Raw genomic sequence first — 1,153,433 nt, 5'->3', positions numbered from 1 at the left:
GCAGTGTACTTCAGTCTGCCTGCTCTGCTCCCCGCTCTGGCTCTGGTGAATTCTCTCGCCCTCCCGCACTTCTGACTGTACCCAGCGCTTGTATAAATAAATAAATAAGTAAATCTTTAAAAAAAAAAAGACATAATATTTATCATTTTTGTTATTCATTAGTATATAATGCAGTGACACTGAATGTTGAATAATCACCACTACGAGAGGTTTTCATCATCCCCAACAAGAGCTCTAGCCTACTTTGTAGTTATTCTTTTAATTTTTATTGTGATAAAATTTACATAGCATGAAAGTTACCATTTTAACCATTTGTAAGTGGACAATTCAGCCTCACTAAGCACACTCATACCGCTGGCCACCATCACCCCGTTCTTCCCGGAGCTTCTTCGTCTTCCCAAATCGAAACTCTGTACCCATTAAATGCTAACTTGTGTGTAAATGAGGTTGTGTCCACCTTTTGACAACAGTGAATAATGCTGAGAATGGGGTATGCAAATATGTCCTTGAGACCCGATTCTTTGGGGTTATTCTTTTTCTTTTTTCAAGATTTATTTATTTATGCATACAAGAAGTGGGGTACACATTTTCTCTCTCTGGTGAATCTTCTCAACCTCCACACTTCTGGCTTATGCCCCAGTTGTTGTATGCATAAATAAAAAAATAAATCAATAAATCAAATCTGAAAAAAAAAAGAAGTGGGGTACAGGCCAGAGGTGTGGGGAGTGAGAGGATTCACCAGAGAACAGAGTGGGGAGCAGAACAGGCAGACTGACTGAAATACACTGCTGAGGGGAGCAGCGGGTGAGGCAGGAGGGGTCTGCTGCGCCATGTGATTTGCTCCCTGGCCGGGGGTCAAATTTGTGCTGCAGTGACTGGTGCTAGCTTGACAGCTCTGTCTTTAACCCCTGTGCCACCAGGGAGGCCCCTCTTTGGGGTATATTCTTAGACATGGGATTACCCAATCCTATGAGAGATCTATGTTTAATTTTTTTTGAGGAACCACCATACATAACTTTTTGAAAGTGTCATACAAACGACACTCAGAGAAGACGTGAAGACCTCTGGAAGGCAGGAAAGGTGGAGCCTGGATTCGAGGTCAGGCAGGCCTGGCTTCCATCCACCTGACCACGCTGGGCGGTGTAACTCCATGTGAGTGGCGACCCGTCTGAGCTCCATTTCCTTCCCATTCCTCTGTGGAATGCATTTTCATTTAACGCTTGGAATGTTCCAACCACTCTCCAAGCACAGGTATGCAGACACGGGCCTCATTCTCATTGAACATCTGTATAAAAACGTGGCCAGTGATCTCCGTAACACGTGGAAAGGGCTAGCTCAGTGCCTGAGTCATCATAAGCACTTAATAAAGAGTCCTTGCCCTTTAACTCGGCAGCTGGGTAATTCAGGATACCGTATGTTCTCATGCAAATAATCTCCTGTTGAGGTCTGCACATAAATAACTCCCTTCTAACTCTTCTTTTTAAAACTCAGAGGACCACTGTGAAAAAATAATAACCAATGCAAGGGCCCATCCCATGAATGACATGACCCAGGCACAGAGTGAGTGTGGAGGGGGTGCTCGGTGAGCAGAGAGGCAGGGCCTCTGCAGGCCGGTCAGCCTGCCCGAGCTGGGCGGGAGGGGGAGGTGGCGCCGTGGGGAGCTGGCCGGGCCCAGGTTTGCCCTGGTAACTGAAGTCACCAACAGTCAACAGTGACTGACGCAAACCTGGAAACAAACACGTATGGGCAAACCTCAAAAGCCTTCCCAAGAAAAACTGGTGAGAGACAGAGAACATAAATAATTAAGTTGGGGGCAGGAAATATCTCCAGCACCCTGGCCCAGCGGCCCATAGATGGGCTTCTGTGTCCTGGAGACCCAGGAGAAGTTCCTTCCCAGCACTGCTGGGACAGACCTTGAAGCCCTCCCTGGACCGCACCTGAATATAGCCAGCTCTGGCCTGCGGGCAGCGCCATTTCCAGCCCCTGTGGTTTCCTGAGCCAATGGCTACCTATGGAGGAAGAAGGAAACATTTTTGTGGAATCTTTTTAAGCAAAGGGGGAGTTGGTGGGGAGAAAGAAAATGAGGGCAGCTGCCGGGAAAGGCTGACAGGCTTGGGTTGGAGATGCTGTCCCCACAGGCCAGGTGTGGAAAGGAGGTCGGAGCCGGGGAGGCCTGGGCCTTCTAGAGGTGGCCAACCCCCCCTGCCACCACCAGGAGTGAGCAGGAGCTGTCACTTCAGTCCTATGGGCCACTCCCCAGCTCACTTCCCAGCTTGGACCGTGCACGTATTCTCCTCACTAGTAGGAGGGAAAATTCAAAGTAACTCCAGGAGGAAGTAATTATACTTAATAGAAGCCCTGTATAGCAGTCAGATATCTAGTCAAGAATATTTAATCACTATTTACAGAGACACCAATAAAAACATGTAGATGGGAAATTCTTCCAGAGGGATTAGAGCAAGTCCTCTCGACCTACCCCTGTGTCTTAGGTCTTTAAAGGTCCTGAGGATCTATGCTCCCAGGAGGCAAGAATGGTGTGACCTGGGCCTCCCTGGTGGCCTAGGAGTTAAGTCTCAGCCCTATCACCACTGTGGCCTGAATTCGATCACCAGCCAGGGAGCTACCCACATGGTGCAGCAGACCTCTCCTGTCTCGCCCGCTGCTCCCCTCAGCAGTGTGCTTCAGTGGATCCGCCTGTTCTGCTCCCCACTCTGTCTCTGGTGGATTCTCTCACTCCCCTGCACCGCTGGCTTACACCCCAGTTGTTCTATGCATAAATAAATCTTTAAAAATCTTAAAAAAAAAGAACAGTGTGGCCCATCCCAACTCGTGCAGATGATTGTCCACATCTTTTAATACAACCAATCATTTTGTTAAGTCAACAAAGATCAGCAGGTCTTGCAAAGTCATTGAAAGTCCAGAGAAAGAGCAGCTGGGCCGCCTTCTCCTGAGTCCTCTTTCTTCCTCCTGCTCTGTAGTTGTCTTTGGGTGCACTGGCTCTCTTGGGCCAAACTGCTCAGCGGGGCAGCTCAGGGACGAAGATCGTAAGTCAGGTGTGGGAGGGATGGATTCTGTCCTGGACACCTTGGGGCTCTGCAGAGACGGCTCCTGTCAGAGGGGAGATGAGACACTCGCAAGCTCAATATAAGCAAACCATGAAAGCCCCTCGTGGTGCATAAATGTCCTCAGAAATTCTGTGTATTCAGGAGTTGAGACAGACCAAGGACAGGAACTGGCCACGTGTTGGGGAATTGCCTGAGCTCGGAGGGGCATGTGGGACCATGCCAGGGGTGAATTTGCGTTGGAGGTAAGAGCTGTGGATGTTCTTGTGGCTGGTGTCCTGCACGCTGATCCTGTCCCAAATTATCTTGCCCTCTGTTGATTCTCTTTGTTCTGATTCTTCAAATGGACTTAGCACTCCTTGCAAATCCTCTTTTAGATTTCTGTGTCTCAGGACGTGCCATTATGGTCCCTACCTCGAAGAAGAGGCAGCCAGCCTTGTCTTTGGAGGAGGGGGTGTCCTAAGGTTGGGATAGAGGATCTTGGGGTGGGGGGAGCATGTGGGACATTCCCCTCCTGCTCGTCTCGCCAATGCTACCTGCTGGGCAATTCTTGCCAGTTCTGGGACTTGCATAGCATGAGGAGAGACAGGCAAAAGAATCAGTAACTTGAAGGCCTCACCTGGGATGCTGCACCAGCCTCTGCAGCCTTCTCCTGTGGGTGGCTGAGTGAGAGCTCAGCGGCCCCCACTCCACCTTTCATAGGTTAGATACTTGGCTCCCTCCCTCTGCGCTGTCTTCCTGCACTTGATTCCTTCTGGATTAGCTCAGTGTAGCTCTACCCTGAAGATCTGTCCAAGTTGGCAACAGTCATACATTTGGCTGTTTGGCTTTTAATAAAGTTTATGATTTAAATCTTGTGCTCTTAACACCTTCTTTGCAAGCCTCAGAGGGAAACAAAAATGTTGAAGTTGTTTACTCATTTCCTTCATAACATGGAGACCCTCACACTTAGCCAAAGCCTGTGTGTGTGTGTGTGTGCGTGTGTGTGTACATACAACCATACAACCTAATGCTATGTACACACACACACACACACACACACACACACACGTTTTCTCTCTCTCTTTTCTCAAAGGAAGAGAACTGACTGTATTTCAGTCCCTGGCAAGTTCCCAAAACATCAAATGTGCCCTTTAGCATGAAGATTTTCCTCTGAAGAAAGAATACCTGCACCAGTATGAGACTTTCCTTCTTCACCATGGCCTGTGAGGTAAGGAGGGAGCCTTAGCAGACATATTAGGGGCCCCTGGAAGAGATGCAAGTTCAAAGAGTGCCAGAGGCCCAAGCAAAGCGTTGGTCACAGGGGAGAGTAGAGAAGGCCATGGGCCTGAGGCCCCAAAGTCAAGCCCTGCTGCTTCCCTGCCAGCCTTTGCACAGGGGCCAGGGTCAGAGGGCCCTTGCTGTTCCTGCTTGGCCTAGAAATAAGGAATTTGACAGAGGAGGCAGCACATGGGACTCCCATGACATCAGGTAGCTCTGGGGCAGGCTTGCTCTGACCTGTCCTACCTGCAGGGGAAGTTGGGTTCATAACAGATGTCCCTGCTAATATTTCAGGGTTTGACATGGGCTCAGACCCGGCTAGGGTAGAGAAGAGAGTACCTTGGAATGCAAAGCCGACAAGCAGTCAATTGGGTAGACCCCTTGGTAATCTCTCGAGTGGGTAGTAGTTTGGGTGAGAGGAAATGGAGATCAAAGCATTCCTTCCTTTCTGGGGTTGAATGGGGATATATCAGGTGCCTTTTGCAAGTTTTAGTCCTTGTAGGAGAGATTGGGGGTGTCTGAACCAGAGGTGGCTCGCTTGCTGAGGCCTAAACTCCATGATGTGACATCCTGGCCAAAGAATCCAGCGTCGGGCTCAGTCTCCCTGGGTCTCTTTTGTCACAGTGACTAACAGGCAGGGCAGACAAAGCTTGCATTCAAGAGCCCATCCCTGCAGGAGGACAGAGCAGCCCCCGCTGATGAGGCAGGCACATTGGCATCTGGGGTTTTTTTCCTCCTGAAGCAGAAGCAATATGATTGTTGGCACATGACTCCTCAGGGAGGGGAATGCAGCCCCAGCCCAGGGCCCAGGTTCCCAGGAAGGCAGCCCAGAGTCATCTGATGGTGCTGTCCTCAGTTCAGGGGGGACTGAGAGGGACCCTGACCAGGGCAGGATAGAGGGTGGTGACTCCCACCCTGCCAGACTTCCCATTCCACACCACAGTTTCCTGTCTGTAGATTCTACATCTACAGAGGGTTTCAGACAGCAGGACATAGTCCTTAGAGCAGCCCCTGGTCACAGTGGAGTGACCTTCTATAAAGGAGATGGTCCCATTTTCAAGGCTATAAACCAGGCAATATGTGGATGTCCCTGCACCCGAATTATAGGGGGTGCCTCACCCAAGCTGATTTAATGCAATGAATGGCGGCTGGGTGCCTGCTGGGTGCAATCTGGGAAGTGGGCATCACTATTCTATCCTTAACATTATAAAACTGAAGCTCAGAGAAGTCAAGTGCATTCTCCAAGGTTGTACACCTTATAAATAGCAAAACCAGGATGGGGACACAGGTCTTCAGGTTCCTGGCCCAACCGCCTTCAAATTCAAGGCCGCATTTCTCACAGGCCAAGACCTACTTTGACCTGAAATCGAGAAACTGGTTCTCTGTCCATTCAGTAGGAAAAGCATCTTGATCACCACAACCCTTGTTGCCCCCAGAGTCTGAACTCAGGCAAGGAGTGAGTGTAGCGTGGAGACAGCCTCCCTCCCAGTGACAGCACAGCCCTCCTTGAGAGCTGGCCATGGGAATGCCCATCAGCGAGCCCAGGCGCTGAGGAAGGCAGACTGACTTCTTCAAGAGTCAGATGACTCCTAAAGTTGTAGGATTATCCTGACATCAACACTTAAAATAATCAAAGAAAAATTTCAAATGAAAAAATAGTTCAGTCCCTCATTTACCCCAGGGACTGCCCTTGTCCCCAAGGTCACCCTGCACTGAGGTTTTCTAATACCCGGTCATCATACATAGACTCTGGGTTCAGTGTGTTCCCAGCCAGGCACGCTGCAGACACACAGTAGGGAGTCCGGGGACACCAACCTACTACGCCGTGTACACAACTCCAAGTGCAAGCTGTGATTGCAAACAGATTCCCTCCAAAGCCTCATTTCCAACAACCCTTCAGAATAAAATCATAAAAAAATTCCAGCCCAAAATGAATCAAACAGGAACCGCCTCTTGAATGTGAATTCCACCAGCGGCTTGCTTTTTTGGCCTGGAAACCCCACAGACATTTGATAGATATTTTTTCCTCACACGTCCCGCTCTCCCTCCTGTGCTCTACACCCTCACAGGCTGGGCCGAGGGACCAAGTGTTGGGGGCAGGCTGAGACCGAGACTGGAAGGAGTGTTAATTCAGGCAGGGGAAGAGGCATGTCAGCGCTGCGGTGGATCGCTGGATGGAAGACAGAGTGTCCTTTTCAAGGAGGACCGGCACAAGGCGCCCCGTGAGTCACCACTGACGGCAGGGTAATAACTTCTCCAGACGACAAGGCCGAGGGATGGTCTCTGTGCATGGGGAGGGCTGACGTGGCATTACCAAGTCTTCCAGCTTCATTCCTTCCCTGCCAAGGTCCCCCGCCCCCAGGTGAGAACATTCAAAGCACTTCATCGCCCAATTCGTGGGAAATGAATGGCGCCCAGAGATGAACAACTTAACTCCTGGTGTGACGTGCATCCTGTTGGTGAACCCAGGCAGGTGTAGGGTTTCCCATCTCTGAATCCCCCCACCACCTGGTCTCCGTGCAGCCACCCCTGAAGGTTGGTAGCAGTCTCCTCATTCCAGATCACACGTCGCCTCCTCTCTGCCTTTGATGGTGCTGGGAGCCAGTGGGAGGAACCCAAGGGAGAGAGGTGTGGAGACAGGCCTGGGTCTGAACCCAAGTCATCACTCCCAGGCTGTGTAACTTTGTGTAAATGGCCCTAGACAGCTCCAGGCCTCCTCACCCTCCAGGCTTCTCCACATCCTCTCCACAGCCCTCAGGCGGAGCAAGGCCAGAAACTTTCCAGAGATGCTGTTTTTTTTTTTTTGGATTAGCCTCTTGTGGTAGCTGTGGGGAGGGTCACTGGCGGTGTGACTAGAGCTTCCCGAGCTGGCCTTCTGCTCCAGGGCATGAGACACCTTCCGCAGGACGGCCTGGGCAAGCCCTATTCAGCTGCACTCGCAGCCTCCATATCCTCTCCTCCATGCTCAGGCTGTCTCTTCTGCCTCACCTTGCCTGTGAACAACTCTGCTGACAAAGTTCATCTTTCCAGGTCAGACGTGAAGGTCTGAGCCCTCGTGGCCTGCTCTTCCGTGTTCCCACACAGTATTAGACTCATTTCTCCTCAGACATGAGCTCCCTGAGAAATGGCCACCGCAGCAGCCTGCAGGGCGAGCTCTGGGGACAGTGCCGCGTTTACCCTCTAGCCCTACCGACTTGGCTGTGTAACCTTGGAGACACTTTACTCCTCCAGAACCTGAGAAGAACAATGCCTGCCTCGCAGGATGGCTATGAAGGTGAGAGAACACTCGAGTGCTGAGGACTGAGCTGGCCCTGGCAGCCGTGCCACTAGCTATTGTGTGTCTGGTGCTCAGAACGCAGAGGGGATGAGTCTGAACCGAGTGCTCAGGGGGTTCTTGCATCCTGAACATGGAGGTCCATGTGCAATGACTGGGCTTGTGTGGTCGAAGGATGTGAATATTTAATACGCTCAGGAAAGATCTCAAACCCACACAGCGTAGAGGGAATGGTGTAACGACCCCCGTGTCCTCACGCTCAGCCTCAAGGATGACTGACCCATGCCAGCCCCTTTTGTATCCATGCTCCTTGTCCCTTCTCCAACACAATATTGGATTATTTTAAAGCAAATGGCTGGCATGAAGGAAGCATTTTTATGCTTATAGTGTTAAAGGACCTTTCAAGAAGGAAACACACAATCACGGATTATTCTCATGGCTTGTGACCTCGATGGAGACAGCATTATTTTAGGGAGGGGAAGGCTGAAAGATACTGCAGTCAAGAGGGCACAGGCTCTGGGCTGCGCATCCAGGGCACTTTCCTGGACATCTGGGAGAGCGTGTGGATCTCAAACCTGCTTCCTCAGAATACTCACCTTATCCCAGGCTTTAACGAGTCCTTGATCATCCTTGAGCTATGCTGATAGTTGACCTCAAAAATCAAATACTAGCAATCTGTCCCCAATTCGGAGGAAAAAACTGAGTCAGCGGATGAACTTCTCAATTCCAGGTTCTTCCCTCTGGAGCATTTTCCTTAAACCTCGTGGTCTCTGCATCCATCTGTTTGCAACCCAGTGCAGGCAGACCAGAGTGAACGAACAGCTAGTGAGAAAAGATGAATGGAAAATCCTGGAAACAGCCGACCAGTGTAACCTGAGTTTTCTCTGGACACATCTGCTTGTGGTTGTGATTTCACATCGTGCCGTACAATGCACGTCTGAGTGACGACACTCCTGCTTTGTGAGGGAACAGCAGGTTTTCAGCCCTGGGACGAGCACAGTCTCCAGGTGCTCCTCCCACCAGCAGAACCCCCCAGCAGCTGCGCTGGCTGGAGAGCGAGGGGGGCAGAGCTGACCCGAGGGCCACCGACTCTCCACTCGCCAAGTGCAACACACGGGCACAGACAGGCCCCGAGCAGGCCGCGGCCTTTCTCGGCAGACAGAAGCGCAGCTCAGCAGAGGACTAAGTCTCACAAAAGAAATTCCCGAGAATCATTTCATATTCCGCGTCGGGCCCAAGACAAATATCAAAGCTGGAAAACTTTCAAGCACAGGTTCTCCTGGCGCATGTCTGCTCTCGGTATTCACACTTTCTGTTGGCTGACACGGCGCTCACATCCCAGAGTGACGACATCGGAATCAGCCAGGGCAGCCTGCACCCCAGTTCTGAACTAAATCCTCTCAGGCTGCTACCCCCCCTCGCTGTTCTTCCCTCCCTGATGCAGGGGGTGCTTATTCTAGGTTCTGGAACACAATGAGATCCAAAGTGGGGAGTCTGGCTCGGCCCTCGGAGGTAAGGAAGGAAAAGGGTGGAAATGATTTTGAAAGGCAATTATGGGAGCCGTGAGCCCAGAGTTCAGGTGGGACCTAAAAGAGCATATTCCTCTCACTGACGTAGGTCACCCAGCAGGCCGGTCAGGGCCGAGCGTGTCCTCTGGTCCACTGCCCTCCTCAACCCCGGGCATCTCTGGCGCTTGGTTGACCCACCACTGGAGTCAACCTTGTGGGGACCGCGGGCCTCTCCCCGCTTTTCTAGCATCTGAAGAACATCTCACTTGGATCATGATAGACTCAAAGAGAGACACAGTGCACAATTTTAAATAACTTTATAATTTCCTGATGGATTTAGTTTGTGAATACAAAAGAAAAATGAACAAAGTGTTTACAATAATTATCAAGGCCAAGTTGACTATAACACAATTTCTTTGTAATGTCATTATCCTGTCGGTAACACGGCTCCAGCCATCGTACACACGCACGCGCGCACGCACACACACACACAGTTGAAGGCAGCAGGTGCATTTGCATCAGACACCACCGTTGCGGCTGCGACAGTCACCAAAAGGAACTCAAGCTGCAAGGAGTCAGTCCCCAGTGCTCCTCAGTGCCTCCTAAAGTGCAGTGCTTCCTCCCGAAGCAGAGGGGAGCGCATCCCAGGGAGACCCCAAGTCTCCATCCTGGTGTCCTGATGTGCTCGGCAGGTACCCAGGCTAGTCGTGCATGGGGCAGCAGGCCAGAAGGCATGGTGGGTGGCCCCCAGGCAGGTCTAGCTGCATCAGAGGATGAATGCAATACTGGTGTGGTGTGGAGAGGGCCAGGCTCACAGGGCTGGCTCGGCCCAGGGTGCCTTCTCTGGCTTCGGCAGGGTTCACCTCCTTTCCTGACCATGGTGTCTCTGGGGCCGAGAGACAGCCTGGGCTGGGAGATCTGGGCTCTAAGAAGGTTCAAGGGAAAGACTCCAAGGACCCAAGCCAGGAGGAAATGAGATCTGAGTATAATTCATTCACCTGGATGGCAGGCCCCAGGCTGGCCAGTGGTTGGCCCGTATTGGAAGGGTCACTGGATGATATAGCACCAAGGGGGCAGGAAGGAGGTTCTGAGACCTGTGCAGGGCCGCCGCCAGGTGTGGGCTTCAGAGTCAAGCCCAGGTTACCACACAGTATTAGGCACACTGAGCTGGGACCAATGTGGGGGTGAGGGTGGTCATGGGCCAGACTTTACGGCCTCTGCTCAGGGGTCCTGAGGATGTGTGTGAAAATGGGCGCATCCTCTGAGCCCCCACAGCCTGTGGCTTCTGCTGAGCAGATGTCTCTTAAACCTGGAAGCCACCTACCTGCACGGTGGTCCCTGTTCCCCAAGCGGCTAGCCCAGTCGCCACCTAAGCCAGCTTCGGAGGAGGGGAGTTTGGCTGCCTCGTAGCTTGAATTCCTTTAACAACATGATATTGGTTTTGCATGTTTTTAAACACAGCTCTTTAAGTTTTCAGTTCTACAACTACTTTTTAATATCTTAATCATCTCAACAATGGACACAATGTAACTGCCCCGATTCTCTGAACCACACTGGACAATATCGACAAGCAGAGAAACAAAAGAGGAGGTGGAGGGGGACAAAAATCTGCTCCCCCAAATCAATCCCTAAAACCACCTCTCCCCCAAAAGACTCGGGAGGAGAAATACCTACAACAGGGTCACAGCACTCGCCAAACACATTGGAAAAAAATCAGGAGACACTTGGTTACAGTTTTGACACTAAAAAGTTTGGAAACAGTTTTTGCTTAAAAAGAGTAAGACAGCCATTTTGTTCAGAAGGATTTCCCTATCGCGGGTAGCTTCTCTTGCCCAAACATCCCCTTAGTTCACACGGGGAAAATTCCAATTTAAAACACACACACACACATATTTTTTTGAATGTTTCAAGTCACCGTCCTGAGACGCCCAGGGACTGGCAGTGATGGATGGGTCGGCCTTGCAGGCTTTGCAGTGTGCCCCTCTGCATCTATTCTCTCTTCTTATCTCTTTTCCACGTTTTGACCTCTCACAGGTGGGGAGGCGACGCTGGCGGCAGACACTGCTGACACAGGGCCCGCTGAGACCAAGAAAGTGCCGTGTGAGGCCCACTGCCACGTGGTAACATCCTCCATTTGCTCTTTCCTCAAAGATCCGGAGGGCAGCCAGCAGGCCTCGGCTTACGTAATAGGGTCAAACAGGAGGGCAGGATGGTTCTGGGGTCAGCGGGATTCTAGCAGCAAATCTAAATGTCAGTCCTGACCATCTGCAGGGGAGAAGGATTAGTTCAGCAGCTGACTGAAACTTGGGATGACTTCTTCCTTCTCTCTCTCAGAGGAATGGGTGAGTTCAAGGAGTTCCTCACGGACAACCAGACTTCTACGGACAAAAGCACCAAGTCCCACCGTGGGCCACGGTCTTGGGTTCAGTCTGCTTTGCTAGTTTTGCTAGAGTCCAAGTGTAAGGAAAGAGCGAGAGAAACATTTAGATCTTTACATGGTAAGGTAGAAGGTGATAGGTCAGAACTGAGATGGATTTGGGCATAGTCATTCACATCTTAGTATGTTAAAGCCCATTTAAAAGCTTTCTATCTCAAATGGTGTCCAAGTGCTAGCGAATCTCAATCCAGATACTTCATCAAGAACTCAGTAAGTTCCTGGGATAGAGGTATATGAAAAGACGAGAAAGCACATTTTTTTAGTCATAAGCCCCAAGTGGGATGCCACCCCTTCTTCTTGACAACTTTTTTGTGAGCTTGATTTGGGGTATTTATCTTTATATGCTAAAGGGCAACTAGGGGCCTCACTGGTGTATGTGCAAGGGGTTAAGCCTCAGCACTATGAAGCTGTCCACAGCCACTGCAGCACGAGTTCAATCCCCCGCCATGGAGGTGACCCACATGGTGCGGCAGGCCTCTCCCGTCTTGCCTGCTGCTCCCCTCAGCAGTGTATTTCAGTCAATCTGCCTGTTCTGCTCCTCATCCTGTCTCTGGTGGGACCTCTCACTCTCGCACCTCTCGCCTACACCCCAGCTCTTGTATGCATAAATAAATAAATCCTTAAAAAAAAAAAATAAAGGGCAGCTAGACTTGACAGTGGAATGAAGAGTGTGGGGAGCATTACAGGCAAACTGCATTGGTCTTCAAGGCTCCAGACCTTCGGCAGCAGTTGTGTGACTTTGTGAAACCATGAGAACCAGAAGTGGATCATGGGATGCCAAGTCCTGATGTGATGGAAACTGTGCATTTAGTAAATGTCAGCTCAATGAATGATCAACTCAGGAAGATATTCTAAATGCTAGAAGCCGTATTAACTTTGCTCTATCATATAAAAGCCAGCCATGTTCATGATTAGACTTTAGCCAGGGCCTACTTTCCTCTAAGACCAGTCTCCAGAATCATCTGAGATGCCAGGATGACCACCGGAGAAGGGTCAAGGAGATTCCTTGCTTTGGTTCACAGAGACCAGACAGATGGTGTCTGCCCCACCAGTTTTTCTTCTCTGAAACACTTGTCCAGAGCACATCCGCAAGGATTTGGAGGGGAAGTTACAGGAAGGGTTGCAATGATAAGGGGAAGGAAGGGGGCACAGTGAGAGTCACCACTAAGTGGGCAGGAACAGCAGGTGTTGTATTCGATGGAAAAGGCCAAGTTGGTGAGAGCCAGGGAGGCCTGGTGCTGTCTTCCCCTGTCAGACCAGACAGTCAGGCCAGGCTGCTTCTCTGGGCACAGCCTCTTCGACTTTCTGGGTTGCTCTGCTCTAGTCCTATGAAGGGCTAGTTATCTACCTCAGTTCTTTGAATTATGGTAGATAAAGTGAGATTCTAATACTTCAGCCCTAAAATACTGGGTACTTTCTACATGATTTATGGGCAGTGCAATAAATAAATGGAATTGAGGCAATTGACCATGAGCAACCCTTACTCTCTAACCCCTGACCACCCTCTAGCCAGCCTGGCTATCAGAAAGCATCTCAGTAAGGAGTTTATGAGTAGAATCCATTTAAACCTTGATAAGGAACACTCCACAGCTTCTCACAGGGAGAGATAGTTTTACAGCCGGGAATCAGGGCAGCTGGAGATTTGACCATATAAGTTAATGGACAGTCAAGGGCTGCTGGTGGGAAGATACCAGACTGATGGCTCTGATGACTTTACAGGCAGCATCAGATTCTGTAGGTGAGTAACTAGGGAAGGGGAAAGAAGAAAATGTAAGACAAAAATATTTAGCCAGCAACTCTTATCAGAAGACATGTCTGGTGGTGTCTAGCCAGAGTGGTGGTCAAAGGGCTAGGTTTGAGCTAAGTGGTGTACTTCTTGGTGCCTGATTATTTATGGCTGTCATTGTCTAAGCTTGGGAAGAAGGCCCTTCAAAATGCCAGTATCTTCAACTGGATCTGCAATTTTGGCAGTCAATTTTCTGACTCGCAACATGGAGCTGGCCACATATCATGAAGGGGCTACAGATATGTTAAGAGACCACCACCCACCATCATAGTCCCCTAAACAGTACACTCTTTCAGTTCAATAACAACAAACAAAACTCCTGAATTACCAAATGGGATGCTGCAGACAGGTGAAAGATTCAAGCCCCTGCCAATTAAAATGAGAAATGAGAGAGGCCGATTTGTGAAAGATTTTTCTAGAAAAGATACCGTCTATGAAGATGGGGGAGGGAAAGAGCATGTCTTTTACTGTTTTGACTCAGCCAGGTATCTTACAGAACCTCAGACCTCTCCCTCACTGAGAGCCTTTCCAAGGCCGGTGCCTACTAGCGACTTGCAGACAGTAGGCATTTCACGAATGAACAAATGGAGGAAGGAATGTGTGTGGGATGAGAAACATTCATTTGTGCCAGGAGGAGGTTCCAGACAATGCACAGAGCTGAGGTTCCAGAAAAGGAAGTCAAGAAGAAAGCTAGACGGGTAGGAAGTGGGTCATAAGCGTCAGCGACCAGGGGGCTGCAAGAATAGGTGATGGAAAGGCAGAAGTATTCTTTTGGGGCTCAGAGACCTAGCGTGCAGATGAGGGATATGTTCAGGAGAAACCAGACTGACCCCAGGAGCGTCATCTCCCACCGAAGCAGAGCTGCAGTTGGTGACAACAGCAACTCATGTCAAATCCCTCTTCTCCTTAGAGACACGTGATCTGACAAACTTACCAACTTACGTATAATAAGGTCAAAGGGAGGGAAAAAGAGGGGCAAGGGTGGGGGGGGGGGGACTCTTCACACCATCCTCTATCTGTTTGAGGAGAAGAGCAAGGTGAGTGAGACAGACAGGGCTGGGATATTAGTGTTTTCTAAGCCACCACCGGGCCTGCGTGCAGCTCCCCAGCACAAAACATTACACGTGAAAAGTAAACAAAAGAGACAGTAAAAAGAGTTCCTGTTCTCTCTTCCCCTCTTTTTCTAATACTCTCTTCTTGAAATTTTTTTTTTTTTTTTTTACCCTTTTAGGAGAAAGCACCTGTTGTGATATTAGAACACTCAGCTCTCTGGTCCATTGAGAAGCATTCTCTCAATTTGTTGAAGTCCAAGTAGATTCCAGATTGAGTTTGCACATCGAGGACAAAGGCAGGAGGGCTCTACTCCAAGTCCCTCTCCAAGGGCAGAGCCACCAGCTTCTATAGTTTACACTGTTGATGACCGATGGCAGCTCTTTGTGAAGACTTGGCCACTTACTCACCCATCCTGGATATCAAGAAAATTAGTGCTGAGACCACATCCAAAGCAGGAAGGCAGAGCAGGAGGACAGATGTAGAAATGGTGCTGGAATCACACTTGAAGGACTAAGCAAGTTAGGATAGAGTTTGTAGTGTTTGTTTCGTGCCAAGAAGTTTCCGGATGTCTATTCCTTGTCATCTCCTTCCTTGGCTACTAGGTTCATGATCTCGGGCTGCTGGGCTGGGCACTCTCCACGAAGCAGGGTCAAGATGACTCTTCCAAAGCATTGACCACCTGCTCCAGGATGTCGGGGCAGTGATCTGCTATCTGCTGGAGAATGGCATTGGCGAACTCCTGCAGTTCTGCATTGTCCCGCTCACCTTTCTCTAATTCATTCTGAAGCTGAAAGGAAAGGAGAGGTGGATTTCAGATAGTATCACACGATCCTATCTGTGCAGTCTGTCAATAGGAAACGCCACATTTGCAAAATCAGTGAACCTGGAGGGCATTATGACAAGCGAAATAAGCCAGACAGAGAAACGCTAATACTGCACGGTATCACTTATATGTAGAATCTGAGAAAATAAAAAAAGTCAAGCTCTTAGAGAAGAGAATGGTTACCAGGGGCTGGGGCTGGGGGTAAGAGGAATTAGGGAATTAGGAATTAGGAATTAGGGTACAAACTTTCACTTACAAGATGAATGAAGTCTAAGGATCGACTGTGCAACATGGAGATTGTCAATAATACTATATCGTGTAACTGAAACTTGCCAAGAACATACATATATATGTATACACACACACAATCTCTGTGTGTGTGTGTGTACATATGGAACATATGTGAGATGATGGATGTGTGAACTAGTGTGATTGTGGAAATTCTTTTGTAATATAGATGTATATCAAACCATCACTTTAAATACCTCACACTTTTATTTGTCAAATATACCTTAATAAAGTTAGGGGGAAAATGACAAAAGGAAGCAGTAAGGGAAGTGTTCCTGCATCAAAATTAACAACCAGAAAGGTGTAAAAGTAAGTATCAACTGTCCAGTTAAAATGAGGCCTAAAGAAGTTAGCAGCTAGTACAGGCCCAAAGTCGGTAATCTGTAGGGCAGGGACCCCAACTCCAGTGCTCATAATCCAAACAGTGCATTCTCCCCACTGCGCCACAGCATTGCACACAGGGAGGAGGGGAGCATGGATATTCTCCGATGGGATCTCAATATCGCATGATGGTCATAGCCCTGTGGAAAACATAATTTAAAGGACTAACCCATTTTCTATGTACTACTTTTTCCCTGTGCATTAGACTACCCTACCTTAAGCCTGCTCATTTAGTTAAAGGGATTATTTTGATAACTATAAGTCTTCTGTTTGTTTAATAAGAAGTAGTTTCTAAGTTCCTATTGTTTTAAACACTCTTTGACATTTCTTCAAGCATTAAAGCAACATTTATTGGGAGTGTGCTAGATGTTGAAAGATGAAGCATTTGGTTCTTGTCCTGAAGATCCATTTGGATTAATGGAAAAGACAAACAGGTAAATAGATAATTACCACCCAGCACAGTAAACACCCATAACCAAGGCATGATATGCTATGAGGGGGCGACATAAGACTGTTTCATCTTGCAGGAATCTGAAAAGATGTAACTAAATGCAAAATGGGATCTAGATCTTGGGAGCTGAACAGGAATTTGCATGGGAGATTGAGGACAAGAAGAAGCTGTTTTTGCGTTAGAGCTATACAAGGGTTTGGGACAGATTAAGGAAGCGTGGAATGTTCCACAGGGTTAGAGCATAAGACAAGGGGATTGGGTGGAGAATGACGGAAGTGAAGCTGAAGTGACAAGCTGGGGCCAGGTAGTGTATGCAAAGAGTTCAGATTTAATCTGGTTAAAGACAAAAATACAACGTAACAAAAAAAGAAGTCCAAAAGTTTTTAAACTGTTACTGGGACACATGGTAGCCTTCATTTTCTTAGAAGATAATGAATATATCTTTTCTTACATATATGATGAATAAAAGAAAAACACGTTAGTTTGAGTGTAGGAAGAATCCATCAGGGGAGGTTCAAGGTGAGAGCTAAGACTGATAGGGGGTGGAGTTAAATAAGAGAATGGAGAATAGTTCTGACAGTTCTGGTGGGAAAATTAGACAAATGTGGCTGAAAATACAGGAGGCAGAGGAGATTTTCAGAAGAAAGGGATATTAAGAATTGAGCATTAAGTACATTTAAGAACATGGACTCTGGAGTCAGGCTGCCTGAGTTTCAATTGTTGGTTTGTATGACCTGGCTCTCTCTGAGTCTCAGTTTGCTCATCTGTAAAAGGGGCAACACCATCTATTCCAGGGTGGTTTTAAGGCTCAGTGACATATTAGTATGTCTATTATGCTGAGGTGTGGTCCCTCTCTACCTACTTTATTAAGAGTGTTTCTAATTGGATGTTGAATTTGTCAAGTGCTTTTTTTTTTGTGCATCCATTGGGATGATCATACAGTCTTTATATATATATATTTTTAAAGATTTATTTATTTATGCATACAAGAGCTGGGGTATAGGCCAGAGATGCGGTGGGTGGGTGGGTGAGAGGATTCACCAGAGACAGAGTGGGGAACAGAACAGGCAGACTGACGGAATACACTGCTGAGGGGAGCAGCAGGCGAGACAGAAGAGGTCTGCCGCGCCATGTGGGATTCTCCCTGGCCAGCTGGGGATCGAACTTGTGCTGCAGAGGCTGTGGATTGCTTCATAGTACAGTGCTTAACCCCTTGCGCCACCAGGGAGGTCCCTGGTCTTTATTTTTCATTGTGTTAATGTTCATTGAATTGCAAATGTTGAGCCATTCTTGCATCCCTGGAATAAATCTCACTTGATCGTGGTATATGATCCTTTTAAAGTATTTTTGAATTTGGTTTGCTAATGCTAACATTACAGGTGATTCTTTCTCTTGCCAAATATTTCTTTTCCAAATATTCTATCATGCATGTGTAGTATTTTTAAATGAGCAAAAGAAAAACTGAACAATGTTATTAAACAAAAACTTGTCCATTAGTAACTTCATGATCACCCAGTAGCAGAAAGTGAAGAGCAGATACCTGGCTTAGAATATAATTAAAGAATATTCCTAGAAAGGACTGACATGGGAAATTGAGTCAACACAACCTGACAGTGTCCTCACTTCACATGATTTACTTCAGTTCCATTAAATATGCTAGAGAGTGCAGGCTTCCATCTAGCAGTATTTCTGGGTTATATTCTATGCAGCTGTATTTACAAGGCACCTCTACTCCTACATTTACCCATTACAGAGATTCATATTCATATGACACATCTGGACATTGAGTGTGGTCTAAATCTGCTTTTCCATGTCCTGGACTTTAAGTTAATTTCCAGCAAAAAGAAAATTGCTCAATCTGTTCCCAACTCTTTGATATATTGAAGAAGCAGCATGCTAATTCTTGGCTCACAGAATCTAGATCCTATCAACGGAATGATTAAAACTTGGTTCTCGGGCCTCCCTGGTGGCACAAGGGGTTAAGCATCGCTTTATGAAGCAATCTGCAGCCTTGATCCCTGGCCGGCCAGGGAGCAACCCACATGGTGTAGCAGACCTCTCCTGTCTCGCCCACTGCTCCCCTCAGCAGTGTACTTCAGTCAGTCTGCCTGTTTTGTTCCCTGCTCTGTCTCTGGTGAATCCTCTCACCTCCCCCGCATTTCTGGCCTGTACCCTAGTTCCTGTATACATAAATAGATGGATCTTTGAAGAAAAAAAAAAACTTGGTTCTCTATGCTTTTTAACTGACATACTCCTTTGAGGCAATCTTACCTATTTAATAAAAATAACAATAATAATTATAATAACATCTAACATTTACCAAATATTTTCTGTGTGTCAGGTATTAAGTGCACTTTACACTTCATAGGGTAAGAAACTCAGGAATGTATCCATGTCTACCAATTTGTAAATTTTTAAAAATAAAAATTTATTAATGACCTTTGGGTAAGGAGAGAGAGAGAGAGAGAGAGAGAGAGAGAGGGGTATGTGTGGACTGATCTATATATGTATATTAAAAGTATAGGGAAAAAAATCTCTTAGGAATGGTTGCTTTGAGTGGGCAGAAGTACTTTCGACTTTGTTCCCATATAATCTAATATCACAACCAACATCAATTTTGCAATAATATGCATAAAAATACATAACCTATCCTTCAAAGCTACATGTATTTTTAAAGGTATAAATCTTATATTCTAAGGTTTTGAATAGGGACAAATAGAAGGTATAAAATATTCACTCAAAAAAGCATTGACTGATTCAACAATAAAAAGGAAATGAAAGTTCTGATATATGAAGTATAACATGAACCATGACAGCATTATGTTAAGTGAAAGAAGGCAGTTATGGAAGGCCACATATGGTATGATTCCACTTTTATGAAATGTCCAGAGTAGGCAAATCCAGAGCAGATTAATGGTTCCCGGGGCTGGAGTGGGATGGAGTAACTACGAGTGACTAGTAAGTATGGATTTCCTTCTGGAATGAGGAAAATGTTTGAAAACTGATTGTGGTGATGTTTGCACAATCCTGAGAACATAGTAAATCTACTGAATTGTATACTTTAAATGGGTGCACTAGGGCCTCCCTGGTGGCACAAGGGGTTAAGATACAGTACTATGAAGTTATCCGCAGCCAATGCAGTACAAGTTCAAGCCCCCCGCCAGGGAGGTGACCCACACGGTGCGGTAGCCTTTTCCTGTCTCATCCGCTGCTCCCCTCAGCAGTGTATTTCAGTTGATCTGCCTGTTCTGCTCCCCTGTCTGTCTCTGGTGAACCCTACATGCTCTGGCCTGCACCCCCACTCTTGTATGCATAAATAAATCTTAAAAAAAATAAATGGGTGAACTATATGGTATGGGAGTTAAATGGCAATAAACCGTAAAAAATAAATACTGAGTACTCCATGCAAGGGATTGTGTAGTGAATCCACAAAGTGCCACTGCTTGAATGTGGGCAGAGAGGAGATGGAGGGCAAGTTTCCTGAAGAATGTGGCAGCTGACACTGGAGGATAGGAAAAAGGGTCATTCTTAAAGGAAAAGGAGCATAAGCTAAGTAAGGCACAGAGGAGGAAATGCAGCTGGTTGTTCACTGAAGTTCAATGACACAGGAATTACTGGGCCTTGACAGAAGCAATACCAGTTCTTCCAGAGTGACAGGAGGCCTCTGGGCTGGTGAGGCGTGGGCACTACTCCACAGAGGACCCCCATTCCATGACATGGTTTCAGTGCAGCCACACCTAGGGCACTGTGTTTCATTTCAGGCACCTCATTACCAGAAAAATGGAGACAAACTGGAATCAGTTCAAAGAAAAATGGCAGGCATGACTAAGAAGCTGAAAGGATCATTTTATGAGGCAGGATTAGAAGAACTAAATAGTAGACCTGAACTAACTGAAAACTACGGGGAGGGAATGTGATTATTACCTAAAAATGTCAGGAGGGTATAAACAAGAAGTGGGAAGAGTGATTTAGCACTGGAGGAGGAAGTACAATTAGAAGTGATGGAAAAAGATTAGGGGTTAAAAAAAAATAGGTAGACTATAAAGGAGATGCTTTTTCTAAGGTCTAATGAATAGTTTGCCAGGGAAAAGGTGTTTTAAAATAGAGGGGATCAGAAGAATCAAAAAGTTTGGAGGAGGAAGTGTTTCTTCATTAGCTGGAGTTGCTTTGCTTGGGGGTTGGCCTTCCTGTTCTCCAGGGATTATGCATGGTTTGCATTTTATCTGAAAGGAGAATTAAATATGGGCATGACTGAGCAGGGAGAGATTTCATTGGCACTTGATCCATTATATGCTAAACTTTCCTGTCTTGAAAAAGAAAATCTCAAAGCTCAATCCTTCTTGTGAAACTGGAATTAATTTTAAAATGAGAATTTTAATTTTGTTTACTTTGAAATGCAAAGTTTTAGCCCTTAAGACAAGGGAGTATAGAAAAGTGTTAAAACTTTTATTTTAATTTAATTTTTAAAAAAGATTTATTTATTTATGCATACAAGAACTGGGGTACAGGCCAGAGGTGTGGAGGGTGAGAGGATTCATCAGAGACAGAGTGGGGAACAGAACAGGCAGACTAACGAAATACACTGCTGAGGGGAGCAGCGGGTGAGACAGGAGAGGTCTGCTGTGCCATGTGCGTAGCTCCCTGGCTGGCCGGGATCTAAAGCGTCCTGCAGAGGCTGTGGATTGCTTCACAGTGCTGTGTTAAACCCCTTGTGCCAGCAAGGAGGCGCCAGAAAGTGTTAAAACTCTCAGACCAGAAGGGAGGTAATGTGAAGTAACTATACTGAAAATGTAGACAAATGTGTTACATAGCACAGGTGAAAATAGAAATCTTGATGTGGATTAGTACCCTGTTCTTTTAAAATATTTCTTTAGCATGCATATCACATGCTAAAAAGGAAGTTTTGGTATGATTCAGTATGCAGTGAGTCTTACGGATAAGATGGGAAGGTGTGTGCAGCTTGTGAAACTTAGCTGATCTCACTCAAGACACCCTTGTTACCTCTTCCCCTTGTCTGCTGCCATAATGTCCCCCACACTCCATGCATGTCTATCCATCTGTCACCTCTTTCCCAAAGAAAGGCTCCTTCAGACTTAGCAGCAGAAAAGAATTTCTCAAAAAGTACAAACATGAGTATCTGGGATTTAGTGAAGATGTTCATTACATCCTAGCTGTGATGAATTAAATCCTTTCTTTCCCTTCTTGTTGAAGCTGTGGACCCAAATTTAGTGGACATAAGAATACTATCCAAGAATAAGAATAATCAGTAAGATCTTCCACTTCCTAATACTGGCAGGCTAATTGCACCACCACAAGTACTGCAGTAAAAAATATTGTCTATGCTTTCTTAAAAACATCACAGTTCTATGCAGAGCCCAAGTCTATGCAATCCCCTCTCTAGATAAAAAGATGCAATTTTCTCTGCGTGTGCTAAAAACTTTGCATCTAAAGGCAAATAACAAATTTAAGGACACTTCCAAAGTAAAATAATTTCCATTGAATGACAAAAGAACTCTGTCCCCACAAATATAGCAAGTTCTTCCTATAACTTATGCATTAAGTCCCATATCGCAGCACCCAAGTTTCCAACATATATGAAATGTTACTACCAAAGCTTCCTCGAGTCTCTTGGGTACCTCAAGATTTAGTGGAAAAGCCCCTTTCTATTAAAACTTAATTTAACTAAGATGCCCTGAAGGAAGGGACTGTTGGAGTAAGAGACACAAGAATGCACCACTGGCACGGAAAAGGGAGCACACTCCATTAAAGACACAGGGATTTGAACACGGGGATGAGGATGACGACAAGGGCAGCAGGACTTGCTGTTCCAACAGCCTTTGTGGGTCTGGAGCTCTTAGCACATAGGGCACAATGCTCACGATGGCCAGTCCCCGTGACTCACTGTGCAAGCTACCAGAGTGTCTGAAGAAATTACTAAGGAAATGTGGACTGCAGGGCCTCCCTGGTGGTTAAAGACAACGCTATCAAGCTATCCACAGCCACTGCAGCACGAGTTTGATCCCCTGCTGGCCAGAGAGCTACCCACATGGCGCAGCAGACCTATCCTGACTCACCCGCTGCTCTCCTCAGCAGTGTATTTCAGTAGATCTGCCTGTTCTGCTCCCCACTGTCTCTGGTGAATCCTCTCAACCTCCCTAACTCTGGCCCACACCCCAGCTCTTGTATGCATAAATATAAAATATTAAAAAAAAAAAAAGAAATGTGGACTTCAAACATCCTATCTCAAAAAAGACCCCACAAACTCCTTTGCCTCTTCCTTTTCCAGGTTAACCTGAGACACCCCTCCATGTCCCAGTCCCTTCAATGAACCATTTCCCATCTCTCTCCTTCTCTGTTCTTCACTATGGTTCTAGAGGGCACGCTCATCCCAAAAGACCTTCTGAGTTTTCATCTCTCATAAGCTGGTCCCAATTTTTCTTTTTCTTTCGTGACCAAATTTCTCAATAGTTCACATCTGTGACCTCTGTTTTTCATTTCCCTCCTTAATATCTAAGAATTTAGTTGTTATTTCACTGAAATTGCTCTCTCCAAAGGTTACTAAATGAATACTTCCTCATTGAAAGCTATGAAACATTATTTAGAGAAATTAAAAATGTCTTCAATGGGGAGATAACAACATGATCATTAATTTTAGCAGGCTCAATATTGTAAAAGTGCCAGTGCCATGGATTCATAACTACACTATAGGTTTAAGACAAAACAAATCAAAACTCTGGCAGTTGTTCGTGTGTGTGTGTGTGTAAATCGAGAAGCTGATTCAAAGTGTAAGTGGAAATACAAAGAGCCAAGAATAGTCAAAGCAATCTCAAGGAACAAAGCTCTTTGTATAAGAACAATACGATCATGAAGAAAAACATGACTTTATAGTAATAGTAACAATGACTATAGTTATATATAGTTATAATACACATAGAGTTATAATAATAGTAGCTATTAACACAGCCTGCACTACTGGCACAAGAACAGACATAGAGACCACTGGTACAGAAAGAAGAATCCAGGGGCCTCCCTAGTGGCGCAAGGGGTTAAGTCACAGCACTGTGGAGTTATCCAAAGCCACTGCAGCATGAGTTTGATCCCTGGCCAGGGAGCTAGCCACATGGCACAGCAGACCCCTCCTGTCTTGCCTGCTGCTCCTCTCAGCAGTGTATTTCAGTAGATCCGCCTGTTCTGCTCCCCACTCTGTCCCTGGTGAAGTCTCTCACCCCCTGCACCTCTGGCCTACACCCCCATTCTTATATGCATAAATGAATAAAAATAAATCTTAACCCTCCCTCAACAGGAATTTCAAAAGGGCTTATTAAAATGCATTATATAGATGTGCTCTAATTTAACTAGTTCCATTATTAGAAATTTAGTTTGTTTTTCACTATAAATATTAATGTGTTGAATTTTCTTATATAAGTCTGTATGTCTATGACTGTTTCCTTAAAATTCCTGGGTAAAAGGCTTTACATCTTTTAAAGCTTTTGAAGTGTTAGCAAACTGTTCCAAAAGAGTCGTACTAATTTTCAGCCCATAGGTGACAAAGATGGGTGCTCTTACCAACCTCTCAAAGCAAGAGGGACACAACCCCGACCCCCCAACTTTGCCAACATGGCTGGGCTGTTTTCATATGTAGTCTTTTGTAGTTCTTTTCTTTTGTAGCAAATTCAAAAATTGAGCAAAACACTTAAAATATATTTGTTGGCCATTTCTTGTGTGAAATTCTTGTTGATGCCTTTTCCAAGCTGTTTCTTTTGGCTTAGCTCCTTCATGCTGGGATCGCCTCATAACAACCCGAATGCAAATTCTCACTACCTAGCATCTGTGGGTTATTGCAGTGGCTTCACAACCACTTCAACCCTGCTAAAAGTAATTGTTCTAGAACAAGTGGGTGGGATTAAATACAAACTCAAGTCCAATCTTTTTAGCATGGCAGCCAAATTGTCCCTACCCTAGTTTTCCAATTTTATTACCTGGTGTATCCTTATTACCATTCCCACCTTTGCTTTTTTACTTTGATGTGGTTCTTTCCTCCTAGAATGTGGGCCATCTTCCTTCCGACACCTTTTCCCCATCTTATTCATCCTTCATAGTTGAACTCAATTGCCCCTTTTCTCTGGGCTAATACTGATGAAGTATTAATTTTGTCTCATGTTTCAAGAGTTGGTTATATGTTTAATTCTCCAACTCTTACGCAGATTCCTTGAAGCATTTTTTTTTTTTTTAAACAACCAATGCTGCCTAGTAAAATACTCTGCACACAGTTGACAATCTAAAATGACCAGGGATAAAATGAAGGAATGTGCTAATTCTGGGCAAAAGCACTTGTATGTTTTCAAAGAGCTTTTAAAGATGAAATCTGAAGCATCTCCAAATCACAACTATCTGAGGATACAGACCTTTGTCGCAAGGCATATCAATTATACACTGCAGTACCCCACTTTGTTTAAAGTTCTTAAAAGACAGAATATGGGACAAGTACAGAATACCAAGGTGGCCTCTGGCAAGAATTTTCTGGCTCTATCTGCTAAACGTTATTGATATGTATTCTGTTCTTGGTAGCTATTTCAGCCCTCCCTGAACTCAGAGTGGTAATGTGATTTCCAGAGGGACTCGAGCCAAGAATCACAAATTCAACAGCAACTCAATCTGAATGCTCTAAGTAACACACACTGGAAGTGTATGAAGGAGGGAAGGACAGAATGCTTCAGCTTCCACCACGGCTCAGGGGAGACACAGACAGAGGACGCTCAGAAGGAACCAGATATTTCAAAGATGAACTTCTGCAAACACACAAAACAACCATGTAAACAAAACAAACGCACTGTTATGCAACACTGGCTATAGCAGAATCACTTGAGCTCCTTGTCTGCTTTGGATGTCAGGGTTACTATCAGAGAACAGAGCTGCTGGTAGGAAGAATGATAAGGAACATAACTGATTGGATGGGATGGGCTGGCTGATTCAGGGAAACTGTCCCAGAACACTTACTGCTCAGGTCATGATTTTAGAATAGGTGCTATATCTCTTCATAGCCAAGTAAAGACATCGGGGAAAGCTAGCAGAAACCCATGAAATAAAGTCTTAAAGGGGAGAACACAGCCTTAATTCAAAGTAAACAATTCTCTATTCAGTCACAAAGGAAGGACGGACGGATGGATATAAAGAAGGGATGGTTACAAGAGAGGTTACTGAATAAATTCAGTTGTGGTTGGCAGTGACTCAGATTAATTCCTTTCTGTAAATGGTTTGGTGGTGGGCAGGAAATTATACAGAGATGCTTAGTTTGGTTTAAGCAGACAAGAATCTGCACTTGAGGTTTTTAACAGCTAGGTCCCAGGATGCACAGGCCATGAGGTCTGAGCTGTAAACTGGCATGATGATTGGAGCCTTTGAGAGGTGATGAATCAAGCTGAAATGGTCCTTTGTCCTGGCTAGTTCAAATCAGTGGGCCGTCTAACTACATCTGCTTAGGAGCAATGCAGACATGAAATAACTTCTGAGTTTGAATTTCTGGACACAAGTTACTCTTGAAGAATCTGTCCTACAATCATTTCCCATAGATGAAGACTAACTCCAAAGTCTGAGCCTGCAGCTTGAATCTCCCATGCTCTTTCTAACATCTCTGCTCACTCCAGTTCCCTGTGGTGAGGAGCTGAGACAACTCCACAGTGCCCTGGACCCTGTGCAATGCTGACTGGACGTGGTAACGCTCACAAGGCTTCTTCCCCCGCCTCCTCTCTTGTTATGAACTCCTCTGCCAGGCAATGTCTGAATTTGTTTTTATAAGAAGGAAAAGCTGTTGTTGCTTAGACCAAAAGTAAATAAGATGTTACTGCTCTTCCATGACTAATTTTGAACAAAATAGCATAACAAAAACAAGAATTTAGCTTCATTCACCAATGGGGCCTGTATATACAAGATCCACAGTCAGAGTTCCACTGACTCCCACAGTATACTCTCAACTCTCTGGGAACTTCTGCTTTTTGCCTCTTGACTAAAATGTCAAGGGAGGATGAAGCCTCCCAAGTGTGCAAAGCAACTACTTCCTAATATTACCAAGGGTACTTCATGCCTGGCACACAGCAGGTGAACAAATGCTTGCCCTGTGTCTTAGGGCAGCTAAGGTGTATTGCCTTTGTTTTCAAAGATTAAAATCAAAACAAAAACAAGAGGAAAACAAGAACTTGTCTTGTTTCCCATCTATGACACTGGAAGTTCTGAAATGTGATGCTGGCAAGTCCCTAGCCTTGAAGGAAATCAAACAGTTAAGATTTTTCATGAATCTCTACTTACAGAATGCACATAATTTAGTTTTCTGCATTAACCTCCTCCTCCACAAAATATCAAGCAATGGAACTACTCGATCTACAAGCAGGCCAATTCTGAAATTTAGACGCAAAAACCTGGAAAGAAGCTAACAGAAATACCAGTTCAATTCTCTGACCTAATGAATAAGACAACAGAGGCCTGAAGGGTAAAGTGACCATTACACGTTAAATTGACAGGAGCATTTGCCTCAAGAAAGTTTAAATATGTATTGTCCTTCACGCGTAACCATGAGTGGTTAGAGGATCACACTCAACTTAACAGATGGCGTAAGTTCTCTGTCGAGAAAAAGAGGCCATCTCTCCTGCTTCGGAGAAAAGTTTTACAAGAAATCTGGTGTTGTTATCTATCTACCAGACCTCTGAAAGTTGTCCTAGCCCTCAAGTGGCTTATCAGTCTTCTGAAGGTTAGATTGGTCATGATTTTGTGAAAGTCAACCACTGGAAGGTCAAGAAAGCCAGGTAAAAGTAGACAAATGAGTTGAGTCAATGACCATCTATAGGCCCAAAACACATGTTGGTAACACCTGTCACTCCAAAGTAATCTTACACACAGCAGGAACTGAAACCAGGCAAGTACAAGGGATGTAACAATCCAGTTTTAGACAGCTATCTGTACATAAATCAGCACAAGCTTTTTCGTCCTGATGATTCTATTTTGTATTTGCAGATGTCACTGAAGTACTAATGTCTTTAATTTTTAACTTATGTCTAGACATTGCTCAAATGCTGGCTGCTGTCTTCACTGAAGCATTCTTCCCTGGCTGAGATAATTTGATTTTTTCCTATGTGATACTCTGTGTTTAAGATCCTCCTATGTCACCATCTTTCCTGAAAGGTTGTAACTTGATAAATGTCATTCCTTTTCTGAACAAGGAGAGAGGAGGTGGAGACAAAGAAAGCATGGCAAGAAAACAGAAAACATGATTACAAAAGATAAAAGTGGGAACAGATCCCTCCACATACACACCAAACCCTCATAAGAGATTTCCATTGGTCTGATTGGCCTCTTTACATTACAGTCCAAGAGCCAAGAGTGGGGAATCACTTCTTTTCTTTTCTAGATTTATTTATTTATGCATACAAGAGCTGGGGTATAGGCCAGAGGTGCTGGGGGTGGGGACGGTGAAAGGATTCACCAGAGACAGAGGGGGAAGCAAAATAGGCAGATCTACTGAAACCCACTGCTGAGAGGAGCACTGGGCGAGACAGGAGAGGTCTGCTGCACCATATGGGTAGCTCCCTGGCCGGGGATTGAACGCTTTGCTGCAGTGGCTGCTGACAGCTTCATAGTGCTGAGATTTAACCCCTTGGCCACCAGGGAGGCCTGGGAGTCATTTCTTGTCTAAAAACATTCTCAGGACATCAAAGGAACTGCGATATATCATCCCACTAAAGCCACCTGGACTTTAGCTGATAACAATGCATTGTATAATTGAAATTTGCTCAGAGTAGAATTTAAAAAAAGGCATGTGAAGTGATGGATGCATTAATTAACTTCATGGAGGGACTCTTTTCATGAGGTACATCTCCATTAATCCATTGCACTGTATACTTAAGTACCTTACAAATTTGTCAATTATAGGGCCTCCCTGGTGGCACAGCGGTTAAGTGCTGGGTTGTGAAGCTGCCTGCAGCCTCTGCAGCACTGGTTCAATCCCCGGCCGCTGGGCAAGGGTCCCGCACGGTGCGCAGACCTCTCCTGCTGCCTGCTGCTCCCCTCAGCAGTGAACTTCGTCCGTCTGCCTGTTCTGTTCCCTGCTCTGGCTCTGGTGAATTCTCTCACCCTCCCACGCTTCTGACTGTACCCAGTGCTTGTATAAATAAATAAATCTTTAAAAAATTTTTTTCAATTATATCTCAATAAAAATGAAACAAGAACACAAGTCATCCCTCTGTGGCATGCTTAGATGAAATGCAGTTCTGAGGCAAAGAGATGGGGGGGAGCCTCTATGAGGCTTTACCAGTTGGAAGATTGCTATGTTGTCCTAGAGGCTTGAGAGAGTGTGGCGTGTTATAAACAATGAACCAGATTTCCCAGGCAGGCAGAATTTTAATACTGTTGTCTAAGTTGGTTTGGTAATATCTCATATTATCTCTTAGAAATCTTACAAATCTGTTAAGTGACATGAATAGAGGCATTCAAATTAAGGGCCTGTCATTATCAAAATGGAGAAAAATTTCTTTCTTTGCCAAAGGGATCCATCAGAACAGCAGCAGGGTTCTGGGAATTACAGACACAGCCAGGCTCGCTGGCCAGCCCGTGTATTTGGTTTGGCTCTTAGAAATGAAAACTGTCAAAAGGGAAAGGATGAAAACAAAACAAAACAAAAATCCAAACAACTAATATAAGAAATCTAGTGCCGAAACTGTCAGGGCAGTAAGAAAAGGCTTCATGGCAGCAAAGACTGAAGCGTTCATCTAGCACAAAGCCTGACCCAGGCCCAGCCAGTCTCTCTGGCCAAGCAGGAAGAGAGAAGGAAGTTTCCTCCAGTCACAGGGGCACAGTGTTCCTTTCACATTCTGTCCGGATTGCTGTCTGCTATGTCTAGCACACGGCATTTAACTGAGGCCATGTTAGGGAGACACTGGAAAGGCTCCCACAGGGAACTCTGGATCATGCTTGACTGTCTTTTTCATTTTTAGGGCTAACCTGATACATTCCTTCAGTGGTGTCTCCTGACTCCCTGGTGAGAGGAAGAAACCACATGCTAATGTACAGGACAAGCTCCTGGCCCAGTAGCTCAGAGGGCCACGCAAGGAGTGCGATTACTGATCACAGCTCTGGGGTCCTGGGAGCAGTTCTGAGGGGCCCCTGGGTACACACGACCATCTCACAGAAGACCATGTGCAGGGGTGAGAGGCACGCAGAATATGATGGACGTCATGGAGAATGGGGGAGGGGCAGGGGCCTGGAGTTGCATGTTATAATTTTGGACTGCTAGAGGGAAGAACAAGAATGTGGTGAGATCTGAAAGCTCTTGGGGAAGGTTGGGGTTAAGAGAAAAATATTCCCACAGCCCCCCTCACGCTCAGAGAATTTTGTAGCCGGTGTTTACTTAGGTGAAAGGGGTGAAGAATGAGCTACCCCAGGGACATACATTTCCAGTCTAATCTGCCTCAATGGATGCTGAAGGCTCACCATACTTGTGATTACAGTTTCCCTAGGAAGTGTGGGCAAAGCCATGGCTTTCTCAACTGCTGTCACACAGCTTTATTTCTACATGGAAGGAATATCTGGGCATGAGAAGTAAAGTCCTCACCAAAGCAAGTACTTCCAAGGAGGTAGGCCTGGCTTACTGAAGAGGAGGCTCACCAAATCTCATCTCTTTAAAGACGTGATTAAGTTAAAATGAGGCTGTCAGAGCGAGCCCGATTCCAATCTGACTGGTGTCCTTATGAAAAGAGGAAATTTAGACATCTGCAGAGACACAGGGGCACCCACACAAAGGGCAGGCCGTGTGAGGACACAGCAAGGAGCCCAGGCCAGAGGCCTCAGAAGTGACCAACCCTGCAGACACCTTGATTTTGAATTTCCAGCCGCTAGAACTTCGAGAAAATAAATTTCTAATGTCAACCCACCCAGCATATGGTATTTGTTATGGCAGCCCTGAAAACACAACATGGTTGCTATACAGTACCACAGAGGATGACTCCTCAATTCTAGCTCCAGACAGCAGAAGCACATCTTCACTTGCCCTCTGAGTGCTGTGTGCTGTGCTGTGGCCTGTTCCCATCTCACCTATTTAGCCCTGGGAGGGAGGGGTTCAGGGAAAAAACCTCACTTTTATGGCAGTGGCCCCATCAGCAGGATGTTCTTGTAAGGCGGACAGCAGATTCTGTTTCAGGTTCAGGGAGTAATAATACCAGTAGTCAGAACACCTTGCTTGTGGCTGTTTGGGGGTCAGGTCACTCAAGTAGCAGGGACTCTTCAGACAGGTGAATAACACAGGGTGGGAGGAGGTGGGGGTTATTTCTTCCGACTCTCCGGGGAAAGCAGGGCTGTGAGTAATGGGGGGGATTAAGGGGCGGCAGTGGGAATGGCCTGACTGTCTGTCCGTGTGTAGAGACTGCTTATATTTCAGGGTGATCCTTTTGACTTTTATAGCTGGGAAGTCATGCCCCACTGAGGGAGGGCTGAGTCCCACACCTTTTCCTTTCTTTTAAGGAATGTAGGTTTCTCCCAGAGAATTACTGTTGTCTATAACCACTGGTACCACCTCTGTGTCCTTCAGGTGTCCTGAGACCACAAACTTGGTTCAGAGCCCTAGATACTGACCATAGTATGGCAGTCCTCAAATAACACTATTTCATTCAGTGTCATTTTGTTAAAATGTTGAGGAGAAAAAAACCCAATTCCAAGCAGTGGCCATAATACATGAAGTTTGCAGGTTCCCCCCAGGTCTGCATGGGTTTTCTCTGGGTACGACAGCTTCCTCCCACACCCCAAAGATGTGCATGTGAAGCTCAGTGTCAGTTGCCCTGGTCTGAGGGGGTGTGGGTGTGGGTGGGTGGGAGGCACCCTGTGAGTCGAGGGCCTCCTGTCCAAGTGGGTGCCTGCTTTGTGTCTGAGCTGCCCAGGCTCTAGCCATCTACCACCCTGAACCAGAATAAGCAGATTGGAAAATGAATGAATGAATATATACATGATTATTTTAGTATTACAAGTGTTTTGGGTTTTTATTTGATGATGCTTTTGTGGCAGGGTAATATGCCATCGGAACTTAACTCCTATTAGTATCAGTCCAGTAGAATTGGTTTCTTATACGCTGTTTTTGCTTAAAAGTTGGTTTCCTGATATCAGAAACCTGTCAATGACATTGTGGACTTACTGTAGCTAATGCCTAGAAGAAATTTAAGATAATTCTATTTTTATACTGTCCCTGAATCTTTTGTAAAGAAATAAAACAGTTTGGAAGAAAACTAAGGACAATTTATTTCAAGAGCTTTGACAGGACTGGAAAACAGTCATTCCTAAAGTTTCTAAGTCCATGGGCTTCAAGTCAGCGGCACCTATGTTGGTCACGTTTCAGCACTCACTAGGATTAATCTTCTTTGCTTACTTGCGGGAGCGTTATCTCTGGAAGATGACATTGGAGACGACAGCCTCGTGCTTAATGTACTGGATTATAGTAGCTGTCAAGGCTCATTAAAATTCCAAGAATGTAAGTAATTGCTCTTGCAGGAGCTCTAGAGAATCAGGAGTGCTAACCTTCTCTCATACTTTAAACAGAAAGGGAAAAATGCAATTAGGCCAGCTAGAAAACACTACGCTCTCGATAAATACAGAACTTTTTGATGAAAACAATATTCCATATTCATATTTTAGAACTCGAAAGAGTCCAATGCAAGGTCAAGCTAATGAAAACCACTCTAAAATATAAGATTCTTCAAGGGCCTCCCTGGTGGCACAGAGGTTGAGCGCTGGGTTGAGAAGCTGCCCGCAGCCTCTGCAATGCCAGTTCGATCCCCGGCTGCCGGGTGAGGGTTCCACATGGTGTGCAGACCTCTCCTGCCGCCCGCTGCTCCCCTCAGCAGTGTACTTCGGTCCTTCTGCCTGTTCTGCTCCCTGCTCTGGCTCTGGTGAATTCTCTCACCCTCCTGCACTTCTGACTGTACCCAGTGCTTGTATAAATAAATAAGTAAATAAATCTTAAAAAAAAAAAAAAAGAAATTATTTGAAAATAAAATAAAATAAAATATAAGATTCTTGCATTCTCTGCTGCAAAACTGGAATTGCATGAAACTGGAATTGATAGTAGGTGTCTGATGTCCAATTTTATTCAGCCCTGCAAGTTAGGAATAGGCACTGGTAAAGAAGATCAAGAGCTGCTTGTCAAAGAATGGAGGGAAAGACCTGTAGACAAAACAGAAACAGCAGAATCCTCCTTCTCAGTGACACGTTAAGGAAGGAAGTGGTTGGAGGGATGTTGTGTATCAACAGAGCTTTGGTCTAGCTAGGTCTCAATCTTAATTCTCTCTTTCCACAAACAAGATAATTTTACATTTAGCACAAAGCCTGTATTTTGTCCCTACTTAAGGATATCCTTTTGTGTGTGCACCATAAGGTTGTGCTCACATTGGTAGTGAGTTGTGAATAATGCTCACTATCTGTGTCATTTCAACTATGTGAAAGAGTTCCTTATCTCCTCTACAGTTAAATTCCCATTTCCTCTCCCTTTCCCAACTTAGTTTTAGTGGATTTTATCAAAAATCAGCACAGTTTTGTATCCTAGAGTCCTTACTCAGCAGCCTGGCCTCTCCTGTGGTGCCTGCTAATTCTTCCCCATCTTCTTTCTCCTTCTTTACGTTTTGTTTTTTTTTGGTACCAGCTTTTCGTTGCCAGATTTTCAACATCCAATTGGCAAGATACTCTGCTCTTTGCATAAAAAAGGTTAATAGCAGCTGTCAGAGGAAGGAAAAAGTATGGGACTGTGTGAGAGCAGAGAAAATGTGAGGCCACGCCACAGGGTTTTCCTAATACATTTGTTAACACACTCACACACAGACACACACCACCTCAAGTCCAGTCCCAGGACAGACACTTATTTATCTCAGGGCTCTGCCGTTCTTTTTGCTGCATTGCTGGTCTTGTCTCTCTTTCAGCCTCTCACACACTCTGTTGTTCTTAATTTTTTGGACAACAGTTCAGCGCTGGAGCTGAAGAAACAAATTTAAACACCACAGAAAGAAGAAAACCAGATCAGAAACATTTAAGTTGGGAACCAGAACAAAGTCTGCTGCTCCACAAAGAACCATTTTTCTTTTTTTCTTATTTTCTCTCTCTGCTGCCCTTTATCCTGTGCCCCCCAACAGCTCCTGCGTCCATTTGGCTCCCTTGTGTCGTACAACAATCAGTGCAAACGCATTCAAGAGAGAAGAAAGAAATGTCCTGCCAGTGCCTGATGATGGATGCCTTCCCTGAGTGCGGGAGATGACTTTCAGGTTCTGTGCCCAATAGTGTTCCAGCATTAACACCCCCCGATTCTCCACCTTGAAAAGAGAGGGGTAAAAGCCAAAGAGTGATTGATCAAAATCGAGAAAACAAATGGAAGAAGGAAGCCAAGGAGAGGACAAGGTCTAAGCCAAGTTTTGGAACAATACTTCCCTGAAAATTAAAAATGGGACTGAGTGCTGGGAAAGAGAGCCGGAATCCCCAGCTCTGTGACCCACAGAGCGGGCTGGCTGATACAAGTTCATTCCAGTGTGGTCGGCCCCTGGCGGGAGGCTGGCATTCATAATGGAAAAAAAGGATCTGTACTCTAAGGAGAAATTCCATTTTTAGCTTTATAGCGGAATCTGCCTATCAGTCAAATTGCTTCAAAAAGTTCAAAAGGAGACTGGTAGTGGGGTATATTTCTGGTTTTGCTTTAAATTAAACTATCACTGACATACAACAAAATGCAAAGATCTTTAAGTGTATAATCTGATGAATTTTGATAAACACACAGCTCCATATAGCCATCTACCCAACCGAGACAGAGAACATTTCTATCACCCCAGAAAGCTCCTTGTAACCCTTTTCAGTTGATTCCTATAGGCAACCAGTGTTCAAATTTTTATCATCATAGATTAGTTTATTCTGTTCCTGAATACAATATAAAAAGAATCATACATTAATCACATATTATTATGTATCTGACTTTTTTGCTTAGGATAGTATTTTGAGATTTATGAAGTTATACTTGTATTAGTACTTCATTCTTGTTTACTGTTGGTTATTATCCCATTATATGATATGTAGTAATTTTAAAAAACCAAACTATTCTGCATCAGGTGAACATGATAACCACTACATTAAGGAAATCTGGGCATAAAAACCAAACTATTCTGTTAATGAACATATAAGATATTTCCAGTATGGGGTTTTTATAAACAAAGCTGCTATAAACAATCTAGTGCATGTCTTTTTGTGGACATAAGTTTTCATTTCCCTTGAGTAAATAATGAATGAATTGCTGGCTATAAGAGAGATGTACACCTAATAGTTTTCCAAAGTCTTATATCATTTTAAAATCTCACTAGCAATGTATCAAATATCCAGTTGCTCCAAATTCTCACCAACATTTGCTAATGTCAAGTCTTGGTCATTTTAGCCATTTTCATGGTACTGTAGTATTATCTCATTGTGGCTTTCATTTCCAAGCATTTTTTTCATGTGATTACTTTACCTTCTTTTGTGAAGTGTCTGCACAAGTCTTCTGTCCTTTTTTTTGTACTACATTTTTTTTTTAAATCACTGTGTAATGAATTACCAAAAAGGCATTGGTAACTCAGCTTGAAACAATACCCACTTATTTATGACTCAGTTCCTTGGGTGAAAGTTCAGGATTGGCTTTGCCAGGTTTTTCCAATGTACACTATTTTGTGCTAATCCAGTGAAATAATTTTTTAGCGGAGATTCTTTCAGACTATGTAACTATCCTGTTCTTCAACCAACTTTCATGGGCTGTTTTTCACATTCGTTGACAATTCTTGGCCAAATCAGTTATTTATTACCATGATGGTTGCCAAACAATGATTCTCTATTTCCATCACCCCTTCTACATTTATTAGCTGGCATTTTACTACAGGATACAGCTTTCCTTTGTTCCCAGTTAATTTGTTTATCCACTAAGTTCTTTATACAAGTGTAGATATAGATATTTCTATTTTGATCAGAGGCTTTAATCTGCTACCATCACTGGGAGATCCCACCCCTCCACCCCCAATCCTTCTAACATAACCCTACCACTTCAGGAACACTTCCTTAAATTTATAGCGTAAGATATTTTGGATTAATGTGGTACTTTGCTGCACACAGCCCTAGACTCAGTCATATCTCTAAGGAGCCCTGGTTTCTTTTGGTAGAAAAGACCATCTAGAAACCAAGATCCAGTTGCTAGGTGAGCACCTTGTTACTGGTGTGTCCCTGCTTCTAGCTCACATAAGTGTACACAGAGAGATATCTAAATCTATTTATCTGCTAAAAGCACAAGTCCATATCAATACCTCCAACAGCAACCTAACAATCACAGGCTATGACTTTACCCTTTCTATGTTTGCTACTCCTTTCTCCTACAATGATAAACCTGGTTCGCGATATCCTCAGTGCATTTACTCATTTGCTCAATTCCTTGTATGCAACCAATCTCCCACCCTTGTATGCCATCATTTTGGTCCTGGCTGCCAGTTCTATATCAGCTGAATTTCAGCCCTGGTCTTGCCAATAATGCTGGCCATATGGGCTGAATTCTTGGCTGTAACCTACCAAACATGCCAGCTGTGCTGGCAGAATTCTTGGTCCCATATAGGCAACGATCCTTGGATCCAATTACAGGTCAAACATGTCAGCTGTTGACCAGATTCTCAGCCTCTATCCTGCTTGTCATTTCAGCTACATCAGTCAACACCTTGATCCCAGCCCCACTGACCACGCCAGTTGATCCCTAGGCCACAATAAAGGAGAAGTGGCAGGCTAGCTGTTTTTTAAAGCATATGACTCTGCATTTAAAAGAAACAGAATTTATGCATTCTGGTATCTGCCAAAGACTAAGTCCTTACATCTATTATTGCTTAACATAGGAAATTTTCTCTTGCGATTATTGATATATAGGGAGTATTGCCTAAATACTATCCAAAAACTTGAAAATATATTATTTGTATTAAAAAACATATCAGATATATGACAATTTGGAAAGCAATACTTAAGATTTCCTATGGAATGGTTTTTTATTGATGTTATGATATTGAGATGTTAGGAAAACAATAGATCTATGAAAACTAATTGTTATATATATAAAATGGAGGATGTTGAAGGTATTTAGAATTTGATTCATCATGAAGGCCTGTGGGGAATGAAATTTCTTTCACAGTTATAAAAACAGGCAAAAAGAGCATTTCTCGAAGTAAACATTCTTTCAGGGAAAAAAGCTAAAAATACCAGGTATAGAAGGGAAACACCTCAACACAAGAAAAGTGATACATGACAAACCAAACATCAACAGCAAAATCAGTGATGAAAGGTTGAAAGCTTTTCCCCTAAGATCCAGGAGTAAGTCAAGGGTTACTACACTCACCACTTTCATTCAACATACTATTGAAAGTCCTTACCACAATAATCAGCAAGAAAAAGAAGCAAAAGGTATTCAAATAGGAAAGGAAAAAGTAACACCGTCTTTGTTGGAGGTGGTATGATCTTATATACGGAAAATATTAAAGACTCATCCAACAAAACTGCTGTCAGTTTTAACCAAATAATACCATAAAGCTGCAGCATACAAAACTGACATACAGAAAACAGTTGTGCTTCTATATACTAACAACAAAGTATCTGAAAAAGAAATAAATGAAACAATCTCATTCAAAAAACAATAATGTACTCAGGAATGAATTTAATGAAGATGATGAAAGATCTGTACACTAACAGCTACAAGACTTTGATGAAAGAAATAGCAGAAGACACAGGCAACTGGAAAAATATCCTGTGTTCATGGATCAGAAGAATTAACATTGTTAAAATGTCCACATTACCCAAAGTCACCTATAGATTCAGTGTAATCCTATTAAAATTCCAATGGACTTTTCACAGAAATTGAAAAAAGAATCCTAAAATTTTGTTGTCAACACCAAAGACCCAAATAAACAAAGCAATCCTGAGAAAAAGGACAAAGCTGAAGCATCATCATGCTTCCTGATTTTGAAATACAACAAAGTAGGGCCTCCCCTGGTGGCGCAGCTGTTGAGCACTGGGCTGCGAGGCTGTCCGCAGCCTCTGCAGCACTGGTTCGTTCCCCGGCTGCCGGTGAGGGTCCCCTGCCCCCCCCCCCCCCAAAAAAAAGAAGAAGAAATACAACAAAGTAATAGTCATCAAAACAGTATGGTACCAGCATAAAAAAAGACACATAGACGAGCTGAACAGAACTGAAATACCAGAATATACCCTTCGCATAACTAATATCTGGCAAGGAAGCCAAGAATATCAGTGAGGAATGGATGGCCTTTCACATAAAAAGTGCTGGGAAAACTGGATAACCACATGCAGAACAATGAAAGTGGACCCATCTTACACCACTCACAAAAATGAACTCAAAATGGATTAAAGACTTAAATGTAAAACCTGAAACCATAAAATTCCTAGAATAAAATACGGAAAAAGCTCCTTGACATTAGTCTGGACACAGTGGCTTCCTGGACATGGCACCAAACACATAACCAACAAAATCAAAAATGGTTTGCTGGGATGACATCAGACTAAAAGGCTTCTATACAACAAAAGAACCAATCAACAAAATGAAAAGGAAATCTATGGAAAGGGAAAAAATATGTGCAAACCATATATCTGATAAGGGGATAAATGTAAAATAAATATCAAAAACTTAGGTATCTCAATAGCAAAAGAACGAAAAAATCTGATTAAAAAATGGACAGAGAAATTGTTTTCCAAAGAAGATATACAAATGACCAACAGGTACATGAAAAAGGTACCTGACATCATTAATCATGAGGGAAATGCAAATCTACAATGAGATATCACCTTACATCTGTTAGAATGGCTATCATCAAAAAGACAAGAGTAAGTGGGGGCCTCCTTGGTGGCACAAGGAGTGAAGCATCAGCACATGAAGCTGTCCACAGCCACTGCGGCATGAGTTTCATTCCCGGCCAGGGAGGTAACCCACATGGCAAAGTAGACCTCTCCTATTTCTACCGCTGCGCCCCTCAGCAGTGTATTTCAGGACATCCGCCTGTTCTGCATCCCACTCTGTCTCTGGTGAATCCTCTCACTCTCCCACGCATCTGGCCTGTACCCCGGTTCTTGTATAAATAAATAAATCTTTAAAAAAAAGTGTGATGTTTTTACTGACTTCTGGTTTGTTTTAATCTTGAAGGATACTACAAAGTGCAAAATTAATCACATAATTCTATGTAGACAGTGCCTGAGAGCTCATTCCTGATTTTATCTTATTTTTCTTTAACTTCATTTTCCCTTGATTGTTAGAATCCTGGAGATGGGAAAGCAGAAGGGAGGATTGTCCTTTAGGAGATTTGGATATCCTCTATCCAATCTGAAAAGCACTCATTCAATTTAGAGTGCTGTGAGATTTAGAACTGAGTTTCTGATCACTCATTTTGCCCTTCTGAAACCAGCTCCCGTTTAACCTTAAAGCTGAACAAATATAATACTGTGAATATAACTTCTAATTTTATGTGGTAATAAGTAAAAATATATAATGAAAACCAGAAAAAAGTTATCTCAATGAGATAAATGGCTGTTCTTTCATGTATACAAGATAGTTAAAAATAATCTATTTTTGGTCATAAAGTATGATTTTGGTCCTAATTTAATTGTTGGAACTTGACAAGATTGCAACTAGAGGTTAAGGTTAAGTGGCCTTAAATTCATTATTTGAATAATATATGCTTGGCGAGAGAGAGAGAGAGAGAGAGAGAGAGAGAGAGAGAGAGAGAGAGAGAGAGAGAGAGATAGGGGAAACCAAAGGAATAGGACCTGAATACTTAAGCCTTTAAAATGTAACTTGCATATATCCACTCACCCGCAAACTAAAATACTTTCAATGTATGCATTAACTGCAGTCATCAAACCCAAATCTACTCAGTCTATGGTCACTATCTGACACTGGTCAGTGTGTATAAAGTCACAATACATAAAACATCTCCAAACTAGGACACTTTAACCCAAGAACATTATTATGTTCCAATAACTATATGAGCCATTGCACTGGTGACATGCTGGAAAGTTAAAGTTTATAGTTGCAGGGAAATCACGTTATACAACACAGCAGCGTAGGAATAAGAGGGTCATGGGAGACTTATAAATGTTTCCTCACCTCATGGTAAAGTCGAATAGAATCACTTGCAGCTATAAGCAAGATCACACATGAGTGTGATCTTTCCATCATATACACCTGCACATATCTGCAGTATCCCACCTGGCTGCAACTTTCTGAAACTAAGGAAGTGGTATGTTCAGTGTAACCTTTGCAAATCTATGTTTCTGTGAAAACCCAACTGTTATTTCTCCCCAACACATTAGGGTGCCACTCCTTAAGCTCTATGAAATACGTGAAAATTTAAAACCCAGAACTACTTGCATTGACATTAAAGGAAAAAAGCAGCTGTCAGAAAAGTTTAAGTTGAAAATTTCCCACAACTTTTATGTAGTTATCGAATACTTGACTTAAGAACCAATAACAACTCCTTGAGTAGAATTAATTCTACTTGCTAGGGTCAATGCCAGATTTATGGAGACACACAAGGCTTCCATCCCAAGAGCTGGCAAGAAGACTTGACAAGAAACCGAGGGTACGTCATGTAGCAGGAGATGGTACATGGTATAACTGTTACGTGGGAAACCTGGACCTGGAATTCCAATTATGTGCTGTGATTCTGGAAGCTAACACAGAGTGATTAAATATGTGATCTTCATAAACAGAGTTGTTTAGAAATGAAGCTGAACTTCATAAAAATTTTTTCTTAGCGTTAACCACGTTGTGTACAATAGCATTATACTTTGACACTACCTTAAGCTATTTCTTCAAAGACTCTGGGTGTGGAGTGTGGCTGGTTACTGACATCAATTGTCAGATTACCAAAAGCTATTTGTTGAAAGGCACTGAAGAAACTGTTTTTGGTACAAATAAATAATCAACTAAGTACATACTAAACATATGTTGGCAAATATTTACTGAATAGGTACTATACACTAGGTACTGTTCTTGGTACAGGGCATATGGCACTGAAAAAAAAAACAGAAAAGTTCATTGTCCTTTTCTCAAAGGGATAGTAATAGGAGAGCACAGTGGCGGCAGAAGGTACTGGACACACAGTTGATTAATACAAATGTCAATAGAAGGCTTTACCTCCCCCATACAAAACATAAGCAACACACATATACAATAAACCAACATGCATATTTGGCAGTGATTCATATTTTATGTTTCTTGGACTTTAAGAACTAAAATCAAATCATTTTTGTATTACTAGAAATCATCTTCCTCAATAGCCTGCATCATTTCCTTAATTCTTATTTGGAGTGAAGTGAAGAAAATTGGCTGATTTCTCTACCAATCTTTAGCAGCTACGGAGAAGCTTACAGAAGGTGGTGTTAATTGCTATATTCCTTTGCAAATGATGTAAGACATGGGTTTCCCAGGAGATATTGCTGAAAATACAATTTCATGCACCTCAAATAATAGTTTAAGTAACTGAAGCACATTCTTAAGCAAGGGGAAATATGATTATATTAACAGAATTCATGTAAATGAGAATTGTTTTGATGATGACAGTGGTTGGTTTTAACAGTGGAGAGACTATCAATGAATTCCTAGTTTCATTTACTCAAACTTTCTGAAAAATGCTCAATCTTTGAAATGGAAAAAGTATTGTTTAATAATGTTTTTCAAATATGCCTTTATGGACTTAAAATTGTCTTTCCAAGGGAAAAAAAATAATGTTCAGGGTAAGACCAAGAAAAAAATTCAAATTAAGAGTTTTTCAAGTTCAAGTTTGAGACTTACCTGTTCCTGGGTCATCTTCTGCAGCTCATTCTCCCAAGCTGCCTGGTCATCGTCCAAGTCATAGGAAGCTGGTGGAATCAGTCCACGAAGGATCCGGGGGTCACGGTCATGACAGAGGGCTGTCAGGTGTCCAATATACAACTTTAATTTGCTTCTATTTTGGTCAAGTTCTAAGAGGGGCTGGATGATCTGAGGTAAAAAAATGAAGACAGTCAAGATCAATCTGGAACAAGAAGTTCAAATATTTTCATGCCTCCCAAGTCAAAGAAAACTAACCAAAGACTAACCAAAGACTAAAGCTCTTCCAATTGCTATTGAAATCTTTAGAATTGGGCCTCCCTGGTGGCACAGGGGTTAAAGACAACACTATCAAGCTACTGCCAGCCACCAGGGAACAACCCACATGGCACAGACCTCTCCTGTCTCACTTGCTGCTCCCCTCAGCAGTGTATTTCAGTGGATCTGCCTGTTCTGCTCCCCACTTTCTCTGGTGAATCCTCTCACCCCCGCACCTCTGGCTTACACCCCAGTTCTTGTATGCATAAATAAATCAATCTTAAAAAAATCTTTAGAATCATAAAATGAAATTGTTCCACACACTTGCAAATTTACACTGTCACACCCAACCGCCATTCTAGGGGAGAGAGGGAATGTTGGCTTAGTGTATCAACACAAGATTGAGAGTTCCGTATTTAGGCAGGGGATTAGGCACGGAACTAACTTGTTTTTACAGAGATGACAATCCTGATATAGAAAGATTCCAGTTACCTCATAATTTCTCTTTCCATTTATTTATGAGTAGATTACAAAGAATTGCTAGAGAAATTTGCTCATCTGAAAGTCTGGACAACATATACTTCATGTGTTCCTCTACCTCCTAGAATGGAAGAAAAATTCTGTCTCTGGAGAAGGTGCATGTTTTTCTTGGCCAAGAGATGTGATGAGGAACTCATTTCTAAATCTGCCTCATCCTGGCTTACGCTGCTCTCATTCATTACACAGAAGCTATTCGATATTCTTTTAAAACAGCGATTGATACATCCTTAAAAAACACTAGATACCTGACTCACAGCCAAGGACTCTCTGAAACTCTCTCAATTGTAGCATTGGTCTTGTTTTTCTTGACAAACAGACCTGCTTTAATTTTACTTTTCTATTCCCTTTAGCCTGGATCAGTAACTATTCCTTTGACTCCCTGGAAGCAGACTAAACGCCAGATGACTGATGTCCCAAAATTTAATTTGTCAGCTCTCATGACAATACTCTGGCCAGGTACATGGTAGCTGGTCAAAACCCAGCGTGTTTAGGAAGAGCTGGGCCAGAGCTCACATCGCAGAACACTGAAATGTGAAAGCAGCATCTGCTTGATACATAGCAGCTGTGAGAGTTGCAAAACCCTGCCAAAATGCTGGCAATTCTCAAAATGTTCCCAGGGCTTACAAGGCAGAGGCCTGCACCTGTTGCTTGTCACTAGGCTGGCATTTTCATCAACAGGACACCTCTGACCCACCTAATGAATAAGAAGCTTGATAATCTTTAGGTCAACAGAAACAGCACCGGGTATTACTTTCAACAGTGACAGTCATTTCCCTCTGGCCTCCCCAGAGGACTGCTTTTGCTGCTTTCCTTTCTCTTTTCAGGAATTTAAATGAATTAACATGTTATATTTTTATCATGCAAACAATACATATTTTATGATGAAAATTTTGGAGGAAAAGTATAAAAGAAGTCATAAAATAGCTTAGAGGTATTTGAGAAGTAAACATCTGCAAAATTTTGAGGACTTTCTTCCAAGTCTTTGTAACACTATCACACTTCGCCTTTCGCTTCATACACTATTTGTGCATTTAACATTATATCACAAGAACTGTGTCTGGAAAACTAGAAATACTTCCTTTGTTTCTAACAATATTTCCATGGAATAATTAAAAGAGGGAATAATCAGGGCTTAGAGGCTAAAACAATCTTTAGCTTACTAAAAATATCACTTTAGGGCCTCCCTGGTGGCGCAGCGGTTGAGCGCTGGGTTGTAAGGCTGCCCGCAGCCTCTGCAGCGCCGGTTCGACCCCCGGCTGCTCCCGGCCACCAGAGGAGGGTCCCACATGGCGCGCAGACCTCTCCTGCCACCCGCTGCTCCCCTCAGCAGTGTACTTCAGTCTGCCTGCTCTGCTCCCCGCTCTGGCTCTGGTGAATTCTCTCCCCCTCCTGCACTTCTGACTGTACCCAGTGCCTGTATAAATAAATAAATAAATAAATAAATCTTAAAAAAAAAAAATCACTTTAGGACTATGTAGTATAATATAATTTAGAAGAAGGAGCCTGGCTAAACTAACCAGAAAATACGAATTAATTTAGCATTATTATTTTTTACACACACACACACACACACACACACAATTCTAAAAGTAAAAACACTTGGTCTTGCTGTGACAGCCTCTTGGGCTCTGTAAGAGCCCCTAACTGGCAGGATCATGGTACCAATTTGGGGCTAGCATTTCCTACCTATCATAGACACATCAACAGTCAACCACAGAGACTGTTTTGAGTTTGGAGATACGGAATGTGGGGAAATTGGACAATTTTTCACTAGTGATCTCTCAAAAAGAATTGTATTTTATTTCTCACCACAAATATTTACTCACTATAGAAAATTCAGAGAATTTCAAAGTGAAATATTTAAATGCACGTACACTTTGTACTTCACTAACTATACCGTAGTCATGGTTTTAGTACCACCTCCCTCAGGCCTTCAAGTAATGCAGTCCCCTTTCATTATCCTTAAAAAAAAAAAAAAAAAAAAAAAAAAAACTTGGACTTTCTATTTTTTTCACACACACTGGCTAAAAAATTGTTGAGATTTCTCCTACTGGGTTTGTACAACTAATTCCCATTTTGTGTGTGTGTGTGTGTGTGTGTGTGTGTGTGTGTGGGCTTGGGGGAGGTGGTCATCACATCTGGGCTGCAGGGCTGATAGCTTAGGCAGTTACTGATTGGATTGGAAAAATGACACAAAAATGTATGATCACTGAGGAAGGGAACAATGTGATAAATGGTAGTAAAGGAAAGGTGAAATTTCTTACAGTAAAATAGAATTTAGAAGGATACTAGCTCACCACTGTGTGACTAGGGATGAAAAATGGACTTTAGGTTCCTGCTCTTAACCAAAGATGAATTTCAGACTAATTTAAACACATTTCAAGTTGAGGTGCTAAGTGATTAAAAAAAAAGTGATAATGTTTTGTACTCTGCAATTCTTGAAGTCCAACTGAAAACTTAAGTGATAGATTTTTTTTTCCTTTGCACTCCATAGAATGGCTAAGATGTCTGTTTTTCTTGTTAAAGTTTTTTTTTTTTTAAACTTATAGCCACTTCTGTGGGATGATATGAAACCGCCCAACTAACAAAGGTCCCAATCAAATCTATCAGTAAAAAATAAATAAATAAATAAATTGACTTTGGTCTCTCTGGGACACATCAGCCCTGTCAATCATGGGGGAAATGCTCTTATCTCTTTTTCTGCCTAACTAGGTCACTTAGAAAAGAAATTGTGTTTCCCACAAGGAAGAACTGTCACTGCCTTATCTCAAGAGGGAAGAGAGACACTTCCCAAGCAGAAAGAGGATGCCTTACAGGATCTGTAACTTAAGTCTTTGGCCCACATGCTACTTCTGTACATTGGCAAGGAGTTCTACCAAAAACCATCAGAAATGTGGTGAGGTCACATTAGTTCCATAGCTGTGCAGCGCTACAGTTATATATCTTTTTTGGCACAGGGAAGAAGAACTTAAAAAATGAACTTGTCAAGATTACCTCTACTTGTAGCAAATATAATGCCTAGAAGGCAAAATTTCGCCAATCCTACATTTGCCAAGTTGTTAAGGAAAAGAATTTATATTACACAAAGGCTTAAGAGATATTTTTTTGTTGATTTACTGGGAGCTTTATTTCTTTTTGGGAGGATTTATTTGCTTATGTTTAGATGCTTAATTGGTTTCAGAGGCCAGCGTTTGCTGGTATATGGTGACAAAGGACAGAGATCTTCTGAAGGTATTTTAACCTCCTTTTTACTAAATTAAGGTTGGATGACTGAAGGTCTTTTGGAAGACTGATGAGTTGCTCCTGCAGTGTTTGATACAGACAGTAATTGAAGATGAATGAAGCAATGAAGCTAACTCATTGCCCGAATTGACGACAAACTTTTTTTTCTATCCACTGAAGTTTTCAGAGGCAGGTTCAACTGTCCATGTATTACTGCATAAATGCTAGTGTAACTTTAATGTCTTCATTGGGCTCCCCTTACACCGCTATCTTCCAACATAGGAACATCAAGAAAGTTCCAGAACAACGAACAGATTAACTTTCCAGAGAGATTATTTGCTTAAAGGCATTTTGGTCCAGAGGCCCCAGCAGAAGGTCTCTGAAAAGTAAGTAAAGGAGGCAAGGGAATAAAACATCAATCTGGCTTCAAAGTCTTTCTTCCCCTCTCAAAAACTAAGTTTAGCTTCTAGTCAATAATAAAGGTGAGTATTTTGTGTCTTTACAAGGGTTGGGGGTTTTGTGATATATTCTCACTTAAAGGCAGCTATACTGTGAGAGATATTTCTTTGAAAAAATAATAGTAAACCCACACAATGCTTTTGTTACACTGGTTAGGTATACTGCATATCAGATCCACATATATTAGAACTAATAAGTTATATAATTCACTTAACAAACATTTAGTGAAAGCCTTTGTACCATGCTATAGCCAGTATTAGTTGATGGGAATATTATGAGTAAGATGTGGTCCTACCCTACATCAAAAAAAAACAAATCATGAAAACATGTTGAATGTATGTAAGAATTAAAATGTATCAATTCATGATTTATCTTTGTTTTAATTTTGAAGTTTACTTCAGGCAAACCTTTTTTTTTAAATTTTTTAAAAAAAATATTTTACAGCATTGTTCATTTTTTGTACAGTGTTTGCTCTCTCCTCTCAGGTGTAGTCCCTATAGAATTCCCACCACCAATTCACCCATGACCATCACCATAGTCCCTTATGCTCTTCCCTCCCCTGTTTTGATCCCTCTCCTCCCCGCTGCCCCACAGAATGTCTTGGATTTATAGTTTCCTGTTAATTTTTTTATTATTTATTTCCTGATCCCTTATTTGGTTCCCCTATGTTCTTCCTATAAGCAAAACCATCCGATATTTTTCTTTTTCCTTCTGACTTATTTCACTGAGCATAACCTCTTCCAGCTCCAACCAAATTGCTGCGAATGGCATGAGCTTATCTTTTTTGATTTCTGAATAGTATTCCACTGCGTGTGTATACCCCATCTTCTTGATCTAGTCATCTGTTTTTGGGCATTTGGATTGTTTTCATAGCTTACATATTGTAAATAGTGCTGCAATAAACACAGGGGTGCAGGTATCCTTTTGAATTAATGTTTCTGTGTCCTTTGGGTAGAGTCATAGAAGTGGAATTGCTGGGTCATATGGAAGCTCTGTTTTTAGTAGTTTGAGGAATCTCCATACAGCTTTCCATAGTGGTTGGACCAATTTGCACTCCCACCATCAGTGTAGGAGTTTCTTTTTCTCCACATTCTTGCCAACATTTGTTGTTGCTGGTTTTTTAAATATGTGCCATTCTCACCTGTGTAAGGTGCAAACCCTAAATTGTTAACTAAACCTCTTTGTCTTGACTTAAAGCTGACTTCGTCATCGTACATAAAGTTATGGCATTCAATAAGCTTTTTTTATTCTTATTTTTTTTAAAGATTTATTTATTTATACAAGCACTGGGGTACAGGCCAGAGGTGCAGGAAGGTGAGAGAATTCACCAGGGATAGAGCAAGGAGCAGAACAGGCAGAAGGACCGAAATATACTGCTGAGGGGAGCAGCGGGCGAGTCAGGAAAGGTCTGCTGCGCCATGCGGGTTGGTTCCTGGTTGGCTGGGGATCGAAATGGTGCTGCAGAGGCTGCGGACAGCTTCACAACGCTGTGATAAATCTGTTGTGCCACCGGGGAGGCCCCAGCTTTTTTATTCTTAATGGTCTCTGAGCTCCAATCTCCCTCTTTTATTTTATTTTTTTTTTTGTGGGACCCTTGCTGGTGGCCGGGGATTGAACTGGCGCTGCAGAGGCTGCGGGCAGCCTCGCAACCCCAGAGCTCAACCGCTGCGCCACCAGGGGAGGCCCCTGAGCTCCAATCTCTTAATTAAGCCTTCTCAGGTGAACCACAAACAAAAGGATAAATGCTTTAGTCTTCACTCATCTTTAATCCTAGCAAATAGAGAAAATATATATTCAAGGACAGTCCTCATCTTATACTCTCATAAGAGATGCACTGGATAAAAACACGACTAGCAGGTCTGCATCTTCATAAAAACCTATAAAGAAGCCAAAACCTCAGAACAGTTTGTAAGATACACTGATGTAATTTCCAACAAACAACAAACTTTGTTAATATTGAGAATCTGAAACTTTTGTTAGCTTTAGATTTTGTGCTTAGCTTGAAGGCTACAGTCATTCAGAAAACTTGTATATACTGTATCTGCCTTTCCTTTAAGGATAATAAACTAAAACTTCAAGAAAAAAGTTGAAAGAGAATCTGAAGTTAAACTCAGTGCTCTAAATCCTAACCCCCTCTTGATAACTACTTTTAATACATTTCTATTTGACTCCACAAACAGATTTTATAGAATGTGACTGCTCTACATGTATCTTCCAAAACAAAAATTAAAAATCAGGACAAAAACAAGCAAATAATATCCAGAGTGATATGACATATAACAAAAATATTACTAAGTCCTTAGAAAATTAGTTCTATACTAAGCTGGATTCCTTTCTCAACATCCTTTATAGATGATCTACTATTATTATTTGCTTAATCATTGAAATATTTGGACCAAGAAATCACTTAGGTTGAATTAACTTCTTTTTTTTTTTTTCTTGACCGAATTTCAGTCAAGTTCCTTGAAACTCTCTTTTTAACTAGACTCTGCCCTCTGGGCTTCCGCGGTCATCTTTACATTGTCCAATTCCAGCAAGAGTTCTGCTCAGTTGACATATCAGGAATCATCTATCCTCAATGTCTGATCACCCTGAATATATGATTAGGCACCTCATCCTCCACCATCCTGCAACTGATACTTGATCTTTCTGGCCTACACACATAACTTCGTCAGGTTGGTTTTGCCAGACTTCCCTTAGCCCTGCTGTTCTTGTTAGTGTCTGTCGATTAACCCCCTATCCTGCTCCATAGCCATAAATTTCTATTTTTCCTTGTATTGTATTCAGAGTTGAGCACAATCTCTCTCCCCCATTGCAAACTTTCATCAGTGGTTCGGACCTATCACAATTGTCCCAAATAACATCTGCCTTACTGTTTTGTCACAAGTGAATGAATAATTTTTCCCCCATAACACTGGGACAATGAGGGGAAATATAAATACTCAGTTATCATTAAGAGCTCAGATCCAGCTACCACTAAGTCACTGAGATGAAAAAATGTTAATCATAAATTTTACTACTAAGAGAAATATCTGGTGCTAAAAGTATAAACTCCAAAGGTGTCAGATTTAAAGAACTCTGTAGCTTAAGTATAGGAACTACAAAGGGCTATGAAGATAAGTAGCAATCTTTTTTTTGTATAATGTGATCATTTCTTCTTAGTTTTACAGTTCAGAAATCTGTTGTCAATTTTTCTGTAAGCATGAATTCCCCCAAAACAAAACATCCCCTATTTCTTATTCCAGACATGAAGAGAAAAAAATTCTTTTATACTCAAAATTGTGAAATAGGAAACAGGGTTTAGAAGACAATGAATCTTGATGTCTGAATGATAGTGCTAATAGCATTTTGCCTATTTACTCTTCATTCCGCTAAAACCGCTCCTATCTTATGCAGACCATAAAGGGCTTTGCTGCTAGTTAGGGAAGGAAATCTGCTGGGTTTATCTGTGCCTGTGCTGATGAAAAATGTTACCGTTGTAGGCATTTCAAGTACTTGTTAAAATACTTGTAAACATTTAAAATACAAGGAAATAAGGTCATTCACCAACAGGAGGGTAGACAAGTATGAAGAAATGAAGACACCGTGGATAAATGGGCATGAAGTGAAGAGAAAGCTATTAGGAAGTGAAGAAACTATTACAAGCTCAGCAAAAAAGGGTAAGTCTAGTATGCACCCAGAGGGATAGTCAGATGAGAGGAAGTGAGACAACTAGAATGAAGAAAGTCACCTACTCTGCCGGATTCAGAAATGCTAGGAGCAAGTATGCATTCCAAAATTCTTCTTTCTTGCCCTAAAGAGCTCATAAAGATGGGGAAGCATCTTTAATTCAGTTCTTGGCTGTTGCTTGCCTCTCCACAAAGAATCAATTACTGGGTTTCAGTGAAAAATGTAAGGGTTAACTGCTAGTATGCATATGTGTAAATGAAATAGCTAAATGGCTCCCATATTACATAGTAAAGTTCCAGGGCCATGTTGAACACTTATGAATGAGAAATGATGAGGGGAAAAGAGTAGGCATGAGGGAAAAAATAATCAAAAGAGGTTCATACTTTTTTCTGAGCAGGTAAGCCGAGAGGCTACATTTAATCTAAGGGAAAAACTACGTAGGTAGTTGGTCACAGGCAAAAATGGTGGCTTTTAACTCCTTGCATGCCTGCCTGGGCACACACTCGAGTGGTGAAATTGACAGCTCACACTCCATTCTGATCCTTTGAGGTCTGGTGCCTCAAAGTACCTCTGCTATAATTGTTTGCTGCAGTCAAGCACAACAGCACTTCTTGGCATTATTACATGTCTGCTAGACAGATGGATCTGAAAAACAGCAATACGTTTGTCGCCTGCTGGGCAAAACACAGTAACAACCTTATCACATTTCATTTTCTTCTGTCTCAAATGCAATGTACCAATTGCATAGGGGGTGGGGGAAAAGCCAAGTGGAGCTGCACAGGGTAAACAAAAGGAGCTCCTAAGCATGACAGTGACAGTATCTCAATAAATAAGAACTGAAAGTAACACTCCCATATTATAGGAAGCACATCCTTTCGCTCCTCCTCCTAGTTTACAGGAAAAATATCTATAATAGTAACTGTGAGGGTTGATACTTACCTAGACAAGGGCTCCTAGACAGAGGCTAGTCTCCGGAAGAGACTCTTCTGTGATTAGCAGTTTTTTCAAAGTCAGGTTAAGGGTATGTGTGTGTGCACATGTGCACACACAGTAGGAGGAGCAGACAGAGAATTTGCCAAGTCATGTTATTATTTCAACTTCAGTCAAGTCAAGCACAGAAGACTATTCAGAAGTCCACTGCAGAATGCGCCTAGTCTGTGGTCACTGAAAGTCACCTTCTGTGTCTGAAGTCTTTGGTAGACGTGGCTCCTCATGAAACAAACAGAGCTTAACCAGAACTTGGCTTCAGAGGGTACAGATGGAAGGGAAGCAAAGTGTCTCTATTACCTGGAATCGAAAGTATCTGTAGTTGTGTACAGAGATCAGAAATGGGCATCTGTGCTATTTAGAGAAAGACAAGTTACAGGAATTTGATCTCTTCATGTTAAAGTCGGAAACAGCCAGGAAACAAACTGTGACAGGCTGGAAACATTTGTGAATCGATGTGTACAAGAATGTGCATGGATATGCTTGCAGTGGCCTGAAAGTGTAGGGGCAAGACAGGAGGAAAGACTGGCCCTTAGCCAGTATCTTCAGCTTTAGCAGAGCTTAATTTTCTCTGAAAATAGAGTGCCCCGTGACTTCTGCATAACTGAGAGGATGAAACTCTTTCTAAATATTATAAGGGAGCACTATAAGAACTAAAACCAGACCAAGGAGGTACAAAGGGTCTCTCCCCTTAACTTCTCCCCTTCATTACTATAAACTGAAATAAAGCTGGGTTCTCGGTGAGGTAGCAGCTAATTCCAGGAAAAGCCTGGGCAGAGAGTCCCTACACCCACCCCAGATTTTTTGCCTGTATCTACACACTTTTCTTTCCTTCCTTTCCTCTTATACTTCCTCCTCCTAACCTACCCATGTGAAGAATCTTTATTTTCACTCTACACATACATACCAAAAATGTCTTATATTTGAGATAGTAAGGGGGAATCTTGGCTGCTCTGACAGAGTTGTCCTTCCTGGATTTATGTCTGCCACAGTTAATCAGGAAATCATATTTAAAAGGGAAATTCTTTCTGAAAATTTTATACACCATGAACAAATCCCATGGATTAACGATTTCCAGACATCACCCTTCACCTTGGGAGTAATCCAGGCTTTGGGTGGAAAAAAAAAAGATTTGGGAAAAACAAAAATTAGGAAGACTGTTTTCTCTACCAATTTTCTTTATTTGAAAATCAAACCTCCCATATAGTCAGTGAACTGATCCCTCCCTACATCCTGAAACTTTATATTGCTTAGTATAACACAAACCCTGCAGAAATCACCATTTCAATATTACTAGGCATTGGTGCTGAGGCAAAGCTTTATTATTTGAGGATATAAAAAGTGACAATGACAAAAGAGGCTCAGCACAGAAATATAGAACTCCTGCAAATTGTGATGCATGTTACGTAACAGTCAAGGGCACTTATGACTGGGGGCATGACAAGCCCCAGGATCCTCAGAGAAAGATCCTTCTGGCATACATGTAAACCAGTGTTTGGAAGAAGGGCCATGCGCCTAGATTCCCTCTGCTCCCACACAGGGCATATTGCGTCTGACCAAGGATCAATTCTGAAGTGTAGGGGCAGAGGAGAGCCAGCCCTCTGGAATGTGAGCAGCAGAATCGTCAGAAAGAACAAACAACAAAGCTGACAGACTCTGAGAGAAAAACCGCAGAGTCACAGCAAGTGAGAAAATAGAGTCTATAGGCCAAGGGAGATAGTTCTAAGGAACCAGAAATGGGGGTACAGGTAGACAGGAGCATGTGAGACTGTTTGATCCAACCAAGAGTAAGTAGGTTCCAGGGTAGCTGTAAAGTGACGCAGCAGTGGGGGAGAACGTAAGTATGTACAGAATCTCCCTATTTTGTATATCCACCAGAGTTGAGTTGTCTCCCTTTAGTACTTGAAATTTTAGTGAGATGCAAAGGATAAAGATGATGTTTCTGATACAATCAGAGTAATATATTGTTTTTAGGAAATAGGAAACAGAATGAAAGAGTGGACTAGAAATTCAGCTCCAGAGATTAGGCAAGGAAGAGAAGGGAATAGGGAAATCAGAAACGTACTTTGCCTCACCATGTTAGTCTTCTCCTGCTGTTAAGTGCTTTTCCTTGGTTCTCTTTTGGCATTACAGACTTGCACAACAACAGTGGGAGCTATGCCTTAAGCCATCTGCCCACATACATGTCCCACAGGATTTTGGAGATACTTTATCGTTGCCTTATGGGCTTTAGCAGCTATAATATTATATGAGATGCCACTGCTGACAAGAAATAGAAAGCCTTTCTTGGATGATCCACAGAGAGCAAATCTCTCCCTTTTCATTCATCTAAGTAATAAGGTCTCATGCTATTTGATCTGATAAATTTGTCATTTGTGTCTCTAATAAACCATGCACACACCATCTCCCAGATGTACCATTTCAAAGAATACTGTGAAGCCATCCTAAGGGGCTGACGTGTGTCTCACACTATCTTGTCAGTCTAGTGCTGTACATTCTATGTATCTGAAGGCACTGTCCCTGATTTTGTTAACAAGGACATGTCGATGAACACATATTTCTGTGCACAAGAAGAAAGCGTCAGGTTCATCTATTACCTAAAACACACAAACACACGGGGGTGGGGTCGTGGGGGGAGAACAAGGGAAAGTTTGGATTGTCTGGGGCAGCTCTAAACTGGAGCTCCTCTATCCTAGTATCTGTTGGAGCAATTACAGTTTGTACCATTTAGGAAAGCAGTTGTTTCCCTGGCTGGATGCATTATCTGCTCTCACTAGTTATATCCCTCATGGAATTAAAAATTTTTTGTTTTCTTACATCATGCCTATTTTTTGTACAATATTTGACCTCATGAAATTTGTTAGCCACAGAATTGAATTAACTAAGGGGGTCCTCGGCATCTTAGTATCTTAAGAATTTTATGTATTTGAATGTTTCTCTGGTGCAAACTACTATGGCATCTCATACCTTACACACCACATTCCGAGCACACACCATTCTGTAGTTCCAGGGAAGGCAATGTGGCCTGGGGCTATGGCCATAAACTAAACATGAGCCATTCAAACTCTATAGCCAGAAGCATGCAAGCCCCTTGGTTGGTAATCATGTTAATTACTGGCTATCCAGTCTCTGAAGTTGTGGTGAAAAAAATGGCTTTTGCATCCAGAGGCTATCCTCACCAGTCAGATTTGTATCACCTATCTGCAGTGAAGTCCTTGTACTGTGTTGATGACTGTGAAGCAGTGCAGAGTTACAGGGTACTATAGCGCAGTAGGTAAGAGCATGAGCTCTGGAGACAGGCTCTTTGGTTTAACACCAGCATCTGCAACTTTCTAGCTATGAGACCCAGCACAAGTTACTTTGGGAATATGAAACGGTAATAACCTATGTCTACCATACAGTAAGCTTTTTCAATAATTGACTATTAGTATTTCCAAGAATCTGTTTCACTATCTGTAAAAGGGAAATAATAATGCTTATCCTTGTGTGGATTTGAGTACATGTAAAATCAAGCTATTCTTGACAACTCTAGATGACAGTCTCATGCTAAGGATGTTTTATGCTGAGATTCATCAACCACTGTGATTAGTCAGATAATGGTACGTAAAGTGTGGGGAAACAGAAAGACAAATCGGCTAAGCAATACAACAGGCCAGAGGTTGGTAAATTACAATCTATGGAAAATGTCCAGAACCACTGCCTGCTTTTGTATAATCCATCAGCTGAGAATTATATTTTCTTTTTTTTTTAATTCATTTTCTTTCTTTTTTTTTTTAAGATTTATTTATTTATTTATACAAGCACTGGGTACAGTCAGAGCGTGGGAGGGTGAGAGAATTCACCAGAGCCAGAGAGGGGAACAGAATAGACAGATTGATGAAATACACTGCTGAGGGGAGCAGCGGGTGAGACAGGAGAGGTCTGTGTGCTATGTGGGACCCTCACTGGCGACCGGGGATCGAGAACCGGTGCTGCAGAGGCTGCGGGCAGCTTCTCAGCCCAGTGCTCAACCACTGTGCCACCAGGGAGGCCCTAAGAATTATATTTTCAAATGGTTGAAAAAAAGAATCAAAAGATTGTGACACATGGAAACTGAAAATCAAATTTCAGTGTCCATAAAATTGTATTAGATTATAGTCATGGTCACTTATTTACATATTATCTATGGCTGCTTTGTACATTCATAACATAGCTGAATAGTTTTGAAAGAGTTATAATTTATAAAGTATAAAATATTTACTATCTAGACTTTTACAGAAAAGTCTGCCAATCTCTACAATTTCAATTCCAGATAATACGGTAACTAGAGGAAATTCTTACAATTTTCTTACAGATCAATTAGGAATAAGTGATAATCATTGTTTTTTAAAAATCCAATTCACAGTAATTATTACTTGTATCAATAGTAATATCAACACAAAATAACATGCTGGCTAAATAGAAAATTGGATTTGTCGATTCAGTGTCAGAAAGTTACAATTAAGTAAAATTTGATATAAAAAACCCTCATTGATAAATAAAATATAATTTTTTTTTTTTAAAAGATTTATTTATTTATTTATTTATACAAGCACTGGGTACAGTCAGCACGGGAGGGTGAGAAAATTCACCAGAGGCAGAGGGGAGAGCAGGGCAGGCAGACTGACAAAGTACACTGCTGAGGGGAGCAGCGGGTGGCAGGAGAGGTCTGCGCGCCAAGTGGGACCCTCGCCCGGCGCCTGGGGATTGAACTGGAGCTGCAGAGGCTGTGGGCAGCTTCGCAACCCAGTGCTCAACCACTGCACCACTGGTGAGGCCCAAAAATATAAAATTTAAATATGAAAAATAATTTATATTCAGGTAAGTCAATAAAAGAATATTGAAAAGTTTAGACATTTTCAGCTACACACTAGAAAACTGATCAAGATATTAAAATGAATTAACTTAGTTTCAGCTCCAGCAAACATTCAGTGAAAATTTCTTGACATTGATAATAGCCTGATTTAAATGCCTGTCAGTAAGTCAAATGTTTACAGTGAGTTAAACAAGTACAAAATGTTAATTGGGGGCCTCCCTGGTGGCGCAAGGGGTTAAGACGCAACCTATGAAGCTGTCTGCAGTCTCTCCAGCACGAGTTTGATTCCCCGGCTGGCCAGGGAGCAGTTGCCCACATGGTGCAGCAGACCCCTCCTGTCTCACCCGCTGCTCCCCTCAGCAGTGTATTTCAGTCAATCTGCCTGTTCTGCTCCCCGCTCTGTCTCTGGTGAATCCACTCACCTCCCCCCCACAACTGGTTTGTACCCCAGTTCTAGTATGCATAAATAATCTTTAAAAAATGTTAATTGGATCAAAATAGCATCCTGTACTCATTCTTAGTAAAGAATATAAAAGATGGAAGGAATTTCAGAGAACATCTAGATCATTTACCTCCCTACTCCTTGCCCTCTTTCTAAATGAAAAATTCAAGACCCAGGGATGTCACCAGACCTGTAAACAGAGTTAGGAGCTAAGTCATTCAGTTGGCTTTAGTGCATCACAGCTTGATGCTTCATGTCCACCAATTACAGAATATGCAGGCTTTCTTTCCTGGCTTTTTATCTGAATAGTTCTTAGGGGGAAGTTAATATTCAGAACTATGAACTAGGATTCAGTCTGTGTTCACCATTTTCTAATGGAAGAAACAACTTGGTATATATCTAAGAACTGAAGCTTCTTGACAGTGAATGCATTTCCATTTCTTTAACTCTTTTGTCATTGCACCCATTCAGGCCCTCAGCTTCACTCTCCAGTACAATGTGAGCAGCGCTTAACCAGCCTTACTCTTGCACTGTTTCCAGTATTTTCCCCATTCCATCCATTCTCCACAGATTGCCAAGGCAACGTTCCATCCATTCTCCATAGATTGCCAAGGCACACAATCTTCCTGCTATTGACTGCAATAGCCTCATGGTTTATTCTCCCCTCTGTGGTGGTTTTTAAAATAAGCCAATAAATTCTTGATATTCCTTCCTTCAAAGAGTGGAGCCCAAGACACTCTGCCCTACTAAATGTGGTATGGCCTCAGTGATTTGCTTCTAAGGAAGAGAACGCAGAAGTGATGGTGTACAACTTCTACTTCTAGGTCATAAAAGGCAATGGATTCCTCCTGTTCTCTTCTCTTGAATTACTCCTTCTGGGTGAAGTCAGCCACTATTCCAATAGCCTTAAGAGAGGACCTGAAGGTTCTGGTCAGTAGTCAGCCTGTGACTTATTAGGAGCTGTCTTGGAATTGTCTTGGAATTGGATGCTCCACCCACAGTCAAGTTTCTGGAAACCGCAGTTCCAACTGGTGTCTTTTTTTTTAAAAAAAGATTTTTTTATTCATGCATACAAGAACTGAGGTACAGGCCAGAGGTGTGTGTGGGGGGAGAGGATTCACCAGAGATAGAGTGGGGAACAGAACAGGCAGATCTACTGAAATACACTGCTGAGGGGCGCAGCGGGCGAAACAGGAGAGGTCTGCTTGCCATGTGGGACCCTCGCCGGCTGGCTGGGATGGAACCGGCGCTGCAGAGGCTGCGGAGCGCTTCACAGCACTGTGCTCAACCGCTTGCGCCACCAGGGAGCCCCCCCACCACAAATTGATATCTTGACTTCAACACCATGAGAGAGTCCAATAAGCATTACCAAGTTAAACCATTCCTGAATTCTAGACCCACAGAATACATTGTGAGATAAGAAAGGTTTATTGTTGCTTTATGCTCCCAAGTTTTTAGGTAATGTGTTATGTAGCATTAGATAACTAATGTCCAACCTAAGCACGATCTACAGTGAACGGTTTAGAGTATACAAATCTGTTATGCTGTTTATACTTCTAAATCTTTGCAAATACTTTGTCCTTGCCTGAAATTGTATCTGCCTGGCAAATGTCCATTGCTCCTTGAAGAGGCTGCTCATCTCTGGAACCCTGAGACCTCAGTTATCCTATTGAACCTTGTACATTTTTTTCTGCTGGAGAAAATCTGTTGCTGAGTGTGCGCTCTATGGTCGTGAAACATGTGCTCTTGCCCATATACCCAGCGTAGTGTTGGTACACAGTAGACAGCCAATAAATATTTTTGAGTTAATTTTCTCATCTCAGTCAGCTTTAAACCAAACAATAAAAACTTCACACCCCACGTTTGGAATTATTCTATGAACTTGAGGACCCAGATGTCAATGATAAAGGAGTGTGGAAAATGTGCCTTTCAGTTTGTAAAAACATGAAGTTAAGGATAAACAGCCCAGTTCAATTTCTAGAGGATATAACTACATGAATAACTTGATTTCAGATAGAGATTCACCAACAAATGATTGAGAATTTAAGCCTTTATGATGTTTCCATTTGGCACCCAGAATGCCAAAAGCAAAATTTGAATAATTTTTTTTTTATATTTACATGAAAAGGAACCCAGACCATCTAAGAGGTTTTTAGGTTTGCCAAATCCCTCCTCATGCAAAAGGTTTGATTCTATTCTAGAAACTGAGGAAGAAAGAGTAATATATGTCCAGAGTTGACTATTTTTCAATGAAAAGAAATGAAGTCTTGCTAACAAGTGGTTTGCCTTAAAACCTGAATTTTCACCAAAAAGACCAGCCATCTGTTTTGAATATTTTAAAGACTAAGCCTCTATTTGTGCTCTGCTTTGATCTCCTAGGATAATAGGAAGACAGTGATACAGTCCAGCTACACCTCAATCAAGTGTACTCATTTAATTTATCCCAGAAATGCTGACTGCCAGATCCAGCTGGAAACTTTAGCCTCGTCATCCCATGATCAGGGAAGAGGAGGAAGACACACATCAAGGGAAAATAGCTCTTTTGTTTTGGTTGATGATGCATTTTTGTGTCCAAGAAAATATTCCTTTAACCCAAAACAGAGAGTAGTCCTAAAGACAGAGAGCATGTATAGAAAATAACAAATTAGAGAAGAGCTGGGGACAAGTCAATGAAAGAAAAACTGTAGAATTCTATTGTAACAAGACTGTTGTTTAAGAGTTCAGATAAAATGGAAGTCGAATCTACCCTCCAAATCGTAACTGTAAAATAAAAATATATAATAAAAAGAGGCCTATTATATGTTACTGAGGCAGGGGAGTCTAGGTAATGAACTTCATAATGTATTCTAGAAAGGTGTACTAATCAACAATCTGGGAAGCTGATACACATGAATGGCATCATATTTTAAGATAAGCTGTTAGGATACAGAGGAAATTAAAAGATGAAAAATATCTACTATTTGTGCTTAAATATTTAAATAAAACACATGTAACTTTTCTTTAGGGTAACACCTCACCATTTCTTTTTTTCAAATTCAGTAAATCTTTATTGAGCTCTAAAGGGTTATCCACATTTTCATATGACTGGGGAAACACTTAAGATGTGAAGAATTTTATCCAAGGATATTTTTACTGCCCAGGAAAAATGTCTGAATCACAAAGAATACCACAAACAGGAGGAAGACAGCTCCTAATAAGTCAAATGCTCATAATCATTAAGATCAGCACCATGGATCTGAGAGCAGAAGTTCAGGAAATACGTAAAACATTGAAATTTTAAGCCTAAGAAATAAATCAAATGAGCCATAGAGCAATGCAACCTTAAATCATTCAGTAGAGTACAAAAAAATGTAGTATATACCATGCAACATTATGAAAGATGTCTTAAAAATACATTAAGGGAAAGACACTCTCCCCAAATTACTTGCAATTTAGTTACATGACCTAAGAAGTCTGGTTTTATTGTGCTCATGCAGTCACCAACCCTATCAGTAACTTGGAAGTGGTGACTTCTGCTTCTTTCTATTGCCTAAAAATCATCCTCAGGCCAGAAAACTATAGAAGAAAAAAGCTACCTACCTCCATGGGGTACTTCTTAAAGGTATCAGGGCAAACTTAACATCTGTGGTTATCCTCCCATTTAGTACCATTTAGTACCTTGGGGAATTACCTATATTTTTTGCTTAGGTGGTATTAGTGAACGCACTAACAATTTAATTAGAAATTGAGAAGATTAATTTCTTTTGCTGTAGGAAAATCACTAGGATTGTGGGTTTCTTGTAAAATTGAAGGAATGTTTTATTATATCAGAAGAAAAATCTATAAACAATAGCCTCCACAATCTCTTAACTAGTCCAGGGTAATATCATAATCATGATCAATGTCACTGCCACTGTCATTTATTGAGCACTTTCCACATGCCAGGCAAAGGCTTAAGTGCACTCAACACACTGTTATGTTTAATCCTCACAATAACCCTTGGGGTAGTTTTTTATTATTGTCAGTACTACTGCCTCATAAATGAGGAACCTGATTCTTAGAAGTTAGTAACTAAGTCTGGGAGATTACACAGCAACTGAACTACATTTAAGTGAAGTCTGAAGGCAAAGCACACTATTCACCACCAAGCTAAAAGACCATAAAAATAATATAACTACCTTATAGGACTCAAAAGAAAATGGGCTTTTTCTGTTTCATGGATGAGACATTTTCTTTTTTTAAAAAAGGAGAAACTCATAGACTCATTAATGTATATAAATCACAACTATAACACCATTAGAAAAACAGTAACGCTGGCTGAGATGCATTGAAATACTAAGTGAGACTGCATCAGGGGGGATTATGGGCAACTCTTTCTCTTTTTTCTTTTCCAAGTGGTTCGTGTTTACTACAAATCCTCCTTGTCTCCATCCACCTTGCTCATGTAAAAACTTGGACACGCATCAAAGCACCTAGGTCTCACACAAAGGGAGACCCCTCACAGTAATTTACACAGCATATTTAAATTCTGACAGCTGGAAAGAAGTGAGTGAATATAAATTCGAGGAGATATAGTGAGGCCTACTTCTTTCCTGACTGCTACTGGGATGGGAAAATGGGATAGGATTTTGCCTCGATGAAGACTCTGTCTGGCTTTAAAAAAAAGAAGTGAAAGGAGGTATGAGATACTTCCAAAGCTGGTGAAAGAAGAAATCCCTATAAATTATCAGAAAAATCCTAGTTGGGAATAAAATATGTAAGCTTCCCTGGAGTACAAATGACTTATGGCTCCTGGAAGGAGGGCAGAGGTGCTGTCTTGAAGGAATTCTAACAGTTATACACTTTTATTTATTTTTAAAATATTTTATTTATGCAAGAACCGAGGTACAGGCCAGATGTGCGGGAGGGTAAGAGGATTCACCAGAGACAGAGTGGGGAACAGAACAGGCAGACTGACTGAAATACACTGCTGAGGGAGCAGTGGGCAAAACAGGAGAGGTCTGCCGCGCCATGTGGGTATTTCCCTGGCCAGCCAGCCGGAATCGCCGGGATTGAACCCGTGCTGCAGAGGCTGCAGACAGCTTCACAGTGCTGTGCTCAACTGCCTGCGCCACCAGGGAGGCCCTGGTTATACACTTCTGGAAAAAAAATGTTTTTATAAGAAAAAGGTGGAACTGTTAGGTCCTCACTTCCAAGAAGTCTAAGAAAAGAAGGTATAATGGTCATAACAAAAAAAGGACTGCTACTACATGCAGCTTAGTCAATGTCCAACTGCACCCAAAGTGTGCAGGGACAAGGTGCGTGAGAAGTTCATTATACGAAACACAGCAGACCACACTGAGTTTCTGAAGCAAGAGTTTTCTATAATGTGCAAATGGTTGGGAATCATTAGTGTGAAGCCTGGGAGGACAAAACACCCCACCCTTGTTTAGAACTGAGGTACAGGGCTTCCCTGGTGGCGCAGCGGTTGAGTGCTGGGTTGCGAAGCTGCCCACAGCCTCTGCAGCACCGGTTCGATCCCCGGCCGCCAGGCTAGGGTCCCACATGGCGTGCAGACCTCTCCTGCCACCCGCTGCTCCCCTCAGCAGTGTACTTCGGTCCTTCTGCCTGCTCTGCTCCCCGCTCTGGCTCTGGTAAATTCTCTCACCCTCCCGCGCTTCTGACTGTACCCAGTGCTTGTATAAATAAATAAATAAATCTTAAAAAAAAAAAAAAAAAAAGGAACTGAGGAGTAGCAGCCCACAACCTCTGTCAACTTCATGTACGGAGCTGAGTCCTTAAAGACTGAAGAAAAATTGTCCTCTGAATAAAAATTAATAATAAAAAAATGAAATTATATGAAGGAGGGAGGGAAGGAAGACCAAGTCTGGCGTAGTCACAAACCATTCTAAATTATGAAGTTAGGATTAACTGAATTTAGAAGTACAAAAAGTAGACAGAACATGGTGAGGAGAACCGGAACAAAGTGTTTTAGATATGATTATACTTAGGAAATAAAACCAGCAATTCTTATATCTCTGATAATGTTGACAGAGTTCTCAAGCAAGAACTACCATTCATTATTGCATTTACTATATGAACTATTTGGATTCACAAAGCATATAATTGTAGTTTCAGTTTGGCAAAAGCTGTAGCTTAGAGCTAAAGATCCTAGCATTCTGGCACTTTCTGCAAATTATTAGAAAGCACATGGATTTCAGAGAACAATGATTTTTAGGAGAGACACTAACCTTAAAAATACAGAAATGTGCTGTTAAAATACACAAGTTTGGTGTTACATGCTTCCACCCTGCTCTCATCAGAATTCCTCTGACTTATGTGTAAGGAATGTTCTGAAAACTAAGATTCCCTCTGTTAGACTTCAGACACCATGGAGCTTTATGGTGGCTATATGCTGACTATCTGGAGTTTAGTAAATAACACCTGTTATTTGTATAGCAAACTGTGGATTTACAAACTAGTTCTACATCCATTACACTGTCTTAACAAGACAGCTGTCATCACACCTATTTTATAGATGAATAAACTGAGGTTCAAAGAGGTTAATCAATTACTTGAAGTCTCTGGCTTCACTGCTTTTTCTGTTACATTAAACAGCTGTCTACATTTTCTCAGAAAATTCATGCTAAACAGAAAAATACAACTATTTGATCCTTGAGGAACTTAATAATAGCTCAGTGATTTAGGAAAATGACAGTTGATCATAATACGAAGTTTGTCAGGGAAAAGCGACTTTGGCAGCTAGTGGAAAGGTTGTGCAAAAGCTAACAGCATTGTCCAAATCACATAAACAGTTCAATTCTGTCTCACAGTTGTTCTGAAAAGTTAGAAACACACTGAGGAGGAATGATGTGCATGAGAGCTGTTTCCACAGAGGAGTGACAATTTCTGTAACTCATCCTCTTTCTGTTGCACTCCCTGGTGTGAGGTGAGGCTAGGCACTTACAGGTGGCTGGCACCTCTCTAGTTAGTTGAACCAGAAATTCAGGCCACCACGAGTGCAGGTGCAAGGTGTTTGTTTCTCTGCTCTGTTTATCAAGCAGAGATCTGTTTAAAAGTTTTGAGGGAAAGAGAAGAAAACAGAAAGTCAAAGAGGATGATAACCACTGTAGCAGGAAAATACTACTACCCACGGAGAAGTGGCAACAGCATCATATCAAATAGTACTTTCAGTCCTAGCTATTAATCACAATCTGGTACAAGTACCTGACCAAAATTATGCATGTACCCTTTATACAACTCAGTACCCATTTGAAAAAAATAATTCCTGGTAGCAAAGAATCCTAACCCTATTCTAGTCTAAGCAGTGAAGTCTTTTCAGAGTTAAAAAAGAGATTAATGGCCAATTGTATGGAAAGAAAAGTGAAAAATTTTCTTAGGTTTTAAACTGACATAAACACTTCTTGATGTCCCAAGCCACTCTGACATCCTCCCTGGCTATGAGTGAGTGTGTAACTGTGACCTGTGCAGTATATATATCATCAGCTCTCAAGACACACTATTTCAGCAGATGGCTGGGTACAGAAAATCACAGGGGATTACTCCAGGATTTACTTTATTTCTCTTTAAAATGTCACAAACAGTTTTAGTTTGTTTACTTCTGAGGAAAAGAAAGAAGAGAAGAAAAAGGGAAGATTACAGTGAGCTTCCTTTAGGCTGTGTGGGTCTTTCCTCCTTTGCTAAGACAGCCAGGAGGATGCTCTCCAACTGCCTGGAGGATTTTTAGAATAAGCAACAACTAGTTTTTTCAAACCCTCATATGAATAAACAGTTTTGTTTTAAACAAATAAAGAAGAAGGGACTGTTGTATCTTATGCTATAAAAGGATATGGGTAAGGGGTTATTATTATAAAGACAAGAGATGACAAGTGTTAGTGGGTGGGGATGTGGAGGAATTGGAACCCTTGTACACAGCTGGTGGGAATGTAAACTGGTGCAGCCACTATGGAAAAAGAAGGTGGTGTCTCAAAAAAATTAAAAATAGAGCTTCCATGTGATCCAGCCGTTTCACTTCTTTTTTTTTTAAATAGATTATTTATTTATGCATACAAGAGCTAGGGTACAGGCCAGAGGTCCGGGGGGTGAGAGGATTCACCAGAGATAGTGGGGAACAGAACAGGCAGACTGACTAAATTACACTGCTGAGGGGAGCAGCGGGCAAGCCAGGAGAGGTCTGCTGCGTCATGTGGGTAGTAGCTCCCTGGCTGGGGATAGAACTCATGCTGCAGTGGCTGGGGACAGCTTCATAGGTTGCGTCTTAACCCTTGCGCCACCAGGAAGGCCCCTCCACTCCTGAATATTTATCTAAAGGTTACAAAATCATTATTCTGAAAAGATATCTGCACCCCATGTTCACTATTGCATTATTTATAATAGCCAAGATACAGAAAGAACCAAAATATCCACTGAAAGATGAATGGACAAAGAAAAAGTAGTATGTGTGCACAGTGGAATAGTCCTTTTCGTGTTCCCATTTCTCTGCAGCTAGGATCATCTTGCTTCTTAAATTCTACTGATTTTTCCATGCTTTTCAGGAAAGAAGCATCATGTTAAAATCCCCAACCCACTTCTGAAAATACAAGCTCAAATTCTCCCCTGTTGTGATGTAAAACATCAGTTCTGGTATTGGTTCAAAGTGTTTAAACAGCCATTCGCAGCAAAAAGGATGGAGCTAGAAGGGATTATGCTCAATGAAATAAGTCAGAAGGAAAAAGAAAAATATTGGATGGTTTCATTCATAGGCGGAATATAGGGGAACCAAATCAGACATCAGGGGAAAAAATAATAACAATACAAAACAAAAATAAAAACAAACAGACCATTATAAACCAGAGACATCCTGCAGGGGAGGGGGAGGGAGCGGTGGGAGGGAAGGAGGAGCACAGGGGACTGCGGTGATGGTGCAGGGGTGCATTGATGGAGGAAATTCTATGGGGGTGGGGAGGGGGAAGCAATCACTTTAAAAATGAACAGTGGTGTAAAATATATACAAATAAACTAAAAAAAAACCAAAACCAGTGTTTAAACAGCTGGTCCAATAAATACTTTGGACCATACTGACAAAATATTCCAATCCACTACCCCATTCAATTTTGCAAGATGATTTAACACATCCCTTGTACAAATACATTCTCTAGAAATTTAAGATACCTCCACTGTAATACTAATGAATAAAATAATTTTAGGATGTGTATGTGGACAATCCAACTAGGACAGGAAAATGGGGAGGGGGGTGTGAGCGCACACACACACACACACTTTAAAAAGTCTGTGTTAACATTTACATCATTTCTAAATTGTTTAACATATTAGTCCAAATCCTGTTTTGGGATGCTACAGGGCATGCAACTCATTTCCAAGTTTTGGTGTGTGGACTGGTGTTGCACCAGAAGAAAGCCCTTTGGCAGGTACACTCCTGGTGGTCTGGCATCAGTTTACACAAACTGCTTCCACAGTATGAAGTTCAGAAAGAGCACACGGCCATGGCACCTACTCTGCACCAGGCTCTTCCTGGCTATGGACCACAGATCACTAGGAGAAAAGCTTCTATCCAAAGGATGTCCACTAAAGGTAAGATTTCTGAATTATACTCACCTCCCTTTTATTTAGCACAAAATTACAGAAGCCAGACTCTATGACTTTCCTCTAACTTGTTAACATCTCTCTAAAGGTCTTCTGTTTTATGACACTTTTCTTTCTAAACTTCTCCCTTTTCTAAACACCCCTTTCTTGTACGAGCAAATGCTGATATTACAGCTAATAGCCAAATGCATACTCCTGGTTTCTATGTAAACTTTTCTGTTTCTCCTCTGGACTTCATGAGCTCAGAAGTTACCTGATTCAATATACAGTCACTGAGGGCCTACTCTATACTAGCCTCACTCTAGATGATGGGGGTACGAAAGTAAACATAGCAAAGTCCCTGTCCTCAAGTGGCCTACATTCTACTGTAGGTGAAAAAGAAGCAAACCCCACACTAATGGAACAGGGAGTGGCAGAGATACATTTCACACAGATTTTTCATAGGCTGAGGGGAGAGAGAAGGGACCATGTTGTTTTTCCAAAGTGGAGGTGACCCATGTTTTAGGACGGTGCTTGACAGCAAATTTTTTCAAAGAAAGCATCAATGACAAATTTCTTTTAGAGGGAATTTGGTTATAAAATTTAAGATTCTTTTCCCAAGGGAAAAACATGATAAACACATAGGAGGTAAAAGTTTTGGTGATGACAAGTGAGATTAGTCATCACCATGCCTTCGGTATCTTTTCCTGTTAGTTATCAGTAACGTTTTCCAGGCCACAGAAATGACGGACCTTAGAGTCACAACTTCCAAGTCTTTTTTTTTTTTTTTGGGGGGGGGGACTCTTACCAGTAAAAGGAGGGATTTGCACATAATGATATCAATAATAATAGCAGCTAACATTTATTTCCCACAGTTGGATCCAAGTAAGTATTGACAACAAAAACAACAGCACAGAACACTTGCTGGTCAGACACTTCCCAAAGCATCTTACCTATTAATTCATTAAACTTACTGACCACCTACGAAGTAGGACACTATTAAATACATTCATTTTTATGAAGAAATTGAGGTTCAGAGATTGTTCCATTCCCAAGGCCACAGAGTGGGTGAAGGAGTCAAGGCTGTGTAGTGTGGTTCCAGACTTCATGCCTCTCATATCTCATCTGCTCTCAAACAACCTCCATTTTAATGGCTTCAAATAGAGAGGTTAAACCCTGTCCCAAATCACAAGCTAATAAGTGTTGTGCCAGGATTAGAACATAGGCATTCTGCTTTCACATCCAGACTCTTAACTATTACACTCTATCATGCTTTATGAAATGACCCAAACCTCTTTCAGCTCTAAACTTTAATGATTCTCTTCCCATCCCAGTACCTATTACATCTAGGAAGTATACATGATGTTTTCTCAGAAATCTGAAATCTTGTTAAAATCTCTTCTCTGTAGAATTAGCAAGGAAACAAGTGAAGGAGACTAGATAGCAAGTCAAGATTTCCATGACACATTAGGGGTCACACATGCATTTCTTTAGGTAAAGCCCTTATGACATAATGATGTTTATAGCACATTTTAGAAAATTTTGAAATACCATATTATAGAAAGTCCAGCTATGGTCAACTAACTGTACTGCACTGCACTGTGCTAAACCAATGGCAATTAATATTTTAATGTAGCAATTGGAAAAAACTAAATCAGTATCATTTGAATTCTTGTGGCAGTTATTCTGGGAGAAGAGAAAGGCAAAGGGACACATCAGGAACATATGTGTGTTCCTCTGCGATGGTGTGTTCACTTTTCAGTCTCCTGGTGGAATTACTTACTTATTTGGTCATGTTTCCTAGAACACTAACATCTATCTTCTGATTTGCTACCAAAAAGGTGTGCAACCAAAATACAATCCTGTTCATGTGTGCAGGGGAGCTACTTCCAGCTAAAGCATGCCAAGAAGCTCCCACAGAGACAAAGCAGGTTCATTTAGGAAGAGGCTGCTGAACTGCATTCAACTACTGCATGGCCCCCACATCCTTCATGATGACAAACCACTATCCTTGCGGGGTGTGGATAAGAAGAATCAGCATACTGATTTTCTCAGTTTTAGTTTTGTCTGGCAGGCAATGTTCTAACCCAGAGAGCTTTTTGGTTGGTATCGTGAGGTTTACCTTATTTCACAATCAGGATACAGTCATTTGGAAAGCTTCCCATCTTCACGGTAGATGGCCCTTTCCACAACTTACCTCATCAGCCTTCTTGGCAGTGTTTGCCAGTGAGAGGTCTACCCATGTCCTCACCGTTTTAAGAAGTTTAACACCAAGACACAGACTTTTCAGGGAGAACTGACTCCGAAAGAGTGAGATCACTAATAAGCATGGGCAGTGAATCCAGGGAGCGCAAGGCCACCAATATGTGTGAACTTATTAATCATAATTATTATTTTTTCGAAGAAAAGGATTTCCTTAGTCAAACCTCCAGGGCATCAGATCAAAGGGAGATACTGCCACAGCTGGACTATACTTTCCAGCCAATTGGCCTGGAAAGAAGAATCTAGACAGTGTCCTGGCAACTGTTTAACACAGCAGCAATCCATTAAAGAGAGGAAAAGAATTCCTCAGAATGACTTTTAAAAAAGTTTTCTTTTGCTTTACATTTCCTTATTTTTAACAACATTTTGAGAGTAATGTCAATGCTCTAGGGGCATGTCCCAGGTAGACACAGTATACGAATTACCAACCCTGAGAATTCAGAGAATTCTATAGCTGGGAAGAAATAAATAGAGGCTTTTGCTCAACGTGTAGGTTTGTTTGTTTTTTTTTTTTTAAAAAAACACAGATTTATAATTAATTATCATGAAAAGTATATCCCAAACCTACTGGCAGAGTGTTTGATTTTCTATCTCCAATTTGATATTAGTCATTATAAGACTTACCAGGACACGGTAAAATCAAGTCAGGTTAATTTATTAATAAAAATGTAACAGGATAAATTTATTTATATGCCCTGGAAGTTCTCCCAAAAACTATACTGTAAAAGGAAATTACAAAAGTGACTATTAACACACAACAAGAACAAAAAGCCACAAAATCCAAACTCCACTATGTCAGAAGCAAAGCAATACACACAAGATCATGTGAAAATGAGAAAAAAGAAAGCACACCAAATGATTCATGGATTACACAGAAACAATATGTGAGAATGACTGTGAAAAAAAAAAAAAAAGCAAACAAACATTTCTATAGTTAAGGAAAGCTGTTTCTCACCGTTCTGAACAAAATGGCTGAACTAAGAGCATCTGATTGGCTATGCCCATATACCCTCCTCCTCATCCTATGGGGAGAGATGACAAAGAGAACAGTTCCCCAGAGCAGCATGGGAATGAAAAAGAGTTGGTTAGTATTTAAAACAAAGACATAAGCATAATGTAGTAGAAGAAAATGGTCTCTAATTTCTTGCCTCTTTTTATCAGATTCTAATTACCTAAACTACCAAAATGAGTAATAAGTTTGTCATCACAAATCCACTCTTCCTCTTTTTCAAGATGTGATCCTGAACACGTTGATGGGTTCTAGGCAAGATGACCAAATTGGAAGCTTATATTTTTTGCCTTTCATCCACCTTTCTCCATTTCTGTTCGCCTCCTTCTACTCCTAGGTATCCACTTCCTCCAACACATTATTAAAACCTGTTTCAAGGAAAAGATCTAGTACTCATGTTATCTATGCTGGCATAAATTTAATTCTAGGAAGCAGGAAGCAGGCAAAGAAAGCAAGAGGATCTCTTGGCTGGGAGAGACCGCTGACATCAGGCAGACAGCTCTCCATTTTGCCAACATTAAAGACTGGTATTCTTTTCTCCTCCTTAAATACAAGGTTTGCCTTAACTGACTTAGTAACTATTATCAAACTATGACTATATGGGAATCTTAGGAAAAAGAGCAATTTGGATATCACTGCTACTTTAATCTGCACTATTTCTTCTCCTTAGACAATGCCACAGCTATCATTTAGTGGAGATATTTAGTGGGGGAGTTTCCTTTGACTCTAGTCATATGGATGTAATTACTTAACTATTATTTTTTTCCCTCGACTATATATTTTAAGACTGAGTGTGATGGAGATGTTGAAATCTGATTTTTGGCAATGGGATATGAGGTAATCTGTTCACCACTCTTCCCCATCTATCATTTTCAAGCTCTTGGGAGCATTTCCTTTTCCCAAAAAACTTGAGTTGAATATGGTTCCCTTCAGACTCATCAATACCTCTTTTGCATTGATGAGAAGTTGGAGGCAACAATTTTCCTTGAAAATGACATATACTGGAGGGATTACCAAGGAAATGGGAGCGAAAAAACTATGTTTTGATCTTCAGGTTTAATAGGTAATGTGCAGAGATTTAAAAAGTTGTGATGAAACAACAGTTACCTCTATACTGAGTTGTGGCTTGCTGAGCTCACAAAGAGACTTATTTTTCAAATAAGGTACTGTTTCTTTAATAAGAAAATCAGAGTGATTACAAATTAATATGTATCACAGAGAAGATTTTCTTTTTTAAACTCAATTGAGGATTTCTTATCCTCAAATCTTTTAAATATTCACTCTTAAAATATCTAGAATCATCTACCACCTTCCTTATAGAAATTCAATCTGAGTTTAAAAAAGAGTGAAGGGGTTTTCAGGAACTGATTACTTTTCTTTTTCTAACTTATACCCCAGAATCTATAACATGTTAGTACAAAATACATCAAAATAACAGCATACTGATTTTTATAAAACATTCGGGAGCAATCTTACCTGATCTGGGGAGGGCTTATGGTTGGTTTGATTGGAATGGGAGGATTTGAAATGGTCATCCTCATAGTTGTCGGCCATTAGCTTCATTCGATTTTGTGTCTAAAAGGAAATGATTCATAAGGTTAAATTTAGATAAAATTTCTATGACACACTGTAAAGTAACACATGCATTAAGAACATCATAAGAAAGGATAAAATCAATCCTGTCTGAAGTAAAACGAACATGGGATTTATGAGGATATTGGGGGAAAAAAGTTCAGGCTGAACTACAAACCAGGAAGAATGACCCCTCCCCAGGAACTAATTCAGTTAGCATCTTGATCTTAGACCTTCCTAGCCCCCAGAATTGTGAAAAAACAAATTTCTGTTGTTTAGGGCACCCAGTCTATGATGTCTTGTCATTGCAGCCTGGGCAGACTAAGAGAGGTACCAACTGACACAGGAATTAAGTAGGGTGTGCAGAGGGGTAAGCTCCTCAAATTAAGCACTTCATGTAGCATTTATTTTTTTCTTTAAATAAAGACTGGGGTGGCAGATAAAGGGCAGGAGGATAGATAGGGCAGGGGCAAGATGAGGTCAGGCATGCTGACATACTGTAGCAGTCCCCGAACTGGCCAGGAGCTAACCCCAGTCAGTCCAAGGTGCACACACATCACCGTGCATGTTCTCTGCTTTCCCATGTCCTTGCAGTGACTGGCCCCCAGGTGTTGGTGATTCTGGTAGCAAGGACTACAAGAACACAGAGGCACCAATGGACTGTCACTGTCTAGTTTGACAACAAGGAGCTATGAAGCCCCTAAACCCAGAGGAGTGGATCCTGGAGCAGTTCACTCATCTCTCCAACTGTCAGGATGAAGAAATCTGAGAGCTGGAGATAGATGTGGATGAGCTCCTCAAAAGTGAGTGAGCATATCCCACAGCCAGAGACAAGGAGCTGCTAGTTGACTGTTCTAAGCCCACTGAGGCCACTATCTCTGGCATGATGGACAAGAACAGGGTGTGCAAATGCTGAGGACACCCAGAAGAGTTAAGGGTCCTTGACCCAGGTGAGGTGATTCCCATAGGACCTCACAGTTAACAGCAGCACTGGGGAGTCCCATGGCTAGATCTGGGGCCATGAGCAGGGTTCCCTGTGCCACTGGCCCAGGTGGCCTCTTCCCTGCCCCTCAGCTTTTCATTTTGAGATTAAAAAAAAAAAATAGCTATTAAACTCATGGGACTTAAAAAATAAAATAAAAAATGAATTAAATGATACAAAGAATAGGACTCTGCAATTATTTTTTCACTTTATGATATAAACAGGACCCATCTTTCTATACCACCACAAGAACTACTCAACATTTTAAACAACTATTTACATTTTTTGGATGCTACATAACATAGAGACCACAAACGCTTGGGTAAAAGGTCTTTGTAAATTAAGTTATTATATACCTAGGGAGTACAAAGGAATCAACAAAAGACTACTATAATTTACAATATAAAAAATTCAATAAGGTGGTCAGACAGATACTATATAAATAAAATTCAATAGTTTTCCCACAATTCATTAATAAACAATTCAAAAAACAAATTAAAGGTTCTGAAATTGTTTTTTTCCAACAATGGCTAAGGAGAGAATCACTGTCCCATTGTCTTTTCTCTGTTAATCAAAAAGGAAACTGACTTGGTGATTCTGTATGATTAATTTAAGCCCTGAATCAATCAATCAGTCGATCAATATCTCTCTCTCAAACACACACACACACACAGACACACACACACAGACACACACACAGAGAGTAAACATTTAAGTGAATCTACCTTGCAGAGTAAGTGATTTAGAAAATGCAGGATACACTATGGATCAAAATTAAAAAGCAAAATAAGCAGCACTAGTACAAGATTGTTAAAACATTACATTTTAAAAGCCTTAAAAATAATAAAACTTGGAGCCTCCCTGGTGGTGCAGGGGTTGAGACGGGGCCTATGGAGCTGTCGGTAGTCTCCACAGCCTCTGCAGCATGAGTTTGATTCCCCGGCCAGCCAGGGAGCTGCCTGTTCTAGGAATAGCTAAACAGGCAGAGGGGTGATCTTCAAAAATTCTAAGCACTTTAAATGCACACACACGCATATATAAACACATGGGGGGAAAATGCAAGATAACAAGAATAAAAATACTTCGAGTTATGGGGGAATTTTATTTTTACTTCTTATAAAATCATGATCCGTGTGTGGGAAAGGAAAGAATGGCACTGACTCAAAATACAAGCTAACTATAAACTGTACACTCATGTGCATGTACACTGAAGTCTCTTTAAATAAACCCTAAGGGGCCTCCCCGGTGGCGCAGTGGTTGAGCACTGGGCTGCGAAGCTGCCCGCAACCTCTGTAGCACCGGTACGATCCCCAGCTGCCGGACGAGGGTCCTACATGGCACGCAGACCTCTCCTGCCGCCCGCTGCTCCCCTCAGCTGTGTATTTCGTCAGTCTGTCTGTTCTATTCCCCTCTCTGGCTCTGGTGAATTCTCTCACCCTCCCGTGCTTCTGACTGTACCCAGTGCTTGTATAAATAAGTAAATAAATCTTTAAAAAAATTAAAAAAAAAAATGGCATATTATCTTTAATAAATAAATAAATAAATAAATAAACCCTAGGGATATGAAAGCATTCAGAGTCTTACTGGAAACCATTCAGCAACTGACACAAGACCAAACTTTGCAATATCACCTTTTCTTCCTATTCTATGAGAATTGATCACAAAAGGATTTCTCTGCGTATATGTGGTTAAATTATTAAAACTGGCATGCAATGACCAGTGCGTTCTTGGTGTCATCTCTATTCTCCAAAATTACTTTTTTGTAAAATTGAGCAAAATGGCTTTTAGTATTTTGTGTTGGGGAGGGTGAGGAAGTAAAGTGATATTTATTAAAACGAGGTCGGGCTTCTCTTAAAAAAAAAAAAGCCTAAATAATAAAAAAGTATCTTAAATGATCTAATCTATTTATGGGTGTCGAAATACTTCACTTATCTTTTGATAAATTCAAGTATCTGAAAAACTGATTTCTAGAAATAAACGAAGCATTGGTCATAGATTCTAACACGGGATGGATATCCATTGAAGATCACTGAGACAGAAGTAGAGACTGACAAAATTAATGATATTAGAAAGCAAAACAATTGCTACTAGAGGTTTCATTTTCTAAAATACATAAATATGTGGCAGGGGCTCAAGGAGCTAGGGCAGTGATGAAAATTATGATTTAAAAAAAAAATCAGGTTATCTGGATATAGGCACTACAATTCAACCTACTGGTTAATTAGATACCTAAATCCAAAACATAATTTTTGCTTTCCAAAAGAGACAAGACAGTTTGTCTAAGTCTTCCTTCAAAAATAAGGGTGAGTAATTTCTATTTTCATAAGGTGACGCAGACACTTTTTCTTACCTTCTAGTAAGTACACAAGAGCAAATAAGAACTATATTTAAGTGCTATATATACACATATAACTAAACACACACACACAGTAGAGAGAGAAGACAACACATTGGTTAGGGACACTGGAAACCAATACAATGGCACAAATGGTAAGTGCCCCGAATTTTCTGTTTGCCTCATATATTTAGACTTGCTAATGCATAAATCAGCAACCTGGAAACGCAGTAGTCACATGCAACAAAAAACTGAATCCTCTAACCAAAGAAATCTATGAAAGAAAGGGGCCGAGTAGCAAGACAGAACATCTTAGCCATTAATCATACTACTCCAAAGACCACAGAAAAACATGATGGCCTCATTGCCACCCATGGCAGCAAAGGCAGGTGAGTAGAAACTGCTACCCTAACTAGGTTGTGATGAGGTACCCCAACCTCCCTGTATACTCAGTGGAAGGTGTCCAGGAAAGCCAAGGAGGGAGGCAGGGCTTTCATCCCCAGCTGACAGTAACAAAGCTTTTCCTTGATAGCTCAGTGGCGGTAGAGGTGGAGCGGGGGAGTGAATTCTAGAATTCAAACTCCATCAGGCAGTTATAAGGAGCCCCTCTCCTGGGAAAGTCAGAGGAGGCTGAATGGAGAAGCCAGGACTTCCACTACTACACAGCAGGAACAAGAGCAAACCTTTCACTCTCTACCCCCACGAAGTGTTTGTACCGCAAGGATATGTCAGTGGAGATCTAGTGGAGATATAAACTCATACCTCGGACCAGGAGTAACAGGGAGCCCACAACCTTGTGTGTCAAAAGAGGCCAATTGGGTTTCTACCCCCACTGCATAATAATGAGGCAGCATCTCCATGTTCCCCTTCTAGTGTGTACCAAAGAAAACCAGCTAAAATATAATAGAAAGTTTAAATAAGATGCAGAGGCTCTAACACAATACACTAAATGTACAGTTTTTAATAAAAAATTACTTATCATACCAAGAGCCAGGAAGATCTCAAACTTAATAATAAAAAAAAAAAAAACAATTTTATCATGTTTGGTGGCACAGCAGGGACCAGATACTTTTCTCACCAAGAGGGTTGAGTAGTTGGGCAGCATCTTAGCTATCACAGCTGAATTACTGAAGAGTCAGAAAAAGTCAGAATCTGCTCTAGAAGTCTTGCTCAAATTGCTCCCTCCATTAAGTTTATCCACAATATCTCATTCATCTTCCCTCCCCTCATCCCTTACGTCTGGAACCTTTGGGGGTGAATCAAAGTGAGGTTAGGAAGTGGAGGTCTGTGTGTGTGAAAAATGTGAAATGTGAAAATGACATTTGCTTCAGGGATGTCTTGACTCTACTGGCAAGGACAATAAAAGCAAAAATGAACAAATGGACTACATCAAGCTGAAGAGCTTGTGCACAGCGAAGGAAACTATCATCAAAACAAAAAGATACTCTACTGAATGGGAAAAAATATTTGCACATTGTACATCTGATAAGGAGCTATTATCCAAGAATTACAAAGAACTCATACAAGTCAATAAAATACCCCATCAAAAAATGGGGAGAGGAGCCAGACACATCTCCAAAGAATACACACAGGTGGCCAACAGACATCTGAAAAATGTTTAACATCACTTATCATCAGGGAAGTGTGTATCAAGACCATAATGAGGTACTATCTTACTCATGAGAAAATGGCTTACATCAAAAAACAAACAAACAAAAAAACCCAGAAACAAATGTTGGTAAGGTTGCAGAGAAAAAGGAAACCTCATACACTGCTGGTGGGAATGTAGATTGGTCCAGACTCTATGGAAAACAGTATGGAGGTTCCTCAAAATATTAAAAATAGATCTACCATATGACCCAGCTATTCCACTCTGAGTTAGCTACCTGAAGAATGTGAAAACAGTAATTTGAGAGACCTATGTTCCTTCCTATGTTCACTGTTGAACTATTTACAATAGCCAAGTAATGGAAACAACCTCAGTGTCCAAGGACAGAAGACTGGATTAAGAAGATGTGGTTATATACATGAATACATACTATTCAACTATATAAAAAAAGATGACTCCTGCCTTATGTGGCAGGAGTTGGATGGAGTTGGAGGGGATTATGCTAAGTGGAATAAGTTTAAGTTTCCACTCATGTGGAATATGGAGAAACAGAACAAAAGAACAGACAAAACTAAACCAAAATAATCCTAGAAATATGACTACAGAATTTAAGCTACTAGAGGGGAAATAGGGGGTAGGGATAGTAACAAAGAAGAGAAAGGATCGAATGGTCCACAGAAAAGGACTATGGGTGCTTTGGTGACATACATCTGAAGAGGTGTGAATTTATTCTCTTAAATCATATACTGTGTTGTACACCAATGTTACCACAATAAAATTTAAAGAAAAAGAAAGAAAACTTCCTTGTCACTTACGTAGCTCCTTCCCATTTAGATTAATGATACTAAATACTAATTTATCATCTCAGCAATATATTAATTTTTACTTTCAGCATTCTGAAAAATCACTATTATTTTTAAAGTTATTGATTTATTAACCAATATTAATGAATAGTTGGTGTTTACTGTACAGTTGATTTAAAACATTTTAAAATTTATGTCACTGTGGATTATACTGTTCTAGAAATATGTAGGAATTTATTAGCGAAGGGTCAGTTCTAATTTGTCATGAGATAGATTTATCACTAAACAGGCTAAATTATGACTGTTAAGATTTTTTAATAAGCTAATTACTAATAGTAAGAGAGAATGTTTGTTACCATGATTAGAAGAAAAAAAATTTCCAAAGCAAATAAAATTTTAAATCAAATTCCTTAATGCTATTTAAAAGTATAATTTACTACCCAAATATATCAAAGAATGGTTCATAAAATCAATGTGGTACTTCAAGTGCATAAGTAAACCCACCCAAGAGTTTAAAAAAAAAGGTACTACATATTTTGGCTAAGGGACTGAATGTAGAAAGATTGAAAACTTTAGATGCTTTAAGGGAAATAGAGAAAATAACCTGCAATTGATAGGCTTTAGATGGAACTGCTTTCTTAAAGACCTTTCTCAGCCTATATTCATTATAACTCTTAAGAAAATTATTGGGCCTCCCCGGTGGCGCAGCGGTTGAGCGCTGGGTTGAGAAGCTGCCCGCAGCCTCTGCGGTGCTGGTTCGATCCCCGGCTGCTCCCCGGCCACCGGAGGAGGGTCCCACATGGCGCGCAGACCTCTCCTGCCGCCCGCTGCTCCCCTCAGCAGTGTGCTTCGGTCCTTCTGCCTGCTCTGCTCCCCGCTCTGGCTGTGGTGAATTCTCTCACCCTCCCGCGCTTCTGACTGTACCCAGTGCATGTATAAACAAAAACAAACAAAGAAAGAAAGAAAGAAAGAAAGAAAGAAAACATGCCTCTATATAAAAAAAAAAAAAAAAAGAAAGAAAATTATGCCTCCATCTTCCTTGTTTCCAGTAATACACCTTTGATTTGTGATATTAAAACAGCAAAATAACTATGGGATACATATTACGATCACCTGTGATATACTGTGCTTATATATCATATATTATATATCATATATTATATATCATATCATATATTATATATATAGTGCTTATATACTTAAAGCATTTAAGACATATAAAACTGGATAGAAAATCTTACAAAGTCCTGAAACCTCATGCAAAGCCTGTAGCAGTTCATATCCAGTAAAGTCAATTGTGCAATCAGTTAACAAAAGGTTATAAAAGGGGCCTATGTTCATTGAGTTAGATTACGTAAGACTGAAAAGAATGGCATGTGTCAATATTTTAGTATGTGTCAGGAAATAGTAAAAGGTAAATGTAACTTGCCTATATTATTTTTGAATAAGCTAATCTATTTTTATGATTTTTACTCTCACTTCCCTTTTGATGACCCCAAAATAAGTACCAGCTCTCACCTTTACTGAAGCATCATTCTTCTCTAATTGCCTCCTTGAATCTTCACTTCAAATTCAACTCTTATAAAAAGGAACATATCATCTTCTCCACCATATAATGATCTTCCCTCTACAAATAGTTATTTGAATCAGAGGGAACACCTCCATTTACTCACTCAAATCAAATATTTGATTCTGGTCAATGGCTGTGGGAACAAGTGTCCTGGTTGCCCAAGTATAGAAGAAATGGCACTCAACCCTAAAATTTCTCTTCCATTGCCACAGTGACTAAGAAGGACTCATATAAAAGAGAAAAGCTACAGAAACTTGAGTAAGTCAGGATTACTGAGCTGCTGCATGGAGGGCAGCTACTTCATAGGGTTATTAGTAAGACCTGCAGTAGACCCTGCAATAACTGAAAATTAACCATTTATGTGTTAAACCACTACTCATTAATTTCTGCCTAAGAAAGCTCCTTTTACTATGGAGAGCTGTGTGGAGATTTCTTGACCTACTAAACATAGAGCTTCCATGTGATCCAGCAATTCCACTCCTAGGTATTACCCAAAGGACACAGAAACATCAATTCCAAAGAGCACCTGCACCCCTATGTTTATAGCAGCACTATTTACAATAGCTAAGCTTTGGAAACAGCCCAAATGCCCAAAAATAGATGACTGGATCAAGAAGATGTGGTACATATACACCATGGAATATAACTCAGCAATCAAAAAAGATAAACACATGCAATTTGCAGCAACATGGATGAAGCTGGAAGGGATCATGCTCAGCGAAATAAGCCAGAAAGAAAAAGAAAAATACCGGATGGTCTCACTCATAGCAGGAATCTAGAAAACCTAAATAAGGGACCAGGAAAAAGAATAACTATAAGAAAGAAAATGTCAAAATCTACAAACAACTATGAACCAGAGACACTCTATGGCATGTGGGGGGCAGGGAAAGGAGGGTTTGGGGTCAAAATAAGGGGGTTGTAATTATATGGGGAATATAAAAAATAAAATTTAAATTAAAAAAAAAAAGAAAGCAAGCTCCTTTTACAATTTTATCATGAGGTTACTGCTTATTGGTCTTTTATGATTCCCCTTTCTCAGAAAATATTATTTGATCTCTTCTGTTGCCAGGATGAGTTAAGAATGTCTATTTTAGACTAATTATAATAATGTAAAATCAAAATCAACAAGCAACTATAAATCAGAGACACACTATCGGGGAGGGGAGGAGGGATTAGGGTCAAAATAAGGGGTGTGGGAATTGTATGGGGAATATAACCAAGATGAAAATGTACACATTGTACAAAAATGAAAAATGATGTAAAAGTATATAAAATAAAAAAGACAAAAAAACCCCAGATGTCTTTTTTGCATACATTTGTGAATAACTGCTAATCATAATACAGAAATAATTTGTTTCTTTTTCAAATATAAGGAAACCTAACGCATTCAAGGGCAACAAATTTGTCCCTATTACCATACTTAGAAAAATGCTTGACACAAAATAAAATGTTAAACTGAATTTCTATTCCACTTTTCAGCGTAAACTAGAGGCGAAGTAAAATTCAGACTGTAGGTATCTAAAAAGTATACTTTTCTAACCACTTGTAATTATATATCACAGAATACTGAAATGTGGAAGGGTGAAATTGTTGGACTCTGTGAAGGACTTGGGAAGTTGTAGTGCCTACACACCCCTGCAGCTGCCATAACAAGTTATCACAAACTTGATGACTTAAACAAAGTATATTTATTCTCTCATAGTTCTGGAGGAAGGAAGTCTAAAAGCTAGGTGTTAGTAGAAGCATGTGCTTTGTGAAGGTCCTATGGAGAAAATCCTGCCTCACCTCTTTCAGTTTCTGGAGGCTGCTGATATTCCTTGACTCATGGCTATATCTTCCCAGTCTGCCTCTGCCTTCACATTGCCTTCTCTGTGTTTGTTTTCACGTCTGTATCTTATAAGGTCTTGTTTAGGGCCCATAGGAACATCCAGAATGATGGTATCTTCAAATCTTTAATTCCATTTGCAAAAGTGCTTTTATCCAAATAAAGTGACATTTACAGGTTCTAGGGATTTGGATTTGGTCTCAGACCACTACTCAACTCTAATATTATAATGTGCTCCCTAGTCCTCTCAAATCCATATCCTTCTCACATGCAAAATACATTCAACTCTAGCCCAACATCCCTAAAAGTCTTAAGCCTATTATAAAATCAATTCAAAATCTAAATTTTCATCTAAGCACCATGAGCTCAAAAATTCTCAAATTTCATGTAGGCATGATCCTTCCGGGGGCAAAAATTCCTTTCCATCTTTGGATGTGTGAAACCAGAAAACCAGTTAGCAGCTTCTAAAATACAATGGTGGGAAAACCCATAGGTAGGATAGACATTCCCATAACAAAAAAGAGCCTGGAAGAGTGTAGGGTAAATAAGTATCAGGCTTTTCTGTCCTCCCGCCATTAGGATTAATGATGGATCCTTGAGGTCCTGAATTCATGCCTGATGGCCGACACCTGGAGTAGGGTGTGGGCACGTGTAAGTGGGTACACTTGGGCTAAGACTGGGCTTACAAGGGCGGCGTCACAGGGATGCCAGTAGAGCAGAGAGCAGAAGAGAGCAAAAGAGCGAGAGGAGCAGAGAACAAGGCCATGAGAGAACGCAGGAGAGCCCAGAAAGAGTGGACTTGCTGGGGGCCGGGAGGCCTGCTGTGTACCTGGTAAACTCAATAAAAGCCTGAAAAAGCCACTGAGGGTGCCAGGACTCTCTCCTTCACCCCGTCGGCTCGAATCATAGAAAACCTGCTCTGTGCCCATTCCTGCTACTACAAAGAGCTAAAGAAGCCATTAGTCCCAAGCAAGTTCGAAATCTAGAACAAATTCCTTTAGGTTTCTTGCCTGGGAATAATCCTCTGTGGCTCAAGGATCTGCCCTCTGCCTGTGAGCCACCAGTAGCTTGCTGGCAGGAAATCTTCAATTTAAAGACTTGATTTTAAGGTAAAATTAACCAATACTATTACAATTCAGGAGAGTAATTACTTTTACAGAAGTGGGAAGGGGTAGTGCCTCAGAGGGAGTGTGAGGGCTACCTTTTGGGTGCTAGTATGATCTGCTTTTTGGATGTGAATGTTGGTTATGATTGTGTATGTTCCATGTGCAAATCCATGACAAATATACTTAGGACACGTGTGCTTTTCTATGTGCACAAGAAGCTTTAACAAGAGAAAACGATCCCTGAATAAGGAGAGCAATTTCTTCCAAGTATAGGTCATTTTTTTTTTCTGCAGCTGCAATATTATGGTAATGAAAAGAAGAAGTTACAGCTGCTTTTACCAGCTGACACCCATCTCTGACTCAGATTATTAAGAGATACAATTGGACTACTTTCCTACTATATATTAAGAGAAACAGTTATTCCAAGGCACAGCCATAATAAAGAACAACTCCAATTCAGTAGCTAGTAACATCATCAACCACTCAGGAGGATAATCCAGGATTAGAAACTACTGCTATAACCATTGTCCTGATGTCTAAATACAAATAGAATTCAAGCTGGCAATCAGCCAAATTAGAACCAGCCTTGAAAACTGGTTTTCTGCAGTACATAGTCCTGCCTGGCTATTTCTCCTAAATAGTAAGGTAGCTATGAAGGTGAGTGTAATGAAAACTGCTACAAAAGGTAACTTGATTTTTTTAAATCTTCCATTTAGTAAAGATTGAAATTAAGATGTGCTGAACATAGAAGAGGAGCAGGACAAGATGTAACTATGTCCTTTCACTGGGTTCAGGTCAATGACCACAATCATCCGCGCTCCTAAATGTGTGTTAACGAGTCTAAGAGGACTGGTGTTGGTTTCAAGTCGGCAATTAGGGCACAATTATGAAAACATCTATTCAAACAGTAATATTTATTACTCAGTCTCTGTATATTTCTCTTATTTTGGATGAATCAACTAGTTAAAAGCATTTCAAAATTGTTTGCAGAGCTCTTTTAATTTTAGATTTGACTTTTTAGTAGCTTGTAGTCTATACAAGTTCAGAAAAACATATCCAATTCAGAATGCCCTATTCTGGAACAAGATTGTGAATAAGCATTCTCTGCCTTGAAAACCAACTACCACAAATAACGTTTTAGTACTAAAACTCCATGATTTACTTAATTAAATTCCTGTATTTTATTAAATATTTCAAGGGAAAAAACATCTTGAATCTCCGATATTATTCTTTGACAGTCATTGTTTTCTGTAATTATTTTCTAAGCTGTTTCAATAACAACTTTCAATCTCCCATTTTTATGAGCTCTTCCTGAGAACAAAAACTCTCAAAATTAAAAAATTCTGTTGTGTGAAAGCTATGTTAAATGCTGTATATTAGTTGGGGGTCAGATTTCCATATGTGTATCTATGTATACACAAGATATTAATGAGAATTATTTGTGATGTAATTAGGGTTACTAGCATACAGGACTTCAAATTTGGCTGCTTAAAATATCAGCCTAGCTGATTTCAGATACTCTCTCAGTTCTAAATCAAATCTTTCTGACCTAAAAGCTGTTCATTTAATCTAGTGAACAATTTCTAAAAAAAATTGTTGAAACTGAGAGACATCTTTTGTCATAAGATAGGAAGAGTTTGTGGCCTGTCAAGATTCTGAATTAATTTTTTTAAAGCTGAATTACCTTTAATGGTAATTTATGTATTTTCACTGTAATTTAAGATAAAGGTTGATTAAAGTACTATTTATTATAAGAGAGGATTATAGGGTCATTAATAATGTAGCTGAAAGCTCTCCAACCACAAGCACATAACGATGGTAACACATGCTGGTGTAGGGATTAGCAGTGTCAGCACTGGAGTGATATGGATTTCTTCTGAATCCTAGCTCAGTCACTTACTAGCTCTGTGACTCTGGGCAACAATGACTTAACTCTCTCTCTCAGCATCTCCTTTGTAAAATGAAGATAAACTCTACTTCACAGGCTTGTTGTGAGGATTAAATGACTTAATTCACGTAAAGCACTCAAAACAGGGCTTGGCTCAAATATTAGCTACTGTTATCTGTGAGACCACTAATGGTATGTATACTGCTTTCTAGAAAGTCATGTAGTAGTAGAGATGATTTAATCTGAGCATATAAATTATAGCTTCTGATTAAAGTACTATTTATTATAAGGGCAGCTAAATTTATATAATGTCACTCCTCTTATTCTTAAATGCAAATATCATTTAATTCCATATTTACTTTAAATATCATTTACTTACAAATAATTTTATTTTAAATATCATTTAACTCCATATTTACTTTAATAAAAATTAGTAAGACCAAGAGAGATAGCAGAGAATAGATTCTATGGAATATAATTGGTCTAACTGATTCCCACCAAGAGAAGTTTACTGGGGGAAGAAGTGGGTAACCCCCCTCAAACCAATCTCTCTAGTTTTACTTATGCTTAATGAGATCCTCAGAGCAAGGTCAATGAGCACAGGAAACAAGGCTATAAATCATGCCACCAGACAGCTATAGAAGCAGCAGCAGGAATAGGAGGCACATCAAACCTCCACTGATTTATTTGCATTGAGACAATTCAAGAAGAATCAGGAAACTCAGAAGATTTATAAATTCCCCACGGCAATATAAAAGGCAGCAGTCTGACAATAGGAAGGGCAAGTTAGATTTGAAGCTAGGAAAGAAAGGAAGAAAGAGTCTTATCAATTTTTTGTGAAGACTTTTCCTACATCTGGAATTGATGACAAAAAAGATGTAACAAATAGATGAAGGGAGACTGGGAGGAATCCAGATTTCCCCACATCTCCCAGCCTCTGGACTGTACTTCATTCCGGCAAGCAGAATTTGTCACAATATGATCTATTTCTTTGTAGGATACAAAAAATGTTTTAAGAGGATATTAATGAGGATTTGTTTTTCAATTTCAAAATGCAATACTTAATACTTTCATAAAATAAACAAATTTCTATACAGATTTAAAAAAATCCTCAGATATTACTTTATAATTGCTTCTCTGAAGTCTACTTCTAAGCCAGCAAACAGCAAATAATAGGAAAATATTTATAGAAAAATCTGGATTCTCTGGGGGGAAATGGATGCCTGAATAACAAGGGAGTCACATCTTGCATGGTGACAAGCTAGAATTAAAAGTGGCTGCCTCTTTAGACAAAGCATGTGACCCCTCGTTCATCACAATTCTCTCTCTCCTGCTAGACACTTCCTTCATTTATGGTATCTACACAGAACATATCAGCCCAGGATTAGGTATTGAAATTGTGAAGTGTGTATATTAGTTATCAGTGCTCAAGATCATACAACTGGTTATTAACAGAATTGAAGCCAGAGCTCAGGACTCTTGGTACTTAGTTTAGTGTTATTTCTACATTACCACACTGCTTGATACAAACAAGAAAACAAAACAACCATGGTCACTGATGGGAATTCCTGTAATGAAGAAATGGTCACAGCAATGTGAATAATCTGCCTTAGAATAAATAATGTTAATAACAACTGTAGGACAATGGACGAATAGTTTCCTTCTCGCTTCTCTCTGCCCCTCTCATATTTCAAATTATACCCAAAGGAGGATGAATATGTGAGTGAAAAAAAGCATAGGATGGCTTTGCTAACAATAAAGGAAAAAATGGTGTTCATGGCTAGGAAATTCCAAACTACAAAAAGGTGAGTCTTGAAGTAAAGATTAAAGAAGAGATTAAAATGAGGGAGTAGAAAGCAATTCCAGTGGTAAGGACAGTGAATAGGACATGTTTTGCATCCAGCTCCTTTCAAATAAGTCTGGAAACCATCAGGAAAAAATACAGCAGACATTAATGTTTGTAGTGTTTTAGAGAAAGAGTGATAAATATATAAATATATACAAATCTAGAATTGAAGGGAGATAGGATAATGAAGAGATTAATGTTTTTATCTGACCAACTCAATAGGACTGTTAAAATCATTAAATGCTAACTGAATTGTAATATTCTGTCAAATTTAAATATTGCACATCATAACCAAGGGAGGGTTTCTACTTTCTATGATTACAACAGTCACTATCAGGAGATGATGTCATACAGAACAGCTGAGCGGTGGACACTAGGGTATAAAGCAAATACAGAGGGAGGCACTGTCAAGTGCAACGTACAAGTCTTCCAGCAGTGAAACCCATCATTGTGTTCTTTCTCTGAGGACTGTCAGCTCATCAAGCAAAAGGTCCTTGGCATTATAAATGTGTAGTGAACACAGGGTAGGAAGGTGAATGCTCTCAAATGTTGGTCTTATCAAGAGGTAGACAGATGCCTGCGACATTTTACTGTCCACAGACAGCTTCTGTAACACTCAAGCTACTTTAACACTTCTGCTTACTTTTCCCTTTATTCTATATCCTTCTCTTTTTTATTTTATTTTATATATTTTATATCATTTTTCATTTTTTTATAGAATTTAAAATAGTTGTTTTTGTTCTCTCTCCAAGTTTAGATGTCACTTTGAAACCATTTTGATACCAGTTTTAACTATGAAGAATGGGTTTTTCCATTTTTTCCAGAATGATGACCAGGGCTAAAAGTAGGACACAAAGAAGAGTTAAGCAAGCCACATTATAACGAGATCTTGCTAAGGGGTGGCTGAAAATGCACTGTCACCAGTCCAACAACTCAGTGTGTGCCTTTTGTGCTCTACATATGACTGGGGTGAGTGGCGCTAAGAGTTACAGAAGAAATCTTGATGTCATGAAGATTATATATTCATGTAGAGGAGGGTCTCCTTTGCCTAAGCTAAACGAAAGAACCTCAAAGAACATTCCTAAAGAACAGGTGTCAAGAAAGGAGAATGGTAACCCATTTCTCTGTTTGGTATCTACACAGGCATCAGATTTGTTGATTTGCTTGTGCTTATCAGAGGAAGAAAAAGACAAATGGAGACAGATGGCAGGACAGGCAAAGAAGGACTAAAGTAGCCTTTATATTCTCCCTCTGAATGTGGCAAGGCTGTGTGAGTTTCCTGTCGGTCAGGTGGCATTCCAGAAGTCAGGGATAGAAGAGGCAATGTTAACACAGCCTTGCCCTTATATACTACTCTTCTCAAGAACATCTTGGTTCTCTTTGAAGATACTAATTTATTGATCTTTAAATTTCCATAATAGGGCCTCCCTGGTGGTGCAAGGGGTTGAGACGCAACCTATGAAGCTGTCCACAACTGCTGTACGAGTTTGAATCCCAGCCAGGGAGCTGCCCACATGGTGCAGCAGACCTCTTCTAATTCGCCCACTGCTCCCCTCAGCAGTGTATTTCAGTCGGTCTGCCTGTTCTGTTCCCCACTCTGTCTCTGGTGAGTCCTCTCACCGCCCCCACACCTCTAGCCTGTACCCCAGTTCCTGTATGCATAAATAAATAAATCTTTAAAAAAAAAATCCATAATAGTAGAATAAGCAAGACCTAATTTTTTTTTGTTGGGGAAATGAAGCAACAACACACAGCAATTCATCCAGTTTTTTCTGTATCTACTAAAAAAGAATAGACACATTATTTATGATTCTTCAGGCCTACTAAGCTTAGCTACCCTTAATCCATTTATAATTCTTTTATTGAGCAGAATGGAAACTGACAGTTTGTTCAGGAAATATGAAATGAGGACAAATTAAAACTAGCTTAGAGCTCTTAAAATGAGACAGATTGAACTATCAGAAATTGTATGATAAATTACTGATGAAATTTTTTTGCTCAGTTTTCTTGTATAATATGAAAGCACAGCTTCTTTGCCAAACTTCTTTGAAAACACACAATACCGAGAATTGCTGAATAAAATACCTGACCTTGGAATAATGGGAAATCCTCAAGGCCATGATTGTTTTACTTATTCATGTTTACCAGCACCTAGGAGAAAGTGTGGCATACATTGGACACTAAATAATAATTGGTGAATTTTGCTTAACGAATTTAGAAGAGAGTCTGAAAGGATCTGTTGATAGTAAAAGGAATGGGTCAAAAAGAGCTTCCTGCACAGTGGGGAAGTGCTGAGTCTTGAATTAACTAACCCCAGAGTCCCAATGGGAACTGATAGGCCTTGTAAGCTCTCTATGCTGAAGTGCAGATCTAGTCCTCTTGTAAGTCTGATCATTATAGATGATTTGTACCTTGATTTTACCTTCCCTGAAGCAGAACTACACAATAATGCAATCCTTACAGATCTTGTTAGAAAAAGATGAAAAAATTTTGTCAACACATCAAAGGAGGCAAATGAATGTTCACTATGACAGACTGCTAAGTGTGAACATTTAAATGAAAAATGTGAGGTCACTCTCACTTTGTAAAGACCTTAAAAAATTCAACTGATGGGCCTCCCCGGTGGCGCAGCGGTTGAGCGCTGGGTTGCGAAGCTGCCTGCAGCCTCTGCTGCGCCGGTTCAATCCCCGGCTGCTCCCCGGCCACAGGAGGAGGGCCCCACATGGCGCGCAGACCTCTCCTGCCGCCCGCTGCTCCCCTCAGCAGTGTACCTCGGTCCTTCTGCCTGCTCTGCTCCCCGCTCTGGCTCTGGTGAATTCTCTCACCCTCCCGCGCTTCTGACTGTACCCAGTGCTTGTATAAATAAATAAATAAATCTATAAAAAAAAAAAAAAATCTCATTTCAAAAAAAAAAAAAATTCAACTGATTTTCTGATGTATCACCATTGAGTAGATTTTCTGATAGTTGTCTTAATGCCTCATTGACAAGAATAGTTCAGACCTCTCCTGAAAATGGGAATATAGAAGGTATAAATCACAGGTTTAAGCGGATAATCATTTTCATAATAAATTATGAATTCAAGAAATTTATTTGAGAAGGTTAAAGCCTGAAACATTTTATGTGATATAATTCAGAAGCAGCAATTGAATTAAAAAAAAAAACAACCTGATAATAAATTTGTGCTTCTCATTGAGTAAACTGATTATCTACTTATCTTTCTTAGACCTAACTTAGCATTATTCTATTACAGAAAGTAGAATATTTGCCTAAGGAACTCAGAGTTGAAATGTTCATTCTGAATACCATTATCAAGTGATGCTTCCAGGGCATTCTGTGATGATGAAAAATGAACATGTTATAGATGACTGCCTTCAGATTATTTTGAAAAGCATAATCGTCTTCTAAGTTTCTGTTTTCTCCAAAAAGCAACTAATCTTGCAAAGCAACTAAATCAAAGCTGTCCAAATTTCAAGTGGGTGGTAAGTTAAACATCCTTTAAGAACAATAATTTTGAACCCACAGGCCCCTGAAATGCCTCTCGAGACTAACTGCTCTCAGAGGAAATTGCAATCATTCCTTAATTCATGTATGCCATGTTCACAGGTGATGAAAGCCTAGGGGTACTAGAGCTTAACCCCATGTACATGTCCAACAGACTGGCCACATGGGCTACCTTCAGGGTAGCTGTCGGGTTAGAACATCCCATTATTGCCCATGAGTTAGGGATTCAGACGGTCATACTGTCTTATGATCACTCGGAACTTGAACAGGCTCCATATACTCAGGGTAGCCAAACGCGCCTGGGGTGCTGGCTCTTGGTTGATTTTTAGGAGCAGTTTGCAGACTGCTCAACGTAACTAGAACGTGAGGCATTCTTGGGTGTATCCTGTAGAGTCCTGCCAGAGTACTGTCATCTCTAATAAAAGGAAGGAAATTCTATATCGCTGTTATTTTGTAACTCCAGGTTGATATAACATCTCTTAGTAAGACAGGGACCAATCGTACCATTTTTTTGTTTGTTTCAGATTTTCTTAGGCAGAAAGAAAAGGGAGGAGTCAGTGTATAAACACCCTTTCCTTTCTCTCAGGAGGAATATGTGAGGGTTATAAAAACTTGAAATAGCACTGTTTGTATTACTATAATTCTAACACAACCTTTCTAACTACCAGCTGTCTGGAATTTCCACGTGAGATGGTAAGAGTAAAAAGAATCTTGGTTATAATTCCGGTTCCAACTACTTGATCCCCACGGAAATTTAGCCACAAAATTCAATCTTTTAGGATCTCATGTGCTTTTTGCTCCATCTATGTAATGAGGATAATACCACTAGAGTTGTGAGGATCAGACTGACGTATATAAAGGAGCTACGTCCAGCATAATATAGTAAAAGTGACGTGTGGGAGCTACTTTTATTGTTATTCTATTTTCATATACATCTGAAAAGTCATACTAGTCAGGATATAAGGAAAAGGGATATATGGAAATGGTAAGTCACAGAACTATAACTCAGTGAGTGAGAGAGAATGTATGCTGCGAATGATCATTTTTCTAGTGCTGAGAACTCTGGGCTGGAAGACATTTAAATGATGATCTTCTGTGATGAAAATGTAACATTTAACACATTAGACTTTTTAAAAAATACTGTATTATTGCAGGGTCATTTTAAAAAACAGATAGAAAAAAAAGAAAGGCTAAAAACTACCACTGTTTGTTCTTCTAACTGCTCTGAGAAGTAAGATCTCTCAGGGGAGTAGAACACAATGTGCTTAGTCGTGTAACTGACATAGTCCTCCTGCCCTCTCAATGTGACACACATCATATAGGTATGGTTCGCACTGTGGAACAGGGATCCTTGAAAGGGAATAGAAAAGGAATCTACATGCTCCAGTTTTGCTATCTTTTTTGATTTTATACCAATCCTGTGAAGTAGGTAATGTAATCCAAATTTTATAGATGAGTAACATGAATCTCAGAAGTAATCTAGCTGGCTAAAGGGATAGCTAGAGTTACAACATAGGTTTGATAGCTCTCTGCCAGGCTGTTATTGTGAAGAAAGACATTTGTTTTCTGTTAACATAATATTTAACACACAGTAGATACTCAATGAATTGAAAATGAACGGGCAAATAAATCACGTAATGCAGGAATAATTTGCTGAAGCTGTCAGCAGGAAGATATGGCTAGGCCAGGGACTACCCTCTACAGAATAGTTTTGCCAAATACTTAGAACAACTAGTATTTTAAGCATTACACACTGGGAGTTTCTTTAAGGCAAATACTGTGTCTTTATATCCCTCATGCCTAGAAAGTGTTGGAATAAAAGAAAATTGTCTGACATTCAATCCTAATGCAAGGATTACAAAATTGTAGTTGTAAATGAGATTGTCGAGATCCAAACCAAATCAGCTTAATTTTATAACCTTTACTCTTAAAATGTTATAGTTCACTTTTAAACACAGAAAAAAGTCATCCAGCCTGTCTCAAAGAGCCCAACCTGCCGATGTCACATCAGCCTGAAGCACACAGGGGCAGCGTCAGGCTTCACACTAAACAGCAAAGACAATATGGAGGTTGCAAAATTCTTGTGGTGAAAAGAAAATAAATGCTGAGAGAAAAAGGCCATCTTGTGATAGACACTGTGACTTAATAGACTACATTAATGCTTTCCAGGGTTCCGAGTTTACATGAAATCCAGGGCGGGTGCTTGACGATTGCAGTGGGGGCTTCATGACTTACAACCTGAACACACTAGTTGGCACTCATCACAGCACACCTGGAGCTTGTTAGACAACCTTTAGTTCTTATTTTCTTCATTGGCCCTAGCCCCTGCCTCTGATGCAGCCTCTCCAAGTACTGCTTTGCCATGAGTGAGTCAAGGAGACAAGCTACCCTGGGGGGTAAGTAAATTGGGACCATCTTAGAGGATGACCCCAAATCTGTAAATCCCTTGTTGCTTCACCTCTTTCTGACGATAGGAATCGCACACAGATGCCAAGAACCCATCAGGCAGTGGCAGCTCCATTTACTGGAAGGCCTGGTCAATGCTGACTGCTTCCTTGTTAGGAAATGGCCTTTAGATTGAGGTACATTCCAGCAATTCAAGGACTAGAAGCTTTAAATTAAAACAACATTGATGCCATATCCTTTTTCCAAAAGGCCTCTTCCTTTTCCAAAAGTTAGTACACACACTTAGGAAAATTAAAGAATGAAAATATCTTTGGCAAGACCTCTTCCTTCCTACTCACAACATCCCCAAACATTTTGTGAGGGCAGGAATGTGAAACTACATGGAATAGAGACGGAAAAACACTGTTAGGAAGGCCTCCCAAGAACGGCATTATCTTTCTCCTTACACAGATTGCATCACTACAGAATATTTAAGGTGTATAGTGAGATACAAAGATATTAGTAAGTTTTAAGATATTCCTTTCTAAGGTTGTAAGTTAATGGATTAATTAATATCCTTAACTTTCACTTAATGAAAACATACAGTCTTGAGTCAAGTAATCAAAAGCCACCCTGCTCTGGAAGACATTCTATTCCACTTGGTTTCTTTTTTTCTTTTTTCTTTATTTTATATATTTCTTATATCATTTTTCATTTTTGCACAATCCATGCATTTTCATCTTGGTTATAGTCTCCATACAATTCCCACCACCCTTGTTTTGAAACTACTCCCTTCTCTCCCCTCTGTAGTGTGTCCCCGGTTTATAGTTGCTTGTTGATTTTGATGATTACTTCATTATAATTAATAGTCTTTTTCCTGGTCCCTTATTTAGGTTTTCTAAATTCCTGCTATGAGTGAGACCATCTGGTGTTTTCTTAAGGTGGAGGGACCATAAACCACTTGAATCAGATGTCCATATATTTAGAGCTACCTACTGAAAAGACCTAATCTCACTAAGTTCTTAGTTTTACTGATGAAAGACATTCATAGAAAGTAAACATTAAATTTTGCACAGGCTCAGATTGGAAAAGAAAAGGAAAAAACCTTGCTCTTATCTTCAGAGTTTATCCAGCCTTGAATAACTGGGAATTTTTTTTTTAAAGGAAGCTATTCTTAGAACCTACTACAATCAGAAACTGATTTGGTGCAAAAATAAGTCTTTTTTAAATTTCAAATGGGCAGATTTTTACTAATATCATTTAGTCTTTGAAAAAGCAAAAACAACATTCCCAGAGGAGATTCGTGCCATCTTCTAAACCAGGCTTTACCAAGAATACTCCTGTGTTTCCTACACAGTGGGAAGAACATGAAGTCTGTACTCACAAAAACTTTGATACAAGAATCAGATGTCTGTGACACAAGGCCTTAAAACACGAGTTGGCAAACATTTGGGTAGAGAATGGTGTGAAAGTTAGTCCTAATGGCTCTTCTCCAAGGGACCCAGCCTGACGTTTAATTATACCTGCTGCTTGAGCTGCTGCACCAGACGATCCTTCTCCCGCTTTAGTGCAGCCACTTCCTCTTGGGTCTTCTTCTTAGATGACGAAAGTTCCAAAAGAGCTATATTGGCATCTTTTTCACTAATGGCAGCCAGAAGAGCTTCCTGCCTGCAAAAGAAAGAAAATGTTAAGACTTTCATTTAAACCTCTCAATGATCCTTTGAAGTCACTATTACTATTACCCCATTTTATAGGTGGTAAGACTGAGGCTTAGAATTTAATAGCTTACCCACGCTTCACATTTGAAATAAAAGGTGTAACCAGGAGCCCCATTCAGGTCTTTCTGACTCTAAATGTCTTTATCATGTTGATATACAGACATCTTAACATAGAGGTCCTAAAAATGTTATGGTTAAACTTGAAAAATATAGTTAATGACTTTTTTTTAAATAAAGAAGAATAATTCTGACCCCTACAACCTTCACCATTTAACTCATGGGTATTCTGTAGCTTCCAGGCAAACTCAGGCGTTATTGAAAATGAAAACATTTTGATGCATAGAGTGTAAAACAAATTGTGTATGTTGGCAAATAAGATTTAGAAATGCAGCCATCAGTCCCAGGGGCATACTGAACATCCAAACTTCTTTTTATCGCATCATGCAAATAAGTTAGTTTCCAGTTACGGCTTTATTTGGCAGTCATCTACACACTTTGAAACAATAATTTAAACTTTACAGATTCCTTGTGGTTTGGTTAACTACTTTTTGGTTCACATCCAGGAAGAAAAGGTGGGATTTAGTAGGGAGGTGGACATGAGAAATTTATAAAATCATCAGACTGCAGTTGGTAAACAATTAGTCTCCTATCCCAAAATGCATTCCTTAATAGCTTGTCTTTTAAGTAAGTCATCTGCAGGAAGACAGATTTGATTTACAGTAACTATTTAAGTGGCCCGAGCTTTGACCTGAGGAAATGCTGAATCTTAGACTGCACTGCCCAAGTTTAACCTTGCTTCTGTCTTTTGTTAAGATAATTATGCTTCAATAGCAGTCATATGGAAGAGTTTTAGTTTAGCCACAAACTGGAAGACTATCTTTTGAATATTGTGATAGGGATTTTCTTTATTCTGGATATGAGTAGGTACATGATCGCTGAACAAGCACTAACAAATGGAATATATAGATCAGTTTACATCATGGAAATAAAGATTTGTTTAACTAGTCTTTGCTGTTGTAAGGGAAGAAGATTCTCATTGACCCAAGTATAACTTTCCACTGTCCCCCACCAGCTAAATAATTCTAAGAAATAGCAGATGGTTTATACCATGAAGCTCCAGTCAACACCAAAGGGATAATGATAGTCTAAATATATCCACTGACCACTTGTAAAAAATATGTTAAGTGGTAAAATGAGCTTAAAGGTGAAGGAGTTCAAGATGGTCTCTCTATGCACAGTTTCCTGTTGACTGCTGTCATCTGTTCCTTTTTGGGAAGCTCAAAGACTGACAGAGTTGGAATGAGAAATGTGCTTTCTCAATTAGGGTGCCGTATTTCTTTGCACCAATAGGGAGATTCACACAGTTAGCAGCAGACAAACAACAGAAGATGAATGAAAGACAAATTACTCTGTCCAATTTGTCATGAGCATCTCACTTGAATACAAGATACTAAGGAAGTATGATCTGAGTTTCATTCTAAGTTTTAGCATCATTAATTGAAACCATTAAATTTATTCTTTAGTGCTGAAACATCTTCATTGAATTCCAAGTTCTTTTATAAATGATATGCTTGGCCAGCTAATGTGGTACAGTTAATCTCTAGGGTAAAATGTCACATTCCCAAACTGCAATATGATATAACAGGTGACAATTCAGATTCTAAATTTTAAAATAAAGGATTTGTCATTAAAGTCTGAGTCATTGGAATAATGCCTTTTTAGTAAGATACATAATTTGATGTATTTTCTTCGTATATACAATTCAAATAGAGATTTTATGTCACTGAAGCTATTTCTTTTTTATTGAGCATTGACAATATACATGAACTGCACAGAATCAAAAGTTCTCTCTGATACCCAGGGCTCTCATTCTAAAAATTCCCTAACAGATTAACATACCATTGCCCTTTTCATTTGAAAAAATACTTGATATTGATTCTACATGTGAATGTGCTTAAGAAGGGCAATTCAGAGTCAAGAGAATAAAATGTTTTTATTACATATTGTACACATCATCATATAAACTCTGGGTAGTGTCAGTATCTTTGATAGGAATATTAGCTTTTAAGTGTCTCTTTTGATTTTGGAAAGAGATACAGTATTGTTCTCTTGACTACGGCTTTGGTAAATCTGAAATGGAAACTTGAAAAGTTTCAAGAAAACAAACCTCTTGGAAAAAAAAATTTGGATAGGCAAGAATATAGAAGTTAATAAACAGTAACGACCACAACTTTTGGGAATAAGAAAGGTTGTTCCTTAATAAATCTGATGGGAAATATCATATGGTGAAGTTGAACTCATGTGGTTAAGTTTTACTGAGTATACTTCAAAGGATCTAGACTAAAAAGTTTTGTTAAGAACACCCTGCTTTTCAGAGAGAATGGAACTCGAAGTTTAAAAACAAAACAACAGCAACGAAAAACCCGAGCAAACAGCAGCAGAATTTTATGTTACTAGTCATGTAATTGCTTCTTTGAAAAAAAAATATTTTCTGATAAGTCATTGTTCATTGAACAAAAACTGGAAGATACAGACAACTATAAAGAAGAAAATAAAACTAACAGAAATAGTCCCTTTATAATTAGTCAATGGCTGAAGATCTAGGATTTACCTTATCTTATTTTCATGACTATTTTAAAGAAAAGGAACCTTGATGGGATTAATAATTGACTTCAAGAAAACTTTAATAATTAAATGTCATCCATAGAAAAGGAAGACTTACTCGTGGAGCACATTCTGATTTTGTTTCCCATGAGCCCCGAGGGAGTAATACAAGCACATAAACTATGAAAGGTAATACATGTGTGCTACAAGCCCAGAGCAAAGTCAGAAATGCAGTGCTCTTCCTGCCAAATTACTCTCTTTGTGTCTTTTTCTCAGTGCAAAAATAACTTGAAAATGTGGACATAGAACTTTTCAAAGTGATTAGGAAAACCCCCCCGCCCCCACTGCAGGACTAACATGCTACATTACTTGCAAAATGAGTAGGTAGCAGCAGAAATCCAACTTTAAGTCATTAAAGTGGTCTATTCTCTTCATCTCAGTGCTTTAAACTACCAGAACAGTTGAACTTGCCCTTTGACCTGCAAATTCTAATAGAATCAAGATGTGTCCAAAAGTACTCTGCTGTGGCATGTGAGTTTCAAGAAATAGTAAGACTACCTCCTCTGTCCCCCTGCTCCTCGGAGCAATTTTCAGAGACAAGAGGCAAATATCTAAAGCAAACGGGGCTCAAATTCCTTTTGGTAATTCCTGAATCTCTGAGAACACATTAGCCTTCTGTCACTAGTAAATAAGAGATGAAATGAGTGTTGGGAAGATGGAGGCTGACAATCTAAGAATGGGCCCTAAATATGTGTGTTTGTTGGAAATGCAAGACAGGGAAGGAGAATGAATTAGGGATGTTATCAAATTATCCATTTCCTGTCACTAGGTAATTCAAGTGAAATGATTATATAGTTATAGTCCATAAATTCCATAATCCTGAAAACACCAGAAAGAGATCAGATGAAAGCAAGAATGAAATCAGTAGCTTTGGACATTCTATTGTCATGGACACATACGCCTAAGTTTAACCTACTCCAATTTTAAGATAAATTTGACATTGAGATTCTCCTAACGATGCCTCCTTGATTCTGGTGTTTCCTTCACTTGTTACTTAACCACCCATAGTGCTAGTAAACAATTAAGACATTTCATTTACTTTTTCATCTCATGTCCTTAAGAAATCCTTTTATTTTAAAGATTTATTTATTTATTTATACAAGCACTGGGTACAGTCAGAGGTATGGGAGAGTGAGAGAATTCACCAGAGCGCAGAGTAGAACAGGCAGAGTGACAAAGTACGCTGCTGAGGGGAGCAGCGGGCGGCAGGAGAGGTCTGCACGCCATGTGGGACCCTCGTCCGGCAGCCGGGGATTGAACCGGCGCTGCAGAGGCTGCGGGCAGCTTCACAACCCAGCACTCAACCACTGCGCCACTGAGGAGGCCCAAGAAATCCTTTTGATTATGATTTTCTTCAGCTTCCCGAATAGCGGTCTCAGTATGGTAGCTATACTACCTTATAAGCACAGAGAAAACCACAGTCCAAAGATGAGCCTATGTGGAGCTTATGTGGGGTGGGCTTGACTGAAATAAACTGAACTTGCAAACTCTAGTCCCTAAACATCTTATTTTCTCTTCCTGTTATCTTTAAATACCCAGAAGTATCTTTAATATATCAACACTAAATCAAGTCTCTTATCCAACAAGACAAATTTTCCCTTTCAATGCTAATTCAATCACCATATTCTGACAACATTTATGTAATTTGATTTCTTCTCTGCTTCCCATAACCAATATTCACATTTTCCTGGCTCTTCCCTTCTGATAGTTTTAATGAACCCACTGCTTTGTATTTGCATGTTCACTATCATCCTGCTATCATGGGCCTTCTCTGATTTCCCATCATTTTACACCATTTTGCTTTTCCAATGTCATTTTCAACAGCTCTCTCACCAGATCAAATGCTTTGTCTTTATGTTTGAGCAAGTTACAATGTACAACTAATTTCTTTCTCATTGTCCTCCAAGGACCCTCTGCCATTGAGTTATTACTTGTTTTCATCTAGGTTTCTGCTACGCTCTCTATCTGAAATGCTTATAACTTTCAAGATTCCCTTCAAAATCTGGCTGGCTTCTGCATTCAGCATTTCTTTTCAGTGCTTTCATAGTTTAGATTAATAGGGATCTGCTCTGCAATGTCCTTCAACTCTTCCACATGTGCAGAGTTGGCTTCCCTAACTTTATTATGTATATGGCTTACTTCTTAAAATTTTTCTTTTAGTGCTTTTATGAGTTTACTGGTCTTTCGACTTAGTAGTTTGCTAATTTAAATTTTTCTTATTTTTTAAAAGATTTATTTATGCATACAAGAACTGGGGTACAGGCCAGAGATGTGGGGGGTTGAGAGAATTCACCAGAGACAGAGTGGGGAAAAGAACAGTTTTTTTTGTAAAATATACCTAACACAAAATCTGCCATCTTACTCACTTTTAAGTGTATATGGTTCAATAGTATGGTGTTGTGCATTCTCCAGAACTACTGACATCTTGCAAAATCAAATTGCATCCATTAAATAATGTGTGTGTGTGTTTGTGTGTGTATCACTCTAAGAGTCTTGAATCATGGCTTCAAACACCGAAAGTTTACAAATATGATTAATTATCTGTAATGCATGTGCCTAAACCCTTTAAAATTTCTTCTTTTCCTTTTTGGGGGCTTCACTTAACTCTCTAAACTGATACTGCCTGCCAGGCTTCCTTGTTTGCCTAAAAACTTTGCTAGAAATAGCTGGAATAAAGGCAGGATCCTTCATTTGCTCACTAATATATCCTAAGTGCCAAGACTAGTTCCTGGCATAGAATATTCTTAAATAAATCGTGAACCAAAAGCTCCTACAATTATAATTCCATTTCTGTATGTTGTGGTGGTTTTCCAACTCTTACAATGTTTTCACATATTTTGAAGCTGTGCTTCACTGTATTTCCCCCCCTTTTTAAATTAATTAATTAATTAATTTATACAAGCACTGGGTACAGTCAGAAGCGTGGGAGGGTGAGAGAATTCACCAGAGCCAGAGCGGGGAGCAGAATAGGCAGAGGACGGAAGCACACTGCTGAGGGGAGCAGTGGGCAGCGCAGGAGAGGTCTGCGTGCCATGTGGGACCCTCGCTGGCTGCCAGGGATTGAACTGGCGCTGCGGGGGCTGCTGGCAGCTTTGCTGCCCAGTGCTCAACCGCTGCACCACCAGGGGAGGCCCTATTTCCCCCTTTCTGATCCAGTAGCTTGGATGGCAAATGAGCAGAGAGAGGTGAGAGTATCAAATTTTGAAAACATGAAAGAAACCAAAGCTAGGAAGAGACCATTAGCTTTCATCAATTGACATTTTTATTTAAAGAAAGATTTATGTTTTTCTCTGACTAGAGAGATGGCATCTGGAGTACTAGGTGTAAGGCTGGATATCATGAATTTAGTGCAATAGAGGGTAGTCAAAGGAAGGTGACAGTATGGGTTATAATAGGGCATGTTAATTCAAAAAGATTTATCCATGTAGCATAGTAATTGCTATTAGAAATTTAAAGGCAGGTCTTGCAGAAATAGCATAGTTAATATGTTTCTTTAGCAGGCACAAATGACATCAAAGTGGGGAGAGTCATGAAGAGGTAGATTCCAGTTTGTACAATGAACATCTAATGCATTAATGAATACTTGTAAGTAGAATTGGGAAGTTAGAAAAAATGACAGGGCCTCCCATGATTTAGAAATGATCAGAAATACTGTATAAATGACTGTTTTGAGTGATCAATCTGTCCTTTTTAACTGTTACACTTCAATATAACTAATGAAATGAGACAATAAATGGTAAATGCCAGCAAATCTTACAAGAAGTAAATGCTGAAGTAATACAGTTCATAAAGAAATCACCTTTGCATAAAGGCATGGGAATTGAGGTGGGACTTATATTGACAGAAATAAAAAAGTCAGACAGTGTCAAGTGTCAAAATAATTCCTATGTGAGAACACACTGCCATCTGGATTAGGAGGTTTCTACAGAAAAAGGAAAGAGTGAGAGAGAAACTGAAAGGTAGCTTTGAGTCAGGACAGAGATGGTCAGGGAGGCAGTAAGGACTAAACAGACTGTGAAATCCTTGCGGGTTCTACCAGAGGGTCTTCAAAACATTGAATATGGAATGATGTGATTTTGGGTGGAAAACTTACATCCAGTTTTCTTTCTTTCTTTTTTTTTGACAAAGAAATATTCTGCGATATCCAACCTACAGAGAATTATAGCAAATTTGGGAAACATAGCTTCACTGTGTAATAAAAACTTTTGCCTGCCTCTTATACTTTTGAAAACTTAGTGTTTGTGTAACATCTTTATTTTTTTAAACCTTTTAAAAATATATTTATTTATTTATGCATAAAAGAGCTGGGGTACAGGCCAGAGACGTGGGGAGTGAGAAGATTCACCATAGACAGAGTGGGAAGCAGAAAAGGCAGACTGACTGAAATACACTGCTGAGGGGAGCAGCGGGGGAGTCAGGAGAGGTTTGCTGCGCCATGTGAGTTGCTCTCTGGCCGGCCGGGGATTGAACTTGTGCTGCAGAGGCTGCAGATTGCTTCATAGTGCGGTGCTTAAGCCCTTGCGCCACCAGGGAGGCCCTGTGTAACATCTTTAAAGACTCATCACCCAAAGCAAAGTCAAGGAAAAGATAAACACCTGGGATTACATCAAACTGAAAAGCTTCTGTATAGCAAAGAGACATTAACCAAAACAGAAAGACACCTCACTGATTGGGAAAAAATTTTTGCACTCCATACAACTGATAAGGGACTGATCACAAAGATATACAAAGCACTCATACAACTCAACAAAAACAAAGTAAACAATCCAGTCAAGAAATGGGCAGAGAATTTAAGACCTTTCTCCAAAGAGAAAATGCAAATGGCCAACAGGCATATGAAAAATGTTCAACATCCCTTATCATCAGGGAAATGCAAATCAAAACCACATTGAGATACCACCTTACACCAGTAAGAATGGCACATATAAAAAAAACTAGCAATAACAAATGTTGGTGAGGATGTGGTGAAAAAGGAACTCTCCTACATTGCTGGTGGGAGTGCAAACTGGTCCAATCACTGTGGAAAGCTGTCTGGAGGTTCCTCAGTCTACTAAAAATGGAGTTACCATATGACCCAGCAATTCCACTCCTAGGGATCTACCCAAAGGACACAAAAACACTGATTCAAAAGACCACCTGCACCCCTATATTTACTGCAGCACTATTTACAATAGTAAAACCTGCAAACAACCCAAATGCCCAAAAATAGATGACCAGATCAAGAAGATGTGGCGTATATATACAATGGAATATTATACAGCAATCAAAAAAGATAAATTCATGTCATTCACAGCAATGTGGATGGAGCCAGAAGGAATTATGTTCAGTGAAATAAGCCAGAAGGAAAAAGAAAAATATCAGATGGTTTCACTTATAGCAGGAATATAGGGGAACCAAATAAGACATCAGTGTAAAAAAATAGTTAACAGTACAAAACACAACAAAGCAAAAATGGACAATTATAAATCAGAGACATCCTGCAGGGAGGGGAGGAGGGAGAGGGATCAGAGGGAGGGAGGAAGGAGCACAGAGGACTGAGGTGATGGTGCACGGGTGCCTTGGGGAAGGAAACTCTATGGGGACTGCACCTGAGGGGGTGGGGGGAAGCAAATATTGTTTAAAAATGAACAGCAATGTAAAAAAAAATTAATAAAAAAAGAAAACAGAAAAAAAAGAAAACTTAGTGTTTGCATCTCCATTTGCTAGAAAAAAAAGTTTGTTATCTTCTCCATTTGAAAAATAAAAATATTAGTTGTAAACTAATCCACAAAGATAGAAAACAAAGCAGCAGTTGTCATGGGCTGAGGACAGGACAGCAGAATGTGGAAAGGGACACGAGAGCCTTTAGGGAATGCACCATGGCTTGGCTATGTGGCACCTACGCTGCATATACAGTCGCGGAGCCCATTAAAATGTATGCATCTTACTGTATGCATGTCATGCCTTGATAGAGTCATTTTAGGGCCTTCCTCCTGGTGCAAGGGGTTGAGACACAACTTATGAAGCTATCCGCAGCCACTGCAGCACGAGTTCGATCCCCGGCCAGGGAGATACCCACATGGCGCAGCAGACCTCTCCTGTCTCGCCCGCTGCTCCCCTCAGCAGTGTGTTTCAGTAGATCTGCCTGTTCTGTTCCCCACTCTGTCTCTGGTGAATCCTCTCACCCCCTGCACCTCTGGCCTGTACCCCAGTTCTTGTATGCATAAATAAGTAAATCTTTAAAAAAATAGTCATTTTAAATAGTATAAAAAATTTCAGAATAAGGAATGTTACATAGCAAATATGGTAATGATAAGCATAATGTATTTCCTTTATTGTGGTAAAATGCATGCAACATAAAAAATGTTATTTTAACCATTTTAAAATGTACATTCACAATGCTATGCAACCACTAGTGTGTTCCTCCAGAACCTTTTCTTCTTCTCCAACTAAAACTCTATGTTCACTGAAGACTAACTCCCCAACCCCACCTGCCCTCAACCTTGGCAACCACAATTTGCTTTCTGCCTCAGTGAGTTTAACTATTCCGAGTGCCTCTGTAGTGGAAGCACAAACTTTTGCATTGGGCTGATTTCACTTAGCATGATGTCTTTAAGCACAATATATTTTTATGCTTCCAAATTTTTGTGACCTTGAACATAGAAAAATACACTGTATTTCCCCCTATGTAAGTTGTCTTTTCAAACTCCATTGCTCTACCACCATGTCAAAAAAAAAAAAAAAAAAGACCCTAAAAATTTGTCTCTTATCTTATCCAGTTGTTGCTAAACTAGTAAGCTGGGGGGTGGGACAAGCCTAGATCAGATGGAATGAATAAATGAGCCAAGGTCTGAGGTGGAAGTGCTGACAGAACTTAGGGAACTTTTGAGGGGTCCTGATGCTCTTCCTGATTAAGACTGTTCAAAGTATCACACACGACCATGATGTGAGTGCTGCCAGCCTGCATGTCACTGAGACTCTGTGAATGATGTGTTTTGTCACTTAATGTTAATTATCATTAATAATGACATTGAAAATCTGTTCAACAAATTGGAGGTGATACCTGCAGGAGTTATAATATTTGGTTAAACGGTACTGGAGACCCGCTCCAGCAGATATCAACATTTGATTAAACAAAAGCCTGCCCAATTTTTTACAGGGTTTAAGATACCTCAAGAAATACCATCAACAGAATAAAGAAACTGGAGATAAAAGGTCTAAATTAAAGGAAGTTCCTCATGTAAAAGTAGAATGGTTTTCTTTCAAGAAGCACTGGAATTCAGCTCTTCTTTCATAAATATTTTAAATAAAACCCAGTCTCCCTGGCTGGAAACAAGGGCACAATAAACTTTGGACCTTCATTTTGTTCCAATTTTCACAAAAAGAGTTTGTTAGTTTCATCTTTACTGTGCTGACTACTTGATAATAGTAAAACCTTTTCAAAAACTACACCTTCGGCATTTTCTTGGACAGTTATGGCCTATAAATGATGCACTGGGTGGTCTAATGCTCTAGAGTTCTGCCTTTTAGGAGGTAAGTCATTAAACCAATTTCCTGAGTGATTTTTCAATCTCTACTTATGACTGCAGAATGTGAATTCAAAGTAGGGTTTTAGATCTAGGTTTGGTTTATAATGCTTGAGATTAAGAAGGCAGCATGGATCTGATATTTCAAGCCCAGCATCAGCTTCCCTAAAAAGGTGAGGTTGGTATACAAAGCTCATTTTGCCAAAGCACAGATTTCTAGAAATTCTTTATTAGCATCATTCCAACAAGTATGTGTGACTGTCTCTGTGTGTATATGTGCGTGTGTGTACTTTTTTAAAGGCCAGAGACTGAAATAACATGACCTCAATTTAATGGATCCATTTTGGGACTCTATGCTCTACTCCCAACTTCCTGAATCTGAATTTCAGGAGATGGGCAACTGCTTTTAAGAAGTTCTTCAGGTAATTTTTAGGCCCACTACTTTATGGGAGGATGAACTAATTTAAAAGACAATAAGGTAGTAGGTAGTGTTCTCAACATTTGTTTTTACTTCTTCTAATTCAATCTGTCCAATTGTCCAATTCCATAGTGAAAATAATCAAAGCTATTTTAAACTCTTAAATTCTGATAATATTGCAGACACTGATATGCTCAGTGTTACTGGACTGAGAAATATCACACAGAGAATATGTCTGTGATTAATCTCTATCCAACAGACTCTGGAAAAGGGAGGCATCTCATAATGCATTTATAGGCAAATTTCCTCCCCTCTTTGTGGCAAGGACTACCACAAGATAGGTGAATTTAGGATCTTCTGCTTTCAAAATCCCTGCCTTTAAAAATAGCTGGTAAGCCAAGGGAGTTTTTGTTGGGGATTTACTCAAATCCTATCAAAATCCCTAGTGAATTATGTCTTAAACCCACTGATTTATGCTGGTGATCTGGGGGGAAAAAAGGCTTAGCATGAGTCTCAAGAGATGAAGCTAAGTGGTGGGTTCATAGTAACTTCTGGGGATGATGTGCACAAAAAGATTATACTGGCTTGCTCTTGCATTTTGTCATTACTATATCACAAGAGTATGTCCTTTCATGTTTTATAGTTAATATAAACAGAAAGTTTCGGAACACAAACCTTCCTTATAAAATGTAGTCCTTTCAAAATAAGGTACACCTGTTATTGTTATAATCATTCTTTTGGTCTATACCATTTATCGTGTCCTCTTTTCTTAGGAAGTCTCTGTTTCCAAAGGAAAATAAAGTCTTCTATATTGTTTCTCAGAACTCAAACTCCAGAATAAGTCCATTTATTTAATGTCTGTTTTAAGAATTACTGAATGCTTAAGCAATTAATCCCTGCACTTTGTCACTGTCCCACTGTTTACTTAACCTTTTCCAGTCATAGATGGATAACGTGTCCATTCCAGCTGTCCACACTGTGCTACCGTGGGGGCTTGCTTGCCTTTTCTTCAGCTTGCACTGCATTCCAAGTCTGTTTGCTATGACATTTGCAAGAAAAATGCCAGTGGTATCATGGCACTCATTTCCCCACATTTTTAAACCATCAATAGCTAAGTGTATCTTGATTTCACAGAATACTCAAGATTCAGAACATCTAATCTTTTGATTTTTGGTACACTGCCTGAAAAAAAAGAAGGAATTTTTCTAATATATAAATATTCAAGATATTCTTCAAGCTGTACATGAAGCCTATGAAGTTGTAGGGGGTATGCATGAGTGATAGTTGAGGTGTGTTGAGAGAGAACTGGGGACACTGGAGTTGCTGAGATATTGAAGGTCTAAAAGTACTGTCTGGCTAAAGCAGATGAAAACAAATCCTGTTATTTATTACCTTCCTGTATTAATGATTCAAGAATTCCATCATTCATCTGCTACCAATTTTGGGTCAAAAAATTGTAAGAACAACTCCTCTTCTGAACAGGTTTGGAATGAAACATCTGGTGGAGAAGTTCTGTTAGGAATGGGCAAGAGACTATGTTTGCATTAGGTAGATGAATTATTATTATTGTCAGCTGGGATAATCCTGTCTTCTCTGCATCTTCCCTTCGGTTCTTGCTGCTTGTCAAATGCCAGACATAATTTAGAAAAAATGCTTATTACACCTATTTTATCTTTTTCTTTTAACATATGGCTTCAGTAGGCATAAAAGGATGGGAAATGCAGACTCCTCTGATAAAAGTGCTTTTATAAAATTTGAAGTTTTCTGACTAGCAATGATACTATTTTAAATAGAAAATATGCTAAAAAAACAGTAAGGCAATAACAATCACTGCCTATGTTGTAACATATTTACTTCTCAAAGACACAGAAAAATGAGAATTAAAAATCTTTCAAAACAAGTTGCAGAATTTTAATATATATAAACTGAATTTTTAAATAAAAACATTGCTTAGTATTTTAAAGACATGGCAAAGATTTTAAAACAATACAAATTCATACCTATTACTAATAATATTTTGAGTATGGCCTTTGGATCTCTTCCTCCTCTTGATGGAATAAGTTCTCTCTCTTAGAGCACGTCTATCTTTTCTAATGATATAATAACATAGCAGTTTTCTCATTTCTGAAAGCTGATCAATAGCATAAACTTTGTTATGTTCACCTTCTACTAATTAAGTCTTTGAATGTGTATGACCGGCTAGGCTCAGCTGATCACAGCAGTAAAAACAAGATACTTTCTCTTATTATTTCCAGCCTGCTCCATAGCCCAAAATTTCACCTGACGCGTACATGCTATGCATAATACAAGCTATTTTCTAGGTCAGCATTTCTCAAAAGTGTATCCCATAGAAACATGGCAACAGACATTAACAAATTTCCCATGAAAAAAAGATTCCATGGTCAATTAAATAGGAGGAATATTGAATCTAATAGCACTGGTGCAGAACTTTTATAGGAGATTTTAATGGTGTTGGTTATACAGCTTTAACAGGATGCCGTTTTTCTTTTTCCTGGCTTTATACAGTTTACCTTTAATTTTAAAAGATGTAATATAATCTATAATATCATTTTATGAAAATTATTTGAAATCCAAATTTCAGTGTCCATTAAGTTTGCCAATCCTGCCATAAATCATTTTCCAAACTTACTTGATTATGGAATCCTACTTTCTCTTTATCTGGGTGGAATACCAATTAATACCATAGGGATACTAGTGTTCCAAGAAAACAATCTGGAAAATGGTGATTTAAGGATAAGCCAGTAGGTTCCTCAAGAGAATGGATGAGTATTAATTAGCTGGGTAAAAATTCACTTTTGATCAACACTGCCAGCACAATTACTATACTAAGTGCTTAATGTGAATTAAGTAATTTAATCCTTACAAAAATCCTATGAATTTGAGGAGGTGATATCTAATAGGCAGCTGGAGCCAGGCAATGAGGTAAAGACAGATGTGGAAATGATCTGTATAGAAGTTAAATGAAATCATGGAAGTACAAGAAATCACCAACATCAGAGGCAGGCAGGGAGGCTCTCCTGCCCTCCTGTGACTATACAGGGGCCTCTCTTTATCTTTCTCCTTTTCTTAATAAGCCTATACTTTAAAAATGTTAAAAAAATAATAAATAAAAATAAAAAACAAAACCAATCAGAGGCAGGACACAAAGCCAAAAAAAAAAAAAAAAAAAGTCTGCAAGAAACTGAGTAGGAAATCTTAAAGGTAGAAAAAAACAAGGAGAGAGAATAACTCAGAAGCCAAAAAGAGTGTGAAGAAATAAGAAATGATCTTTAAGTGCTTGCAGGCAAAACAAGACAAAGTATGCAAAATTTCTATTGGATTGAAATTTTGGAGTGTTACTAGCTAGTTTGGAAAGCAGTTTCAGTGCCGGGTGCAGAAACCACATTGAAAAAGGTCAAATGGTAAATAGCAGTGGAAGGAGACCATACATCAGTCTTTCAAGATCACAAAGAACAAAAACTATCATGTTTGTATTTATCATCTGTGTATGCAGGTATATATATATGTATGTATGTATACACACACATACACACACAGTTACATGTTTTAAAACTAGAATCCACACTCTTAAAAGAGCAAAAAGAGGGTACATACACATCAGCAAATCCATCTATAGAAATATTTCCGTGATTTTATTATGTACTTGTGAGAGGCTCTCTAATCTATGCTTAGAACATTTAAGGACATGGAACTCTAGCTCTCTGAAAGTAGTCTCTGCTGGCTTTGATAACCTAACCCTCAGAAATCACTTTATAAAACTGATTTTGAGAGTTTCCCTGGTGGCTCAGGGGTTAAAGTCTCAGCGCTATCGCCAGCCACTGCAGCATGAATTCCATCCCGGCCAGGGAGCTAATAATTTATATGGCGCAGCAGACCTCTCCTGTCTCGCCCGCTGTTCCCCTCAGCAGTGTATTTCAGTAGATCTGCCTGTTCTGCTCCCCACTCTGTCTCTGGTAAATCCTGTCACCCCCTCCCAAACACCTCCGGCCTACACCCCACAGCTCCTGTATGCATAAATAAATAAAAATGAAAAATCTAAAAAACAAAAGAGGCCCTGATTCTGAAAGCTGGGCCTTTAATCACCTTTGTTCTCTCTCTTTAGTCCATACAAAAGAAACATATTGCTCTTCCACATGATTATCCTTAAAATATTGGGGAAAACTATTCTAGCTCCTTACTGCTAACGTCATGAAAATCACCAAGATGTGTGTGGTGGCTTAATTTGGCTCCTCCCTAAGCCCAAGTACACTGAATAAAAGTCTTATAGAGCCCAGTGACTAGTAGGAATTGGTATTTGATGGGCTAATTTATTGATGAATTTCTAAGATAAGCAAATATGTCTAGACATTATATTCAAAGTAATCTGTAAGGTGTATCATGTGTAAAGTCTGTTCTTTTTTTTTTTTAAGTTTATTCTTAAAATTCACTTAAAAAGTCAACAGATGTTGGACCTCCCATCTTGTTTTTTTCTGAGAACAAAGTAAGGCTTAGGAAATCAACACAAAAAAGTACAAACACAATGTGGATCTTCAATGGTTCTTTCATGATTAGACCGACATCAGGAAATTTTATAGATTAAAACATAACATTTTTGGGTAATGGTATTTCCTGAGTCAGATGAGGCAGTTGTACAGATGGCCAAAATCCAAAACATTGACAATATCAAATGACAGTGAGAGTAAGAAGGACTTTCACTTCTTGCTAGTGGGAATGGAAAATGGTACAGCCATTTAGGAAGCTAGTATGGCAGTTTCTTTCTAACAAAACTACACTTACTTTTACCATATGATCCTGCAGTCACCCCTCTCCCTTGATTATTTACTCAAAGAAATGAAAACTTAAGATTTACACAAAAACAAGAAACAAACCATATGTCCTTCAACAGGTGAATGATTAAACAAACTATATACCACATTTATACCATGAAATATCATTCAATAGTAAAAAGGAATGAACTACTGATAGACAACTGGAATAAATTTACAGATAAATATAGAGTGAAAAAAATCTGCAAGACTATGTATTATATGATTTCATTTATATAGCAATTCTTGAAATGATAAAATTAGAGAAATGGAAAACAGACTGGTGGTTGCCAAAAGATTAGGGGGGTTTGGGGGATAAAAGGCTATAAATGGGGATTTTTTTTTTTGGTAACAGAAATGTCCTGTATCTTGACTATATTAATGTCAATATCCTATATCTTGGCTTTATAAGATTTTACCACTAGAGAAACTGCCTGAACGGTACACAGCATCTCACTGTATTATTTCTTATAATTCCATGTGGATTTACAATTACTTCAAAAGTTTAATTGAAATTATAAATATTTCATTCATGTTAAAAATGAATGAAATTCATTTTATTATGCTATCCATTCTGGTTCAAAATTTAGCTACCCCATATAAATTATAAGTGCAATTCTAAAATAATCTTTTTATTAATGCCTCAGGGTGTCAAATGAAGTGCAGTAAGTTAGGATGAATTCTAATCTCAATGCAATACTGCAATCATATGAATAGATACATAAAAGCATGGCTCACTGATCATTGGCCTAGTAGTCCTATGCAATATTAATTTTTTTTCATTTTTTGCTTGATAGTCAAGTCAATTGCACTTTATAGAAGTAACTCCCAAGCAAATACTGGTGAAAACAGGACTAAACTACATTTCAGAACTATTTCTTAGATTTGTAAGCAATGAAGCAAAGACTAGATAGACTAAAACATAGCATACACAAAGCCCAGGAACACATTCTGAGACGGATGCTGAACTTAACCAGTTCTAGAACTGCACATCCCCGTAAAATAGGAAGAGACCTCTTGGACATGACATGAGCCATGGCTGGTTCTGCCCTCCCTCATTTTATGGATTTACAGCATTTTCCAAGTTAAAGACTCATCCCAGAAACCACGTGTGGCTTACATATTTGCCATTCCTACTATGGTGTGGCATAAATAAATCATGTGCCTTGGGTCAGTACAGCCAACCTGTAAAATGATTCATGGAGCCAGCAGTACCATCCCCTAGGACTGTGTACTTTATTACAGTAAACCTCAGAACAAGATACAATTTCCTGACTCAAGAAGCAGTGTTTAAATCAGAACACCTGGACAGCCCTGGAATCACTTAAAAAATACAATAGGTCTCAATCCACAACTGTTTCTCAGTGTTGGCCTGCACTTGCCCCCAGGTCTGTTCCTTTTAACACTAAATACCAAGTTCAAAATGAGTCCCTTCCGAATAAGTTATTATGGTGACAGAACTATAAAATAAACTTAAATACATCTCATCCTCTTATCTCCTTTGTCCTCTGCTTTTCCCTGACTTGATCTACCCATATTCTTCATGTCCAAAATCATTCGCAGTTCTTTCCCAGTCTTTAAAACTCATAAACCAAGAAGAGTACCTTTTGGTGACAAAATTAAAAAGCAAAGGACTATGAATCTGGTTTCCCACTAAGTAGCCCAACAAATAACACAAGATAGGGCGATCCTAGGGGCAGAGTTGTCAGGGAATTCTCTAAACTTGGAGACACTACACTACAGTCAGGGCAAAGTATGTTGATAATTTATATACTTTAACACAAGACTGGCAACAGTTCATGTTCTTCTTTAGGAAAACTGGAGGTAGAGTCAGTACTTAAGTTTATGTGTTTATAAAAATCCTAAAGGTCTTTTATATTAAACTGTAGCTAACAAGCTATCTTTACTGTGTTCACTCTTTGAATAAAATGCTTAAAGCAGCTACAACAAACAAAAACACATTCATAGTTATCAAAAAGCATTAACTTTTAAGCCATGTCCCAAAAAACTTTTAGCTAGACAAAAAAAAAAAATAATAATCCTACTCAATCTTATATATGGACTTACTTAACCCTCTAAGCCAAAGCCAGTCACACAGTAATAGTTCTTCTTAAAGTAATATAAGTAGAACACTCTTTCTTATAGAAAACCTGGATGGAGGAAGAGTATTAAAACTCTCTATGATGACCATAGAACTGATTCCAGGTAGTTCTGGAGTACAACAGATGCAAATTTACTTTTACTTAATAATGACCTACTTGATCCATCACTTTTGGGAACATTCACAACGGACAAAAAATGGCAGTGCTTTACTCATTTCCTTTACAGTAAGTGATGGGACAAGAAAAAAAATGGAGTCTTCATACCTTTCCAAGTTGCTGAAACAAATGAACTGTACATGTGTATGAGGTGTTCAAAAATTTGATAACAGCAAATGGAAGGTGAGGAAAACTGTTAACAATTTAATTTATATATATATATATATATATATATCAAGGTTCAGAGCTTTCCAGTGAATCAAAAAGAGACAACAGAAATGACTATGAGAATTCTAGCAACTACAAGTAAATATTTTGATGACAGTATGTTCTCTTACATATCTCGAGGACACAGGTCCTTTAAGTCCTCAGTAGGAAAATCTTGTCACATAATGTTGAGAGACATCATACATTTTTTCAATTTAAGCTAATTCTTAAAAGTTCATAAAAACTCAGTAAGGAAATAGAACCAGAAAACTAAAGTCAAAATGGTAGAGGCAACCCCTCATATATAAAAATTTACTCTTCATGTAAATGGACTCAACTCAACAATTAAAGGGGAAGACCTGCTGGTTGGATAGAAAACAAAACTCAATTTGCTGCTGTCTCTAGTATACCCATCTGAGTTCCAAATATTAACAAAGGTTCTAAGTATTGTTTTCTAAGGTTGGAAAATAATCATACAAACAAATGGCACACTAAAAAAGGCAAAGATAGCCATACTTATCAGATAAAATAGAATTCCAGCTAAAAAGGGTAATAACAAAGAAACAGCAAAGGATATTATGCAATGATTAAGGGGTCGATACATTAGAAGGACATAATATTAATATATATGCATTAAATGAAGGAGCATCTAAATACAGAAAGTAACTATTAACAAACCTAAAAACAGACATATAGTAAAACAACAGTAGTAGGGGACTTTAATACCTCACTTTCATCAACGGACAGATAAACCAGACCAAAAAAATCAACAAGGAAAGCACAGCCTGACATGAGGAATTAGACCAGATGGGTTTTATAGATACTTTTATGACACTGCACGCCCCCTACCCCCCAAACTGAATACATATTCTTCTTACAGGACTTTCTTGAGGAAAGACATGTCAGTAAATTCATGAAGACTGAAATCATATCAACTTATTTTCTCTGATTACAAAAGTATCGGAGAAACTAGAAATAAACCACAAAAGAAACCAGGAAAAATTTCTAGTATGTGGAGACTAAACAACATGGTGCTGACAGACTGCTGGGTTAAGCAAGAAGTAAGGAAAAACATAAAAATACCCAGAGACAGGGGCCTCCCCTGGTGGCGTAGGCAGTTGAGCGCAGCGCTGTGAAGCTGTCCACAGCCTCTGCAGCGCCGGTTTGATTCCAGCCAGATGGCCGGCGAGGGTCCAACATGGCACAGCAGACCTCTCCTGTCTCGCCTGCTGCTCCCCTCAGCAGTGTATTTCATCAGTCTGCCTGTTCTGTTCCCCACTGTGTCTCTGGTGAATCCTCTCACCTCCTGCGCATCTGGCCTGTACCCTGGTTCTTATATAAATAAATAAATCTTAAAAAAAAAATACTCGGAGACAAATGAAAATGAAGTCACAAGCTACCAGAACTCATGGAACACAGCAAGCACCAGAACTCATGGAACACAACAAGTATTAAGAAAACTATAGACCAAGAGGAATGTATAGGGCAAAACAAACCTACAAGAAAGATCTCAAATAATTAATCTAATTTACACCTTAAGAAAATAGAAAAAAAAAACAAATGAAATCAAAAGTCATTAGAAGAAAGAAAATAATTAAAATCAGAGTGGAAAGAAATGAAACACAAATAAAAAAGTCAGTCCAAAAGATCAGTTAAACCAAAGCAGGTCTCTCTAAAAAGACAGAAAATAAATCTCCAACTAGGCTCCCTGAGGGAAAAAAAAAGGGAGCTGTTCTAATAAATAGAATCAGATAGGAAAGATGAGAAGGTAAACAGTCATCTTAGAAATACAGAGGATCATAAAAACTATCATGAATGAAAACATGCCAATATATTGGATAATCTAGAAGAAATGGACAAATTTTTAAAGTATACAACCTTTCAAGACTGAATCAGGAAGAAATAGAAACGCTGAATCGACCAATTACAAGCAAGAAAACTGAAAATCAAGTTGTCCAAAAAATAAAAACCTAGTGCCTGATGGTTTCACCAGTGAGTTCGACCAAATATACAAAGTGTTGGGAGTAAAAGGATAGTGTTTGTATGCTGTCTCTGCACATGTCACATGATTTTTGTCTTTTGTTAATGTGGTAAATCACACTGATTGATTTGCATATGTTGCAACACACTTGCATCCCTGGGATAAATCCCACTTAGTCATGATGAATAATCCTTTAACTATATTGTAGAATTCTGTGTGCTAAGAATTTGTTGAGAATTTTTGTATCTATATTCATCAGAGATATTAGGCTATAGTTTTCTTTTTTGTGATATGTTTTGGTGATCAGAGTATTGTTGGCCTCATAAAAAATGTGTTTGGAAACATTCCTTCTTAGTTATTTGGAAGAGTCTGAGAAGGATAGGCATTAGTTTGTCTTTGTATATTTGGTAGAACTCAATGATACTGTTGCTATGTTTTAAAAAATAACTCATATCTTTTAAACTATGTACTGAAAAATTTAGGATAGAATTATATAAGAAAACAGAATAGGAATAGTAGTGATATTATAGGTAAAATTGGATTAAATTTCCAAAGTAGAAATGTTCCAGAAATTCAATAAACAGTAATCAGTAATTCTGATATGCCTAATTTGACATACTATATTGGTAATTTTTTCACAGAAAGGAAAGGGGTGTGCGTGTGTGTGTGTGTTTTCTCCCTGGCTAAAATGTGGCCACACTTAATTCTCTGAAACTAATTTGCTATACTTTCTGCCCACAGAGTGAGGTGGCACATGTGTAAGTACAGTTACATTTCAGTTTAAAGAACTGGTCATTGCTTATGGTTCTTTTACTGTCACACCATTTGAAAAGGACTTTAATGCTTATTCCATGTGTGTAGTGAACAAAGGGGATCAGAGTCTACATTTGTGTAAGGGAGACACAATTGTACCTAGACTACTTTCTTTTATGTTTTATACTAAAATCTGTTTTCTCAATATTCTGTAAGCTTTTTTCTGAGTTTGGGCAGCAAATGTGTCAAGTTACCTGTACAGAATTAACATTTTATCTGCTGAAGTTACATGGATCTGTAGCAAAGAGAGGGTCAGTTGTTTCCTACTAAGTGCTGCAGGAGGAAAAAGAAAGAATTAATCTAGCTTAATGATAACAGGAGTAAAAGGCAGTCAAGCAAGAGTTTATCCTCCTTATTCATGGCAGTTATGTTTTTTTTTTAAAAAATAAATAAATTTATTTATTTATTTATTTGTTTGTTTGTTTGTTTATTTATTTATACAAGAACCAGGGTACAGGCCAGATATGCGGGAGGATGAGAGGATTCACCAGAGACAGAGCGGGGAGCAGAACAGGCAAACGACAGAAATACACTGCTGAGGGGAGCAGCACGCGAGACAGGAGAGGCCTGTCACGCCATGTGGGATTCTCGCCAGCCAGCCGGGATTGAACCTGCACTGAGAGGCTGCAGACAGCTTCATAGTGCTACGCTCAACTGCATGCGCCACCAGGTGAGGCCCCAAGGCAGTTATGTTTTATAAAGTAGCTGTGGACAATGAATTGAAACATGGAACCACTGCTCCTGAGGAAAATACAGGGTTAGGGTCTTGCAGGCCTCTGGTTACAACATTTCATCAGCCAATCAATGTATAACTGGTCTTTTATATGTTTTTGTTTGAAGGCATATTATTTAATATATACTGTTGATTCATTAACTTTGAACTCAATAGCACTGTAACTCAAGTCTGAATGGAGCTTAATACACATATTTTCTTCATAAGGCACATCACAGACTTTGTACACTTAGGTACATTAGACAGCACTTTGTGTGAACATGTGAAGAAGGCAGCACCAAACAGATTGGGAAAAGGACACTTGTTTACAGTACTAGAGCTGAAGAAGGCAAAGCATGACTCTGTCCAACCTCAGCTATTAATGTGCATGTAAGGCAAGTGAAAGAATTTTGCACTCTGCCCAAGTCCACGAATGTCTGTGAAAGTATTACAAATATTTATTTGAATACAAATTAAAACATTTGCAAGTACATGAATTCTCAAATACAGAACCCAAAAATGTATTAAAATTAGTAACTATTATTTTCCATCCTACTTCCTATTACAGAGACCGTGATCAGACAGCAGCCACTGCTTCTATTTTCATTTATCATTTAGAAAAGTAGTAACATAGCTACAAAACAAGAAGCTACGTTAAATCTAGAACAAAATACCTACAGAAGAGTCACTATGCTTCTATCACATTGCACATTTTTTGAATGAAAATATGTAAAAAAATGGATCTGAACAAGAAACTGGAATTCATATTTCTTTACCTCCTCAGGTTATACTTCACATGATAAAAATTCTCTTTTGCCAGATCTAAGATAAATTCCATTTTTAGTGGATTGGGACAGGAAGGTTTGGGAAGGTAAAAGTCTGATTTATTTATTTTTTTTTAAATATATTTATTGGGCCTGCCTGGTGGCGCAGCGGGTTGAGCGCCTCGCCGTGGAGCTGTCCACAGCCTCTGCAGTGCGGGTTTGATTTCCTGCCGGCCAAGGAGAGACCCACATGGCATGGCAGACCTCTCCTGTCGCGCCCGCTGCTCCCCTCAGCAGTGTCTTCCGTCTGTCTGCCTGTTCTGCTCCCCGCTCTGTCTCTGGTGAATTCTCTCACCCTCCCACGCTTCTGACTGTACCCCAGTTCTTGTATAAATAAATCTTTTTTTAAAAAAAAGATAAATTTATTGAGGTAATGTTAATTTATATCATAGTATGTGTGAGGGTATAGTTTTACACCTCTACAACTGTATGTTATTTCATCAGATCAACCACCAAAGGCCCAGTGAACCTTTGCTCCCACCCTAACGCGTTCCCCTCCTGGTAGCCTAAAAGACTCTTTAAAGGTTAGTCATGATTTGTAGCCACAGAAAAACAGAAATTGTAAAGGTTAATAGAGAAGTATTTTTGTATGTTCTGTAAAATGGATACTTCTATATCATATAGACAGAATGGGATATAAAGCAAAAATCCGGATATGCTTCATAGTTGTGTATGTTGCAGTACATACGTAGAAACTATGTTTATAGATAAGCCAGCCCATGTGCAGCCTGACCTTATAAGGAAAATATTTGAAAACCACTGAAGTGTGACAACATCTCTGAAGAGTAAGAAATGCTGGTCACCAGAACTTGTGATAAACAAAGTAAAGAACACAGGCTCCATAAATTTAGTGTTATTCTAACTATACCAAAACAAGAGTAACAGAATATAAAATGCCAAAATGTTCTGCATATGGAAAGGAAAGTATTTCACAAAACATTTTCCGTAAAACAGAATGCAGTGTGTATATGTATCACATGTTTAGTTATTTCACTGTATTTGAGCAAAAGCTATCCAAAGAATTCCAGGGAAAAAAGTAGACGGTACATTAACTTTGGAATAAGTTAGTGTTTATATATGTATCTGAATGTGAATTCTTATAACATTTCAGAGGAACATTTACAGAATAATTAGGCACTACTATCCTTTCAAGTCAATACTTGAAAATACAAAAGAGGACTTTCAGACCCATACATTTTGCCAGTGAATAATTTATCTTTTAAAACTGCTGACCATCATAAGTGGCAAAAAGAAAGGACTGGGTAATCTAAAACACACCCACCCAACAAATTGATGCAGAGAAAAAAAGGTGGAAATTAGTATATAAAATACAAGACTTTAGAAAGAACACACAAGGAAAAAGATAAAAAGAATTGTACTTAAGCTCTCTTAAATTTTTTGGATTTAAGAACTATGCTCAAGTGAGCTTGTGCATCAAATAGAAACCAATGGCTATAAACTTTCCAGCTATCTTTTCTAATTTGACATCCTTGACAAGAGGGGTTTTATGAAGTCTTTGAGGTACAAATGTTTTGGGAGAGAAAATTAATGGAGTAAAATTGGAAGAAACACGAGACATTTTGACATACTGTAGCGATAATATCTACTTGCTATTTTTACAAGTAGATATTCTTGTACTATGTGTGTGTATATATACATATATTACTAACTCAAAACTGATTTCTTTACAGAGGTTACCCAGAAGCTATTGCTAGTTGAATTATAATGACTTATAAGTAGATCATGTTTACACACACACACAATGCACATTCCTGATAACTTATGAACCTGACCTTAGGATTGCTCCTGCTAGCCATAACTTCTGAATAAGTGTTTCAACTTGTTGAAATATTGTAACAACTCTATTCTCCCTCTGTGTGTGTGTGTGTGTGTGTAAATCAGTTTTCCATTTTATGTTCATTTATCCATTGTTTGGTAACATAAAAGCAGTCACCATCATAAAATTAAGCCAGGAGATGGCCTCCGTCCCAGTAAAACAAATGGTTCACTTCTGCCTCCACAGCCACATTTAAAGTGAGTGGAATATATAAAAGACATTCTGTAACTAAAATTAATCCCTCTAGATATGACCACTCATGATTTCACAGAACAGGAATAAGTTTTACAGAAAAATTGGAAGATAAGTAAAAGACCTTACTTCTTACATGCATTATGTCCTGGCTGCTACGTAATATACTTTTCCATACAATTTCTCATTTAATTCTCCCAACTCTACAAGACAACCACTTACTAGGTTCATTAACGTAGATGAAGAAACTGAGATGTAGTGTACATTAATTATTTATGCCAAAGGTCACAGTGTACATTTAAATTTGGTTGTAACTTGTAAGCTCAAACTTTTACCATGTATTTACCACTACATTCACATGACCACAATCTAAAAATTATTTCAAATTATGTGTGTATGTAAAGTTAAGCCTTGAACAATAAGAGCTAAGGGAGCTGGTCCTACATACATGGGTTCCACATGTGTAGCTGGTTAAATCTGTGAGTGTGGAATCCAGCAATAAAAAAAAAATCTATTTGTAAGTTGACCTGGGAAATTCAAACCTGTGTAGTTCAAAGGTCAACTGTACAGTGAAAAATGTCCCTCTAGCCTTATCCTTTGTTTCGTTTCCCCACTGACCCAGATACCATATGTGTACATCTCCATACATATATATTCTTAATGCTTCTCTCTTTTTTTTTTTTTTTTTTTTAAAGATTTATTTATTTATTTATACAAGGTTGATTGATTAATTGATTTATACAAGCACTGGGTACAGTCAGAAGCGCGGGAGGGCGAGAGAACCCACCAGAGCCAGAGCGGGGAGCAGAGCAGGCAGAAGGACCGAAGCACACTGCTGAGGGGAGCAGCGGGCGGCAGGAGAGGTCTGCGCGCCATGCGGGACCCTCCTCTGGTGGCCGGGGAGCAGCCGGGGATCGAACCGGCGCTGCAGAGGCAGCGGGCAGCTTCGCAACCCAGCGCTCAACCGCTGCGCCACCGGGGAGGCCCAATGCTTCTCTCTTTTAACAAATTAGCATATGATATACACTTCTTTCCACCTTGTTTTTTAAAATGCAACAATATCAACTAAAATTACAGAAGCATATGCCATTAAGCCCTACAATTCCACTCTGGGACATTATCCTACAGATATATCTACAGACATGTGAAATAATTTTTGTGTGAGGTTATTCTTACTTTTATAAACATTTTGCATTATTAAAAAGCAATTATTTTGTAATAATACATTTACATACAGTAGCACTGCACATAAATTAACATGTTAGAAGTAACTTAAATGTCCATCAATTTGAGTACCAATTAAATATAGCACTATGGAATACTGGAGGAGAAAGAGAATAAGTAATGATATGACAAGGTACCCCAAACAGGAAAAAAAATAGATCATCAGGAGAGAGAATGTACAGTAGGTACATCAGTGTGGAGAAATATATACTCATACACAGAGCATATGTGGATAGAAGCTTTTTTTAAAAGAGCAATTTAGCAAAAGGTATCAAAATACAATTAGTATTATGTTTTGACTCAGCAATTTTATTAAAGAATCTGCACTATGCACTATTCTTTTATGTGTGAAAAGATGTAAGTATAATGCTTCTTTGCAATACTATTTTCAATAGTAAACTGAAAATTGGAAATAGTCTAAATGACTGTCAACAACGATATATTAGAAAACTAAGGAGTTGTTAAAAACAATACAAAAATCTTTATGCTGACATTAAAAAATAACCATGATATAATATTCTTCAAGTACACTATTAATTGCAGAATAAGTATCTAACATTTTACTACATATTTAGTCAGAAAAATAAGTGAACCTTGCTCCCACCACTGATACAAAAGTATTCTATATGCTTTCCCCTGTCTACCATACTTCTAGCTACTCTGAAAACAAAAACTTATTACAGATAATAAAGAAATAGAGGCTATAAAAATCCCAAGCACAACTTCAGGATGGCCAAACTTTGAATGTGAGTCAAATTATTAAAATTCTGAAGCCTTTATTTGTGATCAACTCAATTTATTATGTGTCAGTGATGATACAAAATGTAATATATAAGAACCGAAAAGGAAAAAGAAGCTAAAATCTGAAATAACACATCATTACAATGAAGTCTTGCCAAAAACCCAAATGATACTTTAAGTAATGTAAGCAAATGGGACTGGCCAGGTATGTATGCACAGACACTACTTGGAAAATTACTTGAATGAAAAGAACATGTATCCCAAATAGCACCAAAAAGTATTCTACATACACAAAGGTCTCAGTATATAAATAGCAAAAAAGCAAGGTAAGAAACAGAAATTTGGTAATACAGAAACTCAATCTGAGTCGCGTGATAATAGTAACTAAATCAGAGATGGAGCAGGTGATTAAGAATTTTTCTATGTGGTACATGAATCAAAGCAGAAAACTAACCACTAGAAATACTATCCTCAAAACACATGTAAAAGTATACTTATATATAACATCAACAATATGGAACCAATTAAACATCAAAATCGATTCTTAGATTATAAACTGAGAATAACTGGATAATATCACTGGAGATTTAAAAAAATACACAATAAAACTAACATTGACTTGATACCAAAGGATGAGGAATGAAGAAAATGATCACTGAAATATAAACTAGCGGGATTAATATGACAGCTATCGTAAAGCAAACATCAATAAGTTCTGAAGTCAGGAACACAGAAGAAATATGGGCTGAAAATTCTGACTTTTTTGCAAACTTTTCCTTTTTTGTTGGGGATGACATTATTCTGACAATTACTCCCATTCAGGAAATGCTTTTCTATAAACTCTTCTTCAAATTTACAAAGAACTGAGAATTACACAGTAAATTTTTGGCAGTTAACCTTGGAGAGACTGTTGCTTAGAGCTGCTACACCCAAACACTAAGCTTCTCAGCAAATAGGGCCTGCTGTGGCCCATAAACTAATCTCTGTGGAGGGCCCCACAGAGAGAGACACATGTTCTATAGCTAGTGCCAACACCCTTCAATACTCCAAAGGTTCACTTGCAACTCTGCATAAATTGCCAGTTTCTCTTGGCTCCAGAGACAGCTTCACCTGCAGGGTTTCATTTTTCTGTTTGACACCTTAATGTTGATTTTCCTATATACTACAAAAGAGCCCTCTCCAGTGCTTCTCACACAATTACACAATCACTCCATTGTAACTCAGAAGAGGATTAATGATTGGGTTTTATTTGATTGTAGTTTTGATTAATCCTGACTTTGTTTAATTTGTGACCTTTGCTGGAATCCCAAGGGCTGGGAATTAGAAAATGCACACTGTACCACTGTACTCGGAGCAGTGTGAGCTTGCCAATTTATTTCATGCCTCATTAGCCACAAAAGCTATGAAATTTTAGTCCAAAAACAGCTTCACATTTTTTCAGGGTATGGGTACAAAATTCTGTATGAGCTTTTCATTTTGATTTAAATATAGTAAGCCAATAATTAAGTCTACACTGGCTATGCCCATAGGGTTCTAATTCCAATTGGCAGGTATCTCAGTAAAATATGAAACCAGGGCAAGTTATGTCATGATGCAGCTGTTGTGACTTCCCAAGGATTAGAATTTTTTTTTTAAGGCTGAAAACAATTCTGACATTTTAGATAAAATAAATCACAATATTCTTTCATAAATTTATCTTTAGAATTAAGTCTGTATGAATAAATCCAGTTTAAAAGGTGCCATAGTTTTTACCTATTTACTATTTGAGAATTAGATATCTATATTTTCATAAATAATGTATACTACTCAACATTCCATAGAAAAACTATACCTCTGGAGTTTCCAAAATCAACAAATTATTTATAAGAAACCATAGAGGATGACCTTGTATATGACATACAGTTATGCTAGTTCATTAACTAAAAAAAAATGTTCACTGAAGAACAGAAAAGGGTATATATTTATGATTATATATACAACTATGTAAAATTTATAATTTCATGTTATAAATATATATTTGCCAATTTTTGATACAGGCAAGGTCAAAAGCTTTCAATATGACCCAATAACTAAAATTCTATATTGTTTTTTATGTATACTTTTTCTTATTTTTAGATAATTTGACAATTTTTCAATTACTATATCATCTTTCCAAAATACTTTAGATTCATAGAAATAATTTTTACTTACAAATTATATCACTGATTTCATATAATATTAAGCACATGATTAAATATTAAAGATAACTAGAATAAGCAAGTATGGGAACAAAGATAACTAATTTTCAGTAATTATACAATTCGACAGGTTAACCAAGATATGTAGGGCATATTCAAGAAAAATGTAATAAGCTGTTCTAGCATGGTACTACTTGGTATGTTTAGCTGAGTGAAAATAAAGTTTTAATTAATCTGGCAAATAGGTTAAGGGTTAAATGGAGGTTGGTCAAAACAGTTTCTTAAATACTTACTAGAGCTGTTAGCCTAAAAGTATCTAGTAGTTTTAAAAAGATGCTTCCCATTTCAAACTGTAGATTTGTGCTTCTAGAGATAATATAATTGGTATCATCTTTATAAAATGATGAAAACTAGGAGCCATGATTCACTTTCCTGTTTCTCTGCAAATTCAATTATGCCAAAATGAACAAATTAAAGCAAAATTAAAAGGCAGCTTTTAAATTTAAACTTTTCTTTTTTTCACAATGAAGTTTAATATTTTCTTATACTTTATCAGCTATCTGCATTTACATTTTTATGGATCATGTGTTTATGTTCTTTGCCCATTTTTCTATTAGGGTCAATGTTATAATTTCACAGATGAAGAAAAAGAGGCTCAAAGAAGTTAAATAACTTTCTTAAAGATCTAGAGTGAATGAATCAAATTCTGGGATTGAAATTTTGGTCTCTTTCTCATCTTTCTAACACAAAAATGTGTAGGAAGTACTGCTGAAATACTACTCACCACTCACCACCACCCCAAAAAAGGCGAGAAAATTATTTTAAAAAGAATATGTGATATTTTTGAAAAAAATACTGAAAGTCATGGTAAAATCAGAACTTTTTGATCCTCTTTACATAAATTTTGTTCAATTAAAGGCCTGATTCTGACTTTGTAATTCTATTTAAAAAGAGAGAAGTTAGAGCGAGTCACATCTTTCTAAGCAGGAGAATCATGGCAAACACTGCTGGTTGCCTGTTCAATATTATTCCATCATCCTTGCTAACTAATGGAATCTGGGTTTAGTCTCTGCCCAATTGAAACAGAATTTTCCAGGCTCTATTGCAGTTAGAGGGGGTGTTACTTGCTGTGGGCCTATTTTGCTGTGAACTTCCCTCTTAATACTATTTTTGCTAAGTCCGATAAGTTCTAGAATGTTTGATCTCATTGTCATTTATCTTGAGGTATTTTTCTATTTCTTCTTTGATATCCTTTTGACCCAAAAATCATTCAGTACTATGTTGTATAATCTCCATATACTAGAGATTTTTACTGCATACTTTTTGTGGTTGATTTCCAGGTTGATACCTTTATGGTCAGCAAAGATGTTTAGTATGATTTCAAATTGCATGGATTTGTTGATACTTGTCTTGGTGACCTAATGTGTGGTCAACCCTAGGCAATGTCCCATCTATAAAAATGTAAATGCAGATAGCCTTTATTTCTCCCTCATAATATGAAAGAGAGCTTTGTAGAATACTGCTGGCTGGCAATTTTTATCTTTTAAGTATTTTAATAACATCATTCCATTCTCTCTTTACCCAGAGTGTATCTTCAGAAAAGTCTAATGTTAAGACTTGAGAAAAATGTGTAGTCAGCTTTTATGGGGTGCAATGTCCAATAAATGTCTATTATATTCATGTGGTCATGGTCTATTAAATTCATGTGGTCTAATTTTTTGTTTAAGACTATTGTGTCTTTATTTATTTTCTGTCTAGTTGATCTGTTCATTGGTGAAAGTGGGATGTTGAAGTCCCCCACCGTGAATGTGGTTTTCCCAATGTCTGTTTTCACGTTTGATAGTAACAGTCTTATATATTCTGATACTCCTCTGTTTATTCAGTGTTATGTCTTCCTGATGTATTGTTCCCTTAATCACCATGTGGAATCCATCCGTGTCTCATTACCATTTTTAGTTGGAAATCTATTTTAATCTAAGTATGGCTATACTTATATTTTAATTGAGTTCCGTATGTTTACATTTAGAATAATTATTGATATATGAAAATCTGCTGCTGCCATTTTGTCCATAATTTATTGATTCTATTTCCTTGTTCAATTCTTTGTGGAAGTTCTCTTTGGTTTAGATATGAAAGGGCCTTTCATCATTTCTTGAGGGGAGGGAGGGCAAGGGATGTTTAGAGTTTTCAAACTCCTTTAGCTTCTGTTTGTCTGAGAATGCCTATATTTCTCCCTCATATCTGAAAGACAGCTTTGCAGAATATTGCTGGCTGGCAGTTTTTATCTTTTAAGTACTTTGATCACATCATTCCATTTTCTCCTTGCGCACAATGTAACTTCAGAAAAGCCCAGTGTTAGCCTGATTGGGGTACCTTTATAGGTTATCTGCTTCTTCCCCTAGCCAGATCCCATATTCTTTGTCTCAAGGTCTTAGAAGTTTTACTACTATGTGTCTTTAGTGTAGGTCTCACTTTATTTAGATTCCCTGGTGTTCTTTCAATTTCATGAACTTGTATATTTAGTTACTTCTCCATGCTCAGGAAGTTTTCCTCTATTATTTATTTTAATAAGTTCTCTGTTCCATTCTCTCTTTCTCCCTCCTCCAGGATACCCCATTATTCTTATACTGTCTTTTCTCGTGGAGTATTGCCAAAATGTTTCTTCATTTCTCCACCTCATATTGCTCTTCTTCCACCTGAATTTTTGTATGTTATTATCTTCAAATTCACTGATGTTTCATTTGGCCTATTCTACTTCCATAGCTTTTTCCAGAATTATTATTATCATCTATTGATCTTTTTACATCCTGCATCTCCATCAATTTCTTATTTAAAGTTTCAGTATCCACCTTCTGTTTGTTAACTTTATTTCTCAGGACATTTATTTGTTTTTCTGAGTTTTCTTATATATCTTTAATCAGTTTTTTCTGGTTGGTTTTTTTTTTTTCCATTTCTCAGAATTTCTTTATCAAATACATTTACCAGTACACTTTAAATTTTCTATTTTCAGTGTTATTAATTAGTACCCTTTTGGTTCAGCTTAAAGAACTTCCAGCAATTAATGTAAGGCAAGTCTGGTGGTGATGAATTCCTTCAGCTTTTGATTGTCTGAGAAAGTCATTACCTTTCCTTCATTTCTAAAGGACAGTTTTGTCAGGTAAGGTATTTCTGACTGCTAATCTTTTTTTAAATTTCAGCACTTTAAGTACATCATCACACACAGCCCTGGCTTGTAAGATAATTTCTGAGGTATCTATTGATAATTGTATGGGGTTCCCATAAAATTACAAACTTTTTTTTTTTTTGCATACAGGTACTGTATGTACTTTTTTGCATACCTTTTGGCTCCTCTGAAATGAAGGGTGGTTGTTCAAACTGATGTTTTGGCAGGAGGAAGAGTGCTAGTCATTCCTATGTCACTATTACATTGATAGGACTCATATTCCCCAAATCATAAATGCCACTTTACAGGGAAGATCACAGCAGATCAGTTCAGATTCCTTGTTACAAATTTTTATTAAATATTATATCTATCATTAACTAGATATTACATTTAAAATTAAATTACTATTTGCTTAATATGTCCTCTCATCGGTGTAAGATTAGATAAAGGGACTAAATACATATTATTTAAAATTATGCTATTAAAGTCCAGTATGGTTCTTGAGATACAAGTACTAATATAAAAACTTACTAAAAGACAGAAATAGAGAAACAAAGAACAGGAAGGAAGAGAAAGAGTGGAAGGTTAGTGAAGGAGAGAAGTCAGAGGCAATCAAAACTTGAACTGGGGAAACTTTTTCCTGAGGAATATGTTTCTTAAAAAAAAACAACCCCAAGATAGTCCATCATTTTTTGCAATGAAAAAATGGGTGCCATATACTCCTAACACAACGTAACCTAGTGAGCTGATTAGGTACTACATACTACACTACTATTACAGCTTCATGGAATTATCAACTACAAGGAAGTACAGTGACAGAGTGATGGACGTATTCTTAGAAATAACTGCTAGCCAACTGAGACTGCCCTCATGGCTCTAGCATTACTATAGTTTGATTAAAAGCAAACACTATTAAACTTAATAATGTATGAATGGAATGGAATAAAATAAGGAAGTTTGCGATTTTTTTTTTTTTTTTTTGCGAAATAGTTGTGGTGATTTCCCCTCCTGAAAATCCTAGGCTTCCTAAGCCAGTGCAATTAAATGAGATAGGCAGGATTTAATTCCTAGTGCCTCTGTCCTGAACTTCATTACAAAGAAGGATACCTAATTGCTGAAATTATGAAACACAAACTTGATTATAAGTCTCCTCTAAAATGTTCCCTCTGTCACGGTAATATTATTCATTCTCCATATTTTTCCACTTTTGTTTCCAGTCTCTCTCTCTCTTATGAGTTATGTGATTGGCAACTTTTGAAGACAGAATGATCATGCTTGGTTTAGTTCCTTCTGCTCTCCCCTCTGCCTGTGCAGACTGTATATCCTGTTCTGTTCTCTGCAATGCAGTGAAATGTCAGCAGTCCTTCAGCTGTAATAGTGGGTAGATCTGGAAAATTCAGGAGTGTACTATTAGGCAGGTTACTTGGCTGCAAATATAACATCATGTTCTCTTAATGAGTTTTATCAGTTTAAAGATAGTATTAAAGATAGTATTTTCACCTCTTTTGCTCTGGCTCCCCTACCTGTCTCTCTACTGAAATCAAATGGAAAAGGTTAAGTGGAGAAAAGCAAGAAAAAAATTCAGCCTTTTTACTATAGATATAGTACCACTTAAAGGCTGAAACTATTGCTTTTCTTTAAGCCACAAATATACTAACATGATTAGTCACTGAAATTCTATTAATTAGTAATATAACAGTATTAGAAATTCTATTAATTAGTATTACAGCAGTAATACAGCAGTAACAGTAATACATCTGTTTTAAGTGTTTTACAGGTATTATTTAACCCCTGCAATAGGGTGTACGATCATTAATCCTTACTTTATAAATGAGGAAACTGAGTAATTGAGAGATTAAATATCTTGCCTGTGGTAAAACAGACAAATGATGAAGATAACTTTAAAACCAATTGGGCCCCAGATTCTATATTCTTATCTGGTGTTCTCAGTTTAGTGGATCTTGAAGAGCAAGATTTTTTAAAAAATGTAAATAATAAAATAGAAAACATCAGTACACACCGAAAAATATTGTTTTGTTAAATGCTTGTTTCAGTTATGTGTTGTGTGTGTGTTTGCAGAGAGTAAAAGAACATGAAAGGGGAAAGAAGGTGAAGAAGAGAAGAAAAAGGCGAGAAAGGAAGAGAGGCAGGAAGAGAAGTAAACAGGGAGATAGAAAATATTTTCTTACTGGGGTCAGAATCCAAAACATTTTAAAGTCACAGTTCTTATGTTCTTAATGTGCCAAGCTGTCTCCCTACAGGTAGGTGAAGAGTCACGCTTACTCTATTAGCTGCCTACTACACAATTTACCCACTCCACCTAGAGTATGGCATTTCAGAAATTTTTCTTGAATTAGGGTGACAACATATATTACTAGCTAATCTTATTCTCTACAATATTACCATGGTTCCTAAAATGTACACTGTAGTATTCCAGGGACCTCACAGGGGCATTAAACAATATTTTAAATTTGGGAGACAGCAGGAATATAAAGGGACCTATCAGAAAACATGCAAATTACTTGTCTGAGGTGGCTTACAATTTGTTTTTTTCTTTTTAAAGATTTACTTATTTATGCATACAAGAACTGGGGTACAGGGCAGAGGTGCGGGGGGTGAGAGGATTCACCAGAGACAGCATGGGGAACAGAATAGTCAGACTGACTGAAATACACTGCTGAGGGGAGCAGCGGGTGAGTCAGGAGAGGTCTGCTGTGCTATGTAGGTATCTCCCTGGCCGGGGGATCGAACTTATGCTGCAGTGGCTGTGGACAGCTTCATAGGTTGCGTCTTAACCCCCTGCGCCACCAGGGAGGGCCGTAGTTTACAATTTCAACACAATATCACGTTACTGTCCTTCCTTGACATTTTATCTTTGTGAAACTGAGCTTTTGATGGCTGCTGTGATTAAAAGTACAGCACAATAATGGACAGAAAATGATGCAAAAGAAGAAATGCAAGTGGCAATGCCTAAACTGATGCCAGATTTAAAAAGTTATGTAACGCCTAGCAAGCACACATCCCATTAGTAAGTTATTTGAAAATAAAACTAAAATTAATTTTTTCTCACAATTTATGTACATTTTGAAGTGATTAGTGAATTGACAGGACATGAATATTTTAATTATTACAAACATAATTACTGTTAGAAACTACTGAGTATCTTTTTACAAACAAAAAATATTGAATACAAACATAATCACTGTTAGAAACTACTGAGCATTTATTTATGCTTAGAGGTTATGAAAAAATCACTGATTGCACAGGAACTAAGAAACTCTCAGATCCTCTGCCTTACTATAAATAAGCTTATTTACTTTAATAAAGTTATAAAATAAAGTCTAGCATTTAAGCTTGAAATTCAACTACTCTTTAATTTTGCACATGTGAAACAATATAAATGGCTCATTTTTATTAAAAATTGCTCATTTTAATATAATTGAGCTCTTTTTTCTTCACCTCAGGTCTTTATCTGCTTCTAATCCGCTGTAATAATCTGAGATCCATGGAAATTCTGCCTATGAAGTAACCACATCCGTTCCATGCAAAAACTTTGATATAGTTTTAGTCACTAAACTAAATCTGGTCACCTTATACCTAAAAAAGCAAAACTACTATAACCCAGGAGCCACTCATCTCATCAGACCTTTATCACTACAACGCCCAGGACACTGTCCTATCTTAAAAACAATGCTATTTTTAAAAAAAGAAATAAGGTTTTACATATGCACAATGAGTATTCACACAAATGTTACCATTGGGATTGAGGTCTTGATATTATGAACCTGTTGACTGTGTTCAGAGGGGGTTTACAATGAATCAAAGCCACCACCATTCGTACTACATTACATCTACAACAGACTGCAATAAGATATTATAATATTTTCTTTTTGGTACTAGTTCAGTGAAATAGTTTATTCTATGCCGAAAGCTACTCTATATAGTGTGTTTTTTAGGAAGCTTAGGTGGAGGGGGAATACCACAGAGGATATGATTCCTCTGGCCTAACACAAAAGTGAAAAATGCTCAATGTCAAAACAAAAAAGTTTTGAGCAGCACAAAGGAATCATCAACCTAACTAAAGAGTGACTGGTGACTAAATACTCTGGAATGACTTTAAAATAGAAACAAAACACAGTTATGGAAACTTCTTATGCTTTAAAAGTGAAAATAAAGATGCAAATTATTAGCAAGATACAACAGAAAAACACCCAGTGCTAAAGTGGTTGGAGAAGCTGCTGCTATGGCAAAAAAAAAATTCTCTTAACTAATGATACCTCAGAGTTAACAGTAAAGGAAAGTTACTTCATTGAAAACAAAACTGTGCAAATAGTACTCAATCCCCAGTAGTAAAAAACGACAGACGACCCCCCCACCACATAATTCTAAGGCTTGTGGACTTATTAATGCATTCTGCTCAAAAACACAAAACGGGTGTGTGTGTGTGTGTGTGTGTGTGTGTGTGTGTGTGCGTGTGTGTGTGTTGGTGTCCTAGGGAGATGAGGGTTGGATGAAAAGGAGAAATTAAATGCTAATTCAACTCAAGAGTCAAAATCACACATAAGTTCTTTTATGCGGCATTTATTGAACCTGACTATTCCTTCCTTATTCAGTTGTCCAAAGTGACCAGATTAACTATCTTCAGGAAAAAAAAACACTTCGATTTATTTTCAATCCAAAAACTGACAACAGCTTACAACTGCTAAAACAGATCTCATCTTAGTGATAAAAGAGATGGGATACTATGAGTACTGGTGTGATATTAATATAAGTGGTCTCCAAGGTAGTTCTTGACCATCAAACCATCAGAATGGGGACTGGGAAGTAGAAGGTAGATGCTTATACTATCCCTAACTGAAATCTCCCCCAAACAACCACGTCAAACATTTCTATTGTTTGCATGTGATGGGTACATAAGAGTTTGTGTCTGATGTGTAATTATTTGGATATTTTCTAACAGATGGAACAACAATAACATGAGAGGAAAACTCTCTTAATTAGCATAGACCCAACCAGATATGTTTATTTGCCCTGGTGAAGAAACTCTGATTAATCCCTCTTCCACATCTGGAAATTATTGACAGTTTCGTCAACCAAATAACTTCACTACAGTAGAACTTCATCCCTAGCAAGAAGAGTTGTAGGATAATAATCTTCTGGTGTCATTTAGTACTGAAGGGTTTATTCACATTAAGTTGGACAGTAAAATAAATAAAATTAATCTGATCTAGAAATAAAAAGGTACATCTTTCGGCACAATTTTACATGGAGAAATAGAATTACACAAGTCGTTTGGCTGTCTTATCTCTTCAGGAAATTAGTAGCCAAAAAGGTTTACTCCACCAGTTTTTATTTCAATATTAATGGGTTGAGCAATTACCATATGGAACAAACCCCTTTAATACCACCTGGTCTACTTCCCAGCAGTAAATTCCACTCCCAGGCTTGTCATGGCTCATTTAGATAGTACACTGAGTTTCCTCTATAAGTCTGCTCCTAGAGCTTACAGAGTTTAAGATATAATGAGATATGAAGGTGTTTATCATGAGGTAGAATGGAACTCTGAGCCAAAGCAACAGGACCTGGATATCATGAGCAGGCTGGGAACAGAAAGTTTTTCTTCTTCAAAGTATACTGGAAAAATAAACTATTCCATAAGACACATAAAGTTCGGATGAAGACGAAAGTTTTTAAGCAAAAACAAAACAAAACAAAACAAAAAACACCCAACAGAAACTTATGAGAACAGCACAACATTTCAGAAAAAGACATGAAGACAGCAATCACATCTTTCATCACTGCTTCTTGCTACCTTTCCACATAAAATTTTGTTGCAGGAGTGTTGTAACATAATCTATCCCATAAGGAATGCCAAAAATATATTGCTCTGTGTGTGTGTGTATGTGTATGTGTGTATGTATACACATACTGTTTAAAAAGTAGAAATCAAAGTTAGAAGGGAAAAAAATTAACACACTAAAAATAAATTTGGTTTAAATTTTAACTTAAACTTTGGATAAATATTACAATCTAAGCCAACATAAAAGGACTCTGCTTGATGTAGTTCATATACACCATGGAATATTACTCAGCATTCAAAAAAGATAATGCATTCAAATTGCATTCACATGCAATTTGCAGCAACATGGATGGAGCTGGAAGGGATCATGCTCAGCGAAATAAGCCAGAAAGAAAAAGAAAAATACCGGATGGTCTCACTCATAACAGGAATCTAGAAAACTTAAATAAGGGACCAGGAAAAAGAATAACTATAAGAAAGAAAATATCAAAATCAACAAACAACTATGAACCAGAGACACTCTATGGGGGGTGGGGGATGGGAAAAGGAGGGCTTGGGGTCAAAATAAGAGGGTTGTAATTGTATAGGGAATATAAAAATTAAAAAAAATTGCTCTATGGCCCAAAAAAAAAAACCAAAAAAACAAAAACAAAACCTCTTCTTGCTAAAAACTCATGATAACACTGTATGAAACAGAAAATAACAATTAAGTATCAAGTACGAGCTAAACCAGGAAAAGTGCCAAAAATGAAGATAGAAGTCAAAGCCAGAGTTCATGAGGAATAAAAATATGAACTACAGGCCTTAATAGTTAAGGACGAGGCAAGGATATCCCAGAATTTAGACTCAGGGGGAAAGGAAAGTAATGTATCTATGGAAAGATACAGAAAGTCACAATGGGCTCCACCTGAAAAATAAGGAACAGAAAAATTCTGCCTACCAGCACAATGGAGCAGTGAAGAGCTTACAGCTAAAATCATCCGTGAGAAATCATTGCACATGAGACAGATACAAAATTTCAAGCACAGAAATCAACACTAGATTGGTCCAAAGGAGACATCACTAAGATGGCAACAGAAGAGGCACCTGTTTTGCACTCAGGATGAACATCTAACAGTGACCATGAGACACTACAACAAGAGTCCTTGGGCTTAGGGAGAAACTAGAATACCCACCGAGCATCAGAGACCAGAACAGACGCCATGGAGAACAAACAGGAGAGTCATCCTTCCCTGAATAGGTGGGGGTATATGAATGGAGGCTGCAAACAAGGAAGAGGGGCACCAACAGTGGCGTTCACTAGGGGCTTGGGATATGAGAATGAAATGGCATGGACACACATATCCTTGACTGAGGGGGAACACTGGCAGAGGAGATGACATACTCCACAGAGGCTGGGTCCACAGGAAGAACAGAGATGATGCTCAGGACTGACACTGAACTTGTAAAACACACTGATAGTGCATGAAAGGTGTAGTCTCAGTTCTGGAACCCCAGACAGGAGAGATGTCCTCGATGCCACAAGTAATAGCCAGCTCTCCCACTCCCTCCCCATATTCAGGCCAGCATCCAGACTCTGCCAGGTCCCTCCACAACCCTGCTGACTCATCAGCAGCAAAACCAGTACTCAGTACTTATGGAAGTTAGCACAGGACAAATAAAGTCAAACCACAGCACCACCTGGAGGAAAAGTAAAAGTAATTCAACTCTCTAATTAATGATACAGTTGTATTCTTTCTAATAGAGAAATTTAAAGAAACAAAATGGCAGGCAAAAATATATAAGACATGGTATCTTGAGACAGCAAGGAAATAAGACATCACAAGAGAACAACTCTCTAGAATCTAATCACAAAGACATAGAAGACTATCTCCCTAGAGTTCAAAATTGCTATATGAAAGAAAATAAAAGAGAAAACACAGAAAAGCAACTCAGTGATAGAACTCAGAAAAACAAATAAATGGGCTCAAAAATAAAATTAAGGAACACAAGGTAGAAAGTGAAATTTTAAATAAAAAATATAGGGGAAATATAAGAAAACAACAGATTCAGGATATAAAGAATACATTGGGTGAGATAAAAATAAAATCTTGAGAAACCTGTGGAAGCAAACTAGACCAAATGGAGGATCAACTGAATTTTTCAGTTTTTTAAATTCTATCTAACCTGTTTAAGTGGCTTAGAAGCGTTCAAAATATTCTTAATATTTTTTGAATAATGTTTGAATTCTAGTGATGTATGGTCTTTCCCATTTTATTCCAAATTTTTGTAATTCATTCGTCTTCCTTTTTGTTTTGATTATTCTTCGTACAGACTGTCAATTTTATTAATTCTTTGAAGAACTATGGTTGACTGTGAGTTTTCTGTGTTGTTTTCTATTTTCTTTATATCTGCACTTACCGTTATTATTTCCCATTCTCCTTAGTTTACTTTGTTCTTTGTAACTTTCTTACTGTGAATACTGAATTTAAAACTTTCTTCTTTCTGATATAGGCAATTAAAGATATAAATTTCACTCTAATTACTACTTGAACTGCATAATACAAAATTTTACATTTGTATTTTTATTATCATTCAATTCAAAATGATTTCTCATATTCCTTATGACTTCCCTGGGTCATGGTATTTAGAATTTATTATTAATTTTCAAATATTTGGGGGACCTTTTAAAATTTTTTTTTTAAGATTTATTTATTTATTTATACAAGCACTGGATATAGTCAGAAGCGCAGGAGGGTGAAAGAATTCACTAGAGCCAGAGTGGGGAACAGAATAGGTAGAAGGACAGAAGTACACTGCTGAGGGGAGCAGCAGGCTTGGCAGGAGAGTTCTGCGCGCCATGTGGGACCCTCGCCTGCGGCCGGGGATTGAACCAGGGGAGGGCCAGCAGAGGAGGCCCAACCTTTTAAATTCTTATTATAAACTTCTAACTTATTCCATTGTGGTCAGAGAACAGTTTTGATATATATTCAGTGTTCTGAAATTTACATTTAATTTTATGGCCTGGGACAGGATCTACAATGGGGAAAATTCCACGCGTATTTGAAAAACATACATATTCTTCAGTTGTTGAGTGTATTGTTCCATAAATATTAAGTATGAATAGTTCAACTTGCCAGGTTCCAGAAGTTGTCTTTTTTTAATGCACTTATTCTACCAATTTGTGAGAAAAGGGCTATAATTTCCAGTGATGATTGGTGAAGACAGATGTCTTTTTTTCCTTAGATTCTTTAATTGCAGTAACTTCTTATACAATGTAACTTTATAATTTAAATTCATTATCTAATTCCTTATATGTGTTTATAAACAGCATTGCTTCTTTGCTTCTTGTATTTCATTTTAATAATCTTTGTACTTTAATTGGAGTATTTAGTTCACTTAATTTGATAAGTGTATTCATATGCTGAATTTATGTCAATCATCAATGTATCCCTCTATTCTTTTTTCCTATATTGCTCCTTTTCTGTCCTTTTTCTCCTGGGTAAGTAAAATACTTCTTGCTATTGTATTTTATTCCCTCTGTAGGATTTCAGTTTTCAATTTTTTGTTTTTGTGATTAGATTCTAATAGATGCAGTACAGCTGACAATATGTATCCCTATCAAAATCTATTAGTATATCATAAAACATCGTAAGTGATACTCCATATTTTCTCCATCACCTTACAGCTATGTAATTCTTCTCCTATCCTTTGCACTCTTGTTATAAAGTCTTTTACCTATACACACACTTTAAACTCCACCTGAAATGCTAATATTTTTGCTTTAAGTGGTCAGTTTTAAGAAAAGTTTGGGAAGAAAAAAATAACTTTTCTGTATAATGAACTTATTAACCAAGTCTGTTCTTCATTCCGTTTTGTACACTGATGATCCCATCTGGTTTAGCTTCCTTTTAGCTGGAAGAGCATCCTTTAGCATTTCTTACAGAATATGTTTTCTAGACAAGAATTATTTTCATATTCATCTGAAATGTCTATTATTTAATCCTAGGCTTTGGTTTGGTTTTTTTTAATTACTTGAGGTAACAGAATGACTTGGAGGTATAGGATTATACCTTCAAGTGTGTCTTACCACACTGTATTTACCACCAAAGGCACCAAAAGTCCTTTACCATAAACTATTGTGTCCCCCCGACTTCCCTGCCCTTGCCACTTCCCTAGTAGCCTCATTCTACAGTCAGATTTCTAATAACCCTAATTTTTTTTAAAGCTTTATTTATTTATACAAGAATGGGGTACAGGCCAGATTCACGGGAGGGTGAGAAAATTCACCAGAGACAGAGCAGGGAATAGAACAGGCAGACTGACGAAATACACTGCTGAGGGGATCAGCAGGCGAGACAGGAGAGGTCTGCCATGCCATAACCCTAATTTTTTAAGGGTGTTTCTACTTGGTCATAGACCACTGGAATATTTTTTAAAATACCTTAAAAGTAGTTCCTTTTTATTATTATTATTATAAATTTTATTTTTATATTCCCCATACAATTGCAACTCCCTTATTTTGACATCAATCCCTCCCCTCCCTGCCCCCCAATCCCCATAGAGTGTCTCTGGTTCATAGTTAGTAGTTCCATTTTTATTTGATTTTCAATGTTTTTGTTAAGAATTCACTTAATACTTTGTGTCCAGCAACCGAATTATGATATTTACTGGTGTACTTCTCTTTGAATTTACCCTGCTTGTATTCACTTTGTTTCTAGGATCTGTAAATGTTTTTTTAGACTATGCTTTTTAGAGCAGTTTTAGGTTTATAAAGGAAAAAAAGAAAAAAATCTAAGGAGCCAGAGATTTCCCATGTATCTCCTTAAATCTGTGTGTTTTATGTAAAATTAAAATTATTTGAAAAAATGATTAAAATATTTTTTTCTAGTCCTTTTTGGTATTCTAGTTGCTTGTATATTAGATTTGATTATCCATGTCACTGACGTTCTGTTCATCCTGTTTAAATCCGTTTTTCCCTGTTCAGGATTTCTATTGCTCTGTTTTAAAATTTTGGACATTTGACATCTCTACCTTGTCATAAATGTCATATAGTGAATTTTTCATTTAAGTATCAGTTTTCAAATACCCATTTAATAGTTTTCTTGGCTGGGATTTCCTACTATTTTATCACTAACATGAAATATTCCTTTAAGTCTTTAAGGTATATTTATGAAAGTGATTTTTCAAGACCTCATCTATTAAGTCCAATATGTAGGAATGAGTTGAGTTCTACTACAAACCTGTCTTCACTAAGGATTATATTACTGTTTCTTTGTATGTCTGACAGATTTTTTAACATCCAACATAGAATAATGTATGCTATATACTGTTAAAACTCTGGATTCTGCTATCTTCTTCTGGGGAAAAAAAAGTTTTATTACAGTAAGCAATTCAGTTAATAGCTGATCTCCCTGAATTTGTTGTAAAAGTTTGGATTTATCCTTTGTAGGGCTGATCTGTTGAAAGCACAGACTATTTCCAAGATCTCTTCCAACACTTGGCAGTAGTCACCCTCCAAATTCTATCACCCTTTTAGACTTTCTTGTGGCTTTACGTTTTAAGCTGGATCTATCACAGGCCTTAATGTAGGTCATGATTCCCTTTTGTTGGATCATGTGGTATATCTATTCTTAACACTTTGAAGAACTTACATATTGTCTTCTACAGGGGATATGCTGGTCTATATTCCCACCAATAGTGTTTAGGATTCTTATTTCTTCATGTCCTCACCAAAATTTGTTATTTCTGGTTTTATTGATATAGGCAAGTTAACCAAGACTAGAGAAGTCCCAAAGGAACGTTGCTTGTAGACAGAAACCATGCTTTGTAATTTTAACTACGATCATTCCCAGCTGTCCTACTTGCTTATAACTATGTAGTATAGCCTATTTTGTTTTCATTTGCAATTCAAGTGTAGGAAACTTAGTTACATTACGTGATTTCCTAAAGAATATTTACATCTCAATATTTTAGTTCACTGTGAAAAATGCTTCCAATTGTCCTAAAAGCCCTTCATTACATGTGTAGTAACATGAATAAAAGCATTTGGTGGAAATATAAATAAGTGTGGCTTTGTAAAAAGTGTACAAGCTCTTAAGTAACTTCAAATGCATTTCAATTTGTTACTAGGAAATGACTGTTACTAGAAGATACTCTTCCTAAATGTTTTCAATTTCGTGGTTAATTTGGAAGACTGTGTCATAAATCCGCAAGTGGGATTTTTTTTGATGTCAGCAACTCTACAATAAATTTGAAAATTTACTGTATCATTTTACTAAGATACAGATACAAAAATGAAAGATAAGATATTGGTATAAAAATAACTTGAAATACAGTCTTATTTAAATTATTTAAGTTATAATAGGATGATTACCCAATATACCTATCCCCAAATAGGATACTTATCTTGGTAACCATTTTTCTATATGGCTTCCCTAATTCTAAGCATATTCTACTTTTCTGTAGTAAAAGGAAAAGATTTTTAAGTATCAGAATTCAGACTGTATTAGTAGACTCTTTTAGGAACTATGAAAATTTAACGTTTCCATTAAATAGTTTTCTTTAGCCAAAGGCATCTCAAAAGTATAGATATTAGCCCTTGGAGGCTTGGATTTCTCTGCCAACTTTACTAATAGGATGCTACTTATCAAATAGCTCTTCTAGCACTGCCCCCAAACAAATCAGTTCTTGGCAAATTTAGATTTGATAACAATTTGATAAAAAAATGAAAAGCGAGTCTTTTTTAATTTGTAATAATAATAGTTATGAATGCTGCAGGAGTTTGACAGAGGGAGGGCAATAGAGAATGGACAAGTTCATCTAGAAATCTTAATAGTGAAGCTCCTGAGCTGAAATGATGCTTCAAATTTATGATGATTGTTAGAGGTGCTGTTATTTTATTATTTTTCCCATTCTCCTGGTCATCCTTGCTTAAGCAAAGAGGCTAACATAAAAGGGGCATAAAATAATAATGGCTAACAAAACCACAGTTTAAGGAAAAGGAGAACCAATGTGGGATCTGCCAATAAAAATGTTCCTTCTCTTTAGGGCTGGTTAACCAACTCAAATGTTTCTATTGAATTACTGGCAGACAACCAAGTGAACAGTTCACATCTCCCCATAATCACAGACACCATTTATTTGTAATAGACACTCAAACTTTATAATTATAAATGTTAGGCATGGAAAAGAACTATTAGGTCATTCCTTTTGGTTTAACTACATCAGGATTATTCCAGAAAAATCAGAAAATTCTAGTGCTTTGCTGAAAAATTTTCTACGGAAATGGAAAAATGCTTTTTTCTCAAGAAAGGCTTTCATTCTAGATTCAGAGTTACACATGTTTCAGTTTCTTTTTCACATTGTATTTTCATATTTCTTGTACATTTCTGGTTATAATGAACAGTCCTATTATTTATTCAATTATCGATAATTAAACAATTAAATGTTTAAAATATGGTGGGTCCTGCCATGATTACAGCAGCTGTTTGTCACTGTCAACAGCTATAGATAGAACAGCATCTTTTTCTTCTTACATTTTGCTTAAGTAATTTTCTGTTTTCCTATAAATCATCGTCAGGAAATACCTAATAGGAAACTAATAATACCCAACTATTAAATGCTTAATATACCAGACATTTTTCTCAATTTTATGTATTAGTAATGTCTTACTCTATTGTCATAAAAGCTATAAAGCAGGAGCAATTATCACTGCCATTTTAAAAATGAGGAAACTGAAGCAGAGAGAGGTTAAATAACTTCCCAAAGTCATACTGCTAATAAGTGGAGGAGCAACAACTGAGAGCCAGGCTCTTTTATTACAGGAACTGTCATAAACAGAGGTAAATATCATGCAGAACATTTTTAGAGGGAGTAAACTCCTTACTAATTGACAACAGAATAAAGAAAATTCTGAACAAAGTTGTATAAACTGAGAAACCCTAACCCAGAAGATAGTTGCAGAATCTGATTAAACATATGGCGAAGAGTCCAAAATATAGAAGAAGAAAAACTACTCCCTTGGTCAGCCACATATTGAAAAGAAATCAAAATTCCACTGTATCAGAAGCCACAATATTTCATTCATGCTATTTTGTATATAATTACACTTAGGTTAATTGCATAGCTTTCAATGGCGATTTTATGAATCATTGTATTTGTATGCCAAGTTTTTTAAAATTTACATTTTCAAAAAAGTGTAGGAGTTTTAATTCATTGTTCTAGATGGAAAGAAAAAATAAAAGGTAGAACCGTGTGGCTTGGTCTACTGGACAGTGCAAACAGACACCTATTAAGAACCACCACACTCAACAGAATATTTGGATCGAAGATGAGGCCTAAAGCTGAGATCATTTGTTCAAAGGAAAGTATTAAAAAACATTTCACTAGGGCCTCCCTGGCGGTGCAGCAGTTGAGCGCTGGGTTGCAAAGCTGCCCGCAGCCTCTGCAGCGCCAGTTAGATCCCCGACTGCCGGCGAGGGTTCCACATGGCACACAGACCTTTCCTGCTGCGCCCGCTGCTCCCCTCAGCAATATATTTCGTCGGTCTGCCTGTTCTGTTCCCCACTCTGGTGAATTGTCTCACGCTCCCACGCTTCTGACTATACCCAGTGCTTGTGTAAATAAATCAATCTTTAAAAAAAAAATGAACAAACAAACAAAAAAAGATCTATTTCTGTTTAAGAATACCACATATAATACCTTATTTTCCCCAATATTATCTCCATCCTTCTTCCACTTTAGTAATTACTTTAGGTCTTAATTTACTTTTCTTTTCAACTCTATCACCTACTATTTTCTGGGAATAATTACCAGACCTTTTTGAATCAAATGATTTTATTCTTCATCACCCATCTTTATTACTTAACCTCCAAAATAGCAAGCTTTGCATTTTACCACCTGTAACAAAAATCTCATCTTATGCCTCTTGCACTAGCTTGCTCCTAAGAAGCATATTTGCAAAGTTTTTCCCCCCACGCTAATATGCAGAACCCTATCCCCACCTTATTCTCTCAGCATTTATCAATCTAGTTCTGGCTTCAAGTATTGATCACTTCCCAGAGCAGATGATCTGTAATGCTATTCTGAAAGGTTAGAATCTCTTAACCCTGCACTATAGTTGAATAATTCATAAGCAGAAGGAAAACTCCAAGATTTGCTCTTCAACTTCTGGGCTGTTGTCATGATACCACAATAATCATATCCCAGGAAAATTCATTCTAAGTTATCATGGCAAGACCCTCTTCTGCTCTCTACTTCTGGCATTCTACTTACTGATTGTTCAAGTAGCAGAAAGAAGTGGTGATGTTACCTTACAGTGCTAGGCTGGCTAAGAAGCTTGTTTTTTGTTTTGTTTTGTTTTTTGTTTTTTTAATGCACAGAAGAAGGAACTAATAGAAAGTGATTACAAAGGAGAGCAACACTAAAATCTGTGCTAGAGATAAGAAACTAGTCTTATGAAAGAGAAAGGCCATCTTCTCTGAGACAGAAGAGAAGATAACAATACAGATAACTGCTGAGGACAATAAGGTAAATGAGGAATCCCAGGGTAGACTTGGCTACATTAAAAGGTAAATAGGTCAATTAGAGAGAGGTGAAAGTTGGGAAGAATAAAGCAGATATTATAGGACTTTTCAAAGAGACATACTGTTCTAAAGAGAAGGAAACCAAAACTTTACAAAGTCATAAAGAAGAAAAGCATCTATTATGAACTAACAGATATATACATGCTTCATGGCAATTATCTCAGGAAACCACAGAACATGGGATAAGTAGGAAAATGATGCACAGCAAGGTTTTGCTAGAAGTGGCAATTTTAGAAAAATTGGCTGAAGAACAAAGCAAAATATTGTTACAATAGGGATTAAATATATAGGGATTCATTATCCTATTCACTCTACTTTTGTAGAGAGGTACTTGTGTACCTTTGGCAATGTTTTTGAACTAACCTAGTCATCACATAACCTCAGGACCAATAGCTGACTTCCCTCAGTAAGCTCAAAAATTTGCCTGAACTTTCCAGAGAACTTTAGAAATTTCAGAAATTCAACTGATAGAGATACATATACTCTAGAGACTTTAAAGTTCAATGAAGAGAAGGCAAAAATAGTTCTATTTGACCAGGATTTGTTCAATATTTGTTTGAGGGCATGAGAAATAGCGCATTAAAATTAGGCTAAGTGTGTCACAGTAACAAACACAGTCAGAAGATAAAAGTAATGATGAAAAGTATTTCTACTAAGGGCAGGCCTGGAAAATAAGATTATAAGCACTTACTTCATCTCCAGAACTTCTTCCAAGTGTTTTCTTCTCTCTGCCCGAAGATTGGTCAAATGAGTTTCCTTTTCTGCCAGAGACTGCTGAGTAGAGGATAATTTTGCTTTCATGGACTCCAGTTCCTGCTTTACTTTCTCCATGGCCATCAGTAACTCCTCCACCTATGATAAATGTGAGAGAGAGAAAAACTCAGTATTTTCATTAATCAAAGTCAGAGGCATATGGCAATGGGCACCACTGGGGTCTACAAAACTGAAAACACTTAGAAAAATCTGTACCCTTTCTATAGAACTGACACACAGCAAGGAGGTAGAAGAGATAATGAAATAAATCTCTGACCATCTCTCCAATATAATTCTTCTCAGTTCAGGTTAGAAAAAACTTCATTTTCTTTTTGATAAACAAAAGGGCATATAACTTATCAGTTCAAAAAGACACCCTCTGTCACAGACATAACTGTTCAAAGAATTTATTTGGAAATGGTCCAGAAAGTCTCATGGAAATAACAATGTAAAGCACATAAAAATATAAGAAACAAAGTCATGATCAATATTTATAGAAGGATTTTAGGAAATGAAAGACAAATTCAGTAATAATAGATTCAGCATACATATGAGTCATTTTATTCAACCAAGCTAAGAGTTTTCACCATTAAAAAGATTTTATTTTCAAAGAACAGATTTTAATCAGCAATCAGCAACTGTGCCAGACAGGTAAAGTTCTCAAGGAAGGCAGGAAGAAAAATATGAGCAGAGAGGAGACAAGCAGTTAAAAAAAGACCTGAAAAATTACCAGGAAGGATATAGAGTGCTGAAACACAAGAAATTAAGAGCAAACTATGTACTTTATAAGCCATTTCCATTTACTTTAGGTGATCCCCAAATCAAAATTTAAATTAACATTTTCATTGTCATTTAGAAGCGAAAAATATCCATTATTACCAAAACCAACCTCAACCAGGTAATCAGTCAACTGCACCAATGCAGAGTGTATGTCAGGTTGCTGCTTGCCAAGAAATAATTTTGGTGATGACAAACTTTTCATGGTAGAGAAGTGGGGGGCAGAGTAGATAGGGCCTCTGCCACTTACTGAGTCCTACATAAAACCAATTTGTGTGACAATGAGAACAGCTAGAGACAAAACTGTAGTCCTAACAAGTAAGGGTTGTTAGAAGTAAGGAGGCTGTTGTCCATTCCTGGGTAGTGCCTCACACCTAACCAAAGTCTCCCTGTTGACTGGTAACAGCTGTGGAACCCTGGGGGTAAACAGATACTCCAGATTTTTTGATACCTGAGTTAATTTACTGTGTCTCCTTAAGATAACGTGTTCACCATTTTCATAGATTCAGCTGCTGTAAGAATGCATATTATTATACAGATTCCTTGCACGTTATGGCAGTATTCTGATATCTTCATTAGAAGCTTCTCAATCTCTTACCAAAATGCTTTCTTACCTCAATAATAATCAGTGAAGTTAAGCATGTTTCATTTGTTTGGAACCATATATATTTCTTCATCCCTGAAACTCAGTCAAATCTCTGCTCTTACCCTCCACCCACCCCCACTTGTATTTCCTATTCTTGTTGATGTGGAAGAATTTTAAACAAATACAAATAAATGTACAGCAGTTTCCTCTTATAGCCATGGTTTCGCTTTCTGCATTTTTTGGTACCTGTGGTACAAAGCTGTCTGTTGTGCCAACAAGCTTAGGGTAGGTTCTCTATTGATTTGGGCAGATGGGTAAAGGAGAATCCTGGAGCCCTCAGTGGCTTTTTCAGGCTTTAATGATCTTTCTATACCAACTGCAGTGCAGCTACCAAGCGCAAGGCAGATAGGGGGCCGGGGGGACCTGGAGGCTGGTAGACCTCCTAACCCCTGGCAGATCTTTTTTTTTTTTAAATTTTTTTTTTTATAGAGGCATGTTTTATTTATTTATTTTATTTGTTTGTTTGTTTGTTTATACATGCACTGGGTACAGTCAGAAGCGCGGGAGGGTGAGAGAATTCACCAGAGCCAGAGCCGGGCGCAGAGCAGGCAGAAGGACCGAAGTACACTGCTGAGGGGAGCAGCGGGCGGCAGGAGAGGTCTGCGCGCCATGTGGGATCCTCCTCCGGTGGCCGGGGAGCAGCCGGGGATCGAACCGGCGGTGCAGAGGCCGCGGGCAGCTTCGCAACCCAGCACTCAACCACTGCACCACCGGGGAGGCCCCCCCTGGCAGATCTTTACTCGTTCTTTGGGCTCTCTCTGGTGTTATCTTGTGGCCCTGCCTCACTGTAGTCATTTGTCCTCTTGTAACCACTCTGTTTTCTGCCGCACTCTGTGCTCTGTATGATACTGTCCTTATATCCCTGACCTCCTAGGCACAGGTGTGCACCTACGCATGCCCACACCTTACTCCAGGTGTCTACCAGGTACACATGCCCCAGGCCCACGCTCCCAAGCGCCTCCTGGATTAGCACAATCAAGGCCGCATGTGATAGCCACAGAGGCCAGTGTGTAAAAGCCTGACCACTTTTCATTTACCCTACATAGTCCCCAAATAATCACATACAGTTAGATACTGAGAGACACATTCACATATTTATTATAGTATATTTTTATAATTTTATTTTATTGTTGTTAATTTCTTACTGTGCCTAGTTTTATAAATTAAGCCATATGATGGGGTGTATATGTGTGTACATATATATAAACATATGTATAAAAATACATACATGAAAAAACAGAATATATATAGGGTTCAATACTATCTCTGATTCCAGGCCCAGTGGGGTCCTTGGAATCTCTCTCCCACAGATATGGAAGGACTACTGTATCGTCTATATAGCAACCTTTTATCAATTATATGTGTAACAAATCCCCTCTTCCAAGATTGTGGTTTATGTGTTCCGTTCATCATGGTGTCTTTTGATGATCAGAAATACTTCTGATTAATCTAATTGAATTTATTAAGCCTTTATTTTAGGATTTGTGCCTTTTATATCCTTCCCTATATCCAAGGTCATATGATATTTCCTACTCTAATAATGACTTCAGTAAGTAGATTGAATTAGTTGCCCCTATTATCCATTCTGCTGGAGTAATAGCATAGATCCACATCCTTGCCATGGCCTCATGGTGGGCAGAGTTTCATGACCTCTGATTTTGGCTACACGATCTGAACTGCTTCAAGCAATGGGATGTTAGCAAACCAGACACGTGCTAAGGCGTACACTCCCTGTGGTTGGGTCACATTTCTGCCGTTGCCAAGAAAACAACATTCTGAGTAGTCACTGCTCTCATTTGAGTCCGAGAATGAACCACCAGGTTAACAGCCACCCCAGTCAACAACTAAAGCAGAGTCAACTACGCTAAACCACTTTAGGGAAAACAGGGTAAAATCAGTTTTTGTTTTTGCCTCCTGCCGCTAGCCTCTACAGCCTTCACCTGCAGTCTTGTTTTCTGCCCAGGTTTCATTGCCCACATGCAATATCATATTGGTGCCAAAGGCACTTGGGAGTGTGAGCACCAGGCATGTGAACTTGTAATTGCGGGGACCTTGCCAAGACGTCAGACAGCACAGGGCACAGGAACCCATGAGTGTGGACATCCTGGAGAAATCATTACAAGGTAAGACAGATTAAGAGTGTGAGACAGAAAACACCAAAGAGAGAGAGCATGCAGATCACAGGAGGCTTCGGGGCGGGGGGCCTCCATTGATGCCTGCCTCCCAGCCCTCCGCCTGCTGTTCTGCCTGTGTTCAGGCCCTGGCTACAGCACTAAAGGCCAGTCAAATCTAAAAAGGGCTCCAAGATTTCCTGTCTGCCTGAATCTTCAGTGATTCTGCCTATCCAGGGGTGCCTGGCCTTGGCCTGGGATGGTCTGCCCTACACTAATTTATGTAAGAAAAAAATGTGTATTGTTAAATGATATTAGGGTTCTGCAGAGAAACAGAACCAACAGGATATATACTGAATATACTACGTGTGTATATGCATACACATACACACAAACAGACTGTATTAAAGCAAACAATACAATGCTATATTAATATAATTAGCATATTAATATAACATACATTATAAGTATAATGAGCTTATATTACAAAGGCTTTTAAGTTTACCCAAAAGTAAGTAGTATAATTTTTAATAGATGTCCTTTATGAGGTTAGGGAAACTCCCTAATCTGCTAGCTTAGCTAAAAAATTTTAAATTATAATGCAAATTTTCTATATTTCTTAAGATAATCATGATTTTGCCCATCATTTTTTAATGTGGTAGACTATATATAGAAAGTTTTCTAGTGACACCATTCTTGATTCTTTCATATTTTTCTTTTTCACGTACATTAAGATTGACAATATCTTTTTTAGGGATTTTTTACTTTTATATTCATGGTTGAAACAGGCTTAAACTTTTCCTTTCCTGTATTAATATTGTCAAGTTGTGATATGAAGTTGTTCTAGCCTTAAAAATATGATGGTGACTCATTGATCCTTCTTATGTATTTTCTGGAACTGTTTCTACAAGAGTAAAATTATTTGGCCTTGGTAGATTTATTAGAAATAAGCACTATAATTCTTCAGGCATGAAATTTGTGGGGAAAATTTTTATCACAGACTATTTTTTTCAGATTTTCTTTTCCATATTTAGTGAGTTTTGCTAAGTTCCTTTTTCTGACATTTACTCATTTAGCCTAAATTTTCAAATATAGTAGTAGAGAAATGCCTATATGTTTAATACACACAGTATTGAAAGTTATGAACCTTTTATCATTCTAATCTGTTCACTGGGCCTTCTTTATATATATATTTTTAAGTCTCATAGAAAGTCAAGTTTTGTAGGGCTTTCAAAGGACCAGTTTGGGATCTGTGGATCCTTTATGAAAAGGAAAAGAAGGCTGGCTGGTCTATCAGACTTTTCCCCTTGGCTGCAGTGGACTTTTTCTTTTGTCCTGCCAATATACACAAATCAATATTCAAGTTCACCAGCTTATCAAGTATTTACCTTTGAATTCCCTGTCTATTCATGTCCTGACCTGAAAATGTCATACTCTCTCCAACTTATGAGTCCATATTTTATCAAGCATCTTCAACTGTTTCTGTGGACGTTATTTTCTCAGCATCCAGTGGGCCATGTTTACAGATATGCTTTACTTTCATTCCAAAATTTCTCTAACAGACTTTGCCTGTAGTAAAACATAATTTTCTTCAACATTACTTAATTTTCCCATTCGTGTGCATGCCAGGCCCTCAGGTACTTCTATCTTAGATCATACATCCAAGTAAGTTTTAAAGCATTTTAGTATTTAAGGAGAGAAAGGTACCATGAACCAGGATTTCCAACTAATCATCTCATTGGTGTTCTGGCTCCAAGCCAGGGAAACAGTTTCGAGGTTAATATGAAGTACTTCACTTTTCTGACTTTTTCCCAGTCCTGGAGAATACATTCAGCTATCTCCACTGGGGTACCTACCCCATTACATGTCTAACACACAGCAGTTCTTATGTAGCTTTGGACAGCATCACTGTGAAATGGAAGTTGAGGAGCAGAGAACTACACCACAGTCAACAAAGAAGAACTTCTCCACAATTTGAACATGTGCTCCAGGTCACAGCATGATTTTCAAAAGCATATGTTTTAAGACATTAAAAAAAGCCCAGGCCAGAACTGGGATTCAAGTATGTAACTTAACTGCCTCCAGTAACATATTAAGGAGAAAGCACGGGGCTTGAAAGTGTGCAGTGCCAGCAGGACCAGATGGTTTGCTTAAATCACAAGCTAATAAACTTTTACTCAGAATAAGAAGGGAACAAATTATGGCTTTACCACAGATCCATTTTCTTTAAGAAAGCAAAGCCATTGGGTGCTTCAGGTGCTGGCAAGACTGCATCTTCAAGTTTCCCACCTTCTTCTGTTCCACAATCAAGAGCAAAATACTTTTTGTAATTTCCAAGATGCTTATGGAAAATCTTGTTATAGCTTTGGGAGGCTAAGAGGGTGTAAGTCTCCAAAGGGAAAAAACGATGAAAAGAAAAAAGGAATGTTACAAAATGATTATCTAGAGGCTAAACATTCACCATCATTTTTCTTTCTTTCTTTTTTTTTTTTGTTTCCAGTCAAGTAACGCCCTTCCCTTCGAAGTAGGGAAAAAGGGATGGAGAGATGAGATTTAACAACGTCCCCAGCTTTGCAATCACAGAAAGCTCACCATCAGATTTCATTTAAGAAATACACTAGTCTTCTTTATTTCTACAAAAGTCTAGATTAAGACCCACTCTGTCTTAACATTATCAAAAGGGGGGAGGACCAAACTTCTGAGTTGAGGAGCTATTTTGTATTAATGTGACCATACAAAATATATACACATATGAATTCTAGCAATCTTTCCTAACAAATTCCTTCAGGCAGCTTCACAATTACTACTAATGAGAATCTGAATTTACAGAATTATTAAAAGTGCTTTGTGCTAGTGTTTATACTAGAAATCTTTTTTCCCCAAAATGTTCTTTTCTTTTTGTCAATGCATGTTAGTTCTTTGACAAGATATATATGCAAAGTATAGCATTTTATGAGTATGTAATAGCTATAGCCATTATAATAACAATAACAATGATGGACGCAGTAATAACAGTAATAGCCCCTTGCATTATCTGAATATTGTGAGGTGTTCTAAATGCTTTACAAGTATTGTCTCATTAAATCCTCTCATTAATGCTGAGGTGCATATTAGGTATTATTATTCTCATTTTTACAGAAGAGGAAACCAGTTTAGAGAGTTTAAGTGCCTTACTCAAAGTCAGAGGAGGCAAAGATAGGATTCCATCATAGTCAGTCACACTCCACTGTAGTCACAGTTAATGCTGCTTTGCTGCAATGTATTAGTGTTTAGTCCTGAAACAGTTTTCCACAATTATATCTAAAGAGTTACCCTAAGGAGCATTGCTATGCTGTATAATTTCTGGCCACCAATTACAGTATGGGGAGGGGGATTCCTCACATCAACAAACAGTCTGGTCATGAGCTGGAGGTTCAAGGATTCAACTCAAGTCTCACACTAACTTAGCATCAGATCTGCAGGTTAAGGGCTGTCTCACCAGGCCACCTTTCACCCTACAGCGCACACTTCTGAGAGCAGCCCCAAATTCAGGTTATCACCTGTGCTTCTGACCAACCAGCTGTAGACTGAGGTTCGAATGACCTCTTCCTTGGACTTCTGATGCCAGCTGCAAATCCAGAGTGTTCTGTGCTTCCGACCAACCGGTTATATGTGAAGTTCCCAAAACATCCTCTACTCTTTAAGTTCATTCATTTGCTCCAGTGGCTCATAGAACTCAGAGACACATTTTACCTACTAGATCACTAGTTTACTTATTACAAATGATACAACTCAGGCGCAGCCAGATGGATGCATAGGTAAGGTATGTGAGAAGGGGTTCAGAGCAAAAGTCACCCTGTTAACATAACACAAAATATCTTTATCATTATCAACTCTCAGGAAATTCCAAGGCTTATGGGAGCTGTAAGCCAGGAATGCTGGACAGGACCAAGTATCTTTTTCTTACAAATCACTAATCACACATGTCCACTTTTATATCTTTCTCTTCTTCCTTTCACTCCCTTCTCTATCAACTCCCCAAAATATTTAATTCCTATCATATGGCAGGTACTATGTGTCATACACTGAAGACGTAACAGAAAAGAAAATAGACATTTTCCTATCACTCTGGAGCTTAGAGTCCGCAAGAGATAGTCATTAATAAAATTCATAAAGTGTGAATAGTGTTATAGGATGCCATGAGAACGGGAATGCTTTGCGGGCATAGAGAAAGCTTCCCAAGAGAAGCAAGGAGCAGAAGGGCAGGGAAAGGGCATTCTAGCCTACAGGCTCAATACACATCAAGTAGCCCTGAAGTGGGAAAACACATACTTACAAGGCACAATAAAGACCAAAGTGGGCCTCCCTGGTGGTGCAAGGGGTTAAGCACCGCACTATGAAGGAATCCGCAGCCTCTGCAGCACAAGCGATCCCAGCCACATGGCGAGGCAGACCTCTCCTGTCTTGACTGCTGCTCCCCTCAGCAGTGTATTTCAGTCAGTCTGCCTGTTCTGTTCCCCACTCTGTCTCTGGTGGATCTTCTTACCCCCTGCATCTCTGGCCTGTGCCCCAGCTCTTGCATGCATAAATAAATAAATCTTTAAAAAATAATAAAATAAAGACAAAAGTACCATAAGCCCTGAGAGAAGGGAAGAAGAGTGCGAATATGGCAGGAGAGGGAGGTAGGGAGCAGATGAAGAAAGAGCTTGCAAGCCATATTAAAGATCTGGCTTTTTTTCCAAAGGCACAAAGGAGAGCTGACTAAAGGATGCAGAATGTCACCGTCAGAATTAGTAAGTAACAGACCATGTAATAAGTTGAATAGAGGGGAAAGCAAAAACTGGAATAAAAAGGGAAGCAAAGACAGCATTAATGGGTTAGGATAAAGCAAAAGGAGATAAAGGGTTCAAATAATGTGGAAAAACATTCGAAGTGGGGATACTTGAGTAAGAAAGTAAAAATGACCAGAAATTGTGAGTAGAAAAGAGATGCTGTAACAAGTGAATGTGGACCAGATTTACAACAAGGTCTAGGATGTTGGAAAAGGAATGAAGTCATTGCAGGCAAAGGCCCTTGGAGAAGAAACTGATGACAGTAACACATGGCTTATCTATATAGATTCTAATATCAGTGCAACAGAAGTCTACAAAATTATAGCTGAATGGCATGAGCCTTAAAGATTTTATAAGATGGTGATAAAATAATGGTTTGAAGGTGTTAACAGGAAACGTGAAGGATGATAGCCCTACCTCGAATCCTAAGATTAAGAATAAACACATAAGCAGAAAGGGATATTGGGAGTTGCCATGGGAGAGGTCAAATTACACTTCAGGTAAAGAGGGTGAAAGATGGCTTAAGATGGAAATTAAGAATTTTTGTGTTATGGTCTGGCACAGAAAAGATTAATAAATATTTATTGAATGAGTAAAGACAGATGTATTTGTGACTTATGGAGACTTAGCAGGGAGATGTAGAAGAGAGAGTAGTCGGAGTGTTACATTAAGGCAAGAAAGTACTTAACTATATAGGGATGGTGGTGCTGTAGAGCACAGATGATTGGGGGTTCAGATTTTAGAAAAGGTCTAAAAGAATCTGGGGCAAGAGGCACAGAGAAATTGACTCCACTCAGTTCTTTGAAGAGGGTGAACAGTGTTCTTAATGGACCATAACTTCAAAATAAATCAGATGCTACCAAAGTAAGAATTGAAAATCTTTACTTTTCTTCTAATCCCCATTTGAATGCATATGACTTATATGATAGCAGTGATAATAATTTTCTATTCTCTTTATTGAAAGTAAGATATTCTAAGAGATTATTGAGATAAACTAATGGTAACAGATCCTACTTATTTCAGCAGTATATTAATTTAGGAAACATAAGGTAGGTTCCAAGTATAAGCAGGAATCACAGATACAATACTGGAAAAATAAAATGTATTTCTACAATTTAACTTTGGGAGTCACTAGATTTCATAACTTTTATACATTGCTGAATTTCTCCAATAAATCAATTCTGCCAAAGGTTTGTGAAAATTAATAAAATCACCAAACAATACTTTAAAATTAATGTGCGCTATAAGTGAGGAATTTACAGAATGTTTTTACCATCTCTCAGAATATGACTCACTTTCCCACAGAGGGCTTAACTATGCTGAATATTGCTATAAAAGCATATGGTTTATAACTATCCACACACAGCTAAGACTGACTTATAGAGAAGGTAGACTCACACTGATTGGCTGTCTTCCTTCACTGGCAACAGCCTTTAAGTTTCCAGTAATATTATGCGGTCGGAACAAATCTTCTTCAAACACTGAAGATAAATTTCAAAAGAATGGAAACATGACAATGTGAAAGAAATGCTTCCTTTTCAAGTCATCTCAGTTTTCCCTTGCTTTTTTTTAAGTCAACTCAGGAGGCTTGGGTAGATAAATCCTATAATAAGCACTCATCATTCCAAAGAAGAGCTGGAAAAATCAGACACCAATAAAAGGTGGGTACACATTTTCAAAAGCAAAACAAATGTGCTCCTGTTGCTCTGATGCTTATCTTGTGTCACTTAGGTTGGAAGTGGCTTTAGACAGGGCAATGTCGACATTGCTGTTAATTCTATGTTGGTGAGTTTTCAAAACAGCATTAAAATAAAAAATATAAGTATCAAGTAAATAACGACTGTTTTTTCAGAAGACTGCTATTTGATAAATATCTTCTGTAATTTGTCTATTTCACCAACAGGTTGTACTAGAATCAAGTAAAACAAAAACAGTAATCACTTCTTGGGGCCACATAAACTGCATGGCTCTTCTCTACTTCTGAAAGAAAGGACAGAAATAATCAAACTAACATATTTTCTTTCTGTACAGTGTTGTACAAGGATGCGGCAACCATCATTTTACACATTCACGCATCGGGGTCTAAGATGTCTTTATATTTCATTACGGTTTGGGATAAATGAGTATTTCAAGAAAAGATGTGCAAATAGAAGTGGAATGACAGGACAACAGGATAACGTGTTAGGTGGACTATATAAGTTATCCACATTTTGAAAGGAAATTTCCTTCTTCCTTGAAATTATTTGGTCATTGCAAATGGAGAAAACATTAATTGTATTTTATTACAAAAACAGCAACTCAGGCCTCCCTGGTGGCAAACGGGGTTAAAACGCAGCCTATGAAACTTCTGCAGCTTCTTTTTTTTTTTTTTAATTTTCTAGAGGCATGTCTTATTTATTTATCTATTTGTTTGTTTGTTTGTTTGGTTTATACATGCACTGGGTACAGTCAGAAGCCGGGAGGGTGAGAGAATTCACCAGAGCCAGAGCAGGGAGCAGAACAGGCAGAAGGACCGAAGTACACTGCTGAGGGGAGCAGCGGGAGGCAGGAGAGGTCTGCGCGCCATGTGGGACCCTCCTCCAGTGGCCGGGGAGCAGCCGGGGATCGAACCGGCGCCGCAGAGGCCGCAGGCAGCTTCGCAACCCAGCGCTCAACCGCTGCGCCACCTGGGAGGCCCAGAAACTTCTGCAGCTTCTGTAGCATGAGTTCAATCCCTGGCCAGGGAGCAACCCACGTGGTGCAGCAGACCTCTCCTGACTCCCCCACTGCTCCCCTCAGCAGTGTATTTCAGTCAATCTGCTTGTTATGTTCCCCACTCTGTCTCTGGTGAATCCTCTCACCCCCCACACCTCTGGCCTGTACCCCAGCTCTTGTATGCATAAATAAATAAATCTTAAAAAAAAAAAAAAACAAAAACAGTAACTCACTAGCGTAAAGTCACCAACAAACAACAGAGTATTTAGGCTTGAGCCCTCTGTGTAAGAACAAATTAACATTAAGAAAAAAAAAAAAAACCTTTCTTCTTTTTTAAACCCAGCAATTTCATTCCTAAGGCATCTACCCAAAGGATACAAAAACATTAATTCAAAAGGATACCTGTACCCATATGTTTATTACAGCACTATTTAGAATAGGTAAGATAAAGGAAACAACGCAAATGTTCAAAAATAGATGACTGGATCAAAAAGATGTGATATATACACACAATGGAATACTATTCAGCAATCAAAAAAGATAAACTTTCCTCTTTCCTTAAGTTTTCAATAACAAAAAATTTATTTTTATTAGTTAATAAAATTTTAACTAGAAATTTTAATTTTTTTCACCTGCAATACTGGAAAAAATAAAACAACCCACTGAATAGGGTGTTATTTCCGTAATTAAAGACATTTAGTGGTGAAAACACACATTGTCTCAATATAACTCTTATAAAAAAACACTGTTATGGAGATGACAGTTATCTGACCTTGTCAGTCAAAGGAGAAAAGTAAAAGAGAAGATTAAATTTCTGGCAACCCAAGGGTACAAAGAGAAAACTCATAAGCATCATGTGAGTATAAGTATGTGGGGGTGTGCGCGCACACGCACACACAGACGGCTATTTATTTTGGCCGTAATAATAAGGTTCAACATTTGTATACTGCTTTTAAACATTACCAGAAACAGTGGGGTAATGATTTTCTTCATACAGGTAAAGACTACAGAGGCTTTTTAGAAAGATTATGGGACTTAGTGTAAATCACAAGTAATAAATAGAAGAAATAAGATCGCTTGACTTTTGGTTCATTGCACTTTATACTAGTCCTTATTGCCCCTTTATTCAATCAAATATATGAAAATAAGAGGAAGGAAAAATGAGTGCCAAAATAGACCTTGGGACATGCCACACACAAACTGTTATACAGGATAAATCCTGCTATGTATATTTCTCTGGGAAAAATATGTTTCCTAGAAAACATCTAGAAAGGTGCAGCCAAGGAGAACATAAACTGCATATAAAAATCAGTGGGAAGCCATCTGGCTCTCATGACTTCACCTTCAGCCATATCTTGGATGACTGCTTCTATCGTCAATAACTTGGTTTATCAAACTTCTCAGTAGGAGATAACAGAATAAGGGCCAAACACCCCACGAATTCATTACAAGCAAACTAAACATCATCTGTTATAGATGTGCCACAAAGATTCCAAAAGTGCTTCCCAGAGAAGTAGTGGCTATGCAGCTTAGACAGGAGCATAAAAACATGTCTACTTTGAAAACCAGTATCTGCAGACTGCTGGCACTCATTTCTGTGGTTTAATTTTGGGGTATGCCAAGGTTTTATTTCTTTTCCACTGCAGCTTAATTTTTTCATTTGATTATAGCTTCTGAAAACATAGATGTGGTCCTTCTGTTGCATAAAAAGTGAAAAATCAACCCTAAATTTAGAGACATAGATATTTCCTGAACTTCAAGAACAAGATAATCGTGCACTACATAATATTTTTTTTAAGAGTAATAAGTTACGACAACAAAAAAGACAAACACAAAAGCATTATTTAAAGATTTTTTTTGTTCACATAATCACATGTGGTTATTTACTGGAGACTTCAGTTTTCCTTCAGAATTTCTTTAGCTGTTGTCTACTGACACCATCTGGCTATATTATAGGGGAAGTTACAGTGGCTAGAGCTATTGCCAAATCAATTTTCTAATTTTATGCAATGGGAAATTTTAAAAAATACAAAAAAAAAAGTAAGGACAAAGGAATCTAAGGATACTTAGCTTTATCCTCCGTAATACACAGAATGAAAGAAAAAAATTATTAACACAAGCTCATGCCATTGACTTATAATGATTCCAGCTATTCCTCATTCTCACCTTTATCACATGTAAATCTGTATTTTTATTACCATATTATTTATAAAGTTTTGTTTCAAGGATACCGAACAAAAAGATATTTTTAATGGCTTTATGTGTTCAAAAAGAAAATTTATGCTGCTACCTTTTCCCTTGTTATTCCTCAAGATGTTAGTTAGCATTTTGGTCCTTTATTAAGAGTTTTAGTAAAACTGTAAGCTCTTCTTTTGCTTGTTTAATACAAAGATGAGATGATTATTTTGAAACAGCACCCAGCATAACTAGATAACATTTTAAATAGTAAAACGTAGTTTAAAAACTTAACTACAGTTACTGAAAGTAGAAAAATATCATTTAAACCACACAAATCAGCCTTGAGATTACAGATTTTAGTTGTCAGTTATTCTTATTACCAAGATTCAGAATCTAATTTTACTAAAGGAGCTAAAAATTACAAGGAGAAATTGAAAGAGTTTTAAAATCACAGTGAGAGTTTCATTTGCCATCTGATTCCACATTTGTGAAGGTGGCTACAACATTCACAGGCAGTTTCAATTTTTGAACATTCATTCTCTGAGACATTTGAGTTTTGAAGGCTATGTTATTTGAACACATTTGAGTAATTTCCATTAATAAGTGGAATGAAATGCAGAATAATATTGGGTTGCCATTACTACAGACTATATCATTCCTTTAACTTAAAACCCATTTCATACATCTTTCTAAGATCAAAAGAAGGAGAAGTCTAAACATGGAGATTTCTGCAATGGCAGGGTACAGCCATTTAACTTCTTCTTTCAACAAGCCAGAGATGGCAGAAGTCTCTTTGAAGTGGCAGCCCTGTTGGCCTTTGAAGTCCCTTGTCAATTGCAGAATGGCTCTGGTGGGGTTTGTTTTGTAACCAGCTGTCACCATGAAGGCAGACATGACGTATTTCCAGCAGTCTCACTTCGGGGTCTGTCAAGTGACTGATTTCATAACCAGTCACCATAACAAAGGAGATTCAAACTCATTGACACTGGAGCAAGAGTCTACAATGAAACTTACTAGGTTCCTCTTGACAGAGTTTGATTTAAACACTGAACTGATTACACAATGGCAAAAAGAAACTGACTGTGAATTTAACTGTCACGTATCAGATCCTTGGAACATTAAAAATGTACTTTCCATATTTTTATCAATAAAATTGTCTCACTAATAACATCTTTTTAAAAATGAAATATCTTTCTAAGATATTTGAAATATCTTAAATATTTCATAGACCAAAAATGAAGACTTCTGCAGAAATCACTACGCTGCTTTAAAAACACCAATTGGACTTTCTTATAAACTGAATGACTGTATAGTTCTGAGAAACATATTTATCTATAATGCTCAACAACTCACCTGAAAAATCCCCATCACTACTGACAATCAGTTTAAAGCTTACAAGGTTAAGTAAAATAAAAAAAAGAATTTAAGATATGTTAAGAAACTTTTATAAACTATAAATGTAGCCCATCATAGCACGATATAAAAGGAAATAATCTTAATAATATTATAAATCAATTTATAAAATGGAGAGAGATAAGACAAAACTTGAGTTTGCCAATGATGAGATGTATTAGTCCCACTAGATGGAAATAAAGTAGGATGTTTGTATAGATTTGATCACAGTTTATGTATTTTCTGTAGAATATTTTGAATTTTTACATGTCTTTATGGACATAGCTTGTTTCTATTTCAGTACTGAAGCCTAGATGCTACCAAAGACTTTCAACTAGCTCCTGCTACCAGTGACAAGTTCAGTGACAGTGGGGATAGAGAGCTGCACATCAATCCTATGAGACATAGAGTCCTCTATTTTCCACTAAAGGACAGGTCGGGAATGACAATAATTTCTACATTTTATTTTCCCATCTGGCTACCACACATTAAAATCAAGCACTAAACACAAGTTGCTTTCAAATAAATATCTATTCCAATTCTTTAAATCTACAATTCAGAAGTTGACTTTTTCTGGTCAAAGACAGTATTTCTTCAAAGTGCTTTGTAAAGGAATTACAACAAAGGATAAAAACATTACAATTCAAAATATTTCAGTGATGACTTTAAAAATCATAAAATTTCTATTAAACTTTAAAGTTCAGTAAATAAAGCAATGCTGCAGTTATTAGGGGTACAAACATTCAGGAAGTCAGACTCAGACTCCATTTATTTATTCCTTCATTCATTCAATAAATACTTATTGAATACCACTATGTACCAGGTATGACAGAGAGTATTAAGGACAGAACAAAAAACAAGACATAGCTCCTACCCTCAGAAGTTGCCTTTCTATTAGAGAAGCGAGAGTCAGTTCTTTTAAAGTGATAGATAATAATGATTGCATAAATAATAAAATAAATAGTACAGGGTGCTGCTGAAGAACATGGCGGAGACACACACCTCAGACTTGGAAAATTAGAAGTGGTTTTATGGAAGGAGAAGTAGAACTTATCCAGACAAGAAGAGAGGGTAAAGATGAAGACATTGCTTTATACTAAAGGAAGGTATAATTTCATGTATTTACAAAAATTAATTCATATAATATGCAGTTTTTACTTATTTGAAAGGAAATGAATAATGAAATCACAATTTGCAAGTGATGAAACCATAATTCTAGCAAGGCCTCTAACTCCAAAACCCACATTCCCACCGACTATGTCATCAAGCTTCCTTAAGTTCTAGAGTGGTCTTCCAAACTACAGAAGCATAGTTTAAACTCTTTGTGCCTAAACCAATGCTTCTGCCTTTCTTGGACTTGATTCCCCTAATAGTCACTAAGCTAAATTTCAGCTCAGTAGGGTTAGAGTCTTTTCTCAGATGAGATAAAACAAAACAAACAAAACAAAAATCCTGGGAGAAAAACTAGTTTGAAGGTAGGAATCAAACCTCTGGATTTAGATGACTTCAGGTTGAAATGTCAATGACGTATTATAGTAAAGATATGGAGTAGACTGTTGTCACTTAGTTTGAATCTCAGAAAAAGAACTGAGCTGAAAATGTAAGTCTGACGTGGTGATCATTCTACTACGGATAACATAGCTAACATTTCTTTAGCATAACTTCTTGTTCTTATTGTAATACAATTTTTTTCCCTCATGCTTTCTTTCTCATCTCAGAAAATGGAACCACCACCTTCCCAGTGGTCCAGCAAGAAATCGGAGGGCCACCTTTGTTTTCTCTTTCATCTTTACCTATACGTGTATCCACCAAATCTTGTTAGATCTATTTCCAAAGACATTCTAAACCCATCAGCTTTCCTCTGTCTCCACTGTCACTAAGTAATTGACTCAGTCACTGCCCAATCTTCCCAACCTATTTTATTGTTCATATGATTTGAATTATTGGAATTCACATTTTTTAAAATATGCAAGTAAAAACTTTCAAAACTGGGGAAAATGAATACTAAATGTAATCTTTATAAAGGCTCAACCTATAATTTTCTAGTAAATCACAGGTAAGACTTCATAATCTTCGATCAAGAATTTATATTTAACATACAAGCCAAATTACATCAAAATGGTAATTTGAAAAAATGAGTATCGCTATCAAAAATGAACTTTTAAAAGAAAAATCAAAACCCATATGCAAATGTTAGTTATATTGTGAGGATGTACCATTATCGGTACTCAAAACATCAAAAAGTTCATTCTGGGAACAGATATAAATCCAGCTTACTGAGGCTCAAGAAAAAGCCCTATTGAGGGGAGAGCCCAAGGGACTATGGTGACGGTTCAAGGGTGATGTGTGGGTGGGAGTTCTATAGGGATTATACCTGAGGGAAGAAATTAAATATTGTACAAAAATGACCAACAATGTAAGAAAATAAAGCCATAATGCTTAAAAAAAAAAAAAGGCAAAAAACAAGGCCCTATTACATGCCAAAGGAATTTTTTAAACCTTTAATTACAGCAGGTATAGCTGCAAATAGCTCCTTCGAAAAATAAATTCACTCTCAAATACTATCAGTGAAGATTAAAACATTCTCTTCAAGTGCCAATAGAAAAAGCATTTAAGCTTACAGCAACTCTGCTAAACTAAGGATATTGCCTCCTACTTCCAGGCAGTTCTGAGATTTGTGTAAGAAAACAAATTTTACTTGATGTCATTTTAAGAAAATGGGCTCTCACATTCAACAAAAACACAAAATCTGCCAAAATGTGAGCAGAGAGAAGTTTTAGAAGAAGAAAATCCAACATGGGAGAGGAAGGAAAAAAGCAAAAGTAAAAGGAGCCCTTGATTTTTCCTCATAGGATTATTCACTTTCATCTCTGCATTTGCCAGCAGAGCTTAGAGGACATCTTCCTAGTAGATCATTACATTGCTTCTCGACACGTGGAGCCTGGGTTCAATCTGGAGCAGCCTGTGCTAGGAATAAGGAAACTAGGAGGCTGCGCTCCCCAAATTATAGAGTTATGTGAACCACTGGCAAATCAATAAAATTTGAGAAGAAAAAAACAAAGAAACTAAGGGGATCCTTTAAGAATATAGGAAAGGTATCAAGAAATGTTTTCCACTGGGAGGACTATATTTTATTTTTGTAAGAGTATGGTTCCCAAACAATTTTCCTTTGCTCTTTAAGAAATCAAAACAATTGTCTCAGAGGCTAAATTGTGCCAAAAGGCAGATAATTTTTGGGCCTGAGAAAGATAGTAAGAATAGTGTTCTTAGCCAAAAGCTTCACCCATTTAAGATATTTCAAATAAACATTTGTAATTACCTTAGTAAATGCAATTAACACACCTAAGTAAAATCATCAGTTCAGAAGACATAAAAATATAAAAATAAGCAAAGAAGAGAAAAATAGTACAGGAAGGGATAAAAGGGCATACTGCCTCAGAGGAACAAACATAAAAGCAGCTTCTTCATACCTTAAGCCACTTAAAGCCCAAATGACTGGTCTCATGCATTATTTCACTCAACAGCTTCAGATAGGCAGTGAGTAGCAGAATGGTGGAAAACAAGATAAAGAGGAAAGAGAGAAAGAAAAAAGCATGCAATTAAAGGCAAATTATATATAGCTACTTTGGAAAACTGTTTGGCAGTTTCTTAAAAAGTTAAATATAGTCTTACCATACAATGCAGCAAAAACACTCCCAGGTATTAAACATAAAATATATGTTATACAAAAACCTACACATCAATGTTTATATATTTAATTATTCATAATTACTCATAATTGGAAGCAATAGAGCTTTTCTTCAATAGGTGAAGGAATAAACAAAACTGTAGCACATCCATACAAAGGACTGTTATTCAGAGATACAACAAAGGAACCATCAGGCTACAAAAGACAAGGAAGAGTTGAAAATGCAGTGGCTAAATCAAAGTACTTCAATCACACACACTGTATGATTCCACCTATATGAAATTCTGAAAAAGGCAAAACTAGAAACAGGAAAAAGTCAGGAATTGGGGAGATAGATGAAGAATGAAGACCTGGAGCAGAGCAGATTTTTAAGGCAGTGAAATGATTCTGTGTGATACTGCAGTGGTTCTCGCCTGAAATTATACATATTTGGCAAGACCCACAGAAAGCACCACACAGAGAGTGAACTGAAATATAAAGTATGGACTACCTACTAATCATATATCAATGCTAGTTCATTGATTTTAACAATGCAAGATGTTGATATCAGGCAAAAATGCAGGTGGAGGAAGGAGTATATGGGAACCCTGTACTTTCTGCTTAACTTTTCTGTAAACTAAAATACTGCTCTAAGAAAAGTAACTTAGACTCAAAAAAGCAAGACACAACCAGTTCATACAATAATAACTTTAAAAAGAACAGAGAACAGTCTATATGCCATAATATGTCTTATTTTTTAAATAAACTTTTTTTAGTTGTTTTATTATGATATATTATGAATTGCCAAAAGTGGTATATGATCTCCGAGCACAAGACTTGTCACTAAATAGTCCCAACACACAAATCTTTTCAGAAAGAAAAGGAGGGGAAATATTTTGGAAACAAAGAATACAAAGAAGGTAAAATCAGAATAAAAAAACCCTCTCTTAACTTAGAATAACTGCCACCATCTCTTCTGTGAATTTCTTCACTACCCAAGCTCTTAAATTGTACATTAGGAAATATTTAAAGAGAAAAGACAAGGTATTTATCTAGCAACAGGGCACTGAAAAACACTCATTCTGTGAAATGATCAATTTTCCCTTCAGTTTTGCTGATAAATTTCAGTTTTTCTTTCTATACTCACCACTAACGAAACTATATACTCACATATCACACCTTATGAGGGACACCCTTATGATACATACTACAGTACCTGCCTCCTTGCTATGCAGCTACCTTAACTGACAAGAGCACAGGTAGTCTATGAAGATGGTTCCCCAAAAGATTCATATTATCCTCTTACTGAATTCTTTTTACTGGTTAGCATTTACATTTCTCCAATAAACACAGACAGGAAATAATCACTGAAAAATTAAATGGTACAAAGCTTTGCGTGAGAGAGATTCAACCTCACAACACACTCTCAAGGGAATCAAGATTAGAGCCTTCACTTGCTAAAACTATTTCTTCCATTCACACCCCCCATCTTTGGCTATTTTTTTTAATACCCTTTCAAAGCAAGGGTATAGGGGTCTAAAAAAATGCAGAAATATATATAAAGTAAGTGCCCCAAATAGCAGCAGTGGAACTCTTTAACAAGTCACCTCACAGCTGCAAAATGCTGATCAAGTACTCCAAAGTGTGGTGATGTCTATGTCCTTTGTATATGCTATTAACCGTAAGCTGTTAAAATTTTAAGTGCTCTTTGGAACAAGAGCACAGTCTAAAATAAACTATCTGCTGTTTAAAATTAACATCTTCAACACAGAAATGTTGTGTTTTCCCTTTCCATTTAAAAATCAAGATGTGGGGTCTCCCTGGTGGCGCAAGGAGTTAAGACGCAACCTATGAGGCTGTCTACAGCCTCTGCAGCATGAATTCAATCCCTAGCCAGCCAGGGAGCAACCCATGAGGCGCAGCAGACCTGTCCTGACTCACCCGCTGCTTCCCTCAGCAGTGTACTTCAGTCAATCTGCCTGTTCTGTTCCCCACCCTGTCTGTGGTGAATCCTCTCACCCCCCCACAGTTCTGGCCTATACCCTAGTTCTTGTATGCATAAATAAATAAATCTTAAAAAAAAAAAAAACAGAATGTAAAATATCTCAGTAATATTTAAAAAAATAAAAATCAGATGCATGATCATGTACTATATACATAAAAATTAAATCAGCCTTAAATTATTAATGCCAATGTCTCTGCATGAACATGTCAATTCTTATACAACTATATTTTAATTTTTATTTAATTCTAGATCTTACACTTGATGAAGTGCTTCTGAAATCCTACAAACACAGATTATGTATTGTTTACCTAACCTATACTAGTTGGGTGTTACCTTCACTTAACCAGCAGCATTGCCAGTAACTATATAAAATCGCAGACCTGTTTTTCAGCATTGGTCCTGGCTGATTCCTCTTGTGCGAGCACCATTTCTCGCTCTGCAGTTATCTGTACACTTTCTCTTAGTGCTTCTTCCAGTTCTTCAATCCTGTCATCCTTCTTACGGAGACTGTCCTGGAAAACGATGGAAGACGGGTGAAGTAGACTAGTTAATTAAACCAAGGAGAGCCTATTTATCAAGAAAGGGCTATCTGTTTAGACACGTTCTTCCCTTCAGAACTAAACCCAGACCAAAAAGATAGCTTCGCAGAGGAAAGAACGAAACAAGAGAAGAAAGAAGAAAGTTGAAGAAGTATATTATTAAAAGCAAAGGGTCAAGTTAGTGAAGCAAGAAAAACTCTTGATAAACTTGATCTCTAAAACAGAGAGAATAAAACTGTTGGTGTTAGGTAGCACAGGTTGCAAGGGCTTGGTTATGTGAAATCACAAAGCTGTTTTTGAATGACTTTCTAAACTGGACTTAAAGTCATCTTGGATGATGCCTAAGTAAATGGACTGAATAATAAAGCATTCTCTTTCCCTGCAAAGTTAAGGAAATAAAAAAGTTAAGTACACAGCATGATCTTTCAGATTATATGCTTCATATAGACAATTTTTGACAAAGTCATTTTTATAAATGAAAAAGAAGATGCTTCCTGATGAATTTCAAAAAGCAATGTTTCTAGCAACATATGAAAAAACTAAAAATATGAAAATGGAATACCAATGACCCATTTGTTTAAGGACGAGTAATTCCATTAGCTGAGCAATGCCCACTATTCTGCACAAGTTTAACACTAACTTTTGGGTAAGTGAATCTAGATTTCTATTAGAAAGACAAACAAAATCCTACAAGACTTTAAGATCATTTGAGACAGAAGATCTTAAAATAAGAAGGATAAAGGAAGCAGAGTTTTAACAGGATGAAATATTGGATTCATCAAGTTATTATAAGCATTTCCTTCTTAAATTGTAACAGAAGAATAACAATGAAGTACTGCCTTTGATTAACATATAAAACAAAACAAAAAAAACCCAACAAATAAACAAGATTTGCTATACCATTCCCCACTTGGAGAATACTTGTATCATTAAAAGACATCCAAAGGAATTTTTCTTTTATCTATTCAATTCTCATTTAATTATATTGTGGCTTTACTTTTTTATGTGCAAGGTTTAAGAAAGTCCCTTTGACAAATCTGTCAAAAAAAAAATGAGATTTTGCTCCTGAATTTGTGGAGAAAAAAGAACTCTCCTACATTGCTGGTGGGAATGCAAACTGATCCAACCATTATGGAAAGCCATGCGGAATTTCCTCAACTACTGAAAATGGAGCTGCCATGTGACCTAACAATTCCACTCCTACAAATCTACCAAAAGGACACAAAGACATTTAATTCAAAAAGATACCTGCACCCCTGTGTTTACTGCAGCACTATTTACAAAAGGTAAGCTATGGAAACAACCCAAATGCCCCAAAATAGATGAATGGATCAAAAAGATCTGGTTTATATACACTATGGAATACTATTCAGCAATCAAAAAAGATAAACTCATGCCATTTGCAGGAACATGGATGGAGCTGGAAGGGATTATGCTCAGTGAAATAAGTTAGAGGGAAAAAGAAAAATACTGAATGGTTTCACTTATAGGAAGAATATAGGGGAACCAAATAAGGGATTGGGGTGGGGGAAAATAATAACAACAACAAAAAAAAATAACAAGCAACTAAAATCAGAGACATCCTGCAGAAGAGGGAGAGGGATCAAAACAGGAGAGGGAAGAGCACAAGGGACTATGGTGATGGTGCACAGGTGATTTGGTGGTGGGAATTCTATGGGGATGACACCTGAGAGGAGAAAGCAAACACTGTACAAAAATGAACAATGATGTAAAATATATATAAACTATATTAAAAAAATATACTATATTACCTGGACACCATAATGTAAACCTGATGCTGCAAAGATGAAAATGTAAATGCAAAAAAGTTTATTCTTCATCATTTATGATAAGTCAACAGATAGCTGATATCTAAATAAGAAAAATCACAAAACAATATAAGAATGTCACTGGAAAAGGTAAGCATTAACAGGAAATACCATAAGAGGCAAGACTGATCGTCTCATGGGAGTAAGAGTCAAGGTTAGACAGTAAGGTAGAAGATTATTATTATTGAGTATAAGCCATGGAGCATCATTTCACTTTGTAAATTATGTAAATACATTTGTTCTGGAAAAATATATAAATTTTAAAATACTGAAAAAGTAACACATACCACAAGTAAATTAATAAGACTATTAAGAACTTCTGTAAATGTTTTTGTCGTGACTGTTTCAGATGCTGCTATGCTAATAAAGATTAACTCCCGAGGAAAGAGAAAAGCAAAGTAGATGAATATATCTCAAGATGGCAAAAAAAAACTTTTTTTGAAGGGGGACAAATGTGTTACTTTAACTAATCATGCTCTCTGGTTTTTAATCAATAGTCTGGTGAATTTCTTCATGACAATAATTTGCATAAATGGGCCAAAATTATGATGAGAAACTCCTCACTAATCTTCAGGTAACTGGAAATTTCCAAGTGAGTTGAATATAATTCTATTGACAAAACTGTTCATCTACACAACACTTACAGTATATTCTGGTTTGAAGGAAGAGAAAAATCTCCAATCTGTTCTGTGCTCAAACTTCTTGAATAGAAATGACAGTTTTCACCAAGTTTCTTGGAATATGTGCATAGCCAACACAATTCAAGCTGGTAAAGTACTGCACTTCCAAAATCATAAAACACAATAGATCTGGTATAATTCTGCTCTCAGACCCAGGCTTGAGGAAGGATGGGATGTGCTGAAACTGCTAGAAGGGCTCCATGGTGGCTCAAATGAGTGACTCTAGGAGGCACAGGGTAAGGCTCTAAATATGTTCTTTCTCTTTCAAAAAGTCCACCTTCACCCGTCTTCAAGATAAATCATGAGGCACATTCAGGTTATGGACAAATCTATATAGAACCTCCAATATCACTAAATCCCTTCTACCTCTAGGATATTCTACAGGTTTGAAGAATTTGAGGCATTCATTAAATAGAAATGTGACTTATTGGAACCAAATATATGCAGAGATTACAGTTAATGTAAAACTGCCACTTAAGAAAATCACTCCTGTTGCTTGTTTTATTGATTTGCTGCTAGTTTAGAATAAAGTCTTAACTTTATCAGTTAACTTTATTTGTGCTGTCTAATATGGTAGCCATTAGTTATGTGTGGCTACTGAGCACTTAAAATGTGGCTAGTCCAAATTGAGATATGCTATAAATACAAACTAAAGATTAAAAAAAAGTAAAATATTCCATTAATAACCTTCATATTGATAATATGTTGAAAATAACACTTTGGATATACTGGATTAGATAAAATACATTATCAAATTTAATGGCATGTTTCCTTTTAAAGTCTTTAATGAATCTATTAGAAAATTCAGAATTATGTACATGCTCACGTAATATTTCTAGTGGACAACACTGCACCAGCTAAACAGTTTTAATATAGTTTTATTAATAGGCCTCAGATATATAGCTCTCTAAACATAACTCCTAAACATTTTGCTCAATAATTTTTTTTCAGTTGAATTTTGGCATTGCTGACCTGTTAAGTTGGATTACTCTTAACTTTTACTGTAACCACAAGAAAATCTCTCATTAGAGAGATTTTATAAAAAGTTGTGCATATCATGTTTTGCATAAATTCATAATACCCTAGCCTTATTAGTGCACAAATATGAGCTACACAGGTGAAAGTTCTTACAAGAAACAATGCCCAAATCGCTAACACTCCTCAATACTGAAAATAACTGCAGTGGATAACATAAACAAAACAAATTATAACAGCACATACTCCTGCCAACAGAGAATATCAAACTGGGCATTTAAAGGGAAAAAAATTCAAGTATGTGGGACATCACTTTAATACCTAGGATATAAAGTACCTGTACTAGTTTATTGTATATAACAAGTTTCCTCAAAATATAGTAGCTAAAACAGCAATGCACATTTTTTCTCTCTCATAGTTTCTGTGGGTAAGGATTTACAAGCAGCTTAGCCCAACATTTCTGGGGTTATAGTCAAGATGTCAAGGATTCAGTTCTCTGTTTCTACTACATGGTAGGTAAGGTGGTGACAGCTATTGACAAGGGGCCTCTGTTCCTCTCCAAAGGGCTGCTTGGATGTCATCATAATATGATGCCTGGCTTTCCTTAGAGCAAGTGATCCAAGAAGACAAGGCAGAAATACCATGGTCTTTTATGATCTAACTTCAGAAGTCACATATTATCATTTCCTACATTAATTATTGTTCACACAAACTAATACTGACACAATATGAATGAGGACTATACAAAGACATGAGTACCAAGCAGTAAGGATGATTTGGGGCCATCTTGGAAAATGGTTATCACATACCCAGTAAAAAAAACCAGATTATCAATAAACAAGAAAGAACAGACTATCAAAACTGCTTCTGAGAGAAAAATATGTGAGCATAACAGACCTTTACTACAAAGATACAGCTTTTGTTATGAAATTATACTAAAATGAAAGACAATGATACTATATTAAAATGGAACTCAAACTTACCTATAAAAGGCAGATATTAAGGATACTTGATAAATCTGGAATATGGGTTGACATATAATTGGATATGAGATCATCAAAATATGCATTCTCTCAGAAATTATTCAGAATAAAATATGCAACTGGATTGCATTCTAATGAGAGATTTTCTTGTGGTTACAGTAAAAGTTAAGAGTAATCCAACTTAACAGGTCAGCAATGCCAAAATTCAACTGAAAAAAATTATTGAGCAAAATGTTTAGGAGTTATGTTTAGAGAGCTATATATCTGAGGCCTATTAATAAATTTAGTTCTTATATTCTAGTGAAATTTGTTTCTTTTGGGATCCAACCCATTTTTTTAATACAAGAATGAAATATCTACTCGTGTTGGCCCCCTCTGAGTAAAAACCCTCTCTAAACTCAACTCCTGGTTCCCCATCAATTTTCATTATAATTGATTCTACTCTAAAAGTAGAAAAGGGGAAATGTCATAAAATTTAGCTAACAAATCAGTCTAATTTTAAATTAAAGAGATGAACTACTTGTACAGTTTGCAGTTAATTTTCTAGCACTCACTCTTTGGACATAATAAAATAGTTATCTGAAAGAAAATAACTGAAAAAGAGACTTCAATTCCATTCACTTATTTGCCTTGGATATTTCACTTTTTAATTCAGGCAGCCCTAAATTTATATGTACTGTGTGCCACAGACAACTCACAAAATAGCTATCTGGATGCCATATGGTCTTGGATAGTTCATATCACTTAAAATGAAAGTAGTATCTTTATCTTCAACTGCTATATAAAATAAGTCTGCGCTCATCAAAACAAACACATACCAGTTTTCCTACCACGGGATTAGGTACTGAAACCAATCAGATTTATTTAACTGAGGTCAAATGAGACTGCTTTCTTCACCAGTTACAGGGTTCAAAGCAGGAGGTTTGTGTCACTAGTTTTGGGGGAATGGTAGAGGAAGAAGCGATAAAATGGAAAGCTACTAAACAATTTATTATGCCCTTTAAAAAAGGAGACTCCTGTATTCAAATGAGATTAGGAAAAAAACTGTGACAGCTATAACTTAAACTTACTCAAGGTAATTAACAAGGAAATTGGGTCCGTTAGCAAGTCCCATGATATCACTTGCCTAATACACACCTCTGAACTTAACTTCTTTGCATTAGGTCTGTCTACATCTATCTATATACCATGGCAGCTATAAGACTCTGGTCTGCATTGCCTTTCTTTTAAGTCAAATACTCAATAAGGAAAAAGGAAAAACAGTAACTAAAAATATTAATTTTGAAGTTAAAAGAAAAAGTGATCAATAATAAAATAACATAAAAAGAAACCACTTGAATATGATTGATCTTATTAAGCTTTCCCCTTTTTCAGTAGAAAGTCATGTAGACTTCATATAGATAATCCAAGGTAACACAGCTTCCCAAGTTCACTTTTTCCTTTCCCAATTCTGACTTTGCCATGGTTATGGAGATCATTTATTTAGTCTAATAATAAGAGCTGCTTCCTTTGGAGTAAATACCACTTACCAGAGAGACTTGAACATGTTCTGAAAGATATTAATGTTAACTGCTATCCATTATCCTTACTGTAAAGAGACAGTAATGCTTTATTGCCCTAAACCCCCCTGCTTATTCTTACCACCTCTTCCCCATTCCCCCAAGCATACATACACATGCAGAAGATTTCATTAAAATCATTCAACATGTCAGAATTCAATTACCAACTGCTCAGATGCTTAGTGGGGGAAAAAACTGAAGCCAGATGTATTGATGAAGTCGATTTATTAGAAAAGAAGCTAGCCCAACACAGAGATAGAATTTGGTTACACAGCAACTGTTTAAGGAAATGCTCTGGGTTAAAATTTTAAAGTATTTTCTTCCCTCTTCTCTTTAAAGTTCCTCAAACATTTCCCCCAGTTATAACCTCTATGGTTAAAAATCAAAGTCAAAGCAGAAGCAGATGCATTCATTAAAGCAATGGAAACACATACATATACAGTGATGTTCCATATAAGTAACGTTTACAGAGCATGGTACACATATCCCATATAGATCAGCCAGGTTCTCATCTTGAAAATTCTGGTAGCTGGGGGTCAGAAACTCAGGCAAGGACATGGGGTTTACCTAATCTGAAAACACTGTCATGTGCCCTATAAAAGTAAAAGGAATCTTATTGGAGACTTCACTTTCCAAAGGTAAAACGAAGAGAAGTTCTCAAGTAACACAACAGAAATGATTAAACCAGTCACTTCACTAGGTGTGAACACAGTATTTGTAAGAATTTTAGTGCCAAATGTAACTTTAAGCACTAATCATATTATTCGGAGCATTCCTGCAATAAGTTGAAGGAATGTGGCTAGAAGATCACATAGATTAGTGCTTAGAGGGAATGGCTTAGTAGATATTATTAATGGATAGTTCACATTAGAAAAAAATAAACATTTTTCCACAAATTTCATTGGCTATCAAATGGAATGGAGTTTTGGACAGTTCTCTATAGAGTACATTTCAAACAGTGCAGAGTTTATTAAAATAATCTTAAGACTTGTGTTGCTTCCTTTTTCTAAGTGGCAAAAAGTGGTGCAATTTGAGTTTTAAACGCTATAAAAAGCTGCACACAAGCCAACAACTTGAACTGGTGCTTCATCTGAAGGAAAACAGAATTTTCAAGTTAATTTCAGCAACAATCCACAGGGTTAGAAACAAGAGGCAGTGATTTGTATGTATACTCTTGCAGAGTAATCTCTAACTCCATTTAATCTTTGTTGTGAACACCATGAAGACTCATACAGAAAAAGCCCTGTTTTGCCAAGGGAAAAAAAAGTTAAATAATAAAATAAAAAAATGATACAGGAATAAATCTTTAAAAAGATCTATGAGAAGGTTTATTAAGAAACTAAAATTCACATTTACAAAAACAAGAACATTAAATTACCAGTACGTATCATATTATTTCTATAAAAATGTGAGACAATCGGGCCTCCCCTGGTGGCACAGTGGTTGAGCACTGGGCTGCAAAGCTGCCTGCAGCCTCTGCAGCGCCGGTTCGATCCCCGGCCACAGGGCGAGGGTCCCACAGGGCGCACAGACCTCTCCTGCCGCGCCCGCTGCTCCCCTCAGCAGTGTATTTCGTCCGTCTGCCTGTTCTGTTCCCCGCTCTGGCGAATTCTCTCACCCTCCCGTGCTTCTGACTGTACCCAGTGCTTGTATAAATAAATATAAAAAATAAAAATAAAAAAATAAATCTTTAAAAAAAATGTGAGACAATCATAATTTTTAAAAGTTTTCTTAAATAAGTACCCCAAGCCAATGTGGAAATCAAGACTAGCCTTCATTTCAAAAAGGGAAAAAAAAAATCTCTTAACAAAGCAGAAGAATTTTCTTTGTAGACAGAGCAGATCAAATTAAATTTTAAAGAAACACACAAATGTTTCATTGATTCTGCATCTAAGAGTATATGCCTAAATATAAATAAAGGTGTTTTCACCTACCTCTATTTCTATTATTTTCACTTTCTTTGATTTTTTAATATTCTTAATATTCACTGGTCTCACAAGAGCCATAGGGTTTTTCAGAAGTCCCATTAATCTCTCTGACAATAGCCTCTCCCAAGGTTAAGTTCAGATACTTTGTTATAAATAAAAACAAAAATGCCAGGGTTGACATGAGCCCCTGCAATCTACTTACTTTGTCTTACTAAACGTGAGTATAAACTTATAGTTTTGTTAAAAGACAAATTAAGTGTTATAGCTTAATGAGTAAAAATATAGTAAAATAAATATTCTCAACTAAGGAAATATATTTCCTGTTAAAATATGCAAGAACAGACTAATATAGAATTAAAATCTAAGGGAAACAATGTTTGGCAAAATTAAATGCATAATATTAACAGAAGAGTTGCTATCATATTAAAACACACGGTAACAGGAAAGGCTGGTCACTGATACGTGCGTCGTTTTAATCAGTCCTGTATTTTGTAAAGTATCACCTGCAATTGTACAACAGTTTAAATGTGAGTCTAGAACCACTTTAAATACCTATTATATCATCTCACCTTAAAACAGTCACACTAAAAACCTAATTAGACATTCCAAAAGTCTTGGGAGGGGCTGTGAAGTTTGGTAAGCACGTAACAGGAAAAACTGGCCAAGTAAAGGCATCTGAGTTTTACACACACACACACACACACACACACACACACACACACACACACACACACACACATACCTTGGTCGGTTTTGTTTATTTAGTTTTAATGGAGTTTGTGAGAGTACGTGAAACATTACTATGGTTCCAAGAGTCAGAACAAAGCGATACGCTAGAGAAGTCTCACTTTCTCTTCAACCCTACAACCTCAATCCTCCCTCTACCTTCTTTCTACTCCTCTCTCAACCACTCCAGTAAATATCTAGTCTCTCCAGTTTCTACTTTAACCTTCCTGTTTTCTTTTGCCAAAAAAAAGATCAGATTATTGCCAAAAAAAAAAGATTATTGTCGATTTCTTACACCCGCTTCTTTCTTACACCAAGAGTAGCACACTATAGATACTGTAGTTGTTTGTGCTTTTTTTCCCTCCCCCACTTAACAGGAAATCATTCCATATCCTTTCATCAGAGATCTTCCTTGACCTTTTAAGCTGCCAGTCTCCACTATGTGGATGTACAATACTGGACGGAAGCACTTTCATACCAATGAGCAATTAGATTGTTTCCAACATTCTGCAATTATCAACTCTACAAATATCCTTGTGTGTATGTATTTTGATATTGCTGCAAATATATCTTTGGATACCTCTAGACATGGGAGGGGGGTCAATAAGTAACTACATGTGTATATGATAATTATAACCCAAATGAAAAGTCACTTTTGGGATCTTTAATAATTTTAAAAGCATAAGGGGATTATAAAAACAAAAAGTTTGAGACTAATTACTACAGAGCATAGTAATAACTGTCTAAACCATGAAAGTACAAAAGGCTACAAATGAGTGGCCATGGGTTATCTTAAGGAAGGGAATTCATGGCTAAGGCCGTGATAAACAATGGCAGTGTTCAGAGTCTACCGGGATCCCTAGATTTCCTCCATTTTCCAGATACCATTTTCATTTCACATATAAGGAATCTGTTTAATCTTTTCAGAACACTTTTAATGTGTTCAGCCAAGAACAAAGAGCAAAATAACAACGGATTTCCAAACTCACTTTCTGCCAAAAACTTTGTTTCATCTGAAGTATTCAAAAAATGGAAAATTGGAAAGAAATAAAGTCGTTTTTACAGAACTTTGTTGTTTTACATATTTTTCAAGATAAAACATAGAATTTAAAAACAGTCCAACAAAGACAATCATGGTGCAAATGCTACACACAACTGTCATGGATAAATAGGACAGAGAAACCAAATACTTATTTGGTGTAATAAGTAATGTTCAGCATGTTGAACAAAAGAAGTCACAAAAGAATAAAGAGTAAATATGACTCCATTTATATAAAGTAAAAACATTCAAAATCAATTGATACTTTTTATTTGACATATACATAGGTTATAAAGAAAAGCAAAGAAAAATGGATGTCCTAATAATGGTTTCTTCTGGAAAAAAGGAGAATGATTGGGAAGAAATAACATGATTCCTGGGTTGCCAATAATACTACAATTTCTTGAGATAACTATGTATGTGTTTTTACATTTTGTGTATATAGATGTGTGTGTTTTACGCACTTATTAAAATGCATTTTATTTTTCAGAACAAAGAAAGGTAAATTAAAAACTTGTAGGTGCTTTGGAACAAATGCAAGTTCTACCAGAAGAATGAAACCACTGATGAACTTAACACCAAAACAGGCAATTGTTGAGTAACAAAGGTGAAAACAAATCTTGTAGTCTAAACCAAGTTCTTATCCTCACCAACAAAAGAAGACACACTATGTGTTTCTTAATATGATTAAAATTCATCTTTGGAAACCAAAGCAGCATCTGATAGAAAATATTCATTACTCATCAAAATTTAAAACATTAACTATAAATTATTTCTTTTTAATAGGATAAAGAATCTATTTTAATGCTAGAATTGTTGTGTTATAGTGGAAATATTAAAATAATTTCTTTTAAAACAGAAATAAGACAATAAGACAATGTTTCTCTCTATTTCTCCTATTTCATTGTCAATAGCTGGACCCAAATGTAAATTCAGAAATTTAAAACACAAGAAGTTTTAAGAACTTTTAGGACACAAATCTTAAATTACTAATCTGTTATTCCAGTAAAATACCAAAAGTACCCCAAAAAACTTGAATTGCAACAGTGTGACATTTAAACACCTCTAAAACACTTAGTCTTCTTTGAATTAATAAACAGAATACCTTCAATTAGCTATTTTAACTATACAATAGGAATAACTTCAATGGGGAGCTGTATGCCTAGAAGAGGCGGATGTGGTATATGTTGCTCAAACTATTCACTGGTCACAGTTCTCCTAGGACATCTCACTTGAAATTAGATTACTAGGAAACTATGTATCCAGGTGGTATTATTTGGGCCTACAGCTCTATCATTAGAGAAACTGAACTTCACAGTAATGGCCTTAGCTATGAATAGAAAAAGTTATACCAAAGAGTCCTATATATTATAATTTCGCAAAACTAGTAATGAAAACTTTATCCATAGTAATAGTTTGAATAAAGATCGGGGTTTCAAGTGTTTCTAAATCAGGATCTGTCTACCTTGGACTACTCACACTTAAGACTGAGCAAAACTTTGCTGTGGTTTGTTTTCCTATGAATGCTGAGCAGCATCTCTGATGCACCTACCCCCAAGTTGCAAAAATTGAAAATGTTTTCAGATGTAGTCAATGACCCTGAGGGCCAAAGGACCCCCAAGTTGATAAGTACTCTAATCAGTTCCAATGAGACAAATTTCTCATAGAATTCCATAAGGAAAATTAAAAAATTTATCTTACGTTTTCCTCATTACACCATATGTTCCAATCTTGTTAACATACTGTTGCAAACTTACTTTTACACAAATCCTCACTTTAACCCTCAGTTATTTTTTGAGATAGAAGCTCTACAATTTGTGTCTCTAGTCTTCATATAACGAAGCAATTAACATTATCTTCGGTTTACACATGCTACACTAAGTGCATTTGTTGATTTTTTTCATCCTTTTAAAAATTGTTTGGAGTTTCATTTAATTTTCTTTGTGATCTTTAATAATTTGGTTGTTATCTGGATATGCCATTTCTGTATGTAACATTTTATTCCGAATAATCACTTCATTTTAACATGATAATAAGTCCCTGCCTGGGGAATGAATGAATAAACAGCAAGTGAAAATATAATTAAATACAATTAAAGAGACCCAAAAGATACTATGAAAGTTATGTAGGGGGAAAAAGGTTTGCTATAAAACATATATGTTTATTTGAATTAAAAACATATGGCTTAAGAACAACACAATCTTGAATCTAAAACTAAATAGAAATTTCCGTAAAATTTAGTATATCATTAACCACATAAATATTTTTTAAAAGATAAATATTTTTAAAAGAACTCCTATTTACAAATGCTAACAGAATTGGTTATCAGGATAAGGAAAGAAAACTTTCAACCTGTTTTATAAAATGCAACAAAATAAATGATAGATAGATCAAAGAAATACATATAGATCAAAGAAATACAGTAAACAAACACATATCTACACATGTAGCTAATGAAGTAGAAAAACTAATGTATTTAATCCTGTTGTAGGTGAGAAACAAACGAAAAACAACAAATTAGCCTTCAAAGGACAAGGCAGGCATAAGACCTTTTAAAAAAGACTTACATAACTAAATATAAGATTCATAAGGAAAATGACTGAAAAGGAAAAACAACTACAATAAGCATCATTACTGAACTCATTTAACATATAAATTCAAAGTACTATATACAGATCTCAAAGACAGTTTTAGAAACGTGACTGACATGTGAGAAGCAGGAAATTTTATTATCTGAAAATATACACAGTTTCACTAAAGAAATGAAATGTAAAACAATCTGAAGATACCATTTTGTGTGCAAAATGAGCAAAAAAAAAAAAAATAGCATCAAAGAAGCTATGGGGAATATGGAATGTCTATCTATTGCTAAAGATATTGTATTATAATTAGTTCACCTAACCTAAAAAGAAATTTGAGAACACTTCAAAACTCCATACACTTTCACCCATTATTTTTTTTCTGATGAATTCCACAGAAAGTACCCATTTGGGAAAAATTATCTGTACAATTTTTTTCCAAGGAAAACTGGAAATAAAATGTCAGCAAAAGAACTGTTAGTAACCTTTGGATTCAACTGATTAAGGTATCAGTTTCATTATGAAAATAAAAAATTCATGGAAATGTTTAGTTACATAACAGTAAGTTTTTAGAAAATAAAATGCAAACTCATAATACTATACAAAGTGTGACAAGTTGAGGTTTAGAAGAAAATTTGGACTTATAGTCCAAATTTAAATGTTATGGATTAATTCCTCTAGAACACCAATAAAAACTATAATTTTTTGCCTATTTTTAACTTTTATATATATTTTACAACATTCTTCCTTTTCGTACAATGAATGCTTTCTCTTCTTGTAGTCCCTGTAGAATATCCACCACCAATTCACCCGTGACCATCACCCTAGTCCCTTGTGCTCTTCCCTCCTCTGTTTTGATCACTCTCTCTCCCTCTCCCCTACAGAATGTTTCTGATTTATATATGCCTGTTAATTTTGTTAACAACTGTAATTTTTAAACAAAAAAGCAAAGGCATATGACCTGAATTAAAACTAAAGAAACCAGCTCCAAGAAAAGCAAAAATATGAAATGTTACTTGGAGAAATAAAAAATAACTCAAGGGAAGAAGAAAAACACAAAGATTCTATCAAAAGACCATGTAAATAAATGGCTAGTTAATAACTAAAATAGGCTAGTTAAATAGGCTAGTTTAGAACTAAAAGACATACTAAAGTCCATTTAAGTCTCACTATCTGTAACTCAGTTTTACAGATAGGAAAACAGGTTCAAGAGATAAAGTGGAATCTATTACTTTCAATATTGGGAAATGTGTTATACATACACAAAATACAGAGGACAGCATAATGGATCCCATGTCATCATCATTCAGCTTCAATAATTATCAAAAAAGGGTAAATGTTCCCCCTCTCCACTACCATTGAAACTTTAAAAAATAAGTCCCAGAACTTGTATGATTTTGTCTGTAAATACTTAGATCTGTATCTAATTGGTAATATAAAACAGTATCATAACATCTTAAAAAATTAAAAATTTTATGTCATTTGATATCCTGATATTCACATTTCCCTCACTGACTTAAGTCTTCTCTACAGTTAAAGTCAGAATTCAAGTAAGTACTATATATATATTTTCTTGAAATTATGTTTCTTAATTTAAAATCTTTAATACCCATCTTCTTTTCTCCCTTGCTACTTAGCAGTTAAAGAAACCATGTTATTTGCTATGAGAATTTCTCATAAAATGGATTTCATTGACGGCAATGCTAGGGGTATTTAACATACTTCTCTATTTCTTAATCTTATTTAAATTGGCTTGATTTAGGTCTCAGAGTTAGGTCTGAGTCTTTTGACACAGGTCTTTTGACCTCCCCACTACCCATCCCAGCAGCACCTCAAATATCTGCTCTGTTATGATGGGATTCAAAGATTTATCAATGGACATCATCCTGCTCTATCCAGTTCTCCATCAAAATTTCACCTAATAATTCAGCAAGCATTGATGACAGCTACCTCAATTCACTCTTTATTTAGTAGCTACAAATGGCATCTTTCTGAATTTTACATCCCTTCCACATGTATTAGCTGGAATGCTTCAATAAAGAACTTACAGTGGTCAATTATCTAGTTTCCCTAAATTAGTTTATCTATGAAAGGTAGCTGTTTCATCTTTTCCCTTTGCTTTTATCTACTCCGGATAATAAGTTGATACCCTAAAATCTCAAAAAAAATTTTTTTACAACATCCTCATAAAACTTTCAGATTTAAAACCATTTCCTGTATTTAATTACTATACTCATGAATCCTTTCTTACATGCAAACTGTTCACCATTGGGTAGTGACCATACTTGATTCTTGCTCCTTTCTCCTTCTTACCTGACCCCAGTGGTATCTGATAGCTTCCTGGTTTTAGAGTCACATGATGCTAAAGTGCAGTGCTTTCAAAGTATGGCTCCTGGACCAGCAGCGTCATTAACATCAGGGAATGCACTAGAAATGCAAATTTTGGAGCTTGCCCAAAACTCATTGAATCAGCAACCCTGCAGGCAGGGACAGCAATCTATGTTCTAAAAAGTTCTCCAGGAGACTATACACACTAAAGTCTGAAAACCACTGACCTCGGTTTATCTTGTACATTTCCTGCTTCAATCCTAGAACTACTCATCTCTCCAAGAATACCAGGTTCTATCAGTAGGGAAGCATATTTAGAAATCACAATATGGGTACAGCCACAGGGCTGTCATTTGCAATATGTAGATAAAAAAATAAGCAGCAAAGCTAGTTATTCAAAGAGCTGAGATCAGATCTAAATATCCTACCTGGCGCCCACTGCTCTTTCCTGATACCTGAGTGAATTATATCCATGTATAGCTTGCGTATGGCCATCAGCTATGCTTTTTCTTAACTTTGATATCATCACTTACTGAAACACCTTGAAAAAGTCACTTATCCACTCTAAACCAACATTCTCTATATAAAATACACATAATTAATTTATATCACATTATATAAAGGTTACATTAGTTCCAGAATCACCCATGGATAAAAAAATCCACAGATACTAAAGTATCTTACAGAAAATGGCTTAGTATTTGCAGATAAACTGTGCAAATCCTCCCACAGAGCTCTAGATCACTTACAATATAAATCGTATGCATATAACTGTTACACTGTATTATTTAGGGAATGACAAAAAGAAAAATTCTGTACAAGATTTTTAAGACATGAAAAAATATTCAGTCTTACTGGTAATTAGAGAAATAAAACAAAATTAAATATTTTCTAACCATCAAACCTGGCACCAAAAAGAGAGAAAACTGACATTATCATCTGCTGTTGGTGGGTAGGAGGTAAAGTTATTAAGCTGTTTTGCTTTTGTTTTCAAAAAGCTGGTATGTTTCAGGAAATTTATACTGTTTCTAAAAGGAGTATGCATTTTATAATCAATAAAAGAAAAAAGAAGAAGGCATTAAGTAGCAGCACTTTTATGTCTGAAATAAATTTGTTGTAAAGCCTAAAAATGGCTTCTAAATAAGATTTATATAAACTCCTCCAAATCTGCCTGGCAAGACTTTCTAATTGTGCTACTATGGCATAAACACTCTATCTTACCCAATCAAAAGCTGCATTGAAAGAAAGCAATCGGGCAATGGCTTAGCAGTCTTAGCGAAGAGTTTCAGAGGTACCCAGCAAGCTCATGGCACTCTTCTCTAAAGCCTAAACCTTCATTCTGAACAGGCTGTAGATCCAGGAAATCTCAGTTAAATCATGACTGAGACACTTAAAAAGTTGCAGCATTTAGGTAAGTAATTCAGTGTCTCTAAGTCTACTTTCCTTATCCACAAAAAGTGCACAATTCCTCCTGCAGCACTGGATAACTGTGATGGTTAGAAACAATGTTCAGAGCCTAGTTTCAAGTAGTGGGCATTTAATCGGCCCTTATCACTACTACAATTGTCATTGTGCCTGATTTAACAAATCTGTAACTAATTAGGCTTACACATCCCTTATCAATCCACGGAACTAATAAAGTATGATGTAAAATATGTCCTCCAAAATGAATTTTTAAAAAGAAAAGAAAGAAGGATACAGGAAAAAAGTGGGGGGGGGGGGAAAGGTGGGGAAGGGGTTGAGAGGGAAAAGCAAAGGAAGAATTGGGCAAAAAAATGAAAGAAGTTAAACATGAGCCAAGATTAGCAATATACTTTAATGAAGGAAATTGAAAATAGTTCTACTCACCATCATGAAGCTCAGTGGAACCCATTCATTAAACTGACACTGAACTTACCAATAAATGTGATCAACCTGAAGCAAGATGAACTTTCTCCTATGCAGAGATGTCTTCAAAAAACTGTGGAATAAAACTTGCCTTTTCTATTTAAAGTCATTCCTCTATTGCTTAACAATTGGTCTGACAGGAAGGCAGCAAGCAGGGTTAGAGAGAGAAAAGAGAGAAGAAAGACGAGAAAAACAACATGCAATGATGGATCCACTCTGTTCACCAGATCCTTTCAGATCCGCCTTGCATTCTAACCTGCAGCTGCTGGGAGCTGTCGTTGAGATTGTCCTCCCTTCGCCGAGCCTCCTCCAGCATCTGAGCGCTTTTCTTCTTTTCCACCTGCTCCTTGTGCTTCAGATTTGCCACCTTCTTATTCTGGTCTTTCACTTGCCTATTAATAGAGGGAGAAAAATCACATTTTTCATCTCTATGCAGAGAAAAGAATATGTTTATTTACAGACTTAAATGACTGACACTGCAAACAGCTGAAAATCAACAAATGTTCTTGCAAATTTTTTTTAACCCTTTAAAATTCTTTCCTACCAGTGGTAGCAAAAGATAAATAATGTTGTTTCAGGAACATGTATTGCAGCATGTAACTTAATGAAGCACAATGAAGGCATAAAATTGAGGAAAGCATGACTGTGAAATGACAGGGGAAAGAAAACAAATAGGAGATTTAGGTTCAAAATATGGAAGCAGTTTACCGACATCAATTCTGTGCAATAGCAAAATGGCTGATTAAGACTTTGTAATAAAATTTATCTATTCGGACAACCAAGTAAAGAGAAACAGAAGGTAAAATCAAACCCTTTCCTCATGTCTCCTTCTTACCCAACTTTCTTCCATTATATGTGTGTACACCTTATTAACATCTACATTATATACATTACCCACAGAGAGAATATATACATATATAGTGTGTGAGCTGGAAAGTAATAGTTTAAGCAAGACAAACAGCATAAAAATACACTAATCAGAAATAAAATATTACTAAAGTATTCAATATTATATATAAACATCTACCTATTAAAAATCTGTATTATATATAAATTTTACACAGAGAGAATCTATACTGCACAAAGCAAACTCGCCCTGTACTACACCTTCCCAAGAATAACTTCATTTATATTCAGTTAAATCATATAAATATTATAAATAAAATAAAGACAAGATATAAAATTTCATGATACCACCTAGTTACTTAAACTTGACTTAACAGTAAGAATTTCACATTATACTTGCCCAGAAAGTATTCAATATTTATAATAGTACATACTATGTCTAATTGATATGTATGGGATTATTTCATAGCTGCTTTAAATGTTTTATTTTTATGAAACGGTATCTCTAAGAAGTAGTTTTTATTTTTATTACTTATTACAATATTTAATGTTATAAATATTATTTTCTAAAGAAAATAACCCATAATTTAAAATAATTTAGAAGACTGATATTAATATAAAATCATTCACAATATAGGGGTTTGTATAAATGCTTCAACTTCTGAAAAATATTTAAATTATCAATTCAAATATTTTAATCAGCAAGGGAACAGCATGATAATTAGTCTTACATCTAAATTCATTTATTTTCATGTTTGTTCTCACTACACACTGATTTTCACTAGGGCAAGGAACTTATTTTATATACTGTCACATATTTGAGGCAAGCCTGTCTCAGAGCGGTAATTCAAAGTTTACTGAAGTATTTTGACAGAAAGCTCATTTCTTAAATTTTGGTTCTCCAAATACCTCCATGACCATTAAACAGTTGATGAATGCTTCTATAAGCTAGACACTATTTTTGGGAATATGTCAGTGAACAAAGGCTCAGCCCTCACGGATTTATAGCCTTCACTAAGATAAAGGTTATAATTAAAACACAAAGTATGTCAGATGGGGACAAGTACAGCTGAAAAAAAATAAAAGGAAATAGGAATGTGGGAAGTGACTTGAGATTGAAATTTAAAATAAATTGCTCAGAAAAAGTGATACTGTGACCATAAATTTGAAGTGAGACCTGCAGCATAGTTTCGTACTTTTTTCCCTGAAGCAGCCCCCAGCTGCTCAGTGCAGAGTAGCAGAGGCTGATCGTTGACCAGAGTTCTGCAAAGCATATGGTATAGAGGAAGAGAAGGAAATAACTCAAGGGTGGTTAAGCAGAAGCGACTACACTGCTGGACCATGAACTCTGAGCCACATAAGGAGGAAAGTAAAGATATAAGAGGTTAAAAATAGTAACACGTTGCAGTATCAAGGTTTAAGAGTTCTTGGAGGGGGAGACCAGGAGAGCACCTGAACTGAGAGTAGAATGGGGTTGGTGATCCAAGCTACCCTGCATTTTCCACATCACTAAACCAAGGGGGAAAATTCTGACAGATAATCAACTCCAGACACTTAAAACACATAGGAAAGGGAAAAGACGTGTTTGACTCTAGCCAGAACAACTACAAAATCCCCCAAATCTAAGAAATGACACTTGTCTCTTATTCTCTCTCCCTGGCCATCGTGGCGGCTGCCCTTGGTTGGGGTCAGGAAGATGGTGGCTGCAAAGAAGATAAAGAAGATGAAAAAGTTGCCAGAGTCAATCAACTCTAGGCTCCAACTCATTATGAAAGTGGAAAATGTGTGCTGGGGTACAAACAGACTCTGAATATGATCAGACAAGGCAAAGCAAAACTGATTACACTCGCCAACAACGGCCCAGCCTTGAGGAAATCTGAAAGAGGGCACCACACCATGTTGGGCAAAACTGGTATCCATCACAGTAATGGCAACAATATTGAATTGGGCAGGGTGTGTAGGAAATATGCAGAGTATGTGCACTGGCTGCCACCGATCCAGGTGATTCTGAGCATTAGAAGCATGCCAGAACAGACCGGGGAAACATAAACAATGTAAAATTTTTCTTTAATAAAACTGGCTAGAGCTTGTTTTTTAAAACAAAAAAGGAAATGACACTAAGAATGACATGTGATCAGAGGAAAGAAAAGCAGAGAACCTCCTCTCATATACCTTAGTATGATTTGTGGAGTTGTTTATCTAAAACAGTCACTGCCTGGTTCCCAAACTGTGTAAGGATAGGAATCATGCACTGCTGGTATATTAAAGAATTTATAAATTCTGAAAAACAAACCAAAGACATGACACAATGTGATGACGATACTGTGCCAAGAAGTCTGAATTTGGGGTAGGGAAACAGAGCAACATGGCAAACCTGTATCTTGAAACACTGACTTGATTTTTTTGACCTATGACTGAGTAAATATATTGACAATTATTTTCATTCTTTCACAATAAGGTTGGGGGGCACTGTTCGATGTTACTTGCTCTGAATTTCTCCCTGATTTATTCATTAACACATAGAAAAACATCCAGCATTTTTATGGAGATCATTCATTTATATTATACATTATCTTAGTTTTTATTATTGTCTAAAAATAGGGCATATAACCTTAGATTTTTCGAGTCCACTGTGGTCCTAAAAGAAATAAACATACACATCTTCCTGTCCTGCCTCTGTATTTTTCCCCCTTTAAAATTTTATTCTTCTTCCCACTACATTTAATTTTCTTCTCTCTTTCATGGTTTTTCTGTTATATGCCTCAGGGTTCACCATATGAAGCAAGTATTTAATCATCATTCTTGGTGGACATCCTACCTATGGAGATAACCTAGAAATAACCTAGAAAAAGTAAGTGCCAGCAGGGACAAAAAAATGAAGCAGACAATGTGGACTTTTACTTCTTGCTATCTTATTTCTGTCTTTCTAGCTGAAAAGAGCTTTGGTAGATATTAATCCATTTAACTCTCTCTCCCCACCCAAGGCTTTGGCAATGATAAAACCTATGAATGCACACTTCAATCACGGTGCACAATAGTTTATTGTGTATGCAAAAAAGTCACCACCTCCATGTTTTTTTCACTCGGTGATTTCACAGAGCTCAGTTTAAAAAGACATTCAATTTGGATCTTTCTCTGTAAGAAATAATAGCTGGATCATTTTTCATTTTTGCAAGAATTATATAAAATATATTAAACATAAAAAAATAAAACTGGATCTTGAAAGATTAAAAAAAAACTTTCTGTTAAAAAGAAAGAAATAATAGTTGAAGACTACTATGAGACTTTAGGTATTAAGTAAAATAAGTTAAGTCTTTTTCTCTGGTGCTAATGTTACTGATCAGAAAATTTTCTGAGTGGTTTTCTTCCTAAACTCTGGTTAAAATACAGTGAAAATCTTTGTAACAATTGTACAAAAACCTACTAATCACTGAAGCATTCCAATGAAATGAATAAAAGAATAAAGCTTAAAGTTTCTGATTTCATTAATAAAGGATGGGTCAGGTGAACAAACACAGGGAGGCAAAAAAATTTAAAATGTTAACTTAAAAATATAAAAATTTAAGGACAATTTATTTTCATTTCAAAAACATTTGCATTCCACTTTCCAGGGGTCTTCAGCCAGTAGGTTTCATATTTTATGTTAAACGTGATTTAATTTACAGAAATTCCATATTCAGAGGGAGTGAGTAAGGCAAGGGGGCGAGGAGGGAGAAACTCAGTATCCACACAATTGAATTATAAAAGTTTAGTTTACATTCCCTGCTTTTTATGTTTGTTAGATTCATATTGACTGCATAATAAAATCCAAATTCCCATAATTAGCACAAAGGCCCTTAACAATCATACCATATTTTCATTACTTCCTTGCACAGTTAAGTTTTGAGTTTTGGAGTGGCTTTGTTCTGGCTTATGCCTTTTCAGATGCCTTTCTGTCCTTCCTCTTTCCCGCCATCTCTGCCCAGCAAACACATTACTCATTCTGCAAGTGGAAGCTCAAATGGTACCATCTTAACATAACTTTCCAATTCTACCCTAAGCAGGACTGCTTCATCCCTGTGACTGAAGGGGGCTGCACCTGAACCACAGTAGGGTAGGCTATAGTATAACTGTAAAGGAAACTATTTTCTAGATTCCCTGTTCAATAGTTATAATGCTTAAAATATACAAATAAAAAGTATAGAGTTTACAAATTAAACAAAAGAAAAATTAAAATACACAAAGAAATTCAAATTATCAGCTTTAATCTGTAGTTAAGTCACTGCTCCCCAGCACAAGCATGGGACTTACTACTCTGACGCAAGTTCTATTAAGTAAATTAAATTGTCCCAAAACCTTCTGTTTGCCACACTGCTAAATGCAAGTTTACTTCGCACAGTGCATCATAACATCATTTGAACTTTGCTTGAAATAAAAGCAACATGATATAAGAGGTTCACCCAGTTCTTTTTTTATGGGTTCACAACAATTACAGTGATTAAAACTTGAGCACAAGATCATAACTGTCAAAATGGATGATGCAACTACCTATACTATTTAGTTATGAGACATTCACCCAGATGATGTAAAATATGCATATGAATTGTTTTTGATCGTCACTGAAATGAATAGAAAATCCTAACATCTGCATGGTAAACTCTGTTCCTCACTCTTTCTCTGGTGAACCCCCTCACCCCTCACACCTCTGGCCTATACCCCAGTTCTGGTATGCATAAATAAATAAAAAAGATATCATTAAAAAAAAAGATATATTGAAAGCACTGTCCATGAGGAAACGGGCTCTGGAATGCAAGATGACCTACATTTGTGTAAGCTTTGACAGTTTAAGTTCTTTACATTTCATTCATCATTAATGGATACCACACTATTTGCATAAGAAATATCAAGGAGCAGAAATGGGAAAAGGAACTTTTTCCAACAAAGCTTTGAATTCATCTTTCTATCTTTAATACAAAAGTAGCATTTACAAAGACAGGTAGAATCTTCAACTACATATAGAAGAAATATGTCTTCTTTTCTCCTTTTCTACATTTACACAACTTTGCATTGGAATTCAACTTTGCACCTCCTGTTGATACTGACATGGGTCAACAAGAACAGTACAATGTTTTTAAAAGCCATGAAATGCATGGGACATCTTCTGTGATATGGTAGATCAAACAGAACTCCATAAAGAAAGCAAAAAGGAATAATCCTAATAGCTTCAGTTACTGATTGCTTACCTGAGCCAAAAACTGTTCTAAGTGCTATTTGTTTTAACCCGTTATTTGTATTAACTCTCATTTTTTACAACAACCCTTTAGATTAGCTAATTATTCCAATTTTAAAGACTAGAAAACTACAGATGAGAAATGTGAGGAAATGTCAAGCAAACTGGGACTCTGTAACTCTCACTCTTAATTCCTAAGCTGTACAGCATAGAAATAGTACAAAGGACCTTGAGGTTCAAATGAGAAAATCTGGCTTCAAATCTAAGTACCAATACTTACTAGTTTGCTGACCCTAGAGAACTCATGTTCCCTCTCCTTAGCTCATCATCAGAATAATAATTTGCCGCTGTAACCCATATGCCAGCTATGAGACAGACCCACGAGCTTTTATAAACAGTAAATATATCTGATGCCATAGTTATTAAAAAAGAGATGCTAGGTAAAATGCATGTGGTGTTAACAATATAGTTTTCTGAACGTTATCAGAAATTCTCATATCCTAATTTGCATTGCCATGATTTGTATGCAAAATAACTTTTTAATTGCAGTTTCTTATTACTTTCTGCAAGTTTCCTTTACTAAATTACTTATTAATGAAGATGGACAAATCACTTTATGGGTTGTTCACTTGTGTTATTTACCTAAAAAGGCATAAACAATAAATCTCTCTACATCCTTTTCAGGAAGAGCAACTGAAATAAAACAAGTAATGTTTCTACCATAGAATTTCTGGCATATATAAAAAGCAGTAGTGTTTGCTGATTTGTTATCACCATGTCTGTAACTCAGCAGAACCACAAAAAAAAGTTAAAGGTTGTGTTTGTTGTTTGTGTGTTTTTAGAGGTTTGTGATTGTGGTTACAGGAAGGTTCTTACATAAATCCACAAAACTATGGCAACTGTCCACCATTCATGCTGCATTCTATCCTGTTCATATGATAGCCAAAATGTCACTAAAATGAAATTTTAATTAAATTACAATTTTTTTCTTCCTCATTCCCCACTGGCTCCTTTCACCTTCATTTCTCTTTGGCTTTAGAAAAATGGAAATTTGAATCCATACTCTTCCAGTAAATCTAAAACTCCTGACATTTTATCGGCTCAAAACTTGATTTCTAAACATCTCTTTCCTGGAGTAAGTTCTATCATTTCTTTTTAGAGGTTCAAGAAAGTTAGTATACAAAGCTCTATTACGTATCTTTGTTTTAGTATAAGCATACTGACCTTGAGGTGAGACTGAAGGAAACAGCAAATCCAGTAAGAAGATGTGAAAGAGAAAGTTAGAAAGAATTAATAAGGACAATATCCAGAAAAAATACTGCTCATAGACACAGACAAAACATACAGCACAAAACTAGAGAGGGGGAAGGAATCACATGCATTCTGCACAGGCACTAAAAATTAGTAGTTTGTTTTTCAACTCTCAGTAAGCGTATTTTCATATTAGATTACACCACACACTTTAATGTAAATCTCAAAAAAATTTAGGAAATTTACCATTTCCAAGGGAAGGGGAAAAAAATTACTTTCTCCAACACAAAGGAAAATAAGAGGTTTGTTGCTCCCCTTTCACTTGAGTAGCTAATTGTTACCTGACAACATATTTGGTTTCACTTTCTACACACTTGCCTTATAAATGACACTTCTTTTTCACACCCCACTCCATTGTGTGGATCCACATTAACCATGAGTAAAAGTAGAAAAACATTGACAGCTTCAGTTATTATGTCAAAAACAGAACTATTTTTTTGAAAAAAATTATAAAATAATTTTGTCAAATATGAAAACAAAAACTTTTTTCCTAATTACAACCAAATTTCTCTTTTAAAATCCATCTCAAATGGTGCAATCTAACAGCAATAATGAACAAGAACAGGCAGCTTTCTAAGTATCAATTCATTTCCAATACTACTCAGCAGTTAAGAGATGCAAAGCAGTCATGCTTAATACTCCTATATAACATGAAGCCCCCATGGTTCATTACTGCTTTTTATATAAGCAGGCAGTTTTATTTTTAATTAATCAATTTCACTGAATTAGTATTATCCTCCAATTACTTAGATTTCTATAGGCCAGTGCCATCCAGACTGTCTTTGGGATTTAAATTTTCTTTAGAATCTAACACAAAATACTTATTTCTTGAATGCAAGCACCATTTCAAATTGTACTTTAATGTTTTCTAATATCTTAATACTTAAAACCAAAGTTTTATTTTTTTTTTTTTTTTTTTTTTTATTTTTTTTTTTATAGAGGCATGCTTTATTTATTTGTTTGCTGGTTTGTTTGTTTGTTTTGTTTATACATGCACTGGGTACAGTCAGAAGCGCGGGAGGGTGAGAGAATTCACCAGAGCCAGAGCGGGGAGCAGAGCAGGCAGAAGGACCGAAGTACACTGCTGAGGGGAGCAGCGGGCGGCAGGAGAGGTCTGCGCGCCATGTGGGACCCTCCTCTGGTGGCCGGGGAGCAGCCGGGGATCGAACCGGCGCCGCAGAGGCCGCGCGCAGCTTCGCAACCCAGCGCTCAACCTCTGCGCCACCGGGGAGGCCCTTAAAACCAAAGTTTTAAAAAGTCATCATGAGGATAACGACAGATGAGGACAAAATTATCCCCAGTACAAAATTATCCCCAGATGAAAATGAGATGGAAAACAGAAACAAAATGACTTCCTCACCATTATGCAATACACATTAAGGTAGATCCAGGTAAGAACAGAAGTCTGCTGACATCTCTCACCTGGGCATTTTTTGTATATTCTGAAATACTTAGAGAATCTTTAGGGGAATGATAAAAATCCATGGATCTTTGGCACATATAAAATAATGTCAAATGCAGACTATGTTCAAAGGCAGGAAGAGGTCTATCATCAAACAATTATTGTTCCCAATGACTTTTTCAACTTGTATTAGCTGTCAAGCTGTATCTCACAGGAAATAAATTTAAGAGAAAAAATAACCATATGAGTAACTGTATATAATTCTAATGTTATCACTTTCAAGTAAAACATTAAAGTAACCACTAAACAAAAATTCTTATCAAGACTATAGTAACACATTGTAAGGTGCTGTGCCCACAAGAAACTTTGGGATGATAGCTTAATAGAATTGATTATTCATGTAAAGCTTTCTTTCATTTTTTTCTTTTATTTTTTTAATTAATATTTTATTTTATATAATTCTAAGCTTTCTTTTAAATGAAATCAGTGAAATTCATCAAGGAAGAAGAAGAAGTTAGCAGCTTCCCCAGAAAGCAAGCTAAAGCAAGCACGATCAGATAAAGAACCAGTCATCTTTAGTTACAAAAACTAACAAGTTTTTCCTTTTTCTTTCCTTTTTAAACACCACCCATTCTCCCTCAAGAAAGAACATACATCACCACCACAGTACTAGTCATTTCTCTTGTATTCCAGCTACACTACGGTCATATTCACTGATGCTGTACTTTACTGATGAAAGGCATATAAACGTAAAGGAAACTGTGCTCTAATTGGAGCCATGGCACTAATGAATTACATACTGATTTTGCCAAAGTTATAAATAGCTTAATAGTAAAGCGTACATGTAGGTCTTGAAAGAAATGGATTTCCATACAGAAAAATATTTAGAAATATGAAGACTAAATATGCAAATTTACATTTTCAGATTATATTGTGCCACATATGCCTGAATATATTATACCAATATAAAATAATCACAAAAATAAAGTTCATTATCCCAATGAAAACTCCAAAATAAAATTTAGGTGAACCTATCTAGATTAAAAATTTCATGAAAGGGGGCCTCCCTGGTGGCGCAGCGGTTGAGTGCTGGGTTGCGAAGCTGCCCGTGGCCTCTGCGGCGCAGGTTCGATCCCCGGCTGCTCCCCTGCCACCGGAGGAGGGTCCCACATGGCGCGCAGACCTCTCCTGCCGCCCGCTGCTCCCCTCAGCAGTGTACTTCAGTCCTTCTGCCTGCTCTGCTCCCCGCTCTGGCTCTGGTGAATTCTCTCACCCTCCCGCGCTTCTGACTGTACCCAGTGCATGTATAAACAAAACAAACAAACAAATAAATAAAACATGCCTCTATAAAAAAAATTTGAAAAAAAAAAATTTCATGAAAGGGCCTCCCCGGTGGCGCAGTGGGTTGAGCACAGTGCTGTGAAGCTGTCCACAGCCTCTGCAGCGCCGGTTTGATTCCCAGCTGGCCAGGGAGAGTCCCACATGGTATGGCAGACCTCTCCTGTCTCACTCGCTGCTCCCCTCAGCAGTGTATTTTGGTCCTTCTGCCTGTCCTGCTCCCTGCTCTGTCTCTGGTGAATTCTCTCACCTTCCTGTGCCTCTGGCCTGTACCCCTGTGCTTGTATAAATAAATAAATCTTAAAAAAAAAAAATTTCACGAAGGCACAGATTTTTGTGTATGGCACCCCCTTATATCCCCAAGGCCCAAAAGAGTGCCCAGCAAACAAGAGCCTCCATAAATAGAAAAATTAAGTCATTAATTAATGAAGAAGGAAAAGGTATATATATATATATATATATATATATATATATATTTGGTAAAGACAGTGGGTTGTGATTTATCATTAAAAAAAAAGTGGGTTGTGGAGAAAAAATTAAACTCACAAACTGGCTATTATTCTCATAAACTTAATAATTATAAATCTTGTTAAGAGTGGTGTTTAGAGATGCAAATTTAAAGGGAGAATAACCAGTCAAAAGGAGTAAGAGATTAAAAAGAACTTGAGGGTTTACATAGATTAAAGGTTTGCAAAAAAGTGTGGCCTCTCCCTGATGGTGCAATGGGTTAAGACACAATCTATGAAGCTATCCGCAGCCACTGCACCATGAGTTCAATCCCCAGCCAGGGAGCTAGCTACATGGAGCAGCAGATCTCTCCTGACTTGCCCGCTGCTCCCCTCAGCAGTGTATTTCAGTCAATCTGCCTGCTCTGTTCCCCACTCTGTCTCTGGTGAATCCTCTCACCCCCTGCACCTCTGGCCTGTACCCCAGTTCTTGTATGCATAAATAAACAAATCTTTTAAAAAAAACATTAAAAACAAAAAAGTGTGCCTTTCTTTTTCATACATTTATCCCTCTGGCTAAATTTCCATACACATCCTAAAATGAAATCTATATCAATTAAAATCCCAACTAGCATTTTCTCACAAATAAAGAAATATACCAAATTTTCTATTAATGCTTTATGCTACACAATAATACAGTCTGCTAGGCTTTAGGTCACTGAAAATTCCTAACTTCGATAAATCAAAAGCAATTCTTAATACCTACTTTATATGAAAATCAGAAGATGGTTGTTCACTCTCTAACTATATAAATTTCTAAATGATACTGAACTGAATCTAAATTAACCCCATATTAAACTGAAGACTTCTGCTTGAAATACCAAACTCAGTAGATTCATTAGTATTTCTGTATAAGTAAAAAAAGGTAACAAAGGAAATACAAAAGCTAAATAATGAAGCAACACACAAGATGAGGCATGACAAATAGTGCTCCTTATACATTGCCAAGACATGCATAGTTAGCTAAAAGGAACAGCATGAGTGAAAAAGCAGACAACAAACAATTCTACCAGAATTCAATCAGCCTACATAACTCTCCTCTCCAAGTATTTTAACCATTATACCAAAGAAAAGTTTTTTCACTATTTATCTAAACAGAAATTCTTAATATGTTCACTTTAGAAGAGAAAATCTCAATTACATTCAGGGTTTCTAAAGCTAACCTAAATCACTCTATTTATATAAGAACACAGAAAGCTCTAGGGTTTGTTGCTGTTGTCTTTTCCATAAATTAACCTATAAAAATATCCAGAACCACCAAGTAATGACTTTCCGGAAATATCAACTTAGCTTGGCCAAAGTACCTACTTACTTAATAAAACACTAAGGCAGATGTTGCTATAAAGGTATTTTGCAGATATAATTAAAGTCCGTAATCCATTTAAGTAAAGAAGATTATCCCAGATAATCGGACTGGGCAAAATAACTGAATCCTTTGGAAAGCTCAAAAAAGCAGGACTAAGGTTTCTCCTGCATCTGGACCACAGTTTCAGTACATGCCCACAGGAGTTCTATCCTGCTGGTGATGTCTTCCTAAAATTCCGCTGTAGAGATTTCAAGACCTGCTTTGCCAGTCACCCAAAATCATGCTGGTTCTGCCTCTGGTTGAATTCTGATACACACTACCTACTGTATGGAATATGAATTTAGAAGCAGTGTTTCTTAGACTTAATCAACAAGTATTTTTTATTTGCAGATGGATGGGTGGGCTTACTCAATCCTCTTTTTTTTAATTCCAGTGTTCAACACTAAACCATTTCTGAAAGGCACTGCTATTGTTCTGTAAGAAAAAAATGTAAGCGATTCTGTTTTTCTCAAGACCACAAAGGATAGGTCTGAGAATTCTTATGTGATTGAATAGAAACCTTTTAATGTTGGAGATCTTTAAATAATAATTACTAGGAAATTTGTAAAGAATTCTAAGAATTTTCTATAGTTCAAGCAATGATTATAACAGTCTGCTTTTATTTGCTCCCTGAGAAGGTTGAACATCCTTCAGGAATGAATTCTACATGCTGAACTAATGAGTGGCATGACAGTTGCATCAGCTGACTGCTACTTTAAAAGAGTATTCCAGCATAAAAGCAACCACATGAAAGAAGAACTGGAAATAAAGCCTGAGACAATTATAACCAACAGTTTCTTACCAGAGAGAGGATCTTACCAGACACAACACACGCTTTATCCACTATCAACATATTTAGGAGGCATAACTCAACCTGAAATATAACTGGCTGTTCTTTAATGCTGATCAGGCAACATCCCCGCAAGCCCCAGCAGTAGCGAGAGCAGCAGTAGCCATTCAGTCTGGTACAGAACCACAGTCTTACATGACACTCACTTTCCCAGGAAGTCCCAAACAAACCCCCCTGACGGTGCAGGGACAGAAACCTGGCGTGGAAGGTACAAACTGCGGGAGACTGGCTTTCTGGGAGACAGCATGGCCAAGAGGGAACACACATATACACATAGAGACCAAAAACCCCAATGAACAGGACCATGATAAAACAAATTAGAAGAAAGGTGGAGAAATTCAAATGATAAATTACAGAAGACAGACACCCACACATAGGAAACAGTAGAATGGCAAACACAAGAAGCAAATGGTTAGTAAGAAACACAGCAGCCACATACATGCCCCTCAGCACTAAATCTGGGAACAAAAGGCATGATATCATACTATCTTTGAATGTTTATTAGTATCTTTTATGATGCTGCTGAGTAATAAATCACAGTAGCAAAATGTGAGTTTTAGAAACTTTCTTTTCTGGTAGCAAAAAAACCTAGGTCAAATCTTAAAACAAAATTAACAAAACAGAGCAGCCAGGCGATAAAAGTATGCAGTGATTTTTCAACCTCATGAAAAGTCATATTCTGTAGAAAGAGTAGATCACTTACAACTCTTTCTCAAAATGTGAGAAATATAGTGCCTAATAAAAACTATTTGGTGTGCTTTGGATCTCAAATATAGACTTAATCCTATTTCTTAACTCCCAATCATCTTCATCACCCAAAAATCAGTCCGAAACAAAACATTTTGTTTTTCAATCAAGTTGACTGAAAGAGTAAGCAATAATTTCAATGCAGATTTTTGACATAAAGAAACAAACCTAAATCTCAAAACTTCCTCAAGAAATTTCTTTTCTAAAACACTGAAAATATATTGGAAGTCACTAATCCATCTAAAGCATGGTATTTTTATTTTTTTATTTTTTTTTTATTAGATAATAAATTTTATTATTATATTCCCCATACAATTGCAGCGCCCCCATTCTGACCCCAATCCCTCCCCTCCCGCCCCTGCCCCCCTAAAAGTGTCTCTGGTTCATAGTTTTTTTGTTGATTTTGATTTTCACTTTCTTATAGTTATTCATTTTCCTGGTCCCTTATTTAAGTTTTCTAGATTCCTGCTATGAGTGAGACCATCCGGTATTTTTCTTTTTCTTTTTGGCTTATTTCGCTGAGCATGATCCCTTCCAGCGCCATCCATGTTGCTGCAAATTGCATGTGTTTATCTTTTTTGAATGCTGAGTAATATTCCATGGTATATATGTACCACATCTTCTTGATCCAGTCATCTATTTTTGGGCATTTGGGTTGTTTCCAAAGCTTAGCTATTGTAAACAGTGCTGCTATAAACATAGGGGTGCAGGTGTTCTTTGGAATTGATGTTTCTGTGTCCTTTGGGTAAATACCTAGGAGTGGAATTGCTGGATCATATGGAAGCTCTATGTTTAGTAGGTCCAGAAATCTCCACACAGCTTTCCACAGTGGTTGGACCAGTTTGCACTCCCACCAACAGTGCAGAAGAGTTCTAAAGCATGGTATTTTTAAATCCATGCAGTACTGCTATTGATTTCAAGCTGACACAAAAGCAAAGAGAGGCATATATTCACATGAGTTTTATAGGGTGTGTTGTGTGTGTATTTTAAGAGGAAGGTATAATGCAAATGTGGAAGATGATATACAAAAATACACAAGATCTAATCTTGAGGCTCTGGTAATTTGTTAATTCTGATTTAAGGTATTTTATCTATTTGTCTTACCCAGAACCAAGGCTATCTGAACAGAGTTAATATCAAAATAAAAGGCAATCAGTCCATATTACTCATATTTTCAGTACAATGAAGGAAAATAGTGAGGGTTTCACTTTATTATTTTAGTTTCTTGAAAATCAATAGTCTATGGGTTCAGAATAGGAAAAAAAGAACTTTGAGGAGAAAATATCAAGTCTATCAAAACCCCCAACATTTTAAACAGAAACTTATGAAAGTAGTAATACTCCCCACTGTCACATTCTATAGTGACTTCACTCTGGCACTGACAGTCTCTTTGGCTTGTTCAGAAAAATGGATAGATTAATGGAGTTCTACCGGAAGAACTGTTTCTATGCACTGTGTACTTATGTTAAGTAAATATTGTAAGAGCAGAGGCTAAGAGGGATATGTTTAATCTGTAGTATAAAATACCCTAATAAGGAAAAAAAAAAAAAAGACAAAATTTGAAGAGAGCTGTCTGACTGGCTCTGTTCAAACTCAGCTCATTCTGAAGAATTCAAAATCCGAGTGCCATAAAACTCTTATCTCCTAAGTTATCCTCAAATGTCCTTCCCTCTTCTTAATTTGACCTATGCTTTAATATCTGATTTTCTATAATATGAAAAGTCTAAAGATCTGTAGTCCAAAGGAACATTAACTCAATAAAAAGGTCCAAGCCAATGAAAAAAATAATAAGTTCTTGAACTTGAGGCTCATTTACTCCTTACATAATGATTAAAAAGTACAGAATTACTTATACTTTCTTGATTAGTCAGTAGAAAACTTTACTTTCTTAATCAATGAATACTTTCTCTTTCAACCAGTGATCTTGAAATCTATAGTTTCCCAACTTACTCTCATTCTATGTTGCCTTTTGGAGATTGCAACAATGAATTTACCCCTAAATTTAAAAGCTGGTAATAAAATAACATCAAACATTCAAGAACAGAAATTCAGAGAGGCAGCTACATTGAAAATGCATGTCCCCCAAAGTACAGTTTTCAAATCACACTGCAAAGTTCTTTAATATATTTATTTTCCTTTTTCTTACCTTTCCAACTCAGCAATCTTCTTATCTTTGTCATTCTTCTCATTTTCCACTTCCTTCAAGATTTCCAAGAGACGGTCAACTTCTGCCTGGGCCTTGCTAGAGTCATCTTTGTACCTGGCAATTTCTCTCTCTAATTGCTGTATTCGATCATTCATCTCAGGACTGGCTCTGGCTTCTAAAGTTGCTTCATGTGCCTATAAAGAAAAGGGTTCAAATTCTATCAGAGATATATACTGTGGCAGTGGGCAAAATATGTCCTAAAGAGATAGCTACATTTTAATTTAAACAAAGTATTATCAAATATTTACCAGCTAGCCTCAATTTATAGGATTTTTCTCTGCTTAACTATTAGAGAGACAATATATTAGTAAATGGAGAAAGGTACATGGGCTGCAAGGTGCGTCAGACTCCAGTGAGATGGAGAAAGTTACCTCAGATTTAGAGTGGATTTGTTTAAAACAGCCCATCTCTGAATATTTATTACTAAGTGAAAATTCATCATAGGCTGCAAGGTGCATCAGACTCCAGTGAGATGGAGAAAGTTACCTCAGATTTAGAGTGGATTTGTTTAAAACAGCCCATCTCTGAATATTTATTACTAAATGAAAATTCATTATAGGCTGCAAGAGGCGTCAGACTCCAGTGAGATGTACTAATGAGTGATTAGACAACTAATGGTCTCTCCACAATAATGCCAAAATGCATGAGCAGAGACTCAGTGCTGATCTTACTATAGCCAGTACCAGGGCTGACATCTAAATTTCATGTGACCCTCCTTCCCCTTCCCTTCTCTGTGTATTGCCTTACCAACCATATATGAGTCATATGGCCTTAAACATCTAGGATCATACGGGTACTGTAAGTGATGCCATAAAAACGAAGTTAGGTTAAGAAAATGGCTATTACCACTTAGGTATCTCCCTAATGTAAAAACTGAGGATTTTACAAGATAACAAGGGACAAAGTCAGAAATCAACAATTATATTTAGAATGTTTTCTAAATAGTTCTTTATTCAGGATCCTATTATAAAGAACAACTAGCATTTTCACTGAATTTTGGACCACAAAGCCATTTTAACAATTAAAAACTATTTCACATGTTCAAGTTTCCTCCTGAATATCTAAAAACTTGCATTTATGATCGATTTAATGAGAAAGTAAAAGCTAAGGTATTTAATTTTTCCTCATTCAATAAAATAAAAACATAGTATCTTAAAATGGTTTGAAGAAAATATTAAAGGAGTAATATATATTCTTAAGAAATACTTTGAAAAGAAAGATCTGGCACAAAGTACCTTGAATGAAAAACAAATGTTTCTACTTACTAAGCCAAATACTTTGTCAAAGTGACAACTGTACTTTTAAGATGAAATCCTTTACTAATATCTATAATTGAGCTTTAATCACTTGTGAAAATCCACAGTTCCAAACAGTGGCCTTTAAAGGAAGTTCCACTGGTAGACATGTAGTTTTAATGTGTTAGCAAAATATCTAAACTGACATGGTTAAAAGTCACAACAAGGTAAAAGCAGGGGGAAGCAGAGGCAGTCCTGAATGAACTGACTCACTAAGAATAAAAAAAAAAAGCAAAAGTAACAGAAACGTAAACATTTCCCAAAGTTTGAGGGAGAGTTTTGGGCTCACAGAAATGTTTCCATTTTATATCACTCCAGTAAATTTTAGAAAGGTGTCCTTTTAAAAAAACAAAACAAAACAAAAAAAAAAAAAAGCAAAACTAGAGTTCCTACTTGAGAGATAAGGTCAAATGTATTCATTTTTCTTAGTTGAGTTAAAAAAAAGAAAACTCATGCAAAAGACAAAAAAACATCAACTAGGATTCTATAGCACCACTTGGTCAGGTCACTTACTGGCTTGGATGGAAGGCTTAACACTATTTCAGGATGCTAACAGGAGCGAAGAGTCAAGGAGAAAAGAAGAAAGAAAAGTAGAAGGAAATGGTTTAAGCACAGAGTAAGCGAGAGAAAGAAAAGTAAAAGGTTAAAAAACTTCAGCAGAAAAGTTCAGAGGCAAAAAATAGATATTTCTTTCCAGAGAGAGAAAAAAGTTAGCATTTTAGAAAATTCTGATAATTGAAAAGTTGAATTACAATGCTTTCATTAATAATTCTGAGATCATCTCATGCTGGAGATAGAGTACCAAATTCAGCTATAGGATATATACTCTTAAGCCATAGATGAGTCAAAAATGACTTCAATTTATTATGCTGTCAAGACCAGTCATGACCTACTCCAAAACAGAACTTGTCTTTGAAAATTTCAATGACTAAGATAGTCTTTTAAAAAATTAACACAAACTAGAACACCAATCTTACACCAGTTATGGTTTTCAGCAAGAAGCAAATGTGCCAAATAATACTTCAAACAAACCCACAAATTAACTGTAATCAAAAAATATTGCTAATATAGAATAGACAAAGATAAAAAAAATTAAAGAATAAACTACTAAGAAACATTGAAACAGTAGCAAATAAAAAGTCATCTGACAACATTTTTATTTATTTTATTGAGATATAATTGATATATAACATACTGGTTTCGTGTGTACAATACAATGATCTGATATTTGTATGTATTCTAAAAATCACAACTTGTCTAATTAACATCACCAGTTACAATTTTTTTCCTTGCTAGGAGAACTTTCTACTCTCAGAAATTTTCAAATATATAATACAGTAATACTAATTATAATCACCATGCTGTAACTTCCATCACCAGGATTTAGTTAATTTATTACTAGATGTTATGATTACCTTCACCAATTTCACCCATTCCATCCCCTGCCTTCGTCTGGTAACCATCAGTCTGTTCTCTGTATCTATGAGTTCAGGCTTTGTGTTTATTTTTTTTACATTGCAAATGAAACAGATCACACAGTATCTGTCTTTCACGCTCTAACTTACTTTACTGTCCTGCTTTTAAAATGCAATAATGCTAGGGAAGTATTTCACTAATACAGTGAAATAAAATCTGAAACATGGTTATTTCACAATTGTTCAGTCTTATATATCATTACTTAACTCCTATTTCTACTTAGCATTAGAAAATATGCTCTCACTTATTCTAGTAAGACTTTTTTAAAGTCAATGTTCTTTTCTTTTCAATACTCAACATTGAGTTTAGAAATACTTGGTAATATACCCAAGTTCATCTGACATATAGTAGAAGAAAACGATGCAAGACATGTACTTTGTTTGAATTAACCTCTGTGATTGCCTTTCAAATTCCTGCATACAGGTAATTTATTGATACCATAAATTTTTAATTTACTGAGGCAACATTGGTTTACAACACATATATAAACTAAGGGATAAGTTCACAGCTCTTCAGATGTATGTTTCTATATCAAAACCACCATCAAAGCCCCCCACAGTCCTCAACTACAGTCTACTGGGCCCCAAAACCATTTGTTCCCCTCTCCATTAGTTGCCTCAATTATGCAGTCGTATTTCTAGGGTTTGTTGTTTTGGTTTAGTTTTGTCTGTTCCTTTGTTTCTGCATATTCCACAGATGAATAAAATCATCTGGTATGTGTCTTTCTCCTTCTGCCTTATTTCATATAGCATAATTCCCTCTAGTTCCACCCATGTATTTGAAAATCAAGATTTCATCTCTTTTTATAGCTAATTAGTACTCTACTGTCTGTATACAGAGCTCATCATCTTTATCCACGAATCTATCACTGGGCATTCAGGTTGTGTCTCTAATGTGAATATTGTAAGTAGTGCTGCAATGAACAGAGGAGTGCATATATCCCTTTGAATTAGTGTTTTTGCATTCTTTGCACAAATACCAAGGAATGAAATTGTTGGATCATATATCTATTTTTAACATTTTGAAGATATTCCATACTACCTTCCAGAGACCAGCTACATGGGCATCATTGCCATCAATATTCCCACCAGCAGTGTACCAGGATTCCTTTTCTCAACACTATCGCCAATATTTATCTCCGGGTTTTTTTGAAATAGGCCATTCCCATGGGTGTGAGGTGGTACTTCATTATGATTTTGATTTGCATTTCCTTGATGATAAGTGATATTGAACATTTTTTCATGTGATTTTTGGCCATTTGTATGTCATCTTTGGAGAAGTCTCTATTTGGGTCTTTTGCCCATTTTTTGATTAAACTTCTTGGGTTTTTTGTTATTGCTGTTTGTTGTGGTTTTTTTTTTGGGGGGGGGCTGTTGTTGAGTTGTGTGAGTTCTTTAGTTAAATATTAACCCCTTGTCAGATGTATGATATGCTAACCTCTTCTCTCTTTTTGTTTTCTGGATGATTTCTTTTGCTATCTAAAAACGTTAGAGTTTGGTATAGTCCCATTTATTTATGTTTGCTTCTGTTTACTTTGCAATTGAAGTTGGGTCTCCAAAGACATCTTTGCAGTTGATATCTAGAGTATATTGACTATGTTTTCTTCTATGTATTTTATGGTTTCAGATTAAAAGGTAAGGATTTAGGAAATAATATTAACAATGTATCAGATGATAAATCATATGGATAAATGAAAAACACTATCATCGGAGAAGGGAAAAAGTGACAATAGTCAGTAATACTATATCACATTATATAAATAAGTACTAAAGAGTGTTCTCACCACACATAAAAAGTGACCATGTGAGGCGATGGATGGCTTAATTAGCTTGACTTTAGTCAACTTTTCATAATGTGTACATATATCAAATTACAATGTCCTGCACTTTAAATATAAAATTCTTATTTGACAATATATCTCAATAAAACTGGTGGGGGGCAAGTTAAAATGTATACATCAACTCTAGGGAAATCATATTTAAAATTTTCAGAAATATAATTGATGTGTTAAAAGAGAAGGGAAAATGTAATGACACAAAATACTCAATTAGAAACAGAAAATGAAAAAGGGGAGAAGGAAGCAAATGAAACATAAAATTAGAATGACAATCTCATTCTTGGAGTAGGTCACTGTGGAAGCAGTACAATAGAAAAACATCAGTAAAGAATTAAAATGAAAGTGAATAATCATCTAGAATCAAACAATGGGAAACATGAAAAGAAGGATGGCCATGGGCAGAAAAACCAGTAATAAAGTAGGGAAAAGCCATCAACCTCCTCATCCCAAAAATAACTTTATATTTTTTCTGATGAACCTAAATATAAAGCCTAAAATTTAGAAACTGTAGAAATGACCAGCTATAGAAGTATCATAAAAAGAGACTAAAAATAAGCAGAACGAAAATGTGGAATTTTCATAAACAGAGGAGTCTCGGATAACATTAATTTTGAAAGTCAGTTTTATAACCCTACATATATCTAAGAGCTTCACCTTTAACATTCATGTATTAATTAGAAAATTACCTCCACTTTTTAAAAAGGGAGGAAAAAGCGGACTATCAAATCTGAAAATTCAGTATGAGGCTATCATGCTGTATACACCGAATGCATTGAAAGAAAACAAAACTTGGAAGTTTCAAGACTAGGCTATACTCTTTTTCACAACAATGATCTGAACAGGACCTAGTTAATTTAACAATTCAAAAGTCTCAGTTCCAATTCTGACACAATTAGTATGTTGGTGATAAACATACGAAAATCCTCTGAAAACTATTAACTGTCATGTAAATATCAGAGAGGATTAATCAGAGAAATAGATAGCAAGTATCAGTACCATATCCTAATATTCACCAGTATCAAGAATTATCACTATTAAAGTTGTCTCCTAGGAAATCTGATGCTAATAGAGGAAGAGTATCAGAGAATAAAGATCTTTTACATTGTGGTCTTATTCTTCATCGATAAGGGAGATATATACTTTAATCATTCTTTGACCTCTCAATTTTCTAAGAGTTTGGGGAGTCTCAAAAATAAAATAAAAAAGGCTAAGAATTCTAAGAGAAATAATCAAGGTATAAATGGTATTTTGAAGGCTAGGGAATTATTACCTCACTAGGGTAAATTATTTCATATGAACACTATAGAATTTTCTACTATGTTCTTTTTTACATCAAGGAAAAGAAAATGGAAATTTTCTTCTTTCACCTTTTTCAACTGTGATTCCATTTTCAGACACTCCTCCTTCTTCTGCTCCAAAGCAATCTCTAGTGTCTTAAGCCGTGAGTCCTTTTTCAGTCCTGAGGAAGCCAGGGAAGAAGCATGCTCTTTCAGATCTAAGAGTGAAGCCTGAAAGAAGCAATACACATCTAGAATAAATACTAACTATAAATAAAATGGAGATTTAAATTTTTGGATTTATTATCTTGTAGCTTTCTATCATTCTAGAACCGATAAATTCCCACCTCAAGAATACTGAGATAAAAAACAAAAAAAAAAATAGCTTTAGCTTTCAATTCATAACTAAAATATGATGGAATTCCCAAGAAATAGCAAATGAAGAGTGATTTAAAGAGTTTTATTAAATGCACATCCATTCCCACAAAATAAATGGAAGTCAATAAAACTATGTCAATGTAATCAGTTAATTATAATACGTACACTGACTTAAATTTAAAATACTTTTTCCTTTTAGAAGGAAACTTCCAATAGGAAATAAATTTCCATAAATTTTCCTAAAGGTATTAGAAAGAAAATCCAGGGAATGGCCCTACAGTTCATGCATCATTAGGTGATCATAAGATACTAGTCATTTTTGCTATTTAGGTCACATTAACAGGATTTCTTCAAAAGTCAGTTCTAACTATGATGTTCCCTACTCAGACAACAATCATTTAAGATTTCTCCAACAACACCGAGGTGAACTCTAACAGCTGTTATAAATCAAGTTTTGCATATTCCCTTCATCTATTACCTTCTTTGCCATTAGCACAATATTTCTCTAGATATAACGAGGCTTCAGTTATTTTAATAACTATAAAAATGTCACTAACAAGTAAGAAATCAACTCATCACTGAAAAGGTAAACTTAGGAAATGAATGATCCAATCTACTATGTCTCTGCAGTGCTTCCTGAAATATCCCTTGGAATATTCCTGAAAGTCTGCTGCAAGAATAGTAAGGAAATCTTCCATCAAATACTTTATATCCATTATGTATATACCAACAACATAAACACACAATGCACCAACTGAGCAAACAAAAAAATTCCATTTTGTGATCTTAACCTCTTTCTCTGAAAGATCGCCTTGTAATAGGCTGACTTTTTCTTTCAAGTCCTTAAGATCTTTTTTGTAGTTATCAATTTCCTCTTGCTTCTCTCGTTCATCTCTGTCCCGCTGCTCCTTTAAACGTTCAATTGTCCGCTCCTGATAAGAGAGCACATCAATACATGAGAAAATTCCTTCCGTGCTTACATCACAGAACTGTAATTTAGCTGTTAGCTGACAGAATTTCACACTTCCATCTACCATTCAAAAGACAGTGATAAGTTAATAATTTATTTTTTTTTTAAGAATTCATCTATTCTACATATCTTGCCACAACAAAGATCTGACTTTGTTCTTTTGATTCCCCTGGGTTTCTTTCATTTCCTATAATGTAAACTAATATTAGAGGCCCTTAAAGTTTTCATTTGAAATAGTAACATTTATCTAATTCCCAAATAACCAAACTTAAAGAAACCCCACATACATCCTAGGAATTATAAAAAAATATTTCTTCTTTATGTGTAATTCACATGTTATCCATAAGACAATGGGAACAATAAAAATTTCACACACCAAAAAACCCCAGAGAAGTTGGGGACATTCTGGTATATTGAGCTTAAAGCATAATGAAGGATAAAGAAAGCAGAGACCATTAAAACTCCCTTCTGTCAACAGGTACTTAGGAAGCTTGAAAGTTAAAGCAATTTATGTATATTTCTAGATATCATTAATGAATGTATTCAGGGATCAAGGCCTGATACCTGAGCACGCAACTTGAAGCATTCTGAGTCCAAGAGGTTTAAGGGACACTGGCCCTGCTCCTTTAAGAAATTACAATGCCCAACCAAGATTCCTTAAACCTCCACCCAAGACATTAACAATCTATACCACTTCTTATTTAATCAATCATTCCTTAAAAACTAGGTTCACTCATAAATGCAAAATGAAGCAAGGCCAAGACAAGAAAAGTGGTAAATATACTGAATTAATAACTAAAATTCATGAATATTTTAGGTACCAACATGGTAAAGGACGAATTATCTACTGCCTCCTGATGGTCATATCTGATGTTTTGACATCCCCAAATTCTAGTTGACCATATAATAAGAACTTTACTGTTTCTTCAGAGCATAGTAAATGGGGAACATATGACAGATCCTCTAGAAATTCACTCACTTGAATCCATCTTGCCTAGAAACAGATGCTTAAATTGGCAACAACAAAACAGATTTTCTTCCCTCTTAAACTTTGTAGCAGTAGTAGAGAGAGCTCTTTTCCCTTTTGCCCAAAGGAATTTCTTCTGTCTCCCTTATCATCATAGAGAAAATTTTAGATGAATGAAAAAGGAGAAGAAATGTGTTTGTGAAGAGTCAAGACAGTCACTCACTTTCTCTGCAAGGGCCTCCTCCAAAGTTGTCAAGGCAGTGTCGGTGTTGGTGGTGTCCGCCTGCAAGGATTTGACTCGTTCTTTCAAGCTGCTCATTTGTTTTTCTTTATCTCTAAGTTGCTCTTGAAGATTTTCAATCTGAGTGTGCATATACATTGTGAGAGGGGGAGGGAGGGAGAAAATGAAGAGAAATAGTCATAATAAACATCATTTTAGGTGCGGAAACAAGTAGATCAGGGTTGTCTCTATGTGTTCTGTAGAAACAGTTATAATCCTAAGGGTTTCAGAACTACACGCAAAGCTTGAGACCCAAAAATCATAGCCAGAACAGAAAAAAGATGCCAAGATGGGTATAGACACAATAAGGTGTGTAACCAGGAAGAAAACCCAATAGATACAGATGGGGATGTAGAACCATGAGAAACTGGATTATTTCCAAAATAACATGATAAATGTCAAGAAGAAACAAGGATGGACAGAGAACAGAACAACTAGACAGTAAGACAAACAAACCAGCTGTATCTTAAATACTAGTGTTAAGTTAGATTTTTAACCTTTAGCTAAACAGCAAGCATTTTCAATGACATTTCTTACTGCTGTTATTCACTTCTTTATACACATTATATGCATTCATGTACTCAAAAAGTATCTACTGAATTCTCTATTATATGCCAGGCATGAGTGATACAAAGAAAAATGAATAGACTCATTGTTATTATGCTATGAGATGGTAAGAGAACTATCATTATGTAGCTGAGTCCAAGCTATGGATAAGCGTGTGTGCCATTCTAAAAAATACATACTTTAATCTAGACAGATGAGAACCCATTCATAATTTTTAAGCAAAGAAATGGTCTGGTCAGCTGTACAGTTCAGGCAGATAATTCTCAGGACTGTGGAGAAGAAATTTAAGGGAACTTGCATAGAAACAAGGGAAATAAAGATTGTGTCGATTCAGTTAAGAAATTTTGGAAATTAAACAAGCTAAGAGAGATGGAAGAGAGGAGGAGAGGTTTTGTGTCAAGATAGCAGGTTATATCTTTCGAGAAGACTCTCTTGTTCTTACTCCCATGAGAATATGATGATCATCTTCTATATTTCACTAAACCTTTTTGCACACTACATGTAAGTAAACACACTTATCTCCATTCTTTCATTTATATATTTATCATATATTTCTCCATTCTTCCATCTATCTATTTAACACTAATCCCTAACTGTATTATTTTATACATTTGTCCACAAGTAGTCAGGATTCTGCCCCTAAACCCCAGTTTTGTGCCTTTATATCTGGCACACATCAAGTCTATAATAAATATTGGTTAATTAATCAGTATATGATAATTTATGCTTGGACTTATATATAATGTCTTTAGGCATAGACCATAAATGCCTGTCCAGAAAGGAACTACGAAAGAACCCTACATCCAACCTTCAAATAATTTCCTGCATGAATCAAGTTACAGTAAATTAAGAAGCTGCTTCTGGGCCTCCCCGGTGGTGCAGCGGTTGAGCGCTGGGTTGCGAAGCTGCCCGCAGCCTTTGCAGCGCCGGTTCGATCCCCGGCCACCGGTGAGGGTCCCACATGGCGCACAGACCTCTCCAGCCACCCGCTGCTCCCCTCTGCAGTGTATTTCATCAGTCTGCCTGTTCTGCTTTCCGCTCTGGCTCTGGTGAATTCTCTCACCCTCCCACACTTCTGACTGTACCCAGTGCTTGTATAAATAAATAAATAAATCTTTAAAAAAAAAAAAAAAAAAAAAAGAAGCTGTTTCTGTCACAGGGGATGGGGAGGAGTACCACGAGTCCTCTAAGGCTTTGGTTTCATTCTTTAACAAAGAAATAATCATACAAGTGAAGAACTGAAATAATGAAATGGGTTCCAGTCTCTTCAATGTTAATGAAAGTCCAACCCTATTGTGAAAGAAAAGTCCCTCAAAGATGAAATCATGAGTTTCATCTTCCTTTAGGATAACCAGAATCAGACACTAATACGAAATCTCAGATGGATCAATACTTAGTCAAACTTATGACCACAAAAGAGAATTTGCAACTCAAAAATCTAGTATTACTTATACACGCAGACTATAATGCCTAGTATTTACATGTTTAACTGGCAATGACAGTTATTCAAGTTGGTAATACATGAACCTTACACAAAGAAAAGATGGTGACACAATTGATTAGACTTTCTTAGCAAGAAAAAGCAAAGTTCATGTTATATATTTTCACTTTTGTTGTGATTCAAAATTGTGGTTTTTTGATCATGAATCTCTGGGTATAAGTGACACTGACCAGCTGATGTATGAATGCTACAGTATTATTCTTGCCATTATTCTCTTCTTTTTCCAAAATTAATGTTGAGATTGCAACAGTGCCTTGATAGTATCATATCATTGATTTCAGTGTTTATTATGTAATTTCTATAAAAAATATAGCGGAGATCCTATTATACACTAAGTTAAATTATCCACACAACCTGAAGTATATGATTTACAAAAAGTTTTAAAAACACAGCCAAGAGAAAAACTGGATCAGGCATGCACTAATTTGAATATTAACAATAAAGGTGACTGTTTGGAATAATGTTAAATATGCTCAGAAAATCTATCTCAAAAAACCTTGTTTCATATGAACAGAAAACATAGCATCCAGAAAATAACTATATAATAACAACAGTAAAAATATTATTTGTAGTGGTGGTCAGGAGGAGGTAGTATTGATAACAGGGATGGCTAACACTTAAATATAAAGCATCTATGTATATGTCAGGCACTTTTAAAAATTTTGTATGGGGCCTCCCTGGTGGCGCAAGGGGTTAAAAGCACGGTACTATGGAGCAGTCCGCAGCCTCTGCAGCACCAGGTTTGATCCCCAGCCATCCACGGAGCAGTCCACATGGCGCAGTAGACCTCTCCTGACTCTTCCACTGCTCCCCTCAGCAGTGTATTTCATTTGGTCTGCCTGTTCTGTTCCCCACTCTGTCTCTGGTGAATCCTCTCACCCCCCACACCTCTAGCCTGTACCCCAGCTCTTGTATGCATAAATAAACAAATCTTTAAAAAGAGGAAGAAGAAAAAAAATTTTTTAAATAAAAATAAAAATTTTGTATATAAATAAAAATAAAAATTTTGTAATAACTAAGCATCACCATAAGACTATGAGAATGCTAATTTAATAAAATGATTGTTGCAGAAAATTATATGTCCTATAATTCCATGGGCTTTGTTTCTATTTTATACATACCCTATCTGATACAGAAAGAAATCATTTGTACCTATTAGCATGTTTTCAATTTCTTCATGAGTAAAATTTAGTAGAGAGTGAAGGAATTGTCATTTACTCTATATCTTTGTCCTTGATGATAAATTAAAAAGGGAAGGATCAACCAGGGTTACTTACACATAGAGTTTAACATCCTAGAGAAGCACGAACAATGAAGAATTCAAGAAAGTATTTTTTAATTAACTGTTCAGAGAAAGGAGACGTATTCCTTAAAATGACCTCTCTAGTCATAATATTGTTCTTTTAACGGAGTTGGAAAGAAGATAATTACTACATAAAGCCTTCTCCATACACAGAAAACAGATAAAACCAGAGAAAAACTCATAATGCCAAATGCAGCTACATATAAATTCATCAAATCTGCACACCAATTCCACACTGGCACAAATTTCTTGACATCTTTTGTTTTGTGTTTTATCAGGATTGCCAGTTGTCAGGAACTACCCTGTTCCAATCCGGGTGATTTATTCCTAGTCAAGTAGAACAGATTACTCTGCCTTTGAGGTCCTCACCTCTGAATAAAAGCAGACACTTCCTTACGGAAATAAAGCTCTAAGGACAATAATACCAAAAACACTTCTTGCAATCACCTGGATACTATAAACATCATTTAGAGGAAATACATTTTTTGATGATGCCTCCATAGTTGTTATATGCAGCCATCAGCGTCAAATTTATTATGTGAAGTGAGTTATTCAGAAAGGCTCTGATCTTTACACGTTCTTGGTTAATAACACCTTTAGTGGTAAAAATAGAGTCTGGATGAGCTAGTTATAATCAGTCAATAAAGAGGGATCTAGAGTAATTAATAGAATCTAAAATGGAAAAATTCACTAATGCTCTAATTTATAGTCAATTTTTGTGTCTACCACACTACACCCTGGTGAAATGTATGAATAAAACACAAATATAATTAAACAAAATGAAGTTTTCTCTACACTATATTGACTTCTAATTTTTTACTTTTTCAGTCATGTTGGTGGTTAGAAGACACAAGAGTGACCAAGATTAAAAAACTCCTAGCAAGGTTTTAAATTCAATTTAGGGGCCTCCCCGGTGGCGCAGCAGTTGAGCGCTGGGTTGCGAAGCTGCCTGCAGCCTCTGCAGCCGGTTCGATCCCCGGCTGCTCCCCGGCCACCAGAGGAGGGTCCCACATGGCGCGCAGACCTCTCCTGCCGCCCGCTGCTCCCCTCAGCAGTGTACTTCGGTCCTTCTGCCTGCTCTGCTCCCCGCTCTGGCTCTGGTGAATTCTCTCACCCTCCCACGCTTCTGACTGTACCCAGTGCATGTATCAAACAAACAATCAATAAATAAATAAATAAATAAGACATGCCTCTAGAAAATTTAAAAAAAAAAAAATAAATAAATTCAATTTAGACTGTTAAGAGCTTTCATATTTGTATTCTCGATTACTGCTTATGATCTTTAATAAGCTCAGCAAAGATTCTGGTTGGCAACCAGATATTTCTTTGGCTCAGTTACCTTCTCAATTGCACTTTGCTCTCATTGTATAAGTTACTGAATGGATTTATAATGAATAAACAGCCATGTCATATTAGACAAGTTACTAGATCTTTCTAATTTCTTATGTTAACAAAACATTAATATTACTTTCAATGCTAAAGTACTATGTCCTTATGATAAAAATGAAATATTTAAAAATATTAATTTCATTAGAGCATCACTAAATTTTATCTTAAAACTTTAAATTGAACTATACAGAAGTAGAAGTATGACCTTTAGGGAAATACACTCAGAGTTCAATTGCTAGGAGAGGAAGAAAGTTATTTAACAGACTAGCCCTTGAGACAGATAATAGAACGACCTCTTGCCTTAAAATAACTGGATGATATGAAGCTAAAGCTGCTGAGACCAAAGGTCATTTTCAGTCAAGATGTGTTTGGAACAATTATGAAAATGGCTCAACTATTTTTTTATCTGGTAGGTATATGAAAAATTTTGACAGACCTTCCTGTGCAGAATAAATCCCAAAACATAGATGACCCATTAAATCAACAATGACAGGGCCTCCCCTGGTGGCGCAGCGGTTGAGTGCTGGGCTACGAAGCTGCCCACAGCCTCTGCAGCGCTGGTTCGATCCCCGGCCACCAGCGAGCGTCCCACATGGTGCACAGACCTCTCCTGCCACACCCGCTGCTCCCCTCAGCAGCAGTGTACCTCAGTCCTTCTGCCTGTTCTGCTCCCTGCTCTGGCTCTGGTGAATTCTCTCACCCTCCCGCGCTTCTGACTGTACCCAGTGCTTGTATGAATAAATAAATAAATCTTAAAATAAACAAATAAATAAATCCACAATGACAATCCTGAGGCAGTGGCAATGTTGAAGCAATACTCAGGACCTCAATGCACATCATCTATATGAATGGCTTTCCTTGATGTTGAACAATAACAATGGTTAGCTACACAGAACAATCTTAGATCTAATAGTTGAATACATTTTAGAGATGGAAGACCCCCAGTATTTTAAATTACTAATTAAAGCAGACACAGTACTAGCCTAAGTTAAAAAATAAAAAGCAACTATTTTTTTTAGAAGATCTATTCTTGGCATTATTTCTTAACAACAAAGTTGCAAAAACCCAAATATATAACAATAGAAAACTAGCTAAATTAAAAATGATGTATCGATGGAATAGCCTGCAAGTACTATAATTAATATTCTTGAGGATTAAGGATATGAAAAAACATTTATTATAGACCATTATATGAATAAGAAAAGTTACCAAAAATGTATTCCAATCTAAAGGAAAAATTATTTTTACCTAGATTTTTCCTCATAACTTTTCCATCTTTTCATGTATTTAGAATGAGCATAAATCATTTCAATGATAATGACGAAAGCAGTAATTTTTTAAATGTTATGTAAGAAATCTTAGGATTCATGATAAGGAATATGATCAGGATTGTGAAAAGAATGATTCTTATCTCATATGCACTTATAAAAATAGGAAGTCTCTATGGTCTTTTGTGAGGCAGATAAGCCACTCTTTAACACACACCTTTCATAGCTTCATACTGTGAGACCAAACCTATCAAGTTGTCAGATACATTGGGGACTTTCTAAAATGCCAAAGAATGACTGGAAGACAATTAAATGAAATCAAAGAAACCAAGATATTCAAATCCTACTTCAAATTAAAGGTCTAAACAGAATGGTAAGAAGATGGTTCACATATTTTAAGTCTAAATTCAAGTTCATCTCCCTGAATTTTTATTTTAGCCAGTTCTAATTTTACGGCCTGAAAGCTAAGCAATAGTCACCCTAGTGTGACAAGCTTGGGTGTCCAGGAAGTAGATCTTGAGACAGATTTTACTGTGCTATAAGATTATTACTGCTCTTAGCTCAACCAATGGAAAGAAAGAGGGCCAGGAAAGAAGCAGGTTTGTTCAGAGGGAGAAATTGAGCTACCACAAAAGTTCCAAAGGATTCAGATAACCCTATGAGGCACTCTGAAGCTGGAACAACTTTTCAGAGCTGACCCAAAAAAGGGCAAGTGGGATTCAAGCCCTGTACCCTACAAGCATCAATCACAAGATCCAAGGCGAAGGAGTATGCCATTGGGGAAAGCAGGTCTCTATGGCCAGGGCACATCCTTCACTCCTCAAGAGAGATCTGGGTCACTCGTCACAGCATCCATCATATCCAGCAGTTAGACTCCTTCTAGCGAAATTATAGTTAAAATGAAATTGCAGCTGCCCTCATTTTATGTTATGTTTGAACCACATACATAATCTTACAGCTTTGTTAAATCTAGAGACCCTCATAGGCCAATTTGGTTGTTTCATAGATGGTGAGCATTTTTAATCAGGAGTTCTTGGATAGCCTTTGAAATGTGTTTGACATCCAAGTTCATATAAGTGAGCCTTGTGTACTTTTACATGAAGAGTCCATAATAGTTTTTATCAAATTTTCAAAAGTATATAAAAATTATCAATCATTGGCATTCTTTGCAAATACCAGGAATGTTGTTTAAGATGAGCAGCCACTTCACTTAAAATTGCTTGTGTAGCTATTTTATAAAAATACTGTGCTTACCAAATTTGCTGTGCCTAGGCCAAATAAGAGTTTGGACTAGGTGGGTTATTTGACCTAGGTGGGATGTAGGGAAAAGAGCCAAACACCAATTGTTACCTATACAGAATGCAAGCCTTATCTTATCAAATTGAGCAAATTTTCTTTGGTAAATTTGGATGAATTTTTTAATCCTCTAGGGGGGATAAAAGTGTCCAGTGAAAAAAATAAGGTGGCCTGGCAATAACAGGAAGATAAAACAGATAAGAACAAAATACATGTCTGATGATAAAAGCTATTTTCTATTTAGGGTGTATATATTGGTGTGGCAAAAAGAAGGAAGAGCACAAAAAGCTACTTCATCAAAGCTTGATTTAATAACTTCTTCAGGTGGCTAATTATTTCAACTTCTCAACTAGAGTTGACAGATATCTGGGCATCTATCCAAACGACCATTCCCACAGGTGAGAATGCAGTGCAAGTTAATTCATGTCAAATCATAAGCAGTTTATAAGCAGAAGAAAATATTGACTGTGCTCAAAACTGTGATTGAGCTTAAAAAAAAAATCCTTTGTCCCTTTCTAGATAATTATCTATCGTTCATTTTTCTGACAAGTTCCTGCTACAGGGTCTCCTGAGAGACTTCTAAGAACAATCATTGTTGCAATAGGGATTCTGTCTCTCCCATATTCCAAACTGGAAAAACTTCTATTTTTCAAGTTATTTTTGTTTATTTGCTTTCCCAGCAGGGTTTTCACATTAAACTGGGTTTTCATCTGCCCATTCTCCTCCCACAGTCTAGCTACACAGTGTACCCTCACAGCAGCAATATGCTTTGTCTACATCTCTCACACCATTCATACACAGGGTCAAAGTTGTGATGCACAAACCCTTCCCTGTATGAAACTCAATGCTTGTGAAAGAATTCATAATAAACTAGCCCTCCCAGAATGATTAGGGGGTTCAGTAAGGTGAGTGTGGACAGTAGCAGCTTGTTGGTTATCACTTTTCTGGAAACTGAATGAAGAATCTTTTGACTTTACTCAAGTTTTCATTTGTGTTTATCAGTCTTTTCTTGGTACATTCCAACTGGTCCATTGCTCCCCCAGTTCTTCTATGACTTCTGAAGCAGTGGCAACATAATGAGAATGTTTAATACTCTGGGCGGCCTGCTGCAGGTTGTCAGAGCTTTGAAGAAGCAATGCCCTTTGAGGCTATAGATGATTCATGAACTCATTCTCTACAGCACATGCGCCATATTTCATGTCTATTCAGTCCCCAAATATGCTGTCAAGGTGTGCTTCTTACCTCCCAATGGAAGGGACCCCCAAAAGCCAAAATAGTCTTGAAAAGTAATAAAGAGGATCCACTGTTTCCACTATCAAAACCAACTTCAAAGCTACAGTAATCAAGAGAGTGTGGTAATGTATGTGAATAAACATACAAATCAGTGGAATAAAATTTAAAGTTCAAAAATGAGCACATCTATAGTCAACTGACTTTCCACAAGGATCCCAAGATGACTCAATGGAGAAAGAACAGCCTTTTCAACAAATGGTGCTAGAACAGTTGGATAGCCACAAGCAAAATAATTAAATTGGATACTTATCTTACACCACACACAAAAATTAACTGGGAATGATCAAGACCTACGTGTAAAATGAAAACTACTAAACTCATAGAAAAAAACACAGGAAGAAATCTTTATGACCTTCAGTTAAGCAATGGCTTTTTAGATGTATACAAAGGAATAAGGCACCAAAAAATAAAAAATAAAAAAACACCAACTGGACATAATCAGCCTTTTGCAATTTTGTGTACCAAAAGATGTTCTCAAGGAAATGAAGCAACAATCTGCAGAATGGGAGACATTTGCTAATCACCTATGTAATATAGGTCAAGGCTGCAGAATATACATTTTCTAGCATGAAACAATAAAAATACAAACAATATAATTTTTAAAATGAACAAGGAATCTGAACAGACATTTCTCCAAAGAAGATACACAAATAACCATGAAGTACTTAAATGTTGTGTATCTTTAGTCATTATAGAAATACAGAAGACCACCGTACATCCATTAAGATGGCTATTTTAAAAGAAAAAAAACAAGTACTTTAGTGATATAAAATCATACAACTTTAGAAACAATTTGATAGTTCCTCAAAAATGATGAACATGAAGTTAACATATGATCCATAAATTCCAAATGAAATAAAAAATGCATATACAAAAACTTGTACATGAACATTCACAGGATCAGTATTCATAATAGTCAAAAAGTGGACATAATCCAAGTGTTCATTAACTGCAGTATAGATAAACAAAATGTGGTTGGTTATGTTTATTGCAAAGGAATACTGCTCAACAATAAAATGGAATGAAATACTGACACTTGCTACAACATAAAAAAAAACTTAAAAACATTATGTGAAAGAAACCAGACGGTCTAATGTATGACTCCATTTATATGAAATGTCCAGAACAGGCAAATCAATAAAGACAAAAAATAGGTGTTTGCCAGATAATAAGGAAATGTGACTGCTAACAGGTTTGAGTTTCTTTATTAAATAGTTTGTTATTGGGTGGTTGTGATGGCCGTACAACCATCTGACATGAAGAAACAATTGTGCGTAAGCATATAAAAAACAATTCAATTACACAGTGTAAAATGGTAAATTTTATTGTATGTGAAATAGAATTTCACGTGGAAAAAAAATCCACCCAATTAATCCATTAGTCCTAGTTTAAAGTCAAAGTTCCACAATATCCATCAGTAAAGTATGAAACAACTCCAGGCCTTAGAATTATCCTGCTTTATCCAAAAATAACACAATTTAGCCAAGTCTGTCCTTATCAAATTTAAGAACTTTTTTGTATCCAATGTCGCATACTCAGTGTGATTATCTTCGAGATGGCAATCTCTTCTATGTTAGAAATCAAAAGTTCTCATGTAGCAGCTGTCCTTCTTAGCTAAGAAGTCTCTCCAAAACAAATACGAGCGGTATTTCACCTTCCGTTGTCGGTCTGCCCTTTCCACATACCTTATTCCTCTGCACTTTTATCCTATGAACTATTTTTACACACTGTGATGACTTCTGAATTAGGTAAAACAATATTAAAGTGTTTAGAATTCTTTCTGTTTGAGGTGACTTCTGTTAGGAATGTACGCTAATGGAACAGCAAATGAAAACACTAAGTATAACATGGAAACAGAAAAATTCCTCTTCTACTCTAACTAATAAGGCTGCAAAATCTAAGTCAACAAAATAAGCTCTATCACCATATCACACAAAAAAATCTCATTTTTCATATTCCCAAATCCTTTATTCCCAAATCATTACTCAAATGAAGCAGTATTTTCCAAAGATGGACACAATCTCCCACAGCTCACATGCTCTTCCACAATGTGGCTTTGCCACATCTCTGTTAAGAAGTGGAGTCTATTTCTTTCTTTTTTTTTTTTTTTTAAATTTTTTTTTTAATTTTTTTTTTTTAATGGCTAAGATTTTTTTAAGATTTATTTATTTATTTATATAAGCACTGGGTACAGTCAGAAGCGCGGGAGGGTGAGAGAATTCACCAGAGCCAGAGCGGGGAGCAGAGCAGGCAGAAGGACCGAGGCACACTGCTGAGGGAAGCAGCGGGCGGCAGGAGAGGTCTGCGCGCCATGTGGGACCCTCCTCCGGTGGCCGGGGAGCAGCCGGGGATTGAACCGGCACTGCAGAGTCTGCGGGCAGCTTTGCAACCCAGCGCTCAACCGCTGCACCACCAGGGAGGCCCCTGGAGTCTATTTCTTGACTTCTTGAATCATGGTAAGTTGTATAATTACTATCACCAATAGAATATGAAAGAAGGAACCCCTGCCCTTCCAAGCCAATTCCTAGCATAACGCTTTAACTGGCCCAACTTCAGCTCCTAACATCTATGACTGGAAGTCAGAAGCCACATAAGACCGTGACTACTTTCACTGGGCTGTGAGATACCCAAGACATGTGCAGAGGCCCTATGGCAAAAGATAGTATGTAGCCAGATGCCAAGGAGCAACTAGAGAGAACATATACAAATGAAATCATCTTGGCAGTGGGTCATCCAACTGTAGACACCTCCAGCTGTCATGGGACAAACTACCCAAGAGCCCATCCTGAATTTCTGACTCATCAATAAGAGAGCAAAATAAAACATTTGATCAAGTCACTAAAATTTTGGGATAGTTTATTATATAACAGTAGATTTTTCTCCATCTATTTATGGTAAAATAAATCATATTGTAACTGTTGCTTCAATCATTTATATGTGAAGTCTATTGTTTTTATACTATATAGGGATGAAGGGTGTTCTGTTTTCTTTTAAGTTTTGGGCAGGGGTGTCCTGGGAAAGGAAGGGATGGTGAGGAGAAACATTCATAATTATGAGATATTTTATAACAAAATACACTAAGAGTCTCCCCTTTTTAGGGAATAACCCTTCAATCATTGTAAAATGTCACTTGTATAAGATTAGCATCATTTAAAAACAGTTATCTGCTGAAAGGCTAAAAGTTAAATCAGACTTTACAAGTTCAACTACCTATCTCCTTAAAGTTTATTTGAAAAAGAGGGAGGGTGATTATTTGAAGTAAATCCACATGGAATATATATCCTCAACTGCCAATAGAAATATCATTAGTAAGACTTCATTTACTATGTATTCTGGTTTTATTTCCCCCAGCAAAAAAGCTACATAATCTAAAATTTTTTTAATTTTAATTGAGTTCTACTTAAAAATTTTAAGTAATAGGAAGAAAAGGGGAAAATCTAATCTTTGAGTATACTGTTTCCAACATAAAATTCAGTTAGGGCCTGGTTTGGTCTTGTAACTTAATTTCATTAACAGCTGGGTTGTGGCATAAAAATAAAAACATTTAGACAGTATTGCAATTAATTATTACTAAAAATAAAATAGCACAATTTTCAAATAACTAATTTTCTCTGAAGAAATTAGCAAATATTTTAATGATAATTCTCCTTTCTATTTTATGATATGGAAAAAGCGGAGAAACTAACACAGCATTAACCACAGCTGACTCCACAGAAAACAAACAGGATAAAGAACCTATTCTTCCTGATTTCCTACACAAAATAAAACAGAAGACTTGAAGAACCAATCTAGAACAAAAAATAAATAAATAAAACAAAGAGACAAAAATCCCAGCCTTCTAAATTTTGTATATCAACTATCTTTCTGTCACTATTACTAAACTACATTCTTAATACCAAAACCCACAAAACTGAAAAAGCAAGCAAGGCAAAATAAACAGAAGTTATAGAAGCATAGAAGGGAATGATGATAACATCTGTGTCAGCAAATTAAACTCCAAGCTACATTATCATTTATAATCAATCAAGCAGGAAGCTGTACAATTTTAACACCGATTTTGAATGCAGCTCAGATTCAAATGCTCAATTACATTTTCCAGGTCAGTGATTTATTATAAAGATAAGAAATTTACTGTAACACAAAACTACTTTAAACCATAGGGGAGAACCCTGGGAAGGAGGAGCCCAATGCTAATCCCATTGTACAGCATGCTTGGCCATCTGCTATTGTCCCATTTCATTCTCTGAGCACAGGGCTATTTTGGTGCATGCAAATACATATACCGCCTAGAAAGCTGTAAGACGACATAGAGGCAGTGGTAGCCCAGACAGAGCCAAAAACTGTCCTGGGTATTTGACCAACAATGCAGCCATTAGTGTGCTCAGAAAACAAATTTTTAAATGAATACCTAATATGCCATAAGTAATAAACTGTTTGCCGGTACCCCTCCTTAAATATTTAAATATCATTTATATATGTAATTATAAATACCTGTGAAAAAAATAACAAAGAATGTAGATGTTCAAGACAAGAAAGGGATGAAAGCAGAGTTACCAAACCCCATTCCTGGTGGAATCAGTGTCTGAATCGAGAAACAAAGTAGGTTAAGTGTTAGAAGAATTAAGGCATCTCTCCAAAAATATCTAAAGTTCTACCTCTTTCAATATCTCACTGCAAATAAGTTTCTGAAGGAAAATCATCAAGGTCCAAGGAAAGAAAAGCTGAATTCTATTTAGTAGTTTCCTAAATAAACTAACGGTACAACAGAGATGAGTACATGCACTGAAAACTTATAAGAATTGGAAATAATTTTCCCATAGATCATGTAATATGAGCTCACACTAATAAAGAAAAGGCATTCACAGAGTTATATCAAAAATTTTTAAGAATAATATTAGAAAAAGCTTGAAAACTAAATAAAAAATGTTAGGACGTAGTAAGTACAGAAAGATGCATTAACTCCACATTTTCATCCACACTTCTCTCTTGGCTGGGATGTCTCACCTCTTCCCCATCGACCCAGCAAACTTACTTTCAGTTTTATGACCTCAGCTCCTAAAACTTCTTAGACTCCTTTCACACAAGGTCAAATATAAAACTCACAGCTTTGTGCCCACTATATACCAGTTGTATCATAACTTCTTTAACTCTCACAACTCTGAAGCTCTGCAAAGAAACCACATCTTTTGTTCTTGTATTCAGGACAGCACCTAGCATACAGCAGTAAAATTATCTGCTATGTTGAATGAAGACAGTTTGAGCAGTCTGGGTAGACGGGGAAACCCACAAGAATTTTGACTGTGCAACTATAAATGTATTTAGTAAGAGGGCAGGGAGGGAAGAGAAAAAGCAAATATACCACTGTATACAAATACATACATTGCTCAGAAAGCCAGGAAAATTTGTGGGTGGGGTAGTCATGAAAAAGCCAAAAATAGTTTGAATATATCATATCATTCACTATCCAGGTTATCATTTTAAGTATGGAATGATACAGAGTGATCTTTCTAATCAACTCAGATTTCTAAGACAGATTTCTAAGGACCTGGATGAAAAACAGAGAGGAGCAGGAGCATGCATGTAAGTAATAGAATGGCTAGATTTGTAAACAAAATAGGCTTAGTGACAACAACTAAAAAAACTCTAGAAGCAACAAAAAAGCTTTTATAATTGTTTTGATGAATATATTGACTTGATAGAGGTACAATATACTACAAAAGACTTTTCTGGGACTACTCAATATCTTATCACTTATTATGAAAGTACAAAGAATATGATCATAACTGGATTGAAGACATAAAATTGAAGGAAACGAACTAATTAATCAAATTAAGATTCAAAAAGATCCTCAAAGATTAAAATAACTGGCTGAACTTAACAATGTAAAATTTAGTACTTTCATACACACTACATCATTTAACAAAAACCCTTAGGTACCCATTATATCCTGCCCCCAGATGAACGTTAGTAAGCTTCAATAAATTGCCCAATCTTGCATTTCAGCTAGAACCAAGAACAGTATATTAGTGATATTCTAATCATCTCTTTGAATTAGATCCAAAAATTCCACTGGACAAGTCAAGAACAAAGGGAAAATTAGCTGAGACAAATAACTGCCATCAGTAAAATTATCCGGGGCACATAACAACAATGGGAGTAACAAATCTTTCACACAGGAAAATAAGATGTGGGAGTTGTCAAATAACAAGCTCCTAATATCCAAAAAGCTGCCCTGTACAAAAAGTATTAGATTCCTTCAATATGGACCCAAGTTAATCTCTACTAGCAAAAACTATCCATAGCCAAATTCAAGGCAAGAGGGTCAAAACTGTCATTATAATTAGACATAATTTACCAAAGCTGAATAATTTGCCAGAGACCTTACAGGAAAAATTGAATCAGACAACTTTATCAAATGACACATCTGTATCAGACATTGTTTCAAAATGTATAAACAAACTTCTAAAAAAAGATGGTTCTAATTTTAGGAAGACAAAATTAAGACTAAATTTCAAACAAAATACAGAAAAAATTCTTTTTCAATGAAGACCAGTGTGTATACTGTAGAGGGTTTTTTTAAGTATTTTTATTATTAATATCAAACAAAAGGAATGGGTACAGAATAAACCTTGCATGTGCCAACCATGCAAATTTAAAGTAATCTGCTTTCAGATGTTTTAAATTATATTACATAATATTTAATGTATATATCTGCATGTTGTGAAATATACAATTATATATATCATATTAATTTATATAAATATAAATTAATATACAAGCCCATTTATTTACTCATCTTAATAAGAACAATACTGACATTGTTTAAGCTGTTCACATATTCCTCCTTATCCCGGCCAGGGATATGTTCGCAAATATATTTGGTGCTGCTGAGCATGAAGTACAAGAAAGGCAAGAAACAACCTGAAAAGAGAGATCTCAATGGCCTGGATTGCAAAAAAAAAAAAAAAAAAAAAAAAAAAAAAAGTTTGGGTTTTATCCTGCTTGTAAATGGAAGTCAGCGAAGGTTTTTAAGCTGGGGAAATTATGTTTCAGAAAGACTGCCGCGGGCTGAGCACTGGGGACGCAAAGATAACTAAAATAATCTGGGCCTTCTGAAGAAGTTGCAAGTGAGAATGAGTAGAGTTCCATAAGTAGATCATATATATATATTATGGTAAGAGCTGCAGCAGTTTTCACCATCTATTCCAACAAAAGTTACAATCATGAACTGCTAAAATATACTCAGAGGAAACACAAAAGGAACGTTGACAGGTTTGACTTAGTGGTGAGAATCAGGATTACGCCCCAATCGTTACCCAGAACGCCTGCACCTTACCTTCTTCTGAAGAACGTTAACCTTTCGCTCCTTCACATCCAGCATGTCCTTGAGGTCATGGATCTCTCCAGCTTGAGTTCCCTTCTCCTCGGCCATATCCTGAATTTGTTTTGTCTTCTTATTCAGCATGGTTTCTTTCTCTTCCAAACGCAATCGAAGAGCATCCACCTAAGAACGTAAATTTTTTATAAGTGATTGAGAAGAAAGGAATGTAATGTAGATGCATACACTGTCCAAATGAAAAAATCTGACCACTGAACAACTCTTTTAAGGCCCTATTCCTATGCTACTGTTTTAATAAATATCTTGCAAACCCCCAACAGACAACTGCTACCTCCTTCTCCTCTGTTCCCACAGCACTGAATAGTTAAACTTACCACTTTTCATCTTATTACTGTACTTCTTCAGCAAAGAACCATTTTTGTTCACCTTTCTGTCCTGAATAATTCTATCTTGTTTAAAACAACACTGTAAAGTAGGGCCTCCCTGGTGGCACAGGGGTTAAAGTCTCAGCACTATCAAGCAATCTCCAGCCACTGCAACATGAGTTCAGCATTAGTTTGGCATGAGTTCAATCCCCAGCCAGGGAGCTGACCCACATGGCGTAGCAGACCTCTCCTGTCTCACCCGCTGCTCCCCTCAGCAGTGCTGAAATGATCTGCCTGTTCTGCACCCCACAGTGTCTATGATAAATCCTCTCACCCCCCTGCACTGCTGGCCTACACCCCAGTTCTTGTATGCTTAAATAAATTAAAAAGATACACACACACACACACACACACACACACACAAAACCCTGAAAAGTAGCAAATATTATCCCGGTTTTAAAGATAAGAAAAATGGCACTCAGAGGAGCTAAATAATTTACATCATATTACGAACTAGCAAGTATAAGAACTGGAACTCAAAGGCTAGCTATGACTACAAAAATTATTACCTTTTATCATACACCAAAGGATACTAACATAAAAGGAACAAAGATGATACATAGAAAGAGATACCTTTCCCCTGAACATGTCAAAGGAGTCAGAAAAAGTTTCTCAAAGAAGTATTTTCTGAATTGATTTTGAATGATGACTAGAACTTCAACAGATATAAAAGGAAGGGCAGGGGAAATGTCACACATTTTAGAGAGAGAAAATAAAATATTTTAAAACCGGAAAAGCATGGTATGTTTGCAAATACATTTATTGCTGCTGAACATGAAGTAGAAGAAGGAGGCAAGAAACAATCTGAAAAGAGAGATCTCAAAGGCCTTGATAGCAAAAAATATAGCGCTTGGGTTTTATTCTGCTTGTAAAGGAAAGTTAGTGAAGGTTTTTAAACTGGGGAAATTATGTTTCAGAAAGATTGCCACGGGCTGAGCACTGGGGACACAAAGATAACTAAGATAATCTGGGCCTTTTGAAGAAGTTACAAGTGAATGAGAAGAGTTCCTTAAGTAGATCACAAATATATTATGGTAAGAGCTGCTGCAAAGGTACAGAGAGAACTGTGTACAGAAGATAAATGTTTAACTCAACATAACACCAAAATCAAGGTGCTAACAGTGCAATGCTCTCTTTGAGGGCTCTAAGGAAGAATCCTTCCAGGTTCTTGCTAGCTCTTGGTGGCTCTTGGTAATTCTTGACTTAAAATGCATCACTCCAATCTCCCCACCCATCTTTAAATGATCTGCTTCTCTATGTCTCTGCGTGCTGTCTTTTCTTATAAGGATGCGAGTCACTGGATTTAGGGCCAGCTCCAATTAGATTCAATGAAGTATCTAATCTCAATCCTTAACTAATTATATCTGCAAAGACCCCATTTCCAAACACCATCATGTTCTGAGGTTCCAGGTAGGTATATATTCATAAAGAATACCACTTAACCCACTACACATCTACAAAACACTCCAAAAATGCTGGATGAAGTACAACTTCTTTTTAAGTTCACAGAGGAGCATGCACACACATGTATGAATGCACACGTGCACACACACATCATCACTAACTGTTGAAAACAGATCAGAAGCTCAAGGAGGTAAACTAATAACAGAAGTCATGTCTGTCCCCCTACTTTTTTTTTTTACTTATTTCTGTGACCTAAAGGACTGAGTTTTAAAGATGCCTTCACAGATAGAAAACTTGATATCAGGGCAATGCAAAGTAAAGCTGAACTGCACAAAATCCCAAACTTCTTTTGGACAACTGCTCTGGTATTGCAAGAGCCTCATGTATCTGAATGGTCCCTTATACCAACTGCTTTTAAATTCTTTGGTTTCAAGATTCCTTGATACTATTAAAAGTTATCGAAGGCCCCAGAGACACTTTGTTTATGTGAGTCATACCTAACAATATTTACCAAATTCAAAATTAAAACATTTTTTAAAAGTACCTATTCATTTAAAACAAATCTATTATATAAATAACATTTTATTTAAAAAAAACTATATCCCCCAAAATAGTGAAAACAATATCAGTTTTAATTTTTACAAATCTCTTCAATATCTGGCTTATAAGTACATTTCAAATATATGCCATTTATTTTATGTCAATAAATCTGTTGTTGAAGTAAAATTAGAAAACAAAGTTTTGGGACTGAAATAACCAATGGACCTTTGCGATTGAAATGGGAGCGTAACTACAGACCAAAATATGTAGGGACCCATACATATATAAAACAGTGGCAATAATGAATCAGTGAGAAAAAGATGGCATATTCAATAAATTGTTGTTAGACAACCAGATACTCATAGTGAAGAGGAGGGAAGATCCCTACTGCATATCATACACAGAAATGAATCCTGGATGAATTAAAGATCTATTTATGAAAAGCAAATCTTTAGAAAAGAAGTATTAGAAAATAAAACACTGAGGCATGGAAGAATTTTTATTTTTAAAAAGACTCACAAAGGATACATCATAAAGAAAAAATAGTGGTAAGTACAAGTATGTTAACATTTAGAAATTCGGCACATCATAATAGCATTTTAAGGTGTTTGTTTTATAATTTCAATCTATATATTTTTATGTACCTAAAAAATTGCTTAATAAAAATAATACTAAAAAAGCTGGAAGCACATTTATACTTTCTTTTTAAAAATATGAATAGGCCCTCCCTGGTGGTGCAGGGGTTAAAGTCTCAGCACTATCAAGCGATCTTCAGCCACTGTGGCAAAAGTTCAATTCCTTGGCTAGGAAGCTAACCCACATGGCACAGCAGACCTCTCTTGTCTTGCCTGTTGCTCCCCTCAGCAGTGTATTTTAGTAGATCCACCTGTTCTGTTGCCCTCTCTGTCTCCAGTGAATCTACTTATCCTCTGCCGCTAGGCCTACACTCCAGTTCTTGTATGCATAAATAAATAAAAATAAATCTTTAAAAATAAACAAAAATATGAATGTTCTGTGACTGGCAAAATTAAATATGACTCAATTTAAAAATTGGGTCAATATACTGCTCAATATAATAAAATATGCAATAAGGTATATTTTTTTATTTGAGCCATTTCACCCATTTCTTCCACATTCCAATCCCCACCCTCTGGCAACCACGAATCTGTTCTCTGTATCTGTGAGCTTATTTGTCAGCTTAGTGTTTTCTTGTGGGTTTTTTTTTTTTTTTTAAGATTCCATATATAAAAGCAATGGTACAGTGTTTGTCTTTCTCTAGCTCACTTATTTCACTTAACATAATGCCCTCGAGGTGTATCCATGTCACAGCAAATGGCAAGATTTAGTTCTCTTTTTATATGTGAATGATATGTCTGTGTATGTGGTAATTTCTTGAACCCAGTCATCAATCAGAATATTTAGGTTATTTCCATGTCTTGCCTACAGTAAATGATGCGGCAATGAATATAGGGGTGCATATACCTTTTCAAGTTAGTGTTATTTTTTTTTTTTGATAAATACCTCAAAGTGGGGCCTCCCTGGTGGCACAAGGGGTTGAATACCGCGCTGTGGGGCAATCCATGGCCACTGCAGCGTGAGCTCAATCCCCGGCCGGCCGGGGAGCAACCCATATGCACGGCAGACCTCTCCGGACTCGCCCGCTGCTCCCCTCAGCAGTGTACTTCAGTCAGTCTGCCTGATCTGTTTCCCACTCTGTCTCTGGTGAATCCTCTCCCCACCCCACATCTCTGGCCTATACCCCAGCTCTTGTGTGTATAGATAGATAAAATCTTTAAAAAAAAAAAAAAAAAACCTAAAAGTGGAATTCCAAGATCATAGTTGTATTTTTAATTTTTTAAATGAAATTCCACATTTTCCTATAGTGGCTGCACCAATTCACATTCCCGTCAACTGTGCATGAGGGTTCCCTTTTCTCCACACCCTCTCCAACACTTTTAACTTCTGCATCTCAATAGATGCAATAAAAGCATTTCAGAAAATTCATCTATTTATGATATAAACTCTCAACAAGTGGATGTAGAAGAAACATTGTTCAATATAATAAAGGCCATATATGACAAGCCCACAGCTAACATCATGCTCAACGGTAAAAAGTTGAAAGCTTTTCCCCTAACATCAGGAACAGGTCAAGGATGCCCACTCTCTCTTCACTTCTATTCAACATACTATGGGGTGTCCAAGCCAGAGTAATTAGACAAGAAAAAGAATAAAAGACATCCATATTGGAAAGGAACAAGTAAAACTCTCACTATTTACAAATGACATTGACATACCTATATTTTAAAAACATAAACTTCATCAAAACCATTAGATCTAATCAACTAATAAAGCTGCATGATACAAAATCAATATGCAAAAATCTGTTGTGTTTCTATACACTAATAATGAACTATCAGAAGGAGAAAACAATCCCACTTACAACTGCATCAAAAATAATTATTTAGGAATAAATTTAACCAAAGATGTAAAAATAGGTCTTTCATTAAAAACTACAAGGCCCAACACTGATCTTTTTCCTTGTCCCTAAGAACATTTCTTTTTTCTTTCTTTTTCAGGAAACTTTCAACTAGGCTATTTTGATAAATGTCAAGTTCACATTTCATATATTATTTAAAGGAAAAACTTTTAGATCTTTGTTTTCTTTCATTAACTATTTATAATTTTCAGCACATGTAGGTCCTTTACATGTTTTGTTAGATTTATATCTAGCTAGTTAATTTTGGGGGGGCAGTTAGTTATACATGATCAAAGATTTTGAAAAATGAAGTTCATTTACACTGATTTAAAAAAAGTGTATTACTGACCAAAAGTAGAACTATATAATTGTTAAGCCCAGTTTTGGTGCCTGAATTCAACACTAAAACCTCAGAGCAAGAGTTGATATCTCAGGCAAAACAAAGATGAATTACATGATTGCCACTGAGATTCCTTCCAAACTACAAGATGGCAAAACCTTTTAAGTTACCCTTGGTTTGCCTTCATTTTACCTATTAATAGAAACACTCTATCGAGCACAGAAGAAAAACATCCAGAAAAGTCACACCATACTAAATACTGAGTCAATCAGCAGAGAAGGCCCACCACCACAGAGCAGGGACCTTTGCAGAACATGAAATTTAACAACCAGCACGCTCAAGATGCCAAAGAACCCACTGACCCCTAACCACTTGGCACCAAGGCTCAGCTCAAGCCAGCCTGCGTGGCTACTAATCCTATTTGACGTATCAGATTTGGTTCCTATTAGCTGACTCCATTACAGGGCATCAGTCACGGTGAGTCAAGAGGGCACTTACTGACCCTTCTGCACAGTAAAAAAGGCCAACATCTTAGAAAGCAGAAATGTCAGAAAATTTTAAAATAGATAAATCACTTACTAAATCATTTACACTTAATTTCTACACTCTAATTTGTATTTAATATACACCCCATCTCTAATATGTCTAACCAAAGACCACAAGTGCAACACAGCAACTTGAAGGCAAAAATTACAGGCAAAAAAAGCACATTTAAAACTACGAATAAGTCTTAATAAGACTTATCAATAATAATTAATAACCCTAATTTTCTTCTCACCCAGTTCTCAGCATTAATTTCAGAAACATGACAGGCTTTCCCTCTGTGGATCAGAAATCATAATAGCAGGAAAATATCCCTCATCTATGTGCTTCTCACTCTGATGGCACCAATGTCTCACAGAATAGTGACGGCTTCTTCACCATAAAGAGCCCTGCTTCATTTTTACTCAGTTAGGTGACACAGGAATGTGCCAGTTCAAACCAGTCATTAATACCTGCATGCCATGTCGGATATAAGACGCACAAGGAAGTGGTAACTGAAAGGTAAAGAACGAAAACTCATTATAAACATGCAGATCTTTGGTGTGAATGTTGTTAGAAATGCAGGCTTTGATACAAAAAATAATTGAGATCACAAACATTAAGCACAGAAATGCCCATACTATAATTATTAAATGATATTTTCTTTACTTCTCATTCAATTCAAATCACCTGTGTATACTTTTCTTGCAATGCAGAATTTGGATGTGCTGGTTTGGAGATCTGAGATAAAAACAACCACAAAAACCACTTTGCTATTACTAGATTAATTGCTATGAATTCTACACTGATCTTTTGGTTTGGAGTGAACTAGATTCACAGTATAATTTTGCATGAGGTCCATATTTTGCAAACCACAAAAAACACAGTCAGGAAAGTGAGAGACTAGCAGGACACACAGTCATCACCCCAACACTGTTTCTGGCAGTAGGAACAAGACCTTGTTTATTCACATCAACTGAGCTGCAGGAACAGCACCCTCCTAGTTTGCCAAGCATCAAGGTCTGTGGCAAGTAGGTTATGCCAACTTCAACAAAAACAGAAGGTTTTTCTCTCTACAAGATTTTCTTTACCAATGAACAGAAACAGAAAAACGACTCCCTTGCTGTTCTGGCCTCTCATTTCTGATCACAAAACTATTCATTATCTCTGCCTACCTTAACCTTACTTGTTCTACATCAACATACAGATCTCTCTAAATGCACATTCTCAGTTAACACTGAAGTATATGGAAACAATAGTTGCTTCCTATAAACCTATTTATTCCTCTGTTGCCTGTACCAATATGACTCCCTTCAATTTTCTTCACTGGCTTCTCTGTCCTTCCCCAGTCTTTGTATCTCACTTTAAACAACTTTCCCTAAAGAAACCAACTCAGTTCTAAGCCTTTAACCCACTAACTCCATGACAGCTTTCAAGTTTTTATTCTTAGTTCAAACCCATTCTAAAAACCTGAGATTCTAACAAAGCCTTTTACTTAGACAATCCACTGAATATTTAATTTACAAAAAGATTTCCTTTTTTCAAAAAATGTTTTCTTTTAAAGGAGTTTCACCCTGCTCATGGATTGGAAGAATTAACATTATCAAAATGGCGATGCTACCAAAAGCAATTTACAGATTCAATGCTATTCCAATAAAAATTTCAATAACATTCTTCAAAGAAATAGAACAATTATTGATTAAATTCATATAGAATCACCAAAAACCCCAAATAGCCAAAGCTCTCCAGAAAAAAAAAAGCGGGGGGGAATGGAGGCATCACATGCCCAGACTTCAGACTATACTACAAAGCCATAATCATCAAAACTGCACGGTATTAGAACAAGAAGAGACACACCGACCAATGGAACTGAATAGAAAATCCAAAAATAAACCCACAGATTTATGGTCAACTGATATTTGATAAAGGAGCAAAGAATATGCACTGGAGCAAAGAAAGTTTGTTCAATAAATGGTGCTGGGTCACTACATGCAAAAGAATGAAACTTGACTACTACCTCACACCATGCACAAAAACCAACTCAAAATGGATTAAAGAACTAGACATAAGACCGGAACCACAAAATATATAGAAGGAAATATAGGCAAAACACTACATGACATGCACCTCAAAGACATCTTTACAGACACATCACCCAAAGCAGTGATAGTGAAGGCAAAGATAAACAGCTGGGACTACATCAAATTAAAGAGCTTCTGCACAGCAAAAGAGACAATAACAAAAACAAAGAGAAACCCCACAAACTGGGAGAACATTTTTGCACACAACACTTATAATAAAGGACTGATCACAAAAATCTACAAAGAGCTGATGAGACTCAACAACAACAAAGAAAATAATCCAGTCAAAAAATGGGCAGAAGAACTAAAAAGAAACTTCTCCAAAGAGGAAATGCAAATGGCCAACAGGCATATGAAAAAATGTTCAACATCACTTGTAATCAGGGAAATGCAAATCAAAACTACCATGAGATACCATCTTACACCAGTGAGAATGGCACATATTAAAAAACTAGCAACAACAAATGTTGGCGAGGTTGTGGAGAAAAAGGAACTCTCCTGCACTGCTGGTGGGAGTGCAAACTGGTCCAACCACTATGGAGAGCTGTGTGGAGATTTCTTGACCTACTAAACATAGAGCTTCCATATGATCCAACAACTCCACTCCTAGGTATTTACCCAAATGACACAGAAACAGTAATTCCAAAGGGCACCTGCACCCCTATGTTTATAACAGCACTGTTTACAATAGCTAAGCTTTGGAAACAACCCAAATGCCCAAAAACAGATGACTGGATCAAGAAGATGTGGTACATATACACCATGGAATATTACTCAGCAATCAAAAAAGATAAACACATGCAGTTTGCAGCAACATGGATGGAGCTGAAAGGGATCATGCTCAGCGAAATAAGTCAGAAAGAAAAAGAAAAATACCGGATGGTCTCACTCATAGCAGGAATTTAGAAAACCTAAATAAGGGACCAGGAAAAAGACTAATTAATACAAAGTAAAAATCAAAATCAACAAGCAACTATAAACCAGAGACACACTATGTGGGGGAGAAGTGGGGAGAGGAAGGATTAGGGTTAAAATAAGGGGGGGTGCAATTGTATGGGGAACATAACCAAAATGAAAATGCATACATTGTGCAAAAATGAAAAATGATGTAAGAATTATATAAAATAAAATATTTTAAAAAAGGAGCTTTAAAGTTCACCTTTAATGTTCAAATATTAATGTAAGTTAAAACCAAGTGGTGGGTATCATACTACTTTCTGCATTTTTCCTGTATTTGGCAGTATTTCATAAAGTTTTTAATAAAATAATCTAATAATCTCATTTAAAACTGATTTTAAAGATGAGGAAATCAAAGTTCAAATTAAATGACTTGCTCAAGAGCACTAAATCCAATTCCTATTACCCATTGTTCCCATCTAACAAGGTGGCTGAATGAATGGCACTGGGCTGCAGGGTTGACAACATACACAAATAAACCTTTTTAAAAGACTATTTCAACAAATGGAATTGAGTTCTTTTTTTTTTTTTTTAAAGATTTATTTATTTATTCATACAAGCACTGGGTGCAGTCAGAAGCACAGGAGGGTGACAGAATTCACCAAAGCCAGAGTGGGGAACAGAACAGGCAGACAGACAAAGTACACTGCTGAGGGGAGCAGCGGGCGGCAGGAGAGGTCTGTGCGCCATCTGGGACCCTTGCCCGGCAGCCGGGGATCGAACCGGCGCTGCAGAGGCTGCGGGCAACTTCGCAACCCAGCGCTCAACTGCTGCGCCACCAGGGAGGCCTGAATTGAGTTCTTTTTGAAGCTAAAGAGCTCAAAGAAACATCAGAAAGGGCAGGGGTAGAGAAACGCCATTCCACACCACGGAGTTTATTTGTACTTTACCCAAAAGGGTAGTGGGGAGGGCAGCACGGCAAATTTATAATTAAAAAAAAAATCAGTGTTGATATCATATCTACACATTTTCCCTTAAAAATTCACAGCAGGGCCTCCTTGGTGGCACAAGGGGTTAAGACGCAACTTATGAAGCTATCCGCGGCCACTGCAACATGAGTTTGAACTCTGGCCAGGGAGCTACCCACACGGCGCAGCAGACCGCTCCTGACTCACCTGCTGTTCCCCTCAGCAGTGTATTTCAGTCAGTCTGCCTGTTCTGTTCCCCACTCTGTCTCTGGTGAATCCTGTCACATACACACACCCCTCCTGCACCTCTGGCCTGTACCCCAGCTCTTAAATGCATAAATAAATAAATCTGAAAAAAAAAAATTCACAGCAGACAAAGAAGACATGGTAACATCTATACAAAATGTACTGTAATAAGCTCTATTCAGCTATGATGCAGCCTTGGTCTCTGCAAATCCGATAAAGCAAGACAGTCAGCCAACCTTCTTCTACCTTGACCCGTCTAAGCCAATACTTCTGTAACACTTCCTCATTGTAGTATCAGAATTAAGCTCAACTAAGCCTATAGCCCTCTCTATGTGAAAACTCTTAGAATCACAAAAAAGCAGAGAATTGCTGCACCAGAAGTACACTAAAGGTCACTTGATTCAATCTCTAAAGCCTGTGTCTCTACATCACTTTTCAAGCAGGCATCTCTAGTATTTGAATACTTCAGTAAAGACTAGGGACAAGATTCTTCTCTAACTTATCCCAGATAATCCACTGAATATTTAATTTACAAAGAGATTTCCTTTAAATAAAAAAAAAAAAGGAAATCTCGAGGCTACCCTTACTCTGCTTTTAACAGATACAGAAAAAAAGTTCTTTCATATCTTGAAGTAAAAGGAAAAATGTTTTCTGTAGGTTTAGCCATTGACCTAAGTTTAACCTCTTAGAGCTTCTTCCACAGAAAAGCTACTCAAATACCAGGAGACGACTGCATGCTCCTAAGACGATTTTTCCCCAAGCTACTCTTCAACTCCTCCTTATAATGTCATGCATTCAGACTCTCTGCATCTAAATGTTCTTAAATGTGTCTGTGTCCTTAAACCACAGTACCCAATATTCAGTATTTCAGATGTGATCAGCTCCTCCTTGTTTCTAGAAATTACTTAAACAACGTAAGATTGCATTTTTGATTTGGGGGAAGTTTTCTGACAGCCACTGTACAGATACTGAAGGATTATTTAAGTAGACTATTTTGCTTTTTATTTTTTAATGGGGCCTTTTTTTCTTTTTTGGCTAGCTTTTAGCTGGAGAAAGATGGGAAAAAATAAGATCTTTATAGTCATCCTATCAAATTTTAACCTGCTTGACTTAGCTCATCACTGCTCCCCTAAAGATCTTGTGGAATGCTGAATTTCTCATTTAACATGTCTGTTACCCCACTCTCCCCATACTTTTCCCATCCATAATTCATTAACAAAAATATCTAACAAGGAAGAGTTAAGAGAGCTGTAAGACACTGCCAGAAACTTATATACAGGTTAATATAACATCATTGAAAGCCATCTTTTGGGAAAAGTCATTCTATAGTAATAAAGAAATCTAATTATTATCTTATCAGATTAGATTTTCCATCTTATTTACAGTGCCTTGCCACTGTCTTGAGGAGCTATAGATTCCCATCTCCCATATATTCCCGATCTTCCAGTCTGGAAATCATACAAAGAAAAATATAAAATTAGTATAAGATGACCTGGTTTTCATGTTGGCTTTTAAGGATCACTGTTTCCACTTTAAGGTCCTCACAACAACAGTCTACTCTAAAATTGCTCTTAGTGCTATCCATTCCTTATCATCAGGCAACTGCAACTCAAAAACACAAGATACCACCTCACATCTGTAAGAATGGCCCCTATCAAAAAATCCAGACGAGTATTGGAGAGGATGCGGAAAAACAAGAACCCGTATACAATGTTGGTGAGAATGTGGACTGGTCCAGCTCCTCCCTTTAAGTTCTTTCTCTGAAAGGGTACAACCTGACTGAATAAACCACAAATGATTTTAGAATTTTAGTTTTAAAGTCATTATTGTTGTTACGCCTGTGCCAAACTCTTCTTGCCTAACCCACATCATTACTACGAGAATCAAATAAAAGAACAGATAGCAAATCAAATCCAAGAGCTTCTAAATTGTAAGGCATTTTTAAATGTTTTAATCCATTGATACTTAGTATTTCCCTCCAAATTTAGGTGAGAGCTGCATAATTAAACATCTAGTCTAGCTACAACAGTCTCAGGAAATTGGTATTATTACCCTCATTTACAGATAAGGAAGTGAGAAATTAAAGAGGTAAAAAGAAGGGCCTCCCCGGTGACGCAGCGGTTGAGCGCTGGGTTGCGAAGCTGCCCGCGGCCTCTGCAGCGCCGGTTCGATCCCCGGCTGTTCCCCGGCCACTGGAGGAGGGTCCCACATGGCGCACAGACCTCTCCTGCCGCCCGCTGCTCCCCTCAGCAGTGTACTTCATCAGTCTGCCTGCTCTGCTCTCCCCTCTGGCTCTGGTGAATTCTCTCACCCTCCCGCGCTTCTGACTGTACCCAGTGCTTGCATAAATAAATAAAAATAAATCTTTAAAAAAAAAAAAATCTTTAAAAAAAAAAAAGAGGTAAAAAGAAGAGAGTTGCATTTCAAGTCTAGATTTGATTCCAAAGCCAACATTATTAACTGCTGTTATGAAATTCAGATCTATAAAGGCCAATAGATTATAAAATATGTTTATAATCTAGGAGTGATTCCAGAGATACTATATATTACATACACTGTTTATAGGGCCTCATTCCCTGGACTCTGAACAAAAAGTCAGGTATTTTCCCTTATCCCTTCTTTCCTTAAAGAATTTCGGAATTAAAAAAAATAAATTCCTCAGTCCATGTTCCTTTAAATATGTGCTTAATTTAGTGATTTGAGGGTTAATCAAAGTCTGATAGAGGAAGACAAGCTCAAGTAGGGCAAATTATAGAAAAATCTGTGAGAACTTTCAAAAAGCTGGTCCAAACTGCCTTTTTTGGGGTTATAAAATGAGAAAGTTTCTTTGGAAAAAGTTACCTTTGTCAAGTGTCACCAGAATGATTTAAGAAAAACTGTAAATGCTAGTAAGCATGTTATAGTCATATAATCATCACAAATTCAAAAAGAAGTTAGCTTTTATACCAATCAAGCTTTTAGGATGAGATGGTTATATTTGAACAGTTGTCCTATTAAGGTATAGGGGTAATCACTGAAACTCAGTTGCTCCCACAATGGCTAAAAACAAATATAAAAACCATTCAAGAATGAACACAAATGCAGTCCTTATTCTCTATTGTAGAGAAACCAATCACAAGCCCATCTGTGTGAGACATAGCTAATAAGAACATTATTTGAGAGGGATACAAAGAGAAAGATGGATTGCCAAGGGGGAAAAAGTCATTTATTAGACTGTGACAAGCTTTTAAATGTTTGTGTTATCATTAACCAACTGCCTGGTTCTCTGGTTTGCACACCTGCCACCTCCATCCAAAGCTCACAGTAGCAAACTTGAAAGTAGGATCACCTCTAAGACAATAGCACCCTCTTCTGACCTTTCTGTAGTACTGCAGGCAACCACTTACTGAAGTGGAAAACTCTAATAAAGCCATAAATTAGTAACTTTGTAGGTTAACATTTTTCAGCTCATTTAATATTTTTAATTCCCTGAATAAACCTAAATTCAACTTAATAAATGTATGAAAGATCAGTCTTTCAAATAATAAAAGGAAAACCAACTATGGTCTCACAACATTTTAACAGTCTACATATATTAGTGGATCTTATAACAAGAACTATAATAACACAAAAACCTGACTGTGAGCCAGGCACTAGATATAAATCAACCCGTTTAATCCTATCAACCACCTTAGGAGATAAGGACTCATTATCATCTTTATCTTACAGATGTGGAAAGTAAGGCATGACGAAAAATAACATTCCCAGGATTATGCACCTGGTAGTAAGTTTAACTTCAGTAACCAATAAGGCCAGGCCTTTATGAGGCTGTGTGCAACAGAATGAAGGTGATGTCATAATAAAATGAAACATGATTAAAATAGAAAAAGTGAAAGTTGTACGGAAAATTGCAAATATACCTAAATTGCAAATACAACCCATTTTAAGCAAAGTTTCTTTACCTAAAGAAAACACAACGTCACATCCTAGTTTGGGTCATTTCCCCATCCCTCCTCACTTGAAGATTCTTACTTTTGGAGCTATGATATTTCCATGTGTTGTCTTTACTCCCCCACTCCTTCTATCCATCATACCTGATTCAAGATCAAGCTGCTATTTTCAGCCAGATCCTTTCACCAACAAAAACACACATTAATTCCCTATTTCACTGAGACCTTTAAAAAATATTAAGACAATAAACTAAAAGAGAAGACAATAAATCCAAATAATATCATGACTTTGACTGCAAACACGACACGTCCATACTGATCTACCTTGACTTTATTTATCTAGGACTATTTTAGCACATGGTCCTGCCTGAAATCAGGACAGATAAGTGCACCAAGATTTCTAAAAATACTAACTTTATTTTCAAACAGAACATGAAGATATATATATATACATACAGATTATTCTAATAGTCCATAGTTCAAAATGCAATCTCTCTAGAACATATCTAGATTCCAGTTTGCCTACTTAAAGCTATTCAGAATGTCAAAAATTAAGAACACCTGATACAAAAGCTTCATTCAGATTTCCTTTTTACAACTATCTTTTCATTTCACAATATTAGCTTAGACTTAGTGAAAGTGTAAAGTACTAGAAACACATATAAACTGCACCAACTTTAATTTGTCAGATCTAAGAGCAAAATGAAACAAGAATGCTACATTTTCGTATAGTAACTGATGACACTGCTAAAGAATTAACCTTATCTCCCAAATAGAAACATAACAAAAACATCACAGGTAACACATATGAAAAGGTGCCAAGGAACCAAGTTCCCACAAATCCCAGAATTCTCTTACCTCCGTCTGTAGGATGGCAGCCCTTTGCTCCTTAGCAGTCAAGGACTCCTTCAGCACTTCGATGTGTTGCTTACTGTCTGAGAACTGGTTCGTGAGTGTTTCTAGCTTTGTCTGTAGGGCGAGTAGTTCTGTGTCCTTTCTAGATAGCTCCTGCTTCACCTGACCAATCTAGAGAAGAAAACAAAACACTGTAAGGTAAAAAGAAATGAAAAAACTGCCTCTCACCTGGATCTCTGACAGATCTGAGTGACAAAATAGGAAAGTAAATGCAAGCTGAATTTTGTAACAGGACATACGTCATTTTTTTTCACCACCTAATCTTGGTTAACAACATCCCAAACCAAAAAAAAAAAAAATCACAACTTATTCAGCAAATAGGGAAATTTCAACTTTTTTTTCACTTATTGTGTCTCCTCAACATTCTCTGGAATCCCTTAGAAAAACAGAGAAAAATCTCAATTCCTTTCGATGCCTATAACAAAAAGCATCTGAAAACCAATATGCTAATAAAATATCTTTTCATTTTATTAAGTCAATCCTCTTCACAACATAAAGCAGAATTAATGTAGATGTAACAAGGCAAAAAAGAAATCTCCCAATATTGCTACTGAAAGTTAAATTCATCCCTTCTCAGCTTTTTGGCTAAGATCAACTGCAAAAGCTGCAGCTACTATATTTTTTGTTATTTTCACTAAACTTTTTTTATTTCTAAACAGAAGTCTTTACAAAATACTTATCTCAAAAAGTTACTTTTCATGTTATGTTATAAACATGGACTTTTTAAAAATTTTATAATTTTAATAAGTTAGGGGTATTCAACTAAAAAATGATTCCATCTACAAAGTTATGTCATGTCATAGCAGTTAAATGGATAACAGTTTATGACCTAAATAAAGTTCTGTAAAAATCAACATATTTTGAATTTGAACTACTCCAAGAATATTCCAAAAATCAACAGATGCCATTCATTCTTCCATAGATTTCTCATCTTAATTTAGAGTATTTTTTATTTCAAACACCTCCTTTATATTTTTATTATGTTTCTTAAAATTCTTTTAAGGAGTATTCTCAGTATAAATGCAAGCCAAGTAAGCAAAATTCAGATCTGTTTTTATGTTACATTTACTGGCTAACAAAGGTAAATTAATTACTGAGAAAATAAACTTGACAAGAAGTCAGTATTTTTAGTAGTAACTGATGAAAGGAAAAACACTTTTTATTAATTTTTAAACAAAATCTATCAAAAGCATTTTGATTATAATAATCTTAGTTATAAGGGACAATGCTTTTTAAAAAAAAAAAAAGATTTTATTTATTTTTACCCAAGAACTGGGGTACAGGTCAGAGGCGCGGGAGGGTGAAAGGATTCACCAGAGAAAGAGCGGGGAGCAGAACAGGCAGATGGACGGAAATACAGTGCTGAGGGGAGCAGTGGGTGAGACAGGAGAGATCTGTCATGCCATGTGGGTATCTCCCTGGCCGGCCGGGAATCAAACCCACGCTGCAGAGGCTGCAGACAGCTTTACAGTGCTGAGCTCAACCCGCTGCTCCACCCGGAAGGCCCTGAGGGACAAGGCTTTTAAGAACAATTTCCCGTAGCTGCTATTTCCAGCCAGTAATACAGACATATACCCATGAGTTACCACATAGAGAGGGTGCAGCATCTTTCATGAGATCCTTTTACCAACAAAAACACACATTAATATTATCCATCCCTAACATGCAGATTGCACTAAAAACCTACTTGTATGAATATCAGGAAAATATTCAGAGTGTTATCACTTTGTCAGCTACAGACCTATGTCTTAAAGATTACTCAATTTCCTACCTACCGCTAATCACTTGATCAAAAATAAATATTAAGTCTGTTTCCCCATCTTCTATACTATTAAATAAGTTTCAAATAGTTTTATATTAACCATAAGAACTGAGAAAGGAAAAAATATTCTAAATAGAAAGTAGCTGAGAAGCACAAATTTTCCCTTGAAGTAGGAGGGCACAACTTTCTTGCCAAACACACCCAAGGATAAGTGTGACTCTAAGTAATTACTTTACCTCTCTAAGTTTTTGATTTACTAGCCAAGTAACATGGAAAAAAGTAAACTAATGCTACTGTACTGTTTAAAAGATTAAATAAAATAATTTATGGCATCTATTTGTCTTGTTGCTTGACACATCAAAGAAACGAATCATGGTTAAGAAAAAAAAGTTACAGATCAACATTATTCTCTAGACAATAATGTACAGTTACCATAAACCAAATTAGACTCTCTCAGACAAAATATAAACCCTCTATACCATCCATATATACTATATACACTATATTCTATCTATAAGAGATCCCTAACTAGCAAACACACCAAATTAGCACAAGTTTGGCTTTTTTTAAGCGGCATTCCAGTTGTATCCCACAATTATTTTCAGAGGCACTTTTTTCTGACACTTGTGTGATAAATGTGTGCACAGCCTAGAAAAAGGCAAGAGTGAAAAGCTTACCAGTACAGGTTCTGGAACCAGACCACTGACATAAAAATCAAGCGCTACTTTGACTCGTTATAAAATACTTACACAGTGTGATTTTTAAGTGATGATTTTTAAGTGTTAGCTATTTTGTTTTTATTATGTTCTGAAATGGAATTTTAAGTTCTTTAGGTAGAAGACTGAACTAGATTTAAAGACTTTAAGTTCCATGCTAACCCTAACTTACTAGATAACTCTAAATAAGCTAAACACTTTTTAAACATCTGCTCTAAACAAACTAACATTTTGCAAAACCATCAAAAGGAGACTCAAAGATAATGCCTACACATGAACGTAAGGCACTCAAGATTTTCAAATTCAAATAATCACTAGGTGATGGACCCAGACTAATACCTGAGATTCTTGAACCTAAAAGAAAAAGATACCACCGTACATTAGAAGTCAACAAATGTCTAGTAACAGGAAAAGAACTGAGGAAAAACAAGCTTTGAAGGACCATCCATACATTGACAAAAGCAACAATATAGACCAGATAAAGGGTTTCCAGAACAGGTGAGGGCTCATTGCACACGAGTGATAGGAGTCGGTTAAAGAGCAGAGCAGGCTGGTTAGTGCTAGCATTGGGCAAAGCTGCCATCCACAAAGAACGAAAGTGTAAGCCACCCAGAAGCCAGAACTAGCAGGGTCCCACTGTGGCATCACTGCCCACGGAGAGTAAATCTTACGGCAGAGACCTCAGCCTGGAGACCAGCCGCTCTCTTTTTCAGCTCCTCCCCTTGAGCCTCTTTCGAACTTAGTTCCTCCTTCAGTTGCTCTACCTGTCACGACATTGTTATTCTTTTTCACTTATGTGTCAATTTTGGTCCTGGTTATCTGCTTTTGAGCCAGAGCAGTAACTGGAAATAACAATAATTTACATAACAATCATCAAATCTGTGCATCTAATTCCCTTTTCAATGGATCCTACATGTTTTTTTCTATTTCACATGGTTTCCTAAATGAACTGAAATGTATTACCAGCAAGTGGGAAGCAGAGATCATCGTGGAGAAAACTCTGTTCTCAAATTAGGGTGAAAAATCCAAACTGTTATGGTTAGTTTGATATCTGAATTTTTAAGTTCTAAAATTTATAGAAAATTGACAGTAGTCATTGATAACTAGAAAACTATTCTACAGACTTATATGCCAGGCATGGGCACCACAGCAAGAAGCCAGAAACCAGAGGGAGCTATAATTGCATCACTCCTTTATAGCCTCTAGTTCTGAGAAACTGGGGGACTAAAACAATTTGAATGTGGCAGGGGCATATGATTTTTAATTAACCCACAAAAACCTGATAACTGATACTGTAATAAACCAAATCCTCTAATGTGCCTACACAGAGAATTAAACCAAATAACCTTAATCAAAGAAAAGAATGTGTAGCTTAACTTTTAATACAGACTGACTTGTCTCAGTGGGACCTGTCTTACTGCACATATATCTGAAGTGCATGTGGGAAACAGTAAACCTGATCCACGGTGGAGCAAAGGCTTTCCCTGATGGAACTGTATTTGAAGGAAAAACATGATTTTGTTTAAGCCATTCAAGGAAAAAGGGAGGTAAGACACAGAGGTGGGGTCAGTCTGTCAGGGTTTTAACTTTTAAAATATTTCACAAGAGGCAGGGAATTTGATTATCTCATTTATTGAGGAAAAACTCACCTGGATGACAATACATATTAGCCTCATGTGGGTAATTTTCTTTTAAGTGAAAAACTGAAATAACTACACAATATCAGTAGCTCTGACTTTAATTCTGGGAACTTCCATCTGAAAGAAACATGCTAGAGGTATGCTTCCCCGAAGTCTGATAAAACAGTGTGAAGTTCATCATCATCACTAAGCAAATAGAAATATGCATCAATTTTTCAATCCCCTTTTAAAATTTACTGTACCACAAACCATTACCTTATTTTTCATAAATTTAGAATGGCTCCGATAGACTTCCATTTGCTTCATTTCTTCCTCTCGTTCTTCAGTGCTCAAAGCCCCATTAGATTTTAGCATCTGAATTTCTTCTTCCAAGTCTCGGAGCCCACGTTCCATAGAAGAAATTTTTGAATCCTAAGACAAATGGAAGATTTAGACATAAGAATATTCACAAAATTTCTAAGAACCAACTCAGTTTGTAACTTTTACAAATGTTAAATTTACTAAAAGATTAACAAACATGCAGAAAAAATTGCTGCCTAGCAATTCATGCATTGCTTCCAAAATACAACCTTTAGCCACTTGGGTGGCAGGAAGAAGACTCATTTCTTCAGTGTGATTTTTCCTCTATCCATTCCCTAGCCCAGACCCTTTCGATTAAAGTTGAGAGAATCTAAAGAAGTAAGTGTCACCTGGTTAAAGTTTCTTTGCACTTTATGGTCAACAAATTTCTAGTGAAAATTTTCATAATACTAACAATAATATTTTCTACCTATAATATTTTATTATTTTATTTGGTGACATCTGAAAGTTTTATTTTTGCCCCAATAGAGGGGAGAGGTGAGTATAAGAGTTTCAAAGATTTATACAACAATGCATAGGAACTATATTACCAAAAAAGGGCTGAATAATTGCTTTAGTAGTCATAATTTATCATATTAGTAATTTTATTCTCTATAACTTTCCATGCATTTGAGATATTTCATAATAATTTTAAAAAAGAAACTCCATTGTCCTTATAAATCATCAGCATCACAAATATAACCTCCTAATAGACCAGCTTTCTATATTAAAGTTCTTGGTTTTGCTTGTCACATTGTCTAGGTTATCCCCACATTGCTTTAGTGTCAACAATTACAGAAAAACTCCAAAAGTCCCTACAAAGTCCTTGCCAAGAATCTTTTTCCCTAACCCCAAAATAGAGAAGTAGTTCTTGCCTAAATCTCACTACTAAATCATGCACTATCAAACCCCCATAAAGGAAACACAACTGCAGCTTTGAAAACCAGGAAGCAGGCACTAACAACCCAGAAAATGAACCTTCCAGGCTACTCTCTGAAATTGGGCCAGATTATTAACACATAGTATACTCGAGAAGTTATAGTACCAACTCAGCCAGTACTCAAGGCAGGTTTATTTGAAAACAGTTATTTCCATCAAGGTTTCTTACTCCTACAATGTGTGATAACTAAGTAAATTTATGATCTATCAATCATCTGTCTTTCCATTTCCCCTACAGACTACCTTAGATCTTTATAATTCTCTGAAGTCCATGCCACCTGACTCCACTGGGCTACCAGAATCTCAAAGTCTCTTCTTATTCTTAGCAGAATGACTAGGGTTAACACAACTAAAAACAAATCCACTGCCAATTATTACTAGTATGCTACCCGACTCTGTCAAAAGGGAAGAAAAAAAATGTTACAAACATAAGTACATACCTATGGTTTACTCTTAGGTTTCAACAGGGATCAGGAAATAACATGCACAAATAAACTTGTGGGAAATATGAACATGCAATTAAACCTTCTAAATGCTCTTCACAAGATTACAGTCAAAACTACTAATTGTCTAACTACAAAGAACCCAGAATCCACTAATTTGGAATCTGTTTCGGAAATTTTCCCCTATTGAGATCAAAGTTTTAAAAGGAAATCACCCAAATTAAGAGAAGAGTTCTCATATCATAGCAATAAATATTAAATGAAGGCCCACAGCATCCCCTGGTGGCACAGGTAGTTGAGTGCCACGCTGTGAAGCTGTCCGCAGCCTCTGCAGCACTGATTTGATCCCGGCTGGCCGGGGAGAGTCCCACATGGCGCAGCAGACCTCTCCTGCCTTGCCTGCTGCTCCCCTCAGCAGTGTATTTCATCGGTCTGCCTGTTCTGTTCCCCCTTCTGTCTCTGGTGAATCCTCTCGCCCTCCCGCCCATCTGGCCTGTACCCCAGTTCTTATTTATTTAAAATAAATAAATAAATCTTTTTAATAAATAAATAAAGGCCCACAATGCAAAATACAATGTGAAACTTCTGAGCAATGAAGCAGTTAAGAGACAAAAAAAAAGTGTCGTCCCTTTAAGTGTGGTATCTATAAGATTCTGCTGGCTTTTGTGAGAAAAAATATGTTATTGATAAAAATAATAATAGCAGCAGCTATGTTTACTACATACCAGGTCCTATTCAAGTGAGTTAGGATTAGGGCAAATTTGTTTTACAAATTTAAACCTCAAAACAACCCAAGAGATAGACACTATTGTTACAGCTATTTATCAGTAAAAAAACTGAGACATCCAGAAGTTAGGTAACTTGCTTTATGTTATATAAATAGGCAAAGCCAGATTTTGAATCCAGGGCATTTAACTCAGAGGGCAAGCTCTTAATTACCATATCATACATTCCCCAAATTTTTAACTATTTAACTATTTTCCAAGTATGGTCCATGGAATTCTGGAAGTTCAGGAAGTGAGCATGGTCAGAACTATTTTTATAATAACTATATTCATAATAATGCTATGACTTTATTTGCCTTTTCTGCTATTATCAACATTTGCACTATATTAGCATTTGCAGTCACTAACATAGAGTAAAGGTATAAAAGCAATGGTAGCAAGCAAGACTGCCAGTACCTTTGGAAAACAGGCAATAATAGTGCACCAAACTGTACTAGTAAGTATTATATTCTTCAGTCTCAAGCACTCACAGGAAAAAAATATAAAGAAAAACTTGCAGATTTTAATAAATCTCTACCCTTGAGTACACCTCTCTTTAATATTCTATGCAATGAAAAGGGAAGGAGCTAGGCCTGTCTGCTCATAGTGGAGCATGATGTTGTTCCTAGGAGCACTTGTGAGCTTCTGCGAGTTGCAAGAAGAATGAGATACTTTTTTCAGGGAACACTATTTTTACTTGAAAGAACAAGTGACAGAAAATCTATGTTTACTCAGACTTGATATTTGACAGATATGTTCTTAAATATAAATGAGTGTATTTTAAGAGAAAAAAGGGGTCAAAAGGTTTGAAAATAGGTGATTTAAAGAATTTCTGGACAACCTTTTTTTGGTGCAATTTGAGCTATGGTCTAGAACTACAAGGAAATGGAAATTAAGTTACTGTAAAATGTTATTTTCATTAAGTCCTACTATTTCTTCTCAATCTACAACATGAGTGAAATACAATCACATACCACTTTCCAAGCCTCACACCTTAATGTGTGCGGTCATTGGAATGTGCACAGTGACTCAGAAGTTTGTTAGATTCTCACCTTCATTTCAATAACAGTTTGCAGAGCTTTTGTTTTGGCAGAATCAGAGGCATTCTCAAATCTCCGATGCATCTCCTACATAAGAAAAGCAAAAAAAAAAAAAAAAAAAGTAAGTATCCTCCTTTTCACTTTTTGTTAAGGGCGATGACAAGAGTGGCTGTATAAAAAAGATGATTACTCCAGCCTTGCAAGTCACTCTGATCCCTTTCTGTCTGCCTTTCGCTATGGATCAGGAAACCCACAGACTGCACTGAGGTTCGTTCAACCACGCAGGCACAGGAGGGTCTCCATCTCTGTACACATAGTATTGAAAATTAGCCACTTGCTTGTATGTATGTATGTATGTATAAATAAATAAATAAATAAATAAATAAATCTTGTATAAATAAATAAATCTTTTTTTTTTTTAAGATTTATTTATTCATATAAGCACTGGGTACAGTCAGAAGCGCGGGAGGGTGAGAGAATTCACCAGAGCCAGATCGGAGAGCAGAACAGGCAGAGTGATGAAGTACACTGCTGAGAGGAGCAACGGGTGGCAGGAGAGGTCTGCGCGCCATGTGGAACTCTGGCCTGGCGGCCGGGGATCGAACCGGTGCTGCTGAGGCTGTGCGCAGCTTCGCAGCCCAGCGCTCAACCACTGCGCCACCTGGGGGGGGCCCAATAAATAAATCTTAAAATAAATAAATAAATAAAATAAAATTAGCCACACAAATGCCAGCTAATGCAACAGTTGAAGCCACAGCACAACCCCGGGTTGGAGTGTGTCAATCTTACACATGATTCCAAGATACATAATCAGAACCCCAAATGACCCAAAAGAGGATTAGGAAAGTTCCCTCTTTAAAAGGGGAAAGGCATCTCTCCTCCCAAAACTGCCTATACCTATGACTATGCAGGCGTCTCTGTTAACAAACCTGTCCCTTTCAGGTGCAACTCTTTCTGCCCTTGTGTCTGCACAAGCGTTCTTTCCTTTCCTTTCTTAATATAATAAACCTACCCGTTTGGATATAACCTAAAAAGGGGGGGGAAGGAGGGGAAGAGAGAGAGAAAGAAATAAAAGCCATCACCATCAGTATGCACTACACAAAGCCACTGAAAATATCTGTGTTGACAACATCCTTTCCACATTACCCATCCCCAGACTAAGAACCACCACACCTATCATGAAAATCTCTCTTCAGTGGAGTCAATGAACATAAAGAAAAAAGGCAAGACTGTTCAACAAGTTTCCTGAGTAGTTTATGTTTAGAAAATGTCAGAAAAATACGGCTTTATTAATCTAAATTTGTGTTGAGTTCAGGGTACAAACAGAAGGAAGGAGACAGTAGTAATATCACAATTAGGATCTTCCAGGATTATTGTGAAGTTAGCAGGCCACCTCAGGCTATTTTTCTATCATATTCTGCAAGTGTCCCTGAGTTAATCAGCCAGTGCTTCCAAAGAAACCCGAGACGTCCTCTAGAGACCCCAGATAATATATAGATGAATAATTTCCATCTGAACAGTGCTTAACCATGATGAAAGAAATATGTGATTTCTTAATTATATCTGTCACCTAATTTATTCATTCTTGCCTGATCAAGAATAGTTTGAGAGAAATAGAAAATACAACCGCAAGTATCATATTTACCATAGTTCTAATGAGCTGGCCAAAGCGCTCAATTATAAAGTCAACAGTTTAAACATCAATAATTTCTGAACATCCACATTCCCCATCTGATTGTTGATACTATATTAGAAACTAATAAAAACACCCCACCCCTCCTGCTACCTTTCTCCCTCAACACCTTAAATATCCACTCAGGGATCCACCTGTATGTTTAAAACCTCAAACTCTACATCCAAGCTAGATTCTTGATGGTACCCCAAAACTTGCTCCATCCTTCCAGTTACTCAGGTCAAATATCTGATCTATCTTAAAGCCTTTCATTCTCTTTCAAGCCACAGCCAGTGAGGAAATCTAGTTAATTCTACCTTCAGTATATATCTGCAATCCAAGCACATTCTGCCATCTCCACTACTGCTGCTTGGAATGAGCCACTAACCAAAAAATACCTTTTAATCCAACAACAACCTCCTAATTAAGCTCCTAATTTTCTTCCCTTCCATCTATTCTCACAGAGCACCCAGAGTGACCCTTTGAAAAGTAAATTTCATCTTGGTACCCCTCTGCTGAAGCCCTATCATGGCCCCCTAACTGACTCAAAGCAGAGTCAGCTCTTTCAATAGCTGCAAGACCCCATCTCTGACCATTCTTTACGTGGCCACTAACGCTTTAGTCCCCCTGGACTCCTGCTGTTCCTCCAACGTGCTGGATATGTTACTTAAGGCCTTTGTACCAGATGTTCCTGTTGTGTGAACTTTTTTTCCCCAGCTGATAGAGAAAGACTTTGTCTCCTTCAGTTCTTGGCTCAAATGTTTTTCTACATTCTTAGGTTTATTGGTTGTGGTTACGCAAAAAAATGTTTTTAGAGATGCACATTGAAGTCGGTGGATATAAAATGACAATTTTGCAATATGTCATGTCAGAAATTTAAAGTCTTTGGTGAAAAAAAAAAAAGATACATGAAGCAAGTGTGACAAAATTTTGTGAACTGGTGTATCTGAGTGATAAGTATATGGAGATTCACTATACTATTCTCGTTACTTTTGTGTAGGTTTAAGATTTTTCATTTAAAAAAAAAAAAAGCTCACTGCAGTCAGTTAAACTTACTCTGCTCCTGCCTACATAGGGCCCAGTGTGAAATGGCTGCAAATAGCAGTCTCCTCCATAGGGTACACAGGCAGTTGCTTGTATGGGTTGCCCTGAGAGGTCTTGGAGACTGTCCCTTCCTGTGGACATTCAAGTCTTACCTCATGCTGTCCCCAACCTTGGGCTCCAGAGAGGTATGCAGGTTACCTTTGGAAAGCCCCAGAGCTGTGGCTAGGGTCCACACTGGCCAAGTTGCCATGCCCACCCAAACCAAGCTGCAGAACAAGGAGCATGTGACTGAGGCACTCTGCAGGACCAAATTTAAGTTCCCTGACTGCTGAAAATCTGGGGCTTTACCAAGTTAATATGGATGAATTTGAAGACATGGTGCTGCATCATCCCAGATGGTTATGGGGTCAAATACATCCTGATGGGCTCTGCACTCATGAGCACCTCAGAGCTGCCCCACTTAAGTTATATCAAAGAAAACCCAATACCTGTTTAAAAAAATATATATGCAATGTTCTCAGTGTAGCCTCCTTACTTGAAAACAGAGAAGCCATTTCCCCTTTACATTACTATATATTTCGTCTTCCTGTACCAAATATACTCTATTATGGAATCAATTTATTTGTTATGGGTACTGTTTATTTTCTGTTCCTCTCCCAAAAAATGTATGCTCCACAACAGCCACATTCACTGGTGAATCTAAAGTGTCCAGAACTCTTAATAATACATTGGTAAATGCTTACTGGATAAAGAATGGAGAATGACTGAATAATGAATAGCTACTGAATTTTCAAGACTTAGCTAAAGAGGTCATCTTTTAACCCATTCCTACTCCTGCAATGATTTATTTCCATCTGGTCTTACTTCTCATGTGTATGCGACATAGCCCTCTTTTATCACTTACTGTATGTATGATATTTGAAGCAATTTTCTTCTTTAACATACCAGACTGTGAACTCTTTAAAGGCATAAAATATCTTTTGTATTTCTCAGACACTGTCTGACATGTCAGGGGGATCATAAAAAATATTTCGCCTCCACGCCTGTCCCTCTTTAGTTGGATGAAGGCATAAACACATGAGAAATTGGCAGCCAGTTTCCATCCTCATCTCTCTACTGGACTAGTCTTTCAACAGTATCAAATAAAGGACCTTCTGTTGCTAAAACCTAATAGCTGCAGTTAGTCTATGTTCTTTCCAAGCTCCATCTAGTACCTGACTTTTTCAACTGTAGAGGTAAGAGACAAACATCTTTAAAATTTTTGACTCGCTTCCATTAAAGAATTATCCTAGCTCTAAAGCTTATTCATTTTTTTCTTTCCTACACACACACACACACACACACACACACACACACTTTCTAAGTTCCTAGCGTTGGACTTCATTCTTCTCAATTCAATAGTCGCAATCAGGAAACTCTACTAACCCACAGAGTAACTTCATATAAATGAGAAAAAAGCAACTCCTCTGTGGTAAATGCAACCTCATCATGAAGCATGGGTAGAGTTTTAGGTCCCATCGGCTCAATCATCAGCAGGAAGCTCTTGTTCGGTGAGCAACCTGCACATGCAACCATCCAAGGAAGCCTTTCTCAATCCCACAGATTCAACTGCTACCTTTCCACTGAAAAAACCTGTTTATCTAGCCCTGTAGTATACCTCTATCAATCACTCTTTCTTGTCAAGTGATATATGATCTCCTTTCTATTTGGGGACCTCACAGTTTAAAACAGTCTACCTCCCACAATAGGAGTAAAAAATTGCACATTCTTGTTTTTCCAGACATAGAAGAAAACATACATTTTCTACAGCCTAGACACTTGATCACCCCAGTCAAAAATAAATCAGTCTCTTCCTTTGGGTTCCAAGACACAAAATTAACTTTTTCCTCCTACCTTGCCAGTTCCTTTTCTGACCAACTCCTTAGGATTGCCCTTGTCATCAGTCCTCTGTCATCTTCTCTCCTTCATTTCCTTGGGGTTCTCATCTAATCTCATTTTCAATACCATCTAAAGTGATAACTCCCAGATTTTTACCTCTTGCTGAAATGCATACCTGTATCATCATCGCTTCCTTAGCAACTACAAGTATAGCTCTAATAGATTAAAAAAAGCAGTTAAAGTTTTCCTAGCCCCTGCACATGTTTCTCTAACAGGTAATACACTATTAAAATGTCCAAAACTGGGCCTCCCTGGTGGCGCAAGGGGTTAGAACGCAACCTGCAAAGCTGTCCGCGGCCAGTGGGGCATGAGTTCGATCCCCAGCTAGGGGCCTGCCGACATGGCGCAGCAGACCTCTCCTGACTTACTCGCTGCTCCCCTCGGCAGTGTGTTTCGGTCATTCTGCCTGTTCTGTTCCCCACTGTCTCTGGTGGGTCCTCTCACCCCCACACTTCTGGCATGTGCCCCAGTTCTTGTGTACATATTTTTTTAAAAATAAAAATAAACAAAAAATAAAATGTCAAAAACTGAACTTCAAATATTCCCCTCTAAATTTCTTCTCCTATCCTATCATGATTAGTAGTATGTGTCCACTAGTTCTTTAGGCCTGAAATATGGAAGTCTGTTGTATCTTGCACCTATGTCCAAATCATCAGGGAATACTACTGTTTATATTTTTTAAATATCTCCAGAACGGACTATGCCTTCAACCTCAGAGTCACACTGATTCAAAACACCAATGTCTCTTGCCCGGATTACAGTTACATCTCACAAGCTTGATCTCCCTTTCAAAATAGAGTACAGACAACAACAACAAAGAAAATAATCCAGTCAAAAAATGGGCAGAAGAGCTAAAAAGAAACTTCTCTGAAGAGGAAATGCAAATGGCCAACAGGCATATGAAAAAATGTTCAACATCACTTGTCATCAGGGAAATGCAAATCAAAACTACCATGAGATACCATCTTACACCAGTGAGAATGGCACATGTTAAAAAAAACTAGCAACAACAAATGTTGGCGAGGGTGTGGAGAAAAAGGAACTCTTCTGCACTGTTGGTGGGAGTGCAAACTGGTCCAACCACTGTGGAGAGCTGTGTGGAGATTTCTGGACCTACTAAACATAGAGCTTCCATAGGATCCAGCAATTCCACTCCTAGGTATTTACCCAAAGGACACAGAAACATCAATTCCAAAGAACACCTGCACCCCTATGTTTATAGCAGCACTGTTTACAATAGCTAAGCTTTGGAAACAGCCCAAATGCCCAAAAATAGATGACTGGATCAAGAAGATGTGGTACATATACACCATGGAATATTACTCAGCATTCAAAAAAGATAAACACATGCAATTTGCAGCAACATGGATGGCACTGGAAGGGATCATGCTCAGCGAAATAAGCCAGAAAGAAAAAGAAAAATACCGGATGGTCTCACTCATAGCAGGAATCTAGAAAACTTAAATAAGGGACCAGGAAAATGAATAACTATAAGAAAGTGAAAATCAAAATCAACAAAAAACTACGAACCAGAGACACTTTTAAGGGGGCGGGGGTGGGAGGGGAGAGATTGGGGTCAGAATGGGGGGGCTGCAATTGTATGGGGAATATAAAAATAAAATTTATTATTAAAATAAAAAAAAATAGAGTACAGAGTTTTGTTTGGTTTTTTTATGTTTACTTATTAAAGTTGAGGTAACTTCAGTTTACAACACTCTGTATGTCTTAGGAGCACAGGTTCATAGTTTTTCAAATGTTATCACGCCATGCCTATAGCCAAAGTCCTAATAACCTCTACCACAATCCATTACATGCCCCCCGCTCTTTGATCTTAGCCCTCCACCTCAGTTAACCACAGTTCTGCTATCAGAATTCAAGGGTTTGTTTTGATTTTGGTTTTTCTGTTCCTTTGTTTTGTTTCTTTATATTGCACATGACTAAAATAATCCAGTATTTGTATTTCTCCTTCCAATTTATTTCACTTAGCTAAATCCCCTCAGGTTCCAACCATGTTGTCACAAATAACAAAATTTCCTCTTTTCTTTTTTTTAATAACTCAGTATTATTCCATTGTATATACAGACCACATCTTCCTTAGTCACTTATCCATCAACAGACACTTAGGATATTTCCACATCTTGGCTATTTGTGAATAGTGCTGCAATGAAAACAGGGACGGATATAGCTTTCTTTTCAAATTAGTATTCTTGTATCCTCTCACAATAGATAACTACAAGCAGAATTCTGCATCATACGGTAGATCTATTTTTAATCTTTGGAGAAACTTCCTTACTCTTTTCCACAGAAGCTGGACCAGTTTGCATTCCCACCAACAGCATAAGAGGGTTTCTCCTTCTCCACATCCATTTCCCTAAAGATAAGTGATGACGAACATTCTTTTCACATGCCTGTTGACATCTTTATGTCTTCTTTGGAGAAGAGTGATCCACATGACCCAACAGTTCGACTCCCAGGTATCCACCCCAAAATGCAAAAACACGAATTTGAAGGGATATATGCTCCTGGGTTCACCGGAGCACTATTTACAGAGCCAAGTTATGAAAACAACCTAAGTATGTAAAGACTGATGAATGAATTAAGATGCGATATACTAATCAGTTAAAATAAAAGATGATACCTTGTCATTTGCGCAACATGAATGGAAGCTGAGAAGATGATTCTAAGCAAAGTAAGGCAGAAAGAGAAGACAAAAACTGGATGATTTCACTCGTGTGGAATATAGAGAAACACAAAACAAAGGAACAAACAAAACTAAATTAAAACAAATCCCCCTAGCACCCACGTCCAGCTTATCCACACTGAATCTACTCTCCACGCTATAAACAAGGTGATCAACTGGACACAGAGAAGAAATTTAATAACATTTGTTCAATAAATGACTGTAAACTTTGAAATGTATGAACAAAAAATTCTGCTAATTGGAAATAATGTTTATTAATAAAATGCTATAACCTATACTGTAGATTTTTCACTGATATATCTACCCCTGCTGAAATATTAAAATTGCCTTTCTCTGAAATACCTTATAATTCAGATTTTTAATTTACTTGACCTCTTTCCCATTACCTAAATCCTGATTAGATAAATTTCCAAATGCTTTAAGGTGAAACTATTATAATTTCATTTTAAACGTTAACAAGCAAAAAGCAAAACATGAAACAAAAACCCATTTGGATGTTAAAAACAGTCTTCCTCCGATAAGGAACTAGCACACATTTGAAACCATTTACAGGCATAAAGATTTCCTATTAAGACATTTTAAAGCCTATCACTCATAACAAATTTCCATCAAAGGCCTGTGCATTAAAGCTCATTATGAACACATCTTGCAGTCAGTGAGCTGATTAAATTCCCTTTCTCTGCTCTGCTTCTGACTCTTGTACTGTTAATAAAGATAGGAGACTCTGGAAATAGAAACGAATGTACTATTCAAACAAATGTAGAGGTTGAATATGCTATTTATAATTTTGCTTCCTTCGGTCTAAAATTTCCACTCAAAAAATGTTAAAATACAAGTAAAATTATCTGGACCATGCTATCCTATCAACTGGTAGACAGTAGAAAAATGTTGCTTTTTCTCTAGTTTACTCTAGAAAATGATGTGTTAGAAAACAAGAACAAAATTTTATTTTTATTTTTCTTCTGTAGTTTCTTCCAAAAATTAAGTTAACTTTTACTTATACAACTGATAGATAGGAGCATTTGTGACTACACACTAGTACTCAGTGTCTCAAATTTCTCTTTTTCTCAAGTTTCAGGGTTTAGTCTTCAGCACCCCTGCTTCAAGGGAGAAGCTCCAGATTGTTTGGAATGTCCCTTCCTAGACTCATTCTCCACACACACAGTCTGGCTCTACTCTACTCACAACACACAGGAGACATAGAGAAAGAAGGGGAAGGTAAACCAAAAGAACCTCACTACTTTTTCTGTATCTTAACTCAGTCAATATCAGGAGTGTCCCACTTTTTATCTTTCACCATCTCTAGCACACTGAGAAAAGTTTCTAATCGAAATGGTGGTGAGAGGAAAATGGCACAACATGAAGAAGGAGAAATGACCTGAATAAATAAGTTATACAACTGGTTTCATTTTTAAAATCATTACAAAAGTGTAAACTAACTAGGGATCCCTTTTTCTAATCTTCCTATTCTTTGTTTCCAGTCTTTTCTTTGATATCTCTATTTTTTTCCTCCAATCTCTCCTGCTTAAGTTTTACCACTGCCAATGTATAGATAGACATTTCTTAGATGTGTTAGTTAAGATTCAGAATTCTTACCCTAGCACCTTCTTAAATTTTAGACTTTTAACTTGAAACATTTCTGCAAACTCTAGCATAAAGGCAGTTGTACTATCTGAGGGGAAGGGGGGAAGCAAATATTGTCTAAAAAAAGTAAAAAATGATAAATGTTAAAATAAAAAAAAATCTGAAAAAAAAAGCAGTTGTACTAACAAGGTTTGCTGGTAGAAATACTATAAACACAAAAACTAACATGAATGTAATAGTGTCATAAAACCAATTTGTATTTTATTCGTAGCAGTAGTATTTTCATTCTAAAAAATAAGAGAATCTATAGGTATTATTTATTTGACCTACAGAACAGGTTGGTATGCAATGCACTGCAGATCCACCACCAACTTAAATAAGTCTACCAGTAAATTGAGTTTAGATCCAAAATTTAGGTGTCAAATTGTAGTGCATAATAGAATCACCTGTAAAGCAGTTTGTTAAAACTCAATATGCCCAAGTACCAAGCAATTACCAAGTTTTGACTGTAGTTCAATATTTGTCCAACAGATGTCTTCGTTCTTCAACCAATCAAAGGATGGGTACAAAAATAAAAAATAAAAATATCTAATAGAAAATACAAGGCTTAATTGAATTTTTTTTCCCTTTGGCTTTTATTTAGGGGAATTATTTACCTTATCTCTATGGAATTGTGTTCAAAAATAAAATGAAAAACTAATCATAAATATTACTGGATATGAATGCCATTCAAATGTTATGGCATTTCACCAGTTTAGGAGTCAATTGAATGTAAAACACATCATTGTTTTAGGTGCTGAAAAGAAAGTGGGGAAATGCCTCCAGAAAAATCATGACAGTTTTTCCATTTAGATTTTTTATTTTATACTGTTTGCAAGAGATCTTTTTTACACTACAAATTCTAATCATCTATCATTTTGAACTGTCTTTATAACTTTCTACATACCAATAACTTTCTGTTTCAATGTTGATTCACAGAATAATATTACTAAAGACGTACTGAACAACTATTTGTTCACACCCTCAACTAAAGTGCTAACAAAATGAACTGTTAGGCTGATGTTTGTGTATGTCCAGGCAAACAATAGGACTGCTAACTTGCTGACAGCAACTGTAAGATGACATCAAGAGTAACACAACTCAAATTCATATTTTTAAAATAGGAAAGACTGATTTTTAAGCTGATGGAATACCAATCTTTGAAAAGATGGACAATAATCCATTAAGTTAAAAAATCTCCGGCTATCCTGATGCCACCAACTCACAATTCTTTCTGCCTTTCTATGACACAATGTACAACAGCCATTTCAACTCATCATTCACCCAACCAGGTTAGAGCAGTCAAATTCTTTACTACTACTTCCTGGTTCACTCTTAACTCTCTCTCCACCATTTATTCTCAACACTACAAGAGTAAATTCTAAAAGCAAAGCCAGATCTTATCACTCCCTTGACTAAACAATAGAATGATTTTTCTCTTGTTCTCTGAATAAAACTGCTGCACTTCGTGCAAAGACAGTTGATGGCAAGAGCTTTAATTCTTAGAGCGCATGGAATAGTGGGTATAACAGTTATACCCACTGTTATTTCCCTGGTGCTTTCCACATGGTTATGACCCAGTAAGTATCTGATGAGTGGAATGAATGAATCTGGCCCCAGCTCTCTTCTCATCTCACACCAGGCTTTCCCTTAAACAGTATGCTTTTGCGTTTCTTGCCATTCCCTCAAAACTCCTTACGATAAAGCCTTTGAAACTATTAGCCCTTCTTCATGAAATGATTTTATCCAAATGCTCAACAAGACTGGCTCCTTCTTTCTTCATATCCCCACTCAAAGGACACAGCTCAAAACTGCTTACCCTATTTACAGAAATCCCCTCCCTCAACATAATTAAACACCACTCAATTCATTTATTCCATCTATAATTATTACTTTACTGTTTCCTACCACATTTTTAAGTTCCAGAAGGACACAAACCATGTGTTCTGACGTGAAAGGTATACCCAGTGCCAATGCCAAGATAGAATACATATTAAAGGCTAAAGGAAACACCAAGTGACTCCAGTATTTCACTGTTTTGGAAATAATCTAGCCATGTGTTGCAAAGTTTACTGCAAATTATCACTTTAACTTTTGTTAATGTACTTTTTAACATACACAAAGTCTTTTAAGATTCTTGCTATATCAACAAAAGATTCTTTCCTATCTAATGTAAGCTTTTGTTTATATTTTCTTCTAGCATGTATGTGTATACATGCTAAGCATCTCTTTATTTTAGTTGGAATTTAATTTGACACAACTACATAGCTGTTTTTCAAGTGAATATTCATGTAAGAAATATGTATCATTTATTTAAAACTCATTTCTGGGTTCTCTTCTGTTTCATTGATCGACCTACTGTTTTGCCAGTATCACACATTTTAGTAACACTGAATTTAAAATATATACATTATGATCTTCTAGGCAGGTATACCTGTATTGTTCTTTGAGAAAATAAGTTACAGCATCATTTGGGCATGTTTCAAGGGCATTTCAGAGATAGAGTTATAGATTTGGGGGAAAGTGACATCTTTATATTAATGTTCCCATCTACAATGTAGTAAAAATATTGCCCTATCTTTTCCATTACCATTACTAATATTATTTACTTATTTTTTTTAATTGAATTGTACTGCTTAACACTTCCAGAGTAATCTTAAAAACTGACAAATACACCTATCTCTGACCTCTTCCTAACTTCAACTGGGTGCTACTAGCATGAGGCTATTAGTTTAAAATATGTGTTTATGACATACATTTATTGTGTTAATATTTATTTAAATCATGCTATAAAAATATCATTCAATTCTTATTGGCCTAATTTTTTAATCACCATTTGTAACATTTTAGCTAATGTTTTTGAATAATTGGTCTATGACCTAAAAATCTTGAATGAATTTCTACAAGATCCTTGATAATGTTTCACCTTGAATATTTGGTCTGTAATCTAAAAATCTTGAAAAATCTAAAGTCTCAGCACTATGAAGCTATCAGCAGCCACTGCAACATGAGTTCAATCCTCAGCCAGGGAGCTGATCCACATGGCGCAGCAGATCTCTCCTGTCTTGCCCGCTGCTCCCCTCAGCAGTGTACTTCAGTACATTTGCCTGTTCTGGTCCCCACTCTATCTCTAGTAAATCCTCTCACTCCCTGCACTTCTGGCCTACACCTCAATCTGATATGCAAAAATAAATAAATAAATAAATACTCTTTTTTAAAAATAAATAAAACAGGACAGTTTGGCTACTTGGAAAGCATAATGTGTACATAGCCACAGATTAATCACAAGAATATGCTATATGCTGTTGGGAGGATAAACTAGTCTAATCGTTCTGCAAAATGAGATTATTCAACATTTCAAAAGTACACACACCCTTTGACTTAGCAAGTTCATTTCTAGGAATTTATTCCTAAAGAAAAAAATTATGCAAAAGGATATATGGTGAAGGATATTCAGTGAAGCATAGTTTTATAATACTAAAAAATTAACAGTGGTATAACTTTTCAAAGTAAGATATATTCAAATAAAAGCAATGGAACGCTATAATTTCATTTGAAAAATATAAAAATCTACATGTACTGATAGAGAAAGATGGTAAAGGCAAGTTATTTAAAAAAAAACAACAGGTGACATTCCACTATGTTTTGCTACATTATCTACTAAAGTGTTCACTTGCTACATACAAATACTTAAGTTTAAATCTGATTAATTAAATTTAATCTTCAATAAGTTATATTTAAGTAAAATTTAGAATTAAATCCCTCGGTCACACTAGCCACATTTCAACTGTCCAACAGTCACAGGTGACTAGTGGCTACATATTTGGAAGAGCAAGTACAGAATGCTTCTACCATCGCAGAAAGTTCTATCAGACAACACTGGCGTGCAGCATTTTACCTTTCAAAGGGAAAGAAATATAGAAATAATGAATGTTTACACAATAAAAACTGGTACCATAAACATACCAAAAATTAATACCTAATATTGGCTTTTTGCTAATCTGTTTCTTAATTTTACTATAAAAAGCTACACTGGAACTCCTGTATGATAAAATCATGTTTTAAAAAAACATTTTCTCCTTTAAAAATAAAATGTCCTCGGGCCTCCCAGGTGGCGCAGCGGTTGAGCGCTGGGTTGCGAAGCTGCCCGCGGCCTCTGCGGCGCCGGTTCGATCCCCGGCTGCTCCCCGGCCACCAGAGGAGGGTCCCACATGGCGCGCAGACCTCTCCTGCCGCCCGCTGCTCCCCTCAGCAGTGTACTTCGGTCCCTCTGCCTGCTCTGCTCCCCGCTCTGGCTCTGGTGAATTCTCTCGCCCTCCCGGCTTCTGACTGTACCCAGTGCATGTATAAACCAAACAAACAAACAAATAGATAAATAAGACATGCCTCTAGAAAATTAAAAAAAAAAAAAATAAAAAAAAAAAAAAATAAAATGTCCTCGTTGCAAATAAAAATTGCAGATTTTTACAAAAAGAAAAATTATGGAACAAACATAAATTTAGTTAAGTATTCTTTATTTTTTTTTTTTTTTTTTTTAGAGGCATGTTTTATTTATTTATTATTTGTTTGTTTGTTTTGTTTATACATGCACTGGGTACAGTCAGAAGCGTGGGAGGGTGAGAAAATTCACCAGAGCCAGAGCGGGGAGCAGAGCAGGCAGAAGGACCGAAGTACACTGCTGAGGGGAGCAGCGGGCGGCAGGAGAGGTCTGCGCGCCATGTGGGACCCTCCTCCGGTGGCCGGGGAGCAGCCGGGGATTGAACCGGCGCTGCAGAGGCTGCGGGCAGCTTCGCAACCCAGCGCTCAACCGCTGCGCCACCGGGGAGGCCCTAGTTAAGTATTCTTTAAAAGCTGCTGTTTTGCTGCTTTGGGGATATTCCATTTTTCAATCTCTTTCCTCATTTAATTTTAAAAGGAATTGTTCAGATTGGCCCCACCATAGTTCTAAGGGTTTTTCCCCCTACCTAACTGCAAAAGTTAACTGAAGTCTCTGACCATTTATAGAGAACTATGGCTATCAATTTATTTGAATTCAATGTAAGATGAATGCTTCATTTTCCATAATGAAACATTACTTAGAAGACTGAAAAAATTATCAATAGTTATCAGCTCAAGTCTGAGTTTCCTCTCTGAAAAATAAGTAACCATGTGTACTATCATCTTTCTCACTGTGCCTCCATGGTAGCAAATGACTTTTATTACCTGTCTTTTACAACAAGGCAATGGCTTCCATGGAAACCATAAGGCAAACAACTTTAACTGTTGCCAAGTACCTTATAAGCATACCTAAACTAAATTAACTGCTACTTTCTCTTATTAATGTACTTAAATTGAGCAACAGCTACTGACTCTGATTCTGTTTTTGTCTCTATGAACAACTCAAAAGATGGGTAACAAACCAGAAAAAGTCTGTACCCCTCTAGCAACAAAATAAGTCTATAATAACCAGGGGGCCAAAAAGTTACCAAGCCAGCATATATACCAATCGATGTCATCTCATATAAGAGAATAAATTCAAATAGAAGTTAATAAAGCACCAAAATACCAAAGAAGAAATTCCCTTCCACCAGCTTAGCAGAACATATAAATTTACCAAGATTAAGACACTCACTAATCAGGGGAAAAAGGATAATCAATAAATCCTAACAACTGAAGAAGTGGTCACTCACCTCTCTCAACATATTGTTCTCTTTTTCCTTCTGCTCCAAAAGGCTTTCTAGGTGGTGGACGTGCATCTCTGCTTCTGCCAGGCGTCTCGTTCTCTCATGGTCTTCCTCAGTGGCTTTAGCAGAAAGTCCTTTGCTCTGCAACATCTCTAGGAGTTTCTTAATGGATTCATCCCTCGCATTTAGGGTTTGCTTCTGGGTCTCGATACGAAGCTCCATTTCCTCCAAGGTCTTTCGGAGAAGAAACAGCTCTTTGGCCTGCCGCTCATGCTCAGTGTGTAGCCTTTGAAAGTTCTCCTCTGTCAGCTCTGCTACACAAGGCTCACCAGTCCTAGTGCTACTATCCTGCTGAAACAGCTGGTTCAGGTCCCTTTGGATCCGCAATTCATCCTGGAGAGCCTGGATTGTCATTTGCATGTGCTAGAATCAAGACAAAAAAGAAAACCTCAAATCAACTTTCCTCCTAACGCAGTAAAAACAGCAGGTTGAGGGGAATAAGATAACAGCTACCAGTGCTCAGAACCCTACATTTAGTAACTTAGAATTCACATTATTGTTTTAAAATATGATTGAAATCATCACTTTTCGGCCTTTTGGCTAAGATCAAGTGTAAAAAATTATTGAAATCATCTGTAAAATGTAGGTAAATTATATTTAGTCTCAGTAGGAAATAAGTATGACAGCACCTCACTCTACATAAGCCATGACAAAATAAAGACACTTCGAAATTAGAAGGTATTATATAGAAATGAAGGAGATGGAAGGGGGAAAGAGAGGAAGAACTTACAGGAATATAAGCACGGTCATACAAAAAGATCTCACCAAAAATGACAAAGGCTGTCAACACAAATTACTTCTAAGACTTTTATGATTAAATGTATACCCTAAATAATAAATTCTGATATTTAGTAGTTAGTAGTCTCTATCTACCAGACTGTGCCAGGCACTTTTTGGTGTTAATTCATTCAGTGCACACTGTGACACAAGTATTACTGTTTTTATTTCAATGATGATGACACTAGGCTGAGAGAGAATTTACTAATTTACTCAAGATAACACAGTAAAGTGCTAGCATTCAAATCAAAGCAATTTCCCCAGTCCACTGAAACTAGTATTACCCAAAAGTGATATTATAACTGAAAGCTGTTTAAAAAAAGACAATGTGAGCTTTCCATACAGGGGAAGATAACAACATAGGTGGGTATCAAGAGAAGATGCTGATGCAGATAAAAACCATACCCAATACTTCAGATCCAGCTGATTATTTTAGTGAACTCAGAACATCTGCTTTCGATTTCTATTACACAATCCTCCAACCACCTGCCATCAATCCATCTTTTTCAAGTGTTTTCTTATCCTACCTATTTTGTCTTGTTATCTCCCTATTACGGATAAATGTTTTCAGATTTAGGATATTATTGAAACAACATTTTCTTCACACTTCCACTGTATCTACCTATTATTCTTTATTATGTTACTCTATACCCATAAGGCTTTAAGTTGGTTTGAATTTGTCTCCAGTAATTTTATCCATTGAGCTCATTCATACATTTCTGGCCTCAAAAGAAATGACATGTATTTGTGAATGTCTGAACAAAAACTTAATAAAAAGTACCAGGGTCTGTATAAACCATAAAAATCTTCATGATGAAACCCAAGATGCTAGCCTCATTTAGAACTCTATCTACTTACTCAAATCACATCTTCTGTATATATGACTGCCTGGATGAGCTACTAAGCAAATCACTTGCCCTCCCCAGTGTAGTGGCAGGATGGCCACAGGGCAGGACCTCTATGATCCAAGCAGATGAAGTAAAGGAGGAATCCTGGAGCCCTCAGTGGCTTTTCAGGCTTTTATTGGGATTTACCAGGTAAGGGGCAGGCAGGGATGCTGGTGGAGGTGGGGAGGCTGGCAGGCCTCCCAGCCCCAGCAAGTCTTCACCTCTTCGGCCGTTTTCTAGTGGCCTTTTCTTCTCTGCTCCTTTCGCTCTTTCGTTCTCATCTGCTCTCAGCTCTTCTGGTTCTCTCATGGTTCTGCTGGCATCCCCATGAGCCGCCCTTAGAAGTCCAGTTTTAGCCCAGGTGTACCCACTTACGCATGCCCACACCCCACTCCAGGTGCCCGCCATCAGGCATGCATGCAGGACCGCAGAGATCCATCATCAATCCTAATGGCAGGAGGGCAGAAAAGCCTGATACTTTTTCACTTACCCTACACCCAGCCTCTTTTTTTTTAAAGATTTATTTATTTATTTATGCGTGCAAGAACTGGGGTACAGGCCAGAGGTGTTGGGTTGGGGGTGAGAGAATTCACCAGAGACAGAGTCTTTATCTTTATAAAAACATTGGATATGGATATATCACTTGTCAAACTGCTCAGAGCCTATTATATATTCACCAACTCCCACCTTCTGTTTCAAGCACGACAGCAATCTCTTTACTTATTTATTGAGGATTTCACTTAAACTAGAGATTCTCAACCTTAGTAATCACATATTAGGATAACTTGAGACGGTTGTGAGAAATTCCAAAATCCAGAGCCGTTCCCAGAGGTTCTGATTTTTTTTAAAAAAAAAAAAAGATTTATTTTATTTATTTATGCATACAAGAACTGGGGTGTAGGCCAAAAGTGCAGGCAAGACTGGTGAGCAATGTGGGTCAGCTCCCTGGCCGGGGATCAAACTCATGCTACAGTGGCTGGTGATACCTGATAGCTTTGAGAGTTGAAAAAAAACAAAAACTGTCTTATTATTTTTTGATTGACCTGCCATTAAAAATTCTTTTTTTTTTAAGATTTATTTATTTATGTATACAAGGCTGGGGTGCAGGCCAGAGATGGCCTGTGCCATAGATTTTTAGAACATAAGTATTATGATATCTATGCCACAGTTTCAAGCAGAATGTTCCTAAGAATTTTCAGTTACAACAGAGGGGCAACAGTTCAACTGACTAAACTTAAGAGCATGGAGGATAATTGCAAAAGAGGAGAGACAACCAGACAAATGATGACACTGTAACAGAGATATCTCTATAAAAAGTGGAGGTGCCATGTTCCCTGCCCCACCTACTGAGGGGTGGAGCTGAACGGCCAGGTTAAGTCATATAACACGAAGGTTGGTGAGCCCTAGGAAGACATGAGAGAAGAGAAATGGAAGAGGGACAGGGGGAGAAGGGCTTGCTTGCTTCTCAGATCTCCACTTGCACTAGGGACTTGGGGGACTTGGAAAATACACATGGAGGAGAGACCTGTAGGACACTTGGGGAGGCTGACAAAGGCAACTGTTGTCTTGATTTGTTCTTTGATTTTGCTCCTTTTGTTCTTCCAGGCTTGACTGGCCCTTTCTGCCTCTTTCCTATGATTGCCAGTTGAAACATGCCTTAGAGTTGTGGCAAATTTTTGGGCCTCAGTGGCACCGCTTCAGGTAAACCCTGTTTGACTGGGCATTTACCCACAAGTGGATGGCTAACTTTGAGTGTTTTATTGGGAAACTAGTACCCTTTCTACCTTTCTCTGTACACACTAATGCTATTAAAGTTCTTCTATACTAAGTATGCTTTGTCTTTGTATGCATGGATGGCTGGAATCCTTTAGATCACGAAAGGATCCTTTAGATCCTTTAGATCTCTCTCCCAGGTGTCCAAACACTAACAACATGAAAAGTAATTAATTATAAATGAAAATCAAAGAACATGAAAAAAGAATATTAAAGGAAAGTCTTGCATGTGCTAATTTCAATGAGAAAAGGCTGGAATTTTTATTATTTTTTTTTATGCTCTCCTTAGCATTTTCTTTCATAGGAGCATATCAAAAAAGAAAACTACAAGTGACCTGAGCAATTAACCAATTTTATATTCATGAAAAAGAAAGTCTTTTAATTTAATGCAACCTAACTTTTTTCACCATCATGTAGTTGCAATTTTAAGCAAACAGGAAAAAATCAATGACTATCAGGGTTTGGTAATTCATTTGCAGTAAAGGCACTGACCTAAGACAAAGATAACAAAAAATATCAATAAACACCCAACTGCAGGAGTACATTATATAGCAGCTCAGTTATCTTCTCTTTAAGTAAAAAAAAAAAAATTGTCAGGGTTAGGCACAAAGTTAGGAATTATATGAAACATTTAGTAGACGAAAAAGTCTGAAAAGAAGAGAATTTTAAATGAGTTAATTAAAACCTAGAACAGGATTTCTTTTCCTCACTTAATTGTTTAAAAAGGCAATTTTCAATCCTTAGGTTCTTTCACTACAGATACACTATTAAAAAAGCACATAGATAATAAATATATTTTAGTAAGGGGACATTATGTACAAAGAGTGAAATACTTTAATGCCTCAATGTTGTAATATTTAAAACTCAGTATGCTAGCAATTTTAAACCCATTAATTCTTTGGTTTTGTTTATAAAACAAATTTTATAGTTTGTGGTACAATCTTCAGACACACTGAGGAGAGGCCATAGCAGTGTTGGAAGACTGTTATGAAGAGAAAGACAAAATATTCAAAGATAATGACAGTCAAGTTTCTTACTGTAGAGAAAGGTAAATAGAAATATGGGGTTGGAGAGTGGTGGGGAAACTAGAATATAAATCCTGTGGTGTCGGAATAAAATTGAAAGTATCAATGTGAACTCACTGCATAATATAGAGAGATATTATAAATGTGTGCATACACCCTAGCTCTATTCCTTGAGAGGGACTGGAAACAGTAAAATATCAAGAGCAATGAGCACAGCTGAAATTCAGATCTTAGCTTCTAAATATTTTCCACTGAAAGCAACCAAGATTCCTTAAAGAAATGGCTGACTCCAAGCTGAAGCATGGAAATTATATGGTAACTCTAGAACCTGTTATGCCAGAAAGAAAAGTGCTCTAAGAATAATGAGATTATATCAAACAGACACAGAGTAAGCATGAATAGGTCCCAAGTGACACCTAATTCTAGGGCAAACTGATCATCAAAACAATTAATGAGGGTTACACCCAACCTATTGAAAAATCAGGAACCTGTTAGTCCATACAAACTGTGATTTTGTGATTTGTAATTAGAAATATATACCTGGGTTTTATGGGACAGAGCTCCCAAAACCTTTGGAATTTCCTAAGAACAGCTAGCAGAGATGTCTTTTGTTATGCTAATGACTTGGTTTGGGGAAAACACTTAATGGGGTTTGGAAAACCAATGTGATTTAGAAAACTGGAATTTTCAGTACCACCCATCTCCCATCCGACCTACAAGGAAGGGAGAGAGACTGGACGTTGAATCAATTACCAATGGCCAATGACTTGCTCAGTCATGCCCATGTAAGGAAACCTTTAAAATCCAAAAGGAGAGGTTTCTGAGCACTTCCAACTTGTTATACAAGTAGAGGTACCAGAAAAGTGGCACACGCGATGCATAGAAATTCCAAACTCCTTCCCCACACCATGCCTTTCCCGTCTGTCTCTGGGCTATATTCTTTCATAATAAACCAGTAACCCAGTACATGTTTGTCTGTGTTCTATGGGTCACTCTATCAAATTAATCAAAACCGAGGAGGGGGTCATGTGAACCTTGTAAGACTGAACCCTTAACCTTCAATTTGTGAGGAAACAAACACAATTTCTCTCTCTCTCTCTCTCTTTCTCTCTCACACACACACACACACACACACACACACACACGCACACACACACACACACAGGAAATTGGGCCCAGGAAACTTTTCTGTGGCATTTTCTATTACAAAGTAGTAAATACATCATGTTAAACACTGTAAGAAAATATAAATTTACACGGAAAAATACTCATGTAATTCCTTCGATTTTCCTTGATTAAAAGGTTCAACTCTCTAGTGAGAGAAAATGACTGCTAATCACACAATCAGAAATATAAGAGAAGAATGCTAATGAATATATGACAAATCTCAGTCATTTTATAATGGAAATAACCATTCCATATTAAATTTTTATTTTTTAAAAAAGATTTATTTATAAAAAAAACTGGGGTACAGGCCAGAGGCACGGCAGGATGATAGGATTCACCAGAGACAGATGGGGGAGCAGAACAGGCAGACGGACCAAAAGCACTGCTGAGGTGAGCAGTGGGCAAGACAGGAGAGGTCTGCTGTGCCATGTGGGTATCTCCCTGGCTGGCCGGGAATTGAACCCATGCTGCAGAGACTGTGGACAGCTCCGCAGCGCTGCGCTCAATCCACTGTGCCACCAGGGAGGCCCTCCATATTAAATTTTTAAAAGTCATACAGAGTGTGTGTGTATGTACACACACATAGACTGACAGGCACGAAAGTACAATCCCAAATGGGTATAAGGATGACAAACAGAATTACAGGAGAGTGGAGTTTTTTTCCCCCTAACTACAGTTTTTTTATTCTTTTTTTTTTTTTTTACTTATTTTTGTGTAGAAGAACTGGGGTGTAAACCAGAGGTGTGGGAGGTGAGAGGATTCACCAGAGACAGAGTAGGCACAGAACAGGCGGATTTACTGAAATATACTGCTAAGGGGAGCAGTGGACAGGACAGGAGAGGTCTGCTGCGCCATATATGGGTTAGCTCTCTGGCTGGGGATCAAACTCAGGCCATAGCACTGACAGCTGGCTGAGACTTAACCCATAGGCCAACAGGGAGGCCCCATTTATTTATTCTTAAGATGTTTTAGTATATGTATTTATTACTTTGCAATACAAAAAATGTTATAAAAAATGACTCTACAGGGGCCTCCCCAGTGGCGCAGCGGTTGAGCGCTGGGTTGCGAAGCTGCCTGCAGCCTCTGCAGCCCCGGTTCAATCCCCGGCTGCTCCCCGGCCACTGGAGGAGGGTCCCACATGGCGTGCAGACCTCTCCTGCCACCCGCTGCTCCCCTCAGCACTGTACTTCAGTCCTTCTGCCTGCTCTGCTCCCCGCTCTGGCTCTGGTGAATTCTCTCACCCTCCTGCGCTTCTGACTGTACCCAGTGCTTGTATAAATAAATAAAAATAAATGTGTAAAAAAAAAAAAATGACTCTACAAACTACAGTATTATCTATCCTGTGTCTGGGAAGAAGCAACATTGCTAAAGCACCTCATCTGCCTCCAGAAGACAACTTAATTATGCTTTATAACATAAAAGAAGCTGAATAAAGTATTCTTCTTGAAAAGTACACAGATCAATATTCTTAACAGTATGATTCTGATTCCCTTCCACAAACTCCAATGTCAGGAGTAAAATTAGTCTCCAGGCAAGAAACTTTGATTACAACTACATGAACATTTAGTAGACTAAATGTTCACTACCATTAGTAGACTAAAACGAAAAAACTGGTTGGCCCTTCAAATATACACTAATAAAGAACCTTGAAAAGTTGGTAATAGTCTTTGTCAAGATTTGATCTATATGTAAAATACGGCTGCTATGAAAATTCATTTCTTAGCCAGTGTCACCCAGTTTCTTTCAAGTTCAAAGTTCAAGTAAACATAAAAGTTAGGTAGCAAATAACCTGAAATCAATAAATAGAAACTTCATTAGGCAATATAAATGTAATCTCTAGAATCAAGAGAACTCTCACTTAAGCAATACAGAGTTTACGGCCACGAACACAATAACAAAGAAACTGTAAAATCATCTTATGCTCTGACAAAGCACTAATAAGAATTTATGCCTATCCTTTAGCAATTCAGAAGTCACTATTTGACATTTGAAACAAGAGTATAATAGGACCTTTGAAATCAAAATGTCAAGCTGATACAACCAGCTACAGCAATTACTCTAAAAAACAGTGGCAAAAATGGAAGACAGTGGAAGTGATAAACTCCAAAGGACACACATACAATCTGTTTGCTCTAAAGTATGTTTTTATATTGTGAATCAGTTCACACATGATCATGATAAAGGACTATGATTACATCAAAGCTGCTCTGGTTCACAAGCAATTTTTCCTGCGCAAACAACAAAGGGCAGAAGTAGACAGCCTTCAACAGGAAAGGAAAATGCCCTCAGCCTGGCTGCTGCATAAACAGGAATCCTTTCAGCTCTATTTTTAGAAAGTTAAAGACAGCACCTGCAGCCAGCTTTCCCTTCCTGCAGGAGTACACCCCGAAGCACTTGAGGCTGTATTCAAAGTAGAACATACTTATTTATGCTCACTCTCAAAGATCCACTTCTACCTGCACTGTCTCAGCACTGCAAGCAAGCAAGCATTTCTACTCAATTATTTGTATTAGTTTTCAATATCTGCTGGAGCAGCCTACAGACACAATGACCTGCATTCCTGGAGTTATCCAAGCCATCTCTTGAGGTACTATTTATAATTTCTGTTACTGTTTTGGTTACAAAGTTGCACATATTTTGAGTAGTCTCCCCCAAATCCGAACTCTGCTATAGCAAAATTTTATAGAACCCAATGATCTCTAATATACTAGTGAATTTTCAAACTGATTTATTATAAAATGAACTGTAAAAACAATTTAAGTGGTTAATGACCAATTTTTGCAGTAAAATAAAATTGAAAATATCTAACCATACTGATCCCAAAAAGAAAATGTTTTACATGAATTTTATATTTTGATCATTTAAACATATATATCGTAGATAATATATAACGATATGTATGTGTATATATGAAATTTTTACAATGGGTTATAATAAAAAAGGCATAGAGTTTATGACAAATTATAGCATATGTCCCTAAAACAATTCAAAAGTTTAGATGTCACTAAATGGTTTAAGAAGAAATGTTAAAATAGCAAACTTTTTTTTTTTTTTTTGCCTCCTTGGTGACACAAGGGGTTAAGTCTCAGCACTTTGAAGTTATCAGCAGCCACTGCAGTACAGTTCAATCCTGATCCCCAGCCAAGGAGCAACCCACATGGCACAGCAGACCTCTCCTAACTCACCCGCTGCTCCCCTCAGCAGTGTATTTCAACAGATCTGCCTTTTCTGTTCCCCATTCTGTCTCTGGTGAATCCTCTCACTGCCCCCGCACCTCTGGTCTATACCCCAGCTTTTGTATGCACAAATAAAATAAATATTTTAAAAAAAAAAGAATCCTAGAAAAAAAAAAAGAAATCCTAGTCTGAGGAGGAGAAAAAAAAACAGGAAAAGAGTCTGGAAAGAAAGTAACAAACAGGTATGACAATAGTAATTAACAATAGTAATTACAGGAAATATGAGACATGACGAATGAATGAATGGATAGAAAAATGAATGAACGGATGTAGGGAGGGAAGGAGAAAGGACAAATTGAAGCTATACGCATATTTTCATTAATTAGTTCATACTTTCCAAGGTCATATACAAATCCTCACTTCAAAGAAAAATGAAGAAAACTCACAGAAACTTAGTAAGTTCAGGGAATTCTGGTAACAGCTCCAGAATTGTAAAAAGAAAAAAAAACAGAGACATGATTAATAATGCCCTTCTGAAGAAGACAGCACCAAGTCTGTCTCACAAAACTAACTTGGCTGGGGTTATCTATTCCAAAACACAGCATCTATTTAAAGCATAAAAAAAAAAAAAAGCTATGCAAGACTAAGCAAAAACTACCTTAACTGTTCTGGAATCAAGCTGCTGGTAATGAGGATGAATTCAGTTTTGTTGAAATGAATTACACCTATCAAAATTTTTTTCCTCTTGAACCATGTAATTGTGCAGGATGACATTATAATTAAGAAGAACAAGTTGCTTTAGAATTGAACAAACAATACAGTTATCCCTTCAGGTTCTGGAGTCACAACACTGTCAATTTTTTTTATGACATCATATACAGCAGCCTATCCTCTCCCCTCTTACTATTATTTAGCTTATTGTTCTAAGAACTATTCAATGAAACTAAACAGAAAAACATAGGGAGGGTAAAATGATTACATGAAGACTTCTTTTTAAAATATATATAATATTTTTTAATGTTTTTCTCATATTGAACATACAATCTAGATTGTACTTTTTTCTATACTCATTTTGCTTTGCTGCCTAAAAGACTGACCAAGCCAATTAAGAGAGCACAGTTGTTTCTGAAACTGGATTCCCCACAGCACCTAGAGGACGTTGAGCATGACTGGCTCTACACTGGGTCTGCCGCCTAAGTGGAGGGACATGTCAGCTTACAATCACCTAGAAAGAGTACCTTTGGTGTGTAAGCATCCATGCGGGCAGTCCCCCAACCCCACTCCCAAGCCCCAGCATGTGCAGCCTGCAGGATGGCAAAGGCCACTCTGAAATGAGGGGAAGGGAACCCCAACCCTCCTCCCCCAGTGCAAGCAGTTCCATTGGGGCTCCCATAGCCAGACTCAGAGTGCATGGCCTGCAGGCAGCATCCAGGTCACCCCAACCCGTGGGCGGCAGCAGTGGAGGTGCTCACCCTGCCCCACAGCAGGCCAGCCCTAGGGCTCCGGCAACAGAGGGACCCTTAGTTTGCGGCCACTGGGAAGAGCATTGGGCCCCACTGGGACACAAGTCCCAGTGCTGTTGCAGAGTCCCCAGCACTGTTATACCAGGTCCCACTAAGGGGTGCTAAGAGCAGTGTACCTCTTACTCCAGTGAGGCTGGCTCTGACCATGGCTCCCCAGAACCCACCAGTTCACAAGCATGTTCTGACCTCAGTGCAAGTGGAATCTGGGCAGGCACTAGGGCTTTCCCTTTTGAATCTGGTACCAGGATCATAACTGGATCAGTCAGACTCGAGCTCTTATGCTTATCAAAAATGAAATGAGCTGATTAGTGCTTAACCAGCAGCAATCAAACAGGATTGCAAAATGGTCCATCAGACCTGTAGGGTGAGGAGCCAGAAGAGAATATAATGCAGAACATTATAGAAGGAGTATCATAGGCCTGAGCCCAGTGTCTCTTAAAAAAAAAAACTGTTTGCCACTGGCTCATTCCAATAGCTCATATAGAGCTGTAACACTAGTGTCTCTAACCCTGACTCCTGGTGACAGGTGTTAACCAGCACTACTGAACAGTGTAAACCAGCACCGCTGATTGGTGTCCAGCACTGTGACCAGTCACCTTTGAGAGCTGGCCACCACTTCTGATTATTTGGCACCACCTCCTGGTGCTGCTGAGTCCAGCAATGTCTGTTCCAGCATCCAGTACTATCCAGCCCGGCTTTCAGACTATTGTTATTGTCTGCTGCAGCAGCCCCATCTGTGAGCACCTCCAGCTACCACCATGAGTTGGATCCTGGTCCACTACTTACCAGTGTGCCACGAGCAACAGGCCCTCAGTGACAAGACAGAGCTATCTTGTACAAGCAGCCTTTGTTTGGAACTACTGGACACTATCTAGGGTGAGAGGCAGGCACTTGTGGTCTTAGAGACTTTTCTTTTCACCAACTCTCCTGTTTGTTAACAAACCCCATTGCTGTTGCACCCTGTGCATGGTGGTCCTCTAACTGTGAGCACATGGGAGAGAATCCACAGTGAAGTGTCTCTCACCTTTACACTATTTGACTCCTTCAAGATTACAGAAGTTTAACCTTAAGAGTACTGACCTCAAGCCCAGAAAAGTTGCCATGTTTTACTCCTTGTACTCAAAAGTGTGAAATAAGATACAACTATTATCACCAAAAAAGGGAATATTGATTCTTTTTATTTTTTTAAAGTATTTGAAATTTTTAAGATTTTATTTATTTTTCATTTTTGCATAGAATAACTGGGGTGCAGGCGAGAGATGTAGGGAGGTGAGAGGATTCGCCAGAGACAGTGGAGAGCAGAGCTGGCAGATCTACTGAAATACACGGTTCAGGTGACAAAGGAGAGGTCTGCTGCACCACGTGGGTTAGCTTCCTGGCTGGGAGATAGAAGTCAGGCCTTGAGGTGGTAGCCCTGACACTTAATCCCTAGGCCCAGAATATTCTTAATTAATATTTCTTCACATATCATTAATATTTGCTAATTCTTGGTGATGGACATGAGTTTTTGTTTTACTATTTTCAAAGTTTTTGGGACACATACAGAGAAAATAAATCTAAATCCAATGTTCTCAGTTCCTAGCTTGCTTGACAAGATTAATACTTCTTCAAGCATGTTACCTAGATTAGCAATATAAAAAGCACCCAGAGGGCCTCCCCTGGTGGCACAGCAGTTGAGCGCTAGGTTGCAAAGCTGCCCGCAGCCTCTGCAGTGCCAGTTCGATCCCCGGCCACCAGTGAGGGTCCCACATGGCGCGACAGACCTCTCCTGCTGCTCCCGCTACTCCCCTCAGCAGTGTATTTCGTCAGTCTGCCTGTTCTGCCGCTCACTCTGGCTCTGGTGACTGAGCCACCCTCCCGCGCTTCTGACTGTACCCAGTGCTTGTATAAATAAATAAGTAAATATTTTTTAAAAAATCACCTGGAAATCTGTTAGAATTCAAGCCCTTAAGCCCCTCCTTCAGTTTATTCATAAAGTCTGAGGATGGGACCAGCAATTGTGTTTTAACAAACCCTCCTCGTAGTTCTGATGTATACTGAAGTTTAAGGGTCATCTGACTGGATAAAAGATCTTACCACTCACCAAGGATAGAAAATAAAAGCAGCAGACTGGACCAGAGGAGATAATCAGGATAAATAAAGTTTTGGTGTTTTACCAATTCACCTTCTTCTCACTACTTCCAGCCCACACCCTCTAGGGGGCCACAGTCTTCCTTATTTCAAATTCTACTTGCATAAAATCTTTTAGCACTCATTTGTGTCTATTTACATTGGATCTTTTAATCTCTAAATTTTCATGTCCATATCCTATCTCATATCAATTAAATCATAATTTCTTGAGGTAGGGATTGATCAAAAGTATCGTAAAAGCTCCCTACTGTACAACCAGAGCTAAAAACCACTCACTCAGTCTAAATGAAAGATTTTGTCTCATTTGATATATTTCCACATATGATGAGAAAATACTTGTATCAAAATCACGAGGGGCATAATTCTCAAAATAATATGATAATCTCTTGTGGTACATAGATGACCTTTGTTAAAATAGCTGTGTATGTACTTTTGCAGCTTTTTTTTTTTTTATTGCAAATGATGTTTTCCATGAATGGCAGTGAGAGTTTCATTTTAAAATAAGAATACTTTAAGTAAATCAATTACTTTAAAAAACCTATATAAAGAATAGGACAAGGGATGTGACAAATATTGCAAAGCTAATAAGCAAAAAATATATAGTTTAGTTAACCATGACCAAAATGCTCATTAAAATAGATTTCTGAGGACTACCCTAGCAGTTTAAAACCATAAACTTTGAAAGTGGAGCCTGGAAATGTACATTTTTAACATATGCTCCCATGCTTATTTACAAAAGCTTGAAAAATGCTCTAAAAAGAGGAATTTGAGCCTTCTGTCTCTAAACCAAGAACAAGATTAGCTATAAAAGGGAAGCCTCTCATTCCATTCATTTTTTTTTTACCACCGCTTCCTACTCTTCCTACTGCCACAGATGGATGAGCCCCAGCTACACCTGCTGAGTGAAAAAAAAAGTAGTTTCTGCTTGAAGATTTAGCTCTTACCCTAATTTCCCATTACATCTCTTTATTGCAAGCCTGAAGAATCAAGAACTCGTCCTCATTTTGCTCTCTTCCTTTCAGCCCTCTCCTCCTTCCTATCAAGGGCCCTATGCCTTGAGCATTCCTCCCATTCCAATCAAACCACTTCTTGTTCCATCCGCCTCTCCAGCTACCCTGTGAAGCTAATAATTTTGGCACAATCTAATCACCCTCAGGGTGTATTTCTATTCTCAAATTCCAGTGATAAACATTTTCTATCCATCTGAACTGCCCACTGTTTCAAGTTTTCATATATGATGGCATAATTATAAACCACTTTACTGGACAGAGGATGGAAAGTAGGTTTAGGTTCACATACCAACTTTTCTCCATTTGTAGTTGTCAATGGTTCTCAACCTTGACAGCATATTAGTTACTTGGGAAGCTCTTAAAAATCCCCTATGAAGGCAATAATTGAGAATCTCTGGAGGTGAGGGTGAGACCCAGGCATTTTTTAAAGTTTCTCAGTTTAGGTAAAGGCAATATGCAGCCGAGGTTGAGAACCGTCAGCTAGAAAGATTACCAAAACAAATTTAGAGGTTGCTGCCATGGTGGGCAACACTTCTGCCATTACTGTGCCTGCCTAACTAGGTCAAATACAGGATATTCTGACACAATAGGGACATCTGAGTACAGAAATTCCAAATTCCAACACTAATAAGCAAGTATTTGTTTATATTTATCTTGACTTATTTTGAGGAGGATCAAGAAATTCCCTGACTTGTTTAATCTGATCTGGAAGGTATTTTTTAAAGCCAAACACCATACCTCCAAATAGGAACAGAATTTTTATAGAATTAAATTGGCTCATATTTAGACTTGTAAGTTTTTTCAGAACCTAAGATGGACAGATATGAGGCACTAGCAAGAAAGAAAATGGACAACACTATCACCCATATGTACCACTCTGCCTATTCAATTATAAGTTCAATATGATACATTACAGTTTCAATTGTTTCTCAATCTCTGCAATTTAAATCCTTTCATTATTCATTATACTCAGAACAATTAGGTTTATTCATTCAGTATCTTATACAGACTACAGCCTAATATACTACAATCTGTGAGTTTATGAAATTCAGATTTTCAAACCCACTTTGTACTAAATTTCACAAAAAATAATTATAACATCAAGTGAAAAGATATTCTAAAAAAATAAAATTCACTTTATGAATTATTACAATGTTTAATTGTAGAAGGCTAAAATTCTTCTAATAAATGAACAATTGGCAGAGAATTACAGTTGTATTCACTTCCTGCCATAAATGCCAAGAGCAAGTACATCCAATTTTAAGTTCCTCATATGAAGCCAATGAGTGGGCAGAAGACAATCATGGCCAAAATGAAGAACACATGGTATTCATACTTTGGAAAAAAAAAAAAAGTAGCAGTGGATTACAACCAGGAGGGGAAGCCATCTGTCACAAGAAAAGGAAGTGACTGTAAGCTGTCAAGGACTATACAACATGCCATCTCAACCTAAATGAGTCAAGTTTCAGATTTTAATTTTACTTAACTCTTGTAATGAGCATGTATTTTTAAAATTATGTGTGTCAAATTATGAATGGAGTAGGTAAGAGGAAGAAAAAACATTAACGCTGTGGCTCTACCAACAAAGGAACTCCATTTTGCTATTAGGCAGAAAAACATAACAAATAAAAAACATATACATGCAAAAAAGTCAGAAATCAGTCAACAGTTGGACAAATTCAATTCCCTCTAGTTTATCTGCATTATTTTTCTAGCCTATGGACATTTGCCCAAAATGAAAAAAGAAAGCAACTTCTCAAATATGAAGTAAAAGTGAGCCACAAGTCAAAAGAATTAACCTAGGCCTCCCAGGTGACATAGCGGGTTGTGCGCAGCGCTATGAAGCTGTCTGCAGCCTCTGCAGTGGGGGTTCGATTCCCTCGCTGGCCAGGGAGATACCCACATGGCGCGGCAGACCTCTTTTGTCTGGCCCGCTGCTCCCCTCAGCAGTGTTTTCGGTCAGTCTCCTGTTCTGCTCCCCGCTCTGTCTCTGGTGAATTCTCTTACCCTCCCGCGCCTCTGGCCTGTATCCCAGTTCTTGTATAAAAATAAATAAATCTTTTTAAAAAATAAATAAAGATGTCTTTAAAAAAAAAATTAACCTGGGCCTCCCCTAGTGGTGCAGGCGGTTGAGCGCTGCACTATGAAGCTGTCCACAAACTCTTCAGCGTCAGTTCGATCCTTGCCGGGCGGCGAGGGTCCCATATGGTGAGGCAGACTTCTCTCTCGCCCGCTGCTCCCCTCAGCAGTGTATTTCATCAGTCTGCCTGCTCTGTTCCCTCCTCTGTCTCTGGTGAATCCTCTCACCCTCACGTGTATCTGGCCTGTACCCCGGTTCTTGTATAAATAAATAAATAAATCTTTAAAAAGAAAAATTTAACCTTACCCCCGTCCTTCCCTGCACCCAGCATCCCCTCCAACCACCCTGCTAAGAGCCATGGTCCCTTCTTGGGATTCACCCCCAATAAGGTAAAACCACTGGACAATTAGATTTTTTTTTTAAGAAATATTCTGTATTTTTTTAAAGATTTATTTATTTCTACAAGAACTGGGGTACAGTCAGAGGTACGGGAGGGTGAGAGAATTCACCAGAACCAGAGCGGGCAGCAGAACAGCAAACTGATGAAATACACTGCTAAGGGGAGCAGTGGGTGTGGCAGGAGAGGTCTGTGCGCCATGCGGGACCCTCGCCGACAGCCAGGGATAGAACCGGCACTGCAGAGGCTGCGGGCAGCTTCGCAGCCCAGCGCTCAGCCACTGCGCCACCAGGGGAGGCCCAAATTAAGCTTCAGTTTTCTCATCAGTAAAAGAAAAATAACAGTACCGACCCCATAAGATTGTTTAAATGACTAATAATATAGGCAGAGGACATAAAATATGGTCTGCTTCTCAGTAAACATGACACAAGTGTTAGCTATTATTATTCTGTTGTGCTGATCATGTGTTACTGTGACTTTCAAGCTACTAATAGAGAAAAGAATGCTCATGGAGGTCATGGTGCCTCGCAGCCAGTGTAAAACTAAAGACACAGGGTTATTTTCAGAAATAAAGTAAAATAAAATAGGTATCGACCAAATTCTTCAGTAAAGGACCAGAGAACAAATATTTCAGGCTTAAAGGGTTCATATGGATTCTATCGTATCTACTCAACTATCCTGTTTTAGTGGGAAAACAGTCATAGATATGTGAATATGCAAGGTATGTGTCCCCATAATACTTTATAAACACTGTATTTCAGATTGTATATGTTTCACATGTCACCAAATCTTCTTTTCTTATTTTTTTAAAAATCAATTAAATGGGGTAAAAACCACTCTTAGATTGTGGGGATATACAAACCCTGTGGGTAGGCCCTGGCCCACACTATAACCACCTGTGCTGTGAACCAATGCTTCTTGAATGCCAGTCTATGACCAAGATTCTACCCATCTTCAGTAAAATTGTCACAAAAAGTTAAAAGTTACAATTGCTTTGGAAGAACAGATGTTTACCTGAAATTAAGCCATTCCAATTCCTCTGGTGTAGCAATGTTTTCCCTATTTCAAAATGATAAGTATATACAGCCAATCACCTTTTTTAAAACTATCTTTACTTAATTCTATTTCTGCCCTCTCCCCCAATATTTTTGGGGGGTTGGGGTATTCTTTTTTTAAAACTGGTGTGTGAAATCCAAGTCTAGGAATCATTAAAGTTTTCTGCCTCATCAAAACAAAGAAGTACTGGTATGTGTCATTTACACCTGCTGATGGAGACTGATTTTTTAATCAAATTATATCTTCAACATCTGTGCAAAACAATATCTGCGCAACATCTCTTTCTCTGTCCATCCTCTTACCCAAATGTTAACTCCCTCCCAGAAATCTTTGGATTCTATGATACTTCCATTCTTGTATTTTCTCCTCCAGCTGAAACAGGAATTTTTTTTTAAATTTTCTTTTTATTTATATATTTTTTACATCTTGTCCATTTTTAAACGATGCTTGCTTCCTCTCCCCCTCAGGTGTAGTTCCCACAGAATTTCCTCCACCAAGGCACCCATACACCATCACCATAGTCCCTTGTGCTCCTCCCTCCCTCCCTCTGATCCCTCTCCCTCCTCCTCCCCTGTAGGCTGTCTCTGGTTTGTAACTGTCTGTTTTTGTTTTGTGAAACAGGAATTTTAATGTAATGTTGTTCTGAACAGGTTATTCTTTTTAGTTTCTTCACTTACCTACATATGAAGACAAAATCAGTTATCTATATGGCTGTCATGAGGATTAGAAGCAATATATGAAAGAAGCTAGTATGGTATCTGTAAATGCTCCATAAAAGCAGTTATTATTAACATGTTACTGGGTCTCTATAAGTGATAATCAGAGACATATCTGACAAGAGTGTTACCGTAAGACGTCATTTTCATGGACAAATCTATTACAGTATTTTAAAGTGTACAATAACAGATAATATATAAGAACCAAAGAGAATACCAAATGTAATTCTACATGTTTATTGTCAGTGGAGTAAGTAGTAGAGAATGGACACAAAGATCACTTTTTTAGTGACATACACTTAAGTAAAATTTCAGCTAAAAAAAAAAGTAACAAAGCACAGAAATTAAGTTTAAAATATACAGAATGAGTAATATAAGCATTGTATATTGCCCATCCTCAAAAAAGTCCTCATTGCCTTGTGAAAGTTAAATCTTCTTCATATAAAGGCACATAGTTTAAATTATTTGTGGAGAGATTTGTTTCTAACAAGCTAGAAACTCCTCACCACAGAAGGAAAATAGAGCAGTACAAAAAATCAGTTCCAGCAATATTACATTCCTTTTGGGAAAGCACTCTATAATTCATGGGTGACTCATTGTGGAAATAAAAATGTTAAATAACGGCTATGATTGTAACTAAAAATCCTGAGAGTTAATTAAACTACTCAAAGTTCCTGGTAACTCCTTCAGGAATATTAAGGATAGTGCTGAGTTGTACAAATGAAACTTATTACCCAATGTGACCCACTTTCTAGAAAAACTGTAAGTCCTATGCAACTATGTCCTTTCTCACACCAGATTGTAAGGTACGTTTCATACTTCATAAAAATATATACACTGTTATTTGTATTTATGAAATAGCTGTCTTGATTCTAGTTTAATGAACATTTATTGTATTGCATACTTACTATGTCAGGTAGTGATGTAGACAATTTTATATATATTCTTGTCCTTAATCTTATATACTATCACAACCACCATAAAAGCATTTTATCCATTAGACAATCCACAAAACTCACATGAAGGCTCTTTGCTCTTCATATGCAAGCACTGATCTTGTGCAGCCTAACTTAAAAAGAACATCAGTGGTCAAGTATTCCTCAATCTCAGAAGCGACTAACTTGTTTGCATGTATTAGTCTTGAATTAGAGCATTACAATCAATATAAAGAGAATCTTACGGAGAACTCCATTAGGATAAATGCCAAAAAAAATTAATCAGAAAAGTTTAGAAAAAAGCATACACAGAGATAATTTGCCTAACTCCCTCCAAAAATTACACAATGTGGTCACATACCTAGTTACTGACTGGCAAAGCGAAGATTAAAATAAGAATGAGTCTCCTCTTTTAAAATTCAGTGACTTGTTCACGATACCAGTTATTCCCAAAGCTATGCCACCCCCTCCTTTTAATAACAAGTATTTTATAATGTGCCCTTTACTATCCTAAAATAAAATTCAGATAAACCCACCCTTGCATGCAGTCAAAAAAATATTTAACATAACGCTCTATGAATGAAAAATAATTTTATAATAAAATAATGTTAATATGTAAATGCTGGGGCACAGTTACACAGTACTTGACACATGTACTTGAGAACAGAAGCTGAAAGTGTGGCTGCATTGGCCAACAATGCAATGCTGCTGTTGATGTGATTCTTTTTTTTTTTTTCATCATAACTTGCCAATGTCTTATTCATCAAAGTCAAGTCTCACATGGCCAAGCCTAGAATGGGAAAGCACTGTGAAGTGTTTTTCTAAAATGATAAAAACTCTAGGTAAAATCCAAACAAAACAATACACAATCTTCTAACAACGTACACAGTAGTACCAATGCTAGAAAACTGAGTGTACGTTAAAGTCACTCAAAAATTGCCAAAGTACATTTACACATAATGTACATTTATATAGTTAGGGGCTGGGCTTAGATCATTAAAACAAATCTTTTCACTTAAACAAATTTCTGGCAAGACATTTGAAAATCACATGAAATGAGGGAAACTTTTCAACATGCAGGGTTATCCTGTTAAATGCCTTCTGCCTACAAGTTATCCTAGCAGCCAATGTTCCCAAAAGTTTCCAACAACTGAAAATGAATACACTGCATCTTGAAAATAAGTACCCGTCATCAGAAATACGAAGAGGAATTCAGAAATTTACCCAAGGTGATACGTTTTCATAGAGCAGTAAGAAACAGACCACGTCATAGATAGGAAAGGCTGGAAATACTCACTAAAGCAGGCTGCTCTCCTAAGAACGTGACACCCAATCTAAGTTCTTATGCCTTTGAAAAAGAGTTATATGGAAAGAATAAGTTATTATTTCAGATTATCAAATCTATAAAAGATAATCCAAAGAGTATTTTCTGTATATGTTTTTCCAATTTCTCAGTACCTTTTATATTCTATACAAGTTTCTACTTAGCAACTAAAAATGCTATTCTTTGAAAAAGAATGAAGACTACAGGAAGTTTAAAATGTACATAAAATTATGTGAAAACAAATTTAAATACTACACATGAACAAATTTTTATCTGTGAGCAGCCTAGTCAAAGCAGTTTTGCTTTCATTTTAATACCATTAGCTCAGAACAACAGTAATGATACTGGGTGTAGAGAAATGTGTATATATAAAAATAACTGTCCAAAACGCTTTACCCAAACAGGTGATCTACAACATACCATCAATTCTATTTTGACAATGAAAATATCTCAATTACAGTCACATCTCTTCCTACACTCATAAAACATGGAGGAAAATTTCAATATAAACAATGAAGAAACTTCATCTGAAAAAATAATTCCTTCAGCTACACTCTTAAAAGGCACTAGAAAATGAAAGAAAGAGTTTCCTCAACGCAAAACTTCACAGCATTAGGGAAAACTAAAAGATTAACTTGTCCAAATCTTTACTTCAGGCCAAAAACATTGTCTGATAGCTAAGTGACAACATCTCATTAAATTCCATGCTAGCAGTTACTTGAAAAAAACACATCAGTTCGCTTTTTCACCATACAGAGAATTTAAAAGCCAAATCAAAATCAAACATACAAAATAATAGGCCCAAAGAGACACAACATAACTACAGCAGAAGCAGCACATATCATTGGCTCAACACTCAAAAATCGGCCCTTATTTTAAACTTATTCCTAATACATCACACAGAGATACATGATCATCAATGCGTGTGTTAATTTAAATAAATACCTCTGTCAGCAGAAATTTATTACAGCAATAAACACCACTATTAGCCTTTTTTAATAAATCATAATTTTGTGGAAGAGAATCACTCATATGCCTACCTTCAAAGTAAAATACCATAAGAAAGACAAAAAAACAAAGCACAAAAACAGCTGGATGAGAAAGTACATAAAAGTCATGTACTATTTAATGAGTTGTCCTGCCCTTTTCTCCACTCCTTACTCCCACAAGCAGAGACATGCAGCTTGTAGTGCTGAATAAACCACATAAATAAATGCCCCACCATATTACACAAGTATACCTAGAACAACATCCATGTACGTGTACTTAAGATAGCAGTCACTAGTCTCTGAGTACCAAGTGCTTATGAAAAACTTCCACTCAAATAATTAAAACGAGGTTTGTCCTTTTTTTATCAAATTCACCATTTCTTACCCTAAATCTAGTTCCACTTTCTAATCTCTATTTAATTCATCAGTAGCAGAAGCATTCCCCCAAACTCAATACCAAGGTTCACTTAGTCTTCTCTCTCACCATCATAATCTGTATCCAATTACTTCTTTAAAATTATCTCACAGATGTACACCTATAACCCAAGTCAAACCATTAGCTTCCCCTGCCTTCCTTCAATCCACTCTACAGATAACAATAAAAGTTGCTTCTAAATAGTATTTTCTGCTATGCCATTCATTTCCTTGTTTAAGAAGTCCCTAGGGCAACTTCCCATTTATTACTTTTTTCAAATGCTTCTTCAAATAAGTCAGATTAAGAAAGAAAAAAATTATACCTTTTAAAAGATAAGTTGAATTATATCTTAATAAAGCTGTCATGGAGGATGAAAGAGAGGGATAAAAGGGGGTGAGGATGGAGGGAAAGTTTGTAAGTGGTTCTCCATGAAGTTCCACATTTCTCCACCCTGTTTCAGGCACTCTGAAGAGGTGAAAGACGCAGAGCACCCACACAGCTGTCAGAGACAATCTAGCCAACTCTGGTAACTGGCAAACATCATTTTGTGAAACTAATTCTTCTATCAAATGGACATAGTGTTGTTAAAAATATCTCCTTCTCTGGAGTCAAATCTGAAGCCCGAATATTCACACTCGTTTTTCCAGTGTTGAGTTTCCCAAGAAAACAGCAAAAAAGGAAAAACTTCTATATGGCTACACATCAAAAACACAGAGTATAACTAAAATGTCACAAGTCTTCTCTTACTTCCTTCAACTACAGGGTCCCCAGACCCCTCAAATACTCCTCAGGGCAAACAGAGAGCCCATAATATGATCTCAAGTTCCAGGGGCGGAATGATTTTAAAAGCAAAATGAACTATAGCTTCTCTTACTCAACACTAATGGAAACTAAAAACTAAGTTCATTATCTGGTTTATTTTCACAAGAGAATAAAGAGTTTCCTAACTCATATTTAAGCTACTACCTGCAGTTATTGTAAATTAGCAAATCTTTAAGAATAATTTTTTCATCGAAGAGAAAGCATACAATAGACTGCACTGTGAAATGCAAGAAGAGAGGGGAGTAAAACAGAGACCACAAATCTCTGGCAAATTCTGCTCCTATGTCCTCACAAATAAGCTCCATCAGATATTTGCACAACAATATTTATTTCATTCATTGAATCATTTTTTCATAATACTCCATTACATTCCATGTAAGCAAACTTACAACTCTATTAAAAAAAAATCAATGTCCAATTCTCATTTATATATCTTCATACATAACAAGATCCAATGCATGGGTAGTTTAAGCTTTATAAGCCACATACAAATTTGGCTTCTTTGCAAGAGGAACTTATCTATTTTATATTTGATTTAATTTTCTCAGGATACTCTGCTAAGTGCTTTTATCACATCCCATTTTTGTAATACCAAAAAAGGATCAAATCTATGTAGAAAATAAACTACAGTACTGATTTATCCACAATATTCTGAATAATCATTCTATATTAAAATGGAATTATCAAGAATTAAACAGATAGTCCAAGACTTATATTCTAGATTTAAAATCAAATTTTAAACGACAGTGGAACAAAGCAACCTCAAAAAGAAGTTTAAGTTGAAATTAATGGTTTTTACCATGTGACATATCAAAGAAAATTATCAAAATGTTAATAGTCACTAGGGTCCAAACAGTGAGAATAAATTATAAGACAAAGATTTTACACAGGGTAAGTTTATCTTTTTGTATTTCAGACTTAATATTGTCTTGATCCCTCAGTAAATAAAATCAAAATCCAAAAATCAGAATCCTGAATAAAATGATTCCAAAAATGGAAAAAAAAGATACTTCAAAAAGAAAATTAAATTCCCTTGCACCCCTATAACATTAAATGAACATACTCAAAAAAGAAAAAACAAACATACCCTGATCACACAAAATTTCAATGAAATTTATGAAATTTCAATAATTTTAAAATAATTCTTGTTAAAGTGTGTCCATGAATTTCATGATATAGAAATTTATGAGGCGTCATAAATACCTCGTTACATGTTGGATACAATAAAATTAAAAATATAAATCTTTAAAGCCTTAGCTTTGCAATTCAACCAAGCTCACAACTGGATTTTTATTTTTCAGAAAGCAAACACACAGTAAAGTCTTCCTCATTCTTAATTTTAAAAAGAATAAGTAAAGGCCTTTTCTGATAAACATATTTTATTCAGCTCCTCCAACCATCAGTACTTGAAAGTTTAGTAACAAAAGGAGTATGAGACATAAAAACAGCTGGGTATTTATTTTAGAAACTTCTATAAGGACTCCATAATAATGAACCATACACATCAGGCAATTCTGAGCAAATGTGTTTTCACATCTGATAGGATTCTATACTAAGATCTCTGTGGCCCAATCAGATCAAATATTTAGAATGTGTCTAAATCCCCAATCTCAAACTGAAATGGGGAAATTTGTTTAATTACTGTAAATCCTATTAAACCAATCTTCTTTGTAAAGTGGAAAATGTCCGACCTCTGAGGGCTATGGCGGGTATAATGAATGCAGAGTTTAATTAGGGCCCACTGCTGGCTCACTATAATCTATTAATTAGCATTCTCAGTTCCCATATCTCATTGCAGTGTTTCACTTTACTTTAAAATTGCACCCTTCGTTTTTTGGACCAAAGTTATACAATTTTGGGATTGTGTAGTAATTATAGGGGATGCTGAAAGAATATATTCCTGCCAGCATTGGGGTTTAATTAGGGCAAGGGGCGGAATCTAGATAAGGCAGTGTTCACCCTTCCTCAGCACATATGGTTTTTTTGGCATCATCATCCTGCGGACTGCTTCGCTTCCAGTGCACTGAAGTGCTGACTTCTCACCATAATTGTTTCAGAAGATTCAATATTTTGCCTTTTAAATGTAGTCGAATAATTAGAGGATATTATCTTTGTTTCTCATCACGTGGCTTTTAAAGTACAGGCAAAATTAACTGCCTCAATTATTTGGAAATAAAGAAATATGACCAAATTATTTTCCTTGTTAAAATGGACATTTCCAACTTGCTTGATAATAAAAGTTATCATAATGATATTTTTCAAGACATCGTCAAAGTATACTGGAGGCTTGCTAATTCAAAAATAAATCTAAAAACCTTAATTTAACTTCTACCAAAGCCACTTTAAATTACACACACGCTCACACTTACATTTATATACACACACTGAGCCAATCTTTTCTTGGAAGGTAAAACCTTTCAAGGGAAGTGTTAATTCACATGCAATTCTTACACACTATTTATTATAATAAAAAGTTTTATATTAGCCACTTCTCAGGTGAATGAAAGTAAACTGTTATTGTTATTAACAATACATTTGAAATTGGATAAGATTCAAATACAATGCACTATATATTAACTACCTAAATACAAAAAAAGTACCTCATATCTGAGCACTGACATACATCAGTACATACTCTAAAATTATCAATCACAATTTTACGAAATTACTAAAACCTAATACCCACTCTAGAGATAGTTTCTAAGTTCTCTACTACTATAGTTTTACTTTGCCACAAGACTAACTAAAGCAAACTTATTTTTTTCTCTCCTGATACTTAGTTTGACACATGAAATTATAAAAGCATTCAAAATGTCCTATTACTTTATTTTTAAGAATTACAGATTTTTACTGTTGAACTTCATTTTCTGACAACTTAAACATTAACCCAAGAAAAGGTATTTTTCCATTGTGTTGCCATTTATCATCTGATTGTTTCACCTTCTGCATCAATGATTCCCGAGATAAAGAGACATCAAAATCTCCTGGATGGCTTTTTTCAACTAAACATATCTAAGATATTAAACACTTTTTTTCTGGATACTCGTTCCGTCTACTGTTAGTGATCATCATACAAAGGGGTCTATCAGGAGTCTGTCACAATCATGAGCCACAATATGGCAAAAAAAAAAAAGGATGAGCTGCACTGTAAGAGTGGTCCTGTGTTTCTTTTGCTTTCTTTCACAAGTGAGCTCAAAGTAGACCAGAGGATCACCACAAATTCCTTCTGGCAAATGAGCAACAGAATAGTTTAAGAATCAGATGCACTAAATTCTAAAGATCCCAAACTGATTTATCATCCAGCCTACTAGAGAAGCTTGCTGCAAGTAAAAGTTCCTAAAATTATCTCCAGAGATACTTACTTACTGGGTTGAAGGACACAGAATACATATTTTAAACAAATACACCTATAGATATTGATGTATCTGTGCAGCACTCAGGAATCCTGTCCTCACTTAAAAATCCAACACTGCAGTCTATTTAGTTCTTTTCCTTCATTTATTTTTAAAGATTTATTTATTTATTTATACAGGTACTGGGTACAGTCAGAAGTGCGGGAGGGTGAGAGAATTCACCAGAGCCAGAGCGGGGAGCAGAGCAGGCAGAAGGACCGAAGTACACTGCTGAGGGGAGCAGCGGGCGGCAAGAGAGGTCCCATGCGGGACCCTCCTCCAGTGGCCAAGGAACAGCCGGGGATCGAACCAGCGCCGCGGAGGCTTCAGGCAGCTTTGCAACCCAGTGCTCAACTGCTGCGCCACCAGGGAGGCCCTGCTTCATTTGTTTTTAAAGTCTTGGTGACTAAAACTCAGAGAACACTTCAAGGAATACTTATTAAAGGATATTTCCTCATTTTTAAAAGGACTAGATCTTTAAAAGATTTAGAGACTTAAGTACATTAATAAAACATTCAGATTTTATGTAGTCACAAATTGATTAAATTACTGGTTAAAAAATAAAAGCAAAATAGTATGAGGCTATAATGTATCTGAGAAAATAAAATCATCATAATTTCTAATTACTCTAATTCTAAATCTCTAATTCAAAGAAATTCAAGGCTTAGTTCTTAATTTACATTGGATTATCAAATAAACTTGAAAAAAAATTTAACTAAGATCATTAAATTAACTAGTAGATACACAACATAAATAGGCAGCAGAAATAAAGATTTAGCTTCATACCATCTCACACCAGTGAGAATGGCACATATTAAAAAAACTAGCAACAACAAATGTTGGCGAGGGTGTGGAGAAAAAGGAACTCTCCTGCACTGTTGGTGGGAGTGCAAACTGGTCCAACCACTATGGAGAGCTGTGTGGAGATTTCTGGACCTACTAAACATAGAGCTTTCATATGATCCAGCAATTCCACTCCTAGGTATTTACCCAAAGGACACAGAAACATCAATTCCAAAGAGCACCTGCACCCCTATGTTTATAGCAGCACTGTTTACAATAGCTAAGCTTTGGAAACAACCCAAATGCCCAAAAATAGATGACTGGATCAAGAAGATGTGGTACATATACACCATGGAATATTACTCAGCATTCAAAAAAGATAAACACATGCAATTTGCAGCAACATGGATGGCGCTGGAAGGGATCATGCTCAGCGAAATAAGCCAGAAAGAAAAAGAAAAATACCGGATGGTCTCACTCATAGCAGGAATCTAGAAAACTTAAATAAGGGACCAGGAAAATGAATAACTATAAGAAAGTGAAAATCAAAATCAACAAAAAACTATGAACCAGAGACACTCTATGGGGGGTAGAGGGCGGGAGGGGAGGGACTGGGGTCAAAATAAGGGGGTTGCAATTGTATGGGGAATATAAAAATAAAATTTATTATAAAAAAATGAAAAAAAAAGATTTAGCTTCATACACAATAGAAATTTTGGCTTAAGAAGCATAACACCTATGATATTGCACTTGTATAAAATTTGTACTGTGCATGCAGACAGTTCATTGGGCCCCACCCCCTGCACCTCTTATCTACATCCCAGTACTTCTATGCAAAATATATATATCCGAAGTGAGCACTATACAGATATATATACACACATATAGTAGAGATTTTTATGGTGGCAACAATTCAAACTTGCCCTTTTTAAAAAGTCTTAAAAGTCTTTTAAACAAAAAGCATGATTAAGATATTAATTACTAGAGCTTGAATATGATTTGTCCACATTTTGGATTGATGTCACTGAATGTGACATGGCTATCACCAAAACATTAACTATAAACCTGGAAGAGTGCAGAAAGATAATAATGAATGTTTCATATGTCTAATAAGATAGCATTTAGCTTTTGAAATGCAAAAATTATAATGCCTAATTAACTTATTTTCTGTAAGGAGCCGATCACACCAAGCTGCCTTTCTTCCACCTTAAATATGAATTAAAGGACTAAAATAAAATCTATAGAAGCATCCTGAAGTTAGATTTTTGTGAATGTCAACAGACAGACTGTCACTTAATTGCTGGTACCTAACAAATATTTGCATCATCAATAGTGGCTTTTTCAAAGTCATTTCCATTCCAAGTTGCTGTTAACAGTAACTTGCCTGATGGCAGTTCTTATTTTTTTTTTAAAAAAAAAGGACTCTTTTTTTCAATGATTTTTTTGGACATTATGCTGAGTCTTAATGCTACGCATCTCACACTTAAGACATACAGATCTTAGAACATGTGGCAAATCTATACACTCACAAGAATTCAAAAAAGATAACACAATGGAAGACAAGACAGGATAAGCGAGAAAAGCTAGAGAAGGAAACAAGCAGACACGCAATCAGAAAAAAATTAAAGCATGAGAATCAGAGGAGAGAAAAATACTAAAATAAAAATGAAAAAGAAAGATAAACCAAGAAGGGAAAAACCTAAAAAGAAAAGAGAAGAAATGGCTCATTTCATTTCTACATGCAAATCCAGGCAATGAAGGTAAACATGCATAGAAAACAAACCTGGTTTTCCTCCTGCACAACTCTGTACTGCTCCTTCCAAACAGTAATTTTGGAAGCTTCATCTTTTCTCAGGGCTCGTTCTTTCTTCAGCTCTGGGCTCCAGAAGGTCTTGATGCTATTCATTGAAGAACTCAGTTTGCTTTCCTTTACTTCCACATCCTTCCGCAAAAGATCGTTTTCCCTCAACACTTCCTTCAGTTGTGTCTGCAGATCCATGATTGTGTTATCTCTGGCCTGACGAAGAGAGTGAGGTACAGTGGATGCCATACTCACAGGAGGGAGGTGATGCTCTCCAAATGCTATGGTGTCACTAGCAACCCCACTACTAGCTATATTGGGGCTACTGCCCATAGCAGTCATCCTAACACTATAAGGCAAACGTCCCCCAGAACGGCCAAGTGTCATGGTGCTTTTAGGGGTTTCTGAGCCCACGTTTTCATGATCACTTAGATACATAGGGCCAGATGTGGCATAGGCAGCATTTAAGGATTGGATATTCTCCATTGAAAGGGTTTTCCCACTGCCACCTCCAACAGTGCTTCCAGAACTCCCTCCTGTACTATTGGTGCGTCGATGACCCAGGCGAGGAGAACGTGGAAGCCTTGGTGAACGCCCAGGGCTCTGGTTGCTTGGTTCCACCTTCCCAACTGAGCGAGCACTTCCATACATGGTTGCAAGATGGATTTAGGTGCCAGGAAAGATGTAAAGCAGAAAGCAAAATATGAAACTCCGTGATGTTTCTCTATGGCTATAAGTCTGCTTAAGGCTAATCAGAAATAACAGGTCCTCAGCTGTCCAGCCTTGAAGAAATGTCTTACACCATATCTGCAATGAGAAGGTCATATATTAAACCCTCTAATAATAAACATTTCCCTTCTCAAAAACTTTTCACTACCCCCTCACTTAAGGAGGAATTCCCCTTCTACCATCTATTTATTCATGCATTCAAAGTTTAATACAGCACAATTTACTTCACTGTAAATATTCTTTAGACGTTCTTATCTTAAAAGTGAATACTGAAGAACTCCCCTGGTGGCGCAGGCTGTTGAGAGCAGTGCTGTGAAGCTGTCCGCAGCCTCTGCAGTGCTGGTTCGATCCCAGCCAGCCAGTGAGGGTCCCACATGGCGCATCAGACCTCTCCTGTCTCGCCCGCTGCTCCCCTCAGCAGTGTATTTCGTCAGTCTGCCTGTTCTGTTCCCTGCTCTGTCTCTGGTGGATCCTCTCACCCTCCCACGAATCTGGTCTGTACCCTGATTCTTGTATAAATAAATCTTTAAAAAAAAAAAAGTGAATTCTGAAACCAAACCATGTATATGGAAAAGATAAAGATGTAAGAGATGTATAAAGAGTAGCAAGGAAAAGATGAAACTTTTGAATATATGATTTTCTAACTGGAAAACCCAAGATCATCATCTGACAAGTTATTAGAACAAAAAAAAAATAAAATAAAATTGGTCAGGCACAAGATCAATATATAAATATCAATACTTTCCTGAACATCATTAATTAAGAATTACAATGTGCAATTTCTTAAAAATCCCATTCACGATAGCAACAAAACCATAAACTCTTAGTTATACATCTAACAAAAATCTACATTTTTGGAGAAGGACTACAAAACTTTTCTGAAAGAGCCCCAATCAAAAGAGAAGTTATCCATGGGCATGAAAGGAAAGACAAACACTGCAAAGGCGTCAGTTCTTCCCCAATGGAAAGCTACAGGCTTCTTCATATTAACTCACAAGTTGACTCTAAAATTCAAAAGGGGGGCCTCCCTGGTGGCGCAAGGGTTAAGCACCGCACTATGAAGCAATCCACAGCCTCTGCAGCACGAGTTCGATCCCCAGCCGGCCAGAGAGCTCCCCACATGGCCCAGCAGACCTCTCCTGACTTGCCCGCTGCTCCCCTCAGCAGTGTATTTCAGTCAGTCTGCCTGTTCTGTTCCCCACTCTGTGTCTGGTGAATCCTCTCACCCCCTGCATCTCTGGCCTGTACCTCAGCTCTTGTATGCATAAATAAATAAATCTTTTAAAAAAAAATAAAATTCAAAAGGAAGAGTAAAGGTACAAGAAAAACCAAACAGTATGAAACAGAAGAACAAAGAAGGAAGATGTTCCCTAAATAGCAAGACAAATTATAGATACATGTCCTTTATTTGCAATGTAAAAATTCAAAATATATGCTTTTTCTTTTTAACTCACTTAACAGCAAGACTTTACCTGATCTGTAAGAAGTCACTTTATGTCACATGTATTTCACTTAGTGGGATTATTTGCTCACTTCATTAAGAAAACAATGTATATGATTACAGGATACTGCATAATGCCCACTAGGTATTACAAGAAAAAAATCCAGACTCCAAAACCACAGCTAACTGCCAGTATTTCTCACAAGGACTGGTAGTCTTATAAAGCTATTCACTGTCTTTTAAAACTGTAGTACTAACCCAGGCATAGAGTCTAAATTAATATGTATGAGTATATGCTAAAAATAAGAATTCCAAACAGTGAGGAAAGGGCAAATCATTCAGTCAATGGGGTTTGAACAACTCTTGGGAAAAAAATTACAACCCCACTTCACACAGTACACAGAAATAAATTTCATGACATCAAAGATATAAATGTTAAAATTATTAAAAAGGACTAGAACAAAAATTTAGAATATCTTTGTGAAGTCAAGATAAGAAAGGGTTTGTTACGTAAGAAACTAAAAGGTAGATGACAAGTAAAAATTTATATACTACTGGCCTCCCTGGTGGAACAGGAGGTTGAGTACTGTGCTGTGAAGCTGTCTGCAGCCTCTGTAGCATGGGTTCGATTCCCAGCTCCCAGGGAAGATACCCACATGGCACGGCAGACCTCTTCTGCCTCGCCCGCTGCTACCCTCAGCAGTGTATTTCAGTCAATCTGCCTGTTCTGCTCCCCACTCTGTCTCTGGTGAATCCTCTCACCCTCCCACACCTCTGGCCTGTACCCCAGTTCTTGTGTAAATAAATAAATCTTTTTTAAAAAATTTACATACTACTGTTCAAGTTAATTCTATTTTAAGACCAAAGAGGAAAAAAGTAATCTGAATACTGCTTAAAATAAGTGAGCTACTCATTATCCAAAATCCTTTGAGTGGTAACAAAGGCTAACATTTCTTGAGTGTTTACCATATGCCAGGCATTTTGCTGAGAATTTTATAAGATTTAATTCCGTATTTACAAGTCCCATATAACATATGTACCCTCATTATCTCCATTTTACAGATGAGAGAAGTGAGGCATTAAGTGACTTACCTGAAGTCACACAGTTATTAAGTGCCAGGTCAAGGAACCTAGTCCAGAGCTTCTATTTCTATGTTTTACAAAGCACCTAAAATCATACCCCACACTGAACTCTAGGACATCTAGGTCTCCTCATCCCCTAACTGGATCTGCTCCTACAACATAAAAAAGAACATGTTGGGAATACTTCATCTATTCAAATGAACGACACCAGCTCTTAAGCCATAAACCTGGGAGTCCTGCCTAAACACTAATACTAACAGCTTCAGGCATGCATATGTGCCCATGTGAATACTGGGTCACAATTTCAAAAATATTTCTTTAGGTTCTAAACAGTTTTCAACACCATTGCCAGATGATTCTAATATGACTCTCCAAGTGGGTCAGAAAACCCCAGGAGTCCTCAAGATCCATATAGGAAGTTCATGACAACAAAACTAATTTTATAACATTATGACATTATATGCCTTTCTTCACTGTCACTTTCTCACAAATGTACAGTTTTCCAAAGGTTATGTAACATGTGATATGACACCCCTGACAATTAATGGAATGTGTTTGCATACTCCTGTGTTTTAAAACATTGTTTTAATTTCTAACATAGTAAATAGTAATAGATCTAGCCTACACACAAAAAAAGCTAATTATGGTCCTCATTAATTTTTCAGAGTACATAACACTAAAGTGAACATTATCAAGAACTGTGAAGGGTCTAGAGTTTCATTTTACTCATGTACAAGTGTATAAGTTAGTTTGTACAAATACATTAGTTTGTAACTGTTTTGTGGACACTGATAGAACTCGAGTCTACTGGGTCAAAGACAGAATTTTTGGGCAACACAGTAAGCAGTATGAGATTCCTATGTGCACTGGCTCTCTGTAACCCCCAACTGCCAGTGAGTGACACAGAGGGGCCCAAATGGATACTACCCAACAGTGAATTGCATTAACAGTTAAAGCCACTGAGCTTAGGGAACCCACCACCTTTATAGTAAGTAAGCATGCCCTTTCATAATGGGAGACATTAAATTCTCATTCATCAAGGTAGCCTGTTGCAAACACAATCCTGAGAAACAGCTCAGGTTAAGAACAACTGAGGTCTTTCATTCTTGGCACAACCATCAAAGTGCAGAGGAAAGAAAAGACCCTTGGAAGACTCTCTCCCAAACATTATTTGTGGTTGTTTTAATGTATCTCCATAAACCCTTTGATACACCTCCCTTCCAAAGGGGAAACAAAATTACTCTCTTTGCATGGGGACTAAACTTAAATGATTTGCTTCTGATGTATCGTTTGCAAGACTGACCCCAAAAGACACCTCAGCTTCTTTGTTCATCACTCTCATGGATAACTCACGCACTACCTACAGCAGAAAGAGCCACGCAGTGAGGAAGAGAGACCTTCTGCCAACAGGCATATGAAATAGCTTAGAAAAGATCCTCCAGCCTGAGTCACACCTTTAGATGACTGCAACCTCATGAAATGCCTTGAGGCAGAACCACCCTTCAACGCTCTTCATAAAAACTGAGATGATGTCCTTTTTTTAACCCAGAAAAGTTTGAGGTGAAAATTTTTTTTAATTTGTCTTTATTTATTTATGCATACAAGAGCTAGGGTACAGGCCAGAGGTGAGGGAGGTGAGAGGATTCACCAGAGACAGAGTGGGGAACAAAACAGGCAAATCTACTGAAATACACTGTTGAGGGGAGCATCAGAGGAGTTTTCTTACTTTATTCCGCAGAGGATCATTTAGGTTAACCTATGGAATACAGCAACAAGAGAATGCCATGACTTGAGATGAAACTGACACACCTCTTGGACATCAGACACCAGGCAGACTGCACCATAAGAAACAAGAGATGGGTGGAGAGACACCTGTAGGCTATGGTCTGGGGCAGGAAGCTGCAGTACAAACTTTGGAGCAATCACTAGGAAAGGCACTCATCCAGTGTCCCCGATAAAGGGAAAGCTGAACAGAGTGGAGGCACACAGACCTCAGGACTGGTACTGACCTTGTTAAGTGCATGGACAGCACACAATGACAGCACTGTTCAGAATACACGCACACATAGATTTTATATTATTCTCCATAACCCTGCTATCATTTATATTAAAGCATATTAACAATATTATACTCAAGTAAAAACCAAAAATGTGACCCAAAATTTTCCTACAAAGTGAAAAGATATGTACTAACAAAAGCACAAAACACTGACCTTTAATACATTTCATCCTAACAAGGCACCCTGTGAAATAATTCTAACTGTGCTCCTCAGCCTTAGTCATGTGGTGACTAGGAGGAAAGGCTGGGATGATTCAGCTCCACTAATTAAATGTATAGTTTTCAACAAACAAGTGAATCTTTCAGAGGCTTGGTATCTTCATCAATGAAGTGGACATAATATTTTCCTCAAAGAATGGCTAAGAAGATCAAGTGAGGGAGTAAAAATAAACTCTCAGGTTCTTGGCAGGTTTTCAGTAACTGTTAGTCATTACGTTTCTAGGAATTTATCCTACACATATTTTCACACAAGTGGGAAGACTGATTATGAACTATGAAAACTGAAAATACAAGACTCCAGTAACAGCCTATCTAATTATGGGAATACTGTGCAACTACTAAAAAGGTAAATCTGTCCATACCAGTAAGAAAAGATACAAGATATATTTTAAACTTATAAAAAGCAATACAAGAATTCAAGGGGAAAGGTAGGTTTTTACATTTTTCTTTTCTACAGTGATTGAAGTTTTAACTTACACCATTTAAAATATGATAGACCTAAAAATATATGGACAGCTCACTTTTGAAAAAGGTGCGAAGACAGTAAAATTAAGAAGGTAAGTCAGTTATGCTCCTCCGCAACAGATCTAAATAGTCCATTTTCATGGTCACCACAGTCCACCTCTTACACGACATAATTACTTCTCCACCCAGGGACAGAACGGCTCCTCCATGATTCTCAAGGACTCTTGAAAAACATAGAAGAGGAAGTTTGCTGTAATACTCTACAGCTGCTGTTTGTCTCAAGAGCACATGGTACTCTTCTCCCTACTATTCTAAATTGTACTCAATCATTCTTAGTTTTCACCTCAACAGGTCTCAGAGGCTTGCTTATCTCACCCAAAGGTTCAGCCTTTGGCTGGTTGCTGCACGTGGGCATTCAGTAATTTGGAACAAGGGACACAAAGGGTGCCTAACTGGCTGACCTAGGGTATACCACTATGTTCATAATAGTAAGAATTTACAAAGGAAAAGTCCAACAATGGAGCACATAACATAGCTGCATTAATTAAGACACAACTATAAAATGGGTTGCTATCTGTCATGGGTTCAATAGCGTCCCCACGGCAAATTTATGTTTGCAAAGAACCTCAGAAGATGGCCTTATCTGGAAACAGGTTCTTTGAGATGTAAGCGGTATAGATTCATACTGAGTTATGACAGGCCCTAAATTCAAAGACTGGTATCTTGATGAGAAAAGAAAAGGAGATTCGGCCATAAACACACATAAGAAAGGTCGTGTAAAGATAGAGACATATTGGGTGATGTAGCTCCAAGTCAGGAAACACTAAGGACTCAGGAGACATAGGAAGTAAAGAAGAGGAGAATGGGCCTCCCCTGGTGGTGCAGCGGTTGAGCGCTGGGCTGTGAAGCTGCCCGCAGCCTCTGCAGCGCCAGTTCGATCCCCAGCCGCCGGCGAGGGTCCCACATGGTGCACAGACCTCTCCTGCCGCGCCCACTGCTCCCCTCAGCAGTGTGCTTTGGTCCTTCTGCCTGTTCTGTTCCCTGCTCTGGCTCTGGTGAATTCTCTCACCCTCCCGCGCTTCTGACTGTACCCAGTGCTTGTATAAATAAATAAATCTTTAAAAAATAAAGAAAGAAGAGAAGAAGAGGAATTCTTTCTAAAGCCTTCGGGAGGAGTAAGACCCTGTCTCTACCGATTTTGGACTCGAAGCCTTCAGAACTGAGAAAACAGATTTCTGTTGTGTTATGTGGTTATTACAGCAACCTCAGAAAACTAATAAGCCATCTCACTACAAATGATAATTTGGCCCTACATTTAATGACAGTGGAGGACAACTGAAATCTTCTGTCACACCAAAAAAAAGGAAATAAACAGATTTTACCTCAGTATTGTTTTAACAGTTACAGCAGTATATACAACTATGGGTAGTAAGATTTCTGGTGGTGATCTCACTTTCCAGATCACAATTTGTTCTATGAACACAAACTGTATTTATAATCAAAGCAAAACAATAAAAAAAAAACTATTTGGGGGATGGGTTGTATAAAAAGAAATCAACAGAAATGGTATATTAACCTAAAATAAGGATCTAGGTAGTTTAAATTCCCACTACCACTTTTCTTTTAAAAAAAATTTATAGAGGTAACATTGGTTTACAACACTTTATACCTGTTTTAGGGGCGTAATGTCATACTTCTTCAAATACATGTTACTATACCACACCCACCGCCAAAGCGCCACTAAGCCTCCACCGCAGTCCACTGGGCCCCTCACACACACCCTTACTTCCCCCTCTCCTCCTCTGGTAGCCTCAGTTCTGCAGTCAGATTTCTAGGGTTTGTTCTGGTTTAGTTTGTCTCTCTGCTTCGTTTCTTTATAGTCCACATGAATGAGATCATCAGCCACTATCATTTTTAGAATAAAGCCAGAATGATTTCCATATAATCAAATGCAGTGGATTTGCTTTACTTCTACTGCATTTGACACTACTGACACTTCTGTCTTGAAACTTACCTGGGCTCTCTGACAGTACTCACTGGTTCTCTACTATCTCTCCAAGACAATTTCTTTGTCATATCTTTTATCCTTGTCCTCTACCTACCTTTAAAACACTGAATGCACAAACTTATTCTTTAGAATACACAAACTTCTACCTACCTTTAGAATACTCAAACTTATTCTTGTCTCCTGCTACATTATTTCCCTAGGCAATCTCATTCACAGCCGCTGTTTCAACTGGCTTCAACTACTGCCTACCTTAGGCAGATATTTATTTTAGTTTAGGTTTTCTCAATCAATATTCCCATCTCTGGGGTCTCCATGGTGGGACAGGGGTTAAGGACTCAGTGCTATCAAGCTATTGATAGCTGCTGTGGCATGAGTTCAACGCCGGCCAGGGAGCTGACCCACATGGCACAGCAGACCTCTCCTGTCTCGCCCGCTGCTGCCCTCAGCAGTGTATTTCAGTAGATCCACCTGTTGTGCTCCCCACTCTGTCTCTGGTGAAGCTTCTCTCTCTCTCTCTCTCTCTCTCTCTCTCTCTCTCTCTCTCACACACACACACACACACACACACACACCATACACACACCCCGCACCTCTGGCCTACACACCAGTTCTTGTATTCATAAATAAATAAAATTTTAAAAAACACAAATAAGCCAATTAACAAAGGGGTAGCAGATATGAACAGATAATTTACCAAAGAGGATATCCAGAAGGCCAAGAGGGTATCCAAGGCCAAAGAGGATAGCCAGAAGACATATGAAAAAAGGTCCATTGTCACTTCTAATAAAAGAGATGCAGATTAAAGCCACAATGAGGTAACACCGCTCATCCATGAGAATGACACTCATTACAAAAGCTCCCAACAAGTGCTGGAGAAGATGCACCAAAAAAGGAACCCTATTACATTTTTGGTGGGAATGTGAACTGGTGAAACCATTATGGAAAGCAATCTGGATTTATCTTTAATAATTAAAAAAATGGAAGTACCATACAACCTGGAAATCCCATTCTTGGCCATATACCCACCAAATATGAAGCCATCAACAAAAAAACCCCATATGTTCCACAATATTCACAGCAATGTTATTTATAATAGTTAGGACAAGGAAGTCACCGAAATCTTCAACACACAAACAGGTCAAGAAGATGTGCTACATACACATCGTGGAATACTATATTGTCATTAAAAATGATGAAATGCAGCCATTTTTAACAAAGTAGAGGGAATTTGTGATTAAGCGCAGCAAAGTAAGTCAGACAATTTGGCCTTGTAAAACATTTTCAGAAACCATTGGACCTCAATAAATATTCTGAAGGCTCTGAGGTTAAGAGGGAGGAGGGAGGCAAACAAGAAGATACAAGGGACAGTGGTGAGAAGAAAAAACAAAAAAAAGACATACTGATTATGAACAACACCATTAAATGTGTCAGCCTAATATATGCTGAATTTTAAAAAAAATCAATGGCATTTAAATAAAAATAAAACCCAAACAGGCCTTGAGTTCTCTATTTTTTGCAACCAATAGGGGCTGCCAGAGTTTCCTTTCCACAGGTATTAAGACTGGTCCCTTTTATGCAGTGGGACCCTACTGAGAATTACATAAGGGAAATGAGGTCATGGATTCAATATTTTGAGAGTCAACAAAAAAACAGTAGAACTCTATCACAGATCTAGGAATAAACAGGTTAAATCCTGCCCCTCCCACCCAAAAAAATAAAGGGACAAAATCTGGGACTAGATGGGAAGGGAGGGGAACCCGTCCCTTCCCCCCAGGCTCTCACCTCAGCCACTGCATTTAAGACTGAGCACTCTACCTGCTCTTGGCCAACCCGAAATTTCTCATCCTCTACCTAGCTGTGGGGTGTGGGACCAGTGGGACCTGTGAGTCACTGGACTCGGGACAGCAGACAAGGCGCGGGACCTTCTCCCCTATGAGTCAGGCTCCAACTTCCATAATTTTATGTCCCATCTGTTTTTGAGTTTGAAGGCAGCTGCATTATTCAGATAAATATGGGTTTCCAACAGATGGATACAGACATGACACACCGGTTTCCACGGACTTATCTTTCTTCTTGAATGATAAGGAAGGTGCTCCCTGTGTGTTCACGTCAGTGTGCACTCATGTGGGTAGGCATACGCAAGAACATACTCCGGACTACCCATAAATTGGACTCCACGGGAGGGCTCTGCTCTTTCAGAGTATGATCACAACACGAGGACTGGCCCAACTTTAATTCTGAATTTCCCTCCCACATTTTCTCTCACAATAATATGAATAACTAGTAATGACAAGAGATTTGGAGAGAAATGTTTATATGATCCATGATGAAGGGGAAAAAATGAGGATGTATAAGGGCTGCTTATTTCCTATAACCCAACCCTTTCAGGCCCTGTACAATAAAAAGCATTCTAGACAAAATGGTCCATGTACAAAGAGTTATTTGTCTCTCTCTCACATATTTCTATATGGAAAGTCTAACAGTAATTTAGAAAAGTCTGCTTCAGTTTTCTTTACAAAGTTGAATTATGTCTTCTCTATTTCCTAATATTACTCAAAAATTATTATAATTTTCTAATATTACTCTAATATTCTAACAATACTTTCCTAAGTTAGAAAAAAAATTTTGAGCAATTATCTTGATTAAAGAAGGTGGAGATGTGCCTACAATTTTTCAAGTGTATGTTGTTGTTTTTTAAAGCACATGATTCCAAGATTTACTTTCTTTCCAGGCAGGTCAATAGGACAGTACTGTCTAGTGAGGGGGTTCAGAATTGGGGGCAGAATGAAAATAAAGGGGACAGAATGTAAGAAGAACAGAAAGAAGGAAAGCTGTTTATATTGGTCTTATGCTAAAACCAACTCAGAAAATAACCTTGAAGTAAAAGACACAAAACTTCGAAGCTAACTGCCATTAACAACTGAAGAGTGGGGCTTCCCTTCCCCAGGTGGCACAGGCGGTTGAGCGCAGCGCTGTGAAGCTGTCCGCAGCCTCTGCAGCACCGGTTCAATCCCAGCCGGCCCGCAAGGGTCCCACATGGCATGGCAGACCTCTCCTGTCTCGCCCACTGATCCCCTCAGCAGTGTATTTCAGTCAGTCTGCCTGTTCTGTTCCCCACTCTGTCTCTGGGGAATCTTCTCACCCTCTCGCACATCTGGCCTGTACCCCAGCTCTTGTATGCATAAATAAATAAATCTTTAAAAAAGAACTGAAAAGTATTGCCATCCTGTTTCAGTATTAAGCAAACAAGTTTCCGACAGTAAAAAAAAAAAAAGAAGGACCCAAAAACAGAACAGGAAAACATCTTTACTCCTGCTGAAGAAAAAAAAAGTGTATGCTTACAGACCGATGGATAGTTTTGAGGAAGGGAAGAGGAGAAAAAAAAAGAAGGAACGTCAGGCTGTTAAGGATGTCAAAGCCATTCTACTTAAGATATGAAGTATCTGCATATAACATCCACTTCTCCAGAATCAACCTGAGATAGAGTTAAGGTAGAAGGAAACAAATCTACATATCCTATAAGCTCTAACAGTCCAGCAAGTGTCAACTAACAGTTGTTACACTAAGAAAGTAGTGTCCTGTTTCTGTAATTTTTAAATCTTACAACAAACACTTAGCACTTTTAATAATCTATCAATTTTAAAATCTTTCTATAAATGTGGGGAAAAGAGAGATTTGAGGATTTCCTTCCTTGTTCCCTTAATTTTTCTTTTTGAAAAACTCCAATTTTAATTCCTAATAAGGAAAGTGATTTTTCTGAACACCCTAAATCCTACTTCCCATATTCATTACCAAACCTCCAAGTCTTGGGGTTGTTGCTTTAACAACAGAACTGAGTTCAGACCTGGCCACAATTACATATTTATACCACAAAGCTCGTCAGCTAGATCAAGAGAAAACATGAAGAGAAAAATACTAAAAAATTCCGGAATCGTTTTTCTTTACAAGAAAAGCATTGGTCCCAATAACTATGTACATACTGAGAGAAAAATAACAGTTCCCACAAGCCTGACACCTATATATACTCACTCAGAATCCAGTAGTATAAAAATATAAATACTTCTTTACACAAGGAGTGTACATTAGCCTCTAATTCTCACTCCCACAAATAGCTACAAGCATAACATGCAACTGCAGGCAGCAGTCTCTCACTCTTTCCTTAAAAATTAGAGGGATAATAACAGCTCTTTACAACCTGAGTCTCCAAAGGAATACCAAATATTCACAAGTGAAACTAAAGCAGAAAATCCTTTAATAGGAACATAATTATCTGCTTCAAAATAATTACAAATGAATAGGCTGACATAGATGTACTGTTTACAAGGTAAACTAGAAAATATAATACATCACCCATGAGTTCTTTAAAGCCATATATGTGAAAGTCTGCCCTAACTCTCAAAATTACTAGTCCAAACTACTGTGATGGCTTATAGTCATCACTAATTACCATTTACTCAGAAAATGAGTTGAATATTTTAGAACACTGTATTTCAACATCTGTTAAGATATAGTTCACAGGTTCGAGGATTTATGTGAGTGATGCTCAGTTACTGTATTATCTGTACCAACAAAGAGAATTTAAAATTCTACCAAAAAGAGATAGGTTAAAAAAATTCTATCTCCAAATTATAAAATACAATATTGCTGTTAAAGAAAAAGTTAAGTAAATTTCTGTATCTGACATGAAAAACCATCTATGATATATTATGAAACAGAAAAAGCAAATTATAGGAGAATCATATAATACAATTCTATCAGTATACAAGAGTGTACACAAAGAAATTATCTGGACGGTACCAAGCTTTGAAAGGTCAGATGGAGCCACTTTTGGGCCTAATTTGATTATGTCAAAGAACAACTACAGAACAGTGTACTAACGCAATGTTTTCCGAACACACCTATCTGAAAGAACTCTGCTAGGGGCAACAATGACACTAATACTTGTGACAGCAACCATTTCATTCTCTTTTACTGAAAGGGTGAGTAAGTTGAGTAACTCAGTTACAATCAAATTAACTATAGTTCTCAGTAATTATCAATCAGTTCAAGTTAATTTTAAGGTCTACTAAAGTCAAACAGGTACTTAGAAGCACACCAAAGATTATTAATCATAGTCATTTTCTACTTACATCAGAAATCTGTGCCACCCAGTTAAAAGTCAAGTTCTAAGTCATATCACCTTCCCCAATGACTCCAGTCCTCACTGATAGCCTAATTTCTTAAATTATAAAATATTAAAGTGTTTGGAGTGTAGTTACCTTTCATTTTTTTTTAAGAATTATTTATTTATGCATACAAGAGCTGGGGTACAGGCCAGAGGTGCGGGGGGTGAGAGGATTCACCAGAGACAGAGTGGGGAGCAGAACAGGCAGACTAACCGAAGCACACTCCTGAGGGGAGCAGCGGGGGAGTCAGGAGAGGTTTGCTGTGCCATGTGGGTTGCTCCCTGGCCAGCTGGGGATAGAACTCACACTGCAGTGGTTGTGGACAGCTTCATAGGTTGCGTCTTAACCCCTTGCGCTACCAGGGAGACCCTTTTTTTCATTTTATACCACAAATCATAGCACAATATGATCAGTTCAACACAAAGTTCAACAAAATCTACCAGACAGATTAAACTGAACAGTGAACTGAACAACCCCTTAGCCACAAAACTTCTGAAAACCTAAAAATTTTATAACTAATTTGATAGTTAATCCACACCTAAACTGATGCAGAGATACCAGCAGTGTCTGATGAAAAAATTGGGGCGCACCCCCAACCTTGCTTAGAAAGTTAAATTAATATATAGTATATGCATACTATCACTTTTCTAAAATCTGAAAAATTCTGAATTGTGGCTCCAAAGATTTAGAGAAAGACCTGTATTATTGGCTAAATTCAAACATCCACATCACTGTTGGTAAGTAAACAGTTACTATCAAGGAGCACTACAAAGAGTTTTTAACCCTACAATATTTTATTTCTTAAGCTAGGTGTTGGGTATACAGGTATTAATTATATAATTCTAGCTTTTTTGCATGGCTGAATCATTTCATAAACTAAAAAAGTTTAAGCAAAAATTATAGGTACCCAGTGTTTTCCTTCCATAAAAAATAAAACAAAAAGCAGTCATATTCAAAACAATTGTCTCCCTTAAACTAGTAAGAGAATTTGGGGAGCATCAAGTCTGAAAATAGTTTTGCTAAGAATCTGAAAAACATTTATATTGTATCTTTGGGTCTAATAATTCTATAAACAGGAAATCAATCTACATAAATGATGCAAAACGCAGGGAAAACCAGTTACATTATGAATTACAATATGCGGCTTTATCAGTACGTTCAATCGGAAATGTTTCCATGAATGCTTTATGATATAACCTGCTTCCTACAAAAAATGTATTTGTCAGCAATGCCAGACATAAAAAGTGTTTATAATACAATAAATGAAAATGGAAATACATTTCCTACAGTATACTCTCAATTATGCAAATACACATTTAAGCAAAGTAAAAAGAATGGGAGGAAATCTGCTTACTTTCTTAGTAATTGTCAATTTTATGTTACTTTTTGAAAAGGAAAATGTTTAAAAGATTTAAACAGAAACATAAGGAAAAAGCTACTGTAATTTAAGGTGAGCATTTCTTCCTTTTGGACCTATACTCAAAAACCTTTCCAACACAGCACTTCCAGCTGCCACCACCAAATGTAGCTGGCACATAATATCAAGCCATTCTGTTAGCATCATAAAAAAAATCTTCACTATTGCCAATAATACAGACGCAAGATATCTGATATTATTTCAGACATGAATCAGTAAATGGGAAATACTGCAAAGAAGACAGCAACATTTCCTAGTACACACTAAGTATACAATGCACAGGGTGATAAAGCATTATAAAATGTTTCCTGTCTTCTCCAATACACTTGAAGAATGGCACATTGTCAGAAATAACGGGCAGGATGTAACTTGAAGAAACAATGTTGGAAAAAGAAATTTGCCGAGCCCTTAAAAATCATCATTCCTTTCTCTTTGAACTGAAAGAGTTCATTTTCTCCTATTGCAATTCTTCTCTGAATAAACTCAACCCAGGTTTTATATTTAATCATAATTCTTTGTATGTATATGCCCAAATGTAGAATTATACTCTTATCAATTTACATACAAATTCTATAGATTAGCTCAGAATACTATGAAATCATAAATTTCCTGAGTATCCAAAAAGATTCAAGCAGAATTCCTATTAAGAAAAAGAAGTAGATCATATTTCAAAGTTTCAGAATATAAATTTCCAATTACAAGTTACTTAAAGTTTACAACAGAAATGTTTTATTACACTTTTTTTTTTTAAAGATTTATTTATTTATACAAGCACTGGGTACAGTCAGAGGTGCGGGAGGGTGAGAGAATTCACCAGAGCTAGATCGGGGAGCAGAGCAGGCAGAGGGACCGAAGTACACTGCTGAGGGGAGCAGGCGTGGCAGGGGAGGTCTGCGCGCCATGTGGGACCCTCCTCCGGTGGCCGGGGAGCAGCCGGGGATCGAACCGGCGCTGCAGAGGCTGCGGGCAGCTTCGCAACCCAGCGCTCAACCGCTGCGCCACCGGGGAGGCCCTTATTACACTTTTTTAAAAAAACATTTTGATCACTATAGAAAGCATTAACACAGTATCTGGATGATAGAACATACTCATCAATATGCGTAGCAAGTATATGTCCTCTATGTTAAAAAGTACTTTTTTTCGTAATTTAAAGTCTTATAACATTACAATTGACATTTCTCCTTAAAAAAATTATCTGATTAATGATACACTTCACAAGAAAGAAATGGCAACTTAGAAATGATGAGACATACATGGTAAATACTTGCCATGAATACTTTACTTAATCCTTCCAGCAAACCTTTCAGATGAGGAAACTAAGGCTTAGAAAGGCTTAGTACTTTGCCCAAGATGAGACATCTGACTCTAAATTCAGACTCTTAACCACTACAATATGCTGCATACTCGACTACTTTACCCTCGTCAGGAGCATTTACAGGTTTTAATGGTGCACAGGAGTTAACATTGTTTTATAAAATCAACAACCTTTTTATCTCCATGTTCCTCAGACCCTGCTATCTACTTCTCTGTTTCTACACCTGTTTCCTACATTTCAGATCTGAATTTCCACATATCAAGTGAATGCAGTTATTTCAGAGCTGCGCTGTCCAATATGGTAGCCAATGTAGCTTCTGAATTCTTCAAATGTGGCTAGAGAGACAAACTGAATTTTCAATTTTACTCACTATAATTAAAAGTTAGATTTAGAAACAGGTGCTCAATTCACTTACTGGAACCTTTTAAGCATGTCTGGAACAAGTGGGGCATATAAATCTACTTTTTCAATGTAAATTGAAAAAAGAATATAAAATTGCTCATTAGCCATTTCTTAAACATGGTATGTTCCAACATGGTGAAAATGTTAATATTTTGGATGTGGTAGGTTTAATACATAAAATTTATACAATCTAATAGCTTCTTTTTATTTTATAATCTGGCGACAAAAATTTTAATTGTATGTGGCTCACATTTTATTTCTATTGTACAATACTTTCTAGAGTTGCTTTTGCCCCCACAGCAGTTATCAATAGTGTAATGAATGGCATCACCATCCCTCTAGAAGGTTACTGTCAACAAAACCTTCTAGGACTATGGAGCTCTGTCCTTGCTGACTAGATGGTGGTGGTGATAGTGATGATTCACTGAATCCTTTAGGATACTGTGGAGTCAGAGTTCTCAGGAGACTGGAGAATACCACCTGCTAATTTTGACCTTCTCCAGGGAAAAAGGTAGTAGATAACAAAAAGTGCAGACCAATGCTGTCCAACAGAACTTCCCGTAATAATGGAAATGTTCTATATTTGCACCATCCAATACAGAAGCCACTAGTCCCATTTGGTTATTGAGCACCTGAAATGTGGCTAGTGTAATTGTAGAACTGAACTTTAAATCTTATTTCACTTAAATTCATTTGAACTTAAGTAGCCATTTAAGCTAGTGGTCACTGTATTGAACAGCACTGCTTCTAGCCTCTGTTCTATCTAAAAGTGTGTCAATGACCTTACTCTTTTCCTTCTCCATTAACTGTCCTTCCCTCCACAAAAGTACAAGTGCAGGGCCTCCCTGGTGGCGCAAGGGGTTAAGACGCAATCTATGAAGCTGTCCACAGCCACTGCAGCATAAGTTTGATCCCCGCACTGGCCAGGGTGCAACCCACATGGTGCAGAAGACCTCTCCTGACTCCCCCACTGCTCCCTCAGCAGTGTATTTCAGTCAATCTGCCTGTTCTGTACCCTGCTCTGTCTCTGGTGAATCCTCTCACCCCCCACACCTCTGGCCTGTACCCCAGCTCTTGTATGCATAAATAAATCTTTAAAAAAAAAAGTATAACCGCAACTATATACAGACACACACAAACACACACACACACAGTTACCCAGTCCTGTGCTCTTTTATACTTTCAATTCAGTATGCATCTCTATAGTCACTGTCATCATTATTTTCAGACTTTAGCAATACTGACAAGGGTTCCCAATTGGTATCCTCACTTAGCTTCCTCCTACCTACATTTTATAAAATGTAAATACAGACAGAGTGGGGAACAGAACAGGCAGAATGCCTGAAATACATTGCTGAGGGGAGAAGCAGGCGAGTCAGGAGAGGTCTGCTGCACCATGTGGGTATCTCCCTGGCCGGGAATCGAACTTGTGCTGCAGTGGCTGCAGATAGCTTCATAGGTTGCATCTTAACCCCCTGCGCCACCAAGGAGGCCCTAGACTTACTTTACTCAAAAGTTTCCAAACTTTTACCACTGCCCCAAGGTAAAATTCCAGGCTCCAAATGACTTACAAAGTCCTTCAGATTCAAACCCAATCTCCAGTCTCATCTTTCACCACTCCCTCCTACCTTTCAGTTCTTGTCCATATCATTAACACTTATCACACCCTATTAAAACTGCCTGTTAACCTGTCTCCCTTCCCATCCCAGTCACCAGCATCCTGAGGGCAGTGACACCATCTCAAATTCTATATAGCTAAAATGGGAGAGTCATACACATGAAGGAAGTGTATCAGGTTTTTCTTATTTTTGAATGAGGGGAGGACAGGGAGAGGAAAATAGACTCTACTCTCAAACAACTTTCTAAAAGAATTTTAATATAACTAAGCTAAAAATCAACCACTAATTTTGAACAAGAAAACCTGACTGATGTTTTAAAAAAAATACATATATATATACCTGCTTTGCAAATTATTGTATTATATTCATGCATTACCTGCACTTGTAAATTTAAATCTAAAGAACAATTTATAGGGCCTTAGAAAAGCCACCTGTGTGGCATCTGAAAGGATGTTTCTTAAGCTATCTGAAGATATGTACTCAAAAAGATAAAATATATAGCTACTTCCTATTTGAAAGGACAGCCTCCAAGATTTTCTTAGATCTTTAATAACTTATCGATTAATCCTAGATTCAAATTAGTCTTTCTCCCTTGAAAAGGTCAGCAACAGTAAATTCTATATGAACAAGGAGGAAAAAAATCTCACACACACACACACACACACACACACACACACACACACACGGTGGGGGGGGGGTTGTGCACGGGCAAGGAAGCCTGCAGAGAGAAGGAAATCATCTGTGAATTTTTTTCATATAAATGAAAGCTTTTTTAGGGATACAAGAACGCTTTCTAAACCTAATAAATGATATGTACAAAAGCAAGTATGTATCTGTAGGGAATGGCTCTGCTGTTCTATATTTGACAATCTGCAGCTATTTGAGTGTTGGCAGAATGCCTTGGTATCCTCCCAGAGCAGGAGAGGATGGGAGGCCTCTAAGGAGGCACTATCAGGCCATCTCCTGTAAGAAGCAGTTATCAGGCTATCTCCCCCCTGCAACCCTGTCTCTCTAGGAGGCTAACATAACACAGTGTCTCTAGATTCTGATGAGGCATGGGACTTTAAGCTCTGCCCATCTCAGAAAAGAGCAACTGAATAGGAAGCCACTTATCAACAAATTAGAATCAGCTGTACATAAACAGGCTCTTCCACAGCTCACACTGTAGTTATCAGCAATGTTTTTATTTCAGCGTCATCCTTTTTGGTGTGCAGGACATGGAGCTGGCACCTTTGGCTTGTTCATCTTTCCATTGTTCATATAAGTAATAAATTGCCTAAATTTAAAGGGCTCATTGTATCCATGTATCCAATAAATCCACGAGATACAGACCTTGGTCTTGCCTGATCATGTGTATGTGTGCCTGACAATGTCATTTTAATGTAGATAATAACTGAACAATTTCCTTTTGAGATGGGAAAATAACAAAGATATCTCTTATCACCATTCTATTCAAACACATACCAGAGATTCTATCTAAAAGGCAAGAAAAAGCTGTAAGAATTGCAAGACACAAAACAATATTCACAAATGATATGATTATATAAGTAGGAAATTCAAAAGAATCTACAGATAAAATTACTAAGATTTGGCAAAAATTATCATCAAAATATAACTGATACCCAAATTCAATTTCATTTCCATATACAAGAAACAGAAAATAAAATCTGTTTTTAAATCCCACTTATAATACCATTATACCTAATACTAAATCTACAAAAGACATGTAGGAATACTGCAAAGAAAACTAGAAAACATTACTGAGAACTGAAAAACAAAAATAGGAATACCATATTCAATGATTCAAAGGCTCCATATTGCAAAGAAGTAATTCTACCCAAATTAATCTGTAAATGCAATGTAATTTCAATCAAGATCCCAACACAATTTCTTTTTAACATGACAAACTGATTCTAAACTATATCAAAATGCAGTAGGCCAAGAATAACCAAAACATTTTTTTTAAACAGCTTCATTACGTCACACTTTATATAGTATAAGTCATCTATTTTAAGTGTACAGTTTGGTGAATTTTGGTAAATTTATGCAGTTGTGCAACCATCACCACAATCCAGTCTTCACCACCTTAAAAGTTCCCTTACGTACATTTCCCACTCCTACCCTGGCAAGCACTGATTTACCTTTTCTAGAAATTTCATATAAATAAAATTATTAACTGGCACTTTTTTCACTTATGTTGCTAAATTTATCTGTAGCCTGTTCCTTTTTAGTGCTGAGTAGTATTCCATTACTACTTAGAAAACAGTAGTATTCTGGGGCCTCCCCAGTGGCGCAGCGGTTGAGCGCTGGGTTGCGAAGCTGCCCGCAGCCTCTGCAGCACCGGTTCGATCCCCGGCTGCTCCCCGGCCACCGGAGGAGGGTCCCACATGGCACGCAGACCTCTCCTGCCGCCCGCTGCTCCCCTCAGCAGTGTACTTCGGTCCTTCTGCCTGCTCTGCTCCCCGCTCTGGCTCTGGTGAATTCTCTCACCCTCCCACGCTTCTGACTGTACCCAGTGCTTGTATAAATAAAATAAAAAATAAAAAAAAAAAGTTTAAAAAAAAAAAAAAAGAAAACAGTAGTATTCTGTTTATCAACTAACATATGATGGACATTTGGGTTGCTTCCAGTTCTGCTATTATTAACAGTGCTGCTATAAATACCTGTGCTCAAGTCTTTATATGAATATATGTTCTCATTTCTCTTGGGGAGATACCTAAGAGTGGCTGAGGACTTACATTAAATTTATGTTTAACTTAGAAACATTTTCCAAAATGGCTGTTACATCTAACTATCCCACCAACAAAGTACAAGAATTTCAGTCTCTCCACATCCTTGCTAACAGATTTCAATCCACAGACTTCAGTCATTCTAGTGAGTGTGTAGCAATATCACATTGTACGATAGTTTCAACTTGCATTTCCCTAATGACATGAGGGTGAGCATTTTTCTGAAGTATTTATTACCACCAGTATAAATATACTTCTTTGTGAAAAGTCCATTCAAATCTTCCGCACATTTTGGGAGAATTATCATCTTATTTCACTGAACAGATGACAATGGCAGGATTTCACTTTCTATAGTTGTATAGTATGCCATGGTGTTATAATTTTCTTAATGGAGTCCTTTTTTTTAAGATTGATTTATTTATGCATACAAGAACTGGGGTACAGGTCAGAGGTGTGGAGGGTGAGAGGATTCACCAGAGACAGAGTGGGGAGCAGAACAGGCAGATCAGCTGAAAATACTGCTGAGCGGAGCAGCGGGTGAGTCAGAAGAGGTCTGCTGAGCCATGAGGGGAGATCCCTGGCCAGCCGGGGATCAAACTCATGCCGCAGAGGCTGCGATAGCTTCTCAGCGCTGCACCCAACCCCTTGCACCACAAGGGAGGCCCTTAATGGAGTCTTTTGAAAAACAAAATTTTTAATTTTGAAAAAGGTTTACTTAGCAATATTTTTCTTTTATGAGTTACACTTTTGGTGTATATCTAAGAAATTCTCTCTTTCAAAGGTTTTCTCCTATGAGAAAAGATCTGAAATGGTTTTTTGCATATTGATACCCAATTGTTGTACCTTTTATTGAAAAGACTATCCTTCCCTCCCCTGAATTACTTGGCACTTTTGTTGAAAATCAGTTAATCATAAATGTATGGGTTTATTTCTAATTTGCTATTTTGTTCCATTATTGTATAGATCCCTATGCTGATGCCACGCTGTCATTATTACTGACTGTGACACTGAATGACAGACCATGATTGTCAAGAAGACATTCTCAAAAAAAAAAAAAAAAAAAAAAAAAAAGGCAGGCACACTGAAGCACTTATTCTATGAGGGATTAAGACTTAGAATAAAGATAGTCGCGGGCCTCCCCTGGTGGCGCAGTGGTTGAACACTGGGCTGCAAAGCTGCCTGCAGCCTCAGCAGCACCAGTTACCAGTTCGATCTCCTGCCACAGGCGAGGGTCCCACATGGCACGACAGACCTCTCCTGCCGCGCCCGCTGCTCCCCTCAGCAGTGTATTTTGCCAGTCTGCCTGTTCTGTTCCCTGCTATGGCTCTGGTGAATTCTCTCACCCTCCCGTGCTTCTGACTCTACCCAGTGCTTGTATAAATAAATAAACAAATCTTTTAAAAAAAAAAAAAAAAAGTCTCATACTAGACCAAGAGAGAGAAACCAGTGGACACAACAGAGTCTTGATTTATTACAAAGTAGTTGAAAAAGAGGCATTATCAATAAATGGTACTGAGAAAATTCACTAAGAATATAAAAAAAATAAATAAACCTTAACTCCTACCTTATGGCATACACAAAAAATCAATTATTGGCAAATCATAGTGCTGTCTAAGAAATGTTTACCAATGACACTTGCAAAAAATAATAAAATATATTAACTTCATTATCTTAAGGCAAGAAAAGCATGCTTAAATGTAATATAAAATGCATTAACCATAAAGAAAACATAATTATACTATATTAAAATTAAGAATCTTACTCATCAAAAGACCCCATTAAGAGAGCAAAATGGCAAGTCACAGAGTAGGAATATGTGCAACACAAATAACCAATGAAGGACTAATATTCAAAATATACAAATAACTCCAATAAATTAATTAGAACAAGAAAGATAATCAAACAGAAAACTGAATAAGATATTTACCTGAATACTTCACAAAAGGTTTCCAAATGATCTGATCAAAAGATATTCAACTCATTAATAATCGGAAAATGTAAATTAAAACCATGAGATACTACTGTAAGTCCACTGAAATGGCTAAAATTAGTTAACACTGAAAATACCAAGTATAGGTAACGATATAGAACAAAAAGAAATTCTCAAATACTGCTTTGGGGCATGTAAGTTTATACAGCCACACAGGAATATTGTTTGCAATTATCTACTAAATTGCACATATATAGATCCTATGACCCAGCACCTTCATTCCTGGCTATATATACATCAGAAATGAAAGCAATGCAAGATTTATACAAGGATGGTTATAATTCATAATGCCCCAAAACTGGAAACAATTCAAGCATCATGAATAATATAATGAATAGACTGGTGTATTTATGCAATGGAATACTATTTAGTAATGAAAATTAACTACAGCACAGCACAACAAATCTAAATTTCACAAGCAAAATGTTGAATCAAAGAAGTCAGACATAAAAGAATATGTACAATATATTCTTCATCCCCAACTCTACCAGGGGATATTGATAGCAGGGGAGGCTATGTATGCATAGAAGTTCTATGGGAAATCTCTGTACCTTCCACTCAATTTTGCAGTGAAGCTAAAATTGTTCTTAAAAAATAAACTCTAATCTTTAAAAGATATATAAAAGATATGTAAGAGTTGCTACACCTCTACAACACACTTTATATCATGTGTCTCCTACTCAAAATCTTCAACAGCTACCAACACAGTATCTCAAGATTGAAGGAAATTTAAAAATCATCTAGCTAGATTCATTCAAAGCTGAATCCCAACAAGGGATGCCCTTCCTCATAAACATGCACATCGAGACAGCAATGACTTTTACAAAGACCGAAAGAATACTAAAATGCAAGTTAGAGGAGACAGAGAATTCAAGAACAGTTCACATATTTCTGGATTGAGCAACTAGGTGTGTGTTGCGCCAGCAAGGCACTAGGCAGGTCTTCTATGGATCCAGGTAGATGGGTAAAGGAGAAGTCCTGGAGCCCTCAGTTGCTTTTTCAGGCTTTTTTTTTTTTTAAAGATTTATTTATGCATACAAGAACTGGGGCACAGACCAGAGATGCGGGGGGTGAGAGGATTCACCAGAGACAGAGAGGAAAATAGAACAAGCAGATTGATTGAAATACACTGCTGAGGGGAGCAGCAGGTGAGTCGGGAGAGATCTGCTGTGCCATGTGGGTAGGTCCCTGGCTAAGGATCAAACTTGTGCTGCAGAGGTTGTGGGTTGCTTCATAGGCTGTGTCTTAACCCCTTGTGCCACAAGGGAGGCCCTTTTTCAGGCTTTAAATGATCTTTCTACACCATTTGTAGTGAGGCAACCAGGTCATCAACTCTCTATTTTCTGGGTACAGGAGTCCACAACTAGTTGTGAATTCAATTCATTCAACATCAAATATTTCATAAGTATTTGTTATTTGCTCAGTAGAAAACATGACAGTCTCTGTCCTCATGAAATCTAGGATATATTCTTTATATTTTACACAAAGACAGCATGCAAAGATCTAGCTGAATTCTAGATACAATACAGTTACCACGTTTTCTTTATGCAACTAAGAAACACTAAGAAACTAGAATAGTGTGTGATGAGACTTGGTAAATCCAAACTACTCAATGATCACTTGTTCTGAAAGGCTTCTAAAACTACCTTATAAACAATCTATTCTAAAATTCTTCCAGAGGGCCTCCCTGATGGCACAAGGGGATAAGCTCAGCACTATGAAGCTATCCACAGCCACTGCAGCAGGAGTTCGATACCTTGCCGACCAGGGAGCAACCCACACGGCGCAGCAGACCTCTCCTGTCTCACCAGCTGCTCCCCTCAGCAGTGTATTTCAGTCAGTCTGCCTGTTTTGTTCCCCACTCTACTCTGGTGACTACAAACGCAAACAGAGAGAGAGAGAGAGACAGAAAGACAGACAGACACCCCTCTGGCCTATACCCCAGTTCTTGTATGCATAAATAAACAAATCTTTAAACAAAAAAAAAATCTGCCAGAATCCAACATTAGATTCATCTGTCTATAAGTGTGTAACTAACTGTGCTGCCCAATGCAGTGCCCACTAGTCACAAGTGGCTACTTAAATTAACTTTCATAAGATGAACAATTCGGTTTGTCAGTAACACTACCAACATTTCAAATGTTTTAAAAAGGCACACGCGACTAGTGGCTACAGCAGTGGATGGTGAAGAGACAGACCATTTTTACCGCCACAGAAAGTACTTTGGACAGTACTGGTCTAAAGCTTTTGGTATTCACTTCCTTCCTCCCAGGAAAAAAGTTAAAATGACAGATGTTATTTTCCAGTCTCCTGAGAATTATCTGGGGCTTGACAACGCTAAGAGGGTCCATAAACTAGGCACCGTCAGCATCGCAAACACCACCACCACCACCACCCCAGCATCATTATCAGATCAGCTGATTTTTATTGTGTAATTACTATTCAAAGCACTTTATTGAAAGTTTTATAAGTAACATCTCATTTATCTTTCACAATAATCACGAGGTAGGATTGTTATTCGCATTTTACATGAGATGAGAAAATTGTTTGAGACAAAAACACTAATTCCTCCAAAGTTAAACAGGAAGTAATAGCAATCTGTGGAGTTTAAGCAAATTAATAATGTAACTATTTTTATCTTTAAGACAGCACAGCTAAGAAAAAGGAGGAGTTTTATCAGCACCTTACTTTAGCACTCAACCAGCCAGATGCAACTATTTTCAGATCCTTCTTGCCTTTGGGTTCTGCATATGCTACTCCTCTTCCCTCTGGTTGCATCCTTTTTATTTGGCCATATCCTACTTATCTTTAGGACCTCATCCTAGATCTTCCCACAACTCAGTTTAGTGTCATCCTATGAGCTGAGGTATGGAATCACTGAAGATCTTATCACAGCACACTACAAACTGCTGTTAACTTTTCTTCCTCTTCCACTAAAATGACACTCCCTAACAATAAGCAACCCTGTACCTTATTTCTCATGGAATCCATCTGGCTTAACCCAGGACTTGAAACACAAAAGGTATGCAATAAACGTTTGATAAATGAAGGAATAATGAGAACAAGATGCTTAAATAAAAAAATCATTTCACAAACATTCATACAACCAAATAAAAACATTACTTAACTTCACTTTTATGAAAATCTATTAAAAGCACAAATTAAAGGCTACACCGTCATCTAGTTGGTAACAAACAAAAAAATCAGTAATACATACTTAAATAATACTTAAAAACTAAAGTCAATGGAATGAGTACTCATGGGTCTGGGACTTGTTTTGGGGATAGTAAAAAAATTCTAAAGTTGATGGAGGTAAGGATGGTTGCACAACTTTGTGAATACAACTTTAAAAATTGAATTATATACTTTAAATGGAGGGATTGTAAAATACGCGATATAGCTACATTAAGCTATTAAAACTATGTCTGCAGGTAGTTAAATTAAGACAAATATTTAGCCTGTTTTTAAAAAAAAAGCCTAAAAGATAAAATTCTTGCTATATTAATGAAATTTTAAAAGTTAAATCCCATATTATTGCACAAAATTTCACTTGTTAGGAGAAACAAGACATCGGAAACAAGAGATGGCCTTCAGGAATAACTTGCCGGAACAGGGGAACAGCTATTTTCCCTCTGTACTTTTTTATACCTTCTGATTTGGGACATGTATTACCTATTTTTAAAAAAATAAGTATAAATAAGAGTAATAACCATCCTTACGACAAATATACACCCCCAGCTTGTCTACTTTGTTCTGAAAAGAATAATGAAATACATTTTTAAAAAATCAATCCAGAGGGCCTCCCGGGTGGCGCAAGGGGTTAAGCACAGCACTATGAAGCTATCGCAGTCTCAGCAGCACAAGTTCCATCCCTGGCCCGCCAGGGAGCTACCCACATAGCGCAGCAGACCTCTCTTGTCTCACCCACTGCTCCCCTTAGCAGTGTTTTCACTCAATCTGCCTGTTCTGCTCACCACTCTGGTGAATCCTCTCACCCTCCACACCTCTGACCTGTACCCCAGTTCTTGTATGCATAAATAAATAATCTTTTTTAAAAAAAAAATCAATCCAGAGAATCAGTTAAAAACTGATTCTTGTATCTCACATTAAAAAGCAGTTAGTCATTTCTCTGCTGTTAGACATCATAATAGAGCAATTTTTTCTCTTACCCAACAGGATGACACATCTTTAAACAAAGACATAGCTGATTATTCCCTCCTCCCTGAAAACTTCCTTTCATTCACGTCTAGTACCTCACGCTCCCCTCGTTTTCCTAAACCAAACACTTCTGATCAGTCTTCTGTGCTGGATTCCTCTTCATTTCCCTAGTGTATCAAGAAGGTAAATTCCATGAAGATAAAGATTTTTTTGTCAGCTTTAGTCACGGCTGTATCCCCTGTAGCTAAAAAAGTATCCAGAACCATACTCAATAAATAACTGTTGAATGAATAATTGAATGAATTAGTGTCCCAAGGCTCAGATGTTGAAGAGCCAGAGAATTAAATTATATTTTATGTAACCCATATGACAAATTTACTTCATTAGGTTTCTCTGAAATTTGAGAAACATTTTACTGATTATTATTTGATTAACCAAAATACTTCATTTCCTGACCTTTCTCCATGAATGTTCTTGACACAAATATGAGATACACACATGACAGCTCTTCAAACTACTTCCAAAAGCATAATGGTAGAGAAAGAGCAGTCATTACTATGAGAACCTTCACTATTGTTTCCAGTATTAATGTTGAATTAACAGACTGACATATTTATCAATGATTTTCAGTAATGAATTAAAAAAAAAAAAACCTGAGAGATTCAACAAGAATATCACTGTAAAGGCTAGTAAAAATCATTTCTTGAAATAAAAAAAGGACTATTTCTTCATACATAAGAAATTCTATTTGAAAGCTGCCAGTGAGATAGGGTCCCACATGGCGCGCAGAAGCAGTATACTTCGGTCCTTCTGCCTGCTCTGCTCCCCGCTCTGGCTCTGGTGAATTCTCTCGCCCTCTCGCGCTTCTGACTGTACCCAGTGCATGTATCAAACAAACAAGAAGCATGCCTCTATTCTAAACAGAGGTAGATCATTTCTCATACTTTCCTTCAAATCATCTGATTTCACTCCTACAATACAAAGACTCAGGTCCCACTGTCATATAAATGTCATTTTAGCAATATATAGATTCACTCAGTTATCTTAGTTCACCTCTGTCCCCATGTTACCCAACTAAATCAAAGTGTAATTTAAAGACCAAGGTGAATGTGAATTTTAATTTTTTCTTCTACATAACTAATCCCAAATCACAACTATTCATTGTACCAGTTTATAATCTGATCTGAGTGATTAAATCTTCCTTATAATTACAAATTGGACCACACCCTTTCTTGCTCAGGAGCTATTATAGCATCTGTTCCTTTAAGTTTCTTCAAGCAGAAATATTTGCTACAAGGTAATATCCTGCTCATTAAGTAGGCACGTGAAAAAAAGTCTAGGATCTGAAACTGACACACATGTATATTTCTCTCTTGGGTTACAGGAAAGCACTTCTCTGGCCATGCTCCCAAATACACTGAGTAAGTCCTGGGATCCCAAGTCACTGCTTAAATTCCATTTCATGACGGTTTCTCTTCCTCCATAAATGAATTATTGAGAACCATCCCTACTCCCATCCATTACATAATGCATGTCCATCACAGGACCTGTTTTCAGATCAAGAAATAGTTTAAATGACACTGATCAGTAAGGTCAAGGTACACTGTAACCTAATAGGGAGCAGGAATCCAGAAAAGATTTTGATTGAATGTGCTAAGTAGTGAAACATTAATGAGAACATTAAACACTGTTTAGTCTTACTAACATCTCGCTATGAAGTGAGACACGTGCCCCAAAATTTTATTAAAGAGCATTTTTAAAGCTTGACTCCAAGAATATAGCTCAGAAATTGGGGCGCCTACTGAAAAATAAATTCGTACATAGTTCACTTCATTTTTAAAGTGTCTAATAAAGGCATCTGCCACTGAAAAGCGATCTCTAACAACTGAGCACAAAATGTGCAAATGTCAAGGTCTAATGAAAAACAAACTGTAAGACACCTGTGCAACAGACATTTAAGTCTTTTTCATTTAATTAGCTACCAAAGAACTGTTAAAATTGTTCGTTTCATCCATCCAAAGCTGTCAACCACAACCACCTGCAACCATCCCTTAGAAAAGTGTCTTCCAAAGCAACCACCTGATTGTCAGGCCTTCTCTTAAGGGGCCAGGATAAGGCTGGTAATGCTCTAAAGGGATCTTTTAGGCACAGAAATAAAACGGGAAGATAACACCTTTAAGGACCTAAATGTAACGAGACCTGCTCGCCGAAGTAGTGGTGCCACAATGAAGTTGTCTTCACCCAAGATTTCACTCTTCTTGGGGATGAGACTCCAAATCCATCCACGCTCACAATCTCACCCAGCCGGAGCCAAAGACAGAGATGTCCTCCTTCCTTCCCGACCTCTCCCCACGCCGCCAGTTAGGGGGAAAAAAAAAAAAAGAAAATAGCCAAAGCCCTCGAGTGGAAAGGTGCGATCTGGTGCAACAGCTTCTCCAAATGGCTCCAAGGCAGCGGCCCCAGCTCGTCTCCTGGGAAATGCAACCCCAAGCCTGCACCCCCACTCACCATTTTACAGAAGGGAAAAAATCCTCATGTCGTTCAATATTTTCTATCAGCCACCTACACCCGCGGATCCACCGCGGCCGCACCCCAACCTCCTCGTGGCTCCCCGAGGTCTCCCTCTCGCCACCACCTCGCCCGCAACATCGCGCCCCGAGAACCTCCCGCCCCCCGCGCGCCCCGCGCCCCGCCCCACCCCCGCGCGGACCCCGCACCTACCCCTCGCCTCCCGCCCAACCCCGGGGGGCTGGGTGGAGCCCGCCGGGGGCAGCGGGGGACAGGGTGGGGTCGCCCCTCCCCGGACCGCCCATCCCCCCGGCGGGCGCGGAGGGGGAGGGGTCCCGAGCCTCACCTACCGCTCCGCCTCCCCGGGGGCGCCTGCCCTGCCCGCGCCCGGGCCGAGGGCGAGATCGGGCTGGAAAGGGCGAGCGCCGCAGCCTCCGCGGCCGGCGGGGAGCGCTGGATCCCGCGCGGCTTCCGAGCTGCCGCCTCCAGGGCCGGCTCACCCGCCTCGGGGCTGCCGCTGCCGCCTGGGCGCCGCCACCACTACCGCCGCCACGGCCCGGCCCGGCGCCCGCCGACGTCATCCCGCCCCGCCCCTGAGAGAGCCACCCAGCCCCGCCCCCGGCCCCTGGCCCGAGTCGCCGCGAGCTCCGCCCCGCCGACGTCATCGCGCCCCGCCCCCGGCCCCTGGCCCGAGTCGCCGCGAACTCCGCCCCGCTGACGTCACCTCGCCCCGCCCCCGGCCCCTGGCCCGAGACGCCGCGGCCCCGCCCCCCGACCCCGCTCGCTCTCCCGCAGGCCTCTGGCGGCGCGGGCGGCGGCGCCTTCCCGGGGAGGCTGAGTCAGGGCCGGGGAGCGGGAACGCCTCGACCGCCGGGCGTACCTCGGCGCCGCCGCGGAGTAACGGGCGCCGGCGTGCACACGTACACACTCGCACACACGCACACGCGCGGAGCGGGGCCCGGCCGGCTCGGGCAGGCGGCGGGGCGGCGTCTGTCCCCGCCCGCTCGCCGTAGGGCGCGGACGGCCGGGCGCCGGCAGCGGGGCGCCGGGGAGCGGAGCCGCGGCTCCCCCAGGCCTGGCCCCCTCCTGCGCGGAGCCCCGCTGCACCCGCCCCGGCGCCCGAGAGCGCCGCTCGAGAGTGGTCGGGGCTCGCGCGCGGCCGCAGTGGGCGGCCCCTGCCCGGGGAGGTGGGATGCGCGCCCCGACCCTGAGCCTTTGCCCCGCGCGGCCGCGGAGGGGGGAAGGGGTGCAGGCCTGCGGGCTGGCCCCGACCTGAGGGGGGCCGGGGGACCCGCGCCTGTGCAGTTGGTGCTTGGGGGTTCCCGGGGATGACGGCGTGGGCGGAAACGCAGGTTCGCAGTCGGTGCCTGCGACGCCCAGATTCTGTGCGGCGTTAACTCCCCCTCAGTCCTGCTCCTGCCAGGCGCGGCCACCGGTACCTTCTTTCAGGCGCCCCAGTTTTCTAGCCCTGAGCCGCAGGCGACTTTGGTGGGAGCTATGCGAGGAGGGTAACTGCATCCAGTGACTTCAGCGGGTCAGCCAGCTGGTCCTAGACCCAGAAGGAAGAGGGGTAGGAATCCTATTTATTCCCAGCTTTGACTTAGCCTTCCTTAAAATGATGTTAAATACCCTGCACTAGGAGTGGAGTCATTTTACCCCCCTCCACCACCACAATGACCCAGCGCACATTCCCTCCGAAGTCTACTAACATTTTACCGTCTCTGCTCAGTATTCATATCCATTCATTCACCAAATTCTGTGAAATTGAAATTAGCATCCTGCCCCAGCTCTCTGTTCCCTCCCGCATCACGATCTTTGGATCTCTGCAGTTCCCGGTCCTGCTGTACAGTCGCCCCCTTCAGTACATTCACCATATGGCTACCAGTTGTTAGACTGTGCTGCCTGAGAGCTAGATAGCTGCCAAACAGGCACCCTAAAATAGTTCAGTTTTTTGGACATCTCGGTATGTCCAAAGTCATCCTTTGTTCACTGTTTCTCAAGCTCTTTCCCGTCTAACTGCTGATAGACTCATCCTGTTAGTCCCCAGCAGTGTGGTGAAGAACAAGTACCCTGGGAGTTATATTTTTATAACCTCCATTCTGCCACTCTGTTTGTGTGACCTTGAATACACCACGTTATTTTCAGGTCCCATTTGTTGAACTGCAAAACAGAATATGAACTGGATGTTTGAGTTTCATCGTGTCCCTAAAAGGTGTGGAACTGGAGAGGTAATTAATACACAAGGTACTAAATTATACATACCAGGAATACTAACATCACAGATACTGATTTTTTTTTTCTTTTGCCATCCTACTGGTTTGTTTTTTCCTATTTTCTCTACCCAGATGCCATTTTTAAAACCTGCATTTAGGATTTTTGTTTATTAAAACTGGGTAACTGAACACATGCATTTTTTGCCTCTTCTTTGTAAGTTCACATGAAAAATAGAAATGGAAAGGAGGCTAGCAAAAGTTTTTTTTAATTTTACACCCAGAAAGTGAGTGCAATCTGATTGAAAAAGAGAAAATTATAATGTGGAATAAGGTGCATGGGGTGCTGCACCTTATTCTGCACCTACCTGCCAGAAGTGATTTAAAGAGACTGAAATTTACAGGGCCTGCCCTGGTGGCCCAGGCAGTTGAGCGCTGCACTGTGAAGCTGTCCGCAGCCTCTGCAGCGCCGGTTCTATCCCTGCCGGCCGGTGAGGGTCCCACATGGCATGGCAGACCTCTCCTGCCTCGCCTGCTGCTCCCCTCAGCAGTGTATTTCATCAGTCTACCTGTTCTGTTTCCCTCTCTGTCTCTGGTGAATCCGTTCACACACCCCCACCTCTGGCCTGTACCCTGGTTCTTGTAAAATAAATAAATCTTTTTTAAAAAAAGAGAGACTGAAATTTACAGAGTGAGTGAAAAGCACAGCAGAAAACCTGTAGACTAAATATAGACCTGTATATGGAACAGCAGAACAATTGCTATATGTCAAGTACAATAGCTAGGCAGTTATTGCACACTAAAAATCAAAAGTTCCCAATCTCTGGGGAGAGCTTGGGAAGCTAACTGAGATTTTAATGAGTAAGAAAAAACCGTTCTTCATTCTGGCACAATAGCAGGTTTCCTACCCATTCATCCTAGAGCTAAACAAGTTAGCCAGAGCCTCCAGTTCAAAAGATTTCTAATCAGCATTCCAACTGCCTCATCTTAAATACTAATGGGCCACCAAGGATTACTAGATATGTAAAGGAGGCCTCCAACATGAGGGCGGGAGTGGAGAGAAATTAATAGAAAATGTGACCATAGAGGAAACAGAAACTTCATAGAACTAGGAAAAAACACCTAATTCATATGCAAATTATATATCTAATAATGGCTTAATAGCCAAAAATATATAAAGAACCCCTACAACTCAACAGCAAAAAATAAACAACCATTAAAAAATGGACAGAGAAACTAGACATTTTGCCAAAGTAGTCATACAGATAGATGGTCAAGAAGTATAGTCAGCCACTGTAGTCATGCTCTAGATGCAAGACAATTCACGTCAGAGCCATAGGTCTCCCATTCAAGGACGCAGACTAAAGGCACAGTAGTTACCTGGGCTATATTTTTCTCGTGGTTGGAGGCCAGCACCCAAGCTCATCCACAAAAACGTTTGAGACTTCTGCTCAGATGTGTCACATGTCCTGTGTACCCACATTTCATTAACCAAAGCAAGTCATATGGAAAGAGCCACTATTGTGGTGTGAGGAAGGACACTCTTCCTGGAGCAGAGGAAAGTAGAAAAAAAAAGAGGGAGAATTGATATGTCCTTACCTTTAACAATCTTCCTTAAGGGCCTCCCTGGTGGCGCATGGAGTTAAGACACAACCTATGAAGCTATCCACAGCCACTGCAGTACCAGTTCCATCCCAGCCAGGGAGGTACCCGGATGGAGCAGCAGACCTCTCCTGACTTGCCTGCTGATCCCCTCAGCAGTGTATTTTAGTCTGCCTGTTCTGTTCCCTACTCTGTCTCTGGTGGATCCTCACACCCCCACACACACACCTCTAGCCTGTACCCCAGTTCTTGTACGCATAAATAAATCTTTTTTAAAAAAAAATAAAGAAACTTCCTTAAAATTGTTCATACCACTTCTGCCTATATCCCTAAGTAAAAGCTTAGTAGGTGGTCATTCTTGCTGAAGGGTAAATTGGATTGGAGATAGCCTTTATTCTGGATGGTCATTTACCCAGTTAAAATTATGAAATTCAATTACAAAAGGGGAAAATGGCTGTTGAGATCAATCTCTGCCACAAGCTCTTTTTAAAAATTATCAAAATTTAAAAACAGAAATATTGGATGCTTCTAAAGAGCAAGTGCAGTATAAGATAGCGCTGAAAAAACTACCTAAAATGCAGCACAGAAAGAGGAGATGAAAATATGACAGAAGTTACCAGAGTTAAGTTTGTTAACCTAATTTAAATCTATTGAGTCCCAGAAAGAGAATTGAGAGAATGCAGATGAGTCTATATTCATACAATCAATGAGGCCTTCCCAATCAGTAAAAGATCCACAGATCAGAAATCACTAAGAATACGAAGCAAGAGAAAAAGAAATCCAACCCAGAGACGTGCTAGTGAAACTGAGGCCATAAAGAATGAATAACACGTCTTAAAATCAGTTGTACGAATTTCCTACAACTATTGTAATAAAGTGTCACAAACTAGGTGCCTTAAAATAGCAAACATTTTTCTTTTTTTGGCCTCCTTTGTGGCACAACGGGTTAAGTCTCAGCCTATGAAGTAATCAGCAGCCACCACTGCAGTACAGTTCAATCCCCATCCCCAGCCAGGGAGCTACTCGCAAGGCGCAGCAGACCTCTCCTGTCACCCGCTGCTCCTCTCAGCAGTGTATTTCAGTAGGTCTGCCTGTTCTGTTCCCCACTCTCTCTCTGGTGAATCCTCTCACCCACCTCCTCCCCTGCACCTCTGGCTGACACACTCCAGCTCTTATATGCATAAATAAATAAAATAAAAATCCTTAAAAAAATAAGAGAAAGCAAAAACTTTTTGTCCCAGAGTTCTGGAGGCTAGAGGCCCAAATCAAATTATCAGCATGGCCTTGTTCCCTCTGAAACCTACAGAGGAGAATCCTTCCTTGTCTCTTCCTGGTTCCCACAGTTTGCCAGCAATTCTTGTCATTCCTTGGCTTGCAGCTAGAGCACTTCAATCTCTGCCGCCACCATCATATGACTTTTCCTCTCCTGTGTCTTTATAAGGACACCAATCATCTTGGACTAAGAATCCACCCTCCTCAAATATGACCTTATTGATTCTGCCTGCAATTACCCTATTTCAAAATAAGGCCACACGCTGAGTTGCTGAGAATCAGGACTTCAACATATCTTTTTGAGGAATACATTTCTACCCATAACATCAATTGGCTTACTTATAGATAGACACAGTAATTAGACTGCTTGCAGACTTATTAATACACAAGGGAAACTAGAATACAGTAGACTAATAACTAAGAAAAAATAAGTACTGAGAAAAAATAAGTACTATTTTAGAATTGTATTTATATTCTTTTTGTGTGTGTGTACATAGAACTAGGGTACAGGCCAGAGGGGCAGGGGGTGAGAGGATTCACCAGAGACAGAGTGGGGAGCAGAACAGGAGGATTCACTCTAATTCGCTACTAAGGGAGCAGTGGGGGAGACAGGAGAGGTCTGCTGCACCATATGTGGGTCAGTTCCCTGGCTGGGGATAGCACTCAGGCCACAGTGGTGATAGTGCTGAGACTTAATCCTGAGGCCACCAGAGAGGCCCCTATTTTAGGTTTGTGTACCTGTAACACTATTTTATAGGATTGAGGACAAAATAGAGACATTTTTAATAAAGAGAAGCATAGTTTATTACCAATTAATCTTCATTAAAGGAAAATTTAAATGATATTGCAGAAGAAAAAAAATCCTAGAAAAAGTTCTAAAAGACAGGGAGATGGTGATCAAAGAAGTGAGGGAATGTATGGTAGATCTAAGTACAGTATTCCCCCACCTTACCCATGGGAGATACATGTCCAGATACCCAGTAGACATTAGATACCTCAAACCATGGATGGTACCAAACCCTATATAATTTTTTTCCTATATGTATATATGTACCTTTGATAAAGTTTCATTTGTACATTAGGCACAAGAGAGACTAATAATAACTAATAATAAAATAGCATAATTAGGGCCTCCCTGGTGGTGCAGTGGTTGAGCGCTGGGTTGCGAAGCTGCCCGCGGCCTCTGCAGCGCCGGTTCGATCCCCGGCTGCTCCCTGGCCACCGGAGGAGGGTCCCACATGGCGTGCAAACCTCTCCTGCCGCCTGCTGCTCCCCTCAGCAGTGTACTTCGGTCCTTCTGCCTTCTCTGCTCCCCGCTCTGGCTCTGGTGAATTCTCTCACCCTCCCGTGCTTCTGACTATACCCAGTGCTTGTATGTATGCATGTATCAATCAATCAATCAATCAATCTTTAAAAAATAATAAATAATAAAATAAAATAGCATAATTATACTATACTGTAATGAAAGTTAATTGAATGTGATCTCTCCCTCCTTCAAAATATCTTATGATACATATTTTTATATCACTTTTGACCAAGTAAAACTAAAGTGAAACCACAGAGAAGGCAGGGACTAGTATAAACACTGTATGTTTATAACTTCCTAAAACTGATTCAAGAAGAACTTGTAAGCCATAATGTTCCCATTGATATAACAAAATTTAATTGACAGTAAAAGTTCTTCCATCAAAAAAATGGGGGGTGGGGAGGACAGTCCAGAGGGCTTTAGAGATCAATTCTACAAACTATTCAAACACAACTCATTCTAAACCTATTCCAACTACTCCAGATAAATTTGAGAGAGAAATGCTTCCACTCCAACTCATTTAGTGAAGTTAAATTAAATACTGATACTGGGCCTCCCCGGTGGCGCAGCGGTTGAGCGCTGGGTTGCGAAGCTGCCCGCGGCCTCTGCAGCACCGGTTCGATCCCCGGCTGCTCCCCGGCCACCGGAGGAGGGTCCCACATGGGGCGCAGACCTCTCCTGCCGCCCGCTGCTCCCCTCAGCAGTGTACTTCGGTCCTTCTGTCTGCTCTGCTCCCCGCTCTGGCTCTGGTGAATTCTCTCACCCTCCCGCGCTTCTGACTGTACCCAGTGCATGTATAAACAAAACAAACAAATAAATAAATAAATAACATGCCTCTATTTAAAAAAAATAAATAAAATAAAGTAAATACTGATACCAAAGTCAGACAAGAATAATATAAAACAATAAATTATAGAGCAATCATACTCATGAAGAAAGGTGCAAAGCAAACCAAATACAGCAATGTATTTAAAAAATAGTGGGTTCATTCAGGTGCACAAATGTGATTTAATATTAGGAGAACAAAATCATTGTCATTCACCACCTTAACAGACGATGGGTAACAACAATCATATCAATAAATGCAGAAAAAAAAATTGATGAAATTTGATGAAAATTGATGAATTATCATGAAAATGCTTAGCAAAACAATTATGGAGGAAAACATCTTTAGTCTAAGACAAAGCTATTTTTAACGCATATAGTAAACATAATCCTTAGAGGAAAAACATTAAAAAACATTCTCTTTAATGTCAGAAACAAGACAAAACTACTATTGTCTACCCTGCTGAACAGGCTCTATTGTCCTAACCGGCGTACTAACACAGGAAAAGAAATTTGTAAGGATCAAAATGGAAGAGACAAAACTGTGATTCTTCACAAATTATATAATTATCTCCTCTAGACTTTCTACATAAAAGAATCAACAGACTAAACATTAGACTTAATAAAGTAATTTAGTGATGTATCTAGATACAAGATAAATATAGAAAAATCAAATAAATGCTATACCCTGGTGAGAAAATATAATTTTAAAATGACAACCAAAGAAAAAGATATATAAATGACCCATAAACATATGAAAAGATGCTCAGCATCACTTATGATAAAAGAAATGTAAATTAAGAGTACAGTGAAATTTCATTTCTCATCAGATTGGCAAAATTCAAAAGCTCAACAACACACTGTTGGTTTGGCAGTGAGGTAAAAGGCAGAAGACCAGGTACAGTTCTATGGACTGATACAAAGTGATTTATAGCATATAATGTTAAAGGGAAAGGAAAAAATATAATCTTAAATGTTAAAAAGTATAACGCATGTGCCTTTTTGTGTAAGAAGTTAAGGAAGTATTTGCTTATTTCCTCAAAACAAAACCCAGAAAGAATAAACCATACATTAAGTGATTCATATACTAATCTACTAGGGCTTCCAAAAAACACCACAGCCTGGGCAACTTAAATAACAGATATTATATCTCATAGTTCTGCAGGCTAGAAGTTCAAGTTCAAGGTGACTTTTTCCCACTGTACATGAGCAAGGCAAGGTGGGGAAATACTCTGGTGTCCCTCCTTCTACTTATAAGTCTTTTTTTTTTTTAAGATTTATTTTATCTATACAAGAGCTGGGGTACAGGCCAGAGGCACGGGATGGTGAGAGGATTCACCAGAGACAGAGAAGGAAGCAGAACAGGCAGATGGAACGAAAACACTGCTGAGGGGAGCAGCGCACAAGACAGGAGAGGTCTGCTGTGCCATGTGGGTATCTCCCTGGCCAGCGGGAATTGAACCCATGCGGAAAGCTTCACAGTGCTGCGCTCAACCGGCTGCACCACCAGATATTCTGGTTTCTCTTCAGATTGTATAAATCTTTCACCTTTTATTTATAAGGTCTCAGTCTGATCATCGCATTTAACTTAATCACCTTTCTAAAATCCCAGTCTCTGCACGGAGTCACATGGGAGGTTAGGACTTCCACATATGAAATTTGGGGAAGCACAATCCAATCCATTGCCATTCCCTCTGGGGACTGTATGGATAGGGATGTTCTTGAGATTTCTCCAAGCATATCTTTTTATCAAGTTTTAGTTACATATGTTTTCAGTAGTTTTAGATGCAATTCAAAAACAATGAAGTAAATGAGCCCAGTGGTATGAAATTGATAACATGACCACCGTGAACAGAATTTCATTCAAGTCACTTTTCAACATAGCATTCTGACTGTACATCCTTAGTGGTAGATAGTCGAAAAACAACAAAGAAATTTTGAAAGCTACTTAGATTTGTTGGTTGTAACATCATGAAATAGGATTTAACTCATATATGGAATAAAAAGAAACAAAGCAAATGAATACACAAAACAATAAAAAAAATCAGATCCTTAGACTGTGACAACAGATGGTGGATACCACAGAGGGTGGACTTGGGAGGGGGTCAGTTGCATAGTGGGGAATGGTATTAGACCTTTGGTGGTAGGTCTGGTGTAGTATACACATTTATCAATGTGTGAAGTTGTACTGTTACAGTATTATAGTATACTAAAACCGTTACAGTATTATAAACCCATGGTACTTATATTAAAAAAAAAAAAAGGTAAGCATCTAAATATTCAGTTTCCTTGCCCTCTAAATGGCATTGCTCAAGTTTTACATTAATTCCCTGTGTTCTCCAACAGTATCAAGCTGTTTAGTGGTAACTGACTTGATAACACATCCTTCATGGTCTGCTTTCATTCCTGTCTCACGTTCCTATTACTCTACTGGTTTTCTGGGATCACTCCCCAAATAAGCTGCTTGTTCTGTCTCAGAGTGTTTCTGGTAAAACCCAAAATGAATCTAGGTCCAAATGGAAATGTCAGATATGCAGTTAGGTGTGAATTTTGGGATTCAGAGGAAAGATTCAGGTAATTTGTGAGTCAGCAGCAAAAAAATAATTATAATAATAATTGTTCTGGTTATCTATTGTAGCCAGATAGATTTCCCTAAAATTTAGTGGCTGAAAACCACTACTCTTTTTTTGTAGCTCTCAATTTTGTGTATCAGAAGCTGGAGCCTGTCTCAACTGGGCAAGTCTTGTGTTCCACATGGTGTCACCTCATGTCGCTCACCCCATGGTATTCAGTTGCCAGATAAGCTTTAATCCCACACAGCATGCAAAGTTTTGAGCCAAGATGAGAGCACCAAAGGTGTGAATGGGGGTGAATCCAGCAATGGAACACTCAGTGTTTGGAAAACAGTGAGATGAGTAAGAAGGAGCAACAGAAACCCAGGACTGTCATGTGCTTTTGATAAAAAAGATGAAAATTAAGTATTGACATTGAATTTAGTGATGCAAACATCATTGGGGACCTTGAAAAGAGCATATTTTCAGAGAGTTGAGCTGCAAGTTGGATTGATTGGTTCAAGAGAAATGGGATAGGTGAAAATATAGACTCTGAGGATTGACAGTTCTTCAGAGAATTTCTGTTATAAGTAGGAGTGGTGAGATGCAGAGGGAGCTGAGGGAATATGAAATTGACTTATATTGCCATGTACCTTTTTCCTATTTCCAAATTTCATTTGACATCATCCACTTGTGGTCATGTCTGGTTTTACACATGAAGTGAAGAAGACATACTGATCTGTATAATGGTTTTAGATTTGCCTTTATCACCCATTTTATTTACATAAAAATAAACTGACTTTATTTCTTAAAGCTTTTTTTTAAGATTTATGTATTTATTTATTTATACATACAAGAACTGGGGTATAAGCCAGAGGTGTGGGGTGGGGGTGAAAGGATTCACCAGAGAGAGTGGGGAGCAGAACAGGCAGACTGAGTGAAGTACACTGCTGAGGGGAGCAGGTGGGCAAAAGAGGAGAGGTCTGCTGTGCCTTGTAGGTTAGCTCCCTGGCAGGCCGGGGATCAAACTTGTGCTGCAGTGGCTGATGATACTTGGTAGTACTGTGTCTTTAACCACTGCATCACCAGGGAAGCTCCTTTTAAAGCATTTTAAATGTAAAAATCATAGAAAGGAATATAAGAATGGTTTTTGGTCAGTGTTTAGTCATACACAATGCCCTTTTGTATTTGAAGTTTTTCATGCGTGATAAATGTCCATATTGTGTAGGTGAAAAAGAATTTGCCACAGTAAGTTTTACAGTTGCTTTATGTCAAATTACAGAACCACAAATACTGGAAGGCAGATAGCAAACTAATGATAGGTAAGGACTCTGAAGTTAGACTGCCTGGATCATAGAATGACTTCACCTCTCCATGCTTCAATTTCCTCATGTAAAGTGGAGATAATAATAGTAAACTACCTCATAACATTATTATAAGGATTCAATGGGAAAATGCATGTGATGTGCTTACACCAGTAAGCACTGACTTAGCATGTAGTAAGTACTTGGTAAGATTAGCTACTATTATGACAGGCCAGTGAATCAGGAATGTTTTCCACTGTGAGAGAAGACCTGACTCTCAGTGGTTTGAAAAGAAGGGTTTGTTTCTCCCCCCTGGCAGGCACCCCAGAGGTAGGTGGTTGCTATAATTGGTTCATTTCTACAATGTCAGGGCTTGGCTCCTCTTCCGTTCCCTCAGACTTTCCCCAGTTGTTGCAATTACCACCACCATCACATTCTCAAACAGGCATTCAAGGGCAGAAAGTAGGGGCTAGGAGGGGCACCCTTTTTTCCTCCTGTGTCTATTATTAGAAAGGAAACCACCTCCCCATTCTCTCTTCCCAGGTTTTGTTGTTTCCTGAGATTGTCTTAGTGTGAGAAAGCCCCCTGGCCAAGAAATGGAGGTGCAGACAGTTGGGGGCTGTGTCTTTCTAAGCAGCTGGTGTCGGGGCAGGGGTGCAGTGAGGCTGCAGCTGGCTGCCACAGCTGTAGGGAAGGGATCTGTAATATGCCTACCCCTAAATCTGCTCTTCCCACATCTTCCCCAGCTCAGCCAATGGTTCCTTAATCCTCCCAGTCACTCAGATCAAAAATTAAGAGTCCTTAATTCCTCTTTCTTGCACCTCACATTTAACTAGTTAATAAATCGTCAGATTTACCTTCAGATTATGTCCAGAATCCAAGCACTCTTATCATCCCATTACTGCCATGCTGCCCCACTCCACCGTTGTTTCTTAATAGGTTATTTCAATGCTTTCTTCACTGTCTCGGTTTTCTCCTCCACCCCCTTCCTATTGAAAGCTACATCATGTCACCTGTGTGCTCAAAACCCTCAACAACTTCTAATCTCACTCAGAGTAAAATCCGAATTCCTATAATAGCCTGCAAGATTTGGTCTCCTCTTTGACTTTTTGACCTCATGTGCTACTCTCTTTCTGCTCCATTTGCACTGAGTTTCCTCTTCCTCGGAACTGCCAGGCTTGCTCCCATTAGAAACCTGCCCTTCCTCCAGATAGCCTCGAGGCTTGCTCCCTTTATTTCTTAAGGCTTTAGGTGTCACTATCTCTAAAGCTTTCCCTGAGCTCCAATACAGAACAGCCATCTCCCCATGTACTTCCTGCCCTGCTTACCTTGTATTATTTTTCTCCACCCGGTATACTACATGTGTGTATTTATTGATATATATATGTGTATGCTTGTTTATTTTAAATCTCCCCTTCTGTAAGTTCTATGAAGGCAGAAACTACACCCCCCACACACACACTCAATGTTACCCCTAATACTTGTAACACAGTAGGCACTTGGAAAAAATATCTTGAATGAATAAATGAATAAACAAACACTAGAGGACATTGCATTGCTTCAAACTTGCTGTGTACAAAGCTTTGTACAAATTCCTTACATATTAATGATTAATTTCTTTGTATGTATTCCCAAAATGAGATTATTGAATATGAAGGTAAAGACACTTCTTTGATTTATCATAAAAATTATCAAATTATTTTCCAAAGCAATGAAATAGAGGGTATGCTTTTCCACAAATTTGCTAGGAGAGACTAGCAAAATTGATTATTTTTCCATATTTATTTTTAACTTATCAATGTACTTTTAAATAATTTGTAGTATAGTAGAAATAGTGGTCTAACATAAAACTGTACTTTAAAAAATTAAAATCCAGGGTTCTCCCTGGTGGCGCAGGGGTTAAAGACACAGCACTATCAAGCTATCTCCAGCCACTGGACATGAGTTTGTCCCCCAGTCAAGGAGTTGACCCACATGGCGCAGCAGACCTCTCTTGTCTGGCCCACTGCTCCCCTCAGGAGTGTATTTCAGTACATCTGCCTGTTCTGCTCCCCACTCTGTCTCTGATGAATTCTCTCACCCTCCCACCTCTGGCCTACACCCCAGTACTTGTATCTATAAATAAATAAATCTTTTTTTTTTTTTTTTTTTGTGGGACCCCCTTTCCGGTGGCCGGGGAATGAACCTGCACTGCAGAGGCTGCAGGCAGCCTTGCAGCCCAGCGCTCAACCGTTGCGCCACCAGGGGAGGCCCATAAATAAATCTTTTAAAAAAAATTAAAATCCAGTTGCATTGAATTTTGTTTATCCTCTGACCTACCCTTTACTTACCATAATTAAAAATGAAGTTGTTAACTACTCTACACACTGCTTCTGCTTCTCCTTCATTAAATATCATACTGGCCTCCCAAGTTCAGGATTCTAATCCTGTTAGCTTTTATCTATTTTATAGAATTCTCATACTACAGGGAAAGGCAGTTTTTTTTTTCTTCCTCAATGATTAATCTTTGTGAAAAAGACCAGGTGAGTCCTCATGATGTTTTTTTGTATTGAATTAAAACAAATTATTGATTTTATTTAATATAAATTGCTTACTTCACAGTCATTACAAAAGAGTATTAGTGTCCAATGAAAGTAAAAGCTTATAGTTTGGTGTTTTTTTTTTTAAAAGCATATAGTTTTTTTTTTCCTTAGCCAAAAGGGTTTGCTGCTCAGATTTCAGAATCTGGATTTTGCACAAGTAAAAATAAGTCGATGGAAAAAAAATTATAAATGCACATCAACCCACTTCTGTATAAATATGCTTTGAATTTTAGAGCTAGCTACACAAATAGATATGAATTTATTATATACGTGAATAAATATATATGTATATACATGTATATATATAATTTATATATCCATTTGGGTATAATCCATACAATTATATTTTCATAGAATGAAAGTAAATATATAGAGAGAATATGCCTGACTCTGGTTGTTGTTGATGAGAAAAGAGGTTAATAAAAGATTCAAATTGCTACGATTACCCATCCAAAATAGTTCAGTTGTTAGCTCACTTTCTTGGGATACCACCTTGTCTCATGAGCCACCTACTCCCAAATGTTACTCTGAATAACCACTTGCAACCACTTCCTCCCACTGCCCACTGTCAGCTGCCTTTCTAAATCAGTGTTTCACAGCCCGACTTTGCTACTGTTCTAACCAATTGTCATTTTAACCTAAGGGCTAATCTCCTTTGTCAACTACCATTCTTAAGTCTGAACTTTGAAACCGCAAGAAATTGAGAAAGTATTTTCGCTAAAAGCAACATTCCCTCATTTTTAGCTATAAATATCTTTGTTTTTATTTTAAACTATGGAGAGCTACATGACTTTATTAGATTATGCTAAATAAGAATCCAATGACAGAGCCTCCCTGGTGGTGCAAGGGGTTAAGACACAACCTATGAAGCTATCTGCAGCCATTGCAGCACGTGTTCAATCCCCAGGCAGGGAGCTACCCACATGGCGCAGCAGACCTCTCCTGACTCACCCACTGTGCCCCTCAGCAGTGTATTTCAGTCAACCTGCCTGTTCTGCTCCCCACTCTGTCTCTGTTATATCCTCTCATCCCCACACTGCTGGCCTGTACCCCAGTTCTTGTATGCATAAATGAATAAATCTAGTAAATAAAGATCTATTATTTAATAAATAATAAATCTGTGTAGCACGCCATTGCTATGATTAATACTGTAGTGTATATTTGAAAGTTTCTCACCACACATGCAAAAGGTAACTGTTGGAAGTCATGGATAGGGTACCTAACCTTATTGTGGTAACTGCTTTGCAGCATATGCCTATCAAGTCATCACGTTGTACACCTCCAACTTACACAATGTCATAAAGGGAAAAGAAGAGAAAGAAAAAATATGTTGGTCTTTGTCACTAGATCCAGTGGCAGAGTTTCTAAAACCCTTGTGTATCCTGAGTGATAAGACTGTTAGGAGCAACTTTTATTTAATGTTTGGTCTTTGGCCCTAGTTCCTGGCATAGACACACACAGATAAGGGTTTTCTACACATCAAGCAGTTTGCTACACCAACCAGATGTAAAAGTCACAGTCACAGGCACAGAGATTTAGAATCCTTTGGAATTTCTTGGGTGATAGAATACTCGTCTTTTGTTCTTGGTGGGCTCCTGAATTTCTTCAGGATGGGATTGATGACAGACAGACCATGCCGTGATTAGAAGCTTGGAATTTTCAGTTCCACCCTTCATGTCCTGGGAAGGGGAAGAAGCTAGAGACTGAGTTACTGATCCATCGTCCCTGCATGATGAAACCTTCAAAAAGATCCCAAAAGTATGGGGTTTGTAGAGCTTCTGCATTGGTGGGCACAACCTTGTATTGGGAAGGGGGTGCCCCAACTCCATGGGTGCAGAAGCTCCTCCACACAAGACTCTTTCATGTTTCATCCAGTGTATCTCCTTATCTCACTGCTAATCTGCAGCTTTTATCACATCCTTTATAAACTGGTAAATGTAAATATTTGCCTGAGTACTGTGAATTGTTCCAGCAAATGATTGAAATTAAGGATTGGGTTCCTGGTAACCTGTGATTTGTAGCCAAATTGGACAGAAGTTCTGGATAACCTGGGGACTTGGAAATGTCGTTTGAAATGGAGGGGTGTGGGGTGGGGGTGGAACCTTGCGGTACTGAGCACCTGCAGAGTCTGCTTAACTCCAGTAAGTGTCTCAATTGAATTGATTTGACTTTTAGGACATCTAGTTGGTGTAGCAAACTGCTTGATGTGTAGAAAACCCTCATCTGGTACTAGAAGTGTTGTGAATGTGATAATATATGAGAGTAAAGAGAAACACACAAGAAAGAGTGTGTGGTTTTTTTCCCTTGTGTTTTCTCACTCATTTCACTTAGTTCTTTGCAAATATTGCAAATGTCACCATATCAGAGAAGCGTTCTCTTTCTAATCCTAAAATAGTATCACTTCTCTCATGATTCTCAAGCTGTTGCCTCATTTTTCTTCATTGCAACTCCTTTTATCAGCCATGCTGTATATTTATTTGTTTACCTTTTTATCATGTCTCTGCCTTCTAGAACACAAGCACACGAAAGTCTGGACTTTGTATCTTTTTATTTTTTTGCTCTATCCTTAGTGCCTTTGAGTTAGAAGCAGCTTTATAAATATGTATTTAGTGAAAGAAGAATAAATAAATGAATGTGAAACATTAACACTCTTTATACTACGTGAGTCCTTGGTTGGCCTCATGTGATACTTGGAACTGATAGTCAAACATTGCCTTATGGAAAACAAAAGGAATCCACACATTTAAAATAGAAGCATGAGGGCCTCCCTGGTGGCACAAGGGGTTAAGTGGCAGCGGTAGAAAACTATTATACCCTGTTGACCTGGGAGCTGACCCACCTGGCTCAGCAGACCTCTCCTGCCTCACCTGCTGCTCCCCTTACCAGTGTATTTCAGTCAATCGGCCTGTTTGTTGCCCACTCTGTCTCTGGTGAATCCTCTCAACCCTGCACCTCTGGCCTGTACCCAGCTCTTGTGTACATAAATAAATAAATCTTGGGCCTCCCTGGTGGTGCAGGGGTTAAGCACCGCACTATGAAGCAATCCACAGCCTCTGCAGCACAAGTTCGATCCCCGACCAGTCAGGGAAAAACCCATCTGGCTCAGCAGACCTCTCCTGCCTCACTTGCTGCTCCCCTCAGCAGTGTACTTCAGTCAATCTGCCTGTTCTGTTCCCCACTCTGTCTCTGGTGACTCCTCTCACCCCCCACACCTCTGGCCTGTATCCCAGCTTTTGTATGCATAAATAAATAAATTTTTAAAAATCTTAAATAAATAGGGTCTCCCCGGTGGCGCAGTGGTTGAGGGCTGGGTTGCGAAGCTGCCCGCAGCCTCTGCAGGGCGGGTTCGATCCCCAGCTGCTCCCCGGCCACCGGAGGAGGGTCCCACATGGCGCGCAGACCTCTCCTGCCGCCCGCTGCTCCCTCAGCAGTGTGCTTCGGTCCTTCTGCCTGCTCTGCTCCCCGCTCTGGCTCTGGTGAATCCTCTCACCCTCCCGCGCTTCTGACTGTACCCAGTGTTTGTATAAATAAATAAATAAATCTTTAAAAAAAAAAATCTTAAATAAATAAATAAAACAGAAGCATGAAATAATTTAAGCTAAAAAATGAAAATTTCTCTTTAAGTTAACTTGTTCTTTTCTTTTTGATCCAGTCTCTCACTCACACTCTCTAGTAAGAATGAGCCTATGCAAACATGTTCAAATAACAGTCTTTTTTGTTTTTTTTAATAGAGGCTTGTTTATTTATTTATTTATTTGTTTGTTTGTTTATACAAGCACTGGGTATAGTCAGAAGCGCGGGAGGGCGAGAGAATTCACCAGAGCCAGAGCGGGGAGCAGAGCAGGCAGAAGGACCGAAGTACACTGCTGAGGGGAGCAGTGGGCGGCAGGAGAGGTCTGCGCGCCATGTGGGACCCTCCTCCGGTCGCAGAGGCTGCGGGCAGGTTCGCAACCCAGCGCTCAACCGCTGCGCCACCGGGGAGGCCCTCAAATAACAGTCTTAAACAGTCTTTTTTCACTCCACATGTCCCACCATCTTCCACTGTGCGGGAGCGGTCACAGACACATTGCACAAATCTGCTAGCTTCTTTCCAACTTCACTAACCTGTTCCCTCGCATCCAAACTCGTTCTCCTACAGTCCATCCTCCATGCAACAACCAGCATGATGTTTCAACCCAGGTCAGATCGTTTCTGTGCTTAAAATCTCCAAGTGCTTCCAGTAACACTGAAAATACAACTTAAGACCTCATCCTGCTTATAAAGTCGATAGGGTCTGATCTCTCTGCCCTCCCTCGTTACGTCTTATACACATCTCCCTCTGGCTTATTACCCAAGTTCGTCCCACCTCTGGGTTTTTGAACTTGCTGTTTCTGGTTAGAATTGTCCTTCCCCAAAGCTTAGACTTCATTGCTTTTTTGTCACAGAGATATTGACATCACCCTAATAAGTTATCCCCCAAGCACTACATGTAACCTCCGTGATGGTGTAGATTTTATCTGCTGTTGATAGGTGTGTTCTTCCTGCCTAGCATAATGTTAAGTCATGATAGGGCCTATAAATGCATTAAATGAATAAAATTAGATATTTAGATATCTAAATAGAGAGTCAAAGTAGATTTGAGGCTCTGGACTCAGACTTGAGTTTGAGTTCCTACATGGATGCTCCCCCACTTAACCAATTGCTTCATCTCTCTAAAATTCAGTTTCCTTAAATTGTATACCTAAAACTTATAAAGTATTATAAAACAATGAAAGAAAAAGAAAAGGCAGCTTCCTTAACTTTGCAGTAGCAATGACAAGAGTATCTAGTTGTTAGAAGTTTTGAAAATTAAATGAGATAATGATATCAAACACTCAACATGCTATCAAATAAACAATATTAATATTTCTTTTATTTATTTTTTTAAAAGAGTCATCCTTTATTGTAAGATTGTTATTTATTTTGTGTAGAAGAACTGGGGTGTAGGCCAGAGGTGTGGGGGTGAGAGGATTCACCAGAGACAGAGTGGGGAGTAGAACAGGCAGATTGACTGAAATACAATGCTGAGGGGAGCAGCGGGTGAGACAGGAGAGGTCTGCTGCTCCATATGTGAGTTAACTCCCTAGCTAAGGATCGAACTCAGCCCACTGCAGTGGCTCATGGGGTGGCCTTTTGCAGTGGTAGCGCTGAGAACCCCTAAGCCAACAGGGAGGCCCTGTTTTTTATTTCTTTAGAATTTCTCTGTGAACGTATTAAATCATGTGCCTAAATACATCTTCCTCTGCCTTCTAGAGAGGCAGGGACTTGTAAGCAGTACAGCCATCATCATACAATAGGCAAGGACAGGAAACAAGAAGAATACTAGATCCCCTAGGGATTGTGGGCAAAATCAAAAAAACAGAATGCTACGACTAACTTTGGAACCTGGCCAAGTTACTATTCCAAGTGATGCTTGAGGAAAATGCCACCTAACCCTCTGAAGCCAGATTCTATCCTATCGCTGAAGCACCCCACTCAACTCCATTTTTTTCCTATTTAAATTTACATATGTACTGCTTAATTCCATTTTATGTAAAATAAAACGTCCTCTGATCCCCAAGTCAATTCCATACCACCTAGACCTTCCCAATTTCAGCCTGTGTTAAATATGAAGCACATAATAATCAGCTACTTAATGCCCTGGCCACCCAAATCATTAGTATTCTGTGGCAGGTAGTATTTGCCAAAAATGGTCGTCACAGTATCTCACATATTTCACATATTCTTATTCTGTGATGTTTCCACTCTCCCAGTGTGAGAGGCTATGCTTTCTCCCCTTGAATCTGGGTATGCTTCTGGCAAAGATGTACGTTATATGACTTCTAAAGCGAGGTCATAGGAGGCAATATGAATTTCTGCTGTTCTGGAATGTTTTTTCTTGATCCCAGTCATGTGCCATGAGAAGCCCTAAGCCGTCTGTGGAGAGACCCAGATGGAGAGGAACTGAGGCTGCCAGTTCCTATTCCCTACTGAAATTTGAGCTGAGAGCCAGAATTTACTTGTCAATCATGTGAGTGAGACATCTTGAACAGCAGACCCTACAGTCACTCACTCTAACCCCACTGATGCCACAGGAGCAGAAACAAATTTGCCTTGCAATGTTGGCTAAAATAATCTCTGCTGTGAAGCAAATTCAAAGCCTAATAAAAGAGACATTTATTTAAAAGGTTATTCAGAGCCAAACTGAGGAACTCAGGCTGAGGAGACCATCCTCAGATTTCTCTGATTGACTGCCCCCTACCCCCATCAGAGGTCTGGTCTCAGTTTATATAGGTAAGTCACATGCACAAAAAATATGCATAATTGTATTTTAACAAACAAAAGAAGATATTTCTTCATTTCTAACATTTTCAATTAACCACAGGAGATTGGTTTCTCTATTCTTAATTGATAAAGGAGAAGCACTGTTCATAGCTACAGAGCAATCCCTTGATTTTACAAAGTCAATTCAGAGTCATCTGTGTTTGGCACCATGTAAGGATTAAAGATTATTTGAACCTCTTACCCTAAAAATAACCTATAGTCATGAGGGACAGCCAAGCTGTTATCTCTTTCTCCTTCTTCCTGCAACTTGTAAACATGACAAGGGAAGACTCAGACTGTAAACTTTCCACATGTTTTCTTTGCTTCTCACTACGGGGCTTCTTCACATCTAAGTTACTGCTGCTGACTTCAGCCTCTCAGATGGCTCTACAAGGAGGGAGGAGACATTGCTAGAACAAAATGTAGAATTCTCTTTTCCATTCTTTTAGACCACACAGAGCACTGCCAAACTGGGATATATGAGCAAAGTAAATGATATTTCCCTCTTCAAGCAAATATTATTTATAGCCAAGGAGAAGATGAATATGGATAAAATCCTTTGGCTAAAGTCCACACTAAAATGGTGATTCTTAATAAATAAAAAATGTATTTCCTTCTTCATCCTTTTTATTTTTCAACTTTAACAATGTTATCACTTCAGTAAACTCTGATTTTTTTTACAAAGATCTGAAGATAGATTGCCTGAAGAAAGACTTGTGTGTGCATGAAATAAAATAAAGGTGAAGAAGTGAAAACAAATGCAACAAATATTTTATTGGGGCATCTATTAAATATTCTATGTTGAGCTCTATGCTTTATACATTAACTTATTTAATCTTACTGAACCTCTGACTAGTAAGTATTATTTATTCCCATGTTAAGAATAAGAAGACAGAGGGGCCTCCCCTGATGGCGCAGCAGTTGAGTGCTGGGTTGTGAGGCTGCCCACAGCCTCTGCAGCGCCAGTTCAATCCCCAGCCACTGGTGAGGGTCCCACAAAAAAAAAAAAAAAAAGAAGACAGAGTTTCAAAAGCTAAAATCAAAATGCTTAAGTTGAACAGCTGCCTGAATTCAACATTCATTTTTTTTTTTTACACAATTTCAATCTTTCTATCTTAGGTGAGAATCCAGTGATTTTTTTTAAAATAAATTTTATTTTTATATTCCCCATACAATTGCAATCCCCTTATTTTGACCCCAATCCCTCCCTTCCCCACCTCCCACCCCCAAAGAGTGTCTCTTGTTCATAGTTGTTTTTTGATTTTGATATTTTCTTTCTTATAGTTATTCTTTTTCCTGTTCCCTTATTTAAGTTTTCTAGAGAAAATCCAGTGATTTTTATAGGAAACTTTGTTGTAGGTGAATCTGGCCTCATGTTTAAATATGTACCTGAATGTGTTAGGCTACAGCTAACAAGGAACCCAACCAACAGAGTTCTCCTTCTTGAAGACATTTATTGTTATCTAGGGGGTTGAAAACAGGAGATTCAGGGACTTTTTTGCACTGTCGGTCTAATAAGAATTTACTACACAATTCGTGAGGCCCAGTGCAAAATGATGAGGCAAGGCCCCTGGTGAAAAATTGTTAATAGCTTCGGAACAGTGATAGCTGAATGTTAAACCAAATTCAGGTCTCCTAAGTACTGAGGCTTGCCTGTGCAAATGGGCTCATTTCTGCTCATTTCTAAAAGAAGTTGAACCAATAGTTAAAAACTTTACCAGGAAGGGGCCTCCCTGGGTGGCTCAAGGTGTTAAGAACAGCACTGTGAAGCTATCAGCAGCCTCTGCAGCACGAGTTCAATTCCCTGCCGGCTAGGAAGCTACCCACATGGTGAAGCAGACCTCTCCTGTCTTGCCTGCTGCTCCCCTCAGCAGTGTATTTCAGTAGATCCACCTGTTCTGCTCCCCATTCTGTCTCTGGTGAATACACACACACACACACGTATCTCTGAGTCTGCCTTCAATATAATTTCCCTATCCCATCAAAATAATAATTCATATATATGTATGTGACTTTCACATATATTATAACAATCTGTCAACACAGATGTTCAAATGTGGGCTGCCTACCAGTCAGTGAGTTTATCCTTTGTCCAGAGCCTTCACGTTGCCCTGCAGAGCTGCTTCAAGGCCGAGAGGGTGGGGCTCCAGGTTTCCATCCCTGTTTCACTAGTACAGACCACTGCATTTTCTCTGTTGGGGGTTCTATCATCAACTTTATTTTTACAAAAATTTTTCTGCTTCTAAGATTTTGAAAAACATTCAATGAGATGATCTTTAAGCTTATTTCACCTAGCCTGAATGAAAGAACAGGTAAGTGGAGACAGAGATCTATACCTTGTTAAGCAAAAGGGAAAAAAAAAATAGCTAAAATTACTCCAGAAAAAGCAATTAAAAAAAAATCAATAAACTTCAAATTACTGTTCCTAGGTACTGCATCAGATATAGTATCTATTATTCTACAGCCTGACTTCTAATATCAATCTGGACAGATAGACACTAAATTCCCCCTCATCTGCTGTGTTCTCCATATAGTCTTCTGCCGAGTCTTTCACAATAATATTTTCATGCATCTAAGTTCCAGTATTGGGACTTCTCCTCATTTACTTTTTCTAGTTTGTGTTTTACTTATTTATTTCTGCTTACTTCTTACTTTTTTTTTTATTTATATTAGAAGTTCCTTAAGGGTAAGCACAGTATTTTATCCTCTTTTTGTTCTCTCTAGTCTCCTACACAGTAATTTGTACATAGTAACTGATTAATAAATACTTGTTGAGGGGCCTCCCTGGTGGCTCAAGGGGTTAAGCACTGTACCGTGAAGCAGTCCTCAGCCTCTGCAGCATGAGTTCGAATCCTGGCCAGAGAGTAACCCACAAGGCGCAGCAGACCTCTTCTGGCTCGCCCTCTGCTCCCCTAAGCAGTGTATTTCAGTTGATCCACCTGTTCTTCTCCTCACTCTGTCTCTGGTGGGTCCTGTCGCTCCCCGCATCTCTGGCCTATGCCCCAGCTCTTGTATGAATGAATGATAAATCTTAAAATAAATAAATAAATAAATACTTGTTGAACAAATGCAATATAACTATTCCCCACATCATTTGGGGAATAATACCAAACACTGTCATATGAGATATTCAGCTTCTTCTGTGTGGTCCCACAGGATGGATCAAGAAGTATAAAATTTTGATAGAGAAGCACTACCTTCCAATTAGTTGTCCAAAAATAGATTTGCTGAATTGTGAGGTAAGGATTCCTGTCTTGAGTGTCTTTTTCCCCCCAAAGGTGGGGATGATTAGTGAAGATGCACAGAGAAGAATCTTACTCATTTCTGAAGACCTCTTAGTGGCATAGCATTAATTCTGAAGCCAGACCAACCGAGTTCAAAATCTGGCTATGCCACTTACTATCTGGGTGGCTTCAGGCACACCACTAAATCTCTGTGCCACAGTCTTTGTATCTGGAAAATGGGAATATTTTCTTTGATTTGACCATACAATTATCTTAACATTTCTTATTTTAAAAAGATTTATTTATTTATGCATACAAGAACTGGGGTGCAAGCCAGAGGTGCAGGGGGTGAGAGGATGCACCAGAGAGAGTGGGGAGCAGAAAAGGCATACTGACTGAAATACACTGCCTTGGGGAGCAGTGGGCAAGGCAGGAGAGGTCTGCTGCTCCATGTGGGTTGCTCCCTGGCCAGCTGGGGATCGAACTTGTGCTGCAGTGGCAAGCCATAGCTTGATAGTGCTGTCTTTAATCCCTGCACCACCAGGGAGGCCCCTATTTTAACATTTCTGAAGTCAGGATGCTTATTAGGACATGTAAGTACAATTGTCATATTTTTATATATTTAGTTGCCATTAATTTCAACAGTTGCACCCTATAATCTGGATTTCATAAGTCCTAAGGGTAAGGTGATTGTGAAAAGAAACTAGGGGTTTCTCCCAGATGAAAATACAGCCTTGGAAATAAAGAATCTGTATCGCTAAAGTAGGGGAAGCCAAGGAGAATACAGTAAGTTTTGAATAACTAGACTTTAAACTTATCAGTGTAACTGAAATGCAAATGAAATAACAATATTAAAGTTGTAGTGACAGCACAGGTCTTCTCTCTCTTACTTTCAGTGGTTTCTGTGCTGACTCACATTTCCACTCTGCCCCTTCACTGACTGGGAGGAGTTCACCATTTTGAAGACAAGTCACCTGAAAAAGATTCTACATTCTAAATACCAAACAATTCTGCAGTAACAGGAAGAGAGCTGCTGCTTCTCCAAACCTCCTGCCTGCCACTGCCTCCAGTTCAGTTATAGTAACTTTTCCCAGGGAGTAGATTAGCTGGTGAATGATGTTTAGCACTGGAGCAAGGTAGATCTGACCTCAGTCCGCTCCATCTCAGAACCTCAATGTTTGAATATTCAGCTCAGGGTAGACTTGGTGGAATGATAATTATTGAAAGAATGCGATATGGAGATTTCCACTTGACAATCACTACTTTGAATTCTCAAAGCCTCTTATTTCCTCTTAAAGAAATAGTAGAATGGGGCTTCCCCTAGTGGCACAGCGGTTGAGCGCTGCTGCAGCACAGGTTAGATCCCGGGCAACTCACGAGGGTCCCACATGGCGCCGTAGACCTGTCCTGTCTTGCCTGCTGCTCCCCTCAGCAGTGTATTTCGTCAGTCTGCCTGTTCTGTTCCCCACTCTGGCTCTGGTGAATTCTCTCACCCTCCAGCGCTTCTGACTGCACCCAGTTTGTATAAATAAATAAATAAATCTTTAAAAAAAAAAAGAAATAGTAGAATGTTTAGGAAACTAAGAGTTATTGGGTGGACTGCTTCAGCTGAGAATCACACATCTGTGTGAAAAGTCTCTAGTATGTTAGTTCTTGCTTTTTAAGAAACAATAGTGAGCCCTAACTATCTGTTAAAGTTGTAAAACTCTTTTCCAAACTTTAAGTTCACTTCTGCAATGCACTGTGGTAAGCGCAGGGAAAAGTGGGAGGAGGAGAGGAAGGAGCAAAGGGGACATGCTGTAATCTCTTTCACTAGGATACCAATGTCCTGGAGAAAGGAAACAGCACACAATTCTGAAAATATTTTAGATTGTTGCCCTGTCTTCTACACATTCATGCGTCTGACTGGTTAAAAAGCAAATTTAAACTGAGTAGCTTTTAAAGATCTTATTGTTTTTATTCAGTTTACTCAGTGGGCAGCATCCAATCTAGCAGATAGAAAGGATCTCCAAAGAACTGCACAAAGGGAAAGTTTTTTTTTTTAAGATTTATTATTATTTTTTTTAACACATGCAAGAACTGGGTATAGGCCAGAGATGTGGTATATGTGGGGTGAGAGGATTCACCAGAGACAGAGTGGGGAGCAGAACAGGCAGATGTACTGAAATACACTGCTGAGGGGAGCAGCGGGCGAGACAGGTGAGGTCTGCTGAGCCATGTGGGTTAGCCTCCTGGGTGGGGTGGGGGGGGTTGATTGAACACAGGCCACAGTGGCTGAAGATAGCTTGATAGCGCTGAGAGTTTAACCCCTGTACCACCAGGGAGGCCCCAAAGTGAGAGATTTTTATACGCAGAAAGGAGCTGGAAAAAGGAAGTTATTCTAGGAAAAACTGGATTGATTAGGCAAGATTCCTTTTCCTGTAGGGAATGGTGGGGTTTATCAGGAAGATTAAATGACTGATACTCATCAACTAGTTCCTGACTGACTGGCTTAAGATTCCATTTCTGGGAGAGTCAGAGTAAGTCTCAGTTCTGTGAAATGGGGTTTGTATAAGTGACTCTGATGGAGTTTTGTGGTGTTGCGGGGTCCTTGGGTTCACTCTGGGAAAGGTTTCACCAGACCTCTGGTTTCGGCAACACACGGCGAGTTCCCTAGGCGCGTTTCTCCATGAGACAGAGATGTTAGTTATATTTAAAGGGCAGGTTTATTAGAGAAAGGGACAGGGACAGGGGCAGGTTTTGCTAAGAGAGGCCTGCATAGTTGCAGGTGGGGGCCTTGAGGAGAGCTGCCTCCGCTGAGGGAGGTCAGTGAAGTCCTGGCAGGACATGGCCAGGCAAGAGGCTGCTGCCCTGCAGGGGGAGAGAGTTGGTTAAGAGGCACCTGCATAGTCACAGGTGGGCAGTGGGAGTGCTGCCCGGTACCTGTGCAGAGACTGCACTGATATAGTCCCCTTCTGTTTGGGAGGGGTCACTCCTCTGTGAAGTGGCCCATTTGTTGATAACTGTGTAAAACCAGGAAGGGACCAGAGATTCCAGGGTGGGCCCAATCTCCATATCTTTACCCTCAGGTCTGTGCTCCGCACCCTGTAGCATCTGATCCTGCTCGGGTCTCCTGCCTGGTGGTAAGGCACTGGTGCCTGCGGGTCACGACCCCTACCGATGGGTTAATGGTCCTGTTATTCTCTCCATCTCCACCTCCTTGTCAATCAGGTTCTGGTCTTGGGGCACCTCCTTTCCAGTCTTTCTATTTTTTTTTTTTAAGATTTATTTATTTACACAAGCACTGGGTACAGTCAGAAGCGCGGGAGGGTGAGAGAATTCACCAGAGCCAGAGCTGGAGCAGGAAACAGTACAGGCAGACTGACGATACACTACTGAGCGGAGCAGCGGTCGGCAGGGGAGATCTGTTGCGCCATGTGGGACCCTCACCCAGTGGCCAAATCGGCGCTGCAGAGGCTGCGGGCAGCTTCGCAATCCAGCGCTTAACCGCTGCGCCATCGGGGAGGTCCTCGGTCTTTCCATTCTTGTATTCCATGAACTCCATTTTTGGTTTGTTTTGTTTTTAACAGGTTCTGAGAGAATAAAGATGAATTCCTCATAACGCGGGTGACAACCAGGTAGAAAAGATGGGCTTTCAATATGACTGTGGGTAGTTACATCTTTGACTTATTCATCAGCTTTTATTTTTAGAAAGCCCTTCACCATTCTGAGATATGTTGACCTCAAATAAAAGCAATTAGTTATTTAGACAACAAACAGGGCTTATTTGGAAACAAAACAGAGGACAGACTGGAGTGTGTGTGTGTGTGTGTGTGTGTGTGTGTGTGTGTGTGTGTGGTTAGCCAGGTGGCCATCTTCCATCCAGCTGAGACTAGCTCCCTATGTTAGTGTGTGTGTGTGTGTGTGTGTGTGTGTGTGTGTGTGTGTGTGTGGTTAGCCAGGTGGCCATCCTCCATCCAGCTGAGACTAGCTCCCTATGTTACCTCTTCAGTTTCTACCAGACGGGGTAACAGTGGGGGATGCAAGGCATTTTGAATTTTATAGTTTGCTGATCTGCACAAGGCTGAGTGCTCTTTCCCTACCTCATTTAAATAGGGGTCTGAATGTCAATGTTCACAGATCAGATATTCATCTATAATATTTTGTATTGTTTTATGTTAGATTTACTTAACACTCCACCCTTAAATTCCAATCATACTTTATTTTAGTGTATGTTTTATTAAGGAATCTAACCAAAATTGCTAACTGTTCCAATATCATTTTAAAAATAAAGTTTTACCTTGATTTGAAATGTCCCTTTTATCGAATAATAAATTATGCATTGAGTCTGATTCTAGCCCTTTTACTCAGCTTCCGATGGTTTTTCTGGGGAGTAGTCATGCAGGAAATGACCTGCCCTGGAGTGTTACTGCCCAGCTGATGAATTGTTTGGTTAAAAGGGTTTTATTGCAACAATCAGTTTGAAAACATAAGAGAACGATGTTGTTGGCCTTCTTAATACAATTTGGGGTTGCGATGACCAATCTTTTAATCATTTTTTTAAGCATTACTAACGGGATGTGCAAACCCCACCCAGTGCAAGGCTTTGTTCTAAGTGACATTCTGCAGAACTCCCACAGGTCGCCGCTGGCCCTCCGAGTGGCAAGTCCTAGGGGTCCCAGCTAATTTAAGCCATGAAGATGTGCGAGGCAGAGGCAGGAGAGGAAGGAGGCTTCGAGAAGAAATATGTCCACACTGCCTCCGTTTCTCTGTGCGAGGCGGCATGTATGAAGGGCTCTGCTAATCACGCTCAGTAAGACTTACTTACAGCATGATTCTTCCCACCCCTACCCGCCTCAGTCTCCCAGGAGTGCAGGTAGAGGTCCTCCCCGCCCCATCGCCGCATTCTAACCAGGGATGCGAGAGTTAAATATATTTCTCATTTTTTAAAAAAAGATTTATTCATTTATTTATACAAGCACTGGGTACAGTCAGAAGCGCGGGAGGGCGAGAGGATTCACCAGAGCCAGAGCAGGCAGAAGGACCGAAGTACACTGCTGAGGGGAGCAGCGGGCGGCAGGAGAGGTCTGCGCGCCATGTGGGACCCTCACCCGGCGGCCGGGGATCGAACCGGCGCTGCAGAGGCTGCGGGCAGCTTCGCAGCCCAGCGCTCAGCCTCTGCGCCACCAGGGGAGGCCCCCTATATTTTTCACAGTGCGGACTGGGTTGCCAAAGAAGCGTGGGAAGAGCGGACCTAGGAGACCGCAGGCCCAGGGGGCTCTCGGCCCGCCGGGGGACAGCACGTCGCACAACAGGAAGCGGGGAGACTCGAACGTCTCCTAACTTTGAGGTCAGCATCGCGCCTGCGGCCTGCTTTACGGCTTTCGGCACGTAGCTTTGCGGCACTTCTCCCCTTGAAACCTGACTTACGGCTCTTCCTCCTGGGCCCTCCGCCCCGCCTCCGGGCGCGCTCTCGAGTCGGACCTTCTTCCCATGATGCTCGAGCACCGCCTTCCCAGCGCCCTTTGCGCGCGGGCTGACACTCGCGGCCGCCGGCGCTCGCCCTCCATCGGCGCTCCCTGTGCACGGCGCGCGGCCCAGGCGCGTGAGTGGGGTGGGCGGACGCTCGGCTGCGGTGGCTCCGGCCGGGCCTTGTGGAGCGTGGGGCGGCCTATTCTGGATGGAACGCGGGGGGCGGCCACTGATCTCGTCTGGCGGCTCCCGGCTTGATGCTGAGCCCGGGGCCTGCACTCGGGAGCTCGCACCGTGGGGGGCCTGGGCTGGGCTGGGCTGGGCAGGGTAGGGGGACAGGACCCTCGCCCGGGACTCGGGGGACACTCCCCGGGCCCCGCGGAGGGGAGGGCGGTGTATTGTTACCTGCTCCTGCGCGAGCCGGCTGCTGCTTTTTGATAGGGGTAAAGGGTGTTGACATTTGCTTCAGGAGCGAATGGGGTGGGAGGGTGTGGCTGAGGCTGGGACGGGCTTGCCCGCGTGGAAAGGAATTTGAGTGTCCACCCGTTCCAGACCTTTCAAAAGTAAGGTGCATTGCTTGTATAAATAAATACATCTTAAAAAAAAATAGAAAAGACTCAACAGAGTGAAATAGCAACCCACAAAATATTAAAAAAACCAAAAAACCAAAAGTAAGGTGCAGCCCATACACGATTACATTCACCCTTTCACATGGTGCAACAAAATCATTTTTAGTATGTTCACAAGGTTGTGCGACCATCAGCAGGATCTAATAATCGCAGGATATTTTTTATCACCTAAACAAACAAAACCAACCCTAACTCATTGGAAGACACTTAGCATTTACTCCTACGCCCAGCTCGCCTCATCTTTGTGTCTTTATGAATTTGCTTAGTCTAGATCTCTCACATTAGTGGAATCAAACTATATTTTTCCTTTTGTCTGGCTTAGCACAGTGTTTTCAAGGTTCATGCCTGTATCTGTGGGAGCAATTGGAAATGACGCCCCCACCCACTCGTCTCAGATGGCGAAGTGTGGATTACAGAGTGATGTGTGTTTTGACATATGACTAAAACTTTCTGGGAATATAGGATTACTACTGCTTAGAGTGTAGTGAGGTGTGTAAAATTTTGAAGAGATGACATTTTGAGATCTATCTAGTTCTTTTTACTTAAGATAGATTTTTTCCTATCGTAATTTTTTCCTTTTTGTAATCGTGTAGGGGCAGTAAATAAATTTTTTTCAAAGGATTACAAATATTATGGCAGCATGTACATGATGAAAATAACAGAACCTTGCTATCTTACACTAATCATCCTTTCAGGCTATTCTTGAGCCTTACTTTAGAACCTCGCCTGTCACTGGGTCGTCCATTCTCAGTTGCCTCCTGTAATACCTGGCCAGAGTCCATCCTTTTCCTACATTTTCATTGTCTTAATTGAGCCTTTATCATTATTGATTCCTACTTGATTTCTCCATCAGTTATTTCCTGCTGAGAAGAAACTTTCTGATTGCTTATTTACTTTTTAGAGTTATTTTTGATAAGCAAAGTTACATTTTGTTTTTTGAGTTTGGTCTAAGAAGTCTAGGTTGCCTCTAGGTTGGAAGAATTTATTTCTATATGTGTTCTAGAAATTGTATAGCTTTTTTTTTTTAAAGATTCATTTATTTATGCATATAAGAATGGGGGTATAGGCCAGAGGTGCGGGGGTGGGGGTGGCTGGGTGAGAGGATTTACCAGAGACAGAGTGGGAACAGAACAGGCAGATTGACTGAAATACACTGCTGAGGGGAGCAGCGGGCTAGACAGAAGAGGTCTACTGTGCCATGCGGGTAGCTCCCTGCCTGGGGATAGAAATCTGTTCTGCAGTGGCTGCAGATAGCTTCATAGTGCTGTGCCTTAACCCCTTGTGCCTCCAGGGAGGCCCAGTGTTAGCTTCTTTTTAAAGAACTTTGAGTCCTTTCTAGTTTTTGTGAATAGTATGAAAAATATTTTGTGAAAAATAGTAATTTTTTTCCCCATAGAGGTTTCCAGTTCCAGCATTATTGCTTGAAAATGTCATTATATTGCATTGGTCAATCTTTGTAATTCATATGACTATATGTGTACATATAAACAAATAGTAATAACTGGTGATTAACTTCACTGCTCTTTTCTGTTCTGTTGATCACAGAACATTAAAACTTTCACAGTTTTAATCACTGTAGCTTTATAGTAAGTCTTGAGTCACATAGTGTTTGTTCTTAACTTTGTTGCTTTTCAAGATTGATTTGCAAGGGCCTCCCCGGTGGCGCAGTGGTTGAGCGCTGGGTTGCGAAGCTGCCCGCGGCCTCTGCGGCACCAGTTCGATCCCCGGCTGCTCCACTGCCACCAGAGGAGGGTCCCACATGGCGCGCAGACCTCTCCTGCCGCCCGCTGCTCCCCTCAGCAGTGTACTTTGGTCCTTCTGCCTGCTCTGCTCCCCGCTCTGGCTCTGGTGAATTCTCTCACCCTCCCGCGCTTCTGACTGTACCCAGTGCATGTATAAACAAAACAAACAAACAAACAAATAAATAAATAAGAACAGGCCTCTATTAAAAAAAAAAAAAGATTGATTTGCAAAAGAGTCCAAATCTTTTGCATTTCCAGATAAATATTAGAATGATCTGATATGTTTCTACAAAAATGTCTAATAGCATTATGATTGGGATGCACTGAATCTTTAATTTGGGAAGAATTAACATTATAACAGTATTGTATCTTCACATATATGAACATGGTAAATTTCCTTCTTTATTTCACGCTTTAATTTGTTTTTAGTACTGTGCAGAGGTCTTACGTACCTTTTATTAAATTTATTTCTAAGCATTTTTAAAAGCATTTTAAGATGGAAACATTTGAATTCTTCATATATAATGTGTATTTTTTCTTTTTTTTTGTTTTTGTACGTTTGGTATTTCTAAATGTGATTTTCTTTGTATTTATCTGCTTGCAGTTGGCTGCATGCTTTCATCTATAACTTTATTTCATTCAATTTAGGGAATTTGGAGCCATTATTAAAATTTTTCTTTTTCTTTGTATTCTCTTTCTTTTGGAACTACAGTTATATGTGTGTTAGTCATTTTGATATCCCACAGTACCCTGTGGTTCTTATATTATTTTCAATCTCCTTTCTACCCTTCTTCTTCAGATTATATAATTTCTGTTATACTATCTTTAAATAATCTTGTTCAACTGATATTCCCAGTTCAAGAGTATTTTCTGTTCTTTTGTGTGTGTAGTGAGTAAGGTTTCCTTACTAGGGGTATTTTTTTGGGTGAAATGGTTGTATGTATTTAGACTTTAAACATTTCTCTTATCGTACAGCATCCTAAGTTTGCCCTCTTTGCCCTTTACAGCACAGCCTTCTCTCTCTCCCTCTTCTCCCAGAAAGATTGACCTTCCAAGACTGCCTCATTGAGTTGTGCATACACTTGTCTTTCATTTTTCCTGAAATAATCTGACCTGTTAGAACTCTTTGTCAGTATCTTAATACTTAGTGTGATTTTTTTTTTTTTTTAGTAGAGGCTCTTACCTTTCACCTTTAGCATTCTTTGAGATCTTTTGAAATATTTTTTTTTTTTGTGGTGTTCACCAGAATCAACATGTCGGGGACTGAAGAAGCAATTCTTGGAGGCCGTGACAGTCATTCTTCTGGGGGTGGCAGCCCTGTAGTATGCTTTGGACAGGTAATTGTGTGTGTGTGTTTTAATACCTGTAAGCAAAAAAAAAAAAAAAAAAAAGTATGAGAAGGCAACTTATAGAGCACCATTATATATATATAAGCTATTCTTATTGATTTTTCCTTTTTTTTTTAAAAGATTGATTTACTTATGCATTTAAGAAGTGGGGTGCAGGCCACAGGTGTGGGGGGTGAGACTATTCACCAAAGACAGAGTGGGGAATAAAACAGGCAGACTGACTGAAATACATTGCTGAGGGGAGCAGCAGGTGAGTCAGGAGAGGTCTGCTGCACCATGTGGGTAGCTCCCTGGCTGGGGGTCAAATATGTGCTGCAGAGGCTGTGGATAGCTTCATATGTGGATAGCTTCATAGTGCTGCGCCTTAACACCTTGCGCCACCAGGGAGGGCCTCACCCAGTTCTTTTTTGGAGGCATCTAAGGCTTCTGGTGTCGTATTCTTTGTGGAGATACATAGTCTGAGCATATACAAGAGATTCTTGCTTTGTCTGCTCAAACTGTTATCTTTTCTTTGCCAGAAATCTGTTAGTATCTATTTCACTTAAACTAGGGTGAGGGGAAAATTACCAAAGGGACAAAAATCAAAACATGGGGTAGTGTACTCGGGTGTCGGATGGGAAATTGTTGAACTGGAGAAGTGGAGTAAAACATTGAAGAAACAAATGGAGATAAAAATTCCTCTCATGTTTTCTCTTCCTCTGCCCCCTCGCCTGTATAAACGTATACAGTCTCACCGAGAAGTTTTCCTTTTCTGATTCTGACTTGAGAAAGCTTTGTCAGGATGGTAGTAACATTTAAAACAGTGGTTCTCAAGATGCGGACCAGTGATCTGTTGGGGCCACAACACCTTTCCAGGCTCCATGAGGTCAAAATTATTGTACAGTAATCCTAAATTACTGTTTGCCTTTTCACTCTTTCCTGAGTGATGGTGGTTTTCCACAGACTGCACAGTAGGTGGTGATACCAGCACGATGACTAGGGCAATGTGTGCCAGTTTTAATTCTTAACATTGATAGATATAACCTAAATAGACAAAAGCTCTTGGGGTCCTCAGCGTAAAGGGGTTCGGAGATCAAAAAGTTGGAGATTTGCCACTGTAAAGAACGGTGAAATGTCACTTTAACTTTCCCTTTCTGGATTGTAGCACCATTACACCGGAGAAGAGTACCAGACCATCCAGAGCGCTCTGAGGCAGAGACTGGGCCCAGAATACATAAGTAGCCGCACGGTTGGAGGACAGAAGGTAGATTGTTGCCTGATAATTGGTGCCCATACAATTGACTACTCACGTGTCCTTGCCTTTCCATGGAGTCAGGTCTCCTATTACTGTGTCCTGTCTTTGGGAGGCCTGGGCTTCAGCCTCCATTGTCATGTAATGTCACCCAAGCATTCTGTTGAAACTGATACACCTGCCATCCTATAATTTTTATACTATCATCTTTTAATTTTAATTTCTCTATATGTTTTTGGTCTTCTATAAAATAGGTCAACCTGAGGTTTGTGCTTTTTTCGAAACTGGTAGGTGAATGAATATCTTTCCCAGTTGAGTGTAGTGCCTCCCCCCAACAGAATATAAGTTCTGATTCCTTCTGGAAGATCTTTGGGATGAGTTTACAGAGAATTTCCCTGAAATGTTTAAGGGCAGTTTTGCCCCCAAAGCTGGAAAGGAGTAAATCGAGTAAATTTTCACCCACATTTAAATATGGCAAGAAATTTTAACAGATTTTTTTTCTTTAATTTTTTTCTCTAGGTGTGTTACATTGAGGGTCACAGAGTAATTAATCTGGCCAATGAAATGTTTGGTTACAATGGCTGGGCACACTCTATCACACAGCAGAATGTGGGTGAGTATCCCTCCTGGCAGTGGTGACTTCTTTAAATCTCTCACTTTGACATTGTCTGATTTCTGATATGAATATTCGGTGGCCTAGGATGTAGGGTAGGTATATTTGATTGTATGGGTTAGCACAGGAATCAGTATCCTCTTCTCTTTCCCACTTCTAGATTTTGTTGACCTTAACAATGGCAAGTTCTACGTGGGAGTCTGTGCATTTGTGAGAGTCCAATTAAAGGTGAGGGTGTTGGTGTAGACCTACTGCCTACATGGATGGGGTGGGCGGTAAGAGGCAGGAACAGGTGTTGCCAAGCTAGAGCACAACCTTCCCCTTCCTTGAGCTGGGTCTTGGTGTTCCTCAAGATGGTGGTTTTGAAATATTCCAACTCATGCGCCCCCAAAGTTATTTTGAAAAATTGTACCCTTGAATATTTTTATTTATTTTTTTTTTGTGACAGAATATTTATTTATTTATTTTTTTAATTAATAAATTTTATTTTTATATTCCCCATACAATTGCAATCCCCCATTCTGACCCCAATCCCTCCCCTCCCGCCCCCCACCCCCCAAAAAGTGTCTCTGGTTCATAGTTTTTGTTGATTTTGATTTTCACTTTCTTATAGTTATTCATTTTCCTGGTCCCTTATTTAAGTATTCTAGATTCCTGCTATGAGTGAGACCATCCTTGAATATTTTTAAATTGACACCTAAAAATTTTCACTAAAACTTATTACAAGGGCATTTTTTTTTTTTTTGGGGCATATTGTAAAATTTGACATTTTAAAATAAATCTGTTACTTTTTTTTAAAAGATTTATTTATGCATACAAGAACTGGGGTACAGGCCAGAGGTGCAGTGGGTGACAGGATTCACCAGAGACAGAGTGGGGAACAGAACAGGCAGATCGATGGAAATACACTGTTGAGGGGCACAGCGGGCGAGGCAGGAGAGGTCTGCTGCGCCATGTGGGTTGCTTCCTGGCCGGGTGGGGATCGAACTCATGCTGCAGTGGCTGCAGCTACCTTCATGGGTTGTGTCTTAACCCCTTGTGCTACCAGGGAGGTCCTAAATCTGTTATATTTTTTTCAAAATGTACCATGGATTCTAATACCATAGGAGATAAATACTATCCATTTAAAAGAAATCAAGCAAAGTATTCTTTTAATTTTTTAACAAGCTGTTCTCTAATTGTCAGTCATTGTATATTGTTTCCTCTGGAGCACATATTTCCATCTTATTTCTCCATTGGCTTTTATCCTAGGATAATATATACCTGTGACTGGTAATTTTTTTAATCAATAATCTATTTACTATACTTCTCTACCTCTGTGTATAAGTAAGGATGTGTGTGTATGTAGAAATTAAATTTTTTAGTAAATTTTCAGTGACCTTAGGCTCTAGATTAAAAAATTTCTAGATTGAGTTAGTTACAGGTATTATTAACATACAGTTGTTTAGTCAATTGTGTTTAAGTTGAAGAGACAATAAGACTACATTAAAATTTTTCTACTTAATAAAAATAAAATTTTACAGGAAATGCTTTTCTTAATGATATGAAATATGATTTTTTTCAGTTAGTTTACATATCCAGAGTTTACCATTACTTCCTCTTAAACTGAATATTCTGCATTAATTATGACTTCTTGTTTTTATAAATGGTACTGAAAAATCTTACACATATAAGTTGGGAATGGCTATAATGTCATTATTTCTTTGTTATTGTGTCATTATTTCTTTGAGTGCTTTCTGTTACATTTCAAATCTCAGTGCTGTCATCAAAAATTGTATTTAATTCTCTAACAGCTAACAACTCAATCAGGTCCACCTTCACTTCTGGTGAAACCCAAGATATGGACAGCACCTAGTGTGTGAAAAGACTTGCTGTCCACTCATTAGAGTCTATTACATAAAATTTTTCATATTTTCCTTTTATTTGATGCCCCAGGGGTTTTTACACCTTGAGGTACCGCATGTTAGTAAAACTTGGAGTGGGTTAGCTATGTGCCTTTTTTTATGTAAAAGAGGAAGCAGGAAAGGACAATTGTCTGGATGCAGGTAGGTCAGATCTAGGAAATAGTGCTGGAAATTGTGTCAGAGAGTCCATGTGCCCTTCAGCAAGGCCTTGGGGTACCCGCAGTAGTCCCCCCTTACCCAATTTCACCATCTGCACTTTCAGATACCTGTGTTCAGCTGCAGTCTGAAAATAATATGTGCAATAAGATGTTCACATAACTTTTATAATAGTATATTGTTATAATTGTTCTGTTTTACTAGTAGTTATTGTTGTTCATCTCTTACTGTGCCTAATTTATAAATTAAACTTTATCATAAATATGTAAACAGAGGAAAAAAAAGTGTAAGTAGGGTTCATTATTGTCCATGGTCTTAGGCATCCATGGGGGCCTTGGAATATATTCCCCCAGATAGAGGGGGACCAGCCTATGTCATTTGAGCACTGCAGCTTGGGGAGGCAGAAAGCTTGGGGCCAGTGACATGATGTGGAACTGCTTTTCTACTCCCAGGATGGTTCGTATCATGAAGATGTGGGCTATGGCGTTAGTGAGGGCCTCAAGTCAAAAGCCTTGTCTTTGGAGAAGGCAAGGAAGGAGGCCGTGACAGATGGGCTAAAACGAGCACTGAGGTAAGCAAAAAAGGGCTGGCATCTGACTTGCTTCGTTTTGGAGCACTGTAATACATTCACTTTGTTCACTCAGAATAGCTTAAGTCTTACTTCCACCCTGTGCTCATCTGCCTTTTTTTCCTCTCCTCTTCCTCCTGTGCTGCTGTATGCTTAGCAGTAAGTGGTAGAGTACTATAGTCTCTGCTCTATACTAGTTTTACATTCCCCCTTCCTCTACTGCAGACCTGGGCACATGAGAACACAGATAGCTTTTTCATTCTCTTTACAGTTTTACCTAAGCAGCTCTACAATTATGTATAGTGACACAGTTAACTTCATGACATAGAACAGGGTTTTTAACTCTTTTTTGGGTCATAGATACATTGAGAATTTAAGTGAAATGCATATAAGATGTACTACAAGTTTGCAATACTATGATCTCTGGGGGAGGCCGTATAACCCAAGTAAAGAACTTTTAGTCATGGAGGCTTGTGCCCCTAAGTGTGTATAGCCCACCTTTAGTGGGGAATTGGAGCCATCCTCGAGGAAGAAAACAGGCTGTGCTCTGGATGTTGTGCTCTTCTCCAGGAGGCAGCTAATGGAGTTTTGTCAGTTGTCTCTTAGTCTTTTCATACTTACTGCTGCTCCTTGAGGGCAGGGATTTGTAACTTACCCTCGTTGCTATATTTTCAGAACTTAATACAGTGCCAAAATAGGGCAGACATTTAGTAAACATTTTTTTTTTTTTTTTTTTAAAGATTTATTTATTTATTTATACAAGCACTGGGTACAGTCAGAAGCGCGGGAGAGTGAGAGAACTCACCAGAGCCAGAGCGGGAAACAGAACAGGCAGTCTGACGATACACTGCTGAGGGGAGCAGCAGGTGCGGCAGGAGAGGTCTGCACACCATGTGGGACCCTCTCCCAGGGGCTGGGGATCGAACTGGCGCTGCAGAGGCCGCGGGCAGCCTCGCAACCCAGCGCTCAACCGCTGCGCCACCAGGGGAGGCCCTAGTAAACATTTTTGAATGCCTTTTAGGGTCCATTTCTTTTGTGCAATTGAGAAACAACTTGCTCTCAAAGGTTGTAACTGTTCTCTGACATTTATATGTAATAATTCTTAACGCTCTTTCACTTTTTTTTCTCTTACCCTCAGAAGTTTTGGGAATGCACTTGGAAATTGTATTCTGGACAAAGACTATCTGAGGTCACTAAGTAAACTTCCCCGCCAGGTATGTAAGAAGTGGGTGAATGGAATGCGTTGCTGTAAAAATAGTGTAACATTCCTTTGTGAGTATTTGGGGATGAAGGAAAAGCAGTGAAGAGTTGGCTATGGACAGGGTTTGGAGTATGTGGTTCAGACCTTTGAATGTGAGTGCTACAGGAACCTGTCACTTTATTTTACAATGAAAAAATTGAAGCCCAGATAGCTTACATTACTTATCTCCCACATGGAGAGAATTGTGGCTGGTGATGGTCTATAAAACTTCAAAGGCGCACAGAGCCCTCTGGAGCACCACTGTCACTTCTCACAACACTTTGCACTCACCTGTTCAGCCTTGCTTTTCCTTAGCTCTCCTGTCTTTAAGGTTTAGCTCCCCCTTGCTTTAGTCAATGCCAGTCATGTGATCTGAGCATTTGTCTTTGGAGTCACACCTGACCGGGGCTGAGGCAAGCTCTGGAGTGTTTCTGTTGCCTCGTGGAGTGTGGCTGCTTCATTTGTGGCATCATCTGAGGTCCCTGCAGTGCCACCACACAGGGCAAAGTTCTTTGTCTTGTCCTTGAGGGGTTCTTTTTCTTGTAAAGCCCTTATAGAGGTATGTGTCAGTTGGCATCTGTCAAAACTCCATTATGTTTTTGTTCTTCAATCTTTTTATATACATTTTTGGACTCAGTTTACTAATATTTTGTTAAAGGTTTTATGAGGGATGCTAGTAGCTGTCTCTTTCTTTTACTGTGGTACCAAAATATAGCAAAATTTGCTATTTTACTCATTTTTTTTAAAAAGATTTATTTATTTATACAAGTACTGGGTACAGTCAGAAGCTCGGAAGGGTGAGAGAATTCACCAGAGCCAGAGTGAGGAGCAGAACAGGCAGAAGGACCGAAGTACACTGCTGAGGGGAGCAGCGGGCACGGCTGCACGCCATGTGCAGAGAGGAGGTCTGCACGCCATGTGGGACCTTTGCTGGTGGCCGGGGATTGAACCAGTGCTGCAGAGGCTGTGGGCAGCTTTGGATCCCAGCGCTCAACCGCTGAGCCACAGAATAAAATTCAGTAGTGAAATACAGCTCCAGAACTTTTTTATCCTGTAATACTCAATGCCCATAAAATAACCACCTCCTTATTTGAGCCTATCTTTTTGTGACTAGCTTATTTCACTTAGCATAAGGATGATGTGGATTCATCCATATTGTAGCATGTATCAGACTTCCCTTCCTTTTTAAGGCTGAATTATATTCCATTGTTTGTATATCACATTTTCTTTTTCCTTTCATCTGTTGAGGGACACTGGGTTGGTTCCATATCTTGGCTGTTGTGACTAGTGCTGTTATGAACATGGGTGTGCAGATACCTCTTCAAGACTCTGCTTTCCGTTATTTTCAATACTTATCCAGAAGTGGGGTTCCTGAATCATATGGTAGTTATAGTTTAGTTTTTGAGGAATCGCCATACTGTTTCTATAATGGTTATACCATTTTGCAGCCCAGCTGTCAGTGCAAAAGCTTTCTGATTTCACCATATCCTTGCCAATACTTGTTACCGGTTTTTTTTTTTCATTGAAGTATAATCGACACATAACATTATTTTAGTTTCATATACAACGTAATAATTTGACATTTGTATACATTGTGAAATGTATACAATGATCATCACAATAAGTCTAATTACCATCTTAGCAGCTTTCAAATTTGTAATAACATATTATTCCATATATATTTACTTATTTTTAAAGATTTATTTACTTATGTATATAAGAACTGGGGTATAGGCCAGAGGTGCAGGGCAGGGAGAGGATTCACCAGAGACAGAGTGGGGAACAGAACAGACAGATTGACTGAAATACAGTGCTGAGGGGAGCAGCGAGCAAGACAGGAGAGGTCTGCTGTGCCATGTGTGTCAGCTTCCTGGCCAGCCAGCGATCGAATTCATGCTACAGAGGCTGCAGATAGCTTCACAGTGCTGTGCTTAATCCCTGCCACTAGGGAGGCCCATCCATATTTATTTTGTAATTGGAACTTTGTACCTCTTGGTCTCCATCAGTTTTGCTCATCCCCAACTCTCCATTCTTGTAACCGTTAATCTCTCTTCTGCTTGTTTATGATTTTAGTTTAGCTTTGTTTAGATTCCACATATAAATGAAATCATGTGGTATATGTCTTTCTCTGATTTATGTCACTTAGCATTATATACTCTAGGTGCATTGATGTTGCAAAAGATTTCATCTTTTTTTAAATAGCTGAGTTTTATGTTTTTATATATATCACTTATATATACACTTACATATATTTTCATATACCATATCTGTTGATGGGTGCTTAGGTTGTTTCCAAATACTGGCTATTGTGAATAATGCTGCAGTGAACATAGGGGTGCATATATCACTTCAGATTCATATTTCCTTACCCCTCAGGATACTCAGAAGTAGAATATTTAGATCATATGGTAGTATTCTTAATTTTTTGAGGAATCTCCATGTTTTCCAGTAGGAGGGGAGGTCCTGGCATAAAGGGCAGAGAAGATATAAGCCTTTGAAAAGACCACATGTGATCATTTCCATAAAAAACAAAATATTCATCATCAGACAGACCCAGTTGCCAAGGAAGGATTCAAATTAGATGTTATAGAGTGTATGTTCTAAGTCAAAACTTAAGTAAGGTTCCTTTTTATCAAAATTTCATTAACACAGAATGGTATATAGTAGACAATGAAACTGTTCTATTTCTCATATAGTTTAAATACCCTTCTTGTCTCAGTTTGTCAGGACCTAGAAGGAATGATAGATCAGATTGTCTAATGCCATTTTTCTAGAAATTTAGATTTTGAAGGCAGGAAAAAGAAGGGAAGGTCACTGAAGAAGTCACTTCACCTCTTTTTTCCCTTATTAGTTGCCCCTTGAAGTGGATTTAACTAATGCAAAGAGACACGATTTTGAACCAGCTGTGGAACAAGCGAGATACAGTAGCTGCCAACAGAACATGGCTCTGAGACCCCAAAAACCACAAGGGGTGATGTCCTCTTGCAGACCAAGCCACTCAGATGATCCCCAGATTGTGATACAGCGGGATAAGGACAGCAGCTCCAGGTATAGGGTCTACATTACCTCTTTTTCCTCTTCTGCTCCTTCCTTCTTCTGTGGTCTGTTACCTCCGTATCTAATTTTAGAGCCAGCAAGTTGATTTGTGTGCTCCACATGAATGGACTATTCTTGTTAATTCAGTTAAATCAGGAACTCACTCTCTTTTGTTACTATCTGATGCAGATGCCTCACCTCTTCTGATGTGCAGAGTGATGCCACCTACCACCGGAAGCTCCGGCAAAAACAGTTGCAGCAGCAGTTCCGAGAGCAAATGGAAAAACAGCAGCAAGTTCAGCTCTCTGATCCGCCTGTGGAGAGGAAGGGTCCTGGTATGAGAAGAATGGGAGCAGAGGCCCTAGGGAGGTGTGCTCTGAAGGAGGCCAGCTAGGCCGCCGAGCAGTCTGATTCCCTGCCAGTTCCAGTATGGCTGGTCCAAACCACACCCGAGGAGGACTTCTCTTGTTAAAACACAGGATACACGAGACCAAGAAATTAGGATAATGAAATCCCACCAAACAGTTCCCATTTCTAAAGACACTGATCATTTGTGGGGGAAGAAAAAAGGCTTTAATACAAAGGTGCAGAAACTTTTTTTTTTGCGTTATTTTGGCTATCTTGGCATTAGAAAGCCTCCTGATGTTTATGATTGGGGTCTGAATATAAGGCCAAACTGGGTTTGAAGATAATGGGAAGTTTTGGCAGTTGGTTTATTCATGGTCTTTATTTCAGAGTCCTGATTCAGAGGGACATTTAGATAACAGTTTTTTTTTGGGAGTCTTTCCCAAAGTGTAGAAATGAGGAAAGGGCTTAAGCATTGGGAAATGGCAGAGGTCTCGGTTTATGTCTGTACAAAGGACTTGTTTCCTAATCATTTGAAATTAATGTAGGGCCTCCCCCCAAGCCCCTCAGTTGACTGCAGGGGATGTCCTTAGTAATAATTATTGTAGGTGTTTAGCTTTCAAACCACTGCAGGAGCCCCAGGGGTAAAGGGTGGAGAATATCTTCAGGGCTTTCCCTCAACCCTTATCTGTCAGCCAGAATCATTGTTTACTAAGTTTTTGCTTACCTTTTGTTTGAACAAAATTGTAGGGTTATAGCTTTAAAAAAAGCAAAAACTGGACAGATCTGTTGCCATAGGAGAAACAAATTTGTTTTCCCCCCAATTTGGTGAGAAGAAAAAAGAATATAGTCTTTTAACCTCATATAGGTCTATAGGTAGACCTCGGACTCAAGAAACTGGAGTTCTATGGGCTGTGTAGGGAACCTGTGCGATCTCAGGCAGCTCTGTGTTTCTGAGGTGACTCCTAGCAGTTGACTTACATGATCCAATGTCCTTTGTCTCCTGGTAACTGCAGCAGAGCCGCCCTTGCCTCCTGTGAAGCACAGCACTCCTGTGACTGCTGTTTCAGAACCACCCACTGAGAATGACTTTGCAGGTCAGTAGGGCAAAGGAATGACTAAGTATTCATCGGGAAATACCTATGGAGTGCTTGTAAATTTATGGATACGTCTTAAAAAAAGCCTAACAATCCTTTTTTCTATCCATTTTTCAATCCCATGCATTTTCAGAAAAAGAACCCAAAATAGATTGATAGAAGTTCTGTTAGCACATACTCCGCTTCTCTGTTGTCCTAGGAGAAGCTTCAGTGTACTTTTGGTTCCCAAAACTGTCATGGGACGCTCATGAAGTGGGATTTCTAGGGTCAATTTTCCCAGTGCTTAATGTGACAGCACTCTTTGTTGATGCTGTCTTTTTCTGTGATCTCTCTTTGAAGATAGTCTTGAAATATGGGATATGACTCAAGATACTTGGGACAGTGTTGCCAAGCTCATGTCAAGACTGGAACCCCCCACGGACCCTGCCAGTACAGACCTGAAGAACCAGATGGTGTCCCGAAACAGGATCCCAAAAAGCTTTTGTCACCAGAATCGACAAGAAAAATCTGAACCCTGGCACCCTCAAACTCACAGTGTTAACCAAAACCTAACAGGTAGTGAAGTGTTTAGGAACAAAAATTGAAGGGAGAACCTGGGCTTAATTCTGTGAATTCTAAAGGAAGAATGACATTCCATTGTAAGAAGCTGGACAGAATCACACCAGTGTAAACACAGGTGTGAGAAAACGGAAAAGAATTGGTTTAGGAGTCAGAAACTTTCCTATGGGGATCTGACTTGAGATGTAACCCTCTTTGGTGCTTCATCATAGTCGTAGAAAGCTTAGGCACAATTGCATTTCAGAGCTTTTCCTGTGATAAGTGTTGTACTTAACGTATTATTGCAACTTGCTGTAGAGTTAACTGAGGGAATGTCTTCCTCATGACTGTTCATTTCTGGATGCTCAAAATAAATTAGGATTGTTAAATAATCCAATTCAGAGATACTAGGTATCATTACATCCCTTATTTTAAAAACATTGCAGTTAAACTGAAATGATTTTATCTTCCATAGGAAACTGTGATTCCTACAGGAAAAACCAGGACATGAAGAAAAGGAAACTGGATCCATCTTAGCTGACATTCAAGCCACATTAATTTGTCAGAGACTTTGAAAACTATTTGTTGTGAAATTTTTTATCATTCCTAGAGAATGATCTCTGTTTCCAAGGACTTGCCTTGCTTCATTCATTTAAACAGAATTTGACTATTGGAACCTACTGCCGAGAAAACCATGCCACTAGAAAACAAGCATTTATATTTTAAAAGGCTTGTCACACACTGCTATGGGGAGAGTAAATACCCTTCTTTGGCTCTTGAGGCTTTTCACTATTTATTCCTAAGCTATTACATTAATAAAGATAGAAATTTTAGGAATCACTAGTGGCTACTTTCCCTTAATCAGTATAAGCCAGACTTTTAAGTTGTTCATTATTAAACTATTGTAATCCCCACCTTCTTCGCTTTAGGGCACCATGTTTTTAATGTTGCCCATACAAATACAGGTATACCTTGTCTTGTTGCACTTCACAGATACTGTTGGCTTCCTTTTTTTTTTTTTTTAACAAATTAAAGGTTGGCAGCCCCACATTAAGATGCGAGTCTGTCAGCACCATTTTTCCAACAGTGTATGCTTACTTTGGGTCTATCACATTTGGTGATTCTCACAATATTTCAGACTTCATTATTTTTTTTTAAGGATTTGTTTTTATGTATGTATGTATGTATGTATACAAGAATGGGGGTACAGGCCAGAGGTACATGGGGTAACAGGACTCACCAGAGACAGAGTGGGGAGCAGAACTGGTAGATCCACTGAAATACACTGCTGAGGGGAAGAGTGGGTGAGACAGGAGAGGTCTGCTGCACCATGTGGGTAGCTCCCTGGCCGGGTTGCACTCAGTCCATAGTGGCTGGTGAGAGCTTGATAGCTCTGAGAGTTTAACCCTTGTGTCACCAGGGATGCCCAGAATTTTCATTCTCTCTACTACGGACATAGCAGATCAGTGAGCTTCGATGTTACTAATTGTTTTGGGGAATCATAAACTGCCCATGCAAGGTGGTTTCATTGATAAATGTGTTCTTATATGTCCTTTCTCCCATCTCTCCCTCTGCTGGGGCCTCCCTATTTCCTAAGACACTACAGTATTGAAATTCGGCCAATTAGCTAGCCCTACAGTGGGCTCCAAGGGTTCTAGTGAAGAGCTGAACGTTTTTCACTTTAAGTCAAAGCTTTTATAATTTTAGTTCTCAAGGCATGTTGAAAACCAAGAGGCCAAAAGTCAGGCCTCTTGGGCCAAACAGTTAACCACATTAGGAACGCATAGGAAAAATTCTTGAAGGAAATTGAAAGTGTTATTCCAGCCAACACACAAATCATAACAGCAAACCAGCTTTATTGCTGACGTGGTCAAAGTTTTAGTGGTCTGGATAGAAGATTAAACCAGCCACATTACCTTAAGCCAAAGCCAATCCAGAGCAACTCTTCTATGAAGGAAGCTGTAAAAGAAAAGTTAGAAGCTAGCTGAGGTTGGTTCATGAGACTTAAGAAGCCATTCAGTACTAAAAAAGTGCAAGGTGAAGCAGCAAGTGCTTAAGTAGAAGCTGCAACAAGTTAGTAAGAGCTACCTAAAATCACAGATGAGGGTGGCTGTAGTAACAGATTTTCAATGTAGATGAAACATCCTGCTATACAGGAAGATGCCATGTAGGACTTTTTATAAAACTAGACAGAGTCAGTACCTGAAGTTTCAGAGGGCAGGCTGACTGTTCTCAGGGTCTAACATTACATGGTGATTTGAAGTTGAAGCCAGTGCTCATTTACCACTTTGCAAATCCTAAGGCCTGTAAGAATTAAGCTAAATCTGCTGTCTGTGCTTTACAAAAGGATCAAAACCTGGGTGACAGTTCGTCGGTTTACAATATGGCTTACTGATTAAGCCCACTGTTGAGACCTACTGCTCAGAAAGATAGGTTTCAAAATATTTCTCATTGACAACACACCTGTTACCCAAGCGCTTCTATCAAGATGTACAAGGTTAAGTGTTTTCATGCCTGCTAATGCAATATCCTTTTTGTGTAGCCCAGGCAGGGTCAAGAAGTAATTCCAACTTTCAAGTTTTATTTAAGAAATAGATTGTGAGGATATAGCTGTCAAACGGAAAACCTTTTGGAAAGTACTAACCATTCTATACACCATCAAGACTACTCATGACTCATGGGCGGTCAAAATATCAACATTAACAAGAGTTTGGAAGTTGATTTCAACGCTCCTGGATGACTTTGAGGGTCCCAAGAGGTCAGTGTGGATGTTACTGAATATGTGGTGGGAATAGTAAACTAGTATCAGAAGTGGAGCCTTAAACTCAAGTGCTACAATCTCATGAGAAAATAAATGGATGAGAAGTTGCTTCTTACATATGAACAAATAACGTCGTTTCTGGAATCTATTGGCGACTGTTGTGAACACTGTTGAAATGACTATGAAGGATTTAGAAAATTCATAACTTAGTTGATAAAGCAGTGATAGGGTATGAGAGAAGTGACCCTGATTTTCAAGTAAGTTCTGTGGGTGAAATGCTACTATCCGTGCTACAGCATGCCATACTACAGAGAAACCTTTCATGAAGAGGCAATCATTGTGGCAAAACCTTCCACCAGCAAAAAGATTGCAACTGGCTGAAGATGAAGGTCAGAAATTTTTAGCTATACCTTCAAGGTATTTGCTTTTTAAGTCTTAATGCTATTGCATACTTAACACTATAAACAACTTTCACATGCACTGGGAAACAAATTTATGACTTTTTGGAGTGCTCTGGAAGTTGCAGTATCTCTTAGGTGTGCTTGCACTGTGTATTACACAAGAATAAAAGCTATAGTGATGTTTTACTACTTTGTTTTTGTTTTTGTTTTTTTTTTTTTTGAGACGGGGTCTGGCTATGTTGCCCAGGCTTGGAGTGCAGTGGCTATTCACAGGCGCGATCCCACTACTGATCAACACGGGAGTTTTGACCTGCTCCGTTTCCGACCTGGGCCGGTTCACCCCTCCTTAGGCAACCTGGTGGTCCCCCGCTCCCGGGAGGTCACCATATTGATGCTGAACTTAGTGCGGACACCCGATCGGCATAGCGCACTGCAGCCCAGAACTCCTGGGCTCAAGCGATCCTCCAGCCTCAGCCTCCCGAGTAGCTGGGACTACAGGCGCGCCACCACGCCCGGCTGTTTTACTACTTTGTTAACCCAGGCTATAATCTTCATCTATAATCTTGTTTATAGGTTTCTGATGTCATTACCCTGCATTTTTTCCCAATCAAGTAAATAATTATCTCCAAGACCAAAGAAAAGGCATTTTGAGAAAGCAAAACAAATCCTTTACTCTGTAACAATAAAAAATACAAGTAGCTGTTTATACTTCCCCACTTCAGATGTGAGATATATCTAACATGGATTCACTTTTCATAGTGTTTTTAGATATTCCATAACTCCATCAAATAATGAATATGAAATTTTACTCTTTTGGGTTATGCCTTTTATCTAATCTTGAATGCTAACTTACGACATTTTGGATTAGTGACCCTTTTGTAGAAAGCTATGAACCTGGGATAAGGAATTCTTAAAGTACAGGAAGGCAGTCAATCATTTCAATTCCTCTGGAAGATTGACAGGTAGTGGCTTACCTGGATTTCCCTTGTTTGTCACACAGATTTGCTCATACATTCATCTTTTGATTTTTGATATCCTTACCATTTTCTTCGGTAAAGTTGCACCATAATCTTAGTTCAAGTCATAACTAGGGCTAAAAAATAGTTGCTGGGTTAAGAATCCAGTCATAAATTATATACAACTCAACATAGAGCTAATGAGAACATGAAAGGAATTTACTGGAAATGAAACCCCACAGCTCAACAAAAGCCAAGTTTGGTTTATTTGAATGGTTTCATTAAATAAGTCTACAAAGGTAACAAACTGAAGCACAAAGCTCAATCTTACAAGAAGCGCAACACCCAGAGTTAGTGCAAAATGTACAATTAACGGCTGCTGAGAAACCCCCAAGGTTTGAATTCAGTTTATTTTTTTTTTAAACAGTGTACATTGTTAAATAATGTAAGGAAAACATTTATAATTCAGAAAGATTTTTTTTAATGTGGAAAAAGATACTCAAAGTGTACTATTAACACAAATAATTTAAACAGTTCAGTAGCACTAGTTCATTCCTCTAGGCTTCAATTATTTCATTCACAGGAGGGAAAAAAAAACCAACAGTAAATAAAACCAGTTCTTTCTGTGTGTGAGTGAAGACCCCGCAAAATTATCAAACCAAAATAACAAAATGATAAATGTGCTGCATTTGGCTCGCTCGTTCCTCTGGTAAAAAGCGCTGTATAGTTCGTCTTAGGTGGTCTGTTTCTCAATTACTTGGCACCTTCTTTGTGCTATCCTTATGTCTCCCCAAAAATGGTAAGCAGAGAATGAATAAGTAAACAACTTTGAAGCAGGGCTTGGAGCCCCTACCCTTTTCATTTTTACTTCCTAAAACCTTCAGCTTTCATTTGCATCATTGTGACCGAGGCTAACTTAAAGGAACAACCAGGCTCTTCCTAATGTGGTGAATCCTGGGATGAGCTGTTGATAGCCAACCAGGCTCTTCCTAATGTGGTGAATCCTGGGATGAGCTGTTGAGGTGGGTAAGAGGTTGGAAATGTCAATTTCCCAACTCAAGAGTCAAGAGAAGAAGCACCCAAAGTTAAGTCTTTTCCAATCTTCAGAGATAATAGAGATCCCAATCTCAGCCAATTAGGAGAGTATATCCTGAAAGCTCTGAAAATAACAGAACTGCCCATTACAAGTAGGCACTGTTCTACATAATACTGGTTGGTTGCAGTTATTACTTAATGGGAATAGTTGTTGATACGAAAATATGCAATTCTAGAAATTGAGGTGGCACAAGAAATTATGATCCTGCAACCTTTGGATATCATAGGAAATGGGTAGAATAAGCATTTTTTCTTATAATGCTTAGTTCAGATGTGAGTCCACTTTCCACAAAATAGATACCCCAAGCTGAGAAATGCATGGTACATGTTCAACAAGAGGAAATGAATCCAGTTTTTTCTTAGAGCAACTTTCTCCATCTATGACTTTTCACTATCACATTTCCCATCTTAAATACTAGCCCCCACCCCTTCCCCTTTATATTCATTCAGTCATTCCTTCTAGGTCTTACCTGTTTTAAAGCCCAGTTGAACTAAGTAAGATTTATGGCAGCCATTGGCCAGGCATCATATATCTTTAAAACAAGTCTGTTAACCCATTCCTTAGTCTTTTTCTTTCACATATCACACACCGCCCTTAATCTTTTATTAAACCGGCCAATTTTGTTACCACACCCCTCTCACTGTTCTGGAATAGAACTTTCTGCTTTCAACCACTGATGTCAACTTAACTTCTCACTCTACACATCTTACACCTGCTCTAGACAAAATTATTGTATGACTTAAAAAAAAAAAAAAAAAACAACTTTCAATTTCCCTTTGGTTAATCCACTGCTGGGGTCACATGGACCACATGCCCTTTGCTGATCTGGGGTCTGATGAGAATTTGATGCTAATGGCAGAAGCAATAGAAGTCCAAGGCACTAAAATATCCAGCAAGCAATACTGGGAGAACAGAAGTATTCAAGTACAGTAATTTATACAATTTTACATTCACATTTATTTATCTAATACAATGGAATACAAAGGAAAAAGTTAAAGTGTCTCAATAAGTAAAGGACAGAGCTAGGTTCTTTTTTTCAACGTTTTAAACCTTTCATATTTTACTCTTAAAACTACTGTTGTCCAACAACATTTATATATCACAGTGTTTCCACATCAAAACTGATGGCAAAGTTACATGTCCGCAGGGAACTTAGTTTTTTTTCTAATTGCTAATGCTGCAGTCAAAGCTGCTAATGTTGTTTGCTTAAAGCACTAATGACCTATCATAAGAAAGGGTTGAAACCTCAGTCCTCTCTGTGTTCTTCATTGGGTTCTAAAGAAAAAAAAAAAGGAAAGAGGAAAAAAGGGGGAGGAAGGGGGAGTCTTGTAGGAAAAAGCCCAATAGTTTTTGTCTTGTGGTTTAGATTCTTGAGGGAATAAGGGATTTGGGGTGGGTACCAGAAACTCAGAGCTCCACCCGCTGGAAAATGTAGAGGGGTGTGGTTTTCCACTGAGCTCTCTAGTAGCTTTCTAATAAACACAATTGTCTTTCCCAGCCTTTGATGTTGGGTATAGATAAATAGAAAAGCATAGTTTGAAGCTGCCCCATCACAAGAAAGCTGCTCTTTCGTGTCCCACTCCAATAAATGGTGATGGGAGGGAGGTTCTCCATTCTGAGGGTTCTAAGCGGTATTAAAAACATTCCTTCCTGGCAAGAAATAACCAGTTAAATGCAGCACTAGTAGTTAGTATATAGGCTACTTTCCCGTCCCCTGTCCCCCTCCCCCACCCCCCACCATTCCATCTCCTGCCCCCAAATCTACTCAGTTAATGTCTCTAGGTCTAAGTGGTCCTCAGGTTGGAACCTGGGGGGTTGCTGATGGATTTCTGCAAATTGCTGATGTTGAAATTCTGTAAGGAGGCAGTTCCCACAGGTTGGAACTGACCAAGTGGCTGCGGTGCTGGGCCACCTGTTCCGCTCCACTGAGTGCTAAAGGGGGGAGCTGGAAAACCGTACTGCTGTGGGGGGCACATAGACTTGGTGAAGTGACCTAGAGAGGTAGCTGATGCTGCAGAGATGGGGGCAGAGCCACCCAGGTTTGAGGTCATGGAGGTACACAGCTGACCAGGTGCAGAAAACTTCCTTGCCATTCCAGGGCCCTGAAAACAAAACAATTGCATGTAAAATATGGTATGGTTATAACACCCATGTTATATGTGAAATGGGTGATATTCAAATATAGTTGTACTCTTGCAGGGTATAGCAAAACCAAAACCAAACCTTCCATAATAATTATCAGCTCTTTACAGTATGTTTGTGTATGTGCAGGCAGTTCAGGGTGTTGGAGGAAAAGGGAAGAAGAAAAATTGAGATGACTGATAAGAATTCAGGAAAGGAAAAATGTAAGAGTATCTGGGTGATGCTGTGTTAGGATCAAATATTATGTGCTTAGGTAGGTAATTTTATCAGCTCTGATTCAGGTATGTTGCTAAATGATATTCTGATACATTAGGAAAATGGCAAAAAGGGGAGACTTACCTCATAATTCATGTGTCCTTTGCTTCCTCTCCTGCCTGAAAGGTTCATGGCATCTCGGGCCCAATTGTCTACCAACTTGTGCAGGTCATCTGTGAATGTGCCTTTCCTGCTGGATGTCATGGCAGGAGGCTGAGCTTGGGCAGCCTGGCTGTTCACTGTTCCCCCAACAGTGTTCGTGCTGCTTGTCCCTAGAGTTCAAAGAAGGAATAGAATACAATCATTAAAGGAAGCGTGGGTTATAATTTCAGGAAGAGGAAAACTTCACAATACGATGGATGGCAAGCCACAGAATGGGGAGAGGACAAACTGGGAAGCCATGCAAGAAAGGAAGGTTCCAAGGTCTTATTTAACCAACTGTTTTGGCATAATAGCATAATGAAAACAGATTCTCTTCAGGAGCTGCAGGTAATGCTAAACAACTCAGGATGATGGTAGGCACAAAGGGTAGGTACCTCTTTCTGCCTATTTGTACACATTTTACGAGTACTGAAATTTACTGCAGTATTCTAGCCCCAGCATCGTATCGATGAGGGAGGTATGGTATGGTTAATGAGGATAGGTGCTTTATATTGCAGGACAAAGAAGATTTCTTGTATATTGGGGCAGGATCAAAGTTGGAATTTAAGGAACACAAAGACAGGTGCTTGGCCCAGGAAAAGATGGGGTTCCCAAATCATGTGGATACTGCTACAGTCTTTAGCCATTTTTTAATACAAAGTGGTAAGAGAAGTAGCAGGCTCTGTTCAAAAAAACCTTTTCACCTGGACCCAAAACCATAAATTTGTAAACAAACTTTAGGCATTAAACCTCTCCCAGCTTCCTATGAATAAAGAACCATAATTACTCATGAGGAAGATTCCTTATGGTGTACCTGGATCTTTCAACTCCAGGAAGACATGGTTTTCCTGAAGATGACCTTGTTTCAATTGGTTCAAGGGTTCTCACCCACTCCCTCCTCCTCTTTCCAAAAGAGCAAGCACTCTCATGTGGAAGCAACAGGAACATTCAGCTGAGGTGGGGGTGCAAAGGGGAGGGGGAAGCTTTGAGCTTATGATGAATTATATTTCTATAGTTTGATAAGAAAGAAAAGGAATCTGTGTCCTGCCTGATTTCGGCTCTGCTGGAGGGCACACTGAAGGGTATTCGAAGAGGCAAGATTTAGGGAAGAGGAAAAGAAGAGTCATGGTCTTGTTTTTTTTAATCCCTCACCCCCCACTTTCTTACCAGATCTCACATTTGCTGCACGATAAATAAAAGCTACCAAAGTAAGTTGTGAGCCCTTTAGGTCTAAAGATACCGAAGTAATACTGGGGCTAAATAAATGCATACAATTTCCTGCTTTCAAGATCAAAGCAGCACCACGGCACAGCAGCAAATCTGAAGCAACTCTGCCGTTTAAAAGTTCTTTTTTTTTTTTTTTTTTTTTTATAATTTTTTTTTTTAATAGAGGCTGTTTACACATGCACTGGGTACAGTCAGAGGCGCTGAGAGAATTCACCAGAGCCAGAGTGGGGAGCAGAGCAGGCAGAAGGACCGAAGTACACTACTGAGGGAGCAGCAGGAGAGGTCCGCGCGCCATGTGGGACCCTCCTCCTGTAGCAGCCAGGAATCGAACAGAGGCCGCGGGCAGCTTCGCAACCAGCGCTCAACCACTGCGCCACCGGGGAGGCCGTTTAAAAGTTCTTTATAAAATAAAACATGCCTCTATTAAAAAAAAAAAAAAAAAAAAAAGTTCTTTATAACCCATTACTGTTCTCAAGTTTATACCCTACCACCCATGAACAGCATATACCAACACATCTGTCCTAGAGTAACGGCTAATTCTGAGATGACGCTGCGGAGGAAGGTCACATGCTTCTTATCACCTAAGCAAGACCTGGAACTATTGCAGTGTGTGTTATCAGCTCACTTGGTGCTGCTGGAACCACAAGGGGATTGTTACTGCACATAGAGTGTAAAGGGAGAGTAAGTTCCTGTAAGGTACAGGAAACCCAAGTGGTAAAGTCAGCACAGGGAACAGCCTTCCTAGAATAGCAAGAGTTAGACAGTGGTGGAGTGAGAAGCACAGGCAATGAGGATGAGCCGTCATGATAATGATAAAATCCAGAAAGCAAGCATATTACATGCATGAGGACTATCATCCAGCTTGAATGATTATTGCTTGGTAAGCTTGATAATGAAACAATCAAAACAAACAAATCACAAATGAGCAGAGCTGAATCAGAAGCATAACACAGTAAGCTGAGTAGAGGTAAACACTGATAGTATACAAAGAGCTCATGCTGGAAGTCACACCTTTCTAGTCTCATGCTAGTTGCCTTTGATGACATGAGGCCCCTTTATTACCAAATTTCATGTGTATCTACATTACACAATACTGAATTCTGAAAGTAGAGTTTATGCCATCTGGGGGAGTCAATCATAAAGTAAACCTTATTCTGGCTTCTGAAAAGAGGTTTTCCCACTAAAGAGGGAAAATAAACATCTCTTTGAGATCAGAAATCAATTCCTGGGATAAACAGATTTGTCTATAAAAACTAGGGGAATGGCTAGTCCATTTAGTCCATTTTAGTAGTAAAGTTGAAGAACACAATGATACAGATATTTCTGAGAATGCTGCTTGCCTTCCATGCTTTTTTATTTTTTACCATAAAAAATCTATTAAAAAAATTTCCCCTGCCATATATAACATTTCTCTACCCTATGCCACCAGCCCCTAGTAACAATGACCTATTATGAGACACAACTCACTGATAAGTATCCTAAATACAGTTTTCTTGATATTCTAGGTAGCCGGCTGGGTTGTCAACTGTCTGCACTTTAATGAGAAGTCACTAGTTTAAGGAACTGAACAAGATAGTGTTTCTCTTTACCAACCCAGCAGACATCTCCCACAGTGATGTGAAGATAGGGACTTTCTGTATGTTTTGATCACTGATGATTTTCCAGTTGGCAGAACAGTGGCTGGCACAAATGACTCTTTTTCCCAAAGGAGTTAAGCATTTGGATCTTTCTATACATATCCAATGGCTTTATCAACCCATAACCAGCTCTGTGCTAGGTTCAGAAGGGATTATCACTGAGAGCATTGACTATAAAGTGATTTCTTAATCTGGAAGGATAGCAAGTACTAACTAAGCAGGTTAAAGAATATATTAGAAAAGGGTGCAAACTAGACAGATGGAAGTTGGAACTAGGGCATTATGAAGCTTCAAAGTATGTAGAATTCATGGATAAAAGGCTTTGTGATCAAGGGTCAAGTAAGAGAAAGAAAGATAATTACTACAGAGCTGGTTGCAAGGACAGACTTTTTTCACCATCTTCCCTGAAGCACAAAGAAGAGAGCAATGTGTTAAAGATAAAGAAACATCAGTGTAAAATACTTAGAATCTTTAAACGGCACACAAAAGCCCAGCAAGAGAAAGCAGGAGGGGAGACAGACTGGTAGGGCCTGAGAGCTCTTGTCATAGATAGTTAGATATAGGTATATCTAACTGGTTGTTACCTTTAACATGACTATCTGATAACCTGGTATCTGGCTGACATAGTTTCTACACCAATCATTATATCTAAAAGAATAATACCCTGCAAATAGGTTCGGGCATGGGGGAGGAACTCCAGTCTCTCAGGTACTCACTGCTTGAGTTTCAAATACCCAAGCAGTCTTTCCATTGACCCTGTCTCACTTTCTGTTTCTCCTGCTGGGTGTTAAAAAGCACTCAATTAAATGCATTAGCATTATGATATATAAGTACTCTCATTATAGTTCCAAGTTAATGTGGCTATCACATTTCCACATCCTAAACATACATACTAACCCTTGGCCCTCTACAAAAATATTTACAAGTACGTGGAAAACAAGCAACTTTTGAACATAAATAAAGCATTAAGCCAAGCCGTGCTTTCAGACCATTATATAATTTGAGAGCATAGAATAACGCATCTGAAACTAGTAAGCCTCCCCATCTCCTACCTCCTCCTGTTTTTCCCCCATATTTGCTTCAAATCTACCTTTTGGGATTTATTCACCATGGCTTATATGATGTATTTTGAATCACCTTCAACAGATGTAGGCTCTCTTATCTTAGACCCAAAAAGAAGTAGTAAGATTTATTATTTATAACTTCTTTCATTTGAACGGCAGTGTATTACCACCTACCTTTAAGAATTTATTGATTATTCTGAAGTCATACTTGTCACACCGTATTTCACAAAAATGGCCCGGTTTTCTTCCTTTCCTTAGACATTTAGAGCTATCTAACATAGAGCTGACATGCCGCATTCATCTCTAAAGCACTTGTCCCCACCATTGTCTTTTTTATCTTTCTAGCTGGACAAAATGAATGCTGTATAAGTGCCAAGGTTCTAAAATGCGTAGTCCAGTCTAATCTAACCAGAAAAGTTATGGATTCGAGTGCTCCAAAATCAAACATGCTTGGAAAACTACCAACTGGGTAATGCCATTCTTCTTTGTTAATTAATAGCCCTGGACTAGAGATAATTGTGGCCTAAGGACCTCTGAATCACACTGAGAAACAGTGATGGCGTTAGCACATGCATTAAAAAAGCGCTTCATAACCACATCAGAAGTTTGAGGTCTTAACAGAGAAGATCTTTATCCAAACGCTAGCAAAGGTTTTCTACTTAGTTTTGCTTTTTAAATTTTTATTTCAATATACATTTATTGCCTACCTGCTATGTGCTGGGTAAGCACTGGCTAATCGGAGGGAAACAATGTGTGCTTCCCAAGTGCTAATAACTTTTCTGTACAAGATCTTATTTGATTTTGCAACCTTAGAAAATGGACATCATGTTAATTTTACATATGTGGAAGACAGGCTAGAGGTTGGGTGAGTTACTACTGTGTATTTTTTTTCAAAGAAGAAAGCTGGGAAATCCCAATAATTATGTTTAAAACACCATTTTTTCACTTGCATAACTTTGGGTCTTTAAGAGAATAAAAGCTTTATCAGAATAACTACATCAGAACTACTTTTGAAACTACTGATCTTATGGAGTTAAAGGATAATGGTAATAGGGCCTCCCCGGTGGCGCAGCAGTTGAGCGCTGGGTTGCGAAGCTGCCCGCGGCCTCTGCGGTGCCGGTTTGATCCCCGGCTGCTCCCCAGCCACCGGAGGAGGATCCCACATGGCGCGCAGCCCTCTCCTGTCGCCTGCTGCTCCCCTCAGCAGTGTACTTCAGTCCTTCTGCCTGCTCTGCTCCCCACTCTGGCTCTGGTGAATTCTCTCACCCTCCCGCGCTTCTGACTGTACCCAGTGCTTGTATAAACAAAACAAACAAATAAAATAAATAAATAAAAAACATGCCTCTATTTAAAAAAAAAAAAAAAAAAGATGGAAGGATATTTCCATCTATTTTAAAAAAAAAAAGGATAATGGTAATAAAGGATCTAATGATGACATTCTAGCATCTTTCCAACTTATGGTTTAGTTTAAACTGAGAAGAAAAAGAGATTCTCAACTACTCTGAAAAAGAACAGAAACAGGATATAATTTTTACCTATATAATAATTTTTACCTATATTATAATTTTACCTATAAAATAATTTTTACCTATTATTATTAAAATATAATTTTATTGCCGGGATCTAAGTGCATGATGGCCAAGATGCTGTCACTTCTAATACTAGAGCGAAGGGATTACTGAGCAGGACTATCTCTAACTGGTTTAGCCGTCAGCATTCTAATGCCACAGCACGTCCGTATAGCCTTGATATCAAATCTACCCTCTGGTGGGTACTAAGGGATGAAGAAGCAATTCTATCAGAAAGTTAGTATGAAGTTTCTAAAAATCTATTATTATTTCTACATCTTTTATAATAACAGAGACCCAAACTTCTGAGGGTAACAGTAGTTCAGCCAAGCCTCTAAGTAGATGATATACAAAGAGACAAATGAAAATGAACTGCGTGAACATCAGATCCAAGCAGCAGAAAAACAAGGACGAGGAAGGAGTAAAGGTGTTACACACAAAGAGCCAAGCAGGGCGTACTCAGAAATCGGGTCCTCCTGCCACCAGGTTTGAATGTCACCTGCTCAGATGCACAGTTAAACTTCGCACAGCCTGTGAGAGGGGAAAAACAGGGAAGAACAGAGAGAAGAGACAGAACACAACTACAAGATGTTAGAAACTTGAGGCTGGAGTGGTGAAATGCACTAAGATGGCACACAGAAGAACAAGCTTTTAGGGAAAGGTCAGCTATGTAGCACAGGAAATATTAGGCCTCAGTTCCCTCCATCTGCAAAATGCTGAAGCTTTTCTTACTGGGAATAATACTACCTTAGTTTGCACCCCTACCAAGCAGGTACCTTCATCTTGTGAAGAGATAATGTAATCTCTAATTTGTATGATACTGTGGCAAAAGCACCTAAGCTAGTTATCTGTATTTTGTTCCATTTTTTTTCCCTACCCAGACACCCAACTCTTTTCAATTTTTGTTATAATGTTACTAGAAGTCTTCTCCTCAACAGTAAAGTTTTGAGAGATCATTAGGAACCCAAACTACATTTGGAAAATAGATTATGGATAGAAAATTGAACTGTAGGGCTATTCAATTTTATTATGTTATTCCCATACTTGAAGGTCAAAAAGGTACAAAAATTGGCCAAGTAAATTCGTTACCTTTCAGAAACTGCTAAAACTTCTCAGAATTTGGTTGCAGAAATCTCAGTATAGTATTAAAACGTTAAGCTCCAAATCCCAAATCTCATGTATGTCACAGGTGTGACTTTTTGCTGCAATCTCTTGAAAAAAGGTATTTCACCTGATGGGAGCAATAAACCCACCCAACTTTCCCTTATTAGCCCCAAAGATTCATAACCATAAAATACACAGGATGTGTTCTAGTAAGCTGGTCTTCCAACCCACCTTAAACAATAGGTTACTTTTCAGGCTTTTGTCACAGACATGGCAATATCTCCATTTAAATGTTTTTGGGTGATGGTTGCTTACCTTGACCTGGAGCAGAAAGGCTTGGTACTGAAATGGCACCATCGCTGGTAAAGGCTGAATAGAGGTTGTCACTGGAGGGAGATGGCTTAAGGGGCTGTAACAGTTGATTCTGCCCAGTTTCTGGGATGTTCCCAGGTGGGTGGAGGGTCTGTTGAGGATGCAAGACTGAAGATGCACTCTGACCAGTAATGTTACCTGACAAAGATAAAGTGGCATGAGGAAACACATACAGCTTCCCAATGTCCCACTGAGTAAATAACGTTGGTCACGAGTTATAGATGATTAAAGATCAAAGGCCTCACTGACAGGAGAAATGAGGAAAAACATGAGAATCAATAGGTAATAGGACTATAGGAAACGATCCCAAAAGAAGATTTTTTATTTTAGATAACCTAGGTGGTTCATAAGTCTGATGAGCTGAGTGAACATGCAGCAGATAGAAGAGAATTTCATTTTGTAATTTCAAGATTCCTTTAGTTAAATCCTATTATAAACCAGTTGGATCATGATATGAAGAGGTTTCTTAGGCTGCCTCTGCTTACTTAGTCTTTCTTGCAAGTATGCATCAGATTAAGTACAAAAAAGATGTCAGAAATTATGTGACTACAGAGTAACTTAACTTTTTCTCTTTTTCATTGTATTTTTTTTTTTTTAATGAGGTAACAATTGTTTAACATATATTTTGAGGGTACAGGTTCATTTTTCTTGGTAGATGGCTTTCAAACACTAGTTAAGTGTCTGGAAATTGATTTCTCTATAACTTAGTAACTAGTCAAACAGTCTTTTCAAAAAGTATGTCAAAGTTGGGATCAAAATCTAAATTAGTTGATATTCCTTATAATCACCTCTCTATGAAGGAATGGGTCCTATTGTGCTAGAAGAAAAGATGTCAGTCTTTGAAAGTTTACAAAGAACGGAGACCTGCTAAAGGTTTGTAATTTCTCTCCACCATATTTACACTGAACCTGGAGAGCAAATGAGGTATAAACTTATTTCACCCTATTCTACTTTTTCAACTAGCTATCTGTTAACATTACCATAACTTCACCAGAGTAAAAACATTCAGTGCAATTAAAATAGGCAAACAATTATTTATTACAAGAGATTATGATTTAACTATTTCTCTGATTACAAACACTAGCAAGTCTTTTATTTGATACTAATAAATAAAGAACAATCTATCTTTTCTACCTGCCCATGAGTTTGGTGAATATGAGTTATACGAGGTTCCAGGCACAACTGACTGTTTTATACTTCAGAACAACTATAAACAAAGACTATCAGTAAATAGTAATATGGACCACAGTGGAATCAGTCATTATACTTACCCTGTCTACTTCCATAAACTCAAAAAGAGGTAAATAGAGGAATAGTCAAGGAAGCAAGAATATTAGGAAAGTTACATTCCTTTGAAAAATAGCAAATATTATATAAATTATAAGGTTGAAAACAGAAACAAAAGATGGGATTTCATGGCTGACTCAGTCCAGGAGGCTTTACCTGAAAGCTGAGGGCTTTTATTCCCCAAAGAACTGCTGCGACTAGATTTGCTGCCTTTGCTTTTAGTGGGCCGCCTTCTTCTCCCTGCAAGGGGAGCCGCTGGGGGAATGATGACAGCAGGGGGAACCTTGCCCAGTTTGGTATACAAAGATTCAATTTCATGTTTCTGGCGACTCTGTAGGTCTTGAATCTCTTTAAGGTGTCTATAAAGATAACCAAACATATTCAAAAATATTACAACCATCTTTGTTCAAATAAGAATCAACAACAAATCCTTTAACCTCTATTCAAGTATTTATTTACTCATAAATCTCTTCCACAAATGTATCAGAAATCTAACTTCTAATACACTAAAATTCTAATTTGTGAACTCATCTTCTCTCCATTACCCAAGTCAAATTCTTTTTTTTTCTCTCTTCCTCATGTCAAATTCTAATAAGCAAAGCCAACAACATGTGGTTGATGTGTCATGGGAAAAAGATTTCCTGATTTTTTTAAAAGATTTATTTATTTATTTATATAAGCACTGGGTACAGTCAGAAGCATGGGGCGGCAGGAGAGGTCTGTGCGCCATGTGGGACCCTCGCCCGGCGGCCGGGGATTGAATCGGTGCTACAGAGGCTGCGGGCAGCTTCGCAACCCAGGTCTCAACCGCTGTGCCACTGGGGAGGCCCAAGATTTCCTGATTTTTGAGGCTATATGCAGGAGTACTGAATTCGCTACTTTGATCTAATCTATAAAATATGACCAACAAAATCTGCTAAAAGTATCTCCATAGCTGTGCCATCAATGGATTCATTTGGCAGACTAGTCAGTAGCTAAGATTAGGTCAACAATGATAAAAAGTGCTACTTTATTAGTAACAACAATACTTAAAAAATTTATAGAATTAAAAATGTGCTGAAGAAGTTCTGTGAGTAGAAATGCTATGGGTGCTTATGAGCGCAAGAGAACCACATTCTGGTAATTAGCTTTTTCATATTACCTTCTATCATGGAAATGAGATGTAAGCATAGTGCAGTGAACACAATACTAATCTAGGCACCAGGAGTTAGACCTTAATATCCACCATTATTCTCTCATAGAACAAAGTATACTTACTTTTCTCGTAGTCGTCGCAGCTCTAACTTTAAGTCTTCATCTTCAATATCTGACTCATTGTCGCTACTCATGTAAGAGGAGTTGAATGAATTACTAAGGCTTTGACTTAGATTCTGGATAGGAAGGCTCTTTGAGCACAGTTGTTGCGGGGAGTGTGGACTACCTGAACCATCATCCACATCCCTACTTAGGAAGGCAGCCTCCAGGTCAGAAGACGGCCCATTCAGATGTGAAGGTTCAGAGAGTTCAGGCTTTTCTTTCTTTGGTATCACAGCAGGAAGAACAGTTTGTTCCAAATCCATTAAAGGAGGAGCTGCCACTGGTCCCTCTTTCTTCGCCTCAGCCATCTTGTCTTCAGTTCTTGATACAGAGAAACGACCAACTTTATTTGTTGTAGTTGTCACCTGAAAACGTCCAACCTTGGTAGGCTGATCAGTTTCTGAGGCAGGAATTTTGTGGGCACTATCTGGCATATCTGAAGAAATGCCATGGACTGTTATCCCATTAGGCTCTGGCTTCACCAGGGTACTCTCTGGACTACTACTTGATAGCACAGAGGACTCTGAAGTGCTGGATTCAAAATGAACAGACTTTGCATCTTCTGACTTATTTTTACCCTCTCTCTGCGCATCATCCATTGTTACTGAAACCTGATAGAAAGAGGCAAAGGTGAGATTAAAAAACAAAGTTCCCAGTATTTAATTTTTAGCATGGCTCATAAAAAAATGGAATCACTATTTCTTAGTCATTGAGTAGGCTAGATTAAAAAGTCCCTCCATCTTTGACTATGAAAATAAATTGAATACCACTACAAAGAACAACATCTGTACTGAGATGCAGATACTGCATGGCTGGCTAAGTATATGATTTACTATCATTTCTTATATTATGAGAAGGACTCTGATTCTTGTCTAGTGCAAATATAAATAATAGGTCATGGAATCTTGAAGGTTACTTATGTATAAGAAAAACTACCAAGATTAAATATAATATAAATGTTAATTGACAGCTAAGCTTCAAGAATCAACACAACTAAGTGGCACTAAAAGGAGGATCCAGATCCTTGTTAGCGCATCTATATATAAACACAAACCCAGGCCAGCTACAAACTCATAAAATAACAATTTGCAAGCCAAAAAAAAATCACCTACCACCCCCAAATCCAAGATTATCATGAGAATAAACGAAAAGTAGTTGAGGAAGCAGTTAAAATATTTATATTTTTTTCAAAGCTTTTTTGGTATGATGTACTAAGAGCCAGAAAATGCTCTCTTGTTGAAACAGCTAGAAAAATGATATGGTATCATTTAACATTGACCCAATATTTCCACTTCAGAAATTAATCCTAAAAAAATTCCTAAACATTGAAAAATTGTTATATATAAAAATGTTTACTGTTGGGCCTCCCCTGGTGGTGCAGCGGTTGAGCGCTGGACTGCAAAGCTGCCCACAGCCTCAGCAGCGCCGGTACGATCCCCGGCCACCAGCGAGGGTCTCCTCCACGCCCACTGCTCCCCTCAGCAGTGTATTTCGTCACTCTGCCTGTTCTGTTCCCCACTCTGGCTCTGGTGAATTCTCTCACCCTCCCGCGCTTCTGACTGTAGCCAGTGCTTGTATGAATAAATAAATACATCTTTTTAAAAAAAAGTTTACTGTTACTTCATTTATTATGTTGAAAAAATTAGAAATAGGAGAATGGTTAGGTAAACTACTAGATAGGGAAAAAAGCTACAAAGTATCATTCAAAGGATAATCAGGGTCAATTTTAGATAATACACATGTATACAAGGGAAAAAAATATACTCCCAAGAGTAATCATGGAGTGGGAGTGGGGGAAGGTAGAAAGGGAGGATTGGTATGATAATTCACTGTTTCTCTACTGTTCTAAGTATCTATATTTTAATTAGCATCTATTATTTGTAAGAGGGAAAATGATGAAAAGCTTTAGAAGTGCTATGTAAAAGAAATATATTACTGTATTGGAAATTACGTCCCAATAGGTAGGAAATATTTTTATTATATAGACTCTCCCTTCTGGCAAAAGAGGGTATCAATCGTCTTACTTGAAATCTCCCCATCTTAAAAACACCAGCTCCTGAACTAGTTGTGAGGACAGGGCCTTCTGTGACTTGAGGAACTGAAACAAAGAAAAGGAAGAAAACAACTTAAATTAGCATCTTTTTAGTTAGCTTCTTTTCCCTTTGGCCAGAAATATAGCAAAATGAAAGCACATATCAGACAAAAAAATATTAGAGGTAAAAAAAATTTCCTTACCTTTGCCTCCCTCCCTTTCCCTGTAGGCTTTGTCCAGCAAGGACAAAGTGCTATTATTTGCTGTCCTACTAGATTTATTTTTAGTCTGCAAATTTATTATCAATATTCTACCTTTCCTTGTATATATGCACAGAGGATATGACATCATTTGAAGGAATAAAAGTTGTATATAAGTAAAGCAGATTCCCAGGTTAACTACAACATTAAGAGATACTATAAAAAATAGGGAAACAGCAGTAAGAATTCAGTTAATATTTCTTTACTTAAAAGATAAATGGTATGATTTTTACCTAGAATATTAAGGATCCATTTTAAAATGAAAACCAGCTATGGGAAACTAGTTTATGCAAAATCTTAAAACAGGGCAGTATAAGTGTCAGACTCATTGATAGGTATGTTTGAGCAACTTTAAACTACTTCCTCCTCTTTCTTCCTTTCTAGGGACAGTCATTTGAGTTTAATTCTAACAATATTATAACTACGAACCAAAATTTTCTTTATTTTATACAACTGGTAGATTACTGACTTTGATATTTCCATTTCAGGGATCTATCTCAGGTCATTATATATAAATGTCTCCATTTTTTTAATTGGCTGTGTAGTGTTACACTGTATAAATGCATCATATATGTGTGTGTAAATATAATTTTTAAAAAATTACCATATTTGAACAGGGCTTCCTACTGATGGATATTTAAGTTACTCAGAACTTGTTGGTATAATAAAAGTTCTCTAATAAATATTCTCATTAGAACTGTGGAATAAATACCTAAATATGAAAGTACTGTATCATCTCCACTGAATACTTTGATAGACATTACTAAACTGATCTCTAAAGAGGTTGTAAACTTCTGAATTTACCAATGAGAGATGAGAAATCTATCACTTGTAGAATTACTTTACATTTCTGTTATCATGAAGGGAGTTAAATATTTTCAAATTTTTTTGAAAATATTTCTTTTTCTGATTTGTTGGATTATATTTTGGTCCATGCTGAACTTATAGAAACTTTTCATTTGCAAAACTAGTCCTTCTTGTGATATGAATATACACACATACACAGCACAGTTTTATAGTTATGTTTGGGCCAAATTATTTTATTTTGAATGCAGATTTGAAATTTATTACTGTTTCTAGGTTGAATATTACACTAAACATCTTCCTTTATATCAGGGATCAGCACACTATGATCCATGAACCAAATATAGCCCACTGCATGTTTCTGTAAATACATTTTTTTGGAACACAGTGAACATAATCATTTATTGTCTACTGTTGCCTTTGGGCTACCGTAGGGGATTTGAGTAGTTCTGGGAAAACCTATATGGTCAGCAAAGCCTAAAATATTTACTGTTTGTCCTCTTACAGAGAAAATTTGTTGACTCTGCTCTAAACAATTTAAAAAACAAAAGAAAAATAATCCTTTTGTTTTCTTACAGTATTATTTTCTGGTATCACTTTTCAACTTTGATACATTTGGCATTTATTTTGTTGTACACTAGTGTTCTACCTTTGTTTTTTTCCAGGTAGCTGTTTGGTTGTTCTGAACCATCCTTTCCTCACTGAATTAGAAAGTTACCTTTTCATACTTTACATTCCCCTTTGGTCAGTCCATTTCTAGAATTTTCTAGTCTAGTTCATTAATTTTAAGTGACTTATTTTAAAGTGAGAGTCAATTCAGAATGTAATTGCCTTGAAAATTTAGAGGTCTCCAAGTGAAATTCAGTATTTAAGGAAGACAGGAAGAAGTAATAGCATGCAGGTAATCTTATTTTTATATTAGGAAAGTACATTTATGTCTGATGGTGTTGAGGATGAATATATCAATACTATAAAGAGAGAATTAACATTAAGCAAGTGCTATAGAAAATTACACTGAATAATTACAGCCTACATTTAATTATTTTCATTTATGAATATAAATAATTTGGAAAGAAAACATGACTAAAATAGAAACTAAATCTCACGTGTTCTGTGGGACTGATGAATTGGTAAAAACCAATTCAATGACGTAAGCTGATTTGAACTTACGGCTAAGCACATGGTGATAAAAGTTCTTATACATTTTTGTTGGTATGGGTAATTTTTACAAAATAAAGTTGGAAATATGGCCATCAAAAGAGATTTATTTATGAACATGCCAATTCTAAAGACTCCAAAATAGATAAAGTAATGCTTTCAATTAAGATAAATGGAAATCTTAAGATGTGTGTTTCTATCACCCATGCTGTTTAGGTTTATCTCTTACTTCTATAATATTTGGTGTCACAAAAGTCAAGAGTAAATTAACTTTTATAAATATACTTGCATTTCCTAATCTTTCATAGCAAGGATGTGACCTACTTAGTAACAAAGAGCCTTATGCTAAGAAACTATCATTACTCCTTGTATGTCTCCCTTGAAAAAAATAAACAACTGTAAAAGATCTATTCCTTTACTAATATTTCATGCTCTTAATAATAGTATCAATGTTTCTTGGTCATGAAATATGTAAAAAGTGTTCCTTAAAATAGTCTCAAGTACACCTACATTCTCAAGAGATGTGTCTCTGAAACAGTTAACCTCTATAATGAATTCACACGGAAGGGCTGGAAGTGGTAATTAACTAAGAAGGATGCATCTTACCATCCTTCTGAAGCTGTGCTCCTGCTTCTGTAACTGCTGTTGGAGCCACCATGGACACAGGCTGCAAAATATACACAGAGACACCACAAAATCTTTAGTTTCAGTCATTCTTAAACTTTTATCCTGCTACTTTTACTCTGGTCTTTATAAATGGCAGAAAAGGAAAAAAAAAGGGGAAGAAAGATAGTATATATGTAAAGAAACACATGTCTGAGGGAATTTCCTATTTTATTTTTAAAGCAGGCTAAAAGTAAGTGATACAAAATAAGACAAATTTTTAAAGTTTTTAGTCTTAAACTCTTCTACTTTGCTTAATTTTTTTCACAGAATACATGGATATTCACAGAAAAGTAGTTTTAATCAGAACATTAATTACTGTGTCACAAGAATAAATGAAGAATTTAAAACTGAAAAGTATAATCTCCTCCAAAGCTTAAATACAAAATCATAGGCTTGATCTGTGGTATACAATTCAGATATAAGACAAGAAAGCATCTTTCAAATCAAGTATTTCCCATAGCTACACTACTGGATCAGTGCTACTCTTTTGTTAGTCTATCTCATTCTATTGACTGGAATAAGCAAAGACTCTGAGTAGGTGCTAAAGAGACTGATAATGGTTTGAGGTTACAGCTTAGTATGTTCTAGAAACATACTACATTAGGGTTATGAGAAGATTTTATTAAGATTTTCAGCACTTACACCAACTGTAGATGTCACCGCAATAGTTTCTGGACTAAGTGTTCTTCGCAACTGAGCATCAAGATCTTCTAGAGGCTGCTGGGACTGCATGAAAACCACCACAGCAAGATTAAATTTTGACATATTCAGAGATGCTATATATAGCCAAATTATAGGAGACATACTGTTTTACGCTTTAGATGACCACAATATAACATCTATCTATTCTCTGAACACAAATCTCAACATCCTAAATCCAATTTAGTTAAACTGCTTGGATGAGTCTCAAAAATTAAGTCAATCTCTCAAAGTCTTAGAGAGAAACTTAACTATGTTTATGTTTCTAGAGTTTCAAAGTCTTTTTTTGCCATCTATATATGATATTACTCAAAGTGATACAAAAATTGTCAGTCTTCTCTTTAAAAATACATTCTGCAAAATTGATCAGGATTTATTAATATACTTAGAATATTATATGTTTCGTATTTTTCAGTTTTGTCCATCTTTCTGAGAATATGTCCTTATGACCAAAAGATGGCATTATCTTATATGTCACTATCAACCAACGTTACTTTTTCAAGTGTTAACAATTTAAGTTTTTATATACTATAGATGGCAGCAAGGAGGAACTGAAGTCTGGGCATTCATTCCATCCTAGAGACCAGGCCTCAAATCACCCACCCACAACCATAACCTTTTACCCTTTGCCACAGTCTTTTAACCCTATATCTATCTGGGCTTCTATCAACTTATTCTCTTACAGCCTTATCCCTCTGTAGGTAGATGCTATCACTGACCAGAACCCCTCCACATATCTTATTTACTGTTTTTTCATACCTTGAGCTCTCGTCTCTTAGCTCAAACACCAAGTTTTTATATGAGAGATTTAAAACGCCTAATTTATACACTTTCACAATGCAACTTTTTCAAAATCCAGTGGCTGATAAAGTGGTTCTCTTGGAGTAAATACTCTATTATGGCAAATTATTTAAACCATGTCCTATTATATATATATCTGGGATGGAAGAAGTAGGGATAATTCAGACTTCCCAAGTTGGTAATTTACCATGGTGTTTTTTTTTTTAACCTATGATACTAAAATAAATTCCTAATTCACTTTCAATGCTTATTAGTTTGTCCCTTTCTAGAGTTTTCCCAAGTACTATGAATATAATGGATTTGTAATGAGTATTTTCCTTATGGAAATTTAACTAAATGGGCTGGATGGTGGGGTGGGAAAGGGAAATAATTTAAATATTGTAGGCAAAAAAAAAATATTGTAGGCAATTCTGACCACCATTTCATCAAATGAGCACAAGTGAGTATAAGAGGGAAATCTCACATTCATGTTGCTGGTTTCAGTTCCTCTATGAGTAATCTTATGTTAGCTGAGCTATGTAGTTTTGATATTTAAAGACATAATACATTTTTCATGAACACGACCCTTTATTCACCTATATGTAAGTCTCCTACATCATCACTGAAACAAATGTAAAATATTCAAATAAAAACTTTGCTGCATTGAACTCATAAAAAAGGGAATTATCAATGTAGTAACATTTCCTAGGGAGCTGTCAAAATCAATTTTCATTACATATAATAATATTTTCCTTTTATAATGGTACAGAACCTAATCTCATACGAAGATACAATTTCACTATTCCACAAAGTGTGAATGATTGGAGTTATTTAGCCAGTGTCAATTTTTGCTATTTTCTTCCTTCATGAGATATGAAAAAATATTAAGAGTTTTCTAGATAACTTTAAGCAACATTACAAACAAAAGAACTGTAAAGTTCTTTTAAGTAAGGTCTGAGTCATTTACCATACTGATTTAAAAGAAAGTTGTTACTAATGAAAATTAAATAGGAGTGAGAAGCTGAGATCATGCAATGGAGAATTTAAATAAGCTTTGTGAAAGAAAGCCAGGGCACAAAAAGATAACTGCCAAGTCTTGGGGCACCTGAGTTAGTGAAGGTCCTGGAAAAGGTGGCAGCTGCTCGCTGGGTGGAGTACCAGCTGGAGGTTCAGTACCTACTGGCAGCACCTATAGACAATGAAGGGAAATTCAAGTTCATGAGACACTAAGAGTAAAGAATGTACAATGAAGAGCAAACCAACTAATCTGAATGCAGAAGCCTAAGAATAAACTATCTAAGTAAGGCATGTTTGTCACCTGGGTTACACTCTGGGATCTATCTTGAAAGAAGGAATTATATCAGTGATACTACTATAAGATACCAATAAAGTTAATAGTAAAATTTAGTAAAAAGTTATTCCCTAAGGAAAATAGAGAAAAAAGGGTATAGGACATGACAGGCACAGTCCAGATATTCTTGAACCACTTACTTGGTACAGTATTACCTATCAGGCTTTTCCTAAAATCAAGAAGACTTTTCTGAGAATTTAAAACAATTCAGAAATAGGGGGCCTCCTTGGTGGTGCAAGGGGCTAAGTCTCAGCACCATGAAGCTATCAACAGCCACTGCATCAAGAGTTTGATCCCTGGTCAGGGAGCTAACCCACATGGTGCAACAGACCTCTCCTGTCCCGCCCGCTGCTCCCCTCAGCAGTGTTATTTCAATCTGCCTGATCTGCTCTCCATGCTGTCTCTGGTGAATCCTCTCACCCCATCCCCATACCTCTAGCCTACACCCCAGCTCTTGTATGCATGAATAAAACAAATCTTAAAAAAAAAAAAATTTCAGAAATAAGCAAGGGGCAGGTCTGATTAAAAAAAGCACCAAAAATCTAATGCTATAAAGCAATTTGTATTTTATCTTAGTGGACGCCTCTATATTATAAAAAAAAAAAAGACTTTCATATGAATGGCAAAGCAGAAAGATAAGTGAAGCATACAATACAGTAGAAAAAAAATACAGTGTTGTTATTTGGAGAAGACCAGAGGTTAAAGAAGCAGAATGAGAGGAAATCTACCACAGCAGAACTAGAAAACATTTTAGTTATTTTATTCCTAGGATTAGATTCTCTTTTCTTCCTCTTATCAATGTCATTACCCACTTCCAATTTTTTTTATAAACCCCAACTTGATCATGTGCAGTTTAAGGAAAACAGAAAATCTGCTTTATCTTCACTGAAACAGATTGTGAATGGATGTTACTATGAATAATCTGACAGCAGGTACATTTATTTTCCTTTTGGGATATAAAATTCCTTCAAGTTTGGAGCAATTGGGAAGAAGTACCTGTATTTTACCTGATTAATATAGTCTGAGAAAATTGCAAGATATAATTAATATCATATTTCAAAAGAAAAAAAATCCCATGATCAATGTACACATATCCTCAATCACCTGCAATATATTTAATCAATGCCACAATAGGCCAGGCAGCATTATAACTACATTAATAACTTGCAATTACTGGTGGAAAGCATGATCACAGTTATCAAATTATGTCTAAACAAGAATCTTACAGGAGTCTTAGTTAAAGGTGGCTTTGCTGGAGCAGTTACAGGCTTCACTCCTGGTGCAGTGCTGACTGAGGCTGAAACGTAACTCACTGGTGTAGAAACTTGCCCAGGTGTAACCACTGGCATTGCTGGCAAACCAGTTGTTCCTATTGGTAAACTGGTTGGTGGTAAGCAAGTACTTGTAGTGGAAGTCATGAGTTTACTTGGGGCAACAGCAGTGGTTGGGATGCCTGGCGTGACAGTGGTCTCTACTACTAGTGATGTTTCCAGTGAGACAGGGGCATGCTGAGCTCCAGATGAACTGTGTTCACTAAAGAGAGATCGCAGTTTTTCCTCTAGAGTCTTTATATCATCTATCCCAGCTTTGGGCTGTGTATCAGCATCTATTTCAGGACAATGCATATGGGGCTGGTTGGGAAGCAAAGCTGGTTGAGGCTGACTATGAATTAGTGTCTGCTGTACAGCAGGCACATTGGCAACAGGTTGTGCCAAGGGTGGGATACTAGGTACTTGGGGTAATAATGGTGTAGCAGTAGGTCCTACTGCTTGTGGAAGGACAGGAGTAGAACCTATAGTTGGTGGGATGACCAAGGGATGCAATCCACCAGGCTGAGAAATAGAACTAGATACTCCTGCTCCAGGGGAAGAAGAGGAAGATGATGTTGAGAGGGTCAAAGCCAATCCAGTTGTACTGCTATGAGATGTTTTATCTAGTGAGTGTGCACTAACCACCACTGTTTCAGCTAGAGTAGGCGCAGAGGTGCTGCAGCTAAGCTGAAGGGATGGAAATGAAGTGGTAGTAGAAACTGATGTTAATGTGGCTCCCCCAGTAGTACTGCCTGCTGTCTGCTGAGATAATACAGGTGGAGGCTTAGCACCTGGGACAGCAGCATTGCCCACTGCAGAGGCTGAAGGTGTTGAAAGTGGTACAGACGGGTAAGTGCCTATACTAGAAACAATGGTCCCAGATATGGGAGCCTGAACTGACTGGGATGTTGATATCGAGACAATGGCAGGTATGGTGATGCTTGTTACCACATTGGAAAGTACTGGTGATTCAGAGGCAGGTGGTATAGGGAGACCACTTGAAGTTATTACACATGAGCTGGTGGCAGCCCCAACAACCCCTTTTTCAGTGGGTACTGTAATATCAGATTGAATTACTGATGTGGAGATGGCATTAAGAGGGCTGCTAGTTGCAGGGACTAATACTGAAGATGTGGCTGCTGTTGGGGTTGGAACTCCAGCAATATTACTCATTGCTGGAGGAGGTACTACTGGAAATGTTGGTCCTGTCTGACTAAAATTGGGAGGTGCTGTATTGGGTCCTTCTGTCATTTGGCCATGCCTAAGTTCAGAAAAAGCCTGCTGTAGACTAAGGGATGAAGCAGAGTGAGACAAGTTCATTCCAGATGTTGAAGCAGCAACTGAAAGGAAAAACAGTATGTTTAGAATCAGTTCATTTAAAAAGGAGAATATTCAAAAGACTGTCCTAAAAATCTATTTTTGGTTTAAAACAATGCCACATACCAACAAAGCTAAAAACCTCTCCAAGGAAATGAAGAGGCTCTAACTCAAAGTTAAATAGCAATTTGATCAAAATAAGCTTGTATGAGGAACAATACAGAGTAATCTCAAAGCGCATACAATAGTATTAAATGGAGAAACCAAACATACTATTGTATCTACACAGTGTCTTCTAGTGTATCTAGTATGGCCATTCTTTTGGGCTATTTTTCTCTTACCCTCTCTATTCATCATCTATTCCCATCCTTCATATAGTTTATCTGCTAGTCATAATCTCAATTTTTCTACTCTTTATTGTCTATGTCATCACTTGAACTACTGCTTGATGACCACACTTGCAATATAGCAGAGAAACTATAGAATTTACACAAGTATGTGGTAAAAAATTCCCTTACCTGTATCTGATATTTCATTGCTGAAAATTTTTGATTCTCGTAAACGACTTTCTGGCACAGGACTCACTATAAACCGTCTTCCAGCAGAATGCACAACTTGAGTTAACGAACTAGTAGTAATGCCTGGTTAAAAAGAAGAAGACCACTTAACAATGTTTTACTTACACAAACACACACGACCACCAATATGCAGCTTCACGATTTCATCATGGTTTAAACCATCTTTGATAAAAGAAAACAAAGATATGAAAGAAATTCACCTATTTGCTGTGGTGGGGAAGATGCAGGAAGTGGTTGTTTGAATTCTCCTTCCAGTTTCTGTAACAAACAAAGGAATTAAATTGATTCTCAAATGCAATCTCAACAATTAGGCAAAACAAAATGACCACATGTAAAGAGGCTATCAATGGTTGATAATTTCCGTCGTAGTTGTAATGTGGTATCATGGGACATTTTTGCATGGCAAATTCTGCATTATAGAAATATTTCAAGTAAACAAAGTTTCACAATGGGAATGGTAAACCTACCTGAGAACCTGAAAAGCCATAGTCATCTTTTCCCTGTAGACTCTCTAATCCCTGGTCACCCTCTGGCTCCACACTGACATCCTCACTGAGCATTTCATCAGCTTTTTCAATAATTTCCCGCACTTGATCCACAAATGAATCTCTCTCAATTGCTAAAATGAAGTCATTGTTCACCTGTAACAAAAATATGATGTCAGTTTAATAAAGTTTCTCAGGTTTTACGTTTTTCAATTACCACTTCCATGACTTCTGCTCTATCTGCGTAACACCTGCTTTTATTTGCTATGTGAGTTTTGCAATGCCTATTTAGACACGTCTGAGACAAAAACATTTCTAAATCACAGGCTTAGTACATTATTTATAGTCAGAATGAAAGAAGTGCTTAATGCCAAAATAGATTACAAAATACTGCATATTTATGTAGGGCAGTGGATATTAAGATCAAGTACTAATACCAAATGTGGAATTCAAAATGCAGACATACCATAATTGTTGCTATCTCCTCAGGGTTGTCACCATCTAAATCAAATTTGAATGTAACCATTTTCCGATTGTGGGTCTCTAACTGACATTCTACTACCCGGTCACCTTTATTTGAAACCTAGAAAGAAAAAAGAAAAAAGCACTACATATTTCAGAGGATACATTCACAGCTTTGTTACTGATTTTGAGAAAGTAACGCAGATTACCACACGAACTTAACCCTGATGTCACTACTCCCTGGATAACCGGCACTTTGCCTCCATACTAAGAATAAGGAAACCTTTGACGATGATTAGCCTTTGTGTAACTAACTGATCTTCAATGCAATGAAGACTGCAATAAAGACTATGGAAGGAATATGAAGTCTTTCATCTACAAAGTAAACTTCTTCCTCTTCTTTTTTTTTTTTTTTTTTTTTTTGTGGGACCCACGCCAGTGGCCGGGGAACGAACCGGCGCTGCAGAGGCTGTGGGCAGCCTCGCAGCCCAGTGCTGAACCGCTGTGCCACCAGGGGAGGCCCCACAAAGTAAACTTCTTTATTCTTTTCCTATATTTAAAAAAGATATAATTAAATCAAACATTTAAGCAAGAAATAATTAAAAAAAACCCCTGAAATAAATTGGTTTACAACAATGCATAGGATTCAGAGATAAAGGATCACCTTTCAGAGTACGTCACCACACCATACCCACAACCAATGGAACTATGGTCTTCTACCACAGTCCATTGGCCCCTACATATTTTGCTCTCATACTCTCTCTTCCTTTCTGCTAGCCTCTACAGTCAGATTTCTAGGGTTTGCTATTGGTTTGGTTTTATCTTTTTTTTTTTTAAAGAATTATTTATTTATTTATACTAGCATTGGGTACAGTCAGAAGCACGGGAGGGTGAGAGAATTCACCAGAGCCAGAACGGGGAACAGAACAGGCAGACAGACTGAAGTACACTGCTGAGGGGAGCAGCAGGAGTGGCAGGAGAGGTCAGTGGCACCATGTGGGACCCTCACCCTTTGGCTGGGGATTGAATTGGCGCTGCAGAGGCTGCAGGCAGCTTCGCACTTCAGCGCTCAACCGCTGCGCCACCAGGGGAGGCCCTGGTTTTATCTTTGAATTGTTTCTCTATATTCCACATATAAGTGAAACCATCTGATCTTTTTCCTTCTGACTTACTTCATTAGCATTATCCCTGCCAATTCTATCCATGTTGTTGCAGATGGAAATATTTCATTTTTTTTTAAATAGTGGAGTAGTACTGTGTTTATATACCACATCTTTTTTTTTTCTTTTTAAAGATTTATTTATTTATACAAGAACAGGGGTACAGGCCAGATGTGCAGGAGGGTAAGAAGATTCACCGGAGACAGAGCAGGGAACAAAACAGGCAGACTGACTGAAATACACTGCTGAGGGGAGCAGCGGGCGAGTCAAGAGAGGTCTGCCATGCCATGTGGGTTGCTCTGCAGCTGGTGGGGTTCGAACTGGCACTGCAGAAGCTCTAGACAGTTTCACAGCACTGCACTCAATCGCTTGCACCACCAGGAAGGCCCTATACCACATCTTCTTAATCTACTCATCTGTCCTTAGGGACTTAAAGATTGTTTCCATAACTTGGCTAACATAAATAGTGCAGCAATGAACATAGTACACACATTCCTTCCAATTCATGTTTTTTGCTTTCTTAAGGTAGCTATCCGTGAGTGGGATTGCTGGGTCATATGGTAGACCTATGTTTAATGTTTTGAGAAACCTCCAAACTATAGAGGTTTTCTCTATAGAGGCTGGACCAGTCTACATGTCCACTAACAGTGTATGACAATTATTCTTCCTCTGCATCCTTGCCAACACTTGTTGTTTCTGTTCTTGATATGGGTCTCTTTTTCTGAAATGTAACTAGAGCCTTATCACAGAAATATGGAAAGTAACAATAGATTCAGGTGTTCAGAACACACTAAACTTTCCTCAATACACCTGAGCCTTAAGAAATATTTAAATGACATCAACTAACTATATGAAAACCACAAACCAGCAATACTTACATTCAAAATTCTCAATTTTGGACGTGAAGTCTTTTCATGACGAGAGCGACTTCTTACAGATTTTCGATAATGTCGTTTAGTAGTTCTGCCTTCATGTCTTCCACTGGATGATGGGACATTGTCATTGCCATCACTCATACCTGAAGCAACATCTGAATGTGCACTTCAAAAAAAAAAGTTAATAATATGAGATATAAGTGTATGATATTTATAAGTTTTATGCCATCCTACCTACCAGTCAAGGAGGGAGAATTTTACTTTTACATACCTGTCTATAGAAGAGACCAAAGTGGTAGGCTGGGTAGGCTGTGGCTGTGCTATTGGAATTGGCTCTGAAGGAGTAACCTGAGAGACTCCCTGAGTACTCTGTGAATAGAAAGGATAATTCAAATCTTAGCAGTGACAGATTTTATTATTCACCATCCCCAATAACTATTCCCTTTTTTTAATTATCCCTCCCCTATGTCTGAGAAGCACTATATTTACAAGTAATTCTCAATATTCGGCATCTAGAGACAGTGGTCTTAAAATTCCAAAGTAAATTTCTAAAGCTAATCTCTGGTAGAGACTGCATGGTGTGACATCAGCCAACATAGCTGCCAGGTAGTGAGAAACTACAACTTGCCATGCAGACAGCATCTTACCAGAAGTGTGCAATAGGGCAGGCAAAAGAAAGTGCAAAGATGATTCAGACCTTTCTCCTAGTAGGGCAAAAATGATTATTGGGAGCACAGCAGGATAAGATATTCTTATGACTGCCAATGGCAAGAATTTGTGAAAGGATAACAGTAATGGCTAAAGTACTAGCTAGAGAAGTGAAGTGCTAATAGGGTTATTCTCCAAGGCACACTCACTTCCCAACAGAACCGCCAGTGGCAACAAGGCCCCCACATTGGCATTTCATTCTGCTGTAAGAAAAAGTCATTCAGAAGTTAGTTTGAAATAGTTTCCAAATGAGTTCTAAATCAGGGGAACCTGTGTTACTCTTTTTTCATTTTTATACATTATATATGTGTTTTATATATAAACATGCAAGGAATTCAATTTACCTCCAGAGCAGCTTGCTGGGAGGATGTTGTGGGGGCTTGTTGTGCTAAACTCACTGCTGGTTGGGACACTTGAACCTGTCCTCCTATACTGCCCATAGGAACCAAAAGATTTGATTCAACATAAGGCTGCACCACTGTAGGAAAGTAACCTGGTGTAGCCAAAGCTTCTGTTGGCATGGGAGGGGATAAGAGCGTAGAAGGGTTGCAAACAGAAACCACGCTGGAAGAGGGAGCAATGTTTGAATCTCCTGGGTATTGTGGTGGTAGTCGAGATGGGAAGCCCTGTGATAGAAATGAGGAAGGCAAGTTAGTGCAGGTTGGATAATCAAATTAGCAAAACAGCAAGACATGGAAAAAAAAAAAGAGAGAAAAGCATACAGCAAAGAATAGCAGCTCATCTATAATAATTTAAAGATTTAAAGATGATTCTTGAAATGGCTGTCCAATTTCAATTTAGGGGATAGTCTCTACAATTATACTTTAAATAGCTGGGTTTTCTCCCCCTTTGGGAGACTATTTAAATAGGAACAATACTTAGTTACCTCTTAAAAAAACAAACAAATTACTTTTAGCAAATCTCAAATGGAAGAATGTGAAAACTCTCCAAGGTTTCAGTCATTCCTGTGATAACATGCTAACCTAAATCCAAACCCTGCAGCTTTTTATTGATACCATGTTGGCTAACTCTATTTACCTATTAAAAAAATTAGACCGATGTATGTTACTATTAGCCATATCTAGAATTTAATCAGATTATAGTGAATATAGAGACAACCATTCTCTCCCAAGAGATGTCTTAAGAAAAAACAGAAATGAAATCATCAGCTATCATCATCCTATCCTTTCTTAGAATTTTACTATTTAAGAGATCAACAACTTTTGTTATTGCTAGGTACTCTGATTAGATTTTCACGTCCTGGACGGTGTACTATTAGAACCAGACCCTCTGGTGCCCTTCTTTATGTCAGTCAACACAATACCTGGTACAGAACATCTCCAGAGGGTAGTGGAACCTCAGCAGCTTGTCCAAGGTTAGCTGGTATTCCCATGGACTGAACTGCTGGTTGCAGAAGCTGTGGGTGAACCTGACTTGGGAGCTGAGTCACAGGCTGCAGAAGGGTTGGAAGCTGACTAGGAACCATAGTTGATCCCCCTGGGATTGCAGCTGTTGTAGCAGATGAAGCCAAGGTAAGCAGAGGCTGATTAATGCCAGCTGCCATTGTGATGGGCAGGGATGAGAAACCTGTCTGAGCTGCAGACACATGAGGAGCTGATATGGGAATTTGAGAGACAGGGTATTGAGGGAGTAAGGAAGTAGGGAGTGGCTGTCCCACAGGGAGGAAATGAGCACCAGTGTGGACTGGAACGACTGAGGGTTGTGTTGCAACTGGGATCTGAGGTTCGCCTTGAATAGTTGGTACTGGCTGGGAAACTGGAAGCTGAGAAGGTAGAGAAAAACAAAACAGACTTTAAAAAAAAAAAAAAAAAAGCAAGGCTGCCAAAAGCAAGTTATATTAGCCAAAAAGAAGGAAAATTAAAAAATAAAATAAAACAATCAACCCTGCATACATTAGTGTACGTTAATATGCCACATAAGAATAGGGAAAGGATAGCAGGACACAGAGGCTGATAGACTGACTATTGTCCCATTATCTTTGATTGCAGAAAATTTTGCAAAGCTTTCATTGTTTAACAATAAAAAGAGGATCCTTTCATAGGAGGTTTTTTTTTTAACAACAGTTTTAATGAGATATATTTCACATACCATAATGCACTGGTATATTTGCTATCACTAAGTCTATACTGCTATTACACCAGTAGTGAAATTCAAGTGAAATTCCTTCCCAATGAAGTTAATTTTACCCAAATTGCTTCTATAATTCTTAAGTCTGACAAAAGCCTATAAAATTTGGTGTAATTATCTTATTCTACTGATTCTAGGATGCAAGCATCCCTTTCTACCACTTCATCATTTAAATATTTGTCAAACTGAGATAACTCTCACAATTGCATAAAATCGTACATTTCATAATTCACAGCACTTCAGATACAATAATATATGCCAGAAACACCACACTATGCCAAAAGACAAGCACAATAATCCCCAATGAAGAAAGATTGTAAAAGGCCTTTGAAAAAAGCATAGCTTCCCAAAGAGTACTTTGCAAGTAATTAGAAAGAAACCATTTGATATAAGGGGTTTTTATGACCTATTGTCAGTAGGCAATGAAGGAGGAAATAATATAAAGTTCTACATGAAAATACAGCATAGTTGCAAATCCAGAATATTAAATGTAGCTGATAAAATTCTAGAAAATGTCACAGGTTCAGTTACCAAAGCATCTTCATTTAACCCATCAATTTTAATACCTATCAAAATGATTTTAGACTGATAAACCCTTTTGGATTGTCACTGCTGTCAGTATATACCTATTTACCAACTACCATGGTTATGGACTATGGTATGTACCATTCACCAATGCATAAGGACAAAAGGAACAATTTTTGTCACGAAACTAACCAATTTCATTACTTTACTATTAAGGTAGAAGCCTATCCACACAAAAGGACAAGTTACATACAGATCCTTTTTAGCTTTCTTCCTTTAAGCTTTCTTTTAGAAATCAAATAGTTTACCTGTTTTCCAGCTGATACTTGAGGCAAGACCTGTGGAGCTTGAGGTTGACTCACTGGCTGTGTAGTAGTGGCCTCACTAGAGGTTGATGTCTGTGGAAGTGAATACTGCACTGCCTGTTGAGGAGGGACTGTTTGCTGTATTCCCTGCTGTGAGAATAAGATTTTATTACTCAGTTTTAAGTTGTCAATAGCACGTTTCCAAGGAAGTATTTGCCTAAGATTTTCACTGTCTATGTAATGGCAATTTCAGTAATCAAAACATGAACAAACCCAATGAATCAATTCCCCTTTACATTTTTCATGTTCCACTGATGTTTTTTTGTTGATAAACCACCAAGAACACATAACCAATGTTCCAAAACTTGAGTCACCACTAGTTCCTCACCCAACATCCTCCTTTATCCCAACAGCAGGTTATTTGCAAACATTTTTAGATACAATATCCAACATCCAAGTAATCCTCTCTTGTACGCCCCCCCCACCTTTTTTACTATTTCTGGTATTGGCTCTCAAATTTGTCCTATATTAAATTAATCCAATCTCTTCCTTTAATTTTTTCCCTTAAACTATTTTATCTACTGTATAATTAATTTGCTTGAAAAACTGCTTAATCAAAATAATTAAATTGTGAATTTACCATTTACTTATTTTACTGCCAAACTGAGGTTTTCTTCTTTGAAATAAAGGGCACTATCACTCATAGTAGGACAAAGAGAAAGATATCTGGAATCAGCCATGTGGTAGGGGCTCTGGTACAATATTAAACTTAATAACACAAGACATATAATTGTATCCAAATATTAAATTTTGTAATAAATCAAGCAAACAAACATAAGACCATCATCCCAAAATTAATGGCCCATTCCTGCATAACAAAAATGGAACTTTATATAGTTGACTATCAAAACTCTTTAATAGCTAAAATTAAAATTTTAAATAAAAAATTAATAAACACCTGTAATAAGAATTCTAATTATATCACACTATAAAATTAAGTGAAAATACACCTAGACCCTAATTCTCCAGAAGCAATTGCTATTGGTGGGTTGGCATACCACCTTTATGGGTTTTTGTCTTAGCATAAGTGGTGATTTACTCATAGGCACATTTTTCTTTTTCTTTTTGTTAAAACAAAACAAAAACATTCCCTTTCTATTAATACTGGTCTATGACATGTCATTTTTATTTCAGTTATCATTGACTTCAATATCCTAATGGTCAACACTTGATTTTTTTTTTTTTTGCTACTTAAAATAATGCTACAACCAATAGCCTTTCAAATGTTGTCCCTATCCAAACAACTAATGAGTTACTCTGCTGGTATAAAATAAGCTATTTGTTTGTTTCACATAGATATATATATGTGTGTGTGTGTGTGTATAGATATATATATATGTGAAACATCTATTTTAGATATAATCAATAAGTATTAGCTTAAGATGTAAACTATGATTTGATATATGTATATATTGCAAAATGATCACCACAATAAATCTAGTTAACAACCATTACTACAGTTAAAATTTTTTTTCTTATGACAAGAACTTTTAAGAACTACTCTCGGGCCTCCCTGGTGGCGCAGCAGTTGAGTGCTGGGTTGCGAAGCTGCCTGAAGCCTCTGAAGCGCCAGTTCGATCCCTGGCTGCTCCCCGGCCACTGGAGGAGGGTCCCGCATGGCACACAAACCTCTCCTGCCGCCCACTGCTCCCCTCAGCAGTGTGCTTCGGTCCTTCTGCCTGCTCTGCTCCCCACTCTGGCTCTGGTGAATTCTCTCACCCTCCCGCGCTACTGACTGTACCCAGTGCTTGTATAAATAAATAAATGAATGAATGAATAAATAATAAAAAAAGAACTACTCTCTTAGCAATTTTCAAATATACAGTAAGTATTATTAGTGATAATTGCCATACTCTACATTAAATCTCCAGAACTTTATTTTTCTTTGTATATTTATTATATATCTAGCCACCTTAATGAATATCCTATATTTTGCTAGTTGATACTCTGCAATATCTCCTCTCCTGATACTTATTTCTTACTTGTTTCTTACATAAATTAAAATCACTATAAGAACATGGAATATATTGGTGAAAGGAGTCATGTTTGTTTTATTCTTATTTATTTATTTCTGATAATCTATTCTTATTTTAACTTAAAAAATATGAACAAATGGCTGTTGAATTAGAAAAAGTTTATCTTTAGGAACTAAAATATATCATATATCCAACTATAAAGCAACTCAGGATGAAGACAGTTTCCCCATTCTCCCACTGAGAAAGGAGAATGAAAGAGAAAGCCCTTTTTGGTTAAACTCAATATATTTAAACTTTAAGGAATTCATATTTAAATAACTACAGTTATTTATGTCATTAATTTACATATCTAAAATTGCATATTACACAAGTATACTAATTTAGAAACATTGTACCTTGTGTCATTCAAGCTCTTCACATGCAAGTATCTTGATCTTAACTACAGCTATAAGAGCATAATACTTTCTCTTTAAGTTGGGTCTTAGGTAGAATCTGTGGTGACAAACACCTGTTTAATATTTGGAGAGCAGGGTTCTTTTTTTTACATTTGTCTTATAGGTTTACACTCACACAGTGTTTGTATTGACTTCGTAAAGTTATACATGTTGTGTACAATAACATACAGAATCTGGGAATAGTGAAATTGTTCCCCTAAGAGTAAGAAGTAAATCTATGCTTAATTTCCATCTTTTATTTTAAAACCAGTTTTGTAAATGTTGTCTGTAAACATTTTCAATCATATACTTATTCAAGGTCCTTATAAACACACTTGTTCTCATCAGTTTTATTTTATTCCATTAACAGTTTTTGGTTATTGTTCAAAATAAAGGGCAGTGAGAACACTGTAATATGAGAGTATGATAAAGGTTTGAATGTATGCTAATTCTCTTCTTTTTGCTAAATTTGAGGAAAAATCCCCACCATATGCTGAGCACACGATTACCTCTCTTCCCCAGCCCCATTAGTGTGGAACCATGTTTACATCACGATTTGGACTTAGCAGCTGTTTCCTGAACCTGTACCTTCATTAATCTGTGTTTTTAGCAGAAATGAACTAGGGGTTGATTTCTCTTTCTCTCTCTCTTTTTTTTAAAGATTTATTTATGCATACAAGAACTGGGGTACAGGCCAGAGGTGTGGGGGTGAGAGGATTCATCAGAGACAGAGTGGGGAACAGAACAGGCAGATCTACTAAAATACACTGCTGAGGGGAGCAGCGGGCGAGATAGGAGAAGTCTGCTGCGCCATGTGGGATGCTCACTGGCCTGGCCAGGGATTGAACTACTGCTGCAGTGGCTGTGGACAGCTTAATAGGTTGCATCTTAACCTCTTGCACCACCAGGGAGGCCCTGAGATCTCTCTCTCTCTCCCTCTCACATTTTTCTACCTTTGTGCCTTCTATTTTGCTAATACTGACTTTCCCCCCTCTCTTTTGGCCTAGAATATTCTTTATTCTGCATTTGGAGTTCAAATACTTCTCAGAAAACCTCATTCATATGGGAGAGATGTAAATCTCTCATGACATAATTGCATAGTAGCTAAATGGAAAGTTGTGGAGTCAGACTACTTGGATTTGAATTCTGTTTCTACTTTCTATAAACACCATAAGCTTGGGAAAATTACTCATTTTCTTCAGATCTCAGGCCACCTATAGTATATAAACAAGAATAACTTACAGGGCTTACATAAGGATTATAAAAACACAAGTAAGATGCTCTGCAAGTTACATATAATGTTATTTGCTTATTTGGTTTGTAGGCGCTCACATATGATTACTGGATTAAATAGGCTCCTTCAAAGTAGTCATATCTGATCCACAATAGTAGACCCTCAGTGCTTAGAGTACATGGCCCTTCAGAGCATGAAAATTAGTAAAAAAAAAAAAAACCTGTTTAATTAGTCAGGGATGGGAGCTGTCGAAAATGAGCAGTTTTATATACATATACCCTCATACTTTGCTTAGAATAACTGAGAGGCCTATGTGTCAGTTATACCTTAAGTGCATTTAGGAAGAAATGATACCTCTGAAAAGGTCAAAGTATATGGTAATTTTTTTATGCCCAATCACAGTAGATAATAGTCAACACTTCAGCTGAACAGGTACTATTTAGCATAGCAGTTTGGCATCATGCTTTGTATAAACTTGCCTCATGAAACCAGTTAAAACAACCTACACTGTGTACTATCAGTTATAGTCATGTCAGTATTGTACTAACGTGAATGCTTGATGAAAACACCTGTTCACAACCCTCAGTTGAACAGAAAGTAAAAAATACCCGATGACTCTACATGTGCCCCCTGGACATGACCTTGCTTGTGGCAATTACTAAGTTTTCCAGTAGGAAGAAGCTATTTTTGGTACTTAAGAGAAACCACAAGCTAGAAGGAACCCTTAAAAAACATGAAAAAAAGGGGAATTCTTTATTCACTACATTCTAGAATCCCATGAAATAAAGTAAATTTAAGCTAAAGTATACTTTTCCCTTATTCTAAAAAAATGAGACAGATGATTTTCTAAGGTTGGGCTGGAACCTGAGAGTAAGTAAAACAAAGTCAGTTCTGAAAAACAGATTCCTGGGCCTCCCCGGTGGCGCAGCAGGTTGAGCGCTGTGCTGTGAAGTGGTCCGCAGCCTCTGCAGCGCAGGTTCGATTCCCAGCCGGCCAGGGAGAAACCTGCATGGCGTGGCGGACCTCTCCTGCCTTGCCTGCTGCTCCCCTCAGCAGTGTCTCGGTCCATCTGCCTGTTCTGCTCCCGCTCTCTCTGGTGAGTTCTCTCACCCTCCCACGCCTCTGACCTGTACCCCAGTTCTTGTATAAATGGATAAATCTTAAAAACAAACAAACTAAAAAACAAAAAAACAGATTCCCAAAGTGGGGAGGGAACACAAGGGACTAGGTGGTGGGCCACAGGTGCTCTGGCGGTAGGTGCACTATGGCAGTAACACCTGAAGGGAGAGGTGCTATACTCCCCAAATACAAACAACAATGTAAACCAAAATTAGCTCAAAATTTTAAAAAAATGAAAGAATGAAATATATTTAAGATATAAAAAAGAAATTATTAATAAGAGACTAATAAAATACATGAAAATGGGAAAACTAAAAAAAAAAAAAACTACACGTGTTACAGATTTATAACCTTTATTTTTTTACAAAAGGAACTCCAGTAGCTAAAACAAATAAATGCAGTTTCCTGGGTGCCTTTGTAGAATCCTAAACCCTTATAGAAGATTACTTAGTACAAAAAATAACACTATTCTAGAAATTTTAAATGCTCTCTTGTAAATTTCAGTTCTGTCCATTTACTGTATAAGTGACCCTGGGAAAGTTCTAGGCTGCATACATTTCTTATAAATTGAGGGCTCAATTTTATGATTCTACTTAATTTAAATATCTAGCTATAATTTAAAAATAAGTCACAAAATAAAAGTTCTTAATAAAAAGCATCACTAAGGGCCTCCCCTGGTGGCACAGGCGGTTGAGCGCCGCACTGTGAAGCTGCCCGCAGCCTCTGCAGCACTGGTTCAATCCCGGCCAGCCAGTGAGGGTCCCACAAGGCGTGGCAGACCTCTCCTGTCTCGCCCGCTGCTCCCCTCAGCAGTGTATTTCATCAGTTTGCTTGTTCTGTTCCCCCTCTGGCTCTGGTGAATCCTCTCACCCTCCCGTGCATCTGGTCTGTACCTCCGTTCTTGTATAAATAAATAAATCTTAAAAAAAAAAGCATCACTGAAACATAATTAATTCTTGTCTCTACTGAGGCGATATGCATTTCGCCACATTTCCCCACAGAAAAGTCAACTACCTAATTCTTTTAACTTTACATTTATGGGATTGCCATTTACTACCTTTGCATACTTCTCTCATCACTGAACTCAATAGTTTGTTTCACTATCTTCTTAGTTTGGTACTAAATATACTTATAATTGTATATGTCCAAATACAAGATATATAACAGATTCCTTTGGAAAAGGAAAAATAGAGTTTATTCTTAATTTTGCTCAGTTTGTTAGTGTTGGCCTATGCCCGAAGACACTGGCACAGTAACAGTGCCTCTGTCCTCAACCAACTTTATGTAACTTTTATTGTGTATTCCTATAAGGGGTTGTTAATATAATCAAAGTAGAATTTGTTACAGGGTAGCAAAAATGTGACTCTTTGAGCTTAATTATAATCATAAATGGATTCAGATGCTTGTCTAGAAAAAAAGGACAGAAACATGACAAAGCAGATAGTAACTCCAAGCCCTTTAACTATAAAAGACAAGTAGCTGATTGATGAACCGTAATGTATCTATAACTAAACTAACCTTGTACCAGGAATACTAGCCTTAAATCTTAGTATCAGATAACTACATGATCACATGTCAGACCTAGTAGTAGCCTTTTGTACTAAGAATTAAAGGTTTTATTTCAAAAACTGACAGAAACGGTGGCCAATTTGTAGTCACAAAAACAAACTTCTTAGCGAACTATCAATGAAATACTAAAAGATCATAGGAAAATTTTAGTGACATATGTAGTGTTACAAATTTTATAGCCTAATAAATATAATGATTTTATAGGTGATACATATCCAACTGTGTCCCAGAGCATTATTCCCATGCAAATAATTACTATTCATTAATATCAGTGATGAACTAGATACATAATTTTAGAATTACCATTTTTACTATGGATACATTAGCATTGCAGTAATTTCCAGTCCCTTGAAGCTTCTGGAATAACCCCCCAAATCAGAAGTTAAAAAAAAAATTCCTAAAGTCATTGTTCTTAGGCTTTCATTCAGTGCCTCCTAACATAAAATCTGATACCCCATCCTGCAGAATAGAAATTATTAAAAAGGCACATAGTACATTGAAGTCAAGTACATAGAGTCAAGTACATTGACAAGCAATGACAAAATGCTCAAAAAGGGCCTCCCCAGTGGCGCAGCGGTTGAGCGCTGGCTTGTGAAGCTGCCCGCAGCCTCTGCAGTGCTGGTTTGATCCCCTGACACCGGGTGAGTGTCCCACATGGTGTGCAGACCTCTCCTGCCACCCGCTGCTCCCCTCAACAGTGAACTTCATCAGTCTGCCTGCTCTGCTCTGACTCTGGTGAATTCTCTCACCCTCCCGCACTTCTGACTGTACCCAGCACTTGCATAAATAAAGTATAAATAAATAAATAAATCTTAAAAAAAAAGCTCAAAAAAGGACAAGTCATAAACATAAATAGAAACAAAGCTGATTTTCTGTATTGTTAATTTCTATATAGCCATTTGTTGAAAGTAGATAAATTATATCAGTAACGATTTTTTTGAATTTCAATTTGTCTAATTTAGTAGATTATTCAAAAATACAGATTATCTAAAAGATTACTAAACACAAATGTTATGCCTCTTGATTTTCAAGAATTTAGCAAAACATTTAAATCAGGAATCTAACTCACAAAAGATGTTTTGACCATCTATCACTAACCCATAAAAAAGCAATGAGTTTTTCTCACCTGATGAGAATGTTGAATGGGCTGGGAAGTTGGAACCCCTGTTAAGCTACTTGAGGATGGCTGACCCTGGCTCTGCCCCTGTGCCTGAAGGAAATAAATGAATAAAACAAATTAAATAAGTTCTAAGGTACATAGAGGAAAAAGTGGCCAGGTTTTTGCAATAAACATTTCAGCTACTGGGAGTTTGCTTCAGAGCAAAATGAATATGTAGTTTGATTAAGTATGTATGGGAGAGACTGCTGGGGCATCTTTTTCTAAGAATAGGTTGGAGAAGGACCATATCACAGAACATATTTTGATCCCATATAAAAACTACTGATGATTAAAACCTAATTTGCCACTCACTGCTTGGTCAGGCTTTAATTTAACAGATCAAAATAATAACATTCATAATAAAATTATTACTGAAAATATAATTAAGAAAAAGGTAAGTGTAAAAAACTTTGTATCTGAAGAGACAGATGATAATACTAATTTGGTTCCTTTTGCTGTTTCTTGTAGTAATATGGTGACTTTTATTAAAAATGTAAAAAGAAAATCTATTATCAAATGCTAAGTACCTAGAGTGGTAGTTTATCATGGGCAATTCTGTTCCACCACCACCACCAGGAAAATTTTTGGTTGTCACAACTGAGGGAGGTGGCTGCTTAAGGCCAAGGATGCTGCTAAACATCCTATAATGCACAGAGCAGTCACCCATGACAAAGAATTATCCAATTCAAAATGTTAATAGCGTTGAATTTGAGAAAACCTGACTTAGAATATTCCAACTTTCAGGAAGTCTAAATGAGAAAGTGAGAAATGAATGCACAATTTAGAAAGGGTAGTTAAGGAAATAAAAAGGCTACGACTTTTGAGGTTTCATTTCAGTTTAGTGGGATTTCTTTGAAGTTTACTTGGGTATAACATCACATTCCACTGCACCTTTAAGTATTCATTTTTTTTCTGCACTGTAGCTGTAAATTAACTACCTGATATTTGAAATTTTACTTTGGAAAGTTTAAAGGACAATGGCTGGTAGTACATTAGTATTTACAGTAAGGAGTAAGGAGTATACTGCATGCCAGGCAGTGTAATTTTCAAATTTCTGGATCTTTTTGCTTCTCAGTACTATTCTAAGTAACTGATACTTTATATACATTTGCAGGGTTGGTTATGCTCCTAGTGGGGGAAGAAAGTAGGAAGAACATAGAGTACCTTACGAAAGAGTGGACTATCTAAAAGATCCAAATCATGTCTTAAAAATGTAATTACATATAGATTTCATGACATTTATACATTTGCTAAAATGTATCAGTTTCTGATTTCACTTCTTGAATTCTATTATGTCCATTACTTTTTATTTGCATGATAGTGTATACGCTCATACTGATGAATAGCAAAATTTAAATTTGTTGAGAAAAAAGTAAGATCACGAGGTATCTAATGTTCCTTAACTTGCAACATATCACAAATTCTTAAAACAACAAAAACCCCACCACTGACACTAGTTTCTTAGTTGCTAAAAATTAAAATCAGTCTATTTTATGGATTAATATTTTACTTAGTCATATAGCACACAGTTACTTGTTTGATGTCATTTGAAAAAGGCACCTTCATTTGTTAAGGCAATTTCCTAGGATACTCCCTTTCTCTTTTAGTATCTTCCACACTAATGAAAATTCAGTGCATTTTTAATACTTCAAAAAAGTATTCATTATTTACAGGAAAAAAAGTTATTGTTTATTATTCTTAAACTAGTCATGTTTGTTTCTAGGAAGAAATACTTCACATTACTATTTTTAAGTAATCAATGCTGAGTTAACTGCACATTATAGATATTCGTATTTTTTCTCCACTATTAATTGAAAACATACTACAAATAGATAAAATTGTTTTTCAGGAATAACTAAGATTCTAACTTTTGTACTTTTCCAAGGATTTGCACATATTACACATAAATTACGCAGTTTCTCTCTCATATTTCTTAAATACAAGTAGTTTGTAATCCGCCAATGTGGAAAATACATATAAAATTAAACAATATTCCTCATCAATGGAAATGAGGGATAGAAAACTTAAATGTAATGGTACAGAGTAGGGTAGTTTAAAAGGATTGTGGAAGTTTTCCTATAACCTGTGGATGGAGTGTAGATCCTCCTGAAGATAATGAAGCAGATAAGACCTGCTGAGAGGTGGTTCCTTGGGGGAAACAGAAGAAAAGTGGGGATTCTTGCAACACTGTCTGAGGCAGACGGATAAAGGGTAATGAGACGTCAGAGCCAAAAGGTGCTGCTGCACCCCCTGTAGGGGGAGGTGATTGAAAATCACTGGGATCTGAAGAAGTAATTTGTGAGGAATCACTGGAATATTCTGGGCTTCCTATTGGCCAGTTCTGTCCGATAGGCTCTACCACAGAAACAGTCAATTCTGGGGCATGGTAATTATGCTGTTCTTCAGTCACAGGCTGCAGGCGGCCATGTAATCCAACTGATTGAGGAGGCGTTTCTTCCTGACTTAAGTCCACTGTAACCTGTTGATTTCGGTAAACACGCTGTGGTAAAACTCCTCCTCCTTCTCCTGAAGAGGAGCTTGGCGTGTGAACATGAAACTCAAATACACAATTGCTTCTGCTCTCATTGTTATGAGTTAACACAGCAGGCGCAGAATGAGGAACAAAGACAGGGTGAAATTTCAAACGTGCAGCATCTGTACTGATAGGTGCAGAAACACTAGAGAGGGGAGATCCTGGACTCAATCCAGAATCTAATCTTAAATTCTGAAGGTGTCCTACCAGGAAAGCCTGTCCAGATGGAAATTCAAAGACAGAAGTTGAAGTAGGGCCCCCTTGGACTGGCTTCTGTTCAGGTATCTGTTTCATAGGGCTTGAGAGTACTGGTGAGTTGTACGGAATACCCTCATACTGTTCTGCCACCTGGGTCTGGTAATGTACCCCAGCTAGATACACTGCTTCCTGAGGAATAAAATAGTGAGCTTCTTCTGGAAGTACTAGTCCAGGTCTATAGTCACTGTAAATTTGAGCTGGTTCAAACACAGGATGGACCTGTATCTCACATGGCTCTCCAGTTATTTTACTGGTTGTAGTACCCAACAAAACTACGGCCTCTGGTGTCCAGTTAGTTGGGTTGCCACCAGGTGGAAGAAGATTTTGGCCAACAGTCCTCAGCAGGGGCTGGAAGTGGCGTGTTTGGGCTTCCAGGAAGGAGGTGCTCTTACGCCGCTGGGAAACTGCCACCTTCGGTGGGCAGGTGGGAGGTGGTGAAAAAGAAACTGGACGTTCATGAATAGTTGGGAAAAATATCTGTGATTCTGGGTATGTTGGGGTCCCCCCACACGGATGCGCCATGGACTGAGGCTGTATCAACATGAATAAGACAAGTAATTCATACATTCATATGTGAAATTACATCAGACATGCACAACTGGGTAGCTCTGTGTAACCCAATGAAATGGTTACACTATATTTATAATTAATAAAGAAATAACAATGCTTTTGGAAATTATGGGCTTAGTAAAACTCCATTAAATACATCCAGGGTTAATAAAATTATTCTGTGAGACTCTTTGCTTTGGATAAAAACTGCTTTTCCATAACTTTTCTGAAAGCAAACAGAAGATCTTAACTTTCTTAGTGAGTATTCTGACTGTACCACAATTAATATACTCACTTTGAAAACAACATACATCATAGCAGGAAGAATAAGGCTTAACAGAAGACAAGCCCGACGATTTTTATTAGAAACATTCTTCAACCTAAACTATTGCATAAGTCTTCCTATATTCTTACTATTCTGTGTGGAGTTAGAGATTTCAGTGTTATTATTGTCTTTATCAACCAATTTAGTCTCCTAAGCAGAAATCAGAAGAGATTTTTTGGTGGCTTGTAAAAAACACACCACTTGACTAGTGACAGTAATGTTTTTCCTGTGTAACCCAAACTACAGGCAGTTAATTTTACTACATGAAACATGTTATAGATATCAAATCATTGAATGTCCGCTTTTTTGACCTTAGTTAATGGTTGAATAATTTGGTGTTCAAATCAGATGAAAAGAATATAATTAACAGTCAACCTGATTTGATAGCACTTTTTGTTCACATAAGTTCTAGATTTAAGATTCCAAATTTAGAATCATACCATGCCAAATGCACAGTGTGCATTATAATAATCCACTTCCATCATTTCTATAGAGGAGACCCCTCTCAATTTAGCAAAATGGCTTAATTATTATTTCTTCACAACACCTAAAGAGGATTTCTATTTTGAATCAGAATGCGCCATCTAAATGTTGTTATTCAAGAAATACCCCCAAGTCATAAAGAACTACATAATTATTCTCCTAAACAAAAATCTGAATATTTGGGAGCTGTTAGATCAGAATGTAAACAATATATATTTTCTATATGGAAAAGCAGCAGCAAGGTCCCACAGTGTTTAAAATAACTTTGAAAGATAGATCACTCACATACATAAAGGGGGCCAAAGAAAATCATATGTACTATATATGGATAGATGTATTCATTAGATACAAAGTTCCATCTTCTTCAATTTCAGAAAAAAAATTTCCATGAGGGAATATCATATGGCTTTTTGTTTCTTGACACGTTGTTTTAAATTTATAACAAATTAAAACCAACTTTTTACTCTATTCTTTAAAGATAATGAGAAAAATTGGACTCATCCAGTATCATTAGTGTCTCTTCAGAATAAAGGAGAAAAATATTTAAGTTATGTTAAAGAGAAAATTTCCTTTTTCGCCAACAATGAATTTTAAATTAAATACACATATTCTTTACTAGGATTTGAGAATGCAAGGGTTTATATATGTTCGTAGGGCACAGGAGGATATAACAAAAGCTAAGTTTTATTGCAGACACAATATACGTTATACATGCCAAGAGTATTCTCTCTCATTATACCTCCTTGTCTTTTCCTCCCCTTTAAAGTCTTGTAACAAAAAACGTTCCTAGGAAGAACTGGTATCCTCAAAGCATAATGTATTATTACATTCAGTTCTGTTCAACTATTGATAATGTTTATTAAAATTCTTGATGCCTGGATGTATTCATTGGTAATAAATTTTCGTTTGTCAGGAAGTTATGGTTACATACAGTACTGACAAAGAGGGAAGGCAGGCTGGAGCGTCGGTGCTTGCGCTGAGAGGCAGAGTGCATAGGCAGGACACTCTCCAATGCTTTAGAAAGCTTTTCGGCAAAAGTTTCCTCAGGGGCAGTCCGAAGGAGGGAAGGAGAAAGAGGTGCAGACAGCACTGGTGGTGGGGTAGAAGGAGCACTGGGAGAGATGCGGGACAAAAAGGGAACAGCAGAAAGATGGGGAACACAAACCGACATGCTACGGCCACGACGAGGCTAAACAGAAAACAAACACACATGAAAACACAGTACTTTGAAAATAAAATAACCAAATGTACAATGATAATATGGCATAGTTGACATAAGGAAATGTTCCATTATCCTCCAATTTCACAAAGCCAATTTTTGGAGGAGAGATATAATTCCATAAAGCACATTAAACAGATCACAATATGCTCTCTATACTGTTGGTCAAGTACAGGTTTATGAAATTAATGACCAATTATCTTCCTAAAGAGTCTGAAATAACATCAATTATTATAAGTTTAAGAATAAGAATGACCAATTTATTGAGATAACAGAACAGACAGGGGAAAACAATGTATACTGGCCTGTAGTTTGTACAAATTTATTAAGATTAAACAAGAATGAATTTTATTAGTTTAATGTACATTGTAAGATGTAGGAGAATTGAAAGATTGGATTACTTTGCAGGAGAGCTCTGCTAACTTTAGAAAAGGTTTCTGCATTCTCTTTTAGAAGGTATCAAATTTAAAAAGTTGTTGATTCATAGTATTTTATTTATTACACTCGCCTATGTTTATCTGTAAAGGGAAAATGTCAATTTTCTACTAGGAAAAATATTAGCTTTCTAGCAATAATTCACAAGATATAGAAAATACTGTGTATTTCTACAAAAGTAGTTAATGAAAAATATCTTATGTTTGAATAAAGAGGAACAGAACTTTTCAGATATATCAGAAATTGACTGAGGTTTACAAAGTTTGAGGTACTTTAACATAAAAGTTTGAATACAGCTACAAAGTACTATGTCTAATACTGTAAGGTGGTCCCGAGCAAATCGTGAATTTCTTTTAGATATTGTGAACTGTGTAACTAATTGCATTTTCTTTTCTAAAATTGGCTGAATAGAATGCTTTGAGCCAAATTCGTGGCCCATGAGTGTATACAAGTATCATCATTTGATTACCTTGTTAATTCTGGTTCTATTTTTCTCTTTTTCTAATTTTTAAATTCTACTTCTAAATAACAAATTATAGCCACCGCAAATTCCTTTGGTAATAATATAATTATGAAACTGAAAAAAATCTTCAATATTTATTACCTTTCAAAGATAACTCCATAGAATATTGTCAGTAAAAGGCAAGAAATAGTCTGCTCTATAGTATCAACAAATACAGCGATGTTTGTGGCTCAATTATTTAAAATCTCATGTCCAATTCTAAAATAGAGATGTGATGATCTGCACCCTATGATGAGGAAAGTCAAGAGACTGAAAATAATCTAGAAAAAATCTAGTTATGATAATCTTGGGAAAAAATCAATTAGACCAAGAATAGAAACTGATAAAAAATGTTGACAAATAATATTCATCAGAAAAAAGGAATACATTTTCTATAGCATGTTCATTAAGTTTTTCTACCCTACCAATTTATTATTAAGGTTAAAAATTAGTTGTTAAAACATTAGTACGGTAGTAGTTTTGTGTTACTGTGGCCATTCATCTTAAGACCTAGCCAATGCAGGACTAATGAATGGATTTTAAAACAAACAAACATCTTTTATTCCAAGCTGTGGGATAAAAGACCAGAGCAAGCAGAAGTATTTTCTTAAAAGAGAAAGATAATCTTTCAATATAGAATGAGAGCTCCTCAAAATTTGTATTAAAAACTTCTAAGGGGCTGGGGGGGAATCTGTGTACCTAAACAGCTCACTAAGCGAATGGTATACAGTGACCAGTTATTCTCTACACTCCAATTCCTTTCTAAAGAGTTTACAGAAGGTCAACGAAAGAATTATCTGGTGACTTACTTTAACATCTATATGAGAAGAGTGGCTAATGTAAAACATGGGCTCATAATGTGTGTGTGTATAAATGCATACAATATTTCAGGAAATAATCTCCATATTTGAATCTGTAAGTAAATCAGTAACAAAACAGATACCAAATAAAGGGAAAAAGCAAATGAACATGTACTAGGGAAGGAACCTGTGTCCAACAGACTTTAAGGCAGGAACAGCATAGCAACTGATGATTAAACATAAGCGCTAAATTAAACAGTCATACAAATAAAGGACTCCTTTACTCTATAGTACTCACATGCAGCATTCTATAATGGTTTGAAGATCTTACCTGTGTTTTATATAATAAGAAATCTTACAGAAAATACTTAGCAATTTTTGTAGTAAGTTTTTGAAAAATTCTCCTCATTCCCACACCTCAACCATTTGAATGTCCATTCATGATGCTTTGTGAAGATTCAACACTAATGTGCTAAAGAGAGCATTACTTTTAACCAAATGCAGATTAGTCTAAATCTTATACATAGCTACTTCACATAGGAAGTTCAGCTAATTCCCACATATCAATGTATGTATCCTACCCTGCCTGAACTACTCCCGTAATACTGTATAATAAACCTTTTCTTTAAAAATGCACCACCTATATTTTCCATTTCAAATTGGTGTTACTACTTAGATATTAGAAAGAATGTGAACTAACACATTATCTATTGCTCTGACTATAATTTAACTCTCTCTCATGCATTTACTTACCATACTTGAGGGTGGATACACCCCATGGGGCTGAGATTGTGCTTGGACAACAGAAGCTGTATGCCCTGGGATTGTGCCAGTAGAATGTGCCTGTTCATGCTGGGATCCATATGAAACTGTCTGCTGGCTGCTCACTCGAGATTCTGTAAAGACAGATGATCCCTGACCACTGTCAACTGTCCCATCAGCTGAAAGAGAAAGGAATTGCCAAAAAACAGAGAGGAGAGAGACAAATCACAAAAAGAAGGTCCACATTTCCCCAACACAAGCTCATGACTGTAGTGTTAGCCAGTTTTTCCTTTGTACAGAATTAAACTAAATAAAAATGAATACTATTTTATTAAGTATATTTCTATGTTTAAATGAAAGATCCACATGGGAAAAAGTTTTAATGTTTTAAAAATATTCCCTGGCTATCACAGAATCTTATTACCTGAAGAATAAGGGGAATAAAATAGAATAAGGGGAATAAAATATGTCTGCCTTAAGTTCAACATAGCTTTCAAAGCCTAATTTTGGAAACTAGTAGATTCTTACTGTTAATAGTCAATCAATCAATATCATAATTACATTAGATTTTAATCTATATGTTATTCAGCTGAACCATACTAATGGGTTCAGTTATAAGTAGTTAAGATAAACTTGTTATTTATTATTATTATTAATTATATCTGATTTTAAGGAACTGTGAAAAGTAAAACCTGTAAATTGGAACTTGCAACATGTTATAATCTGTAACATTATACCCTAATCGCATTTCTTCACTGCCCCACCCTTCTATTAGTCATGGATATAAGTAAGAAGAAAAAGAAAAGCCAGATGGCATCCATTTCAAATTTCTTGTATTTAGATCCACAATTCAAAGCCAAGAGGCTGATGCAAAATGACTGAGATAAAAAGCTAATTGGAATTATCATTAGTGTAGGGCCTCCCTGGTGGCACAGCGGGTTAAGCGCAGCCCTGTGAAGCTGTCCGAAGCCTCTGCTGCGCTGGCCAGGGAGATTCCCACATGGCGCAGCTGGCCAGGGAGATTCCCACATGGCGCAGCAGACCTCTCCTGTGCCTGCTGGTCCCCTCAGCAGTGTATTTCGGTCCTTCTGCCTGTTCTGCACCCCACTCTACCTCTGGTGAATCCTCTCATCCTTCTGCGTCTCTGGCCTGTACCCCAGCTCTTGTATAAAAATAAATAAATCTTAAAAAAAAAAAAGTATTATGGGACTCCCCTGGTGGCGCAGCAGTTGAGCACTGGGCTGCAAAGCTGCCCACAGCCTTGGCAGCGCTGGTTCGATCTCCAGCTGCCGGGCGAGGGTCCCACATGGCGCACAGACCTCTCCTGCCACCCGCTGCTCTTCTCAGCAGTGTACTTCAGTCCTTCTGCCTGTTCTGCTCCCTGCTCTGGCTCTGGTGAATTCTCTCACCCTCCTGCGCTCTGACTGTACCCAGTGCTTGTATAAATAAATAAATAAAATCTTTTTTTTTTTTTTTTTAAAGAAGTATTATTAGTGTAACTGTCCACTTCCCAAAATACTTACATAACACAGATATACTAGGTTGTTGGTATTGTAGTTGTTGATGTTGATCTGCCTCAGGTTCTTCAGGTTCTACTTGTGTAGAAACAGAAGCTGAAGTGGTAGAGGCAGTAGGTATGCTAGTGCTAGCAGAGGGGAGTTGCTTGATTGCAGTCTGGCCAGCACTTGATTGTTGCTCTGCTTGCTGTTTGAGACTGATCTCTTCCTGCTTTCTTTTTTCTTGCTCCTCCCGGACCAGCTGTCGTTGCTCTCGTTTTCTCTTAATTAATGACACTCTATCTTTGATGGCTTTTGCCATAGTCTTATGATCACCTTCACAGACATACCCAGATTCTACCTACAGGATAAAATGGTGTATTAGGAAACAGTAGGATATCAAAAGAAAACAAATCAAATAAAACCCAAAAAAAGGTACTTCTGGGGGGCCTCCCTGGTGGCACAGGGATTAAATCTCAGCACTATCAAACTAATACCAGCCACTGTGGCAGAGTTCGACCCCCTGGCCAGCGAGCTACCCACATTGCAAAACAGACCTCTCCTGTCTCATCTGCTCTTTGCAGCAGTGTAGTTCAGTAGATTTGCTTATTCATGCTCCCCACTCTGTCTCTGGTGAATCCTCTCACCCCCTGGCACCTCTGGCCTACACCCCAGCTCTTGTATGCATAAATAAATAGAATAAATCTTTTTAAAAAAGGTACGTTGGCAAAGAAAAAGCAGAGAAGAAAATAATCTCTTGGTACTGGTCCTAACCAAACTCTGAAATTAACTGGTCTGTTTATGCATTTCCTCACCATTTTTATAGATATTCATGGGGCAGGTGGTATCATTTTTGGAGAAAACATGCAAGATGGGCATACAATCCCATCTTTACCACAATAAAACAATGATGAACCTAAAAAACGTTTTTATACCAAGAAGGCTTCATTCTATTCTATTTACTCTTATTTGCTGTTTACATGTATCCATTAATATTAAACCATGTTGCTTTTACTTTCTTTCACTAGACAACCACTAAACAGAATATATGAAGATTAAAAAAAATAAAATCAACCTCAAACAGTATAAAACACTAACAATTAAAACTGGGCCTCCTTGGTGGTGCAAGGGGTTTAAGTCTCAACAATAGCCACTGCAGGATGTGTTCGATCCCCGGCCAGGGAGCTGACCCACATGGGTCAGCAGACCTCTCCTGTCTTGCCCGCTGCTCCCCTCAGCAGTGTATCTCAGTAGATCCACCTGTTCTGCTCCCCACTGTTTCTGGTAAATCCTCTCACCCCCAGCACCTGTGGCCTGAACCCCAGCTCTTGTATGTATAAGTAAAACAAATCTTTAAAAAAATGTATCTCTTTCATACCTGACACCTTCTCAGAGGCAGCTACTATTGAATGGTTCCTAAAAATTCTAATAGAGATACTCTGAATATCTTTCCATAAATAAATGGATAGCTTAGGTACTATGCCAAGCTTAAAATTGGTGAAATGTTCCCTTTTTGATGGTGCTCTTTCAGACATACTTAAAAAATAATTCACCAAAGGTTGACTACTACTAATTGATAATGAAAACTTTTAAAATAAAAATAATTTGATATATTTATAGAATTTATCCAGATGATTGTTCAAATGCTAACATAACAGTGTTCAGAAAACATAATTTGTCATTCTGACTAAAAAGGCTTAAGCAATTTAGAAGTCATTCAACTTACAGACTTTCAAAATAACTTCAGAGCATTCTAACTCCATATACTTAATGATCTAGTCACTATTTATTCATACCTACAGATATCTACATCTAAATATCTTTGAAAGGTCATTAATCAACACAATTGTATGCCACTGGGATGTGTCATATACACTGCTTCATACACTGCTTTTTTCGCTTAACAGTGGAAATGTACATGAATTTACATCAATTTTCAAGAGCTTCTAAGTATTAACTTACCATTTCTTGAGCAACATCCTCTGGCACATCTCTCTCCAAGTCAAAAGAAAACTCAATAGCTTCATTGTCTTTGTATTTTCCCTTTAGTTTCTTAATATCTTCTATACGTAGCCATAATTTAATGGCTATTTTTTCTCCATCATCTTCTTCTGCTAATTCTACCCGTACCCCTGTTTCCTCCTGGAAGAAGGCATGGTTCAAAAGGTCTTTGATAGAATATCTACCAAAAGAAGAAAAACAAAAACAAAACACCATTAGATTGAAATTGGTAATTTTCAAGTGTGGTGCGGTTGATTATTATTATACTTGCAATAATGAAAAAGGACCAGTGAAAAGAAAACAAAGGACATTTTATAATTCATTTTTATATTTGTTCCATTTGAACAGTGATTGTAGAGTTTTACTCTCAAGGTATGGAACATCACAACAATCTCATCTATGAGTAACAGCTGAAAGAAACCTTTTTAAAAAATCTAATGATCTAATCCTACATTATTTAGCTGTATACTAAAAACAGCAATTAGAAATAGCTTACAATAAAATAAAATTAAAAATAGCCCAAAATACCATGGCTTCAATTACCAAAATTATTTGCATAGCATTTATAAGTTAACAAAAGAACCTCACATACACGATGTCATCTAATCCTTGACCTATTTCCAATGAGGTATGATTTCCTGAGGCTGAGGGAATGAAAATCTTGCTTATAGTTATCAAAATCATATATGGTGAAATCAAAACCCAAAACTAAATCTTTTGATTTCTAGTTCAGATCTTTTACTGCAACAACCTTTATTTACCTGAATAAATTCTTCAAATTCATTGTTCAACAACTTTTGTATTAGGCAAGCAGAAGTCTGATTATAGAACAATTTTCACTAGATAAATGGTCTCAAAATACCAGTGTAAACTGTTCCATCCAGGGAAGAAACAGTAATATTTTCTAAGATAGGGAACAAATGTTCTTTTGTTTATAGTAAAATAAGTTCTTAAAGAGATTAAGGACTCTCATTTCCAACCTGTGTATAAAAATAGAAACCCAAACTGCCTTTCTACTAAAAAGCCCGGAGGAGCATAATGTTTTAAGCTCTTCCAAACAACAAACTTTTGAAGAGAGTGGAAAACTGGAGAAGTAAAGATATGGAGTTCTTTAATTTGGTTGATATACCAGATTGTCCACATTCTTCAGAAGGCAGATTATGCTCACCTTACAATTTATATTTATACTGGCTGGTCTACTTTTTCTTTTTGGAGGGTGAGGTGGATGGTAAGGTAGACTATTTTTCAAAAACAGACAATGGATCTTTGCCATGCCTAACAGGTGATGAATCAGCTATCTGGCAGATCAGATATTTGCCACACCTCTGAGAAAACTCCTCTGTTAGTAAATGACTAAGTTAATCTTAATCTCCTCCTAAACTTTGGATAAGTTGCCTCATTTTACTAAAGGAATTTTGATGTTTTGCTCGTCTTCAATTCTGGCATGACAGCGTATCAAAAACTGAATAGCTGAGTTGATTTTAAAGAGCCAAGATTTTATTTCACCTTTCAGAATTAATGGATAAAGGACTAACAAACAGATCTGCTGTGTCAGAGACTGAACCCTACTGAACTTTATAAATTTATGAAGCTGATGTTCTAAATAAGTAGTTTTCACTGAATGTAATAACTGTGTGTAAGGTGGTTCTGGTTTACTTAAAATCTATCAAACCACATTTTTACAACATTCTAAGCATATCAAATATGAATACCCTCAATGAATAGAACTCTAGTTTAAAGGTTATTACATGACATAAATGGAAAACTAATCACTAGCTAAATATTAACTATATCTTAGATTGACTTTTTGTTTAAGCAAAATACAAGATCAAAAGAGGCAACTTACCTTTCATCTTTGTTTTGTCTAATGCATCCTTCAATAATTTCCTTCACTTCAGGAATTGCAACTTTGTCAAAACTGGCTGGCTTCACCCCCTGAAAACCATAAAAATTGTAACAGAAACACATTACCCTGGGCAGAATGTTTGGATTTGATTTTTAATTGACTTGGTAAGGGTGCTACTAGGTTGCCTTCTTACATCCTGACTCTTTTTCTGATTTGCCTGAAATAGCTGTTCTTTGCAGGATCAAGAGTTGGGTAGTGGCAATTCAGCACTCACAAGAAAAGAAGTAATAGTGGAGTCACTTACTCCTATGGACTCTATATGAAGCTAAAGAAAATTTTTGGTCAATGACAACATCTTCTGCTGTGTTTCTGGTAAAGGAAGTTATTAGATGAAAGGGAGGTCAAATGTTCTAACTGGTAGAGCTTTTGTTCGACCTTATTCCCTAACACATTAATCAACATAAGATTTCACTATCTTGAATTCTGAACAGTGATGAATTCATGTATTTATTTGGCGGGTATTATATTATTATAGTACTCTAACAAATTCAAGTATACAAGGAATTAAGGATTTGGATAGTCTGACAACTGAAGAGCAAATTACCTTGTATATATAAAACAAAATGAAAAGTGATCTTAGAGCCATACTGAAATATAAGTTTTCTAATTAATTTCAGAAGAAAACTCCATGCCATCATTACATATAAAACTAACTAGCATCATGGTGATATTTTAGATTCTTCATAGGTGTATTTTTTTTGGCAAATAAAATTTTCATTGTGTGGAAAATACACATAACAAAATGCTACTATCTGAGAGGTAGTGTGGAGAATAACATCTCTATCTATTCCTCATCAAAGTAATCACATGGGTTGAGCTGAAGTAGCTATACTGATATACCATCCAAGTGGTACTCTGAAAATCAATAAACCCATAAACACATGGAATGGGAGTTAGGGGAGAGGAACCAGAAATGTTACTGATTAAATATAAATTCTAATCATCTATTATCTCAGTGTCAAGATACAGCAAAACAAAATTAGTAATAATAATTAGATAAATCACAGAAATACACTTAGTCTATCTGACTGAAATGAAATACATTAAATGGTTAGCTCAAAAATGTCTTTAAATACCTGAACTGTGTGGGATAATTCTCATTAATTACTTACTGCATTATTCAAAAGTCCTGACTGGAGGATTTTACCTCTAGGGCAAACTTTCCACAGCAAAGAACTGTGTAGTAGGGCTGATCCTAAAGTTAAATCCATTTACTAATAAGGTTCTTTTCTGAGTAAGACTGCAAAGATTAATTACTATTTGCATTTTTCTCAGTCTTCTCATTTTTCAAACCCAGCTAAATTTTCCTAAACTGTCTTTGTCTTTACATATAATTTCAATAGAAACAAGAACATAATGCTACTCAAGCAAAAGACTGCTTTAATTGAGCAAGTTGATATATTTCAAACTAAGGCTTAAGAAAATGGGGATTGTTTTAAGGGGGAAAAAAAAGACGCTAGGGCCTCCCTGGTGGTACAAGGGGCTAAGATGCAGCCTATGAAGCTATCCACAGCCACTGAAGCACGAGTTCGATCCCTGGCAAGGGAGGAGACCCACGTGGTGCAGCAGACCTCTCCTGACTTACCCACTGCTCCCCTCAGCAGTGTATTTCAGTCAATCTGCCTGTTCTGTTCCTCACTCTGTCTCTGGTGAATCCTCTCACTCCCCATACCTCTGACCTGTACCCCAGTTCTTGTATGCATAAATAAATAAACCTTAAAAAAAAAAAAAGAGAATAATGTACACTAAAAGTTCTTTGGTAGTTCTAATTTTTTTTTTAATATATTTTTTAAAGATTTATTTATTTATTTATACAAGCACTGGGTACAGTCAGAAGCACGGGAGCGTGAGAGAATTCACCAGAGCCAGAGCGGGGAGCAGAGCAGGCAGAAGGACTGAAGTACACTGCTAAGGGGAGCAGCGGGCAGCAGGAGAGGTCTGCGTGCCATGTGGGCCCCTCCTCCGGAGGCTGGGGAGCAGCCAGGGATCGAACCTGTGCTGCAGAGGCTGCGGGCAGCTTCGCAACCCAGCGATCAACCGCTGCGCCACCGGGGAGGCCCCGGTAGTTCTAATTTTTTTAAAAGAGTCTTCTGTTTCATTCTAGCATAGGCATATTGGAAATTACTTGAATTCAGTGTAAACTGGACAAGTAGACGTAGTTCTCAACTTCTCATTCTCTGCCCAGCAAATGGGGATAATCCCTGCCTAGCTTACCTAACCTATATTTATGGCAGCTAGAATTAAATATGATATCTAGGTTGAAAGATCTTTGAATAATTAAAATTTGCTGATCTAAGGTCACCTTTGAGTTCAAAGGCAATCACCAAAAAGAAGGCTTTGCATTAGAAGGAAGTGAAGAATTCTCTTGAAAAATAATCACCAAGATCCATAGTGAACCTGCTTTTATCCTTGATTATCCTTAATAATAATCCCCTCCAAGCAAGCACATAACATTGACTACTTTACAAACAATTCCTATTTATAAACAGAAATAATAATTGAACAAATTAGGCACAAGATCACAAGAGCAAAACCAGAAACTATTGTCACCATGAAATTAACTGGTTATGCTTTCTCTAACAAAGGCCAAGATTTAGGTAAGGAAAATTTCATATCATTGCTATATTCAGTGACATTACTGCCTTTACGAACGTACAGCAGGTGTCAAGCTAGCCAATAAAACTGAGACAACCCTTACTGGACTAGCAATTGGCCTTAAAAGATGAATGCTGCTTACTATTACCCACTTAGATAATGAAAAAGTAAGAAGAAATTTCACTAGTCAGCTACCATTAACAAACTAGAATTATTAACATATATAGCAGAGGTATTCTGAATCATTTCAGAAGAAGCAAGAATGTATTTACAGGGATCACAGCATATTAAAAATAACCCAAAAATGTAAAAAATGAAAATGAAACCTCACTGACCCTGACAGTGGTCCACAGAAAAGTTGGGCTTTGTAACAGACACCCACTTAAATAAAAATTACAGTTTTTAATATACTCATCATTACTCATTGGCTTCTTGTTCTTGAGAGATAAGAGAATTTAATACACATTTTATAACTGATATTTTAATTAAAAAACAACTGGTCTACATTACTTGCTACTCTAAAACATGGTTTTAAGCACCCAAGAAAACAAGGTAATGATTAAGAAGTTGTTTTAAAGGTAAAAGATAGCATCTTAATTCCTTTACTTCACATATACTTCAACAAAGACAATCAAGTTAGAGCCTAAAAAATCTTCTAAATGTCATTCCTTTACTTTATGGATTTAGATACACTCAGATCCTATTCTAGTCCTGTTCTGACCAGTAAAAGCAAAGTTTGCTCACTTATTCAGCATAAGGCTCCAAAACACAAAACATAGAGAGTACAAAGGTAGGTATATAGGGTTATTATCTTACAGGTAAGAAAAATTAAGTTTTAAGTATTAACATCCTCTCCATTCTTCAGAGCCAGCAACCAACTGGCTCTAGAAATATGCTTCCTTACTTCTGTAGTTCACAGGATCTTTCTAGGCAACAGTGCCATGTCATATTTTTTTTGCTTTTGTTGGTATGGGATAGTAACATGTTTCTCTGCATTAAGCAAAAGTACTTCTTGAACATCTAATGTACATAAATTCAAGATACTTTTGGAGTTACATAAAATTATGTAGTCTCTTGAACAAACAAAAAAGGGTCATTTTGTGTAATCTTAAATAGAGTACTTAAATAGAGTACTAAATAGAAATAACAATTTTGAGTCTCCTAGGGCACATCAAGTCACAAGAGAAATATTGTTTTATTTGAATTAAGAAGAACCAAAACATATGCACATTTCAGAGTATGTTTTTCTTTGAATTCTACATACATAAGATTGAACAACTAATGTGCTGAGAAAATTAAAGTAAGTCATAAGATAGCAATCTCTGGTTCAAAATTCAGCTCTTAAAAACTGTTAGCACTTGTAAGATTAAGTTTCAAATGTGTTAGGGTAACATTTCATAAAAGCAAAACTTTTCCTAACCATTCAGAGTTGAGAAAAGCCTCCCTTCTCTTCACAAGAAATGTAACATAAGTTAATTAAATTACAGAAATTTAAATAGTTTTAAAAGCATTCTGCAATAACAAATTCAATATTTTACCTGAAACTTTCTACACATATCACCAAGTGACAAGACATTTTTTGTATATATTGGAAATTCTCACCCACCTCATTTACACAGTCCTTCTGTGGGCAACAGCAGCAGTGAGAATTTATGACGACAAACACTGAGCAAAAATCTTTTCTTGTAAAATCCATCAGAAAGGACAGCAAAATAGATGTTACAGTTATAGGAAAACGATGGGGGAAATGGATGAGATGTAAATTAACAAAGTAAATTAGCCTACAGCATAAATCAGGCAGACATCAAAGTCAGACTGCAGTATAGTTTCTTGTTTAACACCAGTCATCCTTCCCCAACTGTTAGACATGAGTTTACCCTGCTTAGTCAATAATCTAATTATTAAAGATCAAACCTTTAAATAAAACTACATGCTGAATAGCAGGAAAACTGTTTTGCTGCTATTCTTCCTACTTCTCCTCAACAGCAACAGATTCCTGGGCAAGCAAATGAGATTTTTTTTTTACTTGATCAAAGCCCCGCCCATCATAGTCAAAGGTCCTGCCTCTGAGTTCAAAACCCAACTAGAAATCTATCTATAAATACTCTTTCTTCCCCTAATCATGTTCAAACTGTGCTTTTAAAATAAAATGAGGATTGAGTTCAATGACCAAAATGTAAATTCAGAGTATGTAGCCAAAAGAACACTGGACAAGGAAATCACAATACTGGGGCTGGGGTCTCAGTTCAGCCTCTCATAATACCAAGTCTGTGTGACCTGAACCATATGCTTTCAACTCACTTGAAAGGTAGGGCAACAGATCCTCTGTTTACTTAATTTAAGGTAAACTGTTTTAGCACTGTCTTGTGGTACATTAAAACAAACAGAATAGCTGTGGATTAGGTACACAGAGGTGTTAAGAATTTCTTCTCCTTTCCCGTCTACAAAAGGCTGCAATATACATGTATCTGTCTAGAGATACTTCCATTCGCCAAGAAGATCTCATTGACCCAAATCAAACTCTACTTTGATTTGAGTGATTAAAGAAAGGTTTTCCTTCAGGGCATTAATAAAGACAGTAGCAAAAGCACTGCTCATTGCACTGTTATGAAAGGCAACAGAATAGAGTTCTATCCATTTAATTTGGTAAGCTTGAACCCCATCAAGACAGTGGGCACTAAAGCTTCAATTATTCAACAATGTGGCGCAGCGCCTGAGCGCTGGGTTGCGAAGCTGCCTGCAGCCTCTGCAGCGCCGGTTCGATCCCTGGCTGCTCCCCGGCCACCAGAGGAGGGTCCCACATGGCGTGCAGACCCCTTCTGCCGCCTGCTGCTCCCCTCAGCAGTGTACTTCGGTCCTTCTGCCTGCTCTGCTCCCCGCTCTGGCTCTGGTGAATTCTCTCACTCTCCCGTGCTTCTGACTGTACCCAGTGCTTGTATAAATAAATAAATAAATACATACATACATAAATAAATAAATCTTTAAAAAAGGGGGGGCATGGAAGTTATTTGTTATAAAATAAGAATTTTCAATATAGACAAAAAAACACCATTCACATACAGATAACAATTTATACATCTAAACTATTACCTCTTCCTCTCAGTTAGTGTTTTTTAGGGATTTCTTTCTTATTTCAGTGGTATTATCATTATTTCCATGATCCAGAATAGAAACCTTAGTAACTCTTGGATGCTTCTTCTCTCACAATATTTAAGTACTATTATTCTCTATGGTTTTTTTTTTTTAAAGAGGCATGCATTATTTATTTGTTTGTTTGTTTGTTTATACATGCACTGGGTACAGTCAGAAGCTGGGGGTGGGTGGTGAGAGAATTCACCAGAGCCAGAGCGGGGAGCAGAGCAGGCAGAAGGACCGAAGTACACTGCTGAGGGGAGCAGCGGGCGGCAGGAGAGGTCTGCGCGCCATGTGGGACTCTCCTCTGGTGGCTGGCGAGCAGCCGGGGATCGAACCGGCGCTGCAGAGGCTGCGGGCAGCTTCGCAACCCAGCGCTCAACCGCTGCGCCACCGGGGCGGCCCTCTCTATGGGTTTTTTAAACTAAAATATATGTTTATAACAGCTGGCAAACAGTTCTACTACTAGTACTCCTACTGTCCCCCCAATAGCCATTGCTTTTGGGGCATCCCTGGTGGCGCAAAAGGTTAAGATGCAGGACTATGAAGCTATTCGCAGCCACTGCAGCATGAGTTCAATCCCTGGCCAAGGAGGTGACCCGCATGGCACAGTAGACTTCTCCAGTCTCACCCACCGCTCCCCTCAGCAGTGTATTTCAGTCAACCTGCCTGTTCTGTTTCCCAATCTATCTCTGGTGAGTCCTCTCACCCCCAACACCTCTGGCCTATACCCCAGTTCTAGTATGCATAAATAAAAATAAATCTCGTTTAAAAAATAGCTTTTGGGGGGCAAAGCAGGTTGCCCCAGTGGCAAAGCAGGTTGAGCACCACTCTGAAGATGTCCGCAGCCTCTGCAGTGCCAGTTCGATCCCCGCCAGCTGGCAAGAATCCTACATGGTGTGGCAGACCTCTCCTGTTGCGCCTGCTGCTCCCCTCAGCAGTATATTTCGGTTGTCTGTCTGTTCTGCTCCCCACTCTGTCTCTGGTGAATCCTCTTACCCTCCCACGCCTCTGGCCTATACCCCAGCTCTTGTACAAAAATTAAAAAAATGTTTAAAAAAATTGCTTTTTTGGGGGGCCAACAATTGGGACTACCAAAGTCCAGATTATCAACACCATACCACCTATTTAAGCATAGAACAATTTAAGATGGGCCTCACTATTGGTATTCTCCCCATCTCTAATCTGTATTTTACCTTGTGGCCAGTTCAACCATCTGGCTTCATCTAATCATCTGACACTGAGCCATTTCCAACTATCTTATATCATTTAACTCACATCACACACTGTTCAAAATTGGTTATTAATTCTCCACATCTACAAGATGGCCATAGGATCACAAATCTAGAAAGTATCTGCATGACAGTTAGTTATGTCAAAGTCAGAATACATTAATTCAACTGGCATCTATAGTGTGTCGCCTAGAAATGCAAGATCTACTGCATTATCTTTAACATGTAGAATAAGAGCAGGTATAATCCAGAGGTTAAGGACCTAGTCAGTGGTAAAGCAAAAACAAGAATCCAGATTCCACAAACTCTAGTTCAATATTACTTCTAGTCTATGTTACTATGCTTTTAATTTCCTTAATCTGATGTGAAAAGCCCTCACAATCCAACTTACACCTATTTCTCTATTTCATCTCTCCAAAATAAGTCTAAACGGGCTACCCACTGAATACCTCATGTACATTTTCACTGACAAGAATACTCTATCACCCCCCCCACCTTTTTTAGCCAACCAAGTCCTACATTTCTTTTAAGGTATACTTCAAATCATATATGAGAAGGCAGCAATTACAAAGTATTTCTAATGAATCTTTAGTCATATGTTATTTACAAGAAAGAAATGCAACACTGTTATAATGCACTTAAAAATGGAAGTCCTATTTCTATATCCTTCCAATTTTTATTCTATTATTTAATGCCCTGTGAAATTATATTAATAGATCAATATGCAATGTGGGTAAATAAAATCAGCTTTTCTGACAAACTGTAAAATAAGAATTTCACAATTGTTCTTTAGCACCTAGAACACTGGGAATGACACCCAGAACTTTTTGGTTTAAGATTAATGATCTAAGAGGTTTTAATCTTAATCAAATCATAGCAGAGTAATGAAATGACTTTCTCAAGATAAAGCCCCTGATATACAGTTTCTTTTTTCATATGTATATTCCAAGTTTGTTGGATGGAAAATAGAGGAAAAAATTATAAAGAAACCATACCAGCTAATTTCAATAGATTTAGATCTCTCGGACAGCAGACAAAATTCCAACTGCTAAAGGAAAAAAATACAAAATTTTATCAACTTTCAAACCCTATCTAATCAGTAATCAGTCTTACTTGTTTCTGTAAAAAAAAGTAGGGTGAATTGCAATCTGTTACATAAAAACTGAAAGGAATTTCACCCTAACTGCTTCAATTCTGTTTTCCCAGACAGAATGTTCAAACCTTACAACCCAAAGGCTAATGGAATCAGTGACAAAATCAAATTACACAAACAAAGTAATTAAAAATCCCCATTATTTCTAACTTGGTTGTTACAAGGCTGGATTCAGCCAGATTCTTAGTGGTATGAACCATTAGTTTACAGGAATTTGAACATACCTTATGATCCCACTGGAAAACAAGTCTCTTCAAACATCCTACCAAATCCAGCTAGCTCTATCAAAGGAAATTAGTCTACCTCATGATTCCCCAAGGTCCATTACTCTCTGGATGTATACTGGACTGTGAACTGCTCCAACCTCAAATGCACTATCATTTATATAAAAAATGATGCTATTGCTTACTAGTTCCTATTCTCTCAATAGTAGACAAAAGTTGTGCTAAGCTTAACATTACTACTCTCACTTGGATCTTCTCATTACCAATGGCAGAGATTTTTAAAACAGCTGAAGTTTTTCCTTGTTTGAACAGGGATCCTCAACTTTTCATACACGACTCCAATCTGCAATACTAATATTTATTCTACTCATGTACTCTAACTGTTTTACTATCAGATTTTTCCCCCTTTAGGTTTAGCGGGGAAAAGTTAAAAAAAAAAAAAAAAAAGGAAATAGAAGTCTAAAGGGATAGAAGTGAAGTATTTGTGTACTAAGAATGTTTTAGATAAAGTGGGCAAGGAGGGCTTCTCTGTACAAGTAACATGTAGAGACCTGAATAAACTGCATGTGTAGAAATGTCATACAACAACTTAATATCAGTGACAATATAATTATTAAATCATAATTTATATTATCCCCTTCACATTGGCCTCTACACACAGGTTAAAATGTCCTCAGGTCACAGATGGGCACTATAATATTTATGGATTCAGCACATTTTGATATGAACAGGGGATCAGAACTGATCTGGGATCAGAACTGTTATTTTCTGTATATATAATCTTGGGCTTGTCGTCTGGGCTTCAGACTATTTATATAACTGTTGATATTAACAGTACTACCGACCCCTCTACTTCCCATTGTTGGGAGAATTATATATTACATAACACATGCAAAGTTTTTAATGCAATGTCTGGCACACAGGATGCATATTTATTTAATATTTACACTGCTATCATCTACTGTCTACATGGCAATATACCACTGTAAAGTCAGACACACAGTGGTGAATTTCCTCTGCAGTGAAGAAAAAAGAAATCTGTCCCTGAGACGCTTAGTACTAGTAGAGGAGGAACAGTTATATAAACAAATATTTCTGGTAAAGAGTGTTGGTGGCAATAATGTTCTTAGTGTATATACAATTTCTCAAAAATACTGTCTTTGATTGTTTCAAGTAGGTTAAAAACATGCTAGTTCATCATATCTAATAAAATCTATCTGTTTTTACATAATTGTTAGTTACTTGTTTACTTTCCCTATTAGAAGGCAGGAGAAAAGTGAAAGATATTATCTTGTTTATGGCTGTATTTCTAAACCAGTTTTATTTATTTTATACACACACACACACACACACACACACACACAAAATTGGCTATTAAATGAATAGTAAAATTTAAAAGAAAATGAGAACTTAAGATTCAATGGACTAGAGTTTTGTAGTTTTCACATCTTAAAAGGTACTCTTGAGTTGTTAAAAATATTCTTCTTTGTATCCCTTTTCTAAGTTAGTGTCAAAGCTATAGAATACCCTGTAATGTCTGGGCAGTGTTATTGATTACTAATAGCCAGATATACATAGTAGATCTGGGATAGAAACCAGAAATCAGGCATGGTGGTAGTGGTGGATAAGGGAGCCATGGGGAATCCTCATTAGGGAACCCCATGATCTCATTCAATGGATAACAAAGCATATTTCCTTAATAAATGTGTCATTGGTAAACTGATGCTAACGTATACTTACTAAAATTCCTAAAATTTACATTTGAAGCAGACTTAAGCATAAGTACAGTACTTCAAGGTTTATCTCAGCATAGTATCATCACTATTGCTTATGATTATAAAAATCATTGCATGAATTAGGCACTTAGTTAAGCTCCCATATTTATCTCATTACCCGAAACATGAGAAAATTTTCAAAAATCAAATGATGACATATCCTTTTTCATTCTTTATTGAAACTTAGAAGATGGGAATGGATGCTGGCAAAATCAAAACAGCATTCCCAGTAAAAAAATATATAATTGACAGTACACAATAAGGGACTGTAGATACCAGAACACATAACAGACAATAGATAATATATCACAGCTGAGAGAAATAAAGCACAAGTGAATGCCACCTGTAGTATTCTTAGAAAACTAAGGATTCTAACACAGTTCTCACTGCCTTAAAGAACTTCTTGCATTCTATATTCCATCTTTTCTACGATTTGAGTTATTATTTGCTTTTTTATACAAAAGACTCACTTCTGTATAAGACAGGAAAAAGTGCAATTATATGTAAGGTTAAAGTTTCTAACTCACTATGATGACGTCCATGAATGATGGGATTGCAATTTATTCAAATAACATTTTGGTATAACATTATTTAGCATACTTTTTGTTCATTTAACCAAAAATAAGGTATACAGAACAAGAAGGGATCTCAGTTGATCACTAATTCAGTTCATACTTCTCAAACTTTAACATAGATCTGAATCACCTCTGAGTCTAATAAAATGCAGGGCTTGATTTAATTGCTCTAGGATGGGAGCAAATTTTCACATTTTTAGCAAGTGCTCCAGGATGCTAATTCTGCTAGTCTGAGGACTGCATTGTGTACAGCAAAGATCTAAATAGTGATTCTCAAAACCATGGTATGAAGACCCCAGACCTTTTCAGGGAGCTTGCAAGATACTTTCTTTCATATGGACCTATCTGTGTGAAGCCAGATTTTCTTCATATACTTCAGCTAAAACAATACACTGCAACACACACTGAATGTAGAAACAAATGTATAAAATTTGGTGTTAATTTCTAGTAAGGTAAAAATAGATATAATGCAAATAAACAAAACCTTCCAGGGAGGTACTCACTAACTTTTATGAATATACAGAAGAGTTTGAGAGTCACTGGGCTGGATCACTCAAGTCTAGTAGCTGCTACCTTGATATTGTCTCAAAAGACTGCAATGGACAGAAAGAACCTCAAATCTCTATCAGCAGGCCTTTGCAATATCTTATAAACCTCACGAAGTTTTTTACGCCCAATTATGATTTTTAGGTTCCTCTTAGTCTCCTCTAGGTCAAGAAAACAAAGGCTGAGCAACTCCCTCTTAAAATTATGCTTATCAGTCCCTTCCCTCTAGAAATCACAACAGTTCTAATAATTGAAAATGATTAGTCTCAACCAGAAAGGACTCACGACATCAAGAACTGCTTGAGACATTAGTGGGGCTACAAAGAAGTGAAATTATGATTAGCTTTCCATATGAAATCTCAGAAAACAAAGTGAAAGTAACTATAAGGTAAAAATTATGGGGAAATACATAATTATGATGAGATTTGAGAATCTATGGAAGAGAGCATGTGAATAGATGGCTTTTTCAGCTGTGTTCCTAGATCTAAAATTTTGACTCAATTTTTGCTTCATTTGTACTAAATAGTTTCTCCCATCCTATAAAACATATTGTTTTTATACGTATTTCAGTTTCTACTGTTACTATTCAATTTCACTTAAGTAGGATAATTTTGTTAATATTTCAAAAGTCACCCTGAGTTTCATTCCTCTTTTGCACAGTAAATTTAACTCTTCCAAACTCTGACTATATACTTGGAATTCCTTTAATTCAATCATTTACTCTTCAAAATATTACTGAGTGTTTACAATGTGTCATGTGCTATGAAAACAAAACACATAAACATTTAATAAATCAGGCTCATAAAATAAATTCTTTGTAAAAAAATCCACAATTCTCAGTAGTATTTATGAAAAATAACAGGTAATATGGGTCACGATATTAAAACAAAGTATTACATGGATTTTGCTTCATTTTTTATATCTAGCACTAAGCATATTGTTGAGCAGTGTTCTCAGTGTTTGTACAGTTAATATTTACAATATTATAGATGATACATACATATAAATTAACAACTTCTAACTTCTAACAACTGTGTTAGAAGTTAAAAATGGTTTGCAAAGGAGGCACTTACTACCCATATTGTCATAGTAGATATTTACACAAAACAAAGCAGCTCCATAATGTACCAGTTTTCAAAGCAGTTTCACGTATACAACCTACTTCATTCCTCACAGCAACAATGAATATATTCCCATCCAATTTTGCAGATGGGGAAACTAAAACTTCAGAGAGACTGACCAGTGAAATACTTTCAAAACTGAAGCATTCTTTAAATGACTTTCTTCATTCAGTCCAAGCCACCTTAAGCGCTCGTGACAGGCTGGGTGGTGAGTTTTCTCTACCTCTTCCTTAAATCAGCTCCAACTCCCTAGATTAAACCAGCCAGTGCCTGATTTCCATTTTGACCTCTCCAAGTTTGGCTCATTTGAGCAATGTAGCAGTAGATGTGATCCACTGAATTCCCTTCTTTTTTTGAAAGCATGAGTTACTTAGCTTCACTATTCCCTGCATTTAATTTGAGGGTATTTGTTCAATTTGAGTATGTTTTTGACCTGCCAGGTATCTGTGAAACAAAATAATTACTGGTAGGTTCTTATCAAGAGTAAATTAAACCATCCATCATCTACTGTGGAATATCAAAATAAAGGCTGAGAGAGAAAAAGTTTCAAGGACAATATTTTTTAAGATGATATATATCACAACCTTCCTGTTCCCAGTGAGGTGGCTATAAGGTTCAAAGAGTTTAACAAAAACAGTTTCTTTGAGAAAACAAAGAAGAAACTACCGAATTAAAGGGAAACAAAATCTGTCAAACATAATAATAAATGTGGTAAAGCCACACAATAGAATATTATTCAGCTATAAAAAAAAGAAGTAGAGATTCATCCCTTGACATGGATAAACCTTGAAAATATCAGGCATTAGTGGTGATAGCTGCAGGACACTGTGAATATACCCAAACACACTGATTTATATACTTCAGAATGACTAAAATTATGAATTTTATCTTAATTTAAAAAACCCATTGAACAATTCCTGAAAACAGTTTGAACACTATACTAAGAATATGGAAACAGTGACCTTGGTCTTTTAGTAAATTAACACCAAAGATTTTTTTCTTTAAAACAAGGGGATTTTTCTTCTTAACTGAACTTGAGTTTGCATTTGCAAATAATGATGCATTTACTTACTAGAATTTCAAGTGCCTTTTCTTAAAAATCAAACTAATTTATTTATTTAAATTTTATTTTTTTTAAAGATTATTTATTTATTTATACAAGCACTGGGTACAGTCAGAAGCGTGGGAAGGCGAGAGAATTCACAGGAGCCAGAGCGGGGAGCAGAACAGGCAGAATGACGAAGTACACTGCTGAGGGGAGCAGCGGGCGTGGCAGGAGAGGTCTGCGCGCCATGTGGGACTCTCACCAGCGGCCAGGGATAGAACCAGTGCTACAGAGGCTGCAGGCAGCTTCGCAGCCCAGCGCTCAACTGCTGCGCCACCAGGGGAGGCCCACTAATTTATTTTTTAAAAACCTTTTTTAAAGATTTATTTTTCTTTCTTTATGTAGACAATAACTGGGGAGTAGGCCAGAGGTGTGTGTGTGTGTGTGTGTGTGTGTGTGTATGAGAGGATTCACCAGAGACAGAGTGGGGAGCAGAACAGGCAGATCTACTGAAATACACTGATACCGGGAGCAGCAGGTTGAGACAGGAGAGATCTGCTGTGCCATGTGGATTAGCCTCCTGGCTGGGGATCAAACTCACAGTTAGCCTCCTATATGGGGATCAAACTCACAAACTCGCTATCAATAATAAAGATTATTTATTTATTTATACAAGCACTGGGTACAGTCAGAAGCGCAGGAGGGCGAGGGAATTCACCAGAGCCAGAGCGGGGAGCAAAGCAGGCAGAAGGACCGAAGTACACTGCTGAGGGGAGCAGCGGGTGGCAGGAGAGGTCTGCACGCCATGTGGGACCCTCCTCTGGTGGCCGGGGAGCAGCCGGGGATCGAACCGGCGCCACAGAGGCCGCGGGCAGCTTCGCAACCCAGCGCTCAACTGCTGCGCCACCGGGGAGGCCCGTATATAACTTTTAATTTGATTTCTTAAACAGAAAGGCAACTTTGATACTTCATCTTATATAAAGAAACTTAAAACTCCATGATCCCCTGACACATTTAAAGTACCAAATTTTATTTCTGTAGAAAAGTAATCAGGTGTTAACTTCACCAGATTAATGAGAAACACTTACCAATAAATAATGAAGATAGGCTAGTCAATGTCTCTAAGACCAGAGCTAATTGTCTGCTGTACCTGACAAAATCTACTTCATTTTCAAATTAGAAATAATGCAAGAACAACAAAGAAAGCTGGTGGCTGAGAGAATTTAAATATATGGCTATCTTATATATATTTCATGTCCCTAGTCTATTTGGTATCAAAACATTGTCACACTGGAAGGTAAATAAAAGTTATTGGTTTATAAAATCTTGTATTTAAAATCCAGAATGGGGTCTCCCCTGGTGGTGCAGTGGTTGAGCGCTGGGCTGCGAAGCTGCCCGAAGTTTCTGCGGCACCAGTTCGATCCCCGGCCACCGGCGAGGGTCCCACATGGCGTGACGGACCTCTCCTGCTGCGCCTGCTGCTCCCCTCAGCAGTGTATTTCTTCATCAGTCTGCCTGTTCTGTTCCCCGCCCTGGCTCTGGTGAATTCTCTCACCCTCCTGTGATTCTGACTGTACCCAGTGCTTGTGTAAATAAATAAATAAATCTTTTTTAAAAAAATTAAAAAATAAAAAATAAAATCCAGAATGATTATCTCAAGCAGTAACACTGAGTTTCTTTAAAGTGTTATTTATTCTTAGGCTAATAACAAGAATAAATATGTCCAGTTTACATTAAAACCTTATGTTCTCATCACAGAGAAAAAAGACTGCCCACAAATTTTCAGAGCTAATAATTTAACAATTAGTAACTTAAGTACTACTTGTTTGCACAGAGATTCTAGTGTCTACTCTGTACAGAAGGAAACTAATAGTACTATAATAGAACATTATCACCACTTTTGTAGTTTAGTAAATAGGATTCTCTTTAGAGAAAATTTTTTTTTATAAGTTTTGGTGACATGTTTAGAATAAGAGTTAACAATTTTTTTTTTCAGAAGTGGACAGTACATATTTTAGGCTTTTTGAATACTTGCAGTCTGTTGCAATTGTTTCAACAATTCTGCCACTGTAAAGCATGGTTTACAGTACTGTATGTGATTCAGTGTATAGGTTCACACCTCTTCAAAAGTATGTTATCAAGGAACATACTTTTATACAACATGATAACTGTGCAGTTTATTTATTTATTTCCTTTCCCCTAGTATGCCCTAATAACAACAATGATATTCATATACCTAGAATCTGAAAAAAAGGGCATGGCAGAATTTGTTTGATGAAACCATAACTGTTATAAGTTATGAATTGTGTCCTCCAAAAAGGTATGTTAAAGTTCTAACCATTAATACCTCAGAATGTGACCTTATTTGGAAACAGAGTCACTGCAGAAGTAATTAATTAAGATGAAGTCATCCTTGAACAGGATGGGCCTTTCACCCAATGTAACTGGTATCCTTGCAAAAGGAGACACAGAGATAGACAGGTGAGTGGAGAACGTCATCTGTTAACAGAGACAGACAAAGAAGTGTTGCAGATGCAAGCCAAGGAATGCCAAGGACTGCCAACAAACTATTGGAAATTAAAAAGGCAAGGAAGGAGTCTCACCCTGCTGAAGCCTTAATTTTGGACTTCTGGTCTCAGAATTGTGAGATCAGCTGATAAATTTCTATTTGGTCAAAACACCCAGTTTGGGGTACTTTGTTATGGCAGTACTAGGAAACATAGATCTGGTGCTTAAATATTTTGTGAACCAATTTAAATTCCAGGTATATGTAACTTCCTGTGTCCCTCCTTTCCTCCAATCTCAAATCTTTAAGATTAAGGAAAAATCAATTAATATGAGCTGGTTTGATAAGTTTGTTGTAATCTGATGTGATAGAAAAAATGTTAAGATCCACATATTTGGATCTGTATAAGATCTATCAAAGACAATGGGGTAGTTCTTACTTGTTTTAATTCAATCTTAATTATCAACCATTCTGTCACTTCTAGCAAAATGATGATAATGAAAGGAAATAAAATCCTAACCAATTTAGAAAAAAGGGGCAAATTACCTTTAGGAAAAGTAAAACCATAAAAGTAAAGTACTTAAGAAATTTAATTACTCCAACAGCTAATTTTTTCAAATAAGAAAACTCATAGTTTTTCACTAAAAAGTTGAGAATTGTGTGTTCATCTCCTCTCACATACACAGATTATATAATTACAATGGAACTGGAATATAACATATCAAAAATGACTTTTTTTAAATCAGAAGTTAACTACTTCCCAGTCTTAGTTTTTTAACTGTTAATTTGGCTAAGCGTTGATCTTTTTTTTTCTCTACTTTTTCTCATAGGTAAAGCATGTATCAACTACCAAGTCTTATTTTTCAAATAACTATTTGCATATGAAATGATCTTATAAAATCCTAGAAAATCTACTAAAATCAAACAATAAGTTATTTCAGTAAGGCAGCTAAATTTCAGCTCAATATACAAATCAATATACAAAAAAAAGTATTCAAATATTGAAAATAAAAAAACAGCATTACAAAAAATATATTACTTAGGAACAAATTTAATAAAATTACAAGACTTACACCCTGAAAACTATAAAATAGTGTTGAATGAAATAACAAAAGATCTAAGTAAGTAAAAAAGCAATGCAGGTTCATGAAACAGAAGACTTACTATAGTTATATTGCAATACTGCCCAAATTGATCGACAGATGCAACATGTCTGCAGGATCACAGCTAACATGTTTGCAGAAATTGACAAGCTAATTCTAAAATTTATATGCAATCTCAAAGAACCTAAAATAGCCAAAACTTGAAGAATAAATAGGCTTCACATTTCCCAATCCAAAACTTATTATAAAGCAATGGTAATCCAGAAATACAGATCAATGTAACAGAGTTGAAAGGCAAGACATAAACTCATGTACCTATACTCAACTGCTTTTCAACAAAGGTGCCAAGACCATTCACAGGGGAAAGAATAGTTTTTCTTAACAGTTGGTACTGGGACAATTGGAGTACCAAGAAAAGAATGAAGTTGGATACACACCTCATGCCACACAAAAAAATTAACTCAAAATGAATCCTCTCACCTCACACACCTTTGGCTTCTTTGCTTAAATGAAGGCAAAGAGAGTCCATGATAAACTAGTGCTTTTTTATCTTTCTCTTTGCTTTCACTATATCACGAGCAATAAAATACCTCAACTCTCTCTTGCCTGATAACCTCAATATGCTTTCTACTTTTGTTCTCTTTTGCATAGCTGATGTTACCCAGCTTTGGATTCTTTGCCAGATGTGACCCAAGCTAACCAATCAGTAAGGGGGAGACTTACACTAGTCACGCGACGGTAGATCTGCGCAGCATTTTGGCATTCTGAGTAAGGGTATTCAGACGTAGCCATCTCAAGCATGCACATCCCAAAAGCATAAACATCAACAGATTCATCATATTTCTCCTCATACATCTCAGGGGCCATGAACTCTGGGGTACCTAAATTAAAAGAACAATTGAACTCAATGTGAGAGGAAGTTGCAGTCATTACTGTATAAGGGACACACAGAGGGGTTGACCTGTGAGAGAAAGAGAGACAAAGGGGTGAGGTATGGTGGGGGAGAGGAAGGAAATCTTTTTAGTCAGGCTGCTCCATCAAATACCTTACAGATCTTCCACTGCAAGGTCTTTATAAGAAACTGATACAGAGTCAAGTGTCTATTTATTTATGAAAATTCAAATAAATTCCTGGATAAAGGATAAACTGATATAATTCATACTGAAAACAGAAGGAAAAGGTAAAAGACTAGTAAGGAATAAAGAACATAAAATGGCAACTATTTGTAAGATAGACTGACAGGTGAAAAAAGATCAAAATACTTGTCTGCCCCCTACAGGATGGTAGTTGTTAGTTTTTTATTTAAAGCTAGTCTCTTGCCATTGACACTATGATCAGTTTCACTTTTACGGAGTCCTGGCAATGAAATACCCATATTTAATGTTTTTTAAATTAATAAAGTGTGATTGTCTATAAAGGCCACTCACCAGAGCCCTTTTCTTCACATACTTATCATCCCACCTGCAGAACACAAATAAGCCTACTATACACATAAGGAAGATAGTGAAGGACATCCTACAGGCAAAAAACAAGCTCATATTCACAAATAAGAGTCAACTACAGACTGAGTTACAGGTACAAAGTGGATGTTCCCACAGACCAGGTCTTTTAATGTTTGCAAAGAAAGTGAGTCTGATAACTCAAAATGAAGGACATTTCCAACAACAGTTTTGTATTCTATGACTTAATAAAGAAACAAAAAAGCTCTTGAGCCAGAGATTTTTAAGATGTTAACGACAATCAAAGAAATGTTTCCTCTAAGGAAGGGAAAAAGGAAATTCTGCTTGAAAGAACTCCTTTCCCATTCTTGTTAACCTATGTAAGAAGATGTAAAAACAGCATTCCAAATTCAAGTTATACAACAGTCCAGTGATCCACTACTTTATGAGATGTGTAAACTACTGGTGTACTATTCTTTTTTTAATTGACAGGATTCTTGGTTACTTAAAAACTAACGGGTTTCTTTTATTATTATCACTTTTGGGGGAGAGTAAAGTAAAATTTCAAGTTTTCAAATTTTTATATCCTCTTCAAGGTATGGTAACTTACCAAAACAAGCATTAATTATTTTCCCAGCTTCAACACTCTAATATATAGTTAAAAGTCTGAAAGGACAGCATTGTCGTTTACAGATTGGTGACTCTCGATGGGGCAATTTTGCGATGCAGGTGACGTTCACTAATATCCAGAGACATTTCTGGATGTAAAAATATGGGGCTGCTTCTGGCATCTAGTGATTAGAGGCCAGGAATGCAAACAAATAATTTTACAATGCACAAGACAGCTGTTATTCTTGACAGAATTTTTAATTCAAATTATTAATAGTACTGAGGTTGAAAAATCCTGTTTTATGTATCATAACTTCTGAAGGGCAACAAGAAAAACACTGATAAAAATCAAGCTTTCAGAATGAACTATGACATTTCCACATTCTACAATAAAGTTTTAACAAACATTTTTAAATATACATATATATCTAACATACTTATTTTGGAAGTGAGTGACTGCTCCTAAACTCCATATAAATATGTGAAAGTGAGACTGCTATTAAACTCCATATAAATCTAATTTCTTTTATGGAGAAAGTAACACATTCTATTATGTAAATATGTATATAATGCTAAGTATCAACAGAATAGTTCACTAAGATTGATAGTTATATAAGATTCTGTCAACAAAGTTCACCTTCTCTTCATTTAACTTTACAGAGCATCATTAGTCTTCAAGATGAGTCTAGAAACAGAAAGCCACATCTCATAAATAGAACTGATCATTTTCTGGGTTTAAGCTGTGGATTTCTGAAGGTTTATTTCATATAATAAATGCTCTACAAGAACTAGGTTCTAAATAAAAGGAATGTCAGAAAGCCTTAAGGCTACAAGGTACATCTGAAACATACCGATCACACTCTTGGCAAAAGAAGCCCGCTTCAGGGTTGCCAGACCTAGGTCTCCAATCTTGACTGAGCCGGTAGGGCCAGTGATAAAAATGTTGTCACATTTAAGATCTCGGTGAATAATAGGTGGAGTTCGAGTATGAAGAAACTGAAGTCCTTTAAGGATCTGACGGCACCAGCTTCTTAGAACTTTGATCTTCATCACCTTAAACCTTTTCAGGTACCTAGAAAAAGGCAAGGTATACCAAACAGGTTATCAGTGATATGAGTTTACTGCTTTGAAGAATTTCATTAAATTCTAGCATAACTGAGATGGGAATATCAAATTTAGAATACTAAGATTCAGTAACCTTAAACGTTACTTTTAGTGAAGTTAAAGGTGACAGAATAATAATATTATTGAGTCATTGACATATGACCATGGCTAAAATTTCTATTTTTCTTTTTTCCTTTTTCTTTTTTAAAGATTTATTTATTTATACAAGTACCGGGGCACAGGCCAGATGTGGGGGAGGGTGAGAGGATTCACCAGAGATAGAGTGGGGGAACAGAACAGGCAGACTAACTGAAACACACTGCTGAGGGGAGCAGCGGGCAAGACAGGAGAGGTCTGCCCTGTCATGTAGGTTGCTCCTCAGCCAGCGGGGATGGAACTGGCACTGCAGAAGCTGAGGACAGCTTCACAGAGCAGCACTCAACCACCTGCGCCACCTGGCAGGCCCTAAAATTTCTATTTTTCATAGGGAATTCTCCTTTTGAGTCCAAAGTCCAGGGCAAAGGGGCAAAACTCCTCATAGCTTTCACTGGTTGAGGTGCAGTTTTCCCTCTTCACATATAACTTAGTTTTTTCACACAGGTTAAATTCCAATTCCCCTTTCTAATGAGTTTTAAGTTCTTTTGTCTCTGCATGGACAATTCTTACCCTGTATCTGATGTGAAATCCCAATATATTGTTTTTACCTCAAATTACTTTTATGCTTTTTATCTAGAGGGTACCTTTTCTTTGAAGCTTGGCTAATAAATATTGAAAAAAGACTAATCATATTCCACATTTTAAACTGTTGGACTGTTGGTCAGAGGAGGCCCTTTCAGAGGGGGTTAGCCCACTTTTACCCAAAGCCTTTCAATGTAACTTTTAAAATTAGGATACTCTTGTAGGGTGTGTAAGTGACAAGACTTTTGACAAACCACTGAAAACCCAAACCACTGAAAAGAGTCTGAAGATGCAGATATACACAGAACTACTAACACACAATTTATTCAAACACTTTTCAAATTGTAGGCATAGTGTTAGGGAGCACAATCTTGTGAAAGAAACAGATCTGTGAATAATAAGAAGCCCAGATGACTATGAAAATAACATCGGCATAAATATAATTAGAGAAGTTGGATAAGAAAAATGAAAATTTTTAAGGGGGAAATAATATATTGTCTTTTCACTGTGTTAATCTTGAGCATCCAACGGCACACACAAGTGACTACATCCAGGAGATAGAAAGCTATTTTTCAAGAATCTGAGACTAAAAGGCTCAGTAGTATTAACTACAGAAATTAATAAAGAATAAATACCACAGAGATAATTCATATACATAATTTACAGTAGTTTTCTCTCTGAGTAAAAAACAGCTACTCAAAGAGACATGAAATCCAGAGGCATAGTCTAGCTCTTAACTAATACTCTTAATAATAGGTAACTGGGAATTTCTGTATTTAAGCTATCTGTATTCCTGAAAGGTAAGATAGATCTAGCTGTTTTGGCTTCAACTTATGATGCTGTGGGAATGGAATTACAAGTATTTCTTATGAAACTGAAATTTCATATAATTGACATTGAATTTTCTCCATAAACTTCAACCTCATTTTAACCACTAGAGGGCTACCTTGTCATCTGATTTTTGATCCCCTACCCACTCAATTTTAGAAAGACCAATCACTGCGAGATAAAGCAACTAGGGTTAGTTTACAATAACTTTTCATTTGAATACTTACCAATAAATAGTTATCAGGTCACTTTATATGCTAGAGGACTTTGTGGACAGGAAAATGTGCTAATATACTAACAGAGGGATTGTTCCCAGTTTAATATACTAGGCAAAAAAGTGGGATTGATAAAGCCTGAAATAAGTAAAATCAAGTTATCTCATACTCCTGGGTCAGCTTTATAGCATTGAGGGTCTTACGTTTTAAGTGTTCCAGATGTCATAAGTTCGGTCACCAAAACGATACACTTCTTTCCTTTTACTGTAGATTCCCAGGAATCATAGAATCGAACAATGTTGGGATGTTGAAGACCCTTCAACATTTCAGCTTCTTCTTTAAATCTTTGCCGCTCAGATTTTGTTAACTTTCGATCCTAAAAAAAAAACCAAAAAACAAAAAACAGAATGTGATTTAAATGATTTAAAAAAACTTGCCAAATCACACAGTTACATTTGGCTGCTAAACATACTGTAGAAACAAGAACAATGTAACACTAAATTACTACTAACAGCTAAGTAGTCTGTCACTATGGGAACAGGCCAATGTGTATTTAAAAAAATCTCTGGGTTACAAGGCCATACCTGAGATTATCTCTGTATTTTTACTGCTAATATATGCCTCAGACACAATACAGTTTTGTAGGGACAGTTAACTTACCACATCCAAATAAGTCATCTATTGCTAAAGACATGCAATTTAACATGGATCAGTATGGGTTTAGGAGGAAGAAAGATTTAAAGGTAAATTCCAGTTCTGTCTGTGCTTGGATTAGAATTTCCTTTATGAGTATATACCTTTACCTCAAAGGATTGTAGTAAGATTTAAATAACCTACCAGGTTTATCTGAGATGAAATGTGGAAAAGTACTTAGAATTTGTTGTTCTTCCCTTGGTAATGTCCTATATATATGTATGCCTATGTATTTTTTAAATTGTCCTACAGATTAAAAAGGAAACGATCTCTACCATATTTATATTGCTAAAGCAAGAAATACATATTTGAATGAAATATTTCAGGCATACAATAAAGTAATGTGCTCCTCATACAGTTAAATAATAATATAATCTAAAACTATCTAAGTAACTAATTGTCCCTCCCATCTGATAATACCATTTGCTCTTAGGAGGTAAATAGGTAGAGTCCCTTTGAAGAGCCATTTGTTGATACCTATGAGAATCAAAGATGCCTTTATTCTATGACCCACCAATACTACTATCAGCCATTGTCTCTTATTAAGTGTTCTTAAAATATTTTTTGTCTCTTCTGAATGTTAGTAAAGGCTAGAGTAATTAAGTCCATAATAAAATACACAGGATTACAAAAGAAAGTAATTACAATGAAAGTTATCAAAATTTTTAATTTGTGATAAATAATTGATATAATATGCACTACTAGGGCATCCTACTAACAACTGGAAGATCATCTAGCTATCATAATTCAAAGTAATGAATAGTATAAATGATGGTGTGAGATATCTGCAAATACTGTATGTGATACAGAAATAGCCAGTTCTGCTAGTGATAAAAATCACAGGTATGCTGAATGCTATTATGTGTATACATTCATTTTTCAACTTAAAGTTAATAAAAAATAAAGATTTATTTTCACACTAGCTCACAAACCTTACTTAAGGAAGTTTGTGGATCCCAATTTAATAATCTCTAGTCTCAGAGACTCTTAAATGTTGTCCAAGAAGGTTAACATTGGAATTGCATTTCAGTATTATAGCAGAAAATGGAAACAGACTAAAGATTCATCAGTAGAAGAGTATATAAACTGTAATATAGTCAGAGAATGGGTAACAGCACAGCAGTGATAATGAACCAGGCTAAGTTTCAATAATATGGTAGCTATCCTGTAATGTTCCCTTGTAATGTTCCCATCATGGTTGATCTTAAACAATGCAAAAAGCAAGTTTCCAAAGAATGTATGTATTGACATCATTTTATAAATTTTTAATAGTATGTCCATATTCAGGGTAGTGGTTCTTCAAGAATAAGGGGTAGGAATGGGAAGGACAACTGGTATTAACAAACATTAACTTCTGTCAATTTAATGATTATAAAAAATCGTGTTGTTAATTCATATTTCAGCATCAAAAATAAGTTATGAATAACTTATAAGTGATGAATAAACTTTTTCTGTTTTCTTTGCAAGCTATTTGAGGTTCCTGTGAGCTGTCCAATCATTATTTGTTGCTTTATCTAATTTGTAGGAATTCCTTTACTGGTTTTATGAGTTACAATATCTCCTCAAATTGTGGTATTTTCACCTTGCTTATGTTTTTGGATTTACAGGTATTGTTGTTTTACAGTAGCTCAATATCTACCTTTTACTTGTAGTAGGTAGTCTTTATTCCAAATATGAGGCCATAATTTTTCTATCTCATTTCCTCACTTAAAATATAACTTGTGTTGGCCACATGTGTTGGTATTTATTGTGGAATTTTGTTGGGTAAAAGAAGGAGTAGCTGTGACTTATTTTTTTAACAACCAATAACCTCAATACCACTTGATACACAATCAGTTCTTCTCATATAAGTTCTACTTCTGGAGTCTCTATTCTATTCTAAATCATCTATTCCTGCACTAATATCACTTCCTTAGTTGCTGGTAGTTTTAAAATAATTTCTACTTGATAGGACTGAACTTCCTGCAATACCTCCAAAGCTTTATCTTTTAAACTTTCTTGGCTATTCTTTTTTCTAATGAGGTGACTTATTTTCATAAAGTGGAAATTACATCAACTAAAACTATCAGATTATCAAGAACTAAAACTAAAGGCACACTACTTGAGACAGTATAGATACATGCTGTTCCACAACAATCCTTCTTCCCAAGAAGCACATATTAATTTTTTAAACTTTATGTGCCACAACCACCTACAAAGTGACATACCCTGTCCAGAAGGATTCAGATTCCTAGCAGGAGAAATATTTCATACTGGGTTATTCTCCTAACACATCCCTTTCCAAAAGTACAGAGAACCAAAGGACAAGTTGAAGTATCTGGAGCCAGATGACTGAGAAAGACAGCATTTGTTACTTGTCATTTAGTTTTTAATTGCAATGCATTTTCATTTCTTGAAGTTCTTTTTGGGTCTTTATCAAATCAACATTCAACTACCCTCTCCAATACTATCTTGGCATTTTGTTGTTTTAGCTTTTATTTTTAGTCTTTTGAGTCTATTAAAATAACTTACTTTAGAGCTCAATTCAATTTACTTTTACCAGAGTTATGGAGGATCTAATTTTGCATATTGTTTTGGCTGCTGATACTCATTCATGATGGTGTGTTTCTACATGTAGCTTGCAATACAGAACATGGGTATCTTACACAGTGGTTTGTCTGTTTGAATATCCTCAGTTGTTCAAGTAACGTAGCGATATTACTACTCTAGGTTAAGACTCCATGTAATCAGGGCCTCCCTGGTGGCTCAAGGGGTTAAGTACCACACTTTGAAGCAATCCATAGCCTCTGGGTGAAATGTGGAGAGGAACAATAGGGAAAGCGAGACTTCTCAGAGTCTTTGTTCATTTTGAACTTTATATCATGTTTAAAAATTATATCTTGAATTTCACGTCATATAACCTGTATATTATCTATCCAAAAAATAAATAAAGGGCCTCTCTGGTGGCGCAAAGGGTTATGACGCAACCTATGAAGCTATCCGCAGCCACTGCAGCATGAGTTCGATCCCCAGGTGGCCAGGGAGCTACCCACATGGCACAGTAGACCTTTCCTGTCTCGCCTGCTGCTCCCCTCAGCAGTGTATTTCAGTCATCTGCCTGTTCTGTTCCCTGGCTCTGTCTCTAGTGAATCCTCTCACCAACCGTACCTCTAGCCTGTACCCCAGTTCTTGTATGCATAAATAAATAAATCTTTAAAAAAAAAAAAAAGACTCCATGTAATCAGTTCAAATTTGAATCTCAGACATATGTGAATGCAGGTTCTTTATTTTATGAATTCTCACGGTAAATTTTTTTTCAGCTGGCCTGGAGAAACTTGTCATTTTTCCCTGACTGAAAACTCAATTTTTCTCGTCTGTCCTTTCATTAAAGATGTAACTTCTCAAGGATCAACTTATTGGGTCTCAGTTCCAATACCTGCTTGGGCTTAACATTTCAGCTAGACTCAGATTAGACAGTAAAACCATGCTGCCTCTTAGTCAAAAGATTGGCCATTGTCCCAGAAAAGTCAAGTATCAATCCATACTTTTTCTACTTTAGTTTTTAGTTTCTTCTTAGTTTTTAAACCTTAGAGATTATACTTACATTCCTACATGCTCATCTTTGCATTTAAAAGGAATGTTTTTTGCTTTTCTTTTAATCAAACTTTTCAAAATACCTGGTAGAATACAGTGGCAAGAGTTTTTTTTCCCACCTTGTTTGGCTTTACATATATCAACAATAAGATTTCTCAGTATGTGTTCTTAAAATCCATACATGTGTAAATGTTTCTCATTTAAAGAAAATTTACATAGAAAAAGAAAAATCTTGATTGCTTATTGATTCCCTTATACATTACTTAATCTTATTATAGTTTAAGAAAACTTTTAAACCATTTAAAAATTTGTGAAGTTAATCTAGTCTCAATTAGAAGACAGCAAACACTTGAGCCAAAAGAATTGATATTCTACCTACAAATAATAGTATGCAATTTTAATATATATATATATATATACACCTTAGGCAGATCCAATGAAATACACTCCTGAGTGGAGAAGCAGGTGAGACAGGAGAGGTCTGCTGCACCATGTGGGTTAACTGCTGGCTGGGGATGGAACTCATGCTGCAATGGCTGCTGATAGCTTCCCAGTGCTGAGACTTAATACCTTACACCACCAGGGAGGCCCCAAGTCACATAACACTTTAAATGCTTAAGATCACAAGAATCTATAAAAATTGCTAACAGTGTACCTGAAAATGTATAGTCTGAAGAGAGGTGACTCAAAACTTTAGTAAGAGTGAGCTATGAAATTTTAATTAATTTATTTAAATTTGTTTATTCACCCATAGTTAGGAATTGATGGAAAATATATCGACCACAGTAGCTGAAACTTGGAATGTTATAAAGGATAATACAGTACTTTTTAATAGTAGCTTAAATTATATAACCAGTATTGCACACTAGGAAGTTAACATTAAGTATGACTGATTTTCTGTATAGGGCTTCCCCAAATCCTTATATGATTTATAAGATACACTGAACCTTCCATTGTGAAGTGTTCTCTCAACTGAGATATAACTTTAACTAGAAAATGCCAATCAATTTACAATGAATACAAAAATAAAAATTTAAAATATTCAATGAAATTCAGAGCAAATTAACCACCGGTGCTTTTTCTGGTAGCTTCTCTCTAGCATTACAAACTTGGATATCCCTTGGGGCTTGATAACACTACCCCAACTGCAGCATTCATTGCCTTCAGTGTAAACTAGAGCTAATGCAGTTAACCCACTCAATTCATTTCATTCATTTCTTTCCACCTACATAAAATTGTTCTGACAGGCTAAATGAACAAAACTAAAGATCATTATCACATGACCTACCATAACATGCACTGTTCCAGGCTGCTAGGGTTGGAGGTGGGGAGGCAGGCAACAACTATAACAATTGTTCATCTCAGTACCATCCAAATTCACAATGCTCAGTAGATTATTTGCTGAGGCAATTTCTTCTTGGATGAGAAATACAATGCTAGTATTGGTACATGGCCTTACAATTTTCACATATTTAGTTCCTTGCTTTTAAAAATTTAAGTATCCACTAGATGTATTTTCTCTTTACTCCATAATTTCAGTATTTTCTAAAGTAGCAATCCTACGCCTTCCTATGGTTATTAGCCCCGGAAAGCAAAACATCCACACAAACTGTGTGACGGAAAGAGTAAAACAGGTTTTCACTAACTAAACCTGAAATACTCCCTTTATTAGCTAATATCTGTACCCCCAAAAATATCTGGCTCTCAAGTCTTGACATTTAAACTTTTGCAGCATCTTATTTATAGAAATATTCAAAGTTTTATTGCTAAATTAAGACTACATATGATAAATCTACATACCAAAATATGGGTGGAGAGAGTATCTGGAATTACCTGATTAAAATATTTTAGGTCAATATTGCTGCCCTCCCTCCTTATCATTTTCTGCACCACACTGACTTAGCAAAGACCTGGGGCATTTATTGCATCTTTCAAAGTGATACTAATTGTTGGATGTTGGGATGCAGAAATAAAACTTGTCTTTAGGCAGAGAGAACTGCAGTTTATAACACTACTTTCCAGTGCAGCACGGGTTTCAGTTACAATTTGAAAACCTTTTTTTTAAGTATTATTCTGTATTTTGAAGGCAAGGAATCATATAGGTAATTATTTTAGTCTAGCACATCTATTTTTCATAGGCCTAAGAGGTCTAATAATAATTTAAATTATCCACTAAATACTTTGTCTTTTTAAACTATAGCTAACTTTCATTTTTCTTCTAGAAAATTCCAAAATAATTAGATTGAAGGCTTGGGGAACGATGAGAGAGTAACTAACAGAAGCAAAGTAATGATTCTCATGCAAAAACTCTTAATTGTTAATAATATCAAAAAAGATTAATAGGGTTTTAAGGTGCTTGAAATATGAGAATTAATACTGATTTCATGTGACCAAATGCACACAGTAAACTCCTGCCATAAATTTCTTTATGACTTCCCAATCTGGTACCCCTAGAGACTTGAGAGGAACTGGATCAATACCATAGAGAAGAGTCTGTATTAGCTGAATTTTCCTCAACAGGTCAACAACAGATAATACTGGGTGGGGGTAGGAGTGTTTCCCTTAAGTCTCCATGGTATCGTCTAAGAACTATTTTGAAATAGGACAGGTTTCAGAAAAACGAACAAAAAAGGGTCAACAAAAGAATAGCAAAAAGACCTGGCTGTTCTACCTAACCCCTCCGAAGGTCCCTTCTTCCCTATCTAGTTCACCTTTATTTGCATTTCATTTTTTTACAAAAAAGTTTTCTGGGGGCCTCCCTGGTGGCACAGGGGCTAAAGATACAGCACTATCAAGCATTAGGCAGCCACTGCAGCACATCCCAACAGGCCAGGTTGCTAACCCACATGGCGCAGCAGACCTCTCCTGTCTCGCCTGCTGCTCTCCTTAGCAGTGTATTTCAGTCAATTTGCCTGTTCTGCTCCCTACTCTTCTCAGGTGAATCTTCTCACTCCCCACCCCCGCACCTCTGGCCTGCACCCTTGTATACATAAATAAATCTTTACAAAAAAAAAAGTTTTCTGCCTCATGGTAGCAAGAAAAAGTAAAGTCTCACAGAAAAACACAAGAGTGATTTCTCAAACCAGATGTGTACTAATTTATACATTCTATCATTAAGCATCTTTCATTTCATCCCCAAATCTGGATTACAAAAATGTAAATCTAGGTCCAAGATATTCTCTCTATCCCTCTCTTTTGGGGTCAAAAAGTAATTCAAAAATATCCAGAAACTGGGCCTCCCCCGGTAGTGCAGGCGGTTGAGCACAGCGCTGTGAGGCTGTCCGCAGCCTCTGCAGCGCCGGTTCAATCCCGGCCAGCCAGCGAGGGTCCCACATGGTGGACAGACCTCTCCTGTCTTGCCCACTGCTCCCCTCAGCAGTGTATTTCGTCAGCCTGCCTGTTCTGTTCCCCGCTCTGTCTCTGGTGAATTCTCTCACCCTCCCGCACATCTGGCCTGTACCCCGGTTCTTGTATAAATAAATAAATGTTTAAAAAAAAAATCCAGAAACTGGCACATATAGAAAGCCATATGTTAATGCTAAAAGAAGTAGCAGATTCTTAAAATAAACAAATCACACACAAAAAAAAGTAAACACATTTTGACCTATTAGAAAATGGCAAACTATTTTCACCAAATGACTTACAAATCCATTGTATAGCAAAACTCAGAACATACCTATCCAATCACAAAATCCAAAAAGGTTTTATTGGAATAGACTGGATACATCTGAGTATGAAGGCAAGTAACCCACGGGTCTAAACTCCAACTATCGTAAAATTAAAGAAAACAAAAGGCTGAGAAAGGGACAAAGAGATTGACTATGGACAGGGATAAAGATTAAAAAAAAAAAATTCTTGCACATTATAGAAATGAAACTTTACACTACTCTGCAGTGAATATTAGAAAGTAGCTTCCAAAGTCAAATGCTACTCTGCAGTGAATATTAGAAAGTAGCTTCCAAAGTCTGATTGGGTAGATAACTGGGAAGACCAAGAAGCACTTCTCAACAAAACAGAACAGAAAAACTCAAACGAGGCTATTAGCACTGAAACTTAGTGGGTCATCAGTTAAAACTCTGCCACCACAGGAAAACAAATATGATGGTCCACATCACAAAGATAACAAGCATCTCATCAAAGAATTGACTGAGCCTGATAGCCAATCTTATTTCATTTTGTTCAGGAAAGAAATCAATGAAGTTCAGTTTATAAGAACACATGCATTAGTTTTTCAATGTGCATGAAATGGTGTTCACTTAAAAAATTTAGACAAAAAAAATTTAAATTTTACAAAAAAGAGGAAAGATGCTAAGTACAATATACACATTTTATATTAACTTTATTTTATTATTTAAAAAAAGATTTATTCTTTATTTATTTGTGCATACAAGAACTGGGGTGTAGACCAGAGGTGTGGGGGCAGTCATGAAGGATTCACCAGATATACAGCGAGGAGAAGAACATGCAGATCCACTGAAATACACTGCTGAAGGAAGTAGCAGGCAAGACAAGAGAGGTCTGCTATGCCATGTGAGTTAGCTCCCTGGCTGGGGATCGAACTCATGCTGCAGTGGCTGGTGATGGCTTGATAGTGTGAGACAACCCCTGAGCAACCAGGGAGACCCCATTTTATATTAACTTTAAATACCGTATGTCACCTTTTCTTCTAGGATCCTCACCTCATCAGCTAAATCTTAACCTATGCCTCTTTCCAGTAACTACTGGGGGTGGGGGTGGAAAGAGAAGGAAATACATATTTAACTTCACAGGGTGACCCAGAAGTTCAGAGAGCAGTAAGATTTTAAAATCTTATTAAGATCTGTATGAAAAAATTATGTGGAGAAAAACAAAAACAGAAAGCCCAATTTGCACAAGGCTTAATGGAGTTTATATTGAGAATATTGACATCTTGATGTATGACTATTTAAAATGTAAGGTTTTACTAATTCAAACTAATTATTTACAAATGTCTACTGAACATCTTATGACCAAAAACTCATCTATCTCCTTTCTTACATTGTTTCTTCCACAAATCAGCTTATCAATACAATTTCCTATTTCTCTTTATCTTCTCAGACAATAAGGTTTGAACTTTTTTCAATCCTTACATTTCCATCACTCTCCACATCTTGAGTTTCCACTGGTGCAAACTAGTAAAAGGTACAACTGCTTTGTATCAAAAATAACTATTTCCCCACATCAACCTATCCTTTAGAAGATGTTCCTCCCAACACACTGTTTTTTTAATCACACCAAATGTAATAATGAAAACAAAATTAACCAATTTTACCTAATGATAAGGATCTTCCAGAGCAGTTGTTAACCAAAGATTCCAGGATATTATCCTAGCCCCAGTAAATCAAATTTACATATAAATTTGTATAGTTTGGCTTACCAGTTGGCCAAAAGATTTCAAACTGAAAAAGCAATATGCTTTTTCAATTATATTATCAACCAAATGATAACCTAAGGAGCAACTTATAAATTCAAATTAATAAATTAATCTTACTAATAAATTAACTTGGCTGTAGGTAGGTTAGTATGTCCTAGTGATAGGAAATTTCCCCAGTGGGCTATTTACTCTTAATTCCTTTAAAAATAGAAGATAAAATTTCTGCAGTGACAATTTGCAACTGAAAAAGACATCCTAAGGCTAAGTTATTTATAAAGGAAGACTGCAACAATTTGGTTTATACTGGTAAGCAAACAATTTGATTTGTTAAGGTTTTTTTTTTTTATGAAACATTATGCTTTTTTTAAAAGATTTATTTATTTTTATACAAGAACTGGGGTACAGGCTAGATGTGCGGGAGGGTGAGAGGATTCACTGGAGACAGCGCGGAACAGAACAGGCAGACTGACGTAATACATTGCTAAGGGGAGCAGCGGGAGAGACAGGAGAGCAGGAGAGGTCTGCTCAGCCATGTGGGATTCTCGCCAGCTAGCAAGGATCGAACCTGCACTGCAGAGGCTGCAGACAGCTTCACAGTGCAGCACTCAACTGCCTGCCCACCAGGGAGGCCCCTGATTTCAGTTAGTTTTAATTTGCATTTAAATCAAGTGTGTTTTATAGCTGTGTGTAAGATCTATAAAGCACCAAGGTGTGTATTTTTTCTAAAATTAAAATTTTTAATAATTTAAGCAAAGTTAAGGATCTGTAGCTTTTTAAAAAAGTGCCTCAGCAATAAGACACCACTTCAAATCTATTAGGCTGGCCTTAATTATTAATTAAAAAACAAACCCTAGAAAGCAGTGTTAGCAAACACACAGAAATTGGAATCTTTGTGCATTACAGGTAGAAATGTAAAATGGTACAGCCACTGTGGAAAACATTATAGTATTTCCTCAAAAAGATAAAAAGAATTACTACCTGATCTAGCAAGTCTACTCTAAGATATATACCAAAAAAACCTGAAAGCAGGGACTCAGATACTTGTGCATCAGTGTTCCTAGAAACACCATTCACAATAGCCAAAGGGTAGAAACAACTCAAGTGCCCATCAAGAGATGAATGAAAAACAAAACGTGCTAAATATGTACAAGAGAATATATTCAGCCTTAAAAAGGAAATTCTGGCACAGACTACAACTCTGAGGACTAAGTGAAATACAACAGGATGCAACAGGACAAATACTGTGTAATTCCACTTCTACGGAGTACCTAGAAGAGTCAAATTAAAAGAGCCAGAAAGTAGAAAAGCGGTTACCCACAGTTGTGTGGAAAGGGGACTAAGTGTTTAATGAGTTCAAGATTTCTCTTTGGAATAATGAAAAAGTTCTGGATATGAATGGTGTTGATGACTGCACAACACTGTAAATGTACTTAACTGCACTGTATTGTAGAAAAAGGTAAATTTATGTCATGTGTACCAAAACCAAAAAGCCTAAACACAACTTGATCTTGGGGAACCCTGCTCTTGACATATAAGACTATTGGGAGTAGGGTGGGTAAGGGCAGTACACACAGAGAAGCACACCACAGAACTTGAAAGGTATATAGATACACTGTTCTACTTCCCACAGGACTTAAGTACTTGATGTACATCTTATAATTTTATCTGAGTTACTTTCTCTTGAGTATTTTACATTTAAAATATCTACTGATCATCTTATCAATTCCCAAAATAACAGAGTGAGTTATAAATCTGACTTTTCCTTATCTTTAAGGTAGTTGTGAAACTGTGATTTATAAGAAATATATATTTAGCTGTTCATATAACAAAAAAAAAATTCTCATATATTTTTGTCTTTAGCAACAGTTACAGGTTCCTAGCTCCCAGAGTCCTGGAATTTCCGGAATTTCCTAAGTGTTGAAAGTGGTAAAGCTGGGCCTCCCTGGTGGCACAGGGGTTAAAGTCAGCACTATCAAGCTATCTCCAGCCACTGCGGCCTGAGTTCCACGCCTGGCCAGGGAGCTGACCCATATGGCGCAACAGACCTCTTTTGTCTTGCCTGTCATTCCCCTCAGCAGTGGATTTCAGTTAATCCACCTGTTCTGCTCCCCACTCTGTTTCTGGTGAATACTCTCACCACCACCCCCCACCTCTGGCCTGCACCCCAGCGTTCTTGTATACATAAATAAAGAAATCTTTTTTAAAAACAAAAGAAAGTGGTAAAGGTGTCCTCTGTTATGTGAATGAGGTGACTTTTGGACAAGCACCTGAGGATGGGGGTGGCTGCTTACTTAGGTGAACCAAACAAATGATACGAGGTTTTCAGTCCCAGTCCCCTAGTTCTCCAGGAAAGGAGAAGGGCTAGATAAAAATCAACTGCAAAAAGCCACGATTTGATCAATCATGCCCCTGTAAAAAGGTCTCCATTAAAATCCAAGCAGTTGGAGAGCTTCCAGGTTAGTGAACAAGATTTCGGGAGAATGTCGACCCTGGAGAGGGCAGAGAAGTTCCTGCCCTTTCTTCCATACCTTGCCCTAAGCATCTTGTCTCCCTAGCAGTTTCTGAGTTATATCCTTTGTAATAAATCAGCGATGTAGTGACTAAACAGATTTCCTGAGTTCTGTAAATTAGTCCACCAAATTAATTGAACCTGAGGAAGAGTTTCTAAGGCACCTCTGATTTACAAAACCAGTTGGTCAGGGAGCCTCCCTGGTGGCACAACGGGTTAGGATACAACCTATGAGGGTGTTCGCAGCCTCTGCAGAAACAGTTTGATCCCTGGCCGGTCAGGAGCAACCCACATGGCGCAGCGGACCTCTCCTGTCTCGCCCGCTGCTCCCCTAAGCAGTGTACTTCAGTTGATCTGCCCATTCTGTTCCCCACTCTGTCTCTGGTGAATCCTCTCACCCCCAACACGTCTGGCCTGTACCCCGGCTCTTGTATGCATAAAGGAATAAATCTTAAAAAAAAAAAAACAAAAAAAAAAAACCAGTTGGTTCGAAGCACAGGATTTAAAAGCAGGAGCTAAATGAAGGACAGTCTTGAGAGATTGAGCCCTTAACCTGTGGAATTTGATACATCTCCACAATCAATATCAGAATTGAACTGGACTAAGTTGAATTCTTGTGTCCCTGTTGGTGTCTAAGAATTGCCCACGCATATATATGGAAAATTGGATCTCAGGACACCAAAAACAGCAAGTAAATAATTATTCCTAAGAACCAATCTCTTGATAACTAGGAACTAATTTACATTAATATTGTTATAATCTAATACAGCTGTGATTTCACCCAATCAATTGGTTTTAATGTTATCTTTTTAAAAATTACTGTTACAACATGATCAATAGGTAACATGGGGAATGTAATATTTTAAACTTTTACATGAACTTTTCCAAGCACATAGAAATGCAGAATATAGGTATACCTATATATGTACCTTCTGTATTTGTAACTCCTTAATATTTGCTTTAGATTATTTTTTATAAAATAAAAACCTCACTATTCCTTTCTGCCCCACCACATAGCAAGGCACTGTCTGGAATACAGCATTTATCATGCCAATATGCACTTATACTTTTACAACATGTAAAACAGAGGTATATACTCAGGAGTGACATGCTATATTGTCTTAAATATCTTGATTTTTATGTAAAAGTTCCTTCTGATGTTTTTCTAAATCTTGGTTTGTTTGGGTTTTTTTTGCTTATGATCTTTTTATTTATTTATTTATTTATTTATTTGTCTATTCATCTATTTATTTATTTATTTATTTATACAAGCACTGGGTACAGTCAGAAGCGCAGGAGTGTGAGAGAATTCACCAGAGCCAGAGCGGGGAGCAGAGCAGGCAGAAGGACCTAAGTACACTGCTGAGGGGAGCAGCGGGCGGCAGGAGAGGTCTGCACGCCATGTGGGACCCTCCTCTGGTGGCCGGGGAGCAGCCAGGGATCGAACCGGCGCCACAGAGGCCGCGGGCAGCTTCGCAACCCAGCGCTCAACCGCTGCGCCACCGGGGAGGCCCTGCTTATGATCTTTTTTAATGAACTAATTTCCTATCCCCAACAGAGAAGGCCACGTTCAGAGTGTACATGAATAAATACATAACCTTCTCAAGACAGCAGCAATAACTGTAGGTTTTCAGAGTAATCATTTATCTAGTTATATATGCAATACATAAATCTAACCCTTGGATTAGGATACTTGCAGAAGCTGCTTGCCAATAAGGAAGAAAAAAGAATGAGCATTTTTCTTTGGCTAAATCTTACTCATCATTTTCAAAATATGATACTATGGGGGAAAGCTTTTATTTAAAAAACCACTCAGTTTTACAAAATTAGATCTGACGCATTTTATACATGGTCTTGTGATGGCTAGAAATTTTTTCTGACAAAAAAGAAATTAATCTTTGCTTGTTTACTACCCATCTTGACAATGGAGTTTCAGTTTATATAGAAATATGATACTTTCATTTAGAAGCAAACATAATTTTCCAGTCTTAACCTTTAAACTCTGCCATAAATGATCAGTTCCAATTGCCTATATTTCCTAGACTTACAGTCAAGGAACAACTAAAAATTGATTAAAGGGTTTTTTCCACCACTTTTATTTCTAGAAGGGAAAAAAAGGACTTAAGTCAGATTTGTTTAGTATCATGGTTTCAACATGTCAAAGGCATCTCTCTACTCAACCATAATGGAACTCTATATTATTAACTAATATGTTATTCATCCTAATGGCAATTCGTCAAAACCAAATTCTTAATGAAATTACATATGGGATCATTAAGGGCCATGCTAGAGCACAAACAAGTCAAAGGATAGAGAAGGGTGTGGCACCTGCATTTGAGAAAATTCAAAGAAGGATGGCTGCTTCAGGATTTTAAAAAATGCAGAAATACAATTAACCATATTTTAAGGTTCAACAAAAAAAAAGTGCCATTTTTTTGCTAGTCTGAATGGTTGAATATAGGCTATCTCATATAATTCAACCTAAAGTGACTGAATTATTTTCCTTTTCATTTCTTCTTCCAGTGGTTTGGAAGATAAGCTTACTTAACTGTATCACTGCTTACTTTTAAGTTGTCCAACAACATTCTTTTACCTATATTTAGTATCAAGATCTTTGAGTACCTTACATTTGAATTCAAAACATGTTTACCACCTTCATTACCTACATCCTAATCATTAAAGTCATCTGGAGATTGATTACTGTTTCCTTTTTGATGCCAGAGACTACTAATATGAAATTCATATTCTCTCTATAGCCATGTATAGAATTTTTGTTTTGATACTCTAGTCCCTTTAAAGACAATAGATGGTCTTCTGGCATATAATATAGGAGTGAAGAGTTTGATTTTTACATCTTTAGCAAATTACAGTATTTATCTACATAGGTATTTATGATGTGCTTCCCCCAATCTTTAAAGTTCAATTATTTTGCTAGAATGTTTCTAAGATGTGTTTCTTCGCTTTTTTTTTTTTTTTACTAGAATAAAGTGAGCGCTTTCCATCTTTATACAAAGAACTTTTTTCTTCAGAAAAGTTTAGTCTACTAAAGTCTATCAATTGTTGGTTCTTTAGAAATAAATTATGTATACATTGCTTTTCACTTATCTTTCTTTTCTCATCTGTATTTTGAAAATATTCACCTTCATCACTAATTTTATTTCTATAACATCAGCTTTTTATTTTTTTAGTAAGTTGAGTGTAGATTTCAATCTCACCTTCCTAGAATAAATAGTGGCAGTGGCATCGACTTTGGCAACTTGGGACTGAGTACAAGTAACAGAATCACCATGATTCTTCATAGGCTCTGTGAAATGCTCAATTAACCTGAAAGCAGCATGTAAGATTTAAAAAAGCCATAAATGCTCTCCTGCAGCTATACATGAAGTCCAAGGGGGAGAAGGTGGCCCCCATTCCTGCCATGAGGAAGCAGGAGGCCAAGGTGGTGGTAAATCTCCAGTGTGAGAAAAAGCCCAAGAATTTTGGCACTACAGGACATCCAGCCCAACAGGTATCTTGCATGCGTTATCAAATGGCACTGCTACATCCAACTACCTCTACAAGTATCTAAAAATATCTGCTACCATCAAACAGTTCACACTGGTCTTGGACCTCCAAATAGCTATTCAAAAGTAATACGTAAATATTGGGTTGTCAGAAAAGTCATGACCTATTTTTGCTTTTTTCTTTTTAAAGATTTATTTATTTATTTATACAAGAACTGGGGTACAGGCCAGATTCGCAGGAGGGTAAGAGGATTCACCAGAGCCAGAGCGGGGGAACAGAATAGGCAGATTGATGAAATACATTGCTGAGGGGCGCAGCGGGCGCCACAGGAGAGGTCTGCAGCTCCATGTGGGACCCTTGCCGGCTGGTGGGGATCGAACCAGCGCTGCAGAGAGCTTCACAGCGCAGTGCTCAACCACCTGTGCCACCAGGGGAGGTCCCATGACCTATTTTTTCTACGCAAAAATGTGTCATAACTTTTCTAACCCAATACAAGGCACCCAACAAAAGTAAAAACAATCCTGAAAAAGAAGGGCAAGGCTGGAGAACTCACACTTTCTGATTTCAGGACTTAATACAAAGTACTACACTAATCAAAACAGTTTGGTACTAGAACGAGGAAAGACAAAAAGGCCAACAGAATGGAAGAGAGACCTATGATCAGTTGGTTCTCAACAAGGGAAGCCAAGACAATTCAAAGGATGTGTGGGTGGGGGGGAGTCTTTTGAAAAGAATGACCCTGGGACTACAGAACCTACTTGCAAGAGTGTGTGCATACTACATACGAAATACCAACTCACATGGATTAGAAAGCTGAATGTAGCCATTAAAACTATTAAACAGAAGAGTAAATCTCCATAACCTTTGGTTTGACATGGTTTCTTAGATATGACTCCAAAAGCACAACTGACAAAATAAAAATCAACTGGATACCACTGAAATTAAAACCTTTTGTACAAAAAATAAATAAAACCTCTCATGTTTAATGAACAGTTTAATGAACACTATCAAGAAAGGAAAAAACACCCCGCAGAAGGTAAGAAAATGTTTGCAAATCCTACCTCTGAGAAAGGATTTGTACCCAGTCTACATAAAGAATGCTTACAACTTAACAATTAAAAGCCCAATTTTAAAATGTGGGAAAGATCCAAACAGATCTGTAAATAGCCACAAAGATACTCACCATCATTATTCATTAGGGAAATGCAATAAAATTCACAATAAGATACCACTTCACCTCCACACCCACTCAAGGTTAGAAGTAAAAAGATAATTAATACAAGTGTTGACAAGGATATAGAAAAATTAGAACCCGCATTCATTTTTGGTGGGATATAAAATGGTGGAACCACTTTGAAAAAGATAGGCAGTGCCTCAAAAGATTCAATATCAAGTCACCATCCAACCTAGGCAATCTATTTTTTTTTACTGCCCATGGGAAATGAAAGTATATATGTCCAGATAAAAAACTAGTACATTAATGTCCACAGCAGTATTATTCATAATAACTCAAATGTCAGTCAACTGATGAGTGAATAAACAAAATATGGCACAGGAAAATGTATGGTTGCCCCTGAGCAAAGGAAAGAAAGCAAGGAGGATGGGACAAGAGGGAACTTTTAAATTAATTCTGCTTTACATGTGGCTTTAATATTAAATATTAGCATTTAATATTAATAGTAAATGTACCATGCAAAAGTATTCCTGTGTATTATTTTCTTGCATGAATAACAATATTACAAAAAAGGAAAAAAGTTTTATTAGTCAGAAACTAATACACATACTACTGTAGTTCGCCTTTCTGTGTCATGCTCTCTCACCTTTAGACCTTTGTTCTTCCTCAGCCTAGAACACACCTTATTACCCTCCCCCCTTTCAAGTGGCTAATTTGTTTCTTCCTCCAGAAAAGTTGCTTGACTAGGAGACTAGGAGGCTACTGATAGGCAAAATTACAGTCTTCACATATTACCAAGATAACTTACAAAGTTCCTGTCCTTAGGTCTAGGTGAGGAAGAAAGGCAGGTAATATGATGTAATGAGAAATCCGTAATCCCCCCTTTCCACTGTGAGTACTCAAGCAATAATCCTGAGTAGAATAAAACTTATTTTCAACTGGAGGCTGGATAAGGAAGTGGGAGTTTTAGACAAGTAGATAATTCTTGTATTACCATCTGTATAAAAATAAAAAGACTAAAAAACAAAAACCCTCCCCCAATTTAAGATTAGAAATGGAGAGAAAATTATCAGTAAAGAATTTATCATATCAATCATATTAACAATATTATATACTGAGCACAAAATACTTAGCACATTATCCTGTGTTAAGTAAGCTATAAACACAGAAAATTTTATCTGCTCTTCTAAATGTTTCTCACAAAGTAAATCATTAGTAAATATATGATGAACTGAAATGGTTTACACCACTGTTAGGGTGGCAGGTTTCACTTAAAATCAAGAAAATCTCTTAAGCAAAGTAGTTCTTGAGACAAGTATAGACTTAAACCAGGAATTATACCAATATAACCTTAAACACACAACTAAGTTTTAGGTACATTAAGGATCAAAAGTTGTACAAAAAAGTTATCACATAACACAAGTGTTACAAAGAACTGTATTCTGATATCACTAAAATTTTGTGTATACTCATGAAAATCTCCAAATGGGCAAAAAGATCTTTGATGAATATCTGAAGCACCCTACCTGGGAATATAGACTGGTGTAATCATTATGGAAAGCACTGTGGATTTATCTTAAAACACTAAAAATGTAAATACAACCCAGCAACTCCACTCTTCCATATATATCCAAAGAATATGAAACTATCAACGCAAAAATCCTTATGTTTCACAGTGTTTATAGTTGCATTATTTACAATATTTAAGACATGGAAGCAGCCTAAATGTCCATGAACATGTTAATGGCTAGATCAAAAAGATGTGGTATATCCACTCCAAAGAGTACTGTATAGCCATTAGAAAGTAGAAATGCAGCCATTTTCCACAAAATGGAGAAAATTTGAGAGAATTCTGTGTAGTGAAGCACGGCAAAAAGGTGAAAACATATACTGGACATTTACACAAGAGCCAATGCAATAACATAACACACTTAAAAACTGGTGGACATCAATAAACACCATAATTTTTAGCCTCCTTTTAAGAGGGAGGGAGGAGGGAAAGGAACAAAGTATGGTGGTGGAAAAACAGACAAACTCAAAATTTGAGGGAAAAAATTTAATCTTTTCTTACTTTGGGGGGGGGGGGGCGGGTCCCACCCAACTAGAAATACCCTACCTTTTATGAAAGACTGTAAATCTTTATTGGTTAAAGCTGGATTTTCTGTTACTTGCAACCAAAGACACTCTGAAAACTTTTCAGAAGACGCTTCATAAAGCATAAGTATGGTAGAAAATACTATCATAGGCTTCCCACAAAGTATTTACAACTAAAAGGCAAAGAAAGGCTTCTTGATCTTTGTAATGTCTAAGCTGAGAATACACGTCCTTAATATGTGTTTCTTGAATAACTGTGCTAATATATTATGTAAGGTAAGGCAATAAAACTAAAAATGTTGGCTGGAGCAAGACTAAAAATCTAAGAAATTTATACTTTATTCCGTAAAAGGTCAGGACTCCCCAAAATGGTATCACAAAGAACACTGTCCTGGCATTGTTAAAAGATATCCCAACATGAGTATCAAATGCATTTGGAAAATAATGGTAAAAAATAAGTTACATGGGTTTCTTAAATACAGGACTTCTGTTGAACCTACAATATGTAATATGCATTCTCAACTTCCAAATGTTAATCTTTTAGGCAATGGCAAGTGATATGAGACATGAAGTTTTGTTCATAACAATGAGTCAGAGGGCAGTATAGGAAATAAAAGATTCGTATATATGATTGGATGGGGTAGTGTGGGTCATGTACAAGGTTAATGTAGCTAGATGTTAAAGAGTCATTTGGATTACGAAAACATCAAGATGAGATAATGGCCTAAATTAAGGCCATGGAGACAGGAGAGCACAGAAAAGAAAGACATTTCTGAGATAGGATAGAAATTAACAAAATGAGCATAGAGTTGAGAAATTACTACATATTTTCTACCTCAGAGAAGTGTTAAGGCAAAAGTGATAGAATTAACCTGAATATTGAAAAGAGAAGGAAGGACTAATCCAGTTAGTAGAGCTGGAGTCAGAACCCAAATTTTATGACTAGTATGCACCATACTATATTGGTTAAAAGCTATACTTTAATTTTATAGCAAAAGAGTGTGGTTTTATTTTATTCTTCAATGGTATTTTCCTAAACATATCATACTGTCATGATTATCCCAAATAACTCATGGAAAGCTACTGGGGTTCTGAGCTACAACTTTTTCTAGCCATCAACTTTTTCTGAGCCATCAACTTTTTGTTGATGGTGCCATCAACAAAAGAGTATCCTCTCAACAAGTTACAGGCAGCCTATGACTCTTACCTTCTCAACTCCCAATCTATTTCCAATCCAGTTCTCCTACCCTTTCCTTCACCCCCTGATTTACCAATAAAGACAGTATATAAAAATCAGTATCCTCTTTCATTATTATGCCTTAATTGAAGGGAGCATGCAATTTTCATATCTAAGCATCAAGTTAATAAGTATTTCCACAGAAAGTGCTATAAGCAAAGGTTACAGTCTAAACAACTATTAACATGACTGGCACCGCATAGATGTACAATTTTTAATGTTGCTCTCTTTCATTTTTAAATAGGTTTCTCTCCTCTATGTGATATATTTCATATATTATGGGTTTTAACTTTTGCTGGCTATTCTAGGAACAATCATTTCTAGTATTGGCATTATAGGCCTTTTTCACTTAGAATTCTGTCAACAAATGATACACAAACCTTTAGAATAAGATCCATTTGTTCATAAACTAACCTCGTTTGCAAGGTGCAACTATAAACCATATTTTATTTAAAAAAATGTGGTGAGTGCTTAATTGCCATGTAGTAGTACACATAATAACTATTTTTAACTTTAAATAGCTGATGAACAAAGATAATATATCCTGAAACAATATGCCCATTTATGATGGTTTTAGATGTTGACTTGGCTATAGTATCCAGTTATTCAATTGAATGGTAATGTAGATGTTGCTATAAATGTTTTTAGATATTATTAATAACTATAGTCAGTTAACTTTAAGTAAAGGAGACTATCTTCAATAATGTAGTTGAGTTTCATCCAATCATGAACAAGTAAGAGCAAAACTAACTTTCTGAGCAAGAAATTCTGCCTCAAGAGTGCAGTATTAGGTTCTACGAGAGAGCTCCGAACCTGACAGCCTGCCCTGCTCCATAGATTTCAGATTATCCAACCCCCAAAATAATATAAGCTAATTCCCTAAAATAAGTTTATAATATGTGATACTGTTATTTATAATAATAAATAAATATTTGTTCTCTGGTCCTGGTTCCTGGCATAGAGTTTCTAAAATCCTTGGCCTTTCCTAAGTAACAGCAATATTTTAAGGGGTTACACTTGGAAATCGTCTAGATAACCAAAGGTGGGAGCTGACTGCTAGGAAGTTTTAGTGCCACCCCTAATCTCCTTGGGGATAAAGAGTGTTGAATATTGAGTTTAATCATCAGTGGTCAATGATCAAATGAATGATGTCTGTAATGAAGATGTCATAAATTCCAAGAAGAATCGAATATGGCGAGCTTCTGGGTTTGTTAAGCATCTGGAAAAGACATGGAAGCTTCATGCCCCTTCCCCCAAAACTTGACCTATGCATCTTACCCTCTTGGCTGTTCCTGATTTATATCCTTTTATAATAAACAAAGTAGTAGCTAAAATGTTTTCTCGAACTCTGTAAGCTACTCTGGCAAATTAATCAAACAGGAGGAAGGAGTCATTGGAACCACTGATCTACTGTCAACTGGTCAGAAGCACAGGTAAATAACCTGCACTTCTGTACTTGCAACTGGCATCTGAGGTGGGAGTGGGGCAGTTTTGTTTTGCGCTTTTAACATGTGGGATCTGACACTATCTCCACTTAGTATCTACTGAGTTAAATTGTAGGATACAAGGCTGCTGTCCAGGAATTGCTGGATGGTGTAGGAAAAAACACACATAACAAAAATAAGTACGTATTGCCACTAGCCCCGTTTCTTTGGAGAATCCTGAGTTAGACACTATCTCTCACACCCAAATTACATGAAAATATGTGCAGGTGCACACAACATACAAACACACCAAACAGCAGGAACATTATTTTTAAAAAGTAACAATCTAGTTCTGAAATATTAGAAGATTTGAACACAAACTTCAGCATTATCATTTGAGTAGTAAAATAATACATAACCCACACCACTAAGGATAAAAATGTATCAAAGGAAATCAGTCTAAAGAAAGAAAAGTCAGAAATAAAACACACAGGGGGCACACACACACACAAAAAAAAAACCACAATTCCAAACATATCATTTATCATTAAAAATGTGAGCAAGCTAAAGATCTCTATTAAAAAAAGGTCCTCTAAACGAGGTTTTATTGCCTTTTTTTAAAAAAAAAAAATCTAGCTAGGTTTTTAAGAAACACATCTCAATTAAAATAATATAGGAAGGAAGATGGAAATACAAGAACAGATAAATAATATCAAGGCTAATGAAACAATGACAGTATAAAAAATGGAATCTGTTAAGCAAGATAAATTATTTGAGGCAACACATTTCATATTGATGAATGGTACAAGGATATAACACTCATGCATTTAACCACGTCTAAATATAAAACAATTATGTATTATATAACAAAAAAGCCTAGAAATAGAATAAATAAATTCACTATTTCATAGGGCTGATACAGTTCTCAAATACTAATCAAGTAGAAAAATAAGCAAGAATATATAGAATTTAAGCAATATGATGAACAAATATAGATCATTTCCCTCCTGTAAAGGGAATACTTTTTTCAAATGATCTTCAAACTTTAATTTTTAAAACACTCAAAGATTAGGCTATAATTGTTGTTGGGTTTTTTTTAAGATTTATATTTATTTATTTATTTATTTATTTATACAAGCACTGGGTACAGTCAGAAGCGCAGGAGGGTGAGAGAATTCACCAGAGCCAGAGCGGGGAGCAGAGCAGGCAGAAGGACCGAAGCACACTGCTGAGGGGAGCAGCGGGCGGCAGGAGAGGTCTGCGCGCCATGTGGGACCCTCCTCTGGTGGCCGGGGAGCAGCCAGGGATTAAACCTGCGCTGCAGAGGCTGCGGGCAGCTTCGCAACCCAGCGCTCAACCGTTGCACCACCGGGGAGGCCCCTAAAATTGGTTTTAATAAAACCTCTAAATTCGAAATCGCATAAGTCTGGCATGCAATAAAACTAAGGACCTGACTAAACAGAAAGAGCCAAAGATACTGACACCCAGAATCCAAAAGATTCCCCAACAGCCCAGTCAGATCACAGCGAGGCCTACAGTAAACAAGGCTCGGCCATTAAGTTTAATCATTTTTCAATGTCCAAATGAAAGACCAACAACAAAAACCTATCAGAAACTTGAAGAAAGTCTTTAATATCAAAGAGCAACTAAAATTAGTAAACACACAAACAAAAAATGCAAGCAGGAAAAAAACAAAAGCTTTGGAAGAAATTGATAGCCTTAAGAAGAAAACTAAAATAAAAAAGATTTTATACATAAAACAAGATGATGCTCTTTAGGGAAAAAAATCTCTTGGAAGTGAAAAAAAATCACAGCAAAATTAAACTAAACAGCATGGTCAGGAAGAAATCTCTAAAATAGAACTAACTAATACAGATATGAAAATAGGGTAATAAAGATAAGGAAATTAGGCCAGTGGTTTAGGAGAATATCCAGAGAAAATAGAGGGCAAGAAATAAAGTGACAGAAGAATGAAGATTCTCTGAATGAATGGTCAATGAGTTTCCAGACACAAAGAGTCATGATGGAAAAAATAGATCCACACCAAGGCACATCACTGTGAAGTTTCAAAACACTGGGGATAAACAGAGAAACCTAAGAACTTCTTCCAGAGGAAAAAACAGGTTACAGGGGAGAAAGAATCCTACTAGCATCAGACTTGAACAGCAATACTAAGAAGAAAAAAAGAGCACTGCCTTAAAAATTCTGCAGTAATTTAAAATACTCTAAAAAAAAAAATTAAATTATTTCCAATCTAGAATTCAGTATCCAAACTACTAGAAAAGATGAAGGGAAACCTTCAGAAATGCAGGGTCTCAAAAATATGTATCTCTTTTCCAAATGTCTTTTTTTCAAACAACTATTAAAGTATACTTTAAAAAATGAGGGTGTAAAATGAGAGAAAATGAAATGGGCTTCTGGAAGTAGGATCCAAACTCAGCAAGAGAGAAAAGTAATTCCCAAAATAAGTGAAAGGAAACCCCTAGCTGGGCATCAACACAGAAAGCAAACCCTACAAACTGGAAAGAGGTCCTAAGAGAGACATCTCCAAAAATAGAAGAATAGCTAGAAGTTTTAATGTATCGACAGAATATTTAAAGAGTATAGGGAAAAAGGAGTGAAAACAGGGAACTATTTAGAAGAATGTGGAACAACCCAGGGAAGAGATGATGGTGAGTTAGACCAAATGACCTTCGAACTTTAATTTTTCAAACACTCTAAGATTGTTTCAAAACAAAGATTGTAACTGGTGGAGTTAATGAGAAAAGGTCAGATCTGTACACATTTTGAGGGTAGACCATCTTTTCTGGGGCATTTAAGATTAAAGAAACCTATGATTATATACTATTGTTACAGAGATTTATTTTTCTATTCATCTCACCCCTTTCCTACTCATCCACTGTTTATTTACCACCATGTTCAAAGACTTATCATTTTATGATTAATATTAAATAGTCCTGGAAGATGATGACTAGTTCTGTAATAATGTCTAATGTTCAAAAATATTCCTGAGAAGAAAAATTCTGTGAATTTCAGTTCATATACACAATTTTAAAGTAATCTAATCTACCTTGGACTTCTTTCCAGTATTAAATGATTGAGTCATTTAAAAATTAAATGATTGAGTCAACTTAAAAATAAAAAAAATAACTGGGGGAAGAATTTAGAGGAAAAATATAATACACAGAAAACTAAGCAAAAACTCAAACACTAACTCCAGCGAAAGCAAAAGATTGTACACTAATGGGAAAGTAATCCTATTTACTATCAGGCTCAGCTTTATATGGCACTTACATAGTCATGACATAAATATTAAACATTTCAATTTCACTGGGAGATCAGAGAGGAAAAGTATGCATGAAGGGTGTGAGAGTTAATTCATAAAGAGAATCAAAAAATAATGTTAAAAACTGAAAAATCAATCAACGATAAGTATGCTACATAGATACAGAGGTAAATACCAATAAAAATAGTTGGAAATAAAAAAGAAAGTAGGTACCTGCAGGGACTAAAAGATAAGAGAAAGGTGGAAAGAGAAGAGAGCCTGCTTTTCAAAATAAGCTTTATGGAACTATTTACTTCTTTAAATTATTTGAGTATATCACCAGCTCTTATACATTATTTGCAGAAATATAAAATGGTACACTACACTTTAGAAAACTCTCTTGGCAGTATCTCGAAATATTATGTATATACCTAACATATCACCCTATCTTTCCACTCACAGAATTTACTTGAGAAATAAAAGCACTTATCCATGCTATAACCTGTACACAAATAATTCATATCAGTTTTATTTGAAATAGCAAAAACCAGGAAAATCCAACTGTCATCAACAAGTAAATGGATAAACAAATTATGGTACATTCATTTAGTGGAATACTACTCCACCACAAAAGAGAAGGAACAGTTAGAGACCACGAGGATGACAGTCTCATGATATTGTTTAAAAAAAAGTCAAACAAAGGGAAATAAAGTACTTTCTATGGGTGATGAATATATTATCTTAATGGTTTATATTAATATCAAAACATTAAATTATCTACATATAATTTAAATGTGTAGTTTATTGTATGTCAATTATACCTCAATAAAACTATTACTAAAAACAAAAATGAGAAATGGTCAGAACCAAAATATTTATGTTTAATGCTAAATTATATATATTATAAAGCAAGACACTCTTAATCACATGAAAGGGAAAAGTAAACACAGGCATAAGAAAAATCTACCCAGGGCCTCCCTGGTGGCACAGGCGGTTGAGCACAGCGCTGTGAAGAGGTCCACAGCCTCTGCAGTGCCAGTTCGATCCCCACCGGCCACAGAGATACCCACATGGTGCAGCAGACCTCTCCTGTCTCACCCGCTGCTACCCTCAGCAGTTTATTTGGTCAGCCTGCCCGTTCTGTTCCCCGCTCTGTCTCTGGTGAATCCTCTCATCCTCCCGCACATCTGACCTATACCCGGTTCTTGTATAAATAAATAAATCTTTGGAAAAAAAAAAATAAAGTATATTGTGGCAATTGTTCTATTTAAAAAAAAAAAAAAGAAAAGAAAAATCTACCCGTAGACACATATTAACAAAAATTCACTAACATATTTTTGAATGGTGGAAACACAAGTGGTATAATGAGCAAGTATTAAACTCTAATACTAAAAACCTTCAAAATCAATACACTTTCTTCAACGTGAAACTGAGCAGGATCCCAGTTTTAGAAACATTCCATCATGGGCTATAAACTAGGGATGACAACATATTATGTACAGAGTTCTTGAGAGAACTGAATGAGATGATACACTGCAGAACATATTAAGTGGCACTGTTAAAGACATGATAGATTAGTCAGCTATGTAACTGCTTCTATAGCATTTTCTCTTAGAATTCAGGATTCAGATTCAAGCCTCCATGAAATGATGTCATGAATTTTAAGCAACACTTACCCTCAGAAGTTAATTTCCAAAGTAAAGTTCTATAATGATTACAGTTACATAAAATTTCAAATGAACTGAGAGTATAAGTCATTTTTTGGTTATTTGTTATTTAAAATAATCTGGTCAAGTATACAAAATTAGCATTTTCAGGTGACAAGAAGGACTTAGAATTTAAGAGCGTATGGGGTATCTAGTTAAGGGACTATTAACTGTCTGGGGTCACACATATATTAAGTAACATTGGCAGAAAAAAAAATATTTTTAATTCTTAGATTAAAAAGCCACAAATCCCGTAAGAACTCAATGGAGGTGGCAGTTGATAAAGGAATCTGATAGAAACAGAAGATTGATAACTTGAAACTTGAAGGTTTTTTTAAAAAAAAATGTACTGTGATAAGAACACAAAAGCAAAGAACTTATTTAAAATAACAGCACACGTGTACCTTAAAGTTAAATCTGTGTTCTCCACAAAATCCCTTTCAAAAACTCAAATCCAAAAAATTTCTACAGATTTTAATGCCACTAGCCTGCCTAGTAACAGGGGATAAATAAAAGGCAGAAATAAAACTAAGATCATGAAACTACCTACACTGAAGATCAACTTTTCATGTGTCTAACTTCAGCTGCTACACAAAATCATTTGTTCCTTTTTGTGAATGAACACAGTACTTAGAGCTCGTATTATGATGAACTAACAGTGGTAGCTAAAAAGTTACACAGCCAATACAGCCATAATATTTTCATTCTGAGGCAAATACTTATCAAAAATTTACTACTTGTGGGCCTCCTTGGTGGCGCAAGAGGTTAAAACACAACCTATGAAGCTATCCGCAGCCACTACAGCACGAGTTCGATCCCTGGCCAGGGAGCTACCCACATGGCACAGCAGACCTCTCCTGTCTTGCCTGCTGCTCCCCTCAGCAGTATATTACAGTCAGTCTGCCTGTTCTGCTCCCCAATCATTCTCTGGGGAATCTTTTCACCCCCCACACCTCTGGCTTGTACCCCAGTTCTTGCATGCATCAACAAATCTTTAAAATAAAAAATTTACTACTTGAATAACCTAGATTAGAAAAAAAAAATCTACCTTCAAGTTTATCCCATAAATAAAGGGTTTTTCAGAGAGTGGGTAGATAAGTCTTTGTAAAACTATAATAAAACAGATAACATAGTTTATCACTAGTAATCATTTTATATAACTTGTCTTTTAATGTGTGTATATGTGGGTTATAATGTAGTGTGCTCATTAGAATGGGTCTCGGTCATAAAACTTTGAAAGCCAAAGTAAGGTAGTTTATCTACAGCAAATCTACTATTCATTTAGTAGTTGAAGGGGTATTGAGTGAAATCACTGAATCAAAGCAAGATTCCTCCTTTTTGATTGTGCAAGAAAAATAAATACATTTATGGCAATAACCTAAAGCTGAAATAACCTTTAAATAATTCTCCATTCGCTTTACTAATAAGACAATATACTACCCAAGGTCAGTTTTCTAAAGTTAGCATTAGAACGAAGTCTCCCATTCTAATTCTCCTTTGCACTAAATTAGGTTGAGGAAAGGCCACTTTAAAAAGTTATCTGCATTTAAGTGCTAATTTTAAATTTCCTATTTTGGTTTCTAATAAACAAAAGAAAATGCAGCTTAACACATGCCACCATTTCCTCAAGGACTCTTCTACCAGATTAATGACCATGCCAGCCATCCCATTAAAAGCTTTTTCTAGCTAGTTACTTGGTACTTAGCTTTTTATGGCACTTTTCTTTTCCCATTATGCTCAGCCGTGCATGCAACACACTACAGGTTAGGAATGCAACAAACTGCTTTTGAAAACGCATGGCTGGGATCACAACATAACTGTAAATTTCCTAAATTTCTATATGCTGTACAAATTTTAGAAGTAAAGTACTACAAAATCTAACTAAATATGGTCATACTTTTTGTGATCTGCACAACTTACCAGTATAAAACATACACCTTAAAATACATGCAAAATACTTCATCCCTATCTCCTAACAAAAACTTCTTAACAACTAAGTCAGCAAAAAGAAAGATGTAAAGCTGGAAATCTAAAGAAAGATGGTGGCTCTACGAAGAACTGAAAAAATTAAACACTGCAAGTAGGAGGGGGGGCAGATTATCACAGATTCATACCGAAAGCAAGGATTTCTATATCCTCTCTCCTAGTATCTGTAACAAAGCTGTAATATTACTTGCAAAGAACCCAAAAAGAGGTGTCTCATTATTTCTTTAAAGAACATTAATTGTTCGCCGTTAAACAATTTTGTTAATGATTACCAAACAAAATTCCAGATTAAAAAGTTGTTGAACACTTACAATGGCAGTTATTTCTCCTGATTTCTGAGCCTTATGACACCCATTCAAAAAAGGGGGGGAAGGGGAATTTACGGCTAAATATCTGTATTTTTTTTTTAAAGATTTATTTATTTATACATGCACTGGGTACAGTCAGAAGCGCAGGAGGGTGAGAGAATTCACCAGAGCCAGAGCGGGGAGCAGAACAGGCAGAAGGACCGAAGTACACTGCTGAGGGGAGCAGCGGGAGGCAGGAGAGGTCTGCGCACCATGTGGGACCCTCCTCTGGTGGCCGGGGAGCAGCCGGGGATCGAACCGGCGCCGCAGAGGCTGCGGGCAGCTTCGCAACCCAGCACTCAACCACTGTGCCACCGGGGAGGCCCTAAATATCTGTATTTTTAAATCATACTCAATTTTCTCAATAGCAAATACTAAATCCAAAAGCAACTATCACTCAAGTGCCAAATATAAAGTTGTAAAAGTTTATTCACTGATTTTTCTAAACTATAACAAAGATAAGTATGTGATTCAACTCTTTTAAAGAAGGTTAGATGAAATCATATCTGGGTTACTAGACTACTAGTATTATTAAGAATTGAAAATCTTTGTTCTAGAATACTAAGTGTTTTTTTTTCTTAAAATCTTTTTTTCAGTTTGATTATATTAATTTCTTTAAAAAGTTTATTTCCTGCCCCATATTTTTCTATTACATACATTCATACTCTCAAGCCCCAATCACAATGTTTCCTCCGAATTTCTACAAATCACCTTTTGATAACAAGTTACTCATCTTGTGTAATAATCAAGTAGTCATACCACATTATTTTTCTAACTTTATATTTAATCTCATTAAAATATCTTATCATTACCATATAATCTACACAAATTTTAACTTCCTTTAAGTATTTTTTTAAAGTTCTTTTCAAGTCCCTTATTTATTTATTTATTAAGATTTATTTTATTTATTTATACAAGCACTGGGTATAGTCAGAAGCGCAGGAGGGTGAGAGAATTCACCAGAGCCAGAGTGGGGAGCAGAACAGGCAGACTGACAAAGTACACTGCTGAGGGGAGCAGCGGTCGGCAGGAGAGGTCTGTGCCCCATATGGGACCCTTGCCCGACGGCCGGGGATGGAACCAGCGCTTCAGAAGCTGCGGGTAGCTTCACAGTCCAGCTCTCAACCGCTGCGCCACCGGGGAGGCCCTTCCTTTAAGTATTTTTAAAATTGCAAGCATCAAATCATAACCACAGGCATGAAAAATCTTAACACTAAATACTATAAGAAAAGGTTTCCCACGGCTCAAATAAACTGCTTAAACAAAATTTAACCCTAATTATAAGCAAAGATATGAAATCATCTACGTTGGAATATAATTTCTTTAAGGCAAAATGTTATAATTTAAATCATTAAGAAACTTCGAGCCAATATTTACATATTTCTAGGTAGGGCACTAAATAAGATGTGAGACTTGAATGAACTCTTCCTAAGTAACTGGCTAGGTATCTACTGCCAAAAGTTTTTAACTTGAATCATATTTACCTGTGAATACAACTCAAAATTAAATACCACTCAAAGCTTAAGTTTAATAGTAAAATTCGTCCATATTTCAACAGAACACAAAGACCCATGGAAAATGAAAAATTTTGGAAAGCTAATATTCTAAAGTTTCCTGAGTTTGTGGTATACTGTTTTTCAAAATAGCTAGCATATAATAGTGATATGTTTCACTAAGCAACTATAGGAAACTCAAATACTATTTACCACTTGTCATTTCAAAATACAACACTTCCTTTGGGGGGTGGGGGGCGGGAGGGGAGGGATTGAGGTCAGAATGGGGGGGTTGCAATTGTATGGGGAATATAAAAATAAAATTTATTATTTAAAAAATAAATAAATAAAAAATTAAAAAAAAAATACCACACTTCCACTGTTTCTCTTCAAATGCTTCTCAGCTCATAATATCAAAATACTTGAGAAATTAAAGCAAATCCTCGCTTAACTTCTGTGGACAGGTTCTTGAAAACTATGACTTGAAGCAGTGTGACACCTAAGGAAACCAAGTCCTCAAAGAGCACTGTTTTCTTCAACATCAGGGATTTTTTTTTTCTCATCAGAGCTATAAAGTTGTTCAAAACAAAGTCTCTTCTACCAGGGAAAACCACAGCTGACTCTCAAAATGTTTGCAAATTATGTTTGGCCTAAAGTAACATAAGTCACTAAACAGTATCTAACTCCATAAAATCTAACTCTTGAGCAATTTAAAAACTGCAAATGAAATGCACAGATACAGGCTGAGACTTTATTCAACGAGAACTGTAACTCAAAGTACACTGCACATTATGGAATGAATTTAATATATACACCTAATTTTTAATAAATCATAGACCATTAGTATTAACAGGAACCAACAGGTCATTTAGCCTAATCCTTTATTTTCAACACTTCTGAATGAGTATCTAACTACTCTGTGTGTGAACAGGTCTTTATAAATATTCTAGTCAACAATTAGCTATAGGATCCATTCTCTGCAGTTCATACCAAGATTCCCATTTTCCTTTCCTGCTTCTTGAAAGTGCTTAAAATACCAGACAACTTCTCTCCACAACAGTCCAATTACAAATGTCATATGGAACAAGAGCACAAGGGGGTCCAATATTAACTTGATATACTTAAGATATAACATCACAAACACCAGATTGAAAACTGAAAAATAATCAGCTTGGTCTTTAGCATACAATCTGAACTGTTTTAGTATGCATTACACCACAATAATAAAGTTTGAAGAGAAGCAAGTTAACTTTTAAAACATGAATGAAACAAGAATGATCTGGGCTCAACTCCCATTTCTACCATTTGCCAGTTGTGATGCTGGGAAATTATTTAATTTCAGTTTCTTCGCCTATAAAAGGTGATTGTCCTCTACATGTTGGAAGAATTAAGTGAGAATATATGCAAAACAGTGCCTGCTGCATAAAAATAGTACCAAATCCCCAACCCTCTCTCTCAAGTCCTTCAAACACAAAGACACATTCTCTCTCTTTTCAAATTTTTGATTCAATGTCACATTAGACCCTAGAAGGAACAGCCATTTAAAACTCAACTTGTCATATGACAAAAAATTAATGATGAATTAAAAAAAACTGCTGTGTCACAAGGAACTGTATTACTACATGTGCTATTTAACTCACACACTAAATAGCATCTTAATTTACTCTTAATACTAAGAACATAGAAATGAGGAGACAACCACTAACATATTAACAAAAGTATAATTTTAAATGCCAGTGAGGACCTGGCATAAACATTTTTTATAATCTATGCCTATGTATAGTAAAGTAAAATTTGGAACTTAATAACTACAGCAAAAATATACCCATAAAGTCAAATCAAAATTTTAATACCAAGACAGGCCAAGAAGAAATAAGAAATCCATTTATCAACTATAAGAGGGAAGACTCACTCACTATTAAGACTAATGAAGAAAACAGAAATCAGAGAGAATACAAAAGAATTAAAAGTCACAAAGAGAAATACTGGTAAAAGACACATGTAACAAAGAATTGTTTTTCAAAATACACCAAGGACTCTTAAAACTCAACAGTATAAAACCAACTTGATTTTAAAAATGGGCCAGACCTTAACAGATACCTCACCAAAGATGTAACAGGTGGCACATAAGCATATGAAGATGTTACATGAAGGTCATTAGAGAAATGCAAATTAAAACAATGAGATACTATATATCCCTATTAGAATAATTGAAATGTGGATGACCAACAATACCAAATGCTGACAAAGCTAAGGAGCAACAGGAACTCTCCTTTGCTACTAGTGGAAATGCAAGACAATATGGTTACTTTAGAAGAATCTGGTAGTCCTAAACTAAATGTGTACTCTTTAAATCTAAATAATCCAGCAATTCATGTTCCCTAGTATTTACCAAGAAGAATCTAAACATTATGTTCACACAAAAATCTGCACAAAGATATACATACATACACACACACACACACACACACACACACACACACACACACACACACATATCTCAGCTAAATGAAAGACGCCAGTAAGAGAAGGATATATGTACTATGTAATTCCAACTACATGATATTCTGGAGAAGGCAAAACTATGTAAACAGTAAAAAGTAAGTGGTTACCGGGGTTAGGATGGGAGAGACTTAGAGCACAGAGGACTTTTCGGGGAGCAATGATATGACATTATATGGCAGCTATGACATTATAAAGATTGGATGTATGTCATTATACATTTGCACAAATACCAAGATGACTACGAAGGAAACTTATGGACTTTGGGTGATTATGATGCATTAAAGTAGGTTCATCCATGAATTAGAAAAAAGTAATTACCATATTATGATGTAAGTGATACTGACAATGGGGGAGCAGTGAGTTTATGGGAAATCTCTGTACCTTCCTCTCAATCTTGCTGTAACCCTAAAAACTGCTCTAAAAAAAAAAAAACAACACTTTAAAAAAAAAAAGAATACTGTACTTTTGACACTTAATTCTGAGCACCAAAACAGGTTTACCAAAAATATAAAAAGTATTATTTATTCTGACTTGAAGAATTTATGAAAACCGATTAGGGAGAAAAGCACCTTAAAGCAGGCAAAATAACCTCAAAAGACAATAGAGGATACAATTCGTTATCAAGGATATGGAGGAAAAGTTCCGAATAAAAAATATAAAGCAATAGAGAATTTTAAAGATAACAGAATTGCTAAATGTGCAGTATAAAAAGAACTCACATAGGTGACTGAAAATATACATAAACAACAAATATGTATAAATCTCCTGGGAAACAATGTGACAATTTATGTACAAAGTATTAAAACATACCCTTGGAACTAATAATTGCATTTCTAAATTTAATCCTACGAAATTTAAACAGTGAAATCTGAGGTATTAATTCTTGTTTTGTTTACAAGGCCACAGATAAATTTCCTTCCCCAATTACAAGCCCTAGTCTCAGGGTCTTTGTGTTATTTTAGAACCAGCAATTACAAAACAATCTCCTCAACCAGCTTCTGTTTTAAAAAGCCCAAGCCCAAAAAGGAGAATTCAGCTGAAATGTATCAGAGAGGGAGGGGCTGGAAGGAAGAGTGTTTATAGACAGTGAATGAGGGATGATGGTTACAATTTTGTTTTAGAAAATTCAGTAAAAGATTCTAATTCTACACAGATTCTCTGTATAACTGGCCTTCAAAAGAAATTGTAAGGCTTACACCAATGAGCATGTGAATGACAAGCAGTATAGGCAGAAGAATGAAAGACCCTTTCCTGTTAACTTCTGGACTGTATGAAACTATCCTAAGGATTGGGTGGAGGCAGTTTTGCAGGGGAATGATGACTGACTAAATTTAAATTTTAGATTTAATTTTAGAAAAATTAAATTAAATTTAATTAATTTAAATTTTAGAAAAACAGGATTAAATTTTAGAAAAATTAAATTTTAGAAAATTTTAAATTAAAATTTAGAAAATTTTAATTTTAGATTAAATTTTAGAAAAACAGGAAAATGGTATTTTTTAGCTACAACTTTATGGAAAATGACTTATACAAGTGTACTGAATTTATAGGAAAAAAATAACAACATTGGGGGTAAATTATGGCTTATCCACCACAAAGGAGGTATCACAGCTGTTAAGAATGTTTATACTAATTCTTATGTTATAACCAATTATAAAATTATACCTAAAATTATACATACCTACCTGGGATCCTAGCACAACAATAAGTTCTATAAAGGCAGACACGGTTTTTTCTCTATTTGCTACTACCTAAGACAGTACCCGGCACATAGCTGTGTTCAAAAATTATTTGTGGAAAAAAAATCTTTAGGGAAAGGAAGAGACAAAAGGAAAATATTCCAAATGATCCATCAGCATTGTCTTTTAATGATGGGGGGAAAGCCAACTAGGAAATAGTTCCCTTTTCATGTATTAAAAAGTTCCTATATTTTAAAAAACATCTTTGAAATGCCCTAGAGTAGACTTAAATGAAAATTTAAATATAGGAAGCAGACTTAAGTTGTCCTGAGTAGGATGTAGAAAATGCACACTAAGGCTTTTTCCCCCTGTAGTTTTTAGTCAATATACAAAACTAAACTTCCTGAAAGAACTTCCAATGTACAAGTCCCTAACATTTGTCCTTTATAAATTTCTCAGCCACAGTACTACTGTTCTAAAAACAAACTATTAATTTAAAGTATAGTGATAAGACCCAAAATCAAGACAGGCAGTGAATAAACATTCTGCAAATTTCTGAACAAAGGCTAAAAGTGAAAAAATAATCAATTTTGCAGTATACCAATCATGGTTTTTAAACTTCTGTTCAAAGTAATTAAATGCATCAGTGATGAGCTTCTTAGATTTGGCACTTGTGGGTCAAATGTTCTGATTTTTTCTTACTGAGAAAATTAGGAATTCAGTTGTTGCTGTACATTCCAACTTAAAGATCAGATGTTAATTCTGAAATGGATGTCACAAATGCATGTGCAGTGGTACAAAAGTATCAAAAGCAATCAGTGTTCCAACACTTAATATTTGTTTTTTTTAATCTAAAATTTCTGTTTAAATTCTTAACATGTTTTCTCTATGAGGTAAAATCAGGTAAATCATGCCACCTACAGTTATGTAAATATATCAATTATGGTTACACTATACAAAGAGTATTCATTTTTTTTAAATCTAAAAACTTCAATTTTTTTAAGGCTACAGTTGTTATGCAGTAAAACAGGCAAACTGTACCATTATACAGTATGATCATAACTGTAAAAATAAAAACCAACCACACAGAAACTATACTATTACAAATGGTAGCAATGCTTATTTTCTCTGAATGAAGGTACTGATTGCAGGTGACTTTCATTTCCCTTTTTTCCTAATTCCATAAATTTTAAGAATGAGAATAGGTTGCTTCTGTAATTTTTTTCCTCAAAAATATTTTGTGTGATTCAAGGATGGTTATAAAAACTAGGTGCAAATAAATGAAGTTTATAACTCAGAGAGTTAAAATCAAACTAGCATATAATTCTAAGCAGCGACTATCAAAAGATCCTGTACATAAGATACCGAAAACCAATTTATCCTTGATGAGCCTATCAATATCATCAAGATACTACTACAGTACTGATAAATATCCACTAGTAGTTCATTTTAGACCAAAAATACCAGGTATTTCAAGATATCTGCAGTAAAAACTAACGAAAACTGGGCCTCCCTGGTGGCGCAAGGGGTTAAGATGCAACCTATGAAGCTAAGAGCAGCCACCGCAGCACGAGTTCGATCCCCGGCCAGGGAGAAACCCACATGGTGCAGCAGACCTCTCCTGACTCGCCCGCTGCTCCCTTCAGCAGTGTATTTCAGTCAATCTGCCTGTTCTCTTCCCCACTCTGTCTCTGGTGGACCCTCTCGCCCCCCGTACCTCTGGCCTGCAGCCCCATTCTTTTATGCATAAATCAATACATCTTTAATTTAAAAAAAACTAATGAAAACTGTCCTGAAAATAACTAACATACTCAAAAAAGAAGACCTAAGAGGATCATTTCTGCTACAGACATGCTGCTAAACAAAAGGCAAGATAAAACTGTAAAGGAATGAATATCAAGTTTCATAATAATCAGGTATTAAAAGCAGCACAAACAAAAAGACTTTAAAAACCCAAATTTTATGTTCAGCAACAGTAAAAGAATTATGGTTAGTAAAGGGTGCAAACAAAAGAAATCACAAAAAGGTAGACACTAAGATATTTTTAAAAAGTAGGTAAACTTAGTTTATTGCAGATCAGCTCTTTTACTCTCAGAGGACACCAACAGAAATATCGGTATATACGCAATTTTAAATTTTCAATTAGCCACATATAAAAAATTAAAAAGAAACATGAAATAATATATGTATCCAGTATATCTAAATGTTATCATTGCAACAAGTAACCAATTGTTTAAATCCAGTGCATAGTTTATACACTGTACATCTCAATTTGAATGCCAAATTTCATCAGAATAACCTTACAAATGCTTGTTTTGAAGTTCCTTTACCAGTATATCCCAAGGGATACAATCCAAGAATAGTCAAATGGATGAAACACATAGTATAAAATCATGGGAGGAAGGCCACAGAACTTCCATGCCCTCCCAGCACCTTGACGTACATACCCAAAGGCTCACTGAACTCCTGTTTAGGGGGTTTTATAAAGATTTCATTATATAGGCGTGGTTGATTAAGTCATTAGCCATTTTAATCAGCTCAATCTCCAGCTCCTCTTTCCCTTCCCAGAAGTGGGGGTAGCAGAAAGACTGATCTTGTCTGGCGTCTTTCTGGTGACCAACCCCCATCCAGAAGCATTTCAGGGGCCAACCAAGAGTTATCACATTAGAATCTCTCTGTCAGAGCAAAGATCAAGTATGTGTTTCTTATTATGCCACAGATACACACTGGGGGGGGCAATACAAATTCATATGTATGTTTAGGATGATGAGAACCAGGTTTCTCATTCTTGGAGAAGGGAGGTATACATATATAAAGTAATGAAGAAGACTAGAATGAACTTTGTTTTGTTGGAACTGGAGATAGCAATGTGCACTAATGACCATCAGTATATATAGAAAGATATAGATTTGATGTACATATACACACACAAAGGCACAAACATAAAATTTCCTAACTCTTCACTGAAAGAATCCGGAAACAGTGATGCCGCAGTAGCAATGAACATATCTAACACTCAGATCTTGTGTTTTTTAATTTCATTCTACGTTAAAAGGAACCAGGCTCCTTGGAGAAATGGCTGGTCTATGGTTGGAATGGAAACAGAATAAGATGAACCTGAAACATTATACACAGAAAGGATGCTATCAAAAAATGACATGAACATGTTAATAAAAAGGACACAGAAGGCAGCTACTGGCCAAATCTGGGACTGCTGTTAATATTCCACAGTAAAAAGGTTTTTTTTTAAGTGTTATCATAGCCATAACTTGAAGAATTGTGAATAAGAGGGGAATATTATACTGTTTAACACTTAGTTAAGTATTGGTTGTTAAAGAAGTCATCTTTACACATGAAGAGAATAAGGATGACAGATGTTTAAGATACTAAACTAATAAGGTATTAGTACAGCATATGTAATCAGTGAAATCCTTTAATAGTGGTATTTATGGTAAATATGACAGTTTCATTCCGTCATATTGAAGGGGACAGTGAAGGGGACAGAAAACTGTCAAGACTCTTATCACAAAAATCAAAGCTATTCTGTATTAGTACTGCATATGTAATCAGTGAAATCCTTTAATAGTGGTATTTATGGTAAATATGACAGTTTCATTCCGTCCTAGTGAAGGGGACAGAAAACTGTCAAGACTCTTATCACAAAAATCAAAGCTATTCTGTAGTCAGGATATTTACCAGCAAAATATCACAATCCCACATTTATGTCAAGCAGGAGGAGGAATTACAGAGACAAAACAAACAAACAAACAAAAAAAAAACAGTACAAATCCAACACAGACCAAATGTCCACCAAAAATGAAATCTACTCTTATACCTGGTTAGGCAGCACAAACATTTAAGTGCAGTGTCTACTCTTTTAAAATTGGTGACTATTTTTTGGTCTAAGAAAAGAGCAATGTACCTAGGAGCCACCTTTATTTATTTTTTGTAAGAAACACTTGAGTGGTGCTTCTCAGTTATTTAATTGAAGCAGAGAGAGAGAGAGAGAGAGAGAGAGAGAGAGAGAGAGAGAGAGAGAGAGAGAGACAGAATGAAGGAAGGAAGAATGAAAGCTACATCTGTTTTGGGGGGTGATTTGCACTGTGTGTAGCTGAAGCTGAAACTCCTCCTACTGACACAATTACGCATGAGCACAACCACAGCAGGAATATTTTGAAAAATCTGGCATATTTTGAGGTGAAATCATTAGTGTTCAGTATGGATTACTCTGGTGAACAGGGTACAAGAGTGTCTGACCTCAAAGGACCATTTTATTCTAAAGAACATTCAAGAATCCCAGGCCCATGGATGAGTATGCTTATTAGTCTACGCTAGTGAGTACACAGACAAATAATATCAAGGGACAGGCTTTGAGAGTTTTACCACGTTACTAATACAAAGTCTTGCTGCATCAAGAAGAAAACATTTATCTAGAATCTTACTGGCGGTGAGGGAAGATCTAATTCCCATAAGAACTCTGAATAAATTAAACGTTCCAGAGGATTTAAAAATATATTATTGTATAAATAAAATAATTTTTTAAATAAAAATATATAATTGAAGTAAGATTTATATTTGGAGCTCATTTGAGAGTCAAATCCTTCTCACTAGCATGTATGCCAAAATAAACAGTGAAGAGAGGGGGGGAAAAGAGGTAACAAGATTTTAAAAACAAGGGGGAAAAGTCAATTCATACTATCTCTATCAAGAACTATGCCACAGTGTATTTCATCAGTTTGCCTGTTCCGTTCCCCGCTTCTGTGTCTGGTGAATCCTCTCATCCTCCTGCACATCTGGCTGTACCCTGGTTCTTGTATAAATAAATCTTTAAAAAAAAAAAAAAAAAAGAACTATGCCAAAAAAACCTTGTAACTTTAATTTTCAAAGTTAATAAATCTAAGCCCTATAGAAATTATACATTAACAACGTGGCGATGTATTCACTCATACTTCAATATCCTTAATTCTCTTCATTCTTTCTCAGTAGGTAAAAAATAGTGGTACCTAACAATTTTGGGAATTTAAAAGTTCAGTTAATTCTCACTAACAATGACAAACTTGAAAGTGAACAATCTTTATTACAGAAGTCATGCCCTGACAAAATTTATACTAACAATACAGCTATTAAATGTCTTCTATTATATGAAAATCACAAAGACTTAAGTCTACAGAGAACTAGTACTCTCTGTGATAACCAATGTAAACAGCATTTCAAAAACTCTGAACACACCAAGTCAATAAAACAAATCTTCTATCTCCCTCCTTATAGAATCTACTATACGTACACTACATAGTACACTGGCTAAAAGATTGCAAGTAGAGATTTCATGAAGTGAAAATATAAAAAAATACAAAATGACAAGTTATAATCACTTTTCCATTATTCTTCTTGGTCTAAATAATTTGCAGTAGAGGGCTTCCCTGGTGGCGCAAGGGGTTAAGCACCACACTATGAAGCAATCTGCAGCCTCTGCAGCACAAGTTCCATCCCTAGCCTGCCAGGGAGCAACCCACATGGCACAGCAGACCTCTCCTGACTCGACCACTGCTCTTCCCTCAGCAGTGTGTTTCAGTCAATCTGTCTGTTCTGTTCCCCACTCTGTCTCTGGTGAATCCTCTCATCCCCGCCATCCCTGGCCTGTACCCCAGCTCTTGTATGCATGAATAATCTTAAAAAAATAAAATAAAAAATAATTTGCAGTAGAAAGAACAAAGCCTTAGATGATCCATATGATCTTAACAAATTATTAACCTCATTATTTTCCTCAAATTAAAATGAACAAAATATCTGCCTTGCACTGTTGTGAGAATTACAAATAATAAAAATGCCACAAGCACAGCACTGACACACAAAAAAGAGCTCTTACTAGGAGGTTTAAGCATTAGCAGTTATGAGTACCTTTCAGGCTTAATTAGTAAGGGATATTTTGTTTAAAAAAAGACAAGGGCTGAATACATGCAGTATTTAGGCTCTTTGATGCCCATCCTGACCATATACTAGAAACAACACAATAATTCAGAACCTTTCTTGTAATGGAATTTTTTTTTTTTTTTCAATCTGGCTGTTTCCTCAAGTGATACAAAGATGGTCATTTCAGAGAGACACTCTATAAAGTATATGTCACCATACTAATGTGCAAATGTAGTGTAAGTGCCAGAGACTAGAGGAGAGAATCAGCACATTACTCCCAACACTTAAATGAGTATTCTGGAAACTAGTTGATAAATGGTATGAAGTATGAAAACTTATCTGAATTAAATTTAACTATCCCAAAATAACCAAAACTGAAACAGTAATTGGCTTAGAATAGACTCTTACTAGATACTAAGGCAGAGAACTCAGACAAAATATTAAAGTTCCACGCTTCAACATTTAAAGACCTTTCCTTGCTCACCTATCTTATCCTTGACCATGCATTCTACTTATCAAAATCTTTCTTGCCCTGTATTTGCTCAGACTTGTTTAAAGAAATGGCCTACTGTTGTCTATTTCTCAACCTTCCTCAGACATCCCTTAAACCTACCACAAACTTTCCACTCTACTGAAACAGTAATTTCACCAAATATTTGGAACAAATGTGATATAATGTCAAGCTTTTAATTCTGCATGTATGTTTCTGATAATACACTTTGCACATCTTTTCCAAAGGGGCGGAAGACTATTTTTTCCTTTATTATTAATAAAGGATGTATTTTCAAAACTTGTAATGAGTTCTAAAAGTACTACACCCAGGCCTCCCTGGTGGCACAGGGGGTTGAGCACCGCACTGTGAAGCAGTTCACAGCCTCTGCAGCACAGAGTTCAATCCCCAGCCGGTCAGGAAGAAACCCACATGGCGAGGCAGACCTCTCCTGTCTCGCCCGCTGCTCCCCTCAGCAGTGTGTTTCAGTCAATCTGTCTGTTCTGTTCCCCACTCTGTCTCTGGTGGATCCTCTCACCACCACCCCACATCTCTGGCCTGAACCCCAGTTCTTGTATGCATAAATAAATAAATCTTTAAAAAAAAATAAAAAAAAATAAAAGTACCACACTGTATATTCTTCATGGTGTATGAATTACAATCTCAAAAAAGCTATTTTTAAAGAAAAAGCACAACTCAACCCAGTATCTGGACATAGCACATTCCAACAGGACTTCTACAATAATGGAAATGTTCTATATTTGTGCCATACAACATGGTAGTCACACATGGCTTTTGAGCTCCTGAAACGTGGCTAGTTCAACTGCAGGACTGAGTTTAAAACTTTTATTTCATTTTAATTAATTTAATTAAATTTAAATAGCTACACGAGGCTAGTGAATACTTTATTGGATCATGAACAGTGTAGAAATCGAGGCTATTACCAGTGGCTTACATCTTCTTATATACACCTCCCTTACTCAACCTCCTCTCTCACTTAGGTAATCTTGAACTTAGTTGTTAATGACTTCTTAACAACCAAATGCAATTAACAATTTCAACAGCCTAACTACACTTCACCTCTACTTTTTCTAAAATCCATTCTCCACAATTACTACTATGCAAATTGGACTTCCCTGGTGTATCCTTTTCTTAAAATTTTACTCCCCTGATATGGCCACTCTCAGTGTTCTATTTCATTCAACCTCTGAACTTTTTTCCTTTACCTACCCATTAATTATTCTTATTTTGCCCTAGGACAATCATTCTTTCCCTGTTTCTCTATTTCACTCTCTCGCATCCATCCATATCTCTCTCTCTCTCTCTTCCCCCCCCCATCCATCCATCCATGCACCCACCCAACCACCCACCCATCCATCTTCTTCCTAGATAATTTCATTTACTTCCAATTTTTCAATTATGACTGATTAGAAATTTGGGAATCTTTAGCCATTGTCGCTACCCTAGACTGATTTTTTTGAGCTATCCAACTACCTATTGAACTTCCTCACAAGTACCTCAAACTCAACATGCCAAATTGAATACTTAAATCTCCATACCTTTTCCCCCCTTTAAAAAAACAAAACCATGATTTCTTACTTCCTCAGTTGGCAGCACCATCATGTATTCTCCTGTTGACTACCCTAGTTCAGGTCTCAGAAATCTCATACTGGGCCTCCCTGGTGGCCAAGAGGTTGAGAGTCAGCACTATGAAGCTATCCACAGCCACTACAGCATGAGTTCAATCTCCGACCAGGGAAGTGACCCAATGTGGAGCGGCAGACCTCTCCTGTCTCATCTCTGTCTCTGTCGAATCCTCTCAAACCACAGCCTCCACTCCCTCACTCCACATCTCTGGCCTGCACCCCAGCTCTCGTATGCATAAATAAATCTTTAAAAAAAAAAAAAAAAAGAAAAAGAAATCTCATACTCACACCCAAACTAAACACCATACATTCCCTGTACTCTTTATTTTTTTTTAAAGCAACTTTTTTTAAAGATTTATTTATTTATACAAGCACTGGGTACAGTCAGAGGCACGAGAGGGTGAGAGAATTCACCAGAGCCAGAGCGGAGAGTAGAGCAGGCAGAGTGACGAAGTACACTGCTGAGGGGAGCAGCGGGTGGCAGGAGAGGTCTGTGCACCATGTGGGACCCTCGCCTGTAGGCCAGGGACTGAGCCGGCCTAAGCTGCCCAGCGCTCAACCGCTGGGCCACTGGAGAGGCCCTCCCTGTACTCTTTAAATCCATTTCCCACATTACTACTAAACAAATAACCAATTAACTTCCTTGCTTAAAATTCTTGTTACTCTTCATTGCCTATAGCTGAGCACCTGTGTGGGAGGAATGCACCGTTAAGTTCAAAGAGCATGTAAACATGACAATGATGTCTAGGAACTCTTCAGGACAGTAAACGGATTATCTGTTGCTTTTCCCCAAATATACCTTAGTTCACAATGACCTACCAGCCCAAGAAAGGAACTTATCCACAGAGGTGGGTATATCAGATTATTTAGCTCAAAACTGTTAGTCATGAACATGATCTAATCATTATTCCAAGCAATTTGTTTACTAGTATAGAAAATGTGTATATCAATAATGATTTGATTCACTAATTAGTTTTATCTCTCATTGTTTACATATTAAACCAGTTTGTGTTTATTTAACTCAAGATACACATACATACTGACAAAAACCAGACCATCCGTCTCTGAGAAGCTGAACCTTGACTGCACAAAAGGCATCTACAGAATTAGTGTGGTTTTTCTCAGCCTGATTATGACAATTACATGAAGTAGATTTACACCCTTTCTTAAATTATATTTAAATTTCTAAGAATTCTTAAATTTCTGGGAAAACTATTTGCTTGTGATGACAAACAGCTTATCTGAGGATTCTTTTCTAAAAGTCATTCATTTAGCAGAGCATATTTAATATATGAATCTTGTAATGCCAAGATTCAAGTCATGACATCAAAAAATAAGTTCTTTTTGAAAACTCACCTCAAAAATCTAAAACAAAGATATTATTTGCTCAATTATGTCACCTGCCAAACCAGCAAATTACTGATGTTTTTCCTCTCTATAGAACATATCAATAACCAATCTTTTTCAAATCACATACAAAATAAAGCCTGCCACCTGTCAAAGGCACAAATCTCTTTCAAATAAAAATACTCTTTTATTAAAAAAAAAATATATATTTATTTATTTACACAAGAACTGGGGTATAGGCCAGATGCGCGGGAGGGTGAGAGGATTCACCAGAGACAGAGTGGGGAACAGAACAGGCAGACCCACAAAATACACTGCTGAGGGGAGCAGCGGGCGAGACAGGAGAGGTCTGTGGCACCATGGGGGACCCTCGCTGGCCAGCCAGGATCGAACCAATGCTGCAGAGGCTGCGGACAGCTTCATAGTGCGGCGCTCAACCGCCTGTGCCACCCGCGGAGGCCCCCAAATAAAAATACTCTTAGGAAAAATTTCTGGCAACTTCTCTTCAATTTGAAAAGTTGTTCCTCTTTTATCTTCAGATTTGATAAAATTCCGAAATTGACAAAAGCAAAAAGCTCCTAAAACCCAACTTTAAGTTTAAAATATTCAATTTCTAAGACGTGACAATTTATTGCCTTCAAAACTATTTTTAAAAGCACCATTATCCTTATATTATAACATATATCAGCATATTTTTCAAAGTACCTTCATGCAGTATTTCACGTGATCCTCAATAAAAAAAAATTAGCATTACAGATTAACTTCCTTACTCAGGATAGCTGGGTAACACAGAACCCAAGTGTTCCACCTTAGAGATCTTTCCCATTACATAACATTGTATTAACTCATAGCGAACTCTCCAACACAAAATTAGAGAGAATCTGCTGTGGACCAAAAGAAAGGCAAGAAATAGGGCTGAAACAACACTGAGCTCTACAACTATTTTTAATAACAGGGAAAAAGATATTCAAGTATATTGAGCATCTATTTATATCCTCAGAGCTAAAAGAACTAATGGAGGGCCTCCCTGGTGGCGAAAAGGGTTAAGCACCACACTATGAAGCAATCCACAGCCTCTGCAGCACGAGTTCGATCCCCGGGCGGCCAGGGAGCAGCCCACATGGCAAAGCAGACCTCTCCTGTCTCGCCCGCTGCTCCCCTCAGCAGTGTACTTTGCTCAATCTGCCTGTTCTGTTCCCCGCTCTGTTTCTGGTGAATCCTCTCACCCCCGCATCTCTGGCCTGTATCCCAGCTCTTGTATGCATAAATAATTAAATCTTAAAAAAAATAAAAATTAAAAAAATAAAAAAACTAATGGAGTAGAAAAAGAACATATATAATTTTTCAACTCAATTTGAAGAGTATTTTTAAGAAAGTATCTTCAATTAAAGACACTTTCAGAATGATCGCAAAAGAGAAAACTTAGCAAACTCTGGAAACTAGTAATTCAGAAAGAGCGGCATTTGAGAAAGTAGCAGGTGATGAAAACAGGAAGACAAAGGACAGGCAAAGTTAAAGAATATGAAAGCACTGATGCCACATGTTCAACTCCAGAGCTCTGCCTGTAAGAATGGTAGCAGCAGTCAAGAGTTTTGTACGTGATTTTTCAAGTGTAAATGTAAACAAATCAAACAACTTCATATAAACATCAAAAACACAGCCTAAAAGATTAAATGATAGCTAAAATATTAATCATAGTTAATATTTATGCACTAGGCCCTGTGCTAAATCTTTAATATATATTTGCTAATTCACGCAATCATCACTACTCTATAAACAGGTACTCTTATTACATTCCATTTAAAGATAAGAAGCCAGTATAAAAGTTGCCCAAAATAACACAGATGTACCAGGATTTGAATTCAGGTGGTGAACTTCCTAGGCAAATGTTATATTGAAGAAAAAGAGTGTCCGCTTCAAATCTAAATTCAGGTCATGGCAAGTCTCAGCTTATTCCCAGATTGGTCCCATGTCTAATAAATAAATAATTAAAATGCAAGGTGCTAAAAATAATTATAAAGGACTGGTATAGCAAAACCCAATACCTATTATGAATTTTTTCATGGTATAGTAACATTTTCAGAAGTCATAATTTGAGCATACTCACTCTTGCTGCTTTTACACTTTTATCTAAAAAATTTTTAAGTTAACCAGAAAACCCAAATAACTGTATAGGATGATTTTTAGAAAAGAGCTGAATGTTTCCATAGGGATTAACTAGGATGACTTTCAAATGACCAGAATCTTGCACTAGAATTTCAAAGTCAAGAAACGATCTTGGTCACCAGGCAACAATAGAGTCCCAATTTGTTTTACACAAAAACAACTTCTCTTTCCAAATTCTTACACTAGGAACTGTGATACTAAAGGTCAGGAAAAAAGTAAATAAGACATTTAACCCCCTAGGAACTAAGGACTAAGTACATCATTAAAAATAAACCAGAATGTAATTCTCAATTTCTGTACTACAAAGGCTACCTCCTTCAACAATAAATCTACATATATTTTAAAACAAAACTTACCTAAGCAAAATAATCCCATATTTTATTTTTTACTGTCCTGCTAGAAGGGACAAAGGATTATTTCAAACTCACCAATCACTTACTCAATTTGAAGCCTAGCAGGTACCCTTTAGTTACCTGAATTTGACCAGTACTACTAATCAGTGGCTCTGAGTATTAAAATAAAGAAAGAGGGAAAAAAAAAAAACCCAAACTCCAAAATCTATTCCCCGTAACCTTATCTTGGGACAGGAAGTTACTGTAGGTTCTCACCTTAAAAAACATAGAATGTGCCACAATTTTTAAAAGGGGGATAAAATCCTCAACATTCAATGGGAAAATTAGGTTCAATATAGCAATGAAATGTTATGGTTTCTTAATCGCAGAGATCCTTTTACCTCCCATTTCTGCAGCACGGATAAACATTTTATTAAAAATTACTATCCCATACTCATGATGGGACATGAGTCTTACCTTACTAAAAAGCCTGAGAAAAGCTAGAGCTAATACACTGGAATTTAAACAAAATTTATGATGACCTTCCCTTTTAGGTATATCTGAAAACAATCTCATCAGTTTGAAAAGTGAATATACCAACCACTTGCACCCCGTATTTAGAGAAAAGCGCTTGAAGTATATCGTTGTTCAATCTGTGTACGTTTTCTTAAAGCAAATTATGCTGTTTCTTAAAAAAAAAAACAAAAAAAAAACAACACAAGATTCCTCCCTAGAAAAGCAATGTAAACTCTGTAAAGTCCAGCGATAACGTTTTCTGACAGCAACTGGGTATATCAAAATTAAGGTACATCGTTTGTCTACTAAAACCAGGTTAAAAAAAAAATCCGGATCTTAAAAGATCTGTTATCTGTATGGAGGTTTCTCAAATTATTAAAAATAGATCCACCATTTGATCTAACAATTCCATTTCCACCTGAAGAATGCAAAAGCACTGATAATTCAAAGGGATAGATGTGCTCCTTTGTTCAGTGCAGCCCTATATATAATAGTTATGAAAACAACCTAAGTGCCCCAGGACAGAAGAGTAGAATAGAAAAATTTGGTGTATCCACAGTGGAATACTACTCAACTATTAAAAAAAAAAAAAAAAAAGAATTCTTGCCATTTGTGACAGTATGGATGGAACTAAAGAGGATGATGCTAAACAAAATAAGACACCAGGAGAAAGGCAAATGGTTTACTGGATGTTTTCACTTACATGTGGAACCCTTAGAAATCTGACTGAAATTGAAGCTACCAAGACAGAGTGAGGGAGTGGGGAGAAACAAAAAGGAGAAAGACTATGGTGGAGGGCCCAGGGTGTCTTGGTGATGGGTATAGTGCAACTGAGGAGGTGTGATCCTGTGCCTTTGAATCAAATAGAGTGTTGTAAACCAGTATTACCTCAAAAAAAAAAAAAAAGACAGAAAAAAAAAAAAAAAAAAACACCTGTTATCGTCCTGTTAAGATCAACCTTATCATCTGTTAAGATCCTGTGGTATCAAAGTATTACCTAAAGAACTGCTACTGTTTGAATGGAGAGCTATGCACCGTATGACTCTAAAAATAAGCTTGAAGGAAACAGGTTTGATTTGTGTACTATACTCACCCATTCTCCACCCCACCAAAACCTATTTATTTCTCCATCTGAAGTGGGTAAAATCAACAATACCTGAACCAGAAGGCTGGAATTTGTCATGGTTACAATATGAGGTTTCTCCAAAAATCTTGACATCTTCAAAAATCATACCTAAACAAAACTGCTCCATTTGATATTTACTAATTAGCTATCTACTAAACTACAAATGCTCTAACAATAAATAACTCCCAACCAAGTTAATTTTTCTTCTTTAGCAACTTAAGCAAGTCATTTACCTGCTCTGTTCCACGTTCCTTATTTATGGAGTAGTTGCCAGAACAAAAATTTCTACCAATTTCAATACACCAGGTTTTTAACTCAACATCTGAACACAGTATTTCTCCTGCCTTCCTACACAAAAATATGAGTAATTATAAGGATACATCCATTGAATAAAAAGGTTTCTTTTCTTTCCTTGGCCTATGTTAATTTGAATCCAAAATGAGAAAAACTCAAACCCCAAACTACTGAATGAGTTATTAATCAATACTGCCCAACTACTCCAAAGGATCCTTGGGCTAGGATAATCACATTTAAACACCAAAATGAAAAACTGCAGAAGGAGAGTCAAGTGAGACATGAAAGTTTCTACACCAGGGTACCAATCACTGAGCGAGGATTCATTTGGTTCCGCAGCCAATCCTCAACTGGCTTCCAAACAGTATGGCAGTATCACATAGGAGAATATCACATACTCTTTAGTTTGACCACATACACGCCCAGACCAAAGGGGGGGGGGAAAAAAATCCCGAAAGTCCTGAGTATGAAGAAAACCTGAGAAAGCTTATACAAAATATTTTTGTGACATGAGAGTTTTTTCCCACTGTATCAGTAGTTCTAAGTTAAACTATCAGAAAGCTCCAGGTGATAAAGAGGAACAAACACATTACATCTGAGAAGTCTTAAACGTTAAATAATTGAAACTAGTAAGATTAATCCATAAAGTGCTTCACATTTACTCAGTCCAGTCTTGAAAGTAACAATCAATTCAGAAAATTTTTTTAAAAGCACCAATTCATACATGAAACTGTAACAGAAGAATAAAATGCAGATTTCCTTGGTAGAAAAAGGTGTGTGTCTGCCTCTAAACTAAACTGTTACCTGTAAAACCAAAGGAAACACCCTTAATATTTTTTTCTGAGTATGACTGACCAACAGCAATAAAAGTTTGACCTGTTCTTTTCTAAAGGGTGACCACCTTTCCCAATGCTAAACCACTAAAAAGTTGAGTAGTTTTTCTTTCACAAAGCTTTAGAAGTTCTAGATCATTAAGAAATGTACAACTTAAGAAATTCTGTTCCCAAAGCACTTGTCAATGTTTACGTTGCCATCCTTCCACACACCAGGGTAGCACTCTTTCGCTCTGATATGGCCTGGGTAATGTGGAAGCTGACATTCAAAGTTAACGTGTCAATGGATAGAAAACATTCCTTGATCATTCAGTTATTTTCCTGTCCTATTTCAAGTTGGTGTATGTTCCTCGCAAGAATGGCATGTGTCACGCATAATGGAGCTGGCTTTTTCATTCAGCCTAACGCTACTTCTTCCAATAACCTAATGTTCACTTCCTGGTGAGGGCTCCATCCAATCAAGCAGCTACAGACCAAGCAACAAGTAGCTCAAGCCCCCCAGCTAATGAAACCTAGCATATATTTGTCAACCAGAAAAACACACCATTATTTAGACCGTGAAAAAAGTTTCCTGCGAAGTTAAAAGGAAGCACGTTGACGTCTTTGGACTCCTGGGAAAAGGTGGCCTTAAGACCTTTTCATAACTTTAAAACAACAATGACATTACAGCTTTCAAAGCCCTTCTCCGGCTTTGCATGGGCTCCTGTTCTCTTCACATGCTCGTTTGAGTTGTGAGGACACGGCTAGCAAGCAGAAAGCCTAAGTGTCCCTGGGTGGAACACGATCAAGCCATCAAACATCTACTGTACCTTCCTAGTCGCAAAGCACTGATCCGGAGGAGGAAGCCCTTTCCTGGGGCTTGCATTAAATGCCTATGCAGCCACCGGACCCAGACGCCTCCGAAGGCAGGTCCATGAGGAACGCGGTCGCTCTTCTTCGAGAAGAGCCCGACCCCAGGGGCAGAGCCGGGCATCTCGCACTCCCGCAGCCCCTCACGCACAGCCTCTGCTGGACCGCGGCGCGCGGGGCAAGAAGCCTCCGTGCTTTCCTCACTCAAACACTTCCCCACTAACGCCAGTGCCCCGGCCGGACGCCAGAAGCGCAGCGCGCCGGGACGCGGCCGACGTCCCCTCCCTCCCCGGCAGCCGGTCTCTATGGCTACGCGCACTCTCCCTCTCTCCGAGGTGCATGCCCCAAATTCTCCTTTCAAGCTCCCTCCAAAGCCGGCCTCCCCCGACTCCCACCCGGGGCGCCGCGAGGGCCGGGCACGGGAGGGCGAGCCCGCCCGAGGGGCTCGGGGCCAGACGCGGGGCCCGCGCCGCGGCGGCGAGGAAGGGGGGCGGCGCCTTTACCTGCAGCTCGCACCAGGCGACCTCCACCGTGGTCTCGGTGTCCAGCCCCTTGTAGACCGTCTTAAAGGAGCCCCGGCCGATCTCGATGTCGAACTTGAGGAAGCGGCCGTCGTTGGACATGCCCACGGCCTTGGTCTCCAGCTCCTCGATGTCATCCTGCTGCTGGCTGCGCTCCTCCGGCGGCTCCTTGGCGCTGCCGCCGCCGCTGCCGCTTCGGGCGGCCGGCGGCTCCTCTCTGCTCCCCACATGGTTGGGCTGGGACGCCGGGCGGTCGCGGCCGGCGCTGCCGGGGGCGGCGGGGGCGGCGGGGCCCGCGGCGGGCGGCTCCCCGGGCGCAGCGGCGGCGGCGGGCGGCTGCAGGGCGGTCCGCGCGGCGGCGGCGGCGGCGGTCAGGGCTCCTCGCGCGGGGGCTCCGGCGGGGCGCTCGGCGGCGGCGGCGCGGCGGCGCCGGGCTGGGGCGGCGAGAAGGGGAGGCCGGGCAGCTCCAGCGCGGTGGCGTTCGAGTCGCAGATGACGCTGCGGCGGAAGAAGCGGTGCTCCGTGGTGGTCGTGGCGGCCGCGGCGCCGCGGCTGTCCTTGTCCATCGTGTGGCGGCGGCGCCGGTACTCCTCGGTCCTGCCGGCCGCCGCGTCGCTGGCCGCGCCGCCCAGCTTCTCCCCCACCGAGGAGTCGGAGCTGGAGCCATTCTTGGGGGCGGGCGCCGGCGGCGAGAGGAACAGGGAACTCGCGGAGCTGCTCGGCTTCTCCGCGGCGCCGCCTGACATGGTCGGGGCGCCGAGCGAGGCGAGCGGGCTCGAACTGGGGGACGAAGAGCGGGCGGGGGCGGCGGATCCCGCGCGGGGGTCGCGGCGGCCGGGCGCCTCCTCCTCAGCACTGACAGGCCGCCCCGAGGGCGAGGCGGGACAGCCGGCCCTGCTGCGGCGCGCTCGGCGGGCTCGTCGGCGGGCGGGCGAGGAGCGGAGCCGCGGGGGTTAGCGCCGCACGGTCCGCATCCATCCTGCGGCGCGCGGCGGCCGGGAAGGCAGGGGCAGCGCGGGCGCCGCCGTCATGAGGGGCAGGGCCGCCGGCCGGCACCGAGTCGAAGCGGATGCGGCGGGCGCGGCCGCGCTCCGGTCCCGGCCGCCGCCGCTTCCCGGGCTGGGCGGGCCGGGCGGGCTAGGCCCCGAGGGCGGCGGCGCCGCGAGGAGGGGACGAGCTCCGACGCCCGAGCGGTGGCAGCGCCGGGGCCGGCCGGGTGGGAGGGGCCGCGGCGGGCGGGGGCCGGGCCGGCGCCCGGTCAGTCAGGCAGTCGGTCGCCTCCTCCCACACGCGCCCCCGGCGAGGGGCACCAGCCTCAGCGGGCGCCCATCGCCCGGATGCGGAGGGCCGGAGCCTCGAAGCCTGAGGAGCGGGCCCCCCCTTCCCCGAGGCCTCCCCGCCCGCCCCGGGCCTGGCAAACCCCGGTCTCCGCCCGGGCCGGTGCCGGGGGCTGCCGGAGGGAGGGAACCGCGGGGAGGGGAGGGCCGCTCAGCGCGGAGCCCGGGCTCCGCTGCTTCTCGGGCCGGGGGTAGAGGAGGCCGAGAGGACTGGGGGGAGGGGGGAGAAGAAAGAGTAGTCACCCCCACCAGGCGCCTTCTGTCACCGAAGATGGGGGTACAGAGTGGCCCGAGTGAGAAGAGCCGCGTCCGCCGGGGAAACTCTCCGCGCTAAATGGCGCCGGGAGTCTGAAGCCTCCACACAGCCCGCTCCGACCCCCCCCCGCCGCCGGGCCAGCCCTACCCCCACCTCAGTCGCAGGCCTCTCGCGCAGGCGTGCGAGCACCGAGGGGCCTTGGGACTTGTAGTCTCGGCATTTGAGGACTGACAGGGACTGAGGAAGAAGGAACCTACGACTTCCGTGATGCCCTGCGGTGGCTTGCGCCTGAGGCCTCATGGGAGTTGTAGTTTTCCTTGGAAACCGCCCCTTCTGGAAGGCTGATGGGAGCGTCACCGTGGGTCGCTAAACCCCGTACTTAAATCAGCGCTAGTTAGAAAAATCATTATTTAGGGATTAATTGTGGAAGAAGAAAAGGAAGAAAAAAAAGAAGTGGGAGGACACCCCTAGAGGAGAGACTCCCATCATGCTCTGCTGAGGCGAGAGAGAGCTTTTAGGGTTGCCATGCAATGAAAAATGATCTGTTGTTCATCTTTAATGGAGAGAGCCGCAGCAGGGCTGAGGGACTGTAGGGGTGTGGGGGTGGGGGGAAGAGGCAAAGCGGGAGAACCGGAGCCTAAACTCTGAGAGTCAGAGGAGCTGAAGAGTCCTCCCTCAGGGTAAAAGAAACTTTGTGAAGATTGCGCCTGCTACTAATATTGATTAAATGGTCAGAAGAATTATCTTCTAACCGCCTCCCTCCCTTCCGTAACAATTAAGGCCACATTTTCAGCCCCTGCCCCAGCACAGATATGCTGGCTCTCCAAGATGGGCTGAGTGCCCTAACTGAAATCAAGGATCACACAAGCTCTTTGCTTTGCCAGGGGGGGAAAAAAAAAAAAGTAAAGAACTTTTGGGGGGCGGGAAGAGGTTACAGATTCGAGAAAAGATAAAGTCAACATGTCTCTGTATCTTTTACCATGAAGTTGTGAGAGCTGGGATGACTTCTGCCTAGTTGGTTGAAACTTAATTTCCATCTTTCTTTAGCTCAGTAGCTTAGCGAAACAACACCCCCGCTTTCTCTGGGGGTGCGTGGATGTGCACATGTAATGCATGCTATGGCTTTCCACGTAGAGGAGATGTGGATCCTTGGAGTGCACAGTAATGGAATGCTTTTCTTGAAAGCATCCACGAACTCCCTGGACCCCTTTTGCTCTTCGCAACAACTCAAGATTGTACAGGTAGGTGATGAGCACCAGGGGGCACCAGACAGAGTGGGAAGCCAGGCCCGGGAGCCAGATGGCAGTTAAAAAGTCAGCCCAACGGGTATGAGCGGGAAGCGATTAAACGTACCAACTGCATCAGGGCGTCCACACGCTCTTGCTTCTCATCAGCGCCCGCTAGGGAACCAGCTCAGAAACGCACATCCTAGCCCAGTACCACAGTACAAGTGTGAGAAGTTTAGAAGCAACTTGACAGAAGATTCGTTAGCACTCATGTCCTAGAAAATCCCCACAAGGTAGCTGGCTGGATTCGAGCTAAAGAAGTTTTGCTATGCAATTCATATTAATTCTTCTGATAACAAAATAGTTACATTAGGGCCTCCCTGGTGGCTCAAGGGGTTAGGACACAGCCTATGAAGCTGGCCACAGCATCTGCAGCACGAGTTCGATGCCCCGGCCAGCCAGGGAGCTACCCACATGGCACAGCAGACCTCTCCTGTCTCACCAGCTGCTCCCCTCAGCAGTGTATTTCAGTCAGTCTGCCTGTTCTGCTCCCCACTCTGTCTCTGGTGAATCCTTTCACCCCTTCCCACCCCCGCCTCTGGCCTGTACCCCAGCTCTTGTATGCATAAATAAATAAATCTTTTAAAAAAAATACACTATTTTTCAATTTTTTGTTTATCATAAGTTAGATTTTCAGGCATCAAAAGTTTGTTTTAAAACCAATAGGTGTTAAGTTTCATAAGCTAGTAGATTATGAGCCTTTTAAGACACATTCAATAGGATCAACTAGAGTACTAAAATATCAGAGTTCTATTGTTTTAGAAAATATATCCTTCACTTGTTTGCTATGGTAATGGTACCATATAAGTCATGACATGTCTCCAGTGGTATAAACTTAATGTAAAGCAAAGGAAGAAATTACTTGAAAGTATGTTTTATTGTACTTCTTGAGGCAGCTTCTTAGAACTTGCTCAATTCTTGCTTTACTAGGAAAAATAAACATAAAGCAACTATAAACTGGGCAAGTTAAAAGATCAATAGATCACAATGTTCACATCTTGGCATCATAAAAAATGAGGATATTTCTGTATGAATGGTCATGAAAAGACTTTATTATTGCCTATTCCTGTTTACTGAGCCCTGGAACGTTGGCCACACTGTATTGAACACAACTCCCTTGACAATCACCATGCCCTATCAACACGTCATTTCAACCAAGAAGAACTAAATTCATTGTAAATTACCTAACTATTGACTTAAAGCCACATGACAGTTTTTCCTACTTGTGTAATGTAAGCTTTACTATGAAAACAGGTACAACTTTTTCTTCAACAATTAGGTAAGGATTTGGGGGAGCAGCCAAGATGACTGTGATACCATTACAAAGTAATGGTTACTTTGTTCAGGGTTTGTCGGGTGTTGTAGGAGCACCCAGTGCATGTAGGAGCTCTGTGCATGAAGCTACTCTGCGTGCCACAATATGGGACTACACTCTCACCAAGTGTACTAAGGGTCAGGTGGTGGGCAACAGTCAGTGACAGGTGTAACCACTGTGGGTGACAGCAACAGTTACTGAAGGATTTGGGTAAGACTGCCACAGTATGTGAGAGGGGAACCTCCATCAGATGTGACCAGCCCATCAAACTGACATATGTCAGCACTGGCGGAAACCTCCACAGTCAATACTTAGTCACCTCCATAGTAACCTCACCTTTTTCTGGAAACCAGGAAGTGAGTGTTTTGGTGAGGAAGGTGAAGGTGATTATCTGAATGACTGGACAGTGATCTGTAATGAGCCCTGCTGGTGAGTATGGTGAGGTGAGGTCCAAGCATTCCTCCGAGGTTCTGCTGTCTGTCATAAGACAACAATATGGCCGATCTATCTGTGGGCCAAAAGAGGGTTATGGCGTGGCCCAACAAAGCCAGAACTACTGGAAAACCATGGAAGGCAACTTCATGAAGCCTAGTGAATTGCTGAAGGCAGAATCCCACCACACAGAGCTGAGTCTGGAGGCCTATAAACCACTGTCACCGGGGCCTCCCTGGTGGCACAGGTGGTTGAGTGCCGCACTGTGACGCTGTCCTGTAGCCTCTGTAGCGCCGGTTCGATCCCTGCCGGCCGGGGAGAATCCCACATGGCGAAGCAGAGCTCTCTTGTCTCGCCTGCTGTTTCCCTCAGCAGTGTGTTTCGTCAGTCTGCCTGGTCTGTTCCCCACTCTGTCTCTGGTGAATCCGCTCACCCTCCTGCACATCTAGTCTGCACCCCGGTTCTTGTATAAATAAATAAATCTTTTTTAAAAATAAATAGGGCCTCCCCTGGTGGCGCAGTTGGTTGAGTGCAGCGCTGTGTAGCTGTCCACAGCCTCTGCTGTGTGGGTTCGATCCCGGCTGGCCAGGGAGAATCCCATATGGCGCGGCAGACCTCTCCTGTCTCACCAGCTGCTCCCCTCAGCAGTGTATTCCGTCAGTCTGCCTGTTCTGTTCCCCATTCTGTCTCTGGTGAATCCTCTCACCCTCCTGCGTATCTGGCCTGTACCCCAGTTCTTGTATGCCTGAATAAATAAATATTTCAATAAATAAATAAATAAACCATTGTCACCATACCATATTCATAGACTGCTGCTGCTACTTCACCCTGGCATCCCTGCCACAGGTTCCTTGGGCTGTGGCCATGTCATCACTGAGATGAAGATGCCTGACAGAAAACAGTTGTGTTTGGAAACTTCAGCCGTTCAAATCTGAATGGGTGGTTCTCCCTGACTTGGGTTAATTTTTTCTGAGTACAGATTGTTCTCCCAGACATGGGTCAGTTTTTTTGCTGGTAAAGGAGCAGATGCTTTTTATTCATATTGATTAAACAAAAAATGAGGGAGCCATTCCTTCTGAAACAGAGAAATTTTTATTTCTCAGAAACTTGGCATCATTGATTATTCACATGTATGACTTTCCCCCTACTTTTTTCCTCCAAAATGATTTTTTAAAAAGAATTTAATTGCTACTCATTGTGTTGTTATTTATTAGGTATGCTATTTCATAAACTGATTAATCCGTGAAAAAAAGGTACAACTTTGAGTGTAACCATACTTTGTCCTATGCTTAGATTTAAAGGTTAAGTAAGATTTTTAATGTGCATATTTTACTACAGAAACTTATTTAACTTGTTTGCCCAATGCCCATTTTAATGTTACCAACTTGCGACAAACATTTTTTCTGTTCCTCATTACTCATAATATCCCTAATAGTATTTTTTCATTTCTGTCATTTCATTTGCCAAGCAAAGAACTGATCCCTCTATAATGCATATAAAGCATTTAGTGATATAAGTAGAAGTAAAAGATGCAATGGATGCCCTAAGCTCAGATGTATGACCTCTGAAGAGGTAGATCCAGAATACAAGAATTTTCATTTCCTCACTGTTTTTATGCACCTAAGTCCTTATTCATTTTCTCATGTAGACTCGTATTTCTTTTCATTTTCTACCCATTTATGTTTTATATTTGCATGGTCCCTGCCATTGATAACTGGATAACAAGAAAAACCTTTGATTTAGACAGTGTTGAACGCACAAAAACCTTCTTTTGTATATGGCATAACAGTTCAGCTTCTTGACGTGCAGGGAAGTATCATCTTGAGAGCATTTCTCTATTTTTGTCCCATTCCTTCATTTCCCAGGTTCTTTTGTCTATTGACTATTTTTATTTTATCTCTTTGTTATCTGGAACTCAAGGAAGAAGGAAGAATCAAGCAGTTAAACAAAGAACAGTTAAAAACATTGTTTTTACTATAAATGAAATAGAAGGGGATGGGACTTGCCCTATATCAAAACATATTATAAAACTATAAGATCAAATCTGTAAATTATTGAGATAAGTGTAGATCACGGACAAGTGAATATGAAAGACAAGTGTCATATGAGTTCACTTATATATGGAATCTTTTATTAATAAAAAGTGGAACTCTGGAAGCAGAGAGAAGAATAGTTACCAGAGTTTTTTGGAAGGGTGGCAGTGGGGTAAGTAGGAGAAAGGATGCTAGTCAAAGGCACAAAGTTGCAGTTATCTAGGATGAATAAACGTAAAGTGCTAATACACAGACAGCACAACTATATGTAATACCGTATGGAACACTGAAAATATGCTGAGAGAGAAGATTTCAGATATGCTCATCACACAAAAAAATGGTAATTTTGTTAAGGAGATAAAATGTTAATTAGTTTGGTTGTACTAATATCAACATGGATATGTGTATCAAATCATGTGCACTTCAAATACAAATAATTTTTATTTAAAATTATATATAGAAAAATGTTAAATATTTAAAAGCATAATATATTTAGGAATAAATTTAGCAAATGTGTACAAGATTCATATACTAAAAATCACAAAATATTGCTGAGAGAAATTAAAGAGTTAAATGAATGGAGAAATAAACCCTGTTATGGGGCAAGACACTCAATATTGTTAAGATGTCAGATTTCCCACTCATTAATCTATAGGTTCACTAAAATCTGTATCAAAATCCCAGCAGACTTTTAAAAAAAATGCAACTTTATAATCTGATTCTAAATTTACATAGAAATATATGGAAACCAGTACAACCAAACAATTTTGAAAAAGAAAAACAAAGGTAAAAGATATCCACTTCCTGATTTCAAGACTGACTACAGAGCTGTGGTCATTAAGATAGTGTGGTGCTGACATAAAGATCAACAAATGAATCAGTGGACTGAAACAGCAAGTGCCAAGACATCAGCAGATAAAGTTATCAAGGTAATTTAATGGGGGAAAGGTAGCCGTCATGACAAATACTACTGGAATCATTGGTTGGCTATATGGGAAAAACATCAACCTCAATCTTTTTCTCATACTCTATACAAAAACAAACTCAAAATGGATCATACACAAATAGAAGAGTTCAAACAATAAAATTTCCAGAGGAAAATGTATGAGAAAATCATGTGATCTTGGATTAGGCAAAGAATTTTTAAGACATAAAAAGCACAAACCACAGAAGAAAAAATTGTTAAATGGGATTGCAAAATTTAAAAATGTTGTTCTTTAAAAGACAATGTTATAAAAACTGAAATGTTACAGACTGGTAGTAAATATTGCAAAGCAAATATCAAAATATATTTGTAAACAAAATATATAGAAAACATTCACAACTCAACATTAAGATAAATAATGCTATAAAAATGTAAGCAAAAGTGTGACTACTTTATTTAAAGAAGATAAACGATGAAAAATAAGAACATTAAAAAGATGTATAAAGTTATTAGTCATTAAGAAAGTGCAAATTAAAACTACAAGGAAATATTGCCACATACTTACAAGAATGACTAAAATTAAAAAGACAGAGAATATCAAGTGTTATCAAGGATGTAGAGCACCTGGTTCTCTCATATGTTGCTGATGGTAAGACAGTAGTACATAATCACTCTTCACCCCCTTAATGCCTTCTATCAATATATAGAAATAGGATCTTTCTAATCCTTATATTTTTTAAAAGATTTATTTATTTATTCATACAAGAACTGGGATACAGGCCAGAGGTGTGGGGTGGTGGTGAAAGGATTCATCAGAGACAGAGTGGGGAACAGAACAGGCAGATTGACTGAAACACACTGCTGAGGGGAGCAGCAGGTGAGTCAGGAGAGGTCTGCTGCACCATGGAGGTCACCTCCCTGGCCAGGGATAGAACTAGCGCTGCAGTAGCTGCAGATAGCTTCATAGTGCTGTGTCTTAACCCCTTGTGCCACCAGGGAGGCCCCTTTATGATATTTTTAAGAGTTTGCTTACATTATTTAGTCATTTGATCAAGGAAAATTCCATGTGTTGCTTCAATAGCCATCATTTAACATTCAAGTGATAATTTTCTGAGCCTTAAGATAATGACTTACTGAACATATTTTGCTTAATTAACCTCCACCATCAGGTTCCCTCTGCAACTAAAAAAAGGATTTAGCAAGTTCATTAACAGTGGCAAAAATATTATCTTCTTCCAAATAACTGTATGTGTTTGGGCCAATTGAAGATAATATTGTAAACTTACTCTCTTAGAATGGCAGGGAATTAGGAAAAAGCACCACACTGTACACTGGGTAATACTCTACAGTCTTATACTTTGTAGATATACTCTGTCACTCTAGACAAAGTGACTATATATTCTTTTAAGACAGTAATAATAGTTCTTAAATAGTAGTCTCATTTTTCTCCAACTTAATCACGAAACTCATAAAATTATACATAATACAAGGGAACAATCATGGAAGAAGATGTAGAAAAAAAGGAATCCATGCCATTTAGGTCAATTTTAAGCAAATTTGCCTTTACAGAGCTAGACCCTTCAATGAATTGAATTAATAGTAAGTTAATATTTCATTTCAGAATGGTAAATTACATTAACCTATTTCATTTCAGACTTACTGTGAAGTTTCTTTATACTTTCCTTAAGACAATTGTAAAATGAGTATTTCTTTCCCCTTACACTGATTTTCCTTCCTAACTCTCTCCTAGATACCTCCTCTGTGTGTGTGTGTGTGTGTGTGTGTGTGTGTGTTAGTCTAGAGTAGTTTCCAACTAGAGTGAACGCACATCCCATTTCACATTTTGTATCCAGTAAAATTTTTATTCTTCAGTAAGGGTACTAAGCAATAATAACAGCCATGCTGGCAATAGAGGCCAAGTTAGGAATATAGAATCTTGTAGAATCTAAATTTGGGGTTGGGAGGGTGGGGTCTTAGAGAAAGACAAGATAATGTTGCCTCATAGTTCAGTTCATATTGGGAGCAGCTTCTCAAAGCAGATACTTTCAATTGCCAGGCTGCTTGGAGCTCTCTAGTGATGCATCTTTATAGCTCTTATCACAGAATTTTGACAAAGATACTAAGTTATGACAAAAGAGGATTGGAAAGAATTTTATCACTTTTCTCTGCCTATGACAAAACAGGTTAAAGTGTTGGATTAGCAGCCAATAAGAATCAGGACACAAGTCCTAGGTCTTGATTAGGAAAAAAGTAAATATTAAGAAAACTTACCCAGACCATTATTATGAGTGGTAACTAGAAGGAGGCCCAAAAAAGGCTGAATGCCTGCCCAAAGAGAAACTTAAAATCCTGTGAAGAATTAGCTGTACTCCTATTGTTGAATCAATGTTTATTCAATTCTTAAAATGAAAAAGAAAGTCTTACCTCTTCAGGTTACCTGTGACGTATGGTTATTACCTAAAGATAGAGAACATTCCAAAAATAATTGACTTCAAGATGTTTTCAAGTGTACAGATCTTCTCAGGAAACATCTTCTGTTGTCAAGGTACATGGATGAAACATCATGTAATGGCCAGTGGAGAAACACACCAGGTAGTCACAGGATTATTATTGACATTTCCACATTTTTAAGTATTTGCACAATCAGATGTAAGCCTGCTGAGAACATCTGTGCCTCATAATCATTTCTGTCCCCTACAACATCTATGAAGGGTCTGTGAACATAGCAGATGTTGATTAGCTATGCAGTTGACTTAAAATGTTCAATTTGCTTTGTAAATTCAAGACCACGCCCTCCCACACACGCATTCATACACACTCACAACCAGAATTCCGACACACTCACAACCAGAATTCCGCTTATCTAAGAGTAAAAGACATACTTTAAAGACTGGATTATTTTATACCTTTAAAAGCCAGAAAACCTTTTTATTCATTCATTGCATTCTTTTAAAAAGCGACTTTTGTTGAGCCTCCCCTGGTGGCACTGCGGTTGAGCACTGGGCTGCGAGGCCTCTGCAGCACGGTTCGTTCGCCAGCCTTCGGCGAGGGTCCCACAAAAAAACAAAACAAAAAAGTGATTTTTGTTGTTTTCCTATCTCATCAATATACATGTTTCTTTTAGAAAATAAGGATAAGCAAAGAAAAAAAGATAAAACCACTCAATTCTACCATGAGAAATAATCACATTAACATTTTAATTTATCTCCTTTTGTTATTTTTGCTATATGTTTATCTATGGTTATGTTTCTTCTTTCTTTCTTTATTTTTTTTTTTACCAAACATGCTGTTTTATATGTATATGAAACCTAACAATATAGTCAAATTTTCATATCAATTTTTAAATTACAGTATCTATTTTTAAATTACAGTATCATTTTAAATGACAGCATAGTCTACCATCATATGGCTGAAACAAAATGTACCTAAACAGTACCTCAGTTTCGGATTTTTAAACTGTTACTGATATATCATTATAATCACTAAGATACTTTTGAAAGAGCTGTCTCTATCCTCAGGTTTCTAAGGAGAAGGGAAAGCAGAGGGGAATACAGTTGGGCAGCCCAGTCAATGGGTCCACTATCACAGGACTTTGTTCCAAGATTGGGGCAGCAACAGATCTCCTTGAAGAATGATTTTTAAATAATTATTACTGTTGTTTAAATACTACATGTGAAATAGAGAGCTTCATATTCTTTACCTCTCCATCCCAGCTTGACTTACCTGTCATTCACTTTGCCCTAATTCAACTTCATCTTCATTCTTTTCAAAAATCGTTTTCTCTTTTCACACTAAAGACAACTAACTTTATTAAAAAAAGATCACTTCAAAGTTTACCCACTCTGATAACCCTGTTGCATTTTAATTACATGTAGAAAATATATCATTCGACTGGGTGTTATCACCACTAGAGCACTCTTCTTAGGAGACTGTGTGGAGAAACCCAAATGAACTTCTTAATGAGATTTTGTTTGTTAATACAAGCTTTGCGTTAAAGGCTTTTATCCTTTCTTTTGGATACTCTGTAATGAGCACAGTTAGAAATAGCTCAGTAAAGAGGAGGGATGGTCTGCCAGACAGTGTTGTTTTGGTCACATTAAAGCCCTGCACTAATATATTTTTTTCCATGACCACTGAGAATAACAAGAGCTGACAATGGGGGAAAGGTGGGGAAGGAAATAAGTAGGAAATTGTGACAAATAGACATGAGCGCCAAACTCCATTTTAAAGGTCAACAAATCCATTTAGATATTATGATAACTTGTCAGCTTCTAACACACTATAAGCTTTTAGAATTTATTTAATATTAACTGGGGGATTTTAAAGCCCTTTTCAGTCAGTTGTTATTTTCAGATAAAGATAAAGATACCAGGGATAGTCAATGCTGTGTCAAATAAAGTCTGACCTGCCTCATCCTGAAAAGAGTTCAAGCCACAGTTAAAAGCCCACATCAACAATAGTTCCTAAACTAGCAGCTGGCAATTTATTTGGCTTCTAATTTAAATGGGGCCAGAAGCCTTAATCCTCACATTAATTTAAGATTAAATCGTTTTCTAAGTTTCCATGTCCATGTTTTTAAAAGGTGATGCAATGGCAGACTGAAACTAATCATTTCATTATCATTTTAATTCTTAAAGTGTGTTCATTGGTTTTTAATAGGTTTTTGTTCAGGATAGCTCCATCCAGACAACATCTTGTATTTTCCTAGTTTCTTTCAAACACAAAACTCTTCACATAGCCATACTTTTATTTTCATTCTCCCACGATCCCTCTGAAAAGGGGAGGAAAAATGGATAAAACAGAAGGTGAAACTGAGTCACAGAAAGGAGAATTTGGCCCTAGTTACCCAGCCAAACTTGACTAGTAGGTTCTCTTATGTCCAAATTATGACCTGCATCTAGATCATGGCATTGGATCTTAGTGAATCTTTGGATATTTTCTCCTCATAATTACTGGTTAGAAAGAAACTTACCTATATTAAAACATAGTTTCTGGGCAAATAAAAAGTGCTAAGGGCCCTCTATTCATTCTCCTTGAATGGTATGTAGTGGACCAGAATAGAAATCCTGAGAAAGGAAATTAAATTTGCAGATGATTATCAAAAGAGTTTTCCTTATGCTGAATCTGTATAAGCACATGATTCTCTAGACAAACTCTCGGAATTCAAGCCTTGTCACTTAACAGCTATTTAACTCATACAAGCTCCTTAACCTACCTCAACCGATTTCCTTATCTAAATGGGAACTGGGAATAAAAGCTGTATCCACCTCACAGAACCCTTTCAACTTCAAGATTCTTTCATTCCCTGATCCTTATCATTATTAATTTTAAATAAGAATGGATTGGAAAGGAAGAAATTAAGCTATGTCTATTTTTAGATGACATGAACTTGTATACAGAAAACCTAAGGAACCCACTAAAAGCTATTGAAACTATTATTAAATTCAGCAAGTTTGTGGAATATTAGATCCATACACAAAAATCAATTGTATTTCTATACAGTAACGGTGAACAAATAGAAAGTGAAATTCAGAAAACAATTCAATTTTCAAAAATGTTAAAAAGAATAAAATAATTAGGAATGAATTTAGCAAAATAAGTTCAAAACTTATACTCTGAAAATTACAAAGCAGTGTGAAAAGAAATTAAGGAAGATCTAAATAACCAGAAAGACAGCCTACATTCATTAACTGGAAGACATAATATTGTTAAGACAATAATACTTCCCAATTAAACTGCAGGTCACCACACTCTATCAAAATACCAACTGGCTTCTTTGCAAAAATTCACAAACTGTTTCTAAAATTTGTATGGAATGTCAATGAAATAGCACAATCTTTAAAAAGAACAAAGCTAAAACACTCGTACCTCCTGGTTTCAAAAAACACTACAAAACTACAGTAATCAAGATAGGGTGATATTGGCATAGAGATAAACACATAAATCAATGGAATAGAATGGAGAGTCCAGGAAATAACCCCTCACATTTACTATCAGTTGATTTTCAACAAGAATGCCAAGATGATTTAATGGGAAAAGAACAGTTTTTTCAACAACTGATGCTGGGGCAACTGGATAGCTACAGACCCAAGAATGAAAATGATTACCTACATTCCACCATGCACAAAAATTAACTCAAAATGGACCATATATCCAAATGTAAGAGCTAAACCTTGAGAACATGGGGGGGATGGGAGCAAAAAAAAAAAAAAAGTAGAAAAAAATAGAAAAAAAAAAAAAAAAGAATGAATCTTTATGACCCTTGGTTCGGCAATGTGTTTTTGTTTTGTTTTTGTTTTTGTTTTTGTTTTATGGGACCCTCGCCGGCGGCCAGGGAACAAACTGGCGCTGCAGAGGCTGCGGACAGCCTCGCAGCCCAGGGCTCAACCGCTGCGCCCCCAGGGGAGGCCAGCAATGTTTTCTTAGCTATGATTCCAAAGCACAAGCAATAACAACAACAAAAAAAGATATATGGACTTGAACAAAACTGAGAACTTCTGTGGTTCAAAGAACATCACCAAAGAAGTAAAAAGACAGTTCACTGAATGGAAGAAAATATTTGCAAATCATGTATCTGAAAAGGTACTTGTGTCCAGAACATATAAAATGAAGCTCGTTGATGAATAATTTTTAAAAAGACAAATACTCCACTAAGAAAAAAGGCTAAGTATTTGAATAGATATTCTCCGAAGATAGAGTCTTATACTATATAATGACGTTTAGGTCAACTACATGTCACATATTTAATGGGTGTTCCCAATAGGGTAGCTGTGTAGTAGACTATCACATCTCCTAGGATGGCTATCATCAAATAATAGCTAATAAAAAAGTATTGATGATGTGGAGAAATTGGAACCTTCACTCACTGGTTGTAGAAACATAAAGTGATATAGCTGCTTTGAAAAACAGTCTGGAATTTCCTCAAAAAGTTAAATGCAAAAGTTATCATACAATTCCAGCTGCAAGTTGGCTATTTATACAGTCATGCATCACTTAATGAGGGGGATGAATTCTGAGAAATGCATTGTTAGGTGATTTCATCATTATGCAAACATCATCGCGAGCAATTACAAAAATTTAGATGGTATAGCCTGCTATACTCCTAGGTTACATGGTATAGCCTACTGAGATCATCCTTGACCAAAACATCATTAAGCAGCACGTGACTGTATATTTGATAAGTGGAGACCAAAGAATAAATAACCTTAGGAAAATTCCTTTCCAAGGTATATACTCCAGAGAAATAAAATATATGTCCACACAAAAACTTTTACATGAGTGTTCATGGCAGCATTATTCATAATAGCCAAAAGATAGAAACAACCCAAGTGTCCATCAATGAATGAATAAATAAAAGGGGGTATATCTATACAAAGGAATATTATTTGGGCATAAAAAAGAATGAAATACCTAACAACATTTAGGTCAACAATGAATTGTATATATAGCCTAGTTGTGTGGTAGTTTATACTATCTAGGTTTGTGTAAGTATGCTCTATGATGTTCACACAATAACAAAATCACCTAATGACAGGTATCTCAGACTGCATTCTCATTGTAATCCATGCTTCACTATACATGCTGTAACACAGGTGAACTTTGAAAACATTATGATAACTCTCATTAATCCCATCTGTATAGTTATCATTTCGGACATTATAGTTTGCGTTTCTAAAAGTTTGATTTGGGCTTTTAAAAACAACTTCCACATCTCTACTTAACATATTCAATCTTTCCTCCATCTCTCTGAACCTAGGAAATAGAATTACAACAGCTATTTAAAAGTATTGCCTACTAAACCTAATATTTGTGTCTACTCTGGGTCAATTTGATTACTTTCCTCACTATAGGTCATATTTTCCTGCTTCTTTGTCAAATAATTTTTTTATTAATGCAAATTATTGTGAATTTACTTTGTTGGGGGCTGGATATTTTTGTAGTCCCATAAATATTTTTGAGTTTACTCTGGGGTAGTTATTTGGAGACAGTTTGATCCTTTCAAATCTTGCTTTTAATATTGATTAGGCAAGGCAGCCTCCCTGGTAGCGCAAGGGTTAAGACGCAACCTATGAAGCTATCCACAGCCACTGCAGCATGAGTTCCATCCCCTGCCAGGGAGATAACCACATGGCACAGCAGACCTCTCCTGACTGGCCCGTTGCTCCCCTCAGCAGTGTGCTTCGGTCAATCTGCCTGTTCTGTTCCCCACTCTGTCTCTGGTGAATCCTCTCATCCCCCGCACCTCTGACCTGTACCCCAGTTCTTGTATGCATAAATAAATCTTAAAAAATAATAATAAAATAAAATTGATTAGGCAAGATCAGAGCAGCATTTAATCGAGAGCCAATCTTCCTTCATACGTGAGATAAGACCCTCTGAGAACTTAACCTACTGTCTTGTGAATTATGAGATCTCCAGTCTAGCTGGTAGGAACAGGCACTATTTTGGTCCCATGAGTTCTAGTTACTGTTCCTACAATACATCCAGGTGTCTCTTTCATTGGCCTTGAATAGATTCCCTACATTCAAGGGTTGGTGAGTATTTTGCTGAATTTATGAGGGAGACGGTCTGAAGAGATCTAGATTTTTACTGTTGTTATTAGTCCCTCCCTCCCTCCCTCCCTCCCTCTCTCTCTCTCTCTCTCTGTGTAACTTCTTCCTCTCTGGAATTTTACCCTGCACACTCCAGCTGCCTTGGTCTCTCTGGACTCTCAGCTCCACCTCTTCACCTCAGGGAATCCTTCAAGCTCTACCTAGATTTCATCTTTTTTGTGCCACCATCTGAAAATTCTCTCAAGACAGTAAACTGGGGACATTTAGAACACACCTCCTCTGTTTCTCATTTCTCAGGAATCATTGTTCTTTAAGATATGATGTCCAGTGTCCAGAAAAATGTCAGTTTAAAAATAATTATTCTAGGTTATTAGTGGTTTCAGACTGAAGAATGTATTTGGTCCCTGTTATTCCATTGATTGGAAGTGAAGTCCAAGTTCATGCTGAGTTTAGAGGGTAGAAAAAGGGGGTAGAATTACTTGGCCTATATAATCCATCCATAGAAAGGAAGGAAATACATGGGCTATAGAGTTTTGATTGGACTTATTGATTCAACAAATTCAAACTATGCCAGAATGTTTTTTCTCTTTATCTCTCTGACTTTCCCTCTTCTTTTTACTTCTACATGTTGGCTACTATCACCCTTATGGCCATGGGCAAAGAGATAACACATTTGCCATTTCCAATCTGGAAAGTCCAACCTGGATGAGTGAATTGGATATATCCTATGTCTATGCAACGATCTCTAGGCTCAGGACAGTACATTACAATGGTTGACCCAACAACACTTACCAATAAAAGTGTTTATCCTCTACCTCACCATTATGCAAAGAGGTTTGGGCATTTCTAAGTCTTTTTTTTTGGGAATAACTTCCTAGAAATTACTGTGTCAAATGTTTTAGATGAAGCCTTTTTCCTGTTGTTGATTTGCCCAAACCAAAAACTTTATACCACTCTACCCTTTCATCAACAGTGAGTAATATGTCAAGTTTCCCACTTGGTGGTGTTTTTATCTGTTACAAGGTTCCAAGGTGAAAATGGTATTTTAATGTTATTTTAACTTTTTACTAGTTTTATTTGATTTCATTAGTTGTAAAATCAAACATTTTAAAAATACATACTCATTCACATAGTGGTTATTTACTGACTGTGAACTATGTGACAGGCACTGTTCTAGACACTAAATGTTTAGCCTTTTGTAATTTTGGTTTTGTGATGATCTGATCCTGGGTCATTTTTCTACTGAGGCTTTTTGTTATGGATCTGTAAGAATTTTTATGTCCTATTGCTATTAGCTCTGTTAGACATGTAGCAATATTTTAAAATTTAAGTCATCTGGCTTTAACTTTGTTTTTAACAATTGTTTTGATGTTCAACTCTTTAATATATTTTGTCAAATCCTTTATGATGTCTGCCTTAGATATTGATACAGGCTTCCTACTTATCAGCTGGTCCCATTGGGCATGTTAGCCAGTTCCTTTTTAAGATTTACCAAGTGACATATGAAATTCAGTTTTTGACACATATCTCTTCTAAAGTCTATCTACTCATGCTTCTCATAAAACTCCCAGGGCTGCAGGCAATGATTCAAAACATGGTTTCTCCCAAAAGGCTAATTAAGAGAGAGAGTATTTCTGCTGTGTTTACCAAGTTCATCACAGACTTGGGTTATAAACAGATATTCTAGTGGATGATAGTCTCTGATTATTAGTTTAAGAAATTTATGAATAATGATGTTAATAAGTCAAATGACAACATAATCATTTTTCATTTAGGATGTTTCAGGTTGCTCTGTTGTGACAGCTAGCTTATTTCCTGGAAGTCCCAGCAACAAAAGCAGAACAACTATACCCTCAAATGCAAAAAGAAGAGGTACTTTCCTCATTTTACTCATTTTCCCAGAATAAAGTTACCTTCTATTTGTTAATCAATTGTCCTGCATATTCAGTAAATAATAATGCACTGAAACATGAAGACTGGGTCTTCTTGACTATGTTATAAGGGCCGTCTAGAGCTGCTGGCAGTTTCCCAGTCCCAAGTACAATTTTTTATAACTTATAAAATGCAAGAAACTTTCTCTCTTTTGTTTGGCAAAAGTGCTGTCCAATAGAAATTTCCACAGTGATGGAAATGTTTTAGATCTGTACTATTCAAAATAGTAACCACTAGCCACATGTGTGGTTATTGAACTCATGAAATGCAGAGTGAGATTGAGAAACTAAATTTTAAATTTTGTATTAAATTTTAAGTCATTTAAAATAGGTAGCCACATATATAAGGTTACCAGATTTAGCAAATAAAAATATGGGATAGCCAGTTAATTATGAATTTCACGTAAGCCCAGATAATTCTGTAGTTTATATAACAACTACTGCATAGAACACACTTACTCTACAAAATTATTCTTTCTTTTTCTGAAATTCAAATGTAACTGGACTTCCTATATTTTATCTAACAACCTTACACATGAAGCCAGTGGTTGCCATATTGGACAATGCAGGTATGGAGTGTTCTGTTTCTTGCAAAGTTCTTCAAAATTTCTCTAAGACTTCTGTGAGGTTAAATGAATAAGGCAAAAAATGAACATGATCATATTTTGGCACAAAAAGGTAGACTGACTTCTGAAAGAAGGTCATTAGATGCCAGGACCAGAAAAACCCAATCAGTGAAATTCAACTCAATGATGCTTTATTAGATGCCTCTGTGAGCTGTGTATATACACTAGCACAGCCATGTGAATTTCCTATGACCAGTTTGAATTGGTTGGTGCCTCTCCTCTAGTGGTGTTAACTCTCTTGGGATTTTTAGGACAAACATCTAGCCATCTAACAAAGGTCTTGAGAGCCTCTTCTCCAGGAATTCACAATCTAATTGAAAAGCAAGGCAACTGCTTTAAAAGCAAACAAAACAAAATGAAACAAGAAGCCCTTAACTACAAGACAAATGCAAAGTGATATATATAGGGAAAAATGCAATGAAATATAAGGGGTCAGCCACAGAGGCACTGACCTGGTGGGTGACGCTGTTTGTGTCTTATTTTGTTTTTTCGAGGTCTCATAAACTCTTCCCTTCTTGTCTTTTCTTCCTAAAATTTGACAGATTTTATAAACAAGACTTTTAAACTCCCATTGTATTAAATTAAGGTGGATACATTTGTGTGGCTATTACTAGAAAAATCCCCACACTTCCTTTTTTTTAAAAACTTTTTTTTTTAAAGATTTATTTATTTATACATACAAGAACCGGGGCACAGGCCAGATGTGTGGGAGGATGAAAGGATTCACCAGAGACAGAATGGGAAACAGAACAGGCAGACTGACTGAAATACACTGCTGAGGGGACCAGGGGGCGAGACAGGAGAGGTCTGCCGTGCCATGTGGCTATCTCCCTAGCTGGCTGGATTGAACTCGAACTGCAGAGGCTGCAGACAGCTTCACAGCACTGTGTTCAACCTCCTGTGCCACCAGGTAGGCCCAATCCCCCCACTTTCTGCAAAGCAAGTCAGTGGATCTCTCAGTGAAGACCCCAAACCAATGAAATACCTTTCAATTCAAATAGGCGTTTATTGAGCACCTACTCTGTGCAGTCTGTGATTGCAGGCTCTGAGTTATTTCCAGGTGTAGCAGTCCCTTGATTCTACTTCTCTACATGGATTTCTCCATCAGCCAGTGACATAGCTGGACAATACTCCATAGATCATCCAGCCTTTGTTCTGCCCATCTGTGCTGCAGAAATTTGCCAACCACAGTATGTTCCTTCCTTCCTTTTTCTTGCTCCTTGATGAGTGCTTCCTCTTTTTTTTTTTTTTTTACTTTTCATTTTATTGATGTACCATTAGTTCACAATACGACTCCTCATTTTTTTTCTCTATTAGTACTCCCTGACAATCAAGACAATTCAAAATTTCCCCTATATTTTGCACTTTAAACATCACTTATAGCTACCCTTCAGATTAGAATAGCTGATTCCACAGCTATAGCATTAGCTATTGGTTCACAGCTGAGCTCACCTCCAAATGGCCCTCAAGTGCACAACTGCTGTTATGCCCGTCCCTGGGGGATACAGCCAGTATCCAATGGCTATATAACAGGGGATACAAAAGCCCACATCTGTTTACTGGGGACAACTGACTTAGCTGAGGTCTCTGTTGCAACAACATTGAAGATTATCTCTTCCGCCTGTCCAATTCTGCTTCCCTTACTCACATATAGGTGTTGTTCCTAAGAATGCTCTACACCACAAAAATCCCCAAAAAACAAAAAACAAACAACCCACAACACCCTGCATGCAAATCTCCATTTAAGAGGCTGTTTCTGGAGAGCCTTACCAAAGACATAGGTTGGTGAGTTATCTCTTAAGCAAACGACCAAATTCTTAGGACAAACGCCTAACTCTGAGATTGATTTTTTCTACTTATAGGGGAAAAAAAAAGCCTGAACTTCCTTTTTCCAGACAGTTGGGGAAACTTCATAGTTGCTAGAAGATGATGGAAACTTTTCAGAGTTGGTTACATTAAGTGTGATGACCAGACAGGCAGGTGCCTGCCATTAATCTTTCTATTCTTCAGTAAAATGCAAATGACACAGTGTGATACATAGATCTGTGGGCTAATACAATCCCTGGCCAGTAAAAGTTACTCATTATAGTGAAAGAATCCCAAGAACTAACTTAACCCTCTGCTAGAAACAACTTCCTCTTTCTTGCTATAGGTCCCTCACTATACTTCTCCTGACCAGCTTCTCTTTGCAATCCTCGAAATTGCTCTTTGAAATGTTGGTAGTAGACCTTGACACCTCTGAATCATAACCACTAATCCTGTGTCAGAGAGTAGGAATTTAAGACCTGTCTTATTGTCATCTCTTTTTTTGGCTTTGTGCCTTTTTTACTTAGGTGCAAAGTGAAAATTAGACCAGAGTAGAGGGTAATGTTTCTGTGGTTGGGGTTCTGTCATGTGCCAGGCATTGTACTGGGCACTTCAAATTATTTCATAAATCTCATGATAAATCACGTATACCTACACACACACACACACACATGCACAGGCATATACACACACACACCCATGCAGACACACGCAACACCAGAATAGCTGTTTTCTTATTATTGGAGGAACAAAATGATGGAAGAAAAGATCCTGATTCAGAAAGCATAGTCTAGGAAGGGAGTTACGACTTGTGCATAAATAACAAGAACACAAATTTAGAAAGTGGTGGATGATATGGAGGTAGAAATCATGTGTAATAAAATGTAGAGAAAGGAAAAAATTACTTCTCAGTGAAGAAATCAGAAGTTTCTTTGATAAAATGACATTCAAGTTTGTGAATGATATTCACACCATCAAATATTAAATCTGAGTGGCAACCTTTTTGTAAGCCAGTAAGTACTATCCAAAGTTTAAAAAAATACCAGATAACAGACGGCTGGTGCAGAGTCCTGGAATACAGCATTATGAGGCTGTGTCCACTGGGCATAACATGCCCCTAAATGATCAGTATAGGGCAATACATGTTCAAACCACACATTCCGTGGATCCACAAGGGTCTTTCTGACCCAGACAAGACTTCTGCCTAGTGGTCTTTTTTTTTTTTTTTTAATATTTATTTATTTATTTATACAAGCACTGGGTATAGTCAGAAGTACGGGCGGGTGAGAGAATTCACCAGAGCAGGGAGCAGAACAGGCAGACTGATGAAGTACACTGCTGAGGGGAGCAGGGGGCGCAGCAGGAGAGGTCTGCGTACCATGTGGGACTCTCATCGGTGGCCGGGGATCGAGCTGGCGCTGCAAAGGCTGAGGGCAGCTTCGCAGCCCAGCGCTCAACCACTGCGCCACCAGGGATGCCCTGCCTAGTGGCCTTACTGAGAACTAGCCCTAGAAAAGACTCCAAATTGATGACTGTCACCAAAGGTGTAGTAAGTGCCTAGCATGAGTCCTAAAGTACAGGATTTGGGAATGGATACCCAACAAAGGAAGGAAGGAAGGAAGAAAACAAGGGGGGAAGGAAGGAAGGAAGGAAACATGAGTCCTTGTTAGGAGAGTTTATACTGTCTCTAGAGTAGTTAGAAAGGTAAGATTGTAGAAAGATAAGCTCAACATACAAAGTGATTTTTATAAGATTTATTGTTTTTACTCCTATCATAAAAGCAATACAAATTCACTAGAAAATACAGAAAATTTATAGAAGAAAAAAAGCAAGCTCACCCCAAATCCAGTACCTAAGATTAGCCATAGTAAAATACCATAATTATAAATTTTTAGACACACCTCTCCTCGCAGACAGACACACTACCCCTACTCTCACCTCACCCTTACTCACAGGACATTCTTGTGCAAACGGATCATAAATTCTCCCATTTCCTCTTTCCCTTCTGGAGACGTCTGCCTGGGAATGTGATTTGGCTACAAATACAGAGAAGGGTTTTTTTTTCAAATCTACTTCAAGTTCTCAGTGTAGCCATCAATCATCAGACAGCTCTGAAAAGGCTCCTGTTTCTCATGCAGGTAGGCCTCTTGGCCTTGTGTTGTCATATACGATGAGGGGAAAAAGGAAGTGATTGACGCAGCTCAGCATGAAAAATGTAAAGATAGTCCCATCTGGAAAGGAGGGGTCAGTAAATATTATGTTGCACGCTCAGCAATAGTTTTCTTCCATAATGTAACTCCAACTGTACTATATTTGAAAATTGGTGTTGGATATGCCTGTGTGTGTGTGTGTGTGTGTGTGTGTGTGAGTGATTTGTGTGTGTATATGTATGCATGCATGCGCACACACATACAGGCTGGCTTGCTTGTTTGCTTCTGGATGACTGAGAAGAAATTCTCATTCCGCATCTCTCAATGGCAGAGAGATCTTAGAAAGGATTCTCATAGACCACTTTGGACTGCCATGATATTACTGAGACTTTACAAATCTATATTATTTCCTGGACTTGCACACACTTGTATGGCTTGAGTTTTTGACCATATTCATGGATTATTTTTTATGATCAGGAAAAAAATCAGTTCCATTGTAGATGATGATGATGATGATGATGATGATGATGATGATGATGATGAATACAGCCGGTGTAAACAATGATTAGCAGAGATAAATTTATCAAGAGGAGCCATTTTGCAGCTCCTTAAATTCTAAACCCCACAATTATATTTTCCCTTCTGCTTGTGGATAAGTCTTGCTTTCTCACGGTTAGAATCAAATAGATTCAGCAACACATTTTGACCCAGTCTGCATGGTGTACAAATGAGAAATGTTAGTTCTCCACTCTGCTCTGTCTCATTTCTGCAAATTCAAAAGATATGCTCCTCTCTCAAAGGTTGTCTAGGCTGAGAGAGGCAGACTGTAGACTTGGCAGGCTTCCCTAACATTCCCCAGCCAAGGCTGTCATTGTCTGACTAAACCCAACAGGGTCAGGTTTCTAGTGACAAAGAAGCTGCTTCAGGTCCTCCTCTAGTCTCACCAGCAACCAGCTGCCTTTCTCTCATGAGCTCAAGTGTCTTTCCTGTCCCTCCTGAAGAGATGCAAGCTCAAGGGGAGATCTGCAGCAAGCAATGCAGGCATCTGAAGTGGCTTTATGTCTTTAGTGTAGTGGGAAAACAAATCAGCAGTTACACTTCTCTTCATGAAGTCATTTCTGATGCTGTTTCTTGGTTCCCCAGTTAAGGGGAATGCCAACTAGTTTTATTTTCATTCTTAACCCCATTTTCTTTCATTCATTCATTCATTCATTCATTCATTCATTCCCACTCAGGACATATGTGAGAGTGATCATTCTAATGTAGGTCAGAACCATGTCACTTTTCTGCTCTCAACTGACTTTTTACTTCACCTGGAGTCAAAATGGAAGTCCTTGCAGTACCCTGCAGCTGATTCTACATGAGCTGTCCACCAAATCCTGACATCTATGAGCGCATCTCCAACTTTTCTCCCTTTCATTCAGCTGACTCTGCTGTACAGGTTTCCTTGTTTTCCCCTTAAAACCTACAAGAGAGCCACATGGCTCACTCCCTCACCAATGTCATTCTTGATGCAAACGTCACCATCTCAGTGAGACCTTCTCTAATCATTCTACTTAAAATCATAAGCCTTGTACTTCCTACCCCTATTTCAAGCTTTATTTTTTCGTTCTTAGAGCTTGCCATTGTTTAACATACTGTAAACTTAGTTTCTCACTTAGTATCTATCTTCTGTCACTAAAATATAAGCTCCATGAAGACAGTGATTTTTGTCTATTTGTTTCGCAGATGTATCCACAGAGCCTAGAACAATACCTGCTATAAAGACATTCATAAACATTTGCTGAATGAGTAAACAAATCAATAGTCACTCAAGGTTGGCACAAGGACATCCATTAATCTTCCAGCTACCTTTCTTCAAAACCACAGAGGCTTTGGAGCCTGTGGTTTTGTCTCATAGTGTAAAAGTCTCATTTTACGGAACCATTATATTAAAATTTGGGGATTCCTGGAGGATTATTATCCTTAACAGAACATTTTTCAAGGAAATTTCCCTATTTGCTGAGTGAATATTTCAGATCTCTTCAAAACTTTCCTCTGATAATGGGAAAGAATCTCCTCTAAATATGATGAATTTATGATATATTTATTGTCATTTGATACAGAGCACTACTGAAATTAATCTGTTTCCTAGTTCCTTTTTTGGGGGGCTCTCAGATATTCATTTATTCAACAAATATATTTATTGAATGTTACTTAGAAGCAGGATTGTTATATAGCACCGGAGATAATCCCTGTCTTCATGAAACTTAGAGTCTAACAGGGGAGAATAACAAGTAAGGTGTCTGATAGGGCCTTCCTGGTGGCGCAAAGGGTTAAGCACTGCATTATGAAGAAATTCGAAGCCTCTGCAGCATGAGTTCATTCCTGCCAGCCAGGGAGCAACCCACATGGCTTAGTAGCCTCCACTGACTCGCCCAGTACTCCCCTCAGCAGTGTATTTCAGTCAGTCTGCTTGTTCTCTTCCCCACTCTGTCTCTGGTGAATCCTCTCACCCCCACATCTCTGGCCTGTACCCCAGCTCTTGTATGTGTAAATAAATAAATCTCTTTTTAAAAGAAAAGAATTTCTAGAGGAAGCTGTGGTGAAAAGAGCAGCAGTAAACAAGACTGTAATGGATGGATAACTAGATTTTGAGAGTATTTCCAGAGTTTCCACCCTAAAAGTAAGCTTCAGTCCGATGCTGCCTACCACTGTCATCAGCAGAATGGGAAATAGAATTTAGCTAAGCTCCCGATTAGTTGTCTTGCTTTCTAGTATTGATGTCAAAGAAATAATGAAAAGCAAAAGGAGATCCCAGGAGACATCACACTGCCAGGTGAAAAGAATCTTTCTGAGACTAAAGTCAAGACAGAATAAAACCAAGGAATATACTTGGTTACTCAGGAAGATAATGAGCATGAGCAAGCAATTTGATGATCAATCAATTTGATGAAAGACCTAGTCTTTCCTGAAGCTTAGGAACTTTAACACTTAAAGACAATAAATCCCTCTTCCATGTTCCCCCACCATCACCACCACATGAGTTAGTTTAAGCTGGTTTTCTGTCGCTTGCTACTGAAAGAGTCCTGATTAACCCTTGGACTAAGACTCCACATTCAGGTGTGGAAAGTTGAGATGAGTTGAATAGTGTAGGGGAGATTCTTCCCACAAGTCTAGCCTATGAGTATGGTATATATTGGACATCACCTTGAAGAGGAACTAATAAACATTCTCTAAAAATCTGTAGAAGCACTTGACAAAAAGGATTGAGTAAGTCAAAGTTTTTAATCCCCTGCGCTCTTCCACTGCCACCCATCAGTTCCACCGGTGACAGAATTTAATCTCTTGAGTAGGGAATTTCTCAGTTAGTGAACACATTGAAATGCTAGGACAATGGACACCCTAAAATGGCATGGGGTCCGTGCCCTTGTCACATCTTACCTTTTGCATCTATCTCTTCATGTGACTATTCTAGAGTTGGAGTCTTTATAATAATCTGATAACATTAAGTAATGTGCTTTTCTGAGTTCTGTAAGTTGAATTCATTCTAGTAAATTATCAGGCCTAAGAGGGGGGATGTCATGAGAACTCCTGAAATTTTAGTTGGTTGAGCAAAAATGTGGGTAGCTTGGACACCCCATTGTGACTAGTGTCTGAAATGAGGGAACTCTAGAGTGACTGTGGGGTGTGATACTCACTCCAGAAGCTAGTGTCAGAATTGAATTAAATGGAATTGAAAGATGCCCAGGTGGTGTTCAGGATTGGTCAGTGTCAGGGAGAAAGAACCTCAAAGGTATTGATTCATGGTATAGCATGGATGAACCTTGAAAACACTATGTCAAATGAGCAAATCCAGATGTAAAAGTCTACACAGCATATGAGTCCATTAATATTCAATGTCCATAATAGAGCAATTTAAAGAGACTGAAAATAGGTTAGTGCTTGCTAGCAACTTGGAGGAGGGAAGAATTGGGAGTGACTGCTAATGAACATGGGTTTCTGTTTGGAGAGATGAAATGTTTGAGAATTAGATCATGGTGATGATTGCACAACTTTGTGACTATACTGAAAAACACTGAATTGCCTGACTAAAAACAAAAAATAAATAAACTTAAAAAAAATCAAGATGAAGGGGTATGACATAGTTAAATAAAAGAAGCTATCCTACCAGCTCTCCCCGCAGAGAGAAGCATTGTGAGGAAGACATTATAATGACAGGAAAAATTATAGCTTCCAGTCAACTGATAGCGACTTCAAAATAGCTAATTTCATAGAGCAGCTGTTTTCAGGTTATTGTTTTTGTTTAGCCTAATACAGAAACCAAGCATTTCTAACTTAATCACATAGCCAAATGTTGCTGGTTCCCAACATTTACTTTCCCCTTAGTCGTATACTATCAGTTACAAAAAATCATGTGTTATTTTTAACTAAAATACATACATATATATATATATATATAATATCAAAAGTCTAAGGTTACTGTACTAATCTGTGTTCTTCCTGGAAACAAGAATTAAGACCAGGCCTCCTTGGTGGTGCAAGGAGTTAAGCACCACACTATGAAGCAATCCGCAGCCTCTGCAGCACGAGTTGGATGCCTGGCTGGTCAGGAAGCAGCCCACATGGCAAGGCAGACCTCTCCTGTCTCACCCGCTGCTCCCCTCAGCAGTGTACTTCAGTCAATCTGCCTGGTCTGTTCCCCACTCTGTCTCTGGTGAATCCTCTCACCCCCAGCATTTCTGGCCTGTACCCCAGTTCTTGTATGACTAAATAAATAAATCTTTTTAAAAAAAAAGAATTGAGACCAAGGCTGAACAAAAGTAGTAAGGTAGGATCAGGGGAGTAATCCCATGGAAGCAGGTAGAGTGAAACAGAAAGAAAAGAGAAAGCCAATACAAAGGTGCATTCTCAAAAACTAGAAACAAACAAACTCATACACACAGAAAATGGATTGGTGGTTGGTTGCCAGAAGCGGAAGGTGGGAGTGGGGGGCAGGGAGCAAAATACGTGAAGGTGGTCTACAGGTACAAACTTTCAGTGATGTGATCAGTAAGTCCTGGGGATGTGTAGACAGCTCGGTGACTACAGTTCATAATACTGAATTGTATATTTGAAAGTGGCTAAGAGAACTGATCTCAGAAGTTCTTGTCACAAGACAAAACTGTAATCATTATGATGGATGTTAACTTGACTTGGTGATGATCATTTCACAAGACATACAAATATCAAATCATGTTTTATTCCTAAAACTAATATGTTATATATCACTTATATCTCAAATTTTAAAAGTTGAACATGGAATTAACATATGACTCAGCGATTCCTCGCCTGGGTGTGTGCCCAGAGGAGTTGAAAGCATGAATGCAAAGAGATATTTTGCATTCAATGATTAATATGGCAAATTTTAGGTTTTTGTGTACTTTACCACAATTTTAAAAAGTATCAAAAAAAGAGGAGGGGAAGTGGAAGGGGGGAGGGGGGAAGGTAGGGGAGGGAGGAAGGAGAAGGACAGAGGGGGAGGACAAGGAAGATGCTACAAATTCTTCAAAGGGATCCCCTCCACAACATCCAGAGCAAACCTGTACCATTTTTTTTTTTAAATAGAGGCATGTTTTATTTATTTATTTGTTTGTTTGTTTGTTTTGTTTATACAAGCACTGGGTACAGTCAGAAGCGCGGGAGGGTGAGAGAATTCACCAGAGCCAGAGCGGGGAGCAGAGCAGGCAGAAGGACCGAAGTACACTGCTGAGGGGAGCAGCGGGCGGCAGGAGAGGTCTGCGCGCCATGTGGGACCCTCCTCCGGTGGCCGGGGAGCAGCTGGGGAAAGAACTAGCTTCGCAACCCAGCGCTCAACCGCTGCGCCATCGGGGAGGCCCAAACCTGTACCATTTTAAATTAATAAAATAATTTGTAAAGGGCTTCTAGGGGATAAGGTGAATTATGAGCTGGACAGGGAATTCTCACCTGTGTGTCAAATGGGTCATGACTGCTAGTGAGAGAGCTTTGAGAAAAAATAGTTTCAGGCCAGACATTTGGTTAGGGTTACTCTGAAATCAAACCCATGCAAGGTTTAGCTTTCCTCTTGACTTGTTTGTTTGGCAACTCTGTCACAGTCAGGAGCCAAGGCCAAGGCCGGATTACTACCCAGCACCTGAGGATGCAAGAGGAACTTTGATCCACTATCAAAGTGTCTCTTCAGCTTCTGCCAGGCCGCTGGAATGCTCAGCCTGATGCCTGCATGGGTCATCTTTGCTCTCACAATTTCAACCTTTGAGCCCTCCTAGCTGTTTTTCTCCAGAGTGGTTGAAAAACTGTTTTTCTGGTTCTTCCTGTTCAGCACCTGTTATTGTGATTGCCCTCTGAGATTCACAACAAATAGCTCTCCCCTCCAGTTTCCTCTGGCTGTGGCAGACAACCAGCTCTAGCTAGTTTGCAGGCAGGAACCTATGCCCTCTCTCCGCTCTCTTCCTCATTCTGCCCTCAGATTATCTTGGTAGAACACACAAGTGCTGTCACCCAGCCACCACATGTCAATGCTTGCAGCGCGCATCCCACACTTGGCAGCGGTACCCCTGAGAACCTCCTGCTTGTTCTTTTCCATAGTTCTTCAAGTCCCTGTCTTTCTCTGGGTGTATCCTATGGGGGAAAGGTTTACTTTCCTCCTTTAAAAGCTTATACTGGGCAGGATCTCAGATCCGTAGAGAATCATGAACACAGGAAAAAGTTTGAGAAATGTTCCCTTAAATGCTCCCTTCCCAAATTTTAATTTTGACATCTTGCTATACAAAAGCGTTCTTTTTAATCCTGGCAAAATACACAGAAGATAGAATTTACCATCTTAACCATTTTTCTTAGTATAGTCCAGTAGCTTCCAGAACACTTATACCATTGTGCAACCAATGTCCAGAGTTCTCTTTATCTTGTAAAATTGAAATTCTATACCCATTAAACAGCAACTCCCCATTCCCCCCTCCTCCCAGCCCCTGGCAACCACCATTCTACTTTCTGTCTCTGAACTTGACAACTCTAGGTATCTCATGTAAGTGGTATCATGCAATATTTGTCTTTTTGCAATTGGCTTATTTCACTTAGCATTTTATTTCAAGGTTCATCCATGTTGTGGTATATGTCAAAATGTCCTTCCATTTGAAAGCTGAATAATACTCCATTGTGCATGTATACCACATTTGCTTTTTCTATTCATCCCTTGATGGCATTGCTTCTACCTTTTGGCTACAGTGAACCATGTTGCTATGAACACAGATGAATACAAATGTCCTCCAGATCTTGTTTTCAATTCCTTTGGATTGTACCCAGGAGCAAGGTTATTAGATAATATGATAATACTATTTTTACTTTTTCGAGGCACTGCCATACGTATAATATAGTTAGAGGATAACAAAATCACCTCGAAATGATCAATGGGACAAACTGGATTAAAGTGATAGAAGTTGAAAAGCCAAGTGTCCATCTCTTTCCTTTCATTTTAGCCTACTGAGTGAAGATTATAATCTTTTTCAAGTGCCCCAGGCCTATGCTAATAACCTCCATTTGTTAGAGGGTGGCTTTTTTGTCAAAGTGCAATACAGGCCTAATGGCAGCCTCATTAAACCTACAGAGAGCTCTAGAACTAAAACAGCTCATCAAGCATTTCCATGTTTGACCAAAACTGCTATCTTTATGCCCTCTTTGGTCATTGGATATGGCTTGCTTGGCTATGGCTTGCTCAACACTTGACCTTGAGCTAGGGTGCTCTCTGCAGCTGAGATAAGCTCTGAAGTCTATAATTATCAGACACATTCCCTACAACTGGGAACACAAGTCCATCCTTTAGGGGGTTCTGGGTGGCATATCACCATGGAAGCTTTTGTGAAAACTTGCTGAGGGGAGCTACAGAGCACAGAAGATCATGGACCATAGCACCAGCAAGAATGTGGTAGTGCTAGCACAAGGTATATTATTCACTGGGAGTCAGAGGGTGTGTGTGTGTGTGTGTGTGTGTGTGTGCGTCTTAAGAGATCAGACTCAAATCAGACTACCTGGGTTGAAACGTTGGTTCTGTACTTCCCAGCTGGGCAACCCTGGATAGGTTTTTTGAATTTCCTGTCCTTTAGTTTCCTCCTAAGAAAAGGGGTGATACTAGAACCTATCTCACAGGGTATTAAAAAAATTAAATGAGTTCATGTATAAAAGTGCTTAGAATAGAGTCATGTCTATAGCAAGCATCTATGTATAACTATTATTTTAGCTATTTAAATTAATGAATACTTGAGTAAGATAGGAGTTCTATAACCTGCAGGAGCATTGGGAAGCTGGAAGGATTCTGGGAAGGAAGTTGAAGGATTCTGGAAGCTAAGTGCAAAATGAGCAGGGAAGTACTAGAGAATAAGAAATGAGATACACAGGGAATAATAAAAATATTGGGGAAAATGTGTCCAGGTGAATGTGAAAATCAAAGGGCAACAAATTAAACAGTTTAAGAATATAGCTGGGGAGTTGGTCTTCTGAAATTCTGGATATTTTAAAGGCTATTGCTTGCAGCAAAATTGCTTCTGAATCTACTCTTCCTTCTTCTTTCCAGTCATCCCACTGTATTTTACTTTCCTCCTATGTACTTTCCAAGTCCCAACCCCCTACTGACCAATTGCCAGAAATGCTCATGGTAGGCACATTTCAGTGCACTCTAAAATAGAACACAAATGTTGCCATGAAGCAGGTCAAGGAGAAGATGAGACAAGATCAATACACAGAAGACAAGCATGAGTGCATCATTCCATCAAGTGGTGGCTAAAGGCGAAGCAAATGTTCGGTAAAAGACAACATCAGAATTTAACCTCACGAGCAGAATGTTGAGAAAACAGGGCATCCCTGGTGGTGCAAGGGGTTAAGATGCAACCTATGAAGCTATCTGCAGCCACTGAAGTACAAGTTGGATCCCCGGCCAGGGAGATACCCACATGGTACAGCAGACCTCTCCTGACTCACCCACTGATCCCCTCAGCAGTGTATTCCAGTCAATCTGCCTGTTCTGCTCCCCACTCTGTCTCTGGTGAATCCTTTCACCCCCCACTTCACACCGCCCTGCCCCCCCACCCCCGCCCCGCAACTCTGGCCATACATCAGTTCTTGTATGCATAAATAAATGAATCTTTAGGGGAAAAAAAAAAAAGAAGGTTGAGAAAACAAGTGCTTCTGCTCCCTTTCACAATGTGTCATGGCGGGGGGAGGGGGGATCTCCTGCAACTGGTAGGAGTGTAAGAGGACTGTCACACAGAATCAGTCCTGAATCAGACATTGACAATGTATATAAAAATCATACATTTTGCAAGATAGAATATAAAAAAGAAACAACAAAAAGGAGAGTATCTTTGTATACTTAACTGACAATGATCTCTAATTGTTTTGACTCAATGAGAGCCCTGCCATTACTCCATCCACGTGAGCCTCACCTCTCCTCCCCAAACATTGTGGTCCTGCCAGGCTTACACGGCAGACCACAGGACTCCAAAGAGCTAACCCCACCTGAACCTGTGTGAAGTCTATAATTATCAGACACATTCCTGACAACTGGGACCACAAGTCCATCCTTGAGGGGGTTCTGGGTGGTATATCACAATGACCACCACCCTTTGCTGAGTATGGTCTGAGTTCTTGGCCCTATTTGTGTCTTTAGTGTATGTACAGTCTGTATTGTGTTGGACACTAGATTTATTTCTTGGCTTCCCAGCATAACCATGCATTTTGAAAAGGAGCAGGAATTGAGCCCCAAGTTCAGAGCCCCATCTTTAGCTACTATGCCAACAATGGATATATTATTCCCATTCCTCTATCAGCATGATCCATTGTTCTCTGATTACAACAGGAGTGAGATAAACAGCAGCTGGGAGGCCTCTGCCTTACCTCCTCTGAGGGCTGGGTTCTGAATGTGAGAGGCCTGCCATTACAGAGGGTCTGACAGTTCTTGGAAAACAGAGATGATGCAGATGGGGACATAAGATTCACTCTTCAAAGACAAATTATCATCTACAAGGTAAAGGCAGGGGAAGGCTAAGATGTTACAATATCTGTTACCACCAATATTTCCCGATTCTGTATATGAAATAGCTAGAGAAACAACACAGCAGTGTATGTAATTTACATACACACACAGGTTTCTCCTACTGTCCACAAGTGGAATGTTCCTATTTGGTATGATTTAGCAGTTTATTTTTTGGGTCTTGGGATATTCAACATTTTTCTATATGAATGTGAACATACTGTGAAATGTTTTGGGAAAAGACCACTCCCCACTCTGGTAGACAGAAGATCAGGGCCATCTGTGGGTAGAGCCAGCCTTTACTTATTTATTTATTATATATTTTTGATGGGCAAATGTCTTGTGTTTCATTTCTACAATGTTCAAATATTTGTACACAACACATTAAATGATCACATTTCCATTATAGTAACATATTTCTAAATTATTATTTTGGGCATAAAACCTATATTACTGTTACATATAAAGTACTTTTTTCTTTCATTGTTGTTAATTTTAGACAATATATGATTTCTCCACTCAGGTGTGGTTGCCCCGTAGTTGTCCCACCACCACAGCACACATAGTCCATCACCACAGACCCTTGTTAGAACCAGGTTTTTAAACCCTCAGTGATGACGAAAGAGCCAGATAAAAAAAATTAACAATGGATATGGATACCCAGGCTTTGCATGTCCAAAGTGTATTCTGTAAAAAAGAAGAGATTAAATCCAGCATTGCCTTTCCTTAGCATCAGTATATATCTAGACCAGGACAACTTAGAACTAAAATTCCCCCACCCCCTGCCAGGAATAATTACATTTTTAACATCAGCGACTCACTATGCAACCTTAAGTCAAATTTATGTTTTTTGAAACAGTTCACACAGTGCAAAATCTGTCAAACTGCTTCCTGGTTTGAACACTCACTTTGATTATCCAATAAACTCTTTGTGCAACTATCATTGAGACTTTATTTCCAATGAACAAATTAATGATATAGCATTCTCACACCTGCTACTTTCAGATAGTGGGAGAAATGTGTATTTGCATTTGCCAAGATTTTTGTAAGCCCGAGTCAAGTTTCTCAAGTTTCCCCCTTGTTTTCTTTCTCTTTGATTTTGATGGTTCTTTCCTGGACCTTACAATTGTTAATAGGAATAAAGTGCTATGTATGTGCAGAGGAAGGTAATGCTGGGATTTAATCTCTTCCTTTCTAAAAAATGCACTGAAGAGATGCAAAAGTTGGATACCCATTATTTAAATCTTCATCCAACTCCTTGGTCATTAATAGGGGTTGAAAAGATTTACTTTCCCTGAAGGCAGCAGGTTTTACATAACTGTTTCACAGATTTCAAGTCTATGCAGATGGCTTTACTCTCTTGTCTGCTAGAGCAGGGAGGGGCCATTCTCAGAACATTTTTACAATGTGCTCACACAAAATATAGTCAGTTCTTATTTTCAATAATTATGTTATATGAAATCACTGTGAACTCCAAGTTAGCAAATACTGAAACATTACACCTATGGGAAATACAGGATTAGACTTCTACAAGTCTGTGATCACAAATTTTTCATCAACAGATCATGGTTATGTGTTTCAATTTAATAACATCTTATATAATATATATTGTTGATTCATTAACATTGAACTTATGGCCAATAACACCATAACTCATGTCTGAACAAAGCTTTTCTAATACATCTATTTTCTCTGAGACACACCACAGCCTTCTTGCAATTAAGAATACTAGTATGTTCTGTACTATGCTTGGAGGCATTTTTATTTTTTCAAAAGATTTATTTATTTATGCACACAAGAACTGGGGTACAGGCCAGAGATGCAGGGGATGAGAGGACCCACCAGAGACAGAGTGGGGAAAAGAACAGGCGGACTGACAGAAATACACTGCTGAGGGGAGCAGAGGGGCAAGATAGCAGAGGTCTGCTGCGCCAGGTGGGCCAGCTCCCTGGCCTGGGATTCAATTTGTGCTGCAGTGGCTGCAGATAGCTTCATAGTGCTGAGACTTAACCCCTTGTGCCACCAGGGTCCCTTGGAGGCCTTTTTAAACAGCAAAAACAAAAAGCACAGAATTGTGGAAATGTGGTACTACATAGGCCACAAATGGGATACTTGTCTTTATCATGAGAGCTGAAACAAGAAGGTGGAGTGTTGCCTTGTCTGTTCTCAGCTGAGAAAATGCATGCACTTTGGGCAGTTCAAAATTTTGGACCTCAAAACATGTCTATGTATGACCTCAGAAACACTGCTAGGATTGATTTTGGGGTTACAAATAAATCTTAGTGAGTACACAAATTTGCAAATACAGATTCTAAGAATAATAAGAATCTCCTGTAACTACTGTATATGTGTAAGTAAATAAATATTTTGTTGATGAAATCTTGCTATGGAATCAGAAGCCAAGAAAACATGGTTCTATCACTTCTCAGAACACTGAGAATCCTATTCTAAGGACACTTTGGGGTATGCTAACAACCTTCACATAAGTGACACTACCACTTTTCCTAACTCCACTATCATTTGACCATGGACTGGGAGATGCTTTTCCATTGTTAGAATGCATTAGCTATAAGTCAATGATTCTCTAAGTATTGTGCCCCGTGGACTGTAGCACTTGCATTACCTAGGAACTAGTGAGAAATGCACATTCTTGGGCCTCATTCGCCATCTACATGATCAGAATCTCTGGGGATGAAGTCAAGGATTAAAAAACCCTCCAGGAGCCTCTGCAACACATTCCTCTAAGCTGTTGGCTCATCTGGTCCCCCTGGTGGTTAACGGCCTACAGTAGGCCTGAATAATTACCCTTGGATGTAGAAAGTGCCAGGACTTGATAGAACTTGGTCCAATTCCATGCCCCCTCTGCCTTTTACGACGGGAAGATCTAAAGTTCTTTAAATAATATGACACCTCAATTTCCTCATCAATAAAAATGTGGAAAATGAAATAGCAGACAAGAAAATGCCTAGTACAGAAAAGGCTTTCAATAAAAATCAGCATTCTTTATTACCACTCCCCCACCCCTGCTTTTATGAGGTGAAGAAAACTACCAGAGATAGTTTTCTTTCTTCAGAATATAATAGAGCTTGAGGTTTTATCTCAGAGGAGTCTTCTCTCTTTCTCTTTCTCTTTCTCTCTTCTCTCTCTCTCTCAACTGGGTACTCTGGCCTCTGTAACTAAAGAGGGGAAAAACACACCAAAATTCCTAACAAAAATAAAACTCCAAACTCAAGACTATTTCAGCTGAGTCCTTTCACTTTCATATACAGTTAAAAAGTATGGACTCATTACATTCTTCCTATTTCTCTTCTCTCTCTTCTCTCTACCTCTATCCAGTAATTTGTTCTGTTCTTCTTTTAGCTTAAGGAACTAAGAATTCCTTTCAGTTGGCTTGTTAGGAGCTTTAAAAAATGGGTGAGTACTGGCTACTGCAAACTACCCTTTCAACTCCCCCCCCCCCCATAGCTGAGAGGGAATTCAGGTCTCAACTCGCTAGCCCTTGATCTTTAGTTGAGCAGGCATTAAAATCAAAATAGAGCCTAGCAAATTATTGTATTCAGAGGTTGTAATTCTGCATATTGGAAGGATTTTTTTCTTTGAAATTGCTTTTTTTGGTTGTTCCTCTGTCGATTGTAATTCACCTTTGAATGCCTGTAATGATACTGTTTTCCTGTATTTAAACTAAAATTGGTTAGTCCCAGTCTTGATTCTTTCCCCTAAGCATTGATAATGTCCAGTAGGTTAACCAACATTTACAAAGAGGAAGGGAGGGTTGCAATCTTGGAATTTCAATGGTAAAAACCAGAGGGATTTTAATGATGAAAATCAGTTGCCCTGTTCTAAGTCAGGGAAATTCTTTGATACAGGTTTCAAGATACCTCACCAGACTTTCTCACTCTAGCTTTTTTTTTTTTTACACTTAAAATCAAACTCTGCTTCAGCTAGACAAAACTGATTGCCATTTCCTTCCCTGTGCAATCTTCTCTGAAAAACAAAGCTGAAGGAAGCAGAGACCCAGAAAAGAATGATTTACCCACATCACCTTTGGTGTATGGCTTTTTCTCCAGATTGTTATGTCTCACACCATTATCTTAGGCCCTCCCTATGACCCTAAGCCTTGTTTTTTCCTTTTTATAAAATCCTGCCCTAAAACCTTTCAAATCTCTCTTTCATCTCCTCTAAGAAGCCAGAGCTTTCTGATTCTCTAGTTCTACTCACCCCATTTACTCCAAGATCCTATTTCACTTCCGGGCATAAGACTATGGACTGTAGGGTCACAGAAATTTTTGACTTAGAGAATCATGCCAATTTTTGTAAATTAAGACTCTCATCCTAATTCAGTCATTAGTCTGAAATCACGAAGAGACTAACCCAAGTCTAGAATTCTAGTTCTTGAATCCTTTGTTCAAGATCCTTTTTTACTACATGGAGATGTCTATTTGTGCTTCTTTTTTCTATCCATATTCTTATGTCTTCTCACAAAATCCATCCTCTAATTTCTTTTATCACCATTACTATTATCATAATTATAATCCACACCACTTTAGCAGTTCCCCAGGCACCCTGTACAGACCCAGGGGATACTCCATAGTCACTACTGAGTGCCCAGCTTCCTAATACCTTTTCTTTATATCCTAAGTGATACCAGTCTCTTCACCCTATGAGTATCAATCATTCCCAATCTCAAGGGTACCAGAGCCGGTACAATTCAAAAACATTGCGACACCAATGCAAAAAATCCAAGCCTTTACCAGAAACATCAGCTAGCAAAACACAACTTGCCAAACTGAAAGACCAGGAAAGCTAGAGACCAGAGATAACATAATTTCATGGACGTTGACCCAAATCTTGTCTGTTAGAATTCACAGGACCCAATACCAACCAGTGTGAAGATGCAGGATTTCAGAAGAGACCATTATATCCAGGCAGTAATGCACTGCATGGAACTGAACTCCAAACTCAAGCTGGGCCAATCTGAGTTTCTTATGGCAATTTAGAAGAGACCCCAAAACACTGATGCTTGTCCTCTAGCAGCTAGAATTTTGAAGGGATGTATGTGTATGCCACATCTGGGCTAAGGCCCCATGGTCACATCTTATGAAGCTTCAAGAAAGAGAGGATGAAGCTGCAAAACAAACAAACAAAACAAAACAAAACAATCAACAGAAAAGAAAGCAGAACCTCAGAGATGAGACACTCAAAAAACCAATCATAGGTCTTGATTCCTACTCCTGGTTATATATCTTTGTGGTCTATGAGAAATCCAGTAAGTCCACCAATTCCATCTACTGCTTCTACCTCCCTCCTCCACCTTAGTTTGCACCAGCTGAGTGGGTTTCTTTTGCAATCAAGAAGCATTGCCTGAGATCCTCCCCTTCTTCACAAAGCTGAAAGATGAACCAGGCAACTGTATGTGATCAGGGGAGAGTTGCCAAGGATTCTGGGGTGCTTTGTTTCCTTCTCTGCAGGAGGTTGTGCTTGTTGGTATGTGAATTTCCCTGAATCAAATCTCAAAATTGTAGATATTTTCCTCTGCCCTACCCCCCACCCCCATCCAAACACAGCAACTGTTGCCAGTGTTCAGCATTCACAGAACTTCATTTCCTCCCAAGCACTTCCTTCTGAAGAACATAGAGGACACTTTAGTTTGGTTGGGGACAGAGATGATCTCAAAGCCTTGTTAAAGTGAATCCAAATCATCTCTGTCTTTTTGCCTCTACTTTCTCTGTTGGGCGAGGGTTTTGTAGCAATTCCACAACTTCAGTCACTATCGCATTTTCTTTTTGATTTTGACATTTCCACATACCACCTTTACTATAATCTTAATGTAATTTCTAAAAGCATAGAGATATGTGTGTATATATATATATGCCTTATATAGATTTACTTTTTGTTTATTATCATCTATAATATTCATTAATAAAACCACATATCCGTTTTGCATTTTTTTCCTAATAATATTAAAATGCAAAACTATTAAAATACCAAAATATATTTTTTCCATCTAAGATCATCTCATGTGCACCATGTTAGAAAACATTAGTGTAGTGTGGGATTTGAAGTCTGTCATACCAGTGTGACTTTGACAAGTCATTTAATATCGCTTAACTTCAATAATGTCATGGTAAGCTTATATTCCTCAGGATTTTGAGAAGGGCACATAGTAAGTACTCAGTAGCTGCTAACTATTTTTGTTACTGTCCTTCTACTTCTCCACCTTGTGTATTCCTCTTTGTTTCAATTCTCCTCACCTTATATTTGAAATAGACACCAAAGTGAAATGACTTTGCTTCCCAGGGTGAATGGAATTTATATGAATTCCTTTAGCAACCAGGATAGAAAGCTAAGTGTGGATCATTGCCTAGATCCAGATCTGCCACATCTAAGATGTGACTTGTTATCCTATTGTGGTTGATAATGTTATTGTTTTTATAGAACCTAGTCCCCGAAATATTCAAAGTCCTCATGGACATTATCTAACTGATACCTATTATGTGTGGACAAGTGATATCTTCCTTCTTTCTCACATGGTGAAAAAAAGACCCTAGCAGCTAATGTGTTTACTCAGCAACACTGTGGTAGAGCCATATACAAGAGTCCAGGATTCCCGATTCACAGGCCAAGACACTGCCTTAGTGCAACATCCCCATGCTAACATGTTAATACAAGTGATCAGAAAAAGCGTTTCATACTCAAAGAAAACTGGGACACTGAACTAAATTAAGTTAAAACAGGTTTCTTTTCTGCACAGCTTCTCAATCTATAATATGTTCTATGCATTATGAATCTCCAATAGAAAGACAGAGATTACTTACTTTTCCAGATAAGACTAGTCGGTACACCTACTTAATGATTCTTACTGTACATTTCCTTAGAGGATTTGTTTGGAAGCAGGGAGATAGCCGATCACATTGGCATGAATTCTATTTTTCTAGTTCCCTCCATGTAAAATCAAACTGCCCTTGGAATGCTGAAGAATAACCGTGTCTGAAATTATTCTACCCCCACATCACAGTGGTCCTACCCTGGAGACTAAGATTTCATTCCTGTATCATAGGCCATTACATGCTTGAGGAATTGATCTCCACAGCCTGTCTTCATTCCCAAATTTCCTAATATATACTTCTTCAAATTTTTTTTACATATTTTTAATATTTTTTTATTTTTTTACATCATTGTTTATTTTTAAACAATATTTGCTTACCCCCACCCCTTCAAATCTTTAAAAAAAAATTTTAAGAGGTGGGCCTCCCTTGGTGGCACAGCTGTTGAGCGCTGGACTGTGAAGCTGCCTGCAGCCTCTGCAGCGCCTGTTCAATCCCTGGCCGCCGGCGAGATCCCCGGCCGCAGCAAGAACCCCGGCACAGACTGCTCCCCTCAGCAGTGTATTTCGTTAGTCTGCCTGTTCTGTTCCCTGCTCTGGCTCTGGTGAATTCTCTCACCCTCCTGTGCATCTGACTGTACCCAGTGCTTGTATAAATAAATAAATAAAAATCTTTTTTTTTAAAAAAAAGATATTTTAAAAAAATTATTTAAGAGGTGTGCTTTTTATTTTTATTTTGAGAACTTAAAATATAAGAAAGCAAGTCTTTCTAGTTTTTCAAAATAAAATATTGATAGAAAAAATTAGAAGAGGGGGCCTCCCTGGTGGCGCAAGGGGTTAAGACACAACACTATGAAGCTATCCAAAGCCACTGCAGCACGAGTTCCATCCCTGGCCAGGGAGATACCCACATGGTGCAGCAGACCTCTCCTGACCTGCCCACTGCTCCCCTCAGCAGTGTATTTCAGTCAGTCTGCCTGTTTTGCTCCCTACTCTGAATCTGGTGAACCCTCTCACCACCCCCCCACCAACCTCTGGCTTGTACCCCAGTTATTGTATGCATAAATAAATAAATCTTAAAAAAAGAAAAAATTAAAAGAAATGTCATATTATACAGAAACAAAGCCAAATCTGAGGCAGGGTCACAGAGAGGCAATGACACTCCTAGAAATGGAATTGAAATATCTTCTCTTTTGCATAATGCTGTTGGGGTTTTTTTTTTTTTGTTGTTGTTAGTTTTTTTAACCTCTAAAGTGATTTCTTTTCTGAAATTGACAGCTTGGCTGTTTTACTGAGTCCTCTGAACTATCATGACTACGTTGCTCATTTGGATGTTTAGTATAAAATACTGTGTGGGAAGGAAAGGAAGAGAAAGTTCTGGAAACATCTGCTTTAGAAATATGAAGTAGACTTAAAAATATACGCCCACACTCTTATTATATGGATGTGTGCGATCCAAACTAAATCCTAGGTTATATGAAGATTTTACTTAGCATAGGGGCCATGCTGAGGACTGATGAACAAGCCTCTCCTGCAGCTGGGGTTCCCTTGTAATAGGAAAAAGAAAGCACAGTCAACACAGAGAGCCTAAAAGGAGGTAGTATGATAGAGAGGATTTATACTTTCTTTACTTTTGTTTTCTGAAGAGATTTGTAATAGCTTAAACAAAGGACATACAATAAAGTTAGTATCAGGATTATTTAAAGTAAGAGGAAGCCAGCCAGGAAGGCTACCATATATACTGAGTATGTATTTGTCTCTGAGTTTCCTGGCAACCATAACAAAAAGGGAAACAAATTACAAAAAAAAATTTTCATTCCTGTATCCCAAGCCATTACATGCCTGAAGAACTGATTACCTCCACAGCCTGTCTTGAGTCACATGCCTGCTAATGTGTACTATTTCAACTCTTTCTTTAATTCTTTTTAAAATGTGTGATTTTTCTTTTTTTCTTTTGAAAATTTAAAATGAAACTAGAAGGTAATTGCTTCTGATTTTTCCAAATAAAATATTGATAGAAAGTTAATTTGTAAAGGTAGTGGGTACCTACCAATTTTCCACAATCAAGAACTAAATTCTTTTAAAAAATTTTTGCCCATGGAGGCATCATGTTACCTATAGTATAGCTAAACTATACTACAAGGTAGCAGTACTAAAAACAATATGGCATGGGCATAAAAATAGACACATGGATCAATGGAACAGAACTGAAAACCCAGAAATAAGTTCACATACATATCAATACTTAATTTATGATAAAGCTGCCAGGACCACACAATAGGGAAAGGACTGTCTCTTTAATATAGGGTCTGGGAAACCAGAAGGCCACATATAAAACAATGAGGGTGGATCATGCTCTACTACCAGGCATAAAAATAAATTCCAAATATATTAAATATTTGGATATAAAACCCACAACAATAAAATATATAGAAGAAAATATTGGTGATACCTCCTATGACATATATGGCAAACATGTTTCTGGACATTTGGCCCCTATGGCAAGGAAAATAAAAGCAAAAGTAAACAATTGGAACTGCTTCGAATTTAAAAAAAAGCTACACGGTGAAAGAAACTATGAGTAAATTAAAAAGACAGCCTACTGGAAGTGAGAAAATATTTACATATTACATAACTAACAAGGAGCTGATATCCAAGATATATAAAAAATGTATTCAACAAAAGAAAAACAAACTATCCAATTAATAAATTGGCAGCAGATCTAAGCTGACAGTTCACCAAAGATATTAATCTGAAGGCCAATAGATACACGGAAAAAATGTTCATAATTGCTTCTAATAAGAGAGATGCAGGTTAAAACCACAATGAGATATCACTTCATACATGTTAGAGTGGCACATATTAAAAAGATCCCTCTGACAAGCGCTGAGGATGACAGAGAGAAAGAGGAAACACATGTATGCTAATGGTGAGAATGTAAAATGGTGCAACCATAATGGAAAGTGATCTGGATTTACCTTAAAAAACTGAAAATGGAAATAACATTGGCCCAGCCAGCCCTTCTTAGGCTTCTATCCAAGGAATGTGAATCATCAACTCAAAAAATTATACCCTTTACTTTATCACAACACTATTTACAATAGCCAGTATATGAAAGCAGCCTAAATGCCCAACAAAGACTGGCTTAAGAAGATGTGGTATATCCACTCTACGGAATACTATTCAGCCATAGCAAAGATGAATGTTGCCATTTATGGCAAAATGAAAGGAATCCATGGAAATTATCTGAAGCAAAGCAAGTCAGAATGACAAAGATAAATATTAGACATTTACATAGCTCAACAAAGTAAGATGCTTACAAAAACCAATGGACAGCAATAAATGAAGTGAAACTTGTGAAATTAAGAGGAAGGAAGGAGGAAGAAAGGATCCAGAGGATACTAGGGTGGTGGAGTGGGGATACCTTAGTAAGTAAGTCAAACGCTGACAAAAAGAAAATTTTAATTGAGAAAATCTTTCAGCAAAAGAGTTACTCATGCCATTGACAAAAGAGTTACTCATGCCATTTTCACCTTGCTTATTAACTAAACAAAAAGATCAACCAACATTCTTGTGGGAACTACACTCATTTGTCAACTGTGTGAATAGGATGACTACTAATTTGAGGGTTTGGCAAAAAACTAAGGGAAGTGTTTTGTGAGAACCAACTGACTCTATGGAATTTACTATAAAAATTAAGATTTTATTACATGCAAAAAAATTTTGTCACATAGACCTGCACAACATATGTGCAATGTTCTGGCTGGTGGCTTTACAGTCATACAGAAAATCTTCATAGGCCTGTTTCCTGTAAAAAGCTTGGATTGGAGTCGAGATTATTATAGCAAGGCCTGTGGAAATATTGTATTGATCTTTGGTGAAGAATAAAATACTTATTATTTAACCTTTTAGTTCAGGGAAGAGGCAGAGAAGCCTGTCAAATGCATCTGGGGAGTTCATTCAAAATATATACCACGCCTTCTACATTATCCCTACTGTCTGTATATCAAATGTCTGTGTAAAATGATTCCAGATGACTTTTTAATACCAATAAATAAATAGGGTAATCTAACACTCATGGACTTGCCACTCCAAATGAACAAATGTTAAATTTAGTCAACGTTTCTTAGACCTGAAAAGTAAATAAAAGGACTAAAACATTACAGATCTAGATGAGTCTCTGTATCAGTTAGGATGAGTGTGACTACAACGTAGTAACAAATGTACAATCCCACATTTGTAGTGGCTGAAAATAACAAAGTCTGTTTCTCAATCCTGCCTCATGCTCATTGAGGGACTCTGCTGTCTGTGCCTTGTCCTCCCACACCACCCAGGCTGATGAGGTAGCCTGAAGGAATGAAATCTGAACCAATGCTAGTTGTTAGAGAAAAATGAAAAAGGACATAGTAAATTGTGACTATGGTTCTTAAATTCCACCCAGAGGTAATACTTCCACCCACATTTTATTGGTCTTGGTAAGTCATGGTCACGTCTAACTTCAAAGTAGGTAAGTACACTCCTCATGTGTGCTTAGAAGGAAAGACAGAATATTCGTGAATGAGGACAGTCTGTCCTGTGCTTCTGTCCCCAGATCTATTTCCCTCTTCGTTCAGAAGCAGCAGCTATCATGAATTTGGTGGGTATTTGGGCCCTATATTATACCTTTACTACCAAATAGACATATGTAAATTAATATTTAGGTTGTATATTTTATAAAATATTTTTCTTTGTGAGAGTTTTGTTTTTTTTTTAAAGATTTATTTATTTATTTATTTATTTATTTATTTATTTAGACAAGCCTGGGTACAGTCAGAAGCGCGGGAGGGTGAGAGAATTCACCAGAGCCAGAGCAGGTAGCAGAACACGCAGAGAGATGAAATACACTGCTGAGGGGAGCAGCGGGCGGCAGGAGAGGTCTGCGCGCCATGTGGGACCCTCGCCGGAGGCCGGGGATCGAACCAGTGCTGCAGAGGCTACGGGCAGCAGGGGTACAGGCAAGAGGTGTAGGGGTGGGTGAGAGGATTCACCAGAGACAGAGTGGGGAACAGAACAGGCAGACTGAGTGAAATACACTGCTGAGGGGAGCAGCAGGTGAGTCAGGAGAGGTCTGCTGAGCCATGTGGGTTTCTCTCTGGTGGGCTGGGGATAGAACTTGTGCTGCAGAGGCCGCAGATTGCTTCATAGTGAGGTGCTTAACCCCTTGCGCCACCAGGGAAGCCCTTACTAAAGTCACTTCTATCTAAAATTTTACATGTCTAAACCCTAGAAAATTTTACACCAAGCTACAAAGAGTTCTTCTAAATTTATCAGTGCATTAATTTATTCCTTCTCTCCCTAAGGAGCTGCTTCTCTGAACAGAGGACATATTCTATACTTGCCTCAATTGCAAAGAATTTTTAAATGGTCAGATCTGTACAAGGCTGTGCTTGGTTGAGCACAGTTATTGTTACCCAAAGATCAGCCAGTTCAAATGCTCTCCTCATAGAGGCCTTTTTTGACCTAGTGGATAACAGAACTGTTTGAAATAAGCTGACCAGTCCTTTAAATGAAACTGGATTTGTGGTTACTCTCTGACAGACAGGGCAGAATAGTCAATGGTCGCCTGTCTTCATGAATTGGCAGTAGTGTCTTGAAAAGGGAACATGAGCTTCAAAGACATGCTAAGTGCAAAAATAGTGTGGTAATTATAGGAGTAAGTGGAGAGTCAAATGTTTCCTAAAACATCATCACTATTAAAATAGACTATGTTGAGAAATAAGCAAGGATCGAGAAATAATTTACAGTATCTCCCCCTTTTTTTAAGTCTCCAAATATTCTGTCATAGACATATGAATTTTAAAATGCATAACAAGAAGCAAAACCAAAGTAGAACCCAACCCACCGTGATGGCAAGGACTCTCAGTTTCTCAAGTAGGTGTTCGCTTCAAGTCAGGGGAGAAATCAAAGGCAGAAAAGTCTAAGGGTCTTTCCCATTTGTCAACTGTTCAAAGTAAAGTTGAAAGTGCTAGAAATCTACAGGTTTACCCCAGCTGGGGGAGGAAGTGGCCAAATGCTGTGACTGAGAAGTGCAGAGAAAAAGCACTGATGATGGAGTGGAGGAACAGAAGGGGCGAGTGAGAAGGGAAAATGGTGGCTTGACAAAGTTGGTGGGTGTAGTGGAATAGGTTTTCATGCCAAGCTTTACGCAAGGTGCAGGGAGCAGAATACAAGAGTTGTGATGTAAAGAGACACGAACATAATCCTTGACTATGCTGCTAACCAATGCCGACAGCGGGCAAGTTTCTCATCCTCTTCTGTGAAATGGAGGTGATGCCTGAAGTTTTCATGAGCCTTAAATACGATCATGTCTGCGAAAGTACTCGGTAAACGCTGAAGTTCCAAACACAGGCTAGTTATTATTAATGAGAAAAGGGCACAGGGAGAAAATGGAGCTCCACGCTGGGGCAGGGCTGGCAGATGTTCCTGTCCGTTCATTGTGATTTTCCTGGGGTTACATTCCTGATGGGAGTCCTCTGAACACAGGGATTGGGGAGAAAATACTTTGTACTGCACTGCTCCTATCTGAAGTCTAACAATGTTGTTTTTTATTTTATCTCTTCTTACAACATTGGGTTCAGAATGCAAATCCGCAAAGGGCACCAAGTCATCTAGAAAGATGCATTTTGATAGGTAGAAACTTAATATCAAACAAAGAGGGATTTTTCCTCCCCCAAAGTCCTTCACTCCTGTGAGCAGGGTGACATCACCAGCTATTGTTAAAGAAGAAACTTGAGTGTTCTTTCCTTCACACACCCCTAAAGCTGTTGTTGCATTTTGTGATTTACTTTCCCCTAAAAATAAACTGTAAGCTGTCTTCCTTTTAACCACAGTTCACCACCACCAAAAAAAAAGTAACATGTGGGAGGAAGCGAATTGTGAACAGTGATGGACTCTACTCCTCCCCCAGTTCCTGATTCCAGAGATCACAAATAGGGTCGCAATTTTCATTGAGGAACAGAGGACTCCAAAGAAATTCTTATATGCATTGAACTAAATTTGGCTCTTGGCTTTGAACTTCCTTGGAAAAGGCCTAATAGTTCCTTTCCTTATTACCCTGCTGAAGTCGCTCCTATGAATTCCGTGTTACAGGTGTGGCTGGTGAGATTTAAGCCAATTTCCCAAAGTCTAGAGTAGTGTAGAGTAAGGTTTTTAATTTTAGCTTCAAATGTGACCCTTTTGACATGGGACTTTCAAAGGGGAGGTTAACAAACACCCCCCCCCCACCCCCAGGATATTTGAGAGAGAGAGAGAGAGAGAGAGAGAGAGAGTGTGTGTGTGTGTGTGTTTGTGTGTGTGTGTGTGTGTGTCTAAGGGGGAACTGAAAATTGTACTCCATATATAATATTATTTGTGCTTGGAAATAAATCCTATTACTTTCATTTTGCAAATTGTAGGATGTAAAATTTGACAAAAATGTTCTCTTGCAAAGATCTCTTCAATGTGGAAGACACTCAGAGCATTGAGAGTGAGATGTTTATATTCTAGTTATGAGACGAGGGGTATGGACTGAGTCTTCATGATTACATGAAGTTTCTGCTTTGGCTCATTGGTGCTGCAGTGGAATTATTTTCAATGCTTTATCATCTGGAGCATCACTATTTCTCACAAATAACCACTATCTTTCCCCTGTATTTAGGGTTTGAATGCTTTCGTCCCCTACCAAATTCATATGTTGAGATTATAACCCCCAAAGGTGATGGTACTAGAACATGGTATCTTTGGGAAGTGACTAGGCCCCTGATGAACAGTACTAGTGCTCTTATAAGAGAAATCCTACAAAGTTCCCTAGCTTCTCCCACCACGTGAGATACAATAAAAAGTCTGCAACCTGGAAGAAGACCCTCATCTGATCATGCTGGCACCTTGATCTTGGATGTCCAGCCTCCAGAACTATTAGCAAGAAATTTCTGTTGTTTATAAACTATCTAATCGGTAACATTTTGTTACAGTAGCCCAAAAGGACTAAAATACAAAGAAGAAAAACAGCTTTGATGATATGAAAAAATGGAAGCCAACACAATATAAGATTTTATGTATAGTATAAGCCCCACTTTATTATAATATTTTGCTAATTTATAAGTTAGTATGAGAGGTGGTATGTTGTAGTTGGAGAAAGCATGGACTTGCAGGGCCTCTCTGGTGGTGTAGGGGTTAAAGTCTCGGCACTATCAAGCTATCACCAGCCACTGAGTTCAATCCCCTGCCAGGGAGCTAACCGACATGGCCCAACAGACCTCTCCTGTCTTTCCCGCTGCTCCCCTCAACAGTGTGTTTCAGTTGATCTGCCTGTTCTGCTCCCCACTCTGTCTCTGGTGATCTCTCTCTCTCTCTCTCTTTCTCTCTCTCTCTCTCACACACACACACACACACACACACACCTGTACCTGTGGCCTACACCCCAGTTCTTGTATGCATAAATAAATAAAAAATAAATCTTTAAAAAAAACCATAGACTTACAATCAGAAAGACTAAGATATGAATATGGTCTCTACTTACTAGCTATTTAAATTTAAACAATTATTTCTACTCTCTGATCCCCACTTGTCTGCAAAATAGAGGCAGTGGGGGAAGAATTACACTTATTCTAGAGGTGATGAATTAAATTAGCACTAATTTAGGTAAGTAGTTGACACAAAGCATTCTACTAATGATTGTATTAGTATTTGAGAAATGACACAAAGAGTCAGCTTCAGGGACATAAGACTGCGGTCACAAAGGGCCCCAGACTTGGAGGGGCTCTCTTCATACTTGGTTTAATACTCTGCTTTGTCATCACATTTTCATTTTGCACCAGACCCAGCAAATTATGTAATTGGTCTCAGGACACAAACACACACACACCAAGGGAAAAGTTTTGGGTGTTTTTAAGGGTGCTTTTCATTGTATCTCTTACTCTCTTATCTACCCTACATTTTCCATAATGAACATATATTACTTTTTTAATCAGGAAAAAAAGTAAATATGTGTTCCTTTATAATATTGTTGTCCCCATTTTGTGGATGAGTGAAACCAAGGTAACAGATAGGAAATGACTCATCTAAGATCACAAAACAATTGATGTCACATTGTGACCAAGTACTCAGGAAACTGCCTTTCTAACTTTGTATCCCGCTCACTTGGGTCTGAGTTACCCACAGTTTTTCTAACAAGAATCTCTTTGGGTATCTGGCTTGGTTTGGGGAACCAGCACTAAATTGTATAAAAGGGGGGGTCCCCTCGAAAGCCCAAGATCTTCACTCTGTGCTCATCTGCCTGCGCTGACTGCTGTGGAATGTTGAGACGTATAAGCCATGCATGGTCCCTGTTCTCAAAGGACTTGCAGACCATTTATATACGAAGCAGTGATGTAAATACTGCTGTGCCAACTGTAAATGTAAGAACAGCAAGGGAGAGTTGAGAAAGTTTAGCACAAAGATTTTTCAGTGGTGTTGCTCACAAGGAAAAAATGAAGATTGCTGGAGTTTTATTCCTTTTCATTTCTGCCAGCTGCCCTCAGTGAAGGTAGTGAAAGGTAAACAGAGTGCAGGAGAGGAGGGTAGAAACACACAGAATAACTCAATTTGCATATTCCTCATTGTGTGTTAAAGGTCTCCTTTGACAAAATCCCACAGAAGAGGTTTCTTTGCTTCACATTCACAGTTGCTCAGGCTCACGCTTTGAATTTTCCCCTTCTGCATTTTCTCTTCCCCTTCCACTTCTCTTATAGTCCAAATCAGGACTATTCTGTCCTGTGTCCCACATTAAAAGTTCTATGAACACACATTCATTTTATCCCTGCTTCACCAATCTTTCATCCTGCAAGAACCAAGCTTACAATTTAAGTTCCACTCAGCAGCACAGAAAATCTTCATGAACGCTTATCTTTAAAGAACATCTAGAACTCATCTGTGTCAGAATTATCTAAGCTCAGGCTAGACACTTTGGGCTGAGATAAAGGAGAACAAGAGAGGAGAAAAAGAACAAAAGAGAGGCTCAGGAGGATTAAATAGTCAGGCTTATACTGATGATACGCATATGGAAATTAATATTAGTCTCATTTACTGAGTTTTTACTCTGTGCCAGACAGATAATTTGCTCTACATTCATGATCTGATTTAGCTTGATCCTCACAATGAGCTTTATTAATTATGTACTACAAATTATGTTCCGTTTTTACAGGGAGAATGGAATCAGAGTAACTTGTTCAAAGCACAGCTAGTCAAAACTCAGAATGTACAATACCAAGGGTGACTCCTAAGGTACACTGTGGACCTTGGGTGATCATGATGTGTCAGTGTGGTTTCATCAGTTGTAACAAATGGTCCGGGTGCTTGGTGCCAGTGTTGATAGTGGGGAGGCAGTGGGTGTGTAGGAACAGGGGGTATCTGAGGACTCGTTGTATTGTGTATTCAATTAAGCTGTGAATATAAAACCTGCTCTAAAAATAAAGTCTGTTTAAAACACACACTCACAAATAGTAAATAGCAAGATCAAGAGTCTCAATATCCCCCCATTCAATTCTACTACATGGGTAGAAATAATGATAGGGAGTGTATGTGTGTGTGTATGTGTGTGTGTGTGTGTGTGTGTGAGAGAGAGAGAGAGAGAGAGAGAGAGAGAGAGAGAGAGAGAGAGAAAGAGAGAGAGAGAGAGAGAGACCCTACTGTAGATCACACTGGAGTGTGTGTTAGTAGTTGTGCTAAGTAATAGTATGGGAAGAAAAGGAAAAGAAAACTTGAGTCCTGGTAGCTTGCGATCTTGAGGAGGTCACTTTGGTTTTAGCTTCCTCATCTATAAATTGCAACTGGCTCATTGTGAGAGTCAGATGAAGTAAAGTATGAGGAAAGTACTTGAAATATTGAACAACTATCCCCACGTCCGTTGTCACACACTCCACTCCCACTATTAAAGAGGTAACCAGGAAACTTAGCTTCTAATTCTCTCCTTCTACCTTCCCCTCAAAGCTACCTCTGCCATCAGAAAGAGTTGGACTGGTACATCCATCTTGAGTTTTTTGAGTCTCTGAATTCTGATTTCCAAACTCTACTCAGAACTCCACTTTTGGGCTAGCTGAGCCTCCTGTCAGCCATGCATGCTGTCCAGCCATGCACGCTGTTCTTTACCCCTGAGCCCACTCCCCATGGCAGCTTCTGGCTTTATCTTCCCCACACCTCAAGCCTGAGTCTTTTTTGCTCTTTGGGAGGTGATGCAACAGTAACACTCAACATCTCTGTCTGAGGGATGCTTTGTCAGCAAAAAAGACCTCTGTGCCAGCCCCCCAGCTATTGCTAGGACAGTGGCCATAATTTTGAGTGTAGTTTTAAAAGTCTTTTTTCTGTTCTTTTTTTTTTTAAAAAAATATGTCATTTGAAGACATGAGAAACTGCATAATTTTGTGTAACTTCTGACACCCATAGGCCCTTAGAGATTTATAAACCATGACACCTGTCCAGAATTCAAGGATTCCCAAGAAATGCTTTAAGGGATAACTTGAGAAAGACGGTAATATGGGGGGGCAGGAGTGGGTGGGACTTTAGGATCCGAGGTGCTTCACTTGAATCTGCTTTATAAGAACTTATGTATCAGGTTTCTTTTAAGAAAGGGGTTCCCTTGCTTTAAACAGTTCAAAAACCACTGACCTTTCTCCTATTACTAAGAAACATCAGCTATTACCCTCCCGTAAGTCACCAAGAAAGTGCCAGGCACCTTTTAACTTTACCTCAGAGGTAAGAGGTAAGAAATGTTCCATCAACACGAGGAAGCTCTGTTCTTAATCATTAATCTTAATCATTCATTGAACAGTGAGTCACAACACAGTTAAAATCCCCCTACCCTGAATGCAAAAGAACGAAGGGGAATTTTACTTACCACAACCAAGAGCATCCCTGGGCCTCAAGGGACATTCCCATGAGAGTCGTACGCCCCAAGTTCCTATTTATGTCGAATCAGGTTTTGTCTAATGAACATCAATCAAGAAATGAGTGGCCAGGATGGTAGAGCTAAATATGTGACAGTCACTCTAAGCAACGTTTTGAATATTCTGAATTTTCGCCTAAAATACCACTGTCTAAAAATGGTAGCTACTGGGCCTCCCCGGTGGCGCAGCGGTTGAGCGATGGGTTGCGAAGCTGTCCACGGCCTCTGCGGTGCCGGTTCGATCCCTGGCTGCTCCCCGGCCACCGGAGGAGGGTCCCGCATGGCGCGCAGACCTCTCCTGCCGCCCGCTGCTCCCCTCAGCAGTGTACTTCGGTCCTTCTGCCTGCTCTGCTCCCCGCTCTGGCTCTGGTGAATTCTCTCACCCTCCCGCACTTCTGACTGTACCCAGTGCATGTATAAACAAAACAAACAAACAAATAAATAAATAAAACATGCCTCTATAAAAAAAAATAAATAAAACGGTAGCTACTGTCCAATTAAATAGCGACTAGCTATTAAAAGGTACATCTAGGGCCTCCCTGGTGGCGTAAGAGGTTAAGCACTGCACTGTGAGGCAATCCGAAGCCTCTGCAGCATGAGTTCGATCCCTGCCAGGCGGGGGAGGTACCCACATAGCGCAGCAGACCTCTCCTGACTTGCCCACTGCTCCCCTCAGCAGTGTATTTTGGTGGATCTGCCTGTTCTGTTCCCCACTCTGTCTCTGGTGAATCCTCTCACCCCCCACACCTCTGGCCTGTACCCCTGCTCTTGTATACATAAATAAATAAATCTTTAATTAAAAAAGGTACATCTATCAAAATTAATGAAATTTAAATTCCACAGCCACACTAGCCACACTTCGTATGTTCAATACCTACATGTGGTTAGTGGTTGCAGTTCAGAATGGTGAAGATGGAAATGTTTTTTAACATTTCTATTATTTCAACATTTCCCTCATTGCAGAAAGTTGCTTTGGACAGTGCTTGCTTGAGTCATCCAATCTAATCCAACCTGGCCTCCCCCATTAGTGTCTATACTGGTAGCGCCTTCTACAGACTCCTCCCAAAACATCTCACCTTCCCATTCACCCTGCAGTGGAACCCTTTGGAGTAATGGCTTTGGAAGTGGCTGAATTAATGTGTAAATAGTAAGGATGCTTAACTTTCACATACTAAAATTCAGACCCATATCTTAGAGCTCACAATGTTACACAAGAAATCTTTAAACACATCTTCGAAGCAGAATTTAAGAACTGGAGGGAGCTTAGTAATCATCATTTTTGACAGTTTCACAAAGAACAATATAAGACCCAGAGAAGTTCAGTGACTTGCCTAAGACAGCAGGATGACTCAGCGCACACAGAAAAACCCAGGTCACCTGGTTTTTACCCTAAGGCTTATCTCACTATTCAACATTAAAGGATCTTCTTATTGCTGACATATTCAGTACCTTATAACTACTATGCTCCTCCTGTATAGCAACAGAGCTCTTAGGGGTTCACTGTGCCCCCCACCTCCATTCCATGACCACTTTCTGGCTTGCTCTGGGTATTTACTTGTGCATAAGGTCAAGTGTGTTCTCAAAAACATACTTCCAAGAGGCAGTTTCCCTAGAAATATCCCTTGGGCTTCATACTATAAACGTCACTCTCACTGTAAAGAGAAATAGGAACAGATTGAACAGCATCCATGTAGATACCGTTTCAGTATCACAACCAAATGTCAGAACACTTTTCACTATAGTTTCACTTTCTTGCACGTGTATTTCCCAGGGAATGTGTTTTGTGATTTTTATACCCCAGCAGTGTTTGACATATTATCCTTGCAGTAGGGGCCCAGCTGTTACCTCTCAAGTGGAAACTGGACTTAAAAGACCTGGCCTGAAAGATTAGACATGGTGGTGATCACTTGAACTCTAGATTCTCTTCCTGCTATACCCTAGACCAGAGGTCAGCACACTATGACCCGCGGGGCCAAATCTGGACCACTATCTCCTTTTGTAAGTTAAGTTTTATTGGCACTCACAGCCATACTCACACATTTACACTTAGTCAATGGTGGTTTTCCTGCTACAATAGCAGAGCTGAGGAGTTGCAACAGAAAACATATGGTCCACAAGACTAAAAAATAATTGCTTTCTGGCCCTTTACAGGAAAACTTTGCTGATTCCTGATCCAGAATTACAGTAGATAAACTACTTTCCAAATTTTGCTTGCTATTTATTTCCAAATGATGCCTATGAGGTGTGGAAAGGTTCAAATCTAGAAAAATCTCTCCAAACTATAACCATTATTAAGGCAATTATGAGTGTTTTCTTTTAGAACCAATGTGCTTATTAACTTATTAACAAGGGTGTGTGTGTGTGTGTGTGTGTGTGTGTGTGTACACATAGATACACAGATCTATAGATATAGATATTCAGGTGTTTGTCTTTTTTGTATTTTCTTGCTCAATTTCCCCTCTATCAGTCAGATGGATCCATACTATCTGAGGGGATCAAAATTGTCACAAGAATGCAAAAAGAAATAGTTTTGCTCCTGACATCCCAAATAAGGTTTTCCAGCAAGACAGTTTATGTTTGATTGCCAGGTTTTGTTGAATAAAGATTGTAGTAATTTATTTCCTCTTTGAGTGATTATCATAGGCTTCCATGTAAGGTATTTTTCCAAACAAACAGGAAAAAAAAAAAAAAAAGAAAAGAAAGAGCTTACCTTTCCTGATCCTAGATTATGGAATTATGGAACAGAAAGCATATGTCCCAATCTCTACTCTCGGAGCCAAAATCACGGAGAAGAGCGTGGAGTCAATTCAGCTTGCCTGGCTTCAAATCTTGGTTAAAACTTAGGCAATTTAAGCTCCCTGTGCTTCTGTCCTCTTACCTGTAAAACAAGGATATAACACTACCTACCTTACAGAATTGCTCTGAGAAGGCAGTGAGCTGTGTTAGAGTGCTTGTCACACAAGGGTGTTGTTATAAGGGGGTGGTGAAAACAATGGCTATTATTGGTAGATTTTTTTCAAGTGATGCTGAGAAAAGAGCTGGCTCTATATCTTACTCTCGTTTTGTAGTCTGGAGGGAGATCACCACAACGTGAAACAGCCACATCAAAGCAAACTCTACTGGAAGTGGGGTTCAGCTGACCATATCCAGAGACTGTCAGCAGCCCTCAGCCCTACATACCCAAAGGATGCAGGAGCATTAGCCCAGGGTCTGGTCTGAAAGTTTTTCACTGGGGTGGACCACTGAGCTGGTACTACAGAGATGGGAGCACCTCAAGTCAGAGGAGGCCTCAGGATGGCCCACATCACCACAAAAGCTACACTGTGGCAGAATTGATAAGGGAGCACACTGGGTCCTTAAGAGCAGAAAAAGAATGAACCATGAGTTATCCTGTCCCCACACCTGAGCCACCAGGCCTGCAGAGACCAAGGAGCAGGCGCAGTCTCTTCTCAGCAGCCAACAACTTGGGGGTAGAGAGGAAGGGGAGGGAGAAGGGAGAGAAGTGACCACCTACCAGCAGATCCACAGCAGAGACCAGCAGAGATGGACAGGCCCAGAGCACATCCGAGATTCATCACTCTCTACCACCGAGCATATTAAACCATGCCTTTCTCCCATGCACCCAGGTGCCACCTTTCTGGGGGAGGGGTGGAAAACTGAAAGACTGAGCATTTTCTCGAAACTAGACTGTTCACCATCTAAATGAAGTCCAACTACGTTCAAGATTAGACTGAAATATAGTTTTTTTTTAAATTTATTTATTTATGCATACAAGAGCTGGGGTGTAGGCCGGAGGAACGGGGCATGAGAGGATTCACCAGAGACAGAGTGGGGAGCAGAACAGGCAGATCCACTGAAATACACGGCTGAGGGGAGCAGTGGGCGAGACAGGAGAGGTCTGCTGCGCCCTGTGGGTCAGTCCCCTGGCTGGGGATCAAACTCAGGCTGCAGTGGCTGGCAATAGCTTAATAGTGCTGAGACCCCTGTGCCACTAGGGAGGCCCCTGAAATATAGTCTTCATCACACTGCCCAATTCTCCCTTTCCCTACTAGTCCAGCAGGATGGAGGCTTATAAATACATTACTAGATTATTGTTTTTTTTTAAAATAAAGCAATTGTAAGGGGTTACATTTGAGCATGATGAGAATAAATGTCGTGTGGCCCTGCTGCTCCTCACCTCGCCACCCCTTTTATTTTTATTTTTATTTATTTATTTTAAAGATTTATTTATTCATGCATACAAGAGCTGGGGTACAGGCCAGATGTGCGGGAAGATGAGAGGATTCACCAGAGACAGAGTGGGGAACAGGCGGGGAACAGGCAGACTGACCTAAATACACTGCTGAGGGGAGCAGCCGGCAAGACAGGAGAGGTCTGCTGCGCCATGTGGTTACTCCCTGGCCAGCTGGGAATTGAACCTGCACTGAACCACCTGTGCCACCAGGGAGGCCCAACCCTTCACCCCTTTTAAACTACCAGTTGGATTCCTCCCCCTTTAACACGGTCCTCTTCTCCCCATGCTCACTCATAGACAAAGCCACACATAAACAAGCTGCTGTCTAAAACTAGCTTCAGGGGCCTCCCTGGTGGCGCAGCAAAGCTGCCCGCAGCCTCTGCAGCGCCGGTTCGATCCCCGGCTGCTTCCCTGCCACCAGAGGAGGGTCCCACATGGCGCGCAGACCTCTCCTGCCGCCTGCTGCTCCCCTCAGCAGTGTACTTTGGTCCTTCTGTCTGCTCTGCTCCCTGCTCTGGCTCTGGTGAATTCTCTCACCCTCCCGCGCTTCTGACTGTACCCAGTGCTTGTATAAATAAACAAACAAACAAACAAACAAATAAATAAAAATAAAATAAAACTATCTTCAGGAACAAGTCCCGAGAGTTGTAGGCTGTAAGGTAAACAAGAGAAAGAAAATATCTCCAAAAAAAGACTCACGCCTGGTAGCTTTTCTTTTCAAAGTAGGGAAAACTACTGGCATAAACAGAATTTGAAGGTATAACATTTTCCTGCTCTCTTTCTGGCTAATGAAGAAAGAAAATGAGAGTAACAAACAACCTGTCAATAATGCTTGTTTGGAGAATAAGTTTTATGTTTTGGGACCTCTTCAGTAAACGACTTTTTTTTTTTAACTTTGGAGCTGGAGAGAACATAGGGAAGAATAGCAGAAGTGCCTGGACTTCTGTCTTAGGAATTTGCTGGTGGTCACCCCATCCTTGGTGACTGGGTACCCTCCTAGGTCCACCGTTGTGAAGTCAGGCAGCCCCCCTCAGGTTGTTTTTCAAATTCCTTGATAAATTTGCAGAGTGTCTATGCCAGTTGCAAAGTCACTAGCTCAAAGCTCAGCTCAAAGCTGAATGACCTCAGATGGCATCTCTGGGCCTGGAGGGCATTCGAGCCCCTGGGCTGTCACTACCAACTCAGCAGGCCACCTATTGATGTGCCACCCGCTGGAGTGTGCTCGCATACACACATACACACAAGTGTATGCACGTGTACCTCCCCCCGGGGCTGAGCCCAAAGACAGGCATCCCACATCGGATGGATGAATAGCAGGTCTGTCCTGCCAGCTGTGTACTCTCTCCCACCCAAAGAAAGCAGCAGACGCAGACAGCAGAGCCTGGAGTAGCCCACACAGTCTGGGACCGGCACCCGGGGTGTGTGAGGCACTTGAGGGCAGCAAGATGGAATCAGAAAGAGAAACCATAGACTTTCAGGTAAGTCCTCTCTGGCAGAGAGAAGTGGGGATTGGGAGCAGAGATGAAGTTGGGGAATGAAAGGATTAATATTTCGGACACTTAATATTCTCCCTCTAGCAGCTCCTCCCCCATTCTTTCTTATTTACCCTCTTCCAAATGCCCCCCTAAGCTTTATTTCTTTATTCTCTCTTTCTCTCCATTTCCCTGTCTAGTTCTTCACTTGTTTTGAAATATGTGAGAAAGGAATTGTTTAAATCCCTCTTGGCCTCTGCCTCCCCTTGTCAGTCAAAGGGCTAATTAGATTCATGTTACCAGAAAATGATTTCACATTCCGTGCAGCACTTTTCTGAAAACCCCAAGACAGTAGAGACTTATTTGAGAGCTGCTGGGCAGTCCTCTGGAGACAAGGAAAGATATGAGTTTTGGGGTTAGGAAGAGAGGCAGCGGGCCAACTTTGCATTTTCCCGGTTGGAAAAAACGGAGCCATTCCTCAGCTTTCTCCACAAAGCTCTCCTGTGTAGGACAGTGTCTCACTTGGAGAGAGCAAGGAAAGGAAATCAATATATAATCCACAAGGAGGAGGCAGAAACGTGCTCCTCCCTGCTGGGACACACTGGGAGATCATCAGGAGTCCCAATCTACCACCATCAGGGAAGGGACTGGAATGTTCTGGTGAGAGGAGAGCTGGCACTTCCCAACTCTGTCTATTGAATACAGTCCAGCCAATCCTTCCAGAACCATCACAGAGGTTGTAGGATAAACTTTCACTGATTTGGGGAAGGACCTTTGAGATTAGGAATTTTTGATCATAGGATTGCAACGAAAATTTAAGCAACACCCCAGTACATGCTTCAGACTTAAGAGAGGTTGGTGTGTGTGTGTGTGTGTGTGTGTACGTGTGCATGTGCACAAGGGTATTGGGTAGGGTGCTGGGAGTCTGGTGGGGTCTCTGCCCTTGGATCCTTCACCCTTCAAATTTCTAGGATTACTTACACTATTATTTCAAAACCACTCATCTAGTACAGCTTCACAGGGCCGCTTTCTTTGATTGTCATCCAGTCCAAAAGGTGGACCCACCTCAGGGCTTGCTGGTCTCTTGACCTGAGATACTCTTTCCCTTGGCTGGTTCCTTCTAGGACATTAAAATGTTGACTCAAATGTTACTGCCTCAGGGAGACCTTCCCTCCAGTCTCTGTGTAAGAGCACTCCCCCACAATTTGTCTTCTTCCCTCATTTGTTTTATTTCTTCCACAGCACTGCTCACTATCTACAGTTGCATTGTTTTGTTATTGATTATGTATTGTGATCTCACTAGAAATCATGAACTCCCACGAGAGCAGGACCTCCTGTTTTATTCATTGTTGTAGCCCAGAGGTCTGGCCAGCATGGTACACAGGAACCACTTGGAAAATATTTGCTAAATGAATGAGTAAAGAAAACCATGAGTTAGAGGGGATTAGTAATAGGCAAAAGGTCACTCAGCCAGACTATGACAGATAAGGACTGCAACACAGGTCTTCTGACCACAGTGTGTATTCTTTTTTTACTTCATCTTATTTTTGCTTCCATTGGTCTTTAATATCTAAAGAAACAGTACTGCTCACTTTCAGTCTCTGAAGAACAAGTTTCTTATGTGCTGATTTACAGGCTAATGACTCTGCATTTGAAAGCAAGATTCAGAAAGAGGCAGGTAGGACTAAGGAGGAGGAAATCACTGGCCAGGCATTAATAAGTGTCTCTGCTTTTAATGTGTAGCTAGAGTGGTAAGGTACCCTCCCTTTCTTCAGTAGAGTTATTTTCTCTCTTAATATATATTTTTTCTGATATATTTTTTCCACACCTTCTTTTCATCATTTATTTACTTGGTTGACCAGAAGTTTATCTATTAGTTTCTACAACTTTCTATCCAGCTCCCTGGATCACATAAAGTTTTGATCCATTTCAGAAACTAAGTCACCATGGTCTTCTGAGAAGGTGAGTTTTGGTTAAGAACATGTGGAGGTATCTTCGCCCTGATAACATGATATAGCAGCTGTCATATGAAATCCAGAAGACAGACACATATAAAGACCCTAGAGTATCATGTTCTGAATAAATAGTAGATCCTCCATTTTATTGTTGTTGATGATGGCTTCTCAGGGGTGGTAAAGATCTATTGACTAAGGTAAGCCATTCCATCCACTCATTCAATTAATATTTACTGATAAATGTCATTCATGTCTCTATGCTTGCTAGGTATGGAAAAATTCATGAGATGGTTGTAGTGGGTTGAGCTAAATAATATTGAGCTAAATAATATTCTGCATGAGCTAAATAATATTGCTCTATTTATTAGCCCCAAAACTAATTCTTAAACTTGTAAATGTGTTATTTATCCCAAGAAGGACAGAAAGTATGTGAAAGACTTATTGTTTTCCCATCCTGGCATAATATTTAAAGTAGGCAGCTTTCCTTACCATATAAACATTGCTCTACCTTTTATAATCCTGATCTTGGAGACTTCATTTATGTTAAATACATAAATTAACTCCTACTGATTACAACCCCATCACCAAACCAAACCAAACCAAACCAAGCCAAATGAGGAACAAATATTTATTGAGCTTCAACATTGTACTAAATGTGATACCTGACCTTAGAAACCTTAGAATTAAGAGGAAGAAACATACACAGTTAATTATGACATAAGGAAAATATTTAGTTAAAACAGTATTTCCCAAAAGTATGGTGCAATTGCTACCAAGAGGTAGTAAAGGCACTACCAATGGCTGACAATATTTTATTGTCAAGGTTGTCTTTATAGTTATAATTTGTATTACAAAAAACATAAATAGGGGCCTCCCTGGTGGCGCAAGGGGTTAAGCACCTCACTATGAAGCAATCTGCAGCTTCTGCAGCGCGAGTTTGATCCCCAGCCGGCCAGGGAGCAACCCACATGGTGCAGCAGACCTCTCCTGTCTCACCCGCTGCTCCCCTCAGCAGTGTATTTCACTCAGTCTGCCTGTTCTGTTCCCTACCCTGTCTCTGGTGAATCTTCTCACCCCCTGCATCTCTGGCCTGTACCCTAGTTCTTGTATGCATAAATAAATAAATCTTGAAAAAAAACATAATCCATCAAATCTGTGATTTCAACATTGTTATTGCTTAGGATACAACTAAAGTAAGCAGCACAGAGTGTTTCACCACCTAATGCAGACCTTGACAGTGAACTGGGCACACCCTGAATGTTTTTGTAATTGTATCTGTCTAACTGTTCAGAAGCATGACTGGTTTGGATAATACAAATCACAGATCTGTGTGTCTGTGCATATTGTTACTTTCGCTTCACTAAAATGTTAAAATCATGAACAAGGTACAACTGAAGTTTGGGAAACTCCAATCTAAAAACATTTCATTTAAGCCTCTATAATCAGCCCTGCAGGTGTTTCCCCAGGTCAAGGCCTTTGGGATGGTTAGTAGTGGTACAATTGGGTGCAAAAAAGAGTGGCCCACAGTATTCATAGCAAGTTGCTTCTACCAAGTGAATGCCTGGAAATGCCCCTCTCCCTCGACAACGTGAGGTTGTGGCCACCAAGCTTCTGCCCCACTCCCTGCCCTTAGAAGCCCCACCAGTGAGCTAAGGCTTTTGACTTGACTAGTATTTCATCTTTTCCCAGCACTCAGAGTCTGAGTATGAAGGGTTGAGGAAAATCCCTTTCTTCCCCTTGAACCAGTGTTGTCACCCCACCCCTAAGTATGAAATTCAAGCCACTCACCTTGCTCCTTCTCTGAAGAGAGCTCCTCTTCAGCTTACAGATTCCCCTAAGCAGATAAAGTTCTCTGACCACTTTTTTCCACCTGTGTAGATGCTGAGGGAGACAAGAAAATGGTCAGAGATGGTCTCCTCATTGGAGAACTAGTACAAATTCAGTGTAGAAAGGGTTAAGAACAGCAAGACACAGGATGCAATGGGAGTGGAGGTAAAAATTACTTGTAAATAGAAGGAAGGTTTCAAATAAAGTATTTTCAAATGGAAGTGCCATAAAACAATTTGGTTGTATGCATCAAGAAACTCAAAGTTACACAGTAACCCCACTTCTCAAATCAGCCTGAGAAAATAACCAGAAATGTGTTCAGATATGCCAGGGTGTGAAACTTAATAATGTTATAATGCAATGTTACTCGAAATTTTGTGAAACTCTGCGAGGATAATCACAGGAATATTAGAAATTAAAAAAAAATGGAGTGTCCAAAAATGAAAGAATGGCTAAATAAATCTTGGCATGTCTATGAATGGATATCATGAATTAATTTTTTTTCAATGTTTGAGAAAAATATCTAATGGGATACCAAAGTGTTGATCATATGCTAGTCAAAATAGTGGAATACAGAAATATTTATTCTAATTTCTTTTCAAAATAATCTAGAATAAATATGTGCAGAAAAACCATTCTCAAGAAGTCCAACAAAATGTTAATACTGCTTACTCTTGGGTTATAAATGACTTTTCTTTATTTACTTTACTTTTACTTTTCACTGTCTTTACACATTTTCTACTAACCTATGTGTTATATATAGAATAGAAAAAAAAAATGCTACAATTTAAAAAAGAAAATTAGAGAAGCAGATGTGTCTATATGCAAATGAGTAGATTTCTGAATGTGGGGCATAGCACATATGTATATACATACACATATATAAATATCTGATTACCAAAGAAAATAAACTGGTTAATCTTTTGTGTAAATAGGCATCTCCTTTTAAGTGGTTGTCCCACTTTTTAAGTTTTGCATATTTGAGATACTTTGTTTTTCACATAGGCTTATACTCCAAGAACAGACTTTGAAATGTGAAATCCATGGACAAGCCTGCAGACCACTGAATTTTTACACAGTCCCTTCAGCTGGATAATAACAGATACAAGTAGCAGAGGGTGAGGAAGGGGCATCCTTGATTTTGCTAGGTCTTCTACCTGACAACTTTAACATCAGTAATATATACCACTTCCACCTAAAGAAAAATATAAAAATTACTTGTATTAGATAGATAGATACATACATACACACACATTAGATAGATAGATATATACATACATAGACACATAGTTAGATACATAGATAAATACATAGATATGCAGATAGATACATAGACAAATGATTGAAGAATTTTGGATGGCTTTGTAGAAAAGGTAGTCACTGAACTTTGAAGGATGAACAGGACTTTGACAAGAGAAAAGTATTCTAGTGGTGAGAACATGAATAAAGCCTGGAAGCAGGAAAACACGGCATATTCAGGGAGGGTGAGTTGTCCAATTTGTCTAGTCTAAGGTGAATGGAAGAGAAATGGTAGGAAATATGATTATAGAGCACTCTTGGAATCAGATCACGATGGACCTCGGGGCCAAGTTACTCTCCTCAGGGAAGAACTCACCAATGACTGGTAATTAATGTTCTTTGCTCTGCAGAAGTGCCTGGGATCTCAGATAGAGGTACTGGAAAGGAGTGGGCAAAGAATCAAAAATGCAGTTTACCTCCCAAGACTTAGTCCCCCTGCGAGAGTTGAACCTCTAGAAAGGATCTAGTGGGGCCATCCATCTGGTAGACCACAGGTCTTGCTGTATAGAGGAGAAAACTGAGATCCAGAAAGTCTGCTATTTAATTGGGTCTTAGACTCCTCAACTATGATTTGCCCAAAGTCAACCACAACTTAGAGAAAAATATCCAATGGACAGCAGATAAACTACTCAATAAATACTATATTTGTTAACTAAGCATGTATTCAATTTGCCATACACAGTGAAAGGATCTTTCAAATACATGATGTAATCTAATCCTTCCACTACCCAGTAAGCATTACTCCACCTTTAATGGACAAGGAACTGAAGTTCACAGTACAAGATCACAGAGCAGGAATGTGGTATGACCAGGACGCACACCTAGGTGTTCTTTGCTATACTCCAGCTCAGTGGTCTTCAAGTGTGGTCCCTGGAGCAGCAGTATCCATTCCTTAGGGACTTGTCAGTAATGCAAATTCTTAGTCACTACTCTAGGCCTTCTGGGGACTGGGCTCAGCAATCTGTATTTAACAGGTCCCCTGGTGATTTCATACACACTGAAGTTTCAAAGCCACTGCCTTACATACATGATTGATTGATGTCAGGGAGTATGGAGCCTTCAAGATTGATCTCCTTTTCCCCAGGTAATCCCAGATAAGCCAATGGGTAGCTCTTGCACTGGACCTTAAGTAAAGCAGCCCACCCAGGACCAGGCAGGATACTGGCAAAGCAAGGGGCCCAGGCTGAGTAGATGCCAGGAGGGAGGAGTTGCCAGTCACTTTTTGAGAGCACAAAGGATCTAAGCCTCACAAGTCCAAACTTTTTGTTTCAATATGGGGCACCACCACACTGTCACTGCTGCTACTTGTCTACCACATACTTGAGGGGATTTACACCCACTCTGATGAGCGATGGTTTGGGATTGCTCCAGCCTGGGAAAGAGGTACGCTAGACAGGCCTACCCTACAAGGGAGATTAAGCATAATGAAGGGCACAGGTGAAGATGGATGTCTAGCCCTGCTTCTCATGGGAGGGAGAGAAGACTTGCAGGCCAAAGTAGGACTTTCCCCCAGGGCAGCCGGCACAGAAAGTTGGGGGTACGGTGGGGTACTCCCCTTCTACAGGGTTGGAAGGGAAAAGAGCAGAAGGGTGCAGTATTCCTGAATGGTCTGGCCCTGGGTCTTAGGGACTGGAATAAGAGGGGAGACAGTAGCCAGGTGGGAGAGAGTTGCGCCCTGCAATCCGGAGTGTCTGCAAAAGGACTACCGTGTCCTGAAACAGTGAGCCTCGGATCTGGAAGTTTGCCAGGCTCCATGCCAAGAGAATGGAAAACCCCTGGCCTCTCCAGAGGTGAACTCCCTGTTTCCATAACCCCCATCCAGGGAACCAGGCTTGTTTATCCTCAGGTATGAGGGTCAGGCTTTGCTTTGTTTTTATCTGCTTGCCTCGTGGCCCCAGCATCCCGTCATGGAGGCCAGGGACCAACCTCTGTCTGGAAACACATTTTCAGTCCTAATCTGTACACAACCAGGCTGGTCTCACTCCCCAGCCAGGACCTTTTCCCTTCAGCTGCAGTTTCCTAGAAATGTGACAGCCTGGTGTTATGATTCAAACCTGGTTCGTCCCTCGGGAGAGCAGGGCAGGGCAGGGCTGGCAGCGCTGGACCTTCAGTGCCACACCCTGTCTCCGTCTCCCTGATTTCCACTGCCATGTACGCAGTTCAGTGCTCATCCACGTCCTGCAAGAGGATTGGGGTGGGAATGGGGAACAGAACTATCTTGCAATTTGACTTGTTCTGGTTGTCATAACAGAATCTCTGTGAGCCAGATCCTGGGCTGCTCCTGCAAATCACTGGAAGGCCAGAGCCTCCCCTGCCCTTGGAGCCTGCAGGCTTCAGAGGTCTGTGCTTTCAGGTCCTCAATGAGCAGTCAAGAGCACAGGAGCTCAGATTTCTCCATAGAGACAGAAAATGTATCCTGCTGGTTGTGGGGATTGCTTGAAGATGAGGCAGGGTGGGAAGGAGAAGAGCAAAGAGCAGACAAGTTTTCTCCCCAGAGTAGTTCCCACCAGTACCCCAAACCTCAAGAGTTCAGTATTGCCTGCACTGTCTCCGAACGCTTTTCACAGTAACTGTGGCCAGCAGGGGGCTGTTACCTCGAGATAGAGAGATAGAGAAAGAGACAGAAAGGGAGAGCACACACACATGAGAGACAGCGAGGAACCCTGTTATTTTGTTTTCCATTCTCCATGTGATCTGCAGTATTTTTTTCTCCTCCCATAAGAAGTCAGCTTCCTCCCCCATCATCCTGATGTGACCTACTTATCTACTCCCTTTAAAGGGAGGTACCCTGGAAGGCATCCCAGTTCTGGGCGGTTCTGTCTAAGTCTCAAAGAGACAGCTCTTTAATAAAGGAAATATAGAAGCTGTAAAATCGGGGGACAAGGTAATAGGGAGGTGAGGTGAGGCTGGGGAGAAGGGAAATGTGGGCTGGATGAGCCCTAGGAGAGTGTGTGTGGTACACTGTTGGCCACTGGGACTGGTACCCCCAGGACTACAGGGAGTGGGTTTTAGATTCATCCAAGAGTGGTGGAAGCAGTCAATGTTGACTGCTGGACCGAGTACACCAGCAGACGTAAAAATAAAACAAAATTCCAGAACTGCAGGTTTCCTAGTTTCTGTCCCTAGTTTACTTGAGCTGGATTATCTCATCTGCGCCCAATTTCTTCATCTGCAAAATAGGGATAATTTCTACCTCAGATGATTGATGAAAAGATTAAATGATTTACCCCACCCTCTGTTCCCTGCTAAAGAAAACTTGACTGGGTTTCAGAACAATGGCACAGATATAACAACTACTGTGTATTTATAAGTACCTGTTCTGTGAGGGGCAATTTATATATGGACTATCTCAAATCAGTGAGGAATGCAGTATGTGCATTTTACCAATAAGGAACCCAAGGTTCAGAGAAGTTAAATCACTTATGCAAACTCACACTGTTTACAAGTAGGAAGAGCTGAGATTTGTGTTCACAGTTGTCTGATTCAAAGCATGTAGTCTTAAACAACTCCCCTAGATTGTAACATCACTGGCCTTCATGAGAAAGGATTTGGCAAAACCCTTGTCCCAAAATCTTAAGTAAATTTAGAATGCTGAGTCAGATCGGGCCCCGGCAGAATCAAAGAATAATTGGCTTGTTAAATGTTATCATTTTATGCTAATCTTGGCACCAAGGAGAGATTGTCTTACAGTCTGGAAGACTATACGCGCCTATCTGGTCTCTAGCTGCTGGGCCTCCAGTCTGGCCTCCCTCCAATCCATTCTCCTACTGTTGCCACAGAATATTTTCCCACTTCTATCAGTGGTTCCCAACTGCCCTCAGGATTACATCCAAACCCAATGTGACCAAGGCCTGCTCTGTCCTCAGTAGGCCCAACTCAGGAGATCTGCCCATTTTTAATCAACTCTGTTAAAGGACACACATCTCACTCACTAAATGTGAAATGTTAAATGTAAATTTTTGGAAAGGATTTTTAATGATCTGCATTTTGGAATGGTGTCAATTTTTTTTCTGGCCTCAAATATTAGGGGCCTTTGGAAAACTCAAGCGCAATGAGTGCCGTGGCTGAGGGTGGCTAGCAGGTGAAACATCCCTCTAAGTAGCCCCTATCCATTTTTCCTGCATGCTAGGCTTTTATAAATACTGTTTCCTCTGCTTAGAATTGTTTGTCCTTCTACAACTGTGCCCTGCACATATCCTCACTGTGCTGAAGTTTATTTATTTTGACCTAAGTTCATAGATGCTTAACTTCTCAGTTTCCTTATGTATAAAACAGGAATAATAGTGGTGTTTACTTCCTAAGACTAAGAGGGTAAAACACCAAAGCTCAGCTACACAAGTATGATTCATAGATGATCACTGAAGTTTGTGAGAAATGCAGACTCTTAGGCCCCACCCTAGATGTACTGAATCAGAATCTGCTATTTAACAAGATTCTGGTGATCTTAGCACAGATGCCCTGGTGATCTGAGCACACATTTAAATTTGAGGAACATTCCACTAAAATACAACAAAAGCAGTTACATAATAAACACTCAATAAATGATAGTCATTGTCATTAATATTGACCAGATTATTAAAGGATTATTACAGTTGTCGCCAATTTCCCTTCTTGCTTTACATTTACTTTCCAAACAATTTAGTTCCCTCATTTTCAAATGGGGTTCCTGGAGGAACACCTGCATCCCGGGAGCTGGATCATGGCATTTTGACTAAATGCTGGGTTAGGGTCTTGCACTGGTAGCTTCCTCCATCTACAGGGGGAGATAAGAGAAGGAGGCAGGCTACTGCCGTTAGTGGGTGATAAGGCTAGTAAAACAGATGCAAAGGTTTCAGCAGGAAGCAGCTGACCCAGGGTTGAGGTCAAGGACAGCGCTATTCAATCTAAGGCCTGAGAGATGAGTTTTGGTAATTCAACAGGCCCCCAAGTGGCATAGCAGTCTTTACTAAACAGCAGACTGAGCGCTCCCGGGTATGAAAGGTCCTGGAAAGGCCTGTACCTCTGCTCTAGGGAGTATCTACTGGCCTGGCTGTTTGGTTCCCCAAGCAAATCAGGAAAGGGGTGGGTGGGGGGTGGTGCTGACTCTTCACACTACCTGGTGCCCGGATATGAGGGCTACTAATTCAGAAGTAACTTTAGCTTGTTGCCAACCAGACCCTCAGCGTCTCTACCGCTCAGTCTTGGTTTCCTCACATCTAGGAACTGAAATAGTGATACCCACACTCCCCCCCAACCCCCACCACCACCACCACAGGGTTCTGTTGGGATTAAATGAGAGGGCAAAAGTAAAGTTCCAGGCACACAGTAGCGCCCCTTCTTTTCTCCCTTTACATAGTTGGTGGACTGTATAGCAGCTGGGTGGGTTTAGACCTGAGAGCAGATCTTCTGACACTGCAAACATTTCCTTTGAGTATTTACAAGTATCTCGCTCCTCCTCCAGCCCCCAGCTGGGAGGCTGAGATATGCTGCAATCTTGTGGGAGTCTCCAAACAGCAGCTTCCAAGAGCAAGCTGGAAGGGAGGGAGTCAGTTAGGGTCACAGGTGAGTAGTTTGGAAGGAAGAAAAGGCGCACTGTTTTCCAGCATCCCTTGACGGATACTCCGAAAGCTGCAGAACAGACGGGCACAGTGTGACTTGGCCGAGCTTGGGCAGCCTGCCTGGCCTTCCGCGGTGCGTTCACTGGCAAAGGCCTTCGTGGAAAAGTGAATATCCTTTTCATTAGGTGGAGACAGTGTCCTCTGAAGGCATATGTGGGAGAGCTGGCCTTCTCCCTGCCCAAACAGGCCCGGGAAAGGCAGGCGAGCCGGCAAGCGCGCGCGCCCAGCAGAAGAGGCCTTGGGGCCAGGCCGGGGCTGATTGGCTGGGAGGCCCGCGCCTGGCCTCCCCGCGGGAGGGCGAGCAGCCCGGCCTGGGGCTGGCCCCGGGGTCCGACAGCCGTGAGCACTGAGAACTGGACGTGAAAACAAGGTCACCTGACCGAGCTAGCAGAGCTAGCAGAGAAGGGGAAGCCGGTCTAGGACACACTTCCCCCCATCTGGCCCTGGGGCCTGCGATGGGTTTGGCCTTGAGCGCTGGTCATGTGGCTTTCTCTCTTCCTTCCCTGCGGAAGACGTGGGCAGCCTTACTCTTTTCTAAAGCAAAATAACCCCCACCCCTCCCCCAGCTCCCTCTGTGCTCAGCCTTTTGACAGTCCGATTAGGGTCCAGGAGGGCCCTGAGGCCTCTTCCTGCTCTTCACCCTCCCCAGTGTGGACTTGCTGACTGCGGAGGGTGGAACCCAGTGGGGCTATTTCGGTTCCTTCTTCACCAGGAGTCCCTGGTTTCCTGCTGTTTCCCCCAGGCTTCCCTGAAGTCAGTAACAGTAACTACCGCTTACTTTGATCAAGAAGGCCCTATACATAGATTATTCTGATTTTTTCAGGGGAACTGTGTGACTATCATTAACCCCAATTTACAGATGAGTATTAATTTGCTGGGTATCACAGCAAGTAAGTGGTTCAGAGGCTATCTGATCACCTCTCTGAGTGACACCTAGGCCCAGGACCATGTTGGAAAATGGTGGTGTTTAGCTAAATTCCACCCTAAAGCTGCATTGTCCTCAGAGATATATTTTCTGGCCCACACTAGGAAATACCTACCTCTAGGGCAATATTAGAACACATTTCCGTTTGAGCCTGCTTCCTTAACACACGGATCTAATCAAAGCGAGTGATCTGGAATTCTTTCCTAACTTCCCTGAGAAGTATCCTGGCTTGGGGCACACACTTCCCATCCTCTGCCCCTTCCCCACCCCCTCACCCTGCTGCTTTGCATGGGTCTAAAGTCTCCCCAGTTGGAACTGACTAGCAAATCACTCATAAACAGCCTCAACCCAGAGAAAGGGATATGGAGTCTGGACTCAGAGGAATCACTTTCTGGTGCTCTGAGTGCTTGAGGACAACAGCTTCCCAGGTCCTAGACTACTTGTCCCTGCAGAATAGCCACCTCCCATGTTTCCAGAATAACCCCTTCCGAGTAGGCCTCTTTGGGAGGTGGTAGCTATGAATATCAGAGAGCATTATATGCCTGCAAAACTGGATTTTTGTTCTGATGAGACATCAGTAAGGCAATGGCTAGATTTTATTATTTAAAAGTAGTGCAAGCAGTTTTGTCAAATAATTTCATCTTGTAAACACAATTACATAAGAGAAAAACCTAAAAAGCCTCTGGGAGAGCCATACCTTAAGATTCCTAGGCATGGGTGTGGTATGCACACAGTTTATGAAGATCACTTCATAGTCCCATCTCCAACCTACAGCCCTCCGTTCATCTAGAACTGAGATTGGGAGAATGCTGCAGGTTTCAATCATAGAAGGGGTGGGTGGGAAGGAGTCTCCTTTTAACCTATGAGTAAACACAATACAAACAGGACATTTAAAAAAATTTTAAATACAATTAAAGTGGAGGAGGACTAGAAGTTACCATGCACCCGGCATCAATTAATTACTGTAGTTGATCATCAGGGGTCCTGCAGCCTGTGAGAGATCTGAGCAGCCCAGTGTGCTATTCCTCGAAGATGAATTGTACCAGAACTACACTTTAAGCTTTCTCAGGCCAGAAGCCCTGATAATACACCCTTAAAAAAAACTTTATTCCCTAACTATAAGAAAGAAAATATCAAAATCAACAAACAACTATGAACCAGAGACACTCTATGGGGGGTGGGGGGCGGGGAAAGGAGGGATTGGGGTCAAAATAAGGGGGGGTTGTAATTGTATGGGGAATATAAAAATAAAATTTAAATTAAAAAAAACCTTTATTCCCACATTTGTAAAATATTTTGGATATGATGGGTCCTAATCCGCCCCCAACTTGGAAGTTCTGGTTCTGCAATGCCCAGATATTTTCATTAAGTGATGCTCAACTCCTCCAGCTCAGTAATGTGTTAATCATCTGACTAACTGCTCAGCTTTCCTGCTTTATGAGATCATCACTGCCAGTTCCAAGTGCACTTGGCTGCCAAAGAACAAACATTCCATGTGTGAACTGAGGATACATATGGCTGTGACAATAGGCCTGGCAAATTTGAGGCATGCTTATTTAATCTGAAACAGCACTAAACATGGGGCAATCTCCAGCACACATTCGGGACCTGGGACTGAGGCAAAATGAATTCTCTTTTGGGGTAGCATCAATCAATCACAAGGCCTCAGGCCATTTAGGAGACCTAGAAACTTGGGGTCTGTGTTCCTCAAAAAGTTATCAGACTACCTCCCGTGCCCTTCCATCAGGTAGAATCAATCACCCCTGGACCATCATCAGTTTTGTCTGTTAAGCTGAGGTGCTACTCAAATGATCCATAGCAGGGCTAAAACCTGTCCTCTGGAGTCACTTGCCACCCACAAGTGCCCGGTGTGTCACGAGACTAAAAGTGCATTTAAAGCAAATGGTCATGATCGCTCAGTAACAACCCACACTTAATTTTGATTAAGTGTTTTGATTAATTTTGATTAAGACACTAGTAGTTCTTGGGGCCTCCCCTGGTGGCGCAGCGGTTGAGCGCTGGGTTGCGAAGCTGCCCGCAGCCTCTGCAGCGCAGGTTTGATCCCCGGCTGCTCCCCGGCCACCAGAGGAGGGTCCCACATGGCGCGCAGACCTCTCCTGCCGCCCGCTGCTCCCCTCAGCAGTGTACTTCGGTCCTTCTGCCTGCTCTGCTCCCCGCTCTGGCTCTGGTGAATTCTCTCACCTTCCCGCGCTTCTGACTGTGCCCAGTGCTTGTATGAATAAATAAATCTTAAAAAAAAAAAAAAAGACACTAGTAGTTCTTTATAGGTTCCTCAAACTTTCAAATCCACAGATGAAGATATATAGGGTAGGGTGGAGAAAGGGTTTTTCTTTTTCCTTTCCAGTTAATTCTCCTACAACATTCTGAATGGCATCATGGAGGCACATCAAAGATGTAGAGACTCAGAAGAGAGGAAAGGGCTGGGAAAAGGGGCATCTTTATTGAACAACTTCAACATAGTGGCTAAGCATACAGGTTCTGGAGCTAGACTGCTTGGGCTTGAATCCTGGGTCTTCTACTTTCTGCTGTGCTATTTAACCTGAGGCAAATTACTTAACCTCTCTGTGCCCTGGTTTCTTGTAGGACAATTATGAGAGTTAAATGAGTTAATCCATGTAAAACACTAAGAACAATGCCTGGCATGTATAAATGTGTCTATTATTGTAGCAAGTCTTAAACTAACTGCTTTACCCATATTATTTAACAATTCCTTTTGAAAAGGAAATGACTGCGTTTGACAGCACTAGTTATAACATAAGTCTGTGATTAGGGGTATATATGAGGAAGAAAAACAGATGTATGGACCAAGCCCTTATTTCTTTACTGGTCCTTTTTACAAAAAGGTATGGTGCCTTGTTGCTTCTGTTTTATTTTATTTTTTATTGTTTTATTTATTTATTTTATTTATTTATACAAGCACTGGGTATAGTCAGAAGCGTGGGAGGGTGAGAGGATTCACCAGAGCCAGAGCGGGGAGCAGAGCAGGCAGAAGGACCGAAGTACACTGCTAAGGGGAGCAGCGGACGGCAAGAGAGGTCTGCACACCATGTGGAACCCTCCTCTGGTGGCCGGGGAGCAGCCAAGGATCGAACTGGCGCTGCAGAGGCTGCAGGCAGCTTCGCAACCCAGCGCTCAACCGCTGCGCCACCAGGGAGGCCCTCTTCTGTTTTATTTTTTGACCTATAATATCAATTTGAAATTTCTCCATGTCAGAATATGTAAATACCTCAATCTTTTTAACTGCTGCATGGTATTACATAATATACAATAGATGACTACACATTCCCATATGTATTTATTGTATACATAATATTTGCTCTGTACAGTATAAGATGTGGGAGGAAGCAGAAGTGGCAAAATAGCTAAGTGTGGTTTCCCAAGAACTTTGTGATTTTTGGGGGGAATCAGGATTTAGATGAAATAATCAGAGATCAAGAGAAGGAGAAATTGAATTTAGCACGAAGTGCCAGTGTTTGTGATTTAATATAAAATAACACATTTTATATAACAATGGAGTTAAGGGTCTGCCTCCCAAAAGCCCTGGCTGGGACAGAGAGGAAATTTACCCATTAGTACTTCTAGCCTCATTGAAAAATTACTCAAGACAAGAAGGACAAGTCTACACTCCCTTAACAAGCTGCAACAGCAGCACACTGGTGTCTCAGCCAGAGGTGGAATGCAGCAGGCCTACATGTCCTCCTGCAACTTGCTCAGCTTATGGGCAGCACCTTCCTTCTAAAGCACTTCAGTGATCGTTCTCACCTCCATCTTCTGCTGGAGGCTCATGTTGTTCTCCTTGAATGGAGAGGGATGCAGGTCCTGCAAAGCACAGCTGATTCTGCTCAAGGAGCTAGAATGACAATTCCCTTTTTTTTGAGGTCCTCAATCCTTTGCTTGACCCTGCCTCCCTGGGAAGAATTAACAAGGTTGTGAGAGGAGTTGCCTCATAGGGCCGAGCTGGGGACATTCTGTGCTTAGGTATTCATAAGCTTTTGCCAAGGCTGTATTTCCTTTACCCCACCTAAGCACTAATCACTAAATCAGTAACACCTGGTTGCCACAGAGAATTAGATTGTGTCAAATCCCACACTTGACATTCCTTCTGCAAGGCCCTACCCAGCACCCTTTTAATACCTTAGTTGGGTTAAACCTTTTGACCCCCATCTTTGACCACTTGTATTTCCATCCTGATGGGGCAGTGAACAGTCAATTAACAGAAAAATATGTACTCGGCACTTACTATGTATTTAGTTCTGTACAGAGCATGGGGTCTGGAGTGATGGGGGAGGGAGGGGAATAAGAAAAGTGAGATGTGGCCCTGCCCTTGGGACCTTATAACCTGATACACACAAGAATACAACGCAGTAAATCCTGAAGTGGTGGAGGTGGGTGACATAGATAATATGTGCTGGGAGAGCAGAGAAGTAAGCCCTGAAAGGAATGAAGGGCCAGCCAGGAGTCATTGTTGACAGAAGCTTCTATTCTCACCTCCTCAATAATCTGTGTCAGCTCTTCTGGTAACCCTAGGAGTGAGTTCAGGAAAATAGGATGACCACATGTGGCAAACAGATCAACATTTTGCTCACAGATTCACAGAAATTCAGTGTTTCCCTGGTCATTTGGGAACCAAATGACTATTCCATTTTTTCCTCTTTGAATTTTCCAATATAGAAAAGGAGAATGACTAGTATAATGAATATCTTAATTTCTTTACCTGCATTCATCAATTTCACCATTTTTATCTCTGTAGATATGTATTTCCCCCACACTTGAAAGTGAGTTGCAGACATCATCTGTAAGCATGTCAACATATATCTCCTAGAAAGGTTATTCTCTTACTTATCGTTAGTACCCCAATATCATTATCCATCTGAAGAAATTTATCATTGATGTATAGTTCATAGTCACTTTTCCCAATTGTCCATACAATTCCCTTTGGAGCTTTTCTCTTTTTTTAATTAAAATAAATCAGTGATTACTCACTGCATTTGTTTGTCCTGTCATGTAAGTCTTCTTAATCTGTAACAGCATCTACTCCCTTTTTTGTCCTCTCATGTTCTTGACATTTTTTTTGTTTTTGTTTTTGTTTTTTGGAAAATCTAATTTGATTCATTTATTATATATATATTTTTTTAAAATAATAAATTTTATTTTTATATTCCCCGTACAATTGCAGCCCCCCCATTCTGACCCCAATCCCTCCCCTCCCGCCCCCTGCCCCCCAAAAAGTGTCTCTGGTTCATAGTTTTTTGTTGATTTTGATTTTCACTTTCTTATAGTTATTCATTTTCCTGGTCCCTTATTTAAGTTTTCTAGATTCCTGCTATGAGTGAGACCATCCGGTATTTTTCTTTTTCTTTCTGACTTATTTCGCTGAGCATGATCCCTTCCAGCGCCATCCATGTTGCTGCAAATTGAATGTGTTTATCTTTTTTGAATGCTGAGTAATATTCCATGGTATATATGTACCACATCTTCTTGATCCAGTCATCTATTTTTGGGCATTTGGGTTGTTTCCAAAGCTTAGCTATTGTAAACAGTGCTGTATAAACATAGGGGTGCAGGTGTTCTTTGGAATTGATGTTTCTGTGTCCTTTGGGTAAATACCTAGGAGTGGAATTGCTGGATCCTATGGAAGCTCTATGTTTAGTAGGTCCAGAAATCTCCACACAGCTCTCCAGAGTGGTTGAACCAGTTTGCACTCCCACCAACAGTGCAGGAGAGTTCCTTTTTCTCCACACCCTCGCCAACATTTGTTGTTGCTAGTTTTTTTAATATGTGCCATTCTCACTGGTGTGAGATGGTATCTCATGGTAGTTTTGATTTGCATTTCCCTGATGACAAGTGATGTTGAACATTTTTTCATATGCCTGTTGGCCATTTGCATTTCCTCTTCAGAGAAGTTTTTTTTTTGCTCTTCTGCCCATTTTTGGACTGGATTATTTTCTTTGTTGTTGTTGAGTCTCATCAGCTCTTTGCAGATTTTTGTGATCAGTCCTTTATCATTAGTGTTGGGTGCAAAAATGTTCTCTCAGTTGGTGGGGTTTCTCTTCGTTTTTGTTATTGTCTCTTTTGCTGTGCAGAAGCTCTTTAATTTGATGTAGTCCCAGCTGTTTATCTTTGCCTTCACTATCACTGCTTTGGGTGATGTGTCTGTAAAGATGTCTTTGATGTGCAAATCACGTAGTGTTTCGCCTATATTTCCTTCTATATATTTTATGGTTTCAGGTCTTATGTCTAGTTCTTTAATCCATTTTGAGTTGATTTTTGTGTATGGTGTGAGGTAGTGGTCAAGCTTCATTCTTTTGCATGTAGCGACCCAGTTTTCCCAGCACCATTTATTGAACAAACTTTCTTTGCTCCAATGCATAGTCTTTGCTCCTTTGTCAAAGATTAGTTGACCATAAATCTGTGGGTTTATTTCTGGATTTTCTATTTGATTCCATTGGTCTGTATGTCTGTTCTTGTTCCAATACCATGCAGTTTTGATGATTATGGCTTTGTAGTATAGTTTGAAGTCTGGGAGTGTGATGCCTCCATTCCCTTCTTTTTTTTTCAGGAGAGCTTTGGCTATTTGGGGTTTTTTGTGATTCCATGTGAATTTCATCAATAATTGTTCTATTTCTTTGAAGAATGACATTGAAATTTTGATTGGAATAGCATTGAATCTGTATATTGCTTTTGGTAGGATGGCCATTTTAATAATGTTTATTCTTCCAATCCATGAGCAGGGGATGTCTTTCCATTTCTTTGTGTCTTCTTCTATTTCTTTTAACAGTGTTTTATAGTTTTCTTTGTATAGGTCCTTTACCTCTTTTGTTAGATTTATTCCCAAATATTTGATTTTTTTTGTTTCAATAATAAAAGGGATGGTTTTTTTGATTTCTTCTTCTTCAGATTTATTGTTTGTGTATAGGAAGGCTACTGACTTTTGCGTGTTGATTTTGTATCCTGCCACTTTACTGAACTGATTGATGAGTTGAATTAGTTTTTCTGTGGAGTTTTTGGGGTTCTCTATGTATATTATCATATCATCTGCAAATAGTGATAGTTTGACTTCTTCTTTTCCTATTTGGGTTCTTGACATTTTTGAAGAGGGCAGATCAGTTATTCTGGAGAAAGACCGACAATTTGGATTTGACTGATTGTTTGCCCATAATTGGGTTCAGGTTCTATTTTCTTTATTATTGCAGTAAAATAGCCTTAACACAAAATTTACCATTTTCAGCATGTTTAAGTGTATAATTTAGAGGTGTTAAGTATATGCATAATATTGTGCAACCCTCACCACTATTTGCAGAATGTTATCACCATCCCAAACAGAAATTTCATACCCACTAAACCTTCCCCTTCCCCACTTCCCCTTCCCCTCAGCTTCTAGTAACCACAATTCTACTCTCTGTCTCCATAATGTTATCTTTTCTAGGTACTTCACATAAATGGAATCATACAATATTTTTCCTTTGGTGTCTGGCTTATTTCATTTAGCATAAAGTTTTCAAGGTTCATTCAGATTGTAGCATGTATCAGAATTTCCTTCCTTTGGAAGGCTCTATAAATAGACCATATTTTGTTTATCTATTCATCAGTTGATGGCCACTGGGTTGACTTAAGCTTTTGGCTATTGCAAATAATGTTGCTATGAATGTTGGTGTGCAGATAACTGAGTGCCTGCTTTCAATTTTTTTGGGTACATTCTTAGGAGTGGAATTACTGGATCATCCTTACCAACTCTTTTTTCCTACTTCTTTTATGGTAGTCATCAAATGGGTAAGAAGTGGTATCTTGTGGTTTTGACTAATAATGTGGAGTATCTTTTTATGTACTTATTGGCCATTTATTTGTCTCCTTTGGAGAAACATCCATTCCAGTCATTTATCCATTTTTGAATTGGGTTGTTTGAAGTTTTGTTGTTTTTCTTTTCTTTTTTTTTTTTTTTTTTTTGTGTGGTACCCTTGCCAGCGGCCTGGGAACCAACCAGCGCTGCAGAGGCTGCGGGCAGCCTCTCAGCCCAGTGCTCAACCGCTGCACCACCAGGGGAGGCCCTGTTGTTTTTCTTTAAGTTGTAGGAGTTCCTCATATTGTCTGGATATTAATCCCTTGTCAGATATAGGATGTGCAGATATTTTCTTGCATTCTGTGAATTGTCTTTTTACTATGTTGATAGTGTCCTTTATGCACAAAGACTTTTCATTTTTATAAAGTCCAAGTTATCTATTTTTCCTTTTATTGTCTGTGTTTTGGTCATATCCTAGAGATCACTGTCATGCCCAGTTTCATAAAGAGTATTCCCTGTGTTTTAAGAGTTTTGTAGTTGAGCTCTTAAGTTTATATCTTGGCCTATTTTTGGTTAATTTTTGTATAGTGTAAGGTAATGGTTCAATTTCATTCTTTGTTGTTTTTTTTAAAGATTTATTTATTTTTAGTTTATGCATAGAAGAACTGGAGTACAGACCAGAGGTGGGGTGTGTGTGTGAGAGGATTCACCAGAGACAGAGTGGAGAGCAGAACAGGCAGATCTACTGAAATAAACTGCTATGGGGAGCAGCAGGTGAGACAGGAGAGGTCTGCTGTGCCATGTGGGCCAGCTCCCTAGCCGGGGATGGAACTCAAGCCCCAGCGGTGCAGCTGGGATAACAGTGATGGTGATTGGCATGATAGTGCTGATATTTAACCCCTATGCACCAGGGTGACCCTCAACTTCATTCTTTTGCGAGTTTGTCCAGCACTGCTTGAAAAGACTATTCTTTCTGCTTTGAATAGCCTTGGCAACCTCAAAGAATGTTTTCTTGTCAAAATCAATCATGACACACATATACACTATATAATACATATATGTATATATGCATGTATGTATAGATGTGTATTATTATTATATCTGACCTCTCTGTTGCATGGATCTACATGCCTTCTCTGTTCTGTTTTAAGAAATATTTGGTTATATGTGGTTTCTTCCAACCTCTTTTCCATATTTCATCAAACAGATGAAGAATGAGGAGGAAAAGTCCTAAATACAAAAGTATTGAATGTATGGTGCCCTGAATTTGGATGTTGAAAAATGCAACATTTTGGACATGCCAATTTTCAGATAAGCATTCAATTTGTCAAGGTTTAATAAATCTTTCATCTTGAATTCATCTCCTTCCTATCTTAGGCACAGCCATTCTTTATATTTTCTCCCATGTGACTACATTTGCAGGATCCAAACATGCATATGGAACTATTGCCTTCAAATCCCAAATGAGGGGAAGATTGATTTTGTGTGTGTGTTTAGCCTTTAAATTTCAAAAGAAGAATTGCAATTAATGAAGTTATTTATTTGGGGCACGCTAACATAAAATACATATTTGTGGTAGCTTACAAGGTATTGAGGGAGGCAAAGTATAGGTATGGGATGACTTGATAATTACTTGAGATGGGAGAGACGAAAATGGAAATCGCTGGCAAAATCTTCAAAGGTGGGGTCTTTGGGGGATTACTAAAGAAGAGTTAATTCAGATTTAGGGATGAAGGTGAAGAACACTGGGTATTAAGACATGAAATGAGTAAACTATGTGGGGACAGTGAGTGAAAAGGCTAGCCTGACTAGCTGAGGGTGTGTGTGGGAGAGCACCAGTCAATAGGTAGGATTTTTAAAACACAAGGCAAAGGAATGTGAACTTAATTTTGTGCACAGTAGGGCACCCTTGAAAGTTCTCAAATAACATGATTAAATTTTTTAAATGAAGGGTAGGGTACTATTTTGAGTAGGCTGGTTACAGGAAGGGATATGTGATAAATTAATAGAGAAAAGGAATTGATCCAGTTTTCATAGGACTTCCCTGGAAAGAAAAGTAGTAAATTTTTGCCCCACATCCAATACCAGAATTGGGGTAGAGGTATGGGGCTTGGACTTGCCCCAACACCAGACAAGGCTTCTTATTGAAATTCCCTGTTAGAAAATGCTCTGGATCTAAGGTCCTATGAGATCTTGCCCAAATCCAACCCGGCCCACTAACCTTTTGGTTAATGGCATGGATTTTCCATGCTTCGTTTGGTTTGGTTTGGCGCCCTCCCCAGATTGCCTCACTGTGGTGCCATGTTTCCAAAACTTCCAAGTTACAGGAAGGGCTGTAATTTTAGTTTCCTCGTTTTTACAAAAGGTCAAGTTTTCTGAAGCTATTAGTGGACCAACTGAAATTTGTCTATGTTGAGAAGGTATATTGCAGTTGACCTTTAAAGCCTTTTCCCAACTTTTCCAGTCTCTTAACCCATCCCCTGTCTGCTAAGCCAGTCAGAATCTAGCACTTTTTCTCATTCAGTGCTTTTCAAAAGCAGCTGAAAAATACCTGTGACACACGCAAGTGGTTCAAGCTGCCCAGGCCAGTCCCAAACAGGAATGGTGAGCCTTAGCAACTGATAGTTTGGGGGGCTAGAGGGGTCATCGGGAGAGAGAGGGTAAGCAGGAAGTGTCCCTTGGGCTAGGATCAGGGGAGCTGCAAGGACATCCCATGAACATTCCAGAGAGCAGTGCTGGAGAAAGGCATGTGAGGAGCCATCAGGCTGAATTCCCTTGTGGTCAGAGGCTGGCTGCATTTTTACCCTCCCTTCCCTGCCTGAACACTCCCGATACTGGAATTTCTTCAGATGGCTACCATGTTTGGTTTTCAAGCAGGACAAATAAAGATTTGTTTTCCTGTCTGTTTTCACTAAATGGAATCTCTGATTCTACCCACTGCTCTGCTCACCCAGGGGTTGGTTAGGACTTTAAATCCCAGTACACTGGACTCCAGGCTTTCCTGAAGACTTTTCTACATCCTGAGCCTGAATACAAACTCCATGCTCCTCCTCAGCCCCTAATATCCCTTTAATCTGTGAGCATTTCTGCAGCCAGTTCCCACCTAATATTTCCTTCACAAATTGCTATTTCAGCTGAACTTCCCCAAACTTGAGCATCCTCACCAAATATTTTGGGCTTTTTCACTATCCTCTCATCTGCATGTCTTTCTAAGATAATTTTGAAATGGTGAAAAGCCTTCTTTAATTGTAAAGGGCATACAATAAACTACCCCCTAAGGAGTGTTGCAGAAATCTGGAGCTCTGCTTTATTCAGACCTAATTTACCCTTCCAAGAGTTTTAGAGAAAATTTCCTGGATACCTTTGTGTTTGGATGGGTTCTTTTTTTTTTTTTTTTTTTTACTTTCTTTTTCCACTTCACTGAAAATGTGATGAGGAACAAGAGACGGGCTTGTGAATCTGCACGATTTAAAAACAACACACAAGCACACACAGGCGAATCTTTGCATTTTCCATTTCTTATCTGGGGATCAGGAGGTAGTGGCAATTCTCAGGTGAGTAAATTTGCAGATGCCTATGCATGTCCGGAACATTCCCCAAGGGTCACGAGAGAATGTCCAGCGGGGGCGTGGGGGCCAGCCTTCCGTTTTGGTTTTCTTTCAGAATTTTTGTCCAGAGAGCATCCTGTTCTGTTATGTACATACCCACTGCAGTCTCCAAATTGCTAGGTTGAGGACAATGCTCAAATGCCTGGCATCGGGGTAGAAATAGAAAATGAGCTGGCACATCCCAAGCCAGTGACAGGGGCTGAGTCCTCTCCCCCCACCACCCCAAAACCCTTCTGCACTTTGTCTCTCCTTTGCCTCCAGGCCCTGAGGAATTAATCCCTTCCTACTCAACAGTTGAAGTTTTAAAAATTAAATGTTTTTAAATACACTTTTGATCCTTGCACACACTTAAGAAGCAGCTCTTCGTCCCCATCAGGCAGGCAGAAAGCTTGCCCCTTCCTTCTGCCTCACTCAGGCAGTTGGAAGGTCCCCACTGCCTGTCCTGTGGGGAACCAGACTGAGCCTGGCCGCTGGGAAGGGACGCTGTGGCCCCGTGGTGCACACACCCTGCCTCTGAGTAAGGGAATGAAGGGGGGTGGCAGGGGGAGGGAAGAGGCTGTTCTCCTTGGGGATTTGCGTTTTGCAGGATATATTTAGAAGCCGCTTTCCTGCTTATAGAAAGCCGTGACCCACTCTGACTATAATTATGACTGAAGAGTCACTTTCTTTCAAAAACTATTTTCAGGTGTTTACCATTTTCTTTAAAATGGAAAAGAAGGAAAAAGGTTGCTCTACTGGCAGGCAGTCCCAAAGCATTCTCAGGGCTGTGAGGAAGGAACCTGGAACAGTTTCTTTCACTCTGCTACCTTGGAGTTATCTGAAGACAGGAACTGAGGCAGGGCTGTAAAGGCAGCAGAGATGGAAGATTCTCATTTTCAGCATCTAGACAGTCAGTGAAGTCTTGAACAGATTCATTGCATGGATGGACCTGGAAGCCATGATTCCTGGTTTATGTTCCAGCTCCCCACATCAGACCTATGCTACCTCCATCCAGAGAGCCTAGCTTAGTGGCCAATGCCCCAGTCTGCCTAGGTGTAAATCCCAGGTTACTAGTTGTAACTAGTTGTAACTTGGGGCAAGTTCCTTAAAAACAGTACCTAACTTAGAGAATTATGGTGAGGATTAAATGAGTATATAAAATGTGTAGGCTGGGAACTGGCACATCTTACCTAAGCATTACTGCAATAATAGTTTTTTCTTGTCTCTAAAATGAGGCAATGTTAACAGTTATGTTGGTCATTCTGTACCATGGACAGGAAGAGCATCCGTTGTGTGAGGAACATTCCCTTAGGTGACACTATGAAGAGATATAGAGGAGAGGAATGGTCTGGCTCCTACCTGCTGGGAGAAGAAAAGAGGTTCCTCAGGGAACATGTAGAAAAGGAAAAAAAATCGTAGCCTGTTCCCTCATTAAAAGATGTCATCCCCTTGGGGAACGCAGCCATTCTCCACTGAAAGCAACATATCAGCCTGGGGATCAAAGAGGGATCCTGCAGGTCTCTGACAAACTTGCTGAGCCTTGCTCTTTGGAAGGCTTAGCAATTGGCCTGTCCCTATGGCCAGTCTTCACACCCTCAGGCCTCCTGTCTGGCATAAGGTGTGAAAGAGGAACCGAGGACAGACAGGACTTGGCAAGGATCTGGTGAGCAGCTGATGGCTTCTGTCACTGGATCCACAGTCTGCCCAGGGCCCCACACTTAGAGTCCAGAGTCTACACTGGTGCCATCCTCAGTGTATGTGTGTGTGTTTGTGTGTGGTGGGTTACAGCCATGCCCCCCAAGACTGCCCCGCCTCTCCTACCCACAGCCCATTTTACTCTTTTATAACCAGATTCCTCTTTGGTTTGCTTTGTCCACATTATCCCCAAATCTGTGGAATCCACTTCAATCCCACCACCTACACAAAGCCTTTACATCAGTCTAAGTTTCCTAGTCACTTTTCCCATTCATTTGAATATTAGAAATCTACTTAATTACATCCCCCCAAATATTTGAGCACACATTTGATTGCAAGGCACTGGGGGTGGGTATTGGGGGAATTGATAAAAGTAAAGGACAGTAATAAATCAGACAAAACAAAAACAAAGACAGTATGATCTTCACTTATGTGTGAAATCTAAAAACAAACAAGAAAACTCATAGAAAAAGAGATCAAATTTGTGGTTACCAGAGGCTGGGAGAATTGGATGAAGGGGTCAAAAGATACAAGCTTGCAGATCGAAGATGTCTTGAGAGTACAATGTACAACATAATGACTATAGTTTATGCTGCCATGCGGTAGATTTGAAAATTGCTAAGAGAGTAAATCCTAACAGTTCTCATCACAAGGGGAAAAAGCATTTTTTTGTTGTTGCTATATGTGGTGACGGATGGTAACTAACTGGTAATCATTTCACAGTAGATTAAGTCAAGTCATTATGTGGTACATCTTAAACTTACTCAGTGCTATATGTCAATTATATCTCAAAACTGAAAGAAAAAGAAAAGAATAACTTTTGACACTGCAGCCGTAGGCCCTTTAGGACCAGAAGCCTAAGTGTCTTCAGATCAATGCTTCCCAGGATCAGCGAGTCCTGAATATTGTCTAAAACTGGGAAAAACCCTCTCCAAATATTCTAGCCTCCAGCACCCTCAAGATTTTTTACCAGATATGCCAAGTCAGATTGTACGTATATGTATAATTATGGATTATACATCCAAGATCAGGGAGCAAGAAAATTCTCTTTGAGAAAGAAAATAGCCATTTTCATTTATAGGAACAGATACTCTGAATCTCAATAAAAACATTACTCACATTCTAGTCTCTCAACTATGATGTTATCTATTTCTTTCATATTTATCAATTGCCTATTTAGTATTAGAAGTCCTGTAAGTACTGAGGACACACACACAAAAACTGATTCCCTGCCCTCTGGCAGCTTTTAATCTAATAATGGAGATGATTCTACTTCTATACACATCTATCTGCAACCTGAATCATGATAATGATTATCACATCAACCATTTATTAATTGCTTATCCTTTGTGTCTGTGCTAATAAGTGTTTTAATAAACTTTATCTCCTTTAATCTTCATAACAAATCTGGATATAATTATCCCCATTTTACTCATGATGGATAAAACTCTGAGAAATTAGATTGTAGCAAAGGTATAATTCAAGCCTCGATTTGCCTGACTTTAAAACTGGTCCTAATATTTATGTTCCCCTTGAGAAGTCCAGATAGTGCGTACAACGAAAACAGAGGTCAAGGTAACTTTCAACTTAGTTGGCCACAAGTAGCTTGGTAGAAATGTTCCCACAGAAGTCTCCTCCTTTATATGACCTTTACACTGCCACTACCCAACCCTATTGTTGTTATTGTTATTATTATTATTATTTCTCCAATCTAGCCTCCACAGAACTACCAAGATACAGCTATGATCATCATGAATTCTTCTGCTCAGAAACCCTCAGTGATCACCCTCATAATCCCAAACTTCTCTTAAACGTGATATTCAGGATCCTCCACTGGCCAGCTCCCTCCTAGTTTTCCAAACTTCTCCATCCATTGACTATGTTTTCCAAACTTCTCTCTTTCTACTTCCATTGACTATGTTTGTGCCAAAAACAACTCTCCTGTTTTTGCATGAGACCTCTGAGTCTCTTTTCATGCCATTCCTCTACTTAGCAGGCCTTGTCCTCATCCTCATCTCTCCAACTCTTGCCCATCCTTCAGTGCCCAGCATAAATGCTACTCGCTATACAACAAGCAGTTACAAACCTAGGGTAAACACACGTATGAATGTATTCAGAGCCTTGTGGTTCACTTATGCATCTTATTTCTTCTACTTTACAGCAAGCTCTTTGAAAAAAGAAACCAAACTTCATTCATTCTTCTATTTTTCCTATATCCCAGTATCCTAGTACGTATGTTCTTGCATATCCTAACCTAGCTAGAGTGCCATAAATAATTACTGGATAAACTGATTTTTAAAATCACAGAATAAAATAAGTGAAGGGATAAGAATGTTTGGGCTCCTCCCCAATCTTACTTCAAAAGGCTCACACCTTTACACAACCAGTAAAGATATCTAGACAGCTACAGATTTAGGGTCCTAGAAATCTGAGCTAGAATTGAACCCAGGAGGGTAAGAGTGTAGAGAACAATGACTCATTTGTATCATACATTACAGAGGAAAAGGATGGGACATAGAGTACAGGGTGGGGGTAGAGGAAGGACTGTAACAGCAGTGACTTTCATTCTTTGAAATATTGCCCAATATCCTGGTATTTGGAGAATTTACCTTCTCTTGCCTGGTGTGAATTGGGGCACCCTACCCTGGCATCCTGGACTCTCACTGCTGACCCAGACCCACTCCACACATATCACCCTCTCACCTCTCCCATGGCACATGTTGGCTGTGAGCTAAGTCTGTGACTGGATGCCCTTGGGTCAACTGGATGCCCTTGGACTCAGTTGGTAAATAAACACTGAGCTTCTAGATTCAGAGTGGCATTTTGCGTGGCTGGGAAGAACCACCCCTGATTTTTCTTTTAAGATTTATTTATTTATGCATACAAGAACTGGGGTACAGGCCAGAGGTATGGGGAGGGGGTGAGAGGATTCATCAGAGACAGAGTAGGGAACAGAACAGGCAGACTGAAATACACTGCTGAGGGGAGCAGCAGGCGAGTCAGGAGAGGTCTGCTGTGCCATGTGGGTCAACTCCCTGGCTGGGGATCGAACTGGTGCTGCAGTGGCTGCTAATAGCTTCATAGGTTGCATCTTAACCTCTTGCGCCACCAGGGAGGCCCCACCCCTGATTTTTGACTGGTTCCTTCAGGGACTCAGAATGATGATCAGGCTAAGTAGACAACCTCAGCAGGAGGATGAACCCCAGGAAAAGGTGTGTTCACACAGGATATGAAGGTGAAATGAGAACTGCACCAGCGGGTGGGTGGAAGGAAGAACAGAAAACTAGGAGATCCTTCCAGAGAGGAGAGCAGCTTTTCATTTCAAGGACTGTAGGTCTGTGGACCCAAGGTTTCTAGACTAGAAATATAAAAATCACACTGTTAGGAGGGATTCTTGACTCTCAGCTGGACTCTGTTCCCAAGCCCTTTTTTTGGGGCTTCGTTCACCTCAGAGAAACTTGAGGAGAAAGGCCCACCTCTGTGCTGCCCGCCTTAGGGCATGCGGCCTTTTTACAATCAGGTCTTTCAAAATAATAGCAGTTTGGTAACAAGCACTTAGAGGTTCCTTTAAAAATCTTACGAGACTTTTAGAGCGCAGATCTATGGAAAACTAAGGGAAGATAAATTTGAACTTATTGAAAGTAGCCCACACAAGAGCAGGATTTCCTAGCTTGGAATCCACGAATCCCCAAGGAGCCCCCCCCAACTTAGGACCTGAAATTGTGTATAAAAATTATGGAGGTATTACAAGTTTTCAGGAATAAGGATCTATAAGCTTTAGGAGATTCTTTTTTTTTTTTGTGGGACCCTTGCCGGTGGCCGGGGAAGGAACCGGTGCTACAGAGGCTGTGGGCAGCCCTGCAGCCCAGCGCTCAACCGCTGTGCCACCAGGGGAGGTCCTATGAGGATCTTAAAGTCTGTCACCTCCTGAAAAGTCAAAACGTAGCAACACATTTTTCTAGAGGATAAAGGTGGGAACAGGGTGTCAAGGGAATTTGGAGGACATTCCAACCCCTCCCACTTCCCATGTGCTGCAAACACGTGTGCAGTGGGAAACAATGACAAATACAGGGAAGTGACAGGTCACTTAAAAAGAAAAGACCTTCAAACTCATAGAATCCTGAGGATTTCCCAGATTTTCCTATAAAAGTTGTCTTCCTCTCTTGAACTAATACTACTCTTCCTTTCTCTGTCCCTCTTCCTTCCATTTTGTTTCACTGCTACAGGAGAATCTATTCTAGTGGCTGCTATTTGTTCAGGAAGGGGGTTGAAGCTTGAAGAAAGGGAGGGGCGCTTGCTTGTCAGGCTGGAATGAGGAGTCACAGTCCAGAAGGTTGAGGTTGTCCTTCGTCTTATCTAGTAGAAGGCAAACTTTTCAAGCTTGTATCTCTTTAAAACTTACAGGCACTTTTGGATTCCTCCAACTGTTTGTAAATGTATTTTTGGTACCCATGAAAGAAAAATTACACATTGATATATAAAAAAAAAGACACCATATTCAATAATCCTTTGAATGTGTATCTTGAAATTACAGGAGCATCTCTGTGTTTGAGAAATAAGGCGCCTACATGCAAGATGAATTATGGACTTGGTCTGTAGGTCATGTTTGTGAGCATCAAGGATTGCATTCAGCAACTGTGGACTCTTTCTCCCATCACAAAGTGGAAATCACTCCTCTAAATTAAGCTCTTCATTTTATGGATGAGAAAATTGTAGTCTAGAAAAAATGAGTTGCTAGTAAGGTAGGGTGTACCTGTTGCAGGGCAAACCGTGATATAAAATGGGGTTGCCTGACTGCGGGTCCTCACCCATGCGCTTAAAGGGGACTTGCTAATGCTAAACTGCAGACATACACAACAGGTTGATAAAAGGTTTATTTACAAGGGAAGGGGAAAATGGGGAAATGAATAACTCAGGGAGAAAAAGAGGGAGATAAGTTTGTAAAATAAATGCGTCCTACCCGTTTCGCTGAACTGGAATCCCAATGACCCACTGAGCTGGCGAAAAACCTAGCACGCCTCGCCTTGTGGCCAAGCCAGCGACCCCCACCCCCGTATTTAACATGGCCAGTTAAATACCCAAACCCAGAGCCTAGTTGCTTAACTCCGCCCTCAGGTCCTGGAAACCTTCCCTTTGGCGATCATGGGATTTGCAGTTCCCTGTGGTGTGGGGGTGGAGTCCACAAAGCCTGAATGGAGTTTGCTCAGGACATCCTTTCCCCCTGTCATACCCATTCCTGAGCCTCCTAGGCTCCTTGCAGGCTGAACATGTAGCTGTAGAATGTTCTGAGGTCCTCAGCATTCTTGGGTCCTCTTTAGAACAGTCATTTTGCTAACCCTTTTCTCAAGAAATCATTCCAAACACAGCTTGCCAGTAATGCACACATTCCTCTTTTCCAGGCCACTAGAAGCATCTTTGTTTGCTACATTCTCCAAGGACTCAGGTAGACTCCAGGGACAATGCTTAAGATGCCAGTGCTAGCTCACAGCCCAGCTACAGAGAAGGCTGGAAAGAGTAGTTTGCTGTGTTCGTGCCCACTTCTGCTCATGCTGTTCTCTAGCCTCAAATTCTCCCTCCCATCTTATTCACTAACTGAAGAGTACAGGCCCATATGAAGATTTCCTTGTTCCATGAAGCCCTGCAGAACTATGAGTCCGCACTGATATTTCTCGTTCCTTCCAGAGTATTTCTCTTTGGCCTTTGAACTAGCTTCTGCTTTTGTCTCTTTTGACTTATTTGTGAGAATCATTTATACCCCCAGAAAACTCCTTGAAAGCAGGAGTCAAATCTTGAATATATTCTGGTAGCTTAAGGCAGGACATACCACATATTGCTAGTAAGTATTGGCTGAATTAAATTCAGAGAACAAATATCTTCCCTACTAGACTAGTCATCCTGGTATTGCTGCCCTCTAAAGAAATTGCTGGTCCCCCACTCCCTACCTATTTCCCCGTGAGGATTATGACCTTTGAAAGGGCTGGGATTTGTTTCTGCTGCCTTGTCAGGAAGAAATCTGACATTTCTGAGAATCTTTTGTCTGTGGGGCCCATGCGGCTCTGCTTGGGAGATGCGAGACCAGTTTTTCTGCATCTGAGCAGGCTCTGAGAGGCCATTCAAGGCTTTGGCAGCTCAGCCTTTTAAAACCACCTGAGTCCAGGCCATGGGTTAAAGGCAAGATATGCAGGAAGGTGTTTGCAGTGTTCTCCATTCTTGTCCTTTCTCAAGGGCTCTTGTTAATCAAGTGTGTTTGCCTTTTGGTACCTTGGGAGCCGAGAGCCTCTTTTTCTCTGCAGTCTGAGACAGAACGTCTGGGGTAAGAGGTAATTCAGCTCCTGACCTAACACCACTGTCTCCCCAGGGCCCAGTGCACCGGCATTGTGACTGAACAGGCCTCGGCCACAGCGCTGTCCCAATGACCCTCATGGGTCAACCTTGACTAGTAACTGAAGCCTGTTAGGAGTCTGGAGCAAGCAAACCACATACCTCTCTGATCCAGTTTCTTCACTGGTAAAGTAGATGGGATTGGGCACCTGTGATGACTCAATGCCTTCCTGAGTCTTAAAACAGCTCTGTCTTCTCAACATATCCCTCACCCTCACCCCACCCCTCCACTTACTTCCCGCAGGATTTTAAACTAAAGTCAGAACTGAACCTTGGCATTGTCCAACTAGGAGTCCCCATAGATTGGGACAGTCCTATTGACAGAATTGGATTGTTGCCAACCAGCACCCTGAAAAACTGCAGAAGGGCACCAAGGGTTTTTTTTTTTTTAATGCAATTTGACATTAAATCAATACATCTTAATATTTTATGCTATTACATCAATAGCAATAAAACACTTTATTCCTTTCAGACTCAGGAGTATTATTATTCACTGAATAATTTCAATAACATCTGAAATCTTTACCTGCTCTTTATAGTTCATGAAATGATTTTACATTTACTATATCAATTTAAAATTCTCATGACAACCTCATAGAGAAGTTGTCTATGTGAGAGATTATTATTATACAGGGATTATTATTCCAATTTTACAGACCAGTAATAAATCAAATTATTTACTTACGTTGCCCAACCAGAATGATAAAACTGAGAATGAATGCACTGGGTTCTAAATAGAAGCATTAACAAATTAGAAGCCAGGAGCAAATGCATACCCTTTTAAGGATGCTTAGTTTACCAAGAGAGAACTCAGCAAGAGAGGACCCATCTCAATAACACATAAATAACAGTATCTGTGAGTCTTATCTGTGAGTCTTTGAGGGGTGTATTCCAAGACGTCCAGTGGATGCCTCAGACCTTGGGTAGTAAACCCAAGTCTGTGTTTTTTCCTATACGTATATACCTATTATAAATTTTAATTTACAAACTAGGCACAATAAGAGATTAATGACATAATAACAAAATAGAACAATAATAACAAAATACTTTTTAAAAGTTAAGCGAATGCCATGCTTCTCTCTCTGAGTGTCTTAGTGTATGTCATTGCAGCCTGTAGTTGACTGTGGATAACTGCAGCCTCAGAAAGCAAATCCTCAGCGAAGGGAGGGAAACTGGATATGCCAATAATATATGAACCTGTCTCTGGAGTTTTTGAACTAAGTGCCTGGGGGTGTTTTTCACAGGGACACCACAGCACTAGCTCTGCTCCTCCCACACATGAGAGCCAGGGAAAGCAGAGGAAATTATGAAGGAAGAGGTTATTGAGCCATTTCCAGTCTGCTTTTTTCTTTCTCCTGATAGTTCTTGCAGAAAGGGAGGGAGGGAACTTTTACCAGTTAAAGCCTTGGAGGAGAGAAGCGTTCCCTGCCCCTTGTACCCTCCTCTTCCTTTCCCACCCATCACTCCAGCAAGGAGACAAGCAGCATGAGAATCCCCTTGAGATATAAGGTTCCTTCGGAGCCCCAAAGTGCCCAGGGCCTCCCACTTGGGGATGGTTGTGAGGAAGTGGGCAGTGGAAGGATGAGCTCAGGCTGTAATTTCTCCCACACGCCCCAGGTTTCTGCTCCATGGAGGTCACGCCCTGCCGGAAAGTAGCTCGTGAGCCTCCTCTCTAAAAAAGCAAGACTTTGAAAATAGTAACCAAATTGAACTACAGAATCACTCTTAAATTGGGTAAAGAAAAATGAGGTGACTCAAGCGGGGGCTGCAAGACCTTCAATCTGTCCGGAGAAGGAAATCAGGGCAACTCTGGGCATTCTCTCTGCAACTTTAGAGACTCTTCCCCTCAGCCCAGTCAGCCTGAGGCAGGAAAGGCATGGGGTTAGTTAGGCAGGAAGAGCTGTTTGTTTTGGCTCTCCAAGGAAGACTTGCTGATCTGAATCCATAGGGTGACCTTGGGGTTATAGCCGACAACATTTCTTAGAAAGGAAAACCACCTTGCTCTCACTTGCCAAATGCCAGGCACTTTAAACAAATTATCTCATTTGTTATGCTGTCCTTACAATGTCTTTGTAAGAGAGGAACTATTCTGAACCTCATTTGACAGGAGGGTCCAGGCCAGGGTCACACAGCTAGCGGGTGACAGGTCCCAGTTCACACTCGAGGAAGGTGACCCCTTGAGAGACTACACTCCTGCCCAGAGCACAGTGCTGGCAGCTGGGTGTGGGCACACTGGGCTGTCTTTGTGCCTAAGATCTTTGAAGAACCAGTGCCCAGAGAAAAAGTAAGCAGAGTGTCAGGGTGAAGAACCAGGCTTGGGGGTGAACAAGGCCTCGGAAAAACAAGTATCTTCAGACAATTCATGTGAAGGAGAAGCCCTTTCCTCAGAAGCAGGCCTTGATCTTGCAGCTCCACATTTGTTACCCAACTTCTGTGGCTAAACAAAGAGCCCAAGGTGAGGAAATCAGAACATCCTGGGGAGTGAGCAAAGAGAACAGAATGCGTGCCAATGCCATGGGGGCTGGGGCCAGGGCCGAGTCTGGCTGAGGACCATGGTGGCAGCCACCGCCGTGGCGACGTGAGTTTCTGCCTGCAATAACCACCTTGGAGAGCCCAGGGAACCGTGAGAAAAAGCATGAGCCAGACTGGTCCTTTTATCCCAAGGAGCTTGAGAGCTTCACAAACACCCCTTAATTATAAGCCCAGGAAGAAAGGGGAGGTAAATTGTGCTTTGGCCAGGACACTTGCCTCATCTGCTATTGTGAAGACAGGTCTGGGAGGAAGAGGAATGCTGGGGGATGGATACGGAGAGGCCCAGCGTCAGGAAGATGGTTTCTCAGCACACAGCCAGGGCTTTAATTGGGAGGGGAGACGCCTGGAAGATCTTTGCCAAAGACACCATGCTGTGACTGCCACTCCATCTTCCCTGATCTTTCTCCTGATGATCTCTTAGCGAGTACCAGGCTTCACTGCGACACCCTGCCTTAGTTAAGGGGACCCGGGACAATGGCAGGGGCTGGCCACACTCTTGTAATGAAATGCAGGTGGTTTTAGCACTGCAAGTACCAAAGACGTGCAAGATCTATTTTGGAGGATACCCAGGGATTCTTTTAGTCTCTTTATTGCATAACAAGGGATTCTAATCTCCAGAATTAGGCCGCATAAAAGGCTTCTGTGGGAAGGGCTGTTTCATTTTGGACAAATCTTAAAAGTATGAGGAAGGAGAGCACTATGCAGTTCCCAACACTATTCAGAAGTTTTGTTTTTAATTGATAAGTTGGTGGACAGGCCCTTTTTATAGTCAAGAAGTCCCTGTTCTTGGTGTCTTGGCCTCCATCCTATTTGGAGATGGGGTAGGGAGAATTTCCTGGTAAAACCTGTAACATTCATCCTCATTGGCTCTGAGACCAGAACAATAACATTTTTCACTATAACGAAGAGACGCTTGCACAGATGATTTTTTGGCATTGCATCCCTGAAATGTTGTCCTCTCAAGATCAAGCCCCTGAACTTACATACATTCCTTTTCTCTTTAGAGGCATCGTGATTAATCAGCAGAATGCAAGACAGATGGAGGTGTAAACTGTAGAGAGATCAGTAATTTATAGGTGCGCACTCTGGTCACCAGCTGAGGCTTGGCACAGTCAGCCCTGATGATTAGGTCACTGTCATTGCCTCGCTTCCTTCTTGCCTCCTCTAGCTTCAACTCCTAGAGAAGTCCAAGTCAACTCCTGGGGCCTGTCAGTGGGACTTTGTCTCAACTCTCAGTCTTGCAACCATTCAGCACGGCAACACAGTCTGGTTTTTCATCCTCGGAAATTTCCTTGAACTAGTCCTTTACCTTCACCTAACCCCAACAAAATCTCAGGAACTTTTTCTCCCCAATTTACCTCTAGTCCATTAAAAGGGCTCCTTTCTGAAGCCCTCCACCTATAAAATCTGCTGTAACACATACTCTATCTCTGCGATCCTGTTCCTCACTTTTCTGTCCTTTGCTCTCACAGGCTTCCTACACCAACACCACCTCTCTGTGAATCAGCAGGATCTTGTCTGGCCTGTTAGTCCTTCCTGAAATGGGTACAGGAAGTTGTGTGGGGCACATTTCCTGTGCTCCAGGAGCATGCAGCCCGTGGGTGACAACCTCAGTAACACCCCACTGTACTAGAGGAATGAACCGAATGCTTTGGGAGAACTGAGTAGGAGAGATAATTTTAGCATATGGGGCTGAGGATGGCAGCCCCGTTGACTTGGTGTTGAAGGGTGAGTAGAATTTCTTCAAGTTAGAGAAAAGAGTGGGCAGCAGGTATAACCTTTACATGGGCAGAGTTGGTCAATTGAAAAACTCGCGCTCCTTTTGAGAAATAGCAAAAGTTCCCACTCGTCACTCTGATGCCGTGAAGCTAATCGGCTTCCTAGTGGAGCCTGCATCTCTCCTTTGAGAAATATTCATTTACCAGGCGGTAACTATAGATTGTGGTTCCTCCAACCCACAATGAAATCAGAGTATTTCTCACAATCACACACCTTGTAGACGTTCACACAGCTCACCTTGAGTCTTCAGAGAGACCGCGGAAGTGTGGGCTCTCCCTGGAGTCTCTCAAGGCCTCTGTGTCAGGTTTGTGAGCGTGCATGCTTAATGGAAGAGGTCAACACCTCAAGTTTCTGTCTTTCAGGCTCAGGACCACAGTATCCCCAAACTGGGCCGCTTCCTTGTCTTTGCATGACAGCGGTTTGCTTTTCAGAGGGTGCTGACAGAGCATGTACCAGCATGTGAAGACATGGTCCTGCCCTCAGGCTTCTGGAACCTGAGCGAGGAGAGTGAGGGAGAATCTCAGCTCTGGGTGCAAACACAGCCAGGAGAGCAGGCAGGCTGCACCCTGAGGAGTAAGGCCTTTCTTTCCTCCTCTGAAGAAAAAGTAAGCTAACTAGATGATTTCTCTGAAGAAAGTAGCTCTCAGGAGGAATAACTGGAGTCCTCTGTTGAAGGTAGAGGGAGGCAGGAATCATGTCAGGACCCAGGAACTAAGGCTTAGAGATAGGGGAGGAAATGGGCACTTCAGGTGGGGGCTGAGAGTGAGGGAAGGCAGGCCCCAGAGGAGGAAACCAGAGGTTGTGACTGTGAGGGTAGAGTGCCATCTGCTGTGCCTCCCATGGGCACCACAGGGCACGCCTTTCCCCTTCCCTGTCCAGGGCTCACAGCCCGGCTCTGACTGACCTGAACAAAGCCCTATTCAGCAGGTACCCATGGAGAAGGCTAGAAAGTAAAGGCAACAAGGATGGAAAAGGATGGATGTTCAGAGGGCTGTATGAGTGTAGAAAAGACGCCGGGTTTCCAGCCAGACCTGCCAGGAGCCCTCCCCAGCATCGTTCTTTCTTGCTGTGTGTTTTGGGCAAGTTTCTGGTCTTTTATTAACCTTACTTCCCTCTCCTGCAAAATGGGTCCTTGGAGGGTTCCAAGGAAACAGCACTGGGAAAGTGCTGCTCAGGCTACTTGGCACTTGGAGGTGTACTTGTTACTCCTATGGAAGAGAAGTCACTGATTTTTTAAAATACAGAGTGAAAATTCAGAATTAGAATGACACAGAGAAAGGAGAAAAGGATTGTTTTGCATTTTTCATCAGAGCCACAAAAATGGTAGGTTTGTTGTGACCACCTAGGGGGTTTGATTAACAATTCATGGGAGCTATGGCTATTGTGTCAGAGCACCCCCAAAATCAGGGGAGCCTGGGAGTCAAAGGAGGGGCAGTGAACCTAGGAATCCAGTCCAGGTTTTGAGACTTAACCACATGCCTTTGGGCACATCACTCAATCTACAGCCTGATTTTGCAATTCCATAAGGCCTATTTTGGGAAATCCATGGATTAATCTGGTAGCCAATCAATCAGGGAATCAATCTATCTATCTCTTCAGTTCACCTCAGATCCTTCCATAATTGCAATAATTAAAGTACCCAGTGTGCCCAGGGTTGGGTCTCAGAGGTATGAGTCCCCTGGAGTATAAGGACACACACAGATCTTTACAAGGTTTAGAAGATATTTAGGCATTTTTTGGTTATAGGTAACAAAAATGAACCTAAAACATTTAACACTAAAAGAGACAAATTATTTATAAGGTGTCAGGGTCTCTCCCAGGAGCCATAGGCAGGATAATCATGGAGGCCACACAAGGGTCTGGAACCAGAAATTAGGAGGCCCATATCGACCCAGGCAGCATCTTTCCTTCTGCCTCTCTGGGGCTGCCTGGCCTCTCATTCCTGCTTCTTCCTGTGCATCTTGGTTCACGTAATCAGCAGAGGTTGAATGGCAACAGTGACTCTCACTTCTAGATCCTTGGGAGAATCTGCTTGGCACTGCTTGGGTGGGAAACCTACCCCCAGTCCACTCGGCTGCAGGCAGATAAGCCAGGCATTCATCAACCACTATGAGCATCTCTGATTATCTCACTAAACTATCTCCCGGATGAGCAGAGTGAGGGAATATCAGAAGAGGGGAGACTGTGACTGCCCTGACACCCCAAAGAGGCTTGTGTTAATTAGGATACATGTTTGGTTGCTGTAATAAGACATCAAGCTGTAAAGGTTTAGACAAGCTGCTTGTTTACTTCTCTACCTGTGTGCAACTGTCTCAGTGCAGACAGCCCAGGGTAAACGTGGGGACCCCATAGTGTCAGGGAGTCAGGATCCCTCCAGCTTGTGGCTCTGCTGTTAGGATAGTTGTCTTACACACAAGGCTGAAAATGTCTCACTGTGATGTCTACATTCCCAGCCAGGAAAGAAGGGGCAGGGAAGGCACATGTCTTCCTGCTCACTTCTTATCACCCAGAACTTGGTCACCTGGATGTGTTGCAAGGGAGATTGGAAAGACCTGACTTTAGCTAGGTCATCACGCATCCAGTCCAAAATTCTACCACCCTAAAAAAAAGTCAAACAGATATTGGGGAACAACGTCCTATAGCGAGCGATAGAGGGCTTGGTTCCTGGAAACTCACCAAAGTGTTTCTCCTGACTCCAGCCTTGGGAAGAGGTTATTGTCAAGGAAGAAATGGAGCATGCACGGGAAGAACATCCATATGGAAATTTTTAGGACTATGTGGCCAGGAGTTTAGACTAAATGTTTTCTGAAAGATATCTGCACTCTTACACCCCTTCCAGAAAGGCATGAAGATGATGTACCCCTCCCCAACCCTACAGAAAAGGAAGTATGGGGGACAGATTGCAGAAGTGAATTTTATGACCGAGTTCTTTAAAGAAGAGATTTTCAGGGCTGCGGTTCTCTTAGTCATAACTCAGCTCTGCTAACCAAGAAGGAGCTGAAGTCATTTCCTTTAGGGTCTAGGCCCACCTATTATGTTCCTGCTAGCAGCCCCATCCTGCAGCTGTGCTGGGGAGAGTAACTCGGAATAGCCAATCCACCAATAAAACTGTGGAGCACGTTCTGTATGCAGAGCACACGCTGGCTGCAGGGTGAGTTCCACTGTGGTGGGAGGTAGGTGCGACAAAGGATTGTGTTCACTGACCCCTTTCTCTTGGCCTCCCAACTGATCTTATCTTTGGCTAAGGGTTTCCTGTTCACCAGTAATTGACGGGCAAGAGGCTTCAGTTCCGAGTCAGCGGGTGGGATAATGAGTCACGATGCATATGGTAGCTGTGGCTTTGCTGACGGTGCAGTCACCATCTTAGCGCTGCACTTTGGGCTGGAGGCAAGAGAGGAGGGCTGCCAGAGGGCTGGGTTTTAGTCACTGAGCAGCACTGATTCTGTGTCTTTCAGGTGTTTAGCACCCGCACACACGCAAGTGTGTGTGTCTGTACATATGTGTGCACACGTATGTACATGTGAGTTTATTGTGTGTGTGTCTGTGTCTCTATGTGTGTGACCATGATGATAGCAGAGGTACAAAATGATGGTGGGAAGCTAGTCACAGCCATGTCTAAATGAGTCAGGACAGTTGAGAGCAGAAAGATCCCTGCTCCGTGGAGTCCTTGGGTCATGTTCTGTAATTCTTGGAGGTCACAACTGAACTGGGTGCCCTGCACATTTGAGCATCATTTTCCATTCCTGCCTAATTATGCTCAACTCCAAAAACTGTACAAGATGGAAGTGAATGGACTGAAAGCCTTGCAAATGCAAGATCTGTATTTTATTCCTCTCTGTGCTCCTTTAACACCTGGCCTAGTGCATTGTACATGTGTGTGTTGTCTACGTGGAACCATTAATGTCACCTGGTATACTTTACATATAAGGAAACTGAGGGACTGTGACTTGCTTAAGGTCACGCAGGCAAACAGGTAAAATTAAACATGGGAAGTTCCCATCCCTGGCATGTGCTTTGCCTTCAATCAGTATTATGACCTGACTTCCTACTCCCACCAGGAGAATTCAGATCTTCTGACACTTCTGTTCTTGCCTCTCTGCATATTACCTCTGAGTCATTGGCTACAATCACAGAGCTCGTCCAGGCCAAAATGGGTTCAGTTTGCAGGAGAGCTGTTGCTGGCACCTTGTCCACCAAAGGGCACTTTGTGCTTGGTTTACAGACAAACCATGTGGTTAAAGAACAGGGGCTCTGGAGCCATACTCCATGGGTTTGGATTCTATTTCTGCCATTTTTTAAAAAATTTATTTATTTATACAAGAACTGGGGTACAGGCCAGATGTGCTGGAGGGTGAGAGGATTCACCCTCCCCAGAGGGTGAATTCCCCAGATTCCCCTCCCCAGAGACAGAGTGGGGAACAGAACAGGCGGACAGACCAAAGACACTGCTGAGGGGAGCAGCAGGCGAGGCAGGAGAGGTCTGCTGCACCATGTGGGTATCTCCCTGGCAAGTGCCCGGAATCAAACCAGCACTGCAGAGGCTGTGGACAGCTTCACAGCGCTGTGTTCAACCCACTGCGCCACCAAGTAGGCCCCCATTTCTGCCATTTACTAGCTGCATGACCTCATTTAATCTCTTTGTGCCACAGTTTTCTTATCTGTAACAGGAGGGCCAAAATTGCTTTTAACCTCACAAAGTTGTTGTGGGGATTAAATGAGTTAAGGTGCTTAAAGTGCTTTAAAATGTGCCTGGTACAGAGTAAGAACCTTATTGAGTGTTTGCTGCTATTTGGGGTTAATGCTAGACTTTTTTGCTGTCTGGTAGCTGCAGAATTGGTACCTACAGTTCTCACAAGGACAACCATGGTAGAGTTTATTTTGGAGTAAGATAAGATTCCTATAGGTGTTTTAAAGGACTGTAGTGTGTCAATCCTTGGAGGGCTGAGTACTTCTCTTAGGAGGACGCTTAAGAATCAAGTAAGGTGTCACACGAACTCAAATGGATTTTGTAGCTTTAAGTCATAGTGATACCAACATGAGGCAGGACTGTGATCCCAGTTGGTGGATAATTAGAAAGCAGTGACCAGTAACTTCTCGAGCGGCACCGGCATGGGCTAATCATGCTCTGTCCAAAGCACACCGAGGGCTGAGGTTTGGCACAGACATTCTACAAGCACATTTCCTTTTGCCTTTAAAATCTTTAAAATCCCAGCTTCTATTCAGATTCGCTCAGCTTGGAAAGTCAATGAACAAAACCCCCAGCACAAAGAAGATGGCAGAATGCCAAAGAACCAGAGCCAGGAAAACTACACGAGAGGCAACCTTGTTCCAGCCAAGAATGAGGATGTGATTTCCTACCCCCACCCCCGCAGTGGGCCCCCAACCTCCTCTGATTCCCATTCTCCTTCCACCCCCAGACCTATGGGCCACAGGTTTCTGCCTGAAAAAGCAATTAGGAGCTACTCACTCAGGATATTTCCTCCTGACCTACTTCCTGAGTTCCGGGGCAGAATACTTGCTCTGCTGAAGGAAGGTAGCAGTAACTCAGCATTGCCCCAGCCAAGTGTTGCCCTGGATGCCGGGAGTCTGTCACTCACTTATAGTCAATCGCCACACCTGAGAGGTGGGTTTTCTAAATGGTTCCTATGTCAACACCTGGAGTGACTAACCTGACAGGTTCCCAGAGCATGGCGGAAACCTGTTTCCTGGTACAAATATGTTTTCTGCCCTATTGGTTGTGTGCTTGTTTTCGTAATTCGTTTCACAGCCACCACTTGCCACAGTCCCAGGAACTCTTTCTGAAATTGTCATTTCAAAATATTCTCTTCAGGCATCATCATCATTATCCATCATCATCATCTACAGTATACATCATAGGTCCCTACTATGTACTAAGATTTTAACGTATTACCCCTAGTAATATGATAGGTATCCTACCTTGTGGGGTAAATATATTAGGATAATGCGCCTCAGACTTTAATGTCCGTATAGATTCCTTAGAAGTCTTGTTAAAATGCAGATCCTGATTGAGTAGGTCTGTGGGGAGGCCAAAGTTCCTGCATTTCTAGCAAGCCCTCAGCTAATGTTGATATTGGTGGTTCTGATTCATTGAATAGCAGAGATATTGGAAGGAACCTTTTGGTTCCTGGTGACTGAAGCCAATGTCAACTAGTTAGGTAAACGAGGAATTTATTACAATGATATCGGGATGTCTTAGTACAGGATTGAAATGGACCTCAAGAAGAGGACTCAAATTGATCACGAAAAGGAAGGTTGAAGGACACGCATATACCCATTTTAAAGTTTACTACAAAAGCTAAGGTAGAGCCTCCCTGGTGGCCTAGGGGTTAAGTTTCAGTGCTGTCACCACTTCAACCTGAGTTTGATTCCTGGCCAGGGAGCTAACCCATATATGGCACAGCAGATCTCTCCTGTCTCACCCACTGCTCCCCTCGGCAGTGTATTTCAGTAGATCTGCCTGTTCTGCTCCCCACTCTGTCTCTGGTGAATCCTCTCACCCCTGCAACTCTGGCCTACACCCAGTTCTTCTATGCAAACATAAAATAAGTAAAAATTCTTACAATAAAGGAATAATTCTTTAAAAAAAACCAACGAAGGTAATTGAGGGAATGTGACACAGCACAAGGATAGGCATACAGATCAATGGAATGAAATTGAGAGTTCACATTTAGAGATCAATTGATCTTTGACTAACAAGGGTGCCAAGACAATTCAATAAAGTAAAGAACAATTTTATTTTGTTTTTTTTCAACAAGTGGCACTGGGGCAACTGGATCTCCACCTATGAAAGAATGAAGTTGGACCCCAACCTCATACCATACACAAAAATTAATTCAAAATGGGTCACAGACCTAAGTATAAGAGCTAAAATTTAAAAATTCTTAGGAGAAAATAAAAGAGGAAATATTCACATGGCTACCTTTTTTAGACATAACACCAAAAGTTCAAACAACCAAGGAAAAAATAAATCAGACTCATTGAAATTAAAACCTTTTTATGTTCCAGATGACAGCACAGAGAAAATGCAGAAAATGAAAAGAGAATCCACACAATAGGATAAAATATTTGTGAATCTTATATCTGATAAAGAATGTGTGTCCAGAATATATAAAGAACCCTTACAGTACATAACAAATAGATAAATAACCCAATTTTTAAATAGGCAAGGATCTGAATAGACATTTTCCCAAAGAAGACCCACAAATGGCCAATAAATACATGAAATGATGTTCAACATCACTTGCCATGAGGGAAAGACAAATTTAAGACAACCATGGGGCTCTTGGCGTTTCCTGCTTTCAACATGCACCCAGGTCCCAGCTAAGATGGTGTTACTGGGAAGGCATATTGATCAATTAACCACTCTGTGTGTGTGCTCTGCCTCTTCACATTTCCCTTGAAAATAAGCTTTTTATTAACTTTTTAAAAATACACACACAAAAAAAAATAAATAAAACCACAACAGGATGCCACTTTAAGCTCAACTCAGAAGCTCTTATCAAAAAGACAGATAATAACGAGTGTGTAGTTAATGATGTGCAGAAATTGAAACCTCACGTACTACTGGTAGGAATGTAAACTGGTGCCATCACTTTAGGAAAAAAGTGAAGCTAGAGTTGCCATATGACAACAATTTCATTCCTAGGTGTGTGTATTCACACAATGAATGAATGTTTATTTAAAATAGCCCAAAATGGGCCTCCCCTGGTGGCGCAGCGGTTGAGCGCAGCGCTGTGAAGCTGTCCGCAGCCTCTGCAGCGTGAGTTCGATCCCTGCCAGCCCGTGAGGGTCCCACATGGCATGGCAGATCTCTCCTGTCTTGCCTGCTGCTCCCCTCAGCAGTGTATTTCAGTCAGTCTGCCTGTTCTGTTCCCTGCTCTGTCCCTGGTGAATCCTCTCGCCCTCCCATGCATCTGACCTGTACCCCAGTTCTTGTATAAATAAATAAATCTTAAAAATAAAACAAAATAGCCCAAAAGTGGAAATAACTCAACTCAAATGTTCTGCAACTAAAGAATGGATAAATAAAATGTGGTCTATACATCCAATGGAATAAAAAAAAAATGGGGTACTGATATATACTACAACATGAATGAATTTCAAAGACATTATGTTCAACAGAAGTCACCAAGAACCACTTTTGGATGATATATAATGTGTCCAGAACAGGGAACTCTATACAGACAGAAAGTAGATTAGTGGTTGCTAGGATGAGGTAGGGTAGGGCGTGGGAAGGAAGTGGGTATGGGTTTTCTTTTTGGGGAGATGAAAATGTTCTAAAATTGATTGTGGTGGTAGTTGTACAGCTCCATGAATATACTAAAATCCACTGAATTATAAATTTTGGACAGGTGAATTGTATGGCATGTGAATCATATATATCTCAATAAAAGTGATTTAATGGAATTTCAGAGTCCATCTGCCATGTCTAACGACAGGTCCCCAGAATTACCATCTAGGAGTGTGGAAGCCTCCAGCATGTTCGACACACCTCGCTCCACAGTTGTTACCATATTAGGAGATCAAATCTGAGATGACCTCTTTTCTCAATTCAATGGTTATTTAAGGAGTTACTACTAGCTATGGTAGTGGATATGACACATGAGTCACTTTTAGGTATATTGAGTCAGACAGGTTTATTAAGTCAGACAAATTAGTAAACCATGCCTGACTATACTCTCCAATTTCGTAGATCCTTTTATTAATTGCAAATAATACAAATGACATCTCCCTACTTGCAAGGCTGGGAATGTATTCTAAATGAGGATGCGAACCCAGCTCATTCATTTATTCAACAAGTAGTTCTCGAGCATACACCATGTGCTGGCTACTCTGGCATTTTCTGTGAAATCGATGGGGAACAAATTACAGAAATGGGGGAGCTAAATAAATAAGACTTTAGGATAATGTGAACACAGCTTTCAAAGGCCCTAGATTTCCCTACTGGAGGAATTGGTGGCGTGTTAACTATTGAAGGGTTTGGGCAAAGTTCTACAGATTTTTTTAAATCCCTCTGAGAGCTCAGAATTTAGTTTAAGATTACATAAATATTAGAGGAACACTAACAGAAGTGAAAAGAAAAAGTTCAACAACTCTACCACCTGCCCCTATCCATTTAATTTCAAATCCCTTCTGCACTCCACCCATTTTTTAAGTTTCCAGTTCCATTTCCCTCATTAGCACTGACCACCTTCATTGTATGTCTCTCAAGAGGACCTCGTACAAAGGACCTCCCAAGACTCACTTTGAGAAGTTCAGACCTGAGGCATTGAAGCTTGGTGGCAGCCAAGACCCCCCAGATGCTAGGGAGCTTGGGGGAGTAAAAGAGTCAATGGGGATCCCAGTGCCAATTTGCCTCTGGGCACATTCCCCAGACTCAGACACCAGGCAGGGGAGGGCTGAACAGCAGAGTGCTGCCAATCAGACAGGAGAGGTGGGCCCATACCAGATGTGTAAACTTTAGCGTTGGAGGTGACCTGTCCTCAGGGGCAGGCAATATGAACACCCGCACCAGCAAATCAGTGGGAGGAATGTCAGATCCCTCTCAAGCACTTGCACGGGTACAAGTTTGCCCTGAATGAACAGGAGAGGCAGCAGGCCAATCCTTGGAGTTTCCAGTTAGGGCCAGTTTCCAGTTAGGGGCAGTGAGGGCCTCCATACTTCCAGAATCTGGGAACTGAGTACCCCTAGTTTCCGGCTCTACTGAGGCAAGACAGTTGCAGATGCAGTGAGGCCGGAAGGTTCTGTGAAATCAGGACAAGCCCTTCACCCTCTGAGCCCATTTATTTCTCTGTAAATGGGGGGATGAGTCCTTCCTTGCAGGAAGTTGAAGGTCAGAGATTGTGTTGTAAAGTCTAGCTTGGCCTCTGGTTCTCAATGAATGGTCTTAGCATCGTGTCTAGAACACCAACCCTATTTTGGGGGGCTGTATCCCCAGCTGCATTTCTAGGATTTAGCTGTTACTCTTACCTTTCCATGAGCGAATGCCTTTTTAATCTTAAATGGCTATTTTATAGGACTACCAAGTAGTGTAGGAGCTGAAAATTTCAGAAAAGCAGCACAAAATCCAAATAATCTATATTTTTGACTCTTCTGAGATTACCACCTAATTTTCATTTTCATGCATTGTCTATCTTTTGTTAAATGTATCTAACATAGTATCCCAAAGTACACACACTTCGTGTCCTACTTTGTATCTTAGTGAAATTATTGAACATATCACAACTCTCACATAATAGCATTGGAAATAATTAACATTTAAAATATTAATATCCCATAATTTGGTTACACCTTAAGTTTTTTTTTAAGATTTATTTATTTACACAAGCACTGGGTACAGTCAGAAGTGCAGGAGAGTGAGAGAATTCACCAGAGCCAGAGCGGGGAGCAGAACAGGCAGACCGACGAAGTACACTGTTGAGGGGAGCAGCGGGCAGCAGGAGAGGTCTGCACTGCAAGAGGCTGCGGGCAGCTTCGCAACCCAGTGCTCAACCGCTGCGCCACTGGGGAGGGCCTACACCTTAATTTTTTAATTAATCCCATGTTGTCAGTTATACCCTGTATCGCAACCTACCCATACCGGGTAGGTTCTTTACCGGTTCTAGCAGCCAAGTTGTCTTCATGCTCTCCGCTGTTTGTTGTCACCGTACTCCGTCGTGCTCCGCCATTCTCGGCTGCACTCCTCTGTCCACTCCACTGCAATCCTCCATCCGCTGCACCACACCATCACACTGCACTCTGCTGCTCCATCACTATAAACCCAGTTTCTCAGGCCAGATGTACCCACTTGCGCATGCCCATGCCCTACTCCAGGTGCCTGCCATTAGGCATGCATTCAGGACCACAAGGATCTTTCATTAATCCTAATGGCGGGAGGGCAGAAAAGCCTGATACCTTTTACCTTACCCTACAACCCAATTTCTGCTAATATAAGTAATGACATCAGCACTGGAGTTCTGGTAGGAGGTAAGTCATGCATCCACCCCTATTGAGGTGAGAAGTTGTACTCCCAAACTTATATTTTTTTGTAAACAAATGGAACATCAATAAAACCTTGAAAAAAATAATTAGTACCATCATGAACATTCTTTTTTTTTAAGATTTATTTTTTTATGCATACAAGAGTTGAGGTGGAGGCCAGAGTTACAGAGGTGCTCATGAGAGGATTCACCAGAGCCAGAGTGGGGAGCAGAGCAGGTGGCTTGACTGAAATACACTGCTGAGGGGAGTAGTGGGCAAGACAGGAGAGGTCTGCTGTGCCATGTGGGTCAGCATCCTGGCCAGGGATCGAACTTGTGCTGCAGAGGCTGCCAATAGCTTCACAGTGCTGAGACTTAACCCCTTGCACCACCAGGGAGGTCCCATCATGAACATTCTTAAAGTTAAATCTCTGCACACATTCCTGATTATTCTCCTAGGATAAATTCCTAAGATGGAATTATCACCTCAAACAAGAAGCACATTTTTAAGGCTTCTGAGACCTACTGACAAATTAAGTGAAGTGGAAATACTTTTCAACTTTGTGCTTTATCTTTTTATTTCAATATCTCTCTTCTGCTTATAAAAGGAACATATACTTGTCAAAAATATTCAAACTGTAGAAATATGTGTTTTAAAGGATATAAAATTTCCCGTCATCCAGAGATAATTGCTATTAACAGTCTGGTGTATATTAGAAATACCTCAAACAAACTCAATTAGAGACTTGATTTATTTGATGACCATGTTTAAACATCTCTCACTTATTCCTCATTTCCACAAGCTGGGCTGAGTCACAGGTGAGTTCTTCTTTGCAGGTAGCCTGTGGCCAGGTGCACAGCATTCATACCCCTGTACAGCCCAGTCCTGTAACAGGGGCAAGCTCAGGCAGCCACGTCAGCCCCCCTGGAAGTCACTGCCGTAAGAGCAGGAAGGGGCAGCAGCATGGAGTTATGGAAATGTTTGCTGGTTACTGTAGATTCTGGCCCTCACCCCTTGTTGCCCAGGGGGAGGTGAGTGAAATCACCTGTGAAGTAGCCAAGTCTGGAAACATCCTTGGGCAAATTAAAAACAGGCCATTGGCCAAGTACTATCTGTACATATCTACACGCACATGGAATTAGCAGCTACGGGCTCACACACGGTGTCAGTGCACAGATTCTTCAGCCAGTGACTCTCCCCATCCATTCACAAGCTCATTTCTCCACAGAAAACTATCTGCAGATGCCTGTGAAATGTGTTCAGATATGAGAGATTAATTTGTCTCTGTGGAGGGGCCTCCCACCAAAGGGATTAGAGTTACAAAGAAAGATCCCATGGGTAATAAATAAAAGGCCCTTTAGACAGGAAGGGTTCAACATTGTACTGGGGTGGGGCGATGGTTCAAGTAGGCAAACACTTTGGACCCTCTGACCTTTAACTGTCAACATTCCTCCCAAACTAGCCTTACCCCAGCCTGAATTCAAAGTTAGCTCTATTTTCAGAGATACAGACTCTGAATGCTAATTGTTAATGGTAATTCCAGCTAATAAATTCTCCTCTTCTTTGGCTTCTAAGATTCCATCTCCTGCAATTTTCTTGGCCAATGGCAAGAGAAGTAGGGATTTCACTCAGCCCTATTTTGTCTCATGATACAATTTCTGCTATTCTGCTTTGAAACTCACAGATTTCTGGAATTATTCTTAATTTTACTCTTCCCACATTTGTTAGATATGTTTTATTGTTCTTTTCAGAACTTTTCTGAGAGATTAATTTTAGCTTTTTTCTATCATTTTCATATGACAGAATTTACCTTTAATATAGCTTTGACTATATCCTATATTATGTTCTAATTTTCATCATTAACTAGAGTCTGTAATTGATTTTTTTAAACACATGTTTTGGAATATAATTTAGCATCAATATCACATATTTAAAGTATTTATTTCAGTGGGTGTCAAGTATTTAGAGAGTAGTGAAACCACTACCTTGATCTAATTTTAGAACAAATTTGTTACCCCTAAAATAAATTTGTACCCACCAGCAGTCACTTCCTATTTCCCCCACCCTGAGCCCTAGCAACCACAAATCTACTTTCTGTTTCTATGAATTGTCCTGTTTGGGGCATTTCATATAAATGGAATCAAATGACTATTTGTGTCTGGCTTCTTTCACTTAACATCTTTTCAAGGTTCATCGTGTCACTGCAGGCATTAGTACGCCATTGCTTTTTGTAGCTGAATAGTATTCCGCTGTATATATTTACTACATTTGATTTCTCTAATTCCTCGGCTGATGGACATAGAGTTGTCTCCACTAGGCTATTATGAATACAACACTGCTGTGAATATTCATGTCCACATTTTCATGTGGACATATGTTTTCATTTCTTTTGGGTAGTTATCTAGGACTGGAATTGCTAGATCATCTATGTTCAACCTTTTGAAAATCAGCCAGGCTGCTTTCCAGTGTGTATGCACCATTTTACATTCCAACCAGGTATAAAAATTTCTTTTCCTACATCCTCATCAACCATTAATATTTTAATTGTTTTTTATTGTTGGCAGGTATGGAATAGCATCTTACTGACTTGCAATGATAACTAATGATGACTACTTAGGTTGAGAATCTTCTCGTGTGCTCACTGGCTTTTCATATAGTTTTTTGAAAACAGTCACTTTTAATTGGATTATTGATCTTTTTTATTAAGTTGTAAGAATTCATTATACATTCTGGATATATATATATTCTTTATCAGATGTATGACTTGCAAATATTTTCTCCCATTCTGTGAGTTCTCTTTTCACTTTCTTGGTGGTATCTTTTTTTTTTAAGATTTATTTATTTATGCATACAAGAACTGGGGTACAGGCTAGAGGTATATGGGGGGGAGGTTGAGAGGATCCACCAGAGACAGAGTGGGGAACAGAACAGGCAGACTGACTGAAATACACTGCTGAAGGGAGCAGTGGGCAAGTTAGGAGAGCTCTGCTGCACCATGTGGGTAGCTCCCTGAATGGGGATTGAACTCATGATGCAGTGGCTGCAGACAGCTTCATAAGTTGTGTCTTAACCCCTTATGCCACCAGGGAGCCCCCTTTTGGTGGTGTCTTTTAAAACACAAAGGTGTTGGACTTTTTTGAAGTCTAGCCTGTTGTATTCAGGATGTCAGCCAGATCTATATCACCCAAAGGTTTGGCTGAAGGAGCTGGAAGCTCCTCTTTCAAGGTGTACATTCACATGGTTGGCAAGTTAATGGTCCTTGTTTGTGACTCAGTTTCTTGTCATGTGAACCTTTCCATCAATGGGGACTGGCTTCCCCTGGAGCAAGTCATTCAAAAGAGAGAAAAATGGAAGCCACAGTATCTTTTATGATCTAACCTTGGAAATCATGCACTGCTGTTTCTACAATATTCTTCTGGTGACTCAGGTCAGCCCTGTTCAATATGGGAGGGGACAACATACGATCTGAACACCAGGGGCCAAGGGATATTGGGGATCATGTTACAGGCTGACTACCCCACTGTGAGAGACTCTTCAGGACAATTAACTCAGTTTGTTCACAAATGTGTTACAATAATAGAATAAAAGAAGGAGGAAGAACTTATAAAGTGAAATTGAGACATGTCAACTAATTGTGATGTGGAAAATAGGGAAATTTAAATACTGATTAGATAATTGATAACATTAAGCAATTATTGCTAACATTTTTAGTTTTGATAATAGTATTGATAATGTTTTTTAAAAGGTCTTTTACTGTGGGCTGGACTGACTTACTTGCTTCCGAAGAATAGAGTATGGTGGCGGGGCAGTGGGGGAGGGGTTTGTGTGTTTGAGTACTTTTTGACCAAGGTCAGCATCCCCAGTGATAAGTCATATTAGCATGTAGTCCTTGGTATGGTATGATAAGGGTACTTCACCTTTGTGTGTTCTTCCCCCAAACCCATAGTATCCAATTTAATCATAAGGAAAATAAACATGAGACTAAGACAAACTGAGGGGCAGTGTACAAAAGACCTGACCATACCTTTTCAAAAATTTCAAGTCATGAATAACTAAGAAAATGTAACAGAGCAGAGAAGGCTAAGGAGACATGATAACCAAATGCAATGTGGTATCCTGAATCAATTTCTGGAATAGAAAAAAAGGAGCACCAGTAGAAATCTAATGAAACCTAATAGTGCCTGGAGTCTAGTTTAGTTAATAGTTTTTTATTTTTATTTATTTTTTAAAAGATTTATTTATGCATATAAGAGCTGGGGGACAGGCCAGAGACGCAGGAGGTGAGAGGATTCACCAGAGACAGAGTGGGAAACAGAACAGGCAGACTGACTGAAACACATTGCTGAGGGGAGCAGCAGGTGAGTCAGGAGAGGTCTGCTTCGCCATGTGGGTTGCTCCCTGGCTGGCCAGGGATGGAACTCGTGCTGCAGAGGCTGCGGTTTGCTTCATAGTACGGTGCTTAACCCCTTGTGCCACGAGGGAGGCCCTAGTTAAATTTTTTTAAAGGCTATAAGCAAAATTGATTTTCTGGAACTCAAAAATCACGGACCAAATCTTAATGAACGCACCAAGTATTGCCTCCCTGTAAATCTGGGCCTGAGCAAATGGTTAACCTTCTTTATCATCTTCGGTATCTTTTATTTATTCTTCAACACCATTGTGTTGGGTTTCCACAAGAAGTCAACCTCCAGCAATGAGCATAACTCCTGTATTATTTGTAGACATTGTGCTATTTTACCTCTATTGTCTCTTTTCCTCTTTACAGTAACCCTGTGAGATGGGGATGATCATTTTGCCCATTTGCACTTAAGGAAACTAAGGTTCAGAAAACTTGTCGAAGTTCACCTAGCTAACAAGTAGGAAAAGCAGGTTTGACCCCATTCTGACTTCAAAGTCCACATTTTAATTCATTACAAATTAATGGAAAGTTCACCACGAACTGCAAACAAGATAAGTATTGGCTATAGCCTGGTCTTTGGGTTTAAGGAATAATTGATGAGCAGAGTAGACAGCTAAAAATGGAGTGGGGAAGGGGTCTCTGTTCAAAATTGACAAGTTATTTTACTTGTCACCTGCCATTTACTGCACCTGCCATTAACCAATTCACTCTTTCAGTAGACATTCTTGTTCAAATGAGGCCCAGATCCTGCTCTCCCATCCCTGAGAAATACATTGGCCTCTGAAGAGGTAGCTCCCACAAAGCCTGGCAGAGCCCCCAGCCCAACGGCAAGATAAGATAAAACATGCAGAGGAACCAGGGGAAAGAAGCCAGCCTGGTGACGCCCAGATGCTCCCTCAGTGACGTCTGTCCACAGCAGACACCAACCCTCCAGGGACTTGGGGCTCAGCCAAGAGACCTCTGATTTTAAGACCAGTGCTATGAAACCTGGATAGCACTGCCCTTCCAGAGGCTTCTGCAATCAGAATTGCTCCCAGTCCTCTGACCGAGGAGGCAGATAGGCCTGACCAGGGGTGTCTCAGTAGGGACAAGTGAGAGAAAGAAAGGCCCTTGCGTCAAGAGAGTCAGCAACCCTGGATTGTTGACGTGTGCAAGGCTGGGCATTGTGAGTTTGACAGGGCTATTTTTGCCCTTGCAGAGTGCTGTCAGCAAACAGGAGGTGAGGGAGCAATACGGCAGAGCGTTGTGAAATCTAGATCCAGTGCACTTGAGCTGTGCTAGGGACTGGGGCCCCGCAGTCTGTGCAACTGCATTCACTGTTGGTTCACAAAATCCACAGAAAGGTGAAAGGCCCTGAGCAATGACAAGGGCCAGAGAACATGGGGCCCATCACACCATTTTGAAAGGAGGTGCCACTCATAATGATCTCTTCTTTCTCCCCTCTCCCTAGAATCTTGCTAGCACCGCAGAATTCCCCAGTTACTCAGAAGTGAAGGGGTCTAGATAGCATTGCCCTGGGTCGTGCTCAGCAGTGAGCCTCCAACAAAAAGAACTCTTGCCCCTGACTTCTAGGTGTCTTGGGACAGCAGCCTTGGGTAAACTGCTGTAATGGGCACCAGGCAAGTAGATCTGTGCAGACTGTCAAGGTGGCCCTTGCTTTATACAATAGCCTCATTCCCAGAAAGTTGTTCCTAAGTTAAATCCTGTTGGGGCTGCCGCCTTGAGTGTGAGATTCCAGGCTGTGAATGCACAGGGCTTGCCACCCAACCAGAAACACAGGGTGTCATCCTTTATCCCTCCCTCTCCCACACCCTCAAAATCCAATCATTCACCAGATCCTGCCAGTTCTACTTCCTTCACTTCTTTTGGGCAGTCCCGTTTCCTACTGCCCTGATGTGCCTCAGACCCCATGAGGGCTCCCTCCACCCACACCCATGCTTGGTGCTGCCTCCATAGAGTGTGGCTGCAAAGTGTCACTCCTCTGAGGACACCTCACTGCTCCCCAGTCCCTCAGGATGAAGTCTAGCTCCTTGTCAGACCCTCCTGAGCTACCCCCCTCCCCACACCACTGCAACTTCTGCCTTCCATCTGCAACCTTCTGTCTTCCATCCATATCCAAGGACCCCTTGGGGCCTGAGCTCTGAGCCCACTGCCCCCTTCCAAGATTGCCACCTTATCACTCACCTTTCAAGGCTTGCCCCAGGAGCCCTTCCTCTGTCCGGAGAGAAGGGAGCCCACAATACACTCCGCCTCACAGCTTTCACACCTGTGGCTCCCACTAGATTTGCCATGTGTTTCTGCATTAGGGAAGAAGTTCCTTGAGGGCATGTGTAGTGCCCAACATCTGCCACCAATGCCTGGGACTCAGTAGAGATGCCCAGTACCAGCCTGTGGAATAATTGAAGCAATAAGGGAGGGTGTTGCTTTACTCTTTATTTTTCATATATTTCATTTAATCTTTATTATGTTTTTCTTTATTATAAATGTTTTTTCCTGACTATAAAAGGATGATGTCAGTTGTCAAAAATTCAAATTGGAAAGACATATAACTTAGATAAATTCCTTCCATAATTTTTCCTACACTTAAGTCTTGTTTAGTAATATCAAATAAATACTCTGAATATTTTTAATTTTTACCAATATAGGGTCATATTGTATTCATAAAGACTTTTTCCACCACTAAATACATTTTTTTTATCTGTCTTCCCAGATCTGTGCATAGGGATCTGCCTTATTCCTTTTAATGACATAATGCCTGGATGTAACCCAATTTATTTAGCCAAAAGGTCACTAATTACAATTTGGTTTTATTTCCTTTTTTTTTTTACATTACCAACAATGGTGCAGTGAATATCTTCTCTTTTTGTAATTTGGGGAGATATTTCTATGGAAGAAATAGACTTATTAGGTAAATAGGTACAAATATTTTAAATTTTAATAGATAATGGACAAATTATTCTTCAGAAAGATTGTAGTAATTTGTATATATTTGGTAGCAATGTACAGTCCTACCAAGTGTGCGAAGTGTTTCTTTATCCAGACATTCACCAACATTGAGTGTTATTAGTCTCCTAGATCTTTACCAGTCTAAAAGGGTGCATGCACACACACATACACACTCTCTCTGTATATATATATGTGTATGTGTGTACATAAATATGTACACGTGTATACATATTTATGCACACACATATACATATCTATATACATACATGTATGTGTGTGTGTGCATTATCTATCTATCTACATAAAACCATTTCTGTTGCTTCTTCAGTGACTTGTTTGTTTTTATCTTTGTTCCTCTATGGGGTCACTTTAAAGACCTCTACAGCTATCAGGGAAATCCATCCTTTGTCCCATATGTGACAATTTTTCCTCATTTGTCTTTCTCTTCCGACACTTTATGGTGCGGCAGAGTAGGGAGTGGCTAGAGCACAGGATCTGAAACCAGACTGCTTGATAAGCCTGGCTTTGTCTCTAATTTACTCGTCAGAGCACTGTGGTTTAGTCGCTTAACCATGGCTGCCCCATCTACAAACCCAGGCGTAACAACTGCCCTTGTTTCATGGGATTACTATGAAAATGGAAAGAGTCGATGTATATAGTGTTCTTTTCAGTGCTTGGCATGAAATCGGTGCTATAGGGGTGGCTACTATTATTATTTTGCATTCAAACAGTTTTAATTTTTAGGCAGTCCAATTCACCGATTTTTTTTTTTATGGCATTTGGATTTTCTGTCCTGTTCACAAAGGCTCTCCTTGGTCTAGGATTAGAAAAATAGTCACCAAGGCTGCTATTTAAAGGAGTCAGTGGAGAGTCCCCCCTCCTTCCCCCTCCCTCCCACACTTTGCTGTCTTCTAAATTAATTTGACTTTCACATACCAGGATTCTTTTTAAGGAGAAAATGACCAACGTTTGCCTCATGTGTGTGGACCAGGTACGGTTGCCTTCACGGCACCCTGGTTTGGGAAATGGGCTGTGAGACCTGTCGTTTCAAGGCTAAAGAGCGGGCCTGGGCAGGTCGCATCCCCTCCTTCTCACACTCAACAGCCTCTGTTTGTCAGTCAGCACCAGCCTGGGGCTAAAGCTCCTCCTCCTGAGGCGTTCTCTGCCCAGTGGAAGAGGAGAGCTGCTCTCTGATGGAAAAGAGCCTCCCCAGTCAGAGGGAGAGCTTGCTGGGTGGGTGGGCAGTGAGGAGGGACACAGGGGGCATTCCAGAAAGAATGGGGATGGTCGTATGCTGCTCTACAAATATATACCTGCCTGTGATGTACCAGGGCCTCTAGCTGCCTCGACAGAAAGCTATTGAGGCCAGAAGGAGGTGTTGAGTTGGAGAGCAGCCAGAGGCAGATCAGGAGCGTTGGACTAAGACTTCTTGTCCCAGTTCTAGATCTTAACTGGTCACATAGCCTTAAGAAAGTGACTTCAGGGCCTCCCCGGTGGCGCAGCGGTTGAGTGTTGGGTTGCGAAGCTGCCCGCAGCCTCTGCAGCACCAGTTCGATCCCCGGCTGCTCCCCGGACACCGGAGGAGGGTCCCGCATGGCGCGCAGACCTCTCCTGCCGCCCGCTGCTCCCCTCAGCAGTGTACTTCGGTCCTTCTGCCTGCTCTGCTCCCCGCTCTGGCTCTGGTGAATTCTCTCTCACCCTCCCGCGCTTCTGACTGTACCCAGTGCTTGTATCAATTAATCAATCAATCAATCAATCAATCTGTATAAATAAATAAATAAATCTTTAAAAAAAAAAAAAAAAGAAAGTGACTTCACTCCTCCATGGCCCACTCTGTTCATCTCTAAAGTGCAAACTCAGCTTATGTCCATAGGCAGCTGTGCAAATTCCATAAGATTACACATGTGCAAACATTCTGTCCTGTACAGTGTAAATATTTGACACCCTTGGGGCACTTTCTGCTGCTAATTGAGAGCTGAAGTCGGTCCTGCCTAGGGGGCCTCACTATGGATTCAGGCTGTCCGCATTCCCTGGGGCTCCTGCGTGGGCTTCCAGCAGAGAGGCCCAATCCAGAGATCCAGGTGTCCGTGTTTGCAGTCCTGCCTTGGGACCCTCGCCCAGGCTACCAGACTCTCCCAGCCCTTTTGTTGACCCAGGTGAGGACTCCACTCCAGGACCCTTTAACCCTGAGTGAGATACTGCGCAGGAGGGCCCAGTCTGCTCCTCTCATAGGTTGTTCCTAGCAAGATTAGGAATTGCCCACAGGCACCTACTATGGCCTTTCAGCCTTGTTTTTCCCAGACATTGGTATGGGCCTGTCTCCATCAGGCAATTCAATGATCTGTTCATGAGTAGAGCTTAAACTAAAGGGCATGAGCAACTTCTACCCACACCCCACTTTCTCTCCACACTGCTAGAGTCCAGTGAACGGTGTCCTCCCACGGGAGGCAGTGTTTCTCTCCTGTGAGCAAGCTTCTAGAGGCCTGAAGAACACTGCAGAAGGCAGTCCCACATCTAGGTCCTGAAAGGCACCTGGCTGTTCGAGAAAAGGCACTTGGAAGTTCCCAGAACCTGTGTCCTGGTTTCAACACTGTCTAGTTGCATGACACTAGGCAGGTCCCTTGACCTCTCTGGTTCTTAGTTTCCTCATTTGTGAAATGAAAGGGTGAGATGTGGCTGAAACTGATGCCCTGTTGGCAGGTGGAAGTGTGCAGGGTTTGAAGTCTAATGCCTTTAGGTGGGACTGGCATTTCCCCAGCAAGAAGCATCGCCTATGACTTTTGCCACTGAAGACATCTGAGTCTGTCTTCTTTGCTTCAGTCCTGGTCCTGGGGAAATGTGCCAAGAGCCTCCAGCCTTTTTGATAACACTATTTAAGAGACACAGAACACTCCACTGGTCACCAAAGGAAGAGTTAAGTACAGAACCAGAGCCAGCTAGGCTTGCTCACTTTTTGAAAGTTAACCTCCACCCAAGATGCAAACAGTGAACCCATCACCAGGCTTTCTAAGGCCTGTGGCTCTCTTGGCAACAAGAAATCCCTAATCCTTTTCTCTTGCACTCACCAGTAGACTAAGCTGGCTTCACGTAGCCTGCTTAGAAGGGCCCAGCATTGGGCAGGGCACACACTTGGTTTTATGCTCTGCTCTTGCTTTCTTGAAATTCTCAGTAATTTTGAATTTGAGGTCGCACATGCTCATTTGCACTGTGCCTGCAAAATGCTGTGGATTATAGTAATATCCATTTGGAAACTTTTCACCAGTGTTTTTACCAGTCTCTTCCAGTAGGACATTGGTTCCATGGCAGGGACTCTGTGATTACCAGAGGAAGAACATTCTGAAGGATTCTTTCTGTCCTATGAGAACCTGCTGAGAGAGCGCTGACTCCAGCAAGGCCTCCTCTAAGATCCCCAGAGGGATAGCCTCTTGCTTTCCCATAGCATTTGTGTCTCCTGTGTGACACCCAGCCCTTCCTGAATTCATCACAAATTCCCTGTCTGAGTTATTCATCGCCACGTCATGCCCTCTGTACTCTGCTTGCCCAAAATTGATAGATAGATGCTCAATAAATGTTTGTGGACAGACTGGAGAATAAACAGAACTATCATCTCAGAACAGAGTACAGGGCCTGGCATACAGTGGGTGCTCAATCAATGCTGCTGATTCATCCACAAAGCAGGCCAGGCTATTACACCATATGGCCATGCCCTTGCCTCAGGCACAGGGCTAGAACTCATGAGGACCAGGGTGGTCTGCTGAATTCCAGGCTTTTCTGGGGGGTTAGAAGGAAACAATTCCCTGCCACTCCTGCAGTTCCAAATACCCTCAGGGAAATTATATTCTTTGCCCCCAGCCCCACCCCGTACAGAAACTTGCAAAGCTCTTTAAAGTCTGCAAAGCGCTTTCATAAATATTAGTCTCAATCTGCCCTCTAAATCAAGACACATACTTAAATATCAATTAGGTGGTCATTGCTTTAACATTTTTTATTCCTTTTACTGCCTATGCTCATTGAGGAACAAATTAAAGATAAAGCAAAAGGGAAAAGACACCTCAGTGCTGGAGATGACACTTTTAATATTTTAGTCCATAATCTATAAGATTTATTTATGCAAACATATGTCTCTACAAATCGGGTACTGTCATCACTGTCTTGTAATCTTATCCCACTGATTGGCAGCTAACAGACACCCCAGGTCACATAGCTACAGAGCGGCAATGGTGGGGCTTGACCCCAGCATCCTAACTCTGAGGCCAGAGTCCTCATCCCCGAACCAGGCTACTGCTGAAACCCCGCAGAGGGATTTTATAGACTCCATTTTATGACTGTAGGAATAGAGCCCCAGCAGGAAGAGAAAAGGGGAGGTGCTTGCTTAGGGGAAAGACCCCAAACTGTCCTGGCATACTATAGTTCACCATGGGTGAGGCTGGGCTGGGTTGGGCTGGCTGCTCCAGCATTCCCACCTCTGCAAAACTGGACTTTGCCTCGCAGTAAACAGTCACAGGGATGACAGGGGTCAGCTGTCAGGCAGGGGGCCCAGAGGGAGTAGGTGCCAGGTGGCAGGATCAGGCTGTACAGGACTGACCCCAGAGAGCAACTGGATATCTGTTTGGTGACCTTGGAGGGCTCATGCACTTTGTATTTTTAGAAAGAGACTAAGGGCACAGCAGCAACCCGGCTTGACAACTGCCATTTTGCACTGGGGCATTGCTCTGGTCCTAGGAAGGACACTTACAGCCTGGGTCTGGGCAGCAGCTAAGGTCAGGATGAGCCTCCTTCCCTCCCCCTCTCTCTCCCTTCTACTTTCATCTCTCCCTCTGCCCCTCCCTCCCTACGCCCCTGTCTTTCCTCTCTCCCTTCTTCTTTCCTGCCTTCCACCTTGAACACACACTTCTGGAACACACACTTCTGTTTTAGGTACAAGAGGAAAGCAGATCCAGGCCTCTGGCCTTCCAGGAAGGTGGCAGAAGAGCAAGAGTGAATAGACTTGCAGAAAAAACACTTTGGTTAAGAGTCTGAGCTCTGGTTTCAGGCAGAACTGGGTTCAGACCTTGACTTGCATCTCTCTTGCCTGTGTGACTTTTGGCATCTTATTTTATCTCTCTGATCCCGTCTTTCCCATAGTAAGGTTCCGATGAGAAGTTAACGAGATACTGCATAAAAAACACTCAAGGAATGTGTCTGGAACATGATAAGTGCAGAATAAATGGAGTTATTAAAAGAGAAGCTGTAATTTGGAAGAATCCTGGGGCTTGAACTGTTTCACATGTTCAGCTTCCACAGTGGATCCAGTTCTAGAGATGCCTGGGGGTTTGGGTTAGAACTGGCTGGGGACTGACACAGCATTTTTGCTGGGGGTTTGGCAGGGTTTGGCAGGGGTTCATCCCTTTCATGTGTATAGACTTGATCCTACACCAGCTGCTCACAGCGAGGGAGGAGGGGTGGTAGTCTCTTGTTTTACAAGAGGAAGCTGAGAAGCCGTGAGGTTGCATGACCTGTGTGAGGTCACTGAGAAGAAATGGCAGCCAAGCTCAGTGCAGAGGCCTTGACTCCAAGCAAAATGTCATTCACTCAACCTTCATTTTCCCCAGGTCCCAGACTACAACATCAGGGCTATTTGCTCAGGGTGCAGTTGTGGGGGTGGGGGCGGTGGAGAAAGTGTGTTCTTGCGCCTCACAGCTGCACTCAGATCCTTATGAAGGGCGATCAGGTGAGCAGCCAGACTGGATCTGCTGGGCAGGGACCGGGAGAACATAGAACTTGAAGACTGGGGTTAAGCCATCAGCAGAATGGTTCTGGGTTGAGACCTCTGGGATTCACAGATCCTGGCAGGGGCAGTCACCCAGCAAATGTCCCTAAAGGACCATTTCCACCCTGGCTTTGATCCGGGGACTCCTCTCCAGCTTGATGTCACCTGTCCCTGGGCCTGAGGCTGAGCACCTTCCAGTGACTGTAACTGCAAGTCTTCCTCAGCGGCAGCCTGTCTATGCCCAGGACCCAAACACTACTGGCCACAGGGACAGTAGACAGACAGGACACACACACACACACGCTCACACTTAATGAAGCTGTGATAGGTTCTGAGAGGAGTCAGAAGTCCATAGGTCCATCGAAGAGTCACCCCATATAAGAGACCAAGAGAACACTGCAGGCCACAGTCCTGCCTCATAACCCCTTCTGAGTGAGTGGGAGGGAGGGCAAATGCATCATTCAGTCAGCATGCCAGACTAGATCCCAGGCTATGGGACAGAGGAGAAAATAAATCAAAATCCTTGTTCCCAAGAAGCCTATTTGCTGGGGTAAATCCAAAGGTCTTTTATCTCCTGGCTCCCCTTTTACACACTCTCCTCTCAGCTAACCCTTGTCATTTTAGGGAGTTAGAGTAACAGAGAGATGGGGGAGGCAGGCATCTTTGCTGCGTCCTAGATGCCTAACACATGATAGGAGCTGAAAACACATTTGCTGAACTGAACTAAGTAGGAATCTTGGCAAGCTCTCCGCAGGGCTGGGTGGGGTGGGAAATTCTCCACCTTCCTTTTTTCCTATCTCAGTGGCAGATTCGATCTACTTCATGAGGTCTTCTCTGGCCCAAAACCAGTGGTTGTAGGCACAACTCTTATTGCTTTTTATTCTAATTGCCTGAAATTCCAAGGAACTTTTGGAAAAGCATAACCTAGTGGGAACCTCTGAGACGCACATGCACCATCCTGTGGAATGTTGATGTTGTGCTCTATGATCCCTTGTTCTGAAAGTCTTTCTCACTTGCCTCCTATCTGGATTTAGTTGCCATCACAACATCTAAAGTTCTACAAAAACAAGCAAAGCTCAGTAAATGTGTCTGAGGAAGACATGGAGAGGATCCAAGGGGAGGGGAGGGCACAGTGGACTAGGGGTGCTTTGGTGGGGGGAGCACTAACATTGACAACACCTGGCTGAAGGGAGATCCCACACTTAGAAAATACTGACAAAGATGTAAACTAATGGTACTTCAATAAATTTTTTTTTTTAAAAGAAAGGATCTAAGGCTAAATACATCAGACCCATGTGAACAGCATATGGTGGGCAACAGCCGGGCACTGAGGAGACAGGAGCTGCTGGACTATGCCAACCGCTAGGGCGAAATACACATTTTGATTTATTCACTATCCAGTAGAAAGATCTATTCATAGATATATTACCTATATATGCTTTAGACTAGTGTCACCTTCTAGGGGTTTCCATGGCTTATGATTCCAGGAACTGTCTGGTTAAGTGGTTAAGGACACTGACTCTTGGGCCTCCCTGGTGGCGCAGCAGGTTGAGCACATCGCTGTGAAGCTGTCTGCAGCCTCTGCAGCGCCGGTTCAATCCCGGTCAGCCAGGGAGATACCCACATGGCGCAATGGACCTCTCCTGTCTTGCCCGCTGCTCCCCTCTGACTGTTCTGCTCCCCACTCTGGTGAATCCTCTCACTCTCCCGTGCCTCTGGCCTGTACCCCAGTTCTTGTATAAATAAATAAATCTTAAAAAAAAAAAGGGACACTGACTCTTGAGCAAGCCTGGGTTCATAGGAGAAAAGCAGGGGAGCCGAATAAGATATCGGGGGAAAAAAATAGTAACAATACAAAACACAACAAAACAACACCAGACAATTATAAATCAGAGACATCCTGCAGGGCAGGAGGAGGGAGAGGGATCAGAGGGAGCGAGAGAGGAGCACAGGGGACTGAGGTGATGGTGCACGGGTGCATCAGTGAAGGAAACTCTATGGACTCTACACCTGAGGGGATGGGGCGAAGCAAACATTGTTTAAAAATGAACAATGATGTAAAAAAATATATTAAAAAATAAATAACAAATTCCAGTTCAAATACTTAACTGCTGGGTAATTGGGGCAACATGACTGAATTGCTCTGAGCCTCCATTTTCTCATGTAAAATAGGTGTTGCTGAGAAAATTCAGTGACAAAGCCAAAGCCAAAGCAGCTAGCGCATAGAGGGCAGTAAACACAGAAGAGCTGACTACACTGCAATTTGGCAGTAGAACTTCAAGCTTGCATAGGCCTCAAAACTTGAGCTTGCATCAGAATCGCCTGGGACAGAACGCTTGTTAAACACAGCTGGATTCCACCCTGCCTCTCTGATTCAGTAGGTCCAGGGCAGCACCTGAGGACTTGCATTTCTAACAAGTTCCAGGGGCTGCTGCTGCTACTGTTGCTTCAAGGACCACCTTTTGAGAGCCACTGTCTAGCAAAATAAAAGAGTGAGTGAGAAAGAGAGAGTGAGAGAGAGAACCAGTGGCATACAGAAGAACATTTACAGGCTTAGGACTACCCGGGCCATTCCTTAGTATCTGGTGACTGGGATGTTAGTGCCTCATTGTCTTCACCTGTGAAAGGGACTCTTCCTATCTGCTTCGTGGGGGGTGTGCCTGGCATAGAGTGTTATCATTATTTATTTACTAATTAAATTTTAGCTCAATTCTTTTGCCCTTGAAGGATGAGTAGGATTACCGTGAGCAGAGATGAGCTGGGCAGGTTTGGGAAACAGAGCTGAACATGCCAAAAACTAAGGGGAACCTAGAGCAAAGTGCGAGATGGATCTGGTAGCCCCAGAGCAAGATGCTCATTCAGAAAGCACCCTTGTTTAGGGTATTTGGAGAGAGCAGAAAAATTCTCCAGAATTCTTTGAAATGTCTATGTGGCAAGTCCACGATTAACTTTGGACCCTGACTGAGGTGGGCCCTGGACTAAAAACAGCTGACAAGGTGACTTACTGCAGGGGAGGTGGGAAATCCTTCCTAAGAAAGAGCAGTCAGGCGCCATGGGGTTCCTATGACAACCCTGATGCCTTCCCATAACCTCTGCTTCTCTATAGTCTCTAACCCCCCTTTGTTAGAATGAAACCCTGCCACCTCCTCTCAAAGGAATCAGAGCCTTGGATTCCTGGCCCCTGGCAGGTTGATCTAACCCAGGGCTCTGCAAGCTGTTTCCTGGGGGGACCCCTGGCGGACACCAGAAGGGCTGCATTCCTTGCCCTGGGAGACTGCCCACGTGCCCTTGAGAGCGTTGTGGTCCCAAGGCCTCCGTGTGCCGCCTGGGGCGAGGGCAGGCTCCACACAGCAAGACTGTGCCCAGGCCTTGGAGGAGATTTCTGCGCCAGTTGGGTATTATTACAGGAATTGCACGCAAAGACACCCCACCCGCAGTGGATTAGAGACTGTTGATCTTTAAGGATGAGATCCACTGTTCTTGGCACTAGGAAAGCTGCAGTCTGAGGGCTCACTCACCTGAGGCCTCCAGGGTCTGAGCCTTTGTAAGGTTTAGCCTGAAGACCAGTGGTAGCTTCCAGTCTGAGCCATGCATTCTCCGAGGTGGGACACCCTGGGAGAAAGGGCTGTGTCTGTCCCCGGGGGCTTTATTTTGAAGGCAGATTCACTGTGCAAACTTGACTCTCCCCTCACCCACAAGCCCTCGTGCCTAAAATCCCTGCCTCAAAGACCCTTCTTTCGCCTTTTTTGAAAAAATTCTTTGAAGTAATTTTCAAATCAAAAGTTCAAAGCTATCATCATTCATTGTGGGTTTAGTGTGGCCAGTCACTGAGCTTGGCACCAGGGGGCCCAGGAAGATGGGGTCCCTGCAGCCAAGCAGGCAGTCATCTAGAGATCTAAATGGAGCCCAGGGCCAGCACAGGGCAGGGGCGCAGTGCCCAGGGCCTGGGTGGGGCTTGCAGGGACAGGGTGTAGAAGGGAGAGTAGGCTTCCCCCTGGGGGAATGGGGAAGAAAGGCCTTTAGTCCTGGAGCAGTGGGGAAGGGTGGGGTGTGTTCAGGGAACAGTGAGTAATCGGAGTGGCCCAGTCAGCTGAGCATCACTGGCTTGGCACGGACAGAGCCCGGGAGGGTTAGCTCGCTTTCCCCGGGCTGGGGGAAGAGGACAGGACACCAGGCTAGAGTGGTGTGGAGGCCAACTGAGAGGGTCTGCGTTGCCAAATCACAGCAGAGGCTGCGGAGACCCGGTGTGGGTGGTCCTGCCTGAGAATCTCTCTCCCTGAGATAGGGGCCTGTGTTGGGTGTGAGTGAGGCTCTCTGGGGGCAAGGCCACCAGTTGCCAAATGGGGAGAGAGAGGCAATTCAGAGACCAAGGGGGTTACTGAGAAGACAAAGTGTGCCTTAGACTTACGGACTCCAACAGACCCAGAGTCAGAACCTCTGACTTAGAAAGCCTCTGGCCCACAGGTGGGAGTGTAATCCTGAGTGAGAGAGACTTTTCTCTCATCTCATATATGTTTTAATACTTTCCAGTTTTCGAAGCACATTCACACACATCTCGATGGTCTTTACCCACACTTTGGGCTAAACAGGGGGGATATTGTTCCCATTTCACAGATGGAGAAGCTAACATGAAGTTGCAAATTCTGTTTTATGTTAACCTTGGGCCTTTTTTGGTCCTACTTGTTTTTATCGAAATTTCTTTTTTACAAAGTTCAAATATTCACATGGCTCAAAATGCAAAAGAGACAGATAAAAGTGTGCAATATTAATCTCCCAGTTTTCTAGGTCACCTCTTACCAGCTTGAACCATAACCTTCTGACTTTGGAAATGATACCCTTTCTGCCTCAGGAGTGTGGGGTGCAGTGACGCAGCCTCACTGTAGATTCAGGAGCGCCTGAGCAGTTTCCCTCAGGTTGAGGGGTTTAACCTCCTCTTAGCAAGCATACATCTGCACACATGTGGGACCATCTAATTGTCTTCTTCCATCTTCGGTCACATGTTTATCTTTAGATCCAAAACTCCTTGGAGGCAAGGAGTGTGCCTTCAATTTCATGGAGGTAGTAGAGTAGGAGTTTAAATTACAGGCTCTGGCACAGAGAATTGGGGTTAAAAACTATGCTGTGTGACCCTGGGCAAGTTACTTAGGCTTTCTGAGCAGTCACTTTCTCAGCTACAGCAAGGTCCTCAGCAACTTCATGGGGCTGTGTGAGAACTAGATAAGATGACTCATGTCCCATGTTTAACTCTGTGCCAGGCACAAGGTATGACTCTGTGAGTGGGAGGGAATTGCTATCATTCCTAGTCTAATGGAAGCCTACTATGTGCGCAGATATGATAGAGCCTGACAGACTTAATTCTGACAGGATAGGGATCTCTGGCACCTACTTAAAAGCCAGTTGGCTCTGTAGGTCACCCCAATCCATACTTTTGAACAAGCCACTCCTCCTGGGCTGGGAGCCACTCTTTCTTTCCTTTTGTGGGAAACCAGCCTTCCAAAGGCCTGGCTCACCACCGTCTCTTTTTCAGGTGAGGCCTGGCTTTTTGGGGGGTTGGTCCTTTTGAGACCATTGGAAGGGCCACCAGCCACTACTCCTCTGTAGCCCTGAATTTGAGCTGAATCACAGGGACACTGCCATATGGCTTCTGTCAGAGCTGACAGGAATGACTCATGGGATGGTCACCAATGTTCTAGAGCTGCCTGGGGCAAAGTGACTCACTGGTTCTGCCCCAGGGCCTGGTCCCACAGCTGCCTGACCTCTGCCCTTCTTGGGAGAAGGTCCTCAGCCCCAGACTGTCCACTCAGAGGAGGGGGCTTCCCTACTTCTGGATCAGAAAGAAATTGCTTATTCCAACCTCCCTCACAGATAAGGAGAGGAACCTGGTGACAGGAACAGGCTTGCTCTTACATCTGGTTTATAGCAAAACCAGGATTTGTACCTCGGCCCAGAGTTCCTTCCTGTTTTACCCTCCTGGCTGCTACAAATCCCCAAGTCTCAACCTCCCAACTGGGCCTGCTCCTTCCCCACAGGGCACTCTAGGTCTTCAACACTGAGTCATGGATTCCATGGTGTCTTGGTAGGACAGTTACTTGCTCCTCTGGAAGAAACATCTACCTTGTAATCTTGTTTCCAAGGAAGGACAACATGATCTGGTGGAGTTTGTGGTCCCTACTGACCATAATGTCAATAAACAATGTAAAAATATGTTTACTTTTCTGTTAAAAGAGGCATTCCTTTCCTGGTCAACTTAAGTTCTGTAAAGAAACAAAACTATAGGCCAACAGGATTAAGGGATAAATAGTTGTCTGGCAGAACAATGGAGTAAACCATGACTTCAAGGGATGGAATCCACACCAGCCTTGGGAGCTGGGACTTGGCAAGGGTGCCTGGGTAACAGGGAGGTCTGGGTAACAGGAAAGGGTGAGGAGCAGAGAGGGAAATGATTGTGCTGGGCCAGGTCAGGGAGTGGGACAAACTGGGAACAGATGCAATGGATCTGCGGTATCTGCTAACCCCCTCACCTCATTCTACCCCATTACCAAATCTATGTCCTCTGTAGTCCAGACCCCTGCTGGTGTTCTGGAATAGAACTTTGGAGCTACACCCACCGAGTGCTTCCTCTTGATGTCAACCAAAACTCCCCAACCGATGCTTGGTGTCATTGGTTGGGAGGATTGTGGTGGGCTGCCTTTCTTAGGGGTGTATATTTTATTTTTATTTTTTAAAAAATTTATTTCATTTATTTATGCACACAAGAGCTGGGGTGTAGGTCAGAGCTGCAAAAAAAAAAAAAAGGAATTCTTGGGGCTGGCAGGCCCTCCTGCTGTCCTCTGGTAAAAGTGGGGGTAGAGTGCGCAGGAGGGAATAAGACATAAAATAAGGGGCCTCCCCTGGTGGCACAGGTGGTTGAGTGCCGCACTGTGAAACTGTTTGCAGCCTCTGTAGCGCGGGTTCCATCCCGGCCAGTCTGCAAGGGTCCCACATGGCAAAATAGACCTCTCCTGTCGCGCCCGCTGCTCCCCTCAGCAGTGTATTTCGTCCGTCTGCCTGTTCTGTTCTCCGCTTTGTCTCTGGTGAGTTCTCTCACCCTCCTGCGATTCTGGCCTGTACCCTGGTTCTTGTATAAATAAATAAATAAATAAATCTTAAAAAAAAAAAAAAAGACATAAAATAGGGAGTAACAGAGGATCTTTGAAGGACTGATCTCAGACCAGGAGGGGGTGGGGGAGTGAGGGTGCTAAGAGCTTGGAGTTCTGTCTTTCCTTTTGGGGAGAAACAAAGTCACTACTCCCTGGGAGATGGGATTTTCCTCCCACTTTGTAGATGTGGAAATTGAGACTCAAAGAGCCAAACCCAAGACACAGCTGGGCCCAGAAGTGGAGTATTAGCCCCCCAGTCCCTGCTCTGAGAGGAGGCACACTGAACAAGCCTAGGAGCTAGGGCCAGGGCCTGGGGCTCAGAGGGGTCCTCCCCTCCCCTCCCCACACCATGGCAGCTCAGGGAGAGGCTGCCCCCCTCCAGCAGGCAGCAGCGGGGGCCACGGGCAGCCTGGGAGAGGGCTGGGGCCAGGGCCAGAGGAGGCAGCAAGAGAGAGCCAGCAATTCCAAGTCCCGTGAAACAGAAATGACTCAGGCTGGGTGGCTCAGCTGGCGGCCCAGCCCACATTCCCGGGCCTTTGTTCCCGGCCTGCAGGAGCCCAGCCTTAAAGGGCCAGCTCTGGAAGGCAGGAACAGGCCACCCTGCCGGCCACCGCCGCCCTCCTTTTGCCCTGACCCCTCACTGAGCGTCTCCTGGTCTCCAGGCTGTGTGTAAAAAGGGTAAAAATCCTGCAGGAGGTAGGGGTTCATCCCATTAGAATCCTGGGGCCCTAAGGGAGGGCGCGCAGATCCTCTCAGCCAGGACTCACACCTAAACTGGCCCAGAAGGAGTAAGAAAACGCTTTCCCTGCTTTTTAGAGGTTGCTCCCAGGAGGGGCTCCCTTCAAGGCAACTTTCTCACAACCACCTGTCCTGCTAGCCTCTCAGGCGCAGGGACTGAGCCCCTCCCCGGGCCGGCTCAGTTCTGGACTATTCCTGAATTCTCATCGCACACACGTTCGGTGGGTCTAGGTTGCCCGATCTTGACTTGCGATCCGGGGTCCCCGCCCGGGTCTCCGAGGGCTCCCGGCTCCCCAACAAGGCGGTCCTGTCAGTGGATTCCTCGAGGGAGAAACACCGCCCAGCGCCGGTGCAGCCAGGGGCTGGGGACACTTCTCTGGAGCCCGCACGCCACCACGTGGACGCTCTGGAGATCGGGGGGCCTTCTGGAGCCCAGAAGGGGCGCCCTCCAGAGCGTCCCAGCGCTGCCAAACTCAACTCTCAGCTGCAGGGCAGTCGCGAATTGGTACATATCGATCGAAGAAGGTGCTACATGAGAGAGGAAAGCATGAGGTCTGCACCCTTCCATGCTCACTGTGAACCCCACATCCGCTGAGAAACAATAGCTCTCCTCCCTGGTGGCGCAAGGGGTTAAGATGCAACCTGTGAAACTGTTCGCAGCCTCTGCAGCACAAGTTCAAGCCCACTCCCACCTCACCCCCACCCCAGCTGGCCAGGGAGCAACCCACGTGCACAGCAGACCTCTCCTGACTCCCCCACTGCTCCCCTCAGCAGTGCATTTCAGTCCATCTGCCTGTTCTGCGCCCCACTCTGTCTCTGGTGAGTCCTTTCACACACACCCCACCCCATGCCTCTGGCCTGTGCCCCAGCTCCTGTATGCATAAATAATAATAAAGAAACCTTTAAAAATAAAAAAAAGAAAGAAAGAAACAATAGCTCTTAGTTCAAGTAAACAAAAGCCAATGGCTCTATTAAAACTTAGCGATGTTTGGAGTTGGTTGGTTGGTTTTTTTCTTTTGGAGGTTTGGGAAGATCAGTGTCCTCAAGTACCCACCCCTTCTGCCCCCACCTCCTCACATATTACTTGGTCTGTGCTCAAAACTTATCCCTGGAGGTTTGGGTTTACGGTTTGTTCTACTGTTAATATGTGCATTTTCAGAAAAGGGGTCTCCCTTGGGCTTTCAGGGTGATTTCACAGCTTAGTAGATCTTGAACTGAGAGCTGGGTTTTAGGAATAGAAAGTAAAAGCTTGTAGCTGCTGTCAATATGGAGGGGTAAGGAGAGGAGCAGTGGGCACAGCCAGGGAGGAAAATTGGGGTGGGGGGCAGAGATCAAGGAGCAGGGAAGCGCCAGCACATGGTTGTGTCCAGGTGGAAGCACTGGGGATTGTGGAGAGGGCTGGGGGCCACTGCACAGACCCTTACCTCCTAATGAGTATCCTTTGCACCTAGAACAAACCTTTACTAAATGGGCTAGGACCACAGGTTGTAGCTTTGGGGCCTTTGTGGAGTATTGTCCCTGGTATCCTTGGCCCTAACCATCCAGACCGCCTGGACTGAGACAAGTTCAGGATACATAAGGAGCAAACCCTCTGAGGTCTGCCTCATGCATCCATCCACACATCCATCCATGTTTCCACTCATGCATCTGTCTGTCCATCTCTCTACCCATCCACCCATCCATCCATCCATCCATCCATGCATCCATCCATGCAACCATTCATCCATCCACTCAACAGATATCCTGTTGTGGTGATCTGCTGAGTTAGCTTCCCTCTCTTCAGTCTGTAACCCCTTTCAAATCTTTCCCTTCTCTCATTTCTCACTACCACACTGGCTGAATCACTTGTCACTTGACCCTAAATCAAAATCATAAATTTTTAATGAATCTCCCTGCATCTGGGCCTTCCTGAGCTAATCTACCCCCAACACCATTCCTACATTAATCTCCCTAAAATGCTCCCAGTTCTCTTGAGTGAAGCAAATTGTTAGGAGCATCCAATCTGAATTTCTTTGCCCAACTCAGAGCCCTACAGCATATGTCCTGTATCATGAGTCTGTCTTTTGGAGCTAGTAGCTTCTTGAGGATAAGAGCTTTGACTTACATATCAAAATAAAATCACATGCAAATTATAGGTCAATCAACCAAGCCCAAAACTGATTTAAAAAGTGGAATTAGGGCCTCTCCCTTGGCGCAGCAGATTGAGCGCAGTGCTGTGAAGCTGTCCGCAGCCTCTGCAGCGTGGGTTCGACTCCTGGCCAGCCAGGGAGATTCCCACATGGTGCAGCAGACCTCTCCTATCGTGCCCGCTGCTCCCCTCAGCAGTGTATTTTGGTCCATCTGCCTGTTCTGCTCCCCGCTCTGTCTCTAGTGAATTCTCTCACCCTCCCGCGCCTCTGGCCTGTACCCCAGTGCTTGTATAAAGAAATAAATCTTTAAAAAAATTATAAAAAAAACAACAAAAACCCATAAATTTTTAAAAAAGTGGAATTAAGAATATTAGCTAGTGTGTATCACCATGTACATACAAAACTGCCTACTGAAATTTGTACTGATGGCTGGTGTCTGACACAGTGGATGTGCCTGGGCTGGTGTTCCTGGTCAAGGGCCAAATGGGACAGGTTTCATTTGCTAAGCTGTGCACCCCCCTTGAGGCCATGTTGTTCTGAAAGAAGAGGAATCTTTTCCTATTCCACTTCAGCCTCAGAGCTCCCCCTATTGTGTTCTGAGATGATTTCCTCCTGGAAGAAAAGAGAGCAGTCCAAAGTCAAGGCCTGGCCCTGGTGAAATCTCAAATAAAATGGACAACTCAGACTCCTCCTCCCTTCTCATATTTGGAACGCGAGGGTGCAAGGGAAGTCTGCCCTTCACGAAGTACAAACGACAACATAACATCATTCCCGAGTTCAAAGGTCCTTAAGAGTTTTCTAGTCTAGTTCTTTATTTTTTCAGGCCTTAAAACTGAAAAGGATGCTTCTTGCCCTAGTTTTCCCACCTGGTTAGGGGAAAGCTTTACAACCTCTCTTTGCTGTTTCTTAACCGCTTCCCTACTGGAGCCTCCAATGAAGCCTGTGCTTCTACCTTCCAGCCCGGAAGTCCCACCTCCAGGAGGAACCAGCCCATCAATCTGAACCACTATGCCACCAAGAAGAGCGTGGCAGAGAGCATGCTGGACGTGGCTCTCTTCATGTCCAACGCCACAAGGCTGAAAGCAGTGCTGGAGCAAGGCCCATCCTCTCACTACTACACCGCCCTCGTCACGCTCATCAGCATCTCCCTGCTCCTGCAGGTGGTCATTGGAATCCTCCTGGTGGCCATTGGTGAGAAGCCCAGGCCTGGAGCGAGCCTCCAGGTCCCACAGTGGAAGAAAAGCCTGCAGTGCCTCCCAGCAACACCTCCATGTGCGCGTGCCCACCTCACACTGAACGCTGACCTGGGCTCTCTGCATTCCCCATGATACCGCCTTGTTTCAGGGGCCCCACAGAGCAGCCCCACAATACCCGCTGAAGGACTGTCCTTAGCGAACTTGGCACAGTTCCGTACAGCCTTGTCATCTGCGCTCTTGGATGACCCAAATTCTGTTTCTATTAAGTGCCATGTGGGTGCCCTCCCCTCACATATACTCAGTGAGGGCCAAAGGCATGTCTGTCCATGACTCCCACCTCCCTTACTTCTACCATGCCATCTCTGAGGTGCCAGGTCTTCTACCCTTGAGGGACTGTCGGGATGCTCCAGGACCCAAGCTCCCGTGGCCCATCTTGACCCTTACCTCCCACTCCCCATCTCTCCACAGCACGGCTGAACCTTAACGAGGTTGAAAAGCAGTGGCAACTAAACCAGCTCAACAATGCTGCCACCACCTTGGTCTTCATCACCGTGGTCCTCAACGTCTTCATCACGGCCTTCGGGGCACATAAGACAGGTTTCCTCGCTGCCAGGACCTCGAGGAATCCTCTCTGAATGCAACCTGGGACCCAGGTGAGGGGGAATGGATCTCCACTCTCTAGGGGTTTGGTAAGAGATCCTTGTCAAGTAAAGGGGGGAAAGTTATAGATCTGGGGCCAGGAGGGGATCTTGGATCTTGGATTGGGACTCAGAAAAAGCCCCCCAGTGCCCTGGCTCTGTGAACAGGGCATTCATTCCTCTTCTGCCCTGTGGTTGGTTTTTCTATAGCTGGGAAGGGGTGGGAAGTCACGTGGCTACCTGTACACATGATTAGTGGTTGGCTCTGCCTCTCTGGCAAGGGAGAGTTGGAGACGTAGGATTTCTCCTTGGCAACTGTCTAGGAGTCATTGCTACTCAAATGGTTGCCCAAGGACCAAGGGCATCAACAAAATCATGGGGGAAATCTGCTGAGCCAGCAGAATCAGATCTGTGCCAGGGACAAGTCTGGCCTGCCCTCCTCATGGCCTCTCTGCTTCCCCAACAGGTACTGGGTGTGGAACTGCTTCTGCCTCTTTCCTCCCTGACCTGCCAGGCTGATGGGCACTTTCCACGGCTCCCCGGGAGATTTCCTAAGAGGGCAGCGTAGATGCCCATGCTCCCTACCCACAGCACCTCAGTGAATATGATGGCTCCCTTGGCTCAGTGAGTTCCATCTTGGTCTGGAGTTTGGGGGTACTGCCAACCTTTCCTCTTGGGAGCATTAGCACCTGAGGCATGTCCACCCAAGGCCCAGTATGGCCCCCAGAAGGCTGTGACTCCCTCCCCATCCACACCCTGTGCTCCAGACCAGTATCCCCTTTCTGTAAGATGGAATGATTTCTGTCTATAAAGGTTTCTGCAAATCCACCATGAGTCAGTCTTTATGTCTCAGTTGTGAAGCCTCAAGCGTCCAGCTTGGTGTCTGGATGCCAGTTTAATGCCATCTGGTCTCTAGGTGCCCTCTCCAACTGTGTCGTGGAAAGGGTGCAAAGGAGCACACACCAAGCCTGGAGGGAGAAAAGGCTTTTAAATCACTCCCTCTCCTCTGGGGCCTCTCTGAGTCAGGCCTGGAGCTAATGACCATCTGCTACAATAGCAGGCCATTGACTGAACTGAAGCATGCACGCACAATTCTTTTTGAGAAACTCCTATAAACTTAGTCTTGCTTTTGCATTAGCGCCTTCTCTTAGGCACATGTCCAAGGAATACAAAGTAATGTTGGTCTTTGCCTAGGCCAAATATAACCAGCAGGGTAAATCTGTACCTGTAAAGCAGCTAAAACAGAAATGAGACTGTCTGCTATATTAGCACAAGCCACACCTTGGATCTTCCCCATGCTCACCAAACCGTTCCCCTGTCATATCTAGCCTTCTTCACCAGGGGTCCACCAGTCTTTCTTAACTGAAGGCAGCAATCTGCCCAACAAAGAATGCTCCATCAGCCGGTGCCTTCCTCAGGCAGAAACAGCCCTTTCCTGAATAAACCGCATGGGAGAAGGTTGTCTCTCACGCAGCAGGTGCCACACTAGTGGTAGAGCATAGAGATGGTGTGAGAAGATCCCGGGCATGTCCACCAAAGGCCCCACGGTGGGGAGACGAACCTTGGTCCCCGCAACCAACCCTCCCCCCATAGGCAGGCTACAGGAAAACACAGAGCCATGCTGCTTTCTAAGAAGATGCTGTATTTACCACCTCCCCCACCCTCCCCCCACCCAAGACATTTCCCCACAGAGTAGGGACTTGCCAGGCCTACCCCTAAGGCAGATGGTGTGGAGATAACAGACATCAAACAAAAGGCACTGGCTAGGACAGGGGCTGCAGGGCAGGGCAGGCTGGCTGGTTCTGGCTTACAGGAGAAGCAAGAGGGCTGCTCCGGCTGGCTCAGGCCTGCAGGCGTGATGCCCAAGAGTGACAGTGGCCCCAGAAAAAAACCTGATTTCTTCTTTACCCTGCCAGTCAAGGCAGGCCCCCCATCCCCATCCCAACCCTTTCTCAGAGGCAGGGTGCCTGAGCAGGGACCAGAAACCCAGGGACAGTGATGTAGCATCTGTAAGCTACAAGCTGTCCACTGAAAAGTCTTTGTCCTTCCTGATTTCTTAGGGAAAGTAGGGTTTCTCCCCAACCCCCAGAAGGTTCTCAATAGATGATTCTCCCATATGTGAAGCTTATGATCATGGTGAATGCGGGCCCCCAGGTAGACCCTGCAGCTCCAAAAGCCGACTGGACTCTGCTACAGCATGGAGCGTGGGCTCAACGGATTGGCCTCCTGGGCCCTGCTGCACCCCCCTCCTCAAGCCCTGCCTCAGCAGGGGGCCCTGTGCTCACCTCCCTAATCAGACACTGGCAGCCAAGACCCAGTGTCCAATGCACCATAAGTGAACTCAGCAGCAGCAGCAGCAGAGGCAGCAGCAAAAATAGAAAAATCCCCAACCACAAAGGCACCTGGAGGTTATTAGTGCAAGATAAGTACATGATCACCAGGTGATGGAGTGTGGCCGTAGTCTAGAGGCCAAGGGCTGTGTTCCCTGAAATGGCTTCACTTTTCAGTTCCTCCCGCCCCAATCCCCTTCCACTTGAGAGATGTATCGCAGCAATGCCCTCACCTCCCCAAACCTACCCTCTTCTGACCCTGGCCCCTGTGTCACCCACACCCATTCTTCCAGTCAAGGCTGGGAGGCTGGCAAGTCTCTGGGGAAGCCAGGCTGCGAGGTCTCAAGTTCCCCACTCCCCTCTTCGTCCTTCCTACTGGACCCCATCCCCTTTACTTATCTGAGCTGTGACTCAGGTCCACATGTCTTTCCTCTCTCCTTCTCCTTCTCCCCAGGCCTCAGCTTACAGAGGAACTGGGCAGGCGGAGGGGCTTCTCTTCCTGGCCTCCTCCTCCTTCTCTGTTCTGTTCGTCCTAGCTGCCAAACACTGGGGACAACGTGCCCACTGCCCACCATTCCCTGTCTCCCAACCCCCCTGTGGCACCCGGAACATGCCAGCTCTGTGCTCCTGGTCTCGAGTGAGCACAGCCTGAGGGTAAGGTTAATGCCCTAAACGGTGGCCAGCTGTTGAGTGGCTACCCAGGAGAGATGTGTCACTGGAAGGCACAGCCTGGGGTAGATCTGGGACTGTTCCACATGGGGCCAGCCTGTCTGGATAGAAATCAGCTGCCAGATTGGCGGGGGGCACACCTCTATACAGGAGTGGGTCTGAGGTATGCTAGTGGGGACACCCACTAAATGCATCCCCTCTCACAGTCAATGCTGGGTCTGGACACTTACAGTTTTGGATTTCTGTTAAAAAAATAAAAACCCCAATAAAGTATGTCCAATCAAGGCTTCCAGTTCCTGGTGTCTGCTCCCTGTGGAAGGCACTGGGTGGATAGCAGAATGCACCTTCACGGAAAAGGATGGGGTCGCGCAAGCAGGCCTTTCCTTCCTGGACCTCACTGCGCTACGCTGCCCTTCCCGGGAGCGTCCCATCTCTGTCAACTGTGCGTGAGTGGCCCCTCGAGGCCCTCCTGGAGTTCTCCCTCGGAGGCCCAGGGGCGGAGAGAGGGCTCCATGAGGCAACAGCTCCCGGTGGAGTAAGGGTGAATCTCTGAGCCTTGGGGCCCAGCCTGGCTTCTGCTCTCCTTCCCTCTCCTCCTCCAGAAATGAGCAGGGCCACTGAGAGCAGCTGCACGTCCAGGAGCAGGAAGTGGTCGGTCCAGTGGGCCACGCCCCAGCATCACAGCGTCTTCATCTGGCGGCGGTTCCACATGCCCCTTTTGGAATGGAAGTGATGGAAGAAATTCCTGAGGGACAGACGTTCCACTTCCAGGCCGGCTTGGAGGATCCTGAAGCGGGAGGGGCAGGATAAGCAACAGAAATACAAGAGGCCCCTGGGGCGAGGCCCCTGAGGAATCCACCCACCACATCTGTGTCAGCCCTGTCCCTGCAACCCCATCTTGCTTTCACTCCAGGCAGGGAAGGCGGGGTATGGCGCAGTGTGGGCTTTGGAGCCAGACAGCCCGAGTCTGAGTCCCAGCTCCACACTGGGTAAGCCTCGTCTTTCAGAGCATCAGCTGGCTAATCTCTAGAAAGAGGATAAAGATGAATAGCTACAGGCAAGATGGTAAAACCAGAGATGATGGAAGCTAGTGCTCAGCATAGCTCCACACACCAAACACCCAACAGCTGGAGCTCAGCCTGCAGGGGCTCATTGCAGTCTTGATGGAGGCACAGGCTGAGCGGACCTGGTGCCCAGCCTACCCCGGCCCATTCTATATGTACAGCCCCCGGGAGTCCCTCTCACAGGGAGACCTGTACTTCTGGCAGGGTAGAAGTCACTGGAATTTGTGCAGTTTCTTTCTTGTTGGGTGTCAGAGAAGGCAGGACGGTTAAGAACTGAGCTGGAGTCCTGGCCTGGCATGAAGACCATGGGTGGAGGGAACCACTGGGCCAGCCCTCCATGAGCTCGGGGTCCACTTGATCTAGGTGTAGGCTAAGGAAAAAAGTATCAGGCATGGGCCTCCCCGGTGGCGCAGCGGTTGAGCGCGCCCGCAGCCTCTGCAGCGCCAGTTCGATCCCCGGCTGCTCCCCGGCCACCGGAGGAGGGTCCCGCATGGCGCGCAGACCTCTCCTGCCGCCCGCTGCTCCCCTCAGCAGTGTACTTCGGTCCTTCTGCCTGTTCTGCTCCTCGCTCTGGCTCTGGTGAATTCTCTCACCCTCCCGCGCTTCTGACTGTACCCAGTGCTTGTATAAACAAAACAAACAAACAAACAAATAAATAAATAAAACATGCCTCTATAAAAAGAAAATAAAAAAAAAAAGTATCAGGCTTTTCTGCCCTCCTGCCATTAGCATTAATGATGGACCCCTGCAGTCCTGCATGCATGCCTGATGGTGAGCACCTGGAGCAGGGTTTGGACATGCATAGGTGGGCACATCTGGGCTGAGACTGGGCTTACAAGGGCGGCATCACCAGGAACCAGCAGAAGAGAGCAGAGAACGAGAAGAACAAGATGATAAGCAGAACCAGCAGAGAAGCAGAGACCACGAGAGAACGCCAGAGCACCCAGAAAGAGTGAAGATTCGCCGGGGGCTGGGAGGCCTGCCGTGTACCCCTGCCTGCCGTGTACCTGGGTGCTGCACTACATGTAAAAAGCTCAATGAAAGCCTGAAAAGCCACCGAGGGCTCCAGGACTCTCCTTTACCCATCTGCCCGGATCTCAGAGAACCTGCTCTGTGCCTTCCTGCCACTACCCTCGGTTTAGGAGAGCTGGGTTATCTAATAGGAACTCCTCCCAGGAAAAAATATCCATAGATCTGGTTTTTAAGCCTGACACTCACTAGCTGTGACGTTTGGGGCCAAGTTACTAACTTTTCCTCAAGACTCATTTTTCCCATCTAGAAAATGCAGACAATGACACCTCACAGAGTTTGGGGGAGGAATAAACAAGGTGATGGGTATAAATCACCTGCCGCTTACAGACTCCTAATGACTGGTGGCCCCGGGTTGCCCTGTTCCTCAGCAACAGGTGCGTCTCTTCCTTGCCAAGGTCCCCACTCGCTGGGTACTCCTGGCCCTGTCCACCTCCTCTGGACACAGTGCCAGCAATTATACCTTTTCTTTCTTAGATTTCCCCTTCCTTTGACCTCACCCCTTAAGCTCCAATCTCAAGCATCATCCTTTTTCCATCCCCTTCTCTTGGCCTTGCATTTCTTAAAGGAACCCGACTAAGGCAGCCTCTACCTCCTCACCAACCACACCTGCACTCCCCACAACTCGTGTCCTGCCCAGCCTTGCTCCCTACTAACACCCCCACAGCCTTTCCCTGCCCACTGGCCAAGCTGGCAGCTGGCACCATGTTGTCCTTCTCTGACATTTCCTCCTGCCCCAAACTCCCATCTCCCTAGTTTCCAGAACCTCCCAGGACCGCCTGGATACCTTATTGCCCTTTAATAATGCAACTGTCTTTTGCTGGCCCCACAATCTTTCCTGATTCCATGCCTGTGTCTCTCCTCTCTATTCCCACAGCGTCACTCCCAGGCAGCTGTGGAGGGGAAGCGAGCTACCATCCAGTGTGGGTGGATGTAGTCAAATTTTCCCCTAGCGCCTTGCTCGGTGCCACGAACACTGTCATTTGCATTTATACAGCGCAACAGTTTTTGCTTTTCCCCTGACAGTTTACCAGGCACTTTCATTTCCATGGCAGTCCTGTGACACAGACAGAGGCAGTAGCATCTCCTCGACTGATCTGGAAACTGAGTCTCAGCGAAATTAAGTCATCTGACTCCCCAGTAAGTGGCTGAGCTTCCTCCGCGGTGGGTGTTCATTACCTGTATGCAGGACTACGCAGTCTAGAAGGACCAGGCCCAGGCTGATTGAGCTCTGTTCTCTGCCCAGACACCTGACGGGATGGAATTCCAGCAAATGGCTCAAATGTCCCCCTTCCCAGTCACCTGTCCAGCAGCTCCCAGTCTTCCCCGCCCCAGCGGTCTCGGAATTCCTTGGTGTTCATGCCCCCAATCCGGTCCAGGTCTGACTTGTAGATGCCAAGCAGTCCAAATCCATTTACCTCCCAGTAGCCTGCGGACAGACAAGAAGCTACCGGTGAGATGAGCCAGAGGCCAGGAGGAAGGAATAAAGCCTTCAGGTGTGCCTTCCAGGGTCTTCTAAAAAAGGATGGATGGGTCGGGCCTCCCCTCGTGGCGCAGTGGTTGAGCGCTGGGCTGAGAAGCTGCCCCCAGCCTCTGTAGCGCTGGTTCGATCCCCAGCTCCAGCAAGGGTCCCACATGGTGCGCAGACCTCTCCTGCCGCCCGCTGCTCCCCTCAGCAGTGTACTTCGGTCCTTCTGCCTGCTCTGCTCCCCGCTCTGGCTCTGGTGAATTCTCTCACCCTCCCACATTTCTGACTGTACCCAGTGCTTGTATAAATAAAAAAATAAATCTTTAAAAATAAATAAATAAAAAAGGATGGGTTGGCTAAGGCGGAAAGTGGTCTCCTCTGTTGACCTGTTTTGAGAGGCAGCTCCTTGAGTTAAAGTTCAGGGTCCAGTGAAAGCAGCAGTCCTGCCAGGGAGTGACCACGGGCTGGTGACAGTCCTACAGGAGGCTCTGACCAAGGCAGGCCTCTGACCAAGGCTTCACGGGGCAGTGGGCACACAGTGAACGTGTGATGAATGAATGAGGGGAAGATGCGGCCAGAGCCGGCCTTTGCAGCACAACCCTCAGCACAGTCCTCAGTGCACTGTCCAGGTAAGCAGAGGCTGTGGGGCAGCAGGGGTGCAGGGGAGGAACGGGCTCTGCCTTTATAGACCTGAGTGTTTCCAGCTCTTGAGTTAAAAACCAAGGCCAGAGAGGTCCTTCCCAGCCTCCCTAGCCCAGGGCCAGACTCACCCTCAGGCCACTGGGGCGTGGCCCCGCAGTGCAGCCTCATGACCATGGGGGCAAAGGCCATCTTGCCCTCCACACAGTGCTTCCGGATGGTATCGATGACTCCATCTGGGAAGTGGATGTGGAGGTCACAGAGGAAGATGATGCTGTGTGGGTCCTGGGGACAGACGTGGAAGTGTCAGCAGAGCCTGCAGGCAGAGCTAGGAGGGCCAGCACAACCCTCAGCTTCCCTCCCACCTGAATGATCCAGACAGCTGGGCAGGTTCCCACACTGCTGGGCACCAGAGCACAGTTTTCATGATCAGTGAATTCTGACTCCCTCCCCCCTTCTCAGTGGACTCTGGGACTCTGGATAAATGCTCCACTGTCATCTGCTTAGCCCCACCCAGGTGTTGGCCCTGCAGCCTAGCAGAGACCAGCCTCCCACGCTCCCTCCAATCCCCATTCCCTTCCTCCCTGAGGAGCTGAGCGCCTTACACATCCCAAAGGTCTCTCTCCCTCTAGCCAGTCTCTAATCACGCCCCACAAGCCCCACCCAGCCCATTTACCTTCACCAGGTCTATGCCAGCCTGAAGTCCAGCCGAGCGCTCGAAGTTTCCGCTTAGCTTCAGGTACTGGTAGCTGCAGGGAGAGGAGAAAAGAGGGGCTGAGTCCTGGCACCGGCTATGGGGGTCCCCTGGAGGAAGTTAGCAGGCAGAGCAGAGATGACAAGTGCTTCTGGGGTGGGATAATGGCAGGTGAGTTGGGGGTTGGTGGGGAGCACCTGGTTCTGCCCCCATCCCAGCAGGTCTTAGAATTTAGGAAGGAGTTGGCCCAGGCTGGGTCTCCTCACCTTCTCAGCTTGGACCCCTTCAGGGCCATCTCAACGGCCATGTCCTCACTGCTGTAGTCAGTGATGATGACATTGAAGTGCGGGTCTCCGGTGGCCTGGAACAGCTTCTCCATGTCTCTGATGAACTGTTGTACCCACCGCGCCTGGTTCTTTACTACCCGGGAGGGGCAAACAGGGAGAAAGAAGCAGAGGTGGGGCAAAGATGGGCCTCTCCATTCCTGGTTTCTGGGCAAGTCCCATCAGACCGCTGCTTGGGGGAGAAGGTAACTACGGGAAACCACCACGGTGCAGTACAGCAGGGAGAGCTCAGCAGTTAAAGGGGCCTCAACACCCAGCAGCACACGCTCCCTGCAGGGCCCAGGGCGGAGTGGGGGGGGGTGGGGACAGCCTTGGGCTGGCTTGTCCTTAGTAATCTCTGGCTGACCCTCAAACCCTGGTTATGACCCTTTACTTCCATTCCTGCCCCACCATGACAGTCCAGTCTGTTACATGCTCCCATTTCTCATGACACCAACCAGCTAACCCTCCTGTCTTATTTCCCCAGACTAGTTGTAACTCCCAGTAGACCCACCAGTTGAAGATCATAGCCCCTGAAACCTGGCTCAACACGGCCTGGTCAACAGGCCGACAGGTCAGCCTCTGTTCCAGCACCAACGCTACTACCTGCTGAACCTCAGACCCGGGACTCTTTGTGAGCCCCAGTGTCTCCCCTGCATGGCGGCCTCTCTCTGTGAGACCGAATCAGTGAACAGAAACCTGGGTGCTCGGGAGGAAGGGCAAGACCCTTGCTCTGCCCAGGATGGGTGTGGGGCTCACCAGGCACAATGAAGTGGACCACGGCTCGGTGATTCCAGGAGAAGCCCTGGGGCCAGCACAGCTTGGGCTCTGGGCTCCGGACACTCAGGACGTGTCTCCGCCGCCTGCGTGTATCCCAAAGCAGACCCTGCAGGTTCCGGGCCTCCTTCTCTTCTCCAGCAGCTGAATCGATGCCCTGCCAGCCTCGCGTGGACACGTACTCAGAGAGCCGCACCAGGCGCTTGCCTTGTTCCAGCAGCTCAAGTTCCAGAAGGTAGCGACCCCCGTGGAGCTGGTCCTGACGCTTCTCCACATTCACAATGCGCTGCAGCTGGTACCTCCTAAGGCAGAAAGGGCAGGGGGCTTGAGTTATTCTTTCCCACACTATGGGGAAGCCAGGTGCGGTCCAGGCCTGCAGGAGACACAGTTGTCCTAGCTCTGCCACTGCATCAGATGCTTACCCTGCCCAGTCTTTGAAATGCACCTATTGATGGCCTCCCTGGTGCCCTAGGGGTTAAATCTCAGGGCTACCACTGTGAAGGCCGACCCCAATAGTCTGGGTTCGATCCCCGGCCAGGGAGCTGACCCACATGGCACAGCAGACATCTCCTCAGCAGTGTATTTCAGTAGATCTGCCTGTTCTGCTCCCCACTCTGTCTCTGGGAATCCTCTCACTCCCCCACCCCAGAACTCTGCCCTGTACCCCAGTTCTTCTATGCAAAAATAAAATCTTTAAAAAAAAAAAATGCACCTGTTGAGCTGGGATGATAACGCAAGTCTTTTCTAGACCCAAGGGCCTAAGTGATGAAAGGTGACTTCCATTCAGAAACTGGCCCTCACTAATAAAATGCTCTGCTCAATACACTGGGCATAAGCCACACTGGATTATTAATGTGGACTGGTTGGCTAAACATCATTAATCACTAGGGAAATGCAAATCAAAACCACAGTGTGATGCAATTTCACACCCATTAGGATGTTGTTGGTTTGTTTTTTTTTTTTAAGGAAAATACAAGGGTGTCAAATTGAAGAAGAAATTGGTAAATTCCTCAAAATGTTAAACATAATCTCCATGTGACCCAGCAATCGCAGGTATACCCCCAAAGGAACTGCATAGCTATTCACACAAAAACTTGTACACATGTGTTGTGCTGAATGTGGGACTCTTTCGGACACAGTTCCAGCCTCATTCAACACCGGATGTTTCACACAGGAGTGAGGCCTTACGAGTGCAGTGAGTGTGGGAAGTCTTTTAGTCAGAGCTCCGGCCTCCTTCGACATAGGAGTACTCATGTGCATGCTGTGAATAGGGAAAACCCTTTAGACACAAAAGCCACCCACCTGATACTGAAGAGTTCACACTGGACAAAGGCCTTAGAGACACAGGGACTGGGTCTCACCTGAATTAGTATTAAGAGGCAGATGAAACCTCGTAGGGGCCATCTGCCTGAGTTGAGCCTGGTATTTCTAGAGTTCTCTGTGAGCTTAAGTTGTGGGAAGCATGTGGAACCTGCCAAGGGTTCTCACAAATCTTATTGCTACAGATCCTACTGACCTACCACATGGCAGGCCCACTCCCTGGGCCTCAGTTACCACCCCAGGGTGCTCAGTGGAGCTGACTTATGTGCTCTCCTATTTGAAGAAATTATCACCCCAACCCCCCACAGGATCTTCATTTTCTCAACTCTACAAAGTTAACGTTGCACTGGACTCTCTGCTGGCCCAAGAACCCTTTCTGAGTGCTGAGGCTTGCAGAGGGTGCACTTTTGCCAGCACCTTTGGTCCCACGCAGTGTTTGTGATGGCATTTTCAAGCTTTTGTGCCAAAAACTCCCACACTGGTATATTTCTACAGTACTAAAGTCTTTTTGTTTAGGCACCTTTAAAAAAAAAAAAAAAAAACAACTTGTACCATGTGTTCCTAGCAGCACTGTAGTCAAAATAGCCAAATGCCACATGTGAATCAGCTAATGAATGGATATACAAAATGTGGTACATCTATACAAAGGAGATTATGCAGCAACTCAAAGGAATGAAGCACTCAGTACATTCTACATTGGCTTCACATGACTGTACTTGAAATTATTTGGTAAGTGAAATAAGTCAGGCATAAAAGGTCACATATTATATAATTCCATGTGCACAAAATGTCTAGAAGAGGTAAACGTATAGGGAGAGTAATGGCTGCAGAGACTGGGAGGAGTTGGAAGTGACAACTATCAGGTACAGGGTTTCTTTTTAAAGTGATGAGAATGTTCTGGAATCAGAGAGTGATGATGGTCATGCAACATTCTGAATATACTTAAAAGTCACTGAATTGTACTCTAAAATGGTGAATTGAATGCTAGGGGAATTTTATTGCAATCCAAAAAAAAGCTGATTGAATGAATGAAGGCAAAGAACTGAAGTCATATCTTATGCCCTAGTCCTTCCAGCCACATCTGGTCTTTTTTTTTTCTTAAAGATTTATTTATTTATGCATACAAGAACTGGGGTACAGGTATGGGGGGTGAGAGTATTCACCAGAGACAGAGCGGGGAGCAGAACAGGCAGACTGACTAAAATACACTGCTGAGGGGGCAGCAGGCGAGATAGGAGAGGTCTGCTGTGCCATGTGGGTAGCTTCCTGGCCGGAGAGTGAACTCCTGCTGCAGTAGCTGTGGATAGCTTCATAGGCTGCATCTGAACCCCTTGTGCCACCAGCGAGGCCCCACATCTGGGTTTGTTTTTTTTTTTTTTTTTTTTTTTTTTAGGATTTATTTATTTATTGGGACCCTTGCCAGCAGCTGGGGATCGAACCGGCGCTGCAGAGGCTGTGGGCAGCTTCGCAGCCCAGCGCTCAACCGCTGCGCCACCAGCGGACGCCCACATCTGGGTCTTAATGAGGTGTTTTAGCCTCAACTTTGCCTGCTCTGTCTCTGTATCTGCTCCTTCCCTGAGAGAGGGAACCACATCTATCAAGCCTTCCCAATGCCTGGGCCAGGCACCAGGAGTTGGACCTGACAGTGGAATAAAGACCTGACTGTCCGGGTCACCTGCAGGCCAGGACCCCCAGCACTTGTCTCCGCTGGAAGCCTGCAGCAGGTGAACCTGCTCCCACCCCCAGGTCCCTGCCCAGCCCCAGGCCGCAGGAGAGCCCTTTACCTTACCCCCGGCTCTTCTGGTTGAGCTTCTTCAAGAAGACCCGGGTGACCTCCAGGGCCTCCTGCTCTGGAAGCAGCAGGTTGCCAGATGTGTTACAATTCAGATCGATCCAGTCTGTCCGCAAGGCTTGGAAGTCCAGGTTCTGGGCACTGAAGGTCTGGTCCCAGTTTACCACGGGGTCAAACATGGGCACATATTCGAACACCTCACTCACATCCTCTTCCTCTTCCTCTTCCTCCCCGTCTTCCTCTCCCTCCACCTGTCCTTCCTGCGCTATGGCTGTTACCACCTCCTCCTCCCCCTGCCAACCCTTCCTAGGGAGCAGAGGCTCCATCCTGTCACCCCTTCTCTGCTCTGCAATGTATGACTCGACTTGATTCAGCCACTGGGACTGTCCTAGCATCTTCCTGGGGTTGTCACCAGTGGGCCTGAGCTTCTTCATTTGAGGCAGTTTCCCTGCCACGTGCCCAGTGGGTGACTTGTCAGAATGAGGTGGCTCTGGGCTGGGCTCGGGGCTGGGCTTTCTCTCCCTATTCTCCGGCTGGTGGGCTGGGATGCGGCTGGTTCTCACTGGGGAGGGAGCTGTCGAGTTGTGCTTAGAAAGGGGCACCCGCAGACTCTCCTGGGACTGAGCCAGCAGTTTCCTCAGGCTTTGCAGGCGGTAGTCAGTGACATCCTGCCCAGGAGGGGAGGGGGGCATGTGCTTTCCTTCTGGCATCCTGAAGTTTTGGTCATCAGAGACAGGGGTCTCATCTGCTGCTTCTCCATACTGGGATTCTTCTAGAAGGACTTCCTCAAAACCTGTTATGAATAACAACCATTCCTCACATCAGGGTTTTCAATTTTTCCCCAACAAGTCATACGCAATAGCTGAGGAGCCTCTGAGAGATGCACCAAGGGGTGTCAGACTGGAGCTGCACCCTTATTTATTGGACTTACTTATCGTGTAACCTGGGCAAGCGACTCAACTAGCCCCAAGTTCTTCACCTTCCATCAGGTTGTTGTGAAGATTGGGTGACATAAGGCACCTGGCAGGTGCCTGGTTCACGTAAGTATCCAACTAATGGCCCCACTTACACCCTAATTCCTTAAGAAAAAAGGCCACAGGAAGACAGTGCTTCTCTATAGCAGAAATTCCTGAAGGATGTGCCACAGGCAGAGATGGCCTCCAGCAGTCCCAGCAACTTCTCTGACAGACCCCAGCATGCGGGTACAAGTGTTTTCTACATGTGCCTTGACAGGGAAATGCAGAGAGTATTGCTCTCACCGCCTGATTGAAGGGGTGTGGGGGCGGGGTGGGGGCTTGTAGGTGAGTGGCTATGTGGTTTGGATTTTAAACTCTTTGGGAGCAGGCAGGCATGGTCTGAACGACCCCTAGCAACAGACCACATTCACCCCTCCCAACCTGACCTGGAAGCCTCAGCTGTCGCTCTGTACCTGGCTGCTCTGGCCCCTGCTTCTCCGGCTGATCAATCTTGATGTACTCCTGAAAGCCGAACCTGCGGGAGGAAGGGAGGGGACACTGGCATGCGGTGCCCTGCAGCCTGATGCATGAGGCTCTACTGGAAGCCCCAGTGGCAGCTCAGAGGCAAGCCCCAGAGCAGAGTGAAGAGAGGAAGGAGGCCTGAGATGGAGCATGGGGGTTGTGGGGGGGAGATGAAGGTTTGGGGGGAAGGCGGGGAGTACCAAGGAAGAGCAGAAATTCCTTGGGCTGCAAAAGCACCTGCAGCCACTCAGTCCAGGAAGCCCTCCTGCCCCTACAGAACCCCTCTGTGAAGCCACTTTCTTAGTCCATCAGTGTCACTCACCTGTCCTGGTAGTAGGGGCTTTCCTGGTAGAAGCATTTATTATGGGTCTCCATGTGGCTCAGGCGCGTATAGTCATTGGGGTAAACGAAGGACAGGTGCACCTGGAGACAGATAAAGCAGCAGCAGGAGTAAGGGCCAGGGCTTTCGTAAGGAATCAGCAGGCCAGGGTGAAGCCTGCCCCTGCTCGGAATCACTCCTGGCTCTTAGGGATCTCTCTGGTGGGGAGAGAAGGGCTGCCTGGAGCTCTGAAAGAATGTTGGTTTTGAGACTGAGATTCCTTTCCACTTCTTATGCCTCCTCGCCTGGGTTTTCTGGAACAAATGTAAGCCCTGAGTCAAGTTCCCTCAAGGCCCGCACCTTCTGTCTCAACTCACCCGTTGGCAGCCAGCCCCAATCTCCCCTCCTCTTGCTATCTTGTCCTCTCCAAGAACTGCTAAACCTTCACCTGCAATCTCCCACAGGCCTGGAACAGCCCACCTTCCCCCACCCCGCCCTTGCTATTTTCCCCACTGCTTGCTGCCCCCATAAATACAGCCTGGGACCATCACCACCAAAAACGTTTTCAATGATACTCTTTGACCTGCTGGACCCTTGGCCACTCGCCTCCCACCTCCAGCACTCTCGTAACCCTCTCCAGATGTGGGTGTAGAGTAGCCCCTCTGCCTCTCGTGTTTCCATGCGGCTGCAGGCTTCCTAGTTCATTTTCCCCCTCCTGCCTTATCTACGCGTCTATTAAATACTGCGGGCCGACCCACTGGCAGGACTGCCCCAGACAGGACAGGCTATATGGCCCTCAGAGCCGAGGATAGGAAGCCTCAGGCCAGCCCACCCTGCATGGTCACTGCAGCTGGGTTGATGTGTCCGGGCTTCCCAAGTCAGGCCACCCACTCAGGCGCTGCAGGCCAGTCCATCTGGCTTAGAAGCAACTTAGAATGCAAGTTCTCCCAGCCAAGGGGCGGGTGAGCCATCCCTCTGCTGGCACATGGCTGGGGAAGAGGGAGGATTGAGGGGGGAGTGTGCTCATCTCCCCGCTTTCTGGCCAGATGCAGCAAGCTCTCTTACTTCTGCCACCTGCTGCCCAGACCCAGTACTTACAAATCGGAGTCCCTGGTAGCGCTGCAGAGGGAGCCCGTCCACTAGGTAGCTGGGCTTGTAGGGACAGTCAGGCAGGACATGGCGGAGCTGAGACTTGGGGATCAGAGGCACTGAGGACAGTAAGGGAAGAGGGACGAGGATTAGAGTGGGAGCAGGCCCTCCACGCCAGCTGGCACAGCCTGCAGTCACCCCTGCGCCCGTGGCGCACCCTGGTGGTGGAGAACTAGATCGCAGGCTCTGGGGCTGCTCTTACAGATGCGCCTCCATAAAGGTCTAGAAACTCCGGAGCAGGGCAGAGCCTCACCCTGTGTCTGTCACAAACAGAATTCTCTTCCAGTCGCCATTTTTAAAATAGATTTATTTATTTATGCATACAAGAGCTGGGGTATAGGCTAGAGATGTGAGGGGTGAGAGGATTCACCAGAGACAGAGTGGGGAACAGAACAGGCAGACCGGCTGAAACACACTGCTGAGGGGACCTGCGGGCGAGACAGGAGAGGTCTGCTGCACCATGTGGGCTGCTCCCTGGCCGGCCAGGGATCGAACTCATGCTGCAGAGGCTGAAGATTGCTTCATAGTGCGGTGCTTAACCCCTTGCGCCACCAGGGAGGCCCAACCAGTTGCCATTTTGGGGGAAATTGGAGGGAGTTTTATCTTTGTTTAAAATGTAAACACTCTCCGGAGTTTGACTCTGACACTCAGTAGGCTCATGTTCTCTCACTGGGTGACGAGTGGGATCCAGTAAGACACTACGACACTTGTAGTTACTTGTACATACTGTGGAGGGCACACAGGGGCGGGTTCTAGTTCTAGCTCTTGTCCGGGTGCTGGTCACACAGACTCTGGTTCTGTAGTGGTTTGTGCAGCTGTGAAACTGTACAATACATTTTGTACTTTTCTGTGTGCATGTTATTTTTCACTACAAAGAAAAACATTCTCTGAGGCTGAATTGATGAGTCTGAGTCTCCGCCACTGGCACCCAGGGACCTGGCAGTGTAGTGTCCCCAGACTACATGACAGGGAGGTGGCCAAGACCTTACCTTGATAGAGGGTGTCCCGAGGGTCAGGCCGTAGCATGTCGGCGGGGGGCTGCTCGTCTCCCTGAGGAGAGTCTGGGGGGCCTGTGTGGCTGGCTGCTGTCTGTGGGATGTGGCCCACCTCATCCATCTTCAGCACCGTCTCATCTGAGCCCCAGAGACAAGAACAGAGGGCACCTGTGGGCCCTGGAGCAAACCTAGAACCCATATCCCTGATTCTTTGAGGGGTCAGGGGAGAGGCTCAGCCAAGTCTTCAGGATGCCCAGGTATAGGATGGGATGTGCTCCACCCCTCTTCCTGCTAACCCTGGTCCCTCCACCCCCACCACCCCAGGGCACATACCCCATTTTTGTATGAATTTCAAAAAAGACACCTCTTCTCAAAATGTTTTAGCGCTGCTGGATACTTGTCATGATGTTGAACTTATCTAACACATGCATATGTAGCACTTACTAAATAATAAGCCAGCCACTGTTCTAAACATCTTAGAAATATTAACCCACTTACTTTTCCTGAGCACCACACAGCTTATGCACTATCGTTGCTATTTCACAGAAAAAGAACTTCGGCAGCGAATCCAAGTCATTTGTCAAAGATGACACAAGTGCTAAGTGCAAAGCCGAGGCTGGTGTCCGCCTCAGGTATGCTGCCTCTCAAGCCAAAAAATCAACTCGGACCACGAGGAGCGGCTCGTGCCCCAAGTCCACAGCAGCCCTGCCTCTCCTCGCCCTCTGGTATTCTCCTCCAGTCTACAGTACTTACTTCCTTTTCCCCCAAAGATTTATTTTATTTATTTATGCATACAAGAGCTGGGCTGTAGGCCAGAGGTGCAGGGGGTAAGAGGATTCACCAGAGACAGAGTAGGGAGCAGAACAGGTGAATCTATTGAAATACACTGCTGAGGGGACCTTCAGGTGAGGCAGGAGAGGTCTGCTGCGCCATGAGGGTCAGCTCCCTGGCCGTGGATCGAACTCATGCTGCAGTGGCTGGTAATAGCTTCATAGTGCTGAGACTTAACCCCTTGCAGCACCAGGGAGGCCCTACGGTATTTACTTCTTCCCTTTTCTATCAGGCCTGGTTTTGCTCTCTGCCTCCTGAGTTCATTTGTCTTCAGCCCCAGACAGAGGTCTCCATTACTTTACTCGCTCCTGACCTGAACTTTGCTCTGGGCCTCTTTCTGCTTGGCTCACGTCCAGCTCTCCCACCTCCTTCTCACACGATCTTGGCAGCTTCTTCTTCCGCCTTGACCTTATGGCCTCTTGCTCTGGTCACTGCAAGCCACCTCCCGCCAAGCCTGCCCTTCCCACACTGCCACCCTGCTCTGTGAGCCGACCATCCTGCCCCCCCCCCACCCCGCATATACATTACCCACCGTCTCGCCAGTCTCCTTCCAGTCGCCTCTCCCTTCCTCCCTTGGGGTTTCAGCCCTGCCTCCCCTTCCAACACCTGGGCCCACATGGCCCCCACCTTCCCCGGAAGCCTACAGATGGCGGTTTCTCAGTGGGGCCTCTGCATGGGAGTCTTGCTGAGGAAATCACAAGCAGTGAATAGCACAACTGAAGAGCTCATTTACTGCAAATTTAAAGCAGGTGAGAAAGTTTTCTTTCTGGCCATGGCTTTGCAAGATGCCTGGCTGCCTCACCAGTAAAATAAGAGCTTGGCTTCACTCAGAGGGTTTTAATCTGGAGTGAACCTCATGGTCTCCAAAGCCCCTTGAAACTGTGCACAAAACATCATGCGTGGGTGGACAAGGGAACTTTCTGAGGCAAGGGTGCAGAGAACTTCCAGGAGGTTCTCAAGGGGTCACTGGCCCTCAGGAGTCTGTTAAGGTCCCTTTAGGCTCTTTCTTCTCCCTACCCATGTTCCAAGAACCTGGAGCTTTAGTCTCCACCCCTTCCATGCCTCCCCTGACCAAATTTCCTCAGTGGGCTGAACCCCACATGTGACACCACCTCCCCTCTTATCTGGGTTGGGGGCAGAGTCTACTCACTTGTGAAGAGGGACAGGGAAACGGAGTCAATGATGGTGAACTTGGCCCCAGGGTCATTCCGACGCCACTGGAAGAGGAGAGAGGGTGGATGTGGAAGGCTGCAGGTAGCCTGGGTCCCTATATGGGTTCAAGTGACAGGGGAGAGGACAGGCAGGAGCAGCAGGACACTCACCGCGACTTCCACATGATCGGTGCCCTCGTCATTCTGCTTGTGAAGCACCTCAAAGTAGTACCTTTGTGAGGCTGACAGGCTAGAAGGAGAGAGCAGAGAAAGAGGTGCTGTGGGCTCAGGCCCCATGCATGGTCACCACTGTCCCCCCCAGCTGTGCCACCCAGTTCCCACCTCTCGCTCACCACCCACAGATGCCCCCCATCCATTTTTCCTTGCTCCTAGAATCCCAGAAACTTGCCATTTCACTGGGTTACAATCCCACTCATAGGGTTAATGGGAAAATCAAGTGCAACAGTAATAATGAACTCTTCTAGAGTTGTCACTCCATGCTCGACACTGTTCTAAGAGCTTTATATGACCCTTGTTTATAGAGGAGAACACTAAAGCACAGAAACCTCAGGTAACTTCCCAGTCACCGAGATAGTAAGTGGTAGAGTTGGGATTTGGACGCAGTTTGCTTCAGAATCCCCATGTGAGCTGCTCTGCTGAGTGACGTGGCAAAAGCTCTCTGCAAGGTGGACTTAGCACATCAGTGCTGCCGTCCAGCCGCCGCATGTGCGCAGCCGAATGCGCTGGCCGCCAGGTGGCGCTCTGGATCGAGGTAAAGTCTGTCTTTGGCCTGTTGATGCGATTCCAGCCAGGTGGGCTGGCAAGGCTGGCTTTCCCTCTGGCCTAGCACAGATCACTCTCTGTAGCAAAGGCAGGGCAGCCAGCATCAAGGCTGTGGAGCTGCGGACACTCCCAGGGATGGAAGGAGAAAATGGGAAAGGCGAGGGCTTCCAGACCTGAGGGTCCCAAGTGGGGTACACGCCTCACTGGACCTGTTTCCTCATCTGAGAGAGAAGAAGGAATGGGCCAGATGGGTGCAGGTCTGACTTCCGTCACAGAACGCAGGAAGCCCAGGCACTCCAAACCCTGGGACAAGTGGGTGGACGGGGTGGTGCACAAGGGGCCCTCTGCCTCGGATCTGTGCTCAGCACAGGAGGTCAGTCGGGGCTTTTTCTGCTCAAGAGAATCTCATGCCATTCCCTACTCACCTCACTGGCTTGGAAATTTGACTTCGAAATTTCCCAAACTCTCCAGGGGCGGTCCATTCTTTCCCCGTCTAGAGGCACGGGGCCAGAGAAGAGAAGGGAGGAAGAAAAAGAAAACAGGGAGAATGAGAGAGTGGATGAAGGGACAAGGAGAGAATGAAAAAGGCAAAAGTGAGATAAGGGAAGAGGAAGGAAGATGAGGGTGAGGAGAAAAAAGGAAGAGTTAAGGGGCGTGGCCTCCTTGGTGGCACAGTGGGTTGAGCACAGCGCTGTGAAGCTGTCTGCAATCTCTGCAGCACGAGTTCGATCCCCGGCCGGCCAGGGAGCTACCCACATGGCGAGGCAGACCTCTCCTGTCTCACCCACTGCTCCCCTCAGCAGTGTGTTTCAGTCAGTCTGCCTGTTCTGTTCCCCACTCTGACTCTGGTGAGTCCTCTCACCCCCTGCACCTCTGGCCTGTACCCCAGCTCTTGTATGCATGAATAAATAAATATTTAAAAAAAAAGGGGGTGACCGAGTAAGCCCCAGAGGAAAGCACCCCTGCCAGAGCCATCATCCCCACAGGGAGAATCCTGTGCACCGTGCTAAGTGTATAAAACCCAAAAGATGTTTGGGGCCCAGTTCCTGCCCAGAGATGGGGCCCTTTCCTGGTCACATTCTGATTCCTTCCTCCTTCCCACATGTTTATCTTTGTAAAAGGGGCCGGTGGTGAGAGGAAGGGCATTCCTCCTGGCTGTCCCACAGAGGTACTCATGGTAATGGCAGTGTCCTTGTGGAGACAGGGGCCTCTTCACTGACTGGCTCTGGGCCCGGGGCTGTGTTGGCCTTACCTTGCCCACACTGGCGAGCAGCTGAAGGCCTGAGACCTGGTCATCATGGCTCAGCCAGAATTCCGCGTTGTCATCTGCAGCAATGGCAAACTGGATCTTCCCTGGGTAGTGGGGGAGAGAGTTTCCAGATGAGAGCAAGAAGGGCATTAGCACAAAGGGCAGAGGCCATTTGTCTTCCTGATTAAATTCTCTTTGGGCTTGGTGCCTCCTCTTTGTGGGGTTTCTAAATCCCGAGAGACAATGTGATCATGGAGAAGACTTAGAGAGAGGCAAGCTAGTTCCAGATTCTGCAAATCAAGGGGCGAAGTGGCAACATGGTGGGTTGGGGGAGGGACTGATGCAACTTCACTTGGACTCAGTTTCCCCTCTCCCTGATGATGGGTTAGCAGGGTCTAATTAGCTAAGTGCGCACTGATTTCTCAGCTACAGGCTCATGGTCCCTGGGTCCCCTACACAACTCCGGAACAGGAAGTAGGATAGGACCTTGAGGCTGGCCTCACCATCAGTGAAGGGGTGCAGGTAGCCAAAGATGCGGAGGCCATAGTTGGTCCATTTGGGGGACACGGCCAGCTTCCTCAGGGTTGTACGGATCTGTGCCAAGAAAGGGGAGGGAAACTGTTACCCAGAAGAGGGAAGAGGAAATTGGCCCCCTCAGGACTGAAGACTTCCCCTGGAGGGGAGCAAAATAGTAGGGACTGGGATGTGACTCGGTGAATAGGAAGCCGGAAGCTCCCTCTGGCTTCTGTATCCAGGTGACCTTGTACAGTGCACACCCAGCACAACTGTGTGTAGTGGCCGTTGGTAAACTACACTGTGAACCACGAGGAGTGCCTAGAGCTGAGATGCAGACCATGGCAGGAAGATGGAAGGAATCCCTGACAGGGGAACAAGTTAGGTGTTATAGGCAGAGGGAAAGAGGACCTAAGAGATAAAGAAAATGTACCAGGAAAAGAGAGGAAAGATGAAGAAGATAGAAGATGGGGCAGACGGGAGACAGGAGAAGAGGGAGAAGGCCAGGTGGGCCCAGCCAGCACTCACGTGGGGGTACAGTGGGAAATGGAGGTTCCTCCTGAGCTGCTGGATAGAACTGCCACACCAGTCTTCAAACACATGCAGGTTGACGCGGCCCCGGAACTGTACGGGCCAGAGAAGCAGGTGGGTGAGTGTCGCCCTCAGACCTATCCCTGCTGCCCTGGACTTGAGGAGGCCCTACGGAGACAGATGTACAGGCCCCACAGCCCCACCCTGAGGTCCTCTTACTGCTGAAGTTCATGGCCCCTCTAGTCCTGTTCCCAGCCTCGACTTTTTTCAGGAACCTCCTTCCATGCCTGGCCCTGAAGCCCTGGTCTGTTTTTCTGGTCATGCATGTGTGCACACATGTATGCTCTTTGCATGCAGGGAGGGGGCTGCTTGCATTCCTCCAGCGAGGGGCTGACAGCCACTACAGAATGGCAGAGATAAGGGAACTTGCCAGAGGCCCGGGGAGGGGTGTCAGCTGAAGACTTTCTCTCCTCCCCTCCCCCTAACGCCTAATAAGAGGAAAGTCCACAGCTGTCTACCGAGAAACCTTATCTACCCAGTGGTTCCACTCTTGTGGCGCCCCTGTGGGGAAGTAACTGGGAAAGCAGGACAGGCGTTACCAGGGGCCCCGGCCGACACAATGGGCCACAGGACTGCTCTCCGGGAGCTCAAAATCCACCCTGCCAGGCTCTCCTAGAATAACCACAGGTGCCTGGGGCTGTGGGGCAAAACTGGGAGGGGGGTGCAGAGGATGTCTCCCCTTTCAGGCCTGAGAGTATGAGTTGGGGGGCTGGGGCGGGTGGGAGAGAGAATATGGGCTGGGTAGATGGCGTCTGGGAAGGAGAGAATGGGGACATTGTGATGCTCCTAGGGAAATTCTTTAAGGCCATTTTACAAGATGCAGTTGTCTCCTTCCAATGGCCATCCCTGGGCGACTTCCAGGGCAGTGTGCTGAGATCCGCAGCACACTGAGGAGAGAGGGCAGTCTGGCAGAAAAGTCACTTGTGTTCAACCTGGAGGCCAGAGGCCACGGGGGACTGGGCAGGGAAAAGAGGCCTGGAGAAGGGAGCTGAGCTGGCTGCTGTCGCCGCCCTTCCAGCTTGCACTGGGCGCCTGAGATACTGCAGGAAACACCAGGCAGGGAGAGGGCAGTGCAGGGAGAGGGCTATCCAGCTCCTCTGGGCCCAGGCCCTTACTCAGCATAGAGCAAGCCCTCAACCCACACTTCTCTCACCCTCAGGCTCAGGTATGAGGAATCAGTGGGCAGACTTATGACCCCATCAGGATTTTTGTCCCTCCAGGTTTTGGAAACTTTGACTCTGGCAGGGATGCAGGGCTCCAGCTCATGAGCACTGCCCTCTGCCCATTCTCGCCACCATCTAGCAGGGACCAAGCTGTTGCTCCCATCTCCAGAGCACACTCATGGCCAATGACGGATTCGGAACGTCCAGTCAAAGTAGTGGAGACAATATCTGTTGGCACCCTCTCATTTTAGAGGTGAGAAAATTGAGGCCCAGAGAAGTAAACTGACTCCCCAAGGACACACAGCAATGAACCCCAGGAAGTGGGGAGGATATATAGAAGCATGGGTGCAGGAGGGTGAGGGCAGCCCAGTGGGTGCTCACTAGGAAGGACCACTGTACCCCTCAGCCCATGACATGGCCTCTGCCAGGACTATGTGGGCGGGGCTGCAGCAGAACCCCCCAAATGGATCACAGCTTCTCTGCTCCACCAGTTCTTCAAACTGCCTGCAGAACTAACTTTCTCCAGCACAGATCTGACCCTGTCCCTCTGCTGCTTCAGACATCAGAAGGCCTCAGGGCAAAAGCTCACCCTGGCACAAAAGACCCAGCCTCACCTCACACCACTCCTGTCACACACCTGAACGCCACCCACACCACACTGCCACGCGCCGTCACCTCTCTTACCTGCACAAACACCATTTTCTGGGTGGGTGGCCCATTTGGCTAACACCTGCTCATCTTTCAAGACTGTCGTCAAATCTTTCTCTCTGACTTCCCCTCTGTGCTCACAGCACAACCCATTTGAATGAAAAAATATTTGGAGAAGGCCCTGACCGTACCCTTCCCTTATTCTGTGTGCATTGAGGGTCTGCTTTGTACCAGCTAAAGATGAAGGAGACGTGGCCCTCAAAAGAGAGACCTGAAAACAGATGGGTGTCATCTGTGCCTGGCCTGCTGGGAGTTTGCGATGCATAGGGCAAAGGCAGGGGCAGTCAGCGCTACCTCCTGCAGAGGTCAAAGCCCATTGTGGGATGTGGGCTCTCACTGAGCCTGCACTGTATCATTCTGCCATGCACAAAGATTCACAGCCCAAGGCCAACAGCCATTCAACTCCTGGGGCAGTGAGGCCTCGCGCTAGAGAAGCAACAGAAGGCTGGAGCCCGTGACCTCAACACAGGGGATAATAAGGTCCCTGGATCCTGCGCACCAGGCTCCTGTTCTACTTCTAGCTACTCAGTGTCTTGATTTGCTGTTCACACCTGTCCTCTGAGGGCACTTCCTGTGGGGTCCCCTTGAGCTACAGACTCCATGAAGATAAAGGGTAGCTCTGGAATTCGAGGAAAGGGCCAGAAGCCCATGTGGTGGGCGGATAATGGATAAAAGGACACTCATTTAAATAGATGAGGATTTAATTCACTGACCTGTGACATGTATCTCACTAAGGTGACCGAAGTACATAATGATGGCGATTCAGGACTTTGAAAAAGTGAAGGCCAGAGCCACACAAAAACGGGCACACAACCCAGCACTGGTCACAGGGCCAAAAAGTAACAAATATCCATCTATCAAGAAATAGACAACTTGTAGGGCACCCACACTGTGGAATATTATTCAGCAATCAAAAGGAAATACCAATACATGCTACAACATGGATGAGCCTTAATAACGTATGCTGAGTGAAAGAGGCCAGAGGCAGGGGACCACAGCTTGAATGTCCTGTTTATATGAAATGACCAGAACAGGCAAAGCTGTAGAATCAGAAAGTGTATGGCTGTTTGTCTAGAGTCAGGGGGATGAGGGCAGTAAGGGGTGTGGGGTTTCTTTCTGTGCTAATAAAGATGTTTTAAAATTGCTTATGAAGGGCGTGGCGCAGCGGGTTGAGTGCCATGCTGTGAAGCTGTCCACAGCCTCGGCAGCAAGGGTTCAATTCCCGGTGGGCCAGGGAGAATCTCACATGGCATGGCAGACCTCTCCTGCCTCACCCGCTGCTACCCTCAGCAGTGTTTTCCATCAGTCTGCCAGTTCTGCTCCCTACTCTGTTTCTGGTGAATTCTCTCACCCTCCCATGCATCTGACTGTACCCCAGTTCTTGTATAAATAAATAAATCTTTAAAAAGTAAAATAAAATAAAATAGCTTATGAAAGGGGCCCAGATAGCTATACGGTAGGGCATCAGACTTAATGTGAGGGTCCAGATTCAAGTCCCTGCTCGGGTATACCTCTCTCACTTTTTGCATCTATTTCTGACTCCACCTTTCAAAAGAAAGTACATACTTTAAAAAAATTGCGATAGATGCACAACTTGGTGAATATATTAAAAACAATGGAATTGTACCTTCAGTGGGCAAATTGTATGGTATGTGAGGTATAGCTCAATAAAACTATTTTTGAAACAAAAAAGGAAAGCCAGAAAAGAGGGGTCTGGGTCCCAGCCCTGTCCTCAAGAAAGACCCCACCGCATCAAAGCCACATGGCATGATCCTCAGAAACACTGACTTGCCTCAATCTGCTTTTTGTATTCACCAAATCCTTTTCTTGGTCATCTGGGGGAGGGTACTGAATAACAGAAAAGTAACCCATATCCACAGGCTTTGGGAACTAAATGTGAGGCCTTGCAAATTCTTTTCTTGGTCATCCGGGGGAGGGTACTGAATAACAGTATTTTGGTAAGTACACTGGTATATTGACTGGTAAGTGAATAAAATGAATAAAATTGAGGTCTGTTAATTGGTGGGATTTGCTAATTAATGGGTTGTCATAAGTTTCTGGGTGCAGTTACCCTGTGAAGCCCAGCCCTGCTGTCAGCTACTCTGCTCAGTCTCTGTAGTCATTTCTACACACCTCGTAGAAGGCTCGAGGCTGTTGTGCTGACCTCTGGCCTCAGAGCAGCCAGCCACATGCTGGCGTAGGGAGATGTCAAAGAAGAGACCAGCATCAGCTTGATATTCTGTTCTTGCTCGCTCAGCCTCAGAGCAGGCTAAGTACTAGCTTTCTACCTTGAAAAGTGAGCAAGTTAAGCCCTCTCTGAGGCATTACCTGAAAAGGGGGACCTATCAATACGATCTGACAGCTCCCCACCGCTAGTAGATGCTCAATAAATGACATATGTCATAAGCCTGAGCATTTCCTGCTGAAACTGAAGGCAAAGGGCAGAGACAAGTGACAGGGTGGGGAAAAGGCCCAGCATGAGCTGGAATGACTGCAGCTGTGTGACTGCATTCTGGCTGCTCAAACTCCAGGGCCTTGTTTTCCTTGTCAAAAAATGAGGTTGGATCAGTGGTTCCCTGAAGATTCGGGAAGACTAAAATGAGGATTTCTTTTTTTTTAAAGATTTATTTATTTATTCATATAAGCACTGGGTACAGTCAGAAGCGCGGGAGGGCAAGAGAATTCACCAGAGCCAGAGCAGAGAGAACAGGCAGAGTGAGGAAGTACACTGCTGAGGGGAGCAGCGGGCGGCAGGAGAGGTCTGCGCGCCATGTGGGACCCTCACCAGGTGACCGGGGATCGAACTGGCGCTGCAGAGGCTGCGGGCAGCTTCGCAACCCAGCGCTCAGCCGCTGCGCCCCCGGGGAGGCCCCTAAAATGAGGATTTTGTAGGCTTCTTTTAATGTTAAAAAAGTCAGTGGAAATCAGTCATCTATCACCAAGACCATACGCATGTCTTAAAAAGTTAAACTTTTACTCACTATGTACCACTTGTTCACTATTTTTTGTGTTTACATATATATATATATATATATATATATATATATCTAATCTTGAGTGGGGAAAAAAACTAGGGGAATGAATGATTAATAAATGCAGAATGCTATGTAGTTAGAATCTTCTGAAACAACTGAGCAAGAAAAATAATCCCAACTGTGGTCCAGTTGAGAAGGCTGGCTCATTGGACCAGTGGTCCAGAAGGCACCTTCTTTTCAGAATACTGTCTGGCGGGGCGGGGCCTAACCACCTGATGATGTCACCTAGTGCAGGCCGCCAGCATAGTAATCCATCCTCTCTAGGGACTTTAAACAGAGGCAGTTTCACGGTGTGGATGACTTAACAGCACATCTAGCATAATACTGACTCCTTCAGTCCTGCCCACAGCAAATGGGGAGTTGGAAAGAAAATCACCAGGCTACAAAGGTCCATCGTGATAGAGACTGGCTGGCCAGTACCACCCAGCCAAGAAAAGTAACCCATATCCACAGGCTTGGGGAACTAAATGTGAGGCTGTAACAAGTTGCAAAATATTGAACTTAAATTTTGAAGTGTCACCCCTGAAACACCATGCTACTGTGGAGTCTTTGCATAAACATGTAGTGAAGGTAGTTTTTTGTGTGCTTCACAGTTTCTCCATCAAAGGAAAATCATCTGTCAAAACTATATTAATATAAGGTATTGGATGATTATGACAACTTTTATTCCCATGTATAACTGTTTGCTCTAAAACTTTTCTAGAGCATTTTCCTAGTGCATATTCCTGGAACTCTAGTTTCATAGAGAGTTAATAGATAGTTCGTGGCAAAAACGCATTTCAGGAGGTGAAAAAGTATGACATGTGCTAAGTTAAACCAAGTCAGATCGCTGGGAAACTTCTTAGAGCTTCTCATGTGCTGATGTGTCTCTCTAAGAAGTAGCTATAGTATACAGTTTTTAAATCTTACTTACACAATAGATTCTTATCTTCCTGGAATCTTTTATAGGACTTAATGGTGCAAGAAAAAATTTGGGGAAGCCTATTTTTAAGACTGTGGGTGGGTAAATAGGAAAGTCCTGTAATTTTTCTGAGCTTCTTTTTTTTTCACCTACAAGCTGAGGCCAATAATCCCATCATACAGGGTAAGGGGAGAGATAAAACACAGGGCCTGGGGCACGGTAGACCCACAGCAAATGTTACTTTTTCCAAAGGAAGAGAACTGACTGAGCCATTTTTATTATTTAGGTGAAAATTCTTAATAACAACCATGAAAGGAAAATCTTCTGTGGTCTCTGAAATAATCTGTAAAAACCATTTTTTTTAACCATCTCAAAGAACAAGAGCAGAGAGCCCCTTACCTCTGAGAGCCAGGGCACAGGCTTGTTCCACTTCAAGTAGCTGTTGTTAGCGTCCCCACCTTGCTCCAGGCTTTGGTCCTGGCCAAAGAGAGAAGCAAAGAGAGAAGAGTGAACTAGGAGGGAATTCAAGGGGACAGAACAGGATTCAGGGGTCCCTGAAATTCCTGTGAGGAAGCAGAGGGTGAGGAAACCCAGTCCCTGCCCCCAAGAAGCTTATTCACTGGCAGGACACGCCCTTTGGGTCATCTCACGCTATCCCCAGGAATACGCCTGCTTACTGTTTCATCAGTGTGGGCTCCTGAGCTGCCTTTACTTTCCTGAACTTTCCCATATGGGAAAAAAATTTTTTTTCTAATTAAAACAGCATCTCCTGAGAGCAGGGACCTTGACTCACTCTTCCTCTATTTCCCCCCAGGGCTCTGCCCAGATTTGTTACTCACTTGTACTAACAAGTGGGAGCCCCATGGGGACACCCCAGCCCTTCCCTACAGCGCAGGTCTATGAGATGAGTTAGGTTCCGGTCCAGCCTTGGAGATGCATGTCTGTTCTAGGCTCAGAGGCTCAACCTTTGGGTTCCAGATTGAACTGGACCCTAGTTTCCCTAATGCTTACCCTCCCTCTCTCACCCTGCCTCCCTCCGGACCACAGGCCCAAGAAACACGACAGGGAAAACACTCCATTACAGATCTGTACCTCAAGGCTTTCCCTGTCTACCTCATCATCTCTGACACTAGGGAGCAATCATCTAGAATTGTCACTCAAGTACGAGTCCAGTCCCCGTGGCAGCAAGAGGTGGAACATGCTGGTGCTGCCTCAAGCCCACAGCTACCATTAGAGGTGGAGGCAGGCGCCTGGAGACAAGGGCTTTGAGACAAAAACTTCAAGGAGGGCAGGATGGACATCTCTGCCCACCCTGCTAGGACATCCTGTGATGGCTGACTCCAATTCTGGGGACTCTTTCTCCTCTGCCTCTTAGCACAGAGAAGTGGGGGTTTCCCTTGGGGTCTAATCCCCTTGTAGGGGGATGGGATGGCCTTGCTCTCAATATACCTTAAGGCCCAGTCCCTGGGGGCGGTAGAACTGGATATTTGGATCAACTGCTGGAATGTTCCTGTTGGCCAGAGCCTTGGCCAGTTCTCTCCAGCTGCCATATCCTATGGAGGGAAGAAAGAGAGGAATGAGGTCAACACAATATGAAGATTCAAAAATCTATAAAATTGGGAGTAATAATAGCGGAAAGGACCTTCCCTCTGTTGCTTCTCACCCTTCTTCATATAGTAGGTATGAAATGTACGTGTGTTTGATGGGGTGGGGGAATGCTGGGAGATAGTTTTGACCTTGGCCAAGGTCAACAGGGCAGAGAGAGAGGATATGAGCTCATATCCAATTAGAATTTGCTGTCTTCCATAAATCAGAGGACCCAGGTCAGGTGGCAATGGAGCTTTGCCCTCCCACTGGTAACCCACTCCAGGTTGATTCTGCCCAGTTGCTCTCGAGGCTGATATCTCCCAAAGCTCCCTGAGGGTAAAGAGCTATGAAAGGTAGTAGAACTCAGCTTCCCAAGACAGTTCCCTTTCCTCCACACCCAGGGAGACAGCAGGGTTGTCTAAGCATTGAGGTGGAACTGCCCAGCATTATCATTGAGTCTCTGGAGGGAACCAGAGCCAGGGGAGGCAAGAAAGGGCGGGTCCAGGGCTTGTATCTGTCAAACAAATTGATAAACTGTTGGAGATCTAAGAAGTAATTCAGGGCCTTGCTGTGCCTGGATTGATCTGGAGGCTGTTTGACGGCTGTCTGCATGCTGAAGGCTTTGGGCTTGGCTGACTGATACATGTTCAGGAAGACTCAGAGTTGCTCCATGGGGAGTGGTGGAAGACAGGAACTTGGATGTAAGTATGCATTCACAACCAGAGAAAGTCAAGAGCTGTGTTGAGGGTGAGGGTAGGGGAGTCAGAGTTCACTGGTCAGCGCTGTCATTCATGGGGGGCAGAGCCTCCAACGCATCAAGGAGACCTTGTAAAGATGACTGTGAATCCGATACATTGGAATACATGAAAGCAATCCAGATTGGCCATCAATGGGTATTGTAGACCAGTAAGAGCCAGCAGGGCCTTTCAATATCAGCTAGTTCTCACTTCAGATGCACAGAATGGGCCCAGCTGGTCAAATGACTTATCTAGACTTGTTCAGGAAATTGCCACAAGGCTAAGACTAGAATCTAAGCATTCAGATGATTTCCACTGAAACCTCTAACTGCTCCTTTAGCTGTTCCCAGATACTATGGAGGGCCTTGCACAGGAGTTAGACTGGCAACACTGACCACTGGGGGCCAGTAGCTGGCTGAAAACAGAAGTGTTCCAGGAACTGGCATGCAAGAACCAAGAGCCACGGAAGGCCAACCAGACACACAGGAACACAAGCCACAAACACGGGCCCGCAGATGGCCGACGTCAGTATTTTGCAGGACTGAGTGAGTATTTATATAATTGACTTAGGAAAGAGGTTGCTTTTCTTATAGCTACATTTAAGTGGCTCTTTTAAAAAAAAAAAAAATTTATTTATTTATTCATACAAGAGCTGGGGTACAGGCCAGAGGTGCAGGGGGTGAGAGGATTCACCAGAATCAGAGTGGGGTCCAGGACAGGCAGACTGACTGAAATACACTGCTGAGGGGAGCAGCAGGTGGGACAGGAGGTGTCTGCTGTGCCATGTGGGAATCTCCCTGGCTGGCTGGGGATCAAACTCATGCTGCAGAGGCTGTGGATTGCTTGATAGTGCTGTGCTTAACCCCTTGCGCCACCAGGGAGGCCCTAAGTGGCTCTTTATGTTTACTAAGCATTGCACGGGCATGATCTCATTTAAGCCTTCAGGGATCCTTATGGGATAGGACAGGTCTGATTACCCCCATTTTGCAGATGGGGAAAGAGGAGCTGAGAGTTTACAGTCACAGAATTAGTTGTTTCAAAACCAGGATCAGGGGCTTCCCTGGTGGCACAGGGGTTAAGACGCAACCTATGAAGCAATCCGCAGCCTCTGCAGCACGGGTTCGATTCCCGGCTGGCCAGGGAGAAGCCCACATGGCGGGACCTCTCCTATCTCGCCTGCTGCTCCCCTCAGCAGTGTACTTCAGTCTGTCTGCCTGTTCTGTTCCCCACTCTGTCTCTGGTGAATCCTCTTACCCCCCACATCTCTGGCTGTACCCCAAATCTTGTATAAAAATAAATAAATCTTTAAAAAAAAATAAAAAAAACAGGATCAGACAGGGAGCCTCTTTGTCTCAAGCCAGTGTCTTCTCATTCCACCTACATTTTCTCCTGTGGGCACGTTTTTGGCACATACTCTGAGAAGGCCCAGGGGCAGAGGTCTCAGCTGAGGATTTGTGCCTTTGGGTTCCTGCACAGGTATTAAATCTGGCTTGTGTTATGTTTATAGGGACTTCTGAGGTTTATCCCTCTGCCATCAAGGTCTCTCCTGTTTCCATGGCTGGATGGCTGGTAATCACTAACAGGTCAGACAAGTTCAGTGCTGGGGGACCTTCTAAGGAAGCAGGATTCTGAGACCAGTGAAGTGGGGTAAGGGCATGGGAGAGAGAGAGGAATAAAAGGAAGCATGCTGTCAGACCTAAACCCGATGTTTCTGGATGAGCTCAGGAGCAAGCTGCTTGCTCATCTGTTAATCCCAATACAGACACATCTTGGCTCCCTTCCCAAGCCCAAGCACTGCTGGCTAGTGGATAGGGGACTCAGGTGCCCGGGTGACAAATGAGTCACAATGAGTGGTAGAGGGAGGGGCAGGCCTTGCTTCTGACTCCGAGTGATTAGGTCATCTCTCTTGACGTACGTTTTATGACTAAAGTCCATCTACTTCTAGAAATAATTGTAAGTAATTAATAAAGATGTTTTTTGCCCCATCCATGGGAGTTACACTACCTCCCAGATGCACCTTGATGCTCATAGACTGATTTCCATCAACACCCAAATTCTTTGACTCTTGGAAGTCACACCAAAAGTGAGACAACTTACCCCAAGGTCACAGAACTGTCATTGCTGCGGGTCTTCAGCACACCTTGTCCTGGCATTTGCTGGAAAGTGATAACAACTCTCTTTGACCAAATTTTTGGACAGGCTTTCTACTGAGCCCTCTTTTTGACTAGACCTTGTCCTTGCATGCTATCTTTAGCTTGCCTAGCCCCAGTTTTCGGATGAATCCTGTTAAGTCTCTCTCTCTCTTTTTTTTAAGATTTCTTTATTTATTTATACACGCACTGGGTACAGTCAGAAGCGCGGGAGGGTGAGAGAATTCACCAGAGCCAGAGCGGGGAGCAGAGCAGGCAGAAGGACCGAAGTTCACTGCTGAGGGGAGCAGCGGGCGGCAGGAGAGGTCTGCGCGCCATGTGGGACCCTCCTCCGGTGGCCGGGAAGCAGCCAGGGATCGAACTGGCGCTGCAGAGGCTGCGAGCAGCTTCGCAACCCAGCGCTCAATCGCTGCGCCACCGGGGAGGCCCTCCTGTTAAGTCTCTTAAGCAAGAATTCCCACCTTGATGTTTAAGTCCTGGGCCTACTTAAGCCAGACTACTGTTAGGTCACTTCAGTAAGACTGTCCTTACCCTTGATGTTCTTGGTAATTTTCCATCCCCTGACCCCCGGCTCTGCTTGCTAGCTATAAATCCTTAGCTGCCTGCTTTATTCCCCATTGAGCTCAGCTGTACTGGTTTCTTTCCAATATTGCAATAGACAGAATACAATGTCTTTACTTCCTTCAACGAGTGAAAAGAAGGCAAGAAGTGGCTCTGTCAATGACCAAGGACAAACCCACTAGGTGAGGGATAGGATTTGGGGGGGAATCTGTAAATTAAACCTGCCCCAGGTCACAGCTGAGTCTGGATGGCTTTGAGATGCTTGGAAACAAAATCATCAACTACCCAACCTTTGGTAATTTAAGGAGCAGGAAATTCCCTTTGCAGACTTCACAATGTAGAAGAAAGACAAGCAAGGTTTTGGAGTCAGAAGGATCTAATGTGTATCTACGCTTAAACAGCTGCTGCTCAAACAGGTCATTTAACCTCTTTCTCCATCTGCGTGGTGGGGAGAAAAACACCTACCCCCTAGGACTGCTGTGAGGACTGAATCCAGCGGCCAGACCCTGCGTGGTGGCTCACTCGGTCAGCATTTGATGAGTAGTCCTTCCCCTAACAATTTCTGGAGGTTCCAAGTTGGGAGTCAGAATTTTGTAAAGTGCAAATGGCCAGTAACTCACTCTCTGTGTTTTCTCCACGCTTTACTAATCAAAGAAGTGCAGACTGTGGGCCAGCAGTGGCTAGGTGACAGCAAAGCAATAGCTAACACTTCCTCTGTGTCCCTGCCCATCACCATCATGCCTCTCAGCTAACAGTCACTGAGTGCCAGCTAGGCATCAGGCATTACACTGGGCATTCATTCCTCTTCTTCACATGCCTTGTCTCAGTACTAACCCTGCCAGTGGATACCCAGGCATTGCTTAGCCCCCTGGGGGGAATCTGGAGCTGAAGAATGTGCTGATACAACCAGTGACACTTACCATTGCCCTCTGCTAAGAAACTTCCTCCTGCTCCTGACCAGACCTCTCCTCCCAGAGTGCCAGCTGCCAGGGTTGTTTCTTCTGCAACAGGTGTCACATTTGTGCCAGGAGACAGACACCCTGATCTCAGGTGACAGATAAGGCATCACCAGGGGCCTCACATTCTGCCCTCCCAAATGGGCTATTAAATTCTCCATCAGCGGGAACTTTGCCAACATCCCTGCTCTGTGCCACGTGGACTCTGCAAAGTCCTGAAGATGATCATTTGAGCTCTTTGGTAAAATACATATCCTTCAATACTTTTTTTTTTTAATTAGAGTCATCCACACATTATCTCACTGCATCCTTACAAACCTCTTTGAGAGTAACTGTCAGCCATTTTACAGATGAAGAAACAAAAACAGAGAGGTGAAGCCATCAGTTCCAGGAACATAAGTAGTTAACATATTGCCTTGTATTGCTTTATTATTAATCACAATGTGGCAGATCTGGAATTTGCATTCATGTCTCCTGAACTTTAGACTGATTCTTTTGCCAATATGTGGTGTGGTCAACAGGAAATGTTCACCAGGAAGAAAGAAGTTCCTTGTTCCTCAGGCAGACTTGGGATAGCTTTGGAAGGTATAGCTGACAGGACTTGCTGATGGATTGGATATGGGGAGGAGAATCAAAAACGACTGGGAGATTTCTGACCTGGGAGTGAGAAGGTTGGAGTCAGCATTTATCAAGATGAGGAGTCGAGGAGAAGAGTCAACAGAAAAGACAGGACTGGGGTAATGCCTGAAAGAAAAGTGGATGCACTGGGGGTGGCGGCAGGAGTGGAGGTGGTGGCAGAGGTGCATCCAGCAGGCAGAGACAACGGAAATTTCTGAAGCTCCGTTTTCAATCTTGAGTGAGGAGTCTGCAGGAAAAGCTTAGCACTTTTCTCAAACTAAAACACACTTTGCAGGAGAGAAAGGAATGACCCTTCCACAGCAGCAGGAAGGCAAGGTTGAAGGAGGAGCTAAGAAGGCAGGACCCAAAGGATGGTGAATATAGACAATGTGCTAAGAAGCCCAGGGTCTGTACAGAGAAAAGATGATGAAACCCCAAGAAGCTGAACGGAAACAAAGCCCTTGTCCCTCTAGCGAACAAGAGGTTGTCCAGGGAACAGAGGGCCATAACACCCAGGGCACAATTCCACAACTGCCAAAACCCAGCACTGAGTTCTGTGATGAATAAGTGGGGACTGTGGCTCTGACCTTAGAGTGCACTCGACAGCCAGTCACACACTGGCAGAAGAAAGTTGCTCTGGCCAGAGGTCAGCAAGGCCTGATTGCCATGAGAAACCTAAGATGGCACAGAAAGTCAGAGATGAAACCAGGGACGATCACCTGGGAGGGAGCCTCCAGGGCAAACCCACAACTCCAAAGGCAGAGACAGGGCTGTGAGACTTAACCTCTCCTCCCCAGTCCACTACACCCCAGGGAACTTGATGCAAGAGAAATGATTATTGGGACCTCCCTGGTGGCACAAGGAGTTAAGATGCAACAAAGTATCCGCAGCCACTGCAGCACGGGTTCAATCCCTGGCCAGGGAGGTGACCCACAAGGTGCAGCAGACTTCTCCTGACTCACCCGCTGCTCCCCTCAGCAGTGTATTTCAGTCGATCTGCCTGTTCTGTTCCCTACTGTGTCTCTGGTGAATCCTCTCACCTCCCACACTTCTGGCCTGTACCCTGGTTCTTGTAAGCATAAAAAATCTTTTTTAAAAAAGGGAGAGAAATGATTATTAATGAAACCATGACCATTAACATTTATTTGGGGCATTTATGCAAATATATGTGTATGTGTATTAAGTGAAATACAGGTTATTTTACTTAATACGACAACTCTACAGGAAAACAAGACTAAAAATCTACTATGCTTAAAATCTACAACGGTTAAAATTGACTGAAAATCACAAAGGTAGTGAGTGACAGAAGCCAGTATTTGAACTCAGGACAAAAGCCTGTGTCCTTAATTCCATTAGCCTCTATTTCAACCCACAAGAATTCTTGTACACCTCTACCATCACCTTCATTATCACCCAGTGTCAGACATCATTTAGTCACTGGTTGATCCTCTCCCAACCCTCTCCCTAATTACCTCCCACTTCCCCACCCACACCTGCTACACACACACACACACACACATACACGCATGCATGCAAACATGTCTTTACTCTCTAATTTGGCTACTAACATCTTTCCAAATAAGTCAAAGAAGATCAAGAGGGAGAGTGAGGATCCAAATAGTTTCCCAAGGTGCTGGAAACCTGGGCTTTAAAGCATCTGAGCACAGGCCTGCTATGGTCCCTTCTCAACATGAAGGTAAACCACCAAGCTGTGTGTATGCGTGTGCGTGTGTGTGTGTGTGTGTGTGAGAGAGAGAGAGAGAGAGAGAGCAGGAGTTGGCCCTGAGGATTAGCAATGGTTTGCTCAGCTCCATCTCCCTCCTTCCCTCCCCCAACCCCACCCCCTCAGAGCACAGGTGTGGGAAGGGCAGGGAGCAGGAGAGAGATGGGTCCCCTCCCCAAGTCTTTCCAGTACCTCTTTGATGAACACACAGATAAGGGCTGCCCGGATGAGCCTCTTCCCCAGCACCTGCCAAGATGCTGCTGCTCAGTGCCGGACTCAGGAACAAGAACAGCCAGTGGTGGCCCCAGCAGCCTGCCAAGGAGCACCTGAGCTCTGTCATGGCCATGGCTGCAGCAGGCCGAGGCTTGCCAGCGAGGCGCAAGGGACTGTACCCACCGCCCTGATGGCTGCCACCTAATGGGGCCCAAATGAAGGCATCGGAGCTGTGCCAGGTGTGTGTTTGTGAATTTTGGGCCTGCTTTTTCAGCACGTCCTGCTCACCCAAACATCCAGACTCAAGCCTAAAACTTCAAGGGGTTAAGTGAGGAGAGGCGCTACTCTGGGGCAGTCTGTCTGCACCCAGCCCAGCTCAGTGGCTTCCACTCCCTAAGCTATGGATCTGCTCAGCACAGGACCCAGAAGGCTTGGCCAGGCCCTCTGGCACTTCCAGGACATTGTCATCATCACCATCGTTGTTACAAAAAACGAAGATCAACAAACAAAAGAGTCCCACAACACTTACAGTCCCATTTACCAGTCAGTGTTATGAAAGGACAAGGAAGGCTGCAGATGCTGCTTTGCCCAAAGGGCATTTTGACTGAAGACCCTGATGAAACAGGAAGTTTTGGGGAAATATAGAGTGTCACAGTGTCCAGGATTTCTAAAACAGGCCCAAGCCCCCTGCGGAGGGCTTGCAGTTCCTTTCATTTCAACTTGTGTGTGTGCCCCCATCCACACCTGTGCCCACGTGCAGGGCACCCACAAGACAGTTCTGTTTTATGCACACAGACAGGCACGCATCAGACAGCTGGGCCAACTGGGTGCTCCCCATGCCATGATGCTTAATGATTCTGCAGACTTGCTGGAAGCTCGGGCAAAATGCTCTGCCAACACGTTCTGGGATACAATTTATCCCAGCATTCAGGAGAAGCAACGCAGATGCCAGGAAAAGCCAGATTCCATAAGATGGCAAGGGACGAGTTTCAGTGGAGCTGTCACCAGGACTCACCTGAGGATCTGACATTGGCCAGGGAAGCTCAGAAGTGAGTCAAGCCATCGTGGGGCAACAGCCTAGCAGCTAGTCAAAGCCAGTCTCTTCCTTCCACTTCTCAGGTGGAAGGAGACAGTGGAACCCCAAGATCCCAGAGAGTGTCCTTCCCAAATGGTGGATTTGGCTCTGCCCTCTCCTTGAGGGAGAGGAGTGGCTTCCTGTTACAGTTCTTAGAGGAACCTCAGGTGTTTCTGTAACAGAAGATGTTAAAGAAAGAAAAAGGAGAAACCAGAAGGAAAAAACAAAATAAACAAATGAAGACTTGAGGGGAGAATGAAGATGAACAGAGTTTATGGAATGTAGCTTGGAAAAAAAGACGAGAGAGCGTCATCCATCTGGCCGGTGAGACAAGAGGGGAAAAGTGGCAAATATTTGATAATAACCATGTGGATTATGGAGAGACAAGCCTTGCGTAGCGACTACAGCAAAAGGACCTTAGGCGGGGAACGGCACTGTTTACAAAGCCCTCCTGCATACAGTAACCCCGGTAACAGATGAAAGCATGTGCATTTTACAGCCCCAAACCACAAAGGCTAACGTGCATTTGCCCAGCCAGTGTGCTACGCCTGTGCACTTGCTCATCTTCAAACAATCCCTTCAAGGATCAATATTGTTCCCATTTTACAGATGTGAAAATTGGGCAGTTGGGAGGGTGTGTATCTGCCCAAGACCTCATGCCTCTAGGTAACACAGCTGAGATTTTCAAACTAGACTCATTTTTAAAAAAAATTCTTAAGTAACTTACACAAACCCTTTTGTTTGTAGAATGAAAAAAAACAAATATGAGACCCAAGGGAAGCAGGAAGAGAGAGCGACCCTGAGTCCAAGAAAGTGTGCTAGGGCCACACAGGCATCAGGTTTGGGATCAGAAGCCGTGGAGCCAGTCTCTTGGCCCTCTCTCCACCTGAAACAATAATGGGACAATGACTTCTCTTAAAACAATTCTTTTCAGGCTTCTCGCTGAGTCCCTTCTCTTTTCTGCCTAGGCTTGAAAACAAATAAGATGCATTATCTGATCTGAAAGGTTGCCAGCTGCTAGCCTTGTGAGGTCTGATGAGGGTGGTTTGCCAAAGCCAAGCTGAGGTTGTTCTAACCTGTTTTGGGAAGGAGAGGTGATGAATAGGAGAGGGAAAGCATGCATGACAGCTACTGCTCTCTAAGAGGAGTTTGGGGGGTTCTGCTTTCCCCCTCCCCACAAAGTATCATTTAATGGAACCTCAAGGGTTAGGCCACACAAGAGACAGAGGTTTGCCCCTTCCCTAAGTCAAGCATCCTGCCACAATCTTGCTGACATTTTATATCTTGCATATTCTTGGTGGTGTTCTTATGTTTTTCCCAATCCCATGAGTCATGGTACACTGAAGGGGACACAGAGTCGCTGAAGGGGACACAGAGACCACATATACGTTGTGGATCTGATGTCACAGGCAAGTCAGGTGACAGGGTCAGGTGACAGCCTTAACATAGTGCTCTCCCCTGGCTGCTGGAGTTAAGTGGATTATGCGGAGCATGTCTGGGGAGGACACTATCTGAACCCAATCTAGAAAAGGATTGAAATTTTGATAGCACTGTGATGGTAGGAATGAGACCTTGCTCGTTATTCTATCCCCACTACAGAAATCAGTTGGAGTGAGCAGTTTTAACACATCCCAGTTTCTGAGAAGGGTTACCAGGGCCTGATTTTATGTTGCCATTGTGCGAATCAGGCATCAGATGCAAGTGGAGAGAATGAACAAGGAGGGTTTACGAGAGGGCTGGGGTGTTCATCATCATAAAACTTATGAGTGTGTTCAGAACTCAAGTCTAGGTTAGGGACTAAATGAACTGACAGACACCAGTTCTGCCACTCTGAGAAGTTACCAACCACCTGAAGACTGTCTCCATACCCAGTGGGCATTCAGATAGCACAGTTGTCAAAGTCACAACCCGGAGATTCCTCTAAGGAAGCTTTGTTTAGGGCATTCTATCTTTTCAATATTTAATACCTAGATTTATATGTGTGGTCAAATAAAATTAACATAAAATTTATCATCTTAACCACTTTCTTTTTTAAAAAGATTTATTTTATTTATTTATGCATGTAAGAGCTGGGGTATAGGCCAGAGGAACGGGAGTGGGGGTGGTGAGAGGATTCACCAGAGACAGAGTGGGGAGCAGAAGAGGCAGACTGACTAATTGTACACCTGATTGGGACCAGTGGGTGAAACAGGAGAAATCTGCTGTGCCAGCTCCCTGGCCAGGGATCGAACTTGTGCTACAGTGGCTGCCAACAGCTTCTAGTGCTGAGACTTAACCCCTTGCGCCATTAGAGAGGCCCATCTTAGCCACTTTCAAGTGCATAGCTCAGTAGTATTAAATGCATTCACATTATGGTACAAACAACAACCTGTCCAATCTCTAGAACTTTCCATCTTCCAACATTCAAACTCTAGACCATTAAACAGAACACTCCATTCTTCCCTCTCCAGTCCCCCAAAACCTCCATTTTACTTTCCATCTCTATGACCGTAACTATGCTAGATACCACACATAAACAGAAGCTATTTGGCTCTTTTTTTCTGGCTTATTTCACTTAGCATAACGTTTTCAAAGTTCCTCCAGCACATGTCAGAATGTCCTTCCTCATCAAGGTTGAACCAATTTCTATTATATGTGTGGACCACATTTAGTTCATTTGTTCATCTGTCAATAGATTGGGTTGTTGCCACCTTTTGACTATTGTGAATAATGCTTCTAAGCACATGGATAAGTTCAAAGCTCAAGTCCCTGCCTTCTTGTCTTTTGGTAGGGAGCATCCTCTTAAAACGGCCAAAACACTTTATGCATTCATCCAGAGATAAAAGGCAGGAAGGCCAGGGGGCCAGGCTGGCAGAGACACAGTAGCAAACCTCCCATTCAACTGAGAATGTGGGAAGTCTGGGCAGGCTGCAGTGGGCAGAAGTGGTGAATAGGACTAGGCTGGAGCAATCCCAGCCAACATGGGGAAGAGCAGAATTTCTGAGTGGGCCCAGGGCAGGCCCATGCCCAGGCATAGCGATGCCCTATTTCTTTAGCCTGTGTGAAAATTAGGGGTCTCAACAGAGCCCAGCTTCACAGAGACATTGAGGTACCTGGGTCCCTAGGAACTCCAGCTCAATCCACTCACTCACTGTTGGTTACCCAACCTCAATGAGACAGGTGCACAAACTTAAAGTAAACATGTAGAACCTTCTCAAGCAACCTGACATCACTGCAACATCAGCACAGGACAATGGGATCACCTCATTGAACACAACATGGACCATTTTGGATGTTTTAAATTCTGACGGTGAGTCCCACATGGTAAAGCTGCACACTGCTCAGATGTAGTATGACTGCATCAGTCAATGATAGACTGTGAACTAAAAACAAAGACTGGAAAAACGGGATCTTCTTTATTCCACTTAGCATCTGGGCTGGTCCCTCCTCCTTCCTTCCTTCCCTCCCTCTCTTCCTTCCTAACTTAGGCAGCCAGTCAATAATTCAGTTCCAAACTCCTCAGTGTGTCTGCCCAGAGTACAAATCTCCAAAAAAGAAAGTATGAATGGCCCCAGCTTGATGCCCTACGGGAAAGACTAGGGTGTACTGTAGAGAATGATGGTGAAATCCCAGAGCTCCATTAGAATAGGTGGGGGGAGGTGACAGGCTCATCATAGGGATGTTTTGAATCCTCCATGTGAAAATAGCTTAACTCTGAATAATTGTTGTCCCTAAAATTGGGACTCGTCAGAATCACTATATTTTTAAAGCAGGGGCATATTTAATGCAGATGGAGCTGAAAGTATTGAAGACACTCAGGCCTAGAGTTATTTCTACGATACTGGAGAGATTTTGCAGGCTATGTGGAAGATGGGAGATTTGATTATTTAGAACAGTCTTGAGAAAAGTAAGTTCCAGACTCGTGCAGATAAGCAAAGTTCAAAACACATTTTTGCAAAGATAAGGTAAAACAATCACGTGTCACTGTCTTTGAAAGTGATATATCATCATTTCATTTTAACTTTGGTTAAAAATATTGAAGAATTGTTTAAGTCCAAGAGAACTCAGAAATCATCATTTGAGCCCAATATTCTATATATTAGGAAACAGAAGACTTGAAGTTTGGGGTCACAGCAGTCACAACATGACAAAGCAAATTAGAAGCGGAACCAGAACCCAGGTCTCCCCTCTTCTGGTTCAGGACTCTTCAGATCCCATCACTAACCAGCTAATGTATGAAGCTGTTGCCAGGTTGTGAGTGTGATGACAGATGTCCAGCAAAGCCAGGAGCAGGAAGGCAGCATTCTGTGATTTAGAATCAGGGGCTGGAGAATAGTCCCTCCTGCAAAATGAACAGCCTGGCGAACAAGTTCACCTGCGCACCTGAGGGCCTGCTGGTGTGGGTCCCAACCAGTTCTAAGTCTAGAATCTATCTCTGTGCAAGGAAGGCTTGTGAGCTCTTTGAAGCAGAGGCTGTGTCACACTCAACTTTGACCCCCGTCAGCCACAATTTTCAATAGGAAAGATTTCAACAAATGATTACTGGATTTTACTGAAATACCTTTTACTGTTTATATTATAATTTGTTCCCTAACACCCTTATTAAAAAATATTTAACCTACATAGAAATAGCCACACATACTTTAAGTGCCACTTTGCCATGATATCTATTAACATTCTACACTTCTCTGGGTTAACAACCACCTTTTAAAACAAATGAACACATGTAAGGATACTTGAGAACATACTTGAACGAAAGTCAAGTTGGTAGATATTTTTGTTTGTTTTCTACCTTCACAAATAAGAATCTGCTTGGTGGACTTCAGTGTCATCATTAAAGTATCTACCTTAGCTCAGAAACTACTGGTCCCGGTACTACAAAATCATCTCTACCAGTCCCTTCTTACTTTCACAAACACAATGAAACATTGACTCGAGATGGCTGATAAACTATTACATATATGGTTTTTACATCCCATGCAGTCAATACACCAACTTATGTTTGTAAGGAAAAGTGCGATTAATAGAAAAATGAAAATCTGATTAAATCAACTGGTTATTTGATGCATCAGTGACCATATTTTCTGAACCCCAAATCAGGATATGTGGTCTTACCAAGGCAATAGAATATCTGAAACAGTTTGTCTTTCCTGGAAACCCAGGCCAAATAGTCAAAATGCTTATTTGATACTAAATGATCAGTTTCAACGATCTCTATGTCCTTAGGATCATTAAATTGCTAAACTGAATAAGGAAATGACTAGATAGGGCTGATCTATATAACCCTATCTAGCCCATTTAAAACTGGGTTAACAGGCAAATTGGTTAAAGATGCACAAATAACTGGAGAGGATAAAAGTTCATTCTAAGACTCTCTATTTCATGCCCTGCCCCCAACCACCAACAATTTCTCACACCCCTTTTTCTTCTCCCCTGAGCCAGCAGGCCCATCCAGGTCTAACAGGATGCTCTGAGAGAAGTGACAGCTGGCCCTAACCACAGAGAGAGTGGGACAGCACAGTCACTGCTAGGTCAAATATATTTCGAAATCCCCCACACAGAGGACATATGGAGCGGTGGGAAGCCAAGAACATGAAAGTGACTAGCCTGGCAAATAAAAAAAAAAAACCACTCAAAACTTTCACAGTAAACATCCCAAGGATTATCACAAGCTCTCCTGAAAGTGAGTGGGCAGCTCAATTCTGTCCACTTTTTGCTGAGGAATCTGTGCTCAGAAGTGTGGCCACTCAACTTGAATTTGCAGGCCAGATCTGACTTAAAGAACCTCAGTGAATCAATGAATCAGCAAGGCCTGGTGGGAACCAGAGGAACTAAATCAAGCATAGTTAAGGAAATGAGCTGATAAAACTGCTCAGAAATTGGACAGACTACACCCATAACTACACTCCAAAGGGAGAAAGTAAAACACAGAGTGCTTTGGAGAAGGAGCCAGAAAAGCTGAATAAAGCTGAAAAGAAGCTGAAAAAAAGCTTACAAGAAAGCTGAAAAGCAAGAGACGCTTACTACCACCTAGCCGCGTGCAGCTGACAGTTTAATATTTCAGCCTTTCAGATCTGTGACCTCTCATTTTACCTGTGTGATACCTAAATGGTATCTGGAACATTCTCCCACTTGGAGTACTTGAGAAGACAATGGAGGCTCAGAGAACTTAGATTCTTTTTTGGCTTCCTGAGCATAAACTTTGATATTTAATGACCTGTAATAGCAGTCAGTATCCTAGTAATACATAAAACTCTTGGGAATCTATTAGCTGTTGAGTATTCCCAGGTCTCAGGGGAATGTGCTTTCCATCTTCAAAGAGCTTGTTGTAGGCAACTGGTAGAGTAAGATGCAAATATTCCCTCCAGTGAGCTGAGGTCCTGAGCTTGGCTTCCCTGGAGTTTACCCCTGTACGAAACAGATACAGGTTTCGCACAAAGACTGTACAGTCTGTTATTTATTTGAATTGGCTTCTTGGATCAGTTTATTAGAGTCTTGATAGTTGCACTAAATTGAAGGAATTTTTTTTTAAAAAAAGAGAGAAAGAGACCCGAGAAATTAAAGAGGAAGCTGCAGTTAATGAGCAGGATTTACTGAGCACCTGTATGTATAGATTTGCCTGACTCTGGATAGGCATCAAATACAGTGTAAAGAACCAGTTTCAGGCAGCAGACTTCTGTTATCAAAAATAAATAAATAAAATAAAAATAAAAAGGAACCAGTTTCAGAGCCAGAAAGATCTGGAATTAAATCCAGACTCAATGCCTTCCCGACTCAGAATACTTTCTCTATGAACTTTGGTTAAGTTCCTTAACTTCTCAAAGTCTCTCTAGTCTCCTCTACTTACTCCCTACTCCCCACCTGTAGGGTAAAGAAAATATCAGGCTTTTCTGCCCTTCCGCCATCAGGATAGATGATGGATCCTTGTCCTGAATGCATGCCTGATGGCGGGCACCTGGAATAGGGTGTGGGCATAGGTAGATGGGATTCAGCTGAGTTAAGACTGTGCTTTTGGGGGGCGGAGCAACATGGCGGCGAGGAGACGCTGCGAGTAAGATCTCCCATTAAAAAAAGTGAATAGGGAGGAAAAGCGGCAGGTCCCAGTGAGAACTGGGACACGGAAGATAAACGGGTGACGCCAGCGAACTGCCCGAAGAAGAAAGTGGCCATAAAAGAGGACTAGAAGGGAGGGAAGCGCAGAACCCTGCTCCCCTCCCCCGCCCACAGAGGCGGCACTCTCCGACCGGCAGAGAGGAGGAAACAACAAACCAAAACGGCCCACAAGAACAAACGACGCAGCAAGCGGGACTGTGCGTGGAAAGGAACTATTGCAGCCACCACACCCCGTGAACGGGAGCTGAGGCGAACCCTGCAGGATCCGCCGCGGCGGTGAGCGAACGGCTCCGGGCGCCAATAGAGAAGAACAAAGACCCCGGGAGACGCGCACCCAGCCCGGGCTGCCGGTAAGCTGGCGCGGGAACGCGGCGCACTCGGCGCACTTGAAAAGCAAGTGCAGACCTGGATCGCGGCTGCCCAGGTCCCCGCGCCTGCGACCTAGGCTTGCGGGGAGACGCGCGGAGGTCCTCACTGAGGTGAAGGTCCCTCCCTGAGTGAGCAGGAACCAGGCGCCCGGGCACGGGAGCGGTGCAAAAGGCGCCATTCCCGCGCCACTGAACTGGGCTACAGCCCGCGTCCTGGAACTGAGGGCTTTGAACTGAGACCCGGGGCACGAAAATTCGGGGCGTGGTTTCTCCACGACGGTGGGGCACAAGGCAGACACAGCACCCCAAAGCTGTTGAGGTGTACCCTACCATTCCCGCTCTGTTCTCTGTCCCACGGGGTGGGGGGAGGCGAAAAACAGCCCCCCAAGGACAATAGGAGAGATCTCTGGCGCCACCTAGCGACCAGGAAAAAAAAAAGTCACTAACACCCTATAAAACAGGACATTTCTTAAGACTGCTTGAAAAGGGCAGAAGGTTTCTGGAGGACCCAGTGGCCAGCCGGGAAGTTATTCCACGCCAGGCCCCTTCCAACCAGCAGTCTGAGCCCACAGAGGGAGCAGGCACCCACGTCCGGGGCAGACCGGGTGCGCAGAAGAGTGTGCCTGAAACCGGAGGCGCAGGGACTGCATCCCGCTTCGCCATTTGAGAACAGGGACATTTCTTCAGTAAAAACTGCCTAAAACCAGCAGAAAGCTCCCCCAGAAGACAGAGATGGCTCCTGGAAGAGCCAGAGGGGAGCGGAGAAGTTCACCCAAGATGTCAGTCAGTCCGAGCAACACAGTGTCCCAACGCATACGACAAATTAGAAAACAGACAGTAGGGAGTAGAAGAACCACACGCAACCTAAAAACTCCTCAGGAAAGAAGCACACCACAAAAAGAAAACCACTCCCCAGATTGCAACGACAGCAACTTGGAAGAACTTCTGAGCCTTCCAGAAAGAGAATTTAAAATTGCCATGATTAAAAAAGTGATAGATCAGAAGAAGGAAATTGAGTCCCTAAAGAGGGAAGTAAGAGAAATGCAGGAGATCAAAGAATTAATGGAGGAACTAAAGCACTCTGGGAAAAGCAATGAAAGCAGAATAGATGAAATGGAAGAACGAGTAAGTAATCTTGAAGACACAGAAATAAAAAGAACCAAAACAGAAAAGGAAAGAGAAGTACGAAGGAAAAAGAATGAAGAAAGACTTCGGGAACTATCTGACTCCATGAGGAAAGGAAATATAAGAGTTATAGGAATTCCAGAAGGAGAGGAGAGAGATGTAGGAACAGAGAAAATATTCATGGATATAATTGAAGAGAACTTCCCAAATGAGAAGAAGGAGCTGAAAATTGATATACAAGAAGCAAGAAGAACACCAAACTTCCACGACGAAAGGAAAAACACAGCAAGACACATAATAGTAAAGCTCCCAAGAATCCAGGACAAGGAAAAAATAATGAAGCTGACAAGAGGGAAGAAACAGATAACATTCAAAGGAAAACCAATCAGGCTGACATCAGACTTCTCTGAAGAAACACTACGGGCAAGGAGAGAGTGGAGGGACATAGTCAACAGACTCCAAGAAAACAGATGCCAACCAAGAATACTCTATCCCGCAAAGCTCTCTTTCCTCCATGAAGAAAGAATATGGACCTTCCCAGACAAAGAGAAACTCCGGAATTTCATTGCGACTAAACCCCACTCCAAAAAATACTACAAGGAATCCTAAAGCCAGAACCTCAGAGGGACGAATAACAACGAAAGAAGACCAAAAAAAAAAAAAAAAAAAAAGTTATTAAAAGAATAAATAAATAAAATCAAAGGAAAGACAAACATAATGGCAAATACAGATGCTAACATATCAATATTAACTCTAAATGTAAATGGACTAAACTCTTCAATAAAAAGACACAGAGTTGCAGCCTGGATTAAGAAACAAAACCCAACCTTTTGCTGTCTCCAGGAAACACATTTAGCTACAAAAGATAAAAATAGGCTCAAAGTCAAAGGATGGAAAACAATCCTACAAGCAAATGGGCCAAAAAAGAAAGCAGGAACAGCTATACTTATATCAGATAAACAGACTTCAAACTCAAAAAAATAAAAAGAGACCCCAATGGTCACTACATTATGATTAAGGGGACAATACTTCAAGAAGAAATAACACTCATTAACATATACTCACCAAACGAAAGAGCACCAAAATATATCAGACAACTGTTGTCCTCTCTGAAACAGACATCAGAGAAAACACATATGTAGTGGGAGACTTCAACACACCACTATCAACAATGGATAGATCAACAAGACAAAAAATAAGTAAAGAAACTAAAGCTCTAAATAAGGACCTAGAGCATTTGGGCTTAACAGACATCTATAGAACACTAAACCCAAAAAAAACGGAGTACACATTCTTCTCAAGCGCACACGGATCATTCTCCAGGATCGATCACATACTGGGGCACAAGACAAACATCAACAGATACACCAAGATTGAAATCATACCAACCATCTTTTCTGACCACGAAGGCATCAAACTAGAAATAAATCATAAAAAGAAGGCAAGGAACTATCCTACCTCATGGAGATTAAAAGCCACACTACTGGAAGACCACTGGACTAACGAGGAGATCAAAGAAGAAATTAAAAAATTCTTTGAATTGAATGACAAGGAGGACACCAATATCCTAAATGTATGGGATGCAGCAAAAGCAGTAATAAGAGGAAAATATATAGCAATAGAAGCTCACATCAAAAAACAAGAAAGAACTCAAAGAAACAACCTAATCTCGAAGCTCAAAGATCTAGAAAAAGAACAACAAAAAAACCCCAGAACCAGTAGAAGAAAAGAAATAATAAAAACCAAAGCAGAAATAAATGAAATTGAAACTAAAAAAACAATCCAAAAGATCAATGAAACCAAGAGCTGGTTCTTTGAAAAAATAAATAAAATAGACAAACCCCTAGCCAGGCTCACAAAGGAAAAAAGGGAGAAAGCACAAATACACAGAATCATAAATGAAAGAGGAGAAATCACAACGGACACAGCAGAAATCAAAAGAATAATCAGTAACTACTATGAACAGTTATATGGAAACAAGTTCAACAATCTAGAGGAGATGGACAAATTCCTACAACTCTACAATCACCCAAAGCTAGATAAAGAAGAAATAGAACACCTAAACAGACCAATTACAAGCAGCGAAATTGAAATGGTAATTAAAAACCTCCCCAAAAACAAAAGCCCAGGACCTGATGGATTTACAAATGAATTCTACCAAACATTCAGAGACGAATTAGTGCCTATCCTTCACAAACTCTTCCAAAAAATTGAGAAGGAAGGGACAATACCAAACACGTTCTATGAAGCCAATATTACACTAATACCAAAACCGAATAAGGACAACACAAAAAGGAAAACTATAGGCCAATCTCCCTAATGAACACTGATGCAAAAATCCTCAATAAAATTTTAGCTATCAGAATCCAACAATGTATCCATAAGATAATTCACCACGACCAAGTTGGATTCATTCCAGGGGCACAAGGATGGTTTAACATCCGAAAATCAATCAACGTTATCCAACACATCAACAAAAAGAAATATAAAAACCATATGATAATATCAATAGATGCTGAGAAAGCTTTGACAAAGTGCAACACCCATTCATGATAAAAGCCCTTGAAATTCTTGGGATACAAGGAACATACCTCAACATCATAAAGGCCATCTATGACAAGCCAACAGCCAGTATCATTCTCAATGGTGAAAAGCTGAAAGCAATTCCATTAAGATCTGGAACAAGACAAGGATGTCCACTCTCACCACTGCTTTTCAATATAATACTGGAAGTCCTAGCCAGAGCAATAAGACAAGAGAAAGACATCCAAGGAATCCAAATAGGAAAAGAAGAAGTCAAACTATCACTATTTGCAGATGATATGATAATATACATAGAGAACCCCAAAATCTCCACAGAAAAACTAATTCAACTCATCAATCAATTCAGTAAAGTGGCAGGATACAAAATCAACACGCAAAAGTCAGTAGCCTTCCTATACACAAACAATAAATCTGAAGAAGAAGAAATCAAAAAAACCACCCCTTTTATTATCGAAACAAAAAAAATCAAATATTTGGGATAATCTAACAAAAGAGGTAAAGGACCTATACAAAGAAAACTATAAAACACTGTTAAAAGAAATAGAAGAAGACACAAAGAAATGGAAAGACATCCCCTGCTCATGGATTGGAAGAATAAACATTATTAAAATGGCCATCCTACCAAAAGCAATATACAGATTCAATGCTATTCCAATCAAAATCTCAATGGCATTCTTCAAAGAAATAGAACAATTATTGATGAAATTCATATGGAATCACCAAAAACCCCGAATAGCCAAAGCTCTACTGAAAAAAAAGAAGGAAATGGAGGCATCACACTCCCAGACTTCAAGCTATACTACAAAGCCATAATCATCAAAACTGCATGTATTGGAACAAGAACAGACATACAGACCAATGGAATCGAATAGAAAATCCAGAAATAAACCCACAGATTTATGGTCAACTAATCTTTGACAAAGGAGCAAAGACTATGCATTGGAGCAAAGAAAGTTTGTTCAATAAATGGTGCTGGGAAAACTGGGTCGCTACATGCAAAAGAATGAAGCTTGACCACTACCTCACACCATACACAAAAATCAACTCAAAATGGATTAAAGAACTAGACATAAGACCTGAAACCATAAAATACATAGAAGGAAATATAGGCGAAACACTACGGGATTGCACATCAAAGACATCTTTACAGACACATCACCCAAAGCAGTGATAGTGAAGAGAAAGATAAACAGCTGGGACTACATCAAATTAAAGAGCTTCTGCACAGCAAAAGAGACAATAACAAAAACAAAGAGAAACCCCACCAACTGGGAGAACATTTTTGCACCCAACACTAATGATAAAGGACTGATCACAAAAATCTGCAAAGAGCTGATGAGACTCAGCAACAACAAAGAAAATAATCCAGTCAAAAAATGGGCAGAAGAGCTAAAAAGAAACTTCTCTGAAGAGGAAATGCAAATGGCCAACAGACATATGAAAAAATGTTCAACATCACTTGTAATCAGGGAAATGCAAATCAAAACTACCATGAGATACCATCTCACACCAGTGAGAATGGCACATATTAAAAAAACTAGCAACAACAAATGTTGGCGAGGATGTGGAGAAAAAGGAACTCTTGTGCACTGTTGGTGGGAGTGCAAACTGGTCCAACCACTATGGAGAGCTGTGTGGAGATTTCTGGACCTACTAAACATAGAGCTTCCATATGATCCAGCAATTCCACTCCTAGGTATTTACCAAAGGACACAGAAACATCAATTCCAAAGAGCACCTGCACCCCTATGTTTATAGCAGCACTGTTTACAATAGCTAAGCTTTGGAAACAACCCAAATGCCCAAAAATAGATGACTGGATCAAGAAGATGTGGTACATATATACCATGGAATATTACTCAGCATTCAAAAAAGATAAACACATGCAATTTGCAGCAACATGGATGGCACTGGAAGGGATCATGCTCAGCGAAATAAGCCAAAAAGAAAAGAAAATACCGGATGGTCTCACTCATAGCAGGAATCTAGAAAACTTAAATAAGGGACCAGGAAAATGAATATAAGAAAGTGAAAATCAAAATCAACAAAAAACTATGAACCAGAGACTCTTTTTGGGGGGGGGGGGGGGGCGGGAGGGGAAGGATTGGGGTCAGAATGGGGCGTTTGCAATTGTATGGGGGAATATAAAAATAAAATTTAATATTTAAAAAAAAAAAAAAAAAAACTGTGCTTTTAAGGGCGGCGTCACGGGGACGCCAGCAGCAGCAGTAGCAGCAATAGAAGCTGAAGCCGAAGCTGAAAGAGAAGCCGAGAAGCAGCAGAACGAACGCTAGAGAGCCCAGATAGAGTGAAGACTTGCTGGGGGCTGGGAGGCCTGGCAGGCCCCCCAGCCAGCACCCCTGCTTACCATATGCCTGGTGAACCCCAAATAAAAAACCTGCAAAACCACTGAGGACTTTGACTCCTCCTTTACCCGGTCTGCATGGAATCAGAAAACCTGCACTGTGCCCAGTCCGGCCTTTACACCACCCCAATCACTCAAGATTAATCACGGTCATGAATGAATTAAACTAACATTTGTGCCATGCAAACAGGCATGCTTCAATCTTTCTACTGCTGCCCAGTTAATCCTCATCTCAACCTTGTGAAGCCAATATTATGGAGACCCACATGTGGGGAGGAAATAATGCTAAGCACCAGCCAGGTCAGGAGGGAGAAGTCACAGCTGATGACCGCCATCACTGCTCACGCATGGCTCGGCTGAATTTTCACACCCCGATCTGGGTTTTTTCTATCACACAACTCTGCTTCACACATGCAACTTGGGGCTGCTAACACCGCAGGGACAGAAGGAAGCACTGAACAAAGATGCCTGAAACTCAGAGAGGAGGTTTCCAGTGGTCAGGGAAGATGCCATAGTGAAGCAGGTCTGCAGCAGGTGTTTTGGGAAATAGAGTTGCTAGGCCTGGGAATGGAAATAAGTCACACCCCTAAAGTGACTCAGATTTTGCAGGGCAACGGGGATTATTTTGCTTTGCCCCATCCCAGTTCCACCCAGACACCAGCCTTGGTTCCCTGGGCAGAACCATGAAACATTTTTTTCTAAAATAAAAGCCGCCTATGAACACTACTACCCTCCTTAGATGAGAATACAGAAATAGGAAGCAAAAAATTAAGATCCCCCTGTGATCCCCACCCTCCTGCCTCTGGGCCACTGCTCAGTCCCTTTTGTAGAAGCTCCCTCATTTTCCCTACCTTTAAAGGCGGGATTAACTGCCCCTGGGCATCAGTCTGTGGACTGCTACTCTTTCTTATCTACACTCTCTGCCCCCGCTAATCTAATCTGATGTGTTCGAACGCCATCTGTATTTTGATTGCTTCCCTAGGTCCAGCCTTGACCTCCTCCCTGAACACACAGACATGTCTAATTTCATTTGGCCACCTGGAAAGCTGAGAGGCAGCATCTCAAACCTAACAGGTGTAAAGCCCAACTCTTGATTTTCACCCACCAAAAATGCCCCTCCCGCCCCACCCATCTTGGTAAGTGGCAACTCCAGCCTTTCCACTTCCCAGGTAAGAAACCTTCCAATCGGTCTTAATTTGTCTCCTCACATCCAATCCATCAGCAGGTTCTGCTGATCCTACCTTTAAAAGTTATCCATCTGCCTACTTCTCCCTGCTCCACTTTTACCACCCACGTCCTTGCCATCATTTCTCATCTAGCCTGTGCTCCCCACTCTCGACACCCTACAGTCTGACAGCCAAAGCAACCCCACTAAAATGTAAATCAGGCCACGCCAGTGCCCTGCTCAAAATGCTGCAGTGCCTTCCCAACTCAATCAGAATATAATCCAAGGTCTCCCCGATTGCCTAGGAGATAGATTTGCTGGGAATAGACCCAGTTTACACTGGCTGTTCTGGAAGTATTATTAAAGTATTGAAACCCACTTTCAAACTCAAAAGCCTCCTGATCTAGAAAATAAATGATAGGGTTACCCTACTAATGATGCCTCACAGAGTAAATCCTTGCCCTAACCTCATCTTTATATCTTTTTTTTTTTTAAAGATTTGTTTATTTACTTATTTATACAAGCACTGGGTACAGTCAGAAGCGCAGGAGGGTGAGAGAATTCGCCAGAGCGGGGAGCAGAGCAGGCAGAAGGACCGAAGGACACTGCTGAGGGGAGCAGCGGGCGGCAGGAGAGGTCTGCTCGCCTTGTGGGACCCTCCTCTGGTGGCGGGGGAGCAGCCGGGGATCGAACCAGCGCTGCAGAGGTTGCGGGCAGCTTCGCAACCCAGCGCTCAACTGCTGCGCCACCGGGGAGGCCCTAATCTTTATATCTTAATCATCATTCCTTGCAGGCACATTGATTTCCTTGTTATTCCAACTTGCCAGACACACTGCACCTACTTCAAGGTCTTTACACACACTCCCCTTTTATTTACATTGCCCAGTTGTTCTCTTCACTAGGGTCTCTGCTCAAGTAGCAGAGGTCCTGCTGACCAGTCTCTCTACAACAGCACTCTCTCTATTCACTTCCCATCACTCTCTCTTTCATCCTGTGTTATTTTTCTTAATAGCACTTAATACTATTTGACATCACATGTGTGCATGTGTATAAAATCTATCTTCTCTCCACACCTATTTTGTTCTTTATACCTAACACATAGTAGCAACATAGCACTTGTTGAATGAATGATGTCACTATTAATAGTATCCATCTAGTTTCACACACTGGTTAAGAGGAATGACTCTAGAAGCCAGGGTGTCTAGTTATGTAATAGTAATCTTTAAGTTGTGGTTTTCTTCCCAAAAAGAGTATTGTTAGGATATATTTTATGCGGATATTATAAGGGTCAAATGAGAGTGGCATATAGTAATTGCTCAATAAATACTGGAGATGCTAAAAGTACATTACAGGTAGTAATATACATTTAGTATTAACTACATGCCAGACAGGGTGCTCTGAACATTAGACAAATATTATCTCATTTATTTTTCCTTTGCAGTAGAGACCATTATTATTTCCGCTCTACATATGTGAAAAAGGAAATTCAGAGAAGTTAAGTAATTTGCCCAAAGTCACATGGCTGCTAAGTGCCACAGCCAGAATTCGAGCCCAGGGTCTCTGGTTCCAATGCCCCGTTTAATCCACTAGTCAGCTTTGATTACAAACACTTCCTATGCACAGTTCCTTTTGTTTCCTAAAAATTCCAAGTGTTCACCACAACTACTGAATGACAGATATGTATTTATGTATCTCCTCTCCTTCTATGCCTCCCCATCCTAACTAATGTCAACAGGTAAACAAAGTTCCATACCTTTCTATTACCCTCACAATAACAAAATTTATCAGTTTTTTTTGCTTTAAAAAATAGGCTCATGTTACATATTTCTTACTCTGGAACTTGCTTTTTCTCACTCACATCATGGACATTTCTCTAGGTCAAAACACACTTTGTTTTTAAAAAATTGCTGCAGTAAAACCTGATGATAGGGCTCTAGCACAATTTAGCAGATTATTTTTATATTGATAGACATTCAGCTGCTTCCAAACAATGCCTCACACTTCTCTGACTTCTACAAAACAAGTTCCAAAGTCAAATCATGAGGCACTGCACATTTTAAAAATTTTCAGTAATTGACATATTATTTTCCAAAAGGTTGAAAACAATTCCCATTGTCACCAGCATTACTTAGAAGTGCCTGTTTCCAGGCAACTCCATCAGCACCACAGATTAATCTTTAAAATGTTTGCCAATCTGGAGTATATATTTTTAAAATATAGATATGTTTATATTATACATATTATCCTGCAACTTGCTTTTTCTCCTTCAAAAATAACACCATAGAAAATGTTTCAAGAATTTAAAAAGGCCTCCCTGGTGGTACAAGGGGTTAAGACGCAACCTATGAAGCTATCCGCGGCCACTGCAGCACAAGTTCGATCCCCCGCCAGGAAGCTACCCACTTGGCGCAGCAGACCTCTCCTGTCTTGCCCGCTGTGTTTCAGTCAGTCCGCCTATTCTGTTCCCCACTCTGTCTCTGGTGAATCCTCTTACCCCCGCACCTCTGGCCTGTACCCCAGTTCTTATATGCATAAATAAATAAATCTTTTAAAAAAATAAATAAAAGGCTTGCTGTTTACATCAGACAATTCACTTGATCTGGATACCATTCGTTTCCCACCTGCGACAGTTGATCTATGAGTGAAATACAGGTGAGAATGTTAACCTACCTTAATTGGCAAGAGAGGGCAGAGATTATTTTAAAGCAAGTACAGAATCACTTCACACCCACTAAGACAGCAGCTATCAAAAGGACAGATAATAAGTGTCAGTGAGAAGGTAGAAGACACGGGAATTCTCACACACTGCTAGTGGGAATGTGAAATGTGTGGTGGCTTTGGAAAAGTTCACCAGTTCTGTTAGGGGAAGTACTATGCTCCCCAGCACCACTCGCATGCAGCTGCCTTGGTTTGCCTGCTGGGGGCTGGAGTGGAGCTGAGCGGCCAGGTGAAGCTATGTGATGAGGAAGGCAGGTGAGCCAGGGGATTCCTCTTGTTTCTGCAGCCTGATTTGCACTTTGTTCCTGCTGGGAAGGAGTCACATGGAAGAGACACATGGAGAGACATGTAGAGACACTAGGAAGAGAAATGTGGGTGAGTGACACGTGAGGAGGCTAAAAATACTGTTATCTGGTTTGTACTTTATTTTGCTCCTTTTGTCCCAGACTTGCCTGCCTCTTTTGCACCTTCTTGTGGTTTCCTACTAGAAGGTGCCTTAGACTTGTGGCAAGTTTTGGGGGCTCTGAGGCTCTGCTTCTGGCCAACACTATTTGGTTGGGCATTTGCCCATGAGGGGATGTGTAATTATGAGTAACTTATTGGGAAAAATATCCTCTCTTTCCTCTTCCTTCTCTAGGCACACTAATTCTATTAAAATTTGTTCACACTACAATCTCTTTACTTTTGTGCACACGGAGGGCTGGATCCCTTTACAGCGTGCAAGTTTGTGTGCTCCTTGACCAAGTGCTAACAGTCCTCAAAAACTTCAACTATAGTTGCTAAATTCTGCTCCAAGAGAAATAAAAAACACAGCATTCATAAGAGTCCAAAGTGGAAATAACCTAAAAGTCCATCACTGATAAATAGATAAAGTATGGTGTATCCATACACTGGACTACTACCCAGATAAAGAGAACATTGATACACGCTACAGCAGGGATGAGCCTTGAAAATGTAATGCTAAGTGAAAGAAACCAGACACAATCCCATTCACATGCAATGTTCAGTACAGGCTTATTGATAGAGGTGGAAAGCAGATTAGAGGTTGTTAGCGCTGGGGATAGGGGCAGGCCCTGGATTTCTTTGGGGAATGATCTGGAAGTAGAGGTGATAATTGCACAACCTTGTGAAGAGACCAAAACCACTGACCTGTAAGCTTAAAAGAACAAATAGCACCCGATGGCCTCTACGTCTCTTTCCACCCCCACATCTGGATCTCTCTATTCTTCCTCTTTCCAAACAGCAACACCCCAGTTTAATTATCACAATCCCTAGAGAGCAGGCAACAGGTTTCTTTTCAAAGCTGACTAGGCAGGCTTTGTAGATAGCAGTACCCCTCCCTTTTACACCCAACCCCCTCTTCTTTGTACTCAGATTATTTACTTATTAAACCAATTAGATTAAATGACTCACGTTGCACCCTTGGGCATAAGGTGGGGAAAACAGCTCATAAGAGTCTGACTTGCACTTAAAAGGACCTGCTTCCTGCTCAGTCCAGCTACTCGCCTTACCAGCCCCTCTCCCCACCCAGCGCTCCCTACCCCCAGTGTTTCTCAGATCACAGGAAGAAACCTGATAATAGAGTGGGATGGGGCTTCTACCCCTAGCCCCTGAGTTTTTCTCACACTAAGGAAGCCCCCACCAGCCCCTCAAAGAACTGATACAATAGTGTTATTTCCCCTGCTTACTTAGTGAGCAGGCAACCAGCTCAGCATATGCATCTGGGCATATGCAGGTACAAGTCCCTTTTTTTTCAAAGACTTATGTACAAAATTTGGGAATCTGGAGCCATCTTGCCTACCCTTTGCTGCCACATCTCGGTCCCACACAGTGGTAACCTATTGCCATTTCTTAGGATGCCCGTTCATGTCAAAACTTGTTTTGAGGAGAAGGCCTTGGAGAAGACAAGCAATTAAACTGCTGTAGCAACCTGAGTCCCTCTCTCATCTTACTGAAAAATAAGGGCAAGTATCTAGAGTATTCATCCAGCCTCTAAGTTAAACTTCAACTGGATAGGAACAAGGGTATATGAAAAAAGGTCTCCATCTGACCCAGGGGAAGACTCCATGGGTTAAGCAAAGGGAAGGAAGATTCACACATTACTGCCAGCCATCCAGGGCACAGACCATAAGGGCTGGCAGGAATTCTCTAGGTCACAGTTAGACCAACCCAGTTCTGCTTTCAGCACCTCCTTCCAACACCACCTCGGAGGCATCCCTCCTGACAGCCTGGAATCCAGGGGAAGGTGTGACTTGAGTCAGCTTCTGTCCTGGAGTGGAACCACATCCTCTTGCCCTCCCCCTACAACCCCCCCTTCCGCCCCCGACCAACACCAAAGGCATTTCCGCCTTTGTATATTTATAAGACTCTCTTAAAATAGGTCCCAGCAAATGGGAGTAGAGACCTGATTTGAGTCGATGAAATCAGCATTTTGGAGATTAAAGACTCCCTATGTGCAAAGTTGCTATTTTTTCCCCCTATTCCATATCCAGCTTCGGTATTATCCACATCCACTGGACATCTTCCCCTTCCCACATTCAGGGCTGCTTCCCAAGTTTCTCTGGCCTAGAAACATCCCTTTCTCTGTCGCTCAGTGCAGTGGCCCCAGGCTGCCTTCAAATGCTCATTGATTATTAAGCAATTACATTTTGTAAGGTAGTTCTCAGCTGTCAGCATTTTGCTCAACAAGCCCATCTATCCCTGACTAAATGGGGTCTGAGTTCTAGAGTGAGGCAAGCAAAGGTGCAGTGCAAGGTCTGCAGGTGCCACTCTTTACTCTCAGAATAATGACTTTCCGCTGAGTCCTTGACACTCCAGATTCTAAAATTCAGGATAAATATTCTTGGTGTCCACTCCATATTCTTTAGAACTTACAACCATGTAAATTCTCCATACGTATGTTATTGAATTAATGGTTTTTCCTTTGCTAACCTGTCTGATGCTGTTCTGATAATTCGTCCAGCCTGAGAAGAATCCAAAGTGGCACATGGTGCTTTCTTTTGTGCCCCCAAAACTCCATATTGGTTTATTATGACAAATGTACTCCACTAATGCAAGACTAAGAATTCAGTGATAAAGGAAACTGGGTGTGACGTAAATAAGAACACCTTTTACAATCTTTGCATTTTTTATAACGATAAACTATTCTAATATAAAGTTTGTTTTTAAATGTACTATGTCTATACACAGAGGGGGGGTTGTGTGTATAAATATGTATCTTGCAGACAGAGAAGAAACTGAGAAAAGTCGTATTAAGCTTTTTTAATGGTAGCTACTTCTGGGAAGATACTGTTTACATTATATACTTTCAAGTTTTAAAAAGTGTTTTTAAGGGTCTCCCTGGTGGTGCAAGGGGTTGAGCACAGCACTGTGAAGCTATACGCAGCTTCTGCAGCATAAGTTTGATCCCCTGCAGGCCAGGGAGCTACCCACATGGCACAGCAGACCTCTCCTGACTCACCCGCTGCTCCCTTCAGCAGTGTATTTCAGTCAGTCTGCCTGTTCTTCTCCCCACTCTGTCTCTGGTGAATCCTCTCACCACCTGCACCTCTGGCCTGTACCCCAGTTCTTGTACGCATAAATAAATAAATCTTTTTTTTTTTTAAGTATTTTTAAGAAGAAAGTGATAGAAATGAAAATACAGAAAAATCAAAATTAGAAAATTCTCCTATGTCCCATTAAGCAGTGATGGAAAGAGCACAGGACTGGGAGTTAGGCCAAGGTTTTGGTGCTTGTTCCCCACCAAGCTCTGAGATCCCAGTGACCTTTCTGGCTTTCGGTTTTCTTATCTACAAAATGATGATACTTAGGGACCATTCCAAATATTATCTTTTATGACTTAATGATAAATAGACACAAATAAAAACTCCATGTGGCCAAAGGGTCCATTCTGGGTTTTTTTTTATAAATAACAAAGCTTTCCCTCCCCATGCATTTTATATATTTCTGTCTCTAAAAAAAAAGGATCCTGAACTGCCTAGAATTTTTCAGACACATCCGTAAGTACACTGTACCCATGCAGTTTTAGAGGTTAAAAAAATGAGAGACAAAGTGGGTTACAGTCTGATTTATAAGAAGAGTACTATCTGATGCTTAACTGGCTCAAATCTATGCAAATGAAAGAAGACAAAAAAAGATGGATGGAGTTGCAAATGGCAATGCTCCCACTTGTCACTGATCTAGGGCTCTTCATGGGAGAAGGTTGAAAATCCTTGGCGGGCTCCACAGACCTTTGTTTCCAGCTCCCCAGTCACCAGCCCCAAATCCTATCAACTCCAGATGCAGGACAATTGAGAGGCGGCCCTATTCAGACCCCTATCTCTCTATAGATAGCAATCCTGGACTTGGTAATGTGAAACAAGGGTCTTCAGGATATTGGCCTTTGTGACAATAAAGTGTGGCAGGGAGACAACATCTCATCCAGGGAGAACATTCGGAAAATGGGACAGAGGAGGCATGAGAAAGGCAAGAAATAGCAAAAGTCAGACTCAATATCTGGGGTCAAATTTCTCCCCCAGGCAAATTTCAGCGAGAGCCAATTTTTGATTTTGGGTTTATCAAAGCAATTCTCTAACCCAAGAAGGATAGGAGTGGGGAGTAGGGTGGATGGGCTCCTGGGGGGTTCAAGGTTGGAGACTGCAGGGCAACAAGTAGGAGAGGAAGCTGCTGTCAGGGCCAGGTCCTGTGGCCCTCCCCTGAGTGGGGTCAGCATGGTGGCCCCCGTGCTCTTTTCATCCTTTGACCTGATGTTAATTTATTCTGTTCTAGCAAGAGAGTCAAATCCCAAGTTGTCTCCCAGTACAACTATCAGATAACTATTTATTTGACAGTTACTTGCTGTAGGACATCCATGAAACCCTGTGTTGAAGTATTTGTGAATCATATGGGATGTACGTGTGTAGGGTAAATGAAGCTGGCCTGGCTTTTAATCCACTGGCCTCTGCGGCCATGATCTTGGTAACATAGAGGGTGTGTGGGTGTGGGGCACACATGCCTGATTATGGACACCAGAGCATGGGTGTATGCGCACGTGCAAGTGTGCACACCTGAGGCTAGAGATCAGTGATATAAGGTGGCATTACTCAGAGGAAGAGACTAAAGAGACCACGAAAGAACACCAGAGAAGGCCCAGAGAAAAGAGCGTATAGAGATTTGCAGGGGAGCCCAAGCTGCTGTCTCCCTGCTGCCTTGTTTTCCCTGCTTCCTATTAAAACCTGTGAAAATGGCGCTTCCCTGGTTGTTCAAGGGGTTAAGCACCGTACTATGAAGCAATTTGCAGCCTCTGCAGCACGAGTTGATCCCCAGGCGGCCAGGGAGCAACCTTACCTGACTCGCCCCCTGCTCCCCTCAGCAGTGTACTTTGGTGGATCGTGGATCTGCCTGTTCTGTTCCCTACTCTGTCTCTGGTGAATCCTCTCACCCTCCCGCACCTCTGGCCTGCACCCCAGCTCTTGCATGCATTAATAAATAAATCTTTAAAAAAAAAATAAAACCTGTGAAAATGATCCCAAGCTCTCCAAAATTCTCCTTCAAATTGCTAGAACTGACGGTGAACCTGTCCAGCCTGGTATGGTGGTAAAACAATGTGCTTGTGTGTTTGGGGGGGGAAAGAGGTAGAGGGATTGAGGGCAGAAAGGATAAGAAGAAAGAGATTTGGTTTCCTAACTTCAAGTTCAGCCTCAAGTTTGAGAACACTAGAATTATACCAAAAGGAAAACAATTAGTCTTTACAAACTAATAAGTAAAACATGGGCATGGTTAATGAAGTTAATGACATGATTAGAACTGAATGGAGTTACTATAAGAAGGTTGTTTGGAAGTGGTGACTTTTTATATGGGCACGGCCCAGGTTCTTCCCATGTGAATGTGCTGGCCAGCCCTGGCGTTCCTGGCAGATAGAACATTGGGTCTAAGAAATCAGCCTAGATTTTCACCCTGGTTCTGTCACTCCGCCATCCATGAGTGGTGAGTCAGTTCCTGTTTCAGTTTTATGTCATAAAATGACTGCCCTTTGCACCATATTACAAGAATCAGTGAAGACAGGGAGGAGTGGGGGGGAAAAAAAAGAATCAATGAAGAAAAAAATATCTAAACAGCATTGTATATACAATCTGTGCTCTGAGGTCCACGAAGGGAAATAATGCCAAGATCAAGTTCAACCAGTTCTGCTTATTCGTTCCCAATATGAAACAAGAGATTTCAACACCAAACATCACAGTGGTCTTTGTAGTATAGTCGATGCTTAATCTTAGCCGGTGCATATCAGCAGGAGCAAGAATTCTATTAGTGACTCACTCTCACTCGCTTGGCACAAAGTGAGGGACAGAGAAGCTCGACCAAACACAGATTCTGCCCATCTCAGCTCGCATCCCCCTCATCTCAGTGGGCACACAGTGCCCTCCTCTCTCCTCCCACTGCCCTTACTTGTAACTGGACAACCCCTTTAATTGCCTTCTTCTCCCATAAAAATCATGGCTTTCCAGTCACTTTTGGATGTAAAAGTCCGCAGAGGTCTGTGCCCGCAGGAGCAGCCTGCTCTGGAAATCCTTCTCTGCCTGTACCCCAGGTTTTCCTCAGCTCCATTCTATCCCCAACTTAACTTCAGTTTTCCTTTTTCCATGAGGTGGCAGAGGAGATGGCACCCCTAATTTCTGATCAAGGGGAGGGAGAAGTGTGAGGACAGTGCTAGGAGCAGGAGAGGTAAGTTTCTACGCTGTTATCTCTGGCGGTCATACAGCCGGGGACTCTTCCTGCCCATCTTTCTCTAGAAAACAACTTTGCATCCGGGGAGGTGGGACATTAAAATCTGACTGTGTAAGAACTGCCTGCTCAGCTTTAGGCAATGAAAGACTTGGTAATACAAGGAAGGCTTAGCTGTTACCTTGGCCAAATATCGGAGGTACAAAGAAACAAGCCACATTGAATGATCCCTGAGGGAGGGGCTGGGAGAGCCCCCATGTGAGGTGACAGGGAAAAAGGGCCATGAGTCAGACAGTGGATGGACTCTGGAGAGATCAGAACAGCGTTTGACTCATGGCTTTACCACTCACTCTGTTGTAAGCATCTTGGACACACCTTTAACCTCACTGAGCTTTATTTTTTTTTTTTTTCCAACAGAAAGTGGGAGCTACAAGATATAGCAGAATGGAACTGAAAGAAAACTAACTTCAAACAGAATCTCTGAGCAAGACCTTATTTTTTGAATTGAGGATCAAAACCCATCAATGGTGCATGAAATCAATGTAGTAGGTCACAGACAGTAACATTTAAAGAAACTGGAAGTATCACAATCATCCCGCATACTTGGAGTAAGAACTCTGTTGCTAGGGCCTCTCCAGTGGTGCAGCAGTTGAGCGCTGGGTTGCAAAGCTGCCCACAGCAGCGCCAGTTTGATTCCCGGCCACTGGGTGGGGTCATGGCGTGCAGACCTCTCCTGCTGCCGCTGCTCCCCTCAGCAGTGTACTTTGACAGTCTGCCTGTTCTGCTCCCCGCTCTGGCTCTGGTGAATTCTCTCACCCTCCCACGCTTCTGACTGTACCCAGTGCTTGTATAAATAAATAAATAAATCTTTAAAAAAAAAAAAAAAAAAAAAAAAGAACTCTGTTGCTGAACATCTCTTCCAGTTGTATCCATAAGGTGTAAATGTGTGTTTTTACTGGCAATGGAAAGTCTATTTTTGGGGTGGATTTTAATATGAACATGTTGTTGGCTTTGTTGTGTGTGTGTGTGTGTGTGTGTGTGTGTAGAACTGGGGTATAGACCAGAGGTGTGGGGGGTGAGAGGATTCACCAGAGACAGAGTGGGGAGCAAAACAGGGGGATGTACTGAAATACACTGCTGAGGGAAGCAGAGGGTGAGACAGGAGAGGTCTGCTGTGCCTTATGCAAGTAGGCTCCCTGGCCAGGGATCTTAAACCAACTACCATCTCTCATCACACACATACTGCCCCCCAAGATCCTCCTGTCCTCTTTTTCCCTCCTCCAAACTCTGGACCTTTGGAGCAGCTACATTTTCCCTTTCAAACCATCATCTCCCCAAGAGCATGCTGGGAAGTTCTACCCTCAACAGCTGGAGTACAGGCCTTGCACAGCAGGGGACATTCAACAGCACAGGGGGGTGGGCCCAGGTTTATGGAGAAGGGCAACTGGCTCCCTCTCTTCAATCTGGTTTATTCAAAGTTCACACCTTGCCAGGCACTGTGCTGGTATTGACACCGACATCAAATTTAATTTCGAAATAAACCCATGAGGCAGCAGGAAGGGCAGGAATTACTACTCCAATTTAAAGGGTGAAAAAAGTGAGGTTCACTCAATAAGTAAGCAGCAGATATTTAAATGCTAGTCCAATTTTCTTATTATTAATACATGCATTCATTCCTTTAACAGATCCTGTGTGAGCACCATGCCCAATAATGAAGATATAGTGACTAACACTCCCTAACCTCAAATTAGAGGCAACACTTAAACTGTGAACCTGGGACATGCTACAAGATGGTGGTAAGAGAGAAGGCACTGGATTTGAGACATAAATCATGATAATCATGAGGTGGGAAGGCTGCGGGGTTTATATTTTACTTAAATCCAAGTCTATAGTTTGGACTTAATTTGTTTCTGCAACAATGAACACATAGTAATTTTAAGAAGGAAGGAGGTGGCCAGTGGGTCAAGTGCTCTGGGACTTGACCTTCAGCAAGCCCTTCAGAGGTCAGTGGCTTGGGGAACTGAGGTCCACTGAGGCCCACAGGCCTCAAATGACTTACTTTGGTCATCAAGGGCTTATCTGTGGGGTAAAAGAAAGGAAGGGAGGAGGCGGGTTTGCTTCTCAGGAGTCAGGTGGGGATAGAGGGAGAGAAAAGAGTAGAAGCTAACTTTGGCATCTTTCATCTGACCAACTCCAAGCTCCTTAAAGGCACTAATTCACTGTTCCACACAGCAAGGAGGAGTTAGCAGAAAGCCTGAGGTTCATTTTACAGGTCAGAAATCTGAGACACAGACAGGAAAAATGCTTTGTGTGGGAGCCCGAGGAGGATTTCACATCGGATCGAATAGCAGCAAAGTCAAGGCTCCCAGGAAACTCGGAGGGAGGTGGCAGTGGAGAGAAGCTAAGGGCAGGCGGGAGCTGAGCTCAGGCCCTGCCCTGTGGTGGAGGGAGATGATCCCGGGGTGTGGCCGCTGAGTAGGTGGTGGGTGGGTGTGCAGGTGAGAGGGAACAGGTAGACAGGCTGGACGCAGGCAGGCCTTGAGGTCAGGTGAGTCACGGTGCACACTCCCTGCAATCCCCAGGATCTCTCCCTGGGAAGCAGTCAGCAGCTGCCAACCCCAGATTGTCCTGCCCACTGTCTGTGAAATCACTGCATCTGTCTAGAGGTTCCCACTCAAGAACTTGTTTAAACAAGAAAAAAACTGCTCACGAATGTGACTCTTCTTGAAGCCCCGGCACAGGTCACCACGCTCCATGGCCATGTGACACCACTCACCTCTTCACCGCTTCCCAGATTTTAATTTCTCTTTCCTAGGTCTTTCTTGGCCTCCCTCCATGAATCTTTCTATCCTTTCCTCTTTTTCTCCCCAATTGTTTCTCCTTCCTCCGAATCCCTTTGCATCTGTCTCCAGGCCTCTGTCCCTGTGACATCTTCCATGTCCATATCAGTCAGCACTAAAGTGACACGAGAGCAGGACCCCATGGCTGTGCTGCAGCACTCGACCACCCAGGGAGGCCCCTGAGGGTCTATGACAAGACATTGAGTGCAGCTGCCAGGCAGCAGAGGTCCTCAACAATGACAGCTGCTGCAAATCAGAGCCTCTGACGATGCAAGGGAGAGGGAGCTGAGGCCCGGGACACAGGAAGCCCTGTCAACAGGTGGCTTGCACAAGTTCAGCCAACTGGGTCCATGGCCCAAGGGAAAGCGATGGAGAAATTGCTCATAAACAAGCTAATCTGCCTAGACCGGATCTCCCCTCCTGGGAAGGAAACCCAATCCTCACCCAGCATGTGTGTGGTTTGTCCTGCAGCCCAACAAGATGCTCAGGTTCCATCTCCCCTTGTCCTTTGCCCTCAGCTTTGGAGAAGGCCCAGATCCCACCTGGTAGATACGACAAGGTCTGTGACAGAGGTAACTGCAAAGGTGGGGAATGGTCCACCCCAACTGGTTAGGGAGCCCTCACTGGCTCACACTGGCTGGTCAATCCTGGACACTGGGCACCTGTTACAAGTCAAGTGTCACCCCAGGCTCTATATGAAGAGGCAGATGCAGATGACACTGGCACTGACCAGTCGATCAGGATCATCTAAGGGACCTTGTAAAAATGATTCCCAGACCCCACCAAGGCCTACTGGATTAGATTTTCTTGAGGGATTTATATTTAACAACCTGTCTAGGTGATTTGTTAGTAATCATTTCGGGACCAATGAGTCACATCATCACATCATTGTACAACCCCCAACCAGGTCACTGCTCTGATTGCCACTTCCCCAAGATTTTGTATTAAAAAAAGATAAGAAAGGACACTGCTTTCTGCCTCCACTGCTACCATGGCACCCGTGAAAAACCTTGTGGTAAAGAGAAGCAAAGAAAAGAAGCAGTTTCTGAAGTTCACCCTTGACTGTTGCACCCACCCTGCAGAAGATGGACTCGTGGATGATGCCGATTCTGAGCAGTTTCTTCAGGAGAGAATCAAAGTGAATGGGAAAGCTGGGAACCTGGGGGGGTGGGGGGGCTGTGACCCTGCAAGAGCAAGGTCACTGTAACTTGGGGTGCCTTTCTCCAAAAGTTATTTGAAATATCTCACCAAAGAAATATTTGAAGAACAATCTATGTGGTTGGTTGCACCTAGTTGTTAACAGCAAAGAGACTTATAAATTAAGTCACTTCCAGATTAACCAGGATGAAAAAGAGGAGGAAGATGGAGAACAAAGGTCAATTCTCTGGAATATTTTCTATGAGTTCTTGGGATGAGAAGGAAGGAAAGGAGGCTTCATTGCCATGTCCCTAGGCTGACCAACTTGCCACTTACCATGGGATTTCCCAAGTCTGCTATCCAAGTGACACCATTGGTGAGGGTCACCTTAGCTATAGAGCGTGCTAGAAGGAGTCTCTTTAGGGAGGGACTTGGATGGACATCCAAGGGAAGATAGGAAGAAAGGAGAGGAATGGAAAATAATAATAGCCTGATCGCAGTTACACTGCACAAATCCTACAAACAGAGGAATAGTGGCGGTTGCACCCCCACTTTGAAAAACAAGCTGAAAAATAAAAAAAGAAGCTGAAAAAGATTAAATAATTTATCAAGGGATACTCATTTAAGTAATAAGTGGAGACAGGATTGGAACTCTGGTTTCCCCAGGGGTGAGTTCAAAATACTTGACTTGAAGCCCTGGCACTGACCACTGAGAACAGATGCCAGCGCTGGGAGTGGAGCAGAGTCCTGGAGAACCACTAATGGCCAGTACTGCCCCTCTGGTGCTAGACTGTGTGGCGGTCTGGTGGCTGCAGGGATGGAGCAACTGGGGGATTCAGGGCAGCAGCTATTTACTTCCCAATCGGTATTTCAGCATAAGTGGAAGGAATGGCTCAGTGTCCCAGGTGAACGCCCTTGTTCCTAATCCCAGACTCCTTCCACCCACCATCAGCCCAGCTCTGTTATTCTGGCCCCTCCACCAGCCACTGGAGCTTTTCTACAAGAACTCGATTGACCTAGAAATACATGGTAGGAACCAAGTCATTAGAATTTAAGTGATTAAAATCTTTGATTTGCCTCCCTCCATCAGTCTGCTCATCACTTGCTCTCAGAGACTTTATTCAGCTTGACAGGCACATGACAACATTTTAAAGAGTTACATCTAAAACTGCTCATTCACTAGAGATCAGTCTCAAGTTAGGAGCTGCAAACTCCCTGTTGTTCATGGTGCTTTAGGGAGATTTGAGCCAACATTCAAATCTTGGGAGATTTCACACCCACCCTGAGCTAAATGTACAAAGGTCAGAATGACCATAATGTTACCCCCCACCCCCAGATCAAGCTTTCCAAGGAGGGACTATATAAGTCCAAGTCTATCCAAGGGGGGACCATCAGTCCCTAGAAGTCTTCCCAGCACCCTAAAGGCATCCTGTTCCCCTACATAGTTGGAGTATCTGGGTTCTGACCCACAATACCCCCACTGGATTTTGTGTCTTCTCTCCATGCCAAAGCTTCATTGCCATGACCCTAGACTGACCAACTTGCCACTTTTCATGGGATTTCCCAAGTCTGCTATCCAGGTGACGCCATCAGTGAGTGCCACCTCAGCTATAGAGCGTGCTAGAAGGAGTCTCCTTTGGGATGGACTTGGATGGATATCCAAGAAGATAAAGTTATAAATGCAGCCTTTTCAATATCAAGCCTTCAACTTTGGCATCTTCAAGTTTCTCACCATTAAGTATAACGTTAGCTTCTAGGGATTTTGTAGATGCTCTTCATCGAGTTGAGGAAGTTCACCTCCATGCCTAATTTTCAAAGAGTTTTTATCACAAATAGATTTTGAATTTTGTCAAATGCTTTTTCTGTACGTATTCATATGATCTTGTGATTTTTCTTCTTTAGCCTAGGGATAAGATGGATTACATGAATTGATTTTTGAAATTCTACTAGGTGTGTAAAATTATTTTTATATCTTAAAGGATTTGAATTGCTAATGCTTTGTTGAGGATTTTTGCATCTATGTTCATGAGAGACAATGGTCTATAGTTTTCTCTACTTACAATATACTTGTCTTATAAAGTCAGGGTAAAACTGGCTTCACAGAATGAGTTTGCAGTATTCTCTCTGCTTCCATGCCCTGAAACAGACTGCTGGGAACTGGTACAGTTCCTTACGTGTTTAGTAGTACTTACCCGTGAACCCATATAGGCCAGAAGCTTTCTGTTTTGAGAGATTATTAATTCTTGACTTAATTTTTTTTAAATACAGATAGGCCTATTCAGATCATCTATGTCTTCTTTTGAACTTTTTTTCAGATTGTATCACCTAAGGAATTGGTTTCACCTAGGTTATTCAATTTGTAGGCACAGAATTCATAATATTCTTTTATTCTTTTGTAGCTGTCCCACAGTTTTTACATATTCTATTCTATTTTTTCAGCCTTTTTTCTTTTCTTTTTAGTTTTGGAAGATTCTAATTTTCATATTTTCAAGTTCAAAGATTCTTTCCTTGGCTTATACAGTCTATAATGACCCCACTAAAGGCCCTCTTCATTTTTCTTACAGTATTTTTTAATTTCTATAATTTTTTAGAATTTCCATCTCTGTTTAACATTACCCATCAGCTTTTGTATTAGAGCCTCTTAACATATTCATTACAAATTTTTTTATCCCACCTCATCTCCATCTAAGTTCTCATTGTTCTCATTGATCATTAAGTTCAGTTCAAATTTGTGGGGCCTCCCTGATGCCGTAAGAGTTAAGTCTCAGCGCTATCATGTTATCACCACTGTAGCCTGAGTTCGATTCCCAGCTAGGGAATTTACCCACATATGGCTAGCAGACCTGTCCTGTCTCACCTGCTATATTTCAGTAAATCCACCTGTTCTGCTCCCCATTCTGTTCCTGGGGAATCCTTTCACTCCCCACTGTCCCCCTGCACCTTTAGCCTGCACCCCAGTTCTATGCATATATAATTTTTTTTTTAAATGCTCAGTTCAAATCCTATCTCTACCACAAAAACCTTCCTCCCCTCACTACATTGTATTTCTCTTACTCTAACACATTTTACCAGGCACTTGAGCACATGATCATGCTCCAGGTACCCTTAAAGCTCACCTTGCTCCTAATTGTTTCAACCATCAAATTCACCTGAACAAAAAAACGGTATCAGTTGAATGCTTTCTTCAAAGCAGGCATAATGCAAGTTCTGGGCATTCGAGTTGTGACTAAGACACAAAACAGACATGGTGTCTGCCCTTACAGTACAGACTCTAAACAAGTGTACCCAGAGGCAGGAGGGTCTCTGCTGGGAAGGACATCGAGGGAATGCATTATTTCTGATGTATACTTCTGCCTGTGCAAGAACACCATAGCTCTTGTAATACCAACTGGGAGGAGGTCATACTTCTTTGTATCTCCTGAAGCTCACATTTATCACAGATAAAATGTTTATTGGGTAGAACTGAACTCACAGAACAAGCACCAATGAAAAAGTATGGGGTCATTAGAGGGGGGAATTCAGCATCCTCCACCAAGCATTTTTTTCATTTCCTCCCCTTTCCATTCCATCTGACTATCTCCTTCCTTCCATTTCTAAATCTCCTCTGGCCTAATCCCAGACCAGCCTGGGACCAGGGACATTGTGGTCATTGCTTAATTGTGTATAGCATGTCTTCAAATGATGTTGTTTTTTAAATGTTATTTCATTACAACATTGATAGAAAAAATTAATTCTGGCTGATGTTGAATGAAATGATGTTATTCAAGGACCAGCTTCAATTATATATTCACTTAAAGTTATGGTTTCCAAGAACCTATTAATGACTTTAAGGGTTTACTGTACTCTCTTACCTCCCTTATCTCTTCATCACCTTTTCTTCCCTTGTTCATCCCATCTGGAGAGAAAGTATAGACCTAAGGTTCTCTACCTTGGATATCCATTAGAATCAACTAGAAAATGAAGTGATTTTCTTGAAGTGGGTTTGATATAGTTCTTAAAGTTCCCCTGGCATAAATCCAGACTGAGAGCCACTGGGATACACCAAGGAGTTCAAAGCCACCACCTTCTCAGCTGAGGGTGATGGCCTCCAGAGATAACCACGGAGACTGGCATGTGCCAAAAGAATGGCATCATGTGCACTGGAGGTAGGGTAAGGACAGGTGCTTTTATCTCTAGCATCTCAGCTCCAGAATGATTGTCACCCTAGTAAGGGAGTGAGAAGAGAGATTCATTAATGGAGGGATGATGGGAGCAAGGAAGCAGACTGACCTGCAAAATAGGAATTATGTGCTCTTGATGGAGTCAAGAAGAGATTAGAAGTAATACCTACAAAGTAGCTGACTCAGCTTCGTTCTCAATAAATGTCAGTTTTTACACTGAGTGCTTTCATATTCAAAATATTTGCATAAGGAGGAGCAGCAATTAAGATTACTTCCATTTTGGGGCCTCCCCGGTGGCACAGCGGTTGAGCGCTGGGTTGTGAAGCTGCCCGCAGCCTCTGCAGTGCCGGTTCGATCCCCGGCTGCTCCCCGGCCACCGGAGGAGGGTCCCACATGGCGCGCAGACCTCTCCTGCCGCCCGCTGCTCCCCCCAGCAGTGTACTTCAGTCTGCCTGCTCTGCTCCCCACTCTGGCTCTGGTGAATTCTCTCACCTTCCTGCACTTCTGACTGTACCCAGTGCTTGTATAAATAAATAAAAATAAATCTTTAAAAATAAATAAATAAATAAAAATAAATTCACAAGTGACATTGTACATTTGTGCAATTTAAAAAAAAAGATTACTTCCATTTTTAGAGACTGGGAAATAGAAATTTGGAGATGTTATGTAACTTCCACCCTACTTTTTATCCCCTCAACAATTCCCATAGGCCAACTCACCATGCAAGTCAACTCACTTGTCACTCACCGACATAGCATAATGGCTGTGAACTCTCAACTTTGAATGCAAAGATTATTCACCATGAAATCTTGAACAAGGTAACTTCTCTGAAATTCATTTTTCTCACCAATAAAATAGAAACAACATAAAGTTTCTCCTCCTCACAGGGCTACTGCGATGATTAACTGGGATCATGTGTAAAGGGCTACTATTATTATAGCCCTTGTTATAGCGTGTTATTATTATAGATCTCTTCCATGACACTTATCGCCCTGTGGTGTAATAACTGATTTACTTGTCCTTCTGCTCCTTACATAATGCCTCTGGCCATTTTCCTTTAGTTTGTAAACTTCTAATGTTTTAAAAGTCCCTATTAAAAAAATTATATCATACATATAAAGGAATAGAGATGAATGATTGAAAGACAAACACCTAAGTATATATCACTCTGTTTAAGAAATAGTATTAATTTCTCTGCAGCCCTTTGTGTCTCTCTCCAATCAACCCCATCTTTCTCCCCAGAAATAACCACTTTCCCTGAACTGTTTCCTTGATTTTCTTCTTACCCAAAATGGATGTTTCCCAGCAATTACTTTTCATCTTTGTACATCCCAAATGTTGAGCTTAACAGGCATTCACTAAATGTTGGATAAACGTGCTAGCAGAACTAGAACCAGAACTGGATTTTCACCTTCTTAGTAGTTTAACCATGGGCAAATTTCCCGGGGCCTCTGTTTTCTCATCTGTAAGACAACAGGGTAGGTCCCATATTCTCTGACTCCCTTCCAGAATAAGTCTATGATTAATCTAAGACATGTTTCCTGGGGCTGAGACTTGTCAATCATAGAGACTACAACAACCTCTGGAGGATACCAGAGCTTCCCACAGTCCACAATAGGTCTGCTACCCTCCCCCTTGAGTTCCTGGGGCATCAGAACCTTAGGCTGACTGCATCCAACCATGAATATCCTTATCTCTTAATCCCCCATATTTGATACAAATATTATCTTTTCACATTATTTTCTGCATCTGTCAATAGGAGGAAGGTTGAGAAGCACTAAATTAGTGCTAAGCTGGAGACTGGATTTAGCCTACACAGAAGTCTCCTCTAATTTAGGGATATAATGGATCTTGAAACCATGGATAGAGTTGAACCCTAAATATAACCTTTTTTCCTCTCCATATATACTTATGATTAAGTCTGATTGATAAATTAGGTGCAGTAAGATATTAATAATAACTAATACTATAAATAGAGAATAACTAGTCAGAAGCGCAGGAGGGCGAGAGAATTAGCCAGAAACCGAAGTTGAGGGGAGCAGCGGGCGGCAGGGTCTGCGCGCCATGTGGGACGGTACTTCGCAACCCAGCGCTCAACCGCTCTAACTATTCATACCATAAAAAGTTATGTGACTATGGTCTCTCTCAAAATATAGTATACATTAGTCAGGAGGAAGCGAAACGGTGGAAGGCAAAACCATGGTTAAAGGGGGACTACTGTAAATCCAGGACAGTGTGGGGATACTTTTCTCCCTGTGGCCCCAGTCACCCCTTTCAGAGTCCACCAGCCCATTCTATAGGTTCCATATCAGTAGTTTCTGACCTACGGACACCCCCCCAACCCCGCCGAAAGAGATGGAAGCTAGGTGTGTCTCTGCCCTGCTCTCCACCCCGCTAGGTGTATCTTAATGTAAGAAGAAAGGAAGCCTTGAAGAAAGTGATGGCATCAACATATCCCCCTCTATGCAGAGAAACCCTTGTCCCAGGCTTTCCCTGCAACTGAGGCAGTGGCAGGAACATGCCCCTGAAATGCAGACCTGGACGGTTGTATCCAGGGCTCCAGGCAAGGAGACAGAACTCCCCACAGGCAACCCAGCCCAGTTGCCGGGGCCCAGCCACAGCTGTTGGCAGGGAGTCTCCAGGTCTAAAATTAGCTTCAGTTCTCCACCCAGGCAGTTCCACCACTCACTCTGGCAGACAGGGCCCTGCGGTGAGGTAATGACTGGGAGCCAGTCGACCTCAGGACAACAAGGGGCTGGGGGAGAGAGCAGAGAGCAAAGCCCCACTCTCCCATATGGTCCACTTCAGGCTGGAAATGGGGAAAACATGGAAAGCAAGAGCATCTGCATGTGTGGAACGAGCTTTTGCTTTGCTTCTGCTTTTCCACTGGGTCTGCACCTCTCAGGTACACGCTGTCCTAGTCATAAGTCAAGGAACACCAAGGAATGGAAAACGAACTTTGAGAGTTGAAGACGTGTCAGCTTTTCACCTCACCACCACAGCCTTGTGAGGGCAGTATCATTATTTCCATTGATCCAGAACATCATAGAGATGCTCACAAATTAGGTGATTGAAGCAAGTAAGCCTGTGACAAAGAATCCAGAAGTACCAGCCCCCTCCTATAGGAGGGGAAGTCAGCTGCCTGGAGAGGCACCTCCAGGGAGAGCTTCCTCCCTGAGGCAGAGCCCCAGCCTGTGACTCACTGACCCCCCACCTCCAGCTCCCTCAGCTTCTGATGGTCTGGTTAGGAAGCCTGTGTCTGCAGCTGCCAAAATAAGCGGCCAACGCCATGGCCAATCCCTGGGCAGGCGTCCCTCCCACCCCTGGGCCAAGCACACAGCACTGTTTATGGAATGGCTTCCCAGGAGGCATGGAAGGGGGGTGAGGCTCTGAGGTGAGAACTGGTTTGTAGCTCACAAGTGCACAGGAGAAGTGGGGTGGGGATGGTGAGGGTCGGGGGGAGCTTTGAGAAAGATGCCCTGGGTCAACAGGGCCTTTGAAATGTCCCCCAGAGTCACTGAGCCTTCCCAGTTGAAGCCTTCCCAGAGATGGTCTCCTTAAGGACCATTACCCAGAGTTCATTCAACTTCAACCCCTCCCTCGCCACCCCCACTATGGGACCTATCTCTATTCCCAGGTGAGCGCGATAGAAGAGAGTTTAAGAGGTAGAGAGGAGGGGCCTCCCCAGTGGCGCGCAGCCTCTGCAGTGCCGGCTCAATTCCCCCCAGTTTGATTCCTGGCTGGCCAGGGAGCTACCCACATTGCGCGGCAGACCTCTCCTGTCTTACCTGCTGCTCCCCTCAGCAGTGTGTTTCGGTTCTTCTGCCTGTTCTGCTCCCTGCTCTGGTTCTGGTGAATTCTCTCACCCTCCCACGCCTCTGGCTTGTACCCCGGTGCTTGTATAAATAAATAAATCTTAAAAAAAAAAATCTACTCTTAAAAAAGAAAAAAGAGGTAAAGAGGAGAAGGGTATCTCAGAATAAAAGCAGGGGCCCAGGGCCCAACTCCCAGCCCAATGGACTGAGACAGCAAAGTGCCACAGGTCATGAGTGATGCTCAGGATTTGAACCCAGGCACATTCGCTGAGTCTCCTTTCTCCACTCTTCTTCTAACCACTTCAAACTCAGAATCCTCAGTGATGCTAATATCACTTTCTTTGGAAATAATGTCAGAGTGAGAGGGGACCTTCAGGACCAAGTAGTCAAGTCTTCTCCACTTACAAATAAGAAAACTGAGGCCTGGAGGGCAGAGCTGACTTGCTCAAGTCATAGCACCAGTTCACAAAGAACCAAGACAATACCCCAGAACTCTGACTTCCTACCCGTGTGCTGCGAAGGAGAAAGACCTCTAAGTTCTCTTCTAGCCCAAATACTTCATGATTCTATAATGTGGTTTCTACTTTCTTCCTTCTGCTAAACAAATCTCAATTGATTTTATAATTCACTGGAGACTCTCCCTACTCACTGGCCAGACCCATACTGGTATCTTTTCTGATCACATCCTTTTAGTCCTTTCGTCTATACTTGACGCTTGTTCATCTTTTTCATTATCAAGTCTCCCTAGAAAATATGATCCCTGCCTCCATATTTCCTCAACTGTTCATTTTGTTATCCTCATAGGCTAGGCCTTGGGATTCATCACTCCAGGGATTCCTTACTGCTCATGACCTGATTCCAAGTCCTGGCTTCTCTACCCCAGCTGTGGTAGTTCGAGAAAATGGCCTTGGGGAGGGCTTTGGGCAGGACAGGTCAAAGTCACAGCCATTGAAAGAAAATATCCTCAGCAAGTACCCAGTTACTCTCTGAGATTCTAGACTACAGACTCTATGGCCTTAACCCTTACCTAGTGCTCACCACAGAACCCTGAAACCAGCCTTCCAATACTGCAGTGGGTTTGTCTAAACAGGTTTGTCTGTACCAGCCCCCTCTGGCCTTAGTGTTTCTATCTATAGGAGGTGGCAGGTTGTGTCTTTTGTCTTCTCAGTGAACTCCAGGATTCACCATGCTGGGTGGGTGTTATTCCCCACCCTGGTTGCTCCAAATACTTCCATAAGCTGCAGCATTTGGAGTAACCTTCCTGGTTGACTTCCTTCCTGGGCAGGTAGAAAGGACCAACCTTCCTTCAGGGGAATGAGAAGCAGCAACTTCTCCACCCGACATTGCAGCCTGAGTGTCTCGGCATTCCTGGGAAAAAAGGTTCCACGTGCGAACACGTTCTTGCCTGCCTTCCACTCGTCCCTCACATGATTGGTTCATAAAAACCCTGCCAGCTGGGGAGTAGTCGCTTTCCTGGAACTTTCCAAACCTTCTCCGAGATATAAAGGATCAGAAAAATATAGAAAAGTAACTCTTGAGGATATATTTTTTTCAGTTTAGAAGATAAAACTTAGGGTTGTTTTTAGCTTCCGCCCCTCAGACCTTCTAATTTCCACATATACCAAGTGTAGTCATTTTGAGCAAACCAAGTTATGTACGATATTTATTTATTTTGCTAACAGAAAACTACCTTAGATCTCTGTGGGGCACTCAAAATATTTCATAATGGTTTCCTTAAAAATATTACCGCTTATTTCCATTTTCCAGAAATTAATGTCCCGAATTATTTTTTAAGACTTATTTATTTATGCATACAAGAATTGGGGTACAGACCAGAGGTATGGGGGGGTGAGAGGATTCACCAGAGACAGAGTGAGGAACAGAACAGGTGGATCTACTGAGATACACTACTGAGGGGAGCAGCGGGCAAGTCAGAACAGGTCTGCTGCGCCATGTGGGTAGCTCCCTGGCTGAGGCTCGAACTCGTGTTGCAGTGGCTGCAGATAGCTTCACAGGTTGCGTCTTAACCCCTTGCGCCACCAGGGAGGCCCCCGAATTTTTTTTAATCAACAAGTACTTTATGCAGATTATGCCCATTTCCTTTTCTCAAAGTGATAACTATCAACTTCCAATTTAATAGTTCTTGCTTCAGTGTCTATTTCCCTAAAAACAGCTGGTATTTCCTGATAATATAAAAGTTTCGTTATCATAAAATGTTCCTTATGTAAATTTCCCCTCCAATTTTCATACATCAGAGAAAATTTGAATTCTTATTCAATATGTTAAGTGGAGCTTAGGTGTCATTTTTTAACACCTCTATAGTCTTCTAAACACATTCTGAACCCACTGTTGCTACCTCTGCAATTTTTCTCCCATTTGTTACCCTTTTCATCTTTTATCCCCACACAGAACTGCCAGTAATGGGCTTCCACTTGCTAACTAGATTTAGGACTATGAAAAGATCAGCCCTCATATCAGTTTTTAATCTTCCTATAGAGACAAGAATAAAGGAGAAGACAACTTTTTTAAAAAAAATTTACTTTTGGGGAGCTTCCCTGGTGGCACAAGGGGTTAAGCCTCAGCACTATGAAGCTATCAGCAGCCACTATAGCATGAGTTCGATCCCCAGCCAGAGAACTACCCACATGGTGCAGCAGACCTCTCCTGTCTCCCCGCTGCTCCCCTCAGCAGTGTATTTCATCAGTCCACCTGTTCTGCTCCCCACACTGTCTCTGATGAATCCGCTCACCTCCTACACACACACACACACACACACACAAATACCTCCTGCCTATACCCTACCTCTTGTATGCGTAAATAAATAAATCTTTAAAAAATAATAATAAATAAAATATGTACTTTTCTCTGACTCCGGTTTCTCTTCAGATCATATGACTCTTCTACCTTTTAGTAAAATACGTACTTTTCTTCCAAACTGAATGATTGACATGTTCCATGACTCTTTTGAGTTAATATCAACTTCATCTATTCCTAGTCCCCATCCTGGCTCAACTCACGGAGGTGAGACAGGAATCATAATTCCACTTGCCCTTTATTTTTTTAAAGAATCTCTAGACACAGAGGGAGTCACACAGTCTATCCACAAGGCAAAGAGAGAGGTCTCCGAAGAAACCAAACTGCCAACACCTTGATCTTGGACGGAGAGTTTCTGGAATTGTGAGGAAATTAATTTGTTTAAACCAACTCTCCCCACCAAAAAAAAAAAAAAAAAAAAAAAGTCCTTCACTTCTTTAGTAGAATGGGCTCTGTTCTGGGGATGAGAGTGAGCAGATCAAAGAGAACTGATGTTTGAGGAACGTCAAGCCTTGTCCTGCCCCTGGCAATATGAGATTCAACATCAATAAGCAACTCCTGCAGGTTACTCTCAACCACCAGTATCAACGCAGGTGTCTCGAGAATTTCAGGAAAACCCACAGATCTTCCCCAACAGCAACTGAGTTGGGAAACATGATCCACCTCCAGCTGCGTGGCAATAACTTGTTAGCTCACTGGCAAGAAAGATCACAGACTTGAGAAAGGGTTAGATGCATGCTTACTTAGTACCCTGTCAGCCTCGTGACAGTCAGATATTAAAAGGAAACATTCTCAGCAAGCCAGAAAGGAAAGAGCAATGGCAGGACGGTGAGGGTGAGGTGTGTGTGTAGAGCACTGCCCGGGGCTCGAGAATTCTGAGTCCAGCACTGCTGTGGACAAAGCTTAACATTCTCATGCTCTTAAAGTTTTCATTGATAAAACCAGGGCGTTGAGCAAATAGATGACCCTTTAAGAAGCAACTCAAATAAATTGGTAATGCCTGATCTTTCCTTTCTTCCCTGGCGCCGCCTACAGAGGTGGCTGCCGTCTCCCATCTGGCATCAGGGCCGCACTCAGAGCCCTCAGAAGCCCAAGATGGTCAAAAACGGGCAGGTCCCTTAATATCCCCATTTTACAGATAAGGAACTGGGGCATACTGAGAGAGTAATCTGCTGCTGAGGCACAACTAAGTAAGTTTTGGAGCTAAGCGTTCAAAGGCAGGTCTGACTTCAGAGACTGACTCTTGACTCCTCGCTATGAAGAAGAAAGGAAAAGAGCCTCCCTGGTGGCGCAAGGGATTAAGACGCAACCAATGAAGCTTGCCGCAGCCACTGTAGCACAAGTTCGATCCCCGGCCAGGGAGCTACCCACATGGCACATAGACCTCTCCTGTCTCGCCCACTGCTCCCCTCAGCAGTGTATTTCAGTCAGTCTGCCTGTTCTGTTCCCCACTCTGACTCTGGTGAATCCTCTCAGTCCCCATAACTCTGGCCTGTACCCCAGCTCTTGTATGTATAAATAAATACTTTTTTTTAAAAAAAAAAAGGAAGAAAAGAAAAAGTATAGACACTGGCACATGGCCTAGAGGACAGAGCATCAACCTCAGACATTAAGGCAGAAAGGATGGCTGTGTCACATGGGTTAAACGTGTGCCCCCTCAATTCTAAGTTAACCACCTGCCATTTCCAAGCACACTGCAATGCTTGCGGGGAAGGTGGACCAAATTGCCATGGCCAGATACTCTAAAGTCATCTTTGGAGTCTTCTCTCTCGAGTACACAAGACCAACCTACCTCAAGTAGCAATAAAAGAAAACATTTAAACGATAAACAGAATATCAACCGTGAGTTTCAGAAAACAGCAGGGGCAACAGAAGTTCAAAACAGGTGAAGTCAGCAGGTACTGAAGAAACGGAGGAAGGCTTGCAAGAAATGAGATGGAAAGAACGGGCAGTTTTGAATCACTGGCAGAAGGGATATCATGAGACCGGAAAACAACATTCAAGAGTCGAAGAGAAGATCAGCCCAAGGGGTGGGGGGGACCTCGATGCTGGTTTTCCTGGGGCAGGAAGCGATGATGGTGAAACTATTGCTCTCTCGATGATTACACACAGAGCATATACACTCACTTCTGCGTCTCCTAGCAACGGAGCAGCTTCCTGGCTCTCTTTTGTACCTGACTAACATTTACCCCCTACGACTAGAGAGAATTAACAGGGAGGAAGTCCCCAAATCAAACTCTGAGAATTTACCTGTACCAGGTATCATGCAAAGTACTCAGGCAGCGTTCTTAACTAGGGGACCCATGGATAGGTGTCAGGATCTGACCTTCCCAAACTGACATGCAAAATATATGAGAGAGTAGGCAAGTTTTATGGGAAAGAGCCCACCGTTTCTTCACCAGATTCTTCCTTTTTTATAGTCTATTTATTTTTTTTAAAGATTTATTTATTTATGCATACAAGAGCTGGGGTACAGGTCAGAGGTGTGGGGGGTGAGAGGATTCACCAGAGACAGAGTGGGGAACAGAACAGGCAGACTGACCGAAGTACACTGCTGAGGGGAGCAGCGGGCGAGACAGGAGAGGTCTGCTGAGCCATGTGGGTCACCTCCCTGGCCGGGGATTGAACTCATGCTGCAGTGGCTGCGGACAGCTTCATAGTGCTGACACTTAACCCCTTGTATCACCAGGGATGTAGCTGTTGTTGTTTTAGTTCATTTGCTTTCTATTAAAGCAAAGTAACATTGTATTATGACATTATATAAGTTTCAGGTGTGCATTACCGAATCTCAACATCTGTATATAGTCCACTGAGTTTACCAGGAAACTTCATCAGATTCTTACACACGTATGTGAGCCACAAAAGGTTAAACATCTCTGCACTGGGGAGATAAAGGGGGAAAACGCCCAGGTCCAGCACTCTAGAAATTCACAATCTCATGGGGGAAGAGAAACACAGACATAAATAACTCTGATGCAAGGCAGACTTTGATAAGTGCACTAATGGAGGTACCAAAAAAAGTGCTATGAGGGAAGGGGAAGCAGAGGTTAATTCTAACTGGACTGTCAATAAGACATCCTCTCTCCCCAGGCTGTTTGGGACCCAAGTTTTTAATGCTGAAAAACAACCACTGTTACTTGTCCCCAGGCTCAGACACAGCCTTCGGCCAGATACTCCCAGCAGAAAACTGAGTCGGAGGTTGACTATTCCTTTTGGGGAGGTAAAGGAAGACATTGTTTTGAGGACAATGAGAGGGAGTAGGAAGGAGAAGTCTCATTCAGAAAGTAGGCACTGACCCTGTTCTCCACTTTGTTCCTCTGCTACCTCGCTCCCATTCTCTGAATTCCTGTGTCCTTCCTTTTAACTGTCGACCCCTCCCTCTCCCAGCTGGTCTTTCTCTCACCCCTCCAACCAGAAACTTTGTGCCATTGCTATGCTTCCTTTTCTTCTAAGGACTCATCCACCATCTGAGATTCTTATCTGTTTTATGTGTTCATTGTCTGTCTTTTCCGCAAGAAACACAAACTCCTCGGCAGCAAAGGCATACATTTCTTTTTTTTTTTTTTAAGATTTATTTATTTATTTATACAAGCACTGGGTACAGTCAGAAGCGCGGGAGGGTGAGAGAATTCACCAGAGCCAGAGCGGGGAGCAGAGCAGGCAGAAGGACCGAAGTACACTGCTGAGGGGAGCAGCGGGTGGCAGGAGAGGTCTGCGCGCCATGCGGGACCCTCGCCGCTGGTGGTCAGGGATTGAACCGGCGCTGCAGAGGCTGCGGGCAGCTTCGCAGCCCAGCTCTCAACCGCTGCACCACCAGGGGAGGCCCAAAGGCATGCATTTCTGGTTCCTCTTAGGTTCCACATACCTATGTGCCTGGCATATAACAAGTGCTCAATAAATACTGGCTGAATAAATGAGGGTCTTTCTCCTGTCCCTATGTGTTCTCCTGCAGAGCCAGCGTGGTGTCCAGTCCCAGAGGGAAGCATAAGGAGAAATGAAGGCATTTTTTTCTCATGAGAACATTTTTGAGATGCAGGGTGTGCAAGGAGCCCTTGATTAAAATGATCATGTATAGAGTATAATCAAAGGTGGGAAACCCAGACCTTTGGCATTCTATGGCTTCTACATCAACTCTCCCACCAAAGTCAGTCACTTCTTTCTTTGGCAGGTCTCAGTCTTCTGCCACTTTGTCAGCTAGTCACGAATCACCCACCACTTAAAGTCATGGCAATAAGTGACTTCTGAGTAACTTCTCTGTCTCCAAGTTATCCTGCAAACTTCCAACAGTTTAATCTTCTGATAATCACAGTTCCCAGGACATAAAAGGTGTTTAATAAATGTCTCAAAAATTAAGGTCTAAATCTGTGGATAAAAATAGGAAAGCATTGGGGCCTCCTTGGTGGCACAAGGGGTTAAGCACCACACTATGAAGCAATCCACAGCCTCTGCAGCACGAGTTCAATCCCCAGCCGGCCAAGGAGCTACCCACATGGCACAGCAGACCTCTCCTGTCTCGCACGCTGCTCCCTTCAGCAGTGTATTTCAGTCAGTCTGCCTGTTCTTCTCCCCACTCTGCCTCTGGTGAATCCTGTCACCTCCCCGCATCTCTGGCCTATACCCCAACTCTTGTATGCACAAATAAATAAATCTTTAAAAAAAATATTATAGGCATTTTTTAATTTACATAGTTAAACTCTTCATGAAGTAAAAGAAATCTCCATGGGCCAAAAAGATGAAGACATGAATAGCTGGAGCAACGAGCAGATGCTAAACTTCAGTAGCCCCTTTAGTTTGGAGCAACCAACAATTTTAGATAACAGATGACATCAAATAAACTTGTTTTAAATTATTAAAAACAGAAAACATTATAATATGTTAAAACGGGACCAAATTTTAATAGAACCAAATAAAACAAACACAAAAAAAATATAGCCATGGAATCAAATGAAAAAGTGGGGTAGACATCTCTCCTCAATTTCTTTCCCTAATTTTTTTCAAAGATTTATTTATTTATGCATACAAGAACTGGGGCACAGGCCAGAGGTGTGGGGCATGAGAGGATTCACCAGAGACAGAGTGGGGAACAGAACAGGCAGACTGACCGAAGTACACTGCTGAGGGGAGCAGCGGGCGAGTCAGGAGAGGTCTGCTGCGCCATGTGGGTAGCTCCCTGGCCAGGGATCAAACTCGTGCTGCAGAGGCTGATGACAGCCTCATAGGTTGCATCCTAACCCCTTGTGCCACCAGGGAGGCCCTTTTTCCATAATTTTTTACTCTTTCTTTGTGCCTATGCAATTCTCCCTGCTTTCTGGTACGGTAGTCAATCACCCAGAGATGTGTCCACCCAACCCTGCCCCATCCATCTTTCCCTTTTCCCAGGCCCTTGATTCATTTAATATAAAAGAGAGAACCAAGAACTTGGAATATATATTGACTTTCTATTCCTGGTGAAAATACCAATATCCTCAGTAGCCTGCTAGTCTTTGACTCAGAAGGTAGTGGTAAGCAGAGTCAGGAGACCAAGTGGCTGGTCTCCTGGGGAGGGGATGTGTAACCATATGCCCGCATGCATCCATTTGTACCCTGGGTTGTCAGGCAGGGTGGAAAGGAGTGGATCAGAGGATTTGTAAGAAGATCTCAGCTGGGAGGCCTTTAATCTTTGAAGCAACTGCTTGTATGGAGACCATGTTGTCAGAGATGACCTTGGAGACTACGTAACCAGAAGTACTGGGATACCTGGCACCTCTCGATTCAGTCTTGAAAGATCAATGACATAAGGTCCCTTGGTGACATGGGAGAGGTTCCAAATCTACCTCTGAAACGGGCATCCTATTTCAAAGATTATGAAACCGAAGCACTCCAAAGAAAAGGGGCTTGCCATTAGTAAGTCAGTTACAAAGCTGGGATTTAACTGAGATAACTGCCAAGCATTCCTGCCTTTCAGAAATCCTTAGAGTGTACTCAGGGACATGTAGCGGAGTGACAGGCCACCCCTTCCTGACTGCTGAGCTTCTGTATCCTGGTACATCCCCAAAGCATCTCTTAGTCTCAGCAAAATCCTTGACTTCTAACTTCCCTTCCTTCAATGCAAGTCTTTGGGATAAGGATGGAAAGATGGAGGCAGTGCTAAATATCATAAAGAAAAGAAGAGTAATTAAAGAATGTATTTGGTGGCAGGAGCTGGACATGGACGGCCTAGAGACTGCTGAGGGACTGGGCATAGCTTTGCCATGGATTGAGAAGTTGAAGAAGGTCTGGCAAAAGGACTAGTTGAGGAATGTAAATACCCACTACTGCCTGCCCAGTCATTTTCTAATTCCTATAAGATTCTAAACTCTGAGGAGAAAAAGATGGGAAGCAATTTTCATGGAGTTTCTAGTATGTGCTAGGCCTATGCTAAATCTAACTGGCCACTAATCAGTTCTAGGCTCACCAAATCCTATTTAATTAGAGGGAAAGCTCTCCAGAGAGGGCATTGTGAGCCTGTTACTCAAATGAAGCATCTAAAGCTTGAAAAGGAGTAAGTACCTTATGGAAGGTCTTGTAACTGGTGAGTAATACATCTTGGATTTGAACCTTGTCCTGTCTTCAAATTTCATATTTTTTTCCAGGAACCATCAACACTTTTCATTCCGTTCAGTCCCCCACAAAAAAAAAATTAATGCTCCATAAACAATTTACTTTAAATTTTAAAATGAATCACTGCTGTGGTATTTCAAGATTTACAATATAAATAAAAATTAAAAAATACATATCACTCAATTTCCTGGGCACTCAACATTCCTGTCTGGAATGTCATTTCTCTATTTCCATCCCCCACCTTTTTTTTTCCTCTTCCCATATCCAGGCCTCCTCCAGGATCATGATGCCATAAAGTAGGATTTCACCTGCTATGGGGTAGAATGCAAGCATAACCAGCTAGACAATGCAAGCATAACCAGCTAGACAATGCAAGCATAACTCCATTTAGACAAAGACATGGGGTAAAACTCTTAGACAAAGACATGGGATAACAACTCTTTCCTTGATCTGTTTCTCATCTGTAGTAAAAAGGCTGGGTCTCTGAATTTTGGGACTCTATGCATCCACAAGACAGGCTGGGCAATAGCCACAGGCCTGCAAGGCCTCAGTCTCCCTCACTTATTTTTATCAGTAGTGTTGGTATACCCTGAGTTTTATGGAATTTTCCTTGCATTTTGTCATTTTCCTTGCATTTTTGTCATTGTTTCCAATGACAGTGATTCAGGCTTCAAGATCTGTCAGCAAATTCCAAGCACTGGATACTCTTTTGATGCATAAGGTGGTAAGAAATTGTTCATTAATGTCATTCAATTTTTCAATACCTAAAAAAGCTAGAGGACCAAAAAAAGGTCAGGAAATGATGTCAGTTTTTTTCATCTAGAATTCTTGTTTAAGGTTTTCCAGAATCCAGCATCTGGTTATCACTACTAATTATACTTTATTTTTTTTCAATCTATCTAAGTCAGAGTAGTAAGATTACACAATTGCTAATTTTTTCTTCATACTTTTTATATACATATATCATAACATATGTATTGATTTCTTATCCCTTGATTTGGTCCAGAAAAAACTAAAATGACTTACAAAGACCATGGAATATAAAGTGACCTATATTAAAAGTAGCTGTTGGGAGGAAAAAGGAAATAAAGTGGCATAAAATTGACACCAAATTGTAGATCATAAAATCTTTGCAGATCATAAAATTTTTTCCAAATGAACCAAAAACTGAATTCTAATGCTTTCTAGTACCCAACACAAAGGGAGAACCCTGAGCAGGTTACACAATTCACGTGGCCAGTGAAAATGTAAACTAACTGCTCCCGAGAAGCATAGCCATTTCTAACAAGACCAGGACAAACATTTCTGGACGGTTCCCATACAGAGCGCAAGTGGTGGTTCTAAAACCTATTCTAGCAGCAGTTCCACAGAGACTTTCACGGGGGCTATATCTCAAAGCATTTTGATGCATGAACTTCTTTGACCACTCCTTAAGTTATATCAGTTGCACCAAATACCTAAAGCATAAAAAAATCATTTACAAGGTTCATTGTGGCCCAGAAAAAACAGCTGTCATCTGGTATTATAAACGCATTGTTTTTATAATCACAAAGAAATATTTAAAAAATAAATCACAAACTGTGTGATTCCATTCATATGAAGTATAAAAATAGGCTAAATTAATCTATACCAATTGTAGTGATTGAAAGGGAACTTGAGGGGGCTGCTGAGATGCTGGGGATGTTCTGTTTCTTCATCAGATTGCTTGTTACATGGCTATGCTTAGTTTGTGGAGTTTCGAACTGTGCACTTACATGTATACTTATGAACACATAGAGGAAGTGTGAGATACTTAGTTGGGAAGTTTAAATAAAAACCAGGAACCACTAGGTGATTTCTTAGCATAGAAATAGATTAGGACTAAAATATCATAAGAATAAAAGAAAATTTTGCTTATCTCTAGCATTTAAAGCAGCGCTGGTGAGAACCTATGAGCCTGTAAAAATTTAAAGATCAATCTGTCATGCTTGGCTTGGAATATATAACATATTCAGCCGAACACCCTTCATGTACACAATCCAAACTATTCACACCTCTTCCAGTTTTTTTGTTTTTGTTTTTTTATATTAGCTAACATATAAGACTATTATCACCAGATCAAAGAACAGTTGACTAAAAGCTAAAAATGTTATGTTGGCATAGTTTAGACCTCTCCATCCTTAGATAAGGAAAAGGGTTTGTGGAAAATAAAAGGGTAGATTTCAAGACTGGGGGAACTTGGTAAAAGAACTCGACAGCAAGTGGCCAATGCCAAGAACAGGCTCTAGGCCCCCTTCCAAAGCAAACTCTGCTATGGCGGCTGTTCTGCTCTGCTCCATAAAGCTCCACACTCGAGGGCAAGCCCAGGCTCCGTGGCCTGGAAAATTACTGCAGTGCCACTACCAGGGCTCCAAAAATCAGCACAGAAGCAGTTGCTTCAGAAGACCTGGTGCTGCAAAACAGCTATAACCACACTGGGTGTCTGAAGAACTCCCTAGACAGGGAACAGTAGGCAGAACAGCAGCCTCCAGTGGGCAAGTGGGATTTCAGTCAGACTGAGGGTCCCAGCTGATGTTGAGGGTTGAGAGAGTAAACTGTGCTGCTCCCCACTTCTGAACAGGGGCCAACAAGAGCAGCAAAAGAGGCGTCAGGTCTGGGAAAGATCTCTGATTATCACAAACTGCATTCCTGCTACAGGCGGCCCTGAGGTTCAAAGAAAACACCCTTGTAATAAAAAGCACTGAAGGACTAATTCTAATCTTTTGCATTTGTGCTTAAATGTCATTATTATTTATATGTATTAGGAACAAGAATAAGAATTCCTATGTTCTATTCTTGGATTGGTCACTGATAAAGCATCTGCCAATGGAAAATATGAGGTATTTGGAAATTTAGAGTTTACCAACCCTAACCAGAAGGTATTGACTTGAGTTCCTATTAGGTACCCAGAATTGAAAAATGACTTGAAGATATCTGCAGCAGCCTGGTGATCCGAATGGCAGCATAGAGATGAGCATAATATAAGCAAAAGCAAAAGAAGCAGAGATTGCATGGCAAAGAGGGGCAGGGCAGCGTGCGATGGGGCCTGAGACCACAAGGAACACACCAGCAGTTGAACTTCCTATCTCCACTTGCCCCTGCTCTGAATTTCAACTCTAAACCACACTATCCCTGCTCTGCCCACACATTTGTCTCATTTGTTTCTCCCTCTCTCCCAGACTGCATCTCAGATTACTGCCATGCCCTGAGCTACCTCTGTTACTGGAGGGTTTGTATCCTTTCCAAATCAGAATGGCTGTGGTGACCCCGGGAGCTGAAGCGCCTGTCTGACATCTGTGGGTGCACCTCCCTAACCCATTCAGACCAATGAAAACCACAAGGACCAACCAGATAGATGTTACAGTGTTAAGGCAGTGAAAGTGGATTAATTTCACTTGAGAACACTGGAGGTCAGCTTGTAACCCTGGCACTTTAAAGGGGACAGACAGACACACAAAAAGGCTGGTACACCCCATCACTCAGCAAACTCCATGACCAAAGGTGATCTCCTGGCTCCAACACCTACGTGGTCCTAGGAGTTGGTCAATTATACAGCAAAGACTTAGAAACCATTTAGTCCAGTCCTTTGCCCTCCGGCAGGATTTAGCTAATCTAATCTGAACAAATGGGTATAACTTGTTAAAACCTGCCAGAATGGAGAGTCTTTAACTTCCAGATAATAGCCTGTTCCCAGGGTTGTTTTTCAGCCAGTACACACTGGTACAGTGGGACCAACTATAAAAATAGTGAAACACTTATGGAGGTGTAAGTATACAGTGACTGCTCCATGCCCTCTGAATGCCCCACTACCACCCTGACCTGTGCCTAGGAGCACCTCATGATCCAACAGTTAACAGGCTAATGCCAGCCACAGTGTGAGACCTTCCTTTCAGATCCCTGTTCCAGCACCGCCACACTTTGGTATGAAATTACTGTTGAATAGTACTACTATCCTCATCTGTTCCACTCTGCATGCTACCATATTCTAAAGCTTTCAACTGCTTTCTCTTATCATTATTTATTTTCATAATACACACCATCTGATATTCTCCTTCACACCCTCTGCTCCACCAAACCCAGATGTCCAACATTCCAAAACACTAACTTTTCCCTGATTCTTGGCCTTTTGTAAGCTGATATTTCTTCCTGGAATAGGCTTCTCTTTCTGTATCCACTCAAATCTGACTTCTGGAGATCTACTGGAATGCCGCCACTTCCATGAAACACTAGTTGAAAAAGCTATGCCCCATCTGTAAGAGTCACAGTAATATTTAGGTTCTAGGAGCCTCCATGGTGGTACAGGGGTTAAAGACACAGCACTATCAGGCTATCACCAACCCACTGCAGCATGAGTTAGATCTCTGGCTGGCCAGGGAGCTGACCCACATGATGCAGCAGACCTCTCCTGTCTCGCCCTCTGCTCCCCTCAGCAGTGTATTTCATCTGATCTGCCTGTTCTGCGCCCCACTGTCTCTGGTGACCCCTCTCACTCCTGCACCTCTGGCCTACACCCCAGTTCTTATATGCATAAATAAAATAAATCTATTTTTTTTAAAGATTTATTATTTATTTATTTATTTATACAAGCACTGGGTACAGTCAGAGGTGCGGGAGGGCGAAAGGATTCACCAGAGCCAGAGCGGGGAGCAGAGCAGGCAGAAGGACCGAAGTACACTGCTGAGGGGAGCAGCGGGCGGCTGGAGAGGTCTGCGTGCCATGTGGGACCCTCCTCTGGTGGCCAGGGAGCAGCCGGGGATCGAACTGGCGCTGCAGAGGCTGCAGGCAGCTTCACAACCCAGCGCTCAACCGCTGCGCCACCAGGGAGGCCAATAAAATAAATCTTTAAAAAAAATTTAGGTTCTACATTTGTAAAACTTAATGTCTTTTTTATATTATGATTATAATATGCAACTGAACTCTCCTCCACCTAGAGAGAAAGCTGTGAGGGCAGAAACCATAAAACTTAGTCATCATCGTATCCAAGTGACCTAACACCAGGCCTTGCTCAAGGTGTATGCTAAATAAATATCTGTGTAAAAAAAGCAAATGAACACCTCTAATTCTTTTGTCCAGAGGAAACATTTTCTCTCTTTTTTTTTTTAAAGATTTATTTATGCATACTAGAACTGAGGTGAAGGCCAGAGATGTGGGGGGTGAGAGGATTCACCAGAGACAAAGTGGGGAGCAGAACAGGCAGATCTACTGCAATACATTGCTGAGGGGAGCAGTGGGCAAGAGAGGAGAGGTCTGCTGCACCATGTGAGTCAGCTCCCAGGCCAGCCAGGGATCTAACTCATGCTGTGGTGGCTGGAATAGCCTGGTAGAGCTGTATCTTTAACCCCTGCACTACCAGGAAGGCCTCAAGAGGAAACATTTTCTAACCGAATGATTTGGATTGCTTTCTCTGAAGTTACTCCAATTGTGGTTGTCTTTTTCTACGTATGGAGCCCAAATTGCACATCCTCCATTTCTTAAACTACTAGGTTATTCCATGAAGATGAAGCAGGAAGCATGCTCCCCTGTCATTACTTTGCCACCCTGGAGGTTGTGACTGCCATCTCTCCATATACTTCCTCTAGTGCCAGGTCAACATACGAGTCACACAAGGACTAGAGACACACGGACCAATGGAACCAAATAGAAAATCCAAAAATAAACCCACAGATTTATGGTCAACTAATCTTTGACAAAGGAGCAGAGAATATATGCTGGAGCAAAGAAAGTTTGTTCAATAAATGGTGCTGGGAAAACTGGGTCGCGACATGCAAAAGAATGAAGCTTGACTACTACCTCACACCATGCACAAAAACGAACTCAAAATGGATTAAAGAACTAGACATAAGACCTGAAACCATAAAATACATAGAAGGAAATACAGGCGAAACACTACATGACATGCACATCAAAGACATCTTTACAGACACATCACCCAAAGCAGTGATAGTGAAGGCAAAGATAAACAGCTGGGACTACATCAAATTAAAGAGCTTCTGCACAGCAAAAGAGACAATAACCAAAACAAAGAGGAACCCCAGCGACTGGGAGAAAATTTTTGCACCCAACACTAATGATAAAGGACTGATCACAAAAATCTACAAAGAGCTGATGAGACTCAACAAAAACAAAGAAAATAATCCACTCAAAAAATGGGCAGAAGAACTAAAAAGAAACTTCTCCAAAGAATTTCTGGACCTACTAAACATAGAGCTTCCATATGATCCAGCAATTCCACTCCTAGGGATTTACCCAAAGGACACAGAAACATCAATTCCAAAGAGCACCTGCACTCCTATGTTTATAGCAGCACTGTTTACAATAGCTAAGCTTTGGAAACAACCCAAATGCCCAAAAATAGATGACTGGATCAAGAAGATGTGGTACATATGCACCATGGAATATTACTCAGCATTCAAAAAAGATAAACACATGCAATTTGCAGCAACATGGATGGCACTGGAAGGGATCATGCTCAGCAAAATAAGCCAAAAAGAAAAAGAAAAATACCGGATGGTCTCACTCATAGCAGGAATCTAGAAAACTTAAATAAGGGACCAGGAAAATGAATATAAGAAAGTGAAAATCAAAATCAACAAAAAACTATGAACCAGAGACACTTTTTGGGGGGTGGGGGGCGGGAGGGGAAGGATTGGGGTCAGAATGGGGCGTTTGCAATTGTATGGGGGAATATAAAAATAAAATTAAAAATAAATAAATAAATAAATAAATAAATAAATAAATAAAAAAAGATACATAACGTTAAAAAAAAAAAAAAAAAAAAAAAAAAAAAAGAAACTTCTCCAAAGAGGAAATGCAAACGGCCAACAGGCATATGAAAAAATGTTCAACATCACTTGTAATCAGGGAAATGCAAATCAAAACTACTATGAGATACCATCTTACACCAGTGAGAATGGCACATATTAAAAAAACTAGCAACAACAAATGTTGACGAGGTTGTGGAGAAAAAGGAACTCTCCTGCACTGCTGGTGGGAGTGCAAACTGGTCCAACCACTATGGAGAGCTGTGTGGAGATTTCTTGACCTACTAAAGAAAGAGCTTCCATATGATCCAGCAATTCCACTCCTAGGTATTTACCCAAAGGACACAGAAACATCAATTCCAAAGGGCACCTGCACCCCTATGTTTATAGCAGCACTGTTCACAATAGCTAAGCTTTGGAAACAACCCAAATGCCCCAAAATAGATGACTGGATCAAGAAGATGTGGTACATACACACCATGGAATATTACTCAGCAATCAAAAAAGATAAACACATGCAGTTTGCAGCTACATGGATGGCGCTGGAAGGGATCATGCTCATTGAAATAAGCCAGAAAGAAAAAGAAAAATACCGGATGGTCTCACTCATAGCAGGAACTGAGAAAACCTAAATAAGGGACCAGGAAAAAGGCTAATTAATACAAATAAAAATCAAAATCAACAAGCAACTATAAACCAGAGACACACCACGGGGGGTGGAGGGGGAGGTGACGGGGAGCCCCCCGGGGGGGAGGAGGGAAGGGGAGAGGAAGGACTAGGGTCAAAATAAGTGGGGGTGCAATTGTATGGGGAATATAACCAAAATGATTATGCATACATTGTGCAAAAATGAAAAATGATGTAAGAATTATATAAAATAAAATATTAATTAAAAAAAAGATTCTTGGGAATGGAGGCTGGCCTTACAGATGACAGGAAAGCTGAATTGGCAGAGATGGCTAGAGGGAGAGGGGGCAGGGTAGGTTGTAAGGAAGCAGAGCCAAAATGAGGCTCTGGCTGCTGTGGTCAAGGCCACGGGTACAGTGCTGGGAGGGGAAGTTTTACTCCCCTGTTGGTGTGCCAGGGTATAGAGACAGAAATGCTAGCAACCCCCTTCCTACCTTTATTTCCTAATTCCTCCTTCCCTGCTCTCCCTCCCAGGTAATAAGCCCTGACTGGGAGTAAGACCTGCAAGACAAAAAGAGAGAACTTTGATACAAGATGTCTGGGTTTCTCAAAAACAAAGAAGATGGCAGACCAGCAGCCAGAAAAAAGTCTCTTTCTCAATTTCATTCCCAAAGGGAATTAAGAGTAGGATATGGCGGGACATTCCAGTGTGGAAAGTCACCTTCAGGGCACAGGGGTTATGTGGTTCTAAGAGCCGGAGAAGAGGACACAGACCATCCATCAGTGCCCAGGACGCTTGTTAAAGACTTGAACTCTTGTTAAAAATGAAGGTTAGAGAAACAGAAAGCCAATTCTGGAATAGGAAACTGGGAACATTTTTCTGGAGAAGGGTCAGTTTGGAAAAGGAAATAAAGAATAAGGAAACCCAGTCAGAGAGTTAAGATTCATCCAGGAGGGAAACCAAACAGCCCCAGACCTGATGGCTAAGGATGAGACGGTCAACAGGAAAGAGGGGTGGGGAACTAGGGGATGAGATAATGATTATGGCAAACTGGTTGCTGTCTCTTAGAGAAATCACACTTGAGGTACAGTGCTGGGGTGTGAAGAAAATCAGTGGTCACTGATTTCAGGGTAACAAAGTGACTGCTCTCTTCTGTTACTCATTTGCACAGAGGATACCAGTGCTACCACATTAATGGTAATGACTCCGAGAAGGGGTGTCCCGTCCAGGACCCCCCACCTGTATGTACTACAACCAATCTCACTTAATTGGAACTACCTATGAGAGGCCATGCATGGAAAATTCATTTTGTCTTTCTGAGGGAAGAACAAAGCTCAGAGGAGGCAAGTCTTAGCTATAGGAAGGTGGATTTTCATCATCAGAAGAGAGAATTCCCCTACTTAGAGTTGTGGAGCAAAGCCTGAGCTGAGCTTTCCTTGGGATGTGCTGGGCTCTGTGGCCCTGGACACGCTCCAGCAGAAACAGAAAAACTTATAAGATGACAGAATTCAGAATAGAATTAGAAATAAAAAGGGAAAAATGATTCCACAAAACTAAAACCAACAGGCAATCACATAATCTTAATATCCAGACTGAAAGGGACCTTGGAGATGTTTTAGTCCAACCTTCTAATTCTACCTGAGAAGCTGCCATTTTCCATTTGATTCCCTGACTAGTCAGTGGCAGAACTAGGACTGGAACCCCAGTCTCCCAGCTCACAGCCAGAATTATTTCAAGAGTGACAGGCTCAGACATAAATATACATCTCTACCCTGAACCAGCTTAATTACTGACCCTAGTAATTCCCTCTCTTTGGCCACAGGAGGAGGCAAAGCACCACGCCCAACTCTGGGTACAGCAGTTGACAGAAGACACGTCACAGCGTCTTCAAATCAGCAATTTCATCAGCCATTCCTTCTGCCTTTTCTTTTTTTTTTTTTTTTTTTTAATGATTGTCTTTATTTATTTATACAAGCACTGGGTACAGTCAGAAGCGTGGGAGGGTGAAAGAATTCACCAGAGCCAGAACGGGGAACAGAACAGGCAGAAGGACCAAAGTACACTGCTGAGCGGAGCAGCGGGCGGCAGGAGAGGTCTGCGCGCCATGTGGGACCCTCACCTGGCAGCCGGGGATCGAACTGTCGCTGCAGAGGCTGCGGGCAGCTTCGCAACCCAGCGCTCAACCGCTGCGCCACTGGGGAGGCCCCCCTTCTGCCTTTTCTGAAAGGGAAACTGGAAGTCTTGAGAGACAATGTGCTAGAACAATGAAGCCCCACCCATCAGGTTGGGAAGGGCACCTGCAGTTCTGAGAATTTCTTTCCTCCTTTTTCCAGCTATTACACTGTCCTTTTACAGTCCCTGACACTTTCAGCGAACGATTTGGTTAGCCAAAGCGAGTATCACCTCCGAAAGCCATGCCTATTAGAGTAAGAAGAGAGAGACCATTCCCTCCCATTTTCCTACGAGGAAAGTGAGGCACAGAAAAGTGAAGTGACTTTGGCTAAGTTAAAAAATAGCAGTGGGGGGGGCCTCCTTGGTGGCGCAAGGGGTTAAGACGCAGAGCAGACAATGAAGCTGTCCGCAGCCTCTGCAGCGTGAGTTTGATCCCCGCCTGACAGGGAACAACCCACAGGGTGCAGCAGACCTCTCCTGCCTGGCCCGCCCGCTGCTCCCCTCAGCAGTGTACTTTGGTCAATCTGCCTGTTCTGTTCCCCGCTCTGTCTCTGGTGAATCCTCTCACCCCCACATCTCTGGCCTGTACGCCTGGTCTTGTATGCATAAATAAATAAAATAGCAGTAGGATCTACAAATTGCCTGGTCCACTGTCTCCTTCAGCAGGGTCTGGGAAGTTCAGTCGAATTGTTAGGGGGAAAAGGATGTCCTAAAGCTAATTCCATACAGGCTTTGTAGACTCCACCCCCACCCCAGGCCAAAGCCAAAGCCACTGGGAACTCCAAATCCCATCACCACCAAAGGGAAGGTGGCTGGGACCTGAGGGTGGGGCTCAGCAGCCAGGTTGGTATAAAGCCAGACACGTGGGTTTGGGGGGGGGTCCCCCATTTTGGCTCTCCGCCAGCTCGCAGCGTCCAGCCAGCTCTGAGAGTGCCTTTGGGTTTCCAGGTCGGCGGATCGGGTAGGACGCATTAAAGACTTTATTTCCCTATTTTTCCCCTGAGTTGTACATTTTCCTTATTTCCTTTTCCCTTGTAAATAAACCTTTTATTAACCTTTTGTGTGTGTCTGTAGTGGAGTATTCGTAAGTCCCTTGTAAGCGCGCGGGTGAGGACGCACAGCCAGGAACCCGTTCAATATCGGGGCTGCCCTATAACAGACTCTGCAAGGTCTCCAGGGAGGGCTTCAGGCAACTTTGCCAGAGAGGTGGTCAAGACAGAGCGGGACGGCCCCGCGAGGAGGTGGGAGACTTGGAGGAAGTGGAGGGGCTGGGAGGGGAGTGGCGTAAGGGAAGTTGGAGGAGGGCAGGAGAGGTGGCTTTCGGAGGTATTGTGAAAATTAAGAATCCCGAGGAAACGCGGCGAGCCTGGCGCAGGCAAAGTTTGAGGGGCGCAGCTGGAGCGCGCGGCCTCGGTGGAGACCGCGGGGGGCCTCTCGGACGCACACCCCGAGCCAGCGCGAGCCAGCGCTGGGGAACTGCGAGGCTGGCGCGGTTGGAGGCGCCCGGTGGCGAGGGCGCAGCGCCTCCCGGCCCGCCGCCCTCGCAGGGAGGGAGCGCGCATCCGCGAGGATGCCCAGGACGCACAGAACCCGGCCGGCAGGCCCGACACTGGAACTCGGCACTTGCCCCCAGTAACTCCCCGCACCCCGCCTCTCTCCCCGAGTAAGCAGTGGGGCGGCTCCGGGCACCTGGAGAGGAAAGCGAGTTGAAATCGGGTCCGGGGATGAGAGGCGGGTCCCCCAAAGCAGGCGCCGCCGTGCAGCCTCCTCCCACGCCCGCCCCCGCCCACCCCCGCCCGACTTACTCCGGTTCAGAGGGCTCCCGCCGACCTGTGCCGAAGCCACCAGCTCCAGATAAAGGGTCCCGATCCCCAAGAACACCAGGGCGACAAAGAGCAGCAGCCGGAAGCGCCTCCGCAGCAGCTTGACCGGGCGCAGGAGCAGCCGGAGCAGCGCGGCCCGGGGGCTCCCCATGGCGGTGCGCCCGGGCGGCCGCCGCCAGCGCGGGCTGCTCCCCACCCAGTCCCGGCCCCCCCGGCGGGCCCAGCGTCCCGGGCGCACGGAGTCCCAGACCCAGCCCAGCTTTCAGGGCTGCGCCGAGACCGTCTCCCCCAGCCGTTCTCCAGCGGGGCGCCGGCTCATGCTCCGCGCAAGGGGCCCCCCACACGGCACGGGCTCCTCGCGTCAACTCTCAGGTCCCTGTCCAGGAGCAGAGCCCGGCTCCGCCTTCCGCGAGGGTCCTCCGCGCCCGGCTCTCCTCTCCACGCCTCTCCGCGCCGCAGGATTGCAAGCTTCCTTCCCTCGCTCCCTCCCTCCCTCCGCCGTGCTCGCGGCCACAGCCCGCGAGGAGGTGTCCCTAGGTGCGCGCCCGCCCTCCGCGCCTCTCGCCCGCTGGGGCTGCGGCTCCGACTCCCGGCTCCGGGCGGCAGCGCAGCCCCACCTGTCCCGCCCCCGGCGAGGCCCCGCCCCGGGGCACAGGTGGGCTCCGCCCCTTATGCGCGCTCGCAGGAGCCGAGAGTCCTTCTCCTCCCCTTGGGGCTGGTCAGGTACCTGACACTGCGGCTCCCAAGCACCATTGAGATAAAAGCTGGCAGACTGGCACAGGGTGCGAGTGGGGGCGTGGGGGGGAGGGAGGACCCACCGGCGGGGCGCTGGGGGGATGGAGTCGCATTGGGGTGATGCAGAGACCTTGGCTTCAGGGCCTACTCCCTACTTTAAGTAACAGGAGTAGACCTAACATTAGGAGGCCCCAATTTTTCCTCTTCTAGTTCGGATTCGAAGACCCTTCCTGTCCTCCACCTCAACTCCAGGAGACACTGGGGAAGTTAGGGATCCTCCACGGGGAACCCCAAGTTGTTTTTCCCAGACAAGGATAGAATAGCTGTTGGGAAGTGTAGATGTTGGAGGGTTCCGAAGAAGAATTAAACTTTTTTTTTTAAGGGAAAGAAAGTCTTTCCTGGAGTTGAAAAGAAGGAGATAAACTGAATTCCCATTCTCTGCTTCCAGGCAGGTAATTATCTGCCTTTATTATTTTTAAATTAGATAACTTTGTTCTCTAATTTAAATGAGATAATTGAGGAGCACAGGAGCAGAGTGAATTACCTGAGTAATCCAGTGGGTTATACTGCAGTTTTCTTTTCCACTCCTGGGGGGTACTGGCCAGAAGATTATGAAAAAAGTGAAGAGGGGGGGGTCTCCCTGGTGGCTCAAGGGGTTAAGACACAGCACTATCAAGCTACCAGCAGCCACTGCAGCACTAGTTCTATCCCCAGTCAGGGAGCAGCCCACATGGCTCAGCAGACCTCTCCTGACTTGCCGGCTGCTCCCCTCAGCAGTGTATTTCAATCTGCCTGTTCTGTTCCCCACTGTGTTTCTGGAGAATCCTCTCTCTCTCTTTCTCTCTCTCTCTCTCTCTCTCTCTCTCTCTCTCTCTCTCTCACACACACACACACCCCTTTGGCTTGCACCCCAATTATTCTGTGCATAAATAAATCTTAAAAAAAAAAAAGAAAAAAGTGAAGGACAATGAAAAAAGCATTTTGGACATTTTAAATCAAATGAATAATATGCAAATACTGTTCAAAAGAGAGGTTGGCAGAACTCAGTGCTATCTTTCCCCTTCTCTCTGCTACCACTTTAGCTAAATGCTCAAGGGTCTCTCCTGGACTATTGTGACTTTCCTAACTAGCCCCTCAGGCTCTGGGCTCCCCCACCACAGCCCTGTCATGCTCTCCATTGCCATCACATTGTCTTTATAAAATGATTTTACACATCCACACAACAGGTCAAAAACATTTAATAGCTTCCCAATGCTCACTGTTCAAATGCAAACTGAATCTGGAGCTCCAAGGCCTTCCAAACGTTTTTTTCCGACTTTGACTGAATGAAACTGCTACAGCTAGCATGAGTTTATTCACTGCCCTCCCACACGTTTCCTCTTCCAGTTGGTCAAATTTGACCCTTTTTTCAAGGTCCACTTCAGTTCTAGGAAGCTTTCTTGGATGAGGCCCATCCTGAACAAACATCTCCTGGGCCTGCGTGATATTACGGATAGTCTGCTGCACCCACTGACCTGTACAGCCTTCCAGTGTTAAGTCCTGTCTCCCCAACTTCACTGAGAGCTTCAAAAGTGGGAATTTTGCATCTTCAGTATGTGGCACAGTATCCATTTAACACTCAGCAATGTTCGAGAATGAAGGGAGCACTTGGAAGGAATGTTCCCCAGAAATTCCAGTGTTGTTCTTAGCGAAAGGTGACTCTGAAGGACAATTCTCTATTAATAGCCCCAGGGCAATGCTTCTGTGAAGTTCCAAAGCACAGATGTGTGTATGTTCCTCTTTTCAGAAGCAGACAGTAACAAGTCATGTGTAGCTTGGCTTTGGTGTGTGAGAAGTGACCAAATAATCTCTGTAAATAAAGTCTCTTTCATGGGCACCCACCAGAGTAGTGTAAACTATTTGAATAATAAAATGCTCATACTATTTAATAAGCTATAAATAAGTAACTATGGTGAAATATAAAATGGCGTTACCAATGTCAAAGCACAAGCCCACTTTGGAAAGCAAATCAGATAACACCCAAATGGATTTACAGACACAGTGATAAGGGCAGCACCCCAGGGGAAGGCCCTAAGTGGACTTCTCAGAACCTTATCTGAACAACCAGACACGTTAACCCTGGGCAGACAAGACTCCGAAGAAAATATAAAAACAAAGCTGGACACTAAGCAAACTGCAGACACATATGTTCCATTGTACCCACAATCTTCTCCTCCAAACTGATCTTCTGTGTTCCCTTATGCCCATGCAGATCTTCACTCTCCTCATACTTCAGAAGCTTCTCTGCTGTTCAAATGTATTTCGTGAAGAGATCGCGGTAGTGGAAATTCTGAAGATAAATCAGTGAGGATCTTTGGACCCTCTCTAATTCAGTGTCTTAAACTGAGAACTGAGAGAACTGAGTACCTCTGAGAGATTTCCTAAGAGAGAAAGAACAGTGCTGAAGCTATCCCCAGGCGCCTGTGTCATGCCAAATGCTTGGCAAACATTCATTTGTTTTATCTCTTTCAATTCATGTAAATCATTCATACCTGAAGTTGTAGGTTTCACAGATTCCATTTTATAGATAATTAATGGGCTCAGAAACTTTAAACAACTTGCTCAAGATCAAATAAGTGACTAGTATCTTAAATGGAACTTACCCTTTGTAATTTCAGAATCACTGATTTTTTTTTTTTTCTTTCCTTTGAACATGTTGCTCCCCTGGAAGTTTCCCTAGAGGAATATATATTCACCGTGGAAACTCTGAGCTCACTCTCAGCACATCCATAACTCACCCAGCCACATGATAATTCTCACCCTCCTCATGGCCCCCCTCTCATTAATGCTGCCTTCTCTGCTCTCAACTGAAGAGATTTTTTTACCTATCCCTTCCTACCATGAGTCCATCTTTTACAAATCTTTCTGTAGAGTTTGCTACTGTGGAGACCAATCCCAGGAGAAAGAGGAAACCCTCATTCTTATTGACCGCTTCTCTTGAGTTTGAAGGCAATTGACCCCTTCTGTCAAGCTGATGAGAAAAATTTTTTTCTTTTTTTAAGATTTATTTTTATTTATGCATACAAGAAGTGGGGTGTAGGCCAGAGGTACAGGGAGGTGAGAGGATTCACCAGAGACAGAGTGGGGAGCAGAACAGGCAGATCTACTGAAATACACTGCTGAGGGGAGTAGTGGGCGAGTCAGGAGAGGTCTGCCTCACCATATGGGTTAGCTCCCTGACTGGGGATTGAACTCATGCTGCAGTGGCTGCTGATAGCTTGATAGAACTGAGACTTTAACCCCTGGACCACCAGGGAGGCCCTAATCAGAAGAATTTTATGAGCTTAGTTCCAAGTTCCACGCCTTAGTTTCTCCAATATTCCTCATTAATTTGCACACTAAACTGGGAAATGGATGAATATTTACCATTCCAAAGAAGAATATGTGCAAGATTGCATCATGGAAATTCAAAGGAACCAGATGAAGAGTCAAGGACAAGATGAAAAGAGGGTAGAGATGTTATGCTGAAGGGCCAGAACAAAGCTCATTGGCTAGGAGACATCCCAGACAATTCACATGCTGAGAGCTGTGAATTCATCTCTGTCCTAAGAAAATGAGGGATTTGTTTGTTTGTTTGTTTGTTTGTTTGTTTGTTTTTTGTGGGACCCTCACTGGCGACTGGGGAACAGGCGGCTGGGGAACAAACCTGCGCTGCAGAGGCTGCGGGCATCCTCGCAGCCCAGTGCTCAACTGCTGCACCACCAGGGGAGGCCCAGAAAATGAGTTTTTTGATACAGTTCTCGAACTGAGACTTGACCCAGACCAGAAAGATCTACTATATGCCTTGAAGCTTGAGTTTGGCCTCTGTTGCTGAGTATTGCTTCCCTTCCCAGTCTGCGATGTGAATACCTCCAATAGCATTCAACTCCCTTTCCTTCTTTCTTCCCCCCAGGGAAGAAAGGAGCACCAGCAAAGTCAACAATCATCCTAGTCAAAAAAAAAAATTACCTTTGGGCCTCCCTGGTGGTGCAGGGATTAAGTCTCAGCGCTATCAAGCTTCCATAGCCGCTGCAGCCTGCGTTTGATCCTGGCCAGGGAACTGACCCACATGGCACAGCAGACCTCTCCTGTCTTGCCTGCTGCTCCCCTCAGCAGTGCATCTCAGGAGATCCGCATGTTCTGCTCCCCACTTTGTCTCTGGTGAATCCACTCACCCTCACACCTCTGGCCTGCACCTCAGTTCTTATATGCAAAAATAAATCTTTAAAAAATTTACCTTTGACTGGTGGACTTTTCAAAATGAGTAATATCAGTGTTTTCCCTTCATTCAAATTTGTTTCATTGCTAGGAAACTTACTAGAGAAAGGGTGAATAGCACTCCCGGTTGCTTACTAGGTAGAGCTAAAACAGGCTCAAGGAGCCTTTCCTGAAACTCCACCTTCTCTCTGACCACTAACCCCAACTAGAAAGATGCTCTCTCCTTTTTGCATCTTGCAACCTGTTGTTACTACAGATAATGGTCAGGGGTTTAGTAGCTGAAGCTAAGGCATAACAAGCCATGACCAAGTGGTTTCTTCCTCACTGCCAATTCCTGGTACATGTCTGATGACAAGGGGCTCTGTGATTCATCAGGGTTCCAAGGCATGGCCCAGAGTGCCTGACCTTTGAGTAAACTCTTGGTGCTTCTGTCTTTTCTTCCAAGGACACGTCCACATTAGGAACGCACACAGGTGTGCACTTATTCACTACCCTTTGGGAGGCTGCATGATGGTGGACTTGGGCCGCTTTCTTGTATGCTTTAGCCCTTCTGGTATCTATCACTTTCTGCAACATCTAAGGTGTTTTCAGCATTTCCAGAATAATCTGTAAAATGTCTAAGCCTCTGGACAAAGTTGGTTTCCTGCCACTGTTCTATCATCCTGGAGAAAAGAAAGTCTCATATCCATCTTCTATTTCTGACTTCACAATTCTCCATTTTCAAACAGGCCTTGTCAATGATCACATGTGTTCTGTTCTGTAATCTATCCTCCTATACCATCCAGTCCAGAAATCATTCCACAAACACTGTACTAATGGAAAATGTTCCTACTCCCTATTCACATGAGGCTCTGCCTTCTCTAAAACTCACTCACTTAAAGATGCCTTGCCCTATGCAGCAGACCTCTCCTGACTCGCCCACTGCTCCCCTCAGCAGTGTATTCCCGTCTATCTGCCTGTTCTGTTCCCCACTCTGTCTCTGGTGAATCCTCTCTCCCCACCGCACCTCTGGCCTGTACCCCAGTTCTTGTATGCATAAATAAATCTTTGAAAAAAGATGCCTTGCCCTAATAAAGCAGAAATGGGGCGAAGGGCCTTCCTTCTCTTATCTTAAACACAACTGATCCCCTCACCTGCTGGGAATTCTTCATACAACCCAGACAAGTGGACAACATGTTGTGTTAACCTACCCTATGGCTTTGCTCGGGAAGAACAATGATTCTAAAGGCCAGTCCATGTGCAGAGTGCCACAAAGCAGCTCAAGTGCTCAAACCCCAGACAGACTTTCTGAAAACCTTCTTTGTCTAAGTTCATAGGTCCAGGCTATAAACTCTGATGAGAGAACCCCAGCCATGCCACTTAACACTCAATCACTGTGGCATCTCAGCAGCATGTCTCGGTTTCCAGACAGTGATGCTGGGCACTGATGAGAGTCAGAGCTCTTGGTTTCAGGTTTCTCAGGCTTGTTATCTAAGGACCGGCTGCTTGGGATTTGATCAGGGCTGGTTTGGGAAGAGGCAGATGCCGTCTTTTCCCCAGAACAGACTACTCTTTGAGCTCTGCCGCCACCCGGACTGGGGATGGAAGAAAGAAAACAAAAATCCCCACTGTATGTGGTTCTCCGGAATTTAACTTGGCCCTGGAGAGGGAAAATTCGAGAGCAACATTGCTCTTCTACCCTCAACGCCCTCTGCAGGTAGCAACCCCTATAAAGCTGGGGCTCGCTGGATTGTGAAAGGGAAAAGAGAGAGGACATGAACAATTTCTGACTCCTTCAAAGGTAGGGGAAGCTTCCATCTCCTTCCTAAGTTAACATTAAGTGCCAAGTCAGAGAGTCTGATTTAAAGCCAGTTTGCAAGAATTATTTAACATAGAACATTTTCATGAAGAAAGAGGTGCTCTAGTTTAGTGATTGGAGACAAGGACACTCACTGAAACTAGTCACGCTGTGTGTGGCACTGGAAGGTGGTCAAGCCAGGCATTTGGCATAAAAAACATTTTTGGAGAAAATGAAATGCTAAACTCTTCCTAAACTTTTCTATTGCCCAGAAGCTTCTAGAACATCATCTGCCTTGACAGAGAATCTGCTTCTCAATCAGGCATCTTACCCTCAAAAGAGAGGTGTCAGTGCAGGTCAGTGAGACATTGGCACGGGAAAAACCCTGCTTTCCATTGTAGCAGGCTTTTTTAGGACACAGCTCATCCTCTCAATTTTCCTTCAGAGTGTTTATAAATCAGCCTTCAAATAAGTCTCTGAATAATTTTTCTTATCCAGGTCAGCTACCCTTTATTAAACCCTTCTGAATCCCACTGTTATCTTGACTTTCTAGAAGGAATATTTTCTTTCATATGTTTTTCCTTATAGTCCATACTTTTCTCCAGTGAGATTACTCCTGCTTTTAGAGAGCTCTAGGAAAAGAAACCCCCAAAACACTCTCACCATTAGTAGCTGGGCCATGGAAAAGCAAGTGGGCAGTGAAAACCAGCCAAGCTAGAATCCTAGGGCCATCATAGTGATGGCACAGGCAGAAAAGGAGCAGGTGAGCCCAGCAGATACAAAGAACGAGAGGAGGGAAGAGATACAGCAGGTGTGGACAGGGCAGTACCCTCCATGCCAAGGCCCAGGAGGACAGTCTAGAAGGCCAGGTGTGACACACAAGGAACACAGGGAGGAATTCACAAGCCTTCCCTCCCTCCCACCCTAAAGTCGAAATTTCTGATTTAGTATGATTTGGTAGGTTATTTTTGGGTCTGGGAATGCTAAAAATTTTTTCAATATAAATTAATGGTAATAGCATTCCCAGACTCCAAAACTAACCTACCAAAAGCAGAGAACATATGGGGAAAGAAGAGTTTTATGAGGTCATTCTTGGGGGGAGGAGTTCATTGCTTTGACATGAAGCCAGAAATAGAACACAGCTTTTGCACACAGAGAACATAGCTATTTTCTGCAGAAGCTCACTGGGTGCAGGCCTGGCCTGGGCAGTGATCAACGAGATGGGGAATCACTTTAACTTAAATAAGCTCCAGACAGATCAGCTCAATCATGACTCATTATTCAGCTTGTGGCCAAATGATACCTCATAGAAATTTCTACAACAATACTACATTAGACTCATTCAGATTCTAGGTCCATCTATTTAATATTTAATTACCTCTTTCCAAACATCAAGGCCAGGTTGCCAAGTAAGAGGCTCTGGACTAGTCAACGTAGCAATATCAAAATTGTACTAATTTAAGATTAGTACGATGTTGCTAAACTTGTTATTATTGTTAGTGGGTATACAGTTGTGAGTCAAAAGAGGAAGAAAATGTCACAAAACCAACACAAGGTCAATCAGAAATGTTGTGGTCCAAATTGGAGTTATTGGGATGAAAACTGCAGGCTAATCATGTTGAAATGGAAACTAAGGAAACTGGATAAAATATGCACAGGTCATTCACTTATAGCCATAGGTGAATCTACAATTATCTAAAATAAATAGATGTAGGTGAACTGATATAGCAAGCATATTATTTCATAATAAATATTTGTCCAAATTAAAACAAACAAACATATTGAGCACACCAACTTGAAATGCCTGTAACACAATAACCAAAATGCCAGTATCAATGGGTGTCTATTTCTCAGCTACATATTCTCTGCCATTGTTTGGTCTGTTCATATGTCAAAACAGCACAATTAATTAAAAAAATGAGTAACTGCCTTAGTATTTATTACTTATTATATTTTATTTTATTTTACTTTTTTATCGTTAATGGTTCAGTTTTTATAAAAGTTTTATTTATTTATGTATACAAAAGCTGGGGTGTAAGACAGAGGTGTGGGGGGTGAAAGGATTCACCAGAGATAGAGTGGGGAGCAGAACAGGTGGATCCACTGAAATATACTGCTGAGGGGAGCAGCGGGCAAGACAGGAGAGGTCTGCTGCACCATGTGGGTAGCTCCCTGTCTAGGAATTGAACTTGTGCTGCAGAGGCTATGGATAGCTTCAGAGTGCTGAGACTTAACCCCTTGTGCCACCAGGGAGGACCTGTTAATGGTTCAGTTTTTAATAAGAGTCCAGGAAACAATGCAGAAGCAGTGCCAAGATCTGCAAACCAAAATAATAATCGCTGCCACTTGGAGGCCAACCTCCCAGAAGGCTGATATAGCAAAGGCTGGGGGATTCTCAGTGTCAGCTTTACTCTACACACCTGCATCTACTGCAGATATGATATCATCATCTGGTGCCTCTCCTACCTCCCTCAAAAAAATTGCATGATTTCTAAAATGAGGGCTGTCCTATACACAATAACAGGGGTATACTGTGATGTCACCCTAAACAGGAAGTGAATAATTCCTCTAGGAGTCCAAGTTGTGTTCACACTTGCTCTTCGTAGGGCTAACTTGAAATTAAGCTACCAGTCAGTCCAAGAGTGGAATCCAGTCTGGGAGTTTTGACACATTATGTTATAGTGTAGACACTATCTAAAACTGCTTTCAAGGGCCTCCCTGGTGGCACAAAGGGTTAAGCACAGCACTGTGAAGCTATCTGCAGTGCAGCCTCAAGGATGGTGAGTGCAGTTCAAGGATGGTGAGGGAGCTGCTCACATGGTGCAGCAGACCTTTTCCATCTCGCCTGCTGCTCCCCTCAGCAGTGTATTTCAGTCTGCCACGCACCTCTGGCCTGTACCCTAGTTCTTGTATGCATATATAAATAAATCTTTTTTTAAAAAAAACCCTACTTTCAAGACATTTTTCTTGCAGTGTCTCCCTTGACTTAGGAGCCAAACCTCCCCTCCATCAGCACCTCTTCACCTGCCTTTTTTCCCCTGCTATTTTCTGCCTATTCTAGATTCATTTTGGCTCTGTGCCCTTAGTTACTTGGGAAGTTAGCGGGGCAGATGGAGCAAACTGTGATTTGCTGCAGTCCTACACATTTTTCATCAACAGTCAATTCCATTCAGTAAATCCTTCATCAAGATGAGGTTTGCTAAACCTTAGCAATGGTCATTATACACGTGGCTCCCCAAGCCAGATACTTTGGAATTCGAGAACGATCCTTAACTCTTCGTTAGCACCCACCCATCACAAAGAAATGATGTCCATTCTACTAAATGTTTCTCAAATCTGTCCCTGCCTCTCCTTCCCAGTGTCTCCCTTTTAGCTCAGACCCTGAATTTCTCTCCTGGATAAGGACCGTGCCATCTCCTGTCTTCTGTTCCTGTATGCAGAGAGTGGTGACAGTACAATCTGCTCTGTTGCAAATATTGCAGTAAATCTTGTAACCCAACAAGTGTGGTGTGGGTGGAGAGGCAGTGAGAATCATAAGACTGGATCAAAAATAACATAGTCAGGGGCTATTTCATGTAGTGAAAAATTACATAAATTTCATGGATAAGAGGTGCTATATTATTAATTGATTCAAAAGAGAACTTTAAAAGACAAGGCAGCTGACACTGATGGCTCTTTTTTAAAGGTATTTTGCATCTTCCTTTGCTTCATTCCTGCAGATACTGCAACACCTCTGCGTGTTATGTGATTGTGCCACCCCCTACCTGGAGGTCAGGTGTTTCCCAGGAAGTAGCCATGTCATACACTGATTATTGCATGATGCTTTCTCCCACTCCTGATTTTTAAGAAAAAATGAGTTTGTAGTTCAAATTCTTTTTTTTTTTTTTTAGATTTATTTATTTATTTATACAAGCACTGGGTACAGTCAGAAGCACGGGAGGGTGAGAGAATTCACCAGAGCCAGAGCGGGGAGCAGAGCAGGCAGAAGGACCGAAGTACACTGCTGAGGGGAGCAGCGGGCGGCAGGGGAGGTCTGTGCGCCATGTAGGACCCTCCTCCGGTGGCGGGGGAGCAGCTGGGGATCGAACTGGTGCTGCAGAGACTGCGGGCAGCTTCACAACCCAGCTCTCAACCGCTGCGCCACCGGGGAGGCCCTGTATTTCAAATTCTTTTTTCATGCCTGAATTGATATCACCAAGTATTTCTGATTTAGATTAAGTTGGGGTTTTCGCCCATTTTTAAGTAAGCCCAAATGTTTTCAATTGATACACAAGGTCTTTGAATATTGAACAGATTTACATTATTGTATTAAGCGAAATTTCATTCCACTTCTGACATCCTATATTACATGACTTTATCTTCTGTACTTGCACTTCCCAAAACGTTCTGTTCTACGCTGCCTTTACAAGCTGTCCCCATTACCTCGAATGCCTAAACTCATCTAATCCCCAATTTGTTTTTGAGTGACTCAAATGTTGCCTCATTTATTTTTTTTAAAGATTTATTTATTTTTATGCAAGAACTGGGGGACAGGCCAGAGGCATGGGAGAGTGAGAGGATTCACCAGAGACAGAGTGGGGAGCAGAAGAGGTTGACAGACTGAAATACACTGCTGAGGGGAGCAGCAGTGAGACAGAAGAGGTCTGCGGTGCCATGTGGGTATCTCCCTGGCTGGCCAGGAATTGAACTGGTGCTGCAGAGGCTGCAGATAGCTTCACTGTTCTGCACTCAACCCGCTGCGCCACCAGGGAGGCCCAAAGGTTGCCTCATCTATATTCTCTGTTGCTTTTTATCCAAAGTACTTTACCTCATTACTAAATTAAGGTTTTTTTCATGTTTAACTTCTCTAGCAATCTTTGGCACACAAAAAGTCTTAGTGATCTCTGTAAACTTAAGAGCTATCACAATTTATAGTACATGCAAATTACCTAATAATAAAATGCTAAATGGAGGTTAGTAAATACATCTTGGAATCTGACAATGGTGGATGATTACTAGGTAGTCAATTGAAGCCAAAATACAGGTCATAGTTTTTGTTTGTTTGTTTGCTTGTTTTATAAGATTTATTTATTTATACAAGCACTGGGTACAGTCAGAAGTGCGGAAGGGTGAGAGAATCCACCAGAGCCAGAGTGGGGAGCAGAAAAGACAGACGAAATACACTGCTGAGGGGAGCAGTGGGTGCGGCAGGAGAGGTCTGGTCGCCATGTGGGACCCTCGCCGACCGGCCGGGGATCGAACCGGCGCTGCAGAGGCTGCAGGTAGCCTCGCAGCCCAGTGCTCAACTGCTGCGCCACCAGGGGAGGCCCCTATTTTTTTTAAGATTTATTTATTTATGCATATAAGAATTGGGGTACATGACAGAGGTGTGGAGGGTGAGAGGATTCACCAGAGACAGAGTGTGGAACAGAACAGGCAGATTGACTGAAATACACTGCTGAAGGGAGCAGCGGGCGAGACAGGAGAGGTCTGCTGCAACTGTGGGTAGCTCCCTGGCCAGCTGGGGATCGAACTCATGCTGCAAGGCTGTGGATAGCTTCACAGTGCTGTGCTTAATCCCTTGCGCCACCAGGGAGGCCCATATAGGTCACAGTTAAATGTGATTGTATATCCACTATATGCTAGTCCATTTCTTGGACTTTTAAAAAACATTGACACATCACCCATATAAAATGAATCCTTTTATTAAAGTATACACTTTAGGGGCTTTTAGTATATTCACAGTTTTGCAACCATTACCACCAATTCTAAAACATTTTATCACCCTAAAGAGAAACTTACTAGTAGCCACTCCTCCTTCCCCACTCTCCTCAGTCCCTAAAAACTACAACTCAATGGACTTGCTATTGTGACATTTCATGTATATGAAATCATATGTAGTCTTTTCTGTCTTTTCTTTCACTTACCATATTTTCAAGTTTCCTCCATTATTTAGCATTCCTTCATTCCATTCTGTGGCTGAATAATATTCCATTGTATGACTATACCACATTTTGTTTACCTGTTAAATTTTTTTTTTTAAAGATTTATTTTATTTATTTATACAAGCACTGGGTACAGTCAGAAGCGCGGGAGGGCGAGAGGATTCACCAGAGCCAGAGCAGGGAGCAGAGCAGGCAGAAGGACCAAAGTACACTGCTGAGGGGAGCAGCGGGCGGCAGGAGAGGTCTGCGTGCCATGTGGGACCCTCCTCCGGTGGCCGGGGAGCAGCTGGAGATCCAACCGGCACTGCAGAGGCTGCGGGCAGCTTCGCAACCCAGCGCTCAACCGCTGCACCACCGGGGAGGCCCCTACCTGTTCATTTTTAAGAACATTTGGTTTGTTTCTACTCGTGGCTATTAGGAATACTTCTAGGAACATCTGTGCACAAATTCTCACGTGCATGTATATTTTCATTTATCTTGGAAGTGGAATTACTCTATCGTATGTTAACTCTGTTTAACTTTTGAGCAACTGTCAGACAGACTGTTTTCCTAAGTGGCAGCACCATCTTACATTCTCACTAGCAATATATGAGGCTGTCATTTCTCACATCCTCATTAGCACTTGCTTTTATATTACAGCCATCCTAGTGGGTGTGAGGTGGCATCTCGTTGGCTTCATTTCCTAATAACTGATGGTGTTGAGCATCTTTTCATGTGCTGATTGGCCATTCATCTCTTTCCTTTGGAAAAGTTTTTAGTCAGATCCCTTTGTCATTTTGGCTTCTCTTTATGGTTAAATTATTAGTTTTTTATATATTCTGGATTTTCTCTTTATCTTACCATCAGCCTGTTAAACAGGTAGATTTATTTCTATTTCATGGCTGAAGTGACCAGAGATTGGAAGGTTTTAGTAAGAGGCAAGATTGAATTGACACCTGTGATTCTCCAAAGCCCAAGTTCTTTCCACCACTCCATATTGTTTATTGATGATGAAGTAGCTTTTTTTTTTTAATAGAGGCATGTTTTTTATTTATTTATTTTGTTTTTTGTTTTGTTTGTTATACAAGCACTGAGTACAGTCAGAAGCACGGGAGCGGGAGGGTGCGAGAATTCACCAGAGCCAGAGCGGGGAGCAGAGCAGGCAGAAGGACCGAAGTACACTGCTGAGGGGAGCAGCGGGCGGCAGGAGAGGTCTGCGCGCCATGTGGGAGCCTCCTCTGGTGGCCGGGGAGCAGCCGGGGATCGAACCGGCGCCGCAGAGGCCGCGGGCAGCCTCGCAACCCAGCGCTCAACCACTGCGCCACCGGGGAGGCCCGATGATGAAGTAGTTTTAACTGATGAAGGTTAGAGAGTGGCTACACTAGTGGGTTGTTAATAGGAAGATGAATGTCACTGGAATTGAGGCTAGGGTATTAGAAACATTATCAATTGGTTGCTGAAGTCAGTGGTGGCAAGTCTTAGAGATAAAATTAAAAGATTGGATTAGATGATCCCCAAGTGTCCTTCCAATTCTGAAATTCTGATTTAATAAGACTTTCTGTTTTGTCCAACATCAAAACAGCAAGTCATGAAAAGTCAACTTCTTAAATATTAGGACAAAAGGAAAAACTATCCGCTGTGCATATCACTCTAAAGCAATGGTCCCTCTGAGAATTTTCATCCTGATTTAATAGTGAAAAAAAATATAACTGATTTGCTTTCATAGGCTTAAAAAAAAAAGAGAGAAAGCACTTTACATTGGTGGCTCATTTGCCACTTTCCATAACAAAAATGAGTTATGGAAAATGGGTTTCCTTTCCTGGGTAATCAGAATGACTCTCTACTAAGCTAAGACCAAGAGACTTCTCAGAGGTTGCCCAGGCACATACATAGTTATTTTGCCCCAAATGCATAGCAATTTGTCTAAAAAAAGGACAGATGGGGAAAAAAATAATAAAGTTTTAGTGGCATCATCTTGGCTCTCTCTAACACCTGATGATTTCTAGGGACTCATTTAGGAAAATTTTAATACTGTCTAGAACTGCAAAGACCATGAGCAAGCAAACTGAGCCATTAACAAAATAAAAATGTGGTTTTAATAAGAAATTATAGAAAATGTGAATATTTTCAATTAAATATTTTATTGAAAATAGTTAATTTAAAACATATACATTATTTAAGAAAATACATGTTATTGGTAAAATACCGGATTTTTCATACAAGGATTGTTAAAATTTTACTCACTCTTATCACAGTGGCATTTTCTTTTCCTACATGAACACTTTGCTTAAGAGTAGGGTCTCTAGTGCCCTCTGGTGAAACTTCACAAAACTGGGCCCAAAGAGTAACTCGGGCCCTACAACTCAAGACAAAAGAACAGTTAAATGGCAGAATTATTTACTGCCTCTTCACATTGGACAAGTTCTGATTTGCTGCCTTTTCCCTCTGCCTAAGAGAAAGGCAACCTCCTAGATGACTCTATCAGGGAGAATGTTTCTCCCACTGACACTCAGCCAAATTCATAGCAAAAATACTTTCTTCCTAAGTTTTTATCGTCATTGTCGTCTTAAAAAAAAAAAAAAAAAAGCCTGTCACCAATGGGAAAAATAAGGTGGGAATATCTCTAAGTAATTCATGTTATCACTCAGGCTAAGGGTGCGGAGGAGAGGCAATTTACAGGACAGTAGCTAAAGCTTGGAACGCAAGAAAAGCTTTTTTAATGGTCCCTGATTCTTCACCTAGGCACTGTGACTTCAGTCAACTCTGTATCTAGTTTCTGGGAGAATATAACCTCTTTTCTCAGCTTTCAGGAAGCAGACCTAGTCCAGAGAAGGGTTATTTCTAAAAGTAAACATCAACAGAGTCTGAGTTCATTCTCCAGGCCAAATACTTTGGACTTGAGGTTCTTCAGTTCTCCTTGTATCTTATGTGCCCGTCTATTGCTGTCACGGACTTCACACAGGATAGCAAGATCCTGGTTTGCTCGGGTATTAAGTGTTGCCTAGGGATTTAGAAAAGAAGGAAATGATTATAGCGTATGCCAGGGATAAGAAATCAGTTGTAAAGGCAAGGCTATGCTAGCTCTTTTGATGAGATTTCTAGTATATGGGATAAATTCAATCCTTAGTTTATTTAATGGCTAACTGAAGGAAGGAAAATGTAGGGCAGAATCAAAGCAGAAAGGACAAGAGAATCTTTGCTTTCCCATACAATAGCAAAGGAGCTCTGAGATAGAGATCAATAAATAAGCAAAAAAGAGACTAATATAAACAAGAGTATTGGTAAGGTCACCAAAGAATGAAAGAAAACATCTTTTCTTTCTATAATTAACCTTATTTGGAACACAATGATCATTTAGGGTATGTGGATGACTGGATAAATCTCTTTAAGAAGGCTCTTGAGGCAACTTCAATTCTAAATAAAGCTGTGTCTGATAGGGGAAAATTACTTTATTACTCAATTACTCACTTTCCTCTTTGTAAAATAGGCACAGTTGTTTTAATCCACTTCTAGAATTGGGAGGGATGAAACTTTCTATTAACTTTAACTCAGATGGAAGTATAATGATGTAGCCGTTCAATTATTTCAGTCTATTTTTGTTTTCTCTCTAGCATGTAGTTGTTACACCAATTTTAGTGAGGATTAATGGATGGTGATCCATTTAATGAGCCACCAGTGGGGAACAGTGTATCTTTCTTCTGTGGAACCCTCTAACCATGTTCTCTCACTTATACCCGCTTTCTCCCTTTTGGTAATTCAGGACCAGCAATTACCTTATAGACTATCTGCTCCAAGTCTTTCAGCTTCTGCCGGAGAGCCTTAATATCTGTCTTAAATCCTTCTACTTCCAAGCAACGCCGGTTCTCCAAGGCCTCATACCGCTTTGTCATTACCTGTAGACGCTTCCCCATCCTGTTAGTGCGATCCTAAATATGGGGGAGAGGGAAGGCATTTATGAAAACAAGGAAATCATTCCCAAGCCATTCATACTTCCCATTCCATTGTAAAAGGCAAGAAAATTTTTTTTAAATTAATTTAAAGATTTATACGTTTATTTATACAAGCACTAGATACAGTCAGAAGCATGGGAGGGTGAGAGAATTCACCAAAGCCAGAGCGGGGAGCAGAACAGGCAGACCGACAAAGTACACTGCTGAGGGGAGCAGCGGGCAGCAGGAGAGGTCTGTCGCACCATGTGGGACCCTCACCCGGCAGGTGGGGATCAAACCGGCGCTGCAGAGGCTGTGGGCAGCTTCGCAGCCCAGCGCTCAACTGCTGCACCACCAGGGGAGGCCCTAAAAGGCAAGAAATTTTGTACCTTGAAGATCTCTCTCTTTACTCCCTCTTCCTCACGAATTCGAGCAAGTTCTTCCTCTAGGGATATGCACTGCTCTTGGTACATATTGGAAAGTCTTTTCTCTTGTACTAATTTATCCTTTAGAGACTGCAGGCCAAAAAGGGGGCAAAAATCCCAGTCAATATTTAGTACTACAATTTGGTTAATTCAAATAGCATTTGAGTAAACAACAAATAGAAAGCAAGAATTTCCAGAAGTATGAAACAGTTAAGGAAGAGCAAGGAATTTTGGAGACTATCTGAAAACCTCTTATTTCTAGAGGATTCTTTTCACTCTTTTAAAAAAGTATACTTTTTGTTTGTAGAAATTTTTTAAAATAAAATATTTTGGGCTCTGAAGAGTCAGATAATGAAACCAGAATTGTCCCAAGTAAGACTTAAAATATTTGTTTTGGGGCACATTTCTGAAGTTTTTCTTTAAAAAGAAAGAAACCTCAATGACAATACTTATTATACATGTCCCACTAAGCAGTCAAAATGATCTTTACAAAACCTAAATCAGGTATGTTATATTATTACATACAATCCTTCAAACACGAAACAATGTTTAGAGTTAAAATTCACATTCCTTACTAAAACGGCCCCATAAAATCTCCATGATGGCTGTTACCCAACCCTCCAACCTCCTGGGCACCACTTCCTCTTTCCTTATTCCTCTACAACAATATGACATCCTTCCTCTTCCTCGATCATATTCCAGGGCTTATAAACTTCCTTTTCTTTCTGCCTGGAATGTTCTTTTCCTACATCTATATCAAGCTTAGTTCCAATTTTTTTTGACTCAACAAGATGCCAGATTTAAGAGAGTATTCCCATGTTCCTCCTCAAAAATAACCTACCAGCAGGGGGCCTCCCTGGTGGCATAGTGGTTAAGTCTCAGCACTATACCGCTCGGACTTAGTTCAATCCCCGGCCTGGGAACTAACCCACATATGGCAGAGCAGACCTCTCCTGTCTCACCTGCTGCTCCTGTTAGCAATGTATTCCAGTAGATCCACCTGTTCTGCTTCCCACTCTGTCTCTGGTGAATCCTTTCCCCCTGCACCTCTGGCCTACACCCCAGATCTTCTATACCTAAGTAAATAAATAAATCTTTTTTTAAAAAAAGTAGAGGGACTCCCTGGTGGCACAAGGGGTTAAGAAGCAACCTATGAGGCTATTCGCAGCCACTGCAGCATGAGTTCAATCCCCGGCCAGCCAGGGAGCTACCCACATGGCGCAGCAGACCTTTCCTGTATTGCTTGCTGCTTCCCTCAACAGTGTATTTCAGTCAATCTGCCTGTTCTGTTCCCTACCCTGTCTCTGGTGAATCCTCTCACCCCCCCACACCACTGGCCTGTTCCCCAGTTCTTGTATGCATAAATAAACAAATCTTTTTAAAAAAAGTAGACGACCAGCAACTACATATAATCTTCACATCATCTTTTTAATTCCTCAATGCCACTTTTTAATAACCTATCATTTTCTAGGTTATTTGCTCATGTTTCTGTTCTTTCTCACTCTTTAAAATATACATATCATGAAGGCAGACCTTGTCTAAGCTTATTTACTGTTGTAACCTCAGAGCCTGGCCTAGAGCAGGAGTACAATAATTACCTGCTAAATGAATGAATAAATGAATAATCTAGTCCCCAAACACTATGAAAATGAGCTACTATTTGAAACCTATTTCTTGAGGTTGCTGCTACAGCATCCTGGACTGAATGAATCTTGTATGACAATTTTTAGGTTCTTTTATGCTCTGAGTTCTTTCAACTCCTCTAGAAAAATAAATAGTTTTTGTTAAGATATAAAGAAACTACCTTGATATATTCATTTTGGCTATGATGACTCTCATGTAAAACTTGCCCAACTTTTCCAACTTTATCTTCTTTCTTCTTACACTGCACCCTGTATTGCTTAATTTTTGACATCAAATGATCCTTTTCAAGCATCCATGACTTCTCTTTAGTTTGGTTTTCAAATCTGAGTTGCAGGAAGTCTTTGGTGCTCTCAAAGAGCAGTTCCTGGGCGTGATGGAGACTGTGAGAGAAAGTATAAAGCGGACATGAAGATGCTTTCACAGTACATCTGACACATAAAAGTTATTTTCCCAGTAAAGGGGAGATAACTGGTTTTTTTTTTTTTTAAATCATGCAATATGGGGCCTTCTGGTGGTGCAGGGGTTCAAGTCAGCACTATCAAGCTATTGGCAGCCACTGCAGCATGAGTTCGATACCTGGCCAGGGAGCTACCCACATGGCGCTACCCACATGACCTCTCCTGTCTCGCCTACTGCTCCCCTCAGCAGTGGGGAGTCTGTTCTGCTCTCACTCTGTCTCTGGTGTATCCTCTCACCCCCTGTACTTCTGGCCTACACCCCAGTTCTTGTATGCATAAATAAATAAATCTTAAAAAACATTATGAACAGTTTTAACATGCTTAATCTGAACACTGGCAATCTAAATCCTAGGGGACAAATGTAAACATTACCCAAGCTCATTCATTCCTAGATTGGTCTTTACAGATATACTTTCCTGAGTGCTATTTTCAGGTGACAGAATTAAAAGGACTACAGAAATATCTCCACACAGCTTACATAATGAACTAGTTCCAGGTACTAGACTGCACAATATCAATTATGCCTCAATAAATAAAAAGAGCTAAGTCATGTGTTCTGAGGATTAACATAAGTTCTAAAATGTCAAAAATAGCCCTGCTTTTGTTTATGCTGTCCTCCACATGTAAATTGCAAATCTTATCTTTTTTATCTTATCAAATCTTATCTTTTTTCAAGGTCAAGTTCCTCTATGAAGTCATCTCACCAACTTAATCCTATTGGAAAACTCCATTGTTGTTCTTCTTTTTAACATTTTAAAAGGACAGGGTTTATTAGGAAAAGAAGAAGGTGAAAAAGAGAGGTATCAGCATAGACACAGGTGGGCAGAGAGCTCGGGAAAACTACATTCTCTCAATTCCTTATCAGTTTAAATCTTTTCCAGTGTTGTAATTCAACACTTGCCTACAAACTGTGTCATGTTTTACATGTCAACATGCATGTTTTCAACACGAGTTATACAATGTATCTTACTTACCATTTATTTTTTGTCTGCTACCACCAGATTGTCAAGGACAGTACTAACTACTGGGCAAACAAAAGGCACTAAATAGATTCCCACTATTTCTTGAGGTTTAGGAATAGCCAAACAATATTTCTATTTTCAAAAAGGAATACCCTAGGAGTTAGGATCTCATCTATTTAACATCAACACCTACAAAATACTGTCTCAAATAATCAAACCACTTGCAGAAAGTATACAGACTATGAGGCAATCACTGTAGTTTTCCACTGAACACAGGCCAGATCCAACTTAGCTCTTTTCACGAGCAATAAGGTACACAGATAAGGGGGAAATGATAGCATAATGCCAGGCACGAGTAAAAGTCACCAGGTGACTGTGTGTTTGTGTTATGTGTGTACACTGAGTCAGTTACCACAGGGCTCTCTCTTTCAAGTAGTAATTTTATTCGATCCTACAATTACGTTCTCAATTATAAACTGGCCTTATTAATGTACAAATGGTTTGAAAGTGACACCCAACAGTCAGTCATCAACGGCCTTGGGTTTCATGCCATTCAATATCCCTAGGATGATCTAACTGAAGGAACTGATCATGTGGTCAGATATGTAGGTGATACTAAACTAGAATGGGTATTCATATAAATTTATCCATTTCATAAAATTATAAATTATTGTGACAATTTAAAAATACTGTTCCCGCAAAAACGAGTACAATTCAATGAAGAGCGAAGATGCTATGCTTAAGTACAAAATACTAAAAATAAAAATGAAGCCTGAGAAGGACTGGCCAAATGTACACATATCACCGTGTTATACAAAACAGTGCTTTTAAGGGTCAGAGATTTTGAATATCACTTCCAATTTTAATCACTACATTTTGAAGTAGAGGAAGTGGAAGAGATGTTTGAGAAGACAGTAAAAAGAAGGGATAAAGAATGCAAACATGACAAAAAATTGTTTATTTTAGCAATAAGATGCACTATATTTTAAAGATAGATGAAAGTTTCAAGTTTTATAAAAATAACACATATCTTGTGATCTGATCACATACTGGATTCTTTGGAGTTACATTTAAAAGTGGGAGAGAAATAAATAGCACGTTTTGGGAACTGTTTTATTATTAAGGAATCCAATTCTATGACTGTCATGAAGCCCAGGCTGGGTAATAGTAATGAGTTTTGGAGTAACTACATCTACTCTGAATTTTCAGGTTATAACAACAGTCTTCTCTACCTCAAATGAAAACCCAGATTCATAAGCCTCAATTGTTAGGGGGAAATGATGTCCTGAGTTAATCCCATACAGGCTTTGTGGACCCCACCCCCACTCCAGACTAAAGCCATCAAGACTCTGGGAAAGACAAATCCCATCACCACCAAGGGAGGGTGGCTGGGACCTGAGGGTGGAGTTGGGTAGCCAGGTTGGATATAAAAAACCAAACACATGGGCCTTGGGCTCTCTCTGGCTTGCCATCGCTCGCCTCCTGGCTTCACCGCTCCTGGCTGGCGGCCAACTCTGAGAGCGCCATTTTGGGATTCCTGATTGGCGGATCGGGTAGGACTCATTTAAAACTTTGTCTCCCACTTTTCTCCCAGAGCTGTACATTTCCTCATTTCCCCTTCCCTTGTAAATAAACCTTTTATTAACCTTTCACGTGTGCCTGCAGTAGAACATTAATAAGTCCTTTTAAGCGCGCGGGTGAGGACCCACAGTCAGGCACCCCGTTTTGTACCGGGGTTGCTCTACAACACTATGCCTGACCTTATTCCTGAAGATGCCAAAGTCAACTATGTAGGAGGTTTTATCAGAGGAGAAAACGACTTTGTCTTCCCATAAGACAAACCTTCTACTTTGCTTTATGAGGCAGATAGCAACCCCAAACCACGAACAGGTTAGGATCTGCGCAGGCCTCAATAAAAAGACTATAAAATGTAGGATATTGGAGCCTCCTTAGTGGTACAAGGTTTTAAGTCTCAGCACTATAAAGCTATCAACAGCCATTGCAGGATAAGTTCGATCCCCAGTCAGCCAGGGAGCTAACCCACATGGCACAGCAGACCTCTCCTGTCTCGCCTGCTGCAACTCTCAGCAGTGTATTTCAGTAAAATCTGCCTGTTCTGCTCCACAGTCTTTCTCTGGTGAATCCTCTCACCCACCCCATACTTCTGGCCTGTACCCCAGTTCTTCTATGTAAAAATAAATAAAATCTTTAAAAAAAATAAAAGGTAGGATATTTAATGCAAAAAAAAGGTGTTAAGATAGGACATGACAAGGATCATCAAACAAATATTTTTACAATGCTCCTACTATGCATACATGGAAGGGCAGAGATTACAGCAAGGCCCTGGGAGAACAAAGATATAGTTAACAATAGGTGGTGGTAAGTACTATCACAGAGGCATGCAAATCATTAGGGGAATGTGCAGGAGGAAAAGCTTAATTCCAGGTGCCTGCCACAAGGCCAGTGTTGCATAAACAATGAAGAGTATTAGTCTGCTTGAAGAACAAGGTGAATAACAGCAAGAGGAGTTGAGACTGAGAAGGATAATTTGGTGTCAGATGATAAAACCCCTAAAAATTCATGCTAAGGTATCAGGGCTTTATCATAAAATAAATGGGAAGGTAACACACATTTTTAAGCAATTACAAACACTAAATGGAGGCGCTAATTCATACCAGTGAGGAAGACTGCAGAACACAAAGGGGCCAGTGATAAGAACACTTTAATTACTATAACAATTCAAACAATAATATAGCCTAAACTCGTGTAGTAAGAATGAGAGGGCAGAGCGTGATCTGAAGCTTCTTGGCTTCTACTTGATAGGGTTTAGAAGTACAGAATAAAGGGAGTAAGGATAACCCTGAGGTTTCAAGCTTGATGCAACTGGATGAAGGTTGTATTTTTAAACTAAATGGAAAAAACAATAAAATAGTAGGTTTGAGATGTGGGGAGAGCTGTTTATTGAAAAAGAAAAATAAGTTTGGTTTCAGTTATGGTAAATTTGAGGTGTTCATATTCAATTAAAGATGTCTTTATAGCACAGGCCAGGTCATGGAACCAGACAAAAGGCTAAGAAGGGTTAGACAGGTAGAAGAACCAAGGACAAGTGCTAGAGAAATCAAGGGAGATTAATTTCAAAGAGGGGGTGGTCAGTGATGCCAAATACAAAGAATGACACAAATTACAATGAAGACTATAAGGAGAATTGGTCATAAAAATTAAGAAGTCAATGATCTTAGAAAGGGAATGCTTAGAAAAATGGTGGGGATGCAATAAGATTGCAGAAAGATGAGGAAAGGCAGGCAGAAACAAAAACGTATGTACAAGAGAGCTTGCATTTTATTATCCAGTGATATCAAGTCATAGTTTTCATAGTCATGAGGGGCCAAACAAAAGAAAAGACTCTTACTACATTGAGTCAGATAACTTCAGTGGATAAAAGAACATTTATTACCCACTAAGATCAAGCTAAAATACCAAAATGGGTTAAACAGACATGAGGAATGCCCAACAGCTCTTCAAAAAAAGAATGGACAGTATTCCTGGAAAAGCTTGGATACCCACCTACACAGAGATGTAGAGGTCTCAGATGAAGACCTTTTTTTTTTTTAAAAAAAGATTTATTTATTTACACACACACAAGAGCTGGGGTACAGGCCAGAGGTGTGGTGGGTGAGAGGATTCACCAGAGACAGAGTGGGAAACAGAACAGGCAGACTGACTGAAGTACACTGCTGAGGGGAGCAGCGGGTGAGCCAAGAGAGGTCTGCTGTGCCATGTAGGTCACCTCCCTGGCTAGGGATCAAACTCATGCTGCAATGGCTGCAGATAGCTTCATAGTGCTGACGCTTAATCCCTTGAGCCACCAGGGAGGCCCCAAAGATCATTTTTCAAGATCCTTTTAGTTTCATTATCCTGTGCTGCTGAAGTACAGGATTGCTAATTTTTAAAACATTTAAAATATATATAAAAATAAAATCTGTTCAGCACGGTTTTCCTGAACACTCACTTTTTGGTAAGTTCTTTGATTCTGTCCTGATTTCTCTGGTGATGAACTTGTATTTCCTCAATGCGAATCCGTCTGTCCTCCATGAGTCCTTCAACTTGCTCTCTAGAAAGCTTGGTCTGTTCTTCCAGCTGGGCCTGCAATGCTTCCACCTAGAAGCACAAGTCAACAGGGTGAGGAGGCCCACAAGGAGGGGTTGCATTCTTGTCCTGCTGCTTCTTAGTTCTTACTACAAGTGAGCCTTTCTCCAGAAAAATTTTTAAAACATTCAAAAGCATAGCAGAAAAACAATAAAAATGTCAACTGTATTCTTCCTAAATTAATGTCTTATAAATTGGTTAGGCTACATAAGAGCAAACTGTCTTGGTCTGGCAAAATAAACTCTGTACCTGTAGGGTAAGTGATTGTACGTCTCTATGGTATTGCTCAGAACTTTCTTCCTTCTCTTTCTTGGTCAGTTTTCTTTTGCTTACTTTAGAATCTAAAATAGAAAAAAAAAAATTAATGAAGACTTTTACTTAGTTTTTCTTTCTGGTATTCAAGTATCAGCATTGCTTTGTAGAGGACTTCAGTCTCATTTCCTATAAGAAAAGGAAAACATACAACTAAGGCTTCAATTTTTGAAATAGGAATAGAGGTGCCCCCTGCACCTCTAGCCTCCACCCCAGCTCGTATATGCATAAATAAAAATAAAATCTTTAAAAAAAAAGTTCAGTAAGATCTTAGATCACTAGAGGCATTATGAACAGTCATTATCACTGTATAATAGGGGAAAAAAATCTAATTATACTATGTTTTTAAAATCTGCCTCAATTTATAATGTTATGGTTGGTACCTGCTCTGAAAGCTGAAGATTCATTCTGTTCACATACACCTACAGCCCGGATAGTCTTTTGCAGAATGCTGACCTGAAGAAGTTAAAAAAAAAAAAAAAGTATAGAGGTAACCTGAAGTATCCTTTAATCTAACAATTCTCATTTCAATTTTAGTTCTACAGATCAAAAGTGTTCATGAGGGCCTCCCTAGTGGTGCAAGGGGTTAAGTCTCAGCACTAAAAAGCTATTATCACCAGCCATTGCAGCATAAATTCGATCCCCAGCCAGCCAGGGAGCTAACTCACATGGCACCGCAGACCTCTCCTGTCTCGCCCACTGTTCCTCTTAGCAGTGGATTTCAATAGATCCACCTGTTCTGCTCCCCACTGTCTCCGGTGAGCCCTCTCACTTCCCACAACTCTGGCCTACACCCCAGTTCTTATATGCATAATAATAAAAAAAAGTGTTCATATATTAAATTGGTTAAAATTTATATAATAACATAGGAATGTCATGCATGAGACCACACAGATAGAGTAATGAACCGGATAAAACCTAATGTTGTGATATAAAAAAAGAAACGAAAATTCAAATTTATTTAGCATTATCTGTTAAAGAAAAAGAAATCCATCTTTGACAAGAACCTTTAGGAAAGTAATGGAAATAGATGCACGTGTAGATATGCAAAATGATAGGACAAAAAACTCCTGGAGGCACTGTTTATAGAAGCGAAGGAGTGGATGAATGAAAAAAGAGCTTCATCTCTTGGGTAGAGAAGTACAGAAGACTGCCACTTTTACAGACAGATTTCTGCACTCTTATGTGTTTGTTTTAATAAAACCACACTTTACTTTCGTCATCATTATAAACAAAGATTAAAAAAGAAATGTGAATATTGAAATTTGCCCCCACATCAAGTCTGCTCTTGTTTTCCTCTCTAATCATATCTGAAACATCTACTGTTATTCTTTTTTTCTTTAAGATTTATTTATTTATGCATACAAGAAATGGGGTGTAGACCAGAGATGTAGGGGGTGAGAGGCTTCACCAGAGACAGAGTGGGGAGCAGAACAGGCAGATCTACTGAAATATACTGCTGAGGAGAGCAATGGGTGAGAGAGGAGAGGTCTGCTGTGCCATGTGTGTTGCTCCCTGGCCGGGGATCAAACTCGTGCTGCAGAGGCTGGCAATAGCTTGATAGCACAGTGTTTTTAACCCCTGTGCCACCAGGGAGGCCCCTATTCCTTTATTCTTTAGGCTTCCAAATAGTCAAATGAGGTGAATAATGATACTTCCTAAGGTTTTTGAAGAATTAAATTAAAAAATTCCTTGAAAACTTAGATGTACATAAGTCTATGATAGCTAATTCTCCTATCTTCTTTAGCAAGTAACAAAACAGCTCTAATTATGTACCCTCACCTGAATTTGCTAAGCATGTTTGCCATACTATGCTTTACCAAATATTACTTACCTTGTGGGGAGGCTCCTTATAAAAATAGGTGACTTCTCCAGTGTCTGTTCCCACAAGGGTCAAGAGATTCTGAATCTTTTTCTTGTCTTCTAGTTCCCTGCATTTCTCATAGGAAGCAAGTACACATTGCATTGAGAATAAGTCAAATTTTCTGTTTAAAGGGTCTTCCTTATGACTTAATAATTTTCAAAACTATGTAACTTCAAATTAAAATTGAATAGGATTTATCTACACTGTAGTTCTATTTTTAAAATATCAGGTATTTACGTTTTAAACATGCATCTGGGGAACTGCTTACTAGAAATTAGAGTCAAAAAATGATCTTCTAGGGCCTCCCCTGGTGGCGCAGTGGTTGATAGCTGAGCTGCGAGGCTGCCTGCAACCTCTGCAGCGCCGGTTAGTTCCCTGGCAGCCGCCGAGGGTCCCACCAAAAAAAAAAAAAAAAAAAGATCTTCTATCCTCATCAGTCATGCTATAATCTAAATAATTTTTCTCAACTTTTCATATATGAACTTGAAAAATGCAATAAATTGACTAGTAAAATAGAAAATGAATGAAAGAACTTTAAAAATCAGGTATTTATATTCAGGAATGTGGAAAGACTAGAAATTAATATCTAGTTGGTTCTAGAAGGGAACTGTACTGTATGCTGGGATACCCCCCTCAAATTCCCCTCTTCAGGACTAATGAGTTCATTACCCCAACTGCCAACAATTTTGCAAACTAATTGCTCACAGGTGAATTTCTCTTGAGAACATCCCTCAGACAAGAAAAACTGCCTTACCCAACTATCTGCCCAAGGGACAGCTTGTGCCCAGTGAGAAATTACAAAAGGATAGGGCCTGTAGGGCACCCTGAGGCCTATTGTAACTGAATCACAGCTCACCTTTTCTCCAATTAGACTTTCCTTATCCCTTCATAGGTGGTTATTCCTGTGAGCACTCCCCAATTAACTTCTGCAAGTCAATCTCCATTGCAGTCTATTTCCCAGGGAACACAATTGAGACAACTGGTATCAGACATGCATCAAGAAAGTAAACTCTGGGCCTCCCTGGTGGTGTAAAGGTTAAGTCTCAGCACTAACCACGCATGGTACAGCAGACCTCTCGTCTTGCCTGCTGCTCCCCTCAGCAGTGTATTTCAGTAAATCTGCCTGTTCTGCTCCTCACTGTCTATGGTGAATCCTCTCACCCCCTGCACCTCTGGTCTACACCCCAGCCCTTGTATGCATAAATAAATAAATCTTTAAAGAAAAAAAATATTGTAATTATATATGGGAACAGAGGCTAAGTAGAGTTATTGTGGTGGTGGGAATTTTACGGGGATGATACCTGAGAGAAGAAAACATACATTGTACAAAAAGGAAGAATGATGTAAAATATATATAAATTTAAAAAAAAATTTTAAAAAGAATAAAACAAAAAAATAAAATTCACATGGAATCTTAGGGGACTTTGAATAATCAAGACAATTTTGAAAAAGAAAAAAGCTGGAAGACTCTCACTTCCTGACTTCACAATTTACTACATGCCACAATATTCAGCACAGTGCCTGGCATAATGACAGGCATAACAGAAATAAGTCTTGCATATATGGTCAAATAATTTTTGACTATTGATGGAGAAAAGATAATGGTGCTGAGAAAACTGAATAGCCACATGTAAAAGAATAAGACCCTCATCTAACACCAAAAAGGAGAAAAGTTTTATATGGAAGATTATAAAGGAATGATGGAGAAAGACTATATTTCACTAATAGGTTTAATGAAATGTAGCACAGAAAAGATGAAGGGAGAAAGCAACGAGAGAAACTGACCTATCTGGCTGAATGCTCACATCAAACCAGGTACTGTATAGAATCTACCTGTATTGGGGTCTACAATCTTCCAGAAGCTGATATTGTGCATCTCTCACACTCTAAAATCTAGGCAGTTTTGCTAATAACAGTAAAGGGGCCTATCGCATATCTGTATGAATTCAGAAAGTGTCCTCTTTGAGCATACACTACTATATTTGACTATATCAAAAAAGTTGGAGCTGAGTCCTGTTCCAGGCATTGCCCCAGTTGTTAGGAGTTGCCTCTCGTAAATTGATTTCCACTCCCTCATTAATCATTAAGGCAATACTAAGTCCTACTTCTTTGCCTCTCAAAGACTAGCCTAGCCTCAGAATTCCCAGTGGGGTTGGCTAAAGCCTCTGTTACCACTGTATCAGAGTTCAAATTCTTCCTCTGCCCAAGTCTGTTAAAAGATGTTAATTCTGATCGTGAACCATCCCACAGGTAGAATCTCCAGCTCAGAGCTGAATCCGGGGAATAAAACCTAAGAGAATAACTGTAGAGAAAGCTGTCTTCTTTAGTGTAACTTAGAAACAGAGCTCCAAAATTTCCCTTCTCCTTGGTACCTGATTCTCAGTCGGTCATTTTCCGAGTAAAGGCGTAAAACGTGTTCCCGCTCCTGGAAGAGGCAGACCTGCATATCACTCAGCGCTTTCTGCAATTCAGCAATCTCTTCCTCTCTCTGCTGTAAATCCCATTCTAGTTTATGCTGGGGGGAAAAAAAGTAGTTAGAAAGATACTGGACTTCCTAGGAGTTATCTTCTGGATATGGTGGAGTCAGTTCGTGTTACATGCAAGCAGAACAATAGTTAAAGAAGTGAGGCATGAGAGGATTTTGTTAGAAAGAACAAAATGTCAGAAGATGACATGTAACATATTAAAGTCAAGGAAATACAGAGATGACAATGAAGTTAGATGCAGAGGGTGAAATTTAAGAGAGAACAAGATATAAGACTTTACAGGTGGAACAGTTTGCGGGGTGGGGTTTATGACCCAATGAGGGGCTCAAGAGGTGGGTGCTAGATTGGGCAAGATTGGGCTAGAAGGGAATAAAAAGTGACAATTTTTTATAAAATATTTGCTTGTGATATGAGCTGGCACTTCTTGACCTTCTCTGATGAACAGACTTAACAAACTTAATCAGCATGCCTGTAGGGTGTACATCATTTCCTTTGTTTACCTGTCCTTCACAAACTTCTTTATATAGATCCAGTTTCTTCAATAGGTCCTCATTTTCTCCCTCACATTCAGTCATCTTCTTTTGGTAATATTCCAGAAGCTCCTGAGAAGGGCAGAGGACAGCCAGACGATCTTCAATAGAAGGTAAGGGAGTTGACTGCTCCACTGAATCTGAGAAAGACACTCCCCTGCACCTGGTGAAACTTCTGGAGCCAGGGGCAACGCCATGTCTGCAGGCAGTCGTTGGCCTATGTGAAGTCAGAACGGACATATTCATTAAGCTGTCTGACCATCCATGAGACAATTTCTTAAATAAAAATAGGGTTTATGTTCCTAAAGTGCTCATAATTAAGGTGCTCATAAACCTGAAAGTTCAATGTTATAGGTCAGTGAATCATATCATGAACTACTTTCTAAGTAGTAAAGGTTTAAAGCTGGATTCACAATACATGTTTGAGAGTAAAAAGGTCATTAAAGGAACAGAATGTAAATTGAGTAAGACAAGATCATTACCGTAGAAAATTTAATGCTACAAGACATAGAGCAACAGAAACACTGAATGCTGCTGGTGGAGTGTAGTTAGGTAAAATGGCAAGAGAGCAGATTGGCAGACTCTAGTGAAATTGCAATTCCTCGTCCTATTCACGCACATATGTACAGGGTGACACATCTGAAAATGTCCCTGTGTAACACTATTTCTAATAACAAAACCAGTAAACTTTCCAAATGTCTGTCCAATAGATAGACCAACACTGTCAACTGAAGGTTGGACAAACAAAAGCAAACAAGAGACTTAAACTATAATAATGGAATTCAGAAATTTAGAAAACAAATGATGCAAAAGTAGAGAAACTGTCACGTGAAAAATTAATCCAGTTAGGCTATCTGCCTGCAATATATAACAAAACAAAATAGACTGCAGAGTGGGGGCATGTTATACCAGAAGCCTAGCGCTGTAGTAATTAAAGTCAGCATGTTTAACAAGTGAACATGACTAGAAAAAAATTAAAATTTTCATTTAGCTAGCATGAAGGAAACAAATCTAGTATTTCCTCAATCATTAGAAGTTGTGAGAGAAATACTATTTTACTCAATACTTCATGTTTTCAAAGGAGGTTGCCTTACAACAACTCCAGAAATAGGTTCATGAATAAACTAAGAGGCTATTTCTGAGATTTTGTAGGTGAGAGTTGTGGCAATGAGTACAAGAATGAGGTGTCATGAAGCAAGCTGATGGCAGAACAAGAATTACAAGTCCCCTTGGTTTGCATGTTGATTGTCTCCTCTGTTCTAGAACCAAGGGTATTATATCAGACCCACTGAAGCTGCCTGAATTCAGGTATTAACATTTATTAAGTTGAAGTTTTACAGCTAAATTTCACATATTAAGAATAGAGAATAAGGTCTACCATATTCCAAATCCAGAGTTTATTTTTTTTTTATTTTTTTTTTTTAAAGATTTATTTTTATTTATTTATACATGAACTGGGTACAGTCAGAAGCGCGGGAGGGTGAGAGAATTCACCAGAGCCAGAGCGGGGAGCAGAGCAGGCAGAAGGACCGAAGTACACTGCTGAGGGGAGCAGCGGGCTGCAGGAGAGGTCTGCGCGCCATGTGGGACCCTCCTTCGGTGGCCGGGGAGCAGCCGAGGATCGAACCGGCGTTGCAGAGGCTGCGGACAGCTTCCCAACCTAGCACTCAACCGCTGCACCACTGGGGAGGCCCCAAATCCAGAGTTTAAAGGTACACTTCCAAAACCCTCTTGTCCCTAAGCCAACTTGGAGTAAAGGTACAGTACTAAGCCTCGAAAATAAGCAAACATCTTACTTTCTGCAGACGGGGGTGTGGACAGGGGTAAAATTCATGCTGTCTTGTTCACACCTGTCAAATACACAAAAATTCAGAATGAGGGATCAGGAACAGAGAAAAACAGATTGGATCCCTCTTCAACATCATCAGAAGTGCCTGCTTGATGAGAAAATGTGATATTTTACAATGTACTACTCTTTAAAATATTTTTTTTTTTAAAGAAAAAATTTTTTTAAAGATTTCTTTCTTTATGCTTACAAGAACTGAGGTACAGGCTAGAGGTGTGTGTGGTGGGGGGGGGTGAACGTATTCACCAGAGACAGTGGGGAGCAGAGCAGGTGGACTGACTGAAATACACTGCTGAGGGGAGCAGTGAGCAAGACAGGAGAGGTCTGCTGCGCCATGTGGGTCAGCTCCCCAGTTGGCTGGCCAGGGATTGAGTTTCCCTTGTGCCACCAGGGAGGCCCTCTTTAAATCCTGTATCCATTAGCTATCACCCACGTGCCCCTCTCCAGCCCTAAAATGAATGAAGATGAGATGAGGTGTCATGAAGCAAGCTGAGGGCAGAACAAGAATTACAAGTCCCCTCGGTTTGCATGTTGTCTCCTCTGTTCTAGAATCCAAGGGTATTATACCAGACCCATTGAAACTGCCTGAATTCAGGTATTAACATTTATTAAGTCGTAGTTTTTCAGCTAAATGCTAATTTACTTTCTGAGCAAATGCTAATTTACTTTCTGTTTCCACAGATCTCTCCCTGTTCTGGACTTTCATATGAATGGAATCATTTGGTTTGTGGTCTTTGATGACTGGCTTCTTTAACAAAGTGCTTTCAAGGTTCATGCATGTTGTAGCATGTATCAGTACTTCCTTTTTATGGCCAAGTAACATCCCATTGTATCAATATGGATGTCATTTTTTTTTTTTTTAAAGATTTATTTTTATTTATTTATATAAGCACTGGGTACAGTCAGAAGCACGGGAGGGTGAGAGAATTCACCAGAGCCAGAGCGGGGAGCAGAGCAGGCAGAAGGACCGAAGTACACTGCTGAGGGGAGCAGCGGGCAGCAGGAGAGGTCTGTGCGCTATGTGGGACCCTCACCTGGCGGCCGGGGATCGAACCAGCGTTGCAGAGGCTGCGGGCAGCTTCGCAACTCAGTGCTCAACCGCTGCGCCACCGGGGAGGCCCATAGATGACATCTTAAAAATGAATTTCACTGTTGTAAAAATATTTAAGGGTAACCTGGAACTTTAAAAGAAACTTCTAACACCCTGCAAACTCCTCCTTCTGAGTGACTGTCTTTACTCCCATTACTATTGCACATCTACAAAAAGTTGTCTAGGCCTCCCTGGTGGTGCAAGGGGTTAAATGCCACACTATGAAGCAATCCGCAGCCTCTGCAGCACGAGTTTGATCCCTGGCTTGATCCCTGGCTGGCCAGCCAGGGAGAGACCACATGGTGCAGCAGACCTCTCCTGTCTTGCCCACTGCTCCCCTCAGCAGTGTATTTCAGTCAGTCTGCCTGTTCTGTTTCCCACTATGTCTCTGGTGAATCCTCTCACCCCCTGCACCTCTAGCCTGTACCCCAGTTCTTGTACACATAAATAAATCCTTAAAAAAAAATTTAACAGTGTTCAACACATATAAGCATTCAATAAATACAGATTATTATTATTTTCACTGAAAAATTTCCTTTTGTTCGGCTCCACTTTACTTACAACTAACTATCCATTTCGTTGGTAACATCATTATTCCCATTGCTTTTATGATGACCTCTATCATCTAAAACACTACCTGGCATGGTGTAACGCTTACTTGTTGAATGAACAAATGACATCTCTTTCAATCTCCTGATTTGATTTTCTAATTATAGAATGGACATTTTCACCACCTACATGTCTCATTGGAACTTAAAAAAAAACTCACTTAAAAAAGTCAAACAGGGCCTCCCTGGTGGTTAAGACACAACCTATGAAGCTATCCGAAGCCTCTGCAGCACGAGTTCCATCCCCAGCCAGGGAGCTACCCACATGGTGCAGCAGACCTCTCCTGACTCGCCTGCTTCTCCCTTCAGCAGTGTACTTCAGTCTGCCTGTTTTGCTCCTCACTCTGTCTCTGGTGAATCCTCTCACCCCCCCCCCCCCATCTCTGGCCTGTGCCCCAGCTCTTGTATACATAAAGATATAAATCTTTAAAAAAAAAATCAAACAAATGCAAGAAGACTTAAAAGTTACATATTTTAGCAATCTGAACTGACCCCTCTCACCTAACACATCACCTTCTTCATCCAAACACGCTCCTTCTGACTTCCAGATTTTAGTTACTAATTCACCATTTTCCAATGAAAGCTTATGCATCATTTGATTATTCCTTCTTGTGACCTTCCCATTCAACTATATGAAAATTCTGTATATCTATCTCTAAGGTGACTGTGTTAATTCAGGCTCCCCCTATCATTCTACCCACTCTACTACAATGGCTTACCCACCTCTTGTCTCTGCTGGGTCATTTTCTTAAAATTCATCACTGATTCCTAGTAGCCTAATGTATTACATCAACTTCAGCTAGAGGTCATGGCTTTCTATACAAGGACCAAACCTATCTCCCCTGTCTTATTCCCTTTTACTTCCATAAATGTACCCAAGGCTTCCAGTTAACTTTCTTGACTCCATGCCTTTGTTCATAAGCTTTCCTCTGTTCTCATGATGAAATTGCCTGTATTAGGAAAACTCAAATACTACCTCCTTCATCTCTTTTCAGGGCCTCTCCATCCAAACTAAGTTATTAAGGACCTCCCTGGTGGCGCAGGGCTTAAGGTTTCGTCAGCGCTATCAAGCTATTGCCAGCCACTGCCTCATGAGTTTGATCCCTGCCAGGGAACTAACCCACATGGTGGGGCAGACCTCTCCTATCTTGCCTGCTGCTCTCCTCATCAATGTATCTCAGTAGATCAGCCTGTTCTGCTCCCCACCCTGCCTTTGGTGAATCCTTACACACAAACACTCCCCAGCTCTGGCCTAGACACCAGTTCTTCTATAAATAAAATAAATCTTAAAAAAAAGAAAAAAATAGGGCCTCCCCAGTGGCGCAGCGGTTGAGCGCTGGGTTGCGAAGCTGCCCGCGGCCTCTGCGTCGCCGGTTCGATCCCTGACTGCTCCCCGGCCACCGGAGGAGGGTCCCACATGGCGTGCAGACCTCTCCTGCCACCCGCTGCTCCCCTCAGCAGTGTACTTCGGTCCTTCTGCCTGTTCTGCTCCCCGCTCTGGCTCTGGTGAATTCTCTCACCCTCCTGCGCTTCTGACTGTACCCAGTGCTTGTATAAACAAAACAAACAAATAAATAAATAAATAAACATGCCTCTATAAAAAAAAATGTTTAAAAAAAAAATGATTTGAAAACTTAAAAAAAAAAAAAAGAAAAAATAAGCTATCAAAATGCTCTGTTAAAGAACTGCATTTGTAATTCTCTACAAGTTAACACATTAACAGTTTTTGTTCTCTTTTCTCCCATGACAGTGTACCTTACTTGTGATAGAAACAGCCTTACTCATGAGTATACCTCCCAAAGAAACACTGTCCTGTGTATAGATGCACTAATGGGTTTTGGCTAGCTAATATTTCTCCATTTCTGTGAAATCCTTGTTTAGGTATATAATTTTATAGCTTATCAACTTAAAATCTAATTAGCACTTTGGCATTTATTACTTTATTTACCTCCACAACAACTCTGATTAATGAGTTTATTCTCCCTTATTTTTTTTTTTTAAGATTTATTTATTTATGCATACAAGAGCTGGGGTACAGGCCAGAGGTGTGGGGGTTGAGAGGATTCACCAGAGACAGAGTGGGGAGCAGAACAGGCAGACTGACTGAAACACACTGCTGAGGGGAGCAGTGGGAGAATCAGGAGAGGTCTGCTGCGCCATGGGGGTAGCTCCCTGGCCGCCAGGGATGGAAATCGTGCAGCAGAGGCTTCGGATAGCTTCATAGGCTGCATCTTAACCCCTTGCGCCACCAGGGAGGCCCCAATTGTCCCTGAACTTTAAAAAACGAAGAAACTGAGGCTAAAACTAGCGTGGGGTGGGAGATCACAATTCCACGCCATCCACACTCCGAACCCTTTCCCATTCCATCGTGTCCTGACTCCTCATTGCTACAATTTTCCAGTCCTCCCGCACCCCGAAATCTCTCCCTTTGCAGAGTCTAACTTTCCACTTCCGGTCCCCAATTTTAACGACCCCATTTTCCCGTTCACATTCCTCTAGTGCGCAGTTACATCTCCCTCGCCAGGCGTTTTTCTTCCCAAAGCCCCATCCATAACCCCCGCGCCCGGAACCCGAAATTCTATACTCACGCCGCACTAAGTCCTCAGAGTCAAGGAATCCAACCGAAAAAAAAAACAAAAGTTAAATCGAGTGGCATCGCGGCGCCACGAACTGTATAGGAATCCATCCAATCGCCTGCAAGTTTACACAGGTCTTTGGATTGGGCCGCCAATAGGAAGGCTAGTCTCACAGAGGCACGCCCAGTTCCCGTTTTTTCCAGCTGGCGCAGTTTACCGCGCAGAGGCCGCCGGGAAGTGTAGTTTTACTTCTGCAACCATCTCTGCGCGGCGGAAGTAACCCGGCTGCCACTCAGCTCAGCCTGCTACTGCTAGAATGTTTGGGGTATAGGGACCAGGATAAAGAATCTAAGAAAGAAAAATTCAAGATCAACAAACAACTGTGAACCAGAGACACACTATTGGGGGGGGCGGGGAAAGGCGGGATTGGGGTCAAAATAAGGGGGTTGCAATTGTATGAGGAAGATAAAAATAAAATTAAAAAAAAAAGAGTGTTTGGGGTCTGCACGCAGCGGTTTAAGCTTGCTTTACCACCTTGTTTTCATGAAAAATGATGCAGAAATACGATGTGTTATTATAGAATGGACACAGGATTGTTCTGTGTTGTCATCGATAAGCTTATTTTCGAATGTGAAGCTTTTGAGAAGATAGTTTCACTTTCAATGAACTGATGACCTAGAGCTAGTATAGGACCCAGTTTTGATTTGTAGTCAATGGACGATGTGTATGAACGCTAGTATTTTTGTCAGACAGGAGACACTACTTTGTTTACTGGGAGGTGTAAGAAACTACCTGTACATATAAGCTAATTCAAAACCCAAGTCCAGAGAGAATGGGGTAGAGGTAGGGGAAAGAAAGGCACTTTATTCTCAGAGGTGCAGCTATTGGAATTTTTCACTGATATTACACCTGAGGATGTAAAAGGATCTTGACATCTCCCAAACAAGCTTATGTCTTCTTTTGTGCTTAGAAATTTAGGTGATCCCTATTGTTTAGTTTTGCTTTTAGTTCACTTGCCATAGAAGTCCAATTTACAAAAAGGCCTTTATCACTGTCATAAAACATTGCCAATGTTTTCTTTTATATATCTTATTTTTGTGGGCTTTATGTCTAATTGTTTAACCCATTTGGAATATGTTTTTGTGTGTGGAATCAGCGTGATCCAACCTCATTTCTTTACATATAGCTGTCTGGATAAAGATAGCATAATAAAGAGACTCCCTATTTTATGGTGGTGGCTATTTTTAAATGCTAACATGCTAATGGATTTATTTTTGAACTTTTGATTTAGTTCCATTGATCCTTGTGTCCATTTTAAGCCAACATTATGTTATTTTAATTACTCTTGCCTTATATTATAAAGTCAGGTAATATGATGCCTCAGTTTCTCACCTATTTTCTCAGGATTTCCATTAGTGTTCAAGACCTTTTATGGTTACATACAAATTTCAGCACTTTTTGTTCATTTTGTTAAATCTGTAAGTTTGAGTCTTTTTAAAAATTTATTTTATTTATTTATGCTTACAAGAGGTGAGGTGTAGGTCAAAGATGGAAGGGTGTGGTGTGTGTGAGAGGATTCACCAGTGACAGAGTGGGGAATAGAACAGGCAGATCTACTGAAATACACTGCTGAGGGGAGCAGCCAGCAGACAGGAGAGGTCTGCTGCGCCATGTGGGTTAGCTTTCTGGCTAGGGATTGAGGGTGTGTCAGGAGAGTATAAATATGTTCCGGATAGAGGAAACTCTCTGTGAAGACAGAGGTGAAAGATAGCATGGTTCATTAAAGCCACCACAAAAATTTATGTAGTACATGAAACATGAGAAATGAAAGTTGTGAGCAGGGCAGCAGATAATAAAGGAATTTGGAGTTGTTGCTTTTGGACATGAAAAGTGACAAAAAGAATTATGAATTTTAGCAATCTGACAACTGTGTTAAGTGGGATTTGAGAGTGGGATTTGTGGTTCAGATGAGAGAACTTAAATTGAGATAGTGATAATGAGGTTGGAAAGAGGTGGGTGGATTTAAGATTTTTAGTTAGTAGAATCTCTAAACTTGACACACAGTTGTACATGGGTAGTAAGGGAGCAGGAGTTAAGGATTATTTCTAGAATTCTGGCTCAGGCAAGTGAGTAGATGAAATCATTCATAGAAAATGGAAATGCTGAATAAAACTGGGGCACTAAGACTCCAACGTGCTTTGAGTTAAGCAAGTGGAGTTGTCCAGTGGATAGCGATACAAATATACTGGCTTTTAACTCAGGAGGGAACTCTAGGCAGGAAATACATATCTGGGAGTCACCAGCCATAACTGGTAATTTAGGTCCTGGAGGTAGCTGAGATTGCACTGGGAGTATGAGAAAAAGCCCTGGGAAGTCAAACTTCCTTTCAATTATGTCATCCTAAGAGCGACCAAGTCACCTCTTTCCCTTCGGTTCTTTCTACGTTATTCTCCACAGTAACAAGTGGAGATGGCCACTGGCATGGAGATTTTTGATAATCACTCAGATCAGTTGCCATAACATTTGCAGCACACTGAGAAAGATGATGGGGTATGTGGTGCCACAGAAAGTGGTCACTGTTTAAGAAACCTAGGGGCTGTCAATGTTGGAAAAGAAAGTCAAGAGCTGTTGCTTCTATGTGGACGAAAAGCAATTCCTGAATGATGGCAAAAGCCAGCCTGTCGGATTTGGGGGAGGTGTCCGATCGGAACTTGCTGTCATAGAGACGCGGGGGTGGGGGGGGGAGAGAGGGGTGTGTAAAAAGTGGCCAAGAAGGATTCTTCGAAAGGGATACCGTCAAAAGGCCAAAAAAATAAGAGATGCCGAAAAGGTTAGAGACGCAGAATAAGACAAACAAACAGGTCAAAGGATGCTACGAAACCCCCCAGGGAGGCAGGATGGCTGAGATTAGGCCCGGCTAGTTTTCGTGTCCGTTTATACACAAAGGGAAGCCGGGCCCTCCTCGCCGGAAGCAGAACCTCTGACCTCTGACGCATTACACATTCCTCCGCGCCGGAAGCGCGCGTGCTCTTCATCTCCGTCCGCTTACTCCCGCTCTGCGTTTCCTACAGGCGTCGTGGGGCCTGCGGCGTGTGCGGCCTGAAGCGGCCGGGCGGCGCGGAACTTTCGCGAACAAGGAGTCAGGGCACGACACTGGGTTGGTGAGAAAAGGAGGCAGGAGGAAGGCGGTCCCGAGAGGCGTCGCGTCGCCGCGGAGGGATTCTGTTTGGGGTCGGCGGAGGGGTACGGCGGCGCTGCGACTTCCGGAGGCGTCCTGGCCCCGGGAGGAAAAGCCCCGAAGGAAACAATAACAAACGAGAAGAGGAAGCGTTTCTGGGGTTCCTGTGTTGAGCAATTCTTGTCCGAGAAGATGAGCTTCGGCCCCTGTCAGGGGACCTGAAGGGTTTCGGTGGGCTTCAGCCAGCCTTTCTCCACCTGTTCCCTGACGGGCCCCCACCCCGGGCAGCGCCATGGCGGGCGTCGGGCCGGGGGGCTACGCGGCGGAGTTCGTGCCACCCCCGGAGTGCCCGGTCTTTGAGCCCAGCTGGGAGGAGTTCACGGACCCGCTCAGCTTTATCGGTCGCATCCGGCCTCTGGCGGAGAAAACAGGCATCTGCAAAATCCGGCCGCCCAAGGTACCCGAGTCTGAGGAGAAGAGGGGAGAAGGGAGAGCCGCGAAGTCGATCCTCTTGGTTTTCTCTAACTTGCCCGCTCCCTCTGTCTTTCATATTCACTCTCCTTTTCTTCACAACTAGACGCTAGATTTCTGGATTTTTTTACTTGGTTTCTCTTGCGGGGTTATGTGGGTACGCCTGAACTCGAGACACTGGTGACTCTGGGCCTATCCACCCTGAATTCGGGAACTGAGACTTTTCTTCTCTGATTTGGGTAACAAAAGACTTCAGGCCTCTCGCTGGCCGAAAAGGTGTTTGAGGTATTATGACATGACGTGGACATGTCCTGGCCCCAGGGACAGCCCTCATGGTGGTTAGATGGTTAAAAATTGCCCTTCGCTTGGCTATTTTATTGAAGCCCCAGTGATGCTCAATTTATTAAATATCTGGCAGTCTCATTTCAGGGCTAAGGTATCTTAAACGGTGATCGGAGCTCTTAACTGTCCCTTAGGATGCTCTCACCACACAAAACCCCCAAACTGATTACTGGTGCGATGGAAAAGATTTCTGGGGGAAGAGAAGGGTTAGCATTAGTTTAAAAAATTCAGACGGTTAGAAAGAATTTGTCAGTGATGAAGATGATTCGAGAAAATAATCTTGAAAACGTTGAAAAGGAAGAAAACATTGAAATCTGTTGCTATAAGGAACCATGGGTCAAAGATTTTTACACCCGCAATTGCAAATAACTGGGTATCCCTATAGATTAATTAAAATCCTCCATCTTTAATGTAAGAAAAACAGATACTGTCCCTTGTTTCGTTTGCTCAAGGTCAAAAAATTTCTTCACTCATCGCTTTCCAGCTGATGGTCCTTGGGCCACCTAAACCAGGGTCAGTCCAATGCCAGTTTAAATGCAGATCCCTTAGCCTTGATTCCAGACTAGAATCTGTTTCTGGGTATGAAAGTTTTAGAAGCTACTTTTCTGCCAAGTACTTGCAGATGATTTTTAATACACATTAAAGTTTGTGGCCCCATTCCCTTAGTGCTTCATACAGAGGCACTTTTTGTTCTGTCTGGTAGTAAAAGTAAAGTGCTAAGTACTGTTACCGATGTTGCATTTAGAAGACTGTTGGCGCACACCACAATCTACCATAATGACCAGCACTACAGTTTATTTAAAAAAAGAAAAAAAAATTTAGGTAGGAGGGAGGAGCTAATTTAGCACCAACAGATCTTTTTGTTTTTCTTTGAAGCCCTGAAGGTAAATGAAGTCTCATTTTACAGGCGAGGCAGTTCTTCAATAATTTAACAAATATATGATCTTGGGCAAGAAACAAAATAGGTTTTGAATTTAGATCAGATTCTAAAACTTAAACATGCCACTCCCATTATGCTGAATGAATTTAAGATTATAGATTATTAGTGGCAAACACAGGATTAACACATGCAGCCATGGTGAATCATATTTATGTGACAATCCTCCAAAAGCTTCATCTAAATCTTTTTTCTGTCAAAATTAATATTGATAAAACCTGAGGCACTGAAGTTTTTCTTAAACCATATTTTCATTTTTTCTATTGCCTTTATGGATTAGAAATTTTATTAAAAGTTTCTTTTGGTTAAAAAACATGTATAACTTTTATTACTTAAAGAAAGTTGTAACATTATTATTGAAAATTAATCTTGTTTAGAAGCAGAATTTTATTTTAGTATTGGTGGATTTCTTTAGGCTTCACAGTAAGATCAATTATTTTGACTACCTCACATTTTAAATGGGTTTACTATTATTTAGTCCAAACCAAATTATGTTCTCTAGAACCCTACTTGAAATGTGCTATTTCATTTCAGTTATACTACAATTCCAATCTGAAAATTTTCCTTGTTCTGTGGGCTTCTTTGTTGTCTTTTTAAAAAAAATATTTGAACAGAAGCTGTATCTTGAACAAAGCATTTATATAACCTAGACTGCAAAGTGCTGTGTCATATCACACATGAATGAGAAAACATCCAATTATATATGTAGTTAAAATTGCTTTTTAACATTTAGTTTACTCTTTTTAGTTACAAATTCTGTTTCTTTTCAATTTGGTAAACTCATCTGTTAATTAGATACTGCTGTGATATACGAAAGCGTTGCATTTTACTTGAGTAATTGGGGAAAGCGGAATTGTGGATGTAAATAATGGGACTAGTGAGATTTGCGGAGAATTTTATAGGGAAAATAATTTTGGTATTAGAATATTAGAGGTAGGTCATTAAAAGTATTTTATCTAAAAAATCTTGCTCTGTCTCTACAATGAAAAAACTTTTAAGTTGATCTTTGTGTGATATTTGGCAACTCATTCCTTAAATTAAGGGAATGAATAGTCCTTGCTTATACCAGTATGTTAGAAACAGTTTTTTTTTTCTGTTTAGGATTGGCAGCCTCCATTTGCTTGTGAAGTAAAAAGCTTTCGTTTCACTCCCAGGGTTCAGCGCCTGAATGAACTTGAGGTGAGTGTTGTTTCATTGCCTTTTCTGTCCCCTGATTGATTCATTATGTGAAAGCTTCAGTTGGAGAACTTTGAGAACCTCATGCACTGGGGCTCAGAGTTAGTATTAATTGTGATGGAATGGAAGTTGCTGATTTTTAAAAACAGTTGTTTATAGTAGTTATTGCAGCTTTTTCACTTAGCTGGGATTTTGGAAAACTATCTCTAGACATGTTTGTCACAGTGGGAATATTCAGAAACCTGTAATTTTTTTTTTTTTTTTTTAAACACAATGTCTAGCAGTTGACATTTATTTATTTATTTATTTATTTATTTATTTATTTATTTATTTATTTATTTATTTATACAAGCACTGGGTACAGTCAGAAGCGCGGGAGGGTGAGAGAATTCACCAGAGACAGAGCGGGGAGCAGAGCAGGCAGAAGGACCGAAGTACACTGCTGAGGGGAGCAGCGGGCGGCAGGAGAGGTCTGAACGCCATGTGGGACCCTCCTCTGGTGGTCGGGGAGCAGCCGGGAATCGAACCAGTGCCGCAGAGGCTGTGGGCAGCTTCGCAACCCAGCGCTCAACCGCTGTGCCGCCGGGGAGGCCCGAAACCTGTAATTTTTAACTCCTACTTTCTTCCATGTTTATTGTACTAAAACCAAAAGAATTTTTTTAATTGCGATAACATGGTTTTTGACAGATAGTCTCTAATTTTTTATTGACGTCAGAAAATTTTTGCCTCCTGTGTTCTTTGGGAACAATTCTTAAAATTCTACCCCAAAAATCTAGCTTGCAAAGGTCCCCCCCCAAAGATTTATTGTATTTATACAAGAACCAGGGTACAGGCGAGATGTGCGGGAGGGTGAGAGAATTCACCAGCGCCAGAGTGGGGAACAGGACAGGCAGACTGATGAAATACACTGCTGAGGGGAGCAGCGGGTGTGGCAGGAGAGGTCTGCGTACCATGTGGGACCCTTGCTGAAACGGCTGGGGATCGAACCAGCGCTGCAGAGGCTGTGGGCAGCTTCACGGCCCAGCACTCAACCGCTGCGCCACCGGGGAGACCCCCAAGTTTTATTTTTTTAGGTTTTAATCTATACATTCCTCCCTTAGTCTCTTATATTTAGATACTTGATGAGGTATTTTAGAATCAGTGGGGCATAGAGTTGGTGAAGTTAAAGTATGTATATGATTATCTATAGATGAAATGACTGACTTGGAATACTTGGAGAGATAATTACCCATTTTACTAAATTTTATCTGCTAACTTAAAGTTGAGCCAGCTTTTACCAAAAAAATTGAGTTGGTTAATAATAGAACATTTTCCATATATTAAAGTAACTTTTTATCTGAGTGACAAAAGTATATTAAAAGTATTTTTCCTTTTTATTATTGGTTTATTTTACAACCTAAGCAATAATGAAAAGTCTCTGCATTTCTTAAGGTAAATGAGTATCTGTTTTGGGTAAAACTCAGTTATTCTCAGCCTAGTTCTGATTTAATTTTAATACTCTTAGGCAATGACCAGAGTGAGACTGGACTTCTTGGATCAACTAGCAAAATTTTGGGAACTTCAAGGATCTACTTTGAAGATTCCTGTGGTAGAGAGAAAAATCTTGGATCTGTATGCACTGAGCAAGGTGAGGCTTTGTACTTCATTTAGAAATTGGAGCAGAGACTAATGAACTTATGAAATTTAGGTATTTCAAATAAACTTATGGGAAACATTGCTTGTACTATAGGATTTGTTTGACATTGAAATGCAGGCATGAATAAATAAAATGACACATCTCAAGGTTATCATTAAAATCTGTTTTATAATTTTTAAGAAATTTAATGACTACTCAGATTATGCTTTGTGCTACACAATCTATTAATGTAGGTTACTACTAATAGCATCAAGCTACGAATATTATCGTGTGTAATGTCCTCTGTTGAGCTTGACATCTTTTTCCCTATTTTTTTTTTTTATTTTTTTTTTTTTTTTTTTTAAAGATTTATTTTTTTATACATACAAGAACTGGGGTACAAAAAAAGAACTGGGGTACAGACTAGAGATGCAGATGAGAGGATTCACCCAAGACAGAGTAGGGACCAGAAAAGGCGGATTGACTGAAATACATTGCTGAGGAGAGCAGCGGGCAAGACAGGAGAGGTCTGCTGTGCCATGTGGGTTACCTCCCTGGCCGGAGATTGAACTTGTACTGCAGTAGCTGTGGATAGCTTCAAAGTGCTGCACCTTAACCCCTTGCACCACCAGGGAGGCCCCACGTTTTGTTTTGATTAAATCATTTTCTGTTAATCCTGGTGATTAGTTTTGATAATAAAATATGTTACTTGGAATTTAATTCCAAGGTTTTTTTAGATTTCAAGTGTATGTGACATCATAATTTGTCATTTTGTATATATTATAATTGCCACCAAAAGTCTTATTTCCATCTACCACCATACAGTTTGATCCCCTTTACCCAGTTTACCCACTCCCCAATTTATTTTTTTAATTTATTTTTATTTATTTATTTATACAAACATTGGGTACAGTCAGAAGCGCGGGAGGGTGAGAGAATTCACCAGAGCCAGAGCGGGGAGCAGAACAGGCAGAAGGACCAAAGCACACTGCTGAGGGGAGCAGCGGGCGACAGGAGAGGTCTGCGCACCACGTGGGACCTTCCTCTGTGGGACCCTACTCCAGCGGCCGGGGATCCAACCGGCGCTGCAGAGGCTGCGGGCAGCTTCGCAACCCAGCACTCAAACGCTGCGCCACCAGGGCCACTCCCCAATTTAATGGAATTTTACAATCACTGTTTAGAACCACTGTAGCAAGGAATGTGTGTTCATTTTAGCCCTTAAAGTTTTTTTTACATCAGTACGTTTTTTAAAAACCTTTCATGAAAATCAGAATTCTCTACCTCTTCACTCCCATTGCCATTCTTCAGAGCTAATATTTTTTCAGTTCTTTGATTTGTTTCTGATTTAGTTTCCATATTTCCAAGTAATGGTCTCATTTTGCTATTCATTTTTTCAGTTTGAAATTTTTTTTTTTTTTTACTTTTAGAGATGAGCAGTAGGTATAAGAAATATAAATTCTGACATTCTCAGGCCCCCATCCCTTTTTTAGGGATTTAGATCAATTTTTGGTTAATCAAAAATCATTACTGTGACTGTGTAAAAATGCTTATTATTTGTACCTGTTTTTGTACTATGTTTCCATGTACCAGTTTTTTATTTTCCTTAGAGTTAATAATCTTCCCTTTTGGCATTTTGTGAATTTTCTTTGTAACCTTCAAGATTTATTGTCAGATTTTCCAGTAGAAGTATAAATTGCTCAGTGTGTGTTTCTTCATCAGCCTATCAATTTTATTTTCTTTTTGGAGCCATTCCTTTGGAGTTCTGTCTCCTGCTTCAATCCAGACAGCCAGCCTGCGATTTCCTTTCACTCTTACCATTCTGAGAATTCCCTTTGCTTCTCTCCTTGTTTCAAGTCTGACTGTTACTTGATATATTCCTATGAGCAAGAAGATAAATGGTTGTAATTTTTTTTAGGGCCTTCTCTGAAAATATTCTCACACTTTATTGGTAGTTTGGTGGGATTTAGAAGTGGAAATTATAAATTATTTTGCTTTAGTACTTAGAAAGCTTTACTGCATAATTTTCTGGCTTCCAGTGTTACTGTTAAGAAGGATAATACCATATTTTTTATCCTTCATGATTTTCTTTTTCTTGAGGACATAAAATCTAATCTTTATTCCCAGTGCCTTGAGTGATATGCATTGGTATTTATTTTCATTCAGTGTTTTTATTGCCTTTGATAACCTTTTTATTCTGATAACTTATGTTTTTCAGGTCTTATAACTTGTACTATTTCTTTGGTAATTTTCTTCCGTTTATATATTCTCTCTTTTTCAATTCTTACTGTTTATTAGACTAATAGCCTGTTGTTAGATTATTAGGCTAATTAGATCTTCTAGTTTGCTTACTTGTTTCTTTCTTAGGTCAGAGTCTCCTTTTCCAACTCTCTCGAGAATAAATCTCTAGTCTTTTGTTCGATTTGGAGAGGAATAGTTGTCTAGGTGTGCTTACTGAAGGAGGTCTAATTGTCCTTTTTTTTTTTTTTAAGATTTATTTATTTATTTATACAAGCACTGGGTACAGTCAGAAGCGCGGGAGTGTGAGAGAATTCACCTGAGCCAGAGCGGGGAGCAGAACAGGCAGAAGGGAGGTCTAATTGTCTTAGTAGGCGTTTTCAACCAATCTTGTTCTCTGCATTGCCATCCCTCATTTAAAGCTGCTACTTCCATTTCTTAAGCCTTTCCAGGTTCTGTGTTGCAGCTTTTCCTTGGTTTTCTTTCGTTGCAGGTGCTTGTCTTTTTTTTTTTTTTTTTTTTAATTACCTCTTGGTTTTGTTCTTTTGGGAGTATTCCTTTTTCTTCTTTTATTGTCATTTTGGTGGAGTTTTGAGAGAGAACTTTTAGGTAGAAGAGTGCTGCTACTTCATGTCTGTCAAAACTGTTAGTTTTTCATTGCATTAAAGATTTGGCTTTGATTGACATTACTTTTTGATCGTCTGATTAAGATTTGTCATCGTTGTTTTAAATTTAAGTGCATGCCACAATAGCTTTTTTTTTAAGATTTATTTATTTATGCATACAAGAGCTAGGGTACAGGCCAAAGATGTGGGAGGTGAGAGGATTCCCCAGAGACAGAGTGGGGGACAGAACAGGCAGACTGACTGAAATTCACTGCTGAGGCACGCAGCGGGCGAGACAGGAAAGGTCTGCTTTGCCACGTGGGTTGCTCTCTGACCGGCCGGGAATCGAACTCATGCTGCAGAGGCTGCGGATTGCCTTATGGTGCGGTGCTTAACCCCTTGTGCCACCAGGGAGGCCCCACAATAGCATTTAAAGGGCATGGTTTATTTTATTTTATTTTATTTTTTTGTGGGACCCTTGCCGGCGGCCGGGGAACGAACCGGCGCTGCAGAGGCTGCGGGCAGCCTCGCAGCCCTGCACCACCAGGGCATGGTTTATAAATGCTCAACTGCTGTGCCAGCAGGGGAGGCCTCCAAACTTTACTTTTATAATGAGACTTTTTGTGACTGTTTAATACTTTTGTTTACCTTTGTTCTGGTACTTGTGAGGCTTTTTCACTTCTCTTTTTGATTTCTTCATAGGATTTATCACTTAAAATTTACGTATTATGTTCATTGTCAGTCTTTTCCCAATTATGTAAGCTCCTTGTGGGCAAAGATCTTGTTTTATTCACTAGGTATAACTCAAATACCTAGAACGGTGACTGAAAGTTTTAGAAGCACTAGAAAGAGATGAATGAAAGATGTTCTTAATCATTTGCTTCCGAAGAGTGGTCTGTCTAAACCTTTCTTTTGTCTTCCTCTGCACTACAAAGTCTGAAAAATATTTTTCTTTTATAAATTTCTTCTGGTTAACTCTTAGTAGATGGGGCTCTTTTTTTGAGGGTGTGATAAGAGAAGCCAAAAAATTAGAGATGTGTTCAGTTCTTGTGCACATAAACTTGTGTTTATACTGTGCTTTCAGATAATCCACTGGAGGGAAATTTTGCTTTGGCTGTAAGTTCATTATTATAGCATCCTAGAGTGTGAGAGTTTAACACATTCCTTTCACTTATCTAGCACGTATACCTCCCACTTGACTGCTTACCACATTTGTAATGTGGTAACTGACATTGATACAGCACTTACTTTTTTCCTTAAAGATTTATTTTTGCATACAAGAGCTGGGGTACAGGGCAAAGGTGTGGGAGGGGGGTGAGAGGATTCACTAGAGACAAAGCGGGGAACAGAACAGGCAGATTGACTGAAGTACACTGCTGAGGGGAGCAGTGGGCAAGTCAGGAGAGGTCTGCTGCGCCCTGTGGGCTGCTCCCTGGCCAGCTGGGGACTGAACTTGTGCTGCGGAGGTTGCGGATAGCCTCATTGGTTGTATCCCAACCCTTTGCGCCACCAGGGAGGCCTGATACAGCACTTTATCCTGATGAGTTTCTTGTCTTTTTTATTTGTTTTCACAACAGCCTCATTATGAGGTGTAGCTACTGTTACTATTAATGTTTTATTAATAGTGAGGGAATCTGAGATACCAGTTATATAATTTACCCAAGATCATACATTAAGTAGCAGAACTATTTTGAGCTCCGATAATCGTCTCTTAAAGTTCATGCTCTCTTAGCTTTTATTAAAAAATTGTGGTAAAATATGCAGAACTTAAAATGTGCCATTTCAATGTATGAAGTTTAATGACAGACATTAAGTACATTCCAAATGTTGAACCAGGGCCTCCCTGGTGGTGCAAGGGGTTAAGATGCAACCTATGAAGCTATCTGCAGCCACTGCAGCACGAGTTTGATCCCCTGCCAGGGAGCTACCCACATGGCGTGGCAGACCTCTCCTGACTTGCCTGCTGTTTCCCTCAGCTGTGTATTTCAGTCAGTCTGCCTGTTCTGTTCCCCACTCTGTCTCAGGTGAATTCTCTCACCCCCCCACACCTCTGGCCTGTTACCCCAGTTCTTGCATGCATAAATAAATAAATCTTTGAGAAAAAAAATGTTGAACCAACTCATCAATAATATTTATTTCCAGAACTCTCCTTGCTCTATTATATTTTCTCTATGAATTAATTAGCTTATATCTAGGTATCTCGTATAAGTGGAACCATATAATATTCATCCTTTTCTTTGTGTTTGGTTTATTTCACTTGCATAATATCAGAATTCATTCATGTTATCCATTTGTATCAGAACTTTATCCCTTTTAAAATAAATTCGTATTTAATAATATTTCATTGTATGTCTGTACCACATTTTGTTTATCCATTCATCTCTTGGTGGACATTTGAGTTGTCACGGTCTTCTGGCTATTAGGATTATTGATGCTGTAAGTATTGGGGTGTATTTATTTAGTGGAATCCCTGGTTTTGGTGGTTCTGAGCATACACTTTAGAGTTGAAATTGCTGTATAATATGGTAATTTCTACTTTCAATTTTTATCAACTTTTTTAAAAGACATTCAGCATCATGATCAGACTGTTACATTTAGTAGTAACAGCATGGGTACAAAACCCTTGTTGGAATGCTTTGTACTTTTCCCTGGAAAAGAAACTAAAATAACCTGTTACACAGTTATTCACAAATACAGTTTTTGCCCATACATATGGTATTATCTAAAACATGCTTTACTAGTAGCAACTAGGCCCTCTTACCACTGTGCTTGGCTGAGTTCGCATATCTGTTGTAACTTACCTTTAGCTTCCCTGTCACTTTTTTTGGGTATCCTCCCTTGCTTTGTTTCTTGGCAGTTAATTAAAACCTGCCACTGCCCTAGCTGCTGTTACTGGAACCCTCATAACCATTATAACTTTGTTTCTGATTTCGCAGAGTATTCTCCTCCATCACCACGGGGGCTAGAACTATTGCCTCCAAAGTTTTCTCCTTTCATTGGTTCAGATTTGAAGATTGTTGTAATTGCCAAAAACACTATAGTTTCTACCACCTTCAGAGTTGCTTCCATCATTACCAAATCCATTTTAACCATCCCCCTTGCCACCCTATCTGCCACTACCATGGCTGCCACCAAAGCCACTTTGCCCACTGAAGTTTCCTCTGTGACCAGAGTTGTCATTATCACCAAAACTACTTCCACCACCATCACTAAAGTTTCCAGAACCTCTTTAGCCTCTTTGACTGGATGAAGTGCTAGCCATCTCTTGCTTAAAGTAGGGCTTTCCTTACTTCACAATCATGGCCTTTCACAGTATGGTGTTTCTCATTGATATCTTTGTTTACAGAGTCATAGACATTGAATTATAAAAGCAAAGCCTCTCATCTTGCCACTGCCTTGGTCAGTCATGGTTTCAATCACTTCAGTTTTCCCATACTGTTCATAATCTTTTAGGTGCTGTTCTTCAGTGTTTTCTTTAATGCCATCAGTAAAAATCTTTCACAGTGAAGTGGGCACCAAGGTCCTTGAGACTCTTGGTTCCACAAATCTTCCATCCAGCTTGTGTAGCTTTGCAGTCACAGCTGCGTCCACCTCCACCATGGTGGCATACGTGACAAACCCAAAGCCTCTGGATCACTTGGTGTTTGGATCTCATTACCGCACAGTCTGTGAGCATTTCCCTGTTCAGAATGGCTTCTCAGACTTGACTCGCTTGTTTTAAAGCCTAAACCGTCAATGAAGAGCTTCTGTAGCTGTTACTGCTTGTTGGGAGACTGACTTAGACATGATGGCAGATGCTTGCTTGGTGGTTTCCTTGAGCACAAAGCCATTTTTAAGCTGTTATGGTAAAATACAGCAATGTATACTCAAAGAGGAAAATTTCTTTTCAGTTCAAAAACTATGTCATCATCCTCTTCAATCTTGTCAGGTGAAATCAGCTATATTTCAGAGTGGGAGATGTACAATATCAGCTTCAGAAGGTAGTAGACCTTGGTATATGTATAGTCTATGCAATGCCTCGTTTGATGTGAGCGTTCAGCCAAATGGACCATTTTATCTCATTTCTTCTACCTTAATACTTTCTGTGCTACATTCTAGTAATCTGATCTTTCCTCAGCATTCCTTTATAATGTGCCATATAAAACTTTTCTTCTTTTGAAGAATTATAGTCTGTTTTTCAAAATATCTTCTGAATCCATTGCTTGCTTAGCATTTTTTTTGTAAGTTCCATAAATTTAGTATATTTTGTAATATACTTTCTAATTTATGTTTATCTTGGGCTGTGTAGAATATTTATTTTGTGTCTATTTTTAATTCGTATTTAATATTTTGAGTTTCTTGAAGATAATAGAGTACAAATATGTATAATTTTCTCAAGGTACATAATGTACAAAGGGTAAATTCATGTGACAGGTTTCAGTTTTGAAGATACTGGGAGGGATGATGACATCTAGGCCTAGAATAATTTTTTTTTAAAAGATTTATTTATATGTTCAAGAGCTGGGGGACAGGCTAGAGGTGTGGGGGATGAGAGGATTTACCAGAGACAAAGTGGGGAACAGAAAAGTGGACTGACTGAAATACACTGCTGAGGGGAGCAGCAGGCGAGACTGGAGAGGTCAGTTTTGCCATGTGAGTCATCTCCCTGGCTGGCCGGGAATCGAACTCGTGCTGCAGAGGCTGCAAATTGCTTCATGGTGTGGTGCTTAACCCCTTGTGCCACCAGGAAGGCCCAAGGCCCAGAATAATTTTTGTATTTACCAGACAAGATGTAGTGTCAGATTACATGAATCTGCCTTCTTTCCCTAAATAATTTTTATTTCTTTTCAGATTGTTGCCAGCAAAGGAGGTTTTGAAATGGTTACCAAAGAGAAGAAATGGTCTAAAGTGGGTAGCCGCTTGGGATATCTGCCAGGAAAAGGAACTGGATCTCTTTTGAAGTCACACTATGAAAGAATTCTCTACCCATATGAACTTTTTCAATCTGGTGTCAGTCTTATGGTGAGACGCATCATTTTTCTTAGAACTGGATAAATCTAATCTCTGAAGTTAGAAGCTTAAGACTGTATTGACCTTTATGGGTTAGCAGATGGCTTTACATAGCAGTTTTTCTAGAAATTTGGGGGAGCAAGCATAGTTTAAAAATCAGCTATTTTTGGTGGTTTATGAGATAAAGACTGATGTAAATACAGGATGTTTTCTTACTTAAAATAAATTCTCATAACCTCATCTTTGTGGAAAATTCCTTCTCTTGGGTTTGTATATTTTTTAATAGCTTTATTGAGGTGTAATTATGTACCATCAAATTCATGCATTATGGCTACATAGTCAGTAAGCTTTAATTATACATTTACAAAACAGCCACTGCATACCAGTTTTAGAATACTCCATTAGCCCCCCAAGATTTCTTTGCGGTTGAGGTCAGTTCCTGCTTCTAACCGCAGACTCATACAACTTCTGATCTACTTTCTGATGCTGTAGTTTTGCCTTTTCAAGAAATTTCACATCGATAAAAATGCTTTTGCGTATGGCTTCTTTGGTTTAGCCTAATGCTTGCAAGGTTCATTCATGTTTTAGGATTCCTTCATTCCTTTTTATGGCTGAATACTATTCCATTGTAGTGATATACCATGTTGTGTATCCATTTACCAGTTGATGGACAGTTGGATTGTTTCCAGTTTATGGCTATTAGGAGTGATACTATTCTATATGAATATTCATGTACAAGTCTGTGTGTGGACATACGTTTTCATTTCTCTTGGGTAGATACCTAGGAGTGGAATTGCTGGGTTTTATGGTAAGTTTATGTTTAACTCTTCAAGAAACTGCCAAAATGTTTTCTAAATTGGCTGAACCATCTTACATTCCCCACCAGTAATGTAGAGATTTCCAGTTTCTCCACATCTTTGTCAACACTTGGTCAATTTTTTTGCTTCTAGCCATTTTAGTGGGTGTGTAATGGTACCTCATTGTGATTTTAATTGCCTCTTTTCATGTGCCATATTAGCCAGTTATATATCTTCTTGATGATATGTCTCTACAAATTATTTTTATTGGGTTGAATGTCATCTTATACTTACTTTAAAAGTTTGCTGTATATTCTGGATACAAGTCCTTTGTCAGCTATGTGATTTTACAAATATTTTCTTCTACTCTGTGTTTTATCTGTTCATTTTTATAATGCTGTCTATTGGAAGTATAATATATCAATCTCCCCTGTCCTTGTGGATTGTGTTCTGGTGTCATATCTAAGAAATCTTTTCCTAATCTGTAGTCACAAATATTTTCTTCTTTGTTTTAGCTTTTATATTTAGGTCATTAATTCATGTTGAGTTATTTTGTGTGTGTAGTATGAGGTAAAGGCATATGTGTATTTTGGGAGCAAGAAGAGGTATATGAATGTCTAGTTGTATCAGTATCATTTGTCTAAAACACCACCCTTTTCTCACCTTTCACCCTTGTTGAAAATCAGTTGACTATAAATATGTTGAGTTTATTTCTGGCTTCTGTTTTGTTCTTTGATCTATTATCTATCTACATATATACCCTTATAGCAGTACCATGCTGTGTTGAATACTATAGCTTTGTAGTAAGTTTTGATATTTAGTAGTGGGAATCCTCCAGCCTTGTTCCCCCCTCCCCCATAACCAAACAATTTGCATTTCCACAAACTTTTAGGATCAGTTTCTCAATTTCTACAATAGAAGTTGCTAGGATTTTGATAGGGATTCTTGAATTAGTGCAGTGGGAGAATTGTTGTCTGGTTTCATGTAGTTGTAGAGATTTATTGGAAATTTCTTTTTTTCCCCACTAATTCTTAAATCTGGTTATCAGTGAATCTGCTCTCTTCTGTGCTCTGATTCTTAGGGTGTACAAATGCCTAATTTAGATCTTAAGGAAAAAGTGGAGCCCGAGGTTCTTGGCACTGATGTCCAAACTTCCCCAGAGCCGGGCACGAGAATGAACACTCTGCCGAAGAGAACAAGACGTGTCAAGTCTCAGGTATCAACACCCAAAGGCCGTTTTAACAGGAGTGTTAAATGCACTCATGGTGCAGAACAGTTATCTGGTTATGACCCTTTCACATATTGTTCTTTAAAACTTGGAGAACTTTCATTCAGTCTGGTTTGGTTTTGAAAGCTCCATCAGTGTTGAGCTGTTTTTGATAGGGATGACAAATCAGAGTAACTCTGGATACTGTAGCACCAGTTTCATAGATATTCTGATAAAGTCTGAGTACATTTTATTTTTGTGGTTAGCAGATGTGAGAGGAGTGAGAAAGAGTGGGTTTTTTCACTTATTATTCCTTTGAAAACCAGAGTATAAGTTTCTTAGTGCCAGTGTAACTTCTGTAGTGTTCTTGTAACCTAAAATAATTTCTTGGCCTAATGAATGCATCAAAAGAAAATGCCTTAATTTCTTTTTTGCCTCCTCCCCTCCCCTTTTTTTTACTCGTCCCATTTCTTTGTGGTCCTCAAGGTTGTTCTTTTTAAGGTTTTTAGTAAAGACATGTCTGTAAACAAGGACAGTGAGGTATCCTTAGAAATATGAGGTAAAGTTCTTTTAACATAACAATGAACTGCAATAGCATCTTAATTGGATCCTAATCATTGACTTTAACACATCTAATGAAGCAGTATATTATAAGAATGGGAAAAATTCACATTGAAAGTAGCAGTTGGAAAAGAAGATAGCCTACTATTAACAAGAGACACTGGATCTGGGTTGAGTAATTCCGTCACCAGAGAGGCAAGCTGGTGATACTTCATCTTGTTTTTCTAGAACTCAGGGGCTATCTCTCTTTCATGCCTTATCTGTTTTCCTTGTTCTTAGTTTGTGCTCACTGAATAACCTGATTAATAATTTAGTGTCTTAGGTACTTTGATACCAGCAAAGAAGGTGTTTTGGATGGGAATTAAATTTAATGGAAATTCATTGCAAAGTTACAGCCTTACTCTAAGTTAGTAAACTCCAGTTTAGTCATTAAGTGATTTTTAATACAGTGCTTGATTTCAGAATTTCTGATCATCTTTGGGTATATAGTGATAATTCTATTTTAAGACCTTAGATACTTGATGACTAGGCTCTTTGAAGAGTTGCCCCAAGTGACCCTGCACATCTAACCAGTTACTAGCTTGTGATGCAATCCCTTTTAATGTTCTTTTGAAACCATGAAAAAGTCCTGCTTTTTTCTAAATGCATTTCTTCATATACAAATAGGGACCACAGGGCCTCCCCTGGTGGCGCAGCGGTTGAGCACTGGGCTGTGAGGCTGCCCGTAGCCTCTGCAGCGCCGGTTCATTCCCCTGCTGCTGGCGAGGGTCCCACAAAAAAAAAAAAAAAAAATAGGGACCACATAGTGTACTTTTACCCATTGTAATAATTGTGACTGTTGTTAGATTGGTTTATATCAGTTAGAAACTAGAACCATTTCAGAATTTGTAATTAAAAATTTTTTCAACTGACAATGTAATTTTAACTACTTTTTTCTTTGCCTGCCTTTCTTTCTCAGTCTTCTATTTCAGAACACAAAGGCTTTCTGATAGAACTTCAGTTTCTTGTCCCATACACAGAACTGTTGGTATTTATGCTTAGTCTCTGCTATGACTTTGGGGAAAGTGTACCTTTCTCTCCAAGGATAATCCTGCCACTTCCCTTCTTTTAGGCTGCTTTAGTGATTCAATAAATCAGTTGTGAAATCTTTATCTCCTCCCCCTCCTGTCTGCTATGTTTCTCATATCCCCACATAAGTGTATTCAAGTCTCTATCATCTTAAAAATACTAGCCTTCTTCCAAGATAGTGCCTTGCTCTATACCTCTTTTCATGAAGAAGTGTCTTGAAAAAGTCTTTATTGTCTTAGTTTCCTCCGTATCTGTTTAGTTTTTTTATACTCTGTAACCTAAGTTAGAGTTAATTTCACTGAAACTGCCCTGTTACCACTGAGTAATTCTCAAATGCTAACGCAAATGAAAAGAACCCTTTACATTGCATACATCCTTTCATCTCTGATCATGTATACAATTAAATGGTCACTAAGTCCTCCTCGAAATATGATTAACTTGGTTTTTCTTCAGTTTCTGTTACTCTTGATTTTCATTCTCTGAGCACTCCTCAGTAATCTTTTCTCTACCTTGTGTGTGATATTTTCAGTCTTTTCCTGTGTTCGCTCTTTCTAGCTGTCTTACGTATCCTGTGCTTTTAATTACTGCCTGTTACTCAGAACTCTAAAATATATATTGACATTCATCCAGGTTTCTTTTTTGTTCATTAGAGGGTTGTATGTGTCTATGTATGTATTCCTTGGTGGCCACGACATAAGTATGCTAAAATCATTACATCTCAAATATTACCATCAACTCTTCTAAGTCTGTTTTTCCTTTAATATTTTATTTTTTAAGATTTATTTTTATTTATGCATAAAAGAACCTGGGGTGTAGGCCAGGGGGCGGGGCGGGGGTGGCTGAGAAGATTCGTCAGAGACAGAGTGGGGAACAAGAACAGATGGGTCTACTGAAATACACTGCTGAGGGGAGCAGCAAGCAGGTGAGACAGGAGAGGTCTGAGCCATGTGGGTTGGCTCCCTGGCTGGGAATCGAATTCATGCAGCAGTGGCTGGCAATAGCTTGATCGAGCTGAGACTTTAACCCCTGTGCTACCAGGGAGGCCATCTTTAATATTTTCTATCAATAACTTGGTGACAGTGACACCAAGAATCTAGTAATTTTCTCCAGCAAGAAAACACAAGATATGAAAATTGTATCCTATTTCTTTTTATCTTTATCACATCCTTTACTGTAATTTTTTTTTCATCTGTGATCTCACTAGAGAGAGTTCCTTGAAAGTTGGGATTGCAATTTTGTCTATTTCAAGAATTACCAAACCCTTAACATATTTATACATTAGAATGAAGTCTGTTATTCTAGTAGATATCTTTGTTCTCTTTGGGATAAAATCAATCAGTATAAACCATAAGATGGTGTGAATAACTTGTTTTCCAGTTACATTTTGCCCAGTGGTTTTAAACTCCATAAGTGATTCTTGCCTGAACTAGCTGTCATGTTAGTGCTTGCCAAATGGGTGATTTTCTAGTTCTGTCTTTGCATCTACACTTACTAGTGTTTTTGTCTAAGGAAGATTACTCATTCCTCCCACACTTTTTCTTGATATATTTTTTTATACAGTAGGATATGTTTATCTTGAGTGTGCAGTTTGATGAAGTTTGATGACTGTATAAATCTGTGGAACCATGACTGACCCGTCTTTTTTTGGTGTCACTATATATAGATCATGATTTTTTGATATGTCTTAAAATCTGTTACCACCTTTTATTCCTTTTTTGATAAATTTTACCAAGTTTGGCTAATGTGAGCCCTTTAAAGCTCATTCATGTGTTATTTTGACATGTTACCTTCAGTTTTGAAACATTTACTTTATAGCGCAAAAGGCTCATTACTTTCTTGTCCTGCCATAGATGTATAATCACCCATTTCTTCCAGGAATCCTGGCTCTCCTTAGTGTGAAAGTGTTTAGAAGCCAAGATCTGAGTGCAAGGTGTGCTTGTTCCTAGTAGGACACCATTGCTTGCAGGCCCTTTTAATGGTCAGGACCAGGAAATAATATTTTTTTTATTATGGTTTTAAAATTTTCAGTTCATACTGAAATTCCAGCCTAATCCAACACAATAAAGTTCTGTTGGTTTATGTTGTAATTCTTTCTTGCATTTTGAGTTGGTTGGTAATTCATTTATTTCTAATCTTTTGTTTTGATTGATATAGTTAAGACTCTAAAACTGCCTTAATTTGTCCCAGAGATTCTGATGTATAGTATTTTTATTATCATTTTTTAATAGAAAGTTAAAAGTTTCCAGGTGAAAGGGTCTTTTGATTTTTTATTTTGTTATGTCTGATTTCATTTTAATAGCTCTAAAGATGTTTTATTATTTCAATTTTTTGGAACTTACTGTCTGAAAGGTAGTTGTGAGGATTAAAATACTTTGATATGGTACATACTATATATATATTTAATATATAGCTTATGTTTTGTGTATTTTGCTTTAATAGTGGTAAAGTATGTGCAGTGTTATGTTTCTCTTTGAGCTAACTGTAGAGGTTGATACTTAGTATAACAAAATCCTTCTACAAAAGTTTGTTTTGAAATGCCATTTTGCTTGGTTTGGTTCTGATAGGATCTTTCAGTAGTCTAGGGTAACAATTGATATATGTACACAATTGATATATGTACAAAGTTGGTTTTTTATCCTGGTTTATTTTTATTCTTATTGATAAAGTGTATTTCAAATAAATTTTGGTTATTTAATCTGTAGTCTGAGAATATGGTCCATCTAAATTAAAGATGTAATAACACTTGTATATCAGGATGCTCTCATTTTCAAGTTACAGAATGCCAGAGGACAGTAACTTTTAAACATTAACACCACAATTTTCACATGAGGACAGTTTTTCACTTGGGTAGTTCTAGGGTTGGTATCCCAATTTTCATTGCTGTTAAACACCCAGTCTTTTCTCATCTTTCTACCTTGCTTTCTTCAGTGTGTTGCTATATCTCCTCCTTTTGCACTGTGGCTGTTGCAGAGTCCAGCAATATGCTTTCACCAGACTCAGTGTCCTAGCAGTAGGGAAGGAAGTTGGGACAAAGGACTTACTCTTTGAGAAACTTTATCTTTTATTAGAAGATGGAAACCTTCATGTATCAGTTTGACTTGTCTTCACCAGTTTTTGAGTGCTTACTCTGCAGCACAGAAACACTCACTGTTTTCTTGCCATGTGATAGAGGTGTAATCAGCCATCTATCTCAGGAATCCTGGTTCTCAGAAGTTCCAAGTATACCTCCTTTATGTTGCATTGGCTAGACCAGAATAACATTCCCACCCCTAGTGAGATCAAGAAATGACATTGGTGTCATTGGCTTTGGACATTCTCTGCTCATCTCCTGAGATAGGCATATTCTCTAATCACAGATGAATATTTATCAAGTTAGAAGTGGAGATTTCTATTGAATTAACTATCAGTACTATGCCAGCTACTATCAGTAGTGTCTGTTTCTGGACAGAACCAAATTTTCTACTCTGCTTTTATGAAAGGTACATTTTCTTTGTGGAATCTGGATGTTGCATAGTGCTTTGGTTACTGTTCTACTCTTGTAATGAGGTACCAAATGGATTTAGAGAAGAAATCATAATTTTTTCCTTTATTTTGAAGAGTATCTTAAAATTTTTATTGGATGAGAAACTAAATTATTATTAAAATAATTGGATTAATGTGAACATTGCTTATTATTTTTTAGTCAGAATCTGGAGAAGTGACTAGAAACACGGAACTGAAGAAACTTCGAATTTTTGGGGCAGGTCCTAAAGTTGTGGGCCTGACAATGGGAACAAAAGATAAAGAAGGTAAAATCTGTTATTTGATCATGAAAAGAAATGGTTTATGAGATTCAAATGATAAATTGCAGTCTGCCTTGGGATTGTCTTAAGAATTCTAAACTTGCAGCATGGTTCCTAAACAAAATACCCTTTTTTATGACAGATAATCTTGAAATTTAAGGTGTGAAGAACCATGTTATAGTACGTTGTAGTATTTTGGAAGAGAAATTTTCCTCTTTCATGTCTAATACTGGACAGAAATTTATTGCAGTTTCTAAAGACTAGTTTAAAAGAGAGTGGTAAATTTAATGGTTCTTATCTAGTGTTAAAAAGCTCTTAACTTTAAGTTCAAGGACAAATAGAGGATTATCTGACCTTTAGTATCAGAATATCAGAGCTTGTGATTGAGTTATAATTATAATTTTGATATTTTTTCTATAATTGCCTGGTATACGTCTTTTAAATAATATGTTTAAGGAAAATATGATATTTTCATCTTAGTGTGTTTGAAACTTTGTGAATAAAATTGCATATGCAAAGAGCAATTCTCACTATGCTATATACTTGTCAGTTTTAAAACTTACTTGAACAAAGTTTGTGTTGGATATGTTTATACTGTTGAGAATTTAATGAAGTGTTATAATTGGAAGTCCTGTCATTTATTTTGTGATATGATTAAGTTACATAAGTCAGGTTGTGAACTGAACTCCAGAGGATCCATCTCTAGAGTGTTCCATCACTCAGAACACTCAGTGTAATAGGACTTATTTATTAATATGTTGTGTAAATGTTATTACTTTTTAAGAGTTAAGCATGTCAGGGCCTCCCCGGTTGAGCGCTGGGCTGCGAAACTGCCCACAGCCTCTGCAGCGCTGGTTCGATCCCCGGCCACTGGTGAGGGTCCCACATGGCGCACAGACCTCTCCTGCCACACCTGCTGCTCCCCTCAGCAGTGTACTTCCTCGGTCTGCCTGTTCTGCTCCCTGCTCTGGCTCTGGTGAACACCCTCAGCCTCCCGCACTTTTGACTGTACCCAGTGCTTGTATAAATAAATCTTTAAAAAAAAAAAAAAAAAGAGTTAAACACTTCAGTTATCTTTTCTTTTCTTTTTTTTTTTTTTTAAATAGAGGCATGTTTTATTATTTGTTTGTTTGTTTATACATGCACTGGGTACAGTCAGAAGCGCGGGAGGGTGAGAGAATTCACCAGAGCCAGAGCGGGGAGCAGAGCAGGCAGAAGGACCGAAGTACACTGCTGAGGGGAGCAGCGGGCGGCAGGAGAGGTCTGCGCGCCATGTGGGACCCTCCTCTGGTGGCCAGGGAGCAGCCGGGGATCGAACCAGCGCCGCAGAGGCCGCGGGCAGCTTCGCAACCCAGCGCTCAACCGCTGCGCCACCGGGGAGGCCCTTCAGTTATCTTTTCTATTCTTGTAGTTCTTATACTGACTGGCAGTGATCTTAAAACTGCTCTCAAATTAATCCCTGTAAGTACTATCTACAGGCAGTATAGAATTAGTAGTTAAGTTCTCTGGAACTCAGAATACCAAATCTGCCACTGACTGGCTGTGTGATTTTGGGCATCCTATCTAACTCCTGTACACTTCAGATTCTTGATTTTCAGTGGGTCATAGTGGTATATTTACCTCATAGCATTGTGAGATTTTAAGTAAATAATTTTATGTAGTATCTGGTCCATAGTACGATCTCAACATTAGTTATTACTATTATTATTATTATTATTTTTGCTTTTAGTGAAACAATGATTTTATTGCTTGAATACTTTATTGCTATTGTTATATAACTTTTTATTTCAAGATGAGGTCTCCCGAAGACGAAAAGTTACCAACAGGTCAGACGCATTTAACATGCAAATGAGACAACGGAAAGGAACTCTCTCTGTTAACTTTGTAAGTGTTCTGCAATGTGTCAGGAGGGAAAGGATTTATTTAAATTTTAGTTTTATACTTTTTATCTTGATTTATCTTGATATGACAGATCGTTTGGTTAAAGGATTTGGTGAATATAAAGTTGTAGATTAAGTTCATATAATGTTAATCTTGCTTTATTCTATATATGTAGACTGTTCCCCGAAGTCACACACCTTGTAACTCACTAAGAGAGTGAATGAGTCTTTAAATCCTTGTGCTTGTAATATAGACAGTGTCTAGTATTCATTCTTTGCCAGAGTATTTGTACATAGGATGGATGATGTGGCATATTTTTTTTACAATAAGTTGATTTTGTATATTTATGGTCTTTATTCTAGAATAACTACTTTAAATGCTTTTATTAGCTTATCTGCTGAAACTGAGGAAATATATATGAAGTTTTATGAAAATCTGTTTAAATACAATTGTTTAAAGTATTTAGGATTTAAGTTAGGCTTACTTATTAGGGTACATTATTTTGTTTCAGTTCTGGTAAAAATTTGAAATTACAATATAGAAATTAGATTTTTATTTTATTCGTAATTTTTTTCTACAGGTTGATCTCTATGTTTGTATGTTTTGTGGTCGGGGAAATAATGAGGATAAATTGCTTTTGTGTGATGGATGTGATGACAGTTATCATACATTTTGCTTAATTCCTCCACTGCCTGATGTACCCAAAGGAGACTGGAGGTGTCCTAAATGTGTTGCTGAGGTACAGACCTAATCTTTACAGATCCTTTTTTTTAATTTAAGAACAATGATTCATATTTATACAAATACAGTGAACACATTCCTAAAGTGCTTCTTCATTCTGTTTTTCAGTGACTAGAATTTCCCTAGTTTTTTGAGAGTGATTAAATGGAAATGTAACAGTTGTATTATAGCACGTTGCCTTTCAAATAGTGCTTTTTGCACTGTTGCTCAGATAATTCTGTTTACTAGATGAATATTCATATTGCAGGAAAACAGTAAAAATGAAAGACTACAGGTTATCTTTTCTTTTTTAATTAAAAAAAGATAAAAACCAGACATGAAGACCTAGAACTTAGGATTTATGCTTCCAGTTTTCATGCTACTCATGGTGTCTTTCAGTTTTGACTTGTACTAAATTATCCTTATTGAAAGACTATCTTTGTGTCATTATCTTGATGTTAATCATCTGTTGTTTTAACAAAATGCAGTGAGACATGAAGCAAGGAGTTGATTGGTGTTTTAGAGATCTTTGGTGGCCTTTGAGTTATTACTTATTTTTCTAGAGATAAGCTGTTTCAGAAGCAATTGTACTCTAAGTGATTATTTGTATTAATAAACTATTGATCATGTTTCATAGTGTGAAAACATAGATATCCTAGCAGTTCAGTGTTTTGAATATTCTGTTTATCCATCACCTTTCTTTCTTCCATGAATGTTAATTTCCTCATAACCAAATCCATTGATAATACTGAGAATAATAAAACATCCTTGGATTTGACTCTACGCCACTAGTCTTGTAGGTGTTTGTCTCGCTGTCAGAGCTTAGTTCCAACACCAAAAGCTGTCTCATTTCTACTTTCCTACTTGAAGGAGAATTTACTTATAGTTCTGTAACATTGTTTCTTGATTCCACATCTCAATAAATTAACACATGTTTGCTGTCTAGAGTTGATTTGGTTTGCTTCACTTAAAGAATTGATCTTGGTAATGCATGAGTCTTAATAATTTTCTTCTATTTTAGTGAATTATTCTTAGCTATTTTTTTTCTTTCCAGGAATGTAATAAACCCCGAGAAGCCTTTGGTTTTGAACAAGCTGTACGAGAATATACACTTCAGAGCTTTGGGGAGATGGCAGACAATTTTAAGTCTGATTATTTCAATATGCCAGTCCATGTGAGTATCTTTTAGATCAGTTTGGTGAGGTGTAAAGATTTGAGTCCAAAGCTTTTGGCTTTATTTTCTCTATTTTGTGGAAAGCAGAGATAGTCTGAAAAAGGTGACAGAACGCCAAATCTAAAGTTTAGGGGCCTGTCATCTGTTTCTTTCACTGTGTTGTGGCAGTGTACATTCTTCTGTTGAAAAATCTACTTTGATCCTTGAATTGTTTATTTTTTGAGTCATCTTCTCTGCGTGATCCTTTATAGGAAATTAGTGTGTGGCAGTTGGTGCTTTTCATTTTTTTTTTTTTAAGATTATTTATTTATGCAAGCACTGGGTACAGTCAGAAGCATGGGAGGGTGAGAGAATTCGCAAGAGACAGCAGAGAACAGAGCAGGCAGACTGACGAAGTACACTGCTGAGGGGAGCAGCAGGCGGCAGGAGAGGTCTGCACACCATATGGGACCCTCGCCGGGTGGCTGGGGATCCGACCGGCGCTGCAGAGGCTGCGGGCAGTTTTGCAACCCAGCTCTCAACCGCTGCGCCACCGGGGAGGTCCTGTTCATTTTTTTGTAATAGGAGGTTTGCCATTTTTCCTAGAAGTTCTTGAGGGTATGTCCCCACTCCCCCGCCCCCCAGTTCTTATAAAAAAATTTGCCAGACTCTTAGAATACAGCCTTGAATTTTGCACTTTCGTTTTCCTTCTTGATGTCCTGAGATACCTTTATCCTTCCTAGGTGGGAAGCAGCAACTCAAGTTTATTATATTTTTCTGAACATCTGAGTTGTCTTTAGCTTTTCTTCATCCTCAGTGGAAAAAGCTAGGACCACATTCTTTTCAGCTCTGGGGATTGAGAAGGTTTTCTGTTTAATTTTTTTATTTGTTTACCTGATCTGACCAGTAATGGAGATATGTTCTCAGAAATGTGTCATTAGGCAATTTCATTCTTGTGTGAACATTGTGGGGTTCAGTACACAAACCTAGATGCCTTAACCTACTATACACATAGGCTATATGGATGGTCCAGTGTATTGGTAGCACTGTCACATATGCAATCCAAAAGGTTAGGAAGTGTTCTGGTTGGGTCATGGTTAGAGTGAGTTAGTAATCTGTAATCTTTGTTTTCTCTGTGTAGATGGTTCCCACAGAACTAGTAGAAAAGGAATTCTGGCGACTGGTGAGCAGCATTGAAGAAGATGTTATTGTAGAGTATGGAGCTGATATTTCCTCAAAAGACTTTGGAAGTGGATTTCCTGTAAAGGACAGTCGGCGAAAGATGCTGCCGGAAGAAGAGGTGCAGAGCAGATAGTAGTATCCAAACTTCATTTACCACCAAGCTGGTTTAACCTTCACACAGTAGAAAAGTACCTTTCTGTAATATTAAGGAACAGTATTCATTTAAAATATTAAGTGTATAGGATTTGGACAGTATGAATGATCTTTACCTTTGAAAATAACAAATTGAGAGTATCTTTAAAAATTATTTAAAACTTTAACTCCTGCTAAAAAAATGTTACCTAGCCCTTTCTGTTTAAAAATCTGGAAGTTTATTTAAGTTAAAAAAAATAACATTTCATTGATAGGTCGAGAATTAAGTTTTCTTCAATACCTGGGCAGGTAGGTTTTCAAACATGCACTATAACATATAATGAAGTCCTCTCACATAGGAGATGTCCCTCTCTGTAAAGTTGAATTAAGATGATCATTCATTTCTTTTTACTTTGGCTCTTGTTGCTTTTTTTTCTCTCTATAATTGGTAATTAAGATTTTTAGCTTATATTAAGTAATGCATGTTGAAAAGAAGTTTCATAGTGCAGAAGGATGTACAAGTAAAAGTATATATGGTCTTTTCAGCATATTTTTTTAAGATTTATTTGTAGAAGAACTGGGGTGTAGGCCAGAGGTGCAGGCATGTGTGTGTGTATGTGTGAAAGAGGATTCAGAGAGACAGAATGGGGAGCAGAACAGGCAGATCCATTGAAATACATTGTTAAGGGGAGCAGCAGGTGAGACTGGAGAGCTCTGCTGTGCCATATGTGGGTTAGCTCCCTGTCTGGGGATCAAAGGGGATTGAACTCAGGCCACAGCAGTGATGGTGTGATGGCAGTGAGACTGAGGCCCCCTCTTTTTTATTTAATGGATTTCCTAATTAAACCTATGTTGAGCTTTCTTATTCGGCCCTCTGTGACTCTTAACTAAGGGTTTTCTTTGGTGCGTTATGGATGGGATCCTCAAATCTGTCTTCTGGTTCATGATTTTTCTTTTCAGCTTTGTCATTGGCTGCTTAACCTCTTTGAAGGTTTTATTTTTAAACTCTGTGGAGACTTTCAAATATACAAAAGTAAACATAATAATGCACTTTATGAAAATTCAAACAGCTTTCCATTTTTATTTTGACTTTCTTTTGTTTCTGGAAACTGGGAATTCTTTTTTCTTTTGAGTTTATGGGCATGTTTTTGTTATTGTTACAATTTATCCAATATTCTGCATGTGTTTGTAGTGGGGCTAGTGGTAGTAACTTTCTGTATTGCTTCAATCTTTAAGTTTTGTCACAGGTTCATGATTTATATCTTAGGTTTTGTTTTGTTTTCACAGTATCTGGCACCATTCTATAAATGTAGTGATAAATATTTTGGGAAGTTACATTTCTGGGAATAAAGTAAAAATATAATAGTACTCTCTTGAATCACTTGCTGTTTTACTAGTCAGCTGAAGTAGGGGGGAAGATTAAAAGCCCTTGTATACATGCTTCAGAGTAAATCAGAGAAGTATTCTAAATACTGTGAAGGTGGGAGATTGGATTAAATCTTTAGCCATATCAGTTGCCTGTAATAGAGAGCAAAGAGTGCAGATTCTGTGTACTAGGTTATTTAAAGTATTGTAAATGTTATACAATTTTTTATTTTTTGAAGACTTCCTTGAGATTTTTGTTGGACACCTGTCATTTCTGATCTCTGACTTTTTTTTTTTTAATAGGAATATGCGGTCTCTGGTTGGAACTTGAATAACATGCCTGTTTTAGAGCAGTCTGTTCTTGCACATATTAATGTAGACATCTCTGGTATGAAGGTACCATGGCTATATGTAGGAATGTGTTTCTCTTCTTTTTGCTGGCACATCGAAGATCATTGGAGTTATTCCATCAACTATTTGCACTGGTGTGTATAATCTTTGTTACCAGTATACATATTTCACTGACCTTTTTGAAGTTGTAATAATATTAGGTCATGTATGAGGGAAGGCTGACATTAAAAGTATTTCATACCCAAAAGTAAGATAATCTATTGAGGAGTGAAGTCTTAGAGGTCTTAGGGTACGACAGCTTGCTGTATTTGCCTGCAGCAGAATTAGAGTTTTAGACCATGTGGTACTTGTATACATGGAAATTACTTGGCTATGTCTTTTGATACACAAAGTAGGATGTTTAAGGGTTATATAATTAAGACCTGACTTTCAGTATTCAAAAGTTTTAAATAATTTTTTCCTTTTTAATCACTTTTTCTCAAGAGTGCCCAAGTTATGTTATATACTCATTAAATTCTTCTGCTGATTTTTTTTTTTGTATCTCATCCACAGCTTTACTTACTTACCCAGTTCCTTGTCTGTTACTACAATCTTAGATAAATGATACTTTTTCTCCATTTGGAAGAGAGTGCTCAGGTCACACTGTGCTGTGGGAGACTGCTGGTTTTCTTTCTGTGCTCTACTGTGTAGTGGATAGCTACTGGCCACATGTGGATATTTACATAAAGATTATGTGAAATTAAAAATGTACTTCCTCAGTTTCAAGTGCACTGTAGTCTCTTGTGACTAGAGGAGGGGGCCCCTGTATTGGACAGAACAAAGAGAGAATATTTTCAATATTAGTGACAGCACTGTGAATTTTATTAGGATTGTGAAGTTCAGTTATTCTATAAATAGTGTGACTACATGCAGTTCATAGGAGTACTACTTAGTATTAGAAATGAATTCTGGCTTACTAAACTCTAATGAATTAATGATGCCAAGTTTTTGGTCCTTAAGCTTTATATAGATAAACTGTATTCAAGGTTTTAGCAATTTCTGATGTTGGCTTTTGTCATTGGGTAGTTAAGTCAAACTCAGTGGAGTTATATGAAGGTATTATAGAAAGCATTTGATTTTTACTTTGATTATTGTGAGGATAATTAGAATATACAATGGACCTGTGAATAAAGGTAGTAGTATATCAATTTCCTTTAGAATAAACACTTAACTTTTCCTGTGGTTACTTTCCTGATGAAGATACTATTACTGATCTGTTGTAATGAGTTTACATGTTTTCAGTTGCTTCTTTAACAGTAGTAAGAAGTATGTAAGAAGTAGAGAAATTTTTTTTTAAAGATTTATTTTTTATTTATACAATAGCTGGGATAGAAGCCAGAAGCGCTGGAGGGTGAGAGGATTCACCAGAGAGAGAGTGGGGAGCAGAACAGGCAGACAGACCAAAAGCACTGCTGAAGGGAGCAGCGGGCGAGACAGGAGAGGTCTGCCACACCCCACCTTGTGGGGATCTCCCTGGCCAGCCAGGAATTGAACCAGCACTACAGAGGCTGCGGACAGATTGACAGCGCGGCACGCAACCCGCTGCGCCACCGGGGAGGCCCAGTAGACAAATTATCCATATATTTTTGCCTTATCTCTTATTATGAATAGTAGTACATATTTATGAGACAATTGCAAGGATTCAGGGCATATAGTCTGAGGCCACAAGACAAAGTTAATTTTGAGTAAGTATATTTGAATCAGATACCTTAGCCTCATTGGCTCCATGCTCTACCTAGCTAAACAGTTATTTCTTTTGTTAGGGGGGAACCAAAGACGTGGTATGGTGTGCCATCTCATGCGGCAGAACAACTGGAGGAGGTGATGAGAGAGCTGGCCCCTGAGTTATTTGAATCCCAGCCTGATCTACTACATCAGTTGGTCACCATCATGAATCCCAATGTGCTAATGGAACATGGTGTGCCTGTGAGTCTTTTTCTGTCTACAGCATTTTAAATTTAAATTTATGTTAACTTTTGATTCGTACTTCATTTTATAACTGGAAGTAAAAGATGATGTCATCTTCTAGCCAAAATAGAATTTAGATCCTGAAAGGGAAAACATTTGGTTAAGAAAGGTTTGAATTATGCTTTATATATCATTGCTTTAAACGAACCTTCACTGTTATTCTGGTTTTGACAAAATCTTAATTTTCTTTATTATCACTACTTAACCAAACTATAAGTATTTTCAGTGGTAGTCATAACTAATGCTTATATTTTTGAGATATTTTAGATAAAGATTTCACAGCCTTTTTTCCCCCCACATAAACAGAGACGTAAAAAACGTACTACAAATGCTTCATGTACTTTTTCCAACTTTGTTTTGGAAATTATCATTAGATTTTAGGTGCTAATACCTGGTAAAGTATAAATTTTATCTTAACTTTGTTGAGACAGTATATTATTAGTGTCACTTTGTCTTTAATGAGTTAATTTATACCAGAATCTGGAAATTTCAAAAATAATACAAAAACTGAAACTCAGGGAAAGTGATTTTTGGATTATCTCTGTAAATATATGAGCCAATCAGTTAATTTCTAAAAACTTACCCAAAAGTAGAAGATTCTATCCTTTACCACTGTTTACAACACAAGAAGGAAAAAAAATTCTCTTTTGGTAAAAATTTTATCAAGTTAGGAAACAAGTACCTCAGAGACTAATATATTTTATCCTTGATAATTTCTTTTGGCTAATAATTCTTGTCATGAATTATTATTTTTTATCAATGATTATTTAAGAAGGTAGACTTTTGTCTTTCTTAAGAATGCTTCTGAAACTGACTGATAAAATCTGTCTCCTTCCCCCAACCCTTTTTTTTTTTTTTTTTTTTTGGTATTCCTGTTCCCAATTTGCATTTAGGTGTACAGGACCAATCAGTGTGCCGGCGAGTTTGTTGTGACATTTCCTCGTGCTTACCACTCTGGATTTAATCAGGGTTACAACTTTGCTGAAGCTGTCAACTTCTGTACTGCTGACTGGGTCTGTTCTATAGCAAGTAGCTGTTGTACGTCTACTAACACCCCTGGAAAAAGCTTCCCACTTGCCATATTTGCTTATTTGGGGAGGGGGGAGGGTCATGAATATTTCTGTGGAGATTGGCGTGGAAATTGTAATTTAGAAAGTTCAAATAGCTTCCATTACAGGTTTTATTTGTAAGATTTTAGAGTTTTCCAATATCCATTATTTTCCACATTCTGTCTAAATTTTAAATGGTCAGTTGATGTTTTCTGAATCTTTGCTAGGACCATGGTTCCTTTAGTCTTTGCTTTCTCTGAGCACTTTTGGATTTTATGAAGATGATCAAGTCTTTCCAAGAATGAATGCAGTGTTTTCAAATATCTAGCTGTGTGATTTTAATTTTAAATCAGTACTATATTATTTTCTTTCCATAGACAATTAGGTGATTTTATTTTTGCCATTTTATGTTTTCCTTTTTCAAAAGAAAGTTACTTCAGGGGCCTCCCTGGTGGCACAGGGGTTGAAGTCTCAATGCTGTCAAGCTGTCGCCAGTCACTGCGGCCTGAGTTCCATCCCCGGCCAGGGAGCTAACCCACACGGCACAGGAGACCTTTCTTATCTTTCCCACTACTCCCCACAGTAGATTATTTCAGTAGATCTGCCTGTTCTGCTCCCCATGCTGTCTATGGTGAATCCTCTCAGAAAACTGCCTCTCCCCCACCCTCCCGCACCACTGGCCTACACCCCAGAGGTGTGCATTAAAAAAAAAAAAAAAAAAAAACTTTAACAAATAAGTATAATACTGAGCCTGACTATACTGTTTTGTAAATGATGCTAGTGATTGCTGTTTGCTTTTGTATGGGGTAGTTTCCCAAAAGTAATTAGTTATGAGTAGATCTTGTTAATTGGGAAATGACTACAAATTTATAATACACTCTGACTTATTTTTCCTTTAGTGATACTTAGTTCATGGATTTTTTTTGGTCACCTTTCTTAACATTTTGGTGCCTATTCAGAACCTAAGAATTAATTTCTGTGGTCACCTTAATTTATCATGTTGTTTTTTACTATCTGAATACATCTTTTGCTTTTTTTTTAAAGATTTATTTATTTATACAAGCACTGGGTATAGTCAGAAGTGCGGGAGGGTGAGAGAATTCACCAGAGCCAGAAGGAAGAGCAGAATAGGCAGACTGACGACATACACTGCTGAGGGGAGCAGCAGGCGGCAAGAGAGATCTGCGCGCCATGTGGGATCGAACCAGCGCTGCAGAGGCTACAGGCAGCTTTGCAACCCAGCACTGAATCGCTGCGCCACTGGGGAGGCCCCATCTTTTGCTTTTTAAAACAGTTTGTTCACAGAAGAGCTTCTGCTGTCAGTCTTCACAGTCTCCCGCTAACATTGTAACATTCAGGGACTTGGGACAAACACCCAAAATATTAGAGCCCTGGTAGATAATTACATATTTTATTTCAATTTTATGACACTAAAATTTCAAAGTAACTATTCGGTGTTTTGAATATATAAAATAGCCCTAGATCTTAAAAGAAAGAAAAAAATGCAGTGAAATTTGAAATCAGAATGTAATCTTTGGGTAAGCTGTTAAGACTTAATGAGTCCTCTTCTATTTTGAACTTTTAAAACAGTGACAGTTCATAATGAAAGTACTAACATTTACATTAGAAGTTTTTACCTAGAACCTGAGACAAATAACCTTGGGCATTAACAAATAAAACCAATCTTTTTGCTACAAGTATTAAGAACTAATACTTGGAAAGGAACCATTGAATTAGGTCCTTTGAGTCCATGCCTACATAAGAAACAAAGTAGTTTCTTTTAATACTACTTACCAAACTCCCTGACTTTGGAATAATCGTACATTCTGAATAGGAGTGTGGATCTCTTGTGATAAAAAGCTAAACCTATTCTCTCAAGTTTAAATAGGGTAAATTAGTTGGGGGGGGGGGAGAATCACTGTTACATAATATTTAAAACAGAAGATTGCCCATTATTGTAGTTTTTCTCTGGGGAAACATGATGCATGATTTTTCAAAAATCACAAAGTTGAAGCAGGACTTAATTACTGATTTCTGTTACATTCCCAGAACTAGCAACTTGTGCCTCTCCTTGCTTCAAAATGTTAGAAAGGGATGAGATCGATGTTCAGCTTTCTTGGAACTTCAGCAGACTCGGGATCAAAGTAGAAAAACATTGGCATATCTTCTTTTGTAGATTAAGACTGTGTTTTTCAAAGTAGAAGCACTGTTTTATAGACATACTGTCCAGCTTCAAATGGTAGAATATTGTATGTAGAAATTCTGATTATTGGTTAATTAGTAGGACTCTTAGTTTTATAAAACACCAGTGCAGACTCTTTTGGTGCAACCTATTTTTCTGTTTGCTGAGGTATAAAGTTCCACTGAGGCTACTATCATATCTGCATTTAAGGTGACTTTATCATGTGATCTTTAACAGGCACCATGACCTGCTGTTGCTGAGTCTCCAAGTCTGATAATGTGAGAATGGTCTTTTTCTGCTACTGCCAGTCCTCTTCCTGTGTGTGTGTGAGAAAGGGTTAGTGCTCTGGCCACTGTGGTGGTAGCATGGTCAGGTCTGGAACCAGACTCTGGTACTTCTTTTCTTGAGCCATCACAGCCCCTTCTCAGCAGCTCCTGTGCTACTCCTCCTGGCTTGAGATATGACTATACCTTCTCTACCATCTTGGTTGGGGACTTGGGGAAGCTACAACACCAACCACAAGAAGTGACTCACCTTCTTCCCAGTTACCAGAGACCCTTCCATCATCGGCATCTTAATTCATTAAATTCTGTAATTAGTGATTTTTGTTTCTTGAATGAAGGATATGATGAACAGGTTTACTTGCTCTAGTAATTTTAAATTTCTTATTAGGCTTAGGAAGCAGCAAACACAGGATAGTGCCTTAGGATTTTGCCTTGGGCTTGAGCTCAGTTTTTTTTTTTTAAAGTTCAGCTAACATTTATTAAGTGTTTATGATTTATTTTCTCCTTGGCTAGGTGTAGGGTGAAAATGGAGACTATTTTAGAGATGAGTTAAAGATGTATGCTCACTACTATCAATGTGTGACCTTGGGCAGCTCTTTTAATTTCACTGGGCCTTTCGCTGGTATGTATCTATACTAAGATTCACCTTATAGCTTCAAACAAGTGAGATACGACGTGCGAAAGCCCTTGATATTCTTTAGAAGAGGGGTGTGATATAAATGAAGTTATAGAACAATGGTAGTAATTTTTATGAGCAACAGTGAATAATTGTATTTTATGTGGCTTTCTTACATATTATAATAATTAAGAGCTGCAGATTCCACAGTATTTTCTTCTTGCCCTTATTAATATAATTAATATAATTATTAATATATAATTAATATAATATTACAATAATAATATAATATATTATAATAATATATATCATATAATAATAAATAACACAATATAATAATATATAATAATACAATAATATTTAATTAATATAATTATTGATGTAATTAATATATACTCTTAATACGGTATATTGAAAAAATTTCAAATAATTTATATTTAAGAATTAACAGATGAGGTGAGGTGAAGAAAAGGTTTAAGAAATGAAAATGTTGTATATTGTCGATAGATAAGAGAACTGCTAATCATAAGTTCAACATAAATATTTTCTTGGGAGAGATTGTTTTTCTGGAAGAATGTAGAAATAATTGCTTAGTTTGAGAGAAAAATCTCATATTCTAGAACTGTTATTCTCTTGCCATTCTCAACTGGGTAATGCCATTTTCCTTATTTTTTCTTTTATATTATAGCTTCTAAACTAAAAAAAAATGCTAGCCACTCATTTTTCCAGTTGAACTTAGGAAAGAGTTGGGGTGTGCGTGTGTTAGAGCTGGTATCATAATTTGGTTTAAAGCTTAATAATTGAAGAAATTTTCAGAATTTATTTTTAAAAGATTATGATTTATGAAAAGTGATCATTTAGTGATTTCTTTCAATTAAAGAAAGCGAGGCAATATAATTTCATAACTTCACTTTGAATTCTCTTTAGACTAGACTGGTGGTTTTAAAAAGAATTTCTAGATGCTAAAATCTAAATCAGGGGCCTCCCTGGTGGCGCAGAGGGTTAAGACACAACCTGTGAAGCTGTCCGCAGCCACTGCAGCACGAGTTTGATCCCCAGCTAGGGAGCTACCCACATGGTGCAGCAGACCACTCTTGACTTGCCTGCGGCTCCCTCCAGCAGTGTATTTCAGTCAATCTTCCTATTTGGCTCCCCACTCTGTTTCTGGTGAATCCTCTCACCCCGCATACCTCTGGCCTGTACCCCAGTTCTTGTGTGCATAAATGAATAAATCTTTAAAAAAATCTAAATCATCTTCTGCTTTGATCCTTGAAAAATTTAAGTCAGTCAACATGACTCACTTAAGTAGTGTTCTTTTCTCCTTTTTTTATCTTCCTCCCTCCCCTCTACAACATTTTCTGTATTTTTGTTGTTGTTCTTTGGAAACTTATCCAAACTTCTTTGGATATGTGCATATGTCCCCTTTTATAGCCTATTTTTCCAGTAAGGGAAGCATCATGTTAACTCGTCTAAAAGAGTTTGTTGCCTCATTTATATGTCAAGGAACTTGTGCTTCTTGGTGCATGTGATAATTAAAAAATCAGACACACATAATGAGTAGAAATTCAGCATAGGCCAGAAGCTCAACATCTCAAATTATGGGTATTTTCTGTGGGAAGACCCTTGAAATTCCTCCTGGGCCTGTAAGGCTTAACATTGCAATTACCTGTTATGTTTAAATGGGGTTTGTTATTCTGTCTTCCTCATATTAAAAGAGAGACTATGAGGGTAAACAATGGTTTTGTTTTGGAATGTTACAAGTGAGTAATTTAATTTGAGATTGTTGTCTTGTTTTCAGTTGCCCATTGGACGTCAGTGTGTGAATCATTATCGACGGTTAAGACGCCATTGTGTCTTTTCACATGAGGAACTCATTTTCAAGATGGCAGCAGATCCAGATTGCTTAGATGTGGGGCTAGCTGCCATGGTCTGTAAAGAATTGACTCTCATGACTGAAGAAGAGACAAGATTGAGAGAGTCTGTTGTACAAATGGTGAGTTTATTGAGCACATTTACTATATTCTGTTTATGGAACATACTAAAAATTGAACCCATAGAAAGTAACCACTTTTATCTTTGTCTTCTTTACAAGTTGAATACAAAAATCATATTTGGCAAATGTTATATATATGTGTATATGTATTTTTAAAGATTTATTTTTATTCATGCATACAAGAATTGGGGTATAGGCCAGAGGTGTGGGGGTGGGGGTGAGAGGATTCACCAGAGACAGAGTGGGGAGCAGAACAGGTGGATTGACTGAAATACACTGCTGAAGGGAGCAGCAGGCAAGACAGGAGAGTTCCGCTGCGCCATGTGTGTTAGCTCCTTGGCCGGGGAATGAACTCATGCTGCAGTGGCTGGCAATAGCTTGATAGCACTGAGACTTAACCCCTGCACTACCAGGAAGGCCCCAAAGGTTATATATTTTTATACTTGCCATTTTGATTTCTTTGAATTGAAACTTTTGGGAATTTTGATCTAATCTCTAGATTTTTTTTTTCTAATAAAATACTGCCAAATAGAATTTCTTAGGTATATCGTCACTTACAAAAATCTATAGTAATGTTGTATTATTTCTTTAAACAAGAAAGTTCAAATTCTTTTCTTTCTGAGCTTTGTACAGTGAATTAATTTTACCTTTTTCTCCCCAAGTAATTTGATTAGTAGGAAAGCTAATCCCAAGGGTTGGGATATTTAGTGCTTAGAATAAACTAAACATTGGGCCTCCCCTGGTGGCGCAGCAGTTGAGCGCTGGATTGCGAAGCTGCCCGCAGCCTCTGCAGCACCGGTTCGATCCCCTGCCACCGATGAGGTCCCATATGGCACACAGACCTCTCCTGCCACCCGCTGCTCCCCTCAGCAGTGTATTTCATCGATATGCCTGTTCTGTTCCCCTCTCTGGCTCTGGTGAATTGTCTCACCCTCCCGTGCTTCTGACTGTACCCAGTGCTTGTAGAAATAAATAAATCTTGGGGAAGAAAAAAAAAAAGAATAAACATCAGTCACATCAAAGTGAGAGAATCTGTCTTCTGCCTTATTTTGGCCCTTTCTTCCTAACCCTCCCTACATAGGATCTACATTAGATCTGTACTAGCCTCCTTTTTGCTCTTCTGTACCCTATTCTCTGTAACTTGGTAACCCATCCTTACTTTTAAAATTTCTATTAAGATGTAATTGACAGGGCCTCCCCGGTGGCGCAGCGGTTGAGCGCTGGGTTGCGATGCTGCCTGCGGCCTCTGCGGCGCCGGTTCGATCCCTGTCTGCTCCCCGGCCACCGGAGGAGGGTCCCACATGGTGCGCAGACCTCTCCTGCTGCCCGCTGCTCCCCTCAGCAGTGTACTTTGGTCCTTCTGCCTGTTCTGCTCCCCACTCTGGCTCTGGTGAATTCTCTCACCCTCCCGCGCTTCTGACTGTACCCAGTGCATGTATAAACAAACAAATAAATAAATAAAAACATGCCTCTAAAAAAAAAAAAAAAAAAAAAGATGTAATTGACAAACAATAAACTGCACACAACTATGAACCCACTGTCACAAGCAAGATAATGAACACTTTACCTTCATAGATTTCCCTATGCCCCTTGGTGATCCTTCCCTCCTGTCTCATTCCACTCTCTCGACCCCACCCCTACTTCTCCTAGGAAAACATTAATCTGTTTTCTTTAATTTGCATTTTTTTAAAAAGACTTTAAATTGTATACTTTTTTGTTTCTTTCACTTAGTGTAGTTGCTTTAAGATTCTTCCATGTTAATGCATGTATTAATAGTTTATTCATTCTTATCAAGTAGTATTCCATTGTATGGCTATACTATAGTTTTTTTTTTTTTTCATTATTTGTGAATGGATATTTTAATTATTTCTGGTTTTTCTTGTTATGATTTACGCTGTTCTGAGCATTTCTGTTCAAGTTTTTATATGGACATAGCTTTCATTTCTCTTGAGTGAATATGAAGAGTAGAATGACTGGGACAGATGGTATATCTGGGTTTAATATTTTGTAAAATCTGTCGAACTATTCCTAAGCAGTTGTACCATTTCTTTTACTAGTAGTGTGTGAGAGATTTGTCTTATATTCTCACTGATGCATGGTATGGTTCATTTTTTTGACTTTTTGATATTCTAATAGGTGAGTAGTAATATTTCATCATGGTTTTAATAGTGGTAGGTTGAAAAGATGCTTTATTTTTAACAAATCTAAATGAGAAAATGTTATGAAAGGATAAGTTCCTCTGACAAAAATCACAGTTTTCTTGAAAAGACAACTTCAGTTGGGAAAGTTGGTATAATCACAAAACAAAGATGTTTGAGTTTATTTCTGAGCAACCTATTTCAAATAATGGGCTCTGTATATGTTAAGTCACGTTTGAGGAATCTTAAGTAAATGAATATGTGTTTAATTTAAGCCAAAGAAAATTAATCTGTTAGACTAGCAATTTGGGTTTTAAAAGCAAAATTGATTCAGTTTACTACTCTTCTTTTTTTTTTAAAGATTTATTTTTTTATTTATGTATATAAGAACTGGGTACAGTCAGAAGCGCTGGAGGGTGAGAGAATTCACCAGAGCCAGAGCGGGGAGCAGAGCAGGCAGAAGGACCGAAGGACACTGCTGAGGGGAGCAGCGGGCGGCAGGAGAGGTCTGCGCGCCATGTAGGACCCTCCTCCGGTGGCGGGGGAGCAGCTGGGGATCGAACCGGTGCTGCAGAGGTTGTGGGCAGCTTCGCAACCCAGTGCTCAACCGCTGCGCCACAGGGGAGGCCCATTTTACTACTCTTCTTACAGGCATAAATGGGTGGGGGGGAATCTATAGACCAAAATATAAAGCTATACATATTAAAAATAATAACATTTCAAACTAAGGTTGGTTACTTTTAAGAATTTAATTTAGTAATAAGAATTTTTACTAGACAAATTTATTATTCTAGTTTCATTTACCTGTGACAGGAAAAAGGAGATGTACTTGAATGTTAATTTATTTTATTTTTTGAGATAGATGAAAAGATAAAACCTGATAATTGATATTTTTACTTTATACTTTATTAAAGATCTATTCCTATACCTACTGATAAAAATATATGATTCTTCATTAGCCTATTCATATGATGAATTATATATTTATTTTTGAAAGCTGAACCAACAGTGCATATTTGAGATGAATCTTATTTGGTCATGGTGTAATTCTTTTCATACATTCTTGGTTTTGATTTGCTATTTTGTTTAGGATTTTTACACTTACAATCATGAGCGAGATTGATCTGTAGTTTTCTTAGTATGTCTTTGATTTTGTTATTAGGGAAATGTTGACCTCAGACTAAAGTAAGGAGTATTTGCTCTACTTCTGAGGGAGATTGAAGAGAATTTGTATAATTTCATTTATAATTATTTGATAGATCGCTTCTCGGCCTTTTGGCTAAGATCAAGTGTAGTATAATTATTTGATAGAATTCACAAAACCCATACAGTTTTGTTGCTTTCTGCTTTGGAAATTTATTATTTTTCAATTTCTTTAATAGATGTAGGCCTATTTAGATTGTCTCTGTCTTCTGTGAGTTTTGACAGCTGCTATTTTTCAGAGAATTGATCCATTTCATTTAGGTTATGAAATTTGTGGGCAGAGGGTTTTTCATTGTATTCCTTTGTTATCCTTTTAATGCCCTTGGGATCTGTAGTGATATGCCATCTTTTATTTCTGATCTTAGTAATGTGTGTCCTGTAATGTGTTTCTCTTAGTTACCTTTGCTAGAGACTCGATCACTTGTCAAACTTAGTTACCGTTCCCCTCAGCTTCCTCAATTGTTAGTGTTGTAGAGTTCAGCCTTTGACTTTTTGTTTTCTATTTATACTACTTTTCAAGGCGTTGTTAGTCATTCTTTTTAGCTGTCTTTTAGCAGTTACCTTGTGGTTTCATTTCTCACCTCTTCATGTTTCCTACCATAATGCAAATAAAAATTATTGTCATTTTGAAAAGAGAGAATATGTTCAGTCACCTATTTGTAATCTGTTTCTCTACATGACTTGTAAATTTTTAGTTAGATTTTTATTATCTCACATTTCGCATTTAAAATAGAATATGATCTCCCATCCCTCTACCTTTTCACAAACCATTTTCCCTTCATAATGATTATCAGGATCATTATGTGAAAGTTAATGTTATCCTTGACTTACCCTTCTCCTTTTTAGTCGATTATCTGGTTTTATGTTTTTGTCTGTCTATTTTGCAACAATCTCATCAACACCTCCTTCCCCCTTTTATTTTCTTTACTGCTACCTTTCTGTTTTATTCCCTAATTTTCTCACCTGGATTATTTCAGGTAGCCATTTAGTTTGTTTCTCTGACTTTTTTCTTCTCTTCATTCCTGCCTGATGATTTATGATTTTCTAAAGTTGTATTCTCAGGAACATAAAAAAAAACATGTTTTTGTAACATAAATGATATGTTAGAAGGAAAAGTTATACTGTGATAGAATAGTTTGAGAAATGGTGGATTGAGAAAAAAACAAATGGGGTTCTTTGCTATAAAACTACATGGATGGCGCTGGAAGGGATCATGCTCAGCGAAATAAGCCAGAAAGAAAAAGAAAAATACCGGATGGTCTCACTCATAGCAGGAATCTAGAAAACTTAAATAAGGGACCAGGAAAATGAATAACTATAAGAAAGTGAAAATCAAAATCAACAAAAAATTATGAACCAGAGACACCTTTTCAGGGGTGGAGGGCGGGAGGGGAGGGACTGGGGTCAGAATGGGGGGGTTGCAATTGTACGGGGAATATAAAAATAAAATTTATTATTAAATTAAAAAAATTTTAAAAAATAATAAAAAATAAAAATAAATCTTAAAAAAAATAAATAAAACTACTTTGATCCTTTAACATTGCTGGCATTCATTGTTAATCTTTAAGTAGGAAGTGTTTCCAAAAACAAACTTATTTTTTTGCAGACTATCTTCTAGGACTGGTAGTTTTTGGGTTACACTTTAGGAAATGGTGTGAAATTTCTTGAAGCAGCTAGAACTTTGTTAGTTGATGTATTAGCATCCCCTAAGGGTATGCCGGCTGGTCTAAAACTGTAAATTCTTGTAAACTAAGAAACACTAAAAAGGATGTTGAAAAAAACTGGACTGTGTCTGCCAGTGAATCTATTATCAGGTTTCCACCTTGTTTAATTGAAGAAAGTTTGCTTTTAAAGCAGAATTGTGATTATAAGTACTTTTTCAAGTAAGTACAAGTGTAAAGGGAGCCCTTGTATATTAAATGGAAATATTTTAAAATGTACTTCAAATGCCCTTATCTTCTTAAGCTGATATACTGAATTTGGTTAACGTTCTTTTTGCTGTTTTGCTGATAGATTTTATTCTGATTTCAGAGTTTAAATAATTTTATACTTATCCTTGCATGTTTTTGTAACTATCAGTGTTGTTTTCAGATCATAGATTATTAATTTATCAAGTTGAAAGATGTCCCTGAGGACAGTAATTTTTAAAAATTTATTTCTTGTTTAAGGAGAAGACACAGTTACATTTTTAAAAGAATCTATATATAACATCATGAATTGGTGTGCTTTTTTGCCTTCACAATTCTGGTCAAGAAGTAGAACTTTGCAGCCACCTCAGCGAACCTTCTAATTACAACTTGCCTAACCCCTCTCAAAGAATGACTATTTTGACCTTTGTAGTAATCACTTCCTTGCATTTAAAAAAAGTTTTTACCAGTCAAATATGCATTCTATGACACCAGTGTTTAATCTTGCCCATTTAAAGAAATCGCTAATTATTACTTTTAGAAAGTATTTTGATGATGTGCTGTTGTACCTCCTGTGTCTATATTTTAAGTTTATAGATTGCTTATAGAAAATTATTTAATGACGAGCTCTTTGATGATTGAAAAGAAGAGGAAGATTTGATCAAGTGACTTTAACTGTTTCTCAGGGTGTCCTCATGTCAGAAGAAGAAGTGTTTGAACTTGTTCCTGATGATGAGCGGCAATGTTTGGAATGCAGAACCACGTGTTTTCTCTCTGCTCTCACATGCTCCTGTAATCCTGAGCGACTCGTGTGTCTCTACCATCCAACTGATCTGTGCCCCTGCCCGATGCAGAAGAAATGTCTTAGGTATACAGAAGTTCTTATAAAACTTGCATTGCTTTCTTTTTAAAAACATATGTTAATGTTCCTTGTATTTGCGCTTCCTGAAGACCAGTCCTTTAAAGTTGGCCCTAAATTTGACAACTGAAATTCATTTCTTTCTTATTTGATTTTTACATGTTCCCGATCAGTGCCTGCATTAAAATTCTGTAGACTTTTTTGATTGTCTGTTTATGTGAACCACGATCCCATTCTTTTGGCCATTATACTCTTCTTAAGCTGATTGCACTTAAAATTCAATTTATTGTCAGGTTGTTGATATTTGAAATTTTTGTTTCTCTGTGTGTGTTTTCTTTTATAGATATCGCTACCCATTAGAAGATCTTCCTTCTCTGCTATATGGTGTAAAAGTCAGGGCGCAGTCCTATGACACATGGGTCAGTCGTGTTACAGAGGCATTATCTGCAAACTTCAACCACAAGAAAGGTGGTTTCCTCCTTTTAAATGCATACACTGAGATTGTTGTCATTTTGAAAGAGGCTTCATTTTGTTTGTGTTTTTCCTCCATTAAGGAAAACTCCTAGGTTTCGTATGAGATTTGAAACTAATGGTTTGGTTGACCGTAGACTTTTCTTTTTGAGAATCTTCTTTTACTTATTTTTCATGTATACACACATACTATCTATCTATCTATATAACATCAATGTAAAATATATTTATAAGTAGATATATTTTTTTTACATCGTTGTTCATTTTTGCACAGTTTATGTTTGTGTGCTTTCTCCTTTCAGGTGTCTTCCCCATAAAATTCCCACCACCCATTCATCCGTAAACCATCACCATAGTCCATTGTGCTCTTCTTTGTCCTGTTTTGATACCTCTGCCTGCCCCTCCCATTCAGATTGCCTCTAATTTATAGTTGTCTGCTAATTTTGTTTTATTTATTTTTTTGTTATTGTTATTTTTTTTTCCTGATCTCTTATTTGGTTCCCCTAGATTCCATCTATAAGTGAAACCATCTGATATTTTTCTTTTTCCTTCTGGCTTATTTCACTGAACGTAATCCCCTCTAGCTCTGTCCATGTTGCTGCGAATGGGAATCTTCTTTTAAATAAAAAAGTTGATATATAATACATCAGATATGTCTGCTTGTGGTAGATATATATTTTGGGGAGTCACTGTTAACTAGAAATGAGAATGCAAAATTGTTTTAACTGAAAGAAATTACAAGGATTTGGAATGGGCACCTGGTCATGAGCTTATGTTGCATTGGTGAGGTTTTTGTAACTGCAGTATGTTTCTGCTAATGGGTTGACGACTCACTTCAGAGGTTGGTGAATATTCTTAAATGTGTTTTTTTTTTTTTAAATATCTGTGGTCATAAAATACGGCTTTTGTATGTGTGTGTTTACAGATTTGATTGAATTACGAGTAATGCTAGAAGATGCTGAGGATAGGAAATACCCAGAGAATGATCTCTTTCGAAAACTCAGGGATGCTGTGAAAGAAGCTGAGACCTGTGCTTCTGTGGCTCAGCTGCTTCTGAGCAAGAAGCAGAAACATAGGTAAGATGAAGGAGAATTCTGAATTTTTCTGTGGTTTTCTTCTATTCCCCACACCCCAGTAAAATCTAAAATTTTTGCTTGTCTATGAGACTCTACATTATTTTGGATTTCTGATGCTCTTGTTTCTGCCTATTCCAAAAATACCCTAATCTTATCTTCTAGTACTCTCCTCTGTGTTGGTCTACGCTGCAACCCTATCCTCATGTTCTCCATACTCACCAGATGCATTCCTCCCTAGGGTCTACTCTTTTTTTAAGATTGATTTATTTATGCATTCAAGAACTGGGGTACAGATGAAAGGTAGGGGGTGAGAGGATTCACCAGACAGAGTGGGGAAGGGAACAGGCAGACTGACTGAAATACACTGCTGAGGGGAGCAGCAGGCGAGACAGGAGAGGTCTGCTTTGTCATGTGGGTAGCTCTCTGGCTGGCTGGGGATTGAACTTGGCTGCAGAGGTTATGGATAGCTTTGCAGTGTTGTACTTAACCCCTTGCACCACAGGATGGCCCTTTTCTAGGGTCTTTGTTCTTGCATTTCATTTTCTTTAACATTCTCTTCCTGTCATATCCAGGTAACTTACTGCCTGTCTTCTTTCAAGTCTTTTTCAGATACTACATCCTTGGAAAGATCTCTGACAACCCTTCATAAAATTGCACCTTTCATTTTTCTTTCCTGTTTTATTTTTTTGATTTAATGTAATTTATGTATCTTAAATTTTCTGTGGTATGTTTTATATTCATATTAGTATTCTTTTATCTGAATGACTTTTGTTATAGCAGTTCCCATTGGGTTTTAGGTTACTTTATAAATTTTTTATATAACATTTTAACAGAGAACCTTTAATAGAGACTTTGATCGGCAAATCTTAATCTATCATTGGGTCACTGACCCAACTTTATAGACCCTTTCTTAGAAAATGCACATACAAACAGAATTTTGAATTAGTATTCAAGGGTTCATTGACTTCTAAACCAAGTGAAAGGCCTTTGTTTCACATGTTAAGCTTCTTAAGATGATTTTGTTTAATGAACTTAATATTTTACAGAGAGGAATTGATTGAATGCTTGAAATGTTTAATACTTATAGATTGGAAGAGCTTTAACTCAGAGTATTGAATCTTTGAATAATTAACTAAAAACTTTAAAACCTAATTTGGAAGTGATCACCATTGCAGTGGCTACCTCAAACATTGGTATTCTGAGACCACTTACCTTAGAATTCTAAAGATACTGGAAGCCCCTTTGATACCAGAATGACTGAATTTTTCTTATTTCTTAATGTTATTTCACATCAGGCAGAGCCCAGATAGTGGGAGAACTCGGACCAAACTGACAGTAGAAGAATTGAAGGCCTTTGTCCAACAGCTTTTTAGTCTCCCCTGTGTCATCAGCCAAGCTCGACAAGTAAAGGTGGAGTATTGCATTCTTTTCTTGGGTTATATCCTTTGTGGTATGGGCTCCTGTTTTGGGTAAATAGAATTAAGGTGTCTAGACTAGATTTTTGCTCACTTGGTTTTTTTCTTTCTTAAGTGCTGCTACTGAAGTTTTTAAAGTAAGCGGTAAGAATCTTGGTTTTTGTACTTAGCCTGTATTTCCATTTGAAAATCTGGAACTAATAAGACCAGTTTAGAATTTTTTTCACCATAAAAGTTTCAGATCCGATCATCCTTCAAACACACACTGCCATTTAGTGTGGATATAACTGAAACACAGGGAATTAAAAGGAACTGAATGTATCAGTGAGTTATTAGTTCATGGGCCTTTAAAAATGCAGTTCTGAAGTTGTCTGGGTCTGATGATATAATGAATATGTAAGATTTCAGAAGTATATTATCAGATATAATAGTCTGTGTGGTTAATCATCTTTTGGTAGTTTTGTGGTGTGTTTTTGTGTGTTTATCAGGATTATAAACTTGTGAAATCTAGTATCAGTTGTACTGTGGTCTTTCTCCATTTTGTAAGAGATTTTTGCTATCAACTGCTGTTTCCTTAGACGTCTGTGATGTTCCACTTCAGTTTCCTTAACTTATTCTTGTTTTTGTCTCTTTTAGTCTTCCTTGCTGTTCTTTTTCTCCTTGGCTTGACTTCTAAGTATTGGAATATTTTGGGACTCTCAGTCCTTTATTTACTCTGGATCCTGATGTCTTATCAGTCCAGTGACATTAACTATCATGTTTATTTTGTTGATTACCAAATCTCCAGCTCTAAACTACCTTTCTTTTCTGTAGACTTCTATCCAGTTGCATACTCTACATTTACCTCTGGCAGACTAAAAGACACTTAAAGTCTTTTTTTGTATTTATTTATTTATTTATTTATAGATTGATTGATTGATTTATACAAGCACTGGGTACAGTCAGAAGCACGGGAGGGTAAGAGAATTCACCAGATCCAGAGCAAGGAGCAGAACAGGCAGACTGACGAAGTACACTGCTGAGGGGAGCAGCAGGCGGCAGGAGAGGTCTGCGTGCCATGTGGGACCCTCGCCCAGCAGCTGGGGATTGAACCAGCGCTGTAGAGGCTGTGGGCAGCTTCGCAACCCAGCGCTCAACCACTGCGCAGCTGGGGAGGCCTGACACTTAAAGTCTTTTAGTAGATCAAGAGTCTTGAGTCCTTTATTTCCCTTGTACTTCACACTAATTTCTAAACAAGCGTTGCTATTATCTCCAAAATGTATCTCAAAGTGAACCATTTGTCTTGATCTCCATTGTTTAATTATACTCTAAGCCACTAGGATTTGCCCCTCAGATTTATGTCACAGCCTTTATAACTACTCTTTTTTCTTCTCGTCTATGAAAAATTTTTTTTAAAGATTTATGTATTTATTTATTTATACAAGCACTGGGTACAAGCAGAAGCGCGGGAGGGTGAGAGAATTCACCAGAGCCAGAGGGGAGAGCAGAGCAGGCAGAAGGACCGAAGTACACTGCTGAGGGGACTAGTGGTTGGCAGGAGAGGTCTGCGCACCATGCGGGACCCTCCTCCAGTGGCCGGTGAGCAGCCCGGGATCGAACCGGCGCTGCAGAGGCTGCAGGCAGCTTCACAACCCAGTGCTAAACCTCTGTGCCACCAGGGAGGCCCTTGTCTATGAAATTTTATTTCATAGGTAACAAGGATGATGTATAAAACATAAATTAGCTCATATTCCCTGTGATTAACATTCTTTGGTGCTTCTTCAAAGCCATTAGGATGAAATCCAAACTTATTATAATCAGTATAATCTCGCCTTTCCTTAATTTAACCTCATTTCTGTTTCATCTGTTTTGGAGCAAGACACCGAGCTTGTTCTTTAAAAGCTTTTGCTGTTGATACTTTGCTTTGCCTGAACTGCTCTTCTAATAGATCTTCATGGTTCCTACCTCCACCTCTTCATTTATCATTTTAGTTTTGATTCATCTGTAATTATCATTGCAAAGTAAGATGTTCCCCTCAACCCCCTGCTCCCACACATTACCTACTGGCCTGTCTCTCTAATGTTGCCCAATTTTGTTTTCATGGCACTTAAAACTAACATTTTATTCATGTACCTAATGTCTAACTACTTATAAAGTATGCTCCTTTAAGACAAGGACTTTATATATTTTGTTTAATGCTCTGTGCCTAGAACAGTGCCTGCATCTAAGCAGTCATTCAGTGAATGAATCATATTTTAAAACTAGGACCATATAAATGATAACAGAGTAGTAGCTTTATCCCTTTAAGTATCATAACTACTTGGTGCTATGGATGGTGAGATTATTACATGGTCTAGAATTCACTAGTCTGCCTGACTGTATCTATTCTGTATTCATTTTGCACCTTTTAAATTTGTTTTTTATTTTTTTATTCTTTTAAACTTTTCAGAATTTGCTGGATGATGTTGAAGAATTTCATGAGCGTGCTCAAGAGGCCATGATGGATGAAACCCCAGATTCTTCCAAACTCCAGATGTTGATAGACATGGGGTCTAGTCTGTATGTAGAGCTACCCGAATTAGCTCGACTGAAACAAGAGCTACAGCAGGCTAGGTGGTTGGATGAAGTAAGACTGACTTTATCAGATCCACAACAAGTCACGTTGGATGTCATGAAGAAATTGATAGACTCTGGGGTGGGGCTGGCACCCCACCATGCTGTGGAGAAAGCAATGGCTGAACTACAGGAGCTCCTTACAGTCTCTGAGCGATGGGAAGAAAAGGCTAAGGTCTGCCTACAGGCAAGGTGAACATATTAATTGGTGACTGTTCTCTATTATTTTGTTTTACATTTTAAAAAGGACAGGTTGATTGGGAAAAGGGAAGGAGAAGACGACTCTTGCACAGACATAAGCTGGAAGAAAGAACTGCATTTAAGAGACAGGTTTTTTGTTTTTTTTTGTTTTTTTGGTTTTTTTTAAAGATTATTTATTTATACATACAAGCACTGGGTACAGTCAGGAGCGCTGGAGGGCGAGAGAATTCACCAGAGCGGGGAGCAGAGCAGGCAGAAGGACCGAAGCACACTGCTGAGGGGAGCAGCGGGCGGCAGGAGAGGTCTATGCGCCATGTGGGACCCTCCTCCCATGGCTGGGAAGCAGCCAGGGATTGAACCTGCGCTGCAGAGGCTGCGGGAAGCTTCGCAACCCAGCGCTCAACTGCTGCGCCACCGGGGAGGCCCAAGAGACAGGTTTTTTGAAAGAAATGCCCACATAGATAACAGGTGGGCAGTCTTGGGATGAGAGCTGCCACTATTGTCTCTTCTAGTAACTAAGTTAGAGAATGGAATGGGATGAGGAACATAAGGTTATATTTCATTAAATACTGCTTCCCTAACGAATCACTAAGTTATCAAGTAGCTCTCTTGATAGACAGCTTCAAATACTAGACAGTACATTGTTAGTTTCTTTAAATGAAACAAAGTAGTATTTGGTGTAGTACCTTCCAGTAATGATTATAGTTAGGAACTAAGAAATGTGAAGCTTATTGCAGTACATTATTATTAATTGAGAGGTACAAGAATATGCTGTGGGAACTCATCTGCTCCCCACTCTGTGTCTGGTGAATCCTCTCACCCCCCACATCTCTGGCCTGTACCCCAGTTCTTGTATGCATAAATAAATAAATCTTTAAAAAAATACATGCTATAGGAATTCAGAGGTGGAGAGATCATTGTTAGCTTGGGTGGTTAGAAGAGAAGCTTGATAGAAAACCAAGAACGTAGAACCTTGAAGAGTGAGTGGGATTGAAGTAAAAGGGAAGGTGGAGAAAATATATAAGCTAAGTTTTAAGGGATATTTACATGCGTTTGGGTTACTAAAGTTAAATGGCTTTACCAGAGAGGAGGATTTACGCAGGATGTAATGGAAGATAAGAATTAGGTGTGAGAATGTTAAGCATTTTCTTTTTTTTTTTTTTTTTTTTTTTTAAATCTTTTTTTTTTTTTTTTTAAAGAGGCACGTATTTTATTTATTTATTTGTTTGTTTGTTTGTTTATACATGCACTGGGTACAGTCAGAAGCGTGGGAGGGTGAGAGAATTCACCAGAGTCAGAGCGGAGAGTGGAGCAGAGCAGGCAGACTGACGAAGTACACTGCTGAGGGGAGCAGCGGGCGGCAGGAGAGGTCTGCGCGCCATGTGGGACCCTCCTCCGGTGGGCGGGGAGCAGCCGGGGATCGAACCGGCGCCGCAGAGGCTGCAGGGAGCTTCACAACCCAGCGCTCAACTGCTGCGCCACAGGGGAGGCCCATGTTAAGCATTTTCATTAGCATTGGCGCCACATTGGATTTATGAGATTTAAGTAAAGCATTCATCGTATTTGACTGTAATGTTACTTATGAAAATATTTCCATAGCAACTAAGATTAATATTAATATAATTTCTGTACAAGGATGAGGAAATTGGGAGCCTTAGCAAGACCACATAGTCACTAAGTAACACAGCTCAAATGTAAAAGCCTTTTCCAAAGTTAAAGTTTCCATGTGCTCACCTACTTTTCCAGTCACATATCTTGGGTGCATTTGATAGAAAAAGCCACAGATGGGGCCTCCCTGGTGGTGCAGGGGTTGGAGAGACAGCACTATCAAGCTATCACCAGCTACTCCAGCACGAGTTCGGTCCCCACCCCACCAGGGATCTACCCACATGGTGCAGCAGACCTCTCCTGTCTTACCCGCTGCTTCCCTTAGCAGTGCATTTCGGTGGATGTGCCTATTCTGCTCCCCACTCTCTCTGGTGAATCCTCTCACCCCCCGCACCTCTGGCCTGCACCCAAGTTCTTGTATGCGTAAATAGATCTTTAAAAAAAAAAAAAAGCCACAGATTTAATTAACATGGTTCTGCTGAGCCAAGAGAAGATTCCATGGATGCTGATTATTTTGCTCTTCAGATGCCAGGGAGAATACATACTAAAATGTAGTCATAGCTTTATCTGTCTGAAACATTGACATTGCTGTGTGTCTTCAGATCCATGACAGTTCCCTAGATAGAAGCATATTAAATGGGAAAAGTAAGGTAACTTTGGAATGTAAAACTTTGATTTGGCATACCTGATGCAACTCATAGTGTTCTGTTGAATGAAATTATTTTGTTGATAGTATCATTTGAAAACTTTTTTCCCCTTTATTTCAATTCTTTCGTCATTGACCTAGTTATAGTTATTCTACATTTTAATAAATATTCATATTCCAGACACTATTTCTAAGTGCTCTGGAGACAGCAGGGAACAATATACATAAGGCCTCTGTTCTCGTACAGCCAGCATTTTAGTTGGGAGAGACAGATGAATGAGTGATTATATTTCCTTAGTGATTCTCTCATTGTTTTTGTTTGGGTCAATAGCATGACTGGTCTGATGACACCAGCAGGTTCTATGATCTCACTCCTTTACCCCATAATGATATTTTCCTAAAATGCAGGTGTGATTGACTCCCTTCTTTAAAGTCCTTTGCTGTTTCCTTTTCCTCTTGGGATAGAGCCCAGACTCCTTAACTTGATTTGTAAGATTATCTGTAGTTTAGCCTATTTCCTCAATAGCTAGCCTCATCCTTTGCCTTTCTTCTCCTTGCAGTCTGTGTTCTACACATAGTGATGATAATCCGCCACCGCCATCCCCACCTCACACTCCTCCACCCCTGATTCTTCAACCATGCTATGTCCTTTTTTAAAAAAAAAAAAAAGATTTATTTTGTTTATGCATACAAGAACTGGGGATGTAGGCCAGAGGTGCAGGGGGTGAGAGGATTCACCAGACAGAGTGGGAAGCAGAACAGGCAGATTGACTAAAATATACTGCTCAGGGGAACAGCGCTCAAGACAGGAGAGGTCTGCTGTGCCATGTGGGTTAGCTCCCTGGCTGGGGATCGAACTCGTGCTGCAGTGGCTGCCCATAGCTTCTTAGTGCTGAGGCTTAACTCCTTGCACCACCAGGAGGCACCCCATATCATGTCCTTTTTTGCCCTGTGTATTTTGTTCTGTGGAACTCCTTGCCTTCTGCTCATCCCCTGTGATTTACCTCCACCACCCCTGTCCTGTTCTTGGCCCCAGTTCGCCTGACTTAATTTATGTTCCAAAAGGTAAGAAAGCTTTTGGGAAGATTTCCTTTACCTGCCAAGTCAATTAGGTCTTTCTTCTATATATTCTGATAGCATCTTTTATTTTCTTTTATTTTTGTACTTTTTAAAAAAATTATTTATACAAGCACTGGGTACAGTCAGAAGTGCGGGAGGATGAGAGAATTCACCCAGAGTCAGAGCGGAGAGCAGAGCAGGCAGAAAGACCGAAGTACACTGCTGAGGGGAGCAGCGGGCGGCAGGAGAGGTCTGCGCGTCATGTGGGACCCTTACCCAGTGGCCAGGGATAGAACCGGTGCTGCAGAGGCTGCGGGCAGCTTCACAATCCAGCGCTCAACCGCTGCGCCACCGGGGAGGCCCTATTTTTGTACTTTTAAAGTAAATCATCACTCTATATTAATAACTTCTCTACAAGATTAGAAATTTCATGAGGCATGGGCTTTATCACTTTTGTGCATTAATGATCTCCTGGACCTAGCACACATTAGGATTCATGGATGATGAAACTGCTCCCACTTATGTCAATTTCTCTTTGCTTACATGGTGAAATTCATGATTCTCAAGATTGTTGATCTGCTTACATTTTTCTTTTCTGCCACAGGCTCCTCTACTTCTTGCTCTTACTACTTTTCCATTCTCAGACTATTCTCCATCGTAAACAGTATTACCAATTTACTTTTGAATGTTTCTCCATGTCTTATTCTTGTTTTTTTTTTTCCCCTTTAACCTTTCACCTGACAAAATCACACTTCTTTGGGGCCTACCTCAAAGCCCTAATCAGCTTTTCTAGACAGAATTAATCACTACCTCCCATAATAGTGGGGCTTCAGTAATTTGTTCTTAGTTTTTGGTACAAATATTTGGAATTCTCCCTTCAACCCGTTCCTGCACCCCCAAACCCAAGTAGAGTACTCATCTTGTGTCCTGATTGCTTGTGGATAAGGTCAAGCATTTATTTCCTTTTGTAATGGGGTGTTAAAGTAGTTGAATTAAATGTAAGTGCTATCTAATACGCATCTCTGAAAATTTTTGATATTGTGGAGGACTAAAATAGAGGCAGTTTAGGGAAGAGCATGGGATCTGACACTCATTCTAAATCAATAATTCAAGTGTGCCTTTTACTATATTAAATGACTTTGGGGAAAATGATCATCTTTGAGTTTAAGTTTTTTACCTGTAAAATTAAGATAATAGCTGCTCTGCCTTCCTTATAGTATTGTGGTAAAAATTAAATGAAATTATGCATATGGAAATTATCCGTGTGTTATTTAAATGTTATTTAAAATGTTATTTAAATGATGGTAGCCATTTGACTTTCTGACTTTTTCTCATGCATCTGTGTTCTTTTAGACCACGGCACAGTGTGGCAAGTTTAGAAAGCATTGTGAATGAAGCTAAAAACATTCCAGCCTTTCTACCCAATGTGTTGTCCCTGAAAGAAGCCTTACAAAAGGCTCGGGAATGGACAGTTAAAGTGGAAGCTATTCAGGTAATGAGACTTCTGAATCCTCCTACCATTGAATAATGCTGAAAGATTCACAGATGAATCTGTGAAGCCTTAATTCTTTAGAATAATCATAGTAAAATAATTATAGTACTTAAAATTCATCCTTCCATCTGATTTTGTACTTAAATATTACCTATTTAAACACTATTTTGCTTCAATTGGCTCCCTGCTATGAAAGGTTATGGAATTTATTTAACATTTAGCTATGGGGGAGATTTATTCTGCACTGTATTTTTTGAAATCTTTTGTCATAGGCATGAATTGCTTTTTAAAGAAGAGACAAAATGAAATAAACATTTGCTAGACACCACAGCACTCAATGGTACTGTTCTAGTTGTTTGAGAGCAGAAATGTAAGGGAAGAGTATAAGGATAGGAATCTAGCTCTCAAAATAGATTTTCTCTAGTTGGAGATACATATTATGTCTGTAATACATAACAGTGAAATAAATGCTGGATATGAAAGTCTGCTTGTAAAAACCAGTAAACAGCATTTACAGTATCTAGTATATACATATTCTTTATTTTAAAACCTGTACCCAAAGAAAATGGAAATCAACTCTTCTACCAAACTGCTTACCTAAAAATCAAACATAATCTAGGTGTTAAGTTCTTTTTTTTTTTTTTTAATAAGTTTATTTATTTATTTATTTTTTAAAGATTTATTTATTTATTTATACAAGCACTGGGTAACAGTCAGAAGCGCGGGAGGGTGAGAGAATTCACCAGAGCCAGAGCGGGGAGCAGAGCAGGCAGAAGGACCGAAGTACACTGCTGAGGGGAGCAGCGGGCGGCAGGAGAGGTCTGCGCACCATGTGGGACCCTCCTCCGGTGGCCGGGGAGCAGCCGGGGATCGAACCGGCGCCGCAGAGGCCGCAGGCAGCTTCGCAACCCAGCGCTCAACCGCTGCGCCACTGGGGAGGCCCTAGGTGTTAAGTTCTAATAACGCATCTTTTAGTGTCTTTCCAGTTGACTTTTCTAGGGCCTCCTTAGTTACCACTATTTTTTGGTTTGTTTTAATTATCTTTTTTTATTAGAACAGCTCTTCTGTTTCATCTTGACCTATTTCAAGCAGCTAGCTGTGCTCAAATATCTAATAATCCTTAGCTATGACTGAAATACTAAGTCAGGAAGTATAGGTAACTTGTCGTGTGTTTCTTCTGTAATACTGAAGGACTTTTTCTCCACCAAGCCCTTCCCTTCAGTGGGAAGAATGACTTGTAGACTGTAAATGGACAGCTTCTGTTAACAGGCAAACTCTTTAGGGTATATATAGTATTATGTTTAACTACTGGGTATTGTAGTCAAATGATTGTAGTTGCACGTAATAGTAAATAATGTATTTCTTGACTCTATATCTAAAATTGTATTTACCTTCCAGTTAGCTCTCTGCTTTTATCCTAGTATGATAGTGTTTTAAATTTGCCATTATAGTATCTTTTAGGACTAAAACCTTTTTTAAGATTTTCCTTACATTTCTTGCCTGTTTATTTTCCCACATTTCAGTGTAACTCTAAATGAATTTACAGACAAATGAGTCAGTTAACAAGCGGGAAATAACCTTTCACTTAAGTGGATCCTCTATATTTTGTGTATAACACTCTGCCTTTCCTTCATTGCTTCTGGATAACAATAAAATGGGGATATGTGTATTTTCTTTCTTTTTCGATACATAGTCTCTTTCAGAAATGATTATGTTTTCTGTCTGCTGGGAAATTTATTCAATGGAAGGTACTTACAAATTATTTTCTACAGGCTGCCAACCTTCTTCAGGTGTTCATGCCAAATCCCTTGAGTTACTTGTTACCTCCTGTAATGATTGAGTTACTTGGTAAATTTAAAGGGGTATATGAAATAGCAAAACAACAGTGACCTTATTACATGGAAATAACAAAACATTGTGACTTAGGAGGACGTGATCCATTCTGATCTGTGTTTGTGTAACTTAAAATGGAGGTGGTTGTTAAAAACTAAAATACTGCTTTGTAGTTGTTGGAAAAATTGTGAAAGACTTGAAACAGCAAAAGATTACAGTGGAATACTGGATGTTAGCCAGCAAAACTTCTAGGATTATGTAATGTCAGGAGTGTATGCCTTGGATTTTCTTTGGCCAAGCTGTTTTACAGCTGTCAGTTATTTTTAAATGATAGTAATATAAAGGAATTATGTCTGTGGAAAAACAGTTCAGTTTGTCTGTAACAGAGCAGTTGATTTCCACACTTTACAAAAGATGATTTTATTGTCCCGTGGGATGTTAAACATCTGTTTTCACCTAGCAGCAAATTCCTTTCCTCATTCCCAATAACATTTTTATATCTGTCCTTTAGATTGTCCTTTGACCTGGTTTTTTGTTTTCTTACTGGTTTCTTAATAAAACAAAAATCTTTGACAATATGAATGTGCAAAAAACTTTTTAAAGGGACATTGGAAGGTCTACTTAAGAAATACAGTTACGATTAGAGAATAATAAAAAATCTAGCACTATAATCTTTGTAAAGTCTTGTAACAGTATACTGCCAGACTGCAAGAGAATGCAAGTTGTATGAGGATATACTTTTGTTTTTCAGAGTGGCAGCAACTATGCTTACTTGGAGCAGCTGGAGAGCTTATCTGCTAAAGGACGCCCTATTCCTGTGCGTCTTGATGCATTGCCCCAGGTAGAATCACAAGTAGCAGCAGCACGTGCGTGGAGAGAACGAACTGGGCGGACCTTTCTTAAAAAAAATTCCAGCCATACATTGTTACAGGTAAAGGGTAGTGCACATCAACAACCTCATGAAAAATTCATAATTCAGCATCTATAAGTAGTAGTGTTATTGGTGGGGGTTGTTTTCAATTTATCTGGTTTTGATTATTCAAGATTTCCTATTAGGTGATATCAAAGATTCACCAAAATCTGGAGCCTTAGGCAGACTTATTTCTCATTCTTCATGTGCTGTGTCCAGAAAAGGCAATCATCCTGGATCTTATCTCTATTATTGTTGGACTCTATCACTGAAAGAGCTTATTTCTCAGAAGCACAAATTTGAATACTCATTGGTCTTATCTTGAACATAGCAGTTAAGAGCATAGGCTTTGGCATGAGATGATTTCATTAGGGAGGACTAACTCCCGACATGGCAAATCTCTGTGTCCCTAGGCAAGTTGTTTCCTTTTTCAGTCTTCCCTTATTTGTAAAATGTGAATAATAAGTCAAAGCGTTGATGTGAGGATTGATTGGATAAATGTGTATAAAGTCCATAAGAAAATGCCGACTTAAGTGATCAGTAAATGGTTCTTTTTATTTTTTTCAGTTTTTAAAAGATTTTTTATTTTTAAACCAGAGCTCAAGTGTTTGTTTTTTGTAGGTACTAAGTCCACGGACTGATATTGGTATTTATGGGAGTGGTAAAAATAGGAGGAAAAAAGTAAAAGAACTAATAGAAAAAGAGAAAGAAAAGGATCTGGATCTTGAGCCTCTGAGTGATCTGGAAGAAGGATTGGAGGAGACCAGAGATACAGCCATGGTGGTAAGAAATTGTGTCTTAAGTTTACTTGGTGAATACAACCTTCTCTTAAGATATTAGCATATTCGTAACACTTACTTTATATGCTCTCTTTATCTTTGCCTTGTCATACATATTTCACATAATTTTTAATATTTGTGATCAGAGTATATAAAAAATTAACCATTCTGCCCTCTAAATTTGTCTTTTCCATGTGTCCTTTGTTGTTGTTGTTGTTGTTTTTTGTGGGACCCTCACCGGTGGCCGGGGATCAAACCGGCGCTGCAGAGGCTGCGGGCAGCCTCGCAACCCAGCGCTCAACCGCTGCGCCACCAGGGGAGGCCCGTCTCCTTTGTTGTTTTAATAGTTGTCTATAGTAATTGTCCATTTTGGTTGTTGCTGGGTGTTCACTGTTTTGGATAATAATAAACTTCGTGTATAGCCTTTTCTTTTGTTTCAAATTATTTCATATTTTCAAATTACTATTTCCTTTGTTTCAAATTACTTCAGTCTTCAGAATGGGATTAGATTTTTTTTTTAAGATATATTTATTTATACAAGAACTGTGGTACAGGTCAGAGGCACAGGAGGGTGAGAGAATTCACCAGAGACAGAGCGGGGAGCAGAACAGACTGAAGTACACTGTGGAGGGGAGCAGTGGGCGAGACAGGAGAGGTCTGCTGTCCATGTTGGTATCTCTTTTGCCGGCCAGGAATTGAACCCGCTCTGCAGAGGCTGCGGATAGCTTCATAGCGCTGCGCTCAGCCTGCTGCGCCACCAGGGAGGCTCTGGATTAGAATTTAATAGCATTTTGTGACACTTAATACCATTGTATTTTTCAAAGGAATTGTATCAGCTGACTGATACTGGCTACTATTTTAAAATATTTCTCATTTCATAGTAGCAGTATAGTGATTGCACAATTGCACAATAAAATATTTATAGGTAATTAGAATTATGGGTTTTTTCCTGTATAGTGGGAGGAATGTGTTAAGGAGCCCAAGGAAGTAGAAAGAAAAAAATTAATTGGGCAGGATGTAATAGTAGGGAATTATATACATTAAATAACTCAACATGGCTGTTTCTGCCTACCAGTGATTCTATTTTGAGGCCAGTAGAAGTGATTTTTCATTAGAATGCCTGCCTAACAAATTAATCTTGGTAGACAAGTAGGACTGGAAATTATTTCAGAATTGTTTCAGACTTATCAGAGTTTAAAAGGAAAATGCACTGACAGTATCTACGATAATTAAATTTTCTTTTCTTTTATTTTTTGAAGTAAGACATTGTTATAATTGTGTCATCAGGCTTTGTTATTCTGCTTCTCCATGAGTTGGAGAAGCCTTCTAAGAATAACTAGAAGTTGATTTGTTTATAACTTGTCCTCACGGAATGAATTACAAGGGGATCCTGTAATATTTATTTTATCTTGTGGCAGGCACCAAGTTAGCAAGTTAGGCACTTTCATGTGTTATTTTTTTTTTTTTTTTTTTAAATTTTGAAAGGACAGGTTTATTAGGAAAAGCAGAAAAAGAGGGGCACCTGCATAGTCATAGGTGGGCAGGAGAGCTGCTCTTGCTGCTTTACAGAGGGAAAAGATTTGTGAAAAAGATCATGTGTTATCTTACTTAGTCCTTAAAACAACAAAATAAGGTTAGTAGTATCCTCATTTTTCAGAAAATGAGATTCAGAATACTTGTGTCACAGATCAAAGTATAAGAGGCAGGCTTCATACCCAGGTTGCTTGACTTCAAAGTGTAGTGTCTTTCTACTGATCCTACAGAAGAATCTATAAATTGTCAAATATAGTAGTAGCTCTTTACCCATTCTACATATAAGGCGTGTTTGATGGAAACTGGCAAGGTGCCCCAAATGATTGAAAACCTTTTTTTTTTAAGATTTATTTATTTGTTTGTTTGTTTGTTTGTTTGTTTGTTTATTTATACAAGCACTGGGTACAGTCAGCAGCGCGGGAGGGTGAGAGAATTCGCTAGAGCCAGAGCAGGGAACAGAACAGGCAGAGTGATGAAATACACTGCTGAGGAGGGCAGTGGACGTGGCAGGAGAGGTCTGTTGCACCATGTGGGACCCTCGCCGGTGGCTGGGGATCGAACTGGCGCTGCAGTGGCTGCGGGCAGCTTTGCAGCCCAGCTCTCCACCGCTGCGCCACCAGGGGAGGCCCATGACAACTTTCTTTATTTTTGAAAGGCAATACATTTGTGGTCATGAAGCCATAAATCGGACATGATTTCCTTAACTTTAAGGATATGGTGTTTCTGGAGTATTTTACTATGACTCCTTTCAATTAAATGTTTGTTGCATACAGGTGGCAGTTTTCAAAGAACGGGAACAAAAAGAAATTGAAGCCATGCATTCCCTCAGAGCAGCCAACCTAGCCAAGATGTCATTGGAGCGCATAGAAGAAGTTAAATTTTGCATTTGCCGCAAGACAGCCAGTGGGTTTATGCTACAATGTGAGCTGTGCAAAGACTGGTTCCATAACAGCTGTGTTCCCCTTCCTAAATCAAGTTCCCAGAAAAAAGGGTCTAGCTGGCAGGCCAAAGAAGTAAAATTTCTTTGCCCTCTTTGTATGCGGTCTCGAAGGCCAAGGCTAGAGACTATTCTGTCACTCCTGGTATCCCTTCAGAAATTGCCTGTTCGGTTGCCTGAAGGAGAGGCCCTACAGTGTTTGACAGAACGTGCTATGAGTTGGCAAGATCGAGCAAGGCAGGCCCTAGCCACAGATGAATTGTCCTCTGCCCTGGCCAAACTTTCTGTGTTGAGTCAGCGTATGGTGGAACAGGCAGCTCGAGAAAAAACTGAAAAGATCATCAGTGCAGAACTCCAAAAAGCAGCTGCTAATCCAGACTTACAGGCAAGTTTTAGGATTTTCTTTTTCTAACACAGTATGATATTGGTCAGTGTGTAAATAGTAATTCTACCTTACTAGTTGTTTAGGAAAACAACAGTGAGCTGCCAGTAACTATATTATTGATGGCGCTTTCTACACATACTAGGTCATTACAGTAAAATACTAACCTTCAAGTGGATCTTGGTGTCATAATCAAATAATTTGATATGTACTAACTGTTGAACTCTTTAGCTACTTTGAGTGTTCATTACTTTTGGTGGTCTTAAGCATGTATTAATTACCCATGTTTATGTGGTATGCCCTGTTTATCTTGGAATTGTTTGTTGTTTAGGGACACTTACCTAGTTTCCAGCAGTCTGCTTTTAATCGTGTGGTGAGCAGTGTATCCTCTTCCCCTCGACAAACAGTGGACTATGATGATGAGGAAACAGATTCTGATGAAGACATCCGGGAAACATACGGATATGACATGAAGGTAACTAAATGGACAGACTGTATGGGTACATAACTGATCATTGAGTTTGTTTTAAAAAAAAGCTATTAATACTGAGCACCGATGTTTGAGGTCAAACAAAGTGGAAGACAAAACCAGTAATCTGTGTATCCTCAGTTTATGGTAATAACATTTCAAAACTCTAAACAAATGAAACTTTTTTTTTTTTAGATTTATTTATTTATGCATGCAAGAGCCGGGGTACAGGCCAGAAATACAGGAGGTGAGAGATTTACCAGAGACAGAGTGGGGAATAGAACAGGTAGATTGATCGAAGTACACTGCTGAGGGGAGCAGAGGGCGAGTCAGGAGAGGTCTGCTGCTGTGGGTTTCTCCCTGGCCAGGGATGGAAAGTGCTGCAGAGGCTGTGGATAGCTTCATAGTGCAGTGCTTAATCCCTTGCCCCACCAGGGCAAATTTTTTTAAAGACTGGAATTTTAAAAATATTTTCCTCACTTTGTAACTTCTTATGGCTTAGAAGTACTAGCAAAAGTACACTTTTATGTTATTGAAAGCATTCATGGCTAATTTTGGGTTTTTTTGTTTATTTGGGTTCAAGTTTTCATAGCTGTGTTTTAAGAATCCTGTTCTAGTTTTAGTCTTTTGTTCTGATTCTCATCTGGATGATATTAGAATGTAACATTTAGTGATGGGTTGTTGTGGGCCATTAATTTGAATTTGCAGAGTTACAGTTGCAGTTAGAACAAATTATTTACACTCAGTAAGATTGTTTTGATAATGACACCACACTAGAGATGAAGAGAAGGTTTGTGGCAAGTTTCTTTTGTGTTGGATCCTGATGGATTTTTGTTGTTACTTCATATTAGGAGCAAGTCCTTTGTCTCTATCTAGTACTAACATAGTGATCTAGGCAGAGTCCTTGTGAGGTTATAGTTAATTCATTGATCTGTTTTATATTATTATTTGTTGATCTGTTTAGAATCTGTGCCTGTACTTAGGGTGATTGTATGCTGATGTATCAAAGAAAGATGTGTCAAGAGCTTTCCCTACCCCTCAACTATTTTTTGTCTTTTTCGTATGCAGATCAGATAGGTAATGTTGTAGTGTTCATTCTTAGAACACTAATAATCCCATCAGCATTAAAACTCCCAGTATGTAAAATTAAAACCATCCATCATAGATGCTTGTAAATTGTCTTCGAAAACACATTACTCAGGATAAAAATGGACCCAGGAGATATATTTTAATGAGAAAGTTTTTAGTTGTTTGAAATAAAGATTTGAGAGAAGTTGAAACTTAAATTAGCCTGTTAAAATAAGCTCCCAAGCACTTGTTATCCTGAAATTAGTGACCTCCTTTGTTTACAAAGCTGTATAAGATGACCAGGAACAGCTGAGGTAGAGTGTAGCTCATGCCAGGTTTAAGTTATGTAGCGTTTTGCTTGAATACTAGAAATGTCTGCTTATCATATATAGTCTGGATACCTCCAGAACTTGTTATTTTTCTAGCATATTATGTATCAGTCACTACTCTAGAATACCTAAACAGGTTGGATTTTGCTTGGAAGTAGATTGGCAACCTATGAAAATAAAACATTACAAGTACTTCAGTAGTTCAGGGCAGTGGACCAAAATTGTGATTTGATATGGTTGTAGGAATAGTCCTTTGTAAAATGGATATGGGAGCCTTAGCTTACAGTCTGTTTAGTAAGTGATTTTGGCAAGGTAGAAGATAAAACTAAAGTTGTTATAGTGTTAGTAATGTGTTTGACAGCTTAGAAGAGTGGGGAAATGATGGCAAGACTTACATCAATAATACAAGGTCAAATTTATCTTCATGTTAGTATCTTTGCATTAAGAAAAATTACACTCTTGGTGCCTCCCTGGTGGTGTGAGGCGTTAAGATGAAGCACTGTGAAGCTGTCTGAAGCCACTGTTGAAGTCACTGTTGCAGAAATTCGATCCCCGGCCCGGGAGGTGACCCACATGACACAGCAGACCTCTCCTGACTCACCCACTGCTCCTCAGCGGTGTATTTCAGTAGATCTGCCTGTTCTGTACCCCACTCTGTCTCTGGTGAATCCTCTCACCCCCCACACCTCTGCCCTGTATCCCAGTTCTTATATGATAAGTAAATCTTTTTAAAAAAATTATACTCTTGAGTGTTTTCACACAAAGCAAGGATTTACTCTCTAATGAAAATTTTATTTGCTGGTTTATTTGCAGTTATCTTAATGATTTTCCTTTTAAATGATGTTCCCTAATTGTACCCGTGAATTTATCTTTAAAATAGTTTGCAGTATCTTTGCTTGAGAAAGGGTCCCCTTAGTTTTAAGAAGTAGTTATATAGAAAAATGTCACTTTTTCTTACTGACAATCTTATTGTTGCATTTAAATGTTCAGAACAGGTGTTTGTGCTTTGTGTTATTTGATTACTTCATTTTGCATTTAATATTCTGTGATCACTGCTAAAATACTCTGAGCAACAATTCAAGAAAGTTATTAGGAAAATACATATTTTTTTTTTTTTTTAAAAAGATTTATTTATTTATTTATACAAGAATCGGGGTACAGACCAGATGCCCGGGAGAGTGAGAGGATTCACCAGAGACAGAGCAGGGAACAGAACAGGCAGACTGATGAAATACACTGCTGAGGGGAGCTGCGGGCGTGACAGGAGAGGTCTGCGGCGCCATGTGGGACCCTCGCCCGTTGGCCAGCCAGTCGGCTGGGATTAAACCAGTGCTGCAGAGGCTGCGGACAGCTTCATAGCGCTGCGCTTAACTGCCTGCGCCATCAGGGGAGGCCCAAATACATATTTAATGAAGCAGAGTCTGTCATGGGTTTTTTGGGATTGTGTTTGAGATAATTTCTCAAATATTTGATTATTTCCTTTTATGGCATATTGTTTACCTTTATTTGAAACTCTCCATCTGTATTACAGCCTGTATTTTGCAAATACAAATATGTGCATGATTACACATCAGAAAGTATAATGTAAAACATTGGTAACTTAACCTCCCAGGAAGTTCTTCTGTGTATTCCAGTAATTGCTTATTTTTGAGAAAGACGAGTTAGCACTTAAGTTCTTTCATTTTTCCTTCCATCCTTGTTAACACTTGAATGCCCCAAGCAATGGTGGAAATAGAGGAGGTTTGTCTGAGAGTTTAGTCCTCTCTAATACAGAAGATAGAATAACATACTTCTATAAAACACATTTTTCACTGAGAGGCTAATTCTGTCTTTCCTGCATATTTGCCACTAGAGGGACAGAGCTATAACTTTCCTCCTTAGGGAGAGTAATTTAAGTTTGCTACCTAGCAGTTCTTTAACTTTCAAACTGTGTCTTTGTATTTAAAATGTGTCTCTTATGGACATTATATGTAACCGGGTCCTTTTCAGTTTATAAATATGCATGCATAAGTAATATATTTATAAACTATATAGTTGGGTCTTGTTTTTTTGCATTTTATTTCCATAGTATTGTAATATCAGTCTTTTAATTGGTGTGTTTAGTCCATTTACATTGAGTGTAATTATTGACATAGTTGGATTTAGTTGGCCATCTTATTTTTCATTAGCCTCTTTTGTGTTTTGTTCCTCTTGTTTTTTTTCCTGCCTTCTTTTGGGTTAACTAAAATTTTAAAGATGTTTCATTTTTTTTTTCTTTAATGGCTTCTTAAATATACTTAATTTTTACTTTTTCATAGCTGCTCTAGAGCTGACAATGCATCTCTAACCTACCACAGTTAGTCTTGAGCTTCTTTCACATATTATATGTCACCTTGGAGAAGTAATTTTTTTTTTTAACAATTTCTTTCTTTTTTTTTTAAAGATTTATTTAGATTTATTTATTTATACACGCACTGGGTACAGTCAGAAGCATGGGAGGGTGAGAGAATTCACGAGAGCTGGGAACAGAGCAGGCAGACTGACGAAATACACTGCTGAGGGGAGCAGCGGGCGTGGCAGGCGAGGTCTGCACACCATGTGGGACCCTCGCCCGGTGGCCAGGGATCTAACCGGTGCTGCAGAGGCTGTGCCAGCTTCGCAACCCAGCACTCAACCTCTGTGCCACCAGGGAGGCCCAAGAAGTTATTTTTTAAAAAAATTCTTCTTATCTATCATTACTTTCCATTATTATTTTCTGATCTTTGTCCTTTCTATTTTGAAATGGAATAGAAAGTCCCTAGCGTGAGTTACAATGACATGAGTAGACTCAAGGTCAAAAGAGAGAATTCTAGTTAGTGAGAAGAAGCCTTTGGGAATTAAAGTACTTTCCTGCTGTGCTTTTTTAGAAAGACTTAAATTCTTGAGTAGAGAAGATTATTCCTAAATTCCTATTGCTACTCCTAAATTCTCAGTGATAGACATTAAGTATCATGTTTAAGTTTAGTCTCAGGATAACAGTAACTCTTTTCATGTACACTATAAAGGGAATCACGTGTTGGGTTAGTCATTAAACTATTGTCTCTCATGGCCTAATCCACTCTTTTATACTCCTTTCTGATGCTGGGCCTAGGATTCTACACTAGGGGTTGATGAATGCTTTCTGTAAAGTAGTATGTATTATATTGATACATAATAATGTGTATTGAATAAAATACAAAAAGATTATATTAATGGCATAAAATTAATAGATATTTTAGGCTTTGCTAGTCACATACAGTCTCTATTGAATGTTCTTATTTTTCTCTGTTACAGCTCTTTAAATATGTAAAAACTATTCCTAGCTCACACGCCATACAAAAAATAGGGTGTCAACTGAGTTTGACCCACAGGCCATAGTTTGCCAATCCTTGCCCTGCACATTTTATTCTTCGCAGTCTCCCTTTTGCTAATAGAGGGCATTAAAGAAAATTAAAAGGCCTGAACATTGAGAAAGGGACACGATTTTTTCCCCTGTCTTCTTATTAATTGCTGTCATCATGCCTTTTTTCTTTTAATCTTGACATTGACAACTGGTTCCAATTTCTAGTTGCTATTCACACGCAGCCAACTATACTGTTAGAGATGGCAGAACTAACTGATTAGCATTTCTTCCTCAGAGGTCTGGATCCCAACTCAGCATACCTTCTTCACTGAGCCTGTAGGTTAACTACCTCCTCTTTTGTTACCGTAAGCTGTAGGGATGGTAACACTTTCTTTGCAATTACCTTGCCATTACTTTGGTATTTTCCTTGGTATTTCAAGCCTTTAATACACATTTAACAAGTTCACTTTATTATTCTTCCTGTTGAAATATTTGGTGTGATTTCTGTTTTCCTGATTGTACTCTGACAAAGCTGTGGAAGTTAACTGTAGGGGAAGTTGTGGACATTAACTACAGGAAAGAGTCCTCTGAGACTTAATTAGAGCTATCAGATTGTGTAGTTTGAATTTTCATTGTATTGAGTAACTGCAGTTGGTGAGAGCAGTTAGCAATCTGAAAACCTTTAGAAAGGATTAAATGGTTTATGTCTCATCTAAACCTTTTTTTCCCTAAGTCCATTTTATTTTTTGTAGATGGTCAATGTTCCTTAACTTGTGGATATAGAGTATGAGTTGTGGAATGTAGAAATTAGATTATTTAATAGTCATTTTCTTAAAGGTTTATTATCTATGGATTCTTTTTGAACTATGTTTTTTTCCTTTTGGCTTGAAACTGTGGTCAGTTGCTCTTTTTCTCCCCAGTACATTTTCCATCTTACTTAATAGCATTTTTTTTTTTTTTAAATAAGGTCCTTTTTAGTGTGTTATATTGGAAGCTTTAACCTGAAAGCCTACATTCAGATCCTTGTCATAGGATAAGCAGTTCTAATTCTGATACCCCTTTGTTTCCTCTTCAGGACACAGCCAGTGTGAAGTCTTCCAGTAGTCTGGAACCCAATCTTTTTTGTGATGAAGAGATTCCCATCAAGTCTGAGGAGGTGGTGACTCACATGTGGACAGCACCTTCATTCTGTGCTGAACATGCCTATTCTTCTGCTTCTAAGAGTTGTTCTCAAGGTATAAAACTTTTTTTCTAATAAGGAGAAGATGAGTCTGAAACTAGAGAGAAAAACATTGTATTAATGAAGACTGTGAATCCTCTTCAGAATGCAAATTCTGCCCATGAAATGCTAATAGAACCAAAGAATACAATTCGGATTAAGAAAAGCCAATCTGTGTTTGTGTTTTCTATCATTAGGTGATAGCCTGAAAATTTCCATAGTATTATTGAATCCTAAATTAGAAGAATTTTAGAGACCATCAAGTGCCATTCTATCATTTATATAAAATCCCTGATAGGTGGTCATTTAACCCCTCTTTGTTCATTACCAGTTATTTGAGGAACTTGCTACTTACTAGGAATATTCATTCTGGGTTGGAAAGCTTTACTTATTAGAATGTTCTTCCTTTTCTTGGGAATAATTTCTCTACTACATTCACTTTCCTTTTCCCCAATGAAAACAAGTCATACTACTTTAGATCACAGTGCTAGAAGATGGAGTATGTTTATCTTAAAAGTGAAATTCAGGGGCCTCCCTGGTGGCGCAGGGGTTAAAGACAGTGCTGTCAAGCTACTGCCAGCCACTACAGCATGAGTTCGATCCCCAGCCAGCTGGCCAGGGAGGTGACCCACATGGCGCAGCAGACCTCTCCTGTCTCGCCCGCTGCTCCCCTCAGCAGTGTATTTCAGTAGATCTGCCTGTTCTGCTCCCCACTCTCTCTGGTAAATACTCTCACCCCCGCACCTCTGGCTTATACCCCAGTTCTTGTATGCATACATAAATAAATTTTTTTAAAAAAAAAAAAAGGTGAAATTCAGGATTTTATGGAACAACAGCATACAATCTGTTTATTAGTAAAATAGCCACTTAATTATATGGAAAGCTATATGCTTAATCTTTTGATATTCTCTAAAATTAAATAGCATATAATTAATTTTAAGCTCATAGTTTAACGTCAGATAGAGGCTGTTTCCCATTTCCCTTCCCCTCTAGTTATGGGATAATGAATCAGTAAGGAACCAGCTTTTCACTTTAAACAAATATTTTAGAGTAGGATTGCAATTCTAAATCTTTGTGGTTTTGTTCTGTATTTTTTTTTAATTTCATTTTCACCTTCACTCTGATGCAGAGTCCAGATATCTAAAATTAGTACTGAAGGAGGATAGTTCACTCCCTAAATACTTGCTTTGAACACATTACATTTTCCCATAGACTGCACTTTCTTGATTTTTTTGTCATGTGTTTTTTTTTTTTGAAAAGGTTCTAGCACCCCAAGGAAACAGCCTCGGAAGAGTCCTTTGGTGCCCCGAAGTTTGGAACCTCCAGTGTTGGAGTTGTCACCTGGAGCTAAAGCCCAGCTGGAAGAACTTATGATGGTTGGAGATCTCCTAGAGGTGTCTCTGGATGAGACTCAACACATATGGCGGATTTTACAAGCCACACACCCACCCTCTGAAGACAGATTCCTGCATATCATGGAGGTATGGATTTTTGCTTGCTTAAACATGGTTTTAAAACTACTTAGAAAGCCCAAGTTCCTTGGCAAGGAAATGTCTAAGTGGGCAGTACTTTGTCCTTCTCTTCCATTAAGTCAATAGTCCTGCTTTATGTTTTTCTTTATTGAAATTTATGTAATTTTTAATTTGAAGGGGAGAAAAAGGCCATTTTTACTGAAAAAGAAGAGGGAATACTGAAAATCACTAGCTTAGAACAATTTCCTTAGCTCAGACTCCCACTATTGAAAGGCCCAAAAGTTATGCAGAAGAAAATATAGCCCTAAAAAATAACAGAAGCAATGGGGAGGATTGAAATGGGAAGGAAGGAGAGTATCACATTCTCATAAAATACGTACTTGCATAACAGTTTGTAATATATGCAGTGTTTTCATATCTGTGATCTTATTTGATCCTCACCATAATCCTGAAGGCTATGAGGAAAGAACAGAAAAGGCAGTATTTAGTCCATTCTGCATAGGAAGTTAAGATTTAAAACAGAAAAAGTAAGATTAACGGAGAGGTAGAACTTGCCTAAGGTCACACCTATAGTAAAATTAAAGAGACCTGCATTCTAACTATGGCACTTGACCTCCCTCCGGCTATTATTTCCATTATTCTTTTCCAAGATTTGTTTTCGCAGAATGGAATGGTAAAATGACACCAACAGTTGAAGATGAACTTTAGCATATTAGGGGGTTTTTTGGTTTGGAAATCAGATCAAAGGTGTTCTAATTTAGAGTGTTATAGTCTACAGAACATTTTCTTCACATTGCATTTCTTCACATTGAGAGGGTAGATGATCTTGTTTTTGTTTAAGTTGTGATGGAATTAAAACATTTACAATGCAGTGTTCTTTTGTATTCTGTAGGTACTTAGATTCCTATCAAAGATTCTGCCATTGCACATCTGTTGAAAAAATGAATTGTTAAGTGCTATTTCTTAAGTAATTTTCAAACTTGGGTTTTCTAGTATTTCTTTTTCTACTTCCCCTTGATACTTCTGTTACTAGACACTTGATAGTAAAATTTTTAATGTTGATTACATTGACACACAGTTACAGCAATATGAGAAAGTTGAAAAATGGCTACATTTTGCTCTGTCACATCAACTGTTTTCTAGACTTTGCCAAAGGTACTACATGCTTTTTGTGAGTATGGGCCTCCCTAGTGGCATAGGCCTTAAATCGCAGAGCTGTATCACCTCTATGACCTGAGTTTGATCACTGGCCAGGATGCTAACCCACATATGGTGAAGCAGCAGACCTCCTGTCTTGCCCTGCTGCTCCCCTCAGCAGTGTATTTCAGTAGCTCTGCCTGTTTTGCTCCTTACTCTGTCTCTGGTGAATCCTGTACCTACCCCTCACCTCTGACCTACACCCTTGTTCTTCAGTGCCAAATAAATAAAAATAATATGAGTACAGTTTCATGTTTTGTTGACTTTTTTGATAACTTCCTTACCACCAAGAATTTATTGAGTTAATAATATTTAGTAGTGATAAATGAAAACCAAAAGTTATACGTAATTTAGTGTATATACAATACTTAGCTTTCTGTGTATTTTTTTTTCCTTTTTTTTTTTTTTTTTAAGATTTATTTATTTATCCAAGCATTGGGTACAGTCAGAAGCACGGGAGGGTGAGAGAATTCACCAGAGCCAGAGCAGGGAACAGACAGGCAGACTGACAAAATACACTGCTGAGGGGAGCATTGGGCGGCAGGAGAGGTCTGTGGGCCATGTGGGATCCTCGCCGGTGGCTGGGGATCGAACCAGCGCTGCAGAGGCTGCGGGCAGCTTCGCAGCCCAGTGCTCAACCGCTGCGCCACCAGGGCAGGCCCTGTGTATATTTTCATTTCAATTTCAATTAAACAGCGATGCCACAGACTACATTAATATATGCAGCAATGAATTTTTTGACCTTTCCCCCCGTTAAGCTAAAATAAGTCAGATATTTTATTTAGTACTTGCCATTTTGTCTTTATTGACTATTGCATTTGCCTTATTAAAATATTTTAAATATCTTAAGATTATTATGTAATAATAATAATAATGTGCATAAAACTTACATTTTAACCCTTAAAGTGTACAGTTCATTTGTACTACATTCAGTGTAATGCAACCATCACCACTATCTATTTCCAGAACATTTCAGTCAATTCAAATAGAAACTTTGCACCCATTAAAAAGTCACATTTCTTCCTCCCATAGCCATGACAACCTCTGTTGTACTTTCTATCTCTGTGGATTTGCCTGTTGAAGATACCTCGTAATAAAACTGTTTTTAGATGTCTTACTGTAAAGCTGTTTCAAATTTTCTATTTTTGAAGGATGACAGCATGGAAGAGAAACCATTAAAAATAAAAGGAAAGGACTCTTCAGAGAAGAAGCGAAAACGGAAACTCGAAAAGGTGGAACAACTTTTTGGAGAAGGAAAACAGAAGTCCAAGGAATTAAAGAAAATGGATAAACCTAAAAAGAAGAAATTAAAATTAAATGCAGAAAAATCAAAAGAACTGAGCAAACTGGCCAAGAAACTAGCAAAAGAAGAAGAGAGAAAGAAAAAGAAGGAGAAGGCTGCAGCAGCTAAAGTTGAACTTGTAAAAGAAAGCACTGAGAAGAAGAGAGAGAAAAAAGTGCTGGACATCCCCTCAAAGTATGATTGGTCAGGAGCGGAGGAATCTGATGATGAGAATGCCGTGTGTGCAGCACAAAACTGCCAGCGGCCCTGCAAAGACAAGGTGAGTTCTGACTTATAGTCCACAGTGAAAGAGGACAAGGAGCTGCAGTTGTGGAGATATATGTTTGATAAAATGATAGCCTGTTTTTTGACTCCAGGATTTTGGGCTTCCAACATAATATGTTTCACAGTTTCTATAAACTGTTTTTAAATTATGAGACTTTTTGGTCAGTGTGCTTAATATGTAGGAGTGTTCTCACATATTTAGTCAACATAATGAGTCATAAACAGAGAGAAGCCATGTTATGACCCTGATTTATTAGTGCATTTCATGTGTGGTTGGCATGACAAGTTTCAAAGTAAGTCTTGTGCCTTTTCCTTTAAGGTGACTTGGAGAAATAAATACCTTGTCACTTAGCCACAATGGCCTGAAAAAAGCCTGGATCCAGGAGTCTAAGAAAAATCGCATTAAGATTTGTTCTAAAGACATAAAACTCAGGGACTAAATCCTCTCTTTTGTTTTGTGTCTTATTCTCACTAAGACCTGTGTACACAATCTGAAATGGAATATGATTTTTTTCAAGTCCATTGCAACAAGTCACTAAGACCTTTAAAGGTATTAATTAAAATTTTCAGCCCTAAATTTTTAGTAATTATGTGATGATGATTATTCTTTAGGTAATATTGGCATTACAGACTACTGAGAAAAATGATGGACTCTGAAAAATCTCAGTTGATTAAATGATTGGTGGCATCTGTTAGTCCCATCAAGGTTATTAATAAATTTATAGATTTAGTCTTATTCTAATATACTGCTTCATATTTAAAATTTCTATAGCTCCTTAATTTGAATATTTGAACAAAATAAATACAGCTGCATCATTATTCCCTTGCTTATCTCTGCATCAGATGTTAGAGCTTGGACAGGTCACCTTGTTCAGGCTCTTCACTTTACAATTGATAAAACCAGGACTAGGGGAAGATAAATGATGTGACCAAAGTCACAGAACTAATTAGTGACAAAACCCAAAGTAGAACCCTGATTCCCTGGCTCCCAGACCAGGTGTTCTCCCCAAATGTCCCCACCCTATCAATGATTGAGGTGGAAGTACAAAACAATATTCCAAAACTAAATGATGCTTATATTTAGATTATGCTCATTAGAAAAATGAATATACAGTAAAATATATATTCCATAGCCTCACATTCCAAGGACAACAACTATAAATAATTCAGTGCATTTCTTCCGATCCTTTTTCTATATATTTTGATTTATATCATTGTTATACTGTCCATTCACTTCTATATGTTTATTTTGAAAGCATTTTTCTTGTTACAAACATTTAAAAATATTTTAACATACATGTGTTGGTTTTATTTTGATCTTTCAGTTTGAATTTTCATCTGAATTTGATTTAGAGAGACTGATGGAAGCTTACCATTTCTCATTGTGGGTACTGAATATTGACAGCTCATTGTTGGCAGAGCTTTTTTTTTTTTTGGTCCTTTAATTTTATGGCAGTTTCAGGATTAATAGCAAGATATGGTATTTTTTTTTTTTTTTGGTCAAACTTATTTATCCTTCCTACAATGTTTATTTTCATTATGAACTTTTACCTTCTCTTTATTTTTCCTTTTCACTTAATAGTGTCTCTCCTTTTCCTCTGATCAACATTTTAAATACGGTTCAGCCTATTTATTATTCCTGTGGTATAGAAACACAACAGGGTTTTTTCTCATCTGCTATAAAATTGTTAACACCTTGGTTACTCTCAGGGTTAGGTGGATAAGGTGAGAATCTATATAAAAGCACTTATTATCCAGAAATTCAATATGTGGTTATTATTTTTAAATGAATCCTGAGATTTTCTCCTGACATCATAGGACCATCATTTTTTTTTTTTAATCTAGAAAGTTACCTATATTTTGATGGAGTAAAATGAATTTTAGCTGAGAATTCAGAGAAAATGTGTTTTAAACTGTTAAAACTCATACATAGGTGAACAAAGTGTGCCTTACCTGTCATTAGCATACACACAAATGTTAGTAAATTGTTTCATTTCTATAATGTGTTCAGTTTTTAGCAAATTATTTCAGATTATAAACATTCTGCCCATCATTGCTGGTTTGCAATTTTTATGGTTCTGCGGTTTGTTCCAGAAACTAGTCTTACTAAATAAAAGGCAATGTTCTTTACAACTTTGTAAAGAATTTCACAACTTTTCAGAATCTCAAGTATATCATGTTTCTCTACGGAACCAAATTATTATGCTGGACACACATTTTCAGAACAAAATGAGGACAAGAAAAGATAATTTTTTAAAAAATGTGTTTTGCATAGAAGAACTGGGGTGCGTTCAGAGGTTCAAGAGGTGAGAGGATTCACCAGAGACAGTGGAAAGCAGAACAGACAGATTCACTGAAATATACTGCTGTGGGGAGCAGCGGACAAGACAGGAGAGGTCTGCTGCGCCATGTGAGTTAGCTCCCTGGCCAGGGATTGAACTCAGGCTGAAGTGGGCCACCAGGGAGGCCCCATGAGAAGACGATTTTTTTTTTTAAAAGATTTATTTATTTATTTATACAAGCACTGGGTACAGTCAGAAGCGCGGGAGGGTGAGAGAATTCACCAGAGCCAGAGCGGGCAGCAGAGCAGGCAGAAGGACCAAAGTACACTGCTGAGGGGAGCAGCGGGCGGCAGGAGAGGTCTGCGCGCCATGTGGGACCCTCCTCCGGTGGCCGGGGAGCAGCCGGGGATCAAACCGGTGCTGCAGAGGCTGCAGGCAGCTTCGCAACCCAGCGCTCAACTACTGCGCCACCAGGGAGGCCGGAGAAGACGATTTTTTTTAAAGGAAATATGCTCTTTAAAAATATGTAGTGCTCATTCATATTTCTGTAAATGTATATTTATCGTTTTTCTAACTAGTAATTACTATTATGCTTTTCCCAAATGTATTTATAAATTAAGAAAAAGTTGAAGGAATACTAAGATGTACCTGACTTCATTTTCAAGATGTTTTAGAAAGAGAAAAATATATCAGAATAATGTAAAGCATTTTTTAAAAACTCTGCTTCATCATTACCAAATTTAACTTTAAACTGAAATTATTTTAAAAATAATAATGAACTCTTCTTAAAAACTACTTTTTTTAAAAAAAGATTTATTTGTTTATGCATACAAGAACTGGGGTACAGGCCAGAGGTGCAAGGGGTGAGAGGATTTACCGGAGACAGAGTGGGGAGCAGAACAGGCAGATCAGCTGAAATACACTGCTGAAGGGAGCAGAGGGAGAGACTGGAGAGGTCTGCTGCGCCATTTGGGTAGCTCCCTGGCTGGCTGGGGATCGAACTCATGCTGCAGAGGCTTCGGATAGCTTCACAGTGCTATGCTTAACAAACCCTTGCACCAACAGGGAGACCCCTAAAAAAACTATGTTTAACCTTTCTCCATCAACTGTGTCCCTTCAGTCTTACTGGGATCAGAAGTAAAACAAAGTTATCCCAAGGAGCAAATTCTTTCAAGCTAATATTTAAGTAATTTTTTTGTTCTATATTAGAATATGTATTTGATTGTTTTACTTATGAAAATAGTGCTTTTTTACCCTCTTTTGATGGGTCTTTTCACATTACAAGAAGTTTGATTTGAAGTTACTCTCTAACCTTTACTGTTTGTTAGCCACTCTGGTTTAAAATATTTTTGTGGAGTATTGTCTCAATCAAAGGATTTGCAATATCAGTGCCTTTATTGGTTCATATCTCCTTTTAGTGCAGAAAATGAAAAGTTGTATTACCTAAATGTGTGTGTTGCACAAGGGGTGCATGCTTGCACATGCAAGCACACACCTGCACACAAACAGGTAATCTTGAGATAAGATAACCAAGTATTCCAGTTTGCCATTAGCACTGAAATAACCTATATTTTGGGAAACTCGTTAATCTTTGAAAACTGGGAGGACTGGTCACTTTAAATGTTGAGAACACCAAAAAATATTCACAGGGATTCTCAACATTTGTTGTAGTTCATTAAGTGAATTCTTTTATTTTTCAAATCTGACTTTTGCAAGGATCTTTGTTACAAGAGATTGAATGCCAGAATAACAAATGCTCAGTTGGTAAACTTAAGCTAAGAACATCACTAAATCACCAGCCTTTCTTTTTTCCCAGTATAGTAATATGCTTTTAGGAAATGAACAGAATATATTTAGAATATATTTATGTGTAAATATGAAACCATATAGTAAAACATAAAATACCAAACTGACATTTTCTCTATTTAATTTTCTTTTAAAAATGTTTCCCCAAATCCAAACCTGTATGTACTATATTAAATCGCTTTATCAGTTAATATTTGAAGAAGTCATGGCTGTGAAGTTTTTTAATAATTATTTTTGTGATTTTATAAGTTCATCTCCCAAAAATAACACAGGAAAATTAAAACTTAATATACATTTAGCCAAGTTCTGTGTTCCTCAGTTTTCAGACTACTACATAATTTGCTGCTCCTGTGTCAAACTCTTCTATGGATTAAGTTGACATTCCAAACTTTAATTTGCTTTAAATCCTGTGACCTTTTCAAACAAAAGTAGAACTGAAGTTTGATTGTTAATAGATGAACATATTAAGAAGGCATTAGTAAGAGAAGGATTATTCTTTCTCCTGCTAGATTACCAGGGTAAATTGTCTGTAACTTACAGGCTGGGATAAAATTTCCTTGTGATGAATATCTCAAGGAAAATTACATGCTCTTTTGGATTTTGAAAAGGAAGGCTTAGGTGTGGACCTCCAGCCAAAATCACAAAAGTGAAATTGTTATCTTCCTTATTTCAAAGAGAATAACAGATTGACATTGGGAAACTGGAAGCCAGTGAATATGGTGTAGAATTAGATTTTATAAGGTCTGGGACACTCTCCTTAGCACCAAGTGGTAATAAATTCATAACATTCATCCTTTGGATTAGCATGAATGGGGACCTGACTGGATTAAGAGGGTTGGAGACAGGAGTAGAGTTATCTTTTGGTTTAGGGGTAGCGTCATAAACGTTAATTACAATTATAGGACAAAATGTAATTTAGGAGGGAATTTTTTTTTAAGATTTTTTTTTTAAGATTTATTTATTTATGCACATAGGAACTGGGGTACAGGCCCAGAGATGTGGGGGGCGGTGAGAGGATTCACCAGAGACAGAGTGGGGAACAGAACAGGCAGACTGACTGAAATATACTGCTGAGGTGAGCAGCAGGCGAGACTGGAGAGGTCTGCGCCATGTGGGTTAGCTCCTTGACCTGCGATCAAACTTGTGCCGCAGTAGCTGGTGATAGCGGTGTCTTTAACCCCTGTGCCATCAGGGAGACCCCCAGTTTTGGAGGGAATTGTTAAGTTGCTCTGAATTTGCGAGAAGAAACAATATCATAAAGTGCCAGTAGTGATCAAATTTAGAAAATAGAAGAATTACCTCTAAGCTGATTAAAAATGTAGGTTTCTGTTCTGTGCCCACAAGGTATTTTGAGTCAGTAGGTTTGAAATGGGACTCAGCTACCCTTTTCACAAACATGACATGTAATTTTGATGTAAGTGGTTCACACATTTTTTGAAGTAATACTGCAGGTAGTTATTTCAAGGGGCAAAGTGTTTGTGTGAAGTAGGATAGTAGAGCTATGAAATTGGGGATTGTGTTGTGGCTCCAGTGTCCCAGGTAGTGAGCTAGGTATTCTACCATACATTATTTCATTTGATTTTTTGAATAAACAACAATTTATCTCTATTTTACAGATGAAGAAATTGAGCCTTAATTGAGGTAAATGACTTGGCTCAAAATTATATATTTCAAACTCCATTTCGGACTGAATATGGTAATCTTTATGCTGTACAGCATTGACTCTTAAGATCTAAAACTCTGGAACAGGGATAACGCTATAATAAAGCAGAAATATTATTTTGGCAAATGATTTCTCCCATGCTTTACAACTCTAAAGTTACACAAATATGGTTTTATAATTTTTTTTTGGTACTTGGAAACTAATTTTGAAAACTATTTGTTTATTCTGAAATTCATTTACTAGTCAATACCTCCTTTCTCTATTCTTATAAGCTGTACTGAGGTACTTAATCCTTTCATACTCCTTCCTTTACTCTGATAGCTGGCAAAGCTCCTTGTTTTAAGTGACTTCTTTCTTTGCTAGTGAAATGATCAACTTTTATATTCAGGAGAGGGAGAGTAGCTCTTTTAATTCTAAGGATTCACATTGCCATGACCTCAATGTTAAAAAACTATGATAGTCACCCTCCCAATAAAAAAGCCCAGAGTCACCTTATTGTTAAATCTAGGCCCAGGTTTAAAGTCACCAAACTATAGCCCCTCTCTAGCCCCCTATATCACAATATTCTCTAAGAGTCAAAGTTTGTCTGGCATCTGCCACTGACCTGTCAGTTTTTACGGCTTTAATTTGAAACCCCAGAGTGATCTGTGTCTTTGACTGTTTTAATTGGTTAACTTGTAAGATTTGACCTCTGATATTTGCTAACTTTTTATAGGGAGTTGTATTTGTAACGGAAGAAGAGAAGAATAAAAAATATTAGTTTTAAAAGTGGCCTATGTGACTGCTTTTCTAAAAAGGTATTTAATGCTCTTAGTACTTTGGCTTATCTCTTTGAAATAAAGCTAATGCACAGGATTGCCTTCACGTTGTCGTGCTCTTCCTTTCTTGATTGATAATTGCCTTGTCTTAGAGCCTAGAAATTGTTAATAATAGCTAAAACTACTTGGCTGCTCTATTAGAAGTTCCTTTTTTTATCAAGTGTTTCTCAAACATGTTTCTGCCTCACAAGGAGCCCCAGGTATTTATGAGGTAATAATGGAGTACCTAAGAGGCCTAATTTTGTGGACATATTATGGTAAAATATAATTTTGGGGTATTAACTTCCCAGCTTCTTTCTTTAAAAAAAATAACCCCATAAGAAGTCATTGTCTATCTTTGGACATCTCAATAATTTGCTATTATTTAAGCCAAGAAAGCTCTTTGGTTTGCTTTTATTCTAGGCTTACTGTTGATGTAACCTAAACATTCCCCAATCTTATCTCCTGCAGGTAGACTGGGTACAATGTGATGGTGGCTGTGATGAATGGTTTCATCAGATTTGTGTGGGTGTATCTCCAGAAATGGCTGAAAATGAAGATTACATCTGTATAAACTGTGCAAAGAAGCAGGGGCCAGATAGCCCAGGTCAAGCACCACCTCCTTCCTTCATAGTGAGCTACAAAATACCAGTGGAGGACCTTAAGGAGACCAGTTAGCAGATGCTGTGTTAGTTTGGGACGTGGGGGAAAATGGACCATATTTGAGACCTAGTCATCAAATAGAGTGGTTTAAATCCACTCGGAATATTGCTTCCAAAGACAAACGGCCTTCAGAGAAAGTCCTTTAGCTGACTTCCTCTTTGCATGGACTATGTGATCTACATTCTCTCTCAGCACATCTATGCAGAGGGTGTCTTCATTGGTATAGGCAGCCAACATTGTGGTTCATGTCTTCTCAGAGTATGATCTGCTACCTTAGGGCCAGACATTTGTGCTCTAGGGTGGCTGCTTGGCATTAATATGTTGGTTTGTTAGCAAGACATGTAGGATGTGTGGTTTATGGCCAGTTGATATTAGTTAGAGGTTTACAACCTAGGGGCAGTACCATTTGAAGGGGTTGATTGCTTGGATCTCCTTAGGATAGTTGGTGAAGAGTCAGTATCATTTTCCTTCCACTGTTACATGGGAACTAGGAGAGGAACAGGGCCCAAGTCACACCTGTTAGAACTCATAGGATAGTAGCACAGTCTGTAAACCTCAGCTACTTATGCTTGACTGTATCAAGAAGAAAACCCCAAATGAAGAGCAGACTACATTTTTTTCCTGAGTCCGAGAGAGGTAGATGTCATCTGACAAGTTTGGATTCTGAGAAGAGCTTTTCTTATTTCAAGGCAAGGAGCTTCAAGAAATCTTGCTGCCGTGGGTCTACATTTTAGAGAAGAGCAGGTGCAATGGATCCATGCTTCTGCAAATGAAAAGAAGACACATTAGAATGTTGTTATACTGAGCCACAGTGATGCATGCTTTTCGGGGAAATCTTCATTCGCAAGTATACCAGATACCACCAGGCTTCAGGCATGGCCATGAGCAAGACCAGCAAACAACAGCTATTTGCCTTGCAGCCCTGATCCCAATGTCTGCTGTTTCCAATACTGGCGATTTCCGATTGTGATCTACAGCAGCTGCTGTTGAATGACACCATGGCTTCATCGAGGATGTGGGGTTATAGTACCTCTGGGTGATGAAGTTGTTTTAGTAAATCCATTTTTAAAAAAGAAAAGAGGACTTGTTTTTACTTTTTTCTAAATGTCTCCAACTACTGACTGTTCTATAAATAGATTATTTTTCCTTTTTTAATATACATATATGAATATATAAATATATATTTACTGTTACCAGCAGCATATGAGAGTTTCAGTATCAAAAATCCATTTGGGCACTTGCATTTTCTTTTTTGCTGTTTAATAAATCCCATTCCTTCTTTGTAGTACAAGGAGTGGGACTTCCTTCTCCACCCTAGCCTGATCAGATCTTCCACAATATTTGTGTTCATATAATTGTATTTCCTTTGTGTGTGGGGATGTGTCTCTGTCTGTTGGAAATCTTGGTCTTACTATATCTGTGATGGCTACTTTATTTTGTATGTGAATGTTTGAAACTGTGGTGCTGTGTCATCTTTTTTCCTGTCTCTGTTCTTGTTGAGGTGTTAGGTAAACTGTATGGAAACTCTTTTAGGGGAGTCTTTTTTTTTTTCTAAGGACAAAGAAAAAAAAACCAAACAAACTGAAAATAGTGTTTTGTCTTCACTATATTGGTGTCCCTTTATTTTGGTTCAAAAATCTGTGGTTTGACTTAAATTTATCAGTTTTCCTTTTAAAGGGGGTTAGCAGGAGGGCCTAGAGATCGCTTATATTCTCCTCTTCCCTATATGCCCCAATCTCTCTTAAATGTCTTCTAGTAACTAGAAGTAAAATGTACTGTCCAGTTACAGTTAGAGTGGGTATGAGATTTAACTCAAAAGGCGCATCTTATTTAAAAAGCAAAAACTTTCCTGTAAAATCCAGTTTCTATAAATGCTTTCTCTGTGGTTCATACTACCTATTTTTTAGTCACTCTTCCTTAATATTTTATAGCTTTTTGAGTGTTTTGACCTGTTAAGAGGTTCATAAGCATTACTGTGCATGTGTCTCAAGATCTCAAATGTGTGTGTGGTTTAAGGTTCAGTGGATATTTCAAGGTAAACTAACCAAACCAGTTTCTTAAGTTTGTCTCTTCCTCTACCCCCTTGTGATAAAGATATTATGGCTTAAGAATTTCATCTAGTTAATGTTAAAAAAGAAAGCACAATATTTTTTGCCTTTTGGTCCTCTCTGTAAAAATAGTCTAAAACTTGTGGGTTAAAAATTGAATGCAATTTTAAATGATGGCTGTCTGCCTAGAATACATTCAGAAATTTTATTTTTCCCTCTTAGTCACCATTAACTACTCAACCATTTGTGGAGGGGCATGAGGATGCTGAAAAGGTGGTTGCTTCTTGGAGTATGGTGGATAGGTAGGGGTAGCCGTTTGGGAGTAATTTATGTCTTTAATTTGGTATTTGCCTGCTGGAGACCTGAGAGAAAAATGCAAGGCAGTCTGCAACTATGAATAACTTCCTGTTGAGATTTTTATCATTTTGAAATTTACATCACTTAATAATGTGGGATTTTCTGTATTTATTTGGAAGTCACAGGGGACCTGGTCTGATGCTTGACCACAGATTACCCAAGCTGAGAAGAGCAGATGAGAGAAGTTAGGAAAAATAACAAAAACCTACAATTTTGGAATTAATGAACTAAGATTTGCTGCTGTTCTTAAAACATTTTCAGTCAGAGGAAATTATGTACCATTTACTCAGTTCTTTAGTATTGTAACATTTTGTATTAAAACTTGATTTAAAATGTTTCTTTACACTTACAATCTCCTGAGTTGCAATTCTTCACCACTGATACTTTAACTTAAGTGTTAATTCTTTCAAATGTATTTCTTAAATACCTTCATTATAAACGATTTTGTCAAGGTTATATAGGAAGATATATGAAAATTGATAGGTCTTTGATACTCTCAAAAGGTAGCTCACTGGAACTATGCAAAACCCCCAAGTTTACAAAGTACAATTACAGCATTAGCTGGCTTTCTTTTAAGGGGATAGGGGACATCTATCTTCCACAAATGTTCATTTCATGATAGTTACTAAACAAAGCCATACTAAAATGTAGATGCTAGGCTCCCTTACTAGGCTGCTGGGAACCAGCTTTGTATTGCTGACTCAAATTTGTGCCTCAGTACAATTATAAATTACTGCATCTCATATTTTGAAGAGTTGAAAAGGCAAACTTTAAATCTGTGATTACCCACAATGTACTTTAATAATCAAAACCTAGCAAAGGCTAACGGACCTGAAAATTTAGAATATTTACCTGTGCTTCACTTTTGTTCTCTGCTTTTATCTTAAACAAGTGTCTTTGTTTTTCTTGATTTTTAGATTATGGATGCAATTGGTACACAAAAAGAAACACTTTGTCCATATTTTAATTCTGTAGTACATTGTGTGAATATCATGCTGTACTTAAAATAGGATGAAAGAAAAAACTGAGAAAACCCTTCTTTCAAAGTGTGCAGTTATTTACATTTTAAAGGAGAAAGTGACAATTTAGAATGGCATTTGAAAGTTGTGACTTGTGGAAAGAATAAATTAATTCCCACATAGAACCAGATTCAGTAAAAGATAACGTGAACTAGTTTCATATGTGTGTAGGAAATTGAATTTGCAGTGAGAACTTAAGTCTAAATCTCAAAAAACAGGCAATTGATTTGCCTTTTACCTTTTGATTTTTGTTTTTTAGTATATTATTTGGATATGTATGTATGTGCCAAGTGGTATTTACAGTATGAGGAGGAAGAAATGGATGTTAATGTAATTTGGAATCGTGTTCTTTTCGCCTGGATCATATCCAGTCACCACTATGCAACCAATGATTTGCACTGGGAAAGGATATGACTGGTTTTTAAAGATGTATCCTTGCTTATTCTTTTGCAATACTCCAAGACGTCTAAACAGGAATGTCTTTTGTAAACCTCAAGACCCCCTTATTGATTATCCCTTAACATATTTATTTACCTGTTAGTGACGCTTAAATATAATCGACCCTAATTTACCAGGGTTTTTGGTGGTGCCTTATGAAAAGTATAACTTGATTTGTTTTTTTGAGCATGTCTTGCGTTTTGTTTTTCTGAAAGAATATTAGATGTGGTTATTTGCATTACATCTAAAAAATAAAAAAAAAATTGTGTGTGTCCAGGTTCCCCCCTACTCCGTCATTTACATGGGTGGTAACTATATGGTAGCCAGCTAAAGGTGAATTTGGGGAATGAGTTGATGATCCTGAGAAATGCAAGCGTGTATATGAGAGCCTCTTTTAACTTGTACCAAAGAAGTTTCTAATACTGCGTTTGCTCTCCAACTATAAAAGAACAGGGCTCAAATACTTTAATTTGTGATGTGGTCACCCTACCTATACCTTTGCTGAGAATAGTGTTTCCAGAAAAGGTGACCTGAAAGAAGTGATAACTGGAGATCTCACATGCCTTTCTTTAAGCATCAGTTCAGTGGTGATCAGGCATTTCCATGCCTTTTTTTTTTTTTTTTAATAGAGGCATGTTTTATTTATTTATTTGTTTTGTTTATACATGCACTGGGTACAGTCAGAAGCGCGGGAGGGTGAGAGAATTCACCAGAGCCAGAGCGGGGAGCAGAGCAGGCAAAGACCGAAGCACACTGCTGAGGGGAGCAGCGGGTGGCAGGAGAGGTCTGCGCGCCATGTGGGACCCTCCTCAGGTGGCCGGGGAGCAGCCGGAGATCAAACCGGCGCCGCGGAGGTCGCCGGCAGCTTCGCAACCCAGCGCTCAACCACTGCGCCACCGGGGAGGCCCCCATTTCCATACCTTTTGATTCTTGATCAGTTTGTATCAGTGAGACCAAGGGAAATCAGGAAATACTTTTCCTTTGGATTCCTAATGCTAAGAACTACTTTGAACTGCAATTTACTTGAGAGAAGTAAATAGTGCTGCTTTTCCTCATTGCCAAGGTTACCAGCTCAGCAGGCACAAGGAACAAAACAATTCTGAAAATGTTAAGATTCTCCTTGCAGTGAAATTGGCCTCAAACTTGAAGTGTGTGACTGACTGTGTATGTTGGGAGGGAGAATTGGTGGGAAGAAGGAGAAAATAAATTTGGAAAAGAATCATTTTTTCATTATCAAAGAGAACTTGAATCTTACTGAGGTAACAGTTTACAACATTGTATAGGTTTCAGGTGTGCAGTTTTAAGAATTTTCTTGCCAACAAAGACACCTGAAATGACATTCTTTTAAATGAAGTATTTCATGGGGCCTTGGCATTGTGTTGGCATCAACTTGTACCAGTTGATTGAAGATCTGGAATCTATGGAGAGCTTAGCCTTTTCTGGAAAAGTCACATATGGTGCCCATAGAGAGTAGTACAATCAAATACCATAGTCTGGGAACAAGTGATTTTGTTTTTTCTTGACTCTTCACAGCTGTTGGCTCTCTACATTTCTAGAAGAAAGAGCATTCAGTATAGTAAAGTTCCATGAAATGTATTTACTAGGCAGTAAGTACTTGGAGTTAAGTTGGATATCTTGATTGAAAAATAAGCACCACAAGAATCCTTTAAATTGGTTCTGACTGATGAATCTTGGACCCTAATGAGTTGCCAGTGACAGGAATGAAGACAGGTTTTTCTGTTGTTTGAAAAAGCAAGTCCACAAACAAACACTTCAAAGCCTGGATGAAGACTTTAGGATTATAGAAGGTAAAGAACACTGGGTTTAGGAGTGAAATCTAGATTTTAGCTTGTGTTAATTACTTAGCTTTTTGGGGTCCTGGTATCCTGCCATGGGTGTGGGTTGGTGCATGTGGATACAGACATTCAAGTTAGAGCCTCAATCCTTGAGAGAAGTTAAGACATTTTTATTTAATTTTAATTTATATATATTTTACATCATTGTTCATTTTAAACGTTTGCTTCCCCCTGCCCTCACGTGTAGTCCCCATATTTTAAGGATATTTCTTAATAAAGTTTATGTAGAAGTTAAACGAGGAAGATGAGGCACTTAAAACATGTAATCCCTTAATAGAATAATGCGATTCAGTGTTGTTGAGGGAGAATACAGCCCATATTGAATATGTTCTATTTTTAGAAATGGTAAATATTGGCCACTAATGTCCATATTAGAGCTTACCCATAGTCTTCACTTGGGTGTAGATTTTGCAGAGTTCATCAGATGCCCAAGACTGGTGTCTCGCCATTCTACTTAGCTGAACTCTGGAAGTAAAGCAAGAGTATCGGGCACATTTTGATAGACTTAACTGTGCCTCCTCTTCCTCCAGAATTGGTACCTGGCCTTAGGCAAAGAACCCTTTCTAACCTAGGTTGCACTGTGCTGAACCAGTAACCCACCTGGGCGCTAGCAGCTTTAGTTCTCTTTCTAGTATAACCCTACCTTCCTCTCTACTTGGGAAAGCTTTGTTGAGACACAAATTACATCACTAATAATCTTGGAACCTAGAGTGACAATTCAAGCATATCTAGTCTTGTCAATGCCTAGTGCTTTTGTTTGTTTATAGAAACCACTTGAGAGTTCCAGTTAGAACACTGAGGCCAGTTTAATTCACTTTTCATCCCTGTAATTCATGGCTGCCATCTAAAGTACAAACCCATCCAATCATTCTGTCTCCTCATACTCTAATACTGTTAACTTGCTATACATTTTTTAAAAATGTATGCATACAAGAGCTGGGGTGTAGGCCAGAGGGTTGGGGGTAGGAGAGGTGAGAGGATTCACCAGAGACAGAGTGGGGAGCAGAGCAGGTGGATTGATGGAAATACACTGCTGAGGGAAGCAGCAGGCAAGCCAGGAGAGGTCTGCTGCGCCATGTGGGTCAGCTCCCTGGCCGGGGATCAAACTTGTGCTGCAGAGGCTGTGCTTAACCCCTTGCATCACCAGGGAGGCCCCTACTTAGGCCCTTTTTAATCTTCATTTTCTCCACATTCTCCCTCATTTAACATATAAACATGCTCAAGTCTCTCCTACGTTAATATTCTCCCTTGAACCCATCTCCCCTTCTTTGTAGCCAAGCTCTACTAGTTCTCTCCACTGTACTTTCAAATCACTCTATTGTAATCTGGAGTCTACCCTCAATGTTCCACTGAAATTACTCTGAGGTTGCTAACCCGTGTCATATTGCTAAGTCCAGTCAACACTTCAGATCCTGCTTGACCTCTGCAGCATTTGATACAATCCCTTTCAAAAACCTCATTGGTTTCTTGGTCACTACTACATCTGAATTTTTCTTCTCTCCAATTAGTCTTCTTTTCTGTTTATCCCCTTAAAATAGTTATCAGCTGCTCTTCTCTACATACCCTCTTTAGATGCCTTAGTCCACTTCTAGTTGCTTTTATTGAGGTATTTTGCACATCAAGTCACCTTTTTTCTGCTCTTCAATCAACTGGTAAACATTTCCACTTGTATTTGTTTTAGTCTTTTTAAACTTGTGTCGAAAACCAAAGTTCTTTCCCTCCCCCAAGCCAGTTCCTCTTCTCTGTTCCCTATCCAAAGGAATAACTAGTCGCCGAGCCACAATTCTGTGAACTGTCCTATATTCTTCTCTCTCCCTTCCCATATGCAATTTGGTGGTCACTAAAATCATTAGTCACCTCTTTAATCTACATCTCTTTCCACTGTCGTGCATCAATTCAAGCCTTCATCATTTTCCACCAGAATTCCTGTACTAGTCCATTCTGGTCGATTTCTAGTTTCTCTTCCAAGTTACTACCAGGAATTATCTAAAGAGTCAATCTATTCATTACATTGTCCTGTGGAACCTGCCCTATACCATTCTAAGTTCATCTGCTTCCAAATACATCCTTAGGCGCTGCTCTTCAGACGCAGATTTTTGTTTCCATAACACTAGCCAGGTTCGCCTTTAAGGAATTCTCTTATTCTTGAGATGAAGGCTTAAATGCTCCTCAGAGGCCCCTTCATTTTTTCACACAACTTGTTCTATTCCCTTATGGGACTTTGCAATGGATATATTTGTTTATAAATTCCATGAAGGCAGGGACCTTGTTTATATACAATAGCACAATACCCTACATATCCTAAAGTTGAGTAAATGAATGAATGCTGTTTTGTGCTGTTATTACTCCCTATGTATTCTTGTCTCTCTCAATTTATTCTTATGTTTGGACTGACCTGCCTTCATTTACCCTTTCTCCTTACTACCTCTTCATTCTTTAAAATTCAACTTATCCCCAAAATTCTTCCAAGAAATCCTTCAGATTACTTCTGTCCTTTCATAGAGCTCTGATAGCATTGAGGTTATACAGACTCCAGATCAGCAGGATCAGCATTATCTGGGAATTTGCTAGAAATGTGAAATCTTGGGCCCTGCTCCAGACACTGAGTCAGAAACTTGGGGTGGCGTTGACCACCTGTGTTTTAACAAAGCTTTCCAGGTGTTGTGACCCATGCTGAAGTTTGAGAGCCACTGGACTGTATTATAGTTGGTGCATTTATCTTTTCAGTATCTAGCATAACACCTACAACAGTAATCATAAAGGTCTTCTTTACAAGGAACTGCAATCCATCTTCCTGCAGCCTCATACACTGATCCTGATATGTAGAGGATACAACAAACTAGTCGAACCACCTGTAAGCATTATTTCTACTTCCCTACTCCTCCTCCTCAATTTTCTGGCTTAGTATTAATTCTTTGCTTTATCAAAACAAACTCCAACTTCATATCCAGAGCATCATTTCAGCTTTCAAATTCTAAAGGTGGAATTTGATGTCTGTGTAGTTATCCCAACAAGAGGGAGTTCAAAATGAATTAAGACTTGCTTTTCATTTGTATAGTTGGAGATGTACAAGGAAACCAAAGTTGATCTGAAGACTCTCTAAGAATACAGCCTGGGTAATATCAAAGTAATTTTATTTTTTTAAAGAGTTATTTGTGCATACAAGAGCTGGGGTACAGGCCAGAGATTTAGGGGTTAAGAGGATTCACCAGAGACAGAGTGGGGAACAGAACAGGCAGACTTAAATACACTGCTGAGGGGAGTAGCAGGGGAGACAGGAGAGGTCTGCTGCACCATGTGGGTTTCCCTCTGGCCGGGCGGGGATTGAACTCCTGCTGCAGAGGCTATGGATTGCTTTATAGTGCTGTGCTTAACCCCTTGTGCCACCAGGAAGGCCCTCAAAGTAATTTTGTAAAGTGGTTTCATATGACTGAATCAGTGGCTCTCAGTCCTGGGGCTCATTAGAATAATTTGGAGAATTTTAAAAAACCATCCTTTCTGCTCCCACCCCAGAGCAACTGAATCAGGATATCTGGGAATGGAGCCCAAACACTAATATTTTTTAAAAATGGCTTTATTAAGGTATGTATACAATTCATTTGTTTAATAAATGAGTCAATATTTTTAGTAAATTTACGGAGCAATCATCACCACAATCTAACTTTAGAATGTTCCATTGAAGCCTAGGTCTCCAAAAACAATGAGGTAGGTTTTTGTCCAAGATGTCCAAAGCAGGCTTTTCCCAATGCGTGCCATCTTGGAATGTGGACCTAAGGCCAACCAAGGCTTTGCAGGCTGCAAGGGAAACTGGTGCCATTTCTTTAAAGAATGAAGGCTACCCAGATTTAGGGTAATCTCCAGAAATAATCTTTTCATCCAACTCCTGTTTCTTATAGGGCAAACACTTAGAACATCTAGTTTTATCATGACTCACTCTCCTACTCATGTGAGACACCCCCCACCCTTTTCCTTGATGCCCCAGGCCACTATCACACTCATGAGCTCAAGAATATAAATCCTCAGTCTATCCCATTTACTCCAGAATTTACAATTATGTAAATTCTCTAGACATACCTAATATAATTTGTCCTTTTTCTTCTATTAATTTGTTTGATGCCTGAGAAGAGCTGGGAGGCACAGGAGGGTTTTTCTCTTATGCCCCTACACTATCACCCCAAAAGGAAAGCTCATGCCCATTCATTGTCACACTGTTTCCACTCCCCAGGCAGTGATGAATCTTATTTTTTTTTTTAATTTTTATGAACCCGTTTTTTTTAAGATTTATTTATGCATGCAAGAGTTGGGTTACAGGCCAGAGATGCAGGGGGTGAGAGGATTCACCAGAGAGTGGAGAACAGAACAGGCAGACTGACTGAAATACACTGCTGAGGGGAGCAGCAGGCAAGATAGGAGAGGTCTGCTTCCCCATGTGTGTTGCTCTCTCGCTGGCAAGGGAGCTGCAGATTGCTTCATAGTGTGGTGCTTAACCCCTTGCGCCACGAGGGAGGCTCATAAGCAATGACTTTTAAGAAACGTGTATAATGAGGATATTTCACATAGTTTCACATTTGTGCCTCCTACCTGTGGTGGTGTATGCAGTCATCACTAGTATGACAAGGTCATTCATTTCATAATGAAACTTAATAGACCATTCTATTCCCTTTATACCTCTACTATCATTCAAAATTGCTTCCCAATTTGTCCCCAAGCTATTTCAAAACATCTCTAGTCTGCTTTTTCCTCCCTTACCTCAAAAATTAATAGCTATAGAAATTATCTCAGGAGCAATCTTCCTGAGAAAATGTAGTCTCCAGAAATGACTGCAGCATGTTGTGTTGGTCCATCCATAAAGTTATTTTCCTTTAGGTATTTTTCATGTTAGTGTTTCTTTACTGGGTGTTTTGCTATCTCACTTCTTTGCCAAATACAGATTTTTGCTTATAAATTAATACTTCCAAAGCATTTTTTAAAAAGATTTATTTATTTATGCATGGGTACAGGCCAGAGATGCAGGGGGTGAGAGGATCCACCAGAGACAGAGTGGGGAACCAGACAGGCAGACTGACCGAACTACGCTGCTGAGGGGAGCAGCGGGTAAGTCAGGAGAGGTCTGCTGCGCCATGTGGGCTGCTCCCTGGTGGACCGGGAATCGAACTCAGTGCTGCAGAGGCTGCGGATTGCTTTATAGGGTGGTGCTTAACCCCGTGCGCCACCAGGGAGGCCCCAATACTTCCAAAGCTTTTTAAAAATGTTTTTAAAATGTCACACACAGGGAGTGACACATTTGTTTAAAAATACTAAAAAGAAGAAATAAATGAAAAGTCATCTTTCACTCAAAAATGACCACTATTAAGATTTAACCAAATTTGGGCCTCCCCTGGTGGCGCAGTGGTTGAGCACTGGGCTGCGAAGCTGCCTGCAGCCTCTGCAGCACCAGTTCAATCCCCGGCCACCGGCGAGGGTCCGACATGGCACGCAGACCTCTCCTGCCGCCCACTGCTCCCCTCAGCAGTGTACTTCGGTCCTTCTGCCTGTTCTGCTCCCCGCTCTGTCTCTGGTGGATCCTCTCACCCCCTGCATCTCTGGCCTGCACCCCAGCTCTTGTATGCATAAATAAATAAATCTTTTAAAAAAATTTAACCAAATTTACTTTCAGATAGCTATCTGTGTGTATTTCAGTATGCATTTATACAAATATGTATCCCTTTACCTAAATGAGGCCACACTTATCTTTACTTAAGTGAAACCATACTTTCTTATTCCTTTATAATTGGCTTCTTTTACTTAATAATAACACTTGTAAATGATGTAGATTTATATTCTTCGAAATGGCTATATAGTTTTGCATTAAATGGAATCTTGATTTTTCAGAGCTATGTATTGAAGATATTATTTCTTTATCTTGTGTTGCAAAATCTGACCACCTTGTTATTAGTTTTTTTAACCTTATATTTTTTCTCTGTAGAAGTTTTCAAATTTTATGGTGTAAACCTAGCCTACTTCATTTCATAATTCCTGTTTTTCCTGACATGCTTAGAATAACTTTCTCCTCTACAGAACAATAAAAATGCCTCTTTGATTTTGCTTAACACCTGTGTAGTTTTATCCTCTATACTAAATCTTCCTTCCATCTTGAATTAACTGGCACGAGGAATGCCTAGTTCCTATATTTAGTCTTCTCTTCACTACATTAGTTTCTAACAGCAAAATCACTCACTCTTCGGAGTACTTGAGCAGTTGCCTTGATTTTTGTTCACGTGTAAATCCAGTCACTCTCAAACTTCTCACATACAACCACAACTTTCTACATGAACACGTACGCAATATATGCAATAGATGCTGCAGCATCTATTGGTGGGTAACACAAACTTAGACTTAAAGCAACACCTATTTATTCCCTCACAATTTCTGTGGGTCAGCAGTCAGGGGGCATTTTCATGGGGTCCTCTGCCATGAAGATGATGTTCAAGATCATACTCTCATTTGAAGCTTGGTGGGAGAAGACTCCCAAACTCCTGTGGTGGTTGTAGCATTTAGTTTTCTTGTGGATTGTCAGGCTGAGAGCCTCAGTTTTTGCTTGACTGCCGACCAGAGTCCACCTCACTCCCTTTGCTCATGAACTTCCCTGATGTAGCCATTTGCTTCCTCAAAACCAGCAAGGGAGAGTCTCCTAGCAAGACAGATATCACAATCATCTATAGCTTAGTTGTGTTTACATAACCATGTACATCCTGTCACCTTTGGCACATTCTATTGATGAGAAGTAAGTCACAGGTCCTGCTCACATTCAAGGGCAGATCACAGAGGGGTAGTAACTACCGGGAGGCACTAGCCAGCGGGCGCTAGAAGAGTCTGCCACATCCAGTCATTGTGGGTCATATGCTGCATAAGATTAAGACTCAAGAGTGTGAGAAAAGAAGCTAACTTTCTGAGGCTTAGCAACGTTCACTCCATCAGTGCTTTCCAATTCAAGGTAGATTGAAGAAGGAAAGTGTAATGGTTTTGTTTTTCTAATGTTCATGAGGGAAAAAAGTAACTTTTTTTCACTTGGGCAATAATTTTAGAAGACTGCTGCCACTTGGGGTAATGATAATTGCTGTTCAGCCAATCCCCTTTTGCATTTAATAGAACAAGGTTTTTCTGCTTCTTAGAGAAACAGAAATCTCCAAATCTTGCAGTCTATTTCTCTGTTCTGAGTTTCTCTGCCCTACTGGTAGTTCTCATCTAAACTCACTCCAAATTATTCATATCCTTCCTAATCTATGCAAAGCATTCTTTTAATCTTTAAACTTCAGTTCTAGAAGAAGGAAGCAGATCTCCTGGACTTTTTTAATTCATAAAACTCACAGTGTGCATAATTAAAAGCCTTTGCAAATTTGTTTCCTCTCTTATTTTTTTTTTTTTCTTCTATAGCCTCGTGCTTTTAGGGGCCGTCAGGAAAAAAAATGCTGTATTTTCCATTCCTAATTTCCATTCACAGATATGAAAGTGTAAGGATTCCATCATTGAAATGACTCTTATCTTTTCCTGAGAGTTTCTATGTGTTGTTCTAGGGGTGGGTAAGCTGGGAGCTTAGTAAGTTGATTTGATAAGTGGTAAGGACAGAAGGCAAGAGAAGAAACTCAAAGCAAAATTCAGAGTTTTAAAGTGCCTCATCCCAAGTTTGTAAACTAATCAATAATAATTCCTTTCCAAGGTAATAGGTCTGTCTTCTCTGCTGGTAGGTGGTTCCTGTATATCCATTGCCCACAGTCTTAATTGGTAGTTTTGTAGCCTTGGATGGTTTGCTACTCTCTGAAGCTCAGTTTCTTACCTATGAAATAGTAATAATGCCCATCTTTCTGGGTTATGGATGGAGCCCAGAAGAGAGAGTGTCTGGGAAGGTGCCCAGCACAGTGCCAGAATGGCTCATCTTGGTGACTACCTGGAGCCAAGATCAGGTAGGGAGAATGGTTGATAAACAGGTAAACACTGTTTACTCTGGTTGCTGCTGCTTTGAGCCCAAATTTTTGGAGATTGAGGGAAACACTTTTTTTTTTTTTTTTTTTTTTTTTTTTTTTTTTTTTTATAGAGGCATGTTTTTTATTTATTTTGTTTTTTGTTCGTTTGTTTGTTTTGTTTATACATGCACTGGGTACAGTCAGAAGCACGGGAGGGTGGGAGAATTCACCAGAGCCAGAGCGGGGAGCAGAGCAGGCAGAAGGACCGAAGTACACTGCTGAGGGGAGCAGCGGGCGGCAGGAGAGGTCTGCGCGCCATGCGGGACCCTCCTCCGGTGGCCGGGAAGCAGCCGGGGATCGAACCGGCACCGCAGAGGCCGCGGGCAGCTTCGCAACCCAACGCTCAACCGCTGCGCCACCAGGGAGGCCCGAGGGAAACACTTTTAACACATTTAAATGTTACAAGTATCTGTTGAGTGCACTGGGTACTCCAAGGCTTCTGTTTATGTTCCAGAGATGGCACTGTGTTGTCCTCAAGAAGTTTTCAAATTTTCAAACACGTGGTGGTAGATCTGGACTGCAATCACTGACTATCTGAAATGGGTGGAAAAATTAACTCTTGGAATTCCTAGAGTTGCTGGGAGAATGAAGTGAGGGCAGAGCAAGCAGGGGGTACTGTGGAGACTGCTCTCTTTTTTAACAGTCTGAGGTCAGCTGTGAAAGACTCAGATGAAGTGAGATCTAGAAATGGTCCAGTCTTATCATCTTGTTTTACACACAAGAACTGATGTTTAGCAAGATGAAATGGACTGCCCAAGGTTATGTGGCTGATTAGGGTCATATCTTGGACTAGAACTTTGGAATCACATCTCCCAGGTTATCTTTTTTCCCATCACACTACAGCTTGTTCTTGCCTCAGTTTTCATTTATGCTTTTCTTTGTGCCTTTTTCAGCCACCTTGTAGGACTGTCTGGAAGGCCAACCCTCTATTTCAGTAGTCACTTCAGAATTCTTCTAATTTTCAGTTGGCTTGTGTGTTCCTCTGGTTCTTCAGTTGCTGAATTTCTGGAAAGATGCAAATGAAGACTTCAGTCAGCAATGTACAGCCATTGTTGAAGCAAACACAGCATTAGCCAGCCCACAGCAGGAACCATGGGAACGTTTTGGACACTCCGGCTTGACAGGGATGTTAAGAACCTGGAGAACATCCAGAGAGAGCAGTGAAAACCATGGGTGGGGTAAGAAATATGAACTTTTGGGAAAGATAAAAGGATTTGTGATTATTTATCTTGGAGAGGAAAAAGCTGAGGGTGACTTTTGAAAAGATTCCCAAATATATGACCAGTTGTACGACATCTTCCCTGAGGATAGGATGAGAAACAAGACAACAACAGCAAGGGATTTAGGCTACAGAGGTTTTGAATTTTAACTGCCTATTAAAGTCATCCAGGGAACTTACAAAACAATAACAGGACAACTCAATGTCTAAGCCACAGTTGAGAAAAATAAAATCAGAATCTTTAGGGTTGGGAGCAAAATATCAATTTTTAACATGTTTCTTGGGTGATTTTTTGGAGATTTTATTTTATTTTTGACATTTTTTCCCATAGATACACATGCTCCACTCCCCCTCCATCTCAGGTGATTTCGGTGGGCAGCCAAAGTTGAGAATCTAGGTTAGAGTGAAGAGAAAGCACCTTAGTTGCTAAGGATGGTGTGATTTCGAGGGGACACTGAGCAGGGTGTGTGATTTTCCTACTTGGAAATGGCTTAAGTATATAATAGACTCCTGCTTCTTGGAGTGCTTAGGATAGAGTCTTGTTTAGAGGTGTTGATGTGGTAGCCTTCTTGAGAAGCAGCCGTTCTCCATCTTGGTCATGCGCCTGGATGGATCATCTTTGTGAGAATGAGGATCTGTGTATATTGGGATCACCTTGTGAAGTTTTAAAAATGTAGAGCTAGCTGGACCCCCACCCCCAAGATACTTAATCAAAATCTCCTACAGTCTGGGGCCCAGACTATAAATTTACATAAAAGTCATATCTAGCATGATGTATAAACATAAATAATTAGATAGAGCAGCTATAACCTTATTGAGTTCTGCAGGTGACTCTGATGTAGTCTTGGGAATTACTTTCTAGGGTAGGGTCACACACTTCTGATTTCCTAGTTTGCTCATTAACATCTTCCCTGTGAAAGGCACTGCAGCATTAACCTTGCCTTGAAAAACACAAGCTGTCTACCCAGAAAGAAATGCACATTTGCCTCTAGTCTCCTTCCTCCAGTGTACACACTTACATGCTGAGAGGAAAACCTGGAACCAACCATTCAGCAAATATGCATAAAATACCTAGTATGTGCAACACTACTATATTCCTTGGGAATAGAAAAAAGAAAATTTTACTTTTCCTTAAGGAATTCACAAACTCCTGCATTGGAACTAGTTAGAGAATGACACGAGAGAAACTAACTGTAAAATTAAATGGTACCAACTGCCACAGAAATTCAGTTGAGAATGAGGTCAGCTAGGGCTGAAATGACTGGTGATAACTTCATGGAAATTGTGGGCTATGGGCAGGGTATTTAATAACCAGGATGACTGGAAAAGAGTGATCATAGGGGAGCATGCTAGGCAAGGCAGGAGCCAAGAGGGTTCTTTTGAGAACCCCAAAGGAAGAAATTTGGAGTGTAAAGGGAAGAAGAGTTGGCAGGGATGGATGGGGCCAGATTATCGTGTGCTTGACCGCTGTCCCTAAATTTAAATATTCTTAGTAAAGTAGCTAATCTAGGAACAGATTTAGTATAAAAGAAAGGTTAGCAGGGCCTCCCTGGTGGCGCAAGGGGTTAAGCACTGCACTATGAAGCTGTCCGCAGCCTCTGCAGCACGAGTTCGATCCCGGCCGGCCGGCGAGGGTCCCACATGACGCAGCAGACCTCTCCTGTCATGCCCACTGCTCCCCTCAGCAGTGTTATTTCGTCAGTCTGCCTGTTCTGCTCCCCGCCTGTCTCTGGTGAGTCCTCTCACCCCCCGCATCTCTGGCCTGTACCTCAGCTCTTATGTGCATAAATAAATATTTTTAAAATATTAAAAAAAAAGAAGGGTTAGCAACACATTAAGGAGGTCATCTTTTTATAATCCTGCCTTTCCTCATCAATACAATTTCCACCAAAACAGTTTCCTCCAGATTCCTGTATGCTTTGTGGTCTCAGATTCACAAAAGTATACATTTTTAATATTGTATTTTATTTTATATATTTTTACATCATTTTTCATTTTTGCACAATGTATGCATTTTCATCTTGGTTATAGTCCCCATACAATTCCCACCCACCTTATTTTGATCTCACTCCCTTCTTCTCACCCCATAGTGTGTCTCTGGTTTACAGTTGCTTGTTGATTTTGATTTTTACACAAAAGCATACATTTTAATCTTATGGAAGAACTGAGAGGGGAAATGGTTTGTTGATACCAACCTATTCTAGAAGGAGTATGAGTAAGAGGTAACAAGAGTGAGTTGGGACTGGGCTTAGTTTGAGGGACAGGGAAGGCAAGGGTGAGGGTGAAGACCTGTGCCACAGGCCTTGAGAGTAGACGGTGTCTTCCTCTGCTTAGAGTTACCTCCTTCCAGGATCTCATTTCCGTTCTCTGCATGTGTGTAGCTACAATGCTGAGAATGAAAGGGATAAGCCCTTGATAGCTAGACACTCATACTATCACTTGACTTGAGCCTGGTGTTCTCCTGTTGAATGTATAAACACTTTCACACATCATGATGTCTAGATGGAACAAACAAAAAGAAGGCCATTCTGTGATCATGTCAGAACAGACAAGAGCATAAACCTTGTCCAAATCACAACAAAGACTGAACATCTCCTATGCTAACAAGATGACTGTTGCTTCTTTACAAGTTCCAATGTTCAGCTTCCCTTTACTCTTCCTGCTTTCTAGATAAGATTCATTCAGAAAACCAATCATAAAATTGTCCCTGTTTCCTAATAGGATGCAATCCAGAGCAAAACTCTGCTTCCTGAACCCTCCGTAAAATCACCTAACACACTGGGTCCTCCCTAGTGGTGCGAAGGGGTTAAGCACAGCACTGTGAAGCTACCCGCAGCCTCTGCAGCACGAGTTGGAGCCCAGGCCAGGCAAGGAGCTACTCACATGGTGCAGCCGACCTCTCCTGTCTCGCCCGCTGCTCCCCTCAGCAGTGGATTTCAGTCAGTCTGCCTGTTCTGCTCCCCACTCTGTCGCTGGTGGATCCTCTCACCCCCCACACCTCTGGCCTGTACCCAGTTCTTGTATGCATTAATAAATAAATCTTTTTTTAAAAAATCACTTAACACAAATCCTTTCTAATGCCCTCTTACTGAGATTCGCCAAGGCACCCTGGCCTTATGTTCTCGCTGTTGCAGTGGGTAATAAGCCCAACTTGTCCAAGTGTAGGTGTGACCCTGTTGGGCTTTGGCTAAATGGTTATTGACATGGTCGCAGTTTGGGCCTTTTGTTTCCTTTTTGGGGGGAAACCAGGACAGAGGGGAGCTAATCTCCCTCTTGACCGGGAAGGGTCATTATCAGAGAGAGATGAGATGCTGTAGGCATCTCGAATCCCACATCAGTCAGCTAAGTGATACATGGGTGCATGAATGTATTTTCTTGCCCATTACAAATAAAGTCCTGGGTGGTGTTTAAAGATGTTCAGGATAAAAGATTCTCTAATGATTGAAATTGTTCTTTTTACATGTTGTCATTCAGCCTTAATCCTCCCAGCTATAGCGTCAGGGTGTGGGAGCTGTGCTGAGAATTTCCCATTCATTCAGCCCCATCCCTGTTAATCAGCCAAGAGCTTCCTGCTGAGACTAGTTCCATAAATCTGAAAATTCTCTATAGTCTGAAAATCAGAGAAGAAATCAAGGAAACTGATACAATTAGAAACGCATAATTAATTTTCTGGCATTAAAGAAAAAAGGTGTGAATTTTCCTCCATAATTTGGGAGAGCAGGGGCCTCCCCTGTGGAGCAGCAGGTTGAGCGCAGTGCTGTGAAGCCGTCTGCAACCTCTGTAGCACGAGTTCAATCCCCAGGCAGGGAGCTATCCACATGGCGTGGCAGACCTCTCCTGTTGCGCCTGCTGCTCCCCTCAGCAGTGCTTTTGGGCTGTCTGCCTGTTCTGCTCCCCACTCTGTCTCTGGTGAATCCTCTTACCCTCCTATGCCTCTGGCCTGTACCCCAGCTATTGTATAAATTAAAAAACAATAAAAAAAAATTGGGGAGGGCAGAGCAACAGGGGAAGATTATAGAACATCTTGTGTTAGGAAAGAGAGACTTCTAATGAGATATCTGAAATATTCTTCATGTCTGATGAAAGTGTCATTTTTCTTGTCATTTGCTTACACAACTCTTTCCTAAGAAAATTGTGTTAAATCCCACGGGGCAGTGCTAACCCAAATAAACAGTCTAGAGATAAGCTTGTCTTTCTCTTATCTCCCTCCACCCAGAGTTCAAGTATCAGCATGATAGTTATGAATCGTGAACTGCAGCCCTACAAGTTTAAATTCTGACTCTACGCTTTGTTTTCTTACCTCTGGGATGGTCATACTAGCCATCCTGCTTCATAGGCATGTTGAGAAGATAAAGTGAGATGATGTATGGATAGTGCTCGGCACAGCGTCTGGCACTTTGAAAGCGCTCAATAAAATTGGCAGTGGTGATGACTGATGTTATTCTTTTTAAGGTTTATTTATTTATGCATACAAGAACTGGGGTATAGGCCAGAGGTGCAGGGGGTGAGAGGATTCACCAGAGACAGAGTGGGGAACAGAACAAGTAGACTGAAATACACTGCTGAGGGGAGCAGCGGGTGAGACAGGACAGGTCTGCTGTGCCATGTACATCACCTCCCTGGCTGGCCGGGCAATTGAACTCGCGCTGCGGTGGCTGTGGGTAGATTCATAGTGCTGTGTCTTAAACCCCTTGCACCACTAAGGAGGCCCCTGACTGATGTTATTAATACCTTTTGTCACCCATTTGATTACTTTACAACCTTGCACTTATAGAATTTAGGAGAATTATCCTATCTGGTATCAAAGAAGCACAAGAGAAGAGTCCTTCAAGTTTTCAGTGTCCCTGTGATTCCTGTGTGTACTACCCCAGAGCTTTTCACAGCAAGGTCAAGTATGTGGACTTCAATCACTAGGAAGGAAATTATAAAACAAACAAACAAAAAATCAAGTTTAAAAAAAAAAAAAACTTTTTATTTGAAAGTAATTTTAGACTTCCAGAAAATTGCAAAAATTGTACAGAGAGTTTTCATAGATCCTTCCCTCAACTTCCCCTAATGTTAGCATCTTACAAAACCATTGTGCAACTGCCAGGTGGCATTTAACTACAAACCTTATTCATACCTCCCCAGTTGTTGCACTGGAGTCCCTTCTTCTATTCGCGCATTCTCTCTAGGATCCTACCCAGGATGCTGTGTTGCCTTTAGTTGTGATTTGTGAAAGGATTGGCGTGGTAAAGGGAAGGAGAGTCATGGGCCTCCCCGGTGGCGCAGCGGTTGAGCGCTGGGTTGCGAAGCTGCGCGCAGCCTCTGCAGCGCTGGTTCGATCCCGGCTGCTCCCCGGCCACCGGAGGAGGGTCCCGCATGGCGCGCAGACCTCTCCTGCCGCCCGCTGCTCCCCTCAGCAGTGTACTTCGGTCCTTCTGCCTGCTCTGCTCCCCGCTCTGGCTCTGGTGAATTCTCTCACCCTCCCGCGCTTCTGACTGTGCCCAGTGCTTGTATAAATAAATAAAATAAAATAAAATAAATCTTTAAAAAAAAAAAAAAAAGGAAGGAGAGTCAGGCTGAGTTTCTCACAGGCAGGAAACTTTATTGCATCCCTGGGTGAGGTTCACAGACTCAAAGTGGGGGGGGGGGGCAGTGAAGTCACGTGCATTGCCAGGGGGAGGCAGGCTTTCATAGGATTAGGAGAGGTCAGGTGGGAAACTGGGTTTGCACAGCAGGAAAAGGTTTATAGGGGAAAAGATTTGTAGGTTGGGAAGAGGTTTATTGTCTGATTTTCTCTAGGTGGGCTTCTGCATTCCTGCCCCCATGGTGGGCTTCCTGCCCCTGGTGGGCTTTTGATTCCTGCCCCCTGCATCGACCTTTCAGTTTGCTTTTAGTTTCTTGTACTCTGTCCCTGTCTTCGGTGACTTTGACTCTTTTGGAAAGTTGTGAACACTTATTTTGTCCAATATCCACCCAGTGCCTCAGTGTCTCCGGCTTTCTTGTAATTGAGCTGCATTTTTGGCAAGAACGTCACAGGAAAGGCTGTGTTGTTAGTACATCAACCCACATGGCTCATGGGATGGGTGTCGATACGTCTTATTGCTGGTGGTGATCTTGGGGGCTTGGTTAAGGTGGCTTCTCTCCTGTGAAGTTAATATCTTTCCCTCTGTAATCAGTAAATATCTTGGAGGAGATACTTTGAGAATTTAAACTATTCCTCCTCAAACTTTTACCCACTGATTTTATTTTTTTATTTTTTTTTATAGAGGCATATTTTATTTATTTTTTTGTTTGTTTGTTTGTTTATACAAGCACTGGGTACAGTCAGAAGCGTGGGAGGGCGTGAGAATTCAGCAGAGCCAGAGCGGGGAGCAGAGCAGGCAGAAGGACCGAAGCACACTGCTGAGGGGAGCAGCGGGCGGCAGGAGAGGTCTGCGTGCTATGTGGGACCCTCCTCCGGTGGCCGGGGAGCAGCCGGGGATCGAACCAGCGCTGCAGAGGCTGCGGGGCAGCTTCGCAACCCAGCGCTCAACCGCTGCACCACCAGGGAGGCCCTTGAGCAAGAACTCTTGAATGCCTGTTCTAGTATTACCTATGTCCAGGTTTCCTGCCCCTGCCCCCAGAAGACCAAAGGACAATGGTGACAAGAGGTAGACACAGAACAATTCCTGCCTGGTTTGTGTTAAACCCCAGAAAGGGAGTTGTGAGGGTCGATCATCTAGCAGGGTCCTCAAACTTCTTTATGAACTTCGGTTAACCCAGGCAGGCCATAAGACCTCCTGCATCCATTCCTACTTTATAGAGCAAAATAAATTGGGGACGAAGATTTGAAGAGGAATGAAAGAGCAACGTGGCAGCAAGTTTGTAAAAGCAAATGTTACCAACAAGTCAGACCAAATATCCCTTAATATAAGAAGAGCAACTCAAAACTAACTCAGGATGATCCTGGCGAGGGCCTGATCACCAAAAGTCTTGCCCAGAAACTGGGATTCCAAGTGTTTAGTGTGTGAGGAGACAGAAAGGGCTGGGCAAGGTTGCCAACAGAAGTAGACTACCTGGAATTTGACTCCTCAGTAGACTCCAGTTATCAGGTAAATTTAGGTTACGAATGCCAGTGTTTCCAATGCTAAGTAGCTTAATTAATACACGATTAGTAAGTACTACTCAATAATAAGCAAAAAATGGAAGTTAACAGCCTCGCCTTTGAAGATGGGCTCTTTTTTTCTTCAAACAGCCAGACACATAAAAGGTTTTATTATTCCTCTCATGGAAAATCTGCACAATCACCACAGATGAAGTCCCTGCAGAATCTTTCCTTCTCCTTTTCGCAGCGCCAGCCCTGGCCTTCGCGGTCCCCTGACTCTCTTCATCCTGCTCTTGCGTTGCTCTGGCTGTTTTCTGAGGTGTTTGTCTTCTCCTACAGACCGTGTCTGGCAAGTCTGTGTCTGGGTTCATTTCTTTTTGCATCATCCAAGGAATCGTAAATCCTGCCAAAGCCAGTTGTCTTGCCACCTCCAAAATGGATTCTGAACCCAGAAGCGAAGGTGACACCACAAGTGGCTTTGAACATTTCCCCCAGATTCCTGTCTTAGGTGCTGCTGCCTTCCCGGGGTGAAGGATGTTGATGACTGTTTCTGCTGAATCAGTGAGGTGGCTGTGGCCTGCCTGGTCAAGGTCGTGCTGGGCCCTCCATCCGGGCTTTGGTACGAGTTTGTCATCTCTCTCACAGGATCTTTTTCGGTTGACCGCTTTACACAGACTAAATAGATGGATGAAAGGCTGAGGAAAGATGTGTCTGAAACATAAAAACAATAATCTCCACCAGGTTCCCCGCCCTGGGCATGGATTTGATTCTCTTCCCCTGCTGACATGCCCTAGAAGAGGATGAGGAGTGAGAGAAATAGAACTGCCTTAAAATCTCTGATTTACCTTTTTTTCCCACTCTTCTGCGTTCTTCGGCACATTTTATTGTCCCATCCAGCCATCCACTCCACACCCTCCCCGCCACTGACTCAGTCTTACTCAGTAGTCTCTCAATCCCACCCCCTTCAAGAAAACGTCCCTGGGGCCTCCCCTGGTGGCTCAGCGGTTGAGCATTGAGCGCTGGGCTGCAAAGCTGCCCGCGGCCTCTGCAGCACCTGTTCGATTCCCGGCCACCGGGAGGGTCCCACATGGCGCACAGACCTCTCCTGCCGCCCGCTGCTCCCCTCAGCAGTGGACTTTGGTCCTTCTGCCTGTTCTGCTCCCCGCTCTGGCTCTGGTGAATTCTCTCACCCTCCAGCGCTTCTGACTGTACCCAGTGCTTATATACATAAATAAAAAAATAAATCTTTAAAAAATAATAATAAAATAAAATAAAATCTCAAATGATAAGGCAGCTTAAAAAATGGACTTAAAAAATATCCCTTGCTCCTTGTCCTGACCCCTCACCCCTTCTCTCTGAATGTAACTACTATTAACCATTTTGTGAATACTTCCCCAGATTTTTCTACTTGTATATAAGTGTGTGTGTGTGTGTGTGTGTGTGTGTGTGTGTGTGTTTAGGCAGTTTTTCACTTTTCAGAATTCTATGTGTATCTTTATTTTAACTCACTGTCCACTGGAAATCGTCAGCTGCAGAAGGGTACGATAAAGGCAATCTTAATCTCTGCAGCACCTGACCAAAGAAACACCTCTTCTTGATAGATTTATGGGAGCACTTGAGCTGGAGAAAGGTGGAAGGTAGGATCCTCTAGAGAGACCCCGAGGTCACCAAGAAGGACAAGCACGTGAGCTGCAGAGAGGACAGCAAGAGGCCCATAAAATCACCAGCAACTGTCCTGACCTACCCGGTGAGCACACGCTCCTCACTCCTCGGGCTGTGAAATGCTCCAGTGTGCTTGCTAGTAGTCTGGTGCCGAGGGGAGGGGAGGCAGCGGAGGAGGGCAGGAGGGCGGAATGTGGGCCGGGCTGAGTTTAGAATTACAAGTGCCACAGAGGATCTGGAATCACACTTTAAATAGCCCGCACCTTCCCCTTGCCCCTCAGATAATTCTCACCTCCCTCCCCTCCCCACTGGACCTCTGGCAGCAATTTTACTAAGGTTGGTAACATTTTCATCTCCCCCCCCCATTTCTGGGTCTCAAAGCTGGTCGGTGGGTTCCATGGGACTTACAGTCAAAGGATTTGGGGGATCCTTTCCTAGAAAATATGTTTCTGACATTTATGTGTGCACATGGCTAGACTAGATAAGCTGTTTCCTTAACTTTGTGAAATTTTAGTGACAGTTTATTTAAGGCACAATGTGATTTGAAGAAAGGGGATTCTAGATCGAGAGAAAAAACAACGAGGTTTAACTCCAAGAAATGAAGGCTTTCTTCTCTGAAGTGTCTGAACACAGACACTTTAACAGGATCGAAAGAAAATGAACATTCGTGTGCCTGTGACTCTACTAAGTGCTGTCATAGATACATATATATCTCCTCGTTTCATTCTTGGAGCTAAGCAAACAAAGACAGTGTAATTGATTAACTTCCCTGAAGTCAGTGAGTGATGGGGGCACTAGCGAAGACTTGAACCCCGCCTTGTGTGACCCTATAGCTCTGTTCTTTCAACAGTGCCACCTCTGAGAAAGCGGTGTCCAAATGAGGCACAGGGCACACAGAATAGGACTGTTTCTTCCAGGGCCTGGGAGTATGAAGAAGTGAAGGGAGATGACTTGCCATAATTGGGAGACAGCTATCAGGTGATAAAGGGAGTCCAGACTGGCCTCCATACTAGACAAGCTTCTTGAAAGGACTGAGCTAACTCCTAAGGACCCCATGCTGGGTTTCTCCTTCTTGGCCCACAAATAGTCTTTGGGGCCCACTCCCTAATTTATCAAATAAAGAATTGTTCCCTGAGCTTCTCAGTAATAGGACTGTTTCTTCCAGGGCCTGGGAGTATGAAGAAGTGAAGGGAGATGACTTGCCATAATTGGGAGACAGCTATCAGGTGATAAAGGGAGTCCAGACTGGCCCCCATACTAGACAAGCTTCTTGAAAGGACTGAGCTAACTCCTAAGGACCCCATGCTGGGTTTCTCCTTCTTGGCCCACAAATAGTCTTTGGGGCCCACTCCCTAATTTATCAAATAAAGATGCCTATTGTTCCCTGAGCTTCTCAGTAGCTCTCTGCCTCTCTTAAGTAGCCACTGGAGGAGGCGGAGTCACAGGATGTGGCCAGAAAGGGGACCCACTGACAAAGTTCTCATACATGAACTTTTCTTGAGGCGCAGGAGAAAAATCATCTTCCTGATTCTCCAGTAAAGGGAGCCCTGATGCACTGGGGGGAGAGAGTCATGATAGACGCTTATCTTCAACACTGTGATCAACTAAGGCAGCCAGCGTAATTGAAAGGATGTAGTTGAAAGAGTGAGTTTAAGTCCTGGCTGTGCAATTTGCTAGATGGAGCAGTCATGTTATTTAACCTCTCTGAGGGGCAGCTTCCCTGTTTATCAAGTGGAGGAAAGGCTGTTGTCCTCCCAGGCTGTTAGGTGGAATGAATGAAATAAATGTCTGGAAAGGGCGAACTTTACAGTAGCTGCTTCCTACACGTGCGCCACACCCAGGTTCATTCTCCGTCCCAATAAGGGGCTGGAGTGGAGTGTTTCCAGCAGGGTTTGGGAATGTGGTTTTTAAAACTCGTTTTAGGTGGTCTTCTCTACTGGAGCAGATTCCTGCATTTGTCATTACCAGAAAGGAAAAGGAGCCTGTAGTTTGTCTTATGTTGATTTCAGAGAGAGATGAAGAAATGGAAAATCAACTCGTCTTATTTAGGGTTCCTTGTCCCAGTCGACCTCTCTCATTATTTGGGAAGGTTTTTTTTTTAGCTGCTTTTTATTTTTGTAAATCAAAAATAAAACTTGTTCTTTGATTAAAATGTATTAAATATAGATAAGGAAAATATTCCTATCGTCTAGCCATTGTGTAAGGAATATTTTGGAAGATAATTTTTCAGGGCCTATCAATACTTGATAAAATATTTTTTCGAGCATACCCATACTGTATGTGCTGTTTTAGGATGATTTTCACTTCACAAATAGCGAACACCTTCTCACCTCATTACTTTCTGCAAAACGATTTTTAATGATTATAGAGTAGCCCGTTGTATGTATCTGCCATAACTTATTAGCCTATCTACAATTTTTGAATAGTTATATACTTTCTCATTTTTTGCTGTTATTAAAAACGGACATCCAGGGCCTCCCCTGGTGGTGCAGTGGTTGAGTGCTGGGTTACGAGGCTGCCCACAGCCTCTGCAGCGCTGGTTCGATCCCCGGCCACCAGCGAGCGTGCCACAAAAAAAAAAAAAAAGACATCCTCAATGGCAAATCTTTACCCACGGTCACACAGTTATTTCCTTAGAGTACATGCCTGCAAAGAAAATTGGTGGCTTTGAGGATATACAAAAATCCCTTTCAACTGTCCCCCATACAGAGAAGAGAGACAGCGAAGCAGGTGCTATGTAGACAGGCCTGGGTGTAGGGTGGCAGGGAGAAGCTAGACACCCCAAGGCCTGTGTCAATTATTCCATGTCCACAAGCTCGAATCCAAGCGTCCTGTGGAGTGGAAGCAACATCTGTTTGGAAGCAACAAAATAAACATCAATGCTTTCTTTCTGAAACAGGAAAGGAATATATATTCTCAGCACCTGTTACCCAGTCATTACCAACAAGAGGTGCTCACGGTATACAGACCTCTTCAGGGCATTTATTCCTCTGGGACTTTGCTGGTGAAGGAAGGGGCAAGGTATTCCTTCTGAGGTCCCCAGTAGTAACAGAGCACCCTGCTTGTTTTCCAGGTGGGATGGATAGCAGGGTCTCGGGTACAGCCAGTAATGGAGAGACAAAACCAGCATACCCGATCGTGGCAAGGGCAGAGGAAGATGCTACTCTGGAGCGGGGGCACTGGAACAACAAGATGGAGTTTGTGCTGTCAGTGGCCGGGGAGATCATTGGCCTAGGCAACGTCTGGAGGTTTCCCTATCTCTGCTACAAAAATGGGGGAGGTGAGAGCCACCACGCCATCCCCCACCCCAGAAGGAGGCTGGCTCCATCTCCTGCTGCCCTCTGGGGAGGGCATAACCGCGTAGAATGCTGGAGTTGGAAGGACTGTTAGAAGTCGTTAAGGACACTGCAGGAGACTGAGACCTAGACAGATGACGTGACTTTCCCGGGGTCTTTCTCTTATGGCGTGGTGTCCGAGAAATATGACTATAGGCTGGAGCCAGATAGATCGGAGTCCAGATTCTGGCTCTGCTACTTACTATCTGTGTAATCCTGGGCAGGTGACTTCCGCCCCCTGAGCCTCCTGCTGCGATAGTAACACCTGCCTTTCAAGGTTGTTGTAAGGGGTAGAGGTAATGTGCATAAAGAGCTAATAAATGGTGATATGTTGGTGATGATGGTGATACCAAACTGCCCAGTGATCTTGAGACTCCTCAGCCTTGGCCCTGAGACCCCCACCTGCCTCTTTGCTGGATTGTGACATTCCCTGAGCCATCGTTACCCTCCCCCACAGGGTAGTCTTCCTTAAAAAATGTCCCACTGGAAACGTGGCGCGCGCATGTGTGTGTGTGTGAAACTCTTAACTCTTTACCAGATGTTTGTTGGCTCCTCACTCCCCTCCATTCCAACCCCCAGGGAACTCAGATACCCCCACAATAGTGGTGGTGATTTTGCCTCCACCAGCTCACTTTCAGACACTGTCAGGTCTCTGTGGGGAGCCCCAGAGGGATTTCCCAGGTCCTGGAATGTTCTGATTGGGCAGCAGGTTAGGGCCGGCTTCTTGTCGATGTTGGTAAAGTGTGGGAGGGTTTGGGCTCCCTGTGTACTTGTGAAGTGAAATGCAGCCTGGGCCAGAGGAAGGTGGGGGTGGGGCAGAGGTGGGTCACCAGGGGAAAAGCTGAGAGGAACAGGCCACAGGGAAGGGAGGTGACTTAATGCCACACCCCCCCTTTTGCAGGGCAGCTGGAGGCTCCAAAGGCATCAAGTTCAGCGTCTCTGCGGTCTGGGGAGAGAAAGCATACACACTGAGTGGAGAGAGGAGAGCTAGGGAGACACAGGGAGATGCTCCAAGCTCATAGACTCGTGCTCTTAGGTTTGTGGCAACTGGGGATTGGCCCTGAGGTTGGAGGTTAACCTGTATTTTTCCAGAGGGAGTGGGAATGAGCTAATAAGTCTTCTCACCCTAGCAATTTCTGGCCAGCAGCCTGAAGCGACAGGACTTTGCTCAGCTGCCTTGTGAAGGAAGGAGAGAGTCTCCCACCTCCCAACGCACATGTTCTAGGGAATTGAGACCCCAGCACTCTCCCTTCAGGGGCTTGGGTGGAGCGATGGGGCTGGGGGGAGGGGCAGCCTGGAGGCTAAGTGGGGCTTTGGGACTCTGTGGAACCTGGAAGCCAGCTTAGCCTCTCACGTGGCAGGAAGATTGGGTGGTGAGCAGCTTTCCCCAAGCCTCTCTGGCATTGGGTTAAGACTGGCCTGGGAATTAGCAAGAATGGCAGGAAGAGGCAGCAGTTGTCGCACAGAATCACTGCGCTGGAGAAGGGGAAGAAAGTGGAGCAGTGGCAGGAGCAGCTGGCGAAGTGGTTTCCCAGTTTCATTTTCCTGGCAGTGTTTGGGTCTGAGCCTGCCTCTGCACTAAGTGTGGGCAGCCTGGGGTGGGCGGGAGGTCTTGGATGCAGAGACAGACCAGGGAGCAGAGTGTCTGCAGCCCTTGGTTTTTCACAGGGGTGCTTGTGAGGAAAGGGGAGGCAGAAGTGTAGCTGCTGTGGCGCCTTCGCGCCCCCTCCCCCCAGTCTGCCTTCCAATGTGCTGATTCTGAGGGACAGTGGAGACACTTTAGGGGTCTTGGATGCAGCCAAGTTCTCTTTCTTTAATCTGCACACCACCATCCACAATCTCTTCCCTCAACAAGCACAGGGCCTTGGGACTCCTCTCCTCTCCCTTGATGGACGTCAGCAGCTGGGGGAAGTGTTCTGAGGGGCTTTGGAACTGGAGGCTGATGCCCAGGTTTGCTGTGAAAGGCATGAGTCAGCCAGGGCCACGGGATGAATGAATGGAAAGACTCCTTTGCCAAGGGAAGGGGATTAACCAAGAAGCACATGGTCGTAAGGACCTAGACACGCTTGCTTTTCTGTTTCTTGGTATTCTCAGTGCTTTAGCCTTTCTGTCATCATTTCACATCCTGGTCTCAGGAGCAAAACAAACTCCCACTGAGACTGGTGCTAAGGGTTCCTGTTGTCATCTCCTTATGTCTTTGCAAAGGAGACACTGCTGCCTCCTTATTTGTGCTGATGTGGGGGGAGAGTGGGAGGGGGTGGAGACCACTTAAATGGTTTTGATTCCTTTCCTCCTGGCTTTGTGATTTTATTTAAATCCATGACTCTCAGATTGATGCTCGGGCTTCTGGGGGATGAGAGGAATGTTTTGAACAAGTTCTGGGTGTTCCTAGAACAAGGATGCTAGGGTACTCTGGGGTACTCAGCCCAGTTTGGGGCCCTTTCTCTAAATCCATAGCTTTAAGCAGCACTGTTTGTGTAAGGGTCAGCAGGGGGAGGACACATGAGGACTATTTATTTAGTGACCAGGTCAAGGATGAAAGAGTCCCTCAAATACAATTTTTTAAATAATTTTTAAATTTTTTTATACCATTGTTCACTTTTAAACAATATTTGCTTCTCCCACCCCCTCAGGTGTAGTCCCCATAGAATTTCCTTCCCCAATGCACCCGTGCACCATCACCTCAGTGCACCCGTGCACCATCACCTCAGTGCCCTGTGCTCCTCCCTCCCTCCCTCTCCCGCCTCCTCCCCTGCAGGATGTCTCTGGTTTACAATTGTCTGTTTTTGCTTTGTTGTGGTTTGTACTGTTATTATTATTATTATTATTTTTAAAAGATGTATTTATTTATTTATACAAGCACTGGGTACAGTCAGAAGTGCAGGAGGGGGTGAGAATATTCACCAGAGCCAGAGCAGGGAGCAGAGCAGGCAGACCGAGGAAATACACTGCTGAGGGGAGCAGCGGGCGGCAGGAGAGGTCTGCGCGCCATGTGGGACCCTCACCCGGTGGCCGGGGATCGAACCCGTGCTGCAGAGGCTGTGGGCAGCTTCGCAACCGAACGCTCAACCGCTGCACCACCAGGGAGGCCCACTGTTATTATTTTTTTACACTGATGTCTTATTTGGTTCCCCTATATTCCTGCTATAAGTGAAACCATCCGATATTTTTCTTTTTCCTTCTGGCTTATTTCACTGAGCATAATTCCTTCTAACTCCATCCATGTTGCTGTGAATGGCATGAGTTCATCTTTTTTGATTGCTGAACAATATTCCATTGTGTATAGATGCCACATCGTCTTGATCCAGTCATCTATTTTTGGGCATTTGGGTTGTTTCCAGGTTTTACCTATTGTAAATAGTGTTGCAGTAAACATAGGGGTACAGGTGTTCTTTGGAATCAATGTTTTTGTGTCATTTGGGTAGATCCCTAGTAGTGGAATTGCCAGGTCGTATGGTAGCTCCATTTTTAGTAGACTGAGGAATCTCCAGACAGCTTTCCATAGTGGTTGGACCAAAGCATAATTTTAATTCCAAACCAACAATGTATGTGATGTCTTCTTTGGTTCCTTCCAGCTTTCACATTGGGTAGATCCAATTTTTTTTTAAGATTTATTTTTTATTTATACAATAGCTGGGGTGCAGGCCAGAGGTGTGGGAGGATGAGAGGATTCACCAGAGACAGAGCGGGGAGCAGAACAGGCAGACTACCGAAGTACACTGCTGAGGGGAGCAGTGAGCGAGGCAGGAGAGGTCTGCTGCGCCACGTGGGTATCTCCCTGGCTGGCCAGGAATTGAACCTGGGCTGCAGAGGCTGCGGACAGCTTCACAGCACTGCGCTCAACCCGCTGTGCCACCAGGGAGACCCTGGATAGATCCAATTTGAAATGAGTTTCAGAGGAAGGCTATACTAGAACAGGTCAACAGTTGAACAATTGTGGTTGAAAGCCAGGAAGCTGAGAACGTGGTATAAAGAAACCCATCAAAAATTGGAAGCCATTAGGAGGCTTTCTCAGGAGATGGAGATCATCTCTCCCCTGCTGTCCAGACCCTGGCCACCAAAGCAGTTGCCTCATCCTAGTGACTTTCTAGAGTCTCCGGTCTTAGCCAGTTGCCTCAGCACATAGCAAAACTGACCAAACCTTGTCCTCGTGGGATTCCCACTGTAGCGGAACGAGACAGACACAAACACAGTAAACAGAATTGCAGACCATACCAGCAGGTAGTGAGCTCTGGGAAAAAGACCAAGGAGAGCTGGAAAAGACTATTGGGAGTGGGAGTGAGGTTGGGCCACATGGGGAACATTCGAGCAAAGACTTATTTGGTCCTGTGGATACTGAGCATGAAAGAACTTTAGGCAAAGGAAGCAAAGGATTGGATGGTCTCAAGGCAAGAGGCTGGACTGGCTTATTTGAGGAGTAAATAGATGAGTCAGAGGAGCAAATAGGGTGGGGAGTGCAGGTCATACAGCTGTCTTGTCAGCCATTATATGACTTGGACTTTAATGACATGGTGGCTGGGGGTTTTGAGCAGGAGTGGCAGAACCTTACACCTTTAAATAATCTTTCTGGATGCTGTGGTGAGAACAGATTGTGGGGAAGAAAGGGCAGAAGGAGCAGTGACAAGGTGAAAAGTCTTGGAGTCATCCTTGACTCCCTTCTTTCCCGCATGACTGTTGATCGCGCCCACACACCCAGATCCTGGGCTTTCAACACGAAGGTCTCCAGCTCAGGGCCCCCAGCTGCCAGCAGACCCAGCAGGCCTGGGACTGGAGAGCCCCTGTGAGGCTCCAACAGAAGGTCCCAGACCTGGGCCTCCCAGAAGTGGGGATCTTAGAGGGGGAGCTTTGTGGGGGAAAGGTGGCAACCAGAGAAACCTCAGCTCTAGACTATACGGAGGGGGCAGGATGGTGTCCGGGTGAGGGATTGATTCCAGGGAACTTCTAGCATCAGGGGACACTTGATGACCGTAGATGCTGAAGGAGCACTTTTCTTCATATAGGAGTAATAAACAGTACATGGCAATTTTCCCCCATTTTTAATTGCTCTGTGCCCGCTATTGGTAGAATTAACGTTGATGACAGCATAAAGCTGTTCGTGACAGCTCCGTTGCTCGTAGGAGACATCATCAGTTCATGTTTTTAAAAAAATCAGCTGGCGCATTACTAATGAGCCCACAGAGCATGCTTCTTCAGAGCAGGGTGGGCTGCAGAGTGATTCCATGCTAGGATGGGCATGTTTTCTCCCATCTGGTGGGGAAAATGCCAGAACATTCTAGAACTTGGGGGACAGAGACTAAATGGGGCATCAGGGGGTGCAGGTAACCACGCACACCCTCCTTCATCTCCAAAACTAAATCCACCTTTTAGTGGGGTGACTGGGTCTTGGGTGGGAAAAGAGGCAGTGTGCCTGCAGGACTCCCCAGCCCCTCTTGAGCTCAATCCCACCCCCCGCCCCTTCCTCACCTTCAGGGCCTTTGACTCTGCCTGGTGAGTGCGGACCTTGTCCTTTGTCCAGGCCACCTCAGTGCTCAGAGGCAGAGGAGGAGGGGAGCAGAGCTGACCACAGACCCAGGGCAGTTAAACATTGGCTTGGCTGATTGGGAAAGTGCAGGGAGATGGAGATGGCAAGGAGGCTTGGGCTGGGCTGAAGACTGTCTCTTTGCTGTGTTCCTGATGCTCGCAGTGACAGTTCGTATCAGCTACTGAGTTCTCTGTTCCCTATTGCCCAACAAGTCTGCAATTGATTTATGGGCTTATTAGGCTGAATTATTTACGACCTTTATGTCTTTGTCCTTGTGGTAATCAAGTGCTTCCCTCCGTGCTTGAATGATGGATGTGTTGTAGGCTCCAAGCCAGAGATATAGAAGGTGAAGAGCTGAAGAACTCTATTCCCAATTAACTTTTGTTTTGAACAGTTTTATTAGGGTACACGTGACTCACAATAAATTGCACAGATTTCAAGTGCACAATTTGACAGTTTTTGGCATTTATATACATCCATGAGACCATTGCCATAAATCAAGATAATAAAAGATATCCATCCTCGCCCCCAAATGTCCTCCTGTCTGTTTCTCCCACCTCTGACTCTGCTACCCCATTCCACTGAAATCACAGATACTTTTAAAAAATACGTATTTCCAGTTTAACAGATTTTTAAAGAGATTTGTTTTTATTTATGCATACAAGAACTGGGGTGTAGGCCAGAGGTATGGGGGGGGGTGAGAGGATTCACCAGAGACAGAGTGGGGAGCAGAACAGGTTGATGCACTGAAATATACTGCCGAGCAGAGCAGAGGGCAAGACATGAGAGGGCTGCTGCGCCATGTGGGTCAGCTCCCTGGCCAGGGATTGAACTTGTGGCCCAGTGCCTGGTGATGGTTTGATAGTGCTGAGACTTTAGCCCCTGCACCACCAGGGAGGCCCGAGAGATTTTTTGACATATAATGTAGATAAGGTTAATACATTGTACATGATGACTTGACTCACATACATATATTGCAAAATGACAGCCACAGTCAAGTGATTCACCACTTCCATCCTCTCACATAATTACCCTGACAGTTTTTTTTGTGATGATAACAGATAACATTTAAGAGCTACTCCCTCAGCAACATTCAAGTTTATAACATAGTTGAGTTCACAGTAGTCACTGTGCTGTATGGTAGATCCCCAGTATTTATTCATCTTAGAACTGAAGGTCTGTACTCGCCATACCTCCCACCCTCCAGCCCCAGGCAACCACCATTCTGTTCTCATTTCCACAAATTTGGCCTTTGTAGATTCCATAGACATGGGAACATACAGTATCTGCCTTTTTCTGTCTGATTTATTTCTCTTAGCGTCAAGCCCTTGATGTTCATCACAAAATGCAGTATTTTCTTTTTTTTATGGATGAATAATTTTCCATGCATCTGTCGATGGATACTTAGGCTGTTTCCATTCTATAAGCCTGTTTTCTGTCAATACTGCTGTCATGATTAATTTGCATTTCCTAGAATTTTATATAAATGGAAACATTCAATATGTATTTTTCTTTCTCTGGCTACATTCACTTGGCATAATTATTTTGAGATTCATCCATATTTTTCATGTGTCAGTAGCTCATTCTTTGTTATTGTAAAGAATGTATCCCATTCTATGCATGCACTATAATAATTTTTTTATCTGTTCTCTTGTTGATGGACATTTGTTTTGTCTCCAGGTTTTAGCTATTACAGCTAAACCGGCTTTCTGCACAAGTCCTTGTAAGAATATATAGTTTTATTTCTGACGGTTAATACCTAGGAGGGAATGACTGGATTACATGGTAGTTGCACATTTAACTTTTTAAGGAACAACCAAACACTTTTCCAAAATAGTTGTACCATTTTACATTCTTGCCAGTGGTGCATGAGAGTCCCAGTTTCCCCACATCTTTCCAATACTTGGTGAAACTTTTAAATTTTAACTTTCTAATTGTCATGTAATATATTTTTTGAAGATTTATTTTATTTATTTAAGCATAAAAGAGCTGGGATGTAGGCCAGAGGTGCGGGAGGTGAGCAGATTCTCCAGAGACGGAGTGGGGAGCAAACAGGTGGATTGACTGAAATAATTGCTGAGGGGAACTGCGGGTGAGACAGGAGAGGTTTGCTGTGCCATGTGGGTTAGTTCCTGGCCGGGGGTCGAACTCATGCAGCAGCAGCTGCCAACAGTTGCATACTGATAAGACTTAACCCCTTTCACCACCGGGGGGGGGGGGGCCCTAATTGGCATGTAATGTTATTTCATGATCATTTAAACAAAATTTCTCAAATTTTAGATGTACAACATAACGATTTGATATTTGTATGTATCATGAAGAGATCATCATAATAAATCTAGTTTACATCCATCACCACACAAAGCTACATTTTTTTTCATGTGGTAAGTGATAAGAAACTTTAAGGTCTGCTCTGTTAACAATTTTCAAATATGCAATACAGTATTATCAACTATAGTTACCATACTGTACTGTATATCACCAGGCTTCACTTTTTTTTTTTTTTATTTTCTTTCTTTCTTTCTTTCTTTCTTTCTTTATGCAAGCACTGGGTACAGTCAGAAGCGCGGGAGGGTGAGAGAATTCACCAGAGCCAGAGCGGGGAGCAGAGCAGGCAGAAGGACCGAAGTACACTGCTGAGGGGAGCAGCGGGTGGCAGGAGAGGTCTGCGCGCCATGTGGGACCCTCCTCTGGTGGCCGGGGAGCAGCCGGGGAGCAGCCGGGGATTGAACCGGCGCTGCAGAGGCTGCGGGCAGCTTTGCAACCCAGCGCTCAACCGCTGCGCCACCGGGGAGGCCCAGGCTTCACTTATTTTATAACTGGAAGTTGTACCTTTTGAACTCCTTTACCCACTTCATCCATCTCTAACCCCCATCTGTGGCAACCACCTATCTGCTCTCTGTATCTATGAGTATGGTTTGTTTTTTGTTTTTTTATTTCCTTAATAAATGAGATTATACATCCTTGTCTTTCTCTGACTGACTTATTTCACTTCACATTGCAATCTGTAGATTGTTTTAGGTAGTAAGGATATTTTGACAATATTAATTTTCCTAATCCTTGAGCTCAGAATATCTTTCTGTTTATTTGCTTTGCCTTCAATTTTCTTTTGTCAGTGTCTTACAGTTTTCAGTGTATAGGTCTTTCACCTACTTGGTTAAATTTTTTTTTTTAAGATTTATTTATTTATGTTTACAAAAACTGGGATACAGGCTGGAGGTGTGTTTGGGGCCGGGGGGGGTGGGTGGGAGGGTGAGAGGATTCACCAGACACAGAGTTAGGAATAGAACAGGCAGACTGACTGAAATACACTGCTGAGGGGAGCAGGGGGCGAGTCAGGAGAGGTCTGCTGTGCCATGTGGGTAGCTCCTGGCCGGGGAGCGAACTCATGCTGCAATGGCTGCAGTTAGCTTCATAGGTTGTGTCTTAGGCCCTTGTGCCACCGGGGAGGCACTCCTTGGTTAAATTTATTGCCAGGTATTTCACCCTCTTGGTTAAATTTACTCCCAGGTATTTGAGTCTTTCTGATGCAAATGTAAAAAATGGAATTGTTTCTTTAATTCCCTTTCTGATAGTTTGTTATTAGCATTTAGGAAAGTAACTGATTTTTGTATATTGATTTTGTGTCCTGTAACTTTGTTTAATTTCTGTTAAGTTTTTTTTTTTTGATAGAGTCTTTAGGATTTTCTATATATAAGATCATGTCATCTGCAAATAGTTACACTTCTTTTCTAACTTGTATGCCTTTTGTTTCTTTTTCTTGATCTCATTGTCATTTTAATTTATATTTTCTCAGTGATTAATATGTGCTTATTTGCAACCCAGGTATCTTCTTTGGTGAAAGTCCGTTCAATTTTTCTGAGCATTAAAAAAAATCGATTGCTTTGTTACTATTGAATTTTGAGGCTAATTTATATAGTTTGACACAAGCCCTTTATCAGATATAAATTTTGCATTTTTTCTCATTCTGTATTATATTTTTTCTTTTCTTAAGTGTCTTTTTTAGAGAAAATGTAAACATTTTGATGAAATCGTTTCAGTTTGTTCTTTTTGGTGTCATGTAAAAGAAATCTTTGTTTAACTACAGGTCTGAAATATTTTCCCCAGTTTTATAATTTTAGGTTTATATTACAGTCTATAACTGATTTTGGTTAATTTTAGTATATAATTAAGGTATGGATTTAAGTTCATTTTTTTTCATGTGTATGGATATCCTCCTGTTCCAGCATCATTTATTGAAAAGACTATCTTCTCTCCAATGAATTGCCTTCATACCTTTATCAAAAATCAGTCATCCATATATTTGTGGGCCTGTAGCTGGATTCTATTCTGTTCTATTGATCTGTTGTTTATTTTGATGCCAATACCACACTGTTTTACTTACCATAGCTTTATAATATAAATAAATATAATATACATATTTTGTATTATAAATATAAATATAATATAAATATTATAATATAAATCAGTTAGATTTAAGCCTAAAACAGTCTTTTTTCAAAGATGTTTGAATATTTCAGGTCTTCTGCTTTGTCATGTGAATTTTAGAATCTCTGTGTTAATTTCTACAAACAGCCTGTTGAGATTTTGAATGGGATTGCAGTGAATTTATTGGTCAATTTGGGAAAAATTGACTTTTTAATTTTCTGCCCCATGAAAATGACATCTCTCACCATTTATTTAGGTCTGTAACTTCTCTCAACAATATTTTGTGGTTGTGCGTATACATGTCTTTTCCATCTTTTGTCAGATTTATTCCTAAGTATTTCATATTTCTGGTGCAATTATGAATGGAATTATTTCTTAAATTTTACTTTATAATTTCTTGTTGCTAATGTGTAGAAATATAGTTGATGTTTGTGTGCTGATGTGTGTCCTGAAACCTTACTACATGAACTTATTGGTTCTAGTAGCTATTTTGTGCATTGCAAAGGATTTTCTTTCCTTTTTAAAGCCACTTAATGAGGTATGACTGATAAACAAAAAGCAGTATCATAATTCATGTATACAAATCAATGAATTTTTGTGATAATATACATCCATGAAATCATCACTACATTCAAAGATATAAACATTTTCATTATCTCCAAAAGTTTCCTCCTGCCTTCTTTTTTGTATTTTAGCATTTCTATGTTAAAAACTTAATGTAAGATGTATTCTCTTAGCAAATTTTTAAGTATACAATCCAGCATTGCAAAATACGCTAACGCTGTTTTGTGTGGTAGCTCCTGGGGACTTACTTTCTGAAACTGAAACTTTGTGCCTTTTGACCAACACCTCCCTGCTCCCCTCCCCTCCAGCCCTTGGTGACCACCACTGTATGAGTTTGACTATTTCATATTCTAAAGGACTTCCTGCATAGACTTCCACGCGTCATCTGCAAACAAGTCGGTTTTATTTGTTTTTTTCCAATCTGAACAGCTTTTAGTGCCTTTTCTTGCCTTCTTCCTAACGTTAAGAGCAATCGTTTCCTTGAAAAGAATTAAAAGCTGTGGACTGTGATAGTGATCCCAGATATCCAATATTCATTGAGTTCCTTGCTATTGCCACAGTTAGTGTTCTTTAAGCAACAATTGATATTTGATGGAGAGCAAGCCTTGGTAGGTATAGACGGAAACTTCGGAGTGAAAAAAGGTGCAAGGATTAGTTAGATCCTAGGAAACTGGTGATTCTTGATTTCTGCTGTGATTCCGGGTGTCTAGACTAATGTCCTTTGCAGTGTTGCATGTCCCCCACCCCAGGATTCTGACTGGCAGTGTGGGGCGGAAATGCAGGAGATGAATGTGGACCAGGAGGAGGCTAGTGCAGATAATGGACAGCCTGGTTTCTACCCGCAGGTGCCTTTTTCATTCCCTACCTCATCTTCCTCTTTACCTGTGGCATTCCTGTCTTCCTCTTGGAGATAGCACTGGGCCAGTACACCAGCCAGGGAGGCATCACAGCCTGGAGGAAGATCTGTCCCTTCTTTGAGGGTGAGTAGCTGTGTGATTCCAGGGTATCTGCACTGGCAGTTATAAACCTTATTAGGAATGACTGGATGGTTTAGCAACGGTGCTGATTGAAATAAAACTCTGTGTCTTCATGTTAAACCTTCCTCTTATGGGCCCAATACTGAGTTAATTACCCAACCCATTAGAGAATGGAGGACAAGATAAGTATGAGGCTGGGGCAAAGGCCTTAGGCTAAGTAAGTAGAGTGCAAAGCTATTTTGGCTATATAGTTAAGATAAAATAGTGATTTCGTTTTTTTCAAAACAGATTTAATCAATTATAAAACACTTTCAAAGAGAATTTGAAATGAAAAAACAATTTTCATTAATAATTCTACCTTGTTAAAATAGCTATTTAAAACTTAGGGTGTTTTATTTCAATCTTTCTCTCCATGTGGAATTTTCTCTAAGATTGTGTTTTGAGATAATTGTATATTTACAGAAAGTTGAAAAAATGGTACAACGAAGTCACATGTTTGCCCCAATGGTAACATCTCATATAACTATGGAAGAACATCAAAACCTTGAAAATGACGTTGGTACTGTCCAATTTCAGCCTTATTCAGATTTCACCAGTTTTCCATGTACTTCTGTGAGTTTTCCAATTTGTGTGAGTGTGTGTGTGTGTGTGAATTATTCTGTTCAATTTTATCACATATATAGATTTGTGTAACCACTCCCACAATTACAACACATAACTGTTCCATCAGCACAAAGATCTCCTTCATGCTGCGCATAGCCATGCTTCCCTCTCCCCTACTCACCCCTTACCTTTGACAGTCGCTAATCTGTTCTATATCTCTATAATGTTGTCCTCTTGAGAATGTTATATAAATGAAATTATACAGTGTATACCCTTTTGAGATTGACATTTTCACTCAGATCAATGCTCTTGAGATCTATCCAGACTCTTCTTATATCAGTAATTCATTCCTTTTTGTTGCAAAGTATTATTCCACAGTCTGGATATACCACAATTATTTAACCACTCACCCACTGAAAAACAGTTGTGTTGTTTCCAGTCTGAGGGAAGTTCACATATCTAATAATATGGAATATGCAATTTCTTTTTCTGTTTTTCAGTAAGTATTATTTTCCACACAATAATCATTTAATGATTGCATCAACTTCCATCAAGTGGCTATATCATGATTTATTTAATAGTTCTCTGTAGTTTTTTGCCTTTTTAAATTTCTTATAAAATTGTCATTTTCATCTATGATGAATATATTTGCTGAGCTATCACCTCCAACCCCCTTTTTGGGAATTTTTTTCTTTGGGATAATATCCCAGGGTTAGGATCATTGGATCAAATGGGCAACAAAGTTCATCTGGCTTATAAATTGTCCTAGTGAAGTGTTATGCTGACTTATAACAGCACTAGAAACGAGTAAGCATCTTTCCCCCATATCTTTAACAACTCTGAGCTTTATCAGTGGGTCCCAAGCTTGTCTCCACATTGGCACCACCAGGAGAACTTCAAACTATCCTGGGACTGTGATTTAAATGGTCTGGAGTCCGGTCTGGACTTTGGAGTTTTAAAAATATCCCCTAGATAATTCTAATGTACAGACAAGTTTGGAAATCACGGAGTTATATCATCTGCAAAAAAATCTCAATGGGGTCGTAGATGCAGGATTCAGTGGAGTTGTAGATAGTATCTCTCTGTGTTGCATTTTTGACACCTACAATTATAAAGGAGAGGGAATGTATTTAAAGGACATCATTTCACCCTTTGTATTTTCTCTTCTATGAATTGTCTGTTCTTGCTCTTAATATGTGTCTTTATGTTTCAGAAAAATAATCCAGAGATTATTGGAATAATCTAAGAGAATCCTGATATTAGTCTTGCACATTTAGAAAATAACTTTGTGCTGGTGAACATCCAGAGCTGAATAAAGGTGGTAGCGCCCAGGAAGCTGGGGCAGTCCAGCAGGAGAAAGACAGAAAACTCCCTCTCTCACCTGGCAAGGGCTGCTGGGGATGGGAGTTGCTGGCCAGGAGCCTCGGTCCCAGCACGTCTTGTTTTAGAATGCTGAGGGAGACACGCTAGCCCTCTTCTAGGCAGGGGTGGGTGCTGTGTGAGAAATCTGTCGGCAGTTCCCAGCCCAATCCTGCAGTTCCCCCTCCAGGCATCGGCTATGCCTCCCAGGTGATCGTCATCCTCCTCAACTTTTATTACATCGTTGTTCTGGCCTGGGCCCTCTTCTACCTCGCCAGCAGCTTCACCACGGACCTGCCCTGGGGAAGCTGCAATCATGAGTGGAATACAGGTAAGGACGTCTCCCCACGGGGTTCATTTCCTCCCTTTGCTCTACCACACTTACCAAAGTGGAAGGTCCTTATGTCCCAGCAACCCAGTCCCCAGCCTTAACTGGGAACACACTACCAGGTAGGCCAGGGAGATCTTCCACCAAAGATAAGAGCAAGAATTCACCAACATCACAGGCGACACGCTCAGTCTTTTTTAAAAAGAAATGCATGTATTAGGCAAATCAACTCATCTATTATGAATTCATTTATTATGCAAATAGAACTGATTTCCTTTTATGTAGTTTAGGCAGTTATTTCCATCTGAAATATGATTTGTTTGATGTGTGTATGTGTGGTTTGGTTATTTTTTTTTCTTCTCATGTCTTCCTTCTGACACTATTTTAGGTCTTTTTTTTTTTTTAAGATTTACTTTTTTATGCATATAAGAGCTGGGGTACAGGCCAGAGATGCAGGGGGTGAGAGGATTCATGAAAGACAGAGTGGGGAACAGAACAGGCAGACTGACCAAAGTACACTGCTGAGGGGAGCAGCCGGTGAGTCAGGAGAAATCTGCTCTGCCATGTGGGTTGCTCCCTGGCCCGCCGGGAATCGAACTCATGCTGCAGAGGCTGCGGACAGCTTCATAGTGCAGTGCTTAACCTCTTGAGCCACCAGGGAGGCCCTATTTTAGGTCTTTTCAACTCACAAGTCACGAGTACTCTCCAATATGGTATCCCTGGCTACATGTGCTCAGTGAACATCTGAAATGTGGCCAGTGTGTGAGGAACTGAATTTTAAAGTTTTTATTTCATTTCTGTGAATTTAAATGTAAAGAGCCATCTGCGGCTAGTAGCCGCCCTACTGGAAACAGCACAGGTGGTGAGCCTGCTGGGCGCGGCCTGCTTGGACCCTCAGCACCACATCTCCCTCATTCTCCAGAATCTCCCGGGCAGAGAAGGCCGGTCAGTGAGGCCCTGTCTGTGCAGTGGTTTGTTTGCTCTTGTTCAGCTAAGTTCCTCGGGGCTGAACTGAAGTTTGAATCCTTCACTTTGCCAAGGAAGCACTTTCTCTGTGCCAGCGGTTAGCCTGATACTCAAGGCTCTTCTTGTCCCCAAACGTTACCTCCCCTTCCAGGCGTTCTCTTGCGGGATCTCCACCACCAACACCATTCCCATTTTCCAAGTGTAAGTCAGATCTTAGAGATACATCTTCTGCTATTCAAAAATTCATTAAGTTCTTCTCCAATGTGTCTGAGTGCCTACCCTGACCCCTATCCTGACCCCTAACCTTGCCTTTTGTCTGCTTGTTGGTCTTTTTCTCACTGATCTTCAGGGCAGAAAATGTGTGTTCATCTTTGTCACCATTGTACCGAGCAGAGTGCTGGCTACATCCTAAGTACTCAAAAATATTTGTTGAGGGAGTCAAGTTTTTAAAGCAAAATCACTCTGGCTGCTGTGTGGAGACTTGACTAGGGAGACAAGAGTTGAAACTGGAGGCCACTTAGGGAGCCAGGAGATGTCAGCACTCTGCTCCGGGGCAGGGGAGGGAAGGGGGTGGTGAGAATGAGAAGGGTCAGCTCCTAGATTTTTTTTAAAGATTTATTTATTTATGCATACAAGAGTTAGGGTACAGGCCAGAGATGTGGAGGGTGAGAGGATTCACCAGAGACAGAGTGGGGAACAGAACAGGCAGACTGACTGAAATACACTGCTGAGGCAGCGGGTGAGACAGACGTCTGCTGTGCCATGTGGGTTGCTTCCTGGTCGGCTGGGGATCAAACTCATGCTGCAGAGGCTGCGGATTCCTTCATAGTCTGGTGTTTAACCCCTTGCGCCACCAGGGAGGCCCCAGCTCCTGGATATTTTAAGGGTGGAAAGCTACCTTTGCTGAGCCAGATGCTGGCTCTCATTAGCCATTGAAAATCTCTGACAGGCCATTTCTAAGTAGATTCACTTTCTTCATGTCCATAATGGGAGAATGCTCTGTCTAGTATTTACCAAGATTATTGTATCAATAAAATGTCAAAAAGATCGTGAGCGTTCTGTGAAACTCCTGAGTCATAGACAGATAATACTCAATGCTAAAAGAGCCTGTGACAGCCGTGTTCTTATTTCACCCTCCCATCAGTTCTACAAACGCATGTTCTTGTGCACATTACAGAGGTGATGGGAGTGAGACACCTGCACAGGAAGATCAGGAGCAGAGCTTTCTGGCTGGTCCCTGGGGTGCCTGTGCTTCTGGCCACCTGCTGTGTCACTTCCCCAGGGGCACACTTACTACTCCTCAAAGCTGTGACTTTATACAGGACAGTAAAATAAAAATATTCCTGGTCAGATGTTTCCAGCGTATGATGATGATTGTTCAACTTGTAATTTTTGACTTTATGATAGTATGAAAGTGACATCCATTGTGAAAACTGTACTTGAAATACTGAACTTTGGGGCTTCCCTGGTGGCACAAGGGGTTAAGTCTCAGCACAAGTTCGATCTCCAGCCAGGGAGCTGACCCAAATGGCACAGCAGACCTCTCCTGTCTTGCCTGTTGCTCCCTTCAGTGTATTTCAGTAGATCTGCCTGTTCTGCTCCCCAGTCTCTCTGGTGAATCCTTTCACCCCTACACCTCTGGCCTGTACCCCAGTTCTTGTATGCATAAATAAATAAATCTTTTTTTAAAAAAAAGAAGAAATACTGAGCTTTGTCTTATCCTGGGTTGGCTGGGTGAGATGAGATATTCTCCTGCGACTGGGCAGCGGCCATGACTCCCAGCTCCCAGCCAGGGGTGTGATCATGAGGGCAAATAGCCCATATTCATAGATGGCTGTTCACTGTCAGTTCAGTAGTCAATAAATAGCATGAGATGTATTATAACACATGCATTATATTAGATGATTTTGCCCAGTTATAATGAATGGAAGGCAGGCTTGATTGAGCTATGCTGCTTGGTTAAACCTTTCAACTTAGGTTGGATTTATCAGGATGTAACCCCATGGTAAGCCAAGGGTGATCTGTAGTTTGAAGTAGATGTCCTGAAGAACAGCCTTGCTGATACTGTCTCATCATACTTTGGTAAGAATAGGTATCCAGGGCCTCCCCGGTGGCGCAGTGGTTGAGTGCTGGGTTGCGAAGCTGCCTGAGGCCTCTGCAGTGCCTGTTCGACCCCCAGCTGCTCCCCGGCCACTGGAGGAGGGTCCCACATGGCGCGCAGACCTCTCCTGCCGCCCGCTGCTCCCCTCAGCAGTGTACTTCGGTCCTTCTGCCTGCTCTGCTCCCCGCTCTGGCTCTGGTGAATTCTCTCACCCTCCCGCGCTTCTGACTGTACCCAGTGCATGTATAAACAAAACAAACAAACAAACAAATAAATAAATAAAACATACTTCTATTAAAAAAAAAAACTTTAAAAAAAGAATAGGTATCCAAACACTTAGACGTGCACATGTTATTATATATTTGAAGGAGCTTTGTACAGACAACTTCAGCCCAGTTCCTGCCAGATCCCTTCCTCCCCATTCTCCTAAATTTCACCCCATGCTCTGTGTCAGGCCAATATTGGTTAATGACCTTTCTTTTTCTTCCTTTGCTGGGACCTGTGGCTAGAACACTGTGTCGAGTTCCAGAGGACCAACGGTTCCCTGAATGTGACCACCGAGAACGCCACCTCTCCCGTCATCGAGTTCTGGGAGTGAGTGAGGCCCTTTCCACAAGCCAGCAAGGGCTGTGTGTTTGAAAGAAGGCTGGAGAGGGACGGCCGGGCGGTCAGGCTGTGGCCACTCTCAATGAGCAGGGAGGGAAGAATTTCGTCTCCTTCCTTGATGGCCCTGTCACCTAAGTGGCTTTTTCTTTGTGGTCTTTGTGGTGAATGCACCACTGGCTTCAGTAAAAGAATCTTGCAAATCTTCCCTGCCTGAGCCTGCCTTCCCTCCCTCTGCCCCCCCTCCCCAATAGGTGTTGCATGCACAGGTGTGTCCTCACTCCAGCTACCTCCTCTCTTGAGCTGCATGTGCATTGCCTTGATATTCATCTATGGCATAAGGCCTAATATCAAAACATCTAGGGCATGAGGAAATGTTTGCTTCTAGGTTGAATTGGTGCTTGGCTTCCTAGAGCATATTTACCTGGAAACAGTCTGTATTTCCCTCCCTTACATCTACCCCCACTCTGGATAAAGCTGAGTGAAAATAACTATCAAACCTCTGCACAGTGGCCTGCAGACCTGGCTTCACTGCTGAGACATGCTGGCTGCAAAACCAAGGCTGGCAGCAAAAGTGGAGCCCAGCTTCCCATTCTTTCTCCAGGAGGCGGGTGCTGAAGATCTCCGATGGCATCCAGCACCTGGGGGCCCTGCGCTGGGAGCTGGCCCTGTGCCTCCTGCTGGCCTGGGTCATCTGCTACTTCTGCATCTGGAAGGGGGTCAAGTCCACAGGCAAGGTTGGTGTTGGAGAGCTCTTGGGTCCCCATTCCAGGTCAGGACTAGAGGGAAATGATCACACATGGGTTTCTTCCATGATCCTGTGCCTCTCCTGGGTTCTATCGAAGGTGCTTCCAGTATTTGGGAAATTAAGAGAGAAAGAGAAAATGGCAGGAAGGACACATCCAGAGGAATATGGCTTCGGAATGTATCTTGTGTACGAACACATTACAAATTGAACACAGTTTATGGCTCCCGATTTCATATACTAGTTCTTTGGAAATAATAATAATAATAATAATAATAATAATTCTGTTAAGAATATTAATCTCAAAATGATTCTCAGTCAACCCTAGAATTTTGGGGGATTCTTCCCCAGAGTGTGTAGGGTTTTAGAGAATATTCTGAGTTCTTCTGGACTCTTGCCCTGGAGGCCTCTGTCAAGGCTTCCTTCCTAATCTGGCAGCCTGGTTGTACAAAGCTCTGAGCTCTGTGAGGACCAGGATCAAGGTTACAGATCTTCTCACACCTAGTAACCCTTTCCGTAGTCCCACGCACACTGGTTGGGAGAATACCTAAGTTCATTCAGTCACTCAACAAATATTTACTGAGTATGTGTCTGGGGGAGAGATGGTGCTCTAAGCTGAAGGGAGGGAGGGAGAAAGGAGGCTGTGGCTCAGGCAGAGGGGAGATGGAACTGAATGGCTGCAAGGGGAGAAGGAGGGAGCCCAAGAGGAACTCCCTTTGACCTCTTCCCTGGGGTGGGGAGCTCCTGCCTTCTGTCTCTACTGGGTGGTGGGGGGGCTCCAGTCCCCTCCTTCCTAACTTACAAGTTCGCTTCTCTCATCTGCCCCTGCCCAGGTGGTGTACTTCACAGCCACATTCCCTTACCTCATGCTGGTGGTCCTTTTAATTCGAGGGGTGACACTGCCTGGGGCAGCCCAAGGAATTCAGTTTTACCTGTACCCAAACCTCACCCGTCTGTGGGATCCCCAGGTAAGAAGCCCCAGGCAAGGGCCAGCACTGCCTGGAGGCCTGGGAGCCGCAGGCCTTCTCTCACTCTGGTTGGGAATGCCTGCTGCTGGGAAGGGGTCTGCAGACATCTGTTAGCAATTACTTGTGGTCCCCTTCCTTGGGTCACAGCTGCTAGGGAACCCAGAAGCCCCCAAGGCCCTAGTAATGTTTCTCAAGGGTTGTAAATATGTCATTGTCTTTAATCATGAGTCATACCCCTTACCCCACCATCTATCCATCCCCTTTTGGCATTATTTCTCTTGGTTATCTTATCTCTTACAGAGTTTCCTCTCTGTTTCTTAAGCCTTTACCAGCACCCTCTGGTTCCGCCCCTCTGCCCACAGGCCCGCTGACCCACACCTCGCCCAGCCCCCAGCCCTTCCCAGCACCAGCTGGGCTGGTGTAGAGTTTCCTGTGGGTTGTCAGAGGCCTCTGCCTCTCCCCACCTTCCTTCACCGCCCTTACTCTGCCACAGCCTAGAACAGGGTGGGGTGGTGCTGCTTGCTAGCCAGAGGGGTTTGTGAAGCAAGGCCTAAAATAAGAACTCGCCCTCTAAGGGGTTCTCTGTTTGGCAGCCATTTTGAAAGCTGGCAAAGCCAGGAGGTGTCAAGGGCCAGAGGGGAGCGTGGGTAAGTGCCACCCCAGAGCCCCCAAAATTTATTATCCACTGTGTACCCTGCCTCTGCCTCTGCCTCCCTGGCACAGCAGTCACCCCTGGGGAGCTGTGTGCAATGTAAAGATCCTCCCCTTGGGTGCTGGTTGAAGGAGAGAGACTATATGAACATGTCCCTGAGATGACTTAGGGCAGGAGGCTCCCAGCAGAGAGAAGACTAATAATCAAACGGCTTTCCAAGCATTTAAAAATAGCAAGGCACAACACATCCACAGCTGAGAGAGTGAGAGGAAAGGGGGTGGCACACATTTCCATAGTTCCCCTTTGAGGTTGAGGACCCCAGTTCACAGACAAACAACATTTCCCCCTTGTGCAGAATTTGGGGTGATCCAGCAGCTGAATTGTTCTCGTTTCCCAGCCAGTCCTGAGTTCTGGGTTGCCAGAAACAGCCACCCCCTCCCCATGGAGTCGAGTGGCCTTGCAGCCTAGGTATTTGTCATTGATCTTCTGATGGGTCATGAGCTTATACCCCATTTCTTAGATATAATAGGCCGGTGGCTACTGCTCATTTCTGCACAAGCACAGGCTGCACCCGGGCTTGGGAGCCAAGTGTAGAATCAACTATTCAAGCTAGGACCCAAGAGATCATCCAGGGCAAACTCCTCATGACACAGGTGCGCAAACATGGCCCAAAGGCACACTGCAAATAAGTGGCCAAACAAGTGTACTTATTTTGTGAATTTTAAGTTCTTTGTCTTATCTGCAGCCAAAGGGATGTGATGGATAGTAGATAACAAGCAGGAGGTTGTGGGGCAGGTGAAGATTTGCCTTCATTCTCTATGCAAGTGTGGTTCTGGAGCAGCAGAGCTGTGAAAAGCCGGCCTTTGTGTGGGCGCCAGGCTCGGAAGGAGGGACTCACTCAAGCAGGGAGACAGGGGTCCGTTTTTCTGGAACTGATTTATGGCTTCTGTGACCAATGCCCTATTTTGTCCTGACCAGCTATTTCTAGCTAACAGCTATTGAGTGCTTACCTTGTCCTTGGCACTGCTGACAGGTTTGCATGCATTGTTACTGCTAATCCTCACAGCGGAGCAGTGAGGTATCTCCATCTTATAGGTAAGGAAATTAAGGCCTAGAGAGTTTGAAGAATGTTCCATCTTCACATCTGTAAGTAGAATCCAGGTTTGACTGATGATGAACCCCACACCCTGTGGGATCTCTTGGTCTCTGCTCATCACCACAGTGCACTTGTTCAGCCAAAATTCATCGAGCATCTATTATGTGCCTCCACTGTTCTAGATGTGGTGTTTGTTACAAAACAGCATCCAGCAAATGTGAAGAAAGTTGATCAGATAATCTTTAACTCAGAGAGTTAATAAGGCCATAATTCTGTGTCTGGGCCCTGCAGGGAATAAGAGTTCTTTGAATCCACTCTCTAGGATACCATCCTTCCAAGCTGGCTGTAGCAACCTGTCTTCCCTGCCCTCGGTGGCTGCAAGGAGAGAAACATTTCAAGAGCCAGCCTTGGTCCGGAGCTTCCGAGTGACCTTTTTTGCCACCTGGTCCTGGCCCCATGCTGCAGCTGGGCTTTGTTGTCAGTGAACAGGGCAGCACCCCCAGGGCCAGTGCCCTGCCAGGGCCCTAATTGAACATAGTTCACACTCCCTAGGAAGTATGATCATTCCAGCTGGCATTCGCCTGGCACTTGAGAAAGGTGCAAGATTCCTGCTGGCAGCACAAAGACCAAAGACTTTGTTTTGCTCTGTCTGGCAAGCACTGGGTCAGGGTCAGGGAGTGGGAGCCAAGAGGAGGCCATGCTGGTTGTGTCTCTTATCTTTCTCTCTGGGACAGGTTGCCTCTCCTGTGATTGTCACATGGGGAAGGGCCTCCTGACACTCAGACTCACTGGTGCACTGTGTGTGTCCCCACACGCTGTTTCTCTCCCTGCACCTTCTGTCTGTTCTGCTGAACTTTGGTAGATCGATAAGGGCAGGTGCTGGAGGTAGGGTGTCCAAAGAGCTCTCACTGAACTTTTTAAATCTCTGTGTTAAGCTATTCTAATAAAAGGTTACTTTAGGCAGGAGGTGGGAAGCACTGATGACAGTAAGCCTTTTCATTTTTATATTTTTGAGACGTGTCACTTCCTGGTCACTGAAACGTGACTTGCTTTTTAAAAATAACAGCAAGAGCAAACATTAGGACTGGCCGACACAGTCATTACGTGCCTACTATCCGCCAGGTGCTGCACTACCGCACGACAGTTTAATCCTCACATTAACCCTGTGAGTTAGCATTTGCTTCATTTTACAGACAAAGGGACTCAGGTTTAGACAACTTTATTGCCTCAAACCACAAAACTAGCATGTGAGGGAGCTTGGGTTTTCACACCAAGTGGTCTTTTGGAATCTGCCATTTTCTAGAAATTATGAATTAGTTGGGAGTGTGAAGAGCAGCTTTTTATTATTCCAGAATTATTCCAGAAGGTGGGATAGGAAATAAATAATTACACATGTGTTAAGCAATTCCCTTGTTGTTATACCCATTTTCCTGACGAGAAAAGTGAGGTTCAGTGACTTGCCTAAGAGCACACAGCAACAGTTGACTTAGGAATCGAACCCTGGCCAATTTGACTCCAAAGCCCAAGCCTTTTCCATTCCACGCTATTACCTTCCTAAATACAGTGATTACTGATGATCCCTGGAGTTGCTCCCCATCTTCCTTTGTCCCCGCACTTCCTCCCCCAAGACCTCATTTTTACTCATACTCCACCAGGTGTTTTTCACACTTGCTTTTTCTTGCCCAAGCCAAAGATGCATTGGAGCTTTGTTCCAGAAACCAGGGCTCCCTGGATGGGCAGGACTGTTGCCTGTGGTGGGAACAGAACAGCTTGCTCTGCTTGCTCCTTCAGCCCTTCTTCTGACCCCATTCCTTTCCCCCATCCCAGCAGGCTCCCCAGGCAGCAGCTGTGCAGAGAGCTGGAACTTGCCAAGCTCCCCATGAGCAGACTTTGGTCTTAGGCACTGTATCTGACCCTTGAACTCTGATCTCTCAGCCCTCCTGCTGCATTTTTCTCTGTTCTCATTAACCTCCCACTCCAGTCTCAGGCTGTCCCCCTCAGGGTGAGATGAACCGCCAAGTCACAATTTTTCTTTTTTTTTCCTTCCCAAGTCCAAATTCATAAAACTTTCATAATTGTGGATTTGCTCCCCACCTGCCTAGATGTGGGTAGCCACACAGTGTCTTGGGGGGACTTGAGAGTTTCCTTGGAAACTTGTGGGTCAGTCTGCATTGTGTCCTGCTTGGGGCCCCAGAAGCAAACACCCAAGGCCAGGCAGGTTCTTGGGCCATCTCCTGGGTGACCAGTTCTGGAGAGATCACCTGATCTCACTCTGGGAAGGATCCATGAGGCCTCAGACAGATAAGCATGTCTCCACTTCCTTACCTTCTCTGACCAGAGTAAATCCTCACTGCACCAGTGCTCGGAACCTCTTGCCGTGAGATCTCGCTCTCGGTAACATGCGTGAGGCAGGAACAAGAGAACTGAATGACCCTCAGATCAGGGGTCACTTGGTTTTCTTGAGGTGACTGTCCTCACAGTATCTGTAGGGCAGCATTTAGTAGAGAAAGTAGAGAAGGAGCAGACAGAGTACCCAAGGCCTCTCCTCACGCTGGTGGTGCAACCAAATTTTACAAGCACTGCCCTTTTCTTGACCTCAGACTCTTGGCTTCTTGACCTCTTCCTGTCCTTTCCTTCCCTAGCTTCTGCAGTGAAGCTGCCACCCTCTTTCCTTTGCCCACTTTAATTTCCCCTCAAGTTAAAAAAAAGTTTCCCCACTGCTGTGCTATCTCCTTGCTAGTCCTGACCTCTTCTGGGCCTTTCTCTGTGCCTCTTGCCACCACGGACCACTTTTTCCTGGTGGAAATTCCCGTACATCTTGGGAAATGGCTTCACAGGGTGCAGAAGGCACAAAGGATAGAGACAATCTCCTTTGCTCGTCACCATCCTTCCCTGCTGTGTCCTATTTCTGCAGAAGTGGAAATGTAACGAGCTGCCAGTCCTCTGGGGCGGGGGGCGGTGACCCCTGCAAGTATAGGATCACAGGAGAAAGGGAAAATAATGCAGGTTTCTGGCTTCTTCAGACCTAAAGACACAGCGTCTCCACCAGGGATGCTGGCTGAGGAATCGGGGTGCTTCTGGGATAGTCAGCCTGCTAGTGGGCTGAGGGCAGCGAGCTTTGATGGGGGTGAGTGTGATGGGAGAGAGTGAGGGAGCACGAGGGGGTGGTGAGGGTTAGGGAGAGCAGGCAGGGGCTGAGGAGCTCTGGACAAAAAGAAGCTACGGCTTTGTTACCTGTAGGCATTAGGGGTTCTAGTGTTAGTGGATGGAAAGGGGAGCCCTTTGGGGGGCTACTAGGCAAAAAACAAGAGTCAGGGAGCACAGAGATATTGGAAATATTCACACACCTGCCTGGGATGTGTCCTTGGCTTGATGCCCCCTTGTGGTGCTCACGTCCCCTGAAGGCAGCGGGTGCCTGGGCGGGTCTGCAGCCAGATCTGCAGGATGGCCTGGTCCTGCTGGCCTCGATGTTCTTGCTCTTTGGGATGTTGTTCTAGCTGTTAAATCTAAATCATAACACACGCAGCCTGGGCAAGCCAGCTGAGATAATAACAGTCACAACGACCCCCATGTGTAGCTGGAGAGCTATTTCCCCCAAGGAGTACAAAGCCCTTTGCAGATGTACTTCTGTTCATCCTCTTGCCTGTTTGTGAGCTGAGGATTATTCTTCCTGTTTGCCAGACACAGAGTTTTGAGGGATGAAGCTACGTGCTTCTGAGGGCACTCGAGAGCCTGTCCCTGAATTCCTTCCCAGCTGGCCCCACAGCCAGGAGAGCCTACGAGAGAAGACCCTGGGGACAGAAGGGAGGCTTTGTCTCCATGAATCCTCTCACCCCTGCACCTCTGGCCTGTACCCCAGTTCTTGTATGGCCTGTACCCCAGTTCTTGTATGCATAAATAAATAAATCTTTATATAAAAAAATAAAGACGGGGTGTCAGATCCAGCTTAGTTCCCAGCTTAGGGCAGCACCCACCATCCCCACACCTCCGCCGCGGGTCCTTCAATCTTCTTTGCATGCCTCATGCCTACGCCCTCCTGCTCATGCCCAAGAATTTCCATCTGGGGCCCAAGGGGTAGAGCCCACAGGGGAGAACCGGGTGGCTGGGAAGCCCGCATGGGCACTCACCGTCCCTAGCCAGTGCCCGGCCCACCCACGTGCCTGTGTCCTTCCGAGGAGGCTCAACTGGCCTGGTTTTCTCGGGGTGCAGCTTTCTTGCCTTTTCCCTGATTAGGTGTGGATGGACGCAGGCACCCAGATCTTCTTCTCCTTCGCCATCTGTTTAGGGTGCCTGACGGCCCTCGGCAGCTACAACAAGTTCCACAACAACTGCTACAGGTGACCGGGGGAGCGGGGTCAGAGCCCCAAACCTGCACCCCTCTGCTGTCCCTCTGGCTATACTAGATCAGAGGTGATTTGGAGGGTACAGCAGCTCATGGAGTTCTGCACTCCCCAACCCCTGCCTTCACCCCACTTTTTAGTCCCCCAGGGCTGCCAGGAGCTGAAAGGAGCCATGTGCAGCAAGGGCAGAGGGTAACTCTAAGGGCTGGGTTGTCGGGGAAACCACTGCAGGGGCCTGGCCCCTCGGGCTGTAAAAGCAGCCGGGGGAGGAACCAGAGAGCCAAGCAGTGCAGCTGAGTCCACTTGCCCCAGCAGACACTGAATCCTTACTGTTTTCACCTTGACCCTTTCCACCTCAGGTTTCCCCCTGAGGCCTACCTGGCTCATACTCAGAAATTTAAAGCCAATTTTAATATTGGCAGGAAAAAAATCCCATCATGTGTTTCAAAATCAAATCTAGGTGACTAGGGATGACTTGTTCTTGGGATTATGGATGCCTGTGCCCCCTCCATCAGCCGCCCTGACTGACCTGGGTCAAAGCTGTCGTGTCCCAAGAGGTGTGTCAGTGCAGTGGGGGAGGGGCCACTGCATGTCAGCCTGTCACGTTTAGATTCATGGTTTACCTTCTAGAACCTCATTCCTCAGGACGACCTTGATTTACTCCTGGTCTGAGCTAGCGGAGGGGGCACAGGCTGCAGACCCCAGCCCTCATGTGCATCTGAATTCTGTAACAGCCTGCCTATCCACAGGAGGGGCCATGGGCTCTGGGGGTGCAAGACATGGCAGCCCCTTTCTAACCCACTCATGCTCACCCTCCCCGCCCTGTCCCACAGGGACTGCCTGGCCCTCTGCTTCCTCAACAGCGGTACCAGCTTCGTGGCCGGCTTTGCCATTTTCTCCATCCTGGGCTTCATGTCTCAGGAGCAGGGGGTGCCCATCTCTGAGGTGGCCGAGTCAGGTGAGTGTTGTTGGGGAGCCATGGATTCTGGGAGCTTTGTTAGCTGTGGCCACCTTTCAGTGGCTGCATCCTGGAAGGCCTGGGGGATGACTTCAACAGTAATTCCAGCTTCAAGGGGTGAAAGCGTATATGGTGGACACTTTCTGCCCCACCCCTGGCCTCTGGTTCCTTACCCTAGAGGTAACCAGTATCTGCAGTCTGTGGCAATCCTGTCAGAAACACACCAATACAATGCACCATTCCTGCATGTACATATGCTTTTCTTACCCCTCCTTTTTAAAAAAATTTTAAAAAAGATTTATTTTTATTTATTTATGCATATAAGAGCTGGGGTGCAGGCCAGAGATGCCGGGGGTGAGAGGATCCACCAGAGACAGAGTGGGGAGCAGAATAGGTGGATTGACTGAAACACACGGCAGTGGGCGAGACAGGAGAGGTCTGCTGTGCCATGTGAGTCAGCTCCCTGGCCGGGATCGAACTCTTGCAGCAGTGGTTGGCAATAGCTTGATAGCGCTGAAATCATGTACCACCAGGGAGGCCCCTTATCCCTCCTTAAAGCCAGCTGATAACATGCCACTGCAGGGCTCAACCTGCCCTGTTACATTCACTTGAAAGTGTATCTCAGAGATAAGTTCACCTGGGCACATGTTCCCCTCTTAAAGATGGATGTTGTTGCTCTGCTTTGAATAAAATCAAGGACTGATCCCTTATCTGGGTGATCCCTAGATGTTTCTCTTCCTGTCCCTATTCTTGTGGCCCACTCCCGCCTTTTCTTATAACCAGACAATTTTTCATCATAGCATTCACGAATACACACCTGTCACCCAGAATGCCAAGTGCCGGGCAACTGACATCCCTGATTCTTATTAAAAATGGTTATACTTCACTTGTATTAGGCACTGACTGGATGCCAGGCACCGTGCAGGGCATTTTGCCCATGACAGTGGTGGGAACTGTGGAGCAGGTATCCACTTGTACTATGCCCATCTCGCCAGTGTGAAACCTTGAAGGTGCCATTCACCATCCAAGGTCACACAGATACTCTATATTTAAAGGAAATTTCCTATGGATGAACCCCAGTGCTGGCAGGGGACTCTGTCCCTGCCATTTGAGTCAGCTGAGAGGAACATTGACTTATTTGCAAAGATGTATATCAATGGTTCCCTGAAATTAATGCCAGTTTATTTGTGGGGTGACAGAAATGCTCTGGGTGCAGGGATGGCAAACGGGTGGCCCCAGGCCCAGCCTTGTCTTGGTGGCCTTTCCTTTGGGACCCTCTGCTTTAGAGGGACATGCCCTGATGGCCTCACTGGGACATGGTGGTTCCAGGCACATCACGCCTGACCATGTCCTCATTTCACACTGGGTCAGCTTTACAGCTGCGCAGGGCAGCCCGGCCTGGAACTCTCTTTATGTTCGAAGTCCCTAATGTGGGGTGATAGATCTGGAGAGTGAGACCTGGGGGTTTGGGCTTCACCTTAAAGAAATGAGGGTACTCCTTTTTTATTTTCCAAAGCCTTTGGCACCCTTAGCCTCTGCGCTCTGAAACAGTGGATGGTGCCTTGGGAATGTGGGGACCAGGTAGAGTCTTGGGCATTTTTCTGGGTGAGGATGTAGTGGCGATATAATTTGGGGGGAAGCCTCCTGTGGCTCCGTGGCCCCACACGGCACAGTGTGTCCTCTGCTCGTCATTCTAGGCCCTGGCCTGGCTTTCATCGCCTACCCCCGGGCGGTGGTGATGCTGCCCTTCTCCCCTGTCTGGGCCTGCTGCTTCTTCTTCATGGTGGTGCTCCTGGGACTGGACAGCCAGGTATAAAGCGGTGGCCGCACGAGTCTGAGATGAGTGGGTGGGTGTGGGTTGGGGAGGTGAAGCAGGAGACATGAGGCCGAGCAGCTGGGGACTGGGCAGATGTCAGAGAGGACACTCTTCTGGGGTTCAGATTTAACCATGTAAGGACAGCTCCGGGGACCTGGGGTGGGGAGGCTGGCACAGCTGACCTGGGAGCAATAAGCCAGCGCTAGTAAAGGGGCTTATTTTGGGGGCTCTCTTTCCCTCCAATTCTTTTCCCTCTCATCCAGTTTGTGTGCGTAGAAAGCCTGGTGACAGCGCTGGTGGACATGTACCCCCGTGTGTTCCGCAAGAAGAACCGCAGGGAGGTCCTCATCCTGGGCGTCTCTGTCATCTCCTTCCTTGTGGGGCTGGTCATGCTCACAGAGGTGAGGGTGTGGGAGGCTCGAAGGCAGGGACTGGGGGAGGAAGAGGCCCAGGAGGACCACTGCTCCCTGCCCGGTGGAGCGGGCTGCTGTGGCTCCAAGTGGCCACAGTGTCAGGCCTTTCCAGTGTCAGGCCAAGGGACTCCCTCCTTTCCAGCCACCACAGCACCAAGAGAGGAGCCCCTTCTCTGGCCTTTGGGCACTGACCACACTTCTGGGGATGGCTGTGACCACACTTCTTAGTTTCCACGGGAAGCTAAGAAACATGGAAAGGATGATCAGGAAATCTTGCATTAGGAAAATCTTCCTCTCCCGCAAGATTCCATGATTTCCCAAGAAGCTGAACCAATCTCACACAGGAATGGGTGATGCTCTGTGTGATGTCTCTGGGGAGAAGGAAGGAGGTGGCTCTCACCAGCTTGATGCCAGCTTGACTGATCCTGGTCCAAACCTGCGCACATATCTTAGACTTCTGAGTCAGTCCCTAAATGTCCCAGGGATCATCTAACGATCGCTCTGTTTCATCTCTCTCCCAGCCAGAACCAATAAAAACGAACTTATTGTCTCCTATCTGCATAGGACCTTACAGTCCCTATGTTAGACATTTCCTCTAACATCTGACCCCTGTCATCTCATCAGCTCTGCTCTGTAGCCCCAGGGTATGAGAATGGAGGGGGTGGGGGTGAATCAGTTTCCTCTGGGTAAAGTCCTTTTTTCTCTCTCCTCCTGGGCAGGGCGGGATGTATGTGTTTCAGCTCTTTGATTACTATGCAGCCAGTGGCATGTGCCTCCTGTTTGTGGCCATCTTTGAATCCCTCTGTGTGGCCTGGGTTTATGGTGAGTGACCCTTCTCCCAGGCCCCAGCTCTCGCACTCACCTCCCTCCAAGGCCCTTAGACAAGAAACTGACACGCACTGCTCATCCCATCTCTTCCCCTTCTCCTTCTCATCCCCAAATATCTCAAGAATCCTAAATTGCTACAGTTGGGAGGGTCCCTTAGAGGTTGCCTTGTCCCCTCCCCCTCAGCCCCAAAGCAAGACCACATCCTGCTCTGTCCAAACCTTTTCAGCCCTGAACGGCCTTGGTCATCAGGACCTCTGCCTACGCCCAGTTCTGCCCACTGCCGTGCATACTAGAAATTCAGGGACAAGTTCTCTCTTGGCAGTGATCTGAAAAGATGAGCATGACGTCTTCTGTTGATTGGCCCCTGCCTGTGCTGGTCTGTGCAGCCCCACTCCTGATGCTGTGCTGCTAAGAATGTCCCTGCCCTGCCTTCCCCCCTTCTCTTCCTCATGGTAGGAGCCGGGCGCTTCTATGACAACATTGAAGACATGATTGGATACAGGCCGTGGCCTCTCATCAAATACTGTTGGCTCTTCCTCACACCGGCTGTGTGCACAGTAAGATGATCCTCAGGGGATGAAGCCAGATGAAGGGATAGAGAGGTGGTGCTGGCCGGAGGGTGGACAGGCCATTCAACCTAGAAGAGACTTCTCCCCGGGGATTGAAAATCATTTCAGATTTTCATTCATCTTCCTGTTAGAGTCTAGAAAATGCCAGCGAGATAGATTCTTCCTTTCCAATTCACAGAAGGAGAACCTGAGGTCCAGACTGTTGGGCCAACTCCACAATGTGAGTGTGAAGTGGCAGGCAGGCCTGACCCAAGGGCATGGGCTGCTCCTACTGCTACTGCTAATCCAGCAGTAATGACAGCAGCAGTTCCAGAACACTTACCTAGTGCCTGGAACTAAGCGCTTGACACATGTTAACCCATTTAATCCTCACAAGAACTCTGTGAGGTAAGAATTACCATTATATTCATTTTACAGATGAAACTGAAGCCAAAGAGGTGAAGCAATAGACCCAAGCTAGGACAGGACAGAGCTAGGATTCAAGCCCAGGTAGCTTGGCTCCACGGTCTGAGCCTCGAACTACTCTGTGCTGCTTCCTCTGGCTTGTCAAAGTGTCACCAGTTCCCCTGAGCACCCATGTATGCAGGGATGGGGGGTGAGGGTAGACCCCTTCTTCTGAGGTGCTCACCACCCTCTGATGGTGCAGTTTCAGACACCTGATGCCTGGCAGGCACAGAGCCCTGTCCTGTCTGGAGAGCAGCCTCATGTAGGTGGCCTGGGCCACGAGCAGCCTGGGAGTGACAGGGCAGGTGACCTGTGGGGCATGTGGGCTTTGAACAGAATGCGGACTGGGGCTATAGGCCTGGGTGAGCCTGAGTGCAGATCTTGGCCTGAGGTGTGGTGCAGAAGGCACACACCTTGCTCCCCAGACCTTATCTCTCTCACTCTCACCCGCAGGCCACTTTTCTCTTCTCTCTGATCAAATACACCCCGCTCACCTACAACAAGAAGTACACGTACCCGTGGTGGGGAGATGCGCTGGGCTGGCTCCTGGCTCTGTCCTCCATGGTCTGCATCCCCGCATGGAGTGTCTACAAACTCAGCACCCTCAAGGGCTCCTTCAGAGAGGTAGGGAGTGTCGGGCAAAGCATCACAGGGGTAAGAAGCCGGTGGGTGGGAAATGATGATGGGTGGGCTGCCTGCGGGGGTGCAAGCTGGTGCACAGGGGCCCGAGGCAGGGGGAGAATGAGCGCTCAGAAGTCTCAGAAGGAGACTGGATGCGTCCAAGACAAACATGATCATAACATTGGTGCCTGGAGGCCAGGTGTGCCCACGGGGAGGCAGGCAGGCAGGCACTGGTGATGGGAAGCTGGCAGACTTGCGCCCATCCCTTCTCCTTGCAGAGAATTCGCCAACTTGTGTGCCCGGCTAAGGACCTGCCGCAACAGAACCAGAACCAACCAGCACCCTCTCCTCCTGCCACACCCAAGACATCACTCCTGAGACTCACAGAACTGGAGTCTCACTGCTAGGAGAGCTGCTGCCCACCTTGGAGCTGGGGAGCCAGACCGTGGGGCCACCTCCTCACCATGATTCTTTGCCCCCATCTGGGCCAGATAAGACAGAGGGGATATTTGGGAATCCACTTTCTGAGCTGAGGCCTCCTGCCCCCAATCACAACTATGCAATGCCAGTGTCAAGAGGCATTTGACACTGAAAGGGCTTTGGGAAGTTGGGTGAGGGCCGGAGGGCGGGGTGAGAGCTCTGGCTGTGGGGCTCCTTCCCTTCGTTCCATTAAATCCATGTTCTTCCCACCCACTGGGAGCCGCTCTGCTTGGTTTCTTCTGCCTTGACCACCTGCTCACTTGAAAGTCATGGCCTCCGAGGTCAGCAGCCCTCACAGGGTTTCCTTGTGAGGGGATTGCCGTGGGAAGCAAGGGGCCAGGGCCCAGCGAGAGGCCGGGGCTTGTGGCTTCTTCCTGCCCACATTTCTCTTGCATGGCCTGGCCCGCCCTTGCTTGCTGAGACCAGGACTGTACCCCCACCAGGGCCTGGTGCCGGGGGCCATAGAGAGGGACAGTGGAGACTGCAGGCTGAGGCAGCAGGCACAGAAAATTCTGGCACAGCAGGGCACTACCCAGGCTTGGCCAGCAGAGGGACCCACTTCCTCAGGACCACCTCGCTCTTCTTCCTGGCCTCAGAAGAGGACAGACGCGATGCCTGGCGGCCAGTGTGACCACAAGGGGGTAGCACAGCCGTGACCGAGCCCTGCTTTGCTGTTAGGCCCTGAGCTGCACAGAGGAGCTCTTGGGGCTAGTTTGTAAAGACCAAGGCAGAAGGCAAAGCCTGCTGAGCTCAGGGTCCCTGGGTATGGTCGTGGTTCCTGAGGATTCCACAGGTGTGTCTCTGCAGCCTCGCCTCTAGGGTATGTGTGGAGCTGGAGCACATGTGTCTGCACGTGCGTTTGTGTGTGTGTGTGTGTGTGTGTGAACAACTGAGTACACACAGCTGCATTTCTCCCTGAATATATATGTGAAGGCTTAGGCAGCTGCCCGCACCCCCACCTCTGTTCAGATGGGTCTTCCGGTGCTGTTCCAGGGGACCATCCTGTGACTCTTAGAGCTGCAGATTAAGGGTGCATGACACTCCCTGGGTGATTTTCTTATTTTTTTTTTTTACAAGTCAGTTAGTGGAAAATGCACTGACATCTTTACTGGCCTTCAGGTTTTGATTTTCAGTTATTGTTGGGGAATGAATGACAGCACCCCTACTGTAACAGCAGCCCTACTGAGTGTCAGCCTGTGCGGCTCCTTCGTGGACAGTGGCACACACACTCAAGTGTGCCAAACCCAATCACAGTCCCAGACGGGAGAAGTGAATCCAGAGAAACATACTGACACTTGAGCTGCCACACCCCTGGCCTCTCCATCCACCTGATCATATTTCCAGAACATCTACTACATGGTGCTGTGTGATGCTGGTGACTCATGAAGTACTAAAAAAAGACTTATCCACAAGTTGTTACAAATGCTGTGAAAGAAAAGAGCAAAGTGCTATAGAAAGAACAAGCTGGGCCCAGGGAAGAGCCTGACAAGAGCCGGGTGGCCTGTGCAGGCCCTTCTGAGGGTGGCAGGTGTGCGTGTCCATCCATGCAGCTGGTCAGAGTACAAGTGTTGGCTGGGCCTGGGCAGAGGTGTGGGCAGCTCAGGATGCTGGTGTGAGTTCTGCTGAGGAGGTTCATCATGGTGGAATGCAGTGTGGAAACAAGCCACTGGCTTAAGGCTCAGGAGACATGGGTTCTAGTTCTGACCTGCCTCTCACTTGCTGTGGATCTGTGTGGAAGGTACTTGGAATTCACGCCTTCCCTTTTTTTCAGCTGGAGATATAACACCATGCTCCCCGCCTACACATGGGTTCCTTGTAGGGCTCAAATGAGGTAATGGGCGTGAAGCCCTTTCAGACACTGGGGCGCCAAAGGTATGAAGTCATTAAACCAGCTGCTGAGATGGGGGAATGCCAATCAAACCACCCAGGGGACCAACAGGCAGGGAGGTGAGAGAAAAGTCATTGGCCAGGTCAAGGTGGGATGTGGGGGAGTGGGGCAGGGGCGACATTTTCAGTCCCATTTGCTTTCTCTACCTGGAAGGATGGATCCCAGATACTGCAGCCCTCAGATGGAAGGGACGTTTCTGGATTAGAAGCCACAGCGGTAATGGAGAAAGGCAGGTAGGGAGAGCTTCGGGGGAAGTAACAGCTGAACGAGAGAGCAGAGCACAGGTAACTGACACTTACACTCCACAGCCCTTGGAGATCCAACAGAGTAGGCCCTGAGCCCAACAGGGGCCTCCAGTCTCCCTCCTCAGTCCTTGCACACCTGATAGACTTAGATCTATCCCCGTGCGCACAGGCACTCATTCCTCATTATCCCATGTGCTCAAACTCAGCCCAGCAGAGATCTGTAGCTCTGGGTTGGGTCCTAGACCTCCTACTTACTAGTTCTGTGACTTTGTACACATCACCTCTCTGGTTCTTTGATTTCTCCTCTACAAAATGGAAATGAGATTTACATCACTGTGCTGCTGGTGTCCGGTGGAGGGTGGACACACTCAAGCAAATTCATCCTCTCTCCCCTGCCTCCAGCAACCTCAACTGACCTGCCAACGAGATAGGAAAGCCCAGGAAGAGCTCAGACACATCTTCATTGTCCTCTGACTCCCTGTCTCAGACATTCGGTTCCATTGGTTTCTAGAAAGAAAACTACACCGTTGTTGTGCAAGCATTTTTGCTAGGAGGCAGTGGAGAGGAGCCCTGAAGTGATTCTACATCCTGAGCCCAAGGGTGCTGCTCAGCACCAGCAGTAATCTCCAGGAAGAGCTGGACCAGAGTCCTCCAAGCCCTGGTTTATCCCCTGGTTCTGGGATAATTTTTCCCCCTCAAGTTTCTTCCTTCCTTCCTTCCAGTGTCAAATGCCTACTCAGAGCCAGCACTGTAGTAAATGCTAGAGGCAGCAACAAGGCATTTTGATATGTGAACCCTACCTGTTAACTGTTAAGACTTAGGAAATATTTAAAAAATGATAAATGTTAAAATAAATAATTAAATAATTATTTTAAAAAAGACTTAGGAAATAGTATGTTGTGGTGCAACATGGTCAGCTTCTTGGAGCCAAGAGGCCCAGGTTCAAATCCCAGCTCCATCATTCACTAGTGCATGGTCTTGGGATGTATCACTTAACTTCTTTTATTTTTTTTTAAAGATTTATTTATTTATACAAGAACCGGGGTACAGGTCAGATGTGCGGGAGGGTGAGAGGATTCACCAGAGACAGAGCAGGGAGCAGAACAGGCAGACGGACGGAAGGCACTGCTGAGGGGAGCAGCGGGTGAGGCAGGAGAGGTCTGCCCTGCCATGTGGGAATCTCCCTGGCCAGCCGGGAATCGAACCCGTGCTGCAGAGGCTGTGAACAGCTTCACTGTGCTGCACTTGACCTCCTGTGCCTCCAGGGAGGCCCGTATCACTTAACTTCTGTTTGCCCCAATTTTCTCATTTGAAAATTGGTTCGAATAATCCCTACAGTTCAAGGTTCTTGCGAGGATTAAATGGGGTGACATGTCAAACACTTAACCTGAGTTAGATGCTCAGGAAACCTGACATATCATAGGCACAAAAGAAAAATTCTAAATGGGTAAATGAGCTAAGAAATTCACCCTCGTTCCAGCCTGATTTTCTTCCCTCTTGCTCCCCTCATGGAGAGGCTGGGATTTTATTCCTGAGCTGGGTGGTCTCTTAGACTTGGGTGTCTTCTGTCCAGTTAGCCCTAAGGATGACATACGGTGGCCCCAGCATGCAGGGACACAGTCAGTCACATGTCCCTGTGAGCACAGGGGTAACTATGGTATGAATTTCAAATGAGGCCATGCCCTGCCCTGCCAGAGCTGACCCTGAGCCCAGCTTCTGGTTTCAGAGGCAAAGGGTCGAGAAGTGAGACCGGTTCTGGTTTTCCTGATGGGGAACCCCACAGGAGAGGCTGCGAGGGGCCTGGGCGCCAGTGAGTGGGGGTGCTTGATGGAAAACTACAGACTGCTGCTCTCACTTCACACCCAGGCCCTGCTGGGAAGTTCTAAAATACGAAGGGGAAGCACAGGCAAAGGGGATTTCCCTTTCTCCCCACCACTTCCCCTCCCTCCACACCACCTGGGTCTGAAGAAGCATCTTCATTGTCTGAAGGAAGCCTGCTTATTCTGAATGAACGGTCATGAGACAGGGCACGCGCTGGACCGGCGATGAGGACCCTGTTCTGGAAAACCTCGCTGGGCCTGCAGCACGGGGCATGCACCCATTTATTCAACAACTACTAACTCACCGCTGATACCTGCCAGGCAGTCAGACAAGCCCTGGCTCTGGCCAGAGTGTCAGGAGGTCACCGGAGCATTGTCATTTCCACCTGGGACTAGATGCCCCCAAGCCACGGCTCCTGCTCCCAGAGGACCCCCAGCAACCCCCAGCAGCTCCCCTTAAGCGCTCTGCACCCCTGCCCCAGAAGCGTGGGGAGCTCCCTTTCACAGATTGGAAACTGAGGCTCAGCTCTGTACTCGCTGACAAGACGAGAGGAGCAAATGACAGAGGAGGGGTTGGAGCTCAGGTCTGGCCCACAGCAGACCTGTGTCCTCTCTGGCTTGTGCTCCTTGAGGTCTGCCGTGGGCACTTTCTCTAGGAAAATCCCAAGGAAAGGGCTGTGGTTGTGAAGGTCTAAGCCCAGCCTTGAAACCAAAGAAGCAGGTACTCGGTGGAAAACTCCAGCGTGTGATTCACCCTCCTCCCAAGCTCTCGTGCCCTCGGCAGTGAGGCTGGTTCCAGTCTGGGAGTGGGTGGCTCCCACCTACGGCTCGGTAGGTAAGAGAGGGCTGTACCTTGCCCCAGACACCCCAGCGCCTCTTCCCGGGAAGGAGCTGGTACTGGGAGGGAGGGAGAGGGGAGAAGGGGAGAGGGAGGAGGCACCGGGAGCGAAAAGAGGGCTGCTGGGGAGGCCTGTCCTGGGCCAGGGCCCACTGGGGGGGGGGGGGGGTGGCAGGGATGCGCAGCGGGAATGGGGTGGGGGTGGGGGGCCGGGGCCAGAGGACTGCATTTCCTGAGGTTGGATGTTGTAATCCTGGTTCACAAGTTTTGGCCTCAGGCCCTCCTGTTGATTGTGGTATTTCTCTGCCCCTGCACTTCCCAATTCACTGGCGCAAGCACACACACACACACACACACACACACACACACACACACACATACACACACGCACACGCACACACACACACAGAGTCGCTTTCTGTCTGGGACTCCTGGGACACGGACTCTGATGGGATTCTGAGCTGGAAGGCACAGGAGTGAAGGCGGGGGACAGTTTCCCTTTCAGGTCCGGCTGACTGGATTCTCCCTGCCCGGCTTCCCGGGGACTGTCCCGGGGACATGGAGCTGAGCTGACCGCAGGAGCCAGGAGCTGAGGTGAGCAGGAAGGGGAGGGCTCGGTGACCTCGCGGCTCTGAGAGCTGCCTCTTGGGGCTGCAGGCGTGAGAGCTGGAGGCCAGACGGCGGGACTGTGGGCCTCTGCGCTGCCATCAGCTGGGGGAGAGGAGAGTCTGCTGTTGGGGGATCCTAGGACGAGGGGTGCCACTCCAGCTTTCACACCCACAAACTCGGAGTTGCTCAGAGCCAAGTCTGGGCAGCAGGAAAGCCCATAGATGGGGGGCCAGTCGCCCCGAGTGGGTGAAAGAGGGGCTGGTCAGCTGACCTAGAGGGAGGGGGAGCCAGGGTGCCCGCGGCAGAAACCCCGGGCATTCCTGCAGCCCCACGACCTGCAATTAGCACCCCTGGGGCAGGCCCGGGGATCCTGCCCTCTCTCTGCCAGCCAGCCCGTGTCTCCTGGAGGACGCTGTGCCCGCTCAAGGGTGGCAGGGAAGCGTGGAGATGCTTGCGTTGGAGCGGGCCATGAGGGAGCTGAGGGGAAGGCGCAGGGGGTCCGCTTTACGGGGTGTGAAGGACTAGAGTGAGCCAGGTTTTGGTGTCATGCACACAGGTATGTGTGTGCAAAGGGATGTGACGGGACTGGCACCAGTGTGTGTATAGGAATGGGACCTGGTATGTGGGTGTGGGCTGGGGCAGGGGCTGGGGCGTCCCGTGGTACCCCCTCCCCCGCCCATGCCAGGGCTCTTTTGGATTGGGAAGTGTGACAGGATGGAGCCGGGACCCCAGCAACATCTGGGGAGTAGCATTTCTATACCTCCGGCCCTCTGCTAGACCCTGGTCCGGCCTCTGTCTACATGGCCAGCTTCTGAGAACAGCCAGTTTTGTACTCGCTAGTCTTGGATATTTCCTCCTCCTCAGGCAGCGCTGAGCCTGGCATGGTGGCTTCGCTTCTGGAGGGCACTGATGTTTGATGGGGCCCATCTCATGGCCCCCAGTGGGCCGGGTGGGGAAGTGAGACTAGGGGCTGAGAGGTGACAGAGCTAGGATGGAGCCTTGGGGAGGGAGAGCGCTCTGGACGTCATCTTGACTGTGGATAACACTGTGGTTTAACTCTTCCTAACAAACGGGCTAGGGGTAGAAGGACAAAATGGGAGGGTGGGGGGCAGGAGGGTGGGCTGTACAGCTATTTTGAATTTTAAAAGTATCCCCCAAAAGGAGAGCCCCATACAGCTTGTTTGGATGCCTGATGTCCTCCTGGACAGTTCTTTCCTGAGTCTAACTTCAATCCTGCTTGCTGCCGCTCAGTCCTGTTTCTCCTTGATTTGCCAGGGCCCTGAGCCAACTTTCCTTTTCACATGCTCTTGCTTTCATTCTGCCATTCCGGTTTTTCATTCTTACCCATAAATTATGCTCCTCCCCATTACTTTTTTTTTTTTTTTAAACATGTCACATCAGGCTAAGTTTATCAGTTCATATTCTCTTATCGCTCTTTCCCATCCCCAGTAAACCCTGGGCCCAAACTGGGTTCTGGGAGTTACTTGCCTGTGTCCAGCTCTCCTGTGGATTTCCCTTCAGTTACTCCTTGTCCCTAACAGTGTTCCCTTCCCCCACCCGTGAGGACAGCTTGGCCCCGAAACAGCTGCCTCTAGTTTGCGAACATGAGGCTGGTCTCCTGACCACTCCCTTGGCGACCCTTGTACCTGGGGCTCTCCCAGAGCTGAGCTCCCCAATGGCCTGAAAAAGGAAATCCTCTGTTCTTGTCTTTTATGGATCTCTGTTCTATCCTCCTCAATTGCCTCTGCCACCCCCCACCCCTTCCCAACTCATTGTGGAGCAAGGGTCATTTTCTCTTGCAGGGAAACTTAAAGCCCAGAGAGGAGGTGTGATTTGCCTAAGGTCACACAGCAGATTACAGACTCAGCTCCACCACCTATTGTCTTGGTAAGTTTGTTCAAACCTTTCAAAAATAGTTTTACTGAGCACCTGCTGGGTGCCAGTTCCTGTTCCTTAATCTCTCTGAGCTTCATCTCCTCATTTATAAAGTGGAGTTCATAGTAATTGCTTCTCTAAAGATTAGTTACAGAGATGAAATTTAATATGTATCTAAAGATGGGTATGTTTTCAGCATAGTGCTTACTCAGATCTGTACTTTTATTGTTGTGATTTGCTAGGGCTGAACTAGAATGTGGGTTTCCTGCCTGGTGCATTTTCATCAATATTTTCTAGTTCACTCATTCATCTGTTCATGCATTTGTTTGTTCATGATTCAGGGGACATTGCTCATCATGCTTCAGCCCCCAATTTTGTAGCAACACTTACAGCTTTTCCCCTGGAACCAAACTCTTCCCCTGTCCCCCACTTCTCCCCCACCCAGGACCTGGTTCTTAGGGCTCTGGCCTCTCACTCTGAATTCTCATCCCCTTCCCTCTTTTTCATCCTGCCCCTTACATCAGAGGCTCAAGACCTTTGATTTCCACTGGGGCCTCTCTCCTCATCTGCCCCCTGGGCTGAGCTTGCTAGCAAAGCCTCCCTCCGAGGAGGTCCCAATACCAGAATTTCTCTCTGCTATGCTTTCCCATTCCTGGTATAACCTGCACCCTCCAAGTCACCTTCAAAAATTTCCATAACCTCAAATGGCCCCTGCCACGCCTTTCTAACTGACTTGGGCTTGGGCTGTTGCCTGGGTTAAAGGACCAACAAATAAACACAGACTCTTCTTTTAATAAAAAGAATCCCTTGTGTTTCTCGAGGGCCTAGGAGGATCAAGGATGCTTATAGCTCCTGGTCACTTTGATTCCCCTAATGCCCCTCAGAGCTGAGAGTGGTGGATGGGTGCTCACTGCGGGCAGACACCTTCTGCTGGCAGCTCCCTGGAGATAAAATGGGAGGTGCCCTCAGAGTGATAGTGGGGGTGGGGTGGGAAGGGAAGGCAAATGGATTCCACATGGGGCACCACAGGCTGCTGCAATTATCTCCTGGCAGTTGACAGACAACTAGTGGGACAGAGTAAAACTGAATGGCCCACGTCATATTTCTGAAGATCCAGGGAACACTGGGCTCATTAGGAGGCAGGGAAGTGACCTGCCACCATGGGCAGCCACTTGTGGGCCTCTCTCTTGAGGGACTCACTCTGATGTGGAGGTTGGAGATGACCACCATCCTAGGGAGAATTGCTCTCGTGACCTCTTCTACCACGGCCCTCCCCCTGCCCTCCACCCCCCCCCCCCCAGTTCTCAGAACAGAGGTAAAACCAAGAGAAAAAGAAACGTGGTTCCTTCGAAGGCCTACACTTGGTCCTGGCATCAGTCCCAGTGCTCATCTGGCCTTGTTCAGAGGTCCCACCTTCTCCTTCCCTCCCAATCAGATGCCCAGAGCGAGCTGGCTCCCATGTTTACCCTGAGCTGATCGATCACGCTGGCACAGGGATGAGCACACAGCTGGCCAGGGGAAGACCATGCAGTTGCCTCGGTCACACCTGCTCTTTGATCTCCTGTCTCCCCCAGCAGCCTTTGAACCCTTCTGGAGGGAAGAACTGGGCAGATGGGCCAGTGAGGATGGTGGCTGTCTGTAAAAATCAAAAGGACTTACACTGAACAGCCATAAGCCTGAGTTTTAATCCAAATGTGCTCCCTAGTGGTCCCGGTGAGTTAGTCAGGGCTGAGATTTTCCTATCTTCCAAATGGGTGCTCTAAAGTTTGCTCCCTATTTGCTCTGAGAATCACAAGAGCAAAATATAACAGTAGGTATAAATGTCAGTGAGAGTTTGGGAAGGATATCAATACTCCAACAATATAAAATAGAATTCCAACAATATCAACTATTAAAGCAATATTCCAAGAGTAGGGTGGCGGGGTGCGGGAGCATGCATTGGGTTGGAAGCTCATCATCCCTTCTCCTCCCATCAGGCTGTGTCTCTCTCACCGTCCTGCCCCGCTCCCAGCTCTGCCACCTCCCACTTCATCACATGGCTATGGACAGAAAAGTGACACAGGATGGGACTCCTGTGGTCTCCTGGGTCCCTGAGGAAGGAGAGAAGTTGGATCTGGAAGGCGAGGACCAGGTGAAGGATCGGGGCCAATGGACCAACAAGATGGAGTTTGTGCTGTCAGTGGCCGGGGAGATCATTGGGCTGGGCAATGTCTGGAGGTTTCCCTATCTCTGCTACAAAAATGGAGGTGGTGAGTTCACTTTGAGGTAGGCGTGGTGGGGAGAGCTGTGCCCTGACCACCAGGGAGTGCCTCCCTGGGCGCAAGGTGGTAAAATGGAAGGAGGCTGGAGTGGAGATGTAGGACTTGAGTTGAGTTCTAGCTCCACCACTGACCTCAGGGTCCCCTTCTGTGAAATGGGGGTGACACCTCAGAGGGCTGTGGTGAAGACTGGGTGAGGCATTGGGCCTGGCCCAGGAATCTGAGTTTTTAATATGCTCCTTCATTTCTTTATACAAATGTTAGGTATTTGTGGGATGCATTCATTCAACCAATTCATTCATTATTTTACCTTTAAAAATCAATTTTATTGAGCAACATGTTTTAGATTTAGATGCACTGCATTATATTCTGCATGTATAAACACTGCACCACGATCAACACCAAAAATCTAGTCTTCATCTGTCACCATACACTTGACTCCCTTCACCCATTTCACCTGCTTCTCAACCCCCTTCCCCTGTAGTAACTAACAATGTTTCTGTATTTAAATTTGCATTTGTTTAGTTTATTTATGATCCGTATATGAGCAAAATCAAACAATATTGTCTTTATTTGATGTATTTCACTTAGCAAATGCTCTCTAGCTCCATCCATGTTGTTGCAAATGGCAAGATTTTGTCTTTTTTAGAGCTGAGTAATATTCCAGTGTGTGTGTGTGTGTGTGTGTGTGTGTGTGTGTGTGTGTGAGATATCTTTATCCATTCATTCATCAATGGATATTCCATATGTTGGCTGTTGTAAACATTGCAATGAACATAGGGGTGCACTGTCCTTTTGTAACAGTGTTTTCAGATGCTCAGAGATGAAATAGCTGGATCATATGATATTTCCTTTCTTAATTTTTCAAGGACTGTTCATATTGATTTCCATAATGACTGTACCAATTTACATTTCTACCAACCATGTGTGATGATTCTCTTTTCTCCACATCCTTCTTAACACTTATCTGTTGTCCTTTTGATAATAGCCATTCTAGCAGTTCTGAGGTGATACTTCATTGTGGTTTTGATTTGTAATTACCTAGTAATAAGTGTGATGAACATTTTTTTTCAAGTGCCTTTGGCTATCTGTCTTTTTTGGAGAACTGTCTATTAATGTCTTCTGCCCATTTTTAATTGGGTTGTTTGTTATTTCGTTGTTGAGTTGTTTGAATTCTTTGTATATTTCAGATACTAACCCCCTATTGAATGTATGATTTGCAAATATCTTCTAAAATCAACTAATATTATTGTGGGCTTATCATTTGCCAGACCTATCTAGATATAAAACAGAACATACACTGTACATTAAAGACTAGTAAAGGGTACCATTTATTGAACAAACTTTCTTTGCTCCAGTGCATATTCTTTGCTCCTTTGTCAAATATTAGTTGACCATAAATCTGTGGGTTTATTTCTGGATTTTCTATTTGGTTCCATTGGTTGGTGTGTCTGTTCTTGTTCCAATACCATGCAGTTTTGATGATTATGGCTTTGTAGTATAGTTTGAAGTCTGGGAGTGTGATGCCTCCATTCCCTTCTTTTTTTTTCAGGAGAGCTTTGGCTATTTGGGGTTTTTGGTGATTCCATATGAATTTCATCAATAATTGTTCTATTTCTTTGAAGAATGTCATTGAAATTTTTATTGGAATAGCATTACAGACAAATAAATAAAACATGGTATGTTCAATGATGATGAGTGGAATGGTGAGAAGCAAAGTAGAAAAGATGGCAAAGGCATGTTGATCAAGAGGCTGGGGGAGAGGGACTTGAAACACAAAACAAGTCACCACTCTGGAGAGGTTTCATTGAGGAGGTGACATCTGAGCAAAGACTTAAGGTGAAGGACTGAATCATTGATACCGAATGAAGATAATTCCAAAGATAACAGCAAGTGCAAAGGTCCTGGGGTGAAAGTGCAACTGTCATGTTTGAAGAATAGCAGGAAGGCAGGTGTGTCTGGGGGATGAGAGCTGGGAAGGGTAGTGAGAAATGAGGTCAGTGAGGTAACAGGACTCAGAACTTGTTGGCTCCTCACTCTGAGTGAGATGGGAGCAATTAAATTTTTTTGTCTGAGAAATGAGATTATCTTGTCTATAATTTTTTAATTAAAGAAATATTATTGTTGAGGACTAGTAGTAAAAATGAGCAGAGGCATGGTGGGAAGGTGCCAGACTCACCTTCTTTAGTGTACAATTAGATGGTTTTTAGTCTATTCACAGAATTGTGCAACCACCACAATTGATTTAGAACACTTTCATCATCCCTCTAAAGCAAGTCCATTAACAATATCTCCTAGTCCCTCTCCCCTCGACCCTTGGCAACCACTAATCTACTCTCTGTGGGTGGACTCGTCTCTTTGGGTTATTTCATGTCAACAGAATAATGAATTTATCTGAATTTGTTTGTCACCATCCAGCTTCATTTTTGCCTTTTGAAAATACCTTCATTCTTCTTGTGGCCATGATGTATATTCATTGTGTATATGGGAACATTCCAGAAAAGTAAAAAGGTGAAACATTACCATTTAAGGATAACCCTCATTTAGAAAATCCTTCTAAATGTTAAATGAAATCCTTTACATTTCATTTAACGAATATTTACTACCATGTATCTTGCTCTGTGTTTAAAACTTCCAGTTATTACTATAAACTTCTTGAACCCATGACTCCAGAGACAAAGAAGTGGGATTTCCTGGGCAGACCAGGACTGTGGGGTGTAGGCTGTGAGGGGGACTGAGTGGGATGGGTCAGGGGAAGCAGGAAGAAGTGGTAGAGGTGGTGACTTTTTCCTTTGTGCCAGGACACAGTTTCAAAGACATTAAGTAAGAGCAAAAGGTGACTGAGTCCTTATTTCACAGAGGAGGACAGAGGGTTTCAGTGAGGTCAGGACTTGGCCAAGACCACAGAGCCAACTGGCAGCAGCAGGCTCTGGTGTTCACTGACGCCCCCATCAGATATGTGCCTGGCCATGCCACCTGACAGGAAGGTAGAAGGAAGGCCCAGGAGACAGGGCTTCAGCTTCCAGGGCCACCCTACGTCTTGCCTGGTGGCTGCAGCTGCCGCTATGATCTTTGTGCTGGCCAAGGGGCAGGTCAAGAGCCCCTGGGTGGCAGGAAATCACGCTGGGCTGAGCAGGAAATGTGGGCCTGGGTAGGCAGCTTTCCCGTGAAAGGTCTGTGTTTATGTCTGTCATCTGCTTCTCCCTTCTTGGGAGAGCCAGGCCGCTCTCACTCCATCTTCTTTCCTTCATTTTAATTCAAGGGGCTAAAGCAGTTCAAGGGTCCCAACCTGGGGTTACTGGTTTTGGGGGGCTTAGGAGGTAGTAATAAAGGTCTAGGAATTAGATTCCTTATTTTGGATGACTTCGTAGTGGATCTATGTGGAAATGTGACAGATTAATGCAAATATCCATTTTTTTGCTTTAGAATTGTACGAATCCATTATGGTAATAGGGTTTATTTCAAATGGACCATAAGCTCTGACTGACAAGTTAAATGTGGCTTTTATTAATATATGCACAGAAATGATCATTAGTAAACCCAGTTCCACAGAGAAAAATCTTTCAAAAGAATGAAAAATAATAATAAGGCTATTGGTTTAATAACATCTTTGGTTATAAAAACGTGGGCAAGCGTTAAATTTGTGACCTAATATTGTTTCTCCCTCTTCCCCACCTTGTGCCTCACCATTCCACTCATTCTTAGGAAATGATTCGGCCTATACAGAGACTTTGATAAAATTCTGAGTTTCCAGTTTGTCAGTGGTTCTGGAAGGGGCGCTTGCCGAGATCATAAGGCAATCCGTAGAGCAGTGGGAAGAGATTGTAAACAAGCTTCCAAGTCACCCTGTTCTCACTGATCCCTGTGGTGCATCATCTGGCTGTTTGTGCTCATAACCTGGGCAGATGCCAGAACCGTGGGTCAGGTTAACCTCCTAAACCAGCATCCTGAGAAGTTCATCAGAGGGCAGTAAGAGTGGTGGGAAGCCCAGGAAGAAAGCCAAGGATGGAGACCACCCCTAGAGTAGAACCAGAACCAATCTCCGCCTGCTGCCCCCAAAGACCTAGGCTAATGCTGCCCTTTCAGGGCGGACTTAACCAGACCTCCTAAGGTCACCCTCCTCAAGTCATCCCATCAGTGGGGCAGAAGTGTACTTCCCAAGGATAGAACCAGAGCCATCTACTTGACTAGAGCTAGTAGAAAGGAGCCTATGTTTACATGCCCCCCATTCTCCACTGGGGATATCCCCCCCCAGCTGTCTCCCTTCTGAACACACCCCTCAGGCTAGTCCCTGCAGCCCAGCAAGCCACTTAAATGAGACTCAGTGGTGGTATTGCATTGTGTTTATTAAAGCTCTTACATTTCTCAGGATGTAAAGGCAAACATAGTTTAGAGAAGACTTCAGGACTTGCTTCTCACAGCTCCCTAGGATTCTGGGAACTCATAAATCCTTCTCCTTGCTGTTGGGAGTGCAGATGGATGTGAGTCTTGGAGGGTGATTTCAAAGTGCATATCAAAAATCTTTAAATGTTTATACCAAAAGGTAGAAACAGCCCAAATATCTGTCAATGGATGAAATGGAAAAACAAAATGTAGTCTATCCATCGAGGGAATATTATTCAGCCTTGAAAAGGATACATGCTACAACATGGATGAACATTGAACACATCCTGCTAAGTCAAAGAAGCAGACACAAAAGGATAAATACTGTATGACTCCACTTACATGAGGGACCTAAGATAGACACACTCAGAGAGGGAGAATAGGATGGTGGTTGGCAGGAGCTGCAAAGGCAGGGCATGGGCAGTTACAGTTTAATGGGTTTGGAATTTTGATTTGGGATGGATGAAAAAGTTCTGGAGGTGATGGCTGTACAACACTGTGAATGTACTTAGTGTACTGCACACTTGAAAATGGTTACAATGGTAAAATTATATTACATATTACTTACCACACACAAAAATGTACATACTCCCTGGCCCAGTAATTCCTGCTCTGGAAATTTATAGTAAGTAGCAAATTAGACACTTGCAGAAGGATGTGGACCATCTTCATCACAGCAGTGCTTCTAACCAAGGGGCTGAAAATGGACAGTGACGGGCTGATGAAATGAACTAGAATAGGTGTATGAGGTGGAGGGCTTTGCAATGATGTTGGAGGCATATATTTATTGCTATGAAAGGAGGTTTGTGATTTTTAATACATACATACATACATTTTTATACATAAATACATTTTTGATGGGTGTCAAGTAATATAAAGTAGGTTCTCATTTTTGCTAAAAAATGTAAAAAAAGAAATATATAAGTATCTGTGTGTTTATAAGAAAGTTGGAAGGATGTTTTTTTTCTTTCTTTCCCTTTTGGGCTACTTGAGACTCATTTTCCCCTGTTTTTGAATCTTCAAATTGGTCTCATTTTTCTCATCTATAACATGGGAAGGGCAATAGTACCTGTGGCATGGGAGGCTGTTCTGTGTGGACTGATGATGGTGAAGCATTTAGAAGGGTGCCTGATATACAGTAAGCACCTAATTGTTGCTTAAGTGTCAAGGCTGTGCAACAAGCAATAATCCATCCACCCATGGACACATTTCAGAGACGCAGTTTGTGCCTTAGTGACTGGATTTAGACTTGGCTCTGATTCCCATGTCATTTGTGGGGTGTCTTTTAGGTCTAGCCTCTGATTGGGGCCTGTAATCAGTGCCTAATCACAGGCTGTTTAGACCCCAGCCCCCCAAATCTGCCTGAGCAGAGGAATGGCCTTCTCTGCTAGCATCTCCATTCAGAACAGGTGGAGGGGGGCGAAAAAACCTTCTGAAAATTATTGGAGGGAAAATAATTTTTCCAAGGTGTTTTTGTTTGTTTTGCTCCAAAGTGTAACAAACTCAATAATTTAATAAGCATATCAAATTATACAGAACATATGTTTTGGTTCCAAAAATAATAAATTGACTAGATTTGTGAAGCACACTGAGAAAATAAATAGTGCCTATATTAGATTTCCACCTAAATTTTCATTCACTTCCCTTCAGAGGTCTCTCTGATCCCCAGTGGGGTTTGGACTGGAAAATTCCTGCCTGTCCCTGCTCATGGACGGGAGGAAGTCCTCTGGGAAGGGGTGAGGAGGGAGATTAAGGCTGGTGGGTGCTGGAGCACCAGACTCTGGGAGGGGGGCCAGGGCTGGAAGGCTCAGCCCTGCCTCCCCAACTCCACAGGGGCCTTCTTCATTCCCTACTTCATCTTCTTCTTCACCTGTGGCATTCCGCTGTTCTTCTTGGAGGTGGCGCTGGGCCAGTACACCAGCCAAGGGAGCGTCACGGCCTGGAGGAAGATCTGCCCCCTCTTCCAGGGTGAGTGCCCCCTGGCCATGCCCCCACCCCTCCATCACCAACATCACTGCCCCTTCCCTCCCCTTCCCTTCTCGCACTCAATCTCATCCTGTGCTGAGTGCTGTGGAGAACACAGGAAGTATAATTAGGTTTATAAAACCTGGGGAGGAAGGAACTTCTCAAGAAAAACAACACAGAATTACAAGTACAAAATCAGGGGCCGAGTCTTGGAGGGGTCTTTGCAGAGAGGAACCCTGAAGCTTCATCTTTAGTTCCTGAGTATACAGCATGGGCCCAGATGTCCCCAAAATAGGAAATAATAAATATGGTGGTGCTGGTGGTGTCTGGCCTCCAACAGGCCCTCCTGTGTGTGTCAAGGTTCATGCAAGCACCTCACGTGCATTTCCTCACCTAACACGATTAACTTCGTTTTGTGGATGAGACAAATGAAGCCCTTACTAAGGACTCACGTCAGGTCTACCTGAGCAGCAAGTCCATGCTCTGTCCTTAGGGTGTCTGTTAGGACAGCAGCTGCCTCCCTCTCTAGGGATATTTGGGTTTTTTTTTTTTAAGACTTATTTTTTATTTATACAATAGCTGGGGTACAGGCCAGAGACGCGGGAGGGTGAGAGAATTCACCAGAGACAGAGCGGGGAGCAGAACAGGCAGACACATGGAAAGCACTGCTGAGGGGAGCAGTGGGCGAGACAGGAGAGGTCTGCTGCGCCATGTGGGTATCTCCCTGGCTGGCTGGGAATTGAACCCGCACTGCAGAGGCTGCTGTCAGCTTCACAGGGCTGCGCACTCAACCTGCTGCACCACCAGGGAGGCCCGGGATCTTTGGTATTAATGTAAGCAGCTGGGGGCGTTCTCCCTCAACCCCCTTTTTAGTTGACTGGGTAATCCTCTGGCTGGGGTGAGGGGATGGGGGGTTGTCAGTGGATCTAGGAGAGTTTCCTTGCCTATTTGAAAAGGAGAGGGATTCTGCTCATGTGGATCCTTGAGGGAGCCCAGGGAGCTAGGCCATTTGGGGTTAAGCTGGACAGAGTGCTGGGGGGAACACAGCTGGGCTAAGTGCTGTGGGGAACACAGGAGGTATAATTAGGTTTATAAAACCTAGACAGAGAGGGGCATGGGTGGCAGAAGCACTGACTCCTAAGCCATCTGGAGACCTGCCCACTGATTGGGAGTGGGGAGATGGGGGAAGGGTAAGGCTAGTCTGGTACTGATTCCTTTGGGGGCATCCATTGGATCTCTGGGGGAGCAGGAGTGAAGGGCAGAGCAGGGTGAAGTTTGGCTCACCCACCTTTGTACACTGCAGGAGTGCTGTAGCCTCAGCCAGAGCACAGTCTGGGGGGTTCTGCTCCAGACCCCAGAGTAGCCTAAGGTTCCCCAGGCGGGGCTGTCTCTATGTCCAAGCATGCCCGCAGGCAGCACGTGAGCTAACCGCCCCCCAGGGCGCCAGGGCCAGAGTGATCAAACCAGGCAGGGAGCAGGGCTGGAGGGAGGGATTGGTGTTTCTTCCTTTATTTTCCCCCCAAGAGGAAGAGCTTCCCCAAGGTCTGGGGTTTCTGGGAGAGCTCTCTCCAGGAGTGCTCTATGTTGGGAAGAGCTGCTTACCACCTGCCTGGCTGCCTCTCCTCCCCTCCCCCAGACAGTGGTACCCCCCCACCCCCCACCCCCCACATACCCAGGAAACACAGCTAGAGCTCACCATCTCCCACTCTCAAGTACACTCCCTGGCTTCCCTCCTGCCTCATCCCTGCCCCGCCCTCCCCAGCCTTCTGCCCCTGGTGTTTATGGGTCAGGCAGCACAGCGCGTTCTGTGGTGAACCCTGCACACTGGCCGCTTGTTTGGGTGTTTGGTTGTCTATGTGGGTGTCTGTGTGTGCGCTCTAAATATGCCGCCCGGGGCATTGCCAGTTTGCGGGGACCTTCCTGCCACCAGCAGCAACCCCAGGCGCCTGGGTCCCTGCCTGTCCTGGCCACAGGCACTTTGGGGGTCCTGCCTGCCATGGCCTGGATGCTTCGCAGGAACCCGCATGCAGAAGCAGAAAAACCCTTCCCGGCCTGCACCGAGTTTGCGAGGCCAATTGAACAATCTGGCGGCGTTGGTGGTGGGGGAAGGAGGTTTGTTGACAGTCAGCACTGATTTTTCAACCTGCCCTCGGGCTGTCGGGTTGTTCTCTCGGCTTCATCAAGCACTTGGGCATGGACTTCGCCAGCCACCGCCTCCTTCCTGGCTCACACCCGGGCAACCCCTTGGCCAGGCGCGACTTTGAAAGTCCCTGTGGAAAAGCTCCCACTTGTGTAGGACCGAGGCAGGGCAGAAGGGGGTGACCAGCGCTGCCCCTGCCCCCTCCCACCCCTGATACGTTCCCCCAGCACGGAGGCCACAGCGAAGTGCTACAGCCCAGCAGGTGCTTGGCTGTTTGCAGCTGCTGGGGAAATGACATTTGCAGCGGTTCTCCCAGTGCCTGGCAACCACCTCTTCCCTCTTCCTCCTGCTTTCTTTCTTTCTTTCTTTTTTAAAGATTTATTTATTTATGCAGGTCAGAGATGGGGTGGGCAGGGGGGTTGAAAGGATTCACCAGAGACAGAGTGGGGAACAGAACAGGCAGACTGACTAAATACACTGCTGAGGGGAGCAGCGGGCAAGACAGGAGAGGTCTGCTGCGCCATGTGGGTTCTCCCTAGCCGGCTGGGGATTGAACTCGTGCTGCAGAGGCTCCAGATTGCTTCATAGTGAAGTGCTTTACCCCTTGCGCCACCAGGGAGGCCTTCCTCGCTGCTTTCTTCTGATTTTTGCTTTTGAGACTTAGTCTTATCAAATTTCCCCTACTTGCTCCTTTGTTCTTCCTGCCCCTTTTCATTTTGCAACAGAACTAGAAAATGTAGATAGGCAAAAAGAACAAATACTTTAAAAAGTGAGCTGAAATCCTATCACCTAGAAAAGTACTTGTGAACCTTTCTCTCATTAAAAAGAAATGTGTGTGTGTGTGCTGTGCACATTTTCAAATATATATTACAACAGTGGGAGAATGCATAGTGCTCTGTCACTTTTCTTTCCTACCAAATGACTCTACAAGTGCGTTCTTGTGCTGATACACCCTGGTGGCTCTCCTGGGCAGCACCAATGTCCTCTGGCCCACCCTGGCAGTTTCTCATTTTGGCTAACACTGGTCTCCTGGGTTCTCTTGGACGCTCTGCACCCCTCCTTCACTCCGGAAGGCATTGGTCTGGCATCGGTGGTCATTGAAGCCTATTTGAACATCTACTACATCATCATCCTTGCCTGGGCTCTCTTCTACCTGTTCAGCTCCTTTACCTCCCACCTGCCCTGGACGACCTGTACCAATTCCTGGAACACAGGTATCTGTCACTTTGGCCCCGGGGATGGGACCTCTAAGGGATCATTCATGGTGACTAGGGATGAGTAAAGAATGATGGAGCATATGGCAGGCCTGGCCTGGAAGCCAAGCTATGCGGGCTCTGGTGCCAGTCCTGCTGGCTGACCCTACTGTGGAACCTGAGACCAGCCTCCAGGAGCCCTGGAAACCTAAGGGGCTGTGACTGTGCATACAAATGCAAATGCAACTAGTAATTTTCACACATACATACATCTATTCGGCTGACAAATATTTACTGAGCCCCTGCTACGTGCCAAGCACTGTGCCAGCTGCTAGAGATCCCAGGGTGAGCACTAGCATGGACCTAACCCTCACCGAGCATACAGTCTAGTGGCGGAAACAGACATATTACCCAGACAATGACCAATTGTGGTGGGTGAAAGAAACAGTGCAGTAACTTGTGACCATGGGCGGGAGAAATGCTAGCTTGAGGGCTGGAGGGTGAGGAGGGGCTGCCATGTGAACCGCATTCCAAGGGGAGGCAGGGACAGGCACAAGGACTCGGTCCCTTTGTCTGCTGAGTGGAGAGAGTGGGCAGGTTCAGAGAGTGCTGTCCATATGAGTCACCCACATGGGGTCAGAGTGCATCTGCAGTCTGGATTGTGTCAGAGGCTGGTCAGGAGGCACAGTTGGGTTCATTGAAACAAGAGCAGTGCAAGGCACGTGGAGGAGGCCGGGCCCGTGAACTGCCAGAGCAGCCAACTCCTGATACTCTGGAAAATGCGGCCTCCCAGGAAGTTCTGGGGCCTGGGAATGATGGGGACGACAGGCTGCAAGCCTAGAAGGTCAAGAGGGACTGGGGTGAGAAGGCATCTCTTGCCCTCTCATCCCAGGCTAATGCCTAACCAATCCCCCCGCCCCCTTGTCCCCAACAGAGCGTTGCATGGACTTTCTGAACCACTCAGAAGACAGCACAGCGATCCCCTCTGAAAACTTCACCTCACCTGTCATAGAATTCTGGGAGTAGGTGCTGGACCTGGTTGCCACATGCCAGGGGCCCTCAAGCAGAGAAACTTATTGTCTGAGGCCTGGGACTTGGGGGTGCAAGTTTTTTAAGTTTCTCTGTGCATCCTTTCTAACATTTACCCACCTCCGCCCCGACCTCACATAGCTACCTACACTAGTCTACCCCCCCAACACACTGACCCCAAATCCACCTGCATCCATCTAGACTCACACATTTATCCATGTAGACATGCCTACCCCTTCACATCCACTTGTACCCACAGATCCCTACACATCACCCACGTTTGTCCAGGGTATGCTGGAAGAAGGCTGCCCCAGCTTAGGAGAGCCGACTGCACCATCTCTTCCCAACTCTATGCTCATGATGTCATGTGGTAGCTTGAAACTGGCCCAGGTGGGAGTGTTTATACCACAGAAATTGGCAGAGCCTACACGCACAGTCCATCCTCCCCCGTGACCACTTATACCCTCACATCATCTCTGCCCACCCATAGGCACCTTCATCTCATACAAGTAAACGTGTTCCTGCACACTGGCCTAAACCCCACACACATTCACCAGTACGTTCACATGTCTGCCTGCCCCCTCACATACATGGATGCCCCACAGTTACCCCATCCTCACCTACACATATTTGCTCACATTTCTATCACCCCCGTGCAGTTTCAGAAATTAACACATAATATGACCCCTCCATTGAATACCCAGATGCCTGCTCATCAACCTGTAGAGATAAATACCTACTCTCCATCTACTCATTCACACATTCCGCCTTTCTTTCTCTTCTCTCCTCTCTCTGTACAATAGAGAAATCTGGATGAGTTAGAAAGACAAAGATACCTATGGGATTACGTGATTTGCTCTTCTAACAGCCAGGGGCATACAGACCACAGGTGGGAACATGGCGTGGCCATGGGGAAGGGGTGGGGATGGGTGTGGGGCGCCCGAAGGTCTGTGGGGTCAGCTCCAAGGATCAGAAGACTTGATGACAGAGGTGCTCTGTCTCCTCCCATCTTTGACCTGTTTTTTATTTTTCCCATCAGGAGACGTGTTCTGGGCATCACCTCGGGCATCCATGACCTGGGGGCCCTGCGCTGGGAGCTGGCCCTGTGCCTCCTGCTGGCCTGGATTCTCTGCTACTTCTGTATCTGGAAGGGGGTCAAGACCACAGGCAAGGTGAGGTGTCCTGGCTCCCGGTCAGCTTTCTGTGGTCCCCAGAGTTCATGGGACCTCTCAAGAGAACCCCTGGAGAACTAGAAGAAAGAGTAGTTGAAGGGAGAGACATGGTGAGAGCAGAAGAAGTAGGAGGGCCGAGTTTAGCTCAAGGGAAGGAAAGGATTTCTTTTTCAATATGACCTTAGGAGACCTGTTTATATAAGTGAGATACAGATTGTGTAAATAAAAGTGAAAATAAAAGTACCACTGTCAGAGCAAAGCTTCACGAGCCATTGGCAAGAGGGTAGGCAGGACTTGCTAATCCCTTTCCGTTTTGTTGTATTCTTCCTCTTTCTATTATGTGTATGTACCTGTGACCGAGCAGCTATTGTATGTGTGTATAACCCAATTAGGATCATCTATTCTCATGACTTGCTTTTGGTATTTAACATATAAAGACCATTTTTTGTATGAACTGGTAAAGAGTACTATCTTTGAGGTGGTGAGAGTCTACATATCAAAGGGGTTTGAGCTGAGAATGGACAACAGTGACTTGTATGTATATAGAGAGTTCGGATTTGAGCTTTATTTCCAACCCAGGGAAACTGAGACTGTTTCATGCTGTTCAAGGCTGGGAATACATACTCGATGGAATACTACACAGCCATGAAAAAAGATGAAATAGTGGCATTTGGGATAAAACAGATGGAACTTGGGGCGATTATGTTAAATGAAATAAGTCAAAAGGTGAAAGATAGATATTGAATGGCTTCACTCATCTGTGGATGTACGTAACCAGAAAACATACAGGGGCAAAATAGTAGGATAAATCTTGAAGTGAGTGAAAGAATATAATCGTTGCCAGGAAGAATGGGCCTGAGGGAAATTAGAGAGTGAGGGAGGGAGGGAGGCAGAAGGGATATTGGTACAGGTGGTTTGGTGGAGGGTGAGTGAAATATATGCCCATATGGAAGAACAAAAATATAACCTCAAAAATTAAAATAACAATTAAAATGAATAAATAAAGTCAGGCATAGTCAGGAAACTGACTCCTTTGATTAACCTGTTCCCAGAGCAGCTTCCTCCTTCCGTGGATTGTTGTCAGAATAACAGTATCTGTAATGACCAAAATAGCAATAACAATAATAATAATATAGATAACGTCACCCCCTCGGATAAGGAGCTGAACTTGGTCAGGGCCAGAGTGGAGCCCCTCGTGTGTCTCCATCCTGCCAGAGCTGAGGCCATAGCTGCTCTCCCAGCCTTGCGCCTGGAAAAGTACAGTCTAAATTTCCCACAGATCATTGTTCAGTGTTCCCTGGAGAAGGGGAGAAACACAACAGCCAGGAGAAGGGATTGAAGGAGACCAGTCAGGATTTAAAAATAGTCTTTGAAATGTTTTGGCTGGAAACTTGTCCCTTCCCTGTCCTTCCTGCTCCCCCCTTGGCTAGCTGATAAGTATCTCACCCTCTGCTGGGGAGCCTAAGGCCCACTGGCATGTGACAGGAAGGTGTGGAAAGTTTCCTGTGCTCACCCCCACTCTGAGTTCTCCAAGAAGGTTTGGGACACTGAGCTAGGTGTGCCTGGGGGGCTCATGGTGGGGGGGAGGGTACTGCAGACTCACTGTCCCCTCCAGGCTGCTGTGTTCCCACCTGGGGTGACCTCGGCCTGCTCCCCCTCCAGGTTGTTTATTTCACAGCCACGTTCCCCTACTTGATGCTGATCATCCTACTGATCCGAGGCGTCACCCTCCCCGGAGCCTACGAGGGCATCATCTATTACCTAAAGCCAGATTTGCTTCGTCTCAAGGACCCCCAGGTAGGTACCAGCCATCTCGCACCCCAAACAGATGTGGACTTTTGGAACTCTTTGATTGGTTGCTTTACTCCTGGCTTAAAAGCAATAGATGTCCAACTGGAGAACAGTTGGGTAGTCAGGAAGCAAATGATGAAAAAGGGATTAAAAATCTCTACAATTCTGCCACTTAACGTTTCAGTGTATTTCCTTCCAACTGTTTTTCTAGGTGGTATGCACGCGCGTGTGTGTTTGGATACAGTTGAATAACTATAGTTACAGCTTTTTTTCACTAAAATTATATTGTATGCATTTTCCATGTTATTCAACTCATTTGTAAATGTCATTTTTAACACATGTATAATATTCCCCCTGTCCCTCACCTGTTCCTTCATTCACTCATCAAATATGTATTGTGGGCCCAGTGAAGGGCTGTAGTGTAGTGCTAGGGAAGGAGGCAGGTGAAGAGGCAAAACAGAAGAGGTAAGATGTCCTCTGAGCGCTCCCACCTGGGCCATTGTCTTCCTTTTCTCCACTCTCCCCTGTCCAGGACAGTCAGGTCAAGCACCTTTTCCAGAGATTGTGTATACAGCTGCAGTGCACACCTTTGTACTTAAATCTGTGGCCACATCTCTGCTGATTTCCTACCTGTCGTTATGTGGTATTAGAAAGTCAATCTCATGGGCCCCTTTCAGGTTCTTTTTTTTAAAGATTTATTTATTTATGCACACAAGATCCAGGGTACAGGCCAGAGGTATGGAGGGTGAGAGGATTCACCAGAGACAGAGTGGGGAGCAGATAGGCAGATTGACTGCCATACACTGCTGAGGGGAGCAGCGGGCAAGTCAGGAGAGGTCTGCTGCACCATGTGGGTAGCTCCCTGGCCAGGGATCGAACTGGTGCTGCAGCAGCTGTGGACAGCTTCATAGGCTGCGTCTTAACCCCTGCGCCACCAGGGAGGCCCAGCCTTTCATGTTCTTGAGAGGCATTGTTTTTAGGGCGATGTGGGCTCTCCCTGCCAGTGCTGGGGCGCCTCTGCTTCCTGCAAGGCCCAGGAGAGTCAGTGATAGTTTATTTGGTCGGTCAAAATAGTAACATCTTGTTGTTTTATTTATTGTTATACTACTGCAAGATTGGATATTTCCCAAAAATTGAGTGGCCAATTTTACCTCCCCTGGGACTTGTGTGCATCTTGCTGTGTTTGTCTTTGGACTGGAATGGAGTGGGCTTTTTGCCCCACGCCTTGCCTCTTGGCTTCCTGGGGCTCTCTACTTGTCAAAGGAGTGTAGGCTCTGCCTGCAGAAAGGCTGGCCTTCTCTGGGGGTACAGCCATGTGTTGCAGACTCCACCTAGGAAGAATAAGCAGCACGCATGCCTTTGTTCTTGCTGGGTGCTCACTGAACCCATCAGTGGGCCCTGCCTGTGGAGGGGAGGGCGTGCTAATGGAGAGCTGGGCTACAAGAGGTGCTGTGGGTTCGTGGAGGGGGCCTCTGGTCACCCCAGCTCCAGATGCTGGTGGCTCCTCTTGCTCTCTCTCTACCACCTTCTTGGGGGTCTCCTGCAGGTGTGGATGGACGCAGGCACCCAGATCTTCTTCTCCTTTGCCATCTGCCAGGGGTGCCTGACAGCCCTGGGCAGCTACAACAAGTATCACAACAACTGCTACAGGTGGGTGCTGCATGGGCTGGGCGGCTCCAGGGCGCCTGCCTGCTCATGGTCTGAGAGGGGATGTCCTGGGGGTGGGGTCCAGATAGGTTCGTTATCGGAGAGCAACAAATTATGTCAAACTGACGTGGGGTCGTTCCCTGGACTAAATTTCTCTCTTTTTCCTATTTCCCTCTCTTTATTTTCCTCATTTTCTGCTACCTGGGCTTTGTCCTTTTCTTCCACTGATGTTCTCCCCGGCTGCTCTTGCTTTTCTCTCCTCTGTGCTTCTCCTTCTCTTTTCCTTTTCCCTCTCTGCATCCCCTTCTGCCTTGATCTCTGCCCCCTTGATGGATTTCTTTCTCCCTTTTCCGTCCCATGTTATCCTCACGCGCCACCCCCACAGGGACTGCATCGCGCTCTGCTTCTTGAACAGTGCCACCAGCTTCATGGCTGGTTTCGTGGTCTTCTCCATCCTGGGCTTCATGTCCCGAGAGCAGGGGGTGCCCATCTCCGAAGTGGCCGAGTCAGGTGGGTGCCGCTTTACCGTCTGGGGCCTTAGAGGAGGGAGGGTGGGGAACGCAGATCCTCCTACACAAACGCAGGAGGTGCAGAGCTGGGCGGTGCTTATCACAGGGCAGGTGCCGTGGCCGGGAAGAGCAAAGCAGAGGGCAGTGGTTGGGTTGATGGACCCGCAACTGCAAGAGTGGATAGGTGAATGCACAATGTGCCCCCAGGTCCCAAGAGCAGGATATTAATGGAATCTCCCTGCTTTCCTGAATGACACCCTCCCACCCCCCCACACACACACAGTGCCCTGGGTCAGGGTTCTCCCAGAAGGCCCAAGCTCACTTGATGGTGTCGTGTGCCTGACAGGTCCTGGTCTGGCCTTCATTGCCTTCCCCAAGGCTGTGACTATGATGCCTCTGTCCCAGCTGTGGTCCTGCCTTTTCTTCATCATGCTCATATTCCTAGGGCTGGACAGCCAGGTATGTCTCTGCCCCACCTCAACTCACTCCATCCTCCCCACTCTTTGTATCCACTTGACCACTTTGCATTCCCTGGCCTTCCGACCCCAGCTCTGATTTCCCTGACCCTGCATTTTGAGGCCCCTTCTGCTGTCCCAGGCTCTGTCCTTGTGGCTGGTCGGGTGAGGCCACAAGGCCTCAAGACCATTTTAAGGAGAACATCTGTGAGCAGGTTCTTGCTCTATTCCCCAAGGCTTGACCTCCCCAATATATGGAGGCCCCAATAAAATGTTCCTCCAGCCTCCTTCCAGCTGCATAGCTCAAGCTGCCAGTCCTGTCCCCTGAAATCTGTTTTTTAAAGATTTATTTATTTATGCATACAAGAACTGGGGTACAGGCGAGTCAGGAGAGGTCTGTTGCGCCATGTGGGTATCTCCCTGGCCAGGGATCAAACTCATGCTGCAGCAGCTGCGGATAGCTTCAGAGGTTGCGTCTTAACCCCTTGCGCTTGCAGGGAGGCCCCCATATCCCCTGAAATCTTGAGGGCAGAACAAATCTCCTCCATGTACCCCCATTTCCACCCTTTGCGCCATGGGTGAGTGGGGTGAGAGGAGGCCAGGGCCAGGCAGGGAGCGGCCCTCACTGCCATGTCCCCTCTGGCCTGCAGTTCGTCTGTGTGGAGTGCCTGGTGACGGCCTCCACGGACATGTTCCCCAGGCAGCTCCGGAGGAGCGGGCGGCGAGAGCTCCTCATCCTGGCCATCGCAGTCATATGCTACCTGATCGGGCTCTTGCTGGTCACCGAGGTGAGAGGGGGGCGGCCGCCAGGGGCTCCAGGGGCTCCAGGGCAGGCGGGCCACGGGCCTACACCGACCCTGCTCACAGCCACACTTCCTCGTCCACCACAGCAAGGCTGAGGGCCACGCCCTGGAACCTACCTGTTGGTTTGGGGTGACAGAAGCACAGCGGGCTTAAGTCGAATGGGAAGTTCGGGGGCCAGGAGATGGAGAAGTCTATGTCTCGGTTTCAAACGTGGCCGAGCCCGGTGCTCTGAGACCTTGCAAGGAATGCCCCTCTCTCCCGGCGCCTTTCTTCTAGTTACTTCATTCTTCGCCCGGTTCCCCTCTGACACTGAAGAAGGTCGCCACAGCTTCAGGCTTACCTTCCACCACCCAAGCAACCCCAGAGGAAGAGAGGCCCGTTTCCTGAGAGCACCCCAGGGCTGGCCTTGCCTCTTCTTCAGGCCAGGCAGGGGCAGGCGCACACTTTGAATACAATGAGGCCCAGCTTCCAGTAGGTGGGACGCTGGGCAGGCGCAGCTGTTCCTGGTGTCCTTGCAGATGTCCTGGCTGTAACTGAGGGGCCTGGGGGTGGGGTGGGGCAGACAGGGCAAGCACCCTATAAATGAAAGGAATGGCTTCCCACAGGAGGGGCAGGATGGGGCCCAGATGCGTGTTTGCCCTCTCATGCCTCCACCAGCAAGGCCTCAGCCCACGCCCTCCCCACAGGGTGGGATGTATATCTTCCAGCTGTTCGATTATTACGCTTCCGGTGGCATATGCCTGCTCTTCCTCGCGCTGTTTGAAGTCATCTGCATCAGTTGGGTGTATGGTAAGTGGGGAGCTGGGGAGAGAGCTTCCAGGACCCAGCTAAGGGCAGGGTTTTCCCAGGATGAGGATGAGGAGCACCAGCCCTCTGGTTTCCAAGGGTCTTTGTGTTGCTGCCCTGGGCCTCTGTGCTGGGAAGTTGCTCCATCGCTGGGAAACTTTGCAGGCTGGGAGGTTTGAGCTAAGCCTTTGCTTTTCTCATCACAACACAACTAAGTTCCTTGACAGTGAGAGTAACTCACTGTTATTTCAGTTTTCCTGAAATAACAGCTGCCCTGGATGGGCCTTTCCTGGCTGGAATCTTAGTCAGAAGGGACCTTCAGGCCACTTTGCCTGAGTCTCCATAAACCCCACACGCCCTTTCAGAATTCTCTGCTAGACTTTGCTTGAATGCTTCCACAGACAGGAAACTCACTCCTGTGGTTTTGAGGTCTCCTCCCAGTGTCCTAGCCTCCTTCCAGCCACTCAGCTCAAACTGCGCAGCCCTGAGGGTTGGGACAGAACATAGCTCCCCCTCAGGCCCAACTGCTGGGTGCCCCTTCTGTGGAGGGGCTGCATCCCCCACACCTTTCCTTCTACTGAGGTGAATTCTGGCACCTCAGCACTGAGGTACTAGCCAGGGTGCTGAACATGGAACATCCTGCTGGTACCGGGGCTGATAACAACAGAGGGAGAAATCTTACCAGCCAACGCACTGCTGTGTGCCGAGCACTATTCCACCATCGGCACGACAGACCTTTTTGGGGGGTGAAGGCAGGGAGAAGCAAGGCTCAGGGAGGTTAGGTCTCAGGCTGCCTGGCCCTGGGCTGAGGAGACACTAGGCCAAGTCATAAGGCTCAGGGCAGAGAGGGTAAGTGGGTCCATGTGGCAGGACAGGCCATGAGTAGGAAGGTTTTTGTTTTTCTGCCCTCTGCCTTCCTGTTTGGTGTCTTTTCCTCTCCTTGGAGAGAGGTGTCTCCAGCCTTTCCGCCTCAAGCATCTAAGGTCTTCCCAATTTTCTCCTATGGCTTTTCAGAACTGGATCTCAGAGAGGATCTGACAAACTCAATCACCATGAGGTATACATGACTGATAAGCCTCTGTAGGTTACACTACGCAGCAATATCTGGTTTTTCTGGGGAGAAATGTAGAAGTCAAAGGAATGACTCTTTAATGGTGGCATTTCATGCATCATGCATCAGCTGGAAGGTATTTTTGTTGGTGAGGGAAGGCTAGAGGGGCCCCTCAAGTGTCCTTCCCAACCAGTGTCCCCTTACTTCTTAGGAGATTGGCTGTGCCTGGCACTCAGAGCAAAGGTGGACCCCTGAGTATATTAAACAAAACAGAACTGAGACATTGTTTTCGCAAACACAAATCAGACCCCTCGCTGCACTTCATCGGGGGTGGGGAGTGGTTCCTTTGGAGTCTGGCATCTAGACCATGGTTGGGTCCCCACGGCTTCTGGCCCTTGTATGTGGAGAGCACTCTGCCTCGCCGTGGGGCCTTGCTGTTTGCACTTGAAACTGAATTCATCTGCTACACAGATAAATTAGCATTTGTTTAGCCCTCGAGCCCTCTCCTGTGGTTAGGATGGCAGGATCTTCATCCCCGGCCATGCAGGCCTTGTGAAGCGACCCTTGAGGGACCTGGCTTGCTGGTACTAGTCCCTTCTCCCTCCTTACCCTGCCTGGGGCCACGGCCACCGTTCCTTGCCATTCGTGTGCCCTGATCCAGTCTCCCCCACTCAGGGTGGGGGGAAGCGCACAGAGCCAGGTGAGTCCTTCCCAAAAACCCTCGAGCTGCTCCCCCTCCATTCTCATACTCTCCCCACCATGCCTGAGCAGGCGCCAATCGTTTCTATGACAACATTGAGGACATGATCGGCTACCGGCCATGGCCCCTGGTGAAGATCTCCTGGCTCTACCTGACCCCTGGACTTTGCCTGGTATGTGCTCTCCCCTCCCTGCCGCCAACACACTCAGGAGATGAGGAACAGCATGCCTGAGTCCTGGGGTGCTTTCCCTGCCTGTCTGGTGCCCCCGGGAGGTTGGCCCATCCCCTCCAATGTTGGCTCCCTGCCCTTCTCTCCCGGGGCCATCTTGATCATCAGGTGGCTTTACCGTCACTGTCATCTGTTCTAGCTCCTGCTCCTTCCTTTTCTCTTGAGCTTCCATCCATCCACCCCACGTCCCAAGAACTGGTCTCTTTCCATCTGTCTGCTTGGAGCTCCCCCATCTGCCTCCTTCCCTTATGTCTCCTTCTGTTCCCAACGGGAGGGATGCTGGGGCCCCTAGCTTGTGAGGGCCCTGACTGTTCCACTTGTGTCCTCCACTTGTCTCTGCCGCTGGATATTTAAGTAGCTCTCCGGCTCACCCATGTCTGCCCTTTCCTCTTTCTAGGCCACTTTCTTCTTCTCCTTGAGCAAGTACACACCTCTCAAATACAACAATGTCTACGTGTACCCTCCCTGGGGATACTCCATAGGCTGGTTCCTGGCTCTCTCCTCCATGGTCTGCGTCCCGCTCTTCGTCATCATCACCCTCCTGAAGACCCAGGGATCCTTTAAGAAGGTAGGGCCTGGGGGCGTGATGCATTCAGGGGGTGTGAGAGGGGTGGCACTTCGGGCAGGACACAGCAGCTGAGGCAGCTGAGGTCCAGTCCTGAGTGTGGGGCAGCCCGTCAGTCTCATGGAATCTTAAAGAGAAGGGTCTAGGGGCTTCATTTTCAGGAATATTCAAAAGCCCCAGAATCCTGAACCTTTAGACTCTGCCTGCACACAGATCCCCTGGGCAGCTTAACCAAGGGTAACTGTCGAAGATTAAGGGGAAAGCTACATCTCAAACTAGAACATCAGTGGGTGTTCGAGACACCAGATCACAGGCTGGTGATGCACAGTGTCCTTGCTCTTGGGAACCAGCTACCACGGTGCATTCCAACCACGGTCTCCTGGCTTCTTATCTTAACCTTTTCTGGGGTTTAGAGATCGGGGCATGCCTTCCTGGAAAGGGATATAGCCAGTATCCCACAAAACAAAGACACTACCTTTGTAGAAATCGATCTGGCCTACAAGTAACAGGAACCCAACCTGCAATGAGCAAAGATTATTTTTTTCATACCTCTCAAGAAGCCAGAGAGGGGACTACTGGCTTTTGGTTCAGCTGCTTTTAAAGACTGGTAGGGACCAGAATCTCCCTGTACCTCTGCTCCATCCTGAGCTTGTTGTGTTTTCATCATTATCCTTATAACTCACGCCTCACGGTCCCAAAAAGTTTTCATGATTCCAGTCATCACTTCAGAATTCAAGGCAAAAAGGAGGGGGAGGAGATGATACCAATAACAATAGCAATAGTCCTACCCATAATAAGAAAATAGAAAAGAAAAATAGATACTTGCTGAGTATAGAATAACAGTAATAAGAATAGCAATACTAAGAAAAATAGACACTTAGTGGCTGCTTAGCCTGTGCCAGGCACCATTCTAAAGGTGTGCATTGTTGCTATCCTCATTTTGCAAGGGTCACAGAGGGGGCAAGATAGCTTTTCTAAGACTGCACAGGTAGTTGGTAGAAGATGCTGGAACCCAGCAGTTCACACTCTTCATCAGCATGTTGTTGCCTCTTCTCTCTGTTCAAAATATTTATTCACTCATATTGTACTGCCTTGCCTTGCCCCCAGGTGCCTGCTCCATGTGGGCCCCGGGGATACAGACATGAGGAAACATCCTTGCCTCGCTCACCCTCTGTACCCACTCCCTCCTTCTCTCCATAGCGCCTGCGACAGCTCGTCACCCCTGACCCCAGCCTGCCACAGCCCAAGCAGCACCTCTATCTGGATGGTGGCGCCAGCCAGGACTGCAGGCCCTCTCCCACAAAGAGGGGACTCATAACTGGGGAGGAGACCCACTTGTAGGATGTGGCCAGAAGCCAGGTGGTTGCTGAGCCTGGAGCCTCAGTCAGGACCACCTCTACCCCCAGTGGACAGCCACCACCTCTGTCCCCTTCCACAGCACTGCCAAGAACCTCTCGATGTCCACGGGCACCCCAGCTGCAGGCCAGACTCCTCTCCTCTCCTCAGCTGGAGTGGCCCCTCCTGGGGGCTGGAGATTGTCCACCAGCATGCCAGGCTGTGAAGAGACTCCCTGTTGGAATGTACCATCTTATTTATAAAGGGGGGTGGTATTCTTGGAATCAGCCATCCAATGGGGACATATGGCATGGCCAGGGAACTGCCTGTCAGAGCTCACTACATCTCTGCTTCCAGAGAGTTGCGCTGTGATCTAGGTAGAGGACCCGACGGAACACACTGTTGGAAGTGACAGCTGGACGCACTGTACAGGATCCTGACTTTGCATAAAGGGGGCACTAGGCTTAGCATTCTGAGGTACATGTGGAGGGAACTAGAGAAACTGCCGGGAGGGAAGTCTTCACATGCCGGGACTGTCTTGAATTTTCTCAGAGGCAATCTCTCAAGGTGACCCTGGCCCATACTCTCCTGTAATGTTGTCATCAACTCACAGAGTGTGAGGACGGAAGGGACTTGTTGATGATCTCCAGACTTCGCAAACCTGACATGAATGCTTCTGTTCTCAGCGGCTGCACCCACGGCAGACATTGCCAATCCATCACAGATCTTTCCCCACTCACAGCCCTTCCACGATGCTTCAGGCAGCTCCATTCACCATCTTGCTTTTGTCCAAACCTCTGGACAAAAAAAAAAAACAAAAACACCTTCATGGAGGAAGAAATTGAGAACCAAAGATACAAAGTGACTTTTTTCAAGGTCACACAGCTCCTCAGGGCCAGACATAGAATGAACCCCAGTTGCCTTGTTCTCAGGCCAGTGTCCTTTCCATCATACCCTCCTGCCTTAGTTAAACATATTTGGTTCACCTGCCATGTGAGCAACCTTCTTTCCCTTGCCTATTTTTGTTCAGTTTTACTGTCTTTGTAGGGAAAGAGGTTTCCCCTGTGGAGGGGCAGAAGCTCTCCCCAGACTGGTGGCCCTGCCTTGGTCTTTCCTCTGCCTGCCCATACTCACATGACCAGATTGCCTCTCTGGACCCTTTGTGCTGGCAACTTCCTTTCTCCCCTCCCCCACTGGAGTCCTTAGAGTCTGATAGCCCCCCCCCAGACAGGTGTGTGTGTGTGTGTGTGACCACACCTCCTCCCTTTATCCATTTATATTCTTCTCCCCATGTTCTCCATCCTACCCCAAATTATGCCAGATTCTTCCCTGTCTGGTCAAGGCTTCCTGGAAGAGGAAAGCGGGCTTGGCAAATTTGATGTTCTCAAGTTCAGGAGGGAAGTGAGGAGAGGGATGGGGAAGTCTAGGCCACTTGGGGGCGGTTTCCTGGGTGGGACCTGGAAAATGGAAGAGGGAACCACGTGCCAGGACTGATGAATAGAGAAATGTCACCAGAGCTACTTACCAGTGACTGGAGTAAAAAAATCTATGGTGAGTTCCATCCACCAGAGCCCCCAGGCCATGCCCAGAGCTTCCATGATTCTTCACCCAGGTCTCTAAGGGGTTTTCAGTTTGCGAGCACAGGTCAGCTGGCAAGCTGACTACAGGCAGATGTCCTGGGTTGTGGCAGCCCCCCTTTGCCCCCTTCTGGACTGCTGTGTGCTCTTGGGTTCGCCTTTCTTGGATTAGTTAATGTGTAAAGAAGGAGGTCCAGGAGAAAGGGGTGGAGAAGAACCCTGGTTCAGTCAGCTTGTTCTCGTTTATGAGACCAAGGGGCACAGTGGACCAGCATGGTGCTCTCTGCTGCCGCCTGCTGGCGTAGGGGAGCAGTGCCGCCTTCCCAGCCGGGTCTCAGCCTCCTGAGCGCCTTTGACCTGCAGGAGGAAAGCACCTTCACCTTGCCCTCACTGGGTCGATGGACAGGCTGGGCAGCTCTCTTCCCTGTGTAAGCCCTTGCCTTCTGGAAGCCAAATACATTTTTCATGGTCTTTTCTCTGAACCCAGTGGGGTCCCCCAGGAGAGTGCTCGCTGCAGAAGACATGGAACAGAAGCCACTCTCAGCGACCTGCCACCTTCTTGGAGTGCTGGGTCTTTAGAGTTTCCGTCCTTTCAACCGAGAGGACAGCATTTCTGTTATAGGCAGTTGCGTGTTTCTGCACATCTGCACAGGATGGCGTGCAAGCTCTCCCCAGCTCTCACCCTGAATTGCCTGTCTCTCTGCAGACTGTCCTGTTGCCCTGTCTTCTCTCACCACACAGAAATTCACCAGTACTCTAAGCTGTCCCAGACCCCCTGGCTTTAAACTCACAGCCAATCTAGGATGGTCTCTGCTCTGGCGCAAGGGGCTGCTGGAGCTAGAAGCAGGTCTGCAGCTCCTCCTCCCTCTGGCTGCTGCTGATGCAGGGACTCAGCATGGAGAGGCCTTGCGTCCAGGGAGATCTGCATGGGGTCTGTTGCGGCAGAGGGAGCAGGGGTTAGGGAAAAGGACTTCAGGCCAACTTCACAGCTCTTGGAACCCATTCCTACTGTGTGTGCACATGTACGCACTGAATCTGTTTTTAACTCACCTCCTAGGCTGTTTGAGTTTCAAACAGGTAGCCAGAGACCCAAGCTGGCAGCGATGCCTTGTTTGGCTAGTAGGATAGGTTTTAAAAGGGTTTTTAAGTGAATGCCTTCGGGCTCTCTCCAGTTTGCCACAGGCTCCCTATTCCTCAAATTTGACCTTTTCAAAGTCATGTTTGAAGACACTTTAATTCATAACCTGTGCCCTCGAGGAAGAGCTGAGAACCTCTGGGCCAGCTGGTCAACCCTGACTTGAGCAGGCGGGGGAAACCAAAGGCCAGTGGTCTCAGGGAAGCCAGTGCCTCAGAGGCCGGCACCAGGGAAGGGCCACACACTGGTTCACGCATGGCCTTCCCACCTCTGAAGCTTGTTAATCCTGGGCCATTCCCTCTCCCTCCCAGTAGTTCTATTTCCCAAAGAAGGGTGGTCCCTAGGTTGAATTTCAAGCTTGATCTGGTGTCAGGCCATTCAAGCCCCCACAGCAAAATGAATTTCAAAGCCCAAAGAACCAGTCAGGTTTTCTGATGTTTGGGCTCTGTTCTGGTTCCCAAGCCCATCCAGATGAGCTTAGTGATCATCCCTTCTTTGCCCCTTATTTTAGACAAAGGCATTTATATATGACCACATTCCTCCACTAGGAGAAGCCCAAGATGGTCTCCGCTTTCCTGGCACCACAAGCTCCTCCCAGGCAGCCCCTCCTCCTCCTCAGGCTGGCTTCCTTGGAAATGGCTCTCCAAGGCTGCTGGGGCCTCCAGGCTTGCTGTCCCCAGCTACTCAGCTGGGTATGTGCCCCCAGCTCAGCTGGCCTGGGCTTGGACTCACCGCCTCCTGCCTCACCTGGGAGGCCCCTCTCCTTGTCCAGAGTGTAGGTTACCTGGGCAGGAACTGAGGAATGTGATGGGTCCTTTCACCCTGCCCCAGGCTGGGAGAGTTCTGAATACTGAGGAGGGACTTGAGTCTCTGCTGAGACTAGCACGGTCCACCCTGAGGAGTAGACGGCGCCCGGTGGTCTGTGCGTGCAAGGCTCTAGGGGCAGGGCCAGGTTCTCCTTACACCTGGCATCCCACCTTTAGTTTCTTCCTCCCTGCTCCATGCAGAGCCCCAGGAGAGCAGGTTCTGGCTTGGGGCCTCCAAACAATGTCTGGACCCCATCTCCAATTCACTGTCTAACCCACCTTCCAGGTCCAGGTCACACTCTGGCCAACTCTTAACTCCCAGCCAGGCCTCTTGTCTCTGCTGTGTCAGCTTACCTGCAGTTCTGTCCTGTGCTGCCAGTGGTGCAGGCTGTTGGGCCTCAGGCCAGAACCCCTCCCCCACACCCCTACCAGACCAGAGAGAGAGCCAAGCTGCCAGCCTGTCAGATAAGCCCTTAGCTGTCAAGGCGAGTGGACAGCATCATGGGAATAGGATTTGGGGCTGGAGAAAGCAACAGAATCATATGGGGAGGGCCAGGGGAGGGAGGTGCAGAGGGACAGAGACTCAGTCCTGGAGGAAAGAGGTGTGGAATTTGGAAGGAAGAAGCCAGGACTGGGTTGTGGAGAAAGGGCATAATCACAGTGAGCTCAGCTCACTGGCAAGACTGGCACCTTGTCCTGAAATAGCCAGCAACACAGATGGAGCTCCTTGAAAAAGCTTTACAGCGCACCTCCCCCTGCCCCCAAGGCCCTGTGATCCTCACCTTCCGGTGTTCACGCCCTTGAGCCACAAGAGGCTGGGATGAGGAAGAGTGACTCCTGTAGCTGGGTCACATAAGGCACATGCTTCCGCCTGGATCTCTAGGTCACTGACTCGGGGAAGCCGGTCACCATGCGACTTGGACACCCCAGCAGCCCAATAGAGGGGCCCCACAGGAAGGAACACAGGTTTCCGGCCCTGAGCCATCCCCAGCTTGTTGCCAGGGGAATGAAGCCCTGCAGAGTGGCTTCCTCAGCCTGGCCAGCCTCTAGTGACCGCAGGCCTGGCTCACAAGCTTAGGGGGCCCTCAGCCAGAAATGCCCAGCCAGTGGATCTTGAATTCCTGATTCACAGTGAGAGATGATACATTTTATTGTATTAAGTTTGGAAGTCACTGAGTTTGGAAGTCAATGCTAAGCAGCAGCAAATACGTAATAGAGGCCCATGGCTCCCCAGATCACGAGATCAGCTTATTAAGGGTCAGGTGTGGCCCCTTGTCAGCGCCTTCCTCACACTCTGCATGGGGAGAGCTGACTGGTGTTTTTCCTGCCTGAGCCCTTCTTCACCACTCTCCTATGTTCTCAAGCATCCTGGCCCCTGCTGGGCCCTCCCCTGGCCCTGGGCCTTGTCCTTTCTCCCCACTCTCAGGCCAGTGAGGGCCTGCACCTGAGTCCCCACATGCTACTGCCTGATGGCCCAGCGAGTGTGGCTCCCCATGGACATAACAGCTCAGGGCAGTAACAACGGCTGATTGGACCTGACAGGGATGAAAATCTTGTTAACCACCCATCAATAGAGATGCCAGGGGAGAACTGCGGAGGGTTGGTGCGGCCCAGCTGGGCAGGAGCACTCACTGAAACAAAACGGGTGGGGGCTCTATGTCCTTCATTCCTTCTATCTCCACCTCCAGTCTGACAGCCTGCATGGTCAGGCCACTCTCGTAGTCTCTGATGTGTGGGAGAGGCCAGCACGGAATTGCCAGGCCATGCTTCAGACAGGGAGGTGAGTTCAGGGTCCCTGCATAGGGCCAGTGCACAACCCCACTGCTGCAGCAGGAATGCAGCCAAAGCTCCTGCTGCGGTCATATCCCAAGGCCTCCTCTGCCCGCACCATCTCACTGACATGCTGCAGGCCACTGCAACCTGACCCTCACGCACTGGCCCCAAGGCCAAGACCCCTCTGCCTGCTACAGCTTGTCACTACTCACCCAGGATAAGGCCGACCAGAGAACCAGTGCCTCTTCTACCAGACTCAGCCCCCAGGAAGAAGGAGGGCTAGGTGCACACCCTAGCCCCGAGGGTCCGCAGCCAGCTCGGAGACTCAGGTCAGCTGTTGAGAGAAGGATTCCAGGAGGAAGACAAGAAAGTGGCCAGTGAGGCAAAGGAGGAGCAGTCCTCGCCAGCCCCAGGAGGTCCTCTGAACTAATTCTAGTGTTTTCTCCCCTCTTGATTCTTCAGGATTTTTTACATAGATAGTCTGGAAGCAAGGTCAGCTTCCTCTTCCTGAGGCCATTTCCAGTTGTCCTTGGTAACTGGAAGTGGGGGTAGCAGCGACTTCAGTTACTGCCTGGCTGAGAAGGGAATTCTCACATCACTATGAAGTATGACAGCTGACGAAGAGTTTCGAGACATAGTGTTTATCAGGCGATGAAGTTTTCTCCTATTCCAAGGTTACTGCTGTTTTTAAAATCTATAGTAAGGATTGATTTAGTGGTGAACAAAATGTAGTCTACACAGATGTTGATTTAGAATGAGGTACACCTGAACCCTATATCACGTTATAAGCCTACTGTAGGGTAAGTGAAAAAGCATCAGGCTTTTCTGCCCTCCCGCCATTAGGATGGATGATGGATCCTTGCGGTCCTGCATGCATGCCTGATGATGGGCACCTGGAGTGGGGTGTGGGTATGCGTAAGTGGGTACAACTGGGCTGAGAGACTGGGCTTAAAAGGGCGGCGTCACTGAGACGCCAGCAGAACCATGAGAGCAGAGACCACCAGAGAAGGCCGGAGAGCCCAGACTTGCTGGGGGTTGGGAGGCCTGCCAGCCTCCCGGGTGCCCGCCCCCCACCCAGCACCCCTGCCTGCTGTGTACCTGGTAAATCCCAATAAAAGCCTGAAAAGCCACCGAGGGCTCCAGGACTTCTCCTTACTCTGTCTGCTTGGATCATAGAGAACCTGCCCTGCGGCCATCCTGCCGCTACACCTACTTCAACCAGAGATTAAAAAATAGAGAATAAGCATTGAATTGCATTGATCGCTTTTTCTACGGCTATTGACACAATCATTGTTTTTCTCCTTCACTCTGTTAATGGTGTTGGGGGGGAATGGATGACCTGAACGAACTCCACAAACAGTTGTATGGACCCCACTCCAGACCAAAGAGATCCAAGACATCGAGGACTACACATCCCGTAATGTCACGACCACCAAAGGAAGGACTGCTGGGAACTGAGGGTGGAGTTAAGGAGCCAGGTGTGGTGTATAACCAGACATACGGGCCTTGGGGAGTCCTTGGTTTTCGTCGGCTTTCAGCGTGCTATTGGGGTTCCAGCTCAGCGGAACTGGTAGGATGCTTTTACCAATTTATCTCTCACTCTTTCTCCCTGAGTTATTCCTTTCTTCATTTCCCTTTTTTTGTAAATGAGCCCTTTATTAGCCTTTCTGCGTGGGCCTGCAGTTGAGTCCCTCCTAAGCACGCGGGTGAGGGCCCACAGTAAGGCCAACCCCATTTCACATGGGGGTTGCCTTGTAACAACGGTAGAATTATAGGAATAGATTCTAATATTAAACCATCTTTTAATTCCTGGTGCAAACCTCAGTCATGGTGCATCCGATTGTCATTCAATGCTAGATACACTTTGTTAATGTTTTGTTTATGGTTTTTGTTTTTTTTTTTTTTTTAAAGATTTTTATTTATTTATTTATTTGTTTGTTTATTTATTTATTTATTTATTTATACAAGCACTGGGTACAGTCAGAAGCGCGGGAGGGTGAGAGGATTCACCAGAGCCAGAGCGGGGAGCAGAGCAGGCAGAAGGACCGAAGGACACTGCTGAGGGGAGCAGCGGGCGGCAGGAGAGGTCTGCGTGCCATGCGGGACTCTCCTCCGGTGGCCGGGGAGCAGCCGGGGATCGAACAGGCGCTGCAGAGGCTGCAGGCAGCTTTGCAACCCAGCGCTCTACCGCTGCGCCACCAGGGAGGCCCTTGTTTATGATTTTTGTTTGATGCTCATTAGCAAGAGTGGCTTATCCTTTTCCTTTTGCATAGTGTCCGAGTCTGGCTACATTTTGTTTTTGCAAAAATGAAGGATGCATCAAAAAGAGTTTGGAGATTTTCTTTCTTTGTCTCTTTTCTGAAAGCACAAACAGGACATTGGAACTATTCGTTCCTTGAATATATTGTGAAATTTTGTAAAATCATCTGTTCTTGAGCAAGTTCTCGTAAGAGCATTTTCTGGGATCACCCTCTCTTGGGGAGGTTTTCAAACGTAGTGCCTGGTTTCTAGTTTCTTTGTAGTGTTCTGTTTTCATAAAACTTCTCTGCAACAGAGCGACTCATACACCCTTTGTCCACTCTCCTGATAGGTACCTGTGCTGACTATTCATTACCAACCTCGCCAGACATTTGCTGATGTTACTAGTCATTTCTTACAACTAACTTGGGTCTTCATTCACTCTTTCTATTGTTTATGTATTTTCTATCTCATTTTTTTATTTTGTCTTTATTTTCTTTTACTTAGTTTGGGATCATTCTGTTGTCTCTTTTTTTCATTGTGGTAAAATGGACATAACATTACGTGCACCATTGTAACCACCTTTGATTGTACAGTTGAGAGGCATTAAGCATATTCATATCATGTGCAACATCCCTATGTGACGCTATGTATGTGCACGTATTTTGCGTGTGTGTGTATACATGTGTGAGTGTGTTTGTGTGTGACGCTAGTCCCCGTGCTCTGTATCTTTTTATTTTAAAATCGGAAGTTCATACCTCTTGACCCCGGCACCCATTTCGCCTGCCAGAACCTCCTTTCTGTTGTTCTTTTGTGACTTCTGACGTCCATCAGCCGCCTTACCTGTGAAAGGAAGCGACTTGGCCATCCAAGCTGCCTGCTTCCAGGTCTGAGATGTGGGGTCTCTGTAACTCCCTGTGAGGGGGGTCAAGGTTCCCTCACCCCCGCCTCCTACTCCTCTGTAGGGGTCAAGGGGGATACTACTTCTTGTCCAGGTATCTTGGAAGGAAAAAAGCTTGGGGGCTCTCGAGGGGGCAGTTTTGTTCAGGAAAGGTGGGGTTGTGGGAACGAGAGCAGCTCCTGGTGGTCCCTGCCTGCCTGTGGCTGTTTCCCATCATTTCTCCAGATCCTGCCTTGAGATTCTTCAGGGTCGTGGGAGCGGGAAGTGCTGAGCTGCTGGGGGCTGGCTAGTGGGGTTCCCTAGGGAAAGAAGCCACCCAGACCTGCAGGGAGGATGGAAGAAGGGGGTGAAGAAAGAGTTCCCATCCCTCCTCCCCATCTCCTGCACCCTAGTCCCTCATCCTCCAGCCTCTTCCAGAATGGAATTTTCCAGGAGGGGTCAGTTTGGACTGCAAGCTAGGACACGGGGGCTATCCCTGAGTCTGGCTGCCTTCCTGGGAAGGGAAGTGGGTCCCACAAGGACTCAGCCAGCTGTTGCAGGCCGCCTGGCTCTGACTGGGGCTCACCTTCTGGAGGGAACACCTCCCTGCCAAGGATCTGTCCTGAGGCCTCAGTGCCTGCTTTGCCCTGGGACAGAGCTCCCTGCATGCTCCCCCACATCTGCCTCTGTGCCCCGGGCTGCAGCTGGGACTTGAGTGGTTTGCTCTGAGCATCAGAGGAGAGGGAGTTGGCAGGTGGTGGGTGAGTGGAGCATGCAAGGGCGCCAATGGTCAGGGAGTTGACAGGGTACCTGGGGTCATTACCTGAGCATTGGAGGGCAGAGCTTTGGTGAGCAAAGGGAAAAAAGCAAGCATCCGTCCCAGAACCATTTCCACGAGAGATGTGAGAACAGTGAGTGTGAGGGGCGAGCAGTCCACAGCCTGCCCTCAACCCCCTCCTGTCACCTATTCCTCCCCTCAAAATGCCTTCTGTTGAGGTGGCGCAACGGGATGCCAAGGGGCCAGGTGTCCTGGTGGCAGGTTTAATTTCATCCTGAGTGTCAACATACATTGATTGATGGTGACTCCTGATCAGTTAGCCATGGCTGTCAGGGCTGGGAAAGAAGGGGACACGAGGCCCAGAGCGGCCGCCAGCCCTGCCGTGGGAGAAATCAATCTTACTGCAGTTTTATGTAGTTCACGCTGAGGTGTGAAAGGTTGTCAGCCCGCCACTGGGTGGGTAATGGGCCATGGAGTCCATCCTGCTATTACTTTAAGTGACAGGCCTGGGCCTGCTTGGCGTGCAGTAGTGAGGAGGTGGGCAGAGCTCCGCCTGCAGGCCCTGAGCCGCTCCACCCGTCGGGGTCACGCTCCATCACCTTGCTGTGGGCAGCAGCTTCTCCTCGTGGCTGGTGCTTGTCCTCTGGGGTGCATGGGTGCCCAGGCCTTCTCCCAGTGGCCCAGCCCTTAGCGCAACCCCCACTTCACTGCTCCCTGAGTCACCTACCCCCTTCTCACAGGTACGGTGACCATCTGTTTGGGGTTTTTTTAGAGAAGCCCCATTTTATTATTTCCTCTAAAGGTGGTTTTTAAATGCTCCTGAGTAAGATCTAGTAAGAAATTTCAAGTAAGTAAATTCCTCTGCCAGGAAACAGCCCTTTGGCAGGCTGGGCCGCTTTCTGCCCCCAAAGTGGAGCTCATTCCACCCCACAGAGTAGCCTCCGAACAGCTCACCTGCCTTCAGGTAAAGAGCTCACCTCACCCTTGTTGTATTTCCCTTCTAAAGAGGGACCATTTGCTCGAAAATAGTCCCCTCCCTGCACCTCTACTGCCCCACCGCCTTGTTCATTTCTGACACCCCCACCCAGCGCGACCCCTCGGGAGCAGGAGTTTTACCCTCTCCCTGTGCACACGGCGTGACTTTAAGCTGGCTGAATTTTTCCTGGCTCCTTGCGCTGGTGCCTGATTCTGGCCCATTGCTCTCAGCCAGAAACCCCTAAATCCTAGGATCCCTCACGAGAAACAGCGCTCCTCAATGGCTGATGTGGGCAAGTTTCCCATCATGGGGGCTCTGCCAGGCAGAAGGGGGCGTGGCCACTCCCCCCAGACAACCTCAGGGGCCAAGTGGACTAGGGCACCTCTCCCCATCCCCACATAGAGAGCAGGGGGCCCTCTTGGCTCCAGGCCCTCTCCCATCCCTGGGCTTAGCTGGGGCCCTCAGGGGGTGCTCCCTAGGGGCGAGCCACAGCTTCCTGGGTCAGAGAATTCCCAGGATGGAACAGGTCATAGCTGGCCCCAGGCTTCTGGAATTTCCTGCTTCTTGGATGGAGGATGAGGCTAATGTTCCTTTTTACTTTAACAAGACAGAATGGAAGCCAGTCTAGGGAGTGCTCTGGATTTCTGGATGGTCAGAGTTTCAATCACCAGGAGGGCTGGGTGCCCTGTTTGCAGGGGTCCCCAGATCAGCCATCCTAGCAAGTTGTTCTTCTCACATGGGGTGCCTCTGAGGCTACAGCTTTGCTAGAAGGTTATTTCCTCTTTGCCCTGCCAGGAGAAATCACTGTCAAGACCCTGCCTGTGGAGCCAAATCTGGCTGTGCACGCTTGTCTGAGCCCCTGGTTCGGTTCTGTCTGTTACAGCAGTTTCCCCTGCAGGCCCTTTCAGCACACAGCAAGGGACTTGGTGCAATGGGGAGGGGGGGCACTCTTTGCACTCTGACTCCATGCACCCCCTCCCCACTCCTTTACCTGAACCTTCCTCCCCCTCCCACCCTTTGAGCAAGAGTACATGCCAGAGCTTGTCAAACCAGATCCCATGTTTAGAAGGTCAGGCTTCAGGAGCTGATGTCTGGTGAAAATCACCTACTGCTGGTGACCAAACATGCTCAGGGAACCCCTAACCATACCCTAACTTTTCATTGCAGAAAGTCAGCAGGACAGACATGGTCCTACCCAGCCCCCTCACCCCTCACTCTGCCAGGAGGCACATCGGCAGTAATGGTGCTCCTGCCTCCAAAACCAGCTGTCTCCTTTGTACTCACCTCCACTGGCCACAGGGTGCGTGAGAGTGTGCTGGGGGGTGGACTTCCCAGCCCTGGAGCCCCAGCTTTGATCCTCTGCCCCACCTGTCAGCTGTATCCCAGAATACAAGCCTCATTTGTTTAAGAAAGGGCTTCCTAGTAGTGGCCTGGAGCCATCTGCCCTGACACTATAGTAGTCAGAAGAGAGTGACCTCCCCGCCACCCCTCAAAGATCTCAAGGGCAGCGGAATGTCCTCTTGCGTCAAACTCTGACCAGTGAGAGGCTCTGATTTAAGGTTAGCACCCCCTCCCCTCCCACCCTCATACTCCCCACTTTAGAAAACAAAAGAAGCAGAGCCAGCATTGTTTGTTCAAGTGACATCTTTCAATATAATCTCTAAAACTCTATGAATTGAACAGATAAAATACCTCTGGGCTATTTTGTTACAAAATATTTGCCATTTGGATTAGTCGCTGGGTGCAGCCACCCTGCCTTTCCCTAGAGAGGTTTCTCTCCAATGGGTGAAGGGGCGTATGCGGGGGGAGGGGGTGCAGCGAGAAGGTATGTACAGCAGAACACAGGCACAGAGGGACAGATGGTTATCAGGGGAGCTTACTGGGTACGAAGAGACATTCTGGCAGGCTGTGGGGGAACACGTGGGGTGGGGTGTCAAGGGTTTCTGGGTCCAGGACTCGGGGCTCATAGATGTATGTGCCTTTGGAGACAGGCAGGCAGGCAGGCCTCCAGGACAAGCTGCCAGGGCAGGGCCTTGCTCCAGGTCTGGAGGTGGGACTCGCCCAAAAGTGGGTGGGAAAGTTAATTTTACCTCCCACTCCTAATTCTGGAGTTGGGGCCCAATGGATAAAATTGAGAGAGGGGTCCAGTTCCCCAATGTAAGGCCTAGAGAGTTATGAGTGGAGCCATCTTGGGGTGATTGGGTCTGCACCCAGGAGGCTGTGTGTGGGCCTGCCCAGTGCTCCGCTGCTCCCAGTGCTCAGCCCGGGGAGAGGAAGGTGGTCTCCCCAGAGCGTCTCCAGCGGAGCCCTCTGAGAAGGCTAGTGGCCCCGACATTGCCTGGCCATGGGGAGGGTCATGAGGCTTGTTGTAGGTCCCTGGGGACAGGGACAGAGGTGGGTCCCAACCATGGCCTGTTGCTGATTGGGGCAGGAGGTTACAGACTCTGGCATCCTCCACAGTGAGGAGCGCCAGCTACACCCTGCCACGGGCCAGGGGGACTGAAACCCTCCCACGGCTCAGCTCTGTGCTGCTGACCAGGCTGCCCTGCTTCCTAAGCGAGGACCTCCAGCGCTGTCACTGGGGCCCAGGGCGGCCACTGAAGCCACTGGGGCGAAGCCCCTGGCTGGGGAAGGGCACGGAGATGCCTGAGCATCCGGGTCTCAGAGAGAGTCCATGCGCTCACACACACGAGCCCACGCGCTCTGCTGCCCCAGTGGGGAAGGTCAGGGCTTTAGCAGAGGTGGGGTGGGCAGAGGTGCTGTGCCCATCATCATGGAGGAGGGCATGTGTCATGAGAAGCACTATATGAACAGGTGACATGGGGCCGAAGTGCCCCTTCCTCAGCAACCCTGACACTCCTGGTCCCCAAGCCATGAATATATTCAGCCACCTCCCAGCTCCTATTCCTTGAGCTCATAGTCCCTACCTCCCATCCCTAACACCCATTCTTTTTCAGCCCCCACATTCAAGATTTGCTCCCCCATCACCACCACTCCACTTCCTCCTGAGTTCCTGGCATCTGCTGCCCAGCCTTCCCTTTTCTAGGGTAACCAAGGATAGCCGAGGTATCTGAATGAGTGCACCCCATCTGTGAGCCCCTCCATTCTGAAAGACTATGATAGGAGAGACTCTAGTACAGAAAAGACACAGGAAAGGGGCCAGGGCAACAAAGTGGGGGAGCAGATCCTGGGGCCTCGGTGGGTGAAGACAGCACGCTGTTTCCAAGTACGGAAACTGGGCTGATGAGACAAGACCAGAAATAAACTTGCTGGGTGACATCATCGCGACATCTAGTGACCACACGTACACGGGAAACTAGGTCATCGGAGCCTCGGAGAGCAGGGAAGGGCCTGTGCCTCCTCGCAGCCCAGGGTGCTGCAGCTGGAACTGGGGAAGTGGAAAAGAGGCCATCTCACTTTATACCCAGCCAAAGGGCTTTTCCATCTCTTGGGGTGCTTTGAAAATGGACTCCAAGTCAGAGGACATCTTAACAAAGAACAGCAAAGAATTGTTGGCTCGGGACTGGCTTGGACCCCACTTTCTGGGAGGGTCAGGGTCAGAGTGGCCATGGCACTGCCCCCGAGGGCTCTGCGGCTGGTCTACCAGTGCTCTGGGGGCTGCGGGGAGCCTGGCTCTGGTACTGCTTGGCCCTGGGGTGGTCAGCCAACCCTGCTTGGCTCTCTACTGCAATTTTGAGCGTGTAGGGCCTCTCTTAGCCACCCCTGCTAGAGGGGGCCTGGTGCCTTGGAGGAGGGGGGTTTAAAGGCAGAGAGGCTGGCTTGGGGAGCAGTGGGGGAATGCAGGAGCACTGCCGCTGGAGCACTGCCTCCCACGCCCCTCTGCACCCACTGGCGGCCACTAGGGCATGCAAGAATGAGCCCTGAAGCGGCTCCAGATGCTACCTCTGCTGGCTGAATGTGCCCCAGGGCATGTGACTGCCCTTTCTGTGTCTGCTGCCACAACAGAAGAAATTCACCTGGTGCCCGGGTATGTTTATGTTTACGCCCTGGGCGCAATTGGTGCTGGCTGGGTGTTATTTGGGACTAGGAACTCGGGTGTATTTTGAGGATCTGTGATTTCACCATCCCACAGCCCTACTGAATTGACCTAGAGAGCTGAGGGTGTCCCTGCTTCCCCCTTCCCTTTCTGGACGCTTTCCTGGAGTCTGGACAGCCCCGGGCAGGCAGGGTTTCAGCTCCTGAGAGAGCAGGAGACCTGGGGCAGGGGGAGCATGTGGTCAAGACAGCCAGCATCCCTGGGGGTGGAGGAGCAATAGAGAAAGCCCCCCTCTTCTGTTCCTCCAGAGACCCAGGGCCAATTCTCCAACAGCGAGGCACCCATTGCTGGGGTGCGGCCAGACCACCTTCAGACTGTGGCCCAAGTGGCCGAGTGCTGGCAGGAGCAGAGGAGACCTGGCTGTGTCCCCTGGAGAGGGAGTGTCTCCAGATGAGGGCGGAGGAGAGCTCAACTCAGTGAAAGCAGCTTGGTTGGGTGAGGCAAACCCAGGTCCCAAGGATTGGGGTTCTCTCCAAACAGTGATTGGTGACCAGGAACGCATCGTGCCAGGGTTCGGGGAACAACGAAGGGGCAGTCAGGGCTGTTGGGGGCAGCCCAGGACCCCTGGGCAGCGAGCCTCCCGGGACAGCAGCGCGGTGGGGGCAGAGTCTACACAAGGCTCCTGGAGCCGCTGGAGTAGCGGCGCCGGTGCAGCAGGGAGCCTGGTGGGCAGTACTGGTGGGGGTGGTTGTAGGGGGGAGGGGGCGGGGGCAGCGGAGGCTGGTGGATGACCTTGATGGGGGAGCCTGGGCCACCCAGGGGTGTGGAGCCGCAGGAGTCGGAGGATGAGGAGGCGTAGCAGGAGAGAGCCTGGCTCAGCAGGGGCTCCATGCGGGCCAAGCAGGGCTTGTCCAGGACAATGACCTTGACAATCTGCTGGCACTGCACCAGGGTCCCCGGGGGTGTGGGTGGTGGTGGCGGCCTCGGCGGGGGCTGCTCTCTCAGGGGGCTAGGCTGCAGGTCTGGCATTGGCGCTGGTGCTCCCCTCTCGGCCCCCAGCCCCGAGTTGTGCTGGGACGTTTGAAGCCTGTTGTGAATTGACACCTAGTTTAGAAACAGTCAGAGAAGCATGAAATGTTACAAGACTAATTCCCAGCTGCTGGGACTGGCTACCCTGAGCCTCCCGCCCCACTCTCAGCCCTGGCTTGGGTGCTTCTCCCATCTCTCCAGCCAGAGAACTGGCTGCCATGGACCCCGAGCAGCCCCAGTCTCCTCATCTGTGAGATGGGCCAGTGGATTCAGATTTCCCCAAGGCTGTGCGGGCTGAATTCATGGACCTGCTGGGTGCCTCTGGGCCAGGGAGGAGCTTCTCCCCACCTCCCTCTCCACCAACCTCAAATTTGAAAAGCAAAATTCACAGTTCCTACCCCTCCCTGCCCCCCAAGGACACACAGAGACTAGACACAAGGTCGGGGCTAAGCATCTTTGAGCCTTTCGAGGCCCTCTCCTCCCAAGCCTCTGTTCAAAGGGAAGCCTTATCATTACTGTGGAATCACACATGTGCCCAAACCCCAAAATGCCAGGGACTCCTGAAGGTGTCGCCTGAACCCTGCCCCATTCTCTCAGACTCCCCAAGATCGTGGTCATGCATTTAAGAGCAGCCCAGGCCAAGGCTAGACTTGGGTCCCCAGTGGTGCTTCGGATCCAACCAGCATCCTGGTTAAATTTGTCCCCTTGCAGGAGGGGGAGCCCCCAAAAGACTCTTATCTTTACACCCTGAGTGGGCATGAGGAGGTAGGTCCTCCCTCAGCCCATGGAGGCCCTGAGCGACACTTGCTGGCAGGGGAAGGTGGACGAAATGGACAGAAGGGAGGTTAGAGGGTTCTGGGAGGAAAGGGGTTTCATGCTCACCCACACCCTCAGGCTCTCGGCTACGTGGCTGAGATCTTCAAACACCCGGGTTCTTTGGGGAATGGCTGGGACCCTTGTGTCTGAGGAGGGTTCTTATTGCCCTGGGTGCCACCACCCAGGACTGGCTGCTCAAAACACAGAAGGGGCAACTGAGGCCGCAGGGGAGGAGACCAAATCTCCAGACCTAGACCCGAACGGCCCAACCCAAACTTAACTGAAGCCCAAAACCAGCAGATCCCAGCCTTGTTTATTGGCAAGTGGTGCGATTTCAGGTCCCTGTCCTTGGATCTGAGCACCCCAGGGGGCTCTTCCCAGACTCTCCTGGCCCCGGCCTGTCTGCCCTTACATAGCATGAGGCCCCTCGCCTTGCTCAGCCAGGGCAGGCTCTGTCCGTTGCACTTTCTAGGTCTGAGATGCTCCCAGTCAAATGAAGTTGCCCCTGAACCTCTCACTGCCCTGCACAGGGTAAGTGGAGAGCATGCTGGGGCCCACCTCCCTCTTGGGGAGCCCACTGCAAGCGTCCTCATTTGGGAAGAAGGCCTCTGTCCTCCACTGCTGGAGGCAACAGACTCCCTTCTCCCCCTGCTGGAATTCTGGCTTATGCCCTGGGGACAACAGGGGCCTGGGAGCCGGCAAGCTGTGTGCCTCCGGCTGCTCCCCCAAGATGCCTGGCAGCCCCGAGCACCCCCACAGAACCTTCTTTGTCCTCCCCTGCTGCCCCCAGTGCAGCTCTTGCAGCCCCTCCTCACCTCCCGATCTCCTGGATTTCTAATTCCCCTCCCATGTCCGAGCTGGCTGCTTCCCTCCGCCCCACCCGGCCCGGAGCCTTTATCTTCAATGATCAGTGAGTGACAAACAGGAAGTGACAGCAAAATATTCTCACATTCTGACCCCCTTCTCATTCCCTGCTGATGAAAGAAAGAAGGGGGGCCGTGGGGGGGGGAGAGAGAGAGAGAGAGAGAGAGAGAGAGAGAGAGAGAGAGAGAGAGAGAGAGAGAGAGAGATGGAACATGAATAGCCAGTCAGAACAGCTCAGAGAAGATGGAGAAGCGCCTGCCAGAGGGTCTCGGCCAGGCAGTGATGGAGAGAGGGCAGAGAGAGCTCGGGGTCCAGCTGAGAGGCCAGGGGGCGGCGAGGCTGCCCCCTGCGCGGGGGAGCAGAGGCTGGCAGGGCCCTGGGCTGGCCGAGGGTGGCAGCCTTGCAGATAGCCACACAGCCCCGCGGGCAGGCCACAGATTGCTGGTCCTCCCTAGGCAGGTCAGGCATGGGCAGAGCGGGCAGAAACACCGGAGGGCTGGTAACAGCCTGTGTTTATCTGCAAGGCTAGAGAATGGGCGGCTGCAGGAAAATGGGGAGAGAAGGGGGCAGGGGATGGAATACCCACCCTGGGGGCTTGTCAGCTGCTGGGGCAGGAAGCTCCTCCGTGTAAAGGTGCCACCTCCAGACACAGGTGTGTGGGGGGTGGGGGGCCATGGGGAAACAAGAAACTGGGTTCCCCTGGGGTATCCTGGGGCTTCCCAGAGCTTAGTAGGCTGGTGGGCGGGACTCCTCCCGTAGACCTCTCAGTGGGGGCTCCTCCAGCTTGGAGTGGGTTTGGGAAAGGAGGTGTCTGTGTGAGCACCCGGTGGTCCCTGGAGGCCTGGGAGAGGAGTGTGGGGTGCTGTGCCAGGGCAAGGGGAGCTGGTAAGGGAGGACTGGCGCCCAGCAAGTCTTGCAGGGGCATCTGTGTGCCTCCCCGTAGGTGACACTTGGGGGGTCTGGCAAGGACCAGCTTCTCCAGCCCCTTCCTAAGTGGCTTGGGGATGGGTAGCCCCTTCCCTCCAGCATGGGCAGACTTCAGAGGCAACAGATCTCGCCACAGAAACTCCCTAAGGCAACCCAACCCCAACACACAGCTCTGCCTCACTGTCTCCTGCACGCTCCCCTCCCCCTGGCCTGCTGATGGGCCAGTGGCTCCAGGGAGAAGCTCCGCCCTCCCAGCTGTCCCCATTCTCAACTCTGCAGCTTCTCCAGGAGGACAGGGTCCACCCCAAAGTGACCATTCAGGGACCTGATTTAAGGGGTGATTCCTAGAAGCAGGGCCAGATTCCCTCCTACACAGAATGGGAGGCCTTGGGGAAGGGAATGTTGGGGGTCTCTGATAGAGCTAGTATTAGGGGATCAGTGAGCAGTTTGCCGGGGAAGTGGGTTTGGCGTCCTGTGGGCGGGGCCGTGGGTGTGAGTCTGGGAGCTCGGCCTGGGAGGGTAACTGGCTGGGACAGGCCGGGCAGGATGGGGAACAGGGAGAAAGTGCTGTGGCTTAATTAGGCGCTGGAACAGTGGCATCACCCATGCTAGCAGTAACTTTTAATTGTATCTCTTGAAATTGGTAAAATGGTGAGTCGGGCTGGGGAGGCATTGATTAATACCTGAGAAGAGAAACAACAGAAACGGTGAGAAGGACAGGCGGGGCCACGGAGTCACTCACCTGGGCAACCAGGCCTCCACTTACCTCCACCATGTTGTCCTCGGCCTTCTCCCCCAGCGCAGCATCCCCTTTGGCTTTGAATGCAAAGAGCACAGGGCTCATTCTCTACCCATCTCAACACAAGCCCTGCCATGTCCGCCCCCTGCCCCCAAACCAAGCATCTGTGCAATTAGATGGTGTGGATGAAGTCTCTTGGGGGCAGTGATTCCTGAGCCGCAGCTGGGAATAGCCAACTGCAAGTCAGCCCAGAGAGGCCCCTTTGCTGCTGTGTGACCTTGGGCAAAATGCTATGCCTCTCTGGGCCTCCACAGACTAGAAGATCTCTGATGTTCTTTCTGACATGGGCATTGTTGAGACTCAGTTACCCACAGTCAAAGCCTTCCTGATATAGACTGGGGAGTTTGGTTAGGAGGTGGCACTGGTTCGTGGCTCCCACGTGTTTGTAACCACAGTGTCTATTTGTCACCATCAACCACAGGCCGCTTGAAGGAGGGGTGTACACCTTTCGTGTGCCTACACCTGCTGCTTTAGCTGAGGGACGAGGACTCAATGAGCCTGTGTACAGTGCTCACCACTGGGCCTGGCACATGTAAGAGCTGACCATGGCTCTGTAATTGCTACCAGGGCTTTCTAACTGGTCTGGCACAGCACCAGAGACCCTGTGGACCCCAACAGTTTAATGACTTCCTCTGACTCAATCACACACCACCCCCTAACACCCCGCAGCTCCTACCCTCACCAGCAGGCTTCCTGGGCCCCTCTGCTGGAGTGCTCTAATTTCTCAGAGCCCCCTCCCCAGGGTGCCAGTTCCCTGGCAGTGCTCATCCCTCTGCTCTCCACAGCACAAGAGGAAGCTGTGCTGTTGTCTGGGACCAAAGGGCCCTCCCATGTGGAGACACCTGATGCACAAGGCCTTGGGGGCATGCATCTGGCTTCCAAAGGAGGCAGGTTGGGATGCAGAGTGGGGCCGGTGTCAGGGAATGAATCACAGCAGAGATTTAGCTCTGGAGTATAAACAGCTATGAAAACAAGCAGTGACCCATGTACAATGATTTGAGAGCAATGAAGGGGCAGTTGAAAATCATGGATGCGTGATGGTAGGTCAAAGCCACATGCAGGAGGGGACATCGCAGTGCGCCTCTCCACGCAGCTAATGAATCACGTCACCCCACTGATGTGCCCAGTCCCATGAGGCTGTCTGCCGAGGGTCAGAGCGCAACAGAGTTTCTCAGCTCCAGCTAATGTCCTGTTTTCCAGGGCTCAGCACAGGGCACACAGCAGCCACTCAATCAGTGTTTGTCAAATGTAAGAATTCAAGAATGAATGAGTGAGCAGTTTTGGATGGTTTGCTGGGTTTTGCTGGGCTGGGGTCTCATTTTCATGCCTTATCTCCTTCTAATTCGTGTTATTGGGACAGGTGGAGTGGAGATGAGGCCACTCTTCCAGTCGCCAGAAGAGTGGGGGGCGGTGTTGAAGGGCAGGAGATAGTCAGAAAGGTAGAAGGATGTCTGTGGGTGGAAGGAAGCAGATCTAAGTTGGTACAAAACCTGAAGCTGATTGGATTCATCTGGAGTGAATAATTCGATTTGCAGAAGCCTTTAGAGAAACTGGGTTTGAGGGTTTATCTGGATTTTGTGGATGGACTGACTCTGGGCCTGAGATTAGAAGGTGCTCATTAGGGAAAGGACTTTATGGGGCAGATCAAGACTTCCAACTCTTCTGATCACCCCTTCATTTGATTCCAAGGCCCCCTCCCACCAACAGGTTGCAGACACAGCAATTTTTTCTCTCACCTCGTCTCTCATCAGTGCCAGGGGTTCAGGACTGGGCCTGACTCCTCAAGAGTAGACCTGGGGCCTTAGTGCAATTTGTAAACTCGCACATTTCTCCCTCACCTTCCTCTCTCCCTCTACTTAGGCCCCAGGAGATTAAGCCTAGAGCCTCCAGCAGAAAGGAATGGCTATGGGAACCAGCACTGCCCTCACCCTAATTCTCCAGGAGCCCTTGCCTAGGGTGGGTACCCTCCATGTGAGGCCCGGGGTCTGGAACTGAGGAGCAGAGCCCAGCTCACCTGTAGGCGATCCCTGCTTCGACTGAGGGTCCCCCTGTGCTCCGCTGGACTTGAAGGAGAGTGTCTTTACTCCCTGCTGCTTCTCCAGCTCCCCTAGGGAATGGAGAGGCCCATGAGCAGAGAGAAACCCTAACCCCACTCACACAGAGATGAGTCCAGAGTGAGGGGAGAAAAAGGGGCTTCCTAACACACACTGCAAAGCTTGGACCCTGGAGTTCGGAAGCCCACCTCATGGCAAGTGTAATACCCACTAGGCCTCAGTGTCTTCATCTGTCTGTGGCAAAGGTCATACCTGCTTGAAGGTTGGAGAGGCAGTAGAGAGGTCGAGAAGAGAGCGTTCAAATCCCTGTTCTGGTCATTCCCAGCTGTATGACTTTAGGGAACTTACTTAACCTGTCAGCCGTCACCTGAGGGGACAGCAGTGCCCACCTCCAAGTGTCACCATGAGGATTTCATGAGGAAATACAAGAATGTGCTGAGAACAGGCCTGGTTTGTGCAAGGGCTCAACAAATACAGCTCAAGTGACAGGTGTGAGACGCCCTGGCACAGCTGGCCTTGGCAGTGGCTGGTGACATCCAGCCCACCCAGGGTGTGCCTGGGGACCAAGCCCACTGGCCAGCTGACTGAGTGGCCCCAGGGTTCTCACAGCTCTCTCCTGGAGACCTACATACCCACCGGCCAGGGCACCTGTCTCTGCTCAATGAGCATCCTCTCCTGACTGTCAGCCTGGTCCTTCTTGTCTTGTCTGGGGGTGCTAGGGAGCAGCCAGCTACCATCCTTGGAGATCTGACAGTCATTATTAAATCACTCCTCAGCCTCTCTTTTCAGGAGACGTAACTCAGTTCCTTTTATTACAGATGCTCTCCCGGGACTTGCTTTCTGCCTCTCTGGTAGCCTGTAATCCAGGGACTCTGGACTGCAACGCCCCAAAACAGAATAATTTGTCCTCACGGTCTGAATCACACCATCAAGCAATACTACATTTTTTAAAAACTGAGTTGAGAGTTGTTCCTCTCCCTGACAAGGGGTCTCTGGGCTTTGGAGAAATTAGCCTTGTAATTACCAGCACGGAGTTGAGGAACCTGAGCGTAAATCTTGTTTTGTCACAGCCTGTGTGGACCTGGGCCATTTCCTAAGCTCTGGGAAACCCCGTTGCCTTATTGGTAAAGTGAAGGTGACACGCTCACTTCATGGCAAGCTCTTGCAAGATTTAAATAATAGGCCTCCCTGGTGGCGCAGGCGGTTGAGTGCAGTGCTGTGAAGCTGTCCGCAGCCTCTGCAGCGCCAGTTCAATCCCCACCGGCTGCAGAGAGATCCACATGGCGCAGCAGACCTCTCCTGTCTCGCCTGCTGCTCCCCTCAGCAGTGTTTTTCACTCAGTCTGCCTGTTCTGCTCCCCACTCTGTCTCTGGTGACTCCTCTCACCCTCCCATGCCTCTGGCCTATACCCCGGTTCTTGTATAAATAAATTAAATCTTTCAAAAAATTTAAATAATATAGGTTCAGCATGCAGCCCACTGCCAGGCATGTCGTAGGGGGTTCCCTAAATGGAAGCTTCTTTTTTTTCTGTCTTCCTCGCCTACCTGACCCTTCACCATCCCCCTGCTGTTCCTTCCCTTTTTCTCCATCAGAAGAATAAGCTCCGAAGGTGAGACTTTCTCCCTGCTTCTCTGCTCCCTCCTCACCTGCCCAGGGCAGCAGGAGAGGCTATTAAGCTCTTGACATACAGATTCTGGCAGTGTCTATTCCTCTGTCCTTGGGTAGGGTGTGAGGTGCTGTTCCCAGGGCTGAGGAGGGAGAGGTGCCTCCTCTAACAATGCTGGTGCCAGTCATGCGCCATGGCTCCCCAGGGCTGTGCGGAGCCATCTGTGACATTTTGACAATGAGAGAAGTGAAGCCATTTCAGGCTGTGTCCTTAAGAATGTTCAAGGTCAAGAGCCGAGACTCTTCTTGAGAAGAGTCTTTATGTTGCCCCTCTGAATTCAAGTGTGTCAGCAGAGTGCAGAAAAAGGAGGCATTCACACACACCCTCATTTAGTTGTTTTTCTGGGAAATTATCAACAGAAGCCATTCCCTCTCCGTGTGGCAAGCTCATGAATCAGACGTAAATGCAGACGCCAGCTCCAGAGCTCCCATGTGTGACTTTGAACCCTTAATTTCTCTGAGTCTCATCTGTAAAATGGGACAATGCATCTGCCTCATGGTGTCACTGTGAGGATTACTGGAATAGGAAGAAACTGTCAGCATAGCGTCGGTACTCCAAAAAAGATGATTAAATGCAGTCCTGTCCTATGTGCCCAGTTCAAAACTCTGCTCCTTTCGTATTGCCTAGTGGGTTTGTATTCATTTAGCAATACTTTTCAGCTACGTGGCCACAGAAGGCTGATCTGAAGCCTGTGTTTATTTTCTGGTTTAGTTTCTGAATACATGATTATTTAGCTTTCCTTAAAGGCTGTCTGAAGCTACTGCCATACTGAAACAGGGAAACCTTGCAGACCCTCCCTGCTCTTCTTAAACCAAACAGCCAGTAAACTCCCTGGACATATGCAGAAGGCCAGCTACTTTCTGAAATGTCTGAACTGGCACCAACAAGAGCCAAGCCTCCAAGGTGAGGGTCAGCCTGGACTCTTCAAAAAGACCAGGTTATAAAAAATTAAAGTGGGGGTACGCTTCTAGATTGAAAGAGATAAAAAAAAAAAAGCAAACAGCCAGATGTCCCAAGTGACCCTTGCCTGGCTGCGGGTGGGAAGGAAGTGCCCTGCCCCGGATGTCCCTGTTTGCCTGCCCACTTGGTGAGCTCGCCTGGTTGTCTGTCTTGTGTCAAACACAGCAAGAGTCCTCTGTTCCAAGGGGCTCACATGCTGCCCCTCGCCTGACTACATTTGCAGCTCTAGTGTACCTTACTTTAATTGTGAAGACCAGGGCACCCGTGTGGGGTGGTGATGGGGGGAAGGGGTTGGGGGAGGGGTGGGGTTGCTATGGGGGGGTTCTGTGACCCAGCCTGCACTCACTCCAGAGTGGGCAAAGAGACAGAGTCATGTCTGTCCATGAGCCACTCTGGTCCTGCTGACCCGGAACCTGCCCACCCTGCCCACCACCTCAGAGAGCTCCAGGGCCCGGACCCTTACACTCTATCCGGATCTGCTCCAGCTCCGTGACCTCGGCGATGGACTCCTTCAAGTCCTCCACAAACTTCTGCATCTCATCCGAGCCCAGGGCACAGAAATGCAGCACTTGCTTCTTCTCAGAGCCCGAGAGCGGGGTCACCAGGGTGATGCCATGAGAGTAATCTGCAAACCCCCATCCCAGGATGGTGAACAGCAAGAGGTGAGGCTGCAGTCAACCCAACAGGGAGAGTGGACAGGGGTTTTGGGGCGCCAACTCTCCCCCGCTTCCTCCAAGCCACAGACTCCCTCCACTTCTCCCCCCACCGTCTGCCACCTCCCTGGGCTGACAGAGACTTACATTCATTCTCAAAGAGGTGGAACTGCATGCCCAGCAGGCCGACCGACTTGCAAAAGGTATATGTGGAGGAGCTTTTCTTCTTTGGGCAAAGTTTGAGAATCTGTCCAAGAAGGGAGAGAGATACACTGACAGGTGTCAGATGGGTGTGCCCACTGGGATGCATGAACACCAGGGAGATACAAGGACCCACAAGACCATGCGCATACAGAAACATGCACACACATGCATACTTCATACCTAGGATGCATTCTTGAACACATACATGCACACACGTGTATACACACACATACACCCATGTAAATATCAAGTAAGGGTTGGTTGGTTGGTTTGCTTTTTGCTGCATAAAACCCTCCCGTGGTTATTCTCAATGCATTTGGAAGCCAATCCACACTGCCTGCCCTGGCTTATCAGCCCCACCTGATCTGGTCCCTATTTGCTCTCGCTTTATGTTCAAGTCACACTGTCCTTCTTAGTGTAGCTCGAACAGGGCAAGCCCAGTCTCACCACAGGCCCTTTGCACATGCTGTTCCCTTTCCACAACTCTCTCTGCAGCTTTTGCATCACTGGATTAGTCTCGATTATCTAGACCTTAACTTAATTGCTACTTTCTTAGAGATTCCTTCCTTGGTCATTCTATTTAAAAAGCAAAGAAAAACCCAAAAATAACTGCACCTTAACACCAATTCCTCTCCATCCTATCACCCTGTTTTATTACCTTCATAGTACCTTCCCCTTAATTTGATATTATTGATTTGTTTTCTGAATTATTTTCCATCTCCCTCCCCTACTAAAAGGAAAACTCAGTAGGTTGCAAAATCCACAAATATTTTTTCAGCACCTTGAGGAGCTGGGCTCTGGGGGTGCGGGGGAACATGAGACAGAGACAGCCCTGCCCTCAGTGGGCCGTTGCCACTGGGGAGGAAAATGTCTAGGCATCCATCAGTCAGTCAGTCAGTCAGTCAATCAAAGCGTAATGAAACCACAGAATGAAGGCATGGCTAGACCAGGTAATTTCAGAAATTGCTATGTATCTTGAGGAAAATGAAAAGGGGTAAGGAACAGAAAGTGACTGGACAGGCCGCCTTGGGCAGGGAGGGCCTCTGTGAGGAGATGACATTTGAATAAAGACCAGAAGGGAAGGGAGGTCGACACACAAAGGCATGGAAAGTGGGGGGCTCCTCAAGCAGAAGGAGGGGTGAGGGCCAAGGCTTGAGAGGGAACAAATCTGGCCTGTGGGAGGCAGCTCAGGCTGCACCAGAGCGGCAAGGGGGGTGCTGGGAGAGTGGGGTCAGAGGACCAGAAGCAGGGGGAGAGAGCATGGCACAGGAAGTCAGTGCCAGGTAGAGGGTCAGCCAGACATGCAATCTAGAAACAGCACTCCTGCTCTTTGGAGGGTGGATCTTAACACTGAGAATCGATTTGGGACAACTTTAGAGGCAGTGCTAATATGACTCGTTGAAAGGGAGGATTTGGGGTATGAGGGAAGGGCCAGTGTTCCCCAGCACTCAGAGCAATGCCTGGCACAGACTAAACATTCATTTACATATTTGTGGAGTGGATAATACACACATTTGTAAAGAGCAAAGAATGTGCGTGCACACATGTGCACGCATGCACACACACGCACACGTACACACAGCATCCTCCAGGCCCAGTGGCTTCCCTGGTCCAGCTTTTCCTGTCACGTGTTTCCAGAGAGGCAGACAATCTGGGATCTAGCTCATTTGCGCCAGGACTGTGGAGCCATGAACAGAACCTTCGACCTCTCTGTGCCTCAGCTTTATGACTGAGGGCATCTGCCTGAGCTACCTCACACAAAAGGCAACTCCTCTCAGACCAGGTAGCATTCTGTGGCAGAGCTCTGAGGTCCCGCCCACCCGTCCTGGCTTCCAGCTAAGCCTCAGCAGCCACAGAGGGCCAGTCCCCGCCATGTCCACTCACCACCAACAGGTCATTGAAGAGAAACACCTCCCTCTGATGTGCAGCCTGCTTCTGCAGCTTGTTCACATCCGTCACCTCGAAGAGCCGGCTGCAGCAGACCAGGCGGCGATGGGGCACAGACAGCACCTGAAGCCCAGGGCGAGCTCAGTGGGAGAGGCCCCGCCTCCCCACCCACAGCCACATTTCCCATAACGGCAGGTAGAGCTCTGGTTCTACTGCAGAGCCTAAACTTGGTCCTAAATCTCTTCCCTCCCTGCCCCCTGACCCCACCCCCATCGGGGCTCTTTCTCCTTCATCACAATTCTTAGGGAGCCAGGCTGGGGGAACAGGGTGGTTTACTATGCTGGAGTAAATGACGAGATGCAGGATGGAGATGAGAAATGGAAATGAGCATCCAGATTGTTCAGATTCAGTTGCTGTCAACTCTTTTCCCTCCAAGACGTTCTTGAGGGCACCCCCAAGGCCCAGGTGTGCCACAGGATGGGTGCAAGAGGTCAGCTCGGGTCTACTGTGTGTAAAGCAGTATACTCCAGTGACATCGGCAAACCAGACAGATGCTAAGGCCTCAGCAGCACCACTCTGGGGGGAAAAGGGCCATCCCTGCACAGACAGGGCGGGAGAGTGCAGTGTCGAGTCCCTGCTGAGTCCCCAAACTGCTCCCTGAGCCAGCAATTTAGGGAGGAGGAACTGGAGACAGATTCCAGAACCTGCTCCGTCTTTTATATTTAAGGCATAAAGGGAAAAAAAGGCATAAAGAGCCTCTGCTGGCACACATGTGGAGTGTAAACCATAGACAACGCTCACCTTAAAAATCATTGCCAACCTGGAACATATTGCCTGTGACTCAGATCACAGCTAAGGGGCACCCCTGTGGTTTGTTGGACCACAGCCTGAGCCTACTTCAACCCATTAGGGTCTTCTATTTTGTAGGACCATCCAGGAGTGCCGAGAATCCTAGACCTCCCCATCTGGCCATTCAGGGTCTGGTCAACCCCAGGTCACTGGGAAGTCCCTCCTGACATCTCACTTCAGTCTCTCCTGCTGCTGCAGCTGTAGCACGAGGCAAGAGGGAAATTAGGCGGGGGGTAGAGGATGCAGAGCCGGGCATATGGAGGGTAATTAACAGCTGTTCAGGAAACAAGTAAAGCGAAGGTGACTTCCAAGGTGAGATGCCAGGAAGAAAGGGGATGGGAAATGTGGTGGTTGGGGGGGCTTGGCATGTGTGACCCCCATGTGCGATGGGTGCTCTCTGCAGCGAGCACTTACTGTCTTCATGCCCACGATGGACTTCTCCACCTTGGTCACATACGTGACATGGTCCTCATTGGACTTGAGCTCCTTCTGCTGGATCCTTTCATAGATGCCCACCACCAGCTCCCTGGGGATGTCGGCCCCATCATCCACACCTATGAACAGGGTGAAAGGGGTGGTGGGGGCGAGGGGGAGTCAGAGGCCTGGGGACAAAGGGGAAACCCACTACCAGATTGAGGCTCCTAAAGGGTGGCCTTGATTTTGCCCTGTCCCTATTCCACAGCCTGCAGTGACTGGCCCCCACTACCCTTTCAGGAAAGGACAATCTCCTTGTGTAATTCGCACATCCCCAGCTCGCTTCCAGAACCAGAACCTGCTCTCCTCGTGGAAGAAATGCAGTCTCGCAGGTCCACCCTGTGGCTTCTTGAAAGGAGGCAGCTGCCCCTGAGGAGTGAGGCAGGGCTGCCCAGGAGACTTTTCAAGGGGACTAGCTGGGCTAGTTTGAGGACTTTTCCCCAATTCTCAGGGGGGCTCCCGAGTTCCCTCCCACTTATGGGGGGAGCTCCCACTTCTTCAGGGGGTCCTTGATTCTGCTGTCGTTTCTGCTCCCACTTTCATGTGCCTCCCTCTTGCCGATTCTGCCACTTCATAGCTTCTGCTATTTCGGGGGCTTTCTTGGCTGCCTCCAGCCTTCCCCTAGTGGCTGTTTGGTGGCTCTGGCACACTGAGTACCTGGGCACACCACCGATTACTTGGCCTTCATGAGCATGGATGGCAGGAGCCCTTGGAAGGGGCAACATGGGTTTCCCCTTTTTCAGTTTGGGGTCCCTGGGAACCCCCTTGGTTTTGCCCAGTATCGATTTTGGCTCCCTGACTGGGAATTAGCCGGGATCATTACCTCCCAGGACTCTTTCCTCTCCAAATCCAGCTTCCACGTTCCTGTTAAAAGCCTTTGCTTCCGTAGCTGCCTCATTCTCTGTGCACCTGTCTTTAACCCTCTGCACCCCCTTCCCAATACAGGACATTCCCCCGAGGGCAAGGGGCATGTCCCAAGGACACTTGCTGCAGGGCAGTGGCATGGCTCCTGGAAATTCCCCCAGATGCCTGGCCTGCTGGCATGATTGGGCCAGAGAGTGGCATCGAGTGCCCTTGGCCGCCGGGGTGACAACCCACAGCCAGGCTCAAGCTCACAGAACAAGGAACAGGCAGAGCAGTGGCCTCGCCCCTCCCACCGGCCCTCACCTCGCAGGTTTCGGATGAAGTCCTCCAGCATCATCTTCCGGTCAGGCTTAATGTTGGGGCTGTACATGTCGGTGTTGAGCAGGATGATGGCAAAGGCGAGGATGAAGATGGTGTCAGGGTTGTGGAACTGCTGCACCACCTCGGGGTTGCACATGCAGTAGCGCTGGCTGTGGGGAGACAGAGTGGGAAGCTGAGGCTCCTCTACCCCAGCCCCAGATCTCTAGCTCTGGAGGCTGTCAGGGTAGGCATCCCTGTTCTCTGAGGGTTTCTGGCGCTGGAAAACCTCACCTTGCTGCTCACTGTCTGCCTGTGCCTGTCCTGTTGTCCAGGAACAGAATCCCCCACAGGCCCCCCTTAGTCCAAGTCGGGAGGAGGGAGGCAGAGTCCCCCTGGGGGGCCCGGTGCTGCTCCAGCTTAGAGAGCTTCAGGGAACCTGCCCTCTTTCTCTCCCCGGCTGTGCACCTAGCCCTTGATTCAGCAGCTCCTCTCCTGCAGCTCTGCGTCCACATCCCAAGCTCCCCTCCTACTCCTGGTGTGTGGGGGTGTGCATGAGGGGAGTGGGGCTGGGGAGGGGGTGCTACCTGAAGGCCTCTATGAGCCGCTCCACCTTCTGGGCTTCCCCCTGCACACGGATGTGAGCCTGGAACTTCCGCAGGGCCTCGTCCAGCTCCATGCTGGAGAAGTCCATCTCGTCCACCACGCAGCTGAGGGCAGGAGGGAGAGGCTGTGAGGGGAAGTCAGCCCCTCTAAGCCTGAGAGCTGAAGAGTGAGGTACACATTGCTGGCGGGAACATCCCACCCTGGTGGGGCCGGGGAGGGACCCTGGTCCCTGTGGCCAACCAGGAAGGGTCTTACTCAGCCCCAGAGGTCCCCCTCTATAATGAAGGTGCTTCTCATACCTTCTCTCATCCACACAAGAGCCCTGTGAGGCTGACTTGTCTCCAGGTCACAGTTACAGAGCTGAGGCCCCTGGTTGGCCTGAGGCCACAGAGAGCAAGAAGGAAGATGAAAGCAGACCTTCCCGCTCCAAATCCCAAGTCCTTTCCTCTCAAGCTCAGTGGCTCAGAGTCAAACAAAGGTTTAAAATATGAATAAATACAATTTACGCTTCTGTTCTTTTGAGGCCCATCAGGAGCCCTCAAGGCCCCTAGTTCCCTTTGCCAGTCTCATTTGGTGACAGAAACCTTCACCCCTCCTGGCTCTGCCTGGGAAAGAGGGGAGCCCATCCTAAACCCCCAGGAGCTCCCCACTCTCTGGGAGACTGCAGGGGCAAAGCTGTAGGCTCTGAAGAGTGAATGACAAGTCAGCTTAATGAAAACCTCCTCAGCCCCACCTCCTCCTGCTTTAACCTCCACGGGGTGCCCTACCCCCAGGAATCTAGGCCTGGCAAAGCAGTGAACTTTGGTCCCCTGAGAATTCCAGAACCTGCTCTCAAAGCTGGGACACATGGCTCACATGTGCCAGCAGGGCTGTCAGGGCTGATTTCCCCCCATCTCCTCCCTCCTGGTCATCTTATACCCAGCACCCTACTGCCCACGTGGGGGTCCCTTGGGGGACTCGGCTAGTGTCACAATCCTGGGCACCAGCCTCCTGTTCCCCGTCGGCCTCCCCCGCCCCCGTGAAGGAACCCCACAAGCCCGTATGAGGCTCGGTGCCCAGGGGCTCAGGGACATCTGCCAGGTGGCCGTGAGCCATGGACAACCCTGAGCAGGACCCCCTCCCTCCACGGTTGCAGCTCCTGTGCTTGGCCTAGAAGAAACATGCCCCGCACTCAGCCCCGGCTCTGCTGTCAATTTTAAGAGAAAGCAAGTGATGGCCACACGGGCTGTTCACTGTCTTTCCCACTCTTTTATTCTGGGGTCCCCGGCCCAGAGTGTCTCAGACCACCCCTGGAGAGTGGGGGAGCTGGGGGGCTTCGCCTCCCCCAAGATGGCTATCTTCAGGCTGGGCCCCCTCAGCTCAGACAGACCCAGCCTCCTCCCAGGCTGTTCCCCTAGATGGTGAGCGAGGGCGTGGCTGGGCTTGGAGGTGCAGCCAGGAATTTTGCCCACATCTGGAAGCAGCAGTGTCTGGGCATCTGGGATGGACCCATGAGCAGAGGAGGCCTCCGGGTGCAGCCACCCACTGGCCACTCTGATCTCTTGGCAGCTCAGGTCGCCTGCACCCTCCCAGGGAACATGAACTCGGAGGGCGGCAGGGTCACCTCTGTGTCCCATAGCCCGGCCCGGAGGCACGAATCAAGCACGATCGAGCCCCTGAGCGGCCGGGGAGGACCTGCGGAGTCGCACAGCCGGGTGACTCGAGCCCAAGAGCTGGAGACAGGAGAGACACAGGCGCGTGAGCGAGCCGGAGTAGGAGAGAGCCGGAGGGGAGAGGGAGGGCAAGGAGGTGAGGACGGAGGAGAGACAGCCAGGCTGACAAGTGGGCGGGAGTCAGCAAGAGAGATGCAGGGACAAGGGAGGCGGGGAGAGAGAGGCAGGAAAAGACGGGAAGGGTGAAGGGGATGAAGACTCAGATTGACCAGCCATGCTGCGCCCCCCACCCCGGAGACCCTCCCCACTCTGGCAAGGCCAGTGGCCTGGCTCCCCGGAGCACCCCAGAATAGCCCCTGGGCCCCCTGGACTGGTGTCCAGCTGCCGCCTAGGACTTGCCACTGCCTCCCTCCTGCCTTGGTCCTGCTTCTCTCCAGGGCCCGAGCCACGAGGTCCTGCACCCTCATCGGTGTCCCTGACGGGGCCCCAGCCCAGACACGGGTAGGGCCTGGCAGCGGGGAGAGCGGAGATCTGCTCCACCGAGCGCCATGGCCTAGTTTCCAGGCCTGCTCAGGTGACCGCAGCCTGCTCACTGGCTCGGGGCTGTGGCTAAAAGCTCCAGGGATGAGCAGGGAGCCAAGAGCCAAGGGCCAGGCTGGGGATGCAGCTGTGTGGAAGCCCCAGCCAGGCGAGGAGCACTGCGTAGCTCAGTCACAGGGCTGTGGAGGTGGGAGGACTTCTGGGGAAGATACCCCAGCCTTGGGCAGGGGCGTCTCCACATCCAACACCTTCCAGTGAGTCCCGAGGACACCATGTAAGAGTTGCGAGGTGGCTGGTTAAAATGCAGGTCCCTGAACCCCGTCCCCGATCTACAGAACACAGTATTGGGTGGGAGGCCTGGAAATCTGCATTCCTCACAAGCTCCCCGCTGATCCTCAAAAACTGAAAACCAATGGTAGAGCTGAGTGCAAGGGCAGGAAGGTGGGCTTTTACAACACAAGTCCAGCAACTCACAGGTTACCAGGCAGCAGCTCATGGGGACGCGGGTGTCCCCCCCTGGCTCTCAGGGGCTGCTTTCGTGAGGGGGTGCAGCAGGAGGGATTGAGGGATGGGTGGGGAGGCAGACAGGCCCCCTCCCCCCCCACACACATTTCCTGCCTTCCTCTCTGTGATCCCCACAAGAGGCATCAGTGTTTCTCACATCCCAGTGAGAACATCTCAACCTTTCTGTGTGAACCCCCTCCCCGTGACAATGGAAGGGAAAAAGCTGTGAGGGGTGGTGGAAAGGCACCGTTAAAACGCCCTCGGCCTCCGCACACATGAGACAAATCAAAATCAATTCCTCTCTGTCGAGTTGGGGGTTGGACCAGGTGGCCCCTGCCCGCACCCCCCCCCCAGCTCCATCACGTGATTCCTGGAGGGGCTGTGCCCCCGGGGCAGGTGGCTGTGCCAGGCTGTGTGCTGGGGGCCCCCAGCCCTCTGAGCTCTCTCCTCCTGGACCCCCCACCATCTTGCCAGTCCGGGCATGGTCTTCTACAGCTCTGAGACCGCCTTTCTCTCCTCTCTCTTTCTCCTCTTGCCCTTTGCTATTGCTTCTCTTATTCTGCAAGATCTATCTACCCACGGTGAAAACCTCCCCTCCCCCCCCTTCTTTGCCACCCCGAGTCCTTGGGGAGCAGCTGGCGGGCTGTTTCCTGAATGCATCCTTCTCTCTCACCCAAAGGACACCTCTGATCTCTCCTCCTTGATCATCTTTAAGCTGAAAAACCTCACACGTCTCTAGGAGTCTTTTCGGGTACCTAATCCCCCCATTTTAGAGAGGGCAAGACTAAACTAAGACCACAAAGGGGTGGTCACCATGCTCCCACAGTTAGGAAGAGCAGACCTTTGTCTTCCTGCCCTGGGGAGGCCTCTTCCTGGGTGGGGCCTCTCTAATTTTTTTTTTTTTAATTTTAAAATTTTCTATTTTCTTACATCATTCCTCTCCACTTTGATCAGAGGAGTAAGGAGGTGAGGGGAGTTCCCCAGCCTTCTGATTTATTGTTCTTAGTGCTTCACTAAGTGCTCATGACTTAAGCTCAAGCCTGTGCACTGGTAACCATTATGCTGTTATTTTCTCTCTTTTTTAAAAGATTTATTTATTCATACATACAAGAGCTGAGGTACAGGCCAGAGATGTGGGGGGGGGGTGTGAAAGGATTCACCAGAGACAGAGTGGGGAACAGAGCAGGCAGACTGACTGAAATACACTGCTGAGGGGAACAGCTGGCAAAGACAGGAGAGGTCTGCTGAGCCATGTGGGTAGCTCCCTGGCAGGCCGGGAATTGAACTCGTGCTACAGAGGCTGCAGATTGCTCCATAGTGCAGTGTTTAACCCCTTGCGCCACCACTTCAGCTTCAGAGCTGGCCTGGGCATGCAGAGCCCACAGCAGGCATGGAATCCCTGACCTCCCAGCTTCCCTTTCTGACCCTTCCGCTGCCCCTTGGCAGTGCCTCCTGTATACCTGCATTTATCGCCCGGATTCAGAGCACTACCTGCCTGTCCTCCGCGAGATTATGAACTCTCTCAGGACTGAGGCAGTTCCTTTAACTCTGCCTCCCTGGCTTATCGATGAAACTTTTATAGGATGAGTGAGTGAGTGAGTGACCAGTTGAGTGGGTGAACAGGACCTGTTGTCAGCTGGGCAAGTTGCCCGTTGGCCTGTGTTCTTGGAAGCTCTGGCCCTGCTTTTTGAACACCATTGAACTGACCCAGAGATGTGGACACAGCTGCCAAGGAAGTGGGTCCACAGATTGCAGCCGGTGGACAGCCAGGCACGAGGACATCTGTGAGTTCCCCCACCTCCAGCAGCACAGGCAAGTGAGTGAGAGATGAGGACAGTGGCAACTGGCATTGATTAGGCTGTTCACAGCTGGACGTGCCTGGACCTGCCTCTGGAGGTATAGTGATTGGCTAGAAACTCAGAAGGGTGCAGTTTTTCCTCAGCCCCCCACTTTCCTAGTATTTTCTGCAGGAGCTGCAAGTCCCCCACATGGGCTGGGGAAGAGTAAGCACAGATGTTCCTTGCATCTGGATAAACAGGTACAATCTTGCATAAAATTGCTTGTTAACACTGATCTGTGTGTGGAATCAGTTTGCGTTGAGGGAAATGAAGCATCGTAAGCAACTGTGATCAAAATGATTTTCATCATCTCAACTTTTTTTTTTATGAGAGCAAGACAGTGTCTGGCAGACAAAGGAACTGGTTGGGAGCTGAAAATAGGTAATGTTAGCAGAAGAGATTTTTAATTGGCCAGAACAGAAGCAAAGGTCTGGAAGGTGAGGAGCTGGCTGAGGGCAGGGAAGAGGTAACAGGTGGTAGGGGGAGACCTGGGACTGGCGCTCCTGGGTCCAGATTTCAGGATGAGGACAAGAACTGAAACCACCCACTGCCATGGGGTGTGGGCACCCTGGTTTTATTTCTGCAGTTCTTGGCTCATACAATTCAATTAAAAATATCCCCAATCCGCCAGAGAGTTATTTTTGCTAGCTGGAACTCGTAACATGTCCAACAAAGGTCAAGGCTCTTTGGAAAAGTGCTGTGTGGCTATGAAAATAGAGCAGGTGGAGGCTGACGCAGGCAGACCTGCCAGTGTTGCTGGTGACGACACGGGGACAAAGAAACTCTCCTTTGAGGTGGCCTCAGGAGAGATGTCCACCAGTCACACAGTGAGGACTAAGGAGCCAAAAGAACTAAGTTTAAACTATCCAAACAAATCAGAAGTCAAGGCGGATGCCTGAGGCAATCTCTCCTGCGGGTCCGCACTGTCCCTGCTGCTATGAGAGTCAGTCAGCAGCAGGTTGCTACACAGCCCGGAGTTCCTGACTCAGTGGGTGTGGGTGCAGCCTGAGAATTGATCTTCTAACCAGTTTCCAGGGGGGTGCTGCTGATCCGGGGCATACTTTGAGAACCACTGCTCCAGGATGCTAACTGTGAGTGGGACAGGACGAAGTTGAGCCTCTAGAGTCAGACATGGGTGAGAATCTTGCTTCCAGCATTTCGATGCTCTGTTCAAGTCACTCAGCTTCTCTGCCTCACTGCCCCATTGATAGGGCGGAGCTGACTCCCGTTCCATCTAATGGGCAGAGTGTATGTAGAGTTCCTGGGACAGAGAGCTTAATAAATGACCGTTTACGTTCTGTTCCTGGAGACCAAGCGGACTTGACATGCCAGGTGAGTCCCTGGGTGAGCAAACTCCCTAGCACCGGTATTAAGAGGACACTTCCTCTCAACCCCAGCTAACTCGGCCTGACATTACACCATTAAACATTCATCTATTGCCCCTTGAAAATCTACATCAGAGAGAAGAAATGGAATTGAGCTCAGACCTTTCAAGCTTTACAGATCAGTTTCTCAGCTCTGCCTTCTTCTGAGATGAGAGTGTCGGAAAAGAGCGAAGAATGGAACAATACCTGATTCTATTCAATTTCTCGGCCACTCACCGGGGACTAGCATTTTTTCTCAGTGGGCCAGTTTCTGACTATCCAAGTAGTGTTCAGCACCACCAATCACAACCAGGTTCTGACAGGCTGTCCTGTGTGGCAGCGGGGTGGCAGGGAGGCATTGGAAAGGTGAGGGGTCAAGATCATAAACCCAAAGCCACTGCTTTTAGAAGAGACCCCAACCTTCCATTCATCCAGGTGGGGACAGCATAAAGTTTTTAAGGTGGTGGCCTTTTACCCCTGCCTGTCCTGGTCTCTTGCCAACTTTCTCAGACTGATTAGGTCTGCCCAGGCCCCAGCCTGTTCTCCTCCTCATGGAATCCTCCAGAACACCGTCACCATTCTGATGTCACACACTACACGGCAGTCAGGACGTCCTCAAATAATTTCTTCCAGCCATGAAAGGCCAGAGCCTTCCAGCCTGTTGAGTTTGACAGACAATCTGTCTTCATTTCTAAATGTCCCCTAAGAAGAACAAATCTGTTACAGGCCGGCCAACACATTTCCATGGAAATGAAATAATGAAACCTGACTGAACCGTCAAACTTGACTATGTCATGGCATCTAACAAAGAATGGAGTCGACACAGTGAGAGAAGGAGCATCCAGGAAATGCTCTGGCAGCTCAGCCCCAAATATGCTCTCATGCATTTCCACAGAAATGATGGACACCGGTGCCCTCTGTGGATGTGTGCCTCACATCAGGAAAGGTCACCCGGGCCGGAAAAGACCCTGCTCTAGAGCAGCATGGACCATTCCCCCATTCGCCGGCCTTCAAACCTGCTGAAGCAAATATTTCAGAAAATAAATAGAGCAGAGACAAATTTCCCAGTCATGTGAAAACTGAGAGGGAGAAGCTTCCCGCCCCAGAGGATCCCAGCACTGGCTGCTGTGTGACTGGGGAGGCCCTTCTCAGCATAGAGGAAAGTCCAGCTGCGCTCCCTTCCCTGCCCCAGCAAGGCTGTGTCTGGGGAAGAGACGTAGCTCAGACTGGGCACTAGGGGGCAGAACTGAGCGGCCACGTGCGGCTCTGACCAGAGGGCAGGTGGGCTGTGGGAGACATGGAGCAGGGAGACATGTGAAGGAGGGTGTGCGTGCTTCTTGGCTTTGGGCTTGCCTCTGGGGCTTGGGGAGACACTGAAGAGGAACGTGGAGGAAAGACATGTTGAGACACTTGGAAGAGACACTTGGGTGAGACACACGTGGGGAGGCTGACCATGGCAGCCTTGATCTTGATTTGAACTTTGATTTTGCTTCTTTTGTCCCAGACTTGCCTCACTCCCTTCTGTCCCTTTCCTGTGGCCCCCCCCCAGAGGGGGACCCTACCCTGAGGTGTGGCAGCCTCTCAGGCCTCAGTAGTCCCGCTCAGGCCAGCCCTGTTTGGCTGGGCATTTACCCACAAGAGGAATGGGTCACTTTGGGTGTTTTATAGGGAAATTATTATCTCTTCTTCGCTTCTCTCTTTCACATTAAGTATGCTTTGTCTTTGTGGGCATGAGTGGCCGAACCCCTTTAGCTCATGCAGAGTCCCAAGGTCCTCCTTGCTCTGCCTGTTAGCAACACCAGGCCTGAGGTGTTGATATTTCCCTGTGTTGGGGGTGGGGGGGTGGGTTAATGTCTTTCAGGTGGGAAAGATAATAGTAGAAATAGCCAACATTTAGGGAGAAATTACTAAGCATCAGGCACTGAGTTAAACACTTAATATGCATCTTAAAAATTTAATTCATATGAGATAGGTACATTATCACCATTGGACAAGGGAGAAACTGAGGCTGAGTCTCCCCTTTCCTCCCCCCAAGGAAAAACCCTTCCCTGGTACACTCTGGAAACGCTGGAATGGATGTGGCATTTTGAGCTAAAAATGCCTTTATTATTTGATAAAGCCTGGGTGAGTACATTCCTTCTTGGAATGTTTCTTCTATGGAAATAGGACACGAAGGGAGGAGAGGTCAGCTGTCAAGAGAGCTGAGGGCCTGTTCTAGAAGCATCTGTGATGCTCAGACACAGGCCAGCAGCTGAGGCACATTCTGTTTGACCTCTCTTCCTCCCCACCCCCAGGACCAAGAGTAAGGGGGAGTCCTACCCTCCCTCACCCTCCCCCCAACCCCACCCCACCTCCTTCAAGAGGCTTCCAATCTCTTCCCATCCTATCTGGCTGCTTCTTGGAGAGCGTTGTGGCTTGGGCTGTTTCAGTCTCCAAGGGGATGGGTGATTTATGTCCTTTTATTTCAGCAAACAGCTTTGTACAGAACGGATGTGACTTGCTGAATGTCATCAGGCGGGGGTAGGGGAGCCTCACAGAATCCCAATGAAGCCTTCCAGGCCTGGGCAAAATGGCACCGGTGACTCTGTTATTGCATGTGTTTCCTTTGGTGGGAGTAAGGAAGAGACAACAGATCCTGCAAGGTTTAAGGAAAGCTGGAGAGAATGGCAGGGAAACACCAAACCCCCATCATCCTGTCTCCCCTGCTTCCCTATCTTCTGGGCTTTGCAGGAGACAGACCAGGCAGTCAGCAAGCTGCATACCTGGGGGAGGAAGACTCCCCTCTGTGAAGCTGTCAGCATGCAGAGGCTGAGCGTGCCGTGGTCTCAGAACCCAGGACCTGCATGGCTGCAGAAATCAAGCACGAGGGCCTGAGGCATTCACTGGGGCAGAGTCGGGCCTCAGTGCTTCATTTCTCCCTCCTCAACCCCACACTGGCCACTGCAGCTTCCTTAGCTGCTCTACTATCATTCCAAGTGTCTCCTCTCCCCTCATCCCTTCTACACCTGGTCTCTAAGTTCCCTAAGGCCATGAGCCATGCCTATTCCTTCCCCCAATCTCACACACACACAGCTCAGCTCCATTCCTAAGATGTGGTAGAACCTTGTGGTAGAACCAATGGAGAACCTTGTTCTCCATTGAACTCTGGCCCTCCTGGGATGCTCTGGCAGGATGGCAAAGCAGTACCTATATGTTTAGGTCAGTGGAATCTGCATGGTGCCAGTGAGCTACAAATGATCTAAGGAATGGAAAAGATAACAGAATCACCGGGCCTGGAGGTGCCTTTGAGTTCATGCAGCCCAGCTCTCTCACAGAAACCAAGGCCTAGAGGAAATGTGGCTTGTAATAACTCCCCAGCAAGTTAGGAGCAGAAACCCAGGTCAGAGCTGGTGGAGCAGCCATTTTTCCTACTCCACCACCCTTTCTGCCTCTTCCTCCCATACCTGACCTTGCCTCAATGGCTAGCCCTGCCCAGCCCAGCTGTCCTCCCCGGCACGGGCTGCAGAACTTGCTGGTCTGAGTCTCCAGCCCACACAATGTCCCAGGGAGGATGGTAATTAGTTTCCATCATGCTGCATACGCAGCACCTGGGCTGCAGAAAAACCGTGCGTTCCAGGCACTCCAGGTCAGTGTGGACCTAGTAGGTTAGAACACTAGGGCTGGTCACATGGGCGAAGGCAGAAGACAGCAGTCAGGGCCTGGAGTGAGGCGGTCACCTCTACCCACAGAGCAGGGAGACAAAGTAGCATCCCTCAGGGAGGTGGTTGGGACAGTGGGAAAGAAGGAAGCAGTAGGGCACAGCACCCTCACTCTCCTCCTGTGAAACAGAAAGGGGACAAGCGCCAGAAAAGGCCAGAGAGATGAACAAGGGAGGACCCCTCAGGAAATGCTGACCTCTCTTTGCTTTCTATCGTTTCCCCAGGGCATCCCCTCAGGGCACCCTACAGCAGGGGTGGAGGGTAAAGCAAACGAGCCAGAGGGAGAAGAAAGGAGGGTGAAATCAGTCCACTTGGCAAGGTGCTCAGAGCCCTCCCACCCTGTTCTGGTGGATTGGCCAAAGGCCCCAAGAGTAGAAGCAGGAATGGGGTCCTGCCCATTGAGGGCCACTGAGGATTTCAAGGCCCTTTAGATGGGCCAAGACCTTCTCTGACAGTACTCACTCCACAACCACTCTCACTGCAACTGGTGTGGCCTTCATAATCCAACCACCCTCCATTACAGGCTTGGAAACACAGGCTCAGAGAACAGTGCCTTGTCCAGAGACATGGCACCAAGATGGCGTCACAGAGAGAAGACAGATCTCTGAGCTCCTACTCCAGGCACGCTGGTCAGTCAGACCAGGCGCCTCCCATACTCCCAACACCATGAGTGGGAACCCCTGACCCCCATGAAGCTGCTCTTGCTCCTCAGGGGCAAGCACAAATAAGGGAGGTTCTCGAAGGAGCCCTGGGGAAACACTTCTGCTGACCACACCCAAGGAGGGCAGTGAGGTGGGGGCGCCTCCCTGCAGAATGGTGAACTTCAAGCAGGAAGAGCACTGGGCCTAGCAGAACAGAGAAGGAACATGGAGGGTGTGGCAGGGGCCCGGAGCAGACTTCCTGGGGTCTCAACCCTCTCTGCCATGAGAGGCAGTGCCTCCAAGGCCTTCTGCCTCAGCCTCAAGCTATGTAAACCCTTGCTCTGCAGCTCCTGAGGGGGAGTGTGTGTGTGGGGACTTGCTGGGATCCATGCTGGCAAAGCTAACCACCCGCAAAGGCGGCCCCCCAATCTCCACCCCCATCTTCTCGCCTTTGTTGTGACCTCGGTGTGATTCTTATGGAATCACAGTATCTTCTTAAGACCCTCAGTCTAACCCCTTCCTTTGTCTGCTTCGTGTTTGACTCCAGAGATACAGAAACAAGTCTGTGTGGGAGCAGGCAGAGTCTGGGGGGTCAGGCTGGACAGGAGGCAGGAAGAGGGTGGGCAGAGGGCCTGTTCACCAGCACTGACCCAGGCCTCTCTGCCAGGCTCATTCTCTTGCCCCGCAGGGTGGGTCTCCTGCGATTACTTCTGTACCCCGGTAGCTCCATCTTGCCCTGGGCCAGGGAGCACTCATCAAAGGAATGGCTTTGGAAGAGAAACAGAGACTGGCCAAGATGCGGGGGTTGGTTCATGACCATGGCGAGTCTGGTGCCTGGGGACAAGCAGGAAGCTGACAGGCCTGGAGCAAGGATTTCTGGGAAGTGGCCCAGACTTTGAGGTCCAGGATCCTGGCCCTGAGCCCATCTTCCCCAGCTGAGGCCTCTGGGAGACCGGGCAGCAGGGTGCAGCGGGAAGGAGAGAGGGTGTGCATCGCTGCGGGGGGTGGCGGGCGGGGAGAGTCCGCCAGGCAGGGGCACTCACTCCAGAACATCGCGGTTGAACTGCTTCTTGCTGTTGCCCAGGAACTCTCCGATCATCTGCCTGCTGAGGCCCTTCCGCTGGAGCAGGAAGTGGGCCACTCCGATGGGGGTGTCAGGGATGAAGCCCCTGGAGATCAGGAACTGGATGCCCTTGTCCGGGTTTCTGTGGGTGGGAGTGCAGAGGAGGACAGTGAGCCAGCACCATCTGTGACCTACCTCCTTCCTTTCCTTCAACCCATGATCCATAGAAGTGCTGGAGGTCCTTGGAAAGAATTTCCAGGAAATACCTGAATTCCTTTCCCTACAGAGCCGCCCTCTCCTGAACCTGCCTCGCCCGCAGGAGTGATGGCGTGCGGGGCAGGAAGCGGAGAAGCGAACCCCAGAACAGGTGGGGGGGGACCTTTCTGTCTCCCAGCCTCAATCCCCTGGACCTTCCCCTCAGATCCCCAAGGCCTGCCGGGAAGGCCCTTCCTCCCTTCCTGTATCCTGCTGTCTGCACCCAGCATCCACCCTGGAACCAGGAGAGAGGGTGAAGCTGGGAAATGGAGGCAGCAAGCGGACACAAGAATCCTGCTGTCCTGCGTTTTCTTTCTCAAGCTTCAGTCTCTGTGCGGGTGTGGGCACGGGGGGTGTGCGTCTCAAGGCAAACGTGTTCACAGCGTGGTTTGCAAATCCGCGCTGCTCCCTGAACTGTATCTTACTGGTCGGGAGAAGATAAGCAGAGACAGAGAGGGTAAGCGTTTAGAACCTTTTATAGCACGCTGACATTTGGGGGACAACCAAGCATGTAATTGTTTTTCTAGCAATTCATTTTTACTGTATTTTACGGAAGTATCAGCCCCTGATGTACTGGGTAAAAGAGCCAAACTGATACTTCACCGCAGATAGTTTGAGAATGGCTGTCTTGAGGGATCCCAGCGTCTGTGTGAATATCCATGCGTAGGGGGAAGGGAGGCTGCAGACGCGGGAGGTGGCAGCTGCGCTCAGCGGAATGGCCTCCTGACACGGAAGCAAGGGCAGTGGGCTGGGAGCCAGGCGGATCGGCTTCACCTGAGTCTACTGCTCCCTGGCCTCTTGATGATGTGCAACTCCCCTTGCAGTTGTGAGTCTGTCTCCTTGTCTGCAAAATGGCATAATGGTGCGCTCTCTAGATGGTGCTGGGAAATTGCAGACACTTATGTAGGGTGAGCTAGGAAGAGCAGCTATTCTCCCTAGAAAAGAAGCTTCTTGAGACCAGGGGATGTGTCTTACTCATTTTTGTGGTCATGGTGCTTTGCCCTCAATAAGTAACAGCAGAGTGAATAAAAGTATGCACTGGTGGGCGGGAGGGATATTGTGTTTCCTGGCTCAGGGCTATGAGGGGACATGGGTGCCTGGTGTACTGGAAATTTCCAGTGCATGTCCCCTGCTTGTCACCAGCTGTATACATTTGGTTGCAAGAAAGTTCTGCCCGGGGCTTTGTCTGTGGGCTCTGGCAGTCCTTCCTTTCTCTGCTTCCATTCCCCTGCTGCACACCCTCTCCCTTACTCTCGCTCTCCTTTTAACCCACCCTCTCCTGCCTTGCACCTGTGTTGCATACAGCAAGTCTCCCCTTTCCCCAGCCTCCCCTCCCCAGCCCCTGGATTAGCTTTCCTCATTTTCTACTGTGCTCATTTCCTCTTCTCTCCCCGTCATCACCCCCACCCCTAATACTGCATCTCCCTAACTTCATATCCAGCCTCAGTGCCTTCTGCTCCTCCCTCAGACCACCAGTGCTGTTATTTACTTAAAACTATAATATTTCTGGGGCCTCCCTGGTGGCGCAAGGGGTTAAGCCCTGTGAAACAGTACTGTGAAACAATCCACGGCCTCTTCAGCACAAGTTCGATCCCCAGCCAGGGAGCTACCCACATGGTACAGCAGACCTCTCCTGACATGCCCGCTGCTCCCCTCAGCAGTGTATTTCAGTCAATCTGCCTGTTCTGTTCCCCGTTCTGTCTCTGGTGAACCCTCTCACCCGCCGCACCTCTGGCCTGTACCCCAGTTCTTGCATGCATAAATAAACAAATCTTTTTTAAAAATACTATAATATTTCTTGAAAAGGCTCCCCTAGCTTTACCCTAGCGGCACTAGCTGTCTGAGCATGGGTTTTGTTTGTCCTCTTGCTTCTAATCCTACTTAAAATAAACTCCTAGCAATTTCAGAAGTGTGTATTCCTACACACGTCTCAGGGAGCAGGCCCCATACCAAGCCACCTGGGAACCCCTAGACGGCTGGTGAAGGGCCTGGCACCTGTTCCCCTGGAGAGGCAGGACCCCCGCCTCCGCCCTCCCTGCGGGGCTTCCTGGGCCCACGGGCTCCCACGCCAGTGCTCACTCACATGTTGAAGAGGTTGAGGCCGATGCGGTAGAGCCGCTTGCGCAGGGTGTCGGTGGAGAGCGTGGGGGACTTGCAGCTGGCGGGGTTCTCGCAGTGGTAGCGCGGCAGGCTCAGGATCATGGCCTGCAGGGCTTCCTTGGAGGCCGAGGCCGAGACTTCGGAGGCCGACTTGGCGGACTTGGTGGAGGTGCTGCTGCTGCTCAGCTGCTCCAAATTGTCCCCGGCCTCAGGCTCGGCTCCTTTCCCCATGTCCCCTGCCTCCTCCCCTTCCTCGGTCTCGGGGGCCACCGCCTCCTCCAGCAGCACCTCGGCGACCCCAGGCTGGTGCACACCCGGGGCCTCCCCAGCTCCGTCCTGGGCACACGTGTTCTGGACAGGCGCATCCCCCTGACCCAGGGCGGGGACCGCCGGGACCTCCTGCCCCTGGGCCTCCCCCTGCTCGGCTTTGCCCGCCGTGTGCTCTGCTGGGGCCTGGGTGGCCTGCGCACCCAGGCAGTTGGCCACCGACAGAGCCGTGGAGGAGGAGACAGAGATGTTCTGGCTGGCGATCTGCACGGTGACATCCCGGAAGGCCATCATGAGGGTGCTGCTGTGGCCCTGGGGCAGGCAGGCGGCCTCGGCCACCTCATCCCCCTGCCCCTGGCGGACACTGTCCACCTCCCGGAGCTCAGCCTCTAGACTGGGGGCCGCAGCGCCCGCCTGCAGGGCCTGGTGGATCTGGTAAGCGCCGCTCTCCTGCAGGGAGCACATGGTCTTGAGACTCCAGGTGCTGAGGGCGTCATCGATGGACTTGGCCAGGGACTGCACCTGCTCCGTGAAGGAGTCCTCCAGCTCGGTGAGCGTGCCCGCGAAAGAGGGTGGCAGGGAGGGCGAACGCACCAGCGGCAGCCCCAGGAGGCCATAGCCCTCCATGAGCGCCTTCTCGGCGGCCAGGCTCTCTGCAGTGGGCGCCCTCACCTTGCGCAGGGAGATCCGCCTCGGCAGGCGACTCTCCAGGAGCGAGTTGCGGATCTTCTCGAAGTTCTTGCTGAGCTGGTACTGGCGGAAGGCGGTTTGAATGGTGCAAGCGGCGCGCCGGGACACCAGGTGGCCCCCGTACTTGTGTTCTAGCATTTCAATCTGCAGCAAGGACACAGAGAAGGGAAAGCTCAGTTAGAGGGGTTGGAGGCTGGGGGCGGGGGGGCAGTGTGGGGAGGGGGTAGGAAGTGGGGTTACATTCCCTCCAAAAGACGGTGGCTGAGGAGTCACCAGGCTGAACTTTCCCGGGGCCCAGGAATGCACAGCTGGGGGACACTGAGGGTCTCAAGTCTGAAAACTCCCAAGCATGTCATGGCCTGAAATAGCAGGTCTTAACAGCATCCCTCTAAATGTTAGGTGTAGGACTGAATTCTGGGGCTCAGTGGCCCCCCAGAGCAGAGGAGAGTGGTACTGCTGATGCTGGTCAGTTATTGCTGATGTGATGGTGTTTTCAGAAATGCTCATACTTTGGGGTGAAATACATGATAGCTTGAATTTGTATTAGAAGATGCCGTCCAAAAAAAAAAAAAAATAGAGTGAGATGAAACAACATTATTAAAATTGTTGGAATGGAGATATGGTTATATGAGAGTTTATCACTCTTCATTCTGATGCCGGCGTGTGTAACAACTGCTGCCGCTTTACCATGAGTTCTTGTCTCGCAAAACCGTAGAAAGGAATTCACAGACTTTTTGGAGTAAGTAAGCAGAGAGAGACAAATCTTGTCTTTGAAAGAAAAGTTTTATTTAGGAAGAAAAGAGACAAAGAAGAAAGACTCCCAGGTATAAGGTACCTGGGAGGGGCTGAGATGAGCCAGTACGGGCTATTACTTTAGGAATATACACTTTCTCTCTCTCATTATGTTAAAATTTTAGTCTCTCTTCCTGATTGGCTAACTCCCAGAGGGTATTAAGTGGGGGAATTTCACATTCCTTATCTAACAGTTTTTTTCTTTCCCCATTTGTTATGCTTATCGCTTTATCTTTATGGTCTAGTCCTCCAGGTGAGCATCTCTACACTTTATCTTATCACCTGAAGAAAACCAGGACCATCCTTAACAATATTGTCCGTGGTCCTAGGATGTTTGTTTTTCCCCTATTGTTAACAATGGTCCTGGGATGTTTGTTTGTTTGTTTGTTTGTTTGTTTTTAAATGCTCGCCATCTCTTTTTTTTCCTTTAATATTTATTTATTTATTTATACAAGCACTGGGTACAGTCAGAAGCGCGGGAGGGTGAGAGAATTCACCAGAGCCAGAGCGGGGAGCAGAACAGGCAGAAGGACCGAAGTACACTGCTGAGGGAAGCAGCGGGCGGCAGGAGAGGTCTGCGCGCCATGCGGGACCCTCCTCTGGTGGCCGGGGAGCAGCCGGGGATCGAACTGGCGCTGCAGAGGCTGCGGGCAGCTTCGGAACCCAGCGCTCAACCGCTGCGCCACTGGGGAGGCCCTTCCCAGTGGAATTGGTTACATTTCCTCGGTTGTCCTTATCTCTGAAGCCTCCCTAAATTCTTCAGAGGTCCCCTCCTGCACTGTCCCTAAAACTGCCTAATAACCCTAGCTTGCCCTGTGTCTCAATTCTACTTTTGTGTACATTTAAACATAATAATAATTAGAGCCTCCCTGGCAGCACAGGGGTTAAACACAGTGCTATCAAGCAATTGGCAGCCACTGCAGCATGAGTTCGATTCCCCCGGCCAGCCAGGGAGCAGCCCACATGGCTCAGCAGAACTCCCCTGTCTCACTCACTGCTCCCCTCAGCAGTGTATGTCAGTGGCTCCGCCTGTTCTGCTCCCCACTCTGTCTCTGGTGAATCCTCTCACCCTCCATACCTCTGGCCTGTACCCCAGGTCTTGTATGCATAAATAAATAAATCTTTAAAAATAATAATAATAATTAAACAGAACTATTTGAAAAAAAAAAAAAAAACTGTTTTTACTCCCAATCATCCACTTTCCCTATCAGTATTCATGTCACTACATTGGGGTAGCTGGAGTGATTCCCTGTCATTAGGGAAATTGTAAGGGTTGGGAATAGGATTTGATCATGTCTGTATTCCCAGTTCCCTGGAGGGCTTTGTATTAAATGCACATGCACAGTGCTCAATAGATGAGAATTTAATGCAAAGCTGGATGGAGGATGAGGGATGTTTCAAGAGTGTGAGTCCCGCAGGTTATCCTGCTCTGCAATTCAGTCACCTCTGTTGTCAACAATAGCAGCTGTACAACCAGGGCAGGGTGTGCTGGGGCTGGCTAGTGGGGGTATGCCACCTGGTCTGGGCAGGCCTGAACCCAGGAAAACTTCAGGCATGGGACCAATGTGTCTTCAAGACTCTTCCTTTCAGCGCTGGCCCTAGTCTTTTCTCCCCATTAGATGGCTATGCTCTCACTTTTTCTGTCCTAGCAGAATCTCTTAGGAAAGGACTAGAAAGATATTTCCCCTTGAGAGTGAATGGCCAACAATGTGTAGCCACAGTCCTTCCTGGAGAGTTTTACATTTAAATGACAGACAAGGCCGTTGTGAAGGGGGTGGACATAACAGTAGCTCCATCAGTCCTTACAGATGTTTGAGAAGTGAGAAGGTGTTTCTGGACCCTGAATTTATGTCGTATTCAAAACGTACACTCCATTTACACTAAGCGGATTTCTGAAACTAAGAATTGGATAGTGTGGGGTGAAATTAACAACTCAGGAACACATCACCCCCAGGATCATGGGTGGAGAGGGGCCAGGAGAAAGGCCAAATTCATTCCTCAATACAAGTGACACTGCATCTGCTTCCTGCTCCTTTGCACCCACCAGGGCCTGCAGTTGGGGAGACTACCCTCTGCCACCCCAGGAATCCCCTCTGTTCCCTCCCTGGAGATGCCCCACAGCTAGACCAGGTGCCCACAGCTAGGGCACCCACCTAGTCCAGTGAACTCACAGACAATCCCCAGTAAAATGGGATGTCCTCAATGGCTTCTCCTTGGCAACTCCAGTACCCTCACCATTCCATGCCTTCCCCCATCCCCAAACCTAGTGGCATTTTGTGGTCTCTCTCCCCACGTCCAACGCTGCTCCTGAAGACAGATGGAAGACTTATTCATATTAAAGTCTGGGTGGTCAATAAGTCTTTCTAGATGACTCCTTCCAGAAGTATGTGCATTTTATAAGGCACAAAGCCTTAAGCAGAAGGCAGGAAGCTCTCCTGATCCTCATCAGCCTCAGATTGTAGGGGCCTTCAGAGTACTCTCAAAAATCACAACAGATTCGTTACCTATTGTTGGACAACAAATGGCCACAAGTTTAGAAGCCTAAAACAACACCCATTTATTTTCTCCATGTTCTGGGCACAGCTTGGTGGGGTCCTGGGCTCCAGATCTCACCAGGCTCCAAAATGGTGTCAACTGGCATTGCAATCTCATCTAAGGCTCAAGGTCCTCTTCAAGCTCACTGTTGTTGGCAGGATTAGTTCCTTGAGATTATAAGACTGGGGTGCTCTGTAACTAGGGGCTGCCTGCTGTCCTTTGCGAGTTGGCCCTCTCCACATCTATAACTAGGGGCTGCCTGCTGTCCTTTGCGAGTTGGCCCTCTCCACATCACAGTAGCTTGCCCCTTTGAGGTGCACAGGAGAGTGTCTCTCTGCTGATTAGGTCAGGTCACCCAGGATGCCACCCTTCCCATTTCTGCCTGGCTCAATGTGAGCAGATAGCTGACCTAATCATGGGTGTGAGCTCCCATTTTATTCTCTAATCCCATCCGCTCAGTGGGGGTGGGAAGGAGACTGGACACAAAGGAATCTTGGAAGCCCTCTTAAAATGCTGCCCACCAACCAACTGGACAAACTACCTCCTGGTCTTCCTTTCTCTGGGTTAGAACTCAGGTCCCCAGGAGCTCCACAGAAACACAGTTATCTGCCTCTGAGACACTATATTCCTGCTTTTTCAGAACTCATGCCAGAAGGGAGAAGGTATCATAGTTGGGCTTGTTTTCCTTGATGAATTCTGCAGGTCTCCTGAGACCTGGACTGGAGATTGGTCTTGAGTTAAGCAAGTCAGTCCTGCAAGGGAAAGTGTAGACATTGAGGGGAACTGACCCCGTGGCTGCCTCTTTCTCTCTGAAGTTCCATCTCCCAAAGAATCTTCCCCAAGCTCCCATGAAAAACTGACACGAGGCAGGAATGTGCATCTTTCCTACCTGGTCTATTCATACTTCCAGGGAAACTTTGACCTTAGAGCATTTGTTTCAAGTTACAAGACACAATTGGCAACAGAGAGCAGGTGTGAAGTTCCATTGCCAAACTATTTCCAAAAATGGTAAATAGGTCCATCCCCCTGGTGTGGTGCCATCCTGCTTGGAGGCAGAAAGCTGGCCAAGATAACTCTAGGAGACTTCTACCAGCCACTAGCCATGCTTCACGCAAGCAAAGAAGAAAACCAGAGTTTAAATTCTTGAATCTGTTCCACCGAGTCCTCCACTAGACTGTAAGACTCACGAAAACAGAAACTTTTGCCAGCTGTGTTCAAGCCTTTACTCCCAGCGCTTGGAAAGTGCCCAACATGAATATTCAATGACTGTTTGTTGAATAACTAAAGAATTAACTCCCAAGTTATCTTTGTGTCTCTCAAAAACCTTCCTAGCCTGACCTATAACTTCCCTCCTCCAAAGTCAACGATCTCAACCTTCCTTGCCCCTGTAAGTTCATGTCATTCTCTAGTCTCTTTTACTTGCATTTCCAATCACTGCCCTGGCATTGGATCCTTTTCACCTGTCTACAGACCCTCCCAGATCTTCCCAGGCTGAAACATAACTGACTCCCCTGCTCTGGGGCACTAGCTCAGTTCTCTTTCTTTTTATTTTCCGCTGACCCTCTTAGAGGCTGGTGAACACCCTCTGCCGCACTCCATGAGCAAATGCCCCACTACACACACAAGATCACACACCTGATGCTTGGAAGCCCGCCTCCTGCTGTCACCAATCTAAAGTGACTCGAAAGAAGGTCACCAATAATCTGGAATCACAAAATCCCACAGACATCCTCAACCTTCCTCCTCCCTCTTCTCTGCAACTTGTGATGTTTATATCACCTTGAAATCTGTCCTCAACTCTCATGACCCATCTATCTTGGCTTTCCTGTCTCCATACAGCTCTTTAATGGCACGTTCTGACCGTAAAATCCCTCAGCATACTAGTTACAAGTTGTGTGTGCGCCATCTTCCATTCTCCAGACATGTGTTAATTATTTGCCCATGTACTTCTAGATGGCGTCTGTGATTTCTGCATTGAAATTCATAACAACTGAGCATTAACCACTAATTAAGAGGGAAAGATATCAGGCAGAGTCTTTGTGGTAAACTCTAAAGTTGTTCCATGGACTAGCTGTTCCCTGAGACCCTCACCCACTGTCATAAATTCCCTCTACTTTAAATGGAAGTGACCACTTCCAGATCTGCCTCTACTTTGCTGGTTGACCTTGGGTAAGTTTCCTAACATGTCTGACTCAGTTTTCTCATCTGTTGAAGGAAGTCAATCCTGCAGACTCTGTAGCTTGTTATGAAAATTAATTTACTTCATATAGTGCTTGGCACATAGCAGGTATTCAGAAGGTGGTAGCTATTTGATGATGATAATAATGATCATGTGAATGATGGTCAAGTCTCCATTTTCAGCCTTGACCCTACACCTGTGTTTCCGACAGCCTGTGGGCCCTCTATTCATCTACACAAAGTCATTGTCTTTCCCCATCTCACCCTAACCAGTCAGCCATGACTCCCTTTTTCACCTAACAGGACCTTGGCTGTCATGCCACCAGCCTGGGAAACTTGCATTGACCTAGGGTCCTCCTTTGTCCCATTGGCTGAATTTGTCACCCTCAATGTCCTATACCCACTGCCCTCCCAACCCCCACCCATGCCTTCTGCAATCATCCTGACCTTTCCACCAGACTGTCACCACATAGGGCTCTCTTTGCCTCTCCATTTGGATCACCCTGGCCACCTCCTAACTGCTTTCTGCTCCCTTATTATCCCACCATCCATCTTACACCCTAATGCCCTGGTCAGTGCACCCACAGAGCAGTTGTAAATACTGGCCCCCATCGCTTGAGACAATTGCCCAAGATAAGCATAAATGTTTCCTCCTGGCAATCCAGGGCTGGGCAAGTTGGCCCTGCTTACTTCTCTCCTCTGCTACCACCTGAAGTCTAAGTGCACACCCACTCCACTCCTGCCCCCACCAACCACCCCCAGCTCACTAGGCTTTCCTGCTCAGAGCGGCTGCTCAGCCTTCAGTGTTCCCCCCACTCCTGCCCCTTTGCTCTAGGTAAAAATGGCGCCCTTTCTTCAAGACCCATCTCTAACACGCCTCCTCTGTAATGCCTTCTCAGGCTCCCAACCAGATGGGGTCTGGGTACCACAGACCCCCATGGGCAAGATCTTTTCACACTTCCCTTTGGCCCCCAGCTTTCTCTGATCTCTGTGGTATTTATCTACCCTCTCCTTTCTCCCCCTTCCCTCCCCCAGACTCCATCGGAACAAAGAGGTTGGAGAAGTGGCCTTGTCATCCTCAGATCCACATCCAGCACCCACACAGAGCCTGGCACCCCACAACTGCTCACCATGGCATCTGAACCCAGTTGTTGGGTCTTTGCCATTTGTTCCAACGTGTTTAGCACAGCCAAATCCCATTTGCTCCAGCCTTGTGCCTGCCACACCCCCATCACCTCCACCACAAAGCCCCCATGGCTTCCTTCCCGACCTTCACAGGCCCCCCTCAATGCTCTCAGCACACACACAGGATTGTCTCATCTGTGTCCTCATCCCTGGTGCCCAGCGCTGAGCCAGAGCTGGAGTTGGGGCTTAATAAATATTTGCAGACATGAACTAAACTGAACTCCTTCCTATGCCCCAGGGGAAATAAAAATCCGGGCTCTCTTCTGGATCTGGGCTTGGAGTCAAACAACATAGCAACCCCCCACCCCCAAGCCCATCCACACTCCCCTCCTCCCGCTCTCACAGGGTTTGGGGGTCGGCAGTGCCCCAGGTCAGTCCCATCTACCCCAGCCAGGACCATCCATTGCCTCTATTGCTGTTCTTAGCCAGGGCCAGGTCAGAGCTGAGAGAGACCGATGGGGCCAGGAAGCACAGCCTCAGGGAGGGAGGCGGCTCTGGGTCCACAGGCCAAGGAGCAGCTCTGCTCGCCTCTCTCCAAACCCCATGAATCATGGGTAATTGTGGCCTCGCCTCTTCCCAAGAGAGCAATCTCTCAGCTTCTGCCAGAAGAAGCAGTGGAGGGGGGATCAGGGGGCTCTGGCTCTCTAATGAGCCTCTCAGTGTTAATTAGAACATGCTCCCTCTCTTCAGGTTGCTGCCGCAGCTGAGCCTGACAAGGGCTGCTGAGAAATGGCCTCCAATCAGGGTGGAGGAGGAAGAGCAGCTATCTGGGGGCCGTGGGGCTGCTAGGCCTGGTGGGTGGTGGGGGCTTTCACATGTGAGCAAGGATTTCCTCCTATCCAAGATCTGTCAGCTGATATGAGGTGAACCTGCAGGACTTGGCAGGGCAAATCCTAATGTGGGGGTGGGTGGGGCAGGGAGTAGGAAGTCTGGGAAGGAGGGAGAAGCTTTGGAGATGCTGAGGACAGCCCATAGGAGAGGCGGGGTTCACTGGACCCCTGACTCTTCTCTCTGTGCCCACCTCCCTCCTGGTGCTACAGAAAGTACTCCCCACGGTGGGCACTGGACCTGCCCAGGAGCAGGTACCCTTAGGAACCAATGCTGACTGTAGTCCAGGCGTGGCAGGGGAGCTGACAATCAGCTACTCCTGGGTCACAGAGACTCTCGCAGCAGGAGCTGCTCCAGGAGGCCCGCTACAAGCCCCACGTTGGCCTGACACCCTCTTCAGGGCACCCACAGTGCCCTCTCTGTGGGAAATCTACTCCTTCATTGCAATGGAGGAGTCCATGAGAGGTGCTGGGGTAAACTCACAGACCATGGAGTCCACACTTTGGCTGCCCTAGGGATGCACACTTAGGGATGCGTCCATGGTGAAAGCTTCAGCCTTTTCATTCTAAAATTGGGGACAGGAGTAGCACCTGGCGCACAGGGATTTCGTGCGGATCTGGAGAAATTGTGCATGGAAAATGCTTAGCACTGTGCCTGCACACGGGCTGACCGTGTCAACGAGCAGTGGCTGTACGCCTGTCACTGCAATGCGACTTCCCCAAAGGCCAGGACTGTGTCTTATCTGCATGGGGTGTCCCCAGGCCTCCCACGGGGCCCCGGACAGAGCAGCTATACAAGACCTGCCTTGAATAGACCTGATGGGAGGGGTGGGGTGGACAATCCCAGACACACCTCACTTTTACCACCCTGCTTTGTAGGCTGGACCCCTGTATCCTGCATTTCCAAGGGGGAACCTCGTCTTCAGAGCGGGAAGGAGCCCCATATACACCCCGGAATGGCCCCTCTTTCCACAAATGGGAAATCAAGTCCCAGTAACTTGGAAATGCAGCCACCACTTCTTCCCTTGAGAGGCACCCCATGGTGAGGCTGAAGGAGAACACGGCTCCCACGCAGAACCCTGACCACTGCTCCACAGCCCCTGGCCCGGGCAGCACAGCACAACGTGGACACCCAGGATGGACTGCAGTGGACGCTCATCCAAGGTGCCAGAGAACAAGATGCAAATACCCTAGAGAGTTTGAATGAATTTGGATATCACTCCTGAGCCCTCTATATCTTTTCTTAACGACCCCCAAAGGAACTGCACCCCTGCCTGTGCCCCTGGGTGGTGGCCCCGAAGATGGCTGAGAGGTGAAGCGTGAGAGCTGAGAGCAGAGGAAGCAGAGGAGGAGAGGGGTGCAGGAGGCCTCCTCGCCGTGTGACTACAGAGAGGGCGCTGGAGACTAGAGAGCAGGGACATTGCGGTAGGCCTCATTCATTCATTCATTCATTCACTCATTCATTCATGTGTTCCTTCAGTTCAAGCGCCAGAGACTGCCCAGGAGCACAAGGGTGACTAGAGCAGGGTGAAGTTGAAGGCACAACTCTAGGAGGCGCCAGCTCCTAAACAGACAATGGAGGGACCCGCACCCCTGGGGGTGTTCGGTGTACAACCTCCCAACTCTGCAACTGCCCGGAGAACAACAATCCTTGCCCTTATGAATGGGGCAGTTACCAGGGGGCACAGCACCTGCGGTACTCGGTGGAAACACACACCCAGGCTGAGACATGAGGGGTGCGTGGCGACGACTCAGGTAAAGCGTAATTGGGAACAGGTGGGGACTGTTTCCAGCAGAGAAATCAAATGGCCCAGAGGCAAATGTGGCAAGGGGATGTGGGGACAGCAAACAGGGAAGGCTGGAACCCTGAGTGGGAGTGAGGGCAGAGGTAGGACTGGGTCAGGGGGCCAAAGAGCCCAGGGAAGTCCCAAGGAGGAGTCATGAAAGGCTCTCACCAGGGGTGCTCCCTGCTCAGATGTGCTCTTCAGGAGGAGGACTCAGTTGCAGTGTGGGGATTAAGTTGGAAGAGGCATAGCAGGGGCACCTGTAGGGGGAGTTCCCAGGGGCGCAGGCAAGAGGTGATGGTGACCTGCTCTGGAGTGGGGGCAGTGAGGATGGCAGGAGAGGGTGGGATTTAGAAAACAGTTAAGAGGTTCTCTAGGTGGGTTTGGGATTTGAGCAGATGGGAGGGCCTCTGGGCTGGCTGATGGACCAGGCCTGGCAGTTGGTGGACCGGAGAGATAACAATTGTCCAAGATTCCCTCCAGCCCAAGGTCTACAGGGTTTGTGCGACTGTTTGGGATCACAGGATCAGAAAACTAAATCCCAGATCTTCAAGAAGCCTAGGGTTGGGTCCAGGCCCTCCCCGCCCGTTCCCCGCTCCAGGTCACTGAGTTATTATTTTCCCCTTTTTATCCTTCTATGTGCAGGCACTGTGTCAGGCACTGGGGAGATAATAATGAATAAGGAGGAAGAAGTAAAGAGGAAATGATGACACAGAGAATGCCTGGAGCTATGGCTGAGACAGGGCACCCAATGCAGCCTTGCAAGGGCAGGACAGGCTGCCAGAGGGAAGGGAGGAGCACCACAAGCGAGAGAAGGAGTCATGGAGGCTGAGTGGAGGAGCGCTGGGAAGAGCAGGAACGCTGGTGGTTGAGGCAAAGGGAACAGCATGTACAAAGCTCCAAAGAGAGAGGAGGCATATGCGGCCCAGAGAGGTTAAGCAACTTGCCCAAAGTCACACAGTTCATTTGCAGAAGTGGAAGTAGAGCTCCCTCTCTAGTAAATATGTCTCATGTTTTAAATTGCTAATCCTCAATCCTTTCCCTCCTTTTCAGCCACCCCCAGCCTGTGCTTGGCCTCAAGAAATACACAAGCCAGGGGCCCCCCTGGTGGCTCAAGGGATTAAGTCTCAGCACTGAAGCTATCAGCAGCCACTGCAGCTCGAGTTTGATCTCAGGCCAGGAAGCTACCTACATGGCGCAGCAGACCTCTCCTGTCTCGCCCGCTGCTCCCCTCAGCAGTGTATTTCAGTCAGTCTGCCTGTTCTGCTCCCCACTCTGTCTCTGGTGAATCCTCTCACCCCCTGCACCTTTGGTCTATACCCAGTTCTTATATGCATAAATTTTTTTAAATCTTTTTTTTAAAAAAGAAATACACAAGGCAGGAGAGGTGAGCAATTCCTCCCTCAGAACCAGGCCCTGACACACCCTCCACCTGTCCTCGCCTCTCCCGCTCTACTCCTGCTGGCCTAATGTACAAACACTTTATTTGAATTACGCACACTCTCCAAAAAAGGTCCACAGTGCCAATCAAAAAGCTGCACAATTCTCCATTATCCACCCAGGCAGTCAGAATTAGGCTAATTCCCCCACCCAAGCCAAAGCACATGTTACCTTTGGTGTTATTAACTGGATAATCCTTAAATTGAACTTAAATTTCTTTGAGAGGCAGGTAGAGACCATGTTTTTTTGTCTTTTAGCACCCCATTCCCTTTTGCTTTGCACATTAGAGTTATTTAAAAAAATTACTCTATGAGCTCTTACTATGTCTGGGACACTGCTACGTGCTAAGGGAGGACAAAGAAGAGTAAGAAATGGTCTCTCTCCTCAAGGAGCAGAGCTGTGTGCATTGAGAGGACTCTCTGGGCCAAGTGGCCACCTGGACCACATTGTGGTCTTCCAGAAGGATTACCGTGTGGGCCTTCACAGTAACTGCACTCACCACCTCACCAGCAGGACATCCGGTATATTTAACAGCTCTAATTGTTAACTGAACTAAGATCTTCTCCTATAGCCTTCACACATGTGTACCACCATTGTTGCCTGGAATGATAGAAAATACATCGAATCCTTTTTTCAACAGCAGACCTTCCATATTGAAGTTCTTTGCATATCAACAGTTTCTCCATATAACTCCAGCCAAACCTAGTCTCCTTCTCAGGAAAACCTCAGACCCTCAGGATTCTCATTTCCCCTCTGAAGTGAGGGCCCCAGGACCAAGCCCAGTCTTCAGACAGATGCTGACCAGTGTGGGACTCTGTCTGCTCCCTGATTGGGGACCTTTATTGACCCTTCTGTGAAGGCCACTCTGTGGCAACTGCTTCACTGGCTGTTGATTCACCTTAAGTTTACAGTAAAAGGACACCTGAAGATCTTTCTCCCAAGACCAACCCTACCCATCTTATACTAGTGCTCTGGAAGTTTCAAAGTTAGAAACAGAACTTTACATTTTTCTCTCTGTCACTTGAATTTTTTCATTAAACCATCATTCCATTCTGCTGAGGATATATATTTTTTTTTCAAGTCTTGGATTCTCCTTTCAAAGTATTAGCTGTTCCCTCTCAATTTTGTGTCATGAGAAAGTAGTCCCTTCTGAAAATTGTTGAACTGGACAACATCAGGACAGTGTCCCACTCAGCACCAAAGGAAAAATCAGCCTTTTTTTTGGGTGAACCCACCTGATAAATGTTGTCATCTAACCCTTTTCCTATCTTGTCCACAAAAATATCATGGGAGATTGTGTGTGATGCTTTTCTAAAGCACAGATGTACTGCCTATAGCTGGTCCCTGGTGCATGATAATAGCCTCCTGGTGCCAATGCCAAAAGAAAGAAAAATGGTTTGGCTTGACTCAGTCTTAGAGACCTTTGTACTGGCTTTTCTTCTCAAGACTCACCTTGTCATTGGATTCAAGAATGGGTCTTTAGAACCTATGCATTTAGAGCAAGAGGGACTGTGGAGATGATTCAAAGTCTAATTCCCAATTTTGCTGATGAGGTAACCCATGTGCAGAGTGTTTATTGGCATTCCCATAGTCACAGAGGTAATTAGAGCAAGAGCAAAGACTGGATTCCTTGTCTGTGGCTCCATATTCAATGCTTTTTTTCTTAACAATATCAAGTCATGATGTCTTCCTCTAAGTGCATGCAAACACACACACACATATCCTCCTTTGGGTCAGTTAACTGTTGAAGGCAAACCATGGCATCATCTCTTTTTGGGGGGGTTCAACATGAACCCCCATGAATGGAAAGTGGAGACCTGGAACCCCTCAATGGGATTTGTTCTCTAATAGTGGATCTTTGAACTCCCCCAGTCTGGGTTAATCTTGGGCATCCTCAGTCTACCTGGAGGACACAACTGTCTTTGCACCTCCTTTGAGCCTGTGTGTGCCTAGGCCTGGGGCTTTGCCCTGTGGGTAGACATATAAGAGAACTATCCCATTTAAGCATCTGGGGGAGGTAGATACTCCCCCAGGGAACAATGGGCCACTTGCTGAGAGGTTTGAGGCTTCCTGCACATTGAGAGGGAACAGAGCTTTCCACATGCTACCTGAGGGCCATTACAAGGCCTCTGCCTTATTAAGTCCGGTTGCCTGAGGAACTGGGGCTGCGGAAAAGACAGATTACTTACTTTGGGAGACCTAGTGGCTAAAGGGGAGTGCCTGCAGCAGAGGGGAGCCCACCTGCAAAATCCCTGCTACCCTGAACAGCCCACAAAAGCAGGGCCCCCTCACCACCCTTCCCACCCCCTTGGAGGCCCTGGGTACCTGTTTATTCTTTAGGTCAAGGGAGAGTTCGTAATCGGAGGCGGCAGGAGTGTGGGAGCAGAGCCCGGTCGCCAGGGCAGGCTGCTGCTGGCCCGGGGAGGCCGCGCGGTGGGGGCCAGCCCTCGGGGAGGCACCCCCCCTCGGGGAGGCACCCCCCGCCCCCGGCCGCTCCTCCTCCTCCTGCAGCTCCTGGGCTTGAGCCTTCGGGGCATGGGCACTGGGTCTGCCGGCTGCCACCGCCGCTGCTGCCACCACGGAGTCCTCCATGCCCCCACCGGCCTGGGCGCAGGAGCCATCACTGTGAACAAAAGGCAACGGTGCTCGGTTGGGGGAGAGGGGGATGGGGTGCATGTGGGTGTGGGAGTGGAGGAGAAACTGGGGCACTCTGGCCTGGCCTTTTTTGGCCTTTCTAGGGGTGGGGCTGGTGCACTTCCCTATAGGGAGTTGCCATCTTGGTAGAGAGGTGGCACGGAAGAGAGACTGAACTTGGGGCGGCCATCCTAGGCAGTAGGTAGCAACAGCTGTTGCCAGAGCTCATGAAACTCTGCTTAGGAGCCGCATGGCAGACTGGCTACGGGGAGGCTGCTTGGGTTCAAATCTGGGCTCTGCCTCTTAGCAGCTGTGGGACCTCGTCAGCAGGCTCCTTAGCCTCAATATGCCTGTTTCCCCATCTGGAAAATGTGCGTAATAACAGCACCCACCCTATAAGGATGCTGGGAGACTTAGGTTAGCTCAAGTTCTTACGCCAGGTCATGGTCACTGCTGTGTAAGTGTTAACTATTATAATTAGTGCTCTGGCTCCCTGGCCTTAGGGATCTGGGGGGCGAAACTGAGCCACATGAACCACTCCGTCTTTAGACTGCCCAAATGAATCTGGGGGAAGAAATGGTGCTTATAGGTCTGGTCTCAGCACAAAGCTCCTCCACTGCAGGTGGACTCCGGCTTTCTGGTGCTGGGTCTGTGAAGAGAAGCTCTGCTGGGTTCAAGGAAGCATCTGTTCTTCCTGGTGCTTCTTTTCCTCCCTTAGCTGCTCTGCCTGCTACTCTAAGATGACATCTCCTGGCTGGAGCAGCCCCATCCCAGCCTGCTCTGGGGATCAGTACACTCAGGTGCTCCCCTCCCTCATCAGCCTCCAGCCTCCAGGCTTTGCGCACAGTCCTAAGCTGCCTCCTCCAATATGCCTTCCTGGGTGACCCCAGCTTTCATTGTTCTGTCTGCTAGAAACTGAGTTGTGCTTCGAGAATCACTCTATTTCAGAGGAGTGTGAAGGCTCACAGCATGGGCTAAATCCAAGCTCTAGCATGGTGTAGCTTTGATTAAGTTGCTTTTTCTGGACCTTGGTTTCCTCGTCTATATAGTGAAAGTACTAGTACCTACCTTAGGGGGTTAAGATGAAGAATAAAGGAGTCCAAGTATGAGAGAGTTCTTAGAAAGCTTTGGTTGTGCCCACATGACATTAGGCCGATACACCTACGAGGCCCAGGCCATCCATGGGGGTTATTCCATGCATAAGCTGGCAAGATTTGAATATGGGGAATGAAAATCTTGAGGAAAATGGGGGAGCAAGCAGTTGCTCAGAGTATGACACGTGCCAGGACCAGAATGGCCTGCGTGTCGGAACATCCATCACATCGGGGGAGGGTCCCTCCTGGGAGGCTGGGTGCCTGCCAAGCAGGCCTGGTCCAGGCACATCTAAGACTCTCCTGGGGTTCCAGCCTGTCTGTCCTCTCTGCTATCAGAGCTGACTTCCTAAATACAGATGTGGAATGCCAATCCTCTGCTCAAAATTTTCCGGTAACTTGCTGATGCTGCTAGGATAAAGCCCTCCGGTGCAGCACTCCAGAACATTCATGATCATACCCCAACCTCCATTTCTACCCTCATCAGGAACACTGTGTACAAAACGAAGCTTTCTCCACATCTGCCCAGCACTCTTGACCACCCTGCCTCTCACGTGATTTCCCTTGGCCTGAAATGCCTTCTCCTCTCCAAGCTTCCACCATTCAATGCATTCCTTTCTCTCTCTTATCACCTCTTTCAAGGCTCTCTAACTGTCCCAGGAAGAGTCATTCTCACCCTCAATGTGCTCTAATTATCTTGGTGCTTGCATCTAGTTCAGCAATGTCCACTCTGTGCTCTAATTACTTATTGACATGTCCCCTACCACACTGTGCCACATACACCTTTTAATCATAGGTGCTTATCACAGTGGGCTGGCTCGTAAGGCATGCTTAGTAAGTGTTAAATGACTGGATAGATGGATGGGTGGGTGGATGGATATCATTTTAATCTCTATTACATTCCCAAAGGCAGAGATAGGGGGTGGATTTGTGAAGAACCGCTCCAAGCCTCCTCTAAGGGATGATGTCTTTTCCAGCTCCGGGAGAGTCGCTGGAGACGGACCTTGGCTGTCAGCCCCGTCAGCCCCTTCAGGGATTGTCTCTGCTGCAGAGACCATTTGCCCATATCCGAGCTCCTCAGCAGCTCCTGACCCCTCCAGCGCCTGGCAGAGGGCAACATGGCGGGGGGCCGAGGGAGACACCCCACCACGTGGCAGGGACTGCCTGAGCACAGATGCTGGGGTCCTGCCTGGTACCCGCTCAGCTCATTCACTGCTCCCACAGAAAGGCTGTCTTTTCCAAGGTGACCAATATATCAATGAGGTCATTTCCTCTCCATCACTCTCTTGAAAAGGAGATAATCACATCCCCATTTTGCAGATGAGAAAACTGAGGGCTTATGCTCTACTTGGAAAAGGGAAGTTTCAGGGGAGAGGCCCCCTGGATCCCCTCAGAGTCTGGTCATTGGCACAGAGGTGGGGAAATGAATGAGGAGGGGCCCCAAGGGGCTGATTGGTGTGGATTTTGGCGAAGGGCTGCCTGGACTGCCTTCTGTTCTGAGCAGTGGCTTGAACAGTGGTGACTGGAGACCTTGCTAGGAGTGTTTCAAGGCTGAAGGACTCTTCAGACTAGAAGGTTCCCCCAGGGCCTGACCAATTGCTGTAGATGATCCGAGATGCTGCCAGCCTTTCTTAACACTCTCTGGGAACAAAGAAAGTGGGCATTTTCGAACAAAAGCTAACAACATGCCTCACATGTCAAGATCTTTCAGCCTTTACTAAAGCACTTCTTTCTCTCCCTCATCTGAATCAAGAAAGTGATCTTAGACGGTCTGAGCCTGGAAGACAAGTGTCCTTAGGGGTCCCAGATGGTCCTGGGAAGGCTTGTGGTGAATACAGCATCAGTGTCAGAAAACAACTCACTCTGTGTTGATTCAAAGAGCAGGCTAGAAAATGCTGCCAGAGGCGGTGGAAAGAGCAGGGTTGGGGTCAGAGGCAGCCTCACTCTGCTGCAGCATTCATTAAGACCTGGGCTCGAGGCTGCACTCTGGATGTCTGCTCCCTCATCAAGAAATGGTCAGTTTGAACAAGGTGCTGTGGCATCTGGAAGGCGGGAGAGGCACAGCTTCCCCAGCTCCTCTTCTCTCCACATGCCTGCGCCCCCTCTACCCCATCCAGGTGCACACTCCCCCAGTCAGCAGCTGGGCCTCAGCAACCCTGCCCTCAACGCCCAAGGACACAGCATAAACCTTCCCTTGCCTCCCTCACATCAGTTAATCCATGCCCACACCTCCCCCCATCTGTGGCTCCTTGACCTCCATTATCCGAGCTGGAAGCCAGGTCCCAGAATAGCAACCCCTGGGGAGGACAGCTGTGGCTTTCTGGGCTCATCCACTTGCAGAGCCTGGCCTGACTTCATTGGCTGTGACAGATGCTTCTCTCTCCCATCTCCCAAGGGCCCTGAGAAAGTAAGTTATTCTCTCTCCTGTCACTGCTCCTTGGAGACTCCAGGCTTTGGTCTCACAGCTGTTCCAAAAGGTGCTGGCTGGTTTGGTTCATCTGTAGGGGCTTCACGTCAAAGGCATCACAGCCCTTCTCTGGCCTGGCACCCTCCCCACACCCAGGGCACCCACTCCCAGGAGGTCACAGGAGCAGCTCAGGCAGACTATCCCCAGAAGTCCTAGGTGGAATCTCCCTTGCTTAACGCACCCCCAGGGGAATGTCAGCACCTGGGCAGTCAACACCCTGTGCTCCAGGGAGGCCTCATCTAGAAGCTGCCTCAGGATAACTCCCTCAGCCTCCCAAGCTGGGCCACCCTGACTAACAGTATCTTATTGTCACTGCAATCTGAATATATTTTAGCGTTTTATTTTTTCACAAACAGGCATGAGTCGGGTAGCAAAATCAAACTCTAAGGACATCCTGCCTGCCCGGTCCCCTCCCCACCACACGGCACACAACTTCACAAACGATGCCTCCTCCCACACACCGTGCCTTTGGCTCCTTTTCTGTCTGCTTGTGTTACTCGCCCGAAGACAAGACCCTCCGGTTCCTGGCTTTCTCATCTCGCCCAACCTTAATGTGAAGTTCCAAGAAACCTGCCTTAAAACCGTTTCTGAACACACAGCCCAAAATCATCCCACAGCTGCTACAGACAGTGCTTAATATTCACCGCCTAGAGAACTCAGGGTTTTATTTCATTTTCTCCCTTTTATTATGAACTATTTTATATAGGCAGATAGGAATAAAATATATGTAAGGTAGAAAGAAAAATATTCCTTTTTACCTTACTCAAGAAATAGCACGTGGGAGGCCTTAAATATCCTTCCTTCCCTCTCAGTGGAATCCCTGTCCTGAATTTGTGTTTATCATTTTCTAGCTTTGCCTGAGGGGCAAATTGCCTCGTCTTTGTGTAAGCAGTGGTGGCTGCTTGGCAGCAGCGCCTTTGGAATTTGCATAGTAGTTGGTTTGCAGGGAGGCTCAGGAACACTTAGGTCTTTGCAGACCCCAAAGGAGTCAGGAAATCTCTCCTGGCGAGTTGCTCCCTGCCACTCCTGGCTGGCAGGACTGGTAGGATGGCAGGGCCAGTTACTACTCTGGGAAAGAAAATGGGTATGTTCCTTAGGGGTCCCCGCTTCCGGCCCCTTGTGCCTGGTTGTGTTACAATCTCCAAATGGACTCTGGTTACTGTCAAGCCAAAGGAGCTGCTGGAAATGGCAGGGGAGGCTGGGAGAGGTGTCCTCAAGAGAAGTGTCAGCCCAGGAGCCAGCTGGGAGCCAGGCTTCGGGCCACATAAGGCCACAGGCGGGGTTGGCCAGCTCGTAATTAGGGGCAGCATTGTGGACCTGGGGCCAGACTGCCTGGATTTGAACACTGGCTCTGCCATTTGCCACCGTGTGGCCCTGGGCACCTCCCTGTGCTTTACTCGCCTCTTTGTGAAAGAATTAAAGTAGTAACATATGTAAAATGCTCCGTGAACTCTATATAAGCAACAGCTATCTTTCCCATTTTAGGATTGCCAACATGTTATTTTGTCAAATAAGAAAACATAAAGCAAAAGCACCATTCAGTTTCCCTACAATATTACAAAAAGCAAAGTGAAAAGTTAGAGAGGTTGCCAAGAGAAGCTTTATCAGGAGGTAATAAGGGCTGGGAGGCAGCAGAGTATGAGTTTGAGATTTAGAGCCAGTCAGATTGATCGTGGCTAATATTTGAACACCCGCTAGCTGTGTGGCTTTGGGCTAGTTCCTAAACTTCTCTGATCCTATTTCCTTACATGAAAAGCAGGGATACCTATCAAATAATTTTGCCGGGAAAGTTAATAAAATAATGTCAGTAAAGCCTCTGGCACTTATTTGATGATTTCCTTCCCTAACCTGATACTATTGTGAGAGCTGTGACCACATGAGAACCCCCTCAGGGTGACCTACACAAACCACATGTGCACACCACCCATTTCCACGGCAGACATGAGGCCAGGCTTGGGTGTTTTGTATTCCCATGGCTATAATTATTTCACCCTCCTCCTGTTCCCACCCAGATCAGCCTACCTTACTCTAATAGAACCATTTGCAAGGAAACTCCTGTGGGCTCAATTTTGCAATATGCCTAGAGATAGGTCTCTATAGTCACCTTCCTTAGCTTCAGCTTCCTTCTGGAAGTCCTTCATAATGTCTAGCTGCAATCTTTCATGCTGCAGTAGAAACCACTCATGCACCAGAAGGGTCATACAATTTCTCTCATGCCTATAGGCTTCTAAGTCCATCTCCAAAAAGCACTGAGGAGAAGGGACAATCCAAGACTCACTGGCTTTGGGAAGAAGCCTCAGAGATCCCAGCTTGGGGAAGTACCTAGAGGTTGGGTAGGGGTCAGTGCCAGACCATAAACCTTTCTCTGTGAGAGCTGAACAGTCTTCTCCTAGTAGAACAGGCAAACTGTGAGAAGGCAAGATTTTCTTGATAATATGCCTCTGCTTTTAATCTCATCCTAGCTTGAGCTATGACAGCCTGGTGCTGAGTTAAATCATTTCCTTTCCTACCCTGATGTCTATAAAATCTCCTCGTCAGGCCTATTGGCCCTACTTGATTGGCATTCATCTAGGCCTTTAGATTCTTTGATCTCTTTTTCAAATTGGTCCTCAGTTCTCAGGGTCTCTCTCTTTATCTCTCTCTCGCTCTCTCTCTGGTATTGGCATCTTTCCAGTTGACACTACATATGTTATGGTTAGGTTTGACTAGACATATCTGCCTCCTTATCTACCCATATCATCTGTCAACCAACAGCAGGGCTAGACCCTAGACCCTCTCTCTGAAGGGCACAGTGCAAAGACCATGAACAAGCAAGGAAGCGTGTCCCCTCCTGCTGGCCATACCTCCACTACTAGGACTCCATTCCCTGGAATCATCAGTCCATCCATTCCAAACATTTTCCATTCATCCCTGCATTTCTATACCTTCTCCTGAGCTTCCTGGGTCTTGACAATTTTTTCCCTTTCTGTTTTTAAAAGATCCTGTTTTAAAATACCTAATGTCTGTTGGATGCTTACTATATGCCAGACACCTTTCTGTGCAGTATCTCTTTAAATCCTCCCACCACCCTAGGAGGGAGTGCAATTGTTATCTCCATTTTTCCGATAAATAAATTGAAGATAGAAAACTTTAGTAATTTAACCAAGGTCACAGAGTTTACAAGTGACCAAGCCAGGATTTGAACCTGGATTTGAATTACTGGCCATGCTTTCAACTGCACCACATTTTAAGTGCTTCATTGCAGACTTCCTGGATTCATTCTAGTGCACAGAATACCTCCTTACCTCTCTCTTCCTTCCAACCTAGAGGGAATCCACAAAAGTCACCCGTGCATATTTCTCTGCCCTTGGAGAAGAAAGGGGATTTGCATATTTTTAAGTGATTTCTTGATTCATAATTATGAGTATCCTGTTCACTAGGATCATTTCTCATTCTGAATTAGTAAATTATACTAATATATCAATCTCTTATGAATTTGGTTCTGGTGGGATGGTACCCCCAGAATCCAAGGATCTTAGGGTAACCGAATTGACTCTCCAAATCTGCAAAACTGCAGCCTTGGATGGCACCAAGCCCCTGCAGGTATGTGGGGGGGAGGGGGGTAGCACCAGGGCAGGACTGAGGACACACAATCAAACGGTGACAAGAAAGAAGCCGGGTTTGGTCACTGCACACTGCAGACCCTGGCACAATTCTGTCTTCACCTCTTCCAGCTTCCACCCTCAGGAACTTGAACAAGTTGCTCCCCTCACCTGAGTATTTCCTCAGCAATAAAATGCACACAGTAAGTGACCCCTGCCCCTGTGAATTTTAACAGAGGTGCCAGAGAGTGAAAAGGAGGAATTTTAGAACTTGGAAAATGCTGTACACACGTTAGTTGCTAAGGTTATGACTGGCTTTCCCCTTAGCCCTCCTTTATTTCCCATCTTTTCTGTCTTGGGAGTGAAAGAAACTGCTCCCGGGTCTAAGGTACACGCAGAGACCCAGCAGTGTGGAGTCAGGGAGCAGGCCCAGCCTCTTCCCTATGGACATGGGCACATTCAGTGCCCAGGCCACGCTGCTCAAGATGCGTGAGAACGCAGGGTGAGTGAGAGGAGCTGATCAGATGAGGGCACAGGATGATGAGCAAGGGGTGGTTTCTCTGTTGGTTTTTTGTTTTATTAATCTTCCTTTTATTTTTTAACAACAAATAAAACTGAGAAGGAGAAAGCTCGTACATTCATCGAGCCACTACTTCTTTCATATATGCTCAGGCTAGTTCCAACGTCACCTTTCCCATCTGCCTCTGGGGTCTGCTCCCAGACCCAAGTTCATAGCACTGGCCTTCGTTTTGCTTTGAAGATCCTCCTGGCCTTTCCAGATGTATGTCCCGTCCCTGGCCAAGGCATAGTGCCTGCTTACAGAACCGCTGCTAGAGGATCCTCGAAGGCTAGTTCACCCCTCATGTTATAGAAGAGGAAACTGAACCATAAAGAAGGGGCGGGCCGGGCCTCCCTGGTGGCACAGGTGGTCGAGCACAGCGCTGTGAAGCTGTCCGCAGCCTCTGCACTGCAGGTTCGATCCCAGCCACCCAGCCGGCGAGATACCCACATGGCACGGCAGACTTCTCCTGTCTTGCCCGCTGCTCCCCTCAGCAGTGTATTTCAGTCAATCTGCCTGTTCTGTTCCCCGTTCTGTCTCTGGTGAATCCTCTCAACCCCCACATCTTTGGCCTGTCCCCGGTTCTTGTATACATAAATAAATTAAAAAAGGGGGTGGGCCTCTCTCATTCTAGTGGGGGAAGCACCAGCTACTTCAGAAGCCTGATTTCTAGCCAGTTCTGCACTTCACCAGCTGGGAGACCTTGGGCAAGGCACCTTCCTCTGGTCCTCAATTTCCTATCTGGGCAATAAAGGGCTTGGCTCTCTTCCAGCTTTGACATCCTGAAGTTCTAAATCAACAGACCTCTCTCTCTCTGCCTCCCTCGCACTTCTCGCTGCTGGAGACAGCAACACGCTCCAGCTTCCTTCACAGACAGCTGTCTTTCCTGTTTGGTTTTGGTTTTTTTAATCATCACAATTGAAGCCTCCAAAAATCTCCTTCCTTAAGCTATCTAGGGCCTCTCAAAGGCAGTAAAGTCTTTAAGAATCTCTGATCTGATTAAATCACACCTGTTTTAGATTAAGAGTATTTTCTCTCTTGGGATTTGATGAAACCGAAAAACCCCTTTTGTCATACATCAGAAACACCTGATGAAATTATAAATCATTTCCATGGTCATGTTGTTGTTTAAAAGATAAATGAATGGATTAAGTTGACCTTTTGGAAGAGAAAACAAAACAAAAGCACAGGAAATGGTGAGGGTGGAAAAACCTCCCGGTCTGCAAAGAGAGGTTATTTCCTGGGAATGAAAAGATCCTAAAGATTCGTACAAGAAGTTTTCAGTAAATGAGACAAGAAAATTTGTTTCCTAGAAGACTGGACAAAACTCTACGTTAGGAATCAGCTAGTGATTCCTTGCAGTAGTTTTCTTTCATTTTGTTGATCTAGAAGAATTAGCTTTTGTTACATGTCTTTCTTTAAATAAAGCCTTGGTGGGGATATTCCTTGGCGGGGCACATAGCTCTTTTTCCCCTTACAAAATGTAGGGTAAGTGAAAAAGATATCAGGCTTTTCTGCCCTCCCACTATTAGGGTTGATGATGGATCCTTGTGGTCCTGAATGCATGCCTGATGGCGGGCACCTGGAGTGGGGTGTGGGCATGCGTAAGTGGGTATACCTGGGCTAAGGGTGGGCTTATCAGGGTGGCATCACAGGGATGCCAGCAGAAGCAGAACCATGAGTAGAGCAGAGAGCAGAGCAGAGAAGCAGAACCACGAGGAGCAGAGAAGTGGAGACCACCAGAGAAAGCCAGAGAGCCCAGATAAAGTGAAGACTTGCTGGGGGCTGGGAGACCTGCCAGCCTCCCGGCCCCCCAGCACCCCTGCCTGCTGTGTACCTGGTAAATCCCAGTTAAAGCCTGAAAAGCCACCGAGGGCTCCAGGTCTTCTCCTTTACCCCGTCTGCTCGGATCATAGAGAACCTGCACTGTGTCCATCCTGCCCTTACACAAAACTTTGGCTATTTCTCTCTTCAGCTTCCGTAGTTCTGATGGGTTTTCCTAATGCCACCTGCTTCGGCAAACAGCCTGGGGCCCATCGGGAGGAAAGAAAGGCCCTGTCTTCTCAGTCAGTCCTGAGAAACTACGAACCCAAAAGGTGTTGACCCCAAGCAGCCCACTTGGAGCTGCGGGAGCTGGCTGTCACTCCCCACCACACTGTTACATCCTCTGATGAAAACACCTCCCTTCTCGGTCTTCTGACTCCATCCAAGAAGCTGTCACCCATGACTTGCTTCGAAACCCTAGCTCTGCCGCTTACCAGGTATGTGACTCTTGGATAAATCATTCATACCTCTGAGCCTCAGTTTCCCTGTCTGTAAAATGGGAATAATAACATTTTCTGTGCTTTTGGTGAGAACTGATACTTGTAGGGCACAGAGCAAGTGCTCCATACATAATGTTCTCTTTCTAGCTCATGGGGTTGGGCAGGGGGAGGGCTACAGAACAGATATACAGAGTGAGGAGAAATTCTCTTATCACCTGTGAACGTGCTGCTGCTAGGAAGCTGTTTTAACTAGCAGTTCTTTGAAGGTAAACCCCAGTTTGGCCTCACTCACACCATGACACCCCCAAGGAAGCCCCATGGACCAGTGTCACTTCTGGGAACAAACTGGGTCACCTGTAGACACAGCCTTAGAGGACAGCTCAAAGCCTGGGAGGGCAATAAACACAAGGAAACTGGCTTGGACAAACACTTGACTCCCAACATGAATTCCATGTGCCAACCGAGGAAAAGTCCTCTGAACAGAAAATCAAAAGTCATGACAAGACAGGCTTTTTCCTTTGTCTCTCGAGAATTTGTGGGGGGGTAGGGGAATGCCCCCACCAAGGTGTCAGTATCTTGACATCTATTTTGTCTTTGTGCCTCCTAAGTGTATCAGCGAAGAGAGGGGACAAAGAGCATAGAGAGGGCATGTGACAGGTCATGGGCTCATCAGGGGACACAGTTCTCTAGCCCCAGGATCAAGTTCTGCTGGCCTCCTCCTGAGCACCCACAGGTGCAGAGCCCAGCCAAGGTGGATTCTACCGTAACTACACAGAGAGCCTCAGAGGACAGTGAGCAGCTTCTCCCTTCCCCGCGTTCCTCTGCTCTTCAGTGCAGACTCTGCACCCACATCAAACCCAGCTCTTCCTCCCTAGGAACCTCACCTGGGCCCCACAGCCAGGAAGAGGCTCCAGGCCTTGGGGCAATTCTGACAGCCCTGGGTTGGGTCACCTGATGGCCACTCCTGCAAAGGCTTCTGGGAACTAACCACTGGACTCTGAAGACCAGACAACTTCTCTGCATGGTGGCCACTGCCTGCTGGTGTGAAGCTGCTGAGACCTCAGAGCCTGAGGGCAGGGCAGGCTGGTGGGCCTGCCAGCTGCCCCTTCCTCCCCTCTCCCCGAGCCCCATATTCTCCCCTGGGACCTGGAGTGGGGAAACTGAGGCTTTTCCATACTCTTCCCCAGGGGGAATAGCACGCAGCTCTGCAGCCTCAGAACACCCCGCCTCCTCCCACCGGTGGGCGGGGCAGGTTCCCAGCAGCCTCCGAGCTTGGGGTGTGACAAATGGAGCGGGCATGTAACGCCAGCGCCCAAGTCCAGCTGTTTGAAGACTGAACTGTATCGATTGAGAATTTAATTGCTCCGTAATCGCTGAGTAAACACTGGCTGGTCCATTGATCACGCCTCAGGAAGGCAGGGAAGAGACAAGCGGAGGGAGGGATGCGCTGGCACTGCTAACCAAGGGCTCTCCCTGACAGCCATTCCTGGAAGGGTGTCCCTTCCTCCAGCGTACAAGGATGGCCGCCTCCAGCGGCGCCCAGGGCCACCCGCTGCGCACACTCTGCGGGCTGAGTAGCCGCAGATGCCTGGGGGGAGCCGGGCCCCCGAGGGGGCGGGGCACGGGGCGGGCCTGGTTAGGCAGGAGGCTCTCAATGGACACTGTCTCATGTGGAAACGCAGGTTACACCATTTTTTTTTTTTTTTAAATAGGGGTGAAGGGGTCGGGCATCTAAAACCCAGTGCATAGAAAAATAAAGTCCTGGAAGCTTGCACACTAATATATTCTACAAGGCTGCATGCAAACGCTTCTTCCTGCTTTCTGTTTCTGTATTTTCCACACCTTGAACAGCTAGGAAATATAACCTACGGCCAAAGAAAAACGATGTTATTTAAGATCAAATGCAATGGCTGGAAGGATATCCTTTCTGTTCTTAAAAAAAAAAAATGCTAGCAGCACCTCCTTGGAAAGAGGGTGAGTTTTGGAGTCAGACCTGAGCTCGCCTTCTAGCTCAAGTACTGATGAGCAGCGTCCCCACCATGAAGACCCCTGACTCCCCTCCACCCCAGCGTCCTTACCTGAGAGTGGGCCCAGCAGCTATCTCAGAACTAAGGGAGATGAAACACCGAGCGTGCTTCGTGCAACATCCCTGCATGTGCAGTAAATATGATACTCAATAAATATGAGTGTCTTTTCCATCCCAGAGTCAGGGTGAGGTGGTGAGGAGGGACCAACACGTGGGGAGTGGGGGAGCCCTGTGAGTCAGTTCAGTCTGCTGGCGCCCAGAGTGCCCCTCCCAGACCCTCATCCCCACGGTCTCCCCAAGGCCATTCTGTGCTTCCTCCCTCGCGCCTCCCCTTCCTGAACCCCCTCCGCCCTCCTCTCATCACCCTAATAGAAGCCAATCTTCCTCATCTCGGCCTCATTGCCACCCACGGAGACAAATGGGCTGCCATTCTGCTCAATGCTAGGAGGCGGCTGGCCAGCCAGGGTCATTGTTCCGAATGTCATGGAGAGGCTGAGAGGGAGGGGAGCCGTGGGATAGAAAGTAGGGCTGCAATTACTAGGCTATTCAGTTCCCCGGAATAAAGCCCTGCCATTAGCCAGCAGCGGGAGGAGGTGGGAAGGGGGAGAAGATCCTGGCGTGCGCTGGCTGCCCCTGGCCGGCTGCTCCCCCACCCTCCCCAGTCTCACCTTAGGGTCCAAATAACCTGGTAAACATGGGTTGTCTGCCCAGCACTGTGTGGGGAGCTGGGCCCCGCGGAGGAGCCTGTGATAACTCTGCCCTGTCTTCTGGACTCAGAGGCCTGGCAAGCCCCATAACTGCTTCCTGATGCCCAGTCCTCAGACACCAGCTTCAGATTTGCTCGACTTTGGGGCTTCCCACTTCTGAAGCATCATGCCTGACCCCAGCCCCAGCGACTCCTTTACAGGGGAATGGGGAAGGCTGTCCTGGCCTGCTAGGGCTGGGGCTTTGCTGTCCCTTTGGGAGGGTGAGGGTCTCTCCTGGACCCCAGCATCTCCCCTGGACTGAGGGTTTGCTCAGACTGCAGAACCTTCACATCTGATCAGATGGGGCTTGGGTCATCAGTTCATAGATCAGCTGCCAACACAGCCCTAGCGGATGAGCCCAGTGGCTCAAAGAGAGGGATCTTACCCATGGGGCTTGGGTCATCAGTTCATAGATCAGCTGCAAACACAGCCCTAGCGGATGAGCCCAGTGGCTCAAAGAGAGGGATCTTACCCATCCTCACAGCCTGGGGGCAGACACCTAAACCTGGCTGACTGCAGTCAGCACTGGCTTCAGCTGAGGTGCACTAGAGGAAGTAAGGGAGCCTTCGATGCCAGCTCTGACATCTGGGTGATTGGTTTGGGGGTTCTCATTGGAGTCTCTATAGAGACCAGATTGCTTCTCTTCAAAATGCTTAGAGGAGGCTGCAACGTCATGACGGGAGCCTGGCTGAGCTTTGAGGAGGAGACTGGCTTGCTCAGGCCAGGATCTCCTAAAGGTGGCCCAGAGGGCTGAGCTCACTGTCACCCTGTGCCCACTGTCAGCCTGGGCTGGAGGGGTGGGGGCTATGCTCTCTGAAGGGGGAACACCTGGCTAAAAGGAAGTGACATGGGGCTGGGAAGGGGTGACTGAAAGGGTTGGAAGCAGGGATGTTGGGTATCTGATGGGAGGAAACTTATCTTCAGATGGAATTCCCCCAAGAAACCAAGCACAGACAGACTGACTGACACAGACACGGTCGGACAGTCAGAAAACATCCAGAGGACTTCTCAGAGAAGCTGAGAAACTGACATCAGAGAGACAGACAGACGGACAGGGACAGCAACACGCTCTAGGAAACTACAGATCAGACAAACAGACATGACAACTTGGAGTAACCGGGAACAGCCGCAGACAGGAGCTGAAGGTCTGGACTGATCAGGAGCAAGTCTCTCTGCCCCCCTCAGAGGGGAGCTCTGCGGGAGGCACTTTGACAGGTTTCCATGAACAGCATCAAGAAAATCTCCCACCTCACCTTCGACCCCAGACCACCGCCCCCCAGCCTTCTCCAAGGAGAAACTAAGATGATAGCTTTCCCACCATCCCACCTGAATCCTGGAAAAGATTCCTATTCCTTTGGCGCCCCAGTACTCGTGGAGGGGCAGTACCCCTTTTCTCCCGCTCCCTTCTTTCCCACATGCCCCTCCACTCCCCACCAGGAGCCAGGACTGCTGGGAGCTGGCCAGGCAGTCAGAAGAGTGTCGGCATGGAAAGAGTGGGTGTGAGAGAAAGCAAGGATCCACCATGAAAACCCAAGGGGGGAGTTCTCTTGCCGGTAACTCTCCCACCCCAAGACTGAGCTTCTTAAGGGCACATGTCATGCACCTGGGGTGTGGCAATGAACTATTCACTGAAAGGAGTTGTAGGGTGGGGGGGGGTACAGAACATGTAACAGTGTGGTAGCCACAGAAAGAGAAGGGTCCAGGTGCTCAGCCCCCCCAAGGAAGGGAAGAGTGAGCAGCAAGAAAAAGACTGGGAGCAGGACTTAGAAAGGGAAGCAAGGAGGCACATGGAGTAGAGACATATGAAGAAGAAGCTGCGCTTGCTTCTCCGTCTTGGACTTGTACCAGGAACTTGGTAGACATGGGAGGAGGCACTTGAAAGAGGCAGAGGCCTGAGTGAGACCCGCAGGGAGGCTGACAATAGCAGCTTTTATCTTGACTTGGGTTTCGATTTTGCTCTTTTCCTTCTAGACTCACCTGGGCCCGTCTTCCCCTTGCACCCACCAGAAGGTGCCTTACACTTGTGGCAGGCTTTTGGGCCTCGGTGGCCCTGCTTTGGACCAACCCTGTTTGACTGGGTATTTACCCACGAGGGGGTGGCTGACTGGGTGTTTCATGCATAAACTATTTTAACTATATTCTTTTCACTTCTCTTCTCTCTATTGCACAGATTGTATTAAAGCTCTTTTCTATTAAAGGCTTTACATTACTAAGAGGATGTTTTGTCTTGATGTGGTGGATGGCAGAATCCATTTAGAGAATGCAGGTTTGGGGGACCTGGAGTACCCCTCATTCTGCTGCTAACAAGCAGACTGCTTTTCTCTCTGTTCCTCCCCTGCCAAGGGGCACATTTTTAGGGAAGACTTGGTCTTGTGTCTGAACAGTGGCAGGAAGGATCCAGGGCCTATGATCTCTCTCCTTCAGGTCACTCTACTGTCGTTCTGCTACTTGTCCTCGCTCTGTCTCATTCTCCCATTTCTCTCTTCCTTCCGGTTTCTACGAGAGCCATTTTCACTTTGGGGGCACCACAAGGTCCCACATTCAGGTGGCTTTGTCATTCTGTTCCTGGCACAGAACTTGGCACAGTGAGTTATCTGGGGTGTCAGCAAGTCTTGGTCCTTTCTTTTGGCCTTGCGGCCTCCAGCTTAGTTGGCCTCAGGGAACAGCCATGCCTCCCCTCAACTGATTTTATGGTCCTGCTCCTGCGGTTCCACCTCAGAGTTCTGTACCAGCCTCAACCCTCTTTGATGTCCCTTTAAAGGAAAACAAGTAGCAGCACCTTTCAGGGGGTGATTTTCTACCCCCAAACCCAACAGCCATCATCTCTGATTACTATCTAGTTCTTTCCCAAGGAATTCAGGGGGAGCGATCACAGGTTCACTGAATCTTATACCCAAAAAGATAAGCATTAGGAGTCAGATGCCTCCAGTGTAAGCCTGGCACTGGGACCTGCTGGCATGTGATTGTGGGCAAGCCCTGAGCACTGATCCCACCCTCTACTCACAGGCTAATAAAGCCCGTATGGATCCATCTCACTGAAAGGTTGCGAGGCTCAGTGAGATTGCATGTAATTGAATAGACTGATCCTCTCATCACACAGATGAAGAAACTAAGGCCCAGGGGAGATAAAGAACTTGCTCAAATTTATCGCTACAACAGGAGCACGTTGATGGGGCAGATTTTGGGCAAAATCCGAATATCTTGAGTCCCAGTGAAGTAAAGATCAAATAAAGAAAAGAGAAATGTGCAGAACCGAGACAGAAATTGAAGGAAGAGAGACGAGAACAGACCACATTAAGGGACAGAGTTTGGACAGAGAGAGGGAGAGGGAAAACGGAGGAGCACAGGAGCAGAAAGACAGGTGAATATAGGAGAGAGAGGAAAGCATGATGGAGCGAGATTACAAGGAAAGGAGACAGGAGAGTGTGTGAAGAACCCCAAACAAGATGAAGGGGGAGTCTGGGACAGGGACACTGAACCCTGACTCGTGCCCCCTTCTTTCCCACATTGGCACCTCATGCAAGGAAGGTTGAAAAGTCCTTAAAATTCAAGTCAGCCATCTTGGCACCTTTATGGAAAGAGGAAGAGGAGAAAGAAAAATAGAAATCTCCGATGCAAGAGGAAGGACAGGCACGCTCTGTGGCCCGGCACCCACGGAGTACCAGGCAGCTCACCATGTGAGACACATAAGACACCTCCTTGGAAAAGATTCTATTTGTTTAGGCCATTTACAGGGAAGGAGTGGAGGTTTGGGATTTGAACAATACGGGCATAATGGCCTCAGGAGTTGGGAATGGCTCTTCTGGGGGCCAGAGGAAGGAAAGAGAGAAGCAAGTGTGAGGAAGGAGGTACAAACTAACAAACAAACACAAACACACGAGACTCTAGGAGGAGACAACATGGCGCCCGTGGTGCGCGCTGCTCTGAGGGGAAGGTCAGTGGGAGCGAGGAAGAGAGATGCGCCCCCCAGGTCCCACCTTTGGGAGGCCAGGTCGGAGCAGGCTGGCTTCTGTTCGGCGTCAGCGGCTGGGCAGCAGAACTGGTGCAGCACGGTCTCATTCCTGAGGGCAGAGCAGAGGAAGGAGGTCAGAGCCGAGTCCACACAGCAGGGCCCTCTGGACTCTCAGACACTGAGATGTCCCCTCCCACACCCTTGCCCCAGAGGAGAATGGAGGTCACCACACACATCTCCTGGGAAAGGAATGTAGTGTTGATTTTATCATCTAGACCTTTTTCAATCACAGTAGGCCCAATGCAAACACCACCTTCTGCCGGTAGCTTCCCTGACCTCCCAGTAACTCTTCCTTCTTCTGCACCTCCACCCCAGAGTAGGCTCCCCGAAGGCATAGACCACTTATTCTGCTCTATCTTTTATCGCTTTCACAGCTAGTTCACATAACCTAGGCCTGTTTATCATCATACACAGAATTGCATGCAGTAAACTTTCTTAAGCCTACCATATGCAACGCTATAGAACATTCTTACAGAGACCTTAGTGTTGCTGGCTGAGAATCCAAGGTATGGCGCTTGATGCAGGAGTGGTTTGATGCAGATGAAAAAGCCAACCCAGGAGGGGACAATTTGGGTCCTAGCCAGCAGTACAGCTAGCCTGTGGTGTGCTTCCCAGTTCACCTTTCTGAGTCTCGGTTTATTTACTCATGAAGCAGAGGAGTTGAACAAGAGAAGTGGTTCTCAGCCCTAGCTGCTTATTAGACTCACCAGGAGATGTTTTAAACTACTGATGCCTGATGCCTGCCCCCCAGGGACTGATTCACTTGGTCTGACCTGGGTCAGGACGTCAGGACTTTTTAATAGCTCCTATTCTAAAGGCAGCCAGAATGGAGAGCCACTAGACTAGTGGTTTCCAAGGTCCCCGCCACCTCTAAAAGGCTGTGGTTCTAATATACACTTTGAACCAACTTGAGATTTAATATTGAAATTACTTGTGGATAAAATTATGCTGACCTGTTGCCTTCTCACCCTTTACAAGCCAGTTGGCATCTGGAGGCAGAAGATAGCAGACCTGGAAGGACACTCAAAGACCATCTGGTTGGGATTTTTAAACTTCCTTTAGCTTCAGAACACTCCGTCCCAACCCAGTCTTTATTGGAAGTGCGTTTGTAAAGCAACAAAAGCAGAATGGCTCTATGGGGCCCACGTCACCTCCTGACCTTCTCGGCCCCATTTTGGAAGTCACATCCCACACATCTCTTGGGAGACTCTAGGTTCTGAAAGCACAGGCAGGAAACTGCTGAGTCTGGTTATCCTCATGGAAGAAAATAACATGGGAGCTTACCTCAACCTGACAAAATTAATTGTGGAAAGAGTACATATTTCAATGAGAATAGCAAAATAAGGGAAAATTTAGAAGGAAACTTAGGAATATAGCCTGTATGTTGGGGAAACTTTTAAACAAAACTGGAAACTGAAAAGTCAGTCAGAAAAAGATCAAGGTGCCTAGGGCCACAGCACCCTGAACGTGCCTGATGTCAGTTGCTCAGCAGGGTCAGGCCTCGTTAGGGATGGGCGACCTAGGGTGATAGCAACCATGGCACCCTGCAGAGCTTTAGGGGAACAAAAGCAGCCATGAGGAGAAAGTGCATCGTGAAGTAAAGGCTACACAAATGGATGTTTCCTCACTCAGTTTTCTGACCCTGCCTTTTAATTTCATCAGTCAAATGATAGATTTTTTTTCTTCCTCCAGTGACATTTCCTGCACCCTAAGTCAGCCAGGGCTGGATGTGAGCACCAAGAGGCAGTGGCTGTCCCTTTCATAGAGCCACTCTCAGAACTTGGTTCCTGGCAACCTCTGCTTTCAACATGCTTAGTTCTCTGTCCCTAAGTCCCTCCCCCAGGATAGATGATCAAATACACATCTCTGCACCCCCATTTTATTGTGGTAGAAATTGAGGCTTGGTGTGGAGTGACACAGGGTCCAGGAAGGTGGAGCAAACCCTAAGATGCTGGGGTATTCAGGCAGAGCACCTACTGGAGAGGTAAAGAAAGGAGCAAGGTATGCATGCAATCGCTGCTCTTTGGGGTGAGGTAGATATTTCAAGGTACACCAGGAATGTGAGCCAAGCCCCTAGCTCCCTAGAGTGGGGCAGGAGCGGGGTGGTGGGTGCTTCCATAGAGCCAGCAAGTCCCACCATTCTGGAAACATCATTCACTTTGTCGTCTGTGTGGGTTGCAGGAATTCTGGAGGTGGAGGGGACCCAAGGATATTGGCAATGGAAAGCCCTACTGAAAAAGGAACATGACCAAAAAGTACCTTCTGGTGCTTGACTTTTGGAATCCAGAATGAGAAAAACTGTGATATCCAGCCAAACATTTATTTTTTGGATTTTGACCTCAGGGCCCATGACTTTAGGCAGAATTCAGTCTGCTTTAGCAATCCCAACGGTCCCCAAGATGATGCAGATTGTTGGGGTAGCAGGATTGGGCAGATGTGGCAAACCTAATGGGAGCAGCCCATGGGCCCACATGGGGATCCGATGTTGTTTATGCCCAGTCACGTTGTGAGGCTGGGCTGGGAAGGAGCCTGGGGTTCTCTGTGAATGAGAGGAACAGGGGATGAGCAGCTCTCTTTGCACCACCCAAGCACGATAAGGATGGAGGGTCTTTAAAGAAGGCAGAGGACACCCTAGAGCTCAGTCATAAAGAGACCTTGTCTCTTGAGAAACGAGAAGTTGGGAAGACAGTGGTGGGGCTGGCAGGGAAGTGCAGAGACCAGAGGCCCAGCTGGCTGGAAAGTGAAGGGAATGTCAAGGGCTGTGAGGAGCTAATTAAAGCTTCCGCCCAGGCCAGGCTCTGGAAATGATATGAGGCTGTGCACCTATAACTTCTCACATCTATATTTAGTTCGAGACTCAGGATTCCACGCAGGACCATAAAAATAGTTGAATAGTTTGAGAAACTGATGATGCGTGCAGTACTGCTGTGGGTGAGGCTGGCAAAGGGATGGCCAAGGGGGACTTCCAGCAGGAGAATCAAAGAAGAAAGCCAGAATCCCATAGGGTAATTTGGAAGGAGTGCTCCCCATCCTGCTCCCACTGCCATTACAGCAGATTCAACCCCCAACGTTTGGAAGGAAACAGAAGCTCCCTAAAGGAGCTGTTTTGAGCTCCATAAAATCATTCCCAGCTACCTTCCCCAGCCCACCATCCTGGTGCTGCTGTGGCTAGAACTGGTAGAGTCTGCAAACCAGGTTCCTTTATTCCCTACTTTCTCTTAATTTTCTCACCTCCTCCCGGAAGGCTTCTCTATTGAAATATTGATGATAGGAGAGAAATAGCTTATTTTCTCAAAAGTCACTTCTATTCTGGGGAAGGAGAGGCTGAAAAGCACGAATAAGTCATATGACTGACACTGTGTACTTTGAAGACTTAAAATAAAACTACCCAAATCAAGACTGTTTGGTGTTGGTAAAAGAATATACATGCAGATGAACTGAGCCAGGAAGACTAGAAATAGAATCACATAGGTATTGATTCCTGGCAAATTGATCGTTGGTAAAAGTACCAAGATAATTCAGTGGGGAGTGGTAATCTTTTTAATAAATGATGCTAAAGCATTTGGATATTCATAGGCAGAAGAAGTAGACTTCCATTCACACCTTGCATTGTTTATATATAAAAATTAATACAAAATGGATCATAGACCTAAAATAAGAGAGAACATTATAAAATTTCTCAAGGAAAATCTGTGGGTTTGCAGAGATTTCCTAGAAAGGACACACAAAGCAAACCGTAAAAGAAAACAATTTATAAATTAGACTTCAATGAAATAAAATTCTTGGGCCTTCCTGGTGGCATAGAGATTAAGTTCTAGCACTATCATGTTATTGCCACGGTGTCCTGAGTTCAATTCCCCAACCAGGGAGCTAACCCACATGGTGCCGCAGACCTCTTCTGTCTTGCCTGCTGTTCCCCTTAGCACACATTTCAGTAAATCCGCCTATTCTGCTCCCCATTCTGACTATGGTGAATCCTCCCACCCCCTGCACCTCTGGCCTATACCCTATTTGTTCTATGCATAAATGAATAGATAAATCTTTTTTAAAAAAAGAAATAAAATTCTCTTTGAAAGACACTATTTACAAAAAAGGTAAAACTTACAGTTCAATAAGGTGACAAATAACTTTATAAAAATATGTACAAAAGATCTGAACACATACTTCACCTAGGAAAACACATTAATGACATTATTAGTTATTAGGGATCTGCAAATTAAAATCACAAGGAAACATTACTCTCCATGCACTAGAATGAATAAAATAGAAAAATTTGACAATACCAAGTGCTGAAAAGGAGGTGGAACACCTGAAACTCTTCTATACTTCTTGTGGGAATGTAAAACCATGCAGCACTTTGGAAAGCGTTCTGGCAGTTTCACACAGTTAAACATACACTACCATATGCCCCTGTAATAATTTTTCTAGGTATTCAACCAAGATAAAGAAAAACTACATTGTCACAAAACTATTGATAGCAGCAAATGTTCTTAGCAGTAAAAATCCCACAACTCTATCCATATAAGGCAAATTGATCTTGGGCCAGCAAAGAATGCAAGACAGAGGAAAGATAGTGTCTTCAACAAATAGTACTGGAGAAACTGGATATCCACATGCAAATGAATGATTTTGCACTCCGATGTTACACTTTACACAAGAACTGACTCAAAATGGATGAAGGCTTAAACGTTAGATCTGAAGCTATAAAACTCCTAGAAGGAAACACAGGGGCAAGGCTTAATGACACTGATCTGGGGGATGATTTCCTGAATCTGACACCATAAGTTTAGACAACAAATTTTACATTAAACTAAAAAGTTCCAGGAACGAATCAACAGAATGAAAACAAAATGGAATGGGGGAAACTATGTGCAAACCATATATCAGGTAAGCAGCTGACTTCCAAACACAGAAGGAACACCTCCATTGCAAAAAGTGAATAACTTGATTGAAAATGAATTAGGGGGCCTCCCCGGTGGCACAGCGGTTGAGCACTGGGTTGCGAAGCTGCCCACGGCCTCTGCAGCACCGGTTCGATCCCCGGCTGCTCCCCGGCCACTGGAGGAGGGTCCCACATGGCTCACAGACCTCTCCTGCTGCCCGCTGCTCCCCTCAGCAGTGTACTTCGGTCCCTGTGCCTGCTCTGCTCCCTGCTCTGGCTCTGGTGAATTCTCTCACCCTCCCGCGCTTCTGACTGCACCCAGTGCTTATATAAATAAATAAATAAAATAAAATAAATCTTAAAAAAAAAAAAGAAAATGAATTAGGGACAGAAATAAAAATTCTCCAAAGAAGACATACAAATGACCAGTGTTGCTCAAAGTCACTAATCTTTAGGAAAATGCAAAAAAACTACATCAAACTACAATGAGATATCAGGGTCTCAAAGAGACAGCAGTAATCCAATATTCATTGCAGCACTATTCACAATATCCAAGATTCACAACAACCTAAATATCCGCTGATGGATAAGTGGATAAAGAAAACATGACATCCATACAATGGAATATTACTCAGCCTTAAAAAAGAATGATATTCTGCAATATATGACCACACTCATGAGCCTGGAAGACAGAATGGTAAGCAAAATAAGTCAGTCACAGCAGGACAAATAGAGCATGATCCCCGTTATATGAGTATCTAAAATAGTCACACTTATTGAATTAGAGCATATACAGTGATTACCAGGGGCTAGAAGTAAGCGGAAAATGTAAAATTGCTACTCAGTGGCATAATTATACAAGATAAATCAGTTCTAGAGATCTGCTCTACAACAATGTGCATAGTTAACAATATTGTATTATACACTTAAAATTTTGTTAAGAGGATAGATTTTATAAGTGTTCTTACCACAATAAAATAAAATTAAAAAGTTAAACATTCATTAAGTATTTTTGTTTGAATTTTCATCTCTTGCATTGTAAGACTGAAATGAGTGGTTCCCACTTTGTGAGCATCTTCATCCTGAGGAGGAATGGCATGTGTTAACTCATGGAATTAACACCACAAGTGCACAAACACATACATGCACCAACTTGGACTATAAATTGAGCAAACGATGTATCCTTCAAACATATGAACCATGTGCTCAAAAGCATGTAGAGGTAGTTATCATGTGAATAAAGATTCATGTGAAAAAAAAAAACCAGCAAACCTAAATGTCCATTAACTGGCAAGTGGATACACAAATTGCCATAGGTATAGCTATAGAATGGAATATTATCCAGCAATAAAAAAGGAATAAGCTTACTCATACATGAGCCAATGTGGATGAGTTTCAAAAGAATTATGCTAAGTGAAGGAAGGTAGATACAGATCTCCCCACTGTATGATTCCCTTTATGTGACACTCTAGAAAAGGCAAAATATTAGTGACTAAAAGCAAATCAATTTCAGCGACATGGGAGGGTAGAGATTAACCTGCAAAGGAGAACAAGGCATCATTTGGTGGAATGGAAATGCTCTATTGCTTGATTGAGATCATGGTTACACAACTGTAGACATTTGTCAAAACTCATGGAACTATATGTACTTATATGGGCTGATCTTAATGTATGTAATTGTACCTTAACCCAACTGATATTTTTTAAGATAAAAAATCTTGTTCTCCTTCTCGCTACTTGATCCTTCATCAACAGGCTTTAGAATAATTCCTTGTCTAACTTCCCTCCTTCATTACCCCCACATCACCTAATTATTAACCCCCCTCCAAGCAGCAGCAGCAAAAACAAAAAAACTGCATTTTCCCTTTCTTTCAAGTGCTAGATTGGATTTTCAGAGACCAGATGGCTCGTCACTGAGCCAAAGAAGTCCAGGGGGCCGGAAACTAGGACAATGAGAAAATTGGGGTGGAGATATTGGATGGGGCAAACTTTGGACCTGGGCCTAGGGGTTGAGAGCCCCTGGGAAGTGCCGTAGTAATAGTGCTCAGCTGGAGTTGGCAGCCCAGCCCCCTCACTGCTGCAGATCCAAGGGAGGGTCAAGTCCTGGTAAATGAGTCTCTCACTCCTGCCCTCTTTATCTGACTCAGTTGTGGGGATTCAATAAGACTCTGAATGTGAAACTGCCTTGGGAGAAACATAATAAACCCTGCACAGATGCAAAATCTTATGATGACTATTATTGATGTTATTAGTCTTTGCCATTGAGGAACTCAGCAACAATAGCATGACTGTGAGCAGCCCCCCAGGATGCCATCTTGACTTCCTTCTCCATGCCTTCCTCCAGCCTGGGGCCGTGGAGGAAGAGGTAGATTTCCTCTGCTCTTTGGTGCAATCTGTCACTGCACAGTCTTCTACAGAAAGCTTTGGAAAGATCTTAATAATGATTTCAAGGCTTCCTTTGTGGCACAGGGGTTAAGTCTCAGCGCTATCAAGCTATCGCCAGCCACTACAGCATGAGTTCCATCCCCAGCCAGGGAGGTGACCGCAGCAGACCTCTCCTGTCTCACCCACTGCACCCCTCAGCAGTGTATTTCAGTAGATCTGCCTGTTCTGCTCTCCACTCTGTCTCCGGTGAATCCTCTCACCTCTCCGTACCTCTGGCCTACACCCCAGTTCTTGTATGCATAAATATATCTTTTTAAAAACATAAGTGATTTCAGATGTTTCAGTATGCAGAGATGAAAGGTTACAGAAAATATGGGTGGCGGTGTGCTGCTGTGGGTTTCCAGGTCTGGGTAGGCTACTGGGGTTCAGAGTCTGCCCCAAGCCTGACATAGGCTGGACTTTCTCACTCACCCGGATTTGCTTCTCTTTCATTCTCTGCTCATGTTCCTTGGGGAGAAATAAAGGTCCTGTCCATGTTCCTGCTATCAAATGCTAGGAGGTTGCAAAGTTCTAGAAAAATAGTTGCCTGCCTCTCTATTCCACACAGATTTTCCTTGAAAACACACTGTAGGTTCTTTGGCTGCTCATATGACAGAGATGAACTTGACTGGCACAAATCCAGTGTTTTCCTCTTGTGTTTCAGGGAGCCTTGGTGCCCCATCAGCTGCCCTTGGGGCTATGAAAGGTCAAGGGGAAACTGGAGAAGGCAGAGCATAGGACCTTATGTGTCAAACAGGGCAGCTTTGAGTTGGACTGTTTTACGTGTTAGGGATGCCCACTAGATTTAATTAAAAAGAAAAAGATTTTCTTGTTTTATAAACAGCTGGAGATGCATTCTTCTCATGCAAAGCCGCCTACTGCAGCTGCCAGAGCCAGCTCTTTCATCCCACCAGCTCACAGAGGCACTGCTGGGTCCCCTCCTGCCCTGGCTTTCTTAGGCCTCCTTCTCTCACTGTCTGGAGGAAGATTCTTGAGCAATCCTTCCTAACTCCTAAGTACAAATTTTGCTTGGTTTCCTCATCTGTAAAGTGGGATTAATAATAGAGCTTCTTAAATGGTTATAGTGAAGACAAAATGAGTTAAACCGTGATAAGCACTTGCAGTAGAACTTGGCCGAGCAATGCATCCTGCTCCTGCCACCCTCACCTCAATCCCTGTCAGCGAGAATGGTCAGCAGGGAGGGGTTCTCCTCACCTCCAAGCCCTGTCTAGTCTCCTCAGCTCTTCATCCCCTCTCCTCCCCTGCTGCTCTTCAGTGGACATTTCATAGGCCTTTTCTCTTCAGCATATGAACATGCTCACATCTCTCATCAAAACTAATTTTCTCTACAGCTCCTCCCCCTTTCTTCTGTAGTCAACCTTCTAACGAGTTGTCTGTTTGCATGAACTTCTTGTCACCTGATCTGCCAGCTTGCTGTAACATGGTTCTTCCCCCAGATCCCTAATAGAACTTTCCTCAGGGAACTCCCCAAAGATCTCCTGGTTGCCAAATCCAGTGGGAATTTCAGTTTCTAACTGACTTGACTTTCTTACAGTATTCCTTGGCCAAACCCTCCTTCTTGAAACTACCCCCACCTTGGACTTCCACATTACTACATTTTCCCCATGGTAATAGGCACAAAACAGCCACCATGCTTGGAGGAAGCCCAACCACTCCACAAAGAGGGCCATGAGCAAAGGACCCAACAGCCAGCACCAGCTTCCCAACCATCTGATGAACGTTCTGAAAATGAATCTTTCAGCCTTTGTCAAGTCTCTCCCGCTGTGCCTTGTGGCACAAAACAGAGCTGTCTGTCCCTCATCAGATCTGCCCTGGTTGCAAATTTCTAAGGCAGTAGATGCTGGGGTCCCGCATCATCCCCCCCTGACACCAATGGGCTGCGAATTCAATTATTCCATGCTGTATTGCCAGTGTTTATATACATGTCACATCTCCTTGTCCTAGAGTGAGGTTTTTAACAGAGAGGCACTGTTACAAATTTGCCTCTACATTTGGTACAGGACAGAGTCTGGCGTGTGCCCTGTAGCAGATACCACTTCTCAACTCAGTGTGTGAGTAAGTCCGTACCACTGTGGGTGTTGGCGAGAAATGGGCACTTAAACATGCACAAAAGTGAAATGTGCACAGGGGCACAGGCCTATTCACCGTTGTCATCACATGTGCAAGGCAGTGCAAGCCCTTTCCACACATTAGCTCATTTTAATGCTCTTTTTATGGAGAGGGAGACTCAGAGAGATGAAGATACTTATCTAACATCACACAGCCTTGCCCGCATCAACCTGCCAGTCCGGAAGAAGCTTAACCCCGACCAGGAAACTCAGTCCATACACTGAGTGTGCCAGGAAGTCCCGCTGCTCCCAACATGCTCACAACTCTGCCCAGCCCTGCAACAGCTACAGCTTCTTCAGTCCTCCATACTGCCCTTTCTCCTTCCTGCTTGGCAGGGAGACATTGCCAGCAACCCCAGAGCCATTCAGTTGCCAAGTTCGAAGACTCCTTGCTTGAAGTCCAGCCACCTTCGCACGGATCCAGGGCTCCCAGGGCCAGACCGGGTGGCTCAGCATGAATTATGAAGCCGGGCGCTTGGCTGTATCTTGCCAGCCTCCCTCACACAAGATCTCTTTATTACCTGGCAGATGGGTGCCTGGCTGCTGGGTAAAGGCAGCTTGAGAGGACAGATCAAGGCCATCCAGCCCATGCCAGCCTCAGTGGCTGCTTCACACTGCATCCTACTCTGCAACACCAGAGGAGCATGACTCCCGGCTTACTCACCCGGCCTTTCTCAATTGTGGGCGTGCATTGTTTTTCCAGGAATGGTGACCGCAAATCCTGATCAATATTAATAACCACATCTGTGCAGTGTTTCTGATTTTCAAAACACTTTGGAATGCCCTAAAGATGATCCCAGTGGACAATGATAGTAATAACATTGTATATAATAATAATTCACGTTATTATCAATGCCATTTGGCTAAAGATAATACTAAGGCTGAAAGGTTTGATGATCTGCTGAGAACCCACTACCAAGGCTTTAGCCCCAGGCCCTTCCTGCTGCAAGCTGCCTCTGGCCCAGTCTGTGGGGGAGTGGAGAGCCCTGGGCTATAAATGGAAAGAGCCTTGTGCTCTGTAACACGGGCTCTTGGAATTAGACAGAAACAAAACCTCATCCAGCAAAACCCCAGTCCCACAGCCTCAACTGACCTTCTAGCTACCTGCTGTGTTCGTGAACCCACCCATTCACATTCCCACTCATTCACAAGCACCCACTGCTTCTGATGAACCAGCTACGAGCTAATCCTCAATGTGCTTATATAAACTTGCTTGGGTGTGCAAAGATTCACACACATAAACATACACACATGCCCCTTGGTGCACACACACAAATAGACACCGCTTAACGCACATACCTCACTTCACGCACATATCCAGAGTGTTGATAAAAATGCACTTAAGTTCTAAATACACTTCCAGTTTTATGTTTGATATTGTGGGATCCCTAGCCCCCCTTGTTCCCACAAATATCATCTTGGGGTCCAGAGTTCCTGCTTGGGTAGGGTAGGTGTAGAGTAATGAGGGGATCTCTCACCAAAGGCAAAAGTCCTGGTATGAGGAACATACTGGGAAACCAGTATCTGCTGAAACCAGCAGGCAGATAATAGAATAGAGATAGTGTGCTGTGACCTCCAGGAACAATGGAGCCCCCCCCCTATGGCCCTTCGTCACTCCACCCTACCTTGCATGCATCCCCTACACACTGACATTTCTCCACCGACTTGCCTGGTTCTAAATAAATATGAGACTGCCCATAGGTCGGGTCTGCACATTACTTCCCGTGTAGCCTCTCCGGCCTCTCTCACTTGAGCTTTGAGTAATCTCTCTTATCCCGCGCTGCTTCCAATGTTGCCACCCGCGAAACTACACGATATCAATTCCCCAAACCCTGCACACAAAATTCTGTGTAATATGCGTGAATGTGTACATACTCACTTACGGGTGTGTAGACACACGTACACTTGCTTGCACACACGACGTGCACATGCAGGTGTGGGCACAAACACACACACAGGACTGAGACCACAGTGCTCTATCCCCTCATGAACCCCCCTGACTATGTGGGCCGTGAAGGGATGCCATGTCCTTTGGGACCTGCAAATCTTCTGTCTTGTGGCTACTTGTGGGTGGCATTCTGCCAGCCTAGTATGACAGAGATGAGAGGGCCAAGGGCCAAGTTCAGAGCTGCAGTAACATGAACAACTGTCGCCTGGGTATGGTGCCACCAGCCTTTCTGCCATGAACATTAAGCCACATTCAGGACCAGACATTGGCTGGGGGAAGCACTTCCCACACCACAGGGGACGCTCCCTGGAGTCCTACATCAGAGTGACAGAGGCTAAAGCTTGCAGGTGCATCTTGAAGGAGTCACTTGAGCTGTGTGACCTCAGGTGGGTCACTTAACCTCTCTGGGCCTCAGTTACCACATCTGTGAAACAGAGATACTAATACCTTCCTATCGGGACTGAGTGGCGCAAATGAGATAAGAAATGTGCATAAAAGTCTGGTGCATAGCAGATGTTGAGAGAAAGAGGAAAGAAAGGAATGAATATGGAATGATTGAGGATGTACTTCAGGGCTCTCTGCTGAGCTGTTCCTCCTCTGTCCTTTGAACCCTCCTACTCTGCTTTCTGTGCTGATGGATTATATTATTCCTTCCCAAAGTCTCCACCCCCATCAACCTCCCACCCCATAAACTCCTCCAGAAGGCCCATTCTGACCCTTCCAACTCCCTTCCTCCCTCTCTCTTCCCCATTCCCTCTCATACCAGGCTTCCCTTCAATTCCTTCTATTCTCTAAAAACACTTTCTTCCAGCCCCAGGGTTTTTGCACAGAATGCATTTCCCTCTGTTCTTCACATGGCTCTGTCCCTGTCTTTATTTAATATCTCTGTTCAAAAGTCACCTCTTCAATGAGGTCTTGCTTGTTAAAACTCCCCACCTTCCAGTCATCTCCTTACTTTTCTTTATAATCCTTATGAATTTATATATACATGCGTTAATCTTGAATGCGAGCTCCACAAAGGCAGAGTCTTTGACCCATTCCCAGTGAATCACCAGCGCCTGCAATAGAACCTGACTGTAGGTGCTCAATAAATAATTGCTAAATGAATGTACAGATCTGAATCCAGCCCTCAAGGAACCTAAATAAAATTAAAATTTTGTATTCTTACACAGCAATAATGTGCTCAGCTCCTTTGTCCACATTCCTTTCTCCCGGACAGCACAGTTTATTATATTTTAATTTTTCCCCAGCCCCCAGCTACCCTAATTATTCACAGCAGTCAAATGAATATTTGTATATAGGTGTGGATAAATGAGTTGGTGCGGGCTCATCTGTTCTAGCAGTTCTTAGGCAGGAAAGTACATCAGAATATGGAGATTCATTTAAGGTCCACTTGGCTACCCTCTGTGCCATAATCCCTGCCCAATGACAGCCTCCAGGGAGAAAGTATGTCTGGATAAATCTCTTGGACATTTGGGGGCATGTTAGTATGGTCTTCTGCAGGAAGACATGGGAGCATAGAAGCTGTGAGCATGGACTGCCAAAATCACAGCACCTGGGTTCATCCTGGACCCAGCCTCATGTTGGTTGCCTGACCTGGGGCAAGTGACTTAAACTCCCTGTTCCTCAACCCTCCCCACACCCCCACTGTTGATGAGATTAATACATATATTGAGATAGTTTGTAACAAGTGCACAATAAAATATTAGCTTTCATCAAATCAGTCTTTCTTTTGCGTGGTGACACTGTCTTTCCCAGTCTCTCTCCAGTGTTAAGTACAGGTCGAACTTCCCCCACTGGGTGGTCAGTAAATGTAGATGACCTTGGCACTAACTGACACCAACATACTACTATTTCCTCCACTTCTTAAAGAATCTACTTCCCCCTCTAGCTGTCACCCTATTTATTTAGTCTTTATAACTCAAATCAAAAGAGTTATCTATACTTACCTTGTACAATTTCTCTCGTTCTGCCATCTTTTTAAACTTTTATTAGGGAAGTGTCAAACCTACATTTTTGCCAATCTTCTACCCCCAACATTTCCACTGCAATATTTTAATATATACCCAGAATTAATATCATTTCACCCAGAATGTATCTCTAACAGCAAAGAACTTTAAAAATATATAGGGACCTCCCTGGTGGCCCAGGCAGTTGAGTGCTGCACTATGAAGCTGCCTGCAGCCTCTGCAGCACAGGTTCGATCCCTACCAGCCGGCGAGAATCCCAGCAGACCTCTCCTGTCTCGCCCGCTGCTCCCCTCAGCAGTGTATTTCAGTAGATCTGCCTGTCCTGCTCCCTGCTCTGTCTCTGGTGAATTCTCTCACCCTCCCGCACATCTGGCCTGTACCCCAGTTCTTGTGTAAATAAATAAATCTTTAAAAAATAAAAATACATAATAACAGTATTACCATTCCACCCAACTAAGTTAACAATAATGCTCCAAAATCAGCTAATACCTCATCTGTGCTTGATTTTCCCTGATTGCCTTAAAAATGTCTTTTTACAGTTGTTGATCTGAATCAGGACCTAATCAAGGTTTACACATTATATTTGGTTGCTTTGTCACTAAGTCTCTTTTCCTTTCTCTCTTAAACCCACACTAATCAAGTTTCCACCCCATTTTTAAAACAATGTCTTTCAAGGTCACCAATGACCTCCATGTTGCTGAAACCAACGGACAAGGCTCATCCTCACCCCACCCCACCATCTGCCTCTCTGAACCTGCCCTCTTCTGGAAACGGCTCTCTGCTGTTTAACACACTGTGTCTCTGGCCTTTCTCCCCCCTCTCAGACTGCTGCTTCTCAGATCCCGGCCCTGCCTTGTGACACTGTGAGCTCAAGATGCCACCCTGCCTCTCTGTAGTCTTTCTCACTCCTCGGTGTTGTCATCAAGGCTTTAAAAGTCATCCCAAATGTATATCGCTAGTTTGTTCCAACCGCCCACCCCCCGTCTCCACTTGAATGTCTAACAGGCATCTCGAATGTGACCTACCCGCAGCCCCCATGTCCACCCCACCACCAGGTTTTCCCATCTCATTTTCCAATGCCTTGCCCACCACTGAGCTCCACCTCAACTTCTCTTTCTTCCTCACCCCACATTAGTGTCTCAGGAAGTGTCAGGTCTGATGACGTCTCACCACTTTGGCTGCCACTGTCCCAGTCCAAGTTGCTGTCCTCTCTGACCTGGACTCTGCAATCACCTGCTACCTGATCTCCCTCCTGGCTTGCTTACTCCAACCCAGTCTCAAGCCAGCAGCCCATTCTCTGCTCAAAACCATCAGTGGTTCTTAGATTTTCTTAAAGACCAAACTCTTCACGATGGAGTCCGAGGCCCTTACGCTGCTTCTCTGCAAACACATGGGTGTTCTGGCAGGAAGAGTCTTTGCTTTGTGAACTACCCTGCACGATCCCACTACGGGAGTTTGACAAAGCTTTTCCGCTGAACCACTGAGACAATGAAAATGTCCTCACACATTTGCAAACACTGGCGGAGGTGGAAACCCAAGTTGAGAATCTCTTACAAGCTCTGCTGCATCCCCCGAAACCCCTACACTCTCCACCCTCCAGCCCCCAACACCACACCAATGTCTCTGATTCCCCCTTAGACCACTCTCTCTACAGCCTCTGCTCCTGACCTACTTGAACACCAGGCAGGTCCAGGGATGGGCCTTTCTGCTGGCCATTGCCTCTGCCAAAAATCTGCTCCCCCAGACTTCCCAGAACTCCCTTCTCTAGGCTGCTCATCTTCTCAGCAAGGTCTTCCCAGGGCACCCTACTTAAAAAACGTAAGTCCCTTTACTGCCAGGCTCCCCTCTTTGTTTTATTTTTCTCCGGAGTACTCATCCCATCAGATCTATGATCTGTTTCAGTTGTTAATCTTTATTGTTAGCCTTAAGCTTCATGAAGGGACTTGGGGGGAGAGTTGCTCACTGTTGCACCCCCAGAAGAGTAACAGGCACATGGTAGACAATAAATACTTGTTAAGTGAAAGAAGGAATACAGATGTCCTGGATGTATACTTCTCAGAGAAGAAAACAAGCATTTGGAAGTCACAGGAATAGAGAATTCATTTCATTCTTAGCAGAGTCTGGAGGACGATGAGCCTGGGGTGGGAAGTAGGCGAGGGGCTATGAGATCCTCCGTTTCTCTCTCAAATCAGTTCAGGAAGACTTCCTGAAGGAGGTAAGATTTTAGCACCCACCTTTAACACCCCCCCATGCTGAGGACTACAGAAAACAGAGGGAACTCCAGGAAAAAAAAAAATGAGCCAAGCTAGAAGAGTGGTGAAGAGTTTTCAGGTTGGGAAGCACTCCCACTGAATCTCATTGCTACTGCAATTTACCCAGTCAGCAGCTGGAGGCCCAAGTTCAAATGCAGCCCCTCCATAATGTAAGAAGAACCCCCAAATTCAGAGTCATAAAATGGAATACTTTGCAGCTTTTAAAAAGAATGAGACAGCTCTTTCTACACGGAATACAGAAAGCCCATCAAAACAGATTATGATGGGGGAAAAAAAGCAAAGAGCAGAGAGGATATAGTATACTGAAATCCGTGTAAGAAAGAAATATATGTAAATGTATACAGAAGATCCTGGAAGGCTACATGAGAACTTACTAGGACTTGCTGTCAAAGAGGGACTGGGGAGTCCTGTCCTGAGCCTTCTGGAAGACAGAGGAAGATAACTTTATCTTTAAAAGGCAGTTTCCTGCCCACTGCTTGCCAGAGAGTCCAAAATAGCAGCAACCACTATATTTTGAATGCTCGCTGCTCAACAGGCATTGGACTCTCCTGGCACTTATGGGCATTACCGTGGAATTTCCGTCCTTGAACCCTCTGAGTACTGTTTGTACTCCCATTTTACAGAGGAGAAAACTAAGGCTGTCGGAGCCCAGGATCACAGGACCGAGGCAGGATTCCAACCCAGGGCCACACGAACTGTTTTGCTTCATCAGTCGCCGGCTCTAAATCCGAATTCTAAGATTATGTGATTCTCGAAAACACAAATTTAACTACGGGAGGCTACGCTAGGGCTGGGATTCCTCTGCAGAGGCATCTTGAGCGCAAGGAGAGCCAGAAGGACGCTGCGTGGAAGCGGGACTCCCTCGCGTCCACCCGCCGACCCCTCCCAGCCGCCGGCCTTCCCCCCTCCCCGAGGCCGGGCCAGGCGCGCCCGCCCAGCCCCGGGGGTGCGCGCCCAGGCGGCGGCGGGGCTCCGGGTCTGCCGCGGGGAGGGGGGCCGTCGCCGGGGCGGGGTCGGTGGGGGCGGCAGCCGGAGCCGCAGCGCCCGGCGGTGACGCAGCTCGGCACCCCCTCCTGTCCCCCCGGCTCCCGGGGCGCGCGGGCGGAGGCGGCGCGCCGGGCGGGGGCCGCTCCCAGACGCCGTGGGCGGGCGGCGGGGCGCGCGCCGGGCCGAGCCGGAGAGGCCGCGGGGGCGGGGAGACCGCGGGACGCGGCCGGGCTCGAGAGACCCGCCGGGGCGCGCGGAGAGGGGCCGGGCGCGGCGGGAGACTGGCCCGCCGCGGGGAAGGCGGGGCTCGGGGCGGGGGCGTCGCTGACCCCCAGCCCCCGCCGGGGCGCCTGGGGCCTGGCGGGGCCTGAGCGCACGGGGGCGGCGCGGGGCGGGACGCACCCCCAGGCTGAGCGTCCCGGACGCGTGACTCAGCAGCCCCTGGCCGCGCGGGGGGCGCGGGGGCGCGCGGCTTCCCTGCGCTGGGGTCCCCGCCCCCGCGGGGAGCGCGGCGCTCGGCGCCGGGAGGGGCGCGTGGGCCGGGAGATTCCAGCCTGCTCGTCAGCGCCCCGCCAGCCCGCCCACACCGCCGGAGCCGGGCTCGGCGCTCCCGCCCCTTGGAGAAGCCCCCGGGGGAGCGCGGCCCGGGGAGGACGGGCTTTCCCCAGGCTGGCGGGCGAGTTCGGGGCTAGGGAGGGAGGGGGCCTTCTCAGGGGGCGCAGGGAGGAGCAGGCTGGAGCCTGAGCTCTGGCCACCGGCTGCTCCTGCTTGGACGTAGGAATATCCGGAGGGAGCCCGGTGAAATTCCTGGCGTGCTTAGAGGTGGGAGCCCCTGCAGAATTTCCTTCCGCCCTTCCGCCCAGGCAGCCAAGGCTGCCCTCCTTGGGGCTCACGGAAGCCACCCTTTTTTCCTAGGAGTGAATTCAGTTTCCCTCTGTCCCCATCCTGAGCTCCCTGCCCAAGGCCTTTATGCTTTGGAAGTCATTCTTCACCTCCAAGCTGAGTCCTCCCTGCTGCAACAACCTCTTAAGAGCTCTGCTTTGCCACAGACTGGTGAGCTGGGGGAGGGGGGCGAAGAGACTAAAAAATGTCTGCATTGAACGTCAAAGGGACGTCAAGCCCCAGAGAGGAAGTTTGCTCCACGCTTACCGCGCTCGAGGTCTGTGAGTTTGGGCACGACAGTCAGAACTCAAGGAAGGATGCTTCGAGTGCTACCCAACCCTGTGCCTTTACCTGCCGCTGGAATTCCCCTGGCCTTCCCTGGTGGGTTTTTAGGAGTTAAGAAGCACCGAGGATGTCAAAGGTACTCAATGGGCCGCTTGGGACGCATCCAGGGCTTCTCACTGTAAGGCCAGGCTGTGCACAGGAGACACCGAAATTAGACACAAGCCAAGAGATTCCCAGCCACTTTGTAGAGTCTTTGTTGCTGTTGCTGTTTTAAAATAATCATTGTGTTGAATTGATGAGCCGAATGAAAATTGTGGTAGATTGGAAACATTTATCAAGGAAAAAACGTGGAATGCCTTGCCTCTCTGCCTGGGGTGGGGAGCGCGTTTCTGATTGGAGGCAGGGAGATGGCTGGCTCAAACTGACCCATTCAAAGCCCTAGGAGGCTCATGGTGCCAGGGCCAGGCCACAGCTCTGCCAAGACAGGTGCAGGGGAAATCACACTGCTGTTTTCCACATGGCACACTGCTGTCGGGTAACTGAGCTTCCAAAGGACATCTCGGTAGTCTACATGTCCACCCCTGCACCTGCCATCCTCCAGGCTGCCTTCCCAGGAGCTCACATCCTCCAGAGACTCGTGCCCTTCAAGTTGAGACAGACAAAGGAATACAGGACAGGTAAGAAGCCACTGTAGATTCACCCTGTTTTACAGAAGGGAATACCCAGTGTGACAGATCAGGGTATCACAGGGAAGCAGTAAGAAGGCTATGAGGCCTACACATCTTTTGGGTGATGTGGTTGTTATCCATCTTCCCCAGCCACAAGCACTAATACACACACCCCTACACAGCCATGCCCACTACGTCCCACAGGCACACCCACAGCTTACACACAGCCACTCACCTTCCCATCCACGTCCTAACATTTTCCTGAGCAGAGCCAACACTGCCTGTTGGAGGAACAGAAGCAAGAGGCCTGGAGCCTGGGGGCTGGCTCATGTTGCATCTCAGAGGTCAGATGATGACCCCAGAACCCAGCTCTCTCTCTCTCTTCATCTCTTTTTACCCAGAAATACAGGACCACGAGTCAGGCTTCCTTTCCCTCCCATCCTCCCAGATCCATTGCCCATTTGTAGTGTGACACGCTGACAAAGCTGCACACATGTGTGCTTGCACGTATGCATCTGTGTGAGAGATGAAATGCTCATGGTTTATTCTTAATGCAACTTCCCAGGAGGAGGACTGGACTGGCCACAGGCTGGGGCAGAGAGCAAGAAGGGCTCTCCTGGTTCATGGGTAGGACTTGGGTGGGGGTGGGGGGTTCTGTCGCTGGGAGTAACACGCTGGTCCTTATTTCCCAATTGGCCTTAAGAGCTGAGCCTCTGATCTACCTTTTCACATGTGTTCAGCTACCTACACTGCTGTTGGCCCTAAGCTCTTCATCAGGGGTCTTTCTCCAGCTGAGATCTTCCTCAACCCTGACACCATCCTCTCCCCTCCCTGCACTCAGTTATCAGTGCCTGTGCCCTATACGCATCCGAAGAGTGTATTCATTCATTCAACCAGTATTGATCAGATACCTGCTCGATGTTGAGCTAGCCTCTCCTCCCCCATCCTCTTCAGCCTCATGGGGCAGCAACCTCCACTGCCTGCTATCCCTTCCTGCCCACACATCTGTCCCATAGCAAACCTCAACAGGGTGGTATGGATTTTTGCCATCCAAAAAATTATTTTAAGATCCTAGAAAGACTCAATAGAGCCAACACCAGGATGCTCCTCAAATTCCTGCCTTATGATTTTGCACATGAAGCTCATTGGGAAAGTGTCCCTTCTGCAGCCCAGACCATTCCTTTTCCAGACAAGTGGACATGGGAGAGCCCTGGGTCCCTCCCCTTTGCTTACCAGGCCCAGGCAAGGCAATGCCAATTCCCTGCCAAATACAGCAGCGATAAGGATCATTTAGGCTCCCAGCGGCCTCCCTCATGAGCCTTTCAGCATCTGTGAGCCTCTTTCCCTGGCCTTAGTCATGACTTCTTCCTCCCTTATGAAACTTACTCTTAGCAACTGCTCAAATAAACTCTTTCATGCTGAAGTGTAAAAGACTGATAAAGATAAAAGTGTTGTTTTGTCCTGCCCCAGGAGCATTTACATTTTAACAAGGGAAATAACAGTGAACTAACCAAATGAATCTGTAGTAGTGGAGTTGCTGACACAGACAAGACATTCTGGAAGGCAGACAATCCCCCCCAGGCCCTCTAAACCTTGTAACTAATGGCAAGGTTGGCCCTGCCTACCCACGGAGCATCCCTGAACAGCTCTTCTGGTCTATCCCTGGAAACTGTCAAGAACACTAGTTCTAGTTCTGCCACTAATTAGTTTGGAAGCTCCTGTGACTTTCCTCTCAGGCCTCAGTTTCCTCATTTGCCAAATGAGAAGTTTGGACCAAATGACCTTATAGGAATTTTCCAACTCTGACATTTTTTTGCGACTCTTCAGGGGCCTGGAGGGAACCCTGGTTCCAGCTCCTAAAGCCCCCAGCCCCTGAAGCTATGGTCTAGAGATAGTGTCCTGATGGCAGCACAGAGCGTGGGCAGGGGCTTAGGCCTGCACACCCTCTGTCCACAGCAGGCGGCTGTCCACCAGGGAGGAGAGGTACCACTCGGCACGCAGACTGGTCTTGCAGAGTTACATAACCCTCCCGGTTGGGATATTGCAAACAAAGAGCAACAGCAAAGCAGCTCTTCCTGCCCTCCCTCCTCTCCGCAGAGACAGAAGAGGCTTTACCTATGGGGGCCTCAAGCCATAAGTACCTCCCTCGGAGAGAATTTTAGAGCCCACCATCTTTTTTTGCCTTTTGTTTTGTTTTCCCTAGAAGACGCTTCCTCTAAGAAAACCATTACGAGAAGAAACTCCAGCCCTTTAGGCTTCCCCAGAGAAAATAGATTCCTCCCCCAGCTGCACCCCACTCCCCAGCCATCCCCAAAATACCCAAATAACACACCAGGCCTCTCCTTTCCTCTAACCCTCTCTGTTGTTTTTTGCAGCTTTCTGGTCTCAGAGTCCTACAAAGAACAAGTCTCCCTTCTACTCCGGGGATGCAAGGATTTGGAGAAATGGATTCAGGTTTCATTCCTGAGAAGAGGTGGCGTTCTCCTGGTTCAGACTCATTCCCCACACCCTCCACCTTTGTCCTTGACAAGCATACTGGACGAGACTATAGTTTCCCCATCACGGGGAAGGTCATCTTATCAGTGTGGGGCGTTGGATAACTCAGATCTCTTCCATGTCCTTAAGAGAAGTGCAAATAATCTCGAAACGCAACAGAAGAGGTTCAAGTTGAGCTTCAGGAAGCATTTCCCAGCTGTTAGGTTAGTGATCCCACATCACTAAGGAAGGTGGGTTTGTCCTGCCTGGCTACACAGGTAAGCTCCACATTCATGTGTCTGGAATAACTGGAGGGCACAGGCCCAGAAGGAGAGGGTAGATGAGGAGAGGACACATGGGGCGAGGTGGCCTGGGAGAGCAGAGAGCCCTGGGAGAGCAGAGCACCTGGATCCTACTCTCTCGCTGTGATCAGACTGAATGAGCCTTGAGCCCTGGTTTCTGTAACTGTAAAAATACTCCAGTGTATTGAGCACTTACTACGTGCCCAGAGCAAATGGTACTGTCTAATTTTTAAACTTTTCAAGCCTTTTAAAGCAGATAACTATTCTTTGTTTTATACATGAAAACACAGAGGCTGAAAGAAGGCAAGTTGCAAATATCAGGTCTCTTAGCTGGAAGGCGGTAGAGCAGGATGTAGACTCAGGTATTCCTGCCTCCAAAGCCCAGGGTCTTAACCACCTAGATCTTAAAACTTCCATAATTTTACGGTTTCATTAAGTTCTTTTCAGTCTGAAAATATAATTTCTTCCTCGCTCTACTCCTGATCCTTTGTGGTTGCTGCTGTCAGTGCCCTCGTTGCCTAAAATGGAGAGGGTCACCCCTTTTTTCTGTGAAAACAAGGACCTCTTTGCAGCCTGTGTGGGAACCTGCACTTTGTGCATTTTTCTGGAAGCAGAGGAGGAAGGAGCTGCAGTGGCCCAAGCCTTGGAAATCCTGCCAGGCAGCTTTGCCTTTGGGGGCCTGCCAGGTGCAATGACAGTGCCCCCCAAACCTCTTACTATGAACCCCCTTTACTAAGCTGCTGCTGCTCTGTGTCCAGGGCCACTGAAATTATGTTTGAACCCCAGCAAAAAAAATGTTCAGGACCCCAGCAAGGGCAGTCTGTCTGGAAATCATTACATGGGATTTAAATTCAGGATCCAAGTCTCTTTCCAGACCCTGTTAATCCAACTGTTAATCCTAGCTGCCCCTCAGCCTCCCTTTTATTCCCTCTCACCAGACCAGATCCCCCTGCCTGTCTTCATAAGTGACCTTTGCAACTCAGGCTGCAGAGATATTTGCTGAATCAGCAGGACCAACTGCTGCTCCTCTTGCTTGGTTTCAGGCCAGTGGGGCGCTGTGCCAGGATGCCTCTGTGAGGCCCTGTGGTATTAGCTGAGTGGTGCTGGGAAGGGTTGGGCAGATGGAGGGAGAAAGAGGGTGCAGCAAGGTGCGGGACCGGTGAGGAGGAGGGAGCCCACCAGGGTTTCCCAGAGGCCAGGGGTGACTTGTTCCTCTTGAACTGTGTTACTCTTGGATGAAAGGGAGGAAAGATCAGTGGTCTGGACCCTCAGAAAGGTGGAGAACAGCAAGTGTGTACAAGTGTGCCAACTCTGTGCTAGCCATGGGCCAGTCCTAGCCTGCCTCCTCCAGGCAGACCCCTCTGACTCAGCAGGAGCAGAGGCATCTACTTCCATCAGCATCTTCAACAACTCTGCTCAGAAGCACCTTCAGCAATCTTCTGGCCATCCCGGCACTAGTCAGTTTGAGACCACAGAGCTCAAATGATGGCTCACGATGTATGTCATGCGTAAAGGGTAGGAGCAGAGGGAGAGGAATGAAAGCAGAGGATAAAAGGAAGAAAATATGGCAGACAAGATGTTTGAGGGAGAGGGAAGGAAAAGGGGAAAGAAGGAAGATAGTGAGGAAGAAGAGTATAAAAGAAAGACAAAGGTAGGAGGAAAAGAGGACAGGACAGAAGCTGCTGGTCATTCCGACGTCATAGTCCCTGTGAGGTGGGCGTTGCACGTAGGAACTGAATTTGAATTAGAATGCAAGAATTTTACCCAGTCTCCAGTAATCATCTGCCCCTGCACTCGGGGACATGGACATGCCCTGGGAACCATGGGTTCCAGATGCCCGGCCTGGTGTATGGGTGACATTGCTCAAGCAGAGAAACTGTGGTCACTTCGAAGCCACTAGCTTTGGGGAGGGTCATGTGCTTTCATGGTAGGAGGAGACTTTGCCCAAGTCAGGCGGAGGCGCTGGCTCCAGCCAGGAGAGGGATAATCAATTCTGTAGATGCTGTGAGCCTTGATTGAAAAAATAAAGAGGAGGAAGCTACGATTGCTGCTTTCATTAAGAGGCAAAAGCAGTGGGGGCTGGAGCTTAGCAAGAGCCAGGAAGCCTGCAGAGAAAGAATTTTAACCCCTCGAGTGTCTTTCTGCCATGGTATCTCTGCACTCACCCGCCCCCACATCTCTCTCAGCACTCACCCACCCCCACACAGTCACTTCCTTGGCCTGACCTCCAAGGCCACCACCTTCACATCTTCCTGGGCTGAAAGGAGGGAGAGAGGCAAAACTGCATATTAATGCAGATCAGATGGCAATTAAACAATCCATTATTTCCCAGCTCTGGGTTCCCCAGGGCTCCTGCCTCTGGTTTTGGGTAGGAAGAGAGTTCCGGGAAAAAGAGGCAAACTGTGTAGTGAAAAAATGCACGTAATACAGTGCCTGACTCCGGTAATCCTCACCCACCCATCAGCAACCTCACTAAGGCCATATACTCACTATAACAAGACCAGAGACGGAAAAGCAAGGCATGAGAATAGATTTACATTGAAATGATGATCTGAAGACCCCTCTCCCATCTCTTCCTCCTAATTCAGCAGACCCAGTAGAGAACTAATTCTCTAAGGAGCACCCCAGTAGGAACACCACAGAGAGGCCTGCTGGCTCAGCTCTTCCCTGATCTCACCCTAGGTATGGAGATCTCCCCCTGCCTGCTGGCTGCATCTAGCCCTGCACCATTGGGAGCCACAAGCAGAGGAGGACAAACAAACAAAATGGGCATCACGACTCGTGAGCAGGTGGGGCCAAATATGTGGTCAATAAAGATGACCCCTTCCTAAAGGGGGAATTTGGGTTGAAGTTAAGCAAAACTTGAGGGGGTGATGGTTGGTCCAAAAGGCACCAAAGGTATTCAGCCTGTCAGGCTGTCCATAATTTCCCATCTAAAGGGAGGGAGAGTTGCAGGGAGGAGGTGAGGTATGCATGCCCATGCTCCCTAAGTCTCTGAGTACCCAGGCTTGGGAAACTGGGGGAAAGCTTGAAGATTTGGAGAAAGGAGCTACTGGTGGTATTAACCTCTTAGAACCTGGTACAGCTCCTGAGTGGAAGATGTCCAGCAACTTCCACTTTCCTCCACTGTCCTGATGTTTTCGTATTTTCATTCTGCTTTTTGGGGAAGCTAAAGCAGGCCAAGGGAAAAGGGAAGATAAGGATACCATGTCATAATAGATAGGAATCCAGGTGGTTCTTAAATCCCTGGATTTCCAGCAAGAGGCATCTGGGTAGGAATATTTGGGTTCTTTAAGCTACTTTTGGGGGGCATAGCAAAGTCATTACCCAAGAAAAATGAATTGTCCTCAACCCTGAAGGAATTCCTCCACTGAGGGAGTGCAGTGGAAGATAAGGAAGACGCCAAAGGACTTGAGAAGGGAAGTGAGGTGAAGAACCACAATTACCAGGAAGCTGTGGCTGCCTCCAGGGAAATGGAATAGTTCTTTTCCCCTTATTTGGAGGAAAAGCCGCATAATATCTTGGAATAATGTTGCATTCTGCTGATCAATGGGCATTGAGGGAAACTGACTTTCTACTTTTTGGGGCTAGATATGGAGATGGAAGGAAAACCATGAAACTGAAGGAAGGACAAATGGACACCAAGGAAGCTGGGGGTGGGGTGGGGTAGGGAACTACATCTTTGTGGGACTCGAATGAAGTGCATTAGGTCTGCCAAGTCAGGTCATCCTAGATCTTCACCCCCAAGACCTCATGCTTCTGGTCGAATCTACCTTGTGAGTTAACATGTCTTGACCCAGCTTCTCTAATTCAACAGTAGATGTGAGGACAAAATTCTAAGGAATACGTTGAATCATCACAAGTATTCCCAGATCTAAAGCACTTCGAAACTGAACGAAGACGATATTCTTGGCTCTTCTTTCTCCTCCTCTCCCCACCTCACTCAACTCTTTCAGCATCACTGTTATCAGGGCTAGGTGCTGACTAGGTATTGATTCCTCTTGAGACATTATTCCTTGCAGTTTCCCCATCACCTGTCTAATCAGAGAAAGGAAGCTGACGTGGTTCCAGCCTTCCCAGGACAGAGGAGAGAATATTGCAGTCCCCTTTCATCCCTTCCTCCCATGATCCTAGTTCATGGATCTCGGGAGTAAATAGCTTGAGGTACTAGAGTCCCTCACTGGGGTTAATTTACACATTTCTCTCTGGACCCAACGTGAGATTCCTGTTATCACCAAATAACCAAGAGGAAGCAAGATTTGCAGTCACCAGCCATAAGCAAGAATTACATCCAAATACCAACTCCGTTTGCCAACTGTCTTCTCTCATCATTGTTCTCTTTCCATGATTACCAACCACTCTGCACATAAATCTTCTTTGAGTCAGAGGGGAAAGCTCTAACAAGACTGAATTCATATGCTGCAACTGATTCTTCCGTTGACTTGGGGGGTTGTTTCCTCACACCCCTTAGGCTCTGTGGGATTTCAGAAGAAAGGTGTCCCCCCCCCCAAGCCAGAGCAGAGTACGCATCCCCACATGAGCCACTCCTGCCTTTGACTCCCACTGCAGCCGATAAAAAGCCATGTCCTTCCTCTGGAAACTGCTTCCTCCCACCTTTCATCCCTCTCTATCTCCAGCCCCCCATTATCACACCACTATCTCCTTCTCCCCTGCCTCTTGAGCTCCCTTAGACCCCAAGTGTGCTCTTCCTGGTCCCTAGCTCTTCTAAAGCTCTTTACAAGCCTCTTTGGCATGCCTCTGTCTTTTTCATAGCTCACTTTCTATTCAAATAATTTTACTATCCAAACTCCCTTCCAAATTCTTCCTAACTTAAAAAATAATCTTCAACTGTTCTCTTTCCCTCAGTTTTACCTCCATCCCAACTTCTTCCCAATCTTGTCCCTTTAAAAACCCTCCAGTTCCCAATATCCCCAATCACTTAAAACCCATTTCTTTCCTTCTTTGCCCCCAGCGATGGTCTGGATACTCCCTACTGCTACAACATCCCTCAAACCCTCTCAAACACAGAGATCATTTCCCCCTAGCTCCTTGACACTGAAGTGAAGGGGTGAGAAGATACTGGAAGGGGGGAACCCCCTCCCAATATCTTCTCACCCCTTCACTTCATGTTACCCTCGAAAAATCAGATTCTTAAGTGCGCCCGAATTTCCCTTGTCCACCCCTCACACCCATTTGCTCCCTTTTCTCCCGCCCCGGTCCCCAGCCCTTCTTCCCTACTCACTCGGGTCTCCTGCTCAGGACGCCCTTGCCGAGGGCGGCGGGGGATTTGTGCTGAAGGAGGGGTCCAGCGGCAGCGCAACAACTCGGGGGACGCTCCTTCTCCTTGTCGGCGACGGCCCCGGGCACCACCGGGTGCTGGTGGGGCGACGGGGGTGCGTGAGCCCTGCCGCTGGGGCCCGGCTGGGGCTGCGCCAGGAGCTGTCCGTGGTGCTGAATCTGTGGCGGCTCCGGCGCGGGCTGTGGCGCGGCGGGCGGGAGCTGTCCGTGGTTCTGGAGAGGTTCCTGGGCCCCGGCGGCGGCGGGAGTGGGGGTTGCCGGTGTCGCCGGCAGCCGGGCTGGCGACGGGGGGACGAGTCCAGGCGGAGGCTGGGCTTGCAGCAGCTGCTGGTGTTCCCACAGGCTGCGGTTCTCGGCGCTTAGCTCGTCCAGCCGCCGCTCCAGTTCGTCGATGCGCTGGCGCTGGGTGTGGATGAGGCTCTGCTGGTTCTGCACGATGGCCGTGAGCTCCTTGAGGTAGAGCACGGCACGCACCGGGTTCTCCAGCAGGCTCTCCATGCCGCCCGCCACCGCCTGCGCTCTGCCTGCGCCTCGGCAGGCGGCGGGGAGCGCGAGGGCGCGCAGGAGCCGAGCAGCCCCAGCGATCCGCTCGCCTTCCTCTCCGGCCGGCCCAGCCTCCTTCCCCGCCGCCCGCGCCGCGTCACCGCCACACAGACATTCACACACGCACTGAGAGGCGGGACCGCGGCGCCAGTGCCCACCCACCTGCCATCCCACCTCTAGGCTTCGTGAGGAGTCTCAGCTTCCTGCAGGGCAGAGAGCAGAGGTGGGAGGCCAGGGAGAGGGAGGCAGAGAAGCAGAATAAACGAAAGGGAACCGGGCTGGGTAAGATCTATGTGTGAAAGGGACAGCGGGAGAAACGCAAACAGCGCTCCCGAGGACGTGCGGTGGGACCGCAGGAGGAGAAGCACTTAAGGAAAGCGGAAAAGAGGCAGAGGCAGAGAGACCAAAGGAAGCAGAAAAAGGAAAGACGGGGGCTAAGGGAGAGAGAAATGTATTTTAGAGGAAGTCATGCGACTCTGAGCATCACGAATTCTTTCTCCCCTGTCCAGCCACCCCAGAAGTTGGGCGTCCGGGTGAAAGACCTGAGGAGAAGATACACAATTATGCTAGGGCAGTCCCTGGACCACAAGGAAAATAGGACTAACCATAAACACTAGAAGACGTCTAGTCCTGTTTGTTCTTCCAGCCAGCAGGAAACTTCCGGTAGGAAGGCTGTTTATGCTGGGTTTCCCCTGAGAAGAGACCTGAGGACAGTCTTGGCCCTTTCGTAGGAACACAAACTAAGTAAGCCAGGTGCTCTGTGTCACAGGCTAATACTTCCAGAAACTTCTGAAGAGAACATTCTGATAACATTTATGAAATTCATACTGTTCCCAGACACTGGGCTGGTTAGTGGTAAGATAAAGGTGATTAGGAGGGAATTTTGTGGTTAAGTAGGTGGAATGGGTAATAAATATTTAATTTCAGTATATGATGGTGGTTGTCAGTGATAAGATAGAAATATGCCAGCGTTCTTCTACACAACAAAGCAAAAATGGATAACTGTAAATCAGAGACATCCTGCAGGGGAGGAGGAGGGAGAGAGGTCAGAGGGAGGGAGGGAGAAGCAGAGGGGACTGAGGTGATGGTGCACGGGTGCGTTGGGGAAGGAAACTCTATGGGGACTACACCTGAGTGGGTGGGGGAAGCAAATATTGTTTAAAAATGAACAATGGGGCCTCCCTAGTGGTGCAAGGGGTTAAGCACTGCACTACAAAGCAATCCGCAGCCTCTGCAGCATGAGTTCGATCCCCGGCCAGCCAGGGGGATCCCTGGCCAGCCAGCAACCCACATGGTGAAGCGGACCTTTCCTGTCTTGCCCACTGCTCCCCTCAGCAGTGCATTTTAGTCAGTCTGCCTGTTCTGTTCCCCACTCTGTCTCTGGTGAATCCTCTCACCTCCTGCATCTCTGGCCTGTACCCTAGCTCTTGTATGCATATATAAATAAATCTTTTTTAAAAATGAACAATGATGTACAAAATAAAAAAACATATAAAAAATGGAAAAACCCTAAAAAAAAGACTTAAGAATTAAAAAAAAAGGAATATGCCAGAGTTCTATAGGAGCCCAAAAGTTCTGGCATTTGGGAAGGCATCTTGGCGTAACACTTGAGTTGGGAAGAGTTTTCCAGAAAGGGGGAACAGAGGTGTGAATCAGCTTGAACTGAACCAGTCATTAATTTCTACAATAAATATGTACATGACACCTACTAAATCCTAAGTAATGTACTAGGAATTAGCATATTTAGTTATAATTTCTATAATTGAGGAGATTACCAATCTAGTAGATGTGGCTTGCATATGAATGACTAAAATACAAGGCAAGATTTCTGGACAAGCTCTTCAAGTCAGTGCCTTAAGGGTTTGGGGGAGGGAGAGGTTGTGTTTGACTATGGTGATCTAATAAGGTCGGAGGGAGGTGTTATTCAGTCTGGGCCATGAAGGATGGAAGGATTTAAATAGATCCAACAGTGGGACAGAAGATGGGGAAGATACATCACACAGCAGGAAAAGACTAAGGAATGCAAAGAATCTGGCAAAAAAATGACCCTATCCTCTTACAAAAATGGGACAGGAAGGAGATTGGGCTGTGAGTGCTCTTAGCCTGTCTGTTTTTCTACCGTCCCATTCTGCACACAGGTGGTCCATCATGCTCCCTATCCACCTGCTGTTGTGTCCCCAGGATGCCATGTGCCCTGTGAGTTGGGCAAGTCAAGCCCATTTGGTGCCAGATTTGAATGACCTTATGGGAAGCAGTCTGTGTTCTGCAAATAGAGTGGTTTCTCTGCTATTGTAGCATGTTTTTATTTTGTTTTTCTCCCATTTACTTCCCTAGCAAGCTTCCTTTTGTCAAGAACGAGTGAAGGAAGCTTGTCCACAGCTGAGCCAACAGTTGGGAGAACAGAATCACCCAAGAGGATATTTGGGTAGTGATCATGTTCCAGCTAGATAATGGAGGTCGGGATAGAACAAGGGTACACAAAAACTCAAACACTTTTATGAATTTTCTTTGCTTGCCTAGTTGATTTGTTGTCCCAGAGTTGGGTACTCTAGAAATCAATACTATTTCTGTAAGTGAAATAGCCTCCAGCAGCGTAATTATCCATGGAATTTCTTTTCTGTGCCCCACATAAGTCCTGCTATGTTAGAATCACCAGGAATAAGACCCAAGCATTTTCTTTTTTTTTAATAACTTTTTTTAAAGATTTATTTATTCATGCATACAAGAACTGGGGTACAGGCCGGATGCGCAGGAGGGTGAGAGGATTCACCAGAGACAGAGCGGGTAACGGAACAGGCGGATTCACTGAAATACACTGCTGAGGGGAAGCAGCAGGCGAGACTGGAGAGGTCTGCCACTCCATATGGGATTCTCCCCGGGTGACCAGGATCGAACCGGCATTGCAGAGGCTGCAGACAGCTTTACAGTGCTGCGTTCAACTGTTGCACCACCAGGGGAGGCCCCCAAGCATTTTCATTTTAAAACTGCTTTCTTTCACTAAAAATGCAATTTTATTGCATGCACTAATATGCACTCACTTTGAGTGCACAGTTAGAGGAATTTTGGCCAATAGATACATCCCTGTGATAAAAATTTCTATCGCTACATAAAGTAATCGCATGCCCCTCTGTAGCTCAGTGGGTGACTGAGGTTGAGGATGAAAGCACCACAGATCTGATTTCTGCCAAAATTAGTTTTGCCTGTTCTAGAGTTTCATAAAAATGGTAATCACAAAGCACATACTCCTTTGTGTCTTTCTTTTTTGTTCAGCATAATGCTTTTGAGGTACATCCATTCTGTTATAGGTGTTGTAGGGTAAATGAAGACGATTAGGCTTTTATACCATTGGCCTCTGTGGCTATCACCTGCGGCCTTGATCTCGTTAAAAGGTGCATGAGTGTGGGGCACAGGTACCTAATTATGGACCCCTGAGAGTGAGTGTGTGCGCATGTGCAAGTGTGCACACCTGTGCCTAGGATGGATGGGCTATAAGGGCGGTGTTATTTAGAGACCACCATGGCAGATAAGGGAGGGCTATGAGAGGGAGACCGTGAGAGAACCAGAGAAAGCCCAGGAGAAAAAAAAAGAGCATATATCGATTCACATGGGGCCCAAGTCGTCCTCTCCCTGCTGGCTTGTTTCCCCTGTGTACTATTAAAAAAAAAATCTATGGGGATGATGCCAAGGGCTCCAAGATTCTCTCTCTCTCTTTTTTAAGATTGATTTATTTATGCATACAAGAGATGGGGTGTAGGCATGAGAGGATTCACCAGAGACAGAGTGGGGAACAGAACGGGCGGATTCACTGAAATACACAGCTGAGGGGAGACAGGAGAGGTCTGCTGCGCCATGTGGGTCAGTTCCCTGGCTGGGGATCTAACGCCTGCTGCAGTAGCTGTGGATTGCTTCATAGTGCTGACCCTTAATCCCTTGCACCACCAGGGAGGCCCCGCCAAGATTCTCACTTAAGCTGCCTGAACCAAGGTGAAACTACCCAGCCTGGGATGTTTGCAAAACAGGTACCAATAGTTTGTTCCTTTGAGTGGCATTCTATGGTATGCATGTACCGTGATTTATTCATTGTTAATGGCTATTTTAGTTGTTTTCAGGGTTTGGTTCTTATGAACAAATCTGCTATGCTCTTTAATGGATAATTCTTTGTGTGGGCATCCATTTTTGTATGTTTTATTCTTATGTTTTCGTGGACATCTGTTGTCATATGTTTTATCAGGAGTAAAAATCTAGCATTGGAATTGCTGAGTCATATCTAAGAATCTGTTTAACTTAGTAAGAAACTACCCAATTGTTTTCCAAAGCAGTTTTACAGTTTTTGATTTTTCACCAGGAATATGTGAGAGTTTCAGGAGTTTCAAATTCTTCTAACACTTTCAGCCTTTTTTGATTTTTATCACTTTAAATGAAGAGTAGTAGTATATTAAAATGGTTTTAATAAGTATTGCCGTGGTGACTTATGCTGTTGAGCCTCTTCTTGTGTGTTTATTAACCATTTTTGTATCTTCTTTAGATGGTGTTTCTATTTAATTGTCTTCTTGAGTTGTAAGCGTTCTCTATATATTCTGGAAAGCAGTCTTGGTCAGATGTATGTATTGCATATGTAAAATTGCAAATATTTTCTCCAGTCAATTGTCTTCATTTTCTTACCATTGTCTTTTGAAGAACAAAGGCTTTTTTATATTGATGAAAAAAAAATACCATTTTTTTCTTTTATCGTTCAATCTTTTTGTGTCTTATCTAAAAACTCTTTGCCGATCCCAAAAGCATATTCGTCTATGTTTTCTTCTAGAAATTTTATCATTTTTACATTTATTTTTAGGTCTATGATCCATTTTGGGTTAATTTTTGTGTTTCATACAAAGAGTCAATGTTCATTTCTTCCGTAAATGTGTGACAGATTTCAACATTAAAGGCTTCTCAGCCTATGGGCCTCCCCGGTCGTGCAGCGGTTGAGCACTGGGTTGTGAAGCTGCCCGCAGCCTCTGCAGCGCCGGTTCGATCCCCGGCTGCTCCCCGGCCACTGGAGGAGGGTCCCACATGGCGCGCAGAACTCTCCTGCCGCCCGCTGCTCCCCTCAGCAATGTACCTCGGTCCTTCTGCCTGCTCTGTTCCCCGCTCTGGCTCTGGTGAATTCTCTCACCCTCCCGTGCTTCTGACTGTGCCCAGTGCTTGTATAAATAAATAAATAAATCTTTTAAAAAATTAAAAAAAAAAAAGGCTTCTCAGCCTAGAGGTGTCTCTGTGGGAAGATTTTTTTTTAAAGATTTATTTATTTATGCATACAAGAGCTGGGGTACAGGCCAGAGATGCAGGAGGCAAGAGGATCCATCAGAGACAGAGTGGGAAACAGAACAGGCAGATTGACTGAAATACACTGCTGAGGGGAGTAGTGGGCGAGACAGGAGAGGTCTGTTGCGCCATGTGGGTTACTCCCTGGCCAGCTGGGGATCGAACTCATGCTGCAGAGGTTAAGGGATTGCTTCATAATGCGGTGCTTAATCCCTTGTGCCACCAGGGAGGCCCATCTGTGGGAAGATTTTTAACCAAAAATTAAGAAGATATTTGCTTCTTAAGTAGATATAGGCTAATCAAATATTTTATTTATATGTGTCTCCATTTTGTTAACTGTGTTTTTGGTAGGCAGAATGACTTCCTAAAGATATTCATGTCTTAATCCCAAAATCTGTGAATGTGTCACCTTAAGTGGCAAAAGGGTCTTTTTTTCTGTGATGATGTTATCCTGGATTATCTGTATGGTCCAATGTAAACACAAGAGTCTTTATAAGAGGGAAACAGTAGTGTCAGAGAGCAGATGTGATAACAGAAGCAGAGATCAGAGTAAGGAACGGCTGTCTAGGAGTCAGAAACCAAGGAATACAGGTAGCCTGGAAAAGCTGGAAAAGGGATAGCAAGATTCTCCTTCGGCACCTCCAGAGGAAATACAATCTTGCCAAGACCTTGAATTTAGCCAGGTGAAACCCATTCTGGACTTCTGACCATAGAACAGTAAGATAATCATTTGCATGGTTTGAAGTCACTGTTAACAGCAGTGGTAGGAACTGAGTAAGTGCAAGAAAACATGCATTTTGTCTAAGCTGTCAAACTTACTGAACTGAAGCTCTTTATAATATTTCCCTGTTAGCCTTTTAATATCTGAAAGCTGTGCTTTCATTCCTGAAACTGGTAATTTGTGTATTTTCTTAAATCAGTCTGGCTAGAGATTTATCCCTTTTTATGATATTTTCAAACAAGCAGTTCTGGTGTTGTTGATTATACTCTGTTGTTTGTTTGCCCATTTTCTATTTCATTGATTTCCTCTCTTCCCTTAATGCTTTTCTTTTTCTACCTACTTTTGTTTCCATTTGCTTTACATTTACTGACTGCTTAAGATGGCAACGTAGGTGATTTACTTCAAACCTTTTTTCATATAAACACTTAAAACTCTCAAGTTCTCACAAAGCACTACTTTAGCTTCATTTCACAAATTTTGTTTTCATTTTCATTTGGTGCCATATATGTTGTGATTTCCCTTGTTGCTTCCAAATCTTCCTATTATTGATCCCTAATTTAATTCCTTTGTGGTCAGAGAACATACTCCGTATGACTTCAATCTTTTTAAAATTTAAACTTTTGCGACTTTTACATGGCCCAATACATGGTCTATTTGATTAATGTACCAGGTAAAATTGTCTGATAGCCACTCCAAACAAGGCAGAACAATGGCTTCCCAAAATGTCCATAAGGAGCCTGTGAATATATTTCCTGACTAGGCAAAATGGACATTATAGCTGCCCTTAAAATTAACAAGACCTTGAGATGGGGACTTTGTTTTGGATTATCCAGGTGGGTCCAACCTAACTTCCTTAAAGGTAGGGAAGCTTTCCTGGCTGTGGTCACAGGAAGATGGGATTACAAAATGATCAGGTTCTTGTTATCTGAGACAGCCTAGACCAACGATTGTTGAAGATGGAGAAAGAGGTCATGATCAAGGAATGTGGGTGGCCTCTAGAAGATGGAAAAGGGAAGGTAACTGATTCTTCCCTGGAGTTTTCAGAAAGGTTTGCAACCCTGCTGACACCTTAATAGTGAAACTCATAATGGAGACAATAAATGTGAATGGTGTCAGTCGCTACATTTGTGGCCATTTGTTATGACAGCCACAGAAAACTAATACAGCATGTTACTCCCCCTCCATCCATTTACTTTTAATCTATGTCTTTAAATTTAAAGTGTTTTTGTTTTGGGCCTCCCCGCTGGCCCAGCGGTTGAACGCTGGGTTGCAAAGCTGCCCGCAGCCTCGCGGCACTGGTTCGATCCCCGGCTGCTCCCCGGCCACCGGAGGAGGGTCCCGCATGGCGCGCAGACCTCTTCTGCCGCCCGCTGCTCCCCTCAGCAGTGTACTTTGGTCCTTCTGCCAGCTCTGCTCCCCTCTCTGGCTCTGGTGAATTCTCTCGCCCTCCTGCGCTTCTGACTGTACCCAGTGTTTGTATGAATAAATAAATAAGTAAATCTTAAAAAAAAAAAAAATAAAAAAATAAAGTGTTTTTGTTTTGCGGGGGAGTGCGGGCAGGGAGCAGAACAGGCGGATCTACTGAAATACACTGCTGGGGGGAGCAGCTGGCAAAACAGGAGAGGTCTGCTGCGCCCTGTGAGTTAGCTCCCTGGCTGGGGATCTGGGGATGGGATTGAACTCGTGCTCAAGTGGCTGGTGATGGCTTCATAGCACTGTGTCTGTAACCCCTGTGCCACCAGGGAGGCCCAGTGGATCCAAGTTTTCACTTGGTGTCATTATCCTTCCACCTGAAGATTTTTTTTTTTTAAAGATTTATTTATTTATACAAGCACTGGGTACAGTCAGAAGCACGGGAAGGTGAGAGAATTCACCAGAGCCAGAGCGGGGAGCAGAGCAGGCAGAAGGACCGAAGCACACTGCTGAGGGGAGCAGCGGGCGGCAGGAGAGGTCTGCGCGCCATGTGGGACCCTCGCTGGTGGCCGGGAATTGAACCGGCGCTGCAGAAGCTGCAGGCAGCTTCGCAGCCCAGCATTCAACTGCTGCGCCACCAGAGGAGGCCCTGAATATTTTTTTTAATGTTTATTATAGTCAGATTTCTGGTGGCAAATTCTTAGGGTGACCCTGATTGAAGATGAGGAGGAAATAATCAAAGAAACAAAATGTAAAATGACAGAAAGGTGGAATAGCAGAGAAAGATTTTGAAAAAAGCTATCACAGTATGTTTAAGGACTTTTAAAAATACATAGACACGTGAGGGGAGAAATGGAAGATATTTTTAAAAAGAACTAAATGGAACTTGCAGCGGTGAAAATGCACTCTGAAATGAAAGTTTTACTGGATGTGTTTAACAGCGGATACATATGCAATACAGAACTTAAACAATCAGTAAACACAAAGCCATAGTAACAGAAACTATCAAAACTGATTAGTATTGCTCCAGAGGTCACTGAGTCTAGTCAATTTAATCTTTATTTTTTTCCTTCTGTGCCTCAAGTTAGTTCATCTTTACCTTCCATTTCATTTTTTTTTTATATATCTTCTTTCTCACTTCATTGATGTTTTCCTCTAGTTTGGGGTCTCATTTTCTTGCTACTTCACATGCCTGCTAATGTATTTTTTATTCTATGCTGAACATTTGGAATGTGACTTGGTTAAATGCTGAATTGGGGTGTTATTCCTTAAAGAGTCTTTTAGCAAGTAGTTAAATTACTTGTGGATCCACTTGATCTTTTCAAGACTTTTTTAGGACAAGACTAGCTCAATCACTCTTCTATGGCTAATTTATCCTTACCACTATAGGGTGATCACTCTGTCATCTGACTGAATGCCACCCATGTCTCCTTTGTCTGGCTGGTCAGAACTCTTCCAGGCTTGTGTAAGATATCCAGCTTAAAACCTCCCAGTCATTATTTGCTCAGTCTGCTGGTGTTTCACCCTCTACACATGCAGTTTAGTATTCAGTAACAGACTCAAGGAGGGTTCTCTGTAGATTCTTCGAGCTCCCTAGAGGATGCCTGCCTCCCTGGTACTCTGCCCTGTGCATTCAGCCACCTCAGCCTCCCCAAACGGCAGTGTCTGTGTCCTCACTCAGAGACAATCATGCTGTTTTGCCTCAGACTTCCTGCACTGCAATCTTGAAAGTTCCTCTCACCAAGAAACCACAGGGCTCACCTAGTTTGTTTTCATCTCCTCAGGAATCATAGTCCTGTACTGCTAGTTAGTCAATGTCTGAAAATTGGTTTTTAAATATATGTGTACATTAGAATGTAATAATGTTCCAGTTGTTGAGAGTGAGAGAACAATTGCAGTCCCAGTTTTTGGCTTCTCACCAATTTTTTGTTGCTAGGAACCAAAAACTACATTTTTTAAAAAAGTATTAAGTACTTTTCCAGGTGATTCTGATGTCCCCTAAATGTAGAGATCTGGGCTGAGGGCTGTCAAGAATGTCTTGCAGGGTGTAGCCCTGTCTAGTTTATGAGAGTTTCATATTCATTATCATTGAAGCCTGACATCAACTCTGAGCAAAGCAGGGAAGGGATTGCTATTCCCTTAGGAAACAACATTTGAAACCCATGCAATTGATACTTTCCTGAAGTGCGATGGTTGACAGGTGGGACCACTGGCGCTGGAATGCTTGTCTGCAGACCCAAGTGCAGGCTCACCTCCCACACGTTGTCAGAAGCTGGGAGCCCTGGAGAAACAGGCCCACACATATGTGGTACCCAGTGTTCACACTCTTGTGTTTTTCTCTGTGCTGCCTTCCAGGCCTTCTCTTCGCATCACATCCCATCATGCCTCCTGGTGAACATGACATGCCAGTCAAATTGGACCATATACTCCCCCCAAGATCCAACCAACCTTTTCTATATTTCTAGTATTTTCTATTCTGTCTAAAGTGCTCTTCCTCATCCTGAGTGCCTGTGTGTCCAAGTTCTCAAGTCCCATCAAGGTTCAGTATGAAGACCATTTCTGCCATTAATATTTTCCCTTTTCTTCCTTTAGATTCTCACAGCTCCTTATCTATGTCTCTCTCTGGCATTCGCTGCTCTCATTGTTGTATATTTATCTGTGTAGTTGTCTTCATTGCCATGGCTGCAGATTCCATGAGAGCAAGAATCAGCGCCTCACAAACCTGGACGCCCACCCTGTGCCCCAGCTGCATTGACCCTACGGCCTTGGGCACAAGAGTGGTTCAAATAGTGTATGTTCAATGATAGAATAAGGTAGTGATTAGAAGAGGTGAGAGGGGACAATGAGCAATCATACATAGTTACAGAGAGGAATTCAGTCATAGAAAATGGTCCTTTACCCTCTCTAAAACACCATGGCAGGATGCTTGGTTAACTTGGGCATAAGTGTATGCTTTTCCACATGTATATATAATCAACAATAAATTGCCTCCATTGAGATTGTAGAACAAGACCATTTCTAGATTTCCTCTTAGCTATGACATATATTTATAAAATCCTAATGCTAGGGTAATTTGATGGGAGTAGTAGGGGTACTTATGGGGGCTTTGATGCCCAAAGACTGCCTGCAAAAGCAGCAAGTTGTTCGGTTCTTCTGGCCTCTGGTACTAATTCAGTGCCTCTCTTCTCTCCCAACTACCTGACAAGAAAGGAGTTGCTGTCTCTGTCCACAAGCTGCATCTCAGGGGGCGGGGGGACCGGAAGGTCTTGTCACTCCCACTCTGATTTCCTACCTGGCTCTGACTGGATAGTTTGGGAGACTGGAGCTAACTGTGGCAGTGTCTGCTTCAACCCACAAGACTTACTGGAGACTAGACTACTAGAGAGTCTCTTCAAGACCATGTTGTCCAACCCTCCCTCTCTCTGGGCCAAACAGCACTAAGCACCCCACACACAGACTTCTCCTGGCTCCCATATGCTTCTCATGAATTCTACTACCAGGGCCGGAAATAAATTAGGCTATCAATTACAGGAAAGCCAAGCAAACAACAGCATTTCCCTGTGACCTTTTGGATTTGTTTTCATGATCGTTTGCCTTATAGTTATATAAGTTATATAATGATGATGAAAGTCCTACCCGGCATTTGTATTTCACTTTATGGTTTTAAATATCTCTGAGCCTTGGTTTTCTCAATTGTAAAATGGGAATAATATCAGAACCCACATCAGCCCTCACTACAAGAATAAATATGCATGTGATGTGCAGTCACACATATTCATTTTATTTGATTCTCAGTGAGGGGTAGTCAAGACATGCATGCTTTTCAGATGTGGCAAATGAGGTTCAGAGAGGGTGGGTGGCTTTCTTTGATATAACTCAGAAAATAAAGACAGAACCAGGACTGGAGCCCAATCTCTCCTTCCCTCCATATCTCATGTTAGGATGTCTGAAATGGAGAGAATACTTTCAAGGGGAGGCGTGTCAGCAAAGACTTGCAGTTGCATGTGTGACTAAATGAGCACCAGGACAACGCCTGACACAGCGCGCGCCCAGTAAAAGCCAGTTTATTACTGAGGGGTTCATGCTATACTCAGTATTAAGTACTTAACCAAATGCACAATGCCATTTAGTCTTCACCAAAAACCTAGAGGGTATTTTTATTAACCCATTTTACAAATGGGGGCACACAGAAATGATGACTAAGAAGAAAAATAAGGACTAAGAAGCATCAGAGCCGGTAATCCCACACAGGTCAGGTTATTGGAGGTTTTCTCAGGCAGGATTTCTCTAAAGTCAGCCCAGGAGGTGATTAAAGATTTTTCCACATCTCATGCGACAGAGTTCAACAGAGGGGATGGCACACCCCTTTCTTTTGATGCCATCCCCTTGGGGGTTTCTCTGGATTTAAGAGTGAACTAGAGTCGTAGAAAAAGAACAGGGGCTCTGGAACCTCCCTCTGCCCTTCCCCAACCTGTGATGCAGGGGGATGATTTAGCTTCTTGGAAACTCACGGTCCTCACCTCACCCGGGGAACATGGCTTCATTGAGGCAGCACATTATCTGGTAAATATTTAAGAGTGATTAGCATATCATGGGCATAGTAAAGACTTCTCTGCAGTCAGAGACTGAGCTTAACTCTGGTCTGGGATCCTGTATGAGTCACTTGCTCTCCCTGAGCTTCCCCATCCTCGTCTGGGGAATGGGTCTGTATTGCTGTCCCCTGAGCTCCCATCTGGCATTGTTCTATCTGAACAGGAGCGTGGTAACCAAATTGTTTGGAGCATTAGCTCAGACACAAACAGAACATTTAGTTCTAGTTAAAGGTGAGACCCTCTTCCTCATTGTTCCCTATCTCCAATTTCTCTAAATGGCCTGCCCCAAATGTGGAAAAGGTCCTACGTCTCCATGACAGGCGAACTGAGGCAATCCAGAAGCCCTGTAGGGACAAGTGTGTGGAGAGAATTTTCCTCCTCTGAGGAGGCCGCTGTGAGGAGTCACTGGGAAACCTGGAGAAAGCGTCGTGTTGGAGACACAGGTCTGAGAACCCTGGTCACTGGTTCTAACCTGTCACCTCTGCTCCTGACAGAGCAGGGCTCTGGAACTCAGGGAGTCAGGAGTATGGGGGTTGGGGGTGCTGCAATCAGAGGATCTAGAAGCTTCGCCACTATGACAACTTCCACCCCAAAGCAAGTGCCCTCATCACATCTTCCCCAATCACCAGTTTCCCAGGTCACACAGGTCCCTGCTCACAAGAGGGTTACCTAATGGTAAGATGACAAGGTGGCTCAGAAGATGTTTTCTTCAGGCCTCAGAAGTTTCATTTTTTGCAAGTCTGTCCTAACCCCCTTTCGGCTTTGCCTTCCCAGGAAGATGAGAAGAAATGAGAAAGAGGTTCACAACAATGTGGATGGAGCTAGAAGGAATTGTGCTCGGTGAAATAAGCCAGAAGGAAAAAGAAAAATACCGGATGGTTTCACTTATAGCAGGAATATAGGGGAACCAAATAAGACATCGGTGTAGAAGGATAATAACAGTAAAAAACACAACAAAGCAAAAGCAGAGACAACAATAAACCAGAGACATTCTACAGGGGAGAGGGAGGGAGAGGAATCAGAAGGCGGGAGGAGCACAGGGCACTGAGGTGATGGTGCACGGGTGCACTGGGGAAGGAAACTCTATGGGGACTGCACCTGAGGGGGTGGGAGGAAGCAAATATTGTTTAAAAATGATCAATGATGTAAAAAAAAATATGAGAAAGAGGGAAGGAGGGAGGAAGCCAGGTCTCTCTGCCTGTGCACACAAGCTGTGGGTGTCACGTTGGACAAGTTGTTTTAAAATATTCCCTTTTTCTGGTTACCGCCAGCTCTTCCTCACCCCCACCCATAGAACCACTCTAAGAATGACCCAGGAGGGCCTCCCAGGTGGTGCAGCGGTTGAGCGCTGGGTTGCGAAGCTGCCTGCAGCCTCTGCAGCGCCGCTTCGATCCCTGGCTGCTCCCCGGCCACCAGAGGAGGGTCCCACATGGCGCGCAGACCTCTCCTGCCACCTGCTGCTCCCCTCAGCAGTGTACTTCGGTCCTTCTGCCTGGTCTGCTCCCCGCTCTGGCTCTGGCGAATTCTCTCACCCTCCCATGCTTGTGACTGTACCCAGTGCTTGTATAAATAAATAAATAAATCTTTAAAAAAAAAAAAAAAAGAATGACCCAGGAAGAGGAATGCAGTCACAGTGCCCCACTGGGTCTTGTCCCATTAGAATGGCAATATTCAGTGGTTTTCCAATTTTTAATATTTTTTCTAATTTTTTCCCCAGGAGAATCTTTTTATCAAATAAACTCTTTCACGGAGCTCAGGTGGATGGATTGATGGATGGATGGATGGGCAGGTAAAAAAATAAAATGGGAATAGTGTAGTTACGTAGAGGTATCTGGAGCCAGATGACAAGGTTCAAATCCCTGCTCTGTCACTTACTAGCTGTGTGTCACTGAGAAATTCACTGAACCTTTCAGTTCCTCAGTTTCTGCATCTAAAAATGAGCATAATAGTTAAAACCCATCTTAAGGAATATCGTGAGCACTGAGCATAGTAATGCCTACAAAGCAGCTGGAGCAAGTGCTCTGTGTCCATCACCACCACCAGCAGCAGCAGTGACTGACGGGCAGGAGACCATCCCTCCAGGTATTTCTGAGCATTGGGGTTCTGGGAACATTGCTTCTAGACCAATTTTCCAGTTCATTTCCCATATGACAAAGGAGAAAATGAGGTCCAGAGAGATGTCACACACAGAGTATATAGGATAAAGATAGATTTTTGTGTTTTTTTTTTAGATTTATTTATTTATGCATACAAGAACAGGGGTATAGGTCAGAGGTGTGGCCGGGGTGAGAGGATTCACCAGAGAGAGTGGGGAGCAGAGCAGGCTGATCTACTGAAATACACTGCTGAGGGGAGCAGCGGGGTGAAATAGGAGAGGCCTGCCATGCCATGTGTGTCAGCTCCCTGGCCAGCGGGGGATCGAACTTGTGCTGCAGTGGCTGGCAGCAGCCTGATAGCACTGTCTTTAACCCTTGTGCCACCAGGCAGGCCCAAAGGAAGTCAAATTTTGAACTAAAGTCTAACTCTTGGCCTTTGTGATTCTCAGAGCTCTTACAGAAAGAGCCAAGCCGTGGACCTTGGACCGGATGTTAAGGCCGGAGAATAGGAATGTGCCTCCCAGGGCCTGTGGGTCTGGCCTTGGCTGAGCTGCTTGGCTCCGTCACCCTGCAGGGTGGGTCCCAAAGGTCCTCTGCTAATGAAGTAGCAACTTCAGCTCCCTCTTGGAGAGAGGGAGGAGGCTGAGAGGTGGGGGAAGAGGTGGATGGAGGCAGTGAGCTGTGAAGCCTCATTCACACTTAGGCGGTGTCTTATGAGCACAGGCTACAAGGTGTTACATGCTGTATGTGCAAAGTGCAGTGATTAATTGATAGGCGAGACTCATCAGGCTTTCTCTGCCCCCTCACGCCTCTCATTTTCGCTCTGAAATATTAGAGGACGTGTCTGTCCCCAGAACAGGCAATACCAGGCAGCAGTGCCTCTCTGGAGTTTTTGTTAAATCTCCAAGGTGGAAGAGAGGTAAAAGGGAGGTCTTCAGTTTTTATCACAACGAAATAAACGATTTTTCTTGTATCAAGTGACAAACCTTCACTCATCCATTTAACATCTATTTACTGTGTTTTACTAAGTATGATACCCCCATGAGCTTGCGACCTGTGCAACCTCAGGAGGGTCCGCATGTGGCCTAATGCCTGCTGCCAGAACACTGAGATTATTATTGTTTCTGTAGGTGACTGTACAGGGACTAATGGACTTTCTCCCTATTGGGGCATATTCTGTCCCCTTCCAGTTTTTCCCTGTGATAAGCATGCTGTAGTGACATTGCAAAGGGGAGAATCTTTCCAGGTTCCATACCAATAATCAAAGTGCTGGGGCTGGACTTTCTGTCTATACTTGTGGAATGTCACTGCAGACTCCAAACCACTCGGATGATGAGATCTCTGAGGGCAGCAACAAAACACCCCAACCCAACACCACCATTACTAATTGTTTTGTTAATTTCCACTCAGCTTTCTGATCTCAGCTCAGTGCTTCTCCCTCTGGAAGCTGTCCCTGACTCTTCCGCTAGGCCAGCCACTTCTACTGCAACCAATTGCTATAGCCAGGCCTCCAAGATGCATCTCGTGAGTCTCATCTGGTATTCACATTCTCTTCAGTATTGCCTAGGGCAGAGCTGTGTGCCAATAGTATTGTGCAGAAATGATCAGGTGTGGCTTCTTCCTTTCTGCTTTTTCTTTTCTCCCACCCTATCCCTTATATCTCCTTGTCCCTCCCTTTCCCTCTTAATCTCAAAAAGTTCACTTTCTTTACTAATGTCCACTAGTTATTGTAGGGATCTTACTCTCTGTAGACATCGAGTATTTGTTTTTGTCGTTCTCACTTGCTTTCCTATGCAGAGTTCCCTCAACCTCCCTCCATTTGCTGTAAATGACAGCACAATCTCTTTCCTTATGGCTGAGTAGCAGTCTACAGTATGGCTGTACCACATCTTTTTTTTTTTAAAGATTCATTTATTTATGCATACAAGAGCTGGGGTACAGGCCAGAGGTGTGGGGGGTGAGAGAATTCACCAGAGACAGAGTGGGGAACAGAACAGGCAGATTGACCAAAGTATACTGCTAAGGGGAGCAGCGGGCGAGTTCAGGAGAGGTCTGCTGTGCCATGTGGGTAGCTCCCTAGATGGCTGGGGATCGAATTCGTGCTGCAGAGGCTGCGAATTACTTCATAGTGTGGTGCTTAATCCATTGTACCACCAGGGAGGCCCTGTACCACGTCTTTTTGATCCAATCTATTGATGGGCATTTAGGCTGTAGTCCTAGCTATTGCAAATAGTTTTGCAGTATAGATAGTAGAGAAATAATTACGAATTGCCTGGACATTTGTGTTTTGTAAGTGAAGTTCAATGGGACAGTGGAGCCCACACACGAACAGAGGAGATAAGTGTCATGTGAGTGTCCAACATTCCGTGGCTCCCCCCGCCACAAACATACCTACAGACTTGTTGATGTCCCATGAATTTTCAGAATTCTGGTGGACCCAGACTACAGGGGCCATTTAGGGAGACTCAAATCTGACACAAGGAAAGGGTGTTAGGCCCCTGATTGTGTGAGTTCGGATTCTGAAAAGCAAAAAGGCTGTGCCTTCTATTCAAACCAGAAATTACACACAGAAAGAAGGCAGTACCATTTAAAGAAACACAGTGACCAAGAAACCCTATCCTAGCCTTTCCTCCCATTGTCAGTTCCTGATGTTAAGAAATATTTATGCTGAAAATGGTGACAAAGAAAGAAAGGGGAATCAGAGTAATGTATAGCTTTTTTTCTTCCAGTTCAATCTTACTCATCAGCACCCCAAAGGTAGAGTCTGTGGGCAAATGAGTACACATCAAACCATGCAGTCGAAATATCTGAATAAGTTATGTGACCCATTTCTGCGGTTCTGGTAAGAATTAAACACAGATACGTGTGTAAACTTCAAAATATGTATTGTGGGATTTTGGTGACCCCACATATAAGTTAAATGCTCACATTTCCATTTAAAAACAGTCAGAGGCATTGTGAGTGTCACAGTGTGAGAGTGAAGGAGAAAGGCTGCAGGAGGAATACAGAGGTACATAGTCACGGCTGTTCTCTAACCTGCGAACGCACACTCCACCCCTCACCTGCAGGATCGCATTTCCTGTAAGAAACATGTCAGGAAAAACTGTTAGAAATTGGATTCTATAGAAATCTCCCAGTCAGCAAACATCCTCCAGCCTTACAGTTGCTTCCTCTTCGTTAGCTTCCCCAACATTCACGAATCTCCACAATTCATTTACTTTCTCTACTAGCACTTAATGAGCACCTCCCACAATCTGGGGATGAAACAGGGGGAAAAAAAGGCAAAAAGTGATGAAAAAGCATTGGAGAAAAATCACAAAGGGGGATAGGGAATGTTATGAATAGGGCAGAGGTGGGTTGCAATTCTTAAAAGGGTGACCAGGGAGGGCCTCTCAGTGATGGCAAAATTTAAGCAACACCTGAAAGAGGTAAGGGAGTGGACTGCACTCATGTGCAGGAAGAGCATCCCAGGAAGAGGGAAGAGCAGTCAGCAATGCCAGGAGGCAAATGCTTGCCTGGTGATTTTGAAGATCAGTGCGGGGCCACGTGGTTACAGTGGAGTGGGTCAGGTGGCAGCGTGGCAGGTGAGAGGGGTGGGAGGGAGGCTCGGATTGAGGGGCCTGGTAGGCTTCATCAGTTCCCAATTGCTTGGTGACAATTACTATACACTTAGCAGCTTCAAATAACATATACTGTCTCATAGTTTCTTGCAAGTTAGGAATCAGGGCACAGTTTAACTAAACCCTCTGTAAGGATGCAATCAAGGTATGAACCAGAGCTGGGTTCTCATCCAGGGCTCTCCTCAGGAAAGATCTGCCTCCAAACTCTTATGGCAACTTTCAGTTCCTTGCAGGCTGTTGGAAAGAAGGCCTCTGTTCCTGTTGGAGGTCAGTTGGAGGTGACTCTTCTCTCCCTACTACATGGCCCTCTTCATTTAGCAGCTTGGAACGTGGCGGCCAGCCTCTCTGAAGTCAGCAAGAAAGGGAGTTCCCTCCAAAGACAGATGTTAAGATCTTATGTGATGTGATCATGTCATTTTTGCGGGATTGTATTGATTAGAAGCAAGGCACAGGTCCTGCAATACCCAAAGAAAGAGGACTGTGCGAGAGAGTGTGCACACCAAGAGGTGGGAATCATGGGGGTCATCTTAGAGTCCCTCCACCTGCCTTTGGCCCACCAATGACTCATTGCACTTGCAAAATACTTATTCACTCTTCTCCCAAAGTCCCCTAAATCTTGCAGTCCAGAATCTCATTTAAGCCAGGTTTCTTTAGATATTCCTCTGGCTAGATCTGTAAAAGTAAAGATACCAGTTCCTCCCTCCACATCCACAACTTATAATGGTGAGGAAATTGGCATAAATAGTCCCGTTCAAAAAGGGGTAATATGGAAGCTACAAGGAATATTGGTCCATAGTGATACAGAAATCCAGCTGGGCAAGTCTTAGGGTTCCTTCGTTAGTTCTCAACACCTGAGAATAATTCTGTGTTTCAGCTCTGCCATCTAGCCTTCTGCCCTCAGGGTCGTCCTTCCTTTTTCATGAAAGGTAGCATATGTTTGCAGCTGAGTCATTTAATCAGCTTGCTTCTTGCCAGTAGAATTTTGGAGATCCTATAAGCGCCTTTAATTTTGCACTCTCTCTGTCCCTTACAGTTCAAGCTTGCTGAAAATAGCTTTCTCTAAAAAGTGTGTCTTCCGTCGCTTTCAATGAGGTTTGCTCCATTAGGCAAAAGTCACATCCCAGATCTTTGGGAGATAAGCCCTCATCTACCTGCAGCCCTTGCTGAGATGGCTGAAGGACTGCTCACGGAAGCTTCCTTGAGGATTGGGGTTGAATTGAGAGGTCCCGTGGGCCACCTCCTGAATCTGAACAGCCCTAGATGGGACACAGCACTACTTGGTGCTTCGATCTTTACAGTGTGTTAATAAATGATTGTGCAGTCTTGCTTTTTACCAACTTTTTTTCCTCCTGCTTTTTCTCTAGACTCTTCCATGGATTTGAAGGCCATTTCTTTTTCCTTTTTTTAAAGATTTATTTATTTATGCATACAATAACTGGAGTATAGGCTGGGGCGGGGGGTAGGGGGGAATGAGAGGATTCACCACAGACAAGAGTGGTTAACAGAACAGGTAGATTGACTGAAATACATTGCAGAGGGGAGCAGTGAGGAGCAGGGGGGCAAGACAGGAGAGGTCTGCTACATCATGTGGGTCCAGGGGATCAAATTCGTGCTGCAGAGGCTGGGAATTGCTTCATAGTGCTGTGCTTAACCCCTTGCGCCACCAGGGTGGCCTTCAAAGGTCATTTCTTTTTTTTTTTTAAAGATTTATTTATTTATACAAGCACTGGATACAGTCAGAAGCGCGGGAGGGTGAGAGAATTCACCAGAGCCAGAGCGGGGAGCAGAGCAGGCAGAAGGACCGAAGTACACTGCTGAGGGGAGCAGCGGGCGGCAGGAGAGGTCTGCGCGCCATGTGGGACCCTCCTCCGGTGGCCGGGGAGCAGCTGGGGATTGAACCAGCACCGCAGAGGCCGCGGGCAGCTTCGCAAGCCAGCGCTCAACCGCTGCGCCACCAGGGAGGCCCCAAAGGTCATTTCTTAACTTTAGCATCTTTTGCCATGTGGGATGGTTGAGAATTTTCAAAATTATCAAGACCTGATTCCTTTTCAACAATTTTTAAAACCATGTTTCCCTCAATTTGTCTCTCACATTTTACTCTAAGCAGGAAGAAGCCCAGAAGCACTTTTTACGTTTTGCTTGGAAATCTCCATTATATAACAATTTATGACTTAGGTGTTCTGTTTTCCACATAACTGCAGGAGACAATTTTTCTGAGCTTTCTGCCGCTACCTAACGAGGTACCCTTCCTCTGGTTGCTATTAATAAAATCCTCACTTCCTTTGAATCCTGGCTGGCAAGACCTTCAAGTTCACATTTCCACTGTTTCACCACGACTTCAAGGCTTTCTAGCCCATGCTCCTCAAATCTCTTCCAGCCTCTGCCCGCTGCACGTTCCAAAGCCGTGCCCATATTTTTAGGTGTTTATAGCTGCAGCACCTCATGTCAACTCCCCAAACAGTTCTCTATTGCCCTGTAATAACTTCAGGCAAACTTAGAGACTTAAAACACCACCTGCTGATTATCTCAGTTTCTGTAGGGCAAGAGTCTGGGCACAGTTGGACAGAATCCTCTGGAAGGCAGCAATAAAGATGTCCACAGAGACAGAAAATAGATTGGTTATTATGCTTCATGAAAGAAATCAGAAGGAGAAAGACAAACACCATATGATGTCACTAGTGTGGTGTAGAGAGAAACCAAACAAACAAGTAAAATAAATAAAACAAAAATAAAATTTTCCACTGTAAGACCAGACTAGTGGTGCCAAGGAAAGGGGGAGGACTGGGCATTTCAGGTAAAAGGAATCAGTTCCATGGTAAAGGATAGAGTAGGGCATTTTTTTTTTCTTAAAGATTTTATTTTTATTTATGCGTACAAGAACTGGGGTATAGGCCAGATGGGGGGGGTAAGAGGATTCCCCAGAGGCAGAGTGGGGAGTGGAAGAGGCAGACTGACTGAAATACACTGCTGAGGGGAGCAGCAGGAGAAACAGGAGGGTTAGCTCCCTGGCTGGGGATTGGACTCCTGCTGCAGTGGCTGCCCATAGCTTCATAGTGCTCAGACTTAACCCCTGCGGCACCAGGGAGGCCCCGGATTTACTGTTTACATGAGGGTTTGGAGCTGAGGAGTCACATGATCCGACATGTTTTAAAAGGATGCTTCTGGCTGCCATGTTGAGAACAGATTGTGTTGAGTGCATGAAGTGGGCCAGTTAGGAGGTTATTGCAATAATAATAAAAATAATAATAATAATAAAATCCAGACCAGACAGAAGATGGGGTCTGGGGCAATGGCTGAATGACACAGAAACAGTTCCCCTCTGCTTCTTACAGGTCCCAGAACTTTCCAGGAGGTGGCTATAGCCCTCATCATCACCTCTCCCAGGGTTAGTCCTTCTCTTAAAGTCTCTTCTGCCCAACACATGCTTGTCACTATGCTGTCATACAGAGCCTTCCATGGAGAAAGCATGATGCTAAGACTAAGGCTACAAAGAGAAATAATACATGACCAGTGTCCAGTGATGGTTATGCTGCTGTAGATGAGACTCACTCTGCCAGCACATAAAGATGGGGTGGGGGCCCACTAGGGAGATTCAAGGGTGTAGATCTAGGGGTGTCTAAGAGGTACCTAAGCCTCCTGACGTGAAAGGAGTGGCTTACCCCATGAGACAGTCTTAATGTTGCCAAGTTGCATTGTCTCTACCCACCTCCCCATCCATCCACTCTCTTCCTACCACACCCCTACTCCCAAGCTACCTTTGGCCCTGCTCTAGGGAGCCTTCTGCTCGCTTTTTGGATTCTTCTATTCTGCTTGAAGCCAGAGTTTAGATTCTTTCAGCACTTTTCCCTCTAAAAAAGAGCTATCCAATAGAAAGATTGTGTGAGCAATATGTGGAGCTTAAAAATTTCTAGTAAGGGCCTCCTTGGTGGCGCAAGGAGTTAAGCACCTCACTATGAAGCAATCCACAGCCTCTGCAGCACAAGGTCGATCCCGAGCCAGCCAGGGAGAAACCCACATGGTGAGGCAGACCTCTCCTGTCTCGTTCGCTGCTCCCCTCAGCAGTGTATTTCAGTCCATCTGCCTGTTCTGCCCCCACTCTGTCTCTGGTGAATCCTCTCACCCCTGGCACATCTGGCCTGTACCCTAGCTCTTGTATGCATAAATAAATCTTTAAAAAAAAATTCCAGTAAGACATTTTTAGAAGTTTCTTTGGTGAAATTAATTTTAATATTTATCCAATGTAACATCTATCCAAAATATTATCATCTTGACATGTAATCATATAAGGAAACTATTAAACAGGTTATTGGAAAAAATTATTTTTTATCCTAAATCCTAGAAATTTATTGTGTATCTTCCACTTAAAGTACATTTTAATTTGGATGATAAATTTTTGTTGGAAATACCTGCTCTGTAACTGAAGAGAGATTTCAAACTTATTTTTAAATTAGTTAAAAGCCAGCACATGAACAGTTCAGTTCTGTTGCATACTTAAGCTACCATGAAATTTGCCACACCCAAATGTGACTGGCAGAGGCTTCCAGAGCATAAACATCTTCTGTCTGGGTCCAGGCCCACCTGGAAGCCTGGCCAGTCTCAGATTACCAGATCCTGAAGTCCTCTCCCTCTCCATTCAAGGGGCCCTCTCTCCTCCCTGCACCCACACTTCCCATCTGCAGGAGCTACTCATGACTCATACCCACACTTGCTCCCCTGGCCCACTTTTCACCTGGCCCTCCAATCAGATTAGTATCTTCATGCATAAACATGAGCACACCGGAAAGTCAATTTGCATACTGATTACTTCTACTCTAGTCAAATTCACACACTTTAGGGATCAGGAAACACTCACTCTCCCGGCGGAATGAGGCCCGGGAAAATTAGGTCTCTTGTCTTGCCATCACCCAGGGGATGAGTTGGGATTCCAGCATTTGCTGGGTTTATGACTCGGGAAAGACTGGAGTTCCAGCCTGGGTGGCTGTGTGGGTGGTGGAGAGTGTGCCTATGGGGGTATGTGGAGGTGGGAGTGGGGGAGACATATGGTTCATTGTGTCAGAATGATTTGGTTGTTAAATAAGCACCTTAAGGGATTACTTTACATTTCATACTTTTAAATTTTTATAATTTAAATTCTTCCCCCAGGCTGGGTTTTTCCAAGCTTCAGATCTCAAGCTGGAATTGGCTTGATTAGCATAATCCCACCTCTGAGTTTTAGCTCCACCCCTTAGGACTTTTTTATCAAGCCCAGCTGGGGAACCTCCACTGTGCATTCACCTTCCCCAGTGTCCCCACTTTGGGCAGCCACCCTGTTCTGGCCTCCCCCTTCCTGGGAATGAGCTTGACTGGCCTACTGCAGAGAGACTGGGATAATCCTCCTTGAGCTATTTCAGGGATTAGTTCTGCTGCCCTGTGCCCAGCTCCCACACAGTGGGATTTCAGAGCTGTGGACACTGCACCAGGAGGGGAGGGGTGCAGATCCATGCTGGGCATGGGCATCAGGTCCAGGTTCTGGGTTCCTTTAAACATGCAGGTTGTGTGGAGTTTAGTGAGATGGATGCTGTCAGCCTGCAGCCCTAAGTATGACCCCAAATTAAAGATCTAAAGAGTTGAGAGCCTGAAGTCCTAGGCCTCGATTTCTACCTTGCACCACACACACACACACACACACACACACACACACACACACCCCTCTTCTGTTCACTTTGACTCGCCAGCCTCATCATGACCTTCACAGACTGATCATTTTTGCTTTCCTGGGAACTATATTGCATAAACATTTTTTATTATATTTTATAGCTAGGTTAGTAGATGAATATATTAATATTACATATTAAAATTCTTCTCTGATCTAAAGTTCATTTTATTTCTTCTGATTGTAATTAAAATATTTTTGTAGGCCTCTAGAAGTATGGTGTCTACTGCCTAATGGTAAATCAGCCCTGCTTGCCCCCTCCCTTGTGCTCTCCCCTCTCTCTTTTATTTTAAAGATTTATTTATTTATTTATACAAGCACTGGGTACAGTCAGAAGCGCGGGAGGGTGAGAGAATTCACCAGAGCCAGAGTGGGGAGCAGAGCAGGCAGACTGACGAAGTACACTGCTGAGGGGAGCAGCAGGCGGCAGGAGAGGTCTGCGCGCCAAGTCTGGGGATCGAACCGGCACTGCAGAGGCTGTGGGCAGCTTCGCAGCCCAGCGCTCAACCGCTGTGCCACCAGGGGAGGCCCTCTCCCCTCTCTCTTTACCCAGTTTTAGTCCTCCAAGTTTGCAGAGGAGGCTAGAATCAGGGGTGATAGGAGAGCTGCTAGGTCCTCAAAGCTCCAAAGCCATTTTGGGTTCGAGGTGGATACAGAAGCTCCTGTCCCCTTCCTCTGACAATGGAGACCCCTGTTGCCTGGGGAGACAGGCACTGCCCCATAGATGCATACATGCTTCCTGAAATCCTTCCTGCCCCCCTGATGCCACCGATGACAGGTAATTCCAAGCAGATCTGAAGGAGCCTAATTTTGGCTTCAGAAAGGCATGGCTTCTTCCAAATCCTCTGACCATGACCCCAGGGTTTTGACACATTCTGCCTCAAGTCCAGACTCTGCACCATGACAAGAGACCCTCTTTGAGATGTCATATAATGCATATAGTATAATGGGTAAGAGTGCTTATTAAAAGGCGGGTCTGTCTGACCTGGGATAAGTTCTTAAACTTCTCAAAGGCTCAAATCTGTATAGGAATAAAGGGGATATTTCTCCCACCAGCTTCTTATAAGTACTAAATGTGTACATGTATTTCACACACAATGAAGCCATTTACAGTTGTTAGGAAATAGGATTGTAATACAAAACAAATAAACTCAGAAGATCTCCCACCTCTTCCCTGCAGGTCAGATAATTGAGATTACAGATGGAAAGTACCCAGCAAATTGTTTGCCACCAAGTGGAAGTTCCAAAAATAGTACACCTGGTATTTTAGTCTGGTTCCTACCCATGTCTCCTATCTCACCCCCACCCTCTGCCTTGAACTTCAGCAACACCAAACTGCTTATGGTCTTTTTTTTTTTTTTTTAAGATTTATTTATTTATTTATACAAGCACTGGGCACAGTCAGAAGCGCAGGAGGGCGAGAGAATTCACCAGAGCCAGAGCGGGGAGCAGAGCAGGCAGAAGGACCGAAGTACACTGCTGAGGGGAGCAGCGGGCGGCAGGAGAGGTCTGCGCGCCATGTGGGACCCTCCTCTGGTGGCCGGGGAGCAGCCAGGGATCGAACCGGCACTGCAGAGGCTGTGGGCAGCTTCGCAACCCAGCGTTCAACCGCTGCGCCACCGGGGAGGCCCTGCTTATGGTCTTGTCTCAACCCCTACTCCAAGCCAACTGTACCTCCTGATCATTGGAGCAGAATCGAGGTAGCTCTTCCTCCTGGGACTAGAGAAAGTTGGCAGTCCTAGCCTCCCCTGCAGTCAGATGTGACTGCGTGAACTAGTTGTAGCCAATGGCCTAGCAATACGAGTGTATGCTGCGCCCAGGTCTGCTCCATCAAACCTCCCACCTGCTCTTCCCCCTTCCATGTTGGAAACCCCATGTTGAAAGAAGGTGGCCAAGCTGCAGATACAAAGAATCCGGGTCCCTGAATTAAAGCTTGAAGGAGAGCCTCCCCCTGACTTGGATGGTCCATTAGTAAAAAATAGACATCCATTATGTTGAAACTGTTTAGTTTGTTACAGCCTCTGGCTTCACCTCAGTTAACACACTCTTGCCGTCTCATGTCCCTGAATATCTATAACGTTGCCCTCTGTGTGCTTTAAGGGGTAACTCCTACTTATCCTTTAAGCTTCATGTGGCATCACATCCTCCAGATATTTTTCTCTGAACACCCCACTGACCCCTCAGCCAAGAGTCAGGTGTCTTTAGCAGACATGGCTCAGCTGACTAACCTCTGTCCATTTGCCCTCTTTTCCTAATGGAAGCCCAGTTTTGTTCAGGGTAGCCGTGTACCCAGTTAAAAAATTCTGATTTCCCGAGACTCCCTTGCCTCTAGCATCAGCCAGGTGGCCCAGCCCTGACCCATGAGGTGTAGAAGGGAGTGGCTGGATGGGGAGTCTTAGGGCTCTGCTTAAAAGGAACAGATTGGCCTCATGTCCACTTTCTGCCTTTTTCCTCCGTGTCTCCTTTCTTCCCACTTGGAAGGCAGCTGCAATGCCTGGGAATGGATCACACCTATTACAACCCCAAGGGTGAGAGCCACATGCTAAGGCCGAGTAAAGAGAATATTCCAGGTTTTCTCAAGGTCACCACGTCAGCTCTGCCCTGCCTACCTCTGGCTCTCCTGTAAAGTGGAAAGTAGACACTCCTGATGTGTGAGCTCTGTAGTGAGGTTTCTATTTGGCGCAACTGAAAGCAATCTTAACTGAGCTCAAGTCCCTGCTCCATGCCCCCGGGCGTCCTGTGCCCCCCTCAAAACACATCACACTCTGGCAATCATCTGCTCAAGTGTCTTCTTCCCTGACTTGTTTGAAGGCACAGAGCAAGCACTCAATAAATGTGTGCTGAGAGAAAGGTGACAAGGGACGCTTTTGTGTCTTTCTCATCCTTGTTCTGAAGAAAGAAGAAAGTACCCCTGGAGGGCACTAGGAAAAGGCGCTCAGCCAGTGACCCTGCCACCCCGGGAGCTTCCGCTCTCTGACCTCTAAGGTCTTTTCATGTTTTTGCATGCTCTCATTCCACCTCAGAGGATACAAAAGCCTAAGGCAGAGGTTTGCAAGGGTGAAGTCGGGGAATGCACAGAGGAAATAACTCTTGCTGCCACGACCCTTCTTATGCCCCTCACCTCATAAAACTGAACATTTTTTCCCATTTATGAACCTTTTATGAACCTTACTTACCGCACAAGACTTTTTACAATCAGATTCCACCTACTTCAATCACATTCCTTCTGGACCCCAGAGTAACACATCCCATTGCTGGGCACAGAAGATGCTCTCTGTAAATTTGGGGTAGATATTTTTATTGTTCTGACTTCAATCAGGTAATATCCCTGATTAGATTGTCCATTTCTCTCCTTCCTCACAAATGCAACCTTAGCATTCAAATACCTACTTCCCAGTAGCCTTCCTCTCAGCACCCTCGGGTGAGGTCCCTGCTGTGTGCGGTCTTGTGCGATTATAATTCATCTGCTGAGAGGCCGAAGCTCCTCCTACTCTGAGTGCCCTTCAGGAGGGGGACCAGATGTCCTCGGTTCTCCCAAGGCACCTGGGCCTTCCATAAATACGTATATAATGAATTAATAATCGAAAGAACCCTCTCCTTTCATGGAGTCTTGCCAAGTGTGTGGCAGAGATTCTGTTCAGGCTAAATAGAAAACCACTAGAAAGCATCTGGTTTTGCAAATGGCAGGGTTAAGAGATGTATTTTTTCTGAGGCATTTACTGTTTAAAGGAAACAGTGTTTCATCAAATTTTTATTGATTAACCACTCCTTTACAGATACATTTGGGGGTACAGCTTCATACCATCATGTGCACAGGTTTCACCCACCCACTACCAAGTTTCCAGGGCTATTCCTCTATCACCTTTACCCCCGCTAGGCCCTCCTGTCTCCCTGCCCCCACCTTAGTTTTCAGAGTCTAAGAGTTATTTCTGTTGTGTTTTGCCAGTTTATTTTTCTGTGGTCGTATTCCACAAATGAGTGAGGTCCTGCGATAATTGTTTTCCACTTTCTGACTTATTTCACTTAGCATAATCACCTTGAGTTCCATCCACCCAAAGGGCATGGTTTCAACTTTTATTTAACAGTTGAGCAATATCCTTTTGAGTATATAGACCACAATTTCTTTATCTAGTTATCTATTGATGGCATTTAGGTTGGTTCCATGTTTTAGCTATTGTGAATAAAACTGAACACAGGAGGGCCTCCCTGGTGGCGCAAGTGTTAAGATGCAACCTATGAAGCTGTCCGCAGCCACTCCGGCACGAGTTCGATTCCCAGCCAGCCAGGGAGCAATCCACATGGCATAGCAGACCTCTCCTAACTCGCCCGCTGCTCCCCTCAGCAGTGTATTTCAATCCATCTACCTGTTCTGTTCCCAACTCTGTCTCAGTGAATCCTCTCACCCCCTGTGCCTCTGGCCTGTACCCCAGCTCTTGTATGCATAAATAAATAAATCTTTAAAAAAAAAACTGAACATAGGAGTGCATAATCTTTACATATGTACATAATCTTTTCCTCTTCTCCAGATAAATACCTGGTATTTATTACTAGGTAATAAATACCAGGTATTGCTGGATCATATAGAATCTCCGTTTTCAGTTTGTTAGGGAATTCAATACCATTTTCCATAGAGGCTGCACTCAGTACATCCCACCACAATGATCCTTTTCCTCTATACCCTTGTTCATTTTTCTCCATATCCTTGTCAACACTTGCTTCCACTTTTTGCTATGGACCAGTCTCACAGGGAGGAGGTGATATCTCATTGTGTTTTTTATTCACATTTCCCTTATAATAAGTGATGTTGAGTATCTTTTCCTGTACCTGTTGATCATCTGTATGTCTTCTTTGGAGAAGTGTTCCTTTAGCTCTTTTGCCCTTTTTTTTTAAATTATTATTATTAGTTGTTTTGTTGTTGAGTTGTATGAACTCTTTATATATTTTGGAAAATTTGACCATTTATAAGTGAACAGTTCAGGGCATTAGTATATTCGTCACAATGTAATGCAAACACTACTGCTCTGTAGTTCCAAAACATTTTCATCCCTAAAATAAATCTGCATTCTGTCTCTCTTATCTATTCTGGATATATAAGTGATATTACACAATGGGCCAGCAAAGGCAGGAAGGACCTTGAAGTCCACACACTAGAATGACAGTCAGCTTTTCTCTATCCAGCATGAGCTCAAGGGTTCCCATTGCAACTCAGTGACTGAGGTTAACTGTCTTTGCAATCCAGTTTCTGGGACTTCTTTATAATTAGGTCTGGGATGAGCCTGTCAGAGGTAGATTAAATAGAAATCCTTGATGAAGTTGAGGGTACACTGGAAGGTGAACTGGCAGGTCTGGGCCCCAGGGCATTGTCTAACAGCACTTTTGTGAGAAAACAGAGCCAGATTTGATGTGTGCGTGTGTGTGTGTGTGTGTGTGTGTGTGTGTGTGTGTGTAGACAGTCATCTGGTGCACATACAAATTTCCTTTTGTGTTTTTTTTTTAAGATTATTTATGCATACAAGAACTGGGATGTAGGCCAGAGGTGTGGGGGGTGAGAGGATTCACCAGAGACAAAGTGTGGAACGGAACAGGCAGGTCGACAGAAATACAGTGCTGAGGGGAGCAGCGGAGGAGTCAGGAGAGGTCTGTTGCACCACGTGCTGCAGTGACTTTGGGGAGCTTCATAGTGCTGTGTCTTAACCCCTATGCCATCACTTTTGTGTTTGAATAAACTTTACAGATCACAATGCACTTTAACATCCTTCCTCTGCAGCTTTCAAAAGGAGGCAGGGCAAATACTCTACCCCAATTTAGAAACAAGGCCCCATTAGCTGACTTGCCCATGGCGGCACAAAGAATGAGTAAGAACGCCCTAAGTCTGCATGCTCTTCCCTATGACTGATCATCTTGCCCTCTTTGGCAAATCCTGGGTAACTTGAACTGCTCAATCACTGCTCAGGTGGAGTGAGGAGGAAATGTGCTTGTAGGTTTTATTTATTTTTTAAAAATTTATTTTATTTATTTATGCACACAAGAACTGGGGTATGGGCCAGAGGTGCGGAGGGTGAGAGGATTCACCAGAAACAGAGTGAGAAACAGAACAGGTGGATTGACTGAAATACAAATGGGCAAGACAGGAAAGGTCTGCTGAACCATGCGGGTTAGCTTCCTGGCCAGGCATCGAACTCATGCTGCAGTTCAATAGCACTGAGACTTAACCCTAGCGCCACCAGGGAAGCCCTGTAGGTTTTATTAATCAAAACCAGAATGCCTTAGACTCTATGGCTTAAAAAACAAATAATTATTTCTCAAGGTGTTGGAGACTGGCAAGTCTAAGGTCAAAGTGTCAGCCAGTTTGGTTCCTAGTAAGAACTGTCTGGAGACTCTCCTGGTTTGTAGATGGTCACATTCTCACTGTGACCTCACATGGTAGAGAGAGAGCACTCATGAGCTCCCCAGGGTCTTTTCTTAGGTGGGAACTAATCCCATCAAGAGAACTCTGCCCTCAGGATTATAGGGACTAGGAAGCAGAATGAAAAGGGCACCATGAGTAGTTTAGGAATCTTTGAGCTCTGACCTGTTTGCTCTGAGTTAACTTCCCAGCCAGGATGTGCCTGGAAGAGGGATCGACACCATTTCTAGTGTCAGAGACTGTGCCATCCCAGAAGGAATGAAGTGCTCTAAATTCAAATACCAGCGGAGAGGGAGCTGCAGAGGAGACTGGGCACCATAAACCTCCCAGAAGTTGTTAACCACCTGCAGTGAAAGCCCAATCACTGATAATTAACTGTCTTTGTTTAAGTTACTATAAAACAGCCAGTTAGAGATGAGGTGTTAGAATCGATTCTTTGGAGCATGATACTCCACTTTCTCAGATTAGCAGGCTAATCTAATTTAAGCATGTATTAAAGATTCAACTCCTGTCCTTTGCCTTTTTCTGGCTTCATGGCACGTGGGTGACAAAGAACCTGGAATTTCCTGGCAACAGTGACCTCATCTAACCTTAACCCTAATTATCTCCCAAAGGTCTGTTAGGGGGAGAGGATGTCCTGAGCTAATCCCATACAGGCTTTGTGGACTCCACCCCCACTCCAGATTAAAGCCATCAGGACATTGGGAAAGACAAATCCCATCACCACCAAGGGGAGGGTGGCTGGGACCTGAGGGTGGAGTTAAGCAGCCAGGTTGGGTATAAAAATCAAACACGTGGGCTTTGGGGGGCTGGCTGTCGCTCGCCTCCTGGCTTGCAGCCAGCTCTCAGAGTGCCATTTGGGATTCCAGATCGGTGGATCGGGTAGGACTCATTTAAAACTTTGTCTCCCACTTTTCTCCCTGAGCTGTACATTTCCTCATTTCCCCTTCCCTTGTAAATAAACCTTTTATTAACCTTTCGCGTGTGCCTGCAGTAGAGCATTGATAAGTCCTTTTAAGTGCGCGGGTGAGGACCACAGTCAGACACCCCGTTTTGTATCGGGGCTGCCCTATAACAGTTTGGCGCCCAGCGTGGTTTCCAAGTTACACCCGTGGTTGACCAGCCCAAAGTAACATTCCTTGCGTTGGTCACCATAAGCGCACTACAGCACATTGAGGGTTGAAGCTTTAACATCTGAATTTTCAGGAGATACAAATCTTGGGGTACCCATCTCCTCCCTACCACTGGTGGGGATCATACATTATAGCCAGCGAGGCAGTAGAATATTGTCCAAAAACAATTCAATCTCACTCTACCAGAAGGGAGTGGGGGTGGGAGCAGGGAAAGGAAAGAGGACAAAACTCAGAGTATAGGAAGAGGGTTGCTAGATTTAGCAAATAAAAATAACAAATGTCTTGTTAAATTGGAATTTTAAATAATGAATACTTGTTTGGTATAAATACATGCCTGGTTTGGGATATACTTATACTATATATATTTACTATATATGTACAAAATAAATATACACTATTAATATATGTATTTGGCTTTATGTCTGAAATTCAAACTTGGTGATCTTGTTTTCATCTGGTAATCCTAAAAGAGAGGGGTCAGCACTTTTCGGCAAGTCAGTGGGTTACAGGGAGGGACTATTGCAGCATTTCTGAGCTGTTGCTTCCTTTACATATTTAACTTTTCCTTTAAATCGTATTTTTTGGGGTGGGTGATAAAATTTGCATAACCTAAAGTTTACCATTTTAACCATGTTAAATGTCCAGCTTCGTGGATTTAAGTAACAGTCACGCTGTTGTATAACTATCACCACCACCCATGGGCAGAACTTTCTCATCACCCCAGACTGACATGGTAAAGAAGTTGGACAGTACTTAAAGCATTAAAAATAGATTTTATTCAGGGCCTCCCCTGGTGGCACAGCAGTTGAGCGCTGGGTTGCGAAGCTGCCCGCAGCCTCTGCAGCGCCGGTTCCATCCCCGGCTGCTCCCCGGCCACCAGAGGAGGGTCCCACATGGCTCGCAGACCTCTCCTGCCGCCCGCTGCTCCCCTCAGCAGTGTATTTCGTCCTTCTGCCTGCTCTGCTCCCCGCTCTGGCTCTGGTGAAATTCTCTCACCCTCCCGCGCTTCTGACTGTACCCAGTGCTTGTATAAATATATAAATTTTTTTTAGATTTTATTCAGTAAAGAGACCTCTGCATAGAAATGGAGCCAGTTCTAACACAGCATGGAGAGGAGGGGACTTAGAGCCAAGGGGTAGGTGTCTGTGGGCAGACGATGACTAAGAAGGTAGGAAGGTTAACTCTGCTAAACTGACTTAACAGGATTCTTGCAGAAGGCCTGTCAGGGTGATCTGGACTCAGGTGGATGAGGAATTTGGTCAGATAAGGCAGCCTATCTGATATGAAGGGTGGGGAGTCTGTCTAAACTCACTTATAAGGATTCCAGTTAAAACGGGACAATGCAAGTTAAGTCCCACTTTGGAAGAGGATTCAGAGGCATCTGGCTAAGGTTTGGCCAAGGACAGACTCTCAGAAACTCTATATCCCTGGAACAACAGCCCCCCTCCTTCTCCTTGCCTCCCAGTCTTTCCTGACCACTATCCTAACTTGTCTCCAGACATCTGACAATTCTGGGTATTCCACCGAAGTGAAATCATCTGCTATTTGTCCTTTCCTGTGCGGCTTGTATATCTATCTTGTAAGGGGATGGGAACTAAGCGGCCTCTATGGGAAGAAGTGCCCACCAAGCTCAAGACAGGAAAGGGTGTGCCACTCTGTCTCTGGTGAATCCTTTCAGCACCCCACATCTCTGGCCTGTACCCCAGTTCTTGTATGCATAAATAAATAGATCTTAAAAAAAATCAAGAAAGAGTCATAGAAGGCCTCCCTGGTGGTGCAAGGGGTTATAGCACCTCACTATGAAGCCATCGCAGCCTCTGCAGCACGAGTTCCATCCCCAGCCGGCCAGGGAGCAACCCCCACGGCGCAGCAGACCTGTCCTGACTCGCCCGCTGCTCCCCTCAGCAGTGTGTTTCAGTCAGTCTGCCTGTTCTGCTCCCCACTCTGTCTCTGGTGACTCCTCTCAGCCCCCCGCATCTCTGACCCCAGCTCTTGTATGCATAAATAACTAAATCTTCTTAAAAAGAAAGAAAGAAAGGTTGTGCCAAAGATGTCTTAAACCGGCCAAGAGGGGCGGGGCCGTTCCTGGACCTGTAGGGCGGGTCACACTGAGGTACCCCGAGGGCGACCCTGCAACGCGGAGGCCGGCAGCGGCGGTGGGGGCTCGGCGGGAGCAGAAGCGCGCGGGGGCGGCTCTCGGCGGCCGCGCATTCGGGACACACCAGACCCGCGCCCGCGGCGCCCGCCAGTGCCCGCGGCCGGAACTCGGCGAGCGCGGCGGCCCCGGGAGGGCGGGGCGGGGCGCGGCGGCGGCGCTAGGGCCCGGCGGGCGGCCGGGCGGGCGGAAGCGCAGCCGGGCGCGACGGGCGCGGGCGGCGGCGCGCAGGTGAGGGTGGCGGGCAGGCCGCGGGCGGGCGCAGGCCCCCCGGGTCGCGCCAGGCCCCGGCTCGCGGGGGCGGCGGGCGCGGCCGGGCGCCCGGATGCCGGGGGCGGGGAGGCGGGGCCCCCGGGGCGGGCGGGAGGGGCCGAGCGCAGGGCCGGGCCTGGGCGCGGAGGCGAGGGGCCGCCGCCCGCCCGCGCGCCCCTTCCTCGGCGGGGCCGGCCGCGGGGCTGCGCGGGGACGAGCGCCTGGGCCCGCACCCCCGGCGCCCCGTTTTCTTCCGACGCTGCCTCTCGACTCGCGGCCCGCCCGGAGCCGGCGCCGGGCCTCTGCTCACCAGTAAGCCGGGCGCCCCCCTGCTGCCCCCGGACTCTCCCCCCGCGCGCCGCGGCCCCCGCCCCGGCCCCTCGGAGGGAGGCGGAGCCGCGGGCTGCCGGGAGGCCCTGCTGGGAGCCCGACGCGGGTCTCCGGGCCGGGCCGCGGCCGCCGCTGCGCTCTCGACCCGCCGGGCCCTCCCGTGCCTTGGCACCCTCTGGACTCTGGTTTCTAGAAAGGGCAGGACTGGCCCCTCAAACCCGCCCACTCAGCGCCCATCTCGCCCCGGCCCGTCTCAGCTGACCCCACACCCTTTAGACCGTGCCGGGCTCCTGCCGGCCTACACCAGAGGTGTTTTAGTTTTGTTTTTAAAGATTTATTTATTTTTATACAAGAGCTGGGGTACAGGCCAGATGCGCGGGAGGGTGAGAGGACAGCGTGGGGAGCAGAACAGGCAGACTGACGGAAACACTGCCGAGGGGAGCAGCGGGCGAGGCAGGAGGGGTCTGCCGCGCCATGTGGGTATCTCCTTGGCCGGCCGGGGATCGAACCCTTGCTACAGAGGCTGGGGACAGCTTCACAGCGCTGTGCTCAACCCGCTGCGCCACCGGGGAGGCCCCACACCAGAGGTTTTTGACCTGGGGAGTGATTGACCCGGGAGCCGGGTGTTCCAGGCTGGTGTGCAGGAAGGATTCACTCTTTTCTGAGATTAGAAACAGCCTTACCAGCGACTGGCATGGTGGGTGTCCAGTTCCTTAGAAGCTTCCAGATTCTCTAAGGTGGTGCTGGCCACTGGAAATACCTCATGAGCCACATGTGTGATTTTGTAACAGGTGAAATTCACTTAGTAATTGATTTAACCCCGTATACCTCGAGTATGGTCATTTCAGTATGTAGTCAATATAAAATGTTTAATGAGGTATTTTACACTCCTTATTCATATGAAGTCTTTAAAATTCGGTGTATATTTTACACATAATGCTACATCTTTTATTTTTTTTAAGATTTATGCATACAAGAGCTGGGGTACAGGCCAGAGGTGCGGGCAAGTGAGAGGATTCACCAGAGACAGAGTGGGGAACAGAACAAGCAGATTGACCGAAATACATTGCTGAGGGGAGCAGCAGGTGAGACAGGAGAGGTCTGCTGCGCCATGTGGGTTGCTCCCTGGCGGGCCGGGGATCGAACTCATGCTGCAGAGGCTGCAGACAGCTTCACAGGTTGTGTCTTAACCCCTTGCGCCACCAGGGAGGCCCTTAACACTACATCTTAATTCAGACTGGCCGCATCCCCAGTGCTTCATACCCACCGGCACCTTGTGGCCACCTTAGTGGACAGCACCCATCAGTCTGAACTCCTGACCAGGGTAGTCAGCGTTTGCCTCTGTTCTGTTTCCTGCTTCTTGCCCAAGGATGGTTGTAACCTCCCCACTCAAGACCAGTTGCCATTCCCTACAAGCCTTGGTTCCATTTCTACCTGGAATGCTCTCCCTGGGCCTGGTACAGCCTCTGCTGAGAGGCTTTTCTTGACTCTCCTCACTCCAAAAGGGGTGAATTGCCCCTTCCTGATGTTCCGTTCGCACTGTATTTGTGGCTGGTTCCTGTTTTTGAGACTCTGTGGCTGGTTTAGTGTCCCAGTCATCTTTGTTGACATCATGGCTGGCACTTGATAGTTAATATTTGCAGACTGAATGAGTAAACCTCTAACCAGCTGTACTCAGTCTCCTAATTCAGGAATTGACCTTGTTTAGAAGACTGTGCCTGTGTTACCCTCTCCCACACTTGTGTGGGCATCCACACACACCCTTGAAACTAACCATGCGGAATGCATGTCCAGGTATACACAGAAAGCATCTACTTTTACCTCCTTCTGAGTTTACAGATGGGAAAACTGAGGTACAGAACTGAGTTAGGGTGGTCAGCAAATTTGTATAACATAAACACAAAGAAGGGATTCTTGAGTGTGATCTCCAAGGGTTAGGTTAGGTTCCTGGTCAGCTGGCCCCACTTTAGTATTTGACAGGAGGGAAGAGAAGTGGACCCTGATGAGGATTCCATCAGGGTAGGTTCAGGTGTGGGAAGCCGAGGCTGTCCCTGCTGGAGAAAGTTGAAGAGCAGGATGGTCATTTCGGATCCTGAAAAGTGCTGACCTCAGAAGGATAGGAGAGAACAGGTCGGGTAGCAGGAAGGACTGGGAGGTGAGCAGAGGGAGCAAAGGAATAGACTCCTTGAAGAAGGTGTTGGTGTGATAGATGGAATAACCACTTAAGAGACCTGTGCCACTCTTAGTCTGCAGAATGGGTAAGGGAAAGAATCGGAGATTCAGAGAAGGCAAACAACTTAATCAAGTTCACACAGCACTTCAAGCCCAAATGAAGCCTCCTAAGCCCTTCCCGCCACAGTTACCCAGCTCCCCTGACACCTCAGTTGCAACCAAGGGCCCCAACTTGGTACCTCAGAGAACAGTCTAGGGCGCAGTGCCAGACCTGATTAATGTCATCTCCACCATCTTCTGCCGAGGGGCTGTGACTAAGCCTATTTATAGGGGCCCAGTGCCTTAATATTCTGCCTGGTGCTTCTCTTGCCAATCAAATCAGTGCTTCTGCAGTGTGATTGCTGCTTTAGTGGCACCAGGGAGCGAAGTTAATTAAACCCAGTATAAATAGACTGTGCCCTCGCCTTGCAATTCGAAGGAGTGCTTTTCCTTCCTGCCCCCCACCTCCACATGCTCCTCTTGACCCCCCTTAGATGAGCAGAACCTGGGCTCCTCTGTGACTGAAGTTGTGGCTACTGCCTGTCCTATCTCAGGAACAGGCCCTGAGTTCTTCAGGGACCAAAGTGAAAGAACCCAGAAGTCCACATTTTGCGTGCGTTTCCTGACCTGGTGCCTTTTAGCAGTTGATAGAGGAAATCCTCTCCCACCCCCACAAATCCATCCCCCTGCCTCCAGCCTTTCTCCCCACTCTGCAGCCGGGGTTCCTTTGTTGTTCATCCAGGCTTGGGTGATTGAAAGAAACAATTCACTCTCATTCTCTGTCGTTCCTACCCATCCCCCCTCATTTGTTCCATAAGCATCAACAGAATACCAGCTCCTGACCACCCCACCCCCCATGCTCTGCTGCCCACCTGCACAGGCGAAAGCTGGAATGGTTGGGGTGAGGGGCTGTGCCCTCTGGTACCCTTGCCCTGTCGTGGGTGGCTTAGGGTGAGTGTGGGGTAGTCCTGATGCTCTGGTTCCCACCCACAGGCACCATGACGCCCATGAGGACCCAGAACTCCTTGGCAGGTCAGACCTATGCCGTGCCCCTCATCCAGCCGGATCTGCGGCGAGAGGAGGCCATCCAGCAGGTGGCCGATGCCCTTCAGTATCTGCAGAAGGTCTCTGGAGACATCTTTAGCAGGTGGGTGCCAGCAGCCACTAGGAGCAACCCTTTGGGTGATTCTTGTTTTTTAGGGGGTGGAGGGAAGACCCCCACTGGCTTCCCTATGTCCAAGCTAGCAGCCTAGCTTAGAACTTTTCTCCCAAGAACTCATTACCTACTGTGCCACTGAGCTGCCTGCTTCTCTGTGGATCCCACCAGCCTCCCCATACTGGTACTGCTCTCCCAGCTCCTGCTCTCCCTCCCCTGGCGGGCTCTTCCTTCATTTACCCCAACAGTCAGCAAACATTTTTCAGTGTGCAAGGCACTGAGCTCTTCTCTTTAGTTACAGCAATGAATATAGCAGCATCCCTGCAACTAGAGTATATGCTCTGGCAGGAGAGACACTCTAATTAATCAGTTACATGTATTTAATTACAATTGTGATAAGACTAATTCATAATGATTTTGTAATAACTAATGTTTATATAGCATTAGGTGTGTGCCACCAGCTAGCCGAGTGCTGCGGGTCTGCTAATCCTAAGCGGCCTGGTTGGCTACCATTTTTTTACCTACAGTTCTGCATTTCTAGATAAGGTCAGAACTGCCCAGTCAGTCAGTTATAGGCGCTCAGCCTTGCAAGGTGCCTTTTAAATCAACCAAAAGAAGAAAGCTTGATCACCCTGGGAAGGGTGTGCATCGTGAGGTGCAGTGTTGTCAACGCAACAGAGTGCATCAAGCCATTTAACCCTCACGGCATCTTTATGTGGAGGTATCGCTACATATGAGGAAACTGAGGCACAGACTTATCCAGGTGGCAGAGCCAGGGGTCACACCCAGGTATTATAGCTCCAGACTCTGCAATAATTACTGTCTTTCTGTGAAGGGGCGATAAGTTGCTATGAAACTTGTTTATGGGAGGCATGACGTCTTGGGGGACCAGGGAAGACATATGTGAGGGAAAACATGGGTGGTCAAATCTGAACGGTGAGTGGGAATTACTGTGAATGGGTCAGTTGGTAAGAATGTTCCAGAAAAAAAGAAGGGCATGAGCTAAAGCCCTGAGGTAGAAGGACCTGAGTGGAAGCCAGAGTGACGGGAGACAGGAGAGTAAGGAGGGCTTTTGAGTCATTCAGAGTCATTGTGAATTCTGAGGTGGAGAGTGGCAGCTCTTCTGTCACCAGTGCTTATGGACCGCAAGCCAGACAAGCGTGGGCTTTCTTGACTTTTCACTCAGAGTGTAGTTGAATGAATGAACGGTGTTTGCGGTCTCCTTGCAAAGGTTCCAGTTTTGTCCTGAATACGGGTCCTGTCTCTGGCTATGAGCAACCTGAGTTGGGGCTTACACCTCCCGCCTGTGCTCTCACATCACCTCACAGGGGGCCTTTTACCCTGTCCGTGTGACGTGTTTGCCTGCCTGAATCAGGTCCTCTCCTGTCCAGGTCACCTGCAGCCCCATTTATACTTCTGACCAGGAAGTCCCTGTGGCTTCTCACGTGGCGGGAAGTCACTCTCTTGCTAGAAGCCTTCCCCAAGGCAGGTAGGAATGGGGCCACTGTCTCCAGTTGCACTTGGTGAAAACACTAGGTCCTCTTGACTGCTCTGCCTCTGCCCTGCTACTCATGCACCTGCCTGCCCCAAGCCTGTCCGGAGCCCCATGCATCCTCGGGAACTGAGAGCCGGTACCTCAGGTGGTTAAGGGCTTGACTCCGGACCAGACTGTCTGGGCTCCAGTCTGGCTCCCCCCTTGGCTTGTCCTATAACCTTGGGCAGTTCCTTAGTCTCTCCGAGTCTCAGTGTGCTCGTGTATAATCCGGTGATAATAACGGTACCTTCAGATAGGACTGTTGTAGAGATTAAAGGAATGAAAACATGTAAAGAAATGAAAATGTTTGACTTGCAGTAAATGGTCAGTAAATGTTTACTCTGATTATCTGCTGCTGAATTCTCTTCCCATTTGCTGCCTTGGTGGCCCTCCTCAACCTGCTTTCAGTAGCACAGAAAGCATTAGGCGCAGCAATTGTTTGGGGAATAGGACCAAAATGATAATGCATACATTGTGCAAAAATGAAAAGTGATGTAAGAATTATATAAAATAAAATATCAATTAAATAAAAAAAGAAAGCATTAGGCGCAGTGGCCTTCTGTACTTATTTCCATGCTAAGTATGCCTGAGGAACACGTAAGCAAGAGGACTCAGGCCTTTAGCACCACCAGCCCCAGGTTATGGCCATCCCGTCCGTGCTCAGTGTTTGAAATGGATGCCAAGACAACCCGTCTGAAGTACTTGTGACTGCATGCTTGTTTTTCTCTAAGGAGCATTTGGATGTTTAGCATATTTTCCTTTCCTTGTAGCCAGATTTGTGTTCCCTGACCTGGGCAGGAGGAAGAGGGGAGGAAGGCCATCTCCCGGGGAGCCGTGGGGGGTCGTTGAGCAAGGGTGTGGGCCCTCTGTTCCTGTGGCTAGGGAGGCCCAGGAGGGCAGGAGGCCTCTCAGGAGCCTGGTACCTGAGTCCAGGCTCCTCCCACAGCCAGTTCTAGGTCAGTCCATTGAGCTCCTGCCCAGTGCCTGAGTAATACATGGCTGCTGTCCTCTGTGTCTAGAATCTAGAATGGAAGAGCAGTAGGACTGGGTTGATTAATTGCATGGCTTGTATTGTGGGGGCTTCTAGGAATCTCAAGAAAAGAAGTGAGAATTGGTGGCATAGTTTTAGCCAGAACTCCCCAAACCAGCTCCAGCAAATAAGTAACTGGTCAGCAGTGCCAACTTAGAGCCGCAGGGCTTCAGTGATATTGTCAAGACCTTGGTCCAGCTTGCAGCTGCTAAGTTGGCCACATTCCCAGAACGACCTTGCTCTTGTGTGACAAGGTACAGCCAGCGGGGTGTGCATGAGGTGCAGGACCAGTGGGGAGGGGTGCTCTTTTCCGCACCAGCACCCCTCAGAAGCCCCACTCACGCCTTGGTCTGGCTTGGTTCTTATGCTCCTCGCACAGCCAGTTGCTGGGGTTAGGGTCGTGGCATTTTGCTTGCCTCAGAGCTCGGTCACATGTGTTACCCCTGTGCCCTGGGTTTAGACCCACGCGAAGTGCAGGGACTGAGCCTCCCAGGGTAATAGATGCCCCAAAGAAAATGTGGGCTCTTGTTGAATAAGGAGGAAGTAGATGCTAGAGGAGAACCTGCTACACAGGGTTGAGGGAGGCCTCTGAAGGAGGGGTCATGACTAGGTCATGGTAGACCACAGTTGTCTGGTGGAGTCTAGAAATGGGTGCCGAGATTTGGAGACCTGAGTGAGCGGAGCGTGGTGTAGCACAGGCTCCCCAGGGACGTGGCCATCTTGCTGCCTGTTCCCCACACTGAGCTCCTGCACTGTGGAAGTGTGTTAAAAGGCACCTCCGCGTGCCTGTGGGCCTTGCTTCCCATCTGGATTGTATGCCTTGGAGCTTCATCTCCTACCCCATGACCTCCACAGTGCCAGGCAGCGCTCCAGGGCGGAGGAACAGGAGGGAGGATGGTGAGTGAGAGAGAAGTCAGGCAAGTAACCTGAGGGCTTCTCCTAACAGGACAGGACTTTGATTCAGAAGTTTAGGGCCGCCATTGATTCCTGAGCAGGGAAGTGATGGGACAGAAGAGTTTGGGGCAGGCCCACTGGGCAGCTGTCACAGAGTGGACAAGAGTGGGAGACAGTGGATTCCAGGGCCCACCTGAAGCTGTTACTGTAGTCAGAGCCTGGAAGGACCGAGGCTATGGTCCAGGGCACTTGCAGGCAGGGAGGGCGAGATAAGAGACAATTCAAAGGGAACAAAGATTGGGCATAAGGATGAGGGGAAGGGAGGAGCCAGGGATGATTGTGAGTGGGGGTGGGGAGTGCAGACCCAGCCTCATCCCCCTCACCCCCCAGCGGTCAACAAGCATGTGGGCTTTTTTTAAAAAAAGATTTATTTATCTATTCATACAAGCACTGGGTACAGTCAGAAGCTCTGGAGGGTGAGAGAATTCACCAGAGCCAGAGCGGGGAGCAGAACAGGCAGACCGAGGAAGTACACCGCTGAGCAGCGGGCGGCAGGAGAGGTCTGTGCGCCATGTGGGACCCTCACCTGGGGATCGAACCGGTGCTGTAGAGGCTGCGGGCAGCTTCGCAGCCCAGCGCTCAACCCTTGCGCCACCCTGGAGGCCCCCATGTGGGCTTTTCACTTTGTGGTGGGGGGATCTGACCCCTGCTTGCAGTCTCCCGCCTGAAACATGCTTCTCCTGCTGGCAAACCTCTTGCAAAGAAGTGGCCGGTGGGTAGAGAAGAAACACTTTGTATCTCCACTCGCCTTCATTCCCCCCATTCCAGGCCCGGCCCCCTGGCCCCACTGCAGCCTGTGCCCAGTTCTGCAGGCAGGTGAGCTCATGGGAAATTAGCATTCCAGGCTGGCTCCTTCCTCCTGCTCTGCCGCAGCAGCGGGAGCTGCAGAGATGGAGAGAATGACAAGTACCTCTTCTGGCTCTCTGGGACGCTTCCACCCCCTCCCTGGCGCCTCTCCCTGACCCGCACAGCTCCCCTGCCCTCGTCACCTGAGGGAAGCGAGGCCCCAAAATATCCGCCCAGAGACACCACCTGCTTCACGACACAGACTGTAGGGCAGCGGAGCGGGATGAGTCCAGGTGTGGGAGTTGGGGTGCTGTGCCTCGCCTCTGCCGCCAGCCCCAGCCTGACCATTTCACGGGAGCTGCCGCTGCTGCTGCTGCTGCTGCTGCCGCTGCTGCTGCTGCTGCTGCTGCTGCTGCTGCTGCTGCTGCTGCTGCGCTCCTTTCCCCCCTCCCCCTCCTCTTCCCTTTTCACTGGCCACCCTTTCCCCTCTGCCTCACTTCCTCCTCTTTCTCTTCCTCACCCCCCTCCTCCCTCCCTTCCTCCCCCCTCCTGATTGGCACCTGGTGACTCCCAAGGTTGGGCAGCACTCAATCAGCTGCCTGCATAATTAGCAGATCATTCTTAATTATCCCAGTGAGCGGAGAAGGTCGAGGCAGGAACCCAGATTCAGGGTCTGCTGTGCCAGCGATGGGCAAGCGGAGGAGAAGCGCGGTTGTGGGTCAGGAACAGTGCTCCTGCCCGGCAGCCTCCACCTCCACAGACTGGCATCTGGTCTGCCTGGCTTCACAGGAAGTCTCCCCCTAAGGGAATGGGGGTTCAGCTTTGGATATGTTCGGACAGGGGACTCAGGCAATGTCCTAGTCACCCTATGCCCTCCCTGTCCCACACCAGGAGGAGCGTGGTCCATCGTGCTGTGCCGCACACCCCACGCAAAGGCGGCCCTGACCAGCTGCTCTGCACCCTGCCCTCCATGTTCTCCTGCAAAGTCTCTTCCTTTTCTGTGCCCAACACTGCCTCTTCTCAACTTCCCCTTCCCCTGCCTGTCCATCCAGGGAGAGGTTCTTGCTTTCCTCTGGGGGTCCACAGCCCCTCATCCCCCAGTCTCATGGGTTTGTACTAGGGAACTGTCACCAAGGATGTGTCAGCTCGTACAGGAACACCGGACAAACATTCACTCGTGTTTGCCTCTACAGTGATTCCGTCATAGAGAAATTGTTATTCCTGTTTCTCAGTTAAAGAAGCTGAGGCCTGTAGACCAACTAAGTGGTTTCCAAAGTCACTCTGCTTCAAACGCACCAGGTGGCAGCACGCTGTAGTTACCCGTCTCCCCAGGAGGCTGGGGTTTCCTTGTGGGCAGGTGTGTTGTCTCACTTGGCTCCATCCCCCTCAGCACTGAGTTTTGCAAACTGAGCACAATTAGAACTTGTTGAACAGTGAAGGGTGGGAAGGAAAAGCCGAAAGGGACACATGCTTGGCAGAGCTTCTCCTGCAGGAGCAGGTAGGGGAAGATGAATTAGCAGCAAGGCCCAGGCTCCATCCTTACTCCATCAGAGGAAGCCTTCCTCTGCTGGGCAGACAGGCCATGGGACGTGGCATCAGTGATGAACTTGAGACTGATCTACCTTGGAGCAGACAGATCTCGCCAGAGGGGTCTCGGTCAGGAGTGGCAAATTGCCCTCTTGCCACCATTCCCCTGGCCCTACTGTGGCCTAACCTCCTTCCGAACAGCCTTCCAGACCATCTCTGCCAGTCTGTAGGATGGCATATAAATGAGAAGCTCTTTCTCATCCTTGGCCTGCTCTCTCCTCAGCATCATGGCATGTGACTACAAGAAATTAGATCACCAGGGGGCTTTGTCAACGAGCAAGTCATTACTTACAGGCAAAAGGACCCTGGAAATCATGTCTTCTATTCCCCTGCCCCATGCAGGGACCGCCCCGGGAGCAGCTCTGGCAGGTGGTCATCCAGCTGGAATCCAGCTGCTGTTCAGAACGGTGCAGCTGTTTGTGCTAGTCTTGTACTGAGCCGAGGCCTCAGTACAGCCTTCTAAGGTGACAGCGCAAGTCCGATTCCTTTTAAAATTTGTGATATTTGAAGGGAATTATCACATGCTCTAAGTCAGCTCACCTTCAGCCAGAACACCCTTCAGTCATCTTAAAGATAACGTCTCACTCACCCCTACCCATCTTTGGATGTTCATTAACGTGTCACTTCTTCTTCAGCCAGCCAGTATTCGTTCCATGGCAGGCACTGTCCCGAGTGCTGGAGCTCCAGCAGCGCATCAGACAGACCCTTTTGTCTGGAAGAGAATTCAAAGATCTCGTACAATGTGGGTTGGGTTTCGCAGGGCAGCCGTTGGGTGCAGGGGTGTCTGGCTTGGGTTAGGCGAGCTGGCTGACCAAGGCCGGTTTCTCTGGCATGCTTCCATGAACGCGCGTGTTCCCAGTTTATTGAGGGAAGGACAGGGGAGGAGTGGGGCAGGGAGCTGTGAGCGCCAAGATCTCATTTCCTTTTTAAGCTGCTTAACATGCTTTTAGCTCACACTGAGCTTATAGTTAACCAAAACCTTTGGTCTTTCTTCACCTGGACTGCTGCAAAACCTCATCTTTCCCTGTGCCTTTGCCTTTTTAAGCCTAAATGCTGGGCTTGACATTCATTCTTTTGCTGATTTCGTCTTATTGGTTGCAATACACCCTTCTGGCCTTTCAAGTTTACTTAACTCTTGATATGTTGTGCAGAACATGTTTCCCCTGCCCCTTTACTAATCAAGTGTGGAATGAGGTGGAAGAGCCCTGCCAGCGGCCATCCTACAAGGCTGAAATCAGTTCATTTTCAGCCGCGCCTTGGGTGCTACTGTTCATCTGGCTCTGATTTTTCCTAAATGTTCTTTCCTCTAACCCCCAGAGCTCCACCTTGTCCAGAGGATTTTGTGAGCAGCCGTCAAAATCCTTGCTGACTCAAGACACCCAGCGTTTAAGGTTTTCCCCCGATACACCATTCTAATAACCCTGTCAGAACGAGAAATGCTGTGAATTGAGAACAGTACTGGCCCCTGGGATCCACCTCTTTTTCTTCTTAGTGCTTATAGTTCCTTTATTTAATGTGCAGCCCAGAAATTTGCTAGGGTTCATTGTTTAACTTGATGGTTACAATTTTGAGAAATGAGCCCTTCCTTCCTTGACAGGAGCACCAGAACAGAGTGACCTCTGTCCCTCTCCCATTCTCAACCACTGAGGTTGCTTCAGCACCCAGGGAGACATGGCTGAGCTGGGTTCTATAGGCGCTGAAACTCTAGAGTTGGTGGGGGTGGTCTAGGAAGGTTGGACCAGAATATTCGTTGACTCTTCAACACTTTTTTTTTTTTAAAGATTTATTTATGCATACAAGAGCTGGGGTACAGGCCAGAGGTGCAGGGGGTGAGAGGACTCACCAGAGACAGAGTGGGGAACAGAACAAGCAGATTGACGGAAGCACACTGTTGAGGGGAGCAGCGGGCGAGTCAGGAGAGGTCTGCTGTGCCATGTGGGTTGCTCCCTGGCCGGCCAGGGATCGAACTCATGCTGCAGAGGCTGCGGACTGCCTCACAGTGCGGTGCTTAACCCCTTGTGCCACCAGGGAGGCCCGACTCTTCAACTCTTAAGGGAATTTCAGAGTTCCTGGCCCTGTAGTGTCTGGCTCTGGAGACAGTGTGAGCCCTCTGGCATCCACTCTATCCTCCCCACAAACTTTGGATTCTATCTCATTTCTTGTGCACTGACTCCACCATGTGAATGCTGAGCCATGACGGCTGAGCATGAAACATGGTAGTGGTGGAGATAGGGGAGTGATTGGCGCAAGGCAGTGGGCGGACCCTTGTAGTAGCTGATCACGTGCACACGGGACAGAGTGCATAAGGCACATGTGAGGCTTATGGGTTTTATCATTCAGTAACCATACAGGGAGGCCTGCAGGGGCCAGGCACTGTTCTAGGCACTGGGAATACAGTAAGGAACAAAAGCAATGCCCTTCCCCTCCCCCCACCCGTACCCCAACCCTGGAGCATGCATAGGCAAGACACATTAGGTGACTCTGTAGGAGTAGGGGCAGGTACTAGAAAGTGAGAGGCACAATTTTGAATTCTCATTGGGAAGGCTTCCATGGGAGGGCTTGGTGAGCCAGTCATGTGGATGTCTGGGGGCGTGTGACAAGAAGCTGGTGTCACTGGAGCCCATTGATGAGGGGGAGGGAAGTCCATGAGCAGCCAGACTGCAAAGGATCTTGAGGACCATGGTGAGGACTTTGGATTTATTCAGTGAGCCGTCCGCCATATTTTGGGGCAGTTCCTTGTGAACAAGTCTAGGGTTTGAATTTAGGGCCAGCAATGTTGGTCACTCAGTCTCAATGAACTCTGGTGACCACATCTGTAAATAGGTGAATATGTCTGGGTAAGTACTGCCTACTTGCTCTGCTTGAGGCTGTAAACACTGGGAAGCAAGAACCATGTCCCTTCAGGTGGCACCAGTTTGGGACTAGGATGTTGCCGATCCCTCCCCAGATTGGAGAATCCTTATAAATTCCACTTGGATGGTTCCAGAGTCAGCCCTGGCAAGCATGTTTCAAGAGCCCTTGCCCCAGCCCAAACTTTGCCACTAGAAGCAGGAGGCTGCAGTGGTTTTTTTTTCCCTCCATGACAGGATCTCCCAGAGAGTAGAGCTGAGCCGCAGCCAGCTACAGGCCATTGGAGAGAGGGTCTCCTTGGCCCAGGCCAAGATTGAGAAGATCAAGGGCAGCAAGAAGGCCATCAAGGTAAGCCTCTGTGACCCTGTGTCCTAGTGGCTGGTCGGTGATCCCAGAAAGTGCCTTCCCTGCCATCTCCCTGTGCCTCGCGGCGTCCCTGCTTCTGCTACTCAGCCGCACCTCAAACTTTCCTCACCTCAATCCCCAGCTCTAGACTCTCTGGGGCCCCTGAAGATGAGATCTCCCTCACCCTGTGTTTGCAGGTGTTCTCCAGTGCCAAGTACCCAGCTCCTGAGCACCTGCAGGAGTATGGGTCCATCTTCACAGGCGCCCAGGACCCTGGCCTGCAGAGACGCCCCCGCCACAGGATCCAGAGCAAGCACCGTCCCCTGGATGAGCGGGCCCTACAGGTCTGGTGGGCACACAGCTCACATATTTGGGTGATTTGTGGTGACCCTGGAGGGCACGAGGGAGGAACTGAGGGGTCTACTTTAAGCCCTTAAGAGAATCCTCCAAGTGGATTCTGACTGGGATGGGATGGTCACTTTGGCCTGGTGCTGAAATCCACCATCCCTGTCACCTCCCTGATCCTCTAGGAGAAACTGAAGTACTTCCCCGTGTGTGTGAACACCAAGCTGGAGCCTGAGGATGAGGCCGAGGAGGGGCTAGGTGGTCTCCCTAGCAACATCAACTCTGTCAGCTCCTTGCTGCTGTTCAACACCACCGAGAACCTGTAGGCCAGAAGGCGGGGCTGCAGAGGGGCGGGTGGAGGGGGGCGCGGCTCAGAATCAGGTGCAGCACAAGTCTGTAGCTTGGGGAGCCAGTAGCATTTGGTTTGCCATGCAAGGCCTGGGACTCCACAGAAAATGGAACAGATGGATCAGTTGTACAATAGATGATGGATTGCTTGGCCTGCACCATCTCTCTGTAGGTACAAGAAGTATGTCTTCCTGGACCCCCTGGCTGGTGCTGTAACAAAAACTAATGTGATGTTGGGATCAGAGACAGAGGAGAAGCTGTTTGATGCCCCTTTATCTATCAGCAAGAGAGAGCAGCTGGAGCAACAGGTAAGATGAGGCTTGGGAAGTGGGAACCTGTCAGCTCTGTCAGGGTTCTCTGGGCAAGGGTTTGGTGAGCCTCTTACCAGCTCCCACTGACTGCCCCAAGGTCAAACTCATAACCTTGGTAGCTCCCATCCCCACTTAATCCTGCAGGTTCCAGAGAACTATTTCTATGTGCCTGACCTGGGCCAAGTGCCTGAGATCGATGTGCCCTCCTACCTGCCTGACCTGCCAGGCATTGCTGATGACCTCACGTACAGCGCTGACCTGGGCCCTGGCATTGCCCCCTCCGCCCCTGGCACTATTCCAGAGCTGCCTACCTTCCACACAGAGGTTGCCGAGCCTACACGAGGTGAGCTGGGAGCTTAGAGTGGGGCTGGGACCTCACCTACTGGTCCACTCTAGTTATCTCACACTTCCTGTCCTTTGTTTCAGACCTAGAAGATGGGGTGCTAACAGCACCTCCACCCCCACCCCCTCCACCACCACCTCCCCCGGCTCCGGCAGTGCTGGTCAGTGCACCCCCACCTCCACCCCCACCCCAGATCATAGCCTCTTCAGGCCAAGACGCCAGGGAAGATGACAGGGGTGGCGTGTCTTCTTCAGGTAGGAGCAGCATGGAGGGGGGGATATTGACTCTCTTAAAGGGCACGTCTATTTCTGGATCCCTGAGGGATTTTAGGTTTAAGCATTCATAAATACTAGATTTTCAGAACAGTTCTCAAGTCAAATACTTTTTTCCACTGGGAACATAAAATAGTGGTTGTCAAACCATGTCCTTTGAACCCTCGTATTCTAACCTGTGGGGTAGAGGGAATCTGGACAGGTGGGTAGCCCATCCCTACTTAATAGGGAAAGAGGACTGCTAAAAAAACAAACAAAAAAAAAGCAACACCACCACTAAAAGCATTCCGTGTGACCCTAAAATTTTGGATTCCAGTTTGACTGTCTCCCAGTCTATCTTGGCACCCAGAATTGGCACAGAGTCCCTTGTTGGCTAGTGTCAAATTCAGACACTGGGCACACTGACAGCTCATAGGGTCTGCCTCTGCCTCATACATCAACTGGGTGGGGTTGGAGGGACCTGGGCGCCTGGGGACAAAACTTCCTGAGCTCAAGCGGATGCAGTCAGCACCTTCCAGTCCCCAAAGACACTGGCTTCCTCTTTCAAGAGCCCTTCCTCTCTGCCAGGCTGCTGAGGGGAAGCCTCTGGGCCCCCAGAATGTTAGGATGGGTGGGGCCACCCCACAGTCTAGGCCCATCCCAGCAGCCTTTCCTCTTCTCACTCTCCCACCCCAGGTCCAGTCCAGGGTGCTCCTAAGGAAGTGGTTGACCCGTCCAGTGGCCGGGCCACTCTGCTGGAGTCCATCCGCCAGGCTGGCGGCATTGGCAAGGCCAAGCTCCGCAGTGTCAAAGAACGCAAGCTGGAGAAGAAAAAACAGAAGGAGCAGGAACAAGGTGAGGCCCCACTCCACGGAGCCTCTAAAAGGGCCGCCTTTGCCTCTAACCGAGTAGCGCTCTCTGTCATCCCCAGGTGGCAGCCTGCCAGGCCCTGCTTTCCCCAGGGTGTTTGCTGTAAGCACTGGGTGGCCATCCCTGCTGCCATCCTGTCTGGGCCAAGACTTGCTTCCTGGTTTGGGGACCTGCTTAGTGGAACTTTCCTCTCTAAGCTCACCCAGTTGAAACTGCATGAGAATCTCCTTGGAATCTGCTAGCGGCCTAAGGAAATGGTCAGGGACATGGGATCTTTCCAGAGACAGGACAGAGGATTGGCTCAGTCCTGCTTTTGTAAAAAACCTTAAGGCCTTTTTCATAGATTGTCTACTATGAATCCCAAACTTGGCATAAACAAACTCTGGACATAAAGCAACAATACCTTGGAGGTCAACAGGCCTGAAAGAGTCCCAACTCTGTTTCTGAGCTTTGCACTGTGACCCTGGGCAAACTGCCCCCCGCCCCCCTCTGGGCCACATCCATACAATGGGGCTGTTCATACATGCCCAGTCTCACAATGTGGCTGCGATGTTACTCAGCCATTTTCTTATTAGTGCCCCAGGGCGGGGTCTACTGATAGACTAAAGCTCCGAGAACTAGCGGTAGAGGGCTGGGGTGCGCTGATAGGGCGCAAGAACAGAACAGATGTGGCTAAAGCTGAGATTTCACCTCAAGGGCAGATTTCATACATGGCCCATCCACCCTCCCTCACATGGCTTTCTTGTTGCAGTGAGAGCCACCAGCCAGGGCGGGGACCTGATGTCGGATCTCTTTAACAAGTTGGTCATGAGGCGCAAAGGTAGGCGCAGCACTGGCCATTTTCCCAGGGTGGCGTCTCCCGCACTTCCTGTCATATACACAGCCCTTTTCTCCCCGCGTTAAAACCTCTGGGGATTGGGTGAACTTGGGCCCAAATCAACCCTGCTCACCCTCCACCTTTCCCCGTCCAGGTATCTCCGGGAAAGGACCTGGGTCTGGAGCCAGCGAGGGGCCCGGAGGAGCCTTTGCCCGGATGTCAGACTCCATCCCACCCTTGCCTCCCCCACAGCAGCCGTCGGGAGAGGACGACGAGGATGACTGGGAATCCTAGGGGCCCGGGGCCACTTGCCCACAGCCCAGGCTTAGACTTGCCCTCACATGGAAGCAGCCATTGGGCTGGCCCTTCCTCAAGGAGCTGACAGGCTGCCTTCTGAGGCCCGTGGCTGGGTGAGGGCAGCTCTCATACCCTGCCTGTGCTCTACCCCCATCACCAGTGTGCGCCCCTCTTCCCTAAAGAGACCGAGAGGAAACAGTACAAGGCTCAATAAAGAAGTACAACGCAAGGACCAAGCGTATGTTAACAGTGTACTTTCATCAAGGAACTACAGCCGCACGGAACGCACGGTCTCCCCGAAGCCAGGCCGTGCCCTCCCCGCCCGCACTGGGAACAGAATACCAGCAGACCAAGCCCCTTTCCCTGGGTCAGGGAGACGAGAGGTGAGTCACCAGGGACAGCGCTTGTAGGTGGAGGGAGGGTACTGTAACAGAAAAACTGTCCTAGTGACAGACACGGGGTCTCTAAAAATAGTCACGCTGAGTGCCTAATGGCCCTTGGCATAACTGCTGATGTCAAGGGAGGAGGGGTCTTGGCGTCTGCCCAGTGGCTGAGCAGGAAGGGCGGTGCCGCTGATCTGAAGGAGGAGCTGTAGTCAAGCCCAGGAGAGGAAAGGCTGTGGAGCGGGCGGGCCACAGAAGGGAACTGAAGGCAGAAACTCTTCACCAGCTCTGGTTTACAGAGGTAGGAGAGGGGATATGCTCCTGGGCCTAAGAGCCCCATGGACACCAGGGGCGAGAAATGTGGGGGGGGGGGGGGCGGCTTTCTTATTTTCAAGAAAAGAATGAAGTCTAGAACAGCTAAGTTTAGCTACAAAAGGGAGAAGAGGGGAGGCAGGTGGGACCTGCTTCCCCTCCAAGCAGCCAGGTACTGAGAAAGTCAACAAGGACAGGTGGCTGCAGCGTCCACCGCGGCCCATGACGACTGACTCTGTTCAAGGAGGGGAGCACCCTGAGATGAGCCCAAGGGCGGCCAGGACCCAGTGATTCCACTTATGCCTGGGTCCTGGCAGCCCACTGTTTTCAGAAGGAGCCTGGTCTGGAGATTTGCCACTCCACCTGGGTCCTGTAGGCAGGACCCCAACAGATCAGGCCCAAGACAAACTTTTCAGCTGGGCAGAGTGGAGGAGCCGCCTGGCAACTGGGCAGTGGTACGCCCTCAGGAAGCCTGAGCCTTCTCACGATGAAACTGAGGAGACAGGGAAAGATGGTGAGACATCTCGGGAGCGGGGGTCTTTGGGGAAAGGGAAACAGGACCAACCTTCCGTAGAGCAGCAATGGCGTGGCCAAAGTTGGCTTTGACATCTATGCGGTCTCGGATCCAGGCTGGAAGCTTTGCCAGGATTGGTGGGCGGGCATACCGGTGGTCCAGGAGCACTATGCTGGCAAAATCCTTCTGGTGCCTGATGGCCCTGCCTGGACAGAAACAGAATTGGGGTAGAGTTACACCTCCACCACCGTATGTGTCTGCTGTGCCCCTCCCCCGGCTCAGCCCTGAGACCGAGGAGATGGCAAGTAGGATTCCTCTTCCCTGTCACCCTTCTCCAGCCATCCATCTCAGGAGCCGGGAACAGACCCAGGCTTACCTATAGATTGGTTGACAGCCTTCATACAAATATTCTCCATCAAGGACTTCCTTGGGCGGGCCTGCCCTGGGACTCTGGGCTGGAAAGGGCAGAGGAGATGACCCTTAGAATTGTTTTCGTGCCTCCTATCCGAGAAATTGACACTGGCCGGCTCTGGAGCGAGATAGGTAGGCTTCGTGGACACCAGGCCAGCAGCTGATAGGATGGACGGTGTTATGGAGACGCTCGAGGGTCTGTAGAAGCAGCATCCCGTCCCTCCAGAACATGTCACGGGGGAGGGGAAGGCACAGTATGTGGCCTTGGTATCTCAGCCCTACGCGGGACAAGTCTTCCTCCCTACTCCTCACCCTCTGGAGTAACAGGGGTACTCACAAGGGTCTTGTCCAGGTAGGCCATCTTCTCCCGTAGCTCAGGAGACTTGATGTTGGGGTAGGGCATGCCCACCATAACCACACACCTAGGGCAGAGCACACAGTGCGGCTCAGGCTCTCGCTGCCCAGGATGAAGGGCCAGTTGTCATCCTCTGCCACATCTTCCACTCCTCCAACCCCCCTCAAGCTGTACTCTATGATTCCGCCTCTCCCTCTCCACCCAGCACTACCACCTGGAAATTTTTTTCAGCTAAGAGATCCACCTGAAGCCAAGGAATTAAGTCCTAATAAAATTAGGGTCTAATTTTCCACGGGTCTCAGAGTTGCCACACATACCCTTGTAGCTGCCAGCCCCGGGCGGTCTGCCTGGTGCAAAGTCAGAAGTCACCGGCTGCAGGCAGGAGCGCAGCTGCTTGGAGTGAGGAGTGATCAGGTGTCAGGAGCCCCAGGAAGTAAGTCCACCACTTACCGGCCAAGGTTGTCAGAGAAGTTGATGCCTTCACTCATCTTCCCACCAACTACGGAGAGCAGCAGCGCCCCTGTCATCTTCCCTGGCCTCTGGCCACAGCTCTGCAGGAAACACCAGCCCCGGAGTTGCAGACCTTGGATGCCACCCAAAATAGATTCAGCTGCCAGCCCCACACGCTCTCTGAACCCAAAGTCTCAGAGTTATGCTCTCACCTTAATGCACTTGGAATACTCAGTCAGCACCTGCTCCACCTGATTTGCTCTCTTGGGTTCCTGAAATATCTGAAGGCAAGCAGATAAGGTTTCCCAGAAAAGGGTTTCAGGACTCCTGGGTTTCAGGTCTGCTCTCAGCCTTACATTTTTCCAGACGGGGGACCAGAGGATCCATAGTCAGAGGCTCTGGAAAAACCCTCTAGGTACAGTGATCGGGGACTCCAAGTGGCAGGGGAAGAGCGCTCTAAGTCCCACTCGTTAGGCCTAACCATCTGATTTGATGTGTGTGAGAAATCCCAGGAGGAACTTGGTGCCACTGACAGCGGCAGGCTCTAGGGTCACTCACCTTTTTCCTGACAGCCATGCTGCCCAACAGGCCACTCTTCTCCCACTGGGCATGGACCTGGCTTAGGTAGTCATAAGAGGGGAAGAAACAGACCACCCCTCCAGGGACTATGGTGCACAGGTTACAGAGAACTCGGCCCGTTTCATGCATCTAAGGAAGACAAGGAGCCCTCCATGGAGCCATTCCTGAAGCCAAGCCAAGAGGCTTCCTACCCTTCCCATAGGTAACTGTGGCCCGGCAGGAGGCTATGGCCAGGGGGCTCCCCGGAGTGGGAAACCTGCATTGGAATATGCCACCCTTCCTACCAAACCCCAGCCCAGTGACTGGCTGCCTCTGGGTCACCTATCACAGCACGAGCACACCGGAGCCAAAAGCTACTCATAGGTATGTCACTAGGTCCTTCCTCCCTCCAACTTTCAAAGCCCAGGTGGGCAGCTGGGGATTTAAATATACCTATGACTAACTGGGCACTGAAGCCCAGACACCCTAACACCTGCATCCCTGCCCAAGGCAGAAGCCCATATAAGCAAATGGCAAGAGAACCAATGGAATAGGCAGCTTTCTCAGGCGCTCCACCCAAAAAGGATGCCTGGAGTCTTGGGGAGAATTACTTAGCAGCCTAAGGGATGGGAAGAAGCACACACCCTCCCTGATAGACACCTGGCTACCGGTGCTCCTGTGTAGCTCTGATGGGGGACCCCAGTGCCTGCACGCTCAGGAGAAGCAAAATGCTTATTATCCGCACCCCAGAAATGACTCTCCTGTCCTAGCAAAGGCTGCTACTAACCATCTGAGGCAGCTCTCTCGTCTGGTATGTGAATTCCAGCTGCTGGTTGGAGGGTCCATTGGTGAGGATGAGGGGCAGGATATTGCTTGGAGGTATCACATGACCTGGTAAGACCCAGAGAGGAACTGAAAACTGGACAATACCCTGTTCCTCAGGCAGAGTCCACAAAGCACTCCCTAACCCTTGTCTTCTAGACTAAGTAACAACTTACAGCACCACCACTCATTTTCACAAGAAAGATGGGTAATGCTCTGACCGCTACACTCCCTCCTCCACCCCGTCAGAGCTGGAGAGACGCAGCATGAGAGCATGAAGGTAAGTCAGCCCACAGAAAGCAAAGGGTAAGGCTCCCATCATGTGGTCTCCTCAGTCCCTGGGCCTGACGGGCAACCCACTCCACCCCGGCTTGGATCCTCACCACAGGAGAACTCCACCACTCGCTCAGCTTTCACCCCAGCACATGTCAGCAGCTGGTCCCGAAAGTCAGACACCTGCAGACCACAACGTCAAGGCTTTTTGACAGGAACCCCAAGCTTGAGCAGGCAAGGGCCCTGGCAGGGAGGGGATGAAAGAATCACTAGGGAAGACAGACTTGGGCAAGGAGACAGCAAGAACACGAGAACAGAAAAATGAGGTAAAAGGAAAGGATGGCAACAGAGTAACAAAAAATAAAATGTGATGACATCCAGTACTGGCAACCTCATTGACACTATCTGGGAATAGCCAAGGGAATTCGGCAAATATGGCACAGCAGTTCTACTCTGGCCACATGTCAGAATCACCAGAGGGGGTGAATCCTCTCACCTTCCCGCACCTTTGGCCTACACCCCAGCTCTTGTAGGCATAAATATATTTTCAAAAAAAAAATCACGAGGGAGTTAAAAAATATACATACATGGCTAGGCCCCATCCCCAAGCACAGAACAAGAATCTCCAGGAGGGCGGCCTCCCTGGTGGTGTAAGGGGTTAAGGCGCAGCACTATGAAGCTACCCGCAGCCACTGCGGCACAAATTCGATCCCCCATCTGGCCAGGGAGCTACCCACATGGTGCAGCAGACCTCTCCTGACTCACACGCTGCTCCTCTCAGCAGTGTCTTTCAGTCAATCTGCCTGTTCTGCTCCCCACTGTCTCTGGTGAGTCCTCTCACTCCCCTCCCCACACCTCTGGCCTGTACCCCAGTTCTTGGATACATAAATAAATCTTAAAAAAAAAATCTCCAGGGGGAGGACATGTGAATTTGTATTTTTAAATAAAGTTTTCTATTTGCTAGGTGAAAAACCTGTATGTGTGACCACTTTGTGGAGAAACGGGCACTATGACACGTGGCTGGGGACGGACAATACAGCTCCTTCTGGAAGGCAATTTGATAATACCCTAGATTAACATTTATCCTGGCAATTCTGAATCTAGGAGTCTCCCTGAAGACAGAGCTCCATCAACTACCTAACATGCACCGGGGCAGTTTTTGTGAAGTCACTTTTTTTTGTTTTGTTTTTAAAGATTTATTTATGCATACAAGAACTGGGGTACAGGCCAGAGGTGAAGAGAGGCAAGAGGATTCATCAGAGACTGAGTGGGGAACAGAACAGGCAGATCGACTGAAATACACTGCTGAGGGGAGCAGCAAGCAAGTCAGGAGAGGTCTGCTGTACCATGTGAGTCAGCTCCCTGGCTGGGGATCGAACTCTTGCTACAGTAGCCGTGGATAGCTTCATAGTGCTGACAGTTAACCCACTGCGCCACCAGGGAGATCCCTTTTGTGAAGTCATTTGCGATAGGAAGGCTGCCTTTCAAGAGCGGACGGATGAGTAAGCTACATTCCACCCACCAAACAGGACTTGCAGTGCCGCACTGATGCAGCACGATCACCAGGAACAGGGGTAACTAGAAACATTATGCTGCCTTTGACTAAGTGGAAAAGGGGAGGAAATAACAAGAGTTCACACATTTGTTTCTTTTGCGAAAAAATTGAAAAAAAAAAAAAAAAACAATGGAAAGTCAAACCAGGAGCTAATAAAAATGATGACTGTGAGGATGGAGAACAGGATGGACGTGAGATTTTCTAGCTTTATCTTCTTAAACTGTTTTGATATTGAACCATGTACATTTTACATTGTAAAAGAGCTAAGTAAAAAAAATAAAAAGGCAAACACTAAAATGAAAGCAAACTGAAACCAAGAGCCTCACAGTATCAAATTCACAACACAGGTGCACAGAAAAATCCTCACTTCACGTGACTTTATGTCCTTAGTGACCACACATCCTTAGTGGGATACAGGCTAAGGGCAAAGACATGCAGCTTCAGTGAGTACTTTTATGGTCAGAAGTGATATTGGATTGGCTGTGATAGTTTTGAAACTAAGTATACTGTGGGACAGAGCAAAAAAGTAATTAGTTAAAATGCAGCAAGAGGGCCTCCCTGGTGGCGCAAGGGGTTAAGATACAACCTGCGAAGACTGCAGCCACTGCAGCACCAGAAGGGTGTACTGCAACCAATAAGACCAAGTCAACAAAAAAAAAAAAGAATGTCAAGCCCAGCATTAGGCCTAAAAAGGCAAGTGCAGGCCTCCCTGGTGGTGTAAGGGGTTGAGCACAGCACCGTGAAGCTGTCTGCCGCTTCTGCGGCGCGAGTTTGATCCCTGGTCAGGGAGATGCCCACATGGTGAAGCAGACCTCTCCTGACTCGCCCGCTGCTCCCCTCAGCAGTGTATTTCAGTCAGTCTCCCTGTTCTGCTCCCCACTCTGTCTCTGGTGACTCCTCTCACCCCCCCCACCTCTGGCCTGTACCCCAGTTCTTGTATGCATAAATAAATCTTTAATAAAAAAAATACGTGTGTATATTTGAAAAACTATGCAGAGAAAGATTATAATGATATACACCAAAATGAATCTTTTTGCTCATGGAATTATGACCTGTTATTGACCCCATTTTTGCTTGTTGCTACTTTCTACAAAGAAAATACATATAAAATAGAAGTCCCACCTACGCTGCACTCAGGAAGGGAATGGCACTGAGGCACCCAAGTAAGAGCTGAGGCCCTGGGAAGGATTTTCTCCCAGGAGAGTTGGCTCCTGTGGCTATGGAGGCAGTGCCCTCCCACCCTAGTGACCGGCAGTGAGAGAAGACTGCGATGCCACCTGGTGGCCACTGCTTGGTCTGCTCAGGCCAACCCCTTCCTGGTTTGGAGGCCAGAGGAGGGGGAAGAGACCTGCTGTGCATCCTGCCCAATCCTGTCCTGGCAGCAGGACACAGAGGCTGGGCATGGGGTCTCACCGGCTGCATGGTGCCCCCTGCAATGACCACCGCACGGCATTCCTTCACCACCTGCGCGAAGTGCACAGCGGGGTTCAGGAGCAGGAACTTGAGGCTGCTCTGACTGAGGGTGTCTGAAAGAGACAGATAAAAGCTACATGGGGAGGAGGCAGGCAGGGTGCAGCCCAATAAATACTGAGACAATGGGGATCCCCAGTAGGATCCTATTTCATCTCCAGGACCACCTCTGAGGTAGACACTATTACTCTTCACATGAGAAAATAAGTGGAGAGAAGGAAACTGGTCCATGTCATACCACCCATAGGTGACAGCACCAAGACTCAAAGCAGAGCCCACCTCCCCACACCCAGAGGGCTGCACGGCTCCTCCCAGAACCTTGCCTGCGGCCGCCCACTACCCCAGCACCTAGGCAGCAGCCCTCCCACCATCTCTACCTCTTGCCCAGCCACAGGGGGCCAGTGAGCGCTACTTCCTGACTCTTCACCCTCTCCCGGGGAGATGCCAGGATAGCAGCAAAGAATGCTGACACGCCCCCGCTCCTGGTTCCAGGCCAGTCCTCTGTGGGTTACCTTGGTGGCTCAGGATGACCCTGCCATCCTGGTTGGTGGTTGTGAGCGCTGCCAGGAAGCCTTCGATGTGCATCAGCGGGGAAGCAGGCCGTGGCGCCCCAGCCTCTCCCTCCTCTGCAGGGCCCACAGGAGCTGCACAGAGCAGGAGGGAGGCAGAGGCTCTGGGGCCACAGGGAAGGGGGAAGGCCTCCCTGCAGCCAGCCTCCCAGGCTCACCTTCAGTCACCCCAGGTTGCAGGCTCTGCAGGAAGTGCTGAAACCCAGCCAGTCTGGGCTGCTCCCTGGAGGACGTGAGGACCGTGCCGTACCTCTCTGTGAAGCCGAAGAGCTGGAACCGGGGCAAGAGCGAGGGGAGGCATGAGGGCAGCAGCAGTGAGAGGGAAGCGGGGACAAGAGACCTCATTAGGCTTGAGAGCCACAGCTTACGCCTCCCCCCAGCAGCCTGGCAAGTGCCCTGCACCCCAGCAAAGTGGCTCTAGAGAGAAAGGAGTGGAGACAAAGGGGACTGTGGTTTCCAGAGGGCAGGAGAAAGGCCTGGTGAGGGCAGCTAGCAGGGCACGTCCAGATTCCACCCAGGACCCCCAGAAGAGGGGTGTGTACCTTCCTGCTGATCATGCTCTTTTCACAGTAGCGCCGCACCTGCAAAACCAAACCTTCTGTAGGCATGTGGGAAACCTCAGCAAGCTGGGAGAAGAGACCGCCGCCTTCTAAACCCCAGAGAGCACGACCCACCACCACCTCACGCGGAGCCCAGTCCGTGACCAGCCATGTGCAAGCGCCTTTCTGAGGTCACACCTCTCCCGCTGCCCCACACAGCACAGGGCCCTGCAAGGGAGGGACTGCATCCCGCTTCAGGCCTCATCAAAACATCCGACCCTCTCTAAAGGTGCTCAGTGGCAGTTATGTACCCCTCACTGTGACATATCTATACTGGATCTTGAAGGATCAAGTTAGTTTTTAAAAATGCTACAAGTAAAAGCATAGAGGAGGTAAAGCCTGGAGCTTGTCTGGAGTATGTTTCATGGGTATGTACAAAATGAGTAGCTTGGAATGCAAGAGGAGGAGTTTGGAGACTTTCAAGATTTCTGAAAAGAGCTCTAGCTTTCCACTCAGACTCACTATGGCTGCCACTAGGATAATGGACCAAGACGTGGCCCATCCACACTACTCAGCCATAACGATTATGAAACACTGCCATTACAGCAAAACGAAGGCATTCGAGGGAATTGGGTGTAGCAAAGCAAGTCAGAATGACAAATATTGGGCATAATGAGCAAAGTACAATATAAAAACTAGCAGACATTAATTAATGAAGTGACGGTTCTGAAGTTAAAGGGCGGTGTTGGGGTAAATGGGATGTGGAATATTATATAAAATTTTAATTTCTATCTCCGTGCATAATGAGACATTAGGGAAGAAATTTACAAATTAGAAATATTCTCAGGTGATCAAATTTCAGGTGAGTCGTACTCTCTAGTTTATCACAAAGGCACACAGTAATAATCAGTAATAATAACAAAGCCATTTTTATTCTGGGGGAAGACAAACACATTGGGCAATGAGCATTTCCCTTCAAAATAAAAAAAAAAAACTGTACTTCCGGAAGAAATTACACAAATTATACAACATTCTTTGATATTCTACTTGTATTTGTTTCCCAACAGATTAAAGAAAAAAAATGCATGTCTAGCAGGACGGCGCCTGGCACGCGGTGCTCGGTTGATGCTCGCTGGCTAACTGCCCTGATTCACGATCTGTGAAAAAGTGTGGCACAGAGGTTGTGTGGATGTTAAAAAATGAAAAGGAAATTTACTAGATTGCAGGTTGTAGAAGATAGGGGGTGGGGGGAGCCAAGGAGAGCAGGAAGAAGGCAAGAAGCCAAAGGAAGCAGGGAAGCCGCACTGTGGGTTGAGGCAGTGGGACTAGCTTGAGTGCAGGTGGGTGGGCAGGACACTGTGGAGACAGGGCAAGCTGGTCTAAAGAAAAAGGTCAAGCAGAATAGCAAAGAAAGAAAGGGGCCTTCCTGGTGGTGCAAGGGGTTAGGCACCGCACTATGAAGCAATCCACAGCCTCTGCAGCACGAGTTCGATCCCTGGCCGGCCAGGGAGAAATCCACATGGCGAGGCAGACCTCTCCTGTCTCACCCGTTGCTCCCCTCAGCAGTGTATTTCAGATAGTCTGCCTGTTTGCTCCCCAGTCTGTCTCTGGTGGATCCTCTCACCCCCTGAATCTCTGGCCTGTACACCAGCTCCTGTATACGTAAATAATCTTTAAAAAATAAAAATAAGAAAAAAAAGAAAAAGTAAAGAAAGAAGGATTCACACTGGCTCTGCCCCACTCTGCTGACTCATTCCTGTGTGGGCAGCGTCCTTGGAAGGTAACCTCTCTGGCACCTCAGCTTCCTGAGCTTCTGGCTGGTGATGGTACATCCCCCACCTTGGTGTCACAGAACCCGGTCCAGTTTGGAACACAGCAAGTGCTCTGTGTTGCTAGCAAACTCCAGTCACTGAGGTTGTGAGTTATACGATGAAAACTATACCCCAATTCTGGGAAGGCATATATATATAGACCCAAAGCAAGTTATCACCCCGAGGCCAGCAGGGGAGAACGAGAAGGGTCAAGCAGCGTGGCCCTACTGCGTGCTCATCCACTTTGGTCTAATAGCAGGAACATGCTCATGAAATTAACTTCAAAAATCCTGGAGACTGTGCCAGAAGGAAGATGGAGGAAGGCAGAGGACCTGGGGATCCCCACTTGTGCTGATTAGGTATAAGGAAAGGCACCTTTTTCTCAGCCACCCTTAGGACCCTTCAACCAGAGACTGAGGATTGTTTTTCCTGCTGACATGTTCTTTTGTTGAAGGAGTAAGTACTTTCCATATATTTGTAGATCCTCTCAAGTGCTTGAGGACAGAAGTAAATTTGCCTTTTTTGTTTCTTCCATAATCTTAACAGTGTTCTGTCCACAGCCAGTGACAAGAAGGACATTTGATAGGTTGACATTAAAAAGATGAAAACCCTACCTTGAACAGGTTGATGTTGTCTATCTGGCTTTGAAAGAGAAAGTCATTGATGGTCTTCAGCTCTGTCCCTGCGCATGAACAAAGAGCCTTGGAATCCTCACTCTGGAGACTGACTCCCAGGTCCCAGAGGTGAACTCAGGAACTTGTCAAGGCGCCCCTGGCCGTCTGAGGGTAGCCCTCTTACCTGTCTGCGACAGGCTCTGTGTGTTGGGGTTTTGCTTTATATTCCCTAAAAAGGAGAATTCAAATAGGTCAGGATGGTGGGCCTCTGCTCCCCTCCCAACACTACCTTCTCATGACGCTCTGAAGAGCATTTTTTCCCCCTACTTAGAGCACCCACACAGCCAGCCCACAGAGGGGGCAGGAGGGCCAAGGAAGCCTGAGAGTGACCGATGCACATTGCCTGCGGAGCCAAAGCCTTGTGCTCCCAGTCCTGTCACAGCTCCTCCAAGGAGGCATGGGCAGGGCGACCACCCCATTTCATGCAGCAGATGCCCAAGCTACATGCTGATCAGTGGCAAGGCAGGCATGGAAGTAAAGTCCAACAGGAGGCGAAAGCCCTCCAGAAAAAAACCTTCCCTCCTAGCCCAGTTGTCTGAAGCTTCAACTGCTATAAAGTCTTCAAAGGAACTGCCATGTAGGAAAGGAAAGGGATGTGGCACAGACTGGTGCAGAGTCACGTGGGACCCAGGGCAGAACTCCAGTCCCTCTTCCCAAGTTCACCAGCCACAGGCAGGTGACTTCCGTGCTCTGAAGTCCAAGAATGAGGGTCCGCATGCAGGGCTGCTTTCCTTAGCACCCCACAGGACGGTCAGTGTGTACAGACTGCCGTACATTTATGCTGACATCATAGTTTATCACTTTGACCTGGAGCAGGGGCTGGCTAAATAAAAGGATTCAGAATAGGATTCTGAAAAAGGACTTACAGTCAGACTAATTTAACTGAGCTATAAAAATAACTTCCCAAATCGATGGCCATGACAAACTGGAGAACACTGGTGTCTTGACTGACGACCAGGGAAGAGTCTTGTGAACTTAGGGATTTCATTCTGGGCCTAGCTCCTCCAAGCAGGCAGGGGCTTACCACCGAGCACAGTCACAAACTTCTCCAACAGATACAGGATCTGTTTGATGTACATCAGGTTCTTGGCCTTTAGACGCTTCCTGAGGAAAAACCCATGGACATCAAAAGGAAGTACTCCACCAGTAACTTCCCTTTTAATTCCTCCACCCCGAGGCTTTTCTGTTTGGTGTCTCTAAAACTGATCACAAGCTATACTTTCTCCCAGAAAGAAAGGCTAGCTGTGGCCCAAGGCCTTCACCACCAGTTCTGAGCATCCTCGGCTCACGTGGATACACCATGATGAACCATGAGGTGAGTATTATGTTGGTCCACACGAGTTGAACCTGGGTCAGAAAGGGAACCCTAGAGCTTCCTCCCAGAGGCTGACTTGGGGCTGCTGAAGCTGAGTGGAATGTTCCCCCCACCCCTCAGGAGGTACTATCTCACCCATAACGTTCCATATACTGGAGCAGCTGGGAATGGGCCTGGCAGAGCTGGAGAGAGATAAGAGAATGGATGAGAAGGCAGTCTAGGCTCTGGGCATGCCATCAACAGTGTGCCAGTGACATCTCAGATTACACCTAGAAAAGCCAGCCCAGAACACAGTTGGCGATTAAGGCGAGGAAAGCAGGGCTGGTAGAAACAAAGGTTGTGCATCTTAAAGGCCCTGAGGTCAGGGACAAGAGCAAAAGGCTGAACCTCTCAGTTAATTCAATCTCCCTGTAATTCCTTACTGAGTTGGAAAAGATGTCTTGCTGACTCGGAGTGCTAGTTCAAGGTACCATCACATCCTGGGCTAAGACCAACCCAAGCTTTGGTTACTGAAGGGGGACAGAGGGGTTGTCACAGGGGCTTCAGGGTCAGAAATTCAGGTTCACGTTATTTGCTGTGATTCATACACCTATGAATCATCAGGTTCAATGTAAAGTCGGTTACCTGCTCGATGTTATGAAGATGAGAGGCAGAAATAGAAGCAGAGCACCACCGTGAGATGAAAACCCCATGTGGTGCTGTAATAGGCACATTCATAGGTTATAAACAGTAGCTTCCAGAATCTTGAGCATTCCTCAGTTAAATCCCCCAAACCATCATCAATACTAACATCCAGTCACACAAGGACCCGTGCTTCTCTCATGCCACCACCCTGGGCTACGGAGAACGAGTTGGCAGCATCCAGGGCTGGAGGGACTCAAGATGACATAGGCTAGCGAAGAGCAAGGCGATGAGCCACGTGAACTGAGCTGGGTCTCCACAGTTCTCAGATCTACTGGGAAGCCCGAGTTGACCTGGCTGGTCACTGCCTGGCCTCAGTGCAGCCTCAACCAAGCCCCATCTCCAGAGGCATTCCAGGTCCAGGCTCTCAGAGAAGCGAGATCTTGTTGCTCTGCCTCCTGGCAGGTCCCAGCTCAGAGCGGCCAACCTACCTGGGAACCGCTGACCTCGGTGCTGTGGATGCTGGTGATGGTGTCGATCAGGTTGTGTGCCTCGTCGATGATCACCACCTGGCCCTGCAGCCGGATGCCCGCCGCCTGCCGGGTGGCTGCGTGCAGCAGCATCTGGTAGGGCAGCACCACCAGCTGGAGGAGGAGATGCAGCCACCTGAGCAACAAGTTTGCCCAGCCGACTCAAGTTCCTGATGTGAAAAGTTTTACTGCCTGCCCAGAATGTGCAGCGACACTCGAGAGAAAATACAGCACAGTGCTATGCTTCGAGCCACTCTTTCCTTGCAAGTTTTACGTAGATCAAAGTTAAAACAGCAAAACGGTAAAAACTGGAGCCGATCTGGCGTCTGACAGACCCTCGGTGGGGGAAGGGAAGGGGAAGGAAAGTGGAACTACTGGGGTTTAGGCCTGTCCATGCCCCACGGCACCAGTTTCCTCAAACATCATCAAAACTACCAGTTGGCCAGAAAGCAGCCCTGGATTCTGTCCTGAAGTGATTTTCCTAGCCTTGTTTTTCTGGGCAAGTCACTTAACATCTCTCACCATTTCTTCAACTGCAAAATAGGCTCAACATACTATTAAATGAGAGTTCAGGGTAACACAAATGCACCGTGGAAATTTTTTTTAGATGTCGTCTTGATGATTTCCCAGTTGAAAGAATCGTGAGAAAGTAAACATGCAGAAATCTGAAACTTAAGGCCTAGGTTTAGAAACTGGCTCCATTACTCTCTTGTTATGAGAAAACAGAATTCAGTTAACATTTCTGGGCTCCACTGTCCTCATGTGTAGAAAGTAAGTAATACTGCCTTACTAGGACACTATAAGAACAAAATCAAGGTGAAAAGACCTTGAAATATCAGGATCACACAAATTTTCATGACATCTTACTATATTTGCACACAAGTGTCTACTGCACAAGCACTGCACTGTGGCACAGGCCCTGAGAAAGTCATGAGACGACTGTGAGGGCTGGGCAGATCCTGGAATCCTCTGAGTGACCACACACAGCGGCATATTCAGAAGCATCTAACCACCATTAAAATTATAACAGTTCCTTGTATCTTTTTAAGATCTGCTTAAACTTTTTCTTAATTATACAGGATTCTCCACCAATGACCTCCTATTTCCAAAAGCCACACAAATTAAGAAAGTAGCAAGGAAACAGTTAATGCGCACCCACAAAGACAATGCTATCATTTAAAATCTCTTAAATTCAGTTTTTCTATTTAAAGTTAATACTCATTATGGCAAGTCCAGACAAGACTGGAGCTCATGGGCTGCATTAAGTGCTCAAGGCAGGAATAGTCACTCTGAAAGGTCGTATGGCAATGGTCTGCCACTCCCTCACCCACTCCCCATTTCTCCCTGGCATCACTCGTAGGGCACTAGGAACACACATTCCTTCCTGGCTCTTATCTGCTGTCCCCCAATAATGCCAACTGTCCTGCAGCCCAGAGCTACCAAGGGACCTAGGGCCACCTCTGACCCCACATACCTGGAGAGAGGGGTGATGTGCCATTAGTGTGCAGTGTGCCAGCCAGTCCAACCAAGGCTGGTCACCTTTCCCAACTGAAAGGACTAAGGAATCCCTCAGGGCCCAGGCCACAGCAAAGTCAAGAGCTACAGCCGAGCCCTCCAGAGTCTTCACCTGGGCTGCTGGAATGGCAAACCGGCTCCCATAATAGGGGCAGGCCCGGGCCTCCTTCCCCAGGGTCACCAACTGCTCGATGTCCTTCACCTCCACCAGGACCTCGTCTCGGAGGAGCTGCAGCTGCTCGTAGCTGTAGAAGGGGCAGGTGGCACGCTGCTCCTGCCGGCTCCGCTTGGGCTTCTCTACCTCCTCTTCCTCAGCTCTGATCTTGCTTCCTGAGGTGGCACAGGCAGAAGGGGGGCCAGGCAGAGAGAACAGTAACTGTCCACAGGACCAGGTTCTATCCTGTTAAGACCCATTTCCGTGAGGCAGAGCCTATAAAACCTGTCCAAGGAATGCTTCTGGTTCTCTGGTATTTCATTTTGGATTCTCTAGAAAAAGCCCATTTTGGATTCTCTTATCTCAAGGTCAGGATTTTGGATTAGATGCTGACGGAGACTGAGAACTCCTTTTCCCAGGGAGAGGAACTTTAGGAAGGAGCCAGGGTCTGTCTGCTCAGCCATCATTTCCCTGCAAAATGCTGCCTTTACCTCCCCTTCCACCCACAATCTTTCCCACACTGTCCAAGGCTACGGTCTCAGAGGCTCTTCCTACATACATCCCAGTGGAACGGGGGGTACCGTGCTTGCTTCTCTGCATCTCCATGCACCGGTCATTAATGAGCTGCACTGAACCCAAGTTTTTCACATCTTCATTTACACAAAGGTTCTATAAGGCAGAGGGGGAAAAAGGAAGAGTCAGTGGCGCTGGCTGAGTGACATAAATACAATAACCCACCAGGGCTACCCAGCCCAGCCTTCTCCGTTTCCCCAAGACCAGGAAGTTTCAAGGAAAGGACTCCCTACTTCCACCATGGCCTGCCTCAGTGGGACCCACACCTTTCCATGCCTGGAAGAGGAAAGACAGGCCCAGGGCAAGGTGTGAGATGCACCTGGGCAGACACACTTTGCCTCTGTTTACCTGCCGGGAGCCCAGGGAGACAACCCGGGTGTCCTTGCCAAAGGGGCTCTTCTGCACCTCATGCACAAACTGGGCCAGCTGGGAGTGGGTCCGACTGCAGTAATAAATCTGCTCAGAGGAAAAGCAGAGGAGTTCAAAGAGACTAGAACATCTCCAAGTATCTTCTGCACATCACGGCCTAATAGGCTGCGGGAACGGGGAGAACAGGCACAAATACCCACGTCAAGAGCGCTCTCTCCCATGAGCCTCTCAGCGGGTGGGGGTGCAGGGACTCGCCCCGCACCCACAGCTTCAGAAGTTCAAGAGAACACCCACAAGATGGGTCTCCTTGCATCAGTCATGCTCAGCTTCCCATCTACCCTCTTTGGGGAACATGCCCATCTTAGGAAAGGGTATTTCCCCTGAATGTTGGTCTTGATATGGAAAATATTCCAAAGATTCTGAGCAATGAGGAGGGTTACTCTATACACACCCCCCAAGGGCTTGGAGGAGGCTAAGCTGAACAGGAAAAAAAACAAAAACAAAAAAGGAGAAAATAGCTAATTTTAACAGAGAAAATAAGTCTTGTGTGAATGAAACCACATTTTTAAACTTAAGAAGTGTCGGAACCACACATACCTCAGTGCACGCCATGTAAATGGAAACACAGGAGAAGAACACGCCAGCCAAGATCCAGGAGCGGAGCACTCCTGCTCACCTCCGCCCAGCCCAAGGGAGGCAGAAACCATGGGACCCTGCCCCAAGCCAGCTGCTCCTTGAGGCCCTGGGCACACAGCCCAAGTTTCACCCTCAAGAGATCTCCCCAGGTACCCACCCAACCTGCCAAATGAGCACCTAGAGACTAAGGTCTGAGTATGGGAGACTGTGGGTTGAAGGCCTTTCTTTGACAGGAGAGTGGCGAACAGCTGGAGGGATGCATTGTCCCAAGTGCGAAGAGAACAGCACAACAAGGTCATAGCATCTTACCTTAGTTACATGCTCTTCCTCCAGGTCATCCTCATCCTCATCCACTCTGCAGAAAACAGAAGAAAGTCTTCTCAGTGATCTCAAGTCAACTAAAAAAAACATTTACTGAGCATCCACTACATGCCGGATACCAGGCCTGGACATGAACCAGGAAGAAGTCTCTCCCCTCAGAGGTCAACAACTGAGCCAAGCAGGAGACAGGCAGACACAACCAGAGATAAGGTTTCACCCAAGCAGGAGCTGAGTCCCCGCCCCCAACCATCAAATAACACCCCCACCCTCTGCTGTTGCCTAAGCAAAAGAAAGGGGTGCAGGATGTGCAAAGCCCAGGTTCAATGTTTGTTGGGCATCAAGGGCTACTGTCCACCCTCCAGCTAGGAGGGTGAACTTCCCAGTTTTCCATGACAAAGTGGCTCTTTATCATCTCAGCCGTGGACGTGCCATTCCCTGTGCCCAGAATGCGCTCTCCCTATCTCCCCACCCCACCTCCTCCCTTCACCGAGCCCACTTCTAGTCAGCCTGCTCTGCCCTCTGTGACCACCCCTGGTAGGCTGGCTGGCTGGCGACACATTGCCACGGCCCCTGCTCTTTGGATACCCAATCTCATTCAGGATTGTTTTCTGTCTTGCCCACCAGGCCACATGTCTACAGACAGGAATGGATGTGCCTTATTTCTGCAGAGCGCGGGGTCCAACTCAGCCAAGCATGAGGCAAAGCTTCAGGTTCATGTCCTGAGTGACACTGTACCCGGTGAGCGAGTAAACATGCTGTTGATCCTACCCAGGTACATCCCTTTCCCCATGGTGCCTCAGTGTCCTCCCCAGCGATGTGAATTCAGAGCCCATCAGCACGGGGGGCGGGGAGGAAGGTCAGCCCTGCATTTCACGGCTGTATGTTTAGTCAACCTTAGTCTAGACTCCTTAGAAAACACATAATCTTTCACATGAACATCACGAGTTTTCCTGTTCTCCAAGAAATTTAAGTAAAAATGCTAATTACCATGGTCTATTAGAGTTATTTAAGGTTGGTTTCCTCGTCAGTAAAGTGAGCCTGGACTGAAATCACATGCCACGTGGTGCACAAAGTCAGCAGGAGCCAGGTGAGTAGCTGGATGTGTGATGAAATGAAGAGTAAAAACTTTATATTCAGAACCGGTCATGTCCTCAGAGAGGATCATGCCTCTCAAAATTGGAAGCCATCAGATGGAATGGAAGCTAATTTGCAGGATTAATGGCTCTGGCCTGAACCCTCAGGAGCACCTTGTTTCTCCAACATTGTCCATCTCCATTCAAGTTCACTACCCCTGTGCCCAGAGGGCTCTGGGGAAAAGGCAGAAGAGTGGCCAAGCAATCCTGGAGGCAGGCAGGGGAGGGCTGACAAAGTACTCATACTGTCCAGAGCAGGAGGAACAAAACAGTCTAATCTCAGCCCTGGGAAGGGTCTGCAGTTCTGGTCTCAGTCCAGAAATCTGTGGTTAGGGGCAGGATTCCAAGCCCCCGCCCACCAGAGAGGCCACTCCTCTTCCCTCTGGATCCTGCAAAGCACTTCAGTGAAAGAAGACGAGGCAGGAGGTGATTTATGGAGGGTGAAAAACACTCATGACACAAACCTTTATCACTGTGGCCCATTTTTTTCTTCTAAAAAGTTTTAAATGAATATAGAAGTCTCCCAATTATCACTGCTGCGGGGCTTGAAGACCATGCTCCTCACCTTGGCTGTTAGTGGGAGGACGAAAAGTGAAATGGCCAAAAGCTGTAAAAGATACTGGGAATCTATCTTGGTAGTTCTGAAAATTTTTTGCATGAATTGGGATAGTGGTCACAGATCTGCCAGTAAAATGAAAATCATATTACCACTAAAATGCACCAACTACTCTAACTTTTATAAATAATTTCACAAGGGGCCTCCCTGGTGGTGCAGGGGTTAAGTCTCAGAGCTATCAAGCTATCACCAACCACTGTGGCATGAGTTCCATCCCTAGCCAGGGAGCTGACCCACATGGCACAACAGACGTCTCCTGTCTGCTCCCCTCAGCAGTGTGTTTCACTAGATCTACCTGTTCTGCTCCCCACTGTGTCTCTGGTGAATCCTCTCATCACACCCCTGCCCTGCCCTGGTACCTCTGGCCTATACCCCAGTCCTTATATGCATAACATAAAATCTTTTTTTAAAAAATTATATTTTGGGGCCTCCCCGGTGGCGCAGCTGTTGAGCGCTGGGTTGCGAAGCTGCCCGCAGCCTCTGCAGCGCCGGTTAGATCCCCGGCTGCTCCCCGGCCACCAGGCGAGGGTCCCATATGGTGCGCAGACCTCTCCTGCCACCGCTGCTCCCCTCGGCAGTGTACTTCGGTCCTTCTGCCTGCTCTGCTCCCCACTCTGTCTCTGGTTAATTCTCTCACCCTCTTGCGCTTCTGACTGTACCCAGTATTTGTATAAATAAATAAGTAAATAAATACATAAATCTTAAAAAAAAATTATATTTTGGCAGTTAATTTACAAAGTACCAAGACTATACTATGAGAAAGGACAGTCTTCAATAAATCATGTTGGGAAAACTGGACAATTTCATGCAAAAGAATGAACACTGGATCACCATCTTACACCACACACATAAATCAACTCAAAATAGATTGAAGGCTTAATGTAAGACCCGAAATCATAAAAATAGGGTTACTAGGTTCCCAGGCATCAGTCCTGGTGGTGATTTTTTGGCTATGATAACAAATACACAAGCAACAATAAACAAGGGGGACTGTAGCAATGGACACACCAACAAAATGAAAAGGCAACCTATGAAATGGGAGAAAATATTTGCAAAAACCATTTATCTGATAAGGAGTTAATATTCAAAATATGTAAAAACTCTTACAACTGAATAGCAAAAAACCCCAAATAATCTGCTTTAAAAATGGGCAAAGGAATTGAATAGACATCTTTTCAAATATATTCAAATGACCAAAAGATACATGAATAGGTATTCAATATCCCTAATCATTAGGGAAATGCCAATCAAACCACAGTGAGGTATCACTTCACACCTGTTGGGATAGCTGCTAAAAATAGAAGAGATCTAAGGCCTCCCCGGTGGTGCAGCAGTTGAGTGCTGGCTGCGAAGCTGCCCGCAGCCTCTGCAGTGCCGGTTCGATCCCTGGCTACCAGTGAGGGTCCCACATGGCGCGCAGACCTCTCCTGCCGCCCGCTGCTCCCCTCAGCAGTGTATTTCATCAGTCTGCCTGTTCTGTTCTCTGCTCTGGCTCTGGTGAATTCTCTCACCCTCCCGTGCTTCTGACTGTACCCTGTGCTTGTATAAATAAATAAATCTTTAAAAAAAAAAAAGATGAGATCCAGGAGGGGAGGTGGAGAAAGGGAACCTGTGTGCACCATCTGGAAGACAGCATGAAGGTTTCTCAACATTTACTTTAAATTAACACATGATCCAGCTATCCCACTCCTGGGTATAGATATATCCAAAGGAAATTATATCATTATCTCAGAGATCCCTGCACCCCTATGGTCACAGCAGCATTATTCACAATAGGTAAGCTGTGGAAACAACCTAAGTGTTTGTTGACTAATGGACAAGGACACGGAGACAGAAACACACACACACATTATTGAGACATAAAAAGAAATTCTGACATAAGTGGCAATACAGATGAACCCTAAAGGCATTATGCCAAGTAAAATAAGTCAAAAAAAGGCAAATACTGTATGATCCCATATGTGGAATTCAAAAAAAAAAAAAAAAATACCCAAAGAATTAAGGAGTAGGAGAAATCGGTGATTGTGGTCAAAAGGGACATTTTTACTATATGAATAAATTATGAGGGTCTAATGTCCAGCATGGTAACTGGTGAAAAATATCCTATCATATACCTGAAAGATGAGCAGATCTTTAATATCCTCACCACACACATGTACATTAACTAAGTGAGGCAATGGATGTGTAAACGAGCCTCACCAACAGTCACCATTTTGCAGTATACATAAATCAAAGCATGACGCCATCCACCTGACATTCACAATGCATGTCCACATATCTCAATAAAACTGGAAGAGAAAGTCAGGGAATGAGACCGCTGGGTGGCCGAGGTGAAGTCAGAAGGTGCATTGCAGCCACCCTGTGACGGAGCATAGATTCACCAGAGGTGGGCTTCTGGGAGCTATGCTCAGACTGTCCCAGTGACCACAGTGTCACCAACAATGTGGGACAAGTGCGACCTTTGGTACCCATGAGAGCAACAGAAGACCTCTGCCAAGGTGGGGCCCAAAAAGGGATGGCTCTACAGGCACATCCATGCCTTTGGGGAAGAGCCACTTAACTTCAGGCCCTTCCAATGCCCAAACGGGTTCCCTTCCTTTAAACTTCCCACCATTTGCTAATGTATGGAGAACAACATCCCAACCTGTCAGTGGCTTATGAGGCCTGAAGAAACTGACATCCACCTTGTCTCCTGCTTCTCTCTTCTTCAGTCTTTGGCATCTGAGCCCCTTCCGGTTCCTTGAACACACAAAGCCTATTTCCATCCCCACACACCATGCTCCAGTCCCTGACAAGCACGGCTCTTGCTCAATCTTCAGATCTTGCTCCAAAGTCACCTCCTGACTACTCCACCTGGAGATGCCCCTTTGTCCTGTCCTGTTTTCCTCTTAGGTAAATGTGCTCATTTCAAATAAGGACTCAGTTTTCACATGTATTGTCCATCTCCCTCCACCAAGCGCAAGCCCCCCTGAGGCACTTCATGTCTGTCTTAATTCATTTAGTTCAATAGCTTCAGGGTCTAAACTGTGCTACACCCAGATCAAACTCTCAGAGGGCACCAGGGAAATCAAAGTCGGAATAAAAGAGGAGGATCTCATGAGGGACAGGGTGGTCATGAAGGTACTACTTGTTATCTTGACTATTTCCTAGTGAGTAGCTCCGAAATGAGAAGCCTGTGACCCTGGATCAACATCAGCCTATGGTAAAAAGAAAACCACAGGTTAAGGGTACTTGGTCTTTGTCATAAATGCTACACAGTGTGGCCAGGTAGCTAAGAGCTTGAGATCTAGAGCCCGATCTGCTGGTTCACGTGCCAGCTCCTGGGCTTCCTCGCCTGGTGGCCTCGGCCAGGCATTCCACCTTGCTGGGCTGTAGCTGCCTCACGTGGCATGTAGACACACTGTCGTGAAGCTAAGGTGTTAACACATGTGCAGCCAGAGGCTGGCAGAGAAGGGCTGCCAGTGTCACTGATGTGTCTCAGGAGAAGCCTGGCTGAGAGAGGGGCAGGTGGCTGGCAGGCCATCCCTTCCAATGCCTGTGACAAAGTCAGCCTCTCAGAGCATGAGGAAGAAGCTGTTTCTTAGGAGCCCTGAGTAGAACTGGGCAGGGGTAGTGGGTAGAGCAGAAGCACGCCTCACCCACTAGCTGCTCCCTTCTCTTCGTCACTCTCATACTCGGCAAGGACCAGCTCCTCCTCCCCAGACGCCAGCTGCTCCAGCTGCTCGGCCCCTGTTCCTGCGGCCAGCATCTCCTTGCTGAGGCGGAGGAGACGCTCAGTCTCTTCTTCTTCCTGTCTCTTTACAGGGGTATTGCAGATGGGAAAAGACAAAGAAACCTTAGTTCTGGTGTCCCCTCCTTAACCAACTCAGCTGCACTATGGCTGTCACCAAGGATAATGTACACACCACATGCTAGTAAGCCTCACTGGTAGCTACACCCCAAGTGTTCAGTTCCAGCTCCTCCACTGCGGGGTGATGAGAACTTAGCCAGTAGGGATCAGGAAGACACTGAGGTGCTGGCCACTCAAAGGAGCTCCACCATGATGCCTAAGGACAATGACAGTGCCTGGACACCACCCAGGTCACTCCAGAAGACACTCACCACGCGCTTGGCTGCATACTTGAGCTGCGCGTTGTGGCGGATCTGCTGCAGGCGCTCTTCTCGCTTCTTCCTCTTGACCTGCTCCTCCTAAAGAGGGAAGGAGCCACAGAGGAAACTCCTGCAGGGAGCCCCACAACTGGCCTTTCACAAAGCACCTGGGCTGCTCAGTCACCTGGCTTTTCAACCAGGCAGGTCTCCCTTCAACAGCCAACACTCAAGATTGCTGCCACAGCCGCCTGAGCCTCGCCCTCACTGCCATTAGTTTGTACTCTCTCCTGAAACCACACGTTCTCAGTGACATCCATTCCTAATTGAGCTTGCAGCTGCTGAACCGTGTTGCCAATGGCAACAGTGGGGTTCCTTTCCCAGGTGGGTAATGAATGGAATCTGCCACCTCCGTCTAGAGAAAGCCTATTGATATCAGCTTTAAAAAGACAGCAAGGGCAGAGCACCATTGACTCAAGAGACGCAAAGAGGCACTGCCAGGGCAGAGAACACTGACAACTGAATCTCAAAAATCAGCCCACAATAACCATGTGAGCCCAACTTCCTGGATCCACTCCCACCCCTGGTTATCCTAGACCTCACCCTGAGTCGGTCCACCAAATCCCGTTCTTCTTTCTTCTGCACAAATTGAGTGACCCAATCGGGTTCTCCAGCAGGCTTCAGAGGGCCTGGGCTCTCTTGGCAGGAAGCAGAGAGAAGGGGGGACTGGTCCTTCCCATCAGTTAAGGGGACAGTTCCCGCTTCAAGGAGACGTGCCTCCTCTTGACGCTTCTTCTGCTCAAAGTCTCGAAGCCAGGAGAGGGCCCCACAAATGATACTCAAAGATTTTCCCTAAAGGAGGAAAATGTTTTCAGAAATAGAACACAAAAAACAAAGCTTTCCAAATGACTCAAATGGAATACCATTTTAATAGAGTCTTCAGGAAAGATGTGACTTTAAATATCAGAGGGTAAGACCAGTCTGGGAAGGAATCAGCACGAGAGTTAACTAGGAGAAATGAACACAAATACAGTTCTTCATTTAATTACACAGCTCACAGCGCCTAAAATAATTCCAAAGAGGCCTACCAAGTTAGATATTAAGTACTGCAAGTTACCATAATGTAATTAGAAGGTGAGAAATTAAATAGCCCTCCCCCCAAACAATTAAGGCCATACTTAAGAGCACAAATCCCACATACTTGCTAAGGGGGAGCCATGTGTAGCTGAGCATTGGTGCAGCCAAGGAGCAGACCCACTGATCCCATGAGTCCCAGAGTTAAAACCTCTTAAAAGCAAGCCACCTGCTCTGAAAACTACACCCTTGATTTAGAGACCAGAATTTTCCCTGTGGGTCCTCGTTATGGTTTGCCTGGTGCTCCCCAATTCATGGTATAGTCCTAATCCCTAGTTTTTCAGAATGTGATCTCATTCAGAAATAGGGTGACTGCGGATGTATTTAGTTAAGAGGTGAGGGGCGCCTGGGCAAGGCAGGCTGCTGAGCCAAATCTCACACTTACCAGGGCTGTCATCTTACAGTGACCTCTCTAGGCTTGTTTCCACAGCAACAAAACGGGTAAGGCAACAGTGCCATCCTCATATTGTTGCCACAAGCACTAAATTAATCCTCATTAAGCTTAATACTTACACCAGGATTAGAATACCTGGTACATAAATGAGCAATTAAAACTAGCTCCTCTTATGGTATTAAGAAAAAATATTAATATTATCCTGGGATGAGGAGGCCTGTGACAAAGGGCACTTCTAAAGAACGAATGGATCACATATCTTTAAAGGCTTCATATACACCATTTCTTTTAGCCTTTCATAAATACTGAGTGGCAAAGACCGCACTCCCCAGAAGAATTTGGGGGGACAGCCGATCTATGCTGCCAATGAAAAGGGAAGTCACTGGCTAAACTGTCACCGAGTCAGGGGCAGAGACATGCCCCGTAACAAAGGCCCAAGGACAGACACCTGGTTCGAGAGGGGGCACCCTCTTGAAAGCAAGCTGAGGGGCCTCCTGGTGATACAGAGGTTAAAGTCTCAGGGGTATCAACCTATCACCAGCCACTGTGGCATGTGTTCAATCCCCAGCCAGGGAGCTATCCCACATGGCATAGACCTCTCCTGTCTCACCCGCTGCTTCCCTCAGGAGTCTATTTCAGTCAATCCACCCATTCTGCTCCCCACTCTGTCCCTGGTGAATCCCTTCACTCCCCGCCACCTCTGGCCTACACCCCAGCTCTTGTATGCATAAAAAAAAGAGAGTTAAAAAAAGTTCCTAAGGATATAGTCAAAGTTATCTTCCAAAACCAAAGGTGGGTACTAGTTAACATGAGGGATAAGGTTATCTGAGGCCATGCAGTTCTATATCCTGTAATACGTAGGACCACAAAAGTTTTAGAGCAGAAAACGTTAAAAAGATGTATAAACGAAATGCTCATCACAGTTATGAAATGAAGTATCCACAATATACCTAGCTCTGAGCAATGTTATTTCTTGGGATACCATTCCAGATTACAGTTATAAGATCCATGCCTAGAAAAGTAAATTCATTCCTTCTACACATTATAGTAGGACAGGGTTTGATGCTGGTAACACAGAAGCAGGTGGAGTGCCCTAGAAAATGCCCACCAACATAAACTTCACACACAACCTAACAGGCATCAGTCACTGCAAAACTTGGGCTCCAGGCTTAAGGACGCCCAAAACTACCATATTACACAAGTTTATGCAGCAGGCATAAAGGCCAGAGGTCAACTCAGTGTGGTGGATTCCTGAAAGGTTTCAAAATGATGACTTTTAAAGGGAAAACAGGCCTTATCAGGCAGTAAAGGGGAGAAATCTGGGCAGCTAAGGCAAGAGGACCAGCAGGTGAGGTGTGGCACATCATGAGAACTCCACTCAGGACATAAGATGGCATGGCATTGCCTGTAGGCAATGGGCATCAGTGGCAGGGAAGAGCTCTCCTAGGGGTATGGCTAGAAGACATCAGTGCAAAAAGCAACAAGTACACAGCAGCGGGGAGGAGGCCACATCAACAATGAAGGGCTGAGTGGAAGACAAAGACATGTGGATTGCGCAGAGGACTGAAATGGACAACCTGAGAGGGAGGGCGGAGAGGGTCCCTCAGATTAAACAAGGGGGAATAAACAAACACTCATTCTTCTGTGTTCTTTTTCAAAACACACTACAATTACACCAAAAAGGTTCATACCCACACCCCCCAAAAAAGTGGAAGCAGAGACAAAAACAAGTTGTAAGAGAAATGGGACATACAGGAATAGAACTGCCTGCCGTGACCTCCCCTCAGAAACACCCAGAAACCAGCAGAAATGTGACATGGTGCTGAAAACAAAGGGACTGGCTGAAATTCTTTAAAAGAATTAGATCCCTAGTTTGCAGTCCCCAATCCTCACAGAAGACAGGAAGTTTATAATGTAATAAATATATAGATATTAAAATATAAAAAGACAGGAAGTTTATTCTTGGGAGAAGACAAGCCAGGGTCTTAGAGACAGAAGGCTGAGTGAAGAGTGGAAAAAGAGGGCCAGGTTGAAAGCAGAGCATTAAGCAAAAGACTGCACCCCTAAAACCACTTCCCAAGATGCATTGGGGAATACTGGCTATCAGGCCTGACTCATAGGCAGAACTGCAAAGCTTTCTCTGGAAAACTAAATGGCTCCAGGGAAACTCCTATAGTGCAAGAGAGAAGTGGGAACAGTTGACTGTAACCCTGCTCATCCTCAAAGGACAATCTCCAATAAATCTCTCCCTGTCCCAGACCAGGAAAAAAAAAATTTAGTGGGCCCTGACAGGATCCCTCCAGCACTCACTAACCTCGTTCCTGAAGACTAAACCAATGTTTAGTCTATAAAAAAAGCCAAAGTAATTTTTATGTTTCTCAACATCAAAGCAACTGTGTGACCAAGAAATCTGGAAAGTTTCCATGGTTTCCAGTGCCATTTAAATTCTCCTCTGCCTTCAGCCTAATTTTTCTCATGTCCTGGAGCCGTGTTTAACAATTTCATAGAGGTGAAAGAACTGCTCTGCCCAACTTCAAACCATAAAAATAAAATCTCTGCAGAGGCAAATAAGTATGCAAGGCTGCCTCTGAGCCGTAATGATCAGGGTCTCCAAGGGCCCTTAGGCCCCAACTACTCATACTCACAGTGCCAGTAGGACTCTCAAATATCCCAATCTTGCCAGTCTCCAACACCTGGTATAGCGCTGTCATGAAGTCTTTTTGGATGGAATAGGGCGTGAAGGGAAAAGGGAAATGAATGTCACCGGCCTCCTTGGTTTTATCAGCCATGGTCCTAGGGAGAAAAAAAAAAAATCTGGTAACTGAATAGCCAAGAAGTATTGGCTTGAAATCTACAACTGCTCAATACTAATTATAGAATTTCTCCTTAGGTTGTTGGCTTTTTTCCCCAAGCAGAGACCATAACGTGGGTATCTTCATGAAGTTTTATGAAAAGCGCGTGATCTACCTAGCAACATTTATCAGAAAGGAATAAAAATGGCGTAGGGGAGCCCATGAACAGAGCCCCCGAACACTTCACCTGGACTGCCTTGGCTGCTTAGACACGTTTCAAATGCCTCTCTACGAAGACAAAGACTTCCTCCTGAAGACTTATACGAGATCAAGGATGGAGCTCATAGTTCCTTCTGCAGCATTCTTCGCTCAGTGCTCTGCAATGCAGCAGCCACATGGAAAACTGTTCTAACTTTATCCTGTTGTGTGGCGACACCTAGTCAAATCATGACACACAGGCAGATGTACAAGTACAGCTTTTTTCCCTGGCACAAGTTAACACCTACTTCCCTACTTTACATGTATCTTTCAGTCACGTCTCAGTTCATCCTACCTTTCATCTCCAGTCAAACCAGAGTCACTTCCTAGAAATTTTCTGGCCTCAAGAAATAAGAGCCTACTGGCTGGTTCCAGTCTCTTTATGGTAACTAAGCCCTGGCTGGAAGAGCGTCTCAATACCAAGACCACAGTATTTCTGTCCTTGCTAGCCTAGGTCTAAGCAAAACAACTTTGCTCCATGTTTATTTCATCTTTTTCTCCTCTTGTGAACCTCTCTAATAGCTTTAACACACCCTTTCTTCCTCTAATCACCATTTGGAGAATTATTTCCTCCTTCCTGACTCCCACACCTATCTTTGGAAGTCCCTGCCCCAAGCAAGTAGGGAGGCCCACCCCTTTTAATGTTAATACTAGAAATATTACAATTATTAATAAATCTCAAAACATTTGCGTGGTGCCTCTACCACTTGGGGCCTCTGCACCTGTGTTTGAAAGAACTGGATAAAGCACTCCTGCGTGACTGCCTAAGACAATGGCCCACATCATGAGGCAGTCGGGGACTCCTAGGTAGCCACTGACTGATTCTGTGGCCATGGTGTGAGGTGGTCTGGAAGTGGCTCAGAAATTACACCAAGCACCTGCACAGAAGTCCTCCCTATATACGTGGCCGACATGTCCCCTCCTGTTCCCCACAAAAGTTGATTGCCCTTTGTCTCCCCTGGACCCTGCTCCTCCTGCCATTGTCCCATCATCAATCATGCTTGTTCATTACTGCTAATAGGAAGAGGGCTGCCTCTTGCCTTGCAAACCTGCTTCATGACTTGTCCTATGGCTTGTGCATGCCCAACCACCAGACATTTGCATCCTACATACATGGCCTCAATAAGGGTAGTGATGGTGTCAACTGTTTATGAGGGGAAGGTAGCTGTTATGATGTTCCTCCGGTTACACATTAGGGGAATAGTTAAATGACTAGTTAAATGACTAGGAGTAGAAGGGTAACCACAGTAAGGGTTATTCAAAAACTAGGACAACTTGGGCCTCCCTGGTGGCTCAGGGGTTAAAGTCTCAGTGCTATTAATCTATCGCCTGCCACTGCAGCATGAGTTCAATCCCGGCTAGGAGGCTAACCCACATGGCACAGCAGACCTCACCTGTCTCGCCCACTGCTCCCCTCGGCAGTGTATTTCAGAAGATCCGCCTGTTCTGCTCCCCACTGTCTCTGGTTAACACACACACACCCTGGCCTGTACTCTAATTCTTGTATGCATAAATAAATAAATCATTAAAAAAAATTAGTCTTTAAAAAACAAAACCAGGACAACTCAATATTAAGAGGGAGAAATCAGAAAATGGTTAAAGCATGAAGGAAATCATAAGAAAGGTCTCTAACAAATTCTGAGCACTACTATGTGTTTAATACTCTTCAGGCCCTTTTATTTCCATTAACTCAATCTACAACTCCGTGCAACATGGGATGGATACCACGATGCTTACAGAAATTAGATAGTTGTTCAAAGTCACAACTACTCAGAGGGAAATCAGGGATCCAAGCCCAGGTCCATATGGCTCTGTTTCAGTCAAATTCATCAGGTTGCAAAAGATACGAGCATTATAGCAAAAGGGAGATTGAAAAAAACACTCAATTCTTAATCTCTCAGTATCTGGGAAAACCAAGAAGAGAAGCCACTGAAAGGGAGGACCTGCTGCGGACAGGAGCGACAAGCAATCCGATCTCAACACAGCATCAGGAATGTCACCAACACGTCAGCACCCTGACACTGTCATTCTTCTGTTCAGTCACAGTCACATGGGCAGCCACTGACTCACTCTGTTCACCTATGGCTTCTGCTCACTCACAATGTCAGGCTGCACATGGCTTCTTCAGCCTCCTCTACTTTTTAGTTTCAACTCCCACTGCCAAGTGAAAACTGAAAATTTTTGTCACATTTAATTCTAAATTCCAAGAGAAAAATCTGATCTCATCTCCTTTCAAGATAAATTACTTGTAAGCCTACAGATGATAGGTGAGATGCCCAGGCAGACCTAATCTGATATTGGCTCCCAGGACCCCTGCAACCTGGGGAATGAGGAGTCCTCAGTATTTAGGACTTGGCTCACCTCAAAGAAGCTTCTCCATCTATATGGTTGTCCTATAGCGGTCAAATGCCATCCTCCATCTCACTCCCCACCCACACAACCACACACTGCCCTGCATTAAGTCACTCTTGCTGAAATCAGGATTTGAACCCACCTCTACAGAATCTCTAAGCCCCTAAGCTTTACAGTTCATCACTCTTCCTCCCACCAGGATGAGTAGGGCGGCAAGAAAGACTTGGTTACCAAACTTTAGAATGACAACATGAAACAATACGGAACAAAAGTAATTATTATTTCACTTCCCCGTGGGTGGTAATTACGGATCTCATTATTCCAGAAGCAGCACAAGCTAAATCATAAGTGAAAGTAGGGTTTAGATAAATCCATGAATAATGGATTCACTAAGCACAGTGAAGGATGTTTCAAACAAGTTTCTGACCCCTTCAGGTGTGCAGGTTGGCTGCACAAATGGCACCCTGACCTCCCACTAAGTCCTCCCTAGACTTCCCCACCACTACTAAGGAACACACCAGCACAGCAACTCACATGCTCATTAAGTAAGGTACATGCAAGTTCTGTAAGTGTTCATTTTCTCCAGTCTCCAATTATCACTTGTTATTAATTGGGTATATACACTACTGCCACACACTTAACTATGTCTCCCCCAAAATTCATGTGTTAAAGCCCTAATCCCCCACGGGAGACTAATTGCAGACAGAGCTTTTAGGTCATTAAGGTTAAATAAAGTCATAATGACACTGCCGGTGTGATCTGTTAATTTAGCCCTTAATCCACCACAGGTTCTTGAACCACGAAGCAGTGAAAAGGAATTCACATTTTACATTAAGCAAGCAGAGAGAAACAAACTATGTTTAAGAAGGTAAAGAAGGGCCTCCCCTGGTGGCGCAGCGGTTGAGCACTGGGGTTGAGCGCTGGGCTGCGAGGCTGCCCACAGCCTCTGCAGCACCGGTTCGTTCCCCTGCTGCTGGCGAGGGTCCCACCAAAAAAAAAAAAAAGGTAAAGAAAAGTTTATTTAGGAAAAAAAAAAGAAAGAAACGTTTAATTTAAAGGAAGAAAGTAAAGACTCCCAACTATGCTGTACCTGGGAGGGGAAGAAGCGTTGTGGGCCGTGTCTAGGGGTATTTAAACCTTTTTTTCCTGTAAACTCTGGTCATTCCCTTTGTGACTCTCTCCCAGTGGCCGTACTCCCCGGGGCAGCTGTGTCCAGCTTCCCAGCTCTTATCTGGCAGTTTACCTCCCCTGTCCAAGGTCTTCTCTCAAGTTTTACTGTCTTTGTTTAGTCCTCCTGGACTTTCTGTCCTCATCTCTAGAGTGTATTTTGGTTAGCACCCCTTAGAATTTACTGTCCTTATCTCAGAATCCCTGCCTGCACTGTCCCTGAAGCTGCCTAATGAACCCTAACTTGCCCTGGGACGCAGTAAGAGTGTGGTCCTACTCCTTATGAAAGACTGGGAGCCTTATGAGAGGAGGAAAGGAAGGGACTCTCTTTTCCAGCCAAGCGAGGGCACAGTAAGAACAGACAATCTGGGCCTCCCCGGTGGCGCAGCGGTTGAGCGCTGGGTTGCGAAGCTGCCTGCAGCCTCTGCAGCTCCGGTTCAATCCCCAGCTGCTCCCCGGCCACCGGAGGAGGGTCCCACATGGTGCGCAGACCTCTCCTGCCGCCTGCTGCTCCCCTCAGCAGTGTACTTCGGTCCCTCTGCCTGCTCTGCTCCCCGCTCTGGCTCTGGTGAATTCTCTCCCCCTCCCGCGCTTCTGACTGTACCCAGTGCTTGTATAAATAAATAAATTAAAAAAAAATCCATTAAAAAAAAAAAAAAAGAACGGACAATCTGCTAGTCAGGAAGTGGCTCTGCAGTGAAACAAGCCAGCTCTCTCTTCCTGCCCCATCAGATAAGCATTCCTATTTGTCACATTTAATAAGATTGTCTTCTTGCATTCTAAGGAAAAAGGATATCTCTTCTTGCATTCTGAGGACAAGGAAGGCTATCTCCAAGAGGATATTAGGAAAGTTAAACATCTAAGGAAGGTAAACATCAGGTGTTAACAAAGCAAGCTGGCGCTCACATGAAATCTCCAGACACCTGCATCAAAAGGACATGCCGACCCTTACCCACCTCCCTTTTGTTTTAAGGGCGAGTCTGCTGTCCTCAATTTGTTGTTCATCAACAAATTAAACTACTTTCCTTCTCAAACTGTTCCCTTTTATTGAGGGAGGGAAACTGAGGCCAGTCTTTGGGACTGACTCCTCACAAGGAACCAAACAGGTCAGCTTCTTGACCTTACACTTCTCGGCTGTAGAATTCTTTAAGTAAATAAAACTGCTATTTAAGCCATCCATTTATGGTATTTCATGACAGCAGACCAAGGAGCTGTTTTGCGTCTAAAAAGCTTAAACTTCACATCCCTGGGAGACAACAGGCTCCAAGAGAATTCACGGCCTCTGGTACAGTTACAAATGGCCAGTCTCTTAGATAGGCATGAACAAATCTGTCCTTCCCCTATTTTCTGACAGGTTTGTCTTTGATGGGCATTAACAAGATTAACAGTTTTGTCTTTCCCCCATTTGTTGATTTATCTTTATGACCCAGTCTCCCAAATGAGCATTCCTGCATTTCAAGGATGAGAAAGTTAAACATCAGCTATTGAAGAAAAACAAGTTGGTGACCACCTGTCTCAGTGCTGACCCCCTCCCTCTCCCCTTTGCAGACCCTGGCCCATCTCCATTTTTTTTTTTTTTTTAAAGATTTATTTATTTATACAAGCACTGGGTACAGTCAGAAGGGCGGGAGGGTGAGAGGATTCGCCAGAGCAGGAAGCAGAGTAGGCATAAGGACAGAAGTACACTGCTGATGGGAGCATCGGGTGGCAGCCATCTCCACTTTTTTCCCCCTTTGTGTAAATACCCCTGCCCTCTGCCAAAGAGCAGGACCGTTGTCTCTCAGACATGAGTCTGCTGCCCTCATTTGTCAACAAATTAAAACACTTTCCTTTTCCTCAAACTCTGTTTCCTTTTATTGGCTAGGGAAGCTGAGGCCTGCATTCCATAATACCTCTGTGAATCAGAATTCGCACAGAACTGTACTTCAACAGCTGGGGAGATGAGATCTAGCACAGAACCCCACATTCTCACCTCGCTCTAGACTTGTCTCTATCCCAGCTCCATCCTCACAGCTCTCACACTGGGTATTGAAAAACCTGCTATGACTTATTTGTATTTCTAGGACATTCCCTCCAAACTAATGAATTCCATTCATTCTAGTCCCTTCGATTAGACTCCCTCCACCTAGTCTCCAAAGGGTCAGCAGCACCGCGAAGTCAACAGTTTGTTTGGGCTCTGGGGTCAGACTGCCATTTCTGGGATCCCAGCTGCCTCCCTACTTAAGTTAATATCCTAACTTTTGGGCCTCCCTGGTGGCGCAAGGGGTTAAAACGCAACCTATGAAGCTGTCCACAGCCTCTGCAGCACGAGTTCAATCCCCAGCCCGCCAGGGAGCTACCCACAAGGCGCAGCAGACCTCTCCTGACTCGCCCGCTGCTCCCCTCAGCAGTGCATTTCAGTCCATCTGCCTGTTCTGGCCCCACTGTTTCTGGTGAGTCCTCCCACGCCCCGCACCTCTGGCCTGCACCCCAGCTCTTGTATGGACAAATAAATCTTTAAAAATATATATATATACTAACCTTCACTTTCCTTATCTGTGAAAAGCGGGAAAAGCAAGCGCGCTCCCGGGTCGGCAGAGATGTTAGATGCTGTCCGGAGAGTGCTCAGCACGGGGCCGCGAAACTGAAGCCCCGGGGGTGTCAGCGCCCGCCCTAAGGGACTCCCCCCATCACCTGCAGGCCCCGGCCTCGTTACCTCCCCTCCCCCCATACTTTCTCGCCCGTCAATCACACACGGCCCTCGCCCCCGGTTCCAGAATGTTTTCAGTCGCCTACTCGCTCCGCCCCCTCGCAATACCCCCCCCCACTACCCCCACCCGCCTTCTCTGCGTTTCTGAACCTGCCCTTTCTCGTCTCCGCGTCCCCAACCCAGTCCCCTACGCCGCGCTCACCCTCCCCGCCGGCAGGAAGGCGTCGCCGCGGTGTGGCGTCCCCGGAGTCACAGGGGAACGCCGCAATTTGAACTCGCCGGGGCGCTCTGACGACGTCGATCCGGGAGGAGCGTGCGGCGCTGCCACGCCCCCACGCCGCTGCGCGTGCGCGTCCCGGGGCGCGGCGTCGGGCGGCGTCGGGCGGCGTCGGGCGGCGTCGGGCGGCGTCGGGCGGCGTCGGGCGGCGTCGGGCGGCGTCGGGCGGCGTCGGGCGGCGTGGGGGGGTGTCTCTTTTGGCGCCACTTCGCTGGGCGGGCGGGTTCCGGGCCCGGGAAAGCCGGACGTGAGGGACGTGAGAGGCGCCTAATCCCGCTGCCCTCCAGCCCGCTGTGGGCCCGTGTGGCTGCGCCTCCTCCAATTAGCGCCAAATGCACTGAGCCCCGAACAGCTGTGTGACGTGATAAAATGGGCTGGTGTTTACGCGGCACCTGCGGGGTGGGATGCTGTTGCCAGAATCGGGACAATGTCTGGGTGCAATTGAATTGGGTTGAAAACCAAGCCCCCCGGGGTGGAGGGAAGCAAATATTGTCTGAAAAATGTAAAAAATGATAAATGTTAAAAATTTTTAAAAATCTAAAAAATAAATAAATAAATGATAAAAAATAAGCCCCCAGGCCGGACCCAGCAGGCAGGTGTGAAGGTTTGAACAGATAAGGCTGCCTTGGGGATAAGGCCATTGAAAGGTCCCTGCAGGAGGCCGGAATGCAAAAATCCACCTGGAAGCCCACCTGGGAACAGGAATGCGGAAGCCTGCCTGGAGGATGCAGACAATGAACCTCCCCTCGCCCTGTTAGGGGGAAAAGGATGTCCTAAAGCTATACAAATCTTTTCTCAAAGAAACTGCCCCCGCCCTACAAACTTTTCCCCCAGTAAGAACCCAGTCTCCCACCTGACCTCTCCTCACCCTATAAAAGCCTGCATCCCCTGACTACTTGCGCGGCTTCACTGACCCCCCCTTGGGTCCCTGAGGTCTGCCCAGGGCGCAATAAATTTTCCCTTCCTTTGAGAAATTTAGCCTGGCTCTTCTTTTTTTTACCTTGCCAAACCTTTCAGCCATAAAACTGCTACAGCCCCTTCCCCTGGGGGCCATCCTCTTACAAAACCAACCACCATGGCCAGGAAAGCCAGCCCCGGCTCCAGGAATACTGTACAGCTACTGCTGCCACTTTACCACAAGTTCTTGTCTCGTGAAGCCGTACAAAGGAATTCACAGACTTTTCAGATAAGTAAGCAGAGAAAAGCAAATCTTGTCTTAGAAGAAAAGTTTATTTTAAGAAAAAGAACGAAGAGTCCCAGGTATAAGTTACCTTGTGAGAGGTCCATGCAGGAGGCCTGAATGCAGGAGCCAACCAGGAAGCCCACTTGGGGGGCAGGAATGCGGATACCTGCCTGGAGGACTCAGACTATGAGCCTCCCCCCTCCCCCTAGGAGTCTCTTCTCAGACAAAGAACCTCTACCTGCCCCACGAAACTCCCCCCGCCCAACAAACTCCCCCCCCCTCCCCCCCCCCCCCCCCCCAGCCATAGGAGCCCAGTTTCCCACCTGACCTCTCCTCACCCTATAAAACCCTGATTCCCCCTGACAGCGTGCGCGGCTTCACTGACCCCCACCTTGGGTGCGTGAGGTCCGCCCGGGGCGCAATAAACTTTCCCTCCCTTTGAGAAATGTAGCCTGGCTCTCCTTTTCTTTACTGCGCCGAACCTTTCACCTTGGAGGGGCCAGGATGAGCCAGTATGGGGTCTGGCTTCAGGAATATACACTTTATTTCCCTCATTATCTTAAAATTCCAGTGGTCTTTCCCTGATTGGTTAGTTCTCAGGTGGTCTCACTTCATCTGCTCCTGAGACATACGGCTAGCTAGGGTAATTAGGCATGAGACACAGGGCAAGCTAGGAATTAGGCAGTTTTGGGGACACTGCAGGAGGGGACCTCAGAGAATTAAGGAAGGCTTCAGAGATAAGGGCAGCAAGAGGAGTGTAACCAATTCCACTAGGAAAAACAAACATCCCAGGACCAAGGACAACATTGTTAACGCTGGTCCTGGTTTCCTTCAGGTGGTAAAGGGAGGCAGAGATTGGGGAAATGGAGAGTGGTTTAATTTATGGACACATTAGAAGGGCAGCTGTTTAACTTCAATGCAGGGATGCCCATCCAGAGGACTGGGCCATAAAGATAAAGATGCAACAAATGGGGAAAGACAGACCTGCTAGATAAGGAATGTGAACATCCCCCACTCAGTAGCAAATTAAGTGAGACAGCCGAGAACTAACCAATCACAAAGAAACTGGTGGAGCTTTAGAATAATGAGGGAAAGAAGGTCTATATTCCCTGAGACACGACTCCACTTTGGCTTCCTTGCCCCTCCCTGGCCTGGTTTCATGGCCTGGGAGTCCTACTTTATTTCTGTTCCTTTTCTCCTCAATAAACTTTTTCTTTCTCTAAACAAACCTGCCTCTTCTCGCTTGCTCGCCTGAGCGTCTGCAAAGTTCCTGCTGCGGCTTCGTGAGACACCAACCCCAAGTGGCCTAGTGGCTGGGGCTCAGCACTGCCCCTGCAGCCTGGGATCCGTTCCTGGCTGGGAGACTAGGCCTGACAATTCCGGTATCACTCCTGAGCAGGGGATCTTCACATACCTTATCCTTCATTGTACTCCTTAGTCAATGTCTTCTTGACCTTAGTCCTGGGATGTTTCTTATTCCCACCGGAAAGAGACACAGGGCAAGTTAGGGTAATTAGGCAATTTTAGGGACACTGCAGGAGGGGACCTCTGGAGAATTGAGGAAGGCTTCAGAGATAAGGGCAACAAGAGGAGTATAACCAATTCCACTAGGAAAAACAAACATCCCAGGACCAAGGACAACATTGTTAACGCTGGCCTTGGTTTCCTTCAGGTGATAAAGGGAGGCAGAGATTGGGGAAATGGAGAGTGGTTTAATTTATGGACACATTAGAAGGGCAGCTGTTTAACTTCAATGCAGGGATGCCCATCCAGAGGACTGGGCCATAAAGATAAGGATGCAACAAATGGGGAAAGACAAACCTGTTAGATAAGAAATGTGAACATCCCCCACTCAGTAGCAAATTAAGTGAGACAGCCGAGAACTAATCAATCACAAAGAGACTTGTGGAGCTTTAGAATAATGAGGGAAAGAAGGTCTATATTCCCTGAGACACGACTCCACTTTGGCTTCCTTGCCCCTCCCTGGCCTGGTTTCATGGCCTGGGAGTCCTACTTTATTTCTGTTCCTTTTCTCCTCAATAAACTTTTTCTTTCTCTAAACAAACCTGCCTCTTCTCGCTTGCTTGCCTGAGCGTCTGCAAAGTTCCTGCTGCGGCTTCATGAGACACCAACCCGTGGGGGTCTAGTGGCTGGGACTCAGCGCTGCCCCTGCAGCCTGGGATCTGTTCCTGGCTGGGAGACTAGGCCTGACAATTCCGGTATCAGGAATTCGTTACGTTCCTCTTGATGTCTTTATATCTGGAGGCTTCCTTAACTCTCCTGAAGTCCCTGCACTGTCCTTGAGGCTGCCTAATTATCCCTAACTTGCCCTTGGATTCAAAAACCTTTCCCAGAATGAAGCCAAGGTCCCTGCACTCCAAATCCAAACTCCAGGTTGATAGTGTCAGAATTGAATTAATTACTTGTGGCAGAAAACGCACACCTTTTACAAACTTTCAGAAAAGTTTGTAGGGATCATCTAATCCAATCTCTCCACTGCGCAAAGGGGACCCCACACCCAAGGAAGGACAGGTACGTTCTGTTCTAAATAGAAGATGCACTCCCTAGAGCAGGGGTGAAACTTCAGCTTTGTTGTTGAACATGGGGCAGCTATCTGATGGTACAGAAGCCAAAAACCTTTTGAACAAAGAACCAGTTTAATGCAAGTTCACCTGGCAGGAGACTGAAGGCTTGGCTCAACTCAGTCTCCCCAAGCATAGGGCTTGGGCAATTTTTTAAAAAAAGATTTATTGGGCCTCCCCAGTGGCGCAGCGGTTGAGCGCTGGGTTGCGAAGCTGCCCGCGGCCTCTGCGGCGCCAGTTCGATCCCCGGCTGCTTCCCGGCCACCGGAGGAGGGTCCCACATGGCGCGCAGACCTCGCCTGCCGCCCGCTGCTCCCCTCAGCAGTGTACTTCGGTCCTTCTGCCTGCTCTGCTCCCCACTCTGGCTCTGGTGAATTCTCTCACCTTCCCGCGTTTCTGACTGTACCCAGTGCATGTATAAACAAAACAAAACAAAGAAAGAAAGAAAAAAAAAAAAGAAAGAAAAACATGCCTCTATTAAAAAAAAAAAAAGATTTATTTATGCATACAAGAACTGGGGTACAGGCCAGAGGTGCAGGGGTGAGAGGATTCACCAGAGACAGGGTGGGGAGCAGAACAGGCAGACTGACTGAAATACACTGCTGAGGGGCGCAGCGGTCGAGTCAAGAGAGGTCTGCTGCACCATGTGGGTAGCTCCCCTGGCTGGCCAGGGATCCAACTCAGGCTTCAGAGACTGCAGATAGCTTCATAGTGCTGTGCTTAACCCCTTGGCCACCAGGGAGGCCTGCTTTGGGCAATTTTTAAGGAGTTGAGGAACAAAGAAAAAAATACTGAAAATGCAAGTTGGTAGACTAATTGGTAGCTATCCGCTAAATGACTATTTAGCTCCACTTAGGTTCAGAACTGCAAGAAGACTGAACACCCCTTTCTTCATTTCTGAATGTTGTCTGCTGGAGGATAAGAATAGAAAAACCGGAAAGGAGGCGCCCCAAGACCAGAAACCTGGCTCACACAAGGAGGTGTGGGTAGAAGGGATTGACATAGCCATTGACTGACTCAGCTATAGAAACCAAGATCCTTAGGTGCCAGTGCCTAGATTACAAATCATAACATCAAAGAGGGCATCAGACTGCTGCTGTAGGGAGTGTGTAAAGCACAGACCCAAAGGTAAAGATATGGAGATTGAATCCATTATAGAATCTCCAGTCCCTTTCAGATTCTGCATAATTATTCAACATCAGCAGCAAACAGGCCACTCCATATAGGAATGGCCCCTCCCAAAGAGAAGTCTATAGGTGCAGTCTCTGCACTGGCATGGGTCAGCAGTCTTTCTGCCCACCTGTGACTATGCAGGTGCTTCCTAGTACCCACTCTCTCCCTCTGCAGGGCAGCAGCCTTCCTGCATGGTCACAGACGGGCAGCCTTGGGAGAGCTGCCTCTGCTGAGGGAGGTCAGTGAAGAGAAGACCCGGCATGGCCACCAGTCATGCGCAGCCAGGAAGGCTGCTGCCTGGAGAGGGAGAGAGTGGGAGGTGGGGAGCACCTGCATAGGCATTGTCTTTTCTGTATTGTTTCCTAGTTGTATTAAAGTTCCTCCCAATTAAAGTCGCCTATGTTTTGTGTTGATGCGGCAGATGTTGTGAGCCAGCCGCAGCAGTCTGGGTGTCAGGGGTTCCTGAAGGATGGGAAGGCGTTGGCGCAATTGTAGAGGAAATGGTAAGGGGAGAAGGGGAAGGAGGAGCCGCAGACACTTGATCAGGGTGCTGACATCATCCTGCTGAGGGTCTCAGCAGCCCTTTATTTATACATTTCAAGCAAACTGTGAGTGCATAAGCATATCATCACATCTTTCTCAAGAACAGTCAAGTGTCTATTTGCCCACATGCAGAGATTATGACATTTATTATTTTTCGACTTAAAGAAGGCACAGTTGCTCAACAAAAGTGTTCTTAGAGTAGTCTTTTACCTTAAACAAACAGTCATTTTATTACTAGCAAAAACCTTACTCTACTACTGCAACTAACATTTCTATGTTTGCCATAGTGAAGAATTAACTAAGGGCTAGGGGAAACAAAGGGCAGGAAGTTACCTGGGGGAAGGGAGACAAAGGAATTTTTTCTAACTAACCTACAAAGTTTAGACTAACATATAGCCAAATGATTAAAGCAAAAAACAGAAGGATTTTATTTAGAAATTATCATCTATATTGTTTTAGCTTGACCAGTCATAAAATTGCTATTGACTTATTCTTGAATGCATACTCTAACAGCTACCATACCAATTGTCACCTCCTGGGGAATCAGCCCTAAACAAACAGGAAGAATTTAGCAGGAGTCAGCTATGGCGCCTCCTGGCTTATTAGGAATTTTCTTACACTTGGAGCATGGATCTCGTCTGCCACCCAACTGCTATCTTTAAAGTAATAGAATTTCCTTCTCCAATTAGCCCTTGCCTCAAAAGACCACATCTCCATATTAAAGACTTGGCCAAGGGATGTTTATAGCCTTTTGTTCCCAGAAGTTTTTTCACTTGTTAATGTATGGCCAAATGTTGACTGCCTTTTGGCAGAGAAAGACTAATTTTATAAAAAATGTAATAATTGTATTACGCAGTGCCATTTGCCATCAAATTGGTTATTCAGTAATTGATCAGTATTTGCAGTTTTACTTTTAAATGCATATTTTTAGCAATGGTAGAAACCAGCCATAAACAAATGAGGAGAATCTTGGAGTCAGCTAATGAGATTCCTGATTTTTCAGAAATCTGCCCCATGCCCGGACTTTTGTCAGACGACATGAATAGCATGGCTCCCCATAGGCAGAACCTATTTAGAGAAGGCAGGTTTGCAGGGTCTGTGGTGCCCCTCTTCCTGCCCCGTAACAGATTTGGCGTCCAACGTGATTTAGGACAGAGCCATCCGTGGTTAGTCAGCTCCATGGGGAAATTGGGCTTCTCTATGGCACTGGCTATCATAAGTGCAAATGTGATTTTTGGTTTTCTAGAGTTTGTTTCATATGTAGATTTGCTGTCGAAAAACTGGCTTGGGGGCCTCCGAGGTGGCGCAGCGGTTGAGCGCTGGGTTGCGAAGCTGCCCACAGCCTCTGCAGCGCCGGTTCGATCCCCGGCTGTTATAGGACGGGGAGAGGGGTAGCCCAAACCCTGCAAACCTGCCTATTCTAAATGGGTTCTGCCATCAGCCGCATCAACACAAAACATAGGAGACTTTAATGAAAAGGAACTTTAATAAAACTAGGAAACAATACAGGTAAGGCAAAGAATCTAGTTTCTAAATCAAGCACCCAAATTTACCCATCCCCTCATGGGTAAAAGTCCATCCAAATGGGATTGGCCCAGAGCAAGGCCCAAGGCCTGCCACAAGTCTAAAGCATCTTCCAGTGGGGACCCACAGCAAAGGGTCAGAAACAAGCAGACAAGCCCGGAAGGAAAAGAGCAAAATCAACATCAAGATAAAAGCTGCCATTGTCACCTCCCCATGGGTCTCACCCACATCTGTGTCACCCAGTCCACGACCAAAAGACAAGCGCAGTTTCTTTACGTGTTTCTAGGCTCCATGCGTCTCCTCCAGGTCTCCTGGCTCCATCCTGCTTCCTTCCTCAGTCTCTTCTGCAGCTTCTCTTCTTCCTGCTCAGCTCCACCCTCCCTTGGGTGGGGCGGGGAACCTCCCCATTTCCTGGGGACCACCCTGTTACACGGCCACCAGAGGAGGGTCCCGCATGGCGCACAGACCTCTCCTGGCGCCCGCTGCTCCCCTCAGCAGTGTACTTCGTCAGTCTGCCTGTTCTGCCCCCTGCTCTGGCTCTGGTGAATTCTCTCACCCTCCCGCGCTTCTGACTGTACCCAATGCTTGTATAAATAAATAAATAAATCTTTACAAATAAGTAAACTCTTTAAAAAAAAAAAGAAAGAAAAACTGGCTTGGGCTTTGTGAAGATTCTGTGTGTCTCTGTGTAATTTGTTTGTACTCACTTGCTAAGAGATTTGATTTTGTGGAAGTTCTGTGCAGCAGTTTTGTAACAGGGGGGTCCCCAGGAAAGGGGGAGGGTCCAGGTTTCCTGCCCCACCCAAAAGAAGGGTGGAGCTGAGAGAGAAGCTGCAGAGGAGACTGAGGAAAGAAGGAAGCAGGATGGAGAGCCAGGAGGAGACCTGGAGGAGGTACATGGAATGCAGAGACATGTGAAGAAACTGTGCTTGCCTTTTGGTCATAGACTGGGTGACACAAATGTGGGTGAGAGACCCGTGGGCAGGTGACAATGGCGGTTTTTGTCTTGATTTTGATTTTGCTCTTTTCCTTCCAGACTTGTCTGGTGGTTTCTGATCCTTTTCTGTGGGCCCCCACTGGAAGATGCTTTAGACTTGTGGCAGGCTTTGGGGCCTTGCTCTGGGCCAATCCTGCTTGGGTGGACTTTTACCCATGAGGGGACGGGTAACTTTGGGTGCTTGATTTAGAAACTAGATTCTTTGCCTTTCCTGGATTGTTTCCTAATTGTATTAAAGTTCCTTCCCATTAAAGTCTCATATGTTTTGTGTTGATGCAGCGGACGATAGAACCCATTTAGAGCAGGCAGGTTTTGGGGGTCTGGGGTGCACCTCTCCCTGCCCTGTAACAGATTTACTCAAAAGTTTAGGTAGTATGTTGGACCATGTGGCCAAATCAAAGATGGCATCTGAGGCCACTTGGCAGGCTCTTGTAAAACTCAGCGGTTCTTAGTTGCTAGGACTTTGGACCTTTTTTCTTTTTGTGATCTTTGCTGTCTCATTAGCATTTCTAAAGGCAATAATGATTCTTCAGTGTTATGTTGCTTTGTCTTTGGCTACTTCCTGACCTCTGCCTGGGGGTTTTGCAAGCCAATTGTGGAGCAGTGATGTTTAAAATAGCAAATGTATGCCTGGGTGTTAAGGAAAGAGCAACCTTAAGCAGTAACTGGTAATTGCTGGTAGCCTTGATGGATTCTTGGAGGTAACTTGAATTTTTGCAAAGTCTGGATCAGAAAAATTAAAAAGATTTTGTCTGAGTCTGAAAGTGCAACAGGGTGGTCCCCAGGAAAGGGGGAGGTTCCCTGCCCCACCCAAGGGAGGGTGGAGCTGAGCAGGAAGAGGAGAAGCTGCAGAAGAGACGGAGGAAGGAAGCAGGATGGAGCAAGGAGACCTGGAGGAGGCGCATGGAGCCTAGAGACACGTGAAGAAACTGCGCTTGTCTTTTGGTCGTGGACTGGGTGACACAGATGTGGGTGAGACCCGTGGGGAGGTGACAATGGCAGCTTTTATCTTGATGTTGATTTTGCTCTTTTCCTTCCGGGCTTGTCCAGTTGTTTGTGACCCTTTTCTGTGGGTCCCCACTGGAAGATGCTTTAGACTTGTAGCAGGCTTTGGGGCCTTGTTCTGGGCCAATCCCATTTGGATGGACTTTTACCCACGAGGGGACGGGTAACTCTGGATGCTTCATTTAAAAACTAGACTAGAAACTAGACTCTTTGCCTTACCTGTATTGTTTCCTAGTTTTATTAAAGTTCCTTTTCATTAAAGTCTCCTATGTTTTGTGTTGATGCGGCGGATGGCAGAACCCATTTAGAATAGGCAGGTTTGCGGGGTTTTGGGCTGCCCCTCTCCCTGTCCCATAACAAAAGGATTTGCTGCTGTGAATTTAGTCTACACAATATGTTTTGGGCATGTTTGCCATTTGAATTCTGGATTTAATTGCTGGTGTAAGACAAGATTCTAAGTTTCTGCTTGCTACGGAGGAAGGTCTGCTGTGGAAAGCACTCTTTATGGTGCATGATGTAACTATACCAGGTTTTCATACCTGTGTTGTTGCTGTCTCCCTCCCTGGTGTGGGGGAGGTGTAATCTGTGCTTTGATGTTGAATCTGCTCTTTCAGCTTCTGTCCAAGTGGCTAACAGAAGTAAGGAGATGACTCCTTTTAATTGAAAGTTAATTGCTGATATTTTGATTTTGCTTTTTCAGGTTCTGCTCCAGGAAACCTAAGTATTGCCTGCTTGGTGGCTAACAAGAAATGATTCCTTTTGCTTAAAAGTTAACTGTTACTTTTGCTCTTTCAGCTGCTGTACAGGATATCCCAGGATTGGCTTCCAGTAAAAAGGCTTGAACACTGAAAACCCTAAAGTGATAAACAACGTCTTGTAATTCTTGTAATTAATAAAACTTTTTCTTTCTATTTCCAAAATCTTAGGTTTGTAGGATGACAACTGGAACCTGTGATTTCTGCCATCAACACTCCACATTTTTTTGGACTTTTTGACATTTTTTTTCTGAGACTATGGAGTAAAACTGCCGTTACATAACATAGTCCACGTGACATCACTAAAAAAAACTGTCTTTGTCTATATGTTGTATGTCTGTATGTCCTTTCTGTGGGTCTTTGTCTTGGCCTTCAGTGGTGGACAAATTGGTATGCATGGTGCCTATAGACATTGGAAAAAAAAGAATCTCCAGTTATGAGGAAAAAACTAAAAGTTATGGTTTGCTTGTCAACATTATACTACTGAACTAAGCTGATGCCTTCATAGAGATTGAATATTGTTGTTTCTGTTGCTTTCTGATTTTTATGGCAAAGCTTCCCAGAAATCTAAATTCAAGTAAAAGTTTGGTAGCCTGTCATTTGGTTGATCTAAAGAAATTTTGTGGAACCTCAGTGGAGCTCCTGAGACACTCTACAAAGTTTCTCCCTTTCCTCCTGAGAAAGGCATTAGAGGAATTTGTCCTATTTGGTTTACCTAGTAAAGTAAATCTATTACAGGGCAGGGAGAGGGGCAGCCCAGACCCCGCAAACCTGCCTATCTAAATGGGTTCTGCCATCAGCCGCATCAACACAAAACATAGGAGACTTTAATGGGAAAGAACTTTAATACAACTAGGAAACAATACAGGAAAGGCAAAGAATCTAGTTTCTAAATCAAGCACCCAAAGTAACCCATCCCCTCATGGATAAAACTCCATCCAAATGGGATTGGCCCAGAGCAAGGCCCCAAAACCTGCCACAAGTCTAAAGCATCCTCCAGTGGGGACCCACAGAAAAGGGTCAGAAACAACCAGACAAGCCCAGAAGGAAAAGAGCAAAATCAAGATAAAAGCTGCCATGGTCACCTCCCCATTGGTCTCACCCACATCCGTGTCACCCAGTCCATGACCAAAAGACAAGCACAGTTTCTTCACGTGTCTCTAGGCTCCATGCGCCTCCTCCAGGTCTCCTCCTGGCTCTCCATCCTGCTTCCTTCCTTCTCAATCTCCTCTGTAGCTTCTCTCCCTGCTCAGCTCCACCCTCCCTTGGGTAGGGCAGGGAACCTGGAACCTCCCCCTTTCCTGGGGACTACCCTGTTACAAAACTAGCGGGGAAGCCTTGTCACTTGGGAAAATGGTAAAACTTTGACATGTGCAGAAATGTTAACATTGGTTTTCCAAAACATGTATAAAACCTCTCAGTATCTGATATGTATGTAAATTGTCAATGGTGATTGTCACCTTGTAATATCGTATACTTCAATTGTTTGATAGCTACAGAAATTGTGTCTGGAGAAAATAAGAAGGAAAGGCCTCAACAGATTCCTATTGAAGGAACTTTTGGTGGGTTTTAAAAAAAAAATTCCTACAAAGGACTGAATAGACTCTTGGAGATACACCTGACTTCTGCTAAGTTTTGACTTAATACAGGAAATTTTGTTATATTTTGTTCTGATTCAACAAAGTTTTCTTCTTTTGACTGACCAGGACCTGCAGCAATGTTGAATTTTTTTTTTCTTTTTTCAGCAGAGTTAACTTGTGTGCACATTTTCTCTCCCCTTGATACCAACACAGCATAAAAATAGTGGTAGTAATTTTTTTTTACTACTTATCTCAGAGTCTGTTTTTGCATAACATCCTTAGGGCTTTTGTCAGCTTAAACTAAAAAAATTGGACTTGAGTTTCATTGTGTGGCTTTGAGTGGAGTTCTTCCAGGAAGTTGAAACAGCTGAACCAAGAAGAGGAGAACCTATTGCTTTGTAGGGTTCCAGAGACCTCCAAAGAAGGTGAGGAAGCTTGCCTCCATTGGCAGGACTGGACAACCCAGAAAATGAAATAGCACTGGTACCCTCGAGAAGAGGAAGCCCAGGTGGAGTCTGGTGAGACCAACTTTGTTCTTCAAGCCTACGTGGACCAGAAGTCAAGAGTTTGCTCCTGATTCCAACAAGCCAGCTAAAATTGCTGTTTAGTTATTCTGCCCTGTGATTGTATGCAAAAATAGGCAATATGGTTTAAAAGTAGAGTTAGTTTGCAAACTTCTGCTATGCTGTTAACAATTTGGGATCAAGGTTGAGAGAACTTGTTGTTTTTTTTTTTACATGAGTTCAACCAATTTTAAGATTTTTTTCCCTGTGAATTTGATATACTTGCCGTCTTGTTTTAGCTAATGGCTCCAGATTTTTTTCTTTAGGCTTGGAAATGGACTATATTCCAGTTATGGAAAACTGTCATACTGGACATTCATGGACAGTGCTGCTGCCTAATTTGTTGCTTCTCTTACACACATTGTAACCCTGAAAAAAGACGTCTCCTAATGTTATGGAGCAGCCCCGATATAAAACAGGTTGCCTGGCTGTGGGTCCTCACCCACACGCTTAAAAGGGACTTATGAATACTCCACTACAGGCACACACAAAAGGTTAATAAAAGGTTTATTTACAAGGGAAAAGGAATTGAGGAAATGTACAACTCAGGGAGAAAATAGGGAAATAAAGTCTTCAATACGTCCTACCCGATCTGCCGACCTGGAAACCCAATGGCACTCTGAGAGCTGGCTGAGTGCTACAAGCTGGCGGAGAGCCAAAAAAGGGAGCCTCCCAAAGCCCACGTGTCTGGTTTTATACCAAACCTGGCTGCTTAACTCCACCCTCCGGTTCCAGCCACCTTCCCTTTGGTGGTGATGGGATTTGTCTTTCCCAGTGTCCTGATAGCTTTGGTCTGGAATGGGGGTGGAGTCCACAAAGCCTGTATGAAATTAGCTTTAGGACATCCTTTTCCCCCTAACAATTAGACTACACCCTGAGTTCTGTGCCACCATAGTACATGGTGAACTAAAAATTAAAAGGGGGATTGTAACAGCGTGGTCCCCAGGAAAGGGGTTTCCTGCCCCACCCAAGGGAGGGTGGAGTTGAACAGGGAGAGAAGCAGCTGCAGAGGAGACTGAGAAAAGGTAGGAAGCAGGATGAAGAGCCAGAAAGAGACTTGGAGGAGGCACTGGAAGCTGAGAGACATGTGAAGAAACTGCGCTTGCCTTTTGGTCGTGGCCTGGGTGACACAGATGTGGGTGAGAGACCCGTGGGCGGTTTTTGTCTTGATTTTGATTTTGCTCTTTTCCTTCCATACTTGTCTGGTGGTTTCTGATCCTTTTCTGTGGGTCCCCACTGGAAGATGCTTTAGACTTGGGGCAGGCTTTGGGGCTTTGCTCTGGGTCAATCCTGCTTGGGTGGACTTTTACCCACTAGGGGACGGGTAACTTTGGGTGCTTGATTTAGAAACAATATACCTTGCCTTTCTTGCTCCCTGACCAGGGGTTGAACTCATGCCACAGTGGCTGGAAATAGCTTCAAAACTCTGAGACTTTAACCCCTGCACCACCAGGGAGGTTGGGAGATATTTATTAAGTAAGTACTATGGCAGGAGTTTTAAGGAAGTTCTGAGAAAGCCATTTCTCTGCAGGAGTCACGCTTATGAGAGGGGGCTGCCTTCTGCCTTCCGTTCTTTGGAATAGAAGGTGTGGGTTTGTTCCTAGTGGAACATTCCAAGCTTCGTTGCCAGGGTGTGATTATTTCCCAACAATTAGATGGTATTCCGAGGAGATACTTGCTCTGTGTCTTCTGAACTTCTTCCTTGTAGTGCTGTTTTCCATTTGTGTGGGTAAGAAGGACAGAAAGAGACTGGAGCAGGGTCAGGTCTAGAGAGACTCTGGGGTGGAGGTGGAGGTCAGTTGCAGCCCCTGTCCTAAATGAACCTGGACAGGACAGTGCCTGTGTAAGGGAGGGATGGACTTGAGGGAGGTTTTTTTTTTTAAAGATTTTATTTATTTATACAAGAACTGGGGTACAGGCCCGGGGTGCGGGAGGCTAAGAGAATTCACGAGATAGAGTGGGGAGCAGAAGAGGCAGACTGGCAGAAAATACACTGTTGAGGGGAGCAGTGGGCGAGACAGGAGAGGTCTGCCCCTCCAAGTGGGTGTCTCCCTGCGTGGCAGGGAATTGAACCCGTGCTGCAGAGGCTGTAGACAGCTCTACAGCACTGTGCTCAACCCACGGCGCCACCACCACCTGGGGGGAGGCCCCTGAGGGAGCTTTAATAAGAAGTCTCTGCCCTTGAGAGGGATGTGGGTGGTGAAGGAAAGGAGAAATCAAAGATGACAGAGATAGGGGTTGAGTTTGGATGGAGAGGATAATGCATTCAATGTGGGATGTATTGAGATTGAGGTACTGCAAGAAATGAAAGGAAATGAAAATTTAGAAATAAGAATTTGCGACTCAAGCAATACCTGTAATTTGTCCCTTAGAAAATTTCAGGCATTCATTCTAAACTCCGGTTCAGAAAGTCTAGTTCTGATGATAGACCTGTCGTCTATCATCCCAAACAAGGTAAGCATCTGTGAGGTCTTTGCTGCCTCACAACCTCCCTCATCTCCTCTTTTGTGTTGTGTTGTCTAATATTTTAATTCTGCCCTGCTTTTAACTCCCTCAAATTAATAGTGATTATTAGATAGTTTTCTTTTTTCTTCTCCTGGAACACCTGAAGCCAAAAGAGTAACATATCAAGATTATCATCTGCTGGATTGTTTTCTTAACCAGTTTTCCTCGTCTCCCCATAGCACAGGTTTGTTGTTCTTACCCTAGTTGGTCAGCGGGAGGCAATGCTATGGGCAAATGTTCCCATTTGTTTTCTAATTTTTTTTAAAAGATTTATTTATTTATACAAGCACTGGGTACAGTCAGAAGCGCAGGAGGGTGAGAGGATTCACCAGAGACAGAGTGGGGAACAGAACAGGCAGACTAACTGAAATACACTGCTGAGGGGAGCAGCGGGCGAGTCAGGAGAGGTCTGCTGCGCCATGTGGGTCAGCTCCCTCTGGGGATCAAACTCTCACCACTGTGGCTGCTGACAGTGTCTTAGTGCTGAGACTTAACCCCTTTCGCCACTAGGGAGGCCCTGATTTCTTATTCTTAAAGGAAAGACTTCCAGCAGGAGGGACACAGCTTCCTTTCTCTCTCTTTGTTCCTTACAGGCATGTTAATAGCTACGATAGCCTCCCCAGAGACGACTCACAAGGACTTGGCATGGGATGTCTCAGAAAAGACCATTGAGAACTTTAATGACGCCCTCCAAGTTTCTGGTCAGGTGAGGGCACCTCTGACACCTTCCTGACTCCAGCCCGGGTAAGACCACCTCCATCAAATGGGTGATTTGGGCTTAGACCCATTGTTCCTGAGGCATGGGAAGAGTTTCCAGTCAGCAGGGCACTATTTGTTCAGTCCATTCACAGCTCCAGGGCTGGTTCCATGGCCTTGACCATCCCTTTCCCACCCTCTGACCACTGGTCCAGCTTTATCCTCTCCTAGGTTTCCTCTTCTGCCTTGCTCTACCAGGGATTGCTATTGTCTTCACAACTCCACCCTTCAACCTTCCTTCCTTTTGAGTCCCTTCTCTCCAATAGTTGTCAGCAGATACTATCCTCCAAACCCTCAAGATGCTGGAAATCAAAATCACGAGTAACAAGTTGTCACCTCCACTGTGCCAGAAAGTGACAGATGTCATCATCAAGTATCTGAGGACCTTGGTGAGGAGCCTGTGTCTCTGGGTTGAGGGATCTGGGGGAAAAGAGAATCCTAGGTCTGAACCCAGAGGTTCATTTGTGGGGGGTAATTGCACTTAGAAACTAAGTGGGGCCTGGAATATGAGTACCTCAAGCTTCTGACAGTTTGCTACAACCCATATCTCACCCCTGGATATATCCCAAGAATGGTGACCTAGACAGAAATGCAGATACTGTTATGGAATGAAGAGGTGAAAGGTGAGATGCAAAGGAGAGAAGGATTTGGGCTATTGGCCTCAAAGTCCGATCTGGTCTTCAGACTGTCCATGCCCTGGGCAGACAGTCCCTTTTGTTACTGCCACTCCACCAGCCATCTCGATCTACTAACCTGTTTAATCTACCCAACTGTCTGCTAGTTCCCCCCCCCCAACCCCGTAGACTGTATATTCATGACTCTGCTTAACAGTCTACCCACATACTTCCATATTGACTTTCCTGGTGCTGGGTTAATCTGGTATCTCCTTTTCTAGGGTAATTATATACCTATAGATATCTTTTCTTCCTCTTGACTCACCTTCCTTACCATACCCATCTCTCATCAAAAACCTTGACCTGCTAGGGGCTTTGTAAAGTTGCTTCCACAATCTACCCACCTTCCTGGTGGTTTACTAGCTGCTGCATGGGAAACTCCCTGATCTGGGAACCTTGATCCAAACTCTTATCCCAACACACAAGCCAGAGATTTCTTGTCTTCTTGTGCTCCCTCACACTCTAAGATGCTCTTGTGCTCCATCACTGGAAAGGTGAACACTGGATAGGGTGGTAGGTGGGGTAGGTGAATTCCTTTTATTTTTTTTAAGATTTATTTATTTATGCATACAAGAAATGGGGTGAGTGGGGGGGGTGAGAAGATTCACTAGAGACAGAGTGGGGGGCAGAACAGGCAGATTTACTGCAATACACTGCTGAGGGGAGCTGCGGGCGAGACAGGAGAGGTCTGCTGCACCATGTGGTGCACCATGTGGTCTGCTGCACCCGGCTCCCTCTCTGGGAATCGAATTCATGCCACAGTGGCTGCCGATAGCTTGATAGTGCTGTGTCTTTAACTCCTACACCACCTGGGAGGTCCAAATTCCTTCCCTTTGGATAGAAGAGAATTACTTCTTGACCAAAGCTGATTCTCAGCAGCCTGGGGACTCATCTTGGAGATTAACCTTGGGACATTTAGTCTTCCTCTTTTCAGAAGCCATCCAAAGAATTGGAGGAGAAATGTACTGCAGTCCTACTGGCTATAGGGTCCTACCATCCGGAAATGATCACTGAAAAACTCTGGGACAGAGTTTATCTGTACACCTTGCCTCCCAGAAGCCTCCTGGTTGCCGTTGGGAAACTCACCGTCTGCCCGGGTATGGATCCCTGTGGTGGAAGAGTGAGTCTGAATTGAGGACTTGGTCACGGGCGGGGTGCTGTCATGCCCATCCTCCTGCCTCCTCTCACTGAACATTTCTACTGAGCAATTGGGGGTGTGTAGTGGGGAGGAGACCAGCCAGGATTCCTGTGGGATTGATGAGCACTCAGGAGGGAGGCTGACCAGGAGTGGCACAGTAGGAAAAATATTAGGACAGAGGGGACTGGGACAGGAGAAATGACTTGGAAACAAATGAAGATGGAGGGAAAAGACAGACGAGAATGCTCCCATTCAACTGTGGTGGGAAGGAGCAGAAGAGTAAGTGACGGATGCTTTGTTTAGGGGACCCTGAAGCTGTGCAGCTGTCAGGGTCTTGGAAGGCAGTGTGTGTGTGTAGGTTGTGGCGATAGCTTGATTTGTCTGTCTGCTGACATCCATTATTGTGCAGGATGAGCCCAAGCCTTGCCATGTGGGCTCCCTCCTGGCACAGATACCAGTAACAGCAGACACACCCTCACCCACCCCTCTCCCTCCCTCCAACACCAAGCGGGCAGGAAAGTCAAGTCACTGGACAAATAACACCCCCTGCCCCTTCTTGACCACTTGGAGTTGGATCTAAGGAGAGGCTGTGGGACGTCAGCTGACCTGCTGGACACAAGCGTCCAAATGAAAAGGCATGTGGGCTGGCTGCAAAGCAAGCACAGGGCACACCATGGCAGAAATGCATCTCCTGAACGAATCCCGCCAACTTCAGATAGCACGACCCTTGGTTTCCTTAAGGGCCCTTGGAGGGCAGTGTGTGTACGCAGGCTGTGGCAAGGCCTTGTGTTCGCTTGCTGTGCTAGCACGCCTTGTTGAGCTGATCTTCCCAGCAGACCTGTGACGTAGTCACATCAGGTATAGCAGTCCTTGTTGACAGCGGAGGAAGCTGAAGCTCAGATATAGATATATATCTATAATAATATAATATATATCTATATTATATATATTTTTATATAAATATATATCTCTCTATATATATTTGAAGATTTATTTTTATTTATTTATGCATAGACGAACTGGGGTATAGGCCAGAGGTGCAGGGAGAGAGAGGATTCACCAGAGACAGAGTGGGGAACAGAACAGGCAGAATGACCGAAGTACACTGCTGAGGGGAGCAGCAGGGAGTCAGGAGCGGTCTGCTGCGCCATGTGGGTTGCTCCCTGGCCAGCCGGGGAATCGAACTCATGCTGCAGAGGCTGCAGACAGCTTCATAGGCTATGTCTTAACCCCTTGCGCCACCGGGGAGGCCCAGAAGCTCAGCTATATGAAGTTACTCACTCCAGGTTGTCCGTACTCTTTGGAGGCAGAGCTAGTGAGCAGAACCCAGTGCTCCTGGCCCCTAGTCATCAGTGTCCTAGTCAATAAGGTCTTCTACAGTAATGCCGGAAGACTCCCTCCCTGGAAGAGAAATGTCTTTCTTGTACTCTCCCTCTCAGGTATAGCCCACTGCATTGGCACCACATGGGAACATATCCTGCGCCTTCTGGGGATGACCCAGGAAGAGGAAGACATGTTGGCATTATGTCAAGGTGAGGGGTAGGAGGGCCTGGGCAAACTTCTTTGGGAATTAGGGATGGAGGAAAGAAGAGCAGGAAGAGACTGGGTTTTCTGAATGTGGACCCAGAAACCTGGAGAAGGTGCAGGAGAGAACAAACCTAAAAGCAGGCCAGGTGCGAACAGATCCTTTTCTCCATCTGACCTTTCGTGAGGATGGTTGGTTTGGGGCAAGGACCAAGCTCGATGGGGGTACTGTGGGGTTGACAGTCTCAATCACTTTTCCCACCCCTGCAGGGGGGATCAGCTGCAGTTGGAAGGCAAGATAACCGTAGTGGTAGTGGTGGTGAGTGGGTTGGTCTTTCCCGGAACAGAATGCCAGAGGCCCTTTTAGTGTTGGGATGAGAAGACTATGCCCACATGTATGTATGTTGCCCTTTGTGGCAAAAGAAGGATGCTGAGCAGCCAACTCCCTGCTTCCCACACAGCACTCAGTGGATTGGTCGTCAATGTCCGAAAGCATCTGGATCTGGGCGCCCACGCTGATGAAGTGATGGACATCACACAGGAGGCAGTGTCCATCAAGGCCTACTATACTCTCCGGGTGCTCTTGAACCGTTGGCCCATGAAGACCAAGGTAAAGGAGGGAGTGGGAGCTAGCAGGGGTCAGTGAGGGCTGAAGAGTGATTTTTTTTAAAGATTTATTTATTTACATATACAAGAGCTGGGGTACAGGCTAGAGATGCGGGGCTGAGAGGACTCACCAGAGACAGAGTGGGGAACAGAACAGGTGGATCTACTGAAACACACTGCTGAGGGGAGCAGCGGGCGAGACAGGAGAGGTCTGCTGTGCCATGTGGGTCAGCTCCCTGGCTGAGGATCAAACTCATGCTGCAGTGACTGCAGCATAGTGGATAGCTTCATTGTTGCATCTTAACCCCTTGCACCACCAGGGAGGCCCTGAAGAAGTGAATCTTGTGCCCAGGGAACATAAATTCTCCAGACTTTTCTTGGAAAGGCGAGTGACTCTCCTCAGGCTCCTGTTCCCATTGTCCAGAGAGGGCACAGTCAGAAAAAACTCCACTGTCCATTCAGTTATGTTATGCAAGTAATTTCCTGATGACCCTGAATGCCAAGTGTGTGCTAGGCCCTCGGAATACCAAGACAGCTAAGACCAAGCCTGAGGGCTTGTCCCGCCTTCCTCCCCGAGCTGAGGCCTGTGCGTTGTGTCTCCCTGGGCACAGGAGGCAGAGCAAGCTCTGGTCATTGCCGGCCACCTCTTCTTCCTCATTGCACCATCCAAACTCAAGAACCAAGTGAACCAGTTAGTCCGCTGGCTGATGATGTTATTCACCCATGTGACACCTTTCTACATCTCCCAGGTCAGTAGGGTGGGGGTGAGACTGTTGCCTGAAATCATCATTGCTGTGAAGTGAATTCAAAGGTTCATCAAAAGAGCAGTCTATTAAGGAGACTATTCAGAGCCAAACTGAGGACCGAGGCCTGGGAGTCTATGAGAATATGTCTCTATGGTTTACTCTCAGTTTCCCAAAGAAAAAAATACACCTACTTAATTTCAATCATTTTCAGTATAATTTGGTTCTAATTTTCTTAGCTAATGATCAAGAATAAGTCCTTTTTTAGTGCAAAGTGACCTCTCTCCTTTTTTTATAGATTTATTTATCTAATCATACAATAACTGGGGTGTGTGAGGATTCACCAGAGAGAATAGGGAGCAGAACAGCAGATCTGACCAGCGGGCAAGATAGGAGAGTTTTGCTGCGCCATGTGGGTAGCTGCCTGGTGGGCCGGGGATGGAACTCGTGCTGCAGAGGCTGCAGATAGCTTCACAGTGCTGTGTCTTAACCCCTCGTGCCACCAGGGAGGACCCTCTTTATTATTTTTTTTATTTCTTTATTTTTTTGCAAAGTGATCTCTTTATCTTACAAAGCCAACTTAGAGCTGTCTGTGTGGAAGATGGATAGCTGACTTTCTTATTCTAGAACATGCCCCTATAGATGCAGTAAGGTGCAGTTAGGCCATTATCTCAGGCTCTTTCTTTCAGCAACTAGTAAGCATGATGGGTGGACTTGGTCTGTGGAATTTTCTTCTCGCCTCAGGCTTTCCTCACAGCAAACAGATGTTATTGTTTTGCTGACTCCAACCTCTGAGATGACTCTGCAGTATGGTCACAGAGGAAGCTATGGTTCTAGTAGAATGTAGAATTTTCTCTGTTTTTAGTCCACAGTTGGACATTTAACTGTGGAAACTTTAGTCCACAGTTGCGGTCCGTATTTATTGTTATGAATACTTCGTGTTGCATTTGGCAAAGGATGACCTATAGGCCAAATCCGGCCTTCAATTTGTTTGATGAATAATATTCTATGGGAACTCAGTCACACCCATTAGCTGCTTTGCTTTTCTCTGATTTCTTTGTATCTGACCTTAGACCTAGATTATCAGGTTCATGAGACTGGATGAAGCCCACCTGGGGAATCTCCCCATTTTAAGCTCAACTGATTTGGGGCCTTAAGTATAGCTGCAAAATGCCTTCACATCTACCCCTACACCAGTGCTTGATTGAATAACCGAGAGAAGGTGTATGCACACAAGGGGATCATCTCAGAATTGTAACATAGAAATGTGACACCAATATTAGATGTTTTTATGAGTGGAAGACTCAGAGTCTAAGTTTTCTGATTGTTTTTCAGTTTTCCTTGCATTTCAAGGGTATGTCTGAAACCAAGTTCTCTCCAACTTTTAATGTGGAGCCCAATGAAAAGAAGTGCCATTATGTCAAATGGGTGGGAAACACTGAGTTAAAATGAAACAAATTTCTTTTTTTTTTTAAAGATTTAATTTATTTATTTATACAAGCACTGGGTACAGTCAGAAGTGCGGGAGGGTGAGAGAATTCACCAGAACAGAGCCAGAGCAGGGAACAGTACAGGCAGACTGACGAAACACACTGCTGAGGGGAACAGCGGGGCGTGGCAGGAGAAGTCAGCACACCATGTGGGACCCTCATGGGCGGTGGGGGATCGAACCTGTGCTGCAGAGGTTCGCAGCCCAGCCCTCAACTGCTGTGCCGCCAGGGGAGGCCTTGAAACAAATTTCTTAACTAGAACTCAAAGCTTTCACTATGCAAGTTGGCTGGTCCTCTAAAAAGCAGATGTCAACGTGGAATTAGAGGTCTGAAAGTTACCTTAGAGGAAGGCTTGTGAGGGCAAGCCAAGAAGGATCTGGAGAAAGCTGGGAGAACATCAGATTGTGATGTCATCTGACGATAAGGAAAGGGTGTGGAAGGAAGGAAGGAAGGATGGGAAGAAGAGAGGAAAATCTTGTATTTAAGTGTAGTTTTTATTTTGTTATTTTTTAAAGGTTTATTCATTTATGCATACAAGTGCTGGGGTATAGGCCAGAGGTGTGGGGGGTGGGGGTGAGAGGAGTCACCACAGACAGAATGGGGAAAAGGAGAGGCAGACTGACTGAAATACACGGCTGAGGGGACCAGCGGGCACGTCAGGAGAGGTCTGCTGCGCCATGTGGGTCACCTTCCTTGTAGGGAATCGAACTCGTGCTGCGGAGGCTGCGGATAACTTCACAGTGCTGAGGCTTAATCCCTTGAGCCACCAAGGAGGGCCCTGAAGTGTTGTTTTGAGAGCATTTCAGCAAAACCATCAGGGAGTCACTGGGCCAAAATCTCCCATCAGAAAAGCACCATGTCTTGCCACAATGGCTGTGTCTTCTTGGACCTGCCATCCTTAGGCTGTGGCTGGGAGAAATCTGTGGGAATCTGGGTTTAGTTGTAACATAGAATGGATTTTTGAGCATGGCAGTTGGATTTGTTGGTCTGTTATACCCCTCAAAGTAGGCACTAAGGGGCACATTTTTCATAACTGCTGAATATGCTCATGTGCGTTTACGAATTTCCAAAAGGAGGAATTTTTTTGGGGGAGTGGAACACCCATTAGCCTCAAGTTTCCAGGGACCAGAGTTCACTGCCACCATTGCACCACCACTTCAGAGGCCCTTTCCTGGGGATGTGAAGTGCTGCCCTTCCACACATGTGCTCGGCATTTTCTCCATGAGCGCACTGACCACTGTCTCTCATGTATTTGTCCTCCTGCCACATGTCTGCATGTTGCTGTAGAGTAAGGTCTATATGCATTTGGAACTGAGGTTTGCTCTGTGTGGATACTTAGTTGGTTGGAGGATGTTACTTGCATCCTCAGTGCTTCTGGTCTGCAGGTGAGGTCAGGTCAAGATCTATCCCATCTCGACTAACATCAGAAATGTTTTCTCAACGATCTTTCTTCCTCTCCCTCCTCTTCTTTTACTGCACGTGATGTATGTATTTATCCATCCATAGAATATTTTTTTGGATCAGCCAGCATTAACCAGCTCTAGCTGAGAAAGGTGGGCACATTTGGGGCTCCACCAGCCAGACCAAAGAGCAGGAAATATTAAATATTGAAAATCTAGCAGAGGGATTTCTGCTTATGGCAGAAAGAGTAAGTGGGGCCAAATTTACCATCTTGCTTGAAACAACAAAAAGCACCACAAAGTGTGTGAAATAGGGCCTCCCTGGTGGCACAAGGGGTTAAGATGCAACCTATGAAGCTGTCCGCAGCCTCTGCAGCATGAGTTCAATCCCCGGCCAGGGAGCAACCCACATGGTGCAGCAGACCTCTCCTGTCTCGCCCACTGCTCCCCTCAGCGGTGTATTTCAGTCCATCTGCCTGTTCTGCTCCCCACTCTGCCTCTGGTGAATCCTCTCACCCCCCAGCACCTCTGTACCCCAGGTTTGTATGCATAAATAAATAAGTCTTTAAAAAAAGAAAAAAACAAAGTGTATGAAATCATGGTTCTCGAGACCTTGGGCATCAGGCAGCAATGAGCCGTGATCCCTCAGGGGGAGGAAAGAGATGAGCTGAGCCCGGTGCTCCCCGTGGGGCGGGCAGACCATCGCTGCACTCAGCTGTGAGGAACGAGACCCTGGGACTTCCTTGCAAGGGTCCGAGGACAGTGGGACACGCCGCTGGCTGGGGAAGTCCTCACGGAGGTGAGCAGAGAGGGCTTCCCGGAGGCCGCCAGGGCCCGGCCGGCGTGTGCTGACACCCTCCTTTTCCCACGCAGTGTGTCTGCCAGCTCGTGGACTCTCTGGCTCTCAGCGGCTGTGGAGGGGTGAACTTGGAGTCCCAGCTGGAGAACTTGACGGCCATGCTGTTGAGGCTGGTGAGAGCGGAGCAGAGCCCCGGGCTTGCTCTCTGCTCGGAGATGGGCCCCAGCCCTGGGGCCGTCCTCCACGCGGCTCGGGAGTCTTTGGGGTGGCGACCTGGGCCACCCCTCTCGGGCTCCCCCGCAATAGGCGGCGCCTGGATTCTGAGCAGGAGTGGGGTGTTCTCTAGGAGCTGAGCAGGACCCCTTCCGTAGGTTTCTTGGAGGAGACAGGCCTTGCTGCCCCCCCCAAACTCTGGGAAAATGCAGGAGGTTCGACCTACTCCATCCCACCTGTGGGAAATGTCAGAGCCTCTGGTTGTACCCCAACTCTCAGAGGCATAAACTGGAGTGGGCGCATGAGTAAGAATAGGACAATCGAACATTATTCGCCTAAAGGTGTTACCTTCCGTGTATTTAGTTTGTGGCCCTTGTCTCCTGTCCTCTGGGAGCTGGGACTGTGGCGTCCTGGGTGCTATTTTCCTGCTCTCCTGATGGTCAAGCACCACACTGGTCGCGGCCACAGGCCCCGGTTTCCCCCCCTGCATCAGGGCCGCTGATTTGGGTGCCCTCAGGTCTCATGGCTTTGTTCTCCCCACAGCTGACCGTAAAGGTCAACACCGCAGACCCCCACTCTGTGCAGAACAGCCACCTCGTCCTGAGGACTTTCAGTGTCCTAAGTGAGTGCTGTTCCCCTGGCCAGGCATGCGGGTGGGTGGCGGGTGCTCAGGACCCCTCCTGGCCCTGGGGTGGGGCTTCCGTCCCGCTGGCAGAGATGCCAAGTCAGCCCTGGGAGACTGCCTGAAATGAAATGAGTCCCCAAAAGCACAAGCCTGCTCTGCCCCTACCTCCTTTGCTCCCTCCCCTTCACCTCGGAGTGGAGTCCTTTCATGAGCCCCAGCTCAAAAGCCGACCCTGGAGTTATGGCTTTGATGCTCACGAACGCAGTGCTGGAACTGTGGGAGCGCCAGAGGCCAAGTTCCCGCCAGGCGAAGCCTGTGCCCCAGGCCTGGCACAGAGCAAATGCCAGGCAGACACCGGCTCTCTTTCCTCCTGCTTCATTTCACTCACCTGATGGACCCCAGTTTCTCCAGTTCCCTGCATCAGTGGTTTGCTCTGAGCATGAGTTCCTTCTACTTACCCCCTGCCGTGGAAACATGCCCTTGACTGCCTTGCACTCGCACCCTCTGACAGCCAAGCTGTACAGTGACCAGGTGGTGTTCTTGTTACGCAAGACCATGGAAACCAGGGACCCGGACATGGTGGCATCCGCTCTCCAAGTCTTCATGGATTTGTTCCAGGAGGGTGAGTGTGCATTGGACCTGGCCTGGAGGGTCTTCTTTCCAATTCATCTCCTTTCTCTGAGCGACAGTCCCTTAGAGTCGTTAAAAGCACTGTCGAAACTGGGAATGTGATGGGTTGACACCAGTCGGAATACACACCCGGGCAGCTTACTTTTATTCCATGCCTCTAGTCCATCATCTGAAAAGTGGAGGTGAAACTAAAGCCTGCCCTCAGGGTTTTTTTATATCAATTTTTAAAAAAGATTTATGTATTTATGCATACAAGAACTGGGGTACAGGCCAGAGCTGTGTGAGAGGACTCACCAGAGACAGAGCAGGGAACAGAACAGGCAGACTGACTGAAATACTCTGCTGAGGGGAGCAGCGAGGAAGACAGCAGAGATCTGCTGCACCAAGTGGGCAGTTCCCTCGCTAGCCAGGGATCAAACGCATGCTGCAGAGGCTGTGGATGCTTCACAGCGCTGTGCTTAATCCCTTGCACCAGCAGGGAGACCCCAGGGTTGTTTTGTTTTTTAAATATTTATTTACGTATACAAGAACCAAGATAGAGGCCAGATGGCTAGATGTGCTGGAGGGTGACAGGATTCACCAGAGACAGAGTGGGCAACAAAACAGGCAGACTGACGAAATACACTGCTGAGGGGAGCAGAGGGCGAGTCAGGAGAGTCTGCTGCGCCATGTGGGTATCTTGCCGGCAGGCTGGGATCGAACCCATGCTGCAAAGGCTGCTGACTGTTTCACAGTGAGGCACTCAAACGCCTGTACCACCAGGGAGGCCCCAGGGCTTTTTTTAAGAAAATATTAAATGAGGCATTTCCACCTGCGTCAACCATGCCATTGGTTTTATGGAGGTCAGTCTAGGATCACATTCTGCAAACGGGCTTCAACTTCAACAAGTGTGCGTTAAACCTTTGCTGTGTGCCTTGCACAGAGCCAGGCACTGAAAACACACTACAAAGAGACGCAATCTTTGTCTCAGGGACTCACTGTTGAGGGAAGAATTGAGGTGCACCCAACAAAATGACACAAGACCGCAGAGTCGGGTGCTTGGAGGCACGCGTGACCACGTGCAGCAGAAATGCAGAGCAGGGGACAGTCGGGAGACAGTGGGCTCTGTGCAGACGTGCCCAGAGCAGGAAGGAGCTCTCCAAGTGGCAGGTTACAAAAGGGCTTCACAGTGAAGCAGGATGGCAGTGGAAGTTCTCATGGGGGAGGTGTGCAGACGTGGGGAGAGCAGCTTGGCTGGAGAGATGGCTTTGCATGGGTGGGCTCAGTGCCAGCTGGATGAAAATATTGTTTTAGGTCAGTATTTAGTCTGGTCTGAAGAAGAAGGATGGTGGATTAAGCTTTGGGGTGCCCTGGCCTCTGAACCAGGGACTGCAACCTCCCCTACCTCACCCCCATTCTATTTCACTCTCAAAGCAGCAGAGACAGGAGGAGGGCACTGACGCACCTGCACACATGTCTTTTCTCTAGTGACCCAGTCTGAGAAGAGGAAGAGTGAAATCCTGCACTCCACCATTATCATGGTCCAGACGGATCTCAAACCCGTGAGCAGGGAGACTGGACGCCTGGGCTGGGAAGGGGCTTGCTTACTTGACACCTCAAGATCGTGTAAAATACAGAGGGGAAGGCAGTTGGGGGATGAGAAGTGAGGCACCCCAACTGGACCCAGGCTGCTGCCTGTGGATTACATTGGGATTCTTCAAAGCCTGAGGAGGGTTTGAGGAGCCGACAGGTGGTTTCTACCTATTTTCTGAGGTTTTTCTGTAGGAAGTGCTGGGGTGTCCTAGGGAATGTGGTGTTCTAGAGGATACTAGTTCTGTCTCCCGAGAGTTCAAATTACAGAGAAGACCTCAAGCGTGTCTGGCACGAGGCTCAAGAAGCCGCCTTTCTACCAAGCTCTGCTGCTGGGGCTGCAGGCAGCAGTGTCAGCCGCCAGCTCCAGGTTATGCAAGAATGAGGGGCAGGTGCTGTAGGTGTCAAGTGGCAGATGATACATCATCCCTAAAAGCAAAGTCCTCAGTCTTCAGAAGATAATGGAGAATAGGGATCTTGAAGGATGGACCCTCAGAACTTGTGGAATTTGTTCCTGGCTTTCCCTACGAAGGCCAGAACATGAGACCTTTCCAGAGCTCAGATCCCACCGCCCAACTCTCCCGCCAAAGTCCTGCCTCTTGATGTAAAGTGTGGACAAGTAAACACTTCTGCTTCTCCAGGAGGTTGGCAGGGGCCAAAATGGGTTGGACTCTGGGGCAGCATAGAGAGTGGTCAGGTTCAACCACCGGTGATTTGTCAGCACCCTGACCCTGCTGAAGAGTCACACTTGGACTTGGGGACCCAAGATCTGAGTCCCCTGAAGACAACCCACCCAACTCTGCACTCTGCATCCTTACTTGGAGCCTCAGCGGTCACCCTAGAGGTCCCTGCCGTGCTCCCTCTCACCCTGATCTGTGACCCCACAGGTGAGGAAGGATGTGCTGCGCTTCATCGAGATGCTGGGGCAGCACAAATACCTGGCCCTGCCCCAGAGCAATGCCATCCTCGACTACATGGTGAAGCTCAGCGTATCGGACTCCTTTGTGAGCATGGGTGCAGGTGGAAGGGTGGGGGGCAACAGAGTGGGTCTTGAGGTGGGGGGAGGCTTAGGGGAGGAGTGAGAAGAAGGCAGAGTAGGCAGCAGAAGGAAAACAAGAGGAGGGTATGGCTGGTGCGTGGGTGGGGAGGGACTTTGGCCTCCCCTGAGCAGTGAGCCTGGGAGGTCTGAACCAGGAGACTCAGCGGGCACTGGTTTCAGAATTAACACCTCTTCTTATTCCAGAATGAAGTGGACATCCGAATACTGTGTTCAAAGATTCTCCAGATGGTACAAGCAGCCAGGGGCAAAGAGGCTGTCCATTTCCTCCGCCCTTGCTCCTCGTAACCCCCCAGCCCCTAGTTACCCCTCCTGCATCCAGCCTCTTCAGCTTTCTCTTCTCCCCCTCCCCCACTCCAGAAATGCCCACTCGCGTGCCCAGGCTCCTCTGGAGGGTGTCTCAGGGCCAGGAGAGGGCCTCTCCCGGGGAGGCTGGAGACTGCTCTGGAGTCTTCTCATCCCCTTTATAGCTCTAAAATGTGTCAATTGCTGTCTGGGCTGCAGTTTTCCCATCTGTCCGCGAGGGGGGGAACGTGCATCCCGCCTGCCACAGGAGCCTCTGAGGGTTCTTGAAGGCTGGAGGAGCTGATGTGTGGGTCAGAGTCTAGGTAAGGGCTTAAGGGAGGAGCACAGCTGGGATTCCCTCTCCGTCCTAGAGTCACAGCTGCTCTCCTCCCAGCAGGCCGGGCCTCCTGACCCTTCCCAGGGCTTCTGTCCTGGGATGTTCCCCTGTGAATTCCAAATTTCAGGAAACCCTCTCTCTAAGCAAGTCCTTCTGGCTGTGATTTTTATCAGGACCTTGTTTGTAGTTTACCACGACAGAGTGGTGGTGCTGGTGGTGGTGGTGGTGGATGTGGTGTGTCTGTCTGTCTGTCTGTGGCCTGCAGGCCTCAAATGCCCTTGCAGGAAAGAAGACAAGGTTGTGGGTTGGAGAACGTGGGCCCGGGCTTATCTAGGCTTGCCAATGAAACCCTTGCACATCCCTGCCAGGTCTCCTTGCCAAGACTGGTCACCGTAATGTGTGAGCCCAGCAGTGTCTTGGCCTTTGTGCCACTGTGTGAGACAGTCTTGGAAATGGCTCTGAAGGCCCAGTCCCAGGGCAAGACCCCCTACCTCAGCGGCTTTCATCTCACACGTAAGTAGAAGGGTGGGGCACACGGGGATGGGTGGGCTGTGAGCATGCAGGCTGCGGTAGGAGGGGTGCCAGGCTAGGAGGCAGGCGGAGGCTCTGCAGGGCTGGGACAGAGGAGAAGGTGCACATCTGGGGTGCGTGGGGGTGCCACCAGAACCGAGGCCAGGATGGGGAGGCAGCATCCCACAGATGACATGGAGACGCCTTTGGAAGAGGGACATTCCAAACACAATTCCTTCTTGCCTGTCGTCTTTCTTTAAGACACTAGCCAAGATGTAAACACGGTGATATGAACTGGAAAGCTAAAACAAGCCTGTCTCTTGGTTCTTCCCAAGCTCCGACTCTGGGCCCCACTCTCTACTCACCCCATCCATGACTGCTAGGGTTGGGGTGAGGATGTCTGCTCAGGCCTTAAGTCAAAACGTCACAAGCCCTAAATGTCGGCGCCTCTTCTCCTCTCCACTTTGCTCTCCTCCTCCTCTAAGTACTGCTGGGGGCTGCCGTGGGGGGGCTGGAGGGCTGTTTGTGCTAAAACTGACCCAAACCGTGTCCTTTGACGTTACCCTCTCTTTCTCTTAGCCACCCAGTTTGTAACCCCACAGAACCTCCTGTCCTGCCTCGTGGTAAGTGACGCTGGAATGAATAGTACATCTCTCTCCCTCCGTCCATGCGTCCATCCCTCCATGCAACCAGCATTCCGCAAACCCTCGAGTCGTGCTCTGTTCTAGGCACTACGCTGGCTGTGGTATAAGGAGGTAGGGCCAAGGATCCAGGGGGCTCCAGAGAAAGGGAATCCATGCCACAGAGCTTGGAGGAGGGAACTGGCAGCACACTGGTGGGGCCTGGGGATGGGGGAGGCGTGAGCATGGGGAGGGCTTGACCTGGCTCCTTTGTGGCCTTATTGGGAGCTTCTTTCTGTTGACCTTGGGCAAGTCCCTGCATCTCATTTTCTTGGCAAGTATATTTTGATTTTCTCTATTTGTCTATTTCTCTATTATGTGCTCGGTGTTAAAAACACTTAGTACAGACCTGTTATTGAGGTGTTCACAGGATTAGTGGGGGGAGTGTTAGAATAGCATCCATATTTCAGTGTGATAACTGTTCTAATGGAGGAGTACACGTGGCACAATGGGATCTTGAGAGAACAATGGGTTGACTTAGTCTATGGGTGTCAAGGAAAGCATCATTGAGGAGGTGATATTTCACAAGCAGCTTGGAGAATGTGTAAGGGGCTCAGCAGGTAAAAAACAGTGGGGAGGGTCTAAGCTTTAGCTCACATTATGGTTTTGTTCTAATTTTCTTCTCTTCCTTTCAATCCTTCTCTGCATCCTCTTGGCTTCTCTTGTTTCTCAGATGCTTTCCATAAGGCCCTACAGACAAAAGAACATTGGTGCAAGCTCCCTCAAGCTACTACATGCCCTGCACCCTATCACCTCTCTGCACCCCGTTATCAATTCAGATGTGGGCCAGCTGTGGATGAAAGAGATCCCCAGGATGGTTCAGTTCTTGGAGGGTGAGGGGTTGGTTGGGAGGGGGAAGAGAGGGAGATGGGACAGCGGGGCAGACTCCAGAGACCCAAGGTAGAGGAGGGACCAGCCTCCAGATGCCATTTTCAAGGGTCAGCTTCTTTGAACCATGTCTGCACTGAGCAGATGCTCTCAATCCAGAGTTCTGGGGTGCCAGAGTCCCCAGATCAACTCCTGCCCTTTCTTGTGGGTGGAGGATCAGGGAAGATCCCTTGGAGCCAGACAGACCCAGGTTTCTATCCTTGCTCTGACACTGACCGACTGTGTGCTTGACCTTGGGAAAGTGACCCATCTCCGGGGGCCTCTGTAAAGTGAGAGAGCCACCACCGTGTAGGGTCACTATTATCTTGGAGAATGAAACGAGCTGATGGGCACACAGCTCCTGGTATGGTGTTCAAATGTTGGTTTCTTTTTCCTTCTGGTTTGGTGTGTCTGCGCGGTCTTCCCTTTTCTAGAGCACAATGAGAAGACCCTCATTCAGGAGAAGTGGGAGAGATGGCTGCTCAAGGTGAGCCCTCCTGAAGGGGTACCTCCCTCCACACTTGCCCTCTTTCCTTGCTTCAAGATGCCCCAGGCTTGCGGGAGATTGAGGCCATGATCCTCTCCTGCTCAAGAGCCTTTTCTGCTGGTGGGAACGTCTTTCTGTGGCCTCCTAGCCTCCTGGTCCTGCATCAGAGTTTTGGACTCTATTCTATGCCTTGACCACCTACTCTGAAGACACTACCTGAGGGGCTTAAGGGGGATTGTGTCCATGGACAAGGCTTTGTTGGTCTCAGCTTCTTCATCTGTGAATGGGAATATCTCCTCTATTGCTAAGATTTACGGTAGTGTGGAAGAGGGCCTTGCAAACTGGAGAGGTTGACCTGACCCATCACTGTCACTCTCTAGTCCTAACTAGCCTCCCTCCATGTGTTTCAACACCTCCCCATTTCTTGAGCTCTTTCTATGTTTTTTGTTTGTTTATTTTTTTGGTTTTTTAAAGATTTGTTTATTTATACAAGAATTGGGGTACAGGCCAGATGCGCAGGAGGGTGAGAAGATTCACCAGAGCCAGAGTGGGGAACAGAGCAGGCAGACTGACTGGAATACACTGTGAGGGGAGCAGTGGGCGAGACAGGAGAGGTCTGTGCACCATGTGGGACCCTCGCCTGGTTGCTGGGGATCGAACCAGCGCTGCAGAGGCTTTGGGCAGCTTCACAGCTCAGCGCTCAACCACTGTGCCACCAGGGGAGACCCTCTTACCATGTTTACAGCCATATCACCTGTCCCTGGCTTCTTTTTGACCCCACTCCCCTGGGGCAGAAAAGCCAGTGTTCTCCGTGGGCCTATTCTCCTTGCCTCTCAGTTTTCAAGTCGCACCCTGGTGGCCATCAATGATGACAAGTGGCTGGAGCACCTCATCAGGGTCATCTTGAAGAAGATTCATTATTTCAGCGAGGCTGATGAGAAGTGTGTGTGTGTGTGTGTGTGTGTGTGTGTGTGTGTGTTGTCTGCAAGGGGGAGGAATGTTGAGGGTGGAAGAGCCTGGAGGGAAGGTCTATGGACATGCACAGGCCATGCAGGCCACGGGGCGGGGGCGAGCCAGTGTTCTTGGGTCCTGGGATGTGGAGGCCTGACAAGGGGATAGAACAGGTGGTCACCCAGGAACAGCACAAATGTCCAACATTTGCTCAGTGGTTTTGGTTTGATGCAGAACTTTGCTGTCTGTTATTACAATAGAACCTGCCAGCAACTCTGTAACAGAGTGAAGCTGGGACTGGGTGCAGAGGGGAAATTAGTGACCTTAGAGTCACATTTTAGCAAGTAAATTCAAGGACTCTTTGAGGGCGGCCATGGGTGAGGACTGTGCTTGGTGCTGGAGACCCAGAGCTGAGCGAGACAGATGAGGCTCCTTTCCTCGCGAGCTCCAGGCCTGCCGTGTGCCCACGCCCTAGAGCCTGCGAGCCCTTCAGAGTGACCTCGGCCCAGTGTCTTGGTCTCCAGGAGATTTCAGTCACCTCACTTAGGAAGTGGCAAAATGACCTACAGGTTGCAGGAGACTGGCTGAGGATCAAACAAGGATACCTGTGAAGAGGCTCTGACACTCAAAAGGCTAAATAATAAGCCCTATACTTGTGATCCCATCAGACGAACAAAGGAACAGAGTCCAGAGGTCTTTAGAGTCTTAAGCAAATTAAAACTGGGACCTGAATACAAGTTTCTTGATTTCTCATCTGTTTTCCTGGCACTGAGCAGCACTGGTTTGGGGCAGTGAGAGGAGTTGTCCCAGGGACCAGGTCTCATTCCCGAGACTGATTACGGAAATGGGCATCGGAATCCCAGTGCTAGGGGACGGGGGGAGACCTGCACTGGAGTTGGGGAACGACTTGTCCTGTGGGGCTGGACGAGTGGCTTTCTCAGAGTTTGCCCACCAGCCAGGTTGGCTCAGGACCATCCTGGTTTTAGCAGCGAAAATTCAGGGTCTGGAAAACGCCTCAGTGCCAGGCAAGCTGAGGCGTGAGAGCATCGGGAAGATTTTACGGGCTGGGGAGGCTGGTGCCTTAGAGCCGATTTTGCAGAAGCTGAGCCTGAGGTGGGGGTTCTTGTCCAGGAATAGAGCAGGTGGGACATTCTCTAGAGAAGCCAAAATAGAGCAGAGCCAGGAAGGAAGCGGAATCGGGGAGGAAGAGGCTTCTCCACCTGAGCCGGTTGCACTGCAGAGCCTGTTCTGCCTGGAGTCAAGTGCATATATGTGAGGGGCCTTCAGACCCACGCCCCACTGCCCACCGATGATCTCTGCCTCCCTGGCTCCCGGCTGCCAGGGTTGGTGTGGAGCAGGGAGGGAAGACAGAAGGAGGTAACTCTGGGCAAGGAGATCACAGAGAAGCTGCAGGGGAACTGTTCTTGCAGGGTCTGCAGCCAGTGAAAGGAGGGTTCTTGTCATCTGGGGCCAGGCGCCTCCCCAGCTAGAGGGGTAGAAGGTGCCCATAGGGAGGGGCTTTTAGCAGGTGTGTGGAAACCAGAGGAGACTTTCATGGAACAGCAGGGGTATCCTGTTTGCCTCACTCCCATGTCATGCCCTGTCAGCAGGGTTTGATCTCCTTGGAGATGGGAGGTTGGGGCAAGTCAGGAACTAGCCAGAGACACACACACAGGAAATGCATGGAGATGAGGCTCTGAAGGAAAGAAATAGGAAAGTGAGCATGAGAGAAACCTCGGAGGTCAGGGAAGGCTCACTAGCCACGATGTCAAGGATGAGAATCTTGGAGCTAAGACATTTTAAAGAGCCAGGGAAAGATTGTTCCAGAAAGACAATACAGGAAATGCAGGCACCTGGAGGCGTAGGAGAGCGGAGAATGCAGACATGGGTGTTTCAAGGCAGAGAGGGCAATGCTTAGTAAGCAAGAATAAAGGCCACTGAAATGCAGAGGCAGGAGAGACCCAGGTTATATAAAAGTACTTTTTCAATTAGGCAATCTCAAAATTTGCAATTTGAAAATTTTGCAAATTTTAGGACCTGTTTTTAATTCCTAGCTGGAAGTGAGAAGTATGTGGATCAGGAAAAGTTCCTAGAGGATCATCCCTGCCCTGAGAAGCCGAGAAATTAGAAAGGCAACTCTCTGTCCCTGAGCTGTAGGGTCACGGCCTTATCTTGTTGCCCCCGGAAAGCTAGAGGGACAGGGTGGAGGAAGGAGAGGTGGGGGCGGGTGTGGCTGCATTTCCGAAGCCAGCCCCGCAGTGGCTGTTCCTAACCTCAGGCCCAGCCAAGCAAGACCCCTCGCTCCCACCTCCCTAGACTTTCCTGTATAAATTCTTCGGCTTCACCCTGTGGTCCTCAAGTGACAAGACATTGGTGCAGATGATGATCACCGCCTTGGTCCTGACCACCCACGAGGACTTGGCAGAGCGGGAGGTGAGGTGGAGGCCGCCGGTAAGGGAGGGACATGAAAAAGAAACTATTGCTATTGAAATACCATTGTTTTATACCCCGTCTCGTGTTTTTGACAGTGTCGGGTGGGGGACACTTTTGTTCTTAGAGGCAGGGTGGCAGGGTGGCCGAAAGCCTGGGCCTGGCACACTGGGTTGGAAACCCAGCTTTGCTCCTCGCTGACTGTGTTTCCTTGGGCAAGATGCTGACGCTCTCTCTCTGTGTCTCGTGTTTTCTTCTGTAAAATGAGGTTGTGATTCCTCCCTCATAGGATAGTTTCTAAACTATTTTTCATTTTGAAATAATTTCACATTTATTGAAAAGAGAACCTGTAGAGTCTATTCTTTACCCAGGTTCCCAGATGTTAACCTTTCCCGATTCCCTCTCTCATTTTGTGAAAAGTTCATGATTTTCATTTACCACTAAATGTGTATAAATGTGTGTAAATACACGTGATGTGTATTATCTAAAAATAAAGATACTCTGGATGGAACCAGCACCATGATCAGAATCAGGAAGTTAACGTCGCTGCCGTGCTATTCTCTAGTTTGTGCACCTGATTTGAAATTTTTCGGTGGTCTCAGTCATGTTCTTTAGAGCAAAAGAACATTTTTGTTCTCTGTTCTGGGATCCAGTCCAGAACCACACGGCACTTTGCTTGTCTCGTTTCTCTTTACTCGTCTTTCATCTGGAGCACTAGCTCAGCCTTTATCTTCCGTGAACTTGACATTTTTTTACTTTCCACACCAGTCCTACTGGGGTTGTCTCCTATTTCTTCATGATTAGCTCCAGATCTGCACTTGGGGTGGGCGGGAACCCCACATCAGTGCTGTGTGTCAGGACAGGAGTTTGAGGATTAACAACGTGAAAGCACTTAGAACCACGGCTGGCACATGATGCCCTCGAAGTGCTGGTTGCTGGTGGAGCTGGTGCCAGCGCTCTCAGGCCTCCCCTCTACCCCCAAGACCCAAGACCTCGGCCCTGCCAGATTCTCAGAGCATCTGTCACCATGAGCAGGTTGGAAAACAGCTGGCGCTGTGTCTCTGTGCTGGGCATTCCTTTAGCTCTGTGCCCAGTTATCCTTCTTAGGTCAGCCCCAAGAAGAGGCTTGGCTCACACTGCAGTCCAAAAGGCCTTGTACGAGGCAGAGGGATTTAAGGTAAAAGACTGATCCTGTCAGAAAAGGCAGCATCCCCAGGTTTCCTGTGCTCTGGGCTCCCAGCAGGTTGTCAATTCCCAGGTCCACACTTCGCCCCAGCTTTCAGATGCACCTGACATTTCTAGTTAGTTGTCCTGCCACTGAGTCACACACGACACATCCAGGAACTCACTGCTTCCTCTTTCCCCAGCCCCAGACAGGTCACCTTTTCCACCTGCCCACTTTACTCAGAGTTGCTGTTTCCCGTTCTCTTGGACTAGAAACGCTGGTGCTATCTGTAAATCTCCCCTCTCTCCACCCCTTGTCCGACTGGCCGCGTGAAAACATGCTTGGTTTGTTCGTCTCCTCCTCTCGCCTCAGAGCAACCCTTCTCTGGGTTCCTCATGCATATACATATTTTCTACTGTGGGATGTCGCGTTTGGAAATCCCCAGATTGTGCAAATCGGTTCCATAATCTTGGCCAGTTTACTCCTTTTTTTTAAGATTTATTTATCCATGCATACAAGAACTAGGGTACAGGACAGAGGTGTGGGGGTGAGAGGATTCACCAGAGACAGAGTGGGGAACAGAACAGGCAGATGCACTGAAATACACTGCTGAGGGGAGCAGCGGGCAAGACAGGAGAGGTCTGCTGCACCATGTGGGTCACCTCCCTGGCTGGGGATCGAACTCGTGCTGCAGAGGCTGCGGACAGCTTCATAGTGCTGACGTTTAACCCCTTGCACCACGAGGAAGGCCGCTAGTTTACTTCTTAGGTTACTTCTCGAAGAATGTTGGTTCTCTGCCTCTACAGTTCAATTCTGGGAAAACAAATTTCCTTTCCATTTCTTTTCTTTCCCTTTTCTCTCCCTCCCTCCCTCTCTCTAAACCCCTGGTCCAGGGGAGCACAGCTGATGTCTGGCTAGCAGAGCTGTAGCATGTGGTTGAGGCTGTCCTTCTTACAGGGCATTGCCATGGCAATCAGTATCGTGGCCACGAGACACCTGAAGGTGGTTCTGGACCAGCTGCAAGTATACTGTGCTGTGCTCACCAACAAGGACACCTCATACATCAACCTAATGCCGAAGGTGATGGCGTTCCCGGGGGATCCGCCAGCTCCCACACAAAGCCTTCTAACACACCCTCATAACCCCAGTCTCCCCGCTTCTCTGAGGCCTTGTGACTCACCTATAAAGAGTTTCTCTTTGGCTCTGATCCATGGTGGGCAGCTTCATCACCCCCACATTTCCCTTGCCCTGGAATTCCTGCTGCAGGTCCTGCAAACACCCCTACCCCCAACCATATTTCTCCCTTTCCAGCTGCTCCCCACTCCATGGCCTTATCTTCCCTTTCAAGTCCTCTGGGTAATCTTTTCCTTTCTGAACCTCCCTTTCCTCATCAGATAAGGAGGATAAGGTGAGGAGAAGGCAACTTTCCCCTTCCCCCCTGCAGGAACATCAGCAAAGGGAGTGGGGGCTGGTGTGTAGCACCATCTACTTAAGCTACAGCAAGATCATCTGCGAGAGCAAGACAGCCATCTACTACCATGTGGACAACATCCTGGCTTTGATCCCGCAGCACTACTACAACTGCATTGTGGAAAAGGTGAGTCCTGCCTGCTCTGCTGCTCCCACGCCCCTCCCTGCCTTCTCGTGCCTTCCGGGGCTAAGAGGACTGGCCTAGAAGGGGACTCTGGGGATCGGGCGATGGCAGGGACTCCCTCTCCTGAAGTTCTGTCCTTTTGCTTCGTTCTGCTACTCTGAGACTCAAACTGGCCTGAGTAGGAGACCACAGGCTTTTTATTTTTTGAAAAAATTTAAAAAGATTGATTTATTGATGCATGCAGGAACTGGAGTACAGGCCAGAAGTATGGGGGTGGTGAGAGATTTCACCAGATAGAGTGGCGAACAGAACAGTCAGACTGACTGAAACACACTGCTGAGGGGAGCAGCGGGCGAGACAGGAGAGATCTGCTGTGCCCTGCGTGCTGCTCCCTGACTGGGGATTGAACTCGTGCTGCAGTGGCTGCGGACAGCTTCATAGGTTGTGTCTTAACCTCTTGTGCCACCAGGGAGGCCCCCACAAGCCTATTAGGTCTGATGAACAGTGTCTCCCTCCCTGCTGGCGACTCTGTAACCTGCCTGTGGGCTCTTGGCCAACGCTCTTCCCCCAAGCGCTGAGCAATACCTGAAATCCCTGACATGCTCTTAGGAAGGCATTTTCAGGGGAGGTAGAGGGAGTCCTGAACCATTTTCTGGCCTCCACCGTTTGTCCTGAGCATGCACCCTGAGGGTAGAGAGATCCACTCCGTGATCATCTACCACCCAATTAGACATCCTTTGGGAGACTTTTGCCGTGGAGAGACCAGAAAGCTAGGCCTGACCTAATGTAAGAGTTATAAGAGGTGGGGGCTCCAGAAAGTGTGGTAAGGGGTGGACCCCTTCCCTGTAGGGAAGCCCCAAGCTTCCCTGTCCTGAATTGCCCTTGGAGGGAAGATGCAAGCCTCAGCCTTGGGAACGTTAGAGAAGGCTGAGCTCCCCGCCCGGGTTTGTGTATGCCGCCCCTGGGCCCCGGGCCACGCCTGCCCAGCCCCTGAGCACACTGGTGGGTGCAGGATAAGAAGCTGAAGGAGGATTACCTGGACGCCCTGACCATGCTGACCAGCATCCTGAGCACCCACCCCATAGCCTTTCAGTTCCAGTTTCCCCACAAATCACACATTGTGGACTTCATGTTGGTGAGTGGTGCTCAGGGGGCGTGGGTGGGAATGTTGGGGGCGGGAGGTTCATGGGAGCCACCGTGCTCGGCCCAGAGAATGGAAGTCCTGCTCTCCCAGGGTCCTTTTCCTACCTTAGTGCCTCCTTTCCTGTCCTTAAGGCTGTGAGTCCTTTTGGAAGGAGAGGTGCTTCCTTCAGAGTCTTTGAAGCCTCTGGAGATGTTAGGCCCCGCCTTCCTGTGACCAGGCGGGGATGGAGGAGGCGAGGAGGGCCAGGAACACATGCTCATGGTCCTCTGGGGCTGGGTGGTGGGGTCCAGGAGCTCATCAAGGAGGAACCGCTGACCACCCTCTCCAGCCTCATCAGGCAGAAGGCCATGAGCATCATCACTGACTTCAGGTACGGTGTGCCCCCGTCTCTGCTCTCAGCTCCCCTTCCCCACTCACACCCCATCTCTTATTTTCTGCTTTGACTTTTAGCATAGGATCCCCAAGAGCACAGGCAAGACTGGCGATGTCTGTCACTTCCTTTGCCAGGAGTTTTGGGGTGACATTTTCCAAGCTCCTGGAAGAGCTGCCACCCCATCTCCCTAGCATGTGCTGTTGCTTCCTGCAGGCTCCCTCTGCCCAGGGCGGTCCTTGGCTGGGCGCCTCCACTTCTACCACTGGCCACGCGTTCCCTTAACACATCCGGGAAGCAAAGAATATATGTTCCCCCAAATACCAGCGCCTTTCCCCCGTGCCTCCTCCCTCTCTCTTTTGTTCCTTCCCATCGTCCATACTCATTTACCTCCTCTTACTGTTTCCTTTCCCTCTCCGTTATCTTTTCTTCTAGTCTCTTCCTTTGTATATATATAAAGGAATATATATATATATTTTACATATATATATTTTACATCATTGCTCATTTCTGTGCAGTGTATGCTCGTACGCTTTCTCCTATCAGGTGTCTTCCCCTTAAAATTTCCACCACCCATTCATGTGTGAACCATCACCATAGTCCCTTGTGCTCTTCTCTGTCCTGTTTTGATTCCTCTACCTCCCCCTCCCTTGCAGAATGTCTCTGATTTATAATTACCTGTTAATTTTCTTTTTATTATTATTTTTTTTCCTGATCCCTTATTTGGTTCCCCTATATTCCTGCCATAAGTGAAACCATCTGATATTTTTCTTTTTCCTTCTGGCTTATTTCACTGAGCATAATCCCTTCTAGCTTCATCCATGTTGCTGAGAATGGCACGAATTTACCTTTTTTGTGCATTTGGGTTGTTTCCATATCTTACCTATTGTAAAGATTTATTTAATTTATTTATGCACACAAGAACTGGGGTACAGACCAGTGCTGTGGGGGGTGAGAGGATTCACCAGAGGCAGAGTGGAGAGCAGAACAAAGCAGACTGACTGAAATACACTGCTGAGGGGAGCAGCAGGCGAGAAAGGAGAGGTCTGATGTGCCATGTGGGTATCTCCCTGACTGGGGATCGAACTCGTGCTGCAGCGGCTGGCGATAGCTTGGTAGCAGGAGACTTTAACCCTGTGCCACCAGGGAGACCTAGCTCATCCTATCTTGCTTCTACCTGTCACTCTGTCCCCACTACCTCTCTCTCTGTGCCTTTCCTCAACTGTTCCTCCTGATCACCTCCCACTGCTTCTTACACTTCTGCTTGCCCGGATCTTAGCATGCTCAGGCCCTTCATGGAGGTGGAAGAAAAAACAGATCTACTTCGAACCTGCTTCAAGAGTGTGCTCTGCTTGCCCCCTGCTGAAGTTTTGCCGAAGGAGGAGTTTGGCACCAAGGAGGCCCAGGCCAATGTGGTAATTGAGTCCTCGATGTCTCTTTGTTTTTACTTTTTATTGACGAGAGAATGAGAAGTAAAGGTCTCGCGGTTTTACATAAGGATTTTCCCGTTTCTTCAATACAAACAACAGCCTGGGAAGGAGGCCCTCCCGTGAGGAAGGGGTTGCTGGGCTTGCCTTGAGGTGCGCCTCCCCCTTGGGGGTGCTTAGATGCCCACTAGCAAACACTCTGGCCCAATGCTGGACATGCCATCCCTTCCTTTTTAATGGCTGTGCTATCGAAACCTGATGGCCGGGTTCACAGGTGATTTCACTGAAGCCTCTTTCACTGACGGGTAAATAAAGCCATGGAGTCTCAGAGCAAGATATCTGTTGCCTGCAGTGTGTTCTGGAGGGAGGGAAGAGAGATCTGATTTTCTAATTTGCATTTCCATGCTGGATTCCTAGGAACTTTTGCATGTTCTCTGAATTTTCAAAAATTTTAAAAAGAATTTTAAAAAATCAAGTTTTCTACTGGTTACTGGATTGGTTTGTTTTTCTTTATGGTCAAGCCTTTCTCAGTATAGTTCTGATTAACATGAGAAGAGTATTTTGACAGGATTACCCCATGTTTGGAGCAGTCTGGGTGCCAGTTGCCCTAGTGAGGATCGTTTTGCTCTAGAGGTAGATTGATGGCGAGCACTTTATTCCAGGGAAAGTTGCCTTTCTCTTTCCTCCCTTGTTAGTTTCTGCTGAGCTAAGTTGGTCACAAAGATTGCTTTGCTTCTCCCAGCAGCAAGTCAGATCCCTAGAGCATTCTAGACAGATCACCAACTTTCTTTTTTTTTTTTATCTTTTTTTTTTTTTAAGATTTACTTATTTATTTATACAAGCACTGGGTACAGTCAGAAGCGCGGGAGGGTGAGAGGATTCACCAGAGCCAGAGCGGGGAGCAGAGCAGGCAGAAGGACCGAAGAACACTGCTGAGGGGGGCAGCAGGCGGCAGGAGAGGTCTGCGCGCCATGTGGGACCCTCCTCCGGTGGCCAGGGAGCAGCTGGGGAGCGAACCGGGGCGCTGCAGAGGCTGCGGGCAGCTTCGCGAGCCAGCGCTCAACCACTGCGCTACCGGGGAGGCCCACCTGCTTTCTTTACAGGTTGATATGGTTACGGGGAGGGCCATTTAGTTCACTAAAAGGTTAGAAGCAGAAATCCACCATCCTAGCTTTTGTGAATCAGCTCCCCTGCACCCTGCCAAGCAGCCCTCTACCCTCCCTGGCACTAGCCAGGCTTCAGTCTGGCTGCCCCCTTGGTAGAGACTAGAATGAGCTCAGCTTCGGGAGTGGTGATGGAGGGTGGAGGGTGGCTGAGTCATCAGGGAACTCCTAGTCCACTAGGACAAACCATGTCAGGCAGACATTCATGCCCTGGTGAAAACCACAGAGGTATCATTCAAGGTCACAGTGGGAAAGTGACACTTGAAATGTACTGGAACTTGCGGGGCAGGATTTCTCCAGGAAGGCCTGGGAGAGTGGGTGCGCTGAAAGGAAGTTAGGAGAGGGGTGGGGCTGAGAGCCTGCTGATCCTTGAGTCCCTCTCTCCCCTCAGAGTATGCTCAGCAAGACCCTGGAAGCTCTCCAAAGGCTGACGGAGGCACTGATTGTTGAGATGCCCACGCGTACCCAGCACTGCTTGGAGGTCAGTGGGAGGGCGTTCCTTCATGTTGGTGCTGGATCTTGGGATCAGTGGTATTTTGGTCCCATACTTGGCCCTTGGTGAGACTCCTATGCATTGCGTTTCACATAGGAATCATCTCCAATTTCATTTCTCAAGCTGATTGATACACAATACACCCTGGATTCTAAGAACACAGTTTCTGCCTTGTTGCCACCAACTTCTTCCTACTGAGGAATGGGAGGAGATGATAGGGGATGCTGGATCTATTGGCCTCTTGTAGCCAATGGGTCAGTAGAACTTGAGAGCTACTGCTTTAAACCTGAAAGGAGATACCGAGATTTCTAGCACACACATCAAGGCAAAATGGGAGCTGGAGGAGTGAAGGTTTCTGCTGCCAGACCCACATAGAATCTGCCTCTAGGTAAAAGAATTCCTGCTCTCAGAAGTCTGGCCCCGATACTTTGCAGAAGAGTCAAGGTTACCCTCCTAATCCCAGGGGTGCAACTGCAGAGACCCCTCCTTTCATCCCTTTCTCTCTCCAGCTTCTGGACACGTGGCTGAATTCCCAGAAGGACAGCGAGCGGGAGCGGGCCATGTGGTGCACCGCCCGGATTCTGGGCTTCATTGCAAAGATGAAGGACTTTGATGTGAGTGGAGTCTGCCCTCGGGCCCCCTCTGGTCACCCTCATTCCTGCCTCCCCAAACTTCATCATATGTATTACCTAGTCTCAGTCCCTGGCCCGGTCCTCTGTTTTCGCTTGTGCATCTTTTCTTGTTCTCTCCTTTCTCCCTTTATTCTTTAAAGATTTTATTTATTTATTTTTGTATAGAAGAACTGGGGTGTAGGCCAGAGGTGGTGGGGGTGATCGGATTCCCCAGAGACAGTGTGGGGAGCAGAATGGGCTGATCTACTGAAATACACTGCTGAGGGGAGCAGCGGGCGAGACAGGAGAGGTCTGCTGCGCCTTGTGGGTTAGGTCACGTGTCGGGGATGGAACTCAGGCTGTCGTGTAGGGGGTGCGGGGGGGGGGGTGAGTCAAAGTGGTAGCACTGAGATTTAACCCCCAAGCTGTGGCTTCTCTACTACTTGGGGCCTCTGTACCTGTGTGTGTATGGCCTCTCTATGCACACGTGTGTGTGTGTGTGTGTGTGTGTATAGGATTTGGATAAAGCACCAAGGCAGCTGGGGATGCCTAGGAAGCCACTGATCAATTGTGTGGCCATGGTCTGAGGTGGTCTGGAAGTAGCCCAGAAGTCCTCCCCGTATACGTGGCCAACATGTCCCTCCAATTCCCCATAAAGTTGATTATCCTTTGTCTCCACTGGACCCTGCTCTTCCTGACATTGTCACATAATAATAACAATCTTGCTTGTTTATTACTCCTAATAAATAAGAAGAGGGCTGCCCACTTAGCTGCAAAGTCTTACCTTGCTAACCTGCTTCACGACTCATCCCTCAGCGTGTCCCTGGGAATGTGCTGGCGCGTTCCCGACCCAACACCAAGCCACCAGGGAAGCCCCCTTTCTCCCTTCTGACAATTCCTTCCTGTAAGTTCAGATTGATTCTATTCATCTCAATAAGCAGATTCTGAATATTCCCCTTGTGCCAGACCGCATGTTAGATGTGACAGTGGATAAGAGGTGACATGCATGGATACATACGTAGACAACCCTGACAGTCCCCTGTCTTCAAAGATCTCAGAGTCCATTGAGGGAGAGAAATGCATAGAACAGACTTCCAGAGAAGATGATCATGAATTACCAACCAAATGTAGTGGGAATACAAGGTTGAAATACAAATGCTATCAAGAGAGGGAATCAGGGAGGGCTTCCTGAAAGAGGAGACATTTGAACTAAGCTTAGAGGAAGAGTGTGGTGTCAAGACACAAAGGGGATAATGTAAGATCATTCCAAGTCTATGACACTATAAGTCCTTTATAGTCACAACTTAGCCATTGAGTTCCTGTTTTCCTCACCTACCTCACCTCGAGTGTCTCTGGCACACACATCCCTTCCTCCTAATAGTTTTCCTGAAACAACTCAGCTTAGGGGATAGCTTGTGACTTTCAACTCCCCTTCTCAGAATAAAATCGAGTTCACCCGGCTGGGACGCCTGGTGAGGCTTCTGGCCATGCGCTGTCAGGACCCTGTGGACAACATCTGCTTCCTGTCCGCCCAGGCTGTCTACAACCTCTACTGTATCCTCTTGCGGCAAAAGCGTATGGACAACTTCACTTGTCACCCACCCCCCAGCTTGGGCCTCTCTCTTTGACCCAGCCATACCCCCCCACCCCCACAATAATCCAGAAAAGCAAGTGACAAGAAGTTACCTGAGTACTTGACTTCCATTGAGGAACCTGCCCCCAACCTCTGCAGATGCCCACTTGGGACAGAACACCTGCCCAGGAAACAGTGCTTTAGCACTGGCTTCCCTGGCTGAGTGCAGCCCTCTGGCCGGCTCCGTCTCTGCTCTGAGACAGGGTTCCTTTGCCACGAGCTCGCACCATTCCCCACCCAGCGTCTGTTCTCTATCCCAGCCCCCAGGACAGCCGTCTTGCCAGGCTGACTTAGTGCACATGGTATCTGGGACTAGGCCAGGTCCCCGACAGAGAGTAGAGGGGAACCTGGGAAGCCTCTGTGTGTTTGAGGCATGGGCTTGTGTGTCTTGTTTTCAGAGATGGCAAGGAAGAAAGAGGGCTTGTGGGAAGAGGACAGCAAGAGTGGCATCTATAGTGCCCACGTGTTCTATAACAGCACCTTTGAGATCGCCAAGGTGAGGGAGCAGGGTCAGGCACAGCGGGAGAGCGGCCTCTGGTACATAAGGCTGTGGACTTGAGGGGGCGCTCTCTTACCCCATGCCCCTTCCCATTCTATTACTTGATGTGAGCTTCAAATTCCCTGCCATGTGTGCCCCCTGGGGGTCCTCCTTCATCACCAGTCTCACCAGGAGCACTGGCTTCCCACTAGTGCAGCTCCCACCCAGGCCTCAAAGAGACAGCATTTAGGATCTTAGCCCTGACCCTTCTGTCCCAGGGCTCTGCCGCTGCAGCCTCTGACCTCTGAGCCCTCTGTTGCATCTGAGATCAGTGTTTTCCCCTCCTGTCCCCAGGCTGTCTCTAGTGAAAGCGTCCTTGGGAACTAGGCAGACAGGACGGCCGAGGTCAAAAGTATCTCATGTTCTGAGAGAAGCGCCTCCTCCTCCTGTCCGAGCCAGGAAGGTTAGCTCCCTCAGGCAGGGACACCCAGATGCACCTGGTCGGACCCCACCCTGTTGCAGGCATTTGCAGAGTACTTCACTAAGATCCAGGTCACCACCTTGGTGCTGACGGCCATAGAGGGCCTGACCGACAGCCGGGCCAAGGTGTCTCTGGCGCTAGCCCAGCTGATGAGCGCTGTCCTGAAAGAGCGGGGCAAAGACGTGATAAAGGTGAGTGCTGCTGCACCTTTCGGGGGAGGGTCTGCCCTGCACATCAGGAGCCTGGAACGCTCTCCTGGCTGTTTCTAACCAGCTGAGGGACCTGGAGCAAGTCCTGCCCCAGGAGGCTTTAATCCACTCCCCTCTGAGATGGATGCTTGTACTAGGTTTTCTCCGTGTTCCCACTGATGTTTGTAACCCTGAGCTCCTAAATGTAGTCCCTCCTATTTGAAGGGCTAGTTCCCTAGTTCAAGGGTGGAGGCAGCTGGAGGGCCTGGTAGCCAGAGGCACGTTGGGTGAATCTGCTTCCCTGGGGTGGCAGGAGACGCAGACCTCTGTGACGGCTAAGGCTGTGGACTGCAAAGAGCAAGCTCATAGATTAACACTGATCTTTTAATGAGTTTTCTTTCATGCTAGCATAAAAACAGGAAAGTTTGCATAAAAACCACATTTTTCATTTCACTAAAACAACAACAATATCAAAAACAAACCTTTGAAAGGGAGGCCCAGAGGGCTCTCTGAGGGGCCTCTCCCTCGCCCATGGCTCGGGCGCTTCCGTTGACATCTGCACCCAAGATCTTTGCTCATTTCTATGACATATCTGGCCTTGGCCCCCAAAGCGGGAGGACGTCTCTGAGCATGTCCTTTTTGTGTTAAGTGAAACGGGCGCCCCAAGCCTCCTATGTCACGAAGGTGAGAGGAGCCGAGAGGCCTCTCCCTCCATGCCCAGTGCCAGTGTCCCTGGGTGGAAGCTGATGTCTTCTGGGAAAGGAAGCCATGCCTTGTCTCCCAGGCTCTGCCTTCTTTCCTGGGGGTGCAGGGGGGAGTCTCCTGTTCTTGAGCCACCTGGGAGCCCCTCCCTGGAGTTTTGGTCTGTGGGCAGCATTTGTTGTAGCCGACTTTGGCACCAACTTCTGGGATTCCTTTTGTGGCCCCTGCTGATCTCTCTTGCCTGGCACCCAGAACTCTACTGAAGAGTGACTGGTGGGATGACAAAGAAGTTCCTTGAATTTGGGGCCTTGGAAGATGGGGGGGTGGAGGGATGGAAGCTAAGAAAGCATTCCTGAGGTGCGGAATCCCAGCCCTCCTTGGTGTAGCCCCTCCAGGCCTCTCACTACTTGGACCTTGAGTAATCTTTCCTTCACCCCACGCCGCTTCCAATGCTGCCAGCCCATGAGGCAACACTGAGATTCTTCTGCCTTGCCCTGCAGATTGAGGAGGTTGTGGAGGGCATCCTTGAGCGGCTCAATTCACAGCTGGAGCCCAACACGAAGGAGGAGACCCTGCAGGCCATGTGCTGGTTGGCAGGCAGCAACACCCACACCGTGGTGCCCATGCTGCTCAACAAGCCCCTGCCTTGGGATAGGTACCTCCCCGGGCATGCCTCCCAACCCCTGTCTCCAGCATAAAAGTCACTGCCCATAGATGCTTTCTCTGTGACACCAATCAGATGTCATCTCTGTGTTCTTTGGCCCAGTCCTCTTTGGCCTCCTTTCCTCTAGACCCCGAGAACTGGCCCAAGACCAGCCCAGCCCTAGGAGTAGGGTTCCGTCACCAGGGCCCATGTTACAGCTGTCTCTGTCCTGCAGAACCATTCTGAATGTGTGGAAGGCATTTGGCACCCTGCGGGAGAGCACAATCAGCATCCTGTTGCTGCTCATAAGCATTCTGGAAAAGCCGCACCCCAAAGAGGAAACCTTGGAGATGGCCTTCCAGTCTGTGGCGGTCAGCACCAGGGAGGAGTGGGAGCCTGGAACATACTGTGCTGGACTGAGGGGCAGAGCTGAAGCTCTGCGTCAGGGAGGGAACAGCGTCAGGGAGGAGTAAAATGGAAGGCTAGCACAGTCATCCCTGACATCCAGCCTTCCATGAGCACTTGAACTCCCCTTCATGGACCAGAGACCAGACGTGGGGCTGTGTGCTGGTGCTGGCACTCATTTTTCCAGGGCCTGGGGTGTAATGTGGGGCAGGGGGCTGGAGGCGGTTTGTTGCCTAGAATTGGGATGCACAAAAAGGATGCCCCAAATCATCATCTGCTGAAGATTTAGGGTCAGTTGTTCCTTTTAGTTTTTAATGTCAGGGGCATAAAGAGAGCACAGATGATGCATATATATGGGCCCTCATTTTCAGTCTTGGGGGCATCCTGTAAGCCTGTGTCACAGTGAGCTATGCCCTTTGGGCAGTGATAGGAAGGGCAGGACAGAACTCTGTGCCGGATCATGGGTGCACTTTATATTTTTCACCCCAATCTGATCAATTCTGCTTTCTTGCTCTCACCATACCCCCACCCCGCCTCTAGGTGGCATGTGCCTTGTGTGAGATGTTTTCGGGGTCCTTGTGCCAGGAGGTTATCCAGGAATTCTACCCCCGCCTATTGCTGGCTGTCCTGTATCATCTCCACTGGGTGATTGAACAAAATGCTGCCCAGAAGATGGTGGTGTACAACAAGGAGGGGTACCTGGGCTCTAAGAGCAACTCCTTGGACCCCACCAGGTAAGCCTGACCTCAGAGCTAGGGGACAATAAAGCAAGTCAATTCCAGAGAGTCCTGGACAACTGCATCGTGATCTCTGAGGGATGCTGATGAAGAGGCGTGGAGATGGCACATGGGTGTGGGGTGTGGGTGCCACGGCATCATGTGCCAGAATAGCCCCACACGTTTTCTAGTTCCTCTTCATCTTTTCCTTTCACCCATTCTCTCCTGACGGCCTCAGTAGTTTACATTCTTGTTTATAACTCTGTGCACCAAGAGATTCGATTAGATGGTCAAAGGCAGGGCAAGACTGGGCCGTTGTGGTCATTCCAATCGGGTTCACCTCTGGCTTGGCTTTGTCACTAGCTGTCACCCTGTATAAGTCACGGCTAGAATTCTGTTTTCTCATCTATAAGATTGGGGATTAGCTTCCTCAATAAGTGACTGTCATACTTTTTTAGGAAGCCTCAGGACATCCTATTCAAATGCAATCTTATGTGAAATTGAGAACAAAACCAGGAAGCATCGCTGGTGGGTGAGCTACGATGGCCACACCAAAGGGGAGATGTGCTATGTGGCCAAAATGCTAACAGACGTAAAACAAGGGTACTTCATGAATAAAAATTAAAAAATAAAATAAAACCTCCAGGCAGGGCCTCCCTGGTGGCACAGGGGTTAAAGTCTCAGCACTATCGAGCTGTCACCAGCCACTGCAGCATGAGCTCGATCCCCAGTTAGGGAGCTACCCACATGGCACAGCAGACCTCTCCTGACTCGCCTGCTGCTCCCCTCAGCAGTGTATTTCAATCATTCTGCCTGTTCTGTTCCCCACTCTGTTTCTGGTTAGTCCTCTCACCCCCTGGACCTCCGGCCTGCAACCCTAGTAATTGTAGGCATAAAATAATAAATCTTTAAAAAAAAAACCACAACCTCCAAGCAGAGACATTCTGATTGAGGGGGTGTGGGAAAAGAGAGCCGTCCTGACCTTCGTCTTGGACCTGGGAGAGCAGATCTGAACACCCGGCACTGTGGTAACTCTCAGGCCTCAACTGGTTGAGGGTTGAGGGTTGAGGAGGTGAAGGGACAGGCACCTGGAGTTGGCTTTGACAGATGGTGGATTTCTGCCCCCAAGGAAGCAGAATGCAGCTACCAGAGCAGGGACCTGTCTCCTGGCCTGCCAGACAGGGATGCAAACTAGGCTTAATGCTGAGTCCATCCTTTTCTCCCTTTCTTTCCGCAAACCCAATGGCGCTGGCCTTCAGTTGTGCTCTGGAGGTGGTGAAGCTGGTGATACTCGCAGCTGCATATGATGGAGTGGTGAACTATGCAGACCTTCATCACTCCTGGGACCTTCTGTCCTCCCCCAGTCTTTACCACATTGGGATCATGGACCTGACCAGGTGGGGCCATTTTTCCTGGTGCCACTCTTGTCCCTGGCCTGGATATCCCAGTTCCCAGCCTCAACCACCCCTCCCCACCTCCCAGCCCCCTGGTCTCCTGATCCTCAGCCCTCATGTCTTTGCTGTTCCATGTACACTGGCCCCTTGCCACCTCCCCGCGGCAACTCCTGGCTTCCTGTGTCCCTCCCAGTGGTATTGTGATAAGCTGTGAGCCAGCCGTTCTGCACCGAATCCTGAACCTCGTCAGGAACCTCCTGTACAACCCAGATAATCACTGGAAGATCCTAGCCAGAGCCTTCTACGCACAGGTGAGAGCCTGAGAAAAGGTCCACAACCCAGGCATTCAGTCCCTGTAGTTGGGGAACACCGGGCAGAAATCTAAATAACTTGCCGCAGAAAGTGGGAAGAATAGACCCAAGCCCTGTAAACTGGGGTTTGCTTCCCTGGCTCTTCAGGGGCCTGGTTAAAGGAGCCAGGAATCCTGGGAGGAGGCCAGCAACTCTAGTCCTACTAGCGTGATGTGTGGATCCCAGCACCTGGCCCAAAAGTGAGCCCTTATCAACATCACCCCCCTATTTTTTACCATTAATCTGTATCCCATTTGCACAGATTAGCTACTTCTCTCAAGTGGACACAGTCCTGACCTGATTGGGGGGCGGTAGTGGGAGGGCTGGAGGGATACTGGGAACCCACAACCTCGCCTCCATTCATAATGGCTGTGTCTTTGCACCCCCAGCTGCTCTGGCACCGGTCAGTGGCTCAGACTCTGGGGCAGGAATTTCTGGGCAATCTGGTCAAGTGGATCAAGGAGCCCAATCTTACGATGAAAGAAATTGGCCTCCGTGGAATCGGCAACCTGGCACTGCACCCAAAGCAGGTGAGTGGGGGAACGCCAACAGGAGTCCGGTCTGGTCCCTGAGCATTTAATTCACCTCCCTGGGTCTCTATAACCCAATGTATTCCTGAGCCCCTCATCCTTGGGAAGTGACGCCCAGTTTGTAGACCTACGCAGAACAACCGTCAGGTGTTAAACCCCCCAGCATCAGCCTTCCACTCCCTGGGATTCCTCATGCCTGTTTCTCTCAGGCACCATTTCTTTTCTCAAACCATCGACCCCAAGGGTTGCACGAGCCCCAGGCGGTGACCCATTTCTGCCTTCTTCCAAACAGTCAGAGTCTCTGCAAAGCCTGGCTCCATTCTTGCGAAACTTCCTGAAGAGTGAGGTACGAGTGACAGTGCAGGCCGTGAAGACTTTGCGGAACATCATCTGCCACGGGAAGGGGATGGAGGCCAAGGTCGTCTTTTGCAGCATCTCCAAGCAACTGCGTCCACTCATTAATGATGTATGGCCCCAAGTCCCTAGGCTCAGTGGGAAACAGTATGGGCTGGGGCTGAGGCTGACACTTGGCAGCTGAACAGAGGACACAGGGGCAGGACTGTGGGACTGTGCTGGAAGACTGACGCTACTGAGGGGCAGGGCATGGGATTGTCCCAGCTGTGCCCCCTGTTACACACTGATCTGGCACATGCTTCTCACTTAACCCACTTGCTCTCTCACCAAAAGTTTCCTGAAGGAGCTACTGGAGAAAACACACCAACACAGTGAGAGGAAACTGGGGAAAGTTCAGGAGTTCTTAACAACTCTGTAGAGTTACCTTCCTCAGCTCTTCCCTCTCGGTGACATCCTTGGTGTTACAGCTCTTGGGGACTCCCTTCCCCCCACCCTCCAGTCTTTTGCCTACAGAGCTGGGTCTTTAGTTTTCCCCAGTGCCAGGCACTTCTGTGACTGGGCCCACACCTGGGTCAAGCGGCACGAGGAAATAAGACAGTGAGGGTTTGCCCACCACAGCTCCTTCCAAAGCAAAATAAATTTCTTCTCCCAAGGGTTTTGGCCTCTGTAGACCCCTTTGGGGGCTGCTAGGCCTGCGAGGCTGGGACCTGAGAGAAAGGAGGAAGCAAAAGAAAAGAGGGCTTCCTCGGTCTCTTTGAGGACTTTGCGTTTCCTTCTGGCTCATGGAGACGAACTAAAGGGCTCTCTTAGATGTCTCTGTCTGTTCGGGGCCTGCTTCCAAGCTCTGGCGGCCTTGCAGGCAGGCTGGGCAGAGCAGTAGACCTGACAACCAGGCCCGTCAGGGATGGAGGCCAGGGAGGTTTGGCTCCCTTCACCGCAGTAGCTGGAGTATCAGCAGCCTCTCCACCTTTGGTCTGTGAATTTCCCTTATTTTCTCGTAAGATCAGCTGTACATTTCAAAGTATTTTTGTATATAGTTTATCTAGCATTGAAGGGTGTTGATTAGTGGAAAGGTTGTCCAGTTATCTTTTTTTTCTGGAGCAGTAAGTTGATGTTAGTGATTCAATAGAAATAGTAAACAGTCATCATCCCCACAGTGGCCACCTGGCCAAAGGCAAAGAACCTTGAGGCTGCGGGGGCCTGACCTCTGGGTTCTCGGCTCTACTTTTCTACTCCTGTCATCCTGTGAACATACCCAGGCGCTGCTCTGGCTTTCCTCATCTGTAAAATGGTCTATTATTATGTTTGGTATGTCTTCTTTTCTTTCTGTTCGGGTCTTTGGAGTTTCTTTAGTTTCTTATTTCCTGTTTCCATGTTTCTTTTTTTTTCTCATCTCTGTGTCCACTTTGAAAGAACTGCTGGGCTTTACTAATTCATCCTTTTGCTGTGGTGATTCTGCTGTTCTACCCATCTATTGAATTTTTTTTAAAAGATTTATTTATTTATGCATACAAGTGCTGGGGTACAAGGTGTGGGGGTTGAGAGGATTCCCTAGAGACAGAGTCGGGAGCAAAACAGGCAGATTGACTAAAATATACTGCTGAGGGGAGCAGCGGGCAAGACAGGAGAGACAGGTCTGCTGCGCCACGTGGGTTGCTCCGCCGGGGATCAAACTCGTGCTGCAGTGGCTGGTGATAGCTTGATAGCATTGTCTTTAATCCCTGCACCACCTGGGAGGCCCTAAAAATATGTTTTTTAATCTATTTCTTTTTTTGGATATCCTTTAAGGATTCAGGGCATAAAAGGACGGTTGAGGCAATGCTCAGTCACTTATCTTTAGCTAATCTGCATGTGATACCTTTTTTCTTTGTTCTTTTAATTAAATACTAACATTCACCCATCTCTGTTTAGTCACTAGGCGCACCTAACTCATAATTGTTGCTCAATTATATGTTCAATTAATATCTAATACAATCCTTAAATATATAATATGTAACACGATGTATTTAATATATAATATATTTAACATATAGTATATATTTAATATAGTCAATAATAAATAAACCATTAATATATAGTATAATCCTGAAAATATACGGAGTTTTGATATACAGAGCTGTTGGTGATCACTGATAGCCAACACAAATGTAGGTTGCACATTTATTACTTTTTATAGGTTTATACATTTATCAAATTATCCATTTATAGGCTTATACAGTTATCACTAGGATATTCAATGCATTTTTTAAAATTTGGCATTCTTGAGCTATATCCTTAGGAGAGAATAAAGTTGCCAGCTGTACATAGGGCCCATAGCAGACCTGAAACTGTGATCTCGGATTCTCTAGCACAGTGCCTTAACAAACAGACTCATCAGCTTTGAACTCAGTGACACTGAGTGTGTTGCCTTTATGTAAACGTATTGCAACAGAGCACTTTGGACACGCAGAATGAGAGGTGGGCAGATGGAAGCCAGGCCAGGCAGGATCAGATGGAAACCACAGCCACATAATCTCCATTTTGCTTTTCATGGCAGGAGAGGGACGAGGTGAGGATCGCAGCCACCTCTGCTCTGGGTCACATGCTACGTCAAGTGGGCAAATTTAAGCCTGGATCCTCCATCCAAAAAGAGATTTATACCTTTCTCGTCCCCCTGCTGCTCAGCATCCAGGACACCAACATCGAGGTGATTAAGGTACTGTGGCCTCTGTCCTGCCAGCCCCAGCTGGTTTCAGCCTCTTTCTGCCAGAGCCTAGCCCCTTCCCTGTGGCTCCTGGCCTTACCACAGCTATACGTTATTTATCCATCTCTTCAGTATCACCTGGATTGGCTGAGCATTTCCGCCCCTCCATTTCAGTGCCATCTGTCTTACCTGATCGAGTTCTGCTCCTTAAAGTATTGATGTCTTGTCCTAAACAGGGTCCCATGTTTCACCCGATGCTGATTACTAACCCCAGCTACCACTTGGGTCTAGCTTTGTGGTCTTCTACTTAGCCTGTGGCCTGACTCTACAGAGTTTAGGACTGTGACTTTGGGGTTCCCTTTGCTCCACCCCATAGGCCTGTGGAGGAGCCCTGACCGAGTGGACTAAGGTGATTGTCTGGTCGTCACTCACGGAGGCCTTCCGGCACACCACCCTCAGCGACCACATCCACGTGTTGGAAGAAACATGCAAGTACCTGGTGAGTGAGCCTGGAGGAGCCAGGGCACAAAGTCCCTGCTAGTGCCTCACTGGCAGGCGAGGGGGTGGCAGAGAGAAGATATAGGCCCTCTGTTTTGCCATCCTCATTCCTTATCATCAGTAAACTCAGAGCCCACATTGGAGGTCCCAGTCCCTGGGCCTCCCTGTCTGATCCTCCTGGCATCCAGCCTCTGCCTTTAGGGCTCAGGGAGGTCATGCAAGGTCAGGGGATGGCCTGAGGCCTGCCCCTGTGAGGACTGTAGGAAGAGCTGTCCCCAGGAGGGGCCAGGGCTTCAGTGAGAAGCCATGAAATTAGTCTGTGGCTCGTTGCAAGTCAAGCACAGGGCAAGATTAGGAATCCTTGTCCAACAGTAAACATTTAAAGGCTAAGCAAGTGGGTTCGGGACTAACAGGAATAATTCTAATATGATGAATCGTGAGGCTTATTGCCTGACACAGGTAGAACGTTTTACAGTTGACAAAATGCTTTTATACCCATTATCCCATTGGAGCTTCACAGTTCTGTGAGGGAGGTTGCACAGGTTTAACTTCAGCTCGCGAGCAAACTGAAGGCTCTAAGCTTCCAACCTGGGTCACCTGCTCCACAGCCGAAGCCCTTTACGGGCTTCCTCCTGAGTCTGCACTGCTGCTGGCTGGTGTGCCCCAGCGTGCAGGTTGAAGCTGGCTGAAGATGCCATGGTTCGACCATGGACAGGCTGAGCGGCCACGGCTGCAAAAAGGGTCTTTAGCTAAGAGCCCAGTAGCCCCAGCTCCCGGTCAGCGCCACCCCTGTTTGACCCCACAGGTGGGCACAGGCAAATTGCAGCTCGTGGGGGACTTACTGTCCCAGAGCTTTGACTTCCTGAAGAGCCCTCAGTTCTTCCTAAGGGCAGCTGCACTCAACTTCATAGGTAAGGTGACTCTGCCCCTCTCTCCAGCAGGGGGGCCCTCCTGGCCCAGCTGCTAAAGGGCTAAGTCAGAATCATGGTACCATGAGGCAATTCACTCCCTTTCCTAACTCTGGACTAACTGTGATCAGGCCCAGGGAGGAAGAGGGGGCTATATGCCTTTGCCCCAGCTCTGCATGTCTGGGGTCTCCCATCTGTCTGTGCTCTGCTTTGTGGGGAGAAGAATCAGAGACATTTGAGAGGGGAAAAACTACTGCTTCCTCTGGAACCCCGTGAAGTTTTCAAAGTATGCTGTTTCAAACTACAACAGTAGTAGATGTTCGAGTGAGAAAACCTAAAACATTCAGACTAAAAAAAAAGAAGAAATAATGCCAGAAATTCCAATTTCATTTGGAATGAACCACTGTTAACATTATAGAGTTTTTCCCCTAAGAATATATCTCCTCTGTCCCCTCTCACCCACACCCTCATATTTTCTCCCTCATGCATAGCATTTTTTTCAAACTGCAAAATTTGGTATGGTTCTTTGGCCTTACTGCATCACAACCACATAGATCACATGCTTTTCAACTTTCTTTTTTTTTTTTCTGTTTTTAAAGATTTCTTTATTTATGCACACAAGAGCTGGGGTACAGGCCAGAGATGCAGGTAAGAGGATTCACCAGAGACAGAGTGGGGAACAGAATAGGCAGATGGGACCTCCCTGATGGCACAGCAGGTTGAGCGCAGCTCTGTGAAGCTGTCCATCAGCCTCCACAGTGCGGGTTCGATTCCCGGCTGGCCAGAGAGAAACCCACATGGAGCAGCAGACGTCTCCTGCCTCGCCCGCTGCTCCCCTCAGCAGTGTATTTTGGTTGTCTGCCTGTTCTTCTCCCTGCTCTGTCTCTGGTGAATCCTCTCACCCTCCCAAGTCTCTGGCCTATACCCCAGTTCTTGTATAAAAATAAATATTTTAGAATAGGCAGATGGATTGAAATACACTGCTGAGGGGAGCAGTGGGTGAGACAGGAGAGGTCTGCTGCGCCATGTGGGTTGCTCCCTGGCCGGCCGGGGATTGAACTTGTGCTACAGAGGCTGCGGATTATTTTATAGTGTGGTGCTTAACCCCTTGTACCCCCAAGGAGGCCCTCAACAATATTTGTAATGGTTGTTCTTTGAAAGGGACACTCCTACCCAGGTCCAAGGCAGTTCTTAGATACATTCCTTGCTAGAAATGGTTTCCAAATATCCTTGTTCATTACTGAACCTGGGGAAGGGGGCAGCCGAAGGCCAAGGACTTTATACCTTTTACATTTAGGGTTCACGGTAAAGAGGCTAAACATGAAACTCATCCACCCCAAAGATGTGCAGCTCTTGCGGAGTGGTGAGTCACAACCCTGTACTTCGGTGGGTTCCCTGGGTGGTTGGGGCGAGGTAGGAAGGAGGATGGGAAATCATAAGGACATGTTTCATTATTTTAAGAAAAATTTATTTTCACCGCTGTAAATGTTATCAAAGTAGACAATAACGAAAAGTTGGAGGAAGAAAACAACTTCTCTGTTGTCGCGCTAGTTGGATAAAAACTGCCAGCACAGAGGCAGGTGCTAAGGCTGGTGATGCCCCCGGTGGTCAGACACAGTCCCTGCCCCCTGAAGAACTAGCAGCTTTGTATTCTTTTTGATTGTAGTAAAATATCTTCAGATTAATTCATATGTAGAGGACCTACATGACTGTACTCTCTTTGCAAAATAATAGGTTAACGTTAGCAATGAGGGCTAAGTTCCACTAACCCCCAAGTCTTGCTTCTTCTTCCCTATTCCCCTGCCTGATTGCTCCACAATCCCACGCTTTGTTTATGGACTCACAGAATATATGCATGGATTATAAACGTGTTATGTATAAGTTTCTGCAACTTGCTTCCCCCCCACCCCTGGCCCCCACTTTTCATATGTTAGTACAAACAGGTCTTTTTTTTTTTAAGATTTATTTTATTTATACAAGAACTGGGGTACAGGCCAGAGGCACAAGAGGGTGAGAAAATTCACCAGAGACAGAGCGGGGAGCAGAACAGGCAGACAGACTGGAAACACTGCTGAGGGAAGCAGTGGGTGAGACAGGAGAGGTCTGCCGCACCATGTGGGTATCTGTATTGCTTGCCGGGAATCGAACCCACGCTCCAGAGGCTGTGGACAGCTTCACCGCGCTGCGCTCAACCTGCTGCACCACCGGGGAGGTCCCAAACCTGGCATTTAGATGCTTGGATTACTGTTGGTATTTTATACAGATATATTAGACTTCCATACAGCATTACCTGCACACTGTTCCTTTTTGTGTCTCTGACATCCTTTGAGGATCATTTTTCTTCATCGTGAAATACAACTGTTAGAGGTTTCTTTAGTGCAGGTTCCTTGATGGTTATACTCTCTCTTCATTTTTGTTTATTTGTAATGATTTTTTTCTTTCCCTCATTCTTGCAAGAAGATTTTCCTAATAACACAATTCTAGAACAACAGTTATTTTCTCTCCTCACTTTAAACATTTCAGATGATTGTTTTGTAGCTTTCTTTGTTGCTAGTAAGAAACCCGGTGCTGCTCTAGTGTTTGTTCTTTTGCAAACAATCTATTCCTTTTCTCTGCTTTAAGATGCTTCCTCAGAAGTATCTTGTCGCTGCTTCTAAGTGACAAGGGAGCAGCACCAGCACCATTGGGGTTTGAACCCTGGCTTCTGTTCTGACCCTCACTTGCTATACCTGCTCATTTTGTGGAACTGCTCTCTCGACTGGATAGGCCCCGATTCCTAGTCACCATTGTGGAATTTCAGGGAAAGTCTATCCAGACCAGAAACCCTAGACTCCTCCCCATATCCCAGGAAATTCATGTTGCCCCCCTCATCCCATCCCAGAAAGACGGCGTAAACCACAAAGACAGGAGGCCAGCCTCGTTTTCTGTTCTAGGAGAAAGGACATAACACAAAGCTGTACCCCACCAATGGGTGTGAGGACCCTTTTCCTTTTATGAGCCAAGATTCTTCCAGTTTTCTTGATTCTTTGCATGCTAAGCAATTCCCTGTCCCCATCCCCTCGGTTCCCACCTGAATCTAAACCCCCAGCTGCCATTCCTCTCTGCTCACTGGACCACTTTAACCATCACAACACCCTTTTTCTCTTCTCCACTCTCTTCTCCCTCAGCAGCCAGTTCTCCTTAGCTCTGTGCACCTGGAACCATAGCGCCCCTTTATGGGAAACTCGTCAGTAACTCTGAGGGTAGCCGCTGGCCCCTTAACCTTAATCAGGGCCACAGGGCCCTGAATGAGCTGGCTTGTGTCCCCAGCCTTCACCTCCATCATGGCCCCCTTTACTAGCAGCTGCGGCTAATTTCGACAGCAAGATTCCATCACCCTTCCTCCCAATGGAGATGTTCCCCCCTGCTCTTCATGAGACTGGCTCTCCTGCTTTGGATCTTAGCTAAAATGTCGCCTTCCCAGGGGCCTCCCTGGTGGCACAACGGGTTAAGACACAGCACTGTGAAGCTACCCACAGCCACTGCAGCAGGAGTTCGATCCCCAGTCGGGGAGGTGACCAAGATGGCTCAGCAGACCTCTCCTGACTCCCCACTGCTCCGCTCAGCAGTATAGGTCAGTCAATCTGCCTGTTCTGTTCCCCACTGTCTCTGGTGAATCTTCTCACCCCCTCACTTCTGGCCTGTACCCCAGTTCTTGTATGCATAGATAAATCTTTAAAAAAAAATAAAATGTCACCTTCTCCAAGAGGCAGTCCTTGACTGGTTTATCTAAAGGAGCCCTTCCCAGGTATTTGCTTTCATCACTGTGAAATGTCTGTGCTTGTACTTAAATTTGTCTTCCCTCTACTGGAATTAAGTTCTAAGGGTAGAAAATCTGTCTGTTTTGTTCATCTCTGTGTCCCCAGTAGTTCGCACAGCACCTGGTGGTAGTCAGGGCTCAGTAGATGGTTGTTGGGCAAATTAACGATGACTGTGATGTTCATGTCGTTTTTGGAGTTGTTGGGTTCATGGGGTCCTTGGGTTCACTCTAGAAAAGGTGTCACCATCGCTCCCTTCCACCAGCATCGGCGAACTCCCCAGAGAGCTTCTCCAGACACAAAGACGTTAGTTACATCCGAGAGGGCAGGTTTATATAAAAGGGAGAGAATAAAGGACACTTGCATAGACACAGATCAGCAGAAAGGGTTGCCCCGAAAGGGACAGGTTTGCTAAGAGAAAGGCCTGCATGGTCACAGGTGGGCAGCCTTGAGGAGAGCTGCCTCAGCTTCAGGAGGTCAGTGAAGCGAATCTCCGGCCTGGCACAGGTCACGGCAGGCAGAAAGGCTGCTGCCCTGCGGAGGAGAGAGTTGGTGAAAAGGAAGAACCTACATAGACACAGTGGACAGAGGACTGCTGCCTGGGACACTGCAGAGCCTGCACAGATACAGCCTCCTTCTCTTTGGGAGGGGCTCACTCCTTCCTGGAGTGGTTTGTTTGTTGTTGACTTGGAGTAAACATGTAGAATTTGAAAGGGGCCAGATTTCTACAATGGCCTCCATCTGCAGATCTTCACCTTCAGGTCTGCACTCCCGACACCCCCTCCAGCAGTCTGATGCCTGCTTGGGTCTTGTGCTTTGTGTCTAGGCATTGGCTAAGGATCTGAGTTCCCTTAGCTGGGTTAAAGGGTATGTTAATCCCTCTACCCACACCTCCAGCTCTTGGCATTGTGTAACCCAGGTTTCTGGTCTTGTGGCGCCTCCTTTCCAGTTTTTCTATCCTTATCCTCCACCAGTGTGGATAATAACAAGAGTGAAGCATTGCAAAAGACTTAATTATCTGCTAATGGGGTCCATCACAGAAATGATAAAATGTATTGAATAGTGTCAGAGTGTTACAGGGCAGGGAGAGAGGCACCCCAGGCCCTGCAAACCTGCCTGCTCTAAATAGGTTCTGCCATCCAGCTGCATCAACACAAAACAAATAAGACTTTAGTGGGAAGGAATTTTAATACAATTAAGTGAACAATACAGAAAAGACAAAGAATATAGTTTCTAAATCAAGCACCCAAAGTCACCCGTCCCTTTGTGGGTAAAAGTCCATCTAAATGGGATTGGCCCAGAGCAAGGCCTGCCACACGTCTAAAGAATCTTCCAATGGGGACCCACAGAAAAGGATCAGAAACAGCCAGAAAAGTCTGGAGGGAAAGAGCAAAAATCAAGACAAAAACCGCCATTGTCACCTCCCCACGGGTGTCTCACCCACGTCTGTCACCCAGTCCACCACCAAAAGGCAAGAGCAGTTTCTTCACATGTCTCAGCTCGATGCGCCTCCTCCAGGTCTCCTTCTGGCTCCCCATTCTGCTTCCTTCCCTCCTCAGTCTCCTCTGCAGCTGCTTCTCTCTCTGCTCAGCTCCACCCTCCCTTGAGTGGGGCAGGAAACCTGGAACCTCCCCCTTTCCTGGGGACCCCCCTGTTACATGAGGGGCTAAGTCTCAACACTATGAAGCTAACTGTAGCCACTGCACCACCCAACCTCGCCCTCCCCTCGCACCTCTGGCTACACCCCAGTTCTTGTATGCATAAATAAATAAAATAAGCATAAAAAATAGTATCAGGTATTTTAAAACTACTGCAATGAAAAGTATGAAAATATTAAGTGTTATCTCTGGGGATGAGTGACTTTTCTTCCATTATTTAATAAAAAAAAATTTGTCTGTAGACCTTTTCTATCATCAAGTATTACTTTTAATAAAAGTTAAAAGTTCTTCTGGCATGTGGGTTGTAAAATAATGGGGTTTGGCAATGGAGGGTCTGAGTTTCCTCTTTTCTGTTTTCAGTTCTAACATCCCTCAACAATGACCCTATGGAAGATATCCCGATTTTGGCCCATAATGTCCTGAAGGCCATCGAAGACTCTCTTGCCTCGGGGTATGCCTCTACTTCCAGGCTTACTCAGCTAAGCAGGCACTTCTTCAAATGGTCCTGCCTGAAACACACAGAAAGAAAGAAGCGACTGTTTAAGACTGTCAAGCGGGAAAAGGCTGAGAGTGATCAGAAAAGGACAGCCCCGACCTGGCTCCAGAGCCCTCTCGCCTCATTGCGTAACTGGTACAAGTCACTGTAAATCTTGAGACCTGGGGACACCAGTCCTTGCAACTGTTGACCCATATGTTGAGCTCCGCCCCACGGCATGTGCTCCCATCTCCTGCCCCACTGGGACTACATTGGCTTAAACTCCAGGAAAGGTTTTTTTTTTTTTTTTTAATAAATGTGTCTAATATTTTATTTGATTTACAAATATTTATGTCTCTATTGAACAAAATTCATTTGCATTACTATGAACAGGAATCCTTTGTGTTGCTCCAGATAGGAATCATTTCCATTGTTCTCATCTTTCTAAACTTCTACTACTGCAAAATTATAAAACAGTCCATATCCAGAAAGTCAATCAACTCTGCATACCCCTATAAAATCAACAATCTCCAGAAGAGTCTTCAGTTAAATATCCAGTCATCCCTTTTTTCCAGGAAGCAGTTTTGTTCTTAGAAGACATAGTTGGTTTCTTTTTCTTTACCTCCCTA

General features: G+C 42.7%; 14 protein-coding genes, 4 long non-coding RNA genes, 1 other non-coding gene and 4 pseudogenes across 58 annotated transcripts; 13 read left to right on the top strand and 10 right to left on the bottom strand.

The window, feature by feature from the left end:
- Positions 1 to 9,392: 9,392 nt before the first annotated feature.
- ERC1 (ELKS/RAB6-interacting/CAST family member 1) lies at positions 9,393 to 311,744 on the bottom strand. 7 transcript variants are annotated; one of them, XR_008552294.1, is made up of 20 exons: positions 311,666 to 311,744; positions 281,995 to 282,819; positions 253,781 to 254,197; positions 239,146 to 239,220; positions 235,864 to 236,019; positions 234,649 to 234,732; positions 231,434 to 231,601; positions 216,745 to 216,912; positions 200,735 to 200,872; positions 199,366 to 199,506; positions 198,287 to 198,427; positions 192,252 to 192,445; positions 176,808 to 176,943; positions 159,880 to 160,011; positions 139,157 to 139,317; positions 91,363 to 91,507; positions 69,893 to 69,991; positions 41,177 to 41,365; positions 14,569 to 15,167; positions 9,395 to 11,550 (listed from the first exon to the last, which is right to left on the bottom strand). XR_008552294.1 is itself a non-coding variant. In XM_037514597.2 (19 exons), exons 2-19 carry the CDS (start codon positions 282,661 to 282,663, stop codon positions 15,030 to 15,032), a joined length of 3,351 nt encoding a protein of 1,116 aa, XP_037370494.1. In that variant the 5' UTR covers positions 282,664 to 282,819; positions 311,666 to 311,744; the 3' UTR covers positions 9,393 to 15,029. The 7 variants fall into 7 exon arrangements, 6 of the variants coding, with proteins under 6 accessions (XP_037370494.1, XP_054552535.1, XP_037370496.1 ...); XM_037514597.2 differs by having other exon boundaries at positions 9,393 to 15,167; XM_054696560.1 differs by having other exon boundaries at positions 9,393 to 15,167; positions 311,670 to 311,744.
- On the top strand, positions 88,242 to 101,479 carry LOC129146004 (uncharacterized). The gene is made up of 3 exons (XR_008552295.1): positions 88,242 to 88,439; positions 89,777 to 89,850; positions 101,360 to 101,479. It is a non-coding gene; the product is annotated as an uncharacterized LOC129146004 (long non-coding RNA).
- On the top strand, positions 241,842 to 241,975 carry LOC119248574 (small nucleolar RNA SNORA70). The gene has a single exon (XR_005125987.1). It is a non-coding gene; the product is annotated as a small nucleolar RNA SNORA70 (small nucleolar RNA).
- Positions 311,745 to 340,036: 28,292 nt separating the features above from the next.
- On the top strand, positions 340,037 to 357,752 carry RAD52 (RAD52 homolog, DNA repair protein). Of its 3 annotated transcripts, none has more exons than XM_054696559.1 (12): positions 340,037 to 340,097; positions 343,586 to 343,676; positions 344,833 to 344,931; positions 345,439 to 345,532; positions 345,693 to 345,760; positions 348,045 to 348,163; positions 349,302 to 349,374; positions 352,252 to 352,448; positions 352,626 to 352,771; positions 353,798 to 353,878; positions 354,218 to 354,433; positions 354,891 to 357,752. In XM_054696559.1, the coding sequence occupies exons 2-12, from the start codon at positions 343,593 to 343,595 to the stop codon at positions 354,950 to 354,952; spliced, it is 1,239 nt and encodes a 412-aa protein (XP_054552534.1). In that variant the 5' UTR covers positions 340,037 to 340,097; positions 343,586 to 343,592; the 3' UTR covers positions 354,953 to 357,752. The 3 variants fall into 3 exon arrangements, with proteins under 3 accessions (XP_054552534.1, XP_037370490.1, XP_037370489.1); XM_037514593.2 differs by having other exon boundaries at positions 349,299 to 349,374; XM_037514592.2 differs by having other exon boundaries at positions 340,037 to 340,101; positions 349,299 to 349,374.
- A 3,615-nt stretch (positions 357,753 to 361,367) lies between these two features.
- WNK1 (WNK lysine deficient protein kinase 1) lies at positions 361,368 to 483,417 on the bottom strand. Its single transcript, XM_037514591.1, is given in 29 exon segments — positions 361,368 to 361,731; positions 362,111 to 362,298; positions 369,083 to 369,277; positions 370,583 to 370,785; positions 371,684 to 372,333; positions 373,747 to 373,820; positions 376,583 to 376,643; positions 377,285 to 377,368; positions 379,227 to 379,310; positions 380,699 to 382,122; positions 382,618 to 382,740; positions 382,878 to 382,935; positions 383,145 to 383,318; positions 383,629 to 383,745; positions 385,663 to 385,825; positions 385,931 to 386,028; positions 386,712 to 386,993; positions 387,692 to 388,150; positions 389,349 to 389,495; positions 396,864 to 396,947; positions 404,754 to 404,941; positions 406,286 to 406,619; positions 408,221 to 408,440; positions 410,106 to 410,194; positions 427,896 to 428,053; positions 430,072 to 430,292; positions 432,249 to 432,421; positions 482,639 to 483,031; positions 483,034 to 483,417. Coding segments are annotated over 29 exon segments (7,131 nt in total). The 5' UTR covers positions 483,403 to 483,417; the 3' UTR covers positions 361,368 to 361,413.
- On the bottom strand, positions 397,259 to 401,889 carry LOC129146003 (uncharacterized). Its single transcript, XM_054696558.1, has one exon. It carries the CDS (start codon positions 400,252 to 400,254, stop codon positions 398,950 to 398,952), a length of 1,305 nt encoding a protein of 434 aa, XP_054552533.1. The 5' UTR covers positions 400,255 to 401,889; the 3' UTR covers positions 397,259 to 398,949.
- Positions 483,418 to 483,685: 268 nt separating the features above from the next.
- On the top strand, positions 483,686 to 489,164 carry LOC119247055 (stromal cell-derived factor 2-like; annotated as a pseudogene).
- Positions 489,165 to 539,678: 50,514 nt separating this feature from the next.
- On the top strand, positions 539,679 to 611,899 carry NINJ2 (ninjurin 2). 4 transcript variants are annotated; one of them, XM_054696556.1, is made up of 4 exons: positions 539,712 to 539,793; positions 610,202 to 610,433; positions 610,907 to 611,091; positions 611,543 to 611,899. In XM_054696556.1, the coding sequence occupies exons 1-3, from the start codon at positions 539,761 to 539,763 to the stop codon at positions 611,071 to 611,073; spliced, it is 432 nt and encodes a 143-aa protein (XP_054552531.1). In that variant the 5' UTR covers positions 539,712 to 539,760; the 3' UTR covers positions 611,074 to 611,091; positions 611,543 to 611,899. The 4 variants fall into 4 exon arrangements, with proteins under 4 accessions (XP_054552532.1, XP_054552531.1, XP_037370487.1 ...); XM_054696557.1 differs by lacking the exon at positions 611,543 to 611,899 and having other exon boundaries at positions 539,679 to 539,793; positions 610,907 to 611,093; XM_037514590.2 differs by lacking the exons at positions 539,712 to 539,793; positions 611,543 to 611,899 and adding an exon at positions 578,240 to 578,313 and having other exon boundaries at positions 610,907 to 611,093.
- Positions 611,900 to 612,768: 869 nt separating this feature from the next.
- On the bottom strand, positions 612,769 to 704,641 carry B4GALNT3 (beta-1,4-N-acetyl-galactosaminyltransferase 3). The gene is made up of 20 exons (XM_037514588.2): positions 704,473 to 704,641; positions 639,497 to 639,600; positions 638,447 to 638,524; positions 632,178 to 632,273; positions 631,640 to 631,730; positions 631,140 to 631,240; positions 630,313 to 630,380; positions 629,276 to 629,354; positions 629,104 to 629,170; positions 627,117 to 627,260; positions 626,077 to 626,186; positions 624,982 to 625,082; positions 624,611 to 624,672; positions 623,179 to 623,974; positions 620,052 to 620,371; positions 619,236 to 619,389; positions 618,952 to 619,024; positions 618,407 to 618,560; positions 617,471 to 617,597; positions 612,769 to 614,862 (listed from the first exon to the last, which is right to left on the bottom strand). Exons 1-20 carry the CDS (start codon positions 704,639 to 704,641, stop codon positions 614,754 to 614,756), a joined length of 3,003 nt encoding a protein of 1,000 aa, XP_037370485.1. The 3' UTR covers positions 612,769 to 614,753.
- LOC119248150 (60S ribosomal protein L22-like) lies at positions 675,575 to 675,998 on the top strand (annotated as a pseudogene).
- Positions 704,642 to 719,325: 14,684 nt separating the features above from the next.
- On the bottom strand, positions 719,326 to 740,149 carry CCDC77 (coiled-coil domain containing 77). 2 transcript variants are annotated; one of them, XM_054696555.1, is made up of 13 exons: positions 740,030 to 740,149; positions 736,778 to 736,875; positions 735,694 to 735,747; positions 733,868 to 734,114; positions 733,254 to 733,396; positions 730,852 to 730,948; positions 729,401 to 729,473; positions 728,955 to 729,046; positions 728,569 to 728,717; positions 723,300 to 723,519; positions 721,460 to 721,585; positions 720,915 to 721,067; positions 719,326 to 720,142 (listed from the first exon to the last, which is right to left on the bottom strand). In XM_054696555.1, exons 3-13 carry the CDS (start codon positions 735,729 to 735,731, stop codon positions 719,996 to 719,998), a joined length of 1,485 nt encoding a protein of 494 aa, XP_054552530.1. In that variant the 5' UTR covers positions 735,732 to 735,747; positions 736,778 to 736,875; positions 740,030 to 740,149; the 3' UTR covers positions 719,326 to 719,995. The 2 variants fall into 2 exon arrangements, with proteins under 2 accessions (XP_054552530.1, XP_037370483.1); XM_037514586.2 differs by lacking the exon at positions 736,778 to 736,875.
- A 2,888-nt stretch (positions 740,150 to 743,037) lies between these two features.
- On the top strand, positions 743,038 to 823,259 carry KDM5A (lysine demethylase 5A). Of its 2 annotated transcripts, none has more exons than XM_054696544.1 (28): positions 743,038 to 743,652; positions 746,047 to 746,124; positions 747,626 to 747,748; positions 755,407 to 755,577; positions 757,444 to 757,578; positions 762,881 to 762,986; positions 764,773 to 764,864; positions 765,442 to 765,600; positions 766,636 to 766,755; positions 767,876 to 768,034; positions 769,717 to 769,898; positions 771,567 to 771,729; positions 772,665 to 772,784; positions 777,701 to 777,895; positions 783,830 to 784,011; positions 784,346 to 784,470; positions 785,399 to 785,549; positions 786,845 to 786,959; positions 789,393 to 789,748; positions 794,424 to 794,562; positions 797,147 to 797,326; positions 797,927 to 798,088; positions 800,391 to 800,939; positions 801,268 to 801,411; positions 807,218 to 807,377; positions 808,622 to 808,842; positions 811,182 to 811,592; positions 818,064 to 818,142. In XM_054696544.1, exons 1-28 carry the CDS (start codon positions 743,488 to 743,490, stop codon positions 818,106 to 818,108), a joined length of 4,908 nt encoding a protein of 1,635 aa, XP_054552519.1. In that variant the 5' UTR covers positions 743,038 to 743,487; the 3' UTR covers positions 818,109 to 818,142. The 2 variants fall into 2 exon arrangements, with proteins under 2 accessions (XP_054552519.1, XP_037370482.1); XM_037514585.2 differs by lacking the exon at positions 818,064 to 818,142 and adding an exon at positions 818,617 to 823,259 and having other exon boundaries at positions 743,378 to 743,652.
- On the bottom strand, positions 753,438 to 754,406 carry LOC119248149 (heterogeneous nuclear ribonucleoprotein A1-like; annotated as a pseudogene).
- On the top strand, positions 781,293 to 781,428 carry LOC119248534 (U2 spliceosomal RNA; annotated as a pseudogene).
- On the bottom strand, positions 818,238 to 825,276 carry LOC129146001 (uncharacterized). Its single transcript, XR_008552292.1, has 3 exons — positions 825,127 to 825,276; positions 824,909 to 824,991; positions 818,238 to 819,571 (listed from the first exon to the last, which is right to left on the bottom strand). It is a non-coding gene; the product is annotated as an uncharacterized LOC129146001 (long non-coding RNA).
- A 7,747-nt stretch (positions 825,277 to 833,023) lies between these two features.
- On the top strand, positions 833,024 to 877,392 carry SLC6A13 (solute carrier family 6 member 13). Of its 18 annotated transcripts, none has more exons than XM_054696548.1 (16): positions 833,025 to 833,342; positions 833,521 to 833,704; positions 845,550 to 845,756; positions 857,170 to 857,304; positions 859,442 to 859,594; positions 863,168 to 863,252; positions 863,866 to 863,998; positions 864,840 to 864,974; positions 870,956 to 871,059; positions 871,896 to 872,020; positions 873,718 to 873,830; positions 874,100 to 874,237; positions 874,969 to 875,071; positions 875,534 to 875,634; positions 876,544 to 876,714; positions 876,990 to 877,392. In XM_054696548.1, the coding sequence occupies exons 2-16, from the start codon at positions 833,653 to 833,655 to the stop codon at positions 877,116 to 877,118; spliced, it is 1,884 nt and encodes a 627-aa protein (XP_054552523.1). In that variant the 5' UTR covers positions 833,025 to 833,342; positions 833,521 to 833,652; the 3' UTR covers positions 877,119 to 877,392. The 18 variants fall into 18 exon arrangements, with proteins under 18 accessions (XP_037370476.1, XP_054552523.1, XP_037370469.1 ...); XM_037514575.1 differs by lacking the exon at positions 833,025 to 833,342 and adding an exon at positions 842,416 to 842,561 and having other exon boundaries at positions 833,666 to 833,704; XM_054696549.1 differs by lacking the exons at positions 833,025 to 833,342; positions 833,521 to 833,704 and adding exons at positions 835,466 to 835,477; positions 842,416 to 842,561.
- Positions 877,393 to 886,507: 9,115 nt separating this feature from the next.
- On the top strand, positions 886,508 to 908,640 carry SLC6A12 (solute carrier family 6 member 12). The gene is made up of 14 exons (XM_037514583.1): positions 886,508 to 886,715; positions 892,941 to 893,075; positions 896,286 to 896,426; positions 897,340 to 897,427; positions 898,474 to 898,606; positions 900,269 to 900,403; positions 901,944 to 902,047; positions 902,430 to 902,554; positions 902,900 to 903,012; positions 903,659 to 903,796; positions 904,499 to 904,601; positions 906,421 to 906,521; positions 906,976 to 907,146; positions 908,344 to 908,640. The coding sequence occupies exons 1-14, from the start codon at positions 886,508 to 886,510 to the stop codon at positions 908,482 to 908,484; spliced, it is 1,836 nt and encodes a 611-aa protein (XP_037370480.1). The 3' UTR covers positions 908,485 to 908,640.
- LOC129146002 (uncharacterized) lies at positions 908,320 to 914,175 on the bottom strand. Its single transcript, XR_008552293.1, has 3 exons — positions 913,982 to 914,175; positions 910,847 to 910,988; positions 908,320 to 909,275 (listed from the first exon to the last, which is right to left on the bottom strand). It is a non-coding gene; the product is annotated as an uncharacterized LOC129146002 (long non-coding RNA).
- Positions 914,176 to 922,867: 8,692 nt separating this feature from the next.
- On the bottom strand, positions 922,868 to 1,009,460 carry IQSEC3 (IQ motif and Sec7 domain ArfGEF 3). 3 transcript variants are annotated; one of them, XM_037514568.2, is made up of 15 exons: positions 1,008,788 to 1,009,460; positions 982,286 to 982,369; positions 965,266 to 965,563; positions 951,555 to 952,343; positions 951,226 to 951,518; positions 948,868 to 949,029; positions 937,569 to 937,691; positions 936,988 to 937,154; positions 935,761 to 935,900; positions 934,495 to 934,620; positions 932,554 to 932,653; positions 932,217 to 932,378; positions 929,088 to 929,180; positions 927,041 to 927,090; positions 922,868 to 923,742 (listed from the first exon to the last, which is right to left on the bottom strand). In XM_037514568.2, exons 1-15 carry the CDS (start codon positions 1,009,339 to 1,009,341, stop codon positions 923,308 to 923,310), a joined length of 3,576 nt encoding a protein of 1,191 aa, XP_037370465.1. In that variant the 5' UTR covers positions 1,009,342 to 1,009,460; the 3' UTR covers positions 922,868 to 923,307. The 3 variants fall into 3 exon arrangements, with proteins under 3 accessions (XP_037370465.1, XP_037370467.1, XP_037370464.1); XM_037514570.1 differs by having other exon boundaries at positions 923,308 to 923,742; positions 951,226 to 951,515; positions 1,008,788 to 1,009,341; XM_037514567.1 differs by having other exon boundaries at positions 923,308 to 923,742; positions 951,226 to 952,343; positions 1,008,788 to 1,009,341.
- Positions 968,988 to 976,741, top strand: LOC129146000 (uncharacterized). The gene is made up of 3 exons (XR_008552291.1): positions 968,988 to 969,072; positions 975,248 to 975,533; positions 976,412 to 976,741. It is a non-coding gene; the product is annotated as an uncharacterized LOC129146000 (long non-coding RNA).
- Positions 1,009,461 to 1,042,717: 33,257 nt separating the features above from the next.
- On the top strand, positions 1,042,718 to 1,059,851 carry WASHC1 (WASH complex subunit 1). 5 transcript variants are annotated; one of them, XM_054696543.1, is made up of 12 exons: positions 1,042,726 to 1,042,749; positions 1,044,063 to 1,044,185; positions 1,046,305 to 1,046,458; positions 1,055,445 to 1,055,556; positions 1,055,751 to 1,055,927; positions 1,056,084 to 1,056,220; positions 1,056,419 to 1,056,554; positions 1,056,702 to 1,056,900; positions 1,056,984 to 1,057,154; positions 1,057,848 to 1,058,006; positions 1,058,773 to 1,058,841; positions 1,058,993 to 1,059,851. In XM_054696543.1, exons 3-12 carry the CDS (start codon positions 1,046,310 to 1,046,312, stop codon positions 1,059,130 to 1,059,132), a joined length of 1,449 nt encoding a protein of 482 aa, XP_054552518.1. In that variant the 5' UTR covers positions 1,042,726 to 1,042,749; positions 1,044,063 to 1,044,185; positions 1,046,305 to 1,046,309; the 3' UTR covers positions 1,059,133 to 1,059,851. The 5 variants fall into 5 exon arrangements, with proteins under 5 accessions (XP_037370462.1, XP_054552518.1, XP_037370461.1 ...); XM_037514563.2 differs by lacking the exon at positions 1,042,726 to 1,042,749 and adding an exon at positions 1,043,268 to 1,043,409; XM_037514565.2 differs by lacking the exon at positions 1,044,063 to 1,044,185 and having other exon boundaries at positions 1,042,718 to 1,042,749.
- On the bottom strand, positions 1,057,078 to 1,092,809 carry DDX11 (DEAD/H-box helicase 11). Of its 4 annotated transcripts, XM_054696542.1 has the most exons (29): positions 1,092,689 to 1,092,809; positions 1,092,318 to 1,092,420; positions 1,086,268 to 1,086,456; positions 1,085,874 to 1,086,021; positions 1,082,304 to 1,082,552; positions 1,081,716 to 1,081,802; positions 1,081,253 to 1,081,410; positions 1,075,854 to 1,075,899; positions 1,074,888 to 1,074,995; positions 1,074,548 to 1,074,635; positions 1,073,925 to 1,074,142; positions 1,072,259 to 1,072,411; positions 1,071,282 to 1,071,328; positions 1,070,856 to 1,070,935; positions 1,069,956 to 1,070,000; positions 1,069,772 to 1,069,839; positions 1,067,350 to 1,067,388; positions 1,066,966 to 1,067,077; positions 1,066,751 to 1,066,882; positions 1,066,182 to 1,066,294; positions 1,063,324 to 1,063,396; positions 1,062,906 to 1,063,009; positions 1,062,119 to 1,062,268; positions 1,061,773 to 1,061,841; positions 1,061,561 to 1,061,661; positions 1,061,093 to 1,061,177; positions 1,060,721 to 1,060,799; positions 1,060,396 to 1,060,550; positions 1,057,078 to 1,060,323 (listed from the first exon to the last, which is right to left on the bottom strand). In XM_054696542.1, the coding sequence occupies exons 4-29, from the start codon at positions 1,086,015 to 1,086,017 to the stop codon at positions 1,060,294 to 1,060,296; spliced, it is 2,733 nt and encodes a 910-aa protein (XP_054552517.1). In that variant the 5' UTR covers positions 1,086,018 to 1,086,021; positions 1,086,268 to 1,086,456; positions 1,092,318 to 1,092,420; positions 1,092,689 to 1,092,809; the 3' UTR covers positions 1,057,078 to 1,060,293. The 4 variants fall into 4 exon arrangements, with proteins under 4 accessions (XP_054552517.1, XP_037370458.1, XP_037370457.1 ...); XM_037514561.2 differs by lacking the exon at positions 1,086,268 to 1,086,456; XM_037514560.2 differs by lacking the exon at positions 1,092,318 to 1,092,420.
- Positions 1,092,810 to 1,105,782: 12,973 nt separating this feature from the next.
- On the top strand, positions 1,105,783 to 1,153,135 carry LOC119247832 (maestro heat-like repeat-containing protein family member 1). The gene is made up of 42 exons (XM_054696541.1): positions 1,105,783 to 1,105,807; positions 1,107,041 to 1,107,122; positions 1,107,767 to 1,107,879; positions 1,108,196 to 1,108,318; positions 1,109,538 to 1,109,700; positions 1,111,181 to 1,111,273; positions 1,111,727 to 1,111,875; positions 1,112,483 to 1,112,620; positions 1,116,378 to 1,116,476; positions 1,117,060 to 1,117,138; positions 1,117,653 to 1,117,763; positions 1,119,239 to 1,119,312; positions 1,120,228 to 1,120,344; positions 1,120,584 to 1,120,628; positions 1,121,388 to 1,121,532; positions 1,122,109 to 1,122,152; positions 1,122,883 to 1,123,042; positions 1,123,511 to 1,123,563; positions 1,124,401 to 1,124,505; positions 1,126,831 to 1,126,947; positions 1,129,067 to 1,129,189; positions 1,129,554 to 1,129,706; positions 1,130,716 to 1,130,838; positions 1,131,138 to 1,131,217; positions 1,132,497 to 1,132,632; positions 1,134,199 to 1,134,288; positions 1,134,810 to 1,134,914; positions 1,136,351 to 1,136,486; positions 1,136,943 to 1,137,040; positions 1,137,545 to 1,137,694; positions 1,138,894 to 1,139,048; positions 1,139,272 to 1,139,407; positions 1,139,982 to 1,140,175; positions 1,141,417 to 1,141,554; positions 1,141,745 to 1,141,862; positions 1,142,291 to 1,142,431; positions 1,142,724 to 1,142,897; positions 1,145,322 to 1,145,480; positions 1,145,845 to 1,145,967; positions 1,146,772 to 1,146,877; positions 1,148,172 to 1,148,237; positions 1,152,690 to 1,153,135. The coding sequence occupies exons 1-42, from the start codon at positions 1,105,802 to 1,105,804 to the stop codon at positions 1,152,974 to 1,152,976; spliced, it is 5,007 nt and encodes a 1,668-aa protein (XP_054552516.1). The 5' UTR covers positions 1,105,783 to 1,105,801; the 3' UTR covers positions 1,152,977 to 1,153,135.
- Positions 1,153,136 to 1,153,433: the final 298 nt, after the last annotated feature.

The sequence above is a fragment of the Talpa occidentalis genome, unplaced genomic scaffold, assembly GCF_014898055.3.
Source record: "Talpa occidentalis isolate TD23 unplaced genomic scaffold, MPIMG_talOcc4v2.1 talOcc4.16, whole genome shotgun sequence".
NCBI classification, from domain to species: Eukaryota; Metazoa; Chordata; class Mammalia; order Eulipotyphla; family Talpidae; genus Talpa; species Talpa occidentalis.
Note: the sequence above shows the minus strand (reverse complement) of the source record. Positions and strands in the feature narration are given on the sequence as shown.

Bases quoted from the DNA above. Each gene is read 5' to 3' on its own strand.
- SLC6A13 (XM_054696545.1), top strand. From the start codon at position 835,387: ATGACGCAGCAGACCTCTCCTGTCATGCCCACTGCTCCCCTCAGCAGT. The intron at 835,478-845,549 runs GTGAGTCCTCTC...CTTGTTTTCCAG, and splicing joins CTGCTCCCCGCCTGTCTCTG to GTGGGATGGATAGCAGGGTC. The intron at 874,238-874,968 runs GTGAGGGTGTGG...CCTCCTGGGCAG, and splicing joins GGCTGGTCATGCTCACAGAG to GGCGGGATGTATGTGTTTCA.
- SLC6A12 (XM_037514583.1), top strand. From the start codon at position 886,508: ATGGACAGAAAAGTGACACAGGATGGGACTCCTGTGGTCTCCTGGGTC. The intron at 897,428-898,473 runs GTAGGTGCTGGA...TTTTCCCATCAG, and splicing joins CCTGTCATAGAATTCTGGGA to GAGACGTGTTCTGGGCATCA. The intron at 898,607-900,268 runs GTGAGGTGTCCT...CTCCCCCTCCAG, and splicing joins GGGTCAAGACCACAGGCAAG to GTTGTTTATTTCACAGCCAC.
- CCDC77 (XM_054696555.1), bottom strand. From the start codon at position 735,731: ATGAATTTTACCCCTGTCCACACCCCCGTCTGCAGAAA. The intron at 734,115-735,693 runs GTAAGATGTTTG...GACTTCACATAG, and splicing joins CACACCCCCGTCTGCAGAAA to GCCAACGACTGCCTGCAGAC. The intron at 720,143-720,914 runs GTAATTGCTGGT...CTAAATCCCTAG, and splicing joins TGGAGCAGATAGTCTATAAG to GCAACACTTAATACCCGAGC.
- LOC129146003 (XM_054696558.1), bottom strand. From the start codon at position 400,254: ATGTATGAATTACTTGTCTTATTCATGTTGATACAGCCTCAGTCCATG.
- ERC1 (XM_037514597.2), bottom strand. From the start codon at position 282,663: ATGTATGGAAGTGCTCGCTCAGTTGGGAAGGTGGAACCAAGCAACCAG. The intron at 231,602-234,648 runs GTCTCTGCCGTA...TTTCTTCTCTAG, and splicing joins CGGCTGGTCTCCAGGCTGAG to ATTGGTCAGGTGAAGCAGGA. The intron at 199,507-200,734 runs GTGAGTGACTGT...CTCTCTTATCAG, and splicing joins AGGAGGCCCTTGCAGAGAAA to GAGCGGACAATTGAACGTTT.
- RAD52 (XM_037514593.2), top strand. From the start codon at position 343,593: ATGTCGGGGACTGAAGAAGCAATTCTTGGAGGCCGTGACAGTCATTCT. The intron at 343,677-344,832 runs GTAATTGTGTGT...TCTGGATTGTAG, and splicing joins CTGTAGTATGCTTTGGACAG to CACCATTACACCGGAGAAGA. The intron at 344,932-345,438 runs GTAGATTGTTGC...TTTTTTCTCTAG, and splicing joins GCACGGTTGGAGGACAGAAG to GTGTGTTACATTGAGGGTCA.
- WASHC1 (XM_037514565.2), top strand. From the start codon at position 1,046,310: ATGACGCCCATGAGGACCCAGAACTCCTTGGCAGGTCAGACCTATGCC. The intron at 1,056,221-1,056,418 runs GTAGGCCAGAAG...ATCTCTCTGTAG, and splicing joins TTCAACACCACCGAGAACCT to GTACAAGAAGTATGTCTTCC. The intron at 1,057,155-1,057,847 runs GTAGGAGCAGCA...CTCCCACCCCAG, and splicing joins GGGTGGCGTGTCTTCTTCAG to GTCCAGTCCAGGGTGCTCCT.
- LOC119247832 (XM_054696541.1), top strand. The intron at 1,129,190-1,129,553 runs GTGATGGCGTTC...TCCCCCCTGCAG, and splicing joins ACATCAACCTAATGCCGAAG to GAACATCAGCAAAGGGAGTG. The intron at 1,131,218-1,132,496 runs GTACGGTGTGCC...CCCGGATCTTAG, and splicing joins AGCATCATCACTGACTTCAG to CATGCTCAGGCCCTTCATGG.
- KDM5A (XM_037514585.2), top strand. From the start codon at position 743,488: ATGGCGGGCGTCGGGCCGGGGGGCTACGCGGCGGAGTTCGTGCCACCC. The intron at 747,749-755,406 runs GTGAGGCTTTGT...ATTTCTTTTCAG, and splicing joins ATCTGTATGCACTGAGCAAG to ATTGTTGCCAGCAAAGGAGG. The intron at 769,899-771,566 runs GTGTGTATAATC...TTCTTTTGTTAG, and splicing joins TCCATCAACTATTTGCACTG to GGGGGAACCAAAGACGTGGT.
- NINJ2 (XM_054696556.1), top strand. From the start codon at position 539,761: ATGGAATCAGAAAGAGAAACCATAGACTTTCAG. The intron at 539,794-610,201 runs GTAAGTCCTCTC...TCTACCTTCCAG, and splicing joins GAGAAACCATAGACTTTCAG to CCCGGAAGTCCCACCTCCAG. The intron at 610,434-610,906 runs GTGAGAAGCCCA...ATCTCTCCACAG, and splicing joins AATCCTCCTGGTGGCCATTG to CACGGCTGAACCTTAACGAG.
- IQSEC3 (XM_037514567.1), bottom strand. From the start codon at position 1,009,341: ATGGAGAGCCTGCTGGAGAACCCGGTGCGTGCCGTGCTCTACCTCAAG. The intron at 965,564-982,285 runs GTGGGACCTGGG...TTTTGTTCACAG, and splicing joins TCCGACCTGGCCTCCCAAAG to TGATGGCTCCTGCGCCCAGG. The intron at 935,901-936,987 runs GTGAGGGCCGGT...CCCTGTTCATAG, and splicing joins CTTCATCCGAAACCTGCGAG to GTGTGGATGATGGGGCCGAC.
- DDX11 (XM_054696542.1), bottom strand. From the start codon at position 1,086,017: ATGGCTGATAAAACCAAGGAGGCCGGTGACATTCATTTCCCTTTTCCC. The intron at 1,081,411-1,081,715 runs GTGAGTGTCTTC...ACCCCTGTAAAG, and splicing joins AGTATGCAGCCAAGCGCGTG to AGACAGGAAGAAGAAGAGAC. The intron at 1,063,010-1,063,323 runs GTGAGGATCCAA...GGGTCTTACCAG, and splicing joins AGTGGTGGAGTTCTCCTGTG to GTCATGTGATACCTCCAAGC.
- B4GALNT3 (XM_037514588.2), bottom strand. From the start codon at position 704,641: ATGGGGAGCCCCCGGGCCGCGCTGCTCCGGCTGCTCCTGCGCCCGGTC. The intron at 618,561-618,951 runs GTAAATGGGCTG...GTCTGTCCCCAG, and splicing joins CTGGCATAGACCTGGTGAAG to GACCCACACAGCATCATCTT. The intron at 614,863-617,470 runs GTGACTGGGAAG...CTCCCGCTTCAG, and splicing joins GACTGGGAGCTGCTGGACAG to GATCCTCCAAGCCGGCCTGG.